Here is a 1023811-nt window from a genome sequence, read left to right on the forward strand (position 1 = left end):
CAGTTTTATTGCTGAGTATTACGCCATATGGTCTCAATATCCCTTGGGTCAGTTGGGGTCAGCTGTCCCGGCTGTCTCCCCTCCCAACTCCTTGTGCACCCCGGCCTACTCACCAGTGGGGCAGTTTGAGCAGCCGAAAAGGCCTTGAGGCTGTGTAAGCACTGCTTAGCACTAACAAAGGCATTACTGTTGCTCTTACTTCAGACAGATCTTCCATGGAGTGCTGATCCTAAAGGGGTTCCTTGGAAGAGAATCTTCCTGGTTTCTTCCAGAGGAAATCTACCTTAATAAAGTAGTAATGCTCATTTTAAAACTTTCTCAACACCTTCAAAACTTTCTTCAATGTTTTTCTTGACTGTAGCTCACACTACCCTGAGCGTCCTGAAAATACACAGCACAAATTATCCACTGAAAAGATGTTACAAAGCTGACTGAAAATAAAACCCTAAATCACACAATTGTTTGGGTTGGAAGCGACCTTAAAGCTCATCTAGTTCCAACCCCCCTGCCACAGGCAGGGACACCTTCCCTTAGACCAGGTTGCTCAAAGCCCCATCCAGTCTGACCTTGAACACTGCCAGGGATGGGCAGTCACAGCTTCATTGGGCAGCCTGTTCCAGTGTCTCATGACACTCGTAGTGAAGAATTTCTTCCTAATATTTAACCTAAATCTACCCTCTTTCAGTTTAAAGCCATTCCCCCTTGTCCTATCACTACACATCCTTGTAAAAAGTTCCTCTCATATACAAAGTCCCTCTCAATACAAAGATTTCTTGTAGGCCCCCTTTAGTTACTGGAAGACTTATATAATGTCTCCCTGGAACCTTCTCAATGCTGAACAACCCCAGCGCTCTCAGCCTGTCTCCATAGGAGAGGAGCTCCAGTCCCCTGGTCATCTTCATGGCCTCCTCTGGACTCGCTCCAAAAGCTCCACATCCTTCTTGTGTTGGGGGCCCCTGAGCTGAACACCATGGTGCAGGTGGGGTCTCACAAGAGCAGAGTAGAGGGGCAGGATCACCTCCTTTGACCTGCTGGTCACGCTTCTTTTGATGCAGCCCAGGATACAGTTGGTTTCTGGGCTGCAAGCGCACACTGAAGCTGGCCCATGTTGAGCTTCTCATCAACCAACACCCCCAAGTCTTTCTCTTCGGTCTGCTCTCCACCCAGCCCCGCTCAGCCTGTATTCCGGTCGGAAGCCATACCGCACGTCTGTGGCAGCCGGTGCTAGTTCCCTGCCCCACAGCCGCGCCCTCTTAGCCGCCCCAGGCCGAGCCCGCGGCCTCGGCACACGGCGCCTCAGGAACGAATGAAGGAGCGCCGGAGCTGGACAGCGGCCTCCCGGCTGCCCCGCCCCGCCCCGCCTCACCTCACCTCAGCCACCGCCCCTCCGCGGCCACGCTGGGGCCCGGGCGCAGCAGCCGCGGGACGGTTTTGCGAGGGCGTTTTCTTCGTATTTAAAAGTGAATCTAATTTCGTTGTTTTAGTCAGCAGCTCCTTGCCGCCCGCCGGCAGTAGCGGCGGGGCAGCGCAGCGCAGCGGTACGGGAGGGAGGGGGGCGCGGCGCGGCGCGGGGCCGCCCCAGGTGTCGGCGTGCTTTGCCTCCACAACATGGCGGGCACGGAGTCCTTCGCGGCGGTGCTGACCGCGCTGCGCGGCTGCTACGCCGAGGTCGCCCCGCTAGAGACCTTCATCCGGCAGCTGCAGGACAGCAGCTCCGGGGAGGCCGAGGTGCTGCGGGGCGACGACATAACCTGCTACCGGACCTTCGTGGGGGCGTGCCTGGTGTGCGTCCCCCGCGGGGCCCGCGCTATCCCCCGGCCCTTCACGTTCCAGCAGGTAAGAGGCAGGCCAAGAGTGTCGGTGGCCCGCTCGCACCTGCGTGGGGCCCGGGGCGGCCGTAGCTGTGCAGCCCCCGCCGTCGAGCGAGCCCCGCCGGGGTCCGGGCGAAGCCCCCCGCCGGCGGCTGGAGGGAGCGGCGGAGCCGCTGGCGGCTCTGGGGGGCTGCGGGGCGGCGCCGCTGCCTGTGCTGGATGGTGGCACCGCGCTTCCTGTCCTCCATGCGTGCCCCTCGTGGCTGCTGCCGGGCCCCGCCAGCCCGCTCCAGGCAGCGGGGAGCCGTGTGGGAGCATCCCCCTTTCTTCCCTTCTGGGGGGTGGGCGAGCAAAGCCGTGATGCCGGCGGGCGGGTGGTTAGGTAGCGCGGAAGGGCTGCGTGCCGGGGAGCCCCCGGCTGCCTGCGTGCCCTGTGCGGTAGGAGTGAGCAAACCGAGTGCGGCCGGGGAGCAACTAGGGATTAAAAATGCCACTTTCCCACTCTCGAGAGGGGAGATGTGAGGGGGGAAACCGCTTGCGGACCGGCGATTAAGCAGGAGAAACTTGCCGGAGAGGAAAGGCCGCGTTTCTCAGAGCTGCTGCATGCATGAGCAAAAGTGTGCTATGGTAGGAAATAAGCTTGTTTTAGAGTTGTAAATGGAGTCGTTTAATTGAGCTTTTCTTTACGTAAAAGGAAATGGAGGCCTCGAGAAAATCAGTATTAGTTCCCTGGAGGTTAGTGCCTGCGTGAGCACCAATGGGGCAGAGTGACCTGGAGGTCTTGGGAGCCGGTGTGCTGGGGGAGCCAAGGGGAGAAGTGTAGGGTGTTTCCTGGGCATAAAATCAACGATCAAAAGGGCAGACGTTAAAAAGACTTCCTTAAAGACATAGGCCCACGTTGCTGCACGTAAATGTCTTGTGGTGCACTTGAAAACCCTTCTTTTTGGGTATGGCCCTTGTGAACCATTAATATTGCTTCAAAACTTGATGTCTAGGACTTTGTATCTTGCACGTCTGTTTATTTGAATTGTATATTGTGGTTTATGGAACTGTCAGTGATAAAAGCTAATTTTCTTTTTCTTTCCTTAAGTTATCTAGTCAGAAAGAAGTTACCGCAAGAGTCGTTCAGAGACTGTGTGAAAAAAGAAAGAAGAATGTCCTCGCGTATGGATACTCCTTACTGGATGAAAACAGTTCTCATTTCCATATCATGCCGTCTTCACGTATATATAGCTACCTGTCCAATACTGGAACGGAAACTACTTGTACCAATGGCCTCTGGGAAACACTGCTGAGCAGGATAGGGGACGATGTGATGATGTATTTGTTGGAACATTGCGCAATCTTTATGCTGGTTCCTCCTAGTAATTGTTACCAAGTTTGTGGGCATCCAGTTTATGAACTCATTTCACATAATGTAGACTCACCCTCTGTGTTTGTTAAACAAAGGTTTTCAAAGCATAAGCGTAGTAGCTTGCTTGACTATATGCAAAAAAGGCTCATGTTTCATAGACGATATCTTTCAAAGTCGCATTGGTGGAAAAGCAGACAAAGACTTGACGCTAATGTCTCCAGCATGGGAAGTAAGAAAAATAGCAAGATACGAAGCTTAGTGTCCAGTCACCAGTATTCTGCAAAAGCTGTTTCTAAAGCAAGCAAGCAGATTAGAATGGTTACTGAGCATCTGGAAACACAGAGTAGCTCCAGTTTGTATTTGTCAGCTACGGCACCGTCTTTAAAAAGGAAGCTTAATAGGGAACAACTTGAAATTCCAGCTAAGAGAGCAAAAGTAGAGGAGAAAGTGGGAGAGGAAAAGGCTTGTAATCTCACTCCTGATGTAAACCAAAGTAGTTCCGAGAGATGTGGAATTGGGTGTAATTCTGTAAGTCTCATTAAAAAAAGGCACATTTCTCAAAGAAGTAATAGTGATATGTCTGGTCCTTCTTTAGTTCACACATCTCGTGACGGGAAGACATTTGTGGTACGTGAAAGCTCTTTTTCACAAGGAGTTCCGAGTAACAAACCTTTAAAGCCCAGCGTTGAAATGCAAGCAGAATCCCATAGGAAAGGAGTAGAGGTGCATATGCATGAATCTCAGTTGGATTCTGTACAAATTAAACCTGTGGAGGGTATTTCTTCAAAATGCAGAAGGCAGGAAAGTCCCGTAGGTCATTTGGCGAAGAAGTTACCAAATACACTCTTGCGTTCGGCAGCGTACATTGACAAGAAGCTGCTTCTCTATTCTCGCAGGAGTTTCCGGGAATGTTTTCCTAAATCGTTTTTACTGAATCGCTTGCAGGGCTGTCAGGCAGGTGGAAGACGGCTTATAGAAACTATATTCTTAAGCCAAAATCTGTTGCAGCAAAAACGCAACCGAAGCCTGCTACGTCGCAACTGGAGAAAGAAGAGGTTGCCCAAGCGCTATTGGCAGATGAGACATACGTTTCAGAAGCTGCTAAAAAATCACAGAAAGTGCCCTTACTTAGCTATCTTGAAAAAAAATTGCCCTGTTCAGATATCTGAAGCCAGTGTGAGAAAAACTGAGCTGCCTTGTGGGGTAGCCTTGCCTGGGGAAGCAGAGGTTCACGAACAACCAGAACAGTTTGGGAAAAAGCCTGCTAAGCATGCGACAAGCTGCAGATGTGAATCTGGTCACACTGATGTGCCAGACAATTTATGCACTCCTCTTGCAAAATCCGTCTGTGGGAAGTCACAGAGTGAGGAGCAAAACCCGGGAGAGGCGTGTGATTCCGCCCTCAGGAAGCTCCTCAAGCAGCACAGCAGCCACTGGCAGGTGTACATCTTTGTGAGGGAGTGCCTGGAGCGGGTTATCCCCGCTGAGCTTTGGGGTTCAAACCATAACAAGTGCCGGTTCTTAAAAAACGTGAAAGTGTTCATTTCCATGGGGAAGTTTGCTAAGCTTTCATTGAAGGAGTTGATGTGGAAGATGCGAGTGAATGACTGCATGTGGCTTCGTCTAGTTAAAGGTACTTCTTACTTTAAAGAACTAAGTGGTGGGGGGTGCCAGATGTCTGGTGTTCATGTTTAAGGTGGGAAGGGGATGGTATTGAATCTGATTTCAGAATTGTTGGGTTCATTGGTGATAGCCATAGCTGAGGGAGCAAACCTACTAGTGTTTGTAATTAAAAATGGAAGAACACTTAAGCCTGTCTTCCTTCCAAAACCTGAAGTTTTCATTGTTTTCATTCATGCTTTTACGTTTAATAGGATGACATTTTCATAAACATGAATTCAGAACCTGAGCCTTTCAGGAAAAGCTATTTCCCTTCCACTCCTATCCTCCAAATCGCAGAACTCTCAAAATTCATTGAACCATCACCTAAGCATGTAAGGAACAAATGCAGTCTGCCTGTTGGTTACCGTGAGCCTTCAGAAAGAGCTAAAGGCAGATAAAGACACTTGTAGCAGCATGTGTCCCTCTGCTATGGGAGTGAACCTTCATCCCACAGTTTGGGTTTTTTGCCACTCATGTCAACCCTGTGAGAAGGACAGGGTGAGTATGGGACCCATGCAATAGAGGGGGTTGCCTACCATCTGTCACCTTTCTAGAGCCCTTCTCTAAGAGCAAGAGACCCTTACTGAGCACTGCTTCAGGTTGGGTAATTGGTTGGCGCAGAGGTCACCAGACCAAGTGGTCCCTGGCATTAGCTGATGGCTCCAAATTCTGTGTGAATCCCTTCAGTTTAGTCCTCATTTCAGATGACAGGTAAATCTTACTTCTCTGAAGAAGTCTTTCTTCAGACGCTGTTCTAACACTTAAATCCGGGCTGAAACTGTGGTTCTGTGGTTGACTGCTGCAGGATCTAATGCATGTTGTAATTTTTCTGTGCTTCCATTCTCCATCCGTACAATGTAGGTTGCTCTTCCATGACTGATATGTTTGCAGTATTTATTCTTCCCTGGTAATGTACTTACATCCTATAGTAATGTGTGCTGAAAAGGGTATTCCATTTTAAGAGGTGCAGTAAGGTTCTGAAATTACTATAGGTTCTTTGTAGTGTAGGAGGACAATAAAAAGTCTGATGTTTGAGAACTGATGTCAAAAATTGAAGAGGTTACACTTCCATAAGAAACTATTAATTCTAGCAGATACATTCTTTATTCAGAAACTCCAAAACGTGCTTTTTCAAAATGCTGAGGAGTTAAATATTTTTAAATGTTTTTATTGTAAGATACACGTTTGGTTCATAGCCATTTGGAACATCTTATCTTAAAAAAATGTCTCTTACCCTCTGACCTTATTCCAGGAATGGCAGCACATAGGCTTGATTTTAATTTTCATGAAACTACTCCCTTGTGTTTGAACTTTAAACACACATTTAATTCCTTCGCTGCACTGTGGGCGTTTGGGGTTTTTTCCTTCAAAAGTAATAGTAGTGGTTACTTAAATTCCCTGAATTGTAATCATTTACATCTGTTATTAGTAACTTAGAAAACAAAGTATCTAGTTCCAGGACAGCTACTTAACAATGTCCTGATTTAATTTGTGTATCACAACTGCATATTGCAACTCTTAAATTGGAGAATCATTGGATTTTTTTGATTGACGTTATCTGGCTTCTGTTGAAGTGAACACTGATTTATCTCTTTATGGTAGTCTTAGGTGCTTTAAGTACATGAGAATGTCTCTGTCCTGAAGTGCAATAAACCCAAACAAGGTAGAGAACTGGAAACTTACTTCCATTTTATAAGTTTGAGTTTTAAGCCTCAGCTGTCCTGTGTCAATATTAATCTGGTTTTAACACATTCGTGCCATAATCATGATTTGTGCTATGCAGCTAAACTAATATTTCTGTATGATTTCTTTAAAATACAATGTCGCATTTTGCTAAATTCTACTCTTTAATTAGGAAAAGTATTGTTGGAAGTTGGCAAAAATTCAGTGTTGTAGCACAGAGTTTTATCCCCTGTTCACCACAATTCTATGGCCTTAAATCTGGCAGCAGCTAGGAATGTTCTGGGTTCGTAATTTTTGTACCATCTAAATATTGTAAATGCTGATGGACTTAGGGTGATTTTTTTTTTTAATATTATTTCTTTTTTGACTGCAGCAGTAAGTTTTGTATAGGATGTCTGAAATAAAACCTAACCCTAAAATTAATTTTAATGTAATTAGGAAATCTGAATATCATTCTTATCCCCAAGTCAGCCCAGTTCAATTCTGTTATTTTTATATCTAAGTATTTTCATTCTTTTGCCTTTCCTAAAAAACATTTTATATTGTAGTAAGCTGGCTTCCATTTTACCTTTCCCTTCACAATAATCTTGCCATAGTGCATTGAGAATCTTGCACATCAACACTGGGGGAAGAAAGTAAGTCTTTGTGCTACTAATGGCATGTATTTGTATCCTGTATGTCAGTTTGTCACTGCAAATTCGTTTTGATGTTTGTACTTTAAGCTTGAGTCGGTCATATTATTTAATGCCAGTGAAAATTTGGAGTGGTGCTTGTGCAATTGTTTGTGTTTGCTTTTTTCCTTTCCATTAACATCAAGCTAAGAAAAGAGTGTTATCTGTGGGGTTTTTTGTTTGTATGTTCTGTTTCTTTACTAATACAAATAGCTGATATTTACCATAACTACTTTTGAATTGTTTATTGAAGGTGATCACTTTGTTCCTGCCTATGAACATTGTTTCCGTGAAGAACTTTTGGCTAAATTCCTATACTGGCTGATGGATACCTATGTTATTGAGTTGCTCAGATCATTTTTCTATGTCACCGAGACCATGTTCCAGAAGAACTTGCTTTTCTACTACCGAAAGTTTGTCTGGGGCAAATTACAGAACATTGGAATTAGGTAACATTAGAAAACAAATCAAACATTAGTAGAGTATGTGGAAATCTCATGTTTTGTAGTGTAAACTTATAATTCTGCTTTCATTTATTGCCCATTTATCCTTCTTTTGTTTGCTTAATTTCCTAAAAGAAAATTCAATATGTGATTGTAATGTGCACAGCTTGTAAATTCAGAAATACTTTGTGTGAGAAAACCGATTCAAATTTAGGATTCTTTGGTAGGAGAAGAGAAACCTTTGCAATAGTAAAATCCATTATGATGAGGATTTTATTTTGATAAGTTAATTTTTTACACCTTTTAACAGTGAGTAAAGCACAGCAACAGAATCCCAAAGTAACCTTGGGAAAGTTATTTCTAAAAATACTCAACTTGCTTCAATTGTTTTCATTAAAACAAACAAAACCAAACCTCTGCTGAAATGCTGTAATATTCTGTTCATAAATACAGGCAGTAGTCTTGTGTTTTGAGGGTTTTTTTGAAGGTTGAGGGATTTAAAAGCTGCAGCTTCTTTTGAGTGCAGCTGTGGAATTCCATGCTGCTTTTTTGGTCTTAAAAATGCATGCATGTGTTGAAGTTAGGCCATTATTTAAGATCAAATTCAAAGCAATTAGGTCAGAAAATAGGAAAGATCTGAAGGCAGTTTTAATGAACAGGATTGTGCACACATCTCCATAATTCACATCATCTGAGTTTTCATTAGAAACTATTGGTGTCTGAGAGTGCTTTGGAACTGTGCAAAATGACCATACCTCATGTCTTGTGTTTTAATGGCTCTTTTGTATGAAGAACCTTTTGCTTTCACAGTGGTCTCTTGGTCTACAATGTTATGTGTGTGATTTTGCCTCTCCTGACCCATTGCTCCCTGATTTCAACATTGATATCTCCAGTGCAGCTCTTCTGCATATGTGTTTGCACTGAATGGGGCCTTGATCTCATTGGCAGTTGTAGCACAGAGTATGCAATTTAAATAGTAGTAGTAGAATATAATTTTCAGTCCCACATACTCTGTTTGTCTCGTCTTCAAACTAACAGCCTTAGTGTTGCAATTAGTGTTTTATGTTATTTTAATGTACTTTGAAGGCTTTATGCTTTTGGCATAAAATATCATCAAGTACTAACTTTTACATATTTGATATGCTGTTTTGTAGTGGGGTATGTGATTAAAAGAAAACAAATATTTTTGGTTTTAGCTGTTTTGTCCCTATTCCCAGTTTCCCAGAAAAACCCAATGTGTAAGGACAAGGTACTCTGAACTCAAAAAACCTAATCTGGGCTGATCTTGTTTCTGTTGATTTCCTACCCCCATACCTCCCCACCTCACCTTTGGCTTGGGAAGTCTGTGAGCTGCAGATTACTGGAAGGTGGGGAAGCATCCCAAGGCAGTACTGGGCTGTGCTGTGTGCCTGCCAAGGATATTCTGTGTGGACAGGGTATTTGCTGTTGGCTACAGGATACAGAGCTGTATGGACTTCTAGTCTAATCCCAGCAGCTGCACTTAAGCTTCACTCACAAGGCTAGGGCTTTCAGCACTGCTTTTTTAAGTGTGCAGTGTAACATGAGGTCTCCTGCTAATTAATCCATTTTACTGCATCCGTACAGGTGGCAAGCTGCCTGCTTCACATGGGAGAGAAATTGGGTTTTAGATATACAGCTGTTTAGGGCTTCCTTGGCCATTTTGAGGCCTTCCAGGCACCATCCTTTTTTACCCAGCCAGTGTTTTCAGGCATTTGTCCCCTTTTGCGGGGTTTTGAATTGTCTTGCTTCACTTCCTGGAGGACTGTCATAGCCACTAGGGTGTAGGGCTTTTTGGAATGGCACATTTTGTCTTTCCGAGCAATACAAGTACCAGGAGATTGATCCAGGTCTTTTACTTTTCAGCTAGGGCATTTTAACAATACGTGTTAACTTAAAAGCAAGGGCTTTTTCTCCACCTTCTTTCCCTGCTTCATTGCATGGAAAACTATTGATTTGGACTAAGCTACACTAAACTGTACATCCTGAAGGGATGTCTGAAGTGGAAGCACATTTCCCAATAAGATGAACTTACAGACCTCAGAACTGTGATGGGAGCCTTCTGTTCTTCATTATTAGCTGACACCTTCTCATCAGATCAATTTTTTTCGATCATGTTACTGGATACTTAAATACCTGTATGTTGTATATATATCCTGGTATCTCAGTTTACTATAACTTTTAATAAGTAGTAGGTCCCCTAAATGCTGGGAGTGGAACAGCCTATTATAGTGTGTAATTCCTTCCCTGGATCTTCTTAACATAGTTTTCAGAAGGTTCTGCTCAACTTTGTTAATGTCTTTCAAGTTTCTGAAAGCGTGAGAAATACCCAATTTCCTGTTGTTTTATATAAAATATGTCATAATGTTCAGATGTATTCAGCTAATCTGTGCTTAAATTTTCATTTGTGTTAATTAAGATTTGTTTTTAATTATCTTCATTTGCATCAAGCAGAAATGAGTACTCTTATTGTATTACATTGTCATTAAGGTACCATGAAATTGTTCTGAAATTCAGATTTCCATGTCACTGTCTGCAGAGGTTAGTATTTGAAATTATCTTCTTAGAAAAATATTTGGCTTCAGTTATTGTAAAGAGATTAAATGTTTTAACTTACTGCCTTTCCTGTTGCTTATACTAAATGTGTATTTGTATTTTAGAAACCATTTTGCCAAAGTACATCTACGTGCTTTATCTTCAAAGGATATTGAATCTATCCGTCAAAAAAAATATGTGGCATCAAAGCTCCGGTTCATTCCCAAAGCAAATGGGTTAAGACCCATAGTAAAAGTGAGCAGTGTTGTTGAAGCACGAGCATTCAGCAAGGAAAGCAGAGAAAAGAAGGTTTTTATTCTCTTTTATTGTTTTATATGCATTTGATGCAGGCAGCTAATAAAGCGAGTGAGGTTTTTTTATCTTATATAAAACTAGTTTTAACATGGCGAACTGGAACATTTAAATCGGAATGACTGAATGGGTTTACTTGTTGCAACTTAACTTCTCCCTTCCCAGTGCTTAGTTACCGTTAGCCTCCAATTCCAGAATCATGTTTGCAAGCCTGTCTTAAGGAATGTCATGGCCTATCAGGTTTTCTTTCTCTTCTCTTTCCATCCCTTTCCCTCAGGCTTGCTAACTGTCTGATTGTGGTAGGCATTGGTCACCTGTGAGAGTAGAAGGACATAAATCTCAGTCAGTATTCTGAACTAACATGTCATATTTGTTTGGCACACCAGAAGGTGAGGAATGGATAAGTCTGTCCTGTTGGGATTTACCTGAATACTGATGGTGTACGTTGCTAGTTGGCTTTGGTGCCAAGTCAACTCAGGGGGCCAAACAGTGGTGAATTGGGTGTGCTGAAGAAGGTCCAGGAATAGCAAGGAAGTTGGGTGAAGCACAGTAGGGAGATACGAAAGAAACTGGGAATTACTGCAGTGTGGGAACAGACTGCAGTGCACAGACTAATCTGTTTAACAGGCCAGTTAACCACAAGACATAGTGGGAACCCGATTTCACTATCTTGCATGACTGTATTAATTGTTTTTCCTTACGGCTGAGTCCCGTCTAGTGCACAAGATTGATGTTCCCCGAATGGCTGATAGGTCAATGGCTCCTTAGTGCTTACTGCTCAGTATGTGATTGCCTGACCAGATGTGAAGTGTTACTTTTTCATAGTCTTTTTGTGACAGTCAGACTGTCAGATTTGAAAGTATGCACAAAGTTAATTTGGAAATAGCTGCAGTGCTTTAAAGGTGCTGTTGTTCCTGTAACAGATCTGGCATAAAGGATGATATGAATATACTGAAGAAGATGTAGGTTCAAAGTCAACCATAGTAGCTGGTCAAGTGATTTGAGTGAACCTGGCTGCTCTGGAGCTGAGAGGGAGTATCTGTATCTACTGAAAAGTGGGAGCAATAGACTCCTGTTGGAGAGTGCTGTCAAATCACTGAGGACACTGAGGTCTCCAGCTTTTAGACAGATCTCAACTGTCAAAACTAATCACAAGTCCATCTATTTATCTCCTTAACTATTACACCTTCATTTCCAAGAGCCAGGTAGAGAGGCTGTTTTGTTGTTTGCAGGTATTTGCTGCAGCTAAATTCAGGCTTTCTGAAAACTGCAGTTGAACAAAGTAATATAGTAAATATATAAATTTAATCTCATTTTTCATCTAAATGTGAAATCTGTGTATTGCACAGAATTCAATATGTTTCAACATACTTTAAGGTGATTCTCTTTGTTCTCTTTAGGTGCAGCACTACAACACTGAACTGAAAAATCTATTTAGTGTGTTGAATTATGAACGGACTATAAACACCAGTTTTATTGGCTCTTCGGTGTTTGGGAAAGATGATATCTACAGGACATGGAAGAATTTTGTTACAAAGGTTCTTGAGTCATATGATGAAATTCCTCATTTCTACTATGTAAAGGTATGTCTTTTTAATTACATGTTCAAACTAAGTTTTCAAAGTCAGCTTGTGCAGGTACACTTCTATAGCTGTAATAGCTGTGATCTGACTGCATAATTATTTCTTTTTCAAAATAAACTTTTGTGCATACCTAACACAGACTCTGGTTTGGTTTTTTTAAGGTGGGGTTTGGTTGTTTTTTTGACAGGGGGTGTCCCTGTGGTAGCACTTCGTCTGCTTGGTATTTTTCTATCCATGTTTCTGTTGTGTAGCACATGCACTGAATTTTTGCAGTTACCTTTACTTTGGTATAAAACCAGGACAAAGATATAAACTCAGTTATGCTTTTAGGGCCATCTTCCCAAAGGAAAACCAGGAAAAACTTGCTATGCACATTTGGATAAATTAATCATCTTTTTAAAATAGGTCTCTTCTATCTCACTCTCATTATTTTCTGTTGAAAATGAACACTTGAACTCAAGTGTCTCTCCAAGTTTCTTCTCTTGGAAAAAAATGAGTGCTTGTCTTATCCCACTGTATGAAGGAGTTTGTTCTTAAGACCTTAGTTTTTCAGTTATATCTAGCAGGCAACCTTTAGTGTTAGAGCTCAATTCATAGCTTTGAATTGGGGCAGGTTATACAGATGTATATAAATTAGACATTTATATATTCTATAGCGGGGCTTCTCCTCCGTGCTTTCATATGTCAGTTGTCATTCTGTCCTAACATTACTTTCAGTGATTGTCTCATTATCATTCAAGCCAAAAAAATCACATCGTTGACCTAGTTCTGCTAAAATTGTTGCTTCTTCAGAAGATTTTGAATTTTGACTATGACAAGTAAAAGCAGAGGTAAGATTGCGCTATGAATTTTAGGAAAGGTAGAACATCTGGGTTTGCAGCTTTCCAAAAGCCTAAGATGTCACCTCCATGATCATATGGAGAGGAAAATTTCTTAAAATATTTGAACATACGAAAACATCAGCAATAAACTTCGGTTAAATGATAGAACGTTCAGCGTTAGATTTAAGAATTGTGCTAAAATTGATGGTTTGAGTATCTTGTAAGGCTATACTTGTTGATGAGTGAGGAGAGGTTTTGCAGATAAGCAATGAGTTTCTGTTTTGTCGCATATTTGGACTGAATGATGCAATAATTTCACTCCTATGTAATTTATCCTTCAGCCTTTTTTACATACTACAATGCTCTTTTCTTACTAACATAGTGTTTTTACAGTGATAACTGATGAATGCATAATGGAAGATATTTCTTCTATTTCAGGCTGATGTGTCCAGGGCATATGATACCATTCCTCACAATAAACTTGTGGAAGTGGTTTCACGGATCTTAAAACCTCAGAAAAAAACTGTCTACTGCATACGGCGCTATGCCATGATTATGATTACTACAAGTGGAAAAGCCAGGAGGTCCTATAGGAGAAATGTATGATACACTGATTTTCTTCTACTTGCTGCTGTAAATAGGTTTTGGTCCAAGTAATATTTTTGTTTACACCTTTTCTTTTTGTCACAATATGCATTAGGCAATTACTTCATAAACCATTTTTTAATAGTGTTCGATATTTTCCAGAGGTAGCAAAGCTTCTTTTTACTCTGTATTTCTTACACTTTTTACTCAATGTTAGTATAAACGTAAATGTATTGTAGAAGGAGGTGTGTGAGGGAGATATTTTAACAATAGCAGAACCGTTGGATTAAAATAATGCAATAAGGCCGGCCCTTTGACCTTCACTGAATAAAAGAGTCTGGTACTGAATTTTCTATTGCTTTTGCCATTTATTTCTTTACACTCAATATACAGGTTTCTACTTTGAAGGATTTTATGTCAGACATGGAGCACTTTGTGTCCCACCTGCAGAAGACTACCTCATTGCAAAATGCAATAGTAGTTGAACAGGTAAATATTGGGAGGCTTATTTTCAACTGAAGAAAGAAAGCTACAGAAGAATTGGAGGAAGATTGAGAATTTTAATTGAATGTATATATTAGGTGGTGACACCATCTCTTTTCTAGTAACCCAGCACCTTCCATAAAAAGATTTTTGTAATATCTTCTTTGATGGTTATAACAGGCTCTCAGTGATGAGTGGAAAGAGTGCACCAGGCAAGAAATCTGACCAAATGTCCTTCTAGACTTGTCCCAGATTTTTTCATTGTTGTCTCAAACTTTCATTTTAACCAGTGTCATCTTTTTCCTTTCTTAATTTCATTGTTTGTTTCAACAGTTCTCAAGTGAAAAATTAACTATCTAATAAAGAAGGGCTTCAACACTTGCTATCTCTAAAACATGCAGAAGTAAGAATGAGCAAAATGCATTCTAAGCTAAGTAGCTAAGGAAATAGGTGTGGTATCTGAAATAGCAAACTGCACAGAATAGAAAAATGACTTAAAACCCAAACAAACAACAACAACAAAAAAACCCCCAAACAAACAAAAAACCAGACAACTTTAATGATTACCTGCCAAGGTTGGTAAGAATGAACTCTTCTTCAGAGGAATTAAAATGCAACACAAAACAAGATAAACTCATGTGGTTTTGTTTGAAGAGATTTGTCACTTCCAGTGAATTAAAGTACGGCTAAAAATTATATGTATTTTGAATTTACTATAACTGACACTTTGTTACAAGAAGCAAGCATCCTTCTGCTGTTTTGATTCTTGTGTTGCAGAGAACTGTACTAATTCCAAATGGTTGTTCTCAAGACTTCCTTCTGTGCAAGGAGCATGACAGAGAAAGACATAGAAGTAGGCAATAAGCTCAGCCAGTTTCCTAATACATTTTATTGCTTGGTATCATGGTGTTCCATGATACCAACCTACAATATTCCCGATCATCAGAAGACCAGGCAGGTATCTTCTCACAGCCTATTTCCTCTTTATTTTCTTTCCCCAAACTTGCCAATGGAAAATTTTGATTTGGGGTAATTTGTGCTTATAACATACAAGTAGAATGATTTATTTTTATCTTTTTATCTATGGATGTAGGAATAGAATATACAGTGTGGGTGGTGCATGATTCTATGAAGTGCAGAGAGCCTAATGAGTGCATGCATGAAAATGAAAACTAGCTGGATCTCTCATGATGTGTGTGTAGGTTTGTTCTTTTTTCCACTGGACATTTGATTTAGATAACTATGCTAGATATTACATGAACAGCAGCATTCTATTTCAAAATATTTTACGTTTGAAAACAAGTCATGTGTGTGTATGTCATTACTTAAAAGTTTTCTGAGGACAGTGTCATGTCAGCCTGGCTGTCTGTACCATGGGTGTATCACATTAACTTTTCAATTCAAATAACCATGATTTCATGTGGGTCTATCAAAAGCTGGATGCATTTGTCTGATGTCTAATCTATGCAAATAAGAAGTAATTTTACTTTAGTTCTCATTGTTAAAGAGATTTAAACTGCTCTAAATGAATTTTTTATTACACAATTTTTAACACAAAAAGCTTCATAAATATTGGGTGGACAGTAATACATGGAATCATTGGTACTACGTGGCAGAGAATGTGTTTTGCAATAGAACTGGCAAGTGAGTGTATCTGTAGTTGGGGAATCCTAAAGAACATGACAGTTATAGGGATTGTCCTACAGGATAGAAAGTGGCCAAAAGAATGAGGTCTCATACATTGTAATAATCCAGTGTCATACACCAACACTTAAACTTGTTTAGACATTAGACTTAACTGTTTTCCCATGTAACACCAATCACAACTGCTCTTCTCCTAAAGCAAAACAGAAAACGAACTGCACCGTTCACTTGTTGGATGAGAGCAGCTTCTTAGTGTTTATTTCAGACCTTGGTTTTGGGTGGGTTTTTTTCTTACCTTAGAAACCCTAAAGGTTTCTAAGTGTATACTGTGTTTTCATTTTCAATACCTTTCTAAAGTATAAATCTTGTTTTGTTTTGTTGCGTTTCTAGAGCTTAACTTTAAATGAGACAAGTTCCAGCCTGTTTACTTTTTTTCTTCAAATGATACATAACAACATCCTGGAGATCGGGAACAGGTAAAAAAGAAAATAGTTTTTCTTTCTTTAGTGTGTTTGGGTTTTTTCATTCATTGTTTTTTTTCGTTTTGAACAGGATACTTTTAATTGGCTTGGGGGATTTTTGGTAGTTGTCTTTTAAAGATTTTTATTTTGCATGTATTTGAAATCTGTTTTATCAGTTTAAGCTCCGTAAAAGCATGAAAAGTTTGGAATAAAATTTATATTGGATAAAATTTCTTTCCCTTTGGATGATGTTAACTATACAAAGAATGCATTATGCTATAGATACATAACCTTCTTGATTTAAAACTGCACACATAGTTCAAAAGAAAATACTTTTGTTGGAATCCATAGTGATGAACAAAATTGGAAGGTAACATCCAAGCAATCATGCAAAAGCCTTGTTAGTCATTTACCTGTAGTGCAAGATTAAACCTTCTCTGCATGGACTTGCTATTTGGCAATTTACAATAAAAATATAAGGCAATAAGAATATTAATTAAAATTATTAGCAACTAAAATTAGGAATCAGATATTATAGAGGGTAGTAATGCAGATTTCTCCTTGTGTTGTTAGATACGTACCTGCTATCTCTCATCTGGTTTTGCCTCTAGGTGGCAAATGTGTATCATGCATAGAAAGCAAGTACTTACATGATCTTTATTGGTGAATTCAGAGTGACGTATATTACAATGAATAGCTTCTTGCTCTTGAAAAAATGCCTTTATTTTAGAATACTTAATCTCACAGGATTTGGGGAGGGGGAGAAAAGCTTTCAAAGAGGCAAATAGAAGAGCCATTATAGGTTTTTCTAACATTGATGCTTACACTCCCTTTGGCAGAATCATGAGACTGCTGACATGGCCATTAATAAGGTCTAACAGACATCAGTACATTTAATAAAAGTTTAGTAGTTTTAAAGAAAGCACACCCTGACAAAGCCAACTCCACACTTGTTTAAATTCAGTCACAGCTTGGCTGAAAAAATACTGTTTGTCCTGGTGTCCTGGGCTGAATTTGTCCTTTTTAAATAGCTCATTCTCATTTGTTAAAAAAAAAAAAAAAAAAACCAAAAAAAAACCAAACAGAAAAAACCACCCAAACTGCAGTAAGTTTGGTAAATGAATACACTCTTGAACTGATGGTTCTTCAAAAGCCGTCACAGTTAATGTTTACTCCATGTTTTGAAGAAAATACTAGAAGGAATCTTTTAGTACCCTTTGATGCATTTATCAAAAGTCATTACGTTATAATATAACATCTCAATGCTTCAAAGGAGTATTGTGAAAATAATTCCCTTAGGTTTTGTGAGGCATGTTCATTCTGCTGCAGCCAGCATAGAAAAAACACAAGTTAATGGGGAACTCTGTCTTCAGTAGCTTACTTAGATGTCATGCATTACATTATTACTATGTGTGGTCTTACTGGCTTTATACAAGTAACAAGATAGGGGAAGTAATGAAGCCTCCCCCTTGCTATGTCTATGTGAATTCTTTGAAGCCAAGATAAACAAATCAAGGCTTACTCTTTTGCAAAATGACAACTGACAACTTCAGTGAATTTTTCAAGTGGGGTGGGGGGGAGGCTGAGTGTAATTACAAATAGTGAGAGTTAACACTTCACAGGGTTTAGTGTTTTTTCCTAATTAAAAGTAAGATAGCTTCATGCCTGAGCAGTTAAATGAGGAAATAAATGTGATCTAAAGTGTAGTTAGGATGCATAAAACCAGATCATGTGCTCTATTGGGCTAAGCCATCAGAAATTTCCCTGAAATTAAACTGATACTTATTTGGGGAAAAAAAAACCCCAAACAACCAACCAAAAGCAAAACAAAAAACCAAGAAAATATTTCCCTTAGTCAAGTCATGCTGGGAAATATATACAAACAATCAAACACCTCAATAATAATTAAAAATAAATAAATTATAGCTTGAAATATTTCTCCAGTGCAGTTTTTTTCTTGTACAAGAACATTTGTTTTGAAGCGATGTAAGATGCAACATAAAGGATTACAAAGCTTAAATGAAGTGTGGCTATGCAGCTGAAGGAGGAAGGAGGCGTTGTGGTTTGAGATCATTTATGAAATTTCATTTAGTAACAGTTGTTTACTGGAGTTTGTTAATAAGAAAGGAATATGTGTATTAGTGGGGTTTTTTCACTGTTTAACTTAAAACTTCTGGAGCTATATGTAGATTCTTAAAGGAAAGAACAAACAAATTTAAGGCTAACTAGCAACCATGTAGTGTGTCTCTTATTGAAACATATATGTTATACTTGGAAAAATAAGTGAATATTTAATGGAATTGTTTATTGCAATCTTGTGTGTTTTGATTTTATCTTTCTTCTGTACTAGGTACTACTTACAGTGCTGTGGAATTCCACAGGGCTCCATTTTGTCAACCTTACTTTGCAGCTTGTGCTATGGAGACATGGAAAACAAATTGCTCAGTGGAATACAGCAGGATGGGTAGGAATGCTTTGTTTACTGGGTGATCTGTTATAGTAATGCATAATACATTAGACATTTTCTCTGAAGTTTAATTTTGAATTCCAAGGATTTCTAACTCTCCATTCAGAGTGTGGTGCACACAATCATCTCCACAGCTTCTGTGGTGGTTTTGTGGGGGAATTTCCTTGTTTGTCATAAGATTGGGAAGAAAAGTGCTGAAAAGAAGCCTTCCTAGATCTGTGGATAGGAGACTTGTTCTTAGAAAGAGCACAGTATTTAGGGATGCTGTAGTGTCTGACAAGCTCTTCTTAAAAGAAGTTTATGGTTCTTCCACACTCATTCCCACATCTGTGGTCTTTTGTCCTTAAACAGGATGGGATGTTCATTTGCAGGCTTTCTGATACTCCAGGCTTCTTTCTGCCTGAGGGCTTTCCAATCCACCATCTGTAAATCTTAGCATGTTATCAAGGTCACAGCTTTGTTGCAGGCTTTTTACAAGGCATGTTGGTTCCTGTTTGAAACCCTGCGTGACTCTTTGTACATCTTCTAAGACTTTGTGCCCTGCTCATGCTTGCTTCTTCAGAGCTTGACAGAAAGCTATCCTCTATTAGCTGTAAACCTCTGGGGTCCCTTTTACCTCCATTTGTACTGATCCCCAGCTGAATCCCAGACTAGGGTCTTTAGGCATGATCTGGACCCTGAAGCTTGTCTGTTTTCCATCGCTGTGAATTCTGTCCTAATAAAGAAAAAAGAAACTAAGAAGTATATAGAGTACTCCAGATAAGTGCATCTGTCTGGTGTCTCTTCCTGGGAGGCTCACTGGGTAATGGAAGTCACCCAAAATTTAAAACATTTCCCTACACAAGTAGTAGAGTTCTTCTCATGGGCTTTAGAATGCTGTGATGATATGACTCGAAACAGCTATCTTCTGCTTTCAAAGGATGTTATTTATACATAATGAAATTATGAAACCGATTCAGAAGAATTCACTCTTTAATGTAGCAGCTGCTTTTATATACAGCAGATTTTGGAATGTTACTTCGGTCTCTGTTGAGTGATTTTTAGGTTGTTTCATTTGGCCTTTAAGTAAAAAAATAACCTGGCTATTGACTTGGCTATGCAAAGGTGATCTGATCATTGTGATGGCAATACTCCTGCTTTGAAGAGGAGGCTGGACAAAGTCATCTCCAGAGCTTCCTTTCTCTGATATATTAGGCAGGATTTATCAGAAAGATATCAGCATGCCTGGGGCCTAAATTCTGTCGAAAAAGAAAACTCCAGCCTTTACAGTGGTCGATGGTAGTCTGTTTTACATTGGAGTTACAGCTTCACAAAAAGGTTATTACATGTTAAATGAAGATACAGAGTTTTAGAGCACATTGAAAATATCTGCTTTTCTCTACCTGGTATTACACCTCCTTTCCTTGTCTTGTTGAGAAAGATACTTCAAATTCTCCCTTGGAAAAGTGTAAAATCCTGCATCTAAGAAACTATTGTGGAGTAGTTTGTGTGCCATAAATTCCTGTCATGTTTCACGTAGCCAACCACTTTCCTTTCTTATTTATTTATTTTTAGGAAAGAAGCAGTACTGATTTGGAGATCATTAGCCTCTACCTTCTTGTGAATTAAAATGGGCATGTTGTTCTTCTGAGGAGTATGACAAAAATGTGAAAGAATTACGTATTAAAAAATACCCTAACATCAATTTCTTATTGGTTACAGAGTCCTAATACGTCTCATTGATGACTTTTTGCTGGTTACACCACATTTAACGAAGGCAAGAGCTTTTCTAAGGTATGCTATTAAAGACATATTAAAGACATATTAAAGTCTTCAAAGTAATAAGTATTAACACCATTTAGTTAATTCTTTTTCATCTTTATATATGCTTGCACATATACGTAGGTTTGATTTATGGCTTAATAATCAAGGGCAGTTTTGGAGTCCTTGCTGGTAGTCTGTGCTTGGGAAAAATTCTAATACCTACTTTCTTGATGGTCAGCTAAAAATCTGTTGCAGCTCAGATGGTGGGGGATTCCTGCTGAATTTTAAATTAGGGACCCAGCTACTGACCTTGATGGCGATTCTAGCAGCAATTAGTAGTGCAGACTAACCAAAGTACCTATCAGTTGTGTTATAAGATTGTTTTCCCTCAAATTTTTAAGATGTCTTAGTTACTTTCTTAAAATGGTTTTATTGGGCAAGTGTGCTACTACCTTCTATTCTGTTCTTTTTTCCCTAGGGAAAGAATGCATTTCATTAGATAAATAAGGATCCTGTTAAGTGGATTCGCCTTAGTTTTGTTAACTTTCAAAACCAATAACTTTTATCTGTCCTCTTCCAGTGATTTTAATCTTAGTGTTTTCTGTGAGTGTGGTTTATGCAGCTTGTCTCAAATGTTTCCTCGTTTAAGTTCTTCAATTGTATTAATCTGTAAAAGTTTTTCTCCGTTATCATCATATCCTTAAGCTTACTTATTTTATGTATTTATTTAATTCATTTTTTATTTCTAGCTGTGTTTCCTTAACCTTAGTTATTTTTCCATTTATTCTTTTCTGTCCTTTTATGCAAGATCATATGTGTCTTACACTGTTACTATGTTATACTTATTACTGTTCATATTTGTTTTAGGACTCTAGCGACAGGTATTCCTGAGTATGGCTTTTTGATAAACCCCAATAAGACAGTTGTGAATTTTCGTGTTGATGATATCCCAGGATGTTCCAAATTTAAACAGCTGCCAGATTGTCGTGTGATCCCATGGTGTGGTTTATTATTTGATATACAGACACTTGAGGTTTACTGCGATTACTCCAGGTAAATAGAGTTGTATTCTCCACTGTCAGCTTTACAGTATATTGTACATAATGTGAGAAGCACAAGGGCGTCTTGTTAATTGTGTAGTTGAATTCACTGCAAAATAGATTTTACAGTTCTGTTTCTTATGCATTAATCTAAACATTTTATTCTGCTGTGCAGCCTGCTATTTTCTTCATTCCATCCTGATGGAATTTACATACCATTAACACCATTGAATGTGGCACAGGTCCCTAGTGACCAGAAGTCGTATACTGTATGGTGGCTGTATCGTTCTGAGAAAGTTTATTCAATCACCTTGGTTTAGCTTCTTTCACCATTATGCACTGTATCGTACCTGATATTATATAACTGTATTTAGTATTCTGAAGTTGTTGGCGGGTTTTTTGTGGCTTCCTAGAAGAAGTGGTAAGTATTACATGAACTACAGATTGGGATTAATTTTGTATGGACTAGAGGGACTAGTAATCCTTTCAGTGTCAGAGGTGTTCCCTCTGGTACACTTAGATGGTAGTGTAGGAGAAAAGTAACCTCTCTTTAAACTAGCAACCTTGACTATGTACACAAAACAGTCTGAAGTGGCATAGAACTCAGGACGGGACAATGTATCCTACTGAAAAGCTCTGTAGACCCTTTACATAGACTACTAGAGATGGCATTAGGAATTTGCTAAAGATTAACAAAAAAAACCCTGTTTAAAGTGAATGAATATATTGTTATGTTATTGATCATGTTTAGTATAACCAGCCCATGCATACATTTAAGTGGGAAATTTTGGGGAGGTTTTCCCTCACAAGAGTGTTGAAGTTCTTTAGTAGTATTCTAGAACAGAAAAACTTGGCCAGTTTAGGAAAGGAATTTATATGACATGATTTTCTGTAACAACAGAGGACTAGAATTAACAATCGAAGAGATTTATTTACTAGTCGTGTTGCTGAAAAAACCAGTTTATGTTGATGAGGGTATTGGTGCTACTGGTCTGGGAGACACTGCTCAGAATCCTGAGGTGTTTGTTACAAGGGCCACCTTGCTTTTCATAAGCTTGACTTAAGTAACTGAAATGCAAGGGTGAACTGAGGTGACTTCCAGCCTAAGCTCCTGGATTGCATGGATCAGAATATAATCTGGTTGTCACTGGAGTCATTAATAGTGGTCTGGCTAGACCATGTGTTCTAGAAATGTATTTAGTTTGTGTTTAAGCTTATTGGTTTGGGTTTTTTAGCAGGGTGGATTATTCAGCCCTGTGGTACTGAAGTCATTTCTGAGCTAACAACCTTAATGCCACAATGTCTACTCTCTTTCTAAATTGAATTTAGTTATAGTCATCTCCTAGCTACTGGCTCATTGATTAGCGGGCAATATCTGTGACATGAGAAGTTAAATGAGACATACTTTGCAGAATTTAATGTAGTCTATTAGCCCATGGAGTTTAACTACCTTTTTCTTTTTTTTTTTCTAGTTATACCTGTACTTCCATCAGATCAAGTCTTTCCTTCAATTCAAGTAGAACAGCTGGGAAAAACATGAAATACAAATTGATTGCAGTCCTCAAACTGAAATGCCATTGTTTATTTCTTGATTTACAGGTGGGAATATAGAAATGGATGTTTGGAAATACTGTGGTTAGTGATAAAGATCATTAGAAAGGCTTTGAGTTCTAACATAAAAAGTTGATTTTGAGAGGTAATCCACATAACTTGGAAATGTTGACATCAACTAAAATGTGGGGTCTCAGCACGTACCAGAACTGAGCCTTCACAACGTTGTTAACTTAGGTACATAAAAGAAATCTTTGAAGTTTAGCACAGAATGTTTTTTCTCCAGATCTCTAAATCATCTCATGCTGTTGAACTTGAACAAATCCTACTGTGACACTAAAGTATTCCTATAGCTCTGTTTCTGTTCTGTTCTAGATCAACAGCCTTAAAACAGTTCTCATTAACATCTACAAGATATTTTTACTTCAGGCTTACAGGTAGGTCACTGTCTTCTGCAGCAATTCTGAATATTTCATTACTCTCTCTTGACATGTGGAGGAAAAAGTGTGCATGTAGATGTGCAGTGGTAAATGTGAGAAGTAAGTCGAGTTATTCTTGTTTCAACACTGTTCTTGGGTAACTGTTAGATTCAGGATACATGACTGTATTAATTTCTGTGTCTATGTGACACTTCAGTAAATGCATTTTCAGTGTCTCTTGGTATTGACAGCTGACCTCAAGAAAAGCAGTCTGTTTTGCTTCAGGAGGGTGACAAGAAGCCTTATCGCTCATTAACCAGTTTATATTTAGAACTTTGTATCTATTAAAATCATATAGAATGTTGACCTGTATAACTTCATCTAAAGTGAGGTTACATTCTACCAAGTTAATTGCAGTTTCTTAGCTGCTGATGAATGTCTTAATGGCTCCTTAGCTGGTAATATCTTGGGTTTTGTGAGCTGTTCTTGACCAGCAGAGGAAATGAATGTTTGAAACAAGGAGAAGGTAAAGAAATAAAAACTGATAAGTAATTTAGGAGAAAATACTAACCTCTGTACATCAAACACTTCGAATGATTGGCAGCACCAAGAAATTGTTTGTTAACACAAAAAAGGCATAAGAGGTGCTTCCCTCTTCACAGAAATCAGATGTTGCTCTTTTGCTAGGCTTATACTTTTTAGGAAGTGACATTTTAGGTTTGTTCTTAAATTCAGCTTGGTCCACGTTCAGCCTGTATCATTCTTGTGTCCAGGAAGTGTAATTGGACCTGTCTAGTACAGCACTCGTATCAAACTTTTAAACTTTGTGTTGTGAGGAACTTACGTTTTTTCTCTGGTGTTGGACATAATTACTTAGTTACTTCTGTTTGCTTTTATGGTAACATCCTAACAAAGGTCTTTATGTTAGAATATCTTTAAAAACCTGTCCACCATGCTAACAGCATGTCAGGTTAATTCAGCCAGAGCTCTGTGATGCAGTGTGGTAATTATGTTTATCCTTTAAATATTTTATAATTTCAGAATTTCTTGAAGTGATTATGCTTATACTGCGTTAATTTAATAAACAAGTATATTCATTGTCAAGTAATTAAAAAGCATCATTGTAATTGTTGACTATATTCAGCATAAACAGGATTATAATGCCACAGTCTGAAGAAAAAACAAGAGACAACCTCCCCCCAGAAAAAAGCAGTTTTAAAATATGTCTGAACGGAGGTGTAAGGGAGTCTAGAATACAAGTAATTTTCATAGACAAAAAAGTGGGGATCCTGGTCTGTGAAACACTGTGTCATTTGAAAGTTTGTTTTGCTGAATTCCTGAACATAATTTCTTCTGGGGTTTGGTTTTTTTTCCTTCCTCTTGCACTGTCTCACCAGGGTGTTCTCTGGCTGCATGGTCTGTGATACGGAATTGGTGAGGATGTATAGTTTAACTTTCCCTTTGCAGAAGACAGTCATCGTCCTCAGAAGAGAATTCTATTACCAAGGCAGATTGCTTCAAGATTTTCTTTAAGCAGAAAATTTAGAAACAAAATCGCATGTGTCTGACAATCCAGGGATGTGTGTATATAGGAGAGGTGTCGTATGCTAACAGTGTTGATATAGCTGAAAACCGATGTGTGCTTTTGAATGATGTATAGTGCCTAAGGTACATAATTATAGTTTCACTTGAAATATGATTAAATAGGCTGCTTTTGTGAACAGGTTTCACGCCTGTGTTCTCCAACTTCCTTTCAACCAGCAAGTTAGAAACAATCCTTATTTCTTCCTAAGAATCATCTCCGAGACTGCATCATGCTGCTATGGCATCCTGAAAGCAAAGAACACAGGTGTAGTATGTTAATGGCAATGAAGCAGCATGGGGTTTTTTGGCTTTGGTTTTTTCTTGACAAATAAAATATCTTGAATGTGCAGTCAGATTTTGTAATTTTGAGATAAATATCAAGAATGAAAAACACTGAGTGCATTATAAGAATCTCAGGGCATGGTTTTTTTTTTTCCTAAACTCAGTTTTCTGAAGATACTGAAATATTTCATGTTTTACTTTTCAGTTCTCTGCTGATACAGGAGACTTCATTGACTACATAGGTTTTTAGTAAAAAGTCTTGGAAAGGTTAGAAAGCAGGGAGAGGTCAGACATTCTTCTTCATGCTCATAATTTTCAGTGACATTATTTTCCTGTTCTGTTTCCAGGAATTGCTTTAGGTAACAAAGGTGCATCTGGTATGTTCCCTTCTGAGGCAGCAGAATGGCTCTGCTACCATGCATTCACTATCAAGCTGGCAAACCACAAAGTTATTTACAAATGCCTGCTTAAGCCTCTAAAAATCTGTAAGTATTCAGTTATTGTTGAAGTTTGAAATATGGAATTGTAATAAAACTTGGAAACTAATGGATTTTTTTTTAAGTTTTCCTACCATAAAATGTTTTTCTAAAATGTACATTAATGAGCTTTCTGATTTTAATCAAATTTAGTATATGTAAGTAGGCAAATTAAAATGGTATGATTTTCAGTACTGCATATTCTAGAGCCTTGTTCTTATGGAATAGTTGTTGATACTTGGCACTTGATAAGTTTCTACAGTTCAGAAAGCTGAATAAGATTGGTTAATCACATAAGCATTCTCAGCAGGTTTAACTAAATGAAATATGAATGCTCAGGTTTCTATTTTTAAAAAATGTAGACTAACTGGCAACTAATTAAGTTCCTTCTGCAACGTAAACTCTTTCCAAAAAAAGTCACTTTGAAACAGAAGCACTTGCTATATATAGCACATGCTATACGATAGAGTTGAGTGGTGTTGGTAAGTCTGACTCTTCTACTCGGTTCAAAGAAGCTATCTGTGTACCTGGCCTATGGGGAACTCTCTCTTTGACCAGTTGTGCCACCTGTCCCCAGGCCAGGCACAGAAATAATAGAATTTTCGGTTCTAAGTTATTAAAAGTGAACAGTGGTAGGTTTTTCTGAAGTGGTCAGTGCTGTTGTTGAATTCAGCCGCAGTGAAGGCCAGACTCTCAGCACTGACTCTATAATTCGTGCTTTGAATGAGTCATTACTTGGGGGGTTTTATTATACAATACTAAGAAGTTCTTCAGCCTGGTTCCAGAATAACCCCTATTTGATTTTAAATGCATCACAAGCTTCCCTTGATACCTGTGCTGAGGCCCAGTGCCCCAGAAAAAGACTAGGTCTGCTTTTGGAAGTAAGCATTCCTTCCCATATCAGACGTTTGCAGCAATGCTTGAGTGCAAACAGTCCGATTTTTAGTGCAGTGTAAATGTATCAAAGATGACACTTAAACGTACAGAAAAACAGATTGTTGGGACTGCACCAGGCATGTTCTGGCCAGTTACAGACTTTCTGTATGGAGCAGACCTCCAGCAGCCTCTGCCAGAGAAACTCCTTCTCTCAGAGTTTCTTACTGACACCAAAGCCAGAGGCACCACTGGCTTTGTCTGATCACTGCTGCTGAGAAGCCAGTTCTGTTCAGCCCTTCTAGAAATACCAGGGGAAGGAGGCCTGTCTTCAGGAAGGGAAGAGTTGACTGCTTGCTTTACTTGGAGAGGACAGAAACTGAAGAGCTGAGCAGAGAATGCTGTGGTCAGCCCCAATAGGATAACAGCTTCTCTGGGAGCTGTGTCGCTTCTCTAAGATCCATATAGAGCACATCTGAATTTTCATGTCTAACGCTGAAGGTTTTGCTCTTGGGATCTTTGACTGGCAGACCACAACCCATGCCAAAGCTCCAACATTCTTCTCTGTGCATGCTTTGCTATTGAATCTGACAGTACATTCAGGGTGGAGGTGCAGCCCCAGGCAGCTTTATTTATTGTTCAGCAGAATCTCATCTTCCATGGGTGTGTGCATCTGCCATAAAAGTGCTCTCGCTGTCCACAAAATCACACCACCGCAGATGCCAGGGAAAATGGGCAGGGAAGTAGAGGTGGAATTTTCCTAGTTTGAATGATTGTTGTTAGGCTCTTTCTGCTGTACCCGTACAGCCCCTTGCCTAACCACAATACTGACTTGTGTATGGTCCAGACCTAACTCTGTATGCACAGTTTCTACCCCAAGAAGGGAAAGCTGATCATCTATCGGTTGGCTTCTCTAGCTGTGAGAATTGCCCTTGCATAAATGGAATAACCTTGTTTCCTCCATTCCTGGGGAGAGCTATTAATGTTGTACTTGCTGAGTATTGTGGGGGTAGAGCAGGAAATGTCCAAAGGCAAGTAGAAAGTTACTGGTGACATTCTCTTGAAAAGAGTGATTTCCAGCTATTCTTTCATAGATCTTAATGTCCTCTGAGGCAGAATCTGTTCTTCACATCCATAATGTCAGGACAACTCTCTATCTACAAGACCCATTTTCTTTTGGAAATACCTGAGACTTCAAGTACACTGCTGAAAAATCAAGGGGTCAGAGATTTTTGCTTAATGGCTGCCTAAACAATTAGCAGACTGTGACTTGTTTTTACTGTGAAACTTTTATGATGGAAGCTTTTACTGCGATCAGTCAGCAGATTACTGGGGCCCAAGTAACTTGAATGCCATCTCGGAGATCTCCGTTTGCTTATTGCCCCATGAAATCTTACCTGTACTTCCACTAGCCCTGTTCCACCTGTGCTGCAAGGGTTGACTCAATACTCAGTGGAGCACTTCTGTAGCTGTTGTTCTTATGAAAAGCTTCCAAAACATCTACTAGGTAATTTGGCAGGAGGGTAGCTGTTTGGGGTCAGCTTGTCATGCAACTTGAATATTTACCAGTGACTAATTTTGAGAGGTGCTTTGACTGCATCTATATTTGCTTCCTGCCTGCCTTTCTCCTGCTTTTAAGAGTTGGTTGAGGTTTTAAAAATAATTTCAAACTGTATTTGAAAAGCAACTGGGAAGGCACCATATGCCCCATGTAGGGGCTGAGCAGGCAGGAAGGTGAGGCATCAGTGTGCTGGTACTGTAAAGTGGTACAAAGACATCTTGTGATCTGTAGTGATAAGTCATGTGCATACCCTTGGTGTGAATATGCATCATTATCTCCATGTCTCCAAGGTCTCTGATCATGGATAAAGGCTATTTTTTTTTTAGCCACCTGATTGTACATGGTATTTATATTTGTATTTTCTTCCAAATGTAGTAAGATGCTAAGTCTCTGAATCCTGCAGGAATGCACTAAAGTAAATTTAAAGAGCTATTGATAGATAGTTTTCTATCTATCAATATTTCTATTAGTTTTGTTTGGCCTGCATCAGATTTATTCCTGGGTAATGTTATTGTAATCACAACCTCACCATGCTGTAGAGAAGGTTACTACAGTGATGAGCATTACGTAGAGATACTGGAGCTAATTTTAGACACTGTGTTTTAAGTTTGTCTTCCTTCTGGAAATCAGGTAGCACGTGTGGATGTTGGAGTAGCTGTGGCAGGGAAGTCACTGGTTCTCAGGTGGGTTCCTGTGAAGTTAGCTCAGTGTCTCTATATGGCACAGCAGTCTGTAGCACAGAGATAACCAGGACTGGTAATAGCGCCTGTGTTGACTTAACTACACTTTTTGTTGTCATTTTGGAGTTGGTATCAGCTATATAAACCTATTACCCCTGTAAGGTCATGCTGTTGACAGGATTTGATATAAACTTCATTTTTTTTTTTTCTTGTATCCCTGCACATGCCTTTCCATTACTGTCCGTGGGAATCAGTATCAAGCTCATAGGTTTTGGGGAGGAGGTTTTTTTTTCCCACAATTCCAAAACCTGTAAAATATCAACATCAGGGGCTTGTCAGTACGAGTTGTCGTCATTCTTCAGAGTTAAGTATTTAAAATATAGTTACTGTTTAACACCCCTCCTATTATTACCAGTGGGGAAAGAAGCAAGGGTCTTTCCTTATCATGAGAAGATATAAATACATCATCTGTCTCCTTTCCAAAGACAGAACAAAGGTTTATTGAGCACTTCTGCCTTTCTGCACCATTGACAATTTTGCCATCTCTGTTTAGGTGACAGACTTTTACTGTTGCTAGGGTTTTACATGTTCTTCCTAATCTTTAGAAAGTCCTTTTTATTGTCTATAATGCTGACGTTGGACTCGGTGACTTCGTTGTTTTAAAACTGTTACATTCATAAAAATGCCATTCCCAAGAGCCTTGTTTAGTCTCCAGAATTTTCCTCCCTAAGAGTGGCTTTCCAGTTAGCCTCTCTTCCCTTACAAGGAAACACACTGGGAGAATTGCTGTCGACAGTCTTATAGCAAAAGGTGATTTTATTTCTTTAATTTTTTTATTTTTTTTAATGTGTCAGTTCCAAGCATAGGCTACTTCAAGGTCATATCTGAAAGTAGAGGGGAAAAGAAACAGTTTGGGAATTCCTTCCTGCTTTAGGTAAACATTAGCAACCACGCAGGACCTGTCCCTTGTCCTTAACGTTGTTTAAAATAGGGGCTTTCAACATCTCTATGCTTTGACAGAAGGCCTTTTTTGGGTGGGTATAGTTACTTAATGAATAGTCTTATGCTTTAAAAAGAAATAATTAAAAACCTTAAATACAAACAAAGAAGTGTTACAAGGACATAGTAGGAGGAATTTGCTCTTTGGTTTTCTTAGTTTGTTAATATTTTCACATACGATTTTTAACCTTTTTATTTATTAGCCTGATTTAAGGGCAGAAGAATAGTGGCGCATTTTATTACTGCTTTTTTTGTCTCCATATTCCAGGTGTTCCAACTTTTTAATTGGATTCATCTAGTATTGATTTCATTATATTATTAGCATTTTCTCTAAACCAGAATTGTTAGTTACTTGCGCTAGTAATGACTTTTTTCCTGGTGTTTTGGTAGGTAAGATGCAGCTATTCAGGAAGATCCCAAAGGATACTATGGCACTACTGAAGGCAGTGACAGAGCCATCTTTTTATCAAGATTTCAAAACTATCCTGGACTAAACAATTGAAGTTTTTTTTCTTTTTTTTCTTGTTTTTTCCCAGGTTTGAAAATAAATGTTGTGCCTCCAGATGACTTTTCTCTGTAGTTTATTTTGGTAGTGGATAGAAAGCAACTTCACTCAGAAGTTTTCCATGTTTATTTCTCGGATACCACACAAGGACTTAAAAAGAGCAGACAGTTTTGTTAATACCTTCTTGTTTGTGTTTGTCTGTAAATTCACAGGCTATTTGAAGTAGTAGACTGGGTTTCCTTTTGTAATTTCCATGTTATTGATGAAGGGATCATTAAACTATGTTCTGGATACACAAACCTACTTTCTTGTTTCAGCGTGTGGTTTCTGAAAAAGTGTTCTTTGCTTCTTTGTGTTACAGACTATTTTATAATAAATTGCATGTTAATTGCAATAACATGTACTTGTCTCCAGTACTTTTATTTTATAGTAAGCTTTAACATCCTGCCCAGCTGTGTTATATCCTGAAAGCTACCTGCACAGGGCTAGTGCGTTTTATGGCAGTACCTAGCAAGACGCACAGGTTAGAAATGTTATGCTTTGTTATATAACAATATAAGAAATTGTTATTTGTTATACAACTAATAAATGCCAAAATTTTGGTGTCAAAGCTGGTTATGTTTAATGTATGTTTTATGTATCATAGAATCACAGAATGGTTAGGGTTGGAAAGGACCTTAAGATCATCTAGTTCTAACCCCCCTGCCATGGGCAGGGACACCACACACTAGACCATGTCACCGAAGACTCCGTCAAACCTGGCCTTGAACACTGACAGGGATGGAGCATTTATCACTGCAATGCTCCTGAGGCTTTTTCCTTGAATGGGTATTTGAGCTCCTTGTCTTAGGGCTATGGATTCTTCTTAAGGCTGAATATCACCATGCCTGTGTCTATGTCCTTTACAGATTTACCCACAAGAATTCAGGCTGTCCTTACAGCCTAGACAATTCTAGAGAAGTCTCTGTCAGAACAGTATGAGTTCACAGCAGAGTATTATAGCAAAGTTTCTGATGGGATATGCAGATGACAGATTGGGAGGAGAGTATGCTGAAGTAGAAAGTGCTTAGTACGCAAAACTTCGACACATTCAGTTTGATGTTTGCATGCATAAGCTTACTCAAGTAACAGTTATGCTATTCAAGAGAAAATAGTACCTATAGGATGCTGTGCTTCATATGAATAGGAAGGGGAAGACTGTAGCAGTGATCTGACTGGAATAAGGATACAGTTCTGGCACAGGAATTTTAGTAGAGTTCACATCGGAAGTGCACTGAGAACAGAAAAGTAATGTTCCTGCAAGAGTTGCTCAACACAATTTCTACATGCCTACTTTGGCTAAAAAGTAACTTCAGCTAGTACATTTCCCTGCCTTGAGTTGTAGTTACTGGAGCTGAAAATTGTCTTCCCCCCACGTCTCCTCCCAGGCTGAACTGTATGTCTGGCAACCCACGAAGTCTCCTTTCTGGTGAATGGGAAAGGGCAGCTCAAAAGTCAGGAAGTCTGTGAGTGCTATGACAGTAGCTTGAGACAGATTTGTAGACTTGACAGTCTTGTTATATGTAGTTTAATTCTTTTCTCAGCTTGTGTCTGTGTTAGTTGGATGTGTTTGGTTTTTTAAGAACAGATCTCTGACCTACTTAAACTTGCGTATACTCTGCATATATGATATTAATGAACATCTAGTTATCTATAGCCAGAGACATGAATATAGAATGTATATTTTAGTTAATGAAGAATCTTATTTCTGTATTTAAAACTTCTATATGAATATGTGGTCAAAATTGCAGTTATATTGGGTTTTTTTGATTACTTATTTTTTATGGAAGCCTTTTATTACTCATAACCTTTCAAACTTAATTCGCAACAGGCAGAGTGGCAATTTAAATCTTTCATGTCATTTTCAAGAGCCTCTACAGTGCATAACTGCAGAACATCAAGAAGTTTCTTTGGACCTTTGTGATTTGTGAGGCTTCTGCTGACAGAAGCTGTGTTTCCATGCTGGGGTGCCTGCCTGCTGTTGACTTGAAGGGCTGGGGCTGTTGGCAGGCTGCCATGGGGACTTGAGGACATCATCATATCACTGGCCAAGTCCATGGCTCTCAGAAATAAAAACATGGGGAGCCCAGGCACTTAATTGTTTTGCAGGTGATGCTACTCATCCCACTTAGTTGAAGGGCTGGGAGGCTCTGGCATGGCAGCTGCTGTGCACACAGATGGTTAACACTGCATTTCCTTCCAGCAGGCAGAGGCACAATGTGCTGTGGATCTGATGTGGCAAACTAGATGCTGCTGTTTCTAGTACCATTACTGCCCAGGAGAGTTACTGTCCAGGACAGGAGGTTGCAGCAGCAGCTATGTGAGGGGGATGCTAAATATAAAAAAGAAAAATCTAAAAAAACCCAACCTATTTCTCTTTCTTTACCCTGCTCTTTCCTTAAGCAGCAAGATAAAAATCAGTTATATTTCAAGGTGTCATGTAACTGCTTTTGCTCTCCAGTTTGTTGGTCTCATTCATCTTTCCTGTGTCACCAAATTCCTGTTACCTCTTACGAAGCCCTACTAGTGTGTAGCCTTATCACAAGGCTAAATACTGAAATTACTTCCATTTTCCTTAATCTTTCTCTCCTTTCCTTGAATCTCTTAATTACTCAGCCTAAAGGCTTTGTCATACCTTATCCTCACATACTTTCCCTATATTTTTTCAGAGGTGCTTCTTGCTCAAATACCTCAGCAAAAAGACTCCTCATCTCCCATCACTGCAGAGTGGCTAGGATCTGCAGGCCAGTACAGGGAAACCCATTTTTAAATGAAGATTAATTTCATTTCATTGTCATGTCATGTAAGGTTGCAGGTCACTGAAAGGCTTCCATACATCTGCACTTTTATTACACTATTTAGTTGCTGTGTTCCATATGCGAAATTACGGGGAAAAAATGGGCACATTTGTTTTCACAGTATTTTCCATTACAACAAATTATGGAATCTGCTAAGGGAAGAGATCTGTGCAAAATTAATTACTCAGATTTACTTGGTGTACATTCTTTTAACTGCTAATGCTTTATTTTTGCTCTTTGCAGCACTTGGGAATATGGATTTACAAAAAATAGAGTGTAGTGAACAAGAGGAGTCCTTACTCTTCAAGAGCTTCCATTCTGCATCTCTCAGAGGAAGGTCAGTGAATGAAATGTAGGTGCTTGTGTTCTAATTTTCATGTTGCTGATTTTTAGGAATAGACTGGTTCTTTTAGAAGTGAAGGAAGACAGCGCGTTTGCAATTACTAGCAGGCTTTGCAAGTTTAAAGTGTGGCTGGAGAGAGACATGAAGTTGGTAATGCATGAAAAGGGTTAAAGCAATGGGGCTGGTACTAGGTAGGTATGTAGGATTCAGGAGAGGTTGTAGGAGAGACAAGATTAATTTAAATTGGTTGAAAATGAAGAAAACGTGGCAGCACTGTTTATTATAGAGTGCTGGTGACTGGCTATAAGCATATGAACACATAAGCCAGGTTGGTTGGATGATACCATACTACAGCTGATTGTGTCTAACAAAGGCAGTCTTACTTTTTCTTACAGACAGATACAATGGGTATTGATTCTTTTGGATGACAAAAGTTGCAATTAGCCTCCTGACATGAAAACACTTCTGGTTGTATAAAGCTTGTGTCCTTGCTTCTGCACATTTGTTTGATCAGATTGAAGAGTGCTACCAGAGGTACAAACACACAAGGAAGAACAGCTAACAGCACACAGATGGCCAGAACCCAAGGTGGATAAACTTTCTCCTCTTTCATAGGGAAACCTTCCTATGGAGATAAAAAAGCAAGCAAAAAAAAAATAATTGGTATGTGCACTTACATTGTGATATGACTTGCATTTGCATTTTCTTATGCTGTTATACTAATGACAGAAAAAGTTGTACTCCTGGTCTACAATAGCACTCAGTGGCCATGTCCTCTGTATACCATTCTCATGGGTTTAAAGATGGCTGTAAATGTTTTATAATTTCAAAGGTTTATAGCTGGAAGTGTGACACATTCCTGGGGACACAGGGGTTGCTCAAAGTTATCAAACTTTCACACTTTCTTGCTTAAGCTCTGATTATTCTTGTTAGTACTCAAAGGTTACCTGGTTTCAGCAATTCTTGAGCATGCTGTTTTCCAAATAGGGAATATTTATATGAGAGATTTCAAGGGAATTACATTAATGCTATTTCTGCAAGTCTGTGGCTACGAGTTTTGTTTTGGGATGATAATACTCCATGGATTTTGGATAAGACACTGCTGCTTTGTAATCCTTGTGCAGTGTAAGACCAGAATCAATCTTCAGACTCCTAGCAGGGTATATTTGAGAGGGATCCAAGAAACTGCAACTGACAGTGGCATCCAGATCAAATGCTCTCAACACTGATGTCTTTGGTGCTGAATTAAACCAACACTGTTCTCAGACTGCTGCCTCCCTCTGTGTCTTCTTGTCAAATATATATTAATCAGGGCCCTAGTGGTATTGGTAGTTCTCACTGAGAAATGTTTTCATTCCTGGCATCTGTTATGCAGCTCTAATGCTCTGCTCATGCGTTTGCTCCACCTCTGAACCTGCTGTAGGTGTGGAGCATCTGTGAGACATTTTCTTCAGCAGTTCTCGGCATTACACACATCCATAAGAAATTAGGAGCATGAAGTATGCGGGACTCCTCAAGAAGAGACTCTTAAGAGAAACACATTTTAGTATACTCTATGCATATTGGAGCATATTTAATATGCTCTATGCATATTGAAGCCTTCTCATTCTGAGCATTCCATCACTTCAGACTGCATTATGTAGCTAAGCAGTAGGTGGCAATGATTCTAAGGGATCTGGTAAGGGAGAAAAATATACAACTCTTGCTTTTATTGAAAGTTTCAAAAGTACTCGGGAACATACATATTTAGGATTCCAGGCTGCGTAGCTTGATGGCTTCTGTATCTGAAGAGCAACAAAGGCCAGGAAGACAATTAGCAGGAGCAGAGGGCTAATAAACCTCCATGTGATCTGCCAGTAGAGATTGGGTTTTCGTCCAGTCATCCATTTCACATCTTTACTAAACCTTTTAAGAGGAGGCATATGTCAGATCTAAGTGGTAAGTTTAACTTTTTCATATTTTCTGTAAGTTTTAAACACTTCCATAACTAAGTTTTAAACAACTTTTGCGCTATTACAGCTCCCTAAATCTTTGCTATTCCATACCCTTCTTTAATAACTTACTACAGACTTAAGTAAATAATAATATCAATAAAGTAGATCTGTATTGATCTCTACCAGGGATGAGTAATCTGTTTACATTGTCAATTTATGTTACCTGAGCACCAAGTCTAAAATTTCTAAGCACAAATAAGGGATGAAAATGTTACAGCAGTAATATAATACAGCAACCTGAGCCAGCATCCTCTGCGGTCAGTAGTGGCAGTCATTTGGACATGGAGCTGATCTTTTACATATACCTTTTACAGTTTTGTACATTGAATGGGCAGTAGATGTATGGTTCTGGGTTTGATAGTTACGTGATAACCTGTATCTATCAAGTTGGAAAGAGTTTGTAGTCTGGAATAGGAACTGTTATTTTTGTGCATGCGTGTGTTCAAACACCAGCTTTGTCTTCAATTCTGTTACTCTAACTGAAGATATTAGAAATTCTCTTGAGAACTATGAAAAAGTGATTTGACTGTGCTCTTATCCCACAGTATATGTATACTAGTACAACAAAGAAAATACTGGTGCTGTGGAATCCAGAGCCTATTGTAGCATGCGAAACCAGATTTTATTGCTACTTCTGCATCATGGAAGATTGGGGCTGACTGTATGGGCAGCAATACGGATATGTGAAACTGTTTATGATGATATAGCTTGAGAGTTATCACCATTTAACATGGGAAATGCTCCAACGTCTTAACAATAGGTTTTAAAAATTTAATGGGGGTTTTAGCTGTAACTGAGGAAGAAGAGTTTCGTATTTTTAAAATCATAGCCTAGAGTAAGACTTAAGTTGGGTTGATACTGGAACACTTTGATGTGCAACAGCGCTGGCCTAACATGGGTTCATTACCTATACATATACAAATTGATCCACAAAAAAAAAAATCAAGACCTTTATGGCCCCAGTGTCAGAGTAAGAATTGGAAAGGTGAAGGCCCAACACCTAGCTGAGTAAATTACAGAGGGGAAATGATTGATCTGTATCGGGAACTGGGGAAATTTCAGGACTCAAAGGGCCCTGAGTAGGGAAGGCAGCTTTATTCTAAAAATGAGATAAGGTTTCTGGCATTTACAATTACAAAGGATATAAGAAAGCTTTTAAACTAAAGAAAGTGGTCTGTGACTGCAAAGATTGTCAGCTTGCAGGTTGAGCCTTTTAACATGGGGAATTTACTGCATGTTGCTTACTATGAAGTTTGAGAGTGAAAAATCATTAAAAAAAAAATCAAAATGAAAAATACAAGAGTACAAAACAAAAGGGCAGTAACAGAAGGATGTTTGAAAGACGGTGTAACTCCTCTTGGCCAAAGAACTACAATGACAGTTGACTTTCTAGCTTTAAACTTAGGATCTGCCCTTCTGTAAGTGCCATGCAGAGATTATCCCTCCTGTTTTACAAATATAGGCAACTTAAAGCAAAGAATGATAACTACAGTCACAGAACTCGTAAGTGCTACAGAAATAAGTTAATATTGCATACCTGTATGTAACATACATGGATGGAGACGAAAATGCATATCTTTTATGAGAAAAAAATTATGTCTGTTTCCAACATACCTTTTAATTTTATAGACATATGCAACCCCGATCACTTCAAAGAAGGCGATGACTAGAAGAGGCACCGTGCCTGCATAGCTGTCAAAAATATCAATCCAGTAACTCCCCGAACCCAGTGTAAAACACAGAGCAATGATGAAACAAATTAGACATATTATACCTGAAGAAGAAAAGGCATCTTTGTTACTGGAGTACTGAACTGAACTTGGTAAGTATATTTGTGTTCTAAATTATTTTTGCTCTTGTTCTAGTGATTTTTATTCTCTCTCCCCCTATGGAGCTACAACAAGCTATTTTTCCCTTAGGGGAGCTAATATCACCTTCCCAGACTCAGTTTTCCCACAGTGTGTTGGTCAAGAGACACCACTCTGTTGCAGGACGAATGCACTTGTATGACTCAGAGCATCCGTCAGTTGTTAATGCTTCCAGGAGATAGACTGGGCTGTGCTGTGTTGTCTTCTTATATTAATTTTTGACTGATGTAGTGAGTTTCAAGTAACGCCATTTCCATGCAGTCAATAGGCTTAGCACGCAGCAGCTGGCACCTAAGAAGTGTAAGGGCTTCCTAGATTTCTGCCACCCACTTCTTCAAAGGGCCCAGAGCTACAAATGTGTATGTCCCTTGTGTCCTAGTGTGCACAGTTTAAGTTTCATCACACTCTGAACATTTAGTTCTCCTTTAGCCAAGATGGGGGTTTTGGGGTAATTGAAAGAAAATGTAGGAAGGAGGGAAAGTGTTGGTGGGTGCAGACATGGGCTGTGGGTCAGTTTTTATGTCTTTGTGTTGTGTTACTAACTGCTTCTAACTCTGAGATGGCCTTTGGTTCAATGCTGCCAAAAAATGGCTCCAGATTTCTTTTTTGTTGAGAAAAAAAAATCAATTTCAAAGTAATATAATTACCTCACCAAGTTGTAAATAAATTTATTTCTACATAAGAAGTCATAAAATGAGAAAGATATAATCTGGATGCCACAGCAAGACTTTAAAAAGGCATGACAGCAATATTCCCCATAAGAATTTAAAAGGGCACATTGCGGAAGTGTTAATCCATTACTTCAAACTACTAGAAATTTTTCTAGATTAGTTTTTCTAGACCAATTTCACAGTAGGTTCTCAGACTCTCACCAAGTCTGATTCTTGAGGAGCAGGTTGGGGTCAGTAACTGTCCCTAATTGAAACGATTCCACTTTTGGTGCAAGAGTGGGATTTCACACACTCATTCCTTGGTTTCCAAGTGGTCATCTTCTACTCTGGTGTGTTCACAGTAAATATGAAATAATTTGTAGCAGCATAAACCTGAATGAAATGGGGTTTAATGACCTACCTTACAGTTGTGACAGTAGGGTGAGGTTGTGCGCAGGTGGTTATGGCTGACCAGCTGATGTCACTGGTTGCCTTAAAGTGACTTATTGAGGTGCCAGAGGCTTAAGCAAAGACAAGGCTTTTCCTTGTGTCTGCAACAGCTCAGGGTAAACTTGATGCCAGGAACAGCAATTTAACAAGCTTTCTCAGATGGAAACAGCTCTTGCAAGCTAAGAAAAAACTGGCAAGGGCCATATAGTACTGTCATCTGACAGCTTCTGCCATAACTGTTACCTCATCTATGTGCTTATCTTCTGCAAACACAATCCACTGCCCTTACTAACACTATGAGATAGCCAAGTTAGTATTACAAATTCTTAATCCCTCTATGATATTTGTTAAGCAGTTTGCACATCTGTAAAGAAGCCACCTTCTTTGAATGAAGTGAAGCAAACATCTTACCAGATAATAGCTCTTTGCGTATTGTTTTAGATATAATTCGAAGTTCTAGAAGAGGAGTGAAGACTCCCTCGATGTTCCCAAACATAGAGGAAAGGCCCAGGCAGAACAACATTATAAAGAACAGGATGGCCCAGGCCCGGGAGCCTGGCATGAGAATTATGGCTTGAGTGAAAATGATGAAAACCAAGCCAGTTCCCGATACACTCTGCAGAATTCACAAACAGATAAAAATACGCATTATAATGGCATAAATGTAGTTTCTCATGCATATAGAATTATAATGCACTTCCGTCCTTCCATGGAGTTGAGGGTGCTGGTCAGCCTGTGGGGCTCTGTGGCAGCCAGCAGTTGAGAAAATGGGTAGTGGGGAGTGTTTGTGGAGATATTGATTTTAAATGGTCTATCAGAGATGTGCAGACAATCATAGAGCAGAATCTTAGAATCACAGAATGGTTGGGGTTGCAAAGGACCTTAAGATCATTCAGTTCCAACCCCCCTGCCGTGGGCAGGGACACCTCTCACTAGACCACGTCGCCCAAGGCTCTGTCCAGCCTGGCCTTGAACACTGCAAGGGATGGAGCATTAACCACTTCTTCGGGCAACCCATTCCAGTGCCTCACCAGCCTCACAGTAAAGAACTTCTTCCTTACATCTAACCTGAACTTACCCTGTTGAAATTTAAACCCATTACCCCTTGTCCTATCGCTAGTCCCTGATGAAGAGTCCCTCTCTGGCATCCTTCAAATATTGGAAGGGGGCTATGAGCTTTCACAGAGAGACAGGTCTGGAGTAAAGCAGATCCGAGAGTTGTAATTGAAATAGCAGTTGTTTTGCTAATGCTACTTTAAATATATTGCAATAGCTGCTGGAAAGAAAGAGACCTGAATAAGGGTATGATTGCTACTCTAGCAGCAAGAGAGTTGGTGAATTGTTGGTCACATAACACCCCATAATTACTAGGGTAGAAAAGGCTAATAGTCAAACCCCCAATTTCATCCAAATTTCTTTTAATGCAGTCTCCCATGGACGAGGGTATTTAAATATAAGCATGGAAAACTGTTTATGTTTCTCTAATTTGGAACTAAAATGTGTCAAACCTTAAATCAGAAATGGATGCCACCAGAGGAAACCAAACGAAGCAGAAACTGGCTTGTGTCAGGGCTGGAATGCTGTCCTTGGACTTCTCTGTCATGTGAGTAAAATAGCCTGTTTCACCATCATTCTGTTAAGGCTATTGTGCATTGGCACACTCTGTCATTAGCAAATGTGTCCACCCTTTTGTCCTAAGATGTTATTCTTTTTTCACAAGCTCCTTTCTTATTCAACAACCATGGCCCTGTTTTTTCTTGTTAGGTGATAACGACTTGTAAGGAGGGAGTGCAAATGGGTGAGTAGTAAATGAAAGTTACAGGACTGGGTGGAATCCCTGGAGCAAGTGGAATAAGGTTGGAGAAGTAAACAGAGAAGGAACATCTGTTTAGTGATAGGGAAATGTTTTAGGAGGGTTGGAAAAAAAGGAAGGAGAGAGGATCCTGATGTATTTTGATGGTGGGAGTGGGTTTACGGGGAAAAAAAGTAAACTATTGGTGAGATCCTGTGCAGAAAGGAGGAAAAATAAAAGGGAGAGAACAAGAGGGAATGGAAAGATGGGGAAAGGAAGGTAAAAGAGAAGACAGTGATGATACCTTACTGCTGGTCATATATGTGATTGAAAGCAAACAGTGAATATTTCAATAGATATGGATTTAGGAAACTCCCATTCAGCATCCTGTTTTCTATGATCTTTTAGCTAGATGTGTTTCCTCTGTTATGCTTATTCCTGTAAACCAAAGCAGAACTGAAGCTAGTGTCCATAGTAGGCTCCATGTAGGAACACCTTTGAAGGTCAGTTTTGTGATGATAATGTGTAGTTTTGCATGCTGTACCAGAGAGCTCTGAGTTCAGACTGTCCTACAGCAGCGTTGTTATATCAAATTTTGAAATACTGTATTCATTACAAGTAAAGTACAGGTACTTACAAGAAAAAGGGAAATACCAGTCCTTCTACATATTTTGTGTAAGGGTTACTTTGTTGAAAGCAATGATGGTACCTGATCAAGAAATTCTTGAAGGTCACAGCTTTTCAGTTTGAGTCCGGCAATTTTTTCTGGATGTGATGAATTTAGGAAGCTAATCCAGGCTGTGTAGTTCTCTCGCATGATGCTTTCTTCCGGAAGATCAAATTCATTGATAATACTGATAATGTTCCTGCCAGAGAAGCCAATGTATCATTAGCTTAAATGTTTGCAGATGATGTGGCTGGAAATGCTCTGCCATGTATTCAGATTTAATAAGAAGTTGTATTTACTTTCTGTGCTGTGCTTACAATATAAAGGAAAATATTAAATGAGAACTTATATATCAAATAGCTAGGAAAAAATACTCAAACTATTTAATGTCTTGTCTTTCAGATACAAACTTTGAGTACTTTAGGCAGATGCAGTCTCTAGAACATTCCTATTTTATTTTATTGGCTCTCCAGAATATTTCCACCACCTGTGTTTAATAATTCAATGAATCTAGTGGAACAGGAAAAGGTATTGTTTTTTTAACTACTTCTAATGCTAGTCTGAGATTGAGATGTGATCTTTGATGTGCTACTTGCTATGGATTGTTTTATTTGTCTTGCTTCTTACAAACACTATCCGGATCATTCTTTTCTCAGTGCCAGAATGCTTTCTATTTTATCGTTGACTTCTGCTTACAGACGCTTTTCCTTTTTAGTGAAAATAAATTATCTAAATGCACATTTTCCAAGTAACACATTATCTTTTTAGGCATTGAAACTGCAGTATAACACTGGAAACACAAGTTCCTTACCTGTCCAAGCAGTCCCAGTAGCCTGTGGTTGCTTTAAACCCCAAAACAGAAAAGACTGGGATGGAAGCATAGAGGGATGTCATGCTGTTCACAATTGCTACTGTCACAGCATCCTTTTCACAGTCATTTCTAGAAATAGCATTCAAGAAAGTGAAGTAACTAAAAAAGGGCAGTATTGTAGCTGTGATTCTCTCAGGTATTTCTGCAAACATTTAAATTTTTTAGCTCCCTCCCCCTCCGTTAGAAAGTCTATTATTTGGCCTTTTGGAGAGACAGCAGCTGTTAAAATCCTTTAGAAAAAATAAGATCCTTTATAAGTATTCTGAGGAAAAATTTTGAAAATTTCAGAAAATTGCACAAAATGCAGCAGGAATTCAGCCAATTTATAAAGGTTGTAGTTCTACTTACTTTGGTGAGTTGTAGCTTGAGAATGCAATAAGCCCTCCAAAAGCCAGAGAGAGAGAGAAGAAAATCTGGGTAGCTGCATCAAGCCAGACGCGGGGATTTTTCAAAGTGTTCAGCTGAAATAATTGGAATAAATGCATGTATTAGGCTTAAATTAAAATTTCCTTTTCTCTCCCATTTCTCATAGCTTGTCTCTTATTTCACTTCTGAAGTTGTGAGTTGTGTTGCCATCTAAATACACTGAAAATGGGAATTAGTAAAAAACGCATCAGTAAAGCAGGTGTTTCTGAAGGCATAATTTGGTCTATTTAAATGTGTGTAGTAATTATAGAATCAGTTTCATTGTACACCTCTTCTGCCTGATGATAAAAAGGTGTTTCTAAATGCATTAGGAACATAATAGGGACAGTACATTATATTTTTCCTCAGTTTATTATTTTTGTTACTCCACATACTGGGTAACTTACAGTTTAAGAATATTATCTTCCTAAAACTGTATAAACAAATACTAAACCTTCATTGTTTTAAGACAAAGTCATTCCATAGCTTTCCAAATAATAAGAAGACTGACAGCCCAAACAGACAAAAAGAGGATATTCATTAAAAAGAGCATCTTAGATTAAAAGTAGTGTGAAAATAGCAATAAAAGATAAAAGGGCAACATGGCAAAAATAAGGAGAAAGGAGAAATTGACAGAATGAAATTTGAATTTTGATATAAAAGTGCAACGTGATAGAGGAAGCTACATTAAAAAGTCAATGATTGTTGGATTACAGAGAATAACATACAGTTTTAAATAGCTGCACCAAGAAGGAAGCTTACCATTAAACTCAGTCTAAAAGAAAAAGATTAAACATAAGTAGTGTGCAAAATGTAAATGTGCTCAATAAATACTAATTTCCTGCAGAAACTAAGAAGTAGCATGTTACATTCATACCCACCCAGGTAGGAATATTGTTCTTAATCAAGTAGGGGAAAAAGAAACCAGTTAAGAGTGAGTGTTTTAAAAACCACCTAGCCCCAAAGTGATACTGGGGCTGTAGAGTGCTTATCTTTGTTTTACAACAGACTGACTTAAATCTGTATCCTATGCAGATATGCACATGCAGGGCAAATTGTGTGTTTGCTGTGTTGTGCCTATATGCCTCTGCTATTGGTCCTAGTACGTGACTAGAAACATTTGTAGGAATGATCCTACTAGGAACATTTATCGAAATGAGAGGTAAGTATACCAAAAGACCCTTAATAGCATTCTGGGTTTCTTTGAAGCTGGCTTGAGCTTGAGGAGCAAGAATAATGGATTCACCTCAGTGTGGATGGAGGCAGTGAATGCCATTACTGCAGATGCTTTCTTCACAAGCATGCCAGTGCTTTGACCACAGCAGAACTGGTATAAATGTTTTGTACAACATAGCAGAGCAAGCAGACATGTGTAACCATTACAGGCTAAATGCTTCCATTTAGGCAAACCTTTCTAGAGGTTTATTTTGAAAGATCATAACCAAATCCTCCAATGCCAGAGTGTTCACTGGTAGAACCTTGTGCAGGTGCAGAAGTAGATTGCTATTGCAGTGCACAAAGTCAGCATTTGCATTGCTATGTGGCCTTCACAGTTTGATTAAGTGCTGACAAGTCAATTGTCAGTGTTGATAGATGCGACTGTTAAAAGTCTGACTTTCTGACTGGGACTTTGGCAAATGAGTCTGGAGATAGTTTAGTTTGATACTAGAGGCAATGCATTTGTTGGTTCTAAAAGATGCTAATCAACCCCCAAACCTGAGGAAATAGTGAACAGGCAAGAGTGCTGTGACAATGTCATTATCTGGTCTTCAGCAAATTATTAATCTAAATGCTATTTTATATTTTCAATAATATAGCATACAGATTTCGTAAGTGTGCCTTCAGATGAAAAAAATGTGCTGAAGCTAGAAAGATGTGGCTGAAGATATAAAGCCAGAATGTTAATGTATGAACATAGGAGTAATGAAGAAATAAAGTATAATTGCTTCCCCCTGGACAGCAAAATGTTTGAATACTTAAACACATGAAACACGGGCAGAAAATGTCTTAAAACAGAATTACGAACTACTGGCATATCTGTGATGTGTGATTTTGGTGTAAAAACAGCTATTGCTTTTCTCATAAGCAAGTGACCAACAAGTAATACTGCACTTAAAGACAGCAGTTCATTAAGGTAATGCCTTTGTTCTCCTCAATACCAGAAACAATATGGGCAGGCCAGGTACCTTGAAAGGACTTTTAAGTCTCCATTCACAGTAATACATCAGGGGTAAAACTAAACTGCAAAATAGAGGAAAAAATTACAAATTGTCTCTGTGATAGAGGACTTGGTGCCTGTGCTGCCTTTTTCTTGGCCGTTGTCACTGCTTGTTAAATAGCTGCAGAGCTGTGGGTGCAGGCATCAGTTGCCCAGCCACGTTCCTGGAATTGTTCATTGCCAGAGAACCCCCAAATATTTACAGTCTCTGAAGCTCTTTCAGATGTGAAAGACTGGAGAAGGAGACATTTGTGCTCTTGAGCTGACACAGATGTCCACAGAAGCTGAAATGCGTAAAGACTATTGCTGATGCTTGATTGGATCCCTTTTCTGCTGCCTCTGATTATCTTTTTTTCCCCAAGAACTTTTCCAAATGTCTCTGTTCCAGTTCTCTGTTGCTTCATCTTTATACAACTTCTGCTTTCCCTTCAAGAGCCTGTGAGTGTAACTTCAGGATCTTTTTGTTTTCTTGGCAGCTTCACTTTCCAGGTAGCCAAGGATTTAGAGAGGGTGAGTGGATCATCAGACTTCTCCATCTGTGAAAGTCAAAGAAACAAAGTACTCATTATTCATTCTAGAATTTAAAGTGTGTCATATGGTAAAAAAAAAACTATGTATTTTTGCATGAAAATAAAACCACAGCCTGCTGTATTTAAAATCCATATACATACAGCTATTATTTGTGGTATTAGTAAGACCTAAGGTACAAACCTGGAAAGCAAATAAACTTAAACAATGTTTAATAAAAAAAATAAAATCAGTTGGGTGATGATGATGTTGAAACTTAGTAAGATGTGACCTTTAGCACTAGGTTTTACTTTCTTTCACAGATAGTCAAAAACAAAGGTGAGGTATAACAGTTGCCAGAGAGTGGATGTGGCAGTTATTACAGAGAAACTACAATTTCTGCTGCATTGCAAGTTGGAGAAAAGTCGGAAAAGATTGCCTCCAATGAGTGGAGAGTGTCGAGAGGGCTTATGTATGTTTTGTTTGGCTTCTTTTTGAAGCAAGCTGAAATAGGCAGTTGTATTTTATATTGCTAAAACTTTACAAGCCTCCTGCAAAAAGACAGGAAAAGAAGAAGAAACCAGCACACACTTTAAGAAATGTGCTTTACAGTTTTGTAAGCTAATATAGTCTGGGTTGGCCAGGTAAATCTATGCAACGGCAATGCACATAGCAGATATCACTTACCAGGCTGTTGCATCAGCTTATCCACGTTTGTAGGTAAGAACAGAGTTTCATCAGCAAAACCATCTTCAGATGACTCTTCAAGGATGTCACCAGGATCTGCTTCCTCAAACTGGCTAATCGTTAACTGCAGGTTGATTGCAGCTGAGTTTTCATTCTGACTTCTGGCGCCAGTCTGCATCTGCAGAACCATCCGGCTCTTCTTTTATGATGATCAGCTCCCCCTCGGCGCTGCAATGCCTCCAGGCTTTGTGCATACACACAAATCTACTTTTTGCATTAAGTTCACTGTGCAGTGATTAAGTCCCGAAGATGCCTGAGCTCTACGAGTGAAACCCAACAGCAAGGCTGAGACCAAATGACAACATTTGGTTCTGACAACAGAACAGGTCCAGCTCTGTTCTGGTTGTGTTGTCTAATCTGCTTTCTTCATTAAGACATTGCATTTATTGTCTTAATGAAAACAATAAAGACAAGCATTTATTGTCCTGTCTGGGGTCTACAAAAATGCAAGTGCATGTCCTGATCTCCTGTAAAGACCAAGGTTGTCCTTTTTGAGCTCTGACAGCATTCAGATGAGTCCCCGTGCCACTGGGCTTGCAGGAGGACAGATAAAAGAGATGTCTCATCTGAGCCCTCTCTTGCTGTTGTCCCTTTCCAGGCTGGCATGTAGCATATCTCCAGGCTTCTTGGGTTATGTTTTCCTTAATGCATGTGTTCCTGTTGTAGGAAGGGAAAGGGAAATACCCAGTGCTTCTGTGATGGGACCTGCAGAGGCAGAGGATGCTCTGAGACCATCTGTCAGCAGGTGCTGCTTTTCCTTCTCTACACTCATTGCTTAATGGAGGTTTTTAGGCAGAGCTTGAGGAGCCTGCAGTTGATAGCAGCCGCTTGGTGGGACAATTCGACTTTGCATTTGGGAAGGCTGCTAAAGACAATGCAAAGAGGTCCTTCTGAGATGGCCAGCTATAGAGGGATCTAGGACTCCTGTCCCTTTGACAAGATGAGAAAAAATGGGAAAGGGGTATTCTCCAGCAGTTCTGTCTTTTATGGGCAGCTGCAGGGTGGGGGGAAAACTTCAGCTATGGTGAAAGAGGGATAGGAGAAAATTACTTTCAACCTTTAAAGAAAAAACAACAAAACACTTTGCAGTGTAATTCCTCGGTTGATTCTTAAAAGATTAAAGTTGTGTAGATTCTGTAGCATTGGCAGAGAAATCCCATCTTTATCATGTGTAAAAGAAAGGTGATTCTGTTTGTCAAGTGTATCAGTTTCACTTACACATTCAAGACTGAGGCACCCATAACATACACTCAATTTTCCAGTATTTTCTGAAATGTTTGTTACTGAACTGCTTCCTTTCTTGCTCAAGTATATTAAAAAACAAATCACTTAATCTCAGGAAAAAAGAGCTTATCTGAGCTCTTGTATAGAATCACAGAATGGTTTGGGTTGCAAAGGACCTTAAGATCATCTGGTTCCAACTGCCCTGCCACAGGCAGGGATGCCTTACACTAGACCAGGTTGTCCAAGGCTCTGCCTTGGACACTGCCAGGGATGGAGCATTTACCACTTCTTTGGGCAAATCATTCCAGGGCCTCACCACCCTCACAGTAAAGAACTTCTTCCTTATATTTAACCTGAACTTCCCCTGTTTAAGTTTAAACCCCTTGTCCTATTACTACAGTCCCTGATGAAGAGTCACTTGTAGGCCCCTTAGGGATCTAGATCAGGAGTTGCTGGAAAGTGAATATACAGTATGAGATCTGAGGGGGAGAAAAAGGAAAAATAGTATTTCTGATTATAGCAGCAATACTTACATTAGGGGTGAAGAGGTAAGCCAGACCGTCAGTGGCTCCTGGTAGAGTGAGTCCGTGAATAAGGAATATAGTTAGGACCAGGTAAGGAAATATTGCTGTTACATAAATTGCCTAAAATAAGAATGCAGACAGACAGTTACTGAAAATAACATTGATAAATCCTACATAAGTTATTACAACATAGAATCCTAATAACATTAGATAAGACAGCAACAGGTAAACGTTGCCATCTTTAAAAGAAGCAGAATGAGCTTGTGGAGAACACATTTGTAACATGGTTGTTAAAACTATTGAGGGGAGGGGAGACCGATAGGGTAGAAGCATTTGCAGTGGAAAAGAACTGTGATTTTGGACCACCTGCACCAATGTTATCACTTTGTTGGACAAGGAACACACTGAAATGGTTTTAGTATGGTAAATGAGGAAGGCTTTTGGTGGTGGTGAAACTCAGTATCTGGAGAGCAAGATTCAAAGCATGGGATGGTGCACTTCTCTGTCCTTTCTGTACCTTTCCTGTGGTTTCAATTCCTCGGATGGTGCAGAGATAGACAATTGCCCAGCAAGCTGCTAAGCACAAAATGAGCCACCACTGTAACGTGCCACTCTCAGTGACATTGGGTGTTATGTTCAAAGTTTTCCTGTACCAAAAATAGTTTACTGCTGTACTTCTGTAACATTCTTCGTTGAACCCTGAAAAAAATGTGGAAAGCATAAAAGTAAATTTTAAAATTGGTAATATTTTTCCCAGTCACTGTATGGTTAGGAAGCAATACTTTATACTGGTAGAAGAGTGGCAGGATGGTCTCTTGTGGGCTGCCAAATCAAATGTGTAAGTCTTGAAATACTTCAGGAATTCCACTAGACAAAGAGGGCACCTACCTTTGAAAAGCAGGAAAAGTGACCTGAGTAAATAGAGGCAAAATCTTGACCTTAAGTCTGGGCTAAATTCTGGGAAAGCTACTCCTCTCTGTCCCAGTCAAAGGCTGACAGGGAGGAATAATCATGAGTGTGGTCACTGTGAATGCATGAAACTTTTCAAATGAATCTTACTCTGGTGAGATTGCAGGGTGGAGAATGAAGTAACTTGCAGGTATGTGGTATACTGATTTAGCCAAGTGACTTTCCAGTTACAAATCTACACTTGAAAGAGTGGTTCCACTGAAATGAAGCTCGTGATCCTCTTTCAGTGTATGAGGACACTTGCTGGTGTCCTTTCCTCAGCTCTGAATTAAAAGGATTGTATGTGCACCTGCACATACACTGGCCAGCACAGTCCCAGATACCTCTGAATACAGAGTCTCTGGCTGTTGATTTGAGTCTGTGGGTTGTAGGAGGGTATAGGAGTAACAAGCTATGTAGTGAAAAACCTTGTTGCTTGTGTGCCTTTAGTTCCAGCTTAAGTATGTGAGCCTGAAATAATGCTGTTTTAGGCTACGTTCAGTTAAGCCTGGTGGACGGGAACAGCTGCTATCTGACTCAATTAGGAAGCAGCTACCTGGAGAGAGCATTGCAATCATTATGGAGAAGTGTGGGTTCTTCCTATCTCGGCACTGGCATTGAAAAATCCATCCTTAAAGGACTTCTTCAGTATTTTCTAGAAGGTGCTGTCATGGTTTAAGCCCAGCTGGCAACCAAGTTCCAGCCAAAACCACGACAGATGCTTAACTAAAAATGCAGGTTTTTTGTATACCAAACTAGTTGATCTCCAAAGCAGGTTTGGAAAACATTTGTTTAGCTCACTAGTTGGGACATCTGTATCCTGTTTCTTAAGCCCAAATGATTTTCTCTACTTCTGTAACAAAGATGGGGGATGTCTAATTGTCTTCTTACTCTAGAATAGTCCTAAGGTCTCAAAAATAATGTTAATTCCTGCTGTGTTTTGTCTTTTTTATTAGCCTCTTACTCAGCTTATGTTTCTTGTTCTGCCCGGGAACTTGTCATCTCTCATGTTCTGAACAAAACAAGCTGAAAAATAATTTTGAAGAATTGAGAGCAGTCTTCCTTGTCCTGCTCAGGTACACTGTCTGTCTTTGGCCTTACTAAAGGTTTTGTAATGAGTAGTGTGAATTTGATCTGAGCCTCAAAGATTCCCTCTTTAAGTAGTTCCTCGCTACCCCAAAAGCGTTTTACTTAGTTGCTCCTTTTTTTTTTCTTTTTTTTTTTTTTAACAAACACTGTTATTTCATTTCATCATTGAAATCAAGCAAAAGAGGTCATGGACTTTATGGCTTTTGCTGTTCCTGTGAGGATGATGTATTTGAGTAGTCTGTGATCACTATTGTAGCTTTTTGAGCGGAAAACAAACCAGGTCTTGTGCATAATTCAGGGCAAAATCAAGTATGGCTTCTCTTCTCAGGGGTTTCTCAATTAGCTGCTCTAGGATGTTGTCTTATCAGATGTGTAAAAGTAGTCTCAGCAACCTACAGGCAGAAACTGAAGTTCTCCAGTAGAGTTGTGTTTCTTGCTCTGGCAACTCACCTGGTCTTTCTCAGTACATCATGGCAAATGAGCTGAAAGGTTTCTGTAAGAGCTTGTAATGAGTCATAACGAATGAATCACCACGTAATGAAAACTCAGGAGTCTCATTTAAAGCAGTTACTGAAAGATGTAGTCATAAATTTGGTTCTTAATTATGTTAATCTCATATGCATTGATGTGCAGTTTGTGACAACAGACGTGTGTCTAGATAATGGACTATTTTTCCGTAGTCAGAAAGCAGAGGGTGCTCTTTCAGACCGGTATTTGTATCATAGCACAAGCATAAAAAATACACAAAGCTTCCCTTTTCCCCTTGCTAGTCCCCAGAACCTGATGTTTGTGATCCTCCTTTTCCTAGCAGTGATGCTCAAAGTGGTAGTTACCTGTTCTGTTTTCATTTAGAGGACAGGCGCTCCAAGGAAGAGGTTCTTGGAAGGAGTTTATGAAATACCACATCACCCAGGTTAAAACGGTGTTGTAGTATAAGCTCACCAGAACCGACACCATCCATGAACCAACCCCTGTCGAAACACAAATCTCAGTTTAGAACAGCTGTGGAAAAATGAGCAGTCGCAGCACTTGCTCTTAGAAGCTCACTTTTCCTCATTTTCCAAGATTTTCTGTTTCCTCCAAGGATTTTCACAGGAAAGATGGGTATTTGTGTCCTTGGTAGCCAAATACTGGTGCACAGTCCCCCAGCTCATCAGCCCTGCTCCAAGAGGGCTGACAATCCCTACTTATTTACAAGATTAGGGTTGAAATCTTTGTTCTAGTATATAATGCCTTTTTTTTTCTACAGCACAGGACAACTTTAATAGCAGACACCAAAAGAGACTGAATTTTTACAACATGCCGTAGCTGCATGAGGGCACTCTTTTGTCCCAAACCATGCACATATGCCCTAAACTATTAACTGAATTGCTCCTACAATGAGGAAGGAAGAATAGCAACACCATGGCTTCTGCTTGCTTGCATTTTGCAAAGGGAGGATGGACATGACTAGTTGTTGGAGATGAGCTTAGCTGGAGGCACCACCCTGCTGCTTGATATTTCTTCCCGGCTGCCCTCTGCCCCTTAGATAACTCCCCTTACCCACCCCTTCTCGTCTCACACACCCCCACCGGCATGGCAATCCCTCCCAATCCCATTTTCAAGCACCTGCTGAAAGCAGGGCATGATCCAGCAGTGCTGGCTGGAGCATCTGAGGGCTTCCCTTGACCCTACAGGCAGGAAGGTGCTGTCTGAAAGCCAGTACAGCCTCTAACGATGGCTGCTCCCATTCACTTTTTGCAGCCTAACAATGCATTCAGGATGCAAGATATGGGGTTTTTTTTTCAGTGTGTATTGAATAAATAGAAAAAAATTGTTGGCACAGGACTGCACACCAGTGTGATGCATACTGCGTGTGGATTGTCAGTCATGTTAATAATGGCCCCTCCATAGCCCCACTGTGCCCCCGTCTCGTGGAGGGGAACTTTCTCAGGTTGCTTCAGGCTCTTTAGGAGGTGCCAGGATCCTGTTCCTGATCTCCCCACTTTCTGTCCTCCAGTCTGACTATTCCTGGCTCCTGACTGGCTCCTGGAGGGGCTGTGAGGGAGGAGTGAGAAGCACTGTGGGCAGGCAGCTCTTGTGTAAGCTCCAAGATATGGTAGGAATAGGGCAGTGTTGGCTAGCAGAGCTCATGACTGCTATGCTTCCCGCACCAAAGGTTATGAGGTCTGCAGTTAAGCCTCCTGTGTGCCTAGAGTAACACATGGTGGGAGTGATATAGAATCATTGAATGGTACGGGTGGGAAGAGACCTTTAAAGGTTGTTTAGTCCAACCTCCCTGCAATGAGCAGGGACATCTTCAACTAGATCTGGTTGCTCAGAGCCCCATTCAACCTGGCCTTGAATGTCTCCAGGAATGGGGCACCTACCACCTCTCTGGGCAACCTATTCCCAGGTTTCACCATCTTTAAAGTAAAACCTCTCTTCTTATATCCTAACAAGCATCAGGCATGGGTCTGCTGGGTTGGAGTTCAGCTGCAGTTCCTTCAGTTGGGACCCCAAGAGATATACCAACTCCTCCGAGGTAGGGCGAGACGGTATTCCAGGCACGGATGCTGCCTTTCCTCAGGCACTGTCCTAGGGCCAGTTCAAGATGCAACAGTGGGATTCCTTCGAAGAGAAGAGCAATGAAGTATGGGATCAGGAATGCCCCTGAAAATACAATGAAGTGCAATTGAGCCACGTGATTATCTACATCTCACTGAAATTACCGTTTGATAATTTGCCTGCTTTATGACCCTACCAGAGTTCTTGTAGGATGTGTTGAGAGAGGGAACATTGCTAAGGATACCTGCCAAGTAACATCTGTTACTGGTGATTTTATTGTTGAAGATGAAGGAGGAAGAACTAAGGGATGCTTAGTTCTGCAGGATGCTTCCCCTCAAGCACTGTGACCATGAAGTAAGCCTCTTTTCTCTGGGGAAACAAAAGCAGAAGTCCTGCCTCAACCCCCTTCCCATCCTCTACCGACTGTACTTGTCATCACATTGTCAATAAACCTCTGCCTTGTTATACCTTTTCCCTTTGCCTTCAAATCTCATATCTGAGACTGCCCAGCTCTGCTTTTCCATCTCTGGAAACCTCCTCCCCTCCCTCAGGCTTGGCAGGGAGAGCCGCTTCACCATCAAAATCTGAAAGAGCAGAGTGGAGCAGCTCAGATCTCTGTCTTCAGCTCTGAGAGGGAGGTGAGGGAATGCGCAAGTTTTCTGCTCTCTTCCTGGAACAGCCCGTGTTTTGCAATCACTGACTATTTAGAAAGGCTGGGCAGATAAACCTAATCACTTGTACTAAGCACTGCATAAACTTTGCTACCTGCTGCTAGGTGCTACAGTGACTACATACAGCACCCAGAGAAAGTGTGTTCTTTAATGGTTTAATTTCCCTTTATCAAGAAATACATAGGAACAAAAATCAGCAAAGCTCTTCACAGTGAAGGACTGTTCTTAATTTGCCAAAGGTGGAAATAAATGTTTCTCCTTATGATCTGATTTCTAAAGATGTTTTTAACTGCTAAGAAGCAGATTTGACAAAGGAGCCTCACAGCTGATTCTTATATTAAATCCTCAGCCTTGGTACCCACAGCTCAGTAGTCCCAGTGCTCGGAAGAAGCTCTAAAGTGGCTGTCATAAACCCATCCCAGGAGAGAGATTTATAGAGGGAGTTAAGGACCACAATTGTTTATTTTTAAGTGTTTTATCACCTGATAAAATCTCACCTGGAGCTACCTGCCAAAGCTCCCATGTAAATACTATGGAATTTGCAGGTCCTTCCCACAAGAACTGGGTAACCTCTCGCCATGCTCAGTCCTGCACTCTCCTCCAAACCTGCTGTAATATCGCCCTCCACAGCACACCGGGGGTGCCCACGCAGCCCTCTTTACAGCCCCATGCCTTGGGCTGACTAATGGGAGGAGTGGAATATCCATGCGAGTGCCTGGAGCGCTCTGTTCTCCCGTCTGCCTGGCCCCACACCAGCTCTGAGCAGCAGCTGTTCCAATGCAATCCCTGCAGTGTGGAGCTCTTGCTAGCAGAGCTCTCCATAAGGGATGGAGCTATCTCCCGTATCATATCTCCCTGGAAATAACTGTGTGATAATTAGTGCAAACTGCCTCGTTATCTCTCTCCTTTTCTGTTTGCTAGTTGAACCACTGACAGCAGAGCATGTTTAGATAATGTGCTGATAAAAGCCTGTTTACTTTGTGCTGGTTTGTATGTATCTCCAGTCATATTGAAAGCATGGCAAAACATAATGTGAGACTCGGAAAGAAAACACTGGCTTTCCATGAAAACAATATAAAAAGTATGCTATCTGCAAATATGGAAATATGGCAGAAAGTAGGGCTAAGAAGAAATAGGTACTGGAGAAAATCTTTCTCAAACCTAATTCAAATAAATGGCTTGTAGTGTAGAAATACACTTTCAGTTATTCATTCCTTTTTAGTATTTGTAGGCAAAAAAGGAAGTAGTCAGGAAAAGCAGTCTGCTCAAGCACTTGAAGCTTACTCTTTTCCACAATAAAATCCCCCCACCCATATCTGATACCAGAAAGGTATCAGATACCTCATAGTGAGTAGGAATGCTCTAGCACTATATAGTCAAGGGCTCTGCTTAATAGATAGGGGAGGATGTGCCAGAAGGCAGAACTTAAATACTTTTTCTTTAAAAAATGCCGTAAGAAATCTCGCCATGGAAAAGGCAGGAAGAAAATCCAAGAAATGGAATGAAGCAGCAAGCTGGTACCTAACATAGAGCTTTTATCACAAAACAGAACATTCAAACATGGGCACAGCAAAACCCTATCGGCACCCATATGACACGTAGCACAGGTACAGCAAAAAGGCAGTAGATTCAGCTCCATGACGCACGGGGAAAGGAAACCTTAGCAGAAACCATCATAAATTGCCAGTAAAGAAATATATGTATATGGATATTCTAGGTATATTTATATCTAGATATTCTAGATTTATATACTCCACAGTGAAAGGAAAATAAATGACATACGTAAGAAGCAAGCCTGGAGGGAACCTCTAAAAACAAAAGTTTAGCTTCAGTAAGTTTTTCCTCTCAAAATGATAGTGATCAAGCATTTGCAAGTACCTTAAAAGCTTGGAGAAATGCCCGTAAAAATCAAAAAGTGTCACCAGGGCATGATTTATTTGTATCCCTGAGGCATGACCTAGGAAAATTTTAGTCTACACCATTCCTTCTGTCAGAAGGGCACTTCAAGATGCAAGTACCTATCCTGCAGACACATGCACTACTAAAAGAGTGTCAAAGAAAAAAGCAAAACCAAAACAAACAAAACCCAACCAACCAAACAGTCCAAAATGTGCCAGAGTTAAAAGCCAGATACAGAGAAAGAGCTATTAGCTATTGAAAAGGGATTACCAGACCTGACTCACTTTCTCCACAGGAGCTCAGCTAAGCAGCATAGTAGCCAACACAGCAACAAATCACATCAAGACATCAAGTAGGAAGAAAAACCATCAGGTTAATCATACTCACCCCGCTCTCTGGAAAACAATATTTCATGATCTTTGTTATGCCTTCTACACATGCCTCAATCCAGAGGAAAAGTATGAGCTCCCGTAAACATCATATTTGTGCAGCATATTTATGATGGCGCTGATTTTGACTTATAGGCCACACTGCACATCTTACAGACTCTGAAACTTTGCAGGGTTAAGTTTCCCATATATATGACTGTATCTCCTTGAGCAACGGTGACAGATCTAAAGCCATGCCCAGAAAATCAAGGTGGCAATAGCCATTTCAAAAGAAGGGGGCTAACTCCTGTAGATCAACTTGTAAAATAACCTTGGTGAACTCCCCCAGGAAATACTCGTGACTGAAGGATGCAAGACAGCAGCACCCATGTGCAAGCATGCACCACTCTGAACTGCAAAAGGCAACCAAATGCAAGCTCTTTTCTTCCCAACACACTTTTTTGGGTTTGTTTACTTTTACAGTATCTTCCTGGTGTACCCATTGTTCCTCTGAGATTTTATTTTCCTTCTGAGGACACAGTGAGCCAGGGAACTGCGTTTTGCAGCCAGTGGTAGTTCAAATCGTAGCAAAAGGTCAGGTAGGCCATGGGTTATTAAAGTCTGTTAATCATTGCCCCAGAAGTAAACAGTTCTCTTTTTAGCTGTACTTCAGTGTTGATTGTATTTATTTTCCTAGAAGGAAACCATATTTTATATTAAAGGTCATCCTGCAGGCTCAGGCAGTATGCACATTTGTAATAACCATGGATTTGGCAGGCATATATATATACTAGCTGTAAACAAAAGCAAAACACTGCAGTAAGTTCCAGCTAGATCTGGATTGTTGGGGTTTTTTTAGATATACTCAGATGACCATATGTGTACGCATACAACTATATGGCTTGTTCAACTCCCAGTTTTAAGTGACAAACTATATACCAGGCCATTTAGAGACTTCTTTTTGATCCCAGTTGCCTGGGAACCCTTGTATTTGTCTCCACTTACTGTGGCAAACAACCTTCATATCCATTAGTCACGAAAAGTAAATAACTAACTTAACTCAGGCAATAAATCCAAATAATCAGTAACAACAGAGGGTGATAAATGTCAGCAAAACTGATATCATATTAGATCCAAGCTACTGAGTAACACTAATGTGCGATGAATAAGGTCCAGAAGTCTGCTGAGGACAGCTGACATGAGACAAATATACAAGCACTCATTTTTATCTCGTTTTTAAAAAGATCTAGAAATGACGTAAAGTGCATTGCCTAACTCTTAAGTGCTTGGAAAATACCTGAACCAGCTGTGAAACTGTGATCTGTACCCAGAAGCCATTCAGACTTGGAGCACATCTATGCTATATCCATACCAGGTTTTGCTGTACTTGTGGCTGTGGCTGCAGGCACAGAGTCACTGCACCTCTCAGGGCTCCTATTTAGCCATGATGCTGCTGGTGTCTCCCATGGTCACATCTTCAGATGCACACAAGCAGGGTTTATGCTCCAGTACCCCTTAAAATCTATTGGGCTTTTGCATCTGAGTTACTTGCGTTCGAAAATGCAACCCCAAATCACATCACTGTCTTAAATTAGCAGAAATAAAATGCAACTACATTGCACACTAGTGTAAACCCAACATCTTTGTCTTCTTGGTAGTCTTCATGACTCAATCAAACTTTTCCTACGCTGGCTTTCTGGGATAAATTATTCACAAACCCTGCAGCACTTTGTTACAGAGTCCATCCTGCTGTTGAGCTCTCTGAGCCCTTTTTTAAATCCAGTGGCCAAACATTGGCCGTACATCCACACATTGACCTTTACTCTCCACTGTCTCGTGCCACAGTCTGTAGTGTTGCAAAGTACCTACATGCCATTACTGAGCCTGCTAGCTATTGTAAACTGATTTTTCACTGGCAAAATTACTACTCACGGAGCAAAGGAATGATTCAGCCTTTGTCCCTGCAACATTTTCTTATTTTTATTGTCTTTAAACCTCCTCTAAACTCTGTCATTTTCATCCCTAGCAGCTCCTGAGGGATATATCAGTGCTCAGAAGCTGGATACACAAGCAAACAGACTTTCTGAGCACTGTGCAGTCCATAAGACAGGTCACTGTGGGCATCCTTGCACTCAAACTCACACTTCTGGGGTGGCAGAGGTCTGTAGGGCAGGGATGCAGGAAACCCTGGAGAGGAAGAATGGAGGGAAGAGGTCAAACCTGAGTAGCAGGCGAATGTTGCTGATCTTATGAAGCGAGGCTGGGATCTGAAGAGGTTGAAGAACAGCTGGCCACAGCTAGACCCTGCCTCCTGCATGGAGAAACAACCCTTGGTACTTCATGGGAAGGTGTGAGAGCCTTTTTATGGTCCGTAGAACAATATTTCATCTTAATCCATAACAGAGATTTGCACAAAACCCTGAAGCACAAAGTTTATGCAGTTGGTGGCCTCAGAAGCAGCTCCGTGTAATGAGTTGTGTGTGGGAGCTGCATCTTGCTATGGTCCTGTCTGTGAGTTTCAAACCTTCTAGTGAATGCTTGTTGTTACTTGTTACATTACAAAAATATCACATTATGTTTGTTTTATTATGTTGTTAATACTGAATTGCTCCAAGATAGAAAGCCCACCTGAGATGCTGTAGGGTATTTGTCTGACCTACAGCTCCTGCTCCAGAAAAGCATCTTCCTTGCAGGTCCCATGCCATATCTGCTATGGGGATGTTTCTCAAAAGGTGTTTGTCATGTCTCATTAATGCATGTATCATTAACTGAAGTGACAGGCTTTTTCCAGCCATCTCCCTGGGCAAACATAGAGAAACAGCACGCTTGCACCTGTGGCTTTCTCACTATCCAGTTATGTCACTTGCCCGAGAGAGTTTCACTGGGTTTCACATCTAAATAAATAATGGAAAATGTTAAGTTTCCAGGGAGGAGTCTAACCTACTGCTTCTTCTCGTTTCTTATTTGAATCTGTGTAATTGTAGCTTCCAGCTGTTACATGTTCAATGTTAAAGAGCTCCTTGCCACCAAAATAATTTCCATTTGCTTGTTTATAGACTATGATCAACGTACTCTTTCATTTACAATTTCATGAGCTAAATAGACTGGATTCTTGAGTCATTCCTTGTCTCATAAGTTTTCCAGACCTTGAATAGTTGTTAGGGATTTTCTGCATTTTGTCTAATTTTTCAAGTTGACTTTGAAAGGTGGACTTTCAGAAGTCAAAAGTTTAGAAGTTTCTTAGTATCAGTAGTAATATCTGCACCTACTTCCTAGTGCTCTAATATATGCCAAGATTCTTTTTGTTGATACAACCTTCTAGATCTCATTCAATCAGCTACTTGTCAGAGTCCCCAAGTGGGTACTTCTTTCTGAAACACCTCCTTCCATTTAAAGGCAGCATCCATTCTTGTTTCCTTGGCTGATTCAAATAGATGTAGTTTATCAAGTAATACAGAGACCTTGGTAGAGCAAGCTTGGATTTAATAACTTTTTTCTGTCATATGACCCTTTTCTGCAGGTTCAAATTTTCTGTTTCTCCAGTTAATTGAAAGATAATGACTAATACTGGGCTGAAACAATTTGCTATCTCACTCTGCTTTGGAGAGCTTACCATGGCGGATCTCAAAAGCTACTGTGAATGGTGAATTATCAAGTAGTCTTTTGTGATCCACTTATATTTACTAAATTGGCTTCTTCTAAAGCAATTCATTGTGGGAATGGTGCCCTGGGACGGTCTTGGGCAGCTGTCCGCCCCACCTGGCAGGCTTCTGCAGGGGTTCTTTCAGTTCTTATCATTTATCAATGATCAATGCCTCACAGACATCAAAAAGTACAATTTAGTTTTGTACACGGGAAGTTTCAGGTGATGAGGTAATTCCAAAGAGCATCAGAGAGGGAAAGGGAACAACTTGCTCCCTTCCTAAAGGAAAGCACGGTGACCATTTGTCCAGCGGCTGGTTCACTCGGGCCTCCCCAAGACTTCTCACTTTTCTGTAAGGTAGCAAGCTGCAGGGTCAGATTCCTGCTCCTATCAGGACTGTAGCAGCAATGTAAGAAGTCCGACATCAGTTTTGCTGAGAGGTAGTGTCAGTCTGGTCTTACTTCCTGAACAAATGCATCATTTTAAGGTCCCTTCCAACCCAAACCATTCTGTGATTCTAAGATTCTATCATTCTACGATTCTATGATTTTAAAATTCTATACTTCTATATAAAAAAGCTAGTCTTACTGGTGCAAAACATTTATGAGAATTAGATAGTTAAAAAAAGCCCCTCAAACCATTGGTGCAAATATCTAACTTCCATGCTCACTGTAAGTTAACGTCGTTATATAAAAATTGTAATTTAATATTCCAACAAAATCTCATATCAATCTTACCGCCTCCATGTATCTGACACAAGTATGGAAATCGCCACAGGTTCCCCAAACCGACGGCAAATCCGATACAGCTTAAAATATACTGGAACTTATTATCCCACTTGGGTCTGCTATCTTCTTTAGGGATTTCAGGTGGCACTGACAAATCTTTTGACATTTTAATGCAATATCCTTGGCTCCTTAGCCCCTTTCCCTATAAATCGGAAGATGCTTCAAAACCTGTCTCTCCTACAGGTTTTATGTGGGGTGACTGGAGGATCCTGGAAAGAGAGGCGGAGCTTTCTTTTTATGTAATACAAAGGAAGGTGTCATTGCCAAAGCTGCAGTTTAAAGACAAAACCAGGAATTACTATTATAGAGTTACTACTCTTGACTTTTTTGCAGCTCCTTCTATAGTTAGAGAACTTGGAAACATACTGTTAATGGGTAACACAGGATCAAGTAGGTTTTTATTTTCTGTTCTCCTTCTGTTCTCAGATGCTTTCAGAGAAGTGTGATGCTGAATGTAATTAAAAAGAAATCTTTACAGCAGACTTACTAAAACTGTAAAATACTTGGGAAAATCTGTGAATAAAGTCTTGCCATTTCCTTCTTACTTTGTTAATGGGGGTAAAGGAATGAAGACTCTTTTGCAAGTGCAAGAAGTAAATAAATAAAAAAGGAAGAAATAGTAGAACATGCATGTTTAGACATTAGAATTTGGTCCACTTTCACCATAGCTGGCAGAGGTTAATCACTTCCCAGCTGTTAATGAATCCCAAGTGACTATTTTAATTGTTCATTAAATAGTTACTGATGAATGCAAAAGCTGAAGGCTTTCCTTCAACTGAAAGTCTGTGAGAATGTTACTCTGTTGTCTTTCAGTTATACCAGGGTTTTGCTATTCGGCACAGCAAATCAGTTCACTCCACACTAAACACATCAACCAGTCAGCTTGCTTGCTTCAGTAAATCAACACTTTATGTCAGGATTCCCCTTTTTGGAATGGGAAGAGTATCCAAGTGAAGATGGATTTCTTTTTCCCAAAATATTTAGAGCGAAATAAAAGCACTGCTCTGCAGCTAAGCATAAAAATACAATAAGTTTGCAGATCATCCAACCAGAAGCCAGGTTCTCATCTAGGCTACAGAAGTCTCCCCGGGCAAGCACAGTTCATCTGCTGGCAGCTCTGAAAACATCCATGGATGGATCAACTGAACTCCCCAGTCCCTTATGAGGATGATTCACAGGGCATGTATGAGTTGGCAGCACAGTCGGCATGTATGTGTGGCATGGTTTGGCAGCACTTACATAGTGTCACTGCTGCCAGGGCACCTATCACCATCATCCCTGCTGCTGCTGCACTTCAGATCAAGAAATGTCTTACGCTGTGCTGGGGCCATTCTAGCAATACAGTGATGCCCATACCTGCCACCTGCAGCTTCATACTTGGTTTTACTCATTCTTGGTGGCTGAGCTTTTTCTCAGCAGGAAAATCTGACAAAACTTTTTTTTCCCATTACAGAATAACATCTTTAAATAGTTTAAATAATTACTCACACTCAAATAATAATTAAAAAAATGGAATGCAAATGGATTTAATAATTCAAATATGCATACAATGCCTGGTACTTCACTCTCTATTTAGGGCATATGTACTACTCCAAAGACACACTTTAGACTAGGTAGACCCAAAATATCCCTATTTTTTTTAAGAGAGCATTTTGATACCAAGGGAATGTCAGGTTGTAAATTGCATCAATTCTTGTCTTAAAAGGTGGGTATAAAAAAAGCTGCAAAGTGATACAAGTGTATTGCTTATGTACCTGGACAGTTGAATGAAAGGGACCCCCTATCCAGAGGGGACGTTTATACTGTCTGCTACTGACAGCCATCCTGGGTCTCTAACGGTGCCCCTTTCTTTCTGCAGTGACCACATAAGGAATAGGACTCCTGACTGAGCTTCACATGGAAGTTTAAAGCTTGAAATAGTTGTATGGTAGGTATGTGTGTCTGTGTGTATGTGAGCTAGAGCTACCCACTTTGATTGTGATGGATGAAGACTAGAAGCTTTGCACCACTTGGGAGCCTTAGATACCCCTCCCATCAACATGGACCTCCTAGGCAAGGAGTGCACCCCTTGTTCATGGGTGCCAGAGAAGGCAGACTGCCATTTCCTGAACTGCTGCTGCCCCATTGCAAGATCACCTCTTCTATCATCAGCAAAAACGTGCTATCTGCTGGGAACTTGGAAGTAATAGGTGATTAATAAAATATCCAGAATTGTAAATGAATCAAACTGTCATTCTCAGACTTAGAAATGTTTTTATTAAATATTTTAAACTTCTGCTTGAGACAAATAATATTGGTGGCTTTGTGCAACACAGGAGCATGTAAAGTATAAACAATTTAATATGCAAGAGAAGTCAGTATTAAGTTACCCTTCATATTCACCACCCAGTCGGAATGACTGCACTTGGAGGAGTCACTTATGATATGCCTAGCGCAGTGCATCCCCAAACAGAGAACTGCAAGCCAGTTTCAAACAAGTAGTCTTCAAAACCAGGAGGAGGACAAATGATTTGGCCTGGTGCCCCAATCACCTGCAAATGTGGCTGCTTTGCTTCCAGGATCCAAGCCATTAACTCTTCATAGTGCATTATGTTGTTAAGCAGAGAAGTGTTTACCTGGAAACAACACACATTTATCATCTTATGAAAATAAAATGAACTCTGGATTCTTTAAAAAAAATTTTTACTTTTCTCACTGACAAAGAATTCTTCCACTTTTTTTTTTTTTTTTTTTTAATGGTTTTATGCTGGGTACCTGAAGTTTCCATTAACAGAAGTCTCAGATGTGGAGATCATAAGGCCCGTACGATCATTCTTTTTCTGACAATAATTTCTGATGGCTTTGTAGATGGCAAAAGAAGGGATGGACAAACTAGGCACCCCAGCGAGGATTACAATAACAGCATATGCCCAGCTGGGATATTCAACCTTCTGTGTTTTGGGGAACTTCTCCTGGAAGATCAAACAATAGAGTTGTAGAAAGTCATGAGGAGCAAATACCTGGTAACATGTACATATTCAGTAATTCAACAGATCAAAGATGGAATCAGAACAGTCACGATAGTTTGCCAATTCCACATCAGTTTCCACATCAGTCTCACCTGGTTTGGACTTCTTTCTACTGCAAGCTATGGAAAAAAGATGGCATGAAAGGAGTAGGAGCCAGGAAGGGAGGCTGGTGGGACTGCTCCAGGCATACTTCCCAGGCACAAAGTAATGTGGGGCTGGAGGGGGCTCACAGGCCACCAGGGCTTGATGGCCAAGCAGCCTTTGCATGGGAAGGCTGAAATCAAAGGGTGCAGGAAGGCTGCAACTTTATTGAGAAGGAAGTGAGGTTGCCAAGGAAGAGAGAAGAAAGCAGTCCCATTTCCTCATCTTCCTCTCCCTTTCTGTCCTATGAAAATAAAAATTCATCTTTACAAATTAAGTATGCTGCATGACTGTTCCTGTTTTAAGGATGGTGGCTGATACAAGGCCAGAGGACAAAAAGCAGAGCTAGACAGGCAGGGAAGTGATGGGGTGATGAAAATGATGGGACCCACATTCTTTCTAGTATGCCCTTCTCTGTACAACATACAGCTTTTTATTCTGCAAGGAGAGGAAAGGGACACTAGCTAACCTATTGCTGCGATTATAATTTAATTTATATAAAAAAAATTGGATGAGGAAAGAATAAATCTGGATATTAATACTAATTAATATTCATCTCTTCTGTTGGTGATGAGTAACTAATGCTACTGTCACTCTGTGATTTTAAATGCATCCAGAAACAAATGCAGTATCAAAATGGCCTCACGGCTTTGGTGTGACATTTCTAGAAGCTTGTGACATTTCCAACTTTTCTATAATCCCTATTTGGGAAGTGACAAACTGACTGTTTCTGTCTTGCACAACAACTGGACTAATGTTTTGTTTTTGTCCACTCTGGAAAGGTTACTGAGGTGTCACTATATACCAGTTGCAGGCATCACAGTTGAATGTAGGACTTACTTATTTTTCTAAGTGTTAAAGTTTCTAAGTCTTTTTTTATTACTTTATGTCTTTTTATTACTTTTATGTCTTTTATTACTTTATGTCTTATGTAATAAGTCTTTTACTGGAAAACTGTTTCAGATGGAAGATGAGTATAACTGACTATGACTCTTAGATTAAAGATGAATATAGAGAATAATTGTAAATAATTTTTTTGGTGTTATAAACTTACGTAGCTAGGGTCCCAAACACTGTAGAGCAGTTCTTGATTGACTGTCATCACAAAATAAGAGACGAAGATAGCTAACATGATGAGAGGACTGATAACTCTCCAGGTAACCTGCCAGAAAATATTTGGCTTGTGTCCACTCATGAACTCAATATCCTTGTTAAACCTAGAAACAAAACCAGGAAGTTCAGGACACTAAAAAGTGATCAGGATCAAAGGGTGCCTGCTCATAAACAGGAAACTCCAAACTATCCCTTGCTGGGCTTCCCAAGACTTAGCTAATGCCAGTGTGAAACAAGGACTGATAACAACGTCAGAAGTTAGACGTAAGTAGTTCAAACTAAGGCAGATATCGTTGTAAGTCAGGCAAATTACTTTTAGAAGTATACTTTCTTCACGTAGTCAGTGAAGCCCATGCGAAATAGTTTCGACACAAAACAGTCAATGCAAATGGACTTTCCCTATAACTCATTGCAGTATTGGTTCACAATCTTTTGGTAAGCATCTCAGACCTGCATAAATTAAATGGCATGATACAATATTAAAAAAGATTAAAAGCCAATTGGAGTAATTTAAAAAATTAGATTTTATGCATAATATTTGCTTAGTTTGGATTTCGAAGAGTTTTCTCAAGTTGAGTACAGAAGCAGTATTTAACTTTGCACATTATTAAGAACACCTAAAAATGTGTTGCTTGGGTTATTCATAGAACATGCAGTAGACAATGGGGCAAAAATGTCTCCACAAGAAGAAACAATCCCTGAGTTGAGAGTGATACTGTCTGCATCAGTCCTGAACCGATTCATGACCTCTACCTATGATACAGCACCACGTGCACACACTTCTTAAAAATAATTATTTTGACAGTTTGGACTTCTATTGTTAGTCCTCTTGTCTGGCTTTCCAGCTTATCCTATGGGGATACATCTGAGGGGACTGTTTAGCTGGTCCTACAGCTATGAACAACACACAGAATTCAGCTGAGTCTCAATTACTACTTGAATTTATTTTGTGTTTCATCCCTAACTTCTAAGATTTGGGTGTCATTCTTAAAATGCTATGGAGCCCCATGTCGTAACTGCATGCCCAGGCATAGTTCACGTGAATGTCATGGATAACATGCAGGTTCTCCTTCAAGCAGGGGAGCCGTCTTTTTACCAATGCCCTTTCTCAATAAAAGGTCACAGATGCTCGCCTGGAGCAGATAAGACCACCTTTGGGCAGCCCTGATAAGCTCTGTGCTCAAAGAGGGCTACAGCAATGTAGCATTCACCCCATCACCAGAAGCAGCACAGCTGAAGGGTCTTGCACACGTTCAAGCAAAACCTAGGGGTGATTGAAGTTCCCATACTTTTGTCATGTTTCTTTGATATTAATTATGAACAGAAATATGGTGAAATTCGATTTATTACATCTATAGGGATGTTGATAGGATAATTACTCACTGCTACAACTGATAAAGTCCTGAATCTACCAGCTAAGAACATATCATTGTAGCCTTGAATTTTCATCCTGCTATAAAACGGTGTCTGCAGCCTGCCTGGAGATCCCTGCTTTGGACAGGATCGTTTAACATTCACTTTAAATACTCCTGGGATATACCTCTGTTTTAAACTTTCAGCTCAGTGTCAATGTATTTGTACTTAGCTCCGCTAATTAAATATTTAATGCAATTATCCTGGAGAAGATTTATTGTAAAGGTCGCCATATTTTAAATGTAAATAAGCTGCATGGCACTTACGTAACTGTTGCAAATATGTACATTCTGATGCCTACTTTAAAACTAAATTATTTGCACTCATATTATTATACTTTAGGGCACTTGCTAATGCTTAATATTGTCTTGCAATATCTTTGGGATGTGTTTATTTTAGCTGGTTGTTATAGAGCATTGTCTATTACAATATATTAATAAGGTGGAAAGCTTTCATGTGCAAATAAAAATCCCCACTGAGCTCTTAACAAGCATTTTTTCTTTTTGTTGAGAATTATTTTAGAAACCTAAATCGTATAAACAACCCTGAACTAGAGTTGCATGATTTCAGTGATTTCTAGAACAGAAATTCTATGCATGGAGCTGTAGCAAGATTGCAGTTATATAGCTAATCAATTTATGCACTAGTTTCTAGTAGCGTTTAACTTGTATTTCATACCTGTCTATTCCATAAATGTAGACAACGGAAAACATCTCAAAAAATGCAACGATTAGCAAGGGAATAGAGCCAGCAAAACTGTCAAAGAGACCCAGCCAGTAATTACCAGACTCCAGCACGAAAATAAACGCTATCAAGTAACTACCCACACAAATGAGACCTGTGAAAGAAGCAAAACAACAGCATATTTAAATAAGGAAAACAAAATAAAAAAGTGAGATATTTTTGCAGTAGCTAGAAAACTTTATAAGTAACTTCTAATTCAGTTGCAGCCTGAATGTAACCACTTTATTTTTTAATGGTACTCTGAGAAGACCTGCTTCTATGCAAGTAAAATGGCAAAACTCTCCCAGCACTGCACAGGTGGGAGATGATGCAAATAAAATGGGAAAAGGATGAGGAGAGAGGGCAGGTCCTCTTCCTCCTAGTTGGTTGGGCAGTGTTGCACTGGGAGAAATCCTGCCTGGGTGAAGGAGTCAGACCCTCAAGCTTCCCAGTGGAGGAGATGGTAATCATCATGAGCAGGCTGATGGGCAAGCCACAGCATGAGCAGCTGTCTGCAGGCTCTGAAAGAACCTTGCAGGAGCTGCCCCACTGGGGGACATGAGAAAACCTTCAGTTGGTTATCTAGTCTAGGTTATCTATGTCTTAGGACCATGCCAGATCAGAAAGCAGATGGGTGATTTTTCAGCATACAAACTATTCTCTGGGGAGGTCACTTGTCTTTAGAAAAGCACTCACCAGTAACAAGTTCCTTAGGCACTTTGGGGGGCATAATCTTAAGATCTTGTAAAGGTACAACCACACCTTCTATGTTTCCAAACATAGATGACAAACCCAAGCAGAAGAGCATGATGAAGAAGAGAATGGACCACAAAGGTGAGATAGGCATTCTGGTGGCAGCTTCAGTGAAGACAATAAAGGCTAGGCCGGCTCCTTCAGCTCCCTGTGGAAGATTTCAGAAGCTCCAAGATCAGGTTTGGGGCTGACATCACACAGGACTTAAAGTTACATTGGTATTCACCAAACTTGGTGTATGCTACACCACACCACAATACTTAAGCTTTTGTTTTCACAAAGACCTCCTAATGCAGCAATATATTTTCTGTAATTAGAATACAAATTCTATTTCATGAAACTTTAGGGATACCTATTTTCATCTGTAATTCATAGCCTTTTCATCCAAAAAAACCCCCTCTGAAACCATTTAATTCTTCTTGTAACTCTTTAAACCCCAGTGTCAAGGTCCATTCTTTCTGTGTTGTGACACACTCGTGCTGATCGGGACAGGGCTGACTCCAACTGCTTCCTCGCTCTGGGAATCTATTCCCTGGTCATCTTGTCCCACCACAGCTGCAATCAGCTAGTTCTAGAGAAATACCAGCCTAGAACACTTGTGGTTTTAGTTGCTAGTCTGACAGGTTGCCAGTACTTTTCAGAGGAATTAAACAGTTTATATCTTCAAAAGAAAAATGGGGTAGACAAAAGTAATCCTTTAGCCCAAGAGTATTCCAGGCCACTTGCAATCAATCAATGGAAATATATAAAAAGCAACAACCTCAGAAGAAAAAGCATTAGGCAATTTAAAAATTGCTGTGTTCCTACTGTATTTATGGTATTGATCTGAGTCAGGATGTTAAACTTACATCATTCAAGAAACTTTCTAGATCACAGGATTCAAACTTCAGGCTTGCAAAAGTCATTGGATCAGTCATGTTACATAGCTGCTGCATTTGTTCAAAGTTATCTTGGGTTACATTACCTTCTGGCAAATCAAATGCATTCATCAGAGTAAGAATATTTCTGAAAAAGTGAAATACAAGTAATTTGAAATAATTTATTTGTAAGCATCCCCAGGATTCATTTTCATTATCAAGCGAGTTATTAAGAGCATGATGTCAAGATCAGGCTTTGAAACTAGAAAGTCCAATGGTTTTGTGCATGTGCAATTCTTTCTTTCTTCTTCCAAGGTAAGACTGATAGTGTCTTTCACGGGACAGATGACAGCTAAATGGATGGACCCTCTATGGACCTGTGCAGAAGTTAGGTGACCATCTTTGCACTGCAGTCTGGGCATCAGTTCCAAGACTGGGCAGCTTCTGGGAGTGTCCACATGTACATATCATGCACTATTACAGCTGTCTGTGGAAGAACTTGACATATCTGGCAGCCCCAGTTAGAAGGGGGTCTGAATTGCTCTGGTAAAATTAGGTACCTCTGATAAGACCTAAGCATTTAAGCTTTTGGGGAGGCAACTTAAATATAGAGCTAACACAGGGACCAGAGAATGTTGAACTCATGCCGTATGTCAGCTCAGCAGACATCAATTATTGTGAATTCTGCATTGGGTTTGGGTTTGGGGTTTTTTTTGCAAAGCTTCTAGACAATTTTCCAGTGATTGATTGAGCTCCATCTAATAAATTAAAATGTAAAGAATGTAATGAATTAATTTGGGTAATTTCCCAAGAGCCACTAGCAGTACCTGAGATGCCTACACTGTGATTCAGCTGTGGCCAGGACTTTGCAGGACTCCCAGAACTGCCTGGACATGGAGAGCTCTAATAAAATAGGCAGTGTTTCAGCAGCTCATTGCAAGTGATCTCCAAGGCAGAACTACATAGTTTGGCCAAGAATGTCAGGAAACCTTTGAGGACTTGACATCAGCCTTAGTAGAGGTAGCAGCAGCAGCCTAATATCCTTTCCACTTTTTTTTTTAAGTTTGTGATGTAAGATTCAGTTTTCCACAGCACTAGTTTTATTGAAACTTTTTCCTAAAGCAGTTAAATAAGTACATATCTTCAGGACATGGTGATTCATGCACATTATTGCAAAGTACTAATTTTCCACATTTACCTCCAAAACTATAGATATTTTAGCATGTTTTGGTGAAATAAGATATCACAAACAATAGGCCTTTATGTAGATAGAAATTGTTACAATAACTGCAGTTATATTTGAAGGAATTGTTAGAAAAAACCCCCACATCAACATGTGGAATACACTCTCATTTTTTCTTACTTTTCAGAAAGATTGGGGAATAATGTAAAATATGGTCGGTTGTGCAACATTTATGCAGAAAATCACGTGGCTCAATTACTGTTTTTTATGATTTGAACTTTTGGAAGTAATGAGTAGTCCGATGCCATGTAGGTCAAGAGCTGCAATAAGTCAGAAATCACAAATCCATTATCATCAGGTTAACAGAGCTGCCTCAGCCAAACACACACTTGCGTATTCTGGGGGGGTCGCAATAACTTACTTGTCAAAACAGTCATCATATCTTTCTGTGGCTCTGAATCCAATTACAGAGTATACAACGGCTGCTGCGTAGATGGATGTGAGACCATTGATCACTGAGATAATCAGAGCATCTTTCTCACAGTTATTGCTGCATTTCAAAGAGATGAAACAAACACATTCCCAAAATAAATACTAAAAACTGGCTACCAAGACTAACCAAAAAAGTAGTCCACAGATGCATTAGTACATCAGTATAGTCTCTAAGAGTATACGAATAATGTTGTTAAAGATAGATTTACTAAATTAACACTTGGTGACTTAACCAATTTAATAGAATGGTTTTGGTTTGTTGTTTTGTTTGTTTGGGTTTTTTTTCTTTGAAATAATCCTATTCATCAGGAATAATTGCCTGAGTTTTTTCCATGTCTAGTTCATGGAAAGTAAAACATGAAGGGCAAAAACTATGTCTCCTCTTTTTCATGCCTGGCATGCGTGTGTGCAGACACACATTGCCATGGACTGTATTTTAGCTGCTGGGGTATTCTGTTGCAAGGTGAAAAGTTTGGGTTTGAACGCAGGCAGTCAGAAAGGAAAAGTGAACAAAAGTTTCTATAGCACTTTGGTACGGTGAAATTGCAGTAGCCAAGAGCACTTGGGAACAGTTGTGTTTGACTGTTGGACAAAAGGTGGCTCAAAAATGTCTTCAGGTTTTGGAAATAGGATGGAACGTTATGCTGATAAGGTCAGAGAGAGAAGCTGTTCCCTTGTAGAAGTTAAATTGCTTTGTAGAGACTTCTCTCCTGCAGGCATTACTTGCCAATGTATGAATCTACACTAAGACAAAAAAACTGCAGGGGCAGAAAGAGACCTTCATCTGATGGAGAAGATGAAGAATCAATATTAGATTTGTTAATGGTTTTATGAGAAGGCTATAAAACTGTAGATATCATATTCCTCTTGGGCAAGAGATTACTATTGAAATTAACTTGATGTCATATTTAATTTTCTGACCACCTTCAAGAGCAGGAAACGAAAGACAAGCCTGTCCAGCCAGGACCTGTGATACTGTGGCCTTTCCTCATTTATAGCAATGCAAATAGGTCTCTACTGGGTGGAGAGCACTGACTGGAAATTCCTTGCCGTATTCTTGTATCAGCTTTTTCACGGTGAAATGAGATTCTCAATGACAGGCTTGATAAAAAGATTTCTTCCTTTCAAAGAAAGTAAGATGCTCAAGCTCCTCCCTGTTATGAATGAATGAATCCCTGACAGCACTGAAACCTCATGGTGTTTCCTGAGATGTTGCGCTCCCAAACCATCCGTCAGCGGAGCCTGGCCCAGCTGGTGCTGGACTGCAGGTGGCCCGACACCACCATGTAACACTGGAATTTGCATGGGTTTTTTTCTTATATCCCCATGGGAATGTCATGACTTTCTGCAGTTTCCTCCTTAATTCGTGTATGACCAAGCATTGAACGAGCGTGGCCTGGTCCCATGTAATGTAATGATAGGGCAAAAGTGGACGTGTTTCACTTGAAAGAATGAAATATTCGTATAAAATTTGGCTTTTGCCTGGCTACTTACTGAACTGGGTTGTAACTGGAGAATGAAATAAGGCTTCCAAAGGCCAGGGAGAAAGAGAAAAACACCTGAGCACCTGCATCCAGCCACGTCACTGGGTTAGTCAGCTCGGTCACCTGAGGCATCAGACATACAGCTTTAAGCATATGCAACATTGCTGTTGAGACTGAATATGAGGGATTTAAAACAACAATTAAACTAAGAATATTAGCCATGCAGAACTCACCATTTTTGAAGAAAATCAACAAACAGGTTGATACTTTGGTCAAACTTGGTTGTGGGTTTTTTGGTTGTTGTTTTGGTTTGTTTTTCAAAAGAAAACCTATCTAAGTTTTGTACAATATTTTTAAGATAAACATATTACTTTCCATAGCTGACAGCTTCCACGCCTGTTTCCAGAAAAGGTGTTTATTATTTAGCATTAATAATGACCATTCAGGGATCTTCTCATGGAAAATTAAACCCCTTTTAATTGTGTTTGAAAACTGTTGTATATTTAAACCATTCTCTTAGGTCTTTTGCCGATATAAGCTGTGCTGATTAGAAGGGTTCTACTCCCAACTACATGATTTGTGCTTAAAAGTTAGACTTGTCCTTAACAGGAATACAGGAAAAGAAAGCAAGCCCCCTTACGGCAATCCCATTCTGTTGTTCCATGATGATCCTTCCATTTATATAACAGATTTTGATGAGGAGTGAAGAGAAAGAGAGAGAAAATGCCTGTGTATATGTGTACTTTTTACATCCTATGCAAAGGATTCACCTCCCAGAATCAAGATTTTAAAGGTGTCTGAGTGATAGGAAAGCACCGGGGGGGGACACTAATTTTCAATCAGTTGTTAATTACAGAGAGAACTACATTGTGTTCACTGAGGGACAAACCATGCAATGACTTACATCTGGGGTGAAGAGATATGCAATTCCATTGGTCGATCCTTTCAGTGTCAAGCCACGGATTAGAAAAATGGTAAGCACAAGGTATGGAAGAGTTGATGTTACATACACAGCCTGCAAAAGAAACATATAAATAAGACACTTTAAAAAACAGCGCACTGGAATACAAACAGCACTGCAGGGAAAAAAGGGGGAATAAATAAGGTACTGTGATTAACAATAATGGCAAGATTCAAGTGAGTCACCATTAACATATTACGGAAAACTATGTCCAAGGGAAACAGCATGTGCAGAATATTTTAAGAATAAACATTTTTACAGTTACAGTGCTTTATTTAAGACAAATTGCCATTGTTGAAATTAAACTCAGATCATTCCAAAGGAGCATAAAAAATAATCTACAACCTGGGATCAGGTTGATGCTGCCAATGAAAGTATGAGCTCTTAATGCTTCTCTGAACAGCAGAACATTGGTTGCTCTTTCAGAGCGGTAATATTCAGGACTAGCACAAACCCAAATAAATGTATACATGTATGTTTTGAAGAGAATGGCCATAGCAAAAAGACAGAGTCCCTCAATCCTGCATCAAAAGTTAATATTAATGTTAAGGTGGTAATACCTAAAGAATGTTTTACTACGACCTATAAGGACAAGGAAGCCAAATTGATGTCAAATATCTCCACATAATTCAAATCAGACCAAATTCAGCTTCCTTCTTAAAAATGCAGCCCCAGTGACGACACATGAAGTTTTAGACATGCTTTTACTCCAGAAACAGGCAGTTTCTACAGTGTGATTAAGTCTGTATGAATAAGGAATCACAGCAGCATAATGGATATAATTTCATAAATAACAAAAACCAGAGTACCTTTCCTGTTGTTTCGATGCCTCTGATTGTGCATATATACAGTACACCCCATGCACATGTTAAACATAACAAAAGCCACCACTGTACAGTGCCTGAATTGTCAATGGAAGTGGAGATGTTCAATGTTTCTCTGTACCAGAAATAATCTACAGGAGAGCTCTTGGCACACTCTTCTATGTAATCTGTAACCACAAAATGGTTGTCATTCTGTATATATGTCTTTTATTTACTTGAAAAAAAAAAGGAAGTTACATAATAAACACCAGTGTTCTAAATTATATCACCTAATGCCAAGGAATTTGTTGTTGGCAAATTTCAGACTCTTAGAGGCTGATTTCATGGAAAAATGAGAGATTTAAAAAAGAATTGTTGAACAGGGATTTTAATATAGATTTCGTTGTTATTTCTATTAATGCAACCATGCAGACAAAATCTTTGAAGCTCACCCAAAGTCTCTTCTTTCTTTTTGTTTTTCTGTTTTTCTACAAAACTGTGATGTTAGAATCCTCTTGTGCCAAAGAAAACTTGGAGAGGATTTCTGAGTGCGTATATATGTATGTATATTGCATGGATTTTTATATTTTTCAAGTAGAATAAAAGCCGATAGGCAGATGTTTTTCTATGATTGTACACGTCTATCTCATGTTTAAAAAACCCCCAAAACCAACTTTGGGCTTTCCACATGCATCCTGGTTTTTCTTGCCTGATGGAGTGTGAGGACCTGCCCACAGCTTCCTGCAGCTGGGCTGCTCTTCCCCTTCCACACCTCCTTCGGATCAGCAGTGCTTTTTGTCTGTTTTATGGGGCATCATTCAAGGTGTTGTCAGCTCAGGTTGCATTCCCAGCTCCCTGGAATGTGCTGACCTGTGCCGTATTCTGCCCTGGCCTGCCCTTATATAAGGTTTTTTATACCTATTCTGGGAGGAGATAAGCAAACATCTCTGAAGATCTGTTCACTGACCCACCAGAAAAACAGTTTCATGCCAGGCTGACTATGGAAAATAAAGCTGCTATAGACTGTTGTCATATTGAGAGATACAGGTGTTTCATATGTTTTTTTAGACTTTTTTCCTTTTCAGTATGCTAACAGAGGGCTGTTGGTGAAGAGATGGATGAAACACACCATCTAAATCTGGAAAATGCTAATATTTACACTAGACTCGCACTTTGTGAATATTCTGTATGTGAAGATTTGTCAAAATCAGCCTTGAAGTTTCATATAAAAAGTCAAAGTTTGTCTCAAAGATTAAGCATTGATCACATTTTATATAATATGAAATTTTACAGAACACAAGTATTAAACCAGCACATTGCTCCTGACACGACTAGCATGCCATACTGTCGTATTACAGAGAAAGGCTCCATTAGGCTAATTGCTAGAAACAGAAAAATGTGCTGTGTGACAAAATACAGTATTTCAGAAAATATACCTGTTCTGTTGGCATTTAGAGGACAGCTACTCCAAGGCAGGGGGTCTTGGAAGGAGTTGAAGAAATACCACATTACCCAGGCAATAATAGTGTTGTAATATAAACCCACCAGGAGGGATACAAACATTGCCCCTATGCCTGAAAAATTAAATCAGAACACAATGTGAGTTTCAATACTCTTGTCTTCAAGACATGTCAAAACATACGGTATGAGCCTCAGCCTTTCACTATGCTTCTCCCCACCGTAATTCCAGGGTTTATGGAATTACCTCCTCTATTTTGGATTTAGGCTTAATCACAGTGAATTTGTTACCTAAAGGTTGGACTGGTGAGTCCTACATAGATGTACTGCCTAAAACTACTCTGGGACTGAAGCTGAAACCCACTTAGAAGCCAACATTACAGGTGGACTAACTCCCTACAAACACCACACAATCCCGTTCACGGTCTTGCCAACTGTTATCTAGGAGCTCAACCGTAAAGCTCAACCGACTAGGAATTTTGCCTAAATGAGACCCAGATTGTCTTCATCTTCCACAGTGTCGCTGCAGAGGTCAGCAGATGCGTTGTTGTATAGGATGGGTGGCTGCCAAGAGGCACAGTCTGTGAAAAGGTGCAGGATTCAAGCTGGTATCTCTCCTCGTCCACTTGTTTCCAAGTAATCAAGCTCTGGCGACTCCTCTGGCAGACAGTAAATGCTAACAATTACCTCCTGTAGGGTCTTAGGTTCTAAAGAAGTTTGAAAAATTCCAGATGCAATGAACAATTATCTTTTGTAACTGATTTACAGATCTGGTGGATGCCAACAACCGTCCTAACTGGCTGCGTTTTTTCCCTTTCAAGTGTGTGGCAATCATAAAATCACAGCATGGCTGAGGCTGGAAGAGACCTCTGGAGGTCATCTGGTCCAACCCCCTGCTTGAGCAGGGCCACTTACAACCCGTTGCCCAAGACCATGTCCTGGAAGATTCTGCGTATCCCCAAGGATGGAGAGTCCACAATCTCCCTAGGAAACCTGTGCCAGTGCTTGGTCACCCTCCCAGTGTTTCCTGGTGTTCAAATGGCACCTTCTGTGTTTCCTGTGTTAGGAGGTATCTGTGGAGAGGTTTATGCTGTGTGCATAATGCTGCTTTAACTGCATTGTTGGATGGAGTGTTTGAATACTCAGAAGTCTAGTACAAATGTGAAGAAGTTCCTTCTGCAAAATACTGTGCCCATGGCTTTTGCCAAGTTACCTCTCTCAGATGTAAGAAAGTAACATTACATGAAACTGAAGTACAGTAGACTAGCTTAGAGAAGGATTCAACTATTATTTATCCACAGAACAGTTACAGAACAAATTTTTGGTACACTTAAACATTGAACCTAATAGTAAAAACAGACAGTATTGATAATGCAAAAAATATCTTAAACCCAAAATTTGTCCCAAATTAGAGAAAGTTTTTAACTGGGCCCACAGCATACTTGAGAATGTGGACACAAAATTGTCGTAGTGCCTTATCAGAATTAGTTTGACCTCTCAATGGAGAGTTAATGAGAAGGGAAAAGTAACAGATCCTGGAATCTCTTATGGCACATCAGCATAAAATCCTGAAAGATTTGCTTTTTCACATTATCAGTTCAGAGACTTGTGCTTTCTCAGGTAACTTTTTGTATCCTCTTCAGACTTACCAACCCCTTTCAGGGAAGGGTGGATAGAGCTCCAGACACCCACACTGCCTTTCCTCAGCCTTTGACCAATGGCAAGCTCAAGGTGAAGCAGGGGGACACCCTCCATGACTAGCAAAATCAGGAAAGGGATCATGAAAGCTCCTGAAATGGAAAAAAACAAACCCAAATATTCCTATTGGTGAAGTACTACAATAAAGCACAAACATTTAGGACTTTTGACATAGTAAACAACTTGTAAGCATACTTGTGGAAACCTTCTCTGGTTTCTGAGCAATGCTTTTGCCTGATTGCCCAAGCATGGGACTTGATTACAGATGTGGTTTCAGGCAGGAATTCCCATTCTTCCCAGGTGACAAACATAAACAGAAATTATACAGTCCCAAAGTTAAGCTTTGAAGAAACCACCTTTGTATTGCAAGCCAGCAAAAGGTAGCTACTTTCCTGGAATTACTTCCTTTTTCTCCTGGAAAGGATTCAAGTTTTATAACAGTGGATCATGCAAAGTATATGAAGTATTTGAATGAACTGATCAACATGCCTCAAAATATTAGGCAGAAGCCTGGGGCTGTCTACGTTAGATAACCAGTAACTTCCTCGCAGCTGTGTTCAACAGCTTTTATGTTTGAGTAGAAGAGTTGTGAAGTTCAGGGTCCAAACCTTGATAATTATGACAAGGCTTATTAGTATAGGACAATTTTTTAAAGTTAACTTTTTCCTGAACAAAGTGTATTTCAGACATGGGCGATAATATGTAACACCACACCGGAATGCCAAAGTGCATAGGCAAATGCTTTTATACTGCTACGTATTAGAATTATGGTTATCTGGCATTACAAGAAGTCTTTAACTTCTTAATCATAGGTAGTAAATAATCTCAGTACATTAAAAAATGCAAAACAGCATATGAACATTTCCTGCTTGGATATTTGCTGACTCTTTCCTCATTTGTGAAATGAAAATCAGGTAGCGAGTGAAAGAGGAAAGTTGAAGAATGGAAACTATAGTTTGGAATTCAAGCCAGTTGAATAGCTTTTAGAAGAGCTGAACTGCATACTTATCTTCTCCATGGGATATCTAACGATGTTGTCTACACCAGAGTTTTAGAAACGATCCTTACTGCAAAGTCTTCATTTTCTGTGTATTTCAATGGTCTGCTAAAACCAATATTGTTGTAACAACTATATGAAATCAGCCAATTACACTTATTGCTTTTCACTCAATGGAATTCAGTAATTCTAGTTACTCACCTGTCTTTCACTTTTAAGATTTTCTAATCAAAATCAGTAGTTTTGAAAACATAAAAAGGTACTAAAAATGCTGAGCACTTTGAAAATGCACATGCTACACATCAGGTTGAATGACTAATCACTGATGCAGGAAAAAATACATTTTTTGTTGAAGCCAGTTGCCAAAGGTAGCTGTATAGACATGATATTCTCAGACTTGTATAAAGCATGTCATTTAGCAACACAAAAACTTCTTACCAAAAATTTAACACTTTATAAAATCAGTATAGCTCATCTTGCATGCATCAAAAACTAGCTATCACTGTGAAAATGGAGACCGACAAACTGAAAAAGTTTCATAGGAGAGCCAGAAGAATAACTGGCTCTGGACATATTTTATTAGTTAAAAACTGAAGGACTCATTATGAATTGTTATTTGTAGAGAAGTTTGCTAAACTTCCAACTTTTCTGACTCTTCCTCTATTTCTTCTGTGTTAGTCTATCACCTCAGGAAATGGATTACATGGACATCATCACCAAGAAGGACAGGATCTCATTTGTTTTCTTTCACACTTCTCACATCTCAACTACATTCCCTTTTCCAGAGACCATGTAGTCTTTACAAGAACAAAAGCCTTGCATTAATGGGGAGCAGCTACCTTTTAGATCTAGGAGCCTCAAGCTGGTACTCTCTGATCTTGGAGTTGGAGAAGAGCGGCTATTCTGTAGTACCAGAAAGGAATGAAGTATGGTGGTCAACCCTAGATCTGAGGAAACTGAACTCTTCGAGTTGCAAATTCAGATTTAGCACTGTGGTCTTAGCTGAGATATCATTACAAACAGTGTCAGCGCTAAAGCAGTTAGTTCATTTCTCAATATGTATTTTCACATAACAGGTGTGTGAAACATATAGGGCATATTTCAATTTTAGAGGGACTAGGACATCTTCCAAAACAAAGTTCTTCCCCTCTGTCTTACCACCACTTCAGGGTCTTCTACAGAATTATCGACAGCAGGAGCTATGTCCTGGTTTTGGCTAGGATACAGTTAATTTTCTTACTAGCAGCTGGGGCAGTGCTGTGTTTTGGCTTTAGTAAGAGAACAGTGCTGATAACACACCAATGTTTTAATTGTTGCTAAGTAATGCTTACCCTGATCAAGGACTTTTCAGTTTCTCCCTGTGGAGAAGGACTTGGGAGTGTTGGTTGATGAGAAGCTTAACATGAGCCGGCAGTGTGCACTTGCAGCCCAGAAAGCCAACCGTGTCCTGGGCTGCATCAAAAGAAGCGTGACCAGCAGGTCAAAGGAGGTGATCCTGCCCCTCTACTCTGCTCTCTGCTCTCCCCACTTGGAGTATTGTGTACAGTTCTGGCGTCCCCAGCGTAAAAAGGACGTGTTTTAAGCCCAATACACCTCCAAAGAGTCTGAAACCTGACCCTACAGATTTTGTAAGGCTGCTCTATCTGGATCTTTTCTTTTTACATTCGCTCTCAAATGTTGGATAGGTCTCTGCTGTACCGCAATCTCACTTCTCTCTGGTAAAGCCCTTCCTTAGCAATAGTAGCAATTAAGCCCAGAAGATGTACAGCTACCTGATCCAAATACTCCTCATTTGCACTCAGGGTAAGTCCTTGTCACCCTTTGAAACTTAGTTTGCAGTGATTTTAGATCATCTCTGGAAATTAAGAAGGGACTGGCAGTTCGTTCTGCTAAGGCGCATTGCTGAACCATCTTTACTCCTATTAGTGACATGACACTTTTTTTTCATCAGGTCACAGTAAGATTACTTAAGTAAGATCATTTGATTAGAACATCCACCCCCCCCGATTGAAGATCTTGTTGTGTAAAGAAATGCACAGCATTTGTAATCCTTTCAATCAGTGACCACTTGTTTCTTATCATACCTGTCAAAGAAAAAAATAGTTTTGGTAGTTACCATCTCTGCTAGCAAAAGGGAGGTAAGATCAGCATTGAAAACATTTCCTTTAGAAAGCATTCAAAGGTAGTCTCAACTTTTCACTTTTGGTAAAAAGTAGGGTGATTGATGTTCAGAGTTTGGCTCCATTTTTAACTTGCTTAAGACATTCTTGCAACCCTTAAATGCAAAGTGCACCGCCACTCACACAGCTCTAGCAGTCTGTGTAGGTATCCTGCCTCATGCTCCAAGACAGTAAGATTCAGCAACAGCACTGTCCCTGCACCACAACCCTCCCTGTGGACAGCACACTGCATCAAATTTTCTGCAAGACTCTCAGAATTGAATCATCTTCTGTAGTGGACATGCCACGAGCGCTCTATCAGCCTCAGGGGATTTCCTGAGGTGTTGAGATACTTACAGAGGTATCTTTATTAAGATGTCGTAAGAATGCTGTCTTTAAGCATGACACATCTTTAAAAACAGTCAGGTAAAGGGACTCCATGACCTTCCTGTGCAGCCACGAAAAGGGGAAAGGATGCCCTTCATGGAGCCATCTATCACAAGAAAAATGTGCTGTCCAACTGTGTCCTCACAGCTCCCCAGCTTCTCATTACAATAGAATCACTGGGAAGTAAAGACCAGGTTCTTGGATGGACACAAATGGAGAAAGTGGGTCTCTGTCCTTTTGCTATCACAGACACAAAATACGTGGTGTGTGTATACACCTGCAATGCATGATCTATATCCCTACACAAACAGATTAAAACATTTCTAGCTACCATACTATATATGGTATAGTATAACTGATGAGTTAAAAATGCAGGACTGAACAAATAAGTAAAACAATCAATATTTAGCTGTGGGAATATTGGTAGATTTTCAAGAGAAATAAAATAGTAGTTCTGAATTATGTATGCCACTTTTTCCTCTTTCTTGGGTTCTTCTCTTTCAACCATTTAATTCTAACAGCCAGCTCAGAAATCCAACTCTGCTGTGTCTTGTGTTTCTCTCAATTTCTTCCCAACCTTTCTGAAGGAAGCTATAATGGAAAAATAAGTGACAAAGGCTCTGCAAAGCTGCTATATGGGACATTTAAAAAAAAATAAAAATCAATGCTTTTTAAGCTGTCACAATTTTATGAACCTAATAAGCAGACCAATAATCTGAAAATAAATGCTGTATAGATGTATATAAAGAGTGGGTAATCTTCCAGTCTGAAAATCTTACAGCTGAGATATTAGATTCTAACCCTGTTTCAGTACTGTATTTCAGAACGCATAATATTCGGTTTGAACATCTGTTGAAATCTATTACTCTCTCTTTAATCTAAGAGTTTCTAAGGTGAAATTGAATGAAATACTATTGCTTTCACATAATTCCTCATAAAGGGAAGACAGGTAGACTTCAGATGGAGATGTTTTTCTATACTGTTATATTTTTAGACCTGAACTGTAGTGAGGATGCCAGAACCAGCAAGGAGCTGCTGATGTCATTACTGTTACTTTGTTCAGTGTGTCATGCACAGAGATGAACAGGATCTCCCTCACGCAGTGGCAAGGTTTACTGCAGACTTACATGAGCTGTAGACTTAAAGACTTCGATTTTAATCAACAGTTTAAATGTTAAATATACATCCTCTTTTTTATAATACTTATCAGGTATGGAACAAAAATGTCTAACAGTTGATTAAATGACATATTGCTCAATAAAGAGTAAACAAAAGCTATATGTAATGTCAGAGAAAGCTATGAAATGAAAGGAAGTTTCTATCTCATTAAGCTGGTGAAAGCACTGTGGCAAACACTGTAGCTTTTACGTTGTGTGCATATTGAAATCTAGTTCGCTTGTGGTAATGATGCATTTTACAACTTTCAAGACATGAAAAGGATAAAATGTGTTTTATTCTACTAAATTGCACTGGGGTAAATATTAATTTTTTTAAAAGTATAGACTCATAATCTATGACAACAGGAGTAAGTAAACTATTTAACCACCAATTTCTTTTTGAAAGAAAAGTTAGCTATAAATTCAGTGTTCTTAACTACCTTCACTACAGTCTATTTACACTCTATTTGCTCATAATCTATGACAACAGAAGTAGGTAAACTATGTAACCATCAATTTCTTTTTGAAAGAAAAGTTAGCTATAAATTCAGTGTTCTTAACTACCTTCACTACAGTCGATTTGCAGAGAAAAAAATCCGCCTTCCTTGAAGTCCAAGTACTACAAGGGTAAATTTTATGCTACACTATAGTCTGGCCGCATCTCCTGAGGAATATAACATGTACAAACACTGATTCACAAAGTAGGTGGACATGTAGACTCATTTAGGAGTGCCCTTTCTGAAGTACTGACTGTCTAGACCCTTGCTATCAGACCTCACCAGTGCCAAATGACTCCAAATGCTCATCTGTATAACTCATATTTCAAAAAGAAAGAAGTTAAGATAGCAAAGCCAACCCTTAGAAATTAGAAACTATTTTCATGAAGTAATCTATGCAACCTTGTTTCTGTATGCACCTTATGAGACAGCCTCTAATGTGATCACAAGGACTTCTTATACTCTGCAGTAATTTACTGTGCGGTAAATAGCTGTATTTTTTTCTAACTCTTAATGTATGGCCATAATCCACCATCATATCCAAAGTGAGCTTTAGGATTCTGTAAAATAGTCATACCAGGGACAGAATGAGGAGCAGCATAATCCCCATCTCCAGTGAAATAGAGCAGCAGCAGAGATTTCTGCTGCTCTGCACCCAGGATTCAGTGAAGATGTACCTTGAAGACATGAAGTGTGAAGACATACACCACCCAGGGTAAAGGCACTGGACAGAGTAGGGGAAAACGGAGCTTGGTCAGTTCATGCATGAGTTTGGTGTGTATGCTTTGTAATAGATTGGAAGAAGGTTGTGGTTTTCCCCTATTCTGTTACAAAGACACATCTGTGTCCCTGAGCGGGCCACACAAGTGCAAAGATGAATGAATCATCTTGGCTACCATGTTGAGTGGCAAATACTAAGGCAAAACTTTTCCAAAATGTCTAGTAAATACATACTTTCAACTGGAGATAGCTGAAACCAGACTTAAGAGTGTCTGTGCAATCAAAGCCACAGGATACTGAGAAAGAAAAATAATTGCTGCTAAAGGATAAATTGAAACACAGTACCTACAGACACACACAAGCAATTCATAAATCTTCATTAACATCAGTCAGAAAGCCATGATCCATACCAAGTTCTTTGCGTTTGCTGGATGTTCATTTTTCAGCTGCATTTCATGCAGCTAGAACACGAGAGAAAGGAAAGATAGACAGAAAAGCAGAAAAGTGCCTATAAATCAACCCTGGGAAACTAGGCATGTCCACATTCTAAGACTAAGTAGAAGAACTTGAGGAGCCAATGAGTGCTATGGATTGTGGAGATATCCATCCAGTTTTTAAAATTAAAATTGTCACACATGGAAAGGGGGTTATGATTTTTTATGTGCCTTGTACCTTTTTTGTTACAAGAGTTGGCTGTGCTGCAAATGACCTTCAGTTTGCACTGCAAACTCTAAACACTTGCCCATGTTAGAAAAAAATCTTAATGTTAAAAGCATCTCTTCTTGCAACTGAGTCATCTGCTGTTAAACATCCCTGAGTTTGTACCAGCAACTCCCCAAAGAGCCTTCCTTGGTCCCTACTCTACCTAGGGAGAGCAGTTTTTAAACATCTTGCTGTGTACATTTAATGAAAATTACTTTGAAATACTGTTCCGTAAGACAAAAATTTTCCTTCAAGATCAAACCATAACGGAACAAACACTTTTTACACATATTTCATAGTGAAACGCAGATAGCAAGTAGATAGTGGGCAGAAAAGACTGTCAGAAAATGAGAAATTGATGTTGTCATATAACATTTAAGCTATGGTTCAGCTCAAGATCATGTTTAAAAACAAACAGCAAGATAGTGAAACAAAATTTTTAACATGGCCATTCAGTGCTAACCTGAACCTTAGGGCGTCACAGTAAATTATACAGTAAATAGCATACATTCAGATTTTAAATGACTTAATAATGCCAACTGCTAAAAATGTTTGTAATGTTAACTGCTTTCATGCTGTTACTCGTATCATAAATTACACATGCACACTGACCCTACAGCTGATACACAGATCAGTCCAAAACCTATGAAAACACTATTATGAAAAGATTGTTTGGTATCGTGACCAGAATCATACTCCCAAGTAGCTTATTAAAAGTTTAAAATATACATTATATATGTATGCATGTATGTATGTAAAGGAACATTAGTTTAGGGAAATGCATTATGTACATGAGAGTGCAAGACTGATCTGATCAGTCCTGTGTCTTGAAATAAAACCAGTCCCTTCCTTTTCTTCCATCACTAATGAGACCTCAGTGGATGTCCATAACCTGGGAAATAACCTTGTCCATTAGACAGTCTTCTAGACATGAACCTTGTTGTTGTTACAGAAACTGACCAGGTCTAAACATATTCCATTATTTGTTTCGCAAAAGAGAGATTAAACCTAGTTTATAGACAAAGCCAGTTAAGATATATTAAAGACCTACCTCCTCCATGGCTCTGACAGAGATATGGAAACCGCCACACATTTCCTAAGCCCACACAAAACCCTATGCATGTCAGCATATACTGAGCCTTGTTATCCCATTTTGGTCTGGAGTCTGCCTCTTCTTTCTCTAGGATCTCAAGTTCTTCAAAGGAAGGTATCCTGTCCTCCAGGCCAGGATTGGGCAACTTTAGCTTTACCATATTTTAAATTTCCGGACTGGAAATGCTGCCCCAGCGAGGATATAGTGAAACAGGCAGCTAGTTAGAAATCTGTGCAAAAAGAGATCATCTACTTGCTGTCTTCAGCTATATATAGTGAACCTTTGGCACTAAACTTGAAAGTGCAGGCTTGTGCTAAAAAAGAAATGTCAGCAAATCATTCGATTGACCAAGTCAGCTCTGACACTTATTAATGCGTTATCTGTCAAGGTTTTATGGAACAGTTTGTTCTTCTAGTAGAAGACATTGATTTCAGCTAATGTAATTCAGGAGATAATTTGGCTATAAACTGTAATCGCCTATAAGGTTATGAAACACCCCTTGCCACTCACCTGTTTAAACTCACTTAAATACATACATTGCTCTTGCAAATACGGAGTAAAAAGATTCCACTGGCCTCAGATTGAATATAGAGGTTTCATACTGGTTTTTATCAGGACGATAAACTGCTTGTGAATCACCATCATGTTCAGTTTCCCACAGCGTATGCTTACAAAATTATATGCTTCATGATAATTACTGAAACATGTTCTTCTTTCTGTGAAACAGATCTTGCTGTACTAAATGCTCTGACAAAAAGGATGGAGAATGAAAAGGATTATAAAATCTGGCCTTTAAAATCATAAGCATAATCTGCTTACCCTAAGGCTTCTAATCATTATGGAACAAGGTCTGAGGAACATAACATCTTTCTTATCAATGGGCTTGAAATCAAAGGTTTCTTCACCTTTTCAATGACCTTATGATATACTGGTCAAAAATAATAGAAAAGTTACAAAGTCTTTGTCTTTGACATGGACAGCTGTATGCAGTAGCCCAGATGGATTTTCCCTGTGCCACATAATCAGGTATTAATATTTCCCTAACTTGACTTCAAATATCTCTATCAGTCTGCCTAGGGATAGCACTTGCCTTTTTCATTACCTTGTCAGTTCTGTGGATGAGCTGTCTCCTGGTTAACCACTGGATTAACACCTTTCTTCTCTTTTGGTGGTTCCAACTAAAGATTTCCTAGCTTGCAGCAGAACTTCTTTTTCTAAGCTACCAAAAGTGTAGTTTAAATTTCACCCTGTTTCTTCTACTCCAGTACATTGAGCTACTCGGTTCTTCCTGAATGATACTTTTTCAGCATTTACTGTACTTCTGAGACTGTCATTAGTATTTCACTAACATGATACTATTTTTCTACCTTAGTCGTTAGAGAAAGAATGACTGTTCCTAAACATCCTTGAGGAACTGCATTAGTAACCTTCCCTTAGACTGCCACTTCAGCTTTCAGCTCAGCTTACTATCATCATCAACTCTTTACCTAGTTCTTTGTTCATGTTATATCTCCTGTTTAGCTCAGCTAATACATCCAGTCAAGTGGCAACTGGTCTACTGAAGTCCAAAAAGACTACATTTACTGTACTTCCCTGATTTAGAAAAATAAATTTTCACTTATAAGTGGCAATACAGAACTTTCAAAGTGCTCCTCTTCAACTTCCAATTTTGCAGAAAGACATTGACCTATTGGCCAACAGCAAGAAACCGCACAGTCCAGGAGCTCACAGCTCATCTGGGTTATTATTCTGCCTCCTGAATCATAGGAAGATCACCCTAGTATTCATGCTGTAGGGAATATGAGAGAGTAGTAAAGAGCAGACAGAAGACAAATAGGAAAACCCAACATCCTCCCCATAATATTTCTACAATCCCTGTCTTATAGGCTTTATTTCTAAATCTTAGCAAAGCTGTACATTGAACTTCTTTCAATAACTGAATCAGATCATGATTACCTGCTGTCTGCACAATGTATCTTACAGCTACAATTTAATGACTTTATGTAATTAGAAATCTTTGACAATCAGGATTCTGTATAGAATTTATTGAGCCTAAAATAGCATGTTTCTCTTTAAGCACACTGCAGGCTGACATGGAGGGAATGAATGTAGCTTCCTTTGAGAATCAAATTATATGAGGGTAAATTGATAGGATATGAAATAAATTCACACTTGTGTAGGATCATCTGAAAATTTCCGCCTGCTAAGTTTCATGTGCAAGCAGCTTCTATCAGTATCAAAAGCCCCTCAATTTTCCAGATTTGTTTTCTACAGAATAAATCTGAAATATCTTTCCAGAGAAGTTTATCTTACTTCAGTAATGCCAGGGTCCAGTGGTTCTTAGTTATCTGTCAGTTGTTAAATATTTGCAGAAGCAATATGTTTGTATAGCATCTAGCTCGAATTTCTTTACCAGTGTAATTGCACGGATGATGATCTTGGAAGGCACAGCATATTTTTTCTGAAGGACCTGCTGTATCAGTGACACCAGATTGAACATGACCCGCAATTGTACGGAGAGGTCTATATTGCCACCCTGTGGATTTGAACAAGCAAGTTGAGGCTGCTCTGCCGTAGTCACAGTCACCTGCTTATTGATCAGATCCCTTTCCTTTGCCATAAGGTAAACTTCTCCTTCAGATTGGCACGTCCCATGGTGTTTGTTGTGGATAATAAATCTTTATGAAATCAATCCTTTCACAATATGGGCTGCTGAACAATACATGTTTTGCAAAATGCTAATTATAAATGCAGGAATAAATGGTTATGTTTAGATTGGATTACTTAAGGTAAAACGTTTCTAATGACACGTTTGTCTTTCTATCTACTACCCCCATGTTCCTAATGAACTATTTTTTCAAAAGTTAAAAGAGGCTAAACAGAAAGGTAAGCTAGCTTGTCCGTAACTCACAATTCTCCAAAAAATTGATTAAAAAGGAAATAACCCCTTTCTAAAAGTCATATATTTTACTGGAATATACACACATACACATATGTGGAGAATGTGGACATATCCATAGATTATTTAATAGAATGATTCTTTTTCTTGGATGAAAATGCCTTTCATCTCACAGAATGATGAAGATGTTAGGAAAAGTACGAGAGGTGGTAGCAGTAAAGAAAATAAATGTCAGTAGAAGGATATCAAGGATGTAAATCAAGACAATAGCAAGGACAGAGCCACTCGCTTCCCTCTGCTGGGCAAGGTCCAGGTACGGTGCAGTATCCAGCTGGGTTAGGGGGCTATGGGCTGCCCCCAGCATGTCTGTGGTAGCCTGGGCCCCATGGTGACTGTCCCCAGCTGGGAGACAAGCTGTCATGCCGTGAAGTGGGACTGGACACCCTCTTTCAAACTGACCACCTAGCAGCTGCTCCTGCTTCTGACGCTGGGGGGTTTCCATGCCAGTGTGGGCACTTCTGGACCAGCGCAGTTCACTTGCTCTGCAGGAAGCCATCCCCATACAGAGAAAGGCAGGTTCTCTCCTGTGAATGAGCTGAGTTGACTGGCTGAAGGACTCAGCTGAAGCACCTGTCTTTTTCTGCCCTCCACCGTGAGCTGGAGGCGAACTGCATTGAGGGAACCTCTTCCGGCTAAATCATGTGAAGGGGAGGACAAGGAGCAATCAGCAAAGACAGGGCAGGGGCTTGTTCTTTAAAAAGCTCAAAAAGAAGAAAGAAAGAAAATACAGAGGTGAATTTAAATGCTCTCTTTTAAAATACACAGAGAAAACACAAAATCTTTTTACAAGCTGCCAATGGAGGGTAAAATCCGTGACCAGCTATGCAAAGACAGAGCACTGAATCCCAGGCTCAGGAAGAGACTCAAAATCTCCAGCCTAGAGGACACTAATGATCATATTAGAACAGAAAATACACAGGCAAAATGCTTCAGAGTTGTTTAGTTTTAAGGCTAATAATCGATGGCAGGTGGTAATGGAGCTTACCTTGTCAAGAAATGTTCTGTAGATCTTCAACTTGATCTAAGTTTTATGCTCTGTTGTTCTCAAACTCTGCCTGATAATTAACCAAAAGACATAGCTCCTCAGCTGGCATGATTTGATTTCCTGTGTGTATGCTTCAAGGCTGCCACTGTCCACCCATAGCAGTTCAAGCAGGATACTTCGAAGGCTTCAGAGAAGTCCAATAAACTTTGGAGGTTAAATCTCCTCCCATGTGATTGTAAGCTTCTCCAGATGGGAGAGAAGTCATTTTGTGCCAGCAAGTATCACTGCAGAGGAGAAACAGGACAACACTGAGCTGTCATTGAAACACTCAGGCTATTGGGAATGCAACAGGGGTAGGACATCATATACAATGACTTCCACAAGCATCCCATTCTGGGGTATTTTTATGCTGTCAGGGAGTTTCCTTCAGCAATCCGATATGCCTAGAAATTGCCAGTCCATGTTTACTGTGGAAGTAGCAGTGTCCTTAGCCACAGAATTAAAGGGAACAAGGTACAAATATCATGTTTGCTGCAGTTCATCCAGAACTGAGCTCACACTGATGCCCATGTGGCACTCTTCTCCTTTTTAATCTTCCAGAAATAGGCACAGTCTTTATTTTTTGTATATACTGGCAGTTCGTGTAATACTTACTTCAGCTTTGCATAAAAATATTTCATTGAAGTAATGTCAGCTCCAGCAGCAGCATCCAAAAGCATGTTTTGCTCCTCTTGTTTTGCTCTTCTTGTTGACACCAGGGAGGGAGATTTGCTGTCCTTGATGTTGCACTGCATATATTCAGAAGATCCCCAAAATATTGCCTTCATCTTTGAAGAATGCATTTCATCTTTGGAATCACTTCAGGGGGAAATACAGGTGTAGAAATGCTTCTGTGGAGAGCACCAAATTACCTGATCTCATGGTGGCCAATGTTGCCCTAAACTTCTTAGCCAGTAAAGTACTATTGCTTGGATCTCTCTCACCACATGCACCTCTTCTCTAGCAGGCAGCAGAACACAGTGACAGTTGCAGGTTGTTGCTTGCCATGTTCATTAAGCAGTGAACGGTGGTCTTTAACCAAGGTTGTTACTGTTTTCCTTTCCAGTGCTGCAGTATACAGCGAGACGCTAGCAGGAACTACATCCAACTCCTACATGCCACCTTCGCATAGAGCTCTACCGCAATAGCCACTTTAGTGGAAACAAGTTAATTCTGTATTGATCACTGAACACCATGCTTTTTCTCATCTTTTTGTTATTACACTCCAGTCGTGTTTGGAGCAGAGAGCTTTGACCGTAGAGCATCAGAGACGTGCTCAAGAGTTGCCCCTGGGAACCGAAGGTGCTGCTGAGGCGCTGGCTATAAGAGCCATTAGCCACTAGGGGGAGGTAGTATTTAATAAGACGGCGCAGCAACCGCTTTAGCTGAGGATTTCGTTCTGGTTGTGTAGGTCGAGTTTGGAGGTGAGGTGTCTCAGAAATACAGACCTGCAGGAGCAGTTATAAAGAGAAGAGTGAAGAGGCATTTTTCCAGCAGTTGGATGGCTGGGGCTGGGATCAGCCTAGAGCACGGGGCTGTCGGGGTGCACAACAGCGAATGGCCGTCACAGCAGGTCTCACAGTCCCTCTGCACACACTCTTTGTTTCCAGAGGCACCATCTGCTTTCGGTTGCTTGGTTGTTTCCATTAGCATTATACACAGTAGTGATCCTTTTTCAATTCCAGATGAATGGTGGCACTTCCAGACCAAGTTTCATCTAACCATGTGCTTAGACAGTTCTTACTTCTGAACCAGAAGGTATGTTCATGTGTCACTAAGTAGGAGACTTTGACACTTCTGTGAATACTGCCCACAAGGGTTGTGGTTTTTCCTAGCATATGGAGTGATGTCTTTGAGTGATCGTACACTCTCAGAGAACCCAGGTTCAGCTATAAGGCCTCTTTGTCACCCATCAGCCATTAGCAGGCCAAACTTTGTTACCCTGGTTACCAGAATCCATCTAAAGAGTATTAAGATGGTTGACCAGATTGTGATAGGTCTCAGTTTTGCCATGTAAGTTGATTTCAGTATCAAAATAGTTCTGTGTTCCTTGATACTACCCAGCACACATGTTGCGATCTGTAAGTCAAAGTTCCGCTAATACCAGTCCTTTGAGGGTTAGTCTGTACAAGGTCTTTTAAACTTACCTGGCCTAGGTCAGGTGCTGACCTTTTACATGTTACTCTTATCTCCTTCGAAACGCTTCTTAACTTGGGCAATTCCTTAACTGACAACAGGAACTGTTGGGGAAGTCCCTGACTGTGCACTGGATCCTTCACCCCAGGTGGTTAAGCAATTTATCTAAGCATACAGATAGCGTCTATCAGCTTTATGGTGCAGAGCTCCTGCCTATCAGCAGGAGCTCCCTGGGGAAGCCACTGGAGTGGCACCAGCTGCTGGGAGAGCTCCCCCAGCCATCAGTCAATTGTTTTGTTGTGAAGAAGCTGGCAGACCAGTTGGTCTCATTGCCAAGCTACCCTACACTTCAGTGAGTTACTTCTTTGCTGATCCATCTGTTGTCTCAGCTATACGATGATTAGCTGGAGAGCTCCTGGGCAAGGCAGTCAGTTAATGACCAAGTGGCCTTGGCATGCACACAGGCGAAGCCTTCATATCCAGCACCATGACTGTAACTATTGAGTAAACTTGAACTTCATCCTTTTATCACAGCAGTGACTTAAATTCCTTTCATTTTGCCATAATACCTGAACTCTTGACCACTGTTTCTGCCTCGTATACTACACAGAGGAATACTCAGTATTTTCTTAATGCAGGAGTGCTCAAAAACATGATTCAAAGAGCAAAAGGCAATGGGTGGCTTCCAAAGACCCTTCCCTTCTGGAGGGCTTGAACAGAGCTGTCACTCCCAGAGCACAGCATCCCTTTGAGCAAGACATGTCATGTCAGCAGTCTTCTGGCAGGACCTGTTTAGGCAAAAGGAGTGAGAGAAGGCCAGAACCTCTGGGCTGCTCCTCTTTGCCCACCCCCCTTTAGGAGTACTTTCTAATGGATATTTCCCTTTTCTAGCACTCAGCACAAGTTCTGTGAAGTAAAGAGTGTGGTTTGTGTTTCTCTTTGGGTTGCATGCACCCAGGACAGCAGCTGTATCACCCAACACAGACCAAACACAATGTTGGTTTTTGCTTTTACCGAAAGCACAAGATGTGTCAGGATGTTTCCTTAGCTGTGCCTAATGTAGAAAGTCATATGAACACAGCTACTGCCCTGCAGGGTATGGACTGGGGACGACTTAGCTGGGATGGTGAGGAATGGGTAAATGTGAAGGAATGTGTCAAATACACAGAGATCAAGGATCTTTTATGAAGGAAACAAGGACTTCCCGAGTGTCTGAACAGTGTCCTAGAGCAGCTGGATTGTAGTTCCTCACAGAGAGCAGCGAGATAAAATCCACACAGGGAAATGAAAAGGAGCTTATGTGCAGAGTAAGAGATACATCAGAGGGATCCTGGAGAAACGCAGAGTACCCTACATAACAACAGAAGGAATTACTCCAGTCTTTCAGTGGAATGGTCACCTTTAATCACTCATCTTTATTTAAAGCTGGTGCACTTATCTCTTTAACGATGCAGTTCTTTCCTAAGACAGAAAAATCTTTCCAACATACTCTCTTCTCAGCACCAAGGATGAAACTTTCTACATGCCAACTATAGATTTTTAAAACCTTTGTGTTTTAAAACCTTAAAATTGTGCAATTTGCATGGAAAGTTGGAACAGAATAGCAAATCCCACTCTGGCCCCCACCTTCCCCAAGTTACAAACCAGTGCAGAAATATGGAAGGGTTTTTATTAATTGTTATTGTTTAACAGGTGAGCAACAATTTTCATAACAAAAAAAGGTTCATGAAATATTCTGAAAACAAATTATTCTTGCATTCTACATATATATAGGCATTTCCAAAGAAATAACCAATCCAGAACAACATCTGTTGGGCAAGATAAAGCTCACAATAGAATTTTCAACATAATGACCTACAAAGGGGGAATGTTTCAAAAATATGTAAGAGACCAACAAACGTGAGTTTTGGTAGAAACTATCAGGACCGGTGCTTCTAAACCAGTTACACACTTTAAAAAACTCTCCTCAAATAACTTTTCTGTCTTAATAGAATGATCTGCAAAGTATCCACGAATGATAGTTCAACAATTAGTTGTATAAATAATTGATACTTCTCAAAAAGTGAAAGCGAGAATCAAACATCTATTACGTTGCATACAACCCTGCACAATCGAGTGTATGATGCTTCAACTTACATATTTATACTGAAAAAAGTATAAAGTATGTATTTCACCCTCTTGATTACATTTTCTTTAAACATTTTGAATGACGTCAGTGACAAACTGAAAAAAAATGAAAATGCATAAAACGTCTGAGCTTTTAATACTAAGAACTAATGAACATGTACAAATTCAAGGCAGATTCTCAAATACATTGGCATTGATTCACCGGCTGCTGTTTGTCAGCTATGTTGCTTAACTGCCTGTATGCACATATGAAATGTGCCACAGCTGTGTGGTCAGACACTTCCCATATCCTCGAGGAATTATACACAGGGTAAGTTATTCAAACTAATCTGTTCTTCTGGGCAATAAGGGCATGTGCATGCGGCAGCTACAGCAGCTGGCCTCAGGCTGTCATACAAGAGTAGTAACCCAATTGCATTCTCACCTCCCAACCCACACGCTTGGCATCCAGACAAGCTTTGGCCTCTTTGGTGTTTGTGATGGTATCTTTATTTATTTTTTTTTTTTTTTTCCAGGTCTGTTCATCTACTACAATTTTAATTAAAAATAAAAAAAAATAAACTAGTACATGAGAGACTAATAAATCAATACAACAATATAACTAGTACTACCAAGGGGAGCAAAATCACCACTGGAAAACTGAGGAGTTGGCAAACATGTATTCTGTTTAAGGATTTTGTTTCATGTTAGATATTTTTGCTGAGTAACTGGATTAGGTTGCACATGGAACTTCAAAGGATTTATTTGCTGTCTTCTGTCTTTGCCCAGACTGAAATGAAACCATGAGGAAACACTAAAAGAAAAACCCACATCTGCTGGAATTCTCTGTTAAACCTGGATGGGCCTTCACCTGGATTGCTTCCCTGCCATGCAGAAGCTGATTGCCTAGAGCAAGTCAAGTCTAGCCCTCAGTAAATAAAAAACTGCCAATTAAAGAACTGACAGCCTACCAACACTAATTAAAGGCAAGTAACAGAGAAGACCAGATGTTATAAACAAAAGGATAAACACTGCCCCTGTGAGGTCTAAGGCAGTTTAGAAAGGAGGAAGAAAAAAAGTTATTCTCCAAAATACACGGCACGTTTGAAAGAAGGTGGTGGTTTCTCCTGCTACAGGGACCCAGAGAACACTCAAAGTCTTAAGAGATTTCAAGCATGGAAATGCATTGTTTTGTTTGAATCTAGATACGTTTATTTTCCTATCCTAACTAAATTAAAGAGCCCCCTTAAAAATTTGCAAAGCTTGTATATCTGTAGACTTCCAATGTCATGAGTAAATGAAGTGGTGAACCATGAGCTCAAAATTTAAGTCATGGAAAAGCACACTTCAGTTCTGGGAGAACTGAGTCAGCCAGAGAGGCAGGTAGTGGCTACCAGTGCAAGTTGCATTTAGGTTTCTATCTGCAAATAACAAACAGGACCTGTCCGAGCCAGGTGCAATGGCTGTAACCCATGGAGGTTCCTACAAGCTAACTGGGGAGCAGCCAGTGCTAGGATGCAGAGGCAGTGGCACGGTGACATCTATAATGGAGGCACACTGTTGGGTTACAACTAAAACCTTGACTGAGGAAAAAAAAAGTATTCTTACTATATCTCCAGAATGGTGAGAATATAACTTTGAGTTTATACACTCTCAAGTATTCAACCACGGATCCTTAGCTCCATGAGACTTCCATCAATCTGTTTCTTTATGTGTTATTCTAATTAGCATCTTTTGGCTAGTTAATTCATACAGTACTATTTGTATATTAAGCTGGAAGACAATGCAAGACTGATTAATTTGAAACATGATATTACTCCCCTCCCTCAGAATACTAATGCATACATTTATATGCACATTCACAAATATATATTTATATAAATGTATGTATATACGTGTAGGACTTATGTGGCAAGAAGCTTGCTCAAATATGATCTCTTCCAAATGTCTGCCTCAAAATCAGTCTTGCTTAAACAAACTTAAAAAATAAAAAAAAAAAAGAAAAAAAAGCAAAGATCGTGTTGAGACACCATGTAAAACACCAGGGATAAGGAGCACAAGGTGCTACCCCACTTGGGGGAGAAACATCACACTTCTCTGCTGATGGAGTATGACCATCAACTAGGTAAACCACTCTAAACTGAGTACTGTTTTGCTGCTTCTGGTACCTGTGGAAGCTGGCGTATCTCTATACTACGCTGCAGTCTGCAATACAAACACACTCACAGAGTTTAAGAGCATGCATAGCTCACTGGAGCATCTGTTGTTAGACAGTGAAAGGAAATGCAGCAACACTGCACAAGTCCCATGCAAATACAAGTGCAACAAGGAGGAGAAACGGAAACACAGTAGGAGAATTTAATAGCTTCAGACTATAACTGTGATTGTCACTACTATGCACAGTGGATCATGTGAAATCCCATTACTTCCCCTGCTTATCGTTTTCCTAACATGGCCTTTTCTGCCCTCTTGAACTTCTGTAGCTCAATAGCTAGTTCCCAATATCTCAGATACAGCCACATAAGTCTTCCATTTTGACTTTTATTTCGGTTCAGCATATTGCCACAGTAGTTATCATGTTTGAAAATATCTTTTAAGCCACTTTCCATATGTAGAGCCATAGCAACAGGATCAGTTGCTGCTTTAACTAGCAGATTTTTCTCTATTTCTAGTCTCTGGCTTCTGGGTACCACAAGACTGCAGTAGATGTCCTGTCTTTCTTTAAGTCCCTCTTCAAATTCTTTTAGTAAATTTTTGGCTCTCTTTTGCCACTCTTCTTCCTTTGCCAGACAACTTTGGTACAAGCTACCTTCTGCTCCTGAGTGCAAAAGGACTTGCTTTTCTCGCTCTAGCTTCTCCTGCTCCTGTTCTAGGATCCTTCTTTCTTCTACTAGTTTGCGGCTCTGGGACACGAGGGCTTCACGGTAACTCAGGGTTCTGTTGCGCTCCTTTTCAAGCTCCAGCTCCAAATGAGCAACTGTGCGACGGTTTTCTGTGATTATATCCCGGTATTTGCCTTCCAGGTCTTTTTGTAAAGACGAATGTTTTTTATAATACTCTTTTCTTTCTCTCTCTATTTCTTTTTGACATTCTCTGGTCCAGATCCAACCTATCATATATAAATTAAGACTTCAGACATGAGAACAACATGTATAATATTGATGGGTTATATGATTAATTAACTATGTGAATAAAGAAGCTTTGAAGTGGTAAAAAACTTTCTTTCCTGCCCTCCCCGGTGATATTCACTTCTATTTACACATCCCACAAAATGTATTTCTGTGGATCCATATTTCACTGTAAGTCACTTTAAATGATCAAGTTGCCTTTGAAGTTGGACAGAGCCAGGTTGGACAGAGCCTTGGGCAACATGGTCTAGTGTAAGGCTTCCCTGCCCATGGCAGGGGGGTTGAAACTAGATGATCTTAAGGTCCTTTCCAACCCTAACTATTCTATGATTCCATGACGCTATGAAGTAAAAAAAAATCCTCAAGTTTTTTATTGTTAATATGTGCACTTCTTGAATTAAAGAGAGGAAATAAAGTTACAGGGAACCAAACTGGAGGTTTCCAATACAGAAACTGCACTGACAACCTTCCAGGTCGAGCACAGAAATTATACATCAGCAGCTCCCTGGGTTGTTACCTTTGGCCTCTCTAAAACATCGTACGTCCACTCTTCTGAGACAGTTTTATAAATGGCAGCTTATTAAATACAGACTCAATTCCATGTGTGAAAAATGGCTGTTGCCTTAATGCTATAAGCCGTGCTTACTGTTTATAGTACTAAAAACGAGCAGACAAGAGGATATCCCTAGATGGGGATCACTGTATCACTGCACTGCTTCGGAAGCTCCCCTTTGGCCAGCGGGCAGGATGGACAGACCTGGGCACTACTTACGGAAGGCGGCCAAGCCCAGCATGGGGACCAGCAGGGCGTAGTTCCATCTGCTGCCTTCATCCCCGGGCTCCCGTCGGTTTGGCAGGATGTTCCAGTTGGGAGGGTCATTTAAATTATTCATGGAGGCACCTGCGGGGCACAGGGGAGAAGCACGGCCTCAGCGGCACGCAGAGCACCACGGCAGCCCGCACCTAGCCGTACTGCTTTCTGTCCGAGACACTCCAACTTCACATCGACGGGCTTTCGGGCCAGAGACCCCACTGCGCGGCCTGCCCCGTGCCTGCCAGCCCCGGCACAGGCCCCGCGGGCCTCGGCGCTGCCGCTGCTACCGCCCACCCCTTCCCCCGCCGGCAGGACGATAACTGCTGGTGTCGCCGCGCCGGAGGTCCCCAGGCTGCTCCGCGCTGCAGGCGCAACCCCGCGGCAGGCCGGGCCGGGAGCGGGCCCTACGGCGCTGTCCCGCAGCGGGACCCGCACCTACCACCAGCCCGGGGCACGGGCCGCGGCGCAGCGCTGGCGCTGTCACCTACCTGCGGGCGCGCCCCCCACCGGGACAGCCCATTAGCCGAGGGAAAGAGGGGGGTATCCGATGGGGACAACAAAGGGATTCGCCCGATCTCTAAGCGCTCCCGGTGGCCTGGCCCTATCCCAGCCAGCTCAGGTCGTGGAACGAGGCGGAGATTTGGTGGGAGACCCCGCATGCAAGAGCGCACACAAGCACTCAGTCTGTGTGTGTATGCCCCCCCTCCCTGCCTCCCTCCCAGCACAATTGGTCTCTCCCGCCGAGCCTTGCGGGTAGCTGCGCCGCTAGCGGCTTTTTGGCGCATGCGTCAGTGTTCCCTCCCGCGGGTCCGTGCGAAATGGCGGCGGCGGCAGCGGTAGTGGCTTCGCGGGGCTTGGCGAGGCGGTGGCTGCGGCCGGTGAGTGCTTGTTCTCGGCCCGCTCCGCTCCGCCCCGCCCCGCCCTGCCCTGCCCGGGGCTGCTTTCCCCTCCCGCGGGCGGCCTGGCGGCGGGGAAGGGGCCAGGCCGCGGAGAAGCCCCTTCCGGAGGGAGACGGGCCGGCTGAGCCTGGGGACCCAGCGCGGCTCCTGCCCGTCCCCTCAGCCGCGGCGGGGGAGCGCGCCTGGCCCCGCACTGCCCGTGGCGAGGAGCGCGGCGGCCGGCGGCAGCACGTACCCCCTTGTCTCCTCCGTGACCTTGGCGGCCAGCAGCCGCCCTGGGGCGGGGAGCCAGGCTTGGCTGCGGCAGCGGGGCAACCAGAGCCCTGCGGGGCCCACTGTCTCCTCGGCTGGCTCGGTCCCTCTGGCGGTTCTTTCGGAGCGGGACCGTCCTTGCTGTCGGCTCATGGGAGTTGACCGATTGTGGTCGTGGCCAGGCCGCTCCGCCTGGAGTGGGAAGCGAACGCGTAGCCTTAGGCCGTGAGCGGGCTGCCCGTGGGTCGGAGGGTGGCAGCGGGTACGGGGTGGCCCGGGGAGAGCCTGGCGGGTGTGGCGCCTTCCAGTGCCAGCACCTGGGTAGGAAGCTCACTGCTGGCGCCTTCGGGACCTGTGTGGGAAGCTAGTGCGGATCTGCGTGTTGCTTAAATGTGGCTAGCGGGTGTTTGCAGAAGTGCTGCTTCACTGTTCTAACAGTTTTGTTGCAGCTGATCCGCAAGCAGTTCTTAGTGAAGACTTGGTTTTCTCCGTGGTGAAGCGGGAGTTTTCAGTGTGTTTCCACTGTTCTCATCATGCGTGTCAGTAATGTGTTTGGGATTACAGAAGATAAATGTGAGGGAAAAGGAACTTGTAAAGGCAGCTGTAGGTGCCCCCCTCTTGTAAAACAAGTGCAGAAAAGGCAACAGCTGACAGGGAGAAGGGCTTAGAAGTGACATGTTTTAGAGGGCAGTGAACTGGCCCTGATAGGACTTTAATTGTGTAAGGGCAGTGATGTTCCTACTAGCATAACAGTTCAGGATCAGTGTGACCAGTGTCCCTTTCAAATTTAGTATAGCTTTTTTTCTGCTCTGTGGACTTTTATTCAGGCTTATTCAGAACAACACTTAATGGCAGCAGAAATTCTTATGTGTAGTTTTAACAAAAAAATGGATGTGGATGGGAATAGCAGCTTGGAAAACTTTTGTAGAAGCTTAAATGTGAAAAGAAAAGCAATCTGCTAAACAGTCGTGTTGTTTGGGGGGTTTGTAGTATGTTTCCAGTGTCCTCTGATGCAAAATATCTTTGATAACAGTTTGTAGCAACTTTAGAAAATAAGGAAGTTTTCTGAATGGAAATTAGTTGCAGGGCATTGTGGAAGAATTCTGACTGGAGGTTGCAGCAGGCTGTTTAAGGGGAGGAAAAGCTAAGTCAATTTCTTTTGCAGCTTTAGGGCATAAGCACAATTTACAGGTGTTGGGATTGGGAATTTTTTTGTGGGGTTTTTTTTCTCTTGGTCATTTGCACTTTAAGCAATACAAAGTATGTACAAACCTGTTGTGTGCTGTCCTTACCTACAGTACAGATTTTCTTTCAGTTGCTTAATGCAATAACTGAATGTGTTGTTGCTCACTTACGGCAAATAATTTATTGCAGTAAAAAGAGCTGTACTGTTTCTGGAACAAGATTTTGGAAACAAGCAGTAGTAATACATGCTGGAGAATATATGGCTGCTGCGTTTAAAGCGTGCCTTGTAGCCTGCCATGTCAATTGCAGTTCTGCTAGTTGAATTTCAGTTGCACTCAGGCCTGTGCAAGCAGTTTTGCTACAGAGAGGACACCCCCTTCCAGGTTGAGCTGTGATTCTTGAGAAATCTGTTGTGCAGATAAATTACATCTGATACCTGGGTTTCATCTGGTGAACTAGTTGATCTGATTCCGCATGTGAAATATTTATGGAAGATGATAAATATAGAAGTCAAGATGGGCATGGAATTGCCCCAGAGTGTGATAACATAGTAGGGTGGAAGGGGAAGAGTAGCTGCCTGGAGGAGGGCACTAACAGAACTCCTTCTAAGTAGGAGTTAAGACTGATCTTTCTTAAAGATGGCTGTAGAAACCAGAAGTGTGTTAGCGCAGGTGGTGACTCATTAGATTCACTGTTATGCAAGAAAATAATTTGAGGAAACTACTATGAGAGATGATAAAACTAGGTTGAGGAAAGTGTATTGTAGTTCATATCAGGGGTGGGGGAAGAGGTGGACTTTTGACAGGGAGGGAAGACTTGCTTGTTAGCATGTTATAGGGTTGTTGAACCATGGCTGTAACAGTTGCTGGAAATGGCAAATATCAGTCCCAGTGCATTTTAGGATGTATTTCAAATAGGGAAGCACAGAGATCACTAGTATGGTTCTGTGTTGCCATTCTCATCCGTCGTACGTGCTGAGTTAGGAGTATTTTTCTGAATGGTGTAAAGAAGGAATATCAGGTTCCAAGACGTTGGGGATTTATATGGTGAAGACTAAAGCTGTGATTATTTTAACCTGTCAAAGCCAAGCCTGGGTATCGGGTAGGTTTGGGTGCTGGGGTTTTTTCTTTTGGTTTTGAACATGCCAGAGGAGAGGAAATAACATTACAGAAGGGGAAAATTGTGCCTTTGTGCTTCATTTAGGTATTAATAAATGGTTCTAATTTGGTTACTTAATAGAGAATGAAAAGAAGAGAAAGATCTCTGACTTTTGCAGCAGTGATGAGCTGGAACAGCTTTCCCTACCACCTTTTTTTTTTTATCTTCATTATTCTTGCTCACCTGAAATAATTCAAATTCTGAGCATTGCTTGACACAAGAGGTACTTTCCGTTAATTCCTGTGGTTCCTATAAAGCTATCTTCCATCTTTCTTTACTTATGAAAAAACTATAAGAGTACCACAGCATTAATTGCAAACATGTTTTTCTGTCAGTGCAGCCTCAGGTCTGAGAGACTGGTTAGTGTTAGTAAAGTAAATAACAGCCTGAAACATGCTGTTACCTGTGGGCTGTTCTCTCCTCCAGTCAAAACTTTTTTTTTTCCTTTTATTCTAACCCCCCCCCCCACCAAAAAGGAAAATATAGGAAAGCCAAAATTTCATTGCTTGTAGCTCTAAAATACGTTGCTACAATGTTCTTCTGTATGTGGTATCAGTGATAAGTAAAGGTTTGTTATAAAGGTAGGGCAGCTGAGAATGCTAAAAGTCTTCCTTGTGAAAACATTTCATGCGAAACATGTTCCATAACAGTTGTCTTGACCTCTGTCCGTAGTGGCCAGTGGCATGCCAGGCTCTTGCCCGCAACTTACACTTCACAGCCTATGGAAAGAAGAATGCTTCTACAAAGGTTTCCGATTCGGTATGTTTGTGCTTCTTTATATCTTAAGTAACAGATTGGATAATACACAATACTTGAGAGACATTAAACAAATGGGTATTGGCGTTTTGTGTTGTGCTCAAGTATGTAATGAGACTGAGTTTTGAAATGGATAGCTTTTTTTAATGATGGTTTCCACCCACAAGAGTACATAACACTTGCTGCTTTTAAGAACTTTTAAGGGGCTTTTAAGAACATTAAACCTATACTGCTTGCGTCTCCATGAAACTTAAGTTTGACCTAGCTTGAAATCTTTGTGATCATAACAAACTGATTTCTTTTCCCAGATTTCTACACAATACCCAGTAGTGGACCATGAATTCGATGCAGTTGTTGTGGGTGCAGGAGGAGCAGGTCTGCGGGCTGCGTTTGGTTTGTCAGAAGCTGGATTTAATACAGCATGTATTACAAAGCTGTTTCCCACCAGATCTCATACTGTTGCCGCACAGGTGAGAAATGAGATAGAACAAATGTTTGAAAGGTCCCTGCTGTCAGGAAGCTGCTTTGGATATGCACATCAACATCACATTTTAAGGCCACGCTTCCTCTTATAAATATTGCATATTTAGTTGAAGCTATTTTGGAGGGCGATACCTGTTTAGATTCTATTCTGTGCTTTTTCACTGCATTCAGTATAACTTTGCAATTTCCTGTGTTACACAAAGCAGAACATGATAAAGAGCCGTTGTGAAACTGATAAATTGCAGAGGTTTCTCACAGCCACATTAAATATGACTTTACTGTATCTCTTGTACACAGAGGCATAAATGGTATGTGATTTTTAACAGAAATAAGGAAAATCTACTAAAACTGCTTCAGTAATATAATTCCAAGGAAATGGATTTTAATTTTCAGGGAGGGATCAACGCTGCCCTAGGAAACATGGAAGATGATAACTGGAGGTGGCATTTCTATGACACAGTGAAAGGGTCTGATTGGCTGGGTGACCAGGATGCCATACACTACATGACTGAGCAAGCCCCAGCTGCGGTGATAGAGGTGAGACTCACTGGAGTTTGTCAGCTGCAAGTATTTATAACAGACTAGCTTGCAAGGAGATCTCCTTACTAGGAACATAATAAAATAACTTTTTGCCTTGTCATGCACAAGAGTTTCCGATGCTTGTATTTGGGTTCAACAGCTGGAAAACTATGGGATGCCATTCAGCAGAACTGAAGAAGGAAAAATATATCAGCGTGCATTTGGTGGGCAGAGTCTTCAGTTTGGAAAAGGAGGACAGGCTCACAGATGCTGCTGTGTGGCAGACAGGACAGGACATTCACTGTTACATACTCTGTATGGCAGGGTAAGCAGCTGTGAAGTAAACTTGCTTTTGCTTTTTTATTTGCAATTCATGATTTTTCTTTTTCTTTCCTCCCTGGAGTTTGGGAAAACCAAACACCTCACTCTCTTCTCCCTCACCTCAATGCCCCCCCTTAGCCCCCCAAAAAAACCAAACCAACATAACAACAAGAAAAAACCCACCCAACCAATAAAACCCCAAATAAAACCCAAACCAAATGTGTAGCTGCTCACATATGAACGAGGAATCCAGGAGAATGACTGATAACAATTCTGGTTTTCCTTCCTTCTTGAGGCAATGTGGAAGAATGTAGCAGAGCTGATGCTTGTTTAGTGTCAGGAGTGTGCAGAAATAGAATAAATTATAATATCAGAAAAATATATTTCTGATATATAATAATATATATTGATATATAAATACAGTATTTTGAATAATATATATAATATATGCTGTCCTGAACACTACAGCTGTTAGTGTACACTGTGTTAGCTTTGTGGTCTGTAGTACTTCACTTTTAATGCTTTTGTGTCTGTTAGCTACACCCAAAGAGAATTTATGTAAACATTCCACCAAAAAATATTTACAAAAAAATGTAACACAGCAGCACTGGGGAACTGTGAAAAGAAGTACAAGGCAGCATTTTCTTTCACTCATCTTCAAACAGGGAACAGGGAAAAATAAGAGGTGTAAATGCTTTAAGGCCTACTGTGCATTTGTGAGCTTGCTCTGTGGCAAGTAAGTGACTACTGTTCCAGCATCTATTCCCATCAGTTCTGTAAACCATAACTGAAGAAAGATTGGGTTACTTTAAAATGGTAATAAGCTACTTGAAACCTGAAATTAAGTACCTAGTAGGTAATGTTTTTTTATTTACTTAGTGGCTAGCTAATTGCTCTCCCTCAGGTCCACACTATAAATGTTGCTGCAACACATCTGCTCAGTGCTGATCCTTGGGGGCATGAAAGAATATTTGGCTTGATGCCTGCTGCTGGTATATTAGGCTTCAGGAGATGTACTGCACTTCTCCGTGAGAGGTTTAAGTAAACAGACATGCTGGTACATGGATCAAGTACTGCAGCTGACTAAAGTGTTGCCAAAGGTACAGGGAAATAATGAGTGTTGCTGACTAGCTATGACTTCTTGGATTAAATGGTTTGGTAACTACTTACATCCCTTTAAGCTAGGTTGGATTCATTAGCAAAGTTTTATGAGGATTTGTGAGGAAACTGGTTTCCCTGAGAGTTGGTCGGTGTGGTTTGTATCCTGATACAGCCCACAGGCATTGACAGCTTTGAAGAGCGTTTACTTTGGTTTCTGGATTTTCCTTAAAGTTCCTTTTTTCATTTTCCTTCAGTCTCTAAGATATGACACAAGCTACTTTGTTGAATATTTCGCCTTGGACCTACTTATGGAAAATGGAGAATGTCGTGGTGTTATTGCCCTCTGCATAGAAGATGGCACTATACATCGTTTTAGAGCGAAGAACACTGTCATTGCCACGGGGTAATGTAAAGTTTATGACGGATGGCAAACTTGAGAGTGCTGCTAGTTGGAAGTTTGTTTTTTTACATGTATTTGAATCCAAAGTGCAGAGATGACATGTTGACTTGAAAAACATAATTTATATGTTCATCTTCCCTCCCCCTCCTGCCTCGATCAAAAGCAATATAACGGAATTCCGTCATTCCCTCTGAAAGGAGACACATACTAATTTTGTGACCAAGTATAAATTTAGTACAAGGCCTAATCATGAATTCTAGAACAAGAACGTAAAGTTGGAATGTGTAAGAGCACATGTGTACATGTACCCCAATGGCCTTAGATTTTTGAAACATGCCATATGTTTTTGTTTATAGAACGCTATATGCATTAGTCTTTTGCTGCTTATGGCTGTCTCATACCTATTTCAGTATGCAAAATATTTATAAACATATCTGTCAAAGAAAAACAGTTTGTTTGCCTACATAATTTGGCTTTATTGAAGCCAAGGCTGGTTTCATACTTGTGGTGTTTGAGGTATATTGAATATGTACATAGATACTTTTTGTGAGAGTTTGCCATGAAATTGTGAGTACTGGCAGTTCTCAGTAATGTTGGAAACTAACCTATTTGTTTTAGGTGTAAGATTTCATGTTTAATACCTAATTTTAGACAACTAAGTTTTGAAATCTAAGAACATAAAATCAGGGCCATGTTGAGGATAAAAGCTATTGCTATATGCTATTTTTGATAGAACTGCAGTGATAGTTTGAATGAAGTCTAATAGTAGTGGATTGAGAGAACTTCCTGACGCAACTTTTTTCTGGCAAAAAGGCTTCTGATACTAACCATCTATTCTGCTTTGGAATTGTTATTCCTTTTCTTGGGCCTTCTGTCACCAGCTGTTTTTCAAATATGAGCATAACAGGGCAATACCAGTTTTGTTTTTTCTTTTGTTTGAACTTAGTATGTGGCAAACCTTATGCATCTTGCTTATTAACCCTCTGCTCTATTTCTGTTACTGTGCAAACAGCATAGCTGAGCAGTATGTTCTAGAGGTTTCTTTTCCTTGCTAATTCGGTAAACCTTTGTGTTCTGTAGTGGGTACGGCCGCACTTACTTCAGCTGTACATCTGCTCATACTAGTACGGGTGATGGCACTGCTATGGTCACGCGAGCTGGTCTTCCTTGCCAGGACTTAGAATTTGTACAGTTTCACCCTACAGGTACAGACTATGAAATAATACTTACATTGTTTTCTGAGTTGAACAAATTTGTTGTTGTTTTAAAATGTGCTCAAGTCAGTTTGCACTTTTCTATAGCAGTTCATTAGTTTTTTGTGACAGCTGTTCACACTTGTCTGCAACTGCTGTTGAATAGAAATCACTAAGTCTTACTTAAAGACTTAGAATGTTATAAGGGTTTCAGCTGTTCTAATTTATAGATCAATGTTAAATATTTTGAGGTACTGTCTTTACAAAACTAAAAGGGTTTTTGAATTCCAAGCTGAAACCACTTCACCTTTAAAACTTATGTTTCCTTTTGCCTTTAAAATATTAAAGGGTTTGATAGTAGATGCAGGAGCAATGGGATAGATGCAGCTATTAAGGAATTACATACTAAATCTTTTGTGGAAGTGGGATAGTTGAAGTAAAGGTATATATTTAGGACTGAGGTTTCATAGCACAGGATCAGTATCTAAACTGTGGACAACGATGGTCACAAAATAAAATAATTTTTTGTAGCTAATACTTAGTTTTAACTTGTGATAAGTAGTGAATTTTTTAATTGTTCGTTTATTTTGCAATGTTACAGTGATACAGTTTTCATTTGACTTAGATAATTTTTTTGCCATCAAAGAACCTTCATTGCCTGTGTGATAATTCTGTAGCTTTTAATGTAATAATCAAATGTACGAGTTGGTTAGCATTTTTGTTTTCTATGATGACCAGTGCTGAAGGCTAACACTGAGTGAGCTCTGACATTCCACACTATTTGAAGCCATCCTGTATTGCCTTAGCACAGGAGAAGAGGGAACAAAGATGAACAAACTGGCCTTGAGATAATCAACTTCTGGTTTACTTGATCTTGAACAAAGTAATTGCTGAAGGTCTACAGAATCTTCGTAAAATTCTCCTTACATATTGATGGGTGCAGATCTCTCTAGTTCTAATATTATGGATACTGTTGGTGTTCCAAATCAACATGATTATCTTTTGGGAAGAGTATTTGAAAGGAGTAACAATACTTATTTCTAGGCAGTCTTGGAGGACAGTTCCTAGTGGTATGATTAGGATGGAATAAAATCTACTCATGACTTACTTGCATTGTTTAGGAAGCTCTTGTTTATTCAGTCCTGGTCATCCTGACTGTGAAGCTGTCTAGAGAATCTCTCATTTGATGGTATTTTCTTTCTTGACAGGTATCTATGGAGCTGGCTGCCTTATAACAGAAGGATGTCGTGGAGAGGGAGGTATTCTAATTAACAGTCAAGGCGAAAGATTTATGGAGAGATATGCACCTGTTGCTAAGGATCTGGCTTCCAGGGATGTAGTGTCTCGTTCCATGACCATAGAAATCCGTGAAGGAAGGTTAGTTAAATACCCTTAATGAAGCTGCAGAAGAAATACTTAATCGTACTAGACTGTATACTATCCAATAGTTCATTTGATAAACACCTGATATTTCACACGAGTGAGCTTTAGTAACTGACAGCTGAACTCTGCATGCAGGGCAGAAATTTTGCTTGTGAATTCCTAAAGATACTGAAGGGGAATACAAGACATTAGCAGTCTCCTGCTTGAATTTGGTGCATCTGGAGGCAATTGCTCAACAAGTTTAATGTATATGCTCTTACTGCAAGCAATGGAAATAATTTGGTGCTCTGTTTTCTTGACTAATTATCTTCAAATGTTACGTATTTCTGCAGAGGTATAGTGGTTTAACATCTTAAATACTGTAAAGTATTTAAGTGAAAAGAAAAGCTGGGAGATGAAAAATATGCTTAAATACTGCCAGGGTCAGTAGTATTTTTCAAATATGCTAGATACTAATTTTTGTCAGATAACATTTGAATTTTTTTTCCCCCACAAGTGAAACAAATTGGATTAGAAATATTATTGGTGTTTGCAGAATTCCTGTTACATGTTCCAGTGTTGACTTTTTTTTTTTGATAGGGGTTGTGGCCCTGAAAAAGACCATGTATACCTGCAGTTGCACCATTTGCCACCACAGCAGCTAGCAACCCGTCTCCCAGGAATTTCAGAAACAGCTATGATATTTGCTGGCGTTGATGTCACTAAAGAGCCTATTCCTGTTCTGCCTACTGTCCATTATAATATGGGAGGTATTCCTACAAACTACAAGGGACAAGTAAGTAATATACATCATTCAGTATTTTTTTGTACCATAATAGGAAATTATTTTCCAAATATAAAAGCATTAACAATGTTTTTCATATGTGTAAGGATGAATAATAATTATAATAATAATGTCAGAGTACTTGTACACAATCTGGTTTGTTTTTGTAAATAACTTGAGAACCACATTCCAGTCCATCTGGAGATGGGAGTACCAAGAAACATCTAAAATGAAGTTACTGTCATGTCTGACAACAATTCTGTTTATCAAGTTGAAGGTAATATAGTTGAACAAAGATCAAACTACAGCTCTGTTATAAGCTATAGCTCAAGTTAGTGTATATTAATTCTCTATACCTCATGTAATCTCTACACTAAAGCAGATTCCTCTAACTCATACTCATTAGAAATCAATGTGATGGTGTCAGGTGAATTTTTCTATTTCAGTGTATCGTAGTTGTTAATTTTCAATGCAGAATTTTGCCTTAGAAATGTCTGATCAGACTTTCTTCCTGTGCTTCTCTGTCTTGCTGCAGAATTGTGATGAAATAGAACCACATACTTTTCATAAGAATAATTCAAGAAATCTCGGGTTTTAGTGATATCTGTATTTACATGGCATTGCTATTTACCCTTTAGAACTAAAATATTTATGGTTTTAGAGTTGGAGAAAACTTGATTACTGTGTTTCATCCTTACATGCACATGACCTTTGCAGATACAGAGGTTTGTACTGTTACAAACTGTTTAAGAAATGAGTGCTAACTGACTGCCTGAAATGATAGGTGATTACACATGTGAATGGTGAGGATAAAGTGGTACCTGGTTTATATGCTTGTGGAGAAGCAGCCTCTGCATCTGTCCATGGTGCAAATCGACTTGGAGCAAACTCACTTCTGGATTTGGTGGTCTTTGGTCGTGCTTGTGCTCTTACTATTGCGAACACATCCAAGCCTGGTAAGGCTCACTGTTTTAGAGACACTTGCCTTTATGATTTCATTTCTTCTCCACAAAGAGTGATGGCTACCTAATTCAGAATGCTAGATATAGACTATTATTTGTTAGAAAAGGCAGAAATCATGTTTATGCTTTTTATAGGCATATTCTTTGCTGCGTGAATGTTTGAAGTTAACGTTTGCTTTGTGAGATGATATTTTTAAAACTAGAATTAGGTCAGTGCTATTGGCAAAAACAGTTGAGATTTTTCACAAATTAGCAAAACAGAGTATTAAATGTGAAGACTGACTTCTCTACATCCTGCACTGCATCTTGGATATTAAGAAAAGTTTCTTCACCCAAAGGGTTATCAAGCATTAGAACAGGCTGCCCAGGGAAGTGGTTGTATTGTCAGCCCTGGAGGTATTTAAAAGACACGTACATGTGGGGCTTGAGGACATGGTTTAGTGGAGGACTTGGCTAGGTTAATGGTTGGACTCTGATCTTAAAGGTCCTTTTCAATCTAAATGATTCTGTGGTTCTACATCAGAATGTAGTCTATCTTACACTTGGCGCTTTTGTATAGTGGAATTTGCTGCCACCTTGTTGATCTGTCTTATTACTGCTTAATGTCCAAAGTAATAAGATGGATTGTTTTTTCAGTCTGACCGCACAAAGTGTGCAGAGTGATGGTTCCTGATGGAATCAGTTTAGATCTAGTGGTGCCTATTGGCTCTGGCTCTGTGCAAGCATTTATTTGGATCTTTCTGTGGTTCCTTTGAGTTTGAAATTTCAGGAAGGTTTTTATTAGTCTGAATGCAAAGCTACACATAAGATGAAGTGTGCTGGTAAGATGCTATGTTTAGTTTGTTACCCAGTAACAGATGGGTTCCAGTGTTAGAGGCAAGATGCAGAGCTCATGTGTAATTGCCAAGCTTGTTGACTGGTCCCTGGAACCTTAGCAGATCCAAGAGAGGGTGGGAGGCTTGGGACTGAAGAGACAAGGAAAGCATAGGAGAAGATAGTAAGGAGCCACAGGCTTATTCCATAGTTTAGAAGAATTTTCATCAGGTGCTGTTTTTAAGGAATTAACAGCAGAATTTAGCCAAACCTATAAATTTCCTACTAACTGTCACAGGAAAGAATGTGATTCATATACTCTACTGAGAACTCTATTTTTAAGTGTATGGATAGTATTGGTGGGAGTTCAGGAAAGTTATAATTAACCTGTACCTCAGAGGAAGAAAACAGATTGTGTTTTAGTTAAATCTGACTTTTTAGTAGTTGCTAGTCTATGAAACTACCAGAAACCAAACCCAAGCCTGACCTAGTAACTGAATCTTTCTTATTAGGAGAGACAGTTCCCTCTATTAAACCAAACGCTGGTGAAGAGTCGGTTGCTAACCTTGACAAATTAAGATTTGCTAACGGAACCATAAGGACTTCAGAAGTGCGACTTAACATGCAGAAGGTAAGCCTGGTTAAGCTCTTGATTATAAGGTCTGAGAAGCTGCAATCAATGGGGTTTGGTCACATTGAAAATACACTTTAGGAAGTAAAATACACTTCACGGAAGTAAAAAGCAGTGTGAGTAAACTGTCTGTGCGCAGCAAAGGCTGTATCAGTTTTGTTAGTTTCTTCTTCCCTTCATGATTTTTCCTCTTGGGTAGTTTACCTGCTGTGTAATGGAATCGTAGAATCATAGAGTCATAGGTTTGGGTTGGAAGGGACCTTAAAGATCATCTAGTTCCAGCCCCCCTGCCATGGGCAGGGACGCCTCCTGCTAGGCCAGATTGCTCAAATACAGTAGGGTTTCTTTTGTTTGGGATGAAGAGAAGAATGTTTTTTCTTCAGGCTGCAGATATGTTTGAAGTCAAAACAGCTCCCTGTCAAGCTCAGTTGGAACTAATGAAGTTATGTGGGATATTACGCACATGCAGCGTATCAAACTGATTTTGGTTTACTATCTTGCAGGCAATGCAAAGCCATGCTGCTGTGTTTCGTACTGGTTCTGTACTCCAAGAAGGCTGTGAAAAAGTTAGCCAAATTTATAGTGATCTGGCTCATCTAAAGACATTTGACAGAGGTAATTTGATAGTAACGAATACACCTTGGCCAGAGTACTCTCTAGGAAAAATGTGGTGTTTGGTGTTTGGTTTTTTTTTTTAAATTATTACTTTTCTCTTATGAAAATTTTCTTATGTGTTTCTTGAAACTTTTGCTAAGGTTTTTAACCATTTCGAATCTTTAAAAATACGTTGTAGAGCTCTACTTATTTAAACATGGTAATTAGTAAAGTACTTGATCTTACTGGTCGCTTTCTGGTTGTATACACTTCGAAAGAAGTGGAGTGTGAACTTGGATTCAGCTGTATAAGGTACTAAATGCTGTTCTCTCTGAACATGATTTGAAGTTGTTCAAATACTAAGATGAACTTTAGTAGTATCTTCTGAAAAAGCCAGGGAGTTGCAAAAAGGCAGCAAAGACTATTCATAGGTTGAACACTCAAGTTTTCATTCTTCAGCTGAGCAGATAGTGCTGTAGATACTTTATGTACAGGTACCGATGTACCTTTTCTCCTCTCATGTCGTGTATTTCTCTGCAATTACTACTATTGGATGTGTGTCCTAACAGTGAAAGTAGGACTGGCTTTCTGGGACAGCTCTCAACAAGCATTAAGTGTTACAATAGCTTAAAATGTAGAGATCAAAATGAAGATACATTCATATAAGTGAACTCGGGTCCGCCTTGAAGATACTTAAATGAAGAACCGTGTATAACTAGCAGGGCTGTTTGGGTTTTTTTCCCCCCCTCTCTGAGGGTGGGAAGGAAGGGAAAGCCCTGTTGCCTGGATCTGCTAGTGATCTACTTAAAGAGCTACCATTTAGCCAGATCTTGTGATCTGAAGTGAGGTATGGGGACTGAGTTGTAGGTATGATATAAAGCAGGCAAGAATCTATGGTGTAATTTTGTCTCAGTAACACACATGCAACAGGGATGCCTGGTAGAACTGAACTTTTCTAAGATTCATTTTGATTTGTTAGAGTATAGGAATTGTTACTGAGCCTTGCAGGCAACAGTGAGTAATTCAGTATTGCAGAGTACTGTAACTGCTGTAGGTAAAGCATTGGCTGGTTTGATTCTAAGTACCAGCAATAGCACAGAAGTAAATTGAAGAATAACTTGTTTGTAGAACATCCTCTGTAGTATTTTAATATTTTACTAGGTATTGTGTGGAACACTGACTTGGTGGAGACCCTTGAACTGCAAAACCTGATGCTTTGTGCTCTACAAACCATTTATGGTGCTGAGGCCCGCAAGGAGTCCCGGGGTGCTCATGCCAGAGAGGACTATAAGGTATAAATATTTTCTGTGACAGTTTTCCTTGTTATGTGCCCTTGGATGGATTATTTAAAAGTTGTAATTTCTTTGAAGTGCAGTCTTCATAGTCTTGAGTTGGGATTAGTGTAATATTTGTTTGGGGTCCCATATGCTCTGTTTTATCTGTTGTTATTTGTTATATATAAAATGACCAATACATGCAACACCGGGTAACAACCTTGAGAGAAGAGTTGTTCCGTGTGTGCATCTGAATGATTAGAGAGGTCTAAACTAGGACTATAGTAATAATAAGGTCGTGAATGCAGAAACAGGACTATTATTTTGTCCTGTGCAAGAAACATTACCTTAAAGCCCTGGTTAAGCTTTGGTATTTAAAATTTGACATGAGCAGTGTTAAGATAAAGCTTGCTGGCTATTAGGAGACACATTGTGTTACAGTTGTAATTGGAATGCAACTGATCACGTGGTTGTGAAGTGATTTGCAGATGTAACTTCTGGTCTGTACTAACCTAACTTTCTCCTTAGTTGCGTGTAGATGAGTTTGACTACTCTAAGCCACTCCAAGGCCAGCAGCGGAAGCCATTTGAAGAGCACTGGAGAAAGCACACCCTTTCTTATGTGGATATCCCATCTGGGAAGGTACATATAGCCTGACGCTTGAGGGTCTTTCTCACTGTCAACAAACAGCTGCTCTCAGACAGCTCTTGATACTGTTGTTTAACAGCAGCCATAACTGAGAGAAGTTTTTTTTGATATTTAGGAAATTACTTTGATTTGAGCTGGAATTGTTTTCCCCCTTGTATCAGGCTAGTTCAAAAGCTTTTTCCTTTTCCTCTGATGGTGGCAAAATCTGTTGTTGGTGTTTAGCATCAAGTTTTTGCGGTATTTCAAAGATGGAGCTGAAAAATCTGCCCCTACTTGTGTGGTTTGGGGTTGGGTTTTTTTTATTCTGTTCTCTGGATCCTCTTTGTTTCCTCTTCCCCAGTTCCAGCTTCCTTGAATCTAGTTTGGTGACAAATGAGAGCATCTTGCTTCCTGAGCAGCTGCTGAGGACAGAAAGTGTCACACAGTGCTGTCCTCTAACTGATCCATTGGGTTTTCTGTATCCAAGACTCTTGTAGCTTAAAGAACTAGGAATCTTAGCCAAAACTTCACTTTTGTCCAAAAGGCTTTTTTAAAGTAGTAGTCTTCTGATACCATTTTTGGTCAGGCTTTGCTTTTAAAGGAATTGAATCAGTGGTAACTTGGTGGAACATAAATGTTCCTTGTAGGTTACTAACTGTTCATTTTTTATGGAAGGAAGAGAATAATGGAGAAATAGGCTTAACATCAATGAAGTAATTCAGTTATCTGTGTTACTCAGTCATTCTTGTTAGCTAGGCTGTCTTGTTTAGATACAAGAGGTTTGTCTTAAAGTTCTTTGTTCTTTTTTACTTCAGGTGACCTTGAAATACAGACCTGTGATTGACAGAACTCTGAATGAACAAGACTGCTCAACTGTCCCCCCTGCTATTCGCTCATACTAGTAACTTAAAGTTAACTGGCAGCCCTCTCCCAGAGGCGGTTAGTGTATGTAAGCATAGCACAAGCAAATCAAAATAGTATTGTCACTATCAATTAATGGAAAATGTTGACTAAACTTGTCTCCAGCTTGTATTCTGCTGTGGCTTACTGTACAGTTATGAAAATGGAATACAGGACAGCTTATGTTCTTTCACCCATCTGTTAAAACTGACAGGGAAAACACAAAATGTGTCTAAATAAAGTGATGAGAAGTCTTGTATTTGTATTTGTTTGAATGTTATGTATATAATTACCATGCTTTTATTTTGGATGTATAGTTATATTTCCATATTTTAAGGACAAGAAATGCATTGCAGTATTTTTGGACAAGATTGAGATGCTGAATTTTATGAATGGGGACTTAAAGTCAAGCATCATAATTGCTGATGTAAGTAACATGAAAGAAAATGATGCACAAGTAGTTACAACTTTGTTTTTTCCAAAGCTAAAATTGTAAAAATTGTCATAATGTTGCCCTGTTGAAGAAAACAAGATACTTCTACTCCACTTACATTCACCATGAACAGAATTTAATCTTTAATAGCTGATCTCTACTCTCTCTGGAACTTCTGAAGCTGTTTTTGTGGCACGTTCTGTGTGTGTGTTTCCTAGATTGTATTTTCTCTCAAAGGAACCAAGAGGCACTGTTGCAGAAGACTTACAGAAGCTTATTAAAGCTTCCCAAATCTGAAGTATGTTTTAGTGCCAAGATGTAACTCGTAAGGTGTCAATAGAGCAGTTGCTAGCAGCGTTTCTGTGAATAACTCCCAGTTCTTGGAGGACTGAATTGTAACTATGCACACTCAGTTGAATGAAGTGTTTTGTAATTTTTGACATTTCTCAACTGTTGAATGTTAATTGTTTTGGGGAAAAAAGTTAATGTTGGAATGGGGCTGGGGGTGGTTGGAAAAAAAGAATATACCATGTTTCACTCCTGTAGTGTTTTTGTATCTTGTGCAAGGGTGGTGAGACTGGCCTGGGAGAAGTGTAGAACATTACCTTTGTGTAGACAAGATGGGAAATGGGGACTACATCCTGACTTGGCTTATTTTTTATAGCAAGAGGCCTGACTATTGTAAAGGAGAGAGGAAATAACATTTCATACGTATTGCAATAAACCAATGTTGTACCGTTACACTACCTTCTTTCCCTCTTCTGGAAACCGCCGTTCCGCTGCTTCCCCAGCCGCCCTTGGTACAGGGGAGGCGGGCTCCCCTCAGGCCGGCAGGCACGCAGGGGCCCGCGCTCAGCCCTGCGCTGCGCAGGCGCCGGTTCCCCCCCTCCGCCGCGCCGCTGCTGAGGCGGTTCTCCCGCGGCCGGCCCGCCCGCAGCAGCCGATTGGCGCGGCGGAGCCTGTACGGTGATGGACGCCCGTCGCACCCTGACGCTCGTCCGGGGCGGTCCCGCTGCCCCCTGCCCTCCCCGCCGCCGCAGCCATGCACCGCTCACTCCGCGCCTGCCGCCGCCTGGGCTGCTCCGCCGGGCTGCTCGCGAGCCAGGCGGCCCCGCGCGCCGCCGCCGCCCGCTGGGGCCCGCCGCCCGGCGCCGCCATGGTGAGCACGGGGCGGGGGGGCGAGGGAGGAGCGGTGACCTCTAACTGCCGCCGCCGGCCGCGGCCGGCATGGCTCCTCCCACTGCGCCCGCCACCTGAGGGAAGGGCGGCCACCGGCCGGGCCGGCGCGTGTCCCGCTCTCGGGGGGAACGAACGGCACGGGCGAGACGCTGCCGCCATCCCTTGGCAGGCTTTCGCCGCCGTTTCCTTCTTCCGCCGGGGAGGCTGTGGGGCCGGTTCCCGCCCGGCGCTGCGCGGCCTCCGGGCGGTGCCGAGGCCCGGTTCGGCGCCGCTGTCACACGCAGATTTGCGGCCCCGCGGCGGCGGCTGCTGCCGGGGCGGGCCGGTGTCTGCAGCGCGCAGCTGCTCCTCCGGGTGCGCTGCCCAAAGGGCGAGATTTGCGGCGTGAGTACGCTGTGCTAGCATGGCGGAGGAGCGGGGGAGAGAGGTGCCGTCCGACCAAGTAAGCAGGAAAGGTGTTAGTGCTGTAGCTTCTGCCACCGAAATCTCAGGCCCTTTCTTAGAGCTGTTGAGGCACTAATGAGAAAAAAGCTGTATCTTCACGGAAATGGGGCTATCTGGAAAAATCTTGTGGGCCGCCTGAAATCTAAGCTAAGAACTGCCTGTGACCTCAAGCAGCCATCCTCAGTCAGACTGTCAGGCTAAAACGTGAGTGGGACTTTGTAACTGGATGCGGTTCGAGAAACAAAAATGCTATTTGAGTAATGAACTCTGATCTCAGTGCTGACAGTTAGGATGTTGCACGGAAGCCTGAGTCTCAGGTGCATTTCTGTAAGTTCACTCCTTAAAACAAGGTAATTTAGACTGTCAGAAGAATTTCTGCAGAAAGTGGGGTGTTCGGGATTTTATTAATTCATTAGTTTACTAAATTAGCTAATGAATTCAACTAGAACATTAGTTTTTAACTTGTGATATTGATTAACAGGTAGAAAATCACATTGAAAAGAACAAGCTTCCCAGTGAGTGAATAAACTGCATGGTGAACGAAACATGCCTGTATAAGAGAACTGGTGTCAGAGCGGACTATATAACTCAAACATTGGCTTGTCAGATGGATCCCTTTTTTATTTTCCTGTTTGGTGTCATCCAGGAAAAGCATTATAGATCATGGCCTTCATTAATTGCTGAAGACACAGAATTTATGAAAGGCTGCAATCTTAGAAGAAAGATATGTTTTTGATCTTTGCTGGTCAGAAGTATGACCTGTCCTGTACGTAGGCATTATGAATTATTTGGGTTTAAATAACAGCAGTAGTTATAGCAAAATGTCTCTCAGTCAATTTGGAACTCAAGCAGCTGTTGAATTCTTACAGGAAAGCTTTTGTATGCTTTTATTTTCCAAGAGGACCACCAAAGATGTACCAACCAGTGTTAAAACCAAAACAAAACCCAACGCTTTTTGATGTTTGTAGAGATTTTTCAGCAGCAAGAGTTTTTTAGGAACATGTGTAGACAACCAGATGTGCACGTTGTCCTACAGTATGACTGTTGTGTTGCCTTAACTTAGACCTAAATCGCACAAGATATTCTAAATGGAATTCCAGTCATAATGGTCCTTTTTAGCTGAATGTTGTAAAATACTTGGGTTTGGTTTCTAAAGAGTAAATTTCAGAGTTTGTGACTCGATACTATAAAGGAGAAGCAGTGCTAAAGAATGGAAGCAATCTTCATCTGCTCAAGGAGAGCAGTTGAGCACAGATTCCTTTTTCTGCTGGCCTCGAAAGATTGGTTTTGACATGCTAAAAATAATGATTTAAATACTTACATCCATGAGTTGCTGTGTCCATAAATCAGAATGTAATTTTCCGTGGGAAGCATTATTGCAGCAGGTCTGCCATTTGACTATCTCCAGCGTGTTATGATGCAATCAATTTTAGCTGATTAGTTCCCTGCAACAAGGCAAAAGTGCAGTTATATTTGCCTAACTGTGTAAGCTTTGGACTGTGGGTTCTTGCGATTTTGGAGGGCAGAGCACACCTTGTTTTTTAAAGGTGAGGGATAGTAGTTCTGAGCTGAGACTTGCTGTAGCTGTGGCAGAAATGAAGTGAGTGTGGGAGTTTGTCTTGTCTTGCGGCAGAGTTGCTAGGTCTCCTTTTGGCTTCTCCCGCGGCCCACTGGTAGGGGAGCACAGGGCTGACACAAGTGTGCCTCTGTTGTACCCTTTCAGTGCAGGTTCCCTAAGTGAGTGGGGTGGCTGCAGAAACTGCTTTAGGTACAGGAACTGGGGCCTTCTGCTCATAAAGCTACTCAAGAGGGTGAATTCTGTCTAAACAGTGAGGAAAGCATGTACTTACATTAAAATTCAGATGGTAACTTCTGCAGGCTGCTGTGTTAGTCTGAAGGTAGTGCTGAATTTAGTTTCGTTACTTTAGTATGTGGGAAAAATATCACTTTGCTTTTTTACCTAATGTCACCTGTTACTCTGGTGATCAGCAAATGACATTCAGTTTAAAGCACCTCACCCTCTTAACTTCAGTGGAGTTTGTGAGTGTGTGTAGCGTGGAATTAGGTAGGGAAGTAATTTTTTATTTTATTTTATTCTTTTAAGCTAGCAGGATTGCATTGTTTAAAGGTACGAGGAGGTACTGATCCTGTTTATCTTTGTTTCATCATTGTTAGCATTGGCATCAATGTGAGTTTGAGGAATCAACTGTGCAACTGCTAGCTTTTTTGTCTAAAAGGTTATGGGTAATTTAACTCTCCATTATGTAGCTGCTGGAGTACCTGACGGCAGAGTGTCTCCATCCAGTTGGGAACACCGCTCAGGACAGTAAAAATGCCGCAGGGTCACCTCCAGCACTCTTGCCTGCAGCTTGCCATCTGCGGTGATGTGGACCTGGGCAGGGTGCTGCAGATAGTGCTGCTGGAGAGGACGTTCTGCCCAATACCCAGCTGTGCCCCTGTCCAAGAAGACTGAGACCCACCAAGCAAGGAGCTAGTAAAATGGATCAAGAAAATAGAGGAACAGAATGATTTCAGAAGTGGACACCTAGGGAAGAGGAAAAACCTGAGGGCTCTGACCAAACCTGAGAGTCATGGTTCAGTCAGAGCCCAGCATTGTTATATGTATATCTATCTTACTGATGAAGCTGGGATTGGTTTGCTCTATGTATGATGAAGAATTAAAAAAGACTTCTCCCCTTCCTGAAGACTCTGCAGGAAGGTAGTCTCCTCTTCTGGGGAAGGACGAACACCTTTCTCACAGAAAATTGGGATTTTGCTGACCAAGGCATGGGGAGAGGAAGAGAAACTGCTGTTGCTTCCTGTCCAGTCCCGTAATTTTTGTAGAGCTGCATGTGAATGTGTTCACGTCATCACAAATGAAGGGGTTGTGTCACCAAAAGTGAAAAATGACTTTTTAGTTGGTGTATGTCGGCTAAAATTAGTTGACTTCTGCTGTGTTAGATAATAACGCATGCTAGGTGTATACATAGTACAGAAATAATGCCTTACACAAATACTGCACAAAATATACCTGGGTGCAGGGTTGTTTTGAGTCGCACAGCTAGGGCAACTACGTTCCTGGTTTGTTCGGCGTAAGAAGATAATTAATTGCAGTAACTTGGTACTGGATTAATCAGTTGCTGCCTTCCAGTATTTTTCCTAAGTCTTGTGTGCAGTGTGGATTTCAGATAGGGATTGTGTTACGTGGGCGGATGGTACCTGAATTCTTACTGTGCTAGTTCTTCAGTTTGGTTTTAACCACTGTGCTTCGTACAGTGGGCAGCTGAGGTCTTAATTCTTGCAGTGCTGCCAGTCACCAGTGGGGCTGCTAGGCTGTATGATGTTTGAAGTGACTTTTAGTGAGACAGGTGCTCAAACTAGAAAAACGTCTTAACTTCGAAGATAAAATTAGAAAAATACCTCTGGCGACCTGCATGTCTTTGTTTTGTTTTTTCCTCCTTCTTGAACATTTTTCTTAACTGAATCTGCTTTCAAAAAGGATGTTCTATTTACCAATGTTTGAAATACCTTTTTTTTTTTTTCCTTTTCCATAGTCAACTCAAGAGGCTTTTAGGATAGAATATGATACCTTTGGTGAACTGAAGGTCCCAAGTGACAAATACTATGGTGCCCAAACTGTAAGATCTACAATGAACTTCAAGATTGGAGGTGCTTCAGAAAGGATGCCAGTAAGTAATTCAAATAATGTGTTCAATTTCTTCTTTTTAAGTATGTTTTGGATGTGAGAGTGAATACATTCTTCTTAGACTTTTGCTGGAAGTAGGAGCAACTCTGACTTCTAATGAGAATTGGAAATTGCATGGCAAGATATTGTTTGGTGGTAGAAATATTTCTTGCTGAATTTAAATAAATCAATGTTGCTTTTATTGTGTTGCTTAATTTTTTTTATAACCAGGATGAATAGAAATCTGTCTTTTTCTGAAGAAGGAAAACTGGAGTAGTTTGTTGCTATAGCGTTATGTATTTTTTTTATTGAAAATGTTTAGTGTAGCATGAGTTGATATGAAGCTACTTTTTCACATGTAGCTGTGCATGGAGCATTAGCATGCATATGCTTTGTCATATACTGGCTTTCCATGTACTGAAACATATGTCAGTTTGCCCTCAAAAAGACTATTTAGAAATGGAACCAATTCTCCTTTTCTGTTAGTTTCTGCATGTAATCCTTTTTGATATACAAAATTATGCATTTAAACTTATTCTTGTGTCACAGGTTCAAGTTATACGGGCTTTTGGCATCTTGAAGAGGGCAGCTGCTGAAGTAAATCAAGATTACGGTCTTGACCCAAAGATTGCTAATGCTATTGTGAAGGCAGCAAATGAGGTAGGAACAAACTGTTCAAAGTACTAGAACTGTCTTTGTATTTTTGTTAAACTTTTCACAGGAAGTTTGGAGGCTGGGGGAAAACCTCCTGCTTTTCTCAAATTGTTAGACGAAGGCATTTATTGTCAGTAAATTTTGGCTTTCAGGTTGAGAAATCATTTACTTAATGTTTTACTATTTTACTTCTTACATTTACAGAAATGACAGAATGTTCAAATGCATTTTGATACTTAAGTTATAAAAACAATGTAATTTTACCCTCTATTAAGACTACTCATTAACTACACAGTGTTGACTCTTATGAGATGAACAGTATAAAAAAAACCTAGGAGATGAATAGAATCTTGGTTCATTCACCTAATGTGAAGTCTGACACGCCAAGCAAAGCTTTTTTGTTTTGGAAGTCCCCAGTTGTTAAGCAGTTGGATCTTGGTAATGTGAAGAGCATCTGCAGTCTGAATAGTTTGTTGCTAGTCCATTTCCTCTTCAGACTTAAGCTTACTAGTAAATCTGTGTTTTTTAAGTATCACTTTTATAGCTAAAGAGGACATGATGTGACACACAGAGGCATCTCCTCTTTCTCAGGATAAATGCCACCCAAGTGCAGAGAATTGTGAATGACCATTATTCGAGGTACGGTAATACCAGGCGTGTTGCTTTCTGTAAATCAACAGATGTATTTATCTTGAAACATTATTTTACAGAGCTTTCTCATTCTGACTAGCTTAAAAATCTTTCAGTATTTGCAGAAGCTTTATACTCTTTCTACCAGCTGTAGCACCATAAGTCCCAAGAGCTTTGGAGAAACCCTGAATGTGTCCAGGCTCTTCTTGTGGTTTCAAGGGATCTCCTAGTTAAAGGAGGATCAGAAGTTTCAGTGGCTAAAAGGCTACTTATAGAATCATAGAATAGTTTGGGTTGGAAAGGATCTTAAGATCATGGCCTCACACTAGAACATGTTGCCCAAAGCTCTGTCCAACCTGGCCTATCACTACAGTCCCTGATGAAGAGTCCCTCCCCAGCATCCTTGTAGGCCCCCTTCAGATACTGGAAGGCTGCTATGAGGTCTCCACACCTCTTCTCCAGGCTGAACAGCCCCAACTTTCTCAGCCTGTCTTCATACGGGAGGTGCTCCAGCCCCCTTACCATCCTCACAGCTCTCCTCTGGACTTGCTCCAGCAGCTTCATGTCCTTCTTATGTTGAGGACACCAGAACTGCACACAGTACTCCAGGTGGGGTCTCACGAGAGCAGAGTAGAGAGGCAGGATCACCTCCTTCGACCTGCTGGTCACACTCCTTTTGATGCAGCCCAGGGTACGGTTGGCTTTCTGGGCTGCAAGCGCACACTGAAGCCGGCTCATGTTAAGCTTCTCATGAATCAACACCCCCAAGTCCTTCTCTGCAGGGCTGCTCTGAATCTCTTCTCTGCCCAACCTGTAGCAGTGCCTGGGATTGCCCGACCCAGGTGTAGGACCTTGCACTTGGCTTGGTTAAACTTCATAAGGTTGGCATCGGCCCACCTCACAAGTGTGTCAAGGTCCCTCTGGATGGCATCCCTTTCCTCCAGTGTATCAACCAAACCACACAGCTTGGTGTCGCCGGCAAACTTGCTGAGGGTGCACTCAATCCCACTGTTCATGTCACCAACAAAGATGTCGAACAGGACCGGTCCCAACACCGATCCCTGAGGGACACCACTCGTCACCAGTCTCCAATTGGACATTGAGCCGTTTACCACAACCCTTTGCATGCAGCCGTGAAGTCATTTCTTTATCCACCGAGTGGTCCATCTATCAAATTGATGTCTCTCCAATTTAGAGACAAGGATGTCATGCGGGACAGTGTCGAACGCTTTGCACAAGTCCAGGTAGATGACGTCAACTGCTCTGCCCCTGTCCATCAGTTCTGTAGCCCCATCATAGAAGGCCACCAAATTGGTCAGGCAGGATTTCCCCTTAGTGAAGCCATGTTGGCTGTCACCAGCCACCTCATTGTTTTTCATGTGCCTTAGCACGCTTTCCAGGAGAATTTGCTCCATGATGCTGCCAGGCAGAGAGGTGAGACTGACACAAAATTAATTAGTGCCAGTACTTAACTTAGATACATGAGATCTGAAAGTGGTTTGGGTTTTGATTTCTTTTTTTTTTTCCCTGTTGTGTTTTAAAATCACCCCTGTGGTGATATCCTTTGTCCTACCTCCAAAATAATTTTCTAATATAGCTTAAAAAGAAAGAGATACAGCAAGGAATCAAGTTACTCTTGGAGGTGGAAACTTTGCTCCTGTATAACATGGGAAATACTTAAGATCCTTTCCTGAAAAGCATGATTCCAGTAAGACTGATGCATCCTGGTAAACTGGAGATAGTTATCTAGCCTCACAGTTGTGACAACAGATCCTTTGCTTTACATTCTCAACTTTTCTGAGGCTAATATATATGGGGGTGTGATGCTTCTGAGCATAGATTCTGATACTATCTAAAACGCACATTAGAAAAAATGATAAATGCACATAAGGTTTAATGGGCTCCAAAAAATATAGATCAAACGGGGGAGTTGTTCTGTTTTGATTTGAGATGGTAGTTGTCATAGCCTCCCTGCAGAAGATACAATTTGGTGTAGCTATCTTTGGCTGATCAGGACCTTGTTTCCATGAATAATCAGCAAGTCTATACATACGAATCTTGTTAAGTCCATGTGACTCTCTTGTTTATATGTGTAACATACTCGGTTACAGTTGAGGCACAGTGAAGACAGTCACAAGTCTTTTTTAGGCACTTCTCAATTTAAAGCCACGTAGGTCCAGGGCAGTACTAGGGAAAGCATGCCTTACAGGAAGAAGGTGTTTGATAGCAGCAACCATCTGCTGGCTCATTTTGTTAATGCAAAACCTAATGTCTACAGGTGTAAGAGGTCTGGAACCTCCCTCTATGAAATTTATTTCTGGAGAAATTTTGGAGTCTGATTATACAAATATTATATACTGCATGTGCATCACAGATTATCTTTGCCAAAAACATCTCTTCTAAGGGACTGTTTGCCATAAGGAATGGACTTCTGAATGCCTCTATTTGTAGTATAGTTGTGATCAGTGTTCATGATGAAACTGTGCAGCTCTTGAGCCTGATTTCATAGGAGAAAGCAGCATACCCATGATGATGATGAGTTTGTAAACAGGCAAGCACTGTCCAAAACTTGACGTTTCTGACACCCAAAGGATGGTCGTAACTGAAGGAGACACATAACACTGAATCAGTGCCCTGAAGCACCCAACGTGCTCTGACTGAGAAACTGCTACAGATGTTTCTCTTGCCTGGGAGATCTTACTGACCAGAGAAATAACTGTGGAAGGGAGAACCAGCTCATGCTATCTCTAGTCCTACCCAGAGGATTAGAATCCAAGTTGCTTTAAAATTTGGGAAGAGGGTGATGTTTTTTGACTTACAAAATCATCTGCATTGTTTGGAAAAGAGAAGGTAAAATCTAAAAGACCTTTTAAAAATCTTTTCTTTCTATAAAAGAACATGAAATGAAATTATATATATCTTTGTGTTTCAGAATTCAGCGTCTTTGAAAACCATAGCAAAAGTTTCTTGCCCTTTTAGTATCTGGTATTACATCAAACTCTTAATTATTCTCGTATAAATTCACAATTGTTCCATGTAGATTTACAAATATAACAGAGAACATTATTTTAACTATAAAATTTTCAGGTTTAAAGTTTTTCTTTGTTCCAGTAGAACAACTTTTCTCTCTCTTCTTTTTTTCCCTATTCTAGGTAGCTGAAGGAAAATTAAATGATCACTTTCCACTGGTGGTGTGGCAGACTGGCTCTGGAACTCAAACCAACATGAATGTCAATGAAGTCATCAGCAATAGAGCCATTGAGATAATGGGGGGCACACTGGGGAGCAAAAAACCAGTGCATCCGAATGATCACGTTAACAAAAGCCAGGTTGTTACACTTGTCTTATACTTCTTTTGATGTCGAAAGTTTGGTTTTATTTTAAATTGTGAATTTTTAATTCTCTTAGAGCCACTGTTCAGATTTTGGGGAAAAAAAGAAAAAAAGAGAGAGAGTTTTTTGTACACCTTTGACAACAGTTTTCTGGGTTTTTCAGTTTAAAAGAACTTTAAAATGTTCACTGATGACAGCATGAGCTTTTTAGGTTAAAAACTTCTAACTCATTCATGACACATAAATTCACACGTAATGTAGTGAGTAGAGGTGTCCATGTGACAGCCACTGCTACTGCGAGCAGTCTTAAGTTAAATGTAGATCCAATATCTAGAAGTTGGATACTTGTAACTGTTATCTCCATATCTACATCGCATACAGCATGTAGAAAGAATATAATAGTGGCTGTAGTCCTGTAACTGACAAATTAAATATCCATTTAATTTTTTTTATTTTCCCCAAGGATCGTGGAAGGCATTTTTATTGCATTTCACTCTTGATATTTCCTTCAGATTAGCTGAAGTTTAAGCCACTGACTTGGTTATATTCCTTCCTGTTCTTTTGTGCTTACTCAGTATCCTGGGAACTACAGATGTAACATTAACAAAGCAACACATAGGTGTTTCAAAGTCACCTATAATTCCTTTTAAATAATCCATTCATTTGTCATCCGTCTCTCCTAGTAATTATTTTTCTTTTTTCTTTTTTTTTCCTCCCAGTGGTGTTGTGAACAATCTACTCAACTGAACTTTCTGTAGGTATAGTTACAAAAAGTTGATTTTATCACTAAGGTACTGGACTGGAATTTGGAAGATTTTATTCTTCCTGCAGATTGACTTGTGGAACACTCCAGAGTTGCTTGGTCTTATTTTCTTCTTGTTTATAAAGTAAAGAGAACAAAGCCATACATGTACATCTTACAGCAGTAATGGTAATAAAAAGCTTGTAACTAAATTTCTTGAACTTCTTTCACAGAGTTCAAATGACACTTTCCCAACAGCAATGCATATTGCTGCTGCCCAGGAGGTTAATGAGGTGTTATTACCTGGACTAAAGAAGCTACAGAATGCACTCGAAGCGAAATCCAAAGAGTTTTCCCAGATCATAAAAATAGGGCGCACTCACACACAAGATGCTGTTCCACTTACACTTGGACAGGTAAAAAAACCAAATTATGCATTTGCTTGTAGAATTCTTATATATGTTTTGGAGGAAACAGAGGCAAACTTGAAGATGCCTTAATGGACAGTTTAAGAGAAATTACAGGAAACTGGCTGAATTTCAGTCTGAGTATTTTGATCTTTAGTAGAGTTTGCTGGATGCTGCACTCTAATAACTGCATCATAAATTTTCTTATTTTTTTCCATGTGTCTTACTTCTGACAGTAGTAAGATATAAATGATTTTTAAATGATGTTCCATTACCAAGTAAAACAATGTGGTATTTCTGTTACAGTGACATTGCAAGGGAGAAGATAGGTAGTCTGTAATTGGTGCATTTACATAAATGAGGTTTTGCCAACATACAAAACTACTAGGTATTTTGAATGAAAATCTTTAATATATGATCTTTATATATATACGATAGCAAATTTTTGTTAGATATTGTCAAGAATAGCTTATATTACATTAAGTTGGTAATGAAATAACTTTAACTGAATTGATAAAAATCCATGTAAAGTTTGTGGATTTATGCAAGAATGCTTGGTTAGTTTTTACTAAGTAAAATTCAGTGAACAAAGTCCAATATCTGTTTCTCTATTTGTACTTTGAGAACATTAGTTTAATCTGATTAACATGGATTCAGGCCCTACTACAACTGGGATACAAGGCAAGAGAAAGATGTCTTGTTTACACATTTTTATATATGTAGATTGTTTTTGTGTGTAATTGTTTGTAGTGTGAGAGCATTCTTAAAGTACATGTAAACTTTACCTCTTAACAAAAACATGCTAAGATTCAGCATTTGGGTGAAGTTGAGTGCCTTCAGGTTTTTAAAGAAATTAGTCCAATCACAATCAAAATCTAAGTAATAATGCTTATTCTTGGTCATCGTCTGTGTTGGTTTATTTTGTCCTCCCTTCTTTCAAAGGAGTTTAGTGGCTATGTGCAACAAATCAAATACGGTGTGGCTAGGATTGAGTCAACCATGCCAAGAGTGTATCAGCTGGCAGCTGGTGGGACTGCAGTTGGTACAGGACTAAACACAAGGATTGGTTTTGCTGAGAAAGTTGCTGCTAAAGTGGCTGAACTGACAGGTGAGGAGTGATACTTCAGTTATCAGTAAAGCAGTATATGTAGCATACAGTCAAATTGAAACGAAATCTTTGAGTTTCCAGACTTCTCACAAGCTCAAACTGTATTTCTATTTTAACATGAAAGTTTCTGCTAATGCTGTATGTTATATGCCTTATAGTTAGGATTTTTCATCCAATCTGTTTTTATAATTATACTTGGTACATTGAAAGTGACTGAAGTTACAGTATTTTTCTGAGCGAGGCTTATTGGAGATGGATACAGTTTCAGGCTTCTATTATTAGCCCAGCTATAATGCTTCTGTCTTGATCTTTGCTCTTGTGGCTCTGTTAATCTACAGTGATTTGGCACAAAAGAAGGGCAAAAATGTTTTTTCATGTCAAAAAGGTAGTCGTCTGATTTTTTTGATGCTATTTTAATAGATAATAAAACCTAATTTACAGACCCTTTTTTTTGATCTATAAACCAGATTTTCTGTGTCACACACTGTCTTTAAAACACCCCCAAAATGAATGTGTATGTCTGTCATTTAAAATTGCTGAAACTGCTTATCAACAGTATTTTTGTTTTAATGGATCCATTATTCTCTGTCTTGTAGAGAGTCAAGACTTTCTTGTACCCTGAGAGGGAAGAAGTAACTTGTCATAAACAACAGCTGCTGGGCAGCAGTACAGGGCTTGTTTTGGTGCTTGAAGAAGCTATCGGTGGTTAGGAAGCTCTCCCATGTTAGCGCTTGTTAGGTGCACTGTATGGGCAAGCTGTACTAGTTTAAAACAAGTACAGCAGACTCTTGAAGTTCCACATGTTCTTATAGGCAAGTTTATTGGCAAGGACAAAAGGAAAAGTTTAGAATGATCTCTGCAACTGAGAAGGCAGCTATGCAATTTGGAAGCCCATGCATATTGGGTGGGATTGGGTGTTCAGCGGGAATTGCAAAACACTAGAAATCATGGGGGTTATGCTGCCCTTCCTTGAACTGGTAATGTAAGCTCAGACCAGGAGTTTTGTGGGGCCGTAGTCCAGCCCACAGTCAGTCTTTAGTGATGTCCATTACCACTAAAAACATTCTGCTGACTTTTCTTCCAGGGCAAAGCCCTGAAGACATGTTTTTCATTATGGAATTTAGCCTTAAATCTCAGGCATTTAATTAACGTCAGCAGAGCTGTTGCTTCCACTGCGTCTGTGCTCTTGTTGGCAGCAGTTTCAGGCATCCTTCTAAGTCTGAATCAGATTTCACATGTTCTGACTGGTTTGTTGTTCCCTTTCAGTGCTGACACTTGGATGCATCTTTTTTCTTTAAATACCTAATTCCATCGTGACTGCTTTATCCTAATGTCTGCATTGTGCTGTAAAAACCTCACTTTCATAACAGAGACAAAGCATCACAGCACTTGACAATCTAAAGAATCTAACTTGATTTAATGAAGAAATAAATAAATTTGGGCTAACTTGTAAGAGATTATTGACATTCACAAAATATTGTGGTATGAAAGCGATGCTTAGCATGCAACACAGTGTGAAAGCTTGAAGTTTGTACCTTTGTTGTGGGTAGATGCTCAACTTTCAGATTCTTCTGTAATTTAGTGACTTTTATGTTGGATTAATCTGTTTAAGAAATATTTGTGAGGAAAGGTCTAGAGAAGAGAGATGATCTTACAGTGTTAGTATTTTCTAAATGAAGCTAATTATGTGTTTGATTACCTGGTTTATGGGCCTCACTGCTTAATATTTCCCCTACCTCCCTGTAGGTTTGCCTTTTGTCACTGCTCCAAATAAGTTTGAGGCTCTTGCAGCTCATGATGCTCTAGTTGAACTCAGTGGAGCTATGAACACGGTGGCGTGTAGTCTGATGAAAATAGCTAATGATATTCGTTTCCTGGGTTCTGGACCACGCTCTGGACTAGGAGAACTCATCCTGCCTGAAAATGAACCAGGAAGCAGCATCATGCCAGGTACAGAGAAAACATATGGAGATAACTTGCCTGTTTCTTTTGATTTGGACCACTAACTCTTTTAACAGATACTTACCAAACGCCACCACACATGTCAGTAAATCCATGATTCAACACTTTTGTCAGTTTTTATCTTCTGCCATATTTTACCAAAACTGGTGTTCATAAAAATACTTGTTTGTGCAGCTGTGTGTTGGCAAGTATGTGGGGGAGAGCATTATCTGAAAACATATGTCTCTATTAATACAAGCATACTTCTCAAAACCTTCTTTTAGAATTGCAAGATCTCTATGATTTTTATGTAAAGGCTTTTCTGAAACAAGCTTTAAATGATCTAATCTATGAACTGTAGCAATATTGTGATGTAAATTGACTTCTGTCTTTACTTCCTAGCATGATTACTATTAAATACTCACATTTTCCTTTCTGCCATATGATATATATATATCATATGATATACAATGGCAATGATGCCATTGTATGGGTTGATAACAAAGAAAGGAATATTACTAATCATTCCTTGACTCTCTCCTAAAAAAGTATGCATATATGAATATTGTAAATTCAAAATGATTCTAAACATGTTCTTCCTTTATGATAAATCATAAAACAGGTCATAAGCATATGTCGCTTTAAAAAAAGCAGATAATGAATGTTCTTATTAGGATTATTTCTAGAAATGACATCAGCTGTTAAAAAAACCCTTCCTTGCTAGGAGTCCATTCTAATTTGGGGGGTTTTGTGTGTTTGGTTTTTTGTTTTGTGTTTTTTGTTTTGCCTTTTTTTTATTTTTCCTGGCAAAGTAAATATAGTGTACTGATTTTATTACAAAGTAATTCTAACAGATTAGGAATACTTTTCCTAAATTGAGATTTGGTAGTGATTTACCAGAAATGCCCACTTGCACAAGTGAAGACAAGTTTTAATCTGTTGTTAATCTGTTAAGAATGGTGGTAATGAACAGCTGCTTAGCTCATGCACGTTTGATCCAGCTCTCAAAGTCTTGGTGAATTGTTAAAGCAACCATAGCTATTTTAAGAATCCTAACTGAATTACTGGAATTGTACAGTTAATTTAATACCATTTATGGAAATTATTTCTTTTCTGTGGTGCACAGATAGACATGAGTAAGATGCTACCTCCTACAAAACATCTTCTGTTGAATGTGATTTGGTAAATGAGGAAACTTAACTGGGCTTTGGTTGCTGGTGTTTTTTGTTTGCTTGTGTGTTTTGGTTTTGTTTCTCCCCTTTTCTTCTTCTTCTTTGGTCACCTTTTTCTCTCCCTTCTGCAACCAGGAAAAGTGAACCCTACACAGTGTGAAGCTGTAACCATGGTGGCAGCCCAAGTTATGGGAAACCATGTTGCTGTTACTGTAGGAGGTAGCAATGGACACTTTGAACTGAATGTTTTTAAGCCCATGATGGTAAGTTAATGAAGTTTTAAATATAGGACTTCTTAAAGTAATTGTTTGTACAATCAGATAACTTGTAGGAAAAAACCCCCACCCCAATTCAATGAATATTTGGTCAATACAAGCACCAGAGAAGCTAATGAATTGTGAGAACAAGATTTATTCATTTGTATGGTAAGTCATTGTTACTTTGACAGGGAACTGGCAATCTTTTTTACATGAACCTATCTTATGCAGATAAGCTTTTATCTTAACAGTATGTGCTTATCATCAAAGGAAGTAGGGAGAGAGGAACACAAGCTGAGGCAAAATTCTGTCCAAAGCCAAAGAGAATTTGATGTTTTAGCTAAAAATTTGGATTATTTTTTTTCTTTAACAACTATCTGTTACTACTTTTTGTTACTGCTGAATACCAAAGGATTACATCCCTTTGGCAACTGAGTCATGTAAAGTTGTAAATGATTAGTCTTAGACTTCAGTACTTAAAATAACTTCTGCCTTCTACAGTCTGAGCAGGATACACCAAGAGACATATTGCTGCTTGTTACTTTAAAAGTAATTGAGTGTTACAGATGACCTTGTACTGAAATCTAAGTGTTTTGACACCAAGTCCTAATTCTTATTTTATTCTTTGGGCTATCTACGTTTTTGTTTGTTTGTTTTTTCCTCCCTTAAAATCAAGAAGGAAAATATAAACAGGAGAAATTGAGGAAGAGAATGTAAATAAAAGCATCAAATCAGATATATAACTGTGTATAGACTGTTAAAGGAATAGCACAGAAGTTAGGGGAGGGATAATAGTTTAAAAAGAATTAAGGTGACTTGCAGAAAAGATCATAATACTAAATAGTAATAAAAGGAGGGTTTTTAAGATCCTGTTGTTGTTTTAGAAATAAGAGGCACAAAGGAAGCAGCATGTTGTTATTTTTCTGCACAGCCTATAATGACTGATACTGCTTTTTTATTATGTTCGTTAGAAATGATTGGAAAATTGAAATCTTACAATAAAATCGGTATTTGTCTCTTCCTTACTGTGTCTGCTCAGGGTAATGATTTTTCTGCCAATCTGGGCATATTTCTTTTAAGCATATAGCACCTTGTTTTGAAGCGGCAGCGGGGAGGAATCATGAACAGCCAAGGGATACTGTTATACCCTTATATTATGTTTATCTTATACCTAACGTAAGATAAATTTGATTGAAACGGATACCTCTCCAAAAAAAAGTGTATCTTATGGATTGTCAAAGTAGATGACTAATGCCAGACGTTACTGTACTTTATATCTTTAGATGTTTTTGTTTAATCAGTACCTGGGGCAGGAAATGACAATGAATCAAATGCCTTCATGTAGCTTTTACTTGGTTATTTGTGAACAAAATGATTTGTGAACAAAATGATTACATGCACTGTGGTCATCTTCATGCAAGCATAGTTCTACCATCGAGTGCTTCTCAGGGATTCCTTTACATGGGAGTGGCTGAGCTTACCCTGCAAGAGGAGGAGGGTGTGTGTTTGCTGTACTCCTTTTTTACAAACAGCCTCCTAAAGAAGTGGGTATTGCAGGGGGGCAGTGGCTATGAACAAATACACCAGACTGTGCAACCATTACTGACTGAATGTAATACCTGGTATTTCTGTTTTGTTGTTCTTGTTAGATTAAAAATGTTTTAAACTCTGCAAGACTTCTCGGAGATGTTTGTGTTTCTTTCACGGACAACTGTGTAGTTGGAATCCAAGCCAATACGGACAGGATCAACAAACTCATGAATGAATCTCTGATGTTGGTAACTGCACTGAACCCGCATATAGGTAGGTTTAAGGCTCAGAAACTTCTCAAAACATTAGACTGAAGTATTATGTGGTATTGTGATTTTGCACGTTATTTGTGTTTAGGAGACCAAGTCATAGCTTGGGCCAAAAGTTAATCACAAACTGCTACTGCTGTTGAAAAAGGTCTTTCAGCTCCTTGGAGTTGCCATACTAGTGCACTGTAAAAATAATTCTGACTAGAGTCAAAGGAGGTTGGGAGGATTTGTGTACCTGTTGTCCTGATGTGACCGCTAATAATAATGGAACTTGAAAGATTACAATATGAGATTTATTTTTAAAAGGAGAAAGTCACATAGAACTTTTGATCTAAATGCATTAAGACCAGAATAAAACGATTTACCTACACGTTAAATAAGGGGCTGGTGTAAACATTTGGTGCACATTTATCACAAACTGAGTTAAGCAGCAGGAGTGTCCTGCAAATTAATTCTCCAAAGGCCAAATGTCCCACTTTCTTGTCACCTCTAAGAAATCTTGTGAAACTGCACATGGCTAACTGCTTTGTTTTGTTTTGTTACAGGATATGACAAAGCAGCCAAGATCGCCAAAACTGCGCACAAAGAAGGGACAACGTTAAAAGAAGCTGCTATAAAGCTGGGATTCCTCACGTCAGACCAGTTCGATCAGTGGGTGAAGCCTAAAGATATGTTAGGTCCGCAGTAACGTCTGTACAAACAAACTCCCAAACCCCACGTGTTCTTAACACAAAAACAAATAAAATAAACCAAATACGACATGCTTCTGTTTCACATCTGTTCGTGCTGTTACTTCTTAACAGCTCAAATGAACCTGATCTTGGGAAGATCAGCGCTCCTGAACCGGTGCCGCAGGCCCGGCGGTGCCCGTACCCTCACTCCGCTGTGCCGAGCTACGGAACGGCTCCGGTCACGCACGGCGCGGAAGTTCCGGGCTGCACACGTGATTCTTGCGGGGCGGCACCGGGGCGTGGCGTGGCCGGGCTGTCGCTGGGCTTCCGGGTCGGCGGGGATCGCGGGTGCTGTTGCCGGGACCGGGAGAGGGACCGACGCGCCGCCGCCGCCATGAACCGCTTCTTCGGGAAAGCGAAGCCGAAGGCGCCTCCGCCCAGCCTCACCGACTGCATCGGCACGGTGAGTGCCTTCCCGGGGACGCGGCCCGCACCCCGCTCGGCCCGCCAGGGACACGGCAGCGGCGGGGCGGCCCGGCCCGGCCGGGGGAGACCCTCCGCGGCCGGCAGGTCAGGCGGTGTCCGCTCGGGGTGTGTGTGTATGTGTGCGCGCAGGGCTCCGTCCGCGGGTCCCTCCGTGTCTGTGCCGCCGGCACGCGGAAGCGCGGTGTGCCCCTGCGTGTGTGTGTGCGGGAGCGCGCACCCGCGCTCGGTGCGTGTCAGGGCGCCCGCGTGTGGGTGCTCGCTCTTGTGCGTGTGTAACACACCTGAGTGTGCACAGACTCGTGCCGGTGCTTTGGCGCGGTGTGCGCACAGGTCACAGAGTCAACCAGGCTGGAAAGACCTTCAAGATCATCAAGTCCAACCATTACCCCAGCGCTGCCAAGACCACCACTAAACCTTGTCACTGAGAGCCTTATCTACATGGTTTGTGAACATTTCCCAGGGACGGTGATTCCGTCATTCCTTGGGCAGCCTGTTCCAATGCCTGAGCACCCTCTCTGTGAAGAAGTTTTTCCTAATATCCAACCTAAACCTTCCTGGCACAGCTTGAGGCCATTTCCTCTTGTCCTATCACTTGTTACTTGGGGGAAGAGGCCGACCCCCACCTCACTACAACCTCCTTTCAGGTAGCTGTAGGGAGTGATGAGGTCCCCCCTGAGCCTTCTCTTCTACAGACTAAACAACCCCAGGTCCCTCAGGGGCTCCTCATGAGACTTGTTCTCCAGACCCTTCACCAGCTTTGTTTCCCTTTTCTGGACCTGCTCCAGCACCTCAATGTCTCTCTTGTAGTGAGGGGCGCAGAACTGAACACAGGATTTGAGGTGCAGCCTCACCAGTGCCGAGTACAGGGAGATGATCACTGCCCTGGCCCTGCTGACCATGCTATTTCTGATACAGGGTAGGATGCCATTGGCCTTCTTGGCTGCCTGGGCACGAGCTGGGTCATGTTCAGCTCTGTCAGTCAGCACCCCCAGGTCCTTTTCTGCTGAGCTGCTTTCCAGCCACTCTTCCCCAAGCCAGTAGCATTCCATGGGGTTGTTGTGGCCCAAGTGCAGGACCCGACACTTTGCCTTGTTGAACCTCATACTGTTGGCCTCAGCCCATCGATCCAGCCTGTCCAGATCCCTCTGCAGAGCCTCCCTATCCTTCAGCAGATCAACACTCCTGCTGCACACTTGTGTTTTAGTGTGCACAGCATGTACACCAGTACATTTGTACACATATATACCCATGCCTGTGTTTGTTTCCTGTAAGCAGGAACACATCCTGTAAATGGATGCACATAATGTGCACGTAAGACCTGACTCCCCTTTCATCCTCATGGCTATTTTCAATATTTTCATCCAAGGACTTCTGCCCTGACTGCACTAGCTAACTCCCGCTATGCCAAGGTGTGGGAAGGCAGGGACCGGAGCAAGGAAACCAGTCCCTCTGTCCAGGCTAAGAGGTGGGAGGGCAGATCCCACTGCCTGATGAAGATTGTTCTGTCTGCTATGCATGAGCTTGCTATAGGTTGGTGGCAAAGATGTGTGCAGAGGGACACAGATGAAGAAAGAAATGCTGAAGAAACACGGTAGAATGCTACAGCTGCTGTAGGGTTGGCCTGCCTGAAAAGAACGTTAAGGGACAGCTTTAAGAAAGTTAATCTTGCAATTTCACAGCCTTTTCTTGGCTTTTAAGCTTGTGAAGAAAACTGTGGTCTGTTTCTACAGCTCCTTCTGTTGTAAACTAATTTTAAAAGCTGAAGAAAGAACACAGAGGTCTTAAGTATTTGTTTCAGTGGTTAGCAAAGTCAGGTGAAAGGCTGGTAAGGGTTGTGGTTTAAATGGAGGTTGATTAAGGGTAACCAAGCGTTGTCACTGGAACCTGACAACAGTTTCTGTGGAAAATCATGATTTTCCTCCGGGAAGATTAATTTTGCTACCCAGTGAAGAGACCCTCAAAGTCTAATATTTGTCAGTGCTACCTGGACAAACCTGTGCACATCAGCCTCTTGCATATGCCAATGGCTGGGACATGGACAGAAGCGGTCATAGTGTTTTTCCCAGTACATTACTGGCAAAGAATCCATGTTGCTTTTTAGTGGTATTAAGCCCAAATATAGCTCCAGGTTTGTTTAGTTAGAACAGTAAATAAAGCATGTGCTCAAAAATCAGGGTGAGCTTTCCCATTGTTACGAGGAAATGCTTTAGTGGATGGCTACAACTCCAAAATCCACCCAACATGCTGTTATTAATACTTAAATTTGACATTTCAGCAGTATAAGCTGTACACTAGTAAGCGTGGGGAGAAACATACTTTTACAAATGCAAAGTGATGAATTAACTTTTCGAGCCAATTTACATGAAGTATTCAATCTGATTTGTGAAAGGCTTGTTGTACCTTCAGTTCATTTTCACAATAGTGAAGTCTCTAGTACAGGTCCTGCTAAAGGGCTAGAGATATCATTAGATATTTTTCTTAAACTGCATGTGAATTATTATTGAAGAGAGTTGTGTGAGACATTAAGTAAACTTGTGCTATTTCTTTACCGTGTTAAATTCTACAGTTCGGAGATTCAAGTGATGTCACTTCTGTGGTGTTTTCAATCTTAGACACATTTTGTTGTACCTTTTGAAAGAGTCAAACTTTACTGTATTGTACAAAATATTAGAAGCTTTGTAAAATCTCTTACCATGTTACTTAAATGGTAATAAGCCATGAAATGGCAGGTAGAAATTATTGTATTTGGCGAGCACTGGTTAATGTTAGTAGTTACTGTTTACTAAAAGCAGAGACAATTCTGTGCCTGTGTTTTGGATGTTCTTCCCTGTGTGTGCAAAAGCAGTATGACTGAACCCAGTAAGATCAGCACACAATAAGCTTTTTTTTCCTGTTGTAAGAGTATAATAAGCATCTCCTTAAGATATCTAAACAATTCAAGGTTTTTGCATTTAAAGAGCTGGTTCTGTGGGATCACTAATCTGAAGTGTTTACTGAAGCTCAGGAAGCACTTCTCCCTGCTTTGCTTCGGTGGCCGGTTACTATAGAGTTTGGTAGGGGGCTGTGTGATGCCTTCCTGTCTCCCCACTTAGTCTCCATGGGTATGTCCCCATTTCCCCTTGCAGTTTCCACTCACTCTCTCACCGTGCCTGCCTCGACATTGCACCAAGTGGCAGACTTCGTTTAATCCTTGCTGGCAGAGCACAGTCGGATGACTCAAAGCTGTCATGAGGACGGTAGGAGGAAGGATGCATCAGGAGCTTTGGCATTTGTACTGGTTTTACTTTTTCTTCCTTGAAAAAACACTCCAATTTTATGTTATTTTTGTCAGAGTAGTAAGTAGGGAACATAGGAACAATTGGCTGATAGTTGTGACAACAGTGTAAAATTCAATCTTATATGTGATGGGGTTTTTTTAATTATCGTTATTTATTGAAGTAAACTGCAATTTTGCTTCATAGGGATTTGGGATACCACTGTCACTTTCTTTTGTTTAGATTGGGGCCCTTCTGTAGCAATGGAACGTATGTTGGTATGCCTTATCTGTGCATAAAAGAAAGCAGCTCTTCAGGTTGTAATACACAGTCTGAGTTTTCTTTGGGATAAATTAGATCCATTCTCCCATTTTCTGTCCCTTCTCATTTTTAAAATCTGAGGTCCTGTGTAATGTGTGTGTGAGATATTTATGCAGTTAATAGATATAGGAAGATCTGTTTCCATTTCCAACTCGTACTGCTTAAAAGAATCATTATATAAATAAATCAAATAACTGTCTTTCCCCTGGAGAGGAGGCTGACCTCAAAGACACATTTAGCTGACGAAGGTCTTAAGGAAGGGCTACGCTTTGAACCTACAAGAGTTTTAGAATTGCAAATATCTCTTTTTCTTGCTATTAGTACAATATTTGACATAACAGAAAGCTTAACACAATTTTTTTTAATGCCAGCTGTGCCCAGGCACTTTAGTGTCTTGTGTGGAGTGTTCATATCAAATGTTCTGCTCAGGATGCCTCTGGCAAATGCATGTTGCTGTCGGAGAGCAGAGATTTGAAAGGATCATTGAGGCACCCAGATGAAAACCTGCATAATGATACTTGTTTAGCCACACTACTAGCAAGTCAGAATTGTAAATTTGCACTGATTGGTCTCACGCTATAATTGGAATGTCATTATATTCTAATCCCTAGAGAGGCTCCGTGAGCAGTTAAGAAGCTTTATTTTGTGGTTTCCCAAGAAATGCTGTGATAGTTGGTTCCTATTAAGGAGGCTTTCTTTGGGTTTTTTGTTTGTTTGGGTTTTCTTTATCAATTTGTGTATGCTGTTAGATGGATACTATGCTTGGCTCTGTAGTTGTCATCTTTAACCCTCTTATGCAGAAGGGTTAAAATGCTTCCATAATGACAGCTCTGTCATATGCTTTGCACCAGGGCTGTTAGGGCTGACTGCTGGAGGTTTCTTACTGAGCTGTGCAGCTACTGCTGGGATGAGAAGCAAAAATGCAGTAAGAATTCAGAGTAGCTGCCAGGTGGAACTGCCGTGTCCTGACTCCTTTGTGGGAAGTGATGGGAAAAGTGTCTTTCTGACAAAGAAGTTAGGCACCTTTGGAAAAACGTCTGGACCTCTTAAATGTAACCAGTAATCCAGGCATCATTCTGAAGGATTCATTAAGGTTCTCTGCCCACCAAAAATAAACCTCTAGCCTTGTTGATAGCATCCCTGTCTCTTTTGTATTGCCCCTTTTTCTGCCAGCTTGTTTTTTCTGTTTCTGTTTAGTCCCTGGCACTGTATGTTATCAGAAATTCCTGAATAGAGACTGTGACTTCAGTGGGTGTGCAAGGGAGTATGTCCAAATCGTGAGAACATATTACAGTGGCAGAGTTTCCTGCAGCCTCAGAATGTTTCTTGTGTTTCATATAGAAGTTGTTTCATTTGATTCTGGTTTTGGATTCTCTACAAACTTCATAAACTGTTTATAATACCACTGAGCAAGGAAACAATTCAGTTAGAAGCATAATAAAACTGAGGCTGTTCTCTTATTGTCCAATTCTTGAATAAAACCTTAATTAATTTTTTTGTTTGTTTTCCTTGTCATGTGTTAAAGGTGGATAGCAGAGCTGAGTCAATTGATAAGAAAATTGCTAGGCTTGATGCAGAACTCGTGAAGTATAAGGATCAAATGAAGAAGATGAGAGAGGGGCCTGCAAAGGTAAGAATCTTCTGTGGGATTTAAGCTTAAGAGGATGTGACTCACACTTCTTGTCATGTCGTGGAGTGATTTAGCCAGTTCATCGGGTTCTTAGGAATTGCACCTTGCCCTACTAATGAGATCTAAGATTGTAAGATCCTACGGGATTATTTTTATTAGACATGCATCTTTGAACAGTGTTTTCATTGTTTTTTATTTATTCTAAAATGTAATGTAATTCCTCAATCTGAAGTAACTTGCTTCCCTTCTTCCTTCGTTACCTGAACTAAGTTTACTAGAAAGGCTGTTTTGTTCACCAGCTAAAATAAAATGGTCTGCACCAGGCAGAAAGGGAGTGGGAAAACCCACTTCTGAAAGGGGGTGAACTTATAAAATGTATAATGACAATAAACATATAAACAGTATTGTTAAAGTACCTTTTTCAGTATTATTTGATGCTGACCATTAAAATGTGTTGCTGAAAGATGGTTCTCATGGACTAAGTTTGACTTTGTGTTCTGCTTATCAAAAAAAGAATTCAAAAGCCAGAAATGTTGAAAGTATTTTTATTAGAAGATTTACATACAAGCCTGTTTGGTTAATCATTAATGTGGGACAAATGCTGAACGTGACTATTGTTAAACTCTTTGCACTAGTAACTGAGCAATCTTCTGGAAAACTTCAATGTGATAACTAGGTTTAAACAATATAATCAAGAGTAAAGTCAAATATTTCTCCTAATGTAAGAATATTTTTGTCTTTCAGAACACAGTAAAGCAGAAAGCATTGAGAGTGTTAAAGCAGAAGCGAATGTAAGTTTAAACCTTTCTCAGTTTGGGATTAATGAAAGCCTGTTTTCTTGGGGAGGGGGGCACACTTTCCTTTCTCTTTCCAGTACTCTTGCTTCTGAGCATTCTTTAAAGAAAAATGCTGAACAGGCTCGCCAGCCTTTCAGAAGCATCTCTTTACGGATTTGGCGTCAGCATATTTGTGCCTTATTTGTATACGAGTTATAAATTTGGACTGGGACAAGCTGGCCTAAATCTGCTCATTATTAAAGCTATGCTTGGCTCCTAAACTTTCTGAGAATGCCTCGTTTTCTATTATTAATTGATTACTATAAATTGTGTACTTAATGATCTTTCACTGGTTTACTGGAAATTTACCTGTTCTCTGTGGACACCCTTTAGGACTTGAGCACATGTAGCGCAGGTAGCTGTGTCTATGCAAAAGACCAGAATGGACAGGATAGATGATCCTGTGGTCTGGTCTGGTCTAGTCTAGTCTAGTGTCCTGGAAAGCGTCCAGCAACAAATACAAAGGAGAGGACATCAGAACATGGCAAGTATTTGTGAACTCCTACCATCCAAAATACCTGTGAACTCTTACAGTCTAAAATATCCTATGTTAAGGAATGCAATAGTTTAGTTAGATGTTGTGAGGAGGACTGCTTGGTTTTAGGTTTTCCGTCTGTTTTTTGACTATGCTGCCTGCTAATCTTACATGTTAGTTGTTCCCCTATTTACAGTCACTGGGCCCTGATTTTTCAATTTTTTTAAAAAATTAAGAATTTCTGCAGCAATAAATAGTGTGGTGTTTTAAAGCCATTATTTGTATTGTTTTTAACAGGTATGAACAACAGAGGGATAATCTATCACAGCAGTCTTTTAATATGGAACAAGCTAATTACACTATTCAGGCACTGAAGGACACAAAGACAACGGTACCAGTATATTAATCTTCCATTTGTTTAATTTGTGTATGCTCCATCAGATGCAAGCATGTTGTTTGACTCTGTTCTAGGTTGATGCAATGAAACTGGGGGTGAAAGAAATGAAGAAAGCTTACAAGCAGGTCAAAATTGATCAAATTGAGGTGAGTTTCTATAGTTTAAATTGTTAGAGAACAGAAACAACATACTGAAATAGTGATGAGTGGACTGTGTAACCTAAAGTTAGATGGACTGTTTGAATTGAGATGAGATTGACTCCCTTTTTTATGGGACCAGCATCGTAATTCCTTCCTGATTTCTCTGGTACTGCAAAATCAGTTACTTGCCGCCTTGTACTGGTGGTTGTTTCCTTGCTAGGCTAATCTTTAATCTCTCCCTTTCCTCGGCACTTCAGCATGAACATTGGTGAATACTTCCTGCTCCAGCTTTTTTGTCGTGTCCTCCCTGCTGCAGTTGCAACATGCAGACTAGTCCTTTGCTTCCCCAGTTCAAGGTAGTGCCTGAATAAGAAACAGACAAACAAAAAACCCCAATGAACAACAACAACCCCAAATCCAAACATAAACCAAACAAAAAATCCCCATCAAACCCCAAACAAACAATTTCAAGAGGTCTGCAAGGCCTGGCCCTGTCTTCAGAAAACACATCAAAAAAACCTGGAAGATCTCTAAGTAGAATTTTAAGCATGCTGCACTTAAATTCTTATCAAATGCCCATGCTGAATTCCTGTAAGTTCTCTTTCCCATGCTGTTTTTATATATGGCCTGCACCGTAAACCTTTAGGCAAGTATTGTCTCCTTACTTGTACCCAAGTACAGTGCCAATAGTATGCTAAAATATCTTCTGAATTTTGCTGTGGCACAGCTTGGGTTAGTGCTTATTCTCCAGATAGTAGGTTTAATTCCTCTAGATTTCATACTCTTCTGCTTTTCAAGATAATGCTGGATTTTGGGTAATTCCTTGGAGGTTTTCAATTTACCCTGAAGAATACCAAAAAGGATTTTGCAGAGATGTGGTTTCAAGGTTCCTCTTTTTCTTCCTCATATGTTTATTGTAATTTTAATAGTAATCAAGGCCAACCTATAGTACTGAATGCTAGTCTCTTGACTTGTATTAATGCTGCTTCATTTATGCTTTAAAAAATTAGAGTGCCTTGTTTGTTGGAATTGCTAAACTTAATTTGAGTAAGCTCTGATAAATTTAACTAAAGCTATTAAAGACGGACCAGCTGAAATTGTTTCTTGCTTCAGGACATTCAAGATCAGTTGGAAGACATGATGGAAGAAGCCAATGAAGTCCAGGAGGCACTGAGTCGTAGCTATGGAACACCAGAGATTGATGAAGATGACTTGGAAGCAGGTTAGGAAGGTGGAGGATGATGTTTACATTGAATTCAATGTAAACATCATTATACAGTGATATGGTGATTTTTAATTTCATTTGTTAAATATTTTCAGTGTATTTTTAAATAGAAAGTTTTAATAACTTTTTTTAAACGTAAAAGCTGCATTTCCTGTGAGAACGGTAACAAGAGTATGTGGCAGACATGTGAGATACACTAATGGAATGCTGCAGTGAAGGAAAGAAGGTTGTCTCTGGTGTGTGTGTGTGTGTGTGCGTATTCCTGGCTGATGACTAAGTAATGCTAAATGAGTATGGGTGCAAGCATTCAATATGAATCCTGTTTCCCTGTAAGAGCAACTTTTCTTTTGCAAAAGGAATTCCTTGCATAATTTTTCAACCAACATAATTCAATTTCAGAGCTGGATGCATTGGGTGATGAGCTTCTTGCTGATGAAGACAATTCCTACTTAGATGAAGCCGCGTCTGCTCCAGCCATCCCAGAGGTCACTCCTACTGACACGAAAAACAAAGTGAGTTCCTTTCCTCTTTAAAAGCAAAATACTTTGTTTTGTTTTGTTTTGTTTCGTTTCGTTTCAGATTAATCACATTTGTGTTGGTTGCTCGATATTTAAAATCCTTAATAGTTTGAACAAAAAAACCCCGCGTAAGGTTGTATTTTGAATACGGTGTATTTTGGGTGCTATATATGAGAGAATACAGTGTACTGAATGCTCTTTATAATACTTTAAAGAGCTGAAATGGCAATTTGTAACTCCTGTCTAACATTGTCAGACTGTGAGTATACCATTAGAACTCCTAATTTAGTTATTCTTGAAAACATAAGAAAGTGTTCTGTATTTTGCTTTTGGGCTTTTAATATAGCTTCATAGTGAGAAAGAACACTGAGGCTATTATTTTGATCCCAGTTGTCACACAGTAACAATTAGAGATACGTCGCTTTATAGAATTTGTAAGTAAACGTTTGTGTTCTGGTAGGTGGAGGGTTTTTAACCTGTTGCTGCTTTTTCTTTCTTACAGGATGGTGTACTGGTGGATGAATTTGGGTTGCCGAAGATCCCTGCGACATAAATGTTTCAAGAGCACAATGGATATAACGAACTATACAAATCAAATTAAGAATTTTTTCTTTTTAAATCCTGGAGAACTTGTCCTTCCAGTGTAACCTTAATATCACTACATCCTAGAACGCAATATGAATGGCTGGTGGTGTTCTTTCTTTGAAGAAAGTTGTTCTACTACTGATTTTTCTGTTAATGGAAAATTCAGCACAGTTCCCTTCGGTGGAAGCAGTCAGTCTCATAGGTTTTGATTTCAGTGTCTTATGGACAGAGTAATACGTGAAGAGTAGTGGTGGCTGTCGATAGCTGAGGTTTATTTTCACTCTGTATTATGTTTCTCTTTCTTGAAACCAAGATTGTACGTTGCTGCTTACTCTCTGTAAAATAGCTCCCTTATTACTACGCTTCTTTGATAAAAGAATTGAAAGCAATTTTTAAACTACTGGTCTTGACACTTTTATGCTGTCCTACTTGTACCCTCCTTTGGATGCTGTAACCAATCGGGTTGTCATTAACTTTATGTATTCTATGGAGACATAAAATCCTATAGATGAGCTAATCCTTGTGTGTGGTTTCCGTGGTGATTAGTTTGCTCTCAACCTGTCGCCGCTGTTATCAGTGTCCGGTGCTGCTCGGGCACGGAGGCGGAGCCTGGTTCTGATCCCAGCAGCGTTCCCGGCTCACACCGTGCTTGCTCTGCCCGTGCCCCTGCTGCTTAATTGTTTCCTCTCCCTAACGCGGGCGGCCACCCCGCCGTGACACCCGCGGCACAGCCCCGGCCCTGCTGTCCCGCCTCATCCGGACTGACGGGGCGCGGCCTGTGGCGGAACTGACGCGGTACCGGCGCGCCCCGGGAAGCGCCGCAGAGCGGTTTCCGTGTGGCGGGTGAGATGGCGGCGCCCGGAGCTCCGGTTACTGTCACCGTCACGTACAGTAAGAGCCGCCCGGGGGATGGCGGAGGGCGGGCGGGCACCTCCAGCCGCCGCCAAGCCCGGCGCGGCCCGCGGCGTCTCCCTCCGGCGCCACAGACCCCAGCGGGGCCGGGCGGGTCGGGCCCTGGCTGCGGGGCCGCCCTTCCCCGCTGTCCCCGCGGAACGCGCCGCGGCCGTGAGCGGTGGCCGCGGCGCCGGGGTCAGCGGGGAGCGCGCGGGCGGCGGCGGTGGGAGGTGCGGGGTATGTGCCAGCCGTTGGTGCCGGAGCGCCCGCGGCTGCAGCTCCGAAAGCCTCGAGGAGATGGAAGACGCTGGAGCTGCCCGCGGCTGCTCGGGGCTGCGGCTGTGGGACGGGTGGCGGCGGCGGCCTCGGCCCTGGGCGGGCACGGGTCGCCCTCCGCTTAGCCTGGTCTCGATCGGGGCTGCTACCGTGAGGTTTCGCTCCTCCGCTGGCCACGTCTTCCCCTCAGATGGATCGCTTAAAGCTGATCCAACAAAAGGGGGGAAAAAAAATAAGCACCTTTTCCATATCAAGACGATGATGATAGTCTCCACTCAGGGAGATCTACTGTAAGGATGGTGATGGAAACAGGTGATAATGCTGTCTTTGCCAGAGAACGCAGAGCAGAGGTCACTTTTTGAGTAGTAATCTTTATTTAGGTGAAATACATTACTGAAGTTAAAAGCAGGTGCTTTCCGATGGGCTCTCTTCTTGTTTGTTGAATAAGTTTGAACGTCTGTGGTTAGTGAGATGCAAGATCGCAGCAGAAAGTGGTGGTGTATTCAGGGTGAGAGTTGGGTGCTGGCCTGGTGAGCGGGTTACTCACAGGCAAGCTGGCATGATTGAGCTTTTTTACCTTGGGAAGAGAAATAGGAGGAGGGAGAAGAAGGTGGAATGTGGTTAAGTCCACAAACAAATATTAAAAGTTACTACAAAGAGGTAAGAATAGCTTGGGCTCCACAGTTCTTAAAATAAGATTGGAAATGCAATGGTTAAATTTCCATGAGGGAGTGAGGGAGGAATGAGAAGTATAGTTGGGTATTAAAGCAGCAAGGTATTCAGTTGGTTTTGGTTAACAAAGTTGTTTGTTTGGTTTTTGGGTTTTTTTATTCTTTAATTATTGAATAATAAATTCTGTTCCTGTTCCTTTTGTACTGGTCTGGTGACATTCTTCCTACCTTTAGAGCTTATTGTTTATTTCTGCTTGCTCATTCGTCTTTTCAAACTGTCACATTATTTTGTGAAAATGTTTCCTTTATCACCTGGCAGTTTTATCTAACAGTCTTTGGTGAGGAACGTCATAGAATAATCTGCTTGAATCCTCATGATTCATGTGCTCAATAGTGCCTTGAGAGAGCTCCATTTGATCTGAGGGGGTTTTGTTTGCAAAGATGGCAATAACTCAACGATATTAACACATTTAGGACTCCAAGATCTTGCTGTTTGCCACCAGACTTCCCTTCCTTCCATTCTGAGATGCCACCACTGACTGAGACTATCTATTATCTTTCAAGTTGTTTTCTTATCTGGTAATTACTTTGTCATTAATAAATAGCAAATCAAAGGCATTGTTCATCTTGGACTTCAGCTGTCTCATTTATATCTGTTGCTGTCAAACACTGGGTTACTGCTTAGCACAAACATTTTGTTAAAGTTTTCCATGCGTGAGTGAAGGTGGGGAATGAAGGAAATAAATAGGAAATAGAATGGTAGTAGACTTACATGTATCACTTGACAATCTGCAAGAATTGAACTGTTCGGGGTTTTTTTTGAAGTGTATTTTGCGCTAGTGCTTACCTTAAATTACTGTTGTCATTTATTGAAGCAAACTGATAAGCTGTGATACCACAAAGTATTTTTCATGGTGGTTTCAACAGTAACATTTTTGTTACAGTCTGCCTGAAGTGGTACTCATAATTCGTAATTAAAACTTTATATTTTTAGACAGACTTCAGCTGTTCTCTTCCTCATTTGCTGTTTGCTTGTTTGTTTTTTCTCTCAGCTGCTGACAGGCACAGCCCTGGCCCAAAGCAGTTGTATATGTCAAAACAACCGTATGAAATACATTGAGGCTAGGACCTAAATTTTATTTTTCTTCCAAAACAAATTAGGAAAAAGGTCTGTTAATGGAAAATGCTTGGGCGGGAAGAGGTAGTTTGTATAATGTGATTTTGAGCTTAAAACCATTTTGAAATTAAGAACTGTTGTTTTAGGTTAGTGTCACTTGTCATGTGTCTCTTGGGAGGCTGGAATTTTAAAATCGATGCTTTTTAGCACTCTTCTTTGTAAAAGATATGTGCACTTCAAATTAGTGGCATGAGAACAGTTTTCTTTCTGGTATTTGTTAAGGATTTCTCTCTTCCTGCAAAGTAAAAATGCCTTTCTTTATTTCCCTTGCAGCTAATGGTGGCTGATTCCTGTGGGTGCTTTCAGATTGACAAGCCTGAAGTGTGTGGGAACAGAGGGTTATAGAAAGGGTCTATTAAGCAGAGATTAATAGACATACTCCTTTTTTCTAACAACTTCCTGGTGTTTGAATGCAAATACTGTTAGGGAGTCTGAATAGGATGTTCTATAAGTGGAAGGTGACATACAGGCCAAGACAGTGGTTAAGGCTGCATATCAGTAGAATGACGGGGAGGAGTAATTTTTGGACTCTGAGAATTCTTTCAGGTGGCTGGTGGAGGGGAAGCAGGGTAGACATTGATCACATACATGATCACTCCTCATGTATGAGGGGAAGGGAACAAAGGAAGTGATAAACGGTCTCATTCCCCAAGACTTATGCCATTAAAAGTTCCTACAAGTAGGAAATGGAATGTACCAGGAAGATGTGGGCTTTCATGCTTTAGCTTGTGGAATATATGAACATCATCTGCACTCTAAAGAGGCGGGCAGTAATATTTGGCAGGAGCGTTAAGCCAGTAGAAAATGCCTGATTGAACTCCTCAGGTTATTAGAATGTAAACCAAATTTTTCAGCTGAGGTAGAATCCTTTGATTGAAAATGGATTGTTCGTGAGAGTCAGTCTGCATTAATGGAAATTAATATTAGGAATGGATTACCTGTAATATTTTCTAGGTAACGATAAGATACTGATACTCTGGTTTTTGTTAGGTAATGAAAAACACAATATTCAGGTTGCTTCCCAACAAGAAGATGGTGAACCTACGCTACAAGACATGGCTCTACTTATTGAACAAGTCACTGGAGTTCCAGTTCCTTTTCAGAAACTGATATACAAAGGTAACTTATAGATGTGTTAATGTTTCTTGTAGATGGTAGTTTTCATCTTAGTCACTTTCAGAATTTTTGCGTCACTGACTATATTTTAACTACTTTTTCCTCTCTGGTTTTCCATTTAGGGAAGTCTCTGAAAGAATTGGAACAGCCATTGTCAGCACTTGGAGTTAAAAACGGTTGCAAAGTCATGTTGATTGGGAAAAGGGTAAGTGTGGCCTCTGGTCCTTTTTTTCCTTAAATTATTGTAATTTCCGTCAGTGGCTCAGTTGCTGAACACAGGAGCAGGTGGTAGCATAAACCTTCCCACAAAGTTGAGTTCAATCTCACACTGTACTGCAGATAACTCTGCAGTTCATGCATTTCTGAAATTACATTATTGACTGTCTTCTGCCTTACATTGTTGACAAAATTCTGCCTAATCTGTTGCTTGTCGGTGCTCATGAACCTTCTGTCCACTGCTGACCTTATCTGCTCGTATTTTTCTGTTGTGGGTTTTTGTTTTTTCCTTTTTATTAAAAAAAAAAAAAGCTGTAGGTACAGAGTCTGCTGAGTTATTTCTAGTGAAATGACTTGTGGCTGGCTTTGCCAAATAGAGGACAAAGTAATATCTTGTAATGTAAATGTTACCTTTATTTTAAAAATGCTAAGGTAACAAAAAAAAGTTTACACATTTCCTTTTTCCCTTCAAATTCGTCTCATTTAATGTGTTCATATACATTGCTGCATTGACTGTATTTGCGATTAAGCTTTGGAAAAATCTTATTTGATAGGTATTAAAATATGGAAAGAATAACCACAGTGTAGTATGTATTTCAGCTCAGCAGAAGCCTGTATGTCTGTATCACCACTGTTGCTGCTTTTTAGCTGCATAGTGTCTTTATTTGTTCCATGGTTGTGAATGTTGTATTTTTGAATACACAGAATAGTCCAGAAGAAGAGGCTGAATTAAAGAAGCTAAAAGATTTGGAGAAGTCAGTGGAGCAAATAGCTAATAAGTTAGAAGAAGTTAATAAAGAGCTCACAGGTATCCAGAAGGTATGCCAGTTTTGTATCCTTTTATATCTTTGCAAAACAGTTTTGTAGGTATATGTATTAAAAAAAAAAACAACCTGTTTAGAGGTTTGAGTAGTCAGTAATAGGCTGCCCCTCTTAACTGTTCAAGTGTCCTGTGAAATTCTTACTGAATTTCCAATGCTATTTATGAGTTAGCAAAGTGGAAACATGGCACTGTTAGGAAAAAGGTTGCATATTGGATAAATTACAATCTTTAGATCTGGAAAAAACATAAAGAGTTCTCTCAGAGCCTAAAGGAGAGTGTCTGTTGTTTAATCTTTTAAGTAAACATAGCAAATCTTGTATTTAGCATTTAAGGATTGATAGAATACAGGTTGAGATTGGAGTCTCAATCTCCATACTTGAAAATACAGAAATAGTAGAAAAGGTTTTTTGCTGTAATGGATTGATAGATTTTCAAAGCTGAGTGTTCTGTAGGGTATGGAATAATTTTGTGTTTCCTTCCCTCTTTTTCTTCCTTAGGGATTTTTAGCAAAGGATCTCCAAGCAGAAGCACTAAAACAGCTGGACAAGAGGATAAAAGGAACTGCAGAGCAGTTCATGAAGATCCTGGAACAGATTGATGCCATTGTAAGTAAACAACCACAGAAGAGGGTCAAATCCCAGCCGGAACTTACTGTTAAGAATATATCTTTCATGTAATTTATTTGATATTTGAAAGTGCTAAAAAATTTATTTTGGCTTTAAAAATTAGTTAATTGGTTTGCTCATTTTTTCTTTAATATCCAGCTCTTGCCCCTCTATGTCTCCAAAAGACTACTTGGCAGCATCTATTTCTAAATGGTGACATTAATGCCTGTGCATGCATCCCCATTCTACAGAAGAGCTTCATTTGGGGCAGCAGCCTGTTAAGACTACATGAAATGGGTATCCTTTACTCAAGTTTTACCCTTTTAGTTTGTCTTGGCAAACTTTCATGTTAAACTTGATGATAACAGTAAAGGTCTGGGAAAAAACAACCAGATACACTTTGTATTCTGTATCGCATAGGAACAAGGAGGCCCTTAAGAATTTTCTGTTCAGTTTTATGTGGACTGACAGGACTCATTTGAGATGCCTGCATATTAAGGACTGGATTCTGCCTTTGGAATGTATTGGGGTATATCCAAGTGCTTCACAGTCATTAATGGATCATAATCTTACAGCATATTTCCAGAGTACAACACGTATCTCCATGTAGTAGCTGAGAGCTAGGTGAAAATAAGGGACTTGTGCAGAGATAAACAGACAATTGTGGCAGCTAGGTTATGTCTGTATTCTGTTCCTCTGCTGGTGATTTCCTGAAAACTTCATTATATAATTATGCTGCATATCACAATTGTAACACCTTGCTGTGAAGGAAAAATGCTGCTTTTCTGTGGTAGTGATGTCTTTGGGTCTACTGCTTTGTACAGTGACCCTTTATGGGATTGTTTCCATGCAAATGCCTGTAATTGGTGAACCAAATGTAGTCTAATTGATGGGTGCTATGTAAAAGTTCAGCAGCAGACTAAATTAAAGAGTAATAATTTGAACTGGTCATCATAAAATGCTATACAATATGGACGTGTTCCTAGGAATGGTCGGCAGCTCATTAACTTATTTCCTCCTTTCATACTGTGGACCTTTAATGATAAACTAGCCTTTGCTGTTTGTTACAGCCAACAGTTCTTATATTACATTTTTTAAAAAAGTATTTGCTAAGTATTTTAGAGTCTTAAAATTTCTCTTTCCTTTTCTGCCTCATGTATAGGAAGATGTTTTGCTGACAGTTGTTGAATGCTGTTAGACATAGAGACTTCATATAACTGATTCCCTGTTTGAAGTGCAGATTTACTGTGTTACGAAAATAGCAATAAGGTGACAACTGTTTTAATTGGATGGGATTAAAGCTTATTTCTGATCCCTTCAGTTGCTCATAATAAGTCAGATTTAGAAAAAATTCAGTACTTTGCTGGTGTACAGTTCTGGAACTCAGCAAGCATCCATGAAAAATCCTTTCACTGCTTCCTAATTAATCCAAACTGAATTTCCCAAGTTTACCTTTGATTCTGGTGCTTTTTGCATGGCTTAAACAGAAAGCATGATATTACCTCTCTCTTTAGCAAAATACTCTAAATAGTACTGGACAGGGCACTTTAAGGTTTACTACAAGGTTTTAGAAGGTTTATCACCTAGTGAATTCATGTTTACATTTAGGAAGTAATGGAGTCCCTGTGCCTCAGTTTTGTCTCTTGCGGAAGTGTAGCAGTCAGAGCTAAAACTAATTATGATTAGTATCTTTTGTGTTTGTAATAGTTGTTTGTTACTTTGTTATATAAGGGCCTATGATTTGATGAGTCTCATTCTTTCAAAAGCAAGAAATAAGTGAGAGTTTTTATTACCAGTGATTGAAGTTCTGTTACACATGCCAAAGTCCATATTTATTTGTTTTACGATACAAAGGCAGCTGTGGGTTTTGTCATGAATACTGAACTTCTGTGAAACTTCTGTGAAATCTTGCAGATGAGATACATGTAGTTGGGTGGAATCTTCACGTAAGATGTAGCTGTTCGGTGTGCTGGTGTTACACCAGATCAGATGAACAGGCCACCAGCTTCCTGAAGTATTACTTAGCTGTACTGTAGTTGTGCAATTTACAGAGGTAGCAACACAGAAGGGTAATGAGGTAGGCGTATGAACAATAAATAGGTTCCACTGAAGTAAAAGATGGTAAATAGAAATGCAAAGCAGAAAAGCATAAAACTTCCAGAAAGTATTTTATCTGTGTCTCAGAATTGTTTTATGCAGTGTTTAGTATTCTTTTTGTTAGTCAAGTAAAAAGCAGGTTCTGACAAATCTCTTTTAATTGCTGTTGACCATATGATGTGCTATTGATTCAATTAACATCTTAAAGATAAGGGCGGGGGGGGGAGGGGAAGTGACTGAGCTGTTTTCTGCTAAGACAGAACAATGGATGCATTGCAGAAGTGAAACGTACTAGCAGGCTAACACTGTAATATTCCAGTTTTGAAGAATTGTTGTGAGAACTCTTGTGAGACTGTCGTAAGTTCTTTGGATCAATCAAAACATGTAGCTTAGTACAAAATGAGATTTGTATGGTTAGAGAGAGCTAAGGGTGAGGAAGACTGCATACTTTTTTCTGTCTGTTATGGGGTGTCACCCTCTTACTGTTAGCAGACAAGCTCATTAATTAGAGGAGCTGAGTCTGGAACTAATACTCCTTTTAACTAGATGCCATGTGTTCAACAACTATGAATTTAAAAGAAGTGATTTAGGAAGTAGAGAAGTAGGTCTGTGGTCATACAGTATTGCGGTGGGAGAGAAAAATTACAGTGTTGTCACTCCTAGATTGTGAAAGGGAAGTCTTGAAGGGATGCTTTTGGGTTGCTTTTTGTCTATGATTCTCAGATGCAACTTGAACATTTGAACATTAAGTGTGTTTAAATAGCTACTGCTTCCACAGCAGGAAGGGTGGGGGGATCTTATGAGCATCTTACAAATTTTTTAATGCTGTGACACAGTCAGACATTCCCATAAGCCACAGATCGAATCTGAAGTTTTCTTCAGGAGGAATACAAATTGAGTTGTCTTCAACAGTTGAAGATTTGTGTGTGTGCATCACCAGAAATGCCATTTATTTCAGCAGTTAAACATTTGATCCAGGAGTAGAAGTCAAAGTACAGTACTTAGTACAAATCTGAGTGAGTAGAACACAGAAAATCTTTGACTTGATCAGCTAGCACAGTTATTTAAAAAACTGAAAGCTTTCTCAAGGGGGGAAGAAAAAAAAGAAAGTTTTTTGGACGTCGGTAGGAAAATTTATATGTACAGTCATGACACTAAGTAATTCTTGTGAGCTGGCTCTAATTTACATGAAGTCTGTCACCCATATTGCAGTCTGAGAGATTACTTTGTTCTCATGACGATTTCTTATTAAATGGCAGATCTATAATCTAGAAAGACAATATTGCAGGGAACAGGCTGCTCTAACAACTGAAAAAGAAGCTTCCTCTTCTGAAATACCAGTCACTGATTTTGTTTGCATAAATTCACAGCAAAATCATCTGTCAAACTGCATGTATCAGTATTGAGAACATTGATTATGTTGTGGATTCATAATAGTGTTCTGGTGGCCCATCCTCCTTTCTCAAGGATTCTTTTTTTTGGTATAATTCCTCTGTAAAACTAACTTAAATTACTGTCCTGTTCTGATGAAGCTGTTGTCACTGTCTCCTTGTCCCAGCTGTACTTGTCATCTGTTAATACCAAATTAACATTTTGAGGATTAAAAGAAAGAAGTATTCTGAAAAAAAAACCCCAACCCCAAACCAAACCATCATTGTGCCTGCAACAAACATGTCCCAATCTTCTGGGGAATTTTGCCTCTTGCAGTAAGATGAGAACTTACTAAACCTTTGAATTTATCTGGATAAATATTTTATAATAATTTCTTACTATAATTCTTACATCTCTTAGTATGAATCATAAACATAAAGCTTTGGGGAAAATTTTTTCTAAAGCACAAGGAACAAGAAAATACTGTCATCTTTCAGTGAGGGTAGAATGCCTAGTTTCAGCTTCTGCTTTCCGAAACCCATTGACAAAAGCTGCTGTTCGATGGCTGCTTTTAAAGAAGCTGCTTAGGTGTCTACTTAGATGAAGTTTCAGTGTCAGCATAATGTGCTTACCCAATTTACCAATTTGTTTAACAATGAGTTTAAAAAAAAAAGTGAAGGGCTGGTAGTTGGTATAAACTGCACACTAAAATACTGCATGTTGTTTGGGATTCTCAAAAGATGCTAGCAAAAAAGCTTCTTGTTATATGGGTGGGTTGTCAGCAAAATATTCTTTCTTTGCAACTGATTAGCATTGGTGCTATATGTAGTGGAGTGTTTTGTGTTTGGTTTTTTTTTGGCAGGGGGGTTTGGTTTTGGTGGGCTTTTTTTGGGTTTTTTTGAAGCAATTTGATAACAAAGATGTTTCTAGCTATTGGTATGAGTGCTGGTATAGGAGATTGCGTGTTTTAAGAATGGTGTCCCTTTGGTTCTGATATGATAGTCATAAATAATAAATTCTACTAGCATTAGTTTTGGTTATTAACTGACTACATTGCTATAAAGTGGATTCAGGCTGGGGTCTATGGTTAAGGAAATAAGAAATACTCAAAGAAGAGAACAAAGACGCAGTGGTAACACTGAGCTTAAAAATCGTTATTGAAAGCACTTCCAAAACAAATGGAGCTTGAGCAAAGCTGAAGGTGATGTTCTGTGGCAAAGGGTGGTGGTTTTATTGGAAGATCAGCTGGGAGAGGGGGAGGAAATGACAAAAGAGTGTGTATTTCATAAGAAGCAGTGGTCAGCAGAGAGGGATGCTGGGTTTGTAATTAAAAGAACACTTGAGAGAGGATCTAGGAGTAGGAGAATCACACATATGAATTTACTACTCAACGGTGACTGGTTTTAAGGATTTCTTTTATAAAGCATGAGTGCTGTGCATACAAAAGATGAGTCTTTGAGGATGTAACGTGTGTCTCTGCAGTGCATCTTGTCAGTGTATCTGCAGGGTGAGAGCTCTCAAAGAGATGTGGCAAAGCAACTCCAAATTCAGGCGTGTGGAGTGGGAGATAGCCACTGGTAACAGGGGGCCTCGGGCTCTATTTCTGCGTGGATGGGGGGAGGATAAAGAACCTGTGCCCAAGAGCTCTAGAGAAGTTGTTGGGGTGAAGCCAGCACTGCAGTCACTTCTGAAAGTAAGACCATACAGACCAAGGTCTGTGAGACTTGAGCGGTGTTTTGGTACAGAGGAGGTGCAATGCAAAGAGGAGACCTGCTATAAAAGTAAGAATGTGTTGTGCAGTAGAAAGCCGTATACTAATCCAAACTACTGCTCTGCAAGCAGTGCTAGCACCAAAATGTAGATTTGGCAAGAGTTTTGCATAAGCACTCCTTATGCTTAAGCTTCTCCTTCTTTAATTAAATTTGATTTTAATTAAATATGGAAATGTTATTGTGACTTAAGGTTTATTGCCAGCTTCACCTGTTAAACCCTGAATAGTTGGACAGCGTATTCCTGGAGAGGAGACATAAGCTGACTAAGGTAAAACAGAGAGACTATGAGATTTAATTCGATGATAAGATTTGTAAACTTTACTAATTTGATTGCAAAGCACCTTTTAAGCAGCTTGATACGTTAGTAGCTTCCAATTCTGTATCTCTGCCAAGGGGATTACAAGGTGTGATTTAAAAACAAAACAAAACATAAACCAAACCAAACAGCGGTAAGGGTGTGCAAGCAAACATGAGGAGTTTGCATGCACAGATGTAATTAAAAACAACACTTTTGAAAAATGTTGTTGTCAAAAATAGGAATAGTCTGAATGTCTTCTCTACACTCAGCTTTGAAAGTTTCCTCCAGTTACCAGTATCTGTTTTACAAACAGACTTTGTGTGGTAAGCCCAGCTGGAGTTCCCTGTCTCCTATTGAAAGTTAACTTAGGCCTATTCTGATGATAGACAATGGTCTGTTAATTTGCTGTTTCAGATTGGGAGGAATACTTGCATAGGCCAGAATATCTTTCAGAAAATACAGCCTGAAATAAGTACTCAGCAAAGGGAGATGGGCAGTGTAACTGAGCTAGTGCATAATTTCATTTCTAATTTGGTTATTAAGAAATTCCAAGTCATGGAAGACATCAAGGCACAGAAGAATTTTTGCGACAAGTGAGATAACATTTTCATTTTCAGCCATTATTAATTGGGCCTAATTGATCTTTGTTCTTTCAGGCTATTACATATATGGTGTCAAAATAATACACATTAAATACTTCGTTAAATGTTTTTTGTTGTATCTTCTTAATTTTAAAATGAATTGTATTGTTGAAAACCAAGGGGAAAATAGGAATGTTTTCTTACGTGGTTACACGGTCCTATGTCTAATATCATTTAGAATAGTTCATATAACTTTATAATATTTTTTTAAACATTTGTTCCCTGTGACAACTATGTGTGTTCCAAAAGCTGCCTTTTTTATCTGGGAATTAGAACTGGTGTTTGAAGAGAATTAACCCACAGCTTTAACTTCTCAATTGTTTTGTAATGTCTTTGGAGCATTGAGTTTCTGAAAGAAAAGTATGTCAGGCAACAATTTTAGTGTCCTGCTTATTGGGAGGAGACATGCAGGTTTAGCTTGCTACAATCAACAAGGGCTTATTACAGTGCACAGTACTAGAAAATACACTTTGTGAAGAGCAAAATAAACTGCTGAAAAAGTAATAACAGATTCTGAACCTGTCCTATGCTGTAAATCCAAGGAAGTCAAGTTACATCACGTAAATAAACAGTGAGTAGTGCAGAACACTCCTGTAGGAGTATTTACATTGTGCATGACAGGTTCCTGGCATTAACTTGGTAACTCACCATCAAAGCTGTGTCTTCTCATCAAATAAGAGAATTTGGGAAGGATAGCTAAGTGATGGAATGCATCTTAGGACACACTGAGGAGTGATTTTGGTAATAAGAAGATTAACATCAATTAGGGGAAAAAAAAACCCCCACAAAAAAACCAAGCCCCATAACTTTTAGTTTTTAGACATTTCTGTGCCTGTTTGTAAGATAACACTGCACCAGTTTGCATTTGGAAGGGTACCTCCCTTAATCCGCATACTGACTTCTCTTGTGTCTCTGATGCTGATGGTCATTTCTCCACCTGAAAGAAATGTGTCCAATTTCTGGTTCTGTTGCAGGAGGTGCAGTCTGACATAAAAGCTCTCTGCAAGGGAAATACCTTTTCTGATCTCAAAAGGAAGTGTTAGAAGTTGATAAGAGTTTTATCCAGCCTAACAGTGCTGCTGTTTGGGAAAACTGGTGCTGGAGCAACAGAAATGGAAGCTGGAACTACAGGAATGGAAGATTCCTTCTCTTGCCCATCTTCCAAAACCAAACTAACAAAATAAACCAAAAAACCTGACCTTGGGAAGAGGTTAGTGTAGTAGTAGTTACTCCCATTTCCAACTTCATATTCTCCTAGGAGACAAGAAGCAGTGTTGTGCATTCCTTCTTCCAGTTGTGTGTAGGATTGAGAAGGATATTAAATCTGAAGTTTATGTAGAAGTAAAATCATAGAATCACAGAATCATTTGGGTTGGAAGAGACCTTTAAAGGTCATCTAGTTCCAACCCCACTGCCGCGGGCAGGGACACCTTTCACTAGACCAGGTTGTTCAAAGGCCCATCCAACATGACCTTGAACGTTTCCAAGGATGGGGCATCTACCACCTGGGCAACCTGTTCCAGTGTTTCACCACCCTCATAAAAGACTTCTTTTTTATACCTAGTCTGAATCTACCCTCTTTTAGTTTAAAACCATCACCCCTTGTATTATTGCTTACTATAAAGTCTGTCCCCATCTTTCTCATAAGCCCCCTTTAGGTACTGAAAGGCTGCTAAAAGGTCTCCACGGAGCCTTCTCTGCTGCAGGCTGAACAACCCCAACTCAGCCTTTCTTCATAGGATTGGTGCTCTATCCCTCTGATAATTTTTGTGGTCCTCCTCTGAACCTGCTCCAACATGTCCCCTCTTGTGTTGGGGGCCCCAGAGCTGAACACTGTACTCCAGGGGCGATCTAATGAGAGTGGAGGGGGAGAATCACCTTCCTCAACCTGCTGGTCATGCTTCCTTTGATTCAGCCCAGCATACAGTTGGCTTTCTGGACTGCAGGTGCTCATTGCTGGATCATGTTGATCTCATCAACCAACACCTACAAGTCTTTCTCCTCAGGGCTGCTTTCGATCCGTTCCCCACCCAGCTTGTAATTATGCTTGGGATTGCCCTGACTCAGGTGCAGGACCTTGCACTTGTTGAACTTGGCCTTGTTGAACTTCATGAGGTTCTCACGGGCCCACCTCTCAAGCCTGTCAAGGTCTCTGGATGGCAAGACTCCTGTGTTTAAGACCATGTATGTTTGGCTGGACACTAAAAGAAAAGAGCACTTTTTTTTTTTTAATTGTCATAAAAGATTATATATCTAAACCTCCCAGTGGAGCTTGCATTTTAGCTGAAATGAAACAATAGTACAGGGAAATGTCTATTGATTTGGAGTTGGGGTGGAAAATAAGAGGCATACCAGTGAGAAATTCCCAAGATTTTTATGATCTTGAACAGTGAGAACACAGTGTTTCTAAGAATGTTCTCATGAACTTTATATAATGATAATTACCTGTACAGGTGTTTTACCTGTTTCAAAAAGAAAAATCATAAACCTGAGCACCATTCCCCACCAACACCCCAATTTCACACAGCTTCAAAAGGATAAAGTGCATAACATTTGCTAGGATGACATACATGAACATATTGGGTGGTAAGAGTACAGAAAATGATGCAGTTTGAATTAAATTAAAAGCAGTCAGCATGTAACACTTCACATCTGTTGCCTTTCATGAGTAGATGCTGAGAAGATCAGATATACAGCTTAAACAGATTGGCAATTACAGAATGGTTTGGGTTGGAAGGGACCTTAAAGATCATCTAGTTCCAACCCCCCTGCCACGGGCAGGGACACCTGCCACTAGACCAGGTAGCTCAAAGCCCCGTCCAACCTGGCCTGCAATGCCTGCATTACTGATGATACATTCTAGTGATGGCAAGTGGTTGAGTTAATGTGTTTGTAAGAAATTAATTCATCTTATAGTATCTGAAAAAACTGAAGTCAAAGCTCAGCAGAACAGTTAACATAGACTACAGTAGACAAAAGTAGTGTATTCTATTACTGGTTAAACCACGATAGTAGTCTGTTGCTGTGTTTTACCTGAAGACTCATGGTAAATTTGCTAGCTTAGTTCTTTGCAGTGAGCATGCTGCATCCCTGACTTTTTGAATTTATGACTTTCTCTTTTAATTCTTTCTTGTCTAATCATCTTCAGTGGGCAGGTATGGCATTTTCAAGATGCCTGTTCAGAGAATTCTTTGATACATTCAGGTTTTGCTGTAAGTTTAAGAGGTTAATTTCAGTGTAAAGCTGCATCAACTTGTTTGTTTATTTTACTGCAGAATCTACCAGAGAATTTCAGTGATTGCAAACTGAAAAAGAAGGGGTTGGTGAAAAGGGTTCAGGTGAGTTATTTTGTTGTTTTGGGTAAACAAAACTCTGAATAAGCTGTTATCAGAAGGTGGCTGTTGAGTTTGCTTCTCCAAATTAATGACGGAAAGTGCATTTTCTGTTCTTAAGAAGCATCTACCATTGCTATGATTGCATCCCAAATAACGTTTGTTTGTTTCTTATTGTCAGGTTTTTCTTGCCCAGTGTGATACCATTGAAGGAAATATTGGCCAAGAAATGGACAAGCTACAGTCAAAGAATTTGGCACTGGCAGAATGAGACATTGCCCTACGTAATTAGGAAACATAATTGCTCTATGAGCAAGAAGAAAAGTTTGCTCTTTGTTTTGGAGCACGTATTCAGCTTTTTTTTTTGTTTGTTTTTGTTAAAGCCCAGTCTGTTAGACTGGTCCCAGTCAATAATTTCTTGCTGGTTGTCTTGTTTGCCGCTTGGTTAGACCTGTTATTTTGGAGAGAAAATCATTCCTGAAGAATGGCAGAAATAATCTTTGTGGTGAATTGTTATATATCTTATGGACAAATGTTTAGTTAACTAAGTTATCAAGTTTGCAGTGATGGGCAGTTCTGTCTGATATATCTTTGAATGCAGCTCAAATCAAAGAAGGTCTGTAACCGTACAAGTGCCATAGGTTGCAATTGTAGGCAAACTGAGACCACACCTGGGAAAGTCGAACATTATAGTAGACAGTTCAGAGCAATAAAAAACCCCCTACGCATTTGTATCTACTTAATGTTTGTATGCATTTATAAATATAAGAAAGCTTGACTATAAGGGAGTCGTACCTATTTTAGCCTTAAATTGTCATAATAAATGGAATGTACTGTAACACGTATGGTACTTAATTTTGAGTGGTGCTTTAAGTTGTTACTGAGCTCCTTGATACAGACGTATGTTTTTTACATAGATTTCTGATGTACTGTGTTTTTTATAGATGATTCTTATTTTTATTGTTTATGTTCCATCTTGAGTTATGGTGGGAAATGAAATGCGATTACTCATGCTGCTCATATACCAGGGGTTCAGTTCAAGCAACGTATAACTAAGGAACTATTTTGAAAAGGTTTTTTATGCTTTTTCCCCCAGTTTCACCGGATTCCTGATGCTGTATTTAATGCAAAATTGCAGTGATTATTCCTAGCCTGTTAAGGTAGTCAGTGAAGTTTTGTAACACATTACAAAGCGATAAAATTCATTTTAGCAATGCCATGTGTCTTAAGGGTTATGACCAGTCCTTGCAGTCAGATACGTGCCACACTTAGCCTCCTCTGTTAGGTGAAAAGTAAGCTTTTGCAGGAGATTGAGTAACTGTCAGCAGGCGCAGCCAACTTGCAGTTGTTGGTCAGAGCCTGTAGCTACTGGACTTCTAGTGGGAGCTGCTTTTTCGGTGGTGGCTTCTGGTCAGTAGGTCAGTCTTACACGCAGTGGCTGGTGAAGTAATGACTGGTAAGGAGCCTGATTCTGTGAGGGGAAAAAAAAACTCTTTCTAATGAGTCAGAGTGAGGATGTTTAGAAATGGCCCTTAAGTAGTGAGCTTTTATCCATATGTGACTGTTTTAAGATTAGCTGTGCTTTCAAGATAAAAATAGGAAGTGTGTGTAAAAAGATGTTAACTGCTAATAAGTTATAAACCTTAAATAATACCCAAAGTGTTATTATTAAAGTATTATCTTTGATGTTTGTAATAGGAGGAGGAGCATTTCTTTAGTGAAAAATGCCATTGGATAAATGAAGTGATAGCCCTGCACTAGAAAGGGTCACTTTTATTTTAAAAATGCCTTTTAATTATACCAAGATTGGAGTTGCCATATTTTTTACTGTTAAATAGCTTCTTCAAGGTTGTATTTTTTCCATATGTAACTCTCTTCTCAGCATCTGTGGAGGATTTCAAGGTCTAAACTCCTAGGAAGCTTGTCTATCATGTTAGGAAATGGTCTGCTTGGTAGGACTGTGGATAGCTTTTCCTAGGCTACTAGTCTGGTCATGCTGCATTTTCCCAGCACTTTAGGAGGAAGAAGAGTTGGTTGTAGCCATTTTTGTGAAGCCCTGCCTAGCTTGGTGCTGCTTCTGGACCAGACTCAGCTGACTCTTAAACCACCAGCAATGCTATTACCTAATTCAGGGAATTAAAAATTAACCACTTTCCTGTGATGGAAAGGATCCTCACCCTCTCAAATATAAGTCCTCTAATGCATTGGACTTTCACAAGGTGCATATATAATAAGCAAAGTATCTTCTTGTGCCCAAGGAGAGCACTGGGAGCTGTGGTCATGGCTAGGACAGTGTCCATTTCTGCTGCTGCTTTGTATTTTTCTCTCTTGGGCAAGAGCACTAAGGCTATAGGCAGACATCGTCTTCCCAGCACTCCTTCCAGGAAACTTCTCGTTCTTGAGATGTACTTGTGTGAGTACATCCTCAGCCTGTTTCAAAGTCAGGTGGATTAACTTTAAGATGTTCCATAGTAGATCTTCTGATAATGTGGTACTTTGAGGCAAAGAGAGTGGTGATGAACCTCTCCCACCAGCACATCTGGATTCAGCAAAGGGTGCATGTCCTGACCTGAAATTACCTTGCAGTGGTAACTCCTGGTATCGTATCAGAGTGTTTGGTTTCTAGGACACAGTATGTCTTCCAAATATAAAAATGAGTTCATTTTGGAAAACGGGTGGTTGTAGTTAGTTACCTAAGACCTTCTAGAGTAGATTGACTTTTATACTTAGTTTTGAGAGAGGAGTCTTACACTTTGTTTTTTCATGATAGCCTTAAATTTCAGTAAAAGCAGACTTGTGTGGTTTTGAAACGTGCAGCAGACTACAGTTGTAGGAGGAAGGGGAAGGAAGAGGAGATTTTAAATATTCTTCAGAGTTTGTGAAAGTAAACATAGATCTTGGTGAAGCTTAAGCTATATCCTCACTGATTCTGTGGTCTAGGTGTACTGTGATACCTATTTTTCTACTGGTTCGTTTCCTCACCCCTATCTGCCCTGATCATGTCAAGAGAGGAGTACCTTCTCTTCTGTTTTAGTTGCACTTACCCTGTCGTCTTCCTCCAGTTGCTGTGTTGGTCTGGCCGTGTTTAGACACCTTGGATTTGCCATCTGGGCAAAACATCCTACTGCAAAGTTTGTGCTACAAATGGAACTACGCGCTTCCTTGCCCCACTTTCTCCCCCAGCTTATGTAGGCTGGTGTGAAATGAACCAAACCTGACGTTCAGGGAGCTGCAGAGCCTGGAGCCATGGGACTGTTTGCTCTGGGAACAGTATTAAATACACTGCTTGTAGTGGCGTCCTCCCTCCGTGGCGCGTCCTCCATGACCATGTATTTCTGAAGGTAATGTCACTGTAAACCTGGAGCAACACCTTTTAGACTTTTAACAGTCACTCGTGGTTTGGAGTGGAGTACTTGACATCGTCTAAATTGGGGCTAGGGTTTTTTTAGTTATTTTATTGTGCTATCATCAATGAAAAGGTATAAATAAAATATGGAAAGTTCTCTGCTGTCCTTGGTCATGATGTGGTCACTAAATGCTGTAGATGGGCTCTGTTTTAGTGGGGAAAACACATGCTGCTCTCTGTGCTGGCATCTGCGGTGTGAGGGAGCTGCAGCTGGTGATGCCAGGCCTTGGATGGCTGCAGGGCGTCAAACCCGGAATGTTGCCGTGATTGCCAACAAGCCAAAGCTTAAAGAAAGGCAGTTTTATTTTTAGTTTGGGGTTTCTGGTTTTGGTTGGGCATTGAGTTTTTTGCTTCGCTTTAAACACTTTTCGCAGTTGAATTGCAATATAACCCCCAGTTTCTGGATCTGGGTGCACGGGATGTACTGGGGGTTCCCTTTTACTTATTTTGGGCGGGTTTGGGGACATGTTTTAGAGAAGTTACTGAGAGACGTGCCAGCAGCTAGCTAACCGTGCCTGCCTACTCCTGGTGGTGCTCCAAAGGCTCAAAGACCCGACCAACACGGAGAATTGAACCGCAACTGAGACAACTTTGCTCCTGCTCCTCCTTCCGCCCCACCTCTTCCGCGGGGGGCGTGGCCAGAGGCAGAAGCTCCGCCCCAGCCACCGCGCAGGGGGCGGGGCTATCATTGGCCCCGCCCACATGCGTGCGCCGGGGCGAGGGCTTGCCGTCACTGTGTGCGCCGGGAGAAGATGGCGGCGGGCGGTGTGGGCGCGGGCCGGAAGCAGGTGCGGCAGGAGGAGCTGCGGCGCCTGATGCGCGAGAAGCAGCGGCAGAACGCGGGCAGGAAGCGGGTCGAGTCGCCCTTCGCCAAATATCCTTCGCCTCGGGGGCTGCGCCGGGGGCGGGAGGAGGGAGGGAGGCCGGGAGGCCGCTGGGAGCGGCGCCCCGCTTGTTTCCCTTAACGGCGGCCGGCACGTACAACAGCCTGGGGCACCTGAGCTGCACGCTGTGCAACGCGCCCGTGAAGAGCGAGCTGCTGTGGCAGACACACGTCCTGGGCAAGCAGCACCGCGAGGTGAGCGGCTGCCGGCCCACCGCCCGGCCTGCCGGTGCCCCGCCGGCCCTGGCTGCGCGTTGGCCGGGCGGGCCGGGTTTCGGCCCGGCTCGGTTTTCGTTGTTCGGAAGGAGGAAGAGCTGGGGAGGTTACAGCGCCGTGACGGTGGGTCGGGGCTGGCTGCTTTTTGGGGTGTGCGCTGGTAGCAGTTGGGCATCAGCCGGCGGAGAGCAGCGGAAAACAAGCCCGATTGTTCTGTCTTGTTTTATGTTCTTAAAATCTCCGATGTGTGCCGATGGAAGGGCCAGCAGTTGAGAGAAGTCGTCCCGTCTGTTTCAAGGGGCGAACTCTTAAGATGAAGAATGTTGGCGGCAGCTTTTAACCATCACTTGTCTTCAGCTCTGAAAGGGACAGCTCCCTGGGTTGCCGTGTTACCTGCCTGTCCTTAAGTTACAGCTTACTCGTGGATAAGAAAATTCGCCTTTTTTTTTATTCATAATTTATCAGTAAAGATAAAGAATTTGTAAAACAATTTGAGGGCTCTTGTAACTTGGATGCAGTCTTAAATCGGGCTTTAAAATATTTTTAAATTCTGCCACCGCTGCTTAGCACAAACTGGGAGATTGCATTTGGCTTTACAAGCACCGAGGAAAAGACCAGAAGAACTGAAGAATTCACTGCCTGAATTTTGAGTAGGTCGTTGTGGCAAGGCACAGCAGCACAATGTCTTTAATACTACTGCTGCATTTTAATTTTAAACCACTTCATATTCCAGGACTGCAGGGGAAGTCCAGCCCTCCGGCTTTTTCCTCCAGTGTCTCACTGCTGTCAGTGTCACTGGTCTTAGTCTTCCCTTTCTCACTCTTACAGCCTTCCTTGTGCAAGTGTCAATTCCTGTGCCTCTATGTCAGATCATTTAAGAGGCTGACAGAAACACTGGTCTTTCTTTTGATATCTGAGGTGTCTGTTTCAGTGATGTTGTTCTAGAAGGATATTAGCTCACTCGTAAACTGTTCTAAAAGTGTTGTACTTTAAGCTGCCATCCAGAAGTTCCTGCTAGGAAAGCTTCATAAATTTTGTACTTCTTTACAGAGAGTTGCAGAATTAAAAGGCACAAAGCAGACAGCAGCTGGTTCAGCTGCTACCACATCATCTCATCCTGTCAAGAGAAAAACTGTTGACACAGAAAATACAGAGTTAAAGAGAGTAAAAGGTAAGGAGAGAAAACCACTTATCAGCCCCTTGCCAGAATCCAGCCGTTTTACAGCTTGAGTGGTTTGGGTTGGTTTTAAAAGGGAAAAAGTGTGTCTTGCCCATTCTCTGTGAGAAAAGTGTACTTCTGGTAGTTTATTACCTAGTTTTCTTCTGGGCTATTGTGATAAATTAGGTTATGGAGCTGTGGGCTTGCTCCAGAAAGAACCAGAAACAGTGTAAGTTGAACAGCTGAAGCACTTGCCCAGAATTGGTGTTACTCCTTTTCAGTGGGATGAAGCCACTGGTTCACCTTGAACCATGCATGAACATGCAAACTAAAGATATTTTTTTTCCGCTTGGTCCTACTAAACATGTAAATGTATGAAATACATGAAAGTGTGCATTTGTGAGCTTGCTGCTGTAGTAGGAGTCTGTTTGAGGGATGTTTCTTTTAAAAGCATGGATTGTAAGAAGTAACTCTTGGCTGTTACACAGGTACAGACGAAAAGCCACATACGTCTACATCTGGGTAAGTAGATCTTACTACATATGAGTTTTTTGGGACTGTACCAACTGCTGCATTCTCACTCCTTGTCTCTCCTTACTAGCCAAGGGTAAAGGTTCAGATAATCAGCAGACCATTTGCTCATTTTCTAACGTGGTGAACATGGCAGCATCTTCCTCAGTGCAGATGAGAAAATCATGGTATTAACTCTAGAGTCTCTGACAAAACAGGAAGTCTTTTACTGTCACTATAAGACTTATTAGGATTAATATGTGGTGGTATTATGCAGTTAGCTAGAATGAAAATAACTAGATTGTGGCATGCACTCTAATCTTTAATGCAAGCATACTGCAGAAGAGATGGTAGTTTGAAATGAAGACAAATGTATATTTAAATGCACATTTAAACGGTATTCACAAAAACCAGTAACAAATGTCATAAACAGATCTTTACTAAGATGTTTTTGTCACTTAAAATTCATATAGAAGCATATCATGCAGCTGAACTCTGATAAATATAGTACTGTATTTGATTTCAAGGGATTGGGTTAAGCATCTTACTGCCAATAAAAATTTTCTGACAGTATTTGGACGTCTTTTGCAGAGTTGGTAGATGTCACACGAGGCCTGCAGGTCTCCTATACACCTCTTCATAATTATTATATAAATTATTTATTATATAAATTTATATAATATATATAATATATAAATATATAATATATAAATATATAATATATATGATTTATTATATAAATTATTATCTTGCATAGATACTACATGCTGTTCCCTTGTAGAAATTGTGAGTGTGTGTGCGAAATTAACAGTTGAGAGGTTTGTTCATTATTAAACTGATCAGCATGGTTATTTTAAAATACAACCTTGAAACATGTTTGGCTTGGGCGCCTGCAGCTATTCTAAGCAAATCTGGGTTTTCTTATTGCTGAGCCTGTGTGGCTCTTCTGAGCAGCAGTAGGTACCCAAAATAAGTAGTTGTGTTATACATGAAGGTTCATGAAGGTGTACGTGACATTAGTATGAACTATGAATTTTGTATTTAATGTGTTCACAGCTGGTACACTGATGCAGATAACTTTGAATGCAGAGATAAAATTACCTAAGCTGCCATTCCTCCAAGTGCACTTTGTAATGGGATATTTTTGTCAGTGTTTCTGATGCTGAATATTCAAATGCAAAAATGGAACTGAAATGTGGTTTTAGAATTAACCTGGGCATTTCTAGGAACTTCACATGAAAACAGTTATGTGCTGCCTTCGGGCAGTGGTTACATCGGTAGCTGTGCAGTTTAGCGTATTGCACAGTATCTAAAAGGTCATACTGCTTACAGACTGAATAGGCTTTGGATGCTGGACTGTGACTGACTTCTGTGAAGTTCGAAATAGTTATGCTGTGTGTTCTTTGCTAGGCTACCAGCAGATTTTTTTGATGAAACAGAGCGAGACAGTGCAAACAAACAGCTTTCAAAGGCTCCAGGTCCTAGTTTATTGTCAGGAAATTATGATGACGATGATGATGGTGATGAAGAGGAGGAACAAGATCAATCAAACACATCTTCTGTTACGAATAAAACTGAAATTCCACCTCCAGCTCAAGAAGTAACAGCTAATGCTCTGCCTGCAGGTAATGCTGACTGATACACTAAGTGATTCAGTAAGAAGCAGCTGTGTTTTAACTGATGTTAGTTTCCTTTGTTTTTCTGATTATTGCTGTTAGCTGGTTAGCGTGTGTAATACTGGAAGTAGAGAAAGAAGATTCTTCGCTAGTTTGTTATTGTGTGGTGTTTTCTCATCACGCTTATTGATTTTATGTTCTAATTGTTTGAGGCTGTCAAATTGAAATAATATCTGGCTGTTCCTCCCTTGATTCAGTAAGGTATTAATAGAAGTTCCTGTCTAGTCAGAATTTTATAAAGAAGCTTGAACAGTTGTTCTTTTTGTTCATAGGCTTCTGTCCTTTCTTACAGACTTCTTTGACAGCAACACTACAGCTGCTCCTATACTTTCCCATTCAGGATCCATACAGAAAGCAGAGATACAGGAGAAGGTAGTGGAAAGGTGAGCAGTCAAATCAAATATTGATAGATTTGGGAATTGTCAGTATTATTCCTCAAGGAAATACAGACTGTGATCACTTAGAAATCTGTTATATTGTTAACTTGTATTCGGAGTAGTTTGTATATATGTCAGCTTCTAGCATCATTTCAGACAGGTATTTGGCATCCTAGGGGCAGGATAAGAGATGGAGTAATGCCATACAGGGTCTGTTAGACATCTCTTATTTACAAATTTTAATGCACAATACCTTGGAAGCTCAGCGTCAACCACTGCTTTTAACTGTTCAAAGAAAATAATTTCTTTGGTCTGCAGTAATGGTTCAGCTCACTTGAGCACTTTTTTAGACAGTGGTTTAGGCTTTCAAAAGTAGAGACTGTGCTGTTAAAATGTTTGGGTGCTCAGCACACTGGAAAGAATAGTTTAAGAAGCCTAATCTCTTGTTTTGACAGTGAGATTTAAACCTGTTTGTGCAGTTTCTTGCAAGTTAGGTAAGACCAAATTGAAGAAACAATATTTGATGGCTGTAGGTAAAACTCAGGGTATAAAAAACTTGCTCAGTTTCTAGATCTTTTTATAAAAGATCATGTATTTTATTCTTGACTATTTTTAACTCTACAATAAAGCAGGTTGTACAGTATTAACTTGGGATAATACTGATCAAACATTTCAGGAAAGAAAACACTGCTGAAGCTTTGCCGGAAGGTTTCTTTGATGATCCTGAAGTGGATGCAAAAGTAAGTGATCTGCTCCTTTTATGCTGCTGGGTTTATTTCTGCCAGTTGTAATAATTTTCAGAGTAGTAAAGGATGCTTTTCCAGGTAATTAGTAGTATCAGAGTATAAGAAAACGACAGAACTAGAGTAGAATAGAGTATTTCATTTGGAACGATCATCTAGTCCAACAGCCTGACCACTTCAGGCCTGACAAAAAGTTGAAGCATGTTATTAAGGGTATTGTCCAAATGCCTCTTAAACACTGACAGGCTTGGGACATCGACCACCTCTCTAGGAAGCCTGTTCCAGTGTTTGACCACCCTCTTAATAAAGAAATGCTTCCTAATGTCCAGTCTAAACTTCCCCTGGCACAGCTTTGAACCATTCATTGGGTGCTAGAAAATATGAAAAGGGATGGAGGCACGCAGGAGGAGCTTATTAAATCATTTTTGATTTAATGGCTCTTTTTGATTTGTGGCTCTTAAAAGAAAACCAAAGAAATGTTATTTGTTGGTTAAAATGCTGGACTGAGATTTGGACAATCCATCTGTTACTTTTATTTCTTTGAGTCATCCCAGGAAAAGCATTTCAACCAATTTGTACATACAATTCTGCTTCAGAATTGAGGATATAAAATAGTTCTCTAATCTCCCTTGAGAGATCCTGTTGAAAAGTGTTTTGAGTTACTATGTGACTGATACTATACATCCTTTTACAATGAAAATAGCTAGACTGTGGCATACACTGTAAGCTCTAATACTGGCATACTATAGCAGTGAATTTTGTCTTCAGCCCTCGCATCTTTTACCACTATGGGCTTTTTTGGTGCTAGGGGAAGAAAAGAAGTGTGGGCATTCAGCGTGTTTCTCAGAAAAGCCCCACAACAAAATCTTGAAATTTTGATCAAAGTCATTCATATTTTCCTTCAGCTTGCACAGTACCAAATGACAAGCGAAATAAACGCTGGTATTTGAAATACAAGCCTTTTTTTTGTTTTGCTTATAAAGATTTGATGGCTTTCCTGCTTTCTTTATTGGAATACTAGTGTCGTAGACTCACAGTCTTTCTTATTTTCCTTCAGTATTTCCTGGTTGTTTACACTGTTCGATAGTGTATTTAAATTGGATTGTGAGGTTGAGCCATGATTTCTGATTTAGAGACATTCCAAATAATGCTTCTTCATGTTTAGTTAATATGTTCAGTTAGTCCCACTGCCCCAGTAACAAGCTTAGGTGTCTCTTATTTGCTCTGGCAAGATTCTTTTGTAACCAGTAAGTCCCACATATTGGCATATGTGAATAGTTTTGAATAATGGCATTTTGAATATTGAAATACGTAGCTGAAAAAGGTACACTTTTCTTTTTTGCATACGACTAATTGGATTGTTAGATTTTTCAAATACTTAGTTTCACCATGAATTGGGAAGCTTGTACAGAGTGGGAATGCCTAGCAGGCAAAGGAGAATCTGCTTATAGCTGTGAGGACACTGCTTTATGGTGATCTTTGTTCTGGTTATCACCTCAGCTGATAAAATTTACAAGTGGATACATGTTCCCATAAGCTTTTCCTTGACTTGCTTGCAGGTGCTCTTCTTAATCATCCCTTTCTAAGTTTAGCTAGTATGCAGGGGAAGGAAAATGTTTGTGACATTGCTTATATGGAGATGGCTGCAGTGATTCTGTGTTGGAATCATACACAAAGTAATCATTTTCAGAATTAACAGTGAGCACTTGGAAGGGAGATTGTGGGCATGAAAAATATTGGTTCTTCACATGAGGGATTTATAAAGCCTATAAATTCTGGATTAGATAAATATTTCAAGGAAAAAATAGTATCTTTAGTGTTTGAATTTATTGTAAGAAATACAAATAATTATGAATTACAAAAGACAACCACAATGCGTAATAACACAGTACATACACATATGATAGAAATAATCACAAAACAGAAAAATGAAATGATGACTATTACTTCCCAGTTCTAGTTTGCTTGGAAGTCTCTAATTTACTCTATAAACTTAATTCATACTACTGGATTTTGTATAATTGTTCAGGAACAAAACATACCAAACTGTTGTCATGATGATGACCGATGTGTTACCAAAAGAGAGGAATGAATACAGGAAAAATAAAACCAGTCCAAAAAAATGGTGTCATGAATTACTCTGTTCAAACTAACTGCTTCGTTCTCCTACCTGTAGGATTTCTACCCAGTCCAGAGCCAGGCATAATCTGTGATCTAACATAAGAAGTTTTATGCCATATCTTCCCAGTCTTGAATTGTGGAATTTCTGGTTACACAGGCAGATTATTTTATTTATTTGCTTGTACTAAAAGCACAATCTGGTTTTGATTACCTTAGTTGTAGATCTTAAACAAGTTCTTACAGCTACTACTTCTTCAGTCATCTTGTCTTAGTAATTCATCTACCACAAAAGAAAAAGCTTTGCATATCCTAAAAGCTGGTACGTAGCTGTACTATTTCTTCTGTTAGCCCACAAAATTAGACTAGATTTCAAATACTGTCAGACTATCTAACACCAGTCAGACTAGTGACCGAACCATTTTATATTTTATGTTGTGCCAAAGGCAAATAATTCGCTGCTTTTTGGCTTGTGAGATGGCTACTAGATACGACTCAACAGGAAGCTTATGGAAGAATTTAAAAGTTATTGCCTGACATCGTGAAATTACAGACCATGAAATTAACAGACTTAGTCACTTTCGTTGCTCAAAACATTCCACGCCACCCATTATTAGTCAATTATTCTTTTGTGCTACAGTCAAGGATGTTGTTTTAATCCAGGAGTAGAGTCAGATTTTTCCTCCAAAACCATTGTGCAACTGCACCCTTTTGTTCATGTACATTACTTGAAGTATGTCGACCAGACTTTTCTGAGAACATGGCACTATTTGTCCTATTTCTCCAGGTGTTTTACAGTGCCCCAAAGAGTCACTAGACATAAATTGTTAATAAGCCTGTTTCACATTCCTTAGGTGCGAAAAGTTGATGCTCCAAAGGATCAGATGGACAAAGAATGGGATGAATTTCAAAAGGCAATGCGACAGGTCAACACAGTAAGTAATGGAATCTATTTTTATTGATTCTAAATACTATACACAATAAGGAAAACAACAGTCTCATGCAGCTCTGCAGAATGACTGACATCTGCATTTATCAGCTGTTGCAATGCAGTGTATGGTTAAATGCACTTTATAAATGAGCAAAGGATTCCTTCTGTTTTCCACTTAATGGGAAATTAAGTTGAAAAAGCTTTTGATCAGGATCCAGTCGTCAGTATCTAGTTACGTTTGTTAAATCGTGTTTAAATAAGGTAGCCTATAACTCAGATCAGCATCCTGTATCCAAACAGGACGTAATTGTGGGCTCTTGTTCAGATGCAAAATATTCATATTTTAACCTTGAAAAACACAGAACAAAACACCACCCGTTTGTCGTTTTCAAAAAGGATCTATAAAGTGTAGGTAACCTGGGGTTTGCGGTTAATTTTAATGTACTGGAAAGGAACCCCAAAATTTGGGAAAGTGACAAAAGATTTTGTGTGAAACACATACGTTGGCCACACATTTTCTGTACTTTTTTCCCTGTATTTTTTACTGCTCGGCATTGCACAGAAAGTCTTCCCGGAACAGGTTTTTATCTGCCCTTTTGTACAATATAAAACTGTCACTAAAGATACATCTGGTGTTCTCAATCTTTCCCTAGAGTATTTGCTAGTTTTTTAATTTTAATTGCAAATAACTGCTCATACATCACCTGCTAAGAAAAGTGGTGCAAAAAAACTTATCATTGCTCATTTTAAAGCGGTCAGCACTATAAACAGAGCGAATGTTCATACAAAAGCAATGGTGGATACATTTTGCTAGCATTAGCCATTCAGATAATTCTTCAGCTTAGAAGGAATCTTCTCAGTTATGCGTGGACCATTGATTGCATAGCATCTCCCAGACATTCAGATTTGAGAAAGTATATGCTGAAAAAAATAACAGGTTAGAAACACTTTGGGATCTAGTGGGAATATTTAACCAATACTTCCAATAATGATGTGTAATTAAGTCCCAAACACTGGGATATAGCTCCTAGTTCAACCTCAGACTTTGGATGCTCGTAGTTTGTTTATGCTAGTTTCAAATCGTAGTGTATTGAAAAATTCAAAAGGTTAACCCCAAAGCAGCCAAACTACTTTTAGTTTTAAGAAAAAACATTTCCATTTCAAATTAAACCAGATGAGGGTTTTTTCTGTAGTTGCCTCCAGAGTCTTTTGTGAAGGTGGGAGTATACATGTAGGAGATTGACATTGACTTGAGGTAGAGGGGAGAAGGGGACGACAGAGACATCTAAAAGAAACAACAGTGGAATTCGGGATGAAGGTGAATTTTCTTAGTGCTTTTCTGGTTTAGATTTCAGAAGCAATAGTGGCAGAAGAGGATGAGGAGGGACGACTAGATCGTCAGATTGGAGAAATTGACGAGCAGATGTAAGTAGATCAATTTTTCCTCAAACTTTCTGTTCTCCAGCAGTAATGGATTGCTATGTGACTAGAGTGATTAAAAACATTTTCAATTTTAATCTTCTGTGATGCTGCCTTTCATTAATCACTGAAATATTTGAAGGACCAAGACTCCCTCAAGTTGCAGAATGATACCTAATAAAAACATTAATTTTGTTGCAAAAAGTTATGTAATGATTTGCACAGAGAGAGTGCCCTGGAGTCACTGAAAGTACGGCAAGCAGGGATAGGCAAAATAAAGTAATAGCAGGCAAATTCTTTGAACCAACTTTCTCCCTCCCCCCTGTCAAATATCATAATTTGTAGTTCTCTGTGAATTCTGATTGATACAGAATTTATGTGAATACTTTTAAAAAACAATTGCACAGCAATTAAAATTTTGATTGATAGATTTGTTTTGACCATCCATTTGCTGTACTGAAAATGTCCTGTTCTGTGAACAACTCTCCTTGTTTCTAATGAAAGTTTACTTAAAAGATTTTGTTGAATGATGCACTTCATTACATGAAGTGTTTGGGGTTTGTTTGTTTGTTTTGTTGAAATGGTAGTGGTGGGATAAGCATGAGCTTAAACTCAGAGTAGCCTGCAATACAGCTTAGTGGAACAGATTGTTACTATCATTGTGTAGCTTGGCACGTTGATTAACAGTGATTATGGCAGTGGTAGTGATTAAAAAGAAAAAGATGAATTCTGATTTTAATGAACTTGCAACAAAAAGAAGACACTAAAAATTAAAGCAACACATGCTACAGATAATCAGCACATAATAACAATAACCTTGGGTTCAAACTGAGCTTTAGTAGAACAGGAGTGTCTTTTAACAGTGTTCACGGGAGAGGGCTTTTGAGCTACACCTGGCTGTCTTTGAGCATTCATTTTCCCCAGTAGCTTAGGATGCTGTTTTATGTAGAACCAAACTCAGAAATCTGTAGAGAATTTCAAGTTTGTTACCATAATCATTTTTCCTCAAAGTAAAAGTTCCAAATAATAGATTTTTAAAGACTCTTTTATCTTTGTCTTCTGAGTATATTTAAATGCAGGCTATTTCGAATTAAATTAGAAATTAAATTAATCCCAGGGACATTCATGTTTTCCTTAGCCTCCATATCTTCAGCTGTGACTGCCTGTAGTGTATTGCAGATAGGCAAGGGAGAAGAGGATCCAGATAATAATCTTTACTTGTTGACTCTTCTTACCAAATAGTAATGAAAGAGGCAAAGATGTATTTAAATCAGGCTCATACTACTTGGTATTTTTAATAAAAAACCCTATTAAAATGGCTAGAATAATTGTTATAAAACATATTTCAAGGACAGAACTTTAAATGGAAAACTGAAAGTTGTGGATCGTGTTTACTTAAAATGTTCTGTTACAGAACAACATCGAGCAGATCAAGAATCTGAACATTTGTGTTGCTTTTTATTTCCAGAGATGCCACCACTAAGTTATCAATCAGAATTGATAGCCAATTGATAGCTCACCTTTCTACCAGATATGAAAACCACAGGTGGAGCAAAGAATGGTGTCTTTTCTCATGTAGATGTTGATTCTGTGCTTTTTAAGAAATGGTGGCATTGCTGTCGTTAAATATTTGGTTTATATCTCATTGCTAGAGAATTTACTACACTCCTCCTCTCCTTTGGTCTGTTTCCACTTGATTAACACAGAGACGATGCAATAGCATATCGAAAGCTTATTTTTCAGTTGATGGGAAGCTGCGGAGCTTTTTTTATCCAAGTTAGAGCAGCAAAATCCAGCACTGTAAGAAATCTAATTAACATGGAAAGGCCCCAAGTGTTAACAGACGGTTTACTTTTCAACAGTGAATGTTATCGCCGTGTTGAGCTTTTGCGTAACCGCCAGGATCTGATGAAGGAGAAATTAAAGGAAGCCATGAGATTAAAAGCAACACAAGAGAAAGAGGATGAGGCTATTGGTAGCGAAGATGAAGAAGAGTTGCAGGATTTGCTGTCTCAAGACTGGCGGGTGAAGGGGGCTTTGTTGTAGCATTTCTGCAACATGGTTGATATTCTCTTCATCTGTGATGGTACTTCCATTGTTAGAAGTGAGACGCTTTTGTTAAGTATTTATGTGAAGAGGATCGTGAGATGGTAAAGAGCCAAGTGTATTAAAAAGAAAACATCTTTCTAGATCCAATGGGTGTATTACTTGCTGTAAAAACTGTATATTGCAAATGTTTTACAATATAGAATGTACCTTTCCTATTAAAATTATTGGTTTCCTACCAGAGGTATTTTAATGGGATTAATAAGTAACTGAAGAATCGTAAGGTTTTGGAAGCATTAGGTATATCTAGTAATTTTGTACAGAAGTAAGGGACTTGCAATAGTGTATGGAGATTTCCCAGATCGGGGGGTTAGGGAAAGGAAATTATTATGCATTTATGTTATCTTAAAATCTTTAAGTGCTCTTCTGTCCATTGCCCCAGCTCCCAATAAAGCAGGTAGATATTTTTCAGCATCTGTTATAGTTTCTCTGTTTATGTAAGGACCAAGCTCAGAAATGTTGAGCTACAGCTTCTCCGCAGTATATACTCTGTGATGTGCCGTAGGCAGTGCTGTATGTTTTTCCTTACAGTATCTTGTTTTGCTCAGTGTACCCATAGTGTAGCATACCCCACATTTCTTGAACCAGAGGAATGGAAACACGTGGTGATAAATTTGCATAACTAAATGAAAGGGTGACAAAATGCCAGAAGGGAAGGTACTGCACTGGAAACTAATGAGGTAAAATTTGCCTAGCTGCAAATACTGGAAATTTTCTTAAGATGTTATCATCTTAGGCAAGGAGAGCATCTAAAAATTATTTCTGTTCTGATAAACACAGATGAAGTAAAATCAAGAACCAAAAAACTTGACGAGACTGGGAGATGGACAGTAAAACTACCTTGAGCTTCGGTAAGTAAGTGGCTTATTTTTTTTTTTTTTTTAAATGAAGCATATTTTTTACTTTTGCAAACCTTAAAACATTTCAACTTGGCTGAGGACTTTTGAAAAAACAGGAGAAACGCGTGTTTTAATTTTTATCAAGAAGTAAAGGTGTGAAGGCACAGCTTAACACTGTTTTTTAAGATTCTATTTTTAAAACAAGTGAGGTTTTAAAGGGAGAAAACAAGCTTTCTTCTTATTAGAGCATTCTAGATACTTGTTTCACAGATGTTTATTAATCAAGCAGGTAAATAAGAAAGGAACTGAACATTAAAACAGGTCAGCTGGTTTAGTTCAGTTTAGTGCAGTATCTCTTTAGAGATACCTAGTGGCAAGAAGCTAAAGGCAGTGAGTTTAGTTACACTGCAGGGAGTTTGCACATTCAAATCCAAACCAGTACAGCCCATTGTTTTAATAATTTGGAATAGATGGCAGGAGTAAACACCAGATCACCCTATTTGTTACCCTTGCATAACTTCTGTTCAAAGAGTAAAGACAATGGACAAGCCAGTGGGTGTCTGTATTGCTGAGGAAGCAACTGACAGCATTGGTCGCTCTTGGTAGTTGCTTTTCTAGGAGTGGGTGCTTTTTTCCTTGAAGGAATCTCATAGATCCACAAGTAGTGTAGTGTAAAAGTTTTACACAGCTTACTGCATACAACGGTACATTTCGTGAAACAAAGCTTTTGGAGAGCTTTGTGAAGGAGATGGAGTGACTTTGCTAACTGTGTCCTGCATAACCATTGATTGTACATGTGCTGTTGTGTCAAGAAGGCAGGAAGTCATCCTGCTTTTTAGCAATGAAAATAGCATGGTTGTAAGGGAGAAGAGGGAATTAATCCCAACATTACTCAATAGTCAAGCTGATTTAGCAAGGTAAATTATCTTTTGTTTATTAGAAAAACAGAGGCATAATTAATTTATATTTTAAGTCTGCAGTCAGTTTTAGAAAACAATTTTATGACCTTCTGATGAGCTGTTCAGCTGGATGATTAACCAGAGCAAGTAGTTGTTTTTAAAAGTATGTACTTCCTTAATTTCGACCTTCTTAATTTCTTGAATTCTATTCTAAAGATGAAAACAGTGCTAATAACTAACTCTGTCCATAGCCACTATTAAAAATGAGGTTTTAATTGGAATTGAGAAGAGTATTTTAATTTTCTGACTTCCAGAAAAATAAAGAATCAGAATTAAGGGGGAAGACTTATTTATTGATATTATAAAGAGAGTTGCGCAAATTTAAGAGCTGTGGAATTTCATGCCACCAAAACATAGTTGTGATTCCCCAGCTCAGTGGTTTTTAAACTGGTGACTTCCAGGGCCAAAATGCGTGTGCGAGTTTGACATAGTTCCAATGTACAGTGGTTCCAGGGAGCAGTGAACTACAGCTGCGGCTGCCAGTTGTTCATAGTTAGCTGCTCTCTGACAAGTAAATGGTGATCTGTGTGCTAACTCTCCCACCATGGAAGAAATAAGCTCCTGCTGTCATGATGTAGAAAAAGGGCTGAACCAAACCAAAATAACAACAAACAAAACAATGTTCTCACTGGCTAACATGATTGTCATTCCTCCATAAAGCATGCAATTTAAAACTTGCTTCAGAATTACAAATACAGGTTAAAAAGAACAGTAACATTAGCTTTGGTCAGGCCCTCTGCCAATAAATTCAATTTGAAGAGAGACACATTTCGCTTGTTACATGCCACTGTAATTAATATCCCTTCATTTAAAGATCATCTTAAAAACACTGAGCTAGAAATAGCTCTAATGAGAAAAGTCATATTACTCAAATATTTTCAGCACTTAAAGATACTTTCTTTTTTCTTAAGAAAGGTTGGACTAGGCAGTCAGACATTCAGCTGATAGGAATCATGTTGTACCTGTCATAAGAAACGTAACGTGAGCATAAAATGTTTCAGAAATTCCCTTTCATTAGGTACCATCAGATGAATTTGACATTTCTCTTTCATTTCAGTTACTGTCTTGTGACATGTGCCAGTCTGTGGAGTGACAGGACACATGCATTGATGCAGAAACTGATTTAATCAACATTACTGTGTTCCTTCCTGGAGCCAAGGAGTAAGTACGCTTCAGTGGTAAGAAAGGCAGTGTGTACTTTTATCCTCAGAAAGGGTTGCGTAAGTCAAGAGATGATTGTCATTTTCTGGTGTGAAGCATTTTTTCAGTATCTGCCTTCGTCTGATTTTCTGTTTATTATTTCACTTAGAACTATCCTGGTCTGTTAAGTGGGAAAAGAAATGTGAGCTATTCCCTTGCGTAGACATCTATAAACCAGGTCTGTCTGCTGAAAATACAGCGGAGGGACTTATGCTTTGGGTCATTGGTGGTTACAACAGTTGCAGAGGATGTAAGAGATCTCTGTTTAAATCCCTCCTCTCTATGCTGTCCTTTGAACATACAGTTCCTGTGATCTAGTTGAGCAGCTTAATAATTTCAGTCTTTCCTGTAGAAGCTGTGCCACTGCAAAATGACTGAATTGGTGAGCATATGTGACTTTGTTGGTTGATAATCATGACACTTGCCTGAGAAGGGGAAGGTCCTGTTCCAAATAGATAAAGAGTGCTGAAAGACACTCAGCTGACATTGAGGCTACAGAAGAAACTGGATTTGGATCTCCCCCCTCCCAGAGAAGCACTCTTGTTTTCATGTTGTTGGGTGTTTAAAAATGAAAACAACAGGGACACTTCCATTTCTGGCTAATTCGGGCAGGGACAGTTCAGCGCATGCTTTAAGACTGTCTTGTGAAACCTCACAGAAACATCTCTCCCATGCAGCCCCGTGAGGCTGAAGCACTTACCAGGTGCCTACATTCATGGCACCAGTGAGATTTATGCTGTTAGCTTTCTAGGAGCCTGGACTGGCACAGATATGCACCTTGGGGCCCACAGATGCCTTCTGGCTATGTCTGAGAAGAGAAAGCACTAGGTGTCTTAGCAGTGGACTAGGCTATGTGGCTGCTTGGTTTCGCTCTGGTTGGCAATTCCAGCCAGCATTCCTGCTTTCTGTTTTTTCACTTGAGGAGAAACACAACAGAGCTGCTTGAACTCATTTGAGATGTTTGCCAGAACTCTGATATTCTGATGGCATGAAAGGCTGCAGAACTTGGGCTATCTTTCATTGGAAACCCACAGTTGTGTGGGCAGGACCCAACCTTTTCATGTTGGGTCCATGCTTCCTCTTACCTCCCTTTGGGCATAAGTGATTCAGTTTTCTACGTTGGATAACATTATTTTTTACTGCCCCCCTTCAGATCCACCTTCCTGTGTTTTGTTTTCCTGCTTTGTATATTAAAGCTATACAGGAACTTTTTCTTGCCATTCAGAAATATTTTCCAACTAAAATGATTAAATTAAAATGAGTCCTCAATTAGCCTAGATTTAATCACATTTCTGCCTGTGTTTTTTGCAAAAGCCTTCTCAAAAGACTTGGTTTTGCCTTTGTCCATGTGTCTGTATTTTACCTCTTCTCATTTGACACACAAACATGCTCCTGCACTGGTTTGTTTAGATCTCAGTATTTTCTAGCCAATTCTGCAAGGCATATGGGAATTATTTATGTGAAAGATGCTATACACAACAGAGCTGCTGCCGCCCTTTGCCTAGCAGCTTTACTGGAGAGCAAAGCCTTGACCCACTTAGTGTTGAGCTGCAATGTTGTTCTCCTTTTTGTTCATTTACACTAGCCAGGCTAGCCAGAGAAATAGCTTTTGCTGCTGAGGAAATGAAGAGTATGCATTTAGGAAATGCAGAGTGTGGAGGCCTCTGCTGTGAAAGCAGCTTCAGCTCTCCTTCCAAGAGTAAGCAGTTAAATGTGTTTTAAATCATATATCTTAAGTAATAACAACGCAGAATTTTATCAAGGTCAGTACTACAGCCTATAGTTCTTCCAACCTAAGGGTTGGAATAGCTAATTCAACATTGGGTAAGGCTTCCTGGGTGCTGGGATGCAATGAGGCGTTTTGTAATCTTCCCTGGCAGCCTTTACTGTCAAGAGTTGCTCTGTGGCTGCATCTGTATTGAAAAAGCTGTTGATGTCTACAGGTTTCCAAGTCTGTATGCCCATCTTGGTCATACTGCAGTTCCAGGCTCAGACTCAAGACCCAGACACACAGGAGCTTGCTATTCCCTAGAGTCCATGGAAAAATAATAATGATATGCCCCACAGGTACTCAGCTGGGGCAGTGAGGGGAACCAGGACACCAAGCTAAATACCCAGAGACAAGTATAGACCTTAGCAGAGTAGGAATGGAGGCTGTAGAATTAGGCTCACATCATTAAGGATGCTACTCACTTGCACTGCCAAAACCTCTGCTTTCTCATGAGGATAAAGCAGTAATGTGAAAGTATTGCCAATGCCCTAAGATGAGAGGCAGCCAAAGTGCAGCCAGAAGTGCTGTATGCAGCCCGGAGCCAGCCGCTTTCTCTCTCTTGGTTTCAAGAGAGGCTGTGCTCAATACGCTGTAACTGCAGGGCTTCAGCAGAGCCAACGGAGGAGCTGAATGGCTCAAGCAGTGTCAGGGCAGGATGAGACACTTCCCTGGGCCAGGTCTGTGTTCTCCCTTTGTCATACAAGTTGTCATGCTCTTCCCAGCTACTGGGCTGGGTTCCTGCAGGGTCAGAGGAGCTGTCTATAAGCCTGCTCAGTCGCTGCACAGTGCTGCTGGGAATGGGAGAACATGAAGGGTCTTAGCAATAATGTACTCGGTACTCAAGCTTGTTCCTTTGGGTTTGTTCTTCTTTCCCCGGTATCTGATCTATAGATCAGTATGGGAAAGAAAACATGAGAGAGCGAAACCAGTGGCTTCTAGTAGCAAGAAGCCAAATTCTGTCTTTCCTTTGCAGTGTGGTAAGTTCTCCAAGAGCAACACTGTCAAAAACCCAAGAAGGTTTTGCAGAAATACTGCTTACTCTAGTAATTACACGATCTGGCTCCATCTAATCCTGCAAATTCTCATCATCCCTGACAATGGGCTAATGTTCTTTCTAACGCTGCCAGTATTGCACAGTTGTTACACTCTTTCCCAATGAGCACTGGGACCTTAAGCGTGATGATATGAAACCTTTAATCATTAATGAAAACAAGCAATTTGTCTATGATCTTAGATTGACAATCCATAAAATAGTGTTTCTCAAATGACAAATTAGCAACTTGGTTACAAAGAACAAAGTTTAAACAACACAACAGTTGTATGCACAAAGCTACCACGTCTCTTTTTTTTTTTTTTTCTTCTTTTTTTTTAAATCAGGAAAAAGATTTATTTATAAAAAGTCTCATTTAATTTACTGTTGAGTCTCTAGCTGAAGAATACAGTGGTTTAGAACACTAATGGCCCATGCTTTTATACAGATTAGCCAAAGCATGAACATCGATGAAAATTAACCCCCAAAAATAACTCTTCTTTGCTTTATGTTATGAGCCACAACAGTGTTAAAACTGGAACAGTAATGAAAGCAACACAAGAGTTAGGAAGCACAGTTGCTTAAAGTGTTTTCTTTTGATGTCTCAGAATAATAAGAAAGTTAGAAATGGCAGAAACTCCTCTGTAGATTAGTCCATAGAAAGCATTGTCTCATGGGGCTTTGGAAAAGTCCTGTCTGGTGGCTAATGCACTAGGGCATGATGAGATACATTACAGAGCCCCCAGGCCAGTGACTTCTGAAGAGAGCCTAAAATGTGGGAACAAAAATGAGGAAAAGAAAAAAAAAAAAAAAAAAAAAAAGGCAGAAAAAAAAAAATATCTTCTCACTATTAAAAAAATAACAGTTGAGTACAACCAGCATAGAACAGCATTTCAGTGCAGGCAAGTTCTCTCACACAGAGGTTGGTGGTTTGAGTTCTTTAAATGTCAGTTACTTAAACAGATACAATAGTCCCAAACAATTTTACAGCAGTTTTCTGGAGCTTTTAAATAGCTGAGGTACCTTGACATTATTTCCAGTTGTTCCTTCAGTATATACAAACCAAACCAAACCAAAAAAAGCCCAAAAGGAAAGAAAAACCAAACGAACAAAACCAACCAAAAACCCCATTTGGATAAGTGCAAACTGTAACAATGGCGGTTCTACAAACGGTTACAGTGACAAAACTTAGTGCAAAGGTACTAAGGTGAAGAAAAGCCCACAGAATACAGACACAAAATACTGAGATAGTACTTAGCCCTATACAATAATAATCACACACTTTGAAATACCATGTTTTAAAAAGTATTGCATTTGCATTGTGTTTTTAGTTTATATTAAAATGCACTGAATACAGTTCAATTGTTAAAGCTTTGTGTCCAAGGAGTGCAAAGTGGATGAACATAGCGGGCTAATGGGATTCTGGATTTGGAAGTGGTGAGGAAAACAATATTGCATTACTGAGTTATGCAACAGAAATTAAAAAGAAGGTGGATGGACAAACAGAAAATGCAGTTAAAAACTAGTTCCAACAGCTAGCAACCAGCCATTGCATCACCTGCCTCTCTCATGGTTTTAGTTAATCTGAACTAATCATTAAGTTCTCATTAAAGGGATGGTACCTGCACAGGCAGCAGCCTTTCAGTGTCCTTTGATAAGCACTGGATTTAATTTGTAATTACAACACAACCCGATCACGTGATTAGTGACGAGTTAAGCAGTGATGTATTTTGTGCAGAAACCTAACAAAAAATGGTCATTTTGGCTGAGCAAAATATATGCAGGAGGCAGTATCAGAATAGTGACTGTGCATGTCTGATTTGTACCTACTAGTAAGCACTGAGAGAAGTAAGTACTTTGTCGGTGTATATGTAAGAGTAAAAAATCCGAGTGCAAAAGGGGGAGCCTGCTCTTCCTCCCCAAAGGAGAGTTCCTAAATTTATGTTTTTCGAAACCAGAGAAAAATGGTTGCACACTTCAGAAGAATGAAGTGCAAAGGTGCAGGTGCCTGCTGGTTTCCCTAGTTGTCTTCCAGTCATTTTAGTTCAGCAGTTTTCCTCAGACCAGAAAGCAGAAGTACCTCAGGTTTGGTACTTTCCAGCCCCAGTCTCCTGCTTGCAGGCAGGTGTTGGGGCAGGGAAGATGGGAGTCTTCAGGCCTGTGGAAAACAGCAGGATGACTGAGGGGGCCAGCACTTCACATGGGATTTTGGGGCGCTAGCAACCATCAGAAGTGCCAGATCTTTAGGAATCTCTAGCAACAGAAAGATTCATCAGAGGTGCCAATTTGCTATAGGAAATTGCTTTGCAGTTGGAGGGATTGCTTCACGTGGGTGCAAGTGTTTTGACGTGCCAGGCTGTTTGCCAGAGCAGGACCCCGCTGCCAGAGTTTGGCCTCATTCACGTGTTTGTTTCCTTGCTTCCCAGGTTTCTCCTTGCTGGGGTGCCAGAGGGACGGAAGCCCCCGGGCTGGCGCCCGCCCGCTGTTGGAACTAGTTGTTAGGTGGTGCCCGGGTGTTAGTCGTTATGGAGAGCGGAAGACGACTTGAGCCGGCAACAGTTAACACTAGCAATTTAACAGAAACTAAAAAGATGCCGTATTGTTTCCTTGACAACTAGGATCTACCACAGACTCTTGGCAGAGCTGGCAAAGCTTGCATTTGTGTCTCATCCCTTCAATATGGAGCAAACTTCTGGCGGTCAGATTTCTTAACCCCGCTCGTCGAAGGAATTTTGGCAGTGTAAGCGGACAAACTCCCCGTGGCCCCCGTGGCGGCCGCGGCATTTAGTGCCAGGAGTGGGACAGTTTTCATGCCAAGCAGACTGGAGACAGGAACGGCATAGTGGGTGGTTGGCAGAGTTGGTAGGGGAGGGGGGGTACTGACGGTAACGGCGGAGGCGGCCGCCAGCACGGCCATGGAGGTGGGGGTGGAGGTAGGGGTGGCAGACTGAGAGAGGTTCATGTTGAGGTCAACAGGGGTCGTGACGGAAGCGGTCTGGGTGCTGACTTTAGCCATCTCTAAGCTGCAAACGAAGAGAGGAAGAGGAACAAACAGGTTGGGAGGGTCCAGCCAGGGTGGGGGGGCCGGGAGGAGGAGGAGGAGGAGGAAGGGATGGAGGGACAGCAACCACGTAAGGGTAGGATTAGATTGGTGGGCGAGGGGGGACAGACGAGTGGGAGGGAGAAGGGGGAAGAGAGAGAAAAAAAGGGAAAATGAGGGTCAAAGGAGGAACATGTTATGTGTTAAAGAAGAGAAATAACAAAAGGGTTTTTCATGGTTCGGTGGTGAAAACATTACTGAGACTATAACGTTTTTTCAATAAACAAAAAGGAGGTTGGGGGGGGTTGCTAGTTTGTTTTACAGATGAGAAAAGAAATCTAAGGAATGCGGGAAATGGCAAAAAGATGGAAAAAACGAAACTGAAAAGAAAACTTAAAATAACTATGGAGTTTACTCCCCAGCACTGATAGGGTGAATTTTGCTTTTCAAAATTACGGTGTTTTTGACAGGGGGGACGCGGGGGGTTTTGGCAATTTGTTCAATTTGTCAATTTTGGGATGTAAATAGAACCCTTTGTCATTTTGCTAGGATGAGAGGAGACTGAGCAATGATTTGCTGCTTCCATCTAAGGCATGAAGTTTTGGTTGCTTTTTAGAGAATCAAAGGTGGTCAATGTGCATTTTTCATATAAAGCAAACCGGATTAGCCAGTGTGTTCACTTGGGTCTGTACTTTCCCCAGACTTTTTTTTTTCTTTAAATCACAACAAAATACTGATGCAATCTAATCAGAAGGAAATTAGTAAAAAGAAAGACTGGAAAACACCCCGGCTTCCACAGCAGTGGAATCCTTTCTGAGCTTGTGGCAGCGGTTACAGTGAACATAAAAGAGGTTACCAGCTGACAGACAAGGTACTACTACACGGATACAACATACACATCGTCAGACGGACCCCGCGAGCACAACCAAGTTCAGATTGACCCAACCTCTGAGCCCAAGGCAGCGATGGGCTCTTGGGAGGATGCAGGTATGAAACCACCTACGTTTTAGTCTAACATCACCCATCGGCAGGTGAGATCAGTTTGGCTCAAATACTTGGGCTTTTCCATACATTTTTAGACATTAAATACAGTAACTCCAAGTACACGTTGGTTTTTTTCAGATGATAAAATGTTTGCCTAGATAAACCCTCCCTTTGCTACTTGTTTGTTGCAGCTTGTGCACTGGCTTTTGGGTCGGCAACCAACCTGAACACTGATTTCAGGATGTGTTTTGCATGTGACTGGCTGGGAGGTATGGCAGCCTAGCATATAAATAGGACTATCCCCAGTTTGGGGTTTATTTTCAGTAGTTACTAACTTCTCAGTCTCCTGGGCTTTCTCCTGAGGTGAGCTGAGCGGCTGCAGCAGCTTTTCCCTCCCAGAGTAGAGTGCCAGTGACCTATCGGCTGGCTGTGCAGAGGACCTGTGTGCAGGAGGACCTGCTGCTTCCTTATCAAACCCCATCAGGCCCAGGGAAGCTCCCCAGCCCAGGGTTTGTGCTAGTCCCAGTTGGCTTTGAGAGCCCCTGCAGCCAGGCTGCTGGTTGGGAAGAGAGCATGGTCACCCTGCTTGGGGCTTGGAGGAGCCTCACATGCAGTTTTGAGAGTAACAACCCCTGCTCTGTTCATGGTCAGAGAAAGGCAACAACCAGAAGGGCTGCCTGCTTTGTGCAAGGGCAAGGAGGCACGTGATCAACCAGCGCTATACAGGGGATGGGGATGCTGCACTAGAGCTTCCCAAAGCACTGCTGCTGACACTAAGTCTAAAGGATACCTGAAGCAGGTCTAAGCTGGGGAGAGGTGCTTGGAGGAGAGAGGGAAATGCTTAAGCACTAACTCGTCTCTTCCCCACAGAAGAAAGAGGGTTCTTGGAGTACTAACTCCTTGGCAGCTGCTTCTGGGAAGTTGGGAAGTGCACATCTTCTCTGAGGGACTGGGAAGGGATGAGGGCAAATGCATGGAATGCAGACCCGTTTGTCAGAGGTAAAAGTTTGGGTTTTCCTACCTGGTGGTGTTTATCTGTCCCTGGGGGTGAGCAGCTCATAATTTTTCTAACCCTCACAGCAGAGTTGTTCTTTGCAGAGAGAAGAGCACCCTTGTGCTGTTAGCCGTGCTACCTGCACTCTGCTCGCACAGTGGGATTTACATCAAGAACACTGAATCAGTGAATCCAACCCCAGTGTACATCCTTGACTTAGGGTGCAGGAGTTACTGAGGTATCACAGTGTACATTTTGATGAAATCAGTTTATACAGTTGGATTTTTTTATACTTCTAACTTGGTGTTATTCTGGGAGGGAGGCGTATAGAAAGATAATGCAGGACTCGGTGCTTCAGTGACTCCAAATTTGTGTGCCTTGCATTTAACAAAAAGTCCATTCTGATACAGGGGGTATTTGAGCCTGAGCTTTTACCTGCACCAGCAGGGAGAATAGATCCCATAGGATATGCTGGTATTGGTAGCAGCCACTCAGACTCTCCGTTTCTGGTGTACTTGCACAAGTAAGATTAAAGCAATAATTTGCCCAGCTTCACATTTGCTACTGCTGGTAACACATAAGGGGAGAGTACATCAGGTCAGCTATCAGCTGTCCTGTGACGGGGCAGTTTCCCAAACCAATTGTAGATAGAGCAAAACTGCATGTGAAGGTGAATGAGGTGGCCTTCATACAAAATTTCATGGTGCCAGTTTTACACTGTCCCTTTGAAGCCCTGCACTTTATGAATATATGCACATCCTGCATTACCCAAACCTGGTGAAAGGAATAAAGCTTGAGGGTGGCTTTGGTGGTCCTGTTAGCTCTGTGGATGAACCTCATCAACATGGTAGTAAATAAACATCTTCAGGAAACTGCTCTTCAACAAGGAGCAAGTGCTGCTGGCTACAATTCGTTTATAGTCCAAAGTCAAATATTACACAGGAAACCTTAATAAAAGCTAGAAGATGGAATTGGATAATGAAAATCCAGTTACTACAGTGGAGACCAGTTAAGAGACAGAAGATTTTACAAGAAAAAAGACACTTCTACTGCAAACAAGCTAGGACACAGTCTACTCATACAGAGGTCAGTGCTTGGGTAATCAATACAGAATCAAAACAATACTTTAGAAAGATTTAAATCTCTGTCTTGATATTGTATCAATGTATTTATATATATATATAATTTAGAGTATATTATGTACATATTTGACACCAGATTGCAATAAAAAAATCTTAAACAATTTGATAAATTACTCTATAGATGGCAACTTTGGTTGGAGGATAGTTTAAAGATACACACAGAATGTTTCAGGAATACAGTGGGATAGATATTTTTTTAATAGCCTATGCTGCTTTAAGACATTGATTTACGCAGAAATACTAGCCCTGGAAACCAAATCCATGAGAATGACAGATCTTGTGGGGGAGAGGAAAAAAACCCACCTTACCCCGAATACTTATATGGCTTTTATTTGTTATAATTCATGTTTCCACATACCAGACTATACCTTGGGCAGTCTAGGTATTGTACTCAGCTCATCCCCAACACTATGTCGTGCCAGCATCTTTAAAAGAGAGCGCAGTACTTGTGGCAGGTTTGGGACTGACAAACGCTGAAATTGGCCCCCAGCATGCACAGGCAGCAGCAGCCCAACTCTGCCTCTCAGAAACCTGCCCCAGCACCTAAACCCCAGCTAGAGCAGAACTCCCTCTTGCCTGCAAGTTTCTCGGTTCTTGCTCCAGTGTGACTGTGAACTAGCACTGCTGCTGTGGTGGCACCTAACTGGGCAGGAATTTCTCTTGTGAAAGGAGAAATCTGGAACAGCGTCACTTCTTAAAATAAAAAAAGCCACCTTAATGTCCTATGGTACCTTAGAGCTTAATTTATTATACATTACTTTAAGAGTCTTCATTTACAAATGAAGTCACTTCATCTAAATACAATTTCAACACATGGTACATAATAATATATGATGGTTTATTGTAGATGATAGTAACAAATGATTTCTAGCTAGAAGTTCAACAGGAAGAAAATATTTTGTTTCTGGTTTCACAGGGTATATAGATAGAGTATCCGTGGTATATGACTGCTGAGAAGTTTTCTTCTTTGCAAAAGTATATTAAAAGACCTCATATATATATCCCATTCCATCGAAAGAATCATTAAGCAGTAATAAACAGAAGTGTGAGAGTTCACAGGCTTTTCTAAAGTGAGTCAAACAGAGGTTTGTTCACTAGAGTTTCTGTCTCTGGTGAGCAGCTCAATGCAACTCCGTTAATAAGTGCATTATATTATTTGCATGCTTTAGCTGTCTTGAAGATCTTAAATTGTTATCTTCTGAGGTCCAGATGCATGCCATATGGTGTTTGTGCAACTAAAAATGAAGGGGTCTATTCTCGTCTCGATGTGTGGGGAATCCCTGAACACCAAGAGAAGAACATATCCTTAAGGGTTAAAGGAGGGAACACATTTTTATTTGATTACAGGGCTTACGGAAGTGACTTATATTTGCTACAAAGAATATAAATCAAAAGAGCTGTAGGTTGTATAAGGGTTCTGGAAACGGCTTATCTTAGGCTTCACGACACCACCCCTCTATATAGCTTTCCCTAGGAAACTACTTTCAAACTGAATTATAGAAAGTAGTATTTTTGTTTGCTGTGACACAGAACTGCACAAACATCCTTTTTCTCCGTTAAGACATTTACAGTGGCTCGCAGTTGTGCACCACAGAACTAGGCTGGAGAGGAGGCTGGACCTTCGGAAGCTGTAGACCTGCTATGACTACAGCCCCCCATATAAATCACACACTTTCTACTACCTTAACAGCAAACATAGTCAAACACAAAGCTTGATTCATATCACAGTATTGGGGGGGGGGGAGGGGGGGGATAGGAAAAAAAAAAAAAAAAAAAGGGGCAATAAAATACAAAGATACTCCCCCTCCCCACAATATATTGCCTCAGTCTACCATTTGCAAGTACCTCTATGAGACAGCACTATATTATCCATTGCACATTCTCATGATAATTGCAAGTAAAGGTGGTGTCAATTTCAATAATTTTCTAAATAATCATATAAAACTGATAGAGACTTAAGCCATCTCAATGGCTTAGCTAAACAGCCAGTGCTTTCATTCATTCTGGCATTGAGAAGTGGAGCAGTAGATAGTCTCACCCCATCTCATTAGGGAATTCTTTCTACAAATTTGTGATGCTGTCTCTGAAAAAATAAATTCCATGTCTCTTTAGGAACCAAATGTCAGTGCGATATCAACGCTGAGTGGCAATTTCCAGCAAGAAAATTAAATCTGTTTTGCAATCTGTTTCACTATATTTGCCATTTAGGACAGTAAAATAGATCTGTGAGAAGTATTTTCTTCTAAAGAATTTGTGATTGTCATTTCATTTAATTTATCCGCCCGTATTTTAGGTGGATGCTAATGTGAATATTCAGATTTTTCAGGTTTTGTCATTCAGTATGTACCCAGAATTGCACCAGATTAAGCTCCTTTCCAAATAAACCAACAGCAAACACAGTTTCTAATGATACAGGCTTTACAAATCATTAGGAATTGAGTAATACTATGCAAAATGGACACTGCAAAGCAACTTTCTGGATCTATCCAGGACAGACATTTGCTGGAGAGCAGACAGAGCAATCTCGCAGAAGCATTATCACTTGCAAAGCAAACTTACCTTGCATTAATGAGGTACTGTGCTAAGCTGATGTTTGCAGGGGATCCTGTGATTGTAACTTGTCGTTCTGCGGAGCCTTCTGTGGCATTAGCAATCTTGATCTGCGCTCCTGACATCTGCCTGATTTCATTTATCTTACTGCCTTGTCTGCCAATAATGCAGCCTATTAACTGGAGCGGGACAAAGACTGAGATTAGTGCCACAGACACAAGCAAAAACCACTCAACTGCAATTTGTAGTATTGATAACAACATGGTTATGAAAAGCTCAGTATGAAAACAAAAGATTTTTGCTGTGCTGTTTGGGAGGAATAACTAACGCAGTCTATTGGGTCTATGGTTATATGTCCTTACATCAAGTTTCGCCGCTACATGGTTATCAACTCAATATCGGGCTATTTTGCTATGTTCTGTGGCAGACAATGACAGCGTGCCATGGTGCTGACAAATACAAAACACATCCCAGCCTGACTCGCCAGTGGCAGCAGCAAGCCAAGAGCTGCAGCTGGAAGTCAGGCTGAGCATCCAAAGCTGCTGCCATGCAGCTCTGCACTGTCCCGGCACACTGCTATTCCTGGACAGACATCCCTGGGCACATGTGGTCCTCGCTTGGCCAAGTACTGTGCTATTAAAATCAGTGGGATTTACAGCTCTGTAACTGCAGGCAGAAGCAGCCATAGGAAGAGACTGACTTCATTCTGCGTTCCTTTAGAGAAACTTACCAAAACTCCTATTTTGGGAATAAAATTGAGCCTGAGTTGCATGTGCGTGTCCCTACATCCCCTCAATTATTATGGTAAAATTCCTTTGGTGTTATCTTCAATTAACAGAGTTTTAAAGGTTGTTTAAATGCTTTTGGTGGAGTCACAGGTTTTTGGAAGCTGTGTGCAAGAGCTTGAAGAAGTGTTTAGCAGCACACATAACTTCAGATGGGGTAAGGGAGCGTGACAGCTGTGCCAGGGTGTTGCTCCTCCAGCACAGGGAACAAGAGCGAGTGGGCACCAAGCCATCAGCTGAGGCTGAGTTGTTTTGGCTTACGTAAGGGTGAGGAGGGTGATTTGTGTTAAGGAAGGGTGGGTGCTGAGAAGGTCAGCGATGGCCAGAATGGGTAGAAAATGGACACTTGGCTCTACAGGTCTGTTGACACAGGGACGATATTGCCGGTTTGGCAGAAGAATGTGACAAGATGCAAAGACTGCCTTCCCCTCCCACCCTTCCCGCTGCTTCAGGCCCTGACATATCAACCTTTCTGGTACTGTAGCACTTGGAGTATCTTGCCAGAAACAGACTCACATTGTCCAAATACCACAAGAAGAACCCCTTTCCCCCAGTGTAATCCTTGCTTCATGCTCAAGAACAAGCAGAAAGCCAAAGCAGGTACTCAGGTAGCTGAAACAGAGACCAAGCACAAGAGGAGCACCCACGAGGGAGAAAAATGGAGTTTCAGGAAACACACAGAGGATTTCCTGTCCTGTTCAAGCAGGAGGACTGGAACTCCCTGTCCTTATCCCAAGGACCTGTCTTAGTATGAGACTGCACACGTCAGTGCAGAGGAGCTATGTGAGCTTTGCCAGCAAGCCCCTAGCCTGTCCTTGTGCGCACACGAGTGTGCCTGCATACGCTAGATGTTGGCAGCACAAGGAGCCTTGTGCATCTGCTTCCCACACCCCAGTGGCCTCCACAGTCCGTAGGTAGTGAGGGTGAAGCAGCAGAGCAGAGTGCCCAGAGCCCATGTGGAGAAGGCACTTGCCAGGTCACTCTGGAGGCTGCCACTTGTACGTGCTGGGGGTCTTCCAATGAGGCTTGTAACCCAGATGCGGCAGTACAAAGAATGTGCAATCTCCTGGCTGACTCTGAGTTAGGTAGTGAGGATTCAGCCCACACCATTCGAGGATATTGGTGATGCAAGCTTCTGGGAGAGAGGTTTGGTAACCTTCAGTCTGAAGCTCTCCAAAGTCATCCTTTGGTGCTGTGACAATGGGCTGCTTGAACACGCTCTGCAAGCCACGACACACGGCTCATGCAGAATACATGCATCCAAACACATATCTCTTCAAGACTGCCCTTTCTAATGCTGCCAGCTGCCCCCCGTTCCCTGCCGTTGTTTTGTAGCTGGCTATTTCACATGATTCGGCAGGCTATGTGTAATTCAGTCCCACAAAAGTCCCTCACCACAAAAGCAAGCTTCCCCAGACTTTGAAAGTTGCTACCTTGCATGCAATGCTCCACGTTTCAGATATGGATTCGCTGCTTTTCCAAGCTCCAAGTAGATAGAGTTAGTGAATGTGGAGAGCAATAAACATAGAGTTGTTTTCAAGGACTTCAGGTGCTGCATTACTTTTGATGCTCACCTGCTTGCTCAACATACAGTGAGCCTCACTCTCACACACAGAATAAATCAAGACAAAATTGTCCAGAAAACAAGTGATAAAGCTGTCCCATGTAAGACAGGAGCCAAACCTACTGTAACTACACCAAGCCTAATATGCACTCTAGTATAATACATATACTATAAATATATATATGTATAATATATAAAATATGCACATATGTACATAAAAACACACAAACAGAATATGTGTATGTATATTCATATATATTTTAACACTCTGTCTCTGACTGTGGCAGTAGTGCATGCTTACAAAAAAAAAGAGAGAAGCAGTGTGAGGTATAAAACAAAGTTTCCACTGGTATCCCAAATTCCCACCTAAGGCTTACAGACAACCTGAGCAGCAGCTGGTATCTCTGTCTTCATGCTCTAGTGGAAGGTGTCCCTGCCCATGGCAGGGGGTTGGAACTAGATGATCTTAACGTCCTTTCCAACCCAAACCATTCTATGATTCTATAAAGGTGTACTGTGATCCGTCCCACCTTGAGAATAATTTTTAATGAAACCGACTTTTTTCATTATTGGTTTGTTCATTTATTCTCAATGGGCATTTGGGGGACTGCATCATGATGCCTTAAGACATCTGTCATCTGTGCCCAATCAGCTACACCCAGGGACACCATCCTTTCTGTTCCCGTAAGGACCTGCCACTCTTAATGCCATTTTATTCTGGGATTTCTGTGAAACGCACTTAAGATTGTGTAACCTAGGCAGCAGCAGCAGGCCAGACAAGATCCCAGCAAGGAAAGAAAGGCAACTAAATACCCTTATAAAAGGTGTTGATGAGGAAAAAGAGATACTAGATAAAGATCAAAGTGACTTCTGAGAGGGACCTGGAGAAACATTCTGTTATCTTTTTAGAGACACCCGGAAGTTATGAGAAAACCTAGAAAGGCAGATCTTCTGAACACATTATTTGGAGAGGAAGCCTTGGCTTTTAGCATGTGGAAAATAACTTTCTGTAAAATGCATTTTTTGTTCTCCAGCATCTCTTTGTTATTGTGCAACAGATTACTTGTGATTGTCAGCATACTGTATGAAGACAGCAAGATGATGTTGTTATGGGAATTACTAATAACAGAACAAAAAAAATCTGTCACTGCCTTTAGTGACACAGAGAGTAAGGAAAATTTAATTTAATACGAAGCTATGCAAATTGTACATGGCTATTAATATCTACTTCCTGTAGAGTAGGCTAAAGTCTGAGCTCCTTATTGTCTTTATATCTGCTTTTGCTCCATCAGATTCTTACTGAGGCTTTGGCTTTATGTGCTTATCACCAGCTTGGTTTTAAAATATAAGCGTAGCACATGTATATATATCTGACATCTCTGGTAGCTGCAGAGCATGTCGACATTCGCAAGTCTCATGTTCTTCTTCATGCTGGACTTTTGCACACATAAGCACATACAGTAAGAAAACCAGGGGACTTAGTGCAGCACAGGAGATCTCTGGAGTCAGGGCAGACAGAGGATTGCCCATATGCAGCCATGGGGCTGCACCACAGCTCCACGCCAGGGCCTGCAGCTTCCTTTACCTTCAACCAGACAAATAATCACCATGCCACACTGACTGCCTGTGGGACTAGGAGAAGCTTATCAGGAAAGAGAAGTGAAACTACCCGTGCAGGCTTTGCTGCACAACTGCTGTTGCTTCTTCTGCCCTGACCTCCCTCTATGCACAGCATCTGACTGGCAGGGCACACACGAAACACGGGAGCTGGCACCTCCTTACTCGGCTTCCTCTCTGCATCATGTCCCTCTGTCTCCCTCATCTCCTCATTTTTGGCTACCCGGAGAGCAGCCCTGCTGCAGCAGTGATGGGGCCGCAGGACACCAGTATGCATGGTTACGCTGGGAGACCCCAGGGACTGTATCCTCTTGCTGCTGCAGCCCAACGACAGCCTATGAGGCAGAATGGATGCCATGGGGAGTTGCACAGGGAAGTTGTTTTTCCCCCTGCAAAATTCCCAAGCCATCCCTGATGCCCAACGGGAGATGAGGGCCCTTTCTCCCCTCTAAGCCGGCACTGCAGCACTGGGCGCACACACACACGTACACAGTGCATGCAGGCAGACCTAAAGCCCTTCCGGTCATTTAATGCACCCTTGACACCATACAAACATCAGAACTCCCTTTCACCACCTGTAGAGCCCCTGCAGGCTGTTTCTACACCAAACACCATTTTGGCTTTGGTTTTGCTCCTTTAGCAACAACTGCAAGACACGCACTGCACAGCCAGAAAAATCTTCTATTAGAAACAACGCTTGGATGTGTGTTTGCTTTACAGATGCTGAGCCAGGCCATTTCACACCTCCTGGATGAGAAACTGATGGGGTTTTTAATTTTCTACTACACTACAGGACACAAGGCCAGCTTTCTCCCTCTCTTTCTCTGCTATAAACTCTAAAAGAAGCGAAGTCAGAAGAGTGACCTTGGATTTATATCACTGATGGCAAGAACAACATCTTCCTGAAAGTGAGATTAAAAAACTTGCACTGTAAGGATAAATAGGGTGTTCCCATAAAATTCTCAACATACAGTAAATTGGGTTGTAAAGCAGGTACTGATAAATCAGCAAGGCACCTTTTAAGTAACAACCTTTCTGAAATCACAGCACTCACACCTTTGCTTTTCTGCTATTCTGTGTCTTTTTCTTACTGTAAATCATTGCCACTGAGTTTAATAGGGCTTACACAATATTGTAAGTCTCTTAAGTAATATAATTGCTATTTGTGATCCTGTTCATGCTTGGAAGCTTTTTTTACTGGAGGGGAAATCTTCCATTTTCCAATTGACTCATTTGTAATGAAAACTGAACACACACCACCCCCACCCGCCCGCAATGAAAGTGAATAAAACAGAGAGGTATTTTTATATGACACGCAGCGCATCACTTAGGCATTTTGAGTAGCTGTTTTAAGATTCAGCACCATATTTTGCTCATGGACACTGGGTCTGTCGATCACAGCCAGTCAGAGTTGCTGGAGCAGGAATGTTTTTAGCCCTTGTTTTTCAAACAAACCCCTTACACTGCACATTTCTATAACTGAATAAGCTTTTTTTCTCAGGAAAAATGCCGTCTCAGATAAGCGCAGGGTGCAGCAGAGACTGTCACGGCACAAGCTGTTGTGGTGCAGGCTCTGCACCCCTTGGCACGGAGGACTCCAGCCCAACGCACAGCACAGGGGGCTGCATGTTTCTCCACCCTCTTAGCCCTCCTGCTGAGACCACCCGTGTTAGTTCCACCTGAGAGATGGATTCTGATAACTCATCTAAGACTACTGTAAGCAGGGGCAGACAGGCTTTAGCAAAGCCAGTAAGCACCAGCATAGAACTAAACCAGCAGCGCTGCAGACCTAACATGACATGGGATAGTCACTACTGCTGCCCTGTCCAGCATTTCACTGACCCCTAATATCCCCTCCCCAACAGACTAAATGCTGTACAGTGTATTCTGGGGACCATAATAATCAGCCAAAGATGAGAGGTTTCCCCTTCCGGTGGCAGAGGAGCGAGAGAAGAGAAAGCGATACTGACTATTGGTCCACTTACATCATTGGGAATAGTAAGTTCATGGGAACTGGTTGGAGTAGTGGCATCCAGTCCTATTCAGGGGACAGAGGGAAAATGTTACGCCAGTTTGCAAGGAGGGCAAGACACAACAAATGACATTTTAAAGGAGGAAACATACAGAAAGAAGGGGAGAAAAAAAGAAGAGAGAAGCAAAGAAAAACAGAGAACTGCTAGTGAAACAGAAAAGCAAGAGATGCAAAAGTCAGAGGGCTGCACTAATTTTAAATGAGTCTTATTTTAATTAACCTTTAACCCACCAAAGCAACAAATGTCACATGAGATTCCACAGGGTCATAAAAAGCTTCTAGAAAATGAAGGGTTTCCCCTAAAAACAGTCTCTGAAGCTTGTTGTAAACGCATTGATTGTTAAACTCATGGATGGCTGAAACTGCACCTGTCTACCAGGAGTTCCAGAATACCAAAAATGAAAGTCAAATGAACAATTAACAGAACAAAATACAGATATGAAAAAGAAAAAATAATAAACAAAGGATGAGGAAATTAACCTAGGAAAATTTGGAAATTATATGTGGGATTAGTTGCTGAAGAAATGTTGGGACGGGGAATTTTTAAAGGGAAATGTACAAAATACTCTAAGCTGCATACATTTGTTTGTAAATTGGGTGGACAAATGGAAAGTGCTCAGGAAAAATGGAATTACTGCTCTAACACATGATAACGTTACAGAAACGTAAATCTCACAAATATAACCAGGAAAAGATTAAGGAGCAGCATGTTAATGACAAGAATATGGAAAATATAAAGCCAGGAAAGGCAATTTAGTATTACTTGTAGGTATTTTATCCCATACATCATGAAGAAACGAAAGTGTATTTTGGATGTTATTTTGGATGTCTCCTTGTCTAATTTTCTCTTTTTTTTTGGAGTGTATTGTTATTATTATTGTTATCATCATCATTATTATCTGTAAAGACATACCCAAAATACTAATTTCCAACCAGCAAAGATGGGAAAGAAGTACTCTTGCAAAAAAGGGACTCACATTTTACTTATATTTACATTGAATTAAGGGTTGCATTTGCTTGTTTGACATTAAAAATATAAAACAATGAAGTTGCTCACAGAATCCGATGTATGCGATAAAATGTTATTTGCCATACAAAGCATGTACCAGTACATATGCACTTCTGTTTTGTGAAGATTTAGATGCCAAGCATGTATGTAGCAAAGTACAGTAAAAAAGATTTAGTGCAGGGTTAACAGACTTCTCACTCCTGAATCAAGAATTCAGCTTCAGCTTTAATAAGTATGGACCAAATTTGCAGTCCTTAATTTAACTAAATTTCCATTGCATTTGTAGCTATATCTGCATATCTAGTAGGCACTTCTGCCAGCAGGGATGATTACGGATGCACTTAAGATATTTGGCTCTACAAGGAAATGAGTTTCAGCGTGCCATAATTTCTTTAATCAGTATTCCTGCACCACAATTACATACTGGTTTCTTTTGTTTGCTTCTTTCTGAACCATGTTACCAAACTGGAAACTTGTCAAGATGCCTACTCAAGTACTTCACTTAGGATCAACTGGTACATACTGTATGGTCCATAATAACTTTAACAAGGACTGAAGAAAAGAAACTCAGGGCTTTTAGCCAATGGCACAAATGAAGCGGCTTTGATTAATAAATGTAACAAACAAAGCACGTTTTAGTAATGATGAAAGGAACTGTAAAAGAGGTACGGGAGGGAAGAAGAGAGATTAATGTGTAAAAACAGAAGGATCGCTGGTCATTGACCACATTTATTATTAAAATGATGTAATGACCACGGGAAACAAAGCTGTTAAGAAGAAGGACATCCCCAGGGGGTCATGGGTACGTACCAGGGAAACCAGGGGTGGTCTGCCCAAGGGGAGTAAAGGGGGGATGCTGCATAGCCAACTGGTGAAGCTTGGTCAACTGCAGGGCAGGATGGGAAATTAGAACTAACCAATCAAATGGAATTATTTCAGAGCAGAGAAACCATCTTACATGTTCTAAAACTGGATTAATTAAAATTATATTGAAAAAAAAAGTTTAATCATTCATTCTAATCTACTGTAGAGAAAAATAAAACCCAAACTGGTTATAAATGACATCTCTACTGTTATTACATGTAATGGCTATTGTTAATATTAACTAATAACTGTAGAATTACATATTAAAAGAACTCAAATATATCACATGCAGAAAAGACCAAGATATCTGTCATTTGTTCCTGGGCCATTTTACTTTCTACCAATTATTACACAAGGTAAGAGATGCAGCTGAGCTAACACTTTGCTATACAGTGTGTCATTCAGGAAAGGTGTCCTTAGGCCATGTCTTTATTGCTAACTGTAGAAAGCAAATGTTGCCCAGAACAAATAAGAGGGAGAGGAACAAAAAGGGAGTAATTTACATGTGCTGGACTCACGTCTGGATGAGGGATGGCATACTGCCCCTGAATCGTGAACGCCTGAAAACAACAAGCAGAGTTAAGACACGGGTCAGTCAGGAGTGACAAGCAGCGCTCCTGTTCTCATCAGAAAAGCTCCTCCTGGCTCCCCAGGCAAATACCACCCACTTCACTTCCAGTGCTGACTGAATCTTAATTGTCTTGTGCTGCTTGATGACACTTGGCACTACAGAAAGGTCTCTGTCACGCTGCCTGCACATCCCTTGCAAGCAGGGGATTGCCAAGTGCTGCTGCAAGATGACCTTAATTCTCAGGACCTTTCTCACCTCCAGCTCTGTCTGCCAGAAGCAGAGCTGGGGATACTGCAGGGATTGAGGAGCACGGAGGTGGCCACTTCCCCTCCTTGCTGCCCCAGTCACCCAGTGCCACCAATGCATGCAGGGAGATGCTGATGCTGAAGCAGCAAGGGGGGCAGCGAGGATGGGGCAGACCTGCCTGAGGGATGCCTTGCCCTGCCATCCAGCTCCTGACCGCTGTGTGCAGGGATACATGCCAGCTGGCTCTGAGCTACCTCACCTGGCTAGCACAGCCATAGATGCTAAGTGCCAGCAAACATGTGTCCCGGTGTATCCCACAGTGAGCACATGTGTTGGATGGCAGCCTGTCCTGCAGTGCCTGTGCACGGGGCCAGCATGCCTCTTTGGAGATAGGAGCATGATGGAGACCCCAAGAGTGGTAGTCTTATCTCCCACAAGAAGCCAAACATCCTCTCTCCAAATCCAGCCTCTCTGCACAAGAGCAGTGCACGGGGTATAGTTGCTGTCATGCCTGGCACCAGTTAGCACAGCCCTTTGCCTCTCCTGCTGGCTCAGTTCAACTCTCTGTAATAGCCTACAACAGAACAACTATAGCGAGTTTGTAATTTTCAATTATATCCTGTAGGGCTTTTCTGAAAGGAATGGCATGTCAGAAAATTTTTAATGTGCTTGTGCTTAGACAGGCAGGAAAGCAGAAGGACAAATTATAACGTATAAATATTTGTAGTGGGAGAATTATAAATAGGAACAGAGCTGATTAGCTTAGTTTGCAAAGTGTTTATTTGACAAAAGGCCTCTTAGAAAGTAATGAATCCTTGCAAATGATAAAACAATTCATTTAATGGAGTTCAGATATTAAAACTTTAATGCCTCAACTGCTTGATGCACATTTCTGCAGCAGAATTTCCCTTCTGGAGAAGAAACATTTCATTTAGTTTTTAAATTAGTTATAAAGCAAGGCCGCAATCCTGCAAACATTATGCACATAAGCAGTTTTCAGGCGGAAGTGTGTGTGACTGGGTGCAAAGGGATGCTAATGGGCAAACATACATGACAGAAAAAGATTCCAGTCCACCCAAACAGGTGATCGCTCCTGTCAGTGGGTCTTAAGCAAGCACGCATTCAAGCAAGCAAAGCGTGTCTTTAAGTGTTTTACCAAATGAGGACAACCTTAAGGAGACGTTACGCTGCTTTGCTGAGTGGAGGCTCCGTGTGAAGCCAAGCACAGGAGCAGCCTCAGGGAGGTTATAGCTGGAAATGGTGCTGGGCAGGGCTTAGGTCCATGAGCAAACAGCGGGTTTGGAAACCATGCTTTGGTCTCTGAGCCTCTTTGCTGGATCACAAGTGTCCTTTCTGATCCTGCCTTCAAACCCAGCTGAGAGAACATCTTTGACATCTCTGCCCATCCACATCTGCCCAGATGTGGATGCCCCATCCCTGGCAGTGCTCAAGGCCAGGTTGGACGGGGCTTTGAGCAATCTGGTCTAGTGGAAGGTGTCCCTGCCCATGGCAGAGGGGTTGGAACTAGATGAGCTTTAAGGTCCCTTCCAACCCAAACCATCTTATGATTCTATGGTTCTATATCACGGGTGCTTCTCAAGCAGTGGTCTGCAAACCAGCAAGAAGCCACCTCAAAAAAATCACTCGTGAACCTAATAGGCACTCCTTTCCTCATCATTCCTCTCCCTTCCATGTAAGCATAGAAGGAAGCAAACAAACTGGAGAAATAACAAAAATAATGAACATTCAGAGCTCAGACTAGCTTTTATTTGGTTGTCAATGAAAACCATAAAAGCAGAATGGACAAAATGAATTTTGAATTTTCTTTCCCAGTTAAAAAAAGGACAAAAGCAGCTCTTAATTTCTCAGGCTCCCAAAAGGTCATTTGATTGATTTAGGTTGAGAAAAATTATCATCTTGGACTGTTTTACCCCTTGGCAGAGGAACTGTGCCCTTCTGTGGCTGAGGCATATTAAGTACAAGTAGCCTGGTAGAGGCTACTGAGACATCTGTACTGAAACGTTTCACTAAGGACATGAGCTACAGGTCTGCTTCCATCAATGCCAAGGGCAACTTTCCCACTGATGTACTGACATTCGTAACAGCAGGAATGACCTGGTCTACAAATCTTCCTCAATTTAAACCATAAAACTGCTATGAGACGTAAAGCAACGCTGTACCCTGTGAGTACTCATCTAAACAGCAATGTAGCACAGTGGGTAGAAATTTCCCATTTGTTTCCATCAGGCAAGAGTGTTGGATTTATTTTTTTTTTCTTTAAGCACTGCATATGCTAAATACTGGTAAGGGGCAGAGCAAGGCAGGACAGTGTTCAGCTTCCTTTTAGTTCTGCCATGCAATAACAGTATCAAAGAAGCACAAGAGAATTAAAAACAATACTTCAAACAGAAGCAGCCCAAATTGTTAAGGAAAACTAGAAATCTGCTAGTGTTACTTGACACGCAAGCATTAAAAAACCCCAACCCTTTCAAGATAGCCATGATGCACTTTAGAAGAGAACTAAAAGGTTGGATGGAATTAACACTGCTGATAAAATTCTATTTTCAGTATCAATTTCCACTTACGAAACCTGGTTAAAGTGTCCTTCCATACCGATGTCCAAAAACACCTTAAGCATTTTCTTAAACAGCGTGCTCAGTCAGAGCACACAAAAATTCAAAGCATACAGGAAGTGTCTGTCTCTTACACTCTTTCCCACATCAAGAAGGTTGTGTTAGAAAAGTGAGAACACTGTTTTAACTGATCGAACTGAAGATGACAAGAGCTACTACACCTTAAAATAGGACACTTTTCATTATTTATACAAACTGCTCAGAGCACTCTACCAAACAGTTTCAATACTTTTGAGTAATCATGTACAGAGATAGTCTTTGAAGGTAGTGGCAATTAAAATACTGGTAACATGGGCTGCTGCATATATACACACATATTCCTTAAAGGAAAGCACTGCAGTGTAAACATAGATATGGAGTGAATTATTCTGAACTTTCAGTCATAAATCAATTTCTGGCAGATTATTTTACATTTCAATTCAACTTTGGTCACTAAGGAGACAGATTGCTCATTTTGGAAACAACTAAGAGTGGTAGGCTTGAACACCAGGTACCGAAAGCTACTACATCCAGATTACAAAAATCTAGATATACATCACAACATATAATTACAGAGTAGGAGATAAAACTCCAAGGAAAAATTCAGAGGAAGCTCATTACAAGAGTCTGCCAGAAGCAATGGTGCTTTGGCATATGCCTGAGATGTGCAGGAGCTTCCTTACCCTGACTGATATAGCTTAAGATGCAGGGTGAATCAGCAAAACTTCGTTATATAAAAAAGAAACAGGAATGCTGTTCTTGTGTTATCAATCAGGCTGTTGCACACTGTGATTGGGAAGGTCTACACTTGCATGTATGTAGTTCATGTCACCTCAGAACCCCACTGCTACCTGGGGGACTATAAGCAGCACAAATTATGTGTGGGTAATTTTTTACTGTAAAATGCATTACTTGGTCCTGAAAAATATGAAAACTCTGAGAGAAAAAATATGCCTTTCATGAGCAGAGGTATCATGCTGTTTGATCATCTCTGAAAATTGGCAAAATTGCTTATACTGTTAGTGGAGGTGCAAATTAAGGGTGAAAAAAAGAACCCCTACAAGAAGCAGTTTAGTCCTACTCAGGGAGCGTCTGATTTGGACACATCTCAATTCAAAGAAGGCCAAACTTTTCTTAATTAGAGAAGCTAATTTTAAATCTTGGTAAAATACCAGTCATCACAATTTTGTGTCAAGTTTGCAGTGCAGTGTTCTCCTTTCCTGCAAACTGCAAGCACACAGAGTAGACAAAGCACATCAATACTATACCAGGCAAAAAAGAGTAAAAGTTGAAAACTAACAGGCGCTGGCTGAGGTTGGGCCAAGACGGTGTGGTTTCCAGCTGAAGCCAAAATGGTGTCTGCTCTTACCTGGCCACCTGCAAAAATGATAGGTGCAGAGGCAGGTTTGGGACGGTAGGGGATGGTGGCACCTTTGGGTGGGGACTGCAGACAGAAACACAAAGCGATCAAAATGCAGAATGAAAAAGAGCTCGTATTAAAAAAGTCACTCCTTATCTTGGTCACCTCAGACAACAGGCATGCAGCTAACCCAGCCCAGCCCCCCCAACCCTGCCCTCCGCCCCATCAGCCCAAAAGCAACCCAGAAGCTGGTTGTCCAGGCTTCGAGGGGAAAAGCTAAGGTCCCAACTGCACAGCTGAAACAGGCAATGCTGGCATTCATTACATCGTGGCTTCTTTACTGCCACCATCGGATGAAGCTATGATGCTTCATTAAGCATGTCAAGGCATTTTAGGAAACATGGGCACAATTTGAACTTTGTCAATGTTCTGGAAGAGCCTGGTCTGTGCTCTTCCTTAGTTAACACAGAGCACATCTCCTTCTTATCGATCTTTTCTACACTGCTACATATCAAGGTTTCCTGTTTTACCAATTCAATTAAGTCAGCTGTTCAACTGTAAATGACCAGCCTCATCCTGCCTTTCATATGACTGAGCTGGAAGGTTGGAGAGAAACACTCCTGGCCTCAGCAGAAGCATTAACCATGGTCTTTGTAATGCATGAAAAAGAGTTTTTTCCCTGTAGCCCAAGACAAGGACCCAAAGGGAAAACCCCTGACCGATGCTAACTTCCTCCTCATAAATAAAGCAGGAGCACATGTGTGTAAAAAAGGCTTCAAGCTGTCTCTGCAATACCTAGCAGAATGGTGCCCTGATTTCAGTGCACTAGCTACAACTACAGCTGCCTGTGATTTGCCTAATGCTAAAATAAGGTATTTCTTATGTCGAAAATGGTTATTTAACAAATGGCTCTACCTGTCGGAAAAAAGGATTGTGTCTCTCTGCTTTTGAGAAGTGGCTTCTCTCATTTCCTTTAGGAAGAAACTTGGACAACAGACTACACCCTGTATTCACAAAGCTGATAACTATTGCCATCACATACTCCATGTCTAACAAACCAAAATTATTTCTTAATATTACCTTTCTGCTCTCTTGCATTTTTATATCCTTCATCACACTAGTTTAATGAAAACTGAAGCAAGAGTCACTTTTCCCCAGTAAAACACCAAGGATTTATTAGGTTTTGTGCTTTTATTTGCATTAGGCTGTATGACATTTTGATGCAAAGGCTGCATGTCATTTTGATGCATTGCATACTTCTGAACAGTCAATAGCTGTAGTGCTGTCTCAAACACTCCACTGTTTCTCCCCTCTTTTAAGAGTAACAGAACAGTATGGAATCAGAGATCATCATGAGACAGCCCTTGACTAGATTTAGGTAAAAACCCAACCCAAACAAAAACCTCACAGATAATTTTCCAGCAGAAAGTGTGAAAAAGCCGAGATGTTTCAAGTTCCTTCTCAAAAATTATGGTTACTAGGTCAAAATAGTCAATTTTGATTTGCTGATTTTTTTTTTTAACTTCTATTCAACTTAATCAGTTGAGAAATGTACTTTCGTACTTGCACGAAATTATGGGCGTTTTTAGCAAGGATTAAAATGCCCAGATTTTTATATAAATTAATTTTGTATCATTTAATCTAATTGCTAAAAAACTGCAGTCAAAATGAAATCTCCTGGCTTTATGCAATGACTTGACCAAAGGAAGCAAAAACCCCTAAATTACACTAGTCAGAAATATTTCTATTTAAAACTAGACCTAGTTGGTGTTTGCCCTGTTCTGCATCAGAATAATTATGTCTTTCTCTTAGAATGGCCTGCAGCTCCATGCTGGACACGGGTTGTTGTTTGGCAGCCCTGGTCTTTGTTTGCTAAACCCTACTCTCAAACAGCAGGAAGGGCACAGTCTAACAGAGTCCTCTTGAAATCCCTGCTATGGGAAGGGCAGTCAGCAGCGCTGGGGAACCCAGGGCAATTAAACAGTAATAATGAGTTTGAGCATCTTTGCGTGTGAGAGGTGACACGCCAAGTGCTCACTTACCTCCAGCATAACCACGCATATTTGTTTCACGCACTGGATAATGGCATCAGGAGTGCCTGAGATAGTCACTGCGCGCTCTGTCGAGTTTGGCAGCATGTCCCCTGCGACCTGCACCTGCGCTCCTGTGGACTTGAGCAGACACAAAGCACAGAGAGCGTCACCATCGGGCAGGCAACAGCACCTCTCCAAAGCCAGTGATTCACCATGTGATGGAGGGGATGCACCTCTAAACTTTTTGTCTTTTCTTTGCTAGATATGTGGTAGAGCGCGTATGTCAACTCATGCCCAGACAGGGTAATCGGGGTCTGGCAGGACACGGATTTGCCTCTTCAAGCCAATTTGCAAACACTCCCATCCTAAGAAGATTAGTCGCCCGTAGCTGTTAATGAATCAAACTGTGACCTGAATTTCATGACAAGTCTTTTAACCCTCTCCAAGACTGACAGTTGCAATGCTGGCTAAAAAATGGAAAAGGTGAAATCAAGAATTTTTCAATAATGAGGAAAGAAAAAAAAAAGAAAGAAAAAAATGCTGGTAACTGAAGAAGGCCCTGCTAATCGAATGAGCTGCAGATAAATGGCTTTTTAATCCATCGATGGCTGAGTTGTGTCTCTAGATGAAATTTGGGGCTGTCTCATGCTCTGTTGTATCTCAGGATGGTACAGAAGCACTTCTTAATTATAATTAGTGTTGATTAAATATACGCACATTATCAACTTTTAGCTCATTAATGAAGTCAAGGAAGCAATAAGCCAGTTTTGTTTTCTCTTTCTATAAAATTTGATCTTGTCACTAATATATCTCAGTTAACCAAAGAAAACCAACCCCCAAAACCAAAGAAAGAAAAAAATACATGAGGCTCAAACAATCCCTGGCACTATTTCACAAGCATCCTGGAAGACCTTTTCTGTCAATAGAGAAAACCCCAGGCATTTCCTACTGAGTTAGCACTTTCATGTATTCCAAACAAAATATATTCCTGTTATTGCAATGCAATTATTTTGGGCTTTAAAAAAAAAAAACAAAAAAACATTTTCAGTAACCATCGACTTTGTGTCAGACAGCAAGGAGTTAATTTATTTTCCTGCTGGTTACATATAACACGTTATTCTTCTTTCCAAAGACTGATTCAATTACTGATTGCATGTTCTGTTCACTAGTGCTGTTTAAGGCCAGAATATCAATTCTTTGCTCTATAATGGGCTTTGGAATTTTGCCATAATTTGATCAATCAGTCATGTTTTTCTTTTCTTTGTAATCTTACCTTGAAAATAGTACTGCAATCCTACATGTTATTCCTGGGTACATGACTGAACACAAAAGACCATCCCTCATGCAATTGCTGCTCAGCATGTTGCATGATGATGAAATTAGACCACACTTCGAGCTGGATGCTCCTTTTTTTGTTTGCTCGTATTTGCTGTTTAAAGTACAGTTCTGGTTATCTGCACATCTAGCATAAAATACTCTGCCAAATACTGCAGTCATTGATGCATTTGCTTCCAGTGCCAATCTTGTTTATTCTTTGACTTTGGTCATATGTCAGAAAGGAGAAAACAAGTAATATTTTGTCTGTTACCCTTATGCTTAAGAAAATGTGCAGTATGACTTCTTGCTACACTAGCCTTATCAAAACACCTTGTTGGCCAAACAGTATCTGTTTACTTCCTTGAACTAGACTAGTAGGTAATTGCTTCCAAAACTACGCTTACCAGGATAATCCCTTCAGTCATTTAATGCACACAGACCAACAGACCAATTTCACCTTTAAAAACTATGTCCTAAAAGCAGTCACTCAGTGCTCTGGGTGAGGTTACTGATATTTAAAATAAAATCCAAAGTATCAACAGCTGTAAACCTAGAGCTAAGCATTCACCAGCACATAGTTCATACTCATGCCTGCTCCAATTTTAACACAACTAAGAAATCAGCTGGATTTCTGCTGCCTGACAGATCTCCTGGACACCTAAGAGGCTTGGAGGACCAAGAGAAACCATGTCTCATGGGTAAGGTCACCTTTGACCATGTACTCTGACAGTAGCTCTGCCTTCTCCAGTGGCAATGCTTTAGCCTGTCTCTGCCTGCTGCCTGCCAGGGCTGGAGCATCAGCTGCTGGGCAAGCTTGCTGACTCACCCTGGCATGAACTGCTGCGAAGACCAACTGTCCTGTGGCCATCCAGAATCTGAGCCAGTAATGTCCTCTGTGAAAGGCAAAGTGAACACCTTCCTTCCACCCAGGAAATGCACTTCAACACATTCTCCCTTCTATACAGGGTTCTCTGACAAAGCTTTTTGGGGATATTCCATTCCACAGCACGCAATAAACTGGGGGGGGGGTTAGCTGAAAGGGGCTGTTTTGCTTCTCGGGGCCAGGCTGGGTATCGGCCAGTGGATGGTGAGCAATTGCACTGTGCATCACTTGGGTTTATTGTTTTGTTTTCTCTCTCTCTCTCTCTTATTTTCCTTTTCATTGCTGTTATTATTAGTATTGTATTACACGTTATTTTAATTATTAAACTGTTCTCATCTCAACCCACAGGTTTTACCTTTTTCCCGATTCTCCTCCCCATCCCACTGGGAAAGGGGCAAGTGAGCAAGCAGCTGTGTGTTGCTGAGTTCTCAGCTGGGGTTAAACCATGACAGCTACTAAGAAGCATAGCTCCTGGATTCTAATGAAAAATAAACGGCATTCCAAGAAAGAAAACATCTGATTGGTAATTGCCTTTTACTGGCAGGTCTCAGTAAGCACAGAAACCCCTTCAAACAGCAGGGTTCTTCATTGTTTTTCTGCAAGTTTACAGCAGACAACCTATGAATGTTTTCATGAATACATTTTACAAAGCAAGATGCACATGGAGGAACAACATGTCGTTTGCTTGGCAACAAAAACTCTGGAACAGCTTTTGGCAGCTCTGTCAGCTAATGGAAGCTGTACACACTGCTTTTACTTCCCTGTAGGCAAGGAGAGAAAAGGCCCTTCCAGTAGTGGCCAAATCCTGAAAGGTGAAGATAAGTCTTCAGAGGGAATTTTGTTAAAAAAAAAAAAAAAAAAACTCCTACGGAAATCAAATTTGAATCCAAATAAAATAATCTGGACGAACTTGAAAGTCAACAAGGATGAGACACCTATCTGTCCTCTATAATCACCTTTCCTTCCAAGGCAGCCATAAACTAGCATTTCATAGCAAATGCCACTCATATAATTTTGATCAAAGCATTTTTCACTCCTTTTTGACATTGAAACAAATTTTCTTTGATAGAAAATCATCTGGTAACTTTTTTTCTATGTTCAAAATGAAACTTAAAAGCTCAATAAAACCTACTATCTTGAAGCTATGTTTAAGATAAAGAAAAGGAAGTTTCGATTTGGTAGAGCCTGTCAAGAGCTTTTGTTTTGACACAGTCAAATAAAAAAATGGATCAGCATGTTATTTTGATATTCAACACCTCACCCCATGTTGGAATGAATACCTATTTAGAAGGAATCCATCACTTTCTCCAGAATAAAAATCCGGTTTTCTGAAATGTCCTATTCAGATTTTCCCTGCATAACTTGAGCATGTATCTCATTTCCCTGTTTGACTAATTGCAAACACTGGATCCTTGGCTTGGCATGTGCTACGTTGTTACAGTCATGGATGGAAGAATTAAACCTGGCACTGTATGGTAATTTTTTGTCTTCTTAGTTAGAGGAAAAAGACACTGCTAGTGCAACACATTGAATGATACCTAGATAAAGTCTGGATTAAAAAAAAATCAGTATGTGTTTGGAATACATGAAATCAGGTCACCTGTGACACAGTGAGATTAGGGAGAAACAGGAAAGGAGCAGGAAAGTAAAATGCTACTTGGGCCTTTCCCTGGCTGCAAGGGTGGTAACTAATCTGGAAATGGCAGCAACACTCTGACTTGGAATCCCCTGAGTATTGGTGGGGAAGGGGTTGTGCCTGAAATAAAACTTGACAAGCATTTCTGTCATTAACCTGTCGCTTTGCTATATGCTTTGCATCAAAGACTAATACATTGTAAAGCTGTTGTTTATTTCACACACGGTCTTTACCTTCATGGTAAGTACAAGTGTACAGCTGTGCTTCCCCCAGAGCAAGGCTTTTCTAGGCTTTTCACTCAGCACATGCTTGTATTTGTGTGATGAGCAAAGTGCAGTGGATGATGCAGTAGGCTGGCAAGATGTCAAGTTAGCCAGTGTCCCCAGCAGACATCTCAAGACTTACCTCCCTGATTTCTTTGATTTTGGAACCTCCTTTTCCTATAAGGGATCCACACTGACTTGCCGGGACGACGAGCCGCAGTGTTACAGGCGGTTTGCTTGTCACTGTGCTGTTTGTCATTGAAGCGTTTATGTCCTGTAATCACAACGTCAGTGAGAATTAGCAGAGGATTTGTCATTCCTGGTAAGCACTGAAGGGCTCAGAGCAAAAGCCTGGGCTGTTTGTGGAGACCTGGGGAGCCTGCAACCATTCTGTTGCAGGTAAAGCTGCTGGCTCTGCTGGTGATACGCCGTAAGCATGAACCACACCAGCAGCTTGTGCCAGAGGAACCCTTCTGCTGTCTGGCATTGCAGGTCCACGCTGTGGGACCAGAGGACAGTCTCTGAGGCAAGGCTAGGAGGAGGAGGTGGTATTCGTCATTAGAGCACTTGAAGCAGATGGAAAAGACAAAGAGGCTTTTGAGTTCACAGGCTCCCAAATCCCAATTTGGCCTCTTTTCCACCATCTCAATTAGAACATTCCTACTATATGATATGTTTTTACTTTTTCATGCAATTTCTTTCCAGATTCGATAGAAAGAAAAAAGGTTAAAAAAGGGAACAACAAAGAATAATCTGTGAATAATCTGAAGCAGAAAAAATCATATAGTAATGATATTTTGCTGCATTCCCCCACTTCCTCCTGTATTCTTCCCCCCCCCATTTAATTTTTCTTTTGAAGCAGATCCATAAGCATTTGTAGTGCTACATAATTTCTAAAATCTTCCATCTCAGCTATTTAACCAGAGTAAAAACAGCTCAGCAGAAGAGCAATTACCTGTATCCAGGTAATGTAACCTATATCCCTATATCTCATTATTCAATGCTTATGAGACCTATATGTTCTCATGAGCATTTCAGTATGCTACTTGTTGCAAGGTGTACATTGTTCTAAATATATCTTGTTTGTTCAAAATCTTCTAGGCAAGACAAACCAATCCCTCTACGGTCTTCATCACAGAGGAAAAGATAAAGCTTATCTTCACACTGACTGATGGGATGCTGTTGAGAACACTTAGGATCACAAAAAGAGCCACAAGCTGCGTGATGCCTATCCAACAACTCATGAGACTCTCTAATGTGGTTTACTAACACTAGCCGTGAGCTGAAAAGACCATCTCGTCCATCTGTGAGGTGGCACGGCACAGCTATTGTACCCTTCACAGAAATGCTACCCAAAAGATTAGGACAAAAATGACAGAATACATGCAGTTCATTATTCATTTAACTCATCTATGATGCAACAAGAATTCCAACAGACACAACTGATGTGATTCCTTACACTGTCGCTTATCAAGACTACCACTTGTTTAAGAACAAAAAGTGAAAAAGGTACCTATACTATGTGATCAGGACCCCAAATTAATAAAAAAAGGAAAAAAGAAACAATACCTCAAACAACTCTGCACAACTCATTGAACCGGTGTCAGAGCTCAGTGAGTCCAGCACTGATTCCGACAGTACCTCCACATTTGTGATGGCAGCATTATTCCATCCAAGAAATGACTTGGTGTGACCTTGCTTAGCTTACAAGAGAAGAAAAAAATCTCGAATGGAATGAGGCATTGCTGCATGCCACAAGACAGATATCAAATCACTCCTCTGTCAGCCAGTAACTCACATTTTGTTTAGTGCCCGTGTCAGTGAGAGATTGCCATCTAAAATAAACTGAGAGGGATAACAGAATTTTGCAGCACCCATGTATCTGAAATAAAGCCTAAGTCATGCCAATTTTTCAGCTGGAAGATGCCATCTCACTATATCATGTTTGTGTCAGGTGGAGGCACACGATCATCCAGATATAGATAAATAACCCTCTTCAGCCACCCAGCATGACCCTGATAATGTCTTCCACTTCCATATCATATGTGGCCTGGCCTCAAAGTCTTCACTACACTTAGTGCCTTCAAAAGCACTTCACAAAAATTGGAAGCCGCTATTCTCATTGTTTTCTCCTTGTTATTTAAAAAGAGCAAAATCTAAACATGCGGGCACAGCAGTGTAGAGTGCATAAAGGAGTTAATCCAGCTTAAAACTACAACAAACAAGAAATGACCAGAAAAACATCCCCTCCAGAACTGCAGGCTCCCAGGTAGGGCTGGCTGCAGACTCTCACACAACAGTTGTCTTTCAAACTGGGAGATTCCCATCTCTTTCACCTCTTAACTTCCTGTGGCACTGCACGCATTTCCTCTGGCAGAAACTAGAGCCAGCTCTTGGATGGTCTGTGAGGTGGCTCCACACTTGGAAACCACCAGCACAGGATTTACTGTAGTTGTAGTAGGAAGAGTTAATCTTTAACAAAAATGCATCATCTCCAACAAAAAGATATGCATGAAAAATAACATTTGGTAGATAGCTCATTTGTAATTTGTGAAACAGTACTTTATTTTGCCCCCAAAGTGTTAAAGTTACCCCATTTTATTGACAGGAATAATTATAGAAAACCTAACTGATTATATGAGATGTATTTCTTTACCTCTGTTCTTTTAAATATATGAGAAGTCAATTATATTAAAACTAAATACAGATATTTGAGGATATATAACCGCAGTACCTGATCTGCAGGGAGTGCCAATACTCCTTTGCTAAAACCTGCGTGAAGAGTCCAGACTAGCCTCTAAAATCTACAAGGGTAAATATGCATAAAATCCAGTCAGATGCCTGAATTTCAAATTTCTTTGCCTACTGCTAGCTTTCACAGCACTTTCAAAGACTACGGTGTGGTGGGGTGAGGATCTAATGCTGTGCAGCGTTCCATGTTTTTATGAGAACTGCAGTGTTGTTTCCACTGGGTACTCATTTTGGTGGGAGCTGCCACGGATTATCTCTGTTAATGATTCCCTCAGCATTTTTCAGGATAAAGCCCTAAACAGAACATGTTTTTCATGTAGAGAGCAGAGAGACTGCTCTCTCCAGGTCTCAGTGCATTGGAGGATACAGTACCGTACACAAAGCTGCCTCTTAAGCTTAGAAGAAACAGGGATTGGTACAAGATGGGTAGGAGATAAAGCTGAGAAAAAGATGACTACAGGTGGTTTTAAAATTGGGCTGGACAGAATTATTTGTGTGGTTCTGCAGGATTTGACCTCTAAGTCATTATCTCATTAATAACTACTAAGGAAGAAAAAAAAAAAAAAAGGCATTCTTATAAAATGTACTATACCACAAAATCAGGGTACTTTAACAACATGTTGAAAGATTGGTGTATCACACAGGAAGATCTGAAAACCCACATGGGACTGAAGAAATATAAATGGGATTAACATTTGCAGTATAAAAATTGGGTCATTTGTCTGGGGGCTGACAGGAATGTTCGCTGAGACTGAAGAGGTTCCCACTGAAACCACCTGAGCAGGAGCTGGGTATACCCACAAGGCACAGCACAGTTGTGTGCAAAACATTACACTAATAGGAAGTGAGGCATTTCCAGCAGTGGTAGGGACATGGCAGCATGATAACTAGGACAAGGGACTGTTAGTGCCATAAAATAAGCCCTTTTGGAACTTCTTTGCAACCTGTCCACAATTAACATAAACTGTAACTGGAAAAAGCTAGAAAGGGTTTAATAAAGTCATGAGAGGGGTAGGAACTGCATCCTCTGAAAGACTGAGCTTGGATCACCCACCCTGCAAAAGCAAGGGTGTGAGGGGACAAAACTGGTTTCTAAAAGTAAGTCTAAGAGGGGAATCTCCCCAGGGATGGAAAGGCAAGAATTATTTAAACTAATGGCCAGTGCTGGCACAGAAACAAAGCTGCATAAACTGTTCATGAATAAATTCAGGTGAGGAGTGAAAAGGTGTCTAATTATCTGAGAACTGAGGTTGTGGATCCAATATGAGGGGACAGAAAAAATCTAACTAGTTTCTGGTCATGCCGTGAAGTTGCAGGCTGCAAGACATACTGCTTCTGCTAGAAGACAACTGCACCCGATGACAAGCTCTCTTCTAGTCTTGTTGCTCTAAATGTGAACAATCAGCATGGGTAAAATAAAGGCACACACTGACATTTGCCATCAATGCCAGCATTTCCCAGTGCTAACCTCACTGACTTGGAGAAATAAGTACTCTTAAAAAAGAGATTCACATCCCTCTAGTTTAATCATCAGTGAAGAGACACAGTCCCTTTATCCTGCTGCAGGTGAATCAGTCCACTTGTCTGCAGGCTCTTCCTTTAGGAAAAGGTGAACTGCCTTCTGCAGGGGCCTCTGTCTCTACAGAGAGGACAGGAGAGATGCCTCGACTAGATGTAAGACTTTCAAAAGCAGAGGGAGTTAAATCCTCTCCTGAGTAACAAGAGCTCGTATTCTGTAGTGTGCTCTCTTTTCTGTGAGGTTTCCCACTAAAGCGGCGACCATATCTAACTGTAGTTGGTCCATGACACTTGAGAAGATCCCAGCACTTTAGGTATGTATCTGCAGTTTTTCTACAGTAGATTGAGCTCTTGCCTCTCTTACTCTTAGTGCTGTTATTTTAATTAAATTTAAAAGCTAAGCTTTAAATATAGTAATTGGTAATCATACAGTTTGTTTTTAAAATTAAAAAAAAAAGATCTATTTAGATGAGTTACACATTCATTTTGACATATATAAAATTTACATCAATACCAAATGGAATCATATAAAAACAGAGCTAAAAGTTAGGCAATTATTCTTTTCAAATCAAACCCACAATGGGACCAGAAATTTTCCAAGACATTTTTCCTACCATTAGTGCACATTACTAGAAGCAATTGCTTTTCCCTGAAGCTTCCAAAAAGCAAAAGAAATGATCAAACAGCTTGTAAATTGACCCATTATTTTTCTTCAGCACTGCTGCCAAAAGCATTTATAAAAATACAACCACTTTCATTGCTATTAAATAGAACATTAAACAAATCATATTTAACACTAAAGCCAACATGAGAAAATTCAAACAGTGTTTGTATTTCAACATGAAGAGAGAAAACCCCCTGTATTTTATTTGCTTACCTCTTCAAATTTTAGTGCAATCATAGAAAAAGCTTTAAAAATTGCATCTGTTGGGCCTGTTATTGTCACAATCCTCTCTGGACAGGAGCCTTCTGAAATATTGATTCGAGCACCACTCTGTCAAAAAGAACAAATATTTTTCAAATTTATACTTCCCAGGGAACAAAGTATGCAGGATTAGGGATACAGTTTGGGAAGGAATATCTTGAGGCTTCTAATTCCCTCTCCTACAACTGCAGCCCAAACATTACATAATTTCAGCATAAACACTCTCCAAAAATTCATCTAACTGTGGGAAGCCGGATTCTGTCTCGGTAAATACTTAGACAGCCTTCTTTACGGTATGCAAATAGTGCCTCTGTAACTCAAAGTTGCGAATAATTGCATAATCAAGTCTTTTCCCTTTCCTCTTGCTGGGTTAATGTCAAACAGGACCGGAGCTGCAGAATTTCAGACAAGGTTGGTTGTCTCCAGGGAGCATCTCCCAGGGAAGACACACCTCTCTGTTTCAGAGACCCAAAGGCAGGGTCTAGCCCAGGCATTGCTTTGCACTGTGGAGAAGGTTCCTTATAGATGTGTCTCCTGCAAAGGCAATTACTGTGCACTAACAATTCTTTAAGGAGTAGTAGTAGGACAGGCAACAGTAACAGTGTTATCGCCTTTAGGCAAGGAGCCTACTGGAAGGAGTCAGAAAACCCTAAATCTTGGAGACAGGCCAGAATGGCTCTTCATATACTTAGTCCCCTTTATGCCACTGTGGCAGTGCAGAGAAAACCCCTAAACCAGATGTAAATACATTTAAGAGTATCTTGGTGTAGATAATAATCAAATCCAGCTCAGGTAAGACCCACCCTACACTCTCCCTGAGGTTTCAGGCATGAAAATGTGCTAAATGCAGCCTAAGGAGTCACTGGAGCCTCCACTCATCCACAGGCACTGCCCTCCTCGAGGATCTGGGCCTGTAGCAAATGTGAGATAGTTTGGGTTAATTTGGCCCTTTGTCTTCAGGATTACCACAAGTCAGCTGATGTGCTTGCTGTGTGTCTGAGCCCTTATTCACGTCCATACTGCTGCTCAACAGCAAGATATTGTATTCATTTAAAGGAGGACCAAGTTACCATCATGTGGAAACACAGCCTCTTTGTCCTGTGCTGATATAAAGATGCATGTAATTCCTTTATTTAAAATAACACCCCCCCCAATCAAATAAAGCCTCTTGTGACCACCTGTAGATTTTCGGGAGCAGAAGAAGAACACTTGATAAATATCTTGAAAAACTAACCAGGAATCATAACTCTTCTCTAAGATGCTTAATTCCGAAGTCAGGAGCACTCTCCAATGACAGCTTCCCTTTTGTGGATGCAAATTATATCCAAAGATATCTGTCCATGATCATAATTAATAATTAAACTAAAATGTATTTAATAAACTAGCAAAATTACCTAGGATATCGGATTTTCTTTTTCTTCTATCTTTTTTTTTTTAAGTTTAGCAAATGTATTTATGTGTGAAAACATGCGTGAAAACTCTTATCATCAAAATAAGGGCTCTGGACTCAGTCAGCCTGACAACAAACTCCCTATTGTGTATATTAAAGATGGATCTCAGCAATTTTCTTTACTACAAACACTTTGAGATTTCCCTGCCACAGACCTTCTATCAGTGTATAAAACAACAAAGCAGCTGACATAGTAATATACTGCACGTTTACCAAAACCAAATTGACTTTTCTTGAGGCATCCTCTATACACTTTGCACTCTTAAAGTTTTAAACAGTAGGATTTGTCTTTTGAGTTATGCTTTTAGCACTTGTTTCAAAAGGAAAATTACATGGATTTCCAAGTAAGATGTGCTGCCTTGCAGGACAAGTGCAGGTCTGTAACCTCCACCTGGGCACAATCCTCTGAAGACAGTGCAGCTTGCTCTACAGCAGGGAAGGATGCCTGTGGGCACTGGGGAGACTGAGGTTTATGCAGTGCCCTGTTTTAGTTAGCTATTTTGTGTTTGCGACCTTTCCAAAGGATGTGAATAGTGGGTGTGTAGGTCAACCCTGTCCATAGCCTACTCACAGAAAGTTAAGGCTTTGCCAAGACATGTCAGAGGGATACTTCAGGTTACACAAGTCTGGCTCCAGCTCTGCTGAAGCCTGTGTCTATCCTCAAACTTTATGCGCATCAATCTAATGCTTGGTTTCAGGTTTTGGAAACTCTCTACCAGGAGGCCAGGCCACGTGCAGGACTGATGGTGGTATGCTAAAGAAAGATACAGTGGTTTTGATGCACAGAATCATGCTGGATAAGCTGTTCCTCAGATAAGACAGCAGCAGGCGTATTGCTATGGGAATGAAAGACTCCAGACTGCTGCGGTGATAAGGAGGTTACACTAACAACAAGGTTTAATTGAGGCCAGCACATTCATACACCACCACTTGCAAAGAATGGTGATGTTACATTAACTGCCCACGTGGTGGCAGTGTCGGTCTGCACACGCTGAATTTCCCTGTTTTCTGAGCTGGAAAGAAAGGTAAGTAAAGACATCATCAAGACTTGTCTTACCTCCTCCCTCATCTTCTTAACTGTCTCACCTTTCTGTTAAAGAAACACAAAACAAAGTTAGCCTGGCCTGATGAAGTGAACTGATATACAATATTTTGACATGAAAATAAAGAGAAAAAGTAATTTCCTGACCTTTCCAATAATGCTTCCAACCTCCTGAAACAGAAAAAAAAAAGACACAGTGAATGACACGATTCGCTACAGAAGAGCATCTGCCCTGCTCCCAGGCTATTTCACTATCACTTATTTCAAACCTGCAATGTGAAGCAATGTGAAGCAACATTCCATTGTTGCTGTATACAAATATGCTATGATAGATAAAGGGGAGGACTAAAAACGTGGCTTTGCAGCTTTCTGACTGTGCAAGAATGCCTTTAACAGAAACTCATCTTGCAGTTACAGATCAATCCTGCTACTATAAACACAGATAAACCCCTATCAGGGAATGAAAAGTTCAAAAATAACAGAACTGCACAACCTATTACAGAAAATGAGATATAATACAAGCATCAAAATAATTGCTGATCTCTTTGAGGGCAAGCATTTACCCTCTTTACACCATGTAATAGCCAGAGCTGTATTTCCATGCTACTGTATGTTATTGTGTAAACACCTGGTGGCCTGTCTTAATCTCCCTGTTAAGCACTTACAGAACAATAACTGCTAATCACTTTTCAGGGATTTGGGAATTGCTACTGGGCTCCCACAATCTTCCATGAACGGACAGAAAATACTGAGAAATGTGACTGTGAACATACAATAGAGGAACAATTTGGCAGTTCTGACAACATCCTAAGGGTTAAAAGCTCAGTGAATAAAACCAACAGGTAACAAAAACGAAGGTAATAACTCTAAAATGAATAGTCTGGGCACATTACACAGATCACGCAGGTGTGACATCAGACTGGAAATCACCCGATGGAGAGGAGACCAGCTAAAAGAAAACCAGCTCCTCTCCTATACCCAGACTGTGAAATCTAGTTAAAGGCTATATCACATGGCTGCTCTGTCTCAGACATATGATACACAGTTGTGTGTTCCCCTCCCCACCCCATCTATAAACTTAAATCTGACCCATCCTGAAACACAGCCCAAAGAGTAGGATTTAAGAAGTTGTCCTTCATTGCTCTGTCCAATGATGGATTCATAATCAAGTGGTACTAACTTCACTACTCAGTAGAGAACTAACTGCAGTGACCTCGAGAGAGCACCAGTTATTCATAAGCTCATAATATGAAGCTGCTTGTGCTTGCAACTCCTCACATCCTGCTCATAAGATGTAAACACTTTTCAGTGAGCAGACCACGTATCTCAACGAAAAACTCTGCATATGGTTCCTTTGCACTCTCTACAAGTCTGCACATAACACCAGATGGGGGGAACAGTCAATATTTCTCCAGCCTGTCTAGGTGACTCCAAATAGCAGCCCTGCTGGACAAGGCTGCTATCTGGAGCCACCTAGACAGGCTGGAGAAACCAGCTGAGAGAAACCTCAGGGAGCACAACAAAGTCAAATGAAACGCCCCATGCCTGGGATGGAACAAGCCCATGCAGCAAGACAAGCAGGGAAAAAACTTGCTGCAAACTGGCTTTGTAGAAAAAGTCCTGAGGGTCTCAGTGCACAACTCCAACACAAGTACATGAGTTCCTCAGCAGTGCAATCCTGACCAAACAAATGCTGGGCTGTATTAGCAAAAGTGTAGCCAGCAGGCCAGGACAAATGATTCCTGCCTTCTCCTTGTATTTGTGAGACCATGCCTGGAGGGTTTTGTCCTGTTTTGCGTTCCTAGTAGAAGACAGACAAGGACACACTGATGTGAATCCAGTGCAAGGCCACCAAGATGATCACGGAACCAGAGCACAGGACACATGAGAGCACAGGTTGAGAGAACTGCGTGCATTTGTTCTTAGGAAGAGAAGGCTTGGGATGGCATCTTATTGCGGTGTACAGGATAAGGAAATAAGGAAAACAAGTTGCAACATCAAATTCCTACTCAATGTGAGGAAAAGATTTTTTATTATGGGGATGGATGAACATTGGAACAGGCATCCAGAGAAGCTGTGGAGTCTCCATCCTTAAAGGTGTCCAAACCCATCCTGGGCAAGGCCCTGAGCAACCTGCTCAAATGGGATCTTCTTGATTCAGGAGGTCAGACTGGAGACCTTTGGGAGTGCCCTCCAACCTCCATGGGTCTGTAATTCTTCAAGCATGGCCTTATATCCACGAAGTCAATGCCTCCCTAGCCCCAAAGTTCCTCAACCCAGGGAGGCTGAGGAGGCCCCTTCTCCGCCTTATTTTCAAACCTTACTTTTTCTGTTCCCAATTTCCCTTTTTTATTTCCCATCCCACTTCTCTTCCAAGATGAAAATCTGCTCTCTTGTACATACTGACCAGAGAACAGATATTGTCCAGACAGACTCTGCGAATCTTCCAGAGGTATCTGCTTTGCAAACTTCTATTTCTGCTGGCTGATGTACAGTAGATCTTAGCACGTCACACAGCTGTGTGACTGTTCTTGCTATAGTTCTCCATGTCTGGCTGGGACAATGAGAGATCTGTACATCTGTGCATACAACGTAAAGAAGCGGCTCTGTGAGAAGAGGAATGAATGAAGCATACTATCCGCAGTTTTGTGCCTTGTGACCAAATTATCCTGTGTCTCTTAATATGCGGGTTTAGGTCACGCCTTTTCCCATAGATGAGACTGCTGTACCAGTGTGCTGTGTAGGCTCTCCAATGAATTGCAGCATTTTTGTTAGCAGTGACACAAATTTGGGACACGTATTCCACAAAATTCTTAAGATCTTACCATCTTTTAGATTATCACTGTAACTCTGCCAACCTGCCTGTAACTGTTGAATGGGACTGAACAATACAGGGAGTTAAATTCCCAACGATAGCAAGTCCTGGGAACCCCTCACGTCTAGTAGCTCCCCTATCTGCCCACTCTGCACATTCAGCAGTTTTACCTTGAAAACTTTTTTCCATTCTTCTCAATCCCAGCTTTCAGAAATAGTAAGTTTTGTAAAACAGATTCTTAGGAGGTAGAAGGACCTTTTGCTATGGGTGAGCATATTGTGTTTCAATTGCTACGGGCAAGCAATCGTATTTCAGTCAGTGGCATAATTTCAGGTTTTGTATATGAGAAGTTTCATTAGAAACTGTAGGCTTCCTCTTGAACCTGCAAAGCTCTGCCAGTATACACTTAGGATGAAATCTGTCCCAATCCATTTGATCATACTGGGTCTTAATGACAGATGCTGTTCTTTCAGAAATGTATGGATGAGTCATGGATGAGTCATGGCTATTAAGTACAAAGATATCTTCCTTGGAAATAGGAAAAGACACTTTCGCTTTCGAAACAGAAAAGCAATAGACCATTTGTAGCCCTAGTAAAAAAGTTGGTCCATTTCAAACAAGGAAATTGGGAGTATTTAAATAAGCAGAGTAGAGACAGGGTTAGGAGGAAAGAAACATGACATTCACGTAGATATGCCTAATTTTTCCAGAATTTTTGATCCATACAAATTACCACAAATAAATAAATAAATCTAGAATGATTCTAAATGGGTCACTTCAGAATCTTTTGAGGCTTTAGGTGTTTTTAAGAAAAAAACTTAAGAAAGCTCCCATAAGTAATGGTGACTACAGATCATGTCTTTAATTACGATGAAAAAACCTACTTCAGAAGACTCTTTACACTTCATTCCTCAAACTACCAATGCAAACCTTTAGTGTTTGTTTATTCAGTCCAATATTTTTTTCATATAGATTCTTGTTTAGTGCTTAATGAGATACCTAACATCATTTTTACAACACTCAAGTTTTACCAGTATTTCTAGCCAAGTTTACTTTGAGGGCTTGATCTTCTTCAGAAAATGTTTATAAACCTGCCAGACACCAAACTATGCTGTAGTTATCTGCATAAGACTGAAGGGATGGGATGTCCATCACTTGCATCAGTTCATTGAAAGCCAGGAGTCTCCTGTAATCCAAGCACACAGCCTCCTCTGCAGCCCAGGGAGAGAGATAATGGAGGATATTTTGTTCTTAAAAGAGGAGGGAAAAAGTGCCCTCCTGAGGGCTTCATCCTTCTCCATCTGCAGCAGATGACGACTAGACTGACACCAACATACCTGAAGTTTGCTGAGAGGAATCCTACTGTTGATGTAAAATTCAGCCTCAGTCCAAGTCAGACAGAAGTTTGATTCAGCTGTCCTAGCAAATAATTGCCTACTAGAGTATACTAATAACTCTTGGAGTATTTTCTGTTTTCCAGTGCTCAGGACTATAAGCCATAGGTAAGTACTTATGATCAATTTCAGACTGATTTACTGACCAACCATCTATGCATAAACACAGTGGGAAAATAAGTTATATGATAATAATTACGGGGTTTCATACAATCACATTTTAACAGCTGACTGAAAAGCAGTGCACAAAAAAAAAAAAAAAAAAAGAAAAAAGTTATTACAAATGGGGGAACTAAAGCTAAGAAGGAGAAAGACAGGTCCAAAGCAAGCCAGCAGACTGATGCTGGGGCTAGAAGTACCACTCAAGCTCTTTGGCCTCAACATATGAATGTCCACCTGTCAGAAGCAGATATGCCACAGCAACCATGCTGGATGAATCAGATGTCTCTGAAAAGTTGGAAGTGTTCACATGCCTACATCTGCTGATACCTAAGCATAAACACACACATTTACATATTTGTGTGTGAAGTCAGTATATACATACAGCCACTAAATAGATAGATACCAGCTTTCCTTCAAGAAATGACAGCAACTTGGGGTGTGTATCCTGATATTCACCACACAAGCCTGAGTTTCAGGCCCAGGTAATGCCTTCTGAAGGGCGTATCACCAGGTAACAATATCTCAAGCAGGATAATCTCACACTCGGGCTCCAACAGCATCACTTTGGAAAACCTCAGGGAAATTTGAACTGTACATGCTGATTTTCGGTAACCTGAAAATAAATCTCAAGCCTGGGGGGGTTGAGTTGATTTATGACTATGATTTTCTTTAGTATGCTATTTCTAATAAAATAGATAAAACAACAAGAGGTGAATCTCGCCAACAAACGCTGGAAGACTGCTCATTATCAGTAAAGCATATTGCTAGCCAACCACCCGATTCATCGCAGATAACTTGAGCAAAAGCAACGGTAAAAGCAGGAGATGCTTTCTTTCATGCTGAAATGCAGCATATAATATTATTTGCACATCTTATTCACATGAATGGGATGAGTTTTGCTCTTAAGGAGCACTTAGGGAGTGGTGGGCCCATCAAAGAGTAGAAAGCTATTTTCTGCAGGTTTTGCACATTATCTCTGGTGAGGGCAAGACAGCACCGCAGAACAAAAGGTGGCAGCAGAGAAGTCTGTGAGCCAAGGTTTTCACTAGGTTCTTCATGGTGTGAATGACTAAACGAATATACAAAACAGGCTGCTATTAGAAAGCTATCTCCTAATCAGTTATCTGGTGTGCCTTTTGGATAACAAGCGAAAGAAATTAGTCATGTTAAGCAAGCAAGAGGCTTAACAAGTAGTAACAAACCTTGGTTTAAAGATTAACCTTTGATCTGCAAACATAATGTGTGAAACTCCATAATTTTTCTAAGTCTGAGGCTAGTTTGATAGTTACGGTAGCCCACGAAATCAAAACAGAACAGGCAGCTACTCCAGGAACACAGAAAAGCACAGGCTCTATTACCATGGGGCATGTGGCTTCTATTTATCAGTGTTATGGTGTGAATGGAACACTAACCTCAAAGGACCCCTGAGATAAAGCCACTTCTAGAAGGAAAACACATATAAGAAATAATATAAGAATACATACTTTCACTCCAAAGCATCTGACAAAGCACAGGCCACATCCTAAAGCCTGCAATTCATTCAGGCAATGCTCTGATTGAACATGCTTACCTGCTTTCCATGAGCAAGGATAACCTAGAACCAGTAGGACTGGACTCTACAAACTAAACAAGCCTGCTAGAAAAGCACTGAAAAGAAATACAGCCTTCCATGGTGGGATGCTTGCAGGGCATCAGCGTTTTTCAAAGACTGGGTGAAAAGTCAGTTTTGGGAAACATGATGTAATGTGTCTACCTCAGGGAACAAATGGCTGCCTTGGATAAACCGAGAGTGTGGTTTGTGTTCTGGGATTACATGGGATTAGCCTCACTGATACGGGAGATCTCACGTTCCTAGGTGATGGTTCAGTCGTCGCTGTCTGATGCTGACAGCCCTAATTTAGTAAGGCTCTGCAGTCCAAGCCCTTTCTGAGTCACATCTCATGCTAACAAATGTGGTTGTGTATGAGGAAACCTTCAAATTAGTCTTTCTGATGGAGATGCCACTGTTAGGAACCTTCACATGTCCATCTAACATTTTTGGGGCAGCTGTGCCAGCGCGCATTTCTCATTTACTTTTTGATAGCAGGTGAGTAATCAAATTACATTCAATTTCACAACAAACCTCCCAGCCTTTCCCCAAAAAACCAGCCCCAGAAATGATTTTGTCCCTTTGCTTGTCCCTCTGCCTGTGATGTTGAAGCAGCAGCACTGAGTAGGGTGTGTGCCTTCTGCAATCTCAGTTCATTACAGCTGTGGACATATGAGGAGATTCTCTTTGACAGAAGTGGGAAAATTTGGCTAAGGAAATTGGTTTTGGGCACATACAGTGCCCAGGTGCTGGAGGAAAAAACCTCTGTCCTTTCCATTGATTTTTTAGGCTATTGAGAAACTCTCAGCTGTTACTACAAACACACCAAGAGCAGACCTTGTGTTGTGTATTTGCACACAGAATTTTGTTCCATAACTAGAGCTCTTAGGTGCCACAGTAATGAAAACAAACAAAACAAGAACTATAATAGCAACAGCCAGGACAGTCAATCCTCATAATACCCTGACCAGCGCTCACGGAAACGAGAAAGAACAGAACAAACATTGGCTTGTTTGGCATTTTACAGCTTGGATTAAATTACTGACAAGGTGATTCTTAAAGCTACTTTGTTGTATTCTATATTTTAATAAGTAAAAAATAAAAGAGAAAAATGGAGAAGGAGAAAGGCATTACCTTCAAGATGGGGAAAAGTTATTTCTGTGCTTGCTTTAGTGTCTTTCAGGGGGCAATTAAGCAGGCACAAAAAGGTGGCCACAAAAGAAATCCCTGATGATAAAACTGTATTATCTATATTAATGAAAATGGCAAATTTCTCCACGATATTGCCTTTATTTCTTTTGAGTGTGTGCATTCACCTTAATGAGTCTAAATTTTATCTGTTTCTTGTAAAAAATTCTATGAATAGCATTACAAAATAATCACAAACATGTCTAAAAGTCACCACTGAAGCTGCATGTAAGTCTGCTATAACCAGTCCTTCCAGTGCCACAAACATCCACTGATCCTGCTGAAGCCATCGAGAAATAGAATTCCTGAGGGCATCTAAAACTAAGCTGTAAGTACTGGAAGTCTAGCACTTAAAAATCAAGGCACTCATAGGGTTTTGTCCAAGCCTGAAAATTTGACTGCATTTTTTCTAATTCACTACTGCTGAAATTACGAGGAACATACCATTGAGCAAATGTTATCAGGGAAGGAAAAGCTCCACTCAGTCATCATACCTTTCCTCCTTCAATGCAGATTATACATACAACCTATGAATATAGTACAATATACATATGTATATTCTACATACTGTATGTGCTGCTTTTCCCCAGACATGTTTAAAATCTGTTTAGGAGACTTCCAGAACCTCATAAAAATCTCAATACCAACAATTTCTCTTGAGGTTCCCTTATTAGGATTTATTTTCAAAAATATACTTTATCCCATTATTCCCCGCCAGAAGCACTTGTATCATTCAAAATAACAACACTCCATTACACTCGTACTTATTCTCTCCAGGTATTTTATGAGAATGTCTGAAGGAAGCCAGAGACAGTCTCCTCAGCCTCCTAAAACTTTGTTATTTTTGTGTGAATCCCCCCTCTGCTCAGTTCTCAATATCACTCACACATGTGGCACCTGCTGCTGAGCACAGAACTGCAGGTGTGATTTTGCCAGAAGAACAGTAAGGTAATCACCATCTCTCTGCCTCACGATGCACCAATGCTGTACATCCAAAACTGCGTACATTTTTGCTGCAATAGCTTTCCTCTCCAACTCAGTATATCCCAAATGTGCCACTCTCTAGATAGTGACACATCTGATGCATTTTATGTTTTCCAGATTTCCTTCTCTCACCGAACATTTATCTTCTAAATTACCTTCTCCTGTTAATTGCCTCAACTCTCCAATTTACACCTCTCAGTATTTGGCAAGAGTCCTACTTCCCTGCCAGTATTCCCTTTTCTCCTTCATCCCACCTGTAAACTCTTTCCTTGTTCTTCCTAACCATCTGACTTTATTAATCCATTTTGGTTTCTATTTCTGAACTCCCTTCCTCTAAAAGATTCCTCAGACTCAATATATGAATATAGTCTATTTTGGTTTCTTGCAGATTTCACTGCACCCAACACGGTTCCATCGATGCACACCTTCATGCGGTGCCTTTGGAAACAATGCATTTTTTCTTCTCCAGGTTTGTACTGGAGAGAGGAAGCAGAGACTCCTTTGCTACCACTACGAGATGGAGACCAAAGTGGATTTGTGACCCTGCTGCTCCTTCCATGCTGGCAGTTTTGAACATTTTCTCCTGTTCCACCTCATTTACCCGACTTTAAAATCTCTATTAAGCTGCTTTCCTGAAATGTAACATCCTTCTACAGGTACAGTCTCTTTTCCATCCACATTTAAAATGAACCTGTAACAGTGAGTCTCCAGGGCCTTAATCAGCCTGTTAACACTGGCTGTGTACAAATCCAAACCAGTACAAAATCTCGTAATCGTTACCCAGTATAGTCAAAATAGGTGCTTTTTCAAGACTGTTTTTTTTTCTGGGCATGAACTGACCAAAATTAGAACAAGAGCACTGCAGATGCATGTTGGGAAATACCTGTGACAAGGCTACAATTTTCCATCATCTTCCAACCTTCTGTGGCAGTATCTGTGGCAGTAATCAAGAAAAAAAAAACCCAAAGAACAACAGCCACAAGCCATGGGAATAAAAAGCTCAGCAAAAGGTGAGCAAGGAATAATAAAACATCAAGCTCCATCTGAGACCCCATAACTTGCAGATAGCCAAAAGAAGTTTGATTTTGACAAAATTCAAGAAAGGAATTAAAAAGTGAAAGGCACATTTCTTTTGGAGCCTGAGCTCTGCCTTTCCTTAGAGAAGGCTTTGATAGCTGGGGACTGTTTGCCCACAAATGCACACCCATTCTATTTGTGTTCCTTCAGTCCTTCAAAAATGGTGTTCTGATACGGGTAAATGCTGCCACTTCTGTCTTTGCTGGAAGCAGAACTCTTGCAATCCCTCCAGTATTCTAATCCTGCCTAGAAAGTATACTTTTTAGATAGATAAAGGTAATAAAATATCTGCACCCATTTATGTCTCTGCCCTATGCAGTGATTTTACTTATTTTACTTAAAGAAACAGCAGGAATTAGATTGAAAATACAGGAATTAGATTGAAAATGCAAACAGGCCCAGCCCGTATTCCCTTTTTTTCCTCTACTGAAATGCATAAACCAGTCTTATTCCTTAATGTGGTGCATCTTTATCATTAACAAAACATGAAAATGCATCTCTGCATTATTTAATATACTCTTTGTATCCTACACACGCTTCAAAATGCTCTTCCATTCCTGCCCTCTCCAGTGCAGCATTCAGGTAACACAGCCAAAAGCAGTGCCATGGCAGCTTTACAGGACGTATGCTTTTTTTTAACTTGTCCTTAAAACCCTCCAGTGATGGACAGTGTGGCATTCCTGAGCAGCCTCTTCCCCTCCTCATACATCCATCTACCATACAATCATAGAACAGTTTGGGTTGGAAGGTTCCTTAAAGCTCATCTAGTTCCAAACCCCCTGCCATGGGCAGGGACACCTCTCACTAGACCAGGTTGCTCAAAGCCCCATCCAACCTGGCCTTGAACACTGCCAGGGATGGGGCAGCCACAGCTTCTCTGGGCAACCTGTGTCAGTGTCTCACTGCCCTCATAATGAAGAATTTCTTCCTAACATCTAATCTCAATCTCCCCTCTGACAGCTTAAAGCCATTCCCCCTTGTCCTGTCACTACATGCCCTTGTAAGAAGTCCCTCTCCCAGCTTTCTTGTAGGCCCCCTTCAGGTATTGGAAGGCTGATATAACATCTCCCCTGAGCCTTCTCTTTTCCAGGCTGAACAGGCCTGGTTTTCCTAATTTTGCTTTTAAAATATCCTGCAAAGAAAGACAGTTGCTTCTTTGTGGATGTGAAAAACATGTGAGCTCTGCCCTTGTAGTGTACACCTTAGCACGTGCCCTCCCATCGCAAGAAGGTATGACAAGTCTTTTGTGTTGCTCCTGGTTTCTCTTGAGGGCCATCACACAATCGTAACTTTTTAACTGATGTAATATGGCACAAGATGAAAATGAAGTGTTTCATCTTATATCGCACACTCTCTCAAGTCCTGGCTCAGGAGGACACCTCTCAGACCAGGCCCTGGAAACACCCTGCGGTGTTTATATATATTTATATATAAAAATATATAAATATAATATATATATATTTATATATATAAATATATATAAATATATACCTCGTATATATAAATATATACGAGGTATATATTTATACCTCGCCATATATACCCTGCCCTTCCTTGTCATCACGATTTCTGCCTGAGAAAATCAAGGCTGTGCCCTGCCTCCTTGCCTGCAAGCTGCTCCCAAATCTTGCTACGCTGCGGAAGAGTGGTGGAGCGAGTCCTCCAAGTGGCCATCCCAGCCTCTTTGGTGGGAGGCTGCACAAAACCCTGCAGCTGGACCTACAGCTGCTGCTTTCCCCAAAGCAAGACAGAGCAAAGGTGCTGATTAGAGGTGCCCTTCCTGCAGGGAGGAATGGGACCTGGGTTGTCCTGGAGCTCAGGACTGTTCCCATCTGTTTTCCTTTCACCAGGCATTAAAGTTGTCCTTGATTTTGTCTCTTCTTTCGCTTGTTGTTTTTAAAGATACTTTTTTATTCCCTACCCTCTTGCAAAGGTCTGTCCACTCACATAAACCCTGATTTTTCTGCCTGCAGATACTGAATTTAGCTTTATTGCCTACTTAAGATGTTTATCCTTGACTTAAAGCCCCTATACAAATCACATAAAAAATACATGCTGAAAATTTCGTAAGTCCACAGGATTTACAGCCAAGATAACTAAGCATAGTAGCACAAGTTACAGACTTTCAGTCAAATGAATGCAAATATCAGAAAGTACATAGACCCTCCCCATGCAGAGGTATACTGGTAGTAAAGGTTTAGAGACAGAGTTAAGGTTAATGGGGACAGACCCTCATATTTCCATGAAATGCACTAATAAATACATAACTTTAAAATTAACTGAATCCACTTTGCTACTGTTGTTTTTAAAACAACCTTTTAATTCCTATCTTCTCTTTCAAGTTATGACCAGTTATGCACAGGCCAAGCTCTGCTTCAGTTAATTGTTTTGTCTAGAAATAATAATTAGAGATCAGCAATTTCCACCAATGTCATTACCACAACAAATCTTAAGGAAGAGCCTAGAAACATGTTTCCTTTTCACTGGCACATAGAGCTTTCAGAGTGACCTTCTCACACTGAGTTCATATTGATTCAGATATCCTTCATTCCTCTATATTATAATTTCTAAATCACAGAAATGACATCAAAGAAACCATAAGGGTCTGACTTTTATCACCAAAATAAATTGATTTAATGTACTCTTTGCAATACTTAGGCACAATAGGATACATGATTAGAGCATAGCAGAGTTAACAGTATACCCATAGTGCCTTGTTATCTGAGGATGCATGGTACACTCTCTCTTAAAATTTGAACTTCGTAGCTTTTATGGGTTTAATTTAGACCCTTGGGGCTACATACGCATTGAAGACTAGACACATAACATCCATTATTGTTAAAAGTGGTTGCACATACAATCATTGACTTTTAACACAGAAAATTAGCTTTTTCTAATTTATTTTCTGATTAAAAAAACCAAAAATTGTTTAAACCCAACCCCAACCCTAGCCCTCAGTTCAACTAAAAAGTCCTGAAAATGACAGATACTTGATTTTTGCTTCAAAGGCATGGTTCTGAAAGAAGCAGAGCTGTCTGACAGCAGTTAAAAAAAGCATGCCTAAGCACATGCGAATCTGACTGCAACCGGTATGGCTACTTGTACCCTCCAGGATAAGGATGTGTTCAAATGCTATTCTGGATTGGGACCAGAACCCAGCAGAATCAACCCCTAAGACCTAATTTTGAGTACAGACATGCATACAGATTTTAGGTGTGTTTGGTAAGGGAGACTTATTAAATTTGCTTGACAGATCCCTATTTAAGATGCAGATTTTACACACCAGATGCCTGCCTGAAGCAGAATATTTCAGGGGAAAAAAAAAAAAAATCAAACAAAATGGTTGGATAATTTCTGAGAAAATACATAATTTGATCTGACATAACCTAATTTCTGAGTTTTTTAATTTGCAAACTTAAACTGTACCCTCTCATACTTCCTAGCGGCTCCATAAGTAAAATACAGAGGGAGACTATAATATAGGCTAATACCTTAGTCTCCTGTTTGTGCTATGGATATATTGTATGTATGATCCTGCCATGGGTTAAAAGCATGAACTGTTTAAAAATGTAAATGTATTTTTTAGTTATTAAATTAAATTCTGTGAGTAAAAATACTTTTAGATTTATAGACGCAAATTTGATCTCCACTGTTATATATATATATTTACTGTTCCTTGTTAAGAAAGAGCCCAAATCATCTCCTTTATATAACATACATTCATTAAGCCTAAAAATGCTTGCTGTTGCCTGATGCAAATAACACGAACAACCTGTGAAATGTGTTTTTTTAATTAAAAGCCCATTTTGTGATCTGGCAACGTGAAATAAACAGCTATCAGACTGTTAAGTCTGACAATACTGAACTGGCACTTTGTCTATGGCACAGATTTCACACTTATCTGCATGCTTAAAATGCTGTGCTGGACAGAAACGAAATGACAGTCAACCTTCCAAAACAAACCCACAGGGGACCTGGACGAATGCTTGGTATAGCAGGGGATTCACTCTAGTAAGATGCTACATCAGAATAACAAGGAACTCTCTCGTTTGCATCCAACAGAAACAGTAATTCTGTGGAAAATTATTTCACACAAGTCGATGTCCTGATATCTTAACCCTCCCCCCTGCAAAATCCAGCAAATGATGAGAAAGGCAAGCCGTATGCAGGTCAGCCTTACTCAAGGGTCTGCCTGATTTGGCTAACTATCAATGAAAGAACTCTTTTTGCTGCCGGAACTGCTCAAGATGGGTTTGTTACAATGAACTCCGGCTGCAGTGCAAACTGACGTACGATGCCTTGAAAGGCAGGGGGTGATTTTTTGGTCATGGCAATGGTGCCTTTGACTCAAGCCTGAGAAGGAGGAGCAATGACAATCTGTCAGTGTCACCGTAAGGCTCTGATGGTAACTGCATACACTCGCTCAATATACAGGCAACTGCTGTGGCAACAGTAAATGCTTCACCTTGCCATGCATGAGAAGTCGAATGGTAAGCGTGACATTGAGACCTCCTTCAGTCGCTTTTGTGTCCTTCGTGTTCATCCTGGCCTTGTATCTTCAATACTTGAAAGCAGCTTCGTTTTTCTGAGTTTTTTTCTATTTACTTAATCAATCTACAAAGAGAGAGAGAAAAAAAGAAAAAATACCTGTGAGCGGCCGAAGCTACTCTGAACTGAGAATATCATGTTGTACAAACCAATTAACATTCCTCCCTTTGATTTTCTGGACTACAGTTTAGTGCTGAAAAGGCTCCTTTGATTATTATCCCTCTCCAGCCAACTCTTTAGCTCTTCACAATTACAAGATAAACTCCCTTTTGAAACTTAAAAATTCTCTTAATGTCCTGTATTTGGAAGCTGAAAGCACAGAGCACAACAAAGTGAAATACAATGTTTTCTTCGCAGCACTTTCTCTGTTAACCTTCGCAGTGTGTATATGCAATATATATATATATTTTCACATTTTTTACATGTGGCTGTTGCTGTTTTCATTTTCCTCCCTGTTACTACCTCTTTTGCCTTTTGGTTTTGCAGAAGAGATATTTTTGTTTTCTCTCCAGCTAGACAGAAATTAATTCTGAGCCTAAACACCAATCCCTGCCAGCAACAGCAGATGATACATTATCAAAGACATCTGAGTTACTAAGAGCCACTTGCTGCTGTAAATCTGGGCACTGTCTGACTTTGTTTTTGTCTACCAGGCCCAGAGGTGGCTCAGTCCCTCAAAGGCCAAAGCTGAGCTTCAGCCCTAAGTAAAAGGAAGATTTTTCTTAACTCCTAATGACAAATTGCAGATTTTTCAGTCATTTACAAAGCCATAAATATCCTAAAATGCTAATGAAAGCTGCAAGGGATGGCTCTGAAGGGATAAACAAGATGCATTATGAGTTTATTAATGCAGGGACATTTTTCAGCACAAAAAAAAAAAAAAAAAAAAAAATGGGGGCAGAAAGGAATATTACCAAGGGCAGGAAAATTCCACGGTAGAAAAGGCTTAAAGACTTCTTACTTGGTTTTGTCCTTTTCAGGACTATGTTATAGAGCATAAAACCCTTAAGCAGACATCACGCCTCTCAGTAACCATTCCTTATTAATGACAACCCCGTTAGTTTTGCATCTTGGAGCTTCCCAAAATTTGGCTAGCTTGGCTATTGGCTAATAAGCACCTCTAAGGAGAACCATTTTGTGGTTCAGAGTGTACAGCAGTGTCTCACTGGGGTGACAGGCTATTGTCCCCTTGCAGAGACTTCTCAGGTATGGGACCAAACTACTAGAGGAACCTACCAGATCATTCCCTTCATAATGCCAGCAGTAATATCATGTAGACTGTTTCATCAAATGATTAAGCTCCATCTTCAGAGCCACTACACACTGACATACTAGACCAAAGTAAAGCCCATCTGAGTTGAGCATGTTATGCGCGAGGGAAGTCAGCAACAATGCTTAGAGAAAGAGAACAAGAAACACATATGGAATCATCCCTGATTGACCTGCCAAGCTGCCATCAATAAGTGATTCAGGGTCTTCTGGGACACTGCATCCAGACCAGCATTTTCACTAGCTGTTGTGCGACCATTCCTCCATGAATTTGTCTAATCCCTTCTTGAATCCACAGATCTGGTCTCCAAAAAGTTCTGGTCTCACAGACTAATTATTAGCATGGGAAGAAGTTCTCCACTTTATCTGGCTTAAATCATAGTATCATAGAATCATAGAACAGTTAGGGTTGGAAAGGACCTTGAGATCATCTAGTTCCAACCCCCAAATCTGCTGATTGTCATTTCCCCATGTTATACATTTTGCCCTCTGTGTATTATATGAAGACCATCCCAGAAAGTCACTCCTCTGGTAGCTGATGCTCCTCGTTTCAGCCTGACCATGAGAGTGGCCTAGCTATTCCTGGTGGTTTTGCTGCTGAGAAATACACTGGAACATGCAGAGTTTTCTCTCATATTTCTGCAGGACTACTTAGGGCCACAGAGAGCTTCTGTGCCTTCAGTGACAGCAGGCAGGCATGGTTGACGAAAGGTGTAAAGAAAGAAAGAGCAACTTTAACTCCCCTTCCTAAAAGCAAATTCATTAGATGTTACCACAGAGCAGCTCCTGCCTACCCAGTCCATTGCCAGGGCCCATTTTCCCTAACCCAGAATGGACTCAGTGTATTTCATACCATACGCTCTACCACCCAGACTACAGCCACTGAAATAAACCCCAATTATTCCACGTTTATAGGCTTATCACTTATACCACATACCACCTATCCAGATGGAGAAAGGCAGACAAGAAGCAAGGTGCCTGGGTGAAAAGGCAGAAAACAGAAGCAGCCCGGCCATGCCTCTGATGCACCATGTGTGCAAGAGGGTGAAAGGAAAATGTCCCAAGGCAGTGGTAGGAAATGACAGAGAAAGGTATTGGGCTGTATTCTGCTTCATTAAGGTTAGACCAGGACTAACATCAGAATCTGCAAATGGGTTACCACGACAGTCCCTTCTGACAAGTGCAGAAGGAGGAGCAGAGGAGGCGGCTGTGGTTGCTCGCAGATTATGGAAGAGAATGGTCCCATAGTGCTCACCTGCTGCTTGTGGAGGGAAATGCTCTGGCTCTGACAGCCCAAGCATCTTCTACTCAGCTCTGTCAATCAAAAACCAACCTAAAAACCAAACAAATAAACAAAAAAAAACCCAAAAAACCCCAAAACAAATCACCAACCAAAAAGCACCCAAACCAAACCCAAAATGCCAAACAGGAGCACTTTGGTGCATAAACAGCAGAATACATCTCAACATTCTGGACGTCATGGGAGCAATACTGGCCATCTGAGATTGCTAGAAAGTTTAGGGCATGCTTGGAAGATTTCACATAATGGACATGTTTTAAGTAGAAGCTAGGTATTTAAGACCCACTGTGGACCAAAATTCAGTGATGAAGGTACAGCCATGTTTCTAATGAAAAGTACTGCCATGTGGGAAAAAAAAAATCCCAGTCTAGATACAGGTTTTACAGTTGCTATGGCCTTTAATGCTGTGGAGCTACAGCGGGATGCTCACTTTGGAAAAGAATTCTGGAGGAAAGCCTTTACCCAGACAACAAACCAATCCCCACCCAATCCTGATCTTTTCCAGATAAAACCTGAAAAATATCTGTATCTTTAACTAATGCATTTTCAATTCTTTTTAAAAACAGGTTAAAAATGAATTTCCACCACAGATATTGTTAAAAATATCACTGCCATCTAATTCTTTGAAGGATTTTCTCTTTGTCCCTGTTCCCAACAAGCTCAAACTCAGCACCTGGTACCGAGAAGAAGAATGGATGTCTGGGAGAGGGCTGAGAGCCTGTGTGCCTGCAAGGAGTTAGGCAGCTGTGTGAGATAAAAAAGGAATGAATGCAAAAAGGCAATGTCACCTTATAAAGAAAAATATGCGAAACCAATACATATACCATGAAGACAGAAGAGTTTTTGTTATGCCAAAAAAACCCCAACTAAGCAAACCCAAAGAAAAATGAACAGGGGAAATTATAGTGACATTCAGCAGAAACCACGTCTTATTTACATGAGGACACTTTAACTCAGTCATTTAATTTCAATGTATCCGTAGGTTTAAAAACAGCAAACTTCAGTAAGGAAAACATAAGAACATCATATAAGAGCCTCTGATAGTAAATCTGTCATTTCCATAATAAAGAGAATCACCCCAAAGGAGGGGTAGCTAAGCAGATGATCAAGCCATAGGGATGGGGGCAGGAAAAGACAGGGGCTGAACAAGGAGACTAAGACATGAACAGAGAACCTGAAGATGAACAAAGAGAATGATCATGAGCTACGAAGAATTGGAAGTTGGACAGTAACACACTGATGTTATGAAAAGATAGTTCAGAATTTGGTTTATTTAGCAAGAACTCTTAAAAAAATTAGTGTTATCACCAGAAAAAAGAAAAAAAGGATAGTAAAAGTGATCAAAAAAAGAACACAGAAAACTGAAACATGTGAAACCATGAAAAGGCTGTAGCTAAGTCTTCTTGATCAGAAGCGTCCAGGGAGGGAGATCTGGGAACTGGAAGCAGCATGCTGCTGGGGATCATGATGAGAAAAAAGGACCTGTGCTTTCAGCAGATCAGAGTTCTTCAGGGACAGATTTATGCTACTTACATGATTTTAGTCTTTTACTTAAACTGGAGGAAATATAGGAAAGAAGGAGGAGACTGAAAGGAGCATAAGAGTATTAGGTATTACTATGGAAAAAGAATTAATGACGTTATCAATAGAAATCAATACACTCAGCCATACATGTAAGGTTTAAAATTAAAAATCATCTGTCTGCCACAGAAAGGTTCATGCTATCAAATAAGGAAATAACTACTTTGCTTTCAAGTTCTTTAACAAGCTAAGCAGTTATTATTTATGGCTTTTCACTTGGAAGTAACATCTCTGGATATTAAAGGACTAAACAGAGCAATTATACAGAAAAAACAGTGGAAGAAGTTAGCACACACACCCCCCCCCCCCCCAATCCAAAGTGAAATCAAAGCAAAACCAGCTCCAGTTGTATTATTTTGTTTCAAGGAACTTCTTTCAGAAATGGTGAAAAGTGATAATAATCAGCAGCTATTTACAGTCTCAGCTGAAGCAAAAGAAGACTGGACTTTTGCTAAACAAACACTTTTTCAGTCTGCGTGTCAACTAGAGGATGAAGACATCTACTGTTACTGAACCATAGTGTTGTGAGGTTACTTCAGCTCGTTGAGAACTCCGTTGGGAGGGATTCTGTGGGAAGCTTCCATGGAGGATAAAGGAGCTGGTGAGTTCTGGGAGATTTTCAAGAACATTCGCTTTTCAAGCACAAAACCAGTTCATCCTCCTTCAAGGTAAGGGAAATAGACTGAGCAAGAGACACCCTTGGATTATCTGCGACCTGGATGCCCACAATAAATAACAGTAATAACAATGACAACTCTTGAAAGGATTTCTCTCCCAGTAATAACTATTTGGGAAAGCAGAAAAAAAGGAGTGCTTTGAAGCACTCCAGTTTTATACAGAAGCCTCGCCTGGAGAATCTGATTAATGAACAATAGCTAAGGAAGCGGGTGTAGTATTAACCTTTCTACTTTACCAGTCCCATCTCTCAAATTACTAGAAAGGACTGTACACAAAGAAATGAGATTATACATTTGATTCACAACCTTATAATTTAAATCCCAAAATAGATTCAATGTTAATCTCTAACTCTTCAATGACATGAACAAGATCTGCAGAACCTGGCTTCATTAAATCGTCATATCATGGCCCATTTCAAGTAAGTTAATAGTTGGGATGGATCAAAAAATCCAGAAATGAGAAAATTAATTTTCTGTATTAGAAGAACAAAGTATATGTGTATGTATGAGTTGGTAAAATAGGTTTTCATTAAAAAGATAAGGAAGGAAGGAGTAGCTCAAAACCAAAATTTAAACATTAGAGAGAACAAGGTTTCAGGAAACTCAAAAATCACATGCTCAGAGAGATCTAAATAACAATAAACTGATAGGAAAAGTAAGCTGAACATGGACCACTGAAGAAATATCAGTTTCTACAAAAAAAAGTAGTAAAATATTAGCTCAAAAGTCGAAGCAGATTAAAGAGCAGCACATTATTGCACCAGTTAACAGCTATCAACAAAATACAGTTATACACCTGTAGAAGCCATGTGCTTCTTTTACTAATTATTGTAAAAAAATCTCTGTATCTCTGATATGCTCAGCTCTGTAGTTACTACAGATACTTGAAAGTAGCAGGTTTGCCAAAGATGTGAAACCAATAATGAAATACCAGATTGAAAAAATAGCAGAAACAACTTTGAAAGGCAATAGCAAGTATAAAACCTGGCAAGACTCCAGGAATCCTGCCTTTTGAATGTAGTTTTATGAAGTATGTAAAGCAGCACTAGTTTTTCCTTGAGGGGTATGTTTAATGCTATTTTGTCAGAGGAAGAACCTATCCTATCTATAGAAGCACTGTCTTTGTGTTCTCCCTAAATTGAGAAATGCCCATACCCCAATACAACTAGTGTCTCATTTGCTGAAGATCACTAGATGACAAATAATCTTTGACAACAACAGCAAAAGATTAGAGACTTAAGTTTTCCATTCTCAACTGATGGATGTTTAGCTGCTGAACTTGAGGGATATAAGCTCCATTCTTTAAATGCATCACTTTTACTTATGCTGGTCAAAAAGCCATATGCTTCAGCCAATAGCACTGGTTGTTCCCTTCTGATTTATTAAATGAACAGTAACATATTTATTAACTTTTCTACTTATAACATTTTCTGTGAAGCCTTTTGAGTAAATAATATGGCATGGTGAATTTATTACAGGAAGAACTCACAGAAGCACAATAAAGACTATTACCTCATTACTCACAAAACTATTCAATGATTAATTACTTATCTAATATAAATTAATATCAAAATACTATGCTGTTTGTGAATAGACAGCTACACACTTCGACAAAATATAGAAAGTTATTCTCTTCAGAAAACATCACATGTCAATCAAAGTAATAAATGCTATCAAATGCCTGGAAATCAAGCCTCAGGAAATCTAGAAAAAGCTTTACCATGGCCAAACAGATCTGTGATCCTGAGGAAGGAATAATCTCCAAGCTATGGAAAACACAGTGATTCTTTTGCCAATGATATCTTCCATGTTTCTAAGTTTTTCTTTTTTTTCCTTCCTGTAATCATTCCAGAAAGAATTACCTTGGCAGGAATGCAGAGAGCATCTTAGCAGTTTGCTATGAACTCAAAAAAAAAAAAAAAAAGCCTGCGCATGTCAATACTTCATACAGATCCACTAGCCAACTAGCTCTTCTGCACGTGAGAAAATGCCAGGCAGCTAAAAGATAGAAGCTGCTATGTTAGACTAATGAAACATAAACCCCTCCACAAGTAAGAAAATTGTGGCAGCCCACCATAAATTATTCTGTACAAATATTCTCTGGGAGTATTCAACAATGAGCTCAGGATGGACCAGAAAGGTGTTTTCTTTCCTTTCCTAACAGCACGCAATACAATTAACTGTAAGTTTTGCAAGATCAGGGAAGACAATACACACATATGGTAGCTATTTACCAAAGAATAATTTCTAATCATAGCTTTGAGCACAAAATCTGCTTTACCTGCCACTTTATCCTGTGGCTCCAAATGCCTCAAATCAAGCACTTCTCAAATCTTTGTTTTCATGTTGCTCAAGTATTGAATAAAAATTTTGCTCCAAACACACTCCATACGTGTTTGGAGCTCCAACTAACTTGAATTAATCATTCCATATGGTCTGAGATAATAAATCTAGTAAAGAAACGTACATATAAGTCACAACGAAGGCAGGGAAAAAATTGAACAGACTACCAGCAGTAGCAGAGTGGTCTCTCCAGCACAGAGATGCTTCCAAGAATGCCCTACCATACAAGAACAGATTTTCAGTCCATACCTGTTCCTGTAAAAACCCTAGATTCTGAGGACCTAAACACTGTGAATGTGTGTTACATTTGTTAAATTACATCTGTCCCCTTAAGTCAAATGCATGACTTTGACATTTCATCAATTAAATATTTTTGGTTTGAAATAATGTTTCAATTGTAAATTTACCTTAATTTACACCAAATAAAACGTTCTGGGGCATGCAAACTTTGCATGTTGATTTAAAAATAAATGCACTTGCACCAAGCAAAAGAGTCAAGCCCAAAACAGATCTTCTTTCTTCCATTTTTAAAAATCTGAATAGAGAAATCATTCACACTATTTCCAAGATACTTTAAGTGAGAAAAATTTATATACATATATAAAAAGATATGTTTTAAAAAATTGTATGCATATATGCATAGAATATGGTTAAATGCTGGAAAGTAAGCAAGATACATTTTTTTACATGGCCGATGTGGACAAACATTAAAAGATTGCTGGGGAACAACCTACTACGCAAATACTAACAACAGCATGATTTTTAAATGACATTTTATCACTAGTAAAACCAGTCTCACAGATGTAAAGAAGGATTATAATTTTCTTTGACAGTACCTTTCTTTGACAGTACAAGAGTACAGACGGCTTCTTATTGATCAAAGGAAAAAAAAGCCTACACCCAGTAGAACAGTCCAAGAAACATGGGAGCTTCTTTAATGGGAAACATTAACCCATCAAGTATGTTCCCACTGGACACAAAATAAACAGATATTTAGCTATATTTGTATTTTTATAATTCCATGTTGAAATGACATCTGCCCTAGAATATATATTTGTCCAACCCATTTATAAATGAAAAGTTTTGCACACATATCCATTTCAATAAACATGAGTCAGTTGTTCCACTCAATCCAGTATAAAACATGGCTGTTGGTTAGGGAAAAGAGGCTAATAGTAATAATACATTTCAACTTCTTAAAAAGAAAAATATTACATATTGATATAATTGAATCGCTGACACAAACAAGTAAAAATATCACTTTTGCAATCATGTTAATTATGTTATTTACAAGGCCGTGATTTGAAAATCCATTCAAGTTCCCCTAGACGAGTAAATAAATACTCATTAAAAAACAAACAAACAAAACACCAGGAAATTCATCTAGCATCTAAGGGAGGGAAGAGGATGAGCTCCCACCCTTCTGTCGCAAGAGGATTAGTACCAGCCTCTGGAATCTGAGTCACAGGCTCCCTTGTGGTACACCACACTCGTGCTTACTTGAGGCAAGGATGGATTGGGAATTGTCTGAGAAAGAGAAACGGGTCCAACAGGAGCACAACCGTAACAGCTGCAAATATGACAAGCACTGTAAAGACTTCCCATCATTCACAAGGATAAAAGGGAAAATCAAAAGCAGCACTGTGATGTCCTGCCAGGTTACTGGAATTGTTGCCTTCAAAAGTCATGCTCACAGGATGAATATTTCAGTTCTCAATCACTGGTGGTTAGTCAAAACATATAGCGTTATAAGAATTTCACTGTGAACTCAGGAGTGCAGTGGGTAAAAAGCTCAGTAAGTTCCCAGAGCTTCATTTGAAAACTAGATTTAAACAAAAAACCCACAACAACCAGCCCACAATAAATTACTCTTTTATGGGCAGTCAATACACAGCCAAACACATGCCAAGATCTAAGCCACTTAAATCAATATTTTTGTCACTGATTTAAACCAAGAGAATCTTTAAACTCAAAAGCAAGTCTATTGATGAAGTATACAAAAGCAAAGAAAAAATCAAAAGTTTATTTATTAATGACTTCAAAGTGCCAGCTGTAAAGTGAATTACTGTATCTTGCTCTAGCACTGGGAAAAAAAACAGCACTAAGGCTATCCATTTGTTATTTCTGTGCAACCTATAGAAAGAAAAGAGCCTATTTTTGCATAAACAACTCATTTGCTTCACAAAGTTACTCAGCTGAAACAGAGCTTCATGAAGTATCTGTCCTTTTGTCTATCCTTCAGTCCCTTTCTTTTCAAATACATGCATACATATGTATATCACTATATATATATCCCTACATATACTGACATACCTAAATCTGTGTACAGGGATATGTGTGTGTGTATATATATATAAGTGTATATACCAGTTTCAACATTTTGAAGAGATATAGGAATGCCTGATGTGTCAAGTTTGCACAAGTTTCATGGAGCCACAGCCTAACTGGAGGTGCTGGGTGGTGGTTCCACCTCAGGAAAAGCTTTGGTCCGAACCCAGCAGTGAATGATTCCCATTGGGGCTCGCAGCAGGTAATCCTGCCACCACATGGTCCTGCCAAACCAGGACAGTCAGCAGATGCTCACTGGTCACTCAGCAGCTTCACAGCCAACCACGCCACCATGCTCGCCTCTTTTCACCAGTGAGCATCATGACAAAGCAAAGCAAGAAGAGGGGCTCTGGAAGTGAACCAATACGATCCTCCCCCAAGCCTCAATGTTTGGAGGAACTCCCTACAAAAGGTGCTCTAAGCAGACATAGGATACACATTTGACTTTTTCCCCATTGCTCCAGTAGCTTGCTGCTCATAGACAGAGTTTCATGGATGTAACTCTATGCAGAATTTGGTCCTATGTTCTTTCTAAAGAAAAGGCAGGACCTGTGTTAATGCGAAGGATTTGATGCTGCCTTTACTTTCCCACCTTTGTCTTGGGACCACAAAATTGTCCATTCGATCATTTAAAGTTAAAAAAAAGTAAAGATTCAAAAGAAGGTAATTGCTGACTTATTGCAGAGACTCCACAGACATACTGATGAATGGTTACTGTAAAATAAAAACATAAAAAAGCATTACTGAAGTTTTGGTAGTATCTACATCAATAACTAAAAAAGGGCATGAGCAGAACATTAATTACAGTCAATTGCTAGGGCTGCGGACATTACAAAGGAGAAAAGCTCAAATATGAGCTGGAAGATAGCAACCTGAAAAGAAACACAGTGGAAAAAAGTATGGCATACATTTACAATACCAGTAATAACAATAATACATTGACATTACAATACATTTACAACACATTACCATATATTTACAATACAAATATGACAACTAGGGAAAACCAATTCTTAGTACTAAGCCAAATCCTGAAGGCACTGATGATACAAAGACCTGGGGATGACGTTAAGGCTGCAAATGAGAAGTTGAAATCTTGTACTTTGAAGCAGAAGAGGAGGCAATCATGTTCATATAACCATAGCCTGTTACATGTCTGGATCTGGACACTCCATGACCACTCCATTTCCATGGGAAAAAATAGAAGACCAAAAAAAAAAAGAAAAAGCAGGAGTTCATTGAGAGGAAAGTAGGAAAACTATTAACAGAAAATTAGACAGAGATGGAGGTGGATCTTAGCCAGCAACAAATGAGGCAGTATTTGAAAAGGCTACGATTTAGAGGAACCAAAGAAAAGGAGAGGAACTAGGATGCAGCAAGTGTGGCTGGCTGATGCAAAGCATGAGTTTACTACCCAAGAAGAAATTAAAGCTAAATTTCTGTCCCTAAAACCTGTTGGGGTATCTTTCAGACTAAATGACATCCTCCAGAAGAGGCAGAACCTCTGTCGTTTCCATGTAGAAAGGTTGCTTAAAGCTTCCTGAAGCCTTATAAGTACTACACTGCAATCAGAAGCGACACTCAGCACTGGGAATGCTGGCTCAGGCCTTAAACAGAATTTAGACAGAGTGTCTATTTTATAGCAAATTCCACCTTGTAAAGTTTGCTTTCATTCCAAATTGAACCAAAGCATCAAATTTTGAAACAATTTAGTGTGTATGTGTCTGTGTTTTAGCACGTTTTCTTGATCCAAGGAACTTATTTTTCTACAACTAAATTTTTTATACAGACTTCAACTTGCTGGTTTTATATTCTGTTATGTACAATGTATCTCAAAGTAAAAGTATCTCTTTGCAACAGAAAACCAAAATGGCACAATTCTGCAATTTTGTGAAGGCAGTATGGACTGCCATTTATCAAAGTCTTCCATTTAATTTTTTTATAAGGAAATCAAACACATTCCCACAGACCATTTAGATATGACAACTGGAAACAACAAGAAGTATTCAAAAATCTCTATCTGCTATTCTGTAGAGTCACTTTGTAAGTGAGAGGAAACAGAGTCAAATGAATTAAGAGATATTTTTAATCTCCGGTTTCCAAGACTTTGCACATTTTCTGTTGCCATTTCAATTTTTACAAGTGCCCTTGCATTATTTTTGTTTAAGTTAGGGAGAAGAGGGATGTTTTGGAGATTTTTTTTACTATTATTCAGTCAATAAGTAAGTTAAGTTGGTAAGAGAAAAAGGAGGTCATATAGTATTCAAAAAGATAAAATACTTGTTTTCTTTTTTCCCCTCCAGTGCTCTGTATTGAAATCTGAAAAGCCCTGTTTCAGATTCTGCACTTTGCTATTGCACACGTAATAATAGGACACACTGGCCTTTGATACAATTCTCTTCAGGGAACAAAAGCTTCCTTTGGCACAACTACAGCCACTGCTTGTTGTAGGTTACACATGTCTTTCCAGTCAAGCATGATTAATAACTGTTAAAAAAAAAAATGCTCATGACCCATGGCAAGTATTCTTTCAACTATAATACCAGCATTATGGGCTCTGAATCTCAGTAATTTTAAAATGTGCTTCTACAATGGAACTATAATTTAATTACTTTTTCTGCAGCCTGTTCCATTTTGTTTCATCACTTTGATTGCACCATGCGCTTGGCAGCTTATGGAAGACTGCATCTGCCTCCAGGATTATTTCAGTGGGCTCTTTCGACATCTGTTTCTGAAAATGACTTTATTTGCAGTGGCATAAAGAATAATCAGAGACTTGTTTAATCCAGATAAATTGGAGACGAGCGACACACAGAGACAGAGTTGGAGGCAGAGAAGAGACAGGGGAGAAAGCAAATCTATGCTGCATGCTGCAGAAGACATCAAAATAATCTGACCTGTTTCTGCACTTCTGAAAATACTGTTATCTGATGGATGGTATGATACATGAAAAGATGAGTCACTAAGTCAGCTCCTTTTAATGTTAGGGTGGAGCTCACAGATGAAATACATAAGCCATTCTAGCTAAAGCTTCATGCTGTGCTTGATCAGTTTAATATAATTTTCATTAACGACATTTGCAACCTCCTCCCTTGAGAGTCACAAAGCAGTGTGAAATGATGTGCAGCAGTTGACAGAAGCTCCTATAATAAACGAGAGAAACCCAGGCTCCAGCATGACCTGACACCCTTCCAAACACAGCTACAGCCAGCACCTGTTGCAGCGTGCCATAGCCCTGCTTACAGTTTAGCAGTCACCCTGATGGATAACTTCCCACATATTAGCAGGTGAGGACTGGGTCACCTGTGTATCAGATGAGCAAGTGCAAGGCATCTACCACATGCCCATGCCTGTGTTGGCTTGTATACGACACAATGGAAATCACCATTGGCAACTGCCATTTATTTTTGTGTTATGGGTGGGTTTGTTAACCCACAAACCATCATAAGCATTTAAAGAAGTGTTCTCTAACAGATCACAGGTGTTGATCAGGTTTTGTTTCATTCTTTATTCTTTTTTTTTTTTTTTTGCAGTGGGTGAACAGATATTCATCAAGAAGCATCCACTGCCTCGAAGTGCTGCACGAAGGCACCTTCAGCAACAGAAAAGTAATGACAGAACAAGACATAGAACGTCGCTGTAGGGACCAGGGCTGCTAAAATTCAAAGCACCAGAGCAGGCAGACCATAACAATAACAAGCCAAACAATCCCTAACACGCTCTCACTTTTGAGAGTTTAAAATCTTGCCTGTCTTCTTGTTCCTTTCCTTTGGAGATTTTTTCTTTGTTATTTGCTGGTCTTCTGGGCTCTGTTGCTGTAGCAAGCATGTCAGGAACAGTCACTCTGAACAGATTATCCAGCTGGTTTGGACATATGTATTTTGCTAGGAATTACTTACAGAAAATCTGAAAGGGGGCAAGTCCAAAATACAATTCCCAGAAAAATAATGAAAAAAAAAAAAAAAAAAAAATCACTGTCCCCAAAAGTAATAGGTGTCCTGCAAGCATACAATAGCTGGACCTGAACAGCTTGGTAATAGCCTAATTTCCACAGTAGTGTAGCCTTAATTAGCTGTCATAAGCATTTGGGCTTTCCTTTTCCATATGGCCAGACTGACTCTTGCCCCAGTCAAACGCAGTCCCAACTTCCTTCTGGGAATTCATCCACCCAGGGCATCTAACTCCCTTGCACCCCGAAAGCCGTGATCTTAAGATGTGCCCATGCACTATGCTGCTGTCCCCATGGGAATGCCACAAAAAGAAAACACACTGCCTCACCTTTCCTCAGCAAAGCACAGCAGGTGATCTGAGGGCATTGAAAAGCTCAAAGCTGCCACATTGCTGATCTACTTACAGGCAACAGGAGAAGCAAAACTCCTCTGGCAACCTGCGTGTCTAGTAACTTGGCAAGCTTGACAGACTGCATTTGGAAGCCTGGTTGTTTTCATAAACGACATAATCCCCAAAGCAAACATCTCCAACTCTTGGAAGGAAACAGAGAGCAAAACAAAAATACACAGCTAACAAAAAGGAAAAGAGTCATCAGTGTAGAGTATTTTGCTGAAGAGCTATCTGAAACCCAGGAGAACAAGGTTCTCTCCCCTCCTTTCTAACCAACCTCCAATATCGCTCTAATGGCTGGAGAAGACGTGAAGGTTTGGTAGACGATATCACCTATTCACAAAAGATTTCTATTTGGGTAAAAGAGGAAGGGAGGCTGTCCTGAAGAGAGATAGGTTCCAGCGGCAAGGCATGCCTGTGAAAATCCTATTAACAGAGATTATTAACAATTATTTTCCTTTTCTTCCCCCCCCCCCCCCCCCCCTTTTTTTTATTTAGATAAATTCACTTCCTCCCCTCATTTTCCACCTCACAAGCACAGGCTATAACACAGCAGTTGCACAAGACCAATAGTCATTGCTTTTCTAGAGCTTCAGAGTAACTGTACACAGCGTAAGACCTGCAGAGGGTTATTACAATTTGACGAGGCTTTGTCATCTTGCCAGTATTGCCAAAGAACAAAAGCCATCGTGCTTAATTAGAAATTCCCCCTAAAGAATTTAGAAGGATTTACTGGTCAACAGTCAAGGTGAAAGTAAGTTTGCCTCTGAAGTACCAGCTAGTGACCACTACTGGACAATGAGTAGATGTCTGTGCTGTACTGTGGCTCAGTAGCACCTCTGTCATAGAATCATAGAATGCTTAGGGTTGGAAAGGACCTTAAGATCAGGATGTTTCATAAAAAGTGCCGTAAAGACAGGGTGTTTGGACATACAGATGTTTACCTGATCTTACTTGGGATGAAGCTTTCAGAATGTTGGTAGCAACGGAAGAGAGAGAAGACAGTGTAACCCCTTAAGCACTGACAATAAAAGCAGTTTGTGAGGTCTGGGTCAAGTCAGGACAGGGCAGCATGGGGTAAGTGGCTTAGTGACTCATGGTATTTAAGAGAGCAATACAATTGTAAGCTTCTTGCCTGTGCTGATGCCAGTTCGGATGCTGGTGCTAGCACCTGCTCAGATGGTCAGAGGTTGGGTTTGTGCTTTGGTAAGCAACTGAGGCAGTGTCAGATGGAGTCTCCTGCCAGCACGATACAGAGAGAGAAGGCTGAATGAGGAAAGAGTAGGAGCTCCACCCTGACTTATAGGTCCCTTAATCCAAGCATGTGGATGACCCCAGAACCTGCACAGTGTGGGCACAGCTGCAGCCAAACCACCATGCCACCAAATCTTCCTACCATGAAAACAGGATGTCTGCAGTCATTCTATCTTAAAAAAAAGATCATACAGGACAGTTATCATCCAGCAGCCACTCACAGAGACTGTCCAAGACTGCCTGGAGTCAACTAGTTACACCCCAGGATGCATGTGAAGAGCTCAACAGAGTTGCTCTTAGGTGAGCACAGAAGGAGGACCACACTGTAATGTATTAATTGTTCTGTCTCCCTTTCCCCTTGACATGCTCCATACAAATTAATAATTTTTCTTGCAGCATTTAAGGATATCTACTTATAAATTGCTTTCTGATGCTCCATTTCTCAACTATGTAATTGATTTTCATCTACAACTTATATATACATCCTTGAAATGAAATCAATTCAGAGCAGCTGAAATGAAAATGGACCCTGTTTGTAACAGGAAGATCTCATTCCTGTCTGTAGCTATTCTCCCCTCAAAAGCAGAAGTGATAAGATACAGAAGGAAAATAATGAGTGTGGGAGGCTTCACTGTGCTCTGCTTAATTAGCCGCTGTTCATTATGTGGAACACACAGCAGTGTGCACCTTCATGTCCACACACATACTTACATATAAACCCAATGGTAACAGGGTTGATGTATTTTCTATAAACTGGGATATGACATCAAAACATTGCCAAGAGGAGCTAGTCTGCATTCATTAGTAAAACAAATCAAGATTTTTCCCAGACTGCAACAGCTCTGATCCTGTTTAATACTGAGTTCATGAGCAGGATCTTTTTCTTCCAGATCCAAGTCTCCAATTGCTGCCATAAAGATGAAGCTCTGCCTTTGCAACAGCATCCAGGCAAGTTATCTAGAGGCTTCCCAACCTGTACTGTAATATAAAATGAAGATAACTGAGAGATGAGCCACGCAACACACACACACACACATATATATATATTCATTCTGATGGAGTCCTACATGCATAAAACTGCCTGTGTTAGCCCCAACGCTCCCTCAGCGCTCAGAGATAATATTCTGATCACATAAAATGCAGCAGCAACCACTGTTTTATCACACAGTCGTTCTATACACAAATGTCAGATTATGTATTGTTCTTGCCAATGCAAATGTCAGTTTGGATCGTTCACAGGCTACAGACGTTACTCTGGGTCCCCTGTAGAGCTGAGGCATGAATTCTCAGCACCTCACAGAATAAAAACTTATGCCACAGTGACAGGCAAGGGTACATTGGTCCCGCCTTTCCGGCACGAAGGAAGCCCAAATAGAATGTTAAGTCTGTGCACTTCTGACCCCTAAAATACAGCATCAAACAAAAGCAGGGCAGGACAACTTCTATGGATATGTAAGATTAATGATCCAGCTTCTCTGATCTGTAAGCACAGGTGAATGGAGAGAGGAAGGTCACAGGCGGGGCTCTTCTGGGCACAAACTGGACCTTTAAGGAGGGATGTCAGGCATCTAAAACCACGGAAAGAAGAACAGCGCAATGCTTGGTGGGTGACCTCTACAGATAACCACTCATTTACTGTTTCTACAGCAACCTGTTGATTATAAAAGGCTGCTGCTGGATGTCTGTAAGATAAGAGGGTGAAAAAGAAGGCATTTTAGGGAAAGGAAGTATCAGACATACATGGCGTGTTAAATGTTTCCCTCTGTTTCCCTTGACTTCCCTGTGCTCTAAACTGGAAAGGTGGTGAACCACTCTGAAGAACTTCCAGGATTTTACCAATAATGGCTCTATTTCACAATTTCTCACCATGACATATCTGGTTAATGGCCAAATTAAGGAAAAAAGAAGTAGACAGCCTGAAAATGTCGAACCTAATAATTTTGTGGGTTGGGTTTTTTTTTTTTTTTGTGTTAAAGTTTGAGAAACATAAATTCTGCTGAAGTATTAGGCCCTTGGAGAAGAATTACACAGGTAATTTGTCATTATGGCTAGCTGAATAAAAGCCTCCCAAACCTCCAACAAGACATCATTGCCTTCCAGAGTATTTCTTCAAAGATGAAGTTTCAAATAAAGCCTAAGGCATGTTTTATATGAGGTGCCTATGCATTAATAAAGGGATATCCATGATGATAGCCCCAAGCCCTAGGCAAACTAACAGTGCCTCTCCTCCTGAGCCACGCTACCTACTTCCTTCCCTGCATCAGGTCTCTGCCAGCTAGTTCAAGAGACTCAAACCCAAATGTTCTGAATTTCTGCAAGCTATTTTGTTAAGAATTCCTAAATGAGTAACCAGTCTGTCCTATTTCTGTTTCATAAACATTTGTCAAATATCATCTATTCCCAGACATTTTTGCTATTAAAAAACAGTGGAAGCCAGCTCTCCCAGAAGTACAGATAACCAAGATAACCACCGTAGTGAAATGCTACTGTACTCTAACAGCACTTGAGAACACTAGCAAAAATAACAGCAAAAACCAGAAAAGTTGTAAGTATGAAATGCAAAGATGACAAATACTTAAGCAGCACCTCTCAGATCATGCAAATACATAATGCAAATCATTCCCTTTCTATTCCATGTATCACAAGAGTTGATGTAGAGGAACAGTTACAGCTACACATTCTCTCTCCCCCCCACCCACCCGCACACTACAGTTGCTGAAATCCTAGCACTTCTGAAAATTACTGTTTTGCCATCCAGCTTTTGGAAATACATAATGCAAAACTCAGCGGGTCTTACGTCCTCCTCACTGATGGACTATTAACACAACTTGGCTTGACTTTACGTGCAGACTGAATACACTAGCAGCTGCACTCTTTCATAAAATGAGATACAGTGTTATTAATTTTACCACCAAAGTCATCAGACCAGAGTTTCTTACTTGTGGCCATGAAATTCCTTTCAGATGACATACTTAAAAAAAAAAAGAAATCAAGAATCCATGGAGGGAAGCATAAAATGACTCATATATTTTAGCAAAACACAGACTTGCAACTCAGACACGTAGGTTTGGCAGGAAGCAAATCTGTACATAGCCTATTACAAAAGGCATCTTGTTGGTCTCTTCCACAAATGCGTAAGTAACTGACAGGCTACTTGAAAAACTTTCATGAAAACAGCTTTTTCATGGAAAACTGAGCTGTTCTGTTGTTGGAAGGTTTTTATAATCTTAAATAGTCTTATTTTTTGCATGAAGGACATTCCAAATTCCACTTTCCAACTTTAATACATTTGCAGCACATATTGGAACAACAATGGCTCTTCACACGGAGAAGTCTTCGCAGGATGAATTGACAGCTAGCAGATACAGGGAAGTTCAGGTTAGACATAAGGAAGGAGTTTCTTACTGTGAGGGTGGTCAGGCACTGGAACAGGCTGCCCAAAGAAGTGGTAAATGCTCCATCCCTGTCAGTGTTCAAGGCCAGGTTGGACAGAGCCTTGGGTGACATGGTCTAGTGTGAGGTGTCCCTGCTGATGGCAGGGGGTTGGAACTAGATGATCTTACGGTCCTTTCCAACCCTAACCATTCTATGATTCTATATCAGGTAGCTGCTAGAATACCGAGTGTGAACCCAGTGGCCAGGCTCTCTCCCTCTCCCCCTTGTCAGATCCTGCCCAAAGCAGTTGTAGTCTGAGCTGTGAGAGAAAACTCCCATTCCTCATCCTATTCTCCCTTGCCCGGATGCAAAGGCACTTCTCTGCAGTGTGACCAGGAACAAGGACTTCTGTCTCGGGGTTGAAGGAGGACACTCTGCTGTCCCCTGTCTGCCCACTTGACAGAGGAGCAGCTCAGCATGAGCAATGAAACACAAGTACGGAGGGATAGGTGGAGTAAAAATGCTAGCAGTGACAAAAAATAGGCATGACAGCACACACACACACTACAGAAAATGGCAGAGTTACCCTGAAGTCCAGGTTCATATGGGTGAAAGTCCCTGTGCCCAGTATTTCCTATTGGGTAGGTGCCTCTGGTAGGTACAGCCAGAATATACAGATACCAAGTCCAAGCTCTCAGGTGCAGCTGAAGCCACCTGAATTCAACCATCTATGCCATTTCCTATGCTACAGCCATCTCCCAGCCCCTGCAGGAATTCTGGCCAAGCACAGCCTCACTATTTATACCTATACATGCTATGACTGAAACTCACAAACTACAGCCCTGCTCTCACTGTCAAAAATGGTGCTGCAAATTCTGCAGATGTTTAAGACAGTAACATGCCAGGGACTACCTGGGGACTTACTTAGCACAGAGCAAGGGGACAAAAGCCATCCCTACTCAATGCAGGTCAGTAATAATTGCAACAGCTAGGCAGGGCCACAGCAAATGGAAAAACATCTAGTTCTAACAACAGGCTTTCTAGTAAAGGCTAACTAGATCTATATTACAAGTTTCTGTCAGCACAGGCTATCAAGGGACAAGAAAATGTAATTTTTGGTTGCTAAACCTCTGCTGATAAAAACCTTCCAGGCCAATATATGGTCAAAACCATGTACCTACCAGAAGTAGTTTACTGTGCTTGGAGATTGTGTTCATGTTACAAGGCCATGCTAGTATTTACATCACGTGAGCACGTGCCCTTAATTTCACTGGGACTGCTTAAGTAATTGAAGGTATACAGGATTGGGCCTTACCCTTGTGCTGGTAACATTACCTTGAACTCTGCAAGGGGAACAGCTATTTACATCTTTAGTAGATTAGAAGTGTTGGCTTCATTTGAGTTTGCTTTTTGAACAAATTTGATTTGGAGGATTTTGTGTCCCTTTTGTTCCTGGTATGTAAAAAACTAATCCACTTATTTTGGTACCCGTCCCTGCTTTAAGATGCTTTATGACTGCACACTTCTTGTGACAGAGTTACTATTTATCATATGCTGGCACTGAAGGATATTAAATCCAAAATCTTGCAATATCGTGGCAGTTCAGTGGTCACTATGAACACTGGAGGTAGTTCAACCACCGCATGCCAACAGCTTGATAAATACAGCGTTTTTATTCTGTTGGTAAATTGTCTGTAAAGAAAATAGAGTTTTATAAGTGCATTTGACATTCTCAGGTGTACTGGGATTGATTTATCTGCTACGGGTTTATCATGAACTGTTCACAGTGAATAATAAATTGACTGGACAACATATAGCATTTGATATTCAAGGACAGTTTTGAGTGTACCAAACTTGGTTTACTCCATCATAAGGCAATGTGGCTCAAATCAGTATCACAAAATAATAGTATCAATTTAATACAACCTGGTTTAAAAGTACCTTCAAAAGGTACTGATAGATCCACATAAAAACAGTTTCTCATTTACCAGTTTGTTTAGAGGTTCTTAGTCCTGACTCTGGTTTCGTGCATAATGTTACTAGCCTTTCTAAACATTGACAGCTTTTTAAATGTGTGCATGAAACTGAAAAAAATTTCCATGGACATGGAATAAAAAATTATTTTGAATTAATCGAACATTCTCCCTGTACGTACATATGTATTTAAGAACTGTGAGTGACCCTGAGCCAGTTCAGGTCTGACTTCCAAGCTCCTGGTGTCACAGCAGGCAAGTCCACATGCACATTGCACGTCCTTATCTCCAGTACACATGCTCTTACTTTCACATCCTTAGCAGCCCCCTATGTAGCCTGACAGATAAGGAGGAATATTTCATTGGAAGACGTTGAAACCACTTTGTTCCCACAAAATATTTGGGTGGTTGCAGGTAATGGTATTTCTGACAATTCCCCTTTCTCCCCTTTTCTGACAATTCTCTTTCATTAGGAAACTCCCAAGAAGGTGCTGCCACATCAGAACAATAGCATTACACACCCTCACCCTGTAAAAATGAAAGCTCTGAAAGAGTTACAGAAACATTTTATGTGATGACAAATGCAGTTTAAGAAGTCTCCATCCTTTTTTCTTTGTATTTGCTTCTTTTCTGCAGTTCTCTATCCCCTCAATCATGCTAATGCAACCATGAACTGAACAAAACTGCACTGCAGTGATTTGACCTGAAAACCAAACCAAACCAAAAAAATAAACCCAAAATCTGAATCTGGTTTAGAGTATAACCCTGCAAATAATCATCTGGTACAACATGGAAGTAGGTAACAACAGTGCAGGAATGGTGAATTATAAAACGCGCTTTACTGACTGGGAAAATGTTTGTTCAACCATACCTGGCCATACAAAATAGATAGCACTAAAGAAGCAGACATTACATTTTTTCCCCTGGCATTTTTTCCCATTTCTAGTTGATCAGGGTTAAAACTTTCTGCTGTTTCTCATGGACCACAAGACTGCTTGGTATCTGTCTGTAATTCCTTGCTGTTTCTCAATCATGCAGTCTCAGTTCCAGGAAGGGACATGTTAATAGAGCTGAATTTCTCAGCAATGTGCACTGTAACTGCCTTTGTCCTACCAAAACAAGAGGAGTGGTCATTTCTTGCTATTGCTGCTTTCATCAGTCTTAGAGCTGCAGTGTTGGTAGTTTACCAAATTGGAAAGATGTGTCAAATTGGGAGGCTATATTTTCAACAATTTACACATCAAATCACAGGTGTGATCTTATTTTTTTGAAAAGAGCAGCATACATTATTTTCTAGTCAGCTGTGACAACTAACTGCTCAATACAGACTGAAAAGAAAAAAAAAAAAAAAAGTGGTATGTATTGTGTTTTCTTATATATTAATTATAACTTTTTAAGAAAATGAAAGCTTTGTTGCAAACACATTTTGATCACTGAATGAATATGTTCTTTCACATTTCTGAAATGTTTTGAGATCCCCAGAAAGAAGATGATAATGTGTAAGCCTTGCTGTTAAAATTACCACCTCCTCATCCTTAGAGAAACAGTATGCAAAATGCTTACAGTGAATTTTAATGCAGCAGAAATGCAGATGCTATTTCTCCATGACAATTATTCCCCCCCCCCCCCATTTTAGAAGAGTTCTTGGACCCAGATGTTACCAGGTGAAATTCAACAGCAGATGTCCTGTCAAAGGCATGCCAAGCAAGCTGAATTTATTTTCGTGATCTGCTGGCACTCCAGTATAAATGGCTCAGTGTTACTAACTGAATTCTCCCTATGCACCTGAAGTGGATTTAAACTCATTTTTGTCTTGCAGGTAGAACCACACAAATCTGATTAGTTTAGAAGCTGGTGGAATGATTAAAGAAGATGCTTAAATTGAAGTGTGTGACAAGGAACAACAACTAGTACCAGCAGGTTTCTTGCTTTCCCCATCAAAGACCCAGAAGCAAACTTTACCATCCCACTTCTATACCAGAATCCTGGCATGTCTTTGTATAACCATCTTGTTTCAACAAATTTACTAATATGATTTTTAGAGATGGTTTGAAACCAAGACCTGAGCTGATAATGCCAAACTCTGAAGTGGCACTGCTTCCTAACCCTACCCACAAGTACAAGTATGTCCCAGCAGGCAGATCTAAGCTTCAAAAATGGACCTTATCTTTCTTCTCTTCTATCTTTCCTCCCTTCAATAAACAACGTAATTCCTTATTATTCTTATTTTAATAATCTGCCTGGTGGCCTCCTGCCGACACCATCTTTAGGCCAACTTGATTTTTCCTAAGTCTTCACACCTGGACAGACACACCTGCATAACAAACCACCATTGGCTTGCACCCTCCAGATGTGGGATGACAACACGCCCAAAACTCAGTTTGTCCCACAGCTGCGCACACTCTGTTGGGTGCCTTGGGGAGCAGATCAGCCTGGCTTGCCCACAGCCAGCAGCCAAAAGGAAAGGATAAGCCTAGCTGGACTTCTCCTTTCCCACGCTGCCTTGTTCCTAATCCCAACGCCTTCCTTCTCCCTGACACCCCGGGGCAGTGATAGCAGTGAAGTCTTCTGCCTCAAGTTAATCTGATTTAAACACAAGACAGTAGTTTCCTTTCCTGAAGTCATACTCTCTCCTCATCACACAGTTGTGAATTCCTAGATGAACTTCTTTGACAATATTCTCATTCATTACACCAACCTGATTCATGCCCTGAACACTGCTCATCTCATGCCCAAAGGGAATGCTGCTCCTCTGGAAAAATGGCTGCAATGGTGTCATTCATGACTGTAACGCAATACATATGTATAATAAGGCTAAACTAAAGGCATAGAAGAAGCCACACATTTGGCTTTTCCTAACTTCCGAGAGCTTGTTTCTGCCACTCTAAAGCTATTTTCATGTTGTTTTTCAGTGCAATGCTACATACTCTGACAGTGGGGTTAATGCTATAGTGGAAGAGATATGAAGAGAGTTTCTGTCTTGAGGAATAACCTTTCAAGCAAAAACGATATGTAAAGAAAAAAGCCTGAAACCCTTTGGCCTTGCAGAACTTCATGATATTCACCTCCCACCACCAGCAAAGTGAAACCTATAGGCATCACAGACCTGCACTACTACCAGTTGGACGTGGGAATTCCTTCAGAAGAAATAAGCTAAACACCACCTAAGTCTATGTTGTTACTAGTCTACAATGTGGAAGCCTTTACAGCAAGCACAAATACCCAGTGTCCAACCAACCCTCATTCATAAAAATCTGGGTATTTTATTTTCTGAACAAACAACTCTGAGCCTCTTCAGAATGGAGGCTATGCCTTAGCAATTACTTCATTAAGCTTCGTTGTTCTAATCAATATCACATCCACTTTTGTCCTAATTCACAATTAGTGTCACATAGTGCACAAGTCATCACACACCACGATTTTTTTAAATGAGTCAGAGCTGTACTGCATGCAAGAGACCAACACCAAGAAAAAGCAGCACCTTTGGTTCTGCTTTCACCCTCCCTACAAGCCAGAGTCCTCTCTCTGCTATGCTCACTCTGTTTCCATATCTAAAAAGTGCAATTTTAATATGCTGAGAATTTTAGGCACTCCAACAATTTGTAGACACGTCTGAGCTTCTGAATATAAAGGGTCACTCTATGCTAAATTAAAAAGGACTGAATAATCATTTATTTTAAACAAAGTGTCTTTTGTTCTATGAAGTTGTTGCTATGCACATTGATGTGGGAATATAACTTGATCACAGGAAACAAGAAAGCTTTGTTGTTTGCAATTTTTTGGCTTACAAATGCAGTCCTGTTCACAGTGGTCACAAAGACATCACTTGATTTTTCACCAGGATTAGTAATGAAACAATCTTTTCTTGCTAACATTTACTGCTGCACAATTAATACACAACTGTAATACAACAGACCTGTCTTTACGGGTTTGGGGGCTGGAAAGTCTGGGTTTTGAACAGTGTTTCATAGTGTTTCACTGAATGGTACCAGTGATGGGCAATGGGTGATGGTTTACATTCAGTCGAGCCGTGCCTCTTCACAGCCAGTTCACATGGTGTGAGCCACATCCCAGACCTGCTCACGCTGCCCCCTGCAGCTTTTTGCTTCCCATTTTGGATACACCATGACCTCCTCCATAGCATAAGGCAAGGCTGCATCACAGAAACAATCCTCTCAGGGCAGATTTGTGCCAGGAGTGATAAATTTGCAGGCAGAGAAGAGCTACCCAAACCCTGGAAGACATCACAGCCTCCTGCTCCTGTGCTGTGCAGTTGTGAGCGTGGACAAGCAGTCAAAGGAACTCTCTGGCCCCAGACCAGAGCTGAGACAGCACTGAGCATTTCAACAGCATGGGGTGTTTTCATTTGCAGTCATGTAGGTTTAAGCGCTCACTCGCACATGGGCCTTCAGCTAAGGAAAATGAGCTTATAAAGTGTATTTCATTTAAGAATAAATGAAATGGAACCATGGATATGTGAAATGACTTTGGGAATGGAGGCGAAAACCCCTCAACTATTTCTTGCTGTTGAGCAGGTCCTCAATAAGACCCTCAAAGCCTGGGAACAATATTCTCTCTTCTTTCACTGCAACAAACTGCATCTTCACTAAACCCTAGCATCAGAGAAAATTAGCTATTGCTGCCTTTCTCCAGTTACAGCTGAATCACTCCTGCTCTGCAGGCAGGGCTGGGATGAGAAATTGAGGCTGGAGAGGCAGTAAAACTTCCTCTATCCCCTTCCCAAAGAAAGAGCTGTGCTACGAATCCGCTTTAAGACTGCCAGGATGTGAAGGTATTCTTCTCTGCTGGAGCATGAGCATATATGATATGAGGCACCAAGTGGCTTAGCAACTCAGGAACAGCAAGCAATGCAAATAATTTTGTAAAGCAGCATGTAAGGAGATAGTCTTTTTGCTACTTCATGATATCAATGACAATTTGGACAGAGCACTTTTCATCTGTCACGGATCTATAATTCGCTTGGTTTTGTCACACTAAGTTGTCATATGGTCTTACACTGAAAGCAACTGCTTTCATCAGTTACCCTCATCTGACAAGGGGAAACTGTAATATTATTGTATTTTACATGAAAGAAAGTATGGTATCAGTCTAAAAATGGACTGGAATAGACTGCCTACCTTAAGGCCTTTTCTAATAAAATGAGTTTTGCTCTTCTGGCATTGCTAACATTAATTTCCCCTGAGTGTATGTATTTAGTGATGTTCCATATCAGATGTCAGAATGCACCTCATTTGTTAACAATAGTTCTGCAAAACCATGAAAACATCCCACCATGAACACCAGACTACAGTGACGTTTGCTGGTTCAGTGGCAAAACTGCATCCACTCTCTTTAACCCAAAGCACACTTACAAGCGCGTCATGCACATGACGTTATGTGAGCTTTCACACACAGGTTTGCTTAGGCAGCAGGATTAATGCAGGACAAGAGAACGCTCTGTTGCCTTAACATGATGCCTTTACCCTAGGGAGACTCTCTTCCCTTCTTATTTCCTCTGCCAAGAAAATCTAGCTGTCAAGTGTCAGTCTGAACACAGACTAAAACGTTGATAAGATTTCAACAACAGAAAACTGCCTTGTTCATTTCCGAGCTTTTCAACAACTAGAAATAATCTCAGAAAAACAGAAGTACCTACTTACAACATATGGAAGCTTGGATTGAAATCAACACTTCATGATTTTCTGCCCCCTACCCTAATGTACAGAGACTAGAATAATTTATGAAGTCAAATTCTCAGGATGCAGAAAAACCCCACCAACAACAGAGCTTGCCTGTTTTTTTGGCTCTTCAGTTTGGTTCTGCTCTGTTAAGCTAGGATGAAATCACAGCAAACACTACACTAACTCTTCTGTTAATTAACAGCCTGCTTTGCAACTGCACTTTTCATTCCCACAAAAACTGCTGCATTTTCACAAAGTATCACTTGTAGTAAGGCATTCAAACATGCTAATTGCAGCTTTCCCTCCCTGGGAGATGTATGGGCTTACTCTGCACTAGATAAAGGCTTCTGAGTTTACTTCCTTTTATTACTGTTATTATTTGAAAAATAAAAATAGAATTTTTTATTTTTGCAAACTTGCACAAATCCAGCTCAAGAACAGATAAAATGGGTTAGGTTTACAACAATGTCACAGAAACACAGACAGGAGTGGGCTGGGAAATAAAACTTCAGACAGCTCTGATTTTTTCCACATAGGCTACTCTGCACTGACTATGATGGAAATGGGCCAGAGAAGTTATTACAGACTGTGCAAAGCAGATAGGATTGTAAAATGCAACATATGTAAATTGTTCAGTGTAGCGTCCTACAAACATTGCACATTCATTTTTTTTAATGATCTTCACTTGTATTGTTATTGAGTATTTCAGGCTTTATTCCTCTTGCTTTATTTTTATCCAGTTGCTGGGTAGTAATAACAAAGATTGAAAAGTTTAGTCACAAGACAACAGGATCCAGAACTTGGTTATTGCAAATTCCTGTTTACTGCAAGCACTGATGTACGTGAATAAAGAATCTCGGTCAAAAAAGCACAACAGAGGATGCTACCTGTCTTTGTACTGAATAGTAGGCAGCTGGGAAATTGGCAAGCTTTAGCACAAAACAGTAGGAAACTGCTTCAATGAGATGATTTATTTTATTATAAGGGCTTCTAAAATGTTCAGCCAAAGTAAGAAAAGTTGGTGTTTCCCATTGAATTAATGCTTCACTTTCCAAGAAGATCTAGGCATCTGTAGCTCCTATTTCTGTTTCTATTTCAGCAGTGAAATTTCATCTTGCTAGGAAGGGCAGTACTGATTGTATTCCTAAACAAAATACCTAGGGACTGGACCTGTGGGTCTGGGAAAGGGCACTCTTCAGAACAGTTGTCCACTGCTAGAAAGGGAAAGGGAGAGAAGAGATACCTCTGAGAACACATTATTAGGAAACTGCCTGGGAAGATAAGCCCCAGGGATCTTGCTTTATTTTGAAAGCAGCTGCTGCGCTGATAAGATATGATAATCCGCCTGGAAGATTCTAGGGTAATGTTAGAATAAAACTGATGATGCGATTTTTGACCATGTGCAAGTGATGGGAGATTGTACAATATTAAGAAAAAGACAAAAACCAGGCCACTGCATGAAGAGAATGTCTGGAGCGCAAGAGGAGTAAGCTAGTAGGGCATGGAGAAATAAACACAATGGAGCCAGAGAGCCCCAGACCAATTTACAATGAGTCATAATTCTCCAAAATAACAAATCAATATAGATGACATAACCAGTCATCATCCAAACAGTAACAGCAGTTTCTAAACCAGATCTTGAAAAGAGTAATTTGTCCCTTGAAACTGAGCATTAGGATGAGCCTTGTTTTGAAGAAAAATTGCAACTGGTAACTTCAAAAGAAAAATAATTAAATAGACAAACACATTTGATTAGATAAATGTTACCTGTTGAAGGTGTAGTTCTATTTGAAAATACCACGCTTCAAGAACTGAAGGCTCTTCAGAAGTCCACACGCACAAAACACATTTTGCATTGCTAATCTTCTAGTTGTATTTGCACACAAATTTGGTCAAAGCTAGCAGAATTTGTTTTTAAAAATGCCCTTTCTTAAAACATACATATAAATCGCATATACAAAGCCTTTCCTACCTCAGTCTCACTAGAAGTTGTTTTCAGTGGAACTAATAAAAGTCTAGAGTAAATTAATTTAGCTTATTGGTTCTACTGCATAGGGAAGGGCAAGGCAAATGAGGCTCCAATCTGCAATGCTAAAAATAGCCAGATACACTTGCTGTAGGAATTTTAAAAATAGCACCTTATTTTAAAAGAAAAGAAATAATAATAATAATAATAATAATAATAATAATAATAAAAGTTCCTCTAAGACCATGCTTCCATTCAGAAGTTAAGTCCTGAAAAAAAGAATTAAAAGCCCAGGACTCCTCTTGTGGAAATCCCCATAAACTCTGGCATAAGAATAAATGGTAGCCACATCAATTGCAGTGGAAATAGTAGATAAATTAAGTGTCTATAAGCATACCTTTATTTTAAAGAAATGCATAAGCATAAGATTAATTTGTTGCAATGCAGACACTAGGTGTTACAGAGCCAATTAATGAAAAGTTGAGGCATATCCATCATTGTCATTTAAATGTATTGAAGATAAGACTGTCTTTTTGGTGTTCTTACAAGTGTAATGGTATTCACCCTTAGGCTGTTGTGATTCAGTCTCTATATGTGCACATTAATCTGTGCCATCATGATGCCTGATAATATACACACTTTAACAGGCCGTTTTCTTCATTTAAAGATGAACTACTAAGCAAAAAGACTACATCCCTACTGGTGCTTTAGGATGTATTAAAGAACCCAATAGCAGGACCGAGCACTTTTTTGCTTAAACATTGTGTGCCAACGTCTTTTGTCTTGTTTTCTCTTTCAGCCCTTCTTCAGAGAGCAGCTCTGAGCAACGCAGCATCTTGTTTTGTTGAAGTTTTATCATTCGCTTCTTTTGAAATGAACAAGCTGTTTTATCTTTAGCTTTGAGAAGATTCTGAACTTGTACATTTTCTAAATTGTGGTGTTTCCTCCACCCCCAAAAAAGGGGCAATAGGTTTTGGGAACTTGCAGAAAGCCTGGATACCTGTTTGCTCCCACTCCCACACATATCCAAGGAGAGAACTGTAAGCCCAGGCTGTGCAGTGAACAACCACGTTGCTGCACTTAAAAGCACTTGTGCTGCCAATCTGGGAGGAAGCGTGAAAGCCAGCAGCCAGCTGCCCTGCAAACTCAAGAGATGTCTCGTCCCATTTCCACAAAGGGCTTGCACCAGAGGAAGTCAGCTCAGATGGGGCATGCTGACAGCCTAGCGTAAAGTGGGGCCCTGACCTGCTGGTGGGTTTGGTATACTTCTGAAATTCCCTAAAACTTAATCTGATTACTTTGTTCATTTATTGTCCTCACGAATCTCACTCCTATATCCAAGCTACATTGAGAGGCAGACTGTTCCCAATGCATGATCAAACAGATAAGGAGCAAGAAGCAAAAAACAAGAACCCCCATCTTCCCTTAATAAACCAGGCCCTGTCATCAGTACTAGTAGTGATGCAGGCAGACACTTGATTAAATGGTTAAAATATTTTAGAGGAATGACAGGGCCCAGCTTTCACAGAATCATCAGTTTGGGCTGGAAGAGACCTTAAAGCTCATCTAGTTCCAACCCCCTGCCACAGGCAGGGACACCTTTCACTAGACCAGGTTGCCTAAAGTCCATGTCCAGCATGGCCTTGAACACTGCCAGGGATGGGGCATCCACAGCTTCCCTGGGCAACCTGTTCCAGTGTCTCACCACCAAGTAGACACTCCACAAAGAGCGTCAGCTCCTTGGTTAGGCACTCCTTTGTTCGGGTAAAAAACCCATTTGAATTAAGCTCTTCCCTGACACACTCCAAAAAGCTTCATATTGTGCTACATTTACACAGACTGCTAACCTTGGCTGGGCTGAATGAAAGGTAAAAGTAAAGGTGTCCTTCACCCCTTTCTAATGGAAGGAGGAGCGATACCCTGCAAAGAGCAGGCTTTGTCCTTTGCGGACATGGCAGAAGGGCTGTCTTAAGCATTAGCATTATTAGGAGGCAGGTGCAAAAGACACTTGTCAATCTCTCATGCCTTGCCTGTTGTATAAAATGCACTATGTTAGAACTAAAATTGCACTGCTAATGAAATCTTATAGCTCAATGAAGCCATTTAACATGGACAAGTGTTAATCAAAGTTAACTAATTTTTAAGCACTGTCCATGTTAAAATTAGAAGATCACTGAACTCTGTTGAGGAAACACAATTAATACAAGACAGTACTCCCACTCCCATTATAGGCATCACCAAGCTTACATGGGGGAAGACAACTGATGCTGTGGAGAAAAAAAAAAAGACATTTTTCTCTAAATGCCACCCTGCTGTCCTCTCCCATCCCTGCCCATCAGCTTTGAAGAGGGCAAGGTACAGCTCTCTGTTGATTCACCAGGCACAGTTTCAGCCATCTCAATGAGTGAACCTGAAGGTAGAAATAAAAGAATTGTAACATTTTGTTTTACACACTGAACCTCAAAGGTCTTGATCTTGAAATGTCACTGGCGAGAGATGTCCAAATAAATATGCTTCAGCAAGAATTGTAACCTTTAATAAAAACGTACAAGTACTTTCTAAGGATATGTCTTCAGCACAAATACTATGTATACAAATAAAACAAATCCAAAATAACAGCTGGTCTTTAATGACACTTAATTTACATAACAAAACCAGAATTGAGTGTTTATGGAACTGGCATTGAGAAGATGGTTTTACCATCAAGCTGCTACTAAAAAAATCCTCTATTTCCATAGATGCTTCCCAATGCATTACGCTTTCAGTAACAGCGCTAGGAGATCTAATCAGAGTCAGGTGCTTACTGAAATACAAATCCCCAGCCAAGTCACTCCTTCAGACAGGAAAATTCACTTTAGGGTAATTTCCCTTGTTGCAGAGGACCAGCAAGATTTAAGTCCCTCTTGAACTTTCAAACTAGGGTTTAAGTAAGACTTAGGAGGTATAAGTTATTATGTTGACCACCTTCCTGAATGCTTGACTTAGGTGTGAAGTAGACCATACAGCACAGGAGTCAACAAGCCTTGTGATCAACGGTGTCAAAGGCTGACAATACATCTAATAAAAACCAGCACAGGCACCTCCACACTCAGCATCCATTGCTAAGAATCAATTATCCACCATCTATTCAAGTGCATTTGAAATCCTTCTTGCGTTACTTGAAAATAAAATTACATTAGGTCAGGTCAGTTTAAATGGCTGGATTTGTTGGCTGAAGTCCACATTTCTCCATCCCCCCACCCGTACTTTAATACCAGAAGTTCTTCGAGCAGATCTGCAGTATTCTATTTATTTATTAAAACTAAGCCTCACATTAAAACTGACAAATAACCCAAGTTAGCATTTGCAGAGCTCAAAACTCCATGGAACCAGTTTTATTTAGGTTTGGCACCTAAATTTCTCTAGCATTTCTCTTCTCCAGCAAAAAGAAAGCACCCAACTGTATTTTCACCCCATCAACCCAAGTTCAAGCTTTTAAGCACAACTGCTCCTCAAGTGCTCTGCTGCGGCCCTTGTTTTCAGACTACTGAGGTTTGTCATTGATGTCAGTGAGATGGGAAGTCCAGGACCAAAAAATCTGAGCTCTAGAACAATGAGAACTGAAAGAGCTGCTCTACAGGTGTTTTCAGCAGGCTGTCATCCAGCTTTCTTCCTATCTCTTCAGTTTCAGTATACTCATTCTGATATAAACTCCCCATTATTTCACTGCTTTTCTTATTCATTTAGATTACAAAACTAGCTTTTCCTTTCAACTATTTATAAGCTGATCTGCTACATCAATGTCAAAAATTAATACCCCACAAATCAAATTGCCACAACTACATTACCAATAGGTTTTAATATTTCTATGATGAAAAAAGCATGAGAGAAGAGCCACTTTAAGGCCAAGTTGATACTACTGTTTACAAGCGTGTCTGTGCAAAGGGCAACTTTCTGACACCATTTTATTCAGTGAACTGCAAAGAATCTCCCTGCCCAACATATGCTTAAGAAAATGCATGCAATAATTTAATTAGCTATTGCAATTTTGTGTAGTCCATGTAAGATTTTCTGCAGAAATCCTGCAGTACATGGGATTTCTCTGGAAGGATCTGATACGCTCTCTTCATGCTGCACAAGAATGTTTCCACCCCACATCATTAGGTCAAAAAGTGTATGCTCCTGATAACATACTGTTGCAGCATTGTTTGTGCTTAACTTGGGAGGCACTGGTGGCACAAAATTTGGTGTAAATAACTGTACATGGAGACAATGGGGTGGATTTAAGTTGCCATCTTAGATTCTGACTGATTGCCTCTAAACCAGAACCTATTACACAAACTTCGTATCACCTCACTGTGTTTGCTACCAGGTAAGGCTATATAATTTCTATGTAGCATAATAAGAAATGAAAATAAAATTATCACTAAACACAGAAGTTCAAAAGATCTACCTGTTTACCCTGGAAATGCCTTTATGCAAATAATCATTCCTCCAGGAGTGGAGAATGATGTCAAATAAAGAAACTACATAGCTGAGCAGTGGTATTCTATCAATTAACATGGAGGCATGTGCCTCCATGAGGTATCTTGCATCCTTCTCCTTTATCCCCCAAGAAAGTTTAGGACCGAGTCTTAGCTGGGTGGATATTGGTTCCGCCATTGGTACATTTGTATTGAAAACCAAAGCAAACCCTACATTAGAAAAGTTCTTCCAGGAAGCGGTGAGAAAGTAAAACAATAAGACACCACTGAGGAGCTCATTTTAGAGAAATCGCAGCAGGATGCACAGCCACAGAAAAATAATATTCAAAAAATCTGACCTAGATAACAATATTTCCCAGTGACTAGAATTCATTAAAAACAAGATATTAGAAGTGTACTGCACAGGATTCTTTGAAGCCTGAGTGTCACATTCAGTTTAAATAACCCAACACAACTCAGATAAGAATAAAAGCAACTTTTATTTTTTCCCCTTACCAAAAAATAACAACAAAGCAAGCTGAGAGTTCTGCTATTAAGAGGCAGCTAATAATAAGTCAGTATGAAACAGAGCTTTCACAGTAGGATTTTACATGAGCAACTGCTTTCTTTGGCTATGAGTGAAGCTGGTAAGCTTGCAGATTTGAGTGTTGGGTTCAAAGGGATTCTAAAGGCAAAAGCAAAACCCAGCAGAAAGTCTCCAAGTTTCCAAACTATAAAACTAAAGCGTTTTCACACAATTTTAGTGGCAAATCATGATGATTAAATTATGCTGTCTGATAGTAGCAGTATGTTAGCATGTGTCAGGAAGCCTCCTTCAAGCATTTCCCACTTTTCTGCTTCTCCCTGAATGCTACAATGAAAATCCTCACAGAGGAAGAAGGGAGAATCAAACCCGTTCCTCCTTAAGAAAGCTTTTGAGTTTTGTTGAATACAGCGCCAGGTTACCTCTCCATTTCAAGAAGCTACTTGCATGCTTCTAAACTCAAAGTTAGACATGTGCTTAAGCACTATACTAATGCCAAAGGGCCTTTCTACATCAAGCCTATATTCACACGTAGCTTGAAAAAAAGTATTCCAATCTATTTTGCCACTTAACCATTCAATCAGAATCATGATGCTTTTTTCCTGTAACCAGATGGATGCTTCTCCTTTGGAGGACACCACTGCCATTGAATAGTATACAAATAATCCTTCCTCCATACCTGAAGTTACACATGACTGATCTGGGACTCTACATTAACCTTGGCAGCTAAAATTGTCTAAACTGTTTAATGCTTAATAAGGGAGCTGCTTCTTGCATGCATGAATCTGAAGTTTTTGTTTTCAGCCCCTCGAACTCCAGAAAGGGAACAGTGTCTTTTTCCTTTCTATTTACTCTATTTTACCTGAGCCCCTTCTTGTGAGGAACATTTCAGTATGAGTTTGGATCTTAATAATTAAATTCTAGGAGAAGTTGTCAAGAACAGTAGGAGATGGACAACTGCAGTGTGCAATGACACTCATAGTAAATGGACTTACATGAGGTAGGGGCAGGGCTGCTTGGGGTCTGAAACAGGAGCTCATTCTGTGGGGATGCATATTTGATCTCTGTTACACTATGGGCAAGTCAGGAACAACTTTGGGACACTGAATGGATTTACATCAATAGAGGAGAACGAGATAACTGGTTTTATAGAACATAATTCAAGCAGTTGAAGCAGCCTGTAAGTCTGTCACTCTCTCCCCAACCCCAAGTCTATACATACCCACTGGATGTAATTCAGAGAAGAAAAAAATTAAAATAAAATAAAAGAAACTAAGATTCTCACCAGCACCTTTTGGTTGTTTTTTTCCACACACCCCCCCCCCCCCCCCCCCAAGATATTGTTCTGGTCCTAATAAATACTCCAATTTCACAATAAGATCAGCAAACAGGTACACAAGCATCTGCTGTATTTCCTTGAATTCCCCCTTATTTTCTCCATAGGGAAATACTAGAACGTCCATCCTGATGGAAGGCTGTCCAAAATCTGTACTTAGGCTGTGACTAAGCATTGCTTTGGATCGTTCAAATCCCAAATTCAGTGAAACAGTTAAATTTATGCTTAGGTTTATTTCTACCAAGCTAAAGGCTTACTATATGCGTAAGTCTCACTGAAATCAAAAGGATTTAAAACATATACTCACTTACACAAGGGAGATGGATTTAGCATAATGTTTGACGGCTCTACAGAGATGGGACTTAGTGCAAGTCAAGGCAAGTAGCATTAAATTTAAAAATACTGTTCTGCGCTCTGGTGATATCACAATAATTAAAGATGCGACTGTTGAAGTAGCAAATCACACTCTGTACCCCTAACCTACTTTGCAAAGAAAATACTTATAAATTAATGAAATTAAGGTATTTCAGACATACCATTAGTTGTACCATGCTCTTGCCACTCTCTTTTAGAATTATTTTACTATCTGTCTGGTTTATCTCACCAGGAATAGGAGAGTCCCAATTTCCACATGAAGGCTTGCTCCCATCACTGGAACAATATATTTTCAAGTTCAGATAAAGTAAAATTAAAGTGCCAAAATCCAGGTAATCCACTTGAGGATAAGCCCCCTCAGACTAATGTCATAATCTATCATTATTTTAGTCCCTACGCCAGAGACACTGGGAGAGGCTGTGGCTTAAGCCATTGTCTGAAACACAATTTTGGTGACTGTAAAATCCAGTCAGATCCACGAGTACAAATCCAAATTATCCAAGTGACTGATAGCTACGTTGTTCTCCAAAGTCTTAATGGGCCTCAGAAAAGTTTATGTGTGTGGAATTTACAATCTGAAATAATGTATTTAAAAAAATGGAAATTTAATTGTGGATGGATACAAGTAAATGACTTTCAAATTATTTCAGAAAAGCTCTTTTGCATTTACCAAAGCGATGAATTTTAAGTCCCACATCTCAGGCTTGAAAGCCCAGAAATAGCTGTTTAGTGGAGATCCAGTAAGCAATTGACATGTATAGCATAATTCTGTGATGACTGTCACATGATGATCTCTACATACATGTATACACATATATAATTTAACTGTGTAGTGCATATACTTTACAAGGGCATTAAAAATATATACATAATGTGTAACAATATTAAAGTTGCACCAAGTTCTGTAATAAATTAATGGAATTTCCAATTATTCAAATATTACTACTTCTTCCAAAAATGCAGCAAAAAAGAATTATATTTTCCTTTCAATTTTATAATTTAAATTAAAAAGATACTGAAATTTACATTAATCAGATGTATAAGAAAGCGCCAGTTTCACTGGATATTTTATAAAAATATTATTTTCTGCTTTGCTTGTGGTTGTGCTCCTCAGACTTATTACTGCAATTCTCTTGCAGTTTGGTTAAATGTCAGTGCTCCAATTACCTTAATAGTCAAACTGTGTGCTATTTTCACCACACAGTCATTCAGGCTTGTCATGTTTGACAAATCCAGTAATTGAGATGAACTCTTGGAGAATACTGACATATAACCAGTCATTTCCTACTGCAGAACATTGACCTCTGCAGTGTAAACCACAGAGGATTTATTCAGCAGCTTGAAAAAACAAACAGGCTTGTTAAGTTTAAGATCATCATTTCACACATCTCCACTCATTTCCTTGTTTATTCACTTTATGTTCCATTGGGATGGAAATTAAACCATTAAGAGAACTTTGAATAAGTGTAAAAAAAGAACTAAAGCAAAAATTCTGAAAAACTATTTTAAATTAAGCATTGCCTTACAGATTACTGGAGGCTGAGTGAACCGTCAAACAACGAAAATCCCCCCTCAATCCTTCCCTGCCCCCAAGCAGCTGCGCCCCACCCCTGCTTCAGCTCATTAACAGAAAAAGGTATTATAGCAATTACTTAAAGTATTTATCGAACAGTGCTTGTTTCAGTCAGTCAGTACAGTACATTAACCCTTGCCAGGCCTTTTTATTTTCACCATGCCTCCACAATGATGTCTTGCAGCCAGCATGTAGGCAAGGCACTGACACCTCAGGACTACCCCCGTTTACTTCAGATTCACTGAGCCAAGCACAAGCGCTGCAAAACCTGCCAACTGTGTACTTGCTGGGCTGGCAGGTCCTTGGGTGATGCCTTTGGGACAACCATCAGTATTTGACAGGTCTGGACAGCTCCAAGCCCATCGCATTTATATTTAAAAAAAAATAAAAAAATAAAAAAAATCTCAAAATATTTTGCAATGCCAGCTCGTTACAAAGAGAAAAATGTAACAAAGGTTTGGGATGAGGATGCAACCCGATTCAAATGCAATTCCGATGCTTCCCTGTGATTTACATCAACTGGGAAGCGGATACTACTTTTGTTACAGTTATGAAAGTTACTGTGGACCTTTCTAACAGAATTTAGCCCGTCTCTGGAAGAAGTGCTGCCATTTCATATAAGGAATAATAACAATAATAAAAAAGGAGTTATCAAAAGAAAATAGTGGATAAAAACATAAATAAGAAATAATCCACACAGACAGTACCAGCTTCCAAGAAATGACCTTTGCTTTTGCCAAAGTTAAGCATTCCTTTCTGCCTTTATCAGAGACAGCAGCTGATCTAGGACACGTTACCAAACTGGGCTGTAAGAGACCTTGCTTCATGTCCCCTCTCCCAAAGACTTTTTGCTTGATCTTGGGCAAGTGAATTCATTTATATATTTTACAAGCTGATTGACTGCTCCTCCCTGGAGTCTTTGAAAGAAATCTGTTAACTATTACAAGTCTAACTATTACAAGTCACTTAAGACTCTGCAGGGGATAAAGACCTCTTAAGTAGCAAAGACAGCCTGCCCATATAATTTTAATACCTACTAATTCTCAACCAAGTGTATGGCAACAGGAACCAGTTGAGAAGGCAGAACTAAGAGTAAAAGACTTTTTGTAGAAAATGAATAGCTAGAAATTACTTGTGCAAAATCCTATTTCCAGGTAAAAGAAACAGTTCAAATACCCAATAAAAGGGGAAAGTGAATAACTAAGCAGCTGCTCTCCGATTAAATTACTACACATTTATTTTCCTACTGTTTCCTTCCAGTATTACTTTTTCAATTAGGCAGGCATTGCTCACCTGAGACAGAGACCAGAAGCCTATGAGGCTACTTAGAGCATCTGGTAGTATACAAAGGCTAAGAACTGGTGAGTGAGAACACCCTCTCCCACTGCCAGGGTCACTTAGCCCTTACCAAGGAGAAAGGCAGTAAGTATCCATTGAGATGGAGGCTCCAGATTCCAGCCTTTTCCATGGGAATGCATAAGTTCTTCATGAAAGATAGTGGTTACTCATACATCATGCATTCAAACAGGAATTAGCCAGTGGTACAGGGTGGACCTGACTGAAGTAGTTTACTGACTTTGCCTTGAGGAGCCTGACTCAAAGAGGAATAGAGGACTGACTCTAAATCATAGTCCTTCTCATGATCTCACAATCCTTAGTATCTCCACTGGTCATGTGCACTGTGTGTCCATCCTTACTCTGCAGTGCATTTGCAGAGATCATGAATTAACTGTCTGCCTATTCACATGACACAAACCCAGCTGAGTCTTGTGATGAGGAACAACCAGTAGCAAGAAGGTCATAGGGGAGACTAGGCACTCTCACAAGGTACTGCATGCTGAGTAGTAGGGTTCCCTGAAAGCAGCATGCTCTCTGGCACCATCTGTATGCGACTGCAGCTGCTGAAGGAGTTCCCGTAAGTGTCCAAGCACTACACAGTCCTAATCCAGAGCATCTGTAGGCACCATCACAGCACAGGGAGGACAACTCCTTGGGTTTAGCGATGAACACCCATCGCTAACACACATTATGAGGGAGGCTTCACCACCTCCCGTAACAGTGGGGCTCTGGCAGAAAACCTTTGCCTTTCTGTTAATGAGGAGCAATGCAACCTGCTAATTGGGCATACCTAGTGCTCTGAGGTCTGCACTAGGCTGGCTACTGCTCAGCAGGTAGAGTTTGAGGTGCTGGTTATCATGCGTGAAGCTGTAAACAGACATCAGAAAGCTGCTCAGCCCAGCTGTGAGAAATAGGGGGAAAAGCATTTTCCTGTCAGAAGACAGTAAATCCAAGCCTGTGAACCCTCGAAACATCATCCTGCTCCCTTTCCCCATAAACCCAAGCCTGGTCTAATGCATCCAAGTGACCGTCCCTCTCCTTGCACCTTACTGCCATACCTGCAGAGTGAATTCTCAGCCTTGTACCAAAAAAAAAAAAACCAAAACAGGCTTGCAACTCCAATACTCTTCAGAAGGGCAACAAACTGCAAACCATAGCAGGGAGCACGTTCTTCAAACAAACTGGAACATGACGACCTTCAGGGTATGATTAATGAAAGTTGATCCTTATGGCTGTGGGTCTGCAGTCGACCTCTTGAGGTGCCTTCCAGCACTCTTTCCTATGACCCTGCCTACAAAGCCCCATTTATTAGACAGGATTTGTGGCAAATGCAGAGCTTGCATTCCTAGGTGGTACATGCAATACACTGGCCTGGCCTAACTTGTTAGCTTGTGTAAGGTTATTGATGTTATCTGGTCACTAGCACACAATTCAGATTAGTTGAAAATTTTATTCACAGGGTTAGCATTGATAAATCACACACACACAAAAAGACATTATCATCAGCCAGTGGTTAACAGCTAAGAAGAGACTGCTTTCCAACATTTCCCTTTTGCTGCCATACAAAGCAAATTACTGTACAAGATACGGGTGCTAACAATTATATGAGAAATCAACATGTTACGTAAAACTCCAAATTTACATTATTTTCTTTCTGCATAAAAATCCAGGGAAAGAACATGCTCACTATATATCTGTTCCTGATATGTGGAGAGGGAAGGGGAGCTGCTTCATGAAATTCATCTTTTCCTTTAATAATCAGTCATCAGTATTTCTCAGGGAACATTTTCGGGCCCCTGAGGCTGGCAAAGCCACTTCTACCAACTGCTTCAAAGTCAGACAGCTCTCTTTTGACAGTCTGAAAACAGATTACTACATCCTGTTGGTTTTTTTTCCTTTTTTCCAAGCCACATCTTTCTCTGCAGTCAAAGTCCCAGCCAGCCAGATGTTTGAACATGTAGCCAAAAAAATAAAAAAAGACTTTGCTCTTGCTGAAAGAGGCAACAAGGAGGGAGGAGCAAAAACAAAGGAACAAAACATTATTAATGGCTCTAAATTGGGAAGACAGGCAACTGAGAGGAGCAAAACCAAATGAGTATCAACTAGGAGGATTGTGGCTTACGCATTCCAAAAATGCTACTTTGCAGGGTGGCCTGCAAGCCAGGCAGGTGGGTGGGTGTCTTGTCTTCCAGGAGACTCTAGGGTGGAAGGACAGGAAGAAATGATCCAGGGCACTTGTAATATATATTTAAGGATATATGTTTAAAGCTGTAACTAAATACAGGACAGACATCTTGCTGTTTGGTGGTAGAACAAGGATTATATTAGAGTACTTGCCCAGAGCTGTAACAATTTAAAGAAGTATCAATGGCGTTTAATCAATAACTAGACCACCAAGGGGCAGGGAAAGGCAAGTTTATTTACAGACCTGAAAATATGTATGTTTGTGGGCTCTCAACCATACTCAAATGTTTAGCCACAGTGTATTTAAAGAGTGATTAGCTCTCAGCTAAAAAATTAATAAATGTTTCTTTCCTTAAAAATACATTTGTGTATTCTCGATAATGTCATTTTGGGTTACTTCATGGATTTTTGACTTTATACTGGGTTAAGGAAACAAAAAAAGTAAAAATGAGAGCACAAATAATCTTCTAGATGTTAAAATTGCACTACCTTGCAAGAGAATTCATGGGGGGTGGGGGGGAAGTGGTATAATTATTAATAATTCCCATTATATGGCTCCCAGAGTATAAAGATGATGGCCATGCTGAGAATGCATGAGATCAGTTTCATCATCAGTAATTCCATGGTATCACAAGCCATTATCATAAAGTACAACAAAACGAGAACCTTAGCCCAGGCCCCAAAGCTGATAGCTGCTGAAACAGCGAATACAGGCTGCAAGTAAGGTATGACATAACTAGTCTGTGAGACCAAGGGCAACAACTCCAAGAGCAAATAAATTAGCATTGTGACGAGTGACTATTAATCCGAAACAGTGAATGCTTATCACAAATTTGTTTTGACACACTCTGGTCAGATCTGTCGTTATCTCAATCTTTTGGGCCCCACTGCCATGGTTTAAACCCAGCCAGTAACTCAGAACCACACAATTGTTTGTTCACCCCTTCCTTTCCCACCACCCCCCCTCCACCCCCGGGCGGGATGGGGAGGAGAACTGAAAGAACGTAAATTCCCCAGGTTGAGATAAGAACAGTCTAGTAACTAAGGTGTAATACAAAACCACTCCTGCTGCCACCAATGATAATAACAAGGGAAATAACAAGGAGAGAGAATATAAATCTAAAAGGGGAAAGGAAAAAAACAATAAACACAGGTGATGCATAATAAAATCGCTCGCCACCTGCCAACCGATACCCACCCTGACCCAAGCCTTCCAGGTAAATCCCCCCAGTTTATATACTGGGCATGACGTCCTGTGGTATAGAATACTCCTTTGGCTAGTTTGGGTCTTTGCTTCCTCCTGGCTTCTTGTGCCCCTCCTCATTATCAGAGCATGAGACTGAAAAATCCTTGATCAGGGTAAGTGCTACTGAGCAACAACTAAAAACATTGCTGTGTTATCAGCATTGTTCTCAGACTAAAGCCAAAACACAGCACTGCGCCAGCTACTCGGAAGGAGAAAAACAACTGTTACAGCTGAAACCAGGACACTGCCACAACAATCTCCATTCATCTCTCCAAGCTCCTGAATTACTTAAATCTGCCTATAAAGCACCCCAACATATTCTAAGTGGTATGGTTACATCTATGAAGAATGCCATAAATTGGTGTTAATAATACCTAATAAAGGACATATTAACACATCTGGAACAGAAAAGCCAAAGGGCCTGATATCCTGTAAACAGCTATATTCTTTTGAAGTGATTCTTTTGAAATCACAGTAACCATTTCAATCTCAGAAACAATTAGTTTTGATTATGTGCTCATGCTGGTACTAGTGATCTTTAATACTCCTTACATGTACATTGCCAACAACTGTACTAGGTTCTTTACAGAACAAAAGATGTAATCCTTGCTTTGGCAGGCTTACAGTCTTCAGAGACGAGAAAAGTGAGAGCTCAGAGACAACGGGAAAGAAATGGCTTAGTCCGTGTCTCCCAAGCTTTAGCTTACTAAACATTGTGCAAACATTACTAAACGCATTTGCGTGCAATTTGATTACTAGAGTGCATTTTCTCAAAGTGCCACTCACAGCCTCACACGAAGGAAGGTCCGTTTCACATCAGGGCTGCATCCCATGAGATACAGGCAAAAGGGAAGATTCTTTAGGGATGGTCCTAACAGGATACAAAGGGCTCTGTGAGTAACCATCTCCTCCCATAACCATGTAAAACTGAGATAAAACACATTTATTCAGCCATAATGGTGCTGTCATTAACTTACTGATGTAGAAGAGACACCCCCCTTCCAAAAACAAAGACAGTAAGAGAAACAAGTCACAGCTCTTCTTGCTGCTAAATGAGACCTCCTTTTAACCATATTTGCTTTATATCACTCTGGGGGCTCTGATACTTTTCGCAAAATCTTGTCTGAGTTGCTACAGCATAATCTCACAGCTCAGACTGAGCTCTTTCATTTAGTCATAGCCATTTTGGCCATTCTAAGACAGTACATTCCACGGCACCTGTCTTTTCAATCATAAATTCTGTGCATTATACAGAATTTTTAACAAACACACAGATGTAATATGCAGTCTAATTTTTATACGTATGCTCACATATAATTTATATGGCACGCAATATATTCTAAGTATATGTATTATTATATGTAGCATACTGTACTATTTCCTTTTCTCTTAATACATTGCAAAACTCATTGTACTGGCTAAACAACAAGTAACAATAAAGGACGTTTATTATGCATCTTGTGCTTGACACATAACTATGTTTTTTCCCCTTTTTAGACCTATTGAGTGCCACACAATTCTAAAACTGCAAATCCTGAATAATGAGCTGTACCAATAGCTGTACAGTACCACGAGTCTCTCACATCTAACCTCAGTATCCTAAAAGTACTTTAAAGACTTATCTGCATATTTGTTTCCCTTTCAATCCGAAAAAGTGGAGTAGCTGTTGAAAATTTGCTGTTAATTGCCCTCAAACATCTGTTGAATAACTCTGAGAAAATATGAAATCAAATGGGTATCTTTGATAGATGTTTTTTCATCGTGTCTCTTTCATATACACATTCATAAGTGTATGCTAATATATCAACCCCTAAAACCCATAGGAAACTTCAAATTACTTTGAGTGGAAGCTGAATTTATTCCTAAAGGCACAAACTTGCAGATGCCCAGCTCTGCTGCCTACACTGAGAAAGAAGCCAACAAAAGTTTCCAAGTGAGAAGGAAAAAACAAAACCAAAAATCCAACAAAACTCTTCACAAAGATAGTAAGATGCAAGAACACACACACACAAATACAGAGGACACCTGTCTTGGTGCTACAGAAAGGCATCATTTGAACTTAATGTTTCTGGTTTTCGTCCCACCAGAACCCTATGAATAAAATGATAACCATGTATTACAGACTGCCTACTTACTGTTAACACACACTTAATCCTGCCAACACCAGTTCTACAGAAAACATTATCAGCATGCAACCATAAATGAACAAAATTACCATCTGCACACTGAAGAACAGAATCACAACATAATTATATCTCTTACAGGTTTTAAGTACACAGTTGTTTTAAATTTGGACTTATAACCCGTTTTTCAAATAACAGCTTCAGTCTGCTTCCAAGTCACCAAGGTAATGGCTGTAATAAGTAGCTATACCTCCTAATCAGCAAATGTCACAATAAGCATAGTGCATCTATCTATCTGATCTTTTTTGGCCATGTTATTATGGTTTATGAGCAGTTTTACCACCCATAACGTTATGCTGTCATGTTCCTCTAAAAGCTGGTTATTAGGATTAACTAGAGAAAGTGAAATATGAATGTCTGCATTAACTGCAGAGATGAATGCTGCAAAAAGCAAAGTGTCCTAGGTCAGAGGAAGACATGTCATGCATTGCAGGGCATGCCACTTATTTTGGTAGGAAACCCACAGAATTAGCTCTGGCCTCTGCAAGGCTTTCTGACTCATCACCACGGTTGACTTCGTATGGAAAACAACAAGTGACCCTCATTTATTTCCACTTTATTAGTATGTACCATGGACATCTGTACAAAACAGTATAATCAATCCTTCTCAACAACTTTTATGTTGTAATGACTGTGTTATTCATCCCATTTACACCACTGGACCTTATGAAGAATTACTGATATCACTTTCTAACCTTAACAATACACCAAAATGCAGAAGACTACTTTCATTATTACAAAAAGTTCATGATGAAAACGGACATCCTTCAATGCAGACACCTTAATTTTTGGTACAAAATACAAGAGGTACGCAATCGGGTATAACTAGAAAACAAAAAGAAACCCTCTAAAACACCCCTCCAAAAAATCCCTTGGAGATCTGTGACCGACAACAAATTATGACTTGCATAAGAACCAATACTGTAAAGCTGTTTGGGGCTGGGGTGAGGAAAATATCTCATTCTGTGACATACAGCAGAAGTGCTGTATGCAAAATATAGGAGGCAATTATTGCCCTCTGCTCAGCACTGAGGGGGGCCCATCTGGTGTTTAAGGCATTGCACTTACGGGAAGTGCAAAGAAACTGGAGAAAATCTAGAAACAAGCAACATATTTAAGAGAGTTCCTGAAGCTCAGGCCAGGAAGAAGAGACTGAAAGGTGGGGCTTCCTAGTCTTAGTAAAAGAGGAGAGCTTTCAGAAAGGAAAATGTTCTTGTAAATGAGGATAGTGCTGTTTTTCCTCCATGTCTGGACAAAAATTTACTGGTTTAACTTGCAATTAAAGAAAAAATAAATTATTCTGTGATTCTTATTAATAAGAGAACAGACCTTTAACTAAAAGGACCACAAAACGAGAATGGGGTTACTGCATGCAACCCCCTTCACTGAGGATTTTTTAAGAAAAAAAAAAAAATCTCATAAGAGATAATCTAACTATAAATAACCCTCCATCCTAGTGGAACTAGGTGACTTTTAGACATCCGTTCCAGCAGAAGCAGTATAAGAATTCTGGTGGTTCACACGGCAGAGGGGAAAAGATAAGTCCCTCCTCCCTGTAGCATGGCTTCCCATCTCAGCTGAAAAAGATGGGCTGGCAGGGCCCAGTACACACCCCCAATAGCCAGAGGAGTCACCCTCACAGCTTCTCTGCCCGCCAGTCTCGTATTTCTGAGACTGAGAAAACAGGGCTGCATAACGGGGCTGAATGACAAAGTCCCCATCTTCCTGCAGGCAAGCAGGAGTCAAACAATGTACTTTCTTCACAAGTCCCTCTTCCTGGTGTTCCTGTAGCTACTGCTGGTCCTCCCTGCTGCCTTTGCCCCAACCCTCTGCCCTGTCCTTCCAAGTCTTCTCCAGCCTTTGCATGGACAACAGCTCTCTCTGGACTGGGCGGGACAGCCTGCTGCTCCTGTAGGAACTGCCATACATGAAGAGGCTAAATGACCTCTTGACGCCTATTGTGGCAGTAAGGCTGAGACCTACCCACAGTACACTATGATGTATCTATCAGTAAAACAGTAAGACATTTCTGTGACACCTCTTGTTACATTATTGGAATGGCAATTTCAATAGGGGCAGTTCACACACTTGTCTGTTCCCAAGTTTCGGTATCCTTCCTTTCTGACATACGCATATTTAAATGTCTCTTTTGTTACTGTAGGATTCCTTCAAAAGAACATGAAGCTTATAAATTGAGACTTTTTTTGTAGCTGCCTTGGATTCAGGAAACGGTCTTTGGTCAGAATTGCTCATGTCCAGTTCCAGGGAGTTTAATTCTGCACATAGCCAACAGCACTGTACCACAGACATAAAGCTAGCATGGCAATCTGTAGACAGAACAGCATCCATACCAGTACTCTGATGACCTTACACAGTGAATGAGCCCACAGTTGGCTGCTAAGGCAAATGAGATGCCAGCTGATGATGCACAGCATAGGCACTGTGTGTTCGCAGTGCTATCCCTACTAATGAGGTAGGCTGCTGAGCTCTGCAACAGCTGAAGTTTCTGTGGAGCTTTTATCTTCAGCTCCAGTGAGTTACAATAATCCAGCCTGGCTGTGCAGAATGTGTTCATCACTACTGCTAGATCCATGCCAAAGAAAAGGAAGCACAGCTTCTTGAACAGCCAGAAGTAGAATAATTAATTTCTGACTATTTCTAGCATCTTGGTATTGAAGTACCAGCTAGAGTAGAATGCTGCACAGAACTCATAATGCTTTGATAAATTAAGGTCAAGTGCCTTCCCAGGAAAAAGGGGTCACTGCCTCTTCTAGTCCTGTCAAATCACTCACACTAGATACATTTCTACGCAGTGGCTTGGAGATAACCTGAGCCAGTTGCTCTTCCTGAGTAATTTAACAGTATCTTATGATCTATATGTCAAAAGCAGTAGGAAGATCAAGTATGGATGTTTATATGATTTAAAAGGTACTTTGCAGTAGCAACAACTAAGACACAATTAGGTCTCTGTTTTTGCTAGTCATGGAAATATAATGAAAAATTAGTACAAGTAATTACATTACAGTGGTGAAGAGCTAAGCACTGCATTCTCTTTGGTGTCTGTACTCATTTGCAAATTTGAAGTAGTAGTTCCTTAATGTCTTCGCCATGAAAACATACTGCGGAGGCTGTACTGCAGATGTAACTTTTAACATCCTATTCACTTCTTATAAACCAAAACTAAACAAAGGCAGCACAAAATGGTACTTTGCAATATATATTGGAATAAACACTTCTCTGATACATGACAGCAAAACATTAGTGTAGATGTATGAGAAGATGGACAATGTTTGGTATTCTGCATTAGATGCTGCTAGCAACGAAGCACCTCATAGGTGAGGTGACAGCTTAAAATGTTCAATATAAACAATCTAGGTTGCAGGTAAAGAAAATCCTATCCCAGCAAGTTAATCTTTAAAGTGGTCAAAACCTTCAACGTTCCAACAGCATTCCTCTGAAACAGCCTACCTTGTTAGTTAGTACTAATGCTCTTGAGCAAAGAGAGGGTTGGCAGCAGCTGGTGGTAGCTACTGGCTTTTTACCCCAACCGCAAAGAGAGAAGGGAGGGAAAGATGAGCTTTTCCCAGTAACAGAATCTAGAATATGGGCTGAATAATCTAGAGGACATATGCTCACAGTGTTAATGACAAAAAGGGATTACCAGGGTGTTTTCTGCTCTGAGGTAATGCAATGAAGAAACGACAGAGTTAAACACTAAGAGAGATAAACATCTCACCCTCCATGGAGGCCCCAAGACCTGCAGTACTTTCTGCAACAAAGAATGCATTGTAATGCAAAGACCTTGAGCCAGTGAATGTGACTGATGGGCATATCTAGGACATGGTACCCATAAAGGCAGACATTAGCAGAGCGTGAGAACTTTCAACCTGAGCAATGTGCCAAAGGGTGCCTCTGCCTTATTCATTCATGCCTTGCTGGGATAAAAAGGACAACACAATTTAGCATCTGAAGAACAGACGTGACCTTTTGATTTCTCTATTTATTGCAGCCCACTGCTTTCTGTTACCAGTCGGTTGGCAAGGTTGGCAGAGATATTTACAAGCAGGTTGGCAAAGTAATGCCCTGCAGAAGATGACTGGACAAAGGTGGGCTGGTACAGCATCCATCCCATTCCAACTCCAGTGGAGCAGCAACCGTGACTTGTAGCCGCCTGCAGGCACAGCCATCAGCACAGAAGCCTCAAGGAGCAGTCTCATTTTAGAGATCCAAGGCATGCCAGGAGACCACACCTCCTTCTACGCTCCTTGGGGCTGCCACACACAGTGGGGGGATGCACACCTAGTCCCTAGGAAAACCCTTCTCCCCATTAGGGCTTTACAAATGAGCTCAGCATAATCCAGTCCTACTGGTGATGGTCCATTGGGCATAATTTTCTTACATGCTGCCAAAGATATAAAAGAGTTCAGGTTGCTTCCTCAACCCACAAATTTAATGTACTATCACCAAACAGTACTCTCTAAATCCTCAGCTGCTGCTATAAAATGACATAAAATGGCCAATAAGCATTAACCACAAAATATGTTACTCATTATGCAAGATATGCTTCTGTCATTCTCCAAGGGAAAAATGCCTAATTACTTACATTATATCACACTGGAAATATAACAAAGAAAACAAGACAGGCTATTTAAAGATGAAAATAACTATCATGGCAACATGTGGTACAGGGGTGGACCCTAAGAGAGAGGTATTTATTCTGAAGACATGTAAATTAACAGGAGTTTTGAGAAAAGCGCTGCCAATTAAGGAAACCAATTTACATCAAGAAAGTCGCATTTACCTAAATAATATTTGCTTAAGCTTAACCCATATTGTTCTGTTCCTATATGAAGGAGTGGAGAACAGCAGCACACAAGACTAATGGACTCCTGACTGCCCCCCACCCCATATCCTTCTGCAGTTCTTTGAGACTACAACTTAGTGTAATACAGAAAATTATAGTGGCCATCGCTTACCTTTGAACATACGGTCAGTTTGACAAAATCTCTGGCAGCCTTATGGCTTAATACCCGCATACGCAGGTACCCTGGTTTTGCTTCAACAAGCAATGGCATGAACCAGTATCTTTTCTCCTTTCTGACGACTGCCCACTCGCACACATTTACACAGGAAGAGCATACAGGGAACGAATAATAATAGCAGCAATAATAATAATGGTAACAATAATAAACTAAAAAAGTTACATTACATTTCTGCAAATGCAACGGGCAGCCATTTCTCAGGAGTCCTGTATGTCCTCTGCAGGCAAAACTTGCGGATCTCCCAAACAGCTGCTACTTATTAGTAGTCTATAAATCTTCACACCCATAAATGTATTGGATGTGCTTGGTTATCTGTCAGATATGCAGGAAGGTAATGGTGTGGCACACATTAGAATTCATGAATGCACTTTTTGTATGCACTTCTTCTTTTCCCCCCAGAGGTAGATTCAAGCCAAATCAATGGCCTCCATAAAGTGGCAATGACGCAGTGCACAGCTTGGAAATCCATTCATGAGGGAGGATGACATGAAAGATTAATTAGACATTTGTACTTTCTGGGGCTACAGTTGTCATTTTTTTTTTCTGTGGAAAGGCACCTGTTACCTGCAAGTATTTACCAGGTTTGATAAAATGGGACAAAACTGGACCCACGGGAGGTTTAGATTGGATATTAGGAAAAATTTCTTCACCAAAAGGTTAGTTAGGTATTGGAACAGGCTGCCTAGGGAGTGGTGGAGTCACGGTCCCTGGAAGTGTTCAAAAAACACAGGGTGAGGCCCTTAGTGACATGGTTTAGTGGTGGACTTGGCAGTCCTGGGGTTAAGGTTGGACTTGATGATCTTAAAGGTCATTTCAAATCCAGTTGATTCTGTGATTCTATGAAGCCCTAAATAGTCATACTTGCAATTGAAAAAGTGTTTAAAGGATACCACAGCCATCATTCTACACATGTGGTGTGCCACATGGAAGAATGGTGACGCACTAACATTACTGTTCAAAGATTCGCAGCAATGACTACCTGCTAAATACAATATAATTAGAGAATACTACACTATGAATTAAATGCAAATACTTTGATATGTGACTCAGTGTGCACATTTAGCTACTATTAGCATATTAAATACAATTTAAACCCCATTCTCAAGCACCTGAATTTTCTCCTGAAATGGCAGTCAGGCAGCATACAGTATTTCCATATCAGGGCAGGAGGGGGACTGGAGAGCATAGTGAGGCATGAAAAATTGAATTTCAGCAAGGCAATGGAAAGGACATTGTCGGGCAATTACAGCGCTCCAGTGTTTGTAGTCCGCAAAGGCTGCAATCATCTGCAGCGACAGCGTGGTGTACGACTCCCCCAAGGCAGCGCACTCTAGTTAAATGAATTTGTCAGTAGCGGGGCTGCTTCCTCCCTTCTGCAGAGGAAGCCCACCGGAGCAGAGGACAGCTGGGGTGCACAGCTGTCTCTCTGCAGCAGATCAATTAGAACATCAAAATTCATCTGCTAATTAGCAAGCACATACAGAGGGGAAAGAAACCTCCCTTAAATGAATCATTTCCACCTATTAATGAAAGCAGTGACATCCCAAATTTAGAGGCTAGCCCAATCAGAAGAGAGACAGCCACGTGAGGCACTGGCTAAATGATGAGACAATTTCATTATCACAGAAGTCGATTCTGATGCTGAGGTGAAAATAAAACTTGCTAAAACTAAAAGTTCGCACTTCCAGTATCACTGAAAGGAGACCCACATCTAGTAGACCTACTAATGTCTGAGCACAGTGTAGACAGCAATCACTGTAATGCGGCATTAGAGTAAACACAAGTGGGATGAGGAAAAACACTAATCTCCGTCAGCCTGACACACCGCTTGCTTTGAAATACACTGAAAAGTCCCTCAACTTCTGTGATTGAGGACTGGGCCTCAGGTCAGCAATTTTTATCCTTGCTTTTATTTATTTTCATAGTCAACCTTTGTGTTGTTATTAGAATGACACTTATTGTTATTCACATGTTGCAATGTTGCCCAGGGGTGTTTTTACAAGAGAACTTAGCCAAAGTCAACTGCTGATCCAATGCCATTTCAAAGCTTAGCAGGACGAGGTACCCAATTTTTTTTCCCCTGACACTTTTAGCGTGCTTAGCAGAGACAAGAAAAACTCCAAACCCAAACAAAGCAAAAAACCATTCTGCATCAAAGCTCAGAGCACAGCTATTAATTCTTGTATGTGCAGTTCCCAACCCAAAGAGGAGCCAGGCACACTGACTGGTAATACACAGAAAATTAATTTCTTCAGTTGGGAAGCACACCACCAGCCTCCACAGTTACTTCCAGTGCCTCAGCCATCACTGCCTAATTGCAGTGGACTTTAGCAGTTCTTCAGATACTGAGCACAACCCCTTTGTTCTTGGCTGTTTGTCCTAGAATGCTCGTACAATGGATATCTTGTCAGAAATGCTTAAGGAAAAGAGAACATTTGTCTGGAAAGGACTAAGACAAAGTGACCTCCCAGAAATAGGAGCACAGTAAGGGAAACTCTAAAAACTGGCACCTGCAATGACCCTACTACTCATTTAAAGCTGTTGATTCAGTTTATTTCAATCCCTTTCCCAAGGTGTTTTAAGACCGGTTTTTTACTGTTTGATGCAAATGTGATTTTTAGGTCATTTAGTATCAAATAAACAACTGACTATCATTATTTTAAAATACATCACTATAACTTGCAGCACAGAAAAGCCACAACATACAATACCTATTTGGAAACTATATTCTTTTACTTGACACACAGGTGCTGACTGCTTACCTTGTTTTTAATTCTTTAGTCATCTCACCAAGATTTTCTCTCTTGTTCTTTTAACAGCACTCATTAAAACCAAAACTGCATTAGATGGCTGAAAACACAGAGCCACACAACATTGCCAGTACATGAGGACCTGAATTTTCTAAGGGAAGGCTATGAAATGTTATTGCTAGCTGTGCTGCAGTAAAACAAACTGCCATAGAGAGCCATGTCCATTCTCATCTATTGAAGGAGATGAGCTAAAAATAAGCCACAGAGGGGGTCAACCAAGATACTACAGTGCCCCACTTGCCTTGCAATAATGAAGAGCGCGTATGAAAAATGTTTAATAATATGAGGGAGTTTTATCACTACCCTCACTTTTCAAATCCTGCACTTGACTTTCATCTTGCACTGATTTTGATTACACCCAGTGAAGCTCATGCATGAGCAGGAGGAGTGTGACCCCCCAGGTTTTACAGCTCTAAGCTGCCATTTAATTCTAAATTTCTTTCTTAAGTGAGGACTGATGAATACGGCAAGCACCGAGCTGTAATATATACTCCATTAAAAGCAGTCCAGAGAATGTGACATTCTTCTTATCATATTACCTCAGTTACTGGCAGAATAATATAATTACAATTCACATTGAAGTGGCCTACAGAATGAATTTAATCAAATTTTAATATAAAATATGGCCACTTAGAGCATATTCCATTCAATAGCTTGTTCAGTCAAGATGCTGAGTAGGGAGGGGAAGTGCACAGTTGTCATTCCCAGTAACGAAACAACAATCCCTTTTAAGTCAAATATGGCATCACAACATTTAAGCAGACATTAGAGGATGCATTGGTGTCACTACTATCATGCTGTATACAATTTGGCATAGATGACTGCTGTGCCACTTTCAGTCCCTTATGCTTACATAACAAAGACATAGAATCACAGAATGGTTAGGGTTGGAAGGGACCTTAAGATCATCTAGTTCCAACCCCCTGCCATGGGCAGGGACCCCTCACACTCCACACATGGAGAAACCTAGTATTTGAGTGCTCCTAGCAAGGAATATGTAATTCATTCACTAAGAAATACTCTTCTCCTACTTACATTCATGCAGACCAAGTGGCTGGATTCTGTGCCGAAGGACATAACCGCAAATTCAGAGCGCGGTCATCAAAAGCACACAAGCTGCTGTGATTATACACTGTTCTGAGTTGATATCTACTGATTTGATTATAACTACATCACTTGAAAGTTGAGTGTGTCCCATTGGTTAGATCTTGGGTAACTCCAAATACAAGGAGATACTGCTTAAGCATATTACATTCTCAACACAGAGTTTTTCAGAGAATCCACATGGGAACTATGGTTCAGGTAAGTATTCAGATACAAAACTAAACACAGAAAAAAACACCCACAAAAGACCACTAGATATGAGAGGTAGAACATGCAAAAAGCATTTGTGCAGGAGTCTATGCTCATTACTGTGCACATGTTCTGCAGCATGTGAACTTGAATTTGCTGCTTTTCAGTTTTAAGGCTCTAGCAAGGCTCTGACAACAGAGGAAGAACTGTGCCAAGTTAAAAATTCCGTGGAGAGCTACCTTTTAGTTTACAGCACCTGAGGGTCCAGACATGCAGTTTACAACTTCAACATTTTAGACATTTGACTATGATTTCCTAGCTGTTTATGAGATTCCTCTTGAAGGTGGATTAATCCCATAGATTAGTCGAATGCTATTCATGGGTGGTGTGGTATTATGTTGGGGTTTAGATTTTTTTTGGTGGGTTTTTCTTTCAGTTGTTAAACAAAAAAAAAAAAACACCACACAACAAAAAAACCACAAAAAAAAAAAAAAAAAAAAAACCAACAAAACACACACACAAACCTGTCCATCTGCTAGTCTCCTAGAGCTCTCACCCCATCCCTTGCTGCTTCATAGCATCTGCCTCCTTTATCCTTTCCTTACACTAGCTCCAGCTGCTCTTTTCCCTTTGCTTTCTTCTGTTGTTTTAACTTATTTTTTGTTCCTATGTGCTATGTCTGACCATCTTTGTTTATTCTCATTTTTCCCTTCACAGCAACTCTATGATCCCACATCCTCACCATCCTGCCTCTGGTGACATTCTCCCCTCAGAGTAAGTTTCCTTCCATGTCCACCTTCTACTTCGTACCCCAGTTTTGGCACTACATCCAGAAACGCAAACAAAGTTAGAAAGACAAGAATGAATGAAAGCGTGTGTAATAGAGAGACAGAGAAAAAGGAAAAAAAAAAAATTTTTTTCAAAAAATAGTGGTGGAAGTCTTCAATACTTAAAGTATATTTAAAAGAAATTTAAGTAGGTAAGCTCAGTTATAATTTTTGGAAAATAAATACAAGTACCTCATATAATCAGACACCAACCAAAATCACCCTATCTTAGCAGAAAGTGTATAAAATCTAAAATAATTCCAAGCAAATTAATCTTTAATTTATTCTTGAAAACAAGGAAGGAATGAGTTTAGCTTGAGAAGATATTCCAAGCAAAGGGTGCAGCTCCACAACCATGGCAACAAAGAGTTGACTTCCTGCTGCTAGTATATGACATACAGTACAGCACTGGGATCATGATCAATAGCAACAGAAGCACTGTGGTTTCACTGCTCTGCGATAGCACAGCTGCTTCACGTGTTTGTTACCATGCAAACAAGTCATAGTAGGTCCTCACTTGTTTTAGGATTATTTTCCAATGACTTTAAACTCGTAACAGCTTTTTAAACATTTCAGCATCTTAAATGAAAAATGGTTTCACCTCAGAGCTAGGCAAACAGCTTAGGAAAACCTGTTTTGTTTCAAAACATCTTACTTTAACATCTAAACAGAATACTTTTTCCTAGGTTATTCAAAATAAACAAGAAATCCACTATATTTTAACTGAACAGTGCCTTCAAAAGCAAAACTACTCTAAACAAAAATTACTTGTTGAACTGACTTCTACACTAAGTCTAAATGACTGAAGTTATGCTGAGTTGTGTGTATTTAAACATACTATTTATAAATAGTATGAAGACAGATCATCAAATACTCTGATCTTGTCAGAAGAACTAAAACAACAGGAATACATTGTACAAAATTAAAATATTAGATAGGTCACCTTCTAAGTTAACACAGGATATTCCAATCTCAAAATCATTCTTTTCTCAGGAAGAGAATTAATATTTGTTTGCTTAATAATCTACATGTTTTTAAAAAAAAAAAATCTACAGTGTAACTACAGCACTTTCATCTGTTCCAGAAACGTGCCCTTTCAGCACTACCTTTTCATTTAACAAGACCACGAATATAAAATCAAAACTACCATAAATTATCACAATCAAGCCAGTGAATACGTTAGAAGTTGAGTAAAGAAAGATGCTTGACTAATTTGCCAAGTGAAATGACAGAAAAGGTAGCAGTACAGGAGGCAATGCTATGCGTAGAAGAAAAATAAATGGGTCTCCATTTCACTGACTGCGCAGTATATTTTTCTGTCCAGTTCTCTCTAGCGGGTTAATAGCTGGGCTGTCTTAACCATGACAGCCTTGATGACTGTATTGACATGAAATCATGAGCTACAGCAGACCAGCTTTTACGAAATGGCTGGATAAGCCCTTCCATTAACAACACTAATCAGATAAAGTATTGCTAATGGATGACCCTGCATCTGGTTAGCATGAACTGTTCTGTTTAGAATGTATATGCTGTATTTCTCATGCAAGATCAAGATGTCAGTGCTATAAATTTATACATTATGTTTGGGAAATTATTTATAATTTATTCTCCACATCTGCTGCAACTTTATAGAACAGAGAGCTGGTTCTTTGTTCTTGTCATTAAACCAGATTATTCTCATGCACTGCTAGAGGTTTCAACGACCCAAACAACAAGCAAGGGACCACCACATAAAGATGCACTTGGAATTAATTTATATATTCACTTTCCCCTCCTGCTGTAAAGATATTATCTATAAAAAGTGTGTCCTGATAATCAAATTTCTAGGTAAAATATAATAGCCATTTGACAGATAAACTGCATAAAACTATAGTGCCCTCAGCATCAATGCCTTCATGTAGCTATGAAATATTTAAAGTACACAACATTTACAGGTAATTAATAGAGAGCAGTAACAAATCCCTTTCAGAAAATAAAACTAAACAACTTGTCCTGTGAGCTTTATAGAAATTAGAGAAATCTTAAGAGGTGCAGCATCGACAAAATCCAGATGCCAAGAGATCCCCCATGTTCTCCTCCATGAAAGGAATGGCACCTGTGCCAAAGCACATGTGAAAACGGTTTTCCTCAGTCCTGTGGTGGGTTTACTATCACATCAGTGTAGGCTATTCACAAAAGCTTTTACAGCATTTGTCTTCAGTCAAATTAAATTTGAATTAAAAAGGTAGTGATGGAGGGTGAAAGGATCTTTAGGCAAGGGGGACAGTTTGATGTTTTGCTTTGAGCCTGGCAAGTTATTTGGACAACACCACAAAATAAAATTATATGGTCTCAGATAAAGGAAAGGAGGTAGGTTGTAAATATCACAGCAGTGCTCCAGTAAAATTAACTCCATAAGCTGCAATTTCCATACCTGCATTGAGTAGTATGCAACAAATACAACCCCCAATCACCTGAATTGGAAGAATGTTTTCCTGCTCAAGACTGCTGCCAAAGGCTATGAGCAGACATAAGCATATTTCATGGAGATGACAATTACTTTGAAGGAAACAAAGCCTAGGCTGATGTCCACCCCCAGCAACCCTAGTGATTTCAGTACGTAATTTAGGAAACGACAACCTCCTACATGCTCCATGCTGCATAAAAACAAAAAACCAACCAAGGAAAGAGGAGGACAAAGCCCCATCCCCAAAAAACCCTAATGTCACATCCCTTAAAACACCACCTTCTGTCGGAATGAAGCCCAATTCCAACCTAGATACCTTTTAGGGGTAACCTCTTCGTACAAACCTCCCAACAAAACCACTCCATGTATACATAAAGAACTATAATGTAAGTAGATATGAATGAGCTCTGACCTTGCCTTCTGGCTTGTCCATATGACTAAAATAATGACATCTGCTTAGAGTCAGAGGTCTGTAATATATGAATGCTGTGCCTGTAGTACATGTGTTCCAAAAGCAGGCTGCACTGTCATGGATAATTAGGATATCTAGTGTAGACACATCTGTTTCATTTACAGTAGTCTTTTTTTAGCATAAATAGAAATAAACCTTGATCCAGAATTATAAGACATCTTTATTATAATGGGAGATCTCTTTGGCAAGACTGACCATTTAAAATTAAGTGAAAAACATGATTTTTTCCAAACTAATCTAACTTTTTATTTGCATTTGAATTTCTGGTACATCAGAAAATTGTACAAGCTGTATATGAAGGCTCCGTGCTGATGTTCTACGAAAAAAGACCTAATTAGAAAATGTTTTGACCATAAGAAATGAAAGGCTATATTCTAGCTATAAACCACATGATCCATTAGTAGGGTAGGGGGTAGGGGGAAAAGGCATCAAAATCGAGAAACCAGTTAACTCAGTCTTGCTGGTTTTCTGAAAATATATTTTCAGGTCAGCGATTTTCAACTGTTTTCAATTCACAGACCCCTAAATATTTTCCAGCAGAGATGCAGACCTTTGAATAGCAAAATTAAGCCTAAGGCAAAGGGCTTGCTTTTCCATCTTTACCTGCCGTAGGTTTCTGAGATACGGTTCACAGACCATAAGCTGAAAACGTTTTTTTAAAAGATACCTTTTTACTGCAATTGAGCTGTTTTGCTTAGAATACGGCTATCCTATCTTCCCCCAAAAGGAACCAGGGAAAGAAAAGACACACTACACATGCTCTGTGGACGACTTTGAACTGAAATCACAGATGCTTATGTTTTCAGAACCCTTAATTCCAGGTATGTTTAGATACAAATTGCATTGCAATCCTTTATGTGGTTTATCAGCCTTTAGTTACACAGGAAAGCATCCAGGTCTAACTACCCGAGACTGATCTTCAGCATGCGAGATCTGTGCCAGGGCCTGGTTCAGAGCCAGACTGTATGTGGCCAGAACCATGGACTAAATTTACAGCACAAAGTGAAATGCCTATATACTATCTGGGACCCAGGGAGATGCATACCTGCTACCCTTGGGAAGTCTTCCATTTACTCAAGAATCACCAGACATGGGACAAACCTATAATGGCCTTTTGTTTGTTTTAAAATAGCTTTCTTTTAGTTGCCTGCAGAATTCTTTCCTTCCCTCCGTTCCTCCGGAGCTAGGGGAGGGCCCGTTGCTCCAGCAGAGGTTTACACTACATATAGTCCTCTCTGTACTTCTTTTGGAAGCAACTCATGCATCCATTTAGCAACAGATAGGATTCACCTAAAGGACCCAGACCAGTATTATGTGGCCTATATGAACAGTCCTCTACGTGATAGATACACCCTCAGGCACAAACTTGGAAACAAAAGCATCTTTGTGCCCCACTGATCATCGAAGCCCCTGGAGCACTTCTTTCAACCTGTGTTTTGTGCACATGTGGCTTTTGAAGACATACCATCCCTTCTGCTCTTTACAGAGTTCTTGGTCCAGGCATTTAAAAGAAGTATTGATTTGAACAGGGTTCTTCCTGGCTATGTACTTTCTCTTCCCCGATCTCTTTCCAAATTTTGACTAAAGGTTTGAGCATTAAACAGCAGTTCTAACCCTTGTGTTTGGCAACAGCACATCGTGGCTTCTGGCAATAAACCATATTACAGAGAGGAATGCAAAACAGTCATAGTGCACTAGCTGAGGCCCAATCTAAATGATTACACAGATGCTTTCTAATAACAGCATCCCCTCCTCTCCATAATTTACACAGGAAATAACGATTAAAAAAACCCCTCAGACTCATTTGTGTGTAGGTATTGTGCAATTCAATAGGAAACATGACAAAACCTTGACAGAATCACCAGAAAAAATTCTTACGCACTTACATGGTGCAGAAAAGAGTAATTTTTTTCCACAGTGGTTTTGATGTTACTTATTCCCACATTTACAGTGTCTTAGCAGTCTTTACCCCTGCTAGCTTACTGGAGAAATCCCTTTTCTAACAAACATCATTATCAAGGGGAAAATTTCCCAGAGAAATCTGGCTCAAATTCAAGAACCTTTGGTAGGATCAAAGATGGATCAAAAAGAAGGGGGGGTGTGTGGGTGTGGGTGTGTGTGTGTGATGTGTGTGTGAGAGAGATTCATGAACACATCAGCCAGAAAATTTGCATGCATCTACTCTTGCACTTGGTAAGTTTTCTTTTCTCTGCATGACTAACATCGAGGCTGAGACAACACCTCTGATTTGCAACTGGGAGCAACTGTGTTTTCAGAGAGATCCAGATCAGGTAAATAAAATATAAACAAAGATCAGTTAACACCAGAAATATTCACTGCAGAACAGAAAACCCAGAACAGGGATTTGTACACACTTTTTTTCTCCAAACAAGTAATAACATCCTGACAGATCTAATGTTCATACTTGTATTACTATAAATCTGCAAAATACTCCAATAAAAACTTGATTCTGATGAGCTAAGAATGAGTGATCCAGCATGGCTTCAAAGAATAATCAACTACTTCAGAAAAATCCTTCAGAATTTTAGATGAAATAAAACATAAAACTTTTCTTTATATAGCCACAAAAGCTTACTTAATATCTGTGTTAACTTCACACAATGGCAAATCGGGTGACTTACTTAGAGAAAATTTAAAGTCATGTTAATAAAATTACTAAAGAAGCTACATAAAAAAATCCATGTTGTTGAAAATCGCACTGAAATATATTACCCTTGGTTTATAGGACAAGACAATTAAAAGTGACTTTGAAATATACAGGCTTGTCTTTGCAAAGAATACTACCGAGCATAGAGTAAAGTAACTCAGGTCACACCAGAAAGGGCTTACTTATCACTGATAACTGCCTGATCAGTGGGCATAGATGAGAAATTGAGAGAGTTAACCCAAGTGACTCAATCCTACCTCATATTGGACCTTATATTCTGTCCAAGCGCTCCCAATGTTACCAACTAATATACTCACCATTGGTCTTAAAATGTGATTGTTTAACAGCACTTTGCAACTTCGTTCTCCTGAGTTGATCTCCAAACATGGGTTCATGTCAAGAGTGCACAAAGTGATTGCTACTCCGATTTGTGTGCTGCATTTTCTATGGCAGATAAGGAAAAAAGGAAGAAAAAAAAAGGTAGGGTGGGAAGAAGAAGGGATAGAGTGTGGAAGGGATAGCAGAACAGTTCCTGCCTCTCTAAGTGTCCCGTGTCATTCCAATTTAAAAACAGTCCTTAAGACAAGCACTGTGGTGGTGACTGATTGCAAGCCAGACAACAAAACAATCAAGGTGCAAGGACTACCAAGGCAAAAGGCAGTTTGGAGACAGGATCTGTTAAATCCATAGTGTTGTTGGACAACTTCTGATGTCCAAACTTTCCACAAGATCATCCTTTCAAGTCTGACTCTCTGTCAGGATGGATTAACACATTGCTGGGGGCCCGGCTGCCTGACTCCCAGCCCAGAGCAAGCAATGTTTGGTGACTTTGTTTGCCAAAAGCAGCTGGGTCCCAGCTCGCCCCGAGATGCATGCCACAGCCTGCAAATGCCAGGGGCATGGCCTTACATGAGGGATCGGGAAGGGGAGCATTTCATGCCGTGGTCATTCATGTCTTATGACCACCTTATCTCTTGCTCTTCTAATGACTATAGACTTTTTAGTCCCCACCCCGAGACACCAGGAAACTGTGTGAATAGGAATAATTCATATTTAACCTTGCAAGGGTAGTTCATTACAATGCAAGCGGACTTAGTATTAAGTTACTGCTCAGGCCTTGATCATCTGGTTTATTCGCAATGAGATTCTTCCCCCTCCCCAAATTCCCTCCCCCTCCAAATACAGACACATGACTGCTGGCTCAGGAGTAGCTGAGTTGCATTTCCAGTGTCTGCAAGATGAAGGTGTTTAACAGCCATTTCTGCTCACACCAGAAGATACACAGACACTCGGACAGCAGCTAATCCATGCAGGCCAGCTGTCTACTGACAAACTAATTGACCTGGGTGGCTTAGATTAATAAAAACCAACCACATAACAGGAAAAAAAAAACAAAAACCAAAAAAACCCCCAAAACTGCACAAAACTGCCAAGGGGAAAAAAAAAAAAAAAAAAATCAAAATACAAAAATAAAGCCAACCAACCAGCCAATCCACCCACAAAAACCCCCAAACACGCATCTATTCTGTCTTGCCAACAACGGTCCCTGCCTCTGCCTTGCCCATCAACAGCGCTGTAAGAGCCTATAAATACCACAGGGATGCACACTTGTGGCGTGGAGCCCACTCACGCTGCCTTTCCATTCTCTGGCCTAATTGCCAGATGCCAGACAGATCTGCAGGGCTGCAAGGGCACTCCTGGGCTTTTGTAGCCGACCAGAGTAACATGGCAGCATCATTTGTTTCGGAAACAAAACAATACATAAAGCTTCAGCTGTATAAGTAGGAACCAAATGGTTTGTTTTAATCTCAAGAACCTGTTATCTATACATATCTGTCTCCCACCGCACATTTTTCTTTCGCTATTTATGCACTACAACAGAAACTCCTTGAACAGGCTACTAACCTTAAATAATGACAAGTTAAATAAAGAACACAAGCCCTCCAATATCCTAAAGTCATGCATTCATGGAACATCCCCCCCCCTCAACTGCCCCTCACCGCCCTTCAGTTAACAGTAATGTCAAGGGCATTCAAGAGCCTGTCCTGATGAAGATGGGGGAAGCAAACCAGGAATAACCATCCCCAACTCCTCTGCTCCCAGCACAGTATGGCAAGATGAACTCCACATCTAATAGCCCGAGACAGACATTAGGAAGTAACTAGTCATTTACACAGGAGATAGTAATCAAAGCCACATCTCTGCAGATTCAGCGGCAATGAGGTATGAGACAAGATTCCAGCTCCGGGGCTAGAAAGATACCTTCAAATAGCTTATATTTTCTTCCTAAATCCCGTTATTTTCCAATTCCAGTTCAATTTTTGCAGCAAGTCCCCTTTCCCTAGGCTTCCCTTGGGATAGCAGGGTTGCCTTTCAACTTTTCAGAACACTGCTCTCCCAGATCTCAGTGACTGCTAACTTCAAAAGGCAACACACCTGGTTCATTAGACTACTTAATGACATTCATTTTGGCACTAATCTTAAAGCACTTCATGCATTTAGAACTTTTTTTTAAATAACCGCTATAACCTAGCAGTCAGAAGGGATTTGCCAAGAACCTCCATCACAAGAGGAAGCTGGCACATTTTAAAGACAGCTTGCCTTATTCAGCTTTAAACATGAGGCATGATAAAGCACCATCCAGAACCCTGCATCAAAATATTTTGTGCAATATTACAGCTACACCTACTTTTTTCCAACTGAAGATAAATTAATCGCTGGCATAGACTAGTATGGAAGCAAATAAGAAATGTGGCCACTTATGCCAAGGATAAGTCTAGATGGGAAGGATAAGAAACCACCAGTGGTGATAAAATCATCATAAATTCCTTAAGTGTTTACATCTGGATGAGCAGAAGAATCTGATAATCAAGGAACAAATTGTTTTCTTACTAATTCTCATATTCTAGCATTCACTCAGGCAACAACAATACAAGATGCCAGTAGTGTGAGCTATTTCACACAGATAAGCAACTCTGGAATGAAGCAAAAGGTGCTAAATGTTACTCAAGGGAGGAGAAACGGCAGTAGAGAAAGCATTAGACACATAGGATAAATTTAGCAGAAAAAGACTACTGACTTGGAAAATGCACGTTAGAATACTGCAGAAAGTTAAAATTAAGATTTTTTTTAATTATAAAAGGTACTGGAGGTGTCATTAATAAACTGTCATGTTTCTATATAATTTGATTTATAAATGCTATTCATTATTGGATCACACAAACTAAAACCATCTTGAATTCAAGATGGATACATCAGACACAGTTCAGAGGTTTGATGCACTGTGGGGGTGCAATGGAGAACAAAACCAACCAAGCCTGTAAAAATTTAGAGGCCTCCTAAACACAGAAACAGAAGTTGGTTTTGTGAGACTTATGGTATGCCCAGCAGCTGGTCTCACGTGCAGTTGGTTACTCTTTATTTTGGCACTATCACTTTGTTGCTCTCTTGAAATCAGAAATGACAAATACACATGAAAATTAATCAAAACCCAAATATATATTAAGTAAAGATGAATGATTTGAGGTTTGGGGTTTTGGGGTTTTTTTGTGGGTTTTTTTTTTGGTTTTTTTTTTTTTTTTTTTTTTTTTTTTTTTGGTGGGGGTTTTTTTTTGGTTTTTTTTTTGTTTGGTTTTTTTTTTTTTTTTTTTTTTTACTTTTTTCGTTGGTTTGTTTGGTTTTTTTTCCCCAAGTCCATAAGCACTAAGTGGAGGAAGTATTTTGCATCTTCCCATTTCATTTGTCTTTGTCTGCAAAACCAAAAAGGATAGTAATCCACAAACATTTGACATGTGCTAACGCAGAAAACAAGGCAATATTTATTCATAATAAAGCTATTTTTGCTTTAGGTTGGAATATAAGCAGCACTGACAAAAACCTATAGTTGTCTAGTAATGCTATCTGAAAGCAGGGTCAATATTTGATTGGAGATCAAAGATTATTTTTGCAAGTTTGATCTGTCTGCAGGAGAAGCAACTGCTGGTCTTCAATGTGTATGTATCTCCTATAAATAAGGAGATAAAAAAGGAGGCAATAATTCCACGGTACAAAGCCATGACGTGACCACAAATGGAATACCACATGCAACTCTTATCCCAAAGGATTGCAAAAAAAAAAGGGGGGGGGGGGGGAGATAGAAAAAACTAGGCATATACAAGGAAGGCTAACTTAAACGATATAGGAATTGGAGGATAAGATACTGAATATGAAGACAGACTAAGGATGCTGAAGTTATATAATCCAGAAAAGAGGATTGAGCAGAATATTATCATAGTCTATAAATAACTTACAGGTAACAATATAGATGAAAGAAGAGAATTTATTTAGAGTCCTGGTAGAGGATGAGAAGCAGTTTCCTTTAGCTAAAGAAGAAAAAACTGAACAGAAGAATGTAGGCCATGCAAAACCTAACCCCCCAACAGCAGTATGTATGGGACTGCATTTTAATCAAGGTGGAGCCATTTCACACATGTGGCAGTTCCAACTTGAAGAGGCAAGTCTCATGCCTAGCAGGACACAGCCCAACCCTTCGGTCACCTGACAACAGAACAGTATGGGGTTTGCTTTGCTGCCTGGGTACCCAGTAGCAGAGATTAATTCAAAGAGATATCAAAATAGAGTATAGCTTAAGAGCTAGAAGACAGGCTGTCGAAAAAGAAGCATTTTTATTTTCCTCTGCAACTTATGGGAGACAAGTTGTTAATACTAATCACAGACAGGAAAAATGGCATTAACATGGCAAATAACCCATCATAACAGTTAAAGACGGACACACAGAGAGTGCCCAAGATGAGTCTCAAACAGCAAGAGAAGACTTGCACTCAATTAACCCAACTTGCAAATTTTCCAATAATGTCAATATAAGCAATACCAGCTCACATAGCAAATAAATTGGAATGAGTAAGTAGAGATTTACCTCAAAGATTGAAAAGTTTGACACTGCACATACATTCAACAGAGCATTAGGAGTCTACAGAAGATGACAAGAAACTGGCCTTAAGATTAATAGGAGATACAGAAATCTACTGTTGTACTGCTCAAGCTGCTGTACAGCAGTGTGGACTGAGCTAACTCAAGAGTAATTATTTCCTTAGGCACCGTGCGGGCAGCGTAGCCATAACCACACAGACGTAAGCACAACCTGCAAAACCACATTTGGATGCCAATAAAAGCTCAGCTGCTCCCCTGTTTTTGTGCTGCTGTGGCTACATTGCCGTCATTAAAGTAGCCCTCTTAGCGGTAGTTGTAAAAGAGGCCTGTGGTCATGATGCACTAGCCTGCATTGCAGGCAGCCAAATCCTTACGTATCCAACTGGATTTACATTTGGGGGTAACTTCAGCCTAGCAAGGCTTTCCAATAGTCAGGGGAGAATGACTGGCTTCCAAGATGGGCAATTCAGAGCTGCTCTACTTGGAGGTGCTTGTCTCTCCACCAACTACAGACTGAGCCAAGGGTGGGGGAAGGCTTTGGGGAATACTCCCCCCTCACACCAGATACAACTCTGCCCACTAAATTTTTGAAACAGAAGAATTTTACCTTGAATCACACACTTGTATTATTGCTAAGTGTGTGTCTGATAATACAACTGATTTACAACAGCTTTAGGAAGAGGCAAGCAAGAATTTTTTATACTTGATAGTGTTGCTGCACCTATCTTGCCAAGATTTTGTTACTTGATTGTCAATTATCATGAAGGCTCACATGAGCAGTGGAACAAGAATACCTCATAAATATGGTTGAGACATTTTTTTTTCTCTACTATGGAAACATCACAGGTTCAAGAAAGGTAATTAACTGCAGTCCATTTGCTGACAAACATTTATAGAATGGTATTTTTCTACAAACATGCCCAAGATGCATGATCACAATCAGCTCAAGAAACACTGCAGTACTTAAAGTGTTACTGAAGCTACAAACTGCCCCACACTGCAACAGAGCTTTTTTGTTTGGTTTGGATGTTTTTATTATTTGTTACCTCATGCACTTGTGTCTATAGCACTATTACAGTACACTAGATAATACACCAGTGTTTACTACAGAGCCTCGGTCAACCACCAACCAAAGCCTTCTTGTGCCATCCCATTAAGAGCCCCTTGGTAACGCAGACATGCCGACATGCACAACTTCATACAGAGGTTTCAGATGCGCTGGATGCCATCCAAGACTGACTGCTCACATGCCACTGCAGCATTTTCTTGTGGCATTCCCATCTTAGCTGGCATCAGAAGTGCTGCGGCTGAGACAGTTTTAAATGGGCAAAAAAAAACCAAACCCAACCAAACCTGCCCAGAACATGATCTTTTAGGTATTTCACCACCGAATGTTCCAAGTGATTGAAATGAAAATGCGCAAGTGCTGGAAAGTCTGTATTCATACTGAAGTGAAACAGTGGTGGACACAATGCAATAAGCGTTACGGTGCAGTGTATCTGGATTAACCACTAGGCATTCCCCATTTCATTAAAAATAATATCTCCTCTCAGGGACATGAAAAGAAAAAAAAGAAACCAACACATAGCAAGGTAAGCATTTTCTACCCAAACAGATTGCAAAGACTTTCACTATCCCTTTCTAATCTCATGGACATACCACTCTCACTCTCCCTTTCCACGGGCCCCATGACTGAGACAAGGTATCTTTGCAAATCCATTTCTTTCCTTTTTCACCCCAGCAGAAAGTGCCATCCAGGCTTACAACTCATAAGACCTTCTAAAGAGAGAAGGGAAAGCTAGGAGAAACGGATAGGGGAAGAAGACAGAGCCTGTGAAAACATAGTTTCCGTGCATCTTAGAATCATAGAATCATTGAGGTTAGAAAAGACCCATAAAATCATCAAGTCCAACTGTTAGCCTAACACTACCAAGTCCACCACTAAACTGTGCCCCTAAATGCCACATCTACATGTCTTTTACTCCCAGTGATGGTGACTCAACCACTTCCCTAGGCAGCCTGTTCCCTCAGTGCTTGATAACTCTTTTGGTGAAGAAATGTCTCCTAATATTCAATCTAAACCTCCCCTGAAACAACCTGAAACCATTTCCTCTCATCCTATCACTTGTAACTTGGGGAAAAAAGCTTGTATCTTATTCAGATCTGAGCTGGAGCAGTATTACACATCACTTTCACAATGAGATGCCATCTTGCAGTCCAAGTCAACAGAAGTGGCTGGTAACATGTTTGTGTTGTCATAAAGATGGATATTCCTGGGATGTAGAAGCACAGAGGATCCCAGGAGCCCTTGAGTATTAGACAGAAACCTATTCTCATCCTACCGCTCCAACAGAAGTATCAAGAAGAAATTTTGTCAGGGGGTCCATGGACATCTCCTCCCCAGTGCCTTCCCTAGATGTTACAACAGGACAGGGCTACCTCCAGCTCAACCTTTTATCACATTTGGTCTTCTGCACACATGTTAAAATTAGGACAACCTTCACAGTCAGTCCTAAAGAATTAAAGCAGAAAATGAGTGGAATACATAGAAAACTGTTTCAATTTGCAAAAACTAACCAGGCAAACTGTCTTAAAATATTGCCTCAGTCACAAACCATCATTGGCTAAGAATGCAGATCAATGGCACTTCAGATAGTCAAAAAAAAAAACAAACAAAAAAACCAAAAAAAACCTCCAGAAGATATTTGTGGCTTAGAATCCTATTTAACACCATTTTTGTCACAAAGTCTCTATGTGTATACACAAGCTACAGATGGGTACATAAATTAAGTGCCCAGTGCTTACATAAAACTACTGACTTCGACTAAATATTAATTGAACAACATTATTAGGTTAAAACTAATATAGATGAACTCCATACCTTGTTGATTACACATAAATTAAAAAGATTTATTTGAACAAATACAGTTCAATAAGTCTTTTTCAGGAATGGTACGCATGAAGGCAAGAGAGACTGTTACAAGCAGCAGTTATTCAAAGCTGCAGACACGAAAGCCAGTCTTACCATATAAACTATAAACCCATTTTGTTTATTACTGTAGCCTAGCCATTTGACATCTACCCTAATAAATGGTTCTCAATGAAAAGCATGCAAGTACACACCATTTTCTCTGGCTCTCTTCAGAGTACTGAGGATCATTAGACAAATCATCGGCTTTCTGCAGATGTCTGCAGAGTTTTCAAATTTTGATTAATCTCTTGAAATAAGGTTTGCAATAGAAGACATGCTGAGCCAAAGTCATCATTAGCCTATGACGATGTGATTTTTGAAGATGACTTTACCCTCAGCTTTAGACATATTTGCAAATCCAAAGTGGTTTTATATTGTGGATATCCCTGCTCCAAAAAAAAAAAAAAAGAAAAGACAATTACTATCAAGAAAATAAAAGTAACAATCCAGAACTACTTCAACTGAGATGTTTATGTGACTATTCCCAGCAACAGACTTGTTTCTCAGAATTCTCTCAGAAAGCAGAGATAATAGTGCAAATTTATTTCCTTTTAAACTTGGGCAAATATGTGTACAAATTTTACTTGATTTGCCCATATTTTGTAAACAAAAGTATGCAAGAAATTGAATGTAGTATAAACGTCATAGTCTTTTTAGAAGGCTGCCAGTCATGGCTTAAAGTTGTAGTTAAGTTCCTATTTCAAGTGAGGAAGAATTAGTACCTTTGAAATCAACACAGCCAAAAAAGGATTTTGTAAAATCTACCAAGCTCCACATAAGATAATCCCCCAACATAAAAATGTACGTATCTGAAAAATCTGAATTACGTTAGCAGAATAGGAACTAGAAATGAAATACATTTTAGGTGCATCTGCAATCTTTTATGCTTGTCCAGTATATTTTAATGGTATTATTTAGAAATAAATTTCTATATTTGTCAACTCAGCAATATTCTCATTGAGAGCATCACATTTTGTTGTATTTTTAAGTATGATCTGAGAGGCATACAGAGCTAAAATGAAGGTGACATTTTATTAGTAGCTGTAGGCAACCTTAGATCTGGCTACTTTTGTTATTATTTATCTCCCAATATATATTTGATCTGCTGCTTTTAACTTTATTGACTAATAATAATATTCACTGGAGACTTGGTCTTTCCAGTCTAGTGATGGGAAAGCAAAAAGATCACAAGGTAAAAAAAGTCCATTTTCTTAGGCACTTTAATGTATTGCTCCTAAGAGAATTCAAGTTGCTTTAGAACAGCTTAGATATATATTGGTGGGCCCTTTACTCCTGAGCCAACTAAAAGCCCATCCATCTGGGCACAATCCAATGTAATAAAAGCACAGTAAAAAGGATAGTTTCTGTACACTTTTTTTGTAAAGCCTCACTTGCATTTTATTGCCAACTCCACAGTAACTCTACACACACACTCTCAAAGTAAGATCAGGGTTGTTTCTTTACAGGAGGTACAACAGACAAGAAAAGGTCACAGCGCTGTGAGATTTCCTTTCAGACAATGAACAGGATTAGAAGTGAATAGGGCCCAGTGAACAGATTACCCTAAAATGAAACCCAGGGATACCAAGGCAAAGCTCAGGGTCTGAGTTCTATGTCAGCAATCTCCCTGCAGAAAGTCTGGGATCAAGAAGAGGCTACTGTCAAAATTGGCATATATATAGATACACATATACATATAATTCACCACAAATGACCTTGATACATTTGCCCAGCTGAACAACAATGTAAACAAACAAAACCATCTAAAAGTTTAGCAAATCCAGCAGTTAAGGTACCTCTGTCAGTAGAAAACTCGGAGCAGGAAATATGGAAACATCAAGATCGGTTGCCTAAACAGCCATAACTCTGCCTTTTATCTTTTCATTGAAACTAAAAACCAAGAAAGCAGGAAGGATGTTTCCAATAAATCAAAAAGCGTCATCCAACCACATCAAAGTATGTTCGCACAACTGCAAGGAGACTATCACCCACTCATCACTCATCAGTGGACGCTCAAGTAACTGGTCATGGATGTGATCCTATGTGCGGGCAACACAAAACAGGTGAGCTACCATTACATTCAGTCATGACAGTCTTAATAGCTGCAGAAGGAAACAATTTGCATTTCTAACATTTAAGCTAATGTATTATGCTCCACAGCCAGCAGCAGAAACAGGTATCCCTGAAGTTACTATGCCACAGCAGAAGATCAGTGCCTTCTTAAAGCATGCTTTTCAAGACGTGGATGAAATCAATTAGCAACCTATGAGATGTCACACATGATGTTAAGATAGAATATGCTGACTACTATGATGTTACATATTAAGTTAAAATAGGATATGCTGACAGATTAATTGGTACTGAAGCTCCCAGAGATACATAGGCAATTATTGTTCCTATACGCAAATGGAAGGCCAACAGCAGCACTGGCTCTAGTCAGTCATGGGAAAGTACAGCTTCAGAAGGCTCCAACACCATGGCTTAAGCTTTTGTCAGAGATGTATCATTCCTGCCAACAATGTGAATCTCCAAAATTTTAGCAGTATTTTAATAAACCTCCAAAATTTCAGCAGTACTTTAAAACACAGGGTCAGATTCAGAGTATCTTACTTATCTGACACTACAAACACAGAAAGGACATTAGACCTTGTTACAAACAAGGTTTAAGAGTTCTGATAATTTCTATTCAGCCTCATCTACCCCACCACAGTCCACACTAAGCATCATGCGATGCTCACAGTACTTAATTAACAATGACAGTCTTTCCGTTACCTGCCACGCATCCGTATTTGTATATTGCAAATGCTGATGAGGGAAGGAGGGAGGAGGAAACAAAGCACATCTCTCTCTCTTGGTGTGTCCAGAGCCCTTGCTCTTCCCAGAGAAATCTAACAGTGTAGCTTCTGATGTTCCCTACTACAAGATCAAAATCCAGTGATTTAAACACCTTTGAACTGAAGGAGTTGAGACTCCAAACCTGATTCTCATCCCTGCGGATGAAAACTCTGAATTCGGAACAATGGTAGATTTCTCATATTTTCCTATCTGCAGAAGCAAAACATTTTAATTTACTCTCATAGGTATAATATACATTAATAAAAAAGGCAAACAGTCTTTTTAATCACTTAGATTATAGGCAAGCAAATCTCTACCAGATCCAGGCAGCTCAGGGACTTTCAGTATTTAATTCAGTACTATATAATAATTATTGAGGGGATTTAGAGCATTTACAAAGGTTGCGTCTGCCCCCAATGTTTTTACAGCCTTTTCATTTAAGATCTCTGCTGTTGTTCTATAGCATGTTTCATGTTACAAAACAGTGGGCAAAATTTCCATTAGCTCTTCTGCCTAGATGCTGGCACACAGCCACAATCATGCTAATGAGATGCTCAAAGTTTTGTTAATTGAATGAAATAATAGAAAAGTCATTTTCTGGTCTTCAAAGCTCAGATTCTATCTTTCTATTCATTTAAATCAGGCTAAAATGCTGAATAAGCGCTTTACTGCCCACTGATGAGAAAATACAAGCCCACGGGGGTAAAGGTAATAGACAATCATAAATATAAGAGTACATGGTGTAGACACTGCACCAAGCAACTTGTTGCCACGTAGCTACATCCGAAGAATTCTTTTTTGGAGGGAGAGACATATCCCTCTTTGCTTTTCTGTAGCGCTCTGCAAATGGGATGGTTTCTGATTCCCTTGCCATCGAGACAACCAGACTGTTCAGATTTCATTTCATTAAATCCTCAGATTAGCACTAATATCTTATCCATATTTGCTGACTAACAAACACATCCCTACTTGTATACAAAAGATGGCGGGAGTCTTCTTCCAGAGCTCCATTTGCTCTGTGTGCCCTGACTCTTGCTGCATGCCTGAGACTGCAGTTCTGACACAACCACCTCCATTTTCTAAAATTTGGCTGAACATTCATAAAATCCTGCTTTAAGCACCCCAGTTAAGTGCTTTTAGTTTGGTTTTGTTGGGGTTTTTTTTAGTTAGTGAAATTATTCATTGTTTCTGATTACAGACTAGTTTAGGGACAAGTCTGTAAGTGTAGCCAAAAATTCTTCAGTAAAAGATACTGTGAATCTAACAGAAATTAGGCAGACAAAACCAGTGTTTTTCTAAATATTTTCATATTTTTAATTATTTGAAAATATTTGCCTTAAACCGTTGTGAGGTCAAAAAGAAAAAACATACAAAAAAAATCTACACATTCAAGTTCTTCTCTGAACCATTCTGCATAAGTTTTCAGGTGTCACTGCAATAAATCCTAGCAAAAAATGCTGCAGTGTCCTCCTCACACACTTGTACCACACCATAGGCAGGTATTTATTCCATATATTTATTCCTGCTTATTTATTCCATGCTGTTACAGTCAAATCCTGCCTCCACTGCCCATGTCCTTCTCAGTCTGTTGAGGTCACTGGGCTGAGTCTGGACAGTCTTAATCGCTGCCCGATGACTCCCAGCAGCGTCTAGCTACGACATCAAGCACAGACCTCTAAGGCGGTGGGTTGAGTAAGAAAGTTCATCAGACTCTTAAACGACCATTACAGCTTTGGGAAAAAACACAGTCTGATCCAAGTGGGAGCCTGGTCTGTAGAGGAACAGAATTTTTAGAAAATAAATAAAAAACTAGCATAAAATAGCCCTCTTGGACAAAAGATCCATTCATGTTGGTTTGCCTTTTTTTTTTTTTTTTTGGAAGTATAGATAATAACCCTTTATATTTTAAATAACAATGACTTTCTATACTAATTGTTTTTTGTGTCTCTGTGCTGAAGGCTTTCAGGGCTTGGAAAGCAAGTCAAGACGCTGAACAGCATGTGTGTACACAAGATGACAGCCTTTGGCAGGGGACACCAAAGGCTTCAGAATACGGGTGAGCGCAGCAAAGGGCCACCCATGTGCATCAGGGATGATGGGGCTGTCTGCTAGAAATCTGGCATACTCAAACAGGAGTTTGTTAACCTTAACTTGATTTCTGTGCCTGATTGGTGAATGTTAACATATAAAGCCATGAAAATATTCAGCAAGTGCAATTGTAACCACTTTACAGGTGCTTGGGCCTATTATCATCCCCCTCTTTCCTCCCCTTAGCCAATGGACACTCCTTAAAAACATACACCCTTAAGAAGTGGGTGTCTGTTACAAAGATTTTCTGCTTGATTTTAATCCAAAAGAGCTGGCACTGAGCTGGTATTTTTTAATTAAAACCTCCTTCGCTCAAGTTCTTTTTTGTCTTGTGGAGCATCTATCAATCAGGAGGAGCCACTGCAGGATGCATTGGGTGGCAGGAGGCTATTTCATCCCCTCCCCCAACCCCAGACACTGACTCTTCTTTCCCTTCCTCCCTCCCCCCCACTTCATTAACTAAATGCACTGAATAAACCTTAACATCCCAGTTAAATCCTATTGGCCCTGGATTTGCTGCTTAATGCTAAAACCCAAGCGACCCATTTTTCTCCTGTTGATACTTCCACTGCTGATAGCAGCCAGCAGAGAAAAATATCCAACCTTAAAATATTTTAATGTAAGGAACAAAACCCAGAGAATTCATCACTCTCTGCTGCTGCTCACGAACTTTACGTAAGCTCTGCTTCATGTGTCAAAGCCTCCCTTGCTTTTGTGCTTCACAGGCAACACAGCGAGTCTGTTGCTTAGCAAACGAATGCAACAAAGTGCATCTGTTCTTAAAAGTGAGACAAGTCCTCTTTTAAAGAAAAATGATCTTGCAAAGTCTATGAAAATAAATTTCTGTGCACACTACAATGTCCAGTCATGATGCTGTTATGAACGTCAGAAGATGGAGACCCCACTAATCGAAAATCTTTGGGAAAGACTAACGAGAGTAAACAGTTTCACTGCTCAGATTCAAGTTCCGACCCTTACGTTTTGCTTTAAACTATTACAGTTTGTCTTCCAAATTTCATGTATACAACAGCAAAGGCTGAAGATTATTCAACCATCCCCCTGTCTCCCGGCACCCAGCCCTCCCGCTGTACCCCAGCTACAATCACTGTACCTAATCTCACCTCAGCTCAGCTGTCCAATGCTTCTTCCTTGGTCCATGATGACAAGTGGGAATTCCAGTGGTCACTTCCTACCTCTTGACTCTTTATTCCCAAAGCACCCAAACAAGGCTATCCATCCAGCTGTAAAGTCTCCTTATGACAGCATTAAGAGCTTTGGCTCCTGACTGATCCTGGGGCCACCAGCCTTCCTTTACTTCTTGCTCCACCAGACCTCTGACCCCGCTGCCTGCCTCAAAACATCACCGCCATGTCCACCACGTGTTTTGCCACAGCATCTGCCATTCCAAACCCCTTGCCTCCTGCAAATACCTCTTTCACACTTATGCCACACACACCTGTGGCTGCAGCCACGTCCCACGTTAGCTTTGCGAGCTTCTCCACAACTTTGTGCCGCAGTGATACACCCCTGCCCTACTGTAGAGTCCCTCTGCAGTAGTCCCTGCTCAGGACGCTCAGCCCCAGCCCCCCAGTGAAGGAGGGCCAGCTCACCCACTGCTCCCCCATGTCCTGTCCTGCTAACCCATCACAGAGCACCTCAAGGGGTGCAAACCACTGTGCTTTGGCTAGGACAGCCTCTTACCCAGCAACTGGCTCCGCGGCAAGCAGCTTCATACACAGAAAAATGAGCACTTCCATCACGGCTTGAGAAAGTTGCTCACTGCATTTTCAGTAATCTATTGGAGAAGGCTATTCCAGATTGCTATTGGGTATCCAACCAATGCAACAGTCTTCGGATTTGACTTATATTTTTAATACCACATTTGAAATTAATATCAGACCTCAACGCCCTACAATACCGAGGCCAGATTCTGAGAAGGACTGCATCCTGAAACACCTACTCGATGCATACCCAGCCCTTTGCCCGGAAAATTCCAGTGGCATTCAGAGGCAGCAAAGGCTCAAAAGAAACAAGGAGCCTGGCCATCTGGTAGAAATTCAGTTATCCTGAATAAAAAATTGTATTTACAAAGAACCTAAAAGCAAATCTAATCTAACGCCGAAGATCTGCAGTACAAGTTACACATTAAGATTATTAGTACAATGTCTATTATGACAAGGCTTTCAAATAAAACCACTCTCTCACTGACTGTGCACTTGAGTTAATGTATTTCTTACCAATACCACTAATGGAACATTCATCATGTTTCTAGCATCTCTAAAGTAGCAAGAAAAAAATATATTGAGCCATGTAAGAATAAAATGCACATATCCACGTCGCTATACGTTATCATATTGCACATACTCTAAATTTAAATATGGTCCTTGAAGGAAGTAATTGCAACTTACTCCAATATTACAGAAATATTCGAACCTGCATAAACTGGAGACCACGAGTGATAAGGACAGGCACCAGCAAAACAAACAGTTGTATTCTTGAAGACTTATTTTTGCAGCATGGACATAGATGAGAGAAAGAAAGGGGGCAAAGTCTTTTGTGAGAAAGCAGCGATTTCAGATGGTAAAGAAAGTAAAAATACCTTTGTTCACCCGATAACAGATTGAGAAGGTATGGAGTAATAACCACATGATCAAGTTTTTCCTTTTCTTGAATACAAGGAATAGAATACTAGATAGATGACGTACTTATTCATAGGTTTATAAGTAGGCATGCCTCAGCTTTTCAGTTTATTTTATTTTTTAATAAACTCTTGCCTGATTTTAGTATGGCCAATTCCTGGATTCTATTTTGAACCATCCTCGGAGACAGCTCACGAACTTTGCACCAGGAATCTTTGTAGGGATAAGCGGTGGACAAATGGATTATCAGCAGCTCAACTCCATCTTTTACTATTGTGCTACTTCTAAAACTGTAGATGAAAGAAACAACCAAGACCATCCAGTCTAGCTGTAGGTATGCACACTTCTAACAGCAGTTGTTTTGGGTTTAACATTTGAAGATAGATGCACAGCAATTTCCAGCTACGACTGCATTTGATGTCTATAAGCTACACAAGAGCTTCTAAAATACGATTAACAGAGTGTTTATTTTTCCAGCAGTACCGGTAGGATTATCAGAAACCCAAACAGAAGTTGTGCCTAAACATACCCATATCCAGTGCAATAGGACATTCTAGCTGCTGTTTCAAAGAGATTAAAGCATGGGTTTTGGGGAATAGTAACAAACATCTTGCATCTTTAAAAAAAAAAAAATAGTTGATATCATTAATGATAACAAAAAAAGAGGCATGAAGTCCAGAGTCCTCTCTTTTTACTGTTATCATGAAGCTACCATATATTTCCTAACTTTTCTTCAGGCAACACACTTTGAAGTTCACTTTTCCCCCCACTGCACACCACACAGGATGATGATCAGACTTTTTGCTTAGGCTGCTTATACTAGCGACTTAAAAGTAAACAAAAAAGCCTCTAAAAACATCAACAGCCGAATGAAAGGAGGTAATTTCCAATGGTAATACTCCCAGACATGGAATAATATTCCAGCCTGGCTGCTTTTGACAGCAATGCTGGTTTACAGGATGTCACAAACTTCTTTGCCCCTTCCGCAGCCCCTGTTGTTTTCCCCGGCGTCTTCCCATTTCACGTTAAACTTGCAGGAAACCATCAACCGGGGACACACTCACACCCGCAGCCTCCAGAAGATACTACCGCGTGTAAGCCCCGGAGCTGCCGGCTCAGGCGGGGTTACTCACCCAAGGAAAGCTCACACTTTCCCACTGGCAGTCTCCGATGCGTAACTTAGCGCAGCTCACTCGCGCGGCTGACAAACCAGCCCCATCTCCACACAAATCACCTCCCCAGCAACTTGTTGTGTTCAGTCTTCTAAGGACTTTGCCCATCGCTATCCCGGGGCGGACAGACGAGCGAAACTCGGCCCCTCAATCACCCGCAGCAGCAGCGGCGTGCTCCGTTCCGGCAAGCTCAAAACAAAGCACCCCCAAACCCACCCACCCCCCGCAGGCAGCAGGAAAGGGTTTCTCCTCGCTGCTCCCCGTCCCGTCCCGGTACCCACCTGCCGAGGGCCCCGCGCCCGGCCGCAACCCCGCGCCGCCGCCTTCCTCCTCCTCTTCCTCCTGCCGCTGCTCCCGCGGGTCCGCGCTGCAGCCGGGTCCCGCCGCGCCGCCCGAGCGCAGCCAGATGGCCTGGAGCTCCGAGCGCTGCCACAGCGGAACCAAGCTGGGCTGGCCTGGTACGGTGGGTTTCCTGTCCCTTTTCCTGTTCCCCTCCTTCTTTTCCCCTTTCCTCCCTTCTCCCCGTTTTTCCTCCCTTCTCCCCTGGCTTAGCCCCTGGCAGATAAGCCCGAGTCAGCCGGAGTGCGCTCACAACACCCCCTCCACCAATCATTTCAATTAGTGCCACATGAGAGGAGCTTCTGCCCAAAATCTGCTTAAGAAAAGGGCCAGAGGGCAGGGCAATCTCCTTTGCTCAACAATGACCAGAAGCTGCTATAAATATCCAAACAAAAGCACTGTTAAGGCCAGGAATGTCACATCGTAATGTGATAAAAATTGTAAAGATGCGATGTATACCAGAAGTACAAAGGAAGAAATAAAGGAGGAAAAAAAAAAAAGAGACAAAGATTAAAAGCAGTCACCACTTTCCTACCTTCTCCTCCAACATGTAACCGTGTAATATGTTATCAAAGTTGTATATTTCTGGGTGCCAAGCTGTTACGTTCTTGAGGTTCCGAGCAGCTACCCCACAATCCCTTTGTGACAGCTGCACCTAGTATTTATAGGTACCCAAGTCTATGCACTTCATATAAGCAAGAATGGTGACCAGGGCTGGTCAGAGGTAACCCCACAGGTACACAACATCACACCAATAGTATAAGCAATAACTTCTCTAAATTAAAACAGCAACAAGAAGTTCCCAATATACCAATAAGTAAACCAGTACATTAAAAACGGACAACTCGGGGTGCATTTGTTTCAAAACTGGGGGACTTAATCTAATTTGATTTAGACACATTTTACACCAGTATATTCCAGCACTGTGAAGAGAAACTCCAGCCTAAGGTTTCCAACTATACAGTGAGTTAGAGCTGAAAACTAACAAAAAAAAAAAAAAATCCCCCAACACCCCTGATCAAGCAGAGTGCCTCCACCAGCAGTGCGCAGACCTAGAGCTTCTGCACCACTTTGCAAACTAGTAGTTTGCACTGTGCAAGTAGCTGGATGCTGCCTGCTCTGACACAGGGAGGAGCGGACAGGGCAGGGTGGGAGAAGGGGGTGGTTTTGGTCCCATTTGACTGCTTGTAAGCTCTGCAATGCCTTTGGGATAGTAATTTCAAGTCTGCTTATGGCAGGATGACAACAGCTAGGTTCATCTGAGGGGAAGCCGATAGTCACTGTCACCTAATTCCTCACACAGACGTTCCCAAACGGAATCACTGCAAAGGGACAGCACTCAGCGGATGTCCCTCCAAGTCTCATGTCTCAGTATTTATACACAAATCTATGTAAAAGTAGTTAATCCTGTTGACTAACCTCATGCTTCTTCAGAACTGATAAAAGCTATCTGAAATTATCCGTTTCCTCTGTTCAGTTTCCAACAACTGAACAATAAACTTCTCTTTTACTACAAATAAATGTTATTTTTTCCCATTTCATTCCCATGCCCTCCTCTGATCATACTTGTTTGTCCCGCTGCAGTGAACACTGCTTTCTCATACTAAACCCCTTCACATACAGGCTTAAGCTCAAAGCACCCTTATCCTCAAAGGATGTCCAGAGATGTTTTTTGCTGCTTTATTAATTCCCTGAGTTTAAGCATGTGCCCTACATAACAAAGAGCATACTTTTAGAAGATCATTTGGAGAAACGGATTTTAAAGAGAGAATATTTAAGTGAAGCTCGTACAAAACCCTAGTCCAAAAATCACGTGCACAGGCTTGCAAGAACAAAACTGCCCTCAACATTTCTAGACTTCCTAGTTTGAGCAGGGACAGAAACATTCATTTCAACAAAGAGCTTGCAGTAACCCAGAGTGCACAGATGCAGAACAATAACACCACCACCACCAACACAGACTAAGCATTGCCGGGCCAAAGCTGCCAACCTGTGGGCTGACAAAGCACTCCCTGAGGACAGGGGAGAGAGAAGCAGAGACCCCCATTCTGGCACTGTCAGGGTGGAGGTCCATGGAGCCCAGCCCAGCAGCCAAAGGTATGGCAGGACATCAACTGTATCTGCAAGGTATTGCAGTATAGCTAATGAACCCTACTGGTTCCACGTGCTAATTTCTACGTAGGTTCCTGCTTTTACTTCAAGCAGTACAAAGATGGGTGTCTGCAGCAGCAGTACAGACATGCTTTCCATTGCAAAGGTGTGGAGAGAACCTCTGCTGAAGGAAAAACAAACTATCCTCAACAACAAAAAACCCTCCAGGTGGATAATGAGCTTACCTGGAAACAAACATGACCTATGACTTAAATAGGTGCCCAGTTGTAACTGAGTAACGAGACAGCAAAAATAAGTCACTAATGGAGTGAAATGCAAGCTTGTATGCATGGTGTGAAAATCCAGCCAGCCAGGCAGGTGAATAAATTGGCGGAACTGAGCCACTGATGCCAGAAGTGGAAGAAAAATATCCTTCTCTCTGAATATTGGATGGGTTTTGTGTCTTTCGCTTCCTGGATCAGCTACCATTAGAGAGTTCAAAGAGAGAAAAAAAACCTGAAATATTTTCTCATTTTGCCAAAAGGCCTTGTTTGAGTTGATCTGTCTTGACCTGGTCCTCAGTGTTTTTCATGATGCTTTGCTACACAGCTTTTCCAACCTATAGATAGAAATGGTGGAGGACTCTTGCAACCTCCTTTAAAAGGATGCTGAAAATGTAACGAGAAAAACTGCATGTGTAGAAACATGCCTCACAGAGAGGTATTCAGAAGAGCTCTCCTCTGTAAGCTTGGAAGTATTCAAACACCATTTGCTTTACAGATCAAAATGCTGTATTGATGATAAATCTAAGAGACAGATGACAGAAATCTCCATAAGCAATATTCCTAAATGAAAATGTATAAAGAAACGATACTATTTACTTTGTAGACTATTTATACTAAATATATTAGTATATATTAGTTTTAAACTGTTCATTAAATATTCCACAAATAGATCAGGGTAAGACTTCTTGTTTTATAGAAAAACTATTGCCTGGAAGCGCTTTAAGTTAAATCGTTATGGAAATGGAAACCTGGATCAGATACACTGGGTCCTGGTGTTTGACATAATTTCCTGGAGAAGCCAATCTATATATGGAAAGCTATCCTCAAGCACTGGTTGAAATTTTCCCTTAAACACTGTTTTGTTTGATAAGTGAAAACTGACACCACCACCAAATCATCTGGTATTAGTGTTCTTTTCTTTTACACATCCCTGCCCTTGGAAAAAAAAATAATAATGGATTATGCTATTTCTTTGTCTGAATAAAATGTTGCAGTTCCGGAGATAAAGACGTATTCAGCTGAGCAATTAAATAGCTAAATAAATGAATCAGCAGAGCAGAAGTGACAGATTTAATTACTGCTTAGAGCTAGGAAGGGGAACTAATTATGGGGTTCATGAACCACATGCCATTCTTCTCCTTAAGCATGTGCTTTGATTCTTCTGGATCAAGCTCTGCAAATGCAGTAGCACCATGCACCAGATGTAAAAAATTAAAAAAATAAAAAAAAACTATCAAAAATTTGGAAATAAAGTCTAATCTTTGAAGAAAGAATAGTCAATACTCTCTTAAAAGCCGATGTTCAATCGAGTCAATACCATGAGTTAGAGGAACTTTCTTTTAGATAAGCACTAAAAATGTAGTTCTCCAAAAAATGAAAGCACAATGAAGTTCACTGGATGTGAATATATCAAAGATTGCAACAGAAAGCTGCAGTAATTGAGGCATAAAGCATGTAGCTGTATCAAGTGATTAGGAGCCCTATTCATCAGAAAGTATCTGTAGCTGGGAGGCCTGAGAAAGCTGTTGATCTTAGCTCTCTTCTGCTTTGGTCAGTCCACCACAGGAAGCAATACAGTTCAAAAGATGCTTTTGTGGCCACCAACTGCAAAGCCACTAGCAGTAGAAAAACCCGTTCCTCAGTTTCTGCCTTCTGTCCCATTTCTCTACTTTGCAGTTACTTTAACATCCTAATTTTATCCTAGTTTGATAAGACTGTCAATGCCAATTGTTTGACCTTCATATTAAAATCATGAGCCTTGTGGTATAGTCCTATAAACACAGAATGTTTCCCCTCATTAGTGGGAGGGACGAAGAGGAGAAAACCTTATGTTCTGTATCTGAATCACATTGTTGAATGAATTGCATAATTTTTGTGAGTTTACAGCTATTTTATACAGTTTAAAAGAGATGTGTATTGTTTAAGAGAAAGGGAGGGGGAAGGGGAAGAGGAGAGGGAAGGGGAAAGAAAAAGGAGAAAAGGAGAAAAAGGGGAAAGGGAGAAAGGAAGAAAGGAGAAAGGGGAAAAGGGGAAGGGGAGGGAAAAGAGAGAAAGAGGAAAGGAAAAAGGAAAGGGAGAAAGAGGAAAGGGAAAAGGAGAAGGGGAATAGGGGAAAGGATATAGCTGTGTTCTCCTTCCACACCACCAGTAATTCTGTCAGAATAAGAATAATTGTGTCCAAACCCAGAGATGTAGGGTGATCCCTGGGAAGGCTCACTGGATGATCACAAATGCCATCATCATCCAAGATCACAACATCAGCTCTGCTTGGCTGAAATTCTGTTCTCTGAAGGTAGGCAAAACCAAGGTCTATTGCATCAATAAAGTCCAAAATGAAGCCCTATCTTGAAAATCAGTGTCTGAGATTCTGTATCAAGGGAGATTGTATCTGCAGGGAACCAAGAGCACTGTACATACAAGATAAGATAAAAACAGGACTTTTTTTTTTTTTTTAATGGAAATATAATATAGCCCCATAAAAGTGGCATCCCTTGCTTGGAATTCCAGTGCAGTTAGACCACAAGAAAATGCACTTTGTACTTAGAAACACAGCAAAGCAGAGAGGAGCTGATCTTCAAAAAGGACCCTATATGCAACACATTATGTACAAGTTGCATTAGCACTCATACCGTATGAATTTTACAGCATCTGTTATCCATGTTAATAAAATGTGATGTCTACAGAAAGTCACTAAGGTACTAGTGATCATGAACCTTGCAGAACACTTGTACAACTGGTATCTCATAATAGAGATATTACGATTGTATAAATAACCTCAGTGGAGCATGAGGAGTTAGCGGGAAAGGACCCCATGGGCAGGGGCTGCTAGTCAGCAGACTGCAAAGGACAAAGGTAGAGTATACTCTAGATGCACAACACTTCTGATCTCAGAAGGCAAAACCTGCTGTATTTATCTCACAGTCCCTGCCAGGTTCACATGGAAATGACCATTTAAGTACCTGAGGTGTCACTCTCAAGACAGGACATGATCAGCACTTGCATTTGCGTCCAAGAGCACAGCCCCAAAGGAATACAAGGCATTTGGAAGAGTCGGCCTTCCTCACCACCTGGAAGGAAGGCTGACTCTGTGAATCGACCATCTTCTGCTCTCACTGCAGAAGAAATCCCTCAAGGGATAATTGAAACAGTAGTCATAGACCAGAAGTGAATTTGTCATTGTTTTGTTTTATACCCTTTTGCTCTCAAACTTGCACTTGGATGTCCACCCTTAAGTCTCGCTTAACATAATTTTGCAGTGTTTCACCACCCAGCCAGTCTGGTGCTGTGGAGAGACAAGATGAAACAGAGTGAAACCAGTAGGTTCTCAGCAGAAAACAAAGGGTGCACAGGGTATATTGAGACATCCGAGTCTCCACTGGCAGGGTCATAGAAGCCCAAAGCTGGCAAGTATTTCCTTCCTATTTCAAGAAGGTCAGTGGGGGATGGACACGAAGGCAGGACTTCAGTAGCAGGGAAAGGATTAGCTCTAATAGGCATGAACTAATTCTTCTTCTGCAAAAAGCAGATGGCAAAGCAACACTCCACAGTTATGGGTAAGCCCTGGGTTTTCAAACAGGCTCCGACTCCATGTTTAGTTGTTACAGGGAAGGAAGCAGGTCATTTTTCACTGCCGTGGGTAGCGTGCCAGTTTATCAAAGCTGCCCTTGGGGAAGTTTGCTTGTGAAGATTTACAAAAGAGGTGACTAAGTATGTCAGTGGGTGTAAGAAGAGTTGGTAGTTGACTGGTACAAAAGAAAAATTACTGTGTTCTTTGTAAAAAGTCTAAATAACATTTATACACTACTAATCACAGAGCTAAAAATAATTTCAAATCACCCACCCTTTCCTCTTTTAAAATTCAAGTTTCTTTTTTTTGGTTTTTTTTTAATTTTTGTGTGCTCTATTGCATTTTGCTAATAGTTCATCGAGTAAATATTCAGTCTTCGCTGAAGACTAATATAAAAAAATCAAGCTCCCTGACAATAATGACAACTGAAATAACGGAAGCCACTGTCCAATCCAAAAGCACCCAGCCATGATGCCCGGAGGGTTTTCATTGAGAAGGACAAGGATGCCTGCATACAAAAGTCAGAGCTTGCTTACTGTTGGAGTAAGTTGTATCTGACAAAAAAAAACCAATATGCCAAGGAAGCATGTGAACTGAGCCTGAGCAAACCTCAGAGAAAGTGCCTCCTTTCTCCTAGTGCATTGGTATACAAAAGAGGAGGTAGCCATAAGGAGTATGAAATAAGGAGTAAGAAATCTGATCCTCATGAGCCTCACAGTGCAACTCTTAACCTACCAGAGATAACAAAAAGGGGGATCATAATATGGCTCACTGTGACATGTTTGAATAGTTAGAATAACTAGTTGTCATGATTTCTAAAACCAGAGAAGCAGTTACATTGTAAAATTCTGCTACTTTGAAAAACACTGTCTGCAGCATGAGGGAAGAGCACAGGTACAGGATGGACCAAGAGAACAATTCACAGATCTAATTCCATCACCTGAGGTCACCTAAGGATGGACCTAAGAACAATTCACAGGTCTAATTCCATCTGCCAGCTTGAAGGAACAAAGCTCCAGGGCACAAAAATCAGTCAGACAGCTGTGGAACAGACTTGGGAAGTTCCGCTCCTAGATTCTGAATTTGGCTACTGAATTTGTAATGTCTGGAAATTCCCATGGCGGAAGGCATAGAAATTACCAAGACAAAAATCCCCAGAACGCAGAGAAGTTGGGAAGTCAAAACTGAACCCTGCTTTGTGGTTCAAATCTCAAATGCAGATAGTGATGGCAGAATATCCATCCATCCTAAATGAAGATTGTTTTTAACACTAAATTGTTGAATTCACAGCAAAGAACTTGGAGTAGAAGAGGGAGAAACTGAGATAGCCAGGAGTGGAGAGTGAAATGTTGATAATGTTGCCTTCATTTTGGAACGAGTAGCATGGGACATACAACTGAGACCAGGGACGCTCCCCGAATTTCTAAAAATAATAATGCCACGATTATTCCTCATTTAAGACTCTAAACATTTTGCATGCCTTTTATTCTAGAACCAGCACAAGACTTTCAACAGCTCAGACAAAACTGACAGTCAGTCCTCCTAAAATAACAGATGGGACAGGGCCACCCCTGCCTGCTGCAGAAAAGTGGGGAATTGCAATGGAGAGATCTAGAGGATCCACGCTGCTAATCTGGCTGCCTCCGAGGATTGATACCAGTCAGCCATCACAGCTGCTGGCACTGGGCATTCTACCAATAGTTTCCACTCCTACTTTTGGGGCGGCAGCAGTTTCAGACAACCTGTTTTTCCCTGTCCTAATATGGACAAAATTGGCGGGGGGGCAGATGTTAAGGGATGTGCACTTTGTCTTCCCAGCAGCCTGCTACCTTAGGCAATTTCTACTTTGCCCGTGCTCACAGCCAGTCCAGTTTGCTGCTGCAAGCTGAGGGCTCAGTTTAACTTTGCTTCTTCTACATTCTCAGAAGATTCAGCAAACACTACATTCACCAGTGTCATAATTCTTCTGAGAGTCAAGGGCCTTGACCCTAAATGTGTGAAATCCACCTCGTGTCAGTCTTAATTCCATCTCCAGGGTCATCAGTATATATTTCTCAAAAAAGCAAACAGTTCATCTCTAATGATCAATATTTTTTTAATATGCTGTCTGTATTATGCTATTCAACAGTGAAATTCTTGATGTAAAAGGCTACTGTGAGACATTTCAATATGCTGGTGCAACGTAATCATATCACTGATAAACATATCAGTGTGCCAGGGTAGAGCTTGGCTAGTTTGATCAGGAAAATACTGAAAAGCCATAAATAATAGATTTAAAACCAGGAACAGCTTTGAAGTGTGTATTGGCAGTCGCTCATTGTACAGTACTGTCAGAACATGTGTTGCATCAATATTGGCAGATAACACTCAAATTTCAGCAAATATTAGTGTTTCGAGCTAGAGTTATTAAAGCCTTATGCAGGTGTATTTGTTACAGCTTGTCTGAGAGATTATACCATTGTTGGTATAATCCACTAGTGTAGCAACAACAGGGAAAACTGTTAATTTTGTTTAACATAAAACTATACTTGGCCATACCATGATGACTTTTTATATCCAACTTTATGTCCTACTTAATTCCATTATTTTTTTTTTTTAATGTCTGAAGGAAGGAATACTTCAGTGATACTCACCAAGTTCAGACCCCTTTTCCACTCGCAGATTTCCACTGTGCCTCTTGAGATTCACTTTGTGTTTCAGTGCCTTAGCTACACGGACATAAAATAATAACCTTCTCCTACCTCACAGAGCTGCTATTAGCACAGCCCATTTAGATTCTGAAGTGTTGCAGCATTATGGGAGAAAAATGCTTTATCTGTGTGCCATTTTGTGTGTACATTTTCAACCAAGCTTTAAAAAAAAAAGTAAATCAAAATCCGTCTCTTGAACATTTGCTTTTTCATTTTCTTTTCTAACTTCCATCCTTTTGTTTTGTTTTGTACTGTGTTGTGTCTCCTGGTACAGCCTTCTTCCTCCTTCAGTCACATTTCTGTGTCATATAACTGTGATGAGGTTTCTCTCATCACATCTTATTTTTTCCACCATTGCATTCTTTTCTCTCCCATATTGTCAGGCTTTCTAGATTGAGAATAGATAACTATTCCCAAACTTACTCACATATTTGTATCTCCTTTCTTATTGCCCTGAGCCTTTCCTTTCCTGTCTATGTGCCATCCTGCTTCCCCTCCTGAAAGCAATTTTTCACTTTACAGAGGTGAAGAAGAGCCCTGCACCAGCAAGCATTCATTGATGAGGAGGCAGGGAAATTAGAAAGAGTGGCTGATCAGAGAGCTTTTATTCAGGATACATGTAGGCCTTTAGCTATATGTAAAACACCTCAGAGGTAATGTATGCTTCAGGGCAGGGATGGTGTCTGCCTGAAGTAATCATTTCTCCAGTCCTCACTGCAAAAAAGCTGCTAACCTTGCAGAGGCCCTAGAGTTGCTACAGCTCGAAGCCCAGGAGGCTCTTCAGGTTAAATCTTACATCTTGGCCTCAACTGGGAACCAAAATCAAAGCTGCTTCACACTACAAAACATGTGGTTTATGGGCTGATCACAGCCCAGGTGCTGATGGCTCCCAGCTGCTTATTCCATTGTCCTGTGCAGTAGACTTTCAAAAAGTGCAAGTCAGAAGCAATCAATGCTTTCATTTACCTTGATTTCACTCATTTGGAGGATCTAGATCCGTTCTCAGAAAAAGAAGTTAACAGTCTCATTGTTAAGCCTAATTAAAAATGATGGTTACAACCACAACTGCAACTTGGCCTTTCCAAGAACTCAGATTCCACCAGAATTTATTCCTAGAGGAAGAATAGATTTATTATTTATAGGTATAATGATACTAGTTTTTATATTTACTTCCCTTTCAGGGATGGCAGGTGCATTTTAAAAGCTTGGTAATTTTTTAGTTCCAAACGATAAGCTATCTCCTCCATGTGAATCTCGAGAAATGTTAAAGTTGGCAATACGTTGCTCGAAAGCCGTACTTTATTAGGGCTCAAACCAGACCCATTGTTTTCGTGCAGAGCAGCAGGCTCAGGGAGAAATCAGCACCTCTCCTCTTGGAGTGGCTCATGAGCAAAAGCTCGCAGGACTAACCCTGCAAGGCACTGATATAATCCAGTACCATACTTTGCTGCTTTAGGGTGCAGTGCACAGCTGCTGCCGGGATATACCCAGGAATCATGTCTGTATACACCTGCATGTTTACAAGAGACGGAACCTGCCATTTGGATTCTGCTGATGAGTGGGGAAATCTGGGCAGCTGCCCAAAGATGAAATTTGCCTCTAGTTTGGGGTATCTGCTTGCTATTGAAATCCCATCAAAGCATCTGGAAGTTTTGCTGTCTCAGTCTTCCTCACTTTTGGGGCAGGACATACACACATGCACATATATCCATATCTAAACCTCTGTGTATATCTGGGTATAATTTTCATAAAACACATGATTTCATAATTGCAGAATATTCCTAGAACTCATCCCTCTGAATTGTACTGCAAGCTGCACTGAAACCTCTAATGTTTCAGAGGTGATTATTTTGGTATGATCACTTTTTCATTTGTCTGTGTATATTTTCCCAAGCTGTTTTTTCCGCCTTCCACTCCTTCTTTCTTATCCTTTATCCATGCATGCTCATTACAACCTTTCCTTTCTCTAGTAATTTTTTGCAAATGGTTTCCTTTGATTTTTTTTACCATGGTTTGAATTTTATGAGCGTTCCCTTCATGTTTTAGTGCCTTTTCTGAATGGGCACAGAAGAGAGAGAAAGCAATTCAGAAAAAGAAAAATAATTAATTTAGAACTTCACCTACATACCTCATGTCTGGTCATTTCTTTGGGGAAGGCAGGGAATATGGAAAGAGAAACTCCCCAGAGCTCTCATTTTTCCTAGATTCTTTCAATACACAGCACAGTAAAGGAAATTACTAGAAGTTCTTCTGAAAGTGGAAGTCATTTCCCACCCAGAAAAATAGAAAAGAATATCAACTCTGGCAAGTTAAATTTAATAAGCCCAGGCAAAAAAGATTTTGAAAAGCAATTTGCTAAAGGCATAAAACCAATAATAAAATGGTTTTTAAGCACATGAGAAACAGGAAGTCTGACAGAAAATCCGTATGGCTGATAAGTAACTGGGGTATGAAAGGGGAACTCAAATAAGATCAGACTGTACACTAGCAAAGTGAAAAGAAATCTTTACACAGGTGTTCATTGCAGAAAAGACTTTGGAGGTTCCCAAGCCAAACCCTTTCTTTACAGGGAACAAGTCACTTAGAACTCGTCAAGACAATAGGAAATACAAGTTGAAGTAAATGGTCACTCTTCACAATGCAGAGAAATTTCTAGTCAATCAGTGCAGGGAAATGTGCTGCTTAACATAGTCATAAGTAATTTGGATGAGGCTGATTAGTGAGGTGACAGTTAATCATGCTAGATTATTTAGGGTATTAAAACCCAAGGGTGACTGAAAAATTGCAGAACGATCTCAAGTATGCATGATTTGTGATAAAAGTGTGGATGAAAGCTCATAAACATTGAATTTGTAATAAAACCAGAGTCCTAACTATACATAGCCAGCGATGAGCTTTAAGTCAGCTGTTACCACTCTAAAATATGGCTACTGCAACTGGAGAAACAGTGTACCGTCCTGTGAAAACATCAGCCTAAATTAAAGGGAATATTGTGAATTATTAGGAAAATAAAATTAAAGAGGGCAGTATTAGTGCCACAGAGAGAATGTGCCTTATCTTCTAAGCCCTGAGAGACCACCTGATGTAGAAAACATATAGACAAGGATGATAAGGTGATTGATGGTCAGGGACAGTATCTGTGTAAGAAAACATATAGACAAGGATGATAAGGTGATTGATGGTCAGGGACAGTATCTGTGTAAGAAACAATAAGCAGGTTGGGATAACTCAGTTTGGAAAAGAGCTCAGAAAAACATACCAAAAACACTAACATCCTGTGCCACACTGAGAAGGGTAAAACAGGAGAAGCTATTCACCCCTAGTAGTAATACAAGAAGGACTTTTTACAAGAGCATGTAATGATAGGACAAGGGGGAATGGTGTAAAACTGAAAGAGAGAAGATTTAGATTAGATATTAGAAAGAAATTCTTTACTGTAATGGTGGTGAGACACTGGAACAGGTTGCCCAGAGAAGCTATGGTTGCCCCATCCGTGGCAGTGCTCAAGGCCAGGTTGGACGAGGCTTTGAGCAACCTGGTCTAGTGGAAGGTGTCCCTGCCAATGGAGTTGGAACTAGATGATCTTTAAGGTCCCTTCCAACCCAAATCATTCTGTGGTTCGATGATTCCCTGAAAGAGCAGCAAAGGAGATGCTGGAGTGACAGATTAAAGACTAAAAGAGGCAATATGCTTTTTTATAGAATGCATAATTAAGTTATGGAATAAAATGTTAGAAGATATTGCAGATGTTAGGAACGTGAACAAATTAAAAAAGCAATGAAACAAATTCATGGGACATCCCTCTTCTCTGCCCAGCATTTATTAGAAAAAAAAAGATATTTATTAGAAAAAAAAAAGTTTCTAGCCAAGTCTTTAAACTTCAGACCAGGAAAGGCTGAGAAAAGTACTGGAAAACATATCCCTCTAAAGCTTCCATCTTACACTCTTGAAATTTATGGTGTCACCTATGTTCAAAGAAATAGACCAGGCCTATCAGTTAGGCCCATCAGAACCATTTTTCTGTTCTTACTCTTGAGAGAGTTGTGCTTTGGGCAGAAGACCTGCACAGTTCAGCATGGAGGCACATGGTTGCCCAGCCAACCACTAACAATGCATGTCAGGAGAGCAAAAGGAGGCCAGAGGGTTTCTCGTCTTGTGGTGGGAGCTGTACAGCATCCATGCCCATGCCTAAGAGCAATCTGAGCCAGTCAGAAGCTCTGGTCACCACTCTGGCTTTCACCAAAAACGAGCGTTTATTTCACTCAGTAATGTTGGTTTTCGTCGGAGGAGTTCTGGGGCCATAAAAAGAAGGATAAAGTTCTGCCCTTGTGAGAAAAATCTCTTCTGCTCACAGATGCATTGAACAGGAGAGTCCCTTATTTTCAGATGTGTCTCGATACACAGATGGTGAAAGATTTTGAAAGAGAAATCATTGCTGGAATGAAAAATCCCACCAATTCCACAACATTTTCTTCCCCTCATTTACCCAGTCCCCAAAGCCTATCAGATTTATTCTTTAAGCAAAAGAATATTTGAAGATTGAGAGAACTGGTGAAAAAAGTGATGTGCATTTTAAGCAGAAGAAATAAGTAAGATAGAAAAAGAAAAAAAATAAAATAGAGAAAATATAAAAATATATTGAACTTGGAACTGTCCAGGCTAGTAAATTACCCAAATTGACCTATTTTTACCTTATACTTGTTTACAAGGTCTGCAGAACTCTTCACTTGTGTGGATTAAACATGCTTCACTGACTTTTTTGTTCCATTTAACAAAAAACCACTATCCATGCTGGCAGCCTGGTGTATATGACCACTCCTGCAGTGTTTCCTAGCAGCAATGACTTAACATTTTGTTAAAAATAATGATCTGCATTTTCATTGTTCTTTTCCTTCAAAATACAAAGGGTCTATGGAATATTATTAAAATCCTTAAAGCAGCCATTTAAGTAAGTAAAACCAAATTATGTTGGAATTGTCAGGTTGGAGGGGATCTTTGGGACTCATCTGGGCCCACTCAAGCAAGATCAGTTTTGAAGTTACATCCATATCCAAAGGTTGCTCAGGGACTTGGACAGTCAACTTTACCGTATCTCCAAGAATGGAGATGCCACAGACTCTCTGGGTACATGGGCCAGGATTAAACCCCCTCCACCCTGTCCCCCAAGGCAGAAAAGATTTTTCTGATGCTTAGACAAAATTCAACTTGTGTTGCAACTTGTGTGTGTTGCCTCTAGAATTATTATGGTGCGCTGCCTAGAAGAGTCTGGCTTCATCTTCTCTGTACATTGCCAGTAGGTAGTTTAAAACAATTAAATTCCCCCCTTATTTTCAGGCTGAACAAACCCCTGTCAGCTTCTCCTTGCATGTCCTGTGCTCCAGCCACCTGATGCTCCAAGAGACTCATGCCAGTATGTCAATGTCCATCTTACACAAGGGAATCCGAACCAGGGCACAGTCCTCCAGGCAGCGTCTCACAAGTGCCACGCAGAGGGCAAGCAAGAATCACTTCTCTCAACCTGCTGCTTACATTCTTGCTAGTACAGCCCAGGATGCAGCTGACCTTCAGGATGCACTGGTGACTTATGCTGGAGTTGTTGTCTGCTGGGACCCCCAGGACTTCTTATGCAAAGCTGCTTTGTAGCCATTTAGGTGCCCAGCCTGTCCTGCTGCATGGGCTCACCCTGCCTCGAGTTCTGGAATGTGCATTTGCCTGTGCTGAGCTTCCAAAAGTTACTGCCAGATTGCTCCTCCAGCTCGTTGAGAGTCCTCTGAACGGCAGCCCTGCACTCTGGTATATTAACTGCTTCCCTGAACAGGTATCATCTGTGAACTTGATGAGGGTGTATTTCGTCCTATTGGCTGCATGTCTAGTGAAGACATGAATGAATGTGAACAAATGTGCCAGTATTGACTCCTGAAGAATGTTACTAGAAACCACTCATCAGCTGGAATGTATATAACTGATCACAATTCTTGGAGCCTCACGATCTGGCCAGTGGTGCATTCACCTTGCAATCCACTTCTCAAGTCCACAGCTCACCAATTTGGCTGCAGGAATACCATGTAACAGGTCTTGCAGAAGTCAAGGTAAATAACCACCGCTCTTCCTTCACCCACCATACCAGCCATCTCCTCAAAGCAAGCTCTTAGATACATCAGCCACAATTTGCCATTTGTGAATCCATGCTGGCTGTTCCTAATTGCCCTCTTGCCCTCTGTGTGCCTGGACATAGTTTTCAGAGGGGTTTTCTCCAAAACCTTCATGGACACCAAGGACAGTTTTATCAGTAGTTCCCTAGACCTGCTTTCCTGCTCACATGCAGTTAATGCTTGCCATTTCTCAGCCCTCAGGAATATCTTCTGATCCCTAGAGACCTTTGAAGAAGATACAAAGCAATCGTTGCAGTGACCTCAGCCAGCAGTCTCCACATCCCTGGAACCATTTGCTCTTGTCACATGGACTTGTGTATGCCCAGTTTGCTTGTTTTGTCACTAACTCAACCTTCTCCAACCCTGTCTAGGAGATCTGAGGACAGAACTTGCCAGTAAAGATCGAAGTGAAGAAAATGCTGAATTGCTCAGCCTTTTCTGTGTGCTTTGTTACCCCAAGTCTGCCTCCTATTGAGTCTACCTCAGGAAGCATTTCTTATTGCTATTCCCATTCTTCACCAATTTCAAATCCATCTGAGCTCTGACTTTCCTAATTCCCTGCCTATGTGGACAGAAAATGGTCTGCACTGCTCCTGGGCAGCCCTCCTTAGCCTCCTCTGCCCTTTCTTTTTGCACTGGAGACCAGGCTGGAGCTCCTGCCCGTCTGTTGTGCCTGTGTGGCTGCCTGGGCTATGAGCTGGGCTGAGCCCAGGTCTGAGCAGGTTGTCCTCAGGGAGCAGCATCCACTCCAGGTCCCCTTCCCCTTCATGGTAGTCTCCCATGGGAACCTGCCAAACAGTTCCCAGAATGAGCTATTGAACTCTCTAGTTTCATTTGTTCTTATAATTCTGAAAACTTCCATTTTTTTTTTGCTCAAAGTATTTGTTAATTTCAGACAAAAGATCTGCAAAAAAGGAAGTGTAAGTATTAAAAAAAAAAAAGAAAATGAAACTTTTTTCTCTATCAAAGTCAATTTAGATGCATCTGAACTTTTACAAGGAGATATAGTCACTAAATTGTGTTCGCTGACTAAGCTGAAAAGTAGTGGAGTAGTGATGCTTAGTGATTATTGTCTATAATGTAAATTATTTTTAATTTTAAATATTAGTTTTTAAATAATTGTCCATGGCTAAGTCTGACAATATGGCTGGAAAATAAAATCGAGAGCTTACAACATCCCCCCTCTCAGCATCTCACAGATTTTGCTTGCTACCTGTCAACATCTGTTTCACTTCTTAGCAACCTAGTCTCGCCTCCTTTGTAACTCACAGCACTGCCTAATTTAAACATTCCATAATCATATTTTTTAGTCCTAAAGCATGAGCCTATGAAATGTCCAATTCCTGCTTCTTTCATTTTATTCACAAAAGACAAGCAAGGGGAAGAATGCTGGGGTTTTTTTACTTCCACCTGTTATGCTAAGAGAAGCCAAGTGAGTGTTTGACAGGTAAAAATATAAATTATGAACCCCCAATTTAAAACACTATCAGAACTAAATTCACATACATTTGTCAGAGTTTGGGCAAGTTCCAGAAATGACAGGATTTTACTTTTTCTTTGACATATACAGTATGCCTAAAAAGCCTCCATTAATATGCCGTGTAATTAACTTACGATACAAGGGATAAAATAGTGAAAGGAACAACAAAGATAATTTGTCATCAGGATTTTCATTAAAACTCCCAGTATTATAGGAATTAATTTCAGCAGTGCTTTGCCCTGATTACTGCCTGTCAGATAGTATACAGGGACCCAACAGGATATTTGAATGGAGAGTGTTTGCAGAATCTCATCCTACATCAGCATTATGAAGATAAGTGGTTTATCTACATTGACTGTAATTCACCATCTATATTTTAATATTTCAAAACCAGAAGACTTTGCTGTGATTTTAACTTTCCCTAGTGTTGCCATTTTCCAGTAAGTGTTGCACCGATAATAGGTTTTCCTGACACACATTGCCATCTTCATCTTGAACAGGAAGAAAGATCGATGTGCTTCGAAATCACAAGAGTCATTAATTTGTTACTTTTTTTTCCCAGACCTTATAATTCATTACACAGTGTTATACTACACAGGCACACAAACCTTACTGACCATGGAAAGAAAGAACCAACTCTGATTTCAGATCCTGAATTGTCCTACCGCCCGTACAGCACTTAGGCAGTGTTCTCATCCAGCATTCACATTTTTATGTTTTCAAAACATTCCCCTTGTAAAGCAGACCACTTTGGATTCTGCAGCACATTTTAAAGTAATGACTAAATACTAATCCACTAACATCTTAAAGTGGCACTTGAGAATTTGGCAGTATCACTTTAAATAATTTCTTAGCCTACTGATGTCTCTCTCAGTATCCTGTGTTTCCATACATAGTTGATGAATAAAATTATTTGAACTAATCTGTGCCTATACTTTAGTTCACACAGTATTTCTTGCATGAAAAGCAAACTATACAACGTGTATGCCTTAGATTAACGAAAACTGTAATGCAACATATAGCCAAATTTTCAGTCTCTTTAATATTTTTCCTTCAAGTTATCTAAAAGTATTTTTATAAACAGTCTCACCTTAAATCTGAGACTGTCATTGTAGACTGTATTACAGAAATTTCTTTGGCTACTTTTGGACAAAGCAGTACAGGAGTTCAATGTCACACATGGGGGTGGGAAGAGGTAGCAGATGGAGAAATCAAATTCACCCCTACAGCATACAGGAGATATGCAACATTACTGAGGAACAACATGCTGTGATATTGTACAGCATCTTATCATGTTAAGTGAACACTGAGGTAATTGGATGTTGCCTTGAGTTCTTTTCGCTCATCAGCAGGAATTCATGATTTATTCTCAGAGACAACTTGACTGAATTATGTGTGTTGCGCATAGCTGCCTATAAGGTGTGTAGGCAAAGTATCTTCTATGGCTTAAAAATTATTAAGGGGATCAAGATCTGCCTAGGTCCTTGAACTGAAATGTGGCTAAAACCAAAGGACTGAGCTTTCCGTTCTCCCTCTTCAAGTGGGGAAAATGAAGGTGGGGCGTGTCCTGATCCTTATGCAGTATTTCAAAGAAAAAAGTAACATTCTCTAGCATTATGCTTTAAAGGTTGTGATGGGTCACTGGTTTTCCATCAGTTACCAGCTTCCCTATGAGATGTCCCAATATGCTACAGGTGTTGGGTTCAAACCTGCTTTGCTTGCATCTTCTGTCATAATCACATTATGAGATGACACATATATTCATTTGGCTGTATGGGAATGCTTAGGGAATTCAGGTTAAGAAAATGACTCAGTTGCCTTATTTAGGTGAAAAATTCTTCTGAGTATCCAGCACATTAAGCCTTTTATTAAATAACAAAATGTGCCATCTCTTGTTCTTTTCTATGTTCTCATTTTCCATTCCCAATTTCCTGGTCCTTCTATCATTGCATGCTTCCATTCTCTCTACTGTTCTTTGATACTCCTTTACTTTGTCTTCCTCCTCTCTTTTCCTCTTCACTCTTCCCAAACTCTCTGCTATCCTTCTACATTCTGAAGCCCCAGACTGCCAGTCATTCCGAGCTTCTCCTTTAACACACATCTAGCCTCCTTCTCTTTGTGCTGTTCCTTTTCATGGAGCATATATACGTGGCAGGAAACCAGGAGCTTTCTCATTTTCCAGTACTTCATGTAGGGAAAATCCATGCTGTTACATAGGATCTAAACCCAATCTACAGCAATGCCCTATTCACCAGGTACTCCAGAAGTAAAGGGCCACCAAAGTGCTATTCTAGCTGAGAACAGGTCCTGTAAGTGACATGCATGACAGTGGCACCATGGTGAACAGTAGGTCTTGCTCTTCCCCGAAACTCTTCAAGACTGCTGGATGCATAAAACAAGTTATGTTGGGTCAAACTTCACAAAAAGTGATTTTCCCCTCCTCTCCCAGTGCTAGATTTGCCTTTTAAATTATTAAAGCTACTTATCAGAGCTAGTTCTACTGGGCAAGGCTTGGGGCTTCAGAATACAATGAAATCACAGGCATGAAAGCTGCCTTTTCTGCTGCAATGGAGCCGTAGAATGGAACCTAAAATAAAAAGTAGAAAATCTAGAGACAGAACATTAGATTTTTCTCTTTGATTTTTCTTCCTTGGATGTAAAACCCATTAAATAGGTCAGTATGTAGGCAACCTCTTGTTTAACTAGAATTGTGGCAATTGCCTTCACTCCACATAGAGACATGTTGAGTAGTAATGGCTAATTACTTCAATGGATTTTTTTTCCAATCAATAATTATAACTCCCAGATACTGATTATAACCCATATCTTTTAAAATATCAACAATTATTGTTAAAAGACTGAGTAGTTGCTTATAGTGGAAAACATGCACATTAGGAGAGAGGAATTATTCAAAATTATATGCCTTCTGCAACACAGAAAATCTATTAGCACATGCACAAATTAACAAACTACTTTGTGTTTCCAGTCAGGGCACCATGATAGTCTGTGACTGGTAATCTAGAGCACAAATAAAGCTATGAATTTGCTATGCTAAAGTGCCACCACTGATATTGCTAAATTTACTGTGTCTTGCATAACTGAACTAGTTCAAGAAGAAAGTGTTTGGAAGATGCTTACTTACATTTTGATAGTATCCTTCATGTACCAACTGTAAGCAATTGTCACAGCGCCTATATAAGGATGCTGATTTCTGTGCCTAATTCTTTCTACTTAGTTTGCTTTAAAACTTTAGGTAACATCTGACACAGGAACTTACATGAAAATTAGGCCACCTGAATGTGACCTTGTCTCCCAACCCCTTCTCTCAGCCTCTCCTCAAGGCCAAGCAATGGGATAGGTTATAAGGAAACCTCCAAGCATGTCCAAAAGTATATCTAACACATAAAGAACAGCGAGAAGGACTTCCTCCAAATTCATCTCCCACTTTCAATATAGCCACACTAGTTCTGCATGCTGAGCAACACCATGGCTGCAGAGACATAACTTGCTGAAGTTACCTTAATTATGCTTTCTCTCACCTTGCTTTTTGGATGCTGCTGATACCAGTCAAGGATGACTCTTTGAAATCCCATCCTTGGAAAAGGAACAGAAAAGGACTTTCACGCCATGGTTTTGGAACAAATCTATCTTGCTAGACTCTGGGGTATAGTAAATCTGAAGCAAATTCTGTTCACTGTGTAAAACTAGGGCAACAAAACCATGATTGTTAGCAAAGTGACAGAACGCTGGTTTCTCAGTGCAATGATGCCTCCATACAAGTTCACAAGTAACAAAAAGTCACACTTCCACTGGCTTCAGTGGGAACTGGTAGTGTAAATAAAATGTGGTCCTGGTGCACTTGGATATAATTCTGCCTTTGCTGCCTCTATGCTGATAAGACTTCTCAGCACTAAACTCATCTGAGCTATAGGGAGACTCCATGAAAACTTGGGGGTAACTTGAGGGTTGGTTTTTCCCCACCCCCCCCACCTCCCCCTTTTTTTTTTGTTGTTTCATTTTTTAATTCATTTTAATTGCAATCAGTGCAGTTTCCAGGAATTAGAGTGCATGGGCTAGAGGAACACTGAGGTGCTTTTCTATAATCTTATGGTAATCAGGATAAGAATGTCACAGAGTTGTGGTCTCCCCCTTCACAGCAGGAATGTGAGGAAACTACAAAATATTGTGGTATACACCAATGTCACTGTGAATAGGATTTGACCCATGGGACTTTTTTCTTTTTGACTGAAAAATCAATAAATGTCAAACAATTATAATACGAGTAACTTTTCCCAGCACAGCCTGTAATGGAATTGTGCTTTAGGCATATGGCTAATGCAAGCCATATTTTAGCCACGTTTTGGAGTTAGCAAAAGACAGTGTTCTCTAGAGTTATTCACTATCACCGTGGCACAAACTGAAACTTTATTCTTCTGTATCTTTCTTCCAGATACATTTTCAGTTATTCTTTTATTTGTTTACCTATTTTACATCTTGCTACATTCTCTGGATAGGGTTCAGTTCTTCTCTGTTTCGCTTTACAACCCAAGTCCAATAAACAATTAAATGCTTCTTAGCATGAAATATTAGTCTTTTAAAATATATACTTATGCTTTGAACCATCACAGAACTGACTGTGAAGGTGTTCAGAGCTTTTCTGAACTTTCTGACTTTAAAAAAGGCATGCAAAGCCCATGCTGCCTACAGCTGGTGATACCCATTGTCTGGATGGTGAAAATAACACAGTTCTCTTTCCAGAAAGCAAAGCTGTACACATCACCACCCCCTGGCTCTGAAGGGAGACTAAAGCAAGGGATAGATCTATAAAAAGAAGAACGAAAACTACTGGCTGAGAAGATGTAGAAATACACACCCCTGTTGCCTGACACAGGAAAGAACAGGTATTGAGTGCATATATGCACATACATTCTTCTACTTGCAGAGCTGTCCACAGCCAAGAGAAAACAAGCACCTTGAGAAACAAGGAGGAAAAAGATGGAAAGTAAAATAAAACCAGGGAATCCAATGAAATAAAAATTGAGACAGAGTTTTAAAGGAATTCAGCACTCAAGGGATAAGGCTTCTGTCCTGCTAACAGGTCTCCTGAGCTCCTAGAATTTGCGGGGGATAAAGAGGAACAAGAGAACGCTTTTGAAAGCTTAGTGAGAGTGCTGGTAGACTACCTTACACTGCTTCCTAACACAGTGTTTCAGCCTTCACACTGGGCTCTGGGAGCACACACGTGTTTTTTGGCATCTCAGGTTTGGTATTTATGCAATTCACCAGACTCTGGCCACTTCAGAAGGAACTTTCCTACCTGATGTCCATGTATATTTTGTGAGCATGCATGGAGAACAAGAGATGATCTGTGTTCCTAGGTTCACAGCACAAGAGGTTTGGCCCAGACACCCTTATTCTCATACAATGCCGTGTGAAGCACTTCATAGGGTGCGACAGCTTTTGGTAGATTTAGAGGTTACAATTTATAGAATCCACCCCTGGGTCACTGAGTCCTGAACTGGGTTCATGTGATGCTGACCTGAGCACTAGCACACAGGCAGGGCTGAGCTGTGTGGACGCTCATTCTCTGGCTTAGCTAGCTGGGTTCCTCCACGTAGAGCGTAAGTCCATAAATCTCTACAGAGAAGACATGTTCAGCAGGGAATTCGGCAGCTGACAAACAGCTGAATGGAAATACCCCATGGAGCAGCTAGCACATCTATGTGGAGCCATATGTGGGCACAGCAGGGTAAAGCCAGCATCATCTCCTGCTACGGGCTACATTAGCAACTCTGTTGCAGTAGCCTTCTCCAGAAACACCCACTGAATATCCCAGTTCAAAATATATATAAGCAAACATTAGAGGTGCACTCTTACAACACTAGTACAGGGTGGGTTTTTCAGTAGTATGCCTGGGCATTTCATAATGCTATCTGGCCACTTTTCCAAAAGAAGTAACAAAAAACCAAACCCCAACATACAGAAATAAGTGGATTTGCTACAGGTATAGTGATCATGAAAGGAAGAAAACGTAAAATCCAGACACATACCAACTGCTTGGGGTGTTTCCTGTCCTAAATTGCAGCTGTCCTCATGTCTAATATCCTGGATGCAGAAGACAGTTAAGGAATGCCTAATATCCTGAAGGCAGAAGACAATTAATGGTGATCATAAATTAAAATACTGAAATGACTATTCAATTCCTATTCTCTGGCAGGAATTGTGATGTTGGTTATTACTGACCTTTCATACTTCAATAAAAGTCTTTAAAATATCACCTCTGATGAGACTGATGTGCTTTTGAAGTAGTTTTATGAATCAGAATACCTCCACTGAATCAGAATACATCCAGTGTACTGGATTTCCTGGCATTCTTATCAACAAGTTTTCTTTCTTAATGTTTCTTCTCTTCTGTGGTCAAGGTTTGGAAATGCTACTCTGTGCATGTGTGCAAGGGCACAAGGTTTCTCTCAGTGATTGGATTCAAGTTCCCTTATTTAAGCAAATAAACACTGGGATTAATTAATTCTCACATTTGAGTTCCAAACTGAGAAACTACATTTCTTACCCTACTTCCTTTGTTAATTCTTCTAATAAAGGTTATTATCATCTACTGGTAGGAAATTTAAACTGGAATTTTGTTGACGGTACACTTTGCAGCAGAGAATGGATCTTCCTTTCTCATTGCGACAATAATGCTGCTGTCATTCCGGGGTATGTACACAGTAAGGCAGACAATCCGCTTGGATATTGCAGCAACAGGCTTCTGACTCCAGAGGACAAAAAGAAACTAGTCAATCCTGTTCAGCATCTGGGTTACTCCTCAAGTATTCAGGCCACACCATCTTCTCCATATATGTAAATTTTCTTCTAAAGGAATTGTCAGGAATTTCCTAGTAAATTACCAAACTGGACTCTTCAAACTCCTTAGACCTTTCCATAGCTGGGATTACAGACCATCAGTTATCTACTACCACGTTAAGCTCCGTGAGTGGCTGAGAGTAGCTCCTAATCAAATCTTACGTTTCTAACTGGTTGATTTAGAGACAACATTGTAGTCTAAACCAAACTTTTGTATCCTGTGTAGCAAAGGTTTGACACATCCTCATTGATCTCAATTTACTTACATAAACGAACAACCAGTTAATGTGAAGTAAAAGAAAACCAACCTCAAAATGCTAGCATAGACCAGCTTTAGTCTTTAAAAGTGGTGAAAAGGTGAATGAATGTTCAGGTATCAGTGTGAACAAAAAAATTTGCTGCATGCTTAGCATCACACCTGAATGCAAATCTGCTGCACACAACTGTGCTACAGCCACTTCTGCTGCCCTCTCTTCTGTTTAAAGGTGGTTAAGGCTTTGGGAATAGCAAGCACTCCCTTCGCATACAATATTATGCTGGTTTGACAACATTACTCCTCCCTGTTCCCGCAGCTGCGCCAGTGGGGTCGTGTGTGTGAACACTCTCTAAAACGCTCAAGGCAAAATGAGCCAGTTTATTTTAGGTGGTGTGAACTGTGGCTCTGGACTGGCTTGGCTGAGTTTGCAAGTTTCAGGCTAAGGAGCAATCACGCGAGGCACTCGGCTAGCAAAACCACAGGGGCAGCCCTAACAGCTGCTGGGTGGCAATGACAGTGGAATACAGGAGCATCTTTAAGCAGAACAGCTGGAGCCTAGAAGATGCCATCCCTCTGCAGCTGTAAAACTGCTGCGTCAGTGTCCCTTAGGTGTGGGAAAGACCAACCCCAAAAGAAAACAGATGTGACAGGAAAAGTTTCTATTATTACGTCTGGAAAAAAACCAGGTACAATATGTTACTTCTGTCTACTTGATATAAGCTATAATGGAAAAAACAAAACAAAACAAAACAAACCAGCTAATAAATCAGCAAACCCTTTTAAGTATAGAAAGTAAAAATGTCTTATATCCAATCCTCAAATAAACAAACTACACTTTTGTGTCGTGTAAGTGCAACAACTTTGACTTTTTCTTAGTTTTGGGCATCATAAAAACTCCAAACTCACAAACCTTCAAATATCAAAAGCTAAATCTATCCCTAAATGTTGTTCTTGTACTGGTAAAAACTTTTCAGCAAAGATGTGGTTCAGATTAAAAACTGTTACTAGTACTTAACCTTAAGTGTGTCTATGTAGAGTTTATAGGCTAAAGCATCAAGCAAACATCATGTCTTAAAATCCAGTGTTAGTCTGATGGGCCCTTTTTTCTGGCCTGGCTGAAATTCAGTCCCTTCCCTATGATGCTTGCTCAGTTACATCGGAGCAGTGATTTGGGGGACACACTGCAAACCAGAGAAGATCACTCTGCTTTATAAAAGACCTTGAGAAAAAGAGAAAAGAGATGGGTTATAGAAAAGAGATGGGTTATTTTCCAAAGTTGCTAACCCAGTTCAGTGCTCAGTCCTACAAACAACATTGCTAGCACAATGGGAAGGAAAGAGACAGAGATAGGTAGAAGGTTGTGGGCAGGGATGGAACATACTAAATAAATAATTTTATAAACATTGATTTAATAGTCCTTTAAAACTGTAATCAAGTAATGCTAAAGTTTATGTATATATAGCGTATTTTTGTTTTAACACCCTTAAAGAACTTCGTCTAAAAATATAGTATGAATTCTTATGCAGGATAACAGTCACTTATGATTCAATGTGATTTGTCTGTAGCATTTGGAAGAAACTGGGGGATGGCATCTTGGATGTGTATTTTCTTCTCATTCTATTAGATACACAATAAAGCTTTCAAAATATGTTAAAGTGTCATAACAAAAACTATAGGAAGCAAAAAATAGCCAAAAATCACAGAAGTCTACTTTCTGAGGGCTGCCTCTGACACCAGACACAACCATTAGCACAGAAACTGAGCTTATCTTACAGATATGGAATATGGACTTCAAGCACTGGCTGCCAAAACACACGTTTAATGAAGATAAAGTAACGGTGTGCTGGAGAATATCAGCTAATAAACTTCTCAGATTACACATGTGAGACATCATCCTTTTGTGTAAACACACAAATACACAGTGCCAGCCAAAAGCCATGTTAATCTAACATTGAATTAAAGGCAGTTTTAACTTCTGGACTTCACATGGGCTGAAGGTGCCTGCCCCCCCTCTCAGTGTTATGCCAGAGCTTGAAGCAGAGGACCTGAAATAAGAGAGCCTGGATTTTCCTAGGCTGCACCACAGCTTGGGTTTGTATAGAACAACTATATGGGACCAGTTCTGAGGGGGTGTGGTGTATTAGGGTATAAAGGTCAGGAGAGGAACTGAGACCCAAAGGGCTGACCCAAAGGGCCAGCCCCCCAAAGGTGACATGAGAAATGACGTTCTAAAGAATGGTTGATCTCACCGTCAGTGTAATGCCTACACTTTAAGTGTGATTCTTTAAAGACACCCAAGTCTGACTTAAAGAAGAACTTACATGCTTGAAACTTTCCTGCTTCTCCTAACTATTCTGGTCAGCACAATGAAGGACAATGCCCCTCCCCTACATACCCACCTCTCTCATCTCACATGCGTTTAAAATTAAAAGCAGCAGTCTGAAGCCAAGAAAAATCTGTTTGCATATAAAAGGAAAAATCATACACAAACTTATTCAGAACCAACTGAATTATGAGTGAGTATGAGAAAAGTATGACTTGTAATTAAAGTTGCACCACTTATTATTTTCCAGGGCAAAACATAAATTAGCTGAGTGGTTGTATTTAATTCCTTAAACAAAGCTGTAGGTCTAAATCTTTGGGTCTCTCTCTCTTAATCAGAGAAACATTAAATTCTACAAGGGTTAAAAGCTATATGAATTTGCTGTTACATCACACAACTACTGATCTGGCTTGACTTTTAAAAGAAGTGATTGGACAGTTGCAACAGACTGACATAGTGCCTTTTATCACACAGTGAGCAGTACTGAAGAATAGTGCAGAAAACAGGGTGTGTTCCAGTCAACCACAGAGGAGCTGTTCTACTCATTTTATAGACTAATAAGACATTTGGACAAAGATTTTAATGACAGAAGCAGTAACTGAAACAGCAGCAGGCACTCTTATCTATGAGAATACATTGTGGAAGTCTTTGCAGCTTTTGTTTTATCAAACAACAGTTTAACAAAGAAGCTTTATAATTTTTCATTTTGTTCCCAAGTATTTAATGCAAGCACAGCTCCAGAAGATATCTCTTCTCTGTCTGGACTCTGATTTCTCATGCAGAACGAGTGTATCGAGGTTTTAATAGCAAATAGTTTACTCACAGCACTCTCATTCAGACTCACATGCTAGTTTTCCTCCTTCATAAAAAGGTATTTTTGGATACATGGCTGAAGAGCCAATCCACAAAGTTGCCTTCTGATTGCAGCAGCTGAGCGTAACACACAGCCCCAGAGTTATTCCTCTCGATACGCTCAGAGGAACAAATGACGGGTAACACTCTGCAGCTCGTTCTGAGCATAATGGGAAATGCCACCCATGCCAGCAAGGCTGGAAAAACCTTTTTCCTGATTGGCTGCTCATCCCAAACTGCCTGGCAGAGGTTCGAAATATGCAATGCAGGGAAGTGATATTCTGTGGCATTCATTCAATTTACCTGCACTACACTCCAGGGAGCCATGCTATTAAACAACAGCTCCAGCGGGTCAATAAAGTTAACTTAATTAAATTGCTTTCCCTCCCACTCTTCCAACTAGGAAGATTTAGGGCACAGGGACACAGTGCTGCTTGTAAATAAAAGGATGATTTAGCTAATCATTTGCTGAAGAAAGACATATTTTTGTCAATAATTCTATACATAAAGCAGAGAGCTAGTTTAAATTAGAACAACCATCCAGGATAAGGGGAAAGACAATACCTACTAATGAACAGCCATCAATATTTTTCAAGTAGTGTCAATTAAATCCACTACTTAAAAGTTAAATCTCGGAGATCACACTTTTTGCTCCATAAAACTGAAATTACAATTGCTTGAGAATAATGTTATAAAACATACTATCATTATTACAAGCATAACGAATACACATTCTTAATTTGTGGGGACTGCTCTAGTCCCTTTCTGGTCATTTTGGTATGTACATTCTCACTACCTTACAAGAGCTTTAGGAGTCTCTAGTCTGTCCTTTTCTATGACAGTACACAGAAAATATCACCAGTAGCTAAGGATAAAAAACATTACAGTTAAGCCAATGTTTACAGATTATTTGCACCCTTATCATACCTTCAACTCCTCAGTCTGAAACCTGTAAGGCTTCTTGTCTAGTTGAGACTATATATTTTGAAAGGCTACAATTAAACTCATGAAGCTGTATTGCAAAATAGTAGTTTTCTATTCTTATTCCTTTTCTCTCAGAAACTCTACTACCTGCTTACTCGGAATATAGACCTGCATTTTGGCAGGAGTTGCCCTGATGTTACATGTGCACTTTCCGCTCTGTCTCTTGAGTGTTTCCAGCTTTGCCCCAAATCTCCCTTTGCATACACTGAGCAAAAGCATTCCAAGCACTGGCAGCTAGACTCTCTAAAGATTTATTCTGTACTGTTTGTAATCTATTCCCTCGGAGCTTTTACCTGCAAGTATATGGGTCTTTTTTGTTTCTTTTCTTCAAATATCATTGCTAGTTTCCTATGAATAGCAAGATCTTGGAGCTGGTCTGAGTTCTTATAAGCAAGTGAAGAAAGAGGAATGGTTGTAAAGACATGTAGGCACAGTTTAATTTAGAAGTATGAAAATACACTACAAAGCAGAAGAAGGTCCCTCTATGTCCTCATAGCCAGTTCTTATAGAACAGATGGTCTCTCCATAAACCTATCTGCCGTGGGGTCCGAGACTGTCCTCTCCACTTAGAATTCAGATCCTCCTTCAGTGTGGGTTTGCTGCTCTTTGTTCTACTCTGACTCCCTCCATCCAGTGCAAGTAAAGGTCTCTGATCCCAAGCCACTGAAATCAAGCTGAGTAGCCTTACTGTAGAGTCCTTTCTCTGCTTTTCTTACTGGTTATTTTGTCTCTTATTTCTTCACAGAACAGCCTTCCTGCACTTCCTCTCCCAATATTACAGAGAGCCCAGGATAGAGCATTACTCACATGGATTTGAAAGTCACACCATAAGAACTCCCACTGAATAGTGTAAGAAAAAAAAAGATTAAATATAGTATTTACTGTGATTAGGAGTGTCAGAATTCAGTTAGAATGAACAGCTACTTGACTGCTTCATATTCCAGGTTGTGTTACTTCATCAGTGCCTTGTCAAAGTTGAGAGTCCACAATGAAAAATGCATATACAAATATTAAATAACTAGGCTGTGAAATTTAATATAAACCTAAAAATCACCTACCTAGGGACCTGTCTGTCAGAGACTGAATTAATTTAGATTAATGGCACAATGCAGTGGAAAGCTGGTCAGGATGCTGAGCGCTATAGGGTCAGAGCCAGGAGGTCTGGAGGGATTGTCAGTCCCTCTCCTCACAACATTTCTGCAGCACCCAGGGGTGATGCACTTGACCTGCAGGAGCGAAGGGTGACACTCAGCGGGTCATGGTGCACCTTCCTGCTGACAGATCTCAGCCTCAGAGAAAGAGAGCTCCGTTCACAGCATCCAGAGGTGCCAGGAAGGGGAGGGAGGACTCTCCTGTAGGAAAACAGTGACCTTTTGGCTAGGACTGAATACATTGAATAAGAGCCTTCTGGAAGTAGAAGGGTGAAGAAAAGGGAAGTTTCTATTATAAAACAAATAGCATTGAAATGGAAATCTTCTGGTTTTTAGCCATTTTAACTCCATATGTCAGCATAAAATAATTCAACATTACAGTAATTATATTCATATATTTTCTTTTCCTTTTTCCCGCTCAATTCCCCAAGCGTGATGAAGTTGATAGGCCAGGAGGCAGAAGCTCTGCACTTTTATTGCAATAAATAAATCTCAATAAATAGAAAGAAAACTATAACCAAAGGAAGGAAGGAAAGAAAGAAAGGAAAAAGAAAGGAAGACAGTGGTGTCAGGAATTTGCAGCCCTTTGCCAGAGCCCCAGGAGGAGTTGCTTGAGGCAGGGTGTCACAGACATACACCATAGCCCCAGGGATCCTAGCTGCAGCGACACTGATTTCTTCTATTTTTAATGTTGTGGGTGATGCAGTGCTGGCCTGTTCTTCAGCCGAAGGACTGAGAACCCACGCACGCTGACCCCACAGACCCTCCCAGGCCAGACCCCCATGCTCACTGCAAGGGCTGCTGATGGGCATCCTTGATTTATGCCTATGGGAGGAGGCTGGGGGGACCCATATCCCTAAGGCTCAGCTCCCTCTCCCCTCTGGAGAACAAGAGTGGAGCGCCTGGAGCGGCAGCCTGTCTGTGCACTGTAAGGAGCAGAGACCACTTGCTTCACTTACAGGAATGAGGACATGTTGTGGTTCATGCAGTTCACGGTGATCCTGCCTACAATTAGGCACTTAACCAAAGCTCCTAATTCAGGAGAACAGTCGCCTTCAGCCCACAATGGAGAGAAACAGACACCTCCGAAGGCTCACTCAGACCTTAAATAGACCAGGGTCCCTCAAGATCTTGTTCTCCCAGTACTCCTTCTCTATGTTAACTAGAAAAGCTTGAGGTGATGGTATCTCTAAACTTAGGACACTGAGTTAGATGCCAGAAGTGGGTCCATGGGATCTTTGAGGAATGAGAGAGACTGTGAGGATGAGAGCAGCAATTATGGCACCCAAGGCCCCAGCAGGACCTGCCCAGTCATCTCCTCCTATCATAGAACCTCGGGTGGAAGGCATTGCTGTGAAGAGATTCCTACTGCTGCACGGGAGAAGGTGCCACCTGTGGGTACAGCGTCGAACACGGGCAGCAAAGACAGGCAATACCTGCTCTGGCACAAAGTCTCTGAGGGGAAAGGTAACTCCTGAATACAATTTCAATACACCTGAACCGAGGCAAATTTCTGCCTTTTTGTGCCCAGTGCCACTGGCATTTCTTGCCTTATTACAGGCTCCCTAAAACTGAATTCCTCATTCAGCTGTACCCTCAGCTGTCCCCCAACCAGGCAACTGTGAGCCTTCATTTTTACTCATGCATTCACCTACAAAACTGAATTAGCAAGACAGGTGTCACAGGTGGTCAGCATCTCCCATGGCCAAGAGCTTTATTTGTTATACCTGTGAGCCCTGTCAATGAGTTCTCTATCTCCCTGTGGGCAAGCTTATTCCTTCATGCCAACGTCAAAAGCGTATCTATCTATTCAGCAGTGCTCTATGCTGAGCAGCTGCCATGCTGTGGGGAAAGAAGATTGTGATCAGCACCATTTGTCCACATAATTGCACTTGTTAGTGGACAATTGTTGGGTCAGAGGCTAATGTTTTTTATTTATAGTCTTTCCACATTCATCTAAATTTTCTTGTTCCTTTTCCTATAACAAAGATTGCAGTGCCATTTGGCATCATACTGCAGAAATCCTGCTAGAAATCGGAGACAAAAATAACTAAAAGTAAATCCATTAGATTCAGTTGAAGAGAATTTTACATTAAGGAGCTGGAGAGATGCCTCAGATTCAAGGTGAGTTTCTAGGAAAAAAGAAAGACCATGTACGTATTTAGCGTCTTTTTTTCTTCACATTGTGTAACTTCTATTTCTAGGAAAACATTTTGAATTCTGCTACTGGTATACATGGAATTATTTATTTGGAAGTGAAGATCTTTACATTTTTAAGGTTAGCTTTCAATTAGCCCTTTATTAACAACACTATCAAATAGAAATAAAATATACTTGTCTGGATGCTAGCTTGTCTTTAAAAAGCGAAACAAAAAAATAATGTTCCCCTTATATCTCGGTGTCCATATAATCTGGTTCTGAAATTCCCTAAATGACAAAAAATATTTGTTTTATTTATGAGAATTCTTTTTATTTTCATAAAGATAATGCATAGTATTTTGCTGCTTTGTTATGCTTATTAAATAAACAAATTAACATCTAAGTGTAACACACTTGTTGCCTTAGGCAAGCCACTCTTCCACTTTTTTAACGCCTCAAGGGTTTCCAAATAATCATGCAAAGTAGAGCTGATTGTTTCATTTTCCATTGTCCTGCAGGCAGCCTGGATAGGAATCCATTCATCATTTGTATTTTTTTAATCCAAAAGAATGGATTTTGCTCAAACTGTTTTTTAACCGGGTGTATTATTTCAGATTATATATATATATTATTTAAAAATAGGATAATTTAAAATTAAATATAAAATTTTAACAGTGCATTGCCAACCTTCTTAAATTCCGTAATTGATTTAAATTAAATAACATGGAGTATTAAAGTATTTAATATATGTTGGTAAAGATTTGCTGACCATCAAACCACTGAGTTGGGAGAGTTTGAGTGACTAGAGAAAAGAGTTTCTGGCGATGTGTTTGGTCCAAGTTTGATAGCTGTTTGATAGCTTCTCTGCAGGTGCAGAGAAGTTATTTTCTTCACTTTATTCAGGTTAGCTCTGTTCAGTATCTAGTTCATGCAAAGCCATCTCTTGAGAGCTGATAAAGGCAGAAAATCTTACTTTCTACTGCAGGTAAAAGCTCCGCAATAGAGGCTGAAATCTGCTAATTCTAAAATCTTGCAGGACACATTAAGCAGAAAGAAACACGCAATTGTGTTTGCTCAGCACAAAGAATGGTTAATTTGACTAATAAATCACCTTAATGTAAGTAATACATAAATAAACATAGTAAATGTGAAATGTTATTCATTGGGTTCTAAGATAGCAAAAAGTAAATATCAGAAATCAGAATAAATATATCAGGAGCTTTTATTAAATGCAACTTAATATCGCTCCACCCTTACAAACAGAAGTACCTAATGTAAACAAAGTAGTGGTCAAAATAATCTGGTGTATGGTATTCTCACAACATTGCAACAGAACTGATTACAGTGGTCAAAGACTTTTCTCTATTATGACCATGAGAATTATGCTGCCAGTTCACAATATTGTAAGCAAGGATAATACCATGTAAAAGGAAATTACCCACTCTTATTTGGGTAATAATGTACAACCCCATCTAGATTATTAAACAAGTAAGGTCACCTACTGTATTATTTATTACTACACTGTGCAGAAATCCAAAATACTTTAATGATACTAACTGAGAGGAACCAACTCTTTTCCAGGAAACTAATTAAAAAGTAAATGTACAAAAGAGAGACGGTGATTATTTCAATTACATTCCTCGCTTGCTTTTTCCCATGTAAGGGCATCAAATTGGCTTGTGGCTTCTTTTAAAAAAGCCAAGGCAGACTCAGCTATTCAAATCTGTTGCAGACATTTTCTTCACTGTATTAATGATTTTCTGTGGTGGTCTTCTGACTCTCTTTGGGTTTTTTTTCAACACCCTTTCTTAAAGCAGGGACACTGAAACACAGCCTTCTAGCACCAGTCTCACTGAAGCCAACCTCATGACCAAAGCAATGACCCCAGTTCTATGTAATCAATTTTCTCACTCGAGTTGTTTATATGCAGTGATTCCTGAAATATTTCTCTCAAAGGTTAGGACTCCTTAGAACACAATTCCTCTTTCTCTCAATGAAGCTAGTATTCTGCAGCCCTAAATTCACTATTTCACTTGATATAGATGGACCGATGTTACCAAGCAACCCAGGTTGCTTGCTATATAGCAAGTGGCCTGGACTCAGCATCATTTGCAAATTTCATTGACAGTGAAACTCTGTCAGCTTCCAGGTTGTCTGAAAAATACTGAAAACATATGTCTAATTGTGAACCTTGTTGAAACCTGCTGCAAACACCTTCCCTCGATTATGACTCCTCATGCCAAGTATTTTCTGTGATATGCTCATTTAGCATGTGCTCTATTGACATTGTGTGGAGTTAATTTCTTTTCAGAACATTGAATTGATTGAAGTAAATGCCAATAAATGCGTTGCCTGGGAATACTGTAGAGCCAAGGTAGCTGAAAGGTACTGTAATCAGAGGTGAGAGATTTGGATTCCAATACTACTTAGTAGACCAGGGAATCGCCCTATGACAATTACAATTCTGTACTACAAAACAAAAAGAGATATGACCACCACTACTTCTACCTATGCTGTGAACCTGCCTACCCTTCTTCTTTGCTTTTGTAAGATCTGACTCAAAGCACAGTCTTATCAGTTAAAATCAATTAATCTGCCTAAACCCAAATGGAGCCTTTTCCCCGCCTCCCCCATCTCAAAATGAAACCCTCCCTTTTCTCCATTCAGACTGACTCAATATTTATTATTTATTTCCTAGGTTTATGAAGTGATAAATCAGTTTTGTGCACAGTCCTGCTATGCTTAATGCCGCAGAGTTTCAGTAATTCAATTATTAGGCTTGGATTCATTGTGTCAGATGGCCTCAGCTTCTTTACAGTCTGCTTTTCATGCTAAACAGGACAGAGCTTCAAAACTGTCTTAAAGACAAATCAAGAAGAATAGAAGCTGTTGGCTCTAGCCTGTCTTTCCTCTAAGTAAAATCCAAGTGAATGGTCAATTAAGTAGATACGGAAGCTCGTATTGTTATACACGCCTCTGACACGTTACGGTCCAGATAGGAAAGTGAACCACACAGAACTGAAGATAATTAGAAGAGACATCACTTAGTAACAAGTGACATATTCAGTGCATCTGCTTTCTGGTAAGAGAAACCTAAGTCATGACCTTGTGTTCCTTTCAGACCCCAAGTAAGGCTCAAAAGTTTGGCTACATGTTCACAGCCAAAATGCCTGAAAAGCAACCAAGCAAACAAAAAGAAATAAGGAAGCTGTTTTTGTACTTAAAAAACCAATGGAAACAGAGAAAAATCTTACCATTTCATCTGCTTGTGTATAATGGGAAAGTTCAGGTATTCGATCTATAGCTTCTAACAAAACATCATTTAAGTAATACAAATAGTATAAACACTAATATTTTTATTCCTGTATTTTCACTAATTTATGTGAGAAGTCATTAAATAGTGCATATTCTTTATATAAATTTTTCTTCTTTTATGTGAAATAATACAACAGAAGTCTTTTATTTTGGAGACTACTGGTAGCTAAACTTGCTTAATTATAATATAAAAGTTTATGAAATATTAGATACTGTATGACTTAAATTGAATGCATTCTCTTAACCCTTATGTCAGAAATATGTAGTGGCAAAAAGTGATAATGTCCTAAAATTTCAGTACCTGTAATCCACAGGGTAATCAAATATGATTGTCAAAGCTGAGCCAGCCTGTGATCAGGCACTAAGCTTCCCAAAATCCACTGGGTACACTGAAGTGGAATATATTCCAAGAAGCAAATAACACAATATTTATAGTAGCTGTATAAAACTACAAAGAAAGACGAAGTGTGATAGTGATATGAGAATCTTCATTGCTATTTTGGTGGAGCAGCCTCTGGAAATGTAAGATCTCTCACTTAAGCAGCTAGGATGAGTGGACTCCCCATTGTTTAGGAATAATTTTGTGTTTTAAAATATAGTTTCTTATAAATGTTATTCTTTATGAACAGGAAAACTTTAATAAGTTCTCCTTCAACAAGTCCTGACCAGAAAGGAGCTTTATTTACCTCTTAATAAGGATGCTCTTCCTCCCCCTTCCAATGCAAGTTGTTCTTTTTGCTCTCTGCTTTTCCCAATCCTATCAGCCATTTTAATACTCTTTCCTCTAATTATAGAGGGTATCCTCAGACACTATGATTTCCAGCAGTTTCTGAATCATTCCAGCTTCCTTTCCCTAAGTCAAGTAAGGACTTTCAATTTTTTAAATACTTTTTATTTTCCCTGCTATAAATCTCTGCTTTTTTTTTTGAGAGATACCATTATATTTGTCCCAGAGTTTTCACCTTGGGCTTCTCTCAGACTGGGAGGAGTAACAACTTAGGTTACTGTCATGGTTTAAACCTAACCGGCAATTAAGTACTACGCAGCAGCTCGCTCACTCCCACCTTTCCCCCCTCTGGGTGGGATGAGGAGGAGAATGGGAAGAATGTAAACCCCACGGGTTGAGATAAGAACAGTCCAGTAACTAAAGTACAATACAATACTACTACTAAGCAAAATAACAAGTGGAGAGAATGTAAAACTAAAAAGGGGAAGGAAAAAAAGAACAATAAACACAAGTGATGCATAATAAAATTGCTCACCACCCACTGACTGATACCCAGCCCGACCCGAGCAGTGATGTGCCCTTCTAGATAATCCCCTGAGTTTACATACTGGACATGATGTGCTTTGGTGTGGAATACCCCTTTGGCTAGTTTGGGTCAGGTGTCCTGTCTCTGCTCCCTCCAGGCTTCTTGTGCCCCTCCTCACTGGCAGAGCATGAGAGATTGAAAAGTCCTTGATCAGGGTAAGTGCTACTGAGCAACAACTAAAACATTGGTGTGTTACCAGCAGTGTTCTCAGATCAGCACTGCACCAGCTACTAGGAAGAAAATTAACTCTATCCCAGCTGAAACTAGGATAGTTACTTTTAAAAGCCTAAACAGCTTTGAAAAAAGTCTTTTTTCTTGTTCCTTTAGAATTAAAGCCAAGGATCATACAAGCTCTTCTTCCCAGTTCCCAGTATGACCGCAACAGAGTCCAGGAAATCTAACAATTACAGAAGAAGAAAAAGGTCCAAACACCCTTTTGAAGGCTGGAGTTCCTCCATTTTACATTAGTTTACTACTTTGGGGTAGCATGTATCAAGCCTGAACAGGCATGAGAAGATTTAAGGGCAGTCAAAGGTCTGAATTTTGGGGAATGCAGGAGAATCTGAGAAGGACAATGCAGAGCTGGTAGGAGAAAATGAGTCAGGTGTTGTTGCTATATAGATAATAAGCGTAGTTATGAAAATAAGTTGTATTAAAGGGTATTCTGGTATAACCTGCTGAAGTAAGTGGACTGCACTGCATAAGGTACTGATTTAGACGCAGTGTTAGCAAACTCCTGATGTAGAATAAGTCTGAGACTAAGTAGTTCAACCTTTCAAATAGTAAGAAAGGCAGAGGGAGCATGGGAGACTAAATGGGCAAAGGAGGCATATGAAGACAGTTTTTGTATCCATGTGAATCCCTGCAAATATTAGGGTCCCATTTACTACAATGAGTAACCTCTGGAGGCTCCCAAGAAGAAAAGGAAGTTCCCAGCTACAAATGGATAAGCATTTCCTGATCCTGATGCCACACAATTCTACTGACACAAAAGAGGTGTTAAACATTTAACCTTTTAAGAGGAAAAAGTTCCCAAACATCCAGAGATATGACTTTAGTCCCACTAGCATTAGAAGTTGGAATAATCAGGTGAGCCAGTACTTGATCTCAATTGTATCTTTAATATTGATAGGTTTTATTCTAGCTGGGAAAGATTAAGTTCATCTTCATACTATTCAATTTGCACTCATATTCTCTTGCCCTGAATATGAATATGGTAGTCCATATGACAAATATAAGGATAAAATACAGGGGAAAGGAAAGTCAGGAATACAGGGGAGAAAACAAAACTGAGAATGAAGAACTTACTTTTCAGAAGACCAGTGATATTTAAAAAACTGTTGTTGCAGTCACTCTGCTGTCTCAAGGAAGTTATTTAAAAGTGTTGAAAATGCCCTGAAAAGAAGAAGAATCGAGAACTTAATAATTATATCACCTATCAAATACGAAAGCAAAACTTGTCCAAAATAACTTGCTTTCCCATGCTATGGGGTTATTAATTCATAAAATATTTTTTTATTCCACCACTGAAACTGCAGATGGTTTATGGGCTGCTACAAGTTGAACTGCTCAGATCAGGCTTACTGGGGTGCACAGGGAGTCAGAACAACAACAGTAATTATTTAAGTTATTCTCTTGTATACCTACATTTTTAAGGTGTTCTAGTTGTGAGATAACAGTGAAAATGAAAGAGGTTTGTCTCATTTCTGGTTTAATAAACCAATATGCTGGAGTAAATAATTTTTCAAAACAGACGCATAAAATCATATCCCTAAATGTCTTTCGAACAATTGACTAGAGTTCTTTGCCTATCTTTTGGACTAGTTCATGTATTTGGCCTCCCTATTTATGATCTGATAGCTGAGTATGTCCCTTTGTATTCACAACATTATTCTGCCTTTCATGTCTAGCTTTGTAATTTCCACTTGTCCTTAATGGGCAGGACAATTGACTGAGTCAAGGAGCCATCTCAGCTCTCCAGATTAAAATGAAACTAAAAGAGTAGGAGCTGACCAACACTTCCATCTATGCAAACTGGGGGGGCAGAAGTAGAGGAGTTGGAAATGAAGGAGTGAAGTTGAGCCTGGGAAAAAGAAGAGGTAGAGGGAAGTTGTTTCTAGTGTTGTCTCTGTTTCTTACTGTCCTATTCTATTTTTAATTAGCAATAAATGAAATTAATTTTCCCCAAGTTGAGTCTGGTTTTTTTTTCCCCATGACAGTGATTGGTGAGTTATCTCCTTGTCTGCATCTTGACCCATAAGATTTTCTATTATATTTTCTCCCCCTGTTGTGCTGAGAAGGGGAAGAGGTAGAGCAGATGGATGGGTGCCTGGCTGCTGGCCAAGGTCAACCCACTACAGGTGTAAAATAATGTTTCCATCACCAATCTCTCCAAGACCAGCAGGACTGAGACTGGAAACATACAAAGAAAACTCTGCCTATAATGCACAAGAATGAACAGAATTAGTAAGGAACAGAACTCCTCCTCAGAGAAAACTGTGTTAACAGGAAATCTTCATGCACCCCTAGTTTCTGTACTGCAGTGCAACCACAAATGTGAAAGCAAGAGCTTATGTTAACAAGCAAAAAGTCAGATGATTCATACTCCATGAAAGGAGAATGCTAAAAACCTCATGTAAAAAAGACCTCTGCTTGTGATATGACACTGAGGTCTCTTTGGCCTATTAAAGAACTTTTGACAGTGATCATTTAAATATAACATAGCAAGTGTTTTAAAGTCAGAGATGAGACTGACTGACTTACAGTAATATATTTATTCTGTCATCACTTCTTTTAGAAACAACTATTTAAAGTTCTCTAGCAGCTAGGCTTAACAATCCTGAGGTGATTTATTTAATTCCAGATTTCATTAAGCTCCAGAACACCATATTAGCAACCATTATGATAATAATAGCACATTCCAGCTATGAAAAAATTGAAGGGCTACGCATCTCTATCTGATACTGAAGACTATGGGATGAATTCTCCGTTAAGTTAGTACAGCAAAGGATTTGTTTGGATTCCCTTGGTTTGGATTCCCTTGGTTTTGGTCAGGATATGCCTTACAGTGGCAAAATCAGCCAGATAAAACTCATTCAATGAACTCTTTCCTGAATGAGTTTCTTGTTAGAATTAATGTTCTGTTAAAATAATCAACAACCCACTAAAAAGATGGGATCCATGGCAAACATTCACACTGCCTCACATATTTGTTGTGAGAAAACTCTGGTATAACAAAACCTAGAACAACATAAATTGCTAGTAGAATTCAGCGAATATTAAATTCTACCAACTATCTCCTGTTTACAGCCTAAAACACTGGTAATTTAGCTGTGTTTTCATGGCCAAATAACTGCAGTCTCATGTCTGTAGCCTGGGAAATCTATAAACACACAGTGAAATTAACTGTTACTTGGGAAAGGGAGCTTGGAAACCGCTTTATGAAAATGTCACCTAAATCCTAATCAACTGTCAAAAAAAGGAAACGATATAATAGGAAATATTAGGAAAAGAACAGAAAACTAAAGCAAAAAACATGATAATGCTGCCAAAAAATTCCATTGCCCACCTATCATTTTGAATATTAAATACATTTCCAGTCATCTCATCTCACAAATGACAGGATAGCAATAGAAGGATAAAGAAAAGAGTGACAGGATGATCAAAGGTATGTAATGGCTTCTGTACTAGAAGTGGAAAAAAAATGGCTTTAGATTTTCATATTGGAAGAGGGACAAATGAGGGAAAGGACTGTTACAGAGCCCCAGAAAATCATAAGCAGTTCTGGGAAAATGAATAAAGAATGCTTTTCTGCTGTAATTCATAGCACAGGAAGCAGTCCCAATAAAACGAGCAGTTAGCAAGTTTAAAACATAAAACCCAAAAAAGGATTCTTTCCACAAAGTTCATAATTAAATTGTGGAACTCATTGCCACAGGATGTGGTGGATGAAGCCCATACATGTGTGGGCTTCAAAAAGCAATTCACTGGTAAAAGAAACATTGACTGGTCTGTATTTTACACAAAGATGCACAATATAAGCCTTCAGCTTAAGAAACATTACAGAGTACTGTGAGATGATACCAAGGGAAGTTATCCTTTGGTCTGGTTTAAATACAGCTGTTGCAATGTCCTGATTCATTTTGCTCTTTTATTGCATTCTTGATGATTGCTTGCAACATGCAGATGTTAGTGTACTGTGCCTCCAGCTAGTGTGCAGGGAAGTTTGTGAGGGCAGAAAATTCCTAGTTTCCCCAGTCCCCTTGTGCAACTTCACATCCTAGGGTAATTAGAAAAAATGAAGGGTCTTATTTTTGGAGAGTTTACAAGCCCATCCATAGTTATGGAAATAAAAAATGAATATAATGATAATTATAATAATACGCTGTACAGACCTGTGATAATCTTTTAGCGTTTTGGTACCTTACAAAAATGAGTAAATAACAATGGCTATACTAGGTCAGACAGAAGATCTGTCTACCTAAGCCAGTATCCCATCTACAACAGTGGCCAAAATACAAAGTTAGATAGCTAAATCTAGTCAAAATATTTTTACCTTAGCGTTATAAACACATTTCCTCAATGCAGCCTTTTACCTCATAGCACTTTACTGCTTTGTCTCCCACAGCACATCTGAAGAGTTAAGCTTTGCATTGTAGGAAAGATCCCAAGTCAACTGGAACCCATGTGGAGACAATGAAGCAGCTCAAGGGCACCTTGAGTTTAGCCTACTGGACTTGCTAGCCCCACCCCATGTTAAGAGTGTCATTCACCCAACTACACTTAAGCTTGGCAAAAAAGTAGATTTTTGCTGGTGATTTGTACCAGGCCTACAAATGATTTGAACTATAGTATGCCTACAGGGCTTCCCTCCTGGTACGTGAATCTACATTAAACCTTCTACTAGCCCAGAAGTACTGCAGTAAACTCAGATAACACTGGTGTGCCAACAACTCCTTATATAGTCCTGGCCTTATTTTTCAATGGAAACAAGAATAATTAAAGACATAATAAAATTAACAGGAATAAGTTAAAGAGTAAAAAAATATTATCTTTTGATAGCTTAATTCTTTGCATTGGGTGTAGGGGTTAAAGTGTTGGTGGGGAGGGAGGTTGCACATGTGGCCTTTGTGAGAAGCCAAGCTAGTGGTAGCTCTGGGAAACCTATTTAAGAAAGGGCAGAAAATGCCACATAGGCAGAAGAAAAGGGGAAAAAAGATGAGTGACAAACAACAGAGGGAGGACCACGGGCAGAGGTGGAGGAGGTGCTCTAGGCACTGGAGAAGATAGCCCCTGTAGCCTGTGGAAGATGCCACACTGGAGCAGGCAGGTATTTCCTTGAAGGACTTTCCTTGAAGGCCCATGGGAGAGGGGCCAGTCTGGAGTAGGGGAGAAGAGTGAGAAGAAAAGAGCAGCAGGGTGAACCCGCTTTGTACTGACCATAACCTCATCACACCTACACTGCTGGTGGGGAGGAATTGGGTGTGAAAGAATGTAGTTGAACCTGGGAAAGGGGAAGGAAAAGTATTGTTTTAATGTCTGTCTTCTTGTTTCTCACTGCCTGAATCTATTTTGATTGGCAGTAAATTAAATTAATTTTCCCAGGTTGAGTCTGTTTTGCCTGTGACAGTAACTGGCAAGTGATCTCTTTGTCTTTATTTTGACTCATGAACTTTTTCATCCTATTTTGTCCCTGTCCTTCTGAGGAGGTGGATTTAGATTGCAGCTGGGTGCCTAGCCACTGGCCAAGGTCAACCCACCATATCCTTGGAGCAGGCAACAAGCTTATGCTACTTTGCTTTCCGGGAAAGGGTCTGTACTAGGTTTGCTACACCTCAGTTACATACAAAAATTCCATACTTTCAGTTAACTTAATCTGAAATTCTCTGAGCAATCCTTATACAGACAAGGAACTATTCTGTTCTCAGGGAGCATGAGAATGCAATGCTGCTTCCCCATCATATCCATTGTAGCTAGATTGTAAATGCATATCCAACCATATTTCCTGCTTCCAAATATTTTAATGAGCAGATTTCTGCCAATGCATTTGTTAATTATGCACTGAATAATTTGGACAAAGCAGTTTCAGCATGTGGGTTGTGTGTCAGCTGTTTGCTATTGGCTATGCATTGTTCGTAATTGTTTTGACTTCTGCCTTATATGCCTTATGGTGCAGGAAGAATGATATTGTTCATGAATGCCACCTGATAGTAACAGTAATGTTTTTGCTTACTGAACAGATGGAAACAACTTTCCAAAAAGGCACAGGTGAATAAGGAATGACTGAATAACAAACAGCAAATAGCTACCATGTTAGTTTGCACCTGGATATTGTTGTTTGCATGCAAGTACAAAATATTAGAATAGAATCATAGAATAGTTAGGGTTGGAAAGGACCTTAAGACCATCTAGTTCCAATCCCCCTGCCATGGGCAGGGACACCTCACACTAGACCATGTCACCCAAGGCTCTGTCCAACCTGGCCTTGAACACTGCCAGGGATGGAGCATTTACCACTTCTTTGGGCAACCTGTTCCAGTGCCTCACCACCCTTACCGTAAAGAACTTCTTCCTTATATCTAATCTGAATCTCTCCTGTTTAAACCCATTACCCCTTGTGCTATCGCTACAGTGCCTGATGAAGAGTCCCTCTCCCGCATCCTTGTAGGCCCCCTTCAGATACTGGAAGGCTGCTATGAGGTCTCCACGCAGCTTTCTCTTCTCCAGGCTGAAGGTAAAAGCAAATTCAGCAAAGCAAAGTGCTTCCTCACACATGCAAGTAAATATTTCTCAGTTCTTCATGAAAGGAATTAAAATGCCATCAAACCAAATACCTGTTTGGATCTAACAGATGTTTCTGTCAAATGTTACAGCAGTAGTGAATCAGTTTAATCTATAAGAAAACAAGTTTGCTGTGACCAGCACGTAATCTGAAATGCAAAGGAGTTTTGAGTGAAAGAGCTTTGGGGGCAACTGATTAAAATTGCTGTAAGTTTGGACAACCACCTGGAATGATTTAATTTGCTTTAAGCTTGGTCAAGCCAAGTGCACTCTTTTTTTCTGATTTTCCCTTAAAACCTCTATGCCACCTCAAAATATCACATCTGGTAGGGTCAATGATTTTTCTTTGCCCTTCCAATACCACACACACCACATTTTTTAAATCCCAAAGGCCTTTGACATTGCATTACAATGGATCAGCCACCTCGAATATGCTGAGGAGGAAAAAAGCAGACTCCCCAAGAGAGGGGAAGCAGACAATCTGCCTTGAGGCTTCCCCATTGTTATTTCATTTAGAGAGGCAGGCAATACCACAGTATATGAAAAGAGAGGAAAAGATTTCCAGTCCCTCCAGCTGTCTCCTCCTTAATTCAATACTGACTGCTGAGTTGGTCCCAACCGTCCATAAAACACTGAGATTTTTCATGGCTGCTGTGCTAGAGAAATCTTTTGCCTGTTTGTGATGTGCTGCTTTAAGCAATACTCCAGAATCAGTAAGCACATGAGTAATCATAGGCAGCAGACACTGTAGTACCTCATCTAGGAGCAAACTGATTTTATTGAAGGTTATCCTGGTGTGTCAGGAAGCACGAGTCATGCTTAAACTTTTTTTAATTGCCTCAGCTTAGTTTCATAAGGACATGTGCAACATAAAGATATATGTGAAGAACATTACACAGGTGAGTAAGCATTGCTCTGGCGAGGATGGACAAAAAAGAGCGGTGGTCAGCCTAGTATCCTTGTTTGACAATCTCGGATTGACAGCTAGGGAAAACTGTGCAGATAAAAAAGAACAAGGGTTTTTTCACTGACACTCGGTGGGCGATAACCTCTTCTCTATGCAGTAGACACTGAACAGTTAAGAACAGGGAATCTCTGAGAGATCATTTCTAGTTAATAAACCATCTCAACTTAGAAAATACTAGCATCTTTGTTGTGCTGTATCACTCAATAGAAATGTCAAGCACTTCCAGAGTTATCATTCTCTTTTGCAGTAGGTATCAAAATCCTTTACTATTTGAGAAGCGGTATTATGCAGACTGTACAAAGAGGGTGAGCCACCTGCCTCAGGCCTTGCAAGGAAAGGGGTAGAACTAGAAATAGAATTCACGTCAGCTATCCTAGATGCTGCGCAAGTTCCGACACTGCAGATGTACTTACTCAGCTGATGCACCTCTTAGAGGTAAGGGCCTCTTTTACAGGTAAGACTAGAGAAATGACATAACTTGCCTCATGTCACATAGGTGAGGCAATACCTTCACGCTATTGCATTATCTGCTAAACTGCTCTACCTCTGGAATTAGCTAAGGCTAGTGAAATGATGCTATCAGAAGGCAACTGAGAAGAAAATTCTCACTGTGAATTGCTGAAAGTTATTGCTTATATCACAGAAATTTCACCCATTAAAGTCCCACTCTCCAGCAAAGAGAAACTGAACAATCATAACACAAACATAACAATTGGCACAGAGAACCAACTGTACAGGAGATAGAAGTATACTCTGCTTGGAGCAACCTGGTCTAGTGGAAGATGTCCCTGCCCATGGCAGCAGGTTTGGAACCAGATGTTCTTTAAGGATGCTTCCAACCCAAACCATTCTATGATTTCTATGATTCTATTCTGTACTAGGAAGAAAAATTGTTAACATAGTATCAATTTAATCAACTATTTTTATTCCAGGACTAGAATGAATGGATACATACCAAATTGTAAGAATCTATGAGCACAATCCCATTTCATTTATATATGAAATCAATGGCCTTACATTAGAAAAGAATCTCATTCAGGGATATCCTCGAAACCATTCAGATGATTAAGATGAGAAAAATTTCATTTAATATGGTCAGCTGACATCCCTGATGCATATCACACATTACCAATTATGCTGTTATTTTAGCTTTACTCAGCACTGCAATACTTAAAATGTCATTTAATCCATTCAAGCATCAATATTGATACCTGGCTACATTAAGTATTTCCAGTTAAACAGTGCAAAAAATTCACATTTTCACCTGTGGTTTTAGTTAAAAAACTCAGCTGAAAACTACAAGAATAATTCTTATTCAATTTCCTCATTCCATATAAGACAATGATTGGCACTAATATGCTTCACTCAAACAGTGATCTCCCATAGTTTTCCAACAAGATAAATATGGAAACAAATAATTTTGATCAATCTACAGCTTATACGCACAATAAATAGCATATTGCAATCAGTAAGGAAATCTGTAAGGGTACAGTTTATAGCAGCAGGTCATTTGCTTGTACTGTAATTTAGATCTCAGTTTTCTCATATCCACTTAGCAATTTTACCTGCTATGTTTCCCCGAACACTGTGGTGTATCCTATCATTGTAAGGCAATTCAGCCATGCAGAAGCACAGTGATGTTTCCATAATTTAACTTGCACGCAGAAGTCCGCCTTACTTCCTTATGCCAAAATAAAGCCATGCTTGTTTCCATTGCTTACAGATAATGAATTTTTTATGCAAAGATTGGTGGATCCTTTTTGATCACTGAGTGTGACCTTTCACAGAATATGTGGTGCAGAATACCACTTGGTTTGTAAGTCCCTGACCATGAACTTAAACTAGCCCTTTCCATCTATATCCCACCTTTCAGCAGCAAAGGTATTTGTTTGGTGTAAGTGCACTAAATGGGATTCCTCTTTCAGAAATTATGTTTCCTTTGCCTTCCTTGGCTGTCTTTATCTCCTCTAAAGAGAAAACAGACAAAACAGAAAAAGCAATAGACAGAAAAACGTTTCTACAGATGGAAAGAAGGTCAGAGACAGTGAACTGTGGAATTACTGCTGGCCACCTCCTGCTGCTGACCTCCAGGGTAAGTTTGTCTATAAGAAGCATAGTCTCTTCCATCAGGCAGATCATTACCAAAACCACTGATTAGTTGGTAGAATTGCAAGGTTGCATATTGGAAAGGGCTTAGCTGATGGTTTCAAGCCTGGGCACTCCCAGGAAAAGCTGTAAAATAAGCAGAATTCAGCAGAGTTGAGAAAGTCTAAAAATTGTGTTGGGGGCTAAGCCAAGGGGTTTGCAGTACAGGCAATTGGTGGGTCAGGGGCTGAAGAACAACCGAGCCCTCAGTGCAGATACTGGACAGTTGCCTGCATAAGGCAGAAAAGCCAGGAAACACCATGCCTTGGTGCTGCATAAACCCACCAGAACTCACTGCTGCTCAGGAGAGCAGTGTGCTTCTCCAGCACAACACATGCCGGTACAGGCAGAAGGTTGAGCCCATAGATCAAATATTTCTTTGTTCTTTTAGCTGTGCAGTTTGCATAAACTGAACTTAGTAGGACTCTGCTTATGTCTAACAGTCACAGTAATAGTTCACCTGCTCTTTGTTCCACTTTTCAAGGAGGGACAATGAGACCTAAGGGAATTCTGACCCCTTCTGCACCAATCTGCTACCATTAAACCTGACATCTATGTATTTATAGCTGCAATAGCATCACAGTCTATAGATTGAGACAGATGCTGAATTTTTCTAGTACCCATTGCAATAAAAGTGAAAACTCTCAAGAAACATAAAAGTTATTTGAATTACTACAGGATTTATAATGAAAAGAGAAGTAAGTCACTATAAATACTTAAGTGTCTTAAATAAAGATTAATTAAGAACTAGGCAGGAAGCTGCCTTTTCTTTTTAAGTAATAAATTTTTCATTGCAAAGTATGCTTTAGTAACAAATTGGTGCTTAATGGAGGTATAAAAGGAGAAATCTGAAGGTCAGAGATAACGATCAGACACCTGCATATGCGTCTGCACATAGAACACTACTATACTTGGAGCAAATATTGCAAAAATTATTAAAAGATACTCATTTGAACAAAATACTAAGTTCTATTAAAGTATTTACCGTGTTTTTTATTTACATGAGTTCATGCTCATATGTAACAGTATCCCTTAAAAGAATAAAAATTGCCAATACCAACTTCTAAATTTTTTTCTGTGGTCGACATGCCATTGATTAGGAAAGTAGGGAACAAACCAGAAACCAATCCAGGCATTTCAACTAATGGTCAAATCTGGCCAACAGAAATCAAAATGAGGTTCTTTTCAATACACTTGCAATTTGTCTACAGCACAAATGAAACAAGCATGTCCCCTATCATTGATCTTTTTCTCTCATTTGAGCAATGAATGTGTTGAAGCACTGCTGTAAACAAGCTGGGAATATTACTGTTGTGCATCAGGAGTAAAACAGATAAGACAAGACAGTAGAAAAAGATGCTTTCTTGCTGAAACAGACCAAATCACAGCATGGAACTTTATTACAGGATCTGACAGCAAAGCACTAATTTGCTGCTTTGAATGATGCAGATTCAATCAATAGATCTCCAGCTATCAGAGTAAATCCTCCAGGAAGATAAACCAAACCAGAAAATCAGAATTCACTCCTCATTCCACAGAAAATTTGCAACATTTAACTTTTTCTCTGCTGTGCCTTATTTCTACGGTATTGAGTCCATACCAAAGCCATTGTAATGACATACTTACAGATGGTGGTGAAGGAGGACAGAGGAGAGAAGCTTCTGGTAGGGTTGTGTCCATTCCAAATAGAGTAAAATTCTGGGAAAAAGTGCCTAGCATTTATGATACTTGGCATAATAACCATGGTGGAAGTAGAGTGCAGCAGAAAGATCTACACTCTTCCTGAAGGGCTCCTGTTTTCTATGATTTTCTTTCTTGATGCACCTGATGGAGGCTGACCGAAATTTTGGACTGACTGGGCAATTTTGTCTCTTTTAAGTCCTTACATGGATGAAAGCAACAGGAGAAGAAGATGAGTATTGGAAACTTACTTACTTTACATTTTAAAAATTCATAAGATATTTATGAAGCAAAGCTGAAGAAGAGAAAGAAAGGATGGAAGGGAAGAGTAGACTTTAAGAAAGGAGTCAAGGGTGGCAGAAATGTTTTGAGGAGTAGAGTTCAACCAAAGCTAAAAAGCAAACCTGGCTTGCCAAGAGCACAGTAGAATAGAAGGGAAAGACAGCAATACGCAGAATAAAGTGTGATCCCAGTAATGGTTCCAGGCCTATTTATATCTATAGATTAGGGATAATTGTACCTAAACCAAGATCACTTATCCACAACACTATATGATTATCATTAATACAATAAAAGCAGTGTGGCTACAAATAGAGTAATATATGCACTAAGGAAATGAATTACAGAAGATAAGGTTGTCAATCTCAAAGCAGATATTTGTGATCTTAATTCACATAGGTTTATCTACCTCTTAAGGATATTAAGTCTACCTCAGCTTCTGAAGTGTCAGGACTCCAAGATAAATATAAGAAGGAAAGCTATTTTATAACTTGTAACCCTTCTGGATGCAAAACTGTCAGTCTGGTTACAACGCTTATTTGCTTGAGACAAGATTCAAATTCAGGAGCACCAAGGCTTGCATCCGAAAGACCCTTTTTGGTTCAAGTGTTAAGAGATAATGTCACTGCACCATTTTATCTCCTGCTCTCCCCTTCTGTCCAGAGAAAGGGTAAGGGGTTGGGTGGAGAGCAAGGGAAGGAGTTATAGCATCTGCAAAGGCATGTCAAGGGAAAATGATCTGTCTTTATAGGACAGACAGTATGTTCAATGCTAAGGAGATAGATGTCACAAAGAGAAGCTTCAGAATAATGAATACAAAACTGAATTTGAAATACATCATTCTATCATGCCAGTGAGAAAAAGGTACCCCTATCTGCTAAGGAAAGACTCAGTTATCTGCATTTTCTGAAGCTCTTACTCTTGCAGCACTTTTTGAATCACTAGCTGTGGTTGTTAAGCTGCAAAGTACCTCTGTTCAGACAGAAAGAAATGAACCCATGTAATACATCTGTAGAGTTAGAAATGATTAACTAACAGGTATCAGTTTAAAAAGAAACATCTTTTTTTTTTTATTTCGAATAACATCACCTCAACCATAAACTATTAAATCTTAATTTTCAAATAAAAATAATTTAAAGTCTTCATTTATTACTCACAATGATATCTTAAAACAATTAGTTTCGAGAAGAAGCACCTGCATTCATCTAAAGTTTGAATTAAGCAATTAAATGCTTCTTAAATACCTACTTGCTAAATATTCAGCCACACATATTTGTGCTTGCTCCAGCCCTCTGCTTCATACTTAAGATGAACTTCACACAAGCACTTGAAGTTACCTCATTATCCTTCTACAAATGCCCTCTCAAAATTCTTATTTTCCATGATGCCTATAAATGCAGAATACAGAAAAGGAGATAGAAAGGACTATAGGAGGTAATTCATCCATCTTCCTAAATTAGGATCATATTATTCCTGAAGACTGCTGCAGCCTCCACAGCGACAGAAGGTCTGCCTGGATCAAAGTGATCTGTACAACTACTTTCTGAATATTTCTTCTCATCTTTCACACCTTTCCTATAAAGAAGGAGTCAAGGATTATGCCCTTCAGTCCACTGTGGAAATGAAGAACACGATTCCATTCCTCTACTGGCGAAGCCACTGTAATACCAGACCATTAGGGCTGCCAACCATTTACTTCACACAGGTTTCAACTGTTACCTTTTATCTCCCTTGCCTGTTTCTTCATGTTTTATTTGGGCAGTAAAAACACCTATGCTAGAAGTGTTAGCTGCATAGATTTTGACACTGTCTGGTATAACATTCTTACCAGTAATTTGAGGAAAACCAGGTCTAAATGAAACATTCATACAAGAGATACAAACATGACTGAATTTATCAGATTAGTTAATGAAGTACCACATTTACTGCAAAATCAAAGGATGAAATAAGCAGGGTTACACACTGCTCCTGCATCCAGTATTGCCTAATATTTTCACTAGTGATGTAGATGACAATAGAAAATGTGCTTGCCAAGCACACTATAAATGACTGCAAGGATGCTAAAAAATAAGACAGTAACCAAGAAGAATGTCAATAAATTATATAAGTGATTTGGAAACAAACAAACAAAGGGTGTTACTCATTATGGAAAAGAGCAAGTTACAATATTCTTAGGCAGGAAAAATCAATTGCAGAAGTATGGCATGGTGAGAGTTTTGAGTGAGCTATGTTATGAAAATCAAGTTTGTTTCATACATATGATTGGGGCGGGTATCAGGACTGTGGCTTATGCACACCCAGTGCACTTCAATTATTCCGTAGTCAGCTGAGGAACAACTCAGCCAGTGACCTGTATAAATAAAGGACTGGTTAGAGATGAAGGACCAGCCTGAAACTAGGTGATAGCCCGATGATAATTCGCAGTCAAGTGTTTGACTGATGTTACAGGAGCCTTCCTGGTGGTAATTTTGGACAGTTCTGGAAATTACTCCCTCCTCCCAGGTCACGCTGTGTCTAGTCCAATTTGTATAGCTGCATGTGTTAACACCTTGGGTGGAGTGTCTCGAAGACTGCTCCTGGTGGATCCTGATGTAGAATTTTGCATAGATAAGACATTTTAAGTAATCAGTACAAATCATTCCTGCAGAAACGGTCATGTAGGACAGTCTTTTATGTACAGTTATTTAAAAGACATTTTGTATGTAGTCAGGATACATAAATAGCAATGAATTAAACAAGTGCTGGGTGGTGACTCTGGACCATGGCCAGGTGGATTATGAGAAGTGGGCAGAGCAGTGGTCTAGAGGCCTCACCCCACACAGTTCAAGATGCTGATTGTAAATACCCTTGCAATGGAGACTCCTGTCATCATTTGATCCCCCTTGTGTGTTTTGCCCTATGCTAATATACCCAGGTTTTTTTTCTTTCTTTAACAAACACTCATTTTGAGTGATGGAAAACAAGTGCCTGTGCAACAGTACTATGAAAAAAGGATTTAAGAATCATAGAGGGTAACTGTGTGAGTTTCACTCTGCTGTAAGAAAAGGCAAATTCTGTCTGGGGATACTTAACAGAAGCACAACCTGCAAGAGAAATGAAATGATCTTTCTGTTGCTCTCACTACAGGAAGACCCAGATGAGGGCTTAAAACTGAATCTGTTCTTCATGTTCACAAGAGGCAAGACAGGAAATAATGAGTGTTGCAAGGAAGATTCAGGTTAGAACAAGGAAAAACTTTCTTTGAAGGAAAGATCCTGAAGCTCTTGGACAGACTCTCTAGAGTGCTGACAGCATTTCTATTGCTGTCTAAACTGTTCCTTCAAGTTTTCAAACCTCTGTCAAAGACAAACCTGCCACAGGATGAACAGATTGTCTAGGTGACTTCTTGTGGTCCTTTTCAGGTCTATGACTCTAACATAACATAGCAAGCGAAGAAAAAAAAGCTATGTCTATTTGATACAGTTCGTCCTGGAGTGTTTAAAGGGGATAAATATAGGAAGGTGGAGTAGTGTATCAGAAATATCATCAAATAATCTGCAACAAACATGTGCTTCCTGATTGTTTGAGTACCTTTACCTTTAAAACCAGTGAAAATATCTGTTCAGTTTTCTCTCTAATGAATTCCATGATACGCAAAATGCAACGAGTTAAATCAGATGTTTCTGTTACTAGTAGAGCCTATAAGACCATTAAGTTCACTGTGACTGAAATATGCTGTTATAAGCACTTTAATACCTCAAGACATCATCTAAGTAAATAGGCATTTTTACTCCTAGACACATTAGGAGATGAATAACCAAGCTTATAAATGTGTAATGAATGAATAACTTGTTTCAGTCCCTGGAGGTAACACACAGACTAGATACCATAATTTTCTACTGAAGAAGAGCCTGTTTCAAGGACAAGCCTATAAATTTCCCGTGGTGTGAATCAGCACCATCATGATGTGCTTACCTTTACTTGGGTCTGTTTCCAGCAGGAAAACCCCTTTTGTTTAAACTGAGAGAGCTGCCAAGTATTATGCCCCTCACACAACCCTGACATTTGGCAGCAATGATTCCAGCAGCCTGACTACACAGAGGGAGCTGTAAGAAATGTCTTACAGCATGGCCTCGAGTCTGGCAGCAGGAACCTGTCTCTAGCCTGCCCTCTTGCCTCCAGCTCATGGGAGGTGCCAACAAGGGTGGTAGAGTGTACCAGCAAAGAGTTGTGGTTCAGAGCTGACTCCCTTAGCTCCTTTCCCAAAGGCAACACGGGCAGGGGAAAAAAAGCTGCCAGGAGGAGAATAATTTGTCAGCAGAGAAGGTGGCAGACAGGTGCATTGTTCTCCATTCCCAGGATGCAAAACTGAAGGTAAAATCATACCTTTAAACATACCCTTTAATCAACTTGGCCTGCTTGCCAGTGACATGGTAATTGCTGTCATTAATGAAGACAGAGGAACACAAGCATCTGCCTGAGACAGCCTGTGAAGGTGAAGGTCCAGCAAACGTCTGTGAAGTATATACTGGTGCCTGTGGAGCACTGCTCTTTATGCCTGAGCAAGTCTATGGCCCTGAAAGCAGTGACTGTGCAGCCTGAGTCTTAGAAACCATCTCATACTCCTGTAAGCTCTCTCCCCTTGAAAATCAGTCCCTCTTGAGCTCTTCTTTACCCATCAGTTTACTTTAAGAAGATTCAGTACCATTTCTGGCAACATGTTCCCTTCCACTTGCACCACATATTTCATTATGTCCAGTATCTCCCTCCTTCAGACTTCTCTAGACTTATGGAAGCCATGTGAACACCATTTAAATTCCTTCCCAGAGATAAGCATCAGCCTCTCCCACACTGTTTGGAGGAATAATAGCAACCAGCTTACCTTTCCAAACACAGCTACTGAATTCTTGTTGAAAATTGTCACCAAAAGATATATGTGACTTGTGGAAAGCAACATGAGAAAAATTAAGGAAATCTTGCAAGACTCAAAAAATGTTGAGTGGCTTGGTACTCATTTGCTCTTATGAAGTGACTTTTATTACCAAGTACACAACCCTTCAGTCATTAAAACAAAAGAATCCACTATGTATTAAGATTTAACATGTATAACTGTCAGGTTTCAGGAAAAATGACAGCATTTGATGAAGAAAAAGAGAACTACATATTCAGCAACTGTAATCACAAATTAATTCATTCTGATGTAACTTCAGAAACATTTTAATAGCAGCCATTCTAATTTATTTACGACTTACATGCTTTTGCTGATGAGACACATTACACCTAAGAAAGCGCAATATAAAATAGCACTTTATCAGCTGCTGCGTTATCTCTGGTGTCCACCCACTTTATTGAGGAAAATTATAAATAAGCCTCTGCAAGAAGGAGGATGCTGTGCGTGGGTATTGATGCAGAGCCCAATGGAGTCAGAGGACTAACATGCTCTAATGGCACATGAGAGACTGAACATTCAGAAGCAGAGATCCTGTTGGGAGAGGAAGGTTTGTCTGCCTGTTTTTGTTGGGTTTTGTGAGTGTAGTTTTTTACCACCTGCTCCTTGCGTATTCTCTAAGTCAAGGGAAATCAGTTTTCTAAATGCAGGATATTTCAGAAAAAAAAATAATCTGTGCTGTGTTGTCCATTCCCTCACTGACCTGTGCTGCTCAGTATCCCTCGTTTTTCAGAGCTTAGTTAGAGTCGACATCAGGCTCCAATTCAGCACAGCCACATTCCTATCAATCAATCTTCCCTCCTTAGGAGAAAAACACATTTCTCTAGTATAACTGCTACGTGCGTTGGTTTTTCTTATTATAGGCACATGACAAAACACAGCAGCTAAGACTGTATGGTGTAATATGACTGACCTACATTTCACTAAGTATCAACCTTTACAGGCTTTAAATGCATTGTTCCATACTTTCAACCCATTTCAGCATTCAAACTAGATTTTTCCAAAAGCCTCCCCACAGATAAGGAAGATTTCATATAACACTCTCTGCAGTCGGAGACATGGGTTTCTGTGTTTATTTACATTATGTTATATGTTTGAGTCAAATGTCACCTAGCAACTGTTACACGTCCCCTTTTTCACTCTTACAACTAATCCTAAAAAGACCAATGCATACATGCAATTTGCTTACTGTGAGTAGATCCAGTTGAAGGGGACGAAGTTACTCATGTTTAGTATTTTACAGGCCTGAGAGAATGAGATGGATCAAATAGAATAGAATACATTATTTCTGATCAGTGTTATAATAAAATATTATTGTACCATGTCTGAATCATTGAAGTGCATTCAAAAATAATCAGTGAAAGCTCATACAGAACTGAATTTCCTTCATCTTGCATTATAGCATCTTAGGCACAAATAAATTGTTACATAACAGTTACTTTGTTTAGAGGACGGATATATATGTATACATGTACGTATGTATGTACAAGGCAACAGAATAATAGCTCTGACCTATTCAGCTAGATTCTTCTTAATACAATAATTTTTATTAAGGATATGCTAGAAAGGTTGTATCAGTGTACTTAGCTAAAGGGGCATGCTTTCTATTGATCTACCTTTAAAATATCCTGCTCCTAAACAGTATTAAAACATCTCCCTCCTCTACTAAGAGGGCAGTCCAGACGGAAGGAAACAAAACCACCTTGGAGACTGGGCATTTTTCTTCATAAGGTGTCAATATTAAAAGAATTCTTCTGAGGAACAGAGGATTTTAGACATTTCCAGTATGTTTGCCAAATTACAAGGGCACTGGAAAACAGTGGTGGCAGAGAGTAAATGCCTTGGCTGCAAACCAAGACAAAGCTGGCTGATCTGATCTGAAGTCTAAGAAGTTTGATGGCGTCCTGTCCACAGGACTACAGAGTGGGCTGTGATGAAGGTGCTGCCTTGGCACCGCAGGTCTGCTGGGTGTGTGCCCTGTATTACTAGCTTGCAGCAACAACCCATAGCCAAGACTGGTGCCCACCATCGTCTTGTCAGGCATTTGCATTCTAATTTGCTCACTGCCACTGTAAATGCTAAAACTTAGAGAAACCAATGCCATTAGATAGATCTTTCGCAGTCCTCTGCAATGACCTCATTGTTGCTTCTCTTTGTAATTCAACTACTGTTCTGCACAGCTGCTCATTTTTTAAAATATTAGTACAGCTTTATAGCTTCTTAAGACAGATAATTTTCTTGAACTCCACTACAGTACATAGTGACCTTCTCTCTTCTATATGCAAGTAGTAACTATGTAGCTTTACCACAACCTTAACTGAAAAATAAAACCCCTAAATCATACTACACAGCACCGATACCTTTATTTTAACTCAGATCTGCTCTTATTTTCACTTTACTACTGTTGTGAAGAAATGCGGTTCTGTATCTGAAGCATCTTGATCTGGAAAATACTTGTGGCTATCCGTGATAAGAAATTAAAAAATCTCTATCTTCTCAAAAATATTTATTATTTTTCAGTCTTCAAGTGCCCAAAATGTTACTCCAGAGCAGCTTCTGTGCATCTCATCAAGATGAGAAAGCAAAATCAGAAGACATCATTACTACTGTGCCAATTACATTTGCCATGTAAGGCTCTGGAGAAATGTATTCCCTGGAGAGGGAGAATTACATGCTAAAAATCACTCAAAGGAATCACCTATCACTCGATCCAAATAGATGCTGAGAACTCATTTTATCAGCATTAACTGATTGCTGTGGGTTAAAATAATCCTTGTGGTTATAACTCCATACACTAATATCATCCAGACAGGCTATCATTAGCCCATAAACTCACATGCTGGGAGAAAAAGCTCACGGTCTAGGTTCGACTCTGTTTACTGTGAAGGCTTGTCTCTGCTGCAGATATTAACTAAACACCTCTCATTTTGAATATCCATAATTCAACTTCTGGTATATTTTTGCTAATGAAAGCCCACGCCCATACGACATGGGAAAATTAACATGCTATGGCATGTCTTTTTGTAGGTACTGCTGGCCTGGGGCCTCTCATGCTGTTCTTGCATCCCTACTATACATAGGCCAAACTCTGCTATTCATCAAGCCTTGTTTTTCACTCTGCCTTTGACAAGCCGAATGGCAATATTCATTCGGTCTGCCCTACCGTCACAGCCTGATTTGTAACCTAACTGCTCAGCTGTCAGCTCCACTGCAGGTCATGGTTTATTTTAATAAAACTGTGGGAGTGAGACAACTTCTTTGTACAAGCACAGCGAAGGCCTGGAGCTTGCCTAACTGAATCCATTAAGGCTTTATTATTAACTGATCTTCAAGATCTATTTAAACATGAAGTGTTAGTGATCTGACATAACACTGAGAATAAGTTTAATCGACTTCTGTTATTTTTTCCTTTTGGTGGTGTGAAGCACTGAGTGGTGTTAGCACTCTGCTACTAGAAAGGGCCCTCTACCCATTACTGACTGCAGAAAAGAGTTCAAATCTACCGTACCATCACTCAGGACAAAAACCCAGCCCACTGAGGATATTTGCACTTCTTATTAAAAACTAAACCTTGTGAAGCACTTAATTAAAACAGATGAATTATAATGAGGACCAGGAGGTTGGGCATCGTTAACACACAGTTAATCTTGAAAGACTATTTTTATCTTGAATTTCCAAACAATTGGTGTAGAAAACCCAAACGTTTTCTTGCACATGCTCAAAAAACCCTAGGCATCTGGGTTTATCACTCCTAGAACTACACTAAACTCACATCAGCCCATCCACTTGCATTTCTCAAATGGAAAATGCAAACTCCTGGGTTAAAAAAAGATAAGGCTCACTCAAACTGGAGGAATGCAGAATCTTTGCAAAATTTAATTCATACAGTACAATTAAGTAAAATAAATATAACTAAATATATAGGAGCCAACTAGAATTAGATTCCCAGGTCAGTGACATTAGTGGTTCTGACAAGGTGAATCTATCTAAGCTTTTACAAGCAGAATGTCCAATTTACCTCAGAACATGCTTATACTTCTCTGTTTCATCTTTTTGATCTGATGACATTTCATAGACTGCTGCACCATTAGCAAATAGGTTGCTGCTTTCAAAAAATGGCTTTGCCAAGCTCAGAATTTTAACAGAGAAATAGGGTTCTGACTCTGTGACACCTATATTTCAAAATTCCCTAGCAGTCATCGGGTTAATTATTGCTCTAAGAAAATCAGGAAGTAAATGTAAGATGAGGTGCAAAATGACCTGCACAAAGCTTATGCATGCTTTTATGCCCTGTTTTGCCCCACTGACATGATCAGGTTGCAAGGAGTAAGAACAAGGCTGAAATTTTTTCCGTTATAGAAAATAACTTTGTACAATGAAAAATTTATTTGCAGGTCTTGCTTAGCTCCATAAATGTTTCTGAATGAAATTTTGGTCTGATTGACATTTTCTATTGACTTGCATAAAGCTGCAAATCATTGCCTGTCTTCTCCTTGTAGCAGGATATATCTATATATGTGTTATTAATTTCATCTATCTGCAAGAATATTCAAAAGTTCTCATGTAGTTGTTTTTTGAAAGATAAAAAGTAAGCGACAGGTCTGATTCTGCAGCCCTGACCATGTGTTCCATTGTCCTCGCTTAGACATGCTTAATATATATTACTCTAATATATTAATATATATTAGAATTACTAAGGGATGCTATACAATCATTAATTGCCTTTAAGAAAGGTTTTTTGCCATTTTAACACCATCTCAGAAATTTCATATAGGCTAATAACAAAAGAGTGTTTGTTTGAACTTTTAAGATAAACAAACACAAAGAATAACTAAAATAAAAATGATTTAAACCTCTCTAGAGGCGACTTGATTTACTGTGAAGACAGCTTTCTGTGTCCTGCACTGCCCCTTGCTGGAGTATTTAACAAATGTGACAGTATAAATTCTAATAGCAGCACTAATTACGACATGTTTCTGAATCACAAAATAATCTTAAAATATAAAGATTGCACGATTTCATAACCAGACACTTAATCAACAGTTCGTTATCACACTTGGACTTTTTTCTGCAAAATTATTGACCATTCCCATTTGCAAAGACTAATTTTAACCCATACAGAGTTGAACACTGTTAGCTTTTTCTCTGTTTGCTTTCTTGTAAGAGGTTACTACTGAAAGAAGAAAACCATAAAATGAAACACCAAGAAATATTGCTACTTTACTGCTAATGAAAAGTGGCAAGGAAACCAAGGCAAGTGGATGCTTACCTGAAACACATAATATGTCTAAGATGTACAGTAAATGAGAACATGATCCATATGAGAATAAGGGAAAAAATAGCACACTTATCATTATCTCTTACCTCTGAAACTTCCACAGCATTTCTTGTTATCCTTTAATAATACATCTGAAAAACTGGTGTCTATTCCTTTTGTGTGTGTTATTGGTCATAGATTCATTCATTCATTCTCAAAGTCATTGCAAGCTTGACAAAAAAACGCAAACACTTGAGTTCTTGTATCTGTGACTGCATTTTTCAGCTTTCTGGTTCTGGTGATTGTTTGATTGCTTTTAAGTTTTCCATCATGGATACTATTCAACCTTAAAACAAGAATATGTTTTCACAAAACTTTGAAAGGTTGTTTGTACGTGTATGTAGAAAAACTTAATTATATGTTAGAAGCTTAATGAACATTTTTGAATGAAAGGAAAGCTTTACTTTCCTGCATTAAAGTAAATCCTACCACAATATATCTTCTAATCAAACTATCTATAATACCCCTCAGCTAGTCATAAGGTATTCAATTTGTGCTGTTTTTTTTTTTAATATCATCCTACATGCATATATTAGCTTTGGAGATGTTCTTCTATGCATCAGATTTATGTAAGCCCAATGCAAGTTAGCCTCTCCTTCCCTTCCAATGGGGACAACCCTTTGTTAGTGAATGAAGCCAAGGACTGACCTTCTATGAGTTCTCTGTATGAAACCACACACCTTATTTGTCAACAAATAGTAAAGCACTCTATGGTACACTTGGCCTTTCACTCAACTGAGTGACACCACTCCTCTGAAAGTGGGGAGCAGTGTAAGGGTCAAAACAACTAGTCTACACTTGAAATATTACCTTCAATTTAAAAATGCACAGGAGAAAAAAAAGTAAGTCTAGGCAGCTGGTTACTTAGATGCCTTTCTTTTAAGAGCTTGCAGGAAAAGCCTGAAGGAAGAGCCTAGCCCTGGCATAGCAGAGTATCTTCTGACTTCATCTAAGCTTTGATTTCACCCTCAGACTTGGGAATTTGGCCCAACCCCAGAATAGGGCCAAGTGGCAAGAACAGGAATTGAACTGTACCTCTTAAATAATCCTCCATACTAACAGATGTATTGGTGGTAAGAACACTATGGGAACAGAAAAGACTACAAAATAGGTGATACTGGAAAAGAGCGCCATGAAGCACTTACAGCTGTTAAGAACTTAGAAAGAAAATAAAGAGTAAAATATTAACTTTGGTCTGTTTCTGTGTGCTGTCCAGGTATTGATTTAGCCCCTCCTCTATCTTGGAGTGGCTAAGATAGAGGCTGACACAGGTCCAACCTACAGTGGTTCTGTTTTTCTACTTCCCCAACCCAGGAACACATTGGGATGCACGAACAAAGATGCAAACACTTCAGGGTGCTGCCTTTTCTTAGCTCACGCACATCCTGCTGCTAGAGGGAAGCTCAATGTGGCTATTTAAAATGCCAGTTCACTGCCACAGCTGATTACACATCTGCTCTAGAATGGACTGTCATCAAAGGAAAAAATCTTACATGTTGTACAGAGTGGAGAGCCCTATGTGAAAGCTAAATTGAAGCCTGCCAAACCCACCAAACCCCTCTCTAGCAAGTCTGCAGAAAAGCAGCACTATGAATTAGAATCAGAATGCTACCATAGACATAGCACAGCAAAAAGACAGTAAGTCTCAAGGATAAGATGGCATCTCTGTATTTCATCTCTATAAAATGAAGCAGGCCAACTCCCAGTTTACTCAGAAGACTTGACTGTGGGCGACAGAAGTACTGTATATTACTGCTATGTTTTGCACCAATGTAACTGTGGCTGGATCACTGTTCTTGTTTCACGCATCCAAATTTCAAAAAGGATGCTGAGAAACTGGACAAGGTTCATAACAGAGCTTAAGGAATGATTAAAGAATTAGAAGACATGCCTTCTAGTGAAAGACTCCAGAAGGTTAATCTACTTAGCTCATCAAAGAGAAGGTTAAGGGGTTGGGACTTAATCATAGTCTCACATCTAATATGAGAAGCGGAAGTTTGACAGTAAAAGAGTTTATCTCCTGCCCAATTACCAAAGGTCCAGTGGTTGAAAGCTGAATATAAATAAATCCAGAACGGTATTTAATTTTAACCAAGGAGGGTAATTAACTACTGAAAAAGTGTGCTACATTTTGCCGGTGATGTCAAATCAAGATTGATGCTTTTCTAAAAAACTATACTGCAGTTCAAGCACAGCTATTGGATACAGGCTCTGCATCTTTATTGAAAGATATGAATAACACAGAATGAACTTACAGAAACAAAGTAAGTCATCAACATGTAGTACTGAGAAGTGCCATAATTTTCACATACAGCAAGTCCTTTGGTTTGAAACTAATTTTGCCTAAATCTAAAGCAAATTGTGGCTAGAATTAAACATGCGAATCCAGCCAACTTAAAAAAATGTACACAATATCCGCTTTATTAAGGTTTATATTCTGGGAGACTGTTTTGTCACAATGTTCCCCAAATCATTCCCAGTTATTGATTTGCAATGTCCAAGTGGACGGATGTGACTGTGATAAGGATGAATGCTTCAAAGTTGAATGATTCTACATAGTTGTCTGACAGATAAGCTTCTGAACATGTCTGTCACACTGGCAAAATACAATACAAAAACTGAACACAGATTGCTTCCACCCCACTTTTGGTAATGGTAGAATGGTACTTGCAATGTCAGTGTTTTTTTCTAGGTACAAAATAAAACAGCTGTGTCAGGAACCAATTTTGCCATAACATACATTACTTTTACATTTTCTCTTTGTCCTGGTAAGACAGGCCTATTGGTGAACAACCTTTTCCATATATTCATACAAACACTCTACAGTGGTAGAGTGCTTGTATGAATTGTGGAACAATATCAGCATATATAAGATTTAGCTTATTGGGTGATATTCATTAAAAAAATAATGAATATTATCAGTGTTTGAGATGCTGATAAGTGTCTCAAACCTTAAATTAAAAGTCCTTTCAATATGCCTTCACCTTCACCAACAGCCTAGATTTCACAAAGAAAATAGTGTAGTCTTTAAAACACTTTAGCTAGCACATGGTAACCAACCTTTTGGCAAACCAAAGAAAAATATTACAGCAACCTGAAAGTCCTTACATTAGCCTGGATATTTGCCAAAATCTGCCTATTTCTTATTCACGTTAACTTTTATTATCTTCTTATCAGATCCTGAAAGTATTGAGGTTCAGATTACAGAAACATCTATTTCTTTTGTGTCTCAAGCTTGTAAAAACAATTATCAGCCATGAGTCAGACTGATACTGTTGCCTTAACACACAAAAAGTGGATTTTATTAGAGACAGCCTAGCACTTTCTTCATTCAGTTTTTGATTAAGTTTCATAATTTGTTGCCCTGGTAAAAGAATCTAAAAGTATGTTAGAAATATATTATTTCTCATTTAGGCATATGTATGTTGGTGAATGCTTACAGTATGTTACAATATCCCCTTAAATTTAATAGCGACAGCATGATTCTTTTCTCCTGTTTGCTGTGATGGCTGGATTAACAAGCAGAAAGGTGCTGAGTAGCAAAAGAGTAGTATTGCAACCCAGCACTGCCTAAGGCTGATGCCTGTTTGAGTCTCAAGAGCCTTTCTAAAAGGAAAGGGAACTGCATGTTGCTATAGGGCTCAAAAGATATTCATGGTGCAGGTCTACATACCCGGCAAACTCACAGAGATGTGTATAACTGCATGCAATGTAAACAAGAATAAGTATGAGATGTTGTCCAAAGCTATATATCTAAACCATGTCCGTGTTCTGAAGGACAATCCTTTTTTATTTTCAACATACTGTGCTTCTTTTTTGCTATTGCCGTTTATAAATTTGACCTTTTTTTAAAGTTTACTACTGAATCACGATGTTTTCCCACATAATAAGATAGCCCTATCAAGAGAGACATTAAAGCAGCTGGTACTTTATGAGCAATCTGCATCACTCCAGGTTAGTAAAAAAATACACCAGTTACTAGAGAGCTTAGGAAATGAAACATTGATTGTAGACAGTAGCACTAAGAGCTTTAGAGGTTTAATGTTTTACAGCTCTGGAGGTGTATGTTTGTATATTTCTAAACTGCCTACATCGGTGGGATGCAATTTTCTAAGCCTTGAGGATCAAGCTTATTTTTAAAAGTTCAAGGGACAACAACAAATGCTGAGACAGGCTCTTTGTATTATTCTGATCTGTGTTTGTGAAAGTGTAAGGTGAATTCAGAATATTTTTACATTAGATATTTGGACTGTCTCAGTTTTCTTTTCTTCCAGATGGGCTTGGGACGAATGCTTTTATCTTCCTGTTTTGCCGTATTTTGCTAACTTTTTTTTCACCAATTATTGTATGAACAACATAGCCTCACAGCATCACGGCAGAGGTGGAAAAGGCAACTCATCAAAAGTCAGAAGCCCTTTTCTCCTTTTATTCAGAGGAATGCATGCAGGGAAGTGTGTAAAGGGTGAAATTGGAAGGTCTATCTAAGCAGATTTTACCAAGTTAGTTCTGTGCCATATCAGTGAACTGAACTGTCTTCCTGTGGATGGTAGTCGAGCTGGCACAAGGGGGTGGTGTGAGCAAGGCATTAAGAGGTAGGATTTGGGGGCAGGAGTTTAAGCTCTGCATCTGAGCAATACCAAACCAGTCAGTTGGGATCAAGCCATACCTTGGAACTACATCCAGAAGAGTTTTTTTCCTGCTGTTTAAGTGAACTGAGTCATGAAGGAGTCTTCCTGGAAGAGTCCAAGGAACACCAGGGCCAAAGCAAGGGCATACACTTAGGTCAGAGATACTATGTGTTAAAGCCATAACATGAGAATACAGACAGACAGGTAAAGAGAAATTAACATTTCATTAAGAGATTTTTTTTTAGAGGTTTCTGTTCAGCCCTACCCAGGAATAGAAAATGGAAAAGGCTGTTAAGGAACAACATCAGTAATGACTGCAGAGGCTAGACATCTTTCTGTAGGAGGAAAAATGTGAGGTAAGTATGAACTTGGGCATAGAAATGAAAATGTTGATTGGGTGACAATGCATACATTGGTTAAGCTACACAGCAAATAGACATATACATCCTAGTTGCTTAAGAAGCAGCAAGAACGTGTGTCTTATATTCTTTCCCCACCAAGTCACACAAATATGCAAATATAAGAGCAAGTTGTTGATTTTTAAGTAACCATACTGGTTACAACTAGTACACTCAAACTAATGCTTTGAAAACTATGATTACTAGATAATAGTCAATAAAAAGCCCACATACAAATTCTTGTGCCAAGAGGGGCAAGCTCCTAGTATATATAAAGCATACCATACAACGAACTGGTTAAAGCCAAGGTCTCGTGGATAGCACACTAACAAGAAACCTCATTATAGAGAGTAAACTAGCTACTACCTAGCAAAAAATATATCTGATAACACACTGTGAAGAAGTCTGAATATTGATACGCTATGTGTAAGTCTAATAATGAGGAAGACTAGAAAAAAGTTCAAAATTTCAATAATACCTGTGCTAGCCAAGTTAATTGGAAGTCCTACCTATAACCTTTTCTGAATAATTCCTTCTGTTCTTGCAATGATCTGTTATTCCCTTGCTTGTTAATGGAACAACAGGTAGAAATTTCCCAAGTGACAGCATGCTCTGCAGGCTGGCTTGTAAACACAGAAGAGTACATTACAGCCATCCTCCATTAAAGCTTATTTGTTCTGTGAATATAATTTGCAGTCTTCATGACCAGCTTGAAATAACCTCAAATAATATTTTTGGTTTTTTCTATTAGAAAGGCGTGGGGGGGGGGAATCCTTTTTTTTTTTTTTAAATTATTATTTTTTATTTTTTCTGACCTGTTTAATTTTTTTCCTAAAGCATCAATAATCTGAAAAACAAACGCTTGGAGATACTGCAAGGTAAAGTTATAACGAAAGGGAATAGAATAATACACTGGTAGAGAGAAACAAACATTTCATTAGGAGATTTTCTCTGTAAGGTTTCCATTCAGCCCTACACAAGAATACAAAGTAGAAAAGGGTGTAAAGGGAGAGCATACAGTAATGCATACAAAGGCTGGACATCTACAGTCTAACACATGTTCAGTTCAGCTTCTTAATTCCTCATATGAACTTTCGAGGTGAAAATTCTTATACTTTCAATGCAATGCTAATGATTACCCTAATGATCCCTACAATTTCATCACAGCTTGTGATTTTAGTTTGGTGATACTCTTTTAAATTGGTGATAGTCTTAGCTCTCAGTCTTTCAAAGCAATGGTATTTTAATCTTTTGAATAGAAAAGTTAATCTCATTTCTTTTAGTCAGAAAGAAACTTCTGATGCATAAGTTTTAAATTAACAACAAAAAAAGTAAAAGTTAAAAAAATCATAAAATAAATAAAAATACCCCAATAAAAAGAACACTCCACCTTCAGACCACTGCAGTGGTGTGGCTGTGTACATCTACTGACCTGGGTGTTGCATAGCGCTCTGCCCAGGTGTGGGTATGACCAAGAGAAGAGCATGCTATGTAGTGCCATGGAGCAGGATGCCAGGGTTGGCCTCAACAGAGCTAAAGACTTCCCTGTGTCCTGCACTTGCTCCATGTGTGTATGCAAGCATACCATAAACCAAACTTGTTAAGGATCTAGGACCTCAATGTGCATCACCGTAGCTGCCTTACTAGGAATGGCAAGTTTGCACCTGCAATTACTATACTGTAAATATCAAAAGTCCCATGATATACTGTGCTACACTGTACATGTACAACTGTAAATTAGAGAAAAAAAATCTCTACCTTACACAGGACATGGAAATATTCCTTCAGAAAATATATTTTCTCCTCTGGTTGTTGGTTTTGGGGCTTTGCTTTTATGAGTTTACACTTTTTTAATTAAAATGAGTAGAGTATGTATATCACATATATTAGCTTCCAATACATTAGTGTTTGTTTTCCCTACTTTTTAGCATGAAAGGACTCAATTTTAAAAATAAGAAACACAACAGGAGGTTTTCCTTTAATTAAGAAGGAGCTCTTTGTCATTCTCAGAAATCCTACTGTATTTTAGTCTTTCATTTACAGTAAAAACTGCTTCAGTTCCTTGTGACATGATTCAACAGAGTTATAATGCGACCCCAGCTTCACAACAGGAGACCGTACATGAGATAGGAACATTCTGCAAATTCAGAGCAGCGTTGCAGTGCTAGTGAAGCAGGAAGATAAGAGTTTCTTTGTTGGAAGTCAGTTTTGGTCCCAGTTGTCTTATATTTAGGTGAGACTTGTAAAACAAATTAAAACTGAAGCGTTCCCATACAAATCATAAATCTCATGACTTAGCATTAAGCCTAAATCTATTAATGAACAAATCTGCAATGGCCAGGAATGATGGAAAACCTGCTTAGCATTACCCATTGTGCATACTCATTTGGTATTTAATCCTGTCCTATGGTTTCCTTGCTTTCACTGCCTTAGGTTACAATATTAATATTCTTTTAATGAAGCTTGTCTATGTGAATTACATTATACTGGAGTTCTAAAGGATTCCAATGCTGCATTGGGTTTTTTTTCATATTTTTTCCTCTGGATTACTTATTTTTTTTTCTGAGAAAAAATAAAGCTTGAGCAAGCAGGTGTTGCCACTAGCTCTCAGCTACATGAAGGAAAGATTTCAGAGCAGCTCTTGGAGTATCCAATTTAGATAAGGATAAGTTCTATTTGGAAAATTTTGGAGAATACTAGGATAAGAAGGTTATCTGCTGACCAGCTGAATGACAGACAAGAAAATGTAAGCATCCTCCACAAAGGATGGTTGTATCAGAGAGAGTGCATTAACAAAATGAATAAGAACCTCCTATTCAGAATCCTTTACAAAGTTATTGTACCAGATAAGAAAGAGCTAGAGTTCAGGAGTATATCTTTTACAAAACATGATTAGATTCCTCAATCTTAGGAGTGATGAATATTTACTCCTGAGCTGTTAAATGTATCGGAAGGTTTACATACTGTTATTCCAGTAATTCAAGATTTGACAAAATACTGATACAGCTTGTAAGCCTTCCCTTACGGAGGGACAGCTGAACTGGTGAAGCCTTCTGCCAATACAGCTGACAGTCAATACATCAAGTCACATAACAGAAATCAATCAAACATTTATTTTTCTGCTAGAATCACTGCTGTACACCAGGGCTCCTGCTGCGATGGGAAAGGCATCAACCAGAGGCCTCCCCCTTCACACCTCATGTTCCTGCTGGGTGGCTCTGATGTATAGATGAGTCCTTAGCACAAGGGGAAGTGCCTTAAACACATAGCTTCATGAGCAAAGAAACTAGGACAGTGTGGTTTCTGGAGGACCTGAGGCACTAGATTGACTCACTAAGGAGGTGTGAGTTCCCCCAGGAACTTCTCCTAGAGGGGCGGAACTGGTGAGGCTGCCCTCTCAGAGGGGAGTTTCTGCTGCTCGATGAGGTGTCAGGAAACTGTCAGAGTCTCCCATTTACAAAACAAGGATAAATAAAAAAGGTAACTGCATAAATGATGAGAGGGTGAAAAAGTTAGTGGCTATACGAAACCCAGAGAAAATCAAGGAAACTGAACTCATAGACACTCTCACTGTCCTCCCCCATGCAGGATGCAGTAGTTCTTGCAAATTCCTACTCATAAGACTATATTTTCTTACTTATTTGAATATTATGGTTGTTGGAATGCATTTCTATAAATCAAAAAACCAGCATATGGTATCTAATTTGCAGAGAAAAGAAACCAAAAGAAATTCTTTCTAGTCATAGCTCTTATTCCAAATTGGGTCACCTTACCAGATCATATGATTTATACTTAGAATTGCTCCTCTTTGAGGAGGAAACATGGGATTGCAACCATAAATGCCCAACTATGCTCCAGAGATGGTGAATTTCTTCTAGACCTCTATGACTAAAAGTGGTCAGCATTAAGAAAACTATGAGCCTGGTTTTAAAACCAGAGACATACTCGCAACCCCACTCATCTGTGTTACTACTTGTGAAGAGCTCAATTCCATGGAAGCACAGGAGCTTTTTCTTTTTTCTCTAAACACTTTTTCCTTTTTTTTTTTTTTTGCCTGTATTTTATTGCACTGGAGTTTTCTGCCTCCTTATTACTGATCTTGCTGTAACACTTCTCAAGGTGTGAATATACATCTGTGTGTATAAGAAGTGCTAACACTTCAGTATCTATATTTTAGTAAATGTTACCTTCAATAAGCATGCTTCACTGGAGACAGCAAGGATATGTTTGTGTGAAACTAATCTTCCGGAAAAAAGAAATTGAGCTATTTTGATGAGCTAATTCCCATGTAATATTTGATATCTACAGTGCAGATGTCTACAGCCATGTTAGTATCCTGCACTTTAATCTTTAGAGTCAATGAAGAGAAATGAAACCTTGTAAGATATGATTTATGTGATCATTTTCAAACACGTCATTTAGAATGTAATTATTTGCATCCTACAAGTGCTTATTACTCTCTATGAACTAAAAAGGTGCTAACTGAGAAGCTTGGCTACATCAACATTTACACTGTAAACATTTTTTTAGGAGGCACTGTGAATCCCACCTTCTGTACAGAAAAATAGGTGGGGGGGGGAAGAAAAGAAAAGAACAAGTAATGAAGCAAATTGATTGGCACAGCTATGCCTCGAAGGGCTGGAGAGTTGGTTAAATCCCTTGCACTTCTGTGGCTGTGCTGCTCAACTTCATAATTTGAATCTTCCTTCCATCTACAACTGGATGCTGTTGATTTAATTTCACACCAATAGTAATTCATTAAAATATCAATTTAGTCAACTAAGCAAAATCAATGTGACTCCAACTGCAAATTTGATTTGTTGATTGTACTGGTCTTTTGTAATCAGTTTTGTAAAAGAAAAAAGTTTACACGTTAATTGATTTTTACTCTATTGGCTTGCTAAGTTTCCATAAAATGCTAAAAAGAACATTGAGAGCCCCTGCTCCTCAAATGAAACACAAGCTGTAGCCCTGCAAGAGCAGATATAAAGCAAGTGAACCTTTTGACACTTTGCCATGCTTCCAAATTACAACAGCCACCTGCAGAAGATCAATAAGTAACATAAGGAACGCTGTGAAAGCACTCTGAAATGATAATGAGATTCTCCTGCCAACCAGTGGTAATTCTTACAGAACAGGTGAAATGTGATACAAAAGTATTTGTCTCACAAAAAGAAGAAAAAACCAATCTAAAAGACCTAGCACAGAAATCCATCTTGCATTTCAACTGGTAAATATATTTGGAAAAAACCCAGAGGCTTAAAGCAGAGCACTAGAGCCCTACCTTCTTCCAGACCAGAAAATGATGCTGGAGAACTATTTGCCCTAGAGTTTCATGCTCTCAATTTCCACTACTCCAAATTACAGGAGTTATCTTCCTTCCTGGACAAGAACTCATGAGAAGGGGACGTTCTTAAAGGGATAACAGACAATAGGGTAAGGAGGTACTGAATTAACTACCTTACCTCCACAATTGCCAGATTATGGTCATCTGGTTTAATGTGTCCTGAAATACATAAATAAAACTAGATTCCTTAAAAAATTGGGAGAAATTTGAGCCTTCCAGAGGTGCAATAGCTGATACCAAAGGATACTGTGTACAAGTGAGATGAGATCTGACATCTCCAGGACTGTTTCATCTATGTTTATGGTCACTCAGTATGAGGCTATTCAAGGTGAGAGATGTAAAAAGTGCGCTTGTGGGCAACGGTTGTGGTACCAGCTTCTTGCTACACAGCATATGGATTCTGTGTGTTTTAGTGCACAATCATCAATAGTGGGGGTTGTCAGCTGTACCCACTGTGCCTGAAGAACTTGAAAATGCACTGAGGTTGTCATACAATCTGATCTGGGCATTTAGCTGCAATTTGCACCATATTGCTCTGTGCTGGGGATAGAAATCCATGAAATCATTTACTATATCACTGTCAAAAGGTAGAAAATGTTTCTGTGACCTCATCAACCAAAATATACTTTTTATTCTCTAAACCAAGGTTCTAACATTGATAAAACAATTCCACTACCTAACTAAACACTGACTAAAATAATTAAATCACAAAGTAGCCAACAGTAAAGTTTGCCATTCTGCTGGCTCCACAGCTATAAAAGACACAACGAGAGGAAAATTGTAATTTTTCCGATTTTCATTCTTGTGAGTAAAGACATCAAAGGTAATGCACAGTAGAAAGGTAACCTTGCACACTGGAAATGAGGTATCCATGGATCATCGGCCAAAGGTCAAGCAACATTTCATTGCTCAAAATGTACTCCCAGTAAAACAAGGTGCAAGTGGAAAAATTTCTCGTGTTTACCAGCGCTACCATCAGATCTGCGCATGCGTGGCTGACCAAAGCTTAGCTCTGAATATCTAAGATCAACGTTTAAGGTATTTATGCACATAATTGACGGTTGTACCTATTAAAGTAGCTCAATCAGTGGTCCAGAGTATATCAATATGAAATTGCCTAAATTAACTTCATTATACCTCAATGGCACAGGGATATTGTGTTGGCATAGGAGGCTTTTACGTCAATATAATGTTAGAGCTTTCCAAGTAAAAATATTTTGATCCAGAAAGAAAATAAATCTCTGCAGACAAACAAAAAGCCCTTGTCCTCAACCGTAAGAGTGACAACAGGAAAAAACTGTCAGACCTTAGTGATTAGCTTTGGCTGTATTTCTCTTCCTCCTAGATTTTCTACTCTCACACAGAACCATGCCAGTTTTTTAAAGGATATAAAATACAACTGTTACTTAATATTTGAAGGCATACAAAAGAAAAGAGAGAACAAGGAAATGAAAGGCTAAGTCACTAGCTGGATTAAAGCAAGCTGTGGTCCCCATGTTGTCCTGAGCACAGACACAGCTTCTCAGTATTTTAGAAAGAAGGAAATTACCTTCTGACCTTGCACATGAAATAGCTTGGGTATCTAGTCATCACAAAAAGAAGCTTATGATCCTGTCTTTGAACTGAACTGATGTGGAAACTTGGCCTGTCTTGGATTGAGTTGAACATGGAAATTCAACAAGGGAGGTTCCCTTCTGTCCTTTTTGCATTCATTTTAAATCTAATTTATAAAACAGTGCCCTTAATCTGCTTGTAAACTTGCTTTTAACTGTCAGACCTGAGTAGCTATTGAGCAAAATGATACACATTTCAAACAACTGCCTAACTGGGTATTTACTCTAGAGACACAACTGCATTCAAATAAGTTATTCCATCTTCATAGGCAAATATTTTTCAATTTACATCTTTTCATAAATGATTTTTAAAGAGAATTTAAATATTCAACTACTACTCCTCAGTAGGCACCAAGACTGTAACAAATATTGGCAGAGAAAGAAATGCAAAGTAACACTGTCCTTCAATGCCTCAGCAGTGCCCTTGTTTTGTATTTTTACATCATTAGCTAATAGCTTACTAGCTAGTTCCTCCTTTGTGTCATACACCTGTCTTTTGACACTTCAGCGACAGCCATTCTGTTATTTAAGCATATCTTTCCTTTGTATCTAATATAAGCACAAGCCTATCTGCAAAACTGAAGCTGTGCCTTCTTGCTTTTACTTGAGCAAAACTCCTGTGAACTTCAGGGTGAGGATTATGTCCGATTTGCTAACTTTCCCAGCATTAAATGCCTTCAGCAAAAGGAAGAAACATGCAAACTTCAATGGGAACATCCTACCCAAGATCTGCCTCTAGCCACAGACGATACCACTGTGATATACCAGGCAGATATATACAGGCAGAGATGATACCACTCCCAGCCTGTGAAGGGGGCTGGGGATTGCATGGAGACTTTATGGGGCCCTTGAGGAAAGCCATATAGGAGCCTGAGGCTTCTTCAGAGCTCTTCGTGCTTCTCAGCCAGACAACACAACATCATCAGGTCTTAAAGATAAGGTCTTCAAAAAAGCTGTACGCTACAGAACAAAACAAGTGATCTGAACTTCAACAAAGTCAAGAGCCAGGATCTTCCAGGGAGGCAGGATATTCAGTGCTTTTCAAAAATCAGTGAACTTCATTTAATTGTTCCAGCTCCATGCTTTTCACCCTTGGTTGGATTCTCCAGTCTATGTATCAGCAGCTCTGTCCTTTTGGTCACTGACTTATCTGAAAGCATTGGATCGTTAAGGTGTGCATGACCTTTTTTCACTGCAGAGTTAGCTTCAGTTAACATATGTGCTGCTGATAACTCAGGTCCCATTCGCAGAAAAAACCCCAGCAACTCTCATTTGAGAACAGTTACACTTTTAACTGGAATTAGCTGGTCCATCAGTGGAAATCAGCTCAGGAATCACATTTGCTACAAACACAGCTAGTCTGTATTGCTCTGGTGTTAATTCACAGGGTGGATTTTCTCATTTAAGCCACATTAACTTGAGGGACATTAGCTTGCGTGTATGCAACTTTAACTCTTTAGTGAGGTCAAAGTTCACACTTCGCTTTGGTGTGAAGTGTTTTTTTCTATAACCTTATAACCTTTCTGCCAGTAATTCCCTATCGGGCACACATTTTAAAAGAAGAGCTTTTCCCCCACTCTTAATGCAGTGTCGCACAGGCCAAAGCAACCAACCATCTGCCAGGTATTTTAGCATGCTGGACTAGCTGCTCTCACCTTGGACAGAATAGAGTCACAAAAGAGCAGTTTTTATTTCACTTGTTGTTTTATGTGCTTCGATCTCCAGGTTCTGTCATTTTTACCAGAAGGGCCTATTATTATGAGTGCTTTTCACTAGCCAATATAAATCTTTGGCAGCCAGACCCCTCAGCCTGACTGAAGCTATCAGTCTGCCAGGGAATCACAAAATTATCATGTGCTATGAAAATTTTCTAGTTTACTTACTCTAATTGCCCATTTCATGCCCAAGCACTAAGGTCATGCTAGTCACACCTGTTGGGATATTTTGTCCTCCATGAGACTGAAAAGCAGGTCAAAACCCAGAATATTCTCATATCTCATAATTCAGTTAAAGAAAGATAAACTGGGACTAAGAAACAGATGAATCAGCAAGCTTCTCCATACCACAGAGCTACCAAAACACTTTCAGGACACCAGATCTCTTTTCATCCTGCACACATATTTGTCAGGCACTTTGTGAACATACTCTGGGTGTGGAGCCACACAGTGCCCATCCCCATCAGTTTGTGCAGCGGTTTCTGTGGTACATGCTGATGTGGCAAGCTGACAACTAATGTCTGCTTTAACATGGGATGCCCTTAGGTTCAAAGTCAAGCTCCTGTCAAGAGAAACACTAACCATAATAAAAATTTACTTTAGCAATTTCTTTTAGGATTTTTGCATCACCTGATTTGCATACCAGCCTCTGGAACACTGAACAACCTCAGCACACTATTGAAAATGTAGATGTGAATACCATCCTGCACTGGATGTTCCTGCACTCAAGCTATCTGAAGACATACTTGTGCTCTATCACATACATGTTCTATGCAGCTGGCAAAGTTATGTTCTTTCCTCTTTCTGGTGAGGTTGAGACCCTGCATATGGGACTTAGAGTGTAGAACATGTATTGAGGACTGGTGTATCAGCAAAAATTCTCAAGAAACCTTTAAAGAATTCTACTACAGTAGGATATCTCCGCAAATGCAAGCACAAATACAGCTTTTTAGGCACATTAGCAACAAGAGCGATGCTTAGGGATGAGATCATAAAATATCTTGTCTACTATAGCAAGGAAATTAACTTTATTCTGGTCCTCTTTTCCTAAGACAAGATATATAGAACTGGAATAACAGAAGTAGCTTTGATTCAGCACTGCTTCTGGTTTATTTTACTGCCTAAAGACAAGCACTCCTTGGATTATTCCACAGTTCCAACAAGAGATACATGACGTTTGCAGCATGTACTGCTGTGGCAATGCAGCAGGTGATTAGGGATTCAAATGAACCCATCTTTCAGTGCAGGTCGTTCTGGTATTCCACTGGCTGTGATAAGAGCTGCTGGGAGGAGGCCAGGTTTGGAGGTACAGCAGTGCTCCAAGCACTAAAAGCAGTTGGGAACCCTGTCACGAACTTCTGGAATATGGCATTCTGGTAAAATAAGATTATTGCCAGCAGATTCAGAACAGACATTATATTCTTCTGCCAGAAACAGAAAACAGTAACTGTTACAGCATTTGTGTCCAAGAACAGGCGGCTCTCAGCTGTCAGGCATATTGACATTCGGCAGGAATTCCCAAAAACGAATGTTTGCTAATTGTTTCTGTCCAGGCCTAACTACATTTAGCACAGAAAGTGGTTTACCAGACATGTTAGCATATTTCTTCATAAGCTATTTGTCGCTCATATCCCTACACCTTGCTTTCTCTCGTGATTCACTGCTGAAAATTGGAAAAAGCTGAACTGATTAAAGAAGCCATCACAGTTGGATAAATCCCATGAAGCTGTCAACAGAGAATTAGCCTGAAGTAGGAATGCCCTGTATTAGACTGGTATATTACACATGCCAGAAAAACTGGTTTATGCATTTCCTGGATTTCCTGTAAAGATTTTGCTTTGGCAACATACAGAAGTTACAGGTCAGACTGTTCCTCAGCAATGCAATATCTGTCAAACACAGCCTCTTAAGACAAATAAATGCACAAAAATTCACACATGCAGAGCAGTGATTTTCATTTTGTGTTAGGTTTCTCCTTCAAAAACTCTCCTATTATTATCTTAAAAAAACATACAAAACATATATTGTTCTGAATAATCTATAAATAGCAAATGATTCTCAATAATTGGTTTCAGTGCTCTTCATTTTTTTTATTGACACTAGGATGTAATTTCTCCTCATTATTTTTCATATAATTTAGAGGGGGAAACGGGGATCTTGAAAAGTATTGCTGAATAAAATAAAATAAGTATTTTCAGTTTCTTTGTGAATTTTATACATAATACAGAGTCACGATTACATATCTTGAATAAGTAGGATGCAAAATAATTGCAGCAAGAACAGAGAACTCACACGTACAATTTCAACCAAGAGACTGGGCAAGAAACTTTTTCACCCATCATGTCATGAACGCTTCTGCCAGTTCTTTAATTTTTCTCATTCATCCAGACATCCTCAAATTCATTCAGATTCTGATCTCTGGAAGATTCCACAGTATTTGTGTATCTTATGTCCACTTCCTTTGCTCTTATTTTCAGTGGTGCATTTATTCCATTAATTTTAATGGAAACAATAACTTCAGTATGATGACTACTGACAACTTGGTAGTCTGAATTTGTCTTAAAATCTGGTCTCCTCAAAAGCTATTCTGATGGTGTATGGAAAGATGCAGCAATAAATATGCTCGCCACATTCAAATTCTTGATGAAAATAAAGTTGCATATGATGTTTTGCATTTTTTGCTGATTCTCTGCTGTTGACTGACTTTTGATATGTAATGCAGAAATACACCAGGGATGTTTCTTGGATATGTTAGCTATAGTCAGCTTTTCAAAAAAAAAAAAAAGATGAAATCAGAAAATCCTCTACCTACTTGCCCTATGAAAAGGATCTTTGTTAAGTATACATAAAGCAAAAGCGTTGTGTTTTTCTTACAACAATTAAATATCATGCTTTAGCAGCTGTTGAAATGATTTGAAAAGTTTAGTGCAAGCCTGCATTGGCAGTTATTTATACCCAGAATGATTTGTAGAGTACAGTTACGTGTCTATCCTGTGTTTCCAATGGTACTGAAATAAATTTAAGACTGTTTAAACACATTTGCCTTAAAGTGATGTGAAAATCCTTGGCCACACCTAGAATGTAGGTCATATTTTTTTCTTCTAGGAAAATCTTTTATATATTTTTTCTTTTCAGGAGGAAAAAAGCCTTTGTATCACAAGACAAAGCTTTGTAGCTTGTTCTTTTCAACAGCCAAATACAACAATGGGAATCCCAGTGACAGTTCTGCCTCCATGGCAGAAGACGTACGCCACAGAAGCCTTACATGTCCACATATATAATATTCTGCTGAGATAAGACCCAACAATAGGAAGGGCCTGTATCAGTCAAAATCTGTGGTATAAGCTGCTACTGATAGGAACTGTTCAGGTAACTTAATTGCCCAATTTCTTGACCCAGAAATACTGGATCTGGACAAGCTGTCATGTCTCCAGACACACATGAGAAATGAAAACCATTGTAGGCTCTTGACTATCCAGACAAATTAGTAGGCTACCTATGCAGAGAAAGTGAGTCACTCCATCCAGCACAAGCCTGCATGAAGTCATCCTTCTGCTATTTTTCAAGTTTACTTTAGTAGCAATACCTGAAAAATACCAAACAATTTCACTTCCAGTTAAATCTTTTCAGCAGCAGTAACGCACACATTTTCTAGCACAGCACATCTAACCGTAGAGTCTCTGTCCTGGAAAACATTTATGTAAAAATGTTCTGTTATGTGCACCATCAGCTGAAGAGTCAGCACTGGTGGCAGTGCTGTGGATGCTACCTATTTTCCTGTAAACAAACAAGAACTTCTTCAGTTCGAGGAGCTTGCATTAGAGCTAGCAAAAGTGTCGAAGCTGCTACTTTAGTGACAATCTCTGTATTTACAAGGTGAGCTACACATATGAGAGCGCACTGGTGTACAATTTTAAAGTGGGGCTAATGGGAACATCTGCCTAGTAGTAACATGGATCACTGCATATTTCTACTTATTTTATTACAATACTAAGCTTCTATACATGGAACATGTCTGGTAAAAAAAGAGATTTTGCTTTTGAGATATGCTTCATGTTTACTAAAATACTTCATCCTGTTGTTCTTTCACAAAGAAAACCATGAGTTATGATTTCAAATTCTTTCTTTTAAGTCAACCTCATGATAAGCAACTGTGCTATTCTTGCTCTGATTTTGACCTGAATGGGCAAATGAACCTAAGTGTCAAAAGACCACTTCTGTGCTTATGGCAAGTGGATAGATTTTTAGACAGTGAATGAGCTGTGTCCTGTCTGTAATTCAAAAGCAAGCAATGTACTAACAGCAACAGTAGATAGAGAGTGAAAGGCAGGTGTACAAGTATTGGCATCTAATTGAATCCAGCTAACACAATATAAAGCAGTCTTAGTTTTAAAGATTTAAATGGTTACCCTGTACTTAATATGGACGCTTTGCAGGAGTCAGTGGAAATAACAATCATAATAAATCAGTAAATAAAGAAGATAAAGGGAGGAATAGACTAATACATTTGCATGTTTAGTGTACAGGCCCTGAACTGCTGTAAATGGCAATAAATTACATGCAGTGTCTGAGAGTCAGTACTGCACATCAAACTAAACATGAGATGGTAGCTATCATTCAGGTTAGACAGCATCTGCTGTGGGCACTGGGCATCTGAAAGGGAGCCTGAGGCAGGGTATGTGGGATATTATGCTGATGAACATAAAGAATACAAAGGCTGAACCAACCTTGAGTTTCCAGGGCTGTTGCTTCTTCACTGAACACTGGGCAGTGTTCAATGGTATGGAAAGTTAGATGCTCAAGGACAGCTACTCTCACCTATGATTAAAAAAAACATAGTACTTTCTGCTTCTGACAGCTGATTTCAGACTGAAGGCTATATATTGTTCCCTTGATGCAGTACGTCCTTGAGTAAGATTTGAAACTTGATTTTGTGTTTGTTTAAGTGGAAGCAGTGGACCACATATACATCTGCCCTCTCCTTCAGCAAAACCTTCATTAATCAAATACAATGAATGTTAAACACTGACTCTATTAACTCAGAGTAAATAAGCTACAGGATTACATTCATCTTGGAGGTCAAGCCCAAGGGGATTTGTCAGAGACCACTTCATAACAGGCTACCCTTCTGCCCTGCTGCACTGTTTCCCCTCTCCAAATAAAGTGCAGAAAGAGATGGGCACAGGCCACGTGGTGTCCATACTGTACATCTGCACTGCAGCGCAAGGGTGGGAGCAGTTACTCTGGACATTGTCAGGTAACTGGACTGGATTGTTTAACAACAAAGTTGCCCATGAGGATGAATAAAGCCTCTTTATCCATAAGAAGCTGCAAGGAGAAACTTCTGTTTTCTCTCTTAGTCTGGTCTATGCCAAAAGTACACGAGTAGAGAAGATGCCCAAGACCTCCCTTTGCTGAGGTGCCTGCATGGCAGGCTGTGCAGGAGACCACAAGAGGACGTGGTAGCCCTCACCACTGCCACCTGCAGAATGGGTGGGAGGAAGGGCTGAGCAAGTCAGCAGAAGAACCAGGGCATTAAATCCATGAGTAATTAATCTGATTCTGGCGAACTATGTTTGCAATATGCTCCTAGTTGGAGGCTTGAGGGAGTAGCAGAATTCATTCTTATATGAATAAATAATTTATTCTACACCCATATAATGCATCTATACATGCTTACAGAAAAAGAGACACAAAACCATGGTAATAAACCCTGTAAGTTTTCCAAAACATGAGTACATACTTACTGATATAAACTGCTTTAATACGTTTACAAGCAACCTCATAGGAAATGATATGCATATTCACAAATGCGATGAGTACATTTCTTACACTTAATTAGCACAGCAGAATTTCTGCACTCTGATAATTTATCTGTGAAAATTACATTACAGATTTTGCAGCTGATGTGAAGACATTACAGTAAAAAACACCCAGCAAAAAATATCAACTAATTACATAATGAGCCTTGAGAAATCAAGTTCTCACTCGGTATGTCACTGGTGGTACATCAGATATCTACATCGGTGGTATCCAAAAGCAGTAATCTGCTCTATAAACATTGGTGATTACACTTAATAACTAGGTCTTAATTCTGCTGAACTGACTATCCAGGATTAGGTGTCTGCAGATGCCTCTAGTGCTTGGAATGATTCATCTATGTCAAACCAGGACAGGCAGCTCCCTACAGCACATATTTGTTTTAAAAACGTACCTTGAACTATCCATATTGTAAATCTTCCTTTCTCTTCCTTAGGTTATACACATTTTTTAATGCTGTACCCTTTGTCCCAGCATATACTGGAGTAAGTAAAATATTTTCTATTACTCAGATGGAAGTCAGGGGAATCTCTGCCTACCTGAACATACTGAGTACCTGGGACTGCAAGGGCTATCCGTACCTTAGCCAATTATGCACACCAGCAAGAGCGGCTCCATGTAGCAAAATACTTGTAACTGGAGATCCCACATCTCCATTATGCCTATTTTGCAGTTTTTCACTTTGGACTAGCCGTGGTCTAATTCCACTGGCTGAATGCTTGTTTACTAGTGGAACATATTATGAACACATCTAGAGAAAATGAGAAAATGTACCAGCTTAGTTTCTCCCAAAGGAAATCATCTCATATGTTCCGAGACAGCTCCACACTGCAAACCAAAGCGCAGTGTGTAGGGAGAGTTGGGAGACTTGCATCAAAAGCACCCTCCTAATTTTAACCAAAGAGCTTATGCAGTCATACCCATTTGACCAAATCATGATTATGCTAAAGGGTGAAATTCTCTTTCATCCATCTTATCTTTCAGGAAAGCTGAGGAGCTACAATGGGTGGGAAATTCAAATATAATATCACAAAACTTCTCCTACAAAGTGGTAATACATCACTTTAATGTGAACCTGCCTCTCCCACAAAACCTAGTGCAAAATGTTACGTGCTTTTGCTGAGTGGCCTTCCAAGATTTAGTTGTCCAAACAGACAGAAAAATCTATACTAATCCAAGATGACACAAGACAAGGCTTCTAAAAATGTGTGTACTGCTTAACTGTTCACTTGCGATATATGCTCAGCGGTAAAGAGGATTTTCTCTATTAGCCATGACTAGTTTGCAGGTCAAGGTCAAACAAATTTAGAAGAGATCTCTGCATATGCTTTTGCCTCCTTACACTAATTACAACCCAGTTTACTCCAGGGCAAAACCTGGAGGGCCTGCTAGAAGCATCAGCAGATGCCTGGGTCTGTCAAGTAGACTTGCTTCAGAGTTGCAGCTAGCTTACAGTCAGCATTAAAAAAAATTCAACGTTCTTTGCTCTTGTTGTTTGTGTGTGTGTTTTAATTTGATTTACTAGTTTTTAGATCTAGGACTCATTTTTAGAATGAGATTCACAAAACTGTCCACAGCTACAAAATCTCTGGGGAAGAACAAGGAAAACTATGAAAAGTCAATGAAAAATGTGAAGTCCCTTCATCTAAGAAGCATATGGAGACTGTCTTGCACGAGGTAAAGCAGTTTGTGACCAATTTAATGTGGATTAAGCTGTACAGACTACAGCTTCTGAATGAGACGGAATATAAATTTAAGATGTTTTAAGTTACATAAACTGATCATTAAGTACTTCATGGAGTATGGGGATGGTAAGTACTCAGTGCTCTCATTCACCTTATATCAGTTTTCCGAAGTATAATGTGCTTATTATTCATCTTTTAAGTTGCCTTCAAAGAAGATGTGTGTGCAAAACTAAACTATCTCTACACATCAGAATGAAAGCAAATTGATAGATGACAGCAACATCACACCATCACCACAGAGCTCCAGTTCTGACTAGGAACTAGGAAGACCTGGGCTATAGCTCCAAGAGACAAGCCTACAAAACACCTATCTCTAAAAGAAGCACGTTATGCTTTACAGTGCAGTACAAATTTCCCCATAGCCAGATCTTGTTAACGCTTACTGTTCTGTAAGTGACAAAAACTTGTCTGTCTGTCCCTTCTAGAAAGAATAACAACTGTCACTTCACCCTTCTGCTTCACTGGTGCCAGCTATTTTTGTCTTTCAAATTATCTTATTAGACAGTACAATTAATTTAAATTCATATAAATTGTTCTTAATCCGCATTAGATGCTATTGTGTCTGTTTCCAGCATAAAAAAAATAGCTTTTCTTCAAGTTTATCTTGTTGATCAGATGAGAAATGCTGACTTTCCGTCTTGCTCATTTTGCCTCCTTTGTAATTTGTAAAGACATTTCCCAGTCCCTGTAGCTGCTCCAGCCTTTAGCTGCTTCCTGAGCCTTCATGTGATTATGGATTTCTATCTATGGCTGCTTGCCAGTAATGTACCAATAAGAGAACCATAAGACACTGACTGCAAAACTTAAAATAGAAGTAAATTAGGCAAAATTCAGAGGTCAAGCTAAGGAATTTCAACATACGTGTATATATATATTTATACATACACATTCATTCTCGCTTCTTCACATCTGCAGTATCCCCTTAAAATATCCGTCATTCAGACCCTAGAAAGATCACGTGCATAGCTCTCAAGAAGATTTAGTATGTGCATGCCTGAAGTTTGGGAAGGCAGAGTTGCAACAGTAGTCTGTCTTTGAATTTTGTCTCTGCTGCTGATACTGATAATAAATAGATTTACATAAAGTCTGATGCCTAGGAGCATGAGCTGAAGGGGACAAGCCTGTGAAAGATGCTTCTGACACAGCACTATCAGATTTTGACATCAAAAAGAAGCAGCCTGAAGTAAGGTTAATAACACTGTATGTTCTGTTACATTTTCCCAGTAATTGTTGAAGAAAATACTGCCTTTGAGACTCTTCCAAGAACTGAGAAGACTAATGACATATTTGATCTTAAGTTTATTTCTCTCTTTGGATGTTTTCTTTCTGCCTTCTTTCACATTGCTTAATACTATGTTAGTCAAATTCTTTTTGATTATTGTCGCCTGTGATATTTCTTCTGAGATGAGATTAAACTTTGAAAATGTGCTTTACTATTTTGAAGTGCTTTCTTCCTCCCTTTCTCCTTTCTACTTTGTCAGTAAAATTAGGAGCTCTTGGGAAATGCTAAAACTTCCTTTAGACATGCCTGCTATACTCTTTAAAAACAGTTTTAATTCCCATTCTAGAAAAGCACAGGGAAGAAAACAAAAAGAGAATGCAGTCAGTGTAGCCCCACCATGGTTCAAAGTGGTTAAGTTATCAATATGATCTGTAGTGTAGCTCATTCTTGAAGTATTTTTGCCATTGCTCATTCTGTTTCATAAAAGAGAGAGATATGTATGGAAGCTAACTTAATGCTATGTGGCCAATATTTATAGAAAAATCGCAGGCCCTGCCAAGCCTCAATTCATTGTCCAGTGCCGTGGATTGACATAATCTAGGTCTCAAAACAGATTCTACAGCAACACATAGGCATCTATTTCAGAAATACAGCAATAACTTACTGAACTTTACCTTCTCTTATTTCATCACAATAAAGTCCAAAAGAGAATGTCAAATAAGAAGAAGAAGACCAAGATGAGAGTGTGTTATCTAGCTAAGATTCTTTCTCTGAATGCAATTTCTCCATGGACTCTCAGTCTTCAACTTTAGTGCTTGTGTTATTTTAAAAAATTATTATCTTTTAATGAGAAAGAGCCAAAGCACTAGAGTCATGAAATTGGAGATCCCACTGTGGCAGGTGTTTATAAACAAAAAGACCATTCTTGCACTAAAGGCTTTATGATTGTTCCCATTATTCTAATTCACTGAGCAGTTAAACTTTACCATGCTGCTGGTTTTAGAGAGCTTCTGACTCATCATTTCTCTTTCTACTTCTTAGCAGTCATCTAAAGAGTAAAATTTGACCCTTAATCACATGTGGGAAAACAAAGACCTGTACTGAAGTGTCTGAGAATATTGTGTTACCAGAAGTTCAGAGACACAGTCAGTAAGGGCTCAGCAGAAAGAAGCAGCAGGCACACTTAGAACTCCCTATACAGAGAAGTCCAAGGACACAGCCAAGGGTTGATGGGGAGCTGCAGGAACAGAAGACAACATTTGGCCAAAAGAAGCAGCTAAAGATGGGAAGGGAAACCAAGAAAAGAGGTGATCAAGAACAGGGCTGAAGACAATACAGATCAGAATCTACATGAACATGAACAAGATCAGAGGACTGTGAAGCTACAGAGCTGATCTGAGGAGTTCGAAAAGTGAATGATGGCAAAGCAGGTGCAGCATGGTCAATGCTGAGAGGGATCAGACGCCAACGGAGGTAAGCACAGTCAATCTCAAAATATGCAATGATCCTGGTGACAACTGGACTATCCTGAGAAGAGGTATGAGATTCCTGAACTATTAGTAACTCTAGAAGAGAATGAGGGAAAGAGTGCTAAAGTACTCATGATACACCAAACCTATTTTGTCCACAGCTCTAGCAGACTTGAGAAGTATAGAGCTGTCCACTATGACCTCCAAAGCAACTGCCATGAAATGAAACAAAGAAACAGAGGCCTTTGAACTCCTTAATCTTTCAGAAAAAAACTGTCTATCTGATGAAATGTACCAAGAAGTAACTCATTGAAGCCAAGCAAAATCTGAACCCTGAGCTCAACAGAACCAAAATGAGCTATTCTACCCTATTATCAGTGTCTTTGTTCTGAAGCATGGTATAGGATTTTAAAAGTTCTGCTCCCTAGAAACTTACAGGAAAGAAGTCAGAGCTCTGTTTCCTGAAATGGTGTTTCGTGCTTATCATTTCCACTGTGATAGTGCCTCAGTGTTACGTTACTGTAATAAGGATTGGAAAATAGTATGCTACTGATTCTCCCAGGAGACATCACACCTGAAGTAAGTGATGGAGCTGAAAATCTTTTATGCTCACTTCCCCTACCCAAACCTCCAAAGTAATAGGTGCCATGACAACTATCGATAGTAGGATGGCATGTAGCAAGGCCTTTCTCTCCAGTATCCTTCTGTCAGAAAACTGATCTTATGTCAATCTTTTATTAATACTTGATGTTAGTTGAATGTACAGTAGTAAACCAAAGGAGTATAGTAGTGCCTATAAATGATTAAATTATTTTAGTGACGAGGACACCAAAACAGAATGTGCCATGAACTGGAGATTTACAGTTGTATATGCAGGATTTTGTACGACAGCAAAGCTCTTCATTCTTTTAAGTTAGTCTTAGCATTGATTTCACATCCATTTCAGACCTACCCTTTCAGAATACCTAGCAAGATTTATCTGTCCTTATAATTTGATTTACATAGCAAACATGTGCTAAAGATTTCTGAAAAAGTTTCTTGCATTGATCACCTTAGTAGAAATAATATTGAGGCAGCAGACCTGAATTTTACAATGCAGACTCACATAGATTATAGAATTTCTTTTAATGTACTTAACCAAAGTAAAGCTTGACAATACTCCCCTGCCAGAATAAAACTTTATCATATGAAAGCTGCCCACGTAGCTGAATAGATGGAAATCTTTCATAGTAGTTAAATAATATATGCAGCTTCATGCAGAGCAATAAAGTGACTATCATCAGAATTTCATATTCACAATGGGGAAAAAAAGAAGTAATGGGCCCCATTTATTCCTGGTAAGATTTTATTATCTACAATAAGGTTATACCTTGAAGTATAGTTTGGAGGCTTGGGCATGTCAGATTTATGCTGACTTCTGCTTTTCAGACTATCTGGGCTTTGATTTGATAACCCATTGTAATTTCATCTGTTCAAAAGGACTGCCTAATAGGTCCTGAGGTCCAATGGTTTGGAAAGTTTAAAGTAACATCAGGGGCTGTCAAGGCAGAGGGATTTCTGCATTTGGCTTAGTGTTCACGTAACACTACGCTCTGTATTAGATCGGGCCAGTTCAGCTGAAGTTTATTCACATACAACTTTTGCAGAAGTTGAGTGGAGAGACTCACAACTGAAAGAGGTTTCCTCTCTGAATAAAATACTCTGTGAAAAAAATGCACCCTCCTGACTTATCAAGTGCCATACACAAAGTAACAAAATCATAATAAGATAAGCCTCAGTGAACTAACTGGTGTGTGCCTATAAAAATTAAGTTAGATATTTCAGTCGGTACCTGACAGATGACCAGCCATTCTTGTCTTCCAAAGAAATGCTGAAAAACCTGTGAAAGGGACAATTTCCCACAGGAAAAGCTTGTATTCCCTTCTAGGACAAGGGGTAATGGGTTCAAACTTAAACAGGGGAAGTTTAGATTAGATATAAGGAAGAAGTTCTTTACAGTGAGGGTGGTGAAGCACTGGAATGGGTTGCCCAGGGAGGTTGTGGATGCTCCATTCCTGGCGGTGTTCAAGGCCAGGTTGGACAGAGCCTTGGACCACGTGGTTTAGTGCGAGGTGTCCCTGCCCATTGCAGGGGGGTTGGAACTAGATGATCTTAAGGTCCTTTCCAACCCTTACGATTCTATGATTCTATGATTCTATTGAGCGGTATTTTGTTGTGGTTTGGTGGTTTGGTTGTTTGGGGTTTTTTTTTCTTTTTTCTTAGGGGGGGGGTGTGTGTGTGTGTGTGCGTGTGTCAGCTTCATGAAGTATCTATTACCTTAGGCAAAAATTCTGACAGAATATGCCAGGGATGGTGTCTGTAAGGATCAGGAACACAGGCAGAATTTTCTAATGGAAAAAAAAGTGGTGAAGATAAAATTAGGGATCTCTGCTTCCCAGCAAGTAGTGAAGGAACACCAATCACAGCATCTTGCATGCACACAACTGAAGTCTAGCTGGCTCTAAAAGAATAGGATGTAGTGCAGCCAGGTTTTGAAGCACATTGGCACAGATCCCCTTTCTGATTTTACCAGCAAACAGAGACAATATAAACTTGTATCACAAGCTTTTCTACAGTCTCTGTTATGTTAATGCTTGCACACCCCTCAATCCTTCTGCCTAAACTCTTGCCACCCTGAACTAACCCCATCTCAGTGGCAGATACATGAGATATTTCAGGAGTACACACGGTTCTGAAATAAGGTTTCTTTGGGCAACAGCTGTGCTACACAGCTCCCTCTCTGAGTCTGATCACAGCTGTAAATGCATTCGAGTGGAGAAGGATGTCTTTAGTACAAGGTTTGGCTCCTCTCCATTTCTGATCTAATCTTTGGTGTAGCTATTCCTGTAGCTTTATGGTTTATTTTATCTTGTATTAATGAGTAAGCCAGTAACCATAAAAAGATACATAACAACAATGGAACCAGTAACATAAAACTTATCATCATTTGGCTCCATGAAACTAAACAAAGTGTGATCTGACAGTTATGAAAGAATCACAGTAAAAGACAGCAAAGTCCTGTATCATCAACCGAAACACATATGAATAATTTTAGAATTGTGTTACATCTTAGCAGGTGAGAAGCTATTACACAGATTTATTGGTTCACATTTACCCCTGGTATAACTCGGTTAAAATAAATGGTGGAACAAAAGGAATAACTTTGGTCTATTACGTAGTAAATGGTTTTTATACCTTTGCTGAGTGAATAAATAATGATAGATTTTGTTGCCTACTATGGCACTTATTTTCTGCATTGTACATTTGTATTCATAGCAAATACACTGAATGTGTTTTAAGAGAAAGCAATCTTAGAGAGTTGCACTCTAAATTATATATCCGATGTGAAAACTAAACCAACAACAAACATACCCAAAAGGAACACAAACATTTAGTCATGATCTTATAAGCAGAAAAAACAATTCTATCAATGTTTCTGAACTGTGGATCTGATCTCCTGCAGTGTTTTCATAGATTTATTCTGTGGGATTAAAGTGCGGAAGCTTAAGATGTTTCACTCTCGTACATCCATGCTCTTAGCAATTACTGTCTCCTCAGCAAGGACAGCAGAAACAACATGCAGAAAAACCCAGTGGCTCTCTGGACACTGAAGCTCACAAGTTCAGTGCATTAGTTAAAACTACCCTCAGCCTGTTGGATTTAGCTGCAGGGTTTAACCAGACCTCAGCAGGATGCTGAGGAGAACAACATTCTCTTCTGCCTCTCTACCACATACCTCCTGGTCTCTCACAGCTCGGTGTACGAACACCTGGAAGCAGTAATATCCTTATTGCTGTAGCTTAATCCAGCAGAGCCCAACCCTCTGAACCCTAAGATATGTCAAAACTTTCCCAGAGAAAGAATAAAGATTATGACACATTTATATTGTTTTCTCACACAGTGAATACTGCTGAATTTTAATGGTCTCAGACATACTAAAAGCTTGAGCATCTGAATTTAGAGAGTCCATGGAGCTTAAACAAGGTGTGAGACACAGTGGAGCATTCCTTGGACAGTAACATTTTGCAGAGATTAGATAGGGAATCTTAGTGCAGCTCTGCTTTCTTTACCAAGGAATAAATCTTGTTCCCAAGAAACTAGTGGCAAAATTTTCTTTTACCGCAGGCCACTGAGAACTTGCCCCAATCCAACTCTCAACATGTTAGCAGAAGCTGTATATATTTTGATTTAAAGCCAAATCTTATATCCAAAGAAAGTAGTGTTGCCCACTGCTTTGCTCTGCTGTAGAGAATCCCACTCCTTGTGGCTCCACAAACAGTGAGGGGGACAGTAAACCAGTCCCTTTCACTTCTACAGGAGGAAATGTACAGACACAGATATGGTATGTTCATTGACATAGCTTACCACAGGGTGCCCTTACAGTATTTAGTAATCTTGTGGTTTTTATTGCACAAGACAGAAAAAAACTAGCTGCTAAAATATAATTATACAAAGTATTAGTAATTAAGCAGGTAATGAAAATTAACTCAGAGCAATTCTCCTTTGCCACTGTTAAGAATTCAACCCCCTCCTGTTTTCAGTCAAAAAGAGGGAGGAATAGACTATTTTTTTCTAAGTAAATTTAATAGCTCATTGTAGCTGATTGATTAACACAAACTCAGACAATTTTATTAGTAGCACTGTATTTCCATACGTAAAGCCATTGCCCCCAATAACCTTACATACCTCTAAAAGCACTACTTTAAAATATGTATTGCACTCTCGGATAACTCAAACAAAATAAGAGGTAAGGAAGGTAAAAGAGGAGTTACTGAGGGAGAGGGAACAGATAATGGAGGAGCAGCCAGGAAAATTTTTCTTTATTACTCACACACATATACAACCCATTCTGCTGCTGAATGACATTCTATTTTTCAAGCAGGTAACCTGCAGGTTAGACACATAGAAATACAGGTTGTTATTATTATTTGAACTGCAGTATATTCAGGAATGGACTTGCACCCTGGTGTGCCGACTGTATTACAAACAGAAGTTCTTAAAAAAAAAAGCTTCTGTCCCAGTAGACCTTCACAGTCCCATAAAACTACAGAAAGGTCAAATCTTGACAGTAAGTTTAACCCGACTTTTTTTTGGTTTCAAGTCACTCAGAGTGCTTTATATTACACCCCTGGGTTCTCTGAAGTTCCTTTCAGTCACAAAGGCAGTTGGCAATCACATTATAAACTGTTCAGAAAAATTCAAAATGTTGGAGCATAAATTACTTTAGACACTCTCAACCTTTAGAGAGAGAAGCAAAAAGGGGGGGGGGGGGAGAGGTAACATGAATGTGAAAGGGGGGACAAATCAAAACTAGGAACAACATTTTACTTCCAAACTTTTGTCTGGCATCCCAGTAAGAAGGGAAGAATCAGGGGGAATTTCCCAGGAAGTACAGCCTCCAAGAAATCAAACGGTAGCCATGATAGGGAGGGAAAACATTGTCTCATGCAAAATTTGCCACCTTATCAATAGGTAAAAAGTATACGTCCAAAAAAGGCTGCATATAAGCCCTTTTTTTCCTGACTCCTGGTGAATGGAAGCATGATAACCATGCCAATTAAGGCTGCTCTCTGTGCAACGTGTTCCTGAGAGTTGCACAAGGGAAGACAGAGAAAGTTCTCAATGGCAAGACTAGGATGCAGAGGAAGAGACCATGAAGAACAGGACTTTTTTTCCAAGAAAACAAAAAAATGTCTAAAAGACAGCAACAATTACGGCCAGTCTCAGTCCCCAGGACTACACTGATAGAGTGAAGTTATCTCTGCATTTTTTCAGATGTGTGCCCGAGCATTCAGATTCTTTACATTTTCAATACAGCTGAGATCAGGCTATTGAAATTCCACTAGCCTTCACATTCATCCTCCGTAAGACTGATTTTTATTAGCCCTTTTTTTTATTTAAAAAGTAGTCTCTCTAAGAGGCCCCTCTTGAATCAGGAGTCCCATTTTGGGGGAAATCACAAAAATATTCAGTAATAGATAGCTGTCACTAAGAGAATTTTCAATCTAAATAGGCAGATAAATGAAGAATAATTGCTCCCACGGTCACAAAGGGAATGAAGACTGCTGTTGGAAAAGAGGTTTTGGAAAAACACAGGTCTGTCTTAGTCATGCTTTTCCTGTTCCAGCTCCATAACCAACGAATCATGTCTTCTTTTTCTTTTAAGCAAGCAAGCAAGCAAGCCCATTTTAACCACACTTCCTTCTAGGAAAATGCTCACCTAGAAGTTGCCACCTTATTCCATCCCTCTAGCCAGCTCCCTACAGTAAGCGGTACGAAAAAAGGCCATGTTCTCTCCTTACCTCCCTTTTTTTCATTTACCTTATAATATCATTAAGGTACTTTTCTCTAAGGAATGTCTAACATATTTTGTACCTCAAACAAAAGCAGTAAAGTGACATTTTTATTATAAGCACCAATAGATTTATGAGCGACATTGTCACTAATACAGAAGAAGGAAAGATGCACGAATGTTGCCCTGTCTTGACTACTTTTAATATTTGAATGCTGACCATGCTGCCAGTGGTGATCCAAATCATCTATGTTAGGGAAACTAGTAATATTTCAAAACAAGCTCCGAACCTAGAAAAGCAAAGCAATCCAACAGCTGTGACAGTGGACCAGAGTCCTCCTGTGGTGCTGGATGTGACTAGAACAGCAGTTAATTACTGGTCCTTTTTTGCATCATGTGGAGAAAGCCTTTAGAAGAGGATCACAAATGAAGGATGAAATTTTTAACAACTGTAAAACATAACCTAAAGATGTGGCATAACAATATGTTGCTAAACCATTCAGAATGCTTGATGTACATATGAACAGTGAATCTGAGATTAGCAACCTACTCCTAAATTAGTTATGGAGATTGAAGATGCAGAAGTTCAGAGACTTGAAAAGCAGGTTGGTGTTGACTTGGCACACTGAAATCAGGCCAAGGACCTCAACTTTGGCCCACCTGATTGGCAGATACAGGCACCTTCTCTTAAAGTGTGGTGATAATATTAACTCCACTGGATCCAAACAGCAAAGGCAAACTACACACACACAGAGTAGATGCTTGGACAGTAATTTACAAGTGACCGGTGAGTGCCACTCATGCTGTTACAAAGCCACTTTGTGATTGCTACTCTTGCTGCTTCAGGTGCTTCACCTGACAGAGTGTTGGCTGAGTTAAAAGAAGCAGCAATTATTTAGCCAGCAGTAGGAAAAGGTAGAAAGGCAAGGAAAGAGCAAGGCAACTACTTTACTGAGGACGCGAAGAGCTTAGGCAGGGGGTTATACTATGTTGTCTTTTCCAAGGACTACTGACAACTCCTTGTGTCACCAGCTTTCCTAACAGCAATAGGACAGCATCTCACCAATATCTGCAGTTACATCGTGGGCTAGGCTTGGCTATGTGCTAACAATCAGTACCAATCTATACAGATGTCATGCACTTGATTGTCTCAGCAATCAGCTAATTTGTCAGATGGGACCCCAGCAGCGAGGTCAGCCTGGTAATAAGGATACTCAAACCAAACAGCTGCCAAAAGTGTAAGGTCTTACTTCCCATCTCTCCTCTGTGGTTCCTCCCATCTGTTATCCCACATATAGCCCTGTGACCCTTCTCTTCCCTTGTATTAGGTCTAGCTATCTTCTCTTTGCTAGTTAGATTCCTAACAGGTCATGGAAATGAAGCATTTCAAGGGGAGGCTGGACAGGCACCAGAGCTGGCCTAAGGTTCTCAACAGAACTGTGTAACCAGGAGAAACAGGGAAGATGATGGAAAGAAGTGCAATAACTTCCACCCTCAGGTGGATCTAACCACATGGTTGTATGATCAACAATGTTAATGCAGTGGCAGCCTGTACTCAGGTGAATTCAAAGCACCCATCACCCTGCTACCCAATACAACCCTGCAACACATTCACAGCACTAACCTGGACCATCCATCCTGGGACTCCATAAGGCAGGTGTACCAGTCCGGAGAGCTGGCCAGCTATGCAGTAGTGGCACTTTGCCTTGCTCCCAGGTTCAGTTGTCTCATTAGCAGGTAAGGAGAAAGTTGCATTAAAAACTTACTGGATTCTTTAAGGATGGAATTAAGGGAGGTATTGCTCTAGCAAGGGATATTTTGAGAGGTGGGTTGTTACAGTGTACACTGTTACAAGCAGTGTGTGAATCACTAGCCCAGAACCACGGACCAAAGGACACCGTCTCCCTTCATGTAAAACACAACTTCAGCATCTGGTTTCTGATGGAAGCTCATTTACAGAGCAGCAGCTCTGGTGTTGTAATTATAACATTAACAGGTAGAAAGCTATTAAGATGTGGAATTAAGATTAATATGATACCCAAGGATTATTTCTCAGATTAAATGCAAACGAGAAATATTAATGTTTCAGTATTTATGATAACATTGCATGAGTAGCTTCCCTCAATTAATTACAGACATTTTGAATGAAATAATGTCTTAATGTGGCTGATGACAGGAAAGCTGAACACGGTGATCCTTGCCTAAGTAATAATGGTTCTATTCATGTCGTTGGCACTTCTGAAAGGAAGATGAATTCTGGCAACTGGATCTATTTTCCTTAACAGATGTTTCAAAATATGGTAATGAGGTGTGGGTTTCCTAGGCTGTCAGCTGGAATTCACTAACCAGGAAATAGGACAAAATGGATCTGATGCAATCCGTCTTTTCCCTTTAAACCTTTAAAGACTACATTAGATTTTATATTAATTTTACAAAACACTGCTTGCAATAAATTATGTAATAGTACATTCACCTCTACTAGGACAATTTACTCTCAAACTTTCCTTCTCTAATTCATAACTGTGTGTGACAGACATCATGTCTGTTTGAAGGGTTTCAGAGTGCATTCAGAACACTATCACATCCCCCCAAAAGAAAAGAAATACTAAAAAAATTCAGAAGAAACATTTTTTTGGTGACATATTCAATCAAACTCCGCAGTTTGAAAAATGCAACACATTTTTAGATAGCAAACAAAATTCATACCGAACTCAAATCTTCACGAATTTCTTAAACACAGCTTTATCTTCACACTGATGAAAGCTGTACTAATGAAGGACCAGCTAGAATTACATGTCTAGTGGAGAGATGAAAGAGAATGACTCTCTTAATTAAAAGCTGAATCACATTTAAATTTTCCAATTATAGTAGTTGCCAAACTCTTCTTTCCTGTACTTTTCTAGAATAACTCTCATGTACATCTCAGTATATAAAGGAGCAATCTATATTGTGACAGTGTACCATATTAAATGTTTGTATACCAACAAAGAGTAAACACATTGAGAATAAGTTGAGAAACACGTCAAAACCTTCAACTTCCATCATTGCTACTCATGTAAGTGATAAATTTGTGCCTAATGTTGCACGTCAGCCATCATTAAGATTGGTCTTTGGTTAGCAGGTACCTTGAATATTGACAACACAGAAAGAACTAGTCATGTTTAGCCATCCTGCACTGTTAGAAAGCCAATATCATTGGTCTATATCAATAACATTATCACTGGCAGAACTCATAGCTTTGCCATTCATTAGTGCTACCTGCCAGTTCTTCCTATGAAGCTGTGAAAAGAAGGGAAAATAAAGAACCGGGCTGACATTTTCTGACATTCTGCAGCTGGATTTCCCATACAGTCACACCACCCAATTTCAGACACAACTTTTTAGCCATTTCTGTGAATGAGGTTGGAGAAAACCCTCTGGTCTGCAATTTCAGACAATTCAGGTGATAATTTGCTAAGAAACTGTAGCATCTCATACACTAGAAGAGTAACTTGAAAATTGAAAGACTGGTGGGTAAGCTTTTGTGTCAGAAATGTTTCTTACTCTTACGCAAATCCTCCCAAAGTTGGACAAACTATGAAAACATGAACTACTGCTATTAAAAACATACACTTACGTGAAGTTTCTTAGAGCTGGTTAAAATGCTTGGACTTCTGTCTTGCTGAGGAAGGTCCATCCTTTCCGTGTCTATGACTGGACTTACCACCTGGCTTATCACCTGCCCTGCAGTACTCAAACTATTCCAATAGGGAGAGAAGGGGCTGCAGCAGTACAGGGTAGTGTAATTGAGGACACCAAATCTACCTTCTCTTCCCTATCACTATCTGGTTTCAACCAAAGGTTTTAAAAAATGGCATAAGGAAGCCGCTGGATGTAAATACACAGAAAGAACCAAATTTAATACACTTACAGGTTTATTTTTGTCCCATTGTAAAAGTTACTTGCACTCTTCATCACAATCTCTCAGGTACTTTTCTTACATTCTTATGAGTGGCTGGGAAGTGCTAGTGCTCCTATATTACAAATAAAATACTGAGTATTAGAGATTCAAAGCAGCACCCTGAAAATGCCAGTTGTGAGGCAGAGCAGAAACTGAATCAGAGTTTCTGTTAGCGTGGTGAGAGGTTGGGGTAGAAGAAAAACAGTGACTGGGGCTTACGAAAAGACTCAAACTAATATCTCTGATTGATAGTTTTTGTCTACTTTATTCCCACCTGTAAATTGGAAATATGTGTTCTTCATTATCTTTAGGGACTATTGTGAAGATAAATCCATTGAATATTTTGAAGTGACCAGATGGAAACTATAAAACCAAACAGAACAGTAACTTTTAATAGACGTGTGAGTTCTAGAGTGAATATGACTTCAGAGTAGTATGGTTTATTTATATAATAAAAATAAATATTTTAGTTTTATTTTGCTTTTTTTAACTGACTATAAAAGCAAGTGTATATACACATGCATGCCTAAAGAGAGATGGGGATAAGCCATATCAAAAATTTAACTATAATAAAAATCAAAACTTTGATGTCAAACTGGTAGTTTCCCCCAGTCTCCCATTAAATAACTCCCTTGAGTCCCCACAGAGTTAGTGTTGCCCTTATAAAGGAGAATTTGAAAGACAGTGGAAAAGCAGGTAATGAGCTAATATTTTTTTCCCTGTGCTGCTTGTGTAAAAGACAGTAAAAAGCAGTTTCATCATCACAAGCAAAACACTTTAGCCATTTTCTGCCGAGCCATTCCTGTATTGACCTGGAACAAGCAAGTAGCCAAGCTTATGTCTGAAGTTTGATGCGTCCAATAAGTAATGGGTAACTGTAAAATACACTGATATATGCCTCATAATCACGACTTCAAGTTTATGTAGAGTGGTTCAAAAACTATTATGTTGGTCTATCCCGGGTTCAGCTGTAGCAGTCATTTTTCTCCTTCTTAGTAGCTGGTGCAGTGCTGTGTTTTTGACTTTCAGCCTGGGAACAACGCTGATAACACCGACGTTTTTAGTTGTTGCTAAGTAATGTTTACTCTGACCAAGGACTTTCTAGTCTCATGCTCTGCCAGGGAGGAGGGGAAGCTGGGAGGAAGCAGAGACAGGACACCTGACCCAAACTGCCCAAAGGCGTATTCCATACCACAGCATGTCATGCCCAGTATATAAACCGGGGGGAATTACCTGGAAGGCCCAGATTGCTGCTTGGGTCGGGCTGGGTATTGGTGGGTGGGCAGTGAGCAATTGTATTCTCTCCCCTTGTTATTTCCCTTATCATTATTATTATTAGTGGTAGCAGTAGTGGTTTTATATTATACCTTAGTTACTGGACTGCTCTTTTCTCAACCTGTGGGAGCTACATCCTTTTGATTCTCCTCCCCATCCCTGCGGGAGTGGGGGGAGGAAGAACGGGGGAGGAGTGAGTGAGCGGCTGCATGGTTCTGAGTTACCGGCTAGGCTTAAACCACAACATAGTCCTATTGCTAATGATAGAGCTTATATATAGCAAGTGTTGATTTTACACCAGTCTTTGCCAGGTGTTCCTATCTAGCAGCCATTCTCTTTTTCAGACTATGTGAAGTAGTTAATCTTGTTTCAGTTTTGGATAGACAATTTTCCACACACAAGCCTGTAAAGAGGCACAAGACATTACCCATGATGACATCAAAGTAGAGCATCAGGAGGCTGAACCAGCACACATTTCAATTACATAATGTATAGGAATGGTGTTTCTGAGGCAAGAAAGTTTTCAGAGAAAGTGCCTTACATTTCTGCGGATATGAAAATACTCTTTTTGAACCTACTAGTCCACTCCTTCCCACAATCACTTTAATACATACACTGAGCAGAACTTCAAAGCCTTCCTGAAGAAACCAAAAGCAAACTGGGTTTTCATCACCTCCTTAAATAATAGCCCATTCACTAGCAAAACTTGACCACACTTCACTGTTTTCTTAGTGCTAAAGAAAACAGAGAAATACAAGAAAAGAACTCTGGACTTGAGAACTTTCAGTAGTTACTATCACAAAACAATCCATGGCAGGACTTGCCTAAGCTCTGAAACCAAGCAATGTTGAAGGCGTTAATAATTTACACTGGTGTCATCTTTCATTTGCTATCCCCATCCATAATTTACACATTCATCAACATTGTCTCACTTCAGTGGCAGCTGCATGTTCACTGAAAACACTGGAATGAGCTGACAGTGGGGTTCAAAGGAACTCCTTTTTTACTGTTGTTTTACTAGCATTCGGGTGTTTCACTTAAACTCATGCTCATCTCCTCAGTATTTTGAAGCTTGCAGTCAAAACATTTACTTTCACAACCACTCACCTCTGTCTTGCCCAGCTGCACCCCTTCCTCGACCATTTTACCAATAGGTCATTCAAAAACACCTCTGAAATTTCTTGCATTTGATGGTCTGTGATATTTCAAAGACTACTGCCAACTTGCTCCATGCTACTGTAGTTATCACAGCACAGCCTCCTGATGCCTGCCTCAGAGCACTGTGACAATCCAGCTTATTTAGAGAAAACATTTGATTTCTATCACTAGTACCACACCAGAAACAAGCAGCCCAAATCCAGTTTTGCTGATTTACATAGAAGGAATCATAAAACAGTCACTACCTTGGACCTGATTTTAGACAAAGGATCTGTCTGCCTCTACATGTCTTTAGCCTCTCTGCAAGTTGCCAGTGGTCCCTGCTGTGCAAAGCAGCGTTCTTCAGTTGCCTGTATCCTGAGGGCTGTCAGAGACATGTAGTTTCTGTTGCTCTTTCTTCGGCTGAAAGTGAGATGTGATCCCTGTATTAGCATACCACCATTGCACACAGGCATCCTGCACAACTAAAAGCACTGGCTTGTGCTTTGACGGTATCTGCCAGAGGCAGGGTCGTGTTACCGGAAATTTCCAGATACCTGTAGGGACCAACTCCAGTGCCAGCATTTTCGTTCTATCATATAAAATTTGGGAACAGCCATAGCAGTCAGCATCTGGTCTGCAGGGATGTCTACTTAGTGGCTTTATTTTGTAATACAGCACTACCATTCCCATTTTCCTAAAGAAGAATGAACTTCCCGGCTCCATGCTCTACCAAGCTTCTAAAAATGCTTCTCACTTCTCCCAGGTCAATTTTTATTTTCTGGCAGTTCTCAGGGATGTGTCTCACACTTGTTCTCACTTTTGTTCAGCAGTAGCTATGATCTAGTATTGCTTGTCTTCTATACAGTGCCATGCAAATGCACACATCCAGATTTTAACACCACAAGGCAAACAAGCGTAATTCTCATATGCTCATTATTTCCTGCAGCAAACAAACAGACACCATCCCTATGCCACAGCTGAATTTGGCAAAGGATTTGGCAGCATGGTTGATATGGAGACCTCTCCTGGAGTCGTTCTGAAAGCTAATGCTTAAAACACGATTTTAAAATATTTATTTTTTGTTCTTATTCACAACTCCATTTAAAGGCCTTCTTTTATGTGACCATAAATATTAAACAGAGTGCAGTCAGCACATTCGTTTCTGATTTCATCTGTGGATTGTAACAACCAGCTTTTCATACAGAAAGAATAGGGTTCACAGGCATATATTTTTAAATTGCTACTTTATTCTTTACACCTCTATGCAGAACAGAAAGAAAAAATTGGAAGCTCAGTTTCCTATAGTAAGCACTTCAGGCCAAGAGGAAACTCAGATACAAAGGGAAAAGAGAGCAAACTTTTCACTCTTTCTTTTAGGTTGTGATTCTTTCCTTTTCACAATAAGAACTGACTGAAGTATGATCAATCCACTAGTGATTTTCAATTATAAGTTGCTTTGCTTTTTTTACAATTTAAGTAAATATTTAGAGTTTCAAATCAATTGAATAAAAATAAATGAATAAAAAATAATCATGAAGCATGCTGCTAGCACTTTCCAACAGTGCATTAAATAACATGATTGAGATCAGACACATGCTTTTAATTAACTTGTCTTCCCAGTCCAAGGGGGTGCCCCGTTTAGAAACAGTTTTTCTCTCCTTATAATACAGTAGAAAATAGAATTCACTGTTTAGTCATTAGAAAAAGCGATGTCAAAGACATGTAACCATGTCTGGAGGCACGTATAATATTGTGATTGTTCTCACTTCCTAAGAAAGCTTAGTTGAGAACCGTGTTCTCCCAAATTCTGTCCCATCCAGCTACACTTTATCCATATCATAGAATAATGTTACTCAGCTGGTGACTAAGGAGATATTGGAAACTGGTCCAAGAAGTAATCAAAAAACCCTCTGGTTTTAACCAAAGATTTAAAAAAATGGCATGCATATTCCCTTTTGTTACAAGTAAAAAAACAGAAACAAAGAAATAAAAATAATGTAGAGGAACTTCATTAAGCTTTTTGTCTGTTTGTTTGTAAACTAAATTAAATATGGAAACTAATACTCTGTCCATCTGCTGTTTTCAAAAATGTTTCGGTGGCCCTAGGATTTGTTTGAGAAAGGGCAGGTTATCTACTTGGTTTAAAAGAGTGAGAAATTGCATCACAGAAGGAACAGTACTTTTGACACAAGTTCTCACCCTAGAATTGAGCATCCCAAATGCCTCCAAGGGACCACTGCAAGAGAAAAGGACTGTAATTTTAAATTTGATTTCAAATTCTCAGCAAAGTCTAGTAGAAAGCAGAGACAGTTTTAATTTGCACTTGGTGTAGCCTGTATTATTGAGGAATCATGTTAAAGCACTGTATACTATTTATTGATTTTCAAGTGTTCAAAGTTTTGTGCTATTCTGAACCACTACACTGAATTAGATATTGAATTGCTACAAACTAGAAGAAAGAGGACATCATCTAGTCAGATCACTTGCTAGCTATGTACGCTTAATGAAAAGGACAAGGGAAAAAACATAGTGGATTTTTGGTGATGCTACAGAGAAGCACCCTCAATTCACAACTTGCCTGATTCAGCATCCTCAACCTTTTGCTGATTAAAAGGTCCCAGCAAACTTCTCATTGCTCAGTCTATTCTTCCAGAGCCTCCTATTGTGATTCTTGGTAGAGATGTTTCCCTGAACCCAGCAGTATGAAAAGTAACCATAAGAAAGGCATACTTTAAGGAGCATTGCCTTCTGCCATGGATGGTATGGTAGTAGGATTGTTTAGAAATTGAGAAGTTATTATCAGAGCTTGAACTGAAAGGGAAGAAAGGGACAACTGGGTTTGACCAGTGTAGTAGAGAAGCTGCAAGTCCTTACACGGTCTTGAGTGAGGCGTTCCTGCCCGTGGCAGGGGAGTTGGAACCAGGTGATCTTAAGGTCCTTTCCAATCCTAACCATTTTATGATTCTTCTAGTGGTGAGAATTGCCTGCCAACTGACTGAAGATGTCACCTATTCATTCAGTGATGCCCACTAGGCTGCTGGTGCTCCACTACACAAGAGCTTTCATTGTCCTTTCCAAGCACAGATCTCTTAGGTCCATGAACACTGCATCAATCAGGGCACACAAATCACTGTCCTGAACAAAACTGACACGATTCTACTATTCTTGTTCTCTGAAGTACTCTCATTGACTTTGTTATAGCATTTAGGCCTTGATTTTTCCACTGTACACAAGCAATGAGAACAGCATGGATTCAGCTGAGATAAAAGGGGAAAAATCCTGTGAGATGACATGGAGACTTCTGTCCAGCACAGGAATTATTAATAAGCAACAAACTGAATGCATGACTTCTATGCCTTTGAAAGACACACACACACATACATGCTGATAAATTATATAAGCCCTACTCTGTAATCTTAATTCAGTTTTCAGACTATAATGATCTGCACTCTCCAATGGAATATTTTATTTTTTGGAACACCTACATATGTAGACTCAAAAATGAGAAAATATTACATTCTGAATATATACATTCAGTAAGGAAGTCAGCAGTGACAATGCTCTTGGTATGAAGGAAACCCAGTGATTGCACTGTGAATGCATCTGTCATCCTGACATCTAGCTTTGCTTAATTACTTGTATAATATCTTTGCAGGACAGTTTAGAAATATCCCATTTCATCCAAACTGACATTTTCTCAGAGTGAGTCTGTGTTACTATTATGTGAGAAACATAATAGAAGAACGGCATTAGAAACATTACTTCACATATGAAGTTATTTGTGGTATAGTTTCATTACATCTCACAGTCTGTGTTAATTCAAGTGACTAGCACTCTGGTCTAACTGTCTTAAGATATTTAAGGCTAGAGTAAGAAGAGTAATATTCTGAAGCTATACCCAAATGTCTGTATTTTGATTCAAACTGACCAGTAAGCAGAATTTCTGTACAGCAACAACCCCCAGTTTTGAGTTAAAAGCCAAACCTACACCACTTTAATGGAAACAAGAGCTGCAATAGCTGCTTCAGAAACACCAAGGCACTGCCCAAACCCAGAGGCAAACATTCAAATAGTGCCATGCGCAAGAAAAGTAAATCATAAAGCACTTCAAGTTTTAAACCTCTCTGATCTGAAATGCATGTGAAGTTTCATGTCATAGGCATGACAGGATAGTCTAAACCATTTCAGCTGACCTATCCCTAATAGAAAACTGAGACCTGGAGATCAGTTATCTCTGAATATGTAGTTAAAATTTCCCTGCAAATGGAACCAGAATCCAAGTTTCAGAACTGAGTGAAAAATCTGTTTGACCTCATGTCTTTCTCCAGTAATACACTTACAAGCTGTTTCAGCTTGCAAACATGAGTGCATAGCTTACAGCAGGAAAAAAGGCCAGGTTGGACAGCCTTGGGCAACTTGGTTTAGTGTGAGGTGTCTCTGCCGATGGCAAGGGTGTTGAAACTAGATGATCTTAAGGTCCTTTCCAACCCAAACCATTCTATGACTCTATGATTAAAAAAAAAAAATAAAATACAGGTTTAGAAAGAAGGTAGATTGTTCTGTGTTTAATTCGTTTAGTTACATGAGACTAAGTCAGACCTAAGTCCTGGAGTCTGAGGAAATTATTTACACAAATCCTCTTAAAAGCAGAATTTGATACTGCATTGCTTTTAAAACTATTCCCAGAAGCAGGTGGATAGGTATGTTTATCAAGAAACAATCCATTATCAGAGATATTATGTACACAATTTTTCTAAGAAAGGGGAAAACAGTGTTACCTGAAGTACTAAGCACTTTAAATTAGATACATTAAAATTTATTTAAATACTTAAAAATGTAAACATCAGTAAATATTTATGAAGTGCTGTACCCATCTACGCCAAACTGTTTGAGTCAGGTGAGAAGTACTGTTTTCTCAACAGCACTGTTCATACAAGTTGCTGCTTTAGAATCATGCTCTCCAAAGAGGTTTCACAAGCAGAGCGCTTTCTTTCAGGTCATGATTAGCTTCTGCAGGGCTGTGAAAATCGCCTTCGACTTTTACTTCAATAAAAGGCAAAATAACTGCCAGTAATAATGACAAAAAAATACTCATCAAGTAGCTATGATTTTATGCCTTATGATCTTTTAAATGGATCCATGTTTGGGATTTGCACACTGCAGTTGTGCTAAGGTCCACCCCGGCCCTTGAGAACCAGTCTTGCTTCCAGACCAGGATGAGATTTGCACTTTGGCCCTGCTGAATGCCTCAGCCAGAGATGGACTCATCCTAGAACTCAATCCTCAAGCTCTACCTCCAATTAAGTTATGGGTTAAGAGATTCACTGGGTGATCCTCCCTGAGATACTGTGCGTTTTGCATTTCTCTCATTTACCATATGGTATTGGAAGTCACCAGGGCTCTGGTTTATCTTACTGCTTTAAGCATACTCCTTATGATTTTTCCTTCCATTTTGTGTACTCTTCACTAGGTTATAGCCAGTTTTTAGTCCCAAATCCTTAGAATCTCCCAAAACTCTACTAGGGTTCCTCTACCATCAGCCTACTCATTAACACCTTCCACTCATCTAGGAAACATGAGATGTCTACTCCTACATGTAGGAAAAAAAGAAACTTCAGAAGCTTCCACTGCATCTCACAACCACTGTGCAATGAATCCCAAGGGGAAAGCTGGGAGTAGTTTGCAAAATCCTCAGCAGCAAAGACACTGCTGCTGGAGCTCACCATGCTTCTCGCAAAAGGAGCCCAGCATACAGCTTGCAGTCCTGATTCCTGAGCCAGACCTACAACAATCTACAAATATCTCCTCTTTTATGACAATCTCACCACAGCAACCGCCATGTAACTCAAAGGAACTCAAGGAGGACACTCTTTGTCAGCCTGTTACTCTGAATGGGAATAGCTTTTGTAAAAATGCATCGAAACCCACATCTTGGACTGTCCATGTGTCCATCAATGTTAAGCTTTGCAGTCAGTGGCACAGGATATTGGAGAGCAATACAGCAACTGGTGGGGAGGAAGGGAGAGAAAGCAGGTAACATTTACTTTATGTTTTCTCTGAAAAACATCTGTAAGACCCAGGGCTATTAAACTCCACAGAGAGATACATAGCTTTATGAAATATCAGTAACAGTTGAGTCTTTAAGGCAGGAAGGATGTGAACTGACCTCCTGCGTAATATTACTGGCATTACTTTTGCTCATTCTAGAGTTTCAGTGAATCTCAGGGAAACCTCTAAAGTTCCCTAATTTTATTGCAGTCTTACACTGTCCGTTTTACTTTCATAAAATTACCAGCTACCACCAGGCTACCACCATGCAGAGCTTGAAGAAGAACGCTGAGGAGGTTACCAACACCATTGCCTATCTGGAAAATAAATTATGCGGGGTGTCAGGTGGCGCTTCGAAAGAAACTGGAACTAGGCTAAGAGTAAAGTGTGTTAAAGATATTAATTTCTAATGATGATGCAATTAATTTTCTCAAAAATTTGTTTAGTTAATGAAAAGTCGTTACCCTAAATAAAATACAAGAACAGATGTTAAATTATCTGTAATACATACAAAGATCCTACTGTTTTCTATTTAAGCAGTAAAGCTACACTCTCCACTTTTAAGACTGTCAATATGGAATTTAGTTTGACCAACTCAGTAAAAAGACTTTAGTGATAAAACAATAACAATTAATGATGGGGAACTGCCATATGACTAGAAGGACAGCCTGAAAACCCATGCTTACTAAGTGTTAACCAAAGTCTGCTAGAGCACATTCTGAAACAGAGCTGTCATCTGCCATACTTAAGGACAAGAGTAAGAAAGAAAGAGCTAGGTAAGAGAGACAGGGAAAGTAAACAAAACATGATGAAGTGCTGACAAAACGCAGCCAAAGAGCTGACACAGTGATGAACGCCATGATGCCTGCAGAACAACAGAACATGACCTTCAGGTTTTGCTTCCCATCCAGCTCTTTGAGGAAGCTACAGGGCAAAACACGTGTGTCAAGGGAGTGCAGTGTCTGCACAGCACCTCAGAGAATTTCTGATTCCCTGGTCTATAGATCTTTGGGAGTCCAGCACTGTAATATTGATTTCTCATCACTATTTTGATTCTGCTACATGTCTTCTTTCTACTGAACTCTGAAAAATCATAACAATATTTAACTGCAACCACTCCAAAGATCTTTGTGAGGTTGAAAGTAAATGAAAGGGTGTTGAAAGATCAGGCATAAAAAATACCTGCTGCAAAACAGACTGAGACATCATTTAACAACAACAACAACAACAAAAGGATGCACGGTCAGATGGAGTATAATTTAAAAAATTTTCTGTGACAATTGTTCTAATATTACAAAAATATGAAGATGATCCTGCTCAATGACACCTAGAGAGAAAGGAATGACTAGACACATGAAGACACTTGCTATTTCCCTTCTGTCTTTCCCTTGTTATTTACCTCTTACTTCCTATTTGTGTTGCTCTGAGTCATAGGATTGACACTGACCGCTGAAGAATATTAGCGTTTGAGAATGGCTGAACTGCCTGCACCTTTCTGAGGATGCTACATCTCTCATCCAAGTTGGCACTTGAGCCTAAATCTGTTTTTTCAACCTTGTATATTTAAGAAAATAGTTATAGAATTTCAACTCTGATTAGGTTTCTGGTTCTGCACATCTAGCATTCAGCTAATATTGTACCTTTCTGTCCTGTCAACAGGCTGTAAAATGTACATGTGTTTTCATAACTATCAGAATCATGTAAATTTATACTAGGGTGCTCTTACATTCAAAAACAAGTAGGGGCCATATAGGTGCAAGAGGGTATTGGAAAAATGAAGCTATTACATGATACGGTTCTGCCAGACAGAAACAGGACTATATTCTGCCTTCACTTAAATGTCAGCCTCCTGACATTTCAATGGATACAAAGATAAAACTAAAGCATATTACATCTTGCTACGTGCACTCCTTATTGCACACACATTTGTATATGTGACATCGATGAAGGACCATGCTGCTAAAAGCCTATCCATCTTTCTGTCTTTATTAGTGATCTAATAAAAGATATTAACCCTGCTTAGACATCTTGCATCACTCATCTGTGAAGCATCGTAAGTAAATTCCTTATTTGCTTGAACAGAACACAAGATGCTTAAAGACTCAAGGTAGCAGCCAGCTCAAATTTAAACATTTAGGTATGTTGAATGGTTTTAAATATTTTTTTGCCTAGCTCCTGAGCTTACTTCAGACTTGGAGATAAAAAAATAATACAGATTATGAGTATATTCATCCATGACGAAAGCCCCCCCACATCCTGTGGTCAAAGACAGAAAACATCTCTGATGATTTGTCACTGCCCAGTCAGTGCAAGGAGCAGAGCACCAGGTGACGAGTATTACGAAGCCCTGTAACAGTTGAGCAGTTCAAAGGAGGGCTCAGAAGGACATGTAGAACCAACGCAGGTAACTTTTACACCTAGCACTATTTTGCTATCTTGCTTTGAGTGCTTTGCTGCAAAAAACCTGAGAGATAGTATGCCACCAAAAAAGCATGAATCCGTTGCCTGGACATTCAGTCCCAGCTGATGAACTGCTACACCACACACAGCACGTGCTCTCTTTTGCTTCATAGGGGTATCAGAAAGGGCACGGGAAAGGCACTTGAGTTACTATGAGAGTGGAGACGAGGTACAGAAGAGATGTTAACTGTTAAGCTTGCTTAACTACTAGAAATGGATCAGTTTCTGAGGCCTAGGGTTATGATGGTGAAATAGGGCCAAGGCAAGACAGCTACCTGAATCAGCAGCCTTTCTCTATTTCTATATATGTACAGAGACACAGTGTCTTCCAGCTTCAACTTCTGTGTAAGCAACAAGTTTCAGCTCCATTATCCTGCTTGCTGAACCTGTAAGCAGCCTTCAATGAAATGCAAAACCAGCATCAATTAGATACTCATATACTACACATCAGCATTCTCTCCCCTCTTACATGTTTTTATTTCAGTACCTTTAAAATTAATTTAAAATTGAAAATTTCCAATCATATCACAAGGAGTTTTGGCTGTGTATTGTGGCTAGGAAACTAAAATACATAAAGACAGCAAGACCCACTCAAGTGTATGTCTCTCAGTACAGAAAGGATATTTGAAGCTGCTTTTATCACTTACTTGTCTTATTATTTATGAGGCCATCTGCAGCCAGTCAGTTCACCTAAGCCTGGTCACAGCTGAAAACCCTTTTTGTTGTTGTTTCTGCTGTTTCTGACATGGAACCTGCCTTTAAAAAAGACATGATATGAAATGCACTACTCATTCACAGCTGCCCCCTCTTTTCCCTAGTAGCTGTATGATTGTTTGATGTTAATGCGATCAAGGTCTGCAGGATATTGCTTGTTACCACCCTTACAAAAAGCATCTCGTATACAGGCAATTCAAATTGATGGGTTGACAACCAAAACTAGCATACTTCTGCTCATTTTGTTCAGTTGCAGCAATTTTTCTGGGCCTTTTTTCATTTAAATATCTTTCAATAGCAGGAAGTCCTGCTGAATAAAATATCCGAGAAACATATGTTAGAGCCATATTAAAGTATAACTAGAGTACATTTTTCTAAGTCAAGATCTAAGCCAATCTTCCCCCATTTAGTCACACATCTTCCACATACACTCATCAATGCAGTCTCCGTGCCCCATACCTTGTTAGGTCAGGCTCGGGTGTTTAGTTTGTGCACAGAAAAGCTGCCATTCCTCAGAGTGGAACAATTCCTGAGGATCTATGTCCATACTTTTGGACATAGAGAAATTATCCATTGAAAAACATGGGAAACTGTTGGACCTTGATAGCCACCACAGGTAATTCACTTTCAGTGTTGTGAGGACACCACATCACAACTTACTATAGCTATTATTGCTTATGTAAAAATTGCATTTACAAACACCAATCCGCAGTTAAGGATCTATCAGCAACTCCAAACCGAACAGTAACTACTGGCCAAACACAAGCTAGGTAATCACAGAATTGGAAATTTTGAATGTGACTTTAAACCTCTAAAATGCAAGAAGACCGTATTTTCCACACTTTCCTCTGCAATCATGAAGACTATCAAGTTTCTTCTATTGCCTTCTCCCAAGAACTATAGATTTAAAGAAAATGTATGACTACACGTCTTGTGGTAAAACTACTAGAAATAACAGCGTTGTATCATACAATTTAATCATTAGAAGTTTAGGTATGAGGGATGAACAAGACCCACTGTGTGACTGGCTATACAAATAGATGACATTGTGCAGAAAACTTGGTCAATATTCCAAAGGGTGTCTCAGAGCTGTGGTTAGGCACATATGATGAATTAAAGAAAAAGTAGCAATAACCCTTCATCTACATAAGTGCCCAGCACATCCTAGTCATGACCATTTCACTATGGTCCTGCCCCTCTGTTGGAGCAATCCCAAGTGCAAATACAGGCTGGGTGGAGGATGGATTGAGAGCAGCCATGAGGACAAGGACTTGGGGGTGTTGATTTAGAAGCAGCTCAGCAAGAACCATCAGTATGCACTTGCCGCCCAGAAAGCCAGCCATATGCTGGGCTGTATCAAAAGGAGCGTGTCCAGCAAGTCGAGGGAGGTGATTCTTCCCCTCCACTCTCGTGAGACCCCACTTGGAGTACTGTGTTCAGCTCCATGGCCCACTACACAAGAGGGAGGTGGACCTGTTGGGTCCAGTGGAGGGCCACGAAAATGATCAGAGGGCTGGAGCACTTCTCCTATGAAGACAGGCTGAGAAAGTGGGTTTGTTCAGCCTGGAGAAGAGAAGGCTCTGGGGAAACCTTAAAGCAGCCTTCTAGTACTTAAGAGAGCCTACAAGAAATCTGGAGAGGAACCTTTTACAGGGGCATGTAGTGATAGAGAAAGGGGGAGTGGCTTTAAATTGGAAGAGGGTAGATTTAGATTAGGTATGCCTGTAAGGGTGGTGAGACACTGGAACAGGCTTCCCAGGGAAGTTGTGGCTGCCCCATCCCTGGCAGTGTTCAAGGCCAGGCTGGATGGGGCTTCGAGCAACCTGGTCTAGTGGGAGGTGTCCCTGCCCATGTCAGGTCCCTTCCAACCCAAACCATTCTGTGATTCTATCATTTTCTGAAGAGCTGCAGCATTTCCACAGCCTATGGGGGGATCTCCTATCTGCTAGAGGCAATTCTCTAAGACTGGATATGTAATTTTAACAGGCTCAATAAAACCATATTCCATCTTAGGTAAGGCTTTTTTTTTTTTTTTTTTGCTTATTGTTTTTTGGTTTTTTGCTTTTTGTTGTTTGGTTTTTGTTTTTTTTTTCTGACAGGCTTCTCAAACACTCCTGCAAGCAGCACTGTCATCTTTTCCAATGCCATGGCTTAACCCAAGAGCATGGGACTCTTAATGCCAGGGTGCCAGGGTCATTGCTTACCATCTGCTGACTGACACCCAGCCTGAACTGAGCAGCGATCAGTCCTTTCCGGGTGACTCCCCCCAGTTTATATACTGGGCATGACGTGCTGTGGTATGGAATATCCCTTTGGCTAGTTTGGGTCAGGTGTCCTGTCTCTGCTCCCTCCCAGCTTCTTGTGCCCCTTTCTCACTGGCAGAGCATGAGAGACTGAAAAGTCCTTGATCAGGGAAAGTGTTACTGAGCAACGACTAAAACATTGGTGTGTTATCAGCAGTGTTCTCAGACTAAATCCAAAGCACAGCACTGCACCAGCTACCAGGAAGAAAATGAACTATCCCAGCCAAAACCAGGACATCCTAATATCTTAAAGTTGAAATATTGGGCTGGGCATGGACAAATTAACTCTGCTCTGACTAAAACATTATTGTACCCTAAGGAAAATTATACTGGGCTAGCAATCAGAATATGATGATATTTGTCACCCCAAATCTTCTAAATGTGTTTACAAAATCTGTGGGTGAAGATCTAATGCAAAATGTCAGATATGAATTGGAAAGTTCATAATCTAAAATGTTCTTTTACCATTTCTCAGATGTTCTGTAGCTGAACTGCATTCAGACAGAATGGTTTTTGCTAATGCTAACTCCTAACTGAAGTTGCCATGTCAATACAAATGATCATCCTTTTACATTTAAACTATTTAATCACAAAAAATGAAGCAGGACCTTCTGCTTGAATTACTAGACAAACAACTTCAGACATCTATTTGCAATAAAGTATGATCAGAAGAAACTTATGTTTCCAAAATACATTCAGACACCTTGCTCTGTGTCAGTGCTGTTAAATAAGACAAAAGAGCAGAGAATGTACACAACCTACCATCTGTTTTCTCTAGACAAAGTATACATGCTGCTTTCCATGTCTACTCTGGAATAAATGAGCTTCTACCAATTCCATGGGAAATTATTCCACTAGGTGTTAATTTTGGGAGTCCCTGAGTTCCTTCCACCCACAACCATAAACAACTATTTTTTAAATTTGAAGTCACATTCCGCCAAATTTGCACCAAGAGACAGCTGAGGACAAAAGTGATGAATACATTTTATCTCTCTGTATTCCTTTGTGGATCTGGCCCTCACTTCAGGAATTGCCTTCAGTTAAATCAGTGATCGTTTTGGTGGAAATTAGATCTGGGGAAATAAGATTCTTCATCTCATAAATAGAACTGGAAGAACATGGTTCCATAGTTGCACCCACGCATCTTTCCTCACTATACAATCCAAATGTTGATGTAAGTCTATCATGGGCAGGCAATAAGCAGTTGGCAATGCTGAAACATTTGTATCTTTCTTGCTAAGCAAGGCCATGTGCACTCCAGAGGAAAGGGAGCTTGGGTTTTGTTTACCAATCATCATATTTTGAGCTTGACAGAAATTAAAGCTTGAGGTAAGTCAACAAATGATAATATGATCCTGAATAGTACAGTCAGCATATGTAGTGTTTACTTCTTATCTTCTCCATATCATCTGTCACAGATTTGAAAGATCCATATCATCTTTCACAGCTTGTGGATGAGTCTCATACCTTGACAATGCCTCTGCTAGAATGACTAGGAGGCAAAAAAATGAAAAACTACCCTCCAGTAGCTGAAGACTCAACACGCCGAAGCAATGAACTGAGGCAGTTTGTAATTTCCACACAGTGTTTCAGTCTGTTTTATACCAAAGTATACATGAATAAATGAAGTTTATATTTCAGCCTGTTTTTTTCCCAGTGGTCTTGCCACCATCTCATTAATATCTGTTCTGCAGTTAGACAGTTCTGCAATACTCCTGTACTGAATTAATTTCACTAGCCCTCAGTTTCAATTAGCAGATGATGCCATAAAATATAGTTTTAAAAAATGTTTGGCCTTGTTATCTTGCAGCTTTCTTCTTTAAAAACACCTCTCCTCTAAAATTTCTACCTGCACCTACAAGTGACAACTTTTTATTACCAGGCAAAGAAATTTAGGCATTAATCCCAAAGGAAGGACCATAAAATTGGTTTTGGCCTGCTTTTAAATTTCCTTGCTATTTACCTCAGCTAAATCCATGAACCAATCTCCAGCTTTGCAGCTTTGCTTCCTGAACTCATGTATTAATGATATGTCAGAATCTAAAGCTCCCTGAAGAAAAGAGGTTGCTATGGGATACTGAGCGCTTAGGAGCAAAGTGTAGGAAGACGAATCCTGCTAAGAAAGGCTCCAAAGACCTTGCTGTGTCAGCCACTATTGCTTTTTATATCTTTAGATGAAACAAAATAACTGCTCTGGGAGCCAGTGGGCATCTGTCAGCCTTGATTGCTCCATCCTACTGACCATTTCAACAGGACTATAGGAATCCATTAGTGGAAAGGAAACTCCTCCGCTTCTACAAAAGCTCTGACTTTACCACCTGGTATTGGGGCTGTTCTCCTGCAACATATGTAGAAAAATGATTTTTCTTCAGCAGTACCTGTCTGTAATCATCCTTTCCCTCCTAGCTTTTTAAATGTGTCCAAACACATACTCAAAGAAGTTGTGTGCTACAGATTAGTGGTGCTTATGAGGAAGGAAAGAAGAACAAAGTGTGGAAGTTTTAGGTGGGGTTAGCTAGCCAGGCAGACATCATTTCCTCAGAGGTAAAGCTGACTTTGGGAAAATTAAAAACAAGAGGAAGAGAGGAGGTGAAGACTAGAAGATGTGACTGCTGAAGGATAATTTCCCAGAGACAGCATAGCTTCTGCCAGAAATGTGTGCTTAGTGAGAAAAATAGAAGTCTGAATTGCCTGAAGGACTAACAAGAGGGAAGGCATTTGTGACAAGTTCCCTGTGTGCATCAAAAAGCTTGGTCACTGATGTACTTAGAAGCATTTATATATTCCCACGGTGAAGCAGTCACACTAAAATCTTTAAAATTTCACTTTTTCTGAATGAAAATTGCTGCCACAGAGCTACAGTACATACACATAAGTGGCTTCTGACACAATCTTTAGCAACAGACAAGTTTATAGAAATTCAGTTTTCATTACAAATGATTCACAAAAGAGAAGAAAGGCTCTATTTGAGTAAAAATGTGCACTTCCGCCCCCCCCATCTCTTATAGCAAACTTACTCTTTGTTAGTATAGCTGTAAAGGTTTGACTGTAAATGTTGTGCATAGTAATCTCATTGTTTCAAAAAGCTACCTAAGCTTCAACTCGTAAAACCAACTATGCATTTACATGTCTCATACGTTTCTAATTAAATTCTTTGAAGGTTAACATAACAAAATTTTGCCTCTGGAACAGCAATGATGTTCAGTTGAAACATAGGTGATATTGATGATTTCCATGTACAGCTATCATCTAAAGATACAGTGTCTGCAGCTATCTAAACATACAGCTAACACAAAGGCTTTGGTCTTCCTCTTTTGCAGTCAGTTGTAGAGATAGAAGTGAGGCAAAATAATTCACAGGGGACAGTGTGCTCTTCAAGAGCAAGTGTACTGTGTTCACCAGTTTATGAGTGACTGGGGGTGGTAAGAGATGGTCCCTTATCATCATGGTTTGCAGTTGAAGACCATGCTGGATTCTACGAGCAGGACCTATTTTATATCATTAGCATTCAATGCTAAAAACAAAACAAGAAACCCAATGCACATTTTAGCTATACACGACTGATAACTTTTTATGACAGAACAAGAAGTAAGGTATTTACCTCCAACATGAGATATAAGAAAGATTCCATTGAATATACAAATGAGAAGACACCTAAAATCTTGCGTTTCTGTTTCTGGAAAAACTGCTTTACAAAAACTACAGGGAATTTACAGAAGAGAAGAAAAAATATTAAAGAACAGGACATTGTGATCTATGGGTAAAGATCAAAAGATCGATGCCTAGTTAAATTAAGGCTGTGGTGAAAGGGCATATGAAAATCATCTTGAAGTATTGGAATGTCATAGGCAATGAAATGGGAGAGAAATCACCTTCATTTAATGGACAAAATTAGTAATAATTGAATGATCATAACAAAAAGCAAACTTGGGGTAATAATAGATATGGAAACATCTCCCAACAGTGTATTTTACTGCACTGCAGAGGTTTTCCTCAGAAAACATTGAAACTACACCTCATAATGTAAAGGCACATACTAACTCATCAAGTTACCTGCAGGGGCAAAACAACAGTCTAAGAAAGCTCTCTGTGCCAGCTTTTTCCTGTGAACTTGCAAGACTAAATTAAAAACTAAGAAACAAAAAGTGTCTTGAGTTCAGAACAACAAATGAGAGCAGACTCTATGAAAATGTGAGCTAAAAATTACAGCTCTTGGTTTTGTTTATACTTTTTCTCCTCCTGGAAAGCTTTGAGTCTCTTTAAAAAACCAAGACAGAATACAACAATAATACGAAATTGCCTTTGGTGAAATATTTCTCCTTGAAAAACATTTTTAGTTCAACAGTATTTTAAGGGTAAGAAATCTTTTACAAATTGCAGAATCTTTCAAACCACAATCTTCTGATTTGAAAGCAACCACAGTGATTTTCTGTCCAATCTATTTCTTAACAAACAAGAAATCTTCATTAATTTTTGAATGTATTATCATTGATCTACTGGCTCATTTATTTTTAAATTAAAAAAAAAAAGGCAACAAAACAAACATGAGATAATAATTATTGAAACAAGCAAAGAAATTGTTCATGCTAGTACCCAGCTCCCATAGTATGCTTTTGAAAACTTCACCCCTCCCTGGTGTGAGTGGAAGTACAATGACACAATGGATTCAGATTGGACTGGTGACCTGGATAACTTGCACAGCTGACTGCAGCATCAATTCTCACTCACAGACCAGGACAAAACCCACTCAATGAATTGTGCATTTAGGCAGACAACCACCTTGGATCATTAATGAAGAATAAACTACGCTCTCATATCTCTGAATTTCACTTTCCAATGCAAGGCATCACTTTCAGGTGAAAGTCAGAGCTCTTGGGAGCAGGGTTTTGAAAAGCTGTTGTAAGTCAGTGGCAAAACTTCCACTGACTTCTGTGAAATGTTAATAAATGTTATATTTTGTTCGATAACAAAAAAAAAAGTATGTCAGCAGTCTCAGGATCTGAACCCTTTAACTGTTACGAGGCCAGTTACACAGAGTGGTAAAATGGCGTTTATAAATCTACAGTTGACTTGGAGAGTAGCATGTGTTTGGGCCATGTGATGCTAGCCAACTAAAGCAGACAACTGGTTTTCCTAGACTCCTTCAAAAATCAAGTAAAAGTGATATGCAACACTTAGCTACTTCACATTGCTCTCAATACTTAACGAGTTTAAAATTCAACATATGCAGGCATGGTGCTGGTTCTCTGCTGCTTCCACCTAAAAGGACTCCTGGTGATGGGGTTTAATTCTCCTAACCACAGACAGCTGTACTGTTGAAGTATGCCTCTGCAGCATGTTACAGATCCCTTGCAGAGAGAGCAAAGAGCAATGAAACAAAGAACTATCTAAATGACCATTCATTTACCCAAATGCAGGCAACTTCAATTGCAAGCAGCTCTTTTAATTGGCGACTGATCCTTGGAAATACAAAACTCACCCTTTGAGCCTTCACTGAAAGAGACGTCGTTGTTTATTTTAACTTGTAAACATAGAAAGACAGAGCAGCTACATTTTTGATCCCGGGCTATAGCGTTGCAGCCAGCTTGCTGGTGTACAAAATATTCGGGCTGGGCTTCTCAGGCAGGGGTATAGGAGAATCATTGCCATTTTGCATTTAAATAAATAACACAGGATGTCCATTAAGTTTCTTTAAAACCCCAACTTGAAAAAATTATTGAACCTCATCAAGGTTGGCTTTGTATCCCAGCTCAAGGATGACCTCAAATTGCCTATGACGAAGCTAAAGCTACATCACTCTTGCCCTCACTGTTGTAGGAAAGCAACACTGCTGCCATCTCAACATATTTAATGCAGTGTAAAGGTATCTTTTTTTTTTTTCAGTGAAGGCATGGCCTGAGGCTGCTGCTTTTCCATTCTCTGTGCGTTGGAGCATGGATGTCTTTTGAACTTACTGAAGTCAGCGGGATCCCTGGGTATTGTCATGTTTATTTTAGAAAAGTCCTATTGTTCTGGAGACTAAGACCATTTCTGAGGCTACTTTGAAAATGCTTTTTCAAACTTTATTGTTCTAACCTTCAATTTTAGGGGTATCAGTGGAAAAGTGATTAAAGACTGGTTTCCCCCAGCAGAGACACTATTTTTATTCATTTTTGATGCCCTATTTGGCTATTTATTGCCCTTATTGTTCCTTTTGATGGTTGCTAGGGAGAAGGAGATTAAAACTCAATGTGCAGCACAGCACATTCTAGGGTATAATTTTGCTGGTGTTTAAAATAATATATGCTAGATAATAGATAAAAATTACTGTGTTGAGCTTAAAAGGGGATATTATTGTGCCATATTTAGTTTTATTTTTAACTAGTCTTCAAAAAAATGTTTCCTAAGGGATACACAGGAAAAAGACAGATGTGATAAACAGAAAATGATTTCCTCTGTGAATGAAAGAGGAGAAACATAAGCCCCAGAACAACTGACTGTTTTCCTCGATGGAACAAAGAAGAAGTCCCTCTCTAGACAGGACTAATTTACTTAATTTTATTTTTCTTTAATTGAAGCACATGCTGTCATGAATTATTTGGAGCGTATAATATAATTCTGTGAATAAAAAGAATTTCTTAATATGCCTGTATTAGTTATACACCTATAAACCCAGGCAAATATCCCCTACTAGAATGTCAACCACATTGTGCAGGGCAAACCCTAGGGTCTCTCTTGCATAAAGCAGAAATTTAGTCAGCAACCATATTTTGCTCTGGGCCTCTAATTTCTTCCAGAGATTCTTGACTTCTTTGGGAAGGTTGGTCCTTCCAAACATGATCAGCAGTGAAAGATTCTATGTAGACCACACAAGGCATCAGCTTAACTGATAAAGCTCAGTTCGTAAAACCGAAACAGGTATGCAGGAGGTGGACTTCCACATGAGCGCTGCTAATCCGGAGTCAGTGTCCAGAGAAGGAGGAATGATCCACCCGCTTCTGAGCCTGCCTGGACTAAAGGGAGGAAAATCCAGTGGGTGAAAACTGCCCTGGGAAGAAGAGCTACACAGCCAGAACCAGGGCTGCAGGAATGGCTCTGCCATCCATAATGCACCACTTGGCTTGAGTTATTTTTTAGTTTAAGTAAAAAAAAAGGCAACAAGATTTAAGAAATAGGAAGAAAAAACTCTTTCAAGGTGACTGACAGGGTTTTAAAGCTCATGAAACCTGGGAATGAATAGAGACTTGTGAGTGAGTTTGGTCAAAGCATTTACATTCTTTTAGAAATAATATCTGAAATGGGGTAGCTGATTCCTGTTGATGACACCTGTCAGGAAAAATTCAGAGAATAATTTCTCTGCTGTATTAAAAGAGAAAACATGCCTGTGGTCACAGACTCTTCTTACTTCCTCGGGCTTAGTTTCCACAGCTGGCTGCCTTTGGGCACATGCCTGTGTGTAGTACCAAAGGGTTTCTTGTGGGCCCTGGAGCATCTCATTTCATTTACACAGTTCACTTCTTCATTCAAAAATGAATATAGTAGTCCCTATCCATTCTACCATAAGTTATAAAAATAAAAGTATTAATGTACCTGTATCACCCAAATGTTACACTGATAAGCATCACAGAAGCATCCTGAATACTCAAAGTGAACACCAGATTGTCAGATCAAAGTGTTTGTCTATCTCACATGAACTTCAGATCTTTCTCTCAAAGAGATTACATCATGACTCAGATATATGACAATGTCCTGATTTCAGCTGTAACAGCTATTTTTTTTTCTCCTTCCTAGTACCTGGTGCAGTGCTGTGTTTTAGATTTAGTCTGAGAACAACCCTGATAACACGCCAATGTTTTAGTTGTTGCTAAGTAGTGCTTTCCCTGATCAAGGACTTATCAGTCTCTCATGCTCTGGCAATGAGGAGGGGCACAAGAAGCCAGGAGGGAGCAGAGATAAACTAGCCAAAGGGATATTCCATACCACAGCACGTTATGCCCAGTACATAAATTGGGGGGAGTGACCCAGAAGGGCAGATTGCTGCCTGGGTTGGGCTGGGTATTGGTTGGTGGGTGGTGAGCAATTGCATTGTGCATCACTTGCGTTGTTTTTTTTTTTAGCGTTTCTCTTTTAGTTTTATATTCTTTCCCCTTGTTATTTCCCTTATCATCATCATTATTATTATTAGTAGTAGTAGTAGTAGTGGTAATTTTGCATTATACTTTAGTTAGTGGGCTGTTCTTATCTCAACCTGTGGGGTTTACATTCTCCAGAGCGTGAGGGGATATGGGATTGTGAGCAAACAGCTGCGTGGTTCTGAGTTACTGGCTGGGCTGAAACCATGACAGACCAGAACTTGTGAAAATTGAACATTAGCTGTCAGTGTCACTGATTAAAAATCAAACAATCAATCAATCAATAAATAAATAAATAAGCCTGATCAGCACAATTTGAAAGGGCTCTGGCAGACTCCAATTTGGATTTCACAACTCAGCCTGTGATCATTGCGCAGTCTGTGACTGTTGTATCAGACTTCATCTGATTACCCAGAACTCATAAGCTATCTGTACAGAGGGGTGGAATTGTCAAACACTGCAAGTATCAGGAAAGCTGTTTTTCTAATAGAAACTCAACTTACCACTGTCTGTTAAGATCAATGAACAAATGACCTCAGGAGTTACAGCTATTTTTTAAAAGAAATTACAAGATACAGTGGTAATGGATGCAAGAGAGAGTCATGTAAAATACTAAGTCATCTGTTTTCCTCATGGATCCTTTAAAGTCTGTGATCCCTGAAATTAAGTATTTCTAGAGATTATAAAGTGTATCATTTACCACAGCAGTTCATATACTCTGTCAAACTCAAAATAAAAGATTCACAGAGATCATAAACTTGCCAGATGCAAGACCTGGCATAGATATACATGCTTTTCTTCTGACTGTCAGGTTCTGGAGAACTTTCATTTATGAGATTTTTTTTTTTTCCCCCTAGCTTTCTAGATGATCTTGACTACATGCATTGATATAAAGCCCAAGAAATAATAATAATAATAATAATTTAAAAAAATCAGCCTCAGTTCCTACTACAGGATGGAAGATGCTTACTTGTAAGTAGCTTCAGTTTTATAAGCATAAACATTAGAAGCCTAAAAAATACGTAGAAAAGCCAATGAAAATAATGATCATGTAGAGGTCAGCTGACAGAAAAGCTGAGAACTGCACAGCTCCAAGAGAGAACAAACACAGTGGTACAAAAAGGAAAAAGAGCTGGAGAGCAGCCACTTGAGAGTCAAGCTTTAAATTAAAACAAGAGGTGTTGTAGGAGGCAGGTGAACTGAGCTGACATTTTAGGGAATTAAACAAAATATAAAAATGGAAATAGGGAATCAAAAGGATGATGTAAAAGTATGGTTTAAAAATAGTTTCAGAAGAAAAAGAAAGATATACATAAGGTGAACTTTTACCAGATTTTTAGATAAGCTATCAAGGGAAAAATGAAAATATTAACATTTAAGGAGATGGCGAAGGCTGCAGAAAATGACTCCAAAAGAGTATGGGCAATGTTAAAAGTCATTAGGAAGATGAAAAAGACTTTGCTGAAGATGTGAGATGAAAATATCACTATACTGTTGTAGCACGTTATGTAAACAGACACTTAGGGTCAAGTATAGTGACTGCATCAGCTACACTGTTTTCAGATGAATCATTTCAATGGTGAGATATTACCTCAAGCTAGGACAACAGCAAAGAGACTGTGCAGCACTCTGACTAGTGTGCATGTGTCACTGCCCAGAAGGAAGTCTTATGGAAATATTTGCAACTAAAGTCTCTGCAAATTAAATTATAAATATATATACATATATATACATATACACACACACATATTGTAGACTCTTTGGTAAACCACACTGGTAGTTTCATTCACAGAAATGGCACAGAAATTTCTTTTTGGAGTCTAAGATATTAGATAACCTCTTTGATGTGATGTATGTTCAGTTAACAGTTGTAGTTTCTGTGAAATACATAAAATACCTATGTGATACCATACCAGATGGTTCTTCTATTCCAGAAGTGTATTTCCCTCTGCTTTACATTTTGGCAAATGTATTCCAACTTCAAGGTGACTATCATCAATTCTCCTGAAGCACTCGGTTTTAATTTAGAAAAAAATAAATCCATATAAAACCTTATATGTAAACTTGTAACCTTAAGTAAGTTAAAATGACAGCTTTCTCTGAAGGAGAAACTAATTTAGAAATCTTCTGCACTAGATATTTAGTACAATTTTCTTCAGTCTTGACTTAAATGTTTCAATCAATATGTCTTCAAAGCATATCCCTATGAGATCTTACCATCAGCTATTCAGAACACCAGCTCATCTAAAATCTTAAACCCAATCACATGATGTCTAAATGGAACCAGTCCCTTTTTTTCTTTTTTAACATCATATAGGCACATTGAAATTTTCGAAAGGAAAGCATCAAGTCACAGCAAGAATAGTACAAAAACATCAAAATGAACTGCTGGCGTCTTTTAAGATATCAGACTCTAGGAATGAGCAAAACTATGTTTTACTATAAAGCTAGACTATATTCAGACACTTATTTTTTTTTAAGATTTGAGAGCTTCACACTCATTTAGACAGCAGAATGGATCTCTTAAAAGAACAGGTTTAGAAATACTTAGGCTGCTTTCTTCATCTCAGTGTATTTGTTTTCTTTCTCGTTTTGACTGGAAGAGTATGTAAACATGCATGTGCAAATTACCATTCATATCAAGTGGACTTAACTTTATAGGGAAGAGTACAACTAATAAAGTAACATGATCTTTTCTAATAAAAACAATCTTATGAACAAAAAGAGGAGTAGATTGAGACAAAAGAGGAAAACATAGAAACCTAATTAGAAGGTAAAGTCTAGATATAAAAGCAATTACAAACCTCAGCTGTGGGAAGCAATTTTCATCATCACAACTAGTCATTTCAACCCCTCTCTGGGCCTTGGCCCTTAGCTTCCCTAACATCCTAGGTGGCATCTCTACATGTTGCATGGCAAGAAACAGGCCAAAATTTAAAAGTTTGGATCTGTTACTAGTACTAAATTTAACCTCAAACTGCAAGAAAAATGTTTGGATACAAAATAAATTACACTTTATTACAGTTGTCTCTTCTTCCTTCATCATTCAAATCCAGATACCAAGCTCACGAAGCACTCACAATTCAGAGTCTCAGATTCATCTCAATAGTGCAACCAAAACTGAGCTCAAGTCTCTCCTAAGAGGAGCTTATTACTCTAATCAACTAATGATGTCATTGACTACAAGGGAGGCACAGGGCCACTACTGAGACTGCTGGCAAAGCACAGCTGAAGCTGTGACAAAGCACCGATCATCAGATATTTCCACACCCTTAAGTGATAATCTCTAAATTTTGTATACAGCTACTCCAGCATAAAAGCCAGAAAGATAAGCCCAATAATTTACATAGCATCATTCTTGATTTAAACCAATATGACAAAAATAACAGGTTTATGATTATAGTCACAAATGGTCTATTTTGCTTAAAGGCAAAAAAACCCTGTGTAAATTTAGCACGATGTAATAAATAATAGGTGAAGAAGGTTAATTATCTCTAATTGAAATTTTCATTTTTTTCATTTTTCAATTTTAGTCTACATGAGAAAGTATTGTTTGGAATGCCAAATAAGCCATTAATTAGCCAAATAAGACTACATAACAAGATAAACAAAAATGAAAATCAAATACTTCTAAACTTAATTTAGGCATAGGGCATAATCATTATGCAACTTAATAAAAGGTAAACAGATATTTAAGAGTCACTTTTCAACTCAATTGACATGTAATGTGTTCCATTTACATGCAAAATATATCTTGGGTCTATAAGCTACCCACAGCTGGAAAAGGCTCAATTTTCCAATTATAGCTAATAGATATTTTACTGTAAATTGAGAGAAAAATGATATACAGTATAAACGCATGTGATGACCAGGCAAGTTGAGAAGGAGTATGTAACTAATGACAAGCAAGATTTGGAAAAGGAAGAGCAACTGTTACTTCAAATATCGGAAAACCACTGCAGAGACAACTGAAGGACAGATCCTGAAGGCTGCTGGTGTATGCCAGGTGTGTGTGCATGCAGGATGGGTATGTAAGAAGAAGTATGAAATAAGAAGAGAATCATTTACCAGTCAGCTACAGCTAGGAAGGTGATATTTTGCTGCTGCTCTTCTCTCTTGTACTTGACTTTTTGTAGAGGTACTGGGGCCAGAGACACCATGGCAGGGTGAACGAACAGACACACAACTATATGCTGATTTTTGAAATTTTAAATATGTCTACTTAGGGAGAGTAATGGTCAAGTGCACCTAAGCAACATAAGATGATAAGAGCCTTTCTGGAGGATTGCTTTTCAGACTCTCCAAGACAGCAAATCAGGAAAGTATTCAAATATATCTTTATGCATGTTTTACCCATTAGTTTTCCACTAACAATACAGGTGTTATTTCAGCTCTTCTGTAGCATTACAAGGGTCCTTCAACTAGCTTTGCTTGTCAAGGGAACTAATCAGGTAGTTGGAAGGAGTAAGGCCACCTCACATAGCTTGGCATTGCGGGGATGGCTCTGGCTCGTGCTCTGGTTCCAGTCCCAAGCACACAACTTCCTCCAGACCCTGGGAACACCTCCCTTGCACCATCCATCCTTATTTCCCTGTCTCACACTGAAGCCTCAGAGATTTAATCTGCCCAGAAAACACAGGACCAAATGGAGCAGTGGAGCAGTGCATAAGGTGTTTCATCTTACTGCAGGGGCAGCTGCTCCCACCTGAGTATTATGCAAAGACCTCTAGAAGGAAAAAGCTCACTGCATACAGATTTACAGTGTGTTGCAGAAAGGCCAGGCAGGATTTGAGCCTCTAAATGCTTGCAGTTGTTTGCACTGTTCTGTGATAGGATTTCACAATGGGAGAGAAATGCAGTGAATGCTCTCAGATGATGTCTTTTCAGTTTTTCTAAAATTACCTAAGTTGTTAGGAGTGTTGTGTTCTGCACTTCTTTACAGGAAAAACCTAACCATGCAGTATCTTAAAAACAATTAATGGGAGAAAAGAACATTTTTGTGTGCTACTGCTACTGTTTGCAGGCAAAAGCGTAGAATCTTTGTAGAACAAGAGAGACAGGGAGGGAAGCATAGGGTTTGCAACCAGAATAAAAAATTCACAACTGGGTTTATTTTGTGGTATTATGTATGCAGCAAATAAGCCATTTTGTTTGTATTTTTCCTCCAATTTCTTTTTTGGAGGGGTAGGGAATTAAGGTGACATGTCAAAAAAAAAAAAAAAAAAAAGCCAGAAAGCTAGTTTTTTAGCCTGTACAATTTATACATTCAGCCATTGTCCCGATTAAAAAAAGAAAATAAAAATGGGAAAAGAAGCAGCAGCAATATAGGTAAAAAAAGAACTGAAAACACAGGAGGAAAAGAAAGGGTAAGCAGAAAGAAATTAGGGCTAGATATAGCACCGTATCTTATTATGGTACTACCTTTTGGTGTAAACGTTTCCACTATCTGCTTCAACAAAAGACTTTCTTATACAGCCTAAGAAAAGGTTAAGCCACAAGACAAGGGCACAAGTGGAATGTTAATACAGGCAGAAATATATTCTTTTGTGAAAGAAGAGAAAAGCTTTCTTTCATTGTTTTATTCTAAGAGAATTTTGTTGAAAGTACATTTTCATGTCAATTCACGATTTCCTCTGCAGCCTGTCAAATATTTTTCCCAGCATTTAGCACCCAAGTGAGTGTATATAGATTACAAACTCACCCAGCCCATTATTTCGCCAGATTTGTAACTGTTGTCAGCTAAATAACATTTTTATATAATACACCTTTGTACTGGAAATCTGAGGTTTCCAGTATTCAGTCTTCACTTCAGCTCTGATCTGAGGGGAAAGGAAGCCTTCAAGTTGACACTGAGGACAGAACAGTGATGTGGCCAAGATTAAAGGAGGGATGATTTCAGTGTGTAATCTGAAGAGCTCACAAGGAATCCCTTCTTGCAGATGTCAACACAAAAGATGTCCTGACAGGAGGCACTTGGCATTTTTACATTGTTGTTCATTCTGCACACAGGGACAGAGTCCACCACTTGGAATTCTCCCAGGCCCTATAAGGGCCAACACAAGGGTGTTATTAATGACATATTAATGACATATTAATGCCATTGCTGGCTTAGCTCCAGCTGCAGAAATATTCATTGCCTTACAATGTCCTTCCTTCTCTTTCCTGGACAGTGCTATGAGATCTTGCAGTTCTTCCCTAAGGCACTCAAAGGAGCTGAAAATAGACCAGTCCATTGGCAAAGACACCTCTAGGGAAAAGCTGCTTCCCAGTGGCCAAAGAATATAGCAAAGAAACACACAAATACCAAGAAAATTTTTCTGAAAATCTTGCCAAATTCGACATATTGGATTTGCAGAGTTTCTTATAATTATTCTGTTTATTGGAAAGCTATATATGTAAACACAAGTACAGTGAACGCATATATGTGTGCATATATATTGCACATGTTAGTATATAAGCGTGCCTAATTACACATACGTTGTATACATATTTATATACCATCAAATGAGGTTTTATTATTGCTGCGATCTATTGTCAGAGCTGTAGGGTGCAATTTAGAGAACAAATGACAGGAAATCACCAGATTACTAGCACATTTGTGGTATAGAGCTTTACAAGGTCTATTTCAACTACTATTGCAAATAAAAACCGAAACTGACAACACATAAAGCACCTTTCAGCCCACGCTGCCTTTCATCCTATCCTTCCATTTTATGTATTTCCACTTAAAGACATGCACCAGCTTATGCTGTTGCTACACAGGGTGTATCTAATATGTATTGTTTATTGAAAAGAATGACGTTCAGAGGAAGAGTGTGGAGACCTCAGGAATGTCATCCAGTTCTTGCTATGGCTAATAAACACATCATAAAGTCCTGTTCGATTTTACTAATGCTCCATATCCAAACTGCTGAATATATACAACATTTCAAAACTACTGCTGCATGCTGGAGGCTGAAACACAAGCATGACCAGGAAAAATTATTCTGAAAAGCCAGTCTCAGGCTGCTATTGTAACTAAATTTCAGCTGTCGCCATGCTTAGCTTAATTACACAAATTGATATAAAGGCTAGAGATATAAACAGAAAAGCTATACCAGTGGTTTGTGCAACACAAAAGCAGTGCCCCTGCATGTCAGGCAGCAGAGGAGAGGGCGTGGGCACAGAGGACATAAGGAGTACACCAAAAACAGCCAGATGTGGATGAGTGATCCCAAGTGCCGCTGAGAATTAGCCTAAACTGCAGTTTAAGATCCTAGGTAATATAAATCAGTGTGTTTAAACTCACTTAAATAAAACTATACTTCCTTACACCTGTTGAAAATGTAGTCCAATGTATTTCAGTTGATAGCAATGATAGGTTGAGAAGTGGATTTAAATTACTACTTGCATTAGATGAATCAGTAATAACGAAAATGCAACCACTGTGGAAAATATCCTTTCAAATAAGAGCTTTACGATGCTAACATTATGTTGCACACATTATTAAAGAATAGTCTAACAGGTTCATTAGCCCTTTCTAATGTTGCCCATCCACTATTAATAAAGCAATCATACTTTTAAGGCCTGATTCTCAATTATTTCATTAGCTGAATAAAAAATTAAACAAAGATGAAGAGAAACATTTTAGCTTCCTTAGCAGCCCTGGAGAGGAAAACCTTTTCTCCCACAGAGTATTTACTGAATTATTTGACAGGTGGAATAACCTGCCTTTATCACTGAGGATTTTTGCTGGTGAATATATGCCAATGAACCCACCAGATTTGTTCATTAAATCTGACTCATGGAAAGATTGAAAAGAGTACATCATCTCAGCAGTAGGAAAATGCCAAAAGATTTTACATGCTTTGCTTGACCTTTTTTTATGAATTGGCTTCATCTAGAAATGGGGCTGAAAGCCTCCTATAAAAATCCTTCATCTTTTGAAAAAGGGCAAAAAGGAGCCTTCTTGCATTACAAGCTCAATAATACTTATGCACAAATCCATTTTTTTCCAGTTTGTAAAGAACTCGCAATACTTTTTTCCGCATTCAGCAAATCACTCAGAAACCAAAAAGTGCTGTTCAGGCCAACCGTCTGAGAAGAAATTCACAAACCAAGCAGCAGAACTTCTAAGAATGTTTAAAACTCAAGATTCTTCCCATTCTTCCACTCATCTTCCCCATACTTATATAAACTTACTAGTTACCATATTTTCATTTTTTGACAGATTAATACCCATCACCCTATGTGTGAGAGATTCAGCTAATGTCCTACCATGCATCAAGAGATGCATACTGATTTTTGTAGATCACATTAGCTCAGCCTATTGAATTTTTTTCCATACATAGGCTGGAAGTGACACCAGGTTCTAGGTTGGTACTCAAGCCATGGTTTGCAAGCAATGTGTGCACCTGAACTATAGCCAAAGGGGGATGAAACCTTCTTTGTCTGAACTTCTGAAATGTTTTGTACTTATTCCTCAATTCTTTCTGAAAGTGTCCATTCCATACACACTGCAGACCACCTAATAGTTACTATGAAAACAAAACTGTCTGCAGAATGTTACCTATCAAAGACTTCAAAAGACCTAGGGGCGGGACTGCAAGGCAGGCAAGTCACACTTATATCATGCAAGAGTTGAAGCAGGGAGAAATGGACAACCAAATTTCCCCAACGACTCCTAATTTCGCAAGCAGACCATGGCAGCTGTTGTTGCTGCATCCTCGCAGCTAATGCACTATATCTGTAAAGGTGTTTTCTGGTATTCTGGAGAATGTACTTAGGGGCCATTTTCTTCCCGCATTCCTTAGGGTGTCTGCTAGCCTTAGGAACACAGGCAGTAAACAAGGCATGCTTGCTTTCAGAAATGAACTCACCTCACTTGGTCTCACTGCTTAAACCACTTCACTGTCACCCAAAGCAGAACACTTCAAAAAACACAAAAGTGCATTTTTCTTTTTCATGTGCAGAGAAGGTGAAGCAGGGCATTCAAGAAATATGCTCATAGGAATGTTCAGCTAAGCACTCATTTGTCTTGGTGCTTCAAATGTCTTATTTTCTTTTTCTTTTACCTCTATTTTTTTCTTTGATTTAAAGGCTACTCTACTCTTTTTATATTCATGGCTAATGCAACAGATGGAATATTTGGAAAGTGAAGTGAAAGCAAAGATGTAGTGAATGGAATTTAAAAGGTTGCCCTAAGAACACAAAGCAACAGAAAACAAAATAGATGTTTTTGGGAGAAGATGATGAGGGGCGTGGTGAGACTTGTCTCCATGGGAAAACAGACAACAGGAATATTATTATTATTTTAAAATAAAATAAACCATAGCATTCTTCCAAAATAATTTTATATGATCAGACTAAGCCTAACACAATATTTTCCTTCTGCTGCTGCTGTCTGAGGATAGCCTATGTAAGAGTTTATACTACTGGCTTTATACTATAGTTTTAAGCCATATACTATAGGTTTATATACTATGTACTCAAGCCTGACATGCCTGACATCTCTCCATGTGTTGATCCACATACCCAGCTGCAGCTCAGGCCCAGAAAAGTATGCCAAACACTCACCTTTATCCAGTCTCCAAGCCCCCCTCCATCCAATCCAACAGCACTGATAACGGGAAGTTCTAACCACCCTAAAGAACTATGTGCATGTCAGGAGATGAAGGTCCAACCATGTTTCCATACATCGAGAATGGAAATTGCATGGTTTACAGTGCATTGCATACACATGTCCCTTGTGTCAACTGGAAGAGTAGCCAGAAGCACAGCCTAAACAACAGTCACCTGAGCTGGCAGACCCAGTGACTGGCCCTCAGGTTCTTGGAAAATGGCAGGGTCTTTTTTGTTCATTGGTTATGATGCCCAGCTCAATGACATCCTTTGATTACTATTCCTGTTACTATTTCTTCCTAATCAAATTTTCTGGACTACATGAGACATCGTAGCCACATCTCTCCTGCAAGCTTCTTAAGTCCAAAGCTTACATACAGTTTATTTCCAATACTGATTATTAAGCAGTGCTTTTTAGGTCTCCATTGTATAACACTGTGATGACCCAGGCCTACTAAATGGGTGAAAAGTGACCGAGATATTAAAGTCATAGGAAGGGAGGAAAGGTTTGCTTATATTAGCATTCTGTTAATGTGCTTCATGTTGCTAATCCTTGACCTCAATCTGCTAATACATATATTTTCAGATTTGGAGTGCCAGGATCATTTTTGAGTTTATCCATTATGGTAAAGGAAATTTAATTTGTGTTTACAGTAAGCAACAGAATTGAAAACTGATGAGGTGATAGTACAGCATATTATAGTATTAGAGTATCTGATTTCTGGTTTTCTTTTCGCAATGGTATAGAAACAGACTAATGTGCAGACATTAGTGGTCTGAAAGGGCTGGAAGACAATATCCATATCCAGTAAATTAGATGCTTACTGCAACAAATACCCACTGATGTGTTATTAAAAAAATGAACTAAAATGCATTCATAGTAACATATAATGCTGCAAGAAAGAAAGTACATAAAGTATAACAAATATTGATAAGCCTGTGAAAGACAAAGAAATACCATGTATTTCTGAAGAATGTCAGTTGTGATTCTTTGTAGTCATACTTTGAAATAAGTGACATATTTGTCATTTCACTATCTCAGAAAAGGCTGAATGAACTCCCCCTCTCTCCATTGTTATGAAAGAGCTCTAATCATAACTCCTGGATCATTACATTATCAGAGAATTAGATTATGAATCCTCATCTTTCCATTACAGATGACAGGAGCAGTATTGTCATGAGACTTGCAAAACAGAATCAGCCTAAATATTCAAAGTCAGTATTTCAGGAAAAAAGAGAAGGGCTTTGTGTAAATGTTGGCAAGCAGAAAGTATTACTGCTCCTACGTGTTCAAATGAAAAGTGGAAGAATAATCATTAAAGAACCTATTTACTCATGAAAATTTGGAAATTATGCACAATCTTGCTTTCTCCATTAACCTGGTTTCTGAAAATGTCATTAATATATTTCAGGATATCTCCTACCTAAGCAGTACTCATTAAAATTAAAAAAAAAAGCTCTGATAAAAATGTAGGGACCTTCAACAAACATTTGACTTAGAGCAGTAGTTCCTATTTCAGCAAGTCTGTGGAAATTGGATGCTCTTCTTTTCCCATTGATAGGGGAGTTTGGGAAACTCCATATTTTCCCCACCTATTCTTAGGAGCCTTAATTAGCCAATGTTAAGTCATTCAGGTAACATTTAAAAACACTTTATTCTTTTAACAGTGTAAAAGAAAGAATACGAGAGGGGGGTTTTATCGTTTATTTGGGTTGGGGTCTTTTTTGCAGTCAGTTTCCCCCAGCTGTTTAAAACTTCTTAATCACATTGAGGTTTTTTGGGAATAATTGGCTGAAATTTTGAGGTAGGAAAAGCTCTGAGACAACAGAATGAATTCAGCATCAACTAAAACCTTTGTGAACTCCCTTGAAAAGATTACGCTTCAAATTAATTGTTCAAATTCCTTTCTTTAGTTTGATGTTTACACACACAGACTTGACAGGCAAAGTAACTTTTTCACACAGGAGGATTGTTTCATTGGTTTCTTGTTTTCAGCTGAAGTGTTTAGCACGAGGGAGGAGATTTAGACTAGTTTCACTAGTTTCCAGTGTTGGCCCTATTACAAAGTAAAAATCTGAGTCTTGCTCTAAATAGGTATTTTAATGTCTAATAACTAATTAATAATTTAAGCTTCTCCTCCCTTTTAAATAATGCATTGAGAATTCTTTGTAGCTGCATCTGGGTTTTGAGTTTGTATAATTGCTTTAAAAATTTCTGCATGCAGCCACCAGAGCTATAGACCAAGATAATTTAAGTTACCACATACCCATCGGAATCTGTGAAGCAGAGCTGTATAACACTGGTGAAAACCACCAGCAAAGCAGATCTTATCCAGAACATGCCTAGGGGAAGCTGAATTTTTCTTTTGAGCCATCACCTCTTCCCTGCCGGAAGGGTCCTGACATATTCTTCATACTCCTGTCTTCTTCCTTCCTCTCCTCCCCTTTTATATTCATTTTGTAACAGAAATTTTGGCTAACAAGAAAAACAAGTTTATCTTAGCCACTGCTAACAAGCAACAGACTGTCAATGGCACATGACATAGCAGGGTTGTACCTTCTTTAGGATACCAGGGAAACAAGGACACATACGAATAGGGACCAACTTTAAAAAATCCCCCCCTTTTAACAGCTACAAAGACATTTTTCCCTTTCAGAATTGGACACAGTCTTTCTCTCTCACCCTCCTACACTGTAGCGCTATTCCTCTAATTTCCATTATTGAACTGCTTAGACATAAAAATATCAACAGAAAAGCACTGAGAAAAACATTACAAAAAGAACTCCTTCTGGGAACTACAGATCTCCTAAGATATGGATATGAGTAAATGGAAATTTGGATCCATTAAAAAGAAAAGGACCTTGTGAAAAACCTGCGTTAATAACTGAGGAGAATCAAGACAAAACTACAAGAAAGCCAGCAGTGCCGTAACTCCAAGAAAGACTTTGTGTGATGAACTTGCAGAGATAAAAGTTATATTCTTCCTAAAAAGATTTGTTTGCATGCGACACCTTCTAGGCCTTCTGAAGACACAGCTTTACCTTCACCTCCCCCACCCCAAACAAACCCTCAGTGGTGAGTCACAAGCGTCTCTATTTCTTTATAACACAGTTTCTCTCTTATCATGGCTGGTTTAGTGTAAGGTTCTTTTAAATGAGTTACTGGTATTAGAATTTTATCAGCCACTCTTATACCCATAATAGAAAGTGCTATTATTTCCCAACTTAGTGTCAACATGTCATTTTTTCTAAGATACTTGACACCCCCCCCCCCAAATCAAATGCTTGTATTTTATATTTGCTTTTTGTTTCTGCACATTTGTTTTTCAGCAGCTGTTACTGCTTTTCCTGATTTTACTCACTTTTAAATGAATCCATTTGGTCCTCCTGTCTTAGCAAGAGTAGCCTCTCCTGAATCATAATAATGCTTAAAACTTCTTTGAAAATGAATTGCTCATTTGAAAACTTCTTTGAAAATGAATTTGTTTTCCTAGTTGCACCACATACTATTCTGCTTAAAAATACAAAACCCAAAAAGTCATTCCATATCCTTCTCACATGGCAGTTTAATTCTTACAAAGACCTATACTGGGGGACTTGGAGTCAAAGCAGACTGTATAGGCTGAGTCACTCATCTCCACATACTTGCTGACTACTTAAACTAGAAAAGATTTGAAAACAAAAATTCCTTTACAGTAGACATACTGATTCTTTCGAATAGATCATATTTATCCAGGTGTTCACTAAGTCTGTCCTTTGTTACAATTTCTACTAGTCTCTCAGCATGGATCTCAGTTACACAAGTGCCTTTTCCAGGTTCCACCTAAATCTTTCTTCAAAGACAGGCATCTCACCATCCCCCTGTATTCCGATTCCAACAGAGTTTTAAAACAGGATGTTACACTCTGCTACTTTTAAGCTATTTTATATCCAAGTTATTTTGGGACATTTTACGAATACTGTCCAGCCCTCCTCTTCTGTTAGTGTTCATTTCTTCTATTTTTACTACAACCTCTTCGACATTTATTTCAATTTCACACAAAGTCACTGTTGTGTCTTTCCCCGCAAAAAGGTTTTGCTGCAGGACTATCCTTGGTTTCTTTAGCAGTGAGTGCTGAAGTAAAGAGCTCGTTAGTCCCGTCAGCAACATAATTCTGTTTCTTTTATATTTCTACCCCTTCTTCAAGTGTTTCTTCTTTGTGCTTGGCCTTTTAAACTGTCCCTGAAAGGCTTCTTGCTCCTGGATATGGATAGGGATCAAAGTTAGTTCCAATTCTTTTAACTGCTTGCTCTTCAAACTCTTCTTTTGGCTGCACCTTTGTGCAACTGGCTAGAGTTTAAGCTCCTTTCTCTTTTCTTAATTTAGATTAAATTTCAGTTCCCTAAAGAGTAGCTTCTTCTAGTAACCTCCATTAATTTGTTCGTTAGTCATACTTCTATTCTTTTTCAGTCCTTCCTCTAATGCTTTATTTCCAGGCCAGTGTTCCTTGCTAATCTTCATGCTACAGGTAAGGATAACTCTCTCAGCTACTTCTTCTAGGTTTTATTAATGATGCTTTCTCATTTTTACACAGCATACCTTCTGAATGGGAGCTGGCAGTTGTCTGCTTTTGAAGGGATGCCCAATCTTAATACAGTATTGGTGACAACACTGATACAATGATGCTTCAGCTGTAATATTTCAACGAGGCCATTCCTTACATTGCTGCTGGTTCAAGGGCTGAATTTTCCTGTGTGAGTATCCTGAACAGCTGCTCTACATCAAACAATCATTGATAGCACCTAAGAATTCTGCCTCTGCTTTATGTCCTGAAATAACATTTGTCCATTTCACATGGGAAAACTTTAAGTTACACCATAATAATTTTCTCTGCTCTCTGCTTTTCTCAGAATATTATGCCGGTTCTGCCATCCTCTGGTCAAGCAGTCAGTAATGTGTCTCAAGTATTATATTGCTCCCATTCACGCCCGTAATTTCAATTCATATTGATTCTAACGTTACAAATTTCAGTGGTGAGTTGACTGATGTGATTTGAATCTTATATCTCCTTTAACTTCTTATTATTCCACCTTATCTTTCTTGTATATTTGCTACTAGTGTCTTTTCAATTGTCTTCTTTCCAGTAAGATGTTGACATACACTATTACATCCATGTCTTCATTTAGTTATGAATTCCAGTTGGATCCTAATTCTTAGATTTACACTATTTCTTTTGAAATACACGCATGACTACCCTAGTTCCTTTCTTGTTAGTCTATTTAAATGTCACCCAGTTTGATTTTCATTTGCTATATATTCGGGAAAAAAAGATAACCAATTATTCACTTAAGCATATCAATGCTTTCTATCTTGCCTAAGAAGTATTATCACAAACTACTATTCTTGTCCCTAGCAGAAGTGTCAGCAGATCAGTGCCTGATTGTCCCCTGGACACCCCAATCTGACAAACGACCATTCTGGGGAAACTTTCTCTGGCTACTCCTGTTAGTTCGTCTTGCTAAGACATGTGCAAGGTACTTCAATGAAGGCATAATTTCTTCATCTTAGCATACTGTTTTCTCTAAATGCTGCATCTGGAGTTATCCACTCTTATATATATCTGAATAACACATTATGACCTACAAGAGGCTCAGTTCTTCTATGCTTTGTATTGCTATCAAGTTTACAAATAATCTTGCTAAAGTCAAACGGAGACCTGAAAGCCTGCTACCACTGTCAACAGTAGAGGTCTAGAAAATCATAAGTCCAAACATACTTCTCCCAGACTTTAGCAACTCAAGGACTTCCCGAGCCAAAGATGCTATCTTGGGGTAATACCAAACACAAATATAGGCTGGGCGGAGAATGGATTGAGAGCAGTCAGCCATGAGGGTGAAGATTTGGAGCTGTTGGTCCATGAGAAGTTCAACATGACCCAGCAGTGTGTGCTTGCAGCCCAGAAAGCCAACCATATGTTGAGCTGCATCAAAAGGAGTGTGGCCAGCAGGTCAAGGGAGGTGATTCTCCCCCTCTACTCCACTCTGGTGAGACCCCACCTGCAGTGCTGCATTCAGCTCTGGGGCCCCTGGCACAAGAAAGATATGGACCTGTTGGAGTGAGTCCAGAAGAGGCCACGAAGATGATCAGAGGGCTGCAGTACCTCTCCTATGAAGACAAGCTGAGAGAGTTGGGGTGGTTCAGCCTGGAGACGAAAAGGCTCAGGGCAGACCTTAAAGCAGCCTTCCAGTACCTAAAGGAAGGCCTACAAGAAATCTGGAAAGGGACTTTTTACAAGGGCATGTACTGACAGGACAAGGGGGAATGGCTTTAAATTGAAAGAGGTAGATTTAGATTAGATATTAGGAAGAAATTCTTTACTGTGAGGGTGGTGAGACACTAGAACAGGTTGCCCAGAGAAGCTATGGCTGCCCCATCCTAGCAGTGTTCAAGGCCAGGCTGGACAGGGCTTTGAGCAACCTGGTCTAGTGGAAGGTGTCCATACCCATGGCAGGATTGAAACTAGATGAGCTGTAAGATAGTTTCCAGCCCAAACCATTCAATGATTCTATGATCTTCTGTTTGGCAAACCTTGATGATGTTCTTTTATTGATTTCTCCAATCACATTCTGAATCCATGTAAGCAAAGCGCTAGCAGAATTGTAGATGGAACATAGGCAAACTAAAATTCTTTCTGAAGTGCCATGCCACATCTTCTGCATAGGAAAAACAACACAACTCCACAGAAGTTCAGTAGAGTGACACAATTAACAGTGTCCCCAGTTTTTGCCTCCATCCTCAGTGTGCTGTCAGGTACAGAATGTACCTGAAAAGAACACATCAGAGACAAAAACTGTTCTGTTACACTGAGAGCCTGTTTAATGCAGCTTAAGCTATAAAACCCACATCTTTATGGAACATGCTAAAAAAAAAACCCAAAACAAACATCTACCATCTGCTTTTATATGAAAGAGGAAGATCACCAAACTGCACATTTTACTTTTTTTTCAACAAGGCTACTTGAAAAGTAGATGGGATGTGAGAGATGCACCTTGCCCATGCACACTGTCCTTGCTTAGCTCTCCTAAGCCTCTGAAAGAGTTCTGGCCTAGCAAAGTTCAAAGCACTTAAACACTCTGTGTTGGGCATGTTCTGCAGCTCTTTTACTAGTCAGGAGATGTACCCTGAAATAGGAACATGATGCATTCAGGAGCAGCTGTGAAGTGTTCTGCTTTTGAAAACTGTGAGAAGCACCAGATGAATTTGCCAAACTGCTTCTTCCTAACATACAGCTTCTTATAATTTGCTCTAGTTTAAAACCATGTTGCTCTAAAACACTGCATCTGAAAATCTAGATATTATAAGTAGTTAAAGCCAAACTAATGCTTCAGACTCAGGAGAACCTAAATTCTAGCTCTTGATATCAAGTTCAACTGGGAGAAAGAAAGAGTACTAGTCTTTCCCTGGAAGAAGTAGAGTAAGAGAGGGAATGGAGAAGTAGCTGTATCACCCTGAGGATTTCTTCAACTATATAAATCAAAATTTTATTTGGATATTTAACTGGATAAAAACACACACAGACATCCATGTACAGAAACTGTTACTTATTTGATACAACAGGGAGGGAAGTAAAATTGCCTGTTTACCTATCATTTTTTATGTACAAACTGCATTAATAAAGCTCTGTGAAATAGTTAGAAGACAAGTAATCTTGTAAGAATACTGTGGATTTCTTGCTGATTTATACAGATTTTTCTTAATTTTTATGTACTGTAGTGAGGTTCCTGAAGCTTTCATAATCAATACTTAAAAAGAAAACCATCCTCCACACTGAAATATTTACATTCCTTTAGCACCAACTTCACTAACTATCTTTGCTTCTCTGTGTCTGAAAGTCGGACTGCCTCAACATGATTTCCTTTCCAAACTGAGTTACTTGTTCCCCTTCATGCTTTGGAACACCCTGGAAGCATTTCTAGTCCTCATCAAAAGTGGGAATCTAATACAGGGGGAAAAAAAAAGAAAAAAGAAAAAGTTAATTTTTCCCCAAATGTTTTGCAAGTGTCATCAAAACCAGATATCCTCAAGGGGAAAACTATCTATTCTAATTTTTCCATGATTCAAAGTTCACACTGTTTTTTCAACAGCCAGCAGGAGACATAGGCCTTATGTTGGTATAACTAAAAGATGCCTGTGACAGCCGTACTACCCAGTTGGCTGTGGCTAAACAGGGAGTTCGACAATATCAGTATCACATGCAGCTTCTCTCTCTTGAACAGTCCTGCTGTTACCACAGAGGGCAAGGCTAAGCTGGAGAATATGGCAGCTACTGCTGGGAAGAAATGGTCCCCCTAAGGAGCGGTGGCTGACACCTTGCCCCTGACAGCATCAGGAGTAACAAGCTCTGTCAACACTGTCACAAAGACTTGAGCTGGCTGAGAGAGAAGAGCTGATGTATCCCTCACTGTTTAAGATGATTGTATCTTCTTTCCATCCCTGTACTCATTTTGTAATCAATCTTTCAGCAGATGAAATGAAACATCATTCTGATTACAAGTGCATCTTTAAAACATCACCTCTGAGCATAATTTCCCAGTGGCTAGACAAAGACAACTTCTGATTTACCATCTGCTTTTAATTATTTTCTGAGTGAAGATTACGAGTAAGTAGGACATCTTCATGTCTCCTCGGTTAGTCTACTTAGATTTTCTGAATCCCCCTCACATGACTGAAGGCACTGCACACAAAAGCCATGCTATCTGGGTTTGGTGAGTGCCTTCTCTTCCAAGCATACTGCAAGACAGATACATTAATACCTACAGCAAATACCTAATACCAAAAGTGATGGGCAATCTTTCCCCATCTCTTGCCTTTTTATTTCCTGCTAGGGCTGAATCATGACTGCCTAAGGATGCTGAAAACTATTACTCAATTCAGGATTATTTTTCTTTATTAAGATGCATTAAAAAGGAAACAATCTCTCACGTTCACACTTTTCACATCACTTTCTGCAAGATCAAGGTTATTAAACAGATGCTTATTATGACCCTTTGAAATGACCACAATTTACTAATGGAATTACAGTTCACCTGTCACTGCATACCGATTTGTTAGAAGCTTTGGAATAAATTTCTGTGCAAATGAAAATGATTGTCACCATTGTTACCGGTCATAAAGAATGAGTTCAGAGTGTTTCTTAATAGGATGTAAATGCTGTGAGTTGTTCCTGATAAATTACTTCAGTCCTGAAAAATAAAGAGTTTGAAAAGGTGAACGTGAAGATGCAGTCAGGAAGACAGCAAATGTTACAGGAGGACAGAGCTGTAAACGTGGGCACAGCAGGATGCCAAGGCTACAGACAACCACCAAAAGTGCATGCCTGGAATATGGAGTCTTTTTTAATTAGCATCAAGTTTCTCTGAAACAAAACAACCTTCTGGGGTAGCATTCCACTTTCTGTAGAGGTGGGAGGGAATTCAGTTAATTGCTTCTTCACAAACATTTAACTTCATTAGATAACTCAAAGTTTCTCAGGTCAGCTTACAACAGATTTCTCTATCACTAGCCAGCTGGAGAAATGCGGTCCCAAAATTGACACCTGGTTTGTTTAATCACACTCTTCATATTTTGAAACTGGCCACATTCAAATGTCCTCAGTCCAGTGACATCTCAAGCAATGAGATCATTGTGAGGACTGGCACATTAGTGAGCTGATCTGATGCATCACTGGTATACATTACTGCGCCTAGTCCTTTTCTGGCTGAAAAGGACTGACAGTAAGCAAGGAAGATGAATCAGACCCAGACTTTGTCTACTTCTGCCTAAATTGCTATTTATCTATAATTTTAAATGAACAAGAGCCAAATACAGGGCCTGGTTCCTCCAGCACATCCAGTTACAAGGTCTGACTGTCCATCTTGGAGTTTTTGTTCAGGTGTACATTTTAAAGACCATTTTAGGTGTCTACATTTTTAGTCTATTCTAGTCTATTATGGCAATAATAGAATATTGATAGGGGAACTCACTGCCAAGAAACGTCTCACAGGAGATTTTAAAACTGCCTGAAGAACTCTTATTTTACAGACTTATAGGACCAGTCAAGTCAGAAGGGACCTCAGGACATCTCTGGTCCAACATCCTGCTCAAAACAGGGTCAGCCATGAGGTCAGACCAAGTTGCTCTGGGCTTTATCAAGGCAGGTCTTGAAATCCTCCTACAATGGAGACTGCCAGAATCACTGTTCCCATGTGAAAAAGCCCTTTTAATGCACCCTAGCATACTGCCAGCCTTCCTTGCTGCCAGTGCACACTGCTGACTGACAAGCGTCTTCCTCTCCACCAAAAGTTTGCTCGGTCATATACTGCTTAGTCACAGAATCATAGAATGGTTTGGGTTGGAAGGGATCTTAAAGATATCTAGTTCCAACCCCCTGCCATGGGCATGAACACCTTCCACTAGATATCCTCTTAGATAGTCCTCTTCTATCCCTTTTGATGCTAATAATTTCTTCTAAGAACTGTCTGTAACAGTTTGGTGCTCCCAAAGCAGTGTTAAGAACGGCATCACTGTAGCAAAAAAAAGTGCTTTTCTAAAAAGGACCAAAAATAGCTTAAATACACTAACCCACATATCTCTACTATAGCCATTCAAATCCTGTATTTAAACAATGAAAGCATACTGAGTCCCAGGCAGGTAAAAAAAGACATAAATGATGAATTAATTTAATCCATACTTGTGATGGAAAAGATGTGTAAAAAGTGCATGCTAACAGAAGTAGAATAATGTCTACATCCAATTGTAAGAAAAATTAACTACACTAACTACAAAGGAGGAAAACAAGATAAATAGATACTTATAAGTGAGGCAATTTTTAATCTTTAGTATTGATGTTCTGTTTCTACTGACAATTGCTCCTAAAATGTTACAGGAAATAACAGTTGAATATTTCAACTGTTCCAACAGGACAAGGAAAAATCCCTCATTCTCTCCACACGCCACAGCTTACCAGGCTTATTATTCTGCTGAAACTAGGATCTATTAAGATCTATAAGCTTTTTATTTTCCTCTTCTTTTTTGTGAGTGCTAAATACACACAAGAAGCACTGAGGAGGGAAGGGTAATCAAACTGCTTAACTTAACATCACTGAATAGGAGGCTCAGGTATCTCTGCTTCCCTGCCCCAAGTCATCTTTAATAGGAATGTAATTTTAAGAATCTGTGCCTTCATTTTGGTCACAACCATTCCTACACAAGATTAGATATTTTGTATTTGTCTTAGGATTTCATGTTTGGTCCACCATGGCTATCTGTCTGCTAGTAGTAAAGAACATTTTGTAGGACTCGAGGGTTCAACATTGGTTTTATCATACTGCAAGACACAGATTCTTACTTAGATCTTTTTGGACTTCTAAAAGCTGAGTGATCTTCACAAAGCCAGTGCTGCATATTCCATTTCCATTAGGGTAAAGTTAAGCTAAACCCAAAGTGGGTTGATGGTATCAAAGTGGGCTTTCATCTGAAAGATTCTTGTTTAAGGTCATAGAAACCAGGCAGTTTTTAATGTGTTTCTCCTTACTCATACTGAACTGAAAATACTTACTTAATCACACACATTTCTAAAGGGACTTCTACATTCTCCCCAGGCCTCTGTGCACTCCCTTAAAAGCATGCCCATTCATGGGTTACCTCCAGTCTTGGAATTAGATTAACTTCTGCAAGAAGGTCACCATTATTCATATCTCATTCTTTTAGTGAATCAAATGAATTCCAAATATTTTCACCTTCAGTGCACATGGCATATATTAAGTAAGTGCATCTGCACCTTACTGTTCTGTATGTCAGACTTCTCTCATTTCAGAGACCTTCCTGAATTTTCTGTTATTTTTCTGTTTACTTCTTTTCATGGGTTTCTGGAGAATCAGTTGCTAATGGCTTTGGTAGAGAGGGACATGAATTTGTCATTTTTGTGTTTAATGTTTTTAATAAAGTGCACTGTGAATCATCGTAATCTCAGGCCAAATTGCACTTGAGTACAGAAGGAAATGAGCAGGATGAAACCTCCTGTCTCCTTGTGTGATTAGATGCATGCAAGCTGCAGCACTATTTAGAGAGAAGGGATAAGACTCAGTTATGATGAACATAATGAAGATTCTTTATTCAGGACATTGGAGAATGTCAAATCCCCTGCTTCTTCCCCGGTCTTATTAAACAAACTGTCCTCTCTGCTGCTCAAGAACTCTTTTATGCCTGTGCATGCTCTGCAAAACTCCAGAACAGACCTTTGTCAACAGCAAGCATGGAATCTTTTTTGATGACTTATCCTGTTCCTGATAAATACCTCTAAATCCTCAGCAGCAGTGAAAACTCAGTTTATTTTCATTTATGATCACTTATCTCTCAATTATTTTCAAAAGCTCACATAATAGTCCCTGTCACTGCAAAGCTCTTCTGGCATTAATTTTACTGTCAATACAAGCTTTGTCAGCAGCTACCATGCTGGATGTCACTATTCCTTTCAAATTTTTAACATTTTAAAGCTGTCCTATTTATATTTGCTTGAGTCAAAACTAATAAGAAAGAAGATTTATTTCACCTTCATAATGTAAGCTCTGCTTCGAAGGTTTGGATATATCATTTATTGTTCACAGAGTTCTGGTAAAATCTATAAATAATCCACAAAGTAAACACTACCTCTAATCATTACCTTTCTTCAGACGTTGTGCCATTCAGATGTGAAATTCTAACCTGAATTGCATTACAATTATTGCTGTTTATTTGACTAACATGCCTGGGGGAAATAGAGTCAGAGCTCAGTCGTGTGATATGTGGAGAGCAACTGTAATGAAATCTAGAGTTATTCCACTTAAATATGTGTCAGTGGGATCAGAACCTACTTGCACTACATGTAGCAGTCCTTCTTGTCCTTGTTATTGTTTTGGTTTGCCAGAGTGCCCAACTGTAAGATGTAGCTGGCTGGGTTAAACATAAGAGCTGGCTGGAAGTTGTACAAACATAAGTTAACAGCAGTAACTTTCAAAACTCTGTCAAGAACCATTACTTCAGCAACAATGGCATTCAATGCTGCTTAGCTAAAAATTTCACTAAATACGTTTCATAAGCACTGCAGCATGCATGTAATACTAGAGGTGGACTGACACAATAATAAATTACTTATGGACAGTCAATGGCATTGTAAAAAAGAAGATTCCTCATTTGAAAGACTGACTATACTTATGAGAATATCAGTTGATCAGGAACTGCACTTTAAGACCAAAATCTTTCAGTGAATAGAAAATACAAAACCCAGTAATGATATCTATATCTATGCAACATAAGTCCATGTCTATAGGTGCAAGCCAGCAAGTATGTAAAATGAAAAGGGTATAAAGTGCCTAGCTTGGAGAAAGAAGAGCAATATATGGATGCCTTGTGGTATCGGGGTGTAATTAAGTCCTAGAACTCTGACAGTCACAACTCACACAACCAGAGACGTTGATATTTACATGACCAGGAAATTAAAGAATATTTTAAAAACCCCACAAACACCACCTTATATTATGTAATTAGATATCAGTATTAAAATAGGTTATTAACTGCAGCAGACTGAACGTAACAATTACTTAGGGTTACTGTTTAGAGAGGAATAAGCACTCAGCAAGACTGTAAAAGCTTACATACAGATGTTAGTGCAGACAACTAGTATGTCTAGGCAACACCATGCCCACACAATCTGTATCTTTATCACTGTCAAGGGTCCTAATAATACCATTGTGCAACATGCCACAAAAGCACTCGCAATCAAAGCAAGAAAACAGACTGCTTAGTGTTCCTCATGTTCAGGCACAACTTTGATAAATAGATGTCATGGCACTTCATGGTGAAAATAGAAAAACTAATAAAATGTTCAAAATATATTACTATGCCAAAACCAATTCCGTCACCATTTAACATGGCACAAAGTGCCACATTTGTAACTTTCTCCCTCTATTTACTCATAAACAAAAGCTGGATAGCAATAGGTAATTATCTAGGGTGTTAATGTCCAGCAATGCTTGTCTGAGCAAAAGCCTGGCAGACTTGTTCAGTATAGTATAGAGCTTGCTGGTAGACTTTGGCATCTCTGAACCCGCAGATCTAAGACAGAGGGTGGGGTAACCTCAACCATCTCATTGGAAATGCTAGCAGAGAATTTGCCATCCCCTGTAACTTGTTCTGCAGACAGCAAATATTTTTGCTTTCTGTACAGTAGTTTCTAGGTAGTTCACTTGGGAGAAAAAGTAATGTCTGTTACTCTAAGATAAAAATCTACTTCATGTTACTTTGCTTTTATCAATCTCTTTACCACTTGAAGGAGGAAAAAAAAAGTTTCTTTTATTTTTCCCTCTTGCTTTCTAACAAGTAATGAAAGATCTATTTTATCTCACATATGATTTTATTTTTTCATGGATTGTGAAGTAGACCCCTTTTTAATATCTCATAGTTTGCTTCCAACTTTCCCAACCTTCCTATCTGACACTGAGAAAGACATTGCTATTAAATGTTTCTAGGTCAAACCCAAATTGAAGTTTCCTGTTTGACAGCTAAGAACAACTTATCCTTCACTGTCACTAGGTAAAGACAATATTGCTTTTCAAAGAAAATCATAGCAGGAGAGGAAACAAAGTAGATAGATAGTAAAGAAAAAAAAAATAATCCATCAATGTGGAAATGGCAATGTTGGAATGTGGCAGTGGCAATGTTTTCCAAAACAAAACCAAACCCCTCTAACTCCTTCACAGCACTCACTCATGTAATTTTTCAGTTGCAAAGGGAGCTCATCATCTTAGTGAGGCTTGATTCATTAAAAGTAGAATGCAAAGGTAATTTTTTTCCACTTCAGTACAGGCATTGTTAAGAAGCTGTGCTACTGCAGTCATCTTAAAGTGAGGCCAACATGCTACCATAAAAAACAAAGATGGATCATAGCATCTTTAGCACTTCTTTAGTATACATTTCATTTCTTTTCATCCTGCTTGTGAAAGTGTCCCTGTTTTATGGCCAAACTGGGAGGTGCCTAGGACAAATGAAAGCACCATGCTCAAAGGCACAGAAACTTACCCTTCATCTCAGCAGAGTCAGTCTTTGTTTTCACATAGAAGTTGTGTCCTCAAACAAGAAATACACTGAATAATCTATTGCAACCTTGGAAAGAACCAACTGCAGATGTTTCAAAAACTTGCACGGGAATGTCTGAAACAGCTGTAAGAATTATCCATTTAACTACTACTGAAATGAAAGTCATTACCTATATATATATACACCTATACACAAAATTACCTACAGGTAATTTTATAACAGCATGAAGATTGGGCAAGGGACAGTGACTCTTACTTTTACCAGGGGCAGTGGGAGAAATACCGCATTTGCTTTTCTCACAGCATCAACCTGAACATTTGCTGTGTCACATGACATGAAATGCTGAGTCAGACAGAGCAACATGTCCAGCTCAGAATGGTATCTCTGGACAGTGCTAGATATTTCAGCAGAAGTGTGGCATGGTGTAGATGAGAGATAGGAAAAAGAGCGAGCTTTCTCAGTGGAATAAAAATCCAAACAAATACATCCCTACAATGAGCTATTCACTGTGAAGAGCCTCATAACAAGAAAGAGAAGTAATAGCCAGCTAACCTAGGAAATGCTTTTGCTAAGAAGTTTTCTATAACTGTGAGTATCAAAAGTAAGCCAGTTAAATGAGGGATCAGGTTTAAGGATGGAGAGACACTGCATGTCCACAAACTCATACTTCTAAAGTGTCTGCTGGAAATTATTTCTTCCTAAGGAAGCTTGTGGGGGAGGTCTCTATCAAAAAGCCCACTGCAGCACCCTAGGGCCATGGTCATGGCTCCATAACTTGAGAATACAGACACAACTTGCAGTCCTGCTTTATCAGGCCTTCCTCTCTACAGCCCAAAGATTTGTCCTAGCATGCTGCTGGGGAAGCCAGGCCCATCAGATACTCCAGATTTCCAGGTTAGTTCTCCAGAGTCTGAGGAATTCCCATTCCCCACAAATCTTTCAATGTACTCAGATTAGCCGGCTGAACATCATCACCACCATCATCTTATTCAGAGGCATGAGATTTCCCCAGCTGCCCTCATATCAAAAGGGCAGCTCCCACGCTAATCTGAGGTGTGACACTCCAACTGCTCTCTAAATAAGGAGAAACTAGAAGTGACAGAAAGACACAATGGGATAATGACAGAAAAAGAAAAGAACCTTATAAAATTTAAACTGAGAGGACAATTACCAAACGTTAGTAGTTCCTAATTTGAATCTTGAAACGAAAGGCGATTTTCAGGTGACTATGATATAACGTAGTATCCCAGGAAGGAATAGTAAACCAGACAGTTTAAAACTCTCTAAGATAATTAAGCTTCACCTTATTTAAACATATATGTTATTCTCTACATACATGCTATTCTATGTTCTTAAATAAAAAAGGAATACCTCCAATAGTATCTCAAAACCTTGTTGTCTTTTGATCTTCCCAGCTGACGAATTGTTTAAAGAACAGTTAACAAGTACAGAACCTATAGGGTGGCATATTTAGGAAGCGATTTCCTTCCTCTCCTGCCAGAACAGCTGTGCAAGCCTGATGCATACAATCTATTAGACAGCTGGCCCAAAGGCACAGGGGCTACACATTACCTGACAAGTTGGAAACTTTAATTGGGGAGCAAACATCAAGCCTTTGTCCTGCATAAATGAAGGTGGAAGATCTATCTAGAGGATAGAGCCATCGCCTTCGTGTTGCTCAACATTCCATTGGCAACTGATTTTTTTGCTGGAATTTGCATCAGCTTTGCAGGGCTTTGTTCACCTGCTCTTCACCTGCAAGCACAGAGTATGACATCACTTGCTTCATGCTTGCAGAAAAGGAAGAAATGGTCCAGAGAGAGAGGACTAGGGCAAGAGAATTTCAGGCACAACAAATCAAACAAACAGTCTTGATCTCCATCTATAGAACAAACTCCTCTTATGAAAGTATGCTCAGGGGAACAGTGATTGTCTAATCTTAATTTGAACTATGAGTTTGAAAACAGTGTCACTGAGATTGTGCTACGGTTTGTGAAATGGTATTGAGTTTGGTGATGTGAACTGTTTGCTTCATCTGACTAGGAATGAGTTTGTTTAAATGCCACCAGCTGTTTTCCTGAAGACCTTTAAATTTCTGGTTCAGGAAGAGGAATTCAGCCAAAACTATACAAAATAATATCCTTCCCTCCTCCACACATACTGCTTCATCCTAGGCAAGGTTACAATCCCAGAGAAGCAGTGCCTGTGAACTTAGTAAATATAATATGTACAGACAAACCCTTTAATTTCTATCTGGAAGCAATGCTAATGGAAGCCACATTCAGAAATCTTGTAAAGCAACTCAACCACTCATTAATGCAAGAGCACTAACTTCATTATAAATGTCAACTGGTTCAGCCTGACACTTGAGAAGCAGTTTAAAAAAATCTCAGCCTAATCTTCTATTGTTAATTAATTGCTAATTAGAATGATACATGCTAGAACTACTTTGTCTTTTCCAACAGAGATAGCCATGCCCTTTGACGCCTTACACATGCCCTTCAATGAATCAAACCATGTAACATAATCCCAACTGCTCCGTTTTGACAGAAATCAGACCTTGACCCAGTAATTTTGATGTTCTGCTCTCTTGCAAAATGTCACTTAAAATCTTTTTTTTTTTTTTGGATACTTCTGGATAGTAGTTTAAGCCCCATATAAAGCAACTGCCAAATTGCTGTGATTACTTAGATGGAAGAACTATATTCAGAGTCTAAACCAGGTCAAATTCTACCCATCTTTATACCTTTTAGACATTCTTCTGTACTACATGCACTTTAATTAAAGCTGTTAAAAGGTGAAAAAGCCAAGAAACCTTTCAGGAACACACAAATTACTGGAGGTCATAAAACCTAACCAATATCCAAAACAGAGATCATTTAATACATGCATGATCCCATCTTTGCTTTCCTTGCTTGGAAAACATCTGCCTTGAATCAGTTATAAGTCAGGGATAGAACACGTCACTGATTAATAAGTACAAAAAAGAGCAAATTTGAACTCCTGTCCTTCTTTTAGAACTCTTTTCTTCCAATGCTTGGCATACTAGTCTGGCAGTTTGCACAAGCAAGTCCCTACTGCTTTTAGAAGTCTTGGTCCTCTGGGTAGTATCACCACTTGTAATAAACTGGGTTTGAGGTAAAGAGATTGTTTATAATCACTGGGAATTAAACCCGTAGTTGTGCTTTTAGAAAAAAACATTGATGGACATTATCCAATATAGCACTACTGCTGCAGGGCTACTGCCAAAAAGCAAGCCACTCCGGTCTGCCTCTGCTCTGTGCCCTGAGCTATGCTTGTAGACCATACTGTGAGCAGGTACCACACCTGTGTTGTATTCAGCCTCAATCTAATGCAGGGTCTGTTAGATCCAGAGGATCTGCACATGATTCCTCCCCTGTTCATTATTTCTAGACAGTGCGTATTTGTGCATCTTGCACAGGGTTTTCCACTTGGCCTGGCTGCCAGCCTGTATCCCATTTCAAGCATCTCTCCTTTATACTGTAAATGCATCTTGGCACCCATTCCCTTCCACTAGCCAGAAATGTTAACAGAACCCAACCATGTCTAATTATCTTCATCCTAATGTACACCACAACAGTTGATAGGTATCCAGCCACTGAATTGCTTGCCTACTTCTCACCCTTTTCAGTCCATCACTGGACATGCAGCTGCGGTTCTCAAGAGTGCCGTTAGCATGCCAGATTCAAAGATTATCTACACCATGCATGAGCATCATAAGCAGTTCAAATAGGTACATGTCAGTGAGAGGATGAGCTATGTTCAGCAATAAGCTAGTAGAAAACAGAAACAGCCTGTTTTGAAATGTTCACCTACTCAGAGAGTGGGATTCAATCCAGAGTTGGAATCTAACAGTTGTAATGCAGCTTGGTATGCTAGCACAAGCAAACCTTCCCTTCGAAATCAGGAGAGACTCCTGCACCAAAGGTCTTGGGAACACTTCTTCAGTTCTAGAGGGTCCTCCAGAACGAGTCCAGTGTATTATTACCAATAATAGCTAGCAACAGCCTATTCTAAAACATGCTTTATTCTTGACAGACTGCAACAGAAGAGTTTGACTCTTTAATAGCGCTCAGACATATTCTTCGGGATTATTAATTACCTTCCAACCTCCAGCACTCACACAGCATTGAGTTAATTCTACTGGAACTGCAACATAGGTTGAAACACAAAAGTTATTCAGGCCAAAAAAACCCCACACCCAAACCTGCAAGGCTTATGAGAGTGTTCAGTAGTCTTCTCTAAATGAAAACAAGTTTCCAATGGCTTAATTGAAAGAAGATGAAATAAGTATTGCCATCCATGCAACTTTGTTTACTAAAGTTTCTTTACTTAACTTTAGCATTTGAATAGGCAGCTTACAGTAATCCCTCAATATTTTAATGGTTATTGTTTGTTTGTTTTGGGGTTTTTTTCCTATTTGTCCCACCACCATCAATGCTTTTATGGCATAAGTATTTCTACGCTGTTAGCCCCAATTTTTTCTTACCAAGAACATGTTAGTTCAGTCATTGTAATAACATCTGTCGTATCCAAACCACTGCTCTTCACATGGAACCATAACTAAATATGTGGGATGTAAATAGGCATTTTCTACACAAAGCAGTTGAGCCTAGGACAGGGTTACCCAGTGAGCTCATGGAAAGCTCATTAGCTTCATTTCAGACTGGAAACTAGAAAATTTATTTAAGTACGTCTGAAGTCACAGGGGAAATAGGATGAGTTCTCCTCTTTTCTGACCATACTTTGGTCAGGAAACATATATATACACATGCGTGTATGCATATATTAATTCATGTATGTATAAAATACACGACACTGATGTACAACTGACAGCTTGTCTGCAACAAGAAGAAAATGTCCAATGCAAGCAATATGAAAATAAAATAAAATTAAAAAAATACTCTATCATGCAAAGCAGAACCAATAAGCACAGATTTCTCAAGGTGACTGTGTGCAATGTCTAGTGTTCTAACACAGACTGATCTTCTTTGGTTGATTTTTGCTCGGTCAGAGCACAAACTTAGGCTGGCTGCCTATGCTTATGACAGTCACTGTAAATCGACCACTGTAATTCTAGCTTTAGAAATCCACCCCCCTGTCAAGTTTGACTGAAGTAGATTTAAAAGCTATTGAGAAGAGGTCCCTCAGATACATCCAGAGAATGATCATGAGCCTTTTTTCCTTAGGAAATTAGGGTTGGTGGGGTTTTTTTGGTTTGTCTTGTTTGTTTGTTTGTTTGGGTATTTTTTTGGGGGGGGGGTGAGGAGGGAGAAAAGAAAAAAAATAAAGGAAAGAAAAAAAAAAAAACCAAACCCAAGAGAAAGGATAAGGGATAGAAGAATGTTAGGGTGAAACACTACAGAGGATTCCTGTGTCTCTGAATCCCGACCATATATTCTTTCTATATTCACAAGGAATGACCCCACTTTATGCGTGCTTGGTTCTCCCTTAATTAAAAAATTACACTTCCACACTTAGAGGGATATTGGGATGATAAACTCCCATTAAGGGTCATAAACTGTTCAGACACTGCAAGTATAAAACCATACACAATAACCAGACAGTCAGAAAGTGGCTACATTGCTGTGAATCAGAAACAAGTGAAATAGATGTCCATGTTAATTGTGTTTCAGAAGCCACAAGTCTTTCCTTTCTGAAGGGATTCAAATTTGCCCAATGCTTAAGGATGCCCTTTCCCTTGAACTTACTAATTCTGCATGGTATTGCTCACTGTCTCCATTTCCAGCAGTCCTTTCAGCATCTAATTGGCAGTATTAAGATTGCTTCTTCCCTTTTTACACAAAGCTCCTCAGGGAATATTTTACTAGATAAAACTTCATGACAGGGAAAAAAAAAGTTATTTCTGCTTATGTTCCATGTCTTTCTATATCTATCATTTAACAGAGGTGAAACTTATTTTAATCTCAGATTTATTTTTCATTTCCTGCTGCTCCTGAAGGGAGAAAAAATATCCTTGATTTTTAACTGCTTAGTAAGAAAAAAATATATTCTAGGTGATTGTTTTTTTTTCTTCTTAATATTCATACAATGTTTTTATTACTGGGAAAACAGGCACCATCTTTTCTTACCCTACGTGTAACTGTAATGTCAAATTCAGTGCAAGAGTAAATAGGGATAGCATAGTTCATTGAATGCTTTGAAAAAGCCTAATACCACAGCATAAGGTTGTTATCAGAGCTCTAAAGTCAATGTCCAAATGGTCGACAGCTATATTAATATTTTTTTAAGAAGTAGCTTATAGCATTGATTTCAGGGAAGTTACTTGTCAGAACATTACCTGAAAAAGGTCATAGTATTAGCTGGACCAAAATTTTGTCTCATAGGAGCCCTCAGAAAACATTAAAGCTTTTTTTTTTCAACATAAGCAATAGGTGATTCTAAAGTATGTTTTTGTATAACTATGCAACCAGTTAAAGCCAGTTAGTGTATGCGTGCACAAAGGAGGGAAATTTGTCCAAACTGATTAATACACATATGTATTTTATCACTAACAATTGAGACCAAAGCCACAACCTCAGAAACAACTCAGCTTGGAAAAACCATACGCATTTAAATTTTAATTTTATTCACTTTATAAACTCTTCAATGTTCAGTTGTTTATTATGCCCATCTCCTGCTGTTTTCTTTCTGTTTCAGAGTGGAAACCTTTTTATGTTTTGAAAGCAGGGTATTCACTTACATTTTTACACCTAAGGAAAGCAGCATATCCTCTGTTCGGGCAAGGAATGAGTTTTATGAGAGTATGAACTACTAATACTAATTATAGCTGCACATCTTAGAAGACATTAAAAAGCCACTTTGCAAAAGCCACAGAAGGAAAAATTGGAAATAAAAGTCCTGTGTCATTAAAAATTACTTTAACAAACATTATTATGAGAAATTACGACTGCGGTCTTAATAAACAGCATTACCGAAGAACTGAAGCAGGTTATGTGAGCGTCCTGCAGTTATGGTGCCACGATCCTAAGGGCTGGATCTGTGCACTATTGGTTTACTCAGCAGTAGAAGCATGTTCAAAACCAGGCACAGACACACTGCAGCACTGTGCTGAAATTCACCAAGGCACATTGTACACTGTAAATGTGTTTATGTTGGCTGCAGAAGAACAGATGATACGCAATGAGGCATGAAGCCTGCTGGAACAAAGCTCCTGTCAATGTTTTGTGAGCTTATCTAAGTCAGTTTAGAAAACACGTCATGTGGTTGCAGTGGGCTTGATCTGGCAGAAGTCTGAAAGCTATGTTTCCTATACCACAGTTTCATTGAGAATTTCTGGCACATCCTCCTTTCATTTTAATTCAAACTAAAACTTTGACACAATCATTATAAAGAATTATTTGCTTCACCTACTCCACTTAGCACAAAAGCTCAGTTTCCAGCAGTTCTGATGTGTCATAACAGTAACCTCAAAAAGCCTACTTCTGATGTCACTTATGCTAATGTAACTCTAGGGAATGACTCCTTCCATGCATCATCTTAGTTTACCTCATGACCAATTCTAAGACTACCTCATATGCAAGTATTAAGCACCTTTCAAATGTATCTGTTAAATGACCAAGAGTGTGTCTACAATAGTGTTTTAGTCCAGATCATGGGTGCAGATGTCCCAGATGTTCTCACTTCACACTTTGGTTCACATCACAATGGAATCTCAGAGCTGATGAACTATATTTCTCCTGTACAAGCATAAAATACAGAAGGAATAAGGAGAAGCAAGGCTAACCAGGGTAAGGGAATGTATATAACCTGCAGTTCCCAAGAAGGGGTAAACATGTATTTTCCATGCATAAACATGGTGGTGGGACATAAACATAGTAGGGTGGCACAGCTCAGAAAGTAAAAACAAAAACAAACCAACAAAAAATAAACCAACAAAACAAAAAACAAACAACCCCCTCCCTAAAAAAACCAGAAGAAAAATTGTCTCATAGTCCTAGAATCTGTTGTTTTCGTGTAAGTCTATTTTTCAGAGGGCTAGAACATAGGCGTTAAATCTTATTTCAACATAGGATACTAAATTCTGCTTCTGATTGCACTATGGTAAAACAAAATTGCAAGTTATTATTTGTAACTCAGTCAAATGGGCTAGGGACTGTACAAGGCACATATTTCCTTATTATTTGGTCACCTGTCACCTTCCAAAACTTTTAGTAACATGATCTAACTCTGAAATTAGCTCCAACTGTGAAGTTAGCCCTGATTTGGGCAGGTGCTGAGGGGGAGAGTGGCTTGAACCAGATGGCTTCCAGAGGTCCCTTCTATCTTAAACTATTCTACAACTCCACAGTTTTTAATATTTGTTACTAGAAATGTAATATTGCTTGATAAGGAGCACACAATGCCAGTGAGGCCTTCTGTTGTTTCAGGGCTTGGTGTTTTCTTCAAATAGCATTTCACACACTAGAGGAAAGAATTCTGGTGGCCAAAAAATTACAGTGCTTCATTGGAATGAAAGCAAATGAGTTTTTACACAAATACATAAGATTTATCTCAGAGCTTGAGCCTTTAATTTAAAAAAGCTTATACCACAGGTGAGCCCAAGCTATTTATCACCCATAGAGCCGTGCAATTACATGAAATAAATGAGGACTCCAGAAGAACCAAGTTCTGCTCCTAGCCTTCTCCTATGCTGTGTCACCTTAGGCAAACTACTAAAACACCTCATTGATACTTCAATACACAAGATATTTTTTCACCACAAATAAGTCAGTGAGCAGCTGAGAGCAAGTAAAATTTTACTTATTCTGATTTGAATTACACGTATATCTAAAGGTTTGAAAAATCAGAGTTGATTCTCCTTGAGCTTTATTTCTCCTGTTATAAAACAGAAAATGCAGTAGAGCACTGGCACAGAAATTACTGGAAGAAAAATCTTCATCTGTTTTATGAGCATCAGACTAGATTATCATTATAGTCTGTTTTGGCCTTAATCTGTACTTCACTTCCGCACACAGCTTTTGTGAAGATAAATTCACTTGGGTATTATTGATGATAGGAGAAATTTAAGTAGATAATAGATAGAGGATGTTTCTTTCAAACAAATGGATTGGCAATTAGAGATATAAATAGCATAGTCAGGTCTCTAGTTTCATTATTAATTATCTGCACACACAAGTAAACACAAGGTTATACATATAAACATTTGATTGTTAAAAAAGAAATTGACATTTTTGAAACACTAACATCTTAATCATAAATGTGTGCATTAGCTAATTCTCCCAATACTCTGCCAAAATAGGAAAATAAATATTAATATTCCTCCTTTAGCTGAAGGAAAATTGAGAGACTGCGGTGAGCCGTGATTTTTTCCAAGACTATGTATCAAATTAACGGAAGAACTTAGCTCCTGGTTCTGTTCTCATTCCCTCACTTCATGTTGCCTTTAACTTGATTAGTTTCTATGACTAACCATTAGTAATTCCGCATTATGCAATCACCCCTAGGTAAAAGAGAAGTTTATTCTTAATAAATGTCAGAGAATCTAAACAATTTTAGAGTACCACAAAATGTATAATAATCAGATTAATTAAAGTGGACTCTGTCTGATTATGGCCATAACCCAATATACCCAGCCAGTCAGTCTCTCATAGGCTCTAATTTCCAGACAAATTACATTTCGAATATATCAGGAAAAGAGAATCCTGCGTTTAAAGTAGTTATTTTTCTTCTCTGCAAACTGTGTAAAATCCAAAATAGCCCTTTCTACTGCTTAGGAAGCCAACGAAATAATAATAATAGTAATAAAGAATAAAATCTGTGTGATCAGATACCTTAGTAAAGCAAAGTAATAACTTTCAGTGAACAGCTAAAAACCCACCGCTTGACAGTGAAGTAGAAGTGATTCAACTTCATTAGGTCTGATCTGATCACCCCAGGCAGCATTTAATCAATTAGTCTCATTTAGCAAAGTACATAAGTGCATGCTTAGTATTAGTTTGCTATCACCTTTGTGGTCATTAGGTTATAAGGACATACCTGAGCAACTGGGTCTCTGCTACTACACCATGGTTCAAATCAACCAGTGAAATAAATACAACACATGACAAGGTACATGGGCTCTATCTGCCTTCCTATAAACAGGGAATTTCTTACTGGTTAGGCTCACAGAGCAATATATATGGCAAACAGCTTAAAGGAAGGTGCTGAACGCACCCATCCACATTCTCACGAAAGATGATGTGAACATAAAGCACAGCTGCAAACATAAGTTTCAAAGATGACAGAATTCTAAATACAGTTATTTTAGCACAACCATCACTCTGTTTCTTTGCTGGTAGGGCAAATCAGTTTCCCTGCTCACTCTCAGGATTGCAATTATTCTGCTCTTCCAAAATCCTTAAGGAATCACGGAGGGGAAAGCATGGAAACCTTAAAAAGTTGAGAGATCTTTACAAACACCACATTATGCTGGGTAACTTCAGAGGTTTCACTCCTTAGGGGTTTTGAAAATCACACAACGAAATGCCAGATTCTGTGTTAGCACAGTGAACTCTACCACCACTTAAATCTTCCTGGCTGGCTGCACGGCCCATGCCCCCTTTCTCCAGGGCAATTTCTGGGTGGAAAAACCCTGCAGCACCAACTTAATAGTGCCAGGCCATGCCCCTGCCTCTTGACACCTCGTGATCCCACATGCTTCTGTCCCTAGCTTTCTCTGAAGTGGAAGAGGAAGCAGGAACAACTGGGTATGGAAGTGATCAGACCTGAAATTCCTGGGCAACTTGGAAAAATTCTATAGCTTCTTTAGCATTGCCCTTTTAGGAAAGAGAGAGGACCAGGGTCACATTTGCACTCCTCCTGGCCCTAAATGATTCTCTCTGCCTTGAATGATCTTGCCCGCCACTTATGCAGATGCAACACTGATGGACTGCTAGCCCAGCCTGTAAATTAAATTCCAATTAACCGTACTATCTCCTTGATAGTTTAGCACTAGCCTCCTCCTTCCTTACTGCTGTTCCTCATGCCTGTGCTTACTGAGAGTTGAGGCACCAACTTCAGACAGATAATCAAATTAGCTCTTCAGCTTTTTCTTCGTTTGCTTTCTCTTGAGCTTGTTCCAGCCTCAGCACTTCAACTTTTACCAGTAGAGCCAGAGCTTTAGCAGTCCCTTGGAGGCTGAGGTCACGTTTGCACTGTGGATCAATAAGCTGAGTTTTTCAGTCTATTTGCACTGCTAGCGTTGTACCTCCACAGAACTCCAAGGCAACATTTTCTTCTGAAAGGACCCAAAAACCATTACATACCTTGCACATTAGGTGTGTAGTCAGTAGCACATATCTTCACACTTCAGCAGCACCCACAAATCCAATGTCAACAACCATACATTCTCAAAACTCTATCATGCAAAGAATACAAAGGAAATACACAATACAGCAGTTTTAGTAGAACTGAAGAACTCCCTGATTTTTAGGCGGTTATTATGTGAATAATCTGTGATCCTAATTTCTGTTTACTCTGTCGTCTTCTGGTACACAGATTACCCCTTGACTCCAAAGGCTTTTGTACAGGGTCTCTGCAGGGTTACAGCCTTAAAAAAGATGTATTTTTGAGTTAGCATAGGGGAAAAAAAGTCCATTATTTTATGGAAATCTGGCTTCCCAGAGAATGGCAGTAAATCAAAATGAGGTTAGATCACTAAAGAGGGTGATAAAATGGGTATAAGGCACATAGGTACTTGACAGTAAAAATGATATGCCTTTGTGACAAAGGAATTCCCATGGGTTTTTGACCAAGTCTCTGAAAACATGAATCTTTTCACCAGAAATGTCAGCCCAGTAACCTGGGAGTCTTGTGGAGGCAGTGGCTTAGGAGTAACTCCACCTAACATGAAATATCTACAAAATATAGTATAATTCTGTATTATAAACATTAGATTGGACATCAAACACCTTAGTATCATCTATGAATAAGTAAAAATTATCTTCAAAGACCATTACCATAACTGGAATGAATAGATCAGACACAGTCCTCCCTCCTTCCGCATTTAACCGCCAAAAATATCTAAGCACTAACAGAAACTGAAAAAGGTTTTCCTTGAAAATGTTCAGTGTAGAAAATATGGCATACACTGTAGGTAATGCAGTTCAAAAATAATGATATCATATTCCAGGAATAGACACAAGTTGCTCCAGGTTGAGATAATGGAAACAATTTAGGGCACAATTTAAGGTAAATCTAAATTATGTCTGTGTGAGAGAACTATAAATTCAGGCAGGAAGGGAAAGGAGTAGGTACATGACTGCGGGTTTTCAGTGAAGTAGAGCTCTTCGGATAATTGTTGAACCTGAGTTTTTAATCTATAATTGAGGTGATTATTTAATTTGAATTTTATTAGGAACCATGCACTGTAGCAACATCCTCTTTCAGTTTACAGATACCAGCTGGGTAACACAGGCGTGAAGAACTAGGATGAAACATTACACTTCGCTGGAAATTCAGCATGTCTAATTAGTCACCTAAAGGACTGATTAATTAAGTTTGGAGGGAGAGGGAGGGTTGCTTCCATCTTAATAAATCCTTCCTGAAAGTGCACAGATATTCCAATAACAGCAGTTGGAAAGAAAACCAAGTTACAGAAGGCTACAACTACTGTTTCTGAGCTTGCAGAAATCCTTTGCTAGATGCTATGTACCACATTGAAAAACTAGAACTATAGACGTAAGAGGCACTCAGTCTCCAGTTTCACATATAAATTTCATTAAATCACACTGTACTTTGTTAGATAAAATTTTAATAGAATAACGCTAATCAATTGTCTTGAAAAAACAGTAATGGCTTTCAGAACTTGTACTACTGCTGACGCTTCCCACAAGTAATCAAAAAAATGCCTTTGATTTTAATTACAATGGAATAGAGGAGCAATGGTGGTGGATTTAAACATGGTATTACGGCCACGAACCAGGGGGAGGTGGCAGTGGCAGCAAACCGGGACGGGGACAACAGGATGATCCCCAGGGTAGTGCTGAGCCTGCCAGGAGCAATGGCAGCTGCTCCTTGCTCCCACACTGGGCAGGAGCTGGGAGCAGGGCAGGCAGACAGACAGGGTGCCTCCATAGAGGAAGGACATTGTGCTGGCTGAGTGGAGAGACTGGAAGTCCACGTAACCCAGCAACCGAGCATCGTTCTGTGACTGTCTGAATAGGCCAAGGGGCACTTGTCGTGCCTGACCCTCAAGGCAGAATGGTGGCATTCATTTGAGAGCAAAGGCTGCAGCTCTGGTGGGGAGGTCTGCACCATCTGCCCTGGTGGTTGCCAATGCCTCCATCCAGAGCTGCTGAAGGGAGAGGCTGCAGCGCAGGTCTCGGGGTGCAGGAAGTGCCTGAGGATGCGTAGCATCAGGGAGGCTGAGGAGGAGACAGACACCTGGTTCCAAGCGCACTCTGCAGTGGACCCACAGCCCATAGCCAAACAGCCAAAGCCTTCCCCACAGGCGTGCACAGAGGAAGGAGGATCAATAATGCAGAAGAACAAAAGCTTGCAATGGTAAAGATCTGCACAAACTTCCCCTGAAGCCTGAGGTGCCCTTTCAGAATAGCTCCCCTGCTCTGCTGTGAGCTCCATGGTCTGCTGCCTCTCAGATGCAGCATCATCTTTCGCTAACAGCTGTCAATCCAGACCTACGCCCTTGTGTAATGTTGACTCACTCTACACAAACATACCATGTATTTGCTGGACCCATTTCAGGCAGGTCATGTCTGGGATACCCGTCATTAGTAGCAACCTGTTTCAAAGCAAAGAATCAGTGATGCTGTATGTAGCTTGCTGGTACTGTACCCCACCAAGTCCAATATGGTTGTGGATGCACATACAAAAAAAGAGCCTGTTTTGCTACTTTTTGTCTAACATAACATACTTCATCAGTTGTGGGCAAAGAACAGTTGAATACAGAAGATGTCCAAATTAAATTCTTTTTTTCCAACCATTTTGAGCTTAATAGACCCTTAAAAATTTCTCAGTGGAAGCATTGTAAATTCAAGTTCATTGACATTAAACCTGCTTTTCTTAGGCTTTAGTAGTAACTCATAGATCTCCAGGCCTCCGCAAACCATATAATGAAAAAAGTCCCAGTGAATTAGGAGGCCTTTTTCTTTCAAGCCCTATCACATGCACTCTGATTTTTTAATAATACTAAGCATACTATAGTTATACTGCTAATGAAACATAATGATATTATACATACAAATTCTTTATCCAAGAGCTCCTAAAATAGAATAAAACTTCAATTGCTTCACTCAGAAGCAAGAAAATCATTATCATGATTACTTGCTTTGTAGAATTAGAATTTAAAAAGATCTCACACTCTAATATGGAAAATGCCCTTCAAAATCCACTGTTTTGTTACAGAGTTGTCTCAGACATTGTATTCCTTCAATTCAGAATAAACAAGGAAGACAAGCCAGTGAGCAATTTCCAAACATCCACTGCTTCTACCTTGAACATGATCTTTTTGCATTGCTGTTTTCCATTTTAAGAAGTGAAAAGGCATCCTCCAGAGATTGCTCTGCACCCAAGTAAAAGATGCAATTAAAAATCAGCCTTGTAAAACTTTACTGTTTCTCACAGACAGGTAGAAGAGCACACACAGGCTTGCACAACCCGAATGTGAATGAGCTCCTACCGTACCCCATACAATTTGTCCCTGTTCATCAGAACTGCAGGTCCCTGTGTGTTCAAGAGGTAAAACAAAGGTACTGAAGTTGATGATAAAGAAAATCAAGATCTGGACTGGCAGGCCACTAACAAATATTGCCTACCCAGTAACAAATAACTTCTATCTAGACATAGACTTTCAGATTTTAAGTCTGTATATGTTTCATATACATATACAGATGTATTTTAAAAAAACCCAGTTCCCTTCATCTACTAAATCCAGCACTTGAGCACTGTACACAACCCTTAAAATATATTTTTATTGAAAAGGTTTATATGTGCATGGTGTATGGCATTAGTACAAAAAAAATCAGCTGATGCAATATTCACTATTCACTACTCTGCATTTGACTACCGCTATCAACTGATGCCTCAGGAAAGAGTAAATGAGCAAGAGAATGACAGCAATATTTCCTCAACAGCAAAGGGACTTCCCAAGCCAAAGTTTGTGTCTATAACTTTGTTCTGATAGCACTTCAGGGGGCTTTCACCAAGAATTTCTTAAATTATTTCATAGCATGTTTGTGTGAGTGAATTTCTAACAGGTTGGTTGGTTTGTTTGTTTTTTAAATTTTCAGATTTAAAAACTGTGTTTGATATGCTGATTCCTCCTACCATAAAAAAAAGGATAAATCATCTGTGTTCTTTTCCACACTGTTCAAAGTTAGATACAACTCCAGGTTATTGCTCAGATATGTTTATCATAAAGTTGGAATGCGTCAGGGAACTTCATCTCCTAATATATGGAAATTGTCTCAGACTCTTGATTGCTGGCCCTTTTATTCTTTTCTAATTTTCCTCTTTACTTTGGAGAAAAAAGTCCAGACTAGCATGAACATTTCAATACATGAACACACCTTGGATTTATGCAAGTATACATGCAACATGATGACATTTTCTGCTTTGCTCACTAGTGCCCAATTTTGACTGTTGGAGTTTGAGGAGACGTTTTCAAGGAGCCATTGTAGCATTGCTCCAAGACCTATTATGGAAATGCCAATAGCTAATTTCAGAACCATTCATCCAATATGTATACCGTAGGCTGTTTCTAATTATTAATTACTTCTATTATTTGAATATGAAGTTTCACCTGCTATTTTACTGAAAAAAATCACTCTGTAACATAAAGTTTTCCTATAATTTTTGCAACAACGGTTAATTCTTATTGCCCTTAATCATTTGATTTCATCGGCCGAGTTAGCCATTTGTGTTGCCCACATTTAAAGTACTCATTTGAATAATTTTCTGAACCTAGTGAAAAAAGAATTAAGGCTTGAAGACAACAAAGAACTAGTTAATAAAACATTTTTATAGTAAATATATGGGAGAATGATTTGTCTTTGACATGGAGAGCATCTGATTTCTGCTGATCAAATTGTAGAGTTAGAAAACTACACATTTTGTTAGGATTACAGTGTTTTTGTAAATAAGTAAATCAGAAAAAAATTATAAAAACATTTAATTTTTTTTTTAATTTGAAGTAAATAAGTATTTAATCCTGTGTAACTAAATATGCAGAAGGTAAAAATAATGTTATTATTTGTAATGCTCATCAAGTTATATTAAATCAACAGAATATTGTACCTTGCTTTTACTGTAGGATCATGTATACATACGTACTTAAAAAATGAATGCACAAATTATGTGATTTATGGATTAAGAAGAATTAAAGAACTGTATCTTTGATGCTCTTTTGCTACAAGATACCCTGAAACCTGGCACTTTTGTTTTTGTCATGATGGGGTTGTACATCTGAGACGATGGGGTTGTACATCTGAGACAATGTGGTTGTTAGAAGTGTAACTTGATTATAGTACTAAAGACATCTATTTCTATGCAAAAGTACTAAATAACTGTGTGTGATTATTTTAAGGGGTCTACACACAAAAAAGGAAACAATATTTAACAGTTGAATTTTAATTTGCAAGTTTTAATCAGAAGCTACATTACTCTCACATTTTTCCAGCTCATGTTTCCAAATGAAGTCCTAGATAGCATAAAGTAACATAAAAGTTAAACATGCATTCCACGTATGCATAAGTTATGATGTACAGTAAAATCAGCTGTAAACATGAGGAGACCGTGTGGTCTCACTTCACAGCTCTATAAGGACTACGTAATAGAGCAGAAAAAGTAATTTATGCACATAGTAAATGATCATCAGCTTGCAGAAGAGCCCCCCATTGATTTTGCCATTTGATCTTCCACGAATAATTCTAGAGAAAGCCCAAATTAATCTGTCAAACAAATGCCAGGGAATGATCAAGCTAAAACACTACCCATTATTCTTGATAAACACAGGAAGGGCACTGCTGCTCAGATCACAGTATGCAATCGCACTGGTAAATGTGAAAACTCTCAATAATAATGTCTTACTACGATTGACTTTAAAAGCCAGAAACCAACACATTTTGGCCAGATAAAGACATGTGGTTACATCACAGATCTGCAAACATATCTAAGCACTTCACTGTTATTTAACACTCGCAACATGAGATTGGCTTATGAACACTTCTGTTGGAAGGAGGGTCTCAGTGCTTCCAGCTTCCAATACCTACTGCTGGCCCATGGCTCCTACACAGCTGGGCAATTTCATTCTGCTTAGCATAGAGACTACAGCTAATTAAAAGCAACATAGTCTTTTGGAAGGCAAAGAAAGGAGGGTATTAAACCTTTCCATCACATCAAACCAAAATGCTCAGATTCAGTCTCTGGTAACAATTTTGGAGTAAACAAATCCACACTGACTGCAAAATGCAGGCTTTAAAAATTTCTCAACTATACTGAAATCATAGATATATTTAATTGTCACTTTCTTCTTTCTTAGAACAGTTCTACAGACATTTCAAAACCTTCAAAGGGAAAAAAACATGTCACAAACTGCAGTATCTCCAACCTTTGAAGTACCTGTGGGAGACAACTCCACCTAAGAGAAATGCGCCTGGTAAAGACAGCGTACATTTAACTACAGTCAGGCTGCAATACCTTCTTCAGAAAAGACAACTGTTGTTTTCCCTTCCACTGATCGTTCCCAGCTGTGGGGATTTTACAAGTGATCTCCTGCAGATACTCAAGTCAGAACAAAAGACATGGATGTTGATTGGTACTGATGGCTTTTAGTCCTAGAACTGAGAGACCTGGATCAATTTAATTCATTTCTAAGGAGGAACAACAACAAAAAAAAAAAAAAAAAAAAAAACAAAAAAAGGGTGAAAAAAAAAGAAAATAGAAAAAGAAGGGGGGTGGGGGGGGGGTGAAGTTATGCTCTCCTTCCCCAACTTTATTAATCTTAGGTGAATACTACAAATAATTATCCCCGACTTCCAGCACTGTCCTTGCCAAGAGAAGTCAGAGACTTTATTAAGGAAATCACATAGCTGCTGTCAACCACTCCATTTTATTGAGCTTTCCTCCCACTTTTTTCTCTTGGAAAATAGCTTTCATCCTTCTCCAAATCCCCACACTTCTGCATTGTCAACCACTGGAAACAAGGGTACTTCAAAACTGCTGCTATGTCCCAACTCAAGCTAGTCAACAGGTGACTCTATGGAGTGGGGTAAAAGTACCTAATACTAATACTCAGTCATGTAGAGAGAAAAAGATAGTTGCAGAATCTATACATTATACCAGGAAAATATTGAAAATATTTTAATTGCTTACTCACAGCTTTGCAGTATATCAGTGAAAAAAACTACTGTGCTGCAAGTTCAACAGAATGAAAAATTGTAAACTCCTGATAACAAAGAAACAGTTACACTGTTCTTGTCCTTTATTTTTTATTATTTTTTATTACAAAAGATAACCCCAACAATAAAAAAGAAGTTTGTGAGTTCTTGTTTTATAAGTACAGGAAACATTTTTGAAAGGAAGAAGCTCATTAATGTACTGACCACAACCCTAAATATTTCAAGATTCAAAAGAATGTTGGAATCAATTAAACAATTTCCCATCTAGGAAACTCTTATTTTCATACAAAAGAAAACATCTTGAAAAAATAAAGTCTTTTAGGGCCTTTGAGACTCTACTCATAAAACGGGGAAAAACATAAGTTTCTCCAGCAAAAAAATAAAATCCAAAAGAGTGTATTTTGTAAATCACAAAATGGTCCAGAATATTTCTTTTTTGTTGATTTTTCCACATTATATAACATTGAACTAAAATGATGTTTCAACAATATGCAAAGTGGGAGGGAAAAAAATACCTATCTTGAGTAAGATCTGATTTTGACTTTGCAATCATATTTATTCTCTACAGAAAGAAAGAAATGCATGTTTTTCTTTATGACAAAGTAAATTTTTGTTGGGGATGAAACAACACAGAAGAGTAGCAAATGTTTAACCTGGAAATCTCTCAAAAGCTTTTTCAGTTTCACAATGATTCAGTACCCTTTTTATCTGAACATCTTGCCTGTGCATTTTACAAATTTCCTAGCTGTTATAATTCTCCCAGCTAGATAGTTACCAGCAGAGCCAGGTAGCAGTGGGGCTTCTTTGTGCCAGCCACAATACAAAGCACAATGGCAGACGTTTTATCTACCCCAAATTGCTTATAATCAGTGGCCCTAACGCACAGCTGACTGGTGATAGCACAATTGTAGCTGTGAAACAGGCCCTCCTCTGGTAACATTGCCACTATTTCACAAAGAGTTAAAGTAATATTTATCAATCCCATGCAGAAAGGTTTCATTCTGAAGACAATCAAGCATTTGAAATCTCTCCAGCCACTGACTGCTCAGGAAACCACATGTTACCCAGGCTCCAGGCTCTACTTTCTCCGGCGCAACATACACAGAGCAAGCGTGCTCCACAGCCCTCTGGAAGCTGTCTAGGCAGAGTCCTTTTAGACACAGTTATTTCTATTAGCAAAAGCAGCTGAGGCCTTTCATTCCCTGTGTGGTATTTCTGCTTCCAAATTGCAAGTGATCATAATTTCATGCGAAGCAGTTCAGAAAGGGAAAAAAACCCGACAAGTTGGCTACTTTTTCTGTCTAGAAAATTTTAAGCTTGCTACAAAAGTTGCTTGCTCAATAACTAAATTTACTGCTACACTAAATAAATGCCCTGGTTTTGTCTCCACCTTCATTTCTAAAATGGTTCAGAATTTTTGCACACATGCTTGCCTGCAAGGTTGGGACCTCCCGATGATCTTCAGTTTGAATGATCCACGAAACGCAGTCCCTGAAACACCCCTGCTTAACCACAGGGTTGCCAGTTTTGTCTTGTAGGCATAACTAAAACGGATTCTAAATAAGGCTAATACAGAAGCAGTGCTGTTTACATCCATACCTTGCACACACAGAAGTTATTTGCCCCTTCAGAACTAATTTGTCATTCAGCCAAAAATGTAAATGGCATTGCCTAGCAAGGAGTAAGCAGTTCCTAAACTGATTTTCTTTAGAGTAGATTTCTGTTCTGATGATGCTGGGTCCCTTTCAGGAGGTTTGTCTCCCATCACTCAACCCTGCCCTTCAGCAGCTGGAGATGGTGTTCGGTCAATCTCTCTTCAAGCAGTTATAAAAAGATTTAAAAAAAAAAAAAAGCTATACAAAACCCTGATACATGAATAATGGGCTGTTGCTTCGCACCTGCTTAATTATTACATCCAGGCTATATCTTTTCTACAGGCATTTTTAATTTATCTCTAAGAGGATTTATGGGATGGATACGCTATCTGAAAAACAGATGATGAGGTCAGTGCAGCCCAAGGTATTTCATTTCAGCTTCTACAATTAACACACACACTGGAAGGGCTGGAAAGGTCTCCAGTGGATTTGAGAAAAGCGGTGGATTTGTCAAGCGCTCTCCCTTTCTCCCACATGCATTTGCATGGGGGAGTAACGGAAGACCAATAGCAAGTATACTGATACTGTGCAAATTAGAAAGCCACAGATGGACAGCTCCAGGAGAGAACAGTACAAGCATGATACAAGGAAGCATCAGCTACAGAATTTTGTATTTCTTACAGTTTCACCAGTGAGCAAAAAGTCTCCAAAGTACAGCTTTGCTAAATGCACCTTATTGAGACTGAAGCGAGCTTTATACTCTTTTCATAGTTATCTTTCAACTGACACACTTTTATAGCAGAATTCACTGAACTTGTCTGGTTTTTTTTTAAAATACCCCTTAAAATGTTACCCTTTGACCAGTATTATTATTTCTATCTGTCTCTGCAAACACAAAAAAAACCAGTTTAGATGTTGTGTTATTACACACAGGGCTGCTAGGACGAATGAGGAAAATACTATGGGATCCTATTAAATCTAAACCCCACACAGCGCAGCGAGGACCTGGAATCAGGACACCGCTGTGGGAGCTGGCACCCTCTGGGGAAGCCATTGCTCTTTTGAACTCAGTCTTGGAATCAAACCTCTAAAGTGAACTGAAAGCCTAAGGATTTGCACAGATCTATTGATATGTGTATAAGTCACCCTATATAGGATGCATCCTGAAGGAAAGGCAGCATTATATAACTATTGTTAAAGAAAAAAACAGGACTGAAGACGGGCTAAGGGGGAGGAGAAGGAAGGGAAAGAAATCTGAAAAGGAAAGACCCAGGGGAAGAATTAGTAGAGAAAAGTCAGTGATTTCATTTCCACTTGGCTCCCCAGACCTTGGTAAAGTCTGTAGCTCAACTTACTATATTTAGAAATTAATGTCTTCTTGCAGGCTTGTTCGGTGATTTGAACTGGAAAAAAATTTCTTGTTGGGGGAAGAGAAAGGGAGAGGGCAGAACATCCTCCCACCACATTAAGACTGAAATTATATTTCAGATTCAACTAAGCCTTTACAGAATAAAAGACACTGAATTTTGAATCTGAACTTTGAGTGACACATTTACATAATTTTAACATTAGTGGTTGGACATGAAAAAGCAGTCATTTATTTCCTTGTTTATTAGCACCTCCAGTCTCTGAAAGCTAACTTGGTTTCCCAGACACAGTTGGCAGGAAGGTTGTATTTTCAGTTTGTGATAAACCATTATTCTCCTTCATACGGCCCCCACCGCATCTTTACATCAGAAACCAACAACTGTACGTAAATTACGAATAAACCAGAAACTCAAACAGATTTTTAATTCCAGAAAAAAACCAGAATAGAGTTTCTGAAACAAAATGCCCTCCATTATCTGGCTGTGCCATCTTTATGCTAGCTAAAAAAGAGAAAATTGGGGTCAAATTAAGAGGTGCTCTCGGCTAATTGATACCAATTCAAAGGTAAAGCATGGCTGGAACAGACAACTGCCTATTAAGTCTATGAAAAGAATAGACATATTCGGAGGAGGAGAGGAGGAGCTACTATTTGACAACATTAAATCTGAGTGGTCTGCTGGGAACCTTCACAGGGAGAGTGCTGAGCAGCAAAAGCTGTCCAAAATGGATACAAATACATTGCCAAGCCGCTGTGACAGATCCATTATGGGTGAGCAGCTTAGCAAAATGAACTTGATCTCAACTGTCTCACAATATAAATGCCACAAACTCAGAAGGATTTGAGCTTCCAGTTCCCTCATCCCTTCCTCTGAAGCTAGCAACAGAGAGCTGGCACCACAAAGAAACAGCGGGTCAAGGAAAGCCTTATCCACAACAACAACCACCTTGGGAAAAGCCCTTCTGTCACATGCCAAATCTGCCACGTTGTGAGACTACATGCTTTCAAACAGATGCACTCTCACAGTTGTTCTCTCTCCTTGTCCAGCTGCAGAAAGGAAATTTCAATGCAGTTACTGACAATATATCCGTTTGCACATGCTGATTTCCCAAGTTACACCAAAATGACATTTTTTCCTATTGTGAACTAATGTAAGAGCACAGAAAGGATAATGACCTAGTGCTGGTAACAAATTGAAACTTGTTAAACTACATTTCCCCAAAGGTATTAGGAGTAATACTTCCAATTTCAATCTATCTATGAGGTATACATGTGACATATATGGGTAAGTGAAAGCTAGAGCTTTTAAAACGTATTCCATTTTCGAACACAGAATATTTAACACAAAATTAAGTTTTATGACAACAGTTAAGGCCATGTTACAATTTTTGCTCACACGTGACAGTTCAGCAGAAAGCATTTCAGCATATGCTTGAGTCTCGTTACGGCCTCAAGAATGTGAGCCTGGTGATTTGCTAAGCCATGGCATCAGCGAGCAATTCACCAGCCCAACTCAAAGGGTCTTCAGAATATACTACAGTAGAAAGGCAGTAGGGTGAGGACTGAGAAAAGGTGAAGTATGTTATCTCCGCTCTTCAAGGAGGATTTCTCACACATGGTTATGAATTTATTAGGAAATATAGCCATTTATAATATTTCCTATTATTTCTTTCCTTTAAAATAACAATCTTTGCCAATCTCTTCATGTCTACCCATTCTGAGAGAACTGCTAGAGCAGACACCAAAGCTTCATCAAGGATCTCTTGCTAATTCAGCATAGTACAAGCATTGCCACATGTGTAGATCTGAGTGCAGAGACATTTGGAAAAGCATATCAGAGCAAAGGCTCAGCCATATATGCCCTCCTAGCCAACATGAGGAGAGACTAAAGAGCAGTAGGTGTCCTCATTGTAGAAGATACAGGCTACTCGTTTATTAAAATCCAACCCTGGCCTCGCTCCAAATTGCATGTTTGATGCCACAAAACAGGAAGAATAGCAAGGACTGCCTCCTGGCTGGTAATCAGCTAGCTCTATATGTTACTCCACAGGAGCAGGTACTACTGAGAATGCACACAAAGGAAAAGTTTCATGCATGAACCTGATCACATAAGAATCATTTCTCTTTCCCTTTTCTTTCTGCTCTCTGCCCTCCCTCTTTTCCAATGCCACAGCACAAGAGTGATGCTCCTACAAGTGCAAACCCCACTGTTTTTCAGCTCCACTCAATAAACAGACTGGCAGCTGACACTATGGCTCCTAGCCTTAGCCAAGGTCCTACGTCGAGTTTCCTGCCATTGCAAGTCAGCCAATACTGCATGGTTCATTCATGGGCAAGGATTCCTCAGTTACATCTGAGTTGGTCAACATTCATCATACAAAACAAATACTTTCTCACATACAAATCAAATAATTTTTCACAACTTTCCATGGCTTGACATTATGTGTGTGTCACAGACTGTTATTCTCTCACCCTCGCATTTCCAGTTTCAGCTTGTGGCACAATTTGTATTTCATTTCCTCAGGATCAGACCTTCTAAAACATTGACACTTGCTTCTGACACAGTGAGGGAAAAATTTACCCTGTAAATGTAGCCTCTTTTAAAGAAATATCTATCTGTATAAAATGCCTAGAAACAGAGGAGATACTCACACACACACACACATGCACACACACAAAGTAAACCACTTCAAAACAGATGAGTTCTTGGAGTGTCCCCTGCTGAGATGAATCCTTCCCTTTCTGCAAGGAAGGAAAGATGCACATATTTCTGCAGCATCATTTTTCCTTTTTCAGCTTCGCACAAGCAAGCAAGAATTGATTTATCCAATCCATAAAAAGGCAACAGAGCAATGGAAAAATATATCCATTTGATCCAGTGTTACCAATCACACTTACACACATGCAACACAAATTTCTCTCATGACTCCCGCAATATGAGTGCACCTCTCATTTGAGGAATTCAAGTTCAGACCACATTAAGTGCCTGCCTGTATAATTTATCACAAGATATTACACACGAAGTTAAAAGAAGGTTCATTTTCTCTAGGAAGGGACAAGTTTCTGAACTATAAATCACAACATACTGACATATTAGAAGCTACCTAATCCATATGTGATACATATGTCTGGGTGGCAAACTGCTCTGGTGCTAAAAATAATTATTGTATGATGTTTTACATTCCCTGTTATTAAATTTACTGTCATTTCACCATCCCAGTGTTGGACTGGTGCTACCAGTTTGCCTTTGATAGTCTGTACCAAAATGAATGAAAAATGTAAGTTAAAAAACCGCGAACATATTTGATACCTTGCAAAGAAGTGATGAAAGTAAAACAGACTGAATGGAGTTAAACTCTCTCCTACACAGCTTCATAAAAAGAAAACTCTGAAGTATCAACAAAGTTCTAGAAATCTATCATCATATTCAGACTATTAGAGAAAACACTGTCAGAAAGCACTGACAATTTTTTCCTACCTTCATTTTTAAATCCTAACCACAAAAAACTGAATGTAGACAACAATGTGTATTGTAAATAGGACTCAAAATCCTACCAGGAATATATATCTTGTTTAGGTTACCTCAGAAAAAGTTACCCTCTGACTTGAAAAATGAGATCATTAAACAGTCTCCTAAGCTGGATTTCAGAGATGACAAACTAATAGTTATTTGTTGTTTCCATTCTTTGTGCATACTTAGAAATTTCTACTGCAAGTTTCAGTTCAACTTTGTCACATCAGCTCTACCCACTTAAATACATTTCTCCACAATGCATCTCCCTGAGTGACAAAAGTAGTGCAGGACACCCCCCTGTTGCCTAACTGCTTCTGACTGCTGCAGTCCTTCCAGTAGTCAATTCCACAGTGGATGTCCCTGTGACGAAGAATTTCTAGAGCCTCACACAAGCTTATGTCAAATCCTTTCACATTTCTCTCCACTGCTTCTCTGGAACTGGAACAGCCTCACATACTCCAGGGTAAGTAAAACTGCTGCATGGTCACAACACTGTTTATTACTCTGCAAGCATGTGGACTATGTGTCAATTGCACCAGATTTTCTGACCTGCCTCCCCATAAGCCCAAATACCCTTTTTCACACTAAAATATCTTACCATCTTATTTCAAGAAATACACCTTTTTTTTTAAAGAAATAAAATATATTGAAGCTAGGTTTTTTTTGTTCACTTATCTCCTGATGTATATTGTTTCTCAAATAAAAAGCTCATCAATAGTAACTTAAACCTTGGTTTTGAAGTTTCATTTGGGAGATAGGGAAAGGAGGTAAATTTTAATTTTACTTCAATATAATTTTGCACTGTAAATGCAAAATAAATAATACATCTGTAGTTTGCATTTACGCTAGCATGAACAAGATCAATATTTGTCATGTGGCAGTAATGTAATAAGATGTGTCAAAATCAACTTACACATCACATCAGATATCCATAAGCCACAATTCTTCTTCAATCCGAAGAAAACTTGACCTGTTGAATATGAAGCAATACATTTTCACCCATGATGAAATCTTTGCCCTCTTGAGAACAGCCTAATAAGCCACAGATTTTTGCAAAGAAGAACCAAAAGCACTTTGTCACCGCAGAGAACTTACGACCCCACAGCTTTCTTTTCGCTTTCCATTACAATTCAAATACTTAGAGATAACTTAGATTTCCCAACCAGCACCCTATCTTGTTTTAATCTTTATACGGAGTGTTCACTGAGGTTCAGCATTTGGTTCTAAAAAGTATCTCAGAAATATTTACAAAAAACCGTGAAGGTTACTGATTGTAAAAAATTTGTACAAACAAACTCTTACGGTGCCCTTTGAACACATCTGCAAAGACCAGAAAGCAAAACAAGCCCTTCTTCATGTATTTCCACTTTTCACCTTCATTCCTTTTCTACATACTATTTCTCTCTCAGAGTAAAGTCAAAAGAAGGGAATGGAAAAGAAGGGGACTGGAAAGAAATAGCAAGGACAGTCAGGGAGATGAGAAAGCTGTTTTCTGCCAACAGTACCACTGTATTAATTTCATTTTTATAAAATGAGCTCTCTGAATATTGTAGCTGTTAAGTATTTAGTTTTCTTATATTCACACGACCTGAGATTTAGAGCAGTTTTACTGAAATTTCTTGAGCTATAAAGCAAGGTAAACAAGACTCTCTAGCAGCCTGTGTTCACTAGAAAATGAGCAGAAGTTAGAGGTGTCCAACCCTCATTAACATACATAAAATATATTATTAATGCTAATATAGTTCTTGAAAAGAAAACAGGTTGTCCTGGTTTAGACCCAGCCGGTAACTCAGCACCATGCAGCCGTTCACTCACACCCCCCTTTTTTCCCTCCCTTTTCTCCTCCCCATCCCGCCCTGGGATGGGGAGGAGAATCAAAAGAACGTAAACCCCACGGCTTGAGATAAGAACAGTCCGATAACTAAAAAAAAAGTAAAACATAATGATAATAGAAAGAATATAAACAATAACAATAATAATAATAGTAATAGGAAACAACAAGAAAAGTAATGAAAGCTCAGGAAACACAAGTGATGCACAATACAAGTGCTCACCACCTGCCCACTGATACCCAGCCCAACCCAAGCAGCCATCAGTCCCTTCCAGGTGACTGCCCCCAGTTTATATACTGGGCATAACGTGCTGTGCTATGGAATACCCCTTTGGCTAGTTTGGGTCAGGTGTCCTGTCTCTGCTCCCTCCAGGCTTCTTGTGCCCCTTTCTCACTGGCAGAGCATGAGAGACTGAAAAGTCCTTGATCAGGAAAAGTGCTACTGAGCAACAACTAAAACATTGGTGTGTTATCAGCAGTGTTCTCAGACTAAAGCCAAAACACATCGCTGCGCCAGCTACTAGGAAGAAAATTAACTGTATCCCAGCCAAAACCAGGACACAGGTTGAGTTTCAACTTTCTACTAGCATGACAGCAATATAACATGAATTTTTATTAACTGACTGTGAGTTTGAGATGATACAAAACAATCTACATATTTTGGTGTACAGAATTGTAGTGTGCTATATTAATTGCCTCCGAAGTGAAGCACAAAACATGAATTCATCATTTCTGCCTTAAATTGTTTCAGTGGCTCCACTTAAGCGGCACAAGAGACCTGGTTTCAGGGTAAGCTAGGAAAAGATCCGCAAGTCAGGAACATTTAACCTGTGACACCTGACATTGATTTTTTCATGCAATCTACATGAACATTGGTCTTCCTATTTTTCCCTTGGTTGTACGGGTGCAGGAAACTCTACTGCATCAGAATGAGGCCAGTCAGCAAAGGCTCAATCCCATTTCCACTCAATTGAGTGGCAGAACTTCCATTAACTTGATAGGGAGCTATAGCAGGGCCTGAATGTCAAAAGATATCCTGCAGGCCCGCTTTTCTCGCCTTGGGCGGGGATTATAGGCATCAATATTTTAGGATATATGTAAAAAAAAAAAAGAAAAAAGCAGTTACTTGGGAGAGTTGAGGGGATTATTTCCATGGTTTTGTTTGTTTTGTGGCAAACCATGTTGACACATAGCCAAGTGCAAACAAGAAACTAAAAACTAACACTGCTACATGCTGCAAGGGAAAAAACAGCAATCTGGTTTTATAACTCATCAGGAAATTTCCTCAGGAATAATGCTGTCACAGCATGCTTTCATGCTATAAAGAGGAAAGAGATGCAGAACTGAATAAACGATTTGGGGAGGAGGAGATTTCTACTGGATCAGTTAAAGACCATCAAGTTTCTGATACTGCCTGCAAGCAAACTGTCACACGCACCTTCATATGAGTTATATAATTAGCTCTTTCTGCTGATTTGCATCACTTGTTTGCTATTACAACTTTCCTGGGGAACATTTAAATCATTAAAACAGATGAGCTTGAAGCCAGCTGGACAATGCTCTGCAGCTCAGCTTACATGCATCCACTGCTTTCAAACAAACAATCCAAAAAACAATCCAAAGCTGATCCACCCCCTTCCCATGAGCTTTACTTCATTTTGTTTTACATGGCCTTAGTTCTGTGGCTTGAATACGTGTGAAAAAATATTTGTATTAGATTCTTAGAAGCAGTCAAACTTCTGTCTTTTTATAATTGTTAGGAGTAGGAAATAAAACCAGCTTCGTAGTCCCCTGCTGTTCTCAGAAAGGTCTCCGTTTGCTTTTCCCTGAAGCTGCACAAGTCCTGTGGGCTTCAGCAGGGAGTCCAGGCATCTGAGCAGACTTTGCCCTAGTATCTGCCTTAACAGAGAAGGGCTTTCCCCATCCTATCAGGATCTCAGAATATTTTAAAAGGTGAGTGGCAGGATAAACACTGGCACATCTACTACATCGCTATCATCTATTTGCTAAAGACTGAAGGAAAAACATCTTTTTTGTAGGCTTGAAGATCCATAATGTCTTGAGGAATATTACTCACTATGTTGTTAATTTACAGTGCCTTTCTCTTTTTGCATTTTTGATTAGAGGAAGGTTTATGAATCAACCTCAGTATAACGGATGTTTAGTAGCAATCTATTTAATCATTGACATGTATGTTCATCTAGGTGAAAGATTATGCTGAAAATTCACACATTAAGTTTAATACAAATTTTTCTTCTTTTAATTTCAAACCTTGCATTTCCTTATATATGGAACTGAAATAACATTTCCTTTTTAGATCAACATGGAGTTCATGACTCAATCTCTCTTTGCTTCTCTCTTTCAAAAGCCCAGCACCTTTCAGTGCACAGCATGCAGTGATGCAATACTAATGAGGGGAAAGGTCCTTGAATGAATCTTATTAGATGTGCTCAGTACTTTTTTTCTACAGTACTGCTGTTTACAACAGGGAACATCTTATCTTTGGACTAGACCTTAAGAGTAGGAATGTACTATATGAAAGCTGATATGAATACAATTAGAAAAATGTGCAAGTCACACAAAAGAGCATCCAAGCTCTTAAAAGATTTAAAGCTTCAAAAAAGAGTAATTTGCTCAGTGGGTAATATGAACTATTTGGCATGCAATGTTATGCCATTTTCTTCTTAAGGTTATTTTACATTTACAGTATGTGTTTTATGTGTCAAGTACCAATTTGAAGACCCTCAACTTTATTACTCCACAATTTCTGAGACAAAACATTTCCTGTTTCAAGTATGGGAAACAAATAGCAATGGCTCAGATATCACACTGCCTCTAAAGACACATGCTTGTTCAACCACTGCCCTGCTGCTGTGCAGAGCTTCCCAATAAGCCAGTCATGATGGGCTAAGCAGAGCAAAACTAGATGTCTGGGAGGATAAACTGCTCCTCCTCATGGAAAAGAAAGACATCTACCAAAAATCATGGAAGCCAAAGACCCTGTGGTGGAGATGCCCCTGCCTGTGGCTTCCAAGGGACTGGACACCTTGGGGAGATGTTACTAACATTAATTGTAAGAGAAATCTCAGGGGGCTGCTTCTCTTTTTATGCCAGTCCATAGGGTGGTAAAACCCTGTGATATAGCAATAGCAACTCCTGTGTCATAGCAGTGGTGTATCATGAGACAGTAACTCAAAGCCAAAACAAAACAAAGCATATATAGAAAGATGAATCCTTGATTAGGGGTCTAGCTTTAATTTTTTTGCGCTTGTACAAGCCAGCACGTTCTACTGTAGTGATCAGCAAGATAAATTTTCACTTTGCTGTATTTCCTAGCCATGAAATGCCAATAAAGCACTAGATACAGATTACTGCTTTTATCCAGCACACCAGGAGACTGCTGGCTATATTTCTTTGAAAGGAGAGGACTTTAGATAGAAACAAAAAAGTGAGTGTTAATTAACATAACTCAGTATTTTAATTTAAAATGGAGTTTAACATAATTGAAAAGTTAGAAGGTTGGGGATCCGAGATATGCACTCAGAAGAAACAGAATGAACATGAGCAATACAAGTTTTTCCAAGGCTGTTTCCAGCTGAGGTACATTATCTATGGTCTTCTGAAAAAGAAAAAAAAAAACAAACCCACAACCCAAACCTAAGAGATTAGCTGGTTAGATTGTTCAAGCAGTTTCCACTCTTTCTGCAGAACACACAAATGAGTTGGCAGTTTCAAAATATAAATATATGTCTGCAAAGGAATTAAATTACCCAACCTAATTTCTTGAGGTACTCCTGCAACTTATCAGGTAACAGTATTTCACAATTGAAGATTGAAATCTGAAAGTCTTTAACTTAATAAGCTGTGATCTCCACTGCTTTGCATGTTGTGTAGGAATTCACATTTGCATAAAGGACAGAAAGAAAGCAAAAACTCCCCTCTACCAAACCATTGTGGTAATGTTCTAAGGCCATTTTACAACTGAGCTAGTGAAGACTGCTAGAGCATCTGTCCCTATGTTACAGAAAATACTTGCTTTTTTTTTCTTTTTTCCTTTTTTTTTTTTTTTTTTTTTTTTAATAAAAAGCAAACAAAACCAGCTTTACCAAGCAACATTCAAATTTCATGGCTTGCATTTGGGAATGCTTTATCTCCAAACTTGGAAAAGACTGCAGTGTTTTAGAATGGTGTTACAAGAAGCCAGACCTTGTTAATTCACTAACATGACTCAGAAACATTGTGAGTTAACACATTTGGATAAATCAGCAAACAAGGCAGAAGTCGGGGAAGGAAAATGGCCCTGAAATACAGCTCTGCATCACAGTTACCAGAGGCTAAAGCTAAGATACAGTTGCTAAAGGCATCAACACCAGAATACTTTACATGCATTCAAAATATTTAACTACAATAACTCATACTATATTAATTTTTTCCAGTATCATAAGTGAACTCAAGTAAACTGCAATTATTGTGCAGACACATTTCTGACATAACAAAGTGAAAGCTCGTGATGTAAAATGCAGTAACTTTTTAAAAAGTTGACAGCCACAAACTGCTGAGGTTAGGTACCATATGCTGGAAACAGTGATGCAGTGGCTCTATCATGCCAGACCATTCGTGTGATCAGAGGCATGCTGAAACTCACAAGAGCCTTGCATCTATCAATCAGGCTGCTGCAAATCACTTAAAGAAGGAACGAAAATTAAACACACTGAACAGAATTATGGAAAGAGACTGGAGTTAATTGACATGTCAGGAAGAGAATTAAAATGAAGTACTTAAAAATTCACCTGTGAATTGAAACAAATACAGAAGTGTCTCTAGTACACATGGATCAGATATTTTGTAGTGCTGAGCTGTACTCTCACAGAGCCGTACTGAGATATGAGGCCTGCAGGCTCTCCTTCAAGCGTGTTTCTTAGTTATTGCTATTGTTGTCTCATATCTCTGCAATTCAGTGGGAGTTCTAGATAGCTAAAAAGCCCAACAAAATATTTAAAGCACCTAAATTTCACTTTATGTATATATATGGATTTAAGTTCCAACCTTCTGCCAACTATTAAAAGATACATATAGTGGTACAGTCTGACTCAAACTTTCTCCTCCCTTTATTTTTTCCTAAGTAAAAAATTATTTAACTTCAGGCAATAAAACTAAATATGTGAAAAACATTCCAAAACCCTAAATGATTTGGAGTAACAGTAACAAAATATTTCAGCTTCTTAATTTTCTTCTCATTCATAGTTTCAGAACTATGCATTTCTTAAAGGGTTAACATAGGCCCAAAATATTGATGATTTTTAAGAGGTCTTCATCACCTTTCAGAACACCATCTGTAGTGTTCTTGCTTGTCATATTTCAAAATCCAAGATCGCAGCTCTATGTGAAGGCTCTTTAGCCTTCCAAAATGGACATACAAAGGAAGTCAGAGAAATAATGCCTTAAATAAAGGCAAAGGGCTTGGTATTGTCATACCCACTGAACAACCTAATTTACAATCACTGACTAAATCCATTATAAATGCTGACAGCTTTAGATCTATGTATTACGTTTTGAGGAATAAATGCCACTACATATTTAGCCTTTATAGTGGAAAGCTTTTATTTTGTGTATAAATCTGCGTTTAATGAGCCTTGAAAGAGATGATTGCTAAATAACAGCCTGCTGCATTCAAGCTCAACTGCTTCCAATTATATTGTTTATAATTATATAATTGTACAAATAATGTGTGTCCAACAATCCCTGTGTTTTATTACTGCACAGCACTATGACACCAGCGTAAATCACCTTTTCACTTTCAGAGTCAGCCTCTTTCATTTTGCTTACTCAGCCAACACAAATGCACACAGAACTGCACTTTTGACTGCTGAATGCATCAAACCGGCTTACCAGCCTCAGCAGAAATAAGAAAGTAATGGAAGTGGTCAACTAGCAAAGATGAAAGGGGAAAGAAAGGTACTGTCTATACAAGGAAGTAAGGGAGAAATGAAACAAAAAGGATTAGTTCAAAATCATACATGGTGTTTGTGAATTCCATTTCTTAGTGTGTTACTTGTTGGCAGATGCTTCTGAATATATTGCCTATCCAAAATTCTCATGAGAAAGAGTGCTAAGCAGCTCACACTGGCAGGTAATGTTCTTTGCATTGTTCCTACTCCTATATGGATACCCCAGCATTCGTTGTAATAGCACTAAAATTAGCAAGAATCTTATTAGCAAACATGCCATTGTGCTGTTAAACCCTATGCAAACCTCTCTTCTTCCTCCACCTCCAAAGAACAGCATTTCATGTCTCTGTCTTTGAAAACTAATTCAACTTTTAATCAGTAATTTAACTGATTTAACTGGCATTCAGCATATACTTCTAATAATTCCTGCCACAGAAATTTAAGCCCTAAAGTCATCCATAAAACTCAAAAAAAGGGACAGCATTTTATTGTTTTGGCATGACTTGTTGGGCATACCTTCCCAAGTAGTAAAATTCTTGTTTTTAAATGTGACATAAAGCCCTCTGCCTCCCTCTGCCCTTTCCTTCAAGCACACTCTCCACACAGGATATCTTCTTTTCTCTTTAGTCCACAAGTCCTCACACACGCACCACCTGGCCTTTTAATCGGTGAAGCTCTGCTACTGCAACCCCCTGTTAGAAGAGCTCCATCAGTCTCCTCATCAGCGGAGGGCAGCACACGACTGCCTGCTCCACTCACCCTTCTTGTTTTTGCTCTTGGCTGCCTGTAAAGCGCTGACTTTGAGTTGGTCTGTGCTGACTTCTAAAGCCTGCAGCTTAGCCCTACTCCAAATCAATACACTGAAACAACAATGCTTTTAAGGCATTCGGTGGTGTTAGGTGGCTAGTAGTTGAGCCCTTAAGAGCGGGCTACAAGTGTAGGGCTTCACATCCTCTTAACTACCTCAGCCTGTTCTCCTCCCTCATCAACATTTACACCCCTATAAAACTCCTGCACTCGGAGGCATGTGTACAGCAAGACGCCTCTCCCTGTGCTTGATGACTCAAATCATCGTCTTCTGAAATCTACTGCTATCATTATTTTAACAACTTGGATAATTTCCCAAATTGGGAGAAGCTGGTTTAAAACTATGATTAATTTTTTCAGTGTTAGCAATAAAATTACTGCAAACACCTTTTAAGGTCAATTAACTTCACTATTGCACTTTGGTTCCTCTTTTAACTAGAGTCAATGACTGTAGAAAAGCAAGGCACCTGAACTTCTCTGAGGTTTAGATGATGTTTTAGAACTGAAGAATAAATTAGAAATTAAAATCTAATTATTATTATGAAGTTCTTTTAAAATAATAACCTTATTTGATCTCAAGAAAATGTTTCACCATTATTTATCAAACAACCCACTTCTATATGCCATCTCTTATGAAAATTTTCAAACTAACCTTAATACAAATGTTTGTACTGTGTTGAATAGAAAAGTGTCGGGTACTGAAAAACATGATCGTTGTCTCTCTGATAGTTTTGAAAAACTGTTTGTCACAGCAAGAAATACAACATAAATAACAAACCCACCAATATTAACCTGTATTCGGATTTAGCAAATCAGTTCCTATAGCCAGGCAACCTTCTTAAACAAAATCCAAGCAGAAGCCAATTAAATGAAACATCCAAGGGTAGGAGGGAGAAGGTGCAGTGAAGAGACAGCCTGCACACTGTCATGCAACCACGTGTCCACTTGGTCACTTCAAAGAAGCCTAGGGCTGGCTGTGGGGCCACGGGGAAAAGCAATGTGCTGTCAGTACAGGACATGGCACAATTTTCATTCCCAGCACAGAGACCACCCAAAAGCTTCTAGATCCCCAAACCTCCTCAGAGGTACCGATCCAATTTCCAACTGATGTACCTTACTAGCTAAAATAAATAGCAGGGTTTCTCATTGTGTCCTCCACAGGTGCTCAGCCTTTTCCAAAGCCAGTGTCTGCGCGCCTTGCCTCAAACACAGGTGCTCATTACAGCAACAGGATCAGTTATTGCTGATGGAAGAGAGGCTTTCTGTTAAAATGTGAGAGTATATATACACCTCAGATTGCTAAAGTAGTTAAATAAATATTTCTAAAATTCAGAGTCCTTTCATTTGCCTTCTTGATTCCAAGTGTCTCGGATTTGCTCTCCTATGTTTACAAGCTTTCCTCAGCAAAAATAAGGGCTACGTGTCCTGGCTTTTTCAAATAAATACCAAGGTTTCAAGTGTTCTCCTCATCCTTTTTTCCATTTTGCTGCAGGGGAAAGAGGGGTGAGCATTGTGAGATCTGCAGTAAAGAGAAATGACCATTCTGAGTTCAGGTGCCTTGCATACATTACCTAGGAGCAGCTCCATAAGACCCCACTGTTCATAAGCAGTTGTCTGGTGCATGAAGTGATGACACCCTGCGTGTTTCAGCATTTTAAATAAAGAAGCATCTGAACAGTTCTCACCTGGCCTGTTTTAAAGCAGGAAATCAGGTACAGCAACAGAGAGAGGAAGCAGTTGTTGGTTGGTAGTGGAAAGGTAGGGCAAGGGCAAAATTAAAACTGGAAGTGGAAGCAGAACAAACCAGGTAAAAATTTTTTACCAGCTGAGGAAAAGTAAATATAAAAACTTAAATAAAATCAAAGCAACTTATATCTTGAACTTTGGGTCAGTTTTCCGTCACACACGTACCATATTACCCTTGAAAGGCTTTTCAGCAAATATTTCTACACTTGGTTCTGCTTCACGCTTCTGTAAAGTCAGAACTTTGTTGTGGTGGTTTAGGTTTCAGCCATGTTCTTTAAAGGTTGTTTCCCTGAGTGCTATAACTGGACTTGTCCTCTAGAAATTACTGAATTTGTGTTGCTTTGCACTTTCAGAATATCGATGTAATATAAGAAATTGTCTGCTACAGAGGAACTGCTTCAGAAGATTAATTTTATTTTGGTTTACCCTTCTCTGAAGAAGTGGTATCATTAACTGCAATAGTCATGGCTTAAAAAAAAAGTTTTTGTAAGCAAGAGTGATTAAATAGTGTGTATTTCGATCCAAATGCAAAAAAATACAGAAGGTAGAAACAAAAATCAGACACACATGTATGCGAATTTTTAGAGGAAAGAATGAGTTTTCTTGTCTTAACCATTGCTAAGGGCCACTTTCCATCACTCAGAGATATAAACTGACAGTAGAATTTTTCCTGAGAAATGGAAATCCTGCTACTCTGTAGAGGTTAGACATACCAAACATTTCAAACTGATCTTAGCTTACTACACATACATGGGTAAACTGTTACTTCCACAGGCACTTCTACCAGGTGCAGCAATTTTCTGGTTGGCTCTTCCAGTTATCCCAGAGGAAAAACAAAACAAAACAAAACAAAACTTCCTTTTCTATTTGCGAAAACCCAAGAAAATGTAATGGCCAGCACGCCAGTAAGTCCTGAATTTGCAAAAGTTTAAATGAAGTCTGACCAATAAGAGCCTTACATAATTTACTATTTTTCCTAGAATACGGGGGAAAAAATGCATAACTGAAAGACTTCACACAGTTATGTGTGGTTGCGCACCGAGCAAGTATTGCTGAGAAACAGCTGTTGGTTAGACTTCCAGCTCAATCTCTGATAAAGTGCTCAACAGTTACCATATTTTGCATACATTATCTTCCTTCACAAAGTTGAAGCACTATTATAAGAGGGTAAAATATTCATGCTTCAACAGTGTTATCATAAAATGTACCTCAAAAAAAATAGTGCATGTTAGTGCATGTGAATGTAAAGTTTTTATTTCTCCTTTCTTTGAACAGTCTTGCACCAAAACTTTGCACAATGAGTTTTTTTATTTTTGTTACACAATAAGCTTTCAAGCACATTTTTGCATCCTCATCCCTCAGACAACCCAGCAAAATTGAAGGAACAATGTGTTCTTTCTTTCTATCCCCATTATTTAATAGATATTCATTGATTGAAAAGTGGTGAAGAGAACTTTTTATTTACAGGTCCGTCAACTATAGCATGCTCTTAATCTGATTCTGTCAAGAGCCTGTAGATGCCACTAGATATTTGAATTCATAATTAAATATGAAAATAATAAATTAAGAAAATAATAAAATCAATTTAGGACAAGAGGTAAATGGCCTCAAGCTGTGCCAGGGGAGGTTTAGATTGGGTATTAGGAAAAAAACCCAAAACTTTGCAGGGCAATGATTGCTCATAGGCCATTTTAACATAGTTTCAAGCTTCACCTATGCAACCAGATCTTGGGTTATCTGAAAGCCATACAAGACCCCAAAATGCCAATAGCCATACAGCTGGAGTATGTCCCTAAAAGGGTCTTCAGCTCTTCAGAGGAAGTGCTTGCATCTTGCGGGAATTGAGTCCCATCACTGGATACTGCTTTATCTGCTCATGTTAATTATTTGCCTCCTAAGGCAATTTGTTGGCTTACTGGGGGAAGAGCTTCCCACAGGTAACTCCCTACCTGACAGAAAGAAGAAAGGACAACCTAGTTCCCTTCTGTGAACTCACATGGCCTCTTTAAACTCCTCATAAATCCCCGCTGGGAAGCTTCTCTGAAGCATTTTTAGGACTCTAGAGTGTTGTTCTCCTTTCTGAAAGTGCTGATAGTATTCCTGTGTCTCCTTTCAAAGATTTTGTCACAGTTAAGGCAGGCAGAGTTTCCCTTCTGGGCCTATCAATATTCCTCTGGGCTGTCAACCAGGGAAGTTTCCAGCTCTAAAAGCATAAGGTAATCTAAAAAAAGAGGCATTTGCCTTAACTGCCTGTTACTTTACAGAAGTTCTTAAATTCTCATACTTATTTTTCACCAGCCTGCTAAAACCATTCATCTCAGGGGTTTGGGGTTTTTTTTTCATTTTAATAGGAGTAATTCAGTTTTTAGCTTTGCCTCCCCATAACAGTGTTTCCCTGCCTGAAGCCTGGGATTTGGTTGGACGTTTTAGCAGGACTCCCTTGTATGAAATAGGACTTTTTTTTTTTATATATTTTTTTATTTTTTGTTTGTATTTTTTTTCAAGACTGTGCTGCATCTGAACAACTACTAAGGGATCCAGCCTGGATTTGCATAGGAACTGAGATGTCACATGTACCTGCAGCATAACTCATTCCACAAATGAAAAAAATACCAAGAAACAGCAAAGCTGGGAAACATGGTGCTTATGTACTGAACTAACTCCTGAGTAACAAGGCTGGGTCCAGTCAGGCAGCTGAGATTAAAAGGGGCTGCTCAGGACCACTGCTATCTCCACACAAAGCCATCTCATTGTGCCTGTACTTGAGAACAAGTATAGCACAGACACACCTGCCATGGATGCACATGGAGCCAGCTTGGGTCCCATGCAGATTTATTTCTTCAGGCTTCACACTACAAGACAGGGACTACACTGCTTCGATCTCAGAGCTGGCCCTGGAAGCAATCTGTCCAAATTCACACATATTTGAACACAATCAGTCAGGTAGGAGCTGACGTGGCACAGGGCTTGCTCCCTGTTGTCTCCTATGGGTAATAGTGCCAGTGGGCAGCATTGCCTCCTATCCCACCCCTTGAGGAGCACAATCCCATGCCATTAACAGATTAGCAAGAACAGGGATGAGCACTTATTCTCAGCCTTAATAGTGGGAGAAACAACAGAAGTGAAACTGAAGAGCATTTTCCCATTCCCAAACTGTAACTGCACCCACACTGCTGCTTTCAGATTGAAGTCCCATATTTTCAGGAGGAAAGTGGGAAGAACGGTGTCCTGGTTTCAGGGGGGAAGCTTCTTCCTCAGTATCTGATATATACTCATCGATGTTTTCTCAATGAATACTCAGTGAAAGAAAATATGAAATGCAATAGTTTTATGAGGTAATAGACTGTGTTAATTTATTACAAAACAGGATAATATTTCCATGTGTTGCAGTAGGAAATGTTCCCGTGCATTTCCTACTGCATGGGAAATGGTGATCGAGCATAATGTAGCAGAAGTTATGGTACACTATGATATTCTAAACACAAGCGTGTTCGGATTTTTTTTTAAAGACTTAGCTTATGGGGATTCTGGATCCCCTAAAACATGCTGTTTTGCTATACTTCATATAACAGCCTAATTAATTCTATTTTGAAACATGAATTAATCACATTAAGATTAACACACAAATTCAAACAAGTGTTTTATGTATATCATAAATGTTTGTATATAAGGATGTTTCTTGAAGGAATATTCTCATTGCTCCCACATTTCCTGCTTCAAGAAGAGAATTATTAAGACAAGAACCTTGAGCAAGATATAAAATTTGGAAACAGGATGTATACGAAGTCAGAAATGTATGCTGGCCTAACAGTCGCATGAGTGTTATTCAGAAAGCAAGAGCAGGTCTTTACTGAATAGATTCTAGAGTTCTTTCATTTTTATTTTTTAAGTACAAGTGACAGTATAATATAAACCAATTTATGGGATCAATACTGAAACTGTTAAGAGTAAGAGGTATCTTTTATCCCTATCCATAAGACAACCTAGTGACCCTACATCCCACCTAGCATTATGGTTTCGATCTTTGTTTATTCTGAGATAGGCCAAAAGCTGAGAAATCAAGGGCAGCAAATTCTGCCATAAGCAAAACCATCTTGTCTTTACTGAGGGGAGCTGAAAATACAGCTCTGTTAATGAATGAGTTTTCCAAATAACTGCTACAGAAGTTCCTTATCAGGTGACACAAAGACACTAGACAATTATTAAGCAAGCTCAAGTGGTGTAAAGACAGTCCCAAAGCCTTAGGTTAGAGGGAAAAATTTTTCCCTTTCCCAGGAGCTTTGGAAGATGACTTACAAAGTGCCTTCCATAGGTGCTGCACATGTGTACAGAGAAGGCTACGGCACTCAGCACCATGAAAACTGCAGCTTGCTCAAAACCGTGAAGGACAGTTCCAGACAGATTACTGCAATTTACAGAGGTGACCAGAGCTGGACAGTTTACTCTAGGGTCCCTTTCTGCCTCCAAAGCATTTCTACATCAGGAAAATACAAAGATGTTGGCTTAAAGCATTATACTTTTTATTTCATTTGGATCTAAAACCTGCATTCTGCTTCTGAAAAAGGCAAGAGGGAAAGAAAATATCTATCAGTATACTTCAGTATGAATTTTCCTTGAAAGAAAGTCTGCAACATCAAATGGGTAAGATCAATTCCCTGTAAAATGTTAATAATACATAATAAAGATCTTTCTACCTTACACTTCAAGGGCAAAACCAATGTGAAGATTTTGAAAGATTCTCTAACATGTTACAGATGTGACATCTTTTTCAAGTGAAAGAGGACTTTAGATACAATCCAAGGATGTTTCTCTCAGTTTAGAAAACCAAATTCTTGATATCCAGAGGGCTTCTACTCACTTCTTTCCTAATCTGATTTATGAAGTCATTAACAACAACTGTTAATAATTATGGTGCCATAAAAATATTGTTAACTTGATTTAAAGTGAGTTCTGTCCTTTCCTCTGTCCTATTTATCCTCTAGTCTCTATTTGCATTGGTTAGTATAATAAAACAAAAGAAAATCAGGAAGCTTTTCAAGCCTAAGGACAACTCTATAAATTGTCTCTCAGAAAAACTTCACAGTTGCACTAGCAAGTTATAAAGCCAATAAAATATGTCCTAGAACAAAAGTTTCACAAATAATTTTCAGGCATCAAAGACACGTTTGTGAAAGTTATGTGAATTTTGATCCTTCTGCCTTTTGAAAACGGTAGGTCAAAACCTCAGTTATAACAGCCTTAGTGACAAAAAAATACTATTCTTTTTGATGCAATTTTAAACAGCTACAGATAGGGATTAGGAAGACTTTTGAAAGTTAAAAGTGTTTGATTTTAATTAGCATTTTCCAAAAACTGTGTGAACTTCACACTTGTATGTTTTTACTGGTGAATAAATCCCACATTAGTTAGTAGGAAGGTCATAACCTACCATTGCTGCAGAGCAATGAGGGCACTAGACTAACACTGAGTTTGGAACACCAAAACAGTTCACTGCTTTCTGACAGTACCCTGGGGGATTTCAAGATTTTATTTAACCTCACAATAGTACACATTGGCTTACCGAGTTGTGGGTTTTTTGTTGTCAAATCACACTCCATAAGCCTCAAGACAGCCTCTCTCAGCCTAAACAAGAAGATCTAACCATAGAGCACGGAGGTGGGAGATGTTGAAGAGATGCAGTTCTTTTCCCAGTCAACAGTTTCTGGCAGGTTTCCGTTAAAACCTCAAAGACATGCATAGCTAAAGGTAAACCAAATAACATGGGTGATACTACTGGGAAAGGTCTGAGTTCACAAGGATCACTCAACAAACCCCAGCTTATGTTCTATGTCTTGCTAAATAGAGCTCTAGAGTAATAGATTATTCATTAAACAAAAACATGAAGATGTTAATTGGAACAGGAGTCATCAGGATGAACACTGTGAAACATACGTAGTACAATCTGAAACATGTAAATCTGTCTGTCGTGGACATTCTGGTTTAAATATTTAAAAATAACCATTGCAAATATGTATAGTCCTACCTCAAGTCAGTAAACATTGGCCTTTGATTCCATAATTCACTGGTCTTGGGAAGGAAAACATTATTGTTTTCTCATGTTTTCCAGATCATCTGAAATCTGCTCATTTTTTCCTGAGTTTGATTTAAATATTTTGTATTTCAGAAACAATAGATACACAAAGGTTTCCCTGATCTCATGTGAATTCAAATTCCTGTTCTGTGAAGCTGAAGTTCTGACTAGTTTATCTTTCCTAATGACTCCTATTAAATCAGAGAAAAACCCACCATGCCTACTTAAAAAATTCTTCAAGACATGGCAAACAAAATATATGATACTATTCCAAATTACTTAAGCCCCAAACCTCTTAAACCATTTGCTCACGTCAACACTGAGTCAGGTCGTTTATTGATTATTTCGTTATTATTGATATTTGTTATTATTGATTATTCCATGTGATAGAACTGAATGTTAAAATTAAATATAGCAACAAAGTGAAAAATCATGCGTTCTGCTAAGTGAGCTTGCTGCTGCACTGCAGTCACAGTCATCATCAACACCAGGCTTGACTGGGCAGTACTTTTTTTTTCTCCAAGCAAGAACATCTCCAGAGAAATCGCCCTGCTGCACTTCATGTGGTGGTTTGCCTGTTTTACATTTGCACTTGTCTTTGTCAGCCTCACTCTGTAGCCCTGACTATGTTAAGGCAGGAAGGGAGCTGTCATGGTTTAACCCTGGCCAGCAACTAAGCAGCACACAGCCTCTCACTTACTTCTCCCCCAGTGGAATGGGGGAGAGAATTGAAAAAGGAAAATTGAGAAACCTCATGGGTTCAGATGAAGACAGTTTAACAGGTGAAGCAAAAGCCACATATGCAAGCAAAGCAAAACAAGGAATTCACCAAGCACTTCCCTTGGGCAGGAGGTTGTTCAGCTGTCCCCAGGAAAGCAGGGCTCCATCACGCATTACTGTTACTTGAGAAGATAAAAGCCATCACTCCAAATGCCCACCTCATTTCCCCCACCCCTTCTTCTTCCTCTGGCTTTTTATTTCTAGGACATCATATGGTATGGAATATCCTTTTGGTCAGATGGGGCCAGCTCCCCTGGCTCTGTCCTCTCCCAGCTTCTTGTGAACCCACAGCCTACCTGCTGGTGGGGTGGTGCAAAGAGACACAAAAGACCTTGACTCTGTGCAAGCACTGCTCAGTAACTAAAACATCCCTGTGTTATCAACACTGTTTCCAGCACAAATCCAAAACATAGCCCCATACTGGCTACTGTAAAGAAAATTAACTCCATCCCAGATAAAACCAGCATAGGAGCAAAACATAGCGGTATCTTGCTACGGTATAGTCTGTGGAAGGCTGGCCCACTTACAGAGCAGAGTCTGTAATGAAATGGAGAAGCCAACAGAAAGACTCAAGCTACAATTCACAGGGGACAGGGCAGCAGCACTGTGAAACAAGTACACAGGCATTTTAATTTGTGTCTTGAGGAAAACAAAAAAAAATTAAAAAAAACCCAAACCCTGAGGATTATACCTTTGGCCATCTGATTCCCCCCCCCCCCCCAAATATCCCAAAGTAACATGCTGTTTGGGAAGTAGGAGGGAGGGGGGAATTTACTGAGAACCCAACTGTCTGAGAAGCATAACATCAAAATGTAGTCTGAACTAGCCCTAGTTAATTCCTTCAAGTAGATAATAAATTCTTTGATGAACTTCCAAAATATCCAAGGATATGCAAAATTGTAAACAGGCCAGTTTTTCTGAAAGAAAAAAATGCTTTTATATACTTTATATGTAACTGAAGAGTAGCATACTATGTTTTTGCTCTCATTGTGGAAATACAAATGCTTCAGGCAAACAAAAATAGCGAGACAATTATTTTCTTGTTTCAAGTTTCATTACTACATCTGTATTGTAGAAGCCAAAGAGTTTCAAGTTTCTTTGAATACATGCATGGCACTAAGTACATTTCCCACAAAAGCAGCATCTTTTGTCACAGGTTTGGTTTTGGACCTTCTTGAAAACGAAAAGACCAGTATCTGCCTTGTGGTGTTGATGAAGCTGATAAATCCAGGGAAGGGAAGAAACTTTCATCTCCATATGAAGCAACAATTCAGGACTAATGAGGGATAAAATGCTACCCCATTCTGAGGTGAGCTCAGTGGACTGCTGCAAGGATCTCAAATCAGCATGCATTAAGACCATTTTAGTTACACAGCCCATCATCCTGACATATCAGCTTTAACACAGAAACAGCAGCACTTCTCAGCTTCCATCTTAGGCTTTAACTTCTAACTGTGCATTCCTTTCTCACAGACCTGCTTCTTCTAAACCTTGCCCCAGTACACACATTTAGGCAAAGGCCAATGTGGGTAACACAATGATACCTCAGCAGAGAAGTAAGCAGGCATATACATTGTAATGAGATTGTAAATCAGATTCCTGAAACATGGCATTTTGAATTGCAAATCCAGAGGATAGATACTACCCTCTGATTGTTGAGAGTTAGCGTTATTATGGCTACACTGCATAAAAGGTTGGGAGCATGAGTGCATATGTCTGTGTTGGAAAGAGAGGCCACCAAAATAAGGTAATAGGTATAAGTACCAGGGCCTAGATATGGAGGTATCACAGTAGGAATGGGAATGGTAGTGCGATTTAACTAAGTGATACATAGTTGATAATGTGGCTTACTTATCAGTTTACCCATTTGGTAATGGGTTTGGGAAATCTTTTCCAGAGCACACAAAAAGTTAAACAATGCAGGTTTCTTCAAAATTATTCGGTTCCAGCACACAACAGCTGGACACGAGATGGGAATTTATTCTCTTTCCCAAGCCCTTTAAAAATAATTGCTTTTCATATTGACATCTCCCTAGTTGCAAATGACAGGCAGAATATCAGAAGTAAAGGTATCAGGTTCTTGGCAAACTGCACAGATTTATTCCTTTTACATTTCTGAGGCACTCTTCAAACTTACACGTAAGTACACGTTTTGGCGATTAAAATGACAGCATGATCCCTTCACCTCGAACGAGTAAAATGACAACAAAAGCAAAGATCTTCAGAAATGGCTGGCTACCTGTAGCTACAATAAATGATTATTTGACATGTTATCATTTTTTCATTAGTCAGCTATTTCCCCCAAGATGTAATGCTACATGTAGTTTTAGAGATTCAATCCCATATTTCTTTCCCCATTTTTACCTGATAAACTTCAAAATAATAAAAAAATATTTTGAAGACTGAACTTTGATGAGGAAACTACAATCGTGCATTCAAGTTACGTACTTACTATCCTTTTTCATTTAGAAATGTCATAATAGATGTTGAAAAGAGAAAATAATTATTCCCAAATATTTATTATAAAGCAAGAAAATCAGAGATCTGAGCAAAGTGCTTGGCAATTTATTTCGAATGTGGATGCTCTGATTTGTGAATTTCTGAAAGCATCAAAAGGTTAGGATTATTTTGCATCATGGATTATATACTTGGCATTATGTATAGGTAACTCTTCACTGGCTTCATAGTCCTCTAGGGTGTATCGCACATCTACATGGTATACTTGACTGCTAGGCCTGAAATTTTTTTAAGCCAGCAAATGAGTAAAAAAGTCCGCATAAATCTGACAACTCTCAGTTGGATATATTTCTCAGAGGTTTTTTTACAAAGAAAGTTTTATTCCCACTAAGAGCTGAGAGAAATGCATACCTCATTAAATTTTTGCCAGATAAAAAGCAGTCCCCTCCCCTGTACCTCAGATTTACCATACAGGCAGCCGCTGAGTCAGGCAGAAAATGATATTTCCAAACAAAATGATCCAGAATCACAAGCTGGAAAAAAAAGAAAAAAGTACAGAGACCTGCAGGATGTAGAAAAAATGCATAGCCTGGAATTTCAGTCCCTTGTTCAGTAGTGCTGGAGAAAGCTTCTACCAGGTATGAAGAAATAAAACGTATTCTCTATGCTGTCCTTCTGGAAGCATATGCATGCAGGTCTGGTCAGAGTCCATAAAGAGGTTCTCACAGAACTTCCTATCGCCACGTGTCCTGGGTTCAGCTGTAACAGTTCTTTTTCTCCTTCCTGGTAGCTGGTGCAGGGCTGTGTTTTGGCTTTAGTCTGAGAACACTGCTGATAACGCACCGATGTTTTAGTTGTTGCTCAGTAGCACTTTCCCTGATCAAGGACTTTTCAGTCTCTCATGCTCTGCCAGGGAGGAAGGGCACAAGAAGCCGGGAGGGAGCAGACACAGGACACCTGACGCAAACTAGCTAAAGGGCCCAAAGTAGCCGCAAAACCAGAACAAGCAAAAGAGCACAGATCTCTCCCCCTCATCTTTGCTTGCTGTGCCCAGTGAGACTTCCCTTTGGAGAGAGAAATGTGACTGCCCTGATCAAACTGTTATTGCAAATGGGAGTGCAGGCTAGAAGTTTCCTAATGAAACTGCATCCATGTCAGCCAGCCCCTCCCTGCTTCACTGAGCCCCAAGCCAGCAACCATAGTACCTGCCATCCTCCAGGCCTCACAACCAACCCCTGTTGCAGGGGCAGCGCTGCCTCCAGCACAAGGGGAGACACTTCGACTGGCAGCCTACACCTTCCACGCTGCTTGTTGTGCCCTGGGCACCTTCTATGTACCAGCCTGGTGCCTTATGCAGCCTTGTCGCCCACCATCCCCATGCCAGCCTCTGCCCCTATGCTGGCTGGACACCCCAGGCACACTGCAACAGGCAGCCACACTCATGCCCCACTCGAAGCAGGCAGGGTGGCTCCTGAAAAGGCTTGTCCTGGAAGGATCCTTTTTAATCATTTATTTTAACCAAACACTGGAAGGGTCTGGTTGTCACCCTGGCATGGGGTGGAGGCATTTTTACACTGTGGGATGGGAAAGGCAGGCGTCCAGTTCAGGTCTGTTGCACACACCGTGAGAGATTTTCACCCCCATCTCACTTCATCCCTGTTGTCACTTCATAATTAACAACATCTTTTCACCTTATGCCTGGACAAAAAGTAAATATCAGAAATAATTGTAATACTGACTTCGCAGTTGGTGCTGAGTAACCTGCCACAGTGGCATTTCTCCTGCATTAGGCAGGACATGACAGCTATTGTTTTTTAATGTCGCGAAATACAAATTGTGTGCTTCCATGCTATTTGCTTCATTGTCAGTCTGGTCAATTTGAAGAGAATGGAATTGATTATTTTTATACCCAAACCCTGGTTTCTGTCCACCATCTGCAGGGCAACACAAAAATACATCAGAAGGCAAGGAGGACAGAGTCACTCGGTGACAAAATAAACCCAGTAATACACAAATGCAACTGGATGTGAATTTTTGCACCTGTAAGCATCCTCCGGGATAAGTTAAATATGCTGGAAGGTGATTGACAATTTTCATCAGTCCTAAAGGCTGAATAATTTAAATGCAGGGCTTCTTCTCATCTAGTCCAAAGTGCTGATCACAGAATCTCAAACAAACACTATTGAATTTAAATCTGGTCTGCACAAAATCTGAAACAGAGGAGACCATTTAACCCAAGGTGAGCCTGCACAATCCATGACTGCAGTACCATCTGATTACTGGGAAAGCGGCAGGCCAATCTACCCCAACTGCAAAGGAAAAAAGGATAGGGCACGTTAAACTTGTCTGAAAAAAAGCCAACAACAAAAATCCCAAGACCTGTAACTGTGCTACTGTTAGGCGATGACCTGTGTTTGCCTTGACTGTCATTACAGCAAAGTGCTGTGTTGGTGAAAGCCCAGATCCTCGTGTGTCCCAGTAGCCACCATTTTGCTGAAGAATTAAGTGAGAGCCTGATGAACCCTACTGTCGTTTATAGAAGGCCTCAGACAAGCTTCAGAGGTACACCCAGTGAGCTGTTGTTCCATCTGCATTGGCCAGTCCTTTTCAAATGCCCTTGCATAAGCCAATAATTTCATCTGCTCTTCCCAGCAATATTCACAGAACTGAGTTTTCATGATTTCATCTGCAAATTCATCCTAGGATTGTCTTATGTGGGCATTCTTTAACATCAGCATCACTGTCATCAGCCAGTGACATTAACTCCAGAGGTGGCATGTTCTGGGACATAACCATCTCACTCTGCTTTGGTTTTTCATAGAATTGGGACAAATCTCCAAGATTTCAGAACACTGAATTTTTATGTTTTCTTCTCTGTCTTTTCTAGTATCTGCAAGACCCTTGCAACTCTGACACTGTTTTCTTATAGTCAAAACATCCCTGCCTTCAGCCCTCTAGTGCACACGGCACTGGCAGTGATAAAGCCAGACTTCACTGGTCTTGTGCTGTGATTTAACACAAAATGCAGATTGAGATGCCGCTTTTTTTTTTTTTATAAATACTTTAGTATTGTAATGAATAACCCACCTACTTTCTAGAGTAGGATTACACATTCAGCTTTAAACTTTGCAACAGCCTACTTAAATAAGGCCTATATTTTTTGCAGCACCATCCTGACAGCTTTAGACAAAACCACATCTAGTACCGGCGGCTACTTCTTCCGTTAATGATAAAGGCCAGAAATATGCTGTTCTGTGCAAGCTTTCCAAATAACCCTAATTGCTTTTTTGCCACGTCATTCTCAGAAGTAATGCTGACAGTCCCCTTCCTGCCCCTTTCTTCCCTCATCCCCATCAAAATGGCATTCTTTATAATCTAGCTATGATTAGCTAGAAATAGCTAATTTCCACAGCTAGGCTTTTGACAAATATTCAGGAGAGGATGTTTGCAATCATCCAGTTTCTCCTAGGTTAGTATTCAATTTGCAGCCAAAGTGCTTTTTATTCTCATCGAGAAAGAAGTACAGGACTGCTGGTCAGACTCTTTTCAGGAAAGGGTATCAGTTTCAGCCTACTTAACCTCCTGTACAGAAAGATATGAACTTCTACTTATCAATTTTCTCTCCATTCTACTAATGTACATTTTAAGAGCATTCATTTTTTCTTAGGAGTGAGATAAATAAGCCGCTGCTCAGATAAAACCATACTGATTTAGGACACTGCAACAATGTCCTCCTAGAGATGTGGCTTGTGGAAAAAATATTCTATTCTTCCATCCTGGTTTTCACAAAAACACATCAAAAAGCATGGTAAATTCTTATGAGGATCAGAAGTTGCCTCAATATGAAAAGTGACTTACGTGCACATCTCTAATACTTGAAACATCTCCAACAACATTAAAGCACACATTTAATGAATATAATTACTGCTTAAATAACTATAATAACCAAAGTATGAAACATTTATCTGATTATGAGATTTCACTGAAGCCAATAAAGCTTGTCTTTTTCCTTTCACAATGTGTCACTACATTTTTCTTCAGTTTTTAATCCAGATGCAATCTGGCATGACAAAAACTGCTGGCTTCCCAGACACAGCCTGATAAGCCAAATTCCATGCTGATTCAAACCCTGCTTCAGTGGGAGCGTGTGGGTTTTAAAGAGAGCATACAACAGTTGTCGTTGTTGAGAAACTTCTGAAGAGAGATGAATCACCACAGACAAAATTAAATGCCAAATTACTGGGATTTCTTTTATGGAACAACGATCTCTCTCATTTCTATCTTTGCATTCATCTACTGCACATGCTTTTCTGTTTGTTTTCTTTCTGATATTACATGAATTCATAGTGGTCAGTTCCTGCTTTTGTTGCTTCTATATCAAACAATTTCACTGCCATGCACAGAGCATATTCCACTGGGAAATACAATAACACCCCTTTCCCCCCCCCCCCAGCAATCACACAGACAATTTTTTTTCTGTATAATCCTAAATGGAACCAGCACTTTCTTATGCTGCCTTACTTCCATTCCTGATAATGAAAGGTGTGGGGTTTTACTTTAATTTGGATTTTGTTATTGTTTTGGTTTTGGTGTTTGGGTTTTTTTGGTTTTTTTACTTAACATTTCCATTTTTGTTGCCATAGACTGGACTGAATTTCTTTGCTCTATTAGGGATGCAACACAACAATAAAACAGATTAAGAGTCACACTCTGCTTCTTTCTATTTCAACAGTGAAACTGAGATGCATCGCCACTGACACCAACAGAATTACCCAGATTCAGATATACAAGAATAAAAGACGGAATAATCTGAATATATATTTGGACCAAAAAAATCTGACTTACCTTCACATAAAAGCTTCTGATAATATTGCGATTGGCAAAGCACAGTTAGCTAAATATGTATGGGTACAGATAAATATGTATATAGGCTATGCTTGTAGCTGCAAAAATGTGAATAGAGTGGAGATGAAACCTGTTTAACTCTCTAAGAAAAGAAAGCAAGTGGGGAAATCAAATTGAAATCTGGAACACTTTCACAAGAATAGTCTTTTGGATCATAAAATACTCTTTTATAGACATGCATGCATGCAGGCAGACTTACTGAAAACTAGCTAATACTGCTTCTGTCAGCACCTGATGCAACAGCAACATGTGCCTATTTGTCAAGGAAGATGATTTTCCCCAGTAAGTTAATGTCCTCAATTATAGTTTATCATAAAACACTGTTGTTAATATTCACTCTGAGCAGAAGAATAGCTCTGATTATGTCTTCATCCATTTGATTTTTCTCTACACACACAATCCACATTGGCTTACTGTGTTTGCCGCTGATTAACAGAGAACAAGCCTTGGGTATAGAAGGCTATATTAAGCATACATTTTATAGCAACTAAACAAATTTGAAGCAATTACAGAAAAAAGTCAAAGCTATGGTATTTCCAGCATCTATAACAGAAGATTCCAACAATGCAAGTTGAATCTTCCTTCAAATTCTTAAGTCTGGAGACACATGACTCTGCTTAATCCTTAAAGCACCAGGGCAAAAGACAAGGACAAGGTGTAAAGTATTTATCTTGGGGGAGGGGGAGAGGAAGAGGAGGAAAAAGAAAGATGATAATCCTCAGAAATCCTAGAATAGTAATTCAGCATCTGCTCAGATGAAGCAGATAGCACAGCAGCTGTGCAGTTAGTGAGCAGACAACCCCAGGGATAACCCCTCTTTTTCTCCTATCCTTCCCTCATTCACGCTGAGGAGCAGCATCTTCTAGTGACTTTGAGCAGAAGGAATTGCTAACCGGTCCTTTTACCAGTGCTCTGGGGGTGCCCATGGCAGGGGAAATCACTCTTATTAACCTTCTCTGTCAGGTACTCAGTAGCAGAAGGCATATATACATCCTGGGGGTTCTTTATAACAGCATGAGAAGACGACACTGGCAAAAAGCTTGAACTTTTCCTTCCTTCCTGTCTTGTCTGACTGCTGCTAGGTATATATGCACATGGTGGAAATGGAGAAGAGGAAGGAAACTTGTTCAAAAGGATGTAGATGGCAGAAATTTAAAGAAAATTGGAGAGTTACAGTCGGATCACATTCTGAGCCTTTAAGGCTATGTCTAAGAACCACCATTCAATTTAGGAAGAACAGCGGTGCCCCTCCCAAAAGGCAGTTCCTCTAAATTTAGTTGCAAACAGTCCAGCTGGACATTAGACCCCTATCTCCACCCCCATCACTGTGTAGGCTATTTCATTTAATCATGCTGAGGCTTTTATGGAGCACCCTTTGTGCTGAAATTTTCAAAGCAATTTGAAAAGCATTATTTTTAACTCACACGCAACAAAGGAAGGAAAAAAAAAAATAATTAAGTGATCTGTCCAAGGCAGCTTCTCAAACTGCACTTGTTCTCAATGCAAACCAGTCAAGTCTAAGCGTACCTATGTCAACAGTAGAAAGTCAGACACAGATACCCAAGCTAGCCTTGGATGTGCCAGCAGCAAGACTGCCAGCAGTATAAAGTTATCAGCACAATGCTCAAGGCTATGCTGAGAAACAGGGAATAGCAGTCCCCAGAACACCACTCTAACATAACCATGCTGTGAAAATATACAAGCAACGTTAGCTGTGGGCATGGTGCCCACAAAACCCAACCCATTCTTAGACATAACACTAATTTGCCTGTAGGTGGAGCCCGAATACGTATATAGCTCCTGCATGTAGTGGGATGAATACCATCTGTCTCACACACTCATCCTAGCTTCCTCTCTAGAAGCTTCACAAGCCTTACATCAAAAGCTAAACCAGTTGTTTTTAATGACTATTTACGGTCAAAGCCACATAAATGTTTATTCAGAATAATGCAGACCTGACTGAAAGAGATGGACTGTTCTTGCTTTAAGTGACATAGCACTCAATAATTTTAGTTACCCATCCTGTTAATCTATTCATAGAAGCAACCATATCTCCCAGAACTCTCTTCTTCCCTTGTCCCCACCTAGACTCATACCCTTCCCTGCAAGCCATGGGAAACAGATCACAAGGATGCCCCCCCAAAAGACCCAACACCCAAGCACTACCAACCAAGTCTTCATTTTCATTTACCCTTATTTTACAACACCAAAACTATGTTCTTCAGGGAGCCTTATACCATAAGCAAAAACAGATAAGCACCTCTTTTTGCGTTTGTTTGCTTCCCTGACAACCAGATAGGAGGAGAGCCATTAGAAACACTAGCTTCTTCATATGATATTCTGCCTCACTGAGAAGTGAGATTTTAATAATACACTCTGCTGTTAATTGCTGATATTTAATCTTTCAAATCTGAAAAGGTGTTTCAATTGTTAATATTTTATTGTTTACAAGTGCAAAAAATTGTGGTGTGTTAGGAGGCATCCTATAGGAGTTCACAGTCTGTTAAATATTTTAAATTATTAAAAGAAGTTTCTGTCTTAGTAATAGGACAGTACACCTCAAATTATGCTCCAAGTTATACCCATATTGTCTCAAGAATAGAGCCAAATACTGCTCCAAGTTACTCCTCTACAATGCTATCTGAACATAACTGGGAACAAAATTTAATGAATGTGCTAAAAGCGCAACTTCACAAGGTAGGTAAGCCAGGATTATATTTCCAAAGGCAGGATCAGCCAACTGTAACCTAAAGGAATGCTGCACATTGTCAGTGTTGAACTTCATAAGGCAAATATGGCCAGGGTGCTCCCACCTGTGAAAACAGCATTTGTGAAATCCCTATTAGTCTAGTAACACCCTTTAAAATGCAAAGCCAATATGCAACTCATCCAACCCTGATTCCATTTAAAAACAGAGTCAATTTATATTAAAGCCAGTAATGGATATAAAGGATTCTGGATTCACAACAATACAAATAAGACCAGGTTATGTTTCTTGTTGAGGATCTTGAAAGGCAGATGGTTGCATTGCATATTTTTATCATGAGTGCCTGAAATGATTCACTAAGCTAATATGCACTAAGGATTAGTGGACACATGCATGATCACATTTGGATGGTGTATACTTTCAAGGGTGTTATTCTAAGAAGTACTTCAGAAAATTAGGAACTAGACAAAAACAAAACCTTGGAACTTAAGCAAGTAAAATAGGAACAGTGATGGACAAGGAAATCAGAACAGCAAGTGCAACAGAAGCTAGTAGAGAGCAGCATCAAGACTAATCATTTTCCGTTTCTTACATTCTTTTGACAAGTTTCTTCACAGAAGTTGCAGCACCTTTTTTGGCAAAAAGGATGAAGGAAGCCCAAGGTGGGCATGGCCACAGAACCAGCTGCAGCAGGGAATAGCTTGATAGTAATCCACACTGTCAAATGCAAGGGAGGAAATCAAAGGAACCAACATGGCAGAGTTCTCATTGAACAGAGTGCTTGACTTTGTTCGATTTACTTTGTTGGTGTGAGCAGGCTAGCCAATGCCACCAAAAAGGTAAACAAACACAGGAAAATATGACAGTAGCTGGAAAGTAAAAAGGCAAAAGCCTCGAAGGTTCCACAGTGAGCCCCAAAACTAAAAATAAAACATTCAAAACTGAAATTGCAGAATGACCCTCAGAGTGGCATCCCTCAAGCTGTGCTCCCACAGTTTAGCATCCGACCTTGTCGTTGCTGGGATTTTTACAATATTTTTCTGCATGCAGTTCAAATTAATTTAAAAGTTAAGGGCTCAAATAAACACATACAGTGCTTCTCTGAAACAAGTAAGCAACAAATTGCAAAAGGTCTTCCTTTCTTCTACATGTACATCTTTCAGACCAGACACATTTCATATAGAGCTCTCTATTTTTCATATTAATTACCTGATATTGAATCTCTTGATTTTATAGAAGTTGGCCCAATAACCAAAAATTCAGAACTATGCTTAGAAAACATTTTTAAATGTACATCACCCCATAACATGGTTTGAGTATATTACAGAAGATGATAAATCACACCAGTTCAGTAACAGATGCAAGACTCGTATATAAAAATATTAAGATTATGGAAATGCTGCAATATTGTTGTTGCCCCCTGTCACTTCAGTGGCAAGAACTTCAGGGGTTCTGGTAATCTTTATAAGCTAAAAGAATAAGCCTATTTTGTAATTTGTGCATGCCAACACAAGATAACCAAGTGCAATGAAGGTTAAGGAGTGGGCATAGACTGCAGTTATGAGCAATAAAAGACTCCACAGCCTTTCCTTTTACACCAAGGGATGGAGAACAAACTAAGAACAGGGGAGGGCATTAGCAGGAAATGAGCCTGGCACATTAGCTGAAATGCTATCCACTAGATAATGCTAGTGGGAGCACTTACCCATGCACCCCTTCCTCAGGTTTTGCTTTTCCCACTACGCAAGAGCAGCAGCAGGACTTCCATTAGCACAGGATGGGGTCCTCCTAGCAGCTTTCTCAAAATTTGAAACACACACTCATCACTCTGCATTTCTGTCATGCAAAATTAAGTTTTCATGAGTCAAAGTGAGAGACTCAAATCCCCGACCAATTGCCAGTAACTGAATTAACAAAGTATGAGTTAGCTCAAAATAAACAGCACCTCCCCCATTAGCTGCAAAATCCCTATTCAGCATTAACTCCATTTTAGTCTGTTTGCTACTTTGTTTATGCAATTCCTCTCCCCAACCAACTTTATGCACTAAGATTGAGCTGTACAGTCTGCTAAATATATGCTAACTCATCAAACTCAACATGTTTCATGCAGACATTTCCATTTCAACAACGCTTTCAGTGAAAATATTTTTTCAGGTGCAAGAGAAGCAAGCAAAGACAAATATCATAGGCTAGGATGCTGGAAACCCAGGATCAAGTGCCTTAGCTCTGTCTCAGTGAGTGATAAAGGATGTAAAACTATTTGAACTGGGCAGAGAGAAAACCTGAGGTGAGGTACCCCATTTCGTAATAAGCAGCCCCTCAACACAGACCAAGCTATCTCTTCCTGAACTGCAACTCCTATGCTTTCTCTTTGAAAAGGGAAACGTATTGACATTCAGACACCAGATCAATGCAAAAACCTTAAGAAATGTTTAATTTTCCTTATGGTACCTGAGAGAAACAGAATTTAGAAGCCTTGAGGGATGAGGTGCAGTGTCAGCAGTGTCCCCCAGCCAACCAGAGCATGCCTTTGCATTGTAGGCACTAGCAGATACTCAGAGACTGAATCTTTTCATTCTGCTGCTTTGCTTGTCCCATGTTTTGTCAAAACACACAAATATGGAGGGGAGAAGAGAGCAAAAAAGAGGCATGAAATCGTTGGATTTGGTCTGCTATCTTTTCATCAGGCTTAAGAAAAAAGAATCTCCACAGTATTGCTCAATAAATAGCTGCAATTGATCTGAAAATTAAGAGTTGGGGATGAGTTTATTGATGTTAATAGGTAAGTTTTTACATTGTTTAAATTGCTAAGGGTAGCTGTAATTGTCTCTCAAAGCATCCTGACAATAGACCACAATAAATCAAGTTAAATATATCAAGTGAGCTGCAGTATCAGGTGGCATTGTTTTAACATTTACTGCAATAATAATCTGAATGACAGGAACAACTGACCAGAAAAACAATGTGGAATTGAATGGCCCTTGAATAGCAAAATAGCTCTTCATTGGCTACTGACACATCACAGCCATCACTTTTATTTCATCCACTGTCCAACTGCAACAGGTTGGACAAAGACAAAAATAAACAAGGGAAAATTCAAATTGTGGGTCCTGTCCTGTGTCTGTCTCCCCTCTTCCCTCCCTCCACTTCTGCAGCAGTCAGTTGCACTAGGGAACATGCCACATTTTATTTTCTTCAGAGAACATAGTTATTTTTTATCTAAACTAATTCAAGACAGAAAAATCATTGTAACTTGTTTGGTATCCAGCTACTTCATGTATCAAAATTGTATTTTTTCCACTGTTAGAGGTTTGTATCAAGCATAGTATGAAAGGCCGGTTAGCTAAGGTAAAAAGAGATCATGATCTGCAAAGAATTTCCCCTACCCCTCAGTCCCCCCTTGAATTTAGAGGGGAAAAAAACAACAAAACAAAGATAAAGTAAGTTTTGCATTTTTTAAAGCTACTAAGATCTTTCATTGACATCTGGGGCAAAGATCAGAAGGAGCAATACACAAGAGTAAGGAAATGGATTGGGATTTACAGCTTGGTGCTTTTTATTTATTTTTTAATAAGGAAAAAGAGCAAAATAAGCATTTGGAAAAAATCCCATTCTTGAAATGTTAAATCAAAAGATGACTAGCTTTATTAGCTAGTTCAGTTTACAACATTTATCTGATGTAGAAGTGCTATAGGGACACTTCTCCATCAGTCACTCCAACATGAGTCCTTTACAGGATTTATTTAGATCCTCTTTCACTCACTTGAAAGGAGAAAAGAACATTCACTAACCATATAAAAAGATAGCACATGCGGTACTGTTAAAAGACAAAGCCACAAAAGATTTGAAAATGAAATATTTTTCTTACACTAGCATGCCTACTCACAAGGCAAAAAAAAAAAAAATAAAAAAAATACAGGAACTAAATTAGAACCAGGTACCTGATCCACAAGCATTGCTGGGAGACCTACATAATGCTGCAAGTACACTCACGGGCTTCAGTGGGAATCGTGGTTCTCAGCACCACTGAACATTAAGCTATTTCCAATTAGCAATAATTTATGAAAGGGGAATTTGCAGGAGGTACCAAGTCCCTCAAATATACTCTAGGTGAATTCAAAGTGCATCAGGTACAGGAACAGCAGGTACTACTATCATGCATAGTTTATCATAATGGGACTTCTCCATCATCCAGCAGCACTGCTCTGTGGGCTGCTCTTGCAGGTAGCTGGAACAGCTGCTGAACAAGTGGCCTCTAAGAAGTTTTTTGGGTATCACAGTTCCCCTGAGCTGAAAGCTCACTGCACTGCTGGCGATGACAGCAGAGGGGCTTTTCATTCCTGTTTGATGTCAATTTGGCTTCTGAATTAAAGACAGAATTTGTGGTGTGGGGGCCATATGAATCCCCTTTGAACAAAGAGTTGAAGAAAGAAAGGAAGTCATTTAAGTAATTCTGCTGGAATATAAGCCACTTGTTCTGCATGAGTTAAGTCTTTTCAAGTCACTTGTAGAACACAGCTGGAAGTAAAATCTGTCCTTCTGGGAGATATCCTGATTGCTACCAATGCTGGGAAAAACACTGAAGCCTTTTGGGAAAACCAAGTCTTGGATACGAAGACTTGTATTGGATGCAGATTATATCTTGGAAAAGTGTAAAAGCATAGTAAGAAACAGAGTAAAGAATCACTATCTGTAATTTATAAAAATATTAATAAAACCAATTTTGCCTTGAGATGACTTTTTCCAGTACTACTGTCTCCAGCTGTAATTACACATGTATCCAATAGCAAAATTTTACTGGAGTATTTGAGCCAAATCAAAGGATGGGGTAATTAGCCCTGTAAACTAGAGACTTCATTCACCATCACCTGCACTATCAAAACTCCTGCTGCAGCACCAGGGAATTCTGCACCTGAAGAAATCTGACTAGAGGTGAGCTCTTCTGAATTATAGTAGCTGGTTCAGAAGTATTACCAGTATCCATCTCAATGATATGTTTTAAATCAGAATGTAAGGTTGGGTAGATCAAGCTAGCAGGAAGACAAGTAGTTGGTAAAAGAGGACTTCACAGACACTGAATCTCTTGTGGGAGAGATCAACCCTTTCTAAGTAGGACAAGACCTGACTTCAAGTCCTAGGAGATCCAACCCACCAACTAGCTGTTGCCCTGCCTCCTCTGCACTGACATGGGCATTTGTCTAAGAAAATTAAACTAGTGGGGAAGAAAAATAAAGAGCCATCATTGCCTGTTTTGTTGGCAAAGTGCACTGGCTGGCTGGTAAGTAGCAAGGTCAAAGCAAGGGAGAAAGCAAGACCACATAGCCACAATTTGGTTGGAGAGCAAAACAGGGTTATTGGCTTAGGCGACAGCCAGCTGTTGGATTAGATCAGTATGTTTTTGCAACCCGAGAAGCTATTTCAAACAGTGGGGTCATCTTCTGAGAGCCACTATTGAAAAATCACCCAAAAAAGGTTAGGAAGCTGGTTTATCCTCTGCATGACAGAGACATTATGATCTCTTATCCCCTCAGAGCACTTCTACAGAGCATGCCTTCTGCCAGTTTGTTTTTCCAATTGATGAACATGTATTTAAAAAAAAAAAAAAAAAAAGAAAAAAAAAGAAAAAAGAAAAAAAGCCTTTTGAATAATGTCCTTTTAATTTGAACAGTTTCGTTCTCTGTAAAGCTGGACATAGAATAAGTTAGAGACAAATTTCAGATTAAGTGCACTTCAGTACAACATATACTGAAATAGGAAAAATAAAGGACACCTTTTTACTAGTCTGTAAAAGACAGGCTTATTCTTATATCCATATGGAGTACACCTGTACATAAATGGAAGACAGCTGTCAAGCCTGCTCATACAGTCTCATGAGACATCTAAATATATCAAAAACACGCACCCCTCAAGCTGAGAGCTTTTCTATCCAACTAATTTTTGAAGGGATGAGCCATATATGTAATTTCAGATCTTTAAGAATTTTGACTCATTGAAAAGGTGAAGTACTGTATTTAAATAGTAATTTTAAAATTGAGATTTTTTATTTACAGGAAAAAAACCTGCGAAGTTTGACCATGCATAAGGAAAATGTAAAAAGGCAAGTGGAAATTGAAGGAAGGTTTAGAGTTGACGGCAGTTGTTTCGACACATCCTCCTAATGGAATAAAGCTTCATCAGGGGAAGTTCAGATAGGAAATTAGGAAAAGGTTCTTCACTGAGAGGGTGGTTGGTCACTGGAACAGGCTCGTCAGGGAAGCAGTCATAGAACCAAGCCTGTCAGAGTTCAAGTAGTGTCTGAATGACACTCTTAGTCAGATGGTTTAGTTTTAGACAGCCCTGCATGGAGCAGGGAGTTGGATTTGATGATCCTTATGGGTCCCTTCAAACTTGAGATAACCTATGATTGTATATTTGCTGAAGTCAATGGAAGTTCTTATACAGAATTTTCATTATTGACTCTAATACAGATATGTTGGAAACACATGCAATTAAGAAATCATTCTGGTATTCAGAAAGTTGAACAGAACAGTGACATGTTAAAATTTGACAAGTTACCTATATAGTCAAAGAGATGTAACTTAGCATGAAGAATTAAAAAAAACACAGTACTCATGTAAAAGAGACATTCAAGAGGAAATTTGTATCACATGAACAGGTATGAAAGGAATACAGAAGTTTTAACTGCAACCTTCAACTAACCTTAAGTTCTGAATCAAATATAAAAGTTAAAAAGTTATCTCACTAGACAAAAGAAATAGGTAGACTGATTAAAGGAACAACTAGAAAAACACCTTTATTATTCATAGATTCTTTGCAAGTACAACTTGCACTATATCAATTTAATATATGGGTGACCACATTTTATTTTAATATTGTAATGAAATGTGTAGATATGTATACACACACTTTAAGAAAACCTGCGAGAGAGTAATTACATCAGTGTGTAATGAACTAGCATAAAGAGGTCTGAGTATTTATGGTAGAAATATCTCAGATTGGAAGAAAGGGGTTACTGGTAATGCCATTACCAGTTTTATTGTGCCTGATTACACTTACATAATGAATCAGCAATCAACTGGCAAAAGACAAGTGACGAAAATCCCCAGCACTAAGGCTAGAAAATAAAGAGGGCAAGGAGAAAATAAAGTATATGTGGCAGATCTATGAAAAATAAAGCTTCTTAGGATTAATGGCAGTTAAAAGAAGGCAGTATATGGAGAAGAGCAAGGATTACGGAACACAGTGGAATAGAAGGGGCTCTAATCACATCAGAAATGCAACTAGAAAGGCCACCTTTGGTGCTATTTTATTCTAAGAGGCAAAGTCCCGCCCCTGTTGCCAATTGATGCATAGACTTCATTCCCTTTTAAGTTAATTATAGCTGTGTGCACTACCATAGCTACTGTTCTGCTGATGATTCTCGTATCCATTTCTAAGAGCCATTGTTCTTCTCTAGTTTGCTCTGATAAAAAAGGGTCAGGTTAAAAAAAGAGTAAGGCTTGAGGCATTGACACAAATGGTTAACTTCTATTTGTTCATAAATGCAGTCCAGGCATTCTCCCTTCTTTCCTCTTAGAGCAGACCACTGACTCAGTCTAACAGGTCTCCTGCTTGCAACCAAAAGGTTTGGTCTAATGCCATATCCTGCTAAGAAACTTTTCACATTTGGAGAGTGGAATATAACCCGTTACATGTCAAACTGAGCACACCCAAAAAGTATCCATCTGGAGGAGTGCCATCCTCCTAAAGTGAAGATTGATTTATGCCCCTTCATATAAGAAGGGTGTGCATTTCAAACAGGGTAGAAGCTGCATACCTAGAGTGCTTATGGAAATGATATGTTTGTTTTGCAGGGGAAGATATTGGGCATTTGCCAGAACCCCTGCATAAGCAAATGCATCTGCTGCTTATTTTTGGGTAAGGGAGTATACACAGACTGACTCCACATCCAGAATTCCTACACCACTTGATGACAAAGGGATCAACTTGACAAAGAGCTGATACTGTACACACAGGAATGCAAATAACCGTGATGAGCCGTGTTACTGGAGTATACATTTATTAATAGAAGTTTCTAAAAATACAGGATTTCTTAATAGACATTAAGCAACCAGGTAACTTATTCAGGCCGATGGATGCAATATGATAATCAAACCATCATCTTAGTGAGAGACTGACCATTAATTAGACTCATCATGAGAAGAAATGAACTTTAGAGGAAGAGGACTGTTTGAAACCTCAAAATAAGAGCTTTAGACAATATTCATATTTCTGTTAGGACAGCATATACAGGTGACAAGTGGTAATCTCTGCTTTATTGAGCAAGGTGCTGTACTGCATGCATATAAGAAGTAAAAAACTCCACCTGTCTTGGCTGAAGACTTTTATATTACTCTCTCAAAGAAGAAAACAAGTTAATCAGAACTCCTGAGAATAAAAATGGCAGTGTTATGGGACAGATTTCCTCTTTTTCCAAACAGAGAACAAAAAGACAAAAGTTTGAATAGGGAACATTTTGGAAGTGGGTTTAAAAAAAAAAAATAAATATGCAGCACCTTAATGCTGCTGCTTCCAGGGAAGAAACTTTGCTCCTCCTTGGAGGTCCCTGTTGTCCATTTTCTGTGTATCAAAGAGGGTCACCAAATGCATAATGCTAATGAATCCCCCTTAGTGTTAAAAACAACTAACTGCTCCAGCTTTATGCACGAACTTCAGTTCCTCCTGGAACTGGTGAAGCCAGTGCATTTCCTCAGGCCTGTTCTCCACTCCCATTCACTGCAGGAATAATCTTGAGCAGCTTTTTCCTGCCAACTTTGCAAGAGAGGCCTGGCCACAGTAAATCCCTAAAGCTTTCCTAAAGGTTACTTTGAGTTGTTATGCAGCCACAAAATCTACACCCTACCCTAGAGCGCAGGGAATAAGGTGTAGGCAGCAACGCAGAGTAGCCGCGGCAGGATGACAGCCCTGTGTACTGCTCAATGGTGGCAACTGCTTCCGCTTAACAAGTGTAAGACACAAAATAAGTTAACTGTATTAGTAACATATTAAGCCCTGAGCAGTGCTCACCAATGCCCTGTAGTTCTCCTAACTAATCTAGCAGAAGAGGTCGCTGACCTACACAGTCTGTGCCCCTCCTTTGTGGAAGACTACCTTACTCACAGCAGAGATATCCCAGCAAGGCAGCTGCCAGTGATGGTATTATGCTTATTTAGACTGAAAACAGCAGGATTTCTTTCTATACCACTGGGCTATACATTGCAGCACCTAGAAGCTAGATGTAAGTCCCACTGAACTCTCTCTCACAAAGCTGGCATTAGATGACCTCCAGTTGACTGTAGCTATTACAACTTCTACAGCTGTATCAGTTGCTGAAAACAAGTCATTTATTCATCCCTGGATGAGTTACCTCAGCCTCAAATGTTCTTTAGTAGCAAAGTCCCTCCAAGAATCTCCAGTGATGAGATGATTCATGATGAACGCTAATGTGGAAATCACTGTCTAGCTCCTTCCTCTTCATTTAAAATGTCCATAGACACTATCCAAAAGCAGAAATAAAAAAATCAGTCTACCAGCAACAGAAAGAAATTGAACAAAGATGACTATCATGGAGGACTCCCAAATATAGTGTTTGAGAAACATACAGCTCTTTGGGGGCAAAAAATCCATCCATATATTATGTCTTACTGTTGTCCAAACTCGATACTGAGGCCAGTGATTCACCATTATTACTGAAGACAGTCAGAAAAAAATTGTTTTGGGTACCTTTTGGCATAGAAAGGGAACACCCACTGGTCTTATAAGTCTAGGTCTTGTCCTTAGATCTTGGGGACTAAGAAAAAAGTGCCAAGATACTTCTCTAAATCAGACTAAAAACTAGTAAGATTTCAGAAGAGGGAATAAAATTAAGAAACTCAGGAAAGCACAGAAGAGAATTATAAACTACAGTATAAATGTTTTGATATTTTCTCTTGCTGTGAACTTCGAAAAAAATTATCAATTAGACAACAGACAAGAATTTTAAAATGAAATACTATGACTTTGAAAAGGCTGGGTCATATCCCATTCTGCTATGCCAAACTCACATTTCCCAAAATTCCAAAGTATATACTTGGAACAAAAAAACCTACTCAGACATTTAGAAGCCTTAGGTACTATTTTATCATCAAAGATTTTTTATTTTTTTTTTTCTTTTGGTAAGCTGAAATTCTGTTGTGCCATGTATTTGAGGGCTGAACATACTGAAAACCAATGAAAAAATCCTGATATTTTGAGATAAAAATGTTTTCTACTGCTTTTTAGATTAAAAAGAAAGACGTGATGGAAGTTATCCAACAAATAAACATGTTCCTACAGGTCTGTCTCACATATTGCCTCTGAAGACCTGCTGAAAGTGAAACCAGGAAATTATTCAAACATGCTGTTGTCTTGCTGTCTTCCTCACTACTCACACTCCCTTAGTCATCATACCCAGCGAACAAAAATTAAATCAGCCTTCAGGCTGCTCTAACCTGAGCTGTGACAGTGAATCACAGACACTTAACCATCTGTTGGATCTCAGGTTCCTCTGCTTACACCACTCCTGAGCTTCTAGAGAAGACTACCTCCCAAAGCAGCTTTTTCTAGCACATCCTTTGGCTCATGAAGAGCCTTTGACGTTCTAAGCTAATCCTCCCCAAGGTCTCTCAGGGCCAAACATGTGTCTTATACTCAGAAACACTTCAGTTTCAAAACTGCAAGGAATTGGAAAACGGTGCTTTCTTTCACAAAAAGTATACGTCTTTTCAAAGTTATCCGAAAGCCGCAGTGTAAAGCCTCAAGATCCGAAGCCCGTTTGAAAGCCGCAGGAAGAATTGCCACAGGCTATAAATAATTTTAAAGATAGGAAGTCTGCTTGTTAAGCTTTGTATGACTTACAAACTCAGTTTTCACTGATCCTTGCTCATTTGTGTGCAAAAGTAAATGCCTTTTCAACCTTAAAATCACCCATCATGTTTGCTGCTTGTGCTAAAACTGAGTTCTTTAGAAGATCACAAACACTCCTAATTACTGGTAAAGTCAAAACCCAGGATAAAAATCTCTGTAGCTTAGCTCCATGTCTCCTCTACCACAAGTCTTCTCAATATAAATCTCAACTAATTCCAACCTAAAATACTAACGCTGAATACACGATGCTCCAGTCATGACACTCCCTCCTCTCAACACATAGAAATAAAGGCAAGAAAGTAATTATGCCAGGAATTTTGTGCTCTGTTTACACTTCTTTACTGTCTGCCCAGAGCTGCTATGGTGTGAAATATTCTAAATATTAAAGTAATGCGCCTGTGGGAGACTTCAGCGCATCACCATGGCAGAGGTATAAGGGCTAATCTCAGCTAAGTGTGTTATGGCAAATCCTTTACTCTTTTTCTTGACATGTGTTACAACAGAATAACTCCAGGGACTGAAGGGGACTGCGCATGGGGGATACAGATGTTGAGAATATGTAAAAGAAAAAAAGAAAAAGGTATTATTTTTACAGGTGACAAACTATGTGATTGTCACCTTTCACCCTTCGAAGTCTGTTTCATACTTTTCTCCTTTGAATTCTTGTTTCAACTGTGAAGCTCGATGCTGCAAACAAAAAATAACATAAATAAATCATTTTACCCTAAAAAATCACCTCAGACAAAGCTTGCTATCCACATTTTACACATAAGGGAACTGTGGACATAAAGATTAATAGTCTCAAAATAACACTGATGGCAGAAGTAGGAAATGAACCCTGACTTTAAGTCGACCTGTTGTCTCCTGATTACTGAACCATCCTTCTCTCCTCTCCCCCTAACAAACCTGAATGCTAAGAAACCAGGAGTGTTAAATATTTTTAAAGTAAGTAAAATCAGAAGCATTTTAATTCTTCCCTCCCTGTTCACTCTTCACTGTATGAAAGTCTTGCCTTCACATTGCACAGTATAGGTGGCAAATACAAAAAAAGGGGATGGAAAACAAAGTCTGCACCAGTACGGTATATTAAACTTATTAATGAAATCAGTTCCCGTGAAAGCAAAAGGATAACAGCACTAACCAACCCAGAAAATGCATGTGCAGTGGGTACAGTGCAAAGCTGAGACTGGAGAAGGATGATGGTATGATCTCATTTTCACTTGGAGCTACTGATGTATGCAACTCTACAAGGTTCAGTGTGGGCTCTTGGTTTCATACTACCAGTCAATCAAAATGGAGTTCCAGCTGCTAATAACATCAGCTCTCAGAATTACTTTTAAGCTGTTTATATGCCTGCAGGGCATCTGCAAAAAGGTTTATTTTGGGATGTTAGAATAAGCATATTTTCATTCAAGCTTACAGAATTTAAAAAACCAAAATACTAGAGCAAAACCTCAGCTGGAACAAGCTGTCCATCCATTTCAGTAGAGCTGCCTGCTTGTATTTACATATTTCCAATTGACCCTGTCAGAGATGCTGGCAACTTTTGCTTCTAAGTGACAATAATCTTAAACTTTTTTGGTTTTTCACTGACCTGATATTAAAGGCCCATCTCCCCACCTTTCCTCCCAAAAAAGCTCCCAAACAATCCACTACGCAAACACAACCCACAGTAAAGTCAGAATACTGGTATTTCCTCCCCAGTTATGCATCCAAGTTGCTGTGCTCTGTCGCAGAAAGCAGAATAGTTAATTGAAATGTCTTGTGAATATATTTAAGGTCTAGGATCTCTCCAACTGTGCTTCCATGATAATTTGGGAGGGTGGAGGTGGGGAATGGAGGAAGGGGACACTCAACAAATACAGTTGGATGGATTTGATGAATAATCAAGATAAGGTAAGGCTACTTTCTAAACCACCTGCTAAAACTGAGAGCATCCCAGTGTCCCATTTTTCAGTCATGCCCATTCTAGCTTAAATTTAGAACTGACCAGACACAAACCCCTTTTTTTCTCTTTTACATTCAAAGCCAGTAAGAAGTGTAGAAGTCCCATTATGGGAAAGATAAGCTTTTAATTTTGCTGAATCAGTAGAACTTTGTTAGACAAACATCTTGCAGTTCCACCCGAAGAGACTAAGTCTGATCTTTTCACTACTGTAATCTGGTATTTACGTAAGTTGCACAAAAGTTTATGAGAATAAGGCTCTAAAATACTTTAAATTTACTATAGAAAGCAACAGGTGAGAATCAACATCCATAGGAAAGCAAAAATCCTTAATGGAACTTCTTCTAAATATTCCTCTATTTATTTTCCCACTTGAGCCCCAGAATCTCTTCTGGCCCCAGCCGCAAATGAGGGGTCAGTATCTGAAGAAGCTCTGACAGCTGGGAGTCAGCTACCCATTCCAGAACTACAAGGTCAGTGAGCACATCTTGGTTGCAACTTGCTTATTCCTGTTGTTAATTACTAGAGGTAGTTACATCTTTTTTAAATATGATAATTTAAAAAATAACATTACTATGATATATTTAAAACAAAGGGATAACCAAATAACTCATTAGTATATGGATGGTGTAAATGCATCCTTGCACTTAAAGTAGATTAACTAATATCTAAAATAAATCATTAAAAAAATGCAAATGAGTTTTCCACTGCTATCATATTTTATTCACGATGTATGATATTTATAGCTGTGTTCAGTGTACAGCAATAAACGCCTTTATGAAAACAAAGGTACCTAGATTAATTCCATGCTATTTAGGTAGGCTTTAGTCTGTTTTCTAGGTACATATGCAATTTTTAAGCCATACTTATCTCACAACAGAAAAAAGCAAACTTGACAGCTGAAGATGAATGTCTTCATTTCCAGTTTTTCACAAGAACCTTGTTGCCGGTGATGCCTACGTGTAGCCTGCTAGATGCAAAACTAAGCAAGATTGTGAAATTGGCCCTAAAGCATATAGTTTTACAATATTGGATAGTGTTATTTTGAAGAACAATTTTTTAAGCAGTTTTACATCTTTCATAAAATATGACCCAAATCTCAGCATCCCCCCCCTTCTTTTAATAGATATAAAAATAAGTATAAAAACACACAACCATTTAACATTTCCTTTTCTCATTTCTACAACTTTGGCATCTGAACCTTCCCCTTCTCCCAGCCCAGAGTCAGGGAAAGTCTCCTTTCAGCTAAATAATCTTGTGTAAGTACATGAACACAATCAAGTAAATATGAATGTTTAGTAGAAACTCTAACAGAAATCTCTGCATTCGCACTCTTGTTGCCACAGTGAGGATTCTTTATTCATTGGGCTCTCTGATATTGCTGTAAACTGAGTTCTGTTGAGATTCATAACTGCTTCTCAGCTTCCCTATGAACATCTGCTTCTTCCTTCCACAAAATTTAAGCTAATCTTATTATACCAAGCCCAAAGATGAGCCAGTCTGCTCAGGAGCACCTACAAACTCAAACTGTGGTATTTCAACATTACCAACGATTAATTCCATACAGCATAGTTTCTCAAAACACCAAAACCTGTTGAAGCCTCATTAGGTAATGATAATAGGCATTTTCGATAGCCTTCAAGATACGTACCTTAGGGAAATATAGACTTAATGCTTGGTTTATATATGAAATTTCTATTTCTCTTCCATTTATTTTTTCCAAGGTGCCTCAGCATATTCAGCTAATGTCTGGCAACATAAACTAGGCTTTTCCTCTACATGTCCTGTACTGCTCAGTTGTGTTTGACTGAAAACATACATTCTAGACCAAATTTCAGGCAACAATAACTCTGAAGTTTACTTTATACTGAAACTATGTGTTATAGTTGAAATGTTGACATAAACTATATCATTATTTCATAAGCATAAAAGTTTGCCTTGTTTTTTTTATATTTATTGAAGAGGGAATACACACAAATAGTGCATGAGCATCCACACGGCACCACAATAATATTTATCCCTTTCAGATTTTTGCAGTTAAACAGATACTTCAAGAACACATACAAGACTTCAGAAGGAGCAATCAGGTTTACAGAAGTTATCTCACCCTGACCCAGTTGCTCTCAGTGAGTGCATAGGAATTTAATAGGGGAAAAAACACCCAACAACCCTCAAAAATGAAAGACCTTACCTTCACCCAGGAAAGCAGATTTAGTCCATCTCCTTTCTCAAAAGGATGGAAAAATAAGAGGATATTTTATAGAAGCAAGAGACAACAAGGATTTCTAGCCTTTCTTCCTACCATGCTACCTACAAATTGGGCTCTTTCCTCAAAAGCTGGACTTGCATTTCTTGAAATTAAAACATCCACTATCTTCAAACATGTTCAAAAAGCATAGAAGATTTCAGTACTTGGAGTGGATACCTTTGCTTTAGAAAGAATAATACAGAAAAGCTTCTCTCGTTAATGGTATTCTACATTGAGCAGTAGCAAAAATACAGAAACTCATTGACTATGTCCTGTATCCAGAACATTTGGATGCTGGTGTTGGTGTAAACCTTGGCAGGAAGCTGGCATCTTTAGGGCTGAGGCTAAATCTAGAATCTCTATCAAAGTCTTCATAAGACAGCAGCTAGCATCCAAAAGGTGAAGATGTTAATAGGACCAGTAACACTGTGAAAAATCCATGCTTCCAACTCACATATGCATGTGGAAGTATGAAATAGAGTACATAATCTAATGTATGCACAACAATATAGTATGGAAAACTACCATAAAACTGTAAACAAAAAAAACCCCCAAAAAATCAAACCCTTATCAATACCTTTTGATGGAACTAAAGATGTATTGTATCACTGACGTTATCTAGTCAGCCTTTCTTAATATCACTTCAGAGAATTTAATTTCCTAATTCTCGCGTTTAGTCTTAATACAAGACTTTCTCATAAAAAGATAAGCTTGAACAAAAAGTATTTTTCCCCAGACATCCAATACTGACCTAAAGGACTAGAGGCTCTAAGTTTCCACATACTTCAGCATTCTAATTGCTGTCCACCCTCCTGTTGTAAAATGGTGCTGCATTCCTAGTCTGAAATTTCCTCAGCTTCTAGACTCTGGATCTTCCTTTTACGTAATGATACACAGTTTGTTCTCGAGTACTACCTCTTTATGTAGGTACTCAGAGACTTAAGCTAAAGGACAGTTTCCAAAATGATTCCGATATCAAAGCATTGTTTCATATTGAGTTGCTTGTGCATGATCTTTTAATCAGTTTTACTTGTAAAGAATCATGGCATCCCACAGGCCACACAAGCATCACTGTTCCATGCACATCTCAATATCCTTCTCTCTTTTCAGCTGCATAATAACTTGTGAGGAACAATATCCAAAGATCAATGTGGGCATCATTCCTTCACTGAATGGTTTGACCTCAAGGACAGTTCTGCACTGTAAAAAACCATGGTGGCACTACACACATTTCTATACACTTCTCAGCAAGGAATCTGCAAGACATCTTTATGTATGTATTTGTTTTTAGCAAAGATGAATAATCAAAATTGTTTCAATATTTCTCTGAAATCAGAATATCTGTTTTGTACCAAGAGAGATGTCCTAAAAACCTACATAATGCTAGATTTTATTTTTCTGTTAGGCAGCCAAGCATTCTATATTTATGTGCATCAGCATGCCAGGGACTTTGTGTATATATAAGCTGAAAACTCATCTGTTAAATATTGCCAGTAACCAAATCCTATACTTCCAACCCTAGCATACAAAACTTGTGAATATTTTCCCCCCCATTTTAGGACATTAATTTTAGCACAATTCAGTCGTCACCATTCCTGGTTATAGACACACAGCCTATACTTCAAGACCATTGTTTCTTAACTAAATAAGAAGCTGGAAGATGAAGGAACTCCTTGAAAGGTTTGTCATTGAAATCTCAGGATTCTCATGACTCCGATAGATGTTTTCTTTCTGCCAAGTCTTTCTTGTCACTTACAAAACCTGTGCCATCTTATGTATTACTTCTCTGTATAAGTAATCAGAGGAAAAATATGTAAGAGAAAAGGTATAATTACCATTAATCTGCTTTAAAAGATAACAAAACTTGTAATGGAAACAAGTTTAACCAATGACCAAGGATAGGGCAGTAATAGGTTCTAGTCATCCCTCCCCTTCTCAAATGTATAGGGTGTTTGAATCATGCCTAGTTTCACAGAGCTAAATAAATGAAAGATCTCTTGCCTTTGCTACTCTTTGAGAAAAAGAAGGAATTAAGGAAGAATTTTATTGTGCGGATGTGAATGCTGACTCTAGCCACCACATCTGCATGGATGTGTGTTCTCTCGACAGGCCCTCTGCAGCCTAAAACCTTGTGTAATTACTTGTTTGTGCATGGGCATCCTGTTATGCTCCAAACCTGTGCCTTTTCAATGGGCAGAGCAGTGCCCCTCAGCTCAGCTGGAGAAACTGCATGACTGGCACCAGGTTGTCAAGTCCCCTGTGACAGTCTAGCAGGCAACTGCGACAACTTGGCACCGATGCTCCTCGGGTCTCTTTTAAATGTACCTTCCAGCTCATGATAAAAAAAAAAAAAAAAAAACACAACCCAAACAAACAACCACCACCCCTCTTCTCCCCCAAATCACCCACACTTCTGAAAGCATGGATTTTAGAGACTTTAAGATTGTTATATAAAACATAAAAAAAAAGTGGTCATGATTAGGAACTGCTGACATGGAGATGAAACTCAACCCAGAAATCTCCAACAAAAATCCTTTGAGAATTAATCTGATGTCTTCAAAGTGATACCTTCTAAGCTTTGATAAACTCCTTTAATTAAAGTTTCCTTCAAGCCTCTAAACAAATATTGCTAGATGAAGTCGTGTTAAACTTCCTCGGGGTGGCAATGGGGAACAGATGCATTGCAATCAACATGTTAAATCTTTTTATGAAGCAGAAATAAAACTTCCCGATTTCTGCATATCCTACCCTATTTATTGTTTGTATTAAGACAAAGTGGTTTAACTTCCATCACTGTTGTTTGTACTAATGCATTATTTTTGGTAGGAAAACCTGGTTTTTATCTTTTTTTCATTAAGCAAAACAAAAAACCAGAGTAATTATCCAGCTATTCTTCAAACTACATGCATGATGAATGGAATACTAAAAAAGCTCAAACAAGATATGAGTATAGAAAAAAAGTCATGAAAATACATGAGCCATACAATTGTGACTTACAGGATACATTTCTTTGGTTGGAGTCTGTCCTAATATTACTATTTCTAACAATCTTTTCCTCTGACTTCTTGTTCCCCCAGATGTTATTTCTTCCCTTAGATTTTTGTTTTATCCCAGAAGTTTAATTGAAGAAAAACAAACAAACACCCTAACATTTTGCAATATTCTTTTCCTCACCTCAAGGAAATCTGAGTACAGGTTTTATTCATGATTGCATTTAGTGGACAAGAGTATTAGTTACCTCAATTAGCTTATTTTCTGCCTTTAAATCACACATATAGATGGCATTAGGACTGAAGAGATCTGTCTTCGATGAAGACTGAAAACTAATCAGTACAACATTTATTTTTCTCTGTCGGGGGCTTGGTCTCAAGAGCCAGCTTGTAGCAGTTTCTGAACTGTAAGTTGATTGTCTAGTCAGTCCAGTGAAACTACCAACACCTTGCCATGTTCTCACATCCCTCGGGCTGTGCAGTTAAAAACATTCCTGCCCTATGCTGGAAACCTGAGATAACATTTGTTATAGGAGTATACATTAGAAGATGATGAATGCAGGTGAACCCCTTATGTAAGGAGCTGCAGAACTCCCTGCACCTGTGGGATCCCAAACTGTCCAAGCAACTAGGATAGGGGGGCCACTCTGAACATCAGACCTTCTATAGGCCAGCCTATGTGGCACCAGGACCTGTTGGAAGGGCTAGTGATGGCAGCTTACATACCATCTCTTCTATAAAATCTTCACATAAATGTCCAATCTTCTCAAAAATTAATAGCTTTGTGCTTGGAAAACACCAAAAAAGAAAAGGCAATTCAGATAATTACCTCTGTTTGCCTGTGTTTTATCTTTTTAGAGTTTCCTCTCTTCCTGTACCCAACCTCCACCTTGAAGGGTCATTTATATTGCCTGATACTACACAGGGTGATAACCTCAAACTACCACACATATACATTTTTTTAAATAATAAAATGTTTTAACCGATTGTTGGTAATTGTGTTGCAGATATCTCATCTCCATAAATATTTTGTAAGACGGGTAAATAATCTAACCAAATTAGTAGGACAGAATTACATGCTTATTGCTGGGGGTCAAAATACTGCACTGCTGCTTTTCTTTCACCTTCTAGCATACTGTCTAAATCTAACCTGGAATAAAGCATCAGAAAGAAAACTTAAGAGCATAAATAGCCAAGGAATAATACATTAAACAGTACTATCCTGTCCATAAAGAATTGCTTCCTGGGCAGTGTCATCCTCACAAAATCATTCTTGTGTGCTCCTTCTCATTGCTTACTTTTTTGACTCTTAAGACCACACACACAAGCTATTTGACAGCAGAATCTCACAAGTGGTGTTGTATTGCAGATGTATTTAAGAAACAAGTTCAGCCAAATCAATAAAAAGAGGCAAATAAGTTAATCTCAGGGGGAACTTCATTAGGGTGAACTTTGCTCTCAAGTTTTCAGATATCAATTGGAGCAGCTTCCTACCTGTAATGGTGTTGCTCTGAACTCGGCTGGTACAGAGCAGGAACTTGGTTAACTATGAATGAGCAACAAATAAGATTCAGTTCCTGCCACCAAAAGCATTTTTAGTAGTGTAAATGTGCAAATGTTTCTGCTGGATTTGTGAGCTCTCCCCAAGAGTTTTAGCAATCAGTTGGCTAAGCCATGCCATGCTATGCTGGGCAGGCAGCACAGCAGCTGCTGTCCACTGCTGCCTGACAATCCCATCACTCTGCTCGGAGGATGCCACTCTCAGCTCTGCCACTAGGTATTTTCATCCGCTTACTTTAATAGGGGGAAAGTAGCTTTACCAGTGAATTTTATAGCCTGATTTGCAATGCTGCCCTGGGAGAAAAAGCTGGAAATTTGCACAAACTGTTAGAAGAGCTTTAATAGCAATACATTACAATAAGCTTATTAAATAGAAGCCTATGATTGAAGGTGATTGCACAGCTTCCGTTGTCTAGGCAATTAACAATACTGCATGGAGGGACTTGCTTGCAATACATTTAAGACTTTAAATATTCGCAAGGTATTCCCCATCCTCCTACCTGCCCAGACCTAATCAGTTGTTATTGCTATTCTTTATTACTTGTTAAGCACCTTCCCTGTGCTTGGTGCCTGCAGGATCCTTCCTAGCAGCGTCAAAACCTTATTTGTGTTTTAAGGAGTGTAAAGAGGATTCTTTATTCAAGCTATGGGAGACAGAGAGCCTCTCACCTCCCTGCTCCTTCAGCCTCCCCCAGCCGTGGTCTGACCCCTGCACTCCAGGAAGGGACCAAGGACCACACTGTACTGGCTCCCCATCAGCAAAGGGACATCAGAGAGAGACATGGCTCCATTATGGCCCTGGCAGGTAACACCTGCATTTTCTCCTCATCGGTATGCCCTGGTGGGTGCAAGGTGCAGCCTTACCAGGACAGAGAACATGGAGTTTGGCAGACAGCTACCCCAACTCTGTAAATGGTGATCACTTCTCAGGCATTAGTCTTGTGTGTTCAGATTTTCTCTTTTCCACTTTATTACTAACATGGCTGATTTAAGACTTTTAATTGGTAAGCTCAATTAAGTCTCTTATCAGTATAAAGACATTTAAAAGATATTTTGCTGGACATACAAGAAATAATTTTCAACCCAACATTTAGTCAGTGTGTAGGACTTTATTTTCCAAGAGAAGAGAGGTTTATGGGCTTCCATAAACCCAGGTGTTCCTGGCTCTTCACTCTTGGACTGAAGAATGGAAGAGTTAATTTCCTTAATTAAATAAATGATTAGGTGTTGATAGAGGTTTTAGATTTGAACATCCCATACGAGAGCTATTAGAACCTTAGAAAAAATTTTATTTGTATGTTTAAACCATGGAATTATATAGAAATATATTTGCAGAAAACCACATTCGAATCCATTAATAACCCCTTATTTTTAAAGCTTCTTAAAGCAATGCCAAACAAGCTTTAGCTCTAGCAGCAGAAGTAGGAGATGCCACTAGCCAACGCTGTGGTGACAGGGAGCGGTGCACTACTTCAGGGGCAGTGCTACTCAGGAGAGCAGAGCCAGCAGCAGAGCCTTTGGTAAAGGAATCAGTAGAAAAAAATTCAAGCAGGCAGCAGAGGAGGATTGCTTTAGCTTTAAAAAGAAGTATATTCACTTCCTCAACTCACAGACAGAGCTCACAGTGTATCATATGTATTCATGCACCCATGGATGTAAACTAGATGTAAAGACAGCTAAAATAACCTGCCGAGATTAGGTTTTTCCTTACATCGGTGCTGATGTAAGAAAAGTCTGTCATAAAGCTAATCACTGCAAACAGGTGAATGTCACAATAAATTAACTAGTACTTAAAGTACTCGTTCTCTGACAGTCTGTCACAGACCAGTACAGGATACATACCCATCTGTAAGTAGTCTGAAAAATACAAACCTGAGATTTTTCTTTGACATGATCAATTCCCTAGGATTTTCGCTTTTCAGTTTCTCAGCACAACCCAGAAACAATATGTCAATGTTGCTCCTCTTTTTGGCCATATATTGACAAAGACACACACACAAAAAAAGATGACAGGAGTGATAGGCCAACTCTTTCTTCCCTCCATATATCTTTTTTTCCAGAGCCCCATCTTAAGGACCCTTCGAAGACACTATTTCTTTCTCTACCTGCTTCTGGTCCCCTTGACAGTGCCTGGTCTTCTTCCCTCCTCAAGTTAAGTGTGCCTCACCTTGGCCTCAAGAAAAGTCTCCATTTTACCTATGCTCCCCTCTCATGCAGCAGAGCTTACGTCCTTTCCCTTATTTATTCCCCAACACCACCCCAAACCATTTCCTGGGGAAAAAAAGCTGTTGTCAAACTGCTGCTATTTATAGGGGCTACAAGTCCTCCATCTTTCATTTGCTTTGTGGCCAGAGGAGACAGCAAACAGCATTTCTGAGTGGTCACTGGAGAAGATGCTGAGAGTCTCACCCATCTCCTGCCTGCCAAATTGCATCTGTGAGACCATTCCCAGCCCCAGGCATAAAACAAAAGACATATTTCTTGTAGGTTTGGAGGGACAGTAGACTGGTTAATAAGAGTATAACTCAGTACATTTACTGCATACCACTTAAAAATAGCTACAAACATCTGACTTGTGTGACTGCTGAGATGTGCTTCTTGCAAATACTTTTTCAAATAGTTTATCAACTCTTCAAGAAAAAACCCAAACCAGTTTTAAAACTTTCACATAGAAAGTTCCTGACAGTAGGCACTATTTACACCTAGCTATTTGTTTGTGACCTCAAGAGCCTTCCAAACACCCTTGAGCAAACAATCCCACCCAAAAGCATAACATTTTATTTTGAAATGCCAGAAAACTTGCAGGGTTCTCTGTAAAAACTGCAGTATATTGGACATATTATAATAAAGTTGGACTATCTCTAACTGGAGTGTTTTCAAGGTGTGTTCTATTTCTACACATTGCATTTTTAAATTTTTATTTTTTTTCTGTAATTTGACAATTAAATCATAATTCATTTGCCAAAACAAAAGTTGACATTCTTTTGGAAACGATTTACACCAAGTATGACAGCTGTGTCATTGCTCCCTCTGCCATATTCATTCTTGCTGTTGCTACTATATGTACCTCCCCCTTTACCATCAGGCCCCCCTAAATCTGTCCTGCATCTTTCAGTGCAGTTCAATGAAGACATCTCTGAACAAGCATCATCTCTGAACAGACAGTGCAGAACAAGCTCTTCAAGGTTCTGCTACTCTAAATTGCTGTAAGATGCTCCCAGTTCTCAGTCATTACAGCTCTTCCTTTTAACCCATTTATGGCCGAAGACTAGTGCAGCCATATGGTTTTCATTGCCCATACACTCAAAAATATGTAGATACACACATAGTTGCCCTTCCCCCAGTCATTTTAGAGCACCTCAGCAACCCAGACACTTTTACAGTCTTGGCTTCATGTATACTACAGTTTCCAGCAGTTCTTCCTCTCCTTTTTCAGCACTGGAAAAAGCTGCAATGCTAGGGCTTATTTGCTTCCCTGTTCATATAAAACACAGTAGTACACAGCAATCTCCTTTAAAAAAAAAAAGTGGAGGTCCACTTCTAAGGTGCTATGTAAATTAGATTGTAAGCATCTCCATGTAAACAAAGAACAGAGCTCCAACAGGTGAAACAAAACAACATATCCGGCCAAGTGCTAGCCTGAATAACATTAATACCAGCAATACATCAGAAAATACTCAAAAGCAGTTTGCTCTTGCTCAAGTGTCACTTTTCTGTTGTGGTGAGGATCAATAAGTCTTCCAAACAGCTTGACAGCTACACAGAACAGATTAGCATGGAAGTTAGTTTCACTTGAAAGACAACCACAGAAGATTAATCGCACCAGTGACTCCTGTGTGCCTTCACATTTCAGAACAAGATCCTCAACATAGGCAAGCAGGAAAGTACTCTCTGTCAGCAGAGGATAGGGATTTCATCAAGTTAGAAAAACTTACTTGACCTACAAGTAATGCTACTTGGCTGAGAGGTAGCAGGTCTCAATTAAACATGTTGGAGCACCTTTTTAATATGGCAACAGCGACACCAGAACCCAAACTACCTTGGTAATTTCCATAATCCTTCCTTATGACACCCCTCTCTGATTAGCAGGAAGTGTGCAACGTGTCTGGCTGACGTCTCAAAAGTGAAGCTACAGTGCTAGAATACAATTGGTCAACTTGGAAACCATCACTAACTTTTTACAGCTTATGTCTTCTCACAAAGGTTTGTTGTTCTTGTTTTTCAAGTGAAAAAAATTATGAAATATTTTAAAAGTTTAGGGTGCCTGTCCCAAGCAAAAGAAAAAACAAAAGCAAAACCAGAAAAATCGCAAAACATACCCCCTCCCCAAAAGCCAAAATCTTCTGCAGGGCAAATAGGCATTCAGCTCAGAAAAGAAATAAAGGACAAAAAATCAAGACAAAAAGTGCTTTATTTATCTGGGACCAATCTAGGAAGAAATCTTAATTTCTAAATGTTATTTCAACTTTTTATCTTTGCTTCAGGCGAGAAATTTACTTAAGTGATGGGTAGATGAAAAAAAAAAAAAAAAAAAAAAAGGAAAATTACAAAGCTGACCTATGTCAATCTTTTCTGCCTGTAATTGTCAGTGTTCCACAGCAGAAATCATCCTTCTTCCTCTGTATGTCACTAAACTGATGACAGTGTCAGACATTATGCATTTTGTGCTTCTAAAATTCTGCTCAGTAAAAGTACTGGAACATCAGTAATTCTGACACAGGAGAAAGTGAGTGGAGAAAGGAGCTAGTTCTCTGTGGCCAGCCTTCCAGTTTCTAACTGGTTTTCACTGACTTTCAGCCCCAATTGCATCAGATCCTTTCAGCTACTAGGCCAGTCAGACACATTTAAAACCATCCCTACTTGAGCTTGGAAGCAGATTACAGGCCATTTCCAACTTCCAGAGAAACAAAGTCCTATACTTCCCTACCAACACAGGGTACAGGACAACACCACAAACTCCTCAAACATCTAATTTTAGCATCCTGTATACTTCTTCAGGACCCTTCCATGTTCCTTTAAGGACATGATAGGAGCTCTACATGGACTCCACATAACAGCATATGAACACTAAGTGCAGGTCCAAACCAGTGAGTCTTGCTATAAACCAAGTCTTGTGCTGTTGCAGGTCTTAGAGTGTGGATAACGCATGCAATTTCTCTCAGCTTCTCTGGGCAAGGACTGTACGGGGGGAGGGAAACAAAAACAGCTGTGGTTTTGTCTCATCTTTAAATTTGTCACAAAATGCTTTATGGCTCCCTGTGTGCTGCTGACATGCAATAGATACTGTGAGCATCACAGCAGTTGCACAATTGCCTGTGACTGCAGAGGACTTCATGGGGACTGATATGCAACCCCTTTCATCACTACATTAATATGACTACTTATGCAAACAAGCAGAAGAAATAAATGAATCCATATGTTTTACAAGTTTTAATTTGTAATGCATGTGTGGTTAGGATTAGTTAGAACTTGGTTGAGTTTGATACTGAAGAACTAGAGTAATTGAGAGTATAGGCAATAGCTGGTTCATCTATGAAAGACAAGTGAGACCTACACAGAAGTACCATGGGCACACATTTACCTGCTTTGCTGCACTTATCAGGTCCAAGTTTGAGGAGGAAAAGCACTGGTCACACCATTTCCTGCACCATTTTTGATGCCAACACAGGTGTGCATCATACAGCATGGTAAGTATGATGCGCTGGCTTGCCCTGGTAAAAGGTCAAGGAGAAAACCTTCTTTCCAGGCATTCCCTTTTCCACCAAGGTACAAGCCATGGCTAAGAAATTCTGGCAGATGGAAACTGAACAAAACTGAAGTTTGCAAAATGGAACATTTAAAACATTAGAAACTGAGGCATGCATTTCCATTACTGCTACCTGGTAGAAATTCAGAGTGAATAAAATATGACTACTTCGGTATGTAAAAGATTTCTTGGTTCTACAAAACATCTTACAAAAACTCCAAATACACAATGATGCCATCGATTAATATTACAGACCCACAGCTATGTGCATCAGCTAAGGACCACTCCTTCTCCCTTGCCTAACTTGCCCCCCAGGGTGCTTGAGCAACAGAACTTAGAGCCATTCTCGGTTGGGAGATATGATTTTCATGTGAAGAATCATCACTGCACTGATAAATAATTCTGAGGTTAGAGAACATTAGCAGCATCACTGCTGCTGCTATGCCCTTCAGATACACCCCATCAGTCAAGCATCTTCTCTGTACAAGTACATAAAGCACCTGGATTCTGCTGTCTCTTCATCACTGCAAGGTCTGGGTTGTGGAGAGCTCTTCATCATTCCAGCTCTCTACCTGCAAGCTAAAAAGCTTCTCCAGATTCAGCCCAAAGGTGGACAAAGGTTAAAGCCCTGTCCTAGCTTCCATAGCCATATGGTGTATATATATTCTCTTACGCTACAAGATAAGCCTTTGATATAAAATTAGTAATACCATATTCCATACTTGCCATGTCTCCAAAAGAGACATGGTCATCTATATTCTCTTCGTTTGAAAAACCTTTACCATTAATGCATTAACTCAACTTTCTTATCGGTGAAATATTGGTCAGCCTTTGTGTATCACACCCTCCATAAAATGCAAATATTTTGCTATGTTCTGATTCTTAAGAATTTTTTTTTTTACCCCTCACTGGTGTACACAAGCAACAGATGGAAGTTAAAGGGGGCACATTTAGATACAGGGTGTATATCAGTGCCTCTTACAACGACTTAATGATCAATTAATATTTTATGGCTTGGGACCATTTTCCAGCAAGATTCACTTTTTTAATAGCTTGCACTTTCAAACAGTACTTTAAGCATTAAATTGCCTCATGCACATATCCTATTCCTTTGCCTCTTCCTATAGATCAAACATATTCTTTATTGGCTACAGACTGCAGTTAAAGCCATATCTATAGCTAATTAGGCAGTTGCCACAGTTCCCGAAATGAATCCTTATCTGGAAGCTACTCTTCAGTAACTTTAGCTGTGCATGCAAATGAACCGATTATACTCACTTTGGCCAAATTGCATTTTGGCTACAACAGAGTTGTTTAGCACATGCTTATACTTTGGCTATGACACAGTACACACTGTGCTTGTTTTTCCTGTCTTGACATAAGTGGATAACATCGCATCCTGCAGCAACATAATAACTGACAAATTACATATCACAAAACTGGACCCATGATAGGTACCTACCTACTTGCAGTGAGTAAAAGCTCTACCATTTGTGTCACATCTATGCAGGATAAGGCCATAAATGACTCCAAGGGGTGCATCGCTGGCCGCTACTTAATCTTCTGTAACTGGTCTTTGAAGGCAAGGAAACAAATCCCAAACAAATCCCAAGAGTATGAAAGCCATGTATTCCCTATGATATGGTCAAGAAATGCATCCTTTTTTTAAAGTGTGTATTCTTATTTTCCCTATAGTCTAGGACACTATGAGTCTTATTCTTTCCTCTGGAGAACCAAAGGAACTCCAGTGGCTGCAGCAGATGCAGTCAGCAGGCAAGGACAAACTTACGCCCCTTGTATGGAAAACTCATCAGGAATATTCAAAACTCTTAAATAAGAATAGAGAGCAGAATATTTGCTAGTATCCAACATCCTGCCTAGGCTACTGAAAGGTTGTCACACTCCTCTGTTTTCCCCAAAGACATGCCACAGCTGAAAAGCTTACGGTATTCCTTTCATTTCACTTAGAGGCATGCTTTGCAATGCAGCAACCCTAACTGCAAAATGCCATGGATCCCATACATCGATCAAGCATATAGTGTTACTGGGCTACTTACCATTGCAGCAGCCATGAAAAGGCTAAGAAACTCCATGTCTGTACTTTTTAGGTCACACATATGGTGGATTAGCTGTGTTTGGCATATGAACTTTCCGCAGAAGGTTGCTTATTTCACACTTGCAGTTATGTTAAGCACACTTGTTTCTTATGCCTACTGAAGAATTCTTTAAAAATCCTCTTCCTGATCAGGCAGCCAAGCTGAGACATAGGAATCCAGAGAGCTTATGTAGAAAGTTTTCTATCAAGTGCACTCAGGTTAAACATGGGTCATATGTAAGCTAAGTACAAAACGCAAAGAACAACTGCAAAGCCAGATCTCTCTTTAGAGCCACATGGAAAATCCTGAACTCTGCAGAAGTCAGTGACGAAACTCCTATTAGCATCACTGATGCTTTAAATGTGTTTGTGCGAGGCCAAAGATGATGTATCCCACAGCACCCAACAGGGAATGCCCTACTGCTGCTAGTAAATCCTGGCACAATTCTCCACAAAAGACAGCACTTAACCAACTCAATTATCTGGGATAACAGTATATGATAACTCAGTTTATGAAAAAACCATCAAACAAAAACCTCCACAAAACAACACCCCTGAAAGTCACCCACCCGCCCCGACAGCACAAACCACAGATTAATATTAGATGTATGTGTTCCTTAGACATGCAAAGGTGAATTTAATACATTCACTTTTGAAAGTGTCTGTTTGCAGCAAACTGTAAAGAGAAGAAGCAGCCTGAAGTGCAACCATCTGAAGCAGTGTTGATGCACAGTGTTCCACAGCAACACCCTACCGCTGCTGGTGCTGCTGTGAAAAGGCTTAATGAATTCATAATATCAGAGGTATCAGAAAGCTGGCTAATTGTATTAGACCCCATCCCTACTGTACACCCCTTTTATTCCGCAAGTTGCCTGCTTCCTATGATGGAAGCACCTGTTGGGTTTCTGCCAGCATCACTTTCCATGGGCATAGCTGCTGCTTTACTCAAGTCCCCCCAGGGCAGGAGGCAAGGAAGAGGAGGTGGCAAGGCAAGAAGAATTTCAGGCCCTGAGGATAAGGATTGGTGCAAGGAGTTGTGTAGGCAAGAAATCATACCCAACCTGAATCTGAACCTGCTTTTACTGTGTGCCCTGTCCTGCAGCCTAAAATAGAAGAAGCCAAAACCTTTTCATGCCCTTGATCCTGAGGGGACCATTTCTGAGGCCAACACAAATAAGAAAAGCTTTGCTTCTATGACAGTCAATTTAGAATGAGAAGATCTACCAGCTTGACCTGTCTCACCTACAGATGCCACATCCTGAAAAGCAGACAACCAGTTGGCAAGAAAACAGTAGAAGAAATAATACAGCTTAAAGGAAGGGAAAAAATTTCACAGGCAAAAGGCAGAAAAAGACTAGAAGGGAAAGTGAGAAAGAAAGAAACGAAGTAGAAAAGGCAGAGAGCATAAAGATGTGGAAATGTCTTTTTTATATTTTCCTTAGTCAGACTATGCAGGTGCTGCAAGTACCGCCTAGGTAGTTTCTACAGGAAATGAGAGTTAAATCTTAAAGACCCTCAGATTGTGTTCCTTAGACATACAAACCCAAACTTTTGCAAAAATCTTGCTTTCCTTTAATGTTCCCAATCAATAGTTGTTACAACAGTATATGAAAGCTTTAGAAGTCTCACATCCTCCACTCACGGAGGATCTTCAGTTAAAACACTAACAGAACTGGCAGCAACTTCTGTTCTCAAACACACACACACCCCACACCCCCCAAGACGACAGTCAAAACCACTTCAGTATCATTGGATACATTTGGACTAAGCACAGCTCAATGAAAGGTTCCTTGCTCACAGGACTTCCACCTTTCAGAAGAAACAAGCCACGTGAAAGACAGTACCATTCAAGACCAGGAACAGAATGAAGGCATGACTTCGCCACGCTCTTCAAAAGCATCACAGGAGAGAAGCTCTTGAGACTAAGTAGTGCACACTCAGATACTCCAACTCGGGTTTTTTTCTTCTAAGCCCATTTTAAGCATATTATATCAAGTATATCCATTAAATTTCAACTGTATTCAAATATTTTCAGAGAAAAAGGAGATCCACATACAACCAAAGTAATATATTTTGACACTAACAAACAAATATATATTATTAGTTATTTTTCTGTAATGGCAAAAATTAGGTATAAAAATCTTGTGGATTTTTATACATGCTCACTTTCAAGCTTAGGAAACATTTTTAGAGAGGAGGTCAAAACCATCTCATGCTTCAGTTAAACTCTGCACAGTCTTTCATCTACTTCTGCTTAGCTACAAAATTTGTGTAACAATCAGAAAATGTAAAGGTTATGAGATTAATTTTAAGGCTACAAACCCATAAACACAATTATTTGGAAAAGTAATCTAAGATGATGTGGGCTAATCCAAAAGAAACATAAGGTGCACTTTTTATGGTGTAAGAAAGGCACCAGTGCTTCTCCTTGCTGGCATGCCTGTCTGCCTCCCAGAGCTGAAGGATGGACAGAGCCTGCCACTAAAGCAGACAAGGAAACATAAGATCCCAGGAGGCTAGTCACCCACTTTCACAAGCTGTTAAGTACTGCTCAGAAGTGAGGTGACAGACCCATGTAAGGTCTTTCATTCAGTGCTGCATACCTAGGACTTCTGAAATACATAACGGCAAGGTTGCAGATCTAATGAGAATTTGATACACAGCACTACAGGAGTAGACCTACCAATAATCATTATCTATGATACAATAGGGACATAAATGTAAGCCCCCACTAATGGAATAGAAATGTGTGAATGCAACAATGCTTCTTGGTTTAAATTTACATTCAGGTATCACTGACTATGGTGGTAAGGAATGAGTTTTAGAAGCTTTAGAAATAAAACCATAGCCATGCTCTCCCATAAGTCTTAAGCATGAATTTAACTGCAGCATCCCAAATCTGATTTGTTTACATGAACTCTAGAGCAGATTATGTATTACTTCAATTCCCTGAATTGAATAGAATCCTAAACATCATTAGATATACTTATACTCCCTTGCTTTTTATTTGCTCAAGAAAATCCTCACATCTCTTAGAATAGGGAATGTAGTTCAAAACATAATGATCAATTGCATGAAAAAATCTAGATATTTTCTTATATGCTGGAAAGGTTATATAAAGCATTTGTTGTGAGTACACCAGTTAGAAATTAAGTGGGGTACCCATCTGAAAAGATTGTTACAAGAGACCTTGATAAGCAGCAATATAATGTAACCTGTGATGTGGTGATGTCAATAAATGAAGCTGTCAGTAAAAGACAGCTAAAAAGTGCCTGCAAGGCTGGGCTACTAGGACTAGAATGAATCATAGAATGGTTTATGTTGGAAAAGACCTTTAAAGGTCATCAAGTCCAAGCCCCTTCAACAAGCAGGGATGTTTTCAACTGTATCAAGGTTGCTCAAAGCCCCATCCAAGCTGGCCTTGAATGTTTCTAGGGATGCGGCAGCCACAACTTCTCCGGGCAACCAGTTCCAGTGCCTCACCGTAAAAAAAAAAAAGAAGAAGAAAAATTCTTCCTTATATCTAATCTAATTTGGCCATCTCTTAGATTAAAACCATTACCCCTTGTCCTATCTCAACAGGCCCCGCTAAAATGTTTGTTCCCATCTTTCATATAAGCCCCCTTTAAGTACTGAAAGGCTGCTATAAGGTCTCCCTGGAGCCTTTTCTTCTCCAGGCTAAACAACCCCAATTTTCTCAGCCTGAAAATATCAGTTTTCTGGGGTTTTTTGTGTCTCAATTGGTGCTTCAATAGTTTATGTTTAGTAATAGTTATGTACTAGCTTATCAATGGTATATTTTCATTTAATAGAAAGTTATTTATGACTTCAGCAGTGTATAATGCAGCCTAAAACGTATCAACAAGATGTATTTGGAGAAAAAAGAGCAAATCCGATTTCTCTGATGAATTAATTTTAATTACAATATTAAATAAATCATATCATGCCTATAGATGGATTTCTTTTACTTTTTTTTTTTTTGAAACGTCTGGGAGTGACTAGTAGCAGTTACAGGACACTGAACAGGCTGTAAAGCTGGTCTACACAGTCATTCATAAATTCCTGTTACAGTGACTAGTTTTATCTAAGAGATTAATTTTACTTTCACCCCTGCTCATATACATCTGGCTTTAGCAGATTACTGCAAACAAGAAGTGTTTTTAGCAAAAATATTCTATACAATTTAGCCTTTGCCATCTCATACTTCATAAAGAGAAACCATATTTAGCTTTAAATAAGTAATCTGATACTCAAAATAGCACTTCATATGGAATATTTAGTAGCTGCACAAGGCAACCATGACAAGTGTTGTGTTCAGTCATACATACAACTTTACAAAGAGAAGCCACAACTCTCCTTTTCAGGGGAACTTCAGTGAGTTCAACAGCTTTACAATGATTAAAAAGAAAAAAAAAAAGAGAATCAGATGAGATTCAGACAACACATCTGGTATAGCTGATCCCATTTAAATTAGGAATAATTATTCTTTCTACATTTACAATGATTCATCCTCCAAACATGTAATGTGTCTCCCTTTAGGTCAAATTGTACATTAGTAAGCACCTGAAACTCCCATCTAGCATCTGGTAGAAGAAATACAAGAACAAGCTCTTCAGTCATATGGGTTTTCATCTCATCAGTGAGAGACAACCGCTACGGCATTTAAGTACAATGCGAGTACATTCAAGTTCCATGTTAAATCCTGCAGCACCCTAAACAACAAACTATAGTTTCACACAATCTGGAACCACCTGTTTTATATTATCTGTTATGTTTTCAGTGTGAGCCCATATATGCAAGGTCGCCTTAAAACAGCAGCAGGAGATTCTGAATCAAAACTGCATCATGTACGATGATTTTCATTTCTGAATTGCAAAAAAGCCAAAGCTAAAAAGGAGACTTTCTGCAACCATTATTTTTTTCTACCAGCAGAAAGCAGAGTAGCCTTTATCTTGGGCGATTTAGACCTTTTCTTCTGCTTTGTCTGGTGCCAGAGCTGCAGCAGCTGATAGGGCTAGGTTTTCTGGAAGTCTAAGGCATCTTTTATTTATCCTGTCATGCATAAATCTACTATGTACCAGAAAAGCATAGTCTCTTCCCATCTATGAAATATTCTATGCAAAACCAGCCTCCTCTTGCTATCTCAACACCAAAGAGAGAGATTGCTTTGTCTCAGAGGTGTTGGCTGCCACAAGGGCTCTTCAGAGCTCTTTGAACTCACCCTCCAGCAATCTCTAATCTGTGTGACAGGAACAGTCTGGTACTAGGAAAAATGAGGAGCCACTAAGCAGAAAAATGACTTTGCATAGAACACCTCTCCCTAATCTGTTCTGAGCACTTGATCTGGTCCACAGACTACTGCTCATCCCTCCATATTTTTTCAGTGCCCTATCAGCTTGTGACATTTTAAGTGTGTATATGCCTCTTACATACATGCAAAGTCTGTAATTCGATGCGCATTTATAGAATCATAGAATCAGCTAGGTTGGAAATGACCTTTAAGATCATCAAGTCCAACCATTACCCCAGGACTGCCAAGACCACCACTAAACCATGTCACTGAGGGCCTTGAGTACACAGTTTTTGAACACTTACAGAGACAGTGGTTCCACCATTTCCCTGGGCAGCCTGTTCCAATGCCTCTCTGTGAAGACATTTTTTCTAATACCCAATCTGAACCTCCCTTGGCACAACTTGAGGCCATTACCTCTTGTCCTATCACTTGTTACCTGGGAGAAGAGACTGACTCCCATCTCACTACAACCTCCTTTCTCAAGCAGAGAATTATTAGGTAGCTATTCTCAACAATCAATATAAATTCAGTCACCTAAGAAATGTTCCTGAATATATGCTTCTAGTTATGCACCAGACTGCAATCCCATGCTACTCTGACACAACAGTGACAGTATAATCCTCCCTATGGCAGCATATGGTATAATCACAGATCCTGAAAATACTAAGTGCAGGCAATACCTAAGGAGATGCTAGAAAGTGTACTACACATAACAAGCATGCAAGTGATCCAAAAATAAAAGACTATACATTCTGCAAGTGTAGAATTGTATGTTACTTAAAGATTGACTAAATATTTCACACGGTCACTCGCTACAAGTGTCTGGAGTCATTCATCTGTCATTCCCAACAAGGGTAAATATTTCTTCACTGTTCAGGAAAATCAGTACTGTATGAATAATTGATTTTTTAAAACAATTGGTATGATGTCCAAGTTCATGTAATCAAATTTCCTTTTGTCAAGACAATTCCTAAACAATTCCTAAAAGGGAATAAGACAGACATTAGCATGAAAACTTAACTGGCATTGTAACCTCAAAAAAAACAAAACAAACACCAAACCCAGAGTGAACTGTAGATTTCTCCATTACTAGGCCAAAGATACATATTGCTTATAAATCCCCTCTTCTCTCACCCAGCCCTAACCATAAGCATATATTATTGTCTGTTAGAGTCCACATACAAATTATGTGAAACAAAGAATAAGAGAAATTTTGTCAGCTAAATCCTGTCCCAACTGGAGTCGGTGGCAAGACTCCCATGGACTTCAAAGGCAGCAGGATTTGGCAGGGGTTAAGCATTCCAAATGCCATTCAAACAACAGATGGACATTTGCTGTAGTTCAAAGGCATGAGACATAGCTTGTTCCTTACTTGTGTTAAAATCGTATCCCAGCTTATACTGTTGTGGAAAGACCACTACTTCTAAAACTGGGGGACAAGGCCACTGAGACAGCCTCATGCGAGCCACCATCCATCTGCTCTGAAACTGTGGTGAAAGTCAGGATGAAGATTTTAGGATGAAGAAAAACATTGCTGTAGGAGATCAGAGGATGCCTACATTCAACAGCAATCCAGCTGTCTGCAGCAGATGCTGGGGAGCAGGGAGGCATCCCCTCCACCCCATGTTTCAGGTGACTCCGGTCATGAATTTAAGCTCAGCATTTCACCTGCACAACAAGATGTGTGCATGTTCACAGCAAGTTCTTGCTTGTCCTTAGTTTAACACTAAAAGACTTGCTTTCATTTTTGTGAACTTAAGACTTATCCTATTCTACAAAAATCAGCTATGAGGATCTACATGTTATTAATGAAAATCTGATGAACAAGCATGCTCACATCCAACTAAAATGGGAAATTTAGAAATTCAAAAGAAAACCACCACTTCTTACTGCTCTTATTTCCTGGCACCTCTCCCCTTTATTCAATTTTACTAGCTTTCCTACACACTCTGAAAACATTGTTCACCACTTGTTTTCTCAGTTTCCTCCAGATGGTACTTTTATACAATCATGTCTATTCAAAACTGAAATCTTAGGATATCGCCCATCCTGTAGAAAGCAATGTCATGGCATTTCTGGGAAAGCCAGAAATTTCATCCCAAAGACAGGAAATCCCCTACCAAAGAATAAGAGTTTCATAGCCTTAAGAGTGGGCTAAAAAACTTGGCTGAGACTAAAAATATAGTGCTAAAGGGCCCAGTAAAGATTTCAAAAGCACATTTACATTAAGCCTAGCCAATTTACTACCACCCATGGGCAGAGTACCCAGGTGCTGGATTACGCAGGCTTTAGGCACAGAGGCATCTGTGGTAGCTCCAGGCAGAGCCAGCTTGGACTCAGTACCCCAATAAGCAGGCTCACGTGGCAAGTGTCCAGCTGGCTCAGGTGAGGATTAGCTCACTGGCATCTCATCTCCATTACACATTTACTGTGCATTTTTATAGTGCGATTTGCATATGTTTTGTACTATCTGTATTTGTTTCTCACAGCCACCCAGTGTCATTGTCTTTCTCTGCTCTGTCTCCTACCACCACAGATAACCAGGAGCCCCTTGCATAAATGAAGTGGCATTTGCAAAGCAGTAGGGAGAGGGGTTGAAGAAAGCTCTGCAACATCTCCATGAAACAAAAATACTTCATTGAAATTGAGAACACCATTCAGTGGGCATAATACGAACTTCAAGCAGTCTTTGCTCTGGTATTCACATCAGTGTTGCTGTTGCTGTATCCTCTTTTGTAAGTCTATTCTCATACTCCCAATGAATGGAAGCCAGTTCAAAGATACTTCAGGCTTACAAAGAGTAGCCCAAACTGCTTCAGAGTTACCATTCAACATCTTTCCAGAAAAATAAAACAAAAAGGTTTTTTTGTTCTGGTTGCCTCTGAGAAATGACTTTGCTTTACAAGTCCCTATTTCACATTCTCTCTGAGCATGCACAGTTTGGAAGCAAAGTGCTCTAAAAACAAAAGAGTTATTAAAGGCTCTTTGGCAAACTGACAAATTCTATGCAAGCAGCCCTGACAGCAAAAACCTTTCACCAGCAATTTAACAATTACACTTCAGAGTTGAGGGCTAATGCAAGTTTTCATTCACAAATAGTTACTCTAGGCATTTTCCTTATCATGGTATAGTCAAAAAATGTAAATAAGATGAGTATTAAAGGTTTATCATGCAATAATTTTCCTGTCCTTGTAGGTAAAGTGTGTCTTAGACAAGCTGTCCAGTGAGGTCTTTGAATACATAATGAAATCATCGTTACCCAAAAGTTCATGCCCTTGTACTTAATACAACAAGGATTTAAGCCACCTTTTGCCCCAGAAGTTGTCTCACACATCAGCTAGATCCACTTTGGAGAGAGAGGGGGAAAAAAAAAAACCCCAAAAAAACCAAAAAAACAAAAACCAAAACCAAACTAACCAACCAACCAACCAACCCCCCAAAAAGCCCCAAGAAACAAACAAATAAAAACCTCCACAAACCATCATGAAACAACAGTTGTGTTACAAGAGCTTAAGATCTCCTATAACACCAGCTGGAGGTAAAAGACCACAGTAAGAGAGCTCTCATTTTCTGCATATTTCACCACTGCCCCTGCAAAAGTCAGATGTGATGCTGTGTAGATTACATTTTTGGCTTGGCCATTGAACAAAAGCAAACAGGAATGCAGAAAAGTTCACAACACTTCTGTTTGTACTCAGATCAAACAAAAGTTTCTACCAAATCCAAAATCAAATATACAGGTTTGAGCACTTAGAAAGAAATTAAGGATGCACATCAAAACAAAAGTAAAAAGCACTAGTCATTTGCTTTTATCCAATATCCCACTGTGCAGGGCATTTCCTTAGTCCAAGGTAAGTTAAACCTATTATATGCCAGGAGAATTGGTTAAATGCTGGTGTATCAGCTTTTCTAGGGTGGCATAAAACTTCAGACAGAATTCCTAATTTTGCCATTATACATCCACTAGAGCAGATGTGTGAATAAAACTCTTCATCCTCTGACAACACAAACACTTGCTGTCTTACTTGACAAATATCAGTTTTCAGTGTGACAGAGCTGCAAAACTGGAATATCCCATTCCTTGCAGAAGACAACTGGGGTGGGGGTGTGGGCAGGGGGAAGGAACTATTCCACTAATAGGATTATCCTGGAATTTTTCTAAGCCAAAAGTATTAGATCAATTCAGTCCAAATTTACAAGTAACACAAAGTCATTCATTAAATACTCAGTCTCCTGAATTTATTTTGCGTGTAGTAAAATACAAGCAATTTCTCTTCTCTCCCCCTTTCCTTCCAGCAGCTGGAGAACAGACAGCAGAGTATTCCACTTCATCTTACTGTGATATCATTTTAAAATGTCTTGAAGTTCAAAAGATGAAGATGGGAATTTACAGATCTAAAAACTCCACAACACCATAATTGCATTTATAAAGTTCATGCACAGAAAGCAAGTGAAAGGAGATTTGCAAAAGCAGAGGCATTAGCAAGTGGCTATGAAAATGGATTTTCTATTGAGAATGCCAAGTTCGATACTGGGGTTTCTACAAAAGGACTAAAGGAGCAACTTAGAGGAAAAAGCAAGCAAACCCATTTCCATTTCTCAGTGGTTAGGCCAAGTGATAAGGCACAGAAGAGAGTAAAGGTTAGTCTTTAATGGCTTTGTGTAAATACAGTATTTTCCTATGTTTATTTCCTATTCTGTCCTTAGCAAATGACTATTTGAGTGCTGAGACTTCCACACGCCTACTTATCTTTTACTCTCCACTTGGGGAGGGGAACGAAGAGAGAAAAAAAAAAAAAAAAAAAAAATCTCAGTCCCAGATGAGCGGTTACACTTACAATACAACAAAGCAAGCCATATTTTCCTATTAAATCCTAATCTACAATTATTCAGTATCAGGATATCATTCAATGAGAATCAGGTTTTGCATAATTAAAACTGAATCCACTGGTGAAACTTATGCCATTTAGCTCTTCCAAACTGCCCTGAGGAACTGAAGGATAATTAGTATGACCAATACCAACAGTTTCTATTGTCACAGAGGAAAGCAAGCTATAAAATTTGTCTTTATACAGAGGGCTGAAAATCCCCCATGTCACAGATACAAGTATTAAGTAGCAATGATGGCACAAGGTAAGAAAGTGTAAAAATGTCTACATTAACTGCTCAGTATCATTTGGCCATGCTATAGTGTGCATTTTGCTGTGTGTGGGGAGGAAATAGGAAATTGTGTCTGCATTGATTGCTTTATCTCCTCTTTAGATACCCATATTTGACCTCATTTTGCACCCATTTTGTTCTCTGGAGCACTGAACTAGTAAATCCTTCCTCCTTGAATTCCACCTCTGGTGGGAATGAGGAGGACATGGTCTAATGGCAAGCTCTCAGTGAAAAAGAGGAAAAAAAAGCCCTGAAAAGTTTTTATGTATGAGGTAAGGCTGTGGGCCTCAGGCCCTCCTAACTATCACAGAATACTATGAAACCTAATAAATAAGTTTTGGAAAGATGAAGACAACTGTTCATCATGCTATTTTAGACTTAAATTTTGTTTAATTTCTCCTGCCCCTTCATAGCATACATAAGAAACACCGGAACAGAGGAGACTGTGCCAGAAAAGGCCAACACGGATGTACAAATAGCTTATGAAACATAAAATATTGAGAGGGAATATAAGAACTTAAAGGACTGAATGGGCTTATACTGTCAGTGGTCAGGTTCAGGATGGCAGCTATCAGGAAAAATATATTCAGAGCTCTGCTCAACAGTGGTCAGACATGTGGAAAAAAATCCCAGAGGATATGAAAAAGTCAATCAAAACTAAGGATAACAGTGTCTGGCACTGAATGGGAGCAATTCTGTAGTATCATCCACCCTTTCAGGCTTTACTTATTATCTGAAAGTGAACAACATGGGTCTCTCTGCAATAATTACTTGCTTGTGATGTGCTGCATACACCCTGGTTTTGCAGTGAGGAGACGCGGAGCTGGGTGGAAAAGAAGAGTGCCAGTGGAAAATCCCAGTGTTTCATTTCAGGAACAATTTCAAGCTGAAAAGTGATTCTTTTTATACTGAACCTTTTTTCCTCTCCAATTTCAAATAAAAGCAATCTAATTGGCTACCACAGTTATGACTGATTTTTTTTTAAGCACTAGATTGTATTGTTGATGTCTGGAAAATTCCTTTCCACAAAATGAGAATGTATGGAACTATTGAGACATACTTCCCATTAGAAAAAGTATTTCATGCACATTTGTTTCATAGAAGACCTGTAATCATGCTCATTTTCAGATTATCTTCAGCATATCCATATAAACATGAGGTATTCCTTATTCTGAACCACCTGCTTGACTTAGATCCACTTCCACAGAGTTGTTTGGTCAAAACACATCCGCATAATAAGAGGCAACTATCCTCAGTGGATAGTATCCTCAGCCCCTGGAAACATGACATGATGCAGCATGCCTGATGCTCTGGATGTGCGAGAGCAACATGGTGCTTCAGGAACCCTTACAATGTTTTTGACCTTGGCTGTTCCACCGAAAGGCACGGCGTCAGATGCAGCATGAAAAGAGTTCATGCGGTTGTGTAGTTTAAACAGGTTGTCCCCTTATTTATCCCTGTACAGCCTCACAACAGCAAAACATATGCCCCTGCAGCCACAAAGACCAGCTATTGTAATTCTCTGCATATTGAGTTTCCCCACAGAGTTTTCCTGCCTCATGAGGTTAGCATGGCGTGCAGCAGCGTGCCAGCCACCAGGACAGAGCCATAGTGATCACGTTCCAGCCACCCAGCGCTGTGTCCCGTGTTCAGGCAAAAGAAAGCCTTCACAAGAAAGGCATTTTGTTCAAACTTGTTCGCCACTGGTTGCAAGGTTACATTTTCTCAGCATCCCCTCATCCCTGCATTCAAACTAACACAAAGGGGTGTTGACTAGGTTTTCCTCCAGGTAAACACCTTCCTTACAAGAAGCTCTGCATGCCTTGGCAGGCTGCCGCTGCCTTATACACAACTCTTGTATGCTCAGCCAATCCTCTGGTCTACAAACATTTTTGCCTTTCAAAAGGGTTAGCTTTAAGCACTGTGTCATGTCAGGAGACCTTCAGTGCTGTACCCCTTCCCTTCCATCTTACGTCCAGTAAAACCCTTCTTGTGTTGCTTACTCATCCTCTCTGGCCTCCCGCCTTCAAGAATTGGGTAGACTAGATCTATTTCAACACGGCTTATCTTTCCTATGTGAAAAAAACAGTGTGTAACTAGGTATCAGACCCAACCATGGCATAATCACCATAACATTGGGATTTATTGTGATTAGTTAGTTCAAGTGAGTTCAACATTCATGAAATTAGCATCCAAAGGCACAGAGCAGCAAGCCCATTATCAGCACATAGAAATTAACAGCTAAGAATTGTCAATGCAGCACCCCTTTGCTTCTGTGTGGATCTCAAATTGGAGCGTTTCACATGAAAAAGTGGAATACAACTCCAAGGACTCATCTACATGAGGTAAGCAGCTTCCCTAGGCCTCATGCAAAAGTCCCAGCTTGTAGACCATACCAAGAACTAAGGCTCTTGATAATCTCTGCAGCGCTCACTAGCTCTGTTAAAAGTAACAAGGAAGTTACAACCCGAACAGAGTAGTACATGGAAGCAACTGGAACTGAAGACATTAAATCTACCTGAAGCTGGGATATTTTAACCAAAACTACCTCTTGCCTGGTTCCTGGGACAGGTTTTGAAAATGCAGAAGTGGTAACAAGCTGTTGAAAGGGACCACCAAGGCCGCCTCTCATTGGAGGCTGAGCCACATGTGGAATGTTGAATGGAATGGAAAGAAATAAAAAGAAATGGGATGGAAGGATCAAATGTAGTGCAGTGTGGGTTAGGTAAGTGGAAAAGTGTGTGATAAAGAATTGAAACCATATATGAATAGGACAGTCAGAGGATACTTAGATGTATCAGATAGATAACATAGAACTGGAGCATGATGCAAATAGCGCGGATTGTACCAGGTCTGACTGGAGAGAGTTAACTTTCTTCGCAGTAGCCTGTTGTGCTGTGTTTTGTATTTGTTGCTAAATCAGTGTTAATAACACATCAGTGTTTTGGCTATTATGAACAGTGCTTGCATAGCAGCAAGGCTTGCATTCTTTCATGCTCTATGTACCCCTATCCTCTCAGTGACTAGACTGGGGTGGGCAATGGAGTGGGAGGAAAGACAGCCAGGACAACTGACCTGAATTGATCAAAGGGATTTTTCCATATCGTATGATGTGTTCAGCAATAAAAGCTTACGAAAAGGAGGAGGAAGGGGAAGATACATTCACAGTTATGGAAATTGTCTTTCCAAGCAGCAATTATGCATGCTGAGGCCCTGCTTCCCTTGAAGCGGCTGGACATCTGCCTGGGGACAGGATTAATTCCTCTTGTTTCGTACCCACAGCTTTTGCTTTCCTTATTAAACTGACATTATCTCAACCCATAAGTCTTCTTGCCTTCCTTCTATATTCTCCCCATTCTGCAGGAGTGGTGAGTGAGCAAGTAAGTGGTGGGAAGGTTGCTAACTGATGTCAACCTACCACACCTATATTACTTTATGCAAACTAGAAGCATAAAGACTGTAAATGGTACATGTTAAGGACAAACAAGTTCCACCACTGGATACTTTAAGAAAAACACTCCCATCCTGGAGAAACAGCATGTCAGTTTTCCTATCATATAACAAAAATCATTAGAGACAATAGCAGGTATGAACCCCTTTTAAAAAGTAATAATGTGTGTATGGTTGCTTTATAGCAACAGCATTAACTACTTTCCTGAACAGCACTTTGCACCAACCTTGCTTGCTCAATATCTATAGCTGAATAAGCTATTTGAAAGCCATGGCTCTGGACTTCCCCCTTGTCACTGACTGGTCCTTCTGCACAGGGCCCCATGGTGGAGAAGATGAAGGCCTGGTGTTCTTGTAGGGTATTAGGAGGCTGTGCATGGCTGCTGGCAGGGTTTGGTGCTGTTGCAGTGCCTGCTCTGGCTGACGTTCATCACTTCTGTCCTGGTGCTGCCTCCACTAAAGCAGATGCTGCCCCACATCCCCACATGTGCACACCTGCACATGTGTGCCAATGTGAATGATGCTGAACTTGCATTGCAAGTCTGTGAAACAGCAGGTAGAGGTCAGACCAAAACCCCTAAGTGTCAAACGCTACTGAATTACCAATATCATTGAGAATGGTTTGTATGGCTCTTCCAAAAAACTGTGATATTTACTTTAGTACATAGTGATTTCTAGCTGTGCCATCCAAATAACAAAAGCAAATATGATAGACTTGAATTTTGGCATAATATATTTTCCAACTAGCAGAATTATAATCAGAATTTGAAAGCGATCTTTAAATTTTCCTTGAAAATAGTTAAATAGTAACTCTAGAAGTTCATAGTAGAATCAACTAGGTTGATCATCAGTCCAACCTTTATCCCAGGACTGCCAAGTCCACCACTAAACCACGTCACTGAGTGCCTCATCCACATGATTTTTGAACACTTCCAGGCACAGTGACTCCACCACTTCCCTGGGCAGCCTGTGCCAATGCCTGACCACCCTTTTGGTGAAGAATTTTTTCCTAATATCCAACCTAAGCCCCCCTTCCCCCTAAATCATCACAGAAGATGAAACACAAACAGATGTGTGTCATCAACAAATTCAGAACCATGTATTTTGTTAATCTGCCATCCATCTGTTAGACAACTATAGCATGATCCAAAAGCCCATAAACCAAATTTTGATCAGGTAGTACAAACAAAGCAAACAATCAATCAGATTTCTAATAGTTAACATGCAGAGGTTTTTTGAATAAAGTCAGTCACATCACCAGATTAGTGCTGTTCCTCTAACAGAAGTAAGTTTTATTATAGACTGAATATTTTAAAAGACTTTTAAGTCAGGAAAAGAGCATATAAAGGCCTTAAAGAAAAAATAACATCATTCAGTACCTTCATTAGCTAATACATATATCTTCCTGATCCAAATTGTCAAAAAGCCTCATACTATGGGACATAACCAACTCAGACTTGTAAATCCCACAATACAGACATTTTTTGCATTCATTGGAGTACACAGGACTCATTAGTGGCAGTGTTTCAGCAATCAATTTCAAAAACAAATGATCTGTGGAAAAAAGCCTTCCATTGTCCCACAGTAGTTACTATCCTTATTAAACATGATTCTTTAAAACTGGGGCACATTTAAAACTGGAAACACATTAAACAATGGAACCCCGGCTGTGTCCACCTCTCCCCCTCCCAAGCATCAAATATTGAGGAAAAGCTTTTGTTTAAATTGCATAGTTACTGCCAAGTTGTTTACCGACCTCTTAAAATTTATATTGCAACATGCTGCTGTGATAAAACTGTGAGCATAGATGAAATAGTTGCCTTAAAAACCTTCTCTTTCCCCTCTTCCCCCCACATTGTATTAGGAGCACAATTCACCAGAAGATGACATCAATTCCATATTTTTAAAGATGAGGAACAGCAACAACAAGCTAGAAACTAATTATAACAAGGCACAGTGCTCCACTTGAAAGGTAGCTGCCTTCGAGTACATCAACTTGCCAATTACAGTTGCAGAAAACACTTCAGGCAGACGAGTGAGAGCCTGGAACAAAGAGGGAATGAGGAGACCTCACTGATGCATTACCACCTCGGCAGCAATGGTAACATGCATGCTTAGGGGTAACAACCTGCCCTAGATAGGGCAGGAGGGTCAGAACAACTTATTGCTGTTTTGGGGTTTTTTTTTCCTCTTGGGAGAGGAATGTGCTATAATCAAGCGAGGAATGCCTTTTATTGTAGATGAAGTCTGACTACTTCTAATACATGCTTGCAAATGCCAGGAACTACCAAAATTACCTTCCATGGGGGTGCCTCCCTGCTGCTTAACCAGATCATCTCATAGTACTGCATTGCAGAGCAGAATGATCCAGCCTAAAAGACTACACTTAAATACTTGACAGTTATCAAAGGACTTGGTGTGATCTGTGCTTTGTATACAGGAGGAATTATTTAACATACTTGGGAGCGGGCTTAGGCTCAGCCTAGTCAACTTCGCTTTAGCCCCTGGGAAGGTGATAGAACAACTTTCCAAATACATGAAGGGCAAGAAATGGACAGCAATAGATTTACGACAGGGAAATCATGCACTCTAAGCAAGTTCATAGGCTATACAAAATTGGGAGGAGCAACTGATACACCAGATGGGAGTGCTGCCATTCAGCAGGACCCAGACAGGCTGGAGAAACGGACAGAGAGGAAACTCATTAACTTCAAGAAGGGGGAGGTATGAAGTCCTACATCTGGGGACAAATAACCCCAAACACCAGTACATGCTGGGGACCAAGCAGCTGGAAATCAGCTTTGCAGAGGACAACCTTGGGGTCCTGGTGAACCACATGATGACCATGAGCCAGTAGCGTACCCTATTGGCAGAGGTCCAACAGAATCCCGGCCTGCTTTGAGAGCATTGTCAGTAGGTCTTTGGCAACCTGCCCTAGGCTGACCTTGCTTGAACAGGGAGGTTGGACCAGATGATCTGAAGAGGTTTCTTCCAGCCTTGATGATTCTATGAGGTTCTGTGTGAGTGGAGGTCTAATTTGTATTGGCATAGGTTTGCTAAATTACTTTAAACAATATCAGGAGAAAGACCTAGAGATTTCACTCAGGGATTAGCTCCTGACTGAGAAAATAAGCAAACTCTGAACACCTTATTATTGAAGGTGTATTAAAGTTCAAAGCAAGTCACAGGAGTTACCTCCAATGAATGCCACAGTTCAGATCACATCGAAACTAATTCATTGCTCAGTTTTGGAATAAACAAGAGCAAATATTCAATGTTTAATCACTAGACCCTCAACACCACAGGAGACAAATGAAAACTGATATATCCCTTTCCAGAAATATTTCCAAATAATTTATTTTTAACAACAGTAAAATATTGCAGCATCAGCACTATTCATTTTCCTCATACTCTAATGTTGGTTTGTCTTATATTCTGCAAGTACTCAAGCTGTAATTCATCAAGAAATTTGTAGTAATACATTGTTACACTCCCTAAAATGATCTGAAATTACTTTTCTGGAAATTGCAATGAGGCAGTGTTAAGAAATTGATATTTTTCTCCCTTTTTGAGATGGAAAAAAGTACTCCATTCATCACTGAGAATGTTAGCATGGGGCCGTAAAACACCTGACATCACAGCCAGATGGGAGGCAAGGAGAGGAAGATACATCCCTACTGCGACTTGCAATCCCACTGAACCCCAACCAAGGCCTTGTGCTCAGAGCTGAAGGCAGATATCAGACACTTACTCTAGGGCTAAGACTTTCAAAAAGAATGAGGAAGGAAAGGGAGGGGGTGAAAGCCAGGCTTTTTCTTTCTTTTCTGTTTGTGTGAGGAGCACACACTTGTTCTTTCACTGAACAGTTTATAGCAAGTTTACTAGAGAAGCCATTGACTACTAAAGAATAAAAAAAAAAAAAAGTATGCAGAAATCACAATATGCAACCTAGTTTTCTTTGAAGCCCACGTTAAATACTATAACTTAATAATGCTGTTAAACCCACCTAATTTTTAAAGAAATGATGGATGTCCAACTGACAGAGCAGACGGCTCTGATCTCTGCAGGTACAGCAGTGCTGCATGTCTAACTAGAGCAGATACAGTTACTGCCAGGGAGAGGAGGGAAGAGTCCGTACAAATTTGGCTCTACAGATTTGCCAAATAAAGCAAGCTATGAATAAAATCACTTGCTTTGTGAACAACACTCCCCTACTTCACACAACATCTGGCCTTAAATGATGCATTAGGGAAAGGCAAAGATGTATCGTGGAATTATTCAATTTACAATGGGAACACTGACTTGAGAAATTCAATTCAGGGTTAACCTGGTATTTGATTTCAGTAGTACTTGCATTATTCCTTTACAAAACACTAAGGGAAAATGGCTTTAAAGCTTCCTGGAATGGGGTTTATTAGTAAAATAAAAGTTCTCCTTGGTTTATTTCAGTGAGTATTGTGTTTCTGGATTATAAACACAAAAAAGGACAGGAAAGCAAGAAAATTTAGGAGATAACTTTGAGGACAACTGTTTAACTTGTCCATAGGAACCAAGCATTGTAATACATCATCTGTGGATCTGAAGATGCAGAATATAAGAAAAAAGCCTTCTGGTCTTCAGTTTAGAAAAGCTAGCAGACACTTGCACATCTACTAGAGATTTATTTTTAGTGGACCATGTTTTTTACAAAAATGTTTAAGTTAATGAAAGAGGGATATGCATGTGTCTGAACATAAAGGAGGAGTAAGTTCCTCATCTCTATTGCCTTAAAATCGTATCATCTTTGTAGTAGAATTAATAGAAGGAAAAAAGCTCAACCAACCACCACTGAAAAAGCCTGAAGAGTAGAACATTTCCTCTCCTCAAAATGTTAAGATCTATATAAAGGTGATTTCACTCAAGAAATATCACATGCACATACAGATTGATGGGCTAAAACCAGTAAGTTACTCCATATATGCGATAAAGATGCACTGTGCACAAGTCCAGAACAGATCTTCCTGCAGGGATAGGTTTTAAACAGTACAGGATGGAATAAATTCAAATCTTAAACTGAAGTCAATAATAATTTATACTACCAAGAACAAATATGATTGAAACAGCATCTGGATTCTAGATCTTATCCTGGACAAGTACTAAAGTTAGTATGGGACAGAAGAAGTTGTATTGAGTCCCATGATCAAACCATAAAAAAAAAATTCTATTACACTTTCAGATGTGCATATATGAATCTAGAGTAACATTTGACATTGATGTTCTTTTGTATATTCGAGGCTTAGCAGGGAGTAGAATGGGAAAACACAGAATGTGAGGATTTTCATATACCTTTGATAGATTTTGTAGTTAAAAGGTGCTTTATTGCAAGGCTGAGAATGGACAGACAGGAACAGCTATTTTGCAGTCTTCAAAGATTTAATAGCTATGTGCTAGCACTTGTTACATTTATCTCAGAAGATGCTCAGGAAATATATTATAATGCCAGAAGGGAAGTGAAAAAAGATTACAATTGTATTCCTTGTACTTCAGAAGGGGAACAAAGAGAAATGTGAACTGTCTACTGGGGCCTTGGAGTATACTATACAGCATCTGTTAAAACACAAAAACCAAATCCCAAAACCCCTGCCCTCTCATTCCCAAATGCAACCTGTCCATGTACTTTGCAGGAATTGCTCTGTTAATCTAAAGTTGTAATGGATCTGCTTGTTTCTCCTTATGTCTTGTTCCAGGGTGTTTTGGGAAATCTGCAGTAAATTTTAACACGTTTTCTCTCGCCTCCAAAGCTACTTGTTGAAAAGGCAAAGAATGTGGCAGTGTGATTGCAACTTACATCTTCAGAAAATAATTTCATACTTACTTATTATAAAACAACATGTTGAGGGCTCTCATTCTCTCAGTGGAGGAAAACTGGCAGCAGCTAGATCGAGAAAAGACCATAGACTGTCTATTTGGGCTAAATGAATGGAAAGCCCGCTTTTCTCCCTCGTTTAGTCGTGCTGGCTGGCACTGAGCCAGTTGTTAATAGTTATGAGCTAAGCCATATTAGAATCACTTGTAAAAGTGAGTAAGCGAAAGGACAAGAAGCTGGAGTTCTCCACTTAATTTTTTTTTTTTTTTTTTCCCAATTGCTTTCTCCATCCTTCCCTTATTCCTACCATACTGGCCTCATGCTAGCCAGGTCAGAGAGTGCCTATAGCACCCAGTGAGAGCAGCCCTGTAACCCAACACAGCTGGAAGAAAGAGTGGGTATATGGTCTAAAACCTTCTATACTGGGATCCTACACCAAAGCACCTCCCATACTGAAAGAGCTGCAGATGCAGGATACTGCAGATGCCATGCAGAGGAAGCAGAGCAAGGCGCTGCAAGAGGTCCAGCGTGTTGCTGGCGATCAGGACATTTGTGGAGGAAAAGAGCAGAAAAAACTAAACACAACTAGATGACTCTCAATTTTTCATTCACGCACACACGCCCACCCAAGCCAGTCACGAACATGCTAGGTTGAAAGCTCTCTACTGCTAAACTCACTGGGACCTCACTGCAAAGTGTTGTTTGGAGCATGGAAAAAAGATGGAAGTCCAACTGATCGTATGTGTCAATCTCATAACATGAATGTGGTCCTCTGATTTGCTGCTGAAAAGCCCCATTTCAGAGGCTTACAGAAGCACGTATTTAATATACGGTGTTTAAATCTTTTCCCTCAAAGCATGCATGTTTGAGCTGGTCCTGGCTGGGATAGAGTTCGTTTTCCTCACCCTAGCTAGTATGGAGTTGTTTTGGCTTTGTGCTGGAAACTGTTGATAAAACTGGGATGTTTTAGTTACTGCTGAGCAGTGCTCACACAGAGCCAATAACTTGCACAGTGTCTCTCACCCCACCCCACCAGCAAGTATGCTGGGGGTGCACAAGAATTTGGGAAGGGACACAGCCAGGACAGTTGACCCCAACTGACCAAAGGGATATCCCAGACCATATGGCATCAGGCTCAGCATCAAGCTGAGCGAAGAAGGAAGGGGGAACATTCAGAGTGACATTTTGTCTTCCCAAGTAACCATTACATAGAATCATAGAATCATAGAATCGTAAGGGTTGGAAAGGACCTTAAGATCATCTATTTCCAACCCCCCTGCCTCCTGGGGATGGCTGAACACCTGCCTGCTGATGGGTAGTGGTGAATGAATTCCTTGTTTTGCTTTGCTTGTGTGTATGGCTTTTGCTTTACTTATTAAGCTGTCTTTATCTCAAACCATGAGTTTTCTCACTTTAACCCTTCTGATTCTCTCCCCCATTCCATTGGTGAGGGGAATGAGCAAGTGGCTGTGTGGGGCTTAGTTGCCAGCTGGGGTTAAATCATAAGGGGTTACTGGTGAGGCTTGGTCTTCATAAAGCAAGAAGATTTATTTCACCTTTACTGCTGAAGAGTGTCACAAAAACCAGTGATTATAAATTGGACTTAAAATGAGTAGGATGATCCTCAGACCAGAACTAGTTTTAAGAACACCCCCCACAACTTCACCGATAAACCTAGCTGCCCTTCAAGAATTATGGGCTTTAAGTCACCAAAAGAAAGACAGTATGTTCCAAATACAGTATCTATTTCTGAAAAGGGCATCAAGGTCCACCCCTTATCACCAAAGGCAAACCCTAAAAGGCAGGCGTGATCCTTAGACTGCAACAGCAGATGCCATTGGTGAAGACACTGACAGCATTATGGTCCTGTGAAACTCCAATCCTTACAATACTCATAATTACAACATATTATTCCAAGGTAAAAAAATGCAATAGCACTGTGGAATCCCACAAGGCTAGGCTGCAAATGAACAAAACAGGCTAAACAGCTGCTCTACAGCAAACTGTAAAGTTTTCATGCCATGACAGCAGAATACAGTTAATGAGACAAAATAAGCTCTCGTCATTTGCAGTTGGCTTACAAGTCTTCAAGTAAACTGGCACTGGAATGATAGTGGAAAGCGTGATACGAAGTGATAGTGAAGTGTGACATGAAAAGATAGTGAAAGACTGATACGAATCAAGAACAGCATTATTAGACTACATAGGGGGATGGTGTTAATTAAGAAGTAGATCCTACACAACGCATAAAAATTGAGTGGAAACATAGTATTAGATAACCACACTGCCCTGAAAATAATTCCTCAGTGTTACAACCATAGGAGCAAACTCAATTATAAAGTAATAGAAGAAATTCTGCAGTGACATCAAAAGGCTCTGGCAGCTGCTTCTCAATGGAAACAGACTCTGGGCAGCATTCATCAGCTCTGCCCCCACAAAAAGCACAATTGTACAATGAAGCCCATGCATGTTGAGTCGAACAGCAGAGCTATTTGTGAGTAAGAATGAAGTAAGTTGGGTTTGTCCATTCAAAAACCATCAAGGTGATGCACAGCCATTATATCAGGTGTAAGCTAAATGAATTTTATCATTATTTCAGAAAGTGCAACTCTGCTATGAAAGTAAACAAACCAATATTTCAAAATCTCTAAAGCGGCAACATGCAACAGCTATATACTACATTTTTTGCCTTGGCAGACAAACGTGTCCGTGGGTCTTCCATTTACATAGCACGGTGTGAGCAAGACATAATACCTAATCCAAACCTCTTTCAATATCTTCCACAGATTTTTGTTCCCTTTACATTTGACAGCAATAACAGCATCTACAGGCATTTTGGATGCATGCATCCCAGAACACAACTGTCTGCCCCACCCTGGTCCACACAGACCACCAGCTTATCCAACAGCTTCAGACTGTCTCGACTGCATTTGCTCCTTTTATCCATCTCACCTCTCTATGTATCTGAGCAGCTCCGAACAGATACTATCCTTAAAGGAATATGTCTCCCATTTCCCCAGCAAAGTCAAAAGTGTTTCCCCAGCCTGCACTGCCCTCCATCCCAGGAAGACGGGGTTTAAGGACCAGCCATTCTGGGTGAGGAATTCCACTAACATATTTTTAAAGTATACTCATTAACTCTTACGATCATCACTGACTATCAGTACACATGTTGCAGAAGCCACTTTTTGGAAGCCTCGTACTAGCTTTAAGTTTCCTGCTTATAAGGCTTGTGAACAACTGTGAAGCATTTCCAAATAGGCTGTTACAAATAATTCTGAATAATTGTCATTCAGCAAGACTTTACAGACATTGCTGCCTCCTTAGAAAAGAGATTAACCGAGAACATTAAATCGATACAAGCCTAGGCTGATCCCTGGCTTCAGCACGAGATTGAAAGTTGGCCTTCAAGCATTTTGAGCACTTTTGTACTTCCTTCAAGGTCTGTGTAGCACTGACCAACCTTGAAAATTCTTGATCTACTCTAGGTGTTCAATGATATTACTTGAATAATAACTAATAGGTTAGATAGAAGAAAGGTTTTTCTACTGAAACCATTAACAACAAAGTTTTACACTGCCTGAGGTCCTCTGTCTGCCTTCTCATTACTTGGCAGCAGCCCTGTCTGGCACCTAACAGCTTTAAGTAGCTGAGAAAAAAAAAAACCCAAAACAAACCCAAACCCCCCTTCTTTGTCTGAGAGACTCCTGCTTTGCCACCAATGAAATTCTGCCTTCAAGTCTTGGAGAGAGTTTAAAAAAAGAAAAAAAATTAAAAAAAAAAAAATAAAATCAAAGACTTTTGTAAGATTAAGTGCAGAATCAACCCTCCTTGTCTACTATTCCAGAAACATATAGAAAATAGGTCCATTTTGTACAAGCAGGTCTTGGCTTTTATCTTCATCATTTGATATCACAGTGATATCAACTGAGAAGCAGTACCATCATATTCTAGTGTGTCTCCATTATATACGGAAGTACATGCACTCATAGATAGTAACAAGGATTACCACTATAAACCAGGAGCTAATCTGCTAGTCAGAAGTAGGATTATTCTGATTAAATGCAGAAATTCTCACTAACCCAAGCCACCTTAGGCTTCCATAATTCTTAGAGATCTAGGGCGTAAATTCCTTTCATCTTAAATTAGGTCAGATTAATCTTACCCTAGCTCTACCTGTTTCTCTACAGTGACTAGGAACAACACAAGGTGACTAATTCAGACACAAATATACAAAGCTAGGAGAGATTTGCCTTACTCAAGATACCTGCAAACTACCAATAATCTCTTCTTCTGTAGGAGAGCCCAAGATGTATCAAAGAAATGTGTTTACGTTAGGAAGCATCAATCTTGTAAAACCTGATGGAAAAGTAATTTGAAATGGTGAGTGATCATAGCTTTACAGAATTTAAAAGATTGAGAACATAGACAGAACAACTAATTAAAATCGCAGAACAGCAATAAAACCCACCCCTCAAAGGCCTTAGTTTGTTAACTCTGACAACAATAAAACTTGAGAAAGTTTCACACACAATAAAGAGGCAAAAACATTTAAACTAAAGGATAATACTGGCAGTAAAGCAAATACTAAAAAACAGGCTTTGAACTTGCCTTTGCCAACAATTAGAAGGCTTCTAATTTTCACAGGAGCTCAGCTGGGGGACAACCAGCCTATAACAGGGTAACGAGCCCTGCTAAATTGAGGATGGACTATGACAGCCTTCTCAAAGGGATTTATATACTACAGCAGCTGTGATGGCAAAAGGAAAGACAAAATTACTCAGGAGGTCCCTTCCAATCCTACACTCGTAATTTAAGTTTCTACTGAATAGCATAGGCCTAACAGATCAAAGAGCAAACAGCACCAGTGTTCATGTAATTCAAGATATAACTTCAGATCTCTTTTTCCCTAATCTCACCCACATCTCAGCCACTTCTGGCTTTATCTGACCCTAAGCCACTAGCACCAAAAAAATTCAGCAGCCCTATTGTTTTCTTCAAGTAAATCACCTCTGCCCTGAAGAAAGAAAATGGCAGCTTCTAAATCCTCTTCCTTCATTACCACAGAGAGGTTACTGTACAGCTACACAAAAGAAAATAATTTGAATTCACCCCAGCATTACCCTTATTTATACACTATATGATATTCCATTTCAAAACTGAACAATAACACAAATAAGCCACTCCAGTAAAACACTTCATTTAGGAAAATCAATATTATTTTACATCTTTATGATAACTAACAACAAGATATAACCTAGGAAACACATCCTACTTCCATTTGCAAGACAGACTTGTCTCACCAGAATAATTCACTTCTCTCACTCCAGCAGAACTCTACAACAAAAATGAACTCTAGTGCTGATTGGTAGGCATCAGATAAAAACTGGCTGTAATGAGAAGAGAGCTCTCACCCGGGCTTTACAGGAAGGTTCTCCCCACCTTGGGGAGGATAATCAAATATAAGAATTAAGAAAGAAAACTAGCAGCAGCTGTGGAGGTGGCACTGACACTCAACATTGGATCCCTAAAGACATTTTCTAGGGAAGCCTGTATACTTTATGAAATATATGTTACCTAAGTAAAATAAAAAACATACAAAACAGCTGCAATGTCTGCACTGAGGTGTGAACTATTGTAAGAGTGGAAATACTTACATGTTTTAGTAATTAAAAAAAGATAAACGCATGGCAAATTTTTTTTAAACATACAAGACTCCAATTATCTTCCCTCTCTGAAGAGTGGCCAGCACCCAGAAGCACACTTAATTCTCACATCCAATCTGGGTAGCTCAAGGCGGCGGTACCATACCAAGGGGACTCCTTTTGGCACGCCCCATTGCACCACTTTCCATTCAGGAGGCAAAAGGCAGGGAATTGAGGCACCTGTGGCTGCATGAAACCTGCATGTTAGAGAGACACATGTGCATGGGCTGCTGGTAACAGCACTAGAAGATGTCCTGTAGGGCAAAATGCAATAAGTAGCTCAATGCTGTCTGAACAGGGAAGAGAGAAGTATGAGGGGTCCAGGGAAATGTGAGTTGATGCTCCTGGGGGCAGGGGAATTTTGTGTAGTGTGTTACTTTAAGGTGGTGTGTACTGTAAGGGGATGTGTTTATGCAGTGCAATAAAAGCTGCTTGAAAGTCCTATTTTGGACTGCAAAGGAAAAGTTTCTTCAGGCAATTACTGAGGGGAAAAAGTATTCAATGGAGTAGCAGGTGACTCAGGACAGCAGCCATATCTTCTAACTAGTTTTGGAGAATCCAGATTGGTTTCAATGGCCAAACTTTTTTCAGTTAAACTCTATGATGGAAAAAACTATGACCGTTCAATCCTTGTTGTAACTGGAGCCTGGACTTAGTGCTCTTGTGAGAAGATGATGGAGAAGAGTTTGCATGAATTGTTGTTGCAAAGGGAGTAGTATTTGCATAACTAACCTTTCACCTGATTAAGCACCAAGACACTCATGGGGGCAAATCACTGAACCTAAGCAACTTACTGAAAAAATAAAGGAAAGTAGGAGGCAAAATTAAGTGGCTTTATATGATCCCCTCACAGCTTGAAGCTAGTCCGGAACTCGGTGAAGACTGTACTGACTTCAAGGGAACCTCATTACGGAGAAAGAACATAATGTTACAAATGGGAAAGGACAAGTAAAGCATCCCCTCCAAAATGCTGTTGACCCTAGTGAGAAGGTATATACTAACTACATCAGTTATTTCTGAACAAGTAAATTTTCAAAAAATACACTGTTAGAATTTTTCTGAGATGCTAAAAAAAAAATAATCATTGCTGCTTTTAGCCAAGTGCTTCCCCACTAATTTCAATACAGCTGCTATTAGCCAATTCCCCTGGCCTCTCCGGCTTCCACAGTGATTTGAAACCCTCATAATGTTTTTCATTTTGTTCCTTCTGTAGACACAGGCAAAAGCATTTCCTTTCCAACAGCATGACACAGGCTACAGACAGCCTGACGCCAAAGCTTTCTGCAGATCAATATATTTAATGCATTTGAAGTCAGTAAAATCTCCAAGGCTAGTCCAGGGTTGCCTGAGGAAAAAGAAAGCCAAAGGCTAGAGAGCTGGGTGGATATGGATTTAATATTCAATTTGCTTACTTAAGGCTCTCTCCATTTTAACAGAAACCCATTTAAGCTACCTGGGGTTGTAATTTAGAGACTTTTTCCCAAAAAGTTTTGGTAAGCATGGAGAAAAATTTAATGTAGTAAGTGGAATCAGATACGCTCAAACCCATGTTGGTGGGTTAGGGTTAGGGTTTATATGCATAAAGACAAACACTGAATAAATCCCAAAGATTGTGGGAACAAAAATATTATCAATCCCATCACACCAATTCTCTTTCTCCCCATCTTCCAGATTTATTTTGTTCCCTTGAATAATGCTCCAGCCACCCTAGCCTTTCCCACAGGCTTTCCTCATTTACTTAAGATTCCTCTCATTTTCATTAACCTTCAAGCTTTATTGCTCCAAATCATCTTTCTTGCCCATCGATGAAGTTTTACTGCCTCTTAAATACAACAGCCAGAGGCAATCCCACAAATGAGGAAGCCAGTCGTTCTCCTACTAAATCCATTAGAACCCATCTCTTCCATTCAGCTTCAAAAATTCCCCAGGGATTCCCATTCACTCGACATTCCCCTCCTCCCCTCACTCCACAGAACTGTATATCAAGAAAAAACTAATAAGCCTCACTAAAACAGCTGCCATACTTTTCAGTCTTATTTTGAATCAATCAAAAAACACAATTCTGTATTACTCTGTAAAACGCTACAATACCACAGAGCAATTACTACCTTGCTGCCAGTCTTTAAAAGCTGCTAAATAATGGTACTCCAAGTTCACTATTTGTCTTTAAAAACAGGATAATTTTTATTGCTTACAATTGGAAGAGCAACTTAATAAACTTCATCTTTATGTACAAACTTGGGCTGCTGGAAACAGTGAATAAAATAACTTCTTCCACCTGAACACAGCATTAACTATGATGTTCAAACACACACTGCTTTAAATGCAAATATTAATTATTTCATGCTAATATTTCAGCAAGAATGAATGCAATTATTTCATCAAAGCAGATGCAGTGGGAGGTAAACAAGAAGAGGTAGCTGTTACTCATTTGTGGAAAATAAATTGAGTCTTTCTCTCATTCTTTCTTGTATGGATTAGGTGGTTAGAAAGAGAAATGTTGCCTTTTTGCTACATCAAAAGGTCTGGCTATGAAGTTCCAGACTACTTGTGCTGCTTTCTTGAATATTAACAGTCTGGGTTAATCCAGTAATATTTGCAAAGGGTTTATAATAATTTTTATAGGGTTTTTCTTGAAAATCTGGAAAGTGAGAATCAGGGTATATCACACAATCGTTAAATTTAACATTATTTATTTCTCTCTTTGAGGATATCCCATTCTGCTAAAAATCTTCATCCCGGTATGTTATAGTACTACAAGAAAGTAGGGTCCCTGCCACAAATTCCAGGACAGTCTGACCGCAGCAGCTCTTGGTAATGGCACTTTGTTCTTTTTTAGCAAATATATGAGGGGAGCAGCTAAATTTATACAACCTGGGTTCAGCACAGCAGAACAGGAGAGAATTAAAGGAACAGCTTCAGTGTTTGTATGTTGCCCAATGTTGTCTTGTGTTTGAAATTGTAGAAACCAGCTGTGGGTATTTCATCCTGGGACCAGGTCTGCCTGATGCCATGTCAGAGGCATTGGGCAGCAGCCCAGCTCTCCGCATGTCTCTGCTTAGTAAGTCAAATTGCAGATGTGCTGCTTCAGCCAGAAGCTTTACGTGATGCCTATTAAAGTTCCTAAAGAGCTCAGTGATCAAAAGAGTGATAACCCCTTCTCAGAAAACCCGTCTTCCTGCATGTCCTGAGGCCTCTTGTGGCTTGAGGTTCTTGTGATGGAAGAGTTTAGCCTGGAAGCAAGTAAGCAATAAAAATCTGCACATGCATTCACATCACAATGCTAACTATTCTCTGCGTAAACTTCTCATTGAATCAACTCTTCCCAGCTGCTTGTGCCCACTATTCAGCAATGCATAATAGAATATATGCATTTTAGAAACAAGCACCATTTCTCTTGTGTCTATTCTTCTTTGTAATCTACGGAAAGCAGTTTTTGCCAGTGCTTTCTGAAGAAGTACTTGTAATGTCACATAACGGATGCATGTTAAAAAGGCAAGAAGATGTACTATGAGATATAAAAAAGGACTTTTTCTACCTCAACAGGACTCCCATCTCAGCAGTGAGTTTCTAGTTTGAATTTGCATTCTCAGGGATCTCAACTGTAATTTTTGTATCCTGAATGACAGGCCTCAAACTTTGCAGACAATTTCCCAGTCCATGAAAATGTCTGGTCTATCTTTTAAATTTCAATATGGTATATGTAATGCTGTAGCATCTACAGAGCCCAACCAATATGCCTATAAACTCTTCAGAAGGGATAGGCAAGGATGGAGAGGTGGTGGAGTTGCCCTTTATGTTAGGGAGTGTTTTGGCTGTCTAGAGCTTAATGATGGTGACAATAGGGTTGAGTGTCTATGGGTAAGAATCAGGGCCAACAAGGTAGATAGATAGAGTCATAGGCCACCCAACCAGGAGCACTTGGGTCACAACAACCTTATGCAATACTACAAGCTTGGGGAAGAGTGGCTGGTATTTTTAAATACCCTGGAGGTATTTAAAAGATGTGTAGATGTGGCACTTAAGAGACATGGTTTAGTAGTGGACTTGGCAGTGCTAATGGTTGTTACTGGTTGGACTCAAGGATCTTAAAGGTCTTTTCCAACCTAAATGATTCTATTCTATGATTCTAATACTGCCAGGCAGATGACAGAAAAAAATACTCTGCCTCCAAACTTGTACTCTGTTATATGCCAGTAGTGTAGGTAAAAACTCCAGTATAGTCCATCGCCATATGGATCAGAGACCAAATTCCTCTCTGCTGTTTATTGGGACAGCACAATCAGTTGACTTCAAATAACCGGCGCTATTTCATTCCAGCAAAGAGTTTTACCCAAGGGTATACTAGCACTTTTCATCATAAATACTAAAAGGACAGTAATCCTCTAGCTCAAATGAATTAATACACTAGGCTTCTATTGCTCAGAAGAAGCAAAAGCTGTTCAGCTACTGTGAAAAATGAAAAAAAACCCAACAAAACTGAACGCACCAGTGTTGTCAAAATAAATGTGTATATGATGGTTCCAAAATACAACTTATTCATTCCTAAGTACATACAAGGCTAAATATTATGGATGGCAGGACATAGCAATGCTTTTCTGGAAGCTTCTCGTGACGAAGGCAAACGCTACACTCTTTACAATCTGACTTACACAAGGAAGACCTCTGAAATCACTGAGACCATTCACCTCACTGTGACGTGACCTACACCTGTGTTTCCCAGTGCAAGATTAGAAACCTCAACCATCCTAAGGGGTAGCTGATACTGCACTTATTTTTTGTACGTGTAAAATGAGTTACACCAAGAGACTTTCAACAATAGCAAGAGGTGGATAAGAGAGTATAACACAATACTGCTGTAGGCCTAGATTTGCGGCACATACATATTTAATTATTATTCTGAAGGAGAAGTAATGACCAACTGCTAATTAAGTTAGAAGAAAGCTGTTAGGAAATTTTGAGGGACCTCCGATTCAAATGGGGACTGCAATGGTAGGGAAAATGCCAGGCTGTCAATTAAAGGTCTGGTGACAGAGTAGAGTAAGAGGAACATGTCATGCAGATTGCCAGATCTTGAAATAGCTATTAACACTCAAGAAAATATCACAAGTTTCATGTGAACAAGTCCTTCCCTAAAACAAACACACATTTGCTCAAAAAGAAGCAATATCATCCTCAAAAAATATTAAGACAGTACTGGAGTCATGACTTCTATAACTTTCTGGAATAGCATATTCTTGGTGGGTACTTAACACACTGCGCCAGGAAAAAGAAAAGAAGAAAGAAAGAAAGAAACAACAAAAAGAAGGAAACAATAGCTGAAAAATATTAGGGCAATTTTCAGAAAACTTGCCCAGAAGGAAGAGAGACATACCAAAGCAAGACAAAACAAAAGTCCTTTTCTACATAACCATTTTCCAGAAAACTCACTTTTATTCTCTTTTATTCTGTTATAATTCTGTAAAGATCTCTTCTTCTCAAAAGTTTCTACTGTAATTGGTACAGAGAATTAAAACAAAATGGCCCCAATATTTTCAGTGAGACAAAGAATAAAAAGAAACACAATAACATTATACAATAGTATGGAGAATGTAAATTGCAATACCTTCAAGAAAGCATAATTAAACTGTATTAAATATTGCTGTGAACTGCAATAAGTGCACTATAAGCCATACTTAAGTGAAGACAGTGAAGACAAGACAACATATTTTTTCTGCTCGGGTTAACAGCTCTATGAGATGTTAACATGGGTGTGAATTCAAACTCCCAACCAAAAATAAAACCCAAGCTATTTCATCTTGCAGTAGTTTGGAAAGGAACAGCAGTTCTTTTGTGAAACGAGCCTGAGAGGAGAATCTTAGTGCCATATATTAGTAGGAGAAGAAATCTTATTTCTTTTAATGGGTTCTTGGTCAAGAGAAAATTTGGGCCACATATAAATTTATGTCAGAATATGAAAACTGTCACCAGAAAATGCTTGTCCAGTGGCTGCTGAAGCTCATTTCTCACTTTATCTTTGAAGTCCCACAAACTCCACCTCAGCAATAAGGTGCTCATCTCAAATTCAGGAGCCCCTGTAACCCTGAAACAACACCTAAGCCCCAAAATCTGATGTGTTCAGCATATACCTAACGGGCACAGGCAGATTTGCACTTCTCAGAAAATATCCTTGTTTTCCGGGGCATGGCTGTAAGAGGTTGTATCCTGTACTACACAAGCGCACAGCTGGAGCACTCACTGGAGAGTGAGGGACCTCGTTTCCAGGCTCTCCCCACTCTGAGGTGGCATGGACAACCCCTTTCCAGCAGAACTACAAGCTGGTCTGGAAAACGGGAGTTGGGAGTGGTCCACTAGTTCCACAACAGCCCTGCCAGAGCAAAGCTGCAGATTTCATCAGGTGGCAGAAAGCACAGACGACAGCACAGCCCAGTGGCTGGGCAACTTGGCAAGGAAGGGATGAGCCTCAGTTTCACGCAAGCAATGAGATCCCGCATATCTGCCAGGCTGCAATGGCAACCACAATGCCTGATGAGCCCTTAAAAAAATCCTGCCGTGGGGACCTACCTCCAGAGAAGAGCCTGGACTCTGCAGCTTGTAAGCACGGGGCTGTGCTCAGCCTTTGCTATGGGCTATTTCAAGACAGTTTCTGCTGCGTTTGCAGGTTTCCACCCAATTCTGGCATGCACTACAGAGGGAGATTGTGTGTCCCAGCCCTATGTCTTTATTGAGCCTTCCCAGGACTGGCTGCTGAAGACACCTGTTTGAGTCCTAAATATGACAGCAAAGAAGGACAGAGACTACATCCTGCCCTTTGTTCTTACACGTAAAGCATTTCGAGCCCAACACCGTAAACACTTTGCAATTCTCCCACCCACTGCAGTGGGAAGTGTGTTGTATCTTCTATATTTTGATTTAACTGTCCTTTCTACATTGTAGCTGAGGACAAAAATGTTGTCCTTGTGATAAATTTCCTTACCATAAGACTACAGACACTAACAACAACGAAGGGAAGAAAAGAAACCAGAAAAAAAGAAGCCCATTACTTAGACAAAATAATGGAAACCATAAATCACTGCAGTGACAGGATTAAATGTGAAACCTTTAATTGTACATTTAATCATTTACCAACTTCTTATGTTATTTGTAGTATTGTTCATGTAGCTTGAATAAGATTTGAGTTTGAGGATGATTCTATTTTACATGTGAAATAGAAATAGTTTAAAGAATAAAAATAATATTAAGTTTAATCCTCAACTAAATTAAGACCTTTACTGAACACCTTTATGGTTTTCAGTCAAACTGACCCTCACTTAATGGCATCACTGTCAACGCACATCCAGCCCATCTCCATTGCAGAGATATTATATAAAATAAAGCAGAACTAAGGGGGAAACAAGTGGCAGTTCAGAAAGTACAATACTGTATTAAAACAAGAGAGTGTAATTACATTGTTGAGGGAGATGTGTTATTTATGAAGTATGGGCAAACCTGTGCCCACAGGCTGTATCTGTTCCACTGCTTTTTCCACAAGGAGACAAGCAGCAGCTGCTACAGCTGCTAGAAAAGTGACTGCTTAGCCCCTAAACACCTTTTCCATGGATTCCAGAGTCCAGTAACAGAGAACATGGCTGTTGTTGCTGTTGCCACTGGGGTCAGAGTGGGCAAGGGAATAATAACCTGATTTCTGTAGAAATTCTGTGCACCAGCATAATCTTCCAGCATGCTCAGAGCAGAACTTACTGAAAACAAACAAATAAACAAAAACCAAAACAAAACAAAATGCAAAAATAGCAAAATTCCCTTCTTCTAATTGGAGAGTAAGGCAAAGTGCAGACAGCCTTCATGTTTACATAGATCCCCTCAAAGAATATGCAGTAGGAAAAAGCAGACTTTCATCAAAGTCGAAACATTGCTTGTATGTTATGAAAACCAGCCTAAAATACAAAACACATCATCTAATAGCAATTGTAAAGGCACTATTATACTGCCAGGTATTGCATTGCATATCAGAGAGCTGCTGGCAGGAAAGTACTTGTCCTCTGGAGCACCCTTCATTTTATTCTATCACGTTGCAGGCTCTGGCAAATTGCCTTAAGGTTCCTAGCTGGGGCAGGCTGTCACACAGCTAAAACCATAATTCAGCTGCTCTACATTTCCTTTTAAAAAAGAAGTGTCCATTGGGCCTGGGTTGAAGGGAAGATTGATTCTCTCTACTCATTCAGCTCATGCTTTTGCCCTGGAACATGAGACAGAAGCAGCAAGGGCTTTGCCAATATTTAGGGTGTAGAAATGGGCAGCACCAAATACAGTGGGGAAGCACACGCTCAGTGGGAGTTTCAGCCATCCCAATGGAGGAGGGCAACATTTTTAGCATGCCATTTGTAGAGACACAAACCACCAGATGGAGGACTCCAAGTTAATCTTCAGGTTTTGTTTGGATTCTCTGCCATGTCATCTGTTTTGATTGGGATTATCTTTTTGAGAAATAAGTCATCTTCTGTATTTGGGACTCTTGAATCTGTTGGATTGGCTTGTTGGTACTTAACAGTCCTCTTAGCTCACTGCTGTGAACTGCAGGAAATTCTCCAAACTCTGCTGCAGACTGCCTTTACCACTTTTTGGAACAGGCAAACCCAGAAAGAAAATGGGATCACATAATTAGGTTCTGACTGTCACATAAGTCAACTACCCATTTGCTTCTTAGCTAGGTAATTTTTTTCCATTGTATTTTGTAATCAAGAAAAAATTGCCTAAGGAAAGCAGGAACATAGGCCCAGGTCTGTAGAAGTCTAAGTTCAGTCAGCACTAGGAAAGTTAGTTTTCTTCCTTTCTTTCCTCTTTTGGATTTCTTTTTAAATCATGAGTAGTTTGGACTGATTCAGCAATATTTAGATATTTCTGTTTCATGCACCCAATTTGAAAAGAGCCTTAACAGCACAACACGCAAAAATTGGAAAAGCACATGCAAAAGAAAAAGGAAAAAAAAATCCCGTGATACAGAACTGCCTATTCTGTTAAATCCATGTTCAAGGCTTAAACTGAAAATATAGGAGGTGTCTGGCTTAGTACTTCTGAACACATGTGGGGGACCAGAGTCAGAGACGTGGAAACAGGAGACATTTTTGTTATCTTTTTCTGAACAATTACTGGAAAGGAAATTCCTGAGGCAATGCTTAAACACATGTGTTTAAGCATTGTTGTGTACCTGACAATGTGAGACTGCGATGCCAGGACATTTACTCACCCTGCCAGCAAGATGATCTGTAGGTCTTTGGAGTTGTTTTTCTCTTTATTTTCTCTAGTCCACTCATGCATCAGGTCCCTTAGAGAGATGGGACAGCCAAGTGAATTTACGTTTCTTGCTCTTGGTGTAAGATGGTTTCCTATGGCAAAGAGGATATAGAGACCAATGTGGCATATGAAGGCACTGGAACAATAATTTCCAATCATACTATAATTCAAGGTTTTCCTATCTCCTGCCTTCAACAGTAGTCAATGCTGAGGAATAAAAGCCCCAAGAGATGGTTTCCACATAAGCAGCCTGGGGGGATCACTGCTTAGTAAGTGCCAGAAGCTGTTATGCTCCCTTATTTAGTTGTAGAGAAATAATATATGTAGGACAGTTTCCAGAGTTTTACTCAATAGTATCATATCAATCAACTCTACTAGTTAACTGAGTACATTTCAAATAAGAATTTTTTTCATCAGTATTAAATGCATTTATTTTTAAAATTTCTATCCTACTGGTCAGCTACTACAGCAATGACCACGATCCTTTCCGAAATTCTCCTTCAATCCCATCATTCTACACATATTGTCTTTCCTGTACCTTCTCTAAACTATCATCTTTGCTACTTGCTTTCACTCCAGAATGTCTTCCTTAAGGATTATTCACTGGTTTTGTGGCTTTTTTGAATATCTATAGACTTTTCATCTTTAAGGATGAGCTGGTCAGATCTAAATACATTTCAAAATGGTGACCAACTATTTCTGTTTCCCTCTTTTCCTCCCTGTACCACCAAGTGACCAGTTCAAAGTCAAGCATGATAATCACCTATGGCACTTTTCTGCTCCATTTCCTGGTAAGGGTGGATTTGGTAAAGAAGCGGAAGAAGAGAATTCAGAATGCACACACAAATCACATCCTCTATGACTAGCGGGCTGCCGTGGGTCAAGTGGAGAAAAGCAAACATGCAAACCCCTAAACATACTGCACTTAAGAATGTTATTAAAAGCAGAAATGGGCAAATGTCTAGCTTTGAGGATTTCAGGGCTCCCCTGAATAATTTTTCTGATTTGTCAACTGAATAGCCAAGAGACTGGAATAATTCAGAAAAAAAGAAACCAACAAAGAATTGGTAATTATTTTAGTTGCCTCACAAAGCCTGAATTACTTTCACTAGGGGTAACTTTGCAGGTGAAATTGGAAACTTCTCTTCAGAGATTTTTCTATTGAAGGCCATGAGTATCAAAAACTATCATAATCTCACTTTAGACCAGTCATAAGGCTACTATAAATAAAGTCTCCTATATGGCACCTTGTCACTGATTACTACTTCAGTGTAATCAGCACTGCAGACGCAGGAAATTCTTAAAATAAACAGCAGTATTCTCTACTTACTGCACTTAAAATAGAGTCAAGAGTTCTATACTTTTATTTTAAGACTTTCATTGTAATTAATAATTAAGCAAATTATTACTGTTTAGATGAACACAACTACTATATCAAAATACAGTGTAACTATGAAAACAGTAATTCCTACTTCACCACTCTGTTTATCACTAAGCAAATTAAGTAATTTTGCTGAATTATTTCTTAATAATAAAAATACAATAAATTCCAAGAAGCAGTGTTAGCATTTACTTTATTAGAACTAGTCCAATATCTTCTATTAATATTGTAAATACATGAATATATCTTTTCTGTATAAAACCAGACAATACAACTGGAAAATACAGTGCCTATTCTGTTAGAGATGTTAGAGAACACATGGTGACTATTTCAAAGTTGTGGGGGAAAAACAAAAAAAAAAAGAAGAAAAAAAAAGCCAGAAGAAAAGGCAAAATACTGTGCAACTGCTAAACAAACACTTAAAAAAAATCTGTAGTAAATTTGCTCACATACAATATAAATGAATAATCATGCTAAAAAAGAAAACCTTGTGGAAATACAATGTACTGATATCGCTCAGACTACACTGCTATATCTTGCTGTAAAACATTTAGGGATGTTAAGATGGAAGCATGGGAAGTAAGGAGGATGACCTGAAAAATATAAACCAAACATCTGCATTATTCTTTTTCTTTTTTTGACAGCTCAAACTGAAATGTGTCTCCTGAAGAACAAGATGGCAAAGTGGTCCAGAAAAGCAAGCTGCTTGCTGAGGACAGGCTCCCCAGTGCACAGGGGCTCCCCAGCTTGCCATGTGGAAAGTCATGCAGGCACAGCAGAAAGGCAGTGTGGACAGACAGAGGATGAAGAAGCTGGAAGGGTTACTTGGGATCAGTGCAAGACTTCCTTGTTTTGGCCTGCTTGGATGAAACTGAGGAAGCCAGACCTCAGGTGGACTTGAAACTGGTGAGGGACGTGAGAAGCAACCAGATAAGCTTGTAAGGGAACATCAGCAGCAAAAGGAAGACTGTGGAACAGGTAGTTGGGAGAAGCTGGTGAATCTCCATCTTGTGGATACTCTAAACTCAACTGAACAAGGCCCTGAGCAATGTTATCTAAGTTTCTCTTGCTTGGACTAGGGCGTTGTCGATGTCCTCTATAAGTCTGATCTGATCACGATTCTGTGATTCTATGAAATGCTCACTTTGCCTGCAGTTTTCTTCCCTCTGAATAAAAGAAGGGCAGAAGTAAAAAGAAAAAAACAGATGGAAAAAAATAAAAGAGTCAAAATTTACCCTACATTTAATACTTTTCTGAAAGAAGAGATGCTGAATTTGAATAGAAAATACTGTGAACTGTGTAAAACTGTTAGACCACTACTAATTGCACTTTTATTTTTTATTTTATCTTTCTCACTTTTTTACCAATATGATTTTGTAAGCAATTCACCTTTTTCTGGTTGTTTTTTTTGTTTTTTTTCCTCCCTTTTACCGAATTAATGCAGACTGATAAAAGATTAACTGATGACCTAGTTCTCATCAGAGTCTTGACTGACCTAGGTAGACTTCAAGTCTAGGTAGGTTCTAGGATTGATTAGCACAGTTTGGTAGGTAGCTTTCCATGTGCCGCATACTGGCAGTTCACAAGCTATAATAAGTGGGAATGGATAGCACATGGAAATCTTGAGTCCAGCCTTCACAAAAGGGCTTATAGGGGCCTTTCATGTCACCTGACATTTCCAAGAAAAAGCAAGAATTTAGCACCATACACTTTTCAAGCCTGAATAAGTAGCTTCATTATTCAGACAAAATATATTGATTTGAAAATGTCTGAACAAATGAAATTCAGGCTTGCTGACCTCGCTGAGAAGGACAGCCAACCTTCTCGGGGTATTTCCAATTGTGTTACTTACAGTTCTTGTTCTCTTCTTTTATTTCAGGGGCATTCAATATAATACAGTGCAACTTTGAGTATTGTGTGCACACAGCTCTTTTGAAATTGGAGGACACTTTATTTAAGATGCAAACCTTCATGTCCCTCTGAATTCAAGAGCAATCTATGTGCACCCAAAGACGATATGAGAATCAGGGGAGCTGATGGAAGTGATAAAAAAAAAGATGACAGGCTTAATTAATCATCCACTAAAATGAACAGGACCATATACATCTATGAATGTGTTACCCTTAAACATGAAGCAAATCTCACACTTCCTCATTGACTTCTTACACCATAAATCTAAGATTCTCTAATGTCATTACATAGGGTCATTTTCCAACAAAACATGTCTTTTTTCTTCAATCTCTCCAAGTGTAAGCATTTAGACAATGGACAATCATCTTCCCCAGTATTCACTTTAATCACAGTAGGCATGCTACAAAACAGAGACCTTATATACTACATTTACTAAATTTAGGTAGGAAGCAACTTCCCAGGCTATAAATGGACTGTATTACTCAGTATGTAATTTGTTATAATAGTTGAACACGAAGGAGTTGCAGATCCAACAAATACCCAAAATGGCTACCCAAAAAGCCCTAAAATTAAGTTCTTGACAGATAATAACTAATGCTGTACATCCCTACTCTTTATGTTATGAACAATATGTACACTATATTTATGCAGAAGAAAGCAGTATTTAAAACTCTTACATTTATCATAAAAATAGATTTTACTACAGAAAACAGTGCCATCCCATAAGAGATTTACAATTGATTAAAAAGGATGGCTTGTCCTAAAACACTTACATGATTGCATGCAAAGAAAACAGATGGTCTGTGTAACAGTAATTTGATTTCTTCCAGTAAACATTACTCATGATATAGAAAACGCTTATGTTGATCTCTTCCTGAATGATATGTGCGCTTTGCATCTCTCTTTAAATGAACCCTGTAATTCTGTTCAAGAAACAGCACAGCAGCTCTGGTTTCCCAACAAATCAAATAAAATCAGGTAGTCTAATGCATCATTCCTCACTTAAGAGCCTGACAACACAGAGATTGATTTTAACTTTTCACTCTCCCGAAAGTGCTTAACATAATGCCATGCTCCTTTCTCATTTACTCCTTTTGTAATGCTTCTTCATACAAAAAACCCAACACCATTTCTACCTTCATCTCTGCCTAAGAGAAGTATCATAAGCCAAAATACAACATCTATTCTCTTCTGATTTAATTGAACATTCTTCTCTTTAATACGGCTTCAGCTATATAAGAAGGGGAAAAAAAAAAGTCTTACTGATAAGTCTCCATCTGTCCACCTCAAATTTTGTTCTATCTCTTGAGTCATACCAAGAATGCTGCTCAGGGAACTTCACCCAGATTTCCCTGAAATGAAGTTTTACGCTTCCCAAACACTGGATGAAATACCCTCTGCCTGTGTAGGGCGAACAGCCCTCTTAAGGTCACCTAAATTACTGAAGTCCTTGGGACTGAACTGTGGATGGGAACTCTAACACATTTTCCCACAGGATGACAGCATAGGCTTACAAAGAATTCATGTTGCCTGTTACAGATTTTTTGCACAGGATGAGTACAGGTGGATCTTTCTCAAACGCACAAATTTAACCCCTAAGAGTCCACCCTTAAATCTGGCCCTAATTTTTACAGGGGCTTCACACCAGGGTATGTTCCATCATCTGCAAGTAATAACATTCCTGCTGGGATGTAACCCTATTTGTCATTATCTTGTCTTGTTTGATTACTCTCGCTTCACCTGACTGGCCTCGACTTACCCCAGCCAAATGAAGTAAGGGCACAATCCTATTAAATGCCTGCAGGGAACACCCTGAGCTGCTGCTCTTGTCAGTGGGAATTAAGGGTTCTCAGCACATTGTAACAGGTACTCAGACCCTTGAGAAATTGGGCTCTTAATTAGATATTCCCTCATGACATTGTGTGATTATTTAATGTTCTGACAAGATGCCTCAGCAATCTCACAGGCCCTAAATTAACTATCCTAGAAGAGCTCTTTGCCAACTGCAATTCTGTGAAACCTTTGTCATGCTTGACCATGGAAGCAAATTGCATTTCATGGAGCATATGAAATGATTTACCCAATGAATTTCCTGAATTATATATAACACGAACTACTAGTCAGGCTTGAGATGTCCAGTTTTAAACAGCTGTTCTTTCTTTGTCCTTTCCTAATCCCTTGTATGTGCCCTCCCCTCCACCATTCCATGCATAGTTTCTATTGTCCCACTTGCAGGCAGAGCTCAGCAGCAGTTCTTGTGGCGATGTTGGATGATTCATCACACAGTCTACATCAGGCAGATTAATATTGCCAGAGCAGCCCCTTATTATAAATTTCCTTTTCTCCTGTCTGGCTCATCTGCATTATAATATTTGTTACTCACACGTAAATTTCCAACTCAAGCCTATCCATTCAGGGGCTGCTGAATTTTTTTAATCTATACTGAAAACCCCAACAGAATAAACATTTCTGCCTTGCAGCTGATGCCACGTTATCAAATACATTAATAAAAGCTACAATAAACATGAAAAACAAAGTGTAAATAAACAGAAGAGTACTGAAGGACATATCATATCACATAACAGATGAACACAACAAATGGTCATCTTTTTATCATTCCCTATGCATAACAGCTTTAGGCACAATCAGTTCAGGGGAAAAGGACATAGCATCAAATGTTTTCCACAGGATTTTAGCAACAATCCCCTTCTGATTACTAGACCCTGGCTCAAGTGTGCAAAATTATAGTGCCTAGCAATCAATATTTACTTTCCCTCCACTTTGTAGAAATGAAGCTACAGAAGGAGTATTCGGACCATCCACGCTAACTCCTATGACATCTGAATACCCACCTCAGACCCAAGGACTGTAGTCTATCAGATACAGGCAACTGAAACATGTGCTGCAGGTAAAGAGAGATGCTGACTGTCACAAGAGGTGTTAAAATACACTCTAAAGATTTTATTTTTAGGAAAAGCTTTATTAAACTTTGAGCTTCTCCGTCCCTGCTGGGTTACAACACGCTTTCTGAGACCACTACACAGAAATCACAGCACTTGCATACGCTCTGCTAAGGCTTACAGTTCCTACACTTGCAACTGCTTTTCAAAAGGGGTATTCAACTCCACTTATCTGTAGCCACAATCTCTACTAAGTCCAACTTAGAAATGATCTGTCCCAGGCCCCTCCCTGCCCTCCTACTCAGCCAAGACTCTTGCTTTACCTGCTTACCTTTTAGGGAGGCTTTTTTTCATCCTTCTATTGTTAACATTTAATTTACTATGTATTTTTTTTACAAGCCTTCACACAACTTTAAATTGTGTCTCACAGACATCATCAAATCCACTTCCACAATGAGAAATCTACCTTTAGATAAATCGTTCTACAAACTAGTTTAAACTACAACAAAAACAGTTCCTTGAGTGCTTTATGTATTCTGGCAAGCATCTGCTTTGCCAGGAGTGGATTAAATAACACTACCTCTATTATTCTAATCATGTGGGAGATCATATAAAATATTTATATTGTGAACTGCAGGCAAAATACCTACTCTAAATTATGCTCCGGAAGCACAGCAAGATCTTATATTGATAGAAAAATACCTCAGTTTAAATAATTGGGCAATTTTAGTTATTCCTTATTCTATGAATCTCGTGTCATTTTGCTGTTTCCCCCTTGGGAACGTGATCTATTTTAGTAAGTACTATTTTCCATGTTCAATGGTTTCCTGTGTACTAGTACAAACATCTCATCCACATCATACTGAATCACAGGGCCAGCAAAGAGGTAACTACAAAAAAAAACCCCACTGTCAGAGCAGATCAATGTTCTGCCTGAGTTTCTTCATTGCATTATACACGGCATCAGACATTTTTTAGTACAGAGCTCTGAAGAAATTTGCTTACGGCTCAATTTTCAGCTGAATTTCAAATTTGTAAACAAAGTTTGCACGTACAATTATTTGCAAAGACTGTATTCACGAAACCTCATCAACATGGTAAGCTGGCACCAATCTGCATGTGAATAATAATGTTCTACAAACCAAATATCCTCTTTCCCCAGTGTTGCATTCTTGATTTTATTAGGGTTACTCCAATGTTCTATGTGGGTATTCATCACTGCTTTAGGATCACAAGCCCATTCTCATAAATGTCACTTCTTTCAGCAGGCTCAAGTTCTAATATAAAGGTAGGGGTTTTTTTCTTAAAACATGCAAACATTATGTTTTCCCCATATTTCATTACTATACAGCACAGGTTGGTTGTCATTAGATTCTGCAGCTGGCTAAATGCAGTGTATGTATGCTTGTGCTGTTTTGTACAGCCACAGGACAACGCAGCATGAGGAAGAAGGGCATAAGCCATTCCTGTGCAGAATTTTCTATGGGTAGAAGCATTTTCAGACAGTCTAAAGCCAGTAAGGACAGACCTGAATCTGCACCAACTTTGTCTAACCCCAATGATGCTTTGCTGAGTATCATCAGCAAGAAGAGGTATGTGGACATGGGCAGATGGAAGGCAAAGTGGCACATAATAGGGAGTACACTGTGCTTTCCCTTCCACTGGCAGAAGAGATTAAAAGCAATCTCGCTGCAACTCCCATGCAGGCTTTCACATGTTATGGTCAGGCAAGTCTTTAAAGGTGGGTATCTCAGTTAACAGCTGAAGTCAGCTGCCAAGCAGATGTCCATGCTAACGGCATTTTTAGTTGCCTTGAAGGATCTTCTCTGCAGACTGTTACATGTGGCCCTGTCTACACTTAGATTCAGAGACCAGTTTAGGTTGCCCTTGAACAGCTTAGTTCTCCATTGCACTCAATTTCCCTGACAAAACCATCTGCATAGTGCTGTTGGTTCACTTCCTTAAGTGAACAGACATGCCTTGCTCTTCAGCTTCACCCCTTTAGTGAGGGCAGACATGAGCAAGGGCAACAGGAGGAAAGGAAGCTGGCAGAAGATGAAGAACAGGTTTTACACGACTGTCTTGCTCTCGTCAATTCTGCCTCAGCTCCAGCACTGCCACACGGCAAGGGCAGAGATGGGGCAGCAAGGACCGCTCTTTCCAATGAGAAAAAGAGCATTAAGCAGTGCCTGCTTTTCCTGATCCCTCCCCACTGTATGCGTCTGCTCCTTTATTTTGTAGGCACCTCCCACTCCAGTGTTCTCCAGCACTCTGTCTCCTACCTCCCCCAGGGGCTCCTTGCCTGAACTGGAGTGTCCTCAGCACAGCTCCCAGCCCTCTGGTTCCCAACCCTTTCTGCCAGGCTGCAGGTGGGTCACTGCAGATACTAGGATATAGTGCAGCCAGACCTGTAACTGGTCTGTCCATTCATCCTTTCCAAGCTGGGCAAAGGACTTCGATATCCAGTGCTCTCAACTTCAGTAGATCCAAAAGCATGAAGTCAATCCCACACAAAATCAGGATGATTTTCCAGAAAATAAACAACCCAATCATGTTACTGTAGCCCATCTTGTCCCTTGTTAACTTCCCTCCCTTCAGCCAGTGTATGCAAAACTGCAGTAACTTCAGACTGAAAAGTCAGCCTTGAATACATTTAGAATGTGCATGTTTCCTTGGCTGTTTATGTAGGCACCACACTGACCCTCTGCTCACATCTATAAGAAAACCTATGCATTTCCTCTCACTGGTTTGATTTCTTCTAACTTTCTCAATCTGATCTTCAAGCTCCTGCACTCCCACCAGTCCTTTTCTCCTTTTACTGCCCCCAATAAAGCAAAAAATACAGCTAGAAAAGTGAACAATGAGCATCCACAACCCAGTAAGAACTCATCCCACATATTAGGTTTGCAAATGATTTTTCAATAAAGATTTATCAGCTGCCTTGCTAGTGGGTAGTAAAGCACTCAGACAAACAGCACCTTCTCTAGCTTGCTACTTTAATGATAATTAAAATTCTCAAATAAAACAATCAATTCTCAATCATTCAAACTACGTAAACCAGTTTTGCACTGCTTTCTTTTTTTTTTTTTTTTTGCAGTTACCATCAATGTTAAAAATGCTGACATTATCAAACAACTTTAGGTTTTTTTCTTCATTGCTCAGTAAATACAGTCAAGAATATACTGCTTAGTAAATAGGGTTTTCTGAAGAAAATGACAGGACAACAGCATTATCCAAGTACCTAAAATAATTCATTTCTGACTTGCTCCATGCCTGGGACTCTAAAAGCACTTCCACAAATCTGTTCCTTCACTATTTCCTTGAACACGACTCCAGAAAAAACAGAAACCCCTCGTCTCTGCTTAAGCAGTCACATCTTGCCCTACAGCAAAATAGAAGAGCATCTCGCATTGTTGAGAGAGCCCTTCCCAATATTCCTGCAGAAATGGCAGGGTGTTTGATTTTCACTTTCATTTTAATCTAGATATGACTTCCCTCACTGTGTAGACATAACCTTAGCATTAGACACACTGTTGAATATTTTAAGGTGTCTACCCTGACAGTAAGCAACTAAGGATATGGCTGAAATGTCCACAAGGCTGCAGCCTACGTAAGAATTGTGTTTAGACTAAAATTTCAAGTAGATTCCAGTAGTCTGATATTGGGGAAGGGAAATATTTCAGGTAATCTGACAGAGTTCAGTCGACAACAGGATTGCGCTCAGATGTGAAGCTGAGCTGTTTATTTTGTATTTAAACAGCCTTACTGAGATCTGTATGCTCTGCAGAACAAGGAGGGAAATAAGACTTCAAGTCAAGCCAGGCAGCTGTCTACTTAAGATTACTTCCCAAGATGACAAGGAGGGTTGAATTTTTACAGCATCTTTTGAAGACCTTTGTCAACAAAGAAGCAAATACAGACCAACCATTTGAGTAAGAGCAGCTGCTTCAGGCACCGAGAAAAACTATTGTGCTTTGAATTTCCTTGTCCTAAGATCTTCAGTGAGAACACGTTGTCAGAAAGTGGGATTCTATTGATGCAATCCTCCTCCCCCTGGCAAAATAAGAACCAAGTTCCCCGATACTGATTTCAATATTAAAACATGTTCAGAGAGTCTTTTTCAGTTTCTCACTGAAAGTCTTGCTTGGCTTTATGGCTTGTCACAGCCGACATGATTCTTAAACAGAGCTCCTCTAAGAATACAGTGAATAAATAATAAAAATCTGGAAAACTAGGACATTAAAACTTTGATTCACATTGCACATCTCTCTAGTCTTACCATACATTATGCATAGCTGTACTACATTTTGAAGGGAACTGCTGTGACGTGTTTTCAGTGGGAGATGTACACGTGACTACAGAGTCTACAGCATGTCAAAAAGCAGGATTCTGATCTGTGGAAGATGTTCAGACAATTAGGCAAAACTGCAATACAGGAACATTTTGCTCCAAACCAGAAATATTTTTGATTGATAATGAAACACTTGGATTCCATATTACCATGAAGGTATCTCATGGGAGTTATAATTTAGGTGCCTCAGCAGGCCAGTTTCAAGGTTATTTAGTTTTCCTAAAATACTAGTTTGCCATGTGAACACTATGTCATTGGAAATATCCAAACTGCAGTTGGTATACAATAAAGATCCATAGCTGCCTACTTTTATCATGTTAGTTTTGCTTTTAAACCAATGGTAATTATTGACAAATTGATATTGACTCTGATCTCTTTAACTGCTATGTAGATAAATTTTCATCATTTACTTGACAGTGCTAACATCATATCCCCACTTTAATGATGTGACTGAATTTAAAGATTCATAAATTCATTACTACGGCACATATCAAGGTTAAAAAAGGGAGAATTCCCTTATCAGTATGAAGGACTCATATAGTTTGCAGCAATCCTAGATGAAATTACCCTTTTGTCTTTCAATAAGCAGAAATTTCCTGCAGTGGCAAATGTTCATAATGGACTGTTTCATCTTGACAATCATCTGAAAAGCATCTAATTTAATTAAAGCTTTAGGACAGAATGATCTCCCCTTTAATAATTAAATATTTATGTTAACACACATATCAATTGGCATAACATATCAAAGGGTATTAATTGATTGTTCAATGTATAAGGAAACCTCACACAGGTTTAAGTCTTTTCTGTATTAAACACTAAATAAAAATTTGCAAGGCAGAAAAAGAGCATCAAAGATACAGTAATAAGAAAGAATTAAGACAACTGAGATTTTAATGATCATTAGGTCTACGCTACTACTATGCTAACTGCTGGCTGTACAAGCTGTATGACAAGTCATCAGAAATGCTGTGTTCACAGAAGTCACATTTACTAATGCTGGAACTGAAAGAAAGAACAGGAGTAGAGATTAGCGGGATCCTAGACTCAATAGTAGGTCTGTGTATTCTTGGTCATTAATGCTGAACACTTGATTCCAGAGATGTGCCAAAGCAGCTATTAAGTGGCATAATACTATCTATGTCAACATGAACTGTATAATGAAATAATATCTACAGCTTACATCATTTCGATAAAGATCAAAAGAATGTATCACATTTTATTCAATTATCTGGCAGAAAGAGACAGAATTTAAATATATGAAAGCCACACTAATTGGAAATACCCTTTTCAGGCTTTTTTCTGCCTTCTTCCTAGGGAATTAGAATGTATCATCTGTGAAGGGGAGGAGGTGAGAATTTGTCTGAATAGTTGCTAAAATTAACTTAAATGTGCAGTTACAAGCCATCTCTTCAGCTAACAAGTGATTACTGATACCATTTTATTTAGTAAGAAGCTGACTTCTACACTAACAAGAAGCTCAATGGGGAACACTCAAGCAACTTCATGGGGGAAAAATCAGAAATTAACTTCTATGATGTTACTACTTTCTGAGGTCTTACAGACTCTATTGTTAAAACTACATTCTATATTTCTCTATCAAAGTTCAGAAAAGAAAATGAAAAATTAACAGGTTTAGACATTTAGGATCAATTCAAGGAACTAGTTCTGACATAGATATGTGTAACTAGCCCATTATAGAGCCGTTTGGAACTGTAAAAGCTGCTCATTGAAGTTGCAAATATTAGCAAATAAAACCTGTTTAAGCTATAGTGTTAACACTTTAAGCTGGCATGAACAGATGCTACTACCAAACATAGTCCTGTATCTCTCTATTAATGTTTCTGCCTTTGCGGGTTTAACTGGTTCCTTCCAGAAACTTGTGGCAGAGTCAGAGAGAACACAGGCAAGCGAATAAAAACAGTGGGGTGGAAGGAGGACAAGATCATTTCTTTCAGTGGCAGTAAAAGTTTAAAATGCTTGACCTCATCTCCACTCTCTTTCCTAAAAGCAGAAAAGGAAGCAGAAGGGAGAGAATATCTGAACCCTAAACCAAAATGACTCTTCACTCTACATCCTTGAACTAACTGTAACACCCAACCAAGGGTGTACTTCCATTATTTGCTAGTAAAAGAAGAAAATATGATAACATGCCAGAAATTCTAGCCACAAAAATTTTAGAATTGATGCCCTCCTAATAAGAAGGCATAGGAAAGGATGAGTAACAAACACCTAGCAAATAAAGAGAATGATGACTGGGGAAAGACAAGGGAGTTTTAGAAATTGGGTGGTGCTCTGTGTAAACAAAAAGGGAGACACAGGGTGTAAATCTGCTAGGGTGTAACATCCCAAAAATATAACATGAAGTCTTGTAAGCATCACAAGTTATTTCAGCTCTGTACTTCTCCGAAATAGAGTATGTGGAATGTATTTCCAGTGTTTCTTTAAAAAAATGTGTCAATATCTAGTCTTCATCTCAAACTTCAGAGTTTGGAAAAGCTTGCTCCTTATACATATTCTGATCACTACTACACTTACAAGCATTTATACAGGAACAGCTGCATATGAATCTTTCCAATACAGTCCTGTGCACATTCATTTGGCTATTTACAATGAACTTTCTCACCATGATTTCCTTCAAAATAGATTACATGCTATTCATCAGTTTTCCAGTTTTGTTTCCATTTTTGGAACAATTTTCCATTTTTGTTTCCTTTAGAAACAAAAGGAAGCAGACATCAAAGAATTATTCAGGAAACTTCAATCTAAGATGGACCGAGTAGTTGAGGAAGGTTTTCTTCAGAAGTGTTAACATGAAATGGCTGCACTAAATCACAACATATGGTCCAGTACCCTAACTTTGACAATAGCTAGTAACATATATTTATGGTGAAAAAACCATGAAGAATCAGTCATATAAAGAAATTTTAGTAATGATTGTGTTTGGGACTTTCTGAGCCTGGTCTGTTTTGTCCTTAGTCAGTCTTGAAAGATCACTGTAAAGTATATTTTTCAAACTTATGTTGAAATCATACATACTTTCAGGCCCTAAAATAGTGTAGATAGTGTAGAAAAAAGTATTTCCTTATGTTTGAAAAATTATGCAAGATATTTCGATGGCTTCTGTGTCTTGATTTGTGAGAAATGCCGAATGCTTGGTTTTGTTTAAAATTACTGTTTCATGTTTAACCATATCCCACCTCATTTGTCAGTTTTCAAAGCTGAACAACTATGCAATAAAATAAAAGATGACACTCAGTGTTGGTAAATTTAGAGGAATATGTAGGGAGAAGAAAATTCCCTCTTGCTATTCAAATACACTCCTTGGTCTGAATTAGCTATTGCTGTTGAGGAAACAGATCTCAGAATCACCATGGACAGTTCTGTGAAAACATCCAGTCAGCTGCAGTATGGTCAAAAAGGCAAATATAGCATTATTGATAACTAGTAAAGGAACAGAGAACAAAACAGAAAACAAATAATATTAAACAGCTAACCAATAATAAATATTAGCATAACTGAACATGAATATTAATACTACTATTATTGTTATTATTTTTATTATTTGTTATTATTATGCTATTGTGCAAAACTAGTATGGGTCCATACCTTTACTGCTCCAAACTCTGTGAGAAAGAATAGGGTAAGATGCAACAAGTTATATATTATATACCACACTATCCAGAGATCTCAACAAGGAGGAACGCTGGGTCAATGCAAATTGAATGATATTTAACAAAGATAATTGTGACATACTGCATCTGGGATGGAATAATCTCAAGCAACGATGGAGGCCAGGGACTGACTGGATTGAGTTTACATCTTTGCAGCAATAAACCAAACTGGGGACTTCACGGCATTAGCCAAAGTGAAACCAAAGGATGAAAGATATTGTCACTGTTTCATATTTGTTAGGTCACACTTGGAATAATACGTCCAGTTTTGGACCCCCATTTCAAAAGAGTCATTGAAATATTGGAGACAGTCCAGTGAAGGGCCACAAAATTGATTAGAGGGTTGAAGACTTTGATGCATGTTGAAAGCTCAAAGGAATTCAGTTTGCTCAACCCAAAGAAGAAAAGAGGCAGAGGAGTCTAATCACATTCTCTTAACACCTAAAAGGTAGTTACGGAGAAGATGGAGGTATTTTTATCACGAGAACACAGCAATGGGAGAAGAAACAACGGGCACCAGCTGCTTCGAAAGGAAATTTCATCAGTCTATATGAAAAAGTTCTTCACTGTGAGAACCAAACATTCGAAAAGTGGTGGAATGTCCCTTGTTGGAAGTAATTCAGAACTTGTCTTGCTGGGCCAACGAATAACCTAATCCAAACCCCTGCTGTCAACTGTAGTTGCTGTCGGATGGCCAAAATGAAACCTGTCAGCATTCTGACACTGATCCCAGTGGAGATATATGTTATGGCGATTCCTGTCTTGTACCTCTTTTGGTGTGGCTGGGCAACTTAGCTACCCTCAGCTACCTCTGGGTTTGTGTGACAGGGAAAATGAACTAACCAGAGCTCTGCTGTGATGGAACAGCATTGCAGCATCAAGGTCTGTGAATTCTACCAAAAAAATGCATGTGAGCTCATCTTTCACTTTTAAATGAGCCAGGTTTCCCTTGGAGCTTTTAGGTTAGAATAAAGAAATAAATACTTACCAAAGGCTACTGATAAAATCTACACTTTTTCTTCATCTTTTATTTTTTAATAGAAGAATGTGCAACCTCCCTTCTGGCAAAAAGACTTAAATTGTAAATTTTAAGAAACAAATCCTGCTGCACAGCAGGTTTAGACAGGCTGCTACAGTCGGGGCCTTAAGGCATTCTGTGGCTTCCCTGTGGTAAGCCATGGTTCTCATTTGTAAAGCCAGGAGAATTCCCACTGTTGCTATAATCATATGCACGATCCTTCTTCCATCTCAGTGCACCCAGCATCAGTTAAAAAAGAAAAATAGGCCAAATGTTGGTTGTTATGTAGTCAGCTATCCAAAAGCTTAGGAATCTGGTATATTTTGCAGGATTTAATTTTGCCCTCAAGAAACGAATTAAACATTTAGTGGAAATCTTAAAAAACAGAAGGAAAAAAAGTAAAAAAAAAAGAAATGGTGAGCCACTGAGCTGGTGAATGTTTTCATGATTCAGACATGGCAGTAAAGGCATCAGAATTTATTTTTGTTGAGATGCTTTTAGGTAAAACATTCTCATTCTCCCTTGAACTCCAGTTTTCCAAGTATGGAAAATCCTTTCAGAAAAGGCATGAGTAGGTACCATTCTGGCCATAATTTCTTATTTCGAGTGTTTATATGGAATAACAGAGGGTAGACACACTGGTATCAAAATTTCTCTTGATTTTTACACATTTCTAACATTAGAGAACTGAGCACTACAATTGTTACTTCAAACAAAATCTTCTGATAGATCCAAATTTAACTGCTGTGATCAAATACCAAACCCAAATGGCAGTATCCTAGAATGATAAATATCTTTGAGCTATATTCACAGGCATCCTAGCCCACCATTTTAACTGATTTTAAGGCTGTGTGTTACATCCATTCTGTCAAAATATTGATAAGAAATTCAAACATCCATGTTTGAGTCACTTATAGCACATGGCTCAAACACTCGTTTCCCAAAATAAACAGCAGAGCATTAAATTTCTTTCTACTTTCTACTTTCTTTCTACTTTGCTTTTTGAAAGTTCTTAAAAAATCAGAGGTAAATCAGTGGGCCTGCTGATAAAAGTGATAAAAGTCTCATTTATCAGATCCATTGTGAAGTATCATTTAATTCTTTTGTGAATCAAATTCAGGTTCTTGACAGAATTCTATTCTGTTCATATAAAAATCTCTGTATATTCAGTGACAAAGAAACAAAATTTTCTTTTGCAGATGGCAGTAAGCAATTGTCAAAAAATGCTGAAATCTGCCTTATTCCAAGCCACTACATTAATTTCCTATTGCAGTAAATTGCAAACTGTAATTTATCAATTTGTTTTCATTTGTGAACAGTCAGTTGTGTTCTTCAGTAGAGACATTCTGTGGGTTGCCTTGGTTTCACCGCAGAAAGGATACATCTCTGTCTTCTAGTTTGTTTGTACAGATTAAAGAGCAAAGGAAGTGGAGCAAGATTACCCAGCAGATTATTTTGATTTTAAATACAGAGAAAAAAACAAACCATCCAACCCCACCCATTTGTATAATGATGTTAATCTGGTGAGATTTAATGAGGAAGTAGTAAATCTCAAGTTACATGGATGACTGTGCAAGGCTGGTGTGGGGCAATGGATTTTACAAGATTTTAAAAGAAGTATAGAAGAGAAAACCTTAGACTCAACAGATTACATAACATTCATTGAATGTATGGACTCCTTTAAGGTGTTCCTCTCATTTATGAGGCAAAGCAAATAAAACCATGTGGCAATGCTAGAACCCCCAGATAAATATTCTCTTTAGACTGGTAAAGGGAAAGATTCATTTCATCTAAAATTACAATCCATTTAAATTGATCACAATTTACTCTTTAAACACTTCTTTCTTTTTTTCAAAATAAATAAACCAGATTATCATTATTCTAATTGAATTTCAAATATCTTGGTCCTATTTTGTTGTTATTTGGAATACATTTGACAAAGTGAAAAGCTTTGTTGATCATTCCATCAAGATGACGTGCTATTATAAGCAGATAATCAATGAGTTTCAGATATGGTTGTCAGCTTCTTAAACACAAACAGAAAATCAAACTTTGGAAAAGAACAGAACTGATGTTATTATCCTGTGACCCCAAATGAAGTTGATTTTTCAATCACTATGAATATAAAAAATACAAAATAAAACTACTGAGTGCTCTACAGCTGCTGCATTTAAAATACTCCAAGGTGTATCTTTTTTGTCAAAAGGCTTTTAAAATCCATCTATATTGCAGTAATGGAAGCATGCAGCAATTAATCACAAGTTAATTTTTTTAATGGAATTCTTAGAAGATAAAATACTGACTCCTTCACTGAGAGAAACCCCACATATGTATTAGTAAGTGGCATCCATAAAACTCCAAAGCTAGATAATGTTACAGTCTCATCATTTTCTCCCAGTCTGGCAATCTGTGCAAAACACAAGCAGTTATGAGTCAGCAGTTCACTCGCATGTTACCCCCGAATATGAAAAAATTGTTATTTTTGTTTGGGTTTAGGGTTGTTTTTAAGGAGATTAAAAAGGGAAGCTTATAATCAGGCTTGATTACTCTAAAACAAAGGGTGCATTCAGATCATACACAAATCAGTTTAGCACACCTGAAATGAAAGCATATCAAAATGTATGCATGTTTAATGTGCAAGGTATCTAGGTATTTTACCTCCACAAATCATCTAGGATACTATATTGTGAATTTTGAAAGATTTCTCTATGCACAATTGCAATATCTAGTCGATAAAATTCTGATCAGTGTAACTTAAAAGCCCTAACACATACATTAGGTCTGTTCTTTTTTCCAATGTAACTGGAGGAGCTAATCTCTTTCCAGGACAGGTCCTAGCTGCACATGCACAGAAATCTACAGCATCTAAACTTCGACTTCAAACTGGTCTGTTTGTAACTCAGTATCCTGACATTTCTTATGGGATTTCAGGTTTTCAAACATGATAAGGTCAATCTCCTGCTACATACATGAATCAGAGGAACAGATGAAGTAAATAGCCCGAGTGGGAGCACTCTTAGCTTCCCTGATTCCGGAGCTGGTTCTTTGCAATTTCTAGCACAATTTAATCCAGTCTTGCTGCACAGCAATAAATGATCATATGAAATAAAGTGATGGTGCACTGGCCAGGAGCACAACATTTCTCCAAACCTGGAAGAGAAAATAGCTCAGGCTTCTAGGCCAGAAACCATTAGCTGGTTTACTCTGCTTTTTCTTCAGCACTTCTCTTCTTCTGTGGCAATCTGAGGTTGAAGTAAGAAAACAGGCTAACCTGGCTACAGCTATCAAAAATCATGACTGGACTCAGGATACTGCCTGTGATATTAATAAATCATTCTGGTCATATTTTCCTGCCTGACAGCCCTTACTGTGCATTCAGACCACACAGAATTGCTATATTACAGTTACACATACATTTTTTGTTACATGTCCTAATAACAGATAATGCAATGCCTTGGAGTGTAAACCCCTGCCTTTCCTCACCCCAAATCATATCATGTCATGCTCTCTTAAGTGAACACCTGGTTTTGCGTCAAATTCACTTCTATCTTTCTTCCATGAACTGAGTTTATTCCCTGCACCTAGAACTGAGAGAAACACTAGAGAAATGTCCGTTTCCTTCCTTTGTGCATTAAGGGACAGAAAGGAGAGAAGGAGACAGGTCGGTCCCAGGATGTGGAAAATCACAGCAGAGCTGTGGTGGGCTAAACACAGCCTTCGCTTTTCTCTTGCCTTCCCTTCTCTTTCATTGCCTTGCCTTGCCTTGCTTTGCCTTGCCTTGTCTTGTCTTGTCTTGCCTTGCCTTGCCTTGCCTTCCCTTCCTTTACCTTTCCTTCCTTTCCTTCTGTTTTGCTGCTCAAGGGCAGAATATCTATCAATCAATGTTATTTAGATTGGTGACTCTAAATACTGTATTGTAACCCAAATTTTGCAGTAATTCTGGGCTCTTCTTCCAAGAAAAGAGATGATGTTTGTTGGCTTTAACAATTACACTATACTATACTGATTTACATGCCAAAGTTGTGTTGTACTGCTTGCCAGTCAGAGACCACCAAGTGCCACCTTCTCACTTGCAGATTCTCTTCCCAAGTTGGCTAACAAGCTCTTTTCTTTGTCTGTGGACAATTCATCAATACTACTTCGAATTATTTTAATGCTAGATTAGGCAGTCATTGCACTTGCTTTTTAGAAAGAAAAATGTTTTAATACATCCCAATCTATAGAAAATAGTTTGATTAACTAGTTTTAATAAAACTAAAATTTATCCTGTCCCAAGAACCTAACTCTCTACCAAGAGGTTCTCTTTTATATTAATGACGAGGAGAGAGCTTTGTCTGCTTGTAAAGGCATTTCTAAGTAGATCTACTTTTCCACAGACAGAGGAAAAAGTAACACACTCAGCAAGACGACCTGCCTCTGAAAAGGTTAATTCCTGCATCACCTTCCTCTGTCCTAAAACCAGATAAAGCTAGAGCCAGGACCAGCACTGAGATAAATTAGTTTTTAGAAACAAAAAGATTGACTATATGAAGCTGAAAGCGATGGTGGACCACAAAAAATGACTGGAAATGACTGCCTTGCAGACATTGATGCAAAAATGTGAAACATGATAGAGGGAGAATTGTCTGGTTTTTAATATTATGTGCCCACTGGCCAAACCCTGTCTGTTACTCTCTATAAGGTTGATGAGATGGATCTAATAAGAAGAAGTGGAGCTTGGCCATAAATATTCCATTCCAAAATGGAAAAAAATGGAACATCATCTGTATTTCAAAAGTCAATAACCGTAACTTGACTCAACAGAATATTCAAGATTATTCTAAGATCTAAACAGTAAAAATGCTGGTGTCCTGAAACTGCCTCAAACTGCATATGAATGGTTACTGAGCTAAAACCTCACTGAAATTCAAAAGGGAAGGACAGCAAGACGGGATGTCAGGATTGAACTCTCACAGACGTATTTAAAAGGATATGCTGAAGTCAGTGTTTATAACAATAATTGCAATTAAATTATAGAAAAGACAATACAGAGAATAATACTTATTACTTTTTCAGGTGGCAGTAACACAGGCAGGAGTTTTCCTTTGGTAAATAATCTTCATTTTGAGTACAAGATAGTACTGCAACTTTAAACTTTGTCTTTAGTGGGATGTGTATTCTTTTTATTGGTGACATGAAAAGTATTGAGATTGTGTGCCATTTAAAAATCTTATTTCAATTTGGATTTTATTTTCTGCTAGTAAATCCAGAATAACATTTTTATGTTTTTTTGACAGAACTATAAAAGTGCTTGTGCATATATCAACCGCTTCCCATTAAAGGGGCTTTCACATCAGCATTCCTCTGCCCCCCTAGAACAGATGTCATGCTATTTTACAATATATAATTCTAATTTATCAATATCAGTAATGCTGAATTATGAAAACAAGTAATTGTCGGCAGACAATATAAACAATTCATTTAAAGGATTCTCCCAATGTTAGACTTCTAATTCCTGCCACAAAGCAGCACTTGATCTGAGATTGATTCTCCAAACTGTGGATTCAAAATCAATGTATTAGCCCATTTTAAGAACAGAAGAAGGAGTATTGCTCTTGGAGTGTCATTTAATTTTAACAGTTTTAGGAATTTAGGTCTCAGTAGTGCTTCCACTGAAATCCTTGGGAGTTCCAATAAAGACTCTGGCAGGGGAAAAAACTAATTATATATGATTGAGATGGGTCAGGTTCAGAATTCCAGACGTAGATTCTTTACTCTTAATGAATACAAAGAGGTCAGCTCCTTGTAGCACTTGTATTGCACAGCAACATACAGCGACATGTACGTAGTAAAACCAAGAGCTGGCATGAAGAGAAAAAGATAATGTATTTATTTACATTAATAACACTGTACACTTTTTTCTCCCATCAGTTTCAGAGGCAAAGTGAGTGTCACTTAGTGTTGTATTATGTTTTGGAAAGGAAAATATTGGGATAATTTTTCTGATTAAATTGAAATTACAATTTCTGAAGAGTTCTAGAGAGGAATAACTGCCATGAAGATGTTGTCTTGGACTGTTAGTGCCAGTCACCTATGCTGAGGAAAGAAACTTATTTTTCTTAGAGAGGCAGAATTTCATCCAGAAACCCCACCAAAACCTTCATCTGAAAACAAAGCATCATTTTTACCCACAAGTAGGCAATATAGTTGCCAATTGAGCATCAAGCTTGAAATCAAAATTCCTCTTTCTTTTTTTTGCCAGACTTTGGGTGACTGTCATATACAGTACAGAAGAGACCAAGAGTCACTGCACAGTCTAATACTGTTTGGTATTTGCCCCCCTGGGCCCCTTACTTAAATTCATTTATTATGTCAAGGACAGTTAAAAAAGCATGGCCTGGGAATCCATCTCTCTTAAGCTCTACTGCTACCATTTTATTTTTTCATTTGAGACTCACTACTTCATGTACCGTCTTTAACTCATCTTATATAAAGGGCAACAAAACTCTCTGTCTCTTATTTTGATGCAAGTACGTGCTTGGGAATAGTTCCAGGAAGGCTCATCAGCTGCACTGTTAGCATTTCTGAACCACAACAGAAAGAGGACAAGTGCTTCTCTGGCTGCTGCTTCTCTGAAGCTCTTCATAGATGCAGGAGAAGCAACTAGATTTTGCCACATAGCATCTTATAGCTGCAAGCAAGTAGAAACACTGATTTGGAATTCTATAAAATACGTGGCTCAGCCCAGCCCACACCTCTGATATGAAGGGCAGGGTGAATCAAGGACATCCTGCCATGCTCTTTTCTTCTAAATGCCAGAAGTGATTTATAAGTAACTATACAGTAAATGTTTTCACAAACTAGTCCATATTTGTAAAGAAATTAACACATGATACTATTTAGGGACATGACTTATGCTACAAATATATTGGGAGAAAGGTAGATGGGCAGTTTTGATGTGAGATTTGTTATCAATTAAATACACAGCCATTTATATTAATTTCAAAATGCATAGACCCTTGTACAGCTGTATATACATTAAAAGTGATTCTTTTATATCCTCCATGGATTACTGGTAATTATGCAAATAAGTAACATTATTGTAATGTTTTTGTTTTGTCTTTTGATTGCAATCAATTGTTTATCTTTTGCATTGTCTGTTGGAGCAGCACATACTAGACCTAATAAATGTTTCCATCCAGTAACAGGACACACGCACTGTAGGTAGATTTAATTTGCGCCTTCAGAAGTAATACTGCACCAAATGAAAGATGCCTCCATGCATTTTTGAAGCACGATAATGAATGCTGTGCAGCTGAGATGAAGAACAAGCTCTCTACATAACACTCACTATCAGTTCTTTTAATTTTGTAAGAAGTACTTTAGGTTTTAAGGACTTAAAATATGGATAATTTGATTTACATTTACTAATGGGAATGTTTCCACTGACATGCAGAAGACTATCCAGGAAAGTAAACAATACATCATGGAAAAAGATTTACAGAACTTCCCTTGAACTCATGACTTCTCTAATTCCTCTCGGTAAATCTTCCATTTTCAGAGGACATACTTTTCCAAGACATGCATGCTCACCTGTAACATTTGCTTTCATTCTTTCTACTCTATTTTTCATTCTTTCAGACAGAATTAATTGCATAACAGTAATTAAACTAATACTTGAGCAAATATCTTCCTTATCTTTGAAGAGGAATTTTGATTTTTTTTCTTTTTACATCTAGATAATTTATAAGTTCTTAACTTAGTAGGGGGTAAAACTTGTGACCTGTGATGTGTATAAATAAATTTGGAAACAGTTGTAGATCCCAGCTTCAGAGAACTGTAAAGCAAAGCTGGCTTTCTTCCTCAGTAAAAGCGGAAGGCTGTATCAGTCAGTAGGCTGCAACTATCTGCAGCACTGACTGGCACCACAAGCATCTCCACAGCACACAGGCACATTTTCATGTCCTCATGCCATGGTTCTTCATGTGGTAGCCCAGGAACCAAACTTCGTCCTTGAAACAGTGCCAGTGAATAAGATCACTGCTCACACAAAGCTGAAGTTGGAAGAACCTATGGAGATAGATACTCGTCAACCAGCCAAGCATTTCAAAGCTCAGCCTCTGGCCTACATAATGCATATTTTCTTTCCAACCTGTCTGGTTTTCAAAACCAGTAAGGATCCTGAACTATGTTCTTCTCACAAGTCAAATTTCCTGATTCAGCTTTGTTCTTCACTTTGCTACACAAGTGACATCATCTTAGACTCTAGCACGAACACAAGAAAGTGTTGCTTACTCCCTCTGTCTGCTCCCATTTATGTCACATCTGAATTGGACCAATTGTACTTGTTAAGCTTTATATGGGAACATCCCCTACTTTGCTGAGTTCAAGAAAACAGTTCAAGTCCTGTAAAGTACCCTCTGTAGAGAATGCTTCACTCATTTTTCAATTTTCCCACCATCCATCCACTAACATATTTCTTTCTGTAATACATGACTTCTGATAGAGTCAGTTCTTACCTTTACAGGTAACTAAGTGTCACAGAACTCAGAGGCACAGGAAAAAAAAGTAAGTGTACAATGTCATCCATGAGGAGAACAGTGTGTAATAAAATATTGAGGATTTCTGCAAGTGCCCGACCTAGCCACCACAGAGGAAGAAGTCTATGGGAAATGCATGGCCAAATCCAGATAATCTAGTCCAGCTTCTCTTCTGTATGACTATGGGTCTACAAATTTGCAAGTACCGCAGTAGGAAGCAATGAATCATCTACAGTAAGACTTCATCTACCATTCCTTTTTCCTGTGATGTTATTATATGCTACACTGAGATGCAAGAGAAGTATTTCCTTCCTGGACCATTATTTTTAATGAGTTGCATGTTTGTGGTTTTACAGTGTTCTGGCTAATTGATTCAAGAGGACAATAAAAGGTTTCAGTTTTTAATATCATATTTTGAAACATTACTCTTCAGCCATAATGAGTCAGGTTTGTGATTTTCTTCCCTGACTACTTGTGTCTACTCATCAATTTTATACTTGGCCGCTTCATTTAGCTTTCATTTTGACAGCTGTTGTGTTTATATGTGTGTGTGTGTATGTGTGTGTGCATGTGTGTATATATAAAAATATTGTTCTTAATACTTGTGTTGTTAGCCTAGACTATCGGATCATCCACATATGATTTTTCATATGATAATATTTTAGATGTATAAAAATATGTTCTTCAATAGAAATCTTAAACACAATAGTGGCCTTCTTCTAGCTGTATTAGTTTTGACACTTGTGTAAAGGGACATTATCATCTCAGTATGTCACTTGGAGGAGGGATTTACTATTTAGGAGTAGGTATTTGATAAAAACAGTCAGACATTTTCCTAAGTCATAATTTTATGTATTTTAAATCTCCAGAAGCCAAGTATAGACTTATTAGAACAACATTTAATGAAAGTATTGTATGTGTACAATTACAGGTAATGAGCATTTTATATGGAGAAACACAAGGAGAAATGGTTTCTGCTGCTGTCCCCAAAGGCTTTTGGGGCTGTTTATCCTATGAAGGAACTTTTTTTCACCAGACAATGCTTCATAATTTTCAGTGATTTATGATTACCAAGACTATAGCAATTATGGGACCCAGTCACTGGCTTTACTTATCTTGAAGAGGCAGAATGACAACTGAGTTAATTGTGCATGAGTCTGAGTGCTTTCACGTGCAAAAATAAAGCTTAGGTTCTTTGTTCACCAATTCTTGGCAAAAATTAGATCAAGTTTTAATGGTCAGATCTGGTATAAAATGCAGCTATTTGTTTCATAAAATGGTGGGAGAGTACATGTCAGGTACTTTGATTCCATGGCTCACTGAGGTCGCCTACTCAATCATTAAAACCCTTTTTTAGATACCTTAGTTTCCCCTTGAAGATGTCTTGTGAAAGCTGTAGTGAAATCTGATCTTGTACAGTTGGTAGCAGGTTCATGGCCCAAGGTCACATTTTATGTTTGAAGGCTAAGATATAGATGGATAATAAGACATTACATTTAATGAGATAGGCCCAGTAGAGCAATTAAGAGTTGACTACAGAGCACATATTTCCTCCAGGTTCACATGAGTGTTTCTACAGACGTAACAGCAGTAGTGGAGGGAATTGGATGCACACAGAATGAAAAGAATAATATTGAAAATTTTCAAAGATCTAGAGGAGGCTCAGGAGCCTACTCATTGGAAACTTCAACTCAGTGAAAATCAGAGAGAGACAGAGGTTTAATTCATCCTTCTGTCTTTGAAAAACCTCCCATGATAATGTAAAAAATAACTGAAAGTCCAGAAGACTCACTACTTACTTGAATGGCAAGATTCTACCTGGGAGAAGGACAATAATTCTCTGGATTTTTTCAGTAAATAATTTTCTGTAGGATATATTTTAGATTCACAATGATTAATAATGCCTGGCCTTATAATCTTGTAGAAAAAGAAACTGCCTATGACAACACCTTCTGAAAACTGTAAGTGTAGTCACACTAGCTAGAGAACAGACTGCAGCTGGGCTACTTCAAAAGGCAGGTTTTAAGTGGCATGTGAAAAGTAATGGAAAAGCACTGCATTATTCTGATTTAGTAAAGAACCTGCCTTTCAAAGATTTTCAGTGTTTATCTTCTGGTGCATAACTAAACGGCTCCCTTCAAGAAGTGATAATGAAATAAAATTTTAGAAAATAACTATTTGTAAGAATTGCCATGGATCAAGCTATCATATTGAGAACATCAATAGCCAAGTCACATAGGTAAAGAAGTCTGCTGTGAAGCATTTTAACACAGAATTGCTGTTGCCACAAGAATTTCTTAGTCTGATACCGTAGATCAGAGAAGACTTTGGTTTGAAAGACAACATGAAGAGCAATGTCCACTGTAGTGTGGCCATTGTGTTCCAGATTAAGTTTATTATATGAACACCTGAATCCACATCCTTGCCACTGGCTTACTTTTAGAGAGATCATTTCACATCCCTAAATTACCATCTAGGTGGACAGAATGACTGTTCTGCATGACTACCTCTACCTCTCAAAATCGTGGGAATTGTGAAATTTCAAAGGCAGTTTCCGCTGTACTATACCCCCCCTCCCCTCAAGAGTCATTTACTTGAGAAGCACCTGTAGTATAAAAGTCAAATTCTCCGAACCAAAGCATCCCATTGCAATGAAGTCTACTTTGAAAGAAGATGAACTGGATCAAGATTTCTGCTTAGGCTTACCTTGTTTGGAACTGCTAACAGTATACCTCAGATATTCTGAGGAAACAGCTCCAAAAGTTCATGAATGAATTTCAGAGAAGTCAAAGTGAAAAAAAAGGAAGATGGAAAAATGACATCTAGAAGGCAGTCCTCTGCTTTCTGGAGTTAGTCTTAAAATACAGATAGTGCATTATATGCTGGAAGAATGTACAATAAGCAGAAGAAATTTTTCAGGTATATTTATCTACAGTATCCTTTCAGTCAAGTAAATACAAACACGAGCACCATAAACAATACAAATTCCAAATGGAATTATATAGAGAAGCCTGTTACCTTTCAACAGTTTCTTTTTTTCAGGGAGATCCAACAAGATGCAAGATGCAAGATACAAGAGCTCAAGACTACATTTTCTTTGACACGTGGTGGAAAAATTAGAAAACTGAGTATTTTCACAGAATTCACTCACTGAATGAGAACATGACTGAATTACTGGCTGTTACCTAACCAAGAAATCTCAGAGGGAGAAAAGACTGGTCACCCTTTCACTAAGCATGTAAAGCAAGGTGTCCTCGGGCAATAAATGTAGCCCCATGACAGGTTGCTGTACTGGTAGCCACCTCAAGAGTATTATTATCCCTTTATGAGGCTAAAGTCTCAGTAACATATGGGATTCTTCTGGAAGAAAGAGAGGCATTATCACAGTGTGCAAAGCACCAAAGGTAAGACAATAGAAGTTCTTGGCTCTGTGTCAGCTGAGCAGGAATTTGTTAGCTGACACACACTTGACTCACAAGACCTTTTCCTCACTAAACTCTGTGGGCTTTGGAAAGCTTAAATTGCTCTGTACTTCTGAATGGAGCAAGTTGGAGTGAATCCTCCTTGTTCTGTGTCACTAGGTAGTTAGGTAGCTAGAAAGCAGCTTGCACAGCTCCTGATAATTTTGAACATTTATTTAGATGTTTCCCTTGTTTTCCACCTGAAGTGATTACAGACAGTGACATGTCATTGTTGAGGGTGCAAGGCTCCCTAAAATACTTGAGAATGGACAAGAATAGAGGTGATGGGTTTGCTGCACTGTCATCTGTAAGAGAGGGAATAGTCCTTTCCATCTCATTTGCATTCCAGGAAAAGATTTCAATGTGATTAACTTGTTAAATGGTGAATTGGCCATCTCTTCATTGTGTAATTCAATATGGTTGTTTTATAAAATGAGACCTCTGAAGAAAAATGCATCCTTTGGTTGACAGTCTGTCCTGGTTTCAGTTGTAAGTTATTTTTTTCTCCTTCCTAGTAGCTGCTGCAGTGCTGTGTTTTGGATTTAGTCTGAGAACAATGCTGATGACATACCAATGTTTTAGTTGTTCCTAAGTAATGCTTACCCTGATCAAGGACTTTTCAGTCTCATGCTCTGCCAGTGAGGAGCACGAGAAGCTGGGAGGAAGCAGAGACAGGACACCTGACCGAAACTGGCCAAAGGGGTATTCCATACCACAGCATGTCATGCCCAGTATATAAACTGGGGGGAGTTACCTGAAAGGCCCAAACCGCTGCTCGGGTGGGGCTGGGTATTGGTCGGTAGGTGGTGAGCAATTGTATTGTGCATCGCTTGTGTTTATTGTTTTCTCTTCCTTTTCCCTTTTTAGTTTCATATTCTCTCACCTTGCTATTTCCCTTTTCATTATTATTAATATCATTAGTAGTAGTAGTAGTTTTGTATTATACTTTAGTTATTGGACTGTTCTTATCTCAAGCCATGGGGTTTACATTCTTTCGATACTCCTCCCCATCCCGCCCAGAGCGGGGTAAGGGAATAGGTGAGTGAACAGCTGCGTGGTTCTGAGTTACTGCTGGGCTTAAACCCCAACGCAGTGCCATGTAGATCAAATAAAGTGGTGTTTTAAGTCCTGGACTTATCAGGTGATAAGCACCACACAATATGGTCTGTGAGTAACAAATGCTACATACCACAACAAAGATACAAATCACTTAGCCCTGCAAGGAGGCAAAAAGGGAAGTGAATATTGATCAAGCATTCCCAGAACTGTTCTTAAACAAAGAAGAATTGATTTGGCTCCCAGTTACAATGGTCTGACAGGAACGAAACTACTGAATTTGAGTCCTCAGCTACCTCAGAGGAACACAACAAAAGTCCTCCTGCCTTACAAGTACTGTCCTTGAACTATTCATTTTCTGTACCTTCCCTTCAGGGCACCAGTTCTACTCAATATAAATGCATGCTGTCTTTTTAGACTGTCCTCAGCCCAGCCCCATCAGATCAGCACATTTGTTGGTGAGCATTTCTTTGCTTTGGCTCCTGTTTCTGAACAAAAAGAAAAAAACCCAACAAACTGCTTGTGCTTTCCCAAGCAGTCACAATGGCCAAACAGACCAGTTACCAATGGTTACCCTGGCAAGATTTAAGAGCAATCTTTTGCTATCTTATCACACCATTTCATGGCAAGGTCCACAGGGTGGAAAAAGCATACCTTCCTGAGCAACATCAATCTGCAGGGCTATGAGCTGCTATTTAACAACCACAGAGCTCCGGATATTTTCCTCTGATGCACTCTGTTATTATCTATGTATTCATTTCAAAGTGAAGCACAAAGCACAGCACAGATCTATAATTATTCAGCAAGATTAAAGAATATCTTTAAGGCACTTACTTAGAGTTATAAACAAATAAATATTGGCTCCTCAAATTTTCTACTCAGAGGCTAGTTGATTTATACTCATTGAGCAGCAAACTTCTCATCTAAAATCAGTGAGATTATTTATAAGATAGCATTTTTCAGGCAGAGTAAAGTTTTCCAAATGCAGCCCCTGGGTTTTAGCTATTGCATAGACTTCCCTGTTCCTCACTTCAGCGACTTACTCCCGGAAAAGTGGCTTCATTTTCTTCAATAAAACTCTACAGACGTTCAATGTAACCTATTCAGGTGTGACCATAGAAGAGATTTTCGCAGAAGTGCAGTGGTGACAGAATTATTGTTATTGCCATTATTTATTTCTTGGCTTGAACATTAGCCAAAACTGGGGCTTATACAATGTTGTTTCTACTAAAGTAAGAAACAGATTTGTTTCCACTAAAGTAAGAAAGAGATGACAAGCATTTTAGTTAAGTTAATGCTGCTTACACATACATACACACAAAGGGAAAAAAAAAAAAAAAGTCAACAAGTTCTGTTTCTCTGAATGCAGCAGAAAGCAAAGAAGAAAAACAAGTAGGTTTTCTTCTGATCAGGTTTTCTATTACAAGTAAGTCCTGTGCCAAAGAAGTCCTCCCTCTTCTTTCTTTTCAGGGTCACACTCAGAGATTCCCAGACTGGCTTCTTCTGAAGCCTGCAGCTGGCATCTCTGCCACTAAGCACAAGCCACAGTCTATGTAGTTTCTCTCTAACATTTCCTTCTGCCCAAAGCCTCAGATCAAGACTCCAACTAGCACTGCTGAGCTGCATGAAGGAGCTATTAATGCTTTACTGAGAAGAATCAGTTTGTACACTTGAAGACTAGTGCATAGGCGCACTAGTGCCCTTGGATCTGAAATTGTCTGCCTAATGGCTGGTGTATGGCTATGAATTCCTGCCAAGCTTACCCTCTAGCTATCCACATCTTCTTGGATCACTTGCATAATCCCAAAAGAACTGGTGTGAACAAAATAAAATGCCTAGTTTTGAAACACATGCTTGGTCACCTTTGTCCCTTCTAGAAAGAACTTTTCCTGCTTTCTAAGACACTTCTAGTTTTGTTTATCTTAGCAACTTTTCATATTTTCTGTTGTTTTGTTCTGCTTGCTGGATAACCTAGCTGACTGTTGCAATATAGTTTTATAAACATAGTGCTGTGATTAAATGTTTTAGCAAAGATTTTATCATCTGTACTGTAATATTTACTGTCTGAATACTTCACTCTTTGTTTTTAGCATATATATGTATTTATTTTTTATGTCTCACAAAAGACACCTGGTACTCTGCAAAATTCCATGTATATTTTTTGTTATCAGTTTCCACTTTGATATGTTCACACATGGACACAAAGAATAACCTAAAATTATGAATTAAATTATTTTAAATTTTCTTATTTACTACAACACTAATACAGCCTATATATCTATCATAGAAAAATATTTGTGGATAGAGTTCATGGGCCTACAACCTCTAGAGAATGTTACACATCCATACAATGTTCCCAAACATCCGAATGTCTATAGGTATTGAAGGATACATAAAACTGCATGCCATCAAAGGACTCCTCATATTACACACATCAATGAGGACATTAATGTAAATTGCTTACACACACAGCAAAAGAAACATGATATATGGAAAAACAATGTAAATACTAGGGGAAAAAAACAAACCTTCACACAGGTAAAAATATCCCTCTCCCATTCTAAATCCCACATTTTATTTACAGAGAAATAACTAGACCTACTATGTCTACTAGCCAGGAGCAAAACTCCAGTTCTAAAACCACAGGAAATGCAGACAGTGCAAAAGAAAACAATGATCTATACTTCTATTATACTTTCTAATCCATTTTTTGAGAGCCAGGTGAGGTTCAGATGTGCAGGGTTTTATGTCTAGTTTCCATCAAGTGATCTTGCATGCATTTGAAGATATTATTTCTTAAGTTTGAAAAAAAAACCAAACCCTTACACCTTAGCTTCACTCTTATCGTATGTGATACTACATCATTTAACAATTTATAGCAATGGGAATTGCTAAAAACACTGGAACTGACAGCCTAGAGGAGCTGGGGTCTCAGTCTGTGGAGATGCACAAAACCCAACTGGACTGGGTCCTGGGGAACCTACTGTAGCTGAGTCTGCTTTAGCAGGAGGAGTGAACTGCTCTTGAGCTGGATGATGCCAGGACATTCCTTCCAACCTCAATGATTCCGTGATTCTGTGAAATAGATGTATGTGTACTGCTGTAAGCCAGGCAAGTCCTTCAGTACTCTCTTTATTTTTAATGACATAAGCAAGACACCAGACTGCTTTTGCACTTAAAATTACACAAGCAATTAAACAATTTGATATATCCTCATATCTCATTTCAGTGAAGAGATTTAACCTGCTTCACTTTGCTGATGCATGGAAAAATCCCAAGCCATAATAGCTCCTTCAAAAATAAACCTTGTTAGCTGCACATTAAACATGATCAATAATTAAATACGGAAAATTTTATTCTTAAATTTACCAATAATCTCTGAATGCCTATATATAGATACAAGCTGAGATAACCACCTACTTGTAAACATATACATATTATGCCATACAGTACTGTGCGGCTGCAACCAATAGAAAGCAAAAGAATATTTATTTGGAGAGAATTTAAACAGCTTAGACTAGACACTGAAAGTTGGGTGAGATAAACTCAAAATTAACACACTGCAGTCAGGTAGTCCTTCTAAGTATTTAGAGGACAGCTGGGAATCTGTAACTCATATATTAAGCTGGATTTGTGCAAAAAGACCCATTTTACTTGAGATGCTGCCTGTGTAAATGAAGGCAATTTGGCCAGTTTGCAGGGGCCCCAGCATCCTGCCTCTTTCCTGGACCTGTCCAAACACAAAAAAGTATGTGCTCACTGTAGAGCTGGATGGAAAATGCCTTCTGGCTCATATGGATTACCACAGGACTTGAATAATTCACCCATCTAGCAGCACAGAAGTGAGAGGATGCTGTAACATAAATTATCTTGGAATTATTGTTTGTACTATAATTACTGAGGCTCTTGATTGCTTTTAATTTTATTAGTAGAAACCAGCATTGTTGTTACAGTGTTTTAAAAAAAAAAAAAAAGGCTTTCAAGTAGCAAGCCTAGTATCTTCATCAGTGCCAGTGGTATAAATACCAGAAAGAGTGACAACTAATCCACATGCACTCAGAAACGAAAATGAAAAGGCCAGTTACACGCATTTGTCAGTGCTCATCTCATCCACACCTACCAGCTTGCAAGAACTTCAGACAATCAGTCATGAGTAGGGGGAGGAGAAGAACAGAGGAACAGGGCAGCAAATTGATGGAACGGCAGCAAAACGTTATTTGACATTCATGTAAAAGGGAACAGGACATTTTAAATGGAGCTTTACAGCGTGGCTTAAATAATTTCAGGACTAAAGATCTCTCTGTACTGTATCAGCTTCTCAGAATCACTGTTCATTGGGTTTTTTATAATCCTCTATCTCCTTTTCTACCTCCCCTTTCCTACTTGCCATCATTGTCAGCATTTCTGTCTTGGCAACATCAGAGCAAACAGAGAACGGATTGAAACAAGAGAATCACATAGAAGAGATTGTTTTGGCAGGGCTATGCAGGGCTGTCTTACTAATCCAACACATGCAAGGTACTATTGACTTATATTCTATTAAAAAATATTACCAGAGTGAAAAAGCATCCCATGCCAAAACCAAGGGCTGCTGAGCATCAAGTGAAGTTGTTTCTTGCAGCCTTCACCTTTCACTCTCACTTTACAAATGTGATAAAAAATGAGAGGCCATAGTTTTTACTTGCTTAATAACAACGTTAAAAAAGGCAATATGCATACTGAGCCAGTGTGCTCAGTAATTTGATCAGCCATGCCTAACTGACATATGTGTTCCCCCAAACTGTGATTTATGTTACAGGGTATCTATGCATCAAAGGGGAGCTTTTCTATATTCTTTAACATCTGTGGGATGAAAGTATTGACTGACAATGCAATTTTACACATATTTTATAAACAAGGCATTTAATTCCTTCAGGCTCCTCGAAAAATCCCATCTGAACATATGCCTATGGAGGGATCTTTCTGCAATTACATCTGAGAGATCCACGTTTTTTTCCATTGAGATTTCCAAGTTCACCCAAGGCAGAAAATACGGCCCTGAAGCTTTGCAATCACAAAGCTTGGCAGTGTTTCAGAAATACCATTTTCACAAACTTTGTCATGATGTCAGTATCCATGAAAAAAGATCAGCATGCTAAAAAAACCCCCAAAAATACCTTAAACAAAAAAACAACAAAATCACCAAAGAAAAACCTGGGTTTGGTGAATTTGTCAGTGAAAACACCACTGCATTATCATTTTGCTCAAGCAGGCTATTATTCAGCAAATCTGAAGGCTAACATCAGACTTTCAGAACTGATCTTCAAATCCTCATACATTTGTTGAGTATTACCATACAGCTAAGACGGAAATTTAAGGAAATATTTAAGTAAAGCCATATTGTATCATTAACATCTGACGTTTTGTAAAAAATAAATGCTGCTCAGTAGTACATGCAGATATGCTGGATATAATGTTTGTACCGGCAGATAGTTGGAGAAATGTCAATTGTCACCTTATTCAGCTTTATCCTCTAAGTTTCCCTCTCAAAGCATGACAGACACACCAATTTTCTATTGTAAAATTCTGTTAAAGTTGCTTTATTAAATTTTTTTCAAACTTCTGGGAATTACTGTTTTGGATAGACGTTATAATCTTTTCTGTTATTTTTGATGAGTGTATTTTGCAGCCTTAAAGATGGTACTCCTCTAGCTATTCATGAAGAATGTAGGAAAGATTTTTGTGTGATTAAATTTGCTCACCAAATAAGCGGAAGTCATGACAGCACCAAAACTGTTAGTCAGTGTTTCCTGTGCAGAAACAACAAAAAGCTACAAATGGAAAAGGAAAAAAGGGAAAAAGAAAAGGAAATAAGACAACAATTGTGCAACTAAATTTTAACACCATGCTTATTCTAGTCTTGGCCTTTTACCAATGTCTCAGGAAGAGATGAACAACAGAAATATAAGATGCAACTGTCAACCAGTTGAATCCTCTCTTTTCTCACTTCTCCTGGACATTAATCTTCCCATAGCAAAGCTGTCCGTTCTTCAGAGGCTCCAGCTGACAGCCTGGTATATTAATGCAGCAGAGATTAAAGCAGTTACTTTGGAAAGTGATTTGCAGTGGCTGAGAAGCTGATACATGCTCCCTTCTGTTATTTCTGCTCCAGGTCCCTTGTCCACTGGAGGATGGATGGCACAGGCCATGGGATGCTATTGCACTGCTGGAGCAAGATTCAACAGAGCTTGATCCACTTGTGACCTTATTAGATTTGTCATTTTAAGCATTAAAAAATACAGATGGATTAATCATATCCAGCAGTTTATGATGGTACTCCCAAAGAGAGGGAAGCCATGATCTGTTTTCAAAGGCTTGAGCAAGTATTGTCAAATTTGCTCTCTACCAACTTCTTGAGAACTGTGTTTGCCTGAACATGTTATAGTTTGTGGCTGGCTCAGAGCATGAAATTATGAATCCTCAGAAAGCAAAAAAGAAGTACAAGATGAACCAGCCTGACAGGACACATCAAATTCACACTGACTGAAATTTCTCCCAATGTCTGCCAAACACACAGACCCACTGACAACACCAACACCAACTCGTCTTAAGCTCCTAGCATCCTCTTTTCTTCAGTCATCCAACCTTTTCCTTTGTATTTGGACCTGATTTGTTTCTAACCTATGTGGCACTAAAGACTATTCACATTCAGTAGAAAAGAAAAAAAACAAACAAAAAAACCCAGTAGAAAATACTATAAACAATACTTACTCTCTTTCCCTCCAGTTAAGTCTGACAATGAAAAAGAATATGGTTTTCAAACAGAGTTCTGAGAGTCCTCTTACCAGCATTACAGATCTCACCTTACTGTCTGGTAACATAAGAGGTAACCTCATCTTGGTACGTGGCTTGACATATCTTATAAAATGAATGACCGAAGACAGCAGATATCTGGTAAGGCCACCGCACTTACTCATGGAGCTGGAGTGAATCTATATCCTCACAGGAATACACGCTGGGGGGTCAGCAGGAAAATCCTGTGTTGGTGGTCTAATACAGACCATGAAATAATTAAATTAGGAGTGAGAAACAGCTGGCAGGAAAACCACCCATAGAGTCTTAGAGAGTACCAAGGTGGTTTTGGAAGTTCTTGCGCACGGGACAAATTAAACTAGTAGCAAACTGATGCAAATTGCCACATCTCCTGCAGTTGGCATTAACTGTCATATCCAAAAAGAAGCTGCTTTTATGGACCTGCAGGCCAAGACCTCACCACAATGAGCACTCCATGAGAGCACTGCATCTCCATGATGATGATTTTCATGTGTACATAAGAGCTGAACTTCAGAGGGGTTTTAGGGCCTTAAAGATGCACATATCTGACAAGTTTTTGTTCCCTGTCCATATAGCGTGGAAGCTTAATTTCAAACAAATTTGCATTAATGGAAGTTCTTTATATGCCTGGAAGTTCTTCTATGCCTGGTAGGATATATGGAAACCAAATGATATCCTATACAAGGTCTATTATCTCTCTAAACTTTAAAGATGTTGTGTGCTCAGATGTCTTGAGGAGCCTTATAAAATGAGCTCCCACACTTCCTATAGATTTGGCAATACAGCAGGTCCCAAACATTTAAGTCTGTTTTTTTGTTTATTCATGATGAAGCCATGGACTAAATTCTCAGTATTGCACTTCTTTTCTAGACTGTCTTATTTCTGAGAATTCATTTAGACTGAAGAGATCTCCTAAGAATGAATATTTACAAATAGGGGAGAGCTCAAAATGTTAGAAACCTGTTATGTTAAGCATCTAAAATTGTCAATAGTGGCTAAGTAAAGTAAATAATATGCATTGCTTTCTGTGTTTGGCTATCTCTCTGATGTCTGCAAAACTTTCACATACTGGTATGAGAGGACATCCTTGTTGGTATCTGTCCCCAGGCACCAGAAGACACTATACTTCCATGGCAGTGGAATTATAGTCTCAGCCAGCAACTACAATCTGCAATTACGTCTTAGAAGTAGCAAGGAGATTAGTGGTTCTCCAAAATCCACCCAGAGGCAGACTGCAGCAAAACTAAAGAAATGCTATAAATATTGGACTGCTCAAGCCAGTCCATATTCTGGGTCCTGCCCACTCTGGTGGGAATATTCCTCAGGAAATATCTAGGACCTTGTCTAAATGATCAACATTTATCCGGATTGACAAATAATTTTGCAATACTGTCTGCTGGCTCAGGATAACTTTCAAAAGGCAGCATGGGCATACAAATTGTTCCTTGCAAGACATGAGGAACATCCACAGTAATTTAGTGCAAGTGCATTTACAACGCTTCTCATACAGTAGCAATCTTAGATGTAGGCTAAGATATATGCAATTTTAGGCTCTGGTTTGTCTGTTTCTGGGCTATCTGCTGCAAGATGAGACACAACTCAGTAAGCAGACTCATGCAAAAAATAAGCATGTCTAACAAAAGAATTGGACAACAAACAAGTCTTTTCGTTTGTGCTCTCAATTTTATGCTGGCTAAGGCTGCCAATGCAAGCAAGGACTAATAATACAAATTTAACATTTAATTCATCAGAGCTGTGTGGTACTTCTGTTAATGAAATTGTGAGCTCAAGCTTAGTGAAAAAAAAGAAGAATCAAAACAATCTCACTACTCATCCATCTATAGAAACTGAGTTCTAATTCTCTGGGTGCAACTCCCTGATTTCAACAACATCATGATAACCTTGTGCATTTGTCTCCATAAAGGAGTAACACGTCTGTAGAGCAGCCCCAGATTCCAGCTGTCTTGACAAGACACTTGCTGAAATACCATGCGAGAGTTGTCCCCACAGCTAAGGTAGCTGATGGAGAAGAGGCTCAAAGAAGCTATAGAGAGACATTGTACAGCAGTGTATGTCTAGAAGGAGTACATAGAGGACAAACTTCAGATTTTTATTGCTGAGGAAGAAGTTCAATATACATTAACAATAGATGCAGAAAAAGAAATAAACAAGAAAATTCTTGGCCTGAAAGTAAAGCTAGGAGACAAACTAGCCCACAGCCAAAGCCCAGGGGACTATTTTGAAGCCTGATGCATAATATATAGTTTCTCAACAATCTAGGGTCAATCAGAATATTCTTCTGTAGATATTGTGCTAATAAATATTTTGATTGATCTTTTTAATGCAACCATTGTGCTAATAGTGAAAGAACATGCTGTTACTTCAAGTCTGGAGCACTTTCCATTAGTTATCTGATCATGGGTGGAGGATTTATTGAATAATAAATTGCCTACTGGCGACAGGCTTGCAAAAGCTCAATACGTCCTTATTAGTATCTCAAAATTCTGCAATACAATAATTAGTCTTTGAGTAGAACAGGGACATTTTTCTGCATTTTACAAAGTTTTGCGAAGTTCTGGCTGTTCTCACTTCCAGTACATTCTTATTTGTTAACATCCACGGGACTTACTTACACTTGCAACTCCTGATGGGTCGAAAATGTTCTCTATGGGAAATTTTGACTAAGTAAAGCATGCAAAATTAAGACTGTATGCAGTGTATTACAGTGAACATTATTCATTTCATACATAATATAAACAAACATGAATTTCTCATAAAAATGTAGGATACCTCAAACAGTGTTTTAAAATTATAGTATTTCTCTACATCTGTCTGCCAGTGAATAGAATGGCACATTACATGGAGCTTGCGTTAGCTGCATAGATCTAGAAAACTGTATTAGTCAACAGAGTGAATGTGGACCATAAATCCCATTTTTAGCTACCTCATAAATTTTAGGGAGTGGTTCTCTCAAAAGACCCAAAAGGGCAAAACTATACTTTAGATTGGAGGTGTAAATAAATTTAGCACACAAAAGAAATCATTCCAGTATTGCAAGCATGAAAACATAACCCTAACTCAGTTCCAAAGTTCTTTTGCAAAGTCCAGCTATAGATTACTTCAGCTTCTACAGAGCTCATTTGGAGATGATGGTAGATGCTGAACTGATGTATACCGGACAAGACATAGATGTTTTAAGCAAGAGCAGATTACTTCTTCCTCTAAAGATATAGAGAGCATACATAGCGTATTCTGACTCAGACAGTCTTTCTTCTTTCTTCTGATATAACACAAACCTAAATAATTAAGAATATTCAGACTCAGCCAGTAATTAATTGCTTTTTAGAGGGGAGGAAAAATTCCTCCAGTTCCACTAGCAGCCAGAAGAGAATAGCAACTGAGAACACATCCATCCCAAACTAATCTAACCCCACCCTTCCACCCTGATTCTGTATCTCCATTGAATCATTTGCAAACTATGAAAGGCTAAGGGAGGGTTTATCTCTTTTGCTAATTACTGAAGTCTATAGCACACTACATGCACATGCACAGAGGCATGTGGTTTTGGGTTAGATGATATTCTTTCCTGAATCTTCCTCTCTTTCCTCCATTTTCAGTATTATTGTAAGAATAACATATAACATCTAAACAGCACGACTAGGTAAACAGTGTATGAAAATTAGAAGACCTGAAATCTCTTGCTGCCTTTGACGACCACATCACACAACTTCTCTAAGCCTTATTTTCTCTAAAGATAAAATGCCATTCTTAGTAAACTGGTGTGACAGCTACAGATGAATCATGATATTTAAAAAGCAAACCACAAGGAATGAGCTGTAGAAACATGAACAATACAGGAAAACGATGAGCATGAAACACAGAGTCTGAATAAACTACTGCAAGATCAGAGTAAGTGGGCAAAACTGGCTGGTATCCAATAAAACTGGGGTTGCAGGATAATCAGGGAAAGGAGAGAGAATGCGTTTTTACAGCTGGTTTTATTTACAGAGATGAAACTGCAATTGTGACTAGGTAAAATGCCAATTCTGATACTAAGAAAAATAAGCTAATCTTATAAAATACATGCCATGCTGCATAAATCTAAATCAATCCTGAGGCAATGCACACTATGAAGCTACTCTTTCCAGCTTTGTTATTTCCCCATTTTATCAAAACCAGGTCAAATAGACTATGCGTTACATGCCTCATATCTGTAAGCAAAAGATCTGAATTACTATTTGTAACAAATGCTCTGGTTTGTTTTTCACATAAAATTGTTTTCTAACTGTTCTCTTTACAATTTTAAAGCCTTAAAATAGATAGGGTGATAGTAGTCTGTGTAACATCTACAGCATTAACTTCTACCCATTTATCCATTAAATACAAATTTATACAGATTTGCTCTAAAGTGCTGTTTCTGGGAGAGTACATGACTAACCACCAGAAACGGGCCAGTCCACCACATATTCCACAGAAATAAGTTCTGATTTCTTCAATTCATGGCAGAAAGACTCACTGAAAAGTGTAGATTTCATCCTGCATGAATTATTAGCAGTGGTGATTCATTTTGAACAAATCACAACTTTTTCCTGTGTTGTATTTGACAGCAGTGCAGTATAGTACATAACAAATATGCATTATCCACTATGTAGGAGGCAAAAAGCAAATGAAAAATCCTAATCCATCATATTTTAAGGAACCAAACTACAATCAAGGCTGGATATACAAGATAAACAGGTAAGTTTTCTGCAAAACCTTTTAAATTTGATTCAAAGTAATTGTGAATGACCTCTCATAAATAAAGACCTGTCTGTAATGGGGACCAGCAAAAAATACTCAACTAGGTTGACATTTTTTCCTGTCTCTTTGCCCTGTGTAAAAAAGAGAAATCTTTTTTTTTGTTGTTTTTTTTTTTTTTTTTTTTTTTTTGGGGGGTAGAATGTGCTCTACTTTCCTACTAAAATTCAAAGTTTGTTTACCTTAGTAAACTACAATGACAAGGCAACTCATGAAAAAAGGACAGTATGAAACCCAGGAAACAAAAGTTGAGTAAATAAAAGAATGTTTTGTTGTTGTTGTATAGAAACAAATTCTTTGTTTCTATAAAAAAATATCTGCAACTCCAACGATTGACATTTTGGAGAAAAGATTTTTTGTTAACACTTTTGTCTTTCAGCTTAAAGTGTGAGAACTTGCAGTATATATCTCCAAGATTTCCAGTAAGTATTCCAGAAATAAGAATCAGAACAGGTGTTTTTGACATTTCTTATTTTTAGATAATGGGGGAAAATTCAACATTTCTAAGAACCTTTCTGTGTTACTGCGAGAGAACAAGGGAAGGAAAAGTTGGAATGATTAATGATCACTTGATGGTCACCTTGTATTAAGTGATCATTTACAGAGACTGTAAATGTATTTTTTCTGTTATCCAAGAAACGGATTTCCAGCAATATATACAGAGGACCTTGAATTTCATCTGACTTCTGGTCCTTAACAGTAAAGTAGCTACAGCAGAATTAGACTCTAAATTGTAATCATCAATATCTGAATATTCTGGGAAATAAAATAATTACATCATGCTCTTTTAAAAAAGAAGTGCCATTTAAAGTGGAAATATAAGTAACTGACCAAATTTATCCTGATCATAACTTATTTCTAATGTTACATGAACTTATACTTGAAAACGGGGAAAAGTATTTCTTGAAGTTTTTAAGATGTCCATCAATCAATGTGAAACTTCCGAAGCTTTGCTTTCTAGCACTGCTTATCCCAGAAAGTGGAGTCCGTGAACATGCTGGTGTACATAATTACCACATAAGCTGACTGTGCGTCACAATGGTGCATCTTACCTTTGCCCTACATCACAGAATTTTGCCATGTTGCCAGGTTACCCCCAAGCAATGAGCAGTACTCCTTAGCCACCTCCAAAAAGTCCAGATGCTCTTGCTTGTGGTGACCAAGTTAAAGTTCTTGCACTTACAACTCTCTAATGTGAACGCATTGTTTCCCTTATGATGTTTTACATCAGGCCAAGGAAAACACATGCCTATGGCTTTATTTGGTCTGATATGTGTGTGAATGTGTGTCAATTTTTCTCCACATGGTTGTTATGTTTCCTAGTGAAATCTTTTAAAATCTTTTAAGTATCTATGCCATATCTAAAGGGGCAATTGATTTTAAAAAGTGAATTCTGGAAGAGTTAGAGGCAATTCCTTAAAATCATTGTTATGTACAACGTGATGGCAGCTCTCAGCCCTCAGGAAGTTGGTGCCAGCTTTGGCACAGACCTGAATAAGGTCAAGACTGTATTCAGCTTCTCAGTTTCACAGAGTATCTATATAAGGCTTGATTATTTAACTCTGAATACAGACTCATACACCACAGTGCACACTGAGGTAACTCCCAATAATCATTGCTACAATGAAGCTACTGAGTCATTGTTGATTCAACTGCGAATCAAGCAAACCAGACAAAAAGAATTAGATATTCAGCCTTTGCTTGTTTAAAATGATACCACCACCCACTGCCACCACCATAAGCCAGTACAAACATTCAGCAGCTTTGGTCTATGGCCATTTCCATGGCAAAATGCCAAGCTATGTATTAAGGCAGCCTCTTAACTTTGTAATGCATGTACTATCATCCCTCCTAAATCAGTTGGAAGAAAAACATGATTAGCAATTCTCATCAAAATGTTTCATTCTTCAATGATCTACTACAGGAAAGGAATTATGGGCATTCCTGGTGTCACTGTGGAGCTGAAGCCAACTTCAGAGTCAGTCACTGAAGACCAAAGGACAGGGTTTGGGGAAAAAAACCCTGAAATTCCTTATTCAACAAAAGGGACTAATTTTAAAAGGCTTGGGCAATATTCTTCGATTATTACTTTTCAGCTGAATGACTGAAAATATGGAAAAGTCAGTGGATGTTTCTTCATTTTTCTTTTCTTTTATTACCTCAGTCTTCTCTCATAAAATGAAAAGACACAGCAAAATGGAAAGAGAAGTGAACAAAAGCCATCATTATTATTTCTAATTGAAAAAGTGAAGCATTTTAAGGACCTGCAAGTTTAAAACAAATACATAAGAATGCACTGAAAATCCAACTTACCAGTTTATTAACTGCTCACAACCATGAGGGAAAAATTCATCATCTATTCCTATTCTGATAATCTACAGCGACTACAATTAAACTTGGCACTTAGCTATAACCCCATGTTGAAAAAATGACTGACAATGTGATATTTTTGTCTGCAGGTTGTTCTTCCATATCCAGCTATAATAGTTTCATCTATAAAATTAAGCCTTCCAGGCTACATATTCATAATCCTTAAAAATCTCTTTGTCCTAAAAGCAGTTTTCTCTAAAGCCTCTGCTTCACCACAAAGATGTAAGGGTTGTATGTGTCAGGTCTGAGATGCCTGGAATCAGTAAAATCACAGCTTTTCATCCTACCAGCTTACTACAGATGAAATAGATTACATATAGCCTGCCCATGTGTGAATGCATCCATATGTATTCAAACCTGCATTTCTTGCTTGCTCTGCAGCATTTTTCTTAGAGGTTTATGTCAATATCTTTGGCAAAATTTCCCTGCCTTCCCACTGTTTTGCAGTATGCTATGAAACTGTTACCCACTGCCCATCTGTAAGGTGGCTGAATTTGAGCAACTTGTAAGCACAGACTGAGCAATGTAAAGCAATGACTGTGCCAGAAACTTGCAAAATAGTATATAAATTAATGACATTATTCTGCATTTCATTTACTAAGCCACATGATCCTGTTTCAGCCAGTAGAAAAGCTTAAATGCTGCTTTCTGACAACTAGTGTAATTTACTATTCATCACTTCTTTATACTGCAGATCCTCTGCATTAACTTTGCTCTTCAGATCTGATTGAGAACATCTCCAAGTCAAATCTGTTGCCTTCTGGCATATATAAAATGGTATTTTTTTCCTATATGTCATCTATCTTCAGTTCCCTATCAATAGCACTGGAGCTCTGTTATGCAGCTGAAAATTCTTACAGGGAAAAGATAGAACAAGAACTGTAATTCGTGAGCTGAGCGAATCAAACGTAAATATTTCAAACAGAGTTTCCCAAGCCATGCTTAAGCTTCAACTCTGAAAAAGCTTTTTTCAGGTGCAATGGGCAGAGAACCTTCCCGTGACTACAAGGAACACTGAGTATATTGCAGATGGCACTGCAAAAGAACTGTAGTGTGACAGCAGGAGTCATTTTTCATAAAATAAAATACAAAAATAAGCCTAGTGTAACCTCAACAAACAAGCTGCTGCATGAGGCTTTGTCTGGTAGAGACACTTCTTCCACAGCCTCCTACAAGTATGACCTAAATTCTGTCTGAACAATACCTGCCTGAAAACTTTCTACCATTCATGCAAAAGTGCTCAAGGCCACATTATTAATTACTAACACCTAGTGCTGTTTGAAATCTCTAGGTTTTCAAAGCATTGGCTAGACATTAAAGTTAATAACTTGATCCAGATCCTGTATCAGAGAACAAAATTGTCTTCGAGATCAAATTACTCCCAGGGAATAATTTTGCCCCATCAAGAAGGCATTTAGTGTTGGAGTGTTGGGGTTTTTTTATCTTCATTTCAGTGGCTGAGATTTCACCTGTAAGAGTGTAATGACTGCAATGGTTAGAACACAATGGAATTTGATTTTAATAATTATTACTATTAGCCTCCAGTCACTCAATCTGCATGTTTAAAAAAAAAAAAAATAGTTCCTACCTTTGCATATAAGATCATGGCTTCAGACTACAATTAATTTGTTTTATTTTTATCTCTTCAATGCCACACTCTTTTGCTTGTCTTTTTTTTTTTTTTTTGCAGTTAGAGCATACTACAGTTAGGCGTATCCATGCCCTCTTCCTTCACCCCTCCCTTCCCCCCAATAATAATAAAAAAAGGAGAAATTAACTTTATTTGGTATTAACATTCGTAGTAGATCTCTGTACCCCTTCATAAGATTTTGTTTCCATGGAAGAATATGAGTTGGAGATCTTCTGAGATGCAATGATCATTTCTCTTGCAGGAACAAAATAGAATTTACCCATATCATTCCTGTGACAGTATTTCAACATTTATTTTAGGAAACTTAACAACAGAGAACCATATCTCTGATGCAGTAATGGATGCACTACATACAAATTACGGAAGGTTAAACAAATGTGTATATTTATAATCAGTATTACCCTCTATTGTAGGAACGTGGTAAATTTTACAACATGCAAATGTAAGGGGTTACCAATTCCACTGAATATTTTGGTAACAGAAGGATCCTATCCAGCAATAAAATAAAACAGAATGTGATTTACAGACTAAGCAACTTTAATACAGTAACTAACTGCTATATTATGCATCAGATTTGTTTTGTTTAATAATAGTAAAAAGCTTTATACAAAACAATTGCTAGAATTGCTTTCATTTTAGTTTTCCCCTGTGTTCTTCTATAAGGATAACACTACTAAAAGGATAAACTGTATAAACCAGTTTCCTCATTGGACTTAGACCACAACATGTCCTGAATTAAAGCTTTCTCTTGAATGCAACTTCCAGAATTCCCTGTATATTTTCTTGGCAGACATGTGAGTCTCATCCCATCTGCATTAATTCCCATTAAAGAGCACCAGTAAACTCGACAACTGGAGAACTGCTGGAGCACAGCACCAGGTGCTCTTTTGCCTCAGGGTCCCCAGTGGGGAACACCTTTCACTGAGACCCCCAAGCTCCTGTTGTGGTAGTCAGCACTGGACAGCAGTGCAAACCCACCAGGGTGGCCAAGAGCCTGCGAAGGAGCAATAAGATGCTGGGCCAGCTTTGGTCCCTATTCCCCACCATCGCTCTCTGACCTTGTGGTCTTCAGCAGAGGGGACTGGTGCACTTTCCTCTGAAGTGAACATGCAAACTGGCTATGCACCTGCACTTCTGCTATAGTGATCCTGAGATAAGTGTACATAATTACATAAACAATCTCTTCTTAATTTTCTGTTCTTTCTCTGCTAGTATAAAATTTTTGAAAAGAATTGCTCCTCCCTGAGTAAAAACTGTCAGCTCTGTATTTTACAAATTCACACATATGCACTACTTACAATGCACAACCTCAATTTGGAGGGTAAGAGTCTATGGTGCAGAACGGGGGAAAAAATGGGCATGTTTGAAAATTAGTTCACATGTTTCCTCAGCTATTCGTCATGTCATTACATTTATTCTCCACAAACCTGTAGCCATCTTTCTTTGTCATTCTAGGCTTCTCACAGTTGTCACAATTTATTTAACATTCTACAATGATATTGACAGTGCACATACACATCTGACAATTTCAATATGGATACTGAGGAAATATAATATTGCGTTCTGTAGACCAATATAAAATCAAAACCAAATACTTCATTTTCATCAAATTAGAAAAAGTATTCAAGGTAAAGTAGTACTGTTATATTCACAAAGTATAGCAGAAATGCCAAATAAACAGAGCTGGTTGCAAAAGTAATCAAAACAGATACAATGAATTACAGTACTTGGGAGAGGAAAAAAGGATCCTTAAGATCATTTAAACATGTAGTTATTAGTATTATTTCTTCTTTTTGGTAACAGGATCATTTAAAATCATTGAATAGTGCTAGATTACAGTTCTTAAGAAAAACACACCACCCTCAGCAAGGTTTTTCCATCTGTTTCCAGCTTCTGGTCTTTTCAGAATCAATTTTCAGTATTCCATATCTCCACTGCAGTCATTATTCAGGGATGGCATTAATATAGCCAGTGATAAAACTGATTAGAAAAAGTGGGCAGGATGGGTAAACACATTAGGAGTGAATGAGAGAAGCCATGGGAAACCAAGTTGCTTTTGTTATACATGCCATGGGAGCTAGGACCATACACCAGGGAGGATCTTATATAGGCAGCTCACATTAATGCAGCACTAGTGGCTAATGGACGTGGAACAGGATTAAATCCACATGGTAATGGCACTGAAAAGGGAAAAGAGGGAGTAATAAGAAAAGAAAAATCATACAAAGGAACAGTCATCTCCTCTCAAACAATTTTAAACCTCAATACATCTTCTGATGACGTAGACCGATTTGCCGTTGGTTTTGATGGGAGCAGCACTGGCCTCATTATTGGCATCTGACGTATTTACAAAATGTAACATAACCCTCCGTTATCCACTCCCAGAAGAAGTGAATACTCAAAAAAAGCCCCAGAAAGCATCCACTAAGCGAAGAGCTTCTGTTAGTGCCTAGCGTACAAAGTCCAGCTCAGTTCTTACATTGCCTAAAAGGCAGTGGTCAGAGGCCTTGGCCCAACAGCTGATCTCTCATTTCAATTCCTCCTTTCAACAACAAATGTTTGGGATACCCTTATATCTAAGGAGGCTGCTGCAAAGTGAAAGGAACATTAACAGAACCCTCCCCATGGCACTTTCGTGGTCACTGAAGTGCTCATTCAGGATTGAACCTCCAATACTTTCCAATATACCTAATGTCAATCAAGAAAATTCCTCTGCCTGGATGAACATGACTGCTACTAAGCTTAAACGTTTGGTAAATGCAGAATTATTGGTAGGACTGAAACAGTTCCTCCTCTTCTCCTCCTTGGTCAAAAATTAATTTTCCCATTTTCTCACAAATTTTCATATGCCCAAACAGAGTTGCAGTGTACGGAATTTAAAGGATAATTGCTAAAGTGATTTCAATATGTGAGGAATGAGATGTACATTTGCATTATATTCCCAGTGAGCACAAGAGCTATTATTTACAACAGCACTCAAGATTGGAAGTGCCTGATATTTTACTTCCACAGCCCAGTAAAATATTTGAGTGCTATCCACAAACAATTAGGACCTTGAATCAACTGAAATCCTACTGCTCTACCTTAGGAAAGTTTAGAGGCACAGCATTTCCTACTCTACTGTTTCATAATGCCACCCTGAAATCCCACTGATAATCTTGTATTATTTCTGAAGATAGTGACTTAATGGCATTAAAAGAAACAAGTGCATGCCTTTCCTTGTAGCATTGTGTTAAATGTAATATTAAAAGAGAGGACAGGAACAGGAGAAACTTCTGCTGGGGTGAACAGGAGCATTGCTGACTCAAGTTATGAAGAACTCTCTTTTTAGCCAAGTAGACTCGATGAGTTCTCTGCTGCTCCCACTCCTGACAGACAGACAATAAGGTGTTCTTTTTTAACGCAGCTGCCAAATAACTGATAGGTCATTTCCCTTAAGGGCTGAGATGGAAACTGACAAGGAGTCTTAGTCCTGGGTGTCAGGGAGCACCCTATGAAACAAAACCGGTAGCACACAGCTCCATGGTTCTTCTGTTCCCCTAGGACTAGAAGCCTGTTTGTCCTTCTAAGACCCACGGATGTCTGAAATAGCCCTTGTTGCTCACATAGGATCACAGAATGAAAGTGGAAAACCAGGCCCAAAATGAAATATCTGGATCTCAGTTATTCCAGAACTTAGAAGAATATTTGGAGCCAGGACTTTAATTCACACTCTATCACATTTATAGAATGATACACATCTATTCACTCTAGTATCTCTACAAAACACTAAAATCTACAGCACAGATGTGTACTCAGGTCTTCATAGAGACCAATTCAAATTGCTTCACATTGAAGAAGCAATGTGAAACTACTTGTATCAAGAAAATGGCAAGTTTGCTGGACTGAATTTTGCCTTTGGCTTCGAGGTTTGTAGTGATAAAATGCAAACACTAGTTATAAAGTAAACATGAAGAATCAAAAACTTCAAGGAATGACTAGAGAAGATCACAGAACAAGTGTGATGGGAAAACTAAATGTCAGAAGTATCAAGGACTTGTCACACTATTAAATATTGATACTGATAGACGGCTAACAGGTACAAAGCTTCTATCTCCAGATGCTTTGGAAATTTGGGAAAGCTCTTATTCTGGGCAGGTTTCTGCAGAAAGAGCAGCAGGTTATGCATAGTGTTGCTTTCTGACCTGAAGCCAGCCTGGGTACAGAAGCGCATGGCTACCTCCACTGATATAACTGAGATGTACCACAGATGAAAATCTATGGCTTCTATAAATATGATCACCACTCTGTTCTCTTGTCTTGTCCTGCCCAGCATATTTTACAGCTGAATCTTTCCCTTTTTGCCCTCTAATGAGTGCCCAGTTTGGTACACTCTGAGAAATGCGCCCTTGCTTTGTTTTTGTGATAAAAAAGGTAAGTGAAAACCAACACTTCCATCTAATTCTCAGTGACAGAGCCAGTGTTAAATTCTCCTCAGCTGAAAATCACACTTGCTACACTGACATCATACCCCTACCATATTCTGAGACCTCCTGCCAAAAGGCAGCTCTGACTCACAAGACCAGAACATAAACATTCCTGTTCTTTAATTTTCATAACACGCTTTAAAATGACTTTTTTTTTTTTTCCTAGATACTGTTCCATGGCCTGTTAAAGAAGCAAAAGTTTGATCTATCACACTAAAAACATCACCACTTGGGCTAGATTTAGGAGTAGCCTACTCAGCTGCTCTACAGGAACAGAGAACTGCAAGGAAAGGCACTCTCTCTCCCCAGATCACTCTACTTGGAGAGGTTCCTCGGATAGCTTGTCAGCTGCTCCCCCTCTGGGGAATGGTGTCAGCAGTTGTGACACTGACTTCTATAACAAGATCTGGTGCAGCTACAGTTTTGCTCTAAATGAGCTTTTTGAGTATCAGAAGAATTTGTACTAAGCAGCACAAACTCCACACATGCTAAAAATGGAGTTATGACCCTGAACTGAGCTCTATGCCTTTGTGACAAGACTATACAAACTAGCTATTTAAAATTCACTCTAGTATCTCTACAACACTAAAATCTCTAGCACAGATGTGTACTCAGGTCTTCACAGAGATCAAGCTCTTCCTTACAGGTAAAGCCGTTCAACAGAAACCATTTTTTTCCACCTGTGGGTAAATAACTATTTAAAATCATTAAAAAGAACACCCTAGATTATAGGTGTAATCTGCTTGTTTTATACAGGAAGGAATCCTAAATGAAGTAAACAAGGGACACGAGTCTTCCTTGCTGTTGAAGTCAGCCTGTAAAATCTGAGAAGAACCCATGGTAGGGACATGTTTGATTTACTCAGCAATAAAAAGCTTTTTTTTTTTTTTTTTTTTAATTATGACACAGGGAAAAATATGCACAGCAGGAAAGATTTTCTATTACCCTTCAGTTTATACGCTCCCGTAATGCTAGAAATTAGTAAGTTACTCCTGAGCTGGTGTGACTGAGCTCCTCATCAAGTGCTCATAAAGTGAAGACATCTCTGCTCTCTACTTAAAATAAGAAAACGTAGCAGTTTTAATATTAAAAAAAAACCCAAACAAAACAAAACCAAACCAAAACCTAATGAACCACCTTTATGTTTCAGCAGTATGCAATAAATACTTTAGCAGGTCAGCACATTTAAATGTAAAGTGGTGACATGCTCACTAACGAATAAAGGGAATGATATTACACCATCACAGAATCACAGTATGATTAAGGTTGGAAGCGACCTCTGGAGGTCATCTGGTCCACTCTCTGGATCAAGCAGGGCCAGCAAGAGCAGGATGCCCAGGGCTAATCTAGATGGCTTTTGAAGATCTTCATTAAAAGCTTACTAGATGTTACTCTGTTATATTCTGTGACACATGTATCGCATTTTCGTAAGTGACAAAGAAGAGGAAAATAATCTCTGAACCTCCTAAGGAAGTACTTGCTTATTATAATTATCACTGTGTTTAGGTGGATATCTTAAATTATAGCTGTGAGTGAATATTAGAATCTGCAAAAATGTGTAAAACAGAATGACAAATTTTATCCAACAGATAATTTATTTGGATACTACTTCTCATTTTCACACCACAACTCAACTGAGCAAATTGACTATTTTAAAGTGTTTGCTAACCTAGCCAAGAAAATTATAATTCTGGGGGGGGGGGGGAAATTGGTGGTAGGAAGTTTGTTGAACAGAAAATTTCAATACATGGAAAATACAATACTCATATAATAAGCAATATTTAAACAGACCTTCAAGTACACTGCAAGGGGAAGACATAATTTAAAAATTACAAAAACCCCAACCCAAACTAAACCAAAATCAAATGTGGGTGGGGCAGGACTTCCCAGTAAAATTACACGTTAAAGATACGAATAGTCAGTGTTGAACCTTTCCGTCTTGTTTAATAGTTACTTTTATATGTACTGCTTAACACATGAGATGATGTGTTTTAAAACATTACCAATTTTTCCGTAATCTAAACATAAAATCATATTCTGGCCATGGGAAAGGGTGTCTCTGGTTGTCATTCTTCATCAGATGCAGCTCTGCTATTTCTTATACAGTATTTCTTTAAATGGTGTACTCCAGCATAGGAAGCAATTACAGCTGCTAATGATGCCTTTCTCAGCAGGATCTGCACGTCTATAAAAGATGATAGCCTGATAAGGAGCTGGGGCTGAGATAAGGCTGCAAACAGACTGCTTGCTGCTCCACCAATATGCTGCCGTATGTCATACCCTTCTCTCAGGAACTGCACTGGATCTTACACATCCTGCAGGAAGTACTTCATGCCATCATCTATGTAAAATTAGGTGATCCCTTTATGATTATCGCCTTTGGAAGTATGTATTTCTAGTAAAGCACTTCATTCCTCTTGCTTGGCCTGGGAACAAATGCCCATAGCAAAGATTTTGTTTTCTCTGCCTCCAGGGCATCTGGTGTACGTACAGACAGATGACAGTGCCAAGGTGGTGAAAGAGAACAAACAATGAAGACCATCTCCTGAATGCACTATTTTTGTTAAGCCGTATGTTTATAGAGGTCTAAAGACTGAGATAAGTCACAACTTATCTGACATATGCAGGACTTCATAGCATGGAGTTGCAGTACCATCTCCTGAGATTAATGGTGAGGCACAGAGCTGCTTCTCAGTCTGAATGCTGCAGTTGCTCTGAGAAAGAAAATATCATCTCCTTTTCCCAAGCTTTTGCATTTAAATGCTATCTTGTCCCAGTTACACTTAAATGTGTTAGGCATGCAATAAGAAATATGGAGTTGTTGAAACTTTTATTTCGAGATGGGCAGGATGGCAATTCAAAGTCAGGTTTAAAATAGAAAGCACGCTGATTCTGTCTGTGTGGAAGCATTCCTGTGACTGTAACAGAACTTGCTCTTATTTGAACAAACCTTACTGCTAAAGAGCCAAATTATGCCATTGGTTTAAAGCAGACTCCCCGGTGAGATCAATGGAGAGGTCTGCTTAAAAAACAGTGGTATAGCATGGCAAAGGTATATAATACAATGAGTTTTCCATCTAAGTAGAAAATCCCCTAAGGAAGCGTTTATGGAAACGTACTAGTGGTTTGAAATCAATGAGGTGGAGTGCTGAAGGAGAATGGGAAGATGCTGACTGGCTTGGGAAGCGAGTTGTTTCTGAGCAATGGTGCAGCAGCCTTCCAGCTGTGCAGTGTGCACTGCCAGCCTAACGTTCCTTGCTTCTGGACAAACCATCACTTGCAAGTGGTGTTCTGTGATAGCTGTTGAATACAGATACAGCATCTTTTTATTTTGAAAATAAAATCGGTGCTCTGAAGGGACTCCAAAGTCCTGAATACTCAAATTGGTGCTGAGGAAGGTGGTAATACACGGACAGATAATATGGCTGTAGTAAAAAAAAAAATATAGTCTCTTACATAGGTCTATAATTCATCACCTGCACCAGCACCAACTTCCAAAGTGTGCAGGCACCACAGAAAGAATGAGGGAGAAGGAGGGGAGGAGGGGAGGAAAGAAGGATGAGGATGCCGTTCAACACACCTAAGCTTAAGATGGCTGCTCTCTCTCAGCTGTCATCCACAGTTAATGGGAGACAGGCTCCCAAAGGACTGTGCTGGCCACCTGGTTAAGTTTCCGTTCCACACGATAACCCAGGAGCATAGAGCGGTGTAATTTATGCAGTGTAAAATATCCTGTCCTAATTTCTCTTTCTGTCAAAGAGAGGGGATGGGAGTGAGACACAGCCTTCCACACTTTCATCAGTTCTGCTTTATTTCGACAGAATCACTATGAAAAACAGTAACTAAAAGAAAAAAAAAAAGCAATTTATTACTATAAATCCAGCTTCTGAAAAGACCTTTGGTTATTTTCCTGGACTACATGCCACCACAGACTACTCCTATAACTACATAGCACAAGTAAATCATGGACCTTTGTCTCTCTAGATATAGCAGTGATATTACTGTGATTCACACATTATTCACTTTGACACTACATAACACTTCCAAAGTAGCAAAAAGCCAAAGAAAAGCAGATAATGTTTTGGGCTATAAAAGACATTTTTGACTTCCTAATATAACATCAAAAATATCTAATAAATATTTTTGTGGACATTTAAAAAAAAATATGTGGAATCAGGTTTCCAAGATTTTTTCTAGAAGAATGGCTAGAAATGTGTTTTTCCCAAAGGAAGCTGAAGTTACAATGGGCATCAGAGGAAAAATCATGAAACATGGCAATATTTTGTCGGTTTAGAGGACTTGACTTAAACACCAGTATGATCAACAGGAACATGGAATAACACACAAAATGCAGGCAGAAAATGGTAACACAGTAAGAATAAGGGAAAAAAAATCAGAATAGAACAGATGAAGTAAGCTGTTTGGCACAGATCAAATGTATTTAAAAATACAGTTTGATTCAGTTTAATTAAACAAATATTTTGAATTAAAATAAAATTATTTTCTTCTTTTCATTATGCCAATAGTGGGTTGAAAAAAGACTAGAAACAAAGAAACTTCTGGATGAACTGAGGTGATGTTTTGCCTTTGAAATTTTCTTGTTGGAAACAGAACTCAAAAGAAAATCTCTCTTATTACAGCTTTCTAGTCGATGGCCATAAACAAGACCTCCAAAGGTAGCTTCTCCTGACCCTTGAGTATTTCTTAACTCCCCTTATCTTATACTCTTCAGTGCATAACAACAAAAAGAATGTTCAGTATTCAGCCCTTACACTGTTAGAAAAGATGTTTTTTCACATCAGGATACAGAATTTAATTTATGCCATTATTCTCAATGTTTCTTTTAGAACATAATCTAATGATACAGCTAGCAAAAAAAATCTGTTCCAATATTTGTCACAAAGAGTAATATTAGCTATTTGTGATACATTTGTGATACGTTAGGATGTAACCTTACTGGATGTACCTAATTCAGCATCAGGCTGCTGCTTCTCAGGAATTTTGCATATCTCTTCTAAACATAACAAAATAAGTAAGAACGCTTCCTAAGTCAGCATCAATCCAGTAGAACATAGAGCTGAGGCTTAGGCTATCTCTGGTAACTTTTTTACTTGTTTTTCATTTTATCTACCCATCTTACAACTTTTCCTGGGAATATGAAAAAATTTTCTTTCTTGAACACATAATGAACTATACAGTTTATGACAAGGCTTTCTTCAGCTTATTCCAGAAAATAAATATACTCCAGGCTATTATGGGGGCATGCAAGTGAGGGACTAAGTGGCGTGTAGTTAGGTCTATTTGCTGCATGGTTTGGGGAAAATAAAACAAAACAGAACAAAACAAAACCCAACCCAACAGAATCAAACCAAACCAACCAAGCAAAATAAAAAAAAAAAAAAACCATGAAAAAACCCAAATCACAACATTAAATACATTTTAAATCATACCCCCTGATGCTAGTGTAGTGATAATTGTTTGAATTTGCAGAAATTTTGGAACAATTGCTTTGAAGTCTGAATATCCTGAATTATCTTGATAGATACTAACTCAAATGTTACCGATGCAGAGCAACCTCATTCTTTTTTTTTTTATCAAGGACTTGTACAATAAGGGGTCAAGAAAAATAAGAATGGCAAGTATTCATACTCATACACAGAGCACTGACTTGTCTTTTCTTTAGATGCATCTTTTTACAAACTAGCAATAACGTGATTTTTAGTACTGCAAAGTATTATTATTTCTCTGCATGTTCCTCGTTACTCATGTTTTGGATTTTGGCTCTATCATCATGACAGCATTTTCCCTTATGTATCCAGTATGTGAATGTCATTTTGTATCGTCTTTTCTTTTTTTTTTTTAAATCAATCACATCCTCTCTGTCATAATTTTTTCACAATTATGTGAACATTAAAAAACAGTGGTACAGCATGGCAAAGATATTTAATATCTTATTGTAACTCCCAAGAGAATGAGATTAACCCTAATCACTAGAACTTTTAACAGAAAAGAGCTTCAGAATTTGAGTCCTTCTTCTGAAATCCTTGTTCAGCTGTGGACCACAGTATCTAAAAGATAACACAACTGTAACAAATTTCATTTCCCTTCTGAGGCAGCTTTAAGTGAAATTGCAATAATCTTCTTGGACTATACAAAGCCTTTTGATCTACCAACAGTACTTGAAAGCTGGCTTATATCAACAAATTCTCTTTACTTCTCAGAAGGTAGTCAAAACCTGGGATATACATCACGGAATGCCATTGGGTTAAGACAGCTCCTAAGCAAGTATTTATTTACTTTCAACACATAAATGAAAGAATAAATAACAAGGCATCCAGGAAGATGGAAGAAAAAAGAAAAAAACACAGGTAAAAAAAGCAAAAAAACCCCATGGAATTTTACTGGGGGGTGGGGGGGTGGGGAAAGGAAAATAAGTTAGAAACTGAAGCCAACAAACAACTATAAAGCAAATGATCAAGGCAGGTCTAAACTCCGGCAAATCAACCAGACAAAATGATCTTTTAGCTGATGAACAGACTAACTTCTTTGTGTTGCACCTAACACAACAGGGCTCCTACCAGTGGTACTTCAAGCATGCAGGACACCAAATCGTTTCTTTTGTAGAAACGATTGAGCAATGACTAGATTGATCAGTGACTAAAATACTTACAAACCATAGATGGGACACACCAGTAGAACATGCTAGGGAAGCCTAAATTACATTCATAATTTTCCTGGGAAATTGGTAGATGATGATCATACAACAGGTAAGCATAAACCTTGAGGTCAGTAGTCCTACATCAATTCTATAAATATTCTAGTGATGAGTATATATACAGACATTTATCAAATTCAGAAATACTCACTCTTCTTTAATAATTGTAAATGTGATATAACTAACATACTAAAATTTAACTTTAGCCACTTAGAAGTTTCTTCTAAAAACACACTGGTTGAAATTTGTCACATATTATGATTATCTATGTTGCCTTCAAAATAATAACAACCACCACCACAAACAGGAAAAGGTCTACCCATTTTTTGAAAATTCAGATGAGTTCGGGCTTAAGTAGAATTTTGTTAAGAATTTATTTTATTAACACTCTTTAAAGCTGATGGTATAGTAGACAAAGTATTAAAAAGACCTCAAGAGTTGAAATCACTAAAGACCTCTTCTTCCCTCCTGGGTCATCAGTTCCACCCAGTAACACCAGATCAAGCCTTTTAAAACACCATAACCTGTTAAACCTAGCTGGTTTTTTTTTCTGCTCATACTGGTAAGCTTTTCTAGACAACCCATTCCTCTGATAGTTATTAAGCTTTAAATTTTTTTCCTGCTCATACCCACTTTTTCTTTGTGCCAATTCAGTCCCTTACTTCATTCATCGCAAATGTTTACCTTCTTGGTGTTACAACAGAAAATAACAATGTCTACTCTCAGCATTTTCTAGACTAAGAAGCCAGGCTTTTTGAATCTCTCCATAGAACATAGCTTTTTTTTCCTGCCACTTAGCCTAATATCTCTTTCAGACAAATTCAGATATTTTTTTGAGGCCCCAAATGCGTAACCTTGAAATTCTCACTCTTAAATTCCATTCCACCGATATTACTCCACTCCTTAAGATGATCCAGTTTTCCTCATATATTGTGATCTTTCTCTTTGTTGTTAATCTCTGCAAATTCAGAGTATCATCAGGCCATTTTCTTTCTCTCTCTCTCTCTTTTTTTCCCTAGGGTCACTAATAAAAATACAGTAGGATAGACATTTAGAATATTCTTTAGTAGTTTCTGGCATGATTTTAAGACATATTTATTTCTGCCAAAAGAAGCATGTAGGTGCTTGCTAGAATTTTTAGCTGTGTTTAGATACCTAACATGGTCTAAATTCTGTGAGTGCTGTACTTCTGAACTCCCATTTTGGACCTACCAGCTTCTTTAGGTCCTTACAGACTGATTGGTTACAATTTGAAGTTTTTCTACAGATTTTTAGAGGTTGATCTTCCAAAGACCTAAACTGTTCAAACCCAGTGATCACCAATCTATCTGAAAATCTGATCCTGAACATCTGAAAGAAAACCCTTCTTTGTCTGTATATTTTCTAAAACGTCTTTTTTTTTTTTTTTTTTTTTTTAATGTATTTGAGTACACTGTAGCGATTTTCCCTGTCACTAGTGTGTTTCATAACCTGGTCATCCAAGACTTAACATGTACAGTTTTCAGGTTATTAGCCTGTTGCATGAAGCAACCAGAAAAAAACCGAAACAGTTATCTCTTGAACAATGTATGTGTTCTGTAACAAAAGCCTTTCCTTGATGATTGCAGCATGCAAAGGAGGACTACCACAGCTACTGCTTGGAGACAAGGGAAGCCCTAAACCCTCAGGGGCAAGCTGAAAAGATAGCATCTCTTTCTCAACTGAAAGAACAACCCTCTTGTCCCCTCTACATTCTCAAGATTTTTCTGTGAGACTAGAAATTGAGTCCCCTTCCTTTTAGGCATCAAAGTGGTACATCAATCTTTGACTTGCTAAGTGGATTCTACATTTAATGTGAAAGATGACTGATTTTTTTACCCAGCAAGCATGTACTTTTTTATTAAGAAAGCAATTGCCTGAATTGCCCCTCACTAGAAATACACATAGTCAACCCATCCAAAACCCAAAGGAGAAACAAAGACTGAAATAGGAGAGCTTGCATTCCTATCAGTATTTTTCTTGTTACTACAGTAACTATTGTTACTGTGATGGTTTCCATAAATGCTCCAGTCTTCTATGAAGACTGCTAAGGCCTAAGCTGCCACCAAAACCTGTAACTGTGATAAAGCATTGGCTTTTCACCTGCTTTGAATCTGCCACGACAATTGTTTCATACATTTTCATTCATCATATGTTCTTCACTTAAAGGCTCACTGTGACAGTGACAGACTTTTGAAATTTATTGAGTTCCATATAGTATTATTCACCTTTTTTCTGTTTGTGCCAAAGTGCACTTATCAGTGATGCTGACAAATTGCACACCTGGAATTATGCCAACTTTAAGATTACAGAGAGTTCTTTTAAAGGCTCACTAACAGATAGGTAACGTGTGGGGTTTAGACTGCTCCTCTTATTTTTTTGGCAACAGGAATTTCTTTGGTGTTTCATTTGACTGATAAACCAAAACAGTTTGGACCTGGTTAATTCTTGGGCAGGGAGATCTGTTACTACAAGAGTGCTCATGCCTGTGTTACAGCCATGGCATTCGTCTTTCATAACAAGCCTTCAGCACCCTTCAAGGCAGGAATGAAGAATGTTTCTTCTATTTAATCCAGAGTTATTTTGTTGGCTGTGATTTTGAGTAATAGGAATTTCAGAGGATGGCAGCGATGGTGGTGGGGAGAAGCATACAAAGGGTCTGCTTGGTCTCATTTTTTACTCTCATATTTGGCCTGCCACCTTATTTGGATGCTTGTAATTTTGTTTGTAAAACACTGATAAAGCCACATAATGCCTAAGATATGAAGCAGCAAGAGGGAAAAAAAAATATTACAAAAATTCTTACTTTCTTGTATGGTTTCTAAGTAAAATTGACTCATACACTGTTTTATTCTCCTAATAATCCAGTGTCAGTGCTCCATAATGTTATGTACTTGACCTGGATTTTATTCATCCTTCTGTTGTGTCACCCCCAGAGGCTTCAAGTCATCCAGATTAAAAAAAAAAAACAAAACCCAACACCAAAAAAAACCCAGTACCAACCAAGCATATGAAACCAATCTAGGCTTTAATCTTTTTCAAGCAAAGGAAGGTTGTGTCTGACCAGGGCCTCAATACAGGCCCTCAAAGGAAGAAAAGGAAAGGAGACGTATGTGCCATCATTATTCATCCCAAAGGAAATGTTCTTTTCATCCCAAAGGAAATGTTCTTTGCTCTACAGATTCTTCCTGCAGTTTTGGCAAAACTGCTTTTTCTTTGCCGCTGTTTCCTCATTAAAACCAAATGAAACAAACCTGGCTTGCAACTCCCTCCTTCACTTTTAGTGAAAAATTAATAGATCACATAGGTAACATACATACAACAGTAAGTTAACAATATCTACAGTAACTGACTCAGACACACTGGAGAACTGTTGCATGAACTTCAGGAATCTAGTTTAGATTAGCAAATGAAGTTCCCCCTGTGGCCAGTGGAAATACATAGGCTCCACCAGAAGATTCAGAACATTTTGTGTGGAGCTTCCCTCCCTCTTTTTTTCCAGTAACTGAAAAGATCACCTAAATATTGACAGTAGCAATGCTCTTCTGTCTGTGTATGTATCACAACAGCTCTTTCCTTATCAACCAGTTCCCATTGATTATCACCAGTCTTGTGGGGTAGCTTTCCCAAAGGACATCATGTCCTGGTGATCAAGGAGCCTCCCTCCAGCATGTCAACAAGACAACTCCGGAAAGACAACTGGTCTTTGATATTGCTGAAAGGAAAAGGATACCAACCTGCTACCAGCCTGCCCCTACTACATGATTTAAAACAGAAGCAAACTAAAAAGTCCCAGGCTCAATCAATCTGTTTATGCCTCAAGCTTGAAGGAGCCTGCAGCTCTTGGGAAGTTGGAAAGTTAAGAAAAACATCTGATTAGAGGCGCAGAAACCATGAACTAATGCTTAATTTTAAGATCAGTATATCTCAAGCAAATAAAGGAACTCCTGGGAGCCCAGCATCTTTGCTAATAGAGCCATTAATTTAGATTCTTAATTATGAATTTGGAGTCTAACATGGACACAGTGTTCCTGATCTGCTGGACTGAAAACTGCTTCAGTATTTCTAATTCCTCTTCTAGGGCTCTGTAAGTGTGTGCGAAAGTGGGTGACATAACAATTATGTTATTGAAGCAAAATACTGCACATATGTAAATGAGCTCTGCCAGGACAGTAGGCAGACATTTGGGAATCCAGAGCTTAAAATGTAACAGCACAAGTCTGTGGTTTATAAAAGGAATTTTTGTTAGCTATCATCATCTGTGGTTACTTGAGAATAGTGGCTTGATAAAAATCTGAGGTACTAATGTATACATAGCTTGATTTAGAAAATCTATCCAGTCATTAACACTGAGCAACATATGCTTATCTTTGCTGGTGATGATGTCAGTGTTTAATTTCCTTTAGATCATAAATTCAATAGACAGTTGACAGTGCTGCCTGGAATAAGTAGGGGAAAAAAATCCCTTTTAATATCTTATTCTATTGATCATTTTCTTTACTACTGAAGCTCTCTGTAAGCCATTTGGACAGCAGGATCATTCCTGAAAGTGTCAAGAGGTATATGATTCATAGTGTCTCTCTGGTCAAAATAAATGGGGAAGGGAAGGAAATGGGTTTCCCTTTCTCTCACTCCCCTTTCTTAGATTCCTTGAGTTTTCCAGTTGCTGTTGGTTTTGTTTTGTTGTTTTTTTGGTTTTTTGTTTTTTTTTTTTCCTTATGAGCAAGTCCTACATTCTTCTGAAAGATTTATCTGCTTATAAAATGCTTTTCTCTGAGAAATCAGCTTACTAACACAATTTCTCCTCCATTACTGGGAATTTAATGCAACTTCTTTGGTTCTTTGTTCTATTCAGACTGTTATCCAAACAATCATTTCTACTCTGTGTATTTAACTGGCCTCTTAGATTCACTACAATATTGTGTAAGACCTGATCCTGTTCTCAAATAATCAGGTGTCTACTACCAAGATGGGGAACAATCCAGACAGATGGTGCCTGAGCAAAAGTCTAGGGAGGTGAAGAGAAGTCACTCCATTGACTCAGGCCCCATGAGGCATGAGCTGCAGCCTCCTATCAAACATGTGCTTCACTGAAATATTAGGGAATTGTCCATATGTCTAATGCTTTTGTGCTGGAGATCAGGTAATTGGCATATGGCTTAACTTGGAGAGTGGATTCAAGTTTTGCACAAAGTTATTTATGTATATCCTGTAAAGTCTGGCAACTTCAGAGCAAATAGCTTTGGACTAACTTACTTCAGGCTTTTAGACTAAGCAATGTGCATCAGCCCTCTCAAATGTATATTCAACTGGAAACCGTCTGGCTACTTTTGAGTTGATACATCTGTCAAGTGAAGTGAAACATCAAAATGAAAAAATGCTGTGTTCGGAGATATCAGAATTATTGCCACATTCCTACAGGGCTACGCTTATAAACCTATGAATAGTTTATATTTAGTGACATACATAGTTTCAAAATTTATATAAACCAGCACTACTACTGCAGCAGTCTACTCCAGTATTCAGTACCATACAAAAAAGACCTCACAGATTTTGGAGAGGCTCTGTTATGCTAAGGCTTATTATCTCTAATGTTCAAAGGCTTGCAGCTTCTCTGGACTGTAGTCCAGACTGCAGCTGTTGTCCGCTGTTAGCACCATGTAGCCTTATTAGTTATGTTTCTTATTCTTTGTATTGTGTGAAATGAAAATCTTAGCAGAAATTCATTGAGAGGAAGTTTGGACTACTTTGTAGTTTGCTACAAAAGCCTACAGTCCAATTATACTCCTGGGGAGAAAAACATGTATTATAAACTTCAGTTGCAGGACAGCAGTGTTTAACCAAGAGCAGTTCTTACTGCATCATCCCAGTGGGATTAATACTTACAAAACTTTTAGACAGGATTGAGTTTTTCACTGTAGGAGCAGAACTGTTGTAATGATCCAACCTGAGGATAATATCCTGCAGGGAACTCCAGATCTGCCCCTGGAGCTATGTTTATCATGTACTTTACCTTTGACTAGAACCAGAGTCATCAAAGCACCTTTTTCATGTGAGTAAGCATCACACCATGTCTATGTTTCGAATACAAAACGATTCATTCTTGCAACTTCAGAGCAATTACAGCATGCCTATTGCAAACATAATGAGCAATGGCCTGGGTAGCTTTTCATGGATCTTGCATGGGTCTAGTCGTTCTAGTTCTACAACCAGCACACATTGACTAACCACACTGATTAGAAAATTTTGACAAATAATATCCACACATGCATCTAAGAAGAGGGAAAAACTTTTTGAAGATTACATAATTTTGTTTTTTTCCATCAGAACTCATAAAGCAGATATGAAATTGATCCACAGGAACATCATGGTTAGACAAGCTGGAAGAAAAAAAAATTCCTTGGCAAGAGGACATACTGGGAGGTCTTCAGGGTGGTTTTTTTTTTCTCCCCTCAAAAATATTACTTTAACAACAGTTAAATCCTTTTTCAAAAGGGAAGGATTCAGGAGTCAGTCTAAAAAGAAGAACATAAATTCGGATTTCCTAAAAGCTCTTAAAATAAAAAGGGCAAATGCTATTCATGTTACTCCGCTGCTGGAGTTGGGAAATGAAAATCAAAAACTTCACTGCTGCTATAGCTGGGCAGTGGGGGAGTCATCCAATTTTAGAAATGCTTCTTGTAAACAAGTGCATGTTTGTTTAGGAACTACAGAGTTAGGGTTGTTGCTTTCAAAGGAAAGCGGAGCAAAGAGACTATGTTCTATGGGAACTCTCCAGCTCGGAAATGGTTGTGAAGCTGCCTAGAAATGAAGGACAGGGTATGTCAGCCAGGGAAATGTCTTTCTCTGAGGACTCTTCAGTAACAAAAAACCTACCATACAGGACTGAAAAAAAAAAAAAAAAGATTGTGTAATCCCTATTCACCATTACTCCTATTCATCCACCCATGATGATGGTGGATTGTGTGTACTGCCATTCTCAGCAACTCATCACAGATGGCCAGTTACGAAACAGCTCTGTTCACTGCTGCAAGCCGCACAGTCCTCTGAATCATGAATGAAGACAACAAACAAGCTTCAAAATCCCAGAAGCTAGAGGAGATAAACCTGTAGCATGACAGACCACAAGGGCAAAGATTTACTTGCACAGCAACAGAAACATGTGCAGAAAGAGTGATAAAAGTTAAGGTAGGAGTGATGCTGCCCCTTGGTTTGTAAGAAAGTCATATCCTTCATTTTTTAAACTGATAGGCTAGGATATATCTTGCTGAATTTTGTTTTTGTTTTGTTTTGTTTAATAGTGATTTTTTTTTTCTCTTGCTGTTTTTAAGATGGTGAAGTACGAAGAATGGAAGAAAAACATCTTATCATGGCTCCTACAGCATTTCTGCCAGATTTTAGAGCCTAAAGCAGTGCTGAAAATCTAGAAGGGACCATCTACATTAATACAGAAAAAATTAGCAGTTCTTGTCAAAAACACCCAACACATATCCTCCATGAGCTGTAACAGATGTGTTTAGGACAACAAACCTAGCTGACTTTAATCAAAGAAAACACCCTGCTACACCCATGATAAATGGTAGGTCAGGATTACTGTATTCTTGTATTATCTGGTCATTCTGTATTTCTTTTCCTCCAGCCAATGCAAAAGGTCACCTTCCAAAAGGCAATATTTTACCATGCTACTTACATATAACTAGTTTGTAGATGATTGTGTGAATGATGCATGCTGCAACAAGTAAACATAATAATAAAATGAGGAATAGCTGTAGACAAGAGTAAACCACTGTATTTTATCAGAATCTATGTGCAACACATTTTTTATTTGATGGCATGTGCATCCACTTCTTTTACTTATGTACAGTTTCCAAAACTGACACTTTTGTATGCAAAAATACAAGAATCCTCCTTATCCTGTGAATAGTTGCCTCATCATAAAACCAGAGCAAACTCATGAATCTCAGATAATTGTTATTAATGTTTGTGAGTGGTTCTGGGGCATCAGGGAGTGTTTTTTCTTCACAGATTTTGAATTAATTTAATTTCTATTTTACAATTTTTTGTTTATACAATTACAGCTTCATTGTGCTTTATTTCTTTTGAAAGAGTCTATTGCAAGTGATTGTTTGAACTCTGCACTTGTTTTATGTGTCCTGTTGCTTTAGGATCAACAAGTTATATTAGTAATGCTCTCATCTACAAAGGAATTAATCCTTTAAGAAAAAAAATTGTTCTGAACTAGTAGTTTAACAGCTATAGAGTCTGTATATTAGAACACACACGAGTCTTATCCAGCTATCAACAAAAGCAATCTGACCCACTAATGCTTTACGCAATTCTGGTAAAACTATAGCTCAAGATGCCTAGGGTTTTCTTTGCTCCATATCACCAAGAAACAAGTGAAACAGGAACTGAATTCCACCCTATCCAAGTGATAGCATGTTCCTCCTTTAATTAAATCAATATGGTCTTTATTAATTGAATCTGAAAAAAAAAAGATTACTTTTTCCATAAAGAATGCTGACTCTTCAGCCTACTAATGATTCAGTTTTTTTAAATTCAGAAAACTGTAGCCCTGTCAGCCCATCAACTGATTAGCATTGATTCATGGACACCACTGAACATAAGCTAAAAATACTGTATTCAAACTTATTAAAACATCAACAAGGTATATTACTATTATTGTGATACTTAAAAGTTTTAGAGCAGCACAAACCTACCTAACCCCCAATCTATGGCTCTGTCTTCACCATGCACGAGGCCTGAAATATATTTGCAGCTTACGCACTAAAGATGACATTATGGGATATATTCCCTGGGAGTAGATGCTTGTGCCACTTACATAGATTCCAATAAGTCATTTTTCATACTCTTCTACTCTCCAAGATGGGCCACTGAGCTGGAAATGTCCCTGACAGAAATGTGGGTTTCTGATCATATGATTAACTAATAAACATATTGAAATGTAACAAAATCTTCCTGGAAGTTTCGAAGAGATGGGGGAAAAAAGAGAAGCAATACATTCTAAACACTTTTAAGGCTTCTCTAGTACAAAAATAACAGTGAAAGACTAGTAAGGCTTTCAGGAGGAATTCTGCTTACTGAGCATTGCGCTTAGTAAGCTCTGGCTTGTCTAGGGGTACTGAAAAGAGGGAAGATACTGCAGAAATCTTTGACAGACTCAGGGGCAAGCCAAGGTGTTTAACAGAGCATTTGGTATCTCTATTATTACAACCTCTCAGCATGCTCCCTCTGCTTATCCATGGGTTTCAGGGCTGCTGCACAGCTTCAGCTTACACCACAAAGGCTTCTGTAAGGCATCAATTAAGCAACTCTTGGAAAAGATCAGCAAAAGATAGAGAAGGTATAGGTTCGAAAAGGAAAATCCTCAATCACTAAGAAAACACATCTTTTTTCTATGTTCCCTACAAGGCAAAAATGTCATAACCTAATTGCTTTTTTAATTATTTATCTCTACCTTCACATTGTACCTTCCAGTATATGTGTTTGTGTGGCTCTAGCTGTCTATGGTGAGACTACACCTGAATAAGCATGGCACTTTGCTCTGAAGGCCAGTCATTGTGAGCGATCAGTAGTGCCACATTTGCAGCCCATCTCCAGAAAAGACGACCGCTCTTCTTTTCTGGAGCCTCAGCCTACCTGAGGCTCATGTTTGATGGAGTTACCAAAATAAATCTTGAGAAAAGGCTATGATCATTCAGGAACCATGTTACTCTGAGTAATCTCTGCTCTGTGCAAGGTTTTTAGACCAGGACCAATTGGTATTTCAAGACCAGTGGCTACGACTTTTGTGTATTTCCCAGCAGCCCTGGACCTTCCTCCCTTGAGAGATGAGCACAGCCAGTTCCCAGGTCTGTGGTCAGCCAAGATAAAGTCAGCTAGCAGTGGACCTTCCCAGCATCACATTGCCAAGAAAGAGGCCTCCCCACCACAGATGGCAATCTTCAGGACAGCTGAAGTCTTTTAAACACCTTACTGGTCAGAAGGCAACTGAGAATGAGGCATGTGTTTCCATCACTCTGAAGATCCTCCTTCATGACCATGCTTGATGAACTGCAATTGTCTGACTTACATGTTTTACAGGGGCTTGTCTGCACCTTATGCAGATATTTTTATAAGCTAAGCCTTGAACTAGAGCTCCCAGGATCTTATTAGAGCTTTTCTACATATATTTTACAAATTCAGTATTTACATATTAAAAAAGAATATTTTCTCCCATGAATGCAAAAGCATCACAACACGAATACACATCACTTCCTGCTGCTGTATGAAATATCTCCTTAAACACTTTGAAATATATTTGGTCTAGCCATTTAATGACAACTTTATGAAATCATTATAAAAGACTACTTTTCACAAGAGAGATTAGAAAGCAAACTAGCTCCAGATTGTACATATTTCATAAATAATCCATGTATTTTTTAAACTAATTTTGGCTGATATTGTTAGACAAATTTAATAAACTTTAATGGCCCTCATCTTGGTATTACATTGGTCTCAGTACTAAATGAAGCTGAGTTCATATCCTGTTTTGTCATTAGATTGGCACAGATTTCCGGATCCTCCTTTGCATCTATTATTAGAAAATCTCTTCATCATGCACAAAGAGCTAAAGTTTAAGAAAATTTAGTTTATATGATGCACTTAAGCAATCCTCTCAGGAGATAGTACATAAAGCTATTAGAAGATTTCTGTATATAATGCTTCTTATTTCATATAAAGCTGAATTTTGGTCCTTTTCATTAACCAAAAAAACCAAAACCCACCAACCAAAAAAAAAAAAAACCCCAAACCAAAAATCACCAAGAACCACAAACAAAAACAAACAAACAAAAACCAAACAAAAAACCAGAAAAAAATCTGAACTTCTTAATGTGTCATTTTGAAGACAGCTCCTGGTTTTGTGCTATTTACAGTTGCAGCTCTAATTGTGACTTTGACTGTAATTTGTAATGCAGTCTGTAACTTTTGCAAATTGCCATCTTATGTGTGCTAATTATCTGTTAAAGACACAATATCCCTTACATACCTTTCTTGCTTAGGTATTGAAATTCTAAATGTTTCTTCTGGTTATTTAAATTTAAAAAGCACCTTATAATTTCAAGACATTTAACCCCACTAACACAATAGAATATTCTCTGTATAGTTTATGATTAAAACTACTTCTTTGAAACACAGTGAATTCCAGTTAAAGTGGTACAAAGCCCAACCATGAAAGATTTTCTTAGATAGGATCTTAAAAAGGTATTTCCATTGTAAGACTCATCTTTCTCAATTTCGCCCAGTACAAGAAACCAAAAGACTTTCTGAGCATCCTCCCCCAGCTTCCATGCAGAGTGGGGTAGCATTACCTATTGTACAGAGCAAAGTTGGTTTTACAGAGAATGAAACAGAAGAACTAAAGGTTGAACAAGGACAAATTTAGTTTCCTTTCTAGCAAGGAATCTGCTGAAAAGACAGCTAGGTAGAGCACCTACCTCCTCCATTCCCCAAAGTAAATTGGCCATTGATCTTGAATGCACGTAGTGCTCTTGAGAAGCATTTCAAAGTGCCATATGATGTCTTTAAACCATACAGCAATTCATATTTGCTAGTTTAAAGGTCACTATGTCTAAAAAAGACAAACTTATAAATTAGTTTTAAAACCACTGCTAAAGTACCTATTTACTGCAGTTCTGTGAAGCAGTGCCTTTGCAAGCACTTAAGAAAAGTCTTCTTCCCATGCTACCTATAGATAACCAATTATCCACAGTAGGAGTGATGAGCACGCCTGAAAGGAAAAAAGTCCCTGAATGTGGATTCCACAGTAACACCAGTACTGAAGCGAAGTGGACAGAAAGATGATGAATGGATCATGCTGAATTTACCATAATACGCAAATCCAAAGGTTGCTTTGCAAGAACAGAACCAGGACTAAAATTCTCCAGTTTTCATGCTCAGTTCAAAAGCTGATTCAATTGTTTGATTTCTAAATGAAGTCCTACCTATGCGTTTCTTTAAATATCCTATGTACAAGACATAATGAAAGACAATAAAATTTGTCTGTTAAAAAAACAAACCAACTTACTGTAATGCAAAAGATTTACTATTGACTGTTTTAAGTATACAGTGACAGCAACAATTTTTCCAAGACACTTTTTCAGTGAATTCCTGCAAGAACATTACCTTCTTTGGCACTAAATGACACCTTAAACACTCAAACACCAAACTGTATCACAGAACCCTTCATGTTCAAACACACGAAGAACCTCTCAATGGCATAAAGAAATTAGTAATAGCCAATAGCAGAACAGAGCTGTTTTTTGCAAGACATGCTAGTCATGACTTATCCCAGTCACCTGGTAATAGATCTTACAGAAGAAAGGAGGCACAGAAAGAAAAGCTCTACTAAATCTCCTATACAGTCCACAGAAAGTATCAGTACAAAAATCTTCCCTTACAACTGTTTTGATCCTGTAAGACATTAGGTGCAGCATGCAGGGAAAATAAGAACAAGGTTTCGACTTTTCAGTGCAGTGTGACAGGAGGAGCGGTACCACTACAGCTGGACATCTGCCGTCGTGGGATGTTGAAACCACTCGCACATTCAGTCCCTTGCAATACAAGTCAGTGCAAACCAACTGAGCTGTAGTATGGCTACTCGCAATTAGTGGTGCTTCTGCATCTCAAGAGATACTAGCTGTAGTGCGATTCAGTCTTCAGGCCTCCTGGGAACTGAACGGATGATAGCAACTTCCAAGCATTTTATAATCTGGCTTTGCTCCAAATTACAGCAAAACTGAAACACTTCCAATAATCTTGGAAGGAAAATTCCATGTCTCTTTTGTTTATTTGTTTATTGTTTGCACTCGTTGCTAAAGAAATCAAAATAGACAAAAAAAAACAAACCCAAAGAGTCACTTCGAAACTAAGAATTTTAAAAGATGCATTCAAAAACATTAAAATGTGTAGTGTCTGACAGTCTTTTTTATTTTTTTGAAACAAAAGTCTACTGCAGTTGACCTGCTTTTGTGAAGTATTTTGATTTCAATAAAGCTACATTTTCCAGGAGAGCTTTCACACCCTCAAAATTTGCAGATTTCTTCCATCTGTCTCTCACTTAGCCAAGTTATGCATTTAAATTTTATTCATTTCTTATCTTCAGCTCATTAAACAACTGATTCTCATTTTTGCATTACCCACTGCCAATCTTTTTATCTCTTGCCGTGTGATAGTGCATGGGTACACAGTCTGCCAGATGTGTTTTCGGCATGATACCATGCCTTGGCCCAACAAATACAGCAATACATGTAGCACATTTGCATTTCTGCAAACTTCTTCATAAGCAAATATAAACAAGGGTCCAGGTCAGACCTACCACTCCCAAATAAATCCACTGCTTTGTGAGCATTGCAGCTGGCATCGTACAGGAGAAGCCCCAGTGAATTAAGTTCCACATGTACTGTCCACTGCTACCCCTTGCTCTGTAGTTAGGTAACTTCTTTAATTCCTCTCTGCTATTAATCAATCTATCTGACCAAACTCTACCATCACAGATCTTTGCACAAAATGCTATGCTTTTCAGACACCCACTGAATCTGATCTGAAGACACAATTGCTCAGGTCTCCCCAACCACTCACTGAGAGTGTGCAAGGATTCTTCCTTGAAGGAAAGATCAGGCACCAATTACAGAAGGACTCAGATTTTTACTAACAGCACATGCCATCTGAATGCAGCATTCGCTGTAGGAATTCGTGTTTTTTGAGTATCTCAACATGCTGTTGAGCAGCAGAAAATTACTTCCCCCACCATCATAAGCTTGTTAAGAATTCACAGGAAGCATATAAAGTTGAGAACAGCTCTGATACACAGAAGATGAATGACTAATACACAATGAATCATAGAAGTGATGGTTGGAACAAACCTCTGGAGGTCATCTAATCTAACCTTCCACTCAAAGCAAGGACTATCACTAACATGAGATGACATCAGCTGTGACCATGCTTAGCTAACTAGAACATCTCCAGGGACCAGTAAAAAAACAAAAAAAATACATCTATCTGATGTATGACAAAACCATCAGATACTTCAGAGTTAAGAAAAGGACAAAATGTAGAAAGCATAATAATACACATTGATAATAAATATTATACAATCACATTTGAAACAGCACTGCCAACATTTAAATTTAGGCTACTTCATCATCAGCACACCTGAAACCCAACCATGCTAAAAACAACATGTCTCTGAAATGTCTAAAACTGGGAGATGTCATGGAGGGAGGTGGAACATGTCCAAGAAAATAACAAAAGTAATGAGAAGACCGGGTGGCTTAGGTATTGTAAGATAACACATACCTCTTTGTATCTGGGTCCTATGGTTTTAAACCATATGAGTATAAACACATTCCTCACTGTGGAATAAAGATGTAATAAAAGAATCTTGAAGTAGTGTGAGCAGACCTTCCTTTCTTTTAGCCTACCTTCAGAAATAATCCACCTCATGGAATTCACTCTGACATAGTTACACCAGCACTTTGTGCATACAACCAGGATAACAAAAAGTTCTGGAGTTGCATCTTCCTTTAATCTGCCTGGAAAATACTTCTTCTGGAAATGAAAGGGACTCTATTTCTATATCTCAATCCACAGAAATTCATCCAGATGGGAGAAGGAAAGACACCATAAGCAAGACTTCTAGCTTGTCATGTTTCTTCTCTTTACAGCAAGATCATGCATGAGCAATTGTTCTTATACACAATTCTCCATTCCAGTGTTCATCACATTTCAGAGATGTTTTATTTATTCACAGGTTTATCTGTAGCAGGGTAGCAAGGAAATGGAACCCAGAAGCAAGCTGTCTGGTGGCTACAGACACTCTTAGAAAAAAATCTATAAGGTGGCAGACATACATTTGACAGTGAATTGTAGATCCAGTGTAGAAAAACGCTTCATGAAAAGGTGCATAGAAGAGTTTTGAAGATGATAGGAAAAAAAAAAAATAGAGCTTATCAGAAAAGTTTAAAACATGTTACTGATAATTTTTCATATTTACAGAGGGATCTAAGTGTTGCATCTTACAAAAGATTATGTGAACCAGAGGTCTACGTATGTGTTTGGAGACTGGAGGATCTTCAAGCACCTAGCAGCCAATAAGCATTGGAATGGGCACTGTAGTTTTCAGGATCTGCTTGATTCTGAAGCCTTCAAAACCAGTTTTATTTAATTCTGTTCATCCTATTTTGTTCATATTGTTGAAGAGGAAAAAAATCTTCAGATCAGCCTTTCTCTTAGAATTCCAGCTCATTAGCCATATTAAAAGAGAGTTGGCGGCCGCTCCATTTCCTAGCACGTAGGTGTCTCCTCCTACATGGCCTTTAGGATTATAGCTTATTCAGAGGACAAGCCTTGTGGGAGGACAGTGACATATCCATTGGGCTGCAAGGACAATTTCTTTCAGTTAGGGCCATGAGGCACCAGCAAGGCTTGCCTGGGTGAAAGCCTGTAAGGCAGCTGGTGATCCTACCCTATCATTAGACCAAAGATCCCTGCTTTCAGAGGAAGAAAACCCAGCATGATTTTAATCAAAAGCATGTCTTTTAAAGAGAGTAAATAGAACAAACTTTCAAATAATAAAACAGAACCTAGTAACATCATGAGCAATTGTCTTGAACGTGTTAGCGCATAGCCTATACTGTTATTTTTCACAGCATTTTAAAGCGTATTCCATTTTCTTCTGGTTAGAATAGAAATCTTAATCACAGGACTGGGAAGTGCTGATTGTATGATATCTGCAAAACTGCAGCCATGCTCTTCTGAATAATCTCCCAGTTTAAAGAAAACCCTTTCAAATATATATTAAATCATCCTTAAGAAATGCTAATGTTAACCAACATAAATGAAGAGCTGTCCTGAAGACACTGCAATGTAATGACATTTCATTTACATCTACAAATGAAATGCTTTTCTTCTCTCTAAGCTTAAGTGTTATTATGCCTGATTACATTTTCAGATTTTTTTCCCCTCGTTTGTTCCCCTATTGGACTGTCTGTTTTACAAACAGGTTTAAGCAAAAACAGTTAACATTTCCATCACGTGGACACTCATCTCACTTAATCGCATAGAGTTCAAACATATCTGGGATTACTAAAATGTATACGGCTTTGCTTAGAAATGCAAACTTCCTTGATCTGGTTGAGCACAGCCTAAGACACAATACTGGGTTGTTTTGTACTTCTAACAAAGACAAAAAATTGGATGGATTTAGGTCAAAGAAAAAAGAGCATGCTAAAATGCTGTAGAGTTAAAATTCAGCTGCAGCAGTAAAAACATATCCTAATTAATTATACACTTCATGAATACCAACTCAAAGATAACGCCAGTTATCACAGCATTATATTATTTGCAACATTTTTCCTCAAAAAAGTACCTCACTATTCTTGGTGCCTAATCCTGCAGTGAAATTTCCTGCAGGAAAGTTTATCATCTTCCTGCAGGAAGGTTTATCTTACCTTCCTAATTTTTTCCTTTCCTCTTTGCCACAGTGAGAAGTGAAATTATCATTGTGATAATTCTCTGAATTATCTGCGATAGAACATCTCTGAAGATGTCCTATTTTCTGCTGGCAATAATGAGGTTGGCTCGAAGCATCAGGGGTTATATACTGAAAATATTTATCCATTCCTGTTCCATTACTTTATTGTCAACATGTAGTCATTTTCCAAAGTATCTTAACAACAAAATATCACTGCATGTGCCAACTTTTATACTGTTCTGCCACAGAACCTTTTCCTATTCAAAATTGGTTAGCCAATGACAAGTACACACATTCCATCATATAAATTTTTGTTGCACTTAACCATACAAATGGTGGTGAAAACCGAAAATATTTTCCTGCCTTTTGGATTAAAAAGAAAAAAAAAAATTACAAGTAAGGAAAGAAAAGAGGAGAGGAAAGGGAAAGGGAAAGAGGCAAGGGAAAGGGAAAGAGGAAAGGAAAAGGGAAAGAGGAGAGGGGAAGGGAAAAGAAAAGGGGAAAGGAAAAGAAAAGGGAAGCGAAAGGAAGGGAAGGAACATTGATCTCTGCTGGTGTTCATACTTTGCTGAAAATCCTACTTCCAAATCAAACCAAAGTGGAAAGGAAACTGTTTATTCAGAAACTTTTTTCATTGAAAATAGCAGCAGCATTGCTTTCAAAAAGAAAAGAAAAGAGCTATTATAGGAATGGAAAAGAGCTTCCTGCTCTGTGCAACACCTGTAAATCATACATCCTCTAGACATGTTTCTGGGCAGCCAGTTTGCTGGGAAGTGGCACATGAAACAGAACAGGAGTTAACAAACTGCATGGCTTATCAGCTCAGGAGCCAGGCTGGGGTTAGTGCCCTGCTGTGTCCATAGACAGGCAGCTGGAGAGGCAGAAGTGAGAGCACACCAGAGCAAGAGGAGCCAGCAGTAAGGCTTCTGTTCTAGGGTAAGCTGCAGGAGAAAGGAACTATTGATGTTACACGTGGTGGGACGAACTGCCTTCACCAGGTCAGTGATGACTGTGCTGCAGAGGAGACCCTTTCTCTCTGCTCCTTGTGTGACAGTGAGTGCTGAAAAATCAAAACTCACCTCTTGCCCCCATTATCCAAATGCACTGATGGATGGACCAGCCTTACGCCAACTGGCCAGTGAAAACATGACTAGTTAATGTTCTGGCTATAGCATAAACTGTACCGACCCGTAATTCTATGTTCTAGTAATAGGAAATACACAAAAAATAGAAATACGCTTTAGTTAAATTCACTGAACATCTAGAAGACGAGTTAAAATGAATTCAATATTGTTCCCCTCCCTCTTCTAAAACAATCTTCAGATCCCCAAAGACCAATTCATGCATTAAGACTGCAGAATGCTCCTAATCAATTCATCTGGCAATGTTAATTTCAGGACAAATCAAAAGGCAGATAGATTTCATGTTATGCTATATACCTAGCAAATTTAAGTTGCTAGTGGTTACAGAAAAAGTACTAAATCCATGAGATAGGAAGGTGTTATCATTAACTATATTGCACTGTGCCGCTTCTGACTTTCACTAATGAGTTAAGAGTTCCCCAGAATGGCAGACGAAGAAATGCTCCAAATAAGAGTAAAAATCATCAGCAAGCAAAGAGATAGGTGATGAAGCATTAAAGAGGAGCTATGCTTAACATTCCTTTTTTTTTCAGCAGATTGCTAAACTTTCAGAGAAAGGATAGAATTGCAACTCCTAAATTGGTCAACAACTCTATCCAACATTATCTTTCACAGAGGCTTCCTTCAAGAAAAGGCCATGCTTTCTACATCATTTAAAGCACAGGACATTAGTAATAACTTGAGCACAATGGTCAGGAAGAATGAGTTTGACAAAACTTGCGTCGAGGTTCAAACAACTATCTAATACTTCTGAATTCTTGACAAACAGGATACCAACTTTCTCTTAGAACTCCTAGCTCCAGTGTATAATTTTCAGCATTTCTCACAAGAAGACAAAAAAAGGAAGAAGAAAATAAAACAAAAAATACATGAAGGTGGTAACCCCATCTGGCTGCATTCACCAGGGGAGTCAAAGCAGACCGACACAGAGGTATTATTAGCTAGCTGTATGAACAAGGTTAGTGAATCAGCTCATTTATCATTACACTGTTCTAGCCTCTGGTTCACCTAAAATACTGTTTTCCAGGATGAATCACTCAACCTAAAGTATCACTTCATAGTATTCAGATGGATCATAAATCTGCACTGCAGCAAAAGCTGATCCTTAACCAACAAACCCACCCTATGCAACTGATGCTGTCACTAACCCCCTCTAAAAAAAAAGCAATAAAAGCATTATTACATATAAAACTAATTGAGAAAAATCTTTTAAAATAAAGACACTCTAGATCCTTGCACTTTATCTCAAATATCATTCTTAGTTGCATCTGATCTCCTGCCACATTAATATGCTGTCCATTGCAAAACTTCTTCAGAGCCACTGAAATGGTATCTGGTAGCACAAGACTAATACAGTAGGGGGACAGGTTGTGAAACCTCAGATGAGGTACTTGACCAGAAGTTAAACAAAACTGAATAAGAACCCTAAAAGCCATATCTAACAGCTCTTCTTGAACTGCCAGTGAAATCTACAGCCTCAGCATCACTATCACTGAATTATGCTACTGAGCCAAATGTACACTGAAATAAAGCATGCCAGTATGAATTATTCATAGTCCTAAGTGGTGTCCTAATATACTCTGTAACCATTACACTGCCTAAAGATTTGGAATAGTGTAAGAATATGAAAATCAAATATTTCTCCTTTGAACAGAGGGTGGACATAAATTCAGTACAGAATAATATCTAATCAGGTGTACAAGGAGAAGTAGTAAGAGCAGTAACAGTAGTACGGAAGATGATGCACAATTGCAGGAAGGTTAGTCTGGGAAGAAAAATAACAGTTTAAATTTCATTCGTTCAAATTAGACTCTTCTCAAGATGTTAAAAATAAGAAGTATAAGAACAGAAAAAAATGTCATTCAAGCCAATGAATGATTTTGGAATATTTTTAGCAAAAAAATTGTTGGTTCCCTTCACCACCTTTGTTCTGATACAGTCAACAGGACACATACTTGTCAGCTTGACTGAAAGTTTCAGGACTGGACATGCAGTTTTAGTGCATCAGAAACATAAGCTATCTCGATTACACAGGGTTGAACATGTCAAAGATTAATATTCTGATGTAAAGCCAAAAAAAAACCCCAAACAAAACTCAACCCAAACAAAGCATCAAACCCCACTTATATCTTCTATAGGTCACCTCAAAACATATTTAACCAGATGTTTGCTTGGCTATGTTCTGCTTTATGATCCATATTGTTCTTTGAAGAAAGACTTCAAGACAAAAGCTTTAACCATTCCCTCCAAAAAAAGTTTCAAAACTTTAAAGTTGTACACGCACACTATCTCATGGTGCAAAAATATTCACCAGTCTTGAAGCTACAAAAACTTTTCTGTTTCTGAAATTCTACAAATAAACAATAGAAAGCATTTATAGATAATAAGTTCAGTAAATATGTGAGAGTAGGTGTAATTTTTATTCACATGTTTATTTTACCAGGTAGAATAATTTAATAGTTGTCATGACCTAAAATAAAAATTGTGTGAAAGCACCAAATGAGAACCAACATGGATTTGGCTGAATTATAATGATTGAGTAATAATTTTCTGAATGCAATTTACTATTTTAAAAGATTGTACAGAATGTGCTTAGACATAAAACTCTACAATGTAAATGTAGCACTAAGGACTTAACTGCTGCCCTCATTAATTTCTCAATTCAGTTTTGTTTCCTTGGTTTCTTAAACTTACTGTTAAGATTTATCTAGGTTTTGATACACTTTTTATAATCACATAATCCAAGCCACTCCCCCAAAAATGAATCATAGAATCATAGAATCATTTAGGTTGGAAAAGACCTTTAAGATCATCAAGTCCAACCATTAACCTAGCACTGCCAAGTCCACCACTAAACCATGTCCCTAAGTGCCACGTCTACATGTCTTTTACATACCTCTGGGGATGATGATTCAACCACTTCCCTGGGCTGTCTGTTCCCCCGTGCTTGATAACCCTTTCGGTGAGGAAATGACAGTTACTATTTTATTACTAGAAAACTAAGACATGATGCTCATACGAAAACAGCCTGTGACAAGAGTAGACCACAGACCAGTAATCACATCTGCCAAAATTCAGGATCTGAACCATGAAACCATCTCTGGTTATTTATGAGATGCACCCTCCATCCTCTAAAGGAGCAGCAGCACTGCCTCTATCATAATTCACTCCTAAAGACTTGTAATGATGAAACATGTAACGCAATGGATTCATAAAGAACTTCACTACAAGTGGGAAGATTCAGTGCTCAGAATGATTAATGTTAATTATCATTGTCAATGACCTTCATTCACTGGATCCTGGAACAGCTTACTGAGGTGCCTCATTTGATTGAAAGACATTTATTAGCTGTTTGGTCTACAGTGTGCCTTCCCTTTAAATGAAACCAATTTTGGAAGGGGAAAAAAAGCTTGTCATTAAAGATGTCCATTGACTTTGTTAATACCTGTATACAATCACACACAGGTTTCAGGGAAGACATACTACATCCCAGACCAAGGAAGGGTTTGAACAAGAACAGGTAGTCTCTGGTGGGTTCATCATTTGAAATGTCAGCATGCTCCTGATGTCACCTGAAAGCTTGCAATTGCTGCCATAAATGCTAGGGACCAGCAGCCCTGATTTAGTCTTGAACCTGAATGTAGAATTCCTTGCCTATGTAGGGATTATCATGCAGCAGAAACATTAACTACATTTTTTTCCTGTCAGCACTTCAGTGTAGCAGCACAGCTACCCAAATGTTTTTGTAGGTTTAGGATAGCGAATGGAAGAATCATCTCACAAGTAGGGGGATTTTAGAAACTTTCTGGAGGAGCAACAAACGACTGCAAAGAGGTCACATCTTACAATCTGTAGACATAGGGTTAGAGAAAAAGTGAGCCGCATGAACTCTGACCTTACTGTTCTCTTTTCATTCTAGCATTAAATACTGATGGTCAAAGGGAGGCCTCTGAGAAGGGAAATTGGCCAAGAACAGTTTGCTGATTTAACAGCCTACAGAAACTACTGCCACGAAAATCCAATGGGTTGATGAAGTGCCACCCTAGAGGCAAGTATCTGCCTCCTGAAGAATTTTCTGTGTCTATTTCTGCAGAATAAATCTATGGAGCATGCTTTCATAGCAGTTGAGACCCCAGTTTGACTACTTACTTCCATGTCCAGCTTTTTATAAAATCTCACCAGAGTAAGCCCTGATCTTAGACCGTGACACATGAAGAGGTTTTAGGTCTTAAGCTCCTTCCAAAACTGACCATGTGCACTTAAACCTTTTAACACACACACAGTGCACGCACCTCAACAGATTAACAGCTTGCTCAAATATCATGCCTACTGACCAGTTGTCACTCCCTATTTTAAGAAAATTCAGGGGTTTGCATCTCTCACCTCCATTAAGTCACACCACTCACACATAGTGAGGGTTTATTCCCAGAAGTGATGTCATGGAGGAAGTCCGAGTAGCTGATCAACATCTAAAGGAAGACATTAATAACCTGAAGAGGAGCCATTCCAAGCAATCAATCTCATTTTCCTCTCCATACTTTTGCTCACACAACTAATAAGGTTTTATAAAAAATGATAAGACTAGTCCATGGCGTTTGATTATTATCAGATTACCACACCTCAAGAGCATTTCAGAGACAAGGCACTCTGGTCTGCTGCATAATTTGAATGGCATATCCACGTGCTAATAAGACAAGATATGAATTTGAAGGTCTCCATGTATTTCAGTAGAACTAAACAGCCATTTACAAAGCACACACAAAGCCTGATTCAGACTACAATATCAAACATTTCCTGTTTTCCAGTTACGAGACATTTGACCTCTTAAGACAACTGCAATCGCATCAGAAATGCTTCCATGCTCTTGAAGAAAAATTAAAAAAAAAGGAAAGAAAAAGGAAAATCAGAGCTTTTCAAACTTAGTGCTTGCCATATTCAAACACTGGAGATGCAAAGTCTGGGCATGCTACACTGTTGAGCATCTATTAAAAAAGGCTCACAGGCCTGCCCTGGCAAAATTCAGCCAGAATTCAGTACAAAGGCTTGGCTTTTTTAGTCTGCATATAAAAAAAAAAATCTCAGCAGTGGTAAATTACCTGATCTAATGTTTGTTTCTGAGCAAAACTAGCTGAATTTCTAGTTAAAAATTTAAAACACAAAGTGCTGCGTAAGCATAATTGTCACTTCAGGTTAAACTAAGTATTGGGGTTGGTGTTTTATTTTCCTTTGTAGATTTTCATTTTCTGAACCAATCTTTTTCTTACTCTTCCAGTTTATGTAGTCAATAAAATCAACTGCCTTCATTGCTCTATCTACACAGTTCTCTATAAAGTTGCTAATGTAAACTGTGCCTCTTGGTTAGTCATGAGAACCTCAGGCAGGGTAATTATGCACAATTCTGAATGAATGTAAGTAGGAGAAAGGGGAATACTCTCCGAACACTGCAGGGCAGTAAATAAAGGTGAATCAGTGATCCCTTCTCTGACAGTATGCCTTCAAAACAAACCCTCCTGCAACACCTGATAAAATGTTCCTGTTGCTTTCACTGACTGTGGTCTTCTGAGTTGTGCTGCTTCTTTACACAGCTTTCTACTAGCATTCATTGTCATCAGTGTGAACACAATGAGCTCAAAAAATCAACCTCTTGAAAAGTTTCACTCTTTACCTAACAGGCAAGCAGATGCTAGAGTCATACAGACAACTGCAGCTCCACACTTCAAACTTCTAATTTCTCTCTCATAAATGTAAGACTGGAACAACTAACTCAGAAACTCAGACCTATTTCAGGAAAATTGGTTTTAGGAGAAACGCAGCTTCAGTTAGCCCAGTGAAAATGTAGTCGCATAGGAAACTTAGCTCCCAGGACTAAGTGGTATAAGATCATTATTGTCTCTAGACGTATAGACAGGAGACCTTATAATTCTGAGATATTTAAGGAATATCTTTGCATCATAATTTAGCATGTTTCTTCAACTGTTAATATCATTTGGCTCTGATGCAGCAGCTCTCTGTGGTTTTCAACATTTTTCTGTCTATATTCCCCAATATTTTTCTCATGAATGCATGGATCCCTAGATAACAAAATAAATTTTTCTACCAGTGCATTGCTATTGTTAATTACCTTTCACAGATCCCTCAGGAGTAATCCAAAGATGCCTGGAGGTCTGTAAGATCACATCTAAAAACTATTATGATTCATGTAACAATTATTATTTATGTTCCCACAGAAATGTTACTTAAGACTTTGCAGGACAAATTAAAACACTCATTTAGCAGGGAGCTATAGTTATCTTAAAACTGAGGGTAACTTAATCCATTTAGTAACTGAATGGCCCACTGGAAGTTAACAGCTTTCTGCATTGACTAACAGATGTGCTTAAGGCAGCTGCTCAAGAAATTAAAGCGAAATACATGACCATACAACCAATGGTTGGCTGAACAGGTTTCCGATCCTAAGTTGCATATCCCATTGATGATAAAAGAAGACTTCTTGTGATAGATGTTGATTCACTAAATAGTATTTCAGTGCAGTGGTTGCTTCGAAGCTTAAGTGCATCAGTTCGGGTTGGTTTATCAAAAGGGCAAGACTGAGATACTCAAAGGTATTTATGTGAAGGCTCACAGGAACACTTTGTGGCAGTTTGGTGCCTTTGAGAGCTTGGATCCTGTACACATCTGTTTAGGTCACTCTAAATGTGCAAAGATCTGCATGGGTTATGATCAACACAGATTCCTACAGATATTTCTGAGGCATCATGTTAAACAAAACAGTTTATTTTGTATCACAAGGTTCAAAATTAATCAAGAATATTGATGGTTGGGCATCAGCCTCTGAAAGAACTGTCTGCTTGACTTCTCATGGTACATGCTTTGTGAAAACACTGCTAGGGAACTCTGCTTTTACCCGAAGGGAGCACAGAGCAAGAGCAAGGGTATGAAAGGTTATAGTCTTATCAGTGGCCCATGTCTCAAACTATTCATGTTTAAGGTCTTAAGTTTCAGTTGTTTAGATTTTTCACACTTTCTTTGAGAATATTAGTTTTGGGTTTTTTTAAAAAAAGCAAGCAAAGTGTGCTCTAAGTGTTTTCTCCCTCTAATTCCCTCAGATGCCAAGCACTGATACGTAGCAGGAAATGGATGCTGAGCAGTACAAAGCAAAAGACTCTGGAAAGAAGGAGATAGGGGTGCACACGTGATGAGAAGGTTTGAAACAGTGGTTATCTATAAGTCTGCTTTGTGTATATATGTTTTTGTTAGACATTTAATTGCAAATTTTTATTTCTTTTTTTTAAGTGAGAATGAGAAGCTGCACTCATTCTGCAGCAAGGCAAACCTTGCCCAGTGTTTGTCAGCTCAGTAAGTATTTTCTTGTGGAACTAACATATGTGCTTTGGAGTGCTAATGTGCTCTCTCAATTGTTTTTCTTCTTGCTAGCTGTATTGACAGTAAGCTTTGTGTAGCACCGCTGTACCCAAAGGTCATTATTCAAAACATTTTTACACAGCCCCTACCTTCAAATATAGAGTTATCTCAAACAATATATGCTGATGCAGCTTCTTTGCCAGCTATTGCGCCACAAATAATAGACAATTAAAAAGTTTTAAAATTAATACATTCTGGATGGAATCTTCAGCTGCAATTATTTTTTGTCTATATCCATACAAGCATTTGCAATGAAAACAAGCATCAGAACAAGGTTATGTAAGCTAGCAGAACCTCTCACAAATGAAACCCTTGGCTTCGAAGGATAGACAGAAACAATGGAAACAGAAATGTAGACTACTAACTTCAATATTTATACAACTATTGCATTATTCAAACAAAGACCAGATGGGTAACTATTGTAAGTTTTTGTCCTAGATTTCTTGCATTCCTATGAATTTGACAGGAATTTGGGCTGGGAAAGCCTTAACGGATTAGAAAGACAGTTATGGAGAGGCAATAAGTTCATCTTTATTGAGACGGCTAGCAAGGTCTTGTTTCCCTATAGCAAAGTTAACACTTTGTGACCAAACAAACTGCAGTACATTAACCTAAAAAAGAGCTGTGAAAAGTTGAGACTCCTTTACATCCAGATACAATCTAAAGACAAATACTTAAGACCCAGATTCTGACTAAGCAATTAGCATAGTAAGAACATTCACTCCTAGCTGTGGACTAGAAGGCAGATAAAATTGACACCACTGCACCTGTGAAGACATATTTGCACAACTAGAGTCAGACTGCTGCCCCAAAGCCTGCAGTTTAGTTGCACAGGCACTGCAGGTAAGTGTGAAATAGTATCTTCATCATAATGATGAAGTAAGGAGGCATGATAACCTGGCAGAGGAAGGAGAGAGCTAAGAGCAGATGCCCTGCTGCATAGCTTCAAAAATAAACACGAAAGGAACAATGTTAAGAAAGTAGTGGCTCTGAGCTGGGTGTCTTGAGTGCCTTCTTGCAAGCCTGAAATGCTGGGATTCACTAATGCATGAAAACCCTTCTGACAGTAAGCCTTGAGCAGGCATTCTCCATGTAGGCAAGACTGGGAGTTACTGGGGAACCCTATGGATGAGCTTCCAGGACCCACAAGGTGAAAAACCTTACTTGGCATAGAGCACTTAATGGAATCATAGAATCAGTTAGGCTGGAAAAGGCCTTTAAGATCATCAAGTCCAACCGTTACCCCACAACTGCCATGACCACCACTAAACCATGTCACTGAGGGCTTCATCTACACGGTTTTTGAAGACTTCCAAGGATGGTGATTCCACCACTTCCCTGAGAAGTGTGTTCACAAGACACTCTGGAAGACCATAGGAAGAGGAGAAGTGCAGACACAGGAATACTTGTTTCCCTTTCATTTCCCATTCCTGCCTTCCTCTTTTCTGCACTTGTCAAAGTTGTGGTATTTGTGACAAAAGCAGGAGAATACTATTGAGTTATGTGAATTGCTGTGTTCACTATCCCTGAGTTTCTTTCCACAACCTCTTAGGAAAAATCAATGCAATGAAGACAATCTGTTCCTCCTATTTGCTGTGGAGCACCATCGAGTCTTCAATTCATCAAGTCTGAGACAGAGAATACCTGCCCAGGGTAGCTGAAATGTTGCTACCTGGTTGTATTGTATGACTGGCAGAACTCATCAACTCTCATCTGAATGTACTTGAAAGAAGAGAAGAATTGGTGGTAAGTTAGAGGTAAGGTTCCACACCATACTAATCAATTGATGAGGAGTGAGACACACAGCACTTACAAGGAAAAGGAAAAAAATTGCTCTCAAAAGAAAAGAAAAAAGGAACATTCCTTTTCTTCATCTATGAAGAAAAAAAAACCCCAAACATTCTATCAGAAACCTTTCCTAGTACCAAATAACGTTGGATAGAACTGCAGACTTAAAATATGCAGACCTGAAAATTCAGACCATCTCTAGCTTTGACATGACTTTTTCTGTAGCAGTCAAGCATATATTTGGGACAGTAGCAGTTTCTCTGATTTATGAAGCCTAGGGTTTGCTCCACTGGTTTCAGGAGGAATTGATGGTGGCTGAGCAATGTTCAGCAACCTGCAAAACTGAGCTTTCAGAGAAGCATTGAAATATACACCAGTGAGGCTGATTTTTCTCTCTGCCAAGTATACTCTATCTGTAATCTCTGCAAGCCTGAGGCTGTTCTCATTCTGGTTACAGAAGTGTTTTCCAACTGGATGGAGTTCTGAAGTCAAGTTCACAGGAAGAGGCACGAGGGTTGGCCACCAAGCCACAAATGTGGCTTCTAGGAATCAAATCCCACAGCTTGAGGCTGAGGTTCAAAGTGTAGTTTTTTTCATGGATAATTAGCTTTAAGGCCTTTCACTGGATCAAAGCACAGGACCTTTCCCAGTTCTAACTCATCCTCTGTTCCTAATTTCTTGACATACTGAAAATAGAAATCTGTTTAATCTAAAGTTCCATATAAAGAATTGAGTGAACTGCTGTAAGAGATGCATCAAGAATAGCAATGCATATCTAACAACAGAATCAAGTGCTTCAATGAGTTTAACTTGAATCTGCATGTTAATTGTGCATAGCTTAATCACAATCAGCCATCTGTGGTCATTTTTGAGGATGGCTTTCTTAATAACAAAACACATCACATCCAAGCCAGAATACCCCAAACATACTGCAGTTAGCTGTTGGGATTAAATGGTCACTTCATGAAACAAGCACATAGTTTTTAGGAAGGTACAATATTTTATTTCCTTAAAGACATTTATTCAACAAAAACGTTATCACCTTTTGAGTTAACTAACAAAACCAGTGAGATACAAAATCAATATTTATACATTGAAACTGAAAACTAAAGAGTTTTTAGTGTGCTGAACAGCAGAATATAGGTCCTTTTTATAAACAATCCCTACTGAAAAAGTGACAGCTCTGGCACAACTCACAGTAGGAAGGGGGAGAGGTAGGATACATTTTTTTTGTTGTGGAGAAAAGTAGTCTTGCTTTGAAGAATGCATGTCAGAGAGATCATCCTTTGAACTTGCTCTAACAGAGCCATTTAACATATTTCTGTGCAGCAAAAGACTTGTGGTGGAATACGTTAAAGTGCTCAGAATGGTGAACCAAGTAAGAGGGATTTTAACACTGATCTTACCTACACTATCAGAAAGAAAATTGGGGCTGTTCAGCCTGGAGAAGAGAAGGCTGCATGGAGACCTCATAGCAGCCTTCCAGTATCTGAAGGGGGCCTACAAGGATGCTGGGGAGGGACTCTTCATCAGGGACTGTAGTGATAGGACAACGGGTAATGGGGTCAAACTTAAACAGGGGAAGTTCAGATTAGATATAAGGAAGAAGTTCTTTACTGTGAGAGTGGTGAGGCACTGGAACGGTTGCCCAAAGAAGCAGTGAATGCTCCATCCCTGGCAGTGTTCAGGGGTTGGATAGGGCTCATCCAGGTTGGATGAGCAACCTGGTTTAGTGTGAGGTGTCCCTGCCCATGGCAGGGGGCTTGGAACTAGATGATCTTAAGGTCCTTTCCAACCCTAACTATTCTATGATTCTATGTTAGCTACTAGGGTGGACACCGAAGCAACTGTACCAGTTGAACTAGATTACACTGAATGGCAATATCTTAGTAGTGCTTTACGTTTTATCTCACTGGTTAAAATTTCTGTAAAAAAGGAAACCCAATACTACTTTAAAGTTTACTGATGAGATTAGGCAAAAACAGGTGAGACTAGCAGACTACCATGACTCATAATAAAACCCCAGTAAATCTGTCTGTGAGAAGTTCTACGATGAAAATCAAAACCACAGAAGAGTCTAACTACATTGGGGTTTGAATAAGGAAATTGAAACCTGATTCTCTACACAGAATATACAAGTGCATTTCCATGCAATATCACTGCAGAGAAATAAAGCACACAGTGCTTGTACCCTTATGTGCATTTCTCAAGCTTGAATTTTGTGAAAACTGTGAATATCTAGGCAGATAGCAGATTGAAAAAATCCCAGTTGTAATTGAGCAATTACCAAATACTGGCTTGGATTATTCTGCCTCATAATAAACTTCACAAGAGTGAGCTCATGAGATGGAATTTTCTTCAAGCATCTATATGAGGCACTCTTATTCACTAAGTCCCCAATTCACATGAATTTGACTACCCAACCTACTCTACAGCCAGCAGAAAATATACTTCAAGTATTAGAGGAAGTCTCTAGGAGCCCAGGCAGGATGGCAGCCCTCCTTGAAAGAAATTATAACGAAAATATATTGAGGTGACTCTTACACTCATCCATACCCAAATGTATTCTTATACCAAACAAAGAGGGACACTGCAGGTAACACCGCTTATTACATAACAAATATTTGAGACCAAGGTATCACACTATCTGCTCTCCCAACCTCAGTGTAGGTATAATTTGCATCAGCAGCTGTAAATAACAATACGCAACTAGAATTTTTGAGTGATCCCTTGGTTTCTCCATAGGAAGGAACTTGAGCACAAAACCTGACTCCTGTTATCTTTTTGGTCTTGTACCATTGTTTGGGGACTTCAGAAGGGCAAAAAAGAAATTTCCTGTATATATCATTTGTGCTGATGAGGCAGGCAGGACAAATGAGAATGGAACACATCTTTGCTGAAGGTGAAATATTATTCTATACTTAGTTCAATTTCACCAGTGTATCAAGAGTGATTTAGAAAGGATATGCAAAAAGTCTGGGTGTGTGCCCAACATGAATAAGCATGCAGAGTACCAGTGCATTCAAAACTGTGTTCTTCTTTCTTCCTAATGTTCTTTTAGACAGTGAAATCGTTGATGAATACTAGTCACAACATGAATAATACATATGTCAAAAGTTAGTCCACAAATGAACATAGCATATTGCATAAAAGCTAATGACCCACTGAAAAGTAGAATGATTTAGAAGGCTAAGAAAGAAATTTTATATAGTCCTCCTGTATAACATCCTCACTAGAAGCATATATTTCAGTTCAGTGGAAATAAATTTAAAAAAAACCCTCAAATACACATAAATAGAACACTTAAACATGCCTTACAGGGAAAATAAACTTGACTTCAACACCAGGTGATCTAAAGTCTCTCATCGTCTAATCAGATTTCTTTGACTTTTAGGTGTTTGCTGCTGGGGAAACAAATAAATGACAACCATTTGTGGCTTCTCTCCTCCTTTGCTTTCTAATTTCCCCCAACATCCCCGCACAAACCCACTATCTTTTCATTATTTGGAGAATTTCTGGTACTTCATGTCAATAAGATAAAGACTTTATGCTATTTATCCACAAATCCATTAATGTATACATATTCTAGATACCATTCTACCATCATTGTTTGTGGCCTTAAAAAAAGATAAGTACTTTAATAGTCACATCGACCACAGAGTTAACAACATACTTAAGCACTTGCATTAGCTAAAGCTTAGAAATGTAAGAGAAAGAAATTAAAGTCAGCTGTATGTCAGGCAGGATGCTCTACAAATGCATGAGATCCCTCAGCACCAGACTGCTTCATCCTTTCTGACTCCCTATAAAGATATCACTAAGATATCAAAAAGAACAACAGATATTCAGAAGTACACCTTCATATCAGGTTACTACATTTCTCTGATTTCTGATATCTGATTTTGCTTTTATTTCATTAGCATATCTGAAGAGATAATTTAGTAAGTAAATTAGGAAAGGAGAGTTGCATGTCCCGTAATACCAGTACTAGCCTTTAAGATATTTGTCTTCTCTCTCAAATATTCGGATTGGTTGATCACATTTCCCTTTCTCCAAGGCACAAATGTTTTTGAGATAACTCCTTTCCTTTTTCTTTAAATCAGATTCCGCTTTGCTCTATTTTCAGTCCCCTTAAAGTGCCTCGTACCAGAATTATTTGTTAACTTAAGTGAGTGCTAAGGAGAACAGGACATGGCTTTCTATTCTCTCCCCCACTACCAGGTTTCTGCAGAAAGTGCAATAATTTATAGGACTGTGACAACAAACTCCTGCTGTGTGTTTAAAAACAGGAATTTATTTATTGAAACTGATCCTTTCCCTGGAAATATTCAATGAATTGGTAAATTGAAGTCAGCAAGCAAGCTGATCTTACTTGTACACTTCTGATTAATTCTCCCCATAACCACAGATATTTATTCTGACCTGAATGCTGTTAGACTAGATGAGATACAACCACTCTAGTAAGAAGGGCTTGGCTTCAAGTGCTGTATGCTCCCCCATTAGAGGAGGTGTTCTTGATCATCATCCAACAGCAACTGCTTTCAGCCCTAGCTTAACAAGTTTCCCCTAGAAAACATGTGGTTGTCAATGGTCTACCAAAACTCCCTTTATGCCATTACTCCTGATTTTCACTGCCAAAGTAAACAAGCATCAGTTGAAAGCCTATCTGGAATGAAGAGACACAGCACCAGGGAACCGCAATCGCTGGCTTATTCACTGTGGCCAGAGTGGCTCAAGGGCCTGTTAGCAGACTTCTGTAGGAAGGTCTTTTCCGCCATGGACCAATGCACTTGCAGGCCCTAAATCTAGCATATAACAGTGGCATTTCCAAGCAGGCAGCCCATTCAGGAAAGGCCAATACAGTACTGCCTGTATAAAATTTGCTGAAATGTCATCCGAGTGCTCAGCAGAAGTGAAAGCGTTAACCAGAAATCTTGTATAAATCACATTTTGCAGGAATCACTCTGTTACAACAGATTGTGTAGCACTATTTTTTTCCCACTCTTTCTGATACAAGCACCCTAGGCAAACTTTCTAATTAGAGCAGCAGATGTATGCACTGCCATGTCTCTGTGAAGTTATTATGCCCAAACCAAATTTTGTCACTAGAAGCCAATAATTCGTTTGTCTACGAAGGGCTTGAAGTGGTCATATCAATTATTTAAAATATACTAAGAAGAGGAATCCATTTAAAATCTTCTGGGAAGCCCGGTTATAAACCAGTGCATGTTCAGATTTCATTCACAATATTGTCTTTTTAAAAATACAATATTACTAATTACGGCTTAGTGCATTAGGCCATTAGAACTTGAGTGATTCATGACAGCATAATGATCTTGCTTATCATTTGTGCTTTAATTTATGGGGTACTAAGAAAAAACAAAGAAAAAAAAAACCCTAAGCAATTTGCAAAATTGAAACTAATCCAAAAATTGCTTGCAGTAATTTCTCCTGAAAAGTGATTTCACTGTGTCTAAGTGCTATGCTGGTAAGAAAATGCTTCCTATCAATAATTAAAGTATAATGAAAGTTTCATGTGTCAGAAGACACTCTCAAAACAGGGCTACAAAGAAGAACGTTGCTTTTCATTCAGACCTTCCACATCTTAAAGCTCAAAAAAACATCCTTTTCAAAGAAGCATTTTAAATAAACTATTTAAAGAAATATATGACTATTCAAAATGCACCAGAAGTTGTAACAACAGTGAAAATTAACACAATTCTAACAAAAATTGCTGCAGAAAATAAATCTTTACACAGTGCCAAGCATCCCTAACTGCCAAGGGTAGCCATGAAAGATGTGGATAGTTACCATATGTCAGGGTTATGAACAAAAGCATTACAAACGAGGCATTAAATAATCCTGGTTTTCTACAAACTTGGGTTAATTTCAAGCATCCTAGTTGTCTATGAAGGTCCAGCCATTGACTGATTCCTGTGGTTGAAGGATGTCAAAAGTCTGCTTAGGGCTCCCACCATAGACAATCTGCGGTCTCCTCCACTTAAGAGTCAGTGTCCTCCTCACCTGTCCAGGCACATATTCAGAAGAAACTTCTGGGGACTGGACTGTATTTTGAGCTTTTCAGCCTCATGGCAGGTGTGGCTGATGCCAGCAAATGGACACAAGAGTTGCTGGAGACAAGAGGAGGAAGGCAAGAAGTAGACTGCCATCAGCTTTTCAGAAAAAACAGTCTGAGAATAATAGTAATTTTGCACACTGATTTAAAATATCTACATCTAACACTGACAACGACAGAAGGTTAGCAGGATTTTCAGAGAGGTCCTTGGCATAAAATCCTTTTTAATATTGACAGAAGTTAGAGAATGAAATGTGTTATAGGGGGATTTCCCAATAGGCCTAAGTTTTCAGACAGCTGATCCCCCTGCTTCCTCACTCTAGTTATTATTGAACTCCACTGTCTTCAGTGCAAGCACTTATGCTAGCAAGTGGAGGACCATCCAAGCTCTGGATGCCCAGGTCTGCTGTATCCCGCAGGAGGAATACAGTCCTTCCAGTGCCAAGGAGGCACCTTCACCACAACTTTGCTGTTCAGGTAGTTTGCAAACCCACCTGCAAGTGAGATCTGGTATGTTGGATCAAAATATTAAGTCTGAACGAGGTTACTATGAGCAAACTGCAGCCAGGGCAGTTCAAGGAAGGCTGCCACATTGCTGAATCACTAACTGGAAACACTATTGCAATGCAAACTCTGCATGGTTCCAAAGGGATGCTGGGCTCAGCATGAGTCCGCCTACTCTGTGACTGAGGAGGTGCCTGCTTCAAAAATAACTGAAGTCATTGTAGCCTGAAGAATTAACTAAATCTCTAACTAAACATTTTTTATACTTTCAATTTTAAATTGTTTAATACTATAAAGCTACTCTTCTAACTGGCATTTAGGTGATAGAGCAACATCTGGATTGATGGGACCATTTATATAAAAAAAAACCCCTCAGGTTTGTGGCGAGAAACATTAAATTTGAACTAAACTCTCTTGGTCAGTCTCTCTAGTTCTGGCTATCTAATGGACAGAATCAGACTGGATTCTCCTGTATTCAAAGTCCATACCTTAGAAAGGAACCAGCAGTCCTTTAAAATCTTTTCCCCCAGCATCCTATTACAGAAATAGGAGTTAGCCTTGCTGCATGGCAAACCCACTCTCTTCTAACACTGAACAAGGACTCCTTGATCTCCAGATCTTCTGACAGAGCCACTACCTGTCATCTGTGACTTCAGCTACTCAGATAAACTTGGAGTCTCTGATCCCCTCTTTACATCTTCCCATGCATATAATTGATCTGTAACTACAGTTACTGTTTAAAAAGTGTACCAGATAGAGCTTCATGTCATGTGATCAGCTTAAGCCATCACATTTCAAAAGGTAGGAAACTTCTGTCCAGTAAATTGAAAAAACTCGTTAACAGGATCTCTGTTTATCAGGCTGTGGTACACAAGTACTCTCAGTAATGGAGTTGCATCAATTAGGTCTGGAACTATCTGAAGATGACACCTGTTTTTCAACACTCAAATACATATTTTGATCAGTCTTTACCATATAGGAACTTGGCATGCCATTATAGGCCATAGCTGGCATTTCCGAGTTCTTGCATTCATCCAATTTCACCATGACTTGATCCCTAAAAGTCATGGTAAAAAGTGAGTAAACCTTGGGCCACATCCTCCCTCCCTGCCCCCCTTCAAAAGCTGGAAATGTCTAATTTTGATTTTCTTCGCTTCATCTCCATTATCCCATCACATTTCCTTCTGGCTTTTTTTCTTTATATTTTTCGCCCTGATTTATGGAACACTAAAAATTTCTAAAGGAGGTAAGAATTTGTTTACAGTTAATATAAACTTGTTGATAGAAAGGTTGACTTTCTTGATTTGTTTTTGCCATGAAAAAGTAGTCCATGAGTAACAAGAGAGATGCCGCTCACCGTCTGAAAACTTTTTTGACAGGGCTTTAGTAGAAACTCTAAACTGACCCTGCGCCATCCCAGGAAATGCAAAGCTCTTACAAACAGATTATCTGTCTTGATATTCTTTGTTATGATACCTCTCTCTGATGTGCTGATTCTTACCATAGCAACAGCTTATGGAAAAAAAAATAGAAAATCGAAAAGCATCCAAAACATCCTAGGAAAACATGTCACACTCTGCCATGACATTGGGGGCTTTTTGCAGATAAATAGTTCATTTTTAATAATAAAAACAAAACAAAGAAACAAACAAAACAAGTTTGGTTGTGGGGTTTTGTTGGGAGTTTTTGGGTGCTGGGTTTTTTTGGTGGGGTTTTTTTTTTTTTAATAACAGCAACATAAACAACAGTTTTGTGTGCATTGCTGCATTCTTTTCTGCCAGCATAAACATTCTGGTTTTCTGTGAGTTTGTGCAAAGCATTACAGGCTTTTTCCCAACCCCAACCGTTGTGCATGCACGTGCTAGCAACCTACTCCCCTACGCAGGTCTTGAACCCCTCCCATGCCCAGGTCTGCAGACAACTATGACTCAGAGCTTACTCCTACAAACACCCAAATGAGAAACTACAGCCCTGTTAGGTTAAATAGGACAAACCCAGTAAGTGAAGATATTTGTCCATGTAAGTATATATAAATCTTAATGCTGTGACACACGCCCTTTTCCATGAAGGGATTGTCTACACAAGGATTAAGGTTGCTCATTATGGATGGACTAACACCTTGCAGATAACATGCATAGTCATTCTGCAGGTGAGGCAAATGTCAAGAGGCCCAGGAGAAAGCAGAATGGAGTGTCTGATGTTGGGCAGATGATATAAGTTACAGTGCCAGCTGCTTCATTCACTGTGGAATTTTACTGGTTTAGATATTGCTTATTGTAGTATTATTGTAGCATTGCTATATTAGATACTACTTATTGTGATATTTTTAAATATCTGATAAATAACAGAACTGTATCTATCTTATTAATCCACATTAATCTTCCCACAGAAGATTAATGACCAGTAATATAGGAAGGTGGCTTTTTTAAAAATGACAAATGCAATAATTCCACATTAGGTAAATACTAACCTCCATGTATAACACAGTAATGTATAAAATAGTTGTATATACCTGAACTTAATAAACACTGATAGTTATAACAATCTAACTACAGAGCATTCACCCTCCCATGTGAAATGTTGGTTAAAATGTTTCACGCGTAGGGGCAATGACTTCAAAGTTGCAAATGACTTAAAAGCTTAAATGTCATGACTTTACCCTTGGGTTTTTTTTGAGAAAGAACAGAAAAGTGAATCAAAATATAAAGAATAGAATAGAATCGAGCCGAGTCGATCTGAATTGAGTCGAGTCCAATAGAACAGAATAGAACACTGTTCCAGTGTTTGACCACCCTCTCAGTAAAGAAATGCTTCCTAATGCCCAGTTTAAACCTCCCCTGATGCAGCTTTGAGCCAGTCCCACGCCTCTTGTCACTGGATACCAATGAGAATTGCTCAGCACCTGCTCCTCCACTTCCTCTTCTCAGGAAGCTGTAGAGGACTGTCACCTCTCAGCCTCCTTTTCTCCAAACTAGATAAGCCCAAAGTCTTCAGCTGCTCCTCGCAGGACATTCCTTCCAGATCTGTCATAAGCTTTGTTGCCCTTGCCCTCCTCTGGACACATTCAAGGACCTTTACATCCTTCTTAAATCACGAGCCCCAGAACTGTACACGGTACTCAAAGTGAGGCTGCACCAACATTGCTGCCCTTCACTTCTCAAAATAAAGCCATTTCAAGTAAACTTAAAAAGGCCAGCCACTTGCATTTTCTGTCCTGTTTACATTACACCTCAAGAACAAAAAATTAGAAAATGAGTCCAGAATCAAAACTTACTAATTTCCATCTTTCCAAATGAAGTACAAGTGGTAAATCCACATGAAATCCAGTGTATTCTTGATTAGGACTATTAGATAGTCTGATTTGAAAATAATTTTGCTCAGAGCATAATGGCTACCTCCTATTCGAAAGGTTAATGCTTAGAATAGTGTATCTGTTTAAATGTTAAAGTATCAACTTTCCACCAATTGAAATTTAATCCAAATGAGAAACAGGATTTTTTTTTTTTTTTCAAACTATAGACAAAGGTTCCTAAAAGGTCGTACTTGAACTATTTATAGTAAGAAACCAGAACTAAGCCAAATGAAAATGAGTCTGCAAAAACTCCATAGAGCATTACGCACTGGAAGACCAAATCTATTCCCAAAGAGAAATATGGGTAAGGCACCTTACACATCACTCACTCTCTGAAGGTCAGTACTGAAGACTGGTTTAAGATTAGTCACCACGTGCATGAGGAACATGACCAGAACCCTACTGTGTTTAACGTTACACCATTGCCTATCCTCCTCAAGAATTTAGGAGTCTTCACCAGAGCTGAACTCTGTCAGGCAAGAAACTTTGCCTTTTTAAGCCTAACACAGGAAGAGAGCAAGCAGGACTGCTCCGTACCCTGGGGCAGTTAAAGGCCATTGAAGCTCAAGTACAAGATCAGACCAAGAACAAAGTAATATAAGCAAGCCACGAATACGCTTAAGGAGAAAAGAAACCAGATTACTGAAACAGTCTCCAAAAGGTAGTATGGGAACTAAAAAAAAAAATCCCTAAATAGTTGTAAGAAGGAGTTTGATCAGCGCATGAAAGGAATTACATGACATCTTGGCAGCAAGAGCATGGGACTGAACTGGATAACCAGAAGAAACAGTCGTATCTTCTTATGAGTGTGCAATTCTCTATAGGTATGCTACAGGAGAGAAAAATAAGCATCTAAAAAGTGTGCTATGCAATGACACCAGGACCCATAGAACAAGATCAGAATAAAATCTAAGATCATCAGCTAGCACTTGTGATTTAGTAGAATTTTAAAACATTTTATTTAAATATGTTAGCTGGGATTTTAAAAAATGCATCTTTTATTCTAGTCTAGACAGCCTTGCATCATCTGCCAGCATCTTATTTCTCACAGGCTGGGTAAAACTGTTCTATTTCAACCCTTTCCTTCAAAAAGTGAAATCCATAATGTCATTCTCTGTGTGTGTGTATTTGAACATATTCTAATTTCGCCATTTAATATTTAAAAAAAAAATCATTAAAAAGATGGTAAATAAGACCTACGAGCTTTATATTTCATTTATTACAAAACGTGTTCTAATCTCTGTCTCATTTTCTCTGAAGGCATTTTATTCTGAACATCTTTTTTATTTTTCTATATTATTCTTATTCCAAGAGAAACTTGAAGCATACATTACCATTTAAAAGTAAGTTTAACACATGCTGCACATGCACCTTGCAGGCACAGTTATAAGGCAAAAAGAGGGAGAGTCATAAATACTGGATTAATAAAAAACAGTACAAGTCAGTATGAAATACACTGGAGCCCATGAAAGAGGTTATGAGAGCTACTGGTGGGACTGCTGAGCACTGGACTTTGCCATTCAGGACCCGATGAGGTGAAGTAAGCCCCATGTCATAGGTACTGCTTTGCTCAGCAGGGGGCATGGCGGACAGGGTAGCCGCTAGTGAGGGGTATGGTACTCCTGGAGCCTCAACCACCCTCCCTCTTTGCACACTGTCCCAAGGGAAAAGCACCCCACTTGATCATGTAACTAACAACTACATCAGCAGGCCTGCCTACGGATGCTGAATAAAATACACTGGCAACATAAACAGTGACTTTTGTAACTTTTAAATGCTTGCTTTTTGCCTCCTAAGTGTTTTGAGCATATTTTTTCTTTTGCATGCAGTCATCTAAACAGCTCACTCTAAATGCTCTCCCAGGTGTTTTTTCCTTTCTTTGCATTACCACTCTAAATCTTACTAGCCAGCCTCTCTTCTAAATAATTCCTAACTCAGAATCTCACCAGAAATTTCAGACCAAGAGCATAGATCCGTCATTAGTATAAGCATTTTATGCTGCCTTTTCGTTTGTCTGCCCCCCGCCTCTTCGCATTGGCAGTTGTAAATGTTGATATGAGCAGTTAGTAGCTGGATCAAGGATCTGATTGGGATAAATATTTCTTTTTTCATATTACCAGTTGCAGCACATCATTGGGAGGAAGGAAGAAGGAGTGTGCAGGACTCCCTCTGCAGAAGCAGATGGACCCTAGATCTACTTCAGCTGATCGTGAAACTATTTAAACTGATAGTGTACAGCTCCCTTTCAGCCTGCCTTTTTGCCTTCTACCATTAGTTGTGCTGTCTTTCTTCCAGTCCGGCTTCTATCTCTGATACTTGTCTTGTGCTTTTTCTCTTTTGCATTCTGTTAATCTTGTTAATTCCATCTCTGTGCAATGCCTTTCCCTCTTCCATCCTCTCTCTTAAGAACTCTCCCATTCTTTCTTTTTCACATTTTTGCTTACTAATGTACTTTGTAACCCTTTTGCTAAATCCTTTCCTTGATTCCAGCTACTTTGCTATCCTTGATTTTGCCTCCCATCACTTACATTTCCAGGCTGCACGTATAGGTGCCACAAACAAGTAAATCTGAGTGAGAGTGCAAATTTAGAAGCTGGTTTTAAGATTTTGGCCTTGAAGATCTAGCCTGAGCTTGCCTTTGCAATATGCCCTGGAAAGATCTTGGAGGAGTGGATGATCTGATATTATCCATATGGCATTGCAGATTCAAAAAGAATCACAAAATCCTCTCCTTCCCAGATTCTTCTGTATTGCCAGGCAAAGGAATCATGCCAATCCACGAATGCTAATACAAGCACAATTCCCAGTCAAAAGCATAAGCAGTCTAAAACTTAGTCTAAACTTAAAACTAAGCCAGTGGCTAGAAAGTCAAACGTCTAATTCTTTTCCACTCTCTACCCTGCATTACCACCGAAAGCTAACTAAAAAAAGAAGAGAAGGAAAACATATTATCCTCTCCTAAATCTCTCATTTTAACTATTACTGCTGCTTAAAATTTGTCTATGTACTACAAAACCCAAGGCGGGGCGGGGGGCGGGGGGGGGTGGTGTGTGCTGCTGTGATGGCTAAACTGGTTAATGTGTGTAACGCAGGATCATAGAATGGTTTGGGTTGAAGGTACTTCAAGATCATCTAGTTCCAACTCCCCTGCCATGGGCAGGGAACACTTCCATTAGACCATGGTTGCTCAAAGCCCTGTCCAGCCCAGCCTTGAACACTTCAATAATGGAGCATCCACAACTTCTCTGGTAAACCTATTCCTGTGTCTCACAGTACCTTCTCTCTGAACATGTAAACAATTACCTATGAAGTATTTATCTGCTTCTAAAATTATTTATAAAGTATTTTTATATTACGTGAAATCCAAATATAGACAAAATAAATTCTTGCACATAAGATGGACATCCAGAAATATACAGCTAAAACACTACATTTGAACTATCATATACAATTAATATATTAAAATGTTCCTATATTTAACTTCTTTATTTAGACCTCAGATTTTAGAATGACTTTAAATATATTTCATCCTGCTACAGAATCGAGCAGTGACGCGTTGCAGAACCAAGTGAAAATGCCAAGGAATTTTGGTCTAGTGATGCAGACTGTTTGGAACATGAGCCATCTCATACAAGACAAGTTTCTCTGAGATAATAATAATAATGATGACGATTCTCCACACCTTCCCTGTTGTCAGTGTTCAATACCTACCCTATTTCTGAGTCTCTCACTTAAGCAAGTAATCCCACTCAAGTTGAGGAACTACTAATACGAATAGGAATTGCTGAAATTAGCCTTAACTACACTATCCATTTTTACAAGTAGGAAAAGGATCACACAGACCCCACATTCAGTGCCACTTTAGGAGATGTTTGTTGAAGCTAGAACTCCCAAGATTGTGCCTCTGTAATGGTTAACGGCAAAATAAGCCTTAACTTTGAATTTCCATATTTTCCTTGTTTAAATCATTCCCCAATCATTACTGTAAGTCAAAACGTACACAAATGAAACAAGACACTTCTCCATTGGTATCACAACAGGAGATGGAACCATTCACAATCTTATCTAAATAAGTATAACACTTGCAAAGTTCTCCTTTTCTACTCCTGTTCCAGCCTCTGCTGGACTATATAAATTTCGCTAGGATTGCACACTGCTGGCAAGCCACTAGGATTTTGTTATGTACAGAAGCAGCCCTTAAGTCTAAGGAAGCTTAGAAGTACATCACAGACACATGCTGACATCTTCTTCAGAAAGACAGACTTTTTTTTACTTTTTTTCTAAGGGGGTTTTCTAGGCCCACCTGAAGGCCCTATTTACTTCCTGTCTTTCACCACACTGTCATTGAGTACTAGTGTATCTCCACCCCGATTACTGAAGCAGCCATCATAACCTAAAGGTATTGCCCCAGATTGCTAAGGCTAGCTTGTAGGTGTTTTATACCGAACTCACTCAGGTGAAATGATGGCAATGGTATGACTGATAAGTAAACCATACATTTATGGCTGGTTTATTCTATCAGAGCTCAAATAACTCTACCACTTTGATTTACTTAAAATTTTCATATTTTCACTGCTTTACCTATTAAGCTGTCTTTATCACAACCCACGATTTTTCTCACTTTTACCCTTCTGATTGTCTCCCCTATCCCACTGGGGAGGGAGTGAGCAAGAGGCTGTGTGGGCTTAGTTGCCAGTTGGGCTTAAACCATAACAACATGTCATTTATATTAATGAAAGAATGATAACAACCAGTCATGAAGAGGGCTAAGTTCTCATCATACCTCAGTGGTCTACCTAAAGCTCGTTTGAAACTAAACTTTTTTTTTTTTTAAATGCATCCAAAGAGACCATCCAAAATTATTAATAATAAAATCCCTCTGTAACTATTATTAAGCAAATTAAGAGACAATTTAATCAAATAAAGTACAGTCCTGAACCATCCACACCCCCCAAAACCAAATGAAAGAAACAAATCAAGGGTTTTATCTATCAATTACAGAAGATAAGCATTTTGCTTCCTTGTAGCCTATCAAGTGTCCACTGCATTTAGATATATCTAATGCTTAGATATAATTAGATAATAATGCATGGATGTTGCAAGGTAAACAGAACCATAACCAAAATGGCTAGATTCATACACCCTGTTAAAAGCATTGCCCGTTAGCAGAAATCCATTGTGTGTTATATACTTTGCCCTATAAACAAAGCTTAGATTTCATTATTGATACCACTGCAGAACTGGAAGAGGTACTTAGTTACAAGCATGGAGTTACAGCAGTTGATCAAATGGGGTCTCATCCCCCTTCAACCAGGAATTAACTGGGCATCTCCAAGCAGATCCCACAGGACAGGAGTGGTCATAGGGACTTACAAAGGCTGAGTCTCATTCCAAAAAGAGCATTCCCTTTGAATTACTTCTAAAAATGTGCCTCCTCTCCTGAAGTATGAAATCTCATATTCCTGTCAAGCAAATTCTGAATGTTTTACCTACAGCACCACAGCTATTCTTGCATTTGGTTAGAGTTAGTGGAAGATGTTACACTGTGTTGGCCAAAGTTAACAGTAATATTCTTTTCCCACCTACCTACAAATGCTTCTCTGCACAAAGCAGCCTCCAGGCTACTCAGGCAGGCAGGGTATAACAGCTGGATGCAAATCTAGGGAAGACTGTCGTAAATGAAAATATACCACAAAGAAGAAACACAGTAGCTGGAGACTCTCCACGATTATTTTCCATTTGACCTCCTACAAACAGTTGTCATCAGAGACCTGTGTTAGCATTACCAGACTGTAATTAAGTCTCCCATATCTAATACAAAGGGAAAACCAAGCAGATCTCTGAATGCAAATGGCAAGACAGAGGACTTTAATACTGTTACGGGTGAGGAAGTGACTTGCTATTTTAGCCCTGAAGTACATAGCCACTCCAGCACCAGTTAGACACTCTGCCTTCCCAAGAGCCATGCTCTTCCTTTCCCTGCCGTGCTCAAGCACTTGTAACCCCTGACACTCATTCGCATTCCCTTAGACGGGGAAGGTAACTGCTTGTAGCTCAGCACCTGGCTCTTCACAGTTACACATGGTTCCCAGGAGGAAAATACTAATTTTCTTCTATGTGTAAACAACTGCAGCAGAAAAAAAAAAATCTATTGTATTACAAAAAGTGTATTTCTAGCAGACAAAATACAAATAAAAAGCCAGCCTTGCATAAAGTAACCTCATTCACCTAAACATTTTAAAATTACAAATACACACTCAGACTGAAACACACACATAGTACCATTTAAAACTAGTAAAGACAGGGATTTACAGAGAAAAACGGATTAATTTGTTTTCTGATGGATTATGCCACTGCTTTTTAATGTATACTGTGATTAACTTCTGCATGGATATAGATAACACTGTCGCACTCCATCCTCAAAAATCCTAGGCAACACTCTGATAGGTTTAGTTTCCTTTGTTAAAAATTTACGAAAATCTGGGATCAATATAGCTTCCTCAGGAAGTATGTCCAAATGAAACTGCAGTTTTATCCTGCAACAAAATGCTACTGAAACTGATGGGTATTTGTAGTTTAGGACAAGACAAAATATACATGTTCTTCCTTTGTGGAAGCACCACATCCACAGAATAAGCACTCCTTGGAATAAGCATTTCAGACCAATATTGCAGAATGATAAAGTACAATAATACAAGAAAATCATTTCAGTTGGCAAGTAGTAGAGAGATCCCACCTTACTTTTATAGTAAAAAGCTCCACAAAGACAATGACTTCTGAACTCTCTCTCCATTACCTTGTTTATAGCGTTCTTAGCTTTGTAAGGCTTGTTTCGAGAGCAAAAAAAAAGGCTTTAAAGGTGAATAAATCCAAGGTTTGAGGTTTTATCCAAGCCTCAAAACATAAATTAAAGGGACGTTTAATCTAGGTTAGTACATTACAGAATAACCTAAGTGTTGGTGTGCTGCCATTCATGTAAGTGGGAATGACCAACAGATCAAACTCAGCATTAACCTTGCTTCAGCATTTTCATATCCAGCTGAAAGCGCTCTCGTCTTTCAGTTGTTATGATAAAAAAGCATGACTTGCTCTTTTTTCTTTTCTGTACAAACATTCCATCTTGTTTTTTCTTTCAGCAATGTCAACAGCTAATCAACCACTGTAAGGAACTTAGTGCATAGCTTTTTGAAGTGAACACTGTTTTTCATAAACAGCTAAAGGATATCAAGAGAATTCTCTTTAAAAGCCCAGGAGAAAAACAATGCTAGAAGTTTTCCATTTCCTGACACATTTCAGTGTTTCTGTGGTAAAAGAAAACATTTACTTGTAAATATACTAAATGCATCCAATGTAAAATCTAAACAAAATCAGGCATTGCAGATCTGTTGTCAATTGTGTCCTTTGGAAATATCCTAAATCCTGACGTGATGAGGTAAAACATTCTGATGAGCGCTGAACATGAGTAACTCCTAGTCACTTCAGTGGTTGTGGATATTTCAGCCCTCTTTGGATTAAAATGAGGAGGCATTATTTTTTATCAACAGAACTAGAGCTCTCCTGCGCCACATGTGAATTTAACAGCAAACTCTATCAAATCAGAAAAATTGGATCACATTGAAGTGCTTACCAAGAAAATGTGTTTAGCCAGTAGCTAGGGTTCACCAGCACAGCAGCTGACAAGCTAACGTGCATCACCCTTATTTATTTATTTAAACTGCTAACGTACTGTGCTGGTTCTCCATCTCTTTTTCTCACTCCTGCATACCTCAGGGATGATATACAAAGCACATCAGGTGTTTCTCCCCTTGCTGCTGCTATCAAGCATTAGGAATGGCACAACTCACTCAAAGCATGCTTCCTGCTTTCACCACATCAGCCAGCCACAGCAGAAAAATAAAAAAATCCCAAGGCAAACTTGTGCAAAATATTTTAATTTAGGCTAACAAGAAATGATGGAATGACTCTCGATAGCACAAGACTACTTCCATGACAGCTCTTTTTTGCTGAATGTCATCTACGCAGCATGTGGAAAGATAGGTTATTTCAGAATTGGCATTAACTAGACAGGCAACATCCACGTTTCCGTATCCACACAGCATGAAGGCCTCCAAACGCAGAATGATTGAAACCTTTTTTAGTGTATTTGCAAACTTTTAGATGCAAAAATGATTCAACCTGCTAGAAAACTACATATACAAAGTGTTCTTCCAGGTACTTTGGACCCACTAGATTTCATAAAAAAATTCAAGTTTCACAGACGAGTGTTATAATTGAGCTCTGAATATTTGAAACTGTGTATCATTGTGAAGCCCGTTTTCCTTCCAAGTTCTTAAGCAAGATCACCTGCTTGTTTTGCAACAAGCAGGGGAGATGTGAAAGATCCCAGAAAAGGATCCATGAAAAAGAGCTACAGGCTGTTATTTTGCTTTATATTAAGTGACATTTTCCAAATGGCACCCTGCAAGTTATGCCTTAACTCCTTGTTAAAATTCAACTAAAGTCTGTATTACCCCACTTTATATACATAGGTAAAATATATAGTTGAAAGCACACTAAAAGACTGGGGGAAAATCTATGAAACAGATAAATTACTTGATTGCCTCTGAATAATAAATCATTCCCCAGCAGATTTATAATAGAATGGTTTACTGTATATCCATAGGACCAGTTAGCTGAAGAGCTGAAGAAAGAAAAACAGTCTAGAACAACTTTGGAATTGGGAAGTAAACCAGGCTGCAATGCTTCTACTGGCTAGCCAAACTAACAATGTTTCATCTTTTCCTCAGTGAACACTAATACGTGACAGCAAATCATCCATTAGCTCTGGATCACAATGCTATTTTCCCCACTTATCCCTGGAAAAACACTCAGACTGCCGGAGGAACAGAAATTCTATCAATTCACGTTAGCCCTGAAGTTTTCTCTCTCAGCACTCCTCTGCTGAGAAGCCAGGAGAGGAATGAGACCCATCACCTTGAAGGTGCCAGTAATGATCTATGGAAAGATGTCCTGGAGCACAAGGGACCCAACTCTGTGGAGAGCTCTGTAGCTTTCCTGCATCCCTGACCAATTTCTCCATCAGCAGTCTCTGCCGTGCTCCTTGCACTATGTACAGCACCTGTTTTGGAAGCTTTATCACTTATCATCCCATAAACACATAATACAAATGCACTTCACACATACATATGCACTCGAGACACACATGTACACGCACACTCGCTCCCCAACATCACATGCAATTCTTCGCAAGTCCCCTGTGTACTGCTTAAAAACAGAAACCAAGCACACACACACCAACATCCCCCCAAAAACAAACTCAACCAACCAAAACAAAAACCAACCCAAAACAAACAAACAAGCAAAAACCAAACCCCCAAACCAGTAAACAAAACCAACAAAACACAGAAAGGAGGAGGGAATGGGGGGGCAGAGGGGGCAAAGGAAAAGAAGAGACGCTGGTTTTTTTTCCTGCTGTTGCTGTGGCTCCCAAGCATGCCGTGCTAAGGAAGAGTAGTTCCCCACTTTCATCAGCTAGCTACATCCTTGGGATGAAAGGGAGCAGACCGGAATGATGCTGAGGCTGCATAAGGGAAAATAAGGTTTTGCAAACATGCCTGACTCCCAACGAAATTCTCTCCTCCACATTCCCTCCTCCCTAAAACCTACCCTGAAGCGGGGGGGGAAAGAAAAAAACAAAACAAAAACAACAACACATAAGGAAAAAAGTGATGAAAAGACACAACTCACCTTAACAAGGGGTGTTGGATGGGGTCAGAGAGGAGAAAGGGTATATAAAAAGATCTATTTTTAGCAGAGGTTGTGATAGTATTGAAACACACAGACACAGGGTTTGGAAGCAGGGAGAAGAGTATAAAAAAAACGAGGGGAAGAGAAATTATCAAGAAGGTGCAAGTCAGTCTGGCAGGAGAGAGGAGAATCCCCAAGGAAAAAAAGAAAAATAAAAGAAAAAAAAACCAAAAAAACAACCACCAAATGCCCAGAGGAGCAGGAGGGAGAGCGTGGCGGTGCCGGGGTTTTGTTTTGTTTCCTTTCGCTGGGGGCGGGCGGAGGCGGCGGGGCGGGAGGGATCGCGCTTTCGGCGAGGAGCCCCTCGCTGCCTCCCCGCGGGGCTTCCGCGACTGTCTCTCTGCCCGGCGGCTCCGGGCGGCCGGGCTCGCTCCTCGCCCGGCTCCGGCGGCGGCTGCGGCGGGCGCGGCGCTCCGCTCCCGCGGCTCGCTGGGGCTCTGCAGCCGCGTTCACGCCGCCGCCGCCGCCGCTCCTCGGCCACCCCCGCGCACCGCGCTCCCGCCGCCGCCCGCGGGCGCCCCCCGCCGCCCGCCGCTACGGGCCGGGGCGCTGGGACGCTCCGGGGCAGGGGCGGGACGGCAGCGGCGGGGAGCCGCCGGCAGGACTCCTGCGGGGCGGAGGTGGGGGGGGGACACCTCTTCGCGGTGGCTGCCGGGCGCGGAGAGGTACCCGCAGGGGGAAGTAGCGGTGCGGGGTCCCGGGGACCTCGGTGTCCCTGCCCGGCGCCTCGGTGCAGGACCCAGGCTCGCCCTCTGGGCTGCCGAGCCCCCTCCCCTCGCCCGGCGCCCGCGGGGAAAGGGAGCTCGGGTCTGGGAAGCGAAACTCGGGCACGCTGAAAGGCGACAGGCGTTTTATCGGTGGCACATAAGCGTCGCTCAGTGTCGTTGAGAGGAGCACCAGCAACAAGCTGAGAGGCTGAGAACTGTACTTACTTCCATTAAAAGTAGTAAAACTGCATCCAGCTTTGCCTTTCATACCGAAGCGTGGCTTACAAGCAGCGGCGCCAGCAGATGATGGTCATTCGTGATCCAAATGGAGGCTACTCGCAGGATTTTGTTGACGAGGGCCATCAGAGGGTCACATTTGTCTTAAACAGCTGGCAAAAGCCAGCAAACATTTGGATGTTACGGAAACAACCTTTTCCCGGACTTAACACCCCCAGAAATACTCTGTAACTAAAAATAAATCCTGTGAGAGTTGTTTTTAAGCAGATAAATATAAAAACTTTGGAAGCCCTTTTGCATTTTCATTGTCTAGATTGAAAGAAGTCAGGGAATAAAGTGGAGAATTTAAGTGCAGAGAAATAAACAGGCTTTTAAAACGTATGATATTTTTATCTATGGTGCTATTAACAACTGTGTGTAAACATGCCTGTTTGTGAGTTGCGATTCTGAATTGGCATTGTCCCATAAATGATGAGAGCAAATCCAGGTCAAGCTGTTGGATCCACAACTTGCAGCTGGTATACAAGCTGTGCTTCAGCACCACTGTTACACTGAGATAAGCAGGAGTACATATCGTAAATAGTAGAAGGATATGCTCCTGTATGTAAATCAATGCTAAGAAAGAAAGACACTTCCTCAAAATAGTACCATTTGTTGATACCTGGCAGTAGATGAAACCATGTAGAATGAGAGTTGTGGATGTACTGGGGTAGGTAGTGGTTTGCTCCTAAAAACCATTCTTGGTACCCACAGGGAGGACAGTGGATGAACCAGCTGGCTACAAGAGGACTGCAGGCATAAAAAAGACATTCTCAGAACCAAGTAACAATTTCATTATCCTGTATTTGAGCTCTTTTTTTTCTCCTCCAGAGACAGAAGTGCTTCCTACAGGTTTACAGCAGAGGAACTGGAGAAATAATGAGCTTTCCAAATCTCTCATATGAAGTAGAAATAAAATAAGAGGATGTTGTTCCTTTAGCAAGCTTCTCACAGGAGTCAGAGGAGGAAGGTCCTCTTCTATCTCGGTGCAGGTTCAGCTTCTGCCCATTTCTTCTCCAGTTTCCTTTGAGAACCCAATTGTTCAGCAGTCTAATGACTGCACCCAAGAATTTACAGGGTTTGGATCGCATCTCTCTTTTTAAAAAATCAAATATTCACAGCCACACAAAGGGGAGTAAAGACATTGGAAATAAACTCTGCACAAGGCTTGGAGCCTTGATTTCTGCAATAACTAAGTTGGGAAAATGTTTTATAGGTTTAAGTGAAGGTAAATGTGTTAGGTGTTAGCAAATATTTTCTTTAATTTCAGTTCATTTTCAAGAAGCTGCATCTCAGTTAACATGTATTTACATGAACTTTCATTGACTACTATTATTTACGAATCAATTTGCACTGTTGCAAAAGTGCCAATTTACTGTAAAACACAGGTCTGTCCAGGATGCGGGGCAAGGCTCTGAGCATTACCACTTCTCTGAGCCACTCTATGCCTGGTAATATCAAGGCAGTTTTTACTGTCAATTATAAATCGTGGCCCTATTGACTTTCCCATATTTGCACAGACCTATTATTTTTAATTCCACTTCTCCAGAAAAATAGTGCCCTCTGATGAATGGCTTTATAGTTGGATTGTGAAAAGCGCACACACACTGGTGGTATTCGGGAACACCTAAACACAAAATGCTTAAATGCCAGCATATCTTGTTAAAACATACATTTCAGTTGTCATGTCACAGGATCTGCGTATTCAATATCTGATTTACAAGCCTAACTTGTCACTCAAGTAATTTGCATGCTTGGAAACAGTTTTACAGCTTGAACATATATTTAAATGGATGGAAATCATGACAAGGGTTAAAATTGGAGAATTTTATTATGTAAAGAGCTCCTGTAAAAATCCTTTTTCCAGAAGATAGTATACCTACGTTATAGATAATTGTCTAAATTGCTCAAAACTCAAAGGTAGTCAAAAAGGTTAGTGAGACAACAAGACAGAGCATCTAAACTGACATAAACAAAATCACTCCTCACAGGTCATTATATTGCTTAAGGGTGTCACTGTTGCAGCAAACAGTTAATGCTGGGCACCTTTCCTCTGGTTTTCATTCAGGCAGTCTAGAGGAAGACACATGTTGTGTTTGGTTCATTATGAAACACACAAATCATGTATGCTGACAGAGCAGCAAAGAATTTTTGAGGCAGGGAGATAAAAATTTCAGTTTGGGTAATGCATTCAATGGCCTTATGCTGAGAGGTATGACCCAGGTCACCATGAACCCTTGCCTGCCAGTAGTTCTCTTTAAAATCTCCGCTACAGGGTAGACCCAGCCAAAGAGCAACTTGCTTCCCCCTCAGTCTGGTGAAGATATCTGCAGATCTCCACTGCTGCTTTAGAACCGCTCCTCCAAAGCTATGCTGTAGCCAACATGAGGTGAACCTTTGGTGCGGCCTCTCTTTGAGTACTGTGTACAGTTCTGCGTCCCACAATTCAAGGTAGATGTGGAGGTTCTTGTGTGCATCCAGAGGAGGGCAACAAAGCTGGTGAAAGAACCGGAAGGAATGTCTTATGAGGAGCAGCTAAGAACTTTGGGTTTATCTAGTTTGGAGGAAAGGAATCTGAGTCTCATTGCTCTCTGCAGCTTCCTGAGGAGGGGGACTGGAGGGGGAGTTGCTGAGCTCTTCTCCCTGGCATCCAGTGACAGGATGCATGGGACGGTTCAAAGTTGCATCAAGGGAGGTTTAGACTGGGCATTAGGAAGCATTTATTTTTCTGATGAGAGGATGGTCAAACACAGGAACAGGCTTCCTGGAGAGGTGGTCGATGCCCCAAGCCTGTCAATATTTAAGAGGCATTTGGATAGTGTCCTTAATAACATGCTTTTGCTTCTGGTCAGCCAGTTGGACTAGGTGATCTTTGTAGCTCTCTTCCAACTGAAATATTTTGTTTTCTCTTCCCTTCCCTTCTGTTCCCTTCCCATTTCCTTTCCATTCCCTCCCCCTTTCCCTTCATGTCTTCTTTTTACTGTTTCAATTTTTTTGAGATACTCTGACTGTCCCTCTTGTCTAGACTTTTGTCTGCTTCACCCCAGAATGGTGAAGTCCATGTGTCGTGCCCAGGTGTGATAGGAGTCCACTCACCACTTCACAGGTTATGGACATTCTTGGGAACTTTTCACAGAGCATGTCAAAACATTCATTTAATATACACTCCCAAATTTAGTATGGATGTGCAAGTAATAAACAGTACTTCAAGATGGTTGGGAAGTCCCCAGAGATCACATATATGCCAATTACTTCACACTGTGCCTTTTAAACAATGATCTCCTGGTTACCTATTACTGTGTAAGGGGTGTAGCCTTGTAACACAACACAATAGAAACTTATGTTCCATGGATTTTAATAGTATGATTTACTGCATTTGTGAAAGAAGCTATTTCACAAGAGTGTGATGTTAGAGTTCCAAAAATGTGACAGGGAAATAATTGATAAAACAGGCTTTTAAACTGAAATATCAAACAACACTGAAACAAAACACTTCAGACTAGATGACCAACCTAAATAGTCTTATGATCTTTTATATTATCAATAGTTTTGTTAACATTTTTATGTGTTTTAAAATTATTATCAAAAGCTTCTTTTGAAATGTTTGTATTATACTAGACTACATGTCTTTAAAATTCTAAACATTCCTAATACTGTGTGATATTGAATGAGTTGTGTTTGCTATTTGACTGCAGTTTGATGCAACTGACAGCAATTTTAAATATCTAACTACTTATTAGTAGAAATATGACATACATTATCATATTTTTTTCCTCTTAAATTATTAGCATTGTGACAGATCTGGATACAATTTTACATATCAATTTGAATTAACATAAACCAGACTAATAATGTGCACTCGTGAGCAAATCTTTTGTTCCAGACTGAGGCAGAGCAGCTGAGCTAGAAATCAGGCAGACAAATGATGGAGTTACAGAGGGAAATCCCTTCTCCTTCAGCAGAGAAGTAGCTGTTATCTTAAGTTCCCTATTACTATGAAAGTTTCTGCCCTCTAGCAGAGGAAATGCCTTTTGTGATCACTAGTCCAGAGTTGCAGCTGTATTTAAGTGCCTGCTTCTTGTCAAAATTGTTCAGAGTATTAAGGATTACTTGTGATACATTGGCTTGCAAGGGGTTTCATGGAGGGATGTCATACTGAACTTTGCCAACATTCATTTATACTGCAGCCGTTAAGTCATGAACAGTCCTTTCTGGGCTAAATTGGTAAATATGTATCTCTAGATGCAAGTGATGAGCACTTTTCCCCCCCTCCCAGTCAATTACTTTGTACTATTGAGTAACTGCAACAGTTTGTTCCCTGCATTCTTCCAAGAATGTCACACAGGCCAGGACTGATGGACTTTTGTGAAAGCCGTATTACTCCAGTTCACTTTCTATGTTTCAACAGCTATGTCACAAACTTGCCAGAAGCTATCCAAAGTGACTTGTCTTCCACCACTGAACATTTTTCTTCCAGAAAACAATCAACGAGTTCTCAAAATGACATTCCACTGCAATGATTTCTGAAATTACAACTGCATTTTAAAAACTGAGCATGGTTCTTATTTTGGCATCTGGCACCATACATACAAGGCTGACCTCTAGGAGCTGTTTCCAATGCATCAGAATGACACTAGCTCTTTCCCCGTATTATTAGTTTATATATTAAACTTCGGTAAGCTGTCTGTTCATACTTATTGGTAATTCTTATCTGACCAAGAAGATTACTGACAGGTTCATCCATTTTAAAAGGAGACTAGAATGGATTTCTCATTTGGCTGTCAGTTTGTGCTCTTCATTTGTCAGAAAAAAAGTCAAAGCTTGATCTTCATTTGTCAAGTCTGTCTTTCCCGTCATATACAGTGAGTCAGAGATTACAACTCATCTCAAGTACTTATAGCAAAAAAGCTGTGAACAAAAAGAATAGGATTGCTTGACTTTGAAAGACATGTACGATAGCTCGTAGCAAGTGGTGCAGGACACCATTGGTAGGATCAAGCCAATAAAATAGAACAGCAAAATTTAGTGGGCTCCTGCTCCGCTCATAGGTACACAAGCTTTCTCTTTTCAGTCTTGCTTTATTTGTCTCTGATGCTTGTTGCAGAAAGACATGAAGTTTCCCCTTCTGGCATCGTAAATGTAAAAAAGTATCAGCAGTATTTTCCTAAGGAATTAGTTGGGTTATTTGTTTAATTCCAGTGAGCTTTTTAGAGTTTTGCATCTCAATTATATTAATGAGTCAGAAGAGAAGAATTTTTTTTTTTTTTAATGGAAGTAATTCCTCAACTTCTAAGATAAAGTTAGATTTTGTAGAGAATAAGAAATATCCTAGAACTCAACAGACCAGGTGTCAAGGAGCAGCAAGGACTGACAGCTCCCTCAAGGACAGGGAACAAGGAACCCAGGGGGATAAACCATTCTAGTGTTGCAACACTCATCCCATAACACTCAAATCAGGTGAAAAAACCAGGCCTAGATATCATGGTCAGATTCAAGCAAGAGTCTAAATCGCCAGGCAAGTTCGCTGTGAAATCAACCTGACAAGATCAAGTCCAGTGACTGCCGGGCAAGTTCATCATGGCAGAGCAGGTCTGAGATTAAGCTGGAAAATTAGTCTGCAGATCAAAACCGTCCATGGCCAGGCATAACTGTGCTGCTCAAGACCAGCACTCCTACAGCATAGCTGAAAAAGAGATTGAAATCACTGGGCTGAGCTTAAAAAAGCCTCTGTGTCCATGGGTAGTGGTGTGGGTTGAGATCCCAGGTGCGTCTGGTTAGTGACAGTAAGGCTTATTAATGCATTCAGAGATGGTGGAAGTGACAAAAGAATTATCTCTACTTGCCTTTTGAGTGTTTATGGAAATAAGGGAAAAAGATGGACTATGTGTGTTTGTTTTCGCTATTTTGGGGGCAGCTGGAGCTTTGTCATTATGACTGCGCCAAAAAGGGAAAAGAAAATTTTGCCCTGTCATTATATTCCATCTTTTTGCTCTCTCCTTCAAGTTGCCTTCATATTTTCTGTTACTTCTTATTGTCCTCCGTGGTGCAAGGGTCTCTATTTCCCCTGTGTGTCTTTCGGGTTTCCTATGAAGAAGGCTATTTTTTCTTTTGCTTCTACCTTCTGTTTTCCAACTTCCGTGCCCTGAGCTGTGTGAAGAATTTCTTATGGCCAAACTAGCATCGGGTCCATAGCTGAAGGCATTTTGCTCTCTCTTCACTTATGTATTTGGCTTACTGCATACTCTGTTAGGAAGGGGCTTCTGACTTACAGCAGATCAGACTTAGAACTTACTTGCAGTGATGTGAGAGCGGTTGTACACCAGGAGAGCTTAGGTCAGATCATCGTTAATTGTCTCTAGTAATTTCTGAACCCACGTACTCAACTTAAAATGTTTCTTTTGGTTTGATGATGCCACTTCCCATTTCATGCATCTTCAGCCCTTCCATCATCAGTTCTTCTGATATTTTCCTGTCAACTCAGATTTTCTCCATGTCATTTTCCTCCTGCTTCCTAATTACAGCTTTAAGCACAATTCCAATTGTCCTTGACAACCTTGGACCAATGAGCAATTTCATAAAATGAGAATCAATTCCAATATCATTTTATACTCCTACATTTAGATCTGTATTTTAAGATAAATGTAAATTCTTGTTACTCTGTTATGTTAAAATATCTGACAGTGCCTTAATATTTTACATCATTGTACCTTTTTAGTATTTCATGATCTAAATCCAATTAATAAACAGAATATCAGGAAAAAATAGAAAACTTCTCAAGACCTTTATAAGAGAACAAATTATTCCTAGCTCTGATAGCAGATTCTTTTTGCACTGGATTTCACATCCTGCTTTCAAAATAATTGAACCACAGCATGAAAGAAAACGTTACTTACCAGGACCAGTGAAGTGATAACATGAAACACAATAAAAATATCTCAATGGAACATACATATTACTTAATGGCTGCACACTTGTGCATTGTGTCCTCTGCAGGGAGAGTCACTTCTGACTATATTTGAAAAGAGATGGCTACCTGTGAATTAATCAAATTCTGCTGTATTAAGCATAGTTTACCCTTATTTTTGTAAATCTGACCTATAATCTAATTTACTCCCACTCCTATATTTAAATTCATGCATAATCTGACAGATCTGATAATCTAAGTTATCGTAATGAATTTCTGCCTTCAGAAAACAATGCATGAAGCATCAGATTTCTGGAATTGACCTAAAAAATTTAAATCAAATCTCATGTAAAGGTTGTCAGGAAAACACAACTTTTTATTTTTAAACTGACATGTAGAAGGTGGGTTGCTATTTCTGTTGTGTGATAACAAGAACAGACAGGACACAGTCCTTTAGTGTGGAAATGGGAGGCACATACTCAAGTAGCTTTGATTTTAGTAATAAGAAATTATATTTATTATTTGGAATTGTAAAGTATTGAGTGTTGATCAGGGAATTTGCCAAATGGATTGAATTAGTGTATGTATTTGTATTATTTGATTCTGTCAACAAAGAAGGAGCAGCTTCTTTCTGTAAATAATTTGAATCTTCCATATTTTTGCTTCAACCAACAATGAAAACAATTTTTCTTTTCTACCTGTCATACCAAACTCCATCAATATTTCAAGAGTCCAACCTGAGCCCCATTCCACAACCTCTATCCATCAATCTGACCTTCTTCTGAAGGTTTTTTCATTGTCACTCAATATCAATTCTTTTCACCCATGACTTCTCAGGCAGAGGAATCAAAAGTCAGTGCCCTTTGAGACAGTGGCTGTCCTGGTTCATTTAGGAATGCTTCCAAGAATCTCATTCACGCAAATACAGGCTTCCAACCATGTTGTAGACTTCTTCCACTGTGGCCCTGATCCACAGGAAGGATCAGGTCCTAGGGTCCCAGGGAACAGGGTGAGAGCTATCAGCAGCAGCAGTGAGCACTTCCTAATTTGTAAGATCAGCAGGGTTAACGTAAACAGTTTAAATGCATTTTCCCTCTGGCAAGGTAGAGCCTGCTCCTATGAACTTTTCCACCTGAAGATTAGTGACTACAGCAACCTCTAACAGGGAGCCATTGCTACACAGCAAGGATTAGCAAGGGGCAGTTTCCTCCATCTCTGGCAAAGAGAGATCTAAAGATTAAGGTTTGAGTGAGTGAGTGAGTGAGTGAGTGAGTGAGTGAGTGAGTGAATGCACTTTGGCACAGTGCACTTGTGCAGACTTCTGGATAGGATGGAATGGCTCCTATTCTTCTTACCTTAGATTATACTAGGGCTCCTAAGTCTGTCCTGTGAGATTTTGCCACCCATCTGAGACGGTTGAGCAGCTGATGGATTCAGAGATAGTAAGCAGCAGGAACTTCCACACAACTTCAAAATCACCACAGGTAAACCATAACCAGCACTTAATCTACTGAATTTGATAAAACTTTGAAAATTTGTTTGCCATTCTAACTTGCATTTAGTCCTTGCTCAGCAAATGGTAGGTGTATTCTTTTCCCTTGTGAGGTAATAAATAAGAGATGTCAGCTATCTCCTTTCCTTGGGAAAGCCAGTGGTGGAAAAACATCAAAAGATTCTGGGAACATGCAACACCTCAGACTGGGGTTACATAGAGTGTGACTATTTCTTATCTGGAAGAACCCTTTGTGGAATTTCTGAATATATACGTTAAAGCTATTATGGAGGGGGAGTCATGAGGAAGCAATGTGAAAAATTGATTTAGAGGTTTTCTTAAGACAATTTTTCTGTGAACTTTCCATGCCTTTCCATTTCCCATAGGAAATGGTATCAGTGGAAAGAGTAGTATTGGAGGTGATGCTCTTTTACCACTTCAAAACCACCACCAAACAGCATAGAGTCCAATTCAAAATAGTTTTGGAGAAAAGAAAGCAATGAAAATGCAGCAGCTCTACTATTACAGAGCTTGTATGGACCTTTAGGTGTTTCTAGTATGAATTAGTCAATGGGTTTTATGCAGAAACCTGTAATATACTGTGCTGGTCTTTTGGAATTTGGGTATGGTAAGAAACATAGCTTTGTTAAAACCCTTGGCTCATAGTGATTGATGGAAAGCACATGGTGCCAGAGATAAAGGAGATTTAAATAATGCCCACCAGTAGCGAAATTCTGGAGAACAGCACTTCATATCTGTAAGTAGGAGCTGTAGGGAAGATGTCAGGTGGAGGTAGCTCTGTTTCTGATTATAGCAGATTCTGAAGCAGCAAGTTTTTCATAGTTTTCAGATATACCAGACAGAAGTGACTATGAAACTGGATTGCAGAAATCTGAGGAGTATTGTGTTCGTAGAATCACAGAATGGTTAGGGTTTGAAGGGACCTTAAAGTTCCAACCCCAATGCCATGGGCAGGGACTCCTTCCACTCGACCAGGTTGCTCAAAGCCCCGTCCATCCTGGCCGCGAACACTGCCAGGGATGGGCCAGCCACAGCTTCTCTGAGCAACCTGTTCCAGTGTTCCATCTGAAAATGTCTGAATGCATTTTAGAGATGCATTTTGGTAGAGATTATGTAAAGGAGAGAAAAACATAGAGGACTTTTTGACTGATACAAGACTGAAGAGCTAGACTTGAAATTCTGAGTACCTGTATCTTGGGTAAAAGAACAGATCTTGAAAAGAGGAGGCACAGAATATGCTATGATTAAAGTAAACAGAATTTATCAAGCAAAAGAAGTAATGTAATACAAGCCTTTAATTTGCGGATGGTGTGCAGTCTGGACATGACAGAAAATCAAAAAAAGTAAAGGAATGGAGGGTTTAGCTAGAAAGGCATGAAAAGCTCAAATTGAGAGTTCACAAATAAATACCACAAGAACAATGCAAGCTGAAAGAAGATGAGACATTTCTTACTCCTAACTGCAAAATAGGAGGCCAATTAATGACCTGTCAGAAACAGTTACTTCCCGATTGAATGAAAAGCCACAGGTAGTAGAAGGTAAGAAAGTGAAAATCAAGGCTTGGGGAAGGAGAATTGCCCCACTAAGTGAAATTATTTTCTGAATGTGTGGGTAAATCTATTAGCGAAGATAAAGATTTTAATAGTACAAAGGAAATTTAATATGCCTTCCTGTATTAAAAAGGACTGAACCCTCAACCAATACGTGAGCTAGTTCGGAGCAAAATATCCCACATGCCCTATAATGTTATAATGTCTTTGCACAGCAACAAAATACTGTTTTTTTGTTTTTGTTTTTGTTTTTGTTTTGGTTTGGTTTGTTTTGGCAATAAGGCAGCTCAAGGCCCATGACCCTGAGCTGTTTTGGTACAGGATGGTGGTTTTGGCACAGGTTTGGGCATCACTGGATAATTACTGAAGTTAGGGTAGGGGTGCTCCTGCTTTGGCAAGTATGAGGCCCAAGGAGGTGGCCCAGGGCAGGGCAATAAGAAGTACAAATCAAGGCCAGGAGGTGAGCAAGGTCATTGCAGGTGAAGCTTTTGCAGCTTGCCTTACCTCCTCGTCAGCAGCTTTACCTAGATGCTTCTCTTGGGGGCATGGAAACAACCAGAGCTCTTTCTCCCCTCCTGCACATCCATGCCATGCTTCCACATTCCACTGACTTTCAGAAGGATGGGGGACCTAGAAAGTGGCAATAGCTATAGCTACTTCAATGTACAGGCAATGTATTAAGGTCTTGATGAAGACAGACCTTCGTAGCAAGAGAGTTGTTTTCTTTTTAAGAATTAATGTTATTTACACCTTTTAATGCTGTTTTCCAGGTGTTTTACAAACAAATGTATTAATTGGAAAATAGGATTTTATAAATAGTGGAATAACAAAATCTATAAAGAATTCCAAACATCATAAAGTATTTTTTCATCCAATCTGAAATCAAGCTTCAAATCTATGGCCACCACAGAAGAAGTTAATGCCAGGACAATACCGAGGTGGGAGTGAAGGTGCATATGGATATCAGCTACCTAGTGCTAGTCTAAATCTTCCATCCTGTATTGCTGTCACAGGATGGAGTTGATACCATAGCAGACATGCAGGTCCCATACTGGTTTGGAGAACATGCAGTAGTCTCAGGTCAGGAGAGAACAGACATTCCTCAGGCAGTGACCTATCCACAGGAGGGAAGCAGGCCACAGGCCTTCCTGTTACAAATGGGTTGGTGGAAACTCGGCAAGCTTGTCCTGCAACCTGCCTGTGCTCGGATGTGAGCCAGTCTTGTGGTCAATGTTATAGCAAGCCAACGGAAAACACAGTCATGGAGCTAAGGAGCCCAAAGGCAGCACAGGCTTAGCTGGAGGCATCACTGCTGAGCAGTTATTCGTAGGAAACAAAAGCAGTCAGACACAATGTTGTGGGGAGCAAAATTTGCAAGGGCTGGAACCATCTTTCAGGTTATTAACCTCAAGAATGGCTTTAGTTAATAATTCTGTGCTGACTTCACATAGAAAATGCCAGAAATGCCCAGCCAACTTGCACTGCTGCCTTGAAAAAAGCCTGAAATCTTTCTAGGCTGCTTGAAGAAGATAGACAGATCAAGGCAGACAGCAGGTCTTCCATTGCATAGAGTAGTATATAAGTAGGATATTGACCTAAAATAACAAACTGACTATCAGCATAATAAAAGCAATCCAAACTCCAGTTCTGGCTCATTACTCTCCCTTCATATTTAACATAGTTGCAATTTGAGGCATTTTTAAGAGCTCTTTTTCTCATTTGGATTTTCACTGCTGAATGGAGGGTGAGGTCCCACTGTCCTCAAGGTCCCCTTGCCTTGTTCTAGGACAAAAGGCAATGGGCAAAAATTGAAACACAGGAAAACCCTTCTGAATATCAGAAAACAGTTTTTTTCATGTAAGCATGAACACTAGAAAGGGGTGCCAAAAGAAGCTGTGGAGTCTTCACCCTTGGAGATAATCAAAAGCCGTCTGGACACAGTCCTGGGCAACCTGTTCTAGGTGGCGATGCTTGAGAAGGTGTCTTGAACTAGAATACCTCCAGAGTGCCCTTCACACCTCAACCATTCTGTGATTCTCTATTTTTTCCCCTTTGGGTTTTCTCTTCTAAATGACTGTTTATGTACATGAAGCTTGCACAGACTTTTTTTTTCCCCAACTTGTCTACATTTCTGTCAGATTTGATTGCTACTGGTTGGTGCATTCAAAAGTTAGTAAGAGGTTACCTGAAGGAGACAATCACACCAGAGTGTGATTATATGAAGTGACAACGCTTACAAAACCAGGGTAATAGACAACCAAAGAAAGGGTCTGCTTTAACCCAAACAATGTTTGTACTCCTAAGTTCCTGCCTGCCCCTTGTCTGGTCACTTCTGCCTGACATGAATCAGAAAGCTTAAGGTCAAGTTAAAAATGGAGCACATACCTCCAGAGTCCACCACTTCATTTAAGCTGAAAGAAGTGCTTCTTACACCACTGCTGTGCCATTGCTATGAGTTATGGGGGTTTTAAAATAAATTGTATTCAGATGCCAGATAATTATCTTATAGCTGCAACTGTTTCTTTCAAAATGATGATTCAAGTATTTTGTTACCCACATATGTATTTTCCCAAAACTACCTCAGCTCCTTCAGTTTATACACCTCAGTCAAGTGTAAAATTAAACAAAATAAAATTATGCTCAAAGAAAGAAAAAAATATCTGGAAAAACAAATCATTCTATTGTCTTAGTGCATCGTAGGCTGAGAAGTGGAAAATAGAAATCACATTCCACTTTGTGAAAGCTCCAGTGCTGGCAGAGGTAAAACTAATAAGGCTGGTAAATCTTTATGATAAATACTTAATAAAACTTCACAGGTGTATGATTTACTGCATTATCATTTATTCAAGAAAGGAAATAACTAAGACCCTATACTTGCAAAGACTGTGCATTTCGTTTAATATTGAAAACCACAAGCCTCCCACTGGTCACAATCATGTAGGTGTAAACCAGAATTTTCCTCTCATTTTTTCTTTGCTGTGTAATCCATACCTGACCAGTACTTCCTAACCTAAAATGCTGAAAAATTATGAAAATATCCCCAAACTGGAAAGAAAAAAAAGTATTCCTGAAGAGAGTAGGTGCTTTTTGGAACGTGAGGAAGTTTCTTGGTAGAGAGGACAGCTTGCTTGTAAGTCATAAATATTGCTCTGCTTAGAGCAGTCAGTGTTCATGGAGTCAGCATGAGGCCTTATTCATATTTTAATAGATCTTCTCCATGCGCTAGAATGTATTTTGCCTAGATGACATCACTTTATTTATTTGAATTGTACATAAACCTACACAATTTTTCGCATATAATTAAAGAATTCAGTGAGCATATTTATTAAAAAAAAACCTTACAAGGTTCCATATCTCTAAATAAAGATGCTCGAAGTTGCTGTTTTAAGCTTCATTAAGATTTTTATGAAAAAGAAAAGTGTTTCTGGCATTATATGGTTCAGTAGAAAAACTGTGATATGCATGTTAACATCAATTTACGAGTAGGTTTTAGGTGTCTGTATACTTAAAGGAGTATTTCATATACTTTTTTGGAGAGGAGAGTCTATTTAAAAGACTAACATGGAGTTTTGCATGTAAGGAAGGGTCATTTGGAACCTTTGCAAGACAGTCTGCATAGAAGAGGCAGCTCTCACTAGTGATTAAGCACATGAATTTGCCAAAAGTGCAGTGATTCATGGAAATGGCTGGCATTGCTTTTTTACCATACCACTTATTTCCATGGATTGATTTATTGATGGGTTTGAGCCCATTAATAACTATATTTGAAAACTACTGCCTTGTGCGTATTCATATCGTATGTCTTAAGGAGTGCTGGACTCCCACAGAAAAAGCATTTTCTAGTTACTTTCCAGCAAGGTAGGGTTTGTCATGTTTCTAAACAGCCAGAATGCTGTGAGGAAAGTAAAAAATACTATAGAAAAGAATAAATGCAACTTATTGCTTTTTTATCACAAAGTTGATGGGGAACAAGACTGTATTCCGCTACAACCTTGAGATACTGTGAGAGAAAAATATGGGAACTATAAAAATAATGCCAAGTGACATTTTCTCCCAACTTGCACAATAAATACACTGGTTGTGCAATAAATATACTGGTTGTGGAATAGCTAGGTGGGACAAGAACATGTACAGTGCTTATCTGCTGTTAAAGAAAAGCCTATTTTTGTCCTACAGAATGGAGAAACTGTTCAAGAATTGTTCATCTATGTGAAAATATGACCCAGGAAGGCCTACCAAGCAAGGTCAGTATGTCCTAAAATGATTTGTTAAATAAATTCAGCTCTAAGGTGCTGACAGCTACTTTAACAAGCATATCAGGTCTCTTTGCCCAAGCTTTTCGAAACAGCATAGGATGGCACAACGCATGATTAAGCAGCAAGTCTTTCCCCCATGTTTAATTGGGGGGCTCCACCCCTAGCCTATTCTAGGCAGTTCTGCATGTTATACCGGCACAAAGAAGGAAACAGAAAAGCTATAAGAGAAATCTTCCAGAAATTTTTCTTGGTTTAAGATGTCAAAAGTCCACGGCTAGGTTTTTAAGAGAATACAAAGTTAGTTGGATTTTGACTGCTCTTTTCCCCTTTTCCTGAAGTTTTCTATTAGAAAATGTGTTCTTTTGCTTCTGTATGGATTTTGCTTCAGCTGTTAAAACTCATATCCTAAGCTTAAAAATAAATGTCAGTCTATGCTGGCATTTGCAACAAGGCAGCAGGTTTGGAACAATGATCCATAAAGTTCCTTTTAGTTTTCTTTTCCTATTTTAAAGCAAACCTTCCCCAAGAATTATGATGAACAAGTGGAGGGATGCATTCAACAGCAGGGAGTCACTAATGACCATTTCTGTCCTCACCAGTAAATGGCACAGCAGTTAATGGAAATTACTTTTGAGTATTTCTCAAGATAGCTGAATGAAGAAGCCAGCCAAAGACACATTTAAATCTCCTCTCCCTTAATTAACATGCATCTGGTAAATATATAACACTGTGAATACCATATTATCTCTGATACTGTAAAAGAAGAATGGTGAGTGGATTGATATTGATACAGATAGGGAGATAAATTAGCTTGATAGATGGTCTCCTGGTGTTTGTCACTCCCAACCACTGTAATTATAACTACATTTGAATATTTGGCAGTATTGCAAACACAATTTAAAGTAATAGTTTTAAAATACATGTGTTCTGAAGTAACTGTTTCAAAAAAGCATATTCCGAGGGAGACGGAGAAAGGAGAAAGATTTTATGCACTCACTATAGGAAAAGCAATGAGATAGTGCCCCAAGTTTTCACTCTCCCTTCCTCTTTTCATTTGCCTCCTTTCTTTTTTCCTTTTTTCTTTTAAAACTATTTTCTTCTTTCTGTAAGAGTAGATTTCTAAGGCAGATCCTCAGTAAATTTCAGAGAAAATTAATTCTTTACAGCCTTTTAATTAAGCACCCATAAAATGGAAACCTCCAAAACTACGTCACTTTCAGAAACGCAGGCGTACGATGGCTGCTTAATGTAAAAAAACCTTCAGACATGACCTTCATTGCAGTGTAAAATTCTACTGATTTTCCAGTCCAGCATTGCTGAAATGCCCTGGGATTTTAAGAGAATGAAGTATGCCACAAAGCAAGCCTGGGATTGTGCCGCCTGTACTGGGGTTTTAGTCCAGGCATGGTGAGGAATGGAGCTGGAAACTTACCACTGGCATGGAACTTAAAGCGGTGTGACAATTAGCTCTGCGTGACTGGAAGAAATCCTGAGAAAAGGAAGGATTCGACTTGAAAAAAGTGATGAGCATTCGCAGATCATGTGAAAGTTGCCTACAGATGGGTATAAGTGGATGTCGCTCTGACGGAGGAACTAAAACTCTGAAATGGGACTAAACAAGACTATAGGTAACCCTGATCAACAATGCACTTTTTAGGAGAAGGAACAGACAGCTTACATGCAAATAATTTTTAAAAGTCCTGTATTCTTTGTGGACCAGAAAGGACATAAAAAAATAATTGGCTTCTATTCAATGGTTATTTAAAACATTTTTTCTTGTGTCTACCAAAACTACTGGGCAGAAAAGTCCTTCTACCCTTCAGGTATGTGTAGTGTCCATTAAAACGGAAATAAGATCTCTAGACCTTGGTATTGTGGGACTGACGGTAGGTAGGTCTGAAGAGCATATTGATAGGTACAAGGTGATGACAGAGACTGTGATGGCTCTAAGTCCTGCCTCCAAGCTTCTGTCCAGGAATTCCAGGCAGTGCCTTCCTCTGGCTACAGATCCTACAGAAACCCCTCTGGCTTCCCCTTCTACTGCCATGCTGTAACTGCCTTACTATTCCTGCACAAGCAATCGCTGACATACTGATGATCCTTGACCTCTAAGGCCCAGCCTAACTAAATCATTGTCTGGGCATAGTGACACTGGATTAATGCTAGAACCATCTTTAGGTGCCCATGTTTGTGGGAAATAGCAATACTGTTTCCACTCTATTTTCCCCATCTGCGATAACGCACTCTTGATGATGTGCTGTTTTCTTCTACCTTACAGTACCAAAAAACTTCTTTGTGCCCTGTGCTACTATTTTTTTTTTCCTTCTCCTCAATAACAGATGCTAGAGCTTAAGCCATCTCCATTAAAATAACAGTCTCCTAGGCCTACCTCTTCCTCTAGCTGATGTCAGGACCTGGGTAGACACGTTTTTTGCACAGGATTTGCATACATTCACTTTTGATTATGCAGTCAAGCCTTGACAAGATCAAGAAATCCTCTTAGAAAAGGAAAGGCCAAGAATCACGACTCTGGGCAATTCATGTGACTCTCTGACCCATAACTGAAGACTCTGTGGCCTTTGGTGTCCCTAGCTCTTTAGTAGCCTTTCTAGCTTCTTTCCCCAGATTCACATGAGAGTTTGGGTTTGTGAAGGAGCCAGGCACTTAGCAGTCTAAGGTCAGTGCTCTTTGAACTTCCAGGTTTCTAGCTCTCACTATTTTACTGGATGGTTAACAAGGCAGCTCTTACCCAGCTGTGTGGCTGGCATTGCTATAGGGTGAGGTGGAAATGCACAATCTTACAGACGTCCTCTGCACCACAGCCTGCCAGGAAGCCTTCAGAGAAAACAAACAAAGGTTGATACCTAGCTCCAGTAGGAAGCTCAAGACAACAAAAAACCAGCTCCTATCTAAAATATATTCACAGCTACAGGTTGGGCGGAGAAGTGATTCAGAGCAGCCCTAAGGAAAAGGACTTGGGGGAGCTGATCAACAAGAAACTGAACATGAGCCAGCAGTTCTGGAAAAGCCAGCCCAGAAAGCCAACCGTATCCTGGGCTGCATCAAAAGAAGCGTGACCAGCAGGTCGAAGGAGGTGACCCTGCCCCTCTACTCTGCTCTCATGAGACCCCACTTGAAGTACTGTGTGTAGTTCTGGTGTTCTCAGCATAAGAAGGACATGGAGCTGTTGGAGCAAGGAGGGCCACGAGGACGATAAGGCGGCTGGTGCACCTCTTGTTCAAAGACAGGCTGGCAAAATTTGGGCTGTTCAGCCTGGAGAAGAGAAGGCTGCATGGAGACCTCATAGCAGCCTTCCCATATCTGAAGGGGGCCTACAAGGATGCTGGAGAGGGACTATGCATCAGGGACTGTAGCGATAGGACAATGGGTAATGGGTTTAAACTTAAACAGGGGAAGCTCAGGTTAAATATAAGGAAGAAGTTCTTTACTGTGAGGGTGGTGAGGCATTGGAACAGGTTGCCCAAAGAAGCGGTGAATGCTCCATCCCTGGCAGTGTTCAAAGACAGGTTGGATGGGGCCTAGAGCAACCTGGTCTAGTGTGAGATGTCCCTGCCCATGGCAGGGGGCTTGGAACTGGATGATCTTGAGGTCCTTTCCAACCCCAACTGTACTGTGATTCTATGATTCTATCATTCTGTATAAGTTACATGGACATGCTCCTTTAGAAACACCTCACTTAAGGAAGCAGTTAAGTAGCAGTGACTAGAGTATCAGTAGTGCGGGAACTATTGCAGCTCCCTTGTCACCACAGGGTTTGGCAGCATCATCCCACTGCTGGAAAAGCACATTACCAACTTTGCTTTTCCTGCATTAAGCAGGAGAAGTCTACCATCTCCCCCTGCACTGAGACTGCATAGTAGTTGCAGTGTAATTCTGAGTCAAGTCCAGAGAGAGGAAAACAAAATTTCTATCTAAAAGATTGACCCTGGTTTCAGTATTCCTTTTGTTTCTAGTTTACTTGAAAGTCTCATTTGCATTGTTTTTAACTCTTCTGACTAGAGGTTTTCATCATGTTCCTTTTTCCTTTATTATGTATTTTCTATAGCTCTTTGTTTCTAACTTACATTATTTGTATTCATTTCATTCTGGTCATAGAGCCACAGTGCTTCACTTAAAGTCTTACTATCGCTAAGTAAATGCTTATTACATAAATATTTAACAGAGAAATGAACAGTATTCTCATCAAAATCTTATTATAAGCGCTATGTTGAGAGTTTACCACATGTTTATACACATTTTAAAATAATGAAGCACAGTCAAAACACTTTGAGTACTTAGTCCCTGTGTTCCATTTTTAAAAAACGTATACATACGTATATAAAGTGAAAACAATTTTGTACCCACTTTTTTCCCTCACTAATTTTCTTTTTAGGCAGTGTGGATATTTTTCCACTTTCTGTGACAGTGGATTTTAAATATAAAGTGAAATAGTTCCAGTCATCTCTCAGATGCTTCTGTTTATATTTTTTCCTTCAACTGGATTGATTCATAATTATTTTCAGCATTTGTAAGTTGGCCCTATTAAAGCACCAAGTCAAGCACGTACTGGTTACACAGTTATATATTTGAGTTTGTTTTTACGTAAGAAATGTAAATCAGACTCCATCATTTCCATTGAATTAGGTACCACTAGCCTGATAATCAAGCACTTTTTGTCGTACACAATGCCCCCAGGTCGAACACACAGGTCAGGAAATATTCATCTATAGTTTTACAAGTTCCAGGGGAAGAAGCATAGTTTTTGCTGCAATATCTGTCAGTCAGTGAGAAAGCCCCCACAATAATTACCCCACCCCACATTATTAAGGAGTACTTTTGGAGCTCACTCTGTGCTCAGACTTGATGGAAGGAAGAACATGCCTACTATATCCATATTGTGATTTTTCTGTTGGAATGGAGGTGCATGATGGTTTAAGACCTTTTGGTCCCAAGCAGTCAATGACTTGTGAGTGGTGAATGAGCAAGAACACCCTTTCTCCATACTTTTGCTGCTTCGTTTCTTCTAATATATCAAGTTTTTAAACATTTGATTAGTATGCCCCTTTACCACTTCAGTGAATGAGTGAAATGTATGCTCAAAGGCAAGCAGTCTGAATATCTCTCACCTGTTGCCTTTACATGTAAAGAGTCAACATATAAAGAGTCTCCATTTCTTCTGTATTTTGACTCATTTTGTTCTCAACATTTAGATTTTGAACTAAATAGGAGCTGAAAACAATGTTCCACAAAGCCCGAACTATACGTTCACATGTATTAAAAGCTATTAAAATATAAGACTGTGCTGTTTCCCCCCCCAAAAGTCATAACATTTAAAGAATGTTTGTATATATGCATATTGTTTCTACAAACCTGTATACATGCAGGGCTCTAAATCTGTGCTTCTTGTTATTCCCAAACTTGTATTCTCTCCTTATAATTTATTATCCAAGGAACACGGTGATACTTGTGTGCAAAAAGTGCCAAATGAACTTCTAGAACTCAATGAAATGAGTATTACTTACATGGAGCACTCATTTAGGACACTAAATCCATAGATTTCTTAGAGCACGTAATGTTTTATATTTAGGCTTATTTAATTAAAATCTCCTTCAAACTGTTTCAAAATGTCTTCCCAAATGTAATGAAGTCAGAGAGAATGGATAATGAAGATCAGGGGCACACAGAGCTTTCCTCTATGTTGACAAAGTCTAAAGCTAAAACTAATTTCATTCACAATAGCATGATACTGTCTCTGTTCAAGGTAACACCTTAATCATTTGGCATTTTTGTATTTCCTAGTAAAATGAAGGCCCTTGCAAAATTCCAATTACTTACGCTTGAAGGATTTTCATAGCCCAGCTCAGGTAGATTAACACTGACAATTCATAAAATATTGAGCATTAGTAATGAAATTATGTAAAAACTTGCAGTCTGGGGGCTTTCTTGTGGGGCATTACTTTATAATGTGTGTAAACACAGTAAACTCTTAAAGTATGTAAAGTGAGATTTTGCTAACAATTTTACAATACATTTCAATATTATTATTTATGAAATATGCATTTATTGAATAAAAATAAGTCTCTAGGAAATGCAGTGTAGTGCAGTGGTAAGGATGCAGACCTATGAGTCAGAAGTTTGCATTCTATTTCTGGATGTGCCAGAAGGCTTTTTCTATAAATACCAGCATCTATATTTGTCTCTTTTTTCTCACTCTCTTTTGTCATATATTTGGAAACTCACAAGAAAGACATTGAATTATTTTTAAAAAAGGGTGTCACCATCCATTTTGGGTTGTATCCTGACACTTAGAGAAAGTATAAGCTGCCTCAGTACTTTCAAATCTTGAAATATTACTCCTTTTTGAATCCTGTTCATTCAACTGTATCCAAATAGAATATTGGGATTTGGGTTTTCCTGCTGACTCCTTTAACTTCAGCAACTACTTTACGTCTTGAAAATTTTTTAAGCCAAAAAGGCTTAACTAAAGGTACAGTATTCCAAGTGAGATCTAAGAAAATCTATTAATATTACAATAGACATGTTTTCACCATTAGCTGAGAGACAGAGAAATTTGTATCTATTCTTATTCCAGGATAGAATAAACTGCTGAAAGCTCCAATGAATTCAATTAAATTCTATTAGGGATTTTTACAAAATAGGATTCATTCACCATAAAGGAAACCATATGATTATGATTTTTAAATGGGATATCTGGTGGAAGGGGAACAAAAATCAAAACATCAGCTAAAAGCAATAAACTGCACGGTGCTAAACTGAAAAAAAATTTCTGCATGACATTACAACAATCAAATATCTTTCCAATGATGCCAACACGAGAACAATGTTATACCCACTGTTGCATGAAATAACAAAATTTATTGAGGCAATTTGTCTACAATCTGTGTTGTATGAATAATATATTGATCAAAAGATGGGCATAGGCAGCATAGCTTCAGTTATATTTTGGAAATTTCAAACATCTATATTAGGACAGAAGAAGTAGACAGGAATAATTTAGTGAGACATTTGAATACCTTGGTTTACCTTTGGTACCCTAACCTTCATATGCAGCACAATTTTAAAGATATTAGTCCTAAAATCAAGGTCAGTTACATAGAGTGGAGCATGGGAAGAATAACCAGAGACAATTTACATAATCTTTCAGGATTTTGCTTCTCTTAGTAACCAACTGACAAACACTCACACTAGAAGTAGGATTTCCAAAGTAAAATGTTAGATTTACCACTGTGTTCCATATGACTAGGTTTTCTTTTAATATTTTAATTGCAATTTTGATGTGCAAATGGCCCTGATGCCTACCTTAATTTAAAATTAACACACGTTCCATTTATATTCAAGCTACTAATCAAGTTGCTAGACCTAATTGTCCCACTAGAAAATCCTTAGCAATGCTATTATAATGATCTTAATTGTTGCTGAATCCTTTTCTTTCTGGAGAATATACAGACTTCTGCTCTTATTAGTTCATTTTATTCTTGTTTAAAACCTTTTGGAAAATTATTCTTTCACAAATTATTAGTATTATTATTATTTCGCAAATGTAGCAACTCTGCCAAAAGCAGGTCACTGTTTGGCCTGTGTTTGCTTCCACACTATGTGTCTGCTTTCTTTTTCTTTTTCTTTTCATTTATATCTTAGAGCTAAAGCCAAAAAGCAAAGACCAAGAGTGAGACTTCTGGTAGGATTGTCCATGGGTGTCATGCCTAAGTTCTAAATGCCAGCTTTGTCAAGTATCTCCAGCCTCCTGGTGGAAGATATACAGTACTTACAGCACAATAGTCTGAGTCAGTCCCTTCAGTCTTATACTGCACAATATGTCCCAGGTTTTAGTTTCTGGACAGTTTTACACAGTTGATAGTGTCTTTTCTGGCCCATTCTGATTTGTTATTTGTAGGCTTAGAGTGCAGGTTTTTTTCTTCCTTCCTTTGGAGACATACCTGAGAAGGCGTCCTATTTCTCCTGCTGATTTACCTCCACTTAGTAATTGCTGCAGTAAGTATGCAGGTAACATCTTTCAAAGAGGCACTTGCCTTTTGCACTCATGTTTTGCTATTCTTTTTACACTTTCTGTCTTACGGGTTGAAAATGCTTTAACTTACGTTACCTTTTATCGCATAATCTGCTTCATTTTCTAATGGTTAATAAAAGAATTCTGTGCTCATGTTAGCAGTAGTGACTACATAACAGGATCTCCACTTCCTACTGAACTGTATGAAAGTATGTTATGTAATTATTATAACCATTCCCTGAGACTCTGTGGCACCAAACAGGGATCTGAATTTCTTTCTATGGGTTTTGAAGTTTTGTTTTTTAAAAAATTTTAGCAAAGCTTTTATAAGGGCAATTCACTGTGGGTACCTCAGACACTGGAGCATTAAAAACCAAATTGTTTAGCAGAACTACAGAAACACTCTTAACAAATCATGTTGTGCTCCATTACTTGTCACTACCTCACTTGGTATGCCATATTTAGCAGATATTGATTTTACATGTGAAGAAGCAATTGAAACAGCACAGAAGTAGTGTTCAGAGTGCTATTTCTGAATAAAGAAATAATTTCAAAATAATGCGTAGCATTTTTCAGTGTAAACAAACAGATAAATGCCAGCCTTTTACACAGATCTGAAGTTTCCTTTTTTTTTTTTCCTTTTTTTTTCCTTTCCTTTTTTTTTTTTTTTTTTTTTTTTTTTGCTGTGAATGTTTCTAAGTGTTCCGCAGCACTTCACCTTTTTTTCTTTATGGCATTTTTCTCTTTCCTGGGGAATTTAGCTTTTCCTGTGAATGTCTACCGTTTTTCCCTGTCTCTTTATTTTTTTTTTCTTTAAGTTTTGGGCATCATTTTTTTCAGTCTCTTACAGTGAAAATTCTTTCAGGAAGACCTAATATATGTGAGTGCAAATTGTTATCATACCACTGGGTTTCAGTGTAGAAATGCTGATTCTCTGAAGATAACCCATGCTAAAAGGAGTGTTTGGCTGTGCAAGATTTAAGAATCATAGCATCATGGCATACCCAGTTGAAAGGGACCTCAAGGATCATCTGGTCCAACCTTTCTTGGCTAAAGCACAGTCTAGACAAGATGGCTCAGCACGCTGTCCAGCTGAATCTTAAAAGTGTCCAATGTTGGGGAACACACCACTTCCCTGGGGAGATTATTCCAATGGGCGATGATTGTTCTTATTGTGAAAAGTTTTCCTTTGTGTCCAGCTGAATGTCCCCAGGAGGAACTTGCACTCATTTGCCCCTCATCTTACCTATGTGACTCCTTGTAAAAAGGGAGTCTCCATCTTCTCTGTGGTCACCCTTTAAATACTGGTGCATGGTGATAAGGAGCCTTCTTTTCTCTAGGCTGATCAAACTCAGCCTTTCCTCATACAGCAGGCTGCCCAGTCCTTTGATCATCTTTGTGGCCCTTCTCTGCACCTTCTCCAGCCTGTCCATTTTGAAGCCCATTTCTATGTATAAACATAGCATTATAAAGCAGCATTTAAAATGTGTATTTAAAAAGAACAGTACTTGTAGCAAGGGATGAATTAACATTTAAAGGTAATTACTTAGTTATATTTTTAAAGTAACCTTTCTAATAAATAGATGCCACAATAAATCACATTTAGTTTTTAAAAGAGTCAAACCGCTCTTCACAGTGGGATAATGGACGCCTGTAATGACAAGTTATATAGCATGCACATTCACAAATGAATATTCATGCTTGAAGTGTTCACAGATACTGATAATATTTCACTTATTCTATGAGCTAACAAAACAATCATGTACCACATCTAGTAAATAATCAAAGAGCAAGTGGATCAGAGACAACTCAGGGGATGAAACTTTTCAGATAAATCATTTGTTAAACAATTACAACTAATGAGCATATTCATAAAAATCAGGCTATTCATTGATAATGCATCAAGTGACTAAAAGTCTATGTTTGATGGCTACATTATTCGCTATGAATAGTTCATCCATCTTCAACTGTATAGCTTTAATTTTTATTTTAAAGTGTGAACAAATATGTCTGAAATTATCTCTGAAATTTGGAAAAACTGTGCTTTCTTCCTTTTTGTGCCAGCAGGTTTCCTGCTCGACTTTGAACAAACCATTTATAGCCAGAGCCTGCTGTACTTGGCTACTTCACAGTAGCCAAGATTCCTCCACTATTTTGGCACTATTTGTGGTTTTAAAGGAGTCCAGGGGTATGCGATATCCTTTTGATGGCTGTGGAGGAGGGTGGGCTTGAGTTGCTTCAGTTGTTTGAGCAACTGGCATGCAAGCTGTCTGCTCTAGCTAATGCAGGGTCCTATCCAGTCTTGTCTATGCCATTCTGTCCTAGCAGCCTACTTCTCTGAGACCCTTTTCCTCCTGTGATGGAGTCTGCTGGCATTCTTGTGTAGTTCTGTTTATTCCAATACAGAGATCTCACTTTCGTAGTGAGATCCTTAGAGTAAGATTGTATGGAAGCAGTGGCCAAGCCTTCTGGGACACCCACTGAAGACCAGGTAAAGAGTAATTTTGAGCATGGCTCATGAAAACTGCTTGTCAGCGCAGCTTTCAGAGTTGAGGCATACCCCAGCCCTGCACATAAGCTGCCTTGCTTAGAAAGCCAGCTGACACATGCTAGATTACAAATCAGCAGGTAAACAGTACGTGTGTTCAGCGGGTTGGGATTCCAGTTCGTATACTGGCCCCAAATTAAAATGGTAGTACTGGTGTGTCCTTAAATCCTAGCTTCAGCTGGAAGATGTATCATGTTGCCTTAAACTCACCTTTCAGAACCATGATCTTCTCCTCATTTTCATCTGGTTTCTGTTAGCTAGAGAGCCAGCTTAAAAGCCAGAGCTGCGAGCCACGTCCTTCCCAGCTGCGTTGCTGGTAGCCTGACTGCCACTTGCATTGAAAACGTCCCTGCAAGCCCTTCCTTTGCACAGAAAATTAGTGGTAGACTGGCTGTAGCTAACTTATTTGAAGCCTTGAAGCCGGTTTGCATCAGGGAATAACAACAGCCAAGGCTAGCAGGAGAATAGGACCATCTGGGCGCACACATAAGCTTGGGCTGAGAATTGCAGGTTGATGAGAAATTGAATAATTGAATTCTCTGGCCCTGGGAGTGGGATTCTCACTCCTTCTGTGTGAAGTGAGGCAAATGATTGCCAGCTGGAGGTCACTCCTTTTTTCAGATCGTACTTCAGCGTGTAGGATCTGGTTTGCAGATGTGATGAATATTTGTTATTGCAGCTGAATCAGTGGTTCTCAATTTCAAACATGTGCAAAGCTAGCTAGTAGATACCAGCATGTATGATGAGGATGGGGTGTATAGTACAGTGTTAAAAGCAGGATGTGTAAAGGAGGTGAGAGATCAGAACTGGAAATAAGCTCACCTGAACTGGAAGCAGCACGCAAACAGCACAGTATGCTTGAGCCACTATGGTGGATACACAACATGTTGGAGAATACGGAAAGAGTTGACACGTGGGTTTGTAAGATTTATAACAAGGAGTTTGAACAGAGGTATTATGTTGTGGGTTTGGGCTGTATAACAAAATAATAACAAATCAAATAAAAATCTTTGAGACAAGTGAGTGGTGGCAGGATGGGTGTTATAATGATGTTCATGGAGTTGGCCTCCTAAGCATGGTTATGGCTTTGCAGAAATGTTTGTGGGAAGAATAATTAAAAGCCTAAAGTAAGTGAAAATGGGATAAAATATAACTCGATTCCACTGAAGATGCCTTACAGTGTACTGACTTCACACCTTTGTTAGGGAATTGATTTTACAGATTAGAGATACTGTATTTTCTTGGTCTGTCTTTTCTTCAGCCTGATGTCACAAAGGAAACTATTAGTTCAACTGCGGAAGATGAAGTTTTCATGGAAGAACTGTAAGATTAGTAAGGGAATAAACAGAGAGGGAGCTCTAGATTGTACTTAAAGAGCATCTATCTGGCTGCAGAATGATTGCTTCTCAAAGATCAGTCTTGAGACAGAACTCATTAAATATTTTTATTAATGACCTTGACACCAAAAATGGCAGTGTGCTAAATGTGCTGATAACAAGTAAGGCATTGACAATATTGAAAAAGAGTTACACTATCATTCAGGGTATACTTCAGAATATCACTGACAACTGGAGTGGCACAAATAGGGTTCAGTACAGAAGCTGGAAGTGGGATTAGGGATGAATAACACAAATTTCATCAATAAATTTTGAATTTGTCAACTCTTAAAAATTGATGAGAATAAAGCACCCAGCAGTATTAGTCTATTATGGGAATATATGAGACATCAGTCTGACATAAATAGCCTCAAAAATATATGTGAAAGCTTAAGATGTAGCATCTCCAGTACAGGAAAGAAAGTATTAGTGCTAATGTCTAAGACCGTGTCTGCCATATTTTATTCTATTCTGGATGGTTATGAAGATGAATCCAGACTTGAACAGGTGCAGAGCAGGAGGATTAAAATGAATTGGTAATGGAAAACTTTACCTAGAGAAGGGAAATTACAAGAGCACAATTTATTTAGTTAGAGCACAGTTTATTTAGTTTAGTAAAAATAAAAAAGAGGACATATTTGGTATCTGTAAGTATATCAGTTAACTTGGGGTGGAGACAATATTGGTACAAAGGAAAAGAGCATAAACTTTAACCTGGTTAAGTCTGTTCTGAAAATTAAAGGAGGTGTGGATTTCGATCTGGTTTAGGAAGTAGTTTCCTTCAGTAAAAAAGAAAGGCGTCTGGGCTGTGAGATCCATTCCCTTTGTTCCTGTGGAAAAACATTAGATACAAAATCCTGCAGGACACCTAGTTTGGAACTGGGTATCGAAATAAATTCTGGGGAGGCAAAGACTTCTCATGAGGCTTTAAAGGGATATTGCTGTGAGGTGCTGGTGAGGCTAAGTAATAGAAGACGGCACATGGATAGAGGCAACAACATATGGAGAGCCAGATCCTGGACCTCTGGTGAAAGAGCGAGTTGAGGTTAAGGAGACTGGTTGTATGCAATAAGGATGTGGATAAGCAATGTGAAGAAAGAAAATTGGCTGTGAACAAGGAACTAGAGGTGGGAAAGAAACCGGGAGCAAGATGGACATCACAGACTGTGGCTGACATAGACCAGTTCTCCTCAGAGCCTGCAAAGGAACCAGCAATTCCCAAGTCCTGCCATTCCTCTGTTGACACAAAATATCTGTGAAACTTCATGTTGCTTCATGCTGTACTACAGGTCTAATCTAATAAAATTTATTATCACCCTTAATCCCAGAGATCTGGCCAAAAGTCCTTGTTTGCCTGTCCCAACCAGTGAACACAACAGTCACTTCAATGCTCATGATTAAAAATATATATCTCGGTGATACTAAGAAACAGCAAAAGCTATCAGTAGACTCGCATCAGAATTTAATGCTAGAAACCGTGTAGTAGTATAGTGAATATTGTAAAGGATGTTCCGCAGTCAGGATGGTCTTGAAAAAGTCCTAGGGATTGGGGAAAATCTGGTATAAGAAAAATAGCTCTCAGTTAATTCTGGTCTGATTAAAGCACTGTGGAAAGTACCAGTTTGGTTTTAACTTAACTGTAATTATGTTAGTTCGGGAGAAACTCTTTCTGTCAAGACTAAGAGAGTTGGATGTTCTGGTCCTATTTTGTTTTCAAAGCAAAAAGGCTACTAAAATGATCTAGCTTTTATTTACACTATTTAATGTTTAGATTTCTTTAGTGCTACACTGTGTCCTTAGTTTGGGGCTCCTAAAATAAACTTAATTAAAACCCATACAGTTTTCATGAGGCATTTAAGTTCTGTAGATGATCCAAAATGATGAAGTCTGGGGAAAGAGTAAGGTTAACTGCAATTTAGTTCAGGATTTTGTTCAGGAAAGCACAAACTTACTGCAACATAAAATGACTGACATAAAAAAATATATATAAAAAATAATTGGGGATAAAAGATGCTGTAAAAAATTTCTGAGTGTTCGGTTCTTACTGCATTTTTATTCACTGCTTTAAAAACTTTGAGACATTTAAGGAGGTTTATTATTTTTTATTTCTACAGGGCAGGCAATATCAGCAGGTTGGTAATCTTTCCTAAATTCCAGCATGTCTATAAATAGCCTCAAGAGAATTACTGAATATCTCCCAGTAAAATGATGACAGTTTATCATATGTCAACATCTACCTTCCTTATATTTTCTGTTTTTCTAAAGAAACAGTGGTTTAGCTAGGTAAAAACTGACAAATTACTTGATGAGCATTTGTCCTTCATCCAGTGAGGCAATTTGTGCTGGTAACAGGTAAAAAGAAATTAACATTTTTGAGATCTAAAGAAACTATAACATTTGTGCTCAGGCAGACCAGGTTCTGATATTCAGGATCAAATTCATGCATTAATTTTCCTTTGAAGTTCTTTAATCCATTTTATAATCTGACTAGAACTTGACATCTTGCATAGAGGGTCTATTCTAAAATAATTTTATTTCAGTTCTATTTCTATCCTTGCACTGTTACCTTCCATTTTAGTAATCTCCACATACTTATGTGAGACAGTTATAATTTTTCTAAATGATTACCTGGAGCAGAATGGAAATATCTAGTTGCTGTAGGTACCCATACTACCTTTCTGTGCTTGGAGAAACATTATGGATGTCCCCATTTTACATGAAAAAGGCTCTATCTGTTATCCGTTTTCTTCCAACTTATCTTCATTTGGAAGAGAGAGACTATTTTGATACTGCTTAATACAGAAGCACACCGTACACTGGTGTTTTCTCCTGACACCTACTCTCTTGCAGTCTTGCTGGAATGCTTTGTCATCCTTTGATTAAAGCAAAGTAAAACTCAAAGGATCAAAAAGCAAATAAAAATATTTTTGCTTTTATGCACACTAAAGAGAGACATACGACAGCCATCTGTCATGAAGCTTAGCACAGAACCTAATAAAGTCTGGTCCTAAGTGTGGTGCTAAAGGTACTAAAAGAAAACAGAGTACCATAAGGTACTCAGGGTACTGCTTATTAGTAAAGATTGTTACTGAAGGTGGGATAGCAGTTAGTAGAAGTGATATGTCCTATGAGAGGCAGAAATATAACTTGAGGCACAATCCTGAAGGTATGAGAATTAATTTTTTTAATAAGGCCTTAAATATAGAGGTGAGGGAGGACAAAGGATTAAGAAATCACAGAGACATCTGATCTGTTTCTTTCCTTTTAGAATTTATCTTTCATGCTTCATTTCAAGAATAAGTGTAGGAAATAAAGGTGCAATTGCATGGGTAGTAGACATGTACATACAAACTCTGGTCCAGGGTATGCAGGTAATAGTAGTAACAATATACTGGGAGGGGTTGCTCTATGAGCTGGAAAACTAAATATAAACCCCCCGGGAAACTCAGACTTGCACTTTTCTGCTAGCCCATATTTCATGAGTGTAACCAGTGCCAACCAGCTAGGATCTATTTTAGTTTGCTTTCAGCCTGAAAGCTGTATGCAAAATTAAGCAAGCTTTTTTTGGCAAAGTAGCTTTCCCTTCCCTGCCCTGCCCTGTTCCTGGTATTTATGCCTGCATAGTAAATCCACATAGCTTGGCAATGTGTTGTAATACAGAACTGCTTGGGTTCTTCCCTCTCCTATTTTGTATTTTTTATAGCAATAGTATTCAGTGGTTTAAGATCAGGACATTTAGTTTTGTCATTGACATCACCAAGAAGCAAGATCAGTTCCTAACCTTTCTTATTCTTGCACTGGGTCGTGCTGTTTTAAGCTATGTCTTCCTTCTACAACTAGATGATTAAATAAAAAAGGTACCCCTTTGGCATTTAGGGTTATGAGATTCAGCAATAAGTAATTATATCCAGTGCCAAAGGCACAGAAAATTGGATGGGAAGGGCATCTGGGAATTGTCTTTCTGCTCACTGTCTCTAAGCTTAGTGATTTTCTACAGCCATGATTACTATTTTCCCTGTTTCTTGTGCATTAAAATTCAGGGCAAAACCCATCATGTCAGGACTCCTGCCCCTCAAGTGTGGGCTAGGATGTCTGATCACTGCTTTCTGGAAGGGGTGGTTGGCCTCTTTCTTTGGTATAATCTGTTCTGTTTCACAAACTTCTAGTTATTCAGTTGTTACAAAAACAATAACAAAGGCATTAAAAAACCACTGTGCATATGATGACTTAATCAACATAAAGATTTATTCTCACAAGATCATTATTGACAAAAGCTTCAATTCTGGAAATATTTATTCCTTGATTCAAAAAAATCTGATGTTCAGCTCAACAGATGTCAGTTTCTACTTAGTATTTAGACACATACGCTGGTGAAATCCAATACTTCAGAAGAGAAAGTATTGTAAAGACAATAGCAGTGATCGTGTTTTACATTATCATTCCCACCGCATAATTTTTCAACAGTGAAGGCTCTAACAAAGCCTTTTGAAAAATTAATCACTACTTCTATTCTGTGCATAGATGGGATGAGTTTGGGAAAATTAAACCCTGTGAGTGTCCCACTATTTAAAGAATGGTTATTGAAGAGCATGGGATAGAATAGGTAGTCGTGTCAAGGGATACACTTATCACTACTACTCTCAGAGTAACCACATGTGATATGCAAATATAATTAACCATTATGGAGTTCTGCTTATTTTTGTCAAAATTATTCTGTTTTTCCAAGAAAACAGTAAACCTGAACACCCATACTTGGAATCAAAATATAATTTCAGCGCAGAGAAGAGCATTTGAGGGTGGCGATATTGAATGTGCATTTTATCTATATTCTTTTTAATGTTCTCATTTTCTTGTTTTTATGATTGATCTATATTTTTATTTTAATGAATTTGAATTCTTAACTTCTAATATATAATTCAGAGGAAAATGTGCAGCTTTAATAACTTCAGAAATCTTGGGGCCTCTGTTAAGTTGGAGATTAGAATACAAATTTATAAGAGATGGCTTTTCTATGGGAATAAACAGGGATGTGTTATTAAAACAACACAGAACATGGCATGCATCTGGGCTGTTTAGTACAGTGATGTTGTTCGGACAAAAGCTTTCAATAACTCAGTCATTCTCAATGCTTCTGATTCATATGAGTGAACTGGTTAGAGCGTGCCATAATCATATAAAGCTGGAGAGAGAAAGATTAATATGCCTATAGAAAGTAAGCTTTACCAACATGGTTTTTATATAATATGAATGCTCCATCCTTGGCAGTGTTCAAGGCCAGGCTGGACGGGGCCTTGAAAAACCTGATCTAGTGGAAGGTGTCCCTGCCTGTGGCAGGAAGGTTGGAACTAGATGATCTTAAGGTCCTTTCCAACCCAAACCATTCTGTGATTCTATGAGTCTATGATAAATTGCAGAGAGATTCACATATGTTCACTCTGCAACATGTATCACCAGACACCCACAAAAATGGGACAGACTCACATCGTGGTTATCAGTAAAATGGCATCAGTGACTGTTTTTAGTTGTCAAGGATCTGTTTCGTTGTCCATCCAACACACATTGCCAGGTTTGAGTGGAGGAAGCAGTAGTAATTCAGGAAGTTAGTGACAGAGATGGAGGGACTCTCCCCTTCCTCCTTCAATATTCAGTGAATCTCCTCTTGAAAAGTCCTGAAAAGAAACAGAGTAAGGAGAGACAGGCATGTTCACACACATACATATGTCTTTCAGAACCTGACTTCATCTGAAAGGGCTGGATCCTAAGCATCTACCTCAAGACATACCTCCAGGGTGTGAAAGCCTTTACAACATGTAGGTTGCCCCTTGGCCAGCTGAAAAACATACTTTAGCAAAAAAATCTCATTTCCCTCTATGCCCTCTACGAAAGGAATGCTCGAAAGTAATTTGTGCTGTTTGAGGCTTTTGAAAATAACTTTTCAGTTCCTAAGCACAAAAACAGACAGTAGAGATTTTTACAATATGAGACTGAGATAACACCTTCTTCTATGTAGCTTGTAAGATTTGTCTGATGCTATGCTTATAAACTTAATTACTGAGGCAAGTAACTTAGTCACTTGAAGAGCTGAATGAAGGAGTGAATGAATGGAATGAATGATGAATGAATGAATGAATGAACGAACGAATATAAATGCAGTGGTAGCATAGCTTGTTAAATTCAACTTTATTTATTCTTGTTAGGCTGATTGCTTTTGAAAAAATTATAAGACAAGCCAGAGGCTGGATTAGGCATCTTTTGCTGAAGATCCCTGCATTCTTGAAAAGGTTGTGATACTGCAAGATGGAAAGGGCTACAATGAGAAAAAAAGACATACAGACCCAGAATGAGACAAATGGGTACCAGTGTAGTTGCAGCACCATGAAGTACTTCCAGTCCCAGCTGACCACTGTAAATAGCAGTTTCCTATGTTAACACAGTACAATTACTGTGTTCAACTCATTCACTGATAAACTGTCTTGCCACATCTCCAGAAAGACATGGGGAGCATGTTATGGTCTGAGCAGAGCCTGAAGATTTTCTTCCAGCTGTCACTTCCAAGAAGGTAATAATTCATTCTCAATGAATTCAAGAGGAGTGGCCACTCATTTATTTCTTTTAATCATAAATTTTGCCAAAATTTGAATTTAGGTTGTACTCCAGGTCAGAGCTTAAAAACTTCTACCTTGTTTTGATAGGAGTTTATCAAAGAGCTTGTTAACACTGTGTGAGCTCTGCTTGGTTTTAGGTCAGATTCTAGTTTAGTGTTGAGTTACAGGTGACTAAGGATGTCCAATTCTGTCTCACGTATTTAGATTTTACTCAATTGCTTTAATTTATGCAAAAATTGGGGAAAAAAGCAGCAGACAGAAGTAACACAAGCATGCTGACAAACCTTGGTTGTATCTCAGTACAAATTTTGGAATGCTGCTGTTAATCACATGAAGCTATTTTTTTGATGACTATTTTTTCTTTCTATGAAGGACATACAATACAGTTCAGGAGGACAATGTGCTGCAGTTTATTGCTGAAGTGGAAATAACAAATAACACTGGAAGTTCAACAGCTACTTTAATTCTCTACCAGTTAGGAGTAATTAAAAATTCTGGACCTCTATTTCTTTTTTTTTTTTTTTTTTTTTTGGTAGTTGATGTATCATCAAAAAAGTGTTTGGGCAAAATGATGGCCATCACCACTGGTGAAAATGTGTAAATGACACGTTACTTAGGTATATCATCTTTTATCCAGACAAGATGAGCTATTAGGTGAAAGACATGTCGTGCTTAGGCTTTGCATTGTGCTGAGCGCAAGGGTCAGGTCTAAGCTCCAGGTAGCAATGCATTATGAACAGCAGTGGTAATATAGTATTCCTTTTGACATTAGAATTTTAGGTCCAGAATGTGAAATCTCTCATTATTTTCCCAGTTTAATCCCGGAGCAGAGCATCTGCAAGGCTTTCAAAGTCCCAGTAAAGTTAAGCCAATGGGGAGCATAACCAAAAAAATCCCATTACTTATTTATCACTTCATATGTCTTACTGAATAAAGTAAAAGTCACTTGAAGTATAACCAATCACATTCAGTATTGCTGAAATACAGATTCAACACACTGGTAACATACTTTCAAAGTAAACTTTAATAAGTATGGAAGTTTCAGGATAAACATTAGAGCAGGGCTGAGATTTGCTTCACTCTGAAAAGTCATCCATCTAATGGCTGTGTCTCTGAATCAGATATTTTAAACCTCTTAGAAGACTTAACACGATCCATTCTGAAAGTTACTCTGCTATTTCTATATATAACTAATGGCAAAACTTTAATAAGAAATTTGTACTGGTCACAAAATTCTGATCATGAAGTCTTTTAGTGAGAGAAATTTGTCCATTTTACTATGAACCAATGAAATAAGACTTTTAAAGTTTAGGTTGAAGATGAGTGATAGATTTCCTTACTTTTGAAAAATCTGAGTGGTTTGCTATATGTGTAAGAAAACAAAATATGAAACTGCATGGACTTCTCATTCAGGTATCTCTATGCTTGACAGAGCAGGCTCCTACTTTTATAAGCTTTTTAATTTTGCTGGTATTAACATGGAAGTCACAAATGCAGTGACAAATATAGAATAATTACTATGACAGCCAATTCCATGATCAGCTCACTTTGCCCCAAAACCAAGCGACAATAACTAGACACAGACACGCTACCTTACTCAGACTAATGGATTTTACTCAAGTGCCTGTGCACCCTTCATTATGTCCACGTTGGTTGTGAGCATTTACATGTGCATTTTTTTCTTCCAGAATAAATGCATGGCAAGTAGGACAGATTCAACCTGCAATGCACAGCCAGCAACTAAAATTTTTCTTCAGTCACTGATGTAACAGAGCAACGATTTTTCTAGTAGCATATTCTTGATTATACTGTCACTGTACGGACTTTACTATCACTTAAAATAGCAGTGTATGCCAGACTCCTGACCTACAAACCAGGACAGCAGTCCTTTGATTTTGCACCATTGATACACTAATGTCATACTGTTATTTTTAAACACTTGGAACGTACCGTGCCACCCAATCTGGTATTAGCAAATCTTGCATAGGTGATTTCTTTCCTTCTGCTGCTCCAGTGGAGCAGTTCATGCTGCTTTTTTCCGTCTTTAACATAGCACTAACATTTGAGATACAATCAGAAAAAATGTGGTTTTGTTTAAAAATGGATTTGAGTTCTAGATATTTCTAACTATGGTCATTAAGAATTATTAGAAATAGCAGATATCTTTACCAGTATAAAACAAATAAATTCAAATAAGCTTAAAGGAAAACAATTTTTCCCTATTTGAGAGAGTACTAGCTTGGCCATGGAAATAGTACAGCATTCTAAGAAAAAGATGTAGCCTTTTGTGTGTTTCTTACTGAAGCCTGGAAATGATGCAGAGATTTTACAAATCAGTCTTTGAAAATAAAATTCATGATCATTCAAATACAGGTCCATGATGTGTTCACATAATTTGAATAATATTCAATTGACCCATACAATTTCTGACCATTGATTTGTGGCCAGACCTGGTTAGGCTAACTTGTCAGCAGAACCATAATACACAGCCCCCTTTCTCTTCAATTAAAGAAGTTTGAATTACCCCAACACCTAGAACTAATGTATGACTGATGCATTGCTATGCCTGTTTAGCAAGCCTGACCTCAGCCCCATCTCTGGCAAGAGCAGCACGCTCAGCTTGGTTTCCAAAAGTGGCATCCTCAGATGCACTGAGTCATCTCTGAACCTGTGGGTGAAGATGATAGTGATGACAGAGCATCTGGAAGCATTTCTAACTTCCCACTCAGTGAACAAAGTTCTCTGTTTTGTTTGCCATGCACTAAGCAAGGTTACATTGAACCTCAGGAGAAGGAGGCTCTGGAAGGCTGACATTTTCAGCAAAAATGTGTGGTTTTCTTCCCATGTCAGAGGCTTTTTAAGCTTTCACCCATCCACCCTGCATGCAGCTCTGCCTTCTGGCCCTAAGTGACAGAATGAATCTCTTGCTTATGTAATAAGAGGTTAGTGCTCCTGCTGAAAGACCTGCATCCATTTTACACCAATCTATACTCCCATGGGGTCTGTGAAGAAGACTTATCAGGCAGAAAGCCCAACAACTCCTTTCTTCCCTTGGCTTGTACCCTCTTCCCCCCATTTTCAGTGCTGGGGAGGCACATCGCAGTATACAGCAGCTGTTCAGGGACCACACATTACACTTTGCGGAGGTGAAGGTAAGGTATCTGCATGTAGTGGGCAGATAAGCCTCTCAGGAAAGATGAGCTGCAGAGAGAGACCTTGTTACCTTCCTTCACAGTCTCCTCAGAATCATCCCTCCCAAACATCCCAGGAGTCTCATAAAATAGGTAGATCATTACAAGTAGCCGTGGACCACAATCGTGATCTTTTTTCCACCCTCCTGATGAGAATGGCAAGTCCTATGTGGTAGCTATTTCTACAGCAGTAGTAGTTCCCTTTCTCCCTTCTTGCATTCTTGGTGACGCTTCTGCCTGCTGAGTTTGAGGATTGCTCTTCCAAATGCAACAGTCTCAACAGCAGCAGTTTCAGTTCCATGGTTTAAGGCATTCTTGCAGCAGTATCATGGAGCTGCTCAGCTCCCTAAAGACAAAAGCTACTACAGTTTGCAAATCACCATTGTAGGTTTTAATACTGCATTCATGCCACTTGCAAACATGGGACTTTTAAATGAATCACTGAAGCACAGTAAAACCTCCAGGGACTGGAGAAATATAGGCAGGAACTGCAGCAATAAAAAGAATTCACATAGCTTGTCATTTTGCAGTCTCCACAGTCTTTGTGGCATGGTACAATACTCTTCAAATTGATAAAACTTACTTTAAAAATATTACCCTATTTTTGCACAGACAAAAAAGCTACAGCCCTTTTAGATTTTTCTTGAAACAAAGTTTCCGGTAAGAAGTTTGGGATATGGTCCTCTCACATCAGCTTTACCTCAGCTATGTCTGACTCAATTGTGAGTCTTAAAGGATGAGGTCTTTTTTTAGACATCTTTCCAATGAAATAATTGAATTGAATGGAAAATGTTGTATTATTGAGGTCATGCATTGCTCTTCCATGACGGTAACTTCAATATCTATCAATGTGTTGACAGTGGATATCCAGATAAGCTTTCAATATACAGATTGTGCTCTGCTTGCTGAAAGACTGAACAAAATACTCAGGGCTATGTCTCCTCTTTCAAAAGTAGGGAGCTTCTCACACTTGGTCAGATATTTAGTGCTGATGGAGGAATTGCACAGAATAATTAATGTAAACAGACTTACATGGCAGCAATAGCTAGAGTTCCTGAAGCAAGAGGTGATGCTCAATGTTCCATATGAACCGCAGAAATACAGGTTACTCCAGATAGAGTGCTCTTAAATGTTCTCCACCATGTACAGGAAAACACTGGATGTCAGAATTCCCACTCAGCAAAGCAAAAAGGGTAGAGGACATTGTACTTAGCCTCTCGTTAGAAAATATGAATGGGTATAAAATCTCTCACTGCTTGTGCTTTACCCACAGGGCTTAATTAGATCTGATGAAGGTTAATAACCAGGAACAGGTAAATCTCAAAGTTTACAACATCTAGATTTTATCTGAATGAGCATCTTTTATTTGGAAGACGATTATTCTGCTCTCCTAAATGGAGATTAATTGGGTGACCTGCTCCCAGGGCATATGGCCTAGTGACCCCTGTGCTCAGCTTTGAAAGGGCTGTCTTCCAGGATGCATCATGAAATCCGTAACTGCAATCTGCTGCTGTTTAGTTCTCGGAGGAAGGATTTCACAGCATTGCTGTATCTGGTGGAATAGTTTTCTCATACACCCAGCAGATTTAAAGTATGTTATCTATATGGCAAGGGCTACTGTCTCCTACTGCACCAGAATGAGGGAATGGACTGTCCTCTTTCCCTGTGAAGAGCTTTGCCTTTGAGCATTTTCACAAGTGATTTCTTTTCTAATCAAATGGGGTTTAGTAAACCTGCTTAAATTCATTGCTTTTCTTGCATATATAATGCTGAATGCCAGAAAGCAATTGGTGTCAGTGACCTCTGTCCTGGACACTTAGTACTTTCATCCATAAAGCACTTCACAAACATCAGCTAATCCTCATAATGTTCTTGCAGGTAAAGCATTAGACCTAGGTAAATAACTCCATACCAACAGTTTAAAGAATTAATTCTTTTTTTGCATTTAAACTATTTCCAACCCTCTGTGATATTTTCTTTTCCCTCCAGCCCCCAGCTATCTGCTGCTGTTTGTAGAACATCTGTAAGCGGGGGGTCTGGTAGTCTCCCTTGGGAGACATGGCACTATTTGATCCATTGACCATTATGGAAATTTTATTCAGCAAAAATGGATACTGCCAATGGTGCTGGTTCAAATTCTTTAGGAAACCTGCATCATCTTAAGCATACCGTTTTGTGGATCAGTTGCTGCGTGCTGTTCAGTAAGGGATTTTCCACTTCCCCCTCCCACTGGCCACCCTGCTTGCTCATGGCTATGAACTCCCACCACTTGTTTTGGGCTGGTTCTGGTGGTCACCAGACCTGCCTGTGAACTGTCATGGACCTCCCTGATAGCAGAGAGCAAAAGCAGTGACAGCTCTGGCTAGCTAACTGCTGTGTTAGCATGTTAAATTAGCTCATAGGAAAGAGTGAAGAGTTCCAGATCTGGCACAAGGGAGAACGCAAGACCTGGATGCTGGAAAGAGAGGCCAGGGAGCAAGGAAGGCAGGGCCAGCAGTGGGCAGGAAGATGATGTCCCTTCTGAATGTGATGCCCAGTCAGGTGTCCTGTGTGGCAATGGAAAGCAGCAATGTTTTTGTATTACTTCCTATACACTGATGGGGTTGAGTGGTCTCAGTGTTAAAGAGATTCATGGAGAAAGAGGGAAATAAAATAACAACAAAAAAAGGGAAGGGATAATTATAATATTTGACCAATGGGTCTCTTACCTCCTTTGTTAGAAGCAGGAAATGGCATGTTGTGCTTTTTATTTAAGGAAACACTGGCATCTGCTGATTTCCTATGATCAGTCAATGCCCTCAACCCTTTGCGTTGCACCACCGCTGGTAGTCTTCAGATAGAAAATTCACAAATTCGATACAGATGGGACAGTCCAGAGCTGAATAAAGAAGAGAGCAGTGAAGTGGGTAATTTCCTAATGACTCCTTATCATGTTTTGAATATAATTGAAAATCTAAAATGTAATTATGCATAATGTGGGGCCAAATAACTATCATCTATTGCTCTCTTTAGGTTTTTACATGAAATTTTATTTACTTTCCTGGCTTATCAGCATAAACGCATGCAGAAAATAATTTTGTAAATCATACAGCCATTGCATGACAGAAAAATACTCAGTTAATTATATATTACTGCAAATATGTTGCTCTGGATTGATTGCCTTGTTTTAGAAAGCACTTGTATATGAAATATTTGATGAACAATAAAAATAGGAAGCAGGCAAACCAAAACCCAAGAGAAGAAATAAATCTGGAGGAAGTAGAGTGCGGCAAATGAAGTACAGAAAAATAAAAGAGCTTTTGCCTCTAGGAAAAAACGGTGTATCTTGTTAGTCAGTTGACTCATAGTCAGATCAGATTGTTAGGGGGCTTATTATTTGATTCAGCAAGTTGCTTAAACATGTCCTTCTGCATTTGAGTAATCCCACTGGGACTACTTACATATTTAAGTTAAGCATGTATTTAAACTGTTCGCTGAACCAGGACCATATGAAAGATACGGTATATAAGTACTGATTAACACTTCTTGGGGTGATGCTAAAACAGCCACATGTTCTGTGTCAGATGCAATTCTTAGAATTGCTGCATCTGGTGACATATATATGTTTTTGGTTTTGTTTTTGTTTTTTTTCCCCTGCATTAACAACATCTGCAAATTTTTCTCCTTTTAGCTGGGAATGAATCCAGTACTTTATTTTGGGAATTACTTTGCTGCCAAAACACCCCTAGCAAACTACGTTCATTCATAACAGGAGAGTTCATATTCTGTTCTTCTAAACTTTTTCTTAATTATAAAGAGCTTAAAACTCTTTGAATGGTACTATTAAGTCATTGAATCTCACTCTTTTTTAGCTAATTACTAACATTATTTCTATTTTGTGGGGGTATATTTTCATCTTTGGAACTCTGTCAGATTTTCTCCTATAGAGCCAAGTTTCATCATTATTCTGTGCTAAAGGCTGAATTTTGAAGCATGCCAATACAGCTGGCATGACATTGGCCTTCCTAATTCAATGACACAAAGGATTACCCTAAACCATAAGCAGAAAAGATCCACGTTTATTCTATTAATCAAGGTTTTTCTTTTTTGTTAAACATGATTCATACTTGCCTCACAGCTAAGTCTCTGAGCAACTCAGTGCTTCCTGGAAGCCTTTGGTCACAAAGAGCTAAGCATCGAACCATGCAGTTCGTCACCTGCCACACTTTTTACAGAGCCAATGGATGGGAACAAAATAATGCGGAGCAGCAACTGTCAGTAATTCACCCAGTAGTGACCACTGACATATAAGATATCACCAGGACGATTTCAGCAAAATCCCATCATTTCAGTTCATAAGCAGTAACAGGCTCTTTTTCTCTCAGTTCTTGCTTCCTCCACAGATTTTTCTTTAACTATAAAAAAATAAAGAAATAAAAATAAAGCAAAATGAAGTTATGGAAAACAATGCACTGTGTTCCCTATAAAACCTGTGAAATTGTAATGGTTGGTGTGGCAGGAATGATGAGGATCCTGGCTTCAGGAACAGAAAGAAACAATGGAGCAATTAGTTCCTTGGGCAGAGGAAGCAAAAAGCCTGGCTTTCAACACACCTCTTTCTTACTCTCTTTCTCTCTCAACTGTTTGAGTCTCTTATTACCTAAGAATAAGATTGTGATCTTATTCATCTTCTTCACAGTGGAGAACTAATTCCCCCTTAGCTTGCTACCTTGTTTTTGCCAAACTCACAAACTCTGCCCAATTTGATTGAAATTCAGCAATTGATTAGAAAGCAGGACACCAGCTTGTACCTACACGTGCAGAATGCATGATAAAAGAAGCCTTATTTCAGTTGGGAGTCAAGCTAAAATCCTCCCACTTCGTGAGAAGCTTCTGAGATTTTACTGTAGGAATTGAGTCAGTTAGGTCTGTCATAGAGAAAAATTTCGAAATCAAAACCAAACAGAAAATGTCAACTGAGGCAGCCCTTTAGTTCATGAATTGAATATCATGGGTATGAAAATCTGCTAGTGAGGACAAACATGCCACCTCACAGCACTCACAAGAGCGTTTGTAGCCTGTAGTGGAAGAATATGGCTGAACATGTCTGAGGGCAGCAGGCTCTGTCCTCCAGGGTTGCCCACAAGAGATGTCAGGGTGGAGTATGGGTGCTGGAATTGTTTGAGGCTCTGTGCAAGACCACAGCACCTTACATTCACACAAGACTTGCCCAACCTCATCCTCATTTTCTGACAGTCTTAGTTTAATAATGAATTTTAGACATGGCTTGAATGAAAGATGCTTTCTAATATCCTGCAAAGTCCTGAGTGACTCCACTGAAGGTTTCGTGATATCTTTGATGAAAGATCCCTGGCTATGTAAAAATCTTTCTTGATTAGTGAAGTCAGCTGGTATTGAAATGATTTGGGTGGATTCATTTCCTCTTTTAAATTCAAATTACCTCCAGAAAAGTTTTCAAGGCATTGCCTATAGATTAAAGGATACAAGAAATGTGACACAGAATATTTCAGTAGATTTTCCTTAGAAAACTAATCACTTGGGATTCTGGTTCTGCTAAATGAGTTATCTGAACAGGCCCATAACTTTTAGCTGTAGTATGTATCTGACCCAAAAAGTTACTGAATACAGCCAACATCCCATACCAGGCAGTGCTCAACAAGGGCAACCTGTACCTCAGGAGGAGCATTTGTGATCCTAGAAATTACATCTTTTGCTCTCTCATGCCTAACCAACAGCCCAGTCTTCTTCCTGCAGCATCTGGAGGCATTTTCTTACTGACACTAAGGGAACAGGAGAGGCTCATCATAACTTAGGACATGCCAAGGCTGGTCAGTGTGGCTCACTGCCCATCAGCAGACCTCAGTCCCCCATTCCCAGGCATTTGCCAGGGTATCTTGGCTACTGCAGATGTAAAAGGGAGGACTCTGCTGCAGCTGAGGGGATGCCTGAAGGCAAGAAAGATCCTTGGCAGATGTAAGAAAAGCGTGGTGGCAGAGGAACAGGGGGAAATACACATGTACCTCAGAAAGGCAGAGAAACGAAAGGAGGAAGAATGGCAGCTTGTGATCGCAGAGGGAGAAGATCAGGCAGAGAAACGACAGAGGAGCTCTGCAGGCACCTGGAAAGAAGAAAGCAGATTTAAAGATTCTCTCATTTCTTCAGGGACCTGCATATTCCAGTCTCAGACTCATTTTGATTTTACAGCTTTTGGAAAGTCAGAGCTGCGAATAAATTGTTATACAACTCTCTTCTAGCCTCTTGATTTATTTTCTTTAAAGGAGAGGTTTAAAAAAAGGCATCTCTTTCAGCACTTTGATATGAAATTGAATAATTTAAGAATAAGGAAGGGCTTATTCTAACAGAAAAGAGGTAGTAAATAATAAACACATCCATAGTTTTGGGCTCACTTATATAATAGAAATATTGTGTACATTTTTGTATAGTTCAAAAAGAGTGAACTTTATTCTATCGTAAAATTCTCTTCTGCCAGTTTAAACACGTTTTATGAACTGACTTTAGGGCTCTATGTAAATCTGCTTAGGATTCTGAGAAAGGAGAGCATTATTAATCTGGAAAAAGTGTCTTTGCTTAGAGCCAATCTGTTTAAAATTGGAATTTTTAACAAGTGAATAGTATTCCCTCAGTTGCCCTTAGATTAGCTTCCTTCATGGGTACTGGGCAGAGTCAGTACAATTTCACTCCTGGAGAAAAGTTTTTACATCCCTGAACAGATATTAAACATGATCAGCATAACATCAGTGAATTTGATGAGATTCAGCCCACATAGTTTGTTCCTCCAGGATTGACAGAGATTTTGCTAGCCCTTATATCCCAAACTAATAAAAAAGAAAGACTGAATGAACTCCCACGACTGAAGCAAATAAAGCCAAATACTAGACAATTTAAACAAAAATAATGAGGTTGCAGCCATTAGTGAATATTGCAATTCTGCTGAAATGAAATGTTTTCAGTGAGCCAAGTGCAAAGCATGTTTAATTCAATATTATTGCCAAATCTTCACTGACTATGGTGAATCCTATCTTCAAATGTTTGCATCTTACTAGTCTATTCCATCTTCATGTAGGGATACCGTCATTTAAATTATATTACAAAAGTACCCACTTTTAAGGGATGCTGCCTGTGTCAGGTTAGAATTTTCCTTTCTAAGAATAAAACAGTTGTCATAAATCTGAATATGCTATGCTGATTTGATGATTTCAAATTTGAGCCAAGGGATCTACCAATTTCTTTTATATTGTGGCGTGATTTTAAATATTCGCTTGTTTAATTTTCTTAATGAAATTGAAATAAATTTGATTGATACTATTTAAGTTGAAACATTTTAATGGTTTAGTTCATATAATGCAAGCAAATAAATGTCCTTTAGCAATTCCTTTGAATCCTTGCCATTTGAACCCACTAGTTTCCTGTTCTGACAGTCATGCTGGTAGCTCACATAATGCTGGCTGTTGTGTAATGTTGCATTTTGCTTTTAGTTTGCCCCAAGCTAAAGCTAAACGGTATGCAAGAGGTAGAAGCATACCAGGTCATAGCTCATCTCCATGCTTTCTTCAGGCCAGAGCCACCCTGATGACAGAAGCCATCATAGAGTGGGAAGGCACTCAGCCTTTCTATTAACAAAAGATCTGTAAAATCCCATGTAGAATCTGACAGGCTGGTTTATGCAATGTACTTTCAACATTGGCCTTGAACTTCAGCCCAATAACTCATTTGCAAGAGGCATGTGCAAGCTGCTTGGGTCTGATTCCATATGATACCCAGGTCCTTTTCCCTTTCTTTGTTTTCCATGCCCATGCTTTTCTATGCTTTTATAGAGCTGCCATCCTTCCTTGATAGGCTTGAGATAGCCCTGTGCGAATCTCATGAAGTGCAACAAGGCCAAGAGCAAGGTCTTGCATGTGGGTCAGGGCAATCCTAAGCATAGATACAGGCTGAGCAGAGACTGGATTGAGAGCAGCCCTGAGGACATGGCCTTGGGGGTGTTGGTTGATGAGAAGCTCAACATGACCCAGCAATGTGCACTTGCAGCCCAGAAAGCCAACCGTACGCTGGGCTGCATCAGAAGAAGCGTGACCAGCAGGTGGAGGGAGGTGATTCTCTCCCTCTACTCTGAGACCCCACCTGCAGTACTGCATTCAGCTTTGGAGATACCAACATAATAAAGATGTGGACCTGTTGGAACAAGTCCAGAGGACGGCCATGAAGATAATCAGAGGGCTGGAGCACTTCTATAAAGACAGGCTGAGAGAGTTGGGCTTGTCCAGCCTGGAAATGAGCAGACTTCAGGGACACCTTATAGCAGCTTTTCAGTGCCTAAAGGGAGCCTACAAGAAATCTGGAGAGGGACTTTTTACAAGGGCTTGTAGAGACAGGACAAGGGGGAATGGCTTTAAACTGAAAGAGGGTAGATTTAATTAGATATTAGGAAGAAATTCCTTACTATGAAGGTGGTGAGACACTGGCACAGGTTGCCCAGAGACCTTGTGGCTGCCCCATCCCTGGAAGTGTTCCATGCCAGCCTGGATGTGGCTCTGAGCAACCTGGTCTAGTGGGAGGTGTCCCTGCCCATGGCAGGGGGGTTGGAATTAGATGATCTTGAAGGTACCTTCCAACCCAAACCATTTTGTGATTCTGTAATTCTATGATACATACCTTGTTCTCATCTTGAGGAACTGCTTTGGTTAGCATACATTCAGCCTTTAACCTCACTTTTCTGGCCTTTCCACATTGCCACCTTATACTCATTTTCAACGTTGCTTTCCTTTCCCAATGTATCAGTGTCTTGTGCTATTCTAAGATAGTCACTCAGGTATCATTTTCTGTTCCAGTTTCACAATGGTAGCTGAGACATTTATATTTTTACCGTATTTTAACATTTAAAGAACATGTCTTACTTTGTGCCGCATCAACTTCACAAAGAAGTGTAAAACCTACTTGCTGCTTTTCTATGCCCCCTCTTCCTTTATGAGATCTTTAAAAAGGCTATGGCTAACATATTCGTTCTTACTGTCAAATATACATGGCTATGTATAGTAACAGTAATGTTTTGTCTGTTACATTGTAGAAAAACTAATAGGTGCTGCTGCACCTATTAGGGTGGACATTTCCCTTTATACTGAAATCCATGAACAGGTTATCATTAAATTGTTGAAGATTTGCATAGTGACAGGAAGTAATTTTTTTTACTCCTTTGTTCACAGCTGTAGGATGTTCCTTTATGAAGGCTAGGTCAGATGCAGCCCCTTGGAGGGTGAAGCAGATGGTTCCTGTCTATCCAGCAGCTGGGCATACATGGGTGTATTCAACTTTGCAAGACAGCTGAGTGTAGCACGTTGAAGAGTTACAGCATAGAGCTGGGAGCCTGCAGCTCTGAAGAAGCAGACAGACAGACTTTGGAAACTGGTGGAAAGGGCAGATTAGTCAAGACTGTGAAAAACTTACCCAAAACCAAGCCCGGGGAAGACATGTTTAGGAAACATTTTTTCTTTCTATTCCACTTGAATTCGTCATTTTGAGATTTTTCTATTCCTTTTCATTTTATGTTTTCATTTTGGTTCAAGTTCTAATAAAACATTGCTTTCTGAGTTGGAAAGTCTTTTTGTCTTCTTTGGGGATCTCATTATATAGAAAAGGTCTAGGCAGTTCCATTGCAAAACCTTGGCTGACTTTGGCTTCTGCGACAGTTAGGTAGTTAAGAGACACTAAATATCTCCCTTGCTTATATGCTTCAAACTGCTGATCATAATTAGTTACTTCAGTGCAACAAAAGACAGAATTTGGTGAAATTCAGTATTTTTATGATTTACACAACTTAATTATACTACCTTACAGGGCCGATGTGGACTGAGCTCTATTCAAAAATCTGCAACTGGCAGTAATTACAGCAGTAGTGCTTTTGGACTATTCGGTCTGTTTAGGATTTGGATGTTTCTGCAGTTGGTACCTCAAAGGGAGTCTTAGTCAATAGTTTACGTTCTTATCTAGATCACTAGCCCTTTGGGGCTGGCAGTAGCAAGCCTTCACTGTCTTTTTCCCTAGTAACTAAGTGTAGATAAAACTGATCCAGCTAGTCATTGCCTAGTTGTTGCTCATTGTGCCTTCAGACTGCAAATTTGCCCCTGATTTGGTGTTTGCTCCTTGTCCTGGATCCTGCAGTGTTGATTTAATCTCCTGGTATTTAAGCACTGGCCACCCCTTTGGCTTGCTTTCTGGTTTAATGTCATAGTTGGTGCTAATGGTCCAGCCACCACCAGCTCTTCTTGTCATGCAGACCGGTGTCTCTGTCAGGATCTTGGCATGTCACTCTGACCTACACTTCACAGGCTAGTGGATGATAGGTAGACTTACATAAACAAACAAATAAATAAATAAGATTTTATTAATAATAAATAACATATAGTAGAAGTCAACGTTTTGTTGTATATTACAGTGAAAATTCCCCATATGGTCCATCGTTAGGATATTTATGAAACATAAATAGTATTTTCAAAAAAACATTCATTTTAGTATGCACAAGGTTTCCTTCCCTCTTTGGGGCCAAACCATAATGTGTAGTTGCTGATTCACTGAGAGAAAGATCAGTTTCCGAGACTGAGAAGCCATCCCTTATGGGTTGACTATTTTCTAGTGTGCTAGTGAAAAAAGAAGTGACCAGCCTTGAAGTAATTAAACCAGAATTTTGTTCTCGAGCTCTCAGCAAATGGTAAGGAAGGTGATCCATAGAGACTTTGTAAACATATGGTAAAGAAAGAAATGCAATGCTACAAAAATGGGAAATGATAATAGGAATGATAATAACCAGGTGGCTCATCTAAAAATTATATGTTTGCAATCTGCTTTTATGTGAAGCAACCCTTAACTGAAGGAAAAATAATCCAAGCTAGGAATTCTGGGGAATAAAGGCAACAAATGTGCCATAACTGGAAACAAAACAAAACAAAACAGAACGAGTAAGCTTACCTGCAGAATGAAAAGCTGTAATTGATGCATAATGCATCCTGCACTCTGATATTTATGCTGGTTATAATAAATGGAAGAAGGAATAGATTTCTGGCTGAAAGATGGTCAGAACACAAGGGGATGGGTTGAAAAATGATAGGTAGGTAGGTAGGTAGGTAGGTAGGTAGGTAGGTAGGTAGAAGGTAGGTAGGTAGGCAGGTAGGTAGGTAGGTAGATACATACATATGTTCACACTTATATACAGATAGATCTGGCTAGATTTCTTAATGAGGATCTGCTGTAGTGATGTGTCAGTGGTCTGTACTGTATCAATAAAGTCATACCAAGATATATGTGCACTGAGAAGCACAAGATTCACTGTGCACTGAGCTTGGAAGCATCCATTCTTTGGTTTGGAATATCAATACTTTGTGAGTTTTTCTTTATTATGCAAAGACTCATGAAAAGCTGTGCTGGTTCAGGCCAAAGCTACTCCAGTATTCTGTCCCAGCAGTGGCCATAAGTTGACTCCTAGGAAAAAGTACAAGGCAAGCACATGTTATTTACCCTCATACTCTTTCAGCATTCAACTATTTGCAGCTCTGAAGGCTTCTTGAGGTTGGTAAACTTCAATGCAGTTTTATTCCAAATAATTGTTTAGCCTCCCCTTGTACCGATGTAAAAACTTTGGCATCCAAAATATCTTCTGGGAAGCAGTCTGAGGATTCTGCTTCATTCTGTGTGAAGAGCTGCCTCTTCTGTTTTGTTTGCATCAAGCTCCTATCATCAACTTTGTTTCATGATACCAGTTATATCAATGATGCACAATACTATTATCAACCTTTTAGAATATGTATGTATTTTTTATATATATGTGTATATATGTATATGTGTATATATATTCATATATGTGTGTGTATATATATACACAAATGTATACATGTACACACACACACATACATATATACATATTTGCAACCAGGCCTGACTCTGGGGCAAAATGTTTGGGCCCACCATGTGTGGCAGAAAGAGGGATCCGAGTGCAAAGCTGGGAGCCTGTAGGTTGTTCAGGCAACAGATAGACAAGTCCTGCTGAAAAATGTCCTGGGGACCAGGAGTTGCTAGGCAGATTTTGCTGCAATCCATAGAGTCTCTGAATTGTCCTTGAACATAGGTTTAAGGAAATGACTCACCTGCAATGAGACAGTGGGAAGGAGAAGTTATTTATGAGCCTTTTAATTTAATTGTTGATATTTATACTCCAGCTGGCATAGTCACTTTGGATTTTCTCTCTTCAGAAGAGCTAAGGATCTTAGTTAATACTACAGTAAAAGCTGGCTTCTCTGACTTTAAAGCCTTTTGTCTCGGAGGAAGGGAGAGTCCATTGGAGATGAAAGCCTGGTCAGATCCATGTCAAAGCTATGGTCAATACCTATTTCCTCAGCAACACTTGTTCGTTGTACTGTGTCCTGCTTTACCGAAAATCGCCCCATGTTCCCCACAAGGAGATCTCTGACATCTGTTGCTTATAGCTTTTTCTTACATCATCTCTGTGAAAATCTGCTCCTATCAACCAAGTTATAAGCATTTAAAAAAGATCAGTGATACATTCTCTTTAAATAGTAGGATTTTTCCAAAGGCTTTGTAAAGAGTATGCTCCCTCTTGAGATTGAACATAAATTCCCTGCACTCACATTTCTCTATTAATGAATAGGAGTGGCTGATTAAAGATTAGAAGTGTTATTTGCTCTGGCTTCTTTGTGTCCCCCTGTTCTTTCATAAAATAATGTAAAATTTTAATTATTTGTAGGGGCCAGCAGGCAGTCTATGTCTGGAGGCATAATTATCTTTCTCATCTGTGATCTAGCGATTAATATAAATGCTACTGATGACATTTTAAGGTGGCACAAATATCTGAAGTGATAAGTAATGATTAGGTAGTGCCAGCCCAATAGAAAAGTTTTGCTCTTCAGTAAGCAAGGCTGTTTCCAAAAAAGCTCATCTCCCAAATGCAATCCCCACATTAAATTTAGAGGAATGTAAAAGGCCGGCCAAAATATATCATAGAATCATAGAATAGTTAGGGCTGGAAAGGACCTTAAGATCATCTAATGCCAACCCCCCTGCCATGGGCATGACACCTCACCCTAGACCATGTTGCCCAAGGCTCTGTCCAACTGAGAATTTAAAAGCAGAAACTTTGCAAAAGAGGTAACGGTCACAGTGGATGAGTATTCAATAAAAGGTTCTGGAAAATTCTGTGACTTAAAAACCCTAAAGTGATGCTTGGTTATATAGATGTGCAAATATATGGGGCCTCAGTGCTATTTCTGTGTAATGGGCATACAAACTGAGAAAGTGGTTCACAACTGTTCCAGCACTAACAGATCTAAGCCAGTATGATACCAAATAATATTTATTTGGTTTCCTTTAGATGAGTAGTATCAAAGCAATACTTTTTATAGCTTTTATTTTTCATACATTTCTATACATTTGTCTTTGTTACCAAGCTTTCTAAAAGTTGAGAAAGCTTTTTTCCCTTATTTAGCTACTTGCTGAAACCATAGCTACTCTTTTCCTTTTTTTTTTTCAATTGAATCTCCATGTTTGCCACATTCTTGGCTGATAAAATCATCTGTAATTTTATTCAGCTCTAGAATTTTTGAAACAATCCAAACTTTGTGTTTTCAACACTGTGTCTTACCTTTATGCCCCATTCACATCCACCCACTCTGGGAATAATTTCTGCCATGTATCATTGTTATATCTTTCCTTATGCCTATATTTTCTCTTCAAAACTTTCACTTGATCTTTAGCTATCTCACTCACTTGTGAGATCTCCTGAGCGTTGAAGCTTCCAGGTAGTGTTCCAGACTTTGTTTTGAGCAGTTTCTACTTTGAGCAACTAATTAATCTATTTCCTTACATATGTATACCTTTTTGTCTCCTCAGGTATTTTCAATGAGGCTGTGCACTAATGGCTTTATTTCATTGCAGAGAGATCAACTCTGCCAAATGCAGGTTGGTGCTCAGTGCTGGGCTTATCTCTGTCCTCTTCACATTCTTTGTTCCAATCTGGAACACATTGTTTCTTCTTGCAGGTTCACTTTTATTTTGCTTCTGCATATTCTTGGGGTTTGTTTTATTTTGCTTTTTAACCTAGTCCACTGTGGCACCAAGGAGCAGAAAAAAAGAGAAATCAGAACTTGTAATCTGATCTGAGTACATTCTGCAGGCTGGCAAATTTCAGTTTCTTATTCTGTTATCTGTAAGCCTGGTTTCAAAAGTATTTTTTATCTCTATTCCATGTATCTGAGGCCTATTATAATCTGATCTTACATTAGAGATTTTACAATCCCTCCAAACAACATGTCAGACTTGCCAAACTGAAGTCTGTTATAAAAGCTTCAATTTTTTTTCCTTTTTTGGTTTCACATATGAAGCTAATTGTCTTGCAAAAAAGTCACTCTTTCTAGGAGTGGAGTATTTTCTGTATCTATCTGTGTCATGGCTTTTTCTCTTTCACTACATTTTCACTATGTGAGTGAAAATGTGCCCTGGATCCTGCAAATATAATTTCTTTGGCTCCAATATATTGATAAATGTAGACTTTCATCTCTCTATGCTTTTCTATAGTTTCACCTCCTTTTAGAAGAAAAACAGCTTCTTGCCTGAATCACTTCCAAAATACGACTTCCTGTTGAATTTGTGGCAAATTCTAGATGCATTAGAATGTTAAGATGCTGTTGCATTTTGTCATTTGACACCTTTTGTCTTGTTTCATGATGTTTTTCCCCCTGCACTGAGCATGCTAGCTAATAATTGTTGGTGGCAATGTACAAACAGTCAATGTCAGACCGTGCAACTAATATTAGCTGAGACTGGAGCCAGGGACAGAGCCTGGGCTGCAGCTGCTTTGTGCGTGGATTCATGTGCAACTCACAGATTGGCTTTGGAGAGGATGGACCCCTTTGTCAAAACTCACTGGCATCCCAAACCACACACATCAGTGGACTCAAGAGCACAGGCACTAATGACTGCCCTAGTCCACGGTCGAACAGTGTGTTACGAACCACCCAAGATCTATAATTAGCTTCATGTGCGGAGTGGAGACCAAGAGCCTCATCTTATCTTATGAACCTCATTGTACCTCTCTTTCACCCAAATTTAAAATAGGTGGTTTTTTTTTTTTTTTAGCAAGTGAATAAAGGATAAGGCAGAGTCAGGAAACATTCACTCCTCCTTAAAAATAAAACAAAAAAAAACAAAACCAAAAAGGAGTGAAAAGAAAGTTGGTTTGGTTTTTTTTTTTTATGAACAGATATTAACCGTTATCTGCATAACCACGATCAGCACAATGGCTTTGATGAGACTCAGCCCACACAGTTTATTCCTCCAGAGCAGATCGAGTTTTCTGCCAGCCATTCTGCATTCATTACATCCCAACCTAATAAAAAATACTGAATGAACTCTCATGATTGAGCCAAATAAAGCCAAACGTTGCTACAAAAGAAATAAGATTTCAGTCATTATCAGTCACTGCTCTACTGAGAGGGAATATTCTCAGCAAACCTCATGGAAAATATACCTAAGCCACAACTTTTCCCTCTCTAATTTTTTTTTTTTTTTTTTTTTTTTAGTAATTGATGAGAAGTGATACAGTGTTGGCACCTTTTAAAGCATCCTTCAGGAGCTCTGTCCAGACTGCCATGAAACACAAGTTATTCTGTACTATGTCCTGCTCACTGCCAGTGTCAGTATAGCCAGCTCCTTCATCTCCATGGGTGCTTTATCTGAATTTTCTTTATAAACTGTAACATAAATACCTAGACATTTTAGCTGCCCCTGTACAGGTCAGCTCAGGTTCAAGCAGGTTCATATTACTAGTGGAAACTCGAGCTTGTGTGAATTGAGCAAAAAAACCGTAAGGTAACTTCAGAAGATAGAAGCCTCTAAATCAATCTCAAAGCATGTTGGGAACTGTTTTCTACTAACCTGTAGGTTTAATGTTGAGCCAGAAGGATTTGAGCAGAGGGACACTAATATCTACTAACAGTGTTGCTAATGTATTGCTTTACTTATGGGTTATTTCACTTTGTATTTTATTATCAGTGGAGCAGATAGCACTACCTACTATTGAAATTGGTGGATGTTGCCCTTGAAACTCCTCTCAGTTTCTTATAACTTTGTCAAGCTTTTAACTACTAATGTTCAAAGCTTTCACTCTCATAACCTGAAGCAAGGTCAACTGGTTTGCTGGGGAGAAACTGTTAAGACAAGGAGGTACATCTTGTATTTGTACAGGGAGTAAACTGTTTTAAAAAATGACTCTTCAAGAAAGACTCTTCGCTAAAAGGTAAAATTCCCCAGACTTCCTATGATGAGCACAATCCAGAGTGATGCTGTACAGTGTCTGCTAGCAAGTACAGCTGCAAGCAGCAGTGTGTTAGCTTCGTTTGGCCAACTGGACTATGAGTAACAAGATTATTACAGAGCTCTCCATGCCGTTGTCCTGGACCTCAGAAGAAAAATCTGCTTCAGCTGAAAGGAAGGGAAGAAGAAACCAAGCCTGTGGAGAAAAGGAGAGCTTGTCAAGTTGCTCCATAGAAAATAGAAAGAGGAGAGAAAGCTGGAAAAAAAAAAAAAAAAAAAAAAAAAGAGATTTCATGAGTGGGATGCAAACAAGGACTGACACAGCTGTATGAAGAAAGTGAAGGAGGCTGGAAAATACATGCAGCAAGGTCTTAGGATGAAGTGAGGAAAATATAGAAATTTAAGGGCAAAAAAGCAGGAAAAAAGACCCCAGACTGCCCAACTTTTAAAACAGATTTTACATATATGTATTTAATTGCCTTGTAACATTTGCAATATCTAGTGAGGAGAGACGACAATGGACCCTACACGATTCAATGTGAATCAAGCAGAAGCCACTTTATTGTTCCCACGATCCCTTTATATACAGAGTTTTCTATCTCTACATGTGGTCATGCGCCTTTTGATTGGTAAAAGCCCTCTTGCACGAGGCAATCATGCAGCTCGGTAAGTGTCCTTATTGGGTCACCTAATTCCTGGTGTTCTTCCCATGTATCCGACTGCAGATGTTTTTTTCCTCTTATCTTCTTCTTGGTATGCAGCTACGTGTTTAGAAGAAGCTCTCCGATGGCTAGTTCACATCCTCTTATCTTCTTCTTGGTATGCAGCTGCATGCTTAGAAGAGGCCCTCATACGGCTGGCTCATCACATGTCCACTGTCCTCCAAATACGACCCCACAATCTAGGTTTTCCACTTCATTGGATTTTCTGAAATTCCATGATTGGGGCTGGAGGGAATGTTCTGAAAAGACAAGGGAAACCAAAAAATTGAAAAAACCCCACCCTACTTTTTGGACTAAATTGTGGGGGAAAAGTCAAGTCAGGTGACAAATTTCTAACTCATACTGTTTGAAAAGTTGGATACAGTTTTGACATTCATACTTTTAAACATTGTTACTCTGTAAAGTAAGATACACCTAAAATAAGTTCACTCCTCAAAATTACTTGCTTTCAATGCATCATTGATTTATAAGATAAAGATTTTCATATAGGAAAGCACCAACTAGATTTTCCTAGTGCTCTGCAATTTCTTATGAATGAGGCTTCCTTTTCTGTAGGATACCAGCCACAGAATTTGGGAGATATGCAGGATTTGGAAGAGGTACAATTAATGAAGAAAGGTATTGCAGAAAGAAAATACAGAAAAAGGCACTGCAGAAAGAAAATCAAATAAAGCAGGTATTTCACAGGTGGTCTTTTTACTGTGTTTTCTTAATTTTCTGGATATCTGATTTGATACCTCAGGGTCTCATTCGCAGAAATAGTGATAACTTTCAAATGTTGTTGAAATCCATGGAAACTGCCTTTTGGTACAGTTGCTGTATACAGTAAATCCTTTAAAAAAGTAGGTCCAAGGTATTTCAAACAGAGCAACCAGAATTAGGGGGTATTTTTTACCTTAATCTCTCTGGTTGAGGATTTCCCATCTGTAAACCGTGATACTGATAAAGCAATGCTAATGTGTGACAAATGTGGAATCTCTTACTGCTGGAGTGCTGAGCTGTACAACTTCAGCAATTTTCTTTCAGCTCAAGTTTTCTTTTCTGGACTGAGTATGGAAGAGTAATTGCTTTCTTTCTATGATCATAATTCTGTGGGGGAAAGTCATGTGAACAATCTCAAGCTTCTCACAGAGGAGACTTGGAAAATATTTTTAAACTACTGAACTCAAGTCATATAATCTTTCCTGCTTACTGCAGTATATTGAATTTTTGAGACCAAACACTGTAGACTTCAGCTAGCTTTATAGTCTTGGCTGTTTATAGAGCATTTATCTGGGAAACAAAAAAAAGAAAGAAAAAGAAAAAGTAATGCAAGTGCTTCTTAAATTTACTATAAAATGAATAAATTGACAGGAATATTAAGGATAGACATGTGGATCTATTGCATAATGGTTAATCATGCTCCATGAATGACTAACACTTATGACCTTTATTCTCCAATTAAATGAATACATGCATAAAGACAAAATTGCAAGAGTTCTGCAAATAAAATATTTAACTGAAATATGAAATAAGAACCTTTCAGAAGTCTAACAATGGGAAAATAGAGTCTATTCCCAGAAAAAAATGTAAAACTGAAATATGAGAAAACATTTCAGCATTGTATTTCCCCCCAAAGGAAATGTTCTTCTGTGGGCTGATAAAAAAAAAAATTATACCAATTGCTGTTGCCATAATTTTTCTTCTTATTCTATCTGTGTAATGCATTAAAACTATCAGTAATGACTCTGAAATTGTAAGAAGTAAGGCTAATTTGTGGTTTTCAGGCTTCTCAGTTGCACAAATTGCTGTGACATACAGCTTAAAACTTTTCCAATTACAATCCGTATTTTCTACAGTAAGCAATGAAGATGGAGGCTTGATTGCTTCTGACTTAGCTCACAGCCCTTATCTCTTCCTTCTGCTGTAACTTTGTGGCTGCCTTTTAAAAATTTCTTTTGGATTTGTATCAGCACTCCTGGTACCATGTAAAGATTAGTAATAACTCTGAGCAGCCGTGTTACCTAGAACAACAATAAGGGCCTGTTCTTCAACTCTGCTCAGCAAGGAGGGGACCATGTGGCAGCAGCACTTTACCTTAGAATTGCCTACCTCTCTCAGCATATTGAAGCACAGTGCTACTAAATAGTATACTCATCATCTCCAGGGCTGGCTAGTGCTGCAGTGCAGTCAGAGAGCTACACTGGCTGCTAGTCTCTGCTCACATGATGCAGCCATCCTGATTCACCGAGTGGGAGGACAACATCCATCTTAGCTTATATGTACAGCTCCTTGGGTAAAAATGCACAGGAGTGCCCTTGTTTTATCCCATCTGCTCCTGTGTTGCTAAGACACTTTTCAAGAAATGCCATTTATCACTGGGTTTTGTTTATTTATGGCGTGGTTTTAACAAGAATCTGGAGATTCAGACTCATTTGAAAAGAGGACCATCTGAGCAGCCAGGGCAAAGGAAGAGTCTACAGGCAGAAAATGCACAAAGTGATAAAATGACTTGTGTGTGGTCCCATAATCAGTCAAGGTCTGGGACAGAATCAACGTTGTCCAACAGCCACCACTGTTACTTACCATCACACCACTCACTGGCTAGTTTCAGAGGATTTGGACTTTTCTGTGGTTTCTTGTTTAAAATTACAGTGGAGCAAAGCAAAGAAAGCTGAATAAGTGTATCTGGGAACAAAAAGAAGATTGTTAGGGCTGGTTGCTACATTGACACAATACCTATTAAAATTGCTGCCTGGGGAGAGTGTGTTTGCAGAGTGTGGCAGCAACAGATTCTGCAAGACAAAGTATTGCACATTTGACCGCTATGGTTGGCAGTTTTTCTGTCAAGTAGGCGCTGGCAGAGAATACAGGGTGCATCTCTGAGAGCCAGACCTAGGACATTTTTTCCCCTTCCAGGGGGCTCATAAGCTGCTCAGTGCAGTCCTGTCAAAATTTTCTTCTATTAGGACACCGCCGGTACCCAGTAAATGCAAAACACAGTTTTTCAGATACACTCTGAGGTCCATTCACACATGCAGCAGAACATAAAGCAACCTCAGGGCAAATGAGAATTAGGGTCATTACCTCTGTCTGTGACAGTCCCTTCATGACTCATTTTTCGTCTCTCACTTCTTTGTGGAGAACCTTCATGTGCCTCAATGATTCTGGAAAAAATGTATGGCCACCCAACCAAGAAAAGAGGGCTCTGTAGGCATCTCACTTGGTTAAGACCAAGTCGTTCTTGTTTTACCCATGTATTTTGGTATGGCTTAAGTAATGTCTTTACAAAGGCAACTGACAACTGAAGGGCTCTCTATTGGTGGAACTGGACTGAAGCTGATCGCTAAGATGAATCTTTATTACATTTATAAGGAAAATGAAGAAGTGCGTGAAGCAGAGATAGGTGAAGGATAAACAGAAGATCCACAAGTTGCCGCCTGCTTTGGCAATTTACACCAATGGACAGGAACAGTAGCTGCTTCAGACGTCAATGCTTTGTCTCTCACTGGTTTTGCATGGTTCCTGCAAAGGCAAAAAAGCAGAGAGAGTGCAGCACAACAGCAGCGGGATCAGGGTCAGTTGGACCTAAGTAGGAGGCAAGTCCCATTCTGTGAGCTGAGCTTGCCTTCATTTTGGACGCATGCTCCCAACACACCAGGCTTTCATTCATCCACCCTGGCACCTGTTCCCCCTGCAACTGGGCTATGCCATAGATGTGTTGGGGATCCCTTTCTGAAAAGCTGCTTGTTTAAAATCCCAGGTGGAGCTTACTGCTGATAAGCAGACAAGTATTGATCATTTTTGAGCAGTCCTCCCATTGTAGTTTAGGTTAGACCCCAAAAAACTGAGTTGATCTTTTTTATGACCCAGAGGTTCTGGGCTGTGGAATGGAATTTCAGGGGCTGATTAGACTTCAGTGGATATATTCCAACTAGGACAATGTTTTCTAAACTGCCTATATATATATGCAAAGATCCATGAAGGTTTTTATAGCCTCTTCCATTTTTTCTGTTCTGTTCCTTTACCCCATCAAACTTCTATTTCTGCCACTGTTCTGCCACTTTTTCATCATTTTGACATTTCTAGCTAGAGAAAGGAGTTGAGTAGGATGCTTATCTCTGAACTAACAACAGCATCATGGGGCTCTTCTAGTCAATTCTGCTCTTTTACAAATGCATTTCATGGAAAACAATCTAGGAAAAAGAAACGTGCAGGTGCATGTCTTCTGATTCCATATGAGAAAAAAAAAGTACATTTGCATGGTATATGGTTGCTGATGAATGCCTTCAGAGGAGAATACACATGAACACAAAAATTAATGATGTGGGAAAGCAGCAGTATAATTCCTTGCAGTTTCTTATGGACCCCCTCTAGATCATACCATCTTTCTCTGTCTGCTTCTCTACATTAATACAGTCAATAATCCTCATCTCACATTTATTTTTTGCAGAAAAGAGTAGAGATCTCAAGGCCATACCTGCATGGAGGCACAGGTGATTCATTAGAAAGGTTTAACCAGAGCACCTCCCCCTGAAAGCTTTCCCTGCAGTGGTACTCTGTCCTCTGAAGGTAGCTGATTTCCTCTGAGTTCTCATTGGAGTTCCTTTGCCTGGCATGGAAAAATTAAATATTGACCTTACAAAGGGGCTCTAGCCTGGATCTGTGGTTTAGTAACCTGGATTAGGGAAAGCTGAGTGCCATTACCTGCACCAGTAAATACTTTATTTAGTTTAATACTAAATGAAACAGTGTATATTTCAGAGTTAAAACAGCATTCATTGTGGCCTAGATATTTTAGATATGCCACACAAAACGGAGCAGTCCCACCAGGGAAGATGACTAGCCCTCCATGGTTGGCTACTGTATGGTATAATGGCTAGCAGTTGCCTAGAGGTGGACTTAGATCCCTTTAGAAAGAGGACTGAATTCAACCCATGTCTCCTACATCCAAATTTTTTAGGTGTAGAGCTGTTTTCTGAAAACAGTGGGCTGTCTCACATCCCCTCTTAATTTTGCATGGAGCCCAGCTGATCAGGCAGGATTGGCAAGGAAGCACCTGGTTTGAAGACTGCAGCTTCTCAGGGCATGCTTGGCAGGTTTGTGGGACCTTTGCCAGTGAGAGGCTGACTGCCTCTGGGTTTCAGGTGTCTTCAGAGTGAGCTGGCAACTTAAGCAGGATGCGTGAAGTTTCAGTTATGGTTGTAGGTGCTCCTTAGGTAGTTTGGAAGACCCTTTGTAGATTAAACAGTGCCTAGACCTTGAGAGGCTTGCTCATTGGTGACACAAGTAAAGTTTAGGACATGTAACTACCTTTGCACATATGGGCCATAGCCTCAGGGCTGGGCTGTGCCTTGTCAAAGTTGTTGGCACTCATCACATCAGGGCAGGTTGACCCTGTGTACCTCATGGCTCACACCCTCTGCCCAGATGCCCTTAGGGCTGCAACGTGGTACCCCTCTGGTCAGGAAGGTTTGAAGCAAATACTGAAGTTGTGCAGTGCTGTCACTTAAATTTCAGTCTTTCAAAGTTATGGTCATTGTAATTCAGTTGTATTTAATTAAGTGCTTGTATCCATGCTCCCATACACAAATCAGCCAATTACAGCCAACATGGTAGATGCTGCAGGTGAATAACATAACTCCTGACACAGTGGGGATTTTAATCTCCTATTGATCCCACAGATCAAGGCCTCTAGCTTGGCTGTACAGTGCATAACATGCAACAACAACAATAACAACAACGGCTTTCTTCTCTAGGTTATGATGTACAATACTTTGAACTATTTAAATTAATAACTGTATTTTCAGTTGTCAGATGCATCCTATACTTCAAAGGCACATCCTCACATTTTACATTTTCCAGGGAAGTTGCTCATCAGGCATGTTGGTTCCAGTATAGGCACCCTGTGATGGAGAACAAGAGACCCATTGAGCTAACCAGGACTGCAAAAAAGAAAGAGAAACCCCTGACCCACAAGACTGCTTATTGATGGGAAGAGAGAATAGTTAGGCAAGATCCCCCTATTTGCACAACCCAGTGCTGCATGTCCTTTGTGGCGTATCTGGAGGAACTGCTGAGCTGGGCAGCCTAGCTTTATCTGGACTAATGTCCAAATAGACTTCAAACAAATCCCACACTTGTAAAAGTTGGCTCGACTTCCACTGATCTTAATAACAGCTACAAAAGAACACCAAAAGAGCAGAATCTGGCCCTATGAATGGCAAGAAATAACCCATTTGTGGGTCTCATTGTAAGGTATTAGCAGTTTAAAATTACAGTCATTGTGTGGCACAAAGAACATTCTGAACAATCCATTCCCTTATGGATGTGATTTAAAATTAATTCATTCTTCTGCCTCACTCCATTATTGCCAGCAAACCAGTGATGTGGAATTACTTCTAAGCCATATGGTCTTCTGAGGACAGATACCTCCTTAGCTTACTCTAATTAATACATTTCATGTATCAGAAGTTCAGTCTGATTTTTAATTTTTTCTTAACTAAACTGAACAAAAAGTCAAGTTTGCAATTAGAGGTTAGGGATGGTTTTGTTGTTTTTCTTATTTCCTATTTACTTTAAAGTTACAAGGGCTTGCATCCTGGCATGTCAGTGCTTTCTAGCAAAACATTACAGTATGTTGGAGAAGAGATCAAACGGTGTTAAAACCCAATTTTTTATTTTCATGCTTCTACCTAAAAAATGCAATTCTTTAAAAGGATTTCTTGTTGCAGAGTCACTTCTGCACATGACTAAGCGAAGAGCAAGGATCTAGACCTTGCTCACTTATCTAGAGAGATTTCTTGGCTTTCTTAACAGTTCAGGTTTTTATTTCTTTCCCTGTTTTGTTTCCTGCTGTCAAGAATGCAAAGACTGTAGCGCACTATGCCTCATCTGCCCAGCTGAACTGAGGCAGGCATAGTAAGAGGGGCAAAATGCTACCTTAGCAAGTTAATTCATAACATTCTCAAAGACCAAATTCAATGCCCTGAATTGAGGAAAATTTTAAAATTATTTTCTGCAAAATATTTTTATGTGAAAAATAATAAATCTATGTGATACTTCGGTGGAATTTGGTGTTATAAAATTTAACATCCTGCTAAAATATCAGTGGACATGTAAACCACATCAAATACATCCCACATGAATTCACACATTCCCCTTCAAATGTATTTTGCTACCTTTCCACTATTTTATATCTATCTCATTAACCGGGTACTGTTTCCATCTTCCTTTTTCTTTATCTATGTAATTGTCCTCTGTGGGAGTATATTGTTTCACAGAAGACCTTTCCCTGCCACTGGGCAGTAGTGACATCCGATTTTGAAGGTTATGCCAACAATTAGAGGGGGAAAATGAGAGGTCCTACTGGAACTGCAAATGGACTACTAGTCTGGATTCCCTCCAGACCTTTTCTAGCCTTTAAGAAAAATCAGTTTGATTGTCTGTGTCAGCCACTTCTATAACAAAATGTAAACTGGAAAGGAAAACCTTCTACATAAAATCCGTTGACCTTCACTACCAGTGAAAACTAAGACTCTTGAAAGGGCACAAGAATTATGCAGAGGTTTGAGTGTTCAGACAGATATTTCAGACCTCTCCACAGTCCCACATCAATATTTATTAATTTATTTACTTATTTATTTACTTATGTATTTATTTTAAGGCAATTGCTAGTTCCAAACACATGCAGAAAGCCTTGAATCTGTGACCCAGCGGAAGACAAGGGCTCACTTTGTTTAACTTAACTTTGGCAATTGCACTGAAGATGATTAAGAGCACCCATTTAGTCCATTTATGCAAGTCATCCTTGCAACTCATAGCATTCTTTTCCTAAGCAGTGGGTGCTGATATCATTCCTCCTCAGGCTCCAGCAGCTCTTCTGGTGGATTCCAGAGCCAAAAATTCTCCGTCACTTCAGAATACAAATGCCCAGAGAGAGAGTTAAAGAGACAGAAATAATGCAAGCTAAATTTCCATCATATGTGATAAAGGCATAAACTCCCAACATAGACATAGCCCTATAACACATCCTCTTCTTTTCCTGCCATCCCTGTGCAAGTATTTTACACCCCATGCCTTCTGGCTATCATCCCTCCCTCTAATAATTCATTCTCTCATGGGGCCTAAGAGAATACTGATGAATTTAGTATTAAGAAAAAAACCTGTGATATCAGAACCTGCAGAGAAAGAAATCATGTAACTTAATATGTGTTTGAATACCCCAAATGATAACAATATGGTCATTCTGCTAAGCTGAATACATGTGCATATTTATATTTGTTAACGTCATTCCCTTAGCCATTTAAAGGTTATAGTTAGTGTTCCACATTTCCTTAAAGAATAATATATTTCTAGCCTTGAGGCAGGCTCACAAAATAACTGATAGCTTTCTGTATATCTGCAACTTACTTAGATCATAATCCCATTTTTAGGAAGCATCTGTACCAACCTCAGTATGTTCATAATGATGAAATAATTATGTTAGTATTAAAATTCATCCTTTGCCAGTAACAAGCTGCAGAAATCTTGAATGCTCCCTAGGCTAAGGTTCACAATCTGTTTAAATTGGCCTTTCATTGCACAAGTAAACAGCTTTAATTATCTGGGCAAATAATCAAAGTATTCTTAGTTCTGGGGGTGAGGTTATATTAATCGTATCCTACCTCTAGAGAAGGTCCAATTCTATCAAGCACTTCATGAGAAGACGGGAGTGCTTACTCCATAATAACACTTATTAGCCTTCACAGATTATGAAAATATTATGGGTGTCATAATGTCAATTCTGTGAAGCTGGAGCTTCCTAATAACAAATTACTGAGGGTCAGTTTATGCCAATGAGGAAAAAGCACTGAATATATATGTGTACCACCTGCATTTGTCACAGACAAGAGCTGCCACTGAATAATGTGCTTACAATACATACATCTATGCTGCTCATCACATGCCAGAGGCAGGTAGAGCCCCTGTGTAACTGGTTAAGTAGCTTTAGACTTACCTCAAGTAATCTGAAAAAGAGAGAGGGCATTGCACCACTAAGATATTGATGGTTGGGACTAAAAACCTTTCCTCAATTCTCTCCCTTCCCCAGTAAATCTGCCCCAGAACTCATTTGCACAATATTTAAGCAGAGGAAATGACATTGGTCAACAGGTACTATACTAAACCTGAGATTTATTGAGGACTACATTTACGGTTTTGCCTTGTCACAGGCTTCCAAATATCTTATACAGTGCTGTATTTATTACATTACAGGTCTGCTATAGCGTTCCAGTTACTTCTATTATGTGAACTCAGAGGAGAAATAAGGTGGAAATAAATATACTGTCACTTTTCCAGACGAATTGCTCAAAATGTTAAACTTGCCGCATAAAATTTATGGCACTAGGAACTAAATTACTTAATAATATAAATTTGGCAACATGGCTTTTTTTAACTTCATATGTTGCAATATACTGCCTTGACAACATCTCTGTGGAGTTAAAAAAATAACCATGTATTTATACTACCTGTAACAACTTTGAAAGGAAATTAAGTGAAATATAAATTCTGCATGTTTGAATTAAGTTGATGATTTATTAGAAGATGCCTTTATGATTGATAATAAATGGCTGGGTGAAACCTCCATTCCCCATGCCATTATTTCTTGACTTCTTCCATGGAGAGGCTGGGAGACAGAGATCCTTATTTCTTTTACATTAGATTTTCAAAGGACTTGTACTCTTTGTCAGGGACAGATTTTCAAAGTATTTCATAGCTTGTCGGAACACTTAATTGAAATTTGCTCCTTCACAGGTGCTTCAATCTTACTGCTTTCAATTGTGGTGGCAGACTACATATGAAGATGGGAAAATGCATGTAGTTAGTGGCATGCTGACCAGCCCGGAGGATGCACATCTTTGCTCTGCCAAGCTCTGCAGCCTGCCTCTTTTTCCTAGAATTTCAAATTCATTTGCCACCCAGTAACAACTGCTTTTAAAAAACACTCCTGCAGTTAATTTGCAGCTGGATTCCTTTTCATACTTGACCCGACTGCAGGCACTGAACACTTAGAAAAATCTAGCAGAAATGGTAGATTGCAGCAATTTAGCCTACATCCCTAGAGGAGCCAAACCAACCAAGAACTCCATCTACAGCACTCAAAGGGAATGGTCTCCAAAGTGGTGAGGAACCCAGACCTCTCCATTTCAGGCTGCTCATGTCAATGGCATCATCTGTGAGGTACATGGCCCCTTTGTGTAACAGGGCCACATATGGCCTGTGATTCAACCCAGACCAATGGGTTGGGCGCATTGCTGGCCCATGTAGCTGTTCTTGAGCTATTTTCAGCTTGATGGACAGTCAAACGCATGCACCCGGCCATCTTTGAGCATCTGCACTTTACATGGGACAGAGGAGAAGGAAGCAAAAAGCCCAAGGAGGGCCTGTGAGACACATTCCCTCCCAGTGTGCCACTTGTTTGCCAGGAACCTGGTGGGATAACAGCCATGTTTGGGAAGACTGGGGTGTATAGCTAGCCTGCTCCAAAGAAGTGTGTGTGTATGGGCCCACCCCTTCTGTTTCCTCATCCACATCAGCTTAGGTCCACATCAACTCATGGATGCGTGACGAAATTGGTACCCTTCATATCACAGGGACCTTACTCAGGCTTTCCAGGGCTGCCTTGTCCCCTCCTGCACTTCCATTAGCTATGACCTGCAGTAGTACCACTGGTTTCAGTCCAGAAATAAAACATAGTAAAATTTTGCAATCTCAAAAAGTCTACTGTGCCTTCTTCAGGTTTTCCATGATCTTTCACAGGTAAATACCTGTTTAGGAATAAACATTGAACATATCTTAATATGAACCAGAAGTGCTATTAGTTTTGGACAGAAAATTCTTAAGATCTAACTCAAATCCCCCAAGCAGGCAGATTGTTTTTGTGTAAATAGGAATTCTCTCACAACAGGTCTTGTCTTATTAACTTCAGATGTGTTACATGCTTCACAATATAGCTTGCATTTCATGATACTGCTTGTGTTTCATAAAGCATGAGCACTCACACGGCTGCATGCAAATGTCCAATTCTGAAAGACTTTCTATCTATATCTGTCACAACTGCAGACAGATTTTGAAAACTAACAAACATTCAGAAGTCATGAAAACTGAGGGTAAATACAAACAGAAAACCCAGACCCCACTGTCTGATTTGACTTAGATTCCCATGATTTCAAAAAACAAACTCAGGACTGATCTGAATCTCTTGGCATTTGAATGTGTAGAGTTGGCACCTACTTGGAGCCCAACCAAGGTGTCACAAAAATCAATAGAAAAGAGACCTGGCAGTTAGAAGTAAGTTTGGTTCAAAGTGATAAAAATATAGATATCAGATTACTAAAAAGTGCTGCATATATCAGACATGGAAAACAAAGACATTATACAGATTCTTTATTATTCAGTTTCTTGCCTGTTCTAAAGACTTTCCTTACCAGTCCAACCTGTACTGTGCTGTTGCTTCTCAGTCTTAAAGAGTGAACTGTCCTTAAGCAGAGGGAATAAGGAAATTGAGCCCATCTATAACACATTTCAATAAAGCATGAAGGTGGCGTTGGTTCTGTCACCTGTGGATTAAAGTAGGTGGTTTCATTCTAATTTGATAGCATTTTGTTCTTGTTCTATTATTTGACCTTATTTTATTTAAAAGAAAAAGAATTGAAGATATTTAAAAATACATTGCCATTGTAGAAAAAGGCAATTACATTAGCTTTCTGCTGCTGTACTTCTGTCTTAATGTTAAAATTTCTCAGCTTTAAAGTAGGTTTTACTTTTCTCTTAAGAAGAGTGGGTATAGACTTTACTTGAATCACCTGTGGATCCTCTTCCAGTTGTTTCTGTGTTTATATATTGCCATCATAGGAAATTAGTCTCAGAGCCAATGATGGAATGCCCATCTATTTCAGTGAAACAATAATGTCTCGCCTGGGTTTAATGTTTGCTGCCTGATATTCCAGAGGTGTCTAAGTTTTTGCGAAACAGACAGTGATCCATATGAGATTTCCTCTTTGAAGACTAAGCTGATGATTTGATTTAGTACTTTAAGCCTCTTGAGAGATGCCATGAAGGGACTCATTGAAAAGCCTCTTGAAATAAATGGCAAGACTCTCCCTTACGCCAGTAGATTTAAGGCCAACCCTCACATCCATTAGCAGCATCAAAAAGAGTACTAGACCAAATTTACAGAATTTGGTACTTCAGAACTCACTGCAATGTATCTCCAGTTACCTAAGTCAATTTTTGCTGTAGGGCATATGAGAAGTTGAACCAAGCTATTGTCATTATCTATTCCTGTAAATTATTGATATCTGAAATGCTGATGCTTTAGGCTGTGGTTACAGTAAGTATTAAAGCTTCCTGCAGTATTATTTTCTTTCTGGCTCTTGTCCCATGTTTTGGCCTTGTCCACTTCTAGAACAAGTAGTGTTAGGCTGTGACTGAGAGATCACTGTTGTCTGCATATTTATGGTTATCTGCATTCATTTCAGGAATATCAGAGAAAATCCAATCTCAATTATTAACTTCAAGCAGGAGAAGGCAATGCTTCCTTTTAACAGCAAAAATCTTTGCAGCTGCAGCAAACTTTACTTAAAAAATTTGAAAGCATGTGTTTACCTATCTGCACAAAGCCAGAAATGCTTTTGCTAGGATTCAGCAGCCCTCTCACTCTTCTCTCTGCTGTTCTGTTGCCCAGAGAAAAGCAACAGCTATGGCATTTTCTGCTGTTAGTGCGGAGCTGAAAGCAGTAGGCTTAAGCTGGTTGTCTAGGTCTGGAAGGAAGGAATTTCTTCTGCTAGGAAGAGAACAGTTGCTGCAGATCAGGGAGGATCCTCCCTCTCACACACAAAAATCCCACAACCCCAAACAAACAACAAAGCAGAACAAAGATTTCAGAGCCTTTCTGAAATGTGCTGGTTGACCTTGTATGGCAACACCAGAGCTCAGAGAGAGTGCATTGGTACTCTTCTGTGGGGTGAAAGGGTGTGTGCGCCTGAGAAGCCTGAAAGCGCAGTAGTAAATTATTATGTGTAAAGCTTCTGGGATAGATTACTCGACCCTATTTTCCTGAGGAATTTTATCATCCCCTGTCAAGGAGAACATATTACAGAAATCCAGGCCTCTGTGTGTCTGCAAACTCCTTAAATAAATGCAAAAACTGAAATCTTGGGATGGTAGGGTAGTGAGCAACACATTTCACCCAATTCACATCAAGATTAAGAGTGCTTGGATCTCAAAAGCTTGGGGTCTGAAGTGATTTATTTGAGGGCATACTGAAGCCTGTAGGTGAACTGATCCATGAGGTTTATATAAAGCTAAAGCTGGTGTTATGTTAAGCTGTCCTTTACCTGGTAACCCATGCTCAGATGGCAGGGAGCTCCAGCCGCCTCCTAGCAAAGCATTTAAGCACAGAGCAGAGTATGAACACAAAGCCCATAAACACAGGGCTTGCCTTAATAATGCCACAGGGATTCAGATTACATGTGAGGTTTGCTGAAATGGGCATATGATGGGATCTTCTCTCCGCTCCTGGTTTTAAATGCAAGGAGAGGTATTTACCCTCCTAGAAGAAAACATGAAATCAGCTCCAGAGTGCTGACAATCTTCCTGGATGTTTTGAATGTTTTGGGAGTACCAAGTTGTCCATGTACGTTCCTGAAACCCCAGCAATATGTCCTTTCAAATAAAACATTACTGTCTGACTGAGGCTCTCCATATTTTCTTATTGGAAGCACACTGCTGCCAGGACAGTTTGAATCCTTCCCTTGGCATCACCCTGCCTCCTGCTCTCCTGCATGTCCGTGCCATCTATCCTGATCCAGAAACCTAGTGAGCTCTATCTGTGGGCTGGAGGGAAAGGGGGAACATTGCTGTGGAAGTAACAGCTCCTGACATTCAACTCGAGGAGTGGGAAATCTGCCACCACACCTTCTGCTAATACAGAGCAATCTTTGAGACTTGAATAACACTCTCAGTCCTGAATGTCAAGCTTGAGTGTCCCACAGGAAGCTGACCTTGACCCCATGGTCACAGTACAGGAGGACATCTCACAACGCAACCATATGCTGAAGTTGATGTAGAGGCTTGTGAGGCAAACTTCTCCTAAGAAGAGTGGCAGATATCTTGAATGATGTCTAACAGCAGTCAGGTTTAAGCTTATTAATCTTGCAGAACACTCACTAAGTCATGTGTTGCTTTACTTGTGATAATGGAGCCATCCTTTAACTCATGCTGGTGATGCCAGCTGTCTGGATATGCCAGCCTCCTTTTGACCACTATTTAAAATATTCCATGCTGTTCTTTTCCTCTCCTAACTTGCTCACCCTTGCTCCTGTATATGATTATAAAAAGAATTTCCTTCATCTTCTACTCATCTTTTAACTTACAAGAGCCAAATATACTTACAAGGATCTGGGTCTTTCAGCACTAAAAAGGGAAAAAAAAAAAGGATTATTATTTACTACTTTTCTGATATCAGAATTAAACTGTGACTTGCCAGGCTTGCTTAGCTGGCACTAGGAAGATTAATACACCCACATTTGGCTTACTCAAGTTACAGACTGTTTACGCTAACAATTTGGAGAAAATGACACTAGTGGTCTCCAAGAAGGAAAGTGCCAACACAACAGATTTTAAAATCTCCAAGAAATAAAGAGATGGGTTTCAGTAAGAAGTGAAAGCCTTGCATGCTGGATTAATAAAGAGGAGACCGTTCATGGTATATAAAATACAATGTGTGTGCAGGACCTGCTTGCTAATCCAAAGCTATACCGAAACTAAAGAGTTTGGCTTTTTCCATTGCTAAATATCTAGGAAACCCAGACACACTACTATATTAAAACGTTCCTTCAACATGGCATTTCCTTATATGTATAAAGGTCTTTTTCTAATCAAATCTCCATTCAAATCCACATATTGCAAATGCTTCTGCACATGCCTAATTCAACTTGTGTACATAAATACTTGTAAGATTATGGCCTGAAAGTATATCTTTCTTAACCTTTTAGTCCTGACCTTGAATGAGGTGAAGAGTGGGATTTTCAACTGTGCTTAAGCATGTGAGGTATGCAGTTCTCCTCACTTCTCATATTAGGGGCCTGATCCTAAAGATCTTTTAAAAATACTGACCAGAATATTTGAAGGAGAAGGAGAGCGTCCCTAACTGCAAGCCTGAAAACAGTTTTTAAAGAAAAAACAGTGTACTGAAGAAACCGTCAAGAGAACAATGACTAACAGTTGTCACTGCAAGACAGAGCAGACTTGAGTAAATAACATAATTGTACATAGCAAGTACTCCAATGCAGAACTTTTGTTTATATAACCATGTAGGGAGGGGAATGTGTAGTAAATGACTCACCCTCACTATCAAGGTCTTGCAGGCCTCACACTGTATTTTAATCTAAATTATTATGATCCTTCCAATAGTCTATGAAGAATATGTCCTTTGCACCTGATGATACAAATAAAACAGAGGTATGCAAAGGATACTTATAAATATTTGTAGTGCGTTTTCATCAAAGCTCCAATGACCAGTTTATCAATAGTGTCCATATCACCTATGTTTCAACACTATTTTTGAGTTATCCCCAACCTTTAGCCCACTGAAGGCAGTGAAAAGATTTTCACTGAGAACAGCACAGGCACAATCAGCTCCTAACCTTCCAAATCAGAGGCTGAGTTGTTTCCCAAAATAACTTCCAATGGGAGGCAAAAATAATTTTCCTCTTCTGTAACTCCCAAATTCTCCTCTCAAGACAAGGAAAACCATAGGTACATTCAATAACATGCCATTAGCCTGTTTCTAAGAGTTCTTAAAAAGTCATAGAAATCCATGCCTCTTCCAAAAAGCCACTGACAACTTTTTAATTGATCCAGCCTGCATTGGTATTAATTATAGTCCTGAATCTGCTCAGGCTAGGGATGGAAATTTTCCCACAAAACCCTGTGTCTGTCAGCTCTTTCATGGTCTCAGTCACTTCTGAAAACTGCTTTCACTACCTCTCTGTTGCTCTGTCCACAGAGAGATAGTGCAATCCAAATTGAGCATTATGCCCCAGTGAAGTACTGCCCAGGCAGAGGTACCTGGGAAAGGGTAGTTCTTAAAGCTAAATGAAAGCAAACAAAACCAGTTGTCTCAATTACAACTGCACAAGCTGTGAAGTTTGAATGATTACTGGTAAGGTGAAATGGGTTGCTGAGTGTGGTCCCTTAAAAACTGTCTCTTCTCTAGAGCAAGTCTAGTAAGTATCAATAAAACATTGACATTATGTCCAAAAGCTGGCAGAGAAGCTCAAAAGGTATAGGTTAGACAGGTGGAGTAAAGTCTTTAAACACAGTGAAGAACTATATAAGACAATAGTTCCCTTCAGCACATTAGCAGGTCATGACGAATGATTCGTATCAAGAAACTGAAATAAAAACATAGGTCTAAATCTCTCCTCCAACTGTTGAGGCTGTCATGAATTTTATGGAGAGAACAGTTCCAATAAAATTCAAATTAGAAGAGAGCTGCTTTTACTAATTCTTTACTTGATCACCCAGATAACTCCACACTGTATGAGGTGGTGGATCTTCGCATACTGACAGTCTGTTCTTGTCACTTCACTTGGAGAAAACACTATCATCTAAATGCAAGCAGTGGATGGCCAAAAGATGTGAGGTGTGATTCTCCATGCCAGCACACCTGAGCAAGTGGATACTCTCACATCCACTGTGCAGTCTAGAGAGTGCAAAAACAGCAGAAAATGACCTCTCTTCTCTTTTTATTTTGCATCATTTGAGGAATAACAATTAACTCTAAACAAATTAATAGTGACTGCTATTGATCCTAACCAATACTGTGTATTATGGAAATCAGCTACTGGCAGTTCCCAGATTAGTGGTGATTTGCCTCTGATGGAAGAAATGACACTTGGGGACACATGGGAAACCTGGGAGCTTGAAGCTTCTGTCGATTATCAGAGAAAAACCTTGCTCTCAGATGTGCTTTAGAGAGAGCTTTGCCAGAAGAAAAGCAGTGGCTGACTGCAAACCTGTCACTCTTGGTCCTGCATTAGAGAACATGATTGTAGTTGCTTAAGTGTGCCAATACACTTTGTGTGCAAGAACTTTCTGCAATTAATTATTAGAACATTAATGATTTATGCACTATTTTGAGCTATCCCATGACCTGATCAAAAATAAGATACTGAACGTCTTGAAACAGCAATAGGCATTCATACCTGTCTGTTTAAACAATACAGAAATGGAAGAGAAAATATGTAGAGAAAAATCCACAGTGTATAAATTTAGCAGATCTTGCTGAAATAGTGTCCTGATTTACCAGCTGGGCTTAAATATGACAAATACAATCTTGGAGAACAGAATGAGGACTGAATTCAGAAGGAATGCAAATCAAGGTGGAGTTTAACATGCTTTGGGAGAATGGCTTAAATAAAAGTTGTAATCTTAAGTAAAACGAAATCTTCAAGTGCATTTTCATTTGGAAAAATGGGAGCTTAAAATGCTCTCTCTTCTTGCAGATCTTTGCATTGAAGTCTCTATCTGCTAACTTCACAACCAAGAAAAACATACTGCTTTATTCTCTTAATATTCTAGTAGGGCTGGCCTCCACTGCACATCAACAGGACTTATTAACTTAGTTGCAGCTGCAAATTTTACTCAGTGTCACTGTGAACATAACTTGAAGACAATAGAGGCTCCGTGGATATAACAGACACCTCAATTTATGCCACACAACCTTGTGCAGAATAACCTTTCCTTCGTTAGAACCGTGAGAAGCCGGCTGAGTTTACAAAACTGGGATTTAATGCCAATAATATAAGAACCTAAAATATAGAAATTGAGAGAAAATGAACAAATTTGAGGTTTATTTTACAAGCACCTATCCTTTGAACTCCAGAGGAACAATCATACTTATATATGTAAATACAATATGAGTGAGCCAGAGATGTTGGCATATTCGAATGGAAGTTCTGGGGAAGAGGTAATTTAACAAACTAATAAGCCCCCACAACTTTTATCTCCCAATTTAAATTTGAATTTTTGCCTAGTTTAGATTTATTTCAGCTTTGCCCTTTCCATTTCTTTTTCCCCTCTTTCTTTAGTTCTTTTCTACTTCCTTCCTAAGCAATCCCATAGCTAGCAGGTCTCCCACACCTTCATGGTTCTTGATAAATTGCTTTTTTTTCCATCACCCTTTCAGTTCATTTATAAGACAGAGAGAGCATGTTCTCTCTAGAATCAAATCCTGACAACCAGTTGCTCTGACAGTTCTACCCACAGCGCACATTTGATACCTTAGAGTCTCACTCAGCCATAAGATGTACGGTGAAAAGATATTTGAGCAGTGAGGATAATAACGGATCAAAACAACAGACAAATACTGTGCCAGCATAATATGAAAAGCAAGAGTGATATTATGCCACACTGTCTCTTTTATAAGTAAGAACTCATTGTTCTCACAGAGCTCCTCACTTGATAATGGGTGCCACCTTTTTTGAAAGACAGACAAATTGAAGAAAATTTAGAGATAGCAAAGCATTAGCAAATGGTCTGTAAAATAAGAACGTACAAGGAAAAAATCAGACTTGGGCATGTCCGGTCAGGAAATAAGATGATCAAGGGGAGATATAATTTCTACATTGAGCATGTTACAGTCATGGATGATTAATCTACAGAGGAAGATAAGCCAAAAGCCTCAAGCAGAGAGGGAAAATGTAACTTTGATTTTAGGAAAAACTTCCTAGTACAAAGCAAATTTGATAAAGAACAAACCATCAGGAAAGATTGCGTAGATTGCTGTCATTGTAGAAGCTCAAGGTCAGATAAGAGACCCTCATTCATTTAATGTCAGTTGAGAAGAACTAAATCATACCTGCCCTTTAGGAGGATGACCCAAACTACAGTCTTCTTCCAAAACATTCTCATCAGTAATCCTCACAGCTAACCCATCTTAAGTTTTTCTCTTAACATAAGCCATAAACTGTGTTTGGCATAGGATTAAGTGCTGGAATTTGTGATGCTTAAAGAAATTATAATAGTCTCTATATAGATACACAGGGACCAGTGAAATTCAGATAAATAGGCAACCCCATAAACACTCAAAAAGAACACCTAGCAGTTGAAGGTACATCCCCAATAGTAATTCCTGAACTTGCTTAATGGAGTTTAACTACAGACAACCCACTTGATAGATCACAGCTGACCATCCTCTGAGCTTTAATAAAATGCAGATGCCTAAGAGAATGTTATAAATGCTGGTGGTGTTCTCCTTTACCTTCCTAGCTCTGTGAGTCTGGTGTTAGGTTTTGATAGTTGTATTACTTGGATGAAAGTGCTACTCTGGTTTTCTTTAGTACAGCAGCTACCTATCTGGATAACGTTGCTTTGCTGCCTGCTGGGATTCTGTCCTCCTTTGATAGGTGATAGTTCTCCTTCCCATTATTTTTATTCTTTATTCATTTTGACTTGACTTCCACAGACTTACAGGAAAAGGGTAATACTGTCTTTATACATGGGCATGTCTGGTCATGCCCATGTATCACCAAGTTTTCTGATTCTGCTTAAGCTAAGTAATCCATACTGTATACTATTGTCACAGTTTTGAGGTTCAGATGCACTCGCTGAAAGAGGAATAGAGAGAAATGAGCTCTCACAGATGCAAAATACGCAGCTACAAATGTGATGCTAGCATTTAAACGTATATAACAACTTATGAAGCAAACTAACAGGTGAATTGTTAAATAGCTTTTGCCCAAGATATTGACAGGATTCCAGGTATCTCTTATGATACTATTTCCGCGTGAAACCTTGTTTACCAAAAAGCTAATTCAAAACAGGTGGGATATGCTCTTATTTAAACTGACTATGAACTGTTAGCTAGTTAGTGTAAAGTCCTCCTAACCCTGAGGTTTATTTTTCAAATTTATTTCTGGAAACACATAAGTCTAACCTGTGTCAAATTAAAGTGAAAGTCTATACGTATGCTGAATGGTATATAACACTGTCCTGTCATCTTTTTATGGTATTATGGAAAACAAGCTCTCTATCCTCCCTATTTAGCTTTTTGTTCTATTTAGGTTTGAAATTTTGACTCAGACAACACACAGTGTTTCAGGGTACAACCAGTGACAGCAGGGCAGAACATAAATTCTGTAAGGGAAGATGAAAGTTACAAAGAGTTAATGCCCCAAAGATGTTAGAGGCCACCTTCCAATTGAACCCTGTTGACCTTTCAAAAGAAGGTAGGAGGAGCACGGGTAAGACAGGTGATACTGAGGTTTGTGGTGTGTACGAATGAATGTGGATTTGCCTAATCAGATGGTTGTGTTTCAGCTGCAGAGAGACTTAAAAACAAGCTGCTAGAGGTTATGCAGTGAATTAACCATTTTATAAATTGACTTAAGGGGTAAGTCTTTCTTGCTGAAGGAAGCCTTTTTAGATTGCAAATGAATCATTTGAATTTTAGTTGTGGTGTTGTGTATCATGTGCTTGGCCTTGTCACCCCACCAGTGTTCTGCCCATCCTTTCAGTGTTAAACCATCCTGTACCAGCTGGTGTGTCAGACCTAGTGTTGCAAGCAAGCAGGGGCAGTGTATGTAGGACACAGTGCTGTTCACTGATAAAACTGCACATGAACATCCATAAGTAAAGCGAAAAGTTAGTGTGATGACAACAGTGTGCAAACACAAGACTCCCCCAAACTGATCTATTTCTTCTCCAGAGAGAAAAAGGCAATTTCTCTTCAAAACTCCTGTAAATTTTCTGTTAGGTTTGTGGGCTGAGATCTTTTCTTTTCCAGTGTACTTTTATGAACTCCAAGGTCAAATCATGCAGGCTGAATTAGGTAACAGCGTCTAGAGAGAGGATGACTCAGTTTATTTGGGCTGCACAATATGAGCTGCTCATAGTCCCAAGAGCTACTCTCAGCATGTCAGGGATTTGCAGGCAATATTTATGCTTGTCTGTTTTCTCTTGTAGATTTTCATACTGGAAAAAAAATTCATAAGCTTCACCTGGTTTATTTGGGGAGAGGGTGTGGGATTTAAGTGGTTGTCAGTAAGGCCGGAGAGAGGTTTCTGTGTTGTGAAGTATTTCTTTTACTTATTACTGATTACTTAATGAGCATATCTGATTCATAATTCAATACTCCAACTGTCTCGTAGCATTTATCTATTAGGTAGTGTGTGATGGAGACCATGAAATGGGTATCAGGGATGATTCCAGGCTGTAGGGGTGGATTGTATCTCGTACTAAGGCTCCCTTGAGTTCAGCCTCTCCAGGCAGGTGATGCAGCTGCAGGCTGGCTGTCTTGCACCCCCAGCTCATTCACCAGATGTAGCAGTCTCCTGTGTCCCTCTGTGCTGGGGGAGGCTGGCCTAGCTTCCAGGGAGCTTGAAATGAAACTCTGAATTAGTGCATGAGGAGGGTGGCATGCTGCCTTTAGGAGAGGTGGCACTGCCCTGCAGCAGGGACACAGACGGAAGCCACATTAGCTAATAAGCGCATCAACTGCATTTGCTCTAAGCAGTGCCTCTTCATAGGGGCGGTAATCTGCATTAATAGTGTCTAAAGCATTTTATCTTGTCTCAGCAGACAGATGTAGGTATATCTTTTTCTTTTGTGGTTCATGGTTGCTAAATGCAGAGTAGACTTCAGCTGCCTTCTCACTCAAGCCAACCTGGAACTTCCTTTTAACAGGCTAACACAATTAGAAGCTTGCTGACATTTTTGTTAGGAGACAAGCAATGCAATAAATAACCTGGAGAGTTGCTCTATGATAGATTGAGTCACTGCTTTCTGAAATAGGCCAAAGATCATCTAATTTATGTGCCTGATCTTCGATCTGGCTGTCTTTGAAACACTTTAAAACTTAGGCTGCAAGACAAAATATGTCTGATCTCATCTTGGTTCTGAGCAAACAGTTTTGATTCCTGGAATTGGTTGCACCATTTAAAGAGGTATCTGATTTTCTTTGAGAGTAGAACAGGTGGAAGGGGGTGTAAAAGGGGGCATAAGCTTACTGTCACGTCTTTTTTTTTTTTAATAAGAAATGCATATCTGTTGATATGTATTCACCAGTTATATAGCCATAGGAGTAGGTGAAAAGAGAAAGCTTGTTAATTCAATAGTTTATTTGCAAAAGCTTGTTAATGAGTCTCCAAATGCCCTTTTTTACTACCAACATTCATTTTTCTTGTGCCTGCAGTCTTGTTTCGTTTTCTAAGTGGACTTAGAGTCTTAGCCTGGTTTAAATTTTTGTGTCATCAGTTAAATATCCTCTATATCATATTTATTGTAGCCCTGTGTTGCTGCGTTGCTTCAGCCAAGACTTGCAGAGCTAAGCCAACCCCCTGGCTTAGGGCTAGAGATCACAGACACCAATATGGAGGATGATCAAATAGCGTTTTATTGGACAACAGCAAGCATTATATACCTTCTGCCACGCGGAAGTACCTATGCTGATCCAATCAGAAGGCAGGTTAACAATTTTTGCCTTTTATGGTATCGCCAGGCCTTACCCCACAATTCCCCTCTCCATGCTATGGGGGCTTGTAAAAGTATCAGGGAAGGGGCTCTCTCTTTCCGTACAGCGCGATATCTTCCGGCTGCCAGACCTTAACTACCTACAGCCCTGTGATTACCTTTGAAACGGTTTGTGTGTAGAGCCAGATTTTTGTCAAGAAGGCCTTGATAAAAAATTTCTCTGGACCCTTTCCTCAGAAACATCTTTGGCCTGTCCCATACTTACTCCAGTAACTTCTGTGACCTTGATAGGCATGTCATGACAGGCTTGGTTGTTTTGTTTTTTAAACAAACAAAATCAAACAAACTCACTCCACTCCCAAAAATACCCCACAAGCTTTGGAAGCTTTGTCTTTGAGAAAGACATAAGTAGGTCATGGTCATAACATTCAAGTTATGACAACAACCAATTTATATCCTTCACAAGCAGCTCCAATAGGGTTTTCTAAATTCAGGTATACTCAGCATCTTTCAGAGTGGAACCCTGCCAAATAAAGAAGTCAGTGCTTTTTTCCATGTTAGTTAACTCTATTGTGCTTTGTTTCCCACTGGTAACCAGAATTTACGTGGACCTTTAATTTCCTTTCTGTTGGTTTGTTTATTTAATAATATTAATTTAAAACTTCTCTTTATATTCTTAGCAAAATGAAAGTTTTAGCTGTAAAATTGTGAAAATCAAACTGAAAGAACCATTATCATGAAACCAGTAGGTTGTGCTTCAGTAATAACTGGTATCCTACATTAAACAGGAGCTAATGCAGTAATATCTTATTGACTCCTGGATCTGACATGGGACGCTGCAATACTTTTCAGATAAGCAATTTTTACATTTTTAGGACATTGTGAGGGTGGTTTCTGAGCTGCAGGTGAACCTACACTCATTCTGAATTCCTCAGAAGGTAGTAAGAGAACTGAGTTTCTAGTTCAAGATGAAAGTCAATAAAACACCTGGTAGATTCTGAGCTTTGAATGATGATGGCTGTTCTGTTAGTTTGACTCTCTGGGCTTCTGATCTATCAACTTCTCCCTACATTAAAAATAGGAGGATGGAACTTTCACTTTAGCTCCTGATTAAATGAACATAAAAATGTAACACAACAGCTAAGAAAGCCAGCTGCAGAAGAGATATTATTAAATATATATTAAAAAAAAAAGTAATGTCTAATACCTTCAGAGAATTAAAGGAGACCTTTAACTAGTGGAGTTGCTCTTGTCCATTTTCGTACTATGAGAGTTAGGCAAAATGGATTTACTGCGACATGTGTCTGACGTATTTGCCATCAAAACCCTAGTAACACATCTCTTAAAAAAGAAAGGGGGGGGGGGGAGGGAGACGAAATCTTTGCGATATCGCTATTTTACAGGTCTGTGGATCTTCACTTCTGTACTTCCTCTTGGACTTACTGAAGGAATGACTATTGCACGACAGTTTATTTCTTATGCTGGCAATGCAAACTTTTACGTGTAACTTACACAAGTACATTTTCTAACTGTATTTAAACCAGGGTAACATTTGACTCCAGGCTTATGAACCAAATCAGCACCTCTTCCACTTGTATTGTAGGTACAAAATTGGATTTGTTTACTCATGTGACTAAAAATGCCATTCCCAAAACTTGAATAAAGTGTTGGCACATAAAGAAGGCATAAACTAAATTAAACATATTGCCCACTTTACCTGTGATTACAACAGTCTTCTGGAAACTAGCTATTTTAAAATCTAGGTTAGGGTTCTGTCCAAGTAACTCTTCTGAGTAAATGTGTTACCCAATTATGAAGCAGCCTATTGGGATCTGCATCATGGAACTAGAAACATGTATGATCTGGCAAAAGGAAAGGAAATGAGAAAAATAGGAAGGAGTTGCTTTATAAATATTGGAGTTTGAAGTACGCACCGTTAGCACTTTCCAAAACTGCAAAGCAGAATAAACACAGGTTTTAAACAGATTTTTAATGCCAAAAATACATCTGACCTAGCCGCAGAACTTTTCCTCTTCTTAATAGTTCTGCAGTGCCAGAACATCAGCAAAAGTCAGTAAAATGATTGAAGTATTCTCTCTAGATTCTAGGGGATGACTGAAGTATATTACAGCTGTGATGGACAGGAATGATTTGTACTAGCTGTGATAAGCTTCATGTGAAACTGGCAGGCCATACTTTTATTGGCTGAAATAAACCATAAGAAAGATCTTTGACAATACTAGTGTGGTCCTGAATGAGAGAAAGGATGTTTTTACCATCTTTGTAACAAAGGAAAATAATTTCCATGTAAACTAGGAAAGAAATGTGGTAGCTTAAAAAAAAAAATTAAAAAAAATTAATACTTCAGAGCTGAATCTTTTTAAATTAAGATTCCTTTCCCTCATGCCATGCAGACACTTTATACACTGAGCAAATCTTCTCTTTCCTGCCATTGGCAGAGCCACTGCAATGTAACACCATTTTTTAACTCCTTTTGGTAAGCTTAGAACTCTTTTTATGAAGGATCCACAATGCCATTGCAAACCGATATGTGCACACCATAATCTTTTGAGAAAACGAAACTGGGAATGAAGTAAAACAGATTATTGGTGTTTGCATTACTTTGTATGTTTAGTGCAACCTTAAGCAGTACTGGAAGACTGGAAGACAACTCCTGAATTTCAGTGATAGTTTGAGTCTGTGTTACATTGTTTTAAAAATTGATTTGGTCAGTTGCATAAGCAGTCAAGACATGGACTAGTAAAATAAATATCCAGTGATATGTTCCCTAGATTCCTCCCCTCTCTGCTGAAGTGACCTAATTGAAAACAGTATATAGGTATTGACTGGGACACCTAGCCACTATGTTTTAGCAGAACCCATAAAACCAATAATGATTTAGTTTAATAGATCGATATGAAATTTACTAAAGCTCTGTTAAAATTTAAGCAGTTAAAATCAATAGTTAACCTACCGCAAACAGATATGGAGAAGCCCTTGATTCCCAACAGAGCTAAATATCTCTTTTCGAAGGAGCGGTGGATAGCAAGCATACTTGTCAGTGTCATGCTGTTTCTAGAGATCTTATTAGGAAGAAATACATTTGAGAACTACGATGCTAATCTGATTTTACAGGAAAAGCATATTCAAAGCTGTGGGCATCACTGGCATTTCAGGTTCAAGCACAGACATCTTACCCTGCCCAGTGCTCAGCATTACCAAGTGCAAGTCTCCTCTTATGCTGTGGCTGCAGCTCTCTATTCCACTCCCCATTCTATCACTTATGGATCTTTAAACTGAATCCAAATCACAGACTGACACATCACCATAATTTGAGAAGGTTTGAACCTGTACTTGAACATAATAGCTTAAGCATGTATCTACCATTTGTGCTATTTTTAATTCCAGACTTTTTTTCACACTTAAAGCCCTAAGTACTTGGACATGCTCACAGTATAAATTGAGCAGTGTCAGAGCTGCATGTTTCCATACATTGCCATCTGATGTACCTGCATTGCTGTGAAAGGTGCTGTGTTTTAAATTAGAATGGATGCTTGCAGTACTGCATGTTGCAACCCAGGCTTCACTGTGGCCTGCAAAGAGCATTCTGAGTGAACTCTGTGCTGTAGGTTTTGCACCAGCATCAGTGCCTGACCTCCTTAGTTGAAGGCTGGTTTGGGTTTGTATGCAAAGCCAGAAGGAGTTATCTCCATGGGTTACAGACTGAATGTGTCCATTCTGAGAATTTAAGTTTTCATTGATTACACCCATATATCATAACTTGTGAACTTTCAGTAATCAGCAATGCTGTCTTGGTTGTCCAAATATGGCTTTTTACAGTATTTTAAAAAATCTTGTGTTTCTCAAGATTTTAGTTAAGAAACTGCCAGGCAACTATTTCTTCAATGCTAAAAGGTAGGCTTGGCTTAAGCAATGAATGTGTTGGATTCTCTAGTTCTAGAATCTGCTCAGTGTTGGTGGACCCTGTGGTCTCCATGGAGACCTGTATGTTTCCCTGTGGTACAGATCTGGGTGCAGAAGAAGGAGGAGGTTAAATTTAACAGTAAGGCTTGAGCTGGATCTATGCAAGACAAGGAGAATGGGGAGGTAAGAGATGCAGTGGCTGAAATGGGTATGGTGAGGATACTGTTCATAACTGAGGACTATCTAACTTCAATTAGGTAAATTAACTCATTCAGAGAATTGACATCTTAAAGCCAAAGGGCGATTTGGATTGCCACAGCCAAATCAAGAGTCCCCAGTGCTCTTGGTTGGTGTAATTAACCTTCTGCCATGCCAGAAATTCATAATTCATGGAAATACTGGGCTGTAGGAATAGAGGGGATTTATTATTGGGACTTCACCTGAGGACCTGTTTTGGGGGATTTTTTTTAAGGTTAGATGTGTGAAGCTAAGGTTACCTGTTGTCTTATGCCCTGCTGGAAAAGACGGGTTTATATAATCTGGTTAGCGAACTTTTTAGAGCTTCACTCCCGATATGTCCCTGGAGATGGTAACACAAATGCTGTTCTGCTATGCTGTTGTATGGCTGAAAGCACAAACTTGCCATCAATGAAGAAAGGGTGGGTTGTAACAAAGCAATGGGACTCTCTCCCTTAGTGTTAGGTGTCTTACAATAACTGGAAGAGAAATTCTTGTTCCCAGATGCATATTAAATCTTTATAATAAAACCAATTTTTGTGGTTAGTTACAATTTCGCTCTAAAACAAAGCCCTGACACTAATCACTTTCACAAATCCTTTTTCTAGTGTTTGAGTCAACCCCTTTGAAGTCAGTGAAAGCCTGAATTTATTGAGAGTTAGTTGAGGCACCTACATTATAAGCAGGACTTGGTTGATTTGATTAAAAAAAATAAAAAGCCTACTTATATTAACTGCACTTACAGCACTAAAACTTTCAAATAGCAGCCTCCTAATAAAAATCTTAATTTCTAGAACATGTGAGCCTAATTATTATTCATCTACACTTGCATGCTGTGCTACCTCTTGCAAAGCTTTCTGCCTCATATATCATGTTGTAATTAGTAAAGTGGGAAAACTCATTCATCTCTTCTTCAAAGCAAAAAAATAAAAAATCACACTTAAATCTTAAGTACATTGTAATTGGCAAGAGGAAAAAGGGTGAGGGAGGTATCAAGAATTTTGCATGAGCCAGACTTTTTGGTAGGGCATTGTTGCTGCGTAACTCTTTGCTGTATTCTTATTGTAAAAAATAAGGGAGAGGGACAAAGAAAGAAGCACAAGGACCAACATGAGGATGGAGCATCAATACAGGGAAACCCACATGGCCTATGGAACCACACAGAGCAGAAAAAGATTTTTTTTTTTTTAATAAAGTTCAGATGATGAGGCTGCATTGCGGTCCATGGGACATTCTGAGAGTAAGCAGAAGTCTGTTGGTCTAACATTTGCGAAACCCTGGTTGAAGGATTGCTTCTTGGCAAAAACTTCCAGGAAGACAAAAATGAAATGCATATTTTTACAGCAATGAAACAGAAAGATTATCAAATCTGTCCCTGTAATAGGCTTGAATATGGCCAGGAATTCAAATGTTTAAATCACTTTGGGCTGCAATTTGATGTTGCTAATTTCTCTGATCTAAACACAGTACTGTAAAATGATCAATTATCTGTCTAAGGAATATTCAATTAGGCTGAATATTTAACAATAAGAGCATTGGGGGATATATACTTTTAAATAGTTTAAAATGAATGCAAGCTAAAATATTACCAAAATGGGAGTAAAGAGTGATACAGTATACTTCCCTGGTGCCAATTTACTGAGGATCCCAGAATACTTTAAGCAAACACCATATGAGGTTCCAACCCACAAACTTTTTAAGCTTTATAATGTGTTACTATGAAAAATTAACAGTATTAGTTTGGATTTAGGTCTAACCTTGAAATCACAGGAAACTGCATAAGAGCCTAGCTTAGCTACCAACAACCAACATTTTCATTTCAGGTGTCTTGCCCAAACTTAAACACAAAGTTGTCTCAGCTGGAAACAAGATCTAAGGTTTGTTAGTCTTCCATCCTATCAAATCCTGGAGTGCAAATGTTACAGGACAATGCAAACTTTGCTCCAGGCTGTGGTTAGTGAGGTTTATTCTGGGCTTCTGCAAAGAAGCAAACTTCAGCAGACACAGAGTTGAATGTCTCCTTAGCACAGTAGAAAAACTGCCTTTTTCACACTGCAGTGGATTGAAAAAGCCCCTACTTCAGACTTCAATTTGCTACATTTTAGCAAACTTCCACCTCTTACTGGCCTGGCCCAGTGTTCTCAAGTTCTGACATTCCCATTATCTTAAAAAAAAAAAAAAAAAAAAAAAAAAATTACATTTGCAGTCAGGTTCTCCTGGAAATATGCTAGTTTCCATTTAAATAGTCTATGGAGCTGAAAGAATTGGGCAGAAATTCACCCAGAGGGAAAGCCTCAACAAATGAGTCCCAAGGAATTGGTGTGCTCACTCCCTTTGGATGTTTAGTGTTTCTATACTATAATCATTGTGGATTTAGGGTTGACTGCTTCACATTGGTATTAGGATGCTTTCTTGTAAATTCTTTGTTTAAACATCTATGACTTTGGGCAAGCTACTCAATTGTTCTGCAGCCTGTGAAATCTGTATAAACTTTCTGCTGCTTACCTATATTTTATGAAGTGTCAGAAATGTTTGGACAGTACTCCAGTATAGAAGTGGTAGGTGACATAAATATTTTGCTGTACCAGAGGGCACACTTCAGGGAAGGAGCTAGCATATGGGAGGTATTAGCCGTGTAGTGAGGCTGACAGGAAGTTCTGCTTGCCTGACTCTGAATATCAGAGTATTATATTTTGTCTTGTTTCTGTTTGCTGTACTGAGCTGAATAACTTGTGTTTGATGAAAGGTATGTTGCTTTGTTGAGCAGCAGGCCGGAGCTTGCTCTACCTGTGCTTTGAAACTATTGTAGTGAGTCTGTCCCACAGCAGCAGGATGCTGAGGTGTGCTTCTAGAACAACAGCATGTAATGGTGGTGGCCTCTGTGCTTGCAGGAGGGTGGTGGGCATTGTTGGGTCCCTCCAGGCATCCCTCTGAGCAGCAATGTTCTGTTTGAGAGTGATAAAAAGTGAGGGTGAAGTCACCTCTCCTTGAAATTTGTTTCAATAATTGGCCAATTTTCAAGGAACATGTTAGTTCAAATACAGATTTGTTGACTTATCAGCTTCCAAGTATTGGCCCTTTCTTATCTGATTAAGAACCACCTCCTTAACTCTTTTCTTTCCCTGCAAAGGAGGTAAGATTGTGTTGTGAAGCCATGTCTTACACTTCTTTCTGATGGACTCCTTTCACTGAAGGGCATTTTCTCTGGTCCTTCACTAAATTTTTTTGTGCTTCACCTGTTCTAAATTTTGCATTATACTTTTTAGCAAGTGGACTCTAGAATTAGAGAGGGAATTTTAAAATGGGAAATGATAGCTTTGTGGTTATAATTCAATATACACTGTGTTTTGGTCAAGAATGTAGCCGCTAAGAATGAAACATAAGAATGTATAAGTTAAAATATGCAGCATTCTCTGTTTTTCCTGCCTTGCCACTCTTTGCTGTCTTTGTGATAGATAACTTGCTTGACCATATATCTATTAACCAAATGTTAAATTACACTACTATGCACATAGCATTTTGTTCTTGGCTCGGTGAATCTTGGTTACCAGGCTTACCCTTTTAACAAGATAACTTTCGTTGCATATGAATATCTTCATTCAGTAAAGTAAAATGAATCAGTAAGTTTTAGCTCATTAGGCAAAATGTTGCATAAATGAAGAGGAAAAGCCTATTTGCTGCTATAAATATGTTTCAGGGAGTAAATGTTAAATTGGATTTAACATTTAATAACAGCAACATCAAGGGGTTTTTTAGACTGTGCAACATAAATATATGGAGACATGAAGTTGGGAACTTGGATTTCACTCCATTGCAGGGTGTAGAATTGTGAAGCAATGTCAATAATATACAAAAGATAAAAATATGCATACCATACACCTATACATCAAAAACACAATGTACTTCGTAGCAATTCAGGGGAAATTACTTTTCCTGGATATTTAAAAAATGTTGAAACAATTTGCAAGGAATAATACACTAAATAAACCCCAACCTCAATTCTTCACTCAACTGGCATGAATCTGTCTCTTTAGAAAGTTTCATGTGTTTACAACCACTCTACAAATCTACCAAAACTGTCTGGGTTAAGATAGTGATGGTTGCAGCTTCCTATCTTGGGGCTTCTCTAAATGGGTTTCAGAAGATATCAGAACTCAGTGGTCTTGGCATGCAAACCTGGAAACCCTTGCAAGTGGCATTTGAGATCAGATGAGGCAATGAGTGTGGATAGCTTTGCCCTAACTATGATTGCAGGAAATATTCTCAGAAAATGCTGTAAGATAGACCTGACTTGAGTACTGGCTCACTGGAGTCTTTTCCCAGCAGTGAATATGGATGTTGCTTTTGTATGAGGGAAACACTCAATTGCATCAGACATCAATTCCTTGCACAATGCTATGAGCTCAAGGAGTCAGGAAACTGGGTCTATTATGAGTACAGTCCTTCAGCTTCACAACTTGTAGTAAAGGCAGTATCAAGGAAGTTATCTGAAAGCAACAAAACAGTTAAACACCCATACTATTGATTTGATTAATTTACCCCACATTTTAAGAAACCAGCAAATGTTTGACTGGGAAATAAACAAAATATTAATATAAATCATAATGGCATGCTTATTTCCCCCATGGGACACAGACACTATAGATTGATCATCATGCAAATGATGACAGTCCTAGAGTTGATGAGAAACGCAAAAGTGCTATTGTTGTGGGAAAGTAGCATATTTATTGCTTACTGACTGTATTTTTGGGGGGCAGGGAAAATTTTCTTGAAGATGATACCACAGAAATATAACTGAACACTTGCAAAGCTCAGTGATCATCACCTAAATCTTGACCGAACTGTCCCATCCTCTCTTCAATAAATACAGTTTTTATCTTCCCCTTACACCTCTATTAATTAGTTTACCTTCTGTGCTCTCTCTGTTTCCTTCCAGTTAAAGAACTTCTCTCTGGATTTCAGTGCTTAGGGTGAAAAGCCTGCTCTAAAATGAAGTCTCCCCCAGTCCAGCCGTATGCTCTCACAGCTGGCTCTTGGTGGGGGTATGTAAGAACAGGCTGGGGCCAGCTTTGCCCCAAAATTTTGTTGAGAAAGCTCAGAAAAGATTATTTAGGGTCACAACCTTATCTTCTTTACTGTGGAAATCCTAAGAATGCTTGAATATATAGTAAGAGCTATCGCTTGGACCAGAAACAGTAACCTATAGATGTAACTAGTTGAGATTCCCACAGGACTATCTAAGATAATGTTCCCAATGGCAGCAGCACCTAGTAAATCTGTCCTTTTCAATCCAAAAAATCCATATCACACACACAGGGCAAGCTGAGATGCTATTTTTCAGATGACTGACAATCGTTACATTTTTTGGAACCTATATTTTGGACAGCAAACTGTCCTTTGAGGATCAATAACAGTGATGCCCCCTGCAGCTGGTAGCTGGAGTTCAAATTTGTTCTAATGAGAGATGGAAATCAGTTGTGAGACTTTTTATCTTTCACAGAGTTGCTGTCACTGAAAACGAAACTAAATGATCATTTCTGTTGGCAATAGAAGATAACCGTAGTGCTGATCAGATCCCACATTCTGGGATCAATACAGCATTTCTCACTACCGTGTCTACTGCCCTGAAACTGGGCTGAGCACAGGAAATGGCAAAAGTTTTTGCTGGTGAGCAATACTTGGTTCCTGTTGTTGAAATTGCTTTTTCGCTGTTCTGTAATGGCTGTTTTGTTACTCTTATGTTAAATGCAGGTGGCTTCTGTCTGCTTTAAACTCATTAAAGCTGTCCACTGGTTTCAGCTTTCAGAAGTTGAAGTGAATGGCTACAGAAGTCCCTTTGTGTAGGAGTGCGCATGCACTGCTTTCTCTGGAGTCTAGAATACAAACACAAGTGGTACATGCTGGAGGGAAGCTGACTGAAGAATGAGCAGGAAGAAAATGCTGAGTAGTTTATTTTACATATATATGCTTTTCTTATTCTAGCAAAATTTCTTTGGTATGAGGAAATATACCTAATCTGTGATAATATAGTTCTGCCACATGACAGATTGTTGTTCACCGGACTGAGATATGCTTATTTTTATTTCTTTTTAAAACAAAAAAGATCTAGCTTGCCAGTTGAATGCTTTCTGAATTATTATATTTTCTGCATGTAAAGCAATAACGCAGCAGCCAGACAATAAGATAACATGTTCAGTGTGCCATAATCAGGTGGGACCAAATATGTTCTTGGCACGACTCTACTAATTTTGGTGGGCTTACAGGAGAGAAGAGCACAGACCATTGACATTAAGTGGAAAATTTTTCCTGGATAGAGAGCTGCAAGATCTCTATAGGTAATATAGATGTGTTTGTTCTTGGAGGCACAGTCATTACGATTAATGGAGTGAGTCAACATGATATACAGCATTTTGCTGTATTCTTTTTTCATTTAGTAGGCCTATACTGCATTTTTAAGCGTACTATTTCTGTTCAAGAGTAATAGCTGTGTTTTCCATGCTCTCACTGCTCAGTGTGTAGTCTCTGAACTGAATAGTAGGAGTATTTCTAAGGAAATAACATTACTCAGGACAGTAACTGCTAAGCAAACAGTACAGGTGGATGTGATTTGCTGCTGACCAAGTCTCATTTGAACTGTTTGGCATACCTCTAAATTAACTGAACAGATGGATTTTTAATTAGTTCTGTCATTTCATTTTCTGCATTCTTAATACATGTCAGGCTGTATGTCAGGGAGTATTAGCATCAATTCCAAGTGATACAAAAACATTCATAGCAAGAATAAGCTGATAATAACAATAACAAAACATAATTAGAGTACAAATTGGGAGGTCTGTAGCTTTATAAGCACAGTAAACCTAGATTTATGAGACTTCAGAGATTTGTTTAAAATGAAAAATGCATGAAACTTGCTACAAACCAATTAGTTCTGTGCAGACTTAGAGCAGGATTTTCTGTCTTTCAGTTAGCGGAATGGGCCTTGCTCATGTGACTTGGCTGTGAAGAGCTGGTGAATTTATGCAATTGACTTATGGGGTTCCACCTGCTCCAAAGAGCATAAGCACTTGCCCGGGCACTAAAATGCCTTTTAGCTTCAGAGACAGTTGTAAAATATTTAGTTATTCTTTCCTTCAGACCAAAGTGATATTTGTCCAAGCGCAAAATCCTTTCTTTGCAATTTGCAGCCTGGCTAGTTGGACTGTTTTGAAGAATAAGGTAGCAGCAGAATCTAGTCCAAGTATAGTAATACTACAGCAATAGTTGCACTACTATATAAAATTTAAATGTTTGTGATTTCTAAGCACAGATAAAGCAACAAAATATTACATACTTGTTTTATTAAGACAATCTTTCAGAATACTAATGATGTTTATATGATGGTAATTAATGAGATGAAGTGCAATTTCCATAAAAACAAATTCCACACAACTGTATAGAATTAAGATGCTGCACTGCTCATATAGTTTAAGCTACAAAGATTGGGTTTTATGAATTTGTAATTTTCCATGGCAAACTCTGATAAAAATACTCATTTCCTCCAGATTTATCTCTGTAGGGAATACCTTAGAATTATGGCAGGCCCCACATCACAAGTAGTATCAACGTCTAAGATAAAGCAAATAACTTTAATCATAGATTTCCAAAACATGTTCCTCTCTGGATCTGCAGAAAATAGCTAACATGTAAACAGGCCTAATCAGAGCAATAATGTTTCCAGCAGCAGGATCCTAGAGAAATTAAATAGGAGACACCTCATCAAGGGGATGTAATGATGCCTGGTAGAGTCTCTGTCCCTTGACACTTTTCAACAATATTACACAATCTGTGCATGATGGGAACTGCTTTATTTAATATACAACATTAAGAGTCTCATGACTCATGTTAATTTAGGAATATCTTTTGATGGCTTACAATTATCTGGTTAAAACCTACACAGAAAATTGTTGGCTTTTTCTAAAGAATAAGGAAAGTATTTAAGCCTGAATGACTTTATGGACGTGCCAGTTATTACCTGATTTTCTTATTCAGTCTTAGCCCACTTGCTGTCCTTTGAGCCAAATCTCTGCATCTCATGAAAAGCAACTGCCAGCAACAGAGCTTCTGTTTGCAGAGCAGGCCATATGCTGGCTACTAAGGAAATGATGTTTTAAAATCACAATTCGGGAAAACACCTAGGTGTTTCCTGTGGCCTAATTGTAAGGGTACTGGCTCTTCTGTGGTGGGGTGTTTTGCTTGACCTCTTTTGCTCTGGCCATAGACAACATCCTGAATATACTGCAGCCAGCTCATTTTGGGAGATGTTTCGTGTCAAACGATGGCACTTTGCAGATTTTGAAAAACTTACACTTCGAAATTTTCCAGTCAGATCTGAGGATGAATAACCTTAGTTGATGTTTTGTATCTTCAGAGGACATGTCTGGCAGTCTTCGAACATGGGAGGGCTATGCTCACCCAGCCCTGAATATTTCACACATATTCATGCTGTGATAAATGAGAGCCCTGTGCACAGCTTACCTTTACTCAGTTGAGCAGTCCTAGGGAAGTCTTTTCAGGATCTGGGCTATTTTATAGCTGATGCTTTAACCCACAGTTGCAGTGCAGGATCCGGTCTTCATCAGCTTTGCTGCCCTGAGGGTTTGACAGATGGATCTGCTCCCACAGGTAAGTGGACTCGGGTGTTTCTGCTCTGCCTTCTCTGTAAGGAGCACACTGTACCTCTGCAGTGCTTTTCAGTCTGCAAGTTATCCAGAGCCACCTGAGAGGACTAGAGGCAACCTGATCTCCTCCTGGGCAGAGAAATGAATGTTGCTGTTTTAATGAGGTTTGGAATTTGTATGCTTTGAGGGGAGAGGCAGTGTTAGGGAGACTCTCTTTGGCTGTAAGTAGGACTAATGCTGAAAAGCAATGGTTAGAGTCCTCATGTTAGAGCACCTGGCAGGACTTCTGCTGTCGCCCTGCTATTGCCTCCGCCCAGCCTATTCTTGTACTGTCTGTTTGCTTTTGATAATACAGAGATGACAATGAGCTCGTTTATAACATGCATTGTGATCTGATATTGTTGTATAAAAGTCAGCTAATATTTATTTTTACAGGTGTAAAAGATTTGTGTATACAAGGACTAGAGAGCATCAAATAAAATGAACACAGACCGGGTTCTAACCAGAGAATTGACCTGTTACACAGCCTACGGTTGAGCTGTGGAACACCTGGCTATAGGGTGCAATGGATTCTAAAGTTCTCAAAGTTTGAAAAGGAATTGGACGTGTTACTGGACAAGATGCTAATTAAGGTTACTAAATATTAAAAACTTCTCTGTTTCAGGTGACACCTGAGCTTAGGAGAGGATGTGTTGCTATGTGCCACCCTTAATTCTTCCTTGGGCATGAGCTATTAGCATGTCATGGGAGGCAGGTGCTAGGCTGCGTAGACCTTTTAGTATGGGCTTTCTTATGTTGTTATGTGTTCTTATGATCACTAATTTCCAAAAGAAAATCTCAGGGCAGGAAAGCCTGCTATCTTGTCAAAAGAAGGAAAGATTTGGAGAAAGAGCAAACAAAATCCTTACAAGAACATGCAGACTCTCTCTTCTCACAGTCTATTAAACTGTGAGAGCAAAAGGACAACCAGATGTTGTGAAACAGAAAGTAAAGGTGAAGAGGAGACAACAGGCACTGGAGTTGCATGCCTACTTCAAGTTTCCAATACAATCAGAAGTGTTCTCGTCAGCCTGATAACCAGGACACTTGATGGAAACAGAAGCTTACTTAAATTGTGGCTAACAGGTTACTGAGGTAGCAGCCAGACTCATCATGTCAATAAAGCGCATATAGCCGGGAAGACCTGTACCACATTATTCATGTAACATAAAAGCTGATTCTGAATAATTGTGTTGTGCTGGGCTCAACATAATGTTTGTAATGGTCTGAGGCCAGAGTGAGTTGAAAGATATTTCAAAATATTTTGTAGCAGTGGGGAGGAAGATCCTTATGGGACAATACATACTGGATGAAGGAAATGTAGGTTCATCAATACCAATCTGAATAAATAGGCTTGCTTCATTCTGCGGCTGTTCTTTAGCTGTATTATTTGTTGTTTGTAGCAACTGCCAGATATTGTTGAAAATGTTCATGAGCTTTGGATGATTCACAATTACTTTGTGTAGGTGTTATTTCATCAAATGGTTCTTGCCAGAGGTGTGTTATTTGTTATTAATTAATTCAGTATTTGCTATTTATTGTTTTGTTGTCTTTTGTTTTTAAAGTTTCAGGAAGCACAGATAGTGTCTAGTAACTTAGGACTAGTTATGAACCATGGAGAACAAGCAGATAAAATGGAACAGTATGCTGACATCAAAAATAGTATGCCTGAACTAGTAGACGAATACCTTTCATTAAGGAATATGTTAATACAAAAGAATACTTGCTCATAAACAGTTTGAAGCCAAAAAAGAAATCGATTCACAGCCAATAAACATTCACCTGGTTTTAATTAAATACTCTTATGGAATGAGCCTCTTGTTAGATGCCCTGGAAGAGAGTGTTCATGAAAACAAATGTACATAGCATGGAGAATAAACAAGTTAGACACGTGCACATCTGCAGGGCTATGATCTTATTGGCATCACAGAAACATGGTGGGATGGTTCCTGTCACTGGTGTGTTGGAATGGAATGGGAGAGGAGGAGGGGGTGTTGCCATCTACATCAATGACCAGCTTGAGTGTGCAGAGCTCCACCTAGGGATGGATGAGGAGCTGACCAAGATCTTAGGGGTCAGGGTTAAATGAAGGGCAGGGACAGGTGACACTACACTGGAGGTCTGCTCCAGGCCACCTGCTCAGGTAGGTAGACCAAGATGATGAGGCTCTCTGTAGATAGGAGCAGCCTCATGTTCTCAAGCTGTTGTATTCCTGGGAGACTTCAACCACTCTGATACCTGTTGGATAGACCACACAGCAGGATATAAGCAATCCAGAAGGTTCCTGGGATGCGTTGATGATAACTTCCTTCTCCAAGTGATAGAGAAGCCAATGAGGAGAGGTGGTATGCTGGGCCTTGTTTTTACTAGCAAGGAGGGGCTGGTGGAGAATGTGAAGCTGGAGGGGCAGCCTTGGCTAAAGTGACCATGAAATGGTGGAGTTTAACATCCTTAGGGCAGTGAGGAGGGCATGGAGCAATCTTGCTACCCTGGACTTCAGGAGAGCAGACTTTGGCCTCTTGAAGGATCTGCTTGGTAGAGTACCATGGGATAAAGCCCTGGAGGGAAGAGTGGACAAGAAAGCTGTCAGTATTCAAGGATCACCTCTTTCAAATCCAGGAGTGATGTATCCCAATAAAGAGGCAGTCAGGCAAATGTTCCAGTATTTAAAGGGTGGCTGCGAAGAAGATGGAGAGTCCCTGCTTAAAAGGAGTCACATGGAAAAGGTGAGGGGTAGTGGACACAAGCTATTCCTCAGGCGATTGATTGGACACAAGAGGAAAATTTTTCACAATGAGAACAATCATCCGTTGGAATAGTCTCCCCAGGGAAGTGGTGCGCTCCCCAGTGTTGGATGTTTTTAAGATTTGGCTGGACAGGGTGCTGGGCTATCTAGTCTAGGTCATGTTTTTGCCAAGAAAGGTTGGACCAGGTGATCCTTGAGGTCCCTTCATGATCCTTGAGGTCCCTTCAACCTGGTGTGTTTACCTGGGATATGGAGAAGGCTGAGGTACTCAAAGACTTTTTTGCCTCAGCCTTCACTGGCAAGTGCTCCAGTCACATTGCCCAAGTTGCAGAAGGCAAAGGCAGGGACTCGGAGAATGAAAACCTGCCTGCATTAGTTAACATTAGCTTCTACCCTTTGCAGGTGGACTGATGTTTCTTTTTGTGTTCCTTCCTACTCTCTAGTCAGTGACAGGATTTTGGTTCCTCAGACAAAGCACTAATATGTGATATATATAACATTTTGCTGAAGAAGTGTATTTTTCCCCCCTTCCATCCTGTGTCCTTTCCCTCCAAACCAGCATGTAGCAAGGTGTCCTCACTTTCCTGAAACAGGCCAAGCTTCAAAAAACCCTGAATGTGAAGCACTGTGACTGTGTACTTCTGAGGCTGTCACTAGAGAGAAGCACAAGTGAAGTCACAGACAGAAAATGATGTAGTGCCAGTTTTTGGACAAACTGCCAAATTACAAGAACACAGGTAATGAAAGTTCTATCTCCAGCAAGGCATGAGAGGCAAGAGATCTCAGGGTGCGTTGATTCTGATGCCTGACTTCTCTCTGCACAGTACCAAGCAGATGATGAAGTACCAAGGATATCTAAACCAGCTTATGAAAACCTGATCTTTCAGTCCTGTGATTAATCATCTCTTGGCTTCCATGCACATCCAGTTAGCATCACTGTGGGAGGTGCTGAGAAGTATCTTTTGCCCCCCCCTTTGGTGATGAATGCTAGAAAATTCTTTGACTTTGAGTATTTTTCTGCCATGTAAGAAAAATGGTAATGAGAAGTTAAATTCTTCCTTGGGTGAAGAATCAGTCTTCCTGGGTATATTTAGATCTTTCTTCTCTGTTTAATCTTTCATTTAGAGACTACCTTTGTGCTCTAGTAGAAAATGATAGGGCTGCGTGTCACCTTGGGAACCTGCCCTTCAGAAACAGAATGATCTTTTACAAACATGTGCTTTAGCTTAGTTTTGCTGTGGCGAAGTGGTGAAGCAGAGGTGCTGGTTGACAGGCACTGGCTCCACATATCTAGCTGCAACATATTGTCTCCAAATTTAGATATTTGCAAGTAGTGAAGAAGGTGCAGCAACTACCACTGCCTCTTACTTATGCTGATAGTCTTTTTAACTGCTGGGATCCCAGTGGTGGCAGAGGAGCAACTGCTGTCAGAAGCAAGAGGTTTCTCATGGAAAGAGAAGTAGAAAAGTATGGCACTTAGCAATATGATACAGTAGCAGAATAAGACAATTCTTTGGGGGAGCTATCTGTTCAAGGGGGATATCCTAGGGGTCAACAATCTCAGCAAGGATGCAGGAGGATAAAAGAGGATGTGAAGTGGTCAGGTTTCCCAATGACCTGCCAGACCAAGCAATGATTGGTCAACAGGTATTTATTAACTATGTTTTTGTCCACTTTGCAAACTCCTTCTCTCCTCAAGCAGTAGAAACTTGGCAGCAGTGCCATAAACAGAATTCCTTGAATCCAAGAGTGACCATCACCAGAGTATCTGTCGTTTGCTTTGTGTAGGAAATGTGAACACACTTGGAGATTAGAGGAGAAAGCTAAATATAGTATTAAATATAACACTTTAAAGAAAGAGATTGTCAGTATGTACATCAGAATAATGTTTCAGAGGGTTCAATTTGAAGGAAAATACGATTTGAAAAATATTACACTATCCACCCAGGAAAATTTGCACAATGATTTTAATATTAACTTATTTATCAAAGCTCTTGCAGCTAATGTCAGTGTAACTGTATAAAGGACAAAAAATATCTAGAGACATGTTATAGTCATGCTGAGGTGGTAGGGTATTTTATGTACGTCTGTACAGAGCCATATTCAGACTGAATTTGAATGGTATATAGTAGACTAAAAGTCATATTAATCTTGTATATTTTAATTATTGTTTTACTGGCTCACATTGGCAATAATATCTTAATAATTCAATAAGTCTCAATTCAGTAGTTCAGTCTTAAATCTTGGACAGCTGGTGGAGATTTTAATAGAATTCAGCAATTTAGTCGATATGAGAACTGAGATAAGCGAATTAAGATCTACCAGAGATCGGATATAAAATTAGAGACAGTATAATTTTTGATGGGCCATGACCTCTGCAGCTAGGTATTGTCATTTCTCTGTGAAATTAGATGAAGACATAATGAGGCAATTACCTTGTGAACTTTGAAATGACAAACAAATAGTAATGCTGCAGGACAGGCAAAGCAAGTTATTCCACAATCTGGAGAACCTGATGCAATTTTTCTTTAAATTCTATATAAACTGTTCAAATCTGCATATATTAATATAAACAAGAGTAACTAAACTCAAGTATGACTTTTTATTCCTCCCAAAGGCATGCACATTTTTTAGTGACACAAATATGAATAAATAAATATATTTATAGTAGATTAACAATCATAAGTCAACCAAGCTGTCTTATGACTTATGTATTGAATTCAGGTGGCAAAGTAATTAACTTTATCATATTTATCCCAGTGATATCTGAGATAAGATACACCTTGTGTTTTCCTTAGCCGTCAATGAAATGACTGATTTACTTCAGCAGGAAATTAAGAACATCAGAAAGATCTGAATGCCTTTGTACAGTGGCTCTGTGAATATGAAGTTTGCCTGCCTTTTCTTTACCTTGGGCACAAATGTGCAGTCAGCAGATTCATTTTGAGCTTGTCTTGCTGAAATCTAAGGCGCAAGAATCATGCTTTCGTAAAACTCTGATGGACAGGACAACTGGCAAAGTCTGTTATTCCACCCTGGAGGGCAAGAGAAAGATGTTTAGCAAAGGACAGGATAGGCAAGTAAACTGCATTTTATCCTGCTGTGATTTGAGTAATATAGACTTCATGTACTTCTCACTCTGCAGCAGTTGATTTTGATTGACATATTTCTGCCAGTTTTAGACACAATTCTATTGGAAGCAGAAGATTATTTTGGTTGTCTCTGTAGTCATGCGAGCATTTTCTCTGAGTATGTAGAAGTTCCCTACTATAGGTAGATGTTTGTATAATCTTCTTTATTGTGTTATACATGTGCTTAATGAAGTGTAATCTTTCAGTAGGTGCTTATGATAACTATTACTCCAGCCAGGCAGTAACACATTTTGTGATCGCAATTATATTTGCTATCTGGTTCCAGAGTTATCAAAAAGGTGGAAAGAATTGCATTACCAATGTGATAAATAATGTTATATAAAACGTGACCATAATCTATAACCCTATTTTAAACTGTAAGGATATAAGTGATAAAAGGCTATTTCTTTGTCTGGGAAAGGTGAGCAGAGTAGGGAGGATAGGGACAGCATTAAAAGTAGAGGAAAAATCTTTATTTGCCTGTTCAAAAACTTATTCTTGCATATTATGAGCAAAGCAAAACTGAAACTCAAACTATAGGCAGACCAAACCAGAATTTCCTCCTCTGAACCAGTCAGGACTCTTACACTGTCTTTTTGAAAGACTTTTATGCTATGTTACAGACAACGTCTAGAGTAGCTGAATATAAAATGAAGTTCTTCTCAGTGTTACTAAAACTTACGCAAAACAACAACAAAAAACCCCAGCAAATTCTAATACTGCCTTGCACCACTGCTATTGATCACCTTTTCTATTTGCTAACTAGTTTTTAATAGCTAAATGCTTCATTCAGTGAAGAGAATGGGGGAGGGGGAAAAAAAAACTCTCTTTTTTTTTTTTTTCCTTAGTTTTCCAGTTATTTTACCTTCAGTTTTTATCCTGTCATGGTGCTGTACTCGCTGGATTGCAAACATTGTGAGGAATCATTCTGATAGAAATGAAGCAATCCTTATTCATTTGCTGAGATGGAAGAGACTTCTGGTATTGTTAGATCTTGTAAACTCTTTAAAAGAAACTGAACTTTGAGAGTAAACCAACAGTACCACCTTACTGGAAGCCATGTGATGTATATACTGCTAAGGAACTAAAAATATACAATAGTTTAGGATATTCATCTTAACAATATTAACCTTTCTCTAGAGAGATGTTTCAGTCTGTTCCATCTGCCTATATCCATTTTTATCATACTTATTCCTGTTTCTAAATCGAATTTGGCTCTCTTGTTCTAGTTTCTTTTTATTCCCAATCCTAAATACTTTATCCATTTAGCTTCCTATGCAAAATTCCTATTTATGTGAAGAGCTCTGTATTGCCTCTTAGTTAGGGACAAATCAGATTTATCCCATTACTTCATAATTTCAGGCTACAGTAGGGCATCCCTATTTGTTTCAGAGTTTCAAAAGTAGCTACCTTCTGTCCAATGAGAAAGTGTATTCCATGTATATGGGAACTTGGCTACATAATTTTGACATCCAACTGTGTTTCCATCAGCATTAAATCCTCCTTTTATAGTACCATTCTGCATTTATGAGCTCATAGATGATAATGATGACAAGGAAATAAATACCACCCTAGTAAATGTTGCTTACCCAACAAACATCTGTATGATTGAGAAGCATTTATATAATTGATGAAAAAAGTTACTTTAACACTTTTCACAAAGACAGATTTCACTTGATCTACAGCCAGACTAGTCTAAGAAATGCTCAGCAGAATCTAGTCTTTGGTGCACAACTCCTGACCTTCATCCTGTGCTGCTTTCTTCTTACCATCACCTCCCTTTCCTGACTTCTCTCTGATGTGCTGAGTATGATTCAATAACAGAATAAAAGGTATTATACTAAAATCTCAAATAACATTTCACAGTGCATAGCTTAAGCTGTGAATTTACTGTGGAAACAAAAGGAATCTGTTACCTAGCTGGGCAGAAGGAAAGGAGCCTCAGTCTGCTTGCCATGGTCTTTACCTTCTCTTCATTGAAAAAAGAACCTTTTTCACTCTCTAAAGGCTCTGTAGATTACGCAAATTAATATAACTCTAACAGATCACGCAGAGCTATGCCTGCTTATCCCAGCAGAGAATCTAACCCAGCACTTCATGAGCCAGTTTTCTTCACCCAGGTTTTTATTTCTTACCCAGGTCTTGTTATTATCAGTGATGAAAGCACAGTGAAGGAGAAGAGGAGAAGTTGTACATTTCTTGAGGTACCAACCAAGAGGAGATGAATCCTCAGGGAAGCTACAAAGCAGGGAGGGCAAGCTGTTACTAGTGAGGTTGAACTTTCCTTTTGGTCTTCCAGCTTGGAAGACATAAATGTGGTCTTGACCAAGGACATTGCGGATCTTATTTACAAGAAACAGTCATGCTAACTCTTCCATCTTTAAGTGCTTAAAATTCGCACCCTGGGAACCAGATATGCAGGAAAATTGGGTATCTTCATTGCCCACTGAATTACTTTGTTTCCTACTCAAGTGAAGGTGGAAGTTTTTGCCATCTCTTCCTGATTAAAGTGACGGCCCTTCTGATTAGCAACTGCCTGCTCTCAAGTTCATCTGGATGTAGTAAATACAATCTCTAGTTAAAGAAACTGGGAGAAAGCAATCTTGAGAACTGGACAACACTTTCACTGCCTGGTATACAGGGAGGGGAGCAGTATGAGCCAAGGGACCTGTGGGTGACAGGAAAGGAGGACCATAGATTTGTGAGGTGTGAAGCGGCTGCCTTATGCCCATGTGGAGGAGATACAAATCTGCTCAGGAACAAGATGTATTTTCTCACAGAAGTAGGATGGATATGGCTAAGAGGAGGTACACATTTTACTTTTTGGTGCCTGAAGTCTGCATCCCTCAAGGCATCTGACCCCACAGTATCACAGGGGCTGAAAGCTGTTTTGTGCAGTTCCCAACTGGACTTTGAAATACTGCTTTTTCTGGTGACTCAGATCATTGGTTTGTTTGGGGTTTTTTTGGGTTTGTGAGATTTTATTTTTTTTCTTCTTTGTGTGGATGGGGGGGGGGTGGTTTCTTTGTTGATTGTTTTTTCAGGTTTTTTTCTAATGAGGTGAGCATTTTCCCACCTTCAATGAAACTGGAATGACCCTGTGATGAACTGGCGTGCAGTATTGAAAGGAGGAAGAAAAACCTCACAGATGCCAAGAGAAAGTCAGTATGTACAAAGATTACTCTGATTACAAGATAAGGAACAGAGGAAAAGCTACTTACTTTTTAAATCTATAATATTGATTAAATGATCATAATTATAGGTTGGTGCGGCAGCAACTGAGACTCCACAAGGTACTGTAATTGTAGATAAAGGAAAAACAGGCATTTGAAATATTGTCCTAACAAGTAAGTAATAGTATAGCAGCCGGCCTTTATTACTCCGAATATTTTTCTTTTATATAGCTAAAAATAAACCAAGAAACAAAAGAATAAACAACAGATTAAAATAACCCTATCATAAACATACCAGTCAGCATAAGGTAGTTGCAGAACTGAAATAACACTGGATCAAATGTTCCCCTCTACTTCTGCATGGCAACAGTATAAGCTCCCTGCCAGTTCTGAAGTTCCCCACCCAGAGCAGACACATCAGCAGACACTGTGGCTCCACTCTATACATGCTGTAGCAGGCTGAAAGATGTTGTGGAGGGCAAAGGAACGCTCTGTGGATGTAATTCTTTGATTATTTTTTTTTTTAATATATATACTCTATAAACAGGACAAACCATTATTTAGACATTTTTATGGGAAAATCTAATTCTACTTTCATATGAGCAAGTAGAATTAAAAAAAAAAAAAAAAAAAAGAGCAAATTACTGTATCAGCACACTTGGAGGTCTCACTTTCCCCACTTGGAGGTCTCACTTTCCTCTTTTCAGGATATCTTTATGGAGAAGCATGGGCTTTTTCAGTCATATCATTTTGTGAAGAAGAGGAGGAACAACCAGAACACATTAAGTGCTCACATTTTCAATAATTGATGATCTGTACCAGCTGAGCTGATACTTGGCTCCACATCTGAGATTTTTTCATAAAAAAATTGTTTTTGTTGAAGTCCCCTAAATTCCTTTGAACCTAAGGTTAAAATAGTCATATTTTAAATTTAAGTTACCTAATGAAAGAGAGGCATTTCTCAGCTTAAGCACAGTGGCTGACTGGATTTTTCCTTCTGATTTGGAGAACTGCATGGTAAATCTTGTAGAAGGCAGGTGACACACATGTCACCACATGTGGCTGACATAAGGCTGTCAGTTTCTCTAACCTCGAAGAAGTGAGATCAGCTTTCAAATTCAGAAGTAAAAGGATTATTGGCATTGCTTATACTGTATATTTCCACTCTAATCAATCCTAATATATCTAATCAGATATATATGAAAAGAATCTATGGAATTTAAATGGCTACAGACAAAACCCAAATTAAAATAATTATGGTAAAGCCCTCATATTTCCTAATAATTAGGAATGATGTATTGCTGTGCAAATATTTATAATTGTCTTCTTCATGATATATATATATAGCATTAGCTTGAAATTTTGAAGTGGAATGAAGTAAGATATGATCTCCTTGTGTGAGAATAACTTTCAAATTGAAAGATGTCCTTGTCCCATATTGGTAACAAAAGTCAATGTTTAAAATTTCCATCCACCTATAATACTTCAGAATGCATCAACTGAAACATTTTTGTTAAGCTCAATACTTTCTTTTGATGTCAACCCTATGAGAAATTAAGGCAAACTTAAAAAATATAAATAATTTTGTATTTTGAAGTGAAAATTTTGCTTTAGTGTGTATTAATCCCCCCTTCGCTTTCCAAGTATGGAAACTTGTTACCTAGGAAAGCATCCAAAAATCACACTTGAGAAGTTTGAAACTTTTAAAAAAACAATTTTTTTCTCCAGAACGTTTTTTCATGGCCAATAAGAATCCCTCAGCGGTATGTGAAAATTAAAGCTGTGCAGAACTGATCTCAAATTCTGTTTTAACATGGCTGTTTCTAAAGCAGTCTTTATTATGATATTTACATGCTATATATGTAAATAACTTCATGTACTCTTGCTGGAGGTGGAAATAGAAGCTGTCTATATTAAGGCCTCCCTCTGAAATTCTGTTTTAACATGGCTGTTTCTAAAGCAGTCTTTATTATGACATTTATGTGCTATATATGTAAATAACTTCATGTACTCTTGCTGGAGGTGGAAATAGAAGCTGTCTATATTAAGACCTCCCTACTACCCTAGATCTGCGATGAACAGTCCTGTTCAAATCAGCTAGAATTCACTAAATCTAGAGCATGTTAATGAGGATGGTAGAAATCAGGTTCGAGACCATCTTAAGAACCTGAACGTGCACAAGTCCATGGGACCTGATGAAATCCATCCACGGGTCCTGAAGGAGCTGGCGAATGAAGTTGCTAAGCCACTGTCCATCATATTCGAAAAATCCTGGCAGTCAGGTGAAGTTCCCGATGACTGGAAGAAGGGTAATATAACCCCCATTTTCAAGAAGGGGAAGGTGGAAGACCCGGGGAACTACAGACCAGTCAGCCTCACCTCTGTGCCTGGCAAAATCTTGGAACAGTTTCTCCTGGAAAACATGCTAAGGCACATGAAAAACAACGAGGTGGTTGGTGACAGCCAACATGGCTTCACTAAGGGGAAATCCTGCCTGACCAATTTGGTGGCCTTCTATGATGGAGCCACGGAACTGATGGACAGCGGCAGAGCAGTTGATGTCATCTACCTGGACTTGTGCAAAGCATTCGACACTGTCCCACATGACATCCTTGTCTCTAAATTGGAGAGACATCAATTTGATAGATGGACCACTCGGTGGATAAAAAACTGGCTCGATGGCCGCACGCAAAGAGTTGTGGTAAATGGCTCGATGTCCAGTTGGAAAACTGTAACGAGTGGTGTCCCTCAGGGATCGGTGTTGGGACCGGTCCTGTTCAACATCTTTGTCGGTGACATGGACAGTGGGATTGAGTGCGCCCTCAGCAAGTTTGCTGACGACACCAAGCTGTGTGGTTCGGTTGATACGCTGAAGGGAAGGGATGCCATCCAGAGGGACCTTGACACGCTTGTGAGGTGGGCCGATGCCAACCTTATGAAGTTTAACCAAGGCAAGTGCAAGGTCCTACATCTGGGTCGGGGCAACCCCAGGCACTGCTACAGACTGGGCAGAGAAGAGATTCAGAGCAGCCCTGCAGAAAAGGACTTGGGGGTGTTGGTTGACGAGAAGCTTAACATGAGCCGGCAGTGTGCGCTTGCAGCCCAGAAAGCCAACCGTATCCTGGGCTGCATCAAAAGAAGTGTGACCAGCAGGTCGAAGGAGGTGATCCTGCCCCTCTACTCTGCTCTTGTGAGACCTCACTTGGAGTACTGCGTACAGTTCTGGTGTCCTCAACATAAAAAGGACATGGAGCTGTTGGAGCAAGTCCAGAGGAGGGCCACGAGGATGATAAGAGGGCTGGAGCACCTCCCATATGAAGACAGGCTGAGAAAGTTGGGGCTGTTCAGCCTGGAGAAGAGAAGGCTGCGTGGTGACCTCATAGCAGCCTTCCAGTATCTGAAGGGGGTCTACAAGGATGCTGGGGAGGGACTCTTCCTTAGGGACTGTAGTGGTAGGACAAGGGGTAATGGGTTCAAACTTCAACAGAGGAAGTTTAGATTAGATATAAGGAAGAAGTTCTTTACAGTGAGGGTGGTGAAGCACTGGAATGGGTTGCCCAGGGAGGTTGTGGATGCTCCATCCCTGGCGGTGTTCAAGGCCAGGTTGGACAGAGCCTTGAGCCACATGGTTTAGGGCAAGGTGTCCCTGCCCATGGCAGGGGGGTTGGAACTAGATGATCTTAAGGTCCTTTCCAACCCTTACGATTCTATGATTCTATGATTCTATGAAATAAATGCACAGTTGTTTTGCTGACTGGGAGTTTTTCAGAGTTTGCTTTGAGGCACTCCATTAGTGTTGCCTCACATGCTTCCAAAGTAGGTTGGTGTTAGTGTTGGAGAAATTAGATCAGTCTTGAGAGATGAAAGAAGAGTTGTCTGTTATGACAGTTCTTTCAACTGGAAAAGAGGGAGGAGAACCGGGTTGAGCCAGCTCTGTGTCCTTGATAGGAGCTGCAGATAGAACATCAGCAGCTGATGATACAGTTGTAGAAGTGCTGATTGTTAGGGACCTCTGAAGGCTGTCTGCTTAAGCTACTGCCAAAGCATTGTCTGCTTAAACCACATAAAAGCATGTGTCTCCAACGCTGGAGATTTTAACAATGGTTTTAAGTAGCCAAGTAAAAGAAACCCCCCAAACCTGCCATCATCTCAAAAAATAACTTATTCCACTCCAAAAATAACTTATTTCAGTGCTGTGCTACTCTCCTAGTGAAGAATTTTTTCCTGTGTGCTGTTTGAACTTATCAAACGGAAGATTTTGACCATTTCTCCTTGTTTTATACCATCTGCCATTGCTGGGAAGAGTTTGGTTCCATTGTCTTTTAACTCTTTCATGCAATTGTAGGTTTTTGGCAAATTACCCCTTGGTCTTCTCTTCATCAGACTAAGTCCAGCTGTCTTAGTATACAGCTTCTGAGGAGCAGCTCTAGGACCCAGCCATCTTGATAGCAACCTACTGGACCTTCTCTAGTTTCTCACCACCTTTCTTGAACTGCCAGGCTGAAAACAGGACACTATTCCAACTGCAGTCTCGAGCAATGAGAGCAGAGCTTCACCGTATGTGGCCTAGCACCAGCTTCCTGCGTTGATGATGACAGCACAAAGCTGGCTCACGTTTGACCTCATGTTTGCTGCAATCCCTAGGTCCTTTTTAGCAGGGCTGCTCTTCAGCCAATTGTCTTCCAGCTGTGCTTACACATGTGGTTACCTCATCCCCAGTGCAATACTTTGTACTTTTTGCTGAGCTTCTTGAGGCTTTTGTTGGCTCAGTTCCCAAGTTTCTCAAGGTCCTTCCGGATATACAACCTCCTTGTATATCTGCTGAGGGTGTGCTCTGTTGCTATCAAATCTGATGATGAAGATACTGAGGAAAAATGGGCCCTCCTACTTACCTGTGGCATACTCTGCTGCTTAATCATCAGCTCAGCATCAAAATACTGGTTGTTTTGTTTGGTTTCCCTTTTTTTTTTTTTTTTTTGCTTGTTCTCTTTTCAACTTGTGGTGCAGCCAGTTTACAATCTAGGGTTGATATTAGAGTCAGTTAAAATACCGCCTGTGTGTTGCCTTTGTCAGTGGTATCAGATGTGTTAAATTACACAATATTCAAATCTGAAGACTAACTGGAGTGGTTTTGAGTGCAGGTGAATATCATTCAGTTCCACTACTTTTTCTTTTTTTTTTTTTATCCCATTTTAAGAAAGCTTATATCTGAAATAGTATTGATTAAAATTACTGTAGTTAAGCTTCTTCAGTGTGCTTGTATTCAGACACCTGTCCAGATGTTTCCCAGGGCTGCTGTGATGAGGCTGGCAATGAAATGAAGCATTTCTTACTGATTTTTAAATAACATTTACAGGCAAGGAGAAATAGCAAGTAGAAGAGATATTTCTGAGATAAGAAACTTGGATTACCCTATGTGTCACTTCTGCCAGATTGTTGAACTGGGCAATTTCTCCCTCTTTAACGTTATTGAGGCAGAGTTCAAATTTTTATACCAAGTATGATGCCGATGCCACATTTAATATTATTCTTTGCCAGTAACACAGAGGTCTCAAAGGTAATGGCCCTGATTATTTTTTTTTTCCTTATATTGGCTATGCTTTCCAAAAAAGGTAACTATGAACTCCAGAAATACTTGTAGTATTTAGTATCAATGCATGTACTGCTCAAAGGAACCATGTATCCATGTTTTCATTTTTTTCTGTACTTCAACCTGTCCTTAAAAAATTGCAATCTATTAGTGTAAGAGCAACTTTCACGAGCCTAAAGACAGTAATTTAGATCTCAAAAAACACATTTAGTGGGATAGAGTTATTTCTTCTAAAGTATAGTGCTTTTCTGAAATGAACCTACATTAAAGTGGTGGCTTTTCTCGCCATCTCTCTTGCAGAGCACTTTCAGACTCCCATCTCCTAATTTGAGTGACACAAATACACTTTTACTGTGCTTTATTCCTGCTTGCCCTGCAGAAGTACCACTGCAGAGAGATGCTTTGATTTCTTTTTCTTGTACTTTATCAACAGAATTGTTTGTTAAGAACCATTCACGGAACATGTCAAAGGCAAAAAAACAAGATAACTGTCACAGAAAGCATAATCAGAAACCTTGAGGCTATGCAGGAATACCTCAGGACAAGATTTGGCAAAAAACGTTTATAACTAATGAGTATTCTTGAAAAAGAACACAGCAGGATTATAAAGAATTGAATAAGGAAAAGAGCAAGGAAAGATTATTTGCAAACCAAACAAGTCTGCAACATATTTATTGAGATATACTAAACAGAGCAAGTTGAAGAAAAGAATGCCCTTTTTTTGTCAGGATTTATCAAAATTTAATTTCTTCCAACATCAGGATGAGAAATTTAAACAATGCAACCTACAGTGAAAATGTCTTGTTGCGAGTAAATGTGCATTTTACTTTAGTTTATGGTTAAAAAATCATTCCAACTCTATCAAGATGCTGTGATAACTTTTTGTCAGCATTTTATACTACTATTATATGACACATCTAAATTTTATTGACTTGGCATCTTTCAGTAGAAAATGACTTCCCTGGAAGTTGTTTAATATGCTTATAAATGAAATAGCATATGAAATAGTTCACTTTTTTTTTTTTTCTTTACATACTTCTCTGTATAGCGAGTGCTTGTCTTATCAAAATCAGGGAACTTGATCTTTTATCAGTATTAGTGTTCTCTTTGCCTTTCCCCACCCACCCTACCTAAGCATCCTGCTTTACCCTCACAAATGATTCAAAGGAGATGAGGAAATATTAGGCTCCTACAGTAAAACTTTCTAAGAGCAGGAATTTAGTCAAAATGCATCAAGAATTCCCTTTAAGGACACTAGTGGACCTGAACTATTCCTAGAGGAAGTAAGTCTCTTCTATCTAGTTTGTAAGTGATTTTCTCTTTTAACATAAAGCTGGCCTTCAAGACTAGAGATTCAAAGAAGAACTTGGGTGCTGTAGCTCTGTTCTGCCAGAGAGCTTGTCACCGCAGACACATGCTGCTCTTATTGTTAGGAGCTTTTCATAAAAATTAAATCCTCCGTCTCCTGAAGGCTCAGAAAAACACTGAGATTGGAGGCTGTGGGGACGTACTTCCCCAGGTTCAACCCCGGAAATAATTAGCAAAACTAAAGACTTTATTCTTACAGCAAGGAGAAAGGACTATTGGTTTTAAACTTGCCACTAGTCTTTATGTTCCTGGACATTTTAAAAGAGCTCACTCTCTTCAAACCTGGCCTGGAGGTTCATGACTCTGCTTCACGGGCAAGGGTTCATACTAACATTTACACTGATGTTCCTGACGCCTGGTTCAAGGAGACATTGGGCTTAATTTGGAAACCTCTTCTACCACAGGTTTCCTGGAATCATAAATATTAATGGAGTCAATATTTCATATTAACTTCTGTCCATAAGACTTCTGGAAAATATTTGTTATTTAGCAGCATCTAAAGTGAGTTGAAAGATGAATGCTATGCTAGATGGGATGATAACAGAGGCAACATCAAAGATGACATTTTTCTTAGGGTTCTGATTGTTCATGTCTGTTTTTTCACAAGCAATAAGACTAAAGGTCTTGCTTAGAGCATTTAAATGGCACTAAGCTATGTAGAGAGTTTTCCAGAATAGTATCTCATCAGTATTCAACAGAGCTTTGTGGTTAGGATATTGTCATAAGAAAATGATGTTTTGAAGATCAGGAGACTTCTTCAAATATAGACATTTTATCTATTAAATTAGGATTGTAATATTACTGGGTGCATTTTGGAAAATAGCGATAGTACTTGATTGTATTTTATGCTAGAGCTGATCTGTTCTTTAGTTTTCACCCATGAGGTCATTGGGAATTGGAACAACTTACCAAAGGTTGTTGTAGCTTGCCCATAACTGGAAGTTGCCTTATCGAGATTGTGTGGGGGTTTACCTTCTTTTGCCACCCTCCCTTTTCACTCTTCCCCCCCAAAAATGTTCTTTAGACAGAAAATGAATTAATTCAGGGGATTCCTCTGGCCTGCATTGCATAGTATCATAGCGTATAGTATCATAGCGTATAGTATCATAGCCAGTTACTTTTGGTCTTATGACCTATTAATTTACAGTGTATTAGATGAATCCATACAATTGGCAGTACAACCAGGCCTCCCAAAAAGTTCCCTGGTGACTTTGAAATGTGTTGTACAGTAGTAATGTACTGTGCTTCTGACAGGGTAGTTGTGATGATGTTCATAGTGCCAGCAGTCATAAAAAATTTAAAAATCCTTGGATTGGATTCTGTGTCCTGTAAGTAGAGGAGTGGTATAACTCAGTTGTGAGTGCTACAACTTAGTTATGTGGAGTTATCAGTAGGCTGTGAAAGCTGTTTGGAAAAAAAATGCACGGAAAGCTGGTGAGGGATAGGACACCTTGCTAAGTCACTTCATTTCCCAATCTCAAACCTAAATGGGTTATAATCACCTTTCACTCAAGTTGGCTCTGTAACCCAAGTGTGAGCAAAGTGGCCATGCAGCTATGCAGCTTTCACGCTCCAGGCTCAAGGAGGTGATAATGAAGTTGTAAAATGTCATCTCTGGTTTGTCTTGCTATTGGTGTCTGAAACCCAGATTATTCCTATGAAAACATAAGTGAAGGGAGGCTATTTCTTTTGAAGGATTTATAATAGCATTTTAAAGTAAGACAGTGGAAAGATTAAACCCTGTGTTGTCAAGTTTGCTTATCTAAAACAAGATACTGAAATGTGTCTGTGCCTACATATAGACAAGTAAATAAATAGCTTAGTGTTCAGAAGTGCTGAGCACATGCAGAAGTAATTGAACTCCGTGGGATTAAAAGTATTTGTTGCCTGCATTATTATTTTAATACCTGTTTTAAATACTTTAGGAAAAATTTAGGATCAGGCTTTTATGCCATCCAACCATAAACTTTCCTTGTCACACTGTGATCACATCCCCAGTCATCTTCCATCAGCCTAGCCCCTAGCCATAGAAATCACAGCAGTTATTGTTGTGCTATAGTCCTGGGAACGATCAACTACCCTTCATCCTGAGAAGATAATCTCCTATCTGACCAGGTATTTGTGTGTCAATCTCAAATATTTGTCAGGCTTTCTGGGACAAGTTGACTTTACAAATCTGAATTGCAACTAACCTCAGGACAAAGTGATCGCTCTGCACTGCCTCTACAATTAAAGCTTCTCTTCAGGCTCAAACAGGATGTGTGGTTTTCTCCAGACTGCTGAATTTCACAGACCAATAGTTTCATGCATCTTTTGTCCTTTACTGTGCTTGCAGGTAAAACTGGGCTAATGCTGATTTTTGGTGATTTATTTTTTTCTGATATTTTAATCATGTGTGGAAGCTTAGGTCCCAGCATACGATTTGTAGTCTCAGCTCAGGAGCAGGAACATGGGTGATGGCTGGTCAGTACAGAGATTGTGGGTCACCTGAATGCACTGTTGGGGAGACAAGCCCCAAACAGCTTGATACCAACCCAAGGGCTGCCAGGCTTAAAATGAGGAAACCTTTGATGGAAGAGCAGATGGTAGAGGTGTGTGGGAAGACCAGCTGAAAGACAATGTATTTTAGTTTTCGCATGTTGTCATCTCAGTTCTCAGTGTGACAGCTGCTGCCTGAGGTTTCAAGCCACTGCACTAGTCAGATGAACTTTAACTTCTGTTTTGACTTTACTGTCTTTTCTCCAGCGGGGATGTTTCACCTGGAAAAACAAAAACAACAAAAACCAAAAAAGTCCCCAACAAAACAAACTAATAAAAAGCATCCACAAACTCCCTTCTCAAAACCTCCAAACAACAAAACACCAGCACAAAAAAACCCCAAACAAACATATACTCAACAACAACAGAACACCTAAAACCCCAAACCCTACAAGATTTAGCTAAGCTTTGCAAACTTGGAACTCACGGCTTCATTTAATTTTAAATAACAGTTCAATGAACTGTTTCTTTCTAGACAAAGTGATGCAACCTCCCAACCTGATGCTGGAGTGTGTGTTGGCAAATGCTTGCTGCATTTCAGCCAACATCAATAATGAAAAAGCAACACATTGCATGCTGGATAAGACTTCACTGTTTCTAAAGCTGTTTGATACACGCAAATATATGCAAGTGCATACAAATGCATGTGTAATCTCCACCCCCCTACGTTTGCAGATAACTGGATATTGCCGTGTTATTTTTCATGCCACATTTTGACTGCTGTTCTATTTCAGTCATAAGAGGCTTGGGGTATGGGACTTGGTGCCTGTTAAAACTAATCACCCTTAACATTATCATCAATTAACCCCAATTAATGTCAGACAGAAACGCAAAAATGTCGAATCATTTTCTATGATTCAGTACAGATGAATTCAGGGGAACTAGTAATGACATCTTTAGGCTGTTCATGAGAAACTCAGGCTACCAAAATATTAAAAGCTTTCTTCCAGGCTATATACATACATCCCTTAGTATAGGAACCTTTTCCCCCACAGGTGTTGCTTGTGGAGGCCAAGCAATTGGTTCTTTCTGCCACCAGGTCATCCACCTCTTCAGATGGGAGGGGACATGGGTCAGAGGATGCAGTGGGCAACATCTTCCAGCGTGGCAGCATTGACAGCCTCGTTAGCAGCCTGACGTGGAGGATGCACTACAGGCCCAGCCTTTGTTACTAGGCTAATTTCTCTCAGTCTTCTAGTATTACTGAGTAATTCTCCTAGCACAAAGCAGTATGAAAAAATCTGCATTCCACAACAATCTTGTAAATATTTAGTGTATAATGAAACAAATGTTATCGAGGCTTTTCAGGTTTTGAATTCTGCTCTTTCAGACCTGCTTCAGGCTACAGAGGCCTTGCTGAGTAAGGACTAAGCCTTCTGCTTTACATGACATCATTGGAAGTGATGTCAGTGTCCTTGTCCCTAGCCTGCTCCTCATCCTAGTAAATGAAAGGAAATCCAAATTGGTTGCACGGTTCTGTGTGTGCGGTGAGCACCTGCTGAGGGAAGGGCAATGGCTTGCAGGCTGGGTCAGCTGTGAATCAGGAATGAGATCAGCTCAGACTGTCTGGACTTGTGCTGTAAAATAAAAACGAAGGAAAAAACATTAAAAAGAGAGGAAAATTGATTCTGCCAGAGAGTTGCTTCCCCAAATTGTTTAAAAGCCTGAATTAATTAATTCACTAAACAATAGGCATTATGACATTAGTGTTTACGGGTTTGCCACATATGTTTTTTATACATAGCTTTACTGTTGAACTAAGAATGGGGAATGGGAGTCACTTTTACTAAATTAACATTATGATATTTATTATAGTTGTTATATGTAATAGCATGAGTGTAGTAATGTTGTTGGCTTATGAATGCCAAGACTCGCTCAAGATTTAGAGTCCTGGCTGGGGCTCTAGGGACAGTGGATCTATGTGAGGAGTTTGCTCACAATGTTCACATTTTCTGCAACATTTCCTAAATCAGTGGCTTTATCCTGGCTGCAGTATGTAGCTTGGGAACCTAAGGCAGAGCCGTGCATTACCGGGATAAAGCTCTGTTCAAAATATCCACGGACTGTATCTGCCAGCATAGCTCCTCTGCATCTCCTAGCATCACTCATCACTTTCTGATCCTTTCTATTGACATCACCTACATCAGGACTTGGAAAGCTTTCAGGGATGATTGTTGCTTGTGTGCAAGCCAAAGATGATTGGTTTTCATTATTCTGTTAGGATGTAGCATGATAGTTATGATAAATACAACTAGGTCTTTTGTTATTTGAACAGATTTAATTCTTAATAGAAGGTGACAAGCCTCCTTAATTTTTCACTTTTTTGCAATGCAGCAATGAACATCAGTAAGTGAATAATTGAATATTTTTCTAATTTCAGAAAGTGTTATATGAAATATAACACCAACTTTTTTGCTTTATCTTGGTTTTCTACTGTAAGAATGGAACTTGTTTCAGTACACAGCAGTACAAAGCATTGCTAGCTATGTTATGAAAGATTACCATAAAAGAGAATAATATACAGGTCTTTGAGGCATATACATAGCGATACCTCATTTCTTTCTATGCTACAAATAGCCTGGGGCTACAAGATGTTAAACCACAGCTGTGACACTGCTGAATGGCATTAGGCTTTAGGGAGCGTGTGATCTACCAGTCAAAGCACAGGACTGAGAAAGGGGAAATTTATACTGTAGATCTGTGTTTGTGGCGGTGTCTAAATCATTCTATCTGATCAACTCAAAGGCAGTTTGGTTATATACATTGGTATCCCAGCCATATCTCATGGCTTTCCTGTCTAAAAAATGGAGTAGGAACAAAAATCGTTATCTTATTGAACAAAACATTGTTTGGTCCTTAAGAAAGGTCAGTAATATATGTTCCAGAGAACAAAGCACAAGAATACTAAAGCAAAGAGGTTTTGAAATAATAATTTGGAGTTTCCACCTGCTTGTTTTTTTTGCCTCATATTAAGGCTAGCATATGCTATGGAGTACCAATGTTTTAAATCCCAGCTGAATGTTACGCTTTGCGAAGTATTTTGATAACTTCAGTTGAGAAGCACTATATAAGCCAAAGGATGATGATGATGATTAATAATTATTTTATTATACAGCACACATAGATGTCGAGAAATATTTTTTCCTGGCAGCCATAGGCCTCGCAGGGTTTCCACGATGCGGAATGACAGGCTTGGAGTTTTTATTTTTCTGAGTGTTGTCTGCAGAAATATGTGCTTCAAGAATTTAACTTTTCAGTTCTTGCAGCATGAAAGAGATTTCCTTCTGTATCATTGAGATAAGAGCAACTATCACTTTCTCCCCACTAGAAAGGGAGAAAATATGTGAAGAGAGAGGCTGGCTTCATCTATTGCCACCGTGAAGCTCTCTCTGATCCTTAAAATGTGTGGGATTTTGTTTTTTGTTGGTTTTGTTTGGGGTTTTTTCCACATTTTAGTGCTGTCTTGTGTAAAAATAAGGATCCTATGCTTGTATTTGTCACATTGTCCTACCTGAGCTTACCAATGTGGAAATTCCAAGATCTCAGATAAGTCCTGGTTCTTCATTGCACAGTATTTTACTTGTCTCTTTGTGTAAGGTTTATTTTTTTTTTAATGTTCCTAAGATAAATAGAAGTTTGTAAGAGTAGAACAAAACATGTACCTGCTAAGCCTTTGGTACTATTTTGCATCACAAAAATATGCACACCCACCCCGCAATAAATAGCCTGTTCTGCTCTTGAATGTCAGCTTCACCTTCCCCTCAGTGGAAGTGGTGTGGTCCTGATCTTGATTCCCTCTTCTCTCCCCTGCAAGTCCCCAAATCCTACAAATCGCACGTTCTTATGAAAAAGGCAATAGCCCTTTTGACTTTTCCCTTTTAGCTTGCTTAACAGTCTGTAGGAGTGCCAAGAAATTATTTTTGCCTTCCACAATCCCTGTTTCAAATTCCTGAAAGACCTCATATACTTTTGTAGTATTCCTAATCTCTGTTGGCCTGCAAGGTGAAGATTTGGAACTGGGAAAAGTAACCTCTTCTTTCTGATTCTTGGAAGTGGTGGGCTTTTCATGTTGTCAGCACAGGGCTGTTGAGTGAGCATTGCTGCCAGATCCGTGCAGCAAACACGCCAAGATTGCCAGCACAGAGAAATTTATCTATCCATAGTCTTGGTTAGCTATGGAAAAGCTAAGATAGTCTGAGGTATATCATTCAAAGGGAAATCCCAGAAGTAACTGATTGTTGCTGTGGAAAATAGGTTTTCATTTATATTCATTATATTCATGTCATAACCTTTATGAGATTGACTTGATTTCCCCCCCCCCTTGTCTTATTTACAAAGCTTCCCTTTCCATCTATTTCTTCATTTGATACTGTCTAAAAGCACCTAGTAAAAAAAAAAAAAAAAATCAAATTTCTCAGACTTGCCTATCAAGATCTGACATTAACTCCTTTCGCTTACGTGAGAGCCAGCAGGTAGATCTCTCTTTGTTGTTTAAAAGGGAGCTCACTTTTTATTTCTCCCTGGCCTTTCACTTTTATGCAAAATTCCCTTATTTCCTTATGCTATTAATATTTTCTATGAATTTGAAGGAAGCCAGAAATTGCTCCTCTTTCACTTCCTTTTCACAAATCTCCTGATTCTTTGTTGTGTACTATAAATACTGCCTGACTGTTTCCAGTGCTCTACCCGGATATTTCAGCAAGCTGAAGAGCCGACTGAGGGCTGTTGCCTGCCAGTCAGATGCTGTAGGAGGATGTGTCCATGTGCACGGGGCAAGACGAGAGACATCCTGGCAGGGTTAAGTGTGCATGTTCACTTTGCCAAGTGTCAACTCCAATTACAGAATGCTACCTCCCACCATTCTTAAGCATGCAGACCCTTCTAAAAGTTCATGGAGTACTTCTTAATTGCAAGAAAACTCTCTTACTTTTAATTTTTTATAATGTGAAGCATAAAAAATTTAACTGAAAACTTTTAAAGGGTATAGCTTGAAATGTAAGAAGGTTTGGAGAGTTGCTGCAACACATCCAACTCCATACCCTAACTGTAAATTGGCAAAACATTTATTGTGCAGTAATTTAATCTCATTTCCATTATATATCTTCTTCTTAGATTTAAGAGAAGTGATTATTCCTTTCTTCAGCTAGGCAATGTACCCTTGACTATTACAAACCACAGACTTGACTCAAACTCTGAAGACATTAGGCAGAGTCCAAGAAAGTGCTTTTAATGACCCTCATTGATGCCAGTGATCTTGGGACTCAGCTCTTTAGTTATAAATGGTACAGTCCTTTTCTATCCAAAAATAGATAATGCACAAATTTTAAAATGTGTTTGGCAGCAAATATAGAGTGAGAAAAAAATTCAGGATATACAATGCTCTGGAGTCAGATTCACCAGGTTTACTGCAGTCCACTGAGATTAAATATTTTTATGGGTTATGTACTCTGCCACCAGACTATAAACACTAAGGAAACCTCCACTGCAGAAGACCGAGTGAATTCGGTGTTTGTAGCAGTCCTGTGCAGTATGCTTTAAAGTCCCTGTTTTGAATTAGGCATTTGGACAGTGTGCTGTAACCCTATAAGCACTAACTTTCAGGGTTTGTCGCTTGCCAGTGCACTTGTTCACAGCACCTACTGGGGAAGGAAGTTTCTAGCCAGACCTGAGGCTAGCAAATGATCTGGATAGAATTTAGTTCCCTATAAACTTAATCTCCTCAACTTCTGTCTGTGATTGGTTCTTATTAGCTTAAATTGCTTCCTGATGAGCTGATTTCTGTGGCTCCTTCCTGAATTCTGCCTGTTAAAGGAAAGAGCCCGTGGGGATATTTGGAGGTAACACTGCCTCTAAGCGGCAGAAGCGTCAGATGAGCACTGCCTCATGTTGAAATGCCCATGGGAACAGAGCCTTTGTGCCAGTCAGCGGTAAATGAGTTGTCTGAAGCTTCACTAGCAAGTCAGACCACCGCTTCTTTTCAGCAATTTTATAAACCATTGTGCTGGTCTGGTCAGCTGAAGTTAAATGTCATGGTCGATGGAAAATCTGAGTGGAAATCAGCATTTACACAACTGCTGCTCTTCACCAGCTTTCAAACGTTTCCTCTGCACAAAACAGAAGGGTAGCCAAGAGGGTTTGCTAACAAAGCCTGGTCTGAAATACTTCCAAAGATTCTCTGATTAAGTGAAGATATGCCAAAGACTTACCATGTATTTAGAAACTTAAATGTGCTTTTCTAACTGTATTTACAAAACATGAGCCATGGAGGTTTGTATTTTCAAAGGTACTCAAGTGTTAAACATGAAATCCATAGGAAACGTGGGTGTTCAAATATCTGAAACTGTCCTTGTTTCAGCAGGGATGGAGTGTATTTTCTTCCTAGTAGCTGGTATAGTGCTGTGGTTTGGATTTAGGGTGAGAATAATGTTGATAACACACACTGATAATCGCATTGACAAAGCGATTGGAAAAGGGGTCCCTCAGCCTCTGGAGGTGACTCCTGTCAGGCATAAAGGAAAAGCATCCCTTTAAGGAAAATGTCACATGTCACTCAGGCAAGTGGACCACCATGGAGAGAATTAGCTGTCCTGGAGGTGATTTATGATGATCTGGACAATGAATAGTTAGCCAAAGACGCAGATGAAGTGTACATGACCTGTGTAGCAGAAATTTCTATGGAGCCTACCATCGTCATATGCCAACTCACTGGCAGTAATGATCTGGAAAGACAGAGAGGGACAAATGGTGTACGAATTGGCTGGCCAACTCTGGCAATATGAAGAAAGACTCTCTTCCTCCCTATGGGCTTGCATCTTCGCTGTGGAGAAACTGTTCCAGGAGTTCCAGCAATTCAAAGAGGATATGTCCTACTCCCCACATATATGGACTAGTATCTCAGCTATTAGAGGTAAACGTTCCTCTTCTCCAGAGAGGAGCAACCCTGTGGTTTTACCTGTGGGACCACTGAAAGCACATGACATGGGATGGAAAAATCTACCTCAACCCTAGAGGTACAGGCATGAGTTGCAAGGAAAAACCTCCCCAACCTACTGTGGGGAAGAGAGCAAGTGTCTGTGTGCTGTTTAGTTGCCTGCTAGGTTAAACTGCAACAGGAACCTAGAACCTTCCCTTTTCTGCTCTTATAACTACTTTGTTATGTCCAGGTGCCTCTCTCCCTTCTCTGGTGAGATTTATTTCACTGTGCTGAAGAATTACAGATGCATACTATTGTATGCACTAATATTCTGTGTTTTCTTTCTTCCAGTTCAATTTTACCTAATGGATTGCTTACAGGTGTGTGAAACCCTGGCCACTGGTCAACGTGTCACAATCTGACTTACTGATATTACTGATGGCATGCATTATTATCATACATCAAGTAGGACTCATAAGGAATATTTCCAAAGCCATGAATGATAACAGCTGCAGTGCCTTTCAGAATTCAGTATAGAAGAAGAATTTCAGTTAGTTGAGACTCCATCAAAGACAAGACCTAAAATGTTCATTTTTTTATTTATTTTTGAATTGCGAACTAGTATAAATCACTTTGTAAAAGGCCCAAATTAAAAAGACCAGCAATAATCACTTCATTAAAGCTTCTGGTCCCAGGCTGGAAGTAACCTCTTCTTACAATGTGTTTCCAACATTTTCAAGCAAAAAAAATGAACACCTAAATCTTATGTCAAATTCTCTGTGTAGACACAGTAAGTATTTTTACTTTAATAAAATGTCTGCTATAGCCTGGAATCCATCTGCAAGCACAGAAAAGACTGTCAAAATTCACTAAGAACTGGATTATTTTAAATTAACAAAGGTGATCTTCATTCTCCCCCCCACTCATTTTCTCTTCAAAACTAAGGGTAAAAGTGTCTTCAAAGTGAAAGCTCTTGTGTTTGTAAATGCTTATTTTTACATAGAAGTTTTTGTATAGCAAAAATTTCTCATAAAAATCACTATTCACAACACCTTGGTGTGCTCCAGAAGTGGCAAAATTGGTGAACAGCATCAAATATACTTTAGCTTTGTGTTTGAGGAGAGATGTCAAATATATCATCTAACAGACTCAGTGAGTACCTTAAAAAATAAAAAAGTAATAATTCAGAGCAATATATTGAAACAATGAGGCTCAAGTGGTAACCATAGCTCACCATATATTTGTTTCATTTTGGTTTTTAGTCTGCGCAAGATTCTGAATTTTTTCAAACTGAACAATCAAGTGATAATGGAAAGCCTTTAAGAATGGGAAGTGACATAAGAAACATTATTGCATACTTAGATATGTATTTAAGTTTGCAAAGCTATTTCAAAGAAAAAGAGAATTAAATTTCTGTCAAAGTTGCCAGCATGTTAAAGATGAACTGCTGGGAATGTTTTTTGGTAGCTTGTGATAACAGGTATAAATTGTAAGCTTCATGGTTATAAACAACACATATACGGATGTGTTGCATCTGTTGTGCAGTACAGAAACCTCTGCACATCTGCATGTGGATATATGAAACATTTTGGATTTTGTGACTGTAAAAAGCTGTTTGCCATTTAAAGTTGATATCACTAAGCCTCAACCAGCAAGATTATAACTCTCCAATCCGCATTAATAATTCAGTGTGAAATATCTTCGTGACGCAGCCCTGTCAGAGATCGGAAGAGTTTATGTTCTCTGGATATGTTATATTAAAAGCAAAAAGTATTAGTATTCTGCATACATCTATAAGTTCTAGTCATGGTGGATATGCTACATTATGAAACCTATTATTTTAAACCCAGCCGTGCATTATCACTCATACTGATTTCTGCGCACAGTACTGATTTGTAACAGGCATCTCACGTTTAAACTGCCCTATCTTGGGCAGGTGATATGGGTGAGGACAAGCAGTAAAAAACCTGAATCCCAAATGAGATTCACTTCTGGTCTCTGTATGGGATATGAGGTTCTTCAAACATGTTGAGTTTAGTCCCTCTTGTTAAAATAAAATTTTGGTTTGTGTTTTCTTACATCCTTTAGTTCTCCTCACATCTCCATCCAGTGCTGCCTCCCTGACTCTTAGGGTGACAAGGGTTGCATGCAAATGTCTTTCCACTAAAATCTGCTTTAGCCAGAATGACTTAATGAGATATGGCCTAGCTACTGTTTGCCAAACTCATGTATGTCATACTTGCAACACAGTCGAGCCTCTCGAAAGTACAGGCTTATGTGATCAAGTCTTCCTTTGAACTTCTGGATTCTCATTAGCAGTACAAAGCTTTGTCATGCTGTTGCAATAAATCATGTTTTAATAACTGTTAAACCCTTTGAACATAAAGTTTAATAGTGACACTTGCAGGAATTAAATGCTTTCATGCAAGGCTTTTGACACTGTCCCACAAGACATCCTTGCCACTAAACTGGAGAGACATGGATTTGACAGATGGGACCACCCAGTGGATAAGGAATTGGCTGGATGGTCATACTCAAAGAATTGTGGTCAACAGCTCAATGTCCGAGTGAAGACCAGTGATGAATGGTTTTCCTCAGGGGTTGGTCTTGGGACTGGCACTGTTTAACATCAGGCAGTGGGACTGAGTCCATCCTCAGCAAGTTTGCCGATGACACTGAGCTGTGTGTTGTGGTTAACACACTGGAGGGAAGGGATGCCATGCAGAGGGACCTTGACATACTTGAGGGCTGGGCCAGTGAGAACCTCACAAAATTCAACAAGGCCAAGTGCAAAGTCCTACACCTAGATTGGGGCAATCCCAAGCACAAATACAAGCTGGAGCTGGGACTGGATTGAGAGCAGCCCTGAGGAGAAGGACTTGAGGGTGTTGGTTGACAAGAAGCTCAACATGGGCCAGCATTGTGTGTGTTTGCAGCCCAGAAAGCCAACCGTATGCTGGGCTGCATCAAAAGGAGCGTGGCCAGCAGGTCGAGGGAGGTGATTCTCTCCCTCTACTTCACTCTGGTGAGGCCCCATGTACAGTACTGTGTTCAGCTCTGGGACCCCTATCATAAGAAGGACGTGGACCTGTTGGGGTATTGGAGCAAGTCCAGAGGAAGCCACAAAGATTATTAGAGAGCTGGAGCACCTCTCCTAGGAAGATGGGTTCAGCAGGTTGGGCTTGTTCAGCCTGGAGAAGGCACAGGGATAAGCCTTCTTCTAAAAGGGATATATGTATAAGCTTTCCAGTACTGAGGGGGGCCTACAAGAAATCTGGAGAGGAACTTTTTGTAAGAGCATGCAGAGATAGAATAAGGGAGAATGGCTTTAAACTGAAAGACGGTAGATTTAGATTAGACATTAGGAAGAAATTCTTTATTAAGAGGATGGTGAGACACTGGAACAAGCTGCCCAGAGAAGCTGTGGCTGCCCCATTCCTGAAAGTCTTCAAGGCCAGGTTGGATGGGGCTTTGAGCAACCTGGTCTAGTGGAAGATGTCCCTGACCATGGCAGGGGGGGTTGGAACTAGGTGATCTTTAAGGTCCCTTCCAGACCATCCATTCAATGGTGATTCTATGATGGAGCATCAATACTTACGGCTTAAACCCGTTAGATGCTCACTACTTCTTCCCTGACATGGGGACTGGTGTTCACCTTGAAACAGGGCTGATTTGTTTTGAACACTGAACAAATAGCTTTGGTAATAGTAGAAATAAAGGGTTTCTGTCCCAGCATTTACAGTTTAAAAACACAGGCCTGAAGAGGAGCACGGAAATGAGGCAAAAGGCACCAGCTGTCCCATCATCAGATTCCTTTCCCATCTCATGATTGTTGCTATTTTTTGAAGGGATGAGGCTCTCAGGATTCAGCATTGGCAGGCAAGGATCAGCCAAATTTAAAGACAACTAGAAAAGAAGGTATACTGTAAATAGACTAGATGAGGCAGGGGGTAGCACACACAGATTGAAGCTACAAAAGAGTGGTGAGCATTAGTGGAACAGGAGGGCAGAAAGGGCAAGGAACTGAGAAGAAACCGTCCTGCTTGTTGCATGGCTAGTCCCACCAAATCACCACACTACCTGTGCTTCTGCTCAAGCTCCTTGCTCTGCTGGCTCAGGAGTCTTCTCAACCTACTGGTCTGGGTTTGTTTAGAAATGTTAGTCCTTGTAGGGGAAGGAGTAAGCAGTCTGGTTATGCGCCACTTGGCTGTACTGCCTTGGAAGTGGTTGACCACAGTGGGCTGGAGGATGCAGAGGTTTAGAGGATTATGACTTTACCAGGGCTGCATCTTTCCAACTGCACCCTGCAGGAGTGTGAGGGGTTGCTTTCCTGTCTTCTCTAACGTTCCCTTTATAAAATGTTTCACCTCAGTTATCGAGGTGGCACTAAACACCTAATGGGTGACATTAATCACAGCCCTGGCGGCGTCGAGGACACACAGCAAGCCACAAGCAGGGACAGCTGTCTCTCTGTGATTCTTCCGCTAATAAGTTATTTAGGAGCAAATCCCATGGCTGAAGCCCATGGCAATGCTCTTGCCAACCTGCTTCAAAGCTGGAGTTAGTCCATTGAGTGCTGAGGCATCTTCTGTGATTTGAATCAATACCCTCCTTCCACTTAAGCCACCAAAACTCTATTTTCATGCTTGGTTCTGCTACAACTGGAGTATAATTGCTGAGGGCTTGTGTATGTAAAGGGCTCTTTTTTTTCCGCCAAGAAGATCACCACACAGTAACAGTCTAAACAGTCCACAATGATCAGCCCTAATTCTGGGGAGAAATATGGCTATTTTTATTACTAAAGACAATGATCCATGTACAAAACAGAATATTGGATGTCAGTGGAAAAATAGGAGTTTGTTGGGGGTTTTTTTTGTCTCGTGTACAGAAAAAGTTGGTTTGGGTTTTTTAATGTTCACAGGGACAAACTAGGAGTTGTAATCTTGACTTTTGTCATACATGCCCAGGCAGCTTTTTATAGCTGGTAGGTTCAAAGGTTCATATAAGAAGTAGATTTCTTGTAACTAATTGTAAACATTTGGTGAATTAGATGAAGTTTTCTGTACAGTTAATAAGTAACTCTTTACAGTCAGTAAGCAACTGCATTGGAGTTTCTGATACTGCACATCTTTTCAGATCAATCAGTTAACTAATTAGAGACTAGAGCAATGTGTGCACGCTGTGCTTGTGCTGACCGCTGTGCAACCATTTAATGGCTGTAGCATTCATTTCCACTAATGCTTTCAGTGTCAGTGGAGGATCACAGCAGAATCTGGCTTTCTGCTAGCAAAAACTCTGCCCGAGAGCAAAAACTCTCTTTCCAAGACCTTTCTCGCAGTTTTCACGTATACTGCATTATATTGGTTCTTAATATTCTGCATGTTTCATGTTAAGTACTTCCAAACTGCTTAACCCTTTAATACAATATCCAATCACATGCATAAGCTCAAAGTTTTCATTAATGTATACCTAAGGCTACTACAAGGAAGGCATAACCTCTCCTGCTCATACAGTAGACCAGCGGCAGAGACAAAGCTCGAGTTCATGGCTTTCTACAGCATCACTCTATGCATTTTTTACTAGCCTTGTCACTTTGTCAAAGGGGAAACTGTAAGCTGTGTCTTGTGATAGCCATGCAATGGTAAAGCAAGCTGCTGTGACAGGGTTCAGAACTGGAAGTTGGTGATAACTAGGCTTATTGTGATGTGCTGTGTTTTTTGTATAGTAGTTGTCAATTGCTGTCATCTTTATAAAAGATGTGCTTGTTACTTAGATCAGTGGCAGAATGGTGAGTAACCATTATATTAACCACAATAAATGGACCAGTAAGGGGCTGGAATAGGTGATCTCCAGAGGTCCCTTTCAACTTCAACTATTCTATAACTCTGTTGCTTAAATAATTTGGGCAATATGAATAATCCTTTGCTTGGATTAATAAGACAAACAGACAGGGTATTATTTTTTTCTCTTTGAGCAGAATCACCTTTACTGTATGTTTGCCACTGGTAGAGATCCTGCCTGCATTCAGCACTGTTCAGTTGGTTTATATACAGGTAGGATGTATTAGAAATATCGTTACAAAATATGCCGGAGGGGACAGAGAAAGGTTATGCAATCCATGCTCCTGCACCAGGACAACCTTTTCTTGTTTGCCAAGATGTTTGAGAGCTCGTGCTAAGAGTCAAACACTAATTCATTAGAAATATTTTGCTGATCATCAGAATTAATTATTATAGAACCACAGAGGTTGTAAAGGACCCCTGGATGTCTGTCCAACCTCCTTCTCAAGGCATGTTCAGCTGGAGGAGATTGCTCAGAGCCATGTCCTGGTGGGTTCTGAATCTCTCTAAGGATGGACATTTCACATCCTCTCTAAGGAATATGCTCCAGTATTTGACCACCCTCATGGGACTTTATTTTTTTGGTAATGTATCTATTCAGAATTTCCCATGTTCCAGCTTGTGTCCATTGTCTTTTGTCCTTCCACCAAGCACCATTTTCTCTATACCCTACCACCATGTAGTTGTGTTATGATAATGGTTTATTATTTGCATTGAAATAGACCCCAAAGAACCAATACTGCAGCCTCACTGCTCTTCTGTAGAGCTGCAAGAGAACAGTGCAACCCTTTTACAGAGAAGCGTATTGTTTTTTTAGTTGTTTGCAACAGATATGTGCAGACGCTACTTCTTTTTATAGTGCTTTTGAATAGTTGCTAGAGAGAATAAAAGAAGCACTGTCACAGCGCAGTAAAGGGATTAACAAAAACCTTTTCTTATTTTGTAACATTTTCCAAGGAATGGCAGTGTTACACATTAACATTTATGGATCAAGAAACCCACTAACTAGATTACCTAGAGGCATTATTTCACTCTGCTAAAAATTGGAAAAAGCAAGTTAAATTGCTCTGTTTCTGTCACTGAGCCTCCATTAAAGAAAAAACCTGCAAAACTCTGTGTGTGTATGGGTTTGTGGGAGGGTTAATGCATGCAATTTGTGTGTCTGGTGCATGTGCACAGTAATTCTTTCACTTACAGCATTTTATCACTTTATAGTTTTGTGAACATGACTCTCCAGGCATAACTGTCCACTAGTGTATATAATTTAATGTGCTTACATGGACTGATCCCCTGACTTCACTTAACCATAGAACAGGAAAAGTTGCTCTGTAACTACAAATCCATAACATGCAGATGGAAAAACTGGTTTCATGAACAAATTCCAAGAAACTTCCAGCTTGTACCTCAGTCAGCTGTAAAACCTAGTTAGTTTTTACAAGTTATGCTAATTTTCAAACACAAAACTTCCATACTGACACAGATTGACCTTAATGCCTCTTGTTATTTAGAAGGTTCTCGTGGGCCTTTATGATGGATGAAGATGAACTAAGCCCTGTATTGGAAATTGGTAGGTCCCCAATGACCAGTGATCACCAGGTTACATGTAAAGTGCAGACAGAGCACATTCCTAAATAGCACTATATCCATGCATATGTTGTTTCCAAAGGGCTAATCTTCCAAAATCAGGAGGGATAAAGAAAAATGGAAGTCGATTGCGAAGAATCATTTCATATAAAAAATGTGAATGGAAATTAGATCCTTATGATGAATTTATTGTAAGATCAGAAAACTGCATTCTGTCATCAAGAAAAATGACTCTTTTCATGGGGAAAACTAGTCTTGGTTCAATAAGGAAATGAAAGCAACTATTTGACATAAAATATGCAAATGATGATGGAACTATGCATAGTGATCAATATAAATAAATTGCTCTGGAAATTGATAACAGGAAGCTAGAACTATGAGGGGAAATCCATGGCATTTTCTACATATACTTGCAGTAAAAAAAACCCACATAGTGATGGCATAGGCCCTTCTAAATTGCAATGCACAAATCATTAAAATAAAAAAACGGTATTTGGTGCAGGGTTCTCGTTATTTTTTAAAAAGTAACTTCAGGAGATCAGCTAAAAAAACATTCCTCCGCTTGAAGGCAACTGTTATTTTTCAACAGAGATGTTTTGTTCATCTGGATGGAAATGCGTAAGGTACAGTTCATTTGGTACCTAGTTTTGGTGAGATCATCAGCTAGGCCAAAAAATGTACTACTATGTCCAGGAGTGAGATGCAGTACTATATACCTGCTCCAAACATGACTAGAGTCAGGGACAAACATACTCTTATAGCATTATAGAAATACTCCTCAGCGCCTTGGAGCCAGGGCTGTATGTTTAAACTGGGCAAAATCTCCCAAAATATAAAATAGGGAGCATATTAGTATGCTATTTCATGTCAGGCTTATTTTTTAATTTTCTACATGGCTTTCATTCAGTACTGCTTTGTAACTAAAAGTCTTTATGGTTCAATTTGGGATGAAGTATTTTCTGGTAGGTTCCCATTTCACTGATGACCAATTTATAGTCTTTCAAACAATCTAACTAAAGAATCTGCCTTACCAGAATTTTGACGCAGATCCATCCTAACACATACAGTTTTATTTCAGTATTGGACTGGGGGATCATTTAAAATTCTGCACATTGCAGACCTGTGAGTAGAAAAATTCCTTGCAAATACTATGTCAGGAATTTTTTTTTTTTTTTTATATATATAGACCCAACAAAACAAATCCCAGCCCTCCCCCCAAAAAACATTCCTTTGGCTATGATGCTTTGTGTATGTTTATGGTTATAGTTTATCCTACATGAGCGGCTTCCGTTCTCTCTGCACCTGATGACCAGCCCATACCAGTCCTTAGACCTCTGGCCAGCCATGGTCCTATGCACTAACCACATAGCATAGCATCCATGGCCAGCAGAGCCAGTTAAGCCTGATGCAGTAGTATCACAAACCAAATGCAGGGTGTGAGAGAATGACTTCTGCTACCTATAAACAACAGTGGAAGAGGCATCATCTAGGGGAAACGAGGAAAAATTGAACACTGAATTTGAACATTTTAGGGAAAAGAGATTTCTGTAAGCTATTGCTATTTTAAAGTGTGCCTCAATAGGAGGGGATGTGAGCAGAGCCGCTCTTGTTACTCTGAACTCAAACCTAATGTTTATGTATGTGCTTCAGGAAACTTCATGTAGGACTGGATCTGCTTGGGGCCATGGGGGTCAACCTGCGTGGTTGTCCAGCTCTGGATGACTGCTGCCGGGCAGCTGCTGGCTGCGGCAGGGCAAATTCTTCACTGTCGGGGTGGTGAGACAGAGAAGCTGTGACTGCCCCATCCCTGGCAGTGTTCAAGGCCAGGCTGGACGGGGCCTCGAGCAACCCCGTCTAGTGGAAGGCGTCCCTGCCCGTGGTAAGGGGGTTGGAACTAGATGAGCTTAAGGTCCTTTCCAACCCTAACCATTCCATGACCCTATGACCGGTCCAGGCCCGGCTCTCGGCCCGCCCTGGCAGCGCACCCCGTGCCCGCCGCCTGCCTGCTCGGGCCCAGCCACCCGCTCAGATGCAGCCGGAGGGCGGCGGGCCCTGCCCGGCTCCAGCCCCGCGCCCCGCCGCCGCTCCCGGGGCAGGGCGGGCAGGCGGGGCATGGGCAACTCGGTGGGGGCGGGAGGCGGGAGGAGCGAGGCCGGCGGGGCCGGGCCGGACCGGGCTGTGCGGGGCTGGCCGCAGTGCCTGCCCGCAGCGCTGCCGGCCGGGAGGCTCCGTGCCCGGCGGAGACGCGCTGGTGCTTTAGTCAGACTTTCTTTCCCCCTCTTCTCTCCTGCAGCCGGCGGCATGGCCGGGGCGCCGCGGGGGGATCTGCTTTCCTTCCGTGCCTTCCGGGCCGCCTGCCCCGCCGGGTATGAGTATGGGTATGGGTACGGCGGCGGCCTGCCCGGACTCCGGGAGCGCGAGTTCCCCCGGCTCCGAGGTACCGCGGGGCGGGCGAGGGGCGGGCCAGGGGCGGGGGAGGCCCGGGACGGTCTTGCCTCGCCTTGTCGCCGTGTAGGAAGTTTCTGGTGCGAGGGAGCGGCGGCAGAAAGCACTGGTCTCACTTCTCTGCAGCCCCCTCAGGGCGGTGGGACTGGGGGCAGCCCCGCTCCTCTTTCTTCTCCTTGTCCTTCTCTTTCTCCCCGTCCTCCGGCACAGTGCCCCGGAGGTGCCATGAGTTCACTAGAACGGGATTTAAGTACAGCAACAACACGCAAAGCGAGATATTAAGGAGAGTGGGGAGGGCAAACGTTAAACGTTGCTTGGACATATTAGTTCAAGTCTTCTAACGGTAACGGGTATACTACAATAATTTATTTTACTTAAAAAGGTATCAACGCCTGTCATAATAGAACTTCAAAATACTTAGGTGTAAAAACGGAGTAGGGAGTAGAGTAAATAACATCAGTTTGGATGTCCCGAGACTGTTACTTAGGCTACTTTTAAGAGTTTCCTGTTACGGTTCCTTTTTGTCATGTCTTTGAATTTTGGTGATCTAATGCAAGAGCAGGCTTTCTCACACACATGGGTATTTAGTAAAGAATGGAGTTACACTTTGCCTCTGAAGGGACGTAGAAAAAACTTATTTTCAAGCAACAGTTCAAGGAACTTTAATATTCAGTAAGTTAATTTCACAGTTTGATATTTGTCGTCACTGAAAGTTCACTAAGAAGAAACTGCTTGTCCTTAAAATCAGGCCAGGATTCTGAAAATTGGGTGTTTGTAACTGAAACAGTTAACTGAAACATTGTTTAGATGTTTAAGCAGGCGACTTTTCACAACTCCTGAGGATCAGGCACCTTTCTTGTGAGTCTCCCCAGTTTTGAAATAAAGTATATCTGCTAACAAATGGTGTCTGGTAGATCAGCAAGGGATCCCGAGGTCACTGCAAAAGCAGAGCCTTAGGAGTTTACCTCCAGGAAGAAGACCAGCGTCCTTAACTGATTGCTGTACATACATGTGGTGTCCTTTCTGGGATTCTTGTCTTAAAAACAGGGGCATATCTGTAGTCAAGAACTTGTGCCCTCAAGTGATGCCAGTAGTGCCGCATAGAAGGTGTCCAGAGACAGATTCCTAGGCCAAGCGCGTAAGGCTAAGTGTCCCCTGCCTTACACGTCTGTTTGTCTCACAGCTGACCAGTTGGACTAGTCCAGGACAGAGTCCAGGATGTGGCTGACAGCAGAGCAGTGTGGGTGAGAAACATGTTACTTGTACTTATTCCTTGGCCTCCTTTTATTTAGCCATGTAGCTGTATCCCCACTTGCTGAAGGTCTTGACACATTGATGTTGGTGTTATGTCTCTTAAAGCTCTAGGTCTTTGTTGCCTTGCTGAAACAAGGCAAAGGAAAGGTGGCTGACATATGGGTTGGCAGCAGCAATTACTATTATATATTACTATTATATATTGCTATTATATATTATTATATAGTAAAGGGCCCTTCTTCAAGTGACTTACAAAAACATTAGTGGGCCTTTCAGGCATTTACCACTTCAGCATTTCCAGTAACCTGCTAGAACACGTAGGCTGGGGGATGAGGTAGAAGTTTTACACCTCTGGTGGCCTTGGGTCAGCTTTATAGGTAAATCCTGAGTGTACGAATGCTAATTCACTAAGGAACCTATAGCTGGGTTGGTCTCTGTTGGGTGTTTCCCTGCTGTACAAGGATGCTGCAATTTAATCCCTTCTAGTAAAGATCACAGTTAACTAGTACCGCTAAGCAAAAGAGAATGAACTCTATTTGTAGGTAGTTAACAGTAATGCCTTCCTCTGTCTGTTTATTTGGGGCATGCCTCAAAGATCTTTCCATCATTAAAGTTGGATAAAAATCCATATTTTGCATCTCACTTTTTATGTGAACAGAGTTTTTAGAGTCCCTGTCTAGATATCCATGAATTAAGCCTAATGCTCAATTTTGGAAGTGTCATCTTTGTATGAGGAGCATGTGATAATACTAATTATTGCTTATCAATGTAATTACTTCTTCCTCATTGCTGATATTTGGTGGCATCTGCCAAGGACATCTTGTGCAAATGGTATTCTCTGGGGAATTCAGAAACCTTTTCTGTGTTATAAACCTTTGCTTGCATGGGGCTTGTGCTTCTGCTGTAGCTCTAGTGTGTATAGTTGCACTAGTGCCTGTTGAGAAGAAGGTACCACAGATGCGTGTAGGGAACACCAGCTGCTGGACCTACTATAAAGCTAGGATTTTTCAGAGGTGGTCTACTGGTGGTCTTATGAAAGTCTGCGGGAGTTTCACTCCTGGCTCCATCAGAAGGAAAGTTAGGCTCACACTGAGTGTGTTGGGGATTTTCCCTTCAGGTTTTGGGAAGGGATAAAAGGAACTACTTTACTTCCTTGAATCAGCAGGGGTCTGTCTGTTTTGGCACAGAAGCCTTACACTTTACCTTTTAAGCCAAAGTTTATCTTCACTTTTATAATTCAAGGCCTGTTAGCTGGTGGCTAGAGCAGCCCCTTCTAAAAATATATGTGGAGGCTGTGAAACAGATCCCTGTTTCATAGGCAGCAGCGTATGCACAATATGTGACCTTGACTTTAATCTTGTGAGCAGCACACCCTTATCTGCAATGTAGGACTGTAAATTGTGCTTTAGAAATGGATAAAGAAATCGGCGGGAGTTTATAGGTTTTGTTGTTAAGTAATAGGAATGAATGTGCTTCTGTGATATATATCATAGGACAGAAAAAAACAGCTTCAGTTTATATCAGGGTTTTAAAAAAGAAAAAGCTGGCATGTGATTTGCAATGCAGCATTTAATCCCAAGATACCTTTCCAGTTTCGGTTGTGTGCCAGTATTCTCATCTCAGATAGCTGTGTCCATTTCAGTGGAGGCTTTCCAAGAGTGATAAGCAGTGGATACCCTTCCCCCAAATAAAAAACAGTGCGTATTAGTGATCACGTATTCTTTAAGGGCTGCTGACTATTTGAAGATAGTCTTTAACAGAGGCAAAACACACTGTCACATTTGATTTCAAATCGGTCACTGTCCTGTACTTCAACAAGTCATTTGACAAATCATGTTATTTTAGTTGTATGAATATTTGTGATATGTGTGATTACATACACCTAACAATAATAATGTAGCTTTCCTGTTAAACAAAAAGGAAAGTCAGAGTAAGCTTTGACTAAGAGAATTGGCCTTTATTTCTTCAAAACTCAAACGATGTCCCATGAGCTGGTCACTGGTACGAGAGCGTATTCTGTTCAGCTAAGGAATAGCTGGGTATTGGATCTGACCTTGCAGATAAATAAGACTTTTTACTTAGATTGCTGATATTTATTTGCATGGAGGCTTTCCTGTAAGTAGGAGAATGGGAAAGGCAAGTCTTCTCTGTGCACTTCAGTTAGTCCTCAGTGGCTCAGTTAGCAAAGGTCAGCTCTGCCTTCTGAGAATGGAAAAGCCTATCTGTTCTATCATGTTTGGGGTAACCTGGTGTTTTGGCTGAATTTCAGGAGTAGGAAATGCATTCCGGTATGTCAGCTCAGAGTAATTCTGTTGATAGGTAGCCAATGCTCACATTTCATGAAACCTGTGAAGGGGAGTGTACTCCGAGCCTAGAGAGTTCTGCTCACCTCTTGACTGCAAATGTAGGCGTGACCTCAGTAGTTTACTGCTATGCCAGTTGCTGCGTCAGACCAGAAATTCTACCAGCCTTGTGTCTGAAGGATTATTCCTTTTCTTAAAAAAAAAAAAAGGAATATTTTTTGTATTCTAATGTAATTTGATTGGATTTTTTTTTTTTTTTTTTTTTTTTTTACGTCTACAGAGATTTGGGGTTTTTTGATTTTTAAAGACCATGCTGTTTGATCTGGTAGCTGTCTTCTGCTTGTGTTTATGTTATTTTCTGCTGATTTCTCTAATTATTAATAATTTTTATTTGTGGATGAAGCTTTTTTTTAAAATCTTTTTTTTTCTTGAAAACTAAGTGACTGTGTTCAGCAAAACCTTTCAGGTTCTTTGAGCAATACTGTTCTTTGAGCAATTTAGCAATATGTAAGTTTCATCATGCTGTTTAAAAACCAGTTTGATAATGAGGGATAAGTTTGCTTTGATTGATTGTTGTCTAAGGTGTATGCTGAACCGGAAGTAATGCATGTGCCATTTTATGATCAGATGCAATACTTAATTGAGTTCCCTAAAGCCTACCCACCCATTGCTGGGCAGAATTAATTTAGACAGCTACAGTCCTGGGAGAGACAGCATTTCCTGGAAAGGTGAAATGATTTCACCCACGTGCAGATGTTTCATGTGTTAATCCATTGCTTACCTCTCCTATGCAAAGGCAGTAAAAGCAATGTGTAGGGGAAGGATGAGGCTGCTTTTGTTGTTTCCTTGGAAGATTCTGGGTAGCTAGAAGAGCTGCTAGTGGTGCTGGAGATTAAGTCTCACTGAGTTACCTCATCTCTAGCTCATGGTGAATAGAGAAGAAATTTTCTAAATCTCTGATTTTGGTGTCTAAATCTGAGAGCTGCTTTCTACTGCTGTACAAGGCTTGTTTGCTCTCTTCTCAGTGGCTGTGAGATCTCTGGCTGGTAACCTGCTCCTGTCCTCTGTAGCCCCTCTGTTACAACATAATTTGATTTTATGAAACACTTTTTTATTATTATTTTTACTTGGGGGGAAAAGGAAGCAAAAGAAATGATATTTATTGAAGCAGGCTGCTGGTGGACAGTTTAAAATCCTAGAAGACATCTGGGAAGGTGCATTTAGTGTGTGGAGAAGGTATCATAAGAAGAAGATGTGGTATGGGAAGTGTAACTGCACAACCGTATGACGATTGTTTTGTAAAAACCAATATATATGCTCATTTAAAGCCTTAATGCTTCCCGTTGATTTCAAGCCAGCAGTACTTATCTAAATAAGCTATTATAGAAAGAATTGATATCAAAGAGGAAGCGTGTGTGGAACATAAAGTGGGTTTAGTACCAAACACAGTAACAGCAACTGTGTGTTAGTTTCAGATGTTTTCCTCTGCCTATATAGAAGTAACTGTTAAATTTACATAGAAGTAACTGTTAAGGTTACTTAACAGTTACTACTTAAGGAATTTCTTACCTTTTATTTCAGGGTTCAGAAGGCAGTCAGTGGTCTGCTCTGTGCAGGACTGACCTTTCAATTGATCACTCAGAGCTAGATGATCTTTCGTAATGCACATAGCTCTCATGGAAGAGTAGTCAATGATATTGTCATGGTAATATTTCAGCACTGAATAAAGTATTAGTTACTTTAAAGTTTAATCACAGGAAAAAAAAAAAAAAATCCCTGAAAGATACAGGTAATGTCTTTTCTTTCTTGAGTTGTATTACTATGAGTAATATATAATTTATTTTTAACTTCGGATTTGGTGTTATAGTACCCATATAAAGATGTTCACTGCACCATTACACTGGCTCTGTGATTGCCCGTGCCACAAAGTGCAAGACATTTAAAACTCTGTCTGGAATACAGAAATGTTGAGCAAAAAAGCAAAGTACTAAACCCAATAAACCTGATACAGTTGACATAAACTCAGAATTTTCAGGTGTATTTTAGAAATAAATAGTCGATCAGTTGGAACTAGATTCTTACAGCAGGAAATAGTCATATCTATAGACATTAGATTTTCTTAAATCAGCATATAGATATTAAAAAAAAAAGAAGAAGGTTAGATTTGGAAAGATACTTTATGGAACTCCATAGATGCTGCAAGGTATCAGCCACACATTAAAAAAAAAAATGCACTTTTAATTAAAAGATACATTATCTTTAAAATTAATGTCTGCACCAGAAGTATATTAGTGAATGAAGGTATTGAGGCAGCCAAATGTTTTATTTAGAAAAGCACAAGATGCTTTCTTATCTCTTACTCAAAAATTGGAAATGGACCAAAATCTTGTTCCTACAGAATCCTGCGTCAGTGGTGCTGTCTTCCTTCTGTCGCCTTTGCTTCCTCCTAGATTCTCCTGTTCATTCTCTGTTGCTATGATGTTGCTTTATGTGAAACGTGTGTTGATTTCTTCCCAGCCTATTTCTTTATATTTCCTTATGGTGTATATCTGACTTGGTTTGGCTTGGGTTTTTTAATATGAAATAGTATTAATTAAAGAGTAGATGTAAATTTTCAGACAGATGTGATCTGCTTCTCGTTTCCCTGCACTTATACTGGAATTTCCTCTTTAGCATCAGAACTTGCCCTGTGAAGCTCTTGAAATTTCCGTTATATGTTATGGTAGCTATTCCCATATCTGGGCTGTTCACCAGAATTCAAGGGTACTCTCAGTTTAAGGACAAAAAGACAAACAGAGAGGTGAGAGGTTGGGTTTTTCTGATCAGCTTGATTGCATACTTGGTATCAAAGAGATGCTGCAGAGGCATCGTTTGGGTGTGAAAAGACTGTCATTGAATACAGGAAGACCATGCTGTAGAGTGCTGCATAATGAAGAGCACTGATATGGGAGATTGATAAATGGCTAGACAGCACAATATATTTGCAGAGCAGGAGGCTAGTGGGATCCTGAACTCCTAGATGATACTTAGGAAGCAGGATGCTGAGCACCCAAATGTCTTAGGCTTTTTATGATAGGTTGTCTTGGCCCAAGCTATCAACGCAGACATTCTCCTCCCTGTGACACTAAAATGCTAGTGAGGTGGGTTTTGTTTGCTTGGGTTTGGTTGTGTTACTTTGTTGTTGTTTTTTGTGGGTTTTTTGTTGTGGTTTTTTTTTTTTTTTAATTTTTATACTTACCTGAACTTCAAAACAGAACTAAAATTAAATAAAGAAATAAGTGAAGTCTTCGTAGGAATATATCAGCTTCATGTAATTTTTTTTTCTTTTCCTAAGTTAATCATGCTGATAGTGTTTCCATGTCTGCATATTGAGAACCACAGACTGGTTCCTGTCACATTTATTAGGAGGAGATGTGGTTTTGGAGGTATTATGAAAAAGGTGGTGTCAAAAACTGAAGGTGTGGGAAAGGGATGCTAGTGTTCTGGGGAAACACGGGTATAGTAGGGCAGGGAGGCATAAAGACAGTCCACAAAGGAGTAAAAAGTCAGGCTTAATTAGTTTCATTGCTAATGAGGCAAGTTGTTAACACTCCTGGCAGTATTCACGGCAGCCCAGATAGATCCAGTGCTGTGATGCTCTTTGCCTTTTCACTTTCTGTTCTGCTGTAGAGAAGCAATGGACTGCCAGGTGCCTGGGATGTGACAGGATGATCTACAGAGGTCCCTTCCAACCCTAATGATTCTGTGATTCTGTGATGTGATCCCAGGCAGGCAGCTGTTGTGAGTGTGTCATGTAGGATAGTGTGAAGACACTTTTCTTTCTGGTATGTGAAGTGCACATATAAAATTGCAAGGCTTGTCTATAAGAGAGAAATCTTTCTCTTCCTGCTATTTTATTTCCCCCTTTGTGCTTTCAGGATTGTACTGACTCGCTCCTCCTTTCTTGTACTAGCCAGGGGAATATGCCTTTTACAAGAGAAGTAAAAAAGATGTAGTTTCTGTGCTCATTCAGATTATTCCCTGGAGCAACAGGATCTAAAATGCTTCTAAAAGAAAGCTAAGAACATGACTGGGCAGGATTTTTGTCACTTATGGTCTTCTTGAAAAAGAGAGATACCCAAGGATGTGATCTTGTGGTGACGTGGTTAGTTGAGGAAGGACAATTACACAACTAAGCTTACTTCCTCTGGCAATATGCAGAATGGTGTCCTAAATTCAAATTTGGAAAGATGATAGGAAGCTCATTTGAACAAATATTCATTAATTGAATTAATGTTGTGTGAATTTATTTCATTAATGTACAATTAAACACCAAATATCACTGTTTGTACCTTTTTGCAAACTTATGAGCAGGTCAGGTGAAGTTACACTATCATCAGAAAGTTTGTCCTGTAATTTCTTCCTGAGGAAGAAATTGAAGCCCAGGATTTTCACATTTTTATGTTCATGCCAACAGTGCATTAAAGATGTCATAATTCAATAGTTTGGAACTGATGTTATCAGTAATGGGTACAAACATATGTTGCCTTTCTTTAAGAAAAAAGGACTTTGTATTGCTGTTGAGTAAAATACACTGTTCATCTGCTGTGCCATTCAATTCCCAAGTAACTTGTTAAGGAGTGTAAGTTATTAAGTAACTTATTAAACATGTGACTGGGAGTCACATTTTTATTATTTGTGTATCTGCCTGTAATTTATTGTAATGTAAACAATTAGAATTGTCACAAAACAAAATGTTACTCAGCTGCTCTGGCAGTATGCAACTTTTTAAATATCTGTCATTGTCTTTGATTCGCCACATGTTAGGAAAATATTTCTTACAGGTTTAATTAATTTAGGAGTGTGTAAGCCCAGTGAGCAGAATGGGAGACTCTTCTTAATACCCTGTCTGATCTCATTTGTGATGGAAAATTTGCTTTGATAATGCATGTTGCCTTCTCATGAGACTGGATAAAAGCAGATAAATAGAAGTGGTTAACTAGCAAGAACTCCTTACGTGATGGACTGAAAGCAGTATAACTAAAGACTGCACGAAAAAGGAACCTTTGACACCTGCTGACATGCTACTTTCCCCTGCACGTGAACTTGCTAGCATTGGGTAGCTGGGAAGCTGGCCAAATTGATGTTCAGACAAAACTGTACATAGATTATTGCACTCCATTGTTACTTAATCATAGAGTTTGTGTTCACAAACAAACAAAACACTTGATTAATGATAACAGCTTTTAAATGCATTCCTTTAAGAATGCAAATACTTGAGAAGTAACGTAATATTGTGGAAGGTGGTCATGAAGTGTAGCAATATGATAATTGTCCTCCTCTTTATCACCTTAGCTTAGATGTTTAGCAACAGCTACAGTGCTGCTGAAACAGCCTAATAATACAAATGCAGGATGACTGGTTGCACTTCTAAAAAGGAAATAATTTAATAGTTGTATAAGTGAAGAAAAACATATGCCGTTTAAATTTGTTAGAAGTTAACTGGAGCAGGGGAAGAGTAGGAGGAGTCCACCCCTGAGGAGGAAGGAGCGGTATAGACAACATGGGATGAACTGACCACAACTCCCATTTCCTGTACCCCTGTGCCACTGGAGAGGAGGAGGTAGAGAACTCAGGAGTCAAGTTAAGCCTCAGAAGAAGGGAGGGGTGGGGGGAAGGTGTTTTCAAGCTTTGCTTTTATTTCTCCTACTCTGATTTGATTTGGTAATAAATGAAACTAATTTCCCTCAGTCGAGTCTGTTTTGCCCATGATGGTAATTGGCGAGTGATCTCTTCTTGTTCTTACCTTGACCCATGAGCCCTTTGTTATATGTTCTCTCCCTTGTCCAGCTCAGGAGGGGAGTGATAGAGACGTGTTGGTGGGCACCTGGCTTCCAGCCAGGGTCATCCCACCACACCTCGCCATGTTTTTTACTGGCAAGGAAATTAAGCCTTCTGTTTTAAGGATTGTTAACTGTCCAGTTAATGTTTGCTCGGTGAACTGTCTTATTATCTCTTCAAACTCACCAAGAGCAGAAAAATAGAAAGGAGAAAAACTATGACAGTTGTAATGGGAAAATCACTTCCTGTGTACATTAAATGTCCCGAAAAGCCATCTGAATTTGCTCTCTCTGCTCTCACGCTCGCCACTTCTCGGAAGTTGTCTTTGATGTAGGTCTTGTTGAAACCATAACTATAAATTTGTCTTTTTTGGGGGGAAATGAATTGCAGATTTTAGAGAAAATATTCCAAATTCATGCTCAGGTGAAACTCTTCTAAAGTGGAATTTGACTAGTCATGGCACTAGCAGTTTTATCTGCTCTTTGTCCTTCAGGGTCAGTTGCTGAGTAACAGAATAACTTCTCTAACAACTAGAAAACTAATAATTTGTTTTTCTTCTGCAGAGTAAACCCAGAGGAAAGGCTCTAATTTTGGATTTATGTAGAAATTTAGCTTTTCATTAATTAGAATAGTAGCTATTGATGTACTCATACCCTTCTAATGGCTCTACAGTGTTGAAGGTATACTGTGTATTGAAGTGACCACAAACCAATGCAATTGTAATTCCAGCATAAAGGAAATCTATTCCTTTGGAAGAAGCCTTTTTTTTTTCAAATCATAACTACAATTTAGGATTTGATACTGTGAAATATTTTCCTTGGGAAGGGTTGATCATGACTCAAGATTCTCACTTCAATTGCATTCCTTAAAGCCTCTCCAGTGTCTATAAAACACTGAGCTGAAGGAAGATGTGGGGAATGAGGAAGGGGAAAAGAGGAAGATGTCTTGGACAAAGAGTAAGCTTCTTTAATATTCCTTTTTCATGTCACAGACAGCTATTTCAATAATAACTTTCATAGCTTATTGTCAAGCTTACTTTTAAACTTTCCATCTTTCTGTAGAAGCCTAGGGGCTTGGGGTTAGAAAATAGATTTTAATGTGATATTTGGATATAACTACTGCTTGGAAAGAAACCAGAGTTCTGGGAGTGAGGAAGGAAGTAATGATGATTTTGTTAGGAGCTGCCTTAAGTCCAAGCTTGGTGAAGCTCATCTGCAGAGCACAGAAAGCATCACTGCACCACAGGGCTGTGCAACCAGGGCTATCCTCTAGTGAGGACTACTGTGGGCCTGGCTTCATCTGATCTGCTAGGAGAGATGTGGGGACAGAAGATAAAGCCTTCCTGTGGCACCATAGGAACCCTCCTTCAGTTGTAGGCTGTATAAAAACAAGCCCTCCCTCCACCCCGTTTTTCAATATTAACTTGCCCAGAGGGTGGGTCTAGTCCAGTGAAATGCTCTCTAAGGGCTGAAGCAATCTATTTCTCCCTCTTATAACTCACCCTCTTGGTTATCCTTAGAAGTCTGTAATAGTATGAAATTGAGTGCTCTGTGATTGATGAAAGAGTATAAATGCTAGTGAGTTACGCTGATACTTTTTTTACTGAGTTTCCTTTCTATGTGGTATTTTTCAAGAGGGGAGAAATCTTCCCCTCCCTGCCCCCTAAATGTCAAATTTAAAACCACCTGCTTTTATTGGAATATTTATATCCTGATTAGCTCTAATGAAAGGCAAAACCAGCTTTTTAGCTCATGGGGGCTGAAGCTACCCATTAAAGAAAAATTATGAAAACCTCTGTTCCCATGACTGCGTGGACTATTGCAGAGTTCACAGTGTGCAACGCTTGTTTGGAGGCACTCAAGTCGATTCTCTGAGCTTTGCATCACTGAGTGTGACAGCTCCTGAGAGATTAAATAGCTGTTACCATCAGAACTTTAATCAGTTTTTCTTCCATTTCTTCAAGTACAGACATGTGTACTTGTAAAGCGTTGTAAGGATTACACTGCAGAGCTTCCTGGATAAACTTCAGTGCTGCTGAAGCGGGGGAAGCAGTACCAAATAATCTCATGACAGCTGTCATGTTTCCAAAAGTGTCTGATCAGATCTTCAAATCAGAACACTAGATACCTTGTGGGTACATCCATTGTCTAATATCAGTCACTTCTGCTTCAGTTTCCTTCCATTCTAGTGGTGGAAATGTGATTACATACTAAACTAATCAAATAACAGTTAATTTAGAATGATCTCCTTCAGTTTTTGTATTTCAGTGTTATATGTAGAACTATTTATAATGAGTGATTGTTAGGAAGTTAGGAGGAAAACCTGCCTTTGGCTAGTTGCCACTTTTTCAAATGCCTGCTAAACTTTATGTTTATTATTTACTTCTTTTGTCTTTAAAAATTACCCGGGTTCTTACATGAGTTGAATTGAAACAGCATGAGTATTTCTCAAATGATTAAAATTGATATTTGTAGTATAGTTATGAAAAGCTTCCAGATATGAGGGGTGGGACATGGAAGGGAGCTCTCTTGTTTTTTCTTTTAGGATAAGAGGTTATTTTTTTATACTTTGGTTTTTTTTTTTTTTTAATAATCTTTCTACATGACTCGTGATCTTTCTAGTCACTACGCATCTCCTTTTTTTTGCCTGTAGAGTGAATTTCCCTGTATTCAGAAATATCTGAATGCAGAGGAGGAACTTTACTGTTTAAGCTCTTAATGTAAATGAGTTATGGACAGTGTTGCGTGCATTGAATCTACTTCACTGCACTATGTGTTCCTTGTGGAATGACTTAGAAGAAAACAGCAGTCTGATCGAATGTATATAGTCTCTGGATATATATTGGTTGGGGTTTCCAGCTTGTAGACAGGAATATGCTATAAGAAAAAATGAAACACTAGAGAAAAAAGTCATATAAAGAAAAGCCTATTCCTATCAAAACTGATTGTTTCTTATTGTCTTTCCACTGAACAGTCATTACAGTGAGTATATATAAAAATATAAATAAATATAAATAAATGGGCATATATATATAAATCCAGGAATTTTAGTCTCACTGTGGTGAGAACATAAAGTGTTTAGAATCATAGAATCATAGAATCATAGAATCGTAAGGGTTGGAAAGGGTTGGTTTAACAGTCATCTTTCTTAGCAGAAGGAAATAAAAGTGTTTCAAGTTAGAAGGAGGGTAGGTGGAAAAAGAGCATGAGGTGGGCATGGGGAAAAATTTACACTTAATGCCTTTCTTGTATCCCTTTGCCTTTCTTGTATCCCTTTATCAGCAAAAGCTGGAGAAGGGAAGGCTGTAGTTTGCTCCTGTAGGGGAAAAAAAAAAAATAAAAATCTGCACACAGTATGGGTAATTGATCTCATGAAGTTCATTTTATCACTTTATCCTGAGTTTTTGTGGAGGAGAAGTACCACATATCTGGTGTTTACACAGAAGGTTGAGGAATGCTCGCTGTCTTTCTGGAAACAAACTTCCTCGAAGCAGTCATCTCACATGAAACCTGCGTGATGTTCTGTGCAGCTAATTGCTTGGGTTCATTCTAGGTTGACTATTAGGGAGCCATTAATTTTGTGGTGACTACATGATCTAATAGGGATCATTCCCATTTTGGTATTCATGGAAGAAATTTGGACGGCAGTTCTTAGAAGTGAATGGATTTGCAATGAAGCATGTAGAACCAGTTGTTGTATGCAGAGTTAGGTGCATTCTTTGAGTTATTGGATTAGAATATTCTGACCAAAATTCCCCTCCCCCCCCCCCCAATTGTTTGAATTTTGGATACTCTAATTTGAAAGGTTGTGGGGCAGATTGAGACATCTGACTGAACCAGATTTAAAATGAATGTGATCTTACAATTATTTAAAAATCAGGTCTTTCTTGATTAACTTAACTGTAACTAAGGACACAAATGAGGGCATCTTAATATACTAATTTTAAAATATAATTTTTTTATTTAAACAATTTTATTTTGTGCTTCCTTTGCTTAGTTATAATATTTTCCCATAAATTTTCCAAGCCCCTGATCTGCACCTTGGCCTTTCTGTGCTCCACTGGGAACCTTTACTATTTTAGAAGGTGGTTTTGATATGTTTAGGTGTTTCATTTTTAGATCTCCTGGGTGAAAAATGTTTGTGCAGTTTTGCTAAAAATAAATATGGATTGCAATTTCATCTTAATGACAAATAAGTACCTTTAAAATGCAGATGATAAGAACCAAACACACTATTGTTGCCTTAAACATACATGATTTGAGGGAATATGGTAGTATTATGCCCTCAAACACAAATTGAGCAAAAAGCGGAAATTTTCAGGATGTAATAAGAGCTTATTACAGAAACCCAGTAGTATTCTATCATGTTACTTCTAGTTACATTTTTAGACTATCAAGTCTGAGGAAGTATTTGAAAATTAACACTACAGAAATTAGCTCTGAAATATTAGCAAATTGCTATTTTCCATTTATGATAATACTGTTATTAATTTGATCACTCATTGTCACAAATAATGTTCACCTCACAATTCCTCTCCATCCTCACTTTGTGCTATAGATTCAATTCCTGAATTTCCTAGCTTGCATAACTCTCTACATGCCACCTGACATCCTTTGCCCATGTAAGAATAGGTGTATTCAATAATCTTGTGATTTGTACAGTGCTGGGAGAAGTGGTCTATAGAGAACAACCAGGCTTTATCCTGGGTGGGAAACTCTTGCAGCTCCAGCATTTCAGTGCGGTTATCATAATTATGGAGGGTCTGGATATGAAATTGGTACTCAACCTCAGTATCCAATCCTGTAGTAAGTTCTGGAGGCAGAGTATTCTATGTGTGAGTTTATCTAGATAGTATTTAAAAGTATTTTGTGTCATAAACTGAGTAAGATATGTTGTATGAATGTTGTGTCTGGTTTTGCCATTTAGTAAAATGTGGCAAGACTATACATTTTGTGGAGGAAGACCTTGATTTTTAAGTGCGTAACGTTTTCTCATCTGCATTGAGACAAAATGCAATAGCTGGTATTGTGACAGAGTTGTGATTTTTAAGCTCAGAGTTCAGAGATTAGGGAAACTGAAATATTTGTTTTTCCATGCACAATCTTTTTTTTTCATTCTCAAAGCTAGTCTAGTGTTAATGAGGGCATTTGTATTTAGTACTTTCAATAATTTATGGTGAAATTATAATTCTCTTTCATTTCTAATGTTGTTAGTATTGAAAGAAGCCCTTTAATTGAGAGGAATTATACCATGATTTAGTGAAGCACAGCAAAATATTCTTTTGGTGTATGGGTATAAAATTGGGATAAAGTTGTAATTGCTTCATTCCTGGTCTGTAAGAAAAAAAAAGAGCAACTGCAGAGACTCATTTTTGTAGGTAAAAGTATCCACTGGAATCTCAAACATGAAATTCTGTTTATTTATATCAGTACTGTCAGTCTTTTATTGGATTTATGATGCTCATATATTTGTATTCTCTTAATACTAGCATAAATCGGATTAACTTCACAGGTGCTCCAAATCCTACTTTTATTTAAACATAAAGCATCCTCATTAACAAAGTTAAGTTTCAAAGGGGAAGAGTAATTGACTGAATTGACTTGCATTTGAACTGAACTCAGCATTAGAACTCAGTCCTATGTACTGGAATTCTCTAGTGAATGTAAATTTATTCAAGTTAGAAGCATGCCTAACTGTCTTCAAAGATACCCAGCAGTTACTGTGGTTAACATAGATATTTTAGATACCGTTTTTTTTTTGGTTTGTCTTATTTGGGGTGGAGGGAAGGAGCACTTAAAGATGAAGTATCCACTTAAAGATGAAGTATGTTTAACAAAAACAGCCAAGCCTTGACAAAACCCCACAACTTTGGTATGTTACCAACAGTTGGTATTGTTTTTGTTCAGTGTTGATGCTGTTCTATAGATTTTAATTTTGAGATGTTAATTTAAATGAGACTGAAAGCAGATGTGATGGCTTCTAGGTTATCACTTTGGCAAAAATATCAAAATTTACAGTTAGAAAAGTGGTAGAGAAGAGAAAGTGGAAAAGAGCTGTAAGGGAAGTCTCCAGATTCACATCTGCTTTTCCTTATGTTCTACTACAAGAAGCAATAGGAAAACACTAATTATCCTCTTAAGGGGATACTTATATACATATATTTATATACCTATCTCAGTACTGCATACACAGGCATATCTGTGCATATTTATAAGTAAAGATGTATAATATATGCTTGGAGGAAACAGTCACCTGGATACAGTTCTAGAGCAATTCTTTCTTTGATGTAACTAACTCTAGTAAGCTGATTTATGTCATTTTGAGATTCCATTGCTGTTGCTTCTGTTATTATAGCCCTCTTACTCCTTTTGTCAATTTTAAAATTATTAAAAATAGCATTAATTTTTATTATTAATAAATATTTCTATTATTTATGAAATAACAAAATTTTAATAAGTTATTTAAAATGCTGCATTTTTTAATTGATACCTGGACTTCGAGAGGGTGTGCGCATACCCCAGAGACTGAAGATGTGGTGTAGACATCGTTTGAGGAGATAGCAATTTGAGCAGCCTAGCATATCTTATTCAAGAAAGAAATATTTCACTTGTTTCACAGGTCATTTAAGCTTCTGTGCAGATCATAACTCATGGCTTTAATGTGGCCTGGAATCAAAAAGGTAATCATTGCTGTATGTTTAGGAAGTGCTGATTATAGTGGATTTGTTAATGGTTTAACTCATACAGAGTTCAGCAGAGCCTCATAATTAATTCAAAGGCTTTGATTCAGACCTTGATGCATGTTCTTATGTTTGAATGGAATTTGCTTCTCTTCCTCAGAGGTGAAGTCTCTGTGACCTGAAGGCAAAATTCTGCTCTGGTTATTCATTGTAGTACAGCTGGAAACTCAATCAGACTTTGCTTGGGTTCCTTTTGATTCACTGGACCTTGGAAAAGACTTTTTTTGTCTCATTGCAGCCCTTCAGATGCCAGAGAACCTGACCTCTGAGATGCTAATGTCTACCCAACGCAAGGTAACATCTCTTGAAGAGCCACAAACTCTTCCTCCTAAACAGCTGTATGGCAGTATCCAGCAGTAGTTTTTTGTTGTCCAAAGTCAGATTCAAAGTAAGAGCAAACCTCCAAAAGTTGTGCCGCATGTTAACAGTCCTTTAGAAAGAGGGACATTTAACTATGTGCTTGTGCCAACAGCTCAAGTGATTTTTAGTTTTCTTTTAGTAAGCTGTAAAATTTCAGACATCAGTGAAGCTAATAAAGTACAGTAGCTGGAAGCTGCATGCTGTTACTCCTATTGAAAGCAGGCGTGCATTAGGTAGGATTTCTCTCACATACTGCTGCGTTCAGGCCTAGTCATTAGGAAGCTGGTATTTTGTTATTTTTGTCAGAGCTCGTTAACAAATCTCTGCAGTTGTCATACTATTCTAGGATTAAAAACTGTGGTTTTCTATAACATTATTTTTTGTTAAATGTACGTTTTCATTCTTAGCACATTCCTGGAAATGGTTGTTAAAGACTTTGAATCTATGCTTGAGAAGACACCTAATAAAGGGAAAACAAGCTGTAGAACCTAATTTAGGTCAAATATAATAGGATATTAACAGAATTTTTATGCCAATGTATAATTACCTTCCTATTAAGTTATTGACAGAAACCTGTTTGTGTCTGTTAATTTTTTGAGTAGGATTTTTTTTTTTTTTTATGTACTGAAGTATTACATTGTTTGTGGAGGTATTAGGAAATTACAGTCAGTCCTGAAAAATTTTACAAAATAATTCTAATTTAAAAAAAATCCCCAAATAAGAAATAAATTTATTTAATGAGTTGTATTATTGATGTGTTTATATCTAATGCAGTCTGTGAACTTCAGTAAAGGTAAAGCAATTGAGCATAATCTTATCATTTAGATTTGTCTGTTTATAATTGAATAAGTTTCACTCATGGTAGCAGCTTGGATCAAATTACTGCAAAGAAAAAGTTAAACTGGCTTGCTGTGTGGGGAATTAGTGCCAAAAGATTTTATGGTGGAATAATGTTTAGATTAACCCAATACATATGCACTAGAAAAGTCTATACCTCGGTTTTCATGCATGCTTACTATCTTCTTAAGAAAATTTCAGTATTTCTGTGTCATTAAAATTAAATTCCCGCCATACGTTATGTTAAATCCGAAGTAGTTACTCAGAAGCGATACTGAAACTCCAATACTTAATTTTGTTGCTGTCTTCTGTTTGTGGTTTCAGCTTATGTTGGTGACTGCTTACTGGTGAAAAGGTGATATAGGAGATCTTGGCCAAGCATTATAAAGCATTCACATTTCAAGCATTAAACCTTTCCCTGGTTTAATAATGCTGGTTTTTCTGACTGCTTGAACAATTAGGAGTGTAAATTAGGTAAGGATTAACAGTTAAGAGTGTAAGCCAAGAGATATGCATGTATTGATCTGATGAGGTATTTTTCCAGTAAAGTTAGGAAAATTACTCTGGCTTTCCAAAGTTTTGAGATCTTCCAGAATGTGCATTCTGCTTTCCCACCTCATACTCCCCATCCCCCTGTTGCTCACAGAGAAAGAGCTTGCAGCTGGAAGAGGTACCACTGTGACTGGAATGGGTTGTCAGATTTGTCATGCATTAGAAATAAAGATGGCATTTTTAGCCAGAGCAGGTGGAGAGGTGCTGCTGGCCTGTCAGGGGAGAAATATCTGTTGAAGCCCAATAGATGAAGACACGTATTAAAGCAAAACAATGCTGACGTGGGGGATAGGAGAACTTTCTGCCCATAAAAAAATAATCTAGAGGTTAAGATGTAGTTTCTTACTAGGAGGATGCACTTTTGAAGCACTGTTCTGGTTTGAGCAAGATAGATTAACAACCTATTTTTCATATGGAAGTAGCTTGGTTGGTGAGTATAGTTACCTGTTGAAGCAAAGGACAGCCACTGTGGGCCAGGAGAATTTTCTCAGACCTCTCATCTTATAAGAGTGGGGTTCTGGCCAACAGTCCTCACACTCTTCATTTCACAGTCTTTGAATTTACATATAGTTCCTCCTGGTAACATGGTTGGTTGGTTTTGTATGTTTGTCTGAAAGATAGTCCAATTCATGCTGAAGGGAAACTTTTATTTCTCTTATATCCCTGAAATTGATCTTCACTGTCTGTTCCTGGCAACGGACTGTTTGCTGGATGCCATCAGTAAGTCAAAGGCCGTAATTGTCTGTGGGACACCTTGCGTGAAGAAATTCCACCAGAAAATAACTCTACTACTGGTTTGCAGTATCAGCCTTCTCTCTTTGCCAGAAAAAGCCAGCAGAGGGAGGTACCGTTGCGTTTGCCGAACAAGGCATTACACCTCTTGTTGTCATCGGGAAAAAATGATGGCTAGGAAGTACTTCTGTAGGGCCTCAGCAGTTGGGTTAACTGATTTTTTGCTGTCTGTCATTCAATATTTGTTGCATGTACAGTTCTCATGCGGGTGTTTAATTATTGCTGTGGTTGCACATTCAACCCAAGGCTCTAGCTCCCAGAAGCTCGTAGTGATTTGAGTATTCTGTGTAGCAAAATGAGTTTTAAGGGAATAGGGAGAAGAAAAGAGTTACTTTTTGGTTTTCTTTTATTTCGAACTTAGTTTGCTTCTTTTAGTGTTTTTGGAAACCCATAAAATAATTTAAAATGTTTCCTATACGTCACTGCACGTTTCATTTGATGTATTTTGCAGTGAATATTTAGTCACTAATTTGTCCTAGATTTTATATGAATCCAATTAATTCAGGTCACAGAGCAAGAAATAGAACTGACTAGAAAAGTCAGTTTCAAACATTATCTTTGCATGTTGTTGTAAGCCTGTGACTGTTTATGGGAAAAATGGGAAGAAAAGTAGAGCAGGAGAATTCTACTCGAACGTTTAGCTAATGACTGCTATTATAAACAATTATTATTAATATTCATTAAACATCACCTTTTACCATAGTGTTTTTCTCTCCAGTGGAAATTCTGAGTACCTCTTTCCTACTCAAAAGCAAATGTTTCTGTGAAAGTTTCAGCAAAACCAACAAAAGAAATTTCCAGTAATAAAGAACAGGGAAAATGTTTTCTTTCAACTCTTCTTTCATTTGATTAATTGCATCAGAGAAAAAGAAACTGAAAAGACTGAAAGATGGTAGTGTCTTCACTAGGGAGCTATGAAAGCTAATTTCAGTTTGTGTGAGTTACAGTTGTTTAAAGATTTGCATAAATATGAATCACTTGTGATTTATATTTCATACAAAGGAGACTGTAGGCTGCAGTATGTTATTCACATGTAGCTGAGGTACCTCTGATTCATGCATACAAGTAAGTCATCAGCTGGTCTCACACAACCTGTTAGTGTCTGTGGAAATAACATCACTTGATTACAGTCGATATTTAATCACGACCCAGTAAGCAAAAAGTGAGCACTGAATAAAGCTGTGTTACAAGTAAGCCAAACGGACAAAGGTGGGTGCTGATTGATCCCTTTACTGTGGTCTCATTTAGCACAGGAGCTTTCAAGTGATGAAATTTGATAGCATGTAATTTTATTTTCTGTAGCTGTGAAAGATACATTTCATAGGTTTGGATGTTACTTCTTAATAAATGTGAAATCCTGCTTTCTTTTGCACTCACGTAGGCCTCAATATCAGCAAGCTGTAAACTGTAAGCTGCAAGGAGGGGCTCATATTCATAAAATAGTGCCAATGCTTATTGGAATAATCCTAGCCACTTAAACATCTTTTGTGGAGTCCGTATGGCCCCTGCTGAGGAGTACAGCAAACGAAGAATGTGTATGGTATTAACTGTAAACTGTCTTAACATTCTGTTGGCTTTGCTGTAGGTAATAATGCAATGAGAGCAAATAATGCAAGCCAATAGCATGTGGAAAAAAAATAATGGGAACTTATTATGGATAAATATAATTACACATTTCATGCTTTACTTTTTGTAATCAGTCCATCAAGTCAAACACTAAAATACATTAATTAAATGCCAGTTTCCCACAGAACTCAGTAACTTGTTAGAGGCCCTTAAAATATTGATACCATTATCCAGGTTGTTCGCAGTCCAGTGTGGATCAGCATTTGGCAGTCAGGTCAAGCTGTGATTACTTCAATTGATGAACTCAGTGGACTGGCAGTGGGAAGCAGAATGTGCCCATAGCTAAAGCTGATTGCTGCATTACTTCACCAGGCCTGTAGCAATTAAATTAACTCATGCTGAGGAACAGTGTCTCCTTAACTGCATACTAACTGTGCAGGCTTGGACATGATGGCCTTGTCCATGCCTATGCTTTTGTGGTCATTTGAAGAGTTCCTTGGCCCTAAGCAAGGGAAATCTTGTCTAGCAGAGCAGGAGTGTTTAGGTGAGAGGCACATTGTTACACAAAACATACTTTGGATTTGCTAGCTTTTGTCTAAAGCAATGCCAAACAGTAACTGAAGGTATAGATAACAATATTCACTAAATGTTTAATCCAGAAAATATCCAATAAAAGTAAATCTCAAGCCATATTAGCAGGATTTTTTTTATGTACCTCATCAATGGGCTTACAGAACCAGGATATTTATCTGTCTGCTGTCTGTCCAGTGTGTGGGCATATCATGCCCTGTATCATTCTGAGGTTTCAGGCACTTTTATAAAGGTTGTATGTATTACATAGCTAAAGCTATTTTTGACATTTAATTTAAGAGCATCTCTGGGGGTAGCTAAGTTCTTATGCAGTCAGTGGAAAGAAGGAGCTGCCTCTATAAAGGGCATCTGACTTAGATGACTAAAATGACCAGAGGTACCTGATGTGACGCTACCTGTTAAAACCTCACTGTTTGTCCAAATGATATCACACTTGTCTACAACCTCTGTAGACCCCTCTTCTCCCTATTTTGTCACGTAGTTGTTCTCTTGCTTCTAGAATTCTGGTGTATGAAAATCTCATATTTATCTTTTGACAGGTAATGCTTTATTTTGCCTTCAGTTTGTTTTCATATAATCTGTTTCATACTGGTTTTGTTAATATTGCTGTACTTAAGATATATACTGTCTCCCCGGGGGATTGGATGTATCTACTTTCCAAGTAATATTGTGTATATAATCCTACTGAATTGCAATTATATCCGCCAATCAAAATTCACGACACTGTACAGATGCTGCCTTGTAACTGCATTTTTCATTTTTCATTATGAAGCTTTTGGCAAGGAAACTGTCAGCCCGTAATCAGCTGGACAGCATGGGTTTACAGGTAGGGTGTGAAGGAGGAGAAATCTTAAGTCTCCATGTGCCACCAGGCCGTTACAGGGCGTGCCTCCATGGACCCTCTGTGCTCCTCCCCATCTAGACCATCCTCTTGGTGGTAGGCGTATACATAGCTTTATAATTACTAAAAGGTTTAATAAAGAGGTAACCACCTTGTTCTACTCTCAGTTCATCAAATGATGTCTTAAAATTTCTTCAAAGTCAGGTGGAGTCACCTTTTATGAAAGTGTGCTTTTGTCAGAAGCAGGTATTTCAGCTCCAAAAGATTAATCCTGGTAGTTTCTTATTGCCTTGCATGTTTTGCAGGCAGTCAGACCATGTACACTTGAGTGTTCTTTCCTGGTCTTAAACTCTAATTTTAAAATGCTCCAAATTAAATTATCTTTATCTTTTTTCATTAGGAGATAGAAATGTTGAGTTAAACTGAATGGTCCCCTGGCATTTATAAGACTCTATGTGCACATGTACTCATGAAGATTTACAAAGAGCCAAGGCAGGCACGCAGAGATGGCAGATGCTTTATTAAGAGGTGAATTGTAGCACAGAAAGAGAACAGAGAGCTGGGCTGGGGTTTTCTTCAGCAGGACACACTGGCCTGCTTTGGTTCCCAAAGAGCTCCCCATGTAAAATTAATCTGCAAGAATATTAGCATATCAATATTACAGCTTATGAACTGATACTCTTGTTGAATAACTTTCCATAACTAATGCCGACACATTGAATGGTTTTCGATACTCCTGTAAAAAAACCTGCTTCTGAAATGTGATTTTATCAAATAGTTGGTGTATTACTAGATCAATGAAGTCAGTTATATATTCCAAACATAATGGTATGTAAATTAAACTAAAAGTTAATTTTACATTTTCCCTGAGCAATGAAATGACGTCCTGATGGATATTTCTTTTTAATTTTCTTGGTGGATCATATTATATTTTCTTTCTCCTGTTACTTCCTGTAAACAGTATAATTTCATATTGCTGACAGCCCTATATACTAAATACCACAGTGAACCAGGGGGAACTGTATTATTCTATATATACTGACAAATCTCTTTGGTTAATGTGCATTCAATAAAGTTAAAATAGCAAATGTTATTAAACTAGGGGAAAAGCACAATGAGTGTTATTAATGTTCTTTTCTTTGCCGGTGTTATGCATGTGCCACATTTTTTTGTTTCCTTTAAAAATATAGTTTTATTGAAATAAGTAACGAAAAAAACTACAGCATAAAAGTGCAATAGCAATAAAGATATTTGTTTCAGCACAGTCTCAAATGATGAGAGAGCCTATTTCTCTTTGGGGGCAGTGGAGAGAGGGCATTAAATGCTGTTCTCTGTTTCCAATTAAACAGCAGCATTAAAAATAATATAAAAGTTTAAGAATCAGTATTTTTTCCTTCCTCAGCCAGATGTCCTCCCACATTTTGAAGTCATATACGCATAGGAGGAATTTAAAAAATGACCAGCTGCTTATTTTACCTCCATTTCACAGAACTGCAGTATTGTCCTTCATAACGAGCTATGTAACAGATCAAAGTTGAAAAACCACTTAGGGAACCTTTACCTAAAGATCTATTAGACCCCATTGCCTCACAGGAGTGTTGATCGGGATGGAAAGTGCCCATCCCCTTGTCAGTGGATGGTTTGTGTTTGAGGAGCCTCAGCTGGGTGTTTGGTTTTTGCTTGTGCTGTAGTTTATCATGTCAGTGCTGTCAACCTCCGTTGACCAATCTTTCCAGCCCCAACTTCCATAGGGCTGGAAGGATCAAAACATGGTGGTTGTCTGCATCTGGAGGAGCATCACGAGGCTGTGCTTGTGGTGCCCATAAGAGCTAATGAGCCAAATGGCATCTCTGTGTGGGCTTTGTAGAGAGAGAGTGTTGGCCGGAATGATCACCTCCAGTACAGCAGTCTTCCCTATTTGTTGCTCAGGGCTGCCTCTTCCCTTTCTCAACTCTAAGCCTGCCTTTCCCAGCTCTCGCAGCTGTAGCCAGTGATCCTGGGTTGTTTATAGCCATCAAACTGGACCCCGGTGTTGGTGTTCATTGCTTACTCCTGCTTCAACTCCACCTCAGAGCAGAGGCATTTGGTGCGAAGCTGCCAGCTGCACGGCAGGCCCTGGTCTCAGGGCAGCCATGTTGAGCATATGGCCTGCTAAAGTGGCTGTCGCGTTGCTGGTGTCCCTTCTCTGGCAAAGGCGATGCTGCTGTGCTGGACAGGGGTCTGGCTGTCTCCTGCCATGACATGTCTCTGTCCCTTTAAACCCCCTGCATTTCAGCCATGATTGGTTTTATCATTAGCACTGCCTCATATTTTTACCCACTGAATCACTGCTACAGCAGCGTAATATATAATAATGTGTATTTCCAAGTGCTAGGGCTTCTCGTTTAAAGCTTGACTCAGTTTTAAATCCCTTTGGAAAGGGAAAGCCTTTAAAATACTTAATAAATTCTAATCTTAATCATATTCATCATTATTAAAATTTGAAATAGGTTGAAATACTTAAGGTAAGTAAGTGGAATGAAAAAAACTAATAAAGGGCATGAAACACACTGGAGAAATGGCAGAATAATTGCTAAAGATTAGGAAATCTAAAATGGCCAAACATGAGAAAGCTTTCATTTCCAACAAGCATTTATTTAAAAGTTTTGCAATAGCTTAATAATATAAAAGGAGATTTTAAAAATGAATTGAATGTTAAGTGCAGCAGAGTGGCAAGAAATATTTAAATCTATCAAAACTTAAACTAGTCCTGTCTGTGGGCTTCATGCATGATTTAGGCCTTGTCAGTTCTTGAGAGAGTTGATTCATTTGTCATCAGGGAGACAACACTACTGTTGTTGTTATTAATAATAATTATTATCATAGTGGTAATAGTAGTTTTCATAATTAGTGCCTAGGACTAATAAGATACTATGGCTGAAGACACCAGCTTGCATAGTCTTTTAGAGGCAGAACAATAAGATTTTTCTCTTCCAAAGAATGTGTCATCTAAACATGAAAGGAAGGACCTCTTAAAATATTTTGGTCTTAATTAAAAATTATAAATATGCAATCGAAATGTCGGGCTGCTGTTGTATCCTTTTTTTAATGCTAATGAATGAAATATGCCTTTCTTGACTTTTGGAACATATTTGAGAAACATTTTTTGAGAGCTGTGGAGACTTCTAAGTCAGGCAGAGAAATATATGCCAGCAAGTTTAGGGAAATTGACTTTTTGAGTGGTGTACTGCAGTAGGGGTGTTTGAATGGTGCCCTTCAAAATGTATTCTGTGGGAGAAAATGGAATTAAATATTAAAAAAAATGAATCTAGTAATTTTATTTTTATTTTAGGGATTACCTACCTTGACCATGCTGGTTCAGCACTTTTCCCAGAGAGTCTACTTAAAGCTTTTACTGATGACCTCAGAAATAATGTTTATGGTAAGTGCAAAACAGCGTTCCCGTTGGTCTTCTCAAGTTTCCATCTAAATAGATCAAAACTCTGCCTCTTGAATTGTTGGAAGAGTACTTCTGTGGGTTTTTTAATGCTGCTATAGAGCATTTGGAAGACCAGTGATTCTACAAAGGAGTCATAGTTCCTTTACGTCACCCCTGGCTTTGTTCTTTGGTGGTCAAGGACATGTCTGTATTGGTGAATAAGAAAAATCAAAGGGAACATGACTCTGCTGCCCAGGGGTTAGGGCACCCTGCTAGGGATAAACAAATATGATACAGCTCTCAGAAATGTCTTTTTTTTTCCCCACACAAAATACAACGAAACCAATTTCTTACGAAAGGAGCAGAATCCAGAACCATCTCCTTCTCGATGAGAGTCATCACAGGGAACTTATACTGTGGCTTAGTACAGAAGGAAGCTTAGCTAAAAGATCCCAAGTGAATTTAGGCAGGGAATAGGTGCTATACCTCTCCCTGACTATTAGACTGATGTGCATACTCACAAAAAGGATGTGTATTGCCAAAACAATCTTGCACTTAAGAAAATGAGTAAAAATATCTACAGAATTGTGCAGTACGTAGGTGGAGATTTAGCTATTGCAGCTATGAATGTGGGCACTTCAGCACAACCTATAAGTACTTTGTCCCCAGATCCTTTACTTAAACCTTTCATCTCTTTCTAACTTTATTATCTAGCCTTTGCAAAGAAAGGTTGGACCAGATGATCCTTGTGGTCCCTTCCAACCTGGTATTCTGAGTCTATGAGATAAGAACCACACACTGAATGTGCTTTCATACAAAGGCAGCAGCATCCATTGTTTAGGAAATACTGTTACTGTGTGAAACAATTTACATATATATACTCTACAGCGTTATCTACATACGCTGTTAGTAGTCCCACTGAAGAAATCAAGATTTCTTACTGTGTTGCTATCTATGGGCTATGTGTCCTTTTTGCTAGTTTTGTGTCTATCTTATGCTCCCTGATACCCAGAGCAAAGGGATTCTTCACCTGGAAACTAGATACAACTGCTTTAAAAGAAAACTGTTCACTGAAGCACTGGCATGGTTGAGCTCATCACCTGGGCAAGCCACCTGACAGTTCTGGGTAGTTTTAATTTTCAGTGTGCCATTGTACTTGTCATTTCCTTCTCTTTTGTTTCTTGAATGCTGGTAAGGCCAGGATCCAGGTTGTGGATCTGTTCCATTATGAACTAGATGTTGTTCTTGATAGGGATAGGTTTTTTTGCTGTTACAAGATACGTTGATTTGATTACATTCAAAATCTATTCAAGTGCATGTCAGTGATATTAAAATTAATCTTCTGTCACTACAGTCATTGTAAAGTGAAATGTACGCACTCTGATTTTAGTTATTTCAAACAACATTGGGCTCAACCCTTGTAAGTACAATTTGTGGCAGAAAAATAAATGAATTTGTGAATCAATTGAGTGCTTGTAAAAAGAAATAGTAGTGCTGCCAGTTTGGAGCAGATTTGCATAGTACCTATAGTGCTATGGGAGACCAAATTGTATCATTTCTAATACTGCCTTCATCTAACATGATAACATGAACTCTAGTATGGTCAAATCTTTTTTTTTCAGTTATATCTCTGATATTCTGAGGATAATAAAGAGTTAATTTAAAAGACAGATGTGAGGGGGGAGTTTGACTTCCAGCTCTTTTTATTTTTTATTATTCTTGGTGCTAATCCACAGGCTGGAAGAACTGCAGTTTAGCTGTTGCATGTGCAAATGAGGGAAAGTAATGTAAGTAAGAGAGATTCTCACTTCTAAATTGAGAATATTTGAATTGGAAATTACAGAAATGCAACATCTGACATGAAAAGTCTAAGTATTAGTTTTGGGTTTGAGCTCTAAATTTATTATTCTCTTCAACACCTTCACTCAATAACTTTCAGCAGGGTGATTTTGAAATTTTCAAAAGAGAGTAGCTAATATTGCAGCCTACTGATGAAACTGTATTAATATAGCTTTTTTATTTTCTCTTGTTCTCTTTCCAAACTGTTTAGGCATGTTCTTTGAGCATTTACTAATAGGAAAGTGTGCTGTGCCTGTGTGGATATTGCTGTAATCTTTTCTGCTCAAGAAGATAAATTCATGCCGTTCTTATGTGCTGTTTTAATTATTAATACATGCTTGTGCTGAGCTGTGCTAAAGTGGCTACTAATTTTGCAATAAAATTTATATTTTCATGAGCTATTTAAATTTCAGACACTAAAACCACCAGGGTTAGTCCTGGTGTCCAATCATGAATGTCTATTATCTCCAGATGCTGTCTCTTCTAAATTGCTTCTTAGCTAGTGTGCAAATGTATTTATGAAGGTGTATTCTGTCTATAGTTTTTCTTTGTATGTTTGTGCGTATGCAGTTGTGCTGGGTTTTTTTAAGGGAACTGCCTAAATATTAGTAGCTGAAGTTTCAATGTCTGTCATAATTGCTTTCTTCTGTTATATGTCCCTTCTCTTGACTAACTGCTCAAAGCAGCTTCAGGGCTTTGCTGTGAAGTATATGTTAAATCTTTCTTTGTCATCTTTTCAGGCTGGCTTGGTGTAATACTTTCATAAAAGAAAAAATAATAGCAAAAATGTGATTAATGATTAACTTCTATATCTCTGTTGTCTCCTAGGCAACCCTCATAGTCAGAATATCATCAGCAAGTTGACGTATGACACAATCGAGCATGTCCGATACAGGTAGAATAATCTTTTTTTCAGATGTTGTATGATGCACTTCATAGTTTTCTTTTTGATTAGCTTGTGCTGTTTTGATGACTTTAATGGGATGTCATTTTCTGAGGGTCATCTATCACATCTAAAGAAAACACCTCACTTATTAAGCACAAGCTACTTGTACAATCAAGTGTTGGACAGTCAGTTCTTTTTCTCCCAGATGCCCCAATTCTCAAAGTCCTGGAGTTAAATTAGTGGTGTAATATAAGTCCACGGTTTTAATTAAGATATAGAAGTTGGAATCTCAAAAGTGATTATTCGGAAGATGGTATGGTAAGATAGTAAGGTGGAACTAAATAGAAGGACATATTTAAAATTCAGATAAAATTAAATAGGTTTTAATGGCTTGTGAGAATTTATAAAAAGCTTATGGGAATGTGTACTTTGTTTAACAGCAGGTACTTCTGTTGGATAATAAAATCCCTTTAAAAGTAATTTTAGTGTAATTTTTAAGAGCAAAAAGAAAAAGAAAAGGTAAAATTGAGTGTTGGGGCTTCTGTGTTTGGCAAGGTGGTGAACTGAATCTCTAAGTAAGGTATTCCGCTGAAAGTTTGGGATAGAGTGTGCTGAAAGTACACTTCTTGCCATTAGACACCACGAAGAAATATACAACTTAGGTACTTTGTTATTGGTTTTAGGGGATTGTTTTAACTAACTTGCTATTTTATAAAATATGTCTTTATTGAAGGATATGTATGATTTTAGTTTATTTGCCTGCTTTTAAGGTCACTCTTTCTGCAAGAAAAGTGTCGTGTATTTCTCTTTGTTTTATCATCTTCCTTAAAAGCAAAGATTTCTCCAAAACACATCACAGAATTCAGAACAATAGTGATGGAACTATAGCATTGTAATGTTCACAGTTGTAATGAAGAAAATCTGTCATACACGTTTCTGCTGCTTTTTATCTGACTGCACTTGTATGAGGGTGTGAAAAAACCCAAGATTTGTAGCTGGAAGATGCTGCTGGCTATAACCTGTTCCCCCCCTCCCCCTCCAATTTTCTGAAGAACTATTTATTTTTGCTTCTTCTGCAACCCTCTCATATGATTTAAGGCTGACAACCTATTAATATAGGGCCAAATGAAATGAAAGAGACTATCTATAAGGAGTAGCTGTTTTCAAAAGCAGACACTTACTGCCGGGTACAGCGATCCCTACAGCCCTGCAGAGTCTCCTGAGCCTACCTGCGTGCTCACATGCAATGTTAGCATTCTGGTTTCCATTTACTCTCAGTGATATTTCAATGTTGCCATTTCATCGTTCTTCTTATGAAAACACAGTAGAAAGTGTAGCTGTTTCTAGAATAATTACCATTGTACTCTGTGTTCTTCATTTTAGGGAGTAAGGAAACAGACTTTCACCATGTAACTTATATAGATTACTCTAAAAGAGCTGACATCTTCAGCTTGTTTTATTTTGGATCCTGCTCGAGAAAAGAGTAAGACTTTTATAAGAGAAGGATGTAAGATGACAAGAATCAAAATCAGAGAGGTTTTTTGTTTGTTTGTTTGGGGTTTTTTTCGTTTTAGGGAAAAAAAGCCCCCTGCATCCAAATGAACATCTTTAGTATTGCACATAAAAGAATTTGTCATCTGTCCCTACAGAAATTCAGTCATTATTCCTCAATAAAAATTTTAAAAGCATAATCATCAAAAAGGCATAGTCATAAAAATTCAGGAAGAAAATGCCCCAAAACCAGTCAGTAAGTCAGCTATCTAAAAGGCAATGAAAGTATATTAAAAATCTATATTTCCATGCTGTTGCAGCTAATCAAAATAAGCAATATGGCAAGATGGAGATAGACATATCTGTCCTGTATCATAGAGCATAGACTGGATTTCCTTAGTGAAAGAATAATTTGGTGGCTAGTTTCAGAAATCTTAAAACAAATAGCTTGCTTATAAATCTGCTTTTGGCACATGGCTGCAGCCAGAAGTATGGCTTTTTCCAGTGTTTGACTCCAACATAATATGGGTTTTTTTTAAATAAAAATTGATTTTCTGATGACACAAGCAACTAATTAAAAATAAACACAAAGCTTAATTTCTGATTTATATTAGTCGATATTGGTGATAGCAGCATCAGAACATACTTTCCTAGTCTGGCAGTGTACACTGTTCCATAATACAAAGCTGTATGATTTGGTTTTGCCTTTATATTTGCTTGGCAGGCAGAATCGACTCTTAGAACATGGATTTGCAAGAAAATAACATAAATAATTAAATATTTGAGTCAATGGATATTTTCTATCACTTACAAAATTACAATAATCAAAACATCTTACCTCTTGACCAACTCAAGAATAATAAGAGTAAAATAACTATTTTATTCTTAAAAACATTGCTTCTCTTTACTTGACATGAACTGCAGAGACATTTTTAACATTGCGTGTATCTCTACTTAAATGTGAGTGATACTGAGAAGAGGAAGAAAGAACTGTAATAAACTTTACCAAAAGGTATTAAATGTATGCACCAAAAGATTATAGATCCATTTTATGACTTTGCTTACAGATATATGGAAATGCTGTTGCTCCACTTCCATAGAGCTAAAGAATATGAGTGCAGTATCTCCTCTTGATGCTGCAGATAATGCAACTCAAAAATTCATTACATTGAGTATTAAATAACCCTTTTCCCATATGCAAGCATTTTAAAATACTAACTTTCTGAATATTTTAAAACTTTGTCCTTGTAGATCTTACACTTCAATATCAAATCGTGCAGCACTGTCTTCTAACCAGAGCCAGACTGAAGTTTCAGTGTTGTTTTATGTTTGTGGTGTGTTTAAGATATACAACAGGACGTTTTTTACTTAAGCATAGTTTTGTTGAATTTAACAGAGTTTTGATGTTCATCCTTGAACTTTTAGGTTCTGTGACATGCTAAACTTAAGCATACCTTGGGAATTCAAATATACATTTAAAAAAACCCCACAAAATTTCAGCTAAGATTTCAGGACCAGTCGTCTAGACTGTGGCAATATGTATTATAGAATATTATAGAATTTTCTCACTGAAGCTAAAAGGATTTGGCATTGAGCTAAATGGGATCAAGTTTAAATATAGAACCAAAACATATATTTCTATAAAGGCCTCTCTCAAAATATGCCATCTAAGTGAACTGTAAGAGGAGAATAATCTCTGAAGACTGTGCATACAAATGAAAAAAGGTGCAGTGGGCATGTACAAAGTGAATGTAAATGGTTTAGTATTTTAAAAAGTATTTGCTTCTGTGGTAAAACACACAGGTGATACTGGATTTTGCTAAGGAAGCAGTCTTATAAATGCTGTTTGCAATTTCATTTACTTCATATTTGTAGAGAACATTTCATGACAGCAGGGTAAAGCTTTACATTCCTTCTGTAAGCATCCCACATTGCTTATGAAATAAGTTTCCATTCCAAGTCTTTTTTTTTTTTCATTGTAACATGTTCTGAAATGGTGCTATGCGCAAGGTAAGATTTATTTTTTTTTATTCCCAGGTTTAAGCAGTTCTTTGTCTGAAAACACTAATGTTAGAACTGGTACATACATGAAAATTGGTTGACCTTTCCTACACAGGAAGAAATAGTAGATGCAGTATCTGCTTAGTATTGATTTGTCCTTTGCAAAGGTCATCGACGGGAGACCACACAGATGAATGACATCTGAGTGCTGCATCCTGTCCTCCTTAATGGTACCCATCAACTTGAAAACCTTGTTTCAAAACTAGGATGGTTCAGTCCTTTTGCATGCTTGTTTTACAGCAGCATTTACAAACGATGCTTTTCCTCATCCCGCTGCTCAGCAGGGCAAGTCTGAAATACCACAGTCAGTGAAGTCTAGCAAAAGGAGCCGGTGCTCACCAGGGTGGTGGCTCACTCTGTACATGGCACATGGGAGAAGCATTAGAGGATAATTATGAATAATGGATAGGTTTTTTGGAAGAGCTTGATGATAGGCAAGAGGGATGATCTTTTTCCTTATGGTTCATGAAATGATTTTATGTAGGTGTGCAATCCCAGTGTGCCCACAGTGAGCTGGCTGAAATCCCAACTCTGTGCTCTGTTATGCACTGAACAAGAGAGCAATGGCTTTGGTGCAGATCCTTCTTGTTTTCTCCTTGGCCACACCTACCCTTTTCTGCAACTGTGGGAACCTTTTTTTTCCCCTCCTTCTTAGCAGTAAAAGAAAAAAGCTAGTCAGGTGAATAATAAACTTCAAATGAAGACAAATGTCTCCATTTTATGAACAGTCGTTTCAAGGAGTCAATCCATTAATTTTGGTGGGTTTACTCTTTGCAATCCTATGTAAGGTAGTAAAAAGCTTCTGGAGAGGGTAACAGGTACTGTTATTTTTTAATTAATTAGGAGACTGGTTTAAGGACCAATGAAATCAGTCTGTTTTATTTTGGAACTTTGCTCCTGGACTTTTGTCTCCATTTTACTAAACTCAGTAACATGATAAACGAAAGCTTTAGAAAGGAATTTGTTAATACTCTCTGTTACTTTTCCAGTAGTCAGCTTTATACCTTCATAGTTTGTATGAAGAGATTGCAGTAAATAAAAGTTGTGTATCATGGTTATGCTCTTTGAGTAACCTCTGTTGCAAAGAGAGCCAAATCTGGAATGCTTCATTTAATGAAAGAAATAAATATTTCAGTAAAATAAATTAAAATCTGGAGGTCAGGATTACTACTTTATAATCACAAAAGATGAAATGCTTCTAGGCAATTCTGAGTTTAATTTGTATGGGTGCTTAGAGGGTGTTTTGCAAAGAGTTCTGAAAAACAGTGAACACGACCTTTAATTATTTTCCTTCTCAACTCAGGAAAAAAACTCAGGAATCTGCTATTATAGTGTGGCTGTGACAAAGAAGCAACGGAGAATAAGTTTAAAAGCAATCTTGCTGTGCCATTGCTCTCTAAATAGCATTCAGAGAAGGGAGAGTGGTACAGGCTTACTTGGATTTAGGCCACCATCTTAGCTCATATTTTTAAGTGCATGCAGCATTCCTGCCTCCTCAGCTGCTCTTTTGGCAGGGACCTGATGGCCTCTGTGTCTGTGGGGAAGCCTGGGAGAGGGCACCTAAGGTGATGAATGAGCTATTCCGGTTTGAACAAAACACATTGATAAAAGTAGTGACATTTCCACAATGCAAATTCCGTTCTCTTAATCTTTGTCTCTTTCAGGGTTTATATGGAGGCTTTTTTCCCTCACTAGGCTGTACAATACTTGTACAATAAATGCAGTGTTCCTCCCTCTTCTGGATTTGCAGTTACTTCCTAAGAAACAGTATAGTGAGACACTGGTCTGACTTTTCTGGGAACACTTGTTGCCCAAGCTGTTTAGTGAGTAGAAACATAGTCCTGTTCAGCTATTTGGAACACTAGCAGTTCCTTTGCCAGCTCCAGGGGAATCTGACAACTTCATTACTGGCCTAGATGATTATTTGCATTCTAAATAAGATGGAATATTTAGCACAAAAATAATTTCTGCCATCCCCTGTGTGCACTTGTTTGTGCTTGACAACTTTGTTTTGACTACAGTGCATTTCTGTTTCTCAGCATAGTTATATAGCATTGAAGAGGTGCTTCACTTGTTCAAGTCAAGAAGTTTTGAATTCCATCTTGAGTTATACATGTTGTATAAAATTCAGTTGATATTTTTTCTCATGTCTAATTTTTTTTGAAGACTTCAGACAGCTTTTGTTTTGCTCCACCATCTGAAACTTACTCAATGACCCTCTATCGAGAAGTGCACAACCAATGAAAGTTTAACCTAAGATTATTGCATTTTATATTTACCATCATAACCCTGGGAAAGACTAATTGATCCATGTTTTTAGAATCACAGAGATAATTTATTACTGCAGCTTTTACAGAAGTCTCTAAGAATCTTTCTGAGAGGTTAGCAAATCCAGTATTGAACTCCATTTTGAATCTTACTCATTTCATTCATAAAGCAATCTGAATGTCTGATGTTATAATTAAGCTGTTGAAGAGACATCACAACATTTCAAAGGGCTCTCCTGGTGGCATCTGTGCCTCAAAAAAAATGAAATTCCTGGTTTCACTTTTGCTAAAAGGCAGATCTTTTTGCACAAATCCTTGTATTTTCTACCTGCACTTCACCTTGCTGCAGTTTTAACCAGCAAACTTGAGTCCTTAAACAATCATCATTTGCATTATGAGTCTTTTCCCCATCCAAAAGCATGTAAATTCTGACTACTTACTGTTCTGTTTCCTCAGCTCTTTGGTACTGCTTTTGTTGCACACACAAGATCCTGTCTTGATTTTTAGCACTTTAAACAGTGTTATCCACTGAAATGGTTTTAGTATAAAGTCCACCTAAGTGAATAGCTATTAGTGTTGTTTATATTTTATATCATTATGAACAGAGGCTGGCTGGTTCACGGCATATTATTTACATTTTGAAAAATACACATATATATATTTCTAAACTACGGCTCAACTTCTAGCCTCCTGAATTTAGTGATGTGTTCAGGAACTTAAAATATTTCTCCGGAAGCAGATATGAGCTGCAAATAGTAGTAACTTTGGGGGTAGATGACCCTGCAGTGTTTGAGTGATTTCGTTACCTTTTTTTTTTTCCTTTTAGTTGTGATGTCGCCTGGGAATTATCTCTGTCCCTATTGCATCAAGTGTAGCTGTGGCTGCCTTCTCATCTCTGATAATGCCATTGGCTTTTACGTGTTGTTGCAGACTATGTGTAACTCATCCAGTCTTCTTGCAGACAGAGCAAACACATTTGCTTTTCCAGACAATGGCATACGCCTTCAGCTCTCTCTTTCCCTAATAAGCAGGTTATTTATGGCATCCATGCTAGATGTTGTAGTCCTAATGCTGGTGGATTTTTTTCTGTTTTGCTGCCCTCTGCAACCTTTTGTCTTGCTGCAAGTCTCAGTTAATATCCTGCATCTATTAGTGGTTGTTACTTTTTGTCTCCCCCTAGCACTGAGAACCCACTTGTCCACAGGCAGATGCGAGCTAGCTGTGTTTATTAAATATGTAACAGCTTGTAACCGAGCTCATTGCTGCCCTGCTGAAAATTTGAACCTTTCTGTGGCAAAAAGCAGGGCCGCTGCAGAGGTAATATGTTAAAAACCAAAGGGACTGGAGCCAGGGGGAGTATTGCACCAGCAGTGCTGAGCAGAAGAAACTGGGAACAGGGAGTGCAGAAGGATGGGCGGTGGCTGGCAAAGGGTAATGATGTGGTGCAAACCAGTCAGCTGAGCCTGAGCGGGGATGAAATGAGAGTGTGAAGGCCCAGTAGGGGTTGGAGGAGGTTTCAGGAGAGCCGGGTTATAAACATATCCCAGCTGGTATGGTTCAAGAGTATGGGAATGAACTGAGATTGAGTCTCATTTCCTGCTATTACAGGGTACTTTTCATCTATTATTGATGATCTTTTCCCACTGGGAGGGCTAGAAAACCCCCTCTTCCACTGGCTCCTGAGAAGCCAGTGTCCTTTTGTTTCTGCACCAAAAATTTCTGTTGCCTATAGGCTTTTTGTGTTCTTTTCTACCATTAACCTTCTCATGCATTTATGTAGAGGAGGCCTGTCCCATTCTCCCATTTTCGTAGGCTGAACAAGATAAGCTCTGCTAGATTCTACTTCCAAGGTGAGCTCTTATGCCCCACCCTAATCTCATTGACCCTGTCTCTGGGCTTGTTCTGGATTGCCTTCATCTTTCAAAAATGTGTAGCCAAAATAGAATGGGGTTGTTGAAGTAAGTCCTGCAGCATGGTAATCAAGGCTATGATCATTAAGACAGAATAAAAGACTCTTTAAATGTAATGTGGCCTGATCAAGTGTTCTGGGTTCTAGGAGAAGACAAAAAGTATTGTAAAGATAAGGAAATGTTACTGGCATTTCAAATGAATAGAGGAAACCTACAGGCACAATGGATTTCCAGGATGAAAGAAACTACATCTTTGTGGGGATTCTTCTAAAACGTAATAAATTTGTTAGAAGATGGTGTGTCATGTTTGGTTTTGTTCTGAATTTTCATTCTAGGCTGAGAGTGATAATGTGGTCCGTAAACTGGTCAATACTGCTATGAATGGAACAAAAGTGAAAGAAGACTCTGAGATTTTGTACAGAGAAGTGTTACATAGGAAACTACATTGACTTGAAGGAGAACAAATTATTTGATTAACTTGATCACTCTGAGCATCTAGTTCTTTGAAGCTAAATGCACTAGCTTTCATTGGTAGTTTAAAAATATGCAGCAAATAAGTGCCTAAAACTCAGATAGACCTTTGTGGTATATGTTGCCAATATTAATGAGTTCCTTCTAAGTTTCTTTATTCTTTTTTTTTTTGTTTCTCTGCTTATTTCATTCAAGTTTCTCACCTGTTTTAAACCTTATTTCTAATAAGAAGGTTGTAGGCAAAGATGTTGTCCTCGAAATTAAAGGGTGCCTAAGAAGCAGCATAAGTCATGGTAAGATACAGGAATATAAAAGATAAATGAAGCAATACTTTGAACAGAACAGTCTCCTTTATATTAAGGTTAATAACATTTAGTGAATCCAGGTTTAATTTACTAAATTTTATTTGTATATTTGGTATTTGTCAAGGCAGAAGAAAATGGCATCATTCATATTATTGAGTGCCAGTTCAATAACATGTTGCTAATACTTAAGAATTTATTGCAATCTTTTGGATGGTGAGACTTTTTAGAGGAGTAAGAAAGATGTGTATGCCTTGGATTTTATGAAGGCTCTCTAGGCTTGTAGCGAATCCAGTGTTCACAGTCAATAGCGTTCAAAATAGCTTTTCAACACTCAGGCTTTTCTCAGTCATACTCTTACCACTTATTTTAGTTTGTCTTTCTTTACCTTTTTGAAGGTGTTTAGTATTTCACTAAGGTTTGGTTTTTTTCCACAATACTGGTTACACAGTAAGGAGTTTTTAGAGATACAAATAATTTCTCGGAAAATCTGTCAGTGTTCACAGACCAGATTTTTCTGACTTGTGAGTAGACTATGTATTAAAACAGTGTTGTCTTACAGGAAGCAAAAGAAACCAAACCACCAAAAGACCAAAAATGATGAATAATACTAAAACTGACCTCTGGAATATAATGCTGAGGCTTTTGTGCTAACAAGGGAAGCAGTGTGCAGCAGAGGTGCAAGGCAGAATCCTAGTTCATTTTGCCCTGCTAAGAAAAATTTCACTGACACATTGGTTCCAAAATCTGGCTGGAAAATCCTGTGTGGTGTCTACTCAGCCATCTCTAGGAGGCTGGCTCTCTGATGAGCCTGGTGTGAAACTTCTAGTTCACTTGCTGTCTGTGCAAGTTCATTGCAACAGGAGAATGAGATCTGTCCGGCAATAAGAGCTTGTTTGAAGATGCTTACAATCTTGCTGTAAATTCATAAATGCTGAAGGTTTTTATATTTAACACAAATTTGTCTTCCTGAGGAAAGTGACTAGAATCCAAAACGTTCTGTTAGACAACAGCTGCTCTGCTAGCCTTTCAGGGCTGGAAACCCTTTAGTCCCACACTGATACACTTCAAATCCTGAAGTCCTCTTGTACAAGCTTATTGGAAAGTACCTATCCGGTCTTCCAAGGACAGAACAGTGGGCCACATATATTTAACTTTAATTATGCATAAATTCTTAATGTGAATTCCGTTAATATCATATACACAGTATAATGTGGTTTTCTTAGTAACATACTTGGGAAATGTTTCCTCTCCTGCAAAAGGTATTTAGGAATGATTCTGATCACTTTATTTTTGTCTGAAATCATGTAACAACACATTTCCAGTAACTGTATTACAGTCTGCCTTTTTAGCTCTTCGCATATTACCATGCTTTCAAACTTGAGTGAGAAACTACAAACCTCTGAAGTGTGGCTGAGACAGTGTATGAAGGCAGTGACTGAGCCTGGGTCAAAACAGACCTCCTGACTCTTCTTAGTCATGTTCCTCCTATGTGAATAGTGTGGTATGAGTGGATAACTTCTGCATGATTGTCCATGACTGCAGCATAAACTTTGCCTGTGTTTATTTGTAATGAGTTAAATGCGTTGCCATAGTAGATTGAAAGGAGTTTGTAAATTTGTCAGCAACAGGTTACCTTATCCAAGGAAGAAGCCTGAACAACCAAACAACCAAATTTTGTCAGGTAACCAAACTTGCCTGAGCCAAAATGGGTAGGAGCAGTGCCTCTCCTCCCTCCTACTTGGCTGACATAGCTGTTCAGAGGAAAGAAGGAGGCCTTCAGCTTTCCAGTAGCACTTTGTAGCTGTCTTGATAGTTATCTCAGTAAATGGGATGCTGTTGCTTCTCTTCAAGCCTCCCTCTTTCTCCTTCAGGTGGGAGAAAGTTTTACTATGTGTCAGCTTTACAGGGCACAGTCTGAGCCATATGCATCATTTGAAGGCAGTGCACAAGGGTAAATTTCTGTCAGTCAGCAAGAAGTCCTTGCTGTGTGGGATATAGTCCAGTAATGAGTATAATATGCTGCTTCATTTGTAAGAAAAATAAAGTAACCTAATGTTCTTTGTAGGCACAGGTACAAGCAAGAAAATTCTGTACTTTTTCAACACCTTGAGCTATACCCATGAAAATTTAAAATCAAGGATAAAATAACGTAGCTCACAGTAGCAGGTCAAATACAAAAGACTTCATCTAAAAAAGTGTAAAGCATTAACAAGCTGCTCCAAGTTTATCTCACCATGTTTGCCTATTTAAACATCCAAATGGGATGAGATTGCTGTAGCAAATAGTACTGGTATTTAGCGTTTGTAATGAACGTCAGAATGAGTTTGATGAAGTATGCTTTTAGTATAAATTGGAGTTAAGCTGTACTGCCAAAATGTGATATTATAGGTGGTATTCTTAACAATGAAGTGCAAATGAAATTCTGCCTGTTTTTAATTAAATAACTACACACTTCACTGAGTTTTGGAAATTTAATTCTCTTAATCTGAGGTCTCAGGCCCTGAACAGCTATTGTAATTTGAAAGATAGCGCTGATATGTTTCAAGGCTGTTTGTACTTAACATAGTATTCATGGTGTTTTCTTTTGTAAATTTGGGGCCCTTTTGATTTCTTTGGGTGTTTTTTGTATTGTGTGAAAAGGAGGGAAGATAACGTTTTTCCTGGCTGTGGCCCATGAAAGTCAGAGCTGAAAGCTCTGTATCAATGAAGATACAGTCAATCACGAGTATCAATGAAAGGGCTAAAGCATCTGGATTCTGGTGTTTCCGCAGAGGCATTATTAGTTGTGGTTATTTCCTGTGGACAGTGTGGTTAATATGTCTGGTCTAGTGGAAGGTGTCCCTGCCCATGTCAGTGGGGTTGGGACTAGATGATCTTAAGGTCCTTTCCAACCCAAACCATTCTATGATTTCCATGTACACCAGAAAGGCAGTTCAAAGGCCTGGCACCAGGCCTTTGTTCTATGTACACCAGGCCTGGCAATTCAAAGCCATCACAGGCTTTCCAAAGTGGGATTGACCATAAATCCTTGCTGGGAAGGGTACCCGCCATTTTTAAACTGCGTCACCTGGATAAGACACTGGAAAGATAGGTAGCTGAAGGTGCTCTTGTAGACAGGTCATAAGGCTTGGAGGAAAGAGATTCCCCCGACAAAGAGTATCCTATTGGATGTAATGAATTCACACGTACCAGTGCTAATTACTTAATTCTCAGTGTTGTAAAGAGATCTGCACAGCTTATTGCATAGAGGAAAAAAAGGAAAAATAATTTTTAATGTTCATGTTATACTATGCTTTATGTGCCTTTTTGAGAGAAATTAATATATGCTTCATCCTTTTCTACTCTCCCTAATTACATTATCAAATGATTTAAGTTACTACAAACTAAACCAAAGATGAATATAAAGTAATTTAAAAATGGAAGTACAGTTTTACTTAGCAAGGGTACATGATATGAAGGAAGGTCTAGTTAATTAGCTAGTATGTAAAAAGTGTTGATGTCTCTTTAGTTCCGTATAGTCAAATTTAAATGTTTTGGTGGTGAGTTTTGCTGAAAAAGACCACATTCAAACCATTTCAGAACTATATATAAGAGGTAGCAATCTTTTTGAAAATGTTTGTATGATGTGGTTTAAATGCTTTGGAGACATCTCAGTTTTATTTTTACAGCCTCAAGTATTTTTTGACCTCCATTATAAGTAATTTAAAAACAGTGGCATGTCACATTTTCTGTGTCACTTCCTTGACTTTCATTTTCAAATCTAATTGAGGTTTACTTGCAATGAATGTGAGCTCTCAAATCACTTAAGCCATTACTGTAGCAGAAGCACCCTGCCTTTAGGGTGTACTTGTATTTCTACATTAGCAAAATTGTGTTTTGTACCTGTACAGTGAAATTCCCCATATCAAACTCAAACAAGAGAAGCAGAAATGAAATCCTCTTTCTACATGGGAGAATTTTGCTGAAATGGCTGTATTGATTTGTTATCATAGACCTGACCAGTGCAGTAGCTGTGGCAGTAGAATTAGGTAAATGTGGAATTAAGCATTTGGGAAACTATATTCAACATAACTTTTCAAGAAATCAGAGTTATAGTGTGCAATTAACAGCTTAATGGACCTTTACCTCCTCCAGCAGCTCATTTTAAATGAGACAGATTGCTTGGCAGTGTTTAATAAAAAGTTTGATTACATACAGTGTGTAAAATGAAGACTTTAAAATCAAGCATGTTAGAAGTAATTTCTCTCAAGTACACGTGGGTTTCTAGAAAAAGAGAGTGTGTGAACTTGGTAACTTAGAATATAATTACTGAGCTGCAAAACATTGTGAGTCATTTCAAGTTTGTGAATGGCAGCTCTGGGGGAAGGTCCAATCAGCAAAATATAAATGTTGCTAAACTTATCTTTACAACCACAGTGAAAGAAATCACCCTGGTGATTTGTTCTGTGTAGCATACAGATCAGTGCCGCTTTCTAGAAGGAAAAGAAAAAACAGCAAAATACTATTTGGTGCACAGAGGCCAGCAGATGTATCTTCCATTCATTCTTACGTGGCAAAGCTTTGAAGACAGCTTTTAAGGGAGCCACAAGATGAGTTGTGACATAAATCATTCTCTACCAGCTTTGGTCGAGTGCTACTGCTCTCCCATAGTGTCCTTCCATGCCTTTTCTGGAGATTCACCCTTGGTACTGGAGCCAGCAGGCTGGGGCTGCTGACAGCCATTTTAAATCCAGATGCTGGATGTGGAGCTGAAGCAGAGGAGACATGCACATACACTCGGTGCCAGCTGTGACAAAGATGAGTAGTTTTTGGCAGTCAGCAGGGTGGGCAAATGGAGGTGGTCAAAACCACTGCTGCCAGACTCCCAGCAGCTCATAATAATGGCTGCAGCATGTGGCATGCCGAAGCTCCCTGCTAGCCTGGTGTCCTGTCTCTGAAAGTGGGTACGTAAGATGGCAAGTACCCTCCTGGAACATGCCCTTCTGTCAGCGCTCTGAGTGGATGCTTAAATTGCTTGAGACTTGCACTGGCTTGTGGATCTGGGGCTGGGAAGTCCAGGATCCTGGGTATCACTTAGTAGAGAACAGCTTTCAGAAGGTTCTGTGTCTGGGCACATATTTCTCAACCTGTCTTTTGCATTATTCCTGCTGTTAATGGTGTTGCAGGGAATTGTGGTAGGTGGCTTTCAGCTGTATGTAACTTCCACACTTTTGGGTCTAGTGCAAGCACGTTGCCAAGGCAAAGCTGCTGATACGAGAAAATGAGAATCTTAAATTCTTCGTAGCAAATTGTGAGAAGATTATTACTGTGTTATGCAATGTTTTAGGGTCTGTTAGACCTATTAGAAAATGAATACATGTTTCTCTGGTGGATTGGTAGTCACGCTTCCAACTGAACTTTCTGAACCTACAGTGTTTATAGTTTGATAAGCACAATCTGTTATATGCTAATAGTGTTATATTTGCTTATTTATGTAGGTAATTTTAAATGTAGCCTCTCACCATTGTGCCAGGTGCTTTGCAGAAAAATTAAAAACATAAATTACATAAGCTACCTGCAGTGGGTACAGTAAACTAGGGCTGCTGATAAAAATGACCACCAAAGCACATAGCTGAGTTATCTAAATAAACACAAGAGGAAGAGATACAAGTCAGATGAGGAGAACAACTACTCAGCTGCAAAATTAAACAGCAGGACTTTGTACTCTGTTTTAGGTCCCAGGAACAGTTTGTACCAAGCCAAAACTACTAATGAACTGGAAACAGGGTTCTAGTAAATTTAATCATACAATTTGTACGTTTCTTGAATAGATGTTTCTTCCCTCTTCTTTAGCCACTCTGCTCTAAATATTTGCTACAGGTTTATCTGCTGATTTAGTAACAATGCAAAGGGATTATTATGTTTTCCTTCTGCTACTGTGGGCAGATGATACAGCTACAGGACAGAGCTTTGCAAGGCAGAACAGCATTGCATTGCATACAGAACCCTATTTTTGTGTTCTTTTATACCTATGTAGTGCCTGTGGCTAGAAGACTGGTAATGTGAAGGAAAAAAAAGAAAACCACCACCAAACCGAAAAATTCAATTCTATCGGTTGTAGGCTACTGACAAAGAAAACTCTTTGGTCTTTACATATGCAATTTGTCTATTTCTGTGGAGCAGACTGAGATGAGAGGCCTAAACTAATCTTGAAACCCCAGAAGACTCTTATACGGTTACATGGCTGCCATGATTTGATTTTTATTGCATATATTTTTCTCCCCTCCCGTAGCCCACCCTTTAAACCCAAGTTTTAGAAGAAATTCTGGAAATTTCAGATGAGAAGTTTCTCAGCCATTTTCACAGCTTTTTGCTGCTGAGCTCCAGAGTTTAGGACTTCTGACATTCTTTTCTCTCCTCTAGTTTCATTACACAGGATAAGATTGATCTCATACTATTATTGTCCAGGGAAGAGTTATACTTTAAGGAGAAAACACATACTGCCATTCATTACTGTTTTCTGTGACCTTAATTATTTTCCTGCTTGTTTTCTATCTAAAGTGTTATTTTCTCACTTCACAGGATACATTGGTTTTACCTGAATATTCTAATTCCTTGGCTCCTCTTCAGGGATTTCGATGTCAGCTGCATTACTTTGAGATATATTTCCCAATTAAGAATAACTATAGGAGCTTGCTTGTGTCCTGATATTGTCTATGTAAAACATCTTCAAATCTTCCATGTTGCTTCTGAAGATCCGCTAGAAAAGCAACAGCCCCTAACTTCTAGCCAGGTGCCTGCCTTGAAAAGATTTTAGAAGGATGCATTGAATAATCTGCAAACCAAGTAAGAACAAAACAAACCCAACCCCCTAGAACAGAATTTAAGATTCCTGCATTTCTGCCTCTGTGAGACTCCAGGCCTGGGCCGGCCTTGAGTGTTATGTTCGTGCAAAGACTTGGCGCTTTCTTGTCTACAAGAGGAACACTACTTGCACTGACTGTGAAACTAAAATTGTGAGACTGTGGGTGTTAAAGCCCACAGCTGTGACTTCTGCTTCCAAGAAGAAAACTGATGTGGTAGCTGTAAATATCAGGAGACTTGCAGTATCTCCATTTTCATTTTTGAAAGCTTCTCGATTGACAGTACTAGTGAAGAGTACAGTAGGCTTGTTAGGCTTAAATGGGCATTTGCTTAACTGCCTGGTGCTTGTGTGTGGCTTAGCTCCTGGTAGATGGCATGCTTCATAGCAGCAGCTTGCCCACTTTTTTCCCAACCAGAGGTACTTATTTGGGTCTATTTCAACTGCAACTGAGAAACCCAGCATCTGCTTTTCCCTGTACCAGAGGTCTCTGAGATGTCTTCCCATCAGTCAGACTGATTGAAAATTTGGCAGCATCCTCAGGAGGAGCTTGAGGTAGAGATGCTACCAAAGGTTGTGTCATGGCATAAGGTTACTCTGCATCCTCCCAAGAGACTAAATCACTGGAGTTTGGCTTTCTGATCTGTGAATTTTTACTTTGACAATTTGCTTGTAACAACAAGACAGAGAAGTTGCACCAACAATGGAGAGTTGTGGTTGGATAATCAAAGGGAAGAGAATGCATGAAGTTGAAAAATATGAAGTAGATCCTGTATGAGCATGTCTAGTGGATGTTGCAAAAAATATTTTCCTAAGCAGTCTTTTCTACCTGATTGGACCAAGGATTTAAAACTTCTTTTTTTTCCCTGAGGATGCCAGTAACCATTGGTCAAGAGACTTGGTCCCCTTTTATCCAATTTATCTTCGTTATATGGAAAACAAAGTGGAGGAAGAAGATAGACCTGCTTTTTTTTTTTTCCCCCTCTCTCTCTCACCTAGATTGTGTGATACTGGAATTTAAATGAACCTCCCAGTCTCAATCTTGAAGACAAGGGAACTAAAGCTCAGTCTTCTGCATAATAAACACTGTGGTTCATTTTGTAATGGAGTTTTAGCTCTTCTGGGATTTACCTTTACCTCTCCTAGCATGTTTGGGTTTATCCTGTGTTAAACATGGAAAGCAAAATCACAAACACTTGTGGGTTCAAGAAACCCTGCTCTCCTCAAACACTTTCCTCTTTAGCATTTGGTTCTGTAGAAAACCTAGAAGAATTAACTGTGAAGTTTTCTTACTTCAGTAACTTCAAAGACTAATACCACTACCTGGAGGATGTACCTCTTTGCAACTTGCAATATCAGAGTTAGTTTGTTTCTGCCTAAGCCACTGGAGTTGGTTTACTGCCAAGCACAGGAAGATGTGCACTGTTGTTCTGGTAAAATATTTTAGCTCCCAAATGTACGTAATATATAACACTTTTTTTAATAGTGGATTCATAAATTGATACGATGTCTGGGGTTTTATCCAGTGAGAATCAATGTAAGCTTGTCTTCCTTTTGTCACTGATTTTGAATTCAATTATCTATGTGTAAGCATCTTGGATCGATTGCACAGTATAAATGCCATACAGCTTTGAGCACAAATGATTGGATAGTAGCAATTGGCCTGCTTATATTACTTGATAATAGCTGCAAGTGTGTGTGTATAAATTATGAAGAATCCACATTCTTGATGAGAAAAGTTCATTTCTGATTTTATAGTCTATTTTATAGTCTATTTTATAGTCTAAAATTAGAGAGACTGTACTGCTGTAAGTGGCCTCTAATTTCTTTTGATAACTCATATGTTCAGTAGTCAGACAGCATTTCTTTGTTTATGTACCCACTGCAGTTTGGACATGCTGTAAGAGGTGGGGTGGGCTATTTCATTTAACTACTTCACCGAAATCTGTGCAGATATTATACAATGGATTGTCTCCCAGACTGTGTGCTGATGTGTTGCCAGTACCAAATATGTACTAATATCCTTTTGCTGTGATCTCCTTATCTTTCGTAAGCTCCGTGAACCAAGAAGGCATTTCTTTTTGCAGGAGAACTGAAGCATAAGAGTTACTATAAATTATAATAATTAATTATCCTATTTAAATGAAAAAGGCTTGTTATTACCATAACCAAGAAAGCAAGCAACACCACATGATAAATGAATGCACAACTATATGCATTATCTGAAAATACTTTCACTTCCTTGTTCCTGTACAATATTTGAGTTCATTTGAGCAAGGAAGAAGATGGACTATTTCGCCATGTGGAACAGTGCTGGAGATTTGTGGAGATAGGGGTTGGAGAATCCCCTTTTCAAAGAGGATTTTGCAGAGTAACAGGAAGGCAGTTCCATCAAAACCGAGGATATGTTTCTTTCTTCTGCTTTCAGAATTCAAAGATATTCTGCTTGGAGGAATCCTGTAGATCTTCCAAAAGCTGTTGCTAATTCATTATTGAATCTCATACAATTTTGGCATTGTTGTGGTTGGTGTTTCATTGACAGAAACTAATCGCTAAAATCAGTATTGCTAAAATCTCTGCATTGCTTAAATTCACATATGGTAGAGGATGGACAGTTCTTTTTTCAAACAGCTCAGTGTTCCCTAAATACTCAGTATTTTCAGGTAGGCAGTGACAGAAGAGGGGAGATTCTGCTTTTTCTCTTAGTTTGCAGATAGGCAACTGTGGTACAGGAAAGTAGAAAGACTTGCTCAAGATCACTCAGTAAATTAATGTATGAAGTAGATTCACAGATCTATGAATCTCTCTCAGTAGCTGAATCTCCAGACGTTAGCTTGAGTCGTACGGAGAGTGTATATGCAAAGTAACTCTTTTTAATCAAAACCACAATCAATATATGATAATACCTATATTACTTCCCTCTCCCCACCTTTGTTGAGTTGTGTTGCTGGAGAAGTCTTCAGTGAAAATGAGAGAGAGACATGATCTTTCTCATTCCCTCTTCCTTGTAGTTCCTGGGCATGTACCATCCTTCCCATCCCAGTCCTGTAGCCTATCAGTACGTTCTCGGAGTTGCTGAATATACCTGTACACACTGTCACTTGGGTGGCAACAGGAATAGAAATCTGATGGGTTTGGCACTGCCTTCCTAAAGACATGTGGGTTGTGTCCTTCTCTGCTGTTTAGATACCCCTGCTTTATGTATATATATGTCTGTGTGTGGGTATGTGTCTGTATATAGATATATAGATATATAGGTATATAGATACGTATAGAAATTGCCAGGGAACTCATTACAGTTTCAGTATGTATTTGATGCTTCTAATCAATAATAATTTCAGATTATTTTATTGCTAAATAGTCGTGTTAAGTAACAGAAATGCTTAAATCACACTGTATTCATATCACTTAAAAATATAAAATCTTCAGACCATGTCTTCCTGGGGGAGAAAGAATCACTGTGTAATTAAAGCCCGGATTCTCCATTCTTCTGGGATTTGGGGTAAGCAAACATCCTGGCCTACATTTTCACTTCTCCCTCCCAAACTTGAATGATTTAAAAAATGAAAAGAAACACTGTTTTGAGAATTATTTGACTTGAAATATTTTTGTTGTCGTAAAAGTGAACCACAGTATCGTAATTTTTCATTCATGAAAGTGAAAGCGTTCCCCACCAGGCAGAAGCTGGCCTTGCAGAATGCTGTGGCACAGATGGAAATAAACCTTCTGTTAACTTCCCTAATTCTGCTGCACACAGAGCTAGCAGCAAACCTGCCTATTATTTCTTGATTTTTGTGTGTACCTTTGTGAGTTCCCAGTGTACAAGTATGTGCTTATCTCCCTCACCTACCTGAAACGTGAAAGAAATTAACATAAAAGGTTTGTCTTTTTTTCACAGCAGAACATAAAAAAATCAAAGTCATCTGATACCATTGAATGCTGGGGGGGAGGAGAGTGAAAGTGGAAATATTTTTTGTCAAATGCTAATGTTGAGGTATTAACTTTTTTGTATGTGACAATCTGATATAATTGGACATAAACTGCAAAAACCCCTCTTATTTGTTGTGACAAACTTGTCACATCATTTTGATGCTATTCGTGTGCTAGCCAGTCAGTTTCATTAGCTATTTTAACTACCTCAAGTTGAGATTGGTATCTGAAGTAGCTAGAATAAAATCACTTTTTAGAGGTGACTAGTATAGGTTTAAATGTTAAACTTAGGTGAAGTGAATCCAGTCACAGAATCTAAGAAACATGATTTACTGTATGTATTTCCGATGGTGTAAATGAATTTATTGAAGAAAATATATATTTTATTAAATGCCGGATCCAGAATTGCTAGCTTTTTAATTATGTAGAGCTTCAGTGCAAAAGCAGATGGTGGGTAGAAAGGTGATGATAAGAAAAGAAATTTTATTTTTTTTCAATGGCAGACAGAAATGATTGAATCAAGGTCAACATCGGCATCTGTTATTAGTGCTGTAATGGCAAAAGAGGTAGAAATAATCATATTACTATATTGCAGTAGCTTAAGTGGAGCAGTAACTTACATGAAACAGTCTACATCTGAGAAAAGCAGGAAAATGTCATGGAGTCTTCAATGCAAAGCTTGCCTATATTTGTCAGAAGCACTCATCCCAAGCACCATTACTGCTAGCTGAGGATCAGAGACAGCTGATTCATTACAGTCAATGAAAACTGTAAGAAGTTGGTAGGTTTAAGTTCAGTGGTTTGTTTTTTTTTCATGGGGATGGAGAGGGATAAAACAGTGCTGTTCTTTGTCCTTCCAACTGAGGGCCAGTAAGTTTCCCATGATAAGTATAAACAGCTATGGTATGGTCAGTATCAACAACTATAATACGTGTGACTGGAGACGATATGTAGTGCGTACTCTGTTCTTCACAAATTACAAGGTTGGAATGTTGTTTCATTTGGGATCCAACTTTAAAAAAGGAATAGATTTTGCTCACAAAAAAGCAGGTGTGTCAAGGAAGGTGCAAAAGTAGAGTTTTGTTCCATTTCACGAACATCCTTAAAGCTTACTTTTTCAGAGGCTGTGAATAACACATTAGTAAGAGACAATATAATTCTCATTGCAGAGCTGATGTTTTAAGTAGCCAGGTAGGAATATATGTCATTACCATCCATCTTTCTGCTGAATAAGTGAAAATTAGAAGACCTCTTGTTTGTAGAAGCCTGTGTATTGTTTTTGCCTGGTTTTTAACCCTTTTAGGGGAGAACAAGTGGTGCTAGCAGCATATTTGGTTGTTTCACAGCCTGCTCTTTAGCTTCTTTTGAATTTACAAATTTTCAGAGCAACTCAAAATTGTTGGAGAAATTAAAACTAATTATTGAGTGCATATTATTTAAAAGTTTTAAGACAATCAGATACATAGTTATTTTTATACAGTTCAGTATAGCTGTTAGAGTTCTGGAGGGAGTTTCGAATACGTTCAAATGTTCCTCCCTTGAGAGAATATGCTAGACATTTTTTTAATGGTGGTGTAAGATGAGGTTAAAGGCTGTTGTTTTGCAGTTACCCACAGCTGTACAAGATATGAAATGGTAAAACTTTAGCCCCACCTGTCAATGTTGTAAACTAGACTTTAGTATTAAAAATGAAACCAAGAGGTCTGCCTGCTCACTTCTTACTTTCACAAATGCCTTCCTTACTGCAACTCAAGCGAGCAGGTATGAGAAAGAAGACAGACAAACTCACCTGTACTGGGGCTCCCAGCGTGGTTCATAGAGCTATAGCTCAGCCAGTGTTAATTAAACAGGGAAAGCTACAGATTAATCTTTCATTTACACAGGACAGCTGTCTTATCAGAAGCAAGAAATTGATATATGTAATGAATAATTTTTCTCCATTGGCACAGGAGAGAGTAAATTTTATTTTCAGAGAAGTCTGGGAAGAAAATTTATAGAGGGAATATATTTCTCACCTAAGAAAACTTATTAAAGGAAAATATTTAGCAAGTAATTCTGAAGGTGCCCCAGCTGCAGTGGTGAAATGTAGAATAGGAAATGTTGCAAGGAATTACACCCTCATCCAGTATTCTGCCTAATTAGCATTAGGCATGTTTGTGCATGTGAATACAAGCTTCCCTCGTGTATACTTTGCTCTTCACACTCAGAGTTAAACTCAGCCATGAGACAGCTATTTATGTGCCAGCTGCATCATTAGTACATTTAATACATCTAAAAACATTACAATGCAGGAATGTACTTCAGTGAACAATAAGTACTGGAGAGGCAGGGGAATATGTAGGTTGTAGTTTTATTAGCATACTCCTGTCTGAGGTGTTCTGATGGTAAAATTTGATAGTAGCAGAGTGTAGTCCAGCAGTATTGATGATGACCCACAAGTTAGACTGCTCAAAATACAAATTTAGGATATGTCTGAAGTTAAGACACAAGCCAGAAATGTGATACTGTAGGTAATAAACTCAACACAGCAGTGCAAATGAAATTCAACATATTTTAATTTGGCAAGTGTACACTTCACTGAGTTGCTGAAATTTAATTCTGTTGGATTAAATTCACAAAACCTGAATAACTGTTGTGCTGCACAATTAAAACACTCTTGTTATTTTCTTAAATGAATATATTCTTCAGTGAATATATTCCATATTGAAGCAGCCTTGCTTTTTGTAGCTTTCTAGGTCAAACTTTTGAAACCTCTACTTATTAAGACCTTTTTGAGATTTTTATGTTACATTGTCCTTTAAATGTAGCACAAGATATAGTCGGTTTAGTATTATTGGTAAGATATCTTAAAATTCTGCAGATTTTACATCTCTCTGTATGTAACCTTGTAATGTTGAAGGTAGTACAGATCTTTTGTGAGATGTTGATTAGCAAGGTCAAAACATTAGTTACATTAGAGATTAGAGAGCTAATCACAGGTTTCTAGTTTGCTAGAATTAAAATTCTTCCTGATACATCGAATTATGTGATGCTAGGTGTTTGGTTTAGCTTCTTGGAACCTGTTTCTCGCTGTGTAAAATATGATAATAATATCTCACTGAGGTATTCTGAGGCTTAATAGGAGGATACTTTTTATGATTTTAAGACATTTGAGTGGAAAATAATATACTGGAACAAATTCTTAAAAAAATAAACCCCCAAAACAACCAACCAACCAAACAAAAAAACCCCAACAAAACAAACCCCCAAGATTTAATTTTGGAAATAGTGCAGCCAAACTTTATCATGATCAATGTTATAGAAGGAATATGCCTCATCTTTGGACTCCTCAAAACCAAGGTTACAGATTGACATTTTCTTAGAATAAGTATCTCATGCTTATACAAGCAGCATATACACCTTTTGATGATTTGCTGTGAAATAAACACTGCTAAAATTCCATAAGGTCCGCACACAAGTGCAGTTAATAAGACCTAGGGCCCTGTCAGTACTCAAAATTGCACTTTATATCATTTGAAAGTGTGCTACACTGTTGTGAAGCATCAGACATACAGCTGAGGTTTAAGCTCTGTTTGTTTTGGTGTTTCTATTGTTTGTTCTTCTGAAATCTTGTTCACAAACCAGTAATGCTTTTCCCTTCATGAGAGCCCTTCTGAAATATTTGCTTGAAGTGGCGATGAATGAGGCATCCAGGAGGCTCACAGAAATGAACCACCATTTTCTGAGTTCCCTACCAGTGTTTTAAGTCTTCAACCTTGCTCCCTTCTCTTTGTCTTTTAAGTTAACACTAGGAAAGAGTGTACAGGTTTTACTTTATTTTAATTCAGCCTTTTAAATAACTCTATTTAAAGCTGTGTGCCTTTGAGTATGGACAAGATGTGCAAAGTATATTGGCTTTGGTTTTTCTTTTCTCCATCTGTGAAATTTTGTGTCCCTTCCACACCTTAAAAGAAAAAAAAAAAGCTTTAAGGAGTTTGCTAGTTTACAGTGATGCTGACTGGGAGGATCTTCTGTCTTCTTACTTGTGCTGCTGAAATGCATTATATTTTTTTTTTATAGCTGTTTAGAAGGAAAAAAGTCTACAGTCTAAAGTAGCCCTTTTTTTGGGTACTTTTTGTTCTTTTTTTTCCTGCTTATGTAGAAGGGAAAGGTACACAGTTACTTGGGAACTATCTATGAAAGCCAAGGCTTAGAACGAGTGGTACAAGTTAATAATTATTAGCCACATTGCAAGTAACAATGGCTTCTTTGTGAGCTTATCTGCATTGTCTCTGTGACCTGGGCACTTTGGTCTTGGCAATGAGGTGAGGTCAGGGTTTTGTCACCAGGACCTCTTGTACCTTGATTTTAGTTACTTAATCCACTGACTGGATATACTCTTTTCTCTTTTCATGTTCTTTCCCTTCAAAGGGTTAAGTGAGGCAGCTTGCTTTGATAATTTCTAAATAATTCAAGTCTGATTGCACACATTGTGAAAAATGATGGATTTTAAATTACACACATTTGGAACTAATTTCTCCAACACACAGATGGCTTGATAGACAAAAAGAAAAAGTGAACCTAATAACTTATTGAAGAAGAAAATATGTACAGTACCATTCTGACATTTATGTAGCTTGTTGGGAGACTCCAAATGTATCATTTAAAATGCCCAGGCTTTGAACAGTTCAAAAGTATTCTTCTGCTGTGAAGCTGAAGTAACTTTATACCAGTTAGCTTGGCATCTGTACTGAGATATATTTGAAAGATTCAATCAGTAACGTATAAAAGGATAGCAACTTTATTAATGCAAATCAACATGTTTTCATGGAAAACAGATCTTATTTGCTTGAGAACATTTTCTGAGTTTAATTGGTAGAAAGATATAGTAGACTTTTGATAGGCATTTGACTTAGCACTGCACAGTGTTTTCATGTCTTTATGATTTAAGGGTTCCGCACCCAGATATGAAAATCAAATTTTCCTCCTGCAAAATAAAGATCTGTAATTTGGAAAGACTCAAAAAGGTTTGAGATGCATGAAAATAACTTACATATGCTGCACTTCTGCCACTAGCGTATGTAAACGGGGGATTTTAATCAAAAGAGATTGTTCATCCAGTTGAGGAAAACTGGCACGTGCATATGCCAGAAAGAAAGGATGCATGTAAAAAAGTATAGTGTACTTTTTTGTTTGTTTGTTTTCAATGTAGGCAGTTTTAAATAGCAACAAAGAAAGTCGAGTTTACAGGATATGAGACAGTATGTAGGATGCAGAGGAACTGTGGCATGGACTGGAATATACTGAAACTTGTGTAAACAGTAGTGAAGATACTGCCATGGAACACACACATTTATAAAAACATATTTTCTAAGATGGGGAGACAGCTTAGAGGTCCTGACACATGTTTTGTACTGTTTGCTTCTACCAGTAGTTCCCACTGAAATCAGTAAAAATGCATACGGACCAAGAAAATGCTCAATTTAAGCTAGGGTGCCTTAAGCCACAGCAGTACAGATATGTGCCAGATGAAACAGTGGAAAGTGCAAAGCTTGTTTGTAAGCTTACTGAAAAGGTCAAAGTCTCAGATCACCTCCTTAAACCATATGTGTTTTTTTCCCCCTTCTTAGATCACTTAAGCTGTGCGTGGTTTTTCCCTCCTGGCAAAAGAAGCCATATTTTATAATAATTCTTTTCTAAGGTTTTTCTTTGAATTACAATAAGGAGTGGGTATAAAAATATACCACAGTGCTGAAAGTTAATCCTCTGAAATGAATTAATGTTGTTTTCATATGACATCAACAAAGAATCTTTTCCACCAGGAAACATGCTCTGTATCTGTTGTGGAAGGATTGATAGATTCTGAAAGTGGGGCAAAGCTTCTTGATGTAGTAAGGCTATCTGCAAATGGCTGTTGAGAGGAGAAAAAAAGAAATGGTGACCACAGAAAGCCCGGTGGCATTCTGTGGCAACTGATTAGTTGTTTTTCTTAATGCCTTGGAGATCAAAACAATGTACCTCTGTGAGACTTGAGGCTTGACCTGACTTGCTTTTTAATAGCAAAGAAGTAAATAAATAGAAAAATACTATCTTCAGGTGACACCCTGAAACCATTATTTAAATATTTTTAAGATCCCAAGAATACCATAGCTCTTTGTGTGGAAGATGACAGATTACAGTACACTCTTAGGAAATATTTTCCCTCTTAACTAGATATGAGCAGTAAGATTTTTCTCTTGGTTTATTTCTAACAAATTGCTGGAAGTCTCTCTATGGGTAGCATAATGGAATCATTCAAGACAGAAGGAAGACATTGGCTGGGAAAAGGGCATAAGTCATAGTTGAATTTCAGTCCAATTTGCATTTTAGTGGCTTTGGGCAGAATGATAAGAAGTCAAAAGTTGTCATCTTTGCAAATAAAGGTGACCTATATTCTTTAAAATACTTCTGTTTTCTAATCAGGTCTATTTACATGAGGTAGGTTTTATAGTTTACACCTTATGTTGTGTCCAAATTGCATGTTGTGAAAATCACAGTTTCCTGTTGCATCAGGAGCTGTAAGTAATCAGTGTCTTTTGGCACCTGAGGAGGATAATGTTAACTGGAATTAAAAACATCTTTCAAACATTATGTGGGCATGTCTGCTCATAATGGCACAGGACTTCCATTTCCTCAAAAGAATATTTAGTTCTGCTGTATTTGGGAATAGTGATTTTGAAGTTCATGTTAAGTCACAACCAGTATACATCTAATTCGTTGCCTAAGTAACAAAGAGAAGATAAAATACCTTTGAAATTTGAAAAGCTACCTTTAAGGCTTGTCTGTGTCATGAGATTACATTTTATTTAAATGTACAATTGTTTATTTATTTACAACAATGCAGTGATCTGTTACTGCAAGGAACAGATGTACCTCCATCTGCATGGAACACTGAAGTCTAATTGCTGGTGATAAGAGTAATAGATGTTGAAAAGTTCTCATTTTTTTTTACTGAGCTGGAAATTAAGAGTTTGGAGTTACAGGTGGTATTCTTAGGTAGAAGCAATTGTTTTTCCACCCCTGCAGTGAATGTCAAGACATTTTGCTCACTTTTCATGATGATCCAAATAAGAATTTAGAGCTTTTATTAATTTGGGCATTAATAAAATCTACCTTTTCTCAGTGTCATGAGCTTCAGTGACTTTTGAATATGGCACTTGGGTAGAAGTCAGTGCCACTGTTCTTACTGATTTAATGGTTATGTGCTGCCTGGGCACTGTTTATAGGAGCACTGTTTATAGGAGTACAGTCTTTCGCCAAAGAGGGAAGGATTTATGCACATATCCGCCTTGACCTCATCTTAACATTCACCATAATTTTCAAGCTGCAAGACACTGGTGGTGTTCTGAGAGGTTTTTATGTATTGAACAATCACAGAATACATGTCTGAGTTTTTATCCCACTGAAATCAATACATCTTGTCTAGTTTTCGTCACTCGCTAGTATTTAATTATCTACAAGCAAGTCAAATTGATTACACAATATAAGAACCTTACAGCTTTGAACCAAAATGACTGAGCCTTTAGATGTGGCTACGATAGCTATCAATGCTAGTGGCAAAGTATAATTAATACCATTTATTAATATTTTTGATTGGGAAGAACAACTTTAACAACTTTGGAGGACTTTATATAGCTGCAGCTTAGAAATAAAATCCATCATATGTGCAAAGATCACTGTTAGGGGTTGGTGGTTTTTTTTATGTCTTCAGTCCCATGTTCTTTGTTATTAAAGGCGCTTGTTCACATATCTTCCTTATATTTTGGATTTAAAGAAAACAGTCTTACCGTTTGGTCCCTTAATTAAACTTTTATGATTATTGGTGGAGGAGGTTTTAAGCTTGGGTCAAAAATAGAGTAAAGTATCTGTAAATATGTACCCAAGAAAAGGGTTGACTGAGTCCTATTTGCAAACAAAAAATGTGCAACTTGCATACAGTGTATATACATGCATACCTTGCATGAAATCTCTAGATACTAATAGAAATCCTTCAGCTAACCCGAAAAAAGATGTAGCTCTCGTTCCTAAGAAGACATTTCACTACTCTTTGTTTCGTATTTCTTTACAATGAAAGTGAAAAAGAAGCCTGGTTAGGGTAAAACCTAAACATATTGAAAGGAGAGAGAGAATAAAGGTCATCTAAAATACCAGTGCAGCAAAATGAAGTATATTCCAGAGGGAAAGAGGGTCTAAGGAAGGAAGAAGAACTCCTGGTCAGGTAACAGATGTTTTCCCTCAAGGTTAGTGATGGAACAGACGCCAGAGGAGCAAAAAAAGAAATCCTAATGAACAGCAAAATTTCTTATTTCTTTTTTCCTTCTACTCCCAATGTCAGAATGATATGCCTAAAGAAATGTAACAAGAACTGACACCTGCTTTGATATTGAAACGGTATCTAAGTAAACAGATAGTTAATTTCAAATTTCCATGTAGGAAGAGAGGAAATTCTGCCATTAATTAGATGACTAGACATATCAAGGGAAGCTCTAGTGCATTTAGTTGAACCACCTTTAAAGGGAGTGTTGAATGGGCCAACACGGATAGTTTTCTCCTTTTCTCCTTTACATAGCTGCAAACAGAAAAAGTAGCAGCAAAATGTTTTACTCCCTAGAATGCTCACTAATGTAGGATATTAGAAGAATATTTGTTAGCAATTTATCTACATGTTTGTGTTGTGCAGGTTACTTAGGAATTTAATGTGTCTTTGGTACTTGTCTAGTTAGATGCTTATTCTCAGGCTCCCTTGCAGAGCCTTCCTTTTTGCAGTTCCTGTGCACTGACTTGCAAAAGAACTGGGTAAATCCATTTAACATGAAATAACAGACTTTGACATTTGGCATGCAGAGGATTTTTAAAAGGACATTGCCAACACATCAGTCAGTTTCCATGTGATAAAAACATTGTTTCCAATATTCGAAGAATCAGCAATTTATCAGAATAAAAGGTCATCACTGAGTCAGACATATACCTATGAGTCCATGTGTCTTTTTCCTTTTTTACTTTGTTTCTTCCTTTTTATAGCAGCAACTAGGTAATGCATCAGTAAGCCGGGAGCCAAATTTGCCCTTTGACACAGAGCTCCTGTTGGTTAGAAACCACTGGAAGCCATATGCTTCAGAAGGTAAAACGCGTTTCTTTATGTTTATGCTGTTTTAATGCAGGCTATGATCCTGCAGTCATTTATGCAGTAAAAATTCCCATCAAATTCAACAGCAGCATGAGGATCAACAGTAGCAATTTTCTCTTAGTAGGGCTTCCAGCAAGAGGCTGCCTGCTGCTTCCAGCTATTGCAGAATGCAGCCTCATGCTGCTCACGGGACTGAACAGCTGTGATCACATTACATCCACCCAGCGGTCTTTTCACTCACTGCCTCTAAAATGACAATGGATCAATTTTAAACTGACCCTGTTGACTTTTAAAGCCCTTAGCGTAAAAGGAACTGGTTTTCTGCAAGCTTTCGCCATTCATTTGGCTCTTGAGTCCTCTTAGTTGTCTTCCAGTCAGAGGCTGTTTGGCAGAAATTCTGTTGTTGTAACCCCAATGGTTTTGTAACTTGTTTCTTCTCAAAAACCTTTGGTTTTTTCTCCTTCCATCTTTTTTAAAATGTTTCAGGAATCCCAGTTCCTGATACGCCATTTTCCCTCTCTGCCTCCCGGAAGTGTGTTTAGTTTCAATTGCTCTTCTACAAAGCAGCAGCAACATTTTGCCTCCTTATAGCATTTCATAATGATTTTGTGTAGTTTCACTTTTAAAATACAGACCTGTACGATAATTCAAATTAGAAGGGACCTCTGGAGTCAATCAGGTCTCAAAACAGGGCTCTCTTCAAAGCTAGGTTACGTTGCTCAGGGCTCTGTGTCCAGTCGAGATTTGAGTTATCTCCAAGGATGGAGATTATACAGCCTGTCTGGGAAACCTGTTGCAGTGATGGACTGAGCTCATGGGGAAGACTTTCTTCTTTGTGTTTGATCAGAATTTTCCTTGCTCACTTGTGATTGTTGCCTCTTATCCTTTGATTGTGTAAACCTGAGAAGAGCCTGGCCCTATCTTTTAGCTGTTACTCCCTTCCCGTTGATAACTGAAAACAATAATGAGGCCTCCTGATGCTTCCTCTTCTCTAGGCTGAGCAAACACTTAGGTCTCTTCGTAGGGCATGTGCTTCAACCTCCTGACAATTTTAGTGGGCCACTGCTGAACTCGCTCAAATATGTGAAGACTAAAGACAGACAAAAAACTATACACAGTCTTCCAGACACCTTTTGAGTGCTCGGCCATAGCAATAATCCTGCTATCCATGCTATTAATAGTTCTGCCCAGTATGGGGTTGGCATTCATTGCCACACAAGTGCAATGGTTGCTCATGTTCAACTATTCTACCAGGACCAAATCTTTTTCTGCCCAGTCAGCTGGTCCTCAATCTGCACTGAGTTGTTCCATCTCAGGAGCAGAACTTATTTATCTCTGAACTTTGTGAGGTTTGTCAGCTTGCTTCCTCAGCCTTTCAAGGTCACTTTGAACAGCAGCTCTGTCCTCTGACCTATCAGCCAATCTCTCTACTATGGTATCATTCATGAGCTTTGCTGAGGGTGCGTTCCATCCCATTCTCCAGATTGTTGACGAAGATGTCAAACAGTATTGGTCCCAATATATTTATTGTTTCAGGTTTCAGAGTGTTTCCTTAGAGCTGGGAGCACCTTGGTAGGAGAAAAATAGATTATTTCTAGTAATGATAATCTTGTAGCACTATAAAATATAGCAAGTCTTACAAATGTTGAAATACCATCTAATGATAACGTGTTGGAAATATCTCCACCAAAACCAGAGAAAAAAGGTTTGTCTGAATATTCCCATCTTGGAGACATATAGCTGAGACTAGACTTTTGAGATTGGGCCCACTTTGCACTAGAATTTTGTGTTTAGTTGTGGCTTAAAATGTGGCTGCTTAAAAATGAAGAAGGTGGCAATGATTCATATTGCAGCCACAGATATGTAACTCTTGGATTTGGAGATGGGAGCTTTGCTACTGTAAACATTAATGAGATATGATCTACTCTCTACTCATCAGGTAGAGAGTATGATGCTGATAACTGAGTAGTTTCTAGGTATGTTTGGGGAAAAGCAGAGAGAACATGTGGTTTGTTCAAAGGTGCATAGGAAATGAAAGTTGCACCATTTGACCAAAATTTGATCATCTGAGTCCCATTCCAACATTTTAATTTTAGCATAAAGCATTAGCACAGTATCAATAGCAGACACCTAGGGAAGAATAAAGGAATTAATGACTTCTTTGCCTCAGTCTTCACCAGCAAATGCTCTGACCACACAACCCAAGTCTTGGAAAGCAAATGCAGGGACTGTGAGAACGAAGACCTTAGGCCCACTGTAGGAGAGGATCAGGTTCGAGACCATCTTAAGAACCTGAACGTGCACAAATCCATGGGACCTGATGAAATCCATCCACGGGTCCTGAAGGAGCTGGCGAATGAGGTTGCTAAGCCACTGTCCATCATATTCGAAAAATCCTGGCAGTCAGGTGAAGTTCCCGATGACTGGAAGAAGGGTAATATAACCCCCATTTTCAAGAAGGGGAAGGTGAAGGACCCGGGGAACTACAGACCAGTCAGCCTCACCTCTGTGCCTGGCAAAATCTTGGAACAGTTTCTCCTGGAAAACATGCTAAGGCACATGAAAAACAACGAGGTAGTTGGTGACAGCCAACATGGCTTCACTAAGGGGAAATCCTGCCTGACCAATTTGGTGGCCTTCTATGATGGAGCCACGGAACTGATGGACGGGGCAGAGCAGTTGATGTCATCTACCTGGACTTGTGCAAAGCATTCGACACTGTCCCACATGACATCCTTGTCTCTAAATTGGAGAGACATCAATTTGATAGATGGACCACTCGGTGGATAAAAAACTGGCCCGATGGCCGCACGCAAAGAGTTGTGGTAAATGGCTCGATGTCCAGTTGGAAACCTGTAACGAGTGGTGTCCCTCAGGGATCGGTGTTGGGACCGGTCCTGTTCAACATCTTTGTCGGTGACATGGACAGTGGGATTGAGTGCACCCTCAGCAAGTTTGCCGATGACACCAAGCTGTGTGGTTCGGTTGATACGCTGGAGGGAAGGGATGCCATCCAGAGGGACCTTGACATGCTTGTGAGGTGGGCTGATGCCAACCTTATGAAGTTTAACCAAGGCAAGTGCAAGGTCCTACACCTGGGTCGGGGCAACCCCAGGCACTGCTACAGGCTGGGCAGAGAAGAGATTCAGAGCAGCCCTGCAGAAAAGGACTTGGGGGTGTTGGTTGACGAGAAGCTTAACATGAGCCAGCAGTGTGCGCTTGCAGCCCAGAAAGCCAAGCGCATCCTGGGCTGCATCAAAAGAAGTGTGACCAGCAGGTTGAAGGAGGTGATCCTGCCCCTCTACTCTGCTCTCGTGAGACCCCACTTGGAGTACTGCGTACAGTTCTGGTGTCCTCAACATAAAAAGGACATGGAGCTGTTGGAGCGAGTCCAGAGGAGGGCCATGAGGATGATAAGAGGGCTGGAGCACCTCCCATATGAAGACAGGCTGAGAGAGTTGGGGCTGTTCAGCCTGGAGAAGAGAAGGCTGCGTGGTGACCTCATAGCAGCCTTCCAGTATCTGAAGGGGGTCTACAAGGATGCTGGGGAGGGACTCTTCCTTAGGGACTGTAGTGGTAGGACAAGGGGTAATGGGTTCAAACTTCAACAGAGGAAGTTTAGATTAGATATGAGGAAGAAGTTCTTTACAGTGAGGGTGGTGAAGCACTGGAATGGGTTGCCCAGGGAGGTTGTGGATGCTCCATCCCTGGCGGTGTTCAAGGCCAGGTTGGACAGAGCCTTGAGCCACGTGGTTTAGGGCAAGGTGTCCCTGCCCATGGCAGGGGGGTTGGAACTAGATGATCTTAAGGTCCTTTCCAACCCTTACGATTCTATGATTCTATGATTCTATGATTCTATGAATAATTTTGTGATGCTTTCCTTTATGCAGTGTCCGTTGACCTCTGGCTCACAAACTCTTGGGCCAGATAGGATATTTTAGAATTTTAATACTTTTTTGTGTTTAGTGGTATCATTCATAGTTAAATAACGAGTTGATTTAAAAGAGTTTTGGCACTTGCACCTCCAAAGTCCTTGTTAAATGGCAAGGTACCTGGCAGTGGATTTTGAAGTGATCTTCTTTCATCGGAACAGCTTACCTGGTAGGTATGACTACAAGGTCTCTGTAATAATGTTACGTACCTGACAATTCAATCCCACTGAACTATCATGTGTCATGTCAAGTGAAAACCAGTTTCGACAGACATTGACCGCTCTGTCTGTGCTGAATATCCTGAGTATACTCAATCCAGTGTGTGGTGATGTGTCATTTAATCACAATCACAGCAAACAATAAGCATTTCTGTTGTTGTTTTCTTATCTTTTTCTCATATAGTCTCATTCTTCTTGCTGTCTTTTTAGTGGTTGTTAAGAGTTGAATTGACAGTTTCTGTTTGCTCAGAAGAAAATTTCCACCCGACAGAAACATGAAAACTATGGGGCAATATTAGGAAGAATTACTTCCTAATAGCCTGGAAATTCATGTTGGCCAGAGAGAAAGGCAGCACCACCAAAGGGTGTTGATGACCATTCTATAGTGTTTCTACCTTTGTTATGCCTCTTCATTCTTCTTGCCCCTGGTTCTTTGTTCACGTGCAGTAGAAGTGCTGCCTGTCATGAATCTGACACTGGGTGACTTGAGTTCTTCAAAATCAGAATGTTTTGGAATTGTATGTGCAGGACATTTAATTAGATACTTGAAAGATAAAATGAAAACTTGCGCTTTTTGTTTCGGCATCTCAAAAGTGAATTTCAAATCAGGAGACCAGGTTCTGAGGCTCTCACCTCACCATGTCTTCTAGGTCCTTAGTTCTCTCTGGCAAGAATCAGAGAAAATAGGGAAAATGTTCTTGGTTCTTCTTTTTGTACAAATGGTGGTCACACTGTGTAAACACAGCAATATGTCCACAGGCATAGTCATAGACCCTGATTATTTCTTGCTTAGCTAAATGATTCTTTTCTTTTTTAAAAGTTTAGAGCCACTGCGGTTGCTCAGGTGACTGAACTTAATGCCGTGAGTAAAGAATAATGGAAGAGCTTATAAAATGATAAAGAGAATTTTTGCCATTGACAGAAGTTTGTTCACAGAAGGTATGCAGCAATTACTTGCAAAAAGCTTCTGATAAGCAAACTCAGGAATAGTTGATAAACAGACTTTGAGGAGAAAATGTGTCCTGGTCAAGTGCTTGATTTGTAATTACAGATTTAGCTATATTTCACACATTTTCTAAGATCTTGTCTTAGGATGGCCTCTTCTAATTTGTTTAACTCCTGATTGCCTTATTGATGATTCTAGGGCTAGAGTTCCAGGTAGCACCAAAGAAATGGAAGTAGCGTTTGATGTGAAAGGTACATTTGCTCTCAGTAGGAACATTTTCTCCCATGGCTGCATTGGTTTGGGAGCCTGGGTATGCTGAAAATGTGATTTGCATTTTCCTTCTTGCTTGGGAGTGTGTGTGCTATTCTGTGTTGAGGGTAATACCACTGCTGAGTAGTAGGGGAATGGGATATCCCTCTGGATAGGGAATCTTTGAGGAATGGAGATATTTTGACATAAGTTCAGATAGTCCTGATGTTCTGGACAAGTAAAAGAGGTTTCCCAGGCAGTACAGTGGGTCTTAGTGCTGGTCAGTACCATAGGGAGGCAAGTCCGTAGCTTGTTCTTTGTTTTGGTGCAGATTGCCTATACATGAAAAAATAGTTATCTCTAGGACTTTTAATGGTTTGGCCTGTTTGGTTGCTGTGGAAGTTTTGCAGGACACTTTTGGCTACATATACATGTGCTAAAATTGGCTCTACAGGCACAATAGCAAAGCTTAGCATCTTTATGAACCTTTTTATTACTACTTCAGTGAAATAAATGGCTTTCTGTATTATGCATGAGCATGCTGTGGTACTGCATTACTCTCTCTTCCATCAATATGTCTTGGTCTTTTCCTTTCTTAGCTAATACTCATGATGATTCCAGGAGTATATCTTAAAGCTCAACCAAATGAATATCATAACCCGAACAGGTGGAAGAACATGATATTAGACTGTTGAATATTCTAATAGATGAAACAGTCAGCTGTATAGTTATGTTTTAACAACATAATCAAAACAGAGATTTATCTGTGTAATAAAATTGACTGTTGCTATAACCAATACACTTAGAATAATTACATGATTATAATGAAAATGTGGTGGTTATTTGCTAATTAATAATCTGTTGATTTAATGTTATACAAATATGCTTCCTTTCGAGTAATCATATTTCTTGCTGACATTTCTGAATAGGACTATCAATTAGTTAAATATGGGTAAGTCAAGGTGCTGATTATAGGTAGAACAACAGAAGGCAGTGGAATGGGGCTTCATAATTTTAATCTATTAGCATGTATTATCCAAAGCATGTCGCTGTTAATACAAACTTTTGGTTGCATTAACGAGACCTTTTTAAATAAGCACACATCTTTTGTATCCATGTCACAGCCAAAGTTGCTAAAGAAAGAGATGTTTCTTCCCTGTGCTGAACTTTTCCATGAGATCCTATATTCCTGTATCTCCCAAAAAGTCCAGCTCCCACAGCACTTGGAGAAATATTTAGTGGTTTACCCCACTCCATCTCCAGGTGAAACTGAGGAAGGTTTTTTGTGTTTCAGACTTTGTTGCCATGCCATGATGTCTCTGTAGGTGTAGAAGATTACTTTGACTTACTGAAAATATAAATAATAGTAGAAAGTAAAAATGTGTACATTACAGTTTGACTCTTTTCTTGAGTCAAACTTTCTTGAGCACAGAAGACACAGCTTACCCTGTGCTAATGATGTTGTTTCATAAATCATCCTCATAACGAGGACACTCACAGAATGCCTCTGCCTCTTGCTTACCCATGCAAACCAAAGCCACATCCTCAACTGATATCAGTGCCTGCTTTCAGTGGGGATTATTTCCAAGAACTTGTGTTTAACTTGCTATATCTGAGGACTAGACCCACGTGATTTCCATCTATAGTGATCCTGCACTTAGGTAAAATTAATGAGCCTGAAAACTGACATATTTAAACACATGTATTCGCTTCATTGGTTTAATCTCTTAAATAAAAAGTAAATTCCTTGATCAAAGTACTTTTTCCTAGTGATTGTACAACAGCCTGAGGTATAAGCTAGAGGTGGTTTGGAGATTAACAATACGTGGTGTTTGCTGTACACATTTTTTCAAAAGAATCTTTTCTTATGCCATCTCTTATTTTCCTTAATATAGCTTGCTATTTTTTAAACTGCTTTCCTCTTTGTTATATTAAAAGAACATACAATATTTCTTGTAGGACCTCTCTCCTACGTGCAGATACAGAGTTTTTTTTGGGGTTTTGTATGTGTAAAACATTTCCCTAATCAATAAGCCATCAGTGCAGTAAGTCTGCAACGTAATGTCTTCGGAACTTTGCATGAGGATTTTCTACACTTTCAGAAGTATAATTAGCCAGGAAATTTTGAGTGATATTAGGAGTTAAAATTAGAGTGCATTCTCAGTTTGCTTGAGCAGCAAGTAGTCCATTCAATCATGCCTATTTGATAAGCTGCTTCACAAGAAGTTATGCAAAGTATAGTAAAAACATCCTTTTTCCATATCATCTAACAAGCATAAGTATGAGTGGATGTCAAGAATCTGATCAGCCTTTTTCTAAATATTGAATTTGTCTTGCATGCTTGCTCTATCAGTCAGCTTTGAAAAAAAAAAAAACCAGACGGTAGCACATCCAGTTGGAGTTAGTCGCCAGATTTCAGGTTCTTAATTATTTAAGACTTAACCATTTTTATTTTTTTTTTGTACAGCACGTATCAAACCAGTTTTCATACTTGAAAGGGGGATAGCAGTGTTTGCTTTGGGAGGCATTTTTGCTCTTGCTTCTTGCTTTCTTGTTTCTGTGAAGTGTAAAAAAATCCAGCCAAAAATATCGTCATTCCTTGTGCTTTAAATGTAGAGAACCTTGACTGAAGGATGGAAGGAGAAGGTGTTTGGTATGTGGTGAAAATGGTGGGATCTGTACTGAGGAGGAAGAGATAAGGATGGAATGAAGAAAGCTTCTGCTGACTTTTTATTAGAATCATAACATCACAGGTTAGTTCAGGTTGGAAAGGATCTCAGGAGGCCTGTATTCCAACCTCCTGCTTGAAGCGGGTCAGCATATTAAGCTAGATTGCTCAGGGCTTTATCCAGTTCTTGAAAGTCATACCAATTTGAAAACCTCCATGAACTCCAGACTGTTCAATACCTCTCAACAGCCCATTTCATTGCTTTACTGCCGTCATGGTGAAAAACCTTTTCTTTCTATCCAGTTGGTTCCTCTCTCATTTAATTTCTTTTGCCCCACATCCTCCTGCTGCAACACTGTAAAGAGCCTGGTTCTGTCTTCTTGATGACCTCCTCACAGGTAATGAAAGGCTGCTATTAGATTCCCCCCAAAGCCTTTGCTTTCACAGGCTAAAACACTCTCCCTGCGGGGCATGTGTTCCACCCTGATGTCCCTTCACTGAACTAGCTGCATTTGATCATCATCCTTCCTGTTCTGGGGGCCCAAAACAGCAGTACTCCTGATGTGGTCTAATGATTGCTGAGTACAGGAGGATGATGGGCTGTGCCTCTGTTAATCCAGGCCCAGATGCTGCTTGCATTCTTAGCTGCTGGGGCATCCTGCTGGCTTACATTCCCCTTTGTAGATTTTTCTCTTTATCTGAAAGGGAATGCTACTCGATTACTAAAACTTTATAGAGCTAACCAAGTCCCCAGCGATTGGAGCTGGTTAATTACTTACATTTGATAGAATTACCTTGGCCTCACTTAGCAATAAAGTGCTCAGTTATTCTCTTAGGAGACTTGCCTGACCCTGGCATATGTAAAGGCTGTGGAGTTTGGTCTGTTGTATATTTGGTGAATTGCAAATGTTCTGTGCTCACTTTTTCCCAGATCACCTGCTAATCCCTGGTGACAGTGACCTGCTATTTTGAGCATGGAGTTGATGCATTATTGATTAATCCATTTTAGACTGCACTTAAAGTGGTTGTATTTTAATTACATTAAAATTACAGCTTAGCATTTCAGAGGCTTCTTGGAAGAGGTGGGGGTTTGTATTCTGCAGAATGTTTCTTCTGATGGCATTTTTTATTTATCAGAAAAAAGTGTATCTATTAATGGAGTATTAATTCTTTTAATCTGGTTCCTTTTATATTATAATCATATATTCATAAAATGGTTTGGGTTGGAAGGGACCTTAAAGATCATCTAGTTCCAACTCCTTGCCATGGGAAGGGACACCTTCGTGCTAATCCATGACAGGGACACCTTCCTGTCCAACCTGGCTTTGAACACTTCCAGGGATGGGGCATCCACAGCTTCTCTGGGCAACCTGTGCCAGTGCCTCAGCACCCTCAAAGCAAGGAATTTCTTCCTATCATCTAATCTGTATCTACCCTCTGTGAGTTTAAAGCCATTCCCCTTTTTCTGTCACTACATGCCCTTGTAAAAAGTCCCTCTCCAGAATTATTGTCAGCCCCTTTTATGTACTGGAAGGCTGCTCAAAGGTCTCCCCTGAGCTTTCTCTTCTCCAGGCTGAACAAGCCCCAGCTCTCTCAGTGTGTCTCCATAGGAGGCGTGCTCCAGTCCTCTGATCATTGCAATAATTTATCATGAGAAAGCTTCTTTTTCCTGTGGATGTCTTATTTTTGCAATACAATTTGTTACTTCCAGAGAAAATAATACATCACTTGAAACCAATATGCTGTAATCTCAAAATGAAAATTCCTTATTGAACCTTATCCTTTTGTGTGTGTGTGTGATTTTTGGTCAGTTGCTCCTATTTTATTAATTCTGAATTCTTTTATAATAATTTGTCTTCATCGTTTCTGGCTGTGCTCATTAGTGTACTCTCTTGCTTTTTGATATTGAGAGCAAAGAGTATATGATGTAGCTAAGATTCATGATTTAAGAGATATTATGGGTCTCTGGGTAGCTTTCACATAGAAAGGTTTTATATTCTTTTGTGGGTACTAATAAGTAGGTCTTTAGCATCATGCTGATTGTGAAACATTTCAGATTCTACTGCTGACAGAAGCAAGCTTTATCTAGTAATTTGAAAAGAGGAGATCTACATTGGCACACATCTTCTATGTGATTTATTAGATGAATCACTTCAATAAAATTATCAGTAGAGGTAAGATCAGTTTAAAATATAATCAGTTATTGATTAAAAAGTAGTTAAATGTGTTAAGCTATTATCAACATTAGCAGGTGCTAGAAGTATATTGCTTGAGCCTGAATCTCAGAGGTGCTACCAAATCAGGCATCCTGAATCTTCCTCTTTTGTATGCATTTTAGATTGCATTCAAACATTTAGGGTACAAATGTTTATCATATATCTCTTTTCATTTGTGCTCTGATTGATAGTGCGTAAAATGCCTGATGCATTCTGTAGTATGTGGTGTGTTAGATAGTGTCTGGGGAATGTAGTCTCCTGAAAAATTTATTATCTAGGTTTAAGAACAGAGACTGCAGGTGGGCACAGTGTTTAAGAGAGCATAGTAAACCCAGTAGACTAGATGAGATCAACATGAGAAATAACAATGCCAGTGTCTCACTTGCTGAAAGAATATTTATTCTGGGGAGAGACAGGGGTGGAATGCAACAAGGGGAACTTATGATGAAATATCTATAAGTGGATTTTCCACTGATGGATATTTGATACAAGCTTTTTCTAGAGCAGAAATGGGACCATTTGAAAATGTATGAGTAAGTGATGAGGTTTGTGGCACAGAGCCAAAAGTCAAAACCTTGACAATGGATGAGAAGTGTTAAGTAGCAAGATCACAATGACCCTGGAGAACCAAGTACCGTTTTGGTTCAGTTGAGACAGGGGAGAGCTACCTGGGGACAATGAGTTGGTAAAAGTGCCAAGGAGGAAACTATTTCTTGCAGTAGAATGTGGAATAGTGGGGAGTGGGAGAAGGAAGTCATGCCAAAGGCAGGGGAGAGCATGCCAAGGAAGTTGTGTTATATTACAAACCTTGCCCTTGCGGACAGATAGATAGGCATGCCTTGAAGCATTATAGTAAGTTGTGTAAATTAAATTTAGTTCAAGCTCAGAGGAATTAAAAGCAGCATTTTATTTATTTATTTATTTACTTATTTACTTATTTATTTATAAAAAGATTTAGTGGAAACAAATGCTAGAAATTAAATAATGCTGTTAATTTTGGGGGGACCAAAATAGAAATATATGATCTCACTCGCCAACTTTTTCTTACCTTAGCAGTCTTTATTTGGCACAAATAAAGTGGAATTGGTAGCGGGAGTGTCAATTTGCAGGATCTGGCATATGGCACCTAATAGAACAAATGTCTAAATGTTACCACCATGCAGAGAAAAGGCAAAGACTTTAGCCTGTGTGAGGACTTCAGATTGTAGCTTTCTAAAAATAGCAAAGGATTGAAGTGCAGCATTCCTTGATTGCTGTAGGTAACAGTGGATGTACAAGAGCAACAGAGTATGTGTGAATTCATTGTAATGCTTGTGTTTTTCTGACCTGGGTTTCTTATCTATCTTCTGCAAAAGCACAAGGGGAAAAAAGAGATCAAGAGGAGAAAAAAACCACCCAAGTTGTTGCACTCCCTGCTTGTTCAGTCATTACTCAATATATAAGGTAAAAATGCTTACTGAGTTATTGGTACAAAATAAATATTTTTAACACCTATGCATCATGGATCAAACCTCTGGTTTCTCATTCGGAGTGAAATAACAGTACCTCTGTTGATCATAAAGGAATACAACTTTGTGGCAGATGTTTATTTTTCTCTTCCTTTGTAATATTGCTGAGCAATATCAAAGAATAATGTAAGCTGAATGCTCATGAGAACGAGATGGACAATAAAGCTGCAGATGATCTCTGTGCATCCATTTGAAGTCTTATGCACTGAATAAAGTAGATAGCACAGGAGTGTAAGTTTTTTCTTTCTCTTAAATCAGCAATCAACTTTGTCTGGGGAGCACATAGATCTGTTCCTTTGCATAGCTGTGTTTTTCAAGACTGTACTGTAAACCTGGATGATTCTGCAGGACAGGGAAGCTTTCCTGGTAATCAGAAGATGACCAGAGCCATCCCAAAGTTCTTTGGGGAATTTAGTGTGCACTGTGTGCATACAGCATTTCTCACAGTGCCGTCCTTTGGGTGAGCTGAGATTCTTGTGTATTAAAAGAATGCAAACAATTAAAAAACAGTGACCAAATGTGTGTCTGTACTTTCATGGTAACAGGAAGTGAGATTTCGGGAGATAGTTTTGAACATGGTTTTTTATGAATTCAGTCCTAGTGTGTTAAACTTACATACGTTAGGTGAAGCATGAACGCAATGGAAACTGTTACTATTTTCAAAAAAACTTGCACTAAAAAGTAAATTAATATAAAAAATATGTTGTATATAATATTTTTTATTAATGTAACATAAATCATAAAAATATAAGTTGGTAAGTGGCATTATTTTGTTAAAAATTAACCTCAAAAGTTGTATTGAAAGAAGTATATAGGCACACAGATCTTAGGAAACATCTGCACTGCAAATTAAAGGCATTTTATAAACAAAGCAGCTTTTCTTGTCTAGACTCTCTCTGCCTATGTTTCTTAGAGACCTCCACAACAGGACTTTCATGCAAAGAAAGAAACAAAAAGGCCTTGCCAAAAGCCATTACAAGTGTGCTCAACATCTCCCCGCTCATTGTCAGCCTGCTGGCAGTAAGAGGAGTGAAAGTCTACTTTCATTTTGCTGCTTGACCTGTGGCTAAACAAAAATAATCAGTATGGCTCAACATTGAATACATAAATATTGAATAGCTTATGAAATTGTTATGAGATTTAAGACATTTGAATAATTTGGGAGCTTTGAGGAAGAATGAGGATGAATGTGAGAAGCTTACTGTGTAATGTCTCAGTTCAAGAAATTTTTTACACATGTATGTAATTGTAGACAAATTGAAAATAATGGATAAGCATTGAGAGTTAAAGACATGCTTAAATACTCTCCTGAACTGAGGCTTAAGCACCCAATAAATCTGCAGTGATCTTGTAGTACAGATATGTCATGTCAACACTGCCTTACTTTAGTGAAGTGTTATGGGTACATCTGCTGCTTCCAGTGAAAAATAGATGGGATTTGAAGTGATAGCTGTTGCTGCAGGAGTTTTCTGTAATAGCTGCAAATGGGAGGGAGGAGGGGAAAACAGCAGCAGAGGAAAGAGTAACCCTCTTGTTTCAAGAAAAGAAACAAATCAATCAGTAGCTCTGTGCAGAGAGTTGGAGAACCTGGCCGGTATCTGTCAAATGAAAATTGACACACTGCATCAGAATCTGCTTTATAACCAACCGTTGTGGGTGTTCTGCCTTCAGAGAGGTAATCAGAGCTCTGTGTGAAGTTCTTTACATGGTACAAAGGTGGGACATCAGCACTAGTGCATCTCTATATAAATTTGAAGCAGTACCTCAGCAATAAGTATAAACAGAACTTTATATCTTTCCTATTCTTTTGTTAAGCTCTTGTGTCTGGATTATTACAAGCAGTGTGACACTTTGATATAAATGGACCTCTAACCAAAGCGTACAGCAAGTACACCAAAAATAGTGGTGGTTGTTTCAGAGGGAATAAGTGGTTTAGAGGGAGGTATCCATAGTATACAGACATTTCCCAGCTCATCATAGCATGCAAAACCACCCCATTAATCTCAGGAGGTGTCTGAGAATTTCAATACCCTGGAACAGGGACATCCAGTAAATTAATCCCACTGCTTCTGGTTTCTGTTGAGAGGGAGCTGTTGTAAAAATAGCTCTTTGGATTTTGGCTAGTGGAAATTAAAAGATGAACAAAAATACTGTAGGTTCTTTTAGAACAGAAACATTTGGGAGTGCAAGTGGGGCTCTTAAGTTCCTGCCTCTAACCATAGGAAACTAACCAGAATGCACTGAAGTCTCAGCAATCTTTCGATAGGGCCAGTAGCCTAAACAATATCGTAAGACAGGTGAGTGACTCACTGAGTACTGATTCCCAGTTATAGCCCTTTGCTGGTGAGCCTGATTGATAGCAGCTTTCTAATAAGTAGCAAGGATTGAGCACCCTGAAGTAAATTGACCAAGGCTACTCTGAGCCACATAGACTTGTAGCAATACATGCAGTGTCAAACATACTGTGGTGAGCACTGTCTCAGTGGTCAACATCTGCACATCTTGAATGAAAGCCTGACTGATGGCTGCCCAATCTCAACAGAGCAAGCCGTCTGGGCTAAGTAAAGGTATTTGCTTTCTTGAAGGTTTTGTGCAACAGACTGTCACAATACCTTTATTTTTATACTGCTATGAAAATATTGTTATGCAAGGGAATGGCAGAGTTTCAATAGGCAAGGTGATACAAGAATTAAACTGCCAGTTTGAAAATATATATGCAACTCTTGCCCTTCTAGAAAACTTGTTTAAAAATCATGCATAATCAAAAAGAACCCAATAGACCTATAATGTGAATAAGCAGTAACAATATAAAAATATCTTGTACCTATCACATTTGATTGTCTTTGAGTCAGAAGTGAAGTACATTTGGAAAGAGCCCTTCTGCTTTTTATAGTGGACCACTTACTGTGTCTGTCTCCTTTTGCTAATAATCATAGGTAACTTACTTTCATAGCGTCTCTTGACAATTCATGCATCTACCTTTGTTTTAGGGGCATGCAGTGTTGAGCCAGATGGTCTAGACAGATGATAAAGAAGTATGAAATGGTAAACCAGAGCACTTCTCTCCTGCTGCCCTGTCACATTGAACAAACACTTAATGAAATCTGAAATTATAATAGCTAAAAATATGTATTGCAGTAAAATGGGCTTTCACACATCCCTCTGGAATTTAATTGTCTTTTAAATATGGCTTCTGCAAAAAAAGTGGTGACTGTTTCTGGGCAAATTCCTAGTGACCTGGTGACAGTGAGCTGGAGAAAAAATACAATTATTTATTCTGTGTTAGGAATTCCATATCTCTTATTCTGGAAATTGCCCATAAAAATTAGACGGCTCTTCAGTGTGGTTTTTTATTTACCGAATAATTTCTGCTGACATCCTTGTTGGATGGAGCGCTTGCCAGCAATTCATTTTGAGATCTTGCAATTAAAAATTTGAACCCTTTGATGACACACAGGGTGTGTGTTAGGCTTCTGCCTTTGGCTTTCAGAACATAGCCCTTAGAATCAGATTTCTAGTGTACAATTACAAGTTCAATATTTACTTTCCCAGAACATTCTCTAATCATTCATACTCACTGTACATTTGCTGGGATGTTTGCAGAAAGCAATGTACAAAGGGCACAGACATACGTAAAGTGACTGTCTTCAGAACTCTGAATAAATATTCGTCAAATATATTCTGCACTTTTCATTCTGGTCCTCGTGATATTAGAATTTGCCAAAGCTAATATCAAAGCATCAGAGTTGTGACAAATCTTCAGAAACAGTGTTGAAATCATGATAGGTAGAGTTAAAAAGTACACAGAGCAGAAAAGTCAGTAGATTTTATCTGAAAAACCTTTGTATAGTAAACATCTTGAAATTCTGCTCTCCTGCTTTGTGGGTATGAAATTGGACTTGATCCTGCTGGAATTTTAGGCCAGGGCCGTGGAGGACAGCTTTGGTAGATCTATAAATCTCCGATCAAATCATGCTACTCACATCCCATCTGGTTTGTATTTAAGAAGAGATCACTTCCACAACAGTCAGCAGTCAGCCTATTGTAATGTGATGCTGCAGTGTAACACAGAGGCTATTGCAATTTCTAGTTTTTGTGGAATATGGTTTTTTCAGCCATTAATAAAGCTTTCCAATTTTGATGAATTTATAGAATCCTTAAATTCACTAATGCAAGAGGGTTATGGGTTAAATCCATGTTTAGTGTAAGATTTATTCACTCAATTATGTTTTTCCCAAAAGGGTTTAATCACCATACAAAGTAATGCATGAATGTATCCAGTCTTTTGTTTTAGCTTGAATACACTTTCAGGACTTTTGGATCCCAGCAGAAATAAATTCTAGACCATATTTTTCCCAGAAAGTTAATCAAGGGTAGAGGGCTTCCTTTCATGAAACTGTGAATATGTAACAACACATGTGCCCCTGCGCATGCATACACTGATAGAGGAATTGCAACAGTGATGGCACAACTATTAGTTCTGTTGCAATGACCACAAATTTTCCAGTAAAACCAAGAATAATTAATCCCTGCCCTCAACAACTGCAAAATTTAAGAAATCTTGTAATGAAGAAAAATATATCTCATGTTTTTGTTGGTGCATGATCATGGACCAACTGTCTTATGAAGTTAGCCAAGTCTGAATCTGGTAGTTTCTGTGTATGTATGTGTAATCAAGAAGGAGAAGTTTTCTTGCTTTTCTAGCTTGATGCATTTAGGTGAAGTACTGAAAGGCTACAATACAGATTTCAGTTGTCAGCTGCAACATGTTACTTTTTTTTTTCCTAAGGTACTTGATAGCTGAAATCAGAAAGAAGAATTTTGCAAATGTTCTTAACTGTTGATCATCTCATTTAAAATAACCCTTCAAAGAAGTAAACCATGATGAGGTTTTTCCATCCTGGGTTTTTTTCTGGTTTTATTCTGTAAAAAATCTTGAACTTAAAAAGACAACTTTATCACTGTTCTGAAGGTGTGCTCTGTGGGTCTCTTCCCACAAGATGTTAAGCATTTTGTCTCAGATGAGCAGGTTATGTTATCCTGTACATGGCAATATCGTGTGCATGTGAGTAGTCCTCTGCTCATTTTGAGAATCTTTTCCTGACTTGTTTTTTTTTGTGTGGCTTTCATATGCAGGGTGACATACTTGAGAAGTAAGAAACAGGTTCAAAAGTATTGTTCCTTACCTGATGTAATAGGCTCTAGTGAGGTTGCATTGGTACCCAGCAATGATGAATTTGCTATTTAGAATGTTTCCCAGAATGGATGGGTTATAGGTGTCTATTCCCATATAGACTGACCATCTCAGGTCTGGATTTCCTGGCCTCCTGGGTCAGGTTTGTATCTTGTAGGAAACAGTGAGAAAAAGAGAAATCCAGGGTAGCCACATTCTCTGGCTCAGGTTTTCTGCCTAGCAGCTCTATAAGATGAAGATGCAGTGTAAAAGGATTATAGGAAATGATGGTTGTTAGTACACTCTTTAGTTACTTTTGATTTCATGAGGGTTTCTGCTGCCAGGCAGCATAAATTGCAAAAACGAAAGGTTACTTAACATACATCCTCTGGGGTGAACCTTCTAATCAATAGCAGCTTTAATTTATATCAGAATTAACTAATGGGACACTTTAAACAGGATTACTTACTTTCAGTTTATAATTTCCGCACCCATTTCTCTAAGCTCTCTCTCACATATGCAGTGGCTGAGTTTGATTAATATTTTCTGTTCAATTAGTAAAGCAATGGCATTTATACAGAGGTTTCGTGTTGCTCTGGGTTTTAAGTTGCCTCTGAGCTGCTTTTCTTTTATGATTCTAAAAATGCTACTGGTGAGCTCCTTAGAATGCTTTTATTGTTCCTTGTTCCCTAATGTGTTTGTTATAGATTGCAACCAGGTTCTGTTTTAAGTCAAGCCAAGAGTATCCCTCAACAATCATTTATGCCTTGTTGTATCCATCATGTATAGAATAGTTTCTCTCTCAACTGCCAGGATCACTGGAAGCACAGTTGTCAGGATTTAAAGTGAATGAAGAGCAACTTGACAGGCAGAACATTCATAACATCCATTCATAGTTTCTGGGAAATCTTGGGGCTGTTTGAGCCAAAACATGAATGTAGCTCAGTGAAGAGTGCAGCGAGGACGCACAGGCACTGAGAATCCTTCGGTCAGATCAACAACCAAGCAGAAAAGCCTTTTGCTCTTAAGTATTTCTGCAATTATGGTCACTGGGATGGTTTCACTAGCAGTCATGGTATGGTGTGATTTCTAACTCGTAAGTGATAAGATAGTGCACTGTTTTACTAAAGTATGAGGGTCTGGCAGGTTTCAGGAACAAAATACGCCAAGGGTTACTGGCTCTGCTCTTCTTGTTATTCTCACTGCCCTTCATACTGATAGGAGGTTTTTTTGTGGTTTTGTGTAAAATGCTTCAGTGTTCTTTCTAGAAAGCAAAATGAGAGCTACACTGCTGAGGTGGGCCATCACACCATATGAAAAACAAATAAACTGTGGCCAGCAGTCTTCCAGACTTCTCTCTTGTGGCTTTTCCCCAGAGCAAGTGGAAGTAAAACTGCTATTGAGGATTTGTCTAATTTGTCTGGGATACCTATGCCGTGTAAAGTAAAATGCTGTTGAAATGCATTAATGGGTTTATGTAAGCCTCTGTATTTTGAAAGCAGACTGAAGTGATTTTGGATTAACATTTCCATCTAAAGCCATTTCCAGACAAAAGCATAGTACTTGAAAAGCAACCCTTGATGAAATAAGGCTTATTTTCGTATGAGTGTTTGCCATAGTCCCTGTCACCATGGTAACTGAGGCCCAAATTAACAAAATAATCTAAATCCCATTTAAGCACCGGAGTACCTCTGAAGTTCTGGGCTTAAGTGTTTCCCAAGTAAATGTAAAGTCACTGTACAGGCCATTTATGAGTTGCAAGAAATTATCGCTTCTTCATCTTCTCCCCCCGCCCCCCCATGAACAAGAAAATTCTGGCTAGGGGTGTACTGATATTTTGTAGTCAGGCCATCAGTCCTAGTGTGGAAATATGTTGAAGAGGTGGATCGAAAAGGTTATGATGTAAATGGTCAGTTTCTGAGCTTCTGGACATGGGGGATCAGAATACTTCATCACTGCCATGGGTCCATTTTATGTAGTTGGCTCCTTTTGACACGAAAGTGTTTTGTCTTTGTCTCCTTTCACCCTGCATTTTGCAATTTTTTTCCAGAGGAACAGGTTAATACAAAGAGTCAGCAGTGAATATGTGATCACTGATATAGCTATCTTTATTTGCAGTTGGTATGTGTCAAGATTAGGTTCAAGGCTTTGTTTCAGAATAGAAATTGAAGTAGGAACCATCAGAGGGCTCTCAGCGCTGGCAAGATGTCTGCCAAGCTACCAAGGATGCAGGCAGCTATCCTCCTCACAGGCTATAGGCTCGGATGTATCCATTGTTTAACCATAAATAACAGTGATTGAGTCTTGATGTGTCAGACATGTTGTCCTGGGTTCAGCTGACACATGTGAGTCCTAAAACTTCAGAAAGAAGAGGGTGGAAGAAGATTGCTAGCCATGTGGGAGTGTTTGGGACTGGGGCACCTTGTCATAACTGGTGTGATTTGATCCCCAGCACAGCACAGGAATGGACTTGCTTAGAGCCAGCATAGAGAAGCCCCCAGTACACAGGAGTTGCACAGGCTCATCTACACAACTGCTCTCCTACTGCCTCTCAAACCTACTTTAGTCTCAGGCAATACCACCCCAAAGTAAAAATGCAAAGACTAGATAAATAATGGAAGAGTTAGTAAGTAATGAGCACATGTCTGTGCTTGACTCCTGCTCCACAGAATAAGCCTAACTGTTGCTGGAAAGTATAAGAAATGTGGGGTTATGCTTTAGAAGCTATGCTTAGTTACTTGTTCTTTATAATCCAAAATACCAGGCAACATGCAAATAAACCAAACTTAGTTTTGATGGCAAATCCATTTTGTAAATAGGTCATAGACAGTTACTAGTTGTCAAAAATCCATCCTCTGGCACCAACAGGGAAAACAGATTGACTAGGGCCACAGTGTCTGGAGTACATGACATACTGCTTTAGAAAAAAAAAATTGCTGTAGTTTTTTAACTGGTTGCAAAAACACTGCCAAAAAACCCCCACCCCAAAATAGCTGGAGATATTACAGAAGTACACAGTTTAAAGGCCAAAGCTGATCTAGAAACAAATTCCTTTAATGAAAAGTTAAACAAAGAATTTGGAACAATGGTATGTTATTAAAAAAAAAAAAAAAGAAAAAGTCTATCTTATGAAGGTTTTTTTAACACCTTAAAGAATATTTAATTTCTTATCTGAGGTTACTTGAAAGGTTAAGCACTGTAAAATCTTGAGAGTATGGAACCATCAGAACATCTAAGTGTGCTTTTTTTTTTCCTTTTCTTTTTTTTTTTTTTCCTGAAACAGCCTTTACATCTTTATGCTTGTTATACTCCTGGAAAACAACCAGCTGTCATGCTCCACTTTCCAAGAATCAGAAAACAAAGTGAAGTAACTTCTGACCAGTTACCAGCAAATATCCCTAGTGTAGGTAGGCAGGCCTCATGCCAGTGATGCTTGCTGGCATTAGCAGGATTAATTAGACACTGCAGCACTTAGGAACTAATCTCTCAGAACTTGCAGAAAGGTTGGAGATCAGGACTTACTGAGTAAGATTGGGAAGAGGGATGATGGTGCTCCAAAGATACTGAAGCTGAGATAAGGTTCAGTAGATACTAACATAATTCTTATCTGTGGAGCTGGATAAGAATAGCTGTGTATGCACAAGGCATTTAGATGCCAATTCCTTCCATTGCCTTTGACAGGTAATGGAAGGAATTGAACGTGTCCAGGATGAGACATCTCAGCCTGAAGAAAACTTCTACCTTAGGTCAGATGAGCTGCTTGCTGTAGAGCCTGTGGCTTTTGAGTGACTCTAAAGGGTGATGTTCTCTATTGTCCAGAGTGTAGCCGTCTTGAGGTGATATGAATTTGCATACATACCCCTTGTAATTTGTTCACATGGCTTGTGAATAGGGTATCACACTTTTTACTGTTAGAAATCATACCTCTGGCTGGTACTGTGCTGTCTTGAGTGTTCACTGTTGAAGTCAATGCATTCTTTGTTTCTGCTTAGAGGATGCCTAAATAAAAAACTTGCTGTCTGTGATAGGTAAGAGGAGTTTGGAAAGGGAAAATACAGTGACCTTAGTTTTTTGGTCTATCATATGAAGAAAATACTGTGATGAAAACATCTCATGCTGAAGTTGCCAAGACAGCAGCTGAGGCAATATGCTAGTTTGTGTATAAAATCTTCCTATGTTTGGTTTTGATTTTGCTTTCTTGTGGTGACTACGAAGATTTGCTGCAAAAATACTTTGAATTCTAATACATGAATGATTTACAAACTGATTCAGATTAATTTGTAGTTTTCTATTTGGCAGCTAGTTTGTGCAAATACTGCTTGGAATGATTTGCTCATGAGCTGTTTGCTGTTCATATCTAGTCCTCCTTAAATGGTTGCCTAAAATATGGTTTATTTTTTTCATTTTCTTCTTGGTTGACTGAACAGCAGGTGGTGGATTTTCATTTGAAGGACCTATGGTATAAATTTGCAGAGTCATTTCTGTCCTAATTAATGAAAATACCAGGATTCACAAGTGTTTTACAAATATTTGGCAATTGTTCAAGCACTGGAGTAAATGGATCTGGCTGGTCTTACTCACAAAAAATATCCACAAAGTGGTTCTAAAATCATGTAGCTATTGATCGTCCCTCTCTACACAGAAAAATAACTATTTAATTTCAAAGGAAACAGTTACCTAGGGGTTTCTGCCACATCTAGAAAGTTATAGGAGTTATAGGCTCTGTCAATGAGAGGAGTTATATTTGTGTGTTAGAACAAACTGTACCAACAAGTAGCCCGCAGTGTCAGATTTTATGATTTTCATGATTTCTTCCAACTGTTTCGTTCCTCTGGTTATATACGGTGCCATAATACCACCTTGAATTTTAGTTCGCTCTGTCAGTATGCCTGCTGTGACACTGAACGCTTTCTGGATGTGTGCTTTGTAATAAGAGTCGACACCTTTTGGTCAGGGGGTGTGCTTCTTATAGGCTTTGTTCATCAAAGCATCTTTTCCTGCAAGAAGACGTTTTGTAACCATTAAAGAGTTTCTGCTCTTCTAAAGATGTTGTGCAAAGGAAATTCCAGGCATTCTGCTGTGCTACCAGCTTTGCAGAATTGGAGAGGGGATGTATTTGGTGAAGATCAACTATGACCCTTTGTAAGCAAATGGGTATTTCCAGTCTGTCTCCAGTGAACTGGGCAATGCCTAGCAGAATAAATGTAAAGGATTACAATGCTTCAATTCAGATGGCGGAGCATGAATGCCTAAAGCAAGTGATGTTTTCAGATAGAAAGGGAGGGATTTTTCCATCACCTGCCTATGCCAAGGGAGCTTAAGACGTGCATTCCAGCTAATCATTTATTTCAGGGAGCTGATTTCAGTGTTGCCATAAGCAGCAATTGTGTAAATGGGTGAGATCCTAATCACTCTCATGCAAGCAGAAATGGGAAGAAGCTGGGTTCAGAATGTGTGCCTTTTGAGTAAAATGGTCAGAAAACAAGTTTATGTGGTTGTAACCAGTGAGGATAAGTAGAGCAGTGGGTGCCTAGCTCACAGTTAGTATGTTCTCTGAAAGGTTTAAATTTGTGTGTCGTTAGTATGAGAAAGGAAATTGAAACAGAAAAGGGGACTGACCAAACTTTGAGAGAGAACTATAAATTATTATTCATCCCAGTGCTCTTCCTTATGCAGCTATTAATCCATGGGACCTCTGCTGGATTAGCTGCACAGGTCTCAGAGATCATATGGCATAGATTTCTTTTGAAAATATTGCTTTAAGAGAAAAACCCCAAAACTTTACAAGGGCTTTTTCATTAAATTAATGCTTTGCTGGAGAAGGACAGACTTGATAGATTTTTTTTTTTCTCCCCTGCTTAAATACATTTGATCCTTAAAAATACTCATAGATTTCATTTTGCCTTTGTTTGGATTGGCAATTGACAATGAGAATTTAACTTGGTGCTGTATCATACTGATTGAATAGACCTTGTCTTTACAAAACAAGATATAAGACATTTCTTACTCGGAAGGCTTGTCTTTTTAGTTTGTTAAACCAGAGCATTTCCCGTATGGATGTAGCTGTAACTGGTTAAACCAAGCTTTCACTTCTGTCAGTGAGAGAAGTTAAGGAAAATTGGTTTGTTTGTTAAGCAGAATGTGCTTCTTTACAGTACCATTCTGTGCTGCCTTGAATGAGGATACCCACATTTTCCATTCTTTTTTCTGCATATACACAGAGAGAAAAACATGTGCAGAAGAAATATTGCTGCACATCAAGTTAAGCCTAAAAGCAGGGTTCAGGTCCTGGTGTCTGTAACAACCACAGCAGTTTGCAAGATCTTAGGATCCCTCACCAAAGTTGATGGGAGTTTTTCAATTGACTGCATTGATAGCTGGACCTGACCCTTAATAAATAAATGAGGAAAGTTAAAATGCTCTTACCCAGAAATGTAAATGCAGCCACTGTATATAACTCTCTCTTGTACTTGTGTGTGGAAAGAATTAAAACACCAGTTACGAAAAGTGTTACCCTCTAGCTTTAAAAAAAAAAAGGACAAACAAACCATAAATCAAAGTTAAACATTTTGGTTGATTCAGAAGTCTTTTTTTTTTTCTTTTTAATTGTCATTCGTTCAAAACCAATTCCTTAAACAATGTAACATCTTTTCATAGTTTCTATAGAGCAGAAAACAGTGTGATGAAATTTCCGAGGCCCAAGCTAAGCACCTCTTAGTACAAGCCCAAACTGTATTTGTGCTCCTGAGTAGCATGACAATGGAAAAAATTTATAATGAGAAATAATTTTTGTATATAAATATGCAGCTGAAAAGTAGTCTTTATAAAGTGTTACTTAAACTTGTACTGTTAAATGGATAACTATGCTTCTGTCTTCAAATCTGAATCTCTTGTTACAATGGCAATACTTCAACTTTTAAAAGGAGTCTTTTTTTAGCTAGGTGAGCTACTGTCTAGAAAGTCACTGTATTTATGAAAGTTCATATACAATCTAAATAAAAATGTGAATACAAATGTAAAACATGAAAATTGGAAACTTTTGATCTTGCCAACTAGAAATTGAAATGTTTGTACCATTTAGAATTAAAGTGTGGAAGGACCCAAACCTAGCAATAGAATTTCTTGTTCAGCTTGTACAGGTGTTTGCAAAATGGTAAATATGAAGAGAGCAGAGAAACTGGTATAAAGCATATTTAGAAGTATTTAAAGCTTAGAATCATGGAAGAAAAGCCATGTAAATTAACTTTCGAGTGGCTGTAATGGAAATGGTATAATATGGACATCTGTACATTTGTGGGAGCACTGCTACCCATCTGCTGCTGAGAGTCACAAATGAAGAGCTAGTGATGAGGAGGAACATGAGGTTTCTTGCATGAGGTAATAGCAGCCAGGTAGCAGCTTTGGAGGGCATCCCTTTCATCTAACTTTGGGTGACACTGTGTAGCTAAGGTAGCTGAACAAATCAGTAGCCTTTACCTTCCACAGAGCTGACAGTGACAATGTGGAGTGTCTAGTTCTAATTAAACTATTAATTCAGGCTGTTGAGTTAGATAAGTTAGATAATAGGACTAGTCCCTCAAAATATATGGCTTGATTATATATAGGTTTAAATATAAAGCCCATTATTAATTATGTGTGCATTAAAAGTATAAAATGAGGCAGCAAGCTTGGTTGAAATTTAATTGGTTTTCCCTAGCAGTGTTTACCTTAGTTTTGTCTAAGTAGAAGTAATGAAAATACAAAACTCACGCGTCAATGTTTTGAAAGGATTAAACACCAGCTAACAGAGGTCTCAGAATACAGGGGAAGTGTGGTCAAGTGAGGGCATTTTCAGTGGCTTCTCCCTGGACAGGCTTCTTGGCTACGCGTTATTGACCTCCTTGTGTTGTGATCTGTGTGCTCTTGAGGAGGTGAGAGGAGGGGGAGAACAGGTGGCCAGTCATGGTGAGTCTTTGATGTACTACAAAGATGGAACATGCAGCTTCCTTCCTCTCCTTGCCAATCTGAATGCAAGGTACTGGGTCAAGTTTCTCAGCCTTTGTGCCGACTTCCTTGTGGTGGCACATATCAGTATGTTTAATGGGACAATTATCTTTTCAGTCATTTCTTCTAAAGAATCCTTTGAAAAGTGGAAATCTGTAATACTATAAAATACCTTTGCTATTTGCAGCTGTGAGCTATAGTACATCAAGCTATCAGTTTTCCACTGCAAGTCTTTAGTCCTGCTGCCAAGAACAACCTTATATATGGCTATAAATCTTACAGGAGTGCAATAAAGGTGAACTGCATTTCACTGTAATGGGGTATGTCTTACACACAGACAGAAAGCATTAGGAACTCTGTGTGTAATAGCCAGTGCTTCCCAATACTCATGTCAAAACAGAGGACGTAATACTGTGGGCTGCAGAAGTCATTGAGACATATTGCAGATTTCTAGCCCTGAGTACTCTGATTTTGTCATAGCACTGTTGCTCTGTTTCAGGAGTTTGTGGTATTCATTTTATAAACCTTATTCTGAGGTGCTTGCAGCTCTTCTGCTTTGCACTTCAGAAGTCATTCTGGAGAAGAAAATTTCCTTATCTCAGTTGCTATTGCCTTATTTATTTTCCTTTTTTAACATTAGAAATAGCTCAGTCAAAACGTAAGTATGACTTTGAAAATTCTATCTCTTTTTCAAGTGCTGGAGTCATAGCAATTGTATGAGGCATTTAGAGACCCAAAATGCAAATAGGTACATAATGAGATTCACAAAGGAACCTGTTTTTTATTGAAGTTAGTTAGAAACGTAACTTCATTGTTTCTCTATCTTTAGGAACTTAAATGCCTTTTACAAAAAATGGCTCTAATTCATTTGGGCACTTTTGAAAATCTTACCCTAAAGCTTGATTTTTTTCATGTGAAAGTCAATGTCCGGTGCTGAACTGAATAAATAAATGCATCAGTGTTATGTCATAGATTTTATTTCAGAATTTTTCAGCTGTTTCCAAATTTGCATAATTTAAAACTAAATACAGTTGAAATACTACCAATGTGCATGAACTTTGTTCTCTCACTATTTGTGAGCTTAAACAACCCAAAATAATACTTTTTGACTTATAAAGTTGTGAAAATGTTTAAAAAAGGTACTCACTGGCTCTGATATTCATGGTTGGGCAACAGCATCCCAGTATTAAATCCCGATCCACCATTCCTGCATTCCAGCTATTGTCATTTTACAGTGTCTTTTGGTCAAATTAAGTGCAGTGGTGAGTGCAATTCCAATGGAGAACTGCAGGTTGTTATTCCTGAGCAAAATTTGGCATTTTGGCTAGCTATGTCTTACCTCCCACTCAGCTTCTGGGGAGGAAGGTAAAGAAAGTGTAGAGAAGAAGAGGAGCAGACTTGATAAGAGTCTTCAGTGTGCTTTTTGTTGCTGCTCTTGTCAGCTTGCTCTTATGAAAAGGTGTTAAGTATTAAGAATTTGCTCCTGTCACCTACGTTATTAACTCGAAAGGTATTCTGTGTGTGCTCGTACATGTGAATACATAACTTGGCCTACTGCTCACAGAAGTAAAAACAGAAAGTTGAATACTTAATTGTCAATTTTTCTCAGAATTGCACAACCTTCTTGTAATTTGTGTTTATATCAGTGTAATGATTCCAAAACCTATCCAATATGACTGTAGTGCATACAAAAATAAGCCGCATAAGATAATACATGCAAAATTATGTCCATAAACACAAAGACCCAGCCCCCTTTCTAGTCGACTTTCCACAGTTCCTTTCCCCTAGAAACAAGAGTCTGACGTTCTCCTATTATCTCCTTGCAGAAGTTAAGACTCTTGCTTGTCCTGCTTTCCACCTTTTCTGTATCTAGGTGAATGCAAGAAAAGGTGAATAAAGGCAGAATGCTATCAGGACTGAATTCATGGCATGGTTCTGAGTAGTAAACCTTAACTTCAGCAGAAGCTGGTGTCTGGATTGAGTGTTTCAGGTTTCTTTAGTCAGGTGCCCTGTAGGGCACACACACATGCTTCAAGCTGTAGTATGAGTGGTGGCGGGAAAGGCTGTACAGCTCATGGCAGGGGAAGGGGGAGTAGATGTGATGCAGAGACTAGACAGAGCAGGTCACCATGATGAATGAGGCAGGCTGTCAGTTCAATACACAATACAAAAACTTCACTGTTTGTCCCCATCTTCCTTCCTCATATGGTTTCTAAACTCTAATGGAGAAGTTTGGTTTCTCTGAGCACAGCCTTTAAGAATTACATCTAGAAGTGTGAATGCTTGCAGCAACTATCCTCTGGCAGATCTATTTCAGAACTCTTTCAAATGGTTTTTCAGAACATTTAAAGCTTAAATCCATGACCTGCTGATGTCTTTCATAAAAGCTGAAATTCTTTCTTCATTTCCAGAAGACATAAAATACCTACCAATTGCATCAGATTTATAAAAATTTGGTTCTGAAGAAACTCAATTCTCATTTGAGCCTATGAATCCATCTGTTGCATTCTGTACTTCCCAGTACAATAAGACTTTTCTTCGACTGAGAAAAGTATTAACAGTATCATTTCAGTGGGCCTTTGCAGGGTGTTTTTTAGTCCTAATCATCACAGTCATTGCAATTTTTTCTTTTCCAATGTTTAATCTTTGACTGCTGCACCCCACACACCCAGCTTTACCACCCTTTGCCTGTAATATTTGTGTTTCAGACTGGATGCATACAACTTCCAGGCATTTCTCTCTGCTGTCCTATGGCTCAGGGAATTTTAGCTTGCATTTGTCACGTAACCTTTTGTATAGCTTACATTTAAACTGTGTCTTCAGTTTCTGCCTGTTCCAGGAAGGGAATCTCCTGTTACATAATACATGCAATCTTTTAATGATACACATTGGGAACCAGAGTTCATAGACTCTCCAAATGCTGGTCTGTACCTTGGAATTAGGCAGATCAGAGAGCCAGCTGCTTGGAGAGCACTGACACATTATGTTGCTCACGGAAACACCGCGCAGCAGGAGAGATGCGCTGAGAAACCTTGTTACCTCTTACCTTCCTTTAAAACCAGACAGCATTGCTAAACTGCAACATTTATGCCCTGGTCCAGTTTTGTTTGCTCTGCTCCATGCACTGAAGCTGCTGTATCTCAGCTGGTTGTAACATTTCTTGTTAATATGAGTAGGAGTTTTCTAAAAGTTAATTCAGAGGAATTTCATCAGGTGAAAAAGGTAAGAAGGGTGACTAAATTGAAGCTGTTCCTCAGCCTCTGAGAAGACCCATCTTTCTTGCTGCAAAACTGTAATAGATGCACAAGCTAGCATTGGTACCAAAAGGTGCATTAGATGGTGTTCACAAAAGTAGTTAAGAGCCAACAAGGTGCTATCCAGGCACCAACGAGTGTGTAGCATAGACTGGCTTGCTTAAGTTTCCATACTCTGACATATTGGAAGACATTAAATTGCTTCTGGTTTAAGCTATCTTTGCGGACTACAGAGATTACAGCTTTATGTGCATAAGACACACAGGAAGCAGATGTTGCTTCTTGCTGTCTTCTGTTTCTATTGTTAATAATATAAGCAAGGAGCAAAGCTGTGTGCTAAGGTTTTCCTACTGAATCCTGTGACCCTTAATTGGGATGCCCAGTATCTGAGTAGATTATTTTAACTGAAAGATACTCTGTCTGCTCCAAATACTTTGTAAACTAAAACCCCTAATAGTTTGTAAATAAAATTGAGTTCTCTCAAGGACAATGTAATTTCAATCATAGGCAGGCTTAATTCTGATCCCACTGAGGGACCAGACTGGCCACTGTATTCAGAGCCAGATAGAATTGGCTTCTAGCCTTAAAAACACAGCCATGTTCACTGCTGCATTGGAAAGAGTGTGTTGTAGGCAAAATTATTTGAGTTACACTTGTTGAAATTTATTGTGCTATTTGGCAAAACCTGTCTACTTCTATTCATATCAGGTGTCAGAGTAGAAGAATATATGCTGGGGGGGGAGGGGAAATATGTCACACAGCAATAAAATAGAAAAACCAGAAAATAAGTGTTTTGTTTTGTTTTGTTTGTTTTTTTAATTTTTCAGAATATTACAACACTTTCACACTACTTCTGAGGATTACACCATCATTTTCACATCTGGATGCACAACTGCACTTAAACTGGTAGCAGAAGCATTCCCTTGGATACCTGAAGGCACAAAGCAACCCAGCAGTCGATTTTGTTACTTAACTGACAGCCACACATCTGTGGTGGGTATTAGGGGGATAACTGCCTCAATGAATGTCTTGTCTGTTCCAATAAAACCAAAGGAAATCTTGTTATCAGAAAAAAACAGGTTATCAGCTGAAGAACAAAACTGCACAACACCTCATCTTTTCTCTTATCCAGCTCAGAGCAATTTTTCTGGTACCAAATATCCCCTTTCATGGATACAGGATATAAAATCTGGACACCTTTGCCCCATCAAAATACCAGGGAAGTGGTTTGTTCTGCTAGATGCAGCTTCGTATGTGAGCAGTTCTCCGTTAGACTTGGGAGTTCACCAAGCTGACTTTATCCCCATCTCATTCTACAAAATCTTCGGATTCCCGACTGGTTTAGGAGCACTATTGGTAAACAACCGGATTGCCCCCCTCTTGAAGAAAACTTACTTTGGAGGTGGAACTGCAGCTGCCTACCTTGCAGGAGAGGATTTTTATTTCCCAAGGAAATCCATAGCTGAAAGGTATGGTTTTGTTTAACAAAAGATGGGGGGTTGCTAATACTGTTTGTGCCAGATAAATGTCTTAGGGTTGGTGCATGCACCGGTCTGTGACAGCTGCACCTCTTTATGCAGTTGGATAGATACGTCACATCTAACTGTTTTCCTTTAGTATTCATTTTTCCTATCTAAAGAACTTCATCTGAAATATCTACCTTCCTTCCCTGATCTAGTCAAAACTAGTAAAAATACAAGGCTTCAGTCGGTGACTTAAAGGTCAATACATGCATTTTTAAATTTAAATTTAAGGTGCCTCAGTGGAACTCTGGTTTGGTTTTGAAGCTCTGCACCTGGAGCAACCAGGACAAGGTTGATCACACAGTATAATAATCCTCAGTGAAACTAGAAAGTAAGGTCCATGTATTTCACTGGAAAGGTGGCATGCTTTACTCTCAGGAGAAACTATAAGAACGATGTGCACGGAGATAAATAACCTAGGACAAATATTTCTGGCTCTCTTATTAACCTGACTGAGGTTCTGGAGAAGCTGTGAAGCTCTCTTAAGGGAAATAAAGGACACCTAAAAGAGGTTAAACATACACACATAAGGAAATGCAGGGCAATGGATATGTTTTCCTAGTCCCTTAACACATTGAAATGCCACTCTTAGTATTGCTTGGTCTCTGCCTCTCCCCACCATGCCAGCAACAGCTCACATAAATGAAGTAAAGGGTCTTCCTTCCTGTCTTATATACAATACATCTGCACAAAGGAAATGCTTGAGATCAGCCTTTGGTATTAAATTACAGTCCTTGGGAGAGGCTAGAGGTGAAAAGGGGAATTGATAAAAAAATCAATCCGTTCATGCCTTGCATTTGTTTATGGATGTGTATCCAGCAGCACAATATTCTACATCTCCTATGATGACCTTTCATTGTACATGTAGCAATGCTTAATGTCGCTTCATGTGTGTGCACCCCTTTTAGGTGTGTGTTTCAAGTGTTGCTGGGGGGTTTTAGTTCTGGACTGGTAAACGCAGATGCTGGCCACATTAGCGTGGCTCTCTTGCCACATGAAGCCATGCATTATTTCTGAAACGGAAATTGGTACAGTTAATCTTTCAATTTAGAAATAAAAACAACAGTGAAACATTTGCATTATGACATCTGTATCTGGTTCTTCAAACAAAAAAGGCTTCGAAGTGCAGTATTCACTGAAAGTCAGGATGAAAAGACATAAAAATCATGAGATCCTAGAGTGCTCTTGCACAACCTGCAAGCCAAGGAGAAAACCTGCTTTAATTTGACCTGGGCAGGCTCTAATTTCTGAGTGGCTTTTCTAGAGATAATTGACACACGACCACTGAGATTGCATAGCACATAAAAATGTCTGAAACACGGTTTAGGTCTCAATTCTGGTGATTTGTTTTTTTTTAAATAAGAGAGGAAGGGTATGTGGGAACCTTGAGGGAAGCTCTCTCTCTGGTGTCTTTCTTTCTCAGTTTTCAGAGGTTGACTAATTACATGCCTTTCAGATAGTTGAGGTACCCGCTGCTTTCAAGGGCTTCTTTTACTGGATCAGAAGGGCCTGCTTTAACAGTTTTCTACTAGAGTCATAAACAAAGGGATTTGTCCAATCTGATTTCTCCGTCAAGCTCGGTACAGACCGTCTAATCTTGGTATGAGGGAACCTAACTAAAATAATCGAATCTGACAGCTGGATACCCAGGCATGAGATACTAGTTCTTGTTACACACGAAAATGTCAGGCAAACAGTTTGAGTCATTGTATGTACATAAATATTTACATCTGTCCTCATCTTTGGTTTTTATTTGTAAACCTAATATTTAAAAGTTCATGTTTAGAGTATTATTGATGCTGTCTGTAATCCCTAGTGAACTGTGGATACTTAAAATCCTACCTGAAGATGCTTGAAGTTTACAAAGATAGATCAGGAATGAGGATAACCACTTTCTTGAAAAAATGAAAGCAACAGCTTTGAAATTTTCCATCAATTTCCTCCAAGCTATGTCATACAAATTTTTTTTATTTTCTAATGTTATGGGTTTTTTCTTTTTTATGTCTTAAAGTGTTTTCCTGAGAATAAAATAGAGCGAGCAGTTAGGAACTGAACTACTACACTTGAAATGCCAGGCCACTGTGGCCAAAGCTAATATGATTACCTTATCTGTGGGCCATGTTTCCATGTCTTTCTTTGCTAGTGACTGAAATATCTGGGTCATTATTTCTCATATAAATAGCAACTCTAGCCAGGTTTTATCCCTGCTAAATGGCAGTAAGGAGCCTCCATCCTTAGAGGTATCCAAACCCAACTGGAGAAGGTCCTGAGCAACCTCCTTCAGCTGGATATGCTTTGAGCAGGAGATTGGACTTGAGATCCCCAGGGGTCCTTTACAGCCTCTGTGCTTCTGTGGTTGATTCTGTGTACCTTTGCCAAGCTCCATGTGCATTCTCTCTTTAGACATGTCTTTGTGATTTCAAAAGGTTGGTTTCTTAAAATATTTTTTTTAAAAACAGCTTGTTTTCAGTGCTGGATTAACACTGGGATTGAATACACTGAAACATGTCATTTCATGTGGTTATTCATAAGGAAATGTGAACGCTAACAAATACTATTGGAAAAGTGAATTAGAATATGTGTATCTGAATACCCTTAGCAGAAGGTATACCCCATCTATGCATAATCAAAGTCCAGTGTACTTGAAGGAATGAGTTTTCTCTAAGTCAAGGTGAAACTTGAGTGGAGATGTGTAATGAGAGGGTGTTTCATCTTTCCTTCCCAGGACTGTCAAAATGGTTACCTTTTGTCTTAATGGCTACAGCTTTTCTTGGTGTTTCTTGTGCTTTATTTTGTTGTTCTTGCTATATAATTATTCTATCATGATTTCTTTTACATTCCTTTAATACCCTTAAATCACTTCCACATTTTCGCATTTCATAGCAGTAGCCAGTCTTCCTATCTCAACTTTTAAAATCATGTTTATTGTATTTTCATCGTTGTATCAAACAGCTTGACAAATTATTATCATTCACAAATCTAGCCTCATTTCCTATGTTTTTTTCTGCACAGCAAGAGATAATAAAATAATATGATTATGTATAGCAAGAATTCAGCGATAAAATATTCATCATCTGCCCTATTTTTCTTTTGTATCTGGGAGTGCTATTCAGAATCTGATCATCCTGGAATTTACGACTAAGGGAGAAGAGGCTGTTGTGTTATCTGTAAATTGGATATCTGCATCTTAGTCTACTGGTGTGAAATACCTAGTGCATTAACTGTTGTGTGTTTTTCATTTCCAAATGCATTTTCAAAAGCTTTGGAAATCCAGATGGCATGACTTTGTCCCTGACGATTTTTAGTAGCTCTTGCCTCTGCTGCTTGAATGATTTGACGGCCCCAAAGCAGCACCCACACTTTTACAGTCTGTGATGCATTGTACTTAAACAGAGCAGGTTTCTTTATTCTTTATGCTGTAGCTTTTTATTTTTGACATGATTCTGTGACTGATACTTTTGACTTGCAGATAAAAGATTAGATCCCTTAAGTTCTGCAGGAAATGTCCTTAATTAGGGCCCAACCGTGTACTATGGTGGAGAACTATGATAGAGATTCCCAGGACAATTCTGCACATGCCTATGCAGGTATGTGTATAGGGACATGGTTTGGATCCTCAATTGCTTGCTGAGTTTGTGCATGCTAATGGCAAAGTAAGGGAAGGAAGGAAGGAGTGGAAAATGGATGCAGAAAGATAGGGGTGAGAGCTATTGCTAGGAACCCAACATCTGGAGCTGGAGGCAAAATCCCGAGGTAATGTAGTGGATATGGAGCATGGAGAATCCCTTAGCAAAAATCTGGTCTTCAGCTTGAACTTGTCTCTTCAGCATTACTGCATCTTTCTGTCAGCACAAAGAGAAAGGATATAGTGACAGGTGCTGGTTTATTCCATAGAAACTCTTCACAGTGCTGAGATATAACTTAAGGACTGGACCGTGTTTAGAAGAGCACAATACTTTCGCACATGCTCACCTTGTAGACTAGTGTATGCCCATTCACTACACATTGAAGGGCTCTGTCCATCTGCCCATGATTACTTGAAAGTGGTAAGTGGGCTAAAATATCACCCTGTTGACTAGTACATTTTGTTCAAGCATTTTGTTATGCTGCTTCCACGTGTTATTTTATGCTGCTAAACATGATGTTATGAGATGTCCAAGCAGGACCACTTACTGGGAAAAATCTAAATCTGTAAAATTCCTGAGCAAACATCCTTTTGAACGTCAGTGATGACTTTCAGATGAGACACTTAGGAAGTGACAAAGGTCTTCATCATCTCATTGCTAATGGGTGTTTGCATCATGAGGCTGCCTTCTGCACCTGACTGACCTATTGCAGCCGCTGACATGAGCTTGTAAGCCTGAACAGGCAAAAAGTGGCTGAGCAAGTCTTCCTTCCCCTTAACTCCCAGTGCCACCCCATCCTGCAGAGATGAAGGGCAGGAAGCCATTGAGCAGAGGGCTCTCACGCAGCAGCTCTCCCTTTCAGAAGGGCAGGCAAAGTCCTTTCCTTTAGCTGATAGAACTTAATTCTGACAACTTTTCAACTGTTTTTTCAAAACAAGACATGTGGAAAAATAAAAGGTGATTTTTTTGCTTTCTGAGTCACTATGCAAAGGCTCAAGTAACCTGTTACCCTTTTCCTTCTCTGCTGCCATGTAAGGATCTGCTGGAAATCTTCATGCAGTCTACCTTGTTACCTTTCAGGACAGCCAAGGTGGCAGCTGACATTTGGTGGGGTTTTTTCTGCCAGCCATCACTGCAGCTAGCCAGTTTCCTCAGTATTTGATGCAAAGGAAAGTTTTGCTTAATTTTTTTTTTCTAACTCCATTCATTCATTCATATGTTGTTTTGCACTCTAATGCTCCAGGTGATTATTTTTCTTTTCAATAGTGAAGTTGTTTCATTGTCCAAAAACTCAGCATAGTCAGAATAAACTGAAAATTGTAAATCAGTGAGCCAAAGGAAGTCCTGTGGGGATAATTTTTTGATCTTGACTCACCATAGGACCTTAAATTGTATCCGTGTGAAACTGAAAGCAGTGCCTCTGATAAATGCTTGTAGAATGCAACCAAATGCTTATAAACATGTTTGTGAACTCAGATTAGTACTCTCAAAGAGAGGTACCAATGTAGGTAAAAATTTGGAGAGGCAATACAGTTAGCATTAGTGATGGCTTCCTTCAGTAGGTCAGCCCCAGCTCTATTCATTTGTACAACTCTTGGATGTTCTTATTTATATTCTCAACCTTTTGCCTTGAAAACCCATATCAGTTTTGAGACAGCCTTTATTCTTGAACTTTTGTTTGAGCAACTGATGTTGCATTTCTTTTTAGCTACACAGCTGGAGAAGATTGGTGGTTAAGGTCTGCCAGGTTATACAAAACCCCAGTTCAGTGCTTCCCACTGAGGTTCAGACAGACACACTCCTGGAGTACAAAATCAGCTGTAACTACCAGGTTCTTCCAGCAGAGATTTTTTTGGGAAAAAAAAAAAAAAAAGAATAAGCTTCCATTCAACTCCTGAACTGCCTGCTCCCATATTTTACAGAGTCCAGAGCCATAGAAGAAGGGGATCACCTGATTAAGCTCTTCACTATGTCCCAGGGAGAAGTTATTTGAGTTGTGTTTTCATCCTCAGTTGTACAGTTGGGAAACCCCAATCTGAAGTGGGTCATATAGAGGGCTTAGAGTTGTAAATGCTAGGAATGAGCCCAAAAGAGAGATATCATATTGGTTAATGCCTAAATGTTTGGATCTATTGCAGCATGCAGTTACAGTTTACAGATTCCCAAACTACTTTTAATCAAACTAGTTCAGGACCTCAATGCAATGTAGCCACAGTGCCACAGACATCCATGCTGAGCAATTTACATTTAGGCACACTGAAATGTCTTTGTGCTAGGCTTCAATCTACAGTATGAAATACATATGGGGGAAAGTGGGGTTTTTTTAGGCAGGGGAGGTAGTGGACCTTGCACACTTTTTAGCAATGCGTAGCAAAATGAAATTAATAAAGAACATAAATGCAAATAATATTAAATGCTACTGAGGATTCTCTTATTCGGAAACAGGCTGAACTGAACTAAGCATATTTCTTCTTTCATTGTCAAAGGCTCACTGAAAACCAGTAGTAATCATGTGCCTAATGCAGTCACATGCCTAGCACACAGAGACTCATGTAAGTCAACTATATCCCCATATATGACTGGCAACAAATTATTGACTTATGAAATAAACCTTATAAATTGCTAGGACACTAAAATGCATGCATTTTTAAATAAAGGAAAGAAATTTGGAGCTCATTATGAAATGCATTTTTCTTAAAATATAAAATATTTTTAAGATGATAGCAAGAAGGAAAGTATTTCTGTTATATACCAGGACTTTGATCATATACAGCAAAAATTCTGCCTGAACCAGGATGTACCTTTGCAGTCATTGTGGCTAGGAAGTTTTCGTGATATAGTTTTACCCTAGGGAGTTCTTATTCTCAAATATAGAATCAAACCTTTTCCCTAAATCTTCTTCAAGAGGTTTCGTAAATTTCTAGCACCAGCTATTGAGATTTTACAGCATTTGTTTACTGTTGATAAATCTATTTTGCACTTTCTATTGTGCTTTGTAGATTTTACATTTGTGATTGATTAACCTGTTTGATATATGAGGAAAAACAATGGTAACTTGATTGGCATAATAATCCCATTTTTTTCTTCACTATTTGTGCTGTGTACTTAGAATATGTTGATATTAGCATGTAAAAGGGTGAGACTGGCTTTTTGACCCAGACAATATTTACCTCATACAAGTCCTACTCAGATAATGTTAAGGGATTGATTTACTTCAAAGCGCAGGAATTAAAGCTTTTGCTCTCCCTTTTTACTTCAGGCAGTTCTTAGGAACAGGAATTGCTGTAAATACTCCATGGTATAGTATATAATTAGTATAATGCTGTTTGTTTGACTCCTGAAGTCTTCTAGAGAAAAAAGCGTGAGCTAAGGCAGACATACGGAAGAGCTGTAACTGCTATCAGGGGGTCGATTTCGATATTTAACATTGTTCTAACCTAGTTTTTATATGCTCTGAATCTTCCAGCATGAGTGTGTGCATTTTAAATACTTTCACACTGATGCTGAAATTGTTCCGAGTTGGCTACTGAAACTTTATTGGCTCTTTTGGAGTGAATTTAATCTTGGTTTACGGAGTACAGCCTGAGATGTGCAGGAAGCACTGAGCCTGGGCAGAAGCGTGTGCTGCTTGCGGACCTGGCCTTGCATGGGACACACCCCTATGCCTCTGCAAAACCAACCAAAAAGGGATGAATCCTTCTCACATCTTCCCTCCTGCCCTAGGGAAGCAATTACTGCTGTTTCTACCATTGAGGGAGGGATGTTTCTCTTGTCCCTCCTTGTGCTATAGTAGCTCTGAATAAAGTCAGAATACAAGAGACTGCACTGAAATGACCATAGATGCTTGTCTGTTAATAGCAGAAGACTCACAAATCCATCTTAAATTTAATTACTCAGATTATGTGACTTCCTATGTGATACCCATATTATTTTATATTTTATTTATAAGCTAAGCTGCTGAGACTTACTTTTCAAAAAAGTTTAGTGATCACTGGCTTCCTAGTGAGGAAAAAGAGAGATAAAGGAACAGAGAAGTTTAAATGTTTAGGTGATACCACTCAGGCTAGTATTTGAAGATAACAAGTACAAGCATGGGGGTTTGGGTTTTTTTTCCATCTTCTTACTAGTCAAATATATGCAAAAGTGCATCTGGCAGTTGTGCTCTTGGGAACCCATGAAAGAAACATCTACAGGCTTCTCAAACAGATTTAATTCAGAAGAAAAAGGAAAATATTGATGCTCTTGAAAAAAAAAGGTTTTACAGTCTATCTTGACTTTCACATATAAGGAACGGTTTCCAAAACAGGAAATACTCAGGTTTGATTAAATACTTGGCTGTCACATTTCAGTCTGTTCATGTTCAATTAAAAAATTAAGAGGGATTTTCTAGCATTATTATAATCTACTTTTTCCATATCTAGGCATTTATAATATCAAATAACCTCTGCTATGGCTTAATAACTGTGTCAAATGATTGTAATAGCTTCATTTTCAGTGAATTTTATGATAAAAAGTTTTACAGTTGCAGCAGGGAAAGTACTTATGCTGAAAGGATTGTGTCTCCTATTTCATACTTTATGGCAGAAATTGTGCAGTTATGTTTTCAGGTAGTACTTTGAAGTAGCCCTTTTATCCTTTTTTTTTTTTTTTGCTACAGATGCCAGTATGTTCTAAGTTCAGCAATACAGATGACATGGCTTTTCTTCATAAGATCCACTACTAGAATGTGTTTAGTATAAATCTAGCTCTTATCACTCAGCTGGGCCTGAGTGACACAAATTAGAGGTGTCTTGGGTGATCTTAAGTTAGCTACACTAGTAGATGACCAGTTTAAGTGAGAAAAATGTTACACTGCTTTTGTCGGTGACAGATTTAGCATGGTCTGTCCTCTTGTTCAAAATGATAAATTAATGCTAAGTAACAGCAACGCAATTAACCCTTCCTACAAAAGCAAATGTTTGGGGTTTTTTTAAGTTTTTCTGCTGTCAGTATACAAATGAAAGCAGCTCTTTTGAAGGCCTCATCAGTATTAAAGAAGGATTTTGTTCACAACAAATTATGTTTAGGTCTTGTTTGTTTTGTGTAGCCATTTTTCCCATATTTCGCCATGATGGGTTAGTTTAAATGGACTGTGTCAAGAAAAGAGCCAGGGTCATTGTTAAGTAGATTCTCTGACTTTGTCTTCAAAACGATAAAAGACAAACCTTGCATGAGCTCTTATCAAATTAAACAAAGCATATGTATACATGTAAGAAATACAATCCTTCACTCTAGGGGATGAAAAAGTCATGCCAAGGGGAGCACGGCACTGCACCAACATTGCTCCTTCAACACATTTCTCATGTGGGACAACCATTCGGTTGGAGGACATCAGCTTCAGCTACAAGATGCCATGCAAATTAGGGTTATGGATAGGTATGGGGTTAGGTTGAGGGTTAGGGTTCCTAGAGATCCACAAAGCCTACAGCTGCAGGGATGATGGGGCTGCCAAAGGCATGCCAAGGTGAGCACGGCACTGCACCAGCATTGCTCTTTCAAAACCTTTCTCATGTAGGACACCCATTTGGCTGGAGGACGTCAGCCTCAGCTTCAAGACGCCATGAAAATTAGGGTTATGGATAGGGATAGGATTCAGAGAGTGACAAATCCTTCAGCTGCAGGGATACTGGGACTACCAAATGCAAGCCAAGGGGAGCATGGCACTGCACCAACATTGCTCTTTCAACACTTTTCTCATTTGGGACACCCATTCGGCTGGAAGACGTCAGCCTCAGCTCCAAGATGCCATGCAAATTAGGGTTAGGGTTAGGGTTCAGATAGACACAGTGCCTGCAGCTGCAGGGACACTAGGGCTGAAAAAGGCATGCCAAAGGGATCATGGCACTGCACCAGCATTGCTCCTTCAACACCTTTCTGATGTGAGACTCCCATTCAGCTGTAGAACATCAGCCTCATCTTCATGATGCCATGAAAATTAGTGTTAGGTTTAGGGTTAGGGTCAGGGTTAGGTTTCTGACACCAAGTTTTCTCTAATAATCTTTTACTGATTCTCATTTGTAACATTTTTTCTAGTGTCATCTTGACTATTTGCTTCTAGTGTAGTTCATATCACATCTCTCTCTCTGCGACAGACGTCTTTCAAAATAAGTTTTTACACATCAGTTCTTTACACATTCGGCTGTTCTTTCTGTTAAAGAAATAGATTTCATGCTGATTTTACTTCCAGCGTAATTTAGAAAGCAGTGAGACATTAGCATTTAGGTCTGAATATTAGAGCTTGGTTTGTACAAGAAAAGAAATATGTAAGAATGCTGTGTGTTATTTTGTTGAGTATCATAAACTTAGCTTTGCCTCTGTCTTTGAATCTTGCACATCTGAGTAGGAAACAGTCCCCTCATATCTAGCCTTTCACTGTTACAAGAACCACCTTTTAGAAGTACAGGAACAGGCAATTCCACTCTGTCTTAAGTCAAGCACATGTGGCAGAAGACCAACTTTTTTTTTTGTTTGTATGCTTTAAACTGTGTTGCTGATGTAAGTTCACAACAGTGCATAGGTAAACATTATTAACGGAAGTGATGTGAAACTTTAACTCCAGCCGAGAAGTCATGGAATATGTTCAGCTTCTAAACAAAATGTGAATCTAACTGTGCTATGTTTCTTTCGTTAAAAGAGAATGGTCTTCTAAGTTGTTAGCGTGCCAGTTTGTAGCAGACATCCTAAATATTATGGAATAAAGTATATGAAGATTAATGTCCACAGCATGAATACACCTGCAACCTTCATTTATACGGAATGTGTATAAGAATGTAGATATATTCATTTTGTGTTCCCTAAAAATTTCTCTGGTACCCGCATGCTGTTAACATTGTCACCAAAACCTTAATGTGATAGTACGCATTCCTTGGTGGATGTGCTACCTTTTAAGATCAAGTATATGAAATTTTCAGAAATTCAGGTATGTGATAATTGAATTTACAGTATAACTACATTTAAAGTATAGCAAATATGGAGTTTATTTCAGTTCTCCATGTGCAAGAAAATGTGAACTGACACATACTTCTCCCTTGCAGAGAGCTCTGAATAGTTCTCGTTTAATCTCCCTTCCTGTCTGATGAACACAAATCCTTGGCAATCAGAACTATGAGTCAAAGATAAAGTAAGATTTCTTATCCTAGCCTGATTTATTTAAATTATGAGCTAAAGGGGGGAATGTGAATCTTGAAGAGATCATTTTGTAGTTAATGAAGCAGTTATAACAGCCAACGAGATCTACCTTCAGCTATTTAAATGGCCGCAGGAATGTTAAAAATTTATATGATCATAAGAATTCTCAGCAGAATATCTTGTGTAAGTAAACTTTTCTTATCTCTGCTGCTTTCCCAAGTTAAAGATTAATAATCCGTTAATTTAACATTTCCAAAACTTTTTTTTTCCTCAGGTACACAAAGAATTTAACAAGGAAAACCTAACTGTCGTTAAATACCATTGGGGTTCATTCAGATACTTTTTAATCTATAGTGGCAAACTGGAAAGGTGTGAAAATACTTGACAGGTCTGTCAAATGTGCTTTTGTGTGGGTGTCCTGAAAGGGGTGGAGGAAAAGTATTATTTCTTCAATATATTCATGTCTGCAAATTGCACTGTCAACACATTTTCAAGGTGCAAATGACATGTACGAAAAGGAAAACTGCATACACACAAACAAGAAAGAGAGTATGCCACTAGTGAGTTTTTTCATTGAAATACTGAGCAAACAATATCTAAGCCATAGGTATGGATGCAGCATATTGCATGACAAATATTTTTTCCTGCAAATTAAATTGAGACCTCTTTCTTCTTCTGAGCATAATGGAGATTGAAGCCTGTAGCTAATATCCAGAGTAACCAGGGCATGGGACCCCGTGCATGTGACAGGTTAATTTTTCAATTCTGCATGGTCCAATGAGTAAGAGCTATTTTACATCCTTTGCCTTTGAATTCTAGCTGGCCAAACAGCATCTCAGGCAATGATCTGGCAAAAAAGACTGATCAGTGTGCAGGGTGAGCAATAGCTGTGATGCCATATTCCTAACTATTTCTAATTTTGCTAGCCTATTTACCGTGCCTTGCTGTCAGCATGTCTGTAGACTTAACTGTACAGAAAGTAAAAATAGAAACCACGTCTTCTCCTCACTTTTTCTCTGGGCTGTGCTGGGATGCATATTGAATATAGCTACAGATTAAAATTTAGAAAACATCAGGAGAACTTGATGTTATAGAAAACATCAGCATATCACCTCAGTAAACTTGTGATGGCATGACTGTTTCAGGACTCCTCATGATTCGAAAAATCTTTAAGTGATGATGTCCTTGGAATAAGTAATGTGGATCTTACCTCTTTCTGTAATAACAGCTGATTAATCACTTAATTTCAAACTGATAACTTTGCAGGCATGCACTGCCTAATACAAGATTATTTGCGCTGTACTCGTGCCCACTTAGTTTCCATTGAAAACCTAAAATGCATGACAAATTCTCTAATACAAAGTTTTCATTTAGGGAAGAGGCCAAACCCCATCTGTTTTCACGTCACAAACAGAGGAGTAGCAGGTTTTAAGCCTGCTTCAGTGGTCCAGGCTGGGCATGGTGCTGTAACCAGAAGTGTTCAGCCAGTTTCTTGCCCCTGAGACTTTGAGGACATGGGAGTTGTTGTAGTTATAATAGTCTAAAATGCAGGTGAGGCAATGCTGATGAGTTGCGGTAACCTAATTTATTGGACCAACCACTACAGTTGGGAAATCTGTCTACCTCTCTTTATAAAACTTGCCTTACAAGGTTTAGACACCATTATATCAGGCAGCATTTGCTGGCATTCCATTGAAAATAAAAAGACATCCAGACACTGTCTTCTGCTTCTTGCCTTTTTCTCCTTAAGCCAAAACCAGAATTCTAACTAAGCTTAATTTCTAGGGAATAGCCTTATTGTAGGGATGAAATTTGGTTCTTAAATTTGAAACAAAGCACAGTATAACTTCATTTGTACTGAAACATAAAGTTATCAATTGCAACAGAGAATTTCTGGCTTTATATACCACAGTGATTTGACATCCCATGGCGATATAATTACTGGATGCATTACAGATCTGCAGGAAAAAAAGAGAGCAATGACAGTACCATTTGTCTGATTTCCATAGGGGAAAATATCTTTGGCATCTGTTTCAGTTTGCAGAAAAAAAGGAAAAAAAAGAAGACTTTTGACAGTCTTTGCATGACATCAAGCTAAACTGCACAGTAAAAGTAAGATAACCTGCTTTCGAATACACCTTTGAATAAACCCTAATCCTAAAAGGGAAAAAAAAGTCGTTACCAGTATCATTGTAGAACTATGGGGATTTTTTAATTTCAATATAACTAGTGAAAGTGAAAACTGTTTAGGTTAGTGATTGATTTTTAGACAGCATATTACACTCAAAGATGAACTTGATTCTCAATCTCAGGCAACTGAAATTCGGTGAGGCATGGTGTCTGTCATGCTTTCTCTGTTTGTTTAATAATGTACATGTCTAGACAACCCCAATTAGATTTGGAAGTTCAGCTCCCTGCTGGGTCTTCTAGCAGTCTATGGACAGACCCGAGAACTTCCCAGTTCTATTTCCAACTATTTCCAACATTCTGTCTTTATATTTTTATTTCAATTACTTCCCTAATTGTGGGGAAAATTTAGTCAACAGAATGAGAAAACCTTGAATCCTTTTCATCCCGGCAATTTGATTACCATATAAAATGAGAATTTCTTTATGACTGAAAAGTTCAAAGTTTGTATTTTCCCTTTTAGCATTGCCTTATAGCAGCATCCTAAGAGAATAAGATCTTCTTGGCATATATGAGATGCATCAGTAATAATCCTGTTTGCAGAAACCCTGCATTGGAAGAAAATGTTGACATTCAGACTAAATGCGACGGTTTTGCAGGGTTTTTTTATAAATTACATTTTCATGATCTTCCTTGTAAGATTATCCCAGTGAAACATTGACTCATTCTGTTTTCACTCCATTGTTTTTCTGGTTTTGTTTTGCAATCTCCTGATTATACTTGACTCTTAAGAAAAGCTTTAGAGAATGCCCTGTATTTGTAGTGTGAATTACGATTGTGCCAGTGTGCATAACAACTACATTATAAATATTTCGTCAGCCACTTGATAAAGACTCAAATTAAGAAAAATAATTACCAGTACAATTACAATTATATATAATTACGCTATGTTCAATTTAGTTTATCTCTAACCTCCTCTTGCCATAATGTGTTCATTGTTGAAGAATGAGATTTTAGCTGACTGTGTTGGAAGTAAACATGATTTTTTCTGTCCTTTATGGCATATTTTTATTAAATGAAGACTTTTATCAGCATGTTTTCTTACTGGAAAATAATGCAGTTTAGCTGGTTCAACTTCAAAGCAGCTTCCTAGACGAAGATTTTTTTCTTATGTGGTTTATCTTCCATTAGATTAGAGAGACTGTTTCCTCCTAAATATGCTACTTCCTTAAACACAAATTATTTGTATCTGGGCAAGCACAGTTAACTTGCACTTACACAGTAAGAGAGGTGTATGACCACTGGAATATCAGATACATTTCCAGAGAAGCACAGTCTTCCAGAACATTGAGTGAGGACCCAGTGTCTTGGAGAGGGATTATTGTAAAGACTTGACTCTTATTTAGCATAAATATTAGCCATAGGCTGATCAATATATATTAAAACTCCTCAGGCATGTTATCTGGTCACATGCCTCTCAAATGGTACGCAGTTTTGCTGACAAGAGAGGCTATGTACAGCATAGTCTGTATGGGGGTATAGTTGTTTATAATGCATTTTATTTGGTATCTTCTTTATGTTGCTTTCAAATAGTCCCTTGATACGTTAAAACAATCCTTGCATGTTAAGCAGTCATGTTAATTGTTCTTTTCAGGGACTCTGAGACTAAATATTTTCTCTTTCTCTACTCACTTTAGGGAATTCTTGCCCTATTCCAGGTGAAATCCTCTTTTTAGACAGTCTCTCTGTGCAGCTCTGGGTCTTAGATGTATGTAATACTGATTACTTGCGGTTTGTTACTCAGTATGCAATCTGCCAGTGTGCTTTGACTCCATAAAGGAGTAATAGACTATGATTGATGGAAATTCTTAGGATTTGAGATATCTGGTTCAGCTTTCTTTTTCAAGTTCCATAAAATTCTTATTTGTTTGAATTTAGGATGAGTATCTTTGCTGTTTAACACAGTTTTTGAAGGTGGCTGCAGATTTTATTTCACCAGCCTGTGTTAAACTCAGAAATCCAACACTGACGTTAATTGACAGAACATTAGCTCTTCCCAGCACCTGAAAACAGAACCCATAATATCTCAAAATAGGAATTGCAGCTCTTTTCTTTTTAAGCTGCAGGTCACCATCATAAAGCAGGAGAGCAGTATTTATCTTCTGTATGTTGGTACTGCAAAAAGGTCAGCCAGAGAGGCACCAAGATTTGGTTTTAAACAGTGACTGAGGAAAATATGCAAACGAAGATAATAAACTTACAGTTGCATTTAGGTTAATGTACATTGCTTGTATTTCATTATCATCTCTGTTTGGGGAATGTGCATGGTAGGACATAAGGTATTAATTTATAACCTGTTAACTGTAGCTAGCAGCATCGAGCTGGCTGCAGAGTAGTGCAAGGTATCTGACTTAGTTGAATGGTTGAATGGGTTCTGAGCAAATGCTTGTAAGCAACAGTTTGGCAAATGCTCAATATACTCTAATCGGGATAAACATTGAGGATATATATCTCAGAGATATATAGGAAAGAAATCTGAAACAACTCCAGTCACTCTTCTTCACATCAATGGATGGTTTGCAGAGATTTAGCTTGGTCATAAACTGAACTAAGGGCCACAAGTCTGCCCAAAAGCAGGGAAGTCAGTCAAGATGACTCCCTTAACATTAATCAAAACATTAAATTTTCTTTCTTGCTAATCAGAAATTATAGCTTTAGTATTTTGGAGGAAAAAGTGGAAGAAAATGCAACATAACAGGTGGCATCTATAAAGACCATGGGAAGGTGCAAGATCTAAAGGACAGAGAAGTTGCATATAGGCACCAGTACTCCATAAGGACATCCCATGGTCAGAGCTGGCAGTGTGTCCCTGCCAGTCTCGCCAGAAAACCCTTCAAGCATCATCTCCCTCTGTGGACATGGATGCTGTAAGAAGCAAGCAGCATGCTGCTCTTTCTCAGCCTACCTGCACAAAGACTCTGCTTGGTGACATCTACCTATTAGTGTAGGGAGGAGGTGAGGCAGAAAGTCCATAATAAATTAGCCCATAGAGCTTGCTGCTGCTAGCAGGAGTGCCATTAGCACAATTCAAAAGCTCTGGGGCTCACCTTTAAATTAGCAGTCAGACTCTCCGCCTGGGGCCAAGTGCTTCTTGAGAGTCAAATTTTACCAGGATCTCTCTGGCTAATCAATATCCATTTCTATGGATAATCAATGTTATCTTCAATCCATTCCATCATTTGCATTTCTTAGTATGGTGACGGAAGGTGATAAAAAAATGCTGATTCTTTTCTCATAGATTAAAATTTTCCAAGCTTTTTGTGATGATGGATGTGCCAATATCAGATGTTGTACCTCTCAAAAATCATCCACTTACCTCACTAATGTATTCTGGTTTTCTCAAAGGAGCCTCTGAAATGGCTCCAGTGAGTTGGAACACCAGAATTTTAATAGATGGTATGATAGCTAATTGAACAAAAACATGAGTCAAGTTCTATTAAACATGGTATTTGCAGAACTGAATTCCAGTAACAAATATATCTTTAAAAACATTAGTAATTGCAAAACTACATTAGGCAAAATGTTAACATCGTATTATCTGGTATATCCCTTCTCCAAAAAAATATACAATGTCAGACACAAAATACCCGAAAAAGAGCTAATTTGCTAGGCACCTTAAAATTTAAAGAATATACTTGTTATCAAAACACAGATGATCAGTTATTTTAATACGTTACAACTAAAAAGGAATTGCAGATAGGGTTTTTTTTCATTTCAGACATAGCAACATGATGTTAGTGATATTTACATGTTTATACTAATGAATGATGGTTTAGAATTGTTTCTACAACAATGGCAAAACTGGATAAAAGATTATGTGTGTTTTATGTCTCGAGCTGTAAACACTTTTAGTATTTGGTTTGTTTTCAGAAGAATTTGTGGAGAATGGTGCTTTTTAATCAGAGGCTAGAATCTTGTTTCTGAAGCATATTTAACTTCAGGAACATGGAATTACAACACGTTAGTAAATTGTACATGCCATGTCATATGTGCACAGAATGCTTTGGCACAGTGAGAAACTACAGCAAAAGAAACAAATTCTGTTATGAAGTTTGAACTTTAAATATGAGTTTTCAGCTTGTCACAACTTGAAAACAATATCCCAAAATGAACTGATATTTCTATATACCTGCACAATTTTCCTCGAACTAGACATTGCATCTAGACTTAAAGTGAGCATTAAACCTTTTCCATTTTAATCATGCTGACTACAAGAAATGACAACATATTATTTGTTGTTGCCCACCGTGCCTGATATTTTCCTGATAAAAACATGTAGCAATCAGTTATCTTCATTTAGTCATCAGAGGCAACACATGTAAAACTATTGCTTTCCCTTCAGATTTGAGGTCAGTAGGAGCAGTTTTATGCTGTACTGGGACACAGCTCCTCAGGGCACACTTGCACATTCATTGCAGGCGAATACCTAAGGCCAGAGACAAGATTCATAAGCATGCAAGGGAATACACAACAGAGACCCACTGAGAGCTGAAAATTCTTTAGAACTATGTCTGAGTTGAAAACAAAATTAATTTAGTGGCAAAGAGGAAAAAAACCCAACAAACCACAAACCGGGACAGCTAAGTCACCTTAAAATACCCTGAGCTGTCTGCCTATGGCACCCAAAGTTATTGCTTTTTTTCCCCCCAGGATCTTAGGTTTCAATCTTTTGTGTGTGTGTACGCATTGAAAAGAAAGATAGCTCTTCAGAAATTATATCAGAAAGAACAAAGACTCTTTTTTCCTCACGTGGTTGAGCTGCCCTATTAATGTCAATTCTTAATTTTATCCTTTGGATTTCTCATTAGCTTTAAAACATGTCTAGATTATTTAATTATTATATTGCAGCTTGTAGATGACATAAGATTTAAGAGCTTTTGCTGGGCTCTAGCAACTTGTCGCTACATTTTGCCTGAAGCTGCTTTTGTATAAAATAATCTTCCCCTAGTTAGCATTCAGGATAATCTGCAGAGCATCTTAAGAAGACTTAAATGCTAAATAACTGTCACATAGTAAGTCTTAGTATTATTGCACTAAATTACATTGCAAGCAGTGTGATAAACAACATCATAATACTTTGACACATTCATCATCAATTATAACTGAAATCCAATCTCAATTGGGCTTTTTTCAGTAATTATATCCAGTAAAGCAAACATTAACATATATGGGGGAAGGGAGGGTGGAGGAAAGAAATCTTCCAAAAGCATAGGTGATATGTCAAAATACTGAATGGCCTGACAAGTCTTATTAGATTTTATATGGGGTTTTCTACTTATGTTAAGGAATTAAAATATCTGAAATATTTTTGGAATTCATTATGTGAATAATTGTTTTGAATGCAAAACTTTGCAGTGACCTACTGGTTGTGTCATTTGAAGGTGCCATGTGAGACTGTCATATGAAATCCCACATTTACACTTTCTGACATAGAAGACTAGTATTTAACTAAATTTAGAATCATGGATTCCTCTGACCACCAAAAATCCTGGATGGGTGGTATTTTAGGCTTCACACTACTATGATTCCTGTATTTCCCTGAAAACTTTATATGGTATTTGTGAATGGCAACTCCATGTACCTTTTGTCTTCAAATTCATATTTGTTTTCCACTGGGGAACTTTCTGATGTCATGGAGTTCCCATTCTGTTAATGCTAACTATTTTCCTTTGTACTGGGAAATTCAAGAGCCTGGCAGGCAAGCTGTGGGCAGCAATGCTGTGCGCTGCTTACCATCACACCGTGATACAACACCCCAGCACCCTTTTGGCCGAGTTAGAGCTTATGTCAGCAAAGTGAATTTTCTTTTTGCTTTGCTTGCTATCTTTCCAAGACTCTGTTTTTTCAAAAAGTACTTCATTGTTTGTATAATACGAAGCATACTTTAAAGTGCAATTATATTTTCCTCTGTATATTATTATGAATTCCGTGCATGCAGAGCTACCTGTTTTCTACCATATTTAGTTCTCTCCAGCAGTTAGCAAGTCTAAACAGACAGTACTATATTTAGAGCAACCTCAGCTGGTTCTTCTATTGAATATTTCTACTCATACCAGACATCTTCACTGCCTATAATTTTACAAGCAGAGTTACCTGGCTGCATGTCCCTGAAATATCTACGTACTGTACCTGAAACATCATAGTAGTGAAAGAGCAAGTAGTTCCATTTCAGCACTAGTTAGTCTTTGGTTGATAAATGAACTATGAGAATCTCTTCTTCGTTGGGCTTTTAATACCTATTTTTCTGTGGTGGGGGGTTGCAATTCTGTGAAACTTGCATACAACCATTTTGTCTTCTACTTACTGGTACACTCTCCATAACATATAAAAAAACCTCAATATATTTCCAGCCAGAAGGATTATACACTCATTGAGAGCTGAATTTTGAAAGTGGTTTTATTAATAAGAGAGAATAGATGACTTGCTGTACTGGTTCATGTTGAGTTTTTCAAATGAGTACTTTGTATTACGATATTACTGTACAATTTTTCTTTCTTGACAACTCTGTGTCTAGTATGATTGAGGCAGAGAGATTTTCTGTACTTTTACATAAAAAAATAAACATTAATAGAGGTGGATATTTCTATTTTTACTGTGTTAACATCATTTTATAAAATCATACAACTGTCGAGATCACCTTCTACTTCAATGACGGTTAATCTGTATAAAATTAATTTTTTTTCCTCACCACCATCAACAGGGACCTTTCTTACTGGAAGCATATGGAACTAGTCAATATGCCCTACTGTCAGGCTGATAGAACATGCATGCAAATTTATATGAGAAAAAAAGCTATTAGTAAGTGGATTTCTTTTGCTCTTATCTGAACAGTGTCTTCATAAAAATGATGCTGTGCAACTTAATTGGGTGTCAAATGGAAGTGATTTGGTCAGAGGAGAATCGTCAAGATGGATGACTCCAGGGTTTTCAGAGGTTCACAAACTTTTAAACTTCTATATTTATGTTATTTTTATATGCAGTTTCATAAAGTCAGAGGAGTTGCTGTTTTGGCATTTCCATTTATTGGATTATTAGGAGGGGCAAAAACCTTATGGGTCCTGTAATCAACCTATTTGCTGTCAAAGACACTCAGCATATATAATCCCTTCTTTATACTGAGCCTGTGTGCAGAATGAGGGGGAAGCTTTTGACATAGGAGAGGGAGAGGATGTTGGATTTGATTTGTTCCTGCTACTCCTGTTGGAAAACCGTTCTGTCATTTCCTATCTTGGGTGGGTACAAGACTTCTACTTTGCAGTCTGTATTATCTTGTGGTCAGTTTGGTCATTTATCTGCATTTTGTCCTGTAGCTCTTTCCTCCCTGGTTATTATCCGCCTTTCCATCTATAGAAGTACCAAGAGCAATTCTACTGAGCTTTGAATTTCCATAATAAGTGAAGATGGGTTTTCCTTTTCTCTGATCATCCTACACAGCATACCACAGAAAATCTTCCCAGACGTTTATTAATGGTGTTAATATTTTTCTAAGTCCTAGCATGTTTTCTTGTCTGTCATGCTAATGGCTGATAACTGATCTGATCAAGTAATAAATCTGATGTTTAAGATGATGCTCCTCCAGTTCATGGCAGAAGTTAATGTCACTAATCCCTAACTGCATAATAGGGTTTATGCATGATGATGTACTTATCAAACATTGTAGCATATTATATATCTAATCTTGTTTCTGTTTTCAGGGTATTCAGCATTATCTGTTTCTTACTGCACACAATATACAGCCCCATCTTCTGCATTGACAATCTCCAGATTTCATTTCAGCAGCCTGTTTTATCTTCACATTCCTGCCTTCTATGCAGGGTCATTACTAAGACATTACTAAAAGAGATGCTTGTCCCAAAACCAGTGCTTGAGGAACTGAACAGGTAACCTTTTCCTAGCTTAATAGTTCCCCTTTTAGCATAATTTCTTAGCCTACTTTAGCACTCTTCTAATATTCCTTATTCTGTAATAGCTTCTCATATGGCATTAGAGGTAATGGTTTCTAAAATACAGATAAATTAGTTCTGCATTTCCTTTGCCTAGAAAAATAATGTGCTTTTAAAATGGCAGCCTCTCCGGGCTGGATTTTCCATTGGCATGATCCATGGTGCTTTTGAACATTCTTTTATTTACTCATTTAATGGATCTGTTCATTCAGAACTTGTTTTAAGGATGTACATAACACTGAGGACAAGCTAACAAATGTGTTGTTGCCTGGGTCTCTCTACTTTCTTCAGTAGAATTATTGTGTTTTCTGTTTTCCATTCTTGATCTGACAAATTTTTTTTACTGGCCTGCATTATTGGACTTCGGAGACTTTCGTGCCAGTTTCTTACTATTCTCGGACATAGTTTGTCTGTCTGCCTGTGTTCAAGTACATTAAAACCTTTGAAGTGAGTTTCCACACCAGTTGCAATAACCTATTTTCTCACTTTCCACAAACTTTCAGCCATGAGTCACCCTGTCCTGACCTGTTCTATTCGTCAGAGTCTGTGTTAAAATCTGAAGCCAAGTATTCATTTAGTTTTCAGACCCTTTTTTCTCTTCCAGATCTTTGCTTCTTGAATGACAGTCATTGTCGTGGAATCATAGAATCATAAAATGGTTTTGATTGGAAGGGACTTTACTGATCATCTAGGACCAACACCCCTGCCATGGGCAGGGACACTTTCCACCAGACCAGATTGCTCAAAGCCCCATCCAACGTGGTTTCGAACACTTCCAGGAGTGGGGCAGCCACAACTTCTTGGGGCAGCCTGTTCCAGTGCCTCACGCCGCTCACACTAAAGAATTTCTTCCTAATATCTAATCTAAATCTACCCTTTTTCAGTTTAAAGTCACTATCCCTTGTCGTATCCCTCCATGCCCTTGTGAAAAGTCCCTATCCTTTTCTTTTTATTTATATTCCTTATTTCATTATATATTGTGTGTTATTATTTATATTTTCCTTTGATTTTATATGAAGAAGATTAGGAATTCTCACTATATCCCTGTATTTTCTCTTTCCAACAGTAGCTTCCTTCACTGAGCAACACTTTTTCTGCTTTCATGTCAGCTTTTATAAGCAGTGCTGAAACCTTTCTTCAGAGGTTTTTTTTGAGTGCAGGTTATTGCTGAACGCTTTCTTTAAAGCTTCATTTTCTTTCCTTTTTCATTACTTTGGGATGAATATTCCAAGCATTTTTGAACCTCAACTTCAAGTAATTTTAGGTGTCCTCTATATCTAAGTATCTGAAGACTTCGGTTAGTTTTCCTGACCAAGTAATTTCATTTATGTTTCATTTTGCCCTAATCATATTCAAAACCTCAGTTAAGGTGGCTTATCTGTCTGTGCTACGTAAACTAGAAATCCCTCTGAACACGGTTTCTATCAAAGTCTTCAATTATTTATTGTATAATTGTTTGTAAAAGCCGTTTTTCAGATAATTATTTGATTTGTAGCAGGTTTTGTTTGGGTTTGGCTCTGATGTTAAGGAATAATTGAACTCGACCATTATTTTTTCTGTTACCTAGGTATTGCTTGTAGGAAAGTTAAGGTGGTATTTATTTTTGTGAGAATGGCAGGAAAGTATGTGTTACCCAAAAATGCTTTTTTTTTCCCTGCATAGCTACATAGGCTATGGCAGAATCTCATCAACTCGTCCTGCTTGCTTTGAACATCTGACCAAAGATATTTCAAGTCAAAACATTTCTCTCTTATACTTATCATCATCTCTCTTATACTTACTTGTTTTCTTTAGCAAATGTTTTTTATTTATTTGTGATTATTTTTCTATCACATACTAATCTCAAGTGTCCTACAGATGCTTTAATCCCTCCATTTTGTAGCCCACATACTTTGTCTTAACTTATAAACATCTCTGGTTTTTTTTATCCACTCATTATTCTGTTTTCTATTTGGATGATAGCTGGAATGATATTACTTACATAACAAATACTTCTATGAATATAAAACTTTTTATTTCTCTGTTGTTCTAACCTTCTGCACATACTCCTAACCCTCTGACGTTTCTTTACCTTGCAGTCTCCTCATCTACCTGACTCATGCTCTTTTCTGTCAGAGACAGGGACATGAGTCATCTCTCTGTGCTCTCTATTTCAAGCATCAGCAATGCCAGGTAACATGCCGGAAGATTACTTAAAGGAATCATTAGCTGAGGTGATCTTTTCTTCTAGACTTGCATAACTGGAAGACCTCCAGAACTTCCTCCAGTTACTGACCTTATCAATGCAGGTCCAGGACACCTGTGCCACCAGCCCCTACCTTTTTTATAACATGAGTACATGATATTCCTGGGCTCTCCATCACTGCCCTCCTGTTGAAGAGACAATTGGATGAAATGTTTCTTTGCTTTCCACAGTATAAGCTGCAGACTACTATTATACCAGTGAGAAATTAGGAGTACTCGCTAATTCAATGTCATTGCTATGAGTTTAATTTTCTGGAAATTTGGTAACTCCCAATATCCAGATGAAGCTTTGCAAATAAGTCAGAGTAGGCCCTTGGAAAGAAAAGTCACTTACTTCAACTACCCTGTCCTCATTTTATGAATGAGATGGTACCAGTTAACCTCACAGGGTAGTGTGAAGTTTTAGCAAGTTGCATAACAATCTGAAAAATGTAAAAAATAATTGGAAGAGGTCTGCATGTTAGTCTGCATAGTAGTAATGAGGTCCCAAAATGGTAAGATAGTTTGGTAGGTTTTGCAGTAATAAAGTTGATTGCCAGGATACAGCTGGTTTGGTGTAGCATGACTTTCTATGCAACATTTTGCAAGCATGAGAATGGAGCAGAAAGAATATGGTCTTTTTCCTTGTGAAAATCTCAGTTGGCTGCACCTCTTAGGCCTAAAAAGGTTGCATGTGTACCTTGGAATGCCTTACTAGCTAAGTCTTCCTTGTGTTTGTCTTTTCTCATTCTGCTTTGACAATTTTCCCATTACCACAAAGGTCTCAACATGTAAACTATGTAATCAGACCTTATCCTGAACCTAAGTTGTTTTATAGCAGTAATTTAATAATGCCAGTCCTATTAAGCTGCCAGCCTTTCTGGATACATAGGGTGTTGTTGGTACATATGTCATACATTAAACGGATTTTAGCTGCATAGTGTTTACTTGTTACTACTTGTATTTGGCTTATGCCACCAACTACGCGGTGCAGCCTTGTCCTGGTTTCAGCTGGGAGAGAGTTAATTTTCTTCCTACTAGCTACTGCAGTGCTGTGTTTTGGATTTAGTCTGAGAACAACGCTGACAACACACCGATGTTTTAGTTGTTGCTCAGTAGCACTTACCCTGATCAAGGACTTTTCAGTCTCTCATGCTCTGCCAGTAAGGAGGGGCACAGGAAGCTGGGAGGGAGCAGCCGGCTCAAACTAGTCAAAGGGATATTCCATATCGTAGCATGCCCAGTATATAAACTGGTGGAGTCACTCAGAAGAGACCAATTGCTGCTCAGGTCGGGCTGGGTATTGGTCAGTGGGTGGTGAGCAATTGTGTTGTGCATCACTGTCATTTTTTGGTTTTCCTTTTCCCATTTAGTTTTATATCTCTCTCCCTGTTATTTCTCTTATTATTAGTAGTAGTAGTATCATATTGCACTTTTAGTTATTAAACTGTTCTTATCTCAACCTGTGGGTTTTACGTTCTTTCAGTCCTTCTCCCCATCCCACATGGGGAGGGAGGAAGAGGAGGGGTGAGCAAGTGGCTGCGTGATATGGAGTTACTGGTTGGGTCTAAACCATGACAGGCCTCTCCTGTGCTGAGCATAGTGGAACAATCACTTCCCTATTCCTGCTGGCCATACTGCTGATACATGCCAGGATGCTGTTGGCCTTCTTGGCCACCTGGGCACACTGTCGGTTCATATTCAGGCAGTTGTTGACCAACATCCTCAGGTCCTTTTCTGCTGGGCAGCTTTCCAGCCACGCTTCCACAAAGCTATTATTGTGGCCTAAGTGCAGGACCTGGCACTTCGCTTTGTTGAACCTCATACAATTGGCCTTGGCCCATTGATCCAGCCTGTCCAGATCCCTCATGATCATGAGCACATTTTTAGCCTCTGTCCTGCTGATGGTACCAGCATTTGAAATTCTTTAAGTAAGTTTTCAGGTTGCCAGGAAGGAGGAGGAAATCTGCCCCAAATGGTGACTTAATATGAAATAGGCTTAATAGTGAAGAACCTGTTTTCATTCAGAGCTCACAATGAATTCTGCTAAGCTTGGGTATGTATTGCCTCTGAAAATTAGGTCCAGAAAGAATTTTTATTTCTAGAGAAATAAGCTTTCTGGATGAGATCAGAGAAGTGTTTTCACACCTCTAACTGAGGAAATAAAGTGCTCAGAAGAGTTTCTGGATTCACTTTTATCTGCAGTGGAAATAAGGCTTATGTATTGCTGTAACCCCTGCTTTGAGGCACAGACCTTTCTGTAGAATGGAGCCCACCCATGGAAAGCAATCATAGGGATTTTTCTCTATTATCAGAGGATAAGTTACTACTAATAGTATCCGAGGTGTTTGATCTTGGTCTGGAATACATTATTAGATAGTGGTATTTTTATGTATGTTTAAGAATAAATTAATGTTCAAGTGGAGTCTTTTTTGTCTGCCAAATTTTAAATTGATTTGCCTTTAGCAGTTCATTACAAAGAAATTCTTTATCCCCAAATACACTTGTGGAAGGATGAAAGATTGAATCTCAATCTTCGTGAGGAAATAAACAAATCTGTTTATACTGAATATGGACAAATGATTACAGCTGGTCAGGTTATTGCCTATGAAAAATTTATCTCCAAAATGCCTTTCATCCTTTCTTTCCTCCTAAGGAGAAAATCAAAGAAAGGGCTTTGAATTTTTATTAATGATTCATTACTCATAACTGATCAGTGAACAGTTTATGCAAATACACTTTGCAAATTGCTCACTTTAACTACTACTTGGGGTTATATCTGGATATTAACCATCCCATGAGAAGCAGAGGTGTGAACATTTGGATTATTGATGTTTAATCATAGCGGAATAACACATATCAAACGTTAAATACTCAGACAGATACAGAAATCATTTACAGTACACTTGCTCACACTGAATTGCACCTTAATGGAGTTCTTGTTGACATTAATAAGTTACAAGTTAGGATGAATGAGTATAAATTGCAGGCTAACTAGCTGATAGTTGAACATATTATTCTTTGAAGCCAGTTAACCAGCAGGCCTCAAGTTCCTGAAGACTTAAATTTAATGTGCCTCAAAGAAATATCCTTTTGCATAATGGAATTTTAAAGAGAAAGATTATTTTGTTTACCCCCCTCCGCCCTGTCAGTGCAATGAAACCACATTGGCCTGTTTTGTGACTTGTGGAGGGAACCTTCTGCCAGGGACAAAGGCGGTGCAGGTTTTTTTGTGAGCAATGACTCTTCTTGGAGGGGGAGAGAAGTATTTTTATTATTTGAATTTTTAGGGTTCATGTGTAGGGGCTGGTGGGGGGAGTATGCTATCACTGATACATAACTTATTCATTGTTTAATGAATTTAAATGCTTATGAGCAAAGCTTTTGTATAAATATTGGTTTTCTGTACTTTAAAGTATTAATTTAAAAAATGATATTAGTAGGAGAAATCTATTTCTGTTTAAAAATTGAGCACAGCTGAAAGTAATTGTGATGTATAGTTGTCAGAAGTGTATTTTTACTAAAAGGCAAAGACCTGAGAAAATTGTAATCTGCAAAATCAGAATGTGTTGTTCAGATGGATTTGAGTAACACACTCAAGGATTGCTAATCTTTTAGTGGAAAAGGGGAAGATTTTTTCAGATACGGGTAGTGAGCAAAGTTACCACTTAGAAGCTCACCAAATTGCATATAAAAGAGAGATGCACAGGGACATTCGAGAAACAAAAATGGGTTGATTTATTCATTCAATTTTCTGCTCCACAAGTGGCAGTGTTCGGGCACTAGATAAGCATTCTTCTTTCATTTTGTGAGAACAATCATCACTCATGAACCACTAACTCATGTGCCACTAACAGAGGTAAAAAGGAGTTGATGAAGTGGTGAGAGTAGGTGTCTTATTCAGAGGTCTATAATTTAATTTTTTTACTGCCCTCCTAGTATTTAAATTTTTGGCTTACTGTAACATGCTCCTGTGCAGGCAGTTACACAAAAGTTAGATTATTACAAAAGCATAGTTTATTGATAGTATACATGCCCGTTACAACAGGCTATCTCCTAATTTTATTTACTTGCTTCAGTGGCATCCACCATGTGAAACAAAGATATTTAGTCCAAGGGGAGTGCCTGAGGTTAGTGGTTTAGGGATCAGATCCTGTTCCAAAGGTTTTTACTAGTAGAGGATCAAAAAGCACACAGATAAATGCTTGGTCTTGGGTGATGTTGCCTTAAAAATCAGCTGTTGGTGTCAATGTGACCAGGTTTTCTGATTTTCTGTGGGAGACAAAGCCAGACCAAGGGCAGCATGTCTCCTGGAGAGCCACAAACACCCTGGAAAGGTACCTGAGAACTTGGTCTCAGGAGCTGATAGATGTGCTAAAAGAGCAGAACAGGGCCCTAAAGGTTTCACAGACCAGTAATGATACATTTTAAGTTCAAGGAAAGGAAAACAAATACAGTTCCTTTTGCAAATGTTGGTTTTTGATGTTGGAAAGCAGTGAGACCAATTAAGATCCGTTCCCCTGCTAGTATCAGAGAGGCAATTACTAACCTAAGAAACATGAATATGACTGAAAACAGCCTGTTCCTACAGCCATAAGCTTGACACTGTATACCCTTGGTGCTGTTATAATTCCAGCAAATGTCGATTTAGAATAAACAAGTAAATGTAGAACATGTAAAAATTAAATTTGCCAAGACAGTAGATTCATGTAGAGGTGATATGGAATATCTCTAAGAGGTGAAAAATAGGATCTGAATGAACTACTTTTAAATGCATATCAAGAACCACTTTGTATTGTTGTACTTTTTAATTAGATGAAAATAAATGAGTTGAATTGAAAAGATGAAAGGAACTCATGTAACATCTCACTTCAAAGGGCAGCTCTACTCTTGAGAAATGTTAAAAAAAAAGAAAAAGAAAAAAGAAAAGCAAAGCAGCTTATTCAAGAAATGTGCTTTCTCTGTGGATTTGGTTTCACTTTTACCTGCTTTAGGAACTTGGGAATGACTTCTGCTTATTTGACCTAAATGGACTCATTACTCTACTGTAAAGGAGAGTGGAAGATGACTGGCAGTGATGTTCCACACCCCCTCCCCATGCTCCTTCATTGCACTTTGCATTGACTCAGCAATGCTCTCAAATGAGTGGGATTATTTTTGACCTTATGATGAGATTTTTATCAAAGTTTCAAAGCTCCGGGCTATATTCTGGTCAGAAATTGCACACGTAGAAATGTTCCTTAGCTGCCTTCCAAATTGAGAACCAGAAGACTAACCACCTCAAGTATACGTATACCAATGCACGCAGCCTGGGGAACAAACAGGAGGAACTGAAGCTCCATGCCCAGACAGAAAGTTAAGATATCAAAAGATAACTGAAGCATGGTGAGACAGTTCACATGACTGGATGATCATGATGGATGGCTATAGGCTGTTTCGTAAAGAAGGCAGGGAAGAATTCTCTTGTGACTCAAAGGAAAAATTGGTGCTTCTAGAAGCAGAGGTCTTGTGTGACTTGGAAAAGAAGAGCAGTTCATCAGCTTTGCAACTCCTTGATAGATTTAGGCAGACTGCTCGGTTTTTCTTATGCCATGATCTGTCAGATATCAGGTTGATGTGAAATGGTATCGGCTGCTCACAAACACAATCAGCTAAGCAACTGAGCTCATCCCATATGTGATTAAGTGGGATCAATTATAATAAGAAGTAGATAAGAGAGGTAAGCTTGTTTCTTGGGTTGGTATTCTGCAGTATTAGCCTTTGTAAGTATCCTTTATACATCATCAACTGCCAAGCCTTTATTACTTCAGGAAATGGCTTCTAGACCAGAATTCAAATTAACTTCATCCTAAACTGATTATTCTAACACCGAAACTGACAACAAGTGGGGAAACAATTTATTTGAAGCATCAATTGCATCAAACAGAAAAGTAGCCATTGAAGTCAATGTTTTGCAGTGCAAGTAGCATGTTTCTTCTCAATCTTAAATACAGTTAAGCATTCTGTGAGAGAGCTCTTTTTGTCCCAAGAGATTAATAGCTACCCTTCATAGCATTATATGTTTTGCGACGGTACTAAGTAAAGTCACTATAGCACTTAATGCTTAATTTGCTAAATATCAGAATTTATATATTATTCCTGTAAATTTTTACATGAAATTACACATCAGGTGTTCAGTAAATCTGAAGAATATATGTGAGAGTCAAGTGCACTGGAAATAGCATAAGTATACATATTATAGGGGTAACTAAATATTAGTCCTTTCTTTGTCAGAAATAGAAAGCTAGTAGTGTAGAAATACAGGGAGCCATGTGAACATAAAAAATCAAAGAGAGGAATGCTGCAAAATAGTCCATATCTAAATCGTAAACAGAGAAAATTGCCCATATCTTTGAGCAAATATTTTTATCATTATTTTCAATTCTTTCATGGCTTCTGGTTCTTGCAATGGAGCTCCCAGCAGGAATTTTTTTTTTAATACAGAAAGAATAAATAACAGGGGTCTGATAAAACAATGCAGGATGTGGCATATACTGGAACAACAATTGTGCTCTTGTGGAGCATAATGATTGACCAAAATCCCACAACTGTGTTTGCTTTCTTTTTTCTGAATAGAAAGAGATTCCTAAACTCTGGTCTATTTCCATAAAAGTCTTTAAGATCTTACAACAGTAACCTGGTTTATGTATCTCTTCTATTGCTTAGCAATTGATGTACTTCAGTTGTCTGCTTAGTTAATAATCACATCTAATCAACAGAAATCAAATTTTCACTTCTGTTTTAATATAGGTAAGTTTCAGAGGCCTTTGAAGATCCAGCTGGCACCTCTTTTGCCCTTTCAAGTGCCTTTCTATTCTGATAATGATAAGATTGTTGAAAGTTCTGCAGTCTTCTTGATAGGCTCAGTGCCAGTGTCTCTGCTCTGGTCTTCAGTTGCCAGTGTTTTATTTGCTTTGCTGGCCATTGCCAGTAATGGAGCAGGGCAGGTCAATTCACCCTCACAGATCCTTTCTGTAATCTCTCCTTGGCAGCTGTGTGGGACCACTATGATATTTTCTGCAGGCAGTGCAAATTTTTAATGTTTTTCCTGCATTTAATTCCAAAACCACTGTTGGCCTTTGCCTTATCTCTTCTTCCTCCTTCTCCCTCAATTTTTCTGGCTGTTTGGATAGGATATTACTTCCCTCAGATACTGGTCCACAGGTCTCTGTGAAAATATTCCTGCTGTTAGGCCTCTTTCAAATCACAAGTGGCCATTTTAAATTTCGTTAATGACAACCAGTGACGTTTCTTCCCTAAAGCTCATGAGCAATAGGCTTTGCTATTAATTATTACCAGACACAATGTAGAAATTCCTAAGAAGGATTCTGTGGCCTATATTGTGTTGAAATATTTGAACATGAGTGTTCTCTGTTGGGCTATTCATCCCTGTAGTAGTCCACCACTTCTCGCTTATCACTTAGTTTATAATTATTTGTCGCCTTTATCTCTCTTCTTTCATCCCAGATGAACATATTACCAATATATATGCACAATACTCTTGCATTATTCTTTTGTGTGGAACTTTACCAAATATTTTTGGAAGCTTTGTATGTCCTTCACCTGGCAGTATCACTTGCAGTGTTTAAATTATTTGATAGCTATAGAAAAATGAAAAAGAAGATAAGAAAAATCACTTCAGAAGTGAGACCTATTATGAAATTCTATTGAGGTTTATTTTATTAAAGACAAAGCGTTTGAAGTCTGACATTTTTAACCTTTGAGCCTTTTCACAATGCATACTTACTTGTGGCACTAAAAGCTTTTTACACATATTATGAAAAATTATGCATCCAGAAAAAAAAAGTAATCCCTTATTTTCTTCTCTATTATGTGTGCATATGAAGTATTTTTGCCCAAGAGTGTCTCTGTTATGCTCCATGTTGTCCACTCATTTTTCAACGCAGACATCATCAGACCTTTCTGAGAAAGATCCAAGGAACACCATGTCCCTGGGAAGGTCTCATTCTCATGGTCAGAGTTTAATTTTAAACTTTAACCATGAGATCTTGGGCTGTTGCTGCTGAGTTCATGTCCAGCATTAACTGTTATAGTTTTGGAGATAGCTCCCTCCTTCTTAAATAGACTTTCTGTGACCCATGGTTCAGCCTTACACGGTAATGAGTTCTGTACACTTATGGCTTTATCATTTGTGAGCATCATTCTGCATTCCCCTGTGTGGTGAAGCAAGCTGAATTATCACACCTTAGAACCTCTTGTGCACTGCAGTGCACGTAAAGCCTAAATAAGTGTCCCTTCTACCCCCTTGAAATTCTCTTGGGCACCACCTCCTGAATACATTCCTTCCTTGGAGCTGCACTTTCTCCTTCTAAACTGTGGGAATGGCTGCAGTAGTTCATCAAATCCATCATTTTTGTTTCCATTTGGTGTTTCCTTTAAAAGATATCAGTAGGAAATGCACCTTTTCTCCCACTCTTGTACAGTGCTTTTGTAATAGGTCAGTTATTTTTAATTTCCAGAAGGAATGTACATGGAGAGAGATTTGTTAGTGGTCTTTCTCTTTGCTCCAGGTAAGAAAGGTTTCTCTTGCCTTCTAACTCAATTGTATTAGATATAATCACTTTGGAGTTGTGGGACAAACACAGTGTCTTCACTTGTCTCCTCAGCTATTCCCAACATTGTCAGAAGGACCTTGTAACATTAGCTTATAAGACATAACTGTTACCCATTACTTTAAAAATCCAAAACCCACAAGTAGCACATTCAAGGGAAAATATAACTTTCTATGTGCAAGCAACTGTTCATGTGAACCTCTATAGCTTCGATGAATATGTTTTTGCTTCACAGGACGCTACAAGAGTGGAAGATGAATCCCTAAGGGAAGAGTTCCCACTCAGCGAGTCAGATTCACTGAGTACAAAATAGCTCTCGAAATAGATTTAAAGTCTGTACCATAGCTGCATGATTTGTTTACTGTGCTCATTTATTCCATTCTTTAGGTTTGAGGACGGCACAGTCTCTTTTCTTGATATCATTGCTCTGAAACATGGATTTGATGTTCTGGAAAAACTCACAGGTCAGTTAACTAATACTGAAGAATGAAGTTCCAGATTTATACTCAGGGTACAAGACTGATCATATTTCCTATGGCAGTAGCTTTATTTTCCTTTTTAGATTTACTTTCCATGTTCAACAGTGTGAAGATTAGACTTCAGTGTATTTTTTTTACTCAGGTCTTATGTATTGGATTATTCCAGCCTGATTTGGAAGAAAAAAAAAAAGTATACAGACTTTTCTCCATAAATGCACACACAAGAGTATATTGAACACATCTAGTCTGCCTCGCACTCACAAAGATGAAATAGCAAAGTAACAGTAGAAAGTAGCTTAGTGGCTTCCACTGTTTGAGTATCTTTGAAGCCCTTAACATGGAGCAGTTTGTTTACCTTTCCAAACATTTAGCCCTTCAACTTCTATTGGCATTGAATATATCCGTGCCTGGCGTGACCCATGTGACAAAAGATTTGATGCTTTATAATTGCCGTTTTATCTCACCATCTTTTTCTCCCCTGCACACCATTGAGAACATTGGAGTTTTGCAGGTTATTTTATTTCTATCAAAGGTCCTCTGTTCCTTTTGAACTGAGATTATTGGCCATTATATGTATGCAACAAAGCTGTTGCATGTTGTAGAAACACTTCACAACCTAGAAGGACTGCAGGTTTGGTTTAAGCCACTTTATGCATATGTCTCCCACTTCAGCTGTCAGTTTTCAGTGCCAAAATGCTCTGCCAGATGTGAACTGCTCCCAAATCTTACTTTTCTGTAGGTCCTGGAGTACTTGCTTTGCACTCCCGCAACACAAACAGCAATTCTCATTCTAGGTTGGAAATAGCATGGAGTAGAAACAAACAAAATAAACAAAGTATTGTTGTTATTAATTGTGTCCTTCTGTGTAATAAAAGCACTGCTGAAGTTCTTTTGGGATGGACTGTACCTGGATTCTACCAGTATAATTATTGAAGATGGGGAGGGAGACCATTAATGGAAGGTAAAGCAGAGATTCAGTGTTAGGCAGAGTTGTGAAAAAGAGAGATCTGTTTCTGGGTCTGATATCATCTGACTAAATCCTTGACGTGTCTCAACTTCCATTAAACAACAAGGCATATTTCATGCCAGAGTTACAGCATGATATGTTTGTGTATTTAAGCCATTTTCTGGGGTCTTTCATCAATGTGATTTTTAAACTTAATCTTAGCTGGTAGGTATTTTTCTTAGTAAATTTTCATCAGTTTTACAAAAGGTACATAATTTGCAATTATGTTACTGGCGGTACTTTAATTATAATGTCTGTTCAGGAAACATTAATTCTCTTTACAAGAAAATATGATATCTATTGGAAAAAAATTAAAAATGTAGACTAGGTCTCCTAAACATAATGAATTGAAAGTTGTTTTTACATTCACTGGATGCTTGGTTGGTTGCCGGAGAGTAAAGGTTGTGTTAGCTTTCATAAAGGCAATTATATCACATAACAGCCAAAGCATCACAAAGTGTGGGATGCTAAATGGTGAGGCTAACTTTGATTTTTAACTTGGTCTTTGGGACTTTTGGTTTGTGTTTTGCCCTATAATAATTTTTACCATCCTCCGGTACATCAAGTTGCAGCCAGTGATGGGATGTGGGATAGCCTGCATTTAGTGATATTGTGTAGATTCTCATGTGTGTTGTGTTTAAACTCTTAGGGTTATGCAAGTCATCCAGTTTAGGGACAGAAAAGAATTTTCTTCTCAGTCAGATTGGCAGGGATTACTGGGATTTCTTCTCCTGTGTGGAGTTTGTGATTTCATTCTGCCATTGTCTGGGCATGTCAACTAAACTTGGACCATGGGTGTGATGTTTGTGAATTTTACTGCTTTCAACCTTGGTGCTGCTTTCATTTATAATTTTAATGGATTTGTGCTTTTTCTTTTAAAAATTGTAAGATTAAAGATGACATTAATAGATGTGTTCTGGCTTGTGATATATAGGTGTGTTGGAAGTAGATGCTCCATTTTGGCTGACATTTATGAAACTCATTTTGGGGGGAAATTCTTCCCTTGGTTTAAAAGAGAGAATGAATCATTGATGAAAATTTTACTTTCTTTATGCCAGCTATTTGCCACAAGATGAACATTAACGTAAAATAAAGCTGGGCAATTTGTACTAATATCCTCACCTAACTGCTCATAATTAACACGTTCTCTAACTGTACTTGAGAGAGAGTTATGAGTTGTTGATTTGGGGTTTTTTTCCTCAGAAAAAAAGTTTGATAAGTTAACTAGGGAGAAGATGCTGCATCCACACTCTAAACAGGAAAATATGGATACACTAAAGAGAAGGCATTTTAAATTCTGGCATCAGAAAGAAAAGATTGACTTCTAAATGCAAAGGGAGTACATAAGAGCTTAAAATCCAAAATTATTCTGATGCCAGATAATGACACTTTTCATATGTCAAAACCCAAAAATCTCACCTCTCCTTCCATAGATAGGTGACTGTTTCTTTTTTTAAATTTCTGTCCCAAGATGAACTTGGCTTAGAGAACAAACTAGAAAGAAAGTTATTTATTTACTGCTAACAGCTCTTGCTGCTAGCATGTTACGTCAGTCCAGGTTTTCGTCTTTCTTTTGTGACTTGACTAATGCACACTAGACATCATTTGTACCCTTGAAAGCAGAAAAAACCAGCTAGAGCAGGATTTGAGAAACTTTGAAAAAGTGAGTTGCCAGAAGAAATCCTGCCAAGGCTGCCTTAGCAGAGTTTAATCTGAATATAAGGTTTATTTCTGGAAAAAAAACCTGTTTATATGTTCGCTTGTTTTTTTTTTTTTAATATGCATTTGCAAATATTGATGTGGATTGTATTCACAAACTGCCTAATGCATGAAGAGGCCTTGAAAAGGGCCAAAAGCGTCAATCATTCCTCAGACCTGTAGAGATAACACAGGAAAGGTAGTACTGCACATAACTGTCTTGGGAGTTTTTGCATAATACAGCTAGAGAGAAAAATATGCTTCTTAGGCTCTAAAAGAAGGGGAAAATGCCTTTATTAAAAGCTGAGCTGATGAGGAAAAAGTGCAGCACAGTTGACAGAAAATATAATCTTGGCAAGAGATAATTGTTTTGTGTTCAGACAAAATAGCAAAACTTCTGCAGTGAAGGCATTTGGTGGCATCCAGTTTTATTACAGGGGAGAAATTTGCAGCAGACTCCTTTCATGCTTGGGAGACTTCTGGAAAGAGGAAACTGGGGCAGCTAATAACTGGGGAATCCCCACAGGTGCTCTTTCACTGGGCTATGGCTTGCTGAGGCAAGAAATGGCAGGGAGCGTCAATGTCCAACACTGACAGGCTTTTCACTCATCCAGTGATAACTGAGCTCTTGAGGTCTGCAGCTATTGAGAACTTCTCCTTTGGCAGGACCGTGTAAATTGCAGATCCCAAATATTAAAGACTGCAGGGAGAAACCTGAGGCAATTCTGTTTTGAGGGGCCTTATGTGTTTCCACATGAAAAGATGCTGGAGCCACTGATCTCATTTTTCTCAGTAAGGAAGGCTTAACCCCACCCTGTTGGCAGCAGCAGAGTCTCTTGTATGCCAGTTAGTATAGCCTGTGCCTGCCTTTCCTCTTCCATCCTTCTTTAAATAGGAAGAACAGCATTTGCATGGGGAATCTGGCAGCTGCTGAACAGGTTAGTATTCTCAGTCATATTGTGTTGCGGGTCGCAGTGTTGACTTTACTAAAGCCAGCAGAAATGCTGAAGAGCCAGTGAATTTAAAAGAACAATTGTTCTGGATCCTGAGGAGTGACGAGCTGCACTCCTACACTTCTCATTCCTAAATACAGCCTTTTAGATAGGAATATGGTCATTAGTTGCACATTCTTGTCTGTTTTCTGCCTCTGCCAATCCTTTTTTTCCCAGCACGGTTTGACGACAGAAGGATGTGAGTGTCCCTATTGAGCTGGGCCTAGCTATAAATCAAAGTTGTTAATAAGCTGGTAAGAGTATAGTTTTCCCATATTGTTTGTTGTTCAGTTTCTTTGAGATAGTGGGTGGTGATCTAACAAATTTGATAAAATCCTGGCCAGCTCTCTTGCTATCACTGAAATCAGGAGAGATATACAGTAGTACACAATCAGGAAAGCAAGATGGAAGAACATTTAATAAACTGCAGTGATTAATCTATTTCTATATCTATTTATTTAGTTCAAAATAATCCATTGTGTTCCTAACCAAGGAGATTGATGTTTTTTTACAGTAGTACAGCAGATGACTAAGCAATCAGCATCTGGGTTTTATTACATTGTGTATGAATCCTACCTATTCCTAACTTAAACTGTGGAGCCTCATTCCTATTCAGATCATCCACTAAACAAGGTTTTACTAATGTGAACAGTCTAAATTTCTTGCAATTCTGTGTACCTTACTGAACACGGGATAATATAAGAAAGATATCATTTCTGCCTTATATCAGATGGTTTCTGGAAACTAAGCCCTGACTGACTGATGAATCAGTACCTCTACAGAGTAATTACCTGCACTTGTTCACTTTTATGTTTGCAACAAGAGATTGCATTTCACTGTGAGGACTGCATCCGCATGGCCACTCTTATGAATGCTTCCATGACAAGAAGGCTACTGTAATGGCCAGGGAGCTAGATGAGGTCTTGGGAGACTTCACTTTCTTTCCTCAGCTACAAAACTTACTTTACTTTTATTAAATAATAGATGCTAATCTTCAGGGGAGCAGGGAGTTAGGTGACTAAATGTATTTCCAGATCTACACTTAATCTCTGGGTGGGATTTACCTTATGTTGTTGTCAGCACCTACACCTGAGTGACCATTTAGATTCCCATTGCAGTCGGTGGAACAGACAGTGCTTCACCAGCTTGATCCCTGTGACATTTTTTGGAAATTTAGAACAGGAGAAGTTACAGCCAGCAATACCAGTCCTTCTCATTGCCCATTAAAGGAGCTTAGATGATTAGTTTAATGTGGTATAGGACATTATTTTTACATAACTTTCCTGCTAATGATCCCTTTGGGACTAGAAAGCTGAATTGTCAGATTAGTCAAGGTGGAAATGCTGTTGTAGGTTTTTTACCTTCCCTTAGATCTGTGACTTGTATTGGGCAGGACAGGTTCTACGTTTCTTGTGTTTGAAATAAACCAGTAAAGCAGAACAGGGAATGCAGTGGAAGAACCCTGAGGAGCACAAGGGTTCAGCATCAGGTTTTATATTTGTGAAACCCTTATCTGGCCATTACTCTATGAGTGATTTCTGATTTGCAATATATATTTCATTGAAATCCAAGCTTATTCAGGTAGATATTGCTTTCCTTGAGAAGGAAAGGATCACAGTCTCACAACAGAAAAAAATATCTTGCAAAGGCAAAAAAACTTCTGTTTCAAGGGTGAGAATGTCCCTGTTATGGTAAAACAGTCAATAAGATGTCTTATATAAAGAGTGTGTATGTACAGCTGACTTCATAAGTCTGTGATCGTTTTCATTTTCAGATGACTGGTTAAAGCAGATTATAAAGAAAGCTCAGTTGGTTCTTTTGCATCAAAAGAAGGTTGTTGGGACTGTGGTTAATTTCTTAGGAAAGACATGCTCAACTGAATACACATTTGCTAATGGCTGTAGATGAAATTAAAACAATTAAGGAATAAGTATTACAAAATGAGCAAGTGGGTGAAGCAGTCTTGTGCAACTGTCTGGAAGTACGGCCAAACACATACAATCTATTTAGAAGGCAAGTCTGAATTAATGGATGAGGCCTACCTTTTTTACTGTAGATACAGAATTTGTTCCCAGTTCTGCCTGAGGTAGCATTGTTAAATTTGTCACTTTCAATAAATATCCTCCATCAAGAAAGAATGGGTGTAAAACCAAGTCTTCAATAAAGGCTATAGGAATATTAACAGCAGCCAAGAGTAAAGGAACTCGGATCCCCTGGTTCCTACACACTGATCCATCATTGATAGCACATGGCCAAAGGATATCTTGGAGAAGAAGTATTATCTGACTGCAATACCTTTCTCATTAGGTAATTTTCTGTATCGAATATAGTTAGGATCTGAAGAATTATCATTTTTAGTGCAAGGCTGTCATAATTGCTAAGTGATAAAGTCTTAACGGGACTGTAGTTTTCAAAGGAGAACAGAAGTGAGGGCTTTTAGACTTGGGTGCAGACCTTCAAAAGACTTTTGGAAAACAAATTGATTGATTTAGGTTAGGGTCCTTGTTATTTTTTGAATACCCTTTTAAAATGGGAAAAAATAAAAATCTTGTTCAGTTTTATTCTTAAGACCCATATAAGAAATACTCAAGAATTGTCTCTGTATAGTTCCAGCTAAAAAACAGAACTGAAAGGGAAATGGAAAATAAAATTATACATAAACTAATTCCGTTAGATTCTAAACAGTGTAATATATCGCTAATTAGTTTTGCCACATCTTGATACACTAACAAAGAAATAAAATGCTACCGTGTGGATATTAATTTCCTTGGATGATACACGAACAGTTTTCTTACCAACATGCACCTGGAAAATGAAACTTGACAGGGTGGTGAAATAAATTTGGTTATATGCAGGAAAATTAGGGAGCAGCATTATGGCATTTGCAGAAAAAGGTCTGGCTGGCATTAGGGATGTGCAGACATCCCTCTGCAGATCCCAGGGTCCCATTCTAGTGTGGGCTGGCTACCATGGCAAGAATTACCTTATTTCATTTCTAACATTTTTAATTTCCTAGCTAACTGGATCCAGCTGTTTCAGCTCTTCATGCAACACAGAGATTTTATGCTAAATCCAAAGGGGCTAAATTAAAGCAAAAGGAAATTTGCATATTGTGTAAAACGCTACTTGTTCAGCAGATCCAGATTATACAGTGCTAATCACAAACACTAGATAGCATAAATCCTCTTGAAGTCACCCTGGGGTTAAGTAAGTCAAATGCTTTACACTCTTTGACACATACCCATGAAATATGTAATCAAGTCTGTTTGACGTCCTCTCCTAATTACGTGTGTGTATTTTAAGCAGATGCTTTTCCAGCTGATCTGAGCCTTTTGAGATCTTTTTTTCATTATTAATCAGAAAATCACGCTGTATGTTAACGGCAAGTACCAATTATGAGAATCTAATATTAGTTTCTTTGCTTAGAAGCTGGGCTTTTGCAAATAAGACCGTTGCCGGATAACATATAGATGTAAACAAAATGTAAGAAGCTCGGAATGTTATCCATCAGGGGCGTAATTATTCTACCTTTCACTGCAGTATTTCAGCCTAAAACTAAAATTTATTCTTCCACATACTGATTTTTTTGTTTGAGGAGAAATATTGAGTAAAGAAAGTTCTCTATTGAACGTAGGAATGGACTGCTTGTTTTCACAATGAGTAGAATTTAAATGGTAAAAATATTTTTCCCCCAACACTTTACATTCATAACTTCTGTCAAGAATATTAATACATAAGCTTTGCCTTTTGTGAATTCTTCTTACTTAGTGAGATAATATCAGGAGACACAATATTTAATTAACTTGGGAGTCACTGAGTTTTAAGTAAACCCCATTTTTATTGTGACTATGTAAGAAGAATAGTCTTCAGAAACTACTAATGACCTAGTTGTTTTTACCCCTACTCTTCAGTTGAAGGATGCAACTGACACCTGCATTTTGCCAATGTTTCAAACCAAGTATGTTCCTTTCAGTGTGTTTAGCAGAGACATCTACTGGCAAAATGACAACTAGCGTCCTCTTCCTCGGGTCTTACAGTGACATTCATTACACCTCTGAAGGGAGACCTGCTAATGTAGAAGTGAGTACTTTTAAGCTTTTAGATGTACTGGAGCATTAAATCTAGTATTTGGGAAGAGGCATTAAGTAGTATGTCAACAGACGCAAAATTAATTAAGGCAAAATTAATTTTTCCTATTGTCTCACTAAGGTTACTTCCTATTGATCTACTACTTTTGGTGGAGATACGCATATCCAAAAAGGAGAGAATAAAAGAGTTTATGATCTGCTGTAGATGAACAGGACTAATTTCAAATCATGGTTGGACTTGATGATCTCAAGGTCTTTTCCAGCCTAGTTGATTCTATGATTCTATGATTCTATGATTCTGTGTATTAACCACAGTTAGTCTCCACTGACTTTGATTCAGTCAATATAGAATGGAAAGAAAGAAATTACAGGGTATAACCAGAAGAGCTATTCTGCCTACAATGACTAGTTTCACGTCTAATGCTTACTCTACACTTACAGTTTATTTTTTTGCTAAACATCTGCCTCAGCTGTCACCTTTGCTGAGTTTTTAATGGCTCACAATACAGCTGTTCTAGACATGGTTTCAACATTTGTACACTAGCTGCTTTAGTTGTGGTTTAAACACTTATGAGTCAGTAAGTGGTGGAATGAGCAAATGCCTGGTGCTCACTGTCCTCGGTTCAGCTATAGCAGTCATTTTTCTCCTGCTTAGTAGCTGGTGCAGTGCTGTGTTTTTTAACTTTCAGCCTGGGAACAACGCTGATAACACCGATGTTTTTAGTTGTTGCTAAGTAATGTTTATTCCAACCAAGGACTTTCTCAGTCTCATGCTTTGCCAGGGAGGAGGGGAAGCCGGGAGGAAGCAGAGACAGGACACCTGACCCAAACTAGCCAAAGGGGTATTCCATACCACAGCACGTCATGCCCAGTATATAAACCGGGGGGAGTTACCCGGAAGGCCCAGATCACTGCTCGGGTCGGGCTGGGTATCGGTCGGCGGGTGGTGAGCAATTGTATCCTCTCCCCTTGTTATTTCACTAATCGTTATTATCATTGGTGGTAGCAGTAGTGGTTTTGTGTTATACCTTAGTTGCGGGACTGCTCTTATCTCAACCCGTGGGAGTTACATTCTTCCCATTCTCCTCCCCATCCCTCCGGGAGCGGGGGGGGAAGAAGGGGGGGGGGGGGAGTGAGCGAGCGGCTGTGTGGTTCTGAGTTACCGGCTGGGCTCAAACCACGACAGTTCTTTTTGGCGCCCAACGTGGGGCACGAAAGGTTGAGATAACGACAGATCTGACCAGAGTGTGTTTAATCATATTTGTGATAAGCATTCATTGTTACTACTCGTCACAATGGTGATTATTTGGCTCTCAGACGTGTTGCGCTTGATCTCAGAGTTTCAGCATGTTGTACCTTACTTACAGCCACTATTTGCTGTTTTAGCATTTATCGGCTGGGGGGCCTGGGCTAAGGTTCTTGTTTCACTGTACTTCATGGTAATGACTTGTAATACAATAGACTCATTGATCATGAAACTGGTCTGGTTTGTGCTTCCAGCGTGGCCATCACCACTATACATTGGGAGGTATATAATGAAATATTTTAGCAATTGCATATCTTTTTTTTTCTCCTCGGGGGGTAAACTTACGAAGGAAGCATTCTCTTTCACCCCCCGTTCCCCCACCAGCCTATTTGCAACAGCAATTGAGAGTTCTGAAGGTTTTAGATGGCCTTTGAGTACCCTTGAAACCTGCCTGCTGATTGTGCTGGGGATCAGCATGTTGGCAAACATACGGAGTGTGTTTTACCCACGGCCATCCCGTCGTAGGAACATCCTATTTCGTTTAATGTCAAAAATTCAGCAGTATCAGGTTCGAATCTGGTCTAGGGTTAGACGACGATATAGGAGGACCACCAGGAGATTTTCCCTGAGGCTGGACAGTTATGAGTGGCAGGGTGTGTGGGATAGTATGGGCAAGTACCTAGGCCAGTGGGCCCCTCCAGTGCTTTGGAACTTCACCACTGAACAAGTGCAACATCCGGAAAAACTAGTAAAACACTTAAACGAGGTGTGCTGTCGTCCTGGTTATACCAGAGAGGGACAAATTTTGGCAACGTGCTGGGGCTTGGCCTATGCCTACAGAGCCCTGCTCAACACTATCCAGCACCTTCAAAGGGAAAAAAATGTCTCTGGATCTGATGGCAAAGCAACAGACAACGCGGCTATGCCAACTACAAGCACAGCAGCTACTCAGACCCTGACCACAACAGTCAACACAGCTGCTCCAAGTACAGCAGCTACATCAACCCCAGTGACAAGCACAACAGCTACTCAAACCCTGACCACACCAGACAACGCAACTACTCCAACTTCAAATACAGCAGTTACACCAACCCCAGTGACAAGCACAACAGCTACTCAAACCCCGACAGCAACAGACAATGTGGCTACTCCAAGCACCGCAGCCACACCAACCCCAGTGACAAGCACAGTAGCTACTCAAACCCCGACAGCAACAGACAATATAGCTACTCCAAGCACCACAGCTACACCAACCCCAGTGACATGCACAGTAGCTATTCAAACCCCGACAGCAACAGACAATATGGCTACTCCAAGCACTGCAGCTACACCAACCCCAGTGACAAGCACAGTAGCTACTCAAACCCCGACAGCAACAGATAATGCAGCTGTTGGTGTTACTCAACTCCCAAGCACAACAGCTGCACCAACCCCAGCAATAGACATTGCAACCACTCCAATCCTAGTGGCAGACACTGCAGCCACTCCAACCACAGTGACAAACACTGGGATACACATTTACCAAAAGCCACCTGGTTGGTCAACAGCAGGGGATCTGCCAACAGAGCTGGCCCAGCCCAATCAGAACTTTTACGTACTGTAGAGGGGGATAAAGTTCCTGTGGTGCACATAAAGAATTTGTTGGGGAAGACAGTCTGGGTTATTCCTGCCTCAGGTAAAGGCAAACCCACTCGTGGGGTTGCTTTTGCTCAGGGACCTGGATATACTTGGTGGGTAATGCGGGAAGATGGGGAAGTCCGATGTGTACCTCAAGGGGATTTGATTTTGGGGGAAAACAGCCAATGAACTCAATTGTATGCTGTTGCCTGCTCTATAACACTTTTATAGCCCACCAGCTAGATATCTTCAGGTCACCAGCCATTGACCCTGACTTCCCTCCGATCATCACCTCAACAAAGAATGAATTTTGAGGAAACCGGACGAGCTCAGCAGTGACCAGATGAGTTTGGCGGTATCATCAGCAGGCAACAACCCAACACTATGTACCGTCCCTCCTGCCCTGAAAGACTATTACAAGAGATGGAGCCTGACATCATGGACTGGATGAGTTCAGCAATTTTACAGGGATTGGTCCATGGACTAGGGAACGATATCTTTCTCTGTGTGTGGGTGTGGGTGTATATATATGTGTATATATGGGACAGGGGTGATGGTGTGCTGAGAGATGTGGGATCTGAGCATGACGTGAACGGTATGGAATAAGGGGTGGATACTGTCCTGGGTTCAGCTATAGCAGTCATTTTTCTCCTGCTTAGTAGCTGGTGCAGTGCTGTGTTTTTTAACTTTCAGCCTGGGAACAACGCTGATAACACCGATGTTTTTAGTTGTTGCTAAGTAATGTTTATCCCAACCAAGGACTTTCTCAGTCTCATGCTTTGCCAGGGAGGAGGGGAAGCCGGGAGGAAGCAGAGACAGGACACCTGACCCAAACTAGCCAAAGGGGTATTCCATACCACAGCACGTCATGCCCAGTATATAAACCGGGGGGAGTTACCCGGAAGGCCCAGATCACTGCTCGGGTCGGGCTGGGTATCGGTCGGCGGGTGGTGAGCAATTGTATCCTCTCCCCTTGTTATTTCACTAATCGTTATTATCATTGGTGGTAGCAGTAGTGGTTTTGTGTTATACCTTAGTTGCGGGACTGCTCTTATCTCAACCCGTGGGAGTTACATTCTTCCCATTCTCCTCCCCATCCCTCCGGGAGCGGGGGGAGGAAGAAGGTGGGGGGGGGAGTGAGCGAGCGGCTGTGTGGTTCTGAGTTACCGGCTGGGCTCAAACCACGACACTCACACAGGTGGAGATGCCAGCAAGTCCCCCTTGGGCTGAAGCCCTGGAGTCCACCCGGCAGCCCTGCCTTTTCTTTTCTAGTCCAGCCTCGCTGCCCTCCCTGGAGGCACCCACATACCTTGGGGTGAGCATAGCCTTGTGAAGGTGGAAAATCAGAACTGTAAGAACACAGGTGATTACATCCCACCAACAAAAGGTCATTAAATATTTAAAAACGGGGCTTTGCATTTTCAGGTAACCTGTGGATTCAAGACACTGAGAAGCGTCTCATCCACCTAGTTGGAATGGGCATATTTTCTCACAATTGTTACTGGTAAAATATATTTTTTAAAGCAGCTGTCTTCTAATGTTTGTTTTTTAGGGGGCAGTTGAACCATTTTAAATGAGTCCCCCTTATAAGAGGCCTGTTAAAGCAGTGAAATTTTTCAGATCAACTTTATTCATTTTGTTTCACTCTAGGTTTATATGCATTTGCAATGGCCATTTCAGGTCTGTTATGCTTTCAGGTCTATGTGGGCACCTAAGCTAAACTCCAAATTAAGATCCACAAATCTGCTTGATTATATCACAGCTCCTATTCCCCTATTTTCATCCAGATCCTAATTTCCATGAAAAGAAGACTTCAGTGGGCAAAGGATCTCCACTTCTGATCCATTTTAATTGTAAATGTTGCAGTTCCATGGCAGCTGGAAAAATATTTTAATAAGTTTTTCTTCTGCTCCTCCTTTCTTCTCCTCTCCTTTCTTTTTTCTCTTTATCTTTTTATTTTAAAGAGCTTACGAGTATTTTGTTAAAGCATCTTACAAACTATGCTCTACTATACTGAATTTAATACAAAGGTTTGAAATTAGTTGGTTTAACTTGGTTGTTGCTTATTTTCTCTTAGCATGAGTGTGTTGTCTCAAGTTGATGCTAAAATTTCCATTTTATTTCTGTTTTGACCAAGAATTGCTACTTTTGGTATTTTATTCACATTATTAATTGAAATCCCAGGACATTAAAATTTCTGCCTAGTTTCTCCTTTGACGAATAAACTTCCAAATCAACTTGAACTTTGGCTACCTTCCTACTGAACACTTCATAAGATTTTAAGGCAGCCATAAAAATCAATTTATTTTGTAAGTATTAGGCTAGTGTCAATGATATTCTTACAAGTATCAAGAAAAAATGGTGCTGAGCAGGAAAAATTCTGCCATAAGATAGTATTTCAATGAAGGACACATTTAGCTTTATAAATTGAGGGTACAGAAATGAAATAAATACTTCTCAGGTTATCCAGTCCATGAAAAAAAAATTATACTCCCTTAAAACATAAGGACTGAATGAGCAGATTCCTAATTTGAATGATTTTTATCATTAGTAGTACAAACCACAAGGATTTAGACAGATAAGATTGCCAACACAGATTTTCTCAGCTTAACTACATTAATTTTTTACAGTAGAACAATGTTGGCATAAAGTCTGCTCAGCTGTATGTAGTTATTTCACTAAGCAAACTAGGTTGAGCTGTCGTCACAAGAGCTGGTGTAAACCCTCTTTATGTTAGAAGAATTTTGATACCATAACCATACTGACAAAATCTTTAAGCAATAAAAATTTGCTTGCTTCTGAGTGTCTACCAGCATAATTCTATATTTCAGGTAATTCCCAGTCTATGTAAAATAAAGTGAAAATGCCGCATTTCTGACATGATATCATACTACACCCCTTTTCTAATGACCTAAACAATTATAGCACTGTGCAAAGCAACCAATATTCATGATCCCGTGGGAAATCCTCACCTGATAAAAACTGTCATAGTTTATTGATGTTAGTGGAGGTGTGATAGTTGACACCATCACACAATCTGCCCCTAAATCTTTAGCCAAGATCATGGAGACACTGTTTGAAAAGCTACCATTTATAGGTGGATTTGAGAAATATCTTTAAAGTACTGACCGTTAACAACTGTGCCAGTTGCACTCCTTGAACAGGGCTAGGAGTTCACACCATAAAAGAACTTAATCCCAGAAATTGAAAGGCAAGGCTGGGGATCAGAATTATTGAGCTGGTTTTATTTATATAAATAATTTTTCATAAATTTGGGCAACACTTTAGAGTGGTATGATTTTCCTTCCACACTCTATAAAAAAAATTGGAGCAAATTGATTCTAGATGAGTGAGCAGATGACAGGGTAGTTTGGATGCTCATAGTAATGTTGTGTTTGAGCCTATAGAGGTGATAGAGGAAGATGTCTGTTTTGAAAGGTTTCTTTTTCAATATGAATCCCATAATCACAACAAGAATTTATTTTCTTTCTTGTGACTGTACGGTAAGCAGTGAAACCCAGCTTCTAACTAGTGGAGAGCCTGATCCCAGTTTGAGTAGGCTATTTTCTTAAAGTATACCAAAATTATGTTATGTGAGTAAGTTGAAAGCAACAGGCCAGTGCCTTTTCTGAGTGCTTCCATGCACCTGGTTTTAATTTCTTACATTTACTTTTCCCCTTTTCCTCTTCACGTTAGTGGCAGTTTTGTTGTTGTGTTGTTTTTTTGAAAGTAGGATCATCTCTGTTCATGGAGGTGTTTTCAACCCAATTTCATTTAGAACAAGTATCACCAGATTTTTTGTTGTAATTTCTTTCTTCTCCACTGTTTTCATTGATTTGGTAAGTGAATATCTACTATTTATTTTTATTTTGAGATAAATAAGATGATCTTCTGGAGGGACATGAACCTCAGTTAGATTTCACTTAGGCTGTGGTTTGCAAGATCATCTAATTTGCCATCATCACTGCTGATTAAGTGATTAAAAGATTTCTGTTTCCAGACATCTACCCCAAATCTTGGCCAGAGTAGATGCCTAGAGGCTGAGTAGTTGGTGTACATACTTCTGAGCTCTGGCAGTGGGCAGCCCAACCTACTAACCTAAGTTTCATCTGCCTCCATGAATAAAAATTATGAGATACTGTGACTGAATTCACAGTATCTCAAGCACAGATACTGTGCTTGAATTCACAGTCCTTGTTAGGGCTATGAGTTTGGCACACATGTATAGCCTCTTCTAGAGGCAGCGTGTTGCGTAGTCTGACAGAAGCTGCTAAGCAGAGGGTTGAATTTCATATCAATACAATCTAAAAAACATGAGTCATGTCCAAAGGTATTTGAGACATAAAATCTCCCATAATTTTATGGTAAGGTGATATGGGTGGAGGACAGAAACTGCATGGACTATCTGGAGACTTATGTGGAAAATACTCAAGTGCCACCTTACAAATCAGTTGTTTCTTATAGTCCAAAATATGTAATGCAGTCCTGATTACCTCATCACACAAGTACATCCACAGAATTGGAGGGTGTTCAAGTAGCACAAAAAACTGCTTACATGAACAGGGACAAAAGTAATCAATGGCATCCTTTGGGAACGTGTCTCTGCTTATCAAACAAAAAAAAAAAAAAAAAAAGGATGTTTGTATGGATTTAGAAACCTGCTTAGCAGAACACAAAATGTGTGTTTTCCCAAATATGTTTAGGTTTGCAGTGTTTGCCATGTTTAAAGCATTTCCATGGTGACGCCTGTTCCTGCTGTTCCACAAGGCCTTTGCTATTCATATAAGCAAGTCATCAGGGGAATTAAACCAGTGTTCAAGAAAGAGGGGGAGAGAGGGGGGAAGCAGGAAGGGAAAAAGAAACTTTGAGGACAATCCAATTGTTCCTATGCCACTTCATTCAATAAGAACAAAACCAGTAAAAGGATTGTAAAAGGATTTGCGGGCTGCAAGCTGCTGTTGTACTGACTTATTTACCATGTGTGCAAAAGATCAATGAGAAGGCCTTGAGCTAGCCAACATGCACTGTTGATCCAGGCAGTCAAACTGCTGGATTCATCCAATTATTAAGGAAAACAGTGAAGTTCAGATTCCAGAATATCTTTTTCTTGACGTATGTAATGCATTTGGATGTTTGGATTGTGCTAGTTTAATTGCAAGAAACGTAATGCAGAGATAATAATTACCCAGTTAAATGGGTTGACATGTTTCTGTTAATTACTTCCATGAAATTATTAAACCACTTATCTATCTTTAGCACTAATATGCACTACATGACTAGTGGACATTACATTGATAACAAATCTAGAAGGAATTTTTACCCTTTTCAAGAATTGTCAGCTAAGCAAACTAGATACCTGTGCACATCCATCATGTACTAGTAATGCAAATCACAGCTGGGAAAGGTGCCCACGGGGTTGTGCAGTTCAACATCCTCCTCTTCATACTCTGAGCACAGGCACAACTGGTTCAGTGGAGCGGCTGACTTGGGGTGCAATGCTGTGTGTTCTCCTGGATTTCTATTTCCATCATGACTTTGTGTTCATATTTTTTCCAAGGACAGAAAACGAGGGTTTTCTGCTGGTTAGTTGGTGGAAACGCGTCAGTGGGAGTTTTGGGATGGTACAACAAAGCAAAGTTGATTCTCAAATGCTTCCAAATGGTCAGAGGGCAGGAAATATGTCAGATGTTCAGATTAGAAAACTGATGTTAAAAAGGGTACGAGTAGAGGCAGCATTTTTTTTTCAGTTGTCATTTTTGTTAGGTTTTTTTCCAGCAAATTCCAGAGAAAAAACTTGCTGTGATTTGATGCTCATAAAACCTAAAAGCAGTGGGGGACACAATTAACAGATCACTGCGATTTGTGAGGTGAAACAAGAGATGAATTTGATTCATGGGTTTTAGCAGCCCAAAGATATTTTTATGTCATCTTTTCTTGTGCTTGTGATGTTTGATAATAGCTATACAGAATGAGATAAAGTGCAGTAAATTTTCTGCCAGAGCAGGAACTGCTAGAGGAAGTCTCTGGGAGAGAAGAGTATAACAATATAGAAACAAAGGACAAACAATGCCAAGGGCAAATAACTCCAGAAGACAACTCAGGCATGTGGTGTTTAGTATAAAACATTGTAGGTAGAGCAGATGCTGGATAGAATGAGGAATATCAAGATTAATCTGAATAAAGCTCAGAAATGAAATCTGTTACTATTTCTCTGTGGTCTTATTTACAACATAAAGTCAGATCATCAACTGATGTAACGTGGTTTATGGTCTAACAATATTAATGCAATTAGGACAGCTGAGCACCATTAGGAATCTGTCCGCTGAAGTTTACACCCATCCTGTAAAAGGAAGACTGAATTCCCATCGTTGCAGTAAGCTTGCCTAAGCACTATGCATCATCCAAATGGCGAGCAGTGACTAAGCAATGTCGTGTTTTAATGAATATTCAAATGTAGATGCATCATTTTATTTCTGTTAGCTTTTTAATTTTCTAATGCTTTTTCAAGGTCTGTGCTTTTGGGAAGGGGAGGGAGACGTTTGCTCTTAGAGGAGAAAAAGGCACATTGCCATTTAATTTCTTAGTAGAGGTTCATAATGCGATTACCAAAATGTGAATAACAATCAAATAACGTAGAGGCTTATTCCCTATGGATAGCAAAAATAAATTTCAGTCAAATGTTTCCGGCAGAAATCTCAAATTTGTCATGCAAAGTACTTCTCTGCATTCAAACATAATGTATTTATGTGAGTCAGAAACATCAAACATTAGGATAAATAGCCAGATTAGAAGTACAGTCTGTTTATGAAATGATTGGAATAGAAGTGCAATTAATGAAACTGGCAGAATGGCTATGAAGGAGTGTTAATGCCTTGAGATTTAAAGAAAGCACCCATATCTGCTTTACAACATGGGGTAGAGGAGATACTTAGAGACTGCTTCCCATTCTTCCCTGTTAACAATCTTTGACCACCTTTTTGTTCTTTGTGACTTACATTCATGTCAGAAGAGAATTAGGACCAGTTTTTACAAACTTCTCCTGGGCTCATATTCGAAAGAGAAATGGGGCCTGGGAGGCCAAGGGAAAGAAAATAAAAAGATGGGCAACATCATCAATACTTTCCTTCTGTCTCAAAGGCAGTGTGACACTGCATACTTCTACAAAACATAAGAAGAAACAGAAGTAGGGAAGGATGGTATGTGCCTATGTCTGACAAAAGTGCTGCTACGGACTTCCTATCCCAACATTCCCATCTCTAGTGACCAGTCAGAAGTGTTCTTTAAGTTGCTGCAGGTCTTACTTGCCCCCAGAGGAGATAGCTTAGCAGTGGCAGCTTCTGTCTCCTCACTTGCTTTCTCTGCATCCTTAAAAAGGAATGGATATAATCTAAGATACCTGGGTTGGATCTATTGATGTTTATGGGAGGTTAGGTAGGACTGACATAAAGCGTGTTCCTTCTTCATTGAAGAAGCTATGAGGTTGTTTAAGCACGATTACCTCTTTGTCAGTCTAAGCTGACTACTCCTGATCACCTTCTTCTCCGTCATGTGTGTGGAAATAGTTTCTAGACTCATTTACTCTATCACCTTCCCAGGGACTGAGTGAGGCTGACCAGCCTCTAATTCCCTGAGTCTTCCTTCTTGCTCTTCTTGAAGATAGGAGTGACGTTTGCGTTCCTCTAGTCTTCGGGCACTTCTCCCAGTCACCATGATCTTTCAAAGATTATCAGAATTGGCCTTGCAAGTGACATCAACCAGCTCCCTCAGAACTCCTGAGTGCATCCCGTCAGGGCCCACGGACTTTTTTATGCCCGTTTTAATTTAAGAGTTCCCTAACTTGATCTTTCTCCACTGATGGAAAGTTTTCCTTGGACTAGGCTGTACCTCTAGCCTCAGGGCCTGGAATTCCTGAAGGCAAGGCTCACCAGTAAAGATGGGCAAAGAAGGTGTTGAAAACTTTAGCCTTTTCTGTGTCCTTCCTCACCAGGGCTTCTGCTTGTAGAAGTCCTTACCCATTACATCCTTCACCAAATTCCTAATTGCATCCCTGCATGCTCAGACCATAGCTCTGTATTCCTCCTGGCTCACTTGGCCCTGCTTCCATCTCCCTACTTTTTATGTTTTAGTTTAGTGAGGACCTCCTTGTTCATCTCCTGATGCTTTTACTTGGTTTCCTTGCTGGGATGGACCACTCTTGTGCTTGAAGAATGACCTGAAATTGAATTTTTCTTGTCAGGTTAAAACCAAATTTTTGCGGTAACTAATCCTAACTGTGATTTGGATCATTTCTGAAAAGCTGGAGAAGGCCATCAGCACCTGGGTGAAAGTGGGCATTCAGGCATATAGACTATACATCTGACTCAGGATTGATGTAAGTCACTACAAAAATTCTTGTTGATTTCCATGGGCACAGGAAGTTGTTTATGAGGTTGGTGTACCATTTGAGAAAGAATCAGTCTGTGCTACATGTATCGGAATAGTAACAAGGGAACAAAATGGAACGTGTAAGCTTTTTATGGGCGTAGTAAAAATGGTTGTTGAAACGAATCTTAAATATTTAGGGTTTAGCTTTCCTGAAAAAGCTATCAAGGATTTAATAGAAAATAAAAGCTTTCCTATTACATTTTTAACCATGTGCTATCAATCAGAAGAGAGTTATGAGCTGAATATAGAACCGCCCTTGAATAAAAGAATGACCCCCAACCTTTAAAAAGGGTGTGATCTCTGCTACTGAACTTTCGCAGTAACTGTTAGGCAGCCCAATGGCGACCTGATTTTATCCGGCTTTTCTATAAAGAGTCTCTTACAAGAATATAACTATCAATGATGTTTAATAAATTATTTCTAGGATGGAGTTCTTAATGAAGTTTTTACTTTCAGGCTATTTAAGGGGGTGGTGTCGATGCAGTAATTTTGTAAGCAGAATATCTTCATTTTAGAGCACATTTATTAAAACTTTTTTTTCTGGAAAATACACCTGTTTATACAGCAAACCAAAAATTTGTTATGTATGTCATAATAAAGGAGGAAAAGGATCAGTCTGTGGATAGTGAGCTTTGCTCAAATCAAGTATAATTCACATATATGATAAAATGGACATAATTGCAAGTTGCGAAGGTGTCTACATAAATATGTATATGTCCCCTTTACAAATTCTTTTTCTAAAAGGGCCTTGCTAAAAGCAGACCAACAATATTAATATCAACAATATCAATATCTTCACAAAAAAAGTCCTTTCATCTTTGTTGTTGTTTTTTAATGTTTTCCTCTGCAAGTGATACTTACAGATGTACATTTTATGTATTGATCCTTACCAGAAGGACAGTTTTAAATCAGTGCTAATTTCAAATTGTCAAGCTACTGAAAAGAAGCATAACTTTGAGAACTTAGTGGTCAATGACATTTGTGTGTTCTACTAACATCATTGAGCAGGCTTTTTTTAATGGGATTTTTTGCTGGAACAGTAGTTCCTAGCAGACAAACAACCTCAGCAGTGCATACTTTGTTCTCTCTATATATAATGTATGCAGCATTCCAGGTATATTTGTCGATTTAACATATTCAGTGAGATACACGTTAACTAAAACAGCATTCAGTAATTCTAAAAATAGTATTAACCCATACATCTCTGGAATTTTCTAGTAGTAAAATCCAAATATTTTAAAATGAACTAATGAAGGCATCTCCACCTCAAGAAGTTTTTCATAAAGGAAGAAAAGTCCTTGAAAGTAGGGAATGTTAGAATTGTCACTGAAAGTCTGGGCAAAACTTTTTCAGGGCTTTGCAGCTTATAAAACACTTGTTTTCTTCTGATGCTTTTGAACATACCAATACATATTTTGACGGATGGGGTTAAAGCAATAGTCAATGTAATGTTAGGAGTCTTTTAGACAGAATTCTTTTTCATCTTCAAAATGTTCATGTTTTAAAGTTATTTAAAGTTTTTGGCTGAAAACTCAAATACCTGGTTTCATGTTAATAAATCCAGTTGTCAATTACATAGTGTTATTTTTCAGCAATTTCAGCTACAACTACAAATTTCTAAATAAAGAAAATAGCAGGGAAAAAAAATTCGATGTTTGCAGAGCAGAGGGAATTCTCTCCTGGAGCTTGTGTATTTCTGCCTTATGGTAACAGCAGAAGCTGAATAATTGAGTCATTCACCTGTATCCTGAAGATGGGATCAGCACCATCCTAGAGGTTCCCCTCTTTGGGGGCTACCACAGCATCCAGAAGGCAGCCCTTCAGACATTTCACAAGTGGGAGGGGGCAAGTTACTTTCCTTTGGAGATGCCCAGCACACGACTTGGTGTTCATGTTGTGCCTTGGATGGGAGAATTTAAGCCTAATTAGACAGTAGTTGTTGACTTGCATGTTCTGTAATAGTCATGACAGCATTTGGTACTTAGTTGTCGTCTAGCATCAAACAGCTCCCTTCAACTGCAGATCTGAGGCATAGCTCAAAGAATAATTACATTCCTCTGCAAAAAGCCAGGGACTGGCTGACAGAACAAGTAGCATTAGCAAGGGTGGAGACTGCCAGCATCAATAATGATTCTATGTGCCACTTCTGCCTGTCATGGGCTGCCAGCTTGTAAGTGCTGAACAATTGAGTGACCTTGGACAAACCCTTCCCAGTAATGACACAACGTTTGTTTTAATATGAAAGTGACAAGAAGGAAAAGATCACAGTGTATCTTTCTTTCATGAAATCCCTCATCTCCAAAATGGATGCATCTCATGTGAGTTTAATAATTCGTTGCATATGCAAAGCCTCTTTCTCTGGTATTAAGAACATCTTCATTTCAAAGCTTAGAAAAGTTAAAGCAGCCTGAAAGCTGGAGTCAAAGAAGAAAGATAGTTCTTATACCTGGCAGTAGCTGTCACCTGCTTAGAGATAATAAAAATATCCTCTGAAATTTAAAACTGTACTTTATCTCAGCATAGGTATCTGCAAAGTTTTTGTATTTGAATCCATATTTTGCATTGAGACAACTCAGTTAATTGGGCTAAATTGCTTCTTTGATTAAAGAAAAAGTATAAAATATTGGCAAAATATTTGTGGCAAAAATATGAGCCAGAGCTGAGCTTTTTTGCACAGTTTTGTAAGGGTTCTTTTACTCCTAAGTGTGGAACACCTGCAAACAGTGTTTGCATAAAACCTTTCTAAGCAGAAGAACAAAGTCCAGGATTGACAAAACTGTCTGAAGAAAGGTAGCTGCAAAATATAAGCTGCCCCACAAATCCGGAGGGAGTGGAGGGAAAATGACAGAACACATATAACAAGCTACTCAAAGCCTCTAAGCTCTCATTCTCAGAATTCCTTCAAAACCCTGACAAATGGCACAGCTTTAGTGTAAGTTTTTAAAATCTCATTCATCTTTTCCTCATAAATGTTTAATTTCTCTTTTCAGCATTGCTCCTCTGTTTCCTAGTCAGCACAAGAAGGCATTTCTTCAGTTCGAGTCTGTGGGACACTGGATACATCTTCAGCCCTTCTCTCTCCCTTTATAGCACTATTTCTTGTGAACACCTTTGTTTTTAACTAGAAAAAAAGGTAGTTTCCAGCCCATAATCCACCAAAGTTCAGTATTTGTCACTGTCACAGTAAAAGAGATAATGCCATCTTGAATAGGAAATCATGCTGCCAACTACTTGTAGAAGTGCAAAGTATCATAACGCCTGATAGAGATCTAATGGCTTTCAAAAAGAGGTGGATCTAGTCCACCTTTTTCCAACACAGTCATGGTTTGAGCCCAGCCGGTAACTCAGAACCATGCAGCCACTCGCTCACTACCCCCCTTCTTCCTCCCCCCGCTCCCGGAGGGATGGGGAGGAGAATCGGAAGAATGTAACTCCCAGGGGTTGAGGTAAGAGCAGTCCAGTAACTAAACCTAAAGTATAATGCTAAAAACTGCTACTACTACCACTAATAATAATAATGATAAGAGAAATAACAAGGGGAGAGGATACAATTGCTCACCACGCGCCGACTGATACCCAGCCCAACCTGAGCAGTGATCTGGCCTTCCGGGTAACTCCCCCCGGTTTATATACTGGGCATGACGTGCTGTGGGATGGAATACCCCTTTGGCTAGTTTGGGTCAGGTGTCCTGTCTCTGCTTCCTCCTGGCTTCCCCTCCTCCCTGGCAGAGCATGAGACTGAGAAAGTCCTTGGTTGGAATAAACATTACTTAGCAACAACTAAAAACATCGGTGTTATCAGTGTTGTTCCCAGGCTGAAAGTTAAAAACACAGCACTGCACCAGCTACTAAGCAGGAGAAAAATCACTGCTATAGCTGAACCCAGGACAAACAAATTCTTCTGGTGAGATGTTTCTGAGGGCTGGGGCTGAGCATAATGTTTTACATGTTTAGAGAAATAAGACTTTATGATTTCAGTACCACATCTTAAAAAATTGTTTTGACTATGTATTGCATAGTATTCATTGAAGAATTTACAGAGGTTTAATAAATGTATTTGGGCACTTGCTTATGGTCACATATCTTCCCTCTTACTTTAATACAGAGAAGAGCCAGAAATCTTCCTCTTTCTTCAGGTCCCATTTTCACATTTATATAGGAAACTGCTTGCAACATCCAAGTCTTCTGGTTTGAGAGACCTTGTGCTGTTACGCAGCAAATAAAATTGCAACCTTCAACCTGTGAACTGCCCCAGCGGGCACAGGGAGAATAAAACAAGGGTGTCACAAGCACAAGGTCATACTGGCCACTCTGCTAGGAACCTCTTTGCAGGAGAATGTCAGTGGTGCCAAGGTACATGGGTGAGCTGGGCCAGGTCAGAGCTGCTGACCAGTACCCATCCCATCCTGGAGCTTGCCAGTGTTTGTGGCTTCTTGGGTAAAAAGAGCTCATAGCCAATGAGGACATGGTCAGCGAACTGTTGCAGGGTGGAATCCACTGTGCATGTGTATGTGGTTTGTTCTTGGGTTGGGTTTTTAAGTTTGAGGGGCTTTTTTAATATTGCAGAATAGACATAAATATACAGATTCACAGTTGTGTTAATAGGAATCTAAGAACAACTGTTTTACAGCTAAACAAAATCCTTGTATTTGATGTGCAGTTTATCCAAATGCTGTGTGGTTTTGGGCAGCGGCTGTTTCACAGTGTGCTTGTAGAGCACCTATGTTAAGTCTGGTTAACTGCTACATCTTGTGAGGTTGTCCCTTTATTCCTTCCTTTTGTGTCTCAAAGTTTCCATCTGCCAAATCCTCAACTGTTTGACAAGGCACATTTGATTCATCACCCGGTGCAAAAGAAATTATTCTGAAACTCAGCTTACGTTTGTATGTTTATTGGACGTTCTTTTGTGCCTCTCTGTTTCAACTTGGTTTATGGGTTTAATAGAGCACAAGCTATGAAATTACTAGGTATATATTTATACATTTGAAGTAATGGACCAACAATTTGAGAATGCTTCCAAAATGAATGCAGGTTCAGTGATCTCAGCAGTTCAGATTTTTTCCCAAGTCTGAGATAATTAACATTTTCATTAGTCATGTGATTAAGACTTCAGTTTTCTGGTTCATTGTTTCAGAGAAAAGCTTAAAAACATAACCTATCTATATTCAGAAAGCAGAAAACAAGAAGTAACAGCAAGCCCTGAGGATTAAAATTTATGAACTCTGCAATGCATTGATATTAATTTAATCTCTTGGACAACTACACTGGAACTTAGATTTTCTGATAAGCCTTTTTTTTTTTTGAGAGGAATTGTCCCCTGTTGCTTTCCACTCCCAGCAGCAGTGCCGTCACATATTGTTAAACAAAACAATCAATTAGAAGATTCTGAAATTACTGAAATTGTTCCAGATTTGGAGCATTATTTGTCATTCCTGTTTATTCCTTCTCAAAATAAGCATCTAAAAAATAACATTTCAAGTAGTCTATGAATCACCTTGCCACCTGAAAGTTTCTGTGTTATGAAAATGCATAGCTTTAGCAATGTAGAAAGAATGAAGCCCGTGAAATAAATAGGAAATACAGTTAAGGGAAAACCAGTAAAGGAATACAACCAAGTATGTGCAAATAATTTAGAAAATTAATAGCCTGTATTTTGAGTGGATTTAGAGTAATTGTATGCATGGGGTTTTTTAAGAGTAATTTATGTATGTAAAATATTTTTGAATGCAGCAGAAAATAATGATAAGGTTAAATTTGACTGCTGGATTTCTCTAGATTGATACCACTTTATATGAGAATTCAGTATGGCCTTTTTTTTTTTTAAAGACTGTAATCTTTATTTGGAGGAACTGCCATTCTAAAAGGTATAGGGCAAGCCACTTACGGTAAACTATAGACTGATGCCTAGAATTTCTAACTCTCCCACTGTTCTCACAGTCTTATGCTGTGTGGTATCTTTCCTAAGTAGCAAACACCCATCCTCAGAATTCTGAGTATGAATGGTATTTAATTTTATTTTGTTATCAAGAATGCATTTCTTGTCCTCAAGCTTATAGAAAAGAACTTGAAAATGTGATTTTTTTTAAAACCCTGATGTTCTTTATTTCTATCATCTCTCTGCTGGAAAAACAGTCTCGATTTTATAGATATTTTATAGAATTGCCTTTGGAATACATGAGGTAAATAATACTGCATGGTCCATCCTTCAAGCAAGTTTTTAAATGTTCAACATGTGAAAAAAGTGAATGTACATACATTTTGCTGACACACTTATGTTTCAGGTGTTGACCAAGGGACTGAGGAGGGACCTCATCAGATTTTCTGACCCTACTACAAGAAGAAATAAATTCTTAGTTACATGAGCTAATTTGAACTTAATTTGTGAGATCTCCAGCTCTGGTTTTAATGTATTTGTGCAATCACTACCTCCTGGTGAGGTTCAGAGAAAGTGTCGTTCTGTGTGTATTGTTCATGTAGCATGAATTAGCAACAGAAGCAAGTAGCCTCACCACTGCTGGTTCATGAAAGGTCTAGAGAAGAACAACAGTACAAGAACAGGACAAGTAGAAAAAAACATGAAAATGCTTGAGCTAGAGGGAGGGAAGGGGGCCTGGCTGAAGAAGAAACTCAACACAAAAAGTTGTATTGCCAAAAATATAAAATCTCCCTGGACTGCGGCAGCTCCCCTATTAATCACAAACCAGAAAGTGATTTTTAATTGAGTCTTTCTTCACTAAAGCCCACTAATAAAACTTTTTTTTGTTATATTTTACTCATTAGGCCTTCCTTAGGACTTACATTACATGTTTTTGACAGATGGTATTTTATTGATCACAATTAGTGTGTTTCTGCATGGGAGTGCATGTGTATGGACCAACTATCAGACTACTTTTTGTCTCTGGTTTTCTTTTTGGGCTGCTACTTTTCTTTCCAAGAATTGGTTGAATTTATCATACACATAAAGAAAGAGTAGACGCCTTAATAAACACAAGAGTTACATAAAAAATAAAGGAAAAAAAAAGGCAATAGTATAAAACCAAGCCAAATTTGAGTTATTTCTGGAGAAGAAGTAATTTTATATGACCTGGACATCTCCTTGAAATAGAAAATTAAACAAAAAGGGTGGAAATGCTACTGCAGATGTCTAAGGATTAATTCTCACATTCTAATCCTCCTTTCCCTAATATAATGGTTTCTAAATATAAAATAATAGTACAATAATAATAAATCAGCTTTCCCCCCTTTGATTTGCTCAATCTTTTGAATAAGCAAATGGACTGGGAGGGAGGAAGAGACTAGAACTGGTTATAATTTTCACTGGAGAGTTGTCTAAGGGGACATCTGTCTTGCTGAAGTCTGTTTATTTTGATATAACATTTTGCATGAAGAATTCTAGATTATTCTATCAGACCATCTAGATATAGTACTTAGTATTTATTTCATTGTATTTTAAATGTATTACTTAATACATCTTGCATTTCAGTATTCGCAAAAGGTTTGACTGCATGGAAATGAAATATTTGAATATCTTAGAAACAAACATTTCTTTAAGGTTTTATTTACTAGGAGATCTTGTTACTTCATTGTTTTTCCTGATATGATATTTAGGAAATATCACTATCATAGTTTCTTGATAAGCAGAATGCCATTTTCCAGCTACCTTTAACTAAAAGTGAGAATTCTGTATAACAATAATGGGTAAATTTCTGTCTGAAACTAATTGATGACATATTTTAGAATTTTAGCTATTTGATTTCATTGCTTTTGCAAAAATGGACACGCCCTTAGACTGCTCCAATTTCTGAATAGCTGACCCTCACCTTTAAGGGGAAAAGTGAACACATTATGTAAAATACAATTCAGTGTAACTGCCAGAGAACACGTCTGATTTTCTTTGATAATCTATAAAAGCTGGAGGTTAAAAAAAGGGGAATCATGCGAACAAGAAAAGGGTAAACTTAGGGTAGAAAAAAGAGGCCGAGAGTTATATAAATTGGAATTTGTAAAATGAGAGTAGCAATAGCAATCCATTAATTGAATAACATCATAGGTGTTTGAAAGCAATATATTTTTATGGCTGTGTTAAGGGGTTTTAAAGATATATTTTGTTCTCCATTTCATAAATTAATCCTGAAAATGTCTTCCTGTTCATGAAAGCAGAAGTTCTCAAAATCTGTCTCTGGGCATCATGCCATTTTGTAGTACTAATAGATCATTCTGTTCTGACAGGAAGAGTTCTAAATAAATGTCTGCTCAACAAGCAGCTGTGTGAAGCAGGCTGATCATGCCTCTGTCTCTGGGTCAAATGCTCACTATCTATCTCTGCTGCAAAACAAATTACAAAAAAATAAAGAAGTAAAGTCTGATGGGGTGCATTCTGTTAACATGGGGAAATTTCAAAATGACTTGAAAAGGTGGGTCCAGATCTCAGCAGCACGTAGGGTATGGAAAGATGTTATTTCTGTTTGCTGCAGGAGAGCTTTACAGCTGCAAAGGATCTTGTTGGCTTTAATAGGCTCTGAATACATTAATGACTAACCTGGCTTACAAGCAACTGACAATAAACTGCCTGATGTCCCTGACACACGCCTTTGTCTCTTCCCTGTGTATAGATTAAGAGACAAAATCTATGGTGAAAAATAATACCAGCATATTCAAAAAGAAAAAGGAGCAGAGCAGTATAGAGATGTGTTTAACTTCTGTCTTACAGGATATCTTCACGTAAAATTACAAACAAATCACACATACCCAAGTTCAGTGAATATTATCCATAAAGAGTTGTGGAAATGAGGAAAGAGAAAATCTGGATAAGATGTGGAAAACAAATTAATCCTTCATGGCAGAGCTCATCATATGTTGCAAGAAAGTGTGGTGTGAGTTGATTCAAAGTTAGGTAGGCTGCAGAATGAAATACGGACTGTGGTTGCTGTCTCTGGCTGTTGAACAAAGTGAGCCTTCAAGGTTCAACTTTTAGTCAGAAATAATCAACATGCTGTCTTGTTACCGACACATCTTGTTATCTGCTCTGGTAGAGAAGGATCTAAGACTTTACAGTAGATCGCATACTGAGCTTGACAGCATCATTCCGATAAAAGAAGAAAAAAGGAAAGAGAGTAATGAGTACATTTGGCAAGACTCATACTGTCCAGGCCTCAAAAAGAAAGCCTTCTTTTTTTTTTTTTGATTGATTGATTGATTGGTTTGACCTTATGGGTTAGCCAAGTCTGGCAGAACCATAAAACTAGAACATTTCTGACCCTTTGATTTATAATGCCTTCCTTTTTCCTTTACTCTTCTGTGTCAAGAAAGGTGAAGTGTTCCAACTTCATCACTTCTACTCTTCCTAGAAAAATCATGTTATTCATCATAACTTGAGGATATCAATCTGTTTATTTCTTGCATGTTTAGACACATGGAAGTGCATGAGCCAACATTTATTTACTTATCTATTTATCTATTTGTTGTCCAGATTTACAGAGGTGATTTAATCCTGTGAAGCATCTGTCTTGAGTTGGCATGTGACAGAGTAGAACTCTGTGGGACAGTAAGAGAGTCTTAAGAACGAAGTGTAGGTTTTCTGCACTTCTTACACTAGGTGAAAGTTTTGATATTAGAATAGCTAAGAAGAATTAAAAGAAAAAGAAAAGGTAAAACACAGTACTATTAGAGTAGAGAGCAAGAGGTATGTCACATGCTAAGCCTCCTCATACTCTGGAGAGTATGGTCTTAAAAGTAGGTAAGAAGAAAAAAAATAAACCAAAATTGCTGACCAGGGTAAAAAAGCCTCCCAAACCAGTTCCAGACAACTGAAGTTTCAGCAGCTTGCTAAAAAGGGCTCTCCGTGTAGCTGTCAGTACTGCTCTGTGTCTCCTGGGGAGTTCAAGTTGACTGCCTGCCATGGCCACAAAAGGCCAGCTGATCATGCATCTTTCTGATGTCTCTTCATAGCTTTACTGATGCCTTCTCTTTTGAAAAAGCTCTCTGGTGAGAGTCATAGTGAGAGTTATAATGAAAGGGAAAAGGGTAGAGAAGCCTTGTTACTTTCCAGTTTACCATCATCTGATAAACCTTCATCTGATCATGGTGTCACTTTAAGACACTCTAAACCAGAATGAGACACTAAGGTTGATGTACTAGCAGTTGCCTTTTGGTCTCACTGAATTAGTAAAATTTCCTTCTTGAATATTCTCAGTAAGTTCAAACCATTAGAACAAACATCAAAGGTGTTCTTGAACTCTTAAAAGTTATTGATGAGGAAATCCTTGGAAAAATGCCAATGAGTACCAGTAAAAGATTTTTTTGAGTAGGAACCCACAGAATATTGTGAGATTGTTACTGTTTACATATTGCTTTCCCCCATATCCTGCCATATGGAAGAAGGCCGAAGAGGTTCGGGGAGGTAAATATACCAGTTCTGCATGAAGTGTACCCACATGAATATTTGATACATGCAGTCTTTAAATGCATTGCCATGCATTTAAATTCACACTTCTTTCTTTTTCAAGTTTTCTTCTTGGTTTTGCAGTTAAATGTTTGAACAGTTTGATTAATCACTGCAGTCCTAATTAGGCTGAAGTTAGCTGCTGTTTTGAATTAGGTGTCTTATATCTCTCTCAAAGTACCACGTTAGAGGGATGTAGTTCCTGTAGGATTGTGCCCTAGAGGTGTAAGGCCATCAAAGGCCTGATGTCATCGTGTCAGCTGGGATACAGTTAATTTTCTTCCTAGCAGCTGGTGCAGTGCTGTGTTTTGGCTTTAGAACAAGAACACTGCTGATGACACACCAATGTTTTAGTTGTTGGTGAGTAGCCCTTACCCTGATCAAGGACTTTTCAGTCTCTCCTGCTCTGCCAGTGAGGAGGGGCAGAAGAAGCCGGGAGGGAGCAGAGATAGGACACCTGACCCAAACTAGCCAAAGGACTATTCCATACCACAGCATGTCGTGCCCCATATATAAACTGGGGGGAGTCACCCGGAAGGGACCAATCACTGTTCGGGTCAGGCTGAATATCAGTCAGCAGGTGGTGAACAACTGTATTGTGCATTGCTTGTGTTTATTGGTTTCTCTTTTTCCCTTTCCCTTTCTCCTTTTGGTTTTATATTCTCACCATTGTTATTTGAGTTGTCATTATAAGTAGTAGTAGTATATTGTACTTTAGTTATTAAACCGTTCTTATCTCAACCCACGGGTTTTACATTCCTTTGATTCTCTTCCTCATCCTGCCCGGGGAGGGAGGAAGGGGGGGGATGGTGAGTGAGCACCTGCATGGTACTTAGTTGCCGGCTGGATGTAAACCATGACACCTGGTCAGACCAGACGGATTGATTCTAGAAATATTAGAAGCCTGGGCAGCCTGAAATAGCCATTCTGGTTAGTTCAATTCAGAGATGTTATCTGTTGCATAAAGTCACTTAATAAACGAAATAGACTAAATAATCTTTAAAAGGATTAAGTCATTTCAGTTGAAAAAGAGGGCTCCTAATTGCTCAGTTAGGGAGACTAAGCCAAGTCAAGGTTATCTAAGAAGAGGTCTCATTGTCTGCAGTTGACGATATTCAAGTTGTCCCATTTAGTTAAGCATCTTTCAAGATAGCAATAAGAAAAAAGTATTAGATGAGCATATTTCAACAAGTTTTTGTAATTCAAGGCTAAGGTAATAGAACAGATTCTTTGCTTCATATTACGGAATTTTCATATCTCATGTTGTGTAGTATCTCTGTGTAGCCAAAGGTCATGCAGCTAAGCTTGTGTCAACTCTCTTTGCCAACAGCAGTAGCACTCAGGGTATGGCATAATAGCCAGATATACTGTGATTAATTTATAAGGATCTTTATTTCATGATGCTTTAAATATGAATCTCTTTTCATGTTCCTACTTTTCTTGCACAAGAAAGACTGCACTTTTCATTTGTGGGGCAAGAATCAAAAAGAAAGTAACAAGGATTTTCTGTGTATTTATTTCCTTAAATGTATTTGTTCCTTAGTAAAACTGTCAATATATCCTGAATATTTCTACTGATCAAATAATAAAAAGGATGTGTTTCTGCATTCTAGATGTCTTTGGCAAATATGCCACACCAGAGAAAGAAGGAAGAGTATGGCAGTAATAACTAAATAACCAGAAAACACAGAAAGAGCTATATTTCTGATTTTTCCCTTCATTAGAACCAGTTGTGTTATTTAACATCTTAAAATATGGATCTCACAGACCAGTCTGAATAGCAGTAGCCAATATTACCACTTTAGCAATGTTGTGTCAGGATGCAAGAAAAAGCATTCCAAAAATTGAGAGCGCCAAAGAAACCAGGGAAGTAAAATGTATTGTTTTATTGTTATGTCTGGTGACAAACTAGAGTCTGAAACACCTCAAGGGAAGAGATAAGTGAATCTGGACTCCCACACCCCTTGTGAGTGTTATAGCTTCATCCCTACTTGGAGGGAAGGGAACCTGTGACATCTTGCCTTCTCTTCCTCACCTGAAAAGGAAAAGTTATGAGCAGTGCCTTGAGCTGGACCTTCCTTTCTAAAGCCTTGCTATTGTTAAAAATATCTGAAATGGAAACAATGGGGAAAATGTTTTATGGGTATTTTTTAAGCCATTTTTAAAATCTTTTGTTTACACCTTAACTGCAAAGTCCTTCATCTGATACCACAGCAGCAGTCCCTACTCTTCTTCCCTCACTTCTGCAGAGCTCGGATGTAATGGGTTGCCATGTGAACAGGCCAGGGCTTCCTAAGTGCATGCTGCCTTGCTTCTTTTCCCTGACAGTGGCTCCCCCCAAGTTGGCAGCATTCATCCTTCACCAATGCCTTACTCGGATCAGTGTTTTCTTTTAACCTTATCTAAGTCTGTCTTCAGAGGCAGTTCTCTGGTTTACTGTAGATCTTGATTTACAGCATGAGACAGCAAGTGGTACACATAAGAATTGCTCATGTCTTGAAATACTTCAGCTCCTCTGAACTGAATCTGAGGTACAGATTCTGACTGATTTATGGTGTTACATCTTATTGAAGCTGATGTAATACCAAAAGTGGTTAATTCTTTCTGAAGCATACTACCTACAGTCTTCAAAAGGAAGCAAAAACCAGAATAAATTACTTCATAATATTCATATTTTCTACCTTAAGTTTCTCTTCCAGTCTTCTGCTTAGGAGATCTGCACTCTGGGCTTGCAATTTATTAAAATAACTATCCTGTGCTTACAAAATTACAGATGTTCCGTCTTTATCCACCACACTATCTTGTTACTCATCTCCCCCATGACTCGGAGAGCACGCGGTATTTTAGGTTCAGTGGATTTCAGAAGATCATAGCAACAAGCAGTGTAATGACAACCTGCCAAAAGTTAATTTATGCCAGCCAACACTGCAGGACTTTCTGCTAATAAAAGCCACTGGTACTGTTTTACAGAGGTTATTGCTGAATGTCCCTCAGCAATGGCTGTACTTTAAGAAGTACTGTCATCTCACTTTTATTGAACAAACTCCTGAGAAGTGAGACTGGGACTGTAACATCATTGCTCAAACCTGTGTGTTGAGAGTGTGCAGCATTGCGGCAAAGTAACCATGTTTTACTCTCAGTTTTTCCTTTCACTATCTGTGAAATGTTATTGTGCGTTCACACATCTCAGTGTCTGTCCTGGGTTCAGCTATAGCAGTCATTTTTCTCCTGCTTAGTAGCTGGTGCAGTGCTGTGTTTTTTAACTTTCAGCCTGGGAACAACACTGATAACACCGATGTTTTTAGTTGTTGCTAAGTAATGTTTATTCCAACCAAGGACTTTCTCAGTCTCATGCTTTGCCAGGGAGGAGGGGAAGCCGGGAGGAAGCAGAGACAGGACACCTGACCCAAACTAGCCAAAGGGGTATTCCATCCCACAGCACGTCATGCCCAGTATATAAACCGGGGGGAGTTACCCGGAAGGCCCAGATCACTGCTCGGGTCGGGCTGGGTATCGGTCGGCGGGTGGTGAGCAATTGTATCCTCTCCCCTTGTTATTTCACTAATCGTTATTATCATTGGTGGTAGCAGTAGTGGTTTTGTGTTATACCCTAGTTGCGGGACTGCTCTTATCTCAAACCGTGGGAGTTGCATTCTTCCCATTCTCCTCCCCATCCCTCCGGGAGCGGGGGGAGGAAGAAGGTGGGGGGGGGAGTGAGCGAGCGGCTGTGTGGTTCTGAGTTACCGGCTGGGCTCAAACCACGACAGTGTCTCACAAACTTTGCCAATAACTTCAAAAGGTCTGAGCCTACCACACCCAGGCAGAAAAGATGGCCACGTGAAGGGAAGTGTCTCAGCAGGTCACCCGTTGGTCTCCACAAGAACAGTGAGTGATGTAAAGCAGAGATAATGTTGTGACCTTGGGAGAGAGTCAATAAAAACAGCAGTAAAAAATTAAAGAATTCAGGGGTTTCTGAAATGTAGTTAAACGTCTCTTTTGTGATATTAATGTAGATATTAGTAAAAAAAACCATTTGCCTGTATAGGAAGCTTGGAAGAAGTTCTGGTATAATTCAGTTTAGGATAAGGTCCAAGAATCCTGAGCGCTTTTCAATATTGACTGCATGCTTCCTTATGATCAAGGAAATTTCAAAGCAGTTTTCAGAATTCATTGTTGCTGCTTTATTACCTCTGTTTCATGAATGACACTATTTGTTCCTTCCATGGTAGCTATTATAATAACATTACCAAGCAGAGACTTAGCCTGAGAATGCATAACAAGTGGCCAAGCATGCTTTCAGGCTGTCAGAAAATTCTGAATATCAATAAATCCAAAATTTCACTAAGGAAAATATTGTGCTGTTAATAATAATGGCTAGAGCTTATTTTACCAACTTGCAATGTTTCTGAATGTTACAGATACAGAATGGAAAAACAGTGTATTTCTTCCTTCTTCTTTCTTGTTCCATCACTAGTCAACATCATAACTTAGAATTTGATGTTTGGAAACTTTTCTTTTTATGTATCATATTTCTTGGGTTAATTAAATGAACTTGTGGTATTTCCTGTGTTGCTGTGATTGGAAAGTTCTGTGGAACCTTAAAAAGAGTGGATAGAAAGGCTCCACAAGAACAAACATGGAGCATCCCCACTACTTCATACACTGTCAGCCACAGCCGTGGTTCAGAGATTGTCAGAGAAAAAAAATAAAGGTGTCCAACCAATGTTATCAGACAGAGAAAACCTGAACTGCAAATCAATATGCTGCCTTGGGTATCAAAGTATTTCACCAACAAAGAGATTGCAGAAACGTTATGTTAAAAGGATTGCTAACGTAAAACCTGTAGGCAGGTAGAGTCAAACCGGTGGGTACTGAAATGTAAGGTTTCTGCACATGATTGCCCATTCTTCTTCACCTAATGCAGGCATGGTGAGCTTTGAAACAGAACTGATTTATATCCTAGCAAGGCTTTAAATTGGGATCTGTCTCTTGGAGAGAAAAAAAAAGAAGCTGGCTGGGTTTTCAGAATATTTTAAAGGGTTCTCTTGATGTTGAGGGAGAGATTTCCTCCTATGAAAACACATTTGGATTTGTCTTTATATTCAGCTTATTTTTTGTGCAAGTTGTTTGTCTCCATTGGTCTGCACCTTGCTTTAGGGGAAAACAAAACCAAACAACCCATAAAACTGCAGAGCCATTAGAAAGTCATGAGACCATCAAGTTGTACTGGTGACTGGGTCTTATAGAAAAGTTATATGAGGAAAGAATCATGCTTAACTGCAGACCTATGATGCTATCGTAGTCCCTGGTTGAGCAGAAGATGGGAAAGGTTTTCCTTCTACTGTGTTAAAGTGATTAAAAAGTTGTTACTAACTCAAGTAAATGAGTAAATAAATAACTGTTCATGCAAATTCAGTGCTGAATTAGTCTTATTGATTGGAAAACATAAGACTTAGTGCCCCATCTTATATCTTGTAAATCCCCAGGACAAAGAAAGAATTTTATGTTCTGCCTCATATTAGCATCTCTAGTTGTTGAGAGTTAAAAATACCAGGAAAGAAGCAGTAGTAAAGCTTTCACATGCTGACTTCAAGGAATTCTGCGTGGCAGGCTCCATTGAACAAAGGACAGAGCCACTTTTATAATAAGCAGAAAACAAGCCTGTATGTTACATTCAGGTTTCTAACAGCTACCAGGAGAATTCATGTGCCTTTATTGTACAAGCTTCAGTTGCATTTAGTCCTTAAGATAACAGAATCATAAGCAGAAGTTGTTCTGCTGGACTGAGAAAAACCTTTGGAGATGAAACCTTTAGAGGCAAAACGCAAACATCACATAAATACGTATTTTCAGGGATGATTCTGTTGCTCTCACAGAAGCCTCTGTGAGTTCATGTCATCCAGCACTCTGGAGATGTGGTTTGAATGCTGCTTCCATGAGGTGTGCAAAACACTGCCTTTTCAAGAAAGCCTCCCCATTCATCTTTTATGTTGCTGGGTTTATGGTTTGGAAAGCCATCCTGAAATTATTTCCTCTGCTGAGAGTATGGCTTGAGCTCATGGAACAATAAAAAGGATGGACAGACACACAGACATTCCCCTGGTTTAAAAAAAGAAATCTCATAACAGTAGCAAACAGTAAATGAAATGTATCTTACCTGGAGCTTATTTGAATTCTTAGATAGTTTTCAGTCTAACAAGCAGTTAACCAAAATTGAATTGTACCTGTAATTAAAATAGTTATGCTAAAAGTGAGTCAGCCAGCTGGCACGTACAACTTCCCTTCTCTTATATTACTCCCAAGAAGTAAAAAAAAAAAATGCCTCATTAGGATGTTTGAAATTTAGGAGCTGCTTCTTCAGAATGTGCTGCTTGTTTTATTCAGAACAAAGCCTTCGAAATTCTCTTACTGTGTGAAAACAGAGCTTGAATTAGCTGCTCTAAAGAAGTGGGAGATGGGGCATCAAAGAGCCTTCTGTTCATTAAGATAAACACCAAATATGTGTTTCATGTTTGGTTTCAGTATAACATTCTGAATAGAGGATTAAGCAGTTGCTTCCCACAGTCTTAAACTATTGAGATAGTGTGGGAGAAGGAGGAGAATGAAAGGATTTAGGCTATTATGCAAAGAATTAGTGTTGAGAGAGTGAAATGTCCCCCTGTTACTCACTGAATTCTACATGGATTTAGTAGAGTTGAGAGTGTTACGTGGCTCTCCATCTTGGACGCACAGAAAGTACATAATTGAGTTGCAAGAGTCCATCTAAAGTTTCAACCTGGGCACTGATCTTGTGAGATGGACTCTTGCAACTTGATTATGTACATTCAAATAGAACGATGTATTTTTAATTAAAAAAAAATACAGCTTCATAACTGAAATTTTCTATAGCAAGGTTGGAGGTTTTTTTTGGACATAGAAATGGCATCTGTGAACATAGATTTTTCCCTTCTTGCTCACAAATGAAGTCACCTCAGTTGCAGAAAGGGTCATGGTCCACCCCACTTTGTGTTCCCCAAGTCAATTTTTATTACATGTGTTTTATAGATCCAGTTGATTGGACTGTTCATGTGAGTCGCTGTGAATAAGAGGTTTGCGATCTGTTCATGGCTTATGCATTTTCTGTGAGTGTAGATAATGGATGGTTTTACGAATTTGCTGATAAGCCATTTACAGGGTTTTATTTTGAGTTTTAATGAATTAGATTTGCTAATGGTTATGACCAATACTGTAATGCTATTACGTTAGAACAGCTACTTTCTGTTGACTCCAAGGAAATGTTAATGTATTAATTTTAATGCTTGAGTTCCGCAAGGGGCTCTTATACCCTTTCTTCTGTTTTTAAAAGTAATGTTTAGTTGCTGTTAGTCAACCTGTAGGCTCATTTTCATGTATTTTTGTTTTCTATTCTGTTTAATCTTTAAACTATCAATTGTGGCTGCTTAGAAGTTACATACTTTTTTCATATATTTTTTCCTTCAGGCATCTGCTGCTTCTCACTCTGGCAAACAGGCAGTAGCTAGATTTAGGACAGCTGTTCTCATAATTTAGGGGGGGAAAAAACCATCAGGAATGTGTATGTTTAATATTTTTATTGATGAATATAGGAGACCTAACAGATGATGAGTGATCAAGCTTTCTTACTAAGCTGATTATATTTTCTTCTCATTATTTGCTCTTCTAGTATTGTATTTACAACATTTCAGGGTTGCACTTTGGGGCAAGGAGTTGGATCATCTTATGAATATTTCATTTTTGTGTTTGCAGTGTTTGTTTGAAGCAGGATTGCTAAAAAAAATAGCAGTGTTTAGAATACATTGTTTAATGCGGTTTTAAGCCAAAGCACTAAAATTTGCAAAGGAGATGTATGAAGCTACCATTACCAGGTTCACCCTCAGGAGATGTTCTTTGGGAGAGTAAAATTAAGCAGGTGACAGACTTCAGTCAGAGACATTCAGTTCTACGCATAAAAGAACACCAAATTAAGAAATTAATGTATGCTTCTTGGAAGAAGTGAAGGACTCCAAATGTTGGACAGGATTTACAGGTTCCATGGCTTCATTAGCACATTGACGCACAGGTCCCACGTGGTGATCTGTCTTGTTTGGGACTTATTAGAAGGTGGCTACATCCTGGTTTCACTCCCTGCTGGTTGGTTTGCTGAGATCTCAGCTCATAATTTCTCTGCCTTGCTATCTGCTAGGTAATGCTGAAGAATAATGAATCACATTGATCTTTTTCTTATCCAAAGATATATGTGAGTTTGGATTTACTGGAGTAACAGAGTATTTGTTCACTTAAACCTCATTTTCTGTGTTTTTTTCGCAGCAAGTTAGAACAATAACTGTATATTTGATTCATGGCTCTCGTCTTTCTTATCTCCAGTATTTAATTTCTCATAATAAGAGAGATAAAAAATGTATTTAAATGCAGATCACAGAGGTTTCTGAGCACAGCCCGAAAACCTTAAGCACCAGAGCTTTCATTCTAGAGGCTCAATTTCAGGCTTTGCATTATCTTAATCTCTTTATTCAAAATCTTTTATAGATGTTGACATATGCCTACCTGCCTACAGTTCTTTCAGGAAGAACTAACATTTGAATATTCGAGCTACTGAAATCGTGGTTGTTTCAGAGAGGAGTTTGTATGCCATTACATATTTTCCATTTATGTAATGCGAAATTTGGTCTGTACTAACTCAAAGGCATTACTCCGAGGTAATTCAAACATTATCACTAGGCAAACCAAGCAGTGGAGTTACAGCACCATGGTGACAGCTGTGGATAGCTTGAATGCACATAGTTTGAACCCTCTTGTAAATGTGAGATAGCTTACCTTTCTCTTCCAGATGGCTGAACTGTCCCATGGTTTCTGTGGATAGACATATTCACACATGCAATTCCTATGGAAGAGCTGACATTGTAAGTTTATCTGTGGATTATCCAGTGCATTGGAACTATGAATTTCCCATACAGGAACAACACCCATTCCATAACAACACAAACTTCAGTATGAGATAGGATGGTAGATCTCAGGTGGTGCTAACCTGTCAGGATGCTGTAGTGTACAAACGTACATCAGCATTTCCACAGGTTTACTAGAGTACTTTGGCAAGAAGGTTTGTACACAAAAGTATAAGCTTTCTTTATCAATCTCCTGTGCTCAATAACTTTGCCACTGAAAAAATATATGGCATTCATTGTGCAACCAATAGTGTGAAAAATGAAGTGGTATTGGGAAGAAGAATTAATTTCATGGTAATGTTTGGCTCAATGTAAAGTCAAAGCATACACATGGGACAAAGTAATAAGAGGCATATTAATCCACAGAAATGCAGGCATTTCCCTTTTAACAGGGAAGTCCTTGCATTTCTACCACAGATAGAAGTCATTAGTGAGTGCAAATTGTGGACTGCAAGCATCCTTTGTGCTGAATGTGTTCCTACACACATAAATACAGTGAATGGTATTAGATAGACTTCATCTGGTGTAATTTAGACCACATCAGATTCATTCTGATCCAAATTAGAGAATGCATAAATTGCTCTTCATTTTAAAATCATTTTAGGAGCAACTAGAAGCAATTCACCTTAATGAAGTAATGCAGTGATAAGGAATAAAATCTATTAAGTAAGAGCATGTCAGGGCACTTGAGTCCTTCCCAGCATCTTCTTGAGATGAAGTATTGATGATTGCTCCAAGCTGTAAGTCTTCCAAAAGGTTTAAGGTATGCTACCTCTTTTATCCCAAACAGGCAGCTAGGAACAAGTCTCCAAGTATTCAGAGTTAAGGAACAGGGCATAAAACCAGAGTTCTGTATAGGTAGAAGATAAAATGCAGGAATGCAATAAGGTAATAAGTACCAAGTCAACCGTAATATAGGAAATTATGTTCGCATTTAACTGAGACAGATTCATTCAAGCAATGAGTTTTATTTTTGTCACCCCCATATATGAGACTAGGTGCAATAATACAAGTCCTTAGATCATGTTAGAGACCAAAGATTTGTTCTGTTTTTTATTTTCTCTTCCTCGCATTCTTTTCCCTAGCGGGAAAAGTGAAATGATTTATGCAGGACACAGTATAGGTCATTTTGTTTAACAAAATAAAAATAAATCAAGACTGCTTTCTGAATATACCCCTTTTTCTATCAGAACAAACTTCAGATTGCTGGCAGTTGCTTCATAAGGTTTTCTGTGACATCAGACCTAATCACAACCTATTCTGCTACTAAAAATATGGGACTGTGGCAACACGGCTTCCTCTCTCCAATCACAGGGCAGCAAAGCAACTGCAGGCTATTGCATTTGGATTTGTCAGAATAAATAATTAAGCAGCTCATCAGCTTCTCACTAATGAACAAGGAAATGTGATTAAGCAACTTTAAAAGAGAATGGCTGAAGACAATATAGAAATGATAGCAGGATGATTGCTGTAAATGAGAGACTGAAATTTTTGAATAAGAGATTTCTTCAACAAGACACAAGGACAGTAGTTTAATCTTCCATTAAAAGATTCCTGCCAATTTGGAAATGCTCTGAATGAGGAGATTACAAACATCTCAGAAGCTGATGAGGAAGTCTCTTAAGAGAGCTACTTTCTGGCAACTGCTGAGAAAGGCCTTTATTTTTATTATTTTTAATAGTATTTCAAGACTCTTAACTTCTACCAAACAATGACTAGGCAATCTTTTATTCTTACAGACTCAGAAAATAAAAAGTGTGTTTCAGACCAAAATGTTCTAGAGATGCTTGCAAGTTTGCTGTGGCTAACATCTAGAAATTGTACTGATTAGCTTCTGGCAACATTCCTTGAAAGTACTTTGTGTGTTAGTATCTTATTAAATATCTTATTCCTCTTTATTATTCTTTAACACCAAAAAATGTGCTTCTACCTTATATCTAATCTGTTTCTATGCTTTTACTGTCTGCTTTCCTAGTTTATCTAAAGGAGATAGCACATAATATAGAAGCTTGAAGAAAAGTGAAGTAGCAGAAGTTTCTGTAATTCTTCTGTATGTCAAGGGAAAGATATCTTATTTTTTTCCTTTATATACATTCATAAATGATACAGTCTTTTTACGAGTAAAGGCACAAAAGTTAACAAGCAGATTACAAGATTTCTATCCAGAAGCTCTTATATCAGACTGTAGAAGTTTCCAGATATTCAAATATAAAAATCGTATGCACAGAACTATGAGAGTCATAGTTATGCACTTAAAAAAAAAAAAAAAAGGGCAAAAGAAAAGAAAATTTCAAACATATTTTTAGTTCCAGAAATGCTCATGTGCTTTAAATAAGATACTCAACATTACAGAAAATACTCTGAGTCTAAATCCAGGCAGAAAAATACTGTTGTACTTCAAGAGACAAGAGGAAATTATTCTTTTCTTTTCTTTCCCACATGATGTAGGCCCACAATAGCGCAATGCATAGTATGCATGATAGAAACTACTTTGGATTTTTAGCCAAAACTCCAGCTGTCTTCAGTGGAGATTTGATTGGGTTTAAATATGTTGTTAGCCTTCTCTGCTTCTTACACTACTTTGAGATCATATCGTTATCTTCTAATTGTTTTTATAAAGATGCAAATTCATAGGTTTTCAGTTTCTGCTTTGAAAATTACTTGTACTTTTCTTGTTCCAAGTCATAAATTACCGTTTCATTAGGGTTATTCCTCTTCTCATGCCATATTTATTGTCATACCCAGTTACTTGCCTCCTATCAGCAGTTTATCCCAGTGAATATCAAAACCTACCTCTTCGTCTTGGATTACATGTGTTCTTCTTTGACTGAAATGGCTGGTTTTGTACCTGAAGCTTATGCATTAGCTTCCTTTATGCTTTTTCGAGGCCAAGTTCTGTGAAGATTTCTCTGCAAAGCTTCTCTGGAGCAAATGGATTGCATGGGTGTAGTCAATGAGGCGTTCACAACATCCATTTCTTTTTTTTTACAAAAAGAGCAGACCTGGAAGAATATTTCTTCAATATTTGAGTAAATTCAGCCTTGTAGACTGACATTTGTATTTTGTCATTACATCTAGATTTTGTTATTTTTATCTTAAACATAGCAATTTGCTTTCTGTTCTGTGTTAGGATTGATGCCTCATTCCCATGATTTCCAAAGTCAGATCTGGAGCAAAACTTGCTTTTCAAAGTAATTGTGCCAGAACATCTTAGTGATATTTACAGACTGGAATTATCAATGTTGTAATGCACCTGAATACATTTCAGTGTAACTTTAGATTTCTACAGTAGATTAATTGTAGATAAATCCTAACAGTGCTTATGAAGCTTATGTATGAGGAAAGAAACATTTGCAAATTATAAATTTATTTAAAGAAACCCAAAACTACCAGTTTTCTGCTAGTTCCCTTGCAGCTACACTATTCTGAAAAATGGTCCTTTTTTTTACATTTCCATGAAGATATGGCATCTGATGTATGCATGTACTTTTCTTTTGTAGGTGGAATGGAGAAAATAAAGCAGCATACCTTTGCATTAGCTCGTTACACCTATAACGTGCTGTGTACCTTAAAATATGCCAATGGGGCTCCTGTAGTACGTATTTACAGTGATACAGATTTCAGCAATCCTGATGTCCAGGGTCCGATCATTAATTTTAACATCCTTGATGAAAATGGGGAAGTGATCGGCTTTTCACAGGTATGTTTTTCTCTTGCCTTAACTGAGTGTTATATTTCTATTTTAAGCATATTCACAATGAGTTCTTTCCTAAAGGAAATATTTTGTCCATAGTAGTCACTTGCGAGGTTTTCATTTTGTTTCTTCATAGCTCTGCACAATGTGTACGCTCTAAGAAGTAGTACTAGCACAATGCAAAGTACATAATAGCCAAAGCCAATATTACATATTTAGTAGTCTAGAAGTAAGTTTGAAAGTGGGCTGTTTTAAAAGGATGCATTAACTAGGCAGTTTGGTTTCTTGTTGAATTCCTTCTCTAGACTACACAAAACTGAACTGAAGAGCAAGTTGAGAAAATCTGGTATAAGAGACTGCCTTGGAGCTTTGACATACAAATGAACTCAGATCTCAAAGTAATGCAGTCACCCATGAAAGAGGAGGTCTCTTTTCCCTTCAATTCTAATAATTACATTCTTGTAATATTCCTGAGAAAGCGTTGAATAAAGTTAAATGATCAGTTTAAGGAGTGAGATTAAACCTCAAAATATCCTTAAATGCTGTCATTCTCAACAGCTTTCTCTGGCCTTTTCCATCATGTATACCAAGTATCTGTAAGGTGAAACTTTATGAAACTTTTCTACCTTCAGTAGAGAGGCAGTGGTGTATGACCATAATTGTGCATGACTGTGCACTGTGTAGGCAGTGGGTAACGCAGGGTAACACAGCTCACTTGCTCATCAGCAGAAGTCAGAAAAACCGCAGTGCTCTAGTTTTGCTTAATTCTTGTTATGCATTGTCTGATGATTGAATAAGCTCCCAAGTCAAGTTCAAGTATATGACCTTGATCTTTTTAAAACTGTCAATAGCTGACACCGTCTGTCTCAGTGGCTGGCTGCCTCAGCCAGCAGTAATGACAGAGCTGTGTTGCTTTTGAAAGCTGAGAGTTCTGGACCGTTAGGGAGAGAGCAGGAGCTCTTCAAAAGGTGTTCCTCAACACCCCTCTGCCGGAGATAAGAACCAGATAGTGAGGGGAATGCAGAGACATGTCTATGAGAATACAAGTGAAAGTCTTTTTTTGGACTATGCTGCTCAAATATGCGGCACATTTCATTTCAAAGAATTTCACATTTTAGGAGTGAATTAGCCATATATATATAGTTTTGAATAGGTGTGGCAATGTTCAGAGGAGACTGAAGAAATTAACACAGCTGGGTTGGTAAAACACTCCAGAAACACTCTGATGTTGCTTCTGTCCTTTGGTTATAACCAAAACCTTTATTTGCACTTCTTATTTTCACAATTTCTTAGTAAAAATGGCCCTTGCCTGTTTCATCTTTAAACTCAACTATACCCTCAAAGAAAAAAATATTTATAGTCTTATGCCTCGATTGTGCCTGTTTGTTGCAGTAGCTGATCATAAAAAGCTTTTTTATTGATCTGTATCATTTGGATTGTGCTATTCACCAGGTTCTTATAATTTCTGGTGTGAGTATGTAGAATAAAGAACTGTAAAGTTTTCAAATGCATACCAGTCACATCTGCAGTGCCTGTTAGATTACTTTGTTTAATTAAAATAATGTGCAATTTAATGACTTTTAGAGATTAACAAGCAACAGCACTATTCTTTCCAAAGCTACAATATGTGCAAGATATATATAATTAGCTTCTTTATGGAAGGAAATTCTTTCGTAGGCATCTTGTAGCAGTTGTGGGGAAAAATGTTTGCTGCTTCTTTATGATTACAGAAAAAAATACAGCACAGTAAGCTTCATCAAAGTGACAATACAATCTCATCTTCATACCTGTATACATGTCTAAAATTAGATAGGTTTATTCAAATCAAAGTTAAATCCAATACTTCCATTAATGGTTTAGAAATGAAATAGTGTCGTATAGCTTGGTCATGTCTGTGATCTGCACAGTCCTGTAGGTTCACAGTGAAGTCTTCAAATGCAATCTAGTAGAGTTAGGAGAACACAGTTTCAGACGGCTCCCAGAAAACATTTTAGGGAATTTTTAATGAAGGCAAAAAATTGGATGACATTTATATCTTTCTTACATATCTACTACTAGGGGACACCAATTAGCAACTCAAGTTGCATTTTAGCTAGTATATTAAAAGAGAAATGACAGAATGTCCTATTCCTTTATGGATGATATCCCTTCTATAATTAATTGCATCCAAGCAGTTCTATTTGTCTTTCTGACAGGCAACTGTTATATGTCCATTGCCTATTAGAGGGCACAGTGTGGCTGGACAGTAGCATCTGGTATCCTGAAAAGGACAATCTAACTAAACTGATTGCAGAGGAAATATTATGACAAGGTTTGGAGCAGTTTATTTGGAACACTTGAGGTTGGCGAGAAAGTGTTCATAAGTAGACTATCTTCAGAGGATACCAAGCTTACATTTAAGCTGTAAGATTTACATAATTTACATGATATTCAAAACTGAACTAAGTTTAAGATACTTAGGGTGTGAAAGGCATGTAGTGAAAAACATGACATTTAACATTGCCACTGGAAAAATGAAAGCAGAGAAAAAGGTATGTCTTTCTTCTGTGTAACGTTTGGGAGGAAAGTTGTTCTTATGTTCTATTGTTGAAATCCATTTCTCACTGATATCAGAGTTTAATTAGCAGAGCTAACAAGATTGTGCCACTAAAGACAAACATGCTTAAACTACATACATGGTGTCCTGGCTTTGGCTGGCATAATTAATTTTCTTCCCACTGCTGTGGTTTGGATTTAGTGTGAGAATAATGTTGATAACACATCAATGTTTTAGCTGTTGCTAAGCAGTGCTTTCTGTAAATCAAGCACTTTTCAGTCTCTCATGCTCTGCCAGTGAGGAGGGGCATGAGAAGCCTGGAGGGAGCACAGCCAGGACAGCTGACCCAAACTAGCCAAAGGGATATTCAGTACTGTAGAATGTCATGTTCAGTATAGAAACTGGAGGGGGGTGAAAGCGGAAGTTGGCTGGGAGGGGCTGATCACTGCTGGGGGATGGCCTGGGCGTCTGTCAGCGAATGGTAAGCTATTGTATTGTGCATCATTTGTCTTTCCTGGGGCTTATTCCTCTTCTCTTTTTGTTATCTCCCTTTACTTCTTCCTCACCATCATGTTCATCACCATCGTCATCATTATTGCATTTTACTTTATTTCAATTATTAAACTGTTCATATCTCAGCCCATGGGTTTTTCCTTTTTCCAATTCTCCTCCCAGTACCACTGAGACAGCGTGGGGGTGAGAGAACAGCTGCGTGGTACTCAGTTGCCAGCTGGGGTTAAACCATGACAGTGAGGTCAATTGCACCAACAGGTAATAGCCAGAGTCTCAGCTTCATCCTGGAGTGAAGCCTTCATTGCAGCAGTCAAGATCAAATGAAGGGATTTCATTAAAGTGAGAACACAAATTATGCCATACCACAATTGCACTCTCAGGGATGGCAGCATTTTTTACAACCTTCTGTCCCAATATCTGTAATATTGGGTGTTAGGAAATTATAAGGTGGCAGTGAAATAATTAAGGAAGTTGAATAGCTATTGCTTTCTCATTTCACTTTTTCTTTGTGATTGTTGAAGGGTATCACTGGCTTAGAGTATTATATTTGGAATAAACTTGCTATGTGTGTATATGTATACTATATGTATAGTTGGTTTAATTGACAGTTTAATCACTGATTTAGTTGTTTTGCTCTAAATGGCAATTAAAACAATTAAAGAAGAGGGACTTGCAGGCTCCAAACACCAATAGTCACTCAAAAGTTTTGATTTTTCTTCAGATTTCTCATGAAATATTTCTATATCTAGGGATAAAACTGCTATAGTTTTGAAATCTCCATAAACCTTTTGTCTTTGGGCAGTAAAACTACATTAAATTTCCTCCTTTAAGCTGCACCAAATACTTCCCATGAAAATTATTTCCTTCAGTAAAGCTGTCTTGTAGGCTACTACTGGTAGTAATTTGTTCTTGAAATTACTTGGGAGAATACCTATATTCTTTTCACGCAACCTTCCTGTCCTCTTCAGTAGCACGTCTGTCATTTTATGTTATGTGTTTATTTGCACTGCAGAACCAAAAAGACCAGGTTGTGTGCAGGCTTTAAACTATGATGAGTACTCGACAGGTCCAGGATATAAAGATGGCCTTTGTGCCAAACACCTTCTTCGTATATACTTGTCTAGTTAAGAATGGATAATTCTCTGGCATTATAGTTTTTGCTATTAATGAAGTGTGGACAGATGACAGGCTGGTGGTTTTGAAAGGTGAGAAAGTGCAGGGATAGAGATGAAGAACCTCTGCTAGTCAGTGGTGCAGGATGGAAGTAGCAGAGTTGACATTAAAGCAGCAAGCTGTCAATGTTCTGCTTCCTTGTGAGGCTACCAGAAAAAGAAGCAGCTAGCCCTAGATATTAAAGGGGGTTGTGATGTCACAAAAAAAGGTATTATGTATATGCTCAGTGCTGAGCTAATACTGCAGACCCTTCACACGGAGAATCACCATTAGCTCATTTATCAACAGTGAATATCTGCAGTCTTCAGCATGTATGAGTGTCAGGTGTTTATACATCCCCAGGTCCTTCTAATCTCTGAAACACTGTTTGACAGTAATGACTCAACTTCAGTTTTCATCTTTGCCATCTTATTTTATCAAAACCTTGCATATGACTCTATGCAGTTCCAACCTAGTTTGAATGCCAAAGAGGAGGTGGACCAGCCGTAAGGGAACAACGTCGATTTGAAACAATCATATACCAAAAAAAAAAGGGGGATTTATTACAAATCAGGAAAAAATGCAAAGTTCTCTTCTATTTGCAGATTTGAAAAAAAAATCACCATCTCTGCTATGAGGAATGTTTTGTGCTAAAATTAAGTTTTCCTCTTTGTTCTACTAGGTAGAAGAAACCTGTGAAATGTTCTTTGTACATTCAGTAGATAATTACAGAGTAATTTTGTAACCCTTTCATGTTTCATTTTGTAAAGTCTGGGATCTGGAAGAGGGGAAAGTGGTAAGAGACAGAGATGGTCAGATGGAACTTCACCTGAAACATTTGTTGAATTGTATGCCCTGGAGAGCTCTCACTCAGTCACACCTTTCAATTCAGTGTTCTCTGCCCCCAGTGACAAACAGCACTTCCCTTATGAAACTTATTCTTTTTTCACTCTGGTCTTCTGAAACAATTTTTTTTTTTAACTCCTGTGTGTCATGGACTTAAAAAAGTGAGCAAACCATCATAGCTATCTTTTGAAAAATGGCTATCATTTCAGCTGTGGATTACCAGCTCCCTTTCCCACTCTTTTTTCACACTGCCTCCTTTGCCTGGAGCCTGAAGCTAAACAGAAGTAGCTTGCTGTGATTGTCTCACCTGCAAAAGTTCCCTTGGTATCTATATATGCTTGCCATGCCTCCTAAAAATCCTCTCAGGGAGCAAACAAGCCTAGTCCATTAGCAGTCTCAGCCTTCTTGCCTGCCACTTCACACTTGTGTGTGATAGACAAACTGCTATAACAGGAATCGGCTGCCAAAGATAGAGAATGTAAACAATTTGGTTTGCCTAAGGAAGGTTCTTCTGCAGTGTTGCATATGGATGAGTTTTGTCTCTCAAGACTGAGAACCCTGCTCAGATTATGATCAGTTTTGTCTAAGAGCTTACATTAGCATGTCCTAGCTCACTCTCATCAATCCAGATAGAGTGAAGAGGTCTAGACTTTGAATTTACCTTTCTTCATCCATTTCTCAATAAAAAACTGTCAACACTTCTCAGCAGATAGCTTCCAGTTTGTGTCCCATCAGCATAAATCTATAATGCAATTTGATGACTGCTTTTATTATGGCATCTGCCCACTGTCTTACCTCCCTTCTGTCTCAACCTCCCTTGAGTTAATGTAAGGATAGACTCAATGACTCACTGTTGTGTTTTTCCTTTCCTGCCTTTACTATCTATGATTCTGAAGTGAAGACCAGGGTGGCCCCAATTCACTTAGATGTAAGAACAGTCACACAGGGTCTCACCGGGACACCTTCTATACACTGACAGCCTCTTTCTGCCAGTGTTCACATGCTAGCAGTATAAGAAGAAGACAAAACCAGAATAAGACTCCCCCAAGAAACAACAACAAAAAAATGTTTTCTTCTTAACCCTGTTTATCCTTCTGCATCCAAAGTAACCTATGGCAGTGAATTGTCTTGTGAGCAGCTTAGCAGCCAAGACCAATTCATCCCTGTGGTATGAGAAGATGTGGAGGGGGAAAATAGATTTTAGGATTGCCGGGACCTGGAGAGGTTACTCATCAACATTGTATGCCAAGATTAGATCATATTTACCAGAACCTTTCTGCAGCCTCTGGAGGCAGTTTGTTCTAGAACTTAGCTATATTCAATACTGCAAAATATTTCCTACTGATTACTCTAAATTTCCTACTGTGCAGATGAAGTTCATTATTACATGGATTGGGAAAAAACTCAGACACCAGTTTGGGCAGGAAAGCAGAAAAAAATGAGATTCCAGCCATAAAAGGCAGAGGAGAGTTGGATAAGCAGTCTGAAAAGGTGTTGTATGGGAGAGGTTTGACCAGGGAAGAGACAGCAATATAAGCCGATAGAAGTTATTCTTTCTGTTTGCACTTGGACAGGTCTGCAAGTCCAGTGAGGCAGGATGGGAAATGCACGTAGAAGTAGTTGCTCAAAGTAAATAAAATGGTGATAGCCAGTTCTGAAAACACCTTCATACTGCAAGAACACTTACTTTGCATTAGTTTCACAATGTTCTCTTTTAAGAGCGAGCTTTTCCTTTGGTGATGTATAATGAATTGCTTAGCTGAACCTGATGAATTGCCAGGACCTAGCAATGGCCAGGTGAAATTCCCTTCTGTGGTAGTCCTTCAGTGTCACCTTGAGGGATTCACTGTCTGTCTTCCCCACTTATTCTAACCTCACAGGATTGGAGAGAAAATACTGGCAAATCTTCAGATTTCAAGTGGCGGATACATTTGTATATACACACAGCTGGTTGCATACATATTCATATCACTACTCGATGTTACATGATAAAAAGTATCCTGCAATACCTGAAGTGGGTAGATTTCTTGAAATAATTGCTGTTTGTGTCTTAGATGATACCTTTAGTTTTACTGGTAGATTAGCTTCAATGCACTGTACATCTGGTATATAGGTACAGAATTAGAGTAATGACAACATGTGAATTAGAAGAAAAATAGGAGCTACAGCATTTCACAAGCTTTACCAGTTCAATTTGTTCAGACTACTGACCAAAGTCTGGTAGTATCTATCAGTACTTCTCTAGAAATTCATACCATATCCCTATAGGAGAAAGTGGGTTGCTGTTAAGCAACGAGGAGAGATACTCCTACTTTATTTAATCTAGCTTCATAGAAAGCTATTAAGCAAGAGATCTTTGTTGTTCTTTAAACTTTAATCCTTTTATGTTTTTTCCAACTGTTATTTTGACTTTTGTGTAAAACAACAATTCAGTTTTGCAAGTGGAGAAGTGCAGCATTTTTTAATCTGGGCCATAGAAAATGGAAATCCAGCATTTGTTAATTCCAGCTAAGAATGTCTTTGCAGAGATGGTCAAATGACTCTGAGCTAGTTACACTAATGCATTTAGAAGCATAACCACTCATTATATTAATTTTGATGACTCAGGGAAAGAAAAGTGTTCTTAACTTGCCTAATGGGATTTTTGGCCATCTTCCCAATAGCTACCTAAAAATTGCTGAGGTGATTGCTCACTATTGATTTTAGCTATGGATTTAGCCATTGATTTCAGGAAGCCGGAGATGGCAGACGGACCAGCACAATAGAATGCAAACAGGATTACAAGAAGAAAAAGATAGTTGTGAAGATTCCTGTTGAATGTCCACTAATTTCCTCGGTTCCAATTAGTTTTCAATAGCACTGTGGATGTCTCATAAGCTGGGAGATAGCAGCAAACCACACTGGCTTGTCAGTAAATGGCACCTTGTTGCTTCAAACTGTCAAGAAATGTCACTACAGTCTGGGTGTTTGCTTACATTTAAGTATATGGCACTGGGTGCTCAGAGGCAGCCCTTACAATAAGGGGCTCACAATACAGGAGGCAATTTCAGTGATCTAGGTGGGAGATCACTGGCTGACCATAAGGCAGTGCTGTACTTGAGAGACTCAATGTGATAAAAGCAAACCTAGTTAGTAAGTAATGAAGCCCTCTTCCTGCTGAGGAAGTAGTGACAAAGTACAGGCTGAGTTGTTTTCTGTAATATCTCGTTACAGAGGGACAAAGACATATGTGATATAGTATGCTTGAAATTGCCTCTATTAAACTACTCATCAGAGCTGGTCAAGGTTAGGAAGCGTCATGAAAGCCTAGACTGAAGGTGTTCCTTGACAGTGCTTCTCTGGAGTGTCCTTGCATGTTGCTAAGGAAACTGGAAAGGAGCTAAAATAAAGATGCTCACAGTTGTTCAGATGAAAGAATCTCAGATGAATGAGGGAGGGTAAATATTTTCTGTTTAGTAACAGGGACAAATTGTGTTTCTAAACTGCAGACCTCATTACACAGGGGAGAAATGTGAAAAGAAACCACATGGTAGCAGAAAAAGGGCTGCATTTCTGACAGCCTCTGCTTGATTCCTTTTTTCTTGATCCGGGTAAAAGCAGATCAGCTGGTTTTGGATGCATGCAATGTCCAGTTTCACTGCACCATCTGAGTCCTTCAAAGAGAGCCTGGTCCCTTCTTTATTACCTTGCTTGCATTTTTCTATCCCTCTCCGCTCCCCCCGCCCCAAATCCTGCATAAGACCCTGTATGGCCTTAACTAAAGCAATTTTTCAATGCCGTCCATCATGAGATTTTAACCCCACAACCTCACTGTGATCTGTTATCCCCTTTTTCAGGGAATAAATACAGACAATGGAGAATTTAAGTGGTTAAAGAGAAAGAAGAAAAAGTAGAGAGTGTTTTGGTTGGGACATGAATTAAATCTACACTTTCAGTATCATGCACTGCACCTTTTTATTCCTAGACATTGTTTCCACTTGTATGAATCTGCTACATTCCCCTTTATCCCTTCGTGATATGAGTTATGGCTTAGTCTTCGGTGTTTGCCTCTGGCTTCCACTTCTCTGACTGGTAGTAGTCTGACCCAATGCCTTTTGGGTCAAAAAATAGCTAAGGATGCTTAGTGGGATATAGAGTACAGTCTTTTTCCTATGAGTCACAATGGAATGCTCTGTTGAAGTCAGAGTTAGGAAGCCTCAAGAGGGCTTGGGTTCCTTTGCTTTGCTTTTCTTCCTGGAATCTATTCTTTCCCTGATGTCACTTTATCAAACCAGATTTTCATTGTCAATGAAAGCAGTTTAAAAGAATAAAAAAGCTAAGAAAAAATGACATTGATTGATTGGAAAGACCTGTGGTCATTGAGATGCCAAATCAAAGAAAACCAAGTTGTTTAGCCTACTTATCAGCCTGATCAGTTTCAAATAGCTGGACCTTGGACTTACGAAGTTTATGTATGTTCCAAATAAGTCCAAGTCCTAATTTACCACATGTACTACAGGGAAGAAAAAGGCAGTTGAAGAAATGTGAGATCACCCATTAACGATCAAGACTGTGTTTCATTTCTTCCTTATAGCCACCTCACCCTCAAAGTATCTTCTAGCTTCTGAATGTCAGAAGTGTAAAATTATTGTTAATCCTTTAAGCACGGAGGACCTGCAGTTTGCCATGTATATGGTATCTTCTAAGTGAGAATTTCTGCAGAATGGCAACCTGCATATTCTGAATTGTGCTTATGTTTCCAGCCTTCTTCTCTCCCGTGCAATCTTACCTGCTATTTGACTGTGTTTGAAACTACCAGAGAAAATTGTCACATCAACTAGAAAGTTTCTGATAAGCAACCATTTCCACTATCAGGACACTGAGTTTGAGAGTTTCAGTAAATTTCGGTGTCTGTCTAATACTTCACTGCCTTCTACCAATACTTCACTATCTACTGACCAAAGGAATTTTGGTCAAAGTGAGTGATGAATGGGTGTAGACTGAAGAGAAAGTTAGATCCACTCTCCAGTTAATTTAAACCATTGTCAACAGCTGGAGACACAATAAGGAGTAGAAGATCAGATTCATCAATATGGCGGGAAACCTGCCCACACAGACATTTTTTCTCTGGGATGGTAAAATATGCCTCTGTTGCAGGAAACCATGCATTTAATCCAGTATGATACTGTAACTCAGTTAAAATACTTTTTTTTCCCTACTAAATGATTTGGAAACAAGTACTGGTTTGTTTTTTTTTTTTTTTTTTCTTCTGACCTACTTATTAAATTGTGTTAAACAAGATTAAGTATGCATTTGCACCAGGAACAACATTTCACAGTCAAATGCTGGGTGACAGAAAGAGCTAGCTTACTTTCTCTGCAATTCCATGCCATGAAACAGTGAATTAATTTACTACTGGATGTGGAAAATAGTGTCATGAAACCTGTTTTATAACCAGCGATCAGTGGTGTGCAGTGTAATTCTTGTAATGAGCAAATCCATCAGACAGACAAACTGCTCTGAAATTTGGGCATTGTAGCAGGTAGAATGAGAAGTCCTAATCCCAGTTCCTGAAAGACAGTAACTGCCAGTATTTACTTATATGATTTTGGGGTTTTTTGGGACACTTCATGATCTATTATAAGAAGTTACTTTATTCATGTGAATAATTCTTGTAATACTCAGTAAAATAGCTTGCACAAATAGGAAGTACTTGCTTAAATAAGAGCTACAGAATTGGATCCTATGGGAATGACTTCAGCAGGAGTTCCTAAAGAATCCATCATTCTTATTGAAAAACATAAACTTAGTTGATTAGAAATTATCTGCAAAATATGCCCCATCCCTGGAAGTGTGCAAGGCCAGGCTGGATGGGCCTTTGAGCAACCTGGTCTAGTGGAAGGTGTCCCTGCCCATGGCTGGGGGTTTGGAACTAGACGGTATTTAAGATCCCTTCCAACCCAAACCATGTTGTGATTGTATGAGCTATTTGTAAATCTTTGCTATCACTTAGTTTGTATCTACCTACAATAAGCATTATTCTCAAACTTATTTCAATGGATCCTGAAGCCTGAGAAAAGCTTCGCCTTTCAGCTGACTGTCACAGAGGCCCTGAAGTGAATGGATAGCAGAAGTCAGTCATTTAGCAAAGGCAGAGAAGCCACCAGGCAGCTGTGTAACAGAGAACGGGCAATCGAACACACCAGGATCATCTTCCTTTCAGAGCTGTCCAGCTGTGAAATAAAATACCAGATATCCGAGAGGGGATTATTGTAGGATAAGGCATTAAAGCCAGAGGGAACATCCTTCTCCACTTCAATGTTCTTTATACTAAAAATCCCCCAAAATTTTCATAGTATTTGTCAGATAGAGCACTATGAAAACAGCTCTGAATGTGAGCATTTGGTCAGTCTGGCAACACTAAAGGAAGGCTCACTAAGGAAGGCAACTGTGCGTAAAATGGAAATTATCTCTAAAAGAAAAAAAAAAAACTATTTTAAAAATTGGTTTAGATGAACTTCATTTGTGTGTGTTTATTAAACTTGAAGACCATGGCCTGGAAGTGTGAAAAGCACCTTTTGCTTGTCAAGTATCAAGACACTAGGACATCAAAAATGTTGGGATGTGAAGCAACTTACAGGGCCTGGCCCACAGTAAAGAGCTTCAGAAAAAGTAAAGAATGCTAACGGGCTCTAAGGGACAGAAGCTACTCTCAGACGTTGTGATGGCTTAATTACCATGTCCTCACTGACTGAAATCAGTAAAAATGCAGCAAGATTTCTGCATGTGCTTCGCAGTTTAATTGTAGTCTTTAAGCTCTGAAAGACCAAGGCGTAATAGTTCCAAATATCAGTCCCAGGGAATCACCAAAACTGGCAATCTGTGTATATTAAGCTGTGTACTTACCATTAGTACCATTCATGCTTCTGTGCCTTCATTGATGAACATATTCCTGGCTCCCAAAAGTCAGCTGCTGCTGTTACAGACAGAGCTGCAAGTGGTGTTCTGTATTTCATAACCCTGAGCTCAATATCCGTTATTGCTCCTTATGGCAATTTTAAAGATGTGCTTTGTTTAAGTAAGCTTTTCTTCATTGAAATAACTGTAACAGATGTTTTATGTTCTATTTGGTTTGCTATGTAGTAGCACTGCAGAGAGAGATTAAATTAACTCCCCAAGTAGCATATTTCTAGGGTGAAACTAAAACAAGAAGAAATCAAAGCATATGTCCAAGGGAAAGTCAAGCATGAATTCAAGAGACAGACAGACTGGCAGCGCTTCCCTTAATGATTCTTTACATGGTGTCATTGTTTACAATGAGAAGTGTGCATCAAGTTCCCAACACCTGGGTGCATTATCACATTGGTGATAACAAAGTACGATTAATACTAAAGCTATTGGTAACTTATATTTGTTCTCCTGAACCACAATTCCCCATATTCCTCTAATGTTCATACATCTTTATGTATCAATAATTCTTGCCTACTCTACAGATTAATGCATATGAAAATGTAAAGTATTATTGGAGAAGGGTATTGGGTCACACAGCTAGAAAGAAATTACTGTTCATTAAAGACCAGTAATCATTAATTTGACAAAATTAAAAAGATTTTAAAAAAGATCTTGTTAACAATTCCTTGAAGTTGTGTCATGGATAATTCATTACGCTAAATACACTTTGATGAGCAAGGCTGCACCAGCAATGTTTCTTCAAAAAGTAGTAATAATAATAAAAGTATTATATATTAAAGGCTTTTTGTATATTGAGCAAATAAGCCCAAACACTGTATGAATTCGGCAGTGAAATATCTGTCACGATTTTTTCTTTGCTTGTCATCATTAACAGAATGATAGATCCACCCACAAGTCACTAGCACCATGACAAACCATGTTATGGCAGGATGACAACTTTCCTCATCTAAATGAAAAAAGAAGTCAAGAAAATGTCACTGTTCCCAGATAGAAGTCTTCTGACAAAACAAAGCTAATGACACCACAACAGTCTTTCTCAGCAGATGCCTTTTACTACAATTTTGATTTGAGAAACATGCTTTGAACACAGGATATTCTCCAAGGCATTAATCATGAATAGGGATCTCAGGACCGATCCTATTCTTTGATTTCCAAGTCTGGATATATAGAGAGTAATTTTGAGTGTATCTCCATTTAAGAACTGAACCATTTTGAGCTGAACTAGTGGTGCAGAACATATTTAAATTCTTGTGCACTATAATGATGATTTCATTTGTTTTTTGTATATACAGCACGTTTTTGTGCAGAGTAACTTGTGCCCCACACATGAGGAAAAAAAAAATCCGAATCATAGGCTGACTTTTTGGCTATTATCCTATTCTCCTAAGAGAATTTATGTTAAAAATAATAAATGCCAATAAAGATTAAGTTTTCTAGAAAAGCTAGGTTGGATGTTTGCATTGATACCTCAGGCAGATAAAGCATGAGATCACAGTTAGGGAAGTGCATTACCACACCTTTAGGCTGACATCTTGCACTGTGTGTAGCTGAGACTGAGCTCCCTGTGAGGAGGATTGTGTCACTGGTACAATGGGCTCTTCTCAGTCTGCAGCATGGTTATTCTCAGAGCTCTCAGCTATCCATTTCACAAAAGAATTGAGGTTAATGCAGCTTGTGCAAGGTTATTCTGGAAGTCTGTGGCAGAGATAGGATGTTCCAGGTTTCATGCTCTCTTTCTGACCATTTGGCTGTCCTTTCTTCCAGTCCTGACCAAGAACGTTCATCATTTGTTGTCAAAGAAATAACTGATGGTAGCTATACCTGCTCAGCTAACCTTACCAGCTGCTGTTGTTGCTTTTTGAAATCAACATAAAGTGTTTACAGACCCCTGGAGTGTGCTTCCATGGTTTCTTAGCTGTGCTAAGAGGATCCCTATGGTGTGCTTCCGTTTTTTCTTAGCTGCGCTATGAAACCCTGACAATCCATATCTCTTCTCTGCAATGCCATCCTACCAGTGTTGCCCTCCCAGTGCATGCATATGTGTCTCCTTCCAAGGCACACATAGACACGTGATTCTGTTCTCCTTGCACATCCTTTTCATTCCTTCACATAACTTATTCATGCCAGTTTGTCCTCAAGTGTTGTATTTCTGCCCATTCATTATTTAGTGGACAATAAGGAAATCTTATAACATAAAATAGCTCAGCACAAGGAAAAAGTACACCTGGAACTTGGTAGACTCGGTGGATATATGAGGAAGACTCAAGGAGGCATTCCAATTTAGTCCCTGCCCTCTCAGATGTTATTGCTTACTGGGGGACTGATTCTTCAAGCACTTGTGTGCCAAAATCCCACCAATACAGTCAGTTTCTGTAGTGAGGACTTGCAGTTTCAGATCCATGGAGAACAAAGTTTTCTTTAGCTAACTGAACAGGTGCCCCAGGCCTCTTTTCAGTCTCTGCAAAGGCGCTTGTAGTTGATGGTTCTGTCAAAACACTGAATGACACTTGGCTGCAGGCCTGTAATTAGCACTACTGATGTGAATGAACCTGTTCATGGCTTTAAAATTAAGCACATGTACCAGCATTAACAAGATCAGGACCTGAATTGATATGCTCTGTATGTGTGTGTGGTGTGCTATCTAGTGCCAAGGTAAGCATTTCTGCCTCTGTCCTAAATGTGTATGGGAATGCTAAAAGCTATGGTAAGTTGTTAATAATTTAGAGAGGTAATTTACTTCAAATTGATTTGTACCTTTAAAACATTTTATCTTGTTCACACAACTTAAAAATGTCTATTTTTTCATTCTTCTATGTCTTCTCTCCTGCTGAATTGGAAAGGTGGACAAGATGGCAAGTCTTTACAACATACATGTCCGCACAGGTTGCTTCTGTAACACAGGAGCCTGCCAAATGCATTTGGGTATAAGCAATGAAGACATACAAAGAAACCTGCAGGTTAGTATCTGAAGGAGATTAAATGGAAAATACCTACATTCAGAGACCCAGGTGACATCTTCTGGCTCCCAGGTCTGAATTTCCTAAAGATAGGAGCTTTGAAGGGGAAAAGAAAACCTGTCTCTGCATCAAAAAGAAAATCCCTCTAAGGAGTTAAAAGCTAAAGTAGGTGTATCATGTCCTGTGGTTTTGAGTCTCTGCAACTTTAAGAATGATGGTAAATTTGATTTGCTTTCTCTGACCTTTCAACTCAATTGCCATGTTAAAAAACTAAGTGAACTGGATTTCAATTCGTTGAAATGGGGTGTTGAAACAAAATCATTTGATGGACCCAAAGCCCTATGTATTGCTTGTCTTTATTTCATTGGAAAATACGAAATTGTGGGTTCTCATTCTGATTCAGAATTACATGAAATCAAGACTTCCTGCAGAAGAGAAGTTCCTGAACAATTCATCTCATGTTGATCCTTGAGTATACTTAATTGTACTTAATAACATTCAAGTATTATAGACCTATTGTTGTTGGATGTTACAGTTTAAAAGGCATACACAAATTGGACAAGAAACAATAAATGCTAATACACAGTGAATCTCAGAGAGTGAAGTAAATTTAAATGACATCTACCTAGATAACTGGTGAGTTAGATTGTTAGAACATGAATGTAAAGACTGTGTTCTAGGTGACTAATATTTTCCATAAGTTGTCATTAAACGATGTGTGACAGGATATATTACAATGAAGTGGGGGAGGCTTCATGTCTGTATATCTATCAGAGTTCAAAATTGCAGTAAATTAATACAGAACAATCCAAAATTTTATTAATGGTATTCTTCAAAAGATGAAAAATTATAATGGCTGCATGGATATTAGAGTTCCCTTATAATTTCATGGAGACATTCATATAACTGTTACAAATACATTTACATGCAAGACTGATCACTCAAGTTCTTAAAGGGGAAGAGCTCTTTAATACCTTCCTTGGCAAAATGGTGCTTTGATTTACTATGGAAGCTCTCTCCTCTGAGAAAAGCAAAAAAGGTTTACCCTTCTGCTGAAATGCAAAATGCCCGATGACCAGCTGTGTGAATTTCCTTATATGCTAAGGAGCAGTTGGCCTCTTGCAGATCTGTATTATTTAAATGAGGATAGTCTAAACCTAAACTTATAAAGAGCCACTTTATCTGCTAAAAGTTGTATGATGAGGTGATGCAGTCAGGCAGTCATTATTTTGGGGTGTTCCATTCCCATCAGTCCTTTAAGAAGGATCTGGATGAATTATAGACAACATTTCTGTGTAGGGGAAGGCATCTTTTGTCTCATTATATGAACATATGCTTTGGTTTCACTTTTTCCCAGGGTGCTGAATGTATTCTTCCTTCCCTCATGAAGACTTCCATGTATAAAATGACTGTGAGGGAGGACTTTCAGTCCTCAAGTGTCCCTGGAGAGGTGTGGTTAGTTTTCTTAGGATGTTACATAGGAACTTGTTTACTTATGTGTACAGCAGGAACGTCTCCTCAGTCAGTCAATCAATACCTGGCAGAAGGGTTACATATATATAAACAGACGCAACTTAATTTTGCAAGTAGTGCTTCTGCTCTATTGTCAAGGATAAAAACTGCATCACACTGCATTAAAATATTTACTACTGTATTGCATGCTGTGACATATAGGGTTGGGTTTTTTTATTTCTCCTTGCACAAGTGGCATCTGTGTTCATTGAACCATGACATTTGTTGCTTTAAAAATCCTCCTGTAAATGAACTATTTACACTTCCATTTTTATGTAACAGGAAATACGTAAATAAATTAAATTCTGAGAGGAACAAAAAAAAACAAACCACAAATGCTGCACTCATAGGAATAAAGATGCTAATTTAGGAGTAAATCTTATGTCCATTGGTGAGTTAATGTTAGATGGATGAACAAAGGGGTTCTCTAGCTTACCTCACTGGAGGTGAGTAGCAGCATTCACTGACCCACTTACTGAAGGAGAAACTGCTCTAAGGGAGAATTTTCCAGCAAGTGCTGTATGAAAGACTTATCAAATAGAGGGGCATATACATGGAGGTCACTATTAGGGTATTTGAGGGATTTTTCCACCAAAATTTTTTGAGTGGAAGCCTGTGTTCTTCAAAGGAAGAAGTGCTAGGGGGAAGGCTAATTCCCTCCATCCTGAAAGCAATGTGCTAACTGTATCAGCAAGACAGATTTGCTGCATATCGCAATGACAAAGGAAGTCACTTTGGATGCTGGAACTCTAGATTCAAGTCTCTGCTTTGCTAATACAGTTCTCAGCTGTATAGCTATCCATTGGACTATTTAACACAAGCCATGAATAAACCTCTGATAGTATAAAACAGAACTGTTCTGACAGCAAGTATCAAGAAAACTGTGACAGGAAAATCAGCAGTCTCATGGTTTGATCACTTCTCTGAATGTAATATCCCAGTTTAAATAGCAGTGAACTATGCAGACGAGACTAGAATATACCTGGAGACTGCCTTAGCTAAGAGGCCATCTTAGGACACACAACCTTTTTGTGATTCTTGGTGTTTTTGAAAAGTCTCTTTTGCCTTAGGGTAGAATAGGACAAGCAACTGAGAACAAGCTTCTTCCCAGTTTGAGTAATAAGATAGATGGGATTTATTTTTGGGTTGTTTTTTTTTTTTTTTTGTTTTCTCCTTGTATTCATGAGTTAACTTTGTATATTTGAAAACAGTTTTTCAGGTTAGAATTAAGACACTCATGAATAACTGTGTAAATTAGAGGGAAATAAAGCAAAGTCTGTCATAATAGCTCTTGGGTTTTCTTCCTATTTCAAACTAGGCTGGCCATGTCTGTGGAGATGATATAGACCTAGTTGATGGACGTCCCACTGGTTCTGTGAGAATATCCTTTGGCTACATGTCTTCTTTTGAAGATGCACAGACTTTTTTGAAATTCATCATAGCCACCAGACTCTCCAAATCAGACACTAAGATACCCTTCCAGTCCTCTGTTACAATGCTGACGACAGAGTCTGTCCCAGATGACCACCCTTCCTTTAGCAGTGCTGATAAATTGTCTCCAATACCACACATCTCAGACAGAGAACTATGGAATAATTCATCTATGACAATGACAAGTGGCAGCTGGCAGCCACCCAAGGCAGAGGCAGAAAGCATAAGGGCTGCTGTTTGTGAGACTGCAATACCAACATGTAGAAGAGGTGGCAAGCCCATCACTGTCACCAACATTTATCTCTACCCAATCAAATCCTGCTCTGCATTTGAGGTATGCACTTTGAATCATTCTTGAATACTCATCTCAACCTTGTGTTTTTCCTTACTCCTGTCGGACATGTCAACCAGGAGTACCATGTGCATGAGAAAGAAGAAGAAGCAGTGGGTGGGTACCCATTTTTCCTTTTCTCCAATTTTGATCAAGTCCTGAATGCTAAGGACTTCCAATTAGGCTGAATTTACAGGATGCAAATGTGTCTTCTGCTCTCCCCTCCCTCCCAACAGACAAATCTGCACATAATATACAGGCTTGAAGAAAATAGTTGGATTTGCAAAACTTGACTAAAATATAATCAAGTAATTAGTATGCTTTTACAGAATGATATGTGATGGACTTGTAGGCATTGATGGGTAAGCAGCAATTGAGAAATAACTTGATTAACATGTTATAATTGAGAGGAGGCTGATTTACATTACAAAGAAATGTTATCATTAAAAATACATTTGCAACAGAAATATGACATTTAAGTGTTGCTACACTATTTGAAAGTTCACTCTTTGAAGATTTTAATTGCTTTTTTACCAAGTTAATAATATCGTCACCTTAGCTGAGACTGTTTTTTTTTAATAATGCATGATGAAATAGGTGTATGGCCCACATATGACCTAGAATGGGACTCTGCTTAGTACCATACTGGGAAGTGATTTAATGAATGTCAATAGTGGTATAACTTTCCCTATGAACACGTACTGGTGTAGGTCATGGTCCCACATTTGAGTGAAAATTGAGGTCAAATACAGTGACAAATCACCTGCATTTAAAATATGGCTTCTCAGCTGATTTGATAATGATTTATTATTTTTTTCTTCATGCAAAAAGGGGATGAGGAATTAAGGCAGACACTGTAAAATGATCAACAAAACATCTGTATTTTTAAATCTGGTTTGGTTTGTGAAATCTTTAATTCAGAGGCACAATCTTGAGCATTAAATGAGACCTGAACAAACAATTTCCAGCCCTTATTAACCTCCCACTAAATCAAACTGTTTTGAAAATCTAAGTAATCCCACATTTCCTGTGAAAATGTTTTAACTGTCATTTAAGTGCTGCAGTTGTTATAGCTGTATTACAGAAGCCCACTACAGAAGCTGCTGAAATATATTGTAGCAGTATTCAGGCCTCTTTGGGGTTAAATTCTATTTTTAGCGTGCAGGCTGGTGTTGTGAGATACATACCACAACATTCAGTTCCAGGAAGCCTTTGAAGTGATTGTGCCCGTGAGCAGCTAAGATGTACCTCAGCATGAAAGAAAGCTTATGTTTCCCCACAAGCTGAGCCAGGTTTCTTCTCTTCAAGCTCTGTGAAGGGAAATGACTCTAGGTGATATATTCATACAAACCTGGTGCTCCCTGACAGACAGAACTGCAGTTTTATATGGAAGGGGAAAAGTCCCCATGCCTCACACACACTTCTTGTGCCAGGCATGTGTTAATGGGCCTGGTGTGAAAGCAGGGCTCATCTTACCTCAACTTACTCCTCTAAAGTTGGATATTATTCTGTAAGCAGTGAGGCATCTGCAGTAGGAAATATTAATTGTTCCTGGTTATTTCTGTTTCTTTACATTGACTACAAGAGGAATACAAGGCAACTTGGACTGCACAGCTAACACTAGATGATTTGAATAGTTTAAAAATAGAAATTAAAACTGTAACTACATTATGAGGTTTAGTTTTGCATGCCTGGAGTAATTTTTGAAGTCTGATGCTTTATATCACAAAGCATCAGCCATTAAGCTAACCACTGTCAGAGTTTGTATTGCCAAAGCGTAATATAGAATTAAATATATACTGGATTTAGTATATGGTATTGGAAGGGACTGGAAGTTCACTATAAATAGCATTTAATTCTCCTCTTCTCAAAGAGCACTTTTTGTGCACTTCCACTTGTTTCGTAGAAGATGCATGAATACATGTGAAAGGACATTAGAAGTTGACCTAATACATACTCTGACAAAGGGCTTTCAGTGCATAAGGAGAGGAGGCCAGGAGATGGAGTAAAGAGTATTTCGATTTTCATTATTTTCCATATTGAACTAAATCCCCAAAGAAAATGTTTTTGATTTTCTGATCTGCTTCCTGTCCACCAGGCATTCTTCATTTTTTTTTCTTCCCAAAGTCTGAGTTGCACTTCTAGACAGTGGCTTGGTCTCTTCCCAATGGGTACAAGTAGAATAGAAAGCCATCACTGCCAAACCCACACCATTGCTAACTGCAGAGTGCACCAGCCTCCGCAGATCTATGTATGTCATTACTGCAACTTCAGCCTGTATCACGTTGAAACAGGAAAATAACCTGTGCTGCATGCACTAGAGTTTGAAGCAAGACGTGCTAAAGAAACCTTACCTCAATTAAATGGAATCAAATCCTGAAAATCATTTTGCCTTCTAAAATATTAATTATACAAGCATCTCTAGGTATGACCATGAAAAGGCTGAATCCTATAGAAAATTATTCCTTTGCCATTCTCTTAGTGGTCTTTGTGATACGGACTTCACACTTAACATTTTCTCCTTACTTTAGTAAACTCATAAATTTCTGAAGTCATAATTGTGTAACTTGTAGTTTCCTTGTTCTTTGTTTAGAATCCAAAAATTGAAATTCTTTTTCATGTTTTAAATTTAAAATACATTTAGATGCTTTGCTGGTGTTTGCAAATTAAAGACGTATTTTCCCAATTAAAAATTTGATCTCCATTTTTATTATAGAGCAGCTCTAAGCTAGCTGTGAAAAGGTGAAAGTGGTTTAGATACTGGGCAGCAATAAATTCATTCATCTTGTGATACTTGGATACTTGAGATCAAATCTCATAGATTTTTAAGTTCAAGCGCAGGCCTCCAGCTGATGTGGGAGGTTAGACTGTTAGCATGTGTAGTAAATAGTCTTTATTGTGAGCACATGGTCACTTGCGTTTGCCTAATATAATATAATATGTGCAGTGGAAAATTCCAGCTCACTTGAGTGTGCAGGACCCAGCCCATCTGCCAGTGAAATCTGCCCACCGACTTACTGGTTGCAGAATAGATGACGATTAGTGGCAGCGGGACAAACTCGATGAGGATGTGAGTACAAACTCACAGCTGTTTGATCTCCTCTTTAGAGTCAGATCATCTCCCCCTCTCCTAAACTCTGATTTCTCTGTTCTATCATAAGTGGTTTAGTATGGGAGGTGCTTGACCTCCAGACAAAATGAGAGTGCAGCATGCTTTGGCAGCTGGGAGGATGAAGCTTGGCATGAAGATCAGCCCACTGCAGGTCTCTTAGTTCCTACCGCATTTTATAAAGTGTTCCTGGCCATGGTACCATCTCTGTTGAGTGTTGTGCCATAGGTTTTGTACACATGGTTCAGGAAGCGGAGGGCAGAATATTCTAACTCAGCTTCTTGAATGCACTTTCTTTTCCTTAACAATTCTTTTATTAATTGGGCAGAAGCAGAGGAGTAACCTTTATCCCAGAGCACTTTTTTCTTCTTTCCAACATAAAACCGTGTTTAAAACATACATTTTTAAACATGAACATCTCTCATGTCAATGAATTTTGCATAATTACATAGTGCAATGTGGCCAGTGAAAAAGGTTAGGACTTTAAACATTAATAACTTTATTATTCTTCCAGTAGATTTCACAGTATAAAAATTGCGTCTCAACACAGAAGACAAATTAGCTTTTAATTTAAAATACAATGCAAATTCCTAGTGATCAGTGGATAAATTATATGCAAGACCACTAACATTTTTAAACTTAGATAATTTAAAACCTATTCAGTGATTCCTTTAATATGTTCAAAAATTGTGTTAACCTTCATGATGACATTACTGTGAACTATGGGGAAATACAGCCCAAAATGATTTAAAGAAAATTCTGGAAGGGAAAAAAAAAAAATAAAACCCACCATGTTTTTGCAATGGGTATTTATACATTACAGAAAGAAAAAGGAACTAAAGCAGACAGGAAAATACCATGTATTATGCAATGATCCTTGCTTATGGCAGGTTGAGAAGAACTTACATTGGGTGATAAGCCCATCTGCCAGGCTAAGAATGAAGGTTTATGCTAACATCTATCAGTAAAATCATGGTCTCCCTTCTTTCTTTCCGTCCCCCCTTTCTAATTTGTCTCAGTAGCCAAAGATGGTCAGACAACTTCAGGGAATCAATCTAGAAGCTATGTATCGCTTACTGCAGTGTATGCTAACCTGTTTTATTTTACTTTACAGTAAGCTTCATTGTTTTCTTTACTTTATTGGTTGCCTGAATATAGGTATTTAGTGTCATTTGAGTGCCCTGCCTGACCTCCTTCTGCTGGTCTATGTGGATGTGGATCGTCTTTACAGCCTGTATCATATCTGCTAGCTTTGAGCAGAGATTTCAGACATAATCTGGAGGACCTGGATTGAATCACTCTTCTCATGTCTCAGATGGAAGCAGAGCAGGCAGACTTTATCTGAACTGCTCTATTCAGTTGCCTGTAATTATTTAATAACCTTTTCAGCGTCTCTGAAATAATGGCAGGAGACAGTCTACACAGGTCACAAGCCTAAGTACCAAGAATAGAAATGTGTATGTTCTTCTATGCTCACCTCTGGTATCACTGTTAGCAACAAACCAGCTCTGTTTCATGATTGTCTGTGACAGTCTGTCCAAGGCATGGTACACAGTTCTTGAGTTGTTGCAGCCTTATTCACTGGGGTCCTAGCAACATGTGCAATAGAGTAAGTTGAAAACTGGAGAGGAAGTAGGGCTCTTGACAGTGTACAGGGGACTCCCATGAGAGGACAGCGACTCACTGCAGAGCACATGTATGTATGACCTCACTACAATAGCAAATACCCAGAGGAAGGGAAAATATGGGCTGAGGACCTATAGTCATGTGCTGCATCTTATGGTGGAGCCTTGAGTTAGTTGCCATTATTTTGGACCTACTAGAAGTATTTTGAATGGAAGGCGTTGATCATTTCCAGCTGTATGCTACCTAGTTATCTGGGCTTTCCCCACAGTGCCTATCAGCATGTAAGAATTAGCAGAAGTTTCTGATTAGAAAGAATGTTTTGCTTTACTTATAAACATCTTGCCTTCAGTGAGGGGTAAGCAAACGCGTAAGCTATTTCTTGAGCAAGATTGTTGTCCTGAAGTGGAACCAAAACAACTGGATGTTACAATAGAGAGCTAGGAATCTTTGTGCTCTTTTTTTTTATTTTTCTGCTCTTTTTGTTTATTTTGCTCTTTTTATCTTGCAAATCCTGTAAAGATCTGTCGTATTCATGGGAGGATGTATTAGTGATTAGTGATCTTCTGTTTTGGAAGGGAGATTTGTTAGCAGGAAATTCTTGAAGCTCTCGGATGATCACCAGCTGTTTAAATGCATTTTGTAATCTAATTATTCAGCATAATCAAAAAATACTGGCCCCTCCAAATATAATTTCCAGCAAGAATTAAAGTCTATTCTTCAGCTAATATTGCAGTCCTTGGGCTATCATTCCTCTCTTAAATAGACAGGGCAAAGGTTCATATCATTTAGGTGCTGACAGAGGTGCTTGGACAACACGGTTTCAGATGACACTGTCAGACCTGAAGTTTCCATTTTTGACTGAATTTTTCATCACTCACTTAAAAACCTGCCAAAGAATATTATAAATTAAGTAGCTTGATAAAATGGAGTTTTATCAAGCTTTAAAAAAATTCTCTTCTCTTTAAAAAAATTCCATGTATTTTCTTTAAAAAAATTTTAAAAAATTCCATGTATTTTCTGTATTTAGTACATTTGATAGCACTGAAGCCAAGTATTTGGAGTTTGGCTTTAACGCTTTAATTTTTCAGTTCCAGAGCACCTGCCCTCAGCTTTCTTTACTCAGGCCATCAGTGTCAATCTACTGCTGCAGGCTCCTGTAAAACCTGGAGAAGTTTATAAGGATAAGGGCTATTGTGGGTTCTCTGAGGTTTTGGATAGAGCACATGTTAAACAAAAATGTGATTTTTACTTAATCTAACCAGTGCTTCCAGCAATGCTTTTGTTCAGAGCATCAGGCTGTGCTTGACATATCTTTTTCACAATACTTTTTGCTAAAGTCTTTTGCCAGTTAATTCATATGAGCTGCACTAAGTTTTTCTACAAGAATTCAACAAAGTTCAGCTGCAGTTAACTTTTCTCCATATTCAACTGTGACTAGAAAGCATACATGAGCTGAAGCATTATGTTTAAATGCCCATCTTTATGTTGAAATAATGGTATTAATATTTTAACATTCTGAAGGAGAAAGCAGTTATTAATATCACCCAAAGGCATTACTAAAATTGCTCTCTTTTTGGATTTCATGATTACCATCTGTGTAGCATCAGTAACAGATGTTCTTTTCACCAGAAAAATGTACATGAAAGCAAGGACAATATGCTTGTATGGGCTATTGGATGTAAAGAGTGCTATAGAAGTAATGGAAGAACAGATAGCAAAGAAGACAATGTGCTTTGTTGTGAGGAGATCTGGAGAAACTATTATGCTCCTAGCTAAACGAGAAGGTGTCAGTGGTGGAAGTTGTCTCAAGTGGATTCATTGATAAGGTGGTTCCAGTTTTATGAAAAATAAGTTTTTTCAGAATTTTGAATTTCACATTTCTCTTCCTTTTTGTTTGTTTGATTTTGCCTTAATTCATACAATGAAGTGTCCATGCTTTGTAAATTAAAAGAAAATTGCCAAGGGGAGATGTCCTAAAAATGAATAAGACTGAAAATGGTTTTCAGAGTGCTTCAGAGATTGTTTGCTCTATTCTTCTAGCTCTGTGAAATCAAAGTGTATGATAATATGTAACAAATTATAGTAACTCTATTTTGTTTTGTCAGCTTTGTTCAGTGATATCTTTATCTTCGATTTGCAATTAAGGTTTCTTTTATTGAAGGCTGATGTTGGCTTGAACAAGTTTTCCCTGTTTCAAAGAATTTCTTTAGCGGTTTCTTGTCCTTCTCTTTTCAGCATGAATCTATTAGCGCAAATAACATTTTCTAAACCTGATACTTTCCCAGGTTACAGAATGGCCAGTAGGAAACCAGGGCTTGCTCTATGACCGAAACTGGATGATTGTAAACGAGAATGGAGTCTGCATAACTCAGAAGCAGGAGCCAAGGTTGTGTCTTATAAATCCCTCAATTGATCTGAAGAAAAAAATTATGGTCATTCAAGCAGAAGGTTAGTAAACAATATATATCTCCCACCTTCATTACTGGTATCAAACTTCTAGGCAGAGACACCTTCATGTACCAACAAACTATTGAATGCTGTGTATGCTGAATTCAGGGACGCACTCTGCTACTAGCTGTGAATGAAGAAAGCCCACAGTGCAATATACAGCGCTCGGTAGTTTCCTAGCTTGTTTTTGGGACAGGTGGAGAGTAGACAATGACTCCCTATGTGCAATCATAAAGTGAATGCTCCAGGAAGGTCTAATGAACAGACAGATGTGGAAATCTACTGACTACTATATCTGTCCAAATCTTGAAGTTCCTCAGTCTGAAGGGACTATTATTGGTAAAGCAACAGGAGTCTAACATCAAACAGCCTGGCCAAAGACCTTCCCATTTTATAGCTCTTCTCCTTCCAGATGTGGGATTAGAGGGGTAGAGTCTTCAGTGGAAATTAGTATGAATTAAAATAAGGATCAGGCAATATTTAGCCCAGTTAAATACTTGCACTAGCAGGCAAATATTTAGGGTGTTTGGACATCAAAACTCTTTTTATACTATGCTGAGGGGAAAAAAAAAAAAAGAAAAAAGCCTTATGGCAAGTATTACAGGAAGCCCTTTTTAGTTGGGGGCGCAAATTATTTGTTTTGCTAAGAGTGCTGTTATCACTGGGCACTGGAACAGGTTTGTATTCCACAAAGTAGTTGTTTATGCTGAGTTTGCATGTGTCTGAATGCTGTTCATCATTTCTCTGGGGTCTAACATTTACTCAGCCTGTATGTCTTAACCATTAATAATATATGTGCCTACATTTTCAGCAGCAAGAGCAAAACAAGGGAACCTGTTTTCACATTTTTCACTCTTTATTAGAAATCCATATGAGTGGATCTGTAACTATGTACTCCTTTCTGTTTGTACATTACAGTTTTTGTCATCTCCAGCTGTCTGAGCAGTCTTCATAAAATTAAGTCTGACCAGTTGATTTCTTTTGTCTGGAGTAGGTTTGTCAAATGAACATTTAGGTACTTCCACTAGTCTTGTGCAATTCTGTGTGTGTGTTTCTGATCCCAAACACAATCTAGTCTCTTCCTGGGGATTCAACTGGCTCATTGGAACACATGCTGCTATTTCCTACTGTTCCCTCTATAATCTGTCTTGGAAAAGGTATTGTTAATTCATTTCAGTTCTGTGTGGAGCACCTTGTACCTCCAATCTTTGCCGTACAGATGCATAGACAGCCTTCTTACATGATGTTTAAATTGCTGAGTGCTTCAGAAGAAATTACTTCTAGAAATTCTGTTCCTTACCACCTCTCTTCGTTTCTGCCTGTACCTCTTGCTTGCAGGCACATTATGAAGTCTTGTCCAAACTTTCTCTATTTATCCTTCACATTTTCAGAGGCTCAGCTCTGTTAGGTCTCTTGGTTGCTTCATCCTGCTCTTCTAAATATGTTCTTCATTTTTTTCCTTGCTAGTACCACATTGTTCAGACAAGTGCATATCCATTGGAATGTTTGCCTGTCAATAATACCTGCACTGACATACTTCAGAGGAAGTTTTCTCAGACAAAACTGACAGTCTGGGTACCTATTTCTCACTGAGATTTACAATCTCTTGCTATACGTAGGGCCAGGGTGAAATTCACCTTTAAATCCTATGTTTTACTTCGTGTCATTTTTGGAGTTTTCACTGTCATTCACCTTCCTTCTGATGAAAGCACAAAACATTTCTAGCCAGAAGTGATTGACCACGTCTGTGGATCACTTTTCTGCCCAAAAAGAAAAGTGATCAGATTTCCAGTGCAGTCTGATAGAAAAATGCTTGGCATTTATTTATAGCCTGCTTTGGTACAGCCAGTGTGTAAGAGTGGAGTGATTTCATTCTTTGTTTAATGATTCCAAATACCAATAATCCTAGTCCATAAGCTGGTCTGGGCCCTTTTTATAATAGTCCTGCTATTTTTCACTCTTATGATGTTCTTGCAACCTGTGGCATTTTTTTTCATGCTCAACAGTGAGATAATGGCTCTCATTTTCTTGGGCAGACTATTCCAGAGGTTACTGATCATAAGATAGTGCAGTGATGGGAACACATACAAACCGGCAGGGTGAGACTACGCAGATAAATCTGTAGGAAGTTGTTCCAATATTTATTCTGTTTTCTTTCTTCTTATCTGCAGACTAAATGCGTGATTTGTTTGTTGGTATTAAAATTTAATTTTGTCTTTTACCCCTTCACATACATGGGCCATTGTTGTTTCTCCCACTTAAATCATTTCATGGCAGACAGATTTAATTTGATAAGTCGACTCTTTCTTTGAAAATTGCATGTTAATCAGTGTTGCTTTTGTCACCACTCTTGCCAGCCTGTCAGTAGTTTGTTGCTAATTTAGGACCTGAAGCTGAAAGCTGCATGTGTAGCTGGAGAAGCAATCAGTGCGGTGAGGAGCCAGGCTGGTTGCTCTGCAACACAAAGCCTTCACTGGCCTATGTCGGTGGCTAGCGTTATTTCTGATTTGTAGCACTTAGCCTGCTGAGTACAGCCACCTCCAGGTCTCTTCCAGCTCTGTTGCTTTAGAAGTTATTTCTCCCACTGGATGCCTCCCACCCAAACTGCCTTTCCTTAGCTACGGTAGCATGCGTCTTTTCAAGATGAGTTTTATGTCTCCGCCTCTCCTCCCCCTGCGCTCACAGTTCCCATGCAGAGTTTCTCTGTTCTTCTCAGTGTGATGGGGACATATCTGGTGGTGAGGAGGGGGTGAGGGAGGCGACAGCAGTGGAAAAGAGAAAGACAAAGCCTTTAGGCTGCCCGTTTACTGAATCCCTCCAGTCCACTGAACATGAAAACGCAGCAGCTCCCAGCTGAATGGGTGATAGCTGCTGTCAAGCTAGATGCCTTCCTCCTGCTCATCTGCAAGGAGGCTGTAACCGCTCTGCTTTCTTTGCCAGTTTCTCTGGTGTCATCTGCGCTCTTATTGTGAGAGCAAACTGTGGCAATGACCTCCATCTGGAGCATGCTTTGCTGTCTGGAGGTGTCTCTGTCCAACAGAGGGAGCCCAAGGCAACTGTGCTGCTGGGTTGGGTGCCTCTGGTAAGTGCCTTGAGACAAGTGGGGTGAATCCCACATAGCTGAAGTATGCAGCATTTTTAAAGAACATTTTGCTGTTACACTATTAGATAACGGCAAAGACTTTATCTGTGCCACTTTTAAACACTCATGAGTGTCCACTCTCCCCCTCCAGGCACATGCTTTCCTCTCCCTCTAGAACTTTTCATTAGTGGAAAATGTGTTTATGGCTTTTCTATTTCAATATGGTTTAATATTCTCAGTCTTCTCTGTCCAGCAAAATAAAATTGCTAGCATTATTTAGTGTGACAGTAACTACTTTAATACCTTTTGCTGAATCCTCCATGTGCTGAGACACCACCTCAGGTTCTTTCTTTAACCCCTGTGCCTTGGATGTCTCCGTAGCCTGTCTAACGACCAGCCTTGGATGGGCAGACCCACTGTCTGCCTGAGCCGCTGTGCTGTCCTGCAGCCAATATGGGTAGCGAGGACATCAGACTGGGGCTGTAGACAAGGCCCAAACTTCTTGAAGTCTTAAGATATTCCTTTGGCATGCCTGCAAAATTAGTTGTCTTGCATGGCAGCTGGGGAGCTCCAGGCATTCCCTTTACCCCTGAGAAAGTGGGTAAGTGAGAGCAGAGACAGGGGAAGGGCTTGTGCTTGGTCTTTCACTAGCTTCACTTCAGTAGAGGGAGTGAGATTTTAATTTTGAGAAACTGCATTTATTAATTTTGTCAGAATTATTTTCTTAGGCTATGTGGTTGTTAACAGGCATTTCCTATTCTTTTTGACATGAAGAGTGTAATGAACCTTTGCAATCACAGGACCTGGCCTGAGGAAATCAGTGTAACTCTAAATGAGCTCCCATGGAGAAAAATAACTTCTTGTATCTCGACTGAAGCAGTTAATGGTTAGGCTCCCAGTAACGAAGATGAGCAGGAGCAAGCACCTTTATTTCTAGAAGCCATGTCACTTGAGTGGGAATCAAGGGAAATCTTGTTGTTCTGCTCCATGAAATACATGGGGGTACAGATTACACTGAGTTTGTTCCTGACCTACACAAAAGTCAGCCAAAGACTATTTGGCTGAGAGTACATTTCTGTAGAAGACTAATTTCTCTCTTTCAATTTTAGCTGACAATCAGCATTATTCTGACAAGTTGGGCACTAGTTTGCCACTGCAGAGAGGGAGAAATTTTGAGTGTTGTGAAGGCCCTTTAAAATATTGGAGTAGAAAGATGTTAGCAAAACTGAGCAACTAATTACACTTTATGGAGTTTATTGTGCCTTCAAATAGTCATGTGTTACTGCCAATAAAAATAATGGGAATTAAGTGCATACACTGATGAAAGAATATACATGAATAGTTTATATTTCAGTCTATTGAAATAACAGACCTCTATTTTTTCTCATTGACTGAAAATAGGAGCTATAAAGACAAGAATATTTTTTTTATATTAATACTGTGAGCACATCTGTGAATTTTATTATCAAGCCAATGACCATGGAGAATGACAGCTTTTACATTTTAGTAACTGGCAATATTCTGCTTTATTTTTTGCCTTAAGTTAGAATAAAATTGTAATTAACAATGCTTAACTGACCTAAACATCACTGTAAAATGTGTACTGTTCAATAAAAATGTGATACAGTTGCTGATGTATAAACGCAGGGCTTTTTAATGCCCTAAGTCTCTGTTTTAAGAATTTTTGTGAGTATGCCTTGCTTAGAAAGTATTTTTAAAAGATATAACAGCTAAAGATGCATCCAGGATGAAACCTTTCAACCTCTTCTTTTCAAGAAGGAATGATGCTAATGTTTATTGTTTCAAAGTACTAGAGTGTTAGTTCTACTCCGTAAGGTAATAACATTGGCTTCTTTTTCAGGTTGTTGCAAGTGAGTTTAATGCATTTATTTCATGTTATATTTTCCTAAGTGAGCCTAGCTTTTCCCCTTCTGTCTTCACTTCTGAAGTATACCAACATCATTAACTAAGAAAGGAGTAGACAACTTTGTTTTGTAAAATGTGCGTGGAATAGAGCTGATAGTTGAGATATAGTGAATCTAAGCTACATTTCATTACTGTCCAGAAGAGAATAAAACAATTTGATTTCACCATATCACAGAACTGGTAGAGCTTGATTCTCATTTGTCCTACAATATAAACGGGAAGTAGTGAGTGAAATCAAAATGTGTTGTTATGAAGCTGGAATATGGGAGATCAGAGTCTTTGGTGTATGTTGCAGCATATTGGAAAAGAGTTGGAGTCATTGCAGCCACACACTAAGCCTCTTCGTTCATCACTTAAGATTATTGCTTTCAACTAACAGAAAGCAAAATACTACAGCTTTTCTTTTTGCTTCTAGTAAACCACAGTAGCCTTCCCCTCTCTTTGGCTGATTCTGTTCAAGATAAGAACAGTATGGAAGAAGTTGTTAACGTAGATCATTACCAGGGATTCCTTATCTGCTTTAAACTAGGAGATGGATAGATGGGAATAGTTCTCTCATTAGTGGTTTCCATACACATGATCTTTAAATTACTGTAGTTTTATATGATACATTATATTTCTTTCCTTGAACAGCCTGTGCTTATGTTTTATCTTTCCCTCCTCCATCTTTCATCTTTCAGATCACTCCATCCCACCACTCCAAAAAAAAAAAATCAATTCGACAGTGATTAATTTCATCTCCTGATTTGCTAGAGGGGCCACAACAGTGATAAACTCACCCTTTCAACAGAAACCGTGACTGAGACAGTAATTCTGTGCCAGTTTCATTGCCTGAGATACACAGAGAAGGAAGTTACTCAAAGCTGAAACTCTATATTCCTTAATGTGGCTTGAGTACCAAGGTCATCTACAGCCTCATCTACAGCCTTTGTTCTTTGCATTATCATTTGGAGCCACCTGCAGGCAGAGAATATAATTCTAGCAAAAAGAAAGGATTTTTGTCATGCTATTTGGGAGGCTGCTGTGATTGTGAACAGGTGCAAAAATAAGAACTTTTTGCATGACCCTGTGATTTTGCATAAATGTTTTCATTAAATATGGCTTGTTTTTTGCCCATCTAGGCATGGACCCAGTATCTGTATCACTAGAAGAAAATACTGGGAAAGAGGCTGTGATCTGTGAGAGTAAAGTCTGTTCACACAGGTGAGTGAGAGCAGAGAAGAATCAAACCTGAAAATCAGTGTAATGACACTCAGGACACGATTGGATGGACATGCAGGGGCCGAAATCCTTAAAAAAGGGAAGGGTGAGGAGTGGAAAGCAATGAATGACTTAGTGGACCAAGAGAAGACAGCTTTAGTGGACAATTTGGCATGCCCAGCACATCTGGTTGATAGGAAACAGTAAAAATTATAAAGGAAAAAGGGGGGGAAGGATGGTATAAGAGATTGTGATGACTTGGCGCTCACTTGAATAAGGGAGATCTTCCTTTTATTTGTTCCAAAGATGAGAAGAGAGAAAGGTGTCCCCAGGTACTTCCAAATGCCAACGGGCGGCCTCAACAGAACTTCAATTCAATTCTTTCATTTGACACTAATGATGCTGGCAACTTTTCCCATTTTGTGCTGCATGGATTAAAAATTGCTAGAACCTGCTGAAGTTATAAACAACTTTCCATATTTACAATCCTTTTTAATTTTGTTTTGACCACCCATGTTGATCAGTGTCCCCTTAACAATCTTGGGAAGATTGCAGGTGAGCATGTGAAATAACATTAACTCTAATCAAGAGACGTGCCACTTCAGACAAATATAACATTATGAATAAATTAATATCCTATCAGTGAACTTAAGTGTTTATCCATCATATTGTCTAAGTACTTCCCAGTCTCTGAGTGGCAGTGTATCAAGTGCCTTCCTAAAGTACATTTGCATTATCCTCTATGTTTCTTTTCACCAAGCTCCTTGGTAAGTCCAACTAAAAGAGCCATTTACAGATTTATGTTTTCTTTCAGCCAAGGTATACTAATTCTTTGTAATACTCTACATTTGCTTCTCTGAGGGTAACGCATAAACAAACCAGCAGAAGACCTGGCCATTTTCCCCATGAAGCCATGCAGGAAATGATCTTGCCCTTCTTTTCTACTAGCTATTCAGATGATAAAGAGGATGTTTTCTCCAGAAGTGTATTTTCCTCAGGTAGTGGAATTCACCCAAGAGTCATTTGTTTTAACCATCTGTCCCACTTCCCTTCATGTTGACTCATCCTTAGGCTCCCCATGGTTAGCCCATCTATTACAGGCTTTAAAATAGCCTAGGTTATCTTTCTACGTTCATATAATTTACTGCCATACTATTTATTGTAGCTTGTCTTTCATGTCACTGTGTCATTTTTACTGTAGAATGTAGGAAATTTTCATGGGAAACTGCTTAGAGTTCTGAAGAGGAAGAAAAAGATGGAATCACAAAGAAAGGGGAAATGTAAGACAAATTGCATAGAATGGACTGTGATTAGCAAGTAAACAAGGCAGGATGTAAGGCAGAATGAGTGGACAACATTGATGAGGCTCTGAAACTGCACAGAGATCCAGCAACACTTGATGCTAGGTTCCTGTGTTTCAGCAGAAAAGACTCGGGGGCCAAAAAAAGTGGGGATCAAAACTGTGCTTTGCAGTAGGGCAGGAGGGGATTTCTGGTTTGGGGTCTTTTCTGCAAATTGCCTTAGGTAAACAGTGGAGCAAAAATCTTTGTTAAAAGGCTTTTATTCAAAAGAAACCCCTACTAAAGGCATGTTCCACTTATTAATTCTGCTCTCTGATGCTGTGATTTCATCCAGTTCTGTTGGCTGAAGTGGTTACTCTGATGTCACACTGAGACAGCTGAGAAAAGCACATGATGTAGAATCTGCAAGCAGTTAAGTGAAGAAGTTTAATTTCCCAAAAGCCATGAAGGGTTTATGAGTTCAAGTTTCCCTTGTGAAGCAATTCATCAGTGTTAGCCTTCATCTCAGTGGCGGTTGTCCATCAGTATGTGCTGCTCACATCAGAGGGACATGGCTTGTTGTATAATATTTAACAATGGACAGATGCAAGTAGAAGCTAGTGATGTTAAGGTTATTGATGCTGTAGAAGACACTAAATACTCAAGGTTAGTTCTCCGCTGAATTAGGCAGGGACACAGCCTCTTTGACAGGCCACAATATCAAAGAGATCAAGAGGATATCAGTGCTAAAAGAAGACAAAGGTGTACTTAAAAACAAGTTGAACTGAGCCTGTTGTGTGTAAATGTGTGTATTATATCTCTTGGGATCAATATTCAGACTTTGTCTGTCCTTGTTTCTTGTTCTGTAAATTACCTAGCTAGAGGGACCAGGTGTAATGTGCTGAAGGTAAATGACATAACAGGAAGATGAGTGGGGAACTCAAGGCAAACAGCAAGCAAAGTCTGACAAGACTAGGCCCTCCTTTATAAATTGCCTGACATGTGCAAAATGAAATGTAATGCTGACAGATGTAAAATAATACACCAGAAAAATAAACACAAGCAGAAAATGAGTAGAATTGAGCTATGACAGAAGGACTTTGAATGAGACCTTGAAGAGATGATGGTGCTTGCTCAGAAAATAGTCTGACAGTAAGGGAGAGCAATTTGAAAACACAGGAGTCTTGGAATACAAAAAGTACAGAGTGACATTTGATGAAATGCTAAGAATGCTGTGTGTCTCTAGCTCAGCCACCCTCACTCAAAATAGTTAGCAAATAAAAAAGAGGGCAAAATTTTGTTCCTGATTTATACGGTATTAAGCCCCAGCAGGCTGCTAGAGGCAGTTGGCTCAGAAGAGAATTTAAATGCCCCTCTTTTTGGGTGGGAAAAAATATTCCGGGAATTTGTTTCACCTGCACTGTTACTATGCAAGATTCATGCCTTCTCATTAGCAGCATTCTCCCTAACACAGTGTCCAGCTAGGGCACAAGAACCACTCAGCTCAGTCTATGAAATCTCATGCGCAGACTGACTTTTTGGCCTCTTTCTTGCCACACTGCCCACATCTTATAGTACCAGAGTTCCATTTCAGTTATAGGACATCACTGGCTAGATGCAGCTGACCAGTCTCAGAGTGGGGAGAGGGACGCAGAGCTGCACCACAATCAACATTCAGAACAAGCGCTGAAGAGACACCTGATCCCTACAGGATTATAAAATCTCTTTGGTTTCACTTGCCCTGGCTTTCAACCTGTGTAACTCCGTTGAACCTACAAAGCATTTCGTAAAGCCAAGCCACTTCGTCTCTCAATCGTAAGGCTTAGCATCTTTTGTTGTGAGGAGCTATTTTCTTGTTCCAGGGAGCAGATGTTTTCTGTGCAGATCAGCCTCTTTGTCTGGGTAGGACAACCAGGTGAGCATAGGACTACTGCTACTTCACTTTCCTTGCTACAAGAATCCTACCTAGATCAGCATTCCTCTTACCTGTATATGCCATTTTAAAGTTAAGTGTCAGTTAAATCTTTTGTAGTCAATAAAGAGAGTTAAATACTACCAGAGTCATCCTGACATCTAACATAGGAACTACTTACCTCTTTCCGTTATCTGTGAGGGGAACCCAGAACCCTAACTTAAACTAGAGGCCTTGTTTTTAAAAGATTGACGTTAAGATTACTCAGGGCTGAGGAATCTAACGGCAAATAGGATCACTTCCCAGTGGTCTGATCTGTGCCCTTCCTAAACTGAAAGAGGCGATCTCAAAATCTTTCTAAGAGCGATTACATCCAAGTAAAGAAGGCAAATCTATTGCTAGCAGTGCATAACTCATTAGGCAATTTATTAGTAATGGAAATCATCTTTAGATAGAGAGATACTTGGGCTCTGCTAGTGGACCCATGTTTTAATGTGGAATGTCTGTACCAACATGAATTAAATTAGGAAATTAACATCATTGTACCTGATGGGATCCTTAAAAATTACATACATCGTGGCACAGTGGGGCAATATTAAATTCAGCTCAGATTAATCCTCTTTGTTATAGTAAAAAGCACAGACCAGAGAGTAACTTTTTCATAATACTGTACTGTACTTCAGAGTCAGTGTCTTGAGCGTTATGATTATTTAATCTTTTATTCCACAGTAATTTTCTATATAAAACTACATTAGATCTCATGAATGTTAACTTCAAGAGTAACAGAGTAAAGTTGAGGAAATTGGGAGATAAAATGATGGAAGAACTTTGCATCAGACACTTATCAGACAATACAGATTCTCTGTTTTGTGTTGAAAGAAACAGAATATGTATCTTTGTAATTTGTCTTCAGTTTTGCAAATTAATGTTTGGGCAATCAAATTTTAAGTTGCTCTTATCTTATAATAGGGTAAAAACATATGACTGTGGAGAAAGAATTGCTGGCTGGTTCTCTATGTTTCTTGCTCGTCCATGTCGCTTGATAAGACAAAGTTCAGACATGAAAAACATGTCACATCAGAAAAATACAAAAGGTATGTTGTCATTCTTAACAATATTTGTAATTCCTCAGTAAACATCAGACTCACAGACTTCATACTGTGTATATAACTACGCTGATAAGAATCATCCAATATTGACGTAGTAGGTTTCACAGGGCACATTTATACCCAAACTGTGTTTATTCCCTTCTACTTCTTACATTCGGTGAAAGTGTACAGCGACATCAGTCTGGGGATTTTTTTTTTTTATATCTTCACGACCATGATTTTTGTCTGGAAACTCGATGATCATTTTGAAAAATGAGAATGAAAAATCTATAAACCAAGAATTTATTCTTAGACTAAATGTCATTATAAAAATGATCAAATTGAAAGAGCATCAAAAATCCATAGATATTGCTCTTGCAAATTGTTTTATAAATTTAGTAAAATCTCAGCTCTATCTTAATTTCTAAATGCATTGCATCATTATAATTTACAGGTTTGAGGAGATTCTTGGAATCTTTCCTTAGTGTCTGGAGCCAAATGAATAATTCTTTTAATGAGAATGAGTAAGAGGTCAAAGGAAAGATAAGCTGAAATTGCTAGTATAATCTTCCTGATTTTTAACAATCATTTTGGAATGTTGGATTGATTTTTTTAGGTCTGGCATCTGCTACGAACATCTCACTCTCTCTTGTGAATAAAGCACAATACCTCCTGGTAAATGTAGCGAGCATTCTGCAGCTGAAAGAACATATTTGTACCAGGTAAGATCCTTCTGTCTCCAAATGTCTCTCAGTGGTCTTGGATTCCAGAATTTTGCCGTAAGATTCCAATATAACTGTTTTATCTGGAAATTTAGAGATAGTAATTTTAAATGTTTAGCAAATATATAGGTATTAAACTGCTCATAGGTGCTGTGAGCATATATGTACTAAATTATTCTGCATGACATTTAATAATTTGGATTAAATGCTTTGGATTAAATCTGTCTGCTAGTTATCTTTAGGAAAACTTAAACAAAATTCTTGTCAAATTATTAGGTGGCAGGAGATTATTAGGAACCAGCCAACCTCTGTGTGGGAAGAACAAGGATAATTACATTTTTTCAACATAAATAATCTGGCAGGTGAAAACACAAAATCTTGCTTCTTGCTGAGCTGTTCTTTCCAATGGGAAGGATTAAGATTTACATTCACAACATTTACAACAGAAATATTTCAAAACTACCTGCAGGATTCATTTCATTTCTTAATTGAAATTGGGTTTACTTGTACAAAAGTGGGAGGTAGAAGCAGCAAATTAAACACTGACACAGCCCACAGTTCAAAGATAAGGAACCCATTACCCACCAAATTTTCATATACTGACAATATGAAGTTGTTTCTTGAATATAACTAGGACAAGCTCAAATTGCACAGAAAATTTGCCCTCAAGGCCTCCATCATAGCTGTACAGCAGCGCTGGCATTTATCTCTGAGTCCTCTTTTCTGTTTTCCCAATTTCCCTGCCTCTGCTTGGAGTCATCTTCTCTCCTTTTAGTCACCCATCAGACATGCCCCCTGCACTGAAATTCCTGGTTTGAGGATAGGAGGAATATATTTTTTTTTTTCACATATATGTATCTGGAGGAGGATATATAAAAGCTTCAGGGTTTAAAACCATTGGCTGAATAAAGCATCACTACAGACGCTGGAGCTGCATTCCCTAAAGGTTCTCTTTCTTTAGGAGAAGACAGTTGGGCAATTTTAGGATATCATGGCAGTGCTTCTTAGGGAAAAATATGTGGAAAAGGTTTGAATCAGTCCTTCTCTCAGCTGTTTGACTATCCCTTCTCAGTGATAGTTTATGCCTTCTTTTGAGGCTTGACTGGCTGATTTACATCTCCTTGGGAGAACACCACTTGCAGGCATCGCTTACTCAGACTTGGCTTTTTCCATGGTGAGACAGTGAGGAACCTTCCAGACATGGGATCTGAGGGCAAAGAAGAGGAGTAAGGCACCAAAGGTAGCAGCAAGTGAGGATGAAGGAGGACAGGGAACTTTGGTAAAATATGCAATGTCAGATGATCCACTGATTTGGCGCCTCTTCTAGTGTAATTAGGCTTGTAATCTCCTTTTCCTCAAAGGAAACTCCAGATGTGACTGAAGCTGCCATGCTGCCTCAGAAGCATCTGGCTTCCCATTCTGCAGCCCAAGTTGGAAAACTCCTCCCTGTTTTGCCATGCAGTGCTTTCTCAGGATGCTAGGGAAATGAATTCATCACAGATACACAGTATCCTCATTCTGCACTGATACTAAATCATGTTGTACCAACTTTCCAAACACTGAACTGTGCAATGTACTTTCAAGAATGTGCATATATGCATCTTTTTAAAATGCTCTTCTTTTTTTTTTTAGAAAGTATTATTTAGCTTCTTGGCATGTGGGTTTATTTTTGTTTAATGGAAAACTGCTAAGATTTATGATGCAATTTCAATCTTCAGTTGAGTTTTAACAATTTCTCCTTGTTCTGTAAGTTAAAATTAATCTTCCAATTTGCACTTGGGTCTTGAGAGGTGGTCTGAAACAGAAACAGCAATTTAATTAAAAATGACCATGTAACATACTGTTGGAGAGCTACATGTACATAGAGACATCCATTGCTCTGATGTTGCCATTACAGGTCTCCTCCATGAAAATCCAAATGGCCTGGCCTTATGCTCAGATGTTCTTGTCAGAGATACTCCCCTGAAGATGCAAATATTCATTTTCAAGTTTGCCTGTTAAATATATGTAATGCATTCTGCATTGCAGGACCCACTACTGTGAAAAGCTCAAAGTACCTAGGCTGGCTTTGGCAAATCTCAGTGATTTTCACAACAGACTTGTTGAGATTTGTAGGATGAAGGTGCTTCTCACTCCATCCACCCAATGCATGTTTTATTTTAAGGAAGGAGAAATAATGGGAATTTACTCAGATACACGCTGCAAAGTAATTAGAAGCAGTTCTGAGAGTGCAAGAGAGGTGAGGTATTTTGGAGGTGAGCCTGGGCAGGTTGAAGGCAGAGGGACTGGGAGTAGGGGCACTGCAGTCTTTGAGGACCAGCACCAAGGTATAAAATAGTAGAAAACTGTATAAAATAGTAGAAAATTGTAGAAACTCAAAGCAGTTTTCTGCAGTTGGCTTAAGATGCTGCAGGTCCTGATTTAATACCGGTGCTGGCTGGGGTGGCAGGCACTTATATGTCACAAAATGCATTCAAAACTAGAGGCTACGCAGCACCTGAACTCCAAGAGCCCACAGCAAAGTGAGGAAACACAATAGCTTAACTGAACTTGTTCACGAGTGTGATTTTCCTCCTTGTCTGAGTGTCAGCATAGTCTACACCTTCTGTTGGCTCTGATCTCTCTCAGTCATTACAAATTGTGTCTCAGCCATAGTTTTGCTTGTGGAATCTCAAGGGAAAACCTGTAACCCTTCAGCTTCCCATCTCACTTTCTACCCCCAGGCTGCTGGAGTCCTTGTGAACAGCAAAGCTTTGGTGGAGTGGGGCTTGTATGGTTTGACTGAAAGTCTGCACAGGCAGTTTATCATTTTCACATTTGTCTGCTAAAGAAAATCATTCAGACTATTTTAAATAACATCAAGCCCCTTTCTTCACTTACATGCCTCGTCTGCCAAGACTGCTTGATGTGAACAGTTTTCCATGTACCTTGATTTTGCATGGTTTTCGTCATTTTAATTAAAACACATTTTAAACTGTATGTCCTTTTTTAAAGTTGGGGTTTTTTGGGTTTGGGGTTTTGGTTGGGGTTTTTTTGCCCCCACGACAGAAACTTCTCTCTTCACTACTTACCCAGGTTTCTGCCTCTGCTGTAGGGTGTCATATCCCAAAATTGTCAGACCACAGCTGATGGAGTATCAGAAATTATTCATGCCCATAATAGCTAATGAATAAAGAAATGTTCTTCCCCACTAACAATGGTGCTGAAAGAATTCTCACACATTTCAAGGCTGTCTTTTTTTATGGTACTGGTCCGGTTCTCCTTAGAAGAAGAGTGAAGAATGACAATTCAAAGGTGCAGCCAATATTTCACATATTTGAATGCAGTCTGCTGCTCTGTCTCATATATGTTCTCCACACTGGCACAAATCTACACTCTGGCAGTTCAAATGCTTGTAAAGAGGTGGAGATATTGCCACACAGAGATTAATTTTTTTCAAGACACCTACCATTTGGTGCAATCTGCTGCATCCCAAAGGCAAATAATAAGAAGAAATACATTCTCTCATAAAATGCCTTTACTGGTCTTTTTCACCTTCAGTGTCTGCTGGTTTTGTCCCTTTTACCATTGCAGCATATGCGGAACAAGTTTCTATTTGCTTTCTTTCTAGAAGCATTTAACAAGTCAAATGATTGCTAATTCAAAAGATCATTTGTTACCATTGTTACATATGATGTACATATATTTGTTACATATGATAACTAATAAGGAAATAACTAACAATACACATAGTTCAGAATTGCCTGTCTACATGCTTTCATACCTACAGTTCCAGGTTACACCTCTGAGGAAGACACCTAGAGAATTACATCTTACAGTTGAAAGATTGCAAGTTATAGCTAAATACCTTGTGTAATTTTTATAGCTTTTATAATAAAACTTGGTCCAGGTTATTCTGGAGAATTATTTGCTGAATCATATTAGCCACCAGATTCTTACAGCACAACCAGCTGGTGCAGAACTAGTTAATAAACCTTATTTTTTTCTTTTTCTCCGTCACCTCTATGAGACAGATTAGAAGAGCCATTGGAAACAGAGGAATTAATCCGACGTTTCCGTGCCAACATTGTCATCAGTGCACCCGAGTCCTTCGAAGAAGAAGAGTGGGCTGAGATTTCAATAGGTGCTCTGCGATTACAGGTACAAACACATCTCTCTTGTCTATCACAAAGTATTTTGACCACTGGAGACAGAGCAATTTTTGCAATGTTTTGACCTCAACATGGGTGGCACAGTTTGTGCAGATGAAATTTATGGAGTATGTAAAAAAAAAAAACATGCTGTGACCTGTAGCAAACATGCTTCAATATAACTGAGAGGTTTTGACATATTTCTCCACACCTTTTTTTTTTTTAATTTCATAATTCATAAAATTTCCCACCTCTATCCAACCGAGCAGAATACTAATCACTGTTCTGAGGCAGAGTTTGCAGTAAGCATTTAGCCAGTATTTTCACAAGAGAATACTGGTTGCTGTTAAGCATAATAGTCCAGATGTAACCTCGGATTGCTGCGCATCAAGCAGTGGATTGCCAAAAGACCAGACGTGAATACAAGTGAACAATCTATTGCCCTCTGTTGTCTACATTTTGTCGTAATCTCCATTCAAGACATGTTTCCAAGTCTAGCCTGGCAGGGTTTTTTCATATGTTGTGCTTCGTATCATATCTAACAACATAATGGGCTTTGTACTGTGAGGAAAATGCTGAGAAGTCAAACTTTGTTGGCAAATACATTTTTTTTAGAAAATATTCAACAAAGGATGCATGAAGAAGCTACACATGAAACCTAAGCAAATGATGCACATATATATTACATGTTCTATCAGATTTGTCTGGCACTTAGATACGAAATATGTATTTGAAGATGCATTGCCTAGGACATGAAAGTGGCTTATTCATTATTTTCTTAGGGGTGATAATGAAGGTGTGAATAACAAAAGTGCTAAGGTCAAATCTAGAAGCTCTGATGGACACCACTTCTATTTCTTTCTGGTCAGCATACTGTAAGAAATGGACAAGTAATTTTTTCTGTAAGGGTGGAAAATATTACTTATCTGCTCTTTTTATGGGTACTTTGATCAGTAAGCTGTAATAAGACTTAAAGAAAATTGAGGAAAAATTCCTTTAGGTAAGAGATGAGGAACACGAAGGACAAAATCCTTAGTGTATAGCCTGTTGGAAGCTGGAGTTACACTAGGGAACTCAGCTCAGGATCCTGTTGTGTTATATACTGTAAAACTACAAAATAAAAAGACATTCCTCTTTCTGGCATTGAAATACTTCAGGAATACAAGCCAAAAATAGAAAGGCTTATGCAAGTTGCATTGTCTTTTCTAGTTTCTGCCAGGTCCTTATTCAGATACTGATGTAGTAACAGTAGAAATTATGTTAATGGTTGAAGAAGCTGTTGAACAAAGCAAAGCAGGGAAAAATATTTCCTTCTCTGTCTTGTGTTCTTGTTCTTTTAATAAAATACTAAAGCTGTGGAAAATAATGTTCTGAAAAAGCTGCCAAATGTATGGTTTTGATGATTACACTGAAGAGCTGTAGAAGCATTTCTAGATGTATCTAAAAAAAACCTGAAATAGCACTTCAGATCAGCATATAAAAATGTTGGCAGTGTAAGGTTTAATTATTTGCCCTATTTGAAATTTATAACACATTGTACAAAAGTAGAGTGTGTATCTTGGGATACTCTAAGAACAGTTAGTTTCTACAATGTACAGCTTTGCTAAAGTTAGGGATGCAATATTAAGCGAAACTGCAATATGTCTTCCTTCTTCATTTGACTGCTTTAAGAAGAAATCTGTTCAGGGTTTTTTTCCCTAGAAACACACCCTATTTCAAACCAGAATTAACTTTAAGATCTATGCTCTGTATTACATATGGTGTTAGACTAGGGATCTCATTATTCCTTCTGATGATGTAAATTTGTGAAAATTCACATTTTGCATTTTGATGAGCTACAAGTGCCATGCATATATGAAAGACATTGTGCATTTCAGCTGCACTGAAACAATGTAAAGCAAACCCAAGAAAATCCTCCTTGGGTTAAATCCTGAGGCAATGTCTTGATTTTTTATTCAGTTATCCTTTGGGCAAATAGCCCTGCCAGCCCGTAGATGAAGTGAAGCCATCAGGAAATGCAATTATGAAAATGTTTGGTATTTCTCAGATTCTGTCTCTGGGAAAGTTTTCCTTAAAAGAATAGAAAATAAAAGAAAAAAGTGAATTAAAAATTCAGTGAGACCTTCAGAAGTAAACCCTTTGAAAATGTACCCACTACATTAGGTGAACAGGCCTGACCTCTTACATAATGAAAGCATAAAAGAACACAGGAAAGGTACGTGAGAGATAAGTGTTTAAGGTGTTATGATGGTCAGAAGCTTGTACTGTTCTGTGTTGTACTGCTTTGATATACAGCTGTCAACCTTCTTTAATCAGGTTGTGGGTCCGTGTAGCAGATGTCAAATAATCTGCATCAATCAACAGTCTGGGGAACGAAACAAAGAATTTATGCAGTCTCTGTCTGTGGCCAGAGGTAGAAAGGTCAGTACAATACTCTAAAATAGCTGCATAGAAAGATGTGGTGACTTTATTGCATGCATAGTGAAATATCTGCTCAGAGAATATTCATGACTAAGTTGTTATGCTAATCCATTTGTCTTTCCAGTAAAAAGAAGATGCACTTACAACCCAGATATGACATTGTTTATTTCCATTAAATGCTCAACATGTTTTTATTCAGAAATTGACTATTAATATGCATTTTTTTTTTTTCTGTGCTTGCTTTTATTCAGTATGTGCTGCTTTACAATGATGTGTTTATTTTGGTCTTGAAAAACAAGAGCTGATGCACTGATGTCATTCAAGCAAACAAATCTTCAGAAAAATCAGAGTAATTGATATGACACAGTTAGCTCATAAGACTAAACTCTATTCTTACTGTGAGAAACTACTTAGCAGGAAAAACAGAGCAGATGTAAATATAGTCAAAGCTGAGAGTATTTGATCGACTGGAGAATAAGTGTGAAATGCAGGTGTTCATTGGAGTCCTTATGCTTCCTAAAGCTGCATTGTTTCTTGGAATTGAGAGTGCTCAGATGATGGCTAGACACTTCGGCATCCCAAAAACTTCACAAATCTCCTCATGAGTATTTATTTATCTGAAAAATCCTTACTTCAAATTCATTGCTTCCTGTTCATTAAGCTTCTGTTGTAAAAGTTCTTTAGCCAGTCAGGGCTCAGAAGCCTTGCCAGTACCAGCCAAACACTAGAGATTGGGCACAGCACAGGGGCCAGAGCAATGACAAATAGGTTGAAAATCATTCACCCAAACAATGCACAAACAAGTTACAAATAAGGCATTCTTTGTTTGGAAAAAAAAAAAATACATCGATTCGTCTCAGTGACTCATTAAGCAAACAAAGGGCTACATTTTCAATGGATGTTATCCTTGGTGAAAAGCTCTGCCGGCTCCGTCTTGGAGCCAGCCACCTGGTGCAGAGTGAGATGGGGGAGAGGCAAGCAGGCAGGGGCCAGCTGTCTAGGCACAGCTTTCCGATGACCTGAGATGACTTTGGGTTGCATGGCACGCTCTGGCATCCAAATCCTGCCTTTGTGAGATGAGCTCCTGGTCATGGTGGGTAGCCTGAGGACAAGAATCCTCTCCAGGCAATGGTGAGCCACAGCTGACTCTGGAAACAGCATTATGGCATCCGGGCAGGGATGTTGCCTGGCTGCCACGTATGCAGGGGTGTGGTATGCAGAGGACTTTCTCTAGCTCCATAGGTTTTACTGGATTATGATTTGAATTGTCTGTAGAAGGAAAGCACTCTGTATTCAGGGACCTTCCCAAATGGCAATAAAACCTTACCCAGGACATAGATTCTCAGGAGAGGCAAAACATCTGCGTGTTTCCCACAGCAAAGATGAGCTCCTCTTTCATTCTGATTAACTCAGCAATGGAAAGATTTTCTGGATACAAACACTCCTAGAACCAATTACTCGTTCAAACAGAGCTAAGGCAATGAGAGCAATCCAGCCTCTCGAGAACAGCCTGGCACCAGATAAAAGACACATGGCAAGGTGAGGCACTGCTCAGCAGAGCACAGTGCTGCTATTCACAGTGGGGGAGTGCTCTGCTTCCTTCAGCTACACAACCATAGTCATGCTGCAAAGAACCAGGCCTTCAGCTCTTTCTACTTTTCCCAGCTTTCAGCATTGCTGACAGATGGGATCTTGTGAGCATGCCCTGCTCTGCATAAGGCCAAGTCCTCTGGGTTAGCTTAACAGCTGAAAGAGATAGTTTGAACTGGTAGTTTCGCTTGAACTGGTCTGAGAAGACCTCAGAGCCCATCCCTCCTGCAAATCATCTGTGGGGTGATGGTCCCCAGCTGCTTATCAGTGAGAAGCACCTGAGGACTATGGCATCTTCAGTGTGCTAAGTAGACCTAGCAGGGGGCTTTGTTCCAGACTTTTTACAGTTCACAGTGGAGAGAAAGAACATTGAGTCCATGTGACTGTGTTAAATTGCAGAGTTAATCCTCTGGTGACTCATGTCTCTAGCTTGTGCTTTTCTGTTAAGGAGTCATCTAATAGACTTCATTTTCTTTTTTTATCAGATACAGACTCAGTGAAGGAATTTAGCACTGTTTGTTCCCAGCTGTCAATAATGCAATTCGAACTACAAAAAACGAATGCAGCAAAATAAGATTTAAGCTTAATTTCACAGAGCAAGGGGTACTGATATTTTTGAAAGGCTGTTGTAGTTGCTTGATTTCCAAAACATTAAAGATACTGCACGTACAAATGGATTTCAAATCCTGAAAGCTGAACAAGAGAGCTAGATGTCAATATTTACCATTTTGTTTTGTTTTTCCAAGAACACCAACCTGGAAAAAGATATCAAACTTTATCAAACTGGTAGCCCAAATAACAGCACTGCCAATGAACTTCAATAATGTTCTAAATAAAGTAAGGCTTGGAAGAGGTGGTTCAATATTTATTTCTGAAATCATATTTTTCTCCATCCCTCTGAGACTCTGAGAACCTCCAAGTTGAAAAAATTGAGGCTTTGCGTAGATGGATTGCAGCTGAAATTCAGAACCAGCTACTGTAATTAGCCACACAAGATATTTGCATGTTTCCTATTAAATGAAAAGCAGAGTGCTGAAGCCTAGCCAGCTGCTTTTTATGAAACCTTTCATCACATTGTTTGAAATAAAACACAAACACCTCTACAAAACGAACTTGAGCTTTGCTGCCACCAGTTCTGAAGAAACACTCGTTAAGGATTCCTTCTGTAATTTTTGACTGAAAAGGAAAAAGGGGCTCTCCTTCTGTGGCAGAGCTCTCTCTATTATTGCAGGACACTGCGAAACACTACGTAACTACATTAAGGAAATAGCCTAAAAATAGCCATATGCTGTTTCACATGCTTCACCACCTGATGCCAGACACACATAGACAGAAAGGAGAGAACATTGAATTCTTGCCCATATTCTGTGTTTTGCAGATGCAGTTTAACAGTAACAATAGCGGAAGCCCTGTGGGTAGATTTGCAGCACTGCTATAAGCTGGGACTTGCTGTCAAGGTAGCAAAGGGAACTGCATTAGCAGTCTGCCCCAGCATAAATGTATGGATAGCGGTACATCAAGAGAAATCCATTATGTTTGCACATGCCCTCATACACTAAAGGGCTTGTGTTTTTTTCCTGTGGGCTGTTGATTCTCTTTGATGTATCTCATTGTGCCTTGGGAGAGCTTCTTTCCCTGCAGAATGAGATGTCGTGCCCTTGGACTGCTTACTGAAATGTTAGCAAGGATAGCAAATTACTTTTCTTATCTGATGCATCATTATCATAATTTTCATCGTAATGCGGGGCTTTATACTATGCAATGCTTTTCATCCAAAGATCTGGAACATTTGCAAACAGTGATTGATATAATTAATAGACCTCTGAAATACTACGGTTCTCTTTTCTGATTGGTGCCTGAACTGGAAAATACATTTATTTAAGGGAGAGCAAAGGAAAATCAGTTCTTAGAAAAACATTCTGCTGCCCAGATATTTTCAACAGAACAAAATGGGAACTTTTGACACCGAGTTAAAGCTTTCCTTTTTTTCCAATACAAAAAACCAGCATGCTGAAAATGAGTACTTCCACTATCCTACTTTTACTAATAAGTTTTGGTGAATACAGAGCTAAGAAAACATCCTTATGTTAAAAACAAAACAAACCAAACCCAAACAAAAAAAAAAAAAACCCCAAACTTGAATAATTGCATCTCCCAAACCTTTTTATGGGAGGGAGGTTATGTTATTGTATGAATAAAATCATAGAATCATAGAATCAACTAGGTTGGAAAAGACCTTTAAGATCATCAAGTCTTGCTGTTACCCCAGGACTGCCAAGACCACCACTAAACCATGTCCCTGAGGGCCTCATCTGCACAGTTTGTGAACACTTCCAGGGACAGTGATTCCACTAGTTCCCTGAGCAGCCTGTTCCAACAACTGATCACCCTTTTGGTTAAGAAATTTAATAATATCCAATCTAAACCTCCTCTTGCACAGCTTGAGGACATTTCCTCGTCTTAAATGAGCAGACATGAACAGGTAAATTCATCTGTTGGGAGAAGGCAGCCGAGAGCTACATCCAGGGGCAAAATCCAGAACTCATCCATCCAAAGCTAAATTTTAGCATGCAGTATCAGTTATGGGCTTGTTACACATTCTAACAGGGCATTTTTCCTACCAAGTGCTAGTCTGAATTAACTCATTGTTTAGGAGCTGTAGCACTTCATCTCAGCCTTTTGCAGATGTAGCACCTCAGGTTTCTATCTTACAGAAGGAGATACTGCACCCAGGATATTTCTGCCAGTGAATATCTAAGCAGTGCATATTACTGTTGATCCAGTATAAGTACCTGAAACAACATGCATGAATGACAGCATTTTATAGATCCTCTTTTAAGTGAGTGTGATGACTATCATATGATTCACTGTTGGCAAGAATAAGTACATTTTATCTATTTCTTCCAGCAGTGAAGTGTTGTGCTTTTTCCTAATAATGAGCTTTACATTTTTTGTTCCTACGAAGTTTAAGAGTGATGGGAAGAGCCCCTACTGCCATCAGACCTAGCAGATAAAGCCACTCAGCCCAGCAATCCCTGCCCAGTGCTTGGTGTATCCTGGGGAGGTTATATGCAGAATAAAATGCCCTTGAAGTCAGGAAAAGGTAGCAACAGCAGAGAGAGATTATATGGTTTATTGTAATAACTCTGCAGGCTATAATCTCTGCATCTGAAAGCCTCATTTTTCATCAGTGAAATGTGAGAAGGGCAAATTTCTATCTTTCTCTTGAAACAGAGCTGAAATGGCAGGATGCACATCTTTTGTGGTTGCTGCAGGGCTGTTGCTATTATCAGTATTTGCTGAGTCAATATTTGTAATTATTGAAAAAACAAGGAAATTCACTTAAAAGATATTAAGTCCACTTCTGGTAATCACAAGCTGAATTTTCTCAAGAACATTCAGAAAAGAAAGAGGTCAGCAATTCCAAGCAGGTGTTAGTTCTAAAGCATGTATGCCATCAGTATACCATAACCTTGAAAACTCCTTAGGCATCACCCAGTCTCGGCACCGAAAAAAATACTATGAGACTTTAGATGCCAAATCAGAGTAGAGAAATACTAAGGACCAGTATTAAATAGTATATGAGAACTCCTGAAGATAAGATGTATTCACACATGCCTTTTCTTAAATAATTCTAAACGGTTTAAATTGATCTAAGAAAAAAAATTTGCTAAATGATTCACAACAATAGAAAAATTGGTAAATCAAATTCTCTACAGTGAACAAACTGCCCAGATGTATTTTAGTCTCATTTTAAGATAAATTGAGATGTCAATGCAGTAAATATAAATAAAAACTTCTCATGTCAAATAAGTTCATTTACATGGATGAGTTATAAAATTTCTTCCTGTGTAAAATGTGGTGTAGCATGGACTAATATTCATTTTACAATATTTGTTTTATGCTTGCCTGATTTTTTAAAACAACAAAATTATGGCAACTGTCCTTTTTGCACTAGGGTATATGAATTAAATCCAAGTTACTAATCACAAGGCTGGAAAACACATCATTTGTACCAATAGAGAAAACACAGCTTGGCAACAAACAAGAGAAAAGCAAGAATGGAAATATAATACTGTGTACTTTAATATTTTAAATGAAACAGTTACTAGCTTACCATTTTAGCATCATGGAATCATGGAATGGTTTGGGTTGGAAGGGACCTGAAAGATCATCTAGTTCCAACCCCCCTGCTGTAGGCAGGGACACCTTCCACTAGACCAAGCTGCTCAAAGCCCCATCCAGCCTGGCCTTGAACACTTCCAGGGATGGAGCATCATAGTTGATCCAACACAGTCACTGTGCTAAAGGACTGGGATCTTACTGTGCTGCAGTCGTTAAATACTCAGCATTAAACACTACAACACTGACCATACAGATCTACCCTGTGTTCACCACTGTTGGCACCATTATGGTGACAGGTATGTCATTAATAGGACAGGCCTGATCAGGAGCAACTCATACCACATATGTGTGAAATGCTGGTGAGATGAAGTAGTAGCAGAAGTAGCTCAAAAATCTCTGGTTGCTGTTTTTCTTTTTAATAAAGAAGGAGAATAGAGTTTTGGTTTTAATGAATTTCATTTGTTTATTTATTTACTTTACACTTTAGAGTGGCTGGTACATTTTGGCTGTAGCCTACCAAAACAAAATACTTGTTATTGAAACCTGTAAAAATGACAAGAAAATTAGTATTGGGTTTCCAAGGTCCTCAGTTTGAAGAACAAAAACCTTCTGAAGTCTACATATCAATTACCAATTCAACATGGTCTTCAGCATTCCTTTATTTCTTACTTTACATATTTCTTTAATTTACTATTACCTAATCATTTGGAAAATATTATCATGAGATTGTGAGTCTGTTTCTTGCGCATTTCTAAACTCTCCACTGTTGGAAAACAAAACCACAAAACCACATCACTCTTAAGAGTGACCTTTCCAGGTCACACCCAGCTGTTTGCAGATGCAACTGTAATATTCAATGTGCTTAAGATCAAGACCACACATAAAAGTGCAAACACTCTGATCAGGTTGTATAGTCAGTGGGTGAAGTGGTTATTTTGTTCCTTTTTTCTTTAATTGTATCACGAGGACACATATCTAAGTATTTTTAATATTTACGTAGGATGGCTTCATAGGTAATGACAGATGGCAAGTGGTAGACCTAACAAACTTTCTGAATATTTTCTGCAAAATATACTGAAATGTTCATGAAAACAAATGAAGGGAAATTCACAAAGGCTAGGCAGAACAAAGTTCTGTTAACAAAGTGAATAATTCATGGTAGAAGATGCAAGACTTTTTCTCACGGTTTGAACATACATGCATTCTCATGTTGCCTAGACTTTATTGGTGGTAATGCATTAACTGTATTTGTCAAGAAGCCAGAACAGTCATTAAATGACAAGACTGCAAGGGAGTGTAAATTACATACATGATACTATGGAACTCATGATGAAATACTACGTTATTTATCCACTTACTTGAATAACATGAGATTAACTTTTGTTTATGAGTCTATTATAGTTAATCAGTTAAAAATGTTCTTAATTACATGGAGATAGTTCATGTCTCCTTATTCTTAAAGCAGTATTGTTTTTCTAAACATATCTGGGTTGTGAGATCCTTTATAGGTCTGATTACTTTAACATGAGTTGCGTCTCAATAAATATTTTGGTTTTTTCAGACAAACTTTGGCATATACCTGATGAACCAGCCCTTGCATTCATCCCTTCCAGATATTTTATCGGTTGGTTCTCAAGTACTTCCAGTGCTGAAGGAGAATATGGAAATTCAGCCCCCGACATCCAGCGAAGAAAAATGTTCAGGATAGATTCTCTGCTGGAGATGAGACTTCCATGCAAGTCCAGGGAAAAGTCAGTAGTCAGTTACTAAAAAAAAAAAATAGCTTCCACTTGTTTGGTTCTGGTTTAAGTCTTTTAATTTTCTGTTTACTGTAAATGCTATCAGATGGCAGAACTCTTGATGATTACAGCTCACCTACATGTTTATGCTTGTGATTAGGTTACAGCAGCCATAAGTCTATTTTGCTCAATTGCTTCAGGATGCAACAGGTTTGATCAAGTTTTACTGATGGATGACTCCCAAAGCAATCACAACATCATTGTCAGAAACCCACATCTCAATGAAGGAAAGTAAACACAACAATGCACTACTTCCTTAATTTGCTTTGTTAAAACCACAGTTAGGAGAGAGGATGCAGGAGGTATTTTGGAAACAATGTGGGTGGGATGGGAGCAGTGGGAGAGCGGCATGAGAGTATCAGCAGTCCATTCAGATTTCCAAAAATGAAACTGAAGGTAATGTGTAGACAGGCCGAAAGCACCTTTGAAGAGGGAAATTTTATTGGGAAATCCATGTCTACCTCTTCAGAAGTGGTGTGTGAGGATGCCAGAAAGGCACAAAGATCAAGGAAGATTCAGTATGCCATTTGCAAAACACGTTCCCTGTGAAACCATTTCATGCATTCATTCTCAGCTTCTTTCTGTCGTTCCCATTTGCTACTTTTCCATCTGATTTATTTCATGTGATGAGTTCCCCCACTGTTTCCTTACGTATTTGTGGATGTTGACACATTTTTTTCTAATTAGAGCTCTTTCAACTAACGCAATCATGTTTTCTATCTAAACTTTGTTTATCCTCCGTGGTCTCTAATGGCCACTTAAGGGAGCTCTTGAAAGTTTGCATAGATAGAAGGAAAGTTACTTCTCCATCCTGAACAGCTCGAAGTATTCTTTTTTCTTACTCTTTGTGCATTTGATAACGTCCTTCTCAGGAGGTTTTTCAGTTCTTCATTCTTCTAAATGTGACTCATGCTTTCTGATTTCTGAGAATACCTGAAAGTAGGACTTGGTCTGAAATACAAATTAATGTGAGAACTAAAAAAATAAATAAAGCAAGACACACAGCAAAACACCACATGGAAAGTCAATGTAATGCAAGACTGAACACATTGAGGCCAGGTGTTTTATGACCCCCTACATGTGTCCAGCCAGCCACAGGGAGATTTCATGCTTTCAGGAAGTCCTTCTGGAAGAGGAAATTCTTCTAGATTAGCTGCTCTATTGCCATTTGGAAAGTGAAGTTTTGACCTTGTTAAAAGCACTGTCAGAACTCTCATCCAGTGTGATTTAGGTCTTCCTTGGGGCAATTTTGGCACAAACTATGTGAAAGTGCTTCTGGCTGAAGCAATCCTTGAGTTGTTTGAGAATATCCCTGAAGGGGAGCAGGCAGGTTTGCGAAAGAATTGGTCAAAGAGTCATTCTGAAAGGAAAGCAACTACCACAGAGTGGGGTACAATTGAAAAAGGGGAGAGCATAGCCCAGTGTGTGAATCATAATTCAAAGATAGTCTTTTTTCTTTCTCTTTTTTTTTTTCCCTGGTTTCTTCTTGCTTGCTTTCTTTCTTTTGAAGAACTGGTTTTATTAGTCTCTCAGCAGAGCTTTGTAATGGAAATGAGAAGAGACATTATCTGTTTCTTACAACCTACCATAAAATACATGGAAAGAGAGAAGTGTTTCATATGTATGTAAACTGAGGATCAGTTTTGAGAGTTGTACCTTCCACTTCAGAGCCCAAGCACTGCTCCTTGATGTCTGCTTTGAAAAGCAGAAATTTTATCTGTCTAATAGTCAATTATCTAACGTTGTAATCAGCAGGCTTTTTGGAACCTTCAAAAACAGTTTCCTAGTATCTAAATCTCTTAACTATTTTACTCTGCCTTTCTGTTATGCAGAGCATTGTTTTATTGGATAGAAAGCCAGCACAGCTCTGGCAAATTTAATACAAAGAGACCTGCTGTATGCTGACCTTCAGGTGATCTCTGGTGCTTTGCTCTGTCCTCTTCACCTCACCAGTATGTCATTTGTTTAAAATGGCACAGAAGTTGGAAAAGGAAATTGAAAGCAAACCTCAACAAGCTCTCTTTCACTTGTTATTTGATTTACTACAAAATAAGTCACTTTGGTACACAATGGCTTGACAAATACAGTTTGTGAATAGCCTTAATGCAATGTATGATAACTAAGGATGAGAGGAGCTGAACTTTAAAAATGTCATGCTTGGTCATTTTGACCTATTATTTACAGGCAATTACACTTTCTTTCTGCTATGGTTTAGTAATATTAGATCAAGAATAATTCTGTCATTTTACGGGGGGAAAAAAGATTTTCTTGATGTATGAACATGCTCATTAGTATATTCTCTGCATTTCCCAGAAGGCTCATCCTTGTGCTACAGTGATAGGAAATGTCACAACACTTCAGATTGATGGAATAGACATAAGGAATCTTTCACCTCAACAAAGGATATTTCCCTTCTAGTATGTGGAGTGTTCCTGCCACTATTCATATGTCTACCCATCAATAACGACAAATTATTCTTAGTGCCAATAACTCTGTGGAGAATCTTGAAGTAGGAAGTCACTTTTAAATGGCATGCACTGTAAATTTGTAGAAAGAACATCCCTCTCATAATGTGGGGGGAAAAAAAAAAAGAAGAAGAAAGACAAAACTTGGCATAATGCAAACCAAGGTATTGCAGGAACGAAAAGGGCATAAACACTTCAAAAAGCTGTATATATTACAGTTCAAGATTATAATGTTTTATAAGGGGTGACTTCTTGATCATCAGAGTATATAGAAAAAATACCTTCTTTTAAGTTCTTCCATTGCTGCAAAATTAATTCTTCAGACTAATTGCAGATACATGTTTAGCTTATATGGATAAGAAATGTTCTTAATACAGTATTTCCAGAGTGCTGTATGTAGAAAGTCCTCTTTATATTTGAGAACTAAATCCATATTTCCTTACAATGAATTATTCAGACACATTCCATTTGCTGTGGGACTTAACTCCTTCTCAAATCTCAAGGTAAAAATGGTGATTATGACAAACTCTAATAATAGCCAGGAGGCTGAAATCACAAACTAGAAATCAGCATTTTTAGGAGAAGCCTCTGAACTGTGTTATTTAATATAAATAAGATATTTCAGATACAGTTTATGATTTATATGCTTTCAATGACATCCGTCAAAGTATGGTCAAAATTTTAGGTCATCCTGTCAAAATTGTACACTAATCAAAAGGAAGAACTGCATAAAAAGTGTGATTATTGTTCATGAATTGTAGAGATTATGCTATGCATTTCTTCTTCAATCTGGTTTTTAACTTTCTTGGAAATGAAACCAATAAAATATATATTGTGCTTGACATGTCTACCAGTGGTGGTTGCATTCTTGACCTCTGAACTCATCAGATGCTAAGTTCTGCTTGCAGGCATTACCAGGCTCATGGAGCAAGTATGTGGTTCAGGACTGAAAGGATGTCTCATCTCTGCTGGGATTCACACGTGAGGTGATCCTCCATGTATTGCACTGATAGCCTCTGTCTGTCTATTCAGCATGCCAATCAGTTGCACACTCAGCTCAGGGTCTGCACAATATGAACTAATAATCACTGGTTTCCTTTAAAAGGTATCCAGAGGTAGTCCTGTTGGAGCCATTTCTATTATCCAAAGGCCGGAGATCTCCCAAAGGGTGTTGAACAAAAGAAGGTCCATTTCCCTTTCCTTTGGCTGGAGGGATCCAACACCATCTTTCTCCACCGCCAAACCCATCAATCAGTAGTTAAGACTAGGGACTTAAAAGGAATCTATGTGTGGAAATCACAGGGAAGTCTTGTCCCTCCCTTCCCATGAGGTTTACATGGAAATGATCTGTGATTCACTGGGCCAGAGAGAGAGGGTCATGGACACATTGAGGCAGGATCCACTTGTGACTCCAAGCTACTCATTCATGCTGATTTGGATTCAGTGAGGGTGGGAGGAGAGGAAGAGCATGACTCTGTAACCCAACAGGTAGGTCACTCCTATGGAGGTGAAAGATGTGGCTACATCCCTGTCTCTCTGATTATACAACTGTCATGAGGCAACTATATGACAGCTGACAAAACTATATGACTATATGACAAAAAACTGTATGACTATATGACAAAATGATGACAACGTTTTGTCATTGAGGACAAAACATAGACACAGCCCCCAGAGAAGTGAGGAGAAGGCAGAGTGCTTCTCCTCTCTGCTTCGCATGTGAGACACTGGGTTACAGAAACATGTCTCCTTCCTCTGGCCACCAGTGTTTAAGTACAAGGTGGAACTTCAGCAAGAACAGAGGACAATGCTCCAAGCATCTTCTGGAAAAGGCCATTAAGGGAAACGAGTTTGAGTTGTCAAAAGCAGAAATGGAAATTAACCCAGGCTTCTGACTTCTTTTTAGGTGCACCAGCCACAATGCCAGAGTGATATGGAAAAACTGTGGGAGGGACAGCAAAGTGGCATCTCCTGCAGTCAAATTTTAAAAGAAAACAGTGATACACATGCCTTTGCCACCCAGTTTTTAATTTTTGTAGGAAAGAAAGGATGTAGGTATCCTCGGGCCCATAAATATGATTCAGAGAAGTCAATCATCAACAGGGAGGTGCCTCTTAAGCAAGGTGCCTTTTAAGAGGCCTCTCTTCCTTCCCTTTCATGTCAACTAGCTTACTTAGCTGCTCACTCAGTGTGAAGGCAGTTGTGGGTCCCTTCCAGTGGAAAAGAAAATAGGCAGATGCCCTGCATAAGAAGCAAAGTGACTCAATTAGGACTGCAGACAGGGGTTGATATTTGGGAAGTTTGACATGGGGCATCCTTGAGCATCACTGCCATGTGCAGAGGTGCACCAGAAACCTCTGTGTAATAATCCCAGAAATATGTGTCACAAAACAAGTCATCTTTCTGCTCGTGCTGTGAAATCATCCTGGATGGGTGATGTTCAACAATTGTGCTGTTGGGGAACAGATCATGGCAAAGGCATGACGGGGAAAGAGGACAAACAACAAAATGCATGTTGCAGCATTTGCCACTGAAAATTGCTGAGAGGTTTCTCAAATACCCACGAAGAAACATGAAATGTGAGAAATGAGGGAATTTGATTTAGTATAGCAGTTTCATGGCAGATTTAAAATGACATTGATCTCAAATGAAGAGCTTCTTTGCCTTGCATGTAATTAGGTGCATTTCTACATTAACCCCAGTTTCTTCTGTGAGCTGATCTATTCCTGACCTGCAACCAAAACTTGCCAACACACTGCAAGCATGGACATCAATATCAGCTTCTCCTAGGTAACCAGTATATTCCATCTTTAAGCCCATCTCATGCTTCTTGCATTTTTTCAGAGGTAAGTGTCCCATCTGGATTAAAGTACTCTGGCCAGGATTGTTAATGCAGAGGCAGAGATGATACCTCAGTCCAGAAATGAAATCAGCTTTTGGTTTCTGAAAGGGCCATGTTTGAAAAGCCAGCCATGAACCAATGTCCGGTCTGTTGTTTTCTGATACTTCTGATAGATGAATAACATAATGCTGTTGAAAAAGTTTGTGAGTTATTATTTCCCAAAGCAAAACAAAACTAGAAGGCTACAGAAGGCCCTGCACTGCTGAACACATTTATTCACTTCTATAAATGGAGAAGAGCCTCTGAGGTATCCATTGTTCATGGATGTAATTCCCAGTGATACATGTTATTAGATACTTGTAACTTCCCTAGTTTAGCCAAATGCTTTGGACTGTTGTTTATTCTTGGATATTTTGTATTTACTGTCATATTAAAAAAAGTTTCTTCCAGCAAACATTTCAGTACTGAAATGAAATTGAATATGTCTTATGTCAAATGTTTGTCTTTTGTTCTGTTTTAAGGAACAAGAATGCAAGATTTCTGTGTTTGACTTGCTGTCCAAAGTTCAATGTGCTGATTTAATACACCTGAAAAGAGAAGGTTCTTGTCGAGTTGCTTTACCTGTCAGTCAGTACTTGTAAAAAGCTGCAGTGTTCCTCAGTAATATCTAGTCAATTAGAAAAAAACCCCTAAGCTACAAGAGCTGGACACAGCTTGCAAACACTCATTGTCTAGGAAAGTTTGCATCTATTCACATATATATATATATTCAAGCACAAGAAGTCTAAACAGTCTAAATTATTTTTAGTCTTGGAAAATACTCAGAAAAAAGCATGCACAGATTTTCTGAGGGAGCACAGGATGTGGCACCCTGTTTTTTGTATCAGACCTACAGCAGCACCCCTCACAACCAAAGAGCTGCTGTCCCTGCAAACAGAACAAGTCCTCAGACATTTAGAAGTGCAGGATTAAGTTTCATGATGCAGCTTTATGCCCTCTCTCTTTCACCACGCACTAAGGAGCAGCTTACAACAGATACACCGAGCAGCTCCAGGGACCCAGGGCTTGCGTCCCTCCCCAGGCACAGTGTGACCCACTGTGCCCCACTCAAAATTGTCCCAGGGATCCTGTCTGAAAACTGCCACTGTTTGCCTGTGCTCTAGCCATGCGAGTTGTATATTGTCCCCAGAGACTCTTAGAACAATTAAAAGGCAATAGACATTGCTAATATAACTTGCTAAACTCAGAGGACTTTTTGTGAACTAGTTGTGCATGGTTTCACCTGAGAAAAGTACTTTGACAAGTTCTCATGCTATTTTATGCTGTCTTGTACTGGCATCATGGAGTCATTTGGTATTCATTCAATTTCACATGCCTTTCCTGCTGGCAGGGCGTGATAATTTGGGGCTATTTACGTGCAAGGTGAAGACTATGTCAAGGAAGAGAGAACCTGACATTTCATTGAGTGGGTAACCTGAAACAATTGGTTAAATTAGTCAAGCAAGATTGAGAGCTGTGTGTATCAGAGGCATACATGAAACATTAGGGAAAATGCAAGCGGATTCCTACAGACCTTTTTTCTAAGTACAAAAGCAGCACAAACAGGTAATCGTATTTAAGAAGCAAAGTAATCATGTATTTAAGAATTAACATATGATATAAGTGAGATTGGCAGGTATTGCAATTAGCATATTTATCTGCACTTGTAAATATTCTGCTTCAAATAAGAACATTTGGATTGGGAAGGTCATTCTACCCTGTTGTATTTCTTCTAATTTCATCCATCAGCCCCAAAATACTGATGGGTAAAATATTAAATATATATATATATATAAAATTCCCATTTTGTAAGCAGAATTCCACTTTGAAAATGCCAAATCAAGACACAGCTTTCTGAGTTGAAAGACCACAAGTTAGCCATATAGCGATATTACAGGACCAGTCATCTGGAAAAATGGCCATGATGTTTGCCAAAATCCAGTGATTCAGCAGTTAGAGGCAAGGCATACAGTCAGGCATCACATTCCGTGTGGAGAGGAATGCCTGCTGGAAGACAATTTCCTAAACATATGCACACATATCTCTCAGAAACTGCCCGTATTAGGACATTTTTTTAAGTATGTGTTGTAATTTTTCTGACATCTGTGGTGACATGCTTTATGCCACAAAGAACAGGTAGATTGAGAGGCAAAGTGGTATCAGATGGCAAGTGCCATGAAGCAATGGAATACTCTTGCTGCCTATAGTATTCTCTATAGGCAAAAACCCCATCAAAATTCAGTTTAGAAAGAATATTACAATAAAAATAAAATGAATAATGAAACTAAATAAGATTATCTAAGCTATCTAGAGTGCATTAACATAAATAAAAGAAATTTCTAGGCATGTGAAGCTCCATACCATAGTTCATCCTACTAATTCTTGTTATTGCAGCCCACTAACTACTGGATCACTGAAATCGTGTTGTTGTCAGCTTATTTTTGAAAAAGAGGCTCATGCTGAATAAGGACATGGTGATGAAGCCACTAATAAAAGTAATTACATGACAAAGTAAACCTAAAAAATTATGGACCTTAAAATCATATCTGGATGCAGAACTGGGAGGGGAAGGCCCACACTTTTTGTGGGAAGGGACACATTTTTTCTTAAACAGAGGGAACTTCTGACCTTAATCTCGCAATGAAAAGCTGAAAAGCTTTACAGCTGCAGCAAACTAGTTCAGAAACATGATTTTTTACCTCCTGATGCTGGCTTTATTTTGATACACATTCAGCCTTTCTTAACCTGGATTTTCTGTGGAAGTAATAACTGCAGCTGTCAGAAAGAGGATGTGTGATCATGAACAGCCGACGAGATGAAACCTCTTAAGAGGCTGTCAGTACAAGAGACTGTGACTCCCTGCTGCCCTTTGGGCAATAGGAGCCATGAACCAAGGAATCCAACTGGAAATACAACTACAAATTCATGAATGGACTTGGGAATTGGGAAATGCTGCTTTAAAAGTGAGGTCTCCCAACTTTCAGTTATTTCTCACTTCTATCTAAAAATAATACAGCATGAACACCAGTGTCATCCGAACACAATGTTGTGATTCCTTTTCATTCTGATAAGTTGTTTTCTCAGCCAAAAAGTACATTGCAGTGTAATAGCAACTTAATATGATTTTAAAAAATAGTATGATGGGCTTTATGTTAATTCATTCATGTGAAATTTTGTTCTCAGTGCTATTAACACTAACTAATTTCTGGTTAGCCTTTTGATTATCAAGTTGTCAGACTGTGTTTGGAGGGACTTCTGAAGGTACCCTTGGGACCACAGTTCAATACGCTGCTCCAAGCTTCAGGGCTAGATCAGGTTTCTCACAGAATCACAGAACCATTAGGGTTGTAAGGAATCTCTGGAGATCACCTAGTCCAACACCCCTGCCAAGGCAAGGCCACCTAAAGCAGGTTACACAGGAGCACATCCAAGTAGGTTTTGAATGTCTCCCAAACTGTCTCCAGAAGTTTGGGAGACTCCAAACTTCTCAGTATCAATCAAGTTTCAAGTATTTCTGGGCAACCTCTTTCTGTGCTTTTCCACAGGAAAGAAGAAATCTTTCCTTAGATCCTCTCAGAAATTCAGCTTCTGACTGTTGCTTCTTATCTTTTTGCTGTGCACCTTTGAGAAGACTCTCTACCTCGTACCCATAGATAATTATACACCCTGACCTTAGCTTTCTCTTCTCCAAGCTGAAGAAAGCTGCTCCTTCAGTCTCTCCTCATGCATTACGTGCTGCAATCCTCAAACCTTCCTCTCCAGTGAGAAGAATGGTGAGTGACTTCAAAGATCTTTGCTGAATGCTGGAAGATTTAAGCAAGAGAACCCAAGAGATTGCCTCCTGAGTTACAGGGCTGAATGATGTTCTGCTCTTGTGGTGAATGAGTGAGAAAGGTCATGCAGTTCATGCAGGTACCATTTCTCTGTCAAGCTGGGTCAAAATGTTACATTATTATAAGACTAGGTCCATCAGTTTGGAGACTTGGCTGTGGTACATCCACTTTTGGTCCTCAAAGACTGGCTCTGAACTTAGTTTTTAATGAATCTTTACACTGAGTTCAATGTGTAAGTCTATTACCAATGCCTTACTGGCTGAGGAAAAGTTTGTTTTTCTAGTTTTGGGGATGAGGTGCCTGTTTAATACATTCTTTGCAAAGCTAGAATGTGGTTGAAGTCTTAGTCTGAGTAAAGTCAGCAGCAGAATTAAACTCCTTTCTGCTGGGTAAACTCCTGTCTACTCTAAAAGGAGGTAATCACATTTGCTTCTCTCAGTATGGTCTCCATGGATCTTCTTAATATTCAGAAAACTGTGGTGTGACTGAAGCATTTCCATTTCTGTATGCCCAGTTTTGGATATTTAACAAATATGAAGTATGAGCTGAACACTCAATAAAAATTGGGTTGAATGAACAGTCCAGCAATCGAATCTCTGTGCAACCCAAGTACTTCTGAAAGTTTACACAAAGATGTACCATTTCCTAATTTACTAAATTAAGTTCATCTGAAAGCAGTTAATCAGCTTTTTCTCTTCCAGCAAGCAAATGGAAGTTGACGGCTGTTGATGACTGTGTCTTTGTGTTTCTCTCTTCAGCACATACAATGTAAAAAGCATGAATGAGGCAGAATAGGTAAATGAGATTTTCAGACAATCATGGGAATGAAATAAGGGTTGAACCATTGAGCAGCCTCATATTTCTCTCCCTGGTACCTGACATGCTTCTTTGTCCCAGTGCCACCCATGTATAAAAACCATAATCACATGGGAGCAGAAAATCCTCCCTCATTATTATTCTGAAATCTCTGTGCTCAGGTGATGAATAACCTACATGAATCCCAAGGTGATGAAGAATCAGAATCAGCAGGATAGTTTTATTGGAAAGAAGTTGTAAAGCAAAAAGTCTTTGTCTGCTGAGATTGCAAAGCTCAAAATAATTTCCAACTTTTTTGTTTCCTTTTTCTGTTGTGAAGGATTACAAGGTATAGGCTAATTTTGCTAGCATAACAGCTGAACTTTGTCAAAGTGAAAATACAGTAGGGTATCCTTGCAGCTAAGTCTTTTATAACCAGACAAAGGTTATAAAAGTAAGCCAGTCAACATTTCTTGCTTTTATGGACTTTTCTTTCATGTGATGCAATATCCTCATATGCATATTAGCCAGCTGAACTACAGAGGAGCTGCACAAAGCTGGGCTATTCCAGCAGATGTCTTGGAAGATTCCCAAAAATTCAATATTTGCAGTGAAATGCAATTGATCTCAAAGATGAACGTGAGTACATTAGAGAAGGATAGCAAAATGGAGGGAGGAGAGTCCTTGAAAAGTTATCAGATCAGTCCCTTAGCCCTAGGCCAGTGACAAATTTATCTGCACAACTCCTGGGAGGTGATGAAGGGATCAAAAAGGATCCCTAATTCTAGCATCGTTCAGCCCCGGTTCATTGCAGCGTAGGTGAGGGCTGCACAGGGGGCCCAGATGGAGCTGAGCCAGATCTCTGTGGGTGGGCAAGGATAGTGGGGATCCCTGGGAGGCTGATAAGGATGGTTCAGTGCCCTCAAGTCCTGCACCTAGGGTGAAGTGCCCTTTAAAACACACAGCTGTCTGTGTGACAGTCAGGATCATTTCCATCTGGGTCAGAAAGCACCAATGACTACTTTGATTAAGGACCAAAGTGGTCGTTCTGCTTTTGTGCAAGCCTGGATGGCATGGTAAGTCAGGTCCACTGCTTTTCTCCCTGTGTTTTCCATCTGCCAAGCATCTGAGGTGGGCCAAGGACCAATGCAATTCTCCCTTTCTTGCATTTTCAATACATTTCTGGACTTGGAATCTTCTGTCACCCGTGGGCTGACGCAGGCTGACACAGCCATGTACGCAGGCTATTGCAGACATTATGTTCAGAGGCTTATACACATGTAGGTTAATGTGCAAAGGGCAGCTCTTGATGAAAAGGTTTTGCTGGTCTGGTCAAGTAGAGCTTATAATCACCACCAAGCTGCCAGAGATCTGAGAGATTTCTATTATCATGTTCCGTGTGCATGTAATTTCTCTGATGAAAGCTGTGTATTGCTCATCCTTTATCAGCAGAGCTTTAGCTGTTCTTAAAGTTTCCAAAGTGAAATATAAAGACGAAAATTCTTGTCAGACAGATGTTTGCCACCACTGATTGATGCTCTTGCAAGAGATAATGTCACCTGAAGGGGATCAATTAGCAGCATTTCTCTTTCTTTCATCATAAATCTCAGTAAAGCAGGAAATAGTATGAAACTTGAAAGAAAGATAAATGAGTCTCATTAGGAGGAATAAGGTATGATTAAACAATAGAGTTCGGCAGGGTGGGTAACATATCAGGCCAGCACTGAACTGGGGACAACTCATCTAATTGTCACCAGCTTCCCAGCTCAAAGGAGTGGTAATTCAGAAGTTAAACATAGGTCCTGAGGTACGCCATCGCAATGCTAAAAATTACGGTTTGGGCAGATCCCTAGAAGTGAACTCAGAAGAATCCCTGAACTGGTGAGATCATAATTAGCCTAAGGAATGACAGCTCACAATCGGTCGCGTCCACCCCTGGTGTAAGCTGGCAGCATCTCACTGACTTCCACCGAGACGTGACTCTTCTGATATCAGTGTGTCCATGAAAAGGCAAAAGCACAGCAAACATTCTTCTGTTTTTAATTTGTGTAAATGGCAAAACTCCTTTTGATTTCAAAAGAAGCAGGACAGAGCTGTTTGCTTAATTATACTAAGTCCTCCCTACCAAATGTAATGGAAATTAATGCGAAGCTCTGTTTACTGTTTTACCCTGCTGCGCCTGAAGCTGGAAGGAGATATTACTTTCCATCCAGTGAAATGAGAGTGGCACTCACTCTTCTCGTAATCTCTTTGAAGCATCTGTGCTTGAGGCAGAAGCTAAGGTCTGAAATTGAGGCATTTTAACAAACAGTGTCAATGACCTTGTGCCTAGCGCTGTGCCTAGACAAATAATTGCATCACCATGTTGTATGCTGGTGCTTACCTAACGCACTCTTGTGCAAGAGAAAGTAGCTCACAGTCGCTTTGCATGTTTGACAAGGGTAAGTGGCACAGCAGCCTCAACTGGATTGTATACAACCAGGGCAGCTTGCTTTCACCTGAAGAGCAGGAGACCTGATTTTCTTTGGCCTTGCTGCCTGGACACATTCATGTCTGCCCACAACAGTCACCTTCCTTCCACTCCATCCCGCACACGCTGCTGCAGGGTTGGCAGTCCCATCAGATTTACCAAGCGAGCCACATGCCGCTGCTCTGCGACTCCCACTGCAGAGGTGTGTCCTACCCAGGGACTGCAATGTGTTTGTGAGATTTTACCAGACCACAGCTGTACCATCTTTCACTTGCTTTTTCAGCTGCAGTTTTTAGGCAGCTCCAATACCCTGTGGCCTGGATCCCTTTCTGTTCCCATGCTCCCGGTTGAAGCAATTGACCCATAACCTGCTGTTTCACCTGTAGCTCTTGTTTGCTAGCTTCTGCCCTTTCCATCCAGGTATGGAGCCCTGCCAGAGTCTCCAAGGCTGTACCCTGCAGCTTAGTCAGCTTGCAGCTCCTCTTGGAGGTGAGTAGGATGCTAAGGCTGGTGAGAGATGGCAACAAGCCCCAAGCGGAGTGTGCTGGGCTGTGCAGTATGGCACTTCACAGCCCTATTCTCCACTGGGTAACCTGCTTCAGAGGGTAGGTTACTCAGAGCTGAGGTTTTAGTAGCTAAAGATCTAGGCTAAGATCTATAAACTCCAAGTGGTCTAGAAGCCATGCCATTACAGATCTGGCTCTGAGGGCTGCTTACGTGTTTTTTTCCTCTGCTGTTTGAGATAAAAAACACACACAGGTGATGGAACTTAATTGTTTCTGTTTATCTACAGGTGAATGAGACAGAGTGTTCTTGTCCTTTGACCTTCTCCATGGTCTAAAGACTCTGTCTTTCTGTGGAAAGCAGAAGATGATGTCCTGGAAAAGGGAGAAGTTGATATTTCAATCCCTTGAAACAGATGAGGGAATTGAGCTGTAAGCTTTCATCCTGTGTGTCAGTATTGGGAGTGGCAAACTCTGCAAAAGAGAAGCTGCTCAAGTCTCTTGTCCACAAAACATCCACAGGGCTCCATCAGACCACGGGATAAGTCAGGTTTGCCAGGACTTCAGGGAGGGCATCTTGTCCATCCTCCAGACTTCACCTCACCAAAATGTCAGGCAGAGATTCACCTCATCTGTCTGCTCTCCCATCTCATTGTTGCGCATAAAAGGGTACGAAGAGGACATCACCGTAGAATATTTGGTGGGGTGGAGGGAGAGATGGAGCAGGGGTCCTTCTACAAGATGGAAAAAGAGGGAGAAGTTGGATGGTAAAAAGATTACATTGAAGGCAGGTGTCCCTATCATCTTGTTTAAACCTCTTTGTTAGTTGACTAGTTACGATCAATACCAAAACGCGTCACTTGCTTTTGTTGGCCTGCTCCTGCTCGCATGAACAACTGCAAGAACAAATTCAGTAGAAAGAAAACTGGATTTCTGGACAGTTCCTCTAGATGGCAAACTTTATCTATTCTATTTATCTTATCTATTCAAAAGCAAGTATGTTCAGGCTTAGCCTCACTGGAAAAAAACATCCTATGCTGCTGGGACCATTCAGTCAGTTCCGGAATATCAGTTCCTAGAGTGCTAAGCAGGTTGTTGTAGGGAAACAAAATTGTGGATGATGCCTCAAGTTCTTGAGAAATGTGTTTACTGGTGGAATATGATTTGGGAAGTACAACAATTAAATTTTGTTTGAAAGATGACATATTTTGCAAACCTCCTTACTGCACCTAACAATGAAGATGTTGTTCACTTTACTCCCAGAGGCTGAATGTGCTGAAAGCAAGGGAAGTCTCTTTCTCTTTCTGTGCAACTTTTCTAGATATTAATGCTGATCATTACTTTGACTGTTGCTAAGCCAGTGAGGAATGGGTGTAAGGAATCTAAAATAGAATGAGGAAATCAATAAAATTGCCTCGAGAGCTGATCCTGATCTAAATCCTGTGTAATCGGTAATGACTGCAGTGGACTTCCTGGCATAAAATTGCTGTAAGATGTCTGGTCTTGTGTGCACTCAGTATTTAAATTTTAGAGAAGAATGATAATAAAGATCAGCTATTTTGCATCTTAGGTTGTCTTTTAAACAGCTATAAAGTAAGTGTGATGGTAGTGTTCTGACTAATTGTATTACAGACTTCTTGGTATTAAATGATTTACTGGGAAGCAAGACAGCAAGGAATCAAGCCCATATCTCTCTTTGGAAATCAGAATACAGCACCAGTCCTTATGCTTCATGCAACAGAAATGGAGCTTCCAAAACCACTCATGGCATTTATGAAAATCCCATGCTAGTGGCATACCATTGGTGTAACAGGGGTATATATGATAGAATTTGTCATTCTGCATTTTCTGTGGATAAAAGAAACAAAGTCTGCAAAGGCTGACTTGTGTCCAGCGCTCTGCTCTTTGCATTGTTCCTGCATGCTCCTTGCTGATACTCCGCCTATGTTCCTTTGCCTGCATGAAACAGCTTGCGAAGTCCTCCAGGGAGGGATCATTTCATTCATTTCCCAGCTGATACTATATATGGCATTTTGTTCAAGTGTGATAAATGGGATATTTCATCAATATTCTTGGGGGATTTTGCTGTGGCCCTACTGATCTATTTGGATTTTAATGTTCGGTTTAAGTTTTCCCTGTCTTAGTTTCAACACATTACTTATTATTATATGCCCCAACTTCCATTTTCTTTCCTTCCACTCTTTAAGTTGTGCACCCTGTCATGCCTCTGACTAGACTGTAAGGGTCTCAGACTATGGTCTTTTACTTGCTCTATAAAATTTCTGAGCAATCTTTAACTGCTGTACAAACACACAGCGATCCTAGACAAACTGCTTGCTCTGCCTCGAGTGATTTGTCTCCCTTTCTTGCCTTTTCACTCATCAAATAGTCTTATCCCAGAAATTGTGTATAGCTTAATCAAGATCTCTTAATTTTTCTCAAATCAGTCTTCCAAGCCCGGAGATGGTTGCTGAGACCACTTGACTTTCCTCTTACTCTGGATTTGCTTTCTAGCAGAGGGATGCCCAGACCTCTGTGCGGTTTTGCTGATCACACCTCAGCCAAGTCACCTCAAGAGAGTTTCTCATCTCTCCTCTTTGGTGAGATGCCTCTTTGGTCGGCTTCCTTCTGCTGCCAGGTTGCATTGTGTACTCATGTCCCTGATGGCACCTCTTCTTCTTGCCTTGAGCTCCCTGCCTTTCACTTCCCTGGTGCCTGTGCCTGCCCTAGATAATGAAGTGGTTTGTGCTTATTTCTTGCATAACTATTCCAGTCAGGGCACGAAGAGACCTGTTTTCTTTATTTCCTCTGCTTAGGGTCACTGTGCGCATCTGAACTCTTTGTGATCAGATGTCAACTGTCCCTCAAAATAGCAGGGGAAGTGGATTAATCTAATTCCTGTGGCTTTTACTGAATCGAAGGCGTCTGTTGACCAGGAGAATGTGCCATGTCCTTACATGCCAGTGTATAAAGTGCATGACAATGTTATTTAGGCCATCCCTATCAATAAACATGACTGAATCCTTGTGTTGTCCAGAAGAATTAGTTCCCCCTATTTTGACAAGAAAGCTATAATAACTTAATCTGGCTTGATCTGAGCGAACAGATTTTTCCTTTGATTTTTCCCCCAGTTTTACTGCTGAAGGAGAAAAAAATGCCTAACTGGCTCTGCTTACAAGTAAGGACACAGCAAGCATGATCCAGTGCATGTGGTGTCCTGAGGAGCCTTCTTCTTCCTCCCTGAAGCAATGGCACAACACAGCCTTCTAGAAGGTCCATAGATAGCCAGCCTTCCCTTTCCCTATTGCATCTGATTTCATATCCTTTGCATATATTTAGTATATCCCTTTAAACTGACACAGGGTGATGAGAATCCCTGCCTTTTAGCTCTCAGCTCCTCAGTGTGACTGACAAATTACATGCTAACCCCTTCCACAAGGTGTAAGATGGAGATGTGTTGTGGTACCGTATCTTCCACAGGTACTGCGATACGCCCTTGTGCAAGATGGCCTTGGTCTTAGCTCATGGCAGAGAGGAATAATCAACATCTGAACTGCCTGTTTTCACACAGCAAGTATTTCTTTCCTCCTAATTAAAAGATGTCCCTGTCTGATTGATGGATGCACGTATACCTTCTCTTTCAAGGTCAGAGTGTCTCAGAACATCCAGATAAATGGTGGAAAATCTTTTGGAAATACATGTGTGTAAGTAAGTGCTGAGAAAAATGATGATGTTACTGACTCTTATGATGAATAAGCAGTGAAGGAAACAGTGGCCTCTGACAATGTGTCATCTAGGGAATTTGAGAAGAGGATATGTTTCCTCACAGATTTGTATGTGAAATATGCTGTGGTTGCTGTGTATTGCAGCTGAGCATTACTCAAGTTTAGACTCCTCTTTTCATTCTTTTTTCAATATTGGTACTTTGGATGCATGTGTAATCCCCCATTCCTCCACTTTCTAGGCACTTTTATTTCCTCTCTTCTTCACACCATTTGGAAATGTATGGTGCTTAAATATTTATCTTTCTTGTATTGTATTTTTAGAGCACCTCCAAGAATCAATGGAAAGACCCCAAGGAAAATATTTTTGGCCTGCTTTTCTAGTCGCAAAGGAGTAGGTCATGTAAACTAAACACAACCCCTACATCCTTTACTCCAGGCTATTCCCCTGGGCTCGAGCAGACCCAGAGGGCCAGATCTCTCACAAGGAGCTCAGTGCATGGAGGCTATATTAGCCTTTTGTGAGGTGCATAAGCACTTGCATAGGGAAGTTTTTCTGCCCAGTAGAAAGTGGGAGGAATGAAATGGGAAGGCAAGTTACAATCCTCTTCTTCCTCTTACAGTACACAATAAGTCTCTGATGATTTGGGCTCTTGTTTTAATCTCCCTTGCATTGCTTTGACTGAGGACTAGTTTAAGCACAGCGTAAGTAAAATCGGAGCTCATGTTATGCTGTCTCCTTCATTAGATGTGCAGTAGTGTGCAGGTTTACAGTTCTTCATGAGTTCATCACCAACTTTTTTGATGAGATATAAAATGCATGTGTATAGATATATTATGATACTTCTCACAAATCAGGTATGTCTCATAATGCTGATGAAATGAAGCTTTGGAATAAAGAATTTCTTTACCTACCTCAAGAACAAATGTGATGGATGTCTTGCCCTATCCTACGCTACAGTATATGTTGATGGCTGTGTATCATACTTCTAAACGTGTAATGAAAACAAGCTAACAAATTCTATGTCTCCGGAAAAGCCACACTCCATAAGTCCAGCCTATACCTAACCTTATACTGTGTTCATGCTGATAACAAATACTAAATGTATTTTATTACAGAGGGTGAGAATGGCTGCCAGCTGGATGGCATTTGCAAATGATCCATCCCCAATCTGCTCTTCCAGAGCATGACCCACATCTTGTTGCTATCGTTCTCCTTTGCTTTGAATGATTAACTCTCAGTTCATGAGACTTTTCAAAGTAGTGTCTATCCTTCAGAGTGGCTAGTAAGTACCAAGTGCTCTTGGCTGCTTGCATTCAGTTTCCTTGTTTGTCAGTGCAGAACCATCCCAGGCCTCCTTAAAAACAGCATCATACACTTTAACCTGAAGCCCCAGGGGCCCGGTGTAATATTTTATTGGAAAACCATCAGTCATTGCACTATCAATCACAGTCATATATTTTATTGTACATAGGGATAGGCGGGCGTCATGGACAGGAGCTGGCATCTAAAGGCCTGTCCAATATTCAGAGCAAAGTGAAGGCTGCCAGGTATCACTGGAGCTGTGAAAAGAGGGAGAAATCCCCACCTAATGGCTAGCCAGTGGTCATAACCCAGCCTGGACTTCCTTTGTAAGAGGTTTTTCTAACATAAACAGTGCTCTTTAGATTTCATGGAAGCCCTGGGGAAAATGGCTGGCTGTACAAAGGACTTTTGTTGTTGCCTGACCAGTTGGCTCACTCAGCATCTTACATCTCCCCACTGCCCTTTGGTCAGAGTCATGTTATTATGAGTATATAATTGTGTATTTAGCTGCTAGCTCCTCTGTTAGAGCTACAATTTAAAATAATGAAGGAATCTAATTTCTATCAGTGATGCTCCCCGTATGAGCTCAACACAAGACTATAATAAGCTAATTTATAAATGACACATATTTTCCCCAAAACCAGACAAAATGAAAAGTAATAATGAGAAGGACTGACTGGTTATGTGCTCATGAGAGCGCGTTCCAAAAATAGGACCGAGTTGGTTAAAAATGCATTTGCTAAGGCGCGCAAGCAATTTGGAAGTTTCTTATATTTTTCACAGGAAAATTAGCCCAATTCACAAATAACTCAGTCAGAGGGCATTTTGATTGGCTTTTTTTTTTAGCAAGAGTTAGAAGTAACATTTGCTTCACACACAGTGTTGGCAAACTGATTTTAATAGTTTGCAATTTGATTTTTGAGAACGAGTCAAGCTGAGGGTTAAGAGAAGGCTCTTAAACACAGGCAAATTTCCAAAGCAATCCGAGACTCTATTCACTAATTGAAGTCAGTGTCAGGAAGCATGTTTTAACATGACCTTCAGGAAGTTCTTTAATTTGTTGTTAATATATCAGCCTTCTCTTTTCCCTTCAGTATGAACAGCAGCTTCATACAGCTTGCTTTATTTTCTTCTTTGCCATGCCTCAGCAAAGGCAGGAAAAGGAGCTGCTGATACTGAACCAGGAGAAAAAGAAGGTGACCATTCCTGGAGAAGGCGCCTCTCTCTCCTTTACAGCCTGACACAGCAGGGTGGCTGCCCACAGATTAGGAAACTGTTTGAAAGCCTTGGCATTACCCAAGCAAGGTTGTTGCCTTTGGGTTACCCAAAGAGCTGCAGCAGGTCAGTGCTGGCACTTCCACCCCTGTTGACCAGGAGGCTGAGTCAGGCCCTCTCCAGCTCCAATCATGCCATTGCATCTCACGTGTTCATGAGATCAAGCTTCAGCTGCCGTCGCTCATGGCAAGGCAATAAATCACATGCTTCAGTTCTCTTTGGTTGCCTTTGCCCGAACCATTCAGCTAAACATTGCTGCCCTAATACTGAGCATCATTTCCCCTTCTGGTCCTTGCTTCTTTGGAAGGATCCCTCTCATCATCTCTTCCTCAGTGTCCAAGCCAAAATCACAGGAGAGCTTTGTTTCCCTGGAAATGTTAACCTGCCTTCCGGTTTAGGTAACATGGCAAGAGGCAGAAACTGAGTTAAGACAATGCTCAATAAAACCAGAATGCCCACAGACCAATGGCCATAACTGGATTAAATGCAAAGCCCATTCCTCACCCAAGTTGCCCCACAAAACCACCCAAAACCTTGCACAGACATTTTGTACCAAGACGACCATTCAACTAGTTGTATAAGCACTAACTTGACAGTACACACTGCTATTCAGCTATCCTAAAAAATGCACTGTAGCATCTTCTTATTCCTGTATGGAAACAGCAGTAGTAGGATTAAAAAAACAATGCATTTTTTTACCACATTAAAGGTGGTGCAATCCAAATAAATAAGACACTATAAATCTTTCCACTTCATTGGCAGAGCAGGTGAGCTCCATGCTCTCCAAGGTTCACACACCTTCATGTTAATGCATTTAATGCCACCTCTTTCAGACTGACAACAGCAATGATTGTCATTTTTTACCTTGGGAGGAGCCCAAATGTTGTGGGTGGTGTCAGGACATCAGGCAAGGAAAGGCAAGGACTATTTGCTCCTCTGCATACTCAGCAACATGCTTCCTTGGAAAGGGTAGAGCTTGGCACCAACAGAAATAAATTTACTTTCCTCTGACTCTTTGCAAATGCACAAAATTCCATGAATACAGAGCACTGTGTCATTTGTTGTAGGAGAACAAGCTAATAGGAGCAAAGTTGAGGCTCCTCGGACACTTGCTGCAAATTTGAGTGTACAGATTAATTTTCTGCTGCCTTTTCCTGGAAAATAACAACTCACAACAGACCAAATGATTTCTAGGTAGCAGCAGCTACCAAAGTGGAGTATATAGTTGTGTTATGAAACCTGTGCTCAGCTATATCTGGTGTACTAGTGCCAGGTCAAGCAATAGTTGAAGAGAGCGTTCTGGAAAATGAAATTTAGTTGCAGAAGAAATACTGATACTTCAAAAGTATGGGCGATTTAGCATGGATTTAGATGAAAACTTGATTTATTTTTTTTTTCCTTTTTTACTTATAGGTAAAATATTCTCTTTTGGAAACTGAAAATTTACTTTGAAATACATTTTTTTAAATGTTGAAATACTCAAATTCTTAGTATAATGTACAGCAAAAGCTAAAAACCATAAGAAATTAGAACCAAGCCAATCAAAAAAGCCCCCAGCCTCCACACCCCAATCCTTCAGTTCCCCAATATTGAATTGTTTCAACCATTCTCTCATGCCTTCCCTCTAAAAATATGGCCTATTCCCCCAGAGCATTTTATTTTTATGGAATATATTCTCTGGGAAGCAATGTGTTTTGATCACCAAAAAACCTACCAAAGTAGTAATGCTGAGTGCTCTGAGGCCATGTCTACATTTGCAATCAGTGCAGAGCAATAGGAGTGGCTCTACAGAGCATCCCCACTATCTCTGTCCCAGGGTTTTTTTCACTTGGTGGACTGAATGCCTGTTTGTGATTGAAGTTTGATGCAATTCACACTCTCTTAGGCCAAACCAAAGCACAGGAACTGGGAGAGTCACTTCAGCACACCCTTCTGATCTGGACTAAAATGGTAATGAAGATGCATCATGAATATGAAGCTGACTCATACTAGCAAAAAGTCCCATCTGCTTACATCATTAGCTGTTGCATGACATTATATGCTGAGGTACTACTGACTAATGAAATAAGGTATCCAAAGCATCCTATAAAAGGGTTTGGTTTTTTGGGGGTAGTGGATCTTTGCTCAAAGACAGGGTATCAGCTGAATTCCCTAGTATTTTTATGTCTATTTTTCTATCACTCAGTAAAAATTGTTAATGGAACAAATATTACTTTGATGTAAATCACTGAACAGAATATCTGGGCTCACAAGCAGAAATGCACAGCATGCAGTGGTAGTTCACACTTCTTACCAAAGCCTTTGCTACACAAAGCACTGGGCTTAGACTACAGTAATCACTGGTATTTACATCCAGCAGCAAACACAGGAAAAGATCCCCTTTTCTCAAGGCATAAAATATATGCTAAATAAGAATAGCTCAATTTCCTGTTAATTACTTTATCTCATTCATTTACTGAATTACCAGTGGACCATCATTCCACTTCTGTTTTTCAGACTCACTCAAGCACAAACTGTACCTGGTCCTTAAGGGCATATAAAAAAAGGTCAGACTGTAAAACACCAATGATTTAAATAATAAAATAATGAAACAATAATAATAAAACCCCAAATAAAAAAAAAACCCACCCACCCAAATAACAGAACATCAGCATTGTCATTCTAAGAACAAGGTGCTGAAAGTTACTGAAGAATGAGTAATGAAACACTTCCATTAGCTCACAGATTTACCTGTGTTATCAGCTATTTTGATTAGAATTCATGACAATGATTTTCTGGCTTGAATATCATATGTTTTTATTTAGAGTAATTATACTGGTAAGACCACATTTTAAAACATGAAAAAAATCACCCCCTGCTTTTACACACAAGTACATGATGTCCTGAGTTTCCTCAGCCTAACAGTCTGTTTCAGTCAGACTTATGAAAAGACTAAAACATCCAACTTCATCATGTCAAGGCAATGTCTCATGCTGCAATTGTCTTTGGTTGGGCTTCCTACTGTCTTTGGATTGAGTGTTTAGGCTTAACACTTAAGTCAGCTGATGCACTGTGTGTGGTGATTAGTAAAGTTTTATGTGCCTGTCTCAAAACTAAAGTCTGTTTTTTAATTCCTGGTAGCTCTTACAAAACTGGTACAGCAAACTGAGCTAAAGCCTATTCTTAATCATTTGCGTGTCAGCAGCAGCATTGTTAAGGAAGATTAAAGCAGTTGTACAAAGTCACAAAAAATCCTACTGTTTGAAAGGAGTAACTAAAGGCATCACTCGGAGCATATCATAGACTGACACAAAATAACGTGAAATTTTCCTAATTTTCATATTTTGAACAATGTTTGCAATACTAATTAATTTTAAGACAAAGAGCATATTGCGAGAAAGCACCGTAAGACAATGCATTTCAAACTCTTCAATGTTATATTTGTGCCTTCTTTTTGAGGCGCTCTCTTCAAAGGCAGATAGGTATCCTTGTGTGCATAAGCAAGTTTGAATTGTTTTCCAGGAATTTTTAGCATCTTCTGCTGTAATGGCATTCTACTAGTTCCTAAAATTTAGTGTTCACACAGATTTTTAGAGAACAGTTTTAAGACCTACTAGCTAATGTCTTTACTCTCATAGTGGTGTGCATGACTTCATCAAGAATAATAAGGCTTTAAATCATGGCATTGGTGTAGATTTATAAGATCAGGGTAATTAACAGCCGAAATAGTGAGGGGTATATGTTGGCATTATATCACAGACCTCCTTTGATGACATTTTTTTGGTAATTTAAAGCATAATATTAGAACTGTATATATGCATGAAGTAATGTAAAAAAAAGAACTGTAGCTTTTTTTATTTTTCTCAGTCAAAAGATGATACCATAAAAACAGTATGATAATTGTAAAACTGAACTGGAATTATTTTTTGGTAAAGTTAAATTGAATAGCTTTATGTAAATAAATATTTCATCTCTTGGAAGTTAATGTCTGATTGAGGATAAACAAAAATTCTCTTTTAAACAGTTGTGTTTACTTAATGCTCTTGGACATCTTCCAGAACAATCTCTTCTATTGTACAACATATTGAACTTTTACATCTAAGTTATGTGAATGAAGAAAGAAAAAAACTTGAGCATAGACTGTATCTTTTATTTACGTCTTTTATCAAATCTCCTGATCCCCAGCAAGCAAAGCATAGATGCCAAAAAAATCAGTAGAAGAGCCGATAATAAGCTAGATGTTATCCCCTGGTGCAGAAGGTATTTGGAAATATAAAAGAACTCTTCAAATCTCATGGCTAGCTGCAAAAACATCAATAGATACAGTACTTCAAAGCGCTGAGTTATTAAACATATTGCATCTAGATGTGAGAAAGCTGGAGTCCTGTGTGTAAGATGCAGCAGCATCTATATGTAATGAATATAAGTGGAGAATGACTAAATTCAGAAAACATATCTCCAAGAATCATCATCTTGAAATACTGATTCTATGCAGTGTTAAAAATAGTTTCTCACTATCCTTCTGTATGCTAATTTGTACCCAACATGTCACTTCCTTTCACCTAAGCGTAACAAATATCTAACTGAACAGTTACATGATTTTTGAAGCCACACTAAGAGTTTGTGCAGTTCTTAGTAAGATGGTTAAACAGAGGATACACTGTTGTCTTGCTATCTGAGTGGGGGACATTTTACTTTGCTGGGCTGTGTGGACACATCTGTCTCCCTCTAGAATGGAGTTGCATAGGGGCATTTCTAGGTCCTTCCTTAAGCATAAAGCTTAATGTATTTGTAGCTTCAAATTCACTTCATCTGTTGGACATGGCACAAATAGTCTAGTGGGGTTAAAGCTTTAATCAGAGATTACCTAAATTTAGGTTGCCTCTATAGGGCCTTTTCATTGCTTAGGCTTTTTTAGTGCCCAGATCCTTCTGCATTAGGTCTTCTTGAAATATAGTTAATAGAGGCTGCCTGCTTGTAGTGGGTGTGCAAGAGTCATGCTTGTGAAAATGAGTATCAAGACAATAGAAATGATGGCATTTAAAACTAAGTTAGGAAGGAGGCAAACTTCTGAGGCTTATACCTGCAGAAAAGAAGCAAAATGCCACTCCGTGTCATTATGGTGTCACACTCACTTGCCAGTAACATAGCCATTTCTTTGTTGACAATTTGTGTAATGATAACTTGATGGTGATGACCAGTCACCATTTGGCTGCATGAAACCATGTGGCTGTCACTCGGAATTCGTCTATCCTAAGGTATTTACCAAATACAGTGAAGCTTACACACGTCCTCTGGTCAGCACATTGAAAAGAAGTAAAGAGGCTTACTCATCCAAGAAATACAACATAATTAAACCCTCCAACTAACTCTGAGCAACTTCCTACACCCTAAATAGTCAGTTTTATGATTTTTTTAAAATAAATGTTTGTGTTTGTGTCTCCCCCCCGTCCCTTGCAATAATCTCCCTTTTTTCACTTCACACATATACAATCATACTAGGGATCTCCTGTAGATTTAATACCTTCAATGCGCCCTCTAGTTTTAATCTATCATTTCCAGAAAAGATTAGAATTATCTAATCTGTTTATACTTAATTATTGTTTTCTAAAAGAACTTGGTTGCATGCTCTGACTAATAGGCAAGACTATCCTCTTCCTCTTGTTATTTTACCTTTCTGGGGTTTTCTGTTCCAAAAAAAAATAATTCTCAGCACTAAGGATGAGGAAGTGCTAGTTTATGCTAATTGTGGTTGAAAAAAAGATGAAAATCCAGGCAGTCACATAAAATGACAAGCAGTGAGAGGAGGAGGTGTACAACATTGGTTTTAAGCCAGCTTTGCTTTCCCCTAACCCAGCACTGCTCAAAGAGGCTTCTGGCTCCTGATGTATATACTTAGATGCTGGAGTAGCTGTAACAGGCTCTGAGGAGGACACCTAACAGAGGGCTTCTACAACCAAGGGAACTATCCATGCCTTCTCTCCTCCAGCTATCTTCCATCTTGAAATTAGATTAATTGGGCTTCCCTACTTCTTTGGTTGAGGGTGATCCACAGAGGTTAACTGTGGAACATGGTCCAAGCAGAACCTTGCTCTCTAGCGATACATTGTGAGTGGAAGAATATAATGCAGCCCTTCCTTTTCTGTTTAATGTAGGAGCATTAAAAAGGAACTTATGTATTGCCTTTTTTGTCATTATAAAGTGTTCCAGGACTGACACTCGGATATCTATCTCTCCCTAGCTTTTTCAGCAAGAACAATCTTGAACCACAGAGTATGACTCTCTGACTTTAACATGGGACTTTTGCAGCTTACATCTGACTTTCTTTTATCCATATGGGACTAATAGGAATGACTACAACAGACTTAAGCAATGTTGCCCCACCAAGCATCCCAGTGCACCTTCACCTGTTGCGGCCAGGTGAACCCCTGGAAATCCTGAATCTGGATTCAAATCTGCAAATAATGAAGCTGGTCAGCAGGGCTCCGAGGGGACATACTTGCAAGTGCAAGTGTATCGCAGGAGGAGACTCACAGTGCGTCATCCCTCTTGCTTCACCAGCTCATCAACCAGCTACTCACAACATGACATAACCAAATACAGAGAGAAAACAAGTTGGAAAGAGAACTTAATACTTAAAAAACAATCTTCCAGATTGTGCCCCCCATCCCCCCCTCAGCAGGCAGGATGAGGCAGTGGAACAGCACACAGAGTTAACTGGAAATTCGTGTGTGCTGGCAGTAATTTATTACCATATTCATTATGCTGCATGATTTTGTCTTTGCAATTACTGCAACTGTCTCCTTTTTGCCTTATGCAGTTTTTTGTTTGCCTGTTTTTAAGTCTGAGGTTTTGAATCCGTTCACATCTCCTTTGTTTAAACACATCCCTTGTGCCTTCAGGTGTGTTTGTTGAATGCTTGAGCTGAAGCTAGGGAAAAAAAAAATAGAGCTGGATTAACAGCCCGTTGCATCACCCTCAAAGAGAGTGGGAAAGCATATCACTTCCTTGTAGCCTTTTGTCCCTGGATCCCTTCAGGTTTCTGCAGCAGCTTAGCAGGCTGACCTCACTCCCATGGTCCTTTCAGCCTGATGAGATTTCTGCTCATTAATCTAAAGGAACTGGCAGTTTAGGAGGAAAAAAATAGATAGTAGTGTTGAATGGGCAAGTATTTAAAGCTGCATTCCTTGAAATTACTCCAGATGAAGTAGCCAGCATGCCAAGTTATCTTACTGCTGTTTGCTCTGCAGAAATCTGCACTGGATCTGACAGCGGATACGTGTCACACAGAAATTACCCTGCCAGTAGATGCTTTAATCAGATTTTTCCTAAAAATATGTGATGGCTTTTGATTTGTCATTTTGAGAAATCAAAATGTTGTCACTGTTTAATTTAAACTAAAACATTAGAATAGTTCGATATCATCTTCAGGAAATCTTGTTCTAGGATAAATTTCAAGCGTTCCACACAGGTCCTCTACTTTTCCTTCCAGGCAGTGACATGTACAGCAGTGGTATTCTTGTGTATTGCCTGTGACTCCTCTTGCTTTTTAGGGCCCAAGTAGAAGATCACAGGAGGATGAAGTATGTCCCAGGGTCATCCTTGAGTCCTCAGGGCACAACTTAATAGAAACTGTTCAACCTCTGTCTGAGAAAAGGAATGGAAAAGTGAAGCTAGAAGAATGAATGCAACCTATTTGGTTTTGTGCAGTGTCTGAAAAGCAGAATTTATCTTAGTAAATGTAGAGGTGTGCCTCAGAACTGGTCACAGTAAGTCCCCTCTACAGACAATGGAGAGCAAGTCAGTGCAGAAAGGGATCCTCCTAAAAGAAGTGTCTGCAACAGCTCAGATGACTCATGTTCTCAGTGCGCCTAGTTCTTTCCATTGACTGGGGGCACAGCCTGGGACTGACTACCTCATATACACAGATCTACACCACAGATACCTGAAACTCACTGTGAGGAAGAAGCCTCTCATGCTAAACCCATGGGTGCAACTAGATAAATCCTTTTGCGCATAGCAGCTCTGTGCATCGTGCCTTTCACCTGCTGTGGATGTGTACTCTGCTAATGCCACACTTTGCATTTTTGCGTTTTATAACTTCACAGCTCACTGATTCCAGGTTGAGACAGTAGTTTCAGCACCATTTCTACCCAGGTGAGCTTCATTCCTTTCAAAGAGAGCACTGGCTTCCTTTCCTCTCCTTGTCCCGACCCTGCAGCACTTGCTGTGCAAGTGGCAGATGCTTGGTAGTAATACCTGAAAGCCTTTTTCAAACAAACACTGTTCCACTGAATTAAGCATTTTAGGGTTCTTTTGTTAGAACAGAAAAGTAAAGATTACCCAAATGATCTGAATTACACCATCACAAGCCTCTGTGAACCAATACATTCAGGATTTCATCTACACATTGCATGGGGTAACAGAGTTATTACCTGAAGTGCTGTTTAAAGAAACAATTGCTTAAACCTGCTCCATTTTATGCCAATAAGGGTCTGCCTCAGGCTTTTGGCATATTCCCAAATCAGCCTTGAATTGGACAACCTTTGATCAGTTCCACGGAAAGCTAATGCCACATAATAGTAGGTTATGGCCAGATACTGAGGTGAGGACAAATGCAGCAATATAAGGAAGCAGATGTGAGCGTGACTGGCTTATTTTGTCACTTCAGTGCCAGAAGTGGCGACAAGCATCAATTGTGCAGTTACTGTAAACCTGCACTGTTTTTTCAGACAATGATTGTAATTATAGATGTGAGCTTCTTGGAAGATCAAGCACCACAATTATGGGATGTTTGTCATTTGAACATTCTGCAATATCTCACATACAAATATATGCATCAGTTTGAATGCTTGGAGTCTGTCCAAAGACACTGATATCACTTCATACTTTAATTTCATTATTACAACAGAATGCTCTTGTATGTAAACTTGACTCTTTCTAGTGGTTTTGCTGCAGTTGACAGTACTGGTTGACTCATTAGATGGTTTTCAGATTTTTAGGATTTGATGTTTGACCAAATGCATGCACTCATCCAAATGTTAAGCACCAAAAAGCCTAGCTTCAGTTGCTATTTTTCACTTCTCTGCTGTAAAAAGTTGGAATCAAGTCACACTGTGCTTTCCATTTCCAAAGGCTGGGTAACAGCTTTAATTCCTGACCTATTTCATTCGCAGGCAGAATTATATCTCAGCACAGAAAGAGAAAATAAAAAAAGAAAGAATTTCTTTTTTTATAGTATCTTTTTATATTATCTCTCTACAAGAAGCTTTTCTTTTTCATAACAGTCCTTTCCACTGAAATTCAAATCAGACCATGCTACTCTGATACCCAGTATGAGTTTGCTAATGTTGTAAGAATGTGATTATTGAGAAGTCACCTACTGCAAATGTATGTATTCAGACAATACAAATAAATGCACACGCTTCTGCAAATGCACTTCCAAGGGTTTCTGAGCTTGCAGCTCTAAGTGATTCACTTCTTACTATAAATCGTCAGTGCAGTAACCTTAGGACATCTTAGAACATGGCTCTGAAGTTAATGGATTATGGTGTAAGAAGCGAGTAGGTTATACATTTACCGTTCTCCTGGTCTGTAATAAAGCTGGCTGGCCATGTTAAGTCATGTAGAGAATTATGTTTCAAGATACAGGTAAGCTTTCAGAATGTGCCGGTATTAACGTGCAATCAAGAGGCATTTCACAAAAAGCTATTTTCCCACAGCCACTTATCTTCGATTCAGCATTGCTCAGCCTAATCACTGGACTATCACCCATGTTAAGAAATTACCTAGGATTTTAGTCTAAGCAGGACAGTGGATAAACAAATTTCTATTGAGAACGGTCTTATAGAAAAAGGATGCAGAGGGAAAAAACCAATAGCTTTGGTTCTTCACAGACAACACTGACAGTATAATTCCTGAAGTTTGTCTTAGTTTTCAACCTTATATGAGTTCTCAATATGTCATCTTAAGAGTGTTGCCATCACTTGAAATGTCTTCAGGCTGAGTGAAAGTGCATGGATTATGGCAGCAGAAGCAGAGGCAGGAAAGCTAAGGCAGCTCCATCCTACACTTCTCACTGCTCAGCAGCTGCTGTCTTCTCAAGTAGAGCAGGTGAAAAATTATTTGCTCTAAACTCCATGGGAAAATTAATTCACTGTCATGCCCTTTACAGTCCTCCTCATTGAGGAAGTCCCCTCCATGAGCAATGCTGTAGAAATGGGGCGAATTAACACAATGGTTTGGGCTGGAAGGGACCTTTAAAGATCATCCATTTCCAACCCCTGCCATGGACAGTGACACCGTCCACTAGACCATGCTGATCAAAGCCACATCCAACCTGGCCTTGAACACTTCCAGGGATGAGGCAGCTGCAGCTTCCCTGGGCATCTCTTTAATTTTGTTCATTGAAGTATTAAAACAAGTACAAGGCTCTCATGTGGGTGAATTTAACCTCTGGAAAACAAACCTTTGCATCAATCTGTTTAAGCTTACCCGAATATGAAAAAAAAACCCAAACAAAACAAAAACAAAACAAACAAAAAAAATCTTTGCAAACTTTGTTGATTTTCATTTTTCAAAGTGAGAGGAAAGAGGATGAGTATTTAGACCTATTGAGTATAAATCATAGAATCATAGAATAATAGAATGAAAGGGGTTGTAAAGGACCTTAAGATCATTCAGTTCCAATCCCCCTGCCATGGGCGGGGACGCCTCACACTAGACCATGTTGCCCAAGGCTCTGTCCAATCTGGCCTTGAACACCGCCAGGGATGGAGCATTTACCACTTCTTTGGGCAACCTGTTCCAGTGCCTCACCATGCTCACTGTAAAGAACTTCCTCCTTATATCTAACCTAAATTTCCCCTGTTTCAGTTTAAACCCATTACCCCTTGTCCTATCACTGCAGTCCCTGATGAGTAGTCCCTCTTCAGCATCCTTGTAGGCCCCCTTCAGATACTGGAAGGCTGCTATGAGGTCTCCACGCAGCCTTCTCTTCTTCAGGCTGAGCAGCCCCAACTTCTTCAGCCTGTCTTCATATGGGAGGTGCTCCAGCCCTCTCTCTTATCATCCTCGTGGCCCTCCTCCAGACTTGCTCCAGCAGCTCCATGTCGTTCTTATGTTGAGGACACCAGAACTGTACACAGTACTCCAAGTGAGGTCTCATGAGAGCAGAGTAGGGGGCAGGATCACCTCCTTTGACCTGCTGGTCACGCTTCTTTTGATGCAGCCCAGGATACGGTTGGCTTTCTGGGCTGCAAGCACACACTGAAGCTGGCTCGTGTTAAGCTTCTCATCAACCAACACCCCCAAGTCCTTCTCCACAGGGCTGCTCTGAATCTCTTCTCCACCCAACCTGTAGCTGTGCCTGGGATTGCCCCGACCCAGGTGTAGGACCTTGCACGTGGCTTGGTTGAACTTCATGAGGTTGGCACCGGCCCACCTCACAAATGTGTCAAGGTCCCTCTGGATGGCATCCCTTCCCTCCAGCGTATCAACCGAACCACACAGCTTGGCGTCATCAGCAAACTTGCTGAGGGCGCACTCAATCCCAACGTCCATGTCACCAACAAAGATGTTGAACAAGACAGGTCCCAACACTGACCCCTGAGGGACACCACTCATCACCAGTCTCCAACTGGACACTGAGCAGTTGACCACAACTCTTTGCGTGCGGCCACCCAGCCAATTCTTTATCCACTGAGTGTTCCATCCATCAAATTGATGTCTCTCCAGTTTAGAGACAAGGATGTCGTGCGGGACAGTGTCAAACACTTTGACAAGTCCAGGTAGATGACGTCAACTACTTTGTCCCTATCCATCAGTTCTGTACCCCCATCATAGAAGGCCATCAATGGAAAAGTTGGCCTTGGAATGTACTGGAAGTACGATGTAATGGAAGTACTCACAAGCTGCAAAATGAGAGATTTTATTTACCCAAGCGAGAGAAAAGCAGGAAATTGCCATGTTATGTCATTTTCCACTGAGGAACCTCTGGTGGACTTACTGTTTCCAGGAGGGTGTGATGTTCCTAGAAGTGAGAATTGATTTAGATTTTTCTCTCAGCATTCCACTGTGAAAACAGAAATTGAACTTTTGCCAAATTCTGCAGGAATTTTTTTTTTTTTGTATTATTATTACAATAAGGTCATGTTCTTCTTAAAACACAACACTTTACATGCATGGAATCTCAAATGCTCACTCCTTATTATTGTCTGCCTCATCCCAGTATTTTACAAGTGTGCAATAATGATAGCTTCCTCTTTCATGCTGCATTTGGTACGTAGATTTCAAAGCATTTTCCAAAGAAAGGGGACTATAATTATCCATATGTTAGAGATGGAGAAACAGAAACACTGAGAGGTAAAGCAATTTGCCCAAGGTGACAAGGAAAATTAGAGGCAGAGTCAGGCTTAAATCCCACGTCTCTTGCTTTTTGGTTCCTTGCTAACCACAGCCTTGCTTGCACTTAACAGTGGTATCAACAGCTTGCAAGAGCAACAATAGTAGGAAGCTGCTATGGGGTTCTATGAGATGCCCCCTGATGTGAAATTGACACAGATTTTAATAAGGGCCCACTTGAAATCCCTCTTGGTCATGGGGGTAACAAATAAATGGTAACTGAGCTGCAAGGGGCATGCAGGGCAGTGCTGGTATACAGGACTTCACTGGGTCCTGGACGCGTAGGTAGGTGCTGCTGAAGGGCAGAGCAATCCCCACAGTTGCTGCATGGAGGAATCATCTCTGCAAACTCTGAGGCACCATTAACTTTGCATTCCTGGGGGTGCATTTCTCAGAAATCAGGTTCACACAATTTGTTCAAATCAGTAGCAATCACAGTTGCTGTTCACAGAGACAGAGGCCCCTGTAGCAGAGATGTAGAGTTGTTTTGTCCCACAAGAAATCGTGCCTTGGGGAGATGCAGTAGCAGCCCTTGACACCTTGGTACACAGCGGAAGAATTCTTGTTCTCCCACAGTGCAGGAGTATCTGAATTATACCGCTAGCTGTGGTTTATTTGGCATGTAAGATTGATTTTAAATTATTTCCTGTATATTCGCAAACCCAGCAAGTAGTTTCCCTTTAAAGTGCACCA

General features: G+C 39.3%; 11 protein-coding genes and 2 long non-coding RNA genes across 40 annotated transcripts; 9 read left to right on the forward strand and 4 right to left on the reverse strand.

Annotated features, from left to right (window-relative positions):
• The first annotated feature begins 1379 nt into the window (after positions 1–1379).
• Positions 1380–30856, forward strand: TERT (telomerase reverse transcriptase). Of its 2 annotated transcripts, none has more exons than XM_030512585.1 (16): positions 1380–1836; positions 2902–4798; positions 7435–7630; positions 10303–10486; positions 11890–12072; positions 13332–13493; positions 13872–13967; positions 15996–16081; positions 18417–18530; positions 20235–20306; positions 21144–21329; positions 22789–22915; positions 23243–23304; positions 25011–25135; positions 25500–25637; positions 30132–30856. In XM_030512585.1, the coding sequence occupies exons 1-16, from the start codon at positions 1609–1611 to the stop codon at positions 30233–30235; spliced, it is 3960 nt and encodes a 1319-aa protein (XP_030368445.1). In that variant the 5' UTR covers positions 1380–1608; the 3' UTR covers positions 30236–30856. The 2 variants fall into 2 exon arrangements, with proteins under 2 accessions (XP_030368445.1, XP_030368452.1); XM_030512592.1 differs by lacking the exon at positions 1380–1836 and adding an exon at positions 2156–2438.
• A 2427-nt stretch (positions 30857–33283) lies between these two features.
• Positions 33284–59444, reverse strand: LOC115619785 (sodium-dependent neutral amino acid transporter B(0)AT3-like). 3 transcript variants are annotated; one of them, XM_030512651.1, is made up of 12 exons: positions 59246–59444; positions 51892–52032; positions 50214–50351; positions 47861–48042; positions 47353–47463; positions 42067–42179; positions 41659–41787; positions 40890–41046; positions 38800–39004; positions 37035–37194; positions 35169–35331; positions 33284–34051 (listed from the first exon to the last, which is right to left on the reverse strand). In XM_030512651.1, the coding sequence occupies exons 1-12, from the start codon at positions 59400–59402 to the stop codon at positions 33806–33808; spliced, it is 1902 nt and encodes a 633-aa protein (XP_030368511.1). In that variant the 5' UTR covers positions 59403–59444; the 3' UTR covers positions 33284–33805. The 3 variants fall into 3 exon arrangements, with proteins under 3 accessions (XP_030368511.1, XP_030368520.1, XP_030368529.1); XM_030512660.1 differs by lacking the exon at positions 59246–59444 and adding an exon at positions 54885–55340; XM_030512669.1 differs by lacking the exon at positions 51892–52032 and having other exon boundaries at positions 59246–59442.
• Positions 37052–41427, forward strand: LOC115619813. Its single transcript, XR_003995128.1, has 4 exons — positions 37052–37242; positions 39907–39991; positions 40153–40186; positions 41250–41427. It is a non-coding gene; the product is annotated as an uncharacterized LOC115619813 (long non-coding RNA).
• A 2066-nt stretch (positions 59445–61510) lies between the features above and the next one.
• SLC6A19 (solute carrier family 6 member 19) lies at positions 61511–83762 on the reverse strand. 2 transcript variants are annotated; one of them, XM_030512678.1, is made up of 12 exons: positions 75335–75472; positions 73664–73801; positions 72234–72415; positions 71368–71478; positions 70474–70586; positions 68909–69037; positions 67296–67452; positions 66391–66595; positions 65650–65809; positions 63500–63662; positions 62051–62247; positions 61511–61911 (listed from the first exon to the last, which is right to left on the reverse strand). In XM_030512678.1, exons 1-12 carry the CDS (start codon positions 75465–75467, stop codon positions 61908–61910), a joined length of 1692 nt encoding a protein of 563 aa, XP_030368538.1. In that variant the 5' UTR covers positions 75468–75472; the 3' UTR covers positions 61511–61907. The 2 variants fall into 2 exon arrangements, with proteins under 2 accessions (XP_030368538.1, XP_030368545.1); XM_030512685.1 differs by lacking the exon at positions 61511–61911 and adding an exon at positions 83054–83762 and having other exon boundaries at positions 62038–62247; positions 75335–75475.
• A 7103-nt stretch (positions 83763–90865) lies between these two features.
• CCDC127 (coiled-coil domain containing 127) lies at positions 90866–95990 on the reverse strand. 4 transcript variants are annotated; one of them, XM_030509064.1, is made up of 3 exons: positions 95751–95990; positions 95221–95349; positions 90866–94429 (listed from the first exon to the last, which is right to left on the reverse strand). In XM_030509064.1, the coding sequence occupies exons 2-3, from the start codon at positions 95339–95341 to the stop codon at positions 93756–93758; spliced, it is 795 nt and encodes a 264-aa protein (XP_030364924.1). In that variant the 5' UTR covers positions 95342–95349; positions 95751–95990; the 3' UTR covers positions 90866–93755. The 4 variants fall into 4 exon arrangements, with proteins under 4 accessions (XP_030364924.1, XP_030364910.1, XP_030364902.1 ...); XM_030509050.1 differs by having other exon boundaries at positions 95705–95923; XM_030509042.1 differs by having other exon boundaries at positions 95702–95923.
• Positions 95991–96040: 50 nt separating this feature from the next.
• Positions 96041–112650, forward strand: SDHA (succinate dehydrogenase complex flavoprotein subunit A). The gene is made up of 15 exons (XM_030509002.1): positions 96041–96140; positions 99429–99515; positions 99821–99982; positions 100389–100532; positions 100675–100839; positions 102191–102339; positions 103417–103541; positions 104738–104906; positions 105492–105687; positions 106460–106631; positions 107963–108081; positions 108585–108696; positions 109837–109967; positions 110478–110591; positions 111392–112650. Exons 1-15 carry the CDS (start codon positions 96081–96083, stop codon positions 111476–111478), a joined length of 1992 nt encoding a protein of 663 aa, XP_030364862.1. The 5' UTR covers positions 96041–96080; the 3' UTR covers positions 111479–112650.
• A 148-nt stretch (positions 112651–112798) lies between these two features.
• Positions 112799–130020, forward strand: FH (fumarate hydratase). 3 transcript variants are annotated; one of them, XM_030509013.1, is made up of 10 exons: positions 112799–113068; positions 117087–117221; positions 117767–117877; positions 121654–121830; positions 122809–122991; positions 123925–124090; positions 125837–126040; positions 127339–127466; positions 129110–129263; positions 129805–130020. In XM_030509013.1, exons 1-10 carry the CDS (start codon positions 112952–112954, stop codon positions 129945–129947), a joined length of 1518 nt encoding a protein of 505 aa, XP_030364873.1. In that variant the 5' UTR covers positions 112799–112951; the 3' UTR covers positions 129948–130020. The 3 variants fall into 3 exon arrangements, with proteins under 3 accessions (XP_030364873.1, XP_030364892.1, XP_030364882.1); XM_030509032.2 differs by lacking the exon at positions 112799–113068 and adding an exon at positions 113160–113736; XM_030509022.1 differs by lacking the exon at positions 112799–113068 and adding an exon at positions 113177–113530.
• A 184-nt stretch (positions 130021–130204) lies between these two features.
• CHMP5 (charged multivesicular body protein 5) lies at positions 130205–140314 on the forward strand. Its single transcript, XM_030509073.2, has 8 exons — positions 130205–130393; positions 135517–135621; positions 136366–136412; positions 137230–137323; positions 137404–137475; positions 138583–138691; positions 139094–139206; positions 139715–140314. The coding sequence occupies exons 1-8, from the start codon at positions 130325–130327 to the stop codon at positions 139763–139765; spliced, it is 660 nt and encodes a 219-aa protein (XP_030364933.1). The 5' UTR covers positions 130205–130324; the 3' UTR covers positions 139766–140314.
• Positions 140315–140585: 271 nt separating this feature from the next.
• Positions 140586–158588, forward strand: BAG1 (BAG cochaperone 1). 4 transcript variants are annotated; one of them, XR_003994707.1, is made up of 8 exons: positions 140586–140688; positions 143806–143934; positions 144054–144136; positions 144853–144966; positions 145468–145575; positions 155030–155092; positions 155268–157499; positions 158149–158588. XR_003994707.1 is itself a non-coding variant. In XM_030509078.1 (7 exons), exons 1-7 carry the CDS (start codon positions 140646–140648, stop codon positions 155355–155357), a joined length of 630 nt encoding a protein of 209 aa, XP_030364938.1. In that variant the 5' UTR covers positions 140586–140645; the 3' UTR covers positions 155358–158588. The 4 variants fall into 4 exon arrangements, 2 of the variants coding, with proteins under 2 accessions (XP_030364938.1, XP_030364946.1); XR_003994709.1 differs by lacking the exon at positions 158149–158588 and adding an exon at positions 152729–152964 and having other exon boundaries at positions 155268–155290; XM_030509078.1 differs by having other exon boundaries at positions 155268–158588.
• Positions 158589–159216: 628 nt separating this feature from the next.
• Positions 159217–179058, forward strand: ZNF830 (zinc finger protein 830). Of its 7 annotated transcripts, XR_003990821.1 has the most exons (14): positions 159217–159366; positions 159471–159570; positions 160642–160762; positions 161239–161272; positions 162671–162885; positions 163229–163319; positions 163990–164053; positions 167029–167109; positions 168454–168530; positions 170387–170610; positions 171179–171310; positions 171411–171481; positions 173486–173606; positions 178856–179058. XR_003990821.1 is itself a non-coding variant. In XM_030481538.1 (10 exons), exons 1-9 carry the CDS (start codon positions 159245–159247, stop codon positions 168483–168485), a joined length of 876 nt encoding a protein of 291 aa, XP_030337398.1. In that variant the 5' UTR covers positions 159217–159244; the 3' UTR covers positions 168486–168530; positions 170387–171041. The 7 variants fall into 7 exon arrangements, 3 of the variants coding, with proteins under 3 accessions (XP_030337398.1, XP_030337369.1, XP_030337384.1); XR_003990822.1 differs by lacking the exon at positions 171179–171310; XR_003990827.1 differs by lacking the exons at positions 170387–170610; positions 171179–171310 and having other exon boundaries at positions 168438–168530.
• LOC115606092 (poly(rC)-binding protein 3-like) lies at positions 167115–655989 on the reverse strand. Of its 9 annotated transcripts, none has more exons than XM_030481488.2 (15): positions 655758–655989; positions 554048–554186; positions 337981–338067; positions 225291–225439; positions 211765–211788; positions 211633–211665; positions 209078–209194; positions 204074–204205; positions 199842–199970; positions 197740–197883; positions 193529–193570; positions 192957–193032; positions 191091–191143; positions 185149–185318; positions 167115–168026 (listed from the first exon to the last, which is right to left on the reverse strand). In XM_030481488.2, exons 4-15 carry the CDS (start codon positions 225366–225368, stop codon positions 167966–167968), a joined length of 1059 nt encoding a protein of 352 aa, XP_030337348.1. In that variant the 5' UTR covers positions 225369–225439; positions 337981–338067; positions 554048–554186; positions 655758–655989; the 3' UTR covers positions 167115–167965. The 9 variants fall into 9 exon arrangements, with proteins under 9 accessions (XP_030337348.1, XP_030337358.1, XP_030337323.1 ...); XM_030481463.2 differs by lacking the exon at positions 167115–168026 and adding an exon at positions 179082–179452; XM_030481426.2 differs by lacking the exon at positions 167115–168026 and adding an exon at positions 179082–179452 and having other exon boundaries at positions 193514–193570.
• A 124284-nt stretch (positions 655990–780273) lies between these two features.
• On the forward strand, positions 780274–994122 carry MOCOS (molybdenum cofactor sulfurase). Of its 2 annotated transcripts, XM_030504653.1 has the most exons (15): positions 780274–780500; positions 805495–805584; positions 808249–808315; positions 865702–866343; positions 898543–898619; positions 940607–940806; positions 955639–955755; positions 958586–959032; positions 966050–966212; positions 972342–972423; positions 976582–976706; positions 977317–977422; positions 981436–981562; positions 983869–983973; positions 991250–994122. In XM_030504653.1, the coding sequence occupies exons 1-15, from the start codon at positions 780365–780367 to the stop codon at positions 991394–991396; spliced, it is 2631 nt and encodes an 876-aa protein (XP_030360513.1). In that variant the 5' UTR covers positions 780274–780364; the 3' UTR covers positions 991397–994122. The 2 variants fall into 2 exon arrangements, with proteins under 2 accessions (XP_030360513.1, XP_030360521.1); XM_030504661.1 differs by lacking the exon at positions 958586–959032.
• Positions 846063–854987, forward strand: LOC115615938. The gene is made up of 3 exons (XR_003994185.1): positions 846063–846179; positions 847746–847747; positions 854977–854987. It is a non-coding gene; the product is annotated as an uncharacterized LOC115615938 (long non-coding RNA).
• Positions 994123–1023811: the final 29689 nt, after the last annotated feature.

Source organism: Strigops habroptila, chromosome 1, assembly GCF_004027225.2.
Source record: "Strigops habroptila isolate Jane chromosome 1, bStrHab1.2.pri, whole genome shotgun sequence".
In the NCBI taxonomy this organism is placed as follows: Eukaryota; Metazoa; Chordata; class Aves; order Psittaciformes; family Psittacidae; genus Strigops; species Strigops habroptila.

Excerpts from the sequence above, each read along its gene's own strand:
- LOC115619785 (XM_030512651.1), bottom strand. The coding sequence starts at position 59,402 with ATGTCAAAAGATTTGTCAGTGCCACCTGAAATCCCTAAAGAAGATAGC. Across the intron at positions 50,352-51,891 it reads GCCCTACCTCGGAGGAGTTG|GGGTTGGTTCATGGATGGTG; the intron begins GTATATCTCTTG and ends GTGTTTCGACAG. Across the intron at positions 48,043-50,213 it reads TCTAAATGAAAACAGAACAG|GGTTCAACGAAGAATGTTAC; the intron begins GTAACTACCACT and ends CATTTTTTTCAG.
- BAG1 (XM_030509078.1), top strand. The coding sequence starts at position 140,646 with ATGGCGGCGCCCGGAGCTCCGGTTACTGTCACCGTCACGTACA. Across the intron at positions 144,137-144,852 it reads TCATGTTGATTGGGAAAAGG|AATAGTCCAGAAGAAGAGGC; the intron begins GTAAGTGTGGCC and ends TTGAATACACAG. Across the intron at positions 145,576-155,029 it reads TGGAACAGATTGATGCCATT|AATCTACCAGAGAATTTCAG; the intron begins GTAAGTAAACAA and ends ATTTTACTGCAG.
- SDHA (XM_030509002.1), top strand. The coding sequence starts at position 96,081 with ATGGCGGCGGCGGCAGCGGTAGTGGCTTCGCGGGGCTTGGCGAGGCGG. Across the intron at positions 99,983-100,388 it reads CTCATACTGTTGCCGCACAG|GGAGGGATCAACGCTGCCCT; the intron begins GTGAGAAATGAG and ends TTTAATTTTCAG. Across the intron at positions 104,907-105,491 it reads ATAGAAATCCGTGAAGGAAG|GGGTTGTGGCCCTGAAAAAG; the intron begins GTTAGTTAAATA and ends TTTTTTTGATAG.
- ZNF830 (XM_030481509.1), top strand. The coding sequence starts at position 159,245 with ATGGCGGCGGGCGGTGTGGGCGCGGGCCGGAAGCAGGTGCGGCAGGAG. Across the intron at positions 161,273-162,670 it reads CCACATACGTCTACATCTGG|GCTACCAGCAGATTTTTTTG; the intron begins GTAAGTAGATCT and ends GTTCTTTGCTAG. Across the intron at positions 162,886-163,228 it reads AGCTAATGCTCTGCCTGCAG|ACTTCTTTGACAGCAACACT; the intron begins GTAATGCTGACT and ends CCTTTCTTACAG.
- LOC115606092 (XM_030481435.1), bottom strand. The coding sequence starts at position 225,368 with ATGAACACGAAGGACACAAAAGCGACTGAAGGAGGTCTCAATGTCACG. Across the intron at positions 197,884-199,841 it reads TATGCGTGGTTATGCTGGAG|TCCCCACCCAAAGGTGCCAC; the intron begins GTAAGTGAGCAC and ends TTCTGTCTGCAG. Across the intron at positions 179,453-185,148 it reads CAGTACCTCATTAATGCAAG|CTTAGAGATGGCTAAAGTCA; the intron begins GTAAGTTTGCTT and ends CTTCGTTTGCAG.
- CHMP5 (XM_030509073.2), top strand. The coding sequence starts at position 130,325 with ATGAACCGCTTCTTCGGGAAAGCGAAGCCGAAGGCGCCTCCGCCCAGC. Across the intron at positions 135,622-136,365 it reads TGAGAGAGGGGCCTGCAAAG|AACACAGTAAAGCAGAAAGC; the intron begins GTAAGAATCTTC and ends TTTGTCTTTCAG. Across the intron at positions 136,413-137,229 it reads GTGTTAAAGCAGAAGCGAAT|GTATGAACAACAGAGGGATA; the intron begins GTAAGTTTAAAC and ends TGTTTTTAACAG.
- SLC6A19 (XM_030512685.1), bottom strand. The coding sequence starts at position 83,255 with ATGGTAAAGCTAAAGTTGCCCAATCCTGGCCTGGAGGACAGGATACCT. Across the intron at positions 72,416-73,663 it reads TCTAAATGCCAACAGAACAG|ATTACATAGAAGAGTGTGCC; the intron begins GTATATTTTCTG and ends TTGTGGTTACAG. Across the intron at positions 71,479-72,233 it reads GCATCGAAACAACAGGAAAG|GCTGTGTATGTAACATCAAC; the intron begins GTACTCTGGTTT and ends TTTCTTTTGCAG.
- FH (XM_030509013.1), top strand. The coding sequence starts at position 112,952 with ATGCACCGCTCACTCCGCGCCTGCCGCCGCCTGGGCTGCTCCGCCGGG. Across the intron at positions 122,992-123,924 it reads TTCCACTTACACTTGGACAG|GAGTTTAGTGGCTATGTGCA; the intron begins GTAAAAAAACCA and ends CTTCTTTCAAAG. Across the intron at positions 124,091-125,836 it reads TAAAGTGGCTGAACTGACAG|GTTTGCCTTTTGTCACTGCT; the intron begins GTGAGGAGTGAT and ends ACCTCCCTGTAG.
- MOCOS (XM_030504653.1), top strand. The coding sequence starts at position 780,365 with ATGGCCGGGGCGCCGCGGGGGGATCTGCTTTCCTTCCGTGCCTTCCGG. Across the intron at positions 959,033-966,049 it reads AATCCTGCTCTGCATTTGAG|GTTACAGAATGGCCAGTAGG; the intron begins GTATGCACTTTG and ends ATACTTTCCCAG. Across the intron at positions 977,423-981,435 it reads AAAGAACATATTTGTACCAG|ATTAGAAGAGCCATTGGAAA; the intron begins GTAAGATCCTTC and ends TCTATGAGACAG.
- TERT (XM_030512585.1), top strand. The coding sequence starts at position 1,609 with ATGGCGGGCACGGAGTCCTTCGCGGCGGTGCTGACCGCGCTGCGCGGC. Across the intron at positions 21,330-22,788 it reads GTTTACTGCGATTACTCCAG|TTATACCTGTACTTCCATCA; the intron begins GTAAATAGAGTT and ends TTTTTTTTCTAG. Across the intron at positions 25,638-30,131 it reads GCTTAAGCCTCTAAAAATCT|GTAAGATGCAGCTATTCAGG; the intron begins GTAAGTATTCAG and ends GTGTTTTGGTAG.
- CCDC127 (XM_030509042.1), bottom strand. The coding sequence starts at position 95,921 with ATGCGGGGTCTCCCACCAAATCTCCGCCTCGTTCCACGACCTGAGCTG. Across the intron at positions 95,350-95,701 it reads GCCCGTGCCCCGGGCTGGTG|GTGCCTCCATGAATAATTTA; the intron begins GTAGGTGCGGGT and ends TGTGCCCCGCAG. Across the intron at positions 94,430-95,220 it reads GCTGGGCTTGGCCGCCTTCC|GTTGGATCTGGACCAGAGAA; the intron begins GTAAGTAGTGCC and ends TATATATGATAG.